Raw genomic sequence first — 1,153,433 nt, 5'->3', positions numbered from 1 at the left:
TTTGTTCCTACTCCTGAAGGGAGATTTCATTACTACCCATTACCCTATCATCCATTTCTGTTCTTTTGTTCCCCATTTCTTGTCGTACAGGTAATTGCATTTTTGTTGGTGAGTATGGATGGATCTGGCCATGGCTTCCCTGTTGACCCACACCAGTTGCTCTCCATTCAACCAACAGGGGGTGAGCCTGGAACCAGGCTTCTCCCTATTAGAGCTGTGATGGGAGAGATCCCTGCAACAGAATTTGGAGAAGTTGTGTATGAGCACAGCTTATATCTTAATGTTTTTGGTATAGATTTACCTGCAGTGTAAGCTATCTGTATAGAGGATGTGGCATAACGTCCTGAGCTGCAGGTTTCAGTGCCAGTGGGAACCAGGCCCAAGTCTAAGGGTCAGTGTCAACATCCTCTGATTCTGGGTAAATCACGTAATCTCCCTGTGCCTACAATTCAGCACCTTGGGATCCGTATGGGTGATTGTCACACTTTACAAGTCCTGGATTTATTTATTTATGGATTCCTTTAACATTTTATTTGTGCTCTCTACAAATCCATTGGCCCTAGGATAGTACAGAGCAGAGGATTTCTTATGCGATCGATGAACAGTGTCTAAAATGTTTTAGTTTCTTCCAACAGTAATTGTTCCCCGTTATCCCTTATTACAGTATGAGGGATACATTCTTGTAAAAATGCATCTGTAAGGAATTTTATTAATGACTTAGTGCTTGTGCTACCCGCAAATTTGGTGCTAAACTGATATGAGTGGTAGACAACCAGTTGAAAATTAATTTGTGAAGAGTTCCTGGAATGTTAAAGGGACCTACCACAGGGGAAATGGTGGCTTTGGGCATCACCTTGGTTTTGTCATTTTTTTCCAAATGTGTAATAATCTCTTACTTTGTTTTCTACCATTTTATCCATGTTGGGATACCAGTATCCTGCTCTAAACTTGTTATTAGTTAGCTTCCTTCCTAAATGCCCTTTGTGGGCAATGTCTATAATATGCTCCCTACTAATAAACTTAAGTCAAACCTACCTTTCTGGTGCATCTCGTCTTTACAACAAGGTTGATATTTGTTACTACCTGCAGGTCAAGAGTTCGAGGCACCACAAGTAGGGTGACCAACCGTCTGTAAAATTCACGGATTGCCCATAATTTGGGCCTCTTGTCCGTCAAGAATTCTTTCATGTTCGCCTTTTGTCTGTAATTTTGAACTTTAGGGTGAGCTGCAACTCTCACTGCAGGGGCCAGATCGCGCTCCTACTGCGATCAGTGGTCTGCGGCAACCACTCCCTGACCTGGCACGGGCTGCTATAAGCCATTTATCATTCTATATGTCGCCCTAATTATCACATACAGAATGATAATGGGCCAGTGACAGCATTTGCTGAACCTCCTTCTGCCAGACCCCAGGGCATGGCAAACTGCTTTTGTTTTTGGGCTCCGGTCACCTCACCAAGGGCTAAGTTTCATTTTAGTGCAAGTTACCCAGATGCATCCAATATGCAAACTCAGTTATTTAGGTTTCACTCTGGCACACAACAGATGCAGTGCAAGGTTCTATCAACCTATTATAAACTTATTTTGACTTGTGCTTGTGTTGGATGTCTATTTACTTGGGTAATATTGTGTGACCTCCTCTGATGTGTCTGTAAAATTTTCCTTTTGTCACAAATTTGTCCAGAATTTTGACCTTCTGTCCTGAATTTTTGTCCTGAATTTCGACCTTTTGTTCTGAATTGTTACGCTCGCTGTCCTGAATTTGCACCATGCCGGTTGGTCACCCTAACCACAAGAACAGTTGTGTGTTAAAGATGGAGTATAAGTGAAGTGGGTAAAAGTAACACAAGTTATTTACAGTGCACACAGACAGCACTAGCCCTACATAATTAGCAATTTGTTTTGCAATGAGAAGGTATTTTAGATGCAGACAGATCTGATGTAGATTTAAAATTGACCAGCTCATGTTGGCTGTTCTAAATCGTTTGGCCCGTAGGTACTAGTTTAGCACTAACCCTGGGCAAAGCACTACGCTAAGCTTGCGTAGTTTGCAAAGTTAGCGCTACTTCGCAGTACGCAAATTCAACGTAGCACAGTGCAAACACGCGTAGTGCAGCGTAGAGTAGTGCAACGGTCAATTTTCCTTGCTCGCGGTCCTCAACGGCAAGTTGGCGACCGCGAGCGAGCAAAACAACATCCCGGTGAGACTTTTTCCATGTTCGAGATCAGCAACATCAAGTTGCCGATCGCGAGCATGGAAAATAAACCTCCTGGCAAGATTCTCAACGCAGGAGGTCAGGTTTCTCATTGCGAGTGGTCGCGTATGCTCGCGACCTCTCTTGTTCAGAAACTATCAGTCCGCGTTGAGAAAGCTGCCGCTCGAGTAGAAATCTACTCGAGGGGCAGAAAACGACGCTTGCACTATGCAAGATGCGGTTTGCACTTATTGCACAGTGCGGACAAGTATCCGGCACTGTGCAATCAGTGCGAACAGCATTTTGCACAGTGCACTAAGTAGTTCTCGTAGCTTGCGTAGTGCGAAGTGCACTTTGCAATAGCTACACGTAGCGCTACTATGCAAACTACGCACAGGGTATTTAGCACATTAAATATATGCACATTGGATCTCGTCACCTCTAGAGTTAAAAAAATTGTTAATAAGTAATGAGCTCGATCAATGTCACATTTTAAGGCCAGCATGTGGATAACAATAAGGGAATCATCATTTGGGGTCGACACACTTATCGTTGGTTCCGTGATCCTCTCTAGCACAGGTGCATTTAAAATGAGGGAGGTACACTCAGTATTTCTCTTGTTTTCGATGTAGCAGGACGTGGGATGCTACACCATGGATGTTTTTTAGTAAGTAATAATTTGGGTCTTGAGATATTAACATTATTAATTGACTATCTGATAGAGGCAATATCACACCATGGGAGTTCCTTAAATCAAGATTTTAAATATATTTGGAAATGAGATCCAGAGGCAGATATAAAAATGCATTGAGTAGAAATTTAAACCGTATGAATACTGGGGCATATTACCAACGAGTAGCGATATTTATCGCTAACTAGGCTTTGCAACGATTTTTTTATCACTAAGCATCGCCGGAAATTATCGCTGAGATAACTTGCTATTAGCAAAGCTTATCTCAGAAGTGATGAAAATCCTCACGCTAACTGCCAAATGAGAGATTATCACTGGAAAACCAACAATAATCTCTCCAAGTTTGGCGTTAGCTTGATGATAGGGGCTCACAAACTTAGCCATGATATCCACCTTCCATAGGATATCATGGCTAAGATAAGAAAATACCAGGTGTTAAAAAAGCAGCGCTAACCACGGTTAGCGCTGCTTTCTTTGTCTCTAACAGGGTTAGCGATATCCTTGATAATTAGAGAAATGTCACTTGACAACATTTCTCCTATTATTTTTCTCTGGAACGCCCCCTTTGCATCTTATTAGAGATGCAAGGGGAAGCATAGAGAAAAAAGGTGCTAACATGCGAATTTGCGTGTTAGCACCCTGTTGCTGATAGGCAGATCATTTTATCTCCATTTTCTTGGCTTTTAAAGCCAAAAAAGCAGAGATAAATCCCTTGATAATATGCTCCAAAGTATGTACTGGTAACAGCTAATAAAAATAAACTCATACTTGGCTTACATTTCGATTCCTAGAAACTCAGTCTTTGATGAAAATACCATAGATGTGGGGGACAACATTGTAAAAAATATAAAATCTACTGGAGGGCTGTTTAATCCCCACTACCACTTCCTAGAAGCAGGACTATGAGCTGATGATATAGGTATGTGATAACAATGTCATGGTGAGCCTCAGCTAGGCCTGCCAGTGCTAGTGGTTCGCCCTTCTCTTCACAAGTTCTCAGACCAATATAATGGAAGTTGGCACGGAAACGTGAAGAAGAAGGCGGTACAAGTACAGAAGAGAAGGATTACATACATAAAAGGTCATACAGAAATGCACAGTCATCAGTAGGATGGAGGTTAGCAGTTTGTTAATTGCGGTACAAATACCCTGACAGTTACAGACTAAGACAGATGTGAACAGTTGCTGCATCTTCTGCGCGAGTGCAGAGTAGCAGAATCTAAATATAATCAGTCCATAAGCAGAGTAAAAGAGTAAATAACAGCAAGGAAGGTCAGAGCACATGGTGAGCACATGGCAGACAAGATGGCTTCCAAAAACAAGATAGCTTTAGCTAAATGCTAACCCCGATCCCTGCCAAATTACAACACTCACATCATATAAAGTATAGGAGATCATTAATTAATGTAACAATTTAATAATGGGGTACAGTTACAGACTAAGACATCTGTGAACAATTGCAGCGTCTTCTGCGCAAGTGCAGAGTAGCAGAATCTAAATATAATCAGTCCATAAGCGAGTACAAGAGTAAACAACAGCAAGGAAGGTCAGAGCACATGGTGAGCACATGGCAGACAAGATGGCTTCGGCTAAATGCTAACCCCGATCACTGCCAAATTACAACAGACTACCCTTTTAGCATTAGCTGAAGACATTCGTTCATTTAGGGTAATCTGAATATGCATCCTGTATGTTGATTTGCATAATTTCAGTAACCTCTTTATTCAGAATGTGTTGGGCTTTTATTTTTGCAACATTTCGCTTAGCAGGCGTTCAGGCAGTGATGCAGATGGAGCAAAGCATTGGACCACATTGTATACATACACAGCATGTAAATAGTATCACTAGTATTACACATAGGATGGTCAATAGCTTCCAGCCCCAGGTAACAACAAACAATGTCCAAAACCAGCTGGCAAAAGTCCAAGTGCCAGTCTCTGGGTACATTTCAGCAGCAATCTTATGCAGTTTAGAGATTGCATCAAACACTGAATATGAGTGATCAGGAATGTAGATGCAGCAACTACTACCGATGATGCGACATGCACCAACTCAATCAGCTAAAACCACATCTAGAACCATATGATTTTGGAGTGCTACAATCTTTGCAACTTGCAGCTCTTCTGTAATGTTCCCAAGTGCCATAGCTGTCTGATTGGTAACAGCTTCTACAACACAAGTTAATTGTCCTATCTTTCTGCTGTTTAATGCAGCACCCACAAAAAAAAACAAGCCCAAATTGAAATCAACGTATTGTTGCAAGGTGGCGTCAGTCTGGTCCACCTCATCAGTGTTTGTTGTCCTCTTATATCTGTTCTTAGAAATCCTTGTGATATGATGCAGGTGCCAGAAACATAGGAGGCAACAGAAAGGACTCATAGCATACTCCAGACCGTCCAACAGGTAGTTGGTAATATCCCTTTTTACCGCAGACAAAGTAGGTATTATGTGAGGATATGAAACTACTGTTTTTTGCACCTTCAATAGTCAGAACCACAGTACACTCACTTCTTCCTACTGGAATTCTCCCAACAGTGCCTATATACAAGTCTGATTTAGCTCTAGTAACAGAAATCACAAATGGTCCATTGTTCTTAATAGTTCTCATATTTGGGAAAACATATGGCGTGGAAATATTTTCAGGTCGATACTCCTCCCATTCCCATTTAGCCCCTTCAGCTCAAGGATAACCTTCCTCATCTGGATAACACACTTTGTTGAGATGATAATTAATCCATCCTATTGTCATCCTTGAAATGTTAGCCTTTTCAGAAGCAAACAAAAGCGCAAAACAGGCTTGGCAAGAACCATTATGCGAGAACTGAAGAGAAATAAAAGGTGTTCCTCCCTTCTTCTGGTGAGCAGGTATCATCCCACACACCCAACAGGTAGTAGTATTTGTGGCATTGTGCGTGTGATGTAACATTTGAATAAATGTGTTGTTCAGGTAGGATTGCTGAGGCTTTCGCCCATGGTATGGAAGTGTAAAGTAATGATGTTCAACTGGTACTGGAGTAGTGGCGACCAGAAGCTGCCAAGCAGGAGTCACTTTCTCAACAAACCAGGTTGTCACTACTACAACTACCAAAGCAACAACAAATCCTACAGCACAAATGGTCATTTTTATTATAGATCTTAGTGACAGTTAATCTCCCTGCAGACATGATCACTCCGTTGTTGAATCAAATTTTGGAGCTCTAAAGTCCTGGGCAGCCGTTGGTGTCTTCACCGAGGGTCAAAACGGGTGTCAATATGTAGGTCTGATCCCCCCTTGCCACATCAGCTCCGTTTCAAAAACCCAGGATGGAAGCTCAACCAGTCTTTTTCAACAATGCAGCCTCTTTCTGTGGTCTCAGTTGGTACCGGGATACTCCAGGGATTGTGTGGTCTGGGAAGACTTCCTCAGATTCATCAGGTGATATGGCGTGGCCTTTCTCCGTTTACAGAATCTCTCGATGGTGAGTCAGCACAGCAGGCTCCAACAAGGTAGGCGACTCTTGCTTGCAGTGAGGGCTGTGAATCCAATTCTTCCTGTTCGTCACTCGAACCGCTGTCCTCGTAGCTATGAGCACCTGTTCCTGTCCTCACCACCTGGGCTCCAAGATGTTCGACCTCTCTAAGACTTTTAACATCACATGATCTCGGGCCGGAGTTCATGGGCCTCACCTGAGGACCTGTCAGGAAGAGCTTCTCGAACCTGTTGATGAATAGAAATCAAACTGTCAGTCAACTGTGCTAAGTAGTCACTCATCAGAAAACATGGTACATCATGTATGGGTCGTGGTTAAGAATTCCCCAAATGTTCATCAGTCTCCCAAATACCACCTCATATGGGGGAAGCCCAGATCATGAATGTGGCACTGATCTAATAGACAACAATGCCAAGGGTAACGTATCAGGCCATTTCAAAGAAGTGGAAGCCAGGATTTTCACTAATTTCAACTTCAAAGTAGCAATATACCTTTCCACTAGCCCTGCTGATTGTGGGTGGAAAACTGCATGGAACTTCTGTTTGATCCCTAATCCTTTCACGGCATACTCAACAACTTGCCCAATAAAATTAGGTCCGTTGTCACTCCACAAAAGTTTGGAAACACCGAATCTAGGTAAGAATTCCTTTAAAAGCACCTTTGCTGTGGTGAGAGCCGTATTATCCTTTGTAGGGTATGCCGCTATCCATTTACTGAAAGCACATACCACCACTAGAACATACTTCAAGTTATTGCAACGTTCAAGTTGGATGTAATCCATTTGCAAAACTTTAAAAGGTGCGGTTGGTGTAGCAAACCCTCCTGTAGGAGTCTGTGTCTCTTTACCAGGATTGTACTGCCAACAGATCAAACAGGACTGTACTATCCTTTTAGCTGTGCCACCAATTTCTGGATGCTCCCAAATTTGCGTAAGCAATTTTATTATTGCTGAGGCTCCAACATGTGCCGGCCCATGTGCCATCTGAACCATAGGCTGCAAGTAGGCTATAGGCAGTTTCCACTTATCCATCTCTTTATTGCGCCAACAGCCCTCATCCTCCAACATTCCCTCTTTAGACCATTGCTCAAGTTCTTCCACAGAAGCAGATCTCTGTATGTCTAGCACTTCTTGTCTAGCATCATGCCAACGTTCAGCTTGTGACTTCACTACGTACATTTATGTAGTGCTTCGCCGCATCGCAGTCTCATGGGCTATGCGATCTGCAAAGGCATTGCCTTGTCCTATCTTATCAGTCACTTTATTGTGTGCGTTACACTTAACAATAGCTATTTTATTCGGATATGTTAGTGCAGTCAAAAGAGTATGCACTAATTCTCCATGCATTATCTGCATCCCATGGGATGTAAGAAAACCTCTTTCCTTCCAAAGTTGGCCAAAATAATGGGCCACTCCAAAAGCATAATGGCTATCTGTATAGATGTTCACACACAAGTCAGTACTAAGTTCACTCGCTCGTGTCAAAGCTATTAGCTCTGCTGTTTAAGCTGACTTCTGTGGTATACGAGCTGTCTCCACTACTATCTGAAGTGTCGTAATTGCATATGCAGCTGAGGTCGTGCCATCTGGTAACTTCAAACAGGACCCATCAACCCATAGTTCCCCATTTACATCTGAAAAAGGCGTATTTTGCTAATCAATGTGACCCTTTGTCTGTTCCTCAGTAAGGAATATACAATCATGAGACTCCTGTGACTGAGTCTGAGTCACTCGATATGGCAACACAGTAGCTGGGTTCAAAGTCGCACATCTCTTCAGGGTAATGTGAGGGGCCACCAGTGTCAATTTGTATCCTGTTAAACGAGCACTAGTCAAGTGTTGAGTCTTAGTCTGGTTCAAAAGGGCATCGACCGCATGGGGTACTAGCACCAACAATTCATGTGACAAAACGATCCCTTCACTCTGATATATAGACACAGCTGTTGCTGCAACTGAACAGAAGCATCCACGCAATGAGATCAAGAACAGCTGAAAACTATGCACAGGGACGCTGCTTGTCACCGTATGTCTGTACTAAAACTGACAATGCACACCCATCTTTCTCGTGTACATAGTGTGTAAAAGCCTTCGTGTAATCTGGAGTGCCTAACACTGGTGCAGAACAAAGAGCTTGACATAACTGATGAAAAGCATTCTAGCATTCAGTCATCCATGGAAGGGGCATTGGAGTGTCTTTAGTCAAAAGTGCCAACGAGGGTTTAACAATGTGTGAAAAAGCTAATATCCATTGCCTACAAAAAGAAGTAAGAACAATGAATGCACAGACATCTTTCTGAGTAGAAGGCACTAGTGTGTCTAAAATTGCTTGAATGCGATCTTGTGTAAGTTCACGCCCCTCCTTAGACAGAAAGTGACCTAAGTAGATAACCTTTGGTCTACAATATTTTAATTTCTTCCGTGACTTTTTGTGGTGGTGTGAAGCAAGAAAGGAAAGCCAAGACAAAGTACATTTTTCACACTGTTCTGGCGTATCGGCTGCCAATAAGATGTCATCGACATATTGTATGAGATCCACTCCTTCAGGTAAAGTGAAAGAATCAAGTTGTCTTTTTAATGCTTGACTGTAAATACTAGGACTCTCAGGAATTCTACAAAATCTGTATGATCGATTGTTCAAAGTGAAACCGAACAAATATCGGCTATCAGGATGAATAGGAATCGAAAAGAAAGCATTCTTGGGGTCAATCACAGTGAATGTAGTTACTGTCGGAGGAACTAAGGTAAGAAGTGTTGTTATGTCAGAAACCACTGGGTATTGTGGTACTACAATCTTATTAACTTCTCGCAAATTAACGATGAATCTGTAAATCCTAGTGTCAGTGTCTATTTTCAAAATGGGAAGAATAGGACTGTTGCAAATATTGTAGGGAACTTCTCCCACAACCCCCACTTCAATTAAATCATGGGCAATGCGTACAAGTGCTTCTTCGCCCTCCTTGACACTAATATGTACTGGTGGAATAACCATTTGCCCTACATTGGTGTCTGAAGTAGCCGACAAAGTACTAGGGAGTGAAGCTAATGCAATGTTCTCTTTAGCAAGATAAGACCTCTCACTCACGGGTAGTTGTCATTCAAAATAACATGTACACCTTCTGGAGAACATCGTATCGTAGCCCTGAAATACTTGAGCATATCAAGACCCACGATATTGTCCGGTGTATTCAGAGAAAGCAAAAATGGGCATGGAGCAGTAAATTTGTCAACATGAAATGTAAGTCGTTGTGACAGTGGGCTAAGGGAAGGTGTTCCATCGAAACCTATCAATGTAATGGTTAAGCCAGACAGGGGAGACCTTGGAACCAATTGTTTAGATAAGGCGCTACGAGTAGCTCCTGTATCAACCAGAAGCTGATCAGAAGAACCCAAAACATGTGCTGTGACATAGGGACCCTTCTGATCTACCGGAACTTCAACTGATTCCTTACCCCATCCTAGGCAGTCCCATGCATAAGCAGAATCTTTCAAATCAGACGGCAAATAATCGGACATTTGTTTTTGGTTCCGTCTATCGAAAGTGTTACAACCATTCTGTCCACGCGGATTAGTATCAAACCTAGCACGATCGTCCTTGCTTCCTCTCAGCCCTGAATATCCTGAACGATTTCTCATTTGTCCCCGTCCATGTGGATACTGCTGAACACGCAATACCGTACAATCGGCAGCCCAATGTCCAAATTTCTTACAATACACACACTGGTCAGAAGACAAAAGTCAGACGAGCATAAGGGGTGATTTTTTTGCACTTTACCAATACTGGGTTACTGAGATGCAACAAAGGAGATTTACACATTGAGTTCACTGTGTCAATGGTGGCATACTGCATGCATATTCTTACCTGCTCTACTACCTGGCCATCCACCTAGGGTCAAGAGTAAAGCTTACACGTCTTAACTTTAGTCATTCCTACTCTCAGTTGTCCTTCATTGAGCAAATCAACTCTCTAACTCCAAACCACCTTTCGTAGAATTTTTTTCTCCCTGCTCCCATCTTTACTTAATCAAATGTTCAATTCAGCTCTGACATTCCAAAACTCTGTCTCTTCTTTTGATAATACCATCATTTTCAGCTGACCAAGAGCTATTTTATCCTTCACACACCTCATAATCTTGTTTTTCTGACTCTACTCCTCCTATTCCTTTTTTCCTACAGCTTCCCAGAGTAACCTTGCCACTGGCTCCTGCCTATCATTTTTTTCATCCCCAATTCAAGAAGGTTACCTTATTAGCCAGTCTATAGCACTATTTTTGACCCAGACAAGTGCTAACAAAAAATTAAGTTAGAATTAACTCCTTCCCACCATCCTTTTTAACACTTGTAAGTGCTGCAGCAAGAAAATATAAAGACTAAAAGCTTGTGGTCCATCCTACAAGGAATGTTAAACAACGGGAAAAAAGTGAAGTGCTCTATGACTCAATTAAAGGTTGGTGATTCTTTCTTTATAAGTGAATAGATCATTTTCACAACCCTCAGAATTCTTGATGCAAATGAAATCACACACCCCTCCCTTTTTATGCCTGCACTAATATCTCACCAATTCGGTTATGCTGGCATCTGTTGTCAAGATAGTTTGGTTCCTTACATCATACAGTCTGTAAAAATACTTTGTTATTAGCTGAGAGTGGTGGAAAGCCCAATCAAAGGATAACAATCTTTTTGGGGTGATCCACAATAGTTAGTAAAAATCCTGTGCTCAACCCTCTGGTAGCTTGGTATAAACATAGTCAGGCTTAATTTAGAGGCAATGAGTACTGTATTTATGCAGTTCTAAAAACAGTAACAACGTGAAAACACAACACAAGAAATATGTCAAAGCAATTTAGAAAAATAGATTTCAATTTCATATAGAAAATGACACCGAAAAGTCAATCAGTAAAACCAGAGTTATTAATATTTTAAGTTTCTAAAGAAATAGCTCCAAAAATCATAAAGTGCTAATTTTGGTTATCTGGTCGCGCTTGACTGTATTAAAGTCAAAAGTTCAGACCGACCGCAATGGAGCGTGGGTTGGATGCCAGGAGCAAGTTAGTGCTGCTGAAGATTTTACCTTCACTAAGTCCAAGTCCAATAGAGAGCTGTAGTGGACCATTGCATTGGTGGTCTATGTGACCAGACTGGGGTCGTGCGAGGAGCAGACCGGGTGTCATGGACAGTCACTTGGATGTGCTGGATCTTAGATTGGATGTAAAGTGCAGGTTGTCGCTGGAGCTTCACAATGTGGGGATCACAGAAACACATTGGGCGACAGGAGGACTCCATTCATGGTCCTGAGGAGGTTAAAAAAATCTGAATCTGGATCTTTACCTGGAGTTTAGGACATAGGAGGGAAGAGGAGTACACTCTGATTTCAGCCAGGGTCCAGGACGTGAAGGGCACCTCTTGGGTATCAAGACTCTCTACAGCAAAGGCCAAGAACAGGGCTCAACCAAGGCAAACAGGTCCAATCTCCTTCTGCAGACAGCAGAGTAGACTTTCTTCTGAATCTTCCACAGGTTCTGAAGTGTTCTGATGAGAAGTTCAGAAGGTTTTGAAGGTGCTGCATGTTCTCCCAGTACCAGCCTGTGGGTAGGTGGTGCCTGCTTTGACTGACCGTCCCTCTTTCCAAAGTTTGGCTCCAAACTGTCTAAGGAAACAAAGGGCACACAGGCCTAGGTGACAACTACATTATTCATTGTCAGGGCAGGCAGATCTTAGAAGTCAGGAAGAGGGTGGGCAATGCCTGAGGCCAGCCTTTTGGAGCTCTGGAAAGCTGAATGCAAACCCTACCGAGGACATCCTGCTGTGGACTTGAGCACCCTGCCCCACACCCAAGGCTCTTTTGAACCTATGCTTGGAAGTAATACAAAAACACCATAGCAAAGCCATTCACAATCATGTAACTCTGAACACTGGCAGAAAAGCACATTTGGTTTAGGCAGAAAAATGCCAACTTTCTGAAAGTGGCATTTTCAGAACTGTAAATTAAAATCTGACTTTACCATTAAAGAATGTTTTAAATTGCAATCTACTTGAGTGCAAGAAGTATTTCTATTGGTTCCCAAACTACTGATGTTATCAATTATTAATTGTAATAAGGTAACCCAGTGTTAGGTTATGGGAGAGATAGCCTTACAACAATGCAAAACTACTTCAAGGTTTTTTTTACTGTCAGGACATTTAAAACTTAAATACACATGTCCTACTTTTTAAATGCCATGCACCCTGTCCAACGTGTGGTAAGTACCTACCTCAGCGGTGACTTATAAGTATGAAAAATGTAGGATTAGTTCTGTCAAAGGTTCACTTTTCATGGTCGAAATGGCAGTATAGCTGCACTACAGGCTGCAGAGGTAGGCCTAAGACATGTTTTACAAGCTACTTAAGTGGGTGTAACAATGAGTATTGCAGCCGACTAGTAGCATTTAATTTCCAGGACCTAGGTACATGTGGTATCATATACAAGGGACTTAAAAGTAATTAGAAAGTGCCAATGAGGTAAATGCCAAACTGCATCATTTTGTCATTCATGGCTGCTGTGCTGCGCTCCGTCACACCTTTGAGAATCTGGGCCCCTGTCTCCTCATGTTATTAAATAGGGTTTCACCTAAAAAAGCATGGGTGGTTGCATGGGAACGCCCATGTAATGGTCACTTGACACAAAGTAATAAAAAGCAGCATTTCACACTGCATTGTTTTACTTTTGGGTACTTTCCAGTATGAAACAAGTTTTGCACTGAAAAGTGAACCAGGAAAAAAAAACATTTTTTGCTGGTTTGCGTCACTTCAACTACCCCGAGCCTCATTGCACATTTGGAAATAGAAAAAGGATTCATGGAGGATCATATTTCCATGGCACCGCATTTACAGTGGCTAAAGTTATGGTGCATGGCGAAGGCAGATTTTTAAGGCAGGTGCTGGCGGGTTGTTTAGAACTAGGCACCATGACTACTATCCCATGGATGTCTTATGTAAAAAGAACTTTTTACAGTTTTGGGAACACCTGAAAGTATTGGCCTTAATTCCGAAGTGATAGTCATAGGGAGATTTAAATCATATAGAGAGGAAATTAGATTTGAAAGGTCTCTTGATTTGCCTTGAGTAATTAGGTACGTGCAGATCTTCATATCTTCTGCCATGTAATCCTATTTAAATTGGATGAGCAACCCAGAGTATATATTTTATCTTACTAGGCTGAGACTGAAAACAGTTAATTTCTGAGTGGCCTTTCCCTTAGGGGGCACTTGGTATGCTTCCCTCCCATGTAGTCCTTGCAGCTCTGTTGCCCCCAATCCCACTGTGCACTTTATGCTTTTTTGCACTTTGGCTGATTCTTTTAGATTACGCTTTCTACATATAATTCTCTTGAACAAGCACCTTACTTTCCATTAAGAGAGATGATCAGTTTGCAAAGTTTATCTTCACTTGAAATTTGTACTGCTGTACTTAGTTATATCATTGCGGCCATTAAACTGAGAAGGATGTATGCACTTTAACTGCTTTCAAAATGAATTATATTATGGTGTTCCATTTAAAACAATGTGATTCATTTAGGTTTTCAATCTTTTTAATGTTTGATGTGTATAATGTAAATGGTTCTTATCCTGTGCTTTTTTGGCCATACACATCGGGTGAATAAAGATAATTTGACTGACTGCTAGTCAGCCACATGGTGGTGCGGTTTGTCTAATTTAGAGATGAGCACAACAACAGTTGCTTAATAAATCAATAAAAATGTAAAATGACTAATACTAATGAGCAATTTTTAGAGCTTTGAGGGCCTAGAATAGTCTGGTTTTTCACACTTGTAGGAGTGTGACAGTTAGTAGTTGCAGTAGCGGCTGCTACTGGACGGGGTAGTAGGACAGTGGATGGGGTTTGAGGGAATAAAAAAAAGAAGGGCTTACCTGGAATAAGCGGCCGGCCACCACCTCTTCTCTTTCCCTGTCTTAGCCTTCTTCCTTAAAAGTTTCATCTGGCAGCAGGGGGCACACAAGCTTACCGAGCCAATCACAACTCTGCAATGCAGCGCTGTGATTGGTCTAAGTGTCGTGGTTCAGCGCTCAGATGGGGACAGGAAGCCTGTGCATGTTCCTCACCAGGATGTGTAAGGAGGCCTGGTGGAGAGCATGCAAAGTGCACATGACTGTTTGGCTGGCCCAGGAGGGCCGGACAAACAGCCATGAGCCTTTAGGGAGTACAACACACTCCTCCGCCCGCTATGGCCAGCCCTGCCCCGCCACTCTCTGCAATAGGGAAATAAAATTATAATAACGTTACTTTAATATGATTTTATTTTTCCTTTTGAGCAGGGGGGCGGGGGGCGATGCTCCTACGCCTAAGCGGAGGAGCCGCAACTGAGTAGTTGTGTTGGTACTGTAATTGGCAGCGCTGGCCGGGGCAATGGGTGGTGCAAGCTGCAGTAGTCTAGCCCAAGGGCCCTGACACTTTTTTTCTTTCAAAGTAAGCAGGTTCGGTTTTCCTCACACTGCCCTGCAATTTGCATGCTGACCATTTTTTTTCACTGCATTTGCCCCAGAGGAACTGGCTTCAAAATGTCTTCAGAAAAATTTAATGTGCGACCAGCATGACACAGACGATGACTGGCAAACATAAACGCTTTGAAAACGAGTGTTCTCAAACTTTGGAGCATGTGCCTAGTCTTTTGCATTATTCATGTACTTTCCTATTTTGTGTGTGAAAGAGATGGTGAAAGCAGCAAATTAAAGTTTTCAAAAAAGCACATAAACTCAAAAAACTATTCCAGGAAGTCATATTTTGGCACGATAAATATTTTTGGGAGATTTCACTGTTGCAAAGTGGGGTGTTACTTTGAATGTAAATTCCAATACAAAAGCTTTTAGTGTGGAAATTATTCAAGCTGCAAAGCCTTATTCCAATTTACAAAGATTGCCATTTGAAGTATGCTTAAATGGATTCAGAATTGCATTCTGTTGTATTTTCTTTATGTCATTGTAGTGAGAATGTTTTTGAAGAAAGGAAACACATTTTGTGCCAACTCTATACAAAGCCTGGATCACCAAAGGACTGACAAAACATTATCTTCTTGTCCGGAAGTCTTTTCATAAACAACCAGGGAACGGTCAACAATTGAATGAATTCGATATTGTATAATTAAAGAAAACCTCACATAGCGAAGTTCAGATGAATTAACTTCTCAACAAAAAAATTAAAAAGCAGAGAAAACAAATCAGCTTTCCAAAAGAAAACAATAATTACATTTTAATGCATTTTAATTAGAGCATGTTTTGTTATGATGAGAAAGGCCAGCTGCCTCCGCACAATGCGCCAGAAAGTCTGCGGATTTTAACTAAACTGTAGCTAAGAGGCACCGCTGGGACCTGGACGGTATCATGTTCCTTCTCGTGAAATACTTCTGGTTCCAGTGAAAATACGCACAAGCACGTAATGTGAATGGTGAGGGTCTCTTCCACGAGGAGACGAACTTTACAGTCTCTGCGGTTTATTTTCTTAAAGTGAATCTGCAAAAAGTAACAAACTAATACTTTTAATAGTTCATTTGGGGATGGCTAAAGCCGCTGGCTCGCAGGGTAAAGGGGCATGGTTAAATAAAAACAGAAATGATACTCTCTCCAGCACTCAATAAATTTGTATTCGTTTCCTAGACAATCTTTTTAAGTTGCTCTTTACTCATCCTTAGGGAAATTGACATTGAGGGCAGTGGACCAGCCAGAACAGTTAGAATTTTCCCAAAAGATGTTGTTGGCCTAAACTTTTGTGCCTAAGGCTAAGGTGAGCAGAGAAACAGATTCTTTTGATGATGGACAATTGGCCTTAGGCGCATGTACATCTTCTGAAGTCACAAAGGTCCTTTCCAGGCTCATCGTGATGCTTCTTCAGATATGACTAGGCGCCCCATCGCCAAGAGGAGGGGCGCTGTTAGTTGCGCCATGAAACCGAGCTCCAGATGGAGGGGCTGGTTGCAGTGTCTGATTTCGTGATGACGTGTGGGTACACGTATCGAAACCGAAACTTATGGCATTTAGGTTCATAAGGCGGCGTCCCTCGTGTCTCCTCCTCTTTGTCTCCTTGGACGACCCAGGGAAGCCGCAAGAGCATCGGAAACCACCCACCCGGCAAAAGAGCAAGGCGAAGGGCGGAGCGCTGCCACTTAAACACAAAAGGGGGCATGCGCAGCAATTGAGGTTCAGCAACTGGATGCACCCCAAGAGGGGGTATGATGGAGCTGTGCAGTGGATAGGCGGGGAGGGGACTGACCTGCCGGTAGTCCTGTCAGTTCAAGAAGTCTTTATTCGATTGATTCATCATAAAAGACATAAATACAAATACACAAGAACATATAAAACCAGTATTAAATATTCGGCATCGAGTTGACTTCATACAGAACTATACAAAAAATTTAAAATGGTATCGTGCATGACCATATTATCACAATGCATGTAAAAAAGTTTTAAGGAATCTCTGCTGTTATGTGTTTGATAAACCTGCATCTGATCACCCATGCCCACCCAAGAAACTTAGAAACCCCCACAACAATAAGTGGATCCAGATTAGTTTTTAACAGTCTCAAGGCTTCAACAGCCGATCTGGTGCCTAGTAGTCTACATATTGGTTTAAGCCACTTGGTTCTGGGGGCTGAATATAGTGGGCACACGTACAAAAAGTGAGATAGACTTTCCCCTGTACCCTGACAGTTAGCACAAAGCCCCATACTGCCCATTCCCCACTTTTTCGTGAACTCCCCCAGAGGAAGAGTACCACATCTAAATTGAAAAAAAAGTTTACGGTCCAAAGGTTTGGTAATGGTTTCCCAGTACCTTTCTAACCTGGGTGAATCTTTGTGAACCATAAATAGTCCAGAGAGACTGCTCGAGCTCGTATTTGAAAAAATGTTGTGCGTCACCCAATCCCAATAGCATTTTTTAAGCTCATTTTTTGATGGGAATTTGGCTGTCTCGGGCGAAGACCACAACTCATTGAGGCCCAAGGATAGTAGAGTGGCCCTAAGATCTTTTAGCCAACCAATTTTAGTAGTTCCAGGACTATTTTTTACCTCCAGACAAGCTTTCGCATAGTGGTGTAGTTCTGGCGTTGTCCACAGGCGTCGCCAGAATGATATGGGTCGAAATTTAGCATAGTCGACCACCGAGTGGCAGCCCAGATCAAATAATAAAGGGATTAGTGGAGTTGACTGGGGCAGACCTATTGCCATCCTTAGAAACTTGTTTTGGGCTTGTTTCAGGGATTCCAAATTACTTCCACCCCATAGCTCTGCTCCATATAACACCGCTGACAATACCTTCCCTCCAAAGATCTTCATCAGCGATGACAAGGGCTTCGTGAATGACCCTTTATGTTCCTTAATCAAGGCTCCGCCCAACTGTTGATGTTTCAGGGTCATGAGCTCAATCTGATGGGTCCAGCTAAGGGTGTCACTGAATGTAACGCCCAAATAGGTGAAGTGCTTGGTCTGCTCCAGGGGGATGTCCCCCATTGTGACCCTGGCTTTGACCTGTTTGTGCCCCCTCATCACCATGAATTTGGTTTTAGCTACGTTCACCTCGAGCTCATGTTCGCTGCAGAAACTCTCAAACCTCGACAGTGCAAACTGGAGGCCCTGTCTGGTTCGTGAAATCAGGAGAGTGTCGTCTGCGAACATGAGCAGGGGGATTTTCATGCCAGCCAAACTCGGAGCATCAGTGGGAAATCCGTTGAAATACTTGGTGACTCTATTAATATATAGAGAAAACAAGGTTGGTGCCAAAACGCATCCCTGTCTGACACCTTTCGACACAGGGAATTTCTTAGTCACCTCACCAGGTTTGCCCCATCTTACAAAGGCATAGGTCTCTGCGTGGAGATTAACTATAATGCGGACCAGTGTGGGAGGCATACCCATTTCTAGAAGGCTATTCCAGAGCCCAGCCCTCGGGACAAGGTCAAACGCAGACCGAAGGTCTACGAATGCCGCAAATAGGTTTCCTTTACCAAGGGTGACCGTCTTCCAGTGTAGAAGCATAAAGCGAAAAGCCTGATCCAGGGTGCTTACGTGGGGTCTAAACCCTGCTTGGAGAGGGGTAAGTACATTAAATTCCTCAATCCATGCCTGGACCCTGGAAAGGACAAGACGGGAAACTATCTTTTGTACCGCGTCAATAAGGCTGATCGGCCGGTAGTTGGAGGGAACCGACCGATCACCCTTCTTGAAGATGGGCAAAATCTCGGCACCAGCCCATGAATCGGGTACCTTTGCACCCCTAGCCAAAGAGTTTGCCAAATACAGTAGATAGGGTACCCATAAGTCTTGATCCTGCTGGAAGATATCTGCTGGGATGCAGTCCGGACCGGGCGCTTTGCCCCTAGGGATGGCATTCAGAACGTTTTCGACCTCTTTGGCAGAAAACACAATGGTATCACAGGTCAATGGCCAGCTAATGGGAGCATCCCCCTCCCTAACACACCTAAACTGTTCCTCAAAGTGGGATACCCAAGTAAGTTGATCAACAGAAGCAGGGCTGGGTCGATCGTCCTGGGACTGACCCCATTTGAGGAGATGCCAGAATTGCGTGAGGTTCCCAGAGCCGCAGGCGTCAACAAGGAGAGCCCAGCGCTCATCATCCCATGCGGCTTTGGCCCTCCGTTTAGCTTCACTGTAAGCCTTCCTGCAGGCTTTGATAAGGGCTGGGTTCCTAGATTTTAGTGCTTTAAACAAGTTTGAATGAGAATTGACACAATTTTCATCAAACCAGTTCGCAGGTTTCCTTGTCCTTCCTATACCCTTTTTGGCTACAATTTTAACAAATAGTGTCTTTAGGAATGCAAACAGGCTGGCATGCACGTCTAAGATTTTGGGATTTGTCCGGTTCGGATCGTCACACTTCTCTGGTTCCCGTAGGGAACTGGTAACCAGGGTTCTTATTTTACTGCGTGCACTCCCGTCTACAGCAACCTTTGGCCAACGAACCCTCCTCATATCATTAGTTAGTGCCACGGCCTCTTGAACGGGTTTAGAAAGCCGCACAATCGGCCCGGCAAAACTGAAGTCCTTCAGTTCGGCGATGAGTGGTTCGTGATCACTTTCAGGACGCGGTCTGATTGCCATGTCCGTCACCAAGGGCCACAGGGATGTATCGACTAAGATATAGTCGATGCGGCTACTATGCCTGCCATTGAAGAATGTTGGGCTGCCCAATCTATCCGATCTTGTACGACCGTTTAGGGCGCGCAACCCCCAGTTCAGACATAGGCCTTTGATAAAGGTAGCGCATTGGGACCACTTAGTAATGGGAGGAAGCTCGAGTTGAGGAATACCCCACATCATATCCTCGGCCTCAGTTAGCATCCCATCCTCCCTGCTTAGAGGTTCAAAGCAAGTATTAAAATCGCCCATTACAACCACCTGACCCACTGAATTGGAAGAGCCAAGGAATTCATCTAGACATGTTAGGGTGGATGATACACGACCACCCGGGGTTCCTCTGGCATATACATTAAACAACAAAATATCCAGCCCACTATTAAATTTCATGTTTACTATAAGGATATCAAGACAGTCAATATAAATTTCCTTCACAGAGACCCCTAGAGTTTGACGAACCCAAACAGTGAGGCCCCCCATAGCCCTGCCTCTTTGGCCTCTAACTGCGGGTTTGTTGAAGCTCAGAAAACCTGGAAGAAAAACTGGATTGGTTGACCATGTCTCCTGAAAGGACCAAATATCACCATGACTGATGAAGTCAGCCCAGTCAGGTATACATATACATGATTCTATACCCGCCACATTCCAACATCCCAAAGTAGTACCCTTAACACAAGCTTGAACACACGGGACTATTGTATCAGTAGGGTGGGGTTCACAGGGTTGCAGGGAAGATTCAACGAATGGAGAAACCTCATTGAACACCCCTTTCCTTTTCGTGCTTGTTAACTCATCCTGTTTTGCTAACACTGCAGGAGAGCCTAGGGAAGAAGCAACCATGGGTTGCAATGTGGCAAGAGACTGTGTTGGTGAGACCAGCTCACTTAGTTGAGCTAAGTTTCCCTCCTCACGGCAGCGCAGAGAACCATTAGCGCTTGCAACAATATGTGGGAGGATACCCGGATCACCTCCCACATACGTATTATACAGGTCTTCGTTACTACTCTCTCTTGTTTGTCAATCATTAGACGACAGCCCAGAGAGAGGATCATACAGGCTTCTCAGTGGGATGTTCCAAAGGTCTTTGGGGTGGGAGGGCCTAATAGTGTAAGGATTCACTGAAAATAAACTGGGAGGCTGCTGTAACTGTGTAAAGGCAGGCATTGGGGGAGCCAGGGGGAACGGAGGATTATTTGTATATGGCAGTTCCAGATGTGATGGGGGACCAGAGGGCTGGATATAAGGCTTTGCCCACCCCGGCGTTTGTACTGGGCAGTTGTAAGTGGATTGGATATAAGAGCGATATAGCGCCTCAGGGTTAAAGTGGGGAACATTGAAACTTGGTGTAAAGTTGGACCATTTAAGGAGGCTTTTGGTGTTTTTGTTAGCTCTACCAGGAGGTTGTTTGTTAGTGTTAATCAAAGTTTCGGGGTAGAAATAACTTAGATTCCTTGTGGGATCCCTCCCTCGTTGTTTCCCACATACCAATCTGTAAGGTGAGATACAACCCGATGGTCCCTGAAGTTAATAATCACAATGTCCCCCTCAATATCCTTGGGGCGGACCCCAACCCACTGACATCTTCTGACCGTGACGATATCCCCGTTAAGATTAGGTGGAAGGGGTCTGTTTGTTTTTAGCCAGAAAATGACTTTGTTTTTTAGACTTTCGTCATTTTCTCTTTCCCCTTCATGAACTGGTGGCACACCTGTCATGACAATAACAAAATTTAGTGAGTCTGGCGGCAACTCAACATTTCTCTTTGAAGGTAATGGGGTTTTCTTTTTACCATTTACGCCAGCAGGTTTACTCATCCCTTTCTTTGTCTGCGGTGCTAATCCCTTGGCCAGTGATTTACTGACTACCACACTGGGGTTAGCTGTCACGGGGGGTAGTGATGTAGTGGGTTTCGCCACCACCGTCGGGGCTTTATTTGAGATGGTGACTGCTTTAGTGGTATTAATGGTGAGTTGGCTGGTACTTTTAGATGGTTTGCCAGCAGCAAGAGATGAACCGGCAGGTTTGGTAGAGGGGCCCCTGTTCCTATCCAGGCCCGTGGTGTGTGCAGATTCGATGGTCGCCACAAGGTGATCCAGTTTTTCACCCATAATCCTCACACGTTCTAACAAGGGAAGCATGTAGGATTTGATAAGCTTCTCCAAGATATCAAGGGGCACCTCACTTACCCCTACAGTTACCAACTCTGGGGTAACGTGATCACGTGTGTCAGAAGGAAGGGGCTCTACTATTGGAGGTGGATCCGGCTCAATATTTTGGTTTGATTGGGGTGGTGGTGGAGTGGGGCAGCTACGTCCTTTCCTTTTAACCCCTCCCTTTCTCCTTTTCTTCCTGGGTGGGGAGTGAACAACCCTTGTAGCTTTATCAGACATAGTTCCTGGCTTTAGTCCACTCGTCTCAGGAATGATCTCGCCTGGATCAATACAGACCAGAGACAAGTTGGACAGCAAGGGGGTTGGTTCTACTTCCCTATTGGACGTCTCGGGTATGTTTGTTTCAATAATGCTTGAGTGATCAATAGGAGGACAAACAAGCTGACCTCCGCAGGTGGCACTACTACAGGGCGGGGAGATAGCAGGGAACCTGAATATACTAGGGGTGAGGTTGAGATCCGTTGCGTCAGCATCGATAACGCTCAGACCTTGGGCGGGAAGTTCTTTAGTGGTATTAGAATGTGGTAGAGGGTTTTTCTTTAACTGCTCAATTGAGCGTCTACGCTCGGCTCTTCTTTCGGCAAGGAGTAAGTCCATGTCTACTTCCTTGGCAGATTTCTTAAAAAATGTATCCAGGGGACCCAGAACAGAGACACTCACACCAGGCGGAGCAGAATGGCTCATGTTCAGGGAGGAAAGATCAGTGTGAAGGGGCAATGTAATAACTATAGACCACTGCTAACTATCCACAATGTAAGAACACTATGGCTCTGCCAACAATAAACAAAATGTAAATATCCTAGCCCAGCCCGGCCTCCCTCGGCCCTGGACGGCCACAGACGGTCCCGCCCTTGTCCCGGGCTTCTCCCGGCGCCCTCCCGCGCTGCGGGTATGTCCACTCCTCTTTATAGTTGGCCTTGAGTTACCAAGGGGGCGGGGCCGGCAGGGAGAGGAGCCCAGCTGGAAACGGGCGCGCGGGGACTCCTGGTCCGTGGAGTCCACCCGCTGTTTCCTCGCAGCCCTGCCGGTCACCAGGTGATACCCCTTTCAATCAGGCAGCAGCCGCTGTCACCGCGAAGCGGTTCAGCAGGCTGAATCAGAGGAAGTCCGTGGTAAGTGGCGTGGCGTGGCTTCTAACAGACAACAAATCCGCCAAAGGAAGGGCGGAGAGCCTCTAAATGCTTGCGGTGGATGGGGGCGGGGCCGGCAGGGAGAGGAGCCCAGCTGGAAACGGGCGCGCGGGGACTCCTGGTCCGTGGAGTCCACCCGCTGTTTCCTCGCAGCCCTGCCGGTCACCAGGTGATACCCCTTTCAATCAGGCAGCAGCCGCTGTCACCGCGAAGCGGGACCCGCGCAGCGGGTCCGGCGAGCAGCAGCGGTTCAGCAGGCTGAATCAGAGGAAGTCCGTGGTAAGTGGCGTGGTGTGGCTTCTAACAGACAACAAAGTCCTGTCTTTACTGCCCTATCCCGCTAAGTATAGTCTGTGTTGACTCTTTGGGAGGCAGCCTGTGTTCAGGTACATCGGTGGCCCGGTGCGCTATGCGGTGGCCAGTATTTCAAGCAATGCAATGTTTGCTGTAGCGCGTTGGGGCCTGCCGGCACAATGTGCGCAGCTGGATCGGCCGAGTCGGCCAACAAATTTAAATACATGTGTACGGCGAAGCCGAGAACAAATATATTGTTATGTCTAATTTCATTACTGCCTATTGTCATGGGGATGTGGCAGAGTCGGCCTACAAATTTAAATACATGTGGAGGGTGAAGCTGAAAGCAATTATAAGGTTATGCCCAATTTCCTTACTGCCTATGTCATGTGTATGTCGCTAAAGGTCTATTCATGAGAATAATGATATATATATCCAAGTAGTACTTGGCTCTTGTTGTGGTTGTGTAGATTTATGTGAGTTAACGTGAATAAAAGTCTACGCCTTGGACAATATAACTGATTTTGGATATTCTTGGGCACAGTGGGATCGGATGGGTGTCAGAAGTGAAGGGGGAGAGAGTGTTTCATTGTGCGCATACTATTTTGTGTTGTTGCAGTTTTAAATAGTGCAAACTCGGCCCAAGGGCATGAGAGCACTTTATATGAGCACCAGAATACATTATGCAAGATCAGAGGACCTAATTTAAAGTGCAAATTAGTAAAATACTCTGTTGCCCTGATCATTTACCCATGCTCTGCATTCAGAGGTGGCTGATGGCCCTGCAAACATCTCTTAACTGCTGGTCAAACGCCTAATAAGTTTATTCTTATTTAAAACAAAATCATAAAAAAAAGATTCTAAATAAATAAATAAGCTAATGACCACGCTATTAGAAAACGATGGTGGGTGTGCCTCCAGTTGAGTGGAGAGGGTATTCTATTGCAGCTGCAAAAGAATACCATCTCTGTAAATCTATAACTCAGGCCCTTAGGGATTTGCCCAGAATCATAGGATGTTGAGCTGACACTGGTACTCCACCGTCGTCCCCATTTCTAAAGTCGGCAACTCAACTTCTCCTCTTTGTGAGACGACAGGGATAGGGAGGATGATTGACAGGCTAACAACTGCTGTCATCAGCAGCAGTTGTAGGTGATAGGTGAGACGATCGACTACAGAAATAGAACACATTAGGTCCTTCACACATATCAGAGTTGATCCAAAATTAAAATAGGTATGTTGCACCATATAGATTTCTAAAATCAATAGCTTAAAAGCATCACACCATCAAGTCATGGAAATGTTATATATAGTTTTAGTTCAGCCAAATCTGTTCCATGCACCTAGGTCCTTAACCAATACATCTTTTATTAAGAGCATGGAATGTTGCAACTACATTCTGGTTGGCCTGCCTCAGAATTCGATATGTCCCCAAGACAAGTTAATTGAATTCACCCTATGCAGCTGATCAGCATCCCCGGACAGACCCGTGCCTCCGCTGACTAAAACATAGATGGCTGGCTTCCTGCCTTTGATAGAGCCCATTTACAGATTGTTTGATCTGGTATTCAAGACCATTTATGGAACGTCCTCTGTCTAGCTCATCTTTTACTCCCCTGCATCCTGAGATCAATCCTCCGGTGCTTTGAGGATCCCGTTATTTAGCATCCTGAAACTCTTCTGCTGAAACTCTGATGAACCTAAACCTTTAAGCATGCTGCACTTAGAGGCAGACCAGATATATTTAATCTCATCCAAAGTCTCTCACAATATGAAGAATATATTTTTTATATAACAATAGGACTATTCTCAAGAGAGGATGTCAACAAAACTAACTCGGTCAAACAGTTACCTCACTAAGGGACTTATTTATGAGAGCCCTGCTTCACTTTTGCACCACTTAAAGTGGTACATGCATGACGCAGGGCTCTCATAACAATTTATGAAGCCACCCTGCGTGGGTTTGAGTGACCTCATAAATCACGAGTAAGGCGAAACAGTGCAAATTTCTGCGCAGCCTTACTCTGCACCCAGGAGGGTTACATGGACATTGAAGTGGGTTTTCCCATGCAAAACCCAGGGAATTTGATGCTGCCCCAGATTTCCAAAGGGATGTAAACCTGGAGAAGCTCCAAATCCGTAGGCCTCCTGAGGTGAGATGTAACGAGAAGAAATATGTTTATTCTTCCTATTGTGTCCTCTTTCCATGTGTGCTGTACTCTGCAGTACACATAGAACATGGAAAACACCTCTTAGGATTGTTTTTGCAAAGGAAGGAGCCCCTTCCTGCGCAAAAAACAATCTTACCTACAACAGAGGCACCCTTGCACCATGGAGCAAGGATGCCTACATTGGTGCTAGCTGCCAAAACTGAGCCAGCACAGGCAGAAAGAACAGGAATGCACTGTATTGCTTAAATACGATGCATTCCTGCCCTTTCACTTTGGTGTAGGGCAGCACAGCAAGGTGCCTTTCTGAGCTGCCCTACACAAAATTGCCATAAATCAGGCCATAAGTATTTGACCAAGTATATCTACAACGATTGATCCTTCTTGAATACCCATCTTTTCCTGTCATCAGCAAAATTTTGTAGTGGAATATACATTGGTGTAGAAATATAGTGTGACATGAATTACACATGAATCACACAATGTTTTAATCTTAAAGAAAATCATATAGAAACTGCATCTGCGGGTCTACATTCTAGCAAGGGTACAAATGTACCACTTTGATGAAATCAAATAGCTTTTTGGAAACATACCTAAAAACCTGTGACAGTCCCTGATTTCCAGGCATATACCTGAAAAACATTTTAAAATTCTATTTTGGCATTCACAAATCTACACACATACATATTTCCAACAAATGTGTAATTTTATGGTTGCCCACAAAATGACAAGGTAATCGAGCCCTGGGACAACCACTCCTTACTCAATCCGAGTTTGAGTAGAGTTATTCACATGAGAATTTTATTGTGATCAAAACATTTTAAAATTGCAAAGCAAAGTAAATTGAGAATTGAGTTTGCTCTCGCAAAATAGGCTATTTTTGTGTGAAGGTCAATCTTTCACATTTAAATAATTGTGTAAATCAGATCCACATCACTAAATGGCATATTTTCTTTTGTGATTGTGAGAGATCCTCACTGGCACATTTAGTGGAAATGCACTCGTAGGAACAGAAGTAGTGAGGGGGGGGGGGGCTGTAGCACAGAAAAAAATCCATGCTGGAGTTCAGAAGGTAAATAAGCAATAAAGATGTCTTTTAACTTTGTGTTTATCATGTCACATTTTCTGCACATTCAAAGACAAAGGTCAGTGCTCATACTTATCATGGGTTTGTGTCTTGCCACGCAAGGGGGGTGCAAAGCAGAGAAAGATATTTACTAATCCACGCTGGGCCACCATGCATGGTCCTGTGTGGCTTGGCAAACGTGGAGTAATGCTCAACAGCACAAGTCACTGCTTTGTGTTACTCTGCCTCAGAGAGACGTTACATGTCTGGAGCGTGGGTATGCCCATGCATCCACCCATACATTTTGGTGCATTCCCAGATTTGCCATTAGTGGTATACCTGGAAATACATGAAAATGCTACACCTCCCATGGGAGGCAAAATAAGGTGAAATATGTTTATTTCTCCATGTTGGTGCCGCTATCTATGTGTGCAGAATTCGGCAGCACACATAGAAAGAGGACAATGATTCTCAGGATTGTTTTTGTGCAGGAAGGTGTCTCATTCTGCACAAAAGCAATCCTGTCTACAATGCAGGCACCCTTGCAACATGGTGCAAGGGTGCCTGTGTCGGTGGTAGACAGCACCTTGTGCACCAGCACAGGCAGAGAGCAGGAAACATCTATAATGTTAAATACAGCTCATTCCTGACCTCTCCCTTTCGCGCAGGGCAGCACAGCATGATGGCTTTCCGCATTGCATTGCGTGAACATTTGATAAATATGCCCCCAAATGTCAGGCTATGTCTTCTGACAACTTACTGCTTATTGGGAAACAGATGCAGGGGTACAAGAAGGGAAAGGAAAGGCTGTAGGATGTCATTAAGCAACATTTAAATAGCTGGAAATTAAATATAATTTTAATTTAAAATTACATATAATTTAACATTATATCAGCAAATAGGAAAACTCAAAAGAAGCACAATGTTTTGTAATTCTCAAGTGTGATGGAATTACACAACAAAAATAAAGACATTTTACTTGGTGATGTGCACATAATATTGTTTGTGCACTACATTTTTTTAGCAGTAAAAGTAGATTTCCATGAAAATTTTAATGAGAACTCTGCTTTCAATAAATAACAGTGCACTACCTCTTCAGTGCTCCAAAATGCAAAATGGCTACAGACCACCCCCTTACCACTCTCCCGCTGGAAGGGCGCGGCACATTTGCAAGATTTGTATTTTGCGTGAAGTTTGGATTTTTCACATTCCCTATTCCACAGTTTTATAACATTCATGACAGCACCCCTCACTCTGAAAATTGTTGCAGCAACAGTGAATACACTGTTATTACGTTACCATCTGTGGTACAACAGTTTTGGCACCCATAATTGGCATCACAATCCAGGATTTTGGAACATATGCAGTGTCACCTGCTGGAAAGCTGCTGGAGTCTTGCATGAATGAATGGAATATGTATGTATATTTCACATGACAGCTGCCACATACTTCTCCACAAACATACGTTTCTCATTAGCTGCAGCAACTGTAACACCATGCATTACTCACTAAGCAATCAATTACTTTCTAAACACAAGTTTCCCATTGTGGTCGTTTACTGCTCCTGCCAAAAAAAGTGAGTTTTATGCAGATCCTGGGGGGTTAGTTTAACAAAGTCCTACCAGAGGATCAAAATTACAACTCTTTGGCAAATTGAGTAGTTGAGTGTTCCTCCTGCAAACTATTTGTGCCTGGCACCTAGTGCAGAAACTTATGATTGCACTCGATTGTGTCTCTAACATTAGCAAAGTAAAGCTGCCAGTTGTGTAGATCTATGTGTGTTTCCCTATTTTGGCCAATGCACTCTAAGCAGAAGAAAATGACGCACATGCTCCAGAAAGGAGTCATTGCTCTTCCACATGATGGCTAGTGGCAACTGGAGTTACATAACTGGCATCAAGATTGCTCTTAAAGTTCCTCATTTGCATTACAGTTTTTCACCCAACAGCTTCATCCTGGGTTTTAGAATACCAAAGCTATAAATGGCCCCCTTGCAAAAATGCTGATGCAAATGAGTAAATTTGTGTTGTTTAAGCTAAAGTTCTTCAATTCATTCTTATTCTTGGAAACGACACCACTCTCAGCCAAAACACTTCTGTAATATGACAATCTGCTTCTTTACCTTTTGCCCTCCAAACACGTCCTAGCTGTTATCAGACTCCATCAGGTTTATCAATAATAAATAGTAAGCTCAGTACATTTGCAGGAAGCAGAGGACACAAAAATAAACATTTCTTCCCGGTGGTCAAAATAGACACACTCAATGACACATTAAGATATTAAAGATGTGCGAAAACAAAATAATGCCACATTGAGTAAGGAGCAAAACAGTATATACACTGGGCCCAATTCACAGAACTAACTTAAGACAAAATCCTAAGCTTACTACCATTTTGGTATTCACAGAAGGCACTTACTCCTTTTGGTATTCACAAAAGGCACTTACTCATTTTGGTATTCACAGAAGTCACTTACTCATTTCGGTATTCACAGAAGTTAGGAGTCCTAACTTTAGGACTCCTAAATGCCTTTAGGGAGGGAGGTGGAGAGAGAAAGACACAAGTGAAGAAGAGGACATAGGAGATACAATGGGGAAGCACACATAGGGTGTGTAGGAGGGACTGGGGCAGCAAGCTAACAATGGCGGGTGGGCAATAGGGGATGGGGGAGGCAAGCTGATAAAGGAGGGTGGCCGGAAGGAGATGGGGAAGTGAGCTGACAATAGATGCTGATGCAGCAAGCTAAAATGGAGCAGCAGAAGGGTCTGGGAGAGCAAGCTGACAATGGAGGGTGGGCAGTAGGCAATTTGAGAAGCTAGCTGATAAAGGAGGGTGGCCGGAAGGAGATGGGGAAGCGAGCTGACAATAGATGCTGATGCAGCAAGCTAAAAATGGGGCAGCAGAAGGGTCTGGGAGAAAGAGCAGACAATTGAGGGTGGGCAGCAGGGGCTGGGGAAATAAGCTGACATTGGAGGGCAGGCAGGAGGAGCTGGGGAAGCAAACTGGCATTGCTAAGTGGGTTGGAGGGTTTGGCATAGCAAGCTGACAAAAGATGGCAGATGGGAGGGACTCGATCAGCAAGCTGACAACGAAATGAGAAGCAAGCTGATGATGACAGGCAGAAGAGGATGGGTATACATACAGACAGCAGAAGGTAGGTGGGAAGGATTGGGGAAGTAGGCAGGTCTGAGGGAGCACCCAAACGAGGGGTGGCCGGGAAGCAGTAACAGTAAGGAAGGTGAGTGGGAAGGAAGCAAGAACAGCAACTGAGGAGAACAAGAAAGAGGAACGCAGAGAGTACATAAGTGAGACAGCTGGAAAACACATGCACCCCCATAGAGTGCTTGAAAAAAGAAAAAGGAGCCCCTACAAAAGAAGAGTGGAAGGACACAAGCAACATGTACATGCTCCAGTTCAGGGACAAACACAAGAATAGGACCACAAGCCTATGGAAGCTGAAAATAAGAAACAAGTAAATGAGGGTGGCAATGATGCCAACCAGTGGAAGCAGTGGGCCAGCTCTAAGCCCACTGGAAACAAAACAAAAATGCAACATACAGTGCATGTACTGATTTAGGAAAACCTAATAAATTACCCCAAATGCTGGCAGGAAACTCCCAACATATCATGCACACATCTTTTTTGTATTTCAAAAACAAACTTCTGCTTTCAGAGTTTGTTTTTGAAAAAAGTAAAACCTAGCTGTGTGAGTGCGCTGAACATGGTGCCTGCACAACAAAGCTACAGTGCCTTCAGAGGAGCAATCATGGCAGCAGCTCCACTGACTGCTCAGAAATGTACACCAGGTAATTGTAAATCTTTAAATATGGTTCACTAGTCAGTTATGGTACAGGAGTACATCCCTCTGTGGTCTGGTGGAGCAGCGCACCGCTCGCCAAGGGCTAAAAAAGTCCCTTAATTCATTCACATTTACACATGGGGCCCGATTCACAGAACTAACTTAAGACAAAATCCTAAACTTACTACTTTTGGTATTCACAGAAGGCATTTAGTAGTAATAAAGTTAGGATTTTGTCTTAAGTTTGACTTAAGACAAACTTAAGACAGACTTAAGACAGACTTAAGACAGATTTAAGTTAGGATTGTGTCTTAAGTTTGTCTTAAGTCTGTCTTAAGTCTGTCTTAAGTCTGTCTTAAGTTTGTCTTAAGTCTGTCTTAAGTCTGTCTTTAGTCTGTCTTATGTCTGTATCACAAGGAAGAATTTCCTCCATTGCTTGCCATATCATTCATTGGATTATAGATATAGTGATTGGGTGTGCTCTGGTGTACTGCGATTAATCATAGTTTCAGACCTTATGGGTCTAGAGATAAAAATACCCTGGTGGGTGGGTATTATTACGCCATTTGAGCACCCCGTACTAATTCATTTGAAAGCCTATATCTAGACTCAGTATGTCAAGAGATGTGCGGACCAATTAGCAAACCCACACTTTGTTTTTCTAATGTGATACTTGAGAGCGATACTGGGGGGTGTAACATTGCCCCCAGTGTGATAAAGGATAACAGTGAGGAAGTGAGTAATGTAGTGAAGGATGATACCAGTGTTGGATGTCCAACAAATGTCACTGATGGTAGCGGGACAAATGCACTCACCAAAAGAACCATCACTCCTGATAGCCCAACTGTTTATGTTTCTGATGGAATACGCGTGCTCTTTTGGAATATTGCTGGTCTACATTCAAAAGTACATAATTCCACCTGGATAGATTTTATATATAGTTTTGACATCCTATGTTTTCAGGAGACCTGGTTACTGAAGCAGATCAATCTAGATGGCTATAAGACCTTCCATATACCTGCTGTTAGATCTATGCATGGAAGACAAAAAGGAGGTCTGTGTGTATATATATCTCAAATTTAATTAAGGTTAGAAACATAGAAAAGTTCAGTTCTACGAGCTGTTATCAAATGTTGGGTATCCATTTGAAGTCTCCTGTAATACTATGTATAGTGAATTTTTATAATAACATCGAACAGAGTGAACTGTGTAAAATAATCAATTCACTTAGCGATGAAATGCACAAAATAAGGGCACCAAATGACACTGATGTGATCTTCCTATGGGGTGGGGAATTCTATACTGGTATTTGCCTTAATATGGATAACGGGCAGTGTGGGGTACACGATGAAGCGAATGTACATACCCTACATTTTACACATAATTTAAGGGGAGAAATGTTTAATGATTTAATGGCAGGGCATGACTTGGGTTTTGTAAATTTTTTGTGCACTCCATGTGTTGATTTTACCCCAAAGTTTATTGGCAGAGGTTAAGCCTCCCTAATAGATTTTATAATCATCCCCAATAGATACGCAACATGGTTTGATAATTTTAAAATTCACTCCAATGCCCTTAGTGACAATTTGACCCTGAGTATCAGCTTAACTGTCCCCAAATTAGTTGAACAACCAAATAGTAGCTGTCTGGCACTGTCACAAAACATTCCCTTAGCACACCAGAATAGCTATTCCTTACGTTGGGGAAAGATAAAGACCAAAGAAGTGATGAAACAAATCATAGTTAATGCAAATGATCGCATAGCAGTATGTCTCCAAGAGAGTGTATATTATAACGATATTTTGAAGGCCTATTCATCTATTACAATTGAGATCCAAAACTCATTAATAGCCAAAAAGAAGGTATCCCCAATAATGACTAATGAATGGTTTGATACTAAATGTGCGAAAGCATCTAACCTGCTGAAGGTCACCCTCCATAAAACCGTGAGAAACCAGGAAGAAATTAGTACATGCAGAAAGAATTATAATGTGGTCGGAAAAAATAGGAAAAAAGAACTAACAGCACAGGCCTGGGATTTAGTTCAAGTGGCATCACAAATAGGGGATTGTACTATGTTTTGGTGGGCAGTAAATGCCCCTTTCTTTGTAAACAATGATGGACCTAGGATTGAAGTTGCTATAGATGAGGAGTTTTGGATTACATTTTTATCAAGCTGTATAGCGTCTGGGGGGCCGAAGAATCCATTACCGAAACTGATCTTCAGATACAAGGCGGGCGGATAGATTTGCGACTATAAGGCTAAACGCCACACTAGACAGCAGCTATTAATGAAAGCAAATGTGGTAAGGCGCCAGGGCAAGATGGTGGGCCCACCGATCTATTTAAGAACCTTCCTGCGCCTTGGTCCCCATTGCTGACACAGGTATTGAAGGCCTGCTGTGAGAAGGGTTTTATCAAGATGTGGTCTGAATTTCACAATTTTTAAAAAGGAAGAACGCGACAACCCCGCATGTTATCGTCCGATCTCTCTCTTGGGATCCCTGGTTAAGGTAGCAGGTAGAATAGTCCTGAACAGACTACAAACTTGGGCCTAGGATAATAAAATTTTATGTAAAGTGCAGTATGATTTTAGACAGGGGCTAGGGACTATTGAGCAGGTGTTGAATTTTATAATGATGTCTGGGAAATACACCCAAGCTAAAGAAGGGAAAATGTACGTAGCATTTGTGGACCTTACGTCCGCTTTTGACTGTGTTATTCATAATAGACTTTGGGATATTTTGTGGGACTTTAAGGTAGACCCAATTTCAGTCCAGCTCTTGAGGCAACTGTATACTGGGGCTGCAGCAAAAGTGAGACATGGATTAGGGGGCGAAGGCACTGCATCGTTCGCGTTGGAGAAGGTTGTGAGGCAGGGGTGTGTCCTGGCTCCATTTATCTTCTCCCTATATACCAATACTTTAGAAGAGGAATTTACGGCCAGGACAAAAGACCCTCCTTACTATAACAACAAGCACATAGTATCACTTCTCTGGGCGGACGACGTAGTGCTTATGGCCAGAACTCAGCTGGATCTACAGAGTGCTCTTAAAACATACACTGACTTCATGGACAGCTAGGGCCTTAAACTCAATGTCAAGAAGACATATGTGATGACATGTTGGAAGGGGAGAAATAGCTGCAAAAGCTTGCCCCTGGGGAAGGTTAGGATCGATGCGACCAATATATTCTCCTATTTGGGTGTCTTACTTGATCATTCTGGGTCATGGATTCCAGCGGTTAAAAGTAGAACTCTTCTTTTGAAAAGGTCAATTGGGGCATTGATGAATTTTTCCAATAAATTGGGCAAAAGACCCCCGGGGATCCTCCTTAAAATGCATAAAGCAAAATGCTTGAGTGTATAGGGCTGGTGTCTGGGCATACCAGGATGTAGCCATATTACAAAAAGAGGAAAACACGTTTTTACGGTTCATACTAGCAGTACCACGGAGCACATCCGTTTGTAACTGCCATAACGAATTGGGGATTCCTTATATCTCCGATTTGATTAAGATGCAACCCCTGTTGTTATGGCATAGTGTTTGGTTGTCTAATAAAACAGAGCTAAAGAGAGACATTATTAGAGATGCAATGATTGTAACCCACACAAACAAGATTACTTGGTTAAAGTATATTAGAAGATTTTTAACAGACGTGGGTAAACCTGACTTTTATAGTAGCCCCGGAACATTGACTACAATCGCTAGGAAGGATTTTAGAGTTCTCTGTCAGGATCATCTAGAGTCTCTAAGGGCAGCTTCAGAAATGCAGAAAAGCAGTGTTATCCCACATCAGCTAACCCTTGTATCCCCCACTATTCAACCCTATTTGGAATGGTGTACAGGAAGTTATGATAGGTTTGTTCTTACAAGACTCAGATTTGATTATCGCCATTGATTTGTCAGCTTCCCTACACAAAATGACTGTGCCAGCGAGCTCTGTAGGTGCCCATGTGATGAAATGTCCCTTCAAACGACAATACATGTGATTTTATTTTGCAAATTTTACAGAGTGGAAATATCTAGATGGATTTTGCCAATGCTAAAGGGTGGGGCTGGAGGCAATACCGCCCTGCTTACCTTTATCTACAAAAAATGGACATTGTTTATTGTGTGGGAGCTATGACTGGACTCTTGAAGTCCATACTGAAAAAAAGGAAAAGTATAACATGGGAAACTGATCATGAAGCTGACTAATGTATAGAACACTTGTTATAATATTTAACTGAAGATATGATTTGAAGATTTTAGTGATATATGAAGATGTAACCATTTAGGGTATTCATCTTTTAAACATTAGATTGTACATTTTATAATGTGTGACTTTTATGATTTTTTATTCTGAAAATCAAATAAAGTTTATTTGATTGACTAACTGTGGAGGTGATCCCCCTAAACTAGCTGGCAACTCATTCCCTCTCTCTAATTTGCGGAAGACATGCTGCTTATTTCGAAAACCCCAATGGGCATTCAGAATGTCTTAAAAAGGTTTGCCACAGCATGTGAGGATTGGGGATTTGAAATTAACTGTTCCAAAAAGAAGTTTATGGTTTTTACCTCACATACAGGTGAAACTGAAGTCTATTACTCATACTGCTGTCTTAAAGGTCCTAGTGTTTTGAGTGAGACTCTGGACTTGTAACATCCAGATTCCGGTTAAGGATGCAGTGGAAGAATTATTAACCCTTGAAAGACAGGCTGAGTGACTTTAGACAGTTCAGGCAGTAGCTTTTTAAGTTGAGGTTGGGGACACTGTGGGATGAGTCAAAATCCATGACAAAAAATTTACTTCTCCAGCTAAATAAAAGATACTGGTATTATATGGAGTTTATATGTACTAATGTAATGGCACTAGGCACTTTAACAGATAGATTTTTTTTATTGTTTTCAGTTGGAAAATTACATGGATGAAGTTGAACCTTCTCAGGCATGAACACTTTATATACAATTTAGGACTGAGGTTCTTCCCCTGAATGCTGTGAAAAGTAGTTGGGTGAATGCTTTTGTAACCCCACATGTGCCCGCTGTGTGGTTCAAGCCCTGCAACTATAGAACACTTTCTGTTCATGTGTCCTCACTATGCCCATATTAGAAAAAAATGGATAATTCCTGCTGGTTGGCTGCTGTCATTTACACGATCCAAAGATGCACTACATGTGTTTAGATCTGACACAACTAGATGACTTGTGTCTACTTTATCAAGATACTTGTTGCATGCTTGGTGATTCAGGTCTAATATGTGAGTTACCTATTTAGACATGTGTTTGAATTAATACAGAGAGGAATAGTCCCTCGCTAAAACTAGAGAAATATTATTAATATCTGATTGTAACTGATTTGATTGGTGCTTTTCTTAGAAGACTCTAAATTACTATTTTAAGTTGTTTCATGAGGCTTTTTTTTTAATATAAATTATTTTTATTAAGTCAATACCATTCAACTTTACAGATATCGGTTTGAGAGGCAGTGAAGCAAGTAATCCATTTACACATGTTTACATTAGTTTACTGCAGCACTAACATGAGTAATCTACACGTTCACGGGTCCGTAGACTCTTCCGTTGTGGGAACCACTGGAGGGCTACAGATATTCCCTCTGTGCACATTCCGCTTGTTCCAAACAGCTAACCATTTTTTGGGACAGCCGCTTGCTGTGTATACAGTCTTCTCCCTAAACGTGCACCAATCCATGTCTGTTTTCCACTTTGCTATGTTAGGTGGTGATGTAGCAACCCACAACTGTGCTATATTTTGCTAAGCAATCATAAAACCCAATGTAACCCACAGCTTGTCTCTACTGGATAGATCTGTAGGTTCCCATACATTCAGGAGGCACCTCTTTGCTTCAGGACAGACAGTCATATCAAGCACCTCACTCGTTACTTCATGCACTCTGCACCAGAATCATTGTATGTGCTCACACTCCCATATTATGTGCATGAAAGTACCCAGTTGGTTACAATTCCTTCTGTTCTCTCCCCCCTCCGCCTGCTCCATATGGACCAGACGGGCCCCGTAATGCATACTCTGTAAAGTATTTTGAGCTGTACGAGACGCAGCATTGCGGAGATGGGCACTTCCCGCGGGGAGGCCACTCTTCCTCATCCAGCTCTAGCCCGTCACCCACCCAATGTCCCCTCGTCTGTACCAGGGGATTTGGAGAGTTGTTTATCAACTTTTTATAAGTCAGGGAGATTGCTTTTTTAGGAAGGTGTCCGTCTAGTGACCTGTCTTCTAAGGGGGAAGCTTTCCGGTGGGAGGAGCCTGTCTCCACATGTGTCTTCAATGTGTGCCAGGTTTGTACGTACCTAAAGTACTCAGAGTTGGCTAATTTGTATTCCTGTTGAAGTGCCTCAAAGGTGAGAATATCACCTTTCTTCCATAGGTCTCCAATTCTTGAGATCCTGATGACATCCCAGTTATCAAACCCCTTCGAGGTTCTCAGAGTTCCCAGCTGCTCCGGATCCCAAAGTGGTGTCACCAGTGTAAGTTTCCGCCCCCACCCCGACTTTTGGTCGCTGCATGCCAGATTTGGACCAAGTTTTTCGTTGGTCCAGTAAGTTGGAATTTGTGGGGGTTTTAGTAGAGGGCTCTGTTATAAGTCCCCCCAGGTAATTGCCACCAGTCCATGGCATATCGGGTTGTCGGGACTCTGATAAGTACCTAGATTGATGGCTGCTGAGTGTGCAGCCCAGTAATACTTCTTGAGGTCTGGTAGCCCGATTCCCCAGTCATACCAGGGCAGGACCAATTTATTCACTGGGACCACATATGGGAAATTTCTCCGAGCATATAGAAGATGCGGCAGCCCCATCATCTTAAAACGGGCGGCTCTCCCCAGCATCCAGAGCAATAGCTCCTTCCAGCTAGCTATGTCACATCATAACCTCTGTAGCGGGGGGTGTACGTTGCAGTCATAGCAGCATTTGGGATCCACCGTGATGAATATCCCCAGGTATTTGAATCTCACCTTCGTTGTTTAAATTGGGCAGTCATTAGGCGGGAGGGGAGGGTCTCCACTGAGAACGAACATAAGGGATTTACTCCAGTTAATTGAATACCCTGAAAATCTGCCAAATACTGTTAATATATCCAAAACACTATGAAAGGACCTTTGGGGGGAAGATAGATATAAGAGAATATCATCTGCATAAAGGGAGATGTGATCTTCCCAGTCCTCCAACCTCCCCAACCCACGTATGACTGGATCTTTGTGGATCCATTGTGCTATGTCTCCAGGGAGAAGGTAAAGAGCGAGGGTACAGCGGACACCCCTGATGGGTCCCCCGACTTAGGCTAAAGGTTGAAGATTTTTTGTTGTTGACCACTACTTGTGCTAGTGGTTCCAAGTATCCATCCGATAAAACCAGGCCCTAACCCCAGTTTTTCCAGAACCGCAAAAAGATATGCCCTTTTGATTGTATTGAATGCCATGGTGGCGTCTAACAAAATGATTACTACTCCTTCCTGGACTGTTGCCACCCTGCCCAACACTCCATGCACTCTCCTCAGGTTTATTGCCGTGTTAAGTTGGAGGCATAAAGCCCGATTGATCAGGGTGCAGCAGTCCACTGATGACTCGTGTGAGCCTGTTTGCCAAGAGTTTTGCCAAAATTTTGGGTTTTGCATTAAGCAGAGAGATCGGTCTATAAGAGGCACGGTCACATCTGGGTGTGCCCTCTTTATGGATAATGACCAGTGTTGCTATCCTCTGATCCACTGGCAATGAACCCATCTTCCTGCTCTCTATGAACATGGCTCACAGGTAAGGGGAAAGTCTATCTGGTCTTATAATAGAGTTCAATGGACAGGCCATTTAGGCCCAGCGCTTTCCTGGCATGGAGGTTTCTCATTGTGCACACAATTTCGTCGTTGGTGAGATGGCTGTCTAACTCCACTGCTTCTTCCACCGAGAGGGCAGGGAGTCATATGTCTTTAAGTAGTTCATGGGAGTCAGTACCGACCAACGGGGTGCTCAATTGATATATCTTATTAAATGGGCTGCAAATTAATTTGCAATTTTCTGTGGGTCTGTGAGCGCTGTACCCCTTCATCAACCAATTCCAGCAGTAGGATCTCTTTCCCAACCTCAACCAGTTCTTTCTGTTTCTCTTTCTTTACTCCTGTGAAAGTGCCTGCCCCGTATGACTGTCCTAAAAGCTTCCCATAATATTAGAGGGGAGTCTACCGTACCGTCGTTGTCTTGGAAGTAGTTTTCTAGGGTCTGAAGAAGAGCTTGTTTAACTACTGGGATACAGAGGTACCATGGGTTTATGTGGGCTATTCTTCCCGCTCTAGCAGTACCTAGGATCAGGTGAGACCATATCGGGAGTGGTATGAAATGCCCCGGGCCATGTGTTTTATTTCTCGGATGTTGGTAATTTGTGACGCAGGTACCAGAAAGTAGTCTATACGAGACAGGCTGTTGTGTGCTCCTGAGTGAAAGGGGTATTGATAGTCGGTAGGGTGGTACGCTCGCCATACATCAGTCAGCCCCAGGGCATCCAAAAAATGTGTGAGCCACAAGAGAGAAGGACTTATGCCATGGGGTGGATAGCGATCCCTTTAACCCGAGACCACAGAGTTAAAGTCACCTTCTACCAGTAGGTGGCCCGCCGGGAGGGAAAGTAAAATTGAACCTATGTCTTTGAATGTGATGTTCTGAAGGCTTGGTGGTACATTAACAGACAGCAGAGTCAATGTGGTCCCCTCCCACTGTCCTGTGACCGCCTAGTATCTACCCCTGTCATCAGACCATGTTGATTGTATGGAGAAGGGAAAAGATTTTTTAAACATGACCCCCACTCCTCTGGAGCTAGCTGTTAAGCCTGCGTGGGCAACTAGTTTGCACCCCCATCTACTCGGCACTCTACAAGAGTGCCCCATTAGATGTGTTTCTTAGAGGAGCACTATATCCAGGGAATGTCTTTTAATATACTACAGAACAATGCACCTTTTGATTTTGTCCCCTAACTCGTTGACGTTCCAGATCAACAATTTAAGGCTTTTATTCCAGTGTGTACTCATGTAGATCACATTGATTCCTATGTTCCTCTCGATTCATCTGGACTGACGTTGTTGAACTAACTTGAACAAACATAAACACACAAACCCATTCCCAACTCCCACCCTCCCTGCTGCCCTGCACTTTGGGTCTAAAACTGCCCATGCATCTTGTGATGTAGAGTGCCTATTGCCCAAACTGAGATCTAATTGTAGAAACCGAGGGTGAGGTGTCCCACTGCCCGTCCCCCACCTTACTTTGAGCCACTGTTGCACCTTAACTCAGGGTTGCCACCCGTAGCTTTTAACACAGGTCTATATGAGTCATTCTACCAAGCAGTTATCTCTCACTGCCCTGACCATTGCGACAATGCTTAAAATATTTACATGCATACTGTGAGACCAATAAGACAGCAGGTCCCCAGGGGCAGGAAAATACATTTGCCAGGGTTGTTCCTAACATTCATTGCCCTCAGATGAAGATTTCCTCCTATGAGTGCTTAATGACTTGCTTGACATGCCAGGCCAGTAGCAGGATAGGGAAAAGTCGGAAAGCCCCGACTCCTTGTCTGTCACTGGCACCCCCTTTGAGAGGGTGGACATCGACATTGTAGGGCCTATGGGTCCCCAGACAGCCTCTGGGAATAGGTTTATGCTGGTACTGGTTGAAAGGTTCAACAGGACCCTGAAGGGCATGATCAAGGGTCTGCCTGAGGCCTTGAGGAATAAGTGGGACGTCCTCCTACCTTGCTTTCTCTTTGCTTATAGAGAGGAGCCACAGAAGAGGGTTTACTTTACCCCTTTGAGCTTCTGTATGGACACCCTGTAGTAAGGACCTCTCCGTTTGGTGAAGGACAGGTGGGAACAAGCTCCCAGGAAAACTGCCCAGGATGTAGTTACATACATGCTGGCCTCCAGCAGCCAAATGGACAAAGTGTGGTAGCAAGCTTCTGACAACTTAGAAGCCATCCAGGAAGTAATGAAGCAGTGGTGTGACCACACAGCTACTCATGTGAAATTACATTCTAGACCGAAAGTGAGGGTGATGAAACCCATGGAGCCCAGGGCCCTCCAAGACCATTGGACTGGGCTGTTTGAGATAGTTGAGAGGAAGGTGGAGGAGTTCTACCTGGCAGACCTCAAGACCCCTAGGCACCCCCACAGGTTGCTCCACATCAACCGTCTCAACCCACACTTTGAGAGGGCTGAACTTACCATGTTGGTTGTGACAGATGGAAGGGAGGAAGAAGAGAGTTAACCTCTCCTCGACCTATTAGCCTCCAAAGAAAAGGATGGATCAGTGGAAGTAGTAAGGTAGGTTCCGCTACTCTGACTTCTGAAAATCAGAGCGAATGCCACCAGTTGTTGTGGACAGTACTCCTCTCTGTTTTCCCTCATCCCTTGTACTACCCACCTGTGTACCGACGATGTTGACACAGACAACAGCATCCCTGTCAAGAATAAAACTTACAGGCTGTCTGATAAGATGAGAGCCAGAATCAAAGATGAGGCTCCTAAGACACCGTCCAGTAGCCTTTGGTCCAGCCCTGTGATGCTGGAACCAAAAGCTTCCCCACTGAGCATCACACCAGAACTCAGGTTCTGTATGGATTACAGGGGGCTCAATGCAGTCAGCAAGACTGATGCTCATCCCATGCCCCTGTTTGATGAGCTGATTGATAGATTAGGGGCTCCCCAGTTCCTCAGTACCTTTGATCTTACTTCAGGGTACTGGCAGATCACCCTAACTGAAGAAGCCAAGGAGAGGTCAACCTTCTCCACTTCAGAGGGCCCTATCAGTTTAGTGATACCCTTTGAACTCAAGAATGCTTCTACCAACTTGCAGAGGTTGTTGAACCAAAACCTAAACTGAGGTGAGTGATTGAGTGAGTGCTGGTATTTGTAATGCGCACTAATGCAGTGGCGTCTTGGCGCTGTGTAGGGAAACATGCTGAAGGACTTGCCACCATCCTATTTAGAAAAGAGCCATGTTTTAATTTCCTTCCTGAACCGCGAATGATTGGGGATTTGCCTTAGCTGTTGAGGTAATGAATTCCAAAGCTTCAAGGCCAGATGTGAGAAGCTCTTCCCTCCCCAACGTTGTCTGTTAATCTTAGACACCAAAACCAGCCCGCGAGAGGCAGACCTTAGCGGATGGGTTGGCGTGTACCTAGAAAATAGATGTTGGAGATCGGAGGCCCCCCTCCCGACAGTGCTTTGTGCACTAAGCACAGCGCTTTGAAGTCAATCCTACGCTGGACTGGAAGCCAGTGTAGTTGCCTGATGGCCTGTGAAGTAGAATGGTATTTGGGCAGGCTGAGTAGCAATCTGGCAGAGGCATTCTGAATGGACTGGAGTTTCGCCAGTTGTGCGCACCCTGCTCCCAAATAAAGGGCATTGCCATAATCTATTCTTGAAAAGATGGTAGCGATTAAAACCGTCTTCTTAAGATGGTAAGGGATAAATGGCAAGATCTTTCTCAGCCCTTTAAGCACAAAGTAACATCCAGACACTACCTGGTTCACCTGGGACTTCCAAGCCAGATCTTTATCAAAAATGAACCCAAGGTTCCTTGCTTTCACCACTGGTCCCTTCCTTGGCCTCACAGGATACTACAGGAGGTTTATGAGGGGATATGGCTCCGTTGCTGCTCCCTTGACAGAACTGTCTTCAAAGAAGCAGCCCAGAAGTGTGATTTGGACAGATGCCTGCCAAAACGCATTTGGCTCCTTAACCCCTTTGCTGTGGGATTAGTTCCCCCGCTGTGCTAAGGGGGAGGGGGCACGCACAGCGCCCCCATGCTCATGACAAGCTCAGCTCGTGATGAGCCACGGCGCTCCTGTGCTCATGACGATCTGAGCTTGTCACAGGTGCACCGGCTCCTGTGGAACGCTCAGCACAGCAGGGGAATTCTTCCCGCACCTGGGCCTTCCACAGGCCATGACGAGCTGAGCTCGTCATGAGCACCATTTCTCATGACGAGCTCAGCTCGTCATGAGCATGGGAGGGATTAAAGCAGCCCATGTGTACAGCCCCTGTGCTCAAGACCTCCTGACTTTTTAATAGAATTCATTGTTCAGACAGATGCCTCAGAGCATGGCATACTTTCACAACTTCATGAAGAAGAACTAGACCAACCTGTAGCCTTCATCTCTAGAAGGTTACTTTTCAGGGAACAGAGGTGGAGTGCTATTAAAAAGGGATGCCTTTGCTGTGGTCTCGGCACTAAAGAAGTTGAGATCACACATATTTGGACCCACTTCCTGATACAGATAGAACACAGGCCCCTCAGGTGGCTGTTGCAAATGAGGGGTAAGAATTCAAAACAGTTGAGGTAGTCCATCTCCCTACAGGGAAGGAACTTTAGGGTGTAACAAAGACCTGGGATAGAGCACGTCAAAGCCAATGGTCTTTCCAGGTTCTTCCACCTTGGTGATGCAAACTCCCTGGAGTTTGGCTAGCTCTTCCCACTTTCTGCTGGGGAACACGTGCTAGACCTGACTGCCTCAGGGTGGTCTTCTCAAATTTTTTGCCTAGTTATCTCTCCTTTTTGCTGCATACTAATAGTTGGCCTTAGGCCTCTGAGCAATTTAGCACTGTTAACCAGCGCTGAAGTGCATGTGCTTCTTCCCTAAAAACATGGTTTCATTGAAGTATCCATAATTGGTATATTTAATTTGTCTGTAAGTCCATAGTAGAGTGCACTAACCGTGCCCAGTGCCTGTAAATAAAATGCTACTAGTGGGCCTGCAGCACTGATTGTGCAACCCACACAAGAAGCCCTTTAAACATGTCTCAAAACTGCCACTGCACAGTGTGTGTGTGCAGTTCACACTGCCAAGCTGACTTGGCATTTAACACCCCTTGCCAAGCCTTAAATTCCCCTATTATTACACAAACATTACCCCTAAGTAGGCCCTAGCAGGGCAGGGTGGGGTGTAAATTAAAGGTATGACATGTACTTTTAAATTTTACATGCCGTGGTAGTGAAAAAAACCTACTTTCGTTTTTCACTACTGTGAGGCTTACCCCTCTCATAGGTTAACATTGGAAATTCCTTATTACACTTATTAGCTGTAACTAATTGGGACTGAATTGGAATGATAATAATAAACCTTCTTTGCTGGCAAAGTTGGATTTAATATTACTATTTTAAAAATGTCACTTTTAGAAAAATGCAATTTCTCTGTTCGTAAAGCTCTGTGTGCATGCAGTCTGTCTCCAATACACATTTGAGATGGTTGACAACTAGACTTTGGGCATACATTGGGAGAGGAGTTGGCCTAAAGGCTAGGGCGGTCAACCTCAAATCTGGGGAACCGTGTTCGAGTATCGGCAAGGACGCACAACATCCTGTGATTCTGGGCAAATCATTTAATTTCCCCGTGCTTAACAAAATTGAATGCTTCCATGGCTGGACTGGGAAGAGAAGCCAGCCCTGGCAATACCACTTGACCGGCCTGGGGTGAGACGTTGGGGGGGGAGGGGCGGGGGGGATGGTTGGCACTGAAAAGCTATATTTCAAGTACCGCTGCCACTTCTATTTTGTTACCGGGAGCCTATATTGCAGCACTGCTGCAAAACTTGCCCCCAGTGACAAAACTAGCCCCCATGGCTGCAAAACCGGCCCACCAGGGAAATGCCCGGTGCATGCTAGGGCAAGTCCGGGCCTGAATGCATCCTCATGTAACGCAACTAGTGCTCGTGTAAAGTGCTCTGATACCTGATACCTTTAGGTCAAGTTCGCACTATATGAAACTCTGTATAATTTTAAAAAGATGCTTTTTCCCGTGGTGAGCCACCCAACCACAAAAAGGTGTGACATGCTGATTTATATGTCAGGTGATAGTCTCTCGAAGATGTCAACACAGTAAAGATGAGAGAATAGATAAAGAGGTAAATAACACCACGTGGAAGAGCATGTCAATCAATCAATCAACCAAATAATCTTTATTTGGTCAAAAAGTCCATAAAAGCACATGGTAAACCCCAATTACAAACAGATCAGACACATTAAAATCACAAAGGCAAATTACTGTATCGCACATCATCATTGCCTTTCTGTGATGTCCAAACTGAGTCATGGTTCATATTTTTTCCTTAAGCTCCTCCCCTGAGTAATACAGTTCAACACTGTACAATAGATTGATGAAGTCTCACTGCTTTTTAAAAGCAGTAATCCTTCTTGGTGTGTTTTAAAACCTTTCCCTGCTAAATTGGGCACAAAAAGCAGATTGTAAAAGCTGAAAATAAGTGCTTAGTGGACTGTATGGACACTGTATCACATGGGCAGCGGGGCAATGAAGCAAATATTAATTTGGAGGAGGAATAAATGTTTTCTGTGTTCTGTTGCATTTAGCCATGATAGGTAAGGATCCATGCCTTCTCAAGTTGACAAAGTGATATACACATAGACAGTTACTAAGACTAGAACTTTTTCAAGTCTCATCTTATCTGTGTGGAGAAGTGTGGCTCAGGGGTTAGAGGCGGCATACCCGGAAGCTGAGATCGGCCCTGGACCAGGGTTCAATTCCCCGCCTCGGCGGGTCTTGGGCTAAAAATTCCACGGTCTCGATAATTCTCGCTCCGGTGCCTTCTCGACTCACGGGTTCACGCTCTGCGACTCTGGGCAATAGCTTGCTTAATCTCCACAACGGCCCCTCGCGGCGGGATGCCTGGCTTTCACCTTGTGGATACCCTGCCGGGGCCTCTCACAGGGGAATACCAGGACGGGTTCCCTAGGCAAGCGCCAGGATGCCCTTTGTGGTGACAGGTCGCGCTATATAAGTATACCTACATTTACATTTACATTTATCTCTACAGGCACTATATATGTTCTTTACCAAGGCCTTCAGTGTAAGTGACTTTCACTAGTATTCTAAAAGGCACTGGCTAATCCTAGGTCATGAAAAGTTTTTTTAAATATATTTGATCCATGGGATGTCTAGCATATAAATCTGTTTCACACAATCCAAAACGGCGAGATTGCACCCACGGTCAAGTACATTGATTAACAGTGAAAAGCAGGAAAATTAAACATTAATCATAGCAAGATCTTCCATCTACACAGGAGTGTTGGTTTCCAGATAGAAGCGACAAGAAACATGGGAATAACATCAAGACGCAAGAGACTGTTGTGCTTTTATATTAGGAGGGGGTTTGTCTGGATTTAGCGCAAGAAATGATAGATTATAAACTACCTTGTACTGTGTGGTTGCTTTAAATAGGAGTGTCTAGTTAGTTCACATGTTGTAATCATTGATCATTCAAAACTATATTAAACTGAAGTGGGGAGAGCAAAAGTATAATGTTCTTGTTTTAAAACACAGATATAGCATTCTGGGAATTGTAGTTTTATTGTTGATCTTAAACCCAAGGGAGAGCGTGAAATTTTGTAGCTAAAGCCATAAGATAAGTGACTGCACACCTGAGGGCATGGGGAGGAGCTACATACTGTGGTGGGAGATTGAATTTGTTTAAAAAGCCACAGTGAATGAAGACGTGCAGAGGCACTCGCCATAACAATGATGAAATCTTGATATGGAGTTAACTTGGTTTTCTGACTGATGTGACACAGAGTTAATGGGGTCACCGGCAGTAATCCAAGAGTGTAAAGAGATATGCTGTGTTTTCTCTCAAAAAGTGGTGAAATCGAACAGAAGCTCCAGTTTTAACCCCGCCAACGCTCATAACAAGCTCAGCTTGTCATGAGCCACGGTTCTCGTGTGCTCATGACAAGCTGAGCTCGTCATGACCGTTAGAACGCTCGCACGTTGAGCAAATTCCCGTGCTGTGCGAGCGTTCTAATGAAATGGGTGTGGTCATGACGAGCTAAGCTCGTCCTGAGCACGCGAGAACCGTGGCTCATGAGGAGCTGAGCTTGTCATGAGCACCTGGGCGCTGTGCGTGCCCCCCTCCCCCAGCACAGCAGGGGAATGACCCCAGCAGCCAAGGTGTTAATTAACACGTGAATCATTATGAAAGTTAAAGCTGAGTTTGTATGTGCATGCAGCGTTATGGATAGATAAACACAGTTCATTTAGTTATTAAGAGGCATCATGAGAGGCATAATGTTTGTGCATAGATGTAAAGTTGTAAATATTGCAAAAATTTATGGTGCCGTATTTATGGATTTTTTATAGATACCCCTGACGAAGGGAAATCTTTTTCCCGAAATGCCACCTGTTTGTAATTATTCTGGGAATAAATTTGGGAATGGATAAAATAAATCAATTTAAAATGAAAAAAGAAGAAAAGGAATAGTGTCAAAGAGTACCTTAATTGAAGAATACATATTGATAAACATGATTTATTGGATTCATTGGAGCAAAGAGCAAGGCTGTGCTGCTTGAAAAGGGATCTAATTGGTCCCCGTATTTTTTTTACTATATATGTTCTTTACCAAGGCCTTCAGTGTAAGTGACTCTCACTAGTATTCTAAAAGGCACTGGCTAATCCTAGGTCATTAAAAGTTTTTTTAAATATATGTGATCCATGGGATGTCTAGCATATAAGTCTGTTTCACACAATCCTCTACTATTCCCAGAGTGAAGCTAAACTCCGGAGTGGATCAGATTTTCTTTGAAAATTTACTTTCAAATAGTTATTATTTAATGTATTATTTTTAACCTTGTTCTACTGTGATAGACAGTTTCAAACACTCTGAATAAGATTTGGACAGTTAACACTTTAATTTATGGTTCTGTATGATTTGCCAAATGTATTTTAACCACTGTTAGTGTGCTTTTTGAGATTAGCTTTTTTAACCCCTTTAAAAAATATCTTTTTTGAATATATATATATACTTGGACAATCAACCAACTGATCAACTGCAAAACACAATTTGTCATCTATGTTTTAGAGTGCCCGTGTTCGTTGTAATATATTGGCAGCACCAAAAAGGAACTAAAGGTGCGCATTTTGGAGCACATGCGAGCAACAATTAACAATGACAGAAGTAATGCAATGGCCAAACATATGGAAAGGGAACACAACGGGAATTGGAAAGAACTACAATTCTATGGAATTGAAAGTGTTGGAGCAAATCAGCGAGGAGGGGATCATGAAAAAATAATGAGACAGAAAGAATCAAAACATATAATGAGCTTCCGAACTCTAAATCCTCATGGGCATAACCAGGATGAAGAACTACATTGCCATCTCTGAAACTCAAAACCAAATGAAATGAACTATATCTCTCTCAAAAACTTTTAAACAAATTTTCACTTTTCATAAGAAATAATTCAGGGCACGATTTTGGTTGAAATTATTTTTGTTGAATTTTCAGATTATCATTCCTCTTATTTAGTTGCATAGGATAAATAATAGGAATAAAACATATAAATTACATGGGAAGATGTGATACAATATGAACAAGTAGCATGAATGGGACTTCATGACTGAAATGCCCACCAGAGGGCTACATTACTATGAATCAAGGGTCAAAAATTTGAATTACAGTACCAATTTTGTTTATCCCACTGGAGGGCATGAATTTATTTTGTAATTCCCATGCAATGACTAATTGTTTAGTGTTTAAATGATAGTAAAATGACCATAACAACGTTTAAATGTTTGGTTAAAAACTACAAATCCCATAATTCCTGTGCAACTAACAGGAAGTGAAGTGCTAACATGGAGGAAGTTTCTTTATTTAAATTTAGCAAAAAAATGTAGGAATGGTTTCCTGTGAGCAAGGTCTCCGTAGAGACCGAAACGCGTTGGGTGTTGCTGGCTTGCTGACTAATGGAATAAATCTAAACCGATCTACAAACTTTGGTGTATGGTCGTAATTTGAAAAGAATATCCGGGAGTGCATGGAGAGTAAACTACCCTTACGGGGAAACCGGGATTGATATATATATATATATATATATATATATATATATCACATGCCTGCAATCCACTGCTGATGATGTCACATATTGCATCATTCAAGACATGGTCAGTGACATCACTGATGACATCACTGATGACATCTCAAATGACATCACTGATGACATCATCCAGTGAAAGGGGTTTGCTTTGTTATTTAAAATGTATATATATATATATATATATATATATATATATATATATATATATATATATATCTATATATATATATATATATATATATATATATATATATATATATATATATATATATATATATATATAGCAATCTGCCTTGAAGACTGAATGGATGTATAAGTGTGTGAATGGGGGATTTAGTACCAATGTGTTTGACTGTCTAAGGGGCAGATTAGGATTGCGGATTTCCCGCATCCTCCGGGCCGGCGTAATCCACCGCCGGCCTGGAGGATGCGGGAAATCCACCGTGGATGCTGGAAAGACCCACCGCCAAATTAGGATGGGTGGTGGGTCTTTGAATCTGTCCGCCGCTTTTTCGCCGCAGTCGCCTTCCGACCGCGGCGGAAAAGCATTAACATGGCTGGCGGTGTCTATCAGACACCACCAGCCAATTATGATGGAGTACAAAGTATGCTTTTCCACGGCGGCTTTTCCGCCGTGGAAAAGCATACGGACCTTCACTTCGGGGGCCAGTTGCGGGCCCCCTGGGTGAAGGGGGGGAGGGGGGTGCACATGGGGATACCTATGGTACCCCCTGCATTTGCGTGAACAAAGCGGTGCCTGCCGCTTTGTGCACGCAAATGCCGTGCATGCATTTTTAACATTGCGGCGGGTGCAGCTTGAAGCTGCACCCGCCGCAATGTTAAAGATAGAGGATGTGACCGCCACCCTGGCGGTCACATCCTAATCTGCACGGAGGGAACGCCGCTGCCCATGCGGACGTTCCCTCCTACTCTGGGGTCACGGACGGACACAAGTCCGTCCACGATCCTAATGAGCCCCTTAGTGAGGAATTTTAAGTGTCTCACTAAATATATGGGATAGTGATTAAACTGTATGAATACCTGTATCACTCTATCTCTTGTGTAAACTACTACATAAGTTGGTTACTACCTATGTGAAAGTCTACATTAGTTATTAATTCGTTAAATGAGTATTTGTATGGGATAGTGAATGAATGCGTGTGTGGTTGTGTGGGACGTGTGTGACTGTGGAAAGATGTATAAATAGTTGATTTAGTAAGTATATGAGGTTAAGACTGTATGTGGAAACAGTTGTTTGGGTGAGTGAATCTCTTTATGGGTGTGGTGATGAGTAAATACATTTATCAATGATATATGTCCAACAAACTAAAATTATAAAAGGCAGTGTATGTGACAGTTATTGTATATAAATAAGTATACATAATACTCAGTGATTGTATGAGTGAAGTGTGGATAACTGTATACTTGTAATACTGATTTTATAACACACTAAGTATGAGTTAATATCTATATGAATAAATAAAGTGGTGTTTGTATAAGTGTATAGCTAAGTAAATATAAGTATGATCAATCGTTTGCATACATGAGTAGGATATCTGCATAAAGGAATAGGATATGTGCTGGTGTGTAATGTTGATGTAGGTATATAAGTATATTTAATAGTGTTCTATTGATCTTTGTTAGCATGTATGAGTGAATCCATAGGTAAGTGTTTAGATGTGTGTGTAGATTTAGGAATCACTGAGTGGGTTTTTAGAAACTTGTACTGGTGTGTTAATGTTTCAAACATGGTACTTCATATTTTATAATGTGTGTTAAAAGATTATGCTACTGTATGATCAGGTGTATCAGCTTGTCACATGGATGATGTCATCAGTGATGTCATTTGAGATGTCATCAGTGATATCTCTGACCATGCAATGAATGATGTAATATGTGACATCATCATCAGTGGATTGCGGGCGCGAGTTATAGTTAGTATAACTAACAATAACTGGGGAATTGCAATGGTTTTATATGAGTTAAATGTCCAGCTAACTATAACTCCCCTGAAACCTATGTTTTTTTCAGTGAATTTCTAAGTTTTTTTAAATGCTAATGCCTAACTATAACATGTCTGAAACTTATGGTTGTTTCAGTGAATTTCAAAGGTTTTTTAAATGCTAATTCCCAACTATAACATATCTGAAACCTATGGTTTTTTCAGTGAATTTCAAAGATTTTTTAAATGCTAATTTGTGAATAATTTTATTGTTTTTTATTTTTAGATGTTATTTTTTAAATCACATTACACATTTTTTATGAATTTTTTTACATAAAAATATTTTTTTTCATTATTTTATAATGTTTATTATATGCTTAAATTATTTTTCTTTTTTTTTTGAAGTTGCGCACCCTACAAACCCCCTACTCATTTACTGCGCGAAACGTGTCCACCATTTTAGGGTCGCTGTCTAAGATCCACGAAGGGTGTGCGTCGGGTCCAACTTTTCCCACGCGGTTGCTATGCGACTTGCGCGCAACGCATTTAACACGACGTGACGGACGCACGGTAGCGCGTGACGTCATATGCATATTTTAAGACAAGAGATTATCTGAGGTTATTATTTTAATAATTTTCTTGAACTTTCTTAAAAAGTACATCACTGTTATCCTATGGGTGGAAATTCACTTAGCAGGTAAATAGTGTTATCGTTACCTTTTCTTACTCCTTGGTGGATCCTGGATACAGCACTGCTGTATTCCTTTTAACAGTTAAAAGAATGCAAATTTCCAAAGACGCGCGGAAGCCCACGTCTTTTTTTTTTAAATATCGCTAGAATGCGCGGATCATACGCGCACCCCACGATATTTCCCCAAAAAAGGAAAACAATAGGGGCCCTAGGAGACCTTGTAGGACCCCCTGGGGAGACTTAGAGGATCAGGGTGTGTCTACCCTCCCCTTTTCACGTTTTAAACATGCATTTCACACGCTTCTTTAGCCTCCCTTGTACCGAGACATAAAATGGCTGCCAACAGTTTCTAGTTTTGAAGGTTGACAACCACTTGACAGCCAATTAGCCTTCAGCACGTGATCAAAAGGGTGCGCTTATGGTACAATGACAATAAGCAGAGTATACATATTCAATATGTTTGTATTGTATTGTATTGTATTGTAAGGGGAACTTGTAAAGCGCACTGACAGCGTGGGTTTCCTGGCGCTGGTTGGATGCAGAAGGATCAGAGGGATTTAGCTGGATTGAGGGAAAAGCCATGTTTTTAGGGATTTACGAAAAAGAATGAGAGAGTTAGAGGTTTTGAGAGAGAGGGGAAAGGAGTTCCAAAGTTTAGGGGCCAGGAGTGCAAATCTCCGGCCTCCAGATCTGCAGAGTTTGATAGGGGGGATGGACAGGAGGTGAAGGTGGGAAGATCTTAGGTTCCGTGAAGGGCAGTAGGGCCTGATGAGGGATTTCAGAAAGACAGGACAGGAGCCAGATAAAGATTTAAAGGTGAGGCAGCCGATCTTAAAGGCTGCCCTCGAGATGATAGGGAGCCAGTGCAGTTTAGAGAGAAGGGGTTTGGCGGATTGCCATTTTGGAATCCCAAGGGCCAGTCTCGCCGCTTGATTTTGAACAGATTGTTTATGGGAAGTGGGCCGCGTAGCCCCCCTCTCATGCCCAACTCCATGCACCGGGGTCCCCAGCCCCCGGGGCATGGCTAATTATATATTATTATTTTATGGAGGAGGGCTGCAAAGCCCCCCTCCTGAACCCACTTCAAGACCACGGGACATCCGAACTCCATCTATGTATGTACCCCGTAGAATCTGCCTTCACTTTGCACATGCATGTTTGTGGTAGCGCATGCGTGTTAATGTTATGCATGCGCACAATACGTCCCACCGTCTGCCTATGTACCCCTAAAGTATTTCACTTTAAGTTGCGCATGCTTAATTACAACATGCCCAATCACAGCTCTCACACCCAGTGACATCATGCTCAACCAATCATTCTTCTGCAAAGCATTTATTAGCTTCCAACCTTCTTAAACTTTTACTATTCCGCAGTCACAGCCATTGAGAGTGTTTGTGTCCACTTCTTCGTAGGTGAGCACTTTTTTTAAGAGTAATTAAATTAAATAATCTGAACAATCTTTAAATAACGCGTAAATGCAAATTTATGTTCGATTTGGCAATGTTGTTTTTAAGCACGCTTTCCTGCTTTTTTATATTGTTAAAGTTGACTTCGTAACTTTTGTTTCTGTGCAAATCACTTGCTCCTGGTGCATTTGTTAATTTGCCAAGCACCACGTGGCCGCTCCTACAGCAGTGTGCTACGTGCTGTTCAAGTGAATACGATGTCGTTTTTCTCGTGTAAGTAGGGCGTCACGTGCCCCATGCATTGCAAAAGTAATGTTTTCGGGCAAAAGTGTATTTTAGCACGGTTTCCAGCTCTTATAACTTAAATATTTTGCCTTGGTAGGTGATGTTTCAAGCAAATCACTTAATCCTGCCCCATATACTTTTTTTAAGTAGTGTGTCACGTGCTGCTTCCTCTCCATGCACTGCACATGTAATTGATTGGTCAATGTTGTATTTTAGCAGGCTCTCCATGTTTTCTAATAACCTTAAACTTCATTTCCCCCCTGTTCTATCTCATTATACAGCTATCTCAACCATGAGACGTACTGGTCGCCACAAGCAGTCCTGCCCATACACTATACCACTTGGTCGTGAACAACACGACACACCAGATCCACTGAGGCTAACTCATTAGCAACATAGTGTGGTGAACTTTTAACCTCTGTGCTCACGTAAGTGATCCATGAACTGTTACTATGGTAACAGACAGAAAGCCGTTTGGGGGTAGGGTTAAAAGTTACTGGCTGTACAAAAACCGTTATATTTACCCAGGATCTTCTACATCACAGAAAGGAAAGCAAGGTAAAACAAAACACTGAGTACCAGATTTACAACCCCCTTGCACCTCTTTCGCGTCCAACTACCCCTACAACATTACAAGTATGTGGGCTATATGGGCTTCAACTAACCGCCTCAAGCCCAGGGAAACACCACCCCCTGAAATTTGTATTTTACTGGATGCAAACTGCGTGGCCTATGTTTATATTTATTCACATGCCACCTTGCATGATGCACCACTAGGATGCAGGAGGCCTTCAGCCCCAGGAGCCACAGCGTCAACCTGACCGAGACCTGGGATAAAAGCTGAGAGATCAGAATCAGAGCCTAAATATCCCGAACCTGCTGTTCGGAGTGAAAAACCCAAAACTGCACCAAGTCCAGAACTGCTTCGATGAAGAGGAGCTTCCGAGAGGGGCACAGGTGCAACTTCAGCACGTTGATGGACAACCACAGCAGGTTCAAGAGGTCGACCGTAGTCTGGAGGTGGGAGACGACTGTCTGGGGCGAGCCTGCCTTCAACAACCAGTCGTCGAGATAGGGGAAGACTGGAACACCTGATCAGCGCAGATAAGTGAATAAACATGTGAACAAATCTTTCTACTTTTCTACGAAACTATAGAATATTGTCCGTATACCACAACAATCTGCGTTTCAATATGCATGGCATTTCTTAAAGAGATAGTGTACATTTTACAGATGAAGGAAATCAAGTCTTCCTCATGAACTTTAGACTCTGCATCGGTAATTACTAAAATCTCTCAATAAACACAAGGGCTCTTTGTAGAACCACCCCACATCTATACACATAAGCTTGATATGTGTCTAAAAAATACATGCTTTGTTATTTTCAGCGACCAAATGCGTGGATCCTACGCGCATCTCACGACTTTTTTTGTAAAAAAAAATCCTTACTTTTTTTGCCCTACGGGTCCCTATGGCACCCCCTGAGCAGGCCTAGGGGGTCAGGGTGTGTCTAACCTGCCCCTGTTCACGCTTTACCAACATATTTCACAGACTTCTTCACCCTCGCTTCTACCAAGGCACAAAATGGCAGCCAACAGTTCCTGGTTTTGAATGTTTACAACCACTTGACAGCCAATTAGAATTCAGGGCGTGATCCGAACAGTGCGCTTATCCTACGAGGCCAATCCTCGCACAATCCACGGATCCTCTGCGCCCATAGATATACAAATGACTTTAACCCTAATTTTCAAAGAAACTACTGAACAGATGGATACCGGATATGCCAAAGGCACTAGTCGGAACTGAGGACTACCAAATTTGGTGTAATTCCGTTCAGTCGTTCAAGCTGTAGCCGTGGCTAAAGGTCCTATCTGAAATTGCATGGGAAAAACACGTTTTGGGACCCCCCTTTTTTCTCGCCCCCACTTCACCACTCACCCCCAAACTTTCAGGGAAGGAGCGGAACTGAGCTGGTCAAAAGTTTGGAAAATTTCAAGAAGATCATTAATCGACGCCAAAGGAATTGGCAATAGAATGTTGCGGGACCGTGCGGGGATTGAGCACCCCCATGGTCCCCAATGGAGAGGGCCAGCCCTGGGGGATGGGGTCCCCGGATCTTGAAGTAGCCCAGGAGTGATGTCATTTGAGATGTCATCACTGATGTTATGACTGATGTCACTGACCATGTCATGAGTGATGTAATATGTGACGTCATCAGCAGTGCATAGCGGGCGCGCAAGTTATAGTTAGCTGAACTAACAATAACGGAGGAATTTCAATGGTTTTGTATGAGTGAAATGTCCAGCTAACTATAACATGTGTGAAACCTATGGCTTTTTCAGTGAATTTCTAAGGTTCTTTGAATGCGAATTCCTAACTATAACGTGGCTGAATCCTATGTTTTTTCAGTGAATTTCAAAGGTTTTGTAAATGATAATTTTGAAATGTATTCATTGTTATATTTTTATACTGATTTACTACATTGTTTTAAAGTATTTATTTTTAGATATTTTATTTTTTACATTACATTACATATTTTTAATATAAATTGAAAAAAAATGTTTTTACAAATAGTGAAACTGGGGAACCTCTATTCGAAATTGACACATAAATTGGCAGAGGTGCTAACCCCATAGTGCCCAAACGGATATCTAAGGGGAACAGAGCGTCATGGTTCAATTCGGCCAGCAGGAAGGTAAAACTAGACCTTCTGGTGGCCATAAAACAACATAGTAATAGGGCACAGATCAAAGCAAAGAGAACTGAGTATAAACGACTAACTCAGTGCGCCAAGGTGGAATGGGACCAAAACAACTGGACCAATATGTTGGCGGCCTTAAAATCCAGAGACTCACGCAAATTTTGGCTGATTGTAAAAACGGGGTCTGGGGATCCACCACCGGCAGTTGAAGCTAACATTGCTGCCATCGTGTGGGAGGACCATTTTCGTGCTCTATATGAAAGAGCCAATATTGATCAAGATGGGGCCATAGAGGGTGCTTTGCCTTGTTCTATTTCCCAGCAGGACCGGTACGATTTCTTAGAGGAGGAGGTTACCGCAGTAATCTTGAAACTCGCAGCAGAAAAGGCACCAGGCTTGGATAAACTCCCTGGAGATCTTTTCAAATATGAACCCAAGGTATGGGTCCCACTGGATTGGATCGAAGAGCACGCAGCTCTGAGCCCGTACCAGGCAGGCTTTAGGAAAAATACATCAACCATGGACCAGATTTTTTTTCGCCTGACCCTGTTATGTTGAAAAAAGGTGAAGCTTGAAGGGGGCAGCCCTTACACCGTTTTTGTAGACCTCCATGCAGCCTTTAATCTAGTCCAGCGGGGGAAACTGTGGTCTGTATTGTCTGACCTGGGCATCCCTCCCTACCTCCTAAATATAATCCGGCAGCTCCATGCTGATAATTTTGCACAGGTGAGGTGCAGCAAGAATGGCTCACTTTCAAATAGATTACCCGTTGACAGTGGGGTGAGACAGGGTTGTGTTTTGGCACAGACGCTGTTCTGCCTCTATGTCAACGGAGTAATCGGCCACCTGAATGCGGTGGTGGACAGTGACGCCCCAAAGCTTGCAGGCAGCAGGGTGCCAGCGATTATGTTTGCGGATCACACCCTGCTGCTGTCTAAATCCCCCATGGGGATTCAACGTGTTCTCGACGGTTTTGGGGCATTTTGTCATGAGCATGTCCTGGAGATTAATGCTCTTAAAACCAAGTTCATGATTTTTAACCCTCCACCAACAACACGCCCAAATCCTAGTATAGGCTCAACCAGATTAGAAAGGGTTCATTCCTTTGAATACCTGGGGGTGACTATTAATGAAAATATGACCTGGACCCATCATGTAATTAGATCCCAACTTAAATTGGCCCAATTAGCGGGGGCAAGCATGGGCAAATTTTGCGAATCTGGCGTTCGCAAATTTACGTATTTGCAAACTCGCAATCCGCGAAATCCGTGAATTCTCGCGAATTTGCGGATTTTTTTTTTTTTGTGTTCGCAAGGCTTTCTGCCAGTTCGCAAGGGTTTGGTACCAGTTCGCAATTGCGAACTTACTTGTCGGCTCGCAACGGTCGCGACTATGTGGTTTCTACGTCTGGTTCATCATCACAGGTTCCCAGCACCCTCTGTTTAACCACTGCCACCCTCTGTTTCACCCATGCCACCCTCTGGTACATCAATGCAACCTTCTGGTTCATCATCACTGTAGATTATGGGGGGGGGAGCAAGCACACCTGCCCTGCTTCAACTGACATGAATTAATTTGGGGTTGGTTTACTAATGTGTCACTGTTTTAAAATTCCAGTCTGGCACCTACTTCCTTATCTGTAATTTGCTTTCTGTTGCAGTGCAACTTTTTTTTTCCAGGACCTTTGTGGCCTCCTTGCAGCTATTCTATGAGCCTACTGTGAGGGTCAGAGCAGGGTCATACAATTGTTGCAACTAGCAACTGAACTCTGGAGGGGCCCCAGTCAGGAAGCACTACAGGGAATGGTTACTATTACTAATGATGAGTTTAAACTTTTGCACCTGCTGAGTGCTTTGTTTTTTGAAAATTCGTTTTTCTGCAGAGCAGCAACTGTAATGCCCCAAACAAACATATGCAACTGAACTCTGGAGGGGGCCCTCAGGAAGTACTACAGGGAATGGTTACTAATGATGAGTGAACTTTTGCACCTGCTGAGTGCTTTCTGCAGAACAGCAACTGTCATGCCCCAAACACACTTACTTATGAAAGTTGATTTCTAATCCAAAAGTGATCCAAAGAGAGTCAAAAGGCCTCAAATCCCAAAAAGTTCAGGCAAATGTCAACCTGAGGAGTTATTCTGATAAAAATCATCATTTTCAGAAGGTCTATGCTGCTTGCAAGAGGATTTCTTGTGCAGAATTGCAAATTTTGTAATTTGGCAAGCGCAAGATTGTTGCTGGCCGCCGCACCTACATGTTCGCAATTGCGAACTCTCGCGATGCGTCGCCAAACTCCCGCGGGATCCCGCAGCAAGATCCAAAATGGCGCAGCACTCGCAAAAATATCGAGAAAAACAACTTGGCAAACGCTGAATGACGGTAAGTGAACGCCGCACGCCGCAAAATTGTATCACCAAGAAAAAAAATCCGCTGCGTGCGAATTTGCGGATTTTGCGGGAAATTCGCGAATCTCGCAGATCGCGAATTTACCGAAAATCCACAAAATTCGCGAGCGGAGGTAATTTTCTGCCCATGCTTAGCGGGGAGTATAATCAGGCTGGCAAACAACAATAAATCTACAGTTAAACCGATCGGTCCACCACTTGAAATCTATAGACTCCAGGCCAGGGTGCGGTAACGTACGGTGGAGAACTCTGGGGTCACGTGAGCAGACACGAGTTGGATGTTACTGAAAATACATTTTTTAGGCAACTCTTAGCCCTACCCCAAAGTACACCTCTCAGGCCGCTGAGGCTTGATCTTGGTCTCAGACCGCTTGATGAGGACCTGGGCCTCAAACCTTTAGCTTATTGGCAGAGGCTCTGGACAACTCCAGAGTTTCGTAAGTATAGGACGGAGCTACAGGAAATCCTAAGCCTTCCAAATGCGGGGAAAATGCCGTGGCTCATCTATATAAGAAGTGAACTTGGGAAACTGGGGCTCCATTCACTATGGTCCAAGCCGGAGTCTGCCTGCTCCAGAGTTACACGTAAGAGTCTAGCAAAACTGTATTATGAACATAAACTTATGGTCTCCATACAGAATGCGCAGATCTGCACCAGTACAGAAATATTTTTAAGGTTCAAAGATGTTTATCAATTTGAGTACGTTTTAGATTACATGTATCCCAGTGCTACTAGGAAACTGTTTTTGCAGTGGAGGTATGGAACACTTCCAACCAGGAGTTTTACAAGCAAATGGAGTTCTACTACTCCGTAAAATTGCCCTGGCTGCGATAGTGTCGTGGAAAACGATTTGCACATATTGTTCTTCTGTCCAGCTTACTCCAAATCCAGAAGCCTCTGGATCGTACCATACTGTAAAAATTTGGGTTTTAAAAATTGTATGCAGGTGTACAGAATTTTTAAAACAGATTTAGCAAGCGTGACTGTCTTTGCTGTTGCCAAATTCTTGGAAGCCATGTGGCGTAAGCGAAGGATTTAAAACAATTTGAATTAAAAATCATTTGCTTTTATTATCTCCTGTAGGGATTTTGCTACCCGATTATCCTAGTTACGAGAGATCTTACATTTTAATTAATTGATATGCATAGTATAAACTGTTTAGTATCTATGTTGTGTTGTAGATGGGACACTGCCATCTTACTTCTTTGCTCCTAATGTTTGACTGTATATATAACCAATTGATATGTTTGTTTTAACTTGTATGTATACTTATATGATATCTTTTATGGCAAATGTTGCCAAAATAAAGGAATACAAGAACAAGAAATTGTATTTTTTTTAATTATTTTATATATTTTTAATTTATATATATTTTATATAGAAGGCAATGATATCCTATGGAAGGAAATTCAAGTTACTGGTAAGTACGGTTAAACTTACTTTTCAGGATCAGTACTGGGCTGAAAGATGCAGCACTGAGGTCTCTCCTGATAACAGGTCAGTAAATCGGAATTCGTAGTTCGGCTGATTTTAGAGGAATTGGAGTTCCAAAACTCTACACTTAGAAGACTTTCCAAGTGAAACCAGTCAACGTTAGCCTATGGAAGGAAATTCAAGTTCTGTAAGTATGGTTAGAATTACTTTTCAGGATCAGCTGAAAGATGCAGCACTGAAGTCTCTCCTGATAACAGGTGAGTAAATCGGAATTCGTAGTTCGACTGATTTTAGAGGGATTTTTTAAAGTTCCAAAACTCCACACTTAGAAGAATTTCCATGTGAAACCAGTCAATGTTAGCCTATGGAAGGAAATTCAAGTTACTGTGAGTAGGGCCGGAATTACTTTTCAGGATCATTAGTGGGCTGAAAGATGCAGCACTGAGGTCTCTCCTGATAACAGGTGAGTAAATCGGAATTCGTAGTTCGGCTGATTTTAGAGGAATATTTGTACGTTTCACAAATAGACCCTTAGAAACTTTTCTGGTGAAAACCACACAATAGATTCCTACGGAAGGAAATGCAAGTTACTGGTAAGTACGCTTAGATTTACTTTTCAGGGTCCGTACTGGGCTCAAAGATGCAGCACTGACATCTCTCGTGATAACGGGTGAGTAAATCGATATTCGTAGTTCGGCTGATTTTAGAGGAATATTTTGCTCAATAGTGAAGGAAGGGGGCGGGGCCTGAAGTGACATGTGTGCAAACTCGCCCTGTGGCGCGCTTTAAGTTGGGGAATTAGATCCTCTTCAATCCTGAGGTCCCCTGTCGGCCAACTAGCCCACCAGGTACCTCCAGTATGCGCCAGGGAGCTGCATTGCAGAGAGGTGCTCAGAGACCACGGCCCCTTTTTACAACACTAGCCCACCAGCAACCTCCAGTATGTGCCAGGGGGCTGCGTTGCAGAGAGGTGTGAAAAGGAGCGTTGCCTCATTACACCTCTTTGCAACACAGCCCCCTTGCGCGTTTTCAGAGGGGGAACTAAATCCCCTTGAATACTGGGGGTCCCTGGGGGCCAAGTAGCCCACCAGGAACCTCCAGTATGTGCCAGGGGGCTGAGTTGCAGAGAGGTGTAAAAAGGGGCATGGCCACATTACCCTTCTCTGCAACGCAGCCCCCTGGCATGTTTCTAAATGGGAACTAAATCCCCTTAAATACTGGGGGTCCTTGGGGGCCAACTAGCCCACCAGGAACATCCAGTATGCTCCAGGGGGCTGCGTTGCAGAAGAGGTGTAAAAAGGGGTGTGGCCTCATTACACCTCTATGCAACGCAGCCACCTGGCATGTTTCCAGAGGGTGAACTAAATCCCCTTGAATACTGGGGGTCCCTGGGGGCCAACTAGCCCACCAGGAACCTCCAGTATGCGCCAGGGGGCTGGGTTGCAGAGAGGTGAAAAAAGGGATAAGGCCTAATTACACCTCCCTGCACCACAGCCCCCTGGCGCGTTTCCAGAGTGGGAACTAAATCCCCTTGAATACTGAGGTTCCCTGGGGGCCAACTAGCCCACCAGGAACCTCCAGTGTGCGCCAGGGGGCTGCGTTGCAGAGAGATGTAAAAAGGGGCGTGGCCTCATTACACCTCTCTGCAACGCAGCCCCCTGGCACGTTTCTAGAGTGGGAACTAAATCACCATGAATACTGGGGGTCCCTGTGGGCCAACTAGCCCACCAGGAACCTCCTGTATGAGCCAGGGGGCTGCGTTGCAGAGAGGTATAAAAAGGGGCCTGGCCTCATTATTCCTCTCTGAAACGCAACCCCCTGGCACGTTTCCAAAGGGTGAACTAAATCCCCTTGCATTCTGGGGGTGCAGGGGGGCCAACTAGCCCACCAAGAACCTCCAGTATGAGCCAGGGGGCTGCGTTGCAGAGAGGTGTAAAAAGGGACAAGGCCTCATTACACCTCTTTGCACGTCACTACTGGGCGTGCATTATTCGACTTCGGAGAACGCTGAAACGAGTTTGAGATTCTGACTGAAGACTCGAAAAAATCGACTATGGAGACCTGCCATTGAACATACTGAAAGCCGTGGCTGTTCAACAAGGACTCCTCGCCGACGGGCGCAAGGAGTTGGTGACCCAGCAAACCCAATAATGACGTGGCCATCATAAACACAAAAGGTTTAAAGAACTCCTTTGGGGACAGAAAAAAACGCACGTTTCCATGTTGGTGTAAATTAAGAGTAATTTCTATGGTCCTGATGAGATGAGAATCCCCACAATCTTTGGGATTCGAAACGCGTAGACTGCCGGTGCTGCCACAATATACCTATTTTTGAAAAGAATTGGTATTGAATACATTGGATACATGTAAAAAAAGTATCAAATGTCTAATTTTGTGTATTGATGAGTTATCCTTTAGTACCAAATATTGTTTAGACTGTTTGCTACTACATAGGTTCATTCCTATTGTTGCGGTGTATGTATGTAAATTAGGATGTGTAGATGTGAAAAAATATGGAATGATGATTTTATGAGTGATTGAGTGTGTGAATATTTATTTACTTGTCCCCCGAATCATTTTTGATGTAAATTGATTTCCTTTGTGTCTTGATTATGTACTAAACATTCCTTTGGTTATATGATAAACGAAAAATTGAAATAAAAGTGACTTATGAGCTTTCAGATGTGTATGCAGTATACATTTTGGAACAAATCATTTTTTGAATGATTATCAGTATTGGCAATTGTTGATGTTATGAGGTTATATTGTGCTCAGCCTTACTGATTAGAGCCATCCCCATTTTCCGTAAAAGCAGTGTAGGAAAAGCACTATACATTTACCCAACGCGGTAGCACTTACTGATAAGCCAGTAGAAAGTGCTCTAGTTGAGTAGAGGTATTGCACATGACAAAACGGTGGCATCTTCGTGGATAACTATGCAGAGCAGGATTCATTCTGGCATGTGGCTCCTGTCACAAAAATTAAACCTAAACAGGAAGCACTTACAGATATAAATAACGCAGGTGCCCGAGTTGAAGCTCAAATTCAGTAACGTTTTAATCAGTCCAAAACATTAGTGAGCACAGTCAAGGCTGGGCATGTGTGCTTTAACCCCATATCTGCCGTTGAAAATTTGCTGTAATAATCGAGGGAGGTCTTTGAATCCATGAGTTTCTCGAGCGCAATCCCCGTGTAGTTCCTGTGACCAGGAGGCTGCTTTCTCCTCACCTGCTGCCCTGCTCGCTCTCTGACCCTTTATACACGAGAGGCATGTTGACACGCATAGAAGCCCCACCCGTTTGGCCCTGCACCACACACTAGCGGTCAAACCTCTTCCCGCCCTTTAACAACTATGATGGACAGTTCACTCAAGGGACCTCAGCGCCTTTTGGCGTGGTGGCAAAGTTACAGGCACACATGGTCAGTGGAGACAAATCATCTGGCTCTTTATGCAGCTGCAGTGTAGGAAAAGCACTATACATTTACCCAACGAGGTAGCACTTACTGGATTAGGCAGTAGAAAGTACTCCGGTGCAAATCACAAAAAAATCCACGAGTTCGCGGGAAAATCTGCAAATCCACAGATTATGTTGCGATTTTGTGTGAATTCGCGGGTCGCAGATTTGCAAAATGTGCCCATAGTGTGTGTGTGTATATATATATATATATATATATATATATATATATATATATATATATATATATATATATATATATATATATGTTGCCACAGACCTCCAAAGTAGTCGGATGTACAAAAAAGACGGCACTCCAAGTCAGCGTTACTACCAGGATGGTTTATTGGCAGACCCCCCTGCCCCCTCGACAAACGCGTTTCACCTTTTCGGCTTCGTCAGTGTCCCAAAAAAAAAAAAATATATATATATATATATATATATATATATATGTATATATATATATATATATATATATATATATATATATATATATATATATATATATATATATATACATGTATATATATATATATATATATCACAACCAAGAGTTTTAGCCCCGATGGAAGAAAACCACAGAATCTGCATTTTTTGCATCCACTTCTTTGGGAAGCAACAGCAAACAGGGGATGCAGGTAGGCAATCACCATCTGAAATACGCAGCCAAACAGGTTTCGGGATTCCTGTCCCTTCTTCAATGGCATCTGTGAGACATGATGATGCGAAGTGCACAAGATTTAAAAGAACCTGCCTCCGTGGGCGCAGAAAACGGCCTTCTGGGTCTTGTAGTGCACAAACTGGTAGTCTCAAGTGAGTTCATCATAAACACAGTCAATGAAAGCAAAAGTTAAAACCCAAGTGGGCTGGTGTAGAGTTACACTATACATATCCTCTTTGTTATAATTCTGCTGCTCCTGGACAGCCGATCTCCCCATGCGAGATAGCACCGTTTGGGCGCCATCACAGGTTCACTAACAAGTGGTAGGCTTTACTTCCGTGGCTGGGCTTTAGCCGCTAACATCACAACCAAGAGTTTTAGCCCCGATGGAAGAAAACCACAGAATCAGCATTTTTTGCATCCATTTCTTTGGGAAGCAACAGCAAACAGGGGATGCAGGTAGGTAATCACCATCTGAAATACGCAGCCAAACCGGTTTCAGGATTCCTGTCCCTTCTTCAATGGCATCTGTGAGACATGATGATGCAAAGTGCATGAGATTTAAAAGAACCTGCCTCCGTGGGCATGGTCGCAGAAAGCGGCCTTCTGGGTCTTGTAGTGCACAAACTGGTAGTCTCAAGTGAGTTCACCATAAACACAGTCAATGAAAGCAAAAGTTAAAACCCAAGTGGGCTGGTGTAGAGTTACACTGTACATATCCTCTTTGTTATCATTCTGCTGCTCCTGGACAGCCGATCTCCCCATGCGAGATAGCACCGTTTGGGCGCCATCACAGGTCCACTAACAAGTGGCAGGTTTTACTTCCGCGGCTGGGCTTTAACCTCTAACATCACAACCAAGAGTGTTAGCCCCGATGGAAGAAAACCACAGAATCAGCATTTTTTGCATCCATTTCTTTGGGAAGCAACAGCAAACATGGGATGCAGGTAGGCAATCACCATCTGAAATACGCAGCCAAACTGGTTTCGGGATTCCTGTCCCTACTTCAGTGGCATCTGTGAGACATGATGATGCGAAGTGCCCGAGATTTAAAAGAACCTGCCTCTGTGGGCATGGTCGCAGAAAGCGGCCTTCTGGGTCTTGTAGTGCACAAACTCGTAGTCTCAAGTGAGTTTATCATAAACACAGTCAATGAAAGCAAAAGTTAAAAACCAAGTGGGCTGGTGTAGAGTTACACTGTACATATCCCCTTTGTTATAATTATGCTGCTCCTGGACAGCCGATCTCCCCATGCAAGATAGCACAGTTTGGGCGCCATCACAGGTCCACTAACAAGTGGCAGGCTTTACTTCCACGGCTGGGTTTTAGCCGCTAACATCACAACCAAGTGTTTTAGCCCCGATGGAAGATAACCACAGAATCTGCATTTTTTGCATCCATTTCTTTGGGAAGTAACAGCAAACAGGGGATGCAGGTAGGCAATCACCATCTGAAATACGCAGCCAAACCGGTTTCGGGATTCCCGTCCATTCTTCAATGGCATCTGTGAGACATGATGATGCGAAGTGCACAAGATTTAAAAGAACCTGCCTCCGTGGGCCTGGTCGCAGAAAGCGGCCTTCTGGGTCTTCTAGTGCACAAACTGCCAGTCTCAAGTGAGTTCATCATAAACATAGTCAATGAAAGCAAAAGTTAAAACCCAGGTGGGCTGGTGTAGAGTTACACTGTACATATCCTCTTTGTTATAATTCTGATGCTCCTGGACAGCCGATCTCCCCATGCGAGATAGCACCGCTTGGGCGCCATCACAGGTCCACTAACAAGTGGCAGGCTTTACTTCCGCGGCTGGGCTTTAGCCGCTAACATCACAACCAAGAGTTTTAGCCCCGATGGAAGAAAACCACAGAATCGGCATTTTTTGCATCCATTTCTTTGGGAAGCAACAGCAAACAGGGGATGCAAGTAGGCAATCACCATCTAAAATACGCAGCCAAACCGGTTTCGGGATTCCTGTCCCTTTTTTCAATGGCATCTGTGAGACATGATGATGCGAAGTGCATGAGACTTAAAAGAACCTGCCTCCATGGGCGTGGTTGCAGAAAGCGGCCTTCTGGGTCTTATAGTGCACAAACTGGCAGTCTCAAGTGAGTTCATCATAAACACAGTCAATGAAAGCAAAAGTTAAAACCCAAGTGGGCTGGTGTAGAGTTACACTGTACATATCCTCTTTGTTATAATTCTGCTGCTCCTGGACAGCCGATCTCCCCATGCGAGATAGCACCGTTTGGGCACCATCACAGGTCCACTAACAAGTGGCAGGCTTTACTTCCGTGGCTGGGCTTTAGCCGCTAACATCACAACCAAGAGTTTTAGCCCCGATGGAAGAAAACTACAGAATCAGCATTTTTTGCATCCATTTCTTTGGGAAGCAACAGCAAACATGGGATGCAGGTAGGCAATCACCATCTGAAATACGCAGCCAAACTGGTTTCGGGATTCCTGTCCCTACTTCAGTGGCATCTGTGAGACATGATGATGCGAAGTGCCCGAGATTTAAAAGAACCTGCCTCTGTGGGCATGGTCGCAGAAAGCGGCCTTCTGGGTCTTGTAGTGCACAAACTCGTAGTCTCAAGTGAGTTTATCATAAACACAGTCAATGAAAGCAAAAGTTAAAAACCAAGTGGGCTGGTGTAGAGTTACACTGTACATATCCCCTTTGTTATAATTATGCTGCTCCTGGACAGCCGATCTCCCCATGCAAGATAGCACAGTTTGGGCGCCATCACAGGTCCACTAACAAGTGGCAGGCTTTACTTCCACGGCTGGGTTTTAGCCGCTAACATCACAACCAAGTGTTTTAGCCCCGATGGAAGATAACCACAGAATCTGCATTTTTTGCATCCATTTCTTTGGGAAGTAACAGCAAACAGGGGATGCAGGTAGGCAATCACCATCTGAAATACGCAGCCAAACCGGTTTCGGGATTCCCGTCCATTCTTCAATGGCATCTGTGAGACATGATGATGCGAAGTGCACAAGATTTAAAAGAACCTGCCTCCGTGGGCCTGGTCGCAGAAAGCGGCCTTCTGGGTCTTCTAGTGCACAAACTGCCAGTCTCAAGTGAGTTCATCATAAACATAGTCAATGAAAGCAAAAGTTAAAACCCAGGTGGGCTGGTGTAGAGTTACACTGTACATATCCTCTTTGTTATAATTCTGATGCTCCTGGACAGCCGATCTCCCCATGCGAGATAGCACCGCTTGGGCGCCATCACAGGTCCACTAACAAGTGGCAGGCTTTACTTCCGCGGCTGGGCTTTAGCCGCTAACATCACAACCAAGAGTTTTAGCCCCGATGGAAGAAAACCACAGAATCGGCATTTTTTGCATCCATTTCTTTGGGAAGCAACAGCAAACAGGGGATGCAAGTAGGCAATCACCATCTAAAATACGCAGCCAAACCGGTTTCGGGATTCCTGTCCCTTTTTTCAATGGCATCTGTGAGACATGATGATGCGAAGTGCATGAGACTTAAAAGAACCTGCCTCCATGGGCGTGGTTGCAGAAAGCGGCCTTCTGGGTCTTATAGTGCACAAACTGGCAGTCTCAAGTGAGTTCATCATAAACACAGTCAATGAAAGCAAAAGTTAAAACCCAAGTGGGCTGGTGTAGAGTTACACTGTACATATCCTCTTTGTTATAATTCTGCTGCTCCTGGACAGCCGATCTCCCCATGCGAGATAGCACCGTTTGGGCACCATCACAGGTCCACTAACAAGTGGCAGGCTTTACTTCCGTGGCTGGGCTTTAGCCGCTAACATCACAACCAAGAGTTTTAGCCCCGATGGAAGAAAACCACAGAATCGGCATTTTTTGCATCCATTTCTTTGGGAAGCAACAGCAAACAGGGGATGCAAGTAGGCAATCACCATCTGAAATACGCAGCCAAACCGGTTTCGGGTTTCCTGTCCCTTTTTCAATGGCATCTGTGAGACATGATGATGCGAAGTGCACAAGATTTAAAAGAACCTACCTCCGTGGGCGTGGTCGCAGAAAGCGGCCTTCTGGGTCTTGTAGTGCACAAACTGGTAGTCTCAAGTGAGTTCATCATAAACACAGTCAAAAAAAAAAAATATATATATATACACATAACACATATACACAATATCTACACATCTGCTTTTGAAAATTCCTTTTCAAGTGATATATGTTTTGTTTTTTATTGGGTGTATTTAAGTTAATAAATATATGATTGTAATCATTTCAATGGAAGTTATTACATGAAGAAAGCAAACATATCATGAAGAACAAATAAAATAAATAAAAATAATTTATGTTAAGATCTTTACAACTCTTGAAAACCTTTATTTAGAGCGAAATTTGAGTGTGAATTGGAGACGCCCCACAGAATTGGGGACAGCATATCAAGTAAAAAAGTTTATTTTGCCAGGTGGACATGGCAGTTAAATAACTACACACACAGGCTGCAATGCATGCTTAAAGGGATACTTAAGTGGGTCGCACAATCAGTGCTGCAGACCCATTAGTACCATTTAATTTATAGGCCCTGGGCACATGTAGTCCTACTTTACCAGAGACTTATAACAAGTAAATTAAATATGGCAATTGTATATTTCAATGTTGCCATGTTTTAGGGAGAGAGCACAAACACTTTAGCAATGGTTAGCAGTGGTAAAGTGCAGCGTCCTAAGTCCAACAAAAACATATTCAGAAAATATGGAGGAGTAAAGGCAAAAGGTTTGGGGATGACTCTGCAGAAAGGGCCAAGTCAGACACAGGCCAGCCACCATGGAGCACATGCGGATATAGGGACCGGGTTAGTCCCTCTGAAAAAAAGTTACTTTCACAGAGGAGGAGGCCGCAAGGTGCAGAAAGAACATTGTGGATAGTCGTTGCTGTAGTGCAAAGAGCAGCCAGGGACTCATGGACAGGCGTTGCTGTAGTGAAAATCCCATTAGGTATCATGGACAGTCATTGCTGCTCAGAAGTGAGTCCCTTGCTCACTTTGCCACTGGATTCAAGCAAGCCGGGCTGAAGACGGCTGGAATGCCAGAAACCGGTCCTCGGAAGCTTGTTTCCGGTCCAGGGAAGACATGGCTTGGCAGTTCGGGCTGGACTGTTCCCAGGAGGCACAGGGTCAGACTGATTTGCATATAGCCATGTCTGAACTGGGGTGGCAGAGTGGGCTAAAGAACGGTGATGGATTAAACCCAGATCTTTTGACTGGGTGTGAGTGTTTGATTGATTCGGATGCTCCGTCCATCACCACCCCCTTTTGTACCGCTTTTGGCCGCCATAAGTGTGGCAGGGTATGCTCAGACGTGAGTCCCTTGCTCATTTTGCCACTGGATTCAAGCAAGCCGGGCTGAAGACGGCTGGAATGCCAGAAACCGGTCCTCGGAAGCTTGTTTCCGGTCCAGGGAAGACATGGCTTGGCAGTTCGGGCTGGACTGTTCCCAGGAGGCACAGGGTCAGACTGATTTGCATATAGCCATGTCTGAACTGGGGTGGCAGAGTGGGCTAAAGAACGGTGATGGATTAAACCCAGATCTTTTGCCTGGGTGTGAGTGTTTGTTTGATTCGGATGCTCCGTCCATCACCACCCCCTTTTGTACCGCTTTTGGCCACCATCAGTGTGGCAGGGTATGCTCATACGCGAGTCCCTTGCTCACTTTGCCACTGGATTCAAGCAAGCCGGGCTGAAGACGACTGGAATGCCAGAAACCGGTCCTCGGAAGCTTGTTTCCGGTCCAGGGAAGACATGGCTTGGCAGTTCAGGCTGGACTGTTCCCAGGAGGCACAGGGTCAGACTGATTTGCATATAGCCATGTCTGAACTGGGGTGGCAGAGTGGGCTAAAGAACGGTGATGGATTAAACCCAGAACTTTTGACTGGGTGTGAGTGTTTGATTGATTCGGATGCTCCGTCCATCACCACCCCCTTTTGTACCACCCCCTTTTGTACTGCACATTGGCGGTCATCACAGGCTGTTGATGCTGTAGCCCAAAGTGCAGATCTCCAGTAGTTGGTTGTCGCTGGCAATCGCTGTAGCGCAACGAGTCAGGTAAATCTGAACTTTGCACCGCCTGCAAGATCTAGGTATGAACGTGTCTGTTCACAGTGACGTACAGCCAAAAACCTCAGGATTTCTTCTTTCCTTCAAGGAGGAGCTCAACGGATGCCATCAAGGGTCCAGGAATTTGGAGGCATCTCTCAGAGATCAGCAATTATCTCCAGCAAAGGCCAGCAGGGCTAAGGCAGGATCTTTGGCCGGTCGAGGATGGTCCATTTGCAGTAGGTCAGCTAGGCTGGTGCTGAGAGGCCTCAATCTTTTTTGATCCCTTTAGCTAATTGTAGGAGGACAGTCAGATGACCCATGGAGTCACTCAGCTTGAGATGAAAACAGCAGGGTAGTCTTCTTGGCAGCAGGAAAGTCTTCTTCTGTAGCATCCACAGGTCTGGGGGCACAATAGCGGGTGTGAAGTCCTTTGTGTGTCAGCTGAGGCAGTCCCTTTAATGTCCAAGTGTCTTAGTTGACAGCTCTGCCCCCCTACCAAGTCAAGATGCCCCATCCTGCCAAACCCCAGAAACTGTCTGGGAGGAATACACAAAGGCTAACTGCCAACTATACCTAGCCATGTGACCCAGGAAGCAGACTGCAGGCACCAAATGGTTAGGACAAGAAAATCCCAACTTTCCAAAAGAGTCATTTTCAACATTGTCACCTAACATTTGACTTTATCATTAAAGAGGGTTTTAAATTACAATTCCTCAGATATCAAACATAATATCTGTACTTGCTCACAAACAAAATATATCACTTTTGAAATGTAATAAGGTAACCCAATGTTATCTTATTGGTAAAGTAGGACTCACAGTGGTGAAAAATAAATTTAGGAAAATTTTGCTACCAGAGCTTGTATTTTTTTAATTACATTGCGCCCTGCCCTATGTGCTGTTTAGGGCCTACCCTAGTGGCGATGTATATGTATCAAATAGGAATGTTTGGGGCTGGGAAAATGTATATTTTGCCAGGTCGAAATGGCAGTTGAACACTGCACACAAAGAATGCACTGGCAGACCTGTGACAAGTTTTAAAGGTCTACTTAAGCGGGTGGCACAAAAAGTGCTGCAGGCCAACTAGTAGCATTTAATTTACCAGCCCTGAGTGCCTGCACTACCACTTTACTAGGGACCCATAAGTAAATTAAATATGACAATTGGGTGTAATCCAATTTATCATGTTTAAAAGAGAGAGCGCAAGCCCTTTAGCACTGATTAGCTGGGATAAAGTGCAAAGAGTCCTAAAGACAACACAAACGGGTTCAGAAAACAGATTGATGAAGGCAAAATTAATAGGAGTGACCGTACAGGGAGGGCAATTACCAAAAGAGAGGACATATTAGTGGTATTTGTTAATAGAGCATACATGACAAGTAGTGCAGAGAGCTCAGATTTGTATGAAATGCATGTAAGTAGTTGCATATATGGTGGATACTTATATAACATAATATAGGAATTCATGGATGCCATGCCATGTGTGAATTGGGCAAAGGAATGTCAAAAGAATATGGAGCACACTGGATTGAAAGTGCATGCAGAACATGTTGGCACTAGAGTGCATATAAAGGCATTTTGGCCCTCGATTGCAGGTATAGGCTTGGCTCCCAACATTTTTTCTCATGAACGTATGGGCACCATTAGTGTCACCATTATATGAGTCCAGGTGATACTATTTGTGGTGGAAGCACTTTTCCCTGTGCGGGGACCTCACACACTTTTTGATGTGAACTAAATGACTGAAACTAAGCGGGTCAAGACAGAAGTGTTGGTTTTCAGTCATACTGATCTTGGAAACCACTCTTTCTTCCTACCTTCCTACCTCACTTCAGTCTTTATCATCTTTACATCTGAGGTAAAGTACCTACATTTTTGCCTTGATTCTATGGTCTCCAGAAGCCAATCAGGTGATCAGATACTAAAAATTCTATTGATGAGCACTAAGAAATACAGACTTATTGAGTCTTCCTTAAATACTTTAGAGTTAATAGTAAAGTAATCTCTTTCAGACTTCTATGTGACATCACATTCAAAGTCACACTCAATCTGATCCTTTCCCTCTTTGCATCTAAATGTGCAAAGAAGTCAAAATGCACCTGCTCCTGACACAACTTCAGAGTGGTCTTTGAAGGCATTACTACGTTAAATGTCTCTTCAATTGCACCACTTTGCAAAATAGATCCAGTTCAAGTCACTTTGCAATGTTCCCTGTGCCTTACTTTAGCTTGGCCCTTCCCGTAATCTATAAATGTGAACTTTACTCCGTGATCAGATGTCGATTCTCCTCTACTACCAAACTCCTACATGTCTACTACAATAGCAATACTAGTGCTGTCCCTTCAACATCCTCAAATGCCACCAACTGAACTCTCTCCAACAAATAATCACCCAGGTCTCTGATGAGCTCCCCTGTTCTAGAGGTGCTTAACAGGTCTGATCTCTTTTGAGACTCCATCTGGACTTGCCAACAACTTGAACTCAAAAAGATCAACTTAGGGGCATATGTACAAGCTGCTATCGCCACCACAATGTCACTTTTATTGACGTTGTGGTGGCGATAGGGGCTTAGCCTTATTTACGAGGCAGCGTTAAGCCACATTAAGTGGCTTAACGCTGCCTTGTAAATAAGGCCCCGTTTCCCACTATGGTTAGCGTGAAAGGGGTGGGCATTAGGTGTTCCGGTGGGCATTCCACCACAACACCCATTGATTTTGACGCTGCCCCCTATGTACAAGAGCAGCATACATAGGAGGCAGCGCCAAAATTAAGACCAGGAAAACCTGGTCTTAACTTAACAAAACAAGTAGAAATGCATTATTTCTCCTCGTTTTTGCTTTTTCCATGGAAAAAGCAAAATGCTATGTATTGTTGATGTACAGGAAGTTCCCCCTTCCTGTACATAAACAATCAAAAAGAAAAAAAATGCCATTTTGTGACTTTCATGTGTGACTCACTAAGCAGCACACATGAAAGTGACAAAATGGCATTCCAGGATTGTTTATGTGCAGGAAGGGACACCTTTCTACACATAATCATTCTTCCCCTGCAAGCATACACCCTTGCACTATGGTGCAAGAGTGCCTGCGTTGGCACTGCACTGCTAAGTGTAGCGCCAGCGCAAGGGGAAACGCAAGGCTGCACCATATCCTTATAAATATGGTGCAGCCTTGCGGTTCAGAAGTGGCAGAGTGAGGCATTAAGACATGATGGCTAACTCCTCAGTCCGCCACTTCATTGTACATGTTATGTTATGTTATCAGTTTTGTAGAGCGCATGACTGCCCCAGCGACGGGGCGGCCCTTAGTTTTGTAAACGGCACTCCAAAAATCTAGTAAATAAAAAAACAAATAAATAATTTAAGTAGACACATACATACATCAATCAAAAGGGCCAACGTCATTCATGAGAAGGAATTTCACTCATTTTAAAAGACATTTTCCTGATGGCCAAGGAGAGGCTATGTTGATGATAATGTGAAATGCCATATGTGAGATGTGTGATGTCTGGACCTCTGGAATATATGAATCAACAGTACTGCTGTGTATCATCTGACCAGTAATGAGTTTGGTGTTGTTGTGGGCAGATTGTATTGTTTGGGAACCTTAATCTCACTTTATTTTGTAGGTTTTGTTGCAGAAACATTAATGTTGCCTAAGCATGCTTTATTCACAAAACATATGTTATATTTTTTTGTTTTCTTTGGTAAAACGTTGTTTGTTTGTATTCTGTAAATGAAATTGATCCTGTTTTCCCACCATTTTCTTGGGATATGAAAGAGCAAGTCGGGACATATTCACTCCTCTATATGTATTGTCTTCTTATGTGTTTTAAAAAAAAAAAAACAATCTTTAGCCATCAAACATCTCAAACATGGTAAGAGAATGCATGCTGATTTGTATGCTGCTACAAACAAATTTACAATAAAGGCTACGAATTTACAAAAATGTTTTGAAAGGAGGAATGTGCCTAAGTGTAACTGGAAAAAGAACTCATTTGTCGCCTTACAAAATGTGTACTTATAACTCAGACTCTTCATTCTAAGGAATGGGAACCTCACTCTTTCAAAACTCAGACAAGATTTTATTGAACTGGGACTGTTTTATCTCCAGACTCTAATGTTGCAGGTACAAAGCACTGCTGTCTGCCTCCTAACTAGGAAGAACATTTCCCACAGGCAGAGATATAAATGCTATGCTGCCAGTTGATCTACCTGCACATTTTTAATAAAGCACCATAAGCCGATATTGTATAGTTTGTACTCAGAAGGTACCATCATATTTGTAGAAATTTTCTGAAGGATTAGTGTAGATGTGCATGTGTAAAAGACATCGGTCAGAGTCAGGAACGGAAAGGTTATATATATATATATATATATATATATATATATATATATATATATATATATATATATATATATATATATATATATATATATATATATATATATATATATATATATATACATATCTATATATATATATATATATATATATTTACTGAAAGAAAAACATAGATTTCAGCCGCGTTATAGTTAGGAATTAGCATTTAAAAAAACCTTAGAAATTCACTGAAAAAACCATAGGTTTCAGCCATATTATAGTTAGGAGTTAGCATTTAAAAACCTTAGAAATTCACTGAAAAAACCATAGGTTTCACACATGTTATAGTTAGCTGGACATTTCACTCATACAAAACCATTCAAATTCCCCGTTATAGTTAGTTCAGCTAACTATAACTTGCGTGCCAGCATTGAACTGCTGATGACGTCACATATTACATCACTCATGACATGGTCAGTGACATAACTCATGACATCACTGACGACATCTCAAATTACATCACTGATGACATCATCCAGTGAATGTGTGTCTTTCTGAAAAATAAATATTTTTCATATATGTATATCTAAAGGTCGATGGAAGAATAAATGGGTAAATAAGTCTAAATGGATGTTTTTTTTGTAAAATTAATTGTATAACTGACTTATTACATGTATTCACTAAGATACACTTAGTATCTTAGTGAATACATGTATTAGCGAGTAATGTTTAAATATTTAAATATCTGTATCAGTGTCTCACTTTGTGTATAATTGGCTGCTTGGGTTGGTGAGTAGCTACATGAGTGGGTATATGGGTGATTAGTTGTTTTTTTGAGTATCAGTATCAGTGTCTGTATGGTTCGGTGGGGGTATTACTTAGCGCATAGATGCATGAATGAGTGACTCACTGTATGTTTTTTGAAGACAGCATGTGTGCAGGACTGTATGGGTGGATGAGTGTGTGTATGGGTGTGTTAGTGAGTGAATGACTGGCTCAATAGTGTCTTTATGAGTAACTACATATGTTTTAAACTAGTATATGTGAGTATTGGTGTAAATAAGTGAGTATATGTGAAAGTGAGAGTTTGGAAGAGTTTATGTATAAATAAGTATGTGTTTCTATAAGTGATTGTTTAAGAGAGTAAGTATGTGTAAGTTTCTGCAGAAGTAAGTGTGGTGGTTTATACATAACTGTGTATGCAAGTAAATGAATGTTTGATTCTTTATTAGCATGAGTGGCTGTGTGTGTGAGTAACTCTATGGATGAGTGGCAGTATGTAACAGGATGTATAGGTGTATGAGTACATATGATGAGCGAGTACATGTATGAGTGACAGTATAGAACTATTGGTGATTGAGTGGATATGTGTAGATCTTGGAATTACTGAATAGGTGCATTGTAACTGGTATTGGTATTTCCAGTTTTTAGAAAATGTTAGTTTCTATTTTTGAGTGTGTGTTTCAAAGGTTATATTAGGGTGGGAGGATGTCTGCCACTCTCTCACATGGATGATGTCATCAGTCATGTCATCAGTGATGTCATTTGAGATGTCATCAGTGATGTCGGGAGTGATGTCACTGACCATGTAAAGAGTGATGTAATGTGTGACATCATCAGCAGTGCATTGCGGGCGCGCGAGTTATAGTTAGCTGAACTAACTATAATGGGGGAATTTCAATGGTTTTGTACTAGTGAAATGTCCATCTAACTATAACGCCCCTGAAATCTATGTTTTTTCTGTGAATTTATAAGGTTTTTAAATGTTATTTCCTAACTATAACGTGCCTGAATCCTATGTTTTTTTCAGTGAATTTCAAAGGTTTTTTAAACGCTAATTTCTAACGTTAATGTAACTAAAACCTATGGGTTTTTAAGTGAATTTCAAAGCTTTTTTAAATGCTAGTTTCTAACTATTCATTAACAAGAGAATCCATTAGGAAGTGGGTAGAAGGTGTCCCTACTGTGGTTGGGAACACACTAGTTGTTTTTGGCTACCCCTCACACACCAACAGGCCCCTTGGTGTCATGCTTCATCATTGGGGTCCTCGCACCCCTCTACGGGATGCGGCGTGCTGCGACCAATGGTTGCGTGGGATCACTTATTTGACTATGTGTGGTGTTAGTGAGGGAATTTATAAGTGAGTGCTGTGGTGGGGTTTAAATAGTGAGTGGGGTTTAAAAAGTGCGTGGCTCGTGGGGTAACAAAAAAACTTTAATTGGCCCCCGGGCTGGTACTAGTAAAAGGGTGAAGGAGGAGGTATTGGCATAACCTATATGCGCCACCTCCTATGTGTGTGTCAACATGTTTCGATGTAAAAACATCTTCTTCAGGACTGGGGTACACAAATCCCCACCTTACTCATGTTTTTCTATTTTTTAGCTTTTTATATTTCTAAAAAAGCGGAATTTACAAGTGCAGGTATATCAATGTACCTACTGAACAACCGCTATTTAGCTGACTGTTTTGTTAGGAGTTTATTACTCCATGAGACCATACTAACGTAGATGTTACCCATGCTTCCTTGCTGCGAGTCTATAAGGAGAATCCCTCTTCGCTGCCCCGTACGCCGGCTCCGTTGGTTGTGTTTCTAACTATGCCTATATAGGTAGGACATGTGAAGAAAGAAGAAAAAACACACAGAAAGAAGAAAAAGAAATGCAGAAAGAAGCAACAGAAGTCCTCAAAGCGAAGAAAAGTGCAGGAAGAAGGAAGACATGCAGAAAGAACAAACAGAAAAGCAGAAAGAGGCCTTGTTGCAAAATCATCCTGTTCCCTCAACTTTTTCAGATGGGTACTGGTGGTAACTGACTCTGACTAACCAGTCCTAGAGTCAGTGCTATGCTAAGAAACACTTAGAATACAGTTAAAAACACCTACATACACTAGGGAACACTATGTGTTAGGGTACCCATGTTATTAGCATGGCCTCCTCTGTAAGCCCCTAGTATATAATAGGGCAGGGGATTAAAACTACCTCTTAAAATGCGCCACAGGGCGTGTTTGCACACTGATGAAGGGAGGGGGGTGGCTGAGCTGACGTATGCAAACACGCCCTGTAGCCGCTTTAATTTGGGGGATAAAGTCCCCTTGAATCCTGTGCGTCCCTTTTTGTACAACTAGCCCATCAGGTATCTCTAGTTAGCACCACAGAGCTGCGTTGCAGAGAAAATGGGCACGGCCTGGACCACATCTCTGCAACGCAGCTCAGTGGTGCTTACTGGAAGCACCTGGTGGACTCGTTGGCCTCCATGGGGGGAACATCCTTTACAACGCAGTAATGACACCGCAGTGCCATTACAACGTGGGTTTCACAACGCAAATTGTTACCACGACTTGCGCTAGAGGGCGCTCTAGGCTAAGGAATAGTAGATTTACAGCACCTTTTCTACTGTACGTAGGTTGGTGTTGGAATAGTAAATCTTAAGTCCAGCACCCTAGAGCGCAAGTCGTGGTAACGACTTGCATTGTAAAACCTGCGTTGTGATGGTCTGCGGTGTTTTATACTGCGTTGTACCGTCATACATCCCCTCAGTGGGCCCTCAGGATTGATGGGGGATTATTTCCCCAACTTAAAACGCGCCATAGGGCGTTTTTGCACACATCACCTCAGGCCCCGTCCCCTCCCTTCCCCACTGTGTAAACACGCCCTGTGGCCATTTTCAGTTGGGAGATTAACTCTCCTTCAATCCTGAGGGTCCCTAGGTGCAAATTAGCCCACTAGGTATGTCCAATAAGCACCATTGCAGAGAGGTGTTAAAAGGGGTACGGCCTGGACCACCTCTCTGCAACACAGCACAAATGCACTTATTGGAAGCACCTGGTGGGCTAGTTGGCCCCCAGGGGGTCTCAGGATTGAAGGGGAATTATTTCCCCAACTTAAAACATGCCACGGGGTGTCGTTGATCTAAGAAAATGGAGGGCGTAAGGAGCACTCCGTTGTTTCTCACTTTTAGCAATGTATCTACTGGTGCTCCGATTTTTCAGGGTAGTCAATCCTGCTTTGAGTTACTAGAGGTTACGATGGGTTTTGAGACCAATCAAATCGGGCACTGTTCACTTGGCGCGCCCGCGCTTTAAATATGCTTAACACACTTTTTAGCTTTGTGCTTGTTTTTATTCTTATTCTTCAGTTTTTTGATAAGTTTCTATTATTCATGTATTTTTACATTTCTCATAACACAAACATATGATTCAATTAATCAATTTTGTAGACATTATGTCATGATTACACATTCAATACTTTGGCTTCATATTTATGCAATAAACAATTTTTTCAATGAACAATTTTTTAACAGAAGAGCCCTATGCATTTCGGCGCCTCGACGGTGCCTTCATCAGGGGCATGTCTGGTGTATAACATGACTGGTGGTAAAATCGAATCGCCTCACTTGCTGGACTCAGTATTCGGTCTCTGTGGAAGATGTTTTATATTCACTTATCTTCGCCCGGACTCTTTATCTGTATAGCCAAAGGTTTCCGCCGTATCAAAAGTCCCTCTCTCGACCGGTCTCCTTCTCCGCCAAGTGAACAGTGCCCGATTTGATTGGTCTCAAAACCCATCGTAACCTCTAGTAACAGGGTGTCGTTGCACACGTCACCTCAGGCCCCGGTTCCTCTCTTCGCTCCTTTGTAAACGCGCCCTATGTCTGTTTTAAGTTGGGAGATTAAGGGCCCGATTCACAGAACTAACTTAAGACAAAATCCTAAACTTATTACTTTTGTTATTCACAGAATGCACTTACTACTTTTGGTATTCACAGAATGCACTTCCTAATTTTGGTATTCCGGAATGGATTTACGACTACTAACTTTACGTCCGCACTCGGGCCGGAAATTCCGGCCCGGAGGCGGAGCTTCTGGCCTGGAGGCGGAGCTTTTGGCCCGGAGGCTGAGCTTCCGGCCCAGGGGTGGAGATTTCAGCCATAGCTAAATCCCCACCTCCGAGCCGGAAGCTCCGCCTCCGGGCCAGAATTTCCGGCCCGAGTGCGGACGTAAAGTTAGTAGTCGCAAATACATTCTGTGATTACCAAAAGTAGTAAGTGCATTCTGTGCATGTAGTATTGAATTCACTGGGCTTGGTTTCCTATATATTTTGTTTTTTAATTTGCCCTGCTCTATATACAGCTACCAAGCTGTTGAGCAGGGATTATCTACAGTGTGTTTCCCCTTTACCCTGACTAGAAGCAAGGGTCTCTATTTGGTCACAGATAGCTACCTCTGCCACTAGAGACCCCCAGTTCTGACAGTCATGAAGATTCATCAACAGGCACCAAAGATTTAGACTACTGAAAATCACCTTTTTGATAGGAACTAGGTCCTAACTATAACTACCTACTGGCGACTGGTGACCACCACTAGATAATATATATATAGAGTCATCACCCAAGACAAGTGGTTCAAAGCATCCCATATCGGGAAATGCTACATTTAAAACGGATTTGCAGCACTACTAGTGAATTAAAAATAGCCCAACTAGAATGCAAAAAGAGATTTTTGGCCAGGGGGTACAATGCAAAGTGCATAGATGCCGTGATTACCAAAAGTCAAAATGCAGACAGAGACAAGCTTCTCAAACTATTTGTGCCAGACAGGAAAGCTGATATGGAAGCTGCTGATCAATCCAGCATTGACTTCAGGATGAAAGTGAGCTACAACAAACAACATAAAGAAATTAATCACATCATCCAAAAAAACTGGCCTATGGTGAAAATGGATGCAGTCCTGGGGCCAGTTTTACCAGCTAGACCCTCAGTTACAAATAGAAGAGCACCAAACATGAGAGATCGACTGGTGGTCAATAACCCTATTGAATAACCTAAACTAAACTGGCTAAATCAAAGAAAGGGCTTCTACAAGTGTAAAACTTGCACGGTCTGCCAAAATGGGGTAAATACAACCAGCATCCAAAGAGCATTCGGTGGGGGAGAATATAAAATTACCAAATCTCTGTCATGCAAATCTGAAAATGTTGTCTATATCCTTGAGTGCCCCTGTGGGCTCAGATATGTGGGAAGTACAAAGCTGCAGGGGCACAAAAGGATTGTACAACATATCAGAGCTATAAAAAATTGCGATCCGGTGTACCCTGTTGCTGGCCACTTCAATTAAGTCCACGACTCAGATTCTAAAATGTTAAAATATTATATATTCGATAGTGTACCCTACAACAAAAGTGGAGGCAATCGGGATGGGATTCTAAACAAGCTCGAATCTCGATATATTTTAGAGTTAGACTCCAAACACCCAAATGTTCTAAACACTACAGAAGACATATACACCTGTCTATAACTAAATAAAGAGAATCAGATAACAATAAGAAACTAGATGTACATGGAGACTACAAATACAGTCAGGGGCAACAAGTTGAGATAACTGATGATACGATAAAGGCTCTTATCGGAGTTGATTTTTACTAATTATTTATGGGGAATTTTTTCTCACGCTGGATATCTAAAGATACACATTACAAAAGACAGAGGCTACTGTCGAAAACCAATTTCCACTGCATGTAGCGACGATTACCCAAACAATATACCCTCTACCACCTAATAGAAAAATTATATTCTTCCTTAAAAAGTATCCATAGAGGAGAAGGTCCACCAATTATATCCAAACCGGGGAACTATATATAGATAGAAAAGTGAATAGACATTATAGATCAGTGATAGAACTGAAATGCCCATAAGAACAGAAATGCCACAATATCCTATGATATGATGTGGAAGTAAAGAAAAGTTCCAACCATATTGTATGCAGATTGGACTAACAGAAAGGTATTCACCCCAACCGCTGCACAGTTGAAAATGTTGAACTATGATCTATTTGGGTCCAAGAAAGATATGGAATTTGTCCGCAAGAACAAGGGCAAAGTAAATCTCTCCTAACATACAAAAAATGTTTTTTAAATAAGATCATTTTTTAGAAGGATCTGATTAATAATACATTTTAGGTATTTATTATTGTAAATGCAGCCTTCTTTGCACTTAAAGGGAATGATTAACCATAAGCCTATATAAGGCGTGATAATCATGAGATAGAGAGTACCATATTAGCAACCGATAGCATACACGGTTGCAATGCCAATCCACGGCAAGATAACTGTTAATGTGTACTTAAAGAATGAATTTGTTGGGTTTCTCTAAATATATGTACCCGCAGTGCATTTACGTACAATAATGTGGCGAAATGAGATATCTTTTCTTTTAAATGATGTTGATATTTCTTTACAATACATTTATGTATTAGGAAAGATTGTAATTATGGGATATCTCCTTTTCCAAAATGGCCCTGGTTGAAAACATACAACACGCGAAAACCCTCTTTCATGTTAATGAAATGAGTGTGGTTTTCCCTTTAAAAATGATGATGGGATGATGAACTGTAAACACTGACGAAGGAAAACTTTTCCGAAACGTGTCTGTTTTTGCCGAAATAAAACTTGCTGCTGTAACGAAGTCCCAGGAGTGCCGTTTTCCTTCTTTATTGTATGACAAATGATTTTGAAGCCTGATATATATATATATATATATATATATACATACAACTGCCACTCAGGTGCGTAGAACCACCAAACAGAGAGACGGACTCTTGGATTGATTAAAGCCACTGCTGGCTGCAGTAACCTATTTATTAATCCATAAAAGGGCAATAAGTCAATCGAATGACACGTTTCGGCCAACGAGGTGGCCTTGCTATATATATATCCCAAGAACCTGACTCCTTCAAAGCCCCTTCTGTCGGGAAAAAAGCAGGCACAAACCACAAAGCAAGTGCTCAATTTTCTTCTTTATTTCAGTCGGCCATAACACGTTTCAGTCTGAAGACCTTGATTACATATATATATAAAATCTGCATTCCGTCCATCATTTGTGTGTCTTTTGTCTTTTTTCGCCATAAGTGCTCTGGGTATGTCCAGACGTGGGTCCCTCACTCACTGTGTCAATGGATTCAAGCTAGACTGGCTGATGAGCGATGATGCCCAGAAACCGGTCCCAGGATGCTTGTTTCTGCTCCAGGGAGGACCTGGCTTGGCAGTTTGGGCTGGGCTGTTCCCATGAGGCACAGGGTCAAGACTGATTTCCATATGGCAAGGTATAAACAGGGATGGCATGGTAAGTGAATAAACAATGGATTTAACCCAGACTATTGACTGGGGGTGAATGTTTGATTTGCTCTGTATTCCGTCCATCATTTGTGTGTCTTTTACATATATCCCATTGGGCATTGCCCCCGGAGGCTGTAGCCATTGGGACTATTTTGTGAAATACCAAGGATGCTGATGTGCTCAGTATCTCTTTACCAGTTCACTGTGGTTTATTGAATCAGGCACAGCAGGCACTTCAGGAGATAGAGGGAGAAGAGTGAGGAAAGACGAAATAGAGAGTGAGGGGAGGACCAGAGTGGGGTTGGTCCAACATTATTGATTCCCAATCCAGACCTGGCCAAACTCCAAAGTCAACTGGCACAGATACATTGACCAATTGTCAATATTAGTAATATTGAAATGTGTTTATTAATCTGGGGGCACAGACTTCCGAGGTACATTCTTGCAAAGAAAGGGTTAGAGCGCCTAATGGACTTGGTGGTCCTGGCCAGAGGACCTAGTAACGTACAATGGCAATGCTTCAGCTGCATGTTTGTACATCAGCTGAATCATTATGTCTGTAAGTCTCTGATTCCCCATTCAATGTGTTTGCTGTGGTCAGGAAGGGCTCAAATTTGGGCTTGATGGACCGGGTACTCTCTCACAAATATGGTGGAGTACTCTGTGTGTCAAACCCTCTGTCTGCCCACCTCATTTAGAGTTAGGTGGGCCATTGGCTTTCTGTCAGCAGAGCAACCACAAGATCTTTTGATGGAACGCTTCATCCATCAGCCTGACAAAGTAGCACGCTGTTGGAGAAGGGTTATTACACTACCCACCCTATTAAGGGTGGAGTGTTTGATATCATGCTTTTCTGTCCATCACCACCAGGTAAGACCTGCTATTGAAGGACAGAAAATAGCAAATAACTACCATCACGCCCAAGAAAGAAAATCTATGGATGTAAGGGACATTATATATTAGTTTTCAAAGGCAAATTCCCTCTTAGGAAATTTTCTTTTCATAATCAAAAACTTTGTTAAAGTTTTGTGAGCAGTAGTCAAATGAGTTGGTAGCCATCCACCAAACGTTTTATACCTTAACAGGATGCATACTGTTGGTAGATCTTATCTAGGTACAGAAATCACAGCTTAGGCAGCAGTGATCTATTAATGTGATCATAAGCCTTCAGGATGGGGGACGTAATGTTCTCTGCCACTCTCTCGGGTGGTCCTCCATCCACCAAACTTTAGGGGCCCAATTACAAGTCCGGAGGTTTACAGACCACCAGACCTGTGGGGATGCGGCACTGGTGGTGTTTCGACTGTCCTATTACAACTAGGGTGGTCGGACCACCGTAGTCCCGCCACAGCTGTCAGGGAGCTGCCATTCCCTGGCAGTGTTGCGGGGGTCAGGAGGACGCAATATGCTTGACAAGACTGCCACGGTCTGGCAAGCATATTACAATTTACATCCCTGCTGGCGGTGTCAAGGAGGTTCCTCCGCCATAAACACTGTGGAGGAGAGGAAACAGTGCCTCCTGCACATTGGAATGCACACAAGGCCCCCCCAGTGTGCATGCGCCCCAGATCCACGGCATGGACTTTTCAGACCATGCTGTGCAGGAACTGTTTTTGGCATTGCGGTGCCTATTTTCTGAGGCATCGCTGTGGGAAAGCCAAAACAAACCCATCAGGCAGGAGGAAACTCCAAATCTGGCAGGCAATCTGACCACAGCTTTGGCGGTGCAGCACCAGAGCAGACCAGCAGCGTACCGCCAAAGTCTTAAACGTGCCCTAAGTCTGGGCCAAACACTGTTGAACATAGTAAAGGATAGAAGGGCAAGCGAGGTTCAGGGCATGCTACCGCCTAGTGGCAATCAGGTTTAAAGTATTGAAAGGTAGAAAAAATCAACTAACCTGCAATTATTTTTATTTCTGCCAGGGAACAGACTGGTTTTGTACATTGGTCCTAGTCCCTTCTCTGTTTTAATGATCGAAGGTCAAAATCTTGTTTTAGGTATTCCTGGGATACGGGAAACAACTCTGATGCCACATGTAGAAATGGAATCTAATAACATCGTAAATATGAATCCACATCTACCAGGCCGGAAGTTCAACCTGGTGTTTATCAAGTCACTTCATTGTTATTTGTGTGCAGCTGTTCACAGCAATGTCGTGAAATTTTGCCATGCCTTAACAGCAACATTCTTATCTTAATCCGATATTCCTCCAACTGTTGGCAGTTGTTGCTCTTTTTATCTTCAGCCTGTCAGACACCGGAAATCAATTTACCATCATAACCAGATTATACAACGTCTACAGCAAGCCATACACTAAGGGGCTTATTTACAATATGTTGGCATTGGGTAGCGCCGCAAGCCTTCTAGCTGCTCTGCCCCAAAAGAAAAGGGCTGGAATGCACTTTATCTGCAAGATATAGCACATTCCTGTCCTTTATGTCAGCTCTGGCGCACAAACTGCAGCCAAGCACCAACGCAGGCACACTTGCACCATGGTGCAAGGGTGTCTGTGTTGTTGGCGCGATGGTTTTTGTGCAAGAAAGGACTCCTTCCTGCATAAAATCTATCAAAGGAGGTGTTATAGTCTTTCTATGTGTGCTGCAGAATGCTGCACGCATGGAAAGAGTAGAAAATGAGGAGAAATTTAAACATTTCTCCTCATTACGCCTGCTTTGGGATGGCGTTAGTTTTGTCGCTGCTCCAGAGTTACGCTATGTTATAAATCTGGGGCCGTGTCGAAAACCATAGTGCATATTTACGAGAAAATGATGCATCGCAGTGCTGCAAGTCACCTTGCTGCGCTGTGTTGCATCATTAGGACAGTGAATGGCTGCATCGTATTAACAGCAATGCAATGAATCCCTGCGCTTTCCTCTGCTCTGGTTCACAATTGGCTGCACCATGATGCAAAGGGTGCCTGCGCTGCAGGGATGATTGTTTTTGTGCAGGGAGGGATACCTTCCTGCACAAAAACAATCATTGGTAGCATTTTCCTCCTTCTATGTGTGCTTCTGCAGCACACATAGAAAGAGCAAAAATCGAGAAGAAATAAAAGTATTTCTCCTCACTGCACCACTTTAAAGCCTCACCTGGAAAGGTGTTAGAATCTGAAGCATTCCTAGGGTTACAAAACTGAGATTCCGTGTGTGTTGCATGGGAACACCCACAACATCACCCCTGGAACGCCTCTTTTACGCAAGTATGCATGAAAGGGGGCCATATTTACAAGGCCATGAAAAGGCATGCAGGGTGGCAAACTGCACCTCACGGAGCAACCCAAACACGACGCTCTGGTGGCTTAAAAGTGCCACAGGGGCATTGTAAATATGCCCCTAATTACGTCCATTTGAATCATACTTTCATTTTATTACTCTCACAAAATGTAAATAATGGAACAATTGTATTTTTTCTTTGCAATATCATGAATTCCCCTCATCATATGCTTGCAATACAGACTATAGCGTGCCATGGTTGTAAAATTATATTGTTATGATGCTGCATTGCCATCTTGTGGAAAAAGGGCAAATTGCATATCTTGTTGAAGCTGAATGGAAGTTTTACCTGAGTTTTGCTGCAGTGATTTGCTAATATAATTGTTTGTGTTCCTGGTCTATAATCAAGATTTTCCAAGTTCTTAATGATGTAAAGTCCACATTTATTAAAGACGCAGAGGCGAGAGGAAACTATATTGCATTATCTGCTTGCTTTATTATAATAGAAGCCAGGGAAAAAAGTAATAAAGGGACAAATGTTATTTCGTTAGGAAATATATGAACTATAATACCCAAGAGGTCTGAGCAAAGAGCTACAAATAACTTAAACCTTGCCAGTAATGAGTGCCTTAGAAGGTCCGTGCGACATCAGTCCCTCCTCTTCCCTCATGTAGGGAAATATCACAGGTTGTTTAGGATCGGCAATGTAATGAAGAAAACACACACCAGGATATTAGGCAGGAAGGTGACCAGGCGTTCTCTGCTTTGCAAATGATGCTCAGAAAGACTGGCACTGCAGTAGTGTTGACTTCAAAAGACGGAGGGTAACAGTTAGAGATGTATTTAGAGGGCGGGACACAAGTAAGGCTGGTGGAGAGTTAACATTCACCTCCATGGCTGCCTTAAATAAAGTTAGGACTTTGGGGCTTGGAAAACCATGGTGAAAGTCTTCGAGACCATAGCCCCTCTAGAGGAATAAAAGCCATCTGTAGATACAGCAATACTAGAGAGAGTACCAGAAGATACAGGTAAATGTGGATTTCTGAATGAAATGCAAAATTTAGGAGAAGACGTTCAAAGAGCTTACGTGCGATCTTCATATTCCTTCAAACATCTTAAAACACGGGGGCATATTAGCAAGAACCTCGTTAAAATGATCGCCGTTTTTATCGGCAGGAAACTGCCGCTAAAACGGCGATATTTGGCTTGGACAGGACATCTAACCTGGGCTTCTATTGGAATTCTATAACGAATATTAGCAAGCCCATTATCACTGTTTTAGCGGCAGTTTCCTGCTGCTAAAACGGCGATAATTTTAACGAGGTCCTTGCTAATATGCCCCACAGAGCTTTCAATGATCATGAAAAGCACAGGGTAAATACAGTTTTTTTTCTTCTGGAAATTGAAAACTGTATCCCGGAAGGAGTATACTGTCTAGCTGACAGATCCAAAGCTTTGACAAAAGAGATTCTTTGAACAGTTTCAAGAAAAGAAACATAGTTAATTTTATTGATAAATATTTCAAAGAAAAGGTCAACATTCCAGACAACGAATTCACCAAAAAGACTGGGGCAGATTTAAAACCCTCTTGCGTCACTTGTGTGCCGCCGTTGCGTCACATTTGTGACACAGCGGTGGCGTAAAAGTTGTGGCCCATTCACAACGTGATGCATATAGGGAGATGCGTCATGTTGTAAAACCCTCCTCATATTTACCTGCGTCAGGTATAATGTATGCTGGGTGGGTGTTCCCATGTAAAAAGCCATGTAGAACTGACGCAGTGAAATTTACAACATTTCACTGCATCACTCTACGTCTTTGTTGCGTCAGAAGCCCTTTGCCTGCTCGGACCAGGTGTAAGGAATGATGCAAGGCTTTTTAACCCCTTCGCTGCTAGGCCTTTTCCCCCCTGTGCTAAGCCTTTTTTTGGCTATTGGGGGTAGTTCGCGCGTAGGCCCCTGTAACTTTGTGACCACGTAAGGTATCCACGCCAAGTTTGCGTCATTTTTTTCCAACATCATGGGGATTCTAAAGGTAATCAGTGTTTGTGGATTCCCTGGAGGGTCCCCAGAAATTAGCCAAAATACAGCTAAATTTTGTATGTTTTGAGAAAAATGCAAAAAAAGGGCTACAGATGAAAGTGTCTGTTTTTTTCCCTGCAAATTGTATCAAAAAAGAGGTTGTGGTGATGAAATCACTATCTTCCCAGCTTTCAGGAACAAGCAGACTTTTGTCAGAAAACTAAATTTTTTTACACAGTTTTGGCATTTTTCTGGGACATTGTTTATTTCTGCAATTTTTTGGGCTTTCACCTCCTTCCAGTTAATGGTAGAAATGGGTGTAAAAGAAATAATGGATCCAGGAAAGCTATACATTTTGGGAAAGTAGATAAAATTCTGAATTCAGCAAGGGGTAATATTGCGTAGATCCTTCAAGGTTTCCTCATAGAAATTAACAGTTAAATATAGGAAAGATTGAAAACTAGTTGAAAAAAACAGCCTTTTGTGTCAACGTTTTCTGGGCAGCACCCACCTGCGCGCATAAAAATGCCAGCGTAATCGGTGTCTAGTGAGCTTCTTGCCCCCCTGGGGGTGCAGATTCGGGGCCATTGCCCCATTTCCCCCCCGTGGGGCAGAAAGCTGTAGTTTTTGTGGGGGGTGGGGGCATTGGCATGCACGTTTTGGACAGCCCCCACCCTAATTAAAATTTGCCCCAAAAAATCCCTGGCTTCCAGTGGTGCTTTTTGCCCCCCGGGGGGCAGATTGGGGGCTACTGACCCGTCTGCCCCAGGGGGGGCAGGAAAGCTGTAATTTTTGCTGGGGAGGGGTGGGGGCATGGGCATGCCCCTTTTTGGCAGCCCCCATCCTCATTCAAATTTGCCCAAAGAAATCCCTGGCGTTTAGTGGGCTTTTAGCCCCCCAGGGGGGACAGAAAGCCCACTACACGCCAGGGATTCTTTTGGGTAAATTTTTGGATTTTTCTCAGTTTAGGAGTAGTAAAGTTAGGAGTTCTAACTTTAGGACTCTAAATACTTTCTGTGAATGCCGAAAGTCTTAAAGTTAGGATTTTTCTCAGTTTAGCAGTAGTAAAGTTAGGACTCCTTACTTTTAGGACTCCTAAATGCCTTCTGTGAATACTGAAAGTCTTAAAGTTAGTATTTTTCTCAGTTTAGGAGTTCTAAAGTTAGGAGTTCTAACTTTACTACTCATCAACTGAGAAAAATCCTAACTTTAAGACTTTCGGTATTCACAGAAGACATTTAGGAGTCCTAAAGGTAGGACTCCTAACTTCTGTGAATACCCAAATGAGTAAGTGCCTTCTGTGAATACCAAAATGGTAGTAAGTTTATGATTTTGTCTTCAGTTAGTTCTGTGAATCGGGCCCAATATCTCAATACAAAAAAGAGGTATAACAAAACAAACCTCAACATACAATTGCTTTCACATTATGTTGTTAACACAGGGTGTGTCACAACTGTCTCTGCACAAATTACCCCTATTTGTGTTCTCATTTTAGTAAAGAACAGAGTGCGAGCTGCCTTAAACTCCAATTTATTTGTGTTAATATTTGGTTTCCATGTATCTCTCTCAAATTCAACACAAAACTCGGAAATAAAACAAACTGCCTACGTGGGATCATGCATATAAGCACTTACTTAAACTTTCAATTAGCTGCCTGACCTGTTGACCACTCTTCTCAATACCGATGTGTTGTATCTGGCCATGGCTCATGCTCCAGGTTCTATGGCTCATGGTTTGGGTATCTGGGAATGAGTAAAACTAAAGAACGATTGAGGTATGATTTCTCGTGGCCAGGAGTAGATGTGCAGATTGAGCTGATAATTAGAAAATGACGGAATGTTCTTTGAGTGACAAGACCAAGACGGTGCTGGCACCTCCTAGTGTATGTAGAGAGATTCCTGTACAAGATCCCATTCTCGTCACTGTAGTGTCTTGCGTGTTAGAGATAGACGGAATCCTCTGGTCTCTGACGAACTCCATAGAATAGTGACATAAGTGATTGGGTGTGGTTAAGAAAATTCATGACATAGTACGTGCAGTTAACAGTTACACTCTGAAGAACAAAAATGTGTAATAGCGAGTGCTGTATGTGGTGTGATCATTTACATGTGCCCGGGCTAGGGGGGATGCTACAACTGGCAACAAGATAGGGAATAACATCAGCCCTGTAACCCAAAGAACCAAGAGTGCTCTCTTGGAGAGTTTGCCATTGTCCAGCAAATTGCTTGTGCGTGCCATGTGTGCCTCAGTTGAATGGAAAAAAGTGATGGTTGGCGTATGTGGAGTCAAACCACAACTTCAGGCAGTGTATGGTCTGTGAAGAAAGTGAAGGCCGTTCAACAAGTTTGTTTGTCGTCAGCTAGAAATGTGCTGATAAAGTAGACAAGAGATACTGCATCATAGCCTCACACAGAGTCGTCATTCATACAGTACAACAACGCTAATGGCAGCAAAAACCAGGTACATAGAAGCACCAAAGGCAGTGATTGGCAAGTGCAAGGAAGTGCTAAAAGAGGAATCCTTTCTGACAAAACAAATGCTACAGGCAGTGAAAAACAAGCATAGAAAGTACAATGAGCGGCGACAGCCTGGTGCAAGAGAACTCTGTGAGTAGAAGCAAATAAATGCAGAGAGACATTAGAAGTGGTAATAACCAGACATATAGAGAATACTATATCCTAACCAGAACAGGAGTAAAGAGAGCCATCCAACCTCAGCACCAAGCACTGCACCCCAAGCAGAAGTATTGGGGTTGTGCTTACGAGGCTGATGAATCATGTTGAACCAACTGAAAGGTCATGGGCGGTGGTCGGAATAGCGGAGCTTTTCAATGTCTGCTGAACAGAGCTGCAAATATAGTTTAGCCACTTATTACAACCACCCCTTCCCTTCGATACCGCCAAAAAACAGAATATTGGTGACAATGGACTGCCTGGATAAAATTCTTTGATGATTTAATCAATGCACTGGAAGAATAAAATGACAACCATATCATTAAATATCAAAAGGATATGTCGGGTGAAGGAGTATAACAAGCGATAAAGAAAATACAATACATTAAATCCAATGTCAAATTTCGACTATGAAAGGTACATTTTCAGTCAAGAAAGGCAGAGACCTGGTGAAACAATGGATGCGTTTGTAGAAAGACTTGATTCGCTTATCAAGCACTGAAAGTTCAATGAGTTCAATGATGAAGAGGCCATGCATCAGGGAGTAATAGATGGTTGTTTCTCCGATTCCTTCAGATGATGAATGCATTGAGAGACATTCAGCTTGGAGCGAGTACTCATGGCTGCTAGAGCAGACGAAGAATCTTTCAGAAAGTCTGCTTACGTGGAGTCTGTAATGGCTCAAAATGAATAAGTGCTGAATGTGGAAAGTAGGCCAAAACACAAGGTAGAAGGCCACAAAGTAATGTCTCCACATAAAAAGAAGTTGTGTTTTAGATGTGTATTTTCCTTTCAACATGAAGATAAATGTCCCACCAGTGGACAGATAAGCAGAGGCTGCAGACAGCAGAACCATTTTACAATGGATTGTAAAACGAATGAAAGATCAAGTGCATTACATCGAGAAAATAAAATGCAAACAAGAAAAATCCAGAGACGTTCCAACCACATCAACAAGGGCAAGAGGCAACATCAAATCAGGCAAGTAGAAACTGAAAGACGTCAATTGTCATCAAATTTGTCTAAAGGTTCTTCACTGTCATTGTCAAGTGACAATGAGGAAGATGGGTGTGCGATATCAATGTCAACCACTGGCCAACGTGCGCATGTAGGATTAGGATTAGTTTCCTGCAAGGAAAAATGCTGCTGGAAGCAAGATTGGCTAGCGAAAGTGCGAAATTCATTTGGACACCGTGCCAAAATCACACTCAAGATGAATGGGTGCTCCATACCATTTATCATAGACAGTGGTGCGTCAATAAACATTATGTCAGTAGAAAAGTACAATGAACTAACTCCTGTGCCTTGTTTAACCCCTTCGAAAAACCACATGGGCTGCTTTGACGCAACTGAAGAATCAAGGCTCATTTATAGCAACTGTGAAGCTTAAAAAGAAGGAAGTTCAAGTACCAATTCATGGCCTGCAAGGTACCTAATTAAGTGTACATATACTCAGTTTCAGCACTGCTGCAGACATGGAGCTGATTTCTGTAAACTACACTTCCGATACCTATCATCAGATAGTGAATCAATTTATGTTTCATTTACAAAAGGATGTTGAGAAAGAACTTGAGACACGATTAAAGCATAACATCACTGAGCGATCCACTGGTCCGATTCCATGGGTGTCACCCATAGTGGTAGTGCCTGAGAAGGATAATAGAGAAGTCATGTGCATCTGTATTGATATGCACCAAGCTAACAAGGTGATTGAGAGAATGACATCCAGGTCTACATATTGCTGACATGATTAAGCAGCTGAATGGAGCTAAAACCTTTCCCGCCTTGACTTGAACAAAGGGTAAGGCCAACTCAAACTGCAGGTACATTACTACCTTTTCGACTCATGTTACTTTATTTTGATATAAAAGTCTAAGTTTCAGGTTGTCATCAGCTGCCAAACCCTTTCAGCATGTCATTCACAGATGCTTTAAATTACAGTAATGACATACTGTTTTTTAGAGCCACACAAAAGGAACATGATAACGCTCTGACACAAGTGTGTCGCATACTTGGTAATGCAGGTCTCACCTTAAATGCAGCAAAGAGTGAGTTTCACAAAACAAAACTCAAGTTCTTTGATCATATCTTTAAAAAAAATCCATATCTTTTCTGAAAGGGGAATGCCTCCTGATCCAAATAAAGTACAAGCTTTGTCATCCACTTCTCCCCCACAAGATGTAATTATGCTGCGATCCTTGATCGTAGCCAGCTACTGTTCAAGGTACATATGTGACTTTGCCACTTTAAATGACCCATTGAGAGACTTAACTCAACAACATTTTTAATTTGGATAATCCCATGTATGTGAATACATTTCAAAAAAATCAAACATGCCATTGACAATGCCACTGAAATGGCACACTTTCATCTAAACCTACAAACAGAGTTGGTTTTCAATGCCAGTCCAGTGGGGTTAGGGGCCATATTTGCCCAGCACAATGGACATCCAAATTCACCAAGAGATATTGTGACTTATGCTAGCAGGAGTTTCCCTTAGATGGAATGTGCTTATTCACAACCTGAAAAAGAAAACTTAACTATGGTGTGGGCTTGTGAGCATTTTCATGTATTCACGGTTGTCACTGATCACCAAGAATTACTCACCATTTTTGGAAATCCTCAGGCCAAGATACCCTCTCACACTGTTGACTAATTTTCACTTGTAGCAATACTGTGTCATGGCAACACTTCTAAAGGTATTGATGCTTATGTTAATTAACTCCATCGGAAAAGCCGGTATCCCTGCTGCTATATCGGTGGAACAAATCATTACTGAGAAAACTGACAGAGATTTATTAATACGCAGACATTTTTACACTTCAATCTTGGAGAAAACATACACAACCTCTTCATGATGATCTACAATACCAGAAATTCAAAAATGGGAAGGAAGTACTTCAGCTGCCCCAGAAGGCATTATATTAAGAGGCTCAAGAATTGTCATACCCGAGAGCCTAATACAACAAATAATTGAACTGGCACATGAGGGGCATCGTGGAGTTGTTTCTACTAAACAAGCCCTACAAAACTGAGTGTGATTTCTTTGTCTTGATGAAAGAGTTGGAAAGGAATTAAGCGCATGTCATTTGTGCAGCTCCTTGTCATTCAAAACAACCACGCATCCGTTAAACATGTTTCATGTCTGATCTTCCAAATCATGCATGGGAGAAGGGTGCCATTAATTTCTTTGGACCTCTTGACAATGTAATGTAAATGTCCAGTAGTTGTAAAGTGCAAATAATTACCCGAAGGTCTCAAGGTGCTGGGGCCGTCAGGAAGATTAAGCGAGCTATTGCCCAGAGTCACATGGTGCCGGGCTGATATGCCGCAGGCACCGGGAATCGAACAGAGAGCCCCCAGGTTCCGGAGCCAGTCGGCCTGGCCGCTGTGCCACATCTCTTCCACATCTTCTACTAGTAAATGCTGATGAATGCTCCCATGTTACCCCTCTGTGGAAGATCTGTCGTCAACAACTCATGGCAGAGTCATTGAAAGATTAGAAAGTATTTTGGAACATGGGGTGTTCCTTTGATTTTGAAACCTGACAATGTTCCCCTTTCAATAGTTGAGAATTTAAAGATTTTATCATTCACCTAGATGTGAATCATCAGAAAAGCTCACCTCTCTGGCCGAGGCAAATGGTGTCATTGAGAGATTTATATGCACCCACAAGAAGAGCTAACTGTGCCTGAACGGCTGGCACCCAAATCAGTTCTTCACTCTACTCTTCCTGCATACAGGTCAACCCACCATCCTACCACAGATGAAAGCCCTGCCACCTTAATGTTTGGGAGAGCCATTGATACAATGGCCACTGAAAGATCCATTTACATTGATACACTACTGATTATTCTCACAAAATCAAACAGAAGACCTATGAGGATGGGGCCACTGTGCTCAGAGTACTGTGTTCAAAGGAGGAGCAGGCAGAAACGGAACTGCAAGACTGATGCTCCTTTTGATGCTGACCCACTGAGGGTTGTACAGAGCAAAGGACACATGGCGACTACTCATCATCCTGGAAAGTCCATCACAAGAGATTCTTCTTATTTCAAACACCTACCTTGAGGTTTGTTGACTCCACATGTTCAGAGTGAGACCCCTCCATCTTGGAGTCAGGAGACCAAATTACGTGTGTCTTTGTCACCTGTGCAAGCCGGGTAATTCCTCTCCTATGTCTCCTCAATCTCATGCAACGATATCTGAACAATTGATTTGAGCACCTTGATGACTCATTGAGGAGTTAAGATGTAAATATGTATTTTCTTTGTGTACTTTTCTTTAACAAGGAATGATATGTAGTGTAGTGTGTGTTAGATATTGTGGGATGTAGAATAGTGACATAAATGATTGGGTATGGTTAAGGAAATTCATGACGTAGTAGGTGCAGTTAACGGTTATACTCTGTAGAATAAACACTTGCAAAACCGAGCTCAATGTGTGGTGTGAACATTTATATGTACCCAGGCTGGGGAGAATGCTACAGTCACCAATTGGTAGTGTTTATTCCAGAAATAATGAGTCCAGTCTTTCTTGAGGTTGAGAGAGAAAGTAGGTTTTATTCTAAGAAATGGACCTCAGCCTCTAAGTCATAAATATTTTCCTCTTGAGCTCCAACTGTCACTACACATAGAACATAGACCACTGAACCAAGACCATAAGCAATATAACTTGGAGCATGAGCCATAGCCAGATCCCATAGATATGTTACCTGTGTGTTGCAACTGGCATTTCCTCCTCAGTCAAAAACATGTTTCTAGTCCTGTGCTGTTAATTCCAATCAGTTCTGCATCTATAGCATGTATTTGTCATTACCTTGCAAGTATCCAAAACTTGTTGCTTCCAAGTACAATTCTACATAACAGCCCTTGACAGATTGTTCTATACTGATCTCCTGAGTGTGTTGAGTTTCTTGCTTGAAAATTTAAAAAACAATGAATGCACAATCCATCTCTTTAAACTGTGTCAGTGTGTATATCTTAGAGTCACTAGATTAAAGTAGCCTCTGTATGAACTTTCTATATGTTCCTCTCACTTCTTATAGGATACAACCTACAGCAGAGACTATGAGTATTTCTGGTGGGTTTTTAAAATCTTCAGGATTCGTGAGTAATCCAGAAAACTCAATTTTACCACTACATTTTGAAGGAGATATGTGCAGTAATGGGATCAATGCCTGATTCCATATGCCAATGACACCAGGATTCTCAAGCGGATTTGCAAACTCTTTTGGTACTAGGGTCCCAGGATCCTTCCATGAAGCTGATAGAATCGTTCAAAAGGCCTGGGACAGACTAGGATGGCCTGAAATGTTCACCTAAAAACTACTGTCTAGTCGTGTTACTAGACACCAAAGCCAAATACTTTGCAGGGACCTTACTTGAAGAACTTCAGCAATGGGCAGCAGAACAAGGATTTATACCACTCAACCAAACTGGTTTTTCCAAAAACACAGGGACTTTAACCAATATCTGAACACTGTCTTTACTCCTGGACAAGGCGACATCATCAAAACGGTCACTTCAGCTGTGCTTTGTAGACTTCAAGGCTGCCTTTGATAAAATCGAGAGTGCCAATCTCTGGGAAATGATGGCAAACTGGACGATCCCGCAGGCACTGCTGGGCGCACTAATATCCCTTCACACTGATACCTGGGTGCAGGCTAAAATGGGTGTTTTGGTACACACCTGTCAAGGCGTATTCCAACCACCAAAGGACTCAAAACAGGGCTGCGTGTTTGCTTCAACCCTGTTTAACCTTTATAGGGCTGACCTGACGCAGACACTAAACCAATGGGACACACATGTTCCAAGGATAGGAGGCAAGGCTCTAACCAGCATCCTGTATGCCGATAACATAGTCCTAATTAGCCACACGCACCTAGGCATGCAACACCTCCTAATCTTTCTTCAAAATGAGCTAATGACAATGAAAAACGGACTCAATGTCTATCAAAAGATGAGGGGAAAACCCCCATCACTGGCACATTTTGAGCACCCAAATACAAATTACAAATACCTAGGGGTCATTTTTGACAATAGAGGCCAGTTAAAAAGTCAGCTAGAGATGATAAAAAGGAAAGGAGTCACCCTTGCGATAACACAGAGGCAAATACAATCCCAACTTACGGTCTGAGGCTCTCTCCACTCCTTCAGATTGCGCAAGCCAAACTCCTGCCCATGTTTACATACGGCAGCGAAGCCCTAAAACGAAGAGACGCACATACCCTGGAAGGCACTCTAATCAGGGCCTACAGAATTATGTTTAACATTCCCCCATATGCATCTGCTGCCCAGACCTGCCTAGAATTTGGCCTCATCAAACAACAGCTTGCAAGGGAGAGGGTGTTTATAACCTGCTGGCATAAGATGGAGAACGCCACTGTAAACAGTTTAAGCCATCTACTCTGGCAAGCACTTCAACAGGGAACAGCAGCTCCGACAAGTAAACATCTATATCAGTGCCTTAAAAACACCAGTCTCAGCCAGGCTTGGGAAATCCTGACCACACATGCCAGCATGAAGAAACTAGTGTAGAAGACAATAAGGAGCATGTCATTAGTAGGAGATAAAGCTACCTTTGCACGCCTGGGTGACAAGTAACGGTTATGTATCGCTTAATCCACAACCATACTTCAGTGCAGGGTACTCCAGGGCCAACAAGGAGAATTTCCTGAAACATCAATTAGGAAAATTTCCAGCCATTCAGCATCTACCAAGGCTGCGGGGGCAAATGTCTCCAGATTGCCGACTGTGCAACAACGGAGTTGAGGACTTGGCTCACCTGATATGCACATGCCCCAGTCTAACAAGAGAATGATCATGCCTGCTCAAGTATGTCTAAAACCAGCGAGAGATCCGAACATGGAGGCAAGCTGTGATAACCTGTTTTAACGCAGAAGATCCACAGATGAACGGTGAGCTAGTAAAATTCTTAGCACAGATAAATGAGAAGCTGGAAACATTGGTAATACCACTGTAAAATGTCAGAACATCCTTGCATAGCGGGAATAGCACACACGACTAATGAATTGATGTGAATTTTCTCACAAGCAGGTTGATGAACCAACAGGCAAATGCTTTAAGAGAGCAAAACTAAAGGACTTGTGGACATTAGACCTAATCTGCTCCCGGCCACTCGCATGATCATTTTTTAAACACCAAATGCTTTTATTTGGTTCCAACCAATTGTTTTAGCTACCCTAAAGCACTATTTGCACACCTTTTTTACCTTTAACTTTTTATCAGTTTTAATTCACTTTATACAATAAAGACTTACCTAGCCTTTGATTGTCTATTAAAGATGTGGTAAGATCCTGCATGATTCACTAAAAGATGCTTTCAAAGAGGAAGAAGGACAGGAATGTCGGGTGGCATCTGAAGAAGATCCAGTACCATATCTCAGATGTCTTCTTTCCCTTCTGACTTAGGAGAGGCAAAAGGATATTATTATGAATGCTGGAACACATAGAGAGGACCCTAGTTCTAGGGATAAAGGAAAGCATCTCAATCTAAAGGTATTTGATCAAGGCTCTAAATGTAAACTTCACTTTGTTGAGCATGGAAGCAAACATATCAAGAAAGATTCTCCAAAATGTACTCTGCAGAGACTATGGCATGGCAAGATAGACAATGTTCCCAAAATACTTTGGTTACTTCAACAAGAAATTTTGATTGAGTGCCTCCCATTTGACTCATATATCTTACTGAAATTACATTGTACATCCAAAGAGGGACTAGCCATTGAGTTTGGTTCTTTGTGAAGGTTTGAATTGCAAAACACAAAACAATTGATGTCCATAGAAGACTCTTTCTAATACCATATGACTCAAGTTTGACCGCAACAAGCCTCCTCACCCTGATAAACCTGCATTGAATTTTAATAGAACATCTGGGGTGGAATTGAAAATATCTCTCCTGTTCCAGGCTTGAATATGCTCTAGCCACTAAGAAGCCTCTTTCTTTGTGTTTACAGCCAAAGAAACTATGGGGCATATTTACAGCAGAATGGAGAAGTGTGGTGTAAGTGTGGTGTTAAGCAAAAATTGCTAACACCACACTTCTCCATTCTCAAAACTCAGGGATGTGCCATATTCACAAGCGCTGGCACTAAGTTCAGCTGCCTAACATCAACACAGGCACCCTTGCACCATAGTGCAAGGGTGTCTGCGTTGGGGGAAAGATTGTTTATGTGCAGGAAGGTACCCCTTCCTGCACACAAACAATCTATAAATGTCGTTTTGCAACTTCTATGTGTGCTGCTTAATGCAGCACACATATAAGTTGCAAAACAGCATTTTTTTTAAAAATAATCATTTATGTGCAGGAAGGGGGTCTTTCCTGCACATAAACAATCACAGCCGATTTGCTGTTTCTATGTGTGCTGCACATGGCAGCACACATGGAAACAGCAAAAACAAGGAGAAATAAAGCATTAATTTTCGTGCTGCCCCATATTTATGCCACCCTTGTAAATATGGTGCAGCGTCAAAAAAATGGGTATTGCAGTGGAACTCTCACCACAACACCCATTGCCCTCCCCTTTCACGCTAAATACAGCGTGAAAGGGTGCCTTATTTACAAGGCAGCATTAAGCCATGTTAAATGGCTTAACGCTTCCTTGTAAATATGGCAAGGCCCCTTTCGCCATCACAACAATACTGAAAGTGACATTGTGGTGGCGATAATGGCTTGTAAATATGCTCTCTGACTTCGTAAATAATACTTTGTTTTAGGAGGAGGATCTTTAGGCACTGAAGTGCTTAATAGTGAAGGGGATCCAGCAAAACTGCTTGAATCAATGATGCAAACAAACCTACTATGGCTAAATGGCGCAGACAAACGTGTGACAATTTTAAGAAATGATTAATTTTCTTTTGAAATACTGACAGCTTTGCTTCCAGTAACTGCAGGGTGGAGGATATTGAGTTGACTTGAAAATCCAAAAATTCTTTAGACAGGGTAGGAAAAAAAACACATTTCTTCTGATTTATCGAAAAAAACTAATTCTCACTGCAGTGAAATGCAGAATTGAAGGGATTGAAGAAGAAGAAGCGTTTTGTCCTAGGCCAAAATGGGAAACTCGACCAGATACCCTACGAAATGAGCACCCAAATTTCTATGGTAAGAAATCACCAGCTTTAAATGCATTTTGAAACTCCAAGGAGATGAAGACAGGCCAAAGGAAGGGATGTAGGTCCTCCCAAAAACACTGAAGGCATTTTGTATGTTGAGAGCAAACCAGAACAGCAAAATAACTGCACTTGAGTTCCAAATCAGCCATGCAGTTCTAAGGTTGTAGAATGTCCCTGGGATGGACGACTAGCTATAATGAAACATTAAAATGAAAAAATAAGATTAAGATAGTTGATAAGTGTGGTCAACTTTTTGATTTTATTTTTAACGAGGAAAATATTGATCATGAAATCTGAATTGTACAAGAGTGTAGGTTATATAGCTCCTTTCGCTAGAAGCTCTGATGTTTTTGTTGGATCACAGCTCAGTCTGTGATAAATAGCAGAAACGGGTTTAAAAATAAAGATTGAATGAGGTTGCTGAATAGCTTGTTATGGAAATGCCTTACTGTTTGGATTTCCCAGACATCTATGGTAATAGACAAATAGCTATTTGACCCTCCCATGTGACAAGGGTAATGTATTCAGCAGAGGCCGGTGTGCTGAATGACCGACAGCATGGGCGGAGGGGGTAGGAGGGCATGGGGTTCCTGGGTGATCAAAATAAAATTAATTTTATAAAAAAAACCTTACCTGGAGCCTCTTCTCAAGGTGACACATGGTCCTAGAATGTCCAGTGGCCAGTCCTGAAGCTGCTTTCATGCAGGAGAGCAGCTTCATGATTGCCCTGATTACTCTCGATTTGCATTCCAAGACAGACATGGAGTCTGTGTCTGCTCTCTCCAGCCCATCACTGCACATGATGGTTTGGCCAGCCTGAGATCATCATGCGCATAGAAGGGAATGCACTACCACTTCCCTCAGTGCCTGTCACCGCCCCCCCAGGCACCACGACTCAGCAGGAAAGGGAAAATAAAACAAATGTTCATTATCATTTTATTTTTCCTTCTCTGCCGTTTTTGGGGGTGGTGACGCTCCTCCGCCATAGCAGAGGAGCTGCCGCTGGTTCTATTCTGACAGGGATTGCTATTTTCTCTTGGCTGTCCTCTAACGTGTCATTGTCGGAAGCCTCATGCCTGAGAGCAAAACCAAAAGACACAGGATGCATGCAAACATGCTGACAGCAAGTAAAGAGTAGGTTGTTTGGGGTGCGCTAGGTGGAAGAGCAGCCAACGAGAGTTGAGGGTGGCCCCTACATCCTCAATGGGTTCCCAAATAGTGAGACATTGAATGGGGAAAACACTGACTAAGAATCTCATAAATTGAAATGAACCCACAAGAGAATGAAACAAATGTATCAACAATATTTGACAAGCACAAATATGGGTTAAGTTTAAATAAATTGAAAGGTCACTTAAGCCTGACTGCCACAGCAACAAGAAAGAGGGGAACAGACATTGCATGGGCCTTTTATGACACTAATTACTTATCTGGTTAGCATTCTTATATAGTGCTTGGTCCAAGACACCTGGGGATTGCAATTTAATATATTTCCTGTGGACACTAAGGGGCATATTAGCAAGGGCGTTATTGCTGCTTTAGCTGCACTTTTTGTGGATAAAGCGGCGATTTTTTTATCGCCCAATTACCAAGCTGTAGATAACAGCAGTTAGCGACAGCTTCCAGGCGATAGCGACAGGTTTGAGGCCCGCTTTGCATGTCAGCAATATTTATCGCTAATGACATTCAAAGTGGTCGTACCCAAACTGCTACCGACTGAAAGCAGTTTTTACCAGGTTTACCAGTGACTAATCACCTTAAAAACCTTACTTAGCCATAATAGTCAATGGGAGGTGGATTCTACGGCTAAGTCTCCACCTGCCTATTAGCGAGATTTTCCTGAGCGATAGGATTTTTATAGCTGGAAATCTCACGTTATAGATGGGATTCACAGCTATCACTGGACTTTTTATCACCGTGGAGATAAACGTTGGTAATACTACGCTACATACATTGGTGATAAAATCCAGCAATAGGAGGCGATAAAAAAATCGATAATTATTGCAAGTTATTGCTAATATGCCCCAGAATTCTGAGGCATATTTACAAGTCCATTGTGCTGCTGGTTCATCACTTTTTCCCAAAGTAGAAGTGATGCACCAGCAGCACAAGGGGCACGTAAATAATCCTCTCTGTATCCGTTTTTTGTTAGAAATATCTCTGACTGCTGTTATAATAAAACACGAAAATAAACCACAATATGACCCTCTAGTCTTGTGATAAAAATATTTTGGATAAACACAGTTCATGCTATACAGTTGAACCTGCCCCTGCCTTCTTTCCAGAACGACAGGAGAGGCTATCACATGGCATAGAGAGGAATAGCATATCTTAACGTTTAGGATAACATGTCTTTAACAAATGTGCACATCTTAAAACAATATTGCAACCTTGAAAGAAATGTGCATATTCCATTGTCAATAAATTAGTTATCCTATGTTGTCACAATATGCTGCTATAATACATGGTGACCTGAAATCCTTGCATAAGAACCCATCTCTAATTTCCTTATTGCAGTTACGTTCTTGCATCTCTAGTCACCTGTAACGAAGAAGGAAGTAGCTGCTCAACTGTAATAAGTTATTACAGTTAACCTCTGAAGTCCAATGCCTGCTGCAAGAGCCAGCAGCAAGGATGGAACACAGGTCACTGATCATAATTTTCCGTTGCAGTTTAAACAAGGACAACCAGAACTTGAAATGTCCTTCTTCTGATATATATTTTTTTAAAGGAAAAATGATCAACAGAAAGAAGATTTATAAGGCACCTTTTTTTGCCATTCAGTAGGTCATTATAGGACAGATAGACTCTGCAAATTTCTACACAATCTCATCTGCAGCAATTTTTTAACCTGACTTAATAACTACTTTATGCTGTGTTTAATTTTGGTTCACTGACAGAATATCGACCCCAAAAATTTCACCACACACAAATATCGAGCTATAAATATCGATGTCAAAAATATCGACATCCTATATTTATAATGGTAAGTACAAAAATATCGATGCAAATAATATAATTGTACAAAATATCGATTTTAATATATGTATAAAACATAATATTAAATAATAAAATTAAATTTAAAAAAATTGATTAGAATTAATGTAAGTTTTAACAAATATAACAAATGAATTTAATTTAAAAAAATTAAACACACATATATTAAAAGTAATATGTATATATTTACTTTAAAACAATTAATACGCTATTACTTTAAATTTATTTTATAATTGTATATATGAAAATTTACAAATACATATATATATACATACATACACCAAGAACATAAAATCTAATACAAATTATATTATAAATTAAAACATTAAACTATTTAAAAATCTTTAAACTTACATTTTCCACTTCACTGAGTGCACCAGTAGGTAAAGTGTTGGATAGCCGAGGGGTAAAAATTACTATTCCCACTCCAGTGCGTGCAACAGTGGGGAAAGTGTTGGTTAGCAGAGGATTACAAATTATACTATTCCCACTGCAGTGAGTGCAACAGTATGGAAAGTGTTGGATAGCGGAGGGGTAAAAATTTCTATTCCTACTCCAGTGAGTGCAACAGGAGGGAAAGTTTTGGCTAGCGAAGGGGTACAGAAAACTATTCTCACTCCAGTGAATGCACCAGTAGGGAAAGTGTTGGCTAGCAGAGGGGTACAAATTACTATTGCCACTCCAGTTAGTGCAACAGTTTGGAAAGTGTTGAGTAGATGAGGAGTAAAAATGTATATTCCCACTCCAGTCAGTTCAAAATTAAAACAAACAAAATATCACCAACACAAAATATTTGAAAAAAGAAAAATGAAATGTATATAATTAAAAAATCTAAAAAATAGAAACATAATATAACGTTAAATAGATGACAAATACCTAGAAATATATTAAATACATTTAAAAATAATGTACCAACAAATAACTATTTTTAATTATAAATTGTTTATAAACAAAAAAAATTATTATTACATAACTTTAATCTTTTTTATTTCTTACCCTTTAACAGCAAACAATTCACAACACGCAGCTAAACATTTTTTAAATGTACCTCCATGATTAACATAATTAAGTATCAATTAAAGAAATATAATTAATTAAAAAACAAATTAAAAAATTATTTTCTCCCCAAAAGTTACCCCTATAAAATTAAAACTCACCCAAAAAAGAATTACCCTAATTAATTATTGCTCTTACCGGCACTGGTCCCTGAATGAACGAGGGTCCCCCGGGGGCAAAAGGACACTCACCACCTGCATTGTTGGTCCCCCCGCCGCAGCGTTCTATCGCGGCCGGCGAGGACTGCATTCCCCAGGCTCCCCGGCGCTCCTGCATCGGCGCAACGCCGCCACGTCACCTCGGCGCCCGGAGGCGCTTGAAATTGCGGCGCATCCCCGCGACGCGGGAGCGAGCGGGAGCGTAGCCGGGCGAAGTCCGGGCAAAGGGCGGGCCCTCTGTGGCCCTCAGAGGCCAGAAGAGGCTGGGCTGGGCCACCCCCTTAAGCCGTTGTACTAGGTGAGTTTGCAAGCGTCACCATCGAAATGGGGAAAAGAACGACTGTCAACACGGCACCAGCTGCCGATGGGTCATTTGTGCAACACAGTTCCCCTGAAAGCATGTTGGAGAATGCTTTCAACATGGTAAACAACGAGATTGCCAACACTGAGAGGAGGATGTCAATGGGCTTAGTTACCACACCTTCTGAGTCATCTCCCTCACAAAAGGGAAACTCTGCCCCCCCACTCTCTCCTGCAATTATTATCTCGAAACAACCCTTACCACCAAGCACTCTAGATCCACTGCCAGCAGGGAACTCTACAACAGAACCCCCATTAAACTCAGCACCCCCTATGACTTCTACCAACAAACCGGGAGGTGAAAAAAGGAAAAGAGGGGCCCCCAATCCAACGGGAAATAAGAGGAAGCAACCACCTCGCAATAAGAGCCAGCCAACACCTCAGAGCATGTGGTCCAAAGGGAACAAAGACTCCTTAAGGAGTGGACCTAACACAAGCGTGCCTACCCCGACTGATGACGTGATTTTAGCTGCATCACCAACGACCCTGGCAATTGAAGACCATTCCTCTGTCTGCACACAGACAGAGTCACTACTTGATAGCATCAGCCAACCTAAAACTAATGGGAACTTGATTGAAACTATCGTAGACACTATTTTTAAACAGATGGAAAGTCAAATGATCAAGCAATTTAATATTATTTTTAAACGTTTAGATAGACTGGAAAATCTTGTTCAGAAAGATGATGTAAAAAGGAAGGGACAAATTAGCCTTGATCTACTGAGGGAAGAGTGTCTATTAAAAGACATAGAGACAATTTATAAGGATAAGCCGGGCAAAGGGCCAAATATTGACAACAACAATACACCTACATCAACTTCTGCACCCAGCTCTACCCCGCAAAACAACTGCACTGCTAATACTCAATCTAACAAGAAATCACAACAAACAACAGTCACAATAGCTGCACCCCCCAGCTCCACCCCCGCCATCGGCACAGCCCGCGGCCCCCCGATATTCCGACCCATGCGGCCCCTAAGCCAGGGGCGTCAATAGTCACAACCACTACTGCCCCTGATAAAAGGCCGGCTGTCACACCAAGGCCTGTGAAGCCTATGGGACCCACTTTGCATTTACCACCGGATGCATGCCCTTATGCCGGCGTTCCACCACTCAAAGAAGGACAAGGCGAGTCGTGGGTCGAGCTAAACAATAAGTGTATAGATTGGTTGCGTAAACACAAAGGGGTGGGTTATGACATTTCAAATGAAATCTTGTCAGCGCGCCGGGTAAGCTGGGTTGGACCCCTATATAAGAACATTAATGGCGACTGTATAGTGCTTAACTTTCGCCATCCTGGGACAGCAAAATATATATTGAATAATAACAATACTCAGCCTGGGCCATCCACTGTCATAACCTTACTCCCATTAGGCTATTTTTATAGGCCCCCTCAGAGATCATTTAATCAAGTGGAGAGTGGAGAAGTGTGGCTCACTGGGTAGAGCAGGCAGACCCTGAAGCAGAGGTCAGACCCGGGACCAGGGTTCAATTCCCGACGCGGCAGGGTCTTGAGCTCAAATGTCCACGGACTCGATAATTCTTGCTTCGGTGCCTGACCTAATCATGGGGTTCACACTCTGCAACTCTGGGCATTAAGCTTGCTTAATCTCCACAACGGCCCCCGTGGCGGGATGCCTGGCTTTCACCTTGGGGATGCCCTGTAGGGGCTATCTCACAGGGAAAAGCCAGGACGGGTTCCCAAGGCAAGCGCCGAGATACCTCCCCAGGTGATCGTGCGCTATATAAGAACATACAAAAAACAAAAAAAAAGTCCCATCACCCCTGTTCAACAGATTCAGTATTCTATCGGACATGAGCACATTTGAATGACCACTACCCACACCTACTCTGGTAACAGCACAAAATGACCAACCGCCCGTAACTATTTTGAATGAAGGAACATCATGCCGCACTAAATCTCCAGCTCCCATTGAACCAGAAACTTTAGTCTCATCAATCACACCTATAACACCTTCCCAGGGCACGCACACCCTATCTTGTACTGACAACCTGACCATCTTGAGCTGGAACATTGCTGGTCTCCATGCCAAAACACAAATCAAAGAGTGGATAGAGTGGGTCACTAATTTTGATGTTTTAATGTTACAAGAGACATGGTGTACTAACCCTCTATTTTTGGAAGGGTACAGTTGTTAAAACCAGAATGCAGTTCCTTTAGCCATGGGCCGTCCAAGTGGGGGTCTAATCATCTGGGCTAAAATCACGGCAGGAGTTAAAACCGAACTGTTACCTGTGAATGACAAGAGTTTTCAGGTGTTGGCATATACAAGCAAGATAAAGTTATGCATTATCAATTTTTATAATAATGATTTTGGAACTTACCCTAACCCGAATTTCACAAGATTATTTCATTGCATAGATGAAATCGTGGAAGGATACAAATATGGTTATTTTGATGGAATCTGTATTGGGGGTGATTTTAATGCCCACATCCACTCTAGAATTCCTAGCTGTAAAAGAGGCATGGAGTTACTTGATCACATAATCTCTCGTGACCTACTGAACGTCATGGATGAGATGCAAAGTAAAGGGACTGAAGAACCACAGGCCACTTATACAGGGCGAGGGTGTTCAACTACCATAGATTATGTATTTTTATACTCGTTCTTAGGAGATCTCCTACTAAATGCAAAGGTAGTTGATGTCCCTTACAGTGATCATTATCCGATACTAATAAATCTAAAATCCATCAAAAAACAGGGGATGAGGAGGGAAATTGGTGCACAAAATCTAGCAGTCTCCACAGACAGACTTAGGGTGGTTTGGAGGGGGGTTGATAACAAGGAAGTTTTGGCCCGTATTGTCAGGACATACCCCCAACTTGTGTCAGTCTGCCTCTCTACCGACAGCCCCGAACACTCGATCATAGAGGCCTTTACGGACCTCTGCAAAGCCATAAAAAATGAGATCTCAAAACCATCCCGAACCACCGACAATAAACAACCACGGTGGTTCGACTCTCAATGCTCTACAGCAAACCGCGATCTCAGGTACCATCGCCAGAGCGCTAAGAATTATATACGGGCTGCCTAGATATACATCTCCAGCGCAAATGAGGCTGGAATTTGGTATACAAAAACAGGAGCTGGACAGGAAAGGAGCCTTTGTTAAAACCTGGTTTAAGATCAAAAAAGAGCAACCAGAAACTTTAAATTTCTATTTGTGGAGAGAAGTTGAAACGAAAGTAACTTGCCCAGCCAGACTGTTCTTGGACACTGCACTGGACCAGTTGGGCTTACGGCAACTCTGGGCAACGCCTGGGACCATGGCAAGCTTCAAGAAAATCGTAAATAACACTGTTAAAAAAGAGTCAATCTTACAGGACAAAGCGGCCTTGACTGAACGTTCGCATGGCTGGCTAACTATACAATCTTATAGCAAAGCGACTCCTCAAGCTTACCTCCTCTCTAACTTCTCCAGAACCATCAAAGAGAAGTTTCTGAAATTTCGGTTAGGCCTGCTGCCGACAGCATACCACCTGCCCCCTTGGCTGCGCCCTCCAAAGCCAGCAGTGTGCCGCCTTTGTGGGGAAGGAGAGGAGGACATAGTCCACATTATAGCCATTTGCCGCGAGCTGATGCAGGAGCGCCGGCAACTACTCAGACCAATTTTCAACAAAAACCAAATACGGTCATGCAGACAAGCGGTGCTTGCAAGCTTCTCTGGCCAAGATACTCAACTAAGCTGCTGTCTGGTAAAGTTTTTAATTGCAGCTGACCTACATTTTAAAAAAAAGTGCACACAACCATAACAGTGTGTCAAGCATACAATGTCAAGTTTCTTTCTCCACACCCAAACCTCAAAGGAAACCATTGAAAGGCTAACTATACGACACACTTTGCACAAACCAACGGAAGCCGAGGTAGCACTATGCACTTTAAATCGGCGCATCCCGGTCTGTCATCATTCTGAAGTCAAGATTTTAATAAGGGGGGTACTTTTATCTCACGGACTGCCACTGATATTCGCTGGCCGAAGTGAAGAAACAAGATTATGGACTACCGAGGCCGGGGGTGTGGATTTTCTTCCCAATCTTAACGCATGTTTTTGTTTAACTATGGCTATCAGCTTTTTTATAAAGAAAATTGAGGTTTTATTGTTTATAATAGTGGGTCAATCATTGTAATGGTTTTAATTAACTGCACAATAAATTCATTACTTACTTACTTACTTACTCAGGGCAGCCCTTACAATGGTCCCACGTGACCAATCTGCTGTGAGGAGACTGAGGGCTGGTTATAAAACCGTACTTAAAAGAAGGACTGAGGAGTTACTACAAGAACATTGGGATTCCCTTGTGCGTTTTGCTACATTGAGGGACGTACCTGGATTTTGGAGTGAGGTTAAGAGCTTAAGATCACTGGGAACCAACATCACCCCGATTAATAGTAATATACCTGGGGACGAGTGGGTGAAACATTTTTCACAAATATATGAGGCCCCACTTAACACCATGGGCCCTGTCCCCCCTTTAACCCCTCTTATCACTATAATGGAGGTAGAAGATGCCATCTTAGCTAGCGCAGGGAATAAAGCCCCTGATCCCGACGGTCTATCCATCGACCAAATTAAATCGGAACCAGAATTTTGGGCGCCACTACTCTGTAACATCTTCAACCACTTATCCCACACCGCCCCGCCTGCAACTTGGTCAAATAGCACCATTGTACCCATTTTCAAAAAAGGCAACAGATCGGACCCTGCCTGTTATCGACCAATATCCTTGATCGATAACACTCTTAAGATCTTAGGTAGGGTACTTTTTAGCAGGATTAGTATTTGGGCAGAAGAAAATTCCATTTTACATCCATGCCAGCTAGGCTTCAGAAGCAATGTGGGTACAGTGGAACAGTGCCTTAATTTAAATTTAATAATGGGAAAGTACACAATTGCCAAAAAATCCCCCCTTTATTTAGGTTTTATGGATTTAAGTTCTACATTTGATTTTGTTAACCGTTCCCGTTTATGGTCAGTTCTGTTGAATTATGGTTTAGATGATTCATTAGTTAATTTCCTGGTGCATTTGCACAAAGATCTGAGAGCCCGCGTTCGTTTGAACACCCTAGGCGAGGTATCCAGTGACATTTTAATCGGCAGGGGGGTCAGACAAGGGTGTGTCTTAGCCCCCCTGCTTTTTATTTTGTACATAAATGAATTAAGCAACTGTGTGTGCAAACTGACACCGGATGTGCCGCAAGTGAATGGTAGACCACTTGCGGCTCTCCTCTACGCGGATGACGCGGTACTTATGGCCCGCACACCTAATGGTTTACGAACTTTAATTACAGGTTTTGTCGCATATATGGCAGATCTGGGACTTTGTACAAATTTTAACAAGTCATTTATAATGTGTTGTGGTCCAAAAAAGCATAAGATTGACAGTATTTCAATAGAGGACAATGTTTTAAAGTGCACTCATACTTTCCCTTACCTAGGCTTGTTGTTTGCTGATTCTGGGTCTTGGCAACCGCACGTGGCACAAGGTAGAAACAAACTGAGCAAATCTATAAACTCTGTTACCTCCCTCCGCCAACCGCAAAGTGCTGAGGTCATTGCTTCAATGCTACATATTTACAAGACCCAATGCCTACCAACAGGAACTTATGGCGCTGAGGTATGGGGATACACAAACTGCACTAATATACAAACAGAGGAGAATCGGTTTTGCAGGAAGATTTTGGGGGGTTATCTGTGCCCCTACTTACTTGTGCCACCAAGAACTGTATATTCCATATACGGAGGACTTTATAAAAGCCAGACCTGCTCTGTTTTGGCTGAAAATATGGAGGAACCAAGCGGCGTCCCTGACCCGTGATATCATTAAGGACTGTTTGAATTGCGACCGGGCCACCCAGATACCATGGCTCGCTGCGGTGGAAAAAAGCCTACGGAGTGTGGAGCAGGGTCATTTATTTACATCCCCCAACACAATAGATTGCTCACACAGGAATCTAGTAAAAAGGGCTCTATATAGCCACTATAACTGCGAAAGAGAAAAGAAAGTCCTCACAAAACCGGCAATCCTAAGGTACCTCTCATTTTTTACACCAAGTGCCAGGCCTCCTAATCTACCCGAAAGTTATCTGTGTAGAAAGATGAGTAGATGGAATAGGAGTATGCTGTTCCGGTTCAGGGATGGGAGTATCAAAAATTTATTATGCTTCCCAATAGGATTCAACAGGAATTTGGAGCAATTAGATTGTCCCTGTTGCCTTGGTGGCAAACAAAGCCTTCTGCACTTTACACTTTTCTGTGGTTTTTATGTTAAATATACCAAACATTTTTAATGCCTTATTTTCATAATACTGATCAATTTGACTATGAATTAGCTTTTGTAGAGTTATTACGGTTAAACTGTGATGAGGTAATTTTTAGAGTCAGTTGCTTTCTTAAATCTGCAGTCCGCTCTAGAGCATCAATGAAATTTCCTTGAAAAGTTTTGTACTGTGATTTGCTGATTTGCACATTGCTTTTTTGCACAAATTATTGCGCTTTGCACACACGATAGAATTATTTTCTGTAGAGTCGCCAGTCGTAGTTTTCTGTCATATGAGTCCGCTTTAGAGTGTCATTGAATTTACCCTGAAAAGTTCTGTAAGGTAAATTGCTGTTTTTGCACATTGCTTCGTTTTGCACAAATAATTGCTTCTTGCACACATTATAGAATTTGCTGTTTTTATCATAAGATTTTAATGTCAGTGTATTGTATTTGGTTCCTTGTATGATATGCCATGACGTCAAGATTTTATGCACTTTTATGGATGTTGAATCCGAATAAAGATCTTTTGACTTTGACTTGAATTATCAATTAATGAATTAATATTACTGATCAACTAATTGTTAATTAATGAAACATAAATTACTTTCCACCCTCCACCCCTATAAACCCCACAACCCACACCTAAATTCATTACACAATTTCCATGATTAATTTTAAAATTATAAATTATTATCAATTAAAAACTACTTAATAATGAATTAAAAATGAATTACTTCCCAACCTTTACCACTATAAACCCCATAACTCATATCTAAAATTAATTCGCAATTGCAATATTGAAAATTTAATTAACGAATAATTAATTAATTTATAAAAAAATACTTTCCACCCTTTACCGCATAAACCCCACAACCCGCTCCTAAAAAAAATGACACAATTACCATAATTAATTACCAATTAATAAATAATGATTAACAACCAAATAATAATCAGTTAATAATACATTTGTTCCTACAATTACCACTATAAAATCTAAATTAGATAAATATTAATAAATAAAAAAAAACATTATTTATGATAATTAAATTACTTTTCACCCTATAACCCTATAAAACCCACTACCCACTACAAAAAATGATTACCATAATTAATTACTAGATAATTAATTAATATCAATTGACAACCAGTTAATAATTAAGTAATAATAATAAATTACTTCCCACAATTAACACTATTAAATCTAAATTAAATACATATTACTAAATAAAAAATATTCATTAATTTATTATAATTAATTACTTCCTACCCTATTACCCTATAAAACCACAACCCGCTATGGAACTGAAAAACACAAAATGTAATTAAAATACATTTGATAACTACTTAAAATGTAACACATATAACAAAAACAATACTTATACAAAAATAATAAATCACGTACATTTAAAATACATACTAAAATACGTCAAACAAATTAAAAAATCAATATTTTGAACAATTATATTTTTGCAAACGATATCAATGACTTCAATATTTTTACAAAAGATATTTCTTACCGTAAAGTTGATATTCTTGGCCAGGATATTCTTGCTGTCGATATTTCTGTGTCACGATATTTCCAACTCGATATTTGTTTAAGTTGACATTTCCAACTCAATATTCTGTCTGCATATCTTTAATTTTGCAGTGCTGATTCTGATTTTATTATGCAATCAACATAAAAGACCAATACTACAAGTATTTGAAGTGATTTGTGGAAAGGGTAGTGGTGTGACTATGAATTATTGAAATAAATACCCTCTGAGGTAAATTAGAAGGATATTACAAGTCACCTCAGAGTTCCATGCCCTTATAAAGATCTCAGCAGTAGGCCTTGTTCCTCTATAAGATAATGAAACTCCTCTGTAACTTGGAAATTTATTCTAAATGTATACCAGCGGGTATACATTTAGAATACTATGGTATGTTATGTGTGTGGTAATTATATGTGGAGCGTCTGTCGATATTTGGCATCTTGGCTTGGAGCGTTATATACTGTTTGATAATGCTTGTCAGTGGAATGTATAAAAACTCATGAATTGGATGATACTATATATCAATATGAATATTATTTTGGGCGGAAAACTCAAACACAGTATTTTGGGGTTGATTCTGATTTGGGAAATGAATCCGTACGTCAATTCGTATTCGTAGCCGTTTCCGTACGAATCGAACGAATCCGTCCGAATTGCGTAGTACGATCCGTTGCGAGAAAATAAGCCCGAATCATTGCGAACCGTACGAAAATGAAGGGTAAATCCGTACGACATCGACCCGCACAGTGAACCGTACGATTCATAAACATGCCGTACGACCCTTCAAGTACGATGCGGACCGGGGAATGAGTACGCGATTGGTACGGTGAACGTTGCGTATGAGCAATTCGTACGGAGGGCAACAGGATCACATACACACCGTACACCTATGACCTTGGGGTGTACGAACCGTACCCCTAAGGTCCGTACACCTACGATCATGGGGTGTACGTACTGGGACATACGCACCGTACCCCTGAAATCCAGGGGTGTACACACCGTACCCTGATGCACCGTACCCCTGCAATCATGGGATGTATGCACCATACCCGGGGGGTCAGTTTCGTACGCATTTCGAGGCGAAATCTGATTTTACAGACGTTTTAAGCTCCTGTAGAAAAAGAGTTGTATGGAGTGTTGTCGATACGATTCGTACTTGCTGGGTCTAAAAATGCTGCTTCGATACGTACGGACATCGCGTACTGCGCGTTTCCGAATGCGATTCGTACGGATTAGTGAGTTGTACGGTCTTCCGTACGATTTGTACGGAGGACTGCTTTGGGTACACATCATAGTACATCGTAGTACGGGTACGGTTCTGCATACAATTCGAACGGGGAAAAAAGCTCCGTACGGCTATTCGGAGGGCAGTTTACCGAATCGGAATCAACCCCTTAATGTAGAGAAATGTTCAGTTATGGAATTTTAAAAATTTTATTTAGAGACCAGATCAGATTCTTAAAATTATAGGCAAAGATGGGGAAAGGGTCTGTGAGTAGGAAGGCACAAAATATGGGAGAAACAAACAAGTAGAACAGAGGATGCAGACGAGAAAATTAACCAGATTCCAAAACACTGTGGAAAAGTTTAAGAGCCATTGGTCTAGGTGCCACAAAGATACATAAATAGGGAGCCATTGGAGAAATTCGTCCTTATTCCATGGGCGCTTGCCCATGGCAGAATTAACCAAAGGGGACTGATGGTCACGCCACCAGGACCCGCAGGTTGTACAGCAGCGCCAGGTGGTCCTTTCTGGATGGTGTGGGTGACGTACTGTATTACTGTTCTATATATGCATTTTAACGAAGTGTGAAGGCGTGGAGCTCTGCCAGAGTTGCAGTTGTAAAAGCACGTGGGTGTGGGGTAAACCCAGCCAAAATGGGCCATGTGGCCCTGTCTATAGATAAAGGGCCTAAACAGACTGCTGTTAATGGGTGAGGAAGGGCGCTTAAACCAAATACGGTGTTGCCAAGCTGTAAGCGGAATCTAATGAGCTCTATAAGGCTGATACAGCTGAGGAACAGCAGTGGGAGTATATGTGTGAAACATATCATCAGTTCCCTCCACCGCCGGTAAGGTGAACCAAGAATAAAAGACTTCAAATTGGTGAGCTGGATCGGCTTCCACCATGAAAAAAAGCGCGGTCCCAGCATCAGGGACTGCATAACGAGTCAAGTGTGCCCTAAGCGCTGCTCTGCTATGAGCTGGAATATTAACTACAGCCATTATAGAGAAGACTGTAGAATATCTTAAAGAGTGGCAGCGCAAACTCTGGTTATAAGAAAAGAAATACCTTATAAAACTTCAAGCTTGAATAAACCTAAATAAATGTCAATATAGGAGGTTACTCCGTCACCCCTAAGGGCAATTGTGGGGTATGCACAGCTGGAATTCCCAGGCAAAACGGACACAATGATGGAAAAGGAGCAATGTTGACGTATAAACGCATATTTAAGCTTCCAAAATACACTCGCAATAGCTGGATTTGCCTGGAGTTCGGCCTCGTGCAACAGACCAAAGAATGTTTGTGTGCAATGCAAAATACTACTACCAAGTACTTAAATCTCCGGATGGAAGCTTGAAGAGCATGCTTAAATCAATCTACGGAGGGCCAACCAACCCATGGCAAGTCTATATGCAGGAAGTAGTAGAAATTTTAGACTTGGCAACACAGAACTGGGGTCAAGGGGACATAAACTACCCGGCCATCAAAAATGCAATTAATAAACAATGCTATCAATCTGTGGCGTGGTGGAGAAGGCAACAGCAAGACAGGGAATGGTTGCTAGAATGTTTTTTTAAAGGACTCAACACTATAGGACAGTGTCTTTTAAACAACAGAAATATAGAGGTCGTCTTCACTCTCTCTTTCTTCAGAGAGCAGGATTCCTACGGGTTCAGGCTCCCGAGGACAGGAGGGGTTGTTCACTCCGTGTAGTGGTGCCCAGGTCTGGGATTCCAAAATAAAGACAAGAAAAGGAAGGCACGGTCAGGAAAGCATTTCTGTGTTTTAAAACCAGTCAGGGAGAGGGAGTGAGGGACTGTACACCTGACCACCACCGTGATTCGTGCTGGTTCTCTTTCCAAGGGCTTTATACTCTACGAGGCTTTGTTGGTTCTCAGTGTGGTCAGCCTACTCGGGAACTCCGGTGCGTCTGCCCCTCATCCCCACTCTTCCCATACCTCAGACAGCCCCTAGCTGGCCTCGTACCTTGTGGAGCCACGACCGTCCAGGGCCGTGGCTGCTTTCAGCACGGTGCTGGGAAGGGTCCGGCTCCCTCTTTTCGTCGTCCTTGGTCCTCCCAGACTGGAGCTGTTCTCCCTTGTCGTTAAAGGTCAGCGGTTCTCCGGGTCCTGGTGCGATGTAAAAGATCTGGACGTCCGGTTGCTCATTCACTCTTTGGTCAAACCCATCCATGCTGGAAAAAATGAGCAGGCAATTTCCCTGAAAGTTTACCATTTGGCTAGTATTTTTATGAACAGTGACAAACGTAGACAGATTTTTTTGTATCCCTCATGGGAGCATTCCTACACAAATAGTACTATTTAATAGACCTGTTTGAAATTTAAATTAAAATAATATAATTCATGGTATTTCAGGAGTTTTTCAATATGCCTGCCACATGAAAATCCTGAAATTACACCATTACACTACGTGTAATTATTCACCGTGGGCAGATTCATCAAATAATTGAGTTACCCTTGCATCACTCAGGATGTCAAACACAAACCTTAAGACACTGCCTTGTGTTACTCTGCATTAGAACAGCATTAGATGGGATGAGCAGTGATATTTTCACACATCTACCCATGTATTTTTGCTGCATTGCCAAATTTACTAAAACTAGTAAACTTGGGAATACATCAAAATTGTACACTTCCCAGATACAGGCTCAACAAGGAGAAATATCTTTATTTCTCCTCTTTGCTTACTCTTTCTAAATGTGCTGCATTCTTCAGCACACTTAGAAAGAGAAAACACCTCTAAGGATTGTTTTTGTGCAGAAATATGTCCCATTGCACAATGGTGCTTGCATTGGTGCTAGGCAGCCACTAGTGAACCAGCACAAGGCGATATCAGGAATTCAAAATATAGTGCATTCCTGCTTTCTGTGACAGCTTGTTTTTAAGTATGATCAGTCATAGCTACTTTGGAACACTGCTATCTCTACACCACTCAAGTTCATAAACTCAGGGGATCATTCCCTCTTTGTAGGTGACATTTTATCCAACAAAATTGAGCAATTATGAGTTGAGCCATTATAATTGCTGCAAATACAATCCGGGTATACATCTGTAGGATTTCCCCAGTAAAAGTAAGCAATCATAGCTTCTTAGAGGAAGGATGTTGACATGCCAGAGTTTATCTAAACTCTAAACACAGTTGTTGCTAGTACATCAGCATTAAAGTGAGCAGTGCCTGCTACAGTAAGCTAACAACAAAAGAAGCTGGAGTTAGTATGGCATCCCCATTTGCAGGTTTTAAATATATGTCCTTAATTAGTTTAGAATGATGAATTTTAAGTTGGCATACATTCCTAATGTTAGGTCGCTTAAATTGCTTTGCTCTATGCAAAAACTAGATATTAATTCACTAAGGGCCATATTTATGAAAGGGTTGCATCACTTTTGCACCATGTAAAAGGCAGTATAAAAGACACAAACCTTAAGTGCAATTTATCAAACCACACAAGGCTACATTGAGAGGCCTTGAGTGGCTTAATAAATCCACATTATTACAATGCTGTGCCAATCAGTGCATTGCAATACTCTGCCCCAGGGAGGTGTTCCTTGAGTGGTGCATGGATGTTCCCCCGCAACACCCATGGATTTTAATGCATTCCCAGATTTACTATCAGTGGTAGGCCTAGGAATGGGCCAAATCTGTTATGCCTCCTCAGATGAAGTGTAACAAAGAGAAATATGTTTATTTTCCCTTATTTTCCCTCTTTCTATGTGTGCTGCATTCAGAGAAAGAGAAAGAGAAAACTGCTTCATGGGATTGTTCTTCTTCAGGAATGTGCCCCTGCCTACACAAACACTATCCTGCTTACAATGCAGGCACCCTTGCATCATGGTACAAGATTGCCTTTGTTGGTGCTAGGCAGCATATTGTGTGCCTGCACTGGGGAAAGGGCAAGAATGCTCCATAATATGGTAAATATGGTACATTCCTGCCCGTTCCCTGTCATGCAGCACAGCAAGGTGGCTTGCTGCGCTGTGTTACAGATTGATAAATATGACCCTAAGTATCCTCATCCATCCTACGGATTCCAGGAGTACATTATGGCTGTGTCCCCTATAGGCGTTTGTGTTTTTACCTGTTTAAACTGTTTTCACACATGCCCTTTTTATGGTCTATATTGACCGAAATGACGTTTTTTGGAATGGAATAGATATCTTTCGATGGACTACAAGTACATAATATTCTTAACTGTCATGCTACTCGAGCTTTCAAAAATTACAACAATTATTTCCACAAAAGCTATCTTTTTTTATAATGGTTGGCCCCTTGATTTATCTGTCACGTCTGTCATGTGGAAGGATTCCCGGTTCCATTTCTTTGTCAGCTATGTTATTACAGTGAATTGCACTTTGTAGGTGAACTTCATAATCTATCTATAACACCAAAAGAGAATAAGAGGCTGGGTTAGGCTCCATGTCTGCCTTAAGTACAACATCCAAAACAGAAAGGCCCTGATTACCAGTTTGGCGGATGGGTAACTCCATCACAAACATGATGGATATCCATTCCACGCTAATACGAGTTCCATTATATCCAATGGAACATAATGGAACTCGTAATAGTGATGATGGAATATCCATCACATTTGTGATGGAGTACCCATCTGCCAAACTTGTAATCAGGCGTAAAGTGACATGTTAACCAGTTTGGGAGTGTTGGAAAGTGGATTGTTAATTGCAGTAAATATATATCTACCACTGGCAATAAGGCCACTAACACAGTCTAGGGCTCAGAAAAGGTCTCATAAAATTCTTCCAATGCTCAACCCTTGGTAGCTGCAAGCAGGCAGGCTTAATTTCAGAAATAGTATTAGAGCATTTTAAAATACCAATTCAGTAAATAATTAAGACACTACACACAATAGAAATCCAACACCACGTTTTAAAAATGGGAAATATTATTCTCTTTAAAATGACAACAAAATGAAAGAAATCCAATGTAGGAAACCTGCGATATTAATTTTAAAAGATTTAGCATCATATTTCACATAGAAACCTATAGCACCTATTGGGACATCTGGTCGCACTAGACCGGGAAAAATTCGAAGTTTCAGGCTGAATGCGATGGAGCCAAGTGCTGCTACTCCTCGCGGTAGGCCTTGGTCAATGTTTTGCCTTCGGACTTAGAAACTTTTCTGGAACTTATTCTGCTGGATTCTCCCATTGCTCTTCACCAGTCCTGGTTCAGTGATGGTCCACTGACGTGCTTTCCAGGGAGCTATTGGTCAAGCTCTGGAAGTCAGACCTCCGTAGCTTTTCAGGAGGATGAACTAGCAGGGCAGACCGGCTTGTGGTTGAAGGTCGCTAGCATGGCAAAATAGTGTAGTTTATCACCTTTTAAGTGCGCCTATTACCAAAGTCGAGTTTGGGGACAATTTACATTTAAAAGAAGTGCTGTAACACAGGGCTGCTTTTAAAATGACCTTGGGCTCTCAGGAGTGCACACATGCAAAGGCAGAAAGGGCTGCAGGCCTTTAAACAGCCATGCCCAAATATGTACTACTAAGCAGGTTACCATGCCACTTTGTGTTTTGGAACTTTGTTTATAATCCATGTTTTAAAAGCTATGATTTGATCTAAATCTGAAGAGGATAGTATTACAGTATTCTAATGCATGCTACACGATTATAAAAAAACATGATTAAAGTATGATTCATGCATGCAATTTGCATGTAAAGAATACGTTCAAGAAATACAAAACATGAATAAATAAGCCTGGTAGCGAGTCAATATAAAAGAGGCACAATAAAAAGTACTAGTTAGTTTAATCTGACTTTCATTCCATTAAAACATGTCTTTCTTCGAAAAATTATGTTCATGAACATTTTACTAGACTATGTGTATCATGCACCAACTGGAAGAGTCCTTGACACATCCTTGTTTTGACTTGTGCATATTAAATTGGAAGCATCCTGATGAGCAATCATTAGATAATCACAGTAAATTCAGATTAAAGTCTCTTTTTCCCTCTGTTGCACGGTTGAGCTCCATTTCATTTCAGGAAAAAAATTGAAACAAATTATACAGTTTGAGCAAGTTATAAATATGTTGCATTCTGTTAGAACTTGGGTTTCAGGTTGGCAGAGGCATGCATACCGAAACAAGAACCACCACTCTAGTCAGGGTAAGCTAGATACACACTAAAAGATAACCTCTAGTAGTTTGGCACAGAGCAATCAGGCTTATCTCAACAGGCAATGTGGAAAGTAATTGTGCTTGTGCTTCCAAAATTTTGGTTGCATCTCCCTGTAGAGCACTCCCTTTTAAGCCTCAGTTGAGGTTAAAACATTAAGGGCCAGATGTAGGAGCCGAAATACCGGTCGGTAAAATACTGAATAGGTATTTTTACCGAATCTGTAATTTTGAGATGTAGGTGGGACTCTTCTGAGTCCCACAGGCCTTACCGAATCGGTATTTTACCACCCAATCCAATTGGGTGGCAAAATACCGATTCCAGGTGTGCATGCATATGTGGGCATGCACACCTATGGCATGTGGCAGACAGACCACATGTCACACATACCTGAAATCGGGGTGCTAGAGGGTGTCAAAGTGACACCCTCTGCACCCTTGCAACATTCGGTAATGCCCTTTGATTCCTATGGGCTTCAATTCCCATAGGAGTCAATGGGCATTACCGAATCGGTATTTACCGATTCGGTAAATACCGATTCTTACAGAATCGGTAATTCAATTACCGATTCTTCCTAAATCCCCCCCTTCCATTTTACTGATTCATAAATACCGAATCAGTAAAATTCGGTATTTATGAATCGGTAAAATATACTTACCTACATCTGGCCCCATATGAATCCAAGTCCAAAGTGTTTCCTAGAATCCATTCATTTCTTTATTTTGAAATTGTTTTCATTTCAATTTTTCTTTCATTTACATTGTTACATCATATGCGCACAGCTACTAAATTTAGTTTTCAAAAGTATTTGTGCAAAACACACAGTAAAACAATGTAAAGTTTTACATACGTACTCTGATTTAACCCCTTTTTGCTGTCCCATGGCGTTTACTTGTATGCCCACTTCCTCTTCTTCACCCGTAAAAAACGTTGATGTTGTAGTCTTTTTCTATTTTTGATTGGCATAACGTGCCGACGTAACAACTCTTCCAGTTGTTACCGTGCAGCCGCGTTTCGCGGTCTCTTTAAATGACGGGCCCATGACGTAATCATACTTCTGGTTTTCGCCGTGGGTCTTCAGATTGAGCAGCATACTTGCCTGCCCTTTACAGATCACCAGGAGGTAAGAATTTTGTTTGGACTTTCAGCCGTAGATTTTACACGCTTGCCTGTGCTCTATACTTACCGCACCCTTTCTTTACTCTGCAGGAGTACTCACTCTGGAGAGAGCCTCACTCGGCTTTCATTCGTTGGTATGTTGCAATTCCTCTGCCCTTTGTTCTGAGGTAAATTTATTGTCTTATCCTTATTTTACTTGACCTTATTCCCGCCCTGCCTGTACTCATTGCCCATACTTTTGGCTGGGTTACCTGTATTTTATTGTTTGTCATCTGACGCTACGTACGCTTGATTCCCAGTGATGAAACACCTCTCCATCACTCACCTTTGTCCTATCTGATTTGGTGGGCGCTTGCAGTACTTAGCTCCATACTTCATGACAAGCTTGATGGGCGAGTTTGTGTTTCCACACTTCTCTTTAATCATGCCCACTGTCACTCTTGTACCTGGGGACCGATCAACCCGTCATCTGCGAAACTGTACTGTGTTCCATCTCCCAGTTGTTTTTATCTTATGGTGGCACTATCCTGCACCACAGACAGCTTCCCTATTTATATTTTGTCTCCCTTTTGTCCACAGTGACACTCCACTGTTCACTATTACAAGTCCATTCATCGTTCTTTAGTCTACCTTGGGAATTTACTCATTCCCTAATCAGCCAGGATGGAGGTACAACCAGCGGAGAGGTAAGCCTCCCTCCTCATGATAACTATGCTGTGCGCAGGCGTTAGCGCAGCCCTTTGAGCCCAATGTTTGGATGGATTTTTTTTTTTTTGAAAACCTTTATTTCGACAAAGCAATACAAATACAGACCTACAACCACAGGGGCCGGTCAGTAACATTGAATATCGAGATCCAGAAGTAGTACACAGCTCATCAGCCGACAACCCAGGGGTTCGGCAGCGATAAAATACGCCCAGACGATATCCTTGTGATGAAAGGAGGATTAATGAAAGGTTTCACATTTTTTATTTTTTTACAATCAAACAAAACAACCTAATTCCGGGGTGACATGTAAAGGGTATGTGACCGTCTCAAATAGCAGGGGGAGCGACCCAAGTAAAGGAAAATATAAGAAGGATACGAGAACATAAGGGGGGAATGAAGGGGTCAGGAGCGGATAACCAGGTAATGTACAACAGGATATAGACATATGGAATGCTCGGTCACGGGGACAGTGGGACAGCAGTTGTTTCTACAAAGGGGGGGTACAGATCTCACCACGATATGAGTTCCATTGACCCCATATCCTCCCCCATTTCTTAGGCCGCCCACGGGCGGTGTACACAGTTTTCTCTCGGAACATGCACCAATCCATGTTTTCCTCCCAAGTTGAAACCAGGGGTGCCCGTTGAGACCCCCACAGCTGAGCTATGTCTCTTTTCGCAATCATGTTGCCGAGGGTGGCCCATTGAGTCTGCGCTACGCTATAGTCATTCGGCTCCCACACATTCAACAGACACCTCCTGGCCTCTGGCAATAACGAAACACCCGTGACCTCTTCCATAACTTCATGCACTTGTTTCCAATACGCCACCACATCAGTACATTCCCACAAAATATGGAGAAAAGTAGCAAGCATACCACAGCCGTGCCTACACAACCCATCAAGAGAATAACCCATGCGCATCAGGCGTGGACCCTTAACATACACACGGTGCAAAATCTTCAATTGCACCAGTCGGAGACGCGCCGGAATCGCGACTTCCTTTGGGGAGGATATCGCGGCCTGCCAATCTTCGTCGTCCAGCTCCAACCCATCACCAGTCCAGGCCTCACGAAGCTGCACAAGAAGATCCGAGCGGTCATTAATTCGTTTTTTATAAATGAGGGAGATGGTACTATCCGGGACATACCCGTCAAGCACCCTGTCCTCCAAGGGAGAGGATTCTGGGATATCAGTACCAGCAGGGAAGACGGTTCCAAGTGCATGACGAACCTGCAGGTAACGGAAGTGCTCTCTATCGCCCAGGTTATATTCTTGTTGAAGTTCTACAAAGGATTTGATCCTATCCTTGACCCAGAGGTCCCCTACACTGCTAATCCCAATAAGGTCCCATTTGTCAAACCCCTTCGTTTTCCAAAGACAGCCCAGTCTCTCAGCCTCGTCGAGCGGTGTGGCTCTGGTCAGCCGATCTGTCCATCCCGTAGCAGCAGTCGCCGCGCCCCACACTTGTACCGCCACCCTAGTAGGACCGGTTAGATGTTTCCACGCCAACCTAGAGTATAGCGCCCTGTTGTAGTCTTCTCCCGGCAGCTGCCATCTATCCATCTCAAATGCCGGGTTAGGGACCGGGCCGTACACTGCATGGTTGATAGCACTCAATTGCGATGCTCAATAATATCGTTTTATGTCAGGCAACGCTATACCACCATCATACCAGGGCAAGGACAATTTCGCCAACGCAATGCGAGGTCGCCAGCCCCATACCAGCTTCCTCTGGAGGCCCTCGATCTCTCGGAAGTAGCTAGCGGGCACCAGGTCAAGCGTGTTTTGAAGGGCATACAGAAAGTGAGGGAGGGACATCATTTTAAACAAGGCCGCTCTCCCAGCCGGGGCCAGCGGCAGTCCGCACCATGCTGTAACGTCGGACCGAAGCCGGTGGAGTGGAGGGGGCAGATTCCTCTCATATCGTACGGCTGAGTCCAGGGAGATATAAATCCCTAAGTACTTAAAGCCGTCACGCGATACCAGTATCGGACAGACACGGGGCAGCATTGGCATCTCCGCAGTGAGTGGGTAAATGCAGGACTTAGACCAGTTAATGGCCAAACCCGAGTTCCCTCCAAAGGCGCAGTACGTCAAACAACACTCCTAGGGACTTACGAGGAGAAGTGAGATATAACAGAATATCATCAGCGTACAGGGATATACGGTCCTCAAAGTCAGAGGACCATCTAATGCCCTTAAGCGACGGTTCCCACCTAAGCCACGCGGCCAGGGGCTCAAGAGCAAGCGCGAAAAGAAGCGGTGATAATGGACAGCCCTGTCACGTGTCTCTGCTAGGACGAAAGGCTCCAAAGCCCTACCGTTTACAACCACTTGGGCCATCGGTTGCTCATAAAGGAGTTTGACCCAACCGATAAAATGAGGACCAAATCAAAAATTTAGCGAGGGCCGCCCACAAATACGGCCATTCAATCGTGTCGAAGGCCATCGAGGTGTCCAACGAAACCAAAATGGCCGACTCGCAAAGTGACCCCGCCCTTGCAAGCACGCCATGAAGGCGGCGTAAATTGAGAGCCGTATTACGGTGGGGAATGAACCCGGACTGATTTGGGTGTACCAAGTCACCGATAACCGTGATCAGACGATTCGACAAGAGTTTCGCCAAAATTTTGGGCTCAACGTTCAAGAGTGAGATCGGCCGGTATGAAGAGCATTTATCACGAGGCTTTCCATCTTTATGAATAGCTACAATGGAAGCCAATCTCTGATCCCGAGGAAGAAGCCCGAGATCTCGCGATTCCATGAACATTTGGCGGAGGTGTGGCGCCATTTTGTCCGGACACAATTTATACAGCTCTATCGGGAGACCATTCGGGCCAGAGGCCTTCCCTGAACAAAGGGAGCGGATAGCAAGCGCTATTTCATCAGTAGAGAAATCCACCCCCATAAGCTCTCTATCAGACGCCGAGAGGCTAGGCAACGCGATATCCCTAAGTAGCCAATGTGAGTCCTCCTCCGGCCTGTCGGAGACCGGCGCGTAAACCTTCTGAAAGTGCTGAGCAAACACCGCAACTATCTCATCCGGGTCCACGACCCGCTCGCCATCCTCACTTACCACAACAGGCACCACACGATTCAGCCTTTCTCTCTTATCCAGCCACGCAATCAACTTCCCACCTTGTCTCCCACATCGTACAAACGCCCCTGTTGCTCACGACTCATCATCCTCGCCGCATCCATCACCAGCGCCTTGTAATCGGCCTGCTTAAGGGCCAAAACATGCAAACCCTCGAGTGTGACCCCAGATTCCAATTCTTCTTCCAATGACGTGATTTCAGTCTCCAGTCTCACCACTTCCTCATTCTTGCACTTTCTCGCGCTAGTGATCAGGGAAAGGGCTTGGCCCCGAACAACTGTCTTACAGGCCTCCCACAGGGAAACCGAGGAGGACACAGACCCAGCATTCTCCACAAAATAATGGTCCACACACTTAACCACCTCAGCCCTTGTTTTCGGATTACGTAGGTGCCAAGGGTTGATTGGGGCAACCCGGCTTCCAATTGTATATCAATCGTAAGCCGGAGAGGAGAGTGATCTGAAATCCCCCGAGCAAGATGACGAATTTCCCTTACAGAGACCATATGCACCGCTGGCGCCAGGATATAATCGAGCCTAGAGAGACTCCTGTGTGCTCCCGAATAGAAAGTATATTGTGCCTGCCCAGGGTGTAAGTGCCTCCAGCAATCCACTAAACCCAAAGCATTCAGGAAGTTGCTCATCCATAACTGCGACCTCAAAAGAGTCCGGGGTGGGGGGTGACGATCTTCGCTACCACATACAACCGAGTTAAAATCCCCACCAACCACCAACATACCCAAAGGGAGATCCAGAACCACTCTACCCAGATCAGAAAATGTGACGGACTGTAAACCCGGCGGGACATACACAGAAAGAATAGAGATCGTCTTCACCCCCCAGCGACCCGTAATGGCCACGTATCGGCCTCTTTCATCTAACACAGTACCGTCTATCTCCAAGGGGAGGGAACTCCTAACCAAGACACCCGCCCCCTCGACCCAGTAGTGAATCCTGAATGTGCCACCAGACGGTATCCCCTTCTGTTCAGTGCCTGGCAAGCATTTCCTATAAGATGTGTCTCCTGCAGTAATACTACATCAGGTGAAAGACGTTTCAGATACTGTAAAACAATCCCCCGCTTGATCCTGTCACCCAGACCGTTGACATTCCAACTCAGCACCCGCAGCCCCCTACCCCCATTCCAATAACATGAGCTGCGCTCCCCCCCCCCAGAGAAACAGACACAGTGATCGAATTATGCAGCAAAACAGATCCTCGGAATAAACAAAGAAACTAAAAGCCCCCCCCACCCCCAGGAAAACCCACAAAACACATCCCCACACTGCACCCCTGCGTTAGACCCGAAAGCCACCCCAACTTGCAGTGTGCCTGTCGCCCCATTGAACTAATCTACAAGAAGAGAGAGAAAGACCCCTTAGAGAGGAAGAAGAATCCCAAGCCCTCCCGCCCCCTAGCAATCAACAGGTCATGTACAAAATAGTAATCAAACCCCCACTGGAAGTCTATAGAGATGGCACGCCGGTGGGGGCTCACTCCGCCCGTTCCTCCAGGCCACCTTCAGCCCCCGTCGATCGGTCCTGTCTGTCATGATGTGCCGGCAAAGTGTCGAGCCAGTCACTAGCAACTTCCGGGCGATCAAAGAAGAGCACACGCTCCTCGTATTCGATCCGCAAGCGAGCCCGGAACAGCATGGCATATTTTAGTCCCATGTCTCTGAGGCGTCGTTTTACACCAGTGAAGCTCATACGCTGTTTTTGCACCGCCTGCGTAAAGTCTGGATAAAAGTTGACAGATGCATTATCGAATTTAGTAGGTCCGTTGGTACGTGATGCTTGCAGGATAGCATCTCTATCCCGAAAGTTGAAAATCCTGACAATAATAGGCCTTGGTGCGGCGCCCAGTTTAGGCTTACCACCTGGGACTCTATGGGCACGCTCCACAGTGAAGACGTTGCTGAGTCCCTTAGGCGCAAGATGGTTCAGCACAAGATCCTCCACCAAAAGGTCCATGGAGAGCTCCGAGGAACTTTCCGGAACACCAATAATACGGACGTTGTTACGCCTGGCCAGGCTTTCAAAGTCGTCCAGCCGACGGGCAAACAAGTCATTTGATGATCGGAGAGTACGAACCTCCGCCTGTAGATCAGATACATCCGTCGTGAGGCTTGCAGTCTTAATGTCCAGCGACTTGACCCGCTCGTTGGTTTTTGCGAGGTCCGTTCTAATAAGGTTGACTTCAATCGCAACCGTGTCTATTTTTGAAACCAGCATCTCATACTGCTGGCTAGTCGAAGTCTTAACGCCAGCAATGGCGCCCATGACATCCCGCAGTGTCAAGTCTTCCGTCGCAGGAGAGCCATCTCCAGTCTCATCCGAAACTTTACCCACTCGACCAGGGGATCCCTTGGGGCGGGCGAATCGATCAATAGTATTAGATTGGGTTACACCGCACGGAATGCACCCCTGGTGGCTTTCTTCTCACTATCCGACCTGCCCGCCATACTGGGTAGCGAGCCCAGTCAGGCCGTTTGAGATCTGGTGTAAATGGCTCCCCACAACACCAACCAGCAAAGGCAGGGATGAGGGAAAGAGGAAGGGAAATGAAGGGCCAGCAGCCGGGCGAGGTCAACAGTCGCAGCAGACAGTGAATCCCAGTAGATGATGACCAAAAGCGAAACCGAAAGTACCACAGGGGCGACAGATGGATCTCAGTGGCCGTTGTTATTCAATTGCCACCTGGGTACTTCAGAGACGCAAGGCCGCAGAGGTTCGTCGGTGTAGGCCACAAAGTTCCAAAGAGCAGAGAGTCCGGTTCCCAGCGTCCAAATCAATTTCTGGAAAAAGATATTTTGTCAGCAGGGCATCAGCTAGTATAACCCGTCGTCCAAATCAGGATTTGTGGCAGGATAGATGCGGGAGGTGGAAAGGGTCTCGGGAGCCCTGCGCTCACGCGTCCATCTTGGATCCGCGCGTAGCTCCTCCCCCGTTTGGATGGATTATTGATCCATACTTTACACACTCTTGTCTTTAAAGAGGGGGCGTGGCTTGGATGCCGAGGAGGTAGGCTGCGTGAGCCCGGAGCTCCGCGCCCGATCCCAGATATCATCCTGATTATCCACGTGGATTCCAGAGAAACTTGGAAAATCCGTGATTTAAAGACATCACGGAGGCAGCGGCGTTCAGAGTGGACGACCGGGAGCTGTTCCTCGTCCTGAAAATCGACCTCGAATAAATGCATTGGGTGTGATGCCATCGATCTAAGATGGCGTCCTGAGGCCTGGACAATTGTCGCAGTCGGCGGAGGTGGTTTGAGGCCTGATTCTCCTGTTGATCTAGTACTGGCGGTGATTACCGGACCGGAGGGCCTCCCCTAACCCTATCGGCTGGCACAGGTGGCCTTTTCTCGTTCTGGTGGCGAGTTACGGGGACACACGACCACAAGTTAATTCTCTGAAGAGGCCCCAAAATGGCGGCGACTTTGTGACGACGACCCCGACTCTCCATGCATAGACTGGCACCTGGAGACCCCGTTGTGGCAGAGGACTTCCGGGAACTGACCCCACGAGTGCGATCAGAGCAGCGTCCAGTGCTCTACAGGTATCTTAGATCCCTGATCCTATCGCCCGGGGGGCTGTCCGGTGGCGAGGTCCTGCAGTGCGGAGACAGCGAGGAGAACAAAAGGGGTCCTGGGAGCCAGTGCATACCGCAGCCAGGATGGTGAAACCAAAAGGGAAGGGGGACGGAGCGGCTGAATCGGAAACGGTGGATGGAGCGGATTGAGACCAATCTGCTCTCCAGCGCATGCAAGACCGTATACTAGAGGCCATCACGACCACGAAAGACGCCCTGCAACAGGACATCGCACAGGTGGCGACGGGCTTAGGTCTCCTGAAAGCGGACCATGACAAGCTTAAAGACAGAGTTAAGAATATGGAGATATCTATTCAGGAATTGGCCCCGGACCACGCAGCGGTGAAAGCGCAGATGGTGGCCGCTTTGGACAGACTGAAGGTGTTGGAGCGGAGGGCAGAGGATGCGGAAAATAGGAGTAGGCGCAACAATGTTCACCTCGTGGGCCTTCCGGAAAAAATTGAGGGCAATGACATGGTGGACTACCTCGATAATTGGCTACGCACCGAGGTGGCGCCAGAGGGACTATCTCCTTTCTTTTCCCTGGAACGGGCCCACAGGGTTCCAGCCCGACCTCCGGCCCGGGCCTGCCGCCTCGCCCAGTGGTGATTAAGCTACTTCACTACAGAGATCGAGACTGGCTACTACAGAGGGCGAGGGAAGCAGGACCCTTTCAAGTTGACAATAACAGAGTCACCCTGCTCCCGGACTACACTTTTGAGACCCAAAGACTCAGGGCCAATTTCCTGTCACTCAAACGTGAGCTCCGTGGGGAGGGCATAAAATACTCCCTTCTCTTTCCAGCGAAGTTGAGAGTAGTGGTGGACGACAAGTCGCTTTTCTTTACTACCTCAGCGGATGCTTGGGCCTGGTGGGACACGTACAAGGCTGGTATGGACGGAGCTAGGGCCAGGGCGGAGGAGGCCAGAGAGAAACAGCCGATCAGGAAATCGCAACGTATTCGCAAGAATCGTCGGAGGACTGGGAAACCATCGATGTCACAGACGGAGACAGAGAAGAAGGCAGCCCTACAGGCGGTGGTGGACCTCTCTGGCACGGCAAGGAGCCAGTCCGGGAAGGGCACGGACTCGGAGGAGCTGGGCACGGGATCGGAGACAGGACTCTCGGAATTCGGAGGAGCCAAGGGCCCCATCGTCACGCCTCAAACGTCTCGGGAGATAGTCGACGCATGAAACGCTGGACTTGAGGAGCGACCTGGTGGTCGGACACTGGGGCGCTGTGCCCGTGTGCGCAGTTTACTACTGTATGGGACTTCGTGAGTCTTTCATGGGGGGATCATGGGGCGGGATATGCGAGACTGATTTGTTTTGACATACTCTCTCGGCATCGGTCCGCGCCCTACTGGCCCTTACGGTCATCGCAGTGGAGACTGCGAGTATTAGTGCCTTTCTTTGAGGGGATATTTAGTTGTGACAGTTTGGATGGGTTCACTTCCAATTGCGGGGGGGCCTGTCCTGGGGGGGTGGGAACTGAGAGTAGTTGGGGATGCTCAGGTTGGTTTTGGGGGGATGTGGGGTTCACTTGTTTGGAGTGGGAGGGGGGGCAGCATTATGTTGGCACAAGCGCATGGTCGATGGCTGTTATTGTTCTGTCTGCGGGTGCAGGGGGGTATGGCTTATACGGGGGCTTTGAAATGTGTGACCTGGAATGTGCGGGGTCTCCATACTATGGTGCGTAGACACAAGGTCCATGCGTATCTGAAACGTAGGGGTGTGCATATAGCCTTTCTCCAAGAGACGCACCTCACCAAGCAGGAGGGAATAGCGCTACAGAGGAGGTGGAGGGGGCAGCTCTTTAACACGACGTATTCGGCCTTTGCGAGGGGGGCATTGATTTGGATACGGGCAGGGGTTCCCTTCCAGGTCACTAAAACAGTAGTAGATCCAGAGGGTAGATTTGTGGCTGTGGAGGGGAGACTTAGGGGGCGGATAGTGTCTCTTTGTAGTGTGTATGCTCCGAATGTAGATTTGCCCGCTTTCCTGACAACACTTTCAGGCAAACTGGCGAGCTATTTGGCAGGGCCGATGGTCATGGGAGGAGATTTCAATTCGGTGGTGGATACTGATTTGGATAGGTCCCATCCCCCATTGCACGCCTCCCCAGTACACAGGGTAGCGAAACGCCGACTAGATTGGCAAGAGAGCTGGGACCTGGGGGACGCCTGGAGGGCACTGCACCCTACCACGAGGGATTTCTCCTTTCATTCTACTTTACATGACCTGCACGTTAGGTTGGATGTGTTTCTGTGCTCTTCGCGTATGCTCTCAGCAGTGGGAAGCGCGGAATATTTGGCCCGCACGCTGTCGGACCACAACCCTCTGTTGTTGTCCCTGAACTGGATGGTGGAAACCAACTGTGTCCCAACATGGCGGCTGCAACCTGATACATTGGATGATTTGCTTTTTAGGGAGGCCTTGGGGGAGCGAGTGGCACGTTACTTTGAGGAGAATAGTGGCTCCGCCTCTGCTAGGGCTGTGGAGTGGGATGCGTTTAAGGTGGTGATCAGGGGTATCTGTATCGAGAGCGCTGCAGGTGCTCGTAAGACTTTGTTGGATGATCTTGAAAGAGCGGAGCGGCGGTTGAGGGAGAAGGAGAGAGAACGCCCGAGTCACCCTGAGCTCCAAGAGGGGGTTAGTGGCGCCAGAGAAGCACTGGCGGTGGAGTTAGAGCGGTTGCGTAGCTTCGACCACAAGGTATATCTGACGAGAGCGCATGCGGAGGGCGATAAAGCAGGGTCAATGCTGGCGTGGCTTGCCAACCTGATCAGGCGGGGTGCTCCAATCATGGCGGTTCGAGAGGAGGGGGGCGGGCTTTGCCACACCCAAGCCGGGATCCTGGATAGGTTCAGGGCATATTATGAGGGTCTGTATGAGAGCGGGCTGACGGGCGGGGCGGAAGAATTGGAAACCTTCCTTGGAGGGTTGCAGCTACCACAGTTAGAGAAATGGGAAGCAGAGGAGCTGGGTCGGCCTATAACGGTCGGAGAGATAGGAAGTGCGGTAAAACAGATGGCCAGGAATAAAACCCCAGGGCTTGACGGTCCTCCGATAGAGTTCTATAGCAAATACTTGGAGTACCTGGCCCCACAACTGCAACTGGTCTACAACGAGGCACAGTCGCGAGGTAGACTCCCGCGATCAATGTGCGAGGCCCTTATGATCCCGTTGCTAAAACCTGGTAGAGCGAGTGATGCCCTCTCATCTTACCGTCCATTATCTATGCTCACGACGGATTACAAGATACTGAGCAAAATCCTGGCGAATAGACTGTTGACTCACATGACAGGCTTGATTCATAAAGATCGGTGCGGCTTCATCCCAACGCAAAATACTACCCACAATATTCGCAGGCTGACTAGGCTGTTGGGGGCTCGGTTATCGGAGGGGACTACTCCATTCGTGCTCTCCATAGATATCGAGAAAGCCTTCGATTGTCTTGAATGGGAATATCTGTATAAAGTGATGAGGCGCTTCGGACTAGGGGAGGGCTATATTAACTGGACCAAGTCCTTTATACAGAAGCCACGGCTAGAGTTAGAGTGGGTTCACTGATCTCGAATCAATATCCGGTACGACGCGGCACTAGGCAGGGGTGCTCCCTTTCCCCCCTTTTGTTCGCGTTGGCAATGGAGCCTTTTGCAGCGGAGGCCAGGTCCGGCCGCTACTATAAGGGGTTGGTCTACAGGGCCAGGCCGCATGTCATCTCGTTGTTGATGTTCTTGGCCGATGCAGAGGAGGAGTTGCTGGGGGCGAGACGTTTGCTGGAACTATTCGGGCGGATGTCGGGCCTGAAGGTCAATTGGCCCAAATCTTGTCTGTACCCGCTGAGACGGGGAGAGCCGTGCCCTCTCATGGCGCAGGAACTCCGATGGGAACCTCAGTGCCTGCACTACCTTGGCGTTTATGTATACCACACCCCAGCAGATATGCTGGATGGTAATATCACTCGTTGTATTAATGCCTTGAAAGGGTGTATGGATTTCTGGGCTACTCTGCCACTCTCACTGGCAGGTCGTGTCTCCTTGCTTAAGATGGTGGCACTGCCTAGGCTACTATATTACTTTAGAACTCTCCCGATATGGGTGCCGGGCTCAGTCTTTCGGCACCTGAGATCGCTGGTCATAGCGTTTTTATGGGGCACGGGTCGGCGGCGAATAGCACTGGATACCCTCTTGCGACCCAAAGATGAGGGAGGCATGGCGGTGCCTGATTTTGAATGCTATTATCTGGCGGCTCAACTGCAGACTTTCACACAGGAGGTCGCGAGGGTGTATCGAGGCCCGGAGCACTCTAGAGATGAGGGCACTCCGCGGCATGTGCTGGCGTATATCACGCTGCCCCAGAAGTTATTGCTAGGGATCTGACAGTGGAAGAGCAGACGTTCCGACTTTGCTGGAACCGGGCGCGCAAACGAGCGGGAATCCGCCGCATGTATGCTCCGGAGATCCCGCTGGGAATGGTCACAGCCCTGCCTCATGGTGGAGACGGTCGAGACTGCTAGGCTGGGAAGAGGCTGGGGTTCAGATGCTGGGCGATTTGTATGAAGACGGTGCATTGCTTCCGTTTCAAGAGCTACAGGAGCGGTTCGACCTTCCACGAGGCGATTATTTACTACATGCGGCGATAACGGGCGCCATGCAAGACCACTGGGGAGAGGGATTGCAGGAACCTGCGACCTCCATGGCGTGCCAATATGCGATGATGGCGGCCGGAACCTTTAAGGCGGTAACATGTCTGTACTCCAGAATGCTGCGGGAGGCCTTGCAGCCGCTCACAGCTCTAAAAGCTAAGTGGGAACTGGACCTCCAAATGGAGATTCCTGACGCCACTTGGGGTCAACTATTGCGGAGGGCGCGGAAGAGCACGAGGAACGCTAGATTCCAACTCATACATTTTTATATTGTTCATCGGGCATACCTCACGCCTGGGAAGCTGCGGCAGTACTTTGGAGTGGAACAAGCGGCCTGTCCTAGATGCAACACACTGGGGGCGGATCTGGGACACATACTATGGGATTGCCCTACCCTGGGGGAATACTGGCCGGAGGTTGGGAGGGCTTTAAATAACGCCACGGATAGGGAGATACAGACAGTACACCAAAGCAGTGGGGGTGCTGCACTGGTTTCCACACACATCCAAAAATAAGACCACCAGCAGATTCATAGATATGGGGCTGATATTGGCGAAGAGGGAAATAACCAGGAATTGGAAATCGAAAGTGGGGCCCACATACAAGCGCTGGTACGGTGAATGTCTGAGGTGGGCAGCCTGTGAAAGTACTTTACGATACCAGATGGCTAGGAGGACCGATGATGAGAAAGCCATGGAGAGGGCATCAGCATGGGAAATGATGGTACAGGCACTCCGGGATGATAATGATGAGGAGGAAGGAGAGGATGCGGACTCTGAAGCAGCCGACCCCATTAGCGCACCTAGGAGCACACCTTTAGCGAATGTTTAACTCCTCCTTGCACACACCAGACCTTATTTTTCTCTAGGATTCTACTATAGCGCTGCCACGGTGGGGGGTGTCCGGGAGTGTGGGGAGTTGGGGGGGGGGGGGGGTGGTTGATAGGGGGTGGGGGAGGGGCGAAAATTTAAAAGCAGTCCACTTCTTCCTGTGTTTATGGCTATAGACATTGGACAATGAAGCAGGTAATGGACTCATTATATTTGTTGCTCAGTCTTCTACCTGGAGACGTAAATAGCATGTCAGGGGGGGTGAATTGATTATGTGCCTTACTGCTATGTTACTCGGCTAGTCATCAATATGGTGTCTGTACAATTATTTTGGTACTGCAATAAAAACGATGTTACAAAAAAAAACTCTTGTCTTTAAAGATCAATCAACTTTCAGTTATTTCGCGAAATAGGTATGAACCAACACTCTTCTCTACAGCTCTCCTTACCTTGCCATGCTGTGTCCTAACACTTGTCTTTACTCTTTCAATTGACCTTTCCTTTCCCTTTACTCACCTCCATAATTCTGATAGATTGTGACCTGTTCTTAACTTATGTTATAAATCTTTGACTAGTGGAGTATTAGTGTAGATTTTACTTGATATTACGCTGATATGTACCTATTATAGTACATTATGACTAATTGATATGCTTACAATCTATGTTGTCATTGCATTATTGAGATTATACCAGTCACTAAGATGTTGCACTTTACACCGTTATCACGATGCAATTGCACCCAAACTACTGTAGGGCCAATCTAGACTGTCTCTTAACACCCTCCCACTCGACTGGACTTCACTCCACCCATAGAACCTATCCATTCTGTAGCGACTGTTCTCACTACTATGGTGTATCTGCACTAAGTCATATGTCGCCTTACATCAATACATGTCAATACATGTGCCGAAGTTTCTGATACCTTGTTATTGTACATCTTCTAGCCCCAAAGAAGTCGTGGGTTTGTACCCTGATGAAACACGTGTTGACTGGGATATCGAACTTCATTAAATACAGAGACATACAAGATACTTGGAGTGTTCTGTCTGTGTATTACTTGTTTGAATGTTTACAGTGGTCATTTGCCTTATATTTCATCAAGTTAGAGACGCAGAACTTGCTCTGCAGTTTACAACAAAGTGTGCACAGGCATCTGGTATAGAAATGTGTGGGCATTGTGTCTGTTGAAGGGTTCAGGGTTATCCCCCTGCCTGTAGCACCGTACCTTATTAAGAACATTCTCATACTGACGAACACACGAGCAGGCGCCATTGCATACTGCATGAATCCAAACCCTTCTTTCGCATCTATCAAGGTCACCATTTTTAGAGGAGAAGCACATGCACTTTAGCACTGGTTAGCAGTCGTAAAGTGCTCAGAGTTCTAAGACCAACACTAAATGGTCAGAAAAATAGGAGTAGGAAGGCAAAACGTACGGGGTGACCCTTCAGAGAGGGTCATTTCCAACACAGCCCCCCAGCAAAAAGCCAGGGTGGCCTAATCAATACCTTGATGGTCTTCTATGATTAGGGCATTAGAACATGGGCAGTGGCCCACTGCTGCACGGCTACTTGCTAGTTCTGCGCCTCGCTGAACCCAGTTGGATACCTCTGTCTATAATCTCAGGAGCTAATCCATAGGAAATCCTTCTCCTTACCTGGGAACCCCATCTGCACAACACCTAACCTTAATTTGCTCAGGGATGCATCCCAGTAGGTATACATTACCACCAGGGTGAACAAATTAATGTGTCTCATTCCCATGTTGGGGCTGGACTGCTTTTCCCAGCTCAATGAAAACTCTGTCCATAAGGACAGCAATTGACAGAGGTCAATGACAGCTGTCAGTGTCAAGAGACAGGCCCCATGCCAACCTCTGGTTTCTCGGAGTGGATGAGCAGTAGCCCAAGGTACTTTGCATCCTTTCTAACTTTGGGATGAACAGGAGTCAGGGGTGAGGCTTTCCTCTCCCTGCCCTCTCCATCTGGGATTCTATACCCTCCTTTTGGCACTGGAACCCCAGAAAACTGAACTGTCAGGGCACCTGTGGAGGCCTCCCTTCATGGACCTCCTGACACTGGATGCAGTCCAGGGTGTACTGGGGACCAACTATGAACCTTCTCTGTCCACCTTATTCTAGGGACACCAGGGCCATAGGGCAGAAAAAGTCCTGCCCATGGGTTGGAGTCACTCTACACACAGCACCGGTGTACTTCTCTGGGGAAACTAGCTCCAGTATCCCTCAAAGCAGTATTTGGGACCCCATGCACTCCCAACTGGTGGAAGTGATACCTCCCTCCCTTAGGGCTCAACAACTCACCCTCTAGGTCTATCTCTCAGCTGAGGGAGATCATGGCATGGTCAATGACCTGCCAATGGGGAATTCCTTCCCCTTAGGCCACATGGGCCACCTCTCTAGAGTTCCCCCCAGTGGGTGCTTTCTTTGGACAGACAGAGTCCCTTTGCTTGTGTCTTAGTTGTTAACACTCAAAGCAGTGGGGTTTGAAATGGGGCACCCTGGGCCACCGCCCACCAGAACCTCACTCATTCTTCTCAGAAGGGACATGGGAACCCTTTCCTTCCTCCTTAACGTGAAACCTGTCTGGGTCTCTCTTGACCCCCCTTAGTCTCTTGTGGGGAACCTGAACCTCCCTTCTTAGGGTCACTTCCAAGTACCTTCTTAGACACTCTGGTACTGACCCAGATGTCCGCCTCCTCAGCAGTCTTTATGGGGTCAGTAAGTTTGCTATCAACTAGGTGTTGGTGCAGCTCTAAAAAACAAATATCAAGCATGTGCTCCTTTAAAATTAAGTTGAACAGCCCTGAATATTCATCAACCTTGCTGCCCCTCTTCAGGATCTTCAGTGCCTTGCTGGCATAATTCAGAAATCTACCCAGGTTCGAGATGAGATCTTGTGGCTGTCCCTGAATCTTAGCCTATACCTCTCAGTGGTCAGTTCAAACTTACTGTCTAGAATGGTCTTCATTGCAGTGTAGGATGTCTGGTCCTCTACCTCTAGTGTAAGGAGTGTGTCCCTCCCCACCGTGGGCATATACCTCCATAGACAACCACCCCAGAACTCCTCTAGGACCTTTTGCATTTTCAGAGCCACTTCATAGGCTGTACATTATTTGTCTATGCGGTCCCCCACCATGTAACTGGGCATGCAATTCTTTGGGATCCTAATTCTGGACTTACTAGTAGCCACTGTAGGTTTGCTGCCAACATTGCTGATGCTGGACCCTATTGTAGGGCTCTTATGTCCATCTCCCTAAGGTTTTGTTTGTGGAGACGTTTCCTCTCCTCTTTGGCCAGCCTTCTTCCTTCATGAGCCTGCTCCAACTTGGCAAGTTCTAATTTTATATTTCTTTCTTCCCTCCTGGCTGCCTGCTTCTCTAGGGATAGGTTCCTGAAGTCGACACAGCTCGGTGCCAAGTTGTTGACCCCTTCCACAGGCAATTCCAGAGCCATCTCAGACGCCAACATCAATTCACACTCCTCCTCAGGAATCTCCTGCTTCTCCTCTGGGATGTCATCACCTGCAACCTGGGTCTCCTCCTTGGCCCCCAAAGCCTTCTGTAGCTCCACCTTTCTGGTAAAGGCCCTTGCAGACACTTGAAAGTTTTTGAAGAAAGCTTTCAGATGATGCACAGTGTAGGATTCTAACTTGACCAGCTCAAATTCAATTCCTTTAGCTGCAAGGGTGGCGTCTCCAGAGTGAGGTATAATTTAGTAGAAAAATCAAAAGGCCGATCAGGGAAATTTGAAAAAGACTCCAATTGGTCTTAGGTATATAGTTGTACTGAGCCCTGAATTACTATATGGGATAGCACAAACACAAGTCCTATCTTCATGACAGATCACCAAAGTTAGAACTGGGGTTTCTGGTTGCCAGAGGTATACACCCAGTTCAAGCAGGAACCACCACTGCAATCAGTGTAAGCTAGATACACACAAAAAGATAACCTGTGTCCACCCCCTGGTAGCTTGGCACAGAACAGTCAGGTTTATCTAAAGAGGCAATGTGTAAAGTAGTTGTGCAACACACTCACTCACACACACACACACACACACAGTAACAATGAAAACACCACAAAAAATACTCCACACAGGTTTAGTAAATTAAAGATTTTTTTTTATTGAAAATCAAGAACAAAAAGCAAACATCTAATAAGAAGAACCGGAGTTACAAACTTTAAAAGAATAAATCAAAAATAGTTCTTAGAAGCCAATAGCACTAAAAGGGTACTTGAGTTTCTTCCACTCGAGTGAAATGCGAAGAAGATCGTGTAGCTTTGACTCAGGGAGACAAGGGGAGTCCAGAGTAGCTTACAGGAGGGAGCAAGGAGGAAGTGTTGAGGGAGCTGGTACCACACGAATTACTGATTCGGGTACATTTGAAGGAGACTGGAGCACTTTATGATTCCATCAGAATTCTTCACGTGAAAGGGAAGGGTGAAGCTTGTTCTGCAGAGGGCGAGGTCAAGCCATGATTCTGGTTTCAACAGGTTTATATACCCTTTCGAAGGCCCAATGGATGTCGCTACATCATGTGTGGCACGTGGGTATATGGCCATCCGGCATGTTCTTGAAAACTTGGGGAAAATACATGTTAGTGCACTCTCTTTGACTTGACAAAGTGGGCAGATGCAATTTATTGATTGTGACAAAATAACAGGAAACAAATGTATCATTTTTGCTCGAATGTACATAGTGGCAAACAACACCAAGACATAAGTAACAGTGATAGCAAGGCTTTCCCTTGGCTCACGGGATTCTTGGGAACCTTGCAAGGATTTAATGTAAAACCACACTAAGGGCCTAGGAACAGCAAGAGCAGTTAATCTGTTAATATTGAATAAGTGGATATCAATAGGAAGAACAGCACTTTTACCTGTAAAAACGAAATCACATCTTTATAGACAAATTTGCTTGTTGTGAACTCCACGTCAACACTAACTCAGAAATACGTAGTCAAGCTAACACTGAGACCCAGGCCCGAGGTCACTGATTGACAGTTCACAGATGAGGTAGCACGTAGTCGGCAGACAAATGCGCAAACAGGAAACCCTAGATCAATCCCAGAGATAGGCGAAGTGACATCACAATGGTTCAGAGAAATTGGGCCCAATAAAGCACACATGGCCAGAGGGAGAAGCTCATTCCCAAAACACCATAAAGTCATATGTCACATGAAGTTAGGAACACATAGCCAATCAGGACACAGCACACTCAGTACATTCAGTAATCAAACGCTCCCCATGCTGGACATCTGACCCTTTGCCCACTGGCCACATTAAGACCATGAAACGTCGAGGCCCACCTGGATTCCTCATCCAATATATTAATTTATGGCTCTAAAGAGAGGTCCACATTCCTTACTTAAAAAAGGATTGCCTGAACTAGTTTATAGCTTTCCATGAACTGTGAAAAAGCCATGTTAAACAGACTGCAAATTGAGATAGTCCTCAAACCCTATGCCTGTAGCTGTTCTCCCTGCAGCACTGTTTAATTAAACAAACTGTTCCTATTTTGCTAAATGCCTCTTGTCTCTTGTTTTTTCAAGGTATTTCATGTTCAAGCAACACATCCATTGGTTCACAGAAGGTGGGGAATGCTTGCAGGGATGCAAGCGCAAGGGAAGCATCGGTCATGAAGGTGCTGGGGAAGCATCAGTGATGCGGGTGCTGGGGGAACATCAGTCATGGTATCATAGCGTGCCATAAAGCACCACAAGGGTAAAGTAACATGAGCCCTGTGCACTAGGCCCACTACACAGAGTGCTCATGAGGGGGTTGATACGGTCATCTTCGATCCGGTGGATGGAGGCAAACGTAGTCACCGATCCGCGGTGTCGATGAAAGCTTCAGATGAACCCATGTTTGATGCAGGCACTGTCTCGTCATCGAGCTGCGCAGACCCGCGTTCGTTAGCCTTGCAGGCTGTAGAATCTCTGTTGTTGAGCAGACGCTGCATTGGCGTCAGTTCCGATCGGGACGAAGTCCCTGCTGAGTCGACATCAAGGGTGAAAACAGCTGTAGAACCCACTTCTGAGGACCAGGACTGGAGGGGAGCACCGCAAGCAAGGGAGGACTCACAGATGGCAGCAGAAAAGTTGCAAGAAGTATTTGATGACCCTGAGACTTCAGAAACAGGAGTCAAGCCAGCAAGCTTGTGGAGTTCCTCTTGATTCAATTGAGATGAGTCCAGTCCTTGTCTTCAGCAGAGTAGAGATTAGCAGCCAGCATGGCAGCTCAGCGCAGCAGTGAAACACTTTCCTTGAGAACAGTCAGTCAAGCAGAGTGGCAATCCTGGTAACACAGCAGTCCTTGTTCCTGGCAGAGTTCTTCACAGGTCCAGCAGTGTTCTGTGTTAGTAGGGTCAGAGCCCCAGTACTTCTACCCAAATGTGCCTTTGAAGTGGGGGTGACATCAAAGCGAGATCTTAAAGTGCACAGATCCGCTTTCATCCCCGCCCTGCCTACCAGGTTGTCTGTGGGGAGTATTCAGTCCTCTGTGTGGGACACAGGATACTACCTATTCATGTATAAGTGTCAGCTCCCCCTCCCCTCTTCCTGCCCAGGAAGAGCTATCAGAATGTGGATGAATGCAGATGAGTTCTCAGTCACACCCACCCATCCTGTGTTTGCGGCTATCTGGAGCGAATGCACAAAAAGTAGCTGTCACCCATCCAACGTGTGTATTGGAGACAGGATCCAAGGCACACAGAGCAGCAAGAGTGTGGTAATGTCAACTTTCTAAAAGTGGCATTTCTAAAATAGTAATGTTAAATCTAACTTTACCAGTAAAGAGGATTTATGATTAACATTGTCAAAGTTTTTCTTTGTTTTAAGATAATAATTTTATTTGATTTCTTAAAATCATAAAAGGGTGGAACATACCACCACAGGATATATAATGTAACACAGTAAAGTGGATTAAAATTACAACAAAGCATTTTTTTTATTTATAGTAATGTAATTAATTCCAAGGTCCAACATTTTGTAATAAAATACCTGAACCAGAGGTCTTTAAAATTAAGTTATGAACGTGTCTATGCCTCCTGCTTCAGGTAAAATTCTTGTGCTGAAAAGGGGAAGGGGAGAGAAAAATACAGATTAAAAGCTCTGGGGAGGACTCAACCTGACTGCATGATGGAATACTGGTAATCTGTCCTTCTTATCAAGTTCATTGATGGCTGAGTCCTTCTTTTCAAGGTTCTTTTGCTGCTATGTTCAAGAATTTTATTATTTTGCAAGACAGTTGAACAGAGGAACCACTGAGACATTTTATGACGGCCGCTCTGCAAGCCCTTATTTGTTCTTCTCTCAAGATTGGCCCTAAAAGTATCTTCCTCGTATTGTGTAGAGCCGGGCAGATGCATAGTAGGTGTAATACTCTACTCTATTTCCACAGAGATGGCTATCCGTGTTCGAACAAGGTCCGTAGCCATTTTGGAGTAAGATCTTTTGTAATGAAGTACCCCAGTCTCAATAGGGTCAGTTTTCGCTTGTAGTGATCTGTGAAGTCTTGTTGTAAATATGGTTGTTGTTTCAGCAGTTTGTGGGTAGGCATTACCATTCATGCATGACTTTGGCTGGCCAGTAAGGCTTTATCTGTTTGCAGCGATAGTTGTTTGGTTGCTTTATTGGTGATTTGTGTAAATGCAGAGTATGGCATTGGTGTGTGCCATGCTTCCTCGAGCTTTAACGTTGAAAGTGCTTGTTTTAAAATTTGAAATATGGGCTTGTTCAATCTTAATGTTTTTTCAACCTCCTCCCAACAATGATGGGCTAGCGTGTTTTCTTCAGCTGCCCTCATCCTCCAGTAGAATTTGGCCAGGGCTCCTTGTCTAGCAGTATCTGTTTTTTTAAGACAGTATTCCAGGCATATGGGAGATGTGACGTGGGATTGTAAACAGTTTCTTAAATAATCTGGAAAAATATAAACATGAAGTAGCTACTCCTTTCTAATCAGCTTTAAAATGTTTTAAGGTATTCTCAAAGCTAGCCTATGAGAGGAATAGGGCTCACAGTAGTGAAGAACAAATGTTGTTATTTGTCACTACCAGGACATGTAAAACTTAAAAGTACAAGTCCTACCTTTTACTTACAATGCCCTTTGCCCTTAGGGCTTCTTAGGGCCTACCTCAGAGGTAACTTATGTGTAACAAAAGTAGACTTTTAGGCTGGGCAAGTGGTTTTAAATACCAAATTGAAGTGGCAGTAAACTGCACACAGGCAGGTTAGAAAAACTACTTGTATGGGTGGCATAACCAGTGCCACAGGTCCACTTGTAGAATTTAGATTACAGGCCCTAGGTATATGGTTTACTGCTTTACAGGGGGCTTACAGGTCAACTAAATATGTCAATTAGATATGAACAAATATCACCATGTTTATGGGAGAAGCTCATGCACTTTAGCACTGGTCGCGTTAAGTCCGAGCAAATGCACGTACAATAACATCGGGAGAGAATCTAGATTAGATTACTTTCTGGTACAGTTACATGCTTGGAAAAGGGTGGCTGACTTCAGAGTAACATCTAGAGAGGACAGTGACCACAATGCCTTGGAACTGGAATATGCCGTCCCCCGTATGGAGGATCGGGTATCAAACGAACAAAAGCCCAGAGAGGGATACCTCCTAGAAAACAATAGAAGGAGGATAAGATGGGAAAAACTATCTACTAGTGAAGATAAGCTAGCTGCCCTTTACGCTAGGATCACTCCAATCCTCACGGAGGCATTTGACTTATGGGCCCCAGTGTGCACGCAGGAAATTAGAGAGGACCTCGCACACGTACATGAGCAACTAATTAAAACACTTGATGCAGACCTCTTCTGCACCAGACCTTACAGAACCCAGGGATCACATAAAGGCACTTGGTTTAACACCTCCTGACGAAATGCCGAACGTGACCTTCTATTTACCATTAAAGCTGGAGGCCCGAGGGAAGAGATCCGCATCAGAAGGAGGGCATACAAAATACTCGTGGCTAACACTAAGATGGCGTGGGACCTCCAACACTGGGAGAATCTTTCTGAGTCATTAGCAATAAGAGACTCCCGCAAATTCTGGCGAGTAGTCAACCACGGTTCTGAAGACCTTCCCTCGGCAACCGAACCAAACATCGCCTCCAGTGTTTGGCAAAATCATTTCCAGTCATTATATTCCTCTGAGGCTGGAGGGACAGAACCACCGCCTCCCATCATCCAAGACAATCCGGCTTTGGAGCCCTTTACTGAGAAGGAGATTAGGATGGCGATAGCAGGGTTACCCTCTGGAAAGGCACCTGGCCTGGACGGGGTACCGGGCGACCTATTCAAGCAGGAACCAGGAATCTGGGCACCCTATCTGCTAGTGATATTCAATGCAGTGCTTGGGGGGATGGAAATACCTGATACTTGGCTGGGGCGGAGGTGGTCCCGATTTTCAAAAAGGGCTCGCCCCTGCTCCCAGCCAATTATCGCCCAATAAGCCTCATTGATGTCTCCCAGAAGTTATTTGGCACACTAATACTCAACAGGTTACAATCTTGGATAGAGGAGACCGATATCCTAAGTCCTCTGCAGGCGGGATTTAGAAAAGGAGTTTCCACAGTTGATCAAATACTCCGATTGAACATCATATACTGGAAGACAGTACTCATCGAAGGCGGCACACTATACGCGGTCTTTGTGGACCTCCGTGCCGCCTTCGATTTGGTCCCACGGGCTAAACTGTGGGAGGTGCTGGCTGAGCTGGGTGTCCCAGGAGATATCCTCCATATCTTAATTAGATTGCATTCTGACAATTATGCCCAAGTTAGATGTGGGAAAAGGGGCAGGCTGACGGATAGGTTCCCCGTTCGCAGAGGGGTCCGGCAGGGTTGCGTACTGGCCCCGACCCTGTTTTGCCTATTTGTGAACGGGGTGATAGAGCACTTGAGAAGGATCCCTAACATCGATGCACCACAATTGAACAGCGGCAGGGTGCCCGCGATTATGTTCGCGGATGACACCCTGCTGCTGTCTAAATCGCCAATGGGGCTACAGGGGGTCTTGAATGGGTTTTTGGGGTTCTGTAATGAAAGGGGCCTTGAAGTAAACCCTTCAAAAACAACATTTATGATCCTTAACCCCAAGCCCAAAAACTGCCCAAACCCCCGCCTAGGCTTTACACTTCTGGAAAGGGTTCACACAATAGAATATCTCGGAATAACCCTTAACCAGAATTTGACATGGCTGCCACATAAAACAAAAGCAACCTCAAAACTAGCTCAGAGGGTGGGAGGCATCACAAGAATTGCTAAGAAATCCCCACTGCGCCCGTTGGTACCTGCCATTCACATTTATAAAGCTCAAGCTCGGGGGGGCATCACTTATGGGGGCGAGCTTTGGGGGCACATTCCGCTATACACCATACAGGTCGCAGAAAATAATTTCATCAGACAACTGGCTGCACTCCCCCCAAGCACTCCGCTTCTCCCCCTAAGACTGGACTTAGCACTGCGACCAATCACTGAGGAACTGGGCCTCAAACCTCTGACCTATTGGCGTCGCTTGTGGAGTAGGCAGGACCTTGTAAATTACAGAAATGAATTGCAGGAATTTCTTAGATTAACTAATGCCAACAAAATTCCCTGGATAAAGTACATCAGGGATATGTGCACGACTCTCGGAGTACCAGAGCTATGGACAGAGCCGGAAACTGCGTCCACAAGGATTTCTAGAAAAGCACTCTCACAACTATTTTATAGCTTCATGCTTCAAAAAACATTGAATTTCACTCTGGAAGGGTCTTTAACCGACACATTCATTAAAACAAAAGACTCATACTGCCACAAACACGTATTTGATGGGATGACACCAGTGTTCGCACGGAAGATTTACATGCAATGGAGGTATGGATCTCTCCCTTTAAGGTCCCTCACAAAATCTTGGGCTGGCTGCTGGGACTCAGGGGTGTGTCCGGCCTGTGCTTACAAACTGGAAAGTGATCTGCACGTGGTCTTGTTTTGCAGAGCCTATAGCAGAATTAGGAGTTTCTGGTTGGTTCCTCATCTAAAAAACCTGGGCTTTAGAACATATGCTCCGGCCTACAGAGTTCTTAAGACAGATCTATCTGCACCAACAGTGTTCGCTATAGCAAAATTCCTGACTGCAATGTGGCGACTGCGTGCAAGAATAATTAAGGACAATATAACTGTGTGAAAAATCTTTTCAAATTCCCTCCCATAAATGCTCTGATTTTGTTTTTAAAAAATGGTATTTTATCAAGCATTGGCGTAACCATCACTTTTGGAAACTGTTTTTTTAAAATGGACAGTATATTTGTATAAAGTTTTTAAATTGCTTAAAGTGAATAATTAATCTGTACATCTTTTATGATCTTTTACGATCGAAATAAAGATTTTTGAATTTGAATTTGAATTAGATATAAACAAATATCACCATGTTTATGGGAGAAGCTCATGCACTCTAGCACTGGTAAAGTGTTCAGAGCCCTATGGCCAACTAAAAGATGGCCAGAAAAATAGGAGGAGGAAGGCAAAAGGTTTGGGCCATTTTGGAACACACTCCTTTTAAAAATATTGAAACTACTATATTAGCTCAAGCATTGGAGAAGTGCAGAAAAATGAGAATTCCTTGCAAGTATGTGGACAGCTTCACTGTGCAAATATCATGTATGAATGCTGATTGTTTTGCTTGTTGCTGAGCTTATCATATGCAGTGGAAACATCTTTAGTCTTTATCAGTACATTTATTACTTGCTCTTGAACTGTTGTTCACTTTTCCATTTCTTGTATCATACATCTATTTTTAGATCTGCAACTGAATTTCACAAAAATCCAAAGTTGAGACTAGAAGATGAATCATTAATGACTAGCGTGTCAAAGACAAAGTGTAAGTGGCACGCAGCTTCGACTGATTGTGAAACTGTCAAAATATAAGATTTCATAGAATATCAGTGGACATACTTCATCAAAAATTAATAGTGCCAAGGCTCAGATATTTAAGCAGACAAGGAAAAGCCAGGACAACTGGTTCCCACATAATGCGTCAGATGTTTGACTACCTGGTGCCAGCCAAGAATGAGAATAGTTATGTTGTTAATATTTTAGGCAGTTCCAGTGCTTACTGTGTGCTGGTGGTTACAGGTGGGTGACAGCAGCAATATTTTTGGGGACCAGCACTTATTTTTCATAATAATTCTAAACAGAGTTGTTGCTAGTACATCAGCATTAAAGTGAAATTAAAGAAAAGCGAGCAGTGCCTGCTACAGTAAGCTAACAACAAAAGAAGCTGGAGTTAGTATGGCATCCCCATTTGCAGGTTTTAAATATATGTCCTTAATTAGTTTAGAATGATGAATTTTAAGTTGGCATACATTCCTAATGTTAGGTCGCTTAAACTGCTTTGCTCTATGCAAAAATTAGATATTAATCCCTAAGGGCCATATTTATGAAAGGGTTGCATCACTTTTGCACCACATAACAGGAAGCATGAAAGACATAACCCTTAAGTGCAATTTATCAAGCCACATAAGGCTACATTGAGAAGCCTTGAGTGGGTTAATAAATCCAGATTATCACAATGCAGTACAAATCAGTGCATTGCATTACTCTGCCACAGGGAGGTGTTCCTTGAGTGGTGCATGGATGTTCCCACGCAACACCCATGGATTTTAATGCATTTCCAGATTTACTATCAGTGGAAGGCCTAGGAATGGGCCAAAACTGTCATGCCTCCTCAGATGAAGTGTAACAAAGAGAAATATGTTTATTTTCCCTTATTTTCCCTCTTTCTATGTGTGCTGCATTCAGTACATATAGAAAGAGAATACTGCTTCATGGGATTGTTCTTCTTCAGGAATGTGCCCCTGCCTACACAAACACTATCCTGCTTACAATGCAGGCACCCTTGCATCATGGTACAAGATTGCCTTTGTTGGTGCTAGGCAGCATATTATGGGGAAAGGGCAGGAATGCAGCATATTATGTTAAAAAATGGTGCATTCCTGCACTTTCCCTGTCATGCAGCACAGCAAGGTGGCTTGCTGCGCTGCACTGAGCTGCGCTGTGTTACAGATTGATAAATATGACCCTAAGTATCCTCATCCATCCTACGGATTCCAGGTGTACATTATTGCTGTGTCCCCTATAGACGTTTGTGTTTTTACCTGTTTAAACTGTTTTCACACATGCCCTTTTTATGGTCTATATTGACCGAAATGACGTTTTTTGGAATGGAATGGATATCTTTCGATGGACTACAAGTACATAATATTCTTAACTGTCATGCTACTCGAGCTTTCAAAAATTACAACAATTAATTCCACAAAAGCTATCTTTTTTTATAATGATTACTAGGTTGGCCCCTTGATTTCTCTGTCACGTCTGTCATGTGGAAGGATTCCCGGTTCCATTTCTTTGTCAGCTATGTTATTACAGTGAATTGCACTTTGTAGATGAACTTCATAATCTATCTATAACACCAAAAGAGAAAAAGAGGCTGGGTTAGGCCCAATGTCTGCCTTAAGTAGAACATCCAAAACACAAAGGCCCTGATTACCAGTTTGGCGGATGGGTAACTCCATCACAAACGTGATGGATATCCATTCCACCCTAATACGAGTTCCATTATATCCAATGGAACATAATGGAACTCGTAATAGGGATGATGAGATATCCATCACATTTGTGATGGAGTACCCATATGCCAAACTTGTAATCAGGTGTAAAGTGGCATGTTAACCAGTTTGGGAGTGTTGGAAAGTGGATTGTTAATTGCAGTAAATATATATCTACCACTGGCAATAAGACCACTAACACAGTCTAGGGCTCAGAAAAGGTCTTATAAAATTCTTCCAATCAACCCTTGGTAGCTGCAAGCAGGCATGCTTAACTTCAGAACTAGTATGTAGAGCATTTTAAAATGCCAATTCAGTAAATAATTAAGACACTACACACAATAGAAATCCAACACCACGTTTTAAAAATGGGAAATATTATTCTCTTTAAAATGACACCAAAATGAAAAAAATCCAATGTAGGGAACCTGCGATATTAATTTTAAAAGATTTAGCACTATATTTCACATAGAAACCTATAGCACCTATTGGGACATCTGGTCGCACTAGACCCGGAAAAATTCAAAGTTTCAGGCTGAATGCGATGGAGCCCAGTGCTGCTACTCCTCGCAGTAGGCCTTGGTCAATGTTTTGCCTTCGGACTTAGAAACTTTTCTGGAACTTTTTCTGCTGGATTCTCCCATTGCTCTTGGCCAGTCCTGATTCAGTGACGGTCCACTGACGTGCTTTCCAGGGAGCTATTGGTTAAGCTCTGGAAGTCAGACCTCCATAGCTTTTCAGGAGGAAGAACTAGCAGGGCAGACCGGCTTGTGGTTGAAGGTCGCTAGCATGGCAAAATATTGTAGTTTACCACCTTTTAAGTGCACCTATTACCAAAGTCGAGTTTGGGCACAATTTACATTTAAAAGAAGTGCTGTAACACAGGGCTGCTTTTAAAATGACCTTGGGCTCTCAGGAGTGCACACATGCAAAGGCAGAAAGGGCTGCAGGCCTTTAAACAGCCATGACCAAATATGTACTACTAAGCAGGTTACCATGCCACTTTGTGTTTTGGAACTTTGTTTATAATCCATGTTTTAAAAGCTATGATTTGATCTAAATCTGAAAAGGATAGTATTACAGTATTCTAATGCATGCTACACGATTATAAAAAAAACATGATTAAAGTATGATTCATACATGCAATTTGCATGTAAAGAATACGTTTAAGAAATACAAAACATGAATAAGCCTGGTAGCGAGTCAATATAAAATAGGCACAATAAAAAGTACCAGTTAGTTTAATATGACTTTCATTCCATTAAAACATGTCTTTCTTCGAAAAATTATGTTCATGAACATTTTATTAGACTATGTGTATCATGCACCAACTGGAAGAGTCCTTGACACATCCTTGTTTTGATTTGTGCATATTAAATTGGAAGCATCCTGATGAGCAATCATTAGATAATCACAGTAAATTCAGATTAAAGTCTCTTTTTTCCCTCTGTTGCACGTTTGAGCTCCATTTCATTTCAGGAAAAAAATTGAAACAAATTATACAGTTTGAGCAAGTTATAAATATGTTGCATTACGTTAAAACTTGGGTTTCAGGTTGGCAGAGGCATGCATACCCAAACAAGAACCACCACTCTAGTCAGGGTAAGCTAGATACACACTAAAAGATAACCTCTAGTAGTTTGGCACAGAGCAATCAGGCTTATCTCAACAGGCAATGTGGAAAGTAATTGTGCTTGTGCTTTCAAAATTTTTGTGGCATCCCCCTGTAGGGCACTCCCTTTTTAGCCTCAGTTGAGGTTAAAACATTAAGGGCCAGATGTAGGAGCCGAAATACCGGTCGATAACGGCCGATTTTGGCCGTTACCGACCGGTATTTAGTAATTGGCATGTAGGGGGCATATTTTACCGATTCGGTAAATATACCGAATCGGTAAATTTACCAAATCGGTAAAATACCAAATCGGTATTTTTACCGATTCGGTAATTTTGGTATTTTTGAGATGTAGGTGGGACTCTTCTGACCGAATCGGTATTTTGGGTGGTAAAATACCAATTCCAGGTGTGCATGCACTTGTGTGCATGCACACCTATGGCATGTGACAGACAGACATGCCCTTAGGGAATGTCTGTGTGCCACATGTCACACATGCCTGAAATCGGGGTGCTAGAGGGTGTCAAAGTGACACCCCCTGCACCCTTGCAACATTCGGTATTTACCGAATCGGTAAATACCGATTCGGTAATGCCCATTGATTCCTATGGGCTTCAACAATGCCCATAGGAATCAATGGGCATTACCGAATCAGTATTTACCGATTCGGTAAATACCGATTCTTACAGAATCGGTAATTCAATTACCGATTCTTCCTAAATCCCCCCCTTCCATTTTACCGATTCATAAATACCGAATCAGTAAAATTCGGTATTTATGAATCTGTAAAATATACTTACCTACATCTGGCCCCATATGAATCCAAGTCCAAAGTGTTTCCTAGAATCCATTCATTTCTTTATTTTGAAATTGTTTTCATTTCAATTTTTCTTTCATTTACATTGTTACATCATATGCGCACAGCTACTAAATTTAGTTATCAAAAGTATTTGTGCAAAACACACAGTAACACAATGTAAAGTTTTACATACGCACTCTGATTTAACCCCTTTTTGCTGTCCCATGGCGTTTACTTGTATGCCCACTTCCTCTTCTTCACCCGTAAAAAACGTTGATGTTGTAGTCTTTTTCTATCTTTGATTGGCATAACGTGCTGACGTAACAACTCTTCCAGTTGTTACCGTGCAGCCGCATTTCGCGGTCTCTTTAAATGACGGGCCCACGACGTAACCATACTTCTGGTTTTCGCCGTGGGTCTTCAGACTGAGCAGCATACTTGCCTGCCCTTTACAGATCACCAGGAGGTAAGAATTTTGTTTGGACTTTCAGCCGTAGATTTTATACGCTTGCCTGTGCTCTATACTTACCGCACCCTTTCTTTACTCTGCAGGAGTACTCACTCTGGATGGAGCCTCACTCGGCTTTCATTCGCTGGTATGTTGCAATTCCTCTGCCCTTTGTTCTGAGGTAAATTTATTGTCTTTTCCTTATTTTACTTGACCTTATTCCCTACGCCCTGCCTGTACTCATTGCCCATACTTTTGGCTGGGTTACCTGTATTTTATTGTTTGTCATCTGACGCTACGTACACTTGATTCCCAGTGATGGAACACCTCACCATCACTCACCTTTGTCCTATCTGATTTGGTGGGCGCTTGCAGTACTTAGCTCCATACTTCATGACAAGCTTGATGGGCGAGTTTGTGTTTCCACACTTCTCTTTAATCATGCCCACTGTCACTCTTGTACCTGGGGACCAATCAACCCCTCATCTGCGAAACTGTACTGTGTTCCATCTCCCAGTTGTTTTTATCTTATGGTGGCACTATCCTGCACCATAGACAGCTTCCCTATTTATATTTTGTCTCCCTTTTGTCCACAGTGACACTCCACTGTTCACTATTACAAGTCCATTCATTGTTCTTTAGTCTACCTTGGGAATTTACTCATTCCCTAATCAGCCAGGACGGAAGTACAACCAGCGGAAAGGTAAGCCTTCCTCCTCATGATAACTATGCTATGCGCAGGCATTAGCGCAGCCCTTTGAGCCCAATGTTTGAATGGATTATTGATCCATACTTTACACACTCTTGTCTTTAAAGATCAATCAACTTTCAGTTATTTGGCCAAATAGGTATGAACCAACACTCTTCTCTAAAGCTCTCCTTACCTTGCCATGCTGTGGCCTAACACTTGTATTTACTCTTTCAATTGACCTTTCCTTTCCCTTTACTCACCTCCATAATTCTGATAGATTGTGACCTGTTCTTAACTTATGTTATAAATCTTTGACTAGTGGAGTATTAGTGTAGATTTTACTTGATATTACGCTGATATGTACCTATTATAGTACATTATGACTAATTGATATGCTTACAATCTATGTTGTCATTGCATTATTGAGATTATACCAGTCACTAAGATGTTGCACTTTACACCGTTATCACGATGCAATTGCACCCAAACTACTGTAGGGCCAATCTAGACTGTCTCTTAACACCCTCCCACTCCACTGGACTTCACTCCACCCATAGAACCTATCCATTCTGTAGCGACTGTTCTCACTACTATGGTGTATCTGCACTAAGTCATATGTCGCCTTACATCAATACATGTCAATACATGTGCCCGTAGTTTCTGATACCTTGTTATTGTACATCTTCTAGCCCCAAAGAAGTCGTGGGTTTGTACCCTGATGAAACACGTGTTGACTGGGATATCAAACTTCATTAAATACTGAGACACACAAGATACTTGGAGTGTTCTGTCTGTTTACAGTGGTGATTTGCCTTATATTTCATCAAGTTAGAGACGCAGAACTTGCTCTGCAGTTTACAACAAAGTGTGCACAGGCATCTGGTATAGAAATGTGTGGGCATTGTGTCTGTTGAGGGGTTCAGGGTTATCCCCCCGCCTGTAGCACCGTACCTTATTAAGAACATTCTCATACTGACGTACACACGAGCAGGCGCCATCGCATACTGCATGAATCCAAACCCTTCTTTCGCATGTATCAAGGTCACCATTTTTAGAGGAGAAGTACATGCACTTTAGCACTGGTTAGCAGTCGTAAAGTGCTCAGAGTTCTAAGACCAACACTAAATGGTCAGAAAAATAGGAGTAGGAAGGCAAAACATATGGGGTGACCCTTCAGAGAGGGTCATTTTCCAACACAACCCCCCAGCAAAAAGCCAGGGCGGCCTAATCAATACCTTGATGGTCTTCTATGATTAGGGCAATAGAACATGGGCAGTGGCCCACTGCTGCACGGCTACTTGCCAGTTCTGCGCCTCGCTGAACCCAGTTGGATACCTCTGTCTATAATCTCAGGAGCTAATCCATAGGAAATCCTTCTCCTTACCTGGGAACCTCATCTGCACAACACCTAACCTTAATTTGCTCAGGGATGCATCCCAGTAGGTATACATTACCACCAGGGTGAACAAAGTAATGTGTCTCATTCCCATGTTGGGGCTGGACTGCTTTTCCCAGCTCAAAGAAAACTCTGTCCATAAGGACAGCAATTGACAGAGGTCACTTACAGCTGTCAGTGTCAAGAGACAGGCCCTATGCCAACCTTTGGTTTCTCAGAGTGGAGGAGCAGTAGCTTAAGGTGCTTTGCATCCTTTCTAACTTTGGGATGAACAGGAGTCAGGGGTGAGGCTTTCCTCTCCCTGCCCTCTCCATCTGGGATTCTATACCCTCCTTTTGGCAGTGGAACCCCAGAAAACTGAACTGTCAGGGCACCTGTGGAGGCCTCCCTTCATGGACCTCCTGACACTGGATGCAGTCCAGGGTATACTGGGGACTAACTATGAACCTTCTCTGTCTACCTTATTCTAGGGACACCAGGGCCATAGGGCAGAAAAACTCCTGCCCATGGGTTGGAGTCACTCTACACACAGCACCGGTGTACTTCTCTGGGGAAACTAGCTCCAGTATCCCTCAAAGCAGTATTTGGGACCCCATACACTCCCAACTGGTGGAAGTGATGCCTCCCTCCCTTAGGGATCAACAACTCACCCTCTAGGTCTATCTCTCAGCTGAGGGAGATCATGGCATGGTCAATGACCTGCCAATGGGGACTTCCTTCCCCTTAGGCCACATGGGCCACCCCTCTAGAGTTCCCACCAGTGGGTACTTTCTTTGGACAGAGGAGTCCCCTTGCTTGTGTCCTAGTTGTTAACACTCAAAGCAGTGGGGTTTGAAATGGGGCACCCTGGGCCACCGCCCACCAGAGCCTCACTCATTCTTCTCAGAAGGGACATGGGAACCCTTTCCTTCCTCCTCAACGCAAGACCTGTCTGGGTCTCTCTTGACCCCCCCACCCCCTTAGTCTCTTGTGGGGAACCTGAACCTCCCTTCTTAGGGTCACTTCCAAGTACCTTCTTAGACACTCTGGTACTGACCCAGATGTCCGCCTCCTCAGCAGTCTTTATGGGGTCAGCAAGTTTGCTATTAACTAGGTGTTGGTGCAGCTCTGAAAAACAAATATCAAGCATGTGCTCCTTTAAAATTAAGTTGAACAGCCCTGAATATTCATCAACCTTGCTGCCCCTCTTCAGGATCTTCAGTGCCTTGCTGGCATAATTCAGAAATCTACCCAGGTTCGAGATGAGATCTTGTGGCTGTCCCTGAATCTTAGCCTATACCTCTGAGTGGTCAGTTCAAACATACTGTCTAGAATGGTCTTCATTGCAGTGTAGCATGTATGGTACTCTACCTCTAGTGTAAGGAGTATGTCCCTCCCCACCGTGGGCATATACCTCCATAGACAACCACCCCAGAACTCCTCTAGGACCTTGTGCATTTTCAGAGCCAGTTCATAGGCTGTACATTATTTGTCTATGCGATCCCCAACCATGTAACTGGGCATGAAATTCTTTGGGATCCTAATTCTGGACTTACTAGTAGCCACTGTAGGTTTGCTGCCAACATTGCTGTTGCTGGACCCTACTTGTAGGGCTCTTATGTCCATCTCCCTAAGGTTTTGTTTGTGGAGACGTTTCCTCTCTTCTTGGGCCAGCCTTCTTCCTTCATGAGCCTGCTCCAACTTGGCAAGTTCTAATTTTATATTTCTTTCTTCCCTCCTGGCTACCTGCTTCTCTAGGGATAGGTTGCTGAAGGCGACACAGCTCGGTGCCAAGTTGTTGACCCCTTCCACAGGCAATTCCAGAGCCATCTCAGACGCCAACATCAATTCACACTCCTCCTCAGGAATCTCCTGCTCCTCCTCTGGGATGTCATCACCTGCAACCTGGGTCTCCTCCTTGGCCCCCAAAGCCTTCTGTAGCTCCACCTTTCTGGTAAAGGCCCTTGCAGACACTTGAAAGTTTTTGAAGAAAGCTTTCAGCTGATGCACAGTGTAGGATTCTAACTTGTCCAGCTCAAATTCAATTCTTTAGCTGCAAGGGTGGCGTCTCCAGAGTGAGGTATAATTTAGTAGAAAAATCAAAAGGCCAATCAGGGAAATTTGAAAAAGACTTCAATTGGTCTTAGGTATATAGTTGTACTGAGCCCTGAATTACTATATGGGATAGCAAACACAAGTCCTATCTTCATGACAGATCACCAAAGTTAGAACTGGGGTTTCTGGTTGCCAGAGGTATACACCCAGTCCAAGCAGGAACCACCACTGCAATCAGTGTAAGCTAGATACACACAAAAAGATAACCTGTGTCCACCCTCTGGTAGCTTGGCACAGAACAGTCAGGTGTATCTAAAGAGGCAATGTGTAAAGTAGTTGTGCAACACACTCTCACACACACACACACACACACACAGTAACAATGAAAACACCACAAAAAATACTCCACACAGGTTTAGTAATTTAAAGAATTTTTTTATTGAAAATCAAGAACAAAAAGCAAAAATCTAATAAGAAGAACCGGAGTTACAAACTTTAAAAGAATAAATCAAAAATAGTGCTTAGAAGTCAATAGCACTATAAGGGTACTTGAGGTTCTTCCACTTGAGTGAAATGCGAAGAAGATCGTGTAGCTTTGACTCAGGGAGACAAGGGGAGTCCTGAGTAGCTGTACAGGAGGGAGCAAGGAGGAAGTGTTGAGGGAGCTGGTACCACAGGAATGACTGATTCAGGTACATTTGAAGGAGACTGGAGCACTTTATGATTCCATCAGAATTCTTCACGTGAAAGGTAAGGGTGAAGCTTGTTCTGCAGAGGGCGAGGTCAAGCCATGATTCTGGTTTCAACAGGTTTATATACCCTTTCGAAGGCCAAATGGATGTCGCTACATCATGTGTGGCACGTGGGTATATGGCCATCCGGCAGGTTCTTGAAAACTTGGGGAAAATACATGTTAGTGCACTCTCTTTGACTTGACAAAGTGGGCAGATGCAATTTATTGATTGTGACAAAATAACAGGAAACAAATGTATCATTTTTGCTCGAATGTACATAGTGGCAAACAACACCAAGACATAAGTAACAGTGATAGCAAGGCTTTCCCTTGGCTCACGGGATTCTGGGGAACCTTGCAAGGATTTAATGGAAAACCACACCAAGGGCCTAGGAACAGCAAGAGCAGTTAATCTGTTAGTATTGAATAAGTGGATATCAATATGAAGAACAGCACTTTTACCTGTAAAAACGAAATCACATCTTTATAGACAAATTTGCTTGTTGTGAACTCCACGTCAACACCAACTCAGAAATACGTAGTCAAGCTAGCACTGAGACCCAGGCCCGAAGTCACAGATTGACAGTTCACAGGTGAGGTAGCACGTAGTCGGCAGACAAATGCGCAAACAGGAAACCCCAGATCAATCCCACAGATAGGCGAAGTGACATCACAATGGTTCTGAGAATTTGGGCCCAATAAAGCACGCATGGCCAGAGGGAGAAGCTCATTCCCAAAACACCATAAAGTCATATGTCACATGAAGTTAGGAACATAGCCAATCAGGACACAGCACACACAGTACATTCAGTAATCAAACGCTCCCCATGCTGGACATCTGACCCTTTGCCCACTGGCCACATTAAGACCATGAAACGTCGATGCCCACCTGGATTCCTCATCCAATATATTAATTTATGGCTCTAAAGAGAGGTCCACATTCCTTACTTAAAAAAGGATTGCCTGAACTAGTTTATTGCTTTCCATGAACTGTGAAAAAGCCATGTTAAACAGACTGCAAATTGAGATAGTCCTCAGACCCCATGCCTGTAGCTGTTCTCCCTGCAGCACTGTTTAATTAATCAAACTGTTCCTATTTTGCTAAATGCCTCTTGTCTCTTGTCTTTTCAAGGTATTTCATGTTCAAGCAACACATCCATTGGTTCACAGAAGGTGGGGAATGCTTGCAGGGATGCAAGCGCAAGGGAAGCATCGGTCATGAAGGTGCTGGGGAAGCATCAGTCATGCGGGTGCTGGGGGAACATCAGTCATGGTATCATAGCGTGCCATAAAGCACCACAAGGGTAAAGTAGCATGAGCCCTGTGCACTAGGCCCAATACACAGAGTGCTCATGAGGGGGTTGTGACGGTCATCTTCTATCTGGTGGATGGAGGCAAACGTAGTCACCGATCCGCAGTGTCGATGAAAGCTTCAGATGAACCCATTTTTGATGCAGGCACCGTCTCGTCATCGAGCTACGCAGACCCGCGTTCTTGAGCCTTGCCGGCTGTAGAATCTCTGTTGTTGAGCAGACGCTGCGTTGGCGTCAGTTCGGATCGGCACGAAGTCCCTGCTGAGTCGACATCAAGGGTGAAAACAGCTGCAGAACCCACTTCTGAGGACCAGGACTGGAGGGGAGCACCGCAAGCAAGGGAGGACTCACAGATGGCAGCAGAAAAGTTGCAAGAAGTATTTGATGACCCTGAGACTTCAGAAACAGGAGGCAAGCCAGCAAGCTTGTGGAGTCCCTCTTGATTCAATTGAGATGAGTCCAGTCCTTGTCTTCAGCAGAGTAGAGATTAGCAGCCAGCATGGCAGCTCAGCGCAGCAGTGAAACACTTTCCTTGAGAACAGTCAGTCAAGCAGAGTGGCAATCCTGGTAACACAGCAGTCCGTGTTCCTGGCAGAGTTCTTCACAGGTCCAGCAGTGTTCTGTGTTGGTAGGGTCAGAGCCCCAGTACTTCTACCCAAATGTGCCTTTGAAGTGGGGGTGACTTCAAAGCGAGATCTTAAAGTGCACAGATCCGCTTTCATCCCTGCCCTGCCTACCAGGTTGTCTGTGGGGAGTAATCAGTCCTCTGTGTCGGACACAGGACACTGCCTATTCATGTATAAGTGTCAGCTCCCCCTCCCCTCTTCCTGCCCAGGAAGAGCTATCAGAATGTGGATGAATGCAGATGAGTTCTCAGTCACACCCACCCATCCTGTGTTTGCGGCTATCTGGAGGGAATGCACAAAAAGTAGCTGTCACCCATCCAACGTGTGTATTGGAGACAGGATCCAAGGCACACAGAGCAGCAAGAGTGTGGTAATGTCAACAAGTGGCATTTCTAAAATAGTAATGTTAAATCTAACTTTACCAGTAAAGAGGATTTATGATTAACATTGTCAAAGTTTTTTTTTTGTTTTAAGATAATAATTTTATTTGATTTCTTAAAATCATAAAAGGGTGGAACATACCACCACGGGATATACAATGTAACACAGTAAAGTGGAATAAAATTACAACAAAGCATTGTTTTTATTTATAGTAATGTAATTAATTCCAAGGTCCAAAATTTTGTAATAAAATACCTTAACCAGAGGTCTTTAGAATTAAGTTATGAACGTGTCTATGCCTCCTGCTTCAGGTAAAATTATTGTGCTGAAAAGGGGAAGGGGAGAGAAAAATACAGATTAAAAGCTCTGGGGAGGACTCAACCTGACTGCATGATGGAATACTGGTCATCTGTCCTTCTTATCAAGTTCATTGATGGCTGAGTCCTTCTTTTCAAGGTTCTTTTGCTGCTATGTTCAAGAATTGTATTATTTTGCAAGACAGTTGAACAGAGGAACCACTGAGACATTTTATGACGGCCGCTCTGCAAGCCCTTATTTGTTCTTCTCTCAAGATTGGCCCTAAAAGTATCTTCCTTGTATTGTGTAGAGCCAGGCAGATGCATAGTAGGTGTAATACTCTACTCCATTTCCACAGAGATGGCTATCCGTGTTCGAACAAGGTCCGTAGCCATTTTGGAGTAAGATCTTTTGTAATGAAGTACCCCAGTCTCAATAGGGTCAGTTTTCGCTTGTAGTGATCTGTGAAGTCTTCTTGTAAATATGGTTGTTGTTTCAGCAGTTTGTAGGTAGGCATTACCATTCATGCATGACTTTGGCTGGCAAGTAAGGCTTTATCTGTTTGCAGCGATAGTTGTTTGGTTGCTTTATTGGTGATTTGTTTAAATGCAGAGTATGGCATTGGTGTGTGCCATGCTTCCTCGAGCTTTAACGTTGGAAGTGCTTGTTTTAAAATTTGAAATATGGGCTTGTTCAATCTTAATTATTTTTCAACCTCCTCCCAACAATGATGGGCTAGCGTGTTTTCTTCAGCTGCCCTCATCCTCCAGTAGAATTTGGCCAGGGCTCCTTGTCTAGTCGGTATCTGTTTTTTAAGACAGTATTCCAGGCATATCTTAGCCTGGGAGATGTGACGTGGGATTGTAAACAGTTTCTTAAATAATCTGGAAAAATATAAACATGAAGTAGCTACTCCTTTCTAATCAGGAATTAAAGCTTTAGAATGCTTTAAGGTATTCTCAAAGCTAGCCTATGAGAGGAATAGGGCTCACAGTAGTGAAGAACAAATGTTGTTGTTTGTCACTACCAGGACATGTAAAACTTAAAAGTACAAGTCCTACCTTTCACTTACAATGCCCTTTGCCCTTAGGGCTACCTAGGGCCTACCTCAGAGGTAACTTATGTGTAACAAAAGTAGACTTTTAGGCTAGGCAAGTGGTTTTAAATACCAAGTTGCAGTGGCAGTAAACTGCACACAGGCAGGTTAGAAAAACTACTTGTATGGGTGGCATAACCAGTGCCACAGGCCCACTAGTAAAATTTAGATTACAGGCCCTAGGTATATGGTTTACTGCTTTACAGGGGGCTTGCAGGTCAACTTAATATGTCAATTAGATATAAACAAATATCACCATGTTTATGGGAGAAGCTCATGCACGTTAGCACTGATAAAGTGTTCAGAGCCCTGTGGCCAACTAAAAGATGGCCAGAAAAATAGGAGGAGGAAGGCAAAAGGTTTGGGCCATTTTGGAACACACTCCTTTTAAAAATAATGAAACTACTATAATAGCTCAAGCATTGGAGAAGTGCAGAAAAATTAGAACTCCTTGCAAGTATGTGGACAGCTTCACTGTGCAAATATCATGTATGAATGGTGATTGTTTTGCTTGTTGCTGAGCTTATCATATGCAGTGGAAAAATCTTTAGTCTTTATCAGTACATTTATTACTTGCTCTTGAACTGTTGTTCACTTTTCCATTTCTTGTACCATGCATCTATTTTTAGATCTGCAACAGAATTTCACAAAAATCCAAAGTTGAGACTAGAAGATGAATCATTAATGACTAGCGTGTCAAAGACAAAGTGTAAGTGACACGCAGGTTTGACTGATTGTGAAACTGTCAAAATATAAGATTTCATGGAATTTCAGTGGACATACTTCATCAAAAATTAATAGTGCCAAGGCTCAGATATTTAAGCAGACAAGGAAAAGCCAGGACAACTGGTTCCCACGTAATGCGTCAGATGTTTGACTACCTGGTGCCATCCAAGAATGAGAATTGTTATGTTGTTAATATTTTAGGCAGTTCCAGTGCTTACTGTGTGCTGGTGGTTACAGGTGGGTGACAGCAGCAATATTTTTGGGGACCAGCACTTATTTTTCATAATAAGACTCTGGTCCAAAATGAGAAAGAATACGGCCGAAAACAGGAAAATCAGATGGAAAAAACAGCATCAAATGAAGAGAGGAGGGATGAAAAAGACATGGCAAGGATGAGAAAATGGTCCGAGTGTGTGTAATAGTGAATGAAACAGGCATGAGGGGGAACCAAGAATCAACAGCCTTGATATTAAACAACCCCTGATATTCAGAAACGCCATGGGAGGTCTTCTGAGGAAACTTTGGGGTCAACATTTATTCTTTTACAAATAAAGCAATGTTAACTGTTCCACAACTTCTGGAAAGAGGAACTACATCTATTATCAGTATAGTATCCTTATGGAGTCTGTGTAGAAGCATGGATGGCAAATGTGGCATCTGCTTCAACAGTATGCACCCTTGTACGTAAATGCAAACATGTCTCCTCTGTCCACAATGCATTCTGGTGACTCCACTACCATTGCTTCACCTACCACTGACATAAATCCCTTCTTTACCACTGGGGCCAACATGGGTTGCAGTGAGCTGCATCCTGTGCTTAATTAAACTATCTATCTATCTATCTATCTATCTATCTATCTATCTATCTATCTATCTATCTATCTATCTATCTCTATCTATCTATCTAAGAAAGATAGTTTCCCTAACTATAACGGATTTTTAACCTTTTGTGTGTGAAAATCTATCTATCTATCTATCTATCTATCTATCTATCTATCTATCTATCTATCTATCTATCTATCTATCTATCTATCTATCTATTAGATAGATAGATCTATATGTGTAGATAGATATATCTATATGTGTAGATAGATAGATAGATAGATCTATATGTGTAGATAGATAGACAGATCTATATGTGTAGATAGATAGATAGATCTATATGTGTAGATAGATACATGGATCTATATGTGTAGATAGATAGATAGATCTATATGTGTAGATAGATAGATAGATCTATATGTGTAGGTAGGTAGATAGATCTATATGTGTAGATAGATAGATAGATCTATATGTGTAGATAGATAGATAGATCTATATGTGTAGGTAGGTAGATAGATCTATATGTGTAGATAGATAGATAGATCTATATGTGTAGATAGATAGATAGATCTATATGTGTAGATAGATAGATAGATAGATAGATAGATAGATAGATAGATAGATAGATAGATAGATAGATAGATAGATAGATAGATAGATAGATAGATCTATATGTGTAGATAGATAGATAGATAGATAGATAGATAGATAGATAGATAGATAGATAGATAGATAGATAGATAGATAGATAGATAGATAGATAGATAGATAGATAGAGAGATATTGCCTTGTGTTAATCTGCCCATGGAAGGTGCTCCATGGGTAAAGCGTGGGTGTTTCCATGCATCCACTCATAGCTTTTGGCACATTCCTAGATTTACTAACACTCCTAAACCTGGGAATGCATCAAAATGTTATGTCTTCCCAGGTGAAGAGTAACAAAGAGAAATTTGTTTATATCTCTTATTTTTTTCCTCTCTTTCTATGTGTGCTGCATTCTGCAGCACATGTAGAAAGAAGAAAATGCCTCAGAGGAAGGGACACCCTCCTGCACAAAAACAAACCTGCATGTAATGCAGGCTCCCTTGCAACATGGTGCAAGGGTGCCTACTTTCAAGCTAGACTAGGCTAGGCAGCACTCAATGTGCAGGCGCAGAGAGAGAGCAGAAAACATCATGCATTCTGCTCTCTCCTTGTTACACAACGCAGTGCAGCAAGTTGTCGTGCTGCGTTGCATAACTTTGTTTTACATTTGCCTCCATGTGTCGCTTTATTGCCTATGGGGGACTCCTTGTGCTTAGATTCTGTTTCTATACTCATATTTCTAATTGATACAAAAGACCAGCCCCTCTTCTCTGTCTTTGGAGAAATGCAGTCTACTGTTTCCACTCATTCAAATTCCCAGTTTACATCCTGTGTTTTTTCAGTGCATGTATTATGGTATTGCTGATAGCATTATTCCCTGCTGTGTTGAGATTCTGATCGTTGGAGTCAGTGGCATCCTTTTTGGATCACCCCTGGTTTTCACATGACACTGATTGAGGAGGGGATGTGGTTTTACCAGACATAGTAAGCATATTACCCATATTCTTGTAGCTGAACTGAACATTTTTTTTTATTATTTTGAAAAAGATAACCCTGTTTTAGGATTTTCTTTTTTAAACAGCTGGGAAAGTGGTGTCTACCCATGCTTTATAAATGACAACCAGCTTGGAATCTGATTATAAATTCAGATGGAGGTTCCTCTACTAGGGTGATGGAGTAATCTACCCCATCACTTGATGGAATAATGGGCTGTCTGATGAAATATAAATTGGCCCCTATGTTTTGAAGTATGAGGAAGACTTTGGGTGAGGCCTGCCATTTTAGACCTTCTATTTACATCTTCAGTGGACTGATGTCAGACAGGTGCAGTAACATCATATTACTTTATAGCTCTGGTGTGGGTACTCCAGGATGGTGACAACCCTGCTGTGAGAATTATCACACTGCACAAAGGCTTTCTCTGGAAAATAGCCTGGAAAGGACACTTGAAAGATGACCCACCCCAAACAGGCTCCACTGTTTGAGGCAATGTACCCACATCTATTATCTTTGAGTTGTGTATAAATGTGGAGCCCACTACTCTGATTGGTCTTTGCATTTCCAAATACTCTTTAACCAAGTAGGCAGTTCTCCGCATAGTACTCAGAGTCTGTGTAACCAGGAGTTGTGTCTGTCTGATCGACTGTGCCTCAGAGGTGAGGGGACATCACCTGGATTCTGGATCTCTTGCTGGTAAATCTGTGCACCTATCACAAAGTGCCTTGAAGGCAGCATGCATTCTGAGAGAAGTAAGTAGAATATCTGGCCCTGCAGGAGTATGGACTTTTCAGGTGTAGATAGTAAGAAATGCTCCCACTGTGTGCAGAACACAATGTAAGTCAACTTGCCCTTGGTGTGTAACTGGAAATGACCCAAGCTGAGAGGGGCGTCCATGCCCCCCCTTCATGATTGATGAAGCAAAGTGCAAAGACTATCTACAAATCTAAGCATGTCCAGAGGGAGGCTTGTGCTGCTTATGCCTTAACAGGCAGTTTAAGCAGGAAGAATCTAAGTAGCTGCAATAGCTGAACATCAGAAACTGTGAGAAGTGCACCAATTAGCTAAACACCTAACCCCCTTCAAACAAATATGTATCAAAGGCCTAAAATCAAAAGGGTTACAGACTGTTTCTTTAGCACAGTAAAGGTCCTGCTGCTGTTAGAAGAATAATGACTGGCAGTGTGAATTATTTACCTCAAGATCAAAACAAAATGAGGCACAAGTTACTCACTTTATTGTGACTCATACAATGTAATAGCCTGCTTATTGTCTGTGTTACTTTATATCTGTCAGGAGCCCGTAGATATTGGGGTAGCCTATGAGCTGAATGCACCACTATAAGAGATGTAAAACATGAATATACTCTGTAGTTATTGTCATAGAACCTTGTAAATAATTTTGCAATAATGTTTGTAAATATGGTTTTGCGGAAACATTAAAGTAATATTCTTTTTAATATGATACTGTAATAAAATTCTTCTTTATGTATCGTCACCTCCAAGTTATGCTTATGGTTTTATTACTCTGAGAATGCACCGAGTCCTACTAAAGAGAACTCAGTGCCAGTGCCCTAACCCTAAAGTGTATGTCGAATTGGCATGTAAGTTAGAGGGGTGCCACCCTGGAGGGCCCCCAAGTTAAACAAGTCTCCCAATTCACCACTGCAGACTGATAGAGCAGTTATGCACTGCTGGTCTGAGTTTGCCATTGAAAGCAATGTCAAAACCACTACTTTCCCTGTTCATCTGTGTAAGTCAACCCACTGGCAGGCCAACTGAGTCCTAAAGGCAGTGTGCAACATATGGCACCGGGAGGACATGTGCTTGCATCTGCAGAGGGGGCTGTGAGGTTTGGCTGCCGGGTCTGCCTTCCAGTGAATTAAAACCAAATAGGGGAAGCGAGGGCCGGTATTGAGTGGTGTGACATTGCTTCTCTAATCAAATGGACCAAGCGCAGGCAGCCTGGGACAGACATGTTAGGAGCATCTTGGCTTCTGAGGAGGTGAGGCAGAACACTCAGTAATGACCAGGCCTGAAGAAGGCTCCCGCAGACCTTAATTCCACGCAATGAGTGGAGGAGTGTACAGGGCATCATGTGGTGGCTCTGGAACACGGCATGCAGTGCTGGGCATCAATCCATGTGGGCCTGCTGAGGTACTGCATTAGCACATAGTGGGGGCCTGGATGGGGTGGAAGGATTGGCCTGTGACCATGACAAAGGGCAACTGGCAGTCCAGTGGTCAATAGACTTTGACTAGAACAGACAGGACTTTGTGGGATGTCAACCTTGCAACTAGGACCCCCTCCCTCTCTTTGTGGACTAGGGAGGCACGGTTGACCACGTTACTTCCACAGCATCCTTAGATCATATTCAGCATTGTTAGAAGGTGGATCTGACACTATGGGCCGGCCAGATTTTTCGCTTTCTGAGCAACAAATTGTTGAGCTTGTACTGTATGGGAGCCTCATAAGTTGGGACTCACCCACAGTGGACTCATAAGGAAACAGACTGCATGGGGATTTTACTGGTGTCCCCCTGGCTTGACCAGGCCACTGCGCAGCAGCTGGAGTAAGGGACACTGGGCTGGTTACATGCAGGCAAATGTGTACATGCCTGTGCACACGTGTAGGGGCTGCACAGGGGAGATCCCCAGCGTTGGCAGCCAAAGAGCAGGTGCAGATAGACTGGTGTGGCAGGACTTATGCAGAATGGGGTGGTGACCTGGAATAGGCTTCTTACAGTGGAAAGAAACATGCCAGGGAAAGTCAGTGTGCTTTACAGTGTGTACTCCATTATCCTCTTATGGGTATAGGGAGCACATGTGCTAGTTTTATTTTACTAAGGCCTGAAATCCCAGACACGCACTAAAGTCCCCTGTAACGGGTGTGAGAAGAAGTATTCTGCAGTGTCCAAAGTCATATTTGTACTGCTTTTGGGTCATCCAGAACTGCTATATTTCTCTGAGCCAGCCATAACCAGGTCGTGGCTAGGGGCTGACCTTAGTAGCCTGGATTTCTGACCTTTCTTTCCAGAGCGAAGACCTCCTCTCCACAAATAGAAGATGGGTGGGGCTACAGGTTCATCCATCAGCAGCTATCACTGGGTGCCAGGCACCAGGCAGCACCAAGGAGGGAAGGCAACGAGGGGGGAAGGGGCTTTTTCAGAGACCATGTGGCCTGGACACCACCATTTTGAACAAACTCAGAGGCTGGGCAGGAAGGAGGGAGCAGGGGAAGTGAAGTGATGTGTCGCTGCTTGATAGGGCCAACAGAGACTTCCTGCCAGGCCCCGCCCCACATTTTAAAAAGTGTTTGCACAGGAAGAGAAGCCCTCTGGATTGTGGTCTGCTGAGGCAGAAGGTGCTGGAGCCTGGTACAATGAGGAGTTGGAAGGAGGAACCCCCATACTGCCCACAGGATCCTGAACAGCACCAGGAGAAGAGTCCAGGACCAGTGGGCAGAAGCAGGGGCCTCTGGTAGGGAGAAGAGAGGCCCAGGAGGAGAGCAGGTGAAAGGCTGGTGCAGGGAGCCAGTGAAGACAGCTCCCTGCTGAATCCCCCCTCTAAGAGACCCCAGGAGCAAGAAAAGGCCAAAAGCAGGAAGGTTGGACCCCTGGAGGCTGTGATATGCCCCCAGAAGGTGAGCAACCTTTGACCTGGGGCCAACCGACAACAAAGCGTGCGGGGATCCGGCGCCAGTTCAGAGAATGCCCCCGGGGAAGGTCAGGTCCCAGGGGCTTCCCCCAGAAGGAAGTAAAGTCGAGGAGCACTGTCGCGCTCCCCGTGAAAGTGCCCAACAGGGGTGCCAGGAGCCCACCCTGGCCCTCAACGAGACTGTAGGGGGGGTGCATCATTGCGCCCCCCTCACAGGAGAACACAACCTGGGGAATGCTGTTACGCACCCCGCAAAGAATTTCACCAGGGCCCGGGATCCCAAGTCCGGGCCCTTCTCTGATTCCTGTGGTGGATTTATTAATACACGCACCCAGAGGGAACCTTAGAGTTGTCCTCTGGAAACCTACCATCCTCTAGTGTGCTGGCTGCTTGGTGTCGACCAGCTTGCCACCATTGAAAGGTTTTTGACCTCCTGCAAGTGATAACCTCCGCTCTCTGAGGGCAGCATCAATGCCTGCTCTGATCAGAGGTGTTGTCACCTCCTCCAAGCAGGAGGGCTAAGTAAACAGCATACCATGGCAAGAGGCATTGAAGACCTCTTTCTATTGGACCACAGCTTCCCCAGACAGGGAAAACGTCAATCCTCTGATACACTGGGCCCATTTGACACCAGGACAGGTGGAAATTAGATATGCAGAAAGGCGTAACACACTTCCAGGCCAGTCACATCCCTAATATTAGCTGCCTGATTTGCCCCCTTTAGGAAAATCCTACCACCTTGGTGATGGTAGAATTAGGAACTCTGGGAAAGGGTTATGCCCAATTCCCACAAGAAGTAGTCATATAGGTGGTGTAGAACCCCAAATTTAAGTAGCACATTGGATATTGCCCTTCACTCCCCTAATGTCCCTAAATCTAGTATTTAGGGGAGCTCCTGGTACTAGGAAAGGAAATTATGTCAACCTAAGAAGAATTACACAAAAGAGCAGTGAAGAGCAAAAACTGAGCAGCAGCAACCAAGTGACTTGGCACCAACCCTGACAGTCTGCCTGCTGCCCAGACAATTACGCCAAAGATGACTCACCCTCCAGCTGCTCTGCCACCAAATGCCTGAGAGGACTGCTAGCACTGCAAAGAACAACATCTTCCGTGGAGTAGGTGAGCTACTTCCCTCCACACCGCAGGCACCCAATAAAAACCGCAAGGTCTGCGGACTGTGAAAACCTGACACCGGAAAGTACCACTGCACAGGGCCCTTAGCATGAGTCAAAGTGGGCCAATGGTGCCAATGAGATCCTGAGACCCTCCTGAGACAAACTCCACCTTGGGTTTGCCCAGACTGGACTCCCAGTTGCCACCTGCAGCATCTTTGTGTGGTCTCCCCCTGAACTGCGACTGTCTACCACAGCATGGACCTGATGCCTAAACGCACCACTGCACCCGAGCCCCACAAACTGAGGAGAAGAGGACCGGTGGTCTCCCTAGTTGCCAGAGCGTCTCAAGGACTGAGCCTCACTGTGGGTTGGTACTGACTGGCCCCTTAGTCCCAGCTTGTTTTCTCTTTATCCCAGGACCATTTCCAATTGAAACCAACGGGGCACCCTATGCCGAAAAGCACTCTACACCCAACACCCCAGAGCCTACAGAGGTGACCTGTTGGAGCTGCCTTGGACCTTGCCCCATACTTACCTTAGCTCCAGAAGATTGATCCTGTAAGTCACTGCTAAGTACCCGTAAGCAGTATATGTGTTTTTCCCCCTAGGAAAACATTACTGCATTAGAGGAATACAAGTGTACTTAGCTGTATTCTTCAGAACTGCTATTTTAAAAAGTACTTACCTAATAAGGAAGCTCTTGGTGTCTAAAATATATAAAATATGTGTTATTTTTCTAAATTGGTGTGGATCTCCTTATTGAGTGTATGTGAATCATGTATTAACTGTGTATAAGCAACACATATCTAACACTCCTCATTGATAAGCCTAAGACTACTGGACCACACAATACCAGAAAAAGAGCACACTGGGATAGGTAAAACAAGCCCCTGTCCACTCATAAGGGATACCTGGACAGTCTACACAATATAACTCTTTTTGGAAAATTAAATAGAAAGCCAGCTTCCTACATAAGTCCACTCCCACCAAGATATACCATGCCCATACTTACCTCAAATGCTGCCACACACATATAGATGTTTTACAAGATACACAATTCCTGGGATACATGGTGATGCATATTACCCACAACCTTGATCAAAATGGGGTTCTGCCTCATCCAGGGCAACAGAGCGGGATGCACATAAAGTGGTCATGAATCTTATTGTAATGCCACCACATGCAGTGTTCGTTGGACACTACATAGAGATCTGCTAGATATGGAGAGGATGTAGAGGCAACTCGAGTCTGAGACACATTACAGGCCAAAAAGGTAGATCAGTTATGACAAATAAGAAAAGAACATATAGACCTGGAAGCTCACTTGGGGAGGCATGACTATGTCAAAGGCCTTGCCCATTTACATAGCGAGGGTGAATATGCAGGCAAATTATTGGTATGGAGGGTTTGTGGTAACCAAAAATGCCCACCAGTAGGTGCGATTAAAACAGATGATGGCGCGCTTTTTAATACACAAATGGACATTATCACAGTCTTTATGTCATGTCACATGTCATGTCACAAGCTTTTATTTAGCCCAACTTTTCACCGTAAGGTCTCAAGGCGCTTGCAGCAAAAACGGTAGACCACGTTAGAAGCTATTGTGGGAAGTGTTGAAGGTTATTTAGAAAACAGCCAAGTATTGAGAGTTTTACGGAATAGTTTGTGTTCGGTGATGGATAAAAGATGGGGGGCAATTTGTTCCAAAGCAAAGGAGCAAGATAGGAAAAGGAACGTTGGCCATTATGGGAGGTATGGACACATGGTTGAATCAGATATGATTTGTTACTGGACCTTAGGGGTCTTTTGGGTACATACCAGTCGAGTTTCTTTTGAAGATATTCAGGACCGGTGTTGTACAAAGTCTTATGTGTCATACTCAAGATCTTAAAATGGCATCTCAGACGAACAGGGAGCCAGTGAAGTATTTTCAAGCATGGAGCAGAGGCTGTTCTGGGAGGAAGATTCAGAACCAATCTGGCTGCAGCATTTTGCAGGGTCTTCAGCTTTGAAAGCAGGTCCTCATTGAGTGCGGGTTACAGGGCACTGCCATAGTCCAAATGGCTGATGATCAGGCCCTGTAACAGAGGTTTCCTGGCTTCAATAGGAAGCCATTTGAAGATCTTCCAAAGATTACGCATGATACCATAACAAATTCCTGCGACCTGATTGACATGGTTTTTCATGGATAGGGCACAGTCTAACGTTGGATTGCTATCACTTCCTGTGTGTGGAGGGTGACCCTCCAGACATTAATAGATTACGGTAATACTTACATGGACTCACCCTTCCCCACCTAAAGACATTCGAAAAGAGCTGAGCCAGACAGACCACTCCAAATTAAGGAGATCTACACGACCATCCCTCAAATAGCTCAAAAAAAGACCCCGGGAACATATGCCCGCCCTCAAGAATATTATGCTACCTCTAGTGCTTCACTTTCCCAAAAGTAACTGGAAGTGTACAATGAGATGTGGGAAAAAGGACAGTCGCCGGACATTCGCTAGGAGGCGTTGATAGTGGCGCTTCTCAAACCAGGCTACGACCCATTGATTGTTCGCTCCTGCAGACCACCGTCACTCTTGAACCTCAATTACAAGCTTTTGGGGAAGGGGATAGCCAGAATGCTCCTTATAGTTAACACACTAGTAGATATGTATAAACGGATTGTGCCCTCATTTACTTGTGTGAAGCTAGCACTACACTTCCAGTCCTGATGGAGACCCTGGACGAATTTAGGACCATGTCGGGCCTTAGGGTGAACTGGACTAAATCCTGCCTGTTCCCCCTGTATCCAGCCTCAGAACATGTTAAAGTAGCCCTGCTGCAATTCAGACTTGAGTGACATTGTGACACATTCAAGTACCTAGGCATACAAACCTATCAAGTGGATAGGGATCTAAAAGAGTGAGACATATAGAAAGTGCTGGTCTTGATCCCCAGGTCCCTCTCATTTTGAGAGTCACTCCCACTATCCACTCTAGACTGTGTAGAGATCTTCAAGATCCTGATACTGCTACAACTATTGTAGTTTGTGTTGCCCTATCACTCATATTCCAGACATGCTATTTCAAAGACCTACATGGGCTCCTGTCGGAGTTAATATGGGGCATGGGAAGGAATAAGGTGACACTCTTCAAAAAGAAGCAGCAGCTTCTCGAGGGGGACCTGGGTGCCCAAAATTATGAAGAATATTATGCTGTGGCTCAACTACAGTCGCCATTATGCTGTGGGGGAAAGCCCCCTGTGCTGAACAACAAAACAGTCAACATCCACACAATGGGATGCACATACACATCTAGCTATCAAACCCCCAGGCACACACATCACATGAGATGGTTTGATGATGACTTACAAGATGAGAATAGCATGCCAATGCTGGCACAAATATGCACATGGTAAAAGACTGGAAAAGATGGCGGCCACTCATCAGGCCGAGTGAGCTGGCGTTCAGGTGCTCTCCTGAATAATTTCACCCACTATTCCTATCTGAGCCGCAATATGCTACAATATGGCAGATTTTGGGAGCGGGGAAAAGCCGATATTTTAACTGCTTGGCATGATTTGGCGGCTGGTGCTTCTTCGGAGGGAGCCATCTGTGTTATTTCATGTAGTGTGTGCGGGACCCTTTTGCCTTGCTGTGCTCTCAGGAGTTTTTGCCCGGCTCTCTTTTCTGATGGCGCCGGAGATCGTGGCTAAGGGCGCTAAGACCCGCGGTCCGCCTGTGGGACCCGGCAGCCCCGGAAAGAATGACGTGGACCGTGGATCTGGTGATGGTCCAGGACGTCGATCAGTGGTGGGGGCCGGTGCTGTTGGTAATCCACCACCTGGAATTACTGGAATTGCCGAGCTGCCATCTAAAGGGCCCCTGAGTCGAGGGAGACAGACGGTTCCTTTACTCTTTAAGGCACAGGTGTGCAAAAACAAGAAAGCCGGCGATTCTCTGAGTGGAGAGAAAAATGAATCTATAGCAAATCATAAGGTACCCGGAGTCCCTGAGGAGGAGGAAGCGTCTATCTCAGGTACTGTTTGCTCATCTGCTACGCTAAAAGCAAGTCTTGGAAAGGCTTCTAGTAATGGAAAGGGGATGGGAACAGAGTTGGTAAGACGTCGGCACTGGCGGGCTCAAGTAAAGACTTCGGCTCTGTCAGACCTGTGTTAAATCATGATGTCTTAGCTGGTTCTATTACAGGGCCAAAAAAAGTTGGATCTAGGAGTGATATCTCTCAGGTAAGCTGCATTATGGGAACTGTAGTCCCTCAGATTAACAATCAGGAAGATGGGGTCCAGGAGGCTGGAAGCACCCTCATTAAAAAGACTGACCTAGATGGGGGAGATTCTCAGCTGGCCTCCCAAGGTGAAGATCTTTTTGAGCTTGGAAAGGAGGGTGAAGGAGGCACATTTTGTTTTCTATGTCAGACCCTTAAATGTCATCAGAGGATGAAAGTCCGGGGAAGGATTGGGCAGATGATGACAGCCATGCTGGTGGCTAGCGCTTTGGTTAGGAAGATTTGGGAGATACAGCTTTGCATATTTCAGGAAGCACAAGGAACAAAGGGAACAAGCTGATCTTTTATCAAGCAAGGCTTCTGATTCAACAGGCTCAATGGCATGGGACTACTCCTTTACTCCTCAGCCAGGCAACAGCGAGGGAAATGTTAAAGGCAAGGATGCAGGTGCTACTAGGCCGAATCAGGGCATCCCTACTGAGTTCACCCTGGCTACCATTTATCAAATTATCACGGCTCATCAGGAGGAGACCCGGCAGGAAAGCTCTCAGGGGGCTTGCCATAAACTACAAAATTCCATCCGATGGCTGGCTAAGACATGCTCCAATTTTGCAATCAGGATTGGAGAGGCCGTGCTTGAGGACCAACTTGCAGTGCAGAGGGCCTCGCTGAAGTGATACAATCTGGAAGTTGACTGATTTAGAGAATCGTTCAAGGAGGTATAATTTACGGATCCTAGGAATTTGGGAGGCAAAGAAGGTACAGATGTTCGCCAGTTTGTGGTAGAGCTCTTCTCAGAAGCATTACTGGAATTGAAGCAGTGGGACTGGCAAGTGGAACTGCAGAGAGCCCCCCGGTTCTCCTTTAAGCAATGGCAGAAGCTTGGACAAGTCACCGATAAGCCTCGTGCTATTTTGATCTGCCTTAATAACTTTTTAGCACAAGAGGCAGTATATGTTCTGGCCAGGCAGATAGGAAAAGAGGAGGGAAGGGTGTGAATTTTTTGTGAGACACTTTTTTTGGCAGGGAACAGTTGAGCAAAGGTGGCAGCTTCGTCAATTGATCCCACCATTTCAAGCAAAAGTTTTTTTTGAACCCTTCTAGATTAAAAGTGCTGTATCGAGGCCAGATGAGATTTTTCGTTTCTGAAATACAGGTAAAAGAGTTTTGCATTCAATTTAGGAGGGGCAAAATAAATTGACTTTTGGTGGCTGATTGGGCTGGCCTTTAATCAATCAATCACAGCATTTATATAGCGCACTACTCACCCGGAGGGTCTCAAGGCGCTTGGGGAGGGGGGTCCGCTACTGCTCGAACAGCCAGGTCTTGAGCTGCTTCTTGAAGGCGAGGTGGTCTTGGGTCAGGCGGAGGTGGGTCGGGAGGGAGTTCCACGTCTTGGCAGCCAGGTAGGAGAAGGACCTTCCTCCTGTGGTGGCTCTTCGGATGCGGGGGACGGCGGCGAGGGCGTGGTTGGTCGATCGAAGCTGGCGTTTGGGAGTGTAGAAGTTGAGGCGGTTGTTGAGGTATCTTGGGCCTTGGTTGTGTAGGGCTTTGTGTGCGTGGGTGAGGAGTCGGAACGTGATTCTCTTGTTTACCGGGAGCCAGTGCAGGTCTCTCAGGTGTCCGGAGATGTGGCTGTGTCGGGGGATGTCCAGGATGAGTCTTGCTGAGGCGTTCTGGATCCGCTGGAGTCTCTTCTGGAGTTTGGCAGTGGTTCCGGTGTAGAGGGAGTTGCCGTATTCCAGTCGGCTGGTGACGAGGGCCTGGGTGACCGTCTTCCTGGTCTCGGTGGGGATCCACCCGAAGATCTTACGTAGCATGTGCAGGATGTTGAAGCACGACGAGGAGAAGGTGTTGACTTGTCTGGTCATGGAGAGGGAGGAGTCCGGGATAAAACCCAGGTTGCGTGCATGGTCTGTTGGTTTGGGTGCGCTGCCCAGGGCAGGGGGCCACCAGGAGTCGTCCCAGGCGGAGGGCGAAGATCCCAGGATGAGGACTTCCGCCTTGTCTGAGTTCAGTTTCAGGCGGCTGTTCATCATCCACTCGGCTACGTCTTTCTTCCCTTTATATAGGTTGGCTCTGGCGGTGGCGGGGTCGTTGGTGAGGGAGAGGATCAGCTGGGTGTCGCCGGCGTAAGAGATGATGTTGAGGTTGTGTTGGCGTGCGATGGCTGCAAGGGGGCTCATGTAGACATTGAAGAGGGTGGGGCTGAGCGAGGAGCCTTGAGGAACTCCGCAGATGACTTTGGTGGCTTCTGATCTGAATGGGGGGAGGCGGACTCTCTGTGTCCTTCCGGCGAGGAAGGAGATGATCCATTCTAGTGCCTTCTCTTGGATTCCGACGTTGCTGAGTCGCTGCACTAGGGTGCGGTGGCACACAGTGTCGAATGCCGCGGAGAGGTCCAGGAGGATGAGGGCCGCTGTTTCTCTGTTGTCGAGCAGGGCTCGGATGTCGTCAGTGGCTGCAAAGAGGGCGGTCTTGGTGCTGTGGTTGGCCCGGAAGCCAGACTGCGAGAGGTCGAGGGATCCGTTCGTCTCGAGGAAGGCGGCCAGCTGCTTGTTGACGGTCTTCTCGATGACTTTGGCCGGAAACGGGAGGAGCGAGATGGGGCGGTAGTTTTTGAGTTCGGTGGGGTCCGCGGAAGGTTTCCTCAGTAGAGCGCTGAGTTCGGCGTGCTTCCAACTCTCCGGGAAGGTGGCGGTGTCGAAGGAGGTGTTGCTGATGTCCCGCAGGTGGGGCACGATGACAGCGTCGGCCTTGTTGAAGACGTGGTGAGGGCAGGGGTCTTTTGGAGATCCGGAGTGGATGGAGTTCATCGTGCGTAGGGTTTCTTCGGTGTTGATCTGGGTGCAGGCTCGGAGGGTGGTTGTGGGGGGTGCAGGTGCAGTCGTGGGGTGCGTCGGCTGTGTGCTGAAGCTGTTGTGTATGTCTGCGATCTTGTTGTGGAAGTAGGAGGCGAGGGAGTTGCAAAGGTCTTGCGATGGGGTGATGTCGTTGTTTTCGGCGCTGGGGTTGGAGAGCTCCTTGACGATGTTGAAGAGTTCCTTGCTGTTGTGGGCGTTGTTGTCCAGTCGTACCTTGAATGCGGTTTTCTTGGTGGCGTGGATCAGTTGGTGGTGTGTTCGAGTGGCGAGCTTGAGGGTGGTCATGTTGTCTGATGTTGGGTCTCTGGGCCAGGCTCTCTCGAGGGCTCGGCAGTTCTTCTTGGAGCTCTTGAGTTCGTCGGTGAACCATGGTGCTTTCTTACTGCCGGGTCTGCTGGGCGGGGTCCTCAGTGGGGCAAGGTCGTCTGCGCAGTTGCTGATCCACTTTGTGAGGTTGTTGGCGGCCTGGCTGGGGTTCGCTGAGCTGGCGGGGGGGTCCCAGCTCAGGGATGCGGCGAGCTGGTCGGCAGTAATCTTGTTCCAGCTTCTGTGTGCAACCTGTTGCTGGTGGTGGTGGATCGTGTTCTTTCTGAAGCTGAAGTGGACGCAGCTGTGGTCCGTCCAGTGGAGTCCGGTGGTGTGGCTGAAGGCGATGTCCTTGCTGGAGGAGAAGACGGGTTCGAGTGTGTGTCCGGCGCGGTGGGTGGGGGTGGTCACCAGCTGCTTGAGACCGAGGTTGGCGAGGTTGTCCAGCAGGGTGGTGGTGTTGCGGTCGTTGTTGTTCTCCAGGTGGAAGTTGAGGTCCCCGAGGAGGATGTAGTCAGCGGAGGGGAGGGCGTGCGGGCTGATGAAGTCGGTGATGTCTTCGCTGAATTGTGTGCGTGGTCCTGGGGGTCTGTAGATGAGGGTGCCTCTGAGGGTGGCCTTGGGGTCGGTGTGGATCTGGAAGTGCAGGTGTTCGGCGGTTGTGAGGGTGTTGACAGTGTTGGTCGTGATGCGGATGGTTTTCCTGTGGATGATGGCGATGCCTCCTCCGGTCTGGTTGCCGCGGTCCCTCCGGGAGATTTTGTATCCGTCCGGGATGGCGATGGCGATGTCGGGTGCTGAGGAGGCGTTCATCCAGGTTTCCGTGAGGAAGGCGACGTCTGGTGATGTTGTGTCAAGCAGGTTCCAGAGCTCCACGGCGTCTCTGTGGATGGAGCGGGTGTTGAGCAGAATGCACTTCAGGTGGTTGGTGCTGGTTCTCGGCTTGGAGGGTGTGGGTGCCGTGCAGGTCCGGATGCAGGAGAACTTGCAGGAGAGGCAGCTGAAGGGTCCGTGGGTGCGTCTCGGGGTGGCTCGGTAGCACCCAGGGATCCGGCCGGTGTTGAGTGCGTTGAGTTCGGTGGCGTTGTAGGTCCGGCGGGTGGGCTGGTGTCTGCGGGGGCCAGGGGTCCTTCGGCGCACAATCGGCGTGCCCGCTGCGCGTTTGCCACTCTGCCATATGTGGAGAGTGGGGCGGCGGAGCGAGGGAGGAGCAGCTGGGAGGCGGGAGCGGGGCGGCGAATAGGAAGGGAGTCAGAGGGAAGGGGGCGGGGCCGCAGGGGGGCAGCGGCGGGGAGCGGGGAGGTGGCGGGAAACGCGACCGGGGCTGGGCACAACAGAGGGAGAACAAAATAACGAATAAGCAGAGGGCCGGGGCACAACAGGAGGACAGCAGAGAAAATACAATACAATGAAAATTCAAACAGGGAACAACGCAGCGACAATACAATAAAAGTTAAAACAGGGAACAACGCAGCGCAGCAGAGGAACTACCACAACAGCAGACCAGGAGCACAGCTGCGGGCAGCGGCGGCACTCGGCGGGATCGGGGGCAGCCTGGGCTCACTCACAGAGAGTGTGCGCGGTGCGTGGCGTAACCGACCCAGAAGGTCAGAGGTCACTGCCCACCACTGCATGCACTCTGCAATATGTCGCCCAGTGGGATGGAGGAGCAGCTGGGAGGCGGGAGCGGGGCGGCGAATGGGAAGGGAGTCAGAGGGAAGGGGGCGGGGCCGCAGGGGGCCAGCGGCGGGAAGCGGGGAGGTGGCGGGAAACAATTTAGGCCTTTAGGGGGGTTAATTGCAGTCGGACCCTGCTTTATGTGAATGTGCATTTTATCATTTTCCCTTTTTTTTGCTTAGTGGGGGGGGCGGATTCAGGGGAGATGGGAGGAAGTCAGCTTTTCATCAGCATTAGGTGGGTGGTGGGATGGGGGGTAGGTGGGCGGGTCTGGGATGGGGAGTGGATGGGCCGTCAGGGATGGAGAGGGGTGGGGGTAAGGGGGGGGTCAGGGGGCTTTCAGTTTGTTGCTTTCAAAGCAGTGTCATGGCAAATGTAATATTTTTTTTATATGAGAAAGGAAACAAATAATGGCAGACTTTTTTGTATAAATAGGAATATGGCTTCGGATTGTATAGTTTGGAATACATTTAAAGCTGCCGGATGGAGGAGACTAAGAGCTTTTCCGCTTAACCTCAGAAGCTAGTGCAGGAGCAAATTAGGCGATGGGTCGACCAGCTTCGGTTGGCTGAGATTGAGCTTATGCTGGAAATCAAGGGGGGGGGGGGGGGGTACAACATAGAAAAAACCCATCAAGAAATCGCCATTATTAAATATAAGTTATATCAACATTTTGGGGAAGATTTAGCCACTAAATATATGCAGTACCACATCGAAATGTATGAATTGGGGGAAAATTCTGGAAGGGTCTTTGCCAAACGGTTGCAGCAGAGGGCTGTTTCAAATAGAATTCTTAGGATTAAGGATCAGTATGATCAGATTCAGGATACTCCTGAACTCCAGCTCTGTCCCCGCACTGCAAGCTGCAAGCACCGCATCGAAGCACCGTCTCGCTCTGCAACGCATGCCTTGGATCCAACAACTCTGTCCACAGACCGCTGCCGGCACCGCATGGAGGGACAACGCATCCTGCAATGCTTCCTTTCTGCACCGCGATGAACACCGGAACTGGCTCACACATCCGTGCCAGCCGCCTCAAGTAAAAGGTACCGTGACTGAGTCTGTCGACATTTGAGTGGGCCTAGACCGACACGGTCTGCTGGGTTTGTTAAACTCTGTGTTATTTCAACACCGCTGTAGCCAGACCGGGCTATCGACTTGCCCAGAACCTTGATTTAAGCCTTTTAACCAGAACTCTTGAAACCTAATAGTACTGTGGATTATTTTTGTCGTTTATTGTTCTTGTGGTAACTCTATATAAAAGAATAGTTATTTTTGATATAAAACCTTGTGTGATGTCCATTTGTAGTGTTGTCACTGGGTTACTGTGTGTGGTCACAAATGCTTAACTTACAACGCCTCTGAGATAAAGCCTTGCTGCTCGTGTTAAGCTACCAAGGGGGTGAGCAGTGGTTATTTTAGGAGTGAAATCCCCCTTACTCTGACTAGAGCAGAGGGTCCCTATTTGTCACAAGTACCTACCTGTGCCAACTAGAGACCCCCAATTCTAACAATGATGTATAAAGCACATGTTCCCAGGATCATCCCCGAGTGCCCTAGGTGTAGAACACCAAATGCATGTTTCTTCAACATGGTGTGGGAGTGCTCAGTGATAAATCGAGCCTGGGGTAGGATATGAGTTTTACCTCTGCCCTGGTTGAACACATAGTTCCGGGCACGCAAGAATCATGTTTGCTGAGCCTCAGACCCAAGGCTATGGGAGGCATTATCTCCATAGATTCATCGAGCCATTTTTTGTACACTTCAAATGACAATAAGCAATGGCATGGAAGTCCCACGCAGCCCCGATTATGAAATGTTAGCTCCATACTTTGCTGAAATTGTCACATGACAAACAGGATGTTCTCACTGTGGCATGGGCCAGAGAGGGAACTTGTGTACTGCTCCGGGGTGCGTACATTAGGACCTTGGAGGCATATAGGCACACAAGACCACCCTGAAACCTCCTCTGAACAACCCTACAGATGTGGATTGCTGATATTATGCTTGATGGGCACCACCACAGAGTAGGTTGTTGCTGTATCATACCCCCCTTGTGAGCTCAAGGTCAGTCTCAGTGGTACTAAATAATCCATGGACTCCCATAATGTCCATGAGATATAGATTGGAGTGAGGCCCCCTGGCACAATACATATGGCTAATACTCAATCGCAAAGTATTCCCAACATAACCAGTCACACAATTCCAATCCTTGCTGGCGGATGCAGGTAAAACCTAAGACAGGTGAGCTAAATGCATTTTTCTCCTCACACTGTAGTCCGTTCCCAGTGACACACTTGCAATTTGCATGGTATCTCAGGATATTGTAGTGGTGTTCATATATATAATGTAGTTGTTTGCACCAACTTGTTGATGCGTGTAGACTGTGACTTTGTAACTCCATTGAGTATGTTTGGACATCAGGTTGGCCTGGGAATGTCATGGGTTTTGTTCCTTTTTCTGTGTTGTAATACAAATAAAGAAATGGAAAACAAAGAAAGATAGCCCCAAAGAATCCCCAAGTTGCCCAAGGGGATGGAGTACCAAGTCCCTCAAGCCACATCCCATTGAAAAGGAAAGGGGTACCAGGCAAATATGTTTGACCCCTTGAAGGCAGTGGTTTTCTTTGAGTGTCACCAGTCAGGGCACAAGAGGGGAGATGCAGTGCACACCAAAATACCACCCACTGGGACCAGTCCAAATGGTTGGTTAGGGTAGGGATTGGGTAGGAAGATCCCAAAGGGTAAACAGTAGTTAGTGTCCGTGGGTGGGGAGAGTGTTGAACCTTTAACCCACTGTCCTTCTTGCATGGAGAAGTGTAGGCAGTGGCTAAAATTCAATGGGATGGAGGTGAAGCCCCTGAGGGAGACGTGTGCCAGTTTAATCATGGTAATGGCTAAACAGATTTCCCCAAACCAGATCCTATGTGAAGAGGGGCACTAGATTGTAAAAAAACTGACAATGTCACAAAGTAACACCCAATGGCCATGGTTTACTTTGAATGGGGAGGAGTTACTGGCCCAAAGAAGGTAACTGTGTCACCTGCTAACTCATTGGAGTATCTGCTGTGTAATGATTTAGAATCGTCTACCTGGGCAGAAGTGGAGAAGAGAGCCCATGCAGAAGTGCTGGGGCTCCCTGAATGGGTGTGTTCTTCTACTAGAGCACAGAAGGCCCTGAGAGAGTGTCAAGAGATCCTGGCCCTTGAAACTTTGGACTAGGTCCCTAAAGCCAAGAGTAGGGGCAGGGAGTCTCGCAGGCCAGCCTCCGAAGGTTCACAGGCCTAGAAGGAGCCCAACCCCGAGAGGAAAGGCCGGGTATCTAGAGAGAAGTTAAGACCTGGAAATTTGCCAGATCTGACAAAACTCCAAGGAGCAGGGGGTGCCTCTAGAGAGGACCTAAGCAATGGACAAAAGACCTGTCCATTTTGGAAGACCTGAATAGTTAGCTATCAAACAGGCACTGGGCTATATCAGTGGTACCCATAAGTAAATACTGGGAAGAAGGGCCCTTAGTACAGTGAGCCAAGGGACTCCAAACCAGGGGCATCTAGGAAATTAGTGGTCTCTCAACAGTGCAGAGAGTTTCTCCTTAAACTAGCCCATGATATCCGCTTGGCTGGGCACCTGTGGCAATCCAAGATGTGTGAAAGGCTGGTCAACCTCTTCCACTGGGCCCAGATGTGTGAGTAAGTCAAGGAGTTGTGTTGCTCCTTTGTGACCTGACAAGTCAGTGGCAAGGCAGGAGGCAAACCAAGGGCTCCCATGATACTACTACCAGTGGTGAGGACCGCCAGTGGATGGGGATAGACATTTTTGGTCCCCTAGACCCACACTCAGATTCGGGAAACATGTTCATCCTGGTGGTGGTGGACCATGCGCCAGATATCCCAATGCAGTTACTGCCCCTGCAGTGGTTAGAGCCCTACTTTGAATCTTCACCAGGGTTGGGTTCCCTAAGGAGGTTATTTCAGATAGGGGTATGACTTTTGTGTCCATCTATCTGAAGGCAGCATTGGAATGTGGTGTGACTTAAAAGCTAGCAACGCCATACTATCCACATTTAGTTGATGCGTTCAAAAAACCCATAAAAGGTATGATCATGGGTTTTTTGAAAAAAGGAGATGGAACATTTGCCTCCCATGCTTGTTGTTTGCCTGCAGGCAGGTCCCTCAAAAGGAGCTGGCTTCAGTCCCTTTGAACTACTCTTTGGACACCCTTTGAGAGGTCCACTCAGCTTAGTTAAGGAAAGGTGGAAGTGACCCCTCAAAGAACCAAAGCAGGACATTATGGACTAAGTGCTTGGCCTTCTCTACAGAAGGGCTGAAAAAAATAAAGAAGGCAAACAAGAATGTCCTGGCCATCAGGAGCTTGTGAAGCACTTGTATGACCAAAGGTACTCCATGGTGGAATACCAGCCAGGACAATTGCTAACCAGATCTCAATGCCAGTGTCCGGATCCTAAAGTGTATGTCAAATTGGCTGTTCCCAATTGGAAATGGCTTACTTACTTGTAAGTCCTTAGTAAATGGCACCCCGGTACCCAGGCCATGTAGTTTAAATGGGTAACCCAGGGCTTGCAGCCCTGGTTGTGGCACCCTAAAGACCTCCAAGTAAAACAAGTCCACAGCTGCAGACTGGTAGAGCAGTTGGGCACTGCTAGCCTGCATTTGCTATTGAAAACCATGGCAAAGCCACCACTTCAGCTGTACATCTGTGTAATCCATCTGTAATAGGGAGGGAGTTACCCTTTTTTATCAGGAAAAAGGATTGGGTCAACAATGATAAAAAGCAAAAACTCCTTTTCCTGAACTTTATAACCAATTTATATTACTTTGTCCCCTAAAGGGACATTCCATAGGTAGGAGAAAGGGTCTCGTCTATGCGCAGGTTACCAAATTTACAAACTTTTTGAGTGTCAGACAAGGATTAACATGAATGTATTTACAAACACAAATTTTAAAAAGTTCTCATTCATGTATTAAAAATATTTAAAAAAACAATAACAATACATTGTCTCATTACATTATACATCTTGTTGTACACACATCAATTACAGATATTATTTGACTTATTTTAAAAACTTGAGTATCTAAACTTTGCTAATCAGCATAGTGCAAAAAATCTCACTCTAGTGTTTGTTTCTTTTATTATATGAAAACAGAGAACAAACAAACTGTCGACGCGGCGTTTCGGTGCCAAAGACAATCTTGCACCTTCTTCAGGACTTATTCATTACAATGATATCTAAAAAAGACATGTTATAATAAATTCCATTAGATCCTGTTTCAGTCTGACATTTGCACATTGAATGTTTTGCATTTTTAACTTTTCCCTACCATTTGGTAACCCCGATAGATCTTATTAGGAATACTATACATCAATTCACACTTGTACCAAAAGCCTACACTTCAGCATTGCTCATAGAAGACATGTCTAGTGACTTTTCCACTTATCACCAGGATGATTAGTCCTCAACTTGCCTGACAGGACACAATTGTAGTGGTCTGCAATTAATTTACAAATACCTTATTGGGAGTACTTTACATCAATTCCCACTTATGTTAAAATCCTACACTTTAGCATTACTAATAGAAAACATGCCTAGTAATTTCTTCACTTATCACCAGGATGATTAGTCCTTAACTTGCTTGATAGGACACAGTTTTAGTGGACTGCATTTAATTTACAAAGAGAGGGGGGCAGTGCAAACTTTTATCCCCGTTTGGTCACAAAGTTCCACTCAAAAAGTTTGTAAATTTGGTTACCTGCGCTTAGACGAGACCCCTTCTCCTACCTATGGATTATCCCTTTAGGGGACAAAGTAATAGAAATTGGTTATAAAGTTCAGGAAAAGGAGTTTATACATCTGTGTAAGCCACCCAGCTGGCAGGTCTATAAACTCCTAAAGACAGGGTGCAACTTATGTGACTGGTAGGACATGTACTTTGCATGTCCTGACAGTAAAACATGCAAAACAACTGTTTTTACTGTGGAACAACTAGGGGACATGATTCACAATGGTAAACTTAGACCTGAAGTGTACGTTTAGACCTGGGACTAAGTTTAGACCTACGGTCTATCTTTAGACCTGAACTTTAAACTTAGACTTGAGGTCTAAATTTAGATTTCAGGTCTGAAGTTTGACTACAGGTCTACGTTTACCTTTGTAATTCGGACCCTTAGTCTACCAATTAGCGAGTACAGCATTACACTCTGACCCTTCAGCTTTGCCAACTCCTGAACGGTGTGACCAAAGTGGCCCTCCAAGGTATCAAACAGCTTGTTACATTAAGCCAGACTTGTATTTTCAGTTGAAAGTAATGCAACGTGTTGCAGTGTTTAGCTTTAGCTAAGCTGCCACTTTGTTGTCTTTCAAACTCCTGTGCCTTCACGGGCACACCTGGAGCCTGTTCCACAAGACAGCTTTCTACCCTCCTGGAGAGAAATCCCAATGACTCTCAAGAAGCAGAGCAATGAAAATTCCACTATAGGGAGGTGTCACCTCCCTTCTGCAGGAAGCAAACAAGGTGTTAGCCCTAAAAAGCTCACTTTAAAGGGGAAGTCGCATTTGGCAGATGAATCACACTAGGTAGCAGGACAGCCCGATTGTTTAGGTAGTCAGACTGGCACAGAGGTCAGGATCGCCTTCTTGGGAGTGGGCAGAATGGTGCATCCTGGGATAGCCAGATGCCACACTCCACGGGAAGTGTGCTGATCAAGGGAATCTGGTAGCCAATTAGTTACTAACTGCATCCTCTACCCTGAGGGCAATTTCGGAGTATAAAAAGGGCACCCCTGTCACCCAGACTGCTTTTTCTGTGAAGGTAACTGTTCTTGAGGACATTGCTGGTCCTTCTGACTAGCTCACTCCAAGAGTTGGTCACCCCAAGTACTTCTCACTACATTGACACTTACCCATGTTTTCTCAGAAAAAATTTTAAGGGAGCATATTTATTACATGTTCACACCGCTCAGTAAGCCACCTTGCTGCACTGAGCTGCAGGAAAGGGAAATAATGAACTATACATAACATTATTCTGTGCATTCCTGTCTTTTCCTTGCGCTGGCGCACAATGTGCTGCATTGTACCAAGGCAGGCACTCTTGCACCATGCTGTAATGGTGCCTGCATTGCAGGGATGTATGACGTTACCACGCATACTATTACCACGCATACCATTACAACGCGGTATTTACAACGCATACCGTTACAACGCATAGCGCTTTGAGGTGCTGGATAGTGGTAAGTATAATTTTATATTCCAACTCCAGTACCCGTGGATACTAGGGAAGGTGTTGGATATAAAATTAAACTTATTCCCTATCCTAGAGCGCCCCCCAGCGCAATGCGTTGTAATGGTATGCGTGGTAATGCCTGCGTTGTAAGTGTAGTGCGTGGTAAAAAATGCGTGGTAAACGTTGTATACCGCATTGCAGACGGGATTGCTTTTGTGCAGGAAGGGACATCTTCCTGCACAAACACAATCATTGGAATTATTTTCCTCTTTCTATGTGTGCTGCAGAATGCAGAAAGAGAACAAATGAGGAGAAATAAAGATATTTCTCCTTGTTTCACCTCAGCTTTAGAGGCTTAGCATCTCGAGGCATTCCTAGGACTACCAGTAAAGTTAAATCTGGGAACGTACCAACATTCTTGGGAGGTGCATGGGACCACTCAAGGAATGCGTCCTGTGACAGAGTAATGCAAAACCATGATTTTTACTCCAGATTTAGAAAGCCACTCAGGGTCACACAAGGTGTCCTTGCGTGGCTTGATAATTATAACTTTAGTTTTGCGTTGCCCTTCTGCCCCGTTGTGTGGCACAAGGGCGACACAACTCCATGACAATTTCCCCCTAAGTATCTATTTAGTTGACTTCACCACAGCTTGTTCATGGTTGAGTGAAATTGCTTTGACTTATTATTGCTTTCAGTGGATCTTTTTCGTTCTAGTGTCTAAATACTCATAAAAATACAGTATATTTCTATAAATTGGTGTCAGATCTTGTAAGTGTTGATTACTTCTTCAATTGTTTGGTGCTGTTTAAATGTTTTACACTTTTTCTGCTCTGTAAGCCTTGCTGCTCAATACCACAGCTACCAGGGTTGAGCTGAGGGATTTACAGCCAAAACCTACTGGACCTAAAGGGGCTGGAAAGTGTATAACACAGTGAGGTTGCAAAACCACTCCATATAATACACCCCATTTCCTCTCAGATACACACTGCGATGGACAGTGGATTATTATGTGCCATTTAATTGTTTCACTTTGGAGTCTCTGCTCCATAAATGAACTTACAGAGACACCTTGCACTGCCTTCCCTCTTGACCAGGGCAAGACTGGGAAAGCAAACCGGGCATGCTAATTAAGTCAGACTGGCCGTGGGGGATGGGGTGGGCTTGCTGGTGGGAAGCACTGCTGCTGCTTTTGGTACAGGTGGACGATATTGCAGCACTGCTGCAAAACTGGCCCCCTGTTCCAACCAGCATTTGCAATGCAATAGGTTTCGCATTTACACCAGTTTGAGTTATTGACATTGTAAATGACAATACATTTTATTTTTGTTTTCATTTTTAAAACATAAATAAAAGGCATTGTCATTTACAATACCAATAGCTTAAACTCTCGTATACCGAACACATAGGTATTCTATGTATCTGCAGTGATAGTGATTCCACACCTATATCTGCAGTGATAGTGATCTCACACCAATATCTACAGTGATTGTGATCTCATACCAATATCTGCAGTGATAGTGATCTCACACCAATATCTGCAGTGATGGTGATCTCACCCCTATATATACAGTGATAGTGATCTCACACCTTTATTTGCAGTAATAGTGATCTCACACCTATATCTGCAGTGATGGTGATCTCACATCTATATCTGCAGTGATAATGATCTCACACCAACATCTGCAGTGATGGTGATCTCACGCCTATATCTACAGTGATAGTGATCTCACACCTCTATCTGCAGTAATAGTTATCTTACACATATATCTGCAGTGGTAGTGATCTCACACCTATATCTAAAGTAATATCTGCAGTGAAATCGATCTCACACCTATATCTGCATTAATAGTGATCTCACACCAATATCTGCAGTGATGGTGATCTCGCACCAATATCTGCAGTGATGGTGATCTCGTACCAATATCTGCAGTGATAGTGATCTCGCACCAATATCTGCAGTGATGGTGATCTCACACCAATCTCTGCAGTGATGGTAATCTCATACCTATATCGGCAGTGATAGTGATCTCACACCAATATCTGCAGTAATAGTGATCTCACACCAATATTTGGAGTGATGGTAATCTCACACTTATATCTGCAGTGATAGTGATCTTATACCTATATCTACAGTGATAGTGATCTCACACCTCTATCTGCAGTAATAGTTATCTTACACATATATCTGCAGTGGTAGTGATCTCACACCTATATCTAAAGTAATATCTGCAGTGAAATCGATCTCACACCTATATCTGCAGTAATAGTGATCTCACACCAATATCTGCAGTGATGGTGATCTCGCACCAATATCTGCAGTGATGGTGATCTCGTACCAATATCTGCAGTGATAGTGATCTCGCACCAATATCTGCAGTGATGGTGATCTCACACCAATCTCTGCAGTGATGGTAATCTCATACCTATATCGGCAGTGATAGTGATCTCACACCAATATCTGCAGTAATAGTGATCTCACACCAATATTTGGAGTGATGGTAATCTCACACTTATATCTGCAGTGATAGTGATCTTATACCTATATCTGCAGTGATAGTGATCTCACACCTATATCAGCAGTAATATTGATCACACATCAATATCTGCAGTGATAGTGATCTCACACCAGCATCTACAGTGATAGAGATCTCACACCTATATCTGCAGTGATAGTGATCTCACACCTATATCTACAGTGATAGTGATCTCACACCAATATCTGCAGTGATGGTGATCTCCCACCTATATCTGCAGTTAGCGAAGCAGCTCAGCTGCAATCTCATACGAAACCTATCTAGCGGAGCAGCGCCGCTGCAATCGCACGCAAGACCTAAAAACGGCCCTGTCGGTCCAAAACCGGCCCCCACCCTTCAGGTCCATCGGAAAAACGTTGGTGCCCACTTCAGCAAGTCCAGCCCTGCTATCGACCCTGAGAATCAATCGTGTGAAGTAGGTACTTGGTACATTTTGTAAAGCCATATTAGGACTGAATGCAGGACACCAGAACAAAACTACCCTTACCACTAAGGTTGGGGACAGTAGCCCCTGCTTGCCTAGTGCCCCTCCGATGGTCTCTGACATTTTGGAATACAATGTTTTCGTTAACCATACCTAATGTTTATTGTGAGCCACAACACTTTCTACTATTGGCTATACCTTTGATTCCAGATGTTTTAAGGATGGTATACACCTTCCCCTGAATTTAGGGGTGGAGCTTGTCCTCCACCTGTAGCTAGTGACCCCCCTATGTGTTTTTCCAACAATGTCTTGGACCCTACGTTTCAGATCATTAGAAAGATGTTAACATCTTCAATGCCACGGGGTATATTGATGCCTTTGGGTGATTTCTGACCCAATATATGATCTCGTTTTTTGTGGTGTTTTCACCGTGAGAAGTTCCAGCAAGCGATCCCGATGAGTGACCACCTCATTAGAAAGCACCCCTAGACAAGGATAAAAAAAATGTAAATGTGCGCACTCTTGTCAGAGATATTTCAACATCTTGGGAATCTATTCTCTGTCTCCAGTCTCTCAAAAATGATGGAAGGCAGTGGATTCACTTTAGTACTTTGAATAATTAAATGACAGCCTCCTCTGTTTATTTCATACTCAGCAGATAGAGCTATGTGTGGTGTGGAGTTTGGCAATAAAGTAACTGAGAATTAAAATTAAAAACACTTTATGGCAGTATAAAATACTTTATTTTGATGTAGAAATATTAAACATTCACATATTAATGTTTCAATAACTTTTATAATGTAATTTGACCTTTTGGTACAAATGTAGTCAGTATTTGCCTCCTGGGGTTCCTTTCTTTTTAATGCTGATACTGCAGCACACACCTCTATGTTTTAAAAAAATATTTTCTGGGTCCATTTAATATTGCAAGCAAAGGAAATCACTTTCGATTTTTAACACATGCGATCTCTTCATCATCCCATGAATATCTGATCTTTGAACTTTCCGATTCCGTGGAATACACGAAAAACAATGCTTGTATTGTTTAAGAACTGCAGTGTGTGTGCGATTTAATGCGCACACATCTTAATCGGGACCAATCAGAAAGCGGAAACACAAAGGCACAAAACAAGAAAGGCAATGGAAAGGGGAAACTTGAGGGTGGAGGCCAGGTCATAGAGAAAGTGGGGTTTTAATAGAAATTTGAATATTCAATTTCACAGGTTTAATGACGTTGTGCTTTCTTTCCTGGGCCTAAATAAATATACCAGTGCTGGTTTAGAATGCTGACAGACGTTTAATGACTGAGTCGAACTCTCGTATGTTTTGAAAGATGTAACCTTAACATTGCTAGGTCTTACCATGCACTAGTACCTATAAATTAGTAGTACATGCTAATTGTAGCACTTTTTTTTATTAGTCCAATAGGTTTTATTAGCAGCATGTCAGCTGCTACAAAATGGTAAGGAATCAAAAGTGAGAAAATGCAGACATTGCTTCCCTGCTCATAAAAGTGCTTCTCAGGAGACAAGAGAAAAAGTGACAGGGACAAATGATGTAGCGAGACAGGGAATGGGAGCACGTGAAGAAGCAATGACAGTGAAAAATGGTTGGGAGTGTGGCCAAGTGCATAAAAGCGAGGGAATGAAGGCAGAAGGGAGCAAGAATGCAGAAAGAGGGAATGAGAAAGGCAGAAGTTGATTCATGAATGGAGGAATAAAACAAGCATTTGCAATGCAATCAGTCTCGCATTTGAGGGTGTAACACGTGAAGAAGCAATGACAGTGAAAAATGGTTGGGAGTGTGACCAAGTGCATAAAAGCGAGGGAATGAAGGCAGAAGGGGGCAAGAATGCAGAAAGAGGGAATGAGAAAGGCAGAAGGGAGCAAGAGTGTAGAAAGTGGGAATGAGAAAGGCAGAAGTTGATTCATGAAAGGAGAAATAAAACAAGCATTTGCAATGCATTCAGTCGCGCATTTACTGGTGTTAGAGCTATTGGTGCTGTGAATGACAATATCTTTTACCCATGAGTTATGGTTTGTATGTACGTGGACTCAGTTGGCAGTCCCCAACCATCATGTGGGTTAAAGTGCTTTAGCAATCTTTAAAAAAAAAATAATTAAACTAAAAGACACTTGGTGGCCAGCACACGGAGGGAGCAAGAGGGAGGCTTAGAAGATATAGGAATAATGACTACAACTTTTACCCTGGAGTATGCTAGTTATACATAAGTAGTTTTATGTGGAAACATTAAATGCTGCAAATAAATATGCAATATCACTCCCATCAAATTTATTTTATGAGCATAGCAGATGAGCTTGAGGGACTGCCATGAAGACATGGGACAGCTAACCTGCACCGCAGAGTAGTGAAACTGTAATAATGACGGCCTATGTGGTCTACACAACAGCATTATGCGATGAGTGGGTCGGCAAGCTGTTGCTGCCAAGTGGCCCAAGTATTCAGTGAGTACTAGGGCCCTTATTTATGAGGCCTTGCGTCAGTTTTGCGCCGCCGGTGCGTCACTTTTTGTGACGCACCAGCGGCGTACAAAATGCGCCTTGTTGCGCCATATTTAAAAAGTGACGCATCTAGGTAGATGCGTCACTTTTTAAACCCCTGCGCCACATTATACCTGCGTCAGGTATAATGTATGCAGAGGGGGCGTTCCCCCGCAAAAAGCCTCGTAATAGTGACGCAGTGAAATCTATGAGATTTCACTGCGTCACTTTTTGGATGCTGTTGCGTCAAAATCTTGCGCCTGCCTCACAGCAGGCGTAAGACTGACGCAAGCCCTTTCACATGGGGCTTTCCCCATGTGAAAGGACGCAGTGCTGGAGTTGCGTCACTTTTGTGACACACTCCAGCAATGCTTCACTTTTGCGCTTACAGATGCGTCAGAAATACTGACAAATACTGAAAAATACTGAAATACTGAAATACTGAAAAATACTGAAAAAGTCCTTGCGACATGATGCGTCATACATTAAATATTACTATAAAGAACAAGGGAACCCGCTAGGTAGGCAAGGACCTGGGGTATCAGTTTTACGAAAGACAATGGTCCTTGACACAGGGATAGAAGGGTACAATAATTATAGGCCACAATGTGCACTATAATAGCAAAAAAAGTCCAGCCGGACTTGCAAAATTTATTCAATAATTCATATAACCAGTTGAAAAGAAGCAATAAAACAGTGGGACACAGTCCTGTATCCACAAAGCTTACACAGACTTAGAGACAGTACAAACATATACAAATACATCAGGCATGTAAACGAAAAATGGAGCAAGAAGGGGACTCTGTGATATACTTGCTTCACATATGTGGGGAACAAAACATATTATGCACATAATAGTGAACTAGTATTGAGCCCACATATCATGTCGACGGCGTTTCGATCCTTTCATGGGTAACGGATCATCATCAGGACTATCATTGTATGCCTGAAAAAAGCATCAACTTGGTGAGTGAGACCTGGGAATCCAGTGGTGTACGGACGTGGTCGCGGTGAATTAACCGAGGTACATCTGGGCGCTAGTAACTGCATCAACAGTGAATGGTTGAGCGTGTGATTATCTCGGAGAGGGCTCCGTGGGGATCGGGCAACTGTGTGCCTGTGAAGGATTGCTGAGCGTCCTGTGGTCTGCAGCGTGGACCAACGTGGCACTGCTAGAAGGGGCAGTGAATGGGCACTTCTAGGTTGGTTGAGGGCTAGCGCTGAGGTGGTGGGCGGGGATCCAATAGGGATTAGCCCGTAGTTCCAGCGAGGGATAAGCTGGATCGGTACCTGCGTTTGTAGTAGAACGGCAAGGAGGTGTCCCGGTGCACAATCGCGCCGTGGATCCACGGCGCGATTGTGCACCGGGACGCCTCCTTGCCGTTCTACTACGAACGCAGGTACCGATCCAGCTTATCCCTCGCTGGAACTACGGGCTAATCCCTATTGGATCCCCGCCCACCACCTCAGCGCTAGCCCTCAACCAACCTAGAAGTGCCCATTCACTGCCCCTTCTAGCAGTGCCACGTTGGTCCACGCTGCAGACCACAGGACGCTCAGCAATCCTTCACAGGCACACAGTTGCCCGATCCCCACGGAGCCCTCTCCGAGATAATCACACGCTCAACCATTCACTGTTGATGCAGTTACTAGCGCCCAGATGTACCTCGGTTAATTCACCGCGACCACGTCCGTACACCACTGGATTCCCAGGTCTCACTCACCAAGTTGATGCTTTTTTCAGGCATACAATGATAGTCCTGATGATGATCCGTTACCCATGAAAGGATCGAAACGCCGTCGACATGATATGTGGGCTCAATACTAGTTCACTATTATGTGCATAATATGTTTTGTTCCCCACATATGTGAAGCAAGTATATCACAGAGTCCCCTTCTTGCTCCATTTTTCGTTTACATGCCTGATGTATTTGTATATGTTTGTACTGTCTCTAAGTCTGTGTAAGCTTTGTGGATACAGGACTGTGTCCCACTGTTTTATTGCTTCTTTTCAACTGGTTATATGAATTATTGAATAAATTTTGCAAGTCCGGCTGGACTTTTTTTGCTATTATAGTGCACATTGTATACATTAAATATGACGCATCATTGGAGTCGCAAGGAGTGCGCAGTGAAAAGTGACGCATTGCTGTTTTCACGCAGCGATGCGTCACTTTTCATAAATGAGGCCCTTGGATTCTAGCAACACGAATAGCAAATAGAACTGTAGGACATATAGCTTCACTTTTTTTATCACTGCATGCATGTGGTATGACACAATTTACAATAAAAAACATGTAAAGTTACGGGTAAGCAGCAGTAGGTACCACACTATAAAGCATTATTTAATACTGATTAAGTTGCTCTTCAATCAGCAATATTATTATATCATAGAGAAATATATTACCATTTTTGTGGGAAACAGCAAAAGAAAGTTCAATTGTATGGGTAAAAATACCCAAGTTGTGTATTTTTGGTTATATATTGTTATCATTCTGCTTGAAGTAGTTCGCTGCCAGCATATATAATAATTCTGAACCGCTAACTGAAGTATGGCCAGAGCCACTGGAATTATGGGGCATCAGAGGGCTAATTTATGCGGAGTGCTGACTACATTAATCGTTCAGAAAAGACAAATTATGCAGCATGTGGTACATTCTGTGATAGTATTCATTAGTTTCTTATTTTTACACTTGTTAACAGTGGCTGAGCCTAGGTTGTGCATCTTTAGTGTTGTTTTATTCCCCAAATAGAGTAATACACAACAGAAAGGTAACCAGTGAACCTATGCAGAGGCCTTCCACTGTGCAGCACATGTTGCTGCATTTTTAATAACTTGTGGACCGTTTAAGCTAGAAACTTTTTTTTCTGTTCAAATCTGCAGATTATACAGTAGATGATAGATTATGTGGCTAAAGCGGCAAGTTCCTAGTGATACAAAAAACGCTGCGCCCACACAAACACATAATTCCAGTGGTATTGGGTATAGCTGACATACGGCAGTGCAGGTCGAACACCTGTGTAATGCACACTGCCACTGAGTCTGGTTATTAAAGTGCATGCGGCTCATGGAGGGAATGCTGATGGATGTAGAGAGGGAGGATTACCTTTCTTAGTACCTGTGAAGCTGCTGGCACTCTGAATCATAGTGGACTGATTTGCACAAATAATTTCGAAGTTGTTCACTCACTTTAAATGGCGAAACGTTACTACGGCAACAGTTTCTGTAATTTGTTCTGCTCTTTTTGGGATCTCTGTTTAAGGTATGCTGCAAGCCCGTGCCAAATCCTAGGCAAATCAGTACACTACTTTCATTGTGCTAGGTTTGTGGAAAGAACCATGTTTACAAGCCTTCAACAACCCTAGAGTGGCATTCACTCTTTTGAATGTGCAACTCAAATAAAACGACACATTAGAATTATCGATTGCGGATCACAAATATTTTAGGAGTGGATCATTTGGCAACACTTTTAAAAATTAACCAAAGGACTCCGGTCTCTGGAAAACTAACCACAGACTGCCAATCTGTCTGTACACCACAAAGCATGTCTGCATATTTGAGCAAGGCTCTCACAGCAGACCCAAGCCACAAACAAAATATTTGAGTTTTTCACAGCATCTACAAAAAACCCTCCTCATAGCAGGTTCCTTTGATCCCTAACTGGGGAAGGCCCATGTCTCCCACCCTTTATGCCCACTCCAGCGTGATACCACTTCTGTCCACCGCACTTGATTAAGTTAATTGTAATCAGATCTCCCACGCTCTCTCCGCTCTCAAGACCAGGTAAGATACATGACCCCTTCCACTCATTAAAGTGCACAGGAGAGATAGGTTTCAAGTACAGATTCATGATTAACCAAAGATGAATTACTGGACCTCTTCACAAGACAGGGGCACACATTTGAAGCATGCATAGAGGTAACTGCACTTCAGTACAGGATTTGTAAGTCTCCTTTGCAAATCCTTACAGATATGGCAATTTGCCACTCTCTCACACACTAGAGTAGACCCAGCAACACTGGACAGGGGGGGCCTGGGCTCAAAAAATCCATCAGTGTTTGTGGAGAGCCTTGACTGTGGGTGCAGCTATCTCCCAGTACCTGGCTGTCACTGTGCATACTTGCCCATATATACGTGCCCTAAAGTAAAATTATTTGTGCATTTTAGAAAACTGTTTTTTGTTTTGGAGAGTTCCAGTCATAAGGGACTCTTAACAATAAGTGTGTTGACAACATGGAGTACCTAAAACCACAAATGTTGTAGGAAAGTTTGGGGGTGGGGTGTATTCCTAGATTCCTTCCTCTTGTTAGATAGTCAGGTTACCAAAGTGGACTCCTGGGGCCTCATTTATGAGAAATGACGCATCGCTGCATGAAAGCAGCGATGCGTCACTTCTCAGTGCGCACTCCTTGTGACATTCCTGATGCGTCATATTTAATGTATGACGCATCATGTCACAAGGAGTTACAGATACGTCAGTATTTCTGACGTATCTTTAAGCGCAAAAGTGACGCTTTGCTGGAGTGTGTCACAAAAGTGATGCAACTCCAGCAATGCATCCTTTCACATGGGGCAAGCCCCATGTGAAAGGGCCTGAGTCAGTCTTATGCCTGCTGTGAGGCAGGCACAAGATTTTGACGCAACGGCGACCTAAAAGTGACGCAGTAAAATCTCATAGATTTCACTGTGTCATTCCTACGACCCTTCCGTGCGTCAATACGCCCCCATTGCATACATTATACCTGGCGCAGGTATAATGTGGCGCAGGGGTTTACAAAGTGACGCATCTACCTAGATGCATCACTTTGTAAATATGGCACAACAAGGCGCAATTTTTACGCACCAGTGGCATAAAAGCGACACACAGCCTCATAAATGAGGCCCCTGCTGCTTTGTCCAGCTAAGGGAGCTTAAAAGAATAATTTCCGTTTCTGGAATCTCCTTGCCACAACCCTGTTGTAAGTGCCTTGGTACAGTCACGGCTAGGCTATATAACTATCTGGCTTCTCTGTGAAACTGGTACAATGCCTACAGTCTAGAATATCTTCTGAAGGAGTTAGGTGGCCAGGATCAATAAGCCACATGTTAGTAAATGCACTGAATATTCCTCTTTCCAGTGTTATAACGTCATGACTAATTGCTGAAAACCTCTATTTAAACTAAAAATAAAACAGAAAAAAGGAGGGAAGTGTTCAAAGGGGGCCAAAACGTATTCACATGGAATTTTCTCAAGCACAACCCCATCCTATAGCAAAGCTGATCAACACAGACAAAACAAAGGATAGGATCATTGTACTTCCATCTTGGCGATTTGCAACTTGTTAGCCAGAGATGTACTCCAAATGTAGACAGGAAGAAGCATTAGAACATTTCCACCTGTGTTTGCCTGAAGAACGAAAGAGTGAGAGAGACCGTGTGAGCTTGTGCGCGTCCCCTGTGTGGTTTTCGTTCCCCAAGCATAGCTCTGCAGACATGGGCACACTGCTAGTCATTCTGCGCAGGAAAAAGCAGAGAGGCTGGAGGTCCGGCCTGGTTACTATAATGTTGTGACACTTACTTTCAGCACAAACCACTATGTCCAGTCTACCGGTGTGAGCAGCTCCGCAGCCCAGGGCTGTTATTCCACTCATGGATGCACCACCACCTCTCGCAGCAGCCGCGCAGGTCCACTCCATCTGAATCTTTTATGCACCAGGCAGCGGCCACGCAGGGTAAGCTCAGCTACAGCTGCAGGCTCCGTCTGTGTTTGCTGAAAACGTGGCCCCGCCCGGGTCCTAGTCAGGATGTTGATTGGGCAAATTAAACCCCGATCATCCTCTGTCTCCAGATGACAGTGAAGTCACTAACTTTGCGCACGCGGCGGTGATTGAAACATTGTAGCCAGCCCTGACCAGAGCAAATTGCCTAAACCAGGCCCCTGGCCTGTTACAAGGCGAGCTGCCTGAGTGATAATACCAAGTTGTCGCTGTCTGCCAGGTACTTAAGCAGCGCTCCGGCTTGAAAGCTGAGAAGGCACTATATGCGTGACAATGCATTTCAGTGCGTTGATGCGGACCACCACACTGGAATGCGTTAGTCTAACGCATGGTACGTGATACTTGGCAGGGCTACATGCACAATTTGAAAGGCAACCGGTGAACTGTGCACTGTGAGGCATGGAAGTCATGTACGTTCACTATTGAGGCATTAATGGACAGTGAGAGCAGTTAAGGTGCAGGTGGAAGGCCCAAAGCAGGCTGTGAATGCACTATTTGCATGACACATTCAAAAGCCAATCCATAACCCCCGCACTGTGCCCCATTCATGCTTATGTACCCATATGCTTGGGACCTTTGATGGTCCTCCGAGTAAATAAGCCAACACTGTTTTATTCTTTTAGTGGCAATGTTGGCCGCAGTTTTATCATCATACATGCATATTCATACGTCGGATGTATGACGTTAAAACGCATACTTTTACATCGCATACCATTACAACGCGATTTTTACAACGCAGGATCCTTTACAACGCATGCCTTTACAACGCATGTCATTACATAGCAGATGCTTTTACATCGCATGCCATTACAACGTAAGTATAGGTAAGTATATCTTTTAAAAAAAAATGTAATTAATAAATATTTAATTAATTTAATTTATTTAAAGTAGTTTTTTTAAAAGCTGAACCCTTAAAATACCCCTGTACCCCTATACCCAAAACCTATCCCTAATCCCTAAAGCTACCCCTGTACCCCAAAACCCAAACCTAGCCCTAAACCCTAAAAATACCCCTGTACCCCAAAACCCAAACCTAGCCCTGAACCCTAAAAATACCCCTGTACCCCAAAACCCAAACCTAGCCCTGAATTCTAAAAATACCCCTGTACCCCATAACCCAAACCTAGCCCTGAACCCTAAAAATAACCCTGTACCCCTTAACCCAAACCTAGCCCTGAACCCTAAAATTACCCCTGTACCCCATAACCCAAACCTAGCCCTGAACCCTAACAAAACCCCTATACCCCAAAACACAAACCTAGCCCTGAACCCTAAAAATACCCCTGTACCCCATAACCCAAACCTAGCCCTGAACCCTAAATATACCCCTGTACCCCAAAACCCAAACCTAGCCTGAACCCTAAAAATACCCCTGTACCCCATAACCAAAACCTAGCCCCAAACCCTTAAAATATCCCTGTACCCCATAACCCAAACCTAGCCCTGAACCCTAAAAATACCCCTGTACCCCATAACCCAAACCTAGCCCTGAACCCTTAAAATACCCCTGTACCCCTTAACCCAAACCTAGCCCTGAACCCTAAAAATACCCCTGTACCCCATAACCCAAACCTAGCCCTGAACCCTAAAAATACCCCTGTACCCCAAAACCCATATTAAATAAATGTTTAAAAAAAGATAAACTTACCTATACTTATATTGTAATGGCATGCGTTGTAATAGCATCTGCTATGTAATGTCATGCGTTGTAAAGGCATGCGTTGTAAAGGATCCTGCGTTGTAGTAGTTACGTTGTAAAAGTAGTCCGTTGTAACAGTTGCGTTGTAACTGTTGTTTCCCTCATACGTCATATGGCATTTGTCATACAGCACTATTTTATGACTTGTCATGCATGGTCATAAATCATCCGCTGGCCTTTTGCGGATCACTTCGTTGTCTCTTTGGACTGGCGGTTCGTTCGTTCTCTCTTTTGGGTTGTCTCCGTGCTTCCTCTGCGTGGGGGGTAGCTTCCTTCCCGGAGTTAGGACCCTACTCGCCACCATGTTGGTCTCTGTTGTGCCCTGCCAGCCGGCGGGGTCTGGGCGACGAGTGCCGTTTCCGTTGCTACCCCCTTCTTCTTGTCTGACCCCTCACCCTGCCGTTTGGCATCCCAGTGTGAGGGTCCCAATTCTTACACACCGCCCGTCGGTGTGTCTCCGTAGCAAGTATTATCTCCTTATTTACGCCCATTCCCAGCCTTTGTTCCAGCACTGCAACATTTGCTGTTCCTTTGGTGTGGGTGGGTGGGACAAGATCTTTTTGCTGTGCTGCCGCTGTCCCCGGGTCCAAGATGCCAACTGGACTGGGGTGCGGTGTTCCTATGCCCCCCAATTTAGCATCCCTGGCTGGCCGACCTTCTTCCCCATTGGGGGGTTTACCCCTCGCCCCAGCCCCATTGGCCACTGGGTGATGTGCCTACCTGGCGAGGCTAGCAGGGGGCCGCAAGGATGTGTGACACAGACTTTTCCACTTCTGGGGGCGCCGCCCCGAACCGGGTTTCCTTCCAGGGGCCTGGCGTGGGTTAAAGCGCCGGCCCTCGAGCTCTCTACAGGGGCGGCCTCTGCGATAACCCCCGCACTGTGCCCCATTCATGCTTATGCAGCCATATGCATGGGACCTTGGATGGTCCTCCGAATAAATAAACCAACACTGTTTTATTCTCTTAGTGGCAATGTTGGCCGCAGATTTATTATCATACATGCATATTCATACGTCATATGGCATTTGTCATACAGCACTATTTTATGACTTGTCATGCATGGTCATAAATCATCTGCTTGCCTTTTGCGGATCACTTCGTTGTCTCTTTGGACTGGCGGTTCGTTTGTTCTCTCTTTTGGGTTGTCTCCGTGCTTCCTCTGCGCAGGGGCAGCTTCCTTCCCGGAGGTAGGACCCTACTCGCCACCATGTTGGTCTCTGTTGTGCCCTGCCAGCCGGCGGGGGCTGGGCGGCGAGTGCCGTCTCCGTTGCTACCCCCTTCTGCTTTTCTCACCCCTCACCCTGCCGTTCGGCATCCCAGTGTGAGGGTCCCAATTCTTACACACCGCCCATCGGTGTGTCTCCGTAGCAAGTATTATCTCCTTATTTCCGCCAAGCCGCCAGGGAGGCTTACGTCTTCCTGCGGCTCCCTCCTTTGTGTCCGAGACAGGGCGCTTCTCTTTATTTGCAACCCGCCAGTGCCATCGCACCCCACAGGTTGTTCCACAACGCCTCTAACCCCACATCAGACAGGTGTACTCCGTCCTTTGCTTAGAGCTCGGGGTGGCCCGGGTGGATGAGCCCGTGCCTTACACTTTCCATACCATTGACCCTGCAGAATTTGCTTGCTGCTATGTTCAGCTTCCTCCTGGAATTTTCTACTGCTCTTCTTGACTCTGCCCCGCGCTATACCTGTCTGCTGATGAGCTCCGACCATATGACAGCCATACTCTTAAACGCTCTGACAGTCTCTGTAAGGTCCCTCTGCATGTCATGGAGGAGCGCCTTCCTTCCCCTGCTCCCCAGGTCGTTACCCCCTAAGTGGATGACCACCACATCGGGTAGCCAGGGTGTGTCTGTCCGCACTCTCTCCAGCGTCGCCGGTAGCTGGTCCCATCTCATCCCCGGCTTGCCCAACCACCGGATGCATGTGTCCACAGGCCTATCTTTCCGCTTCCAGCCGGCCTGCTGCCACCAGGCCTGCAACCTGGCCACGAACGAATGGCTCACCACCAGCACCAGCCGAGGGCTCCTCCCTGCTGGAGTAACATTTACTATAGTCAGTTTGCTGCCGGGGTGATGCCCCCCGGGCCTGTCGATGATCAATTGTCTTTTTATAACAGGTGTGGCCTGACGTATGCCTGGAATGTGCGGGATCGCCACCTACCCACGGCTTTTATTCTTTCCTCTGACATCCCGTGCTGAGCTGTCGACATGGCCGTCCCAATCCTGAAAGAGTGGGACCCGAAGAAGGCGGGTGGGAGACCTGCTTTGCTCAACGCTAGGCGCATTACTGTCGTGAATTGGAATCTGCTCAAATGGCTGCCATCCCTGTGTCTGAAGAGGGGCCCCTCCCCTGCTGGTCTAATTGCCATGAAGAGTGTAAACAAAATTGGCAAATTATCGACATAAATCAAGGGAGAAAAGTAAGTAAGACACCCGACTAAGTAATTAAAAAAGTATAAAGTATCATTTAATTGATCAACACATATTCATATTTAAAAACAATTAATAAAATACATAAATTATACACAATGAATCTGTCACAAAAACAACCAAATAATTCAAAACACAATATATCCCATAAATTTTTTTTTCCTATAACATAACATATATTTGTGGCAAGCAGGTGGTATTGTTCGACGCACGTTTCGGCGTTGTTTAGAACGCCTTCTTCAGGAACCACAATATTATCTGAAAAACATATTAATGCGATGGAAAAGAGGGATCAGATCATTTTTAATTTACAGAAAAAAGGTACATGTTTCGTCTATATATCAACAAAATTATCTAAATTAATTACAGTGTCTAGTTCACTATAACTCCCTACTCATACAGCAGAATATTACTGTATAAGGAACAAACTACTAAAGTATTTTTTGAGCAGCAGAAAGATCCCAAAGGGAAGGAGAGGAAAATAGATAAGGATTTAAGTATGTAGAGACATGGTATCTCTCAGAATGTCTGAAGAGTACAGGTATCAAGGCATTGCTGATCTCTATGTCTGATATCTCATTAAGGATAGGGATGTATAAAAGTGTTTAATCTATCCTAGACATTCCATTGGTGGAAGTTCCTCATATTGATCATATAGTTCACTTACCAACAACAAAGAAAGTAGTAAATGAAGTGGATACTGCCTTTATCAGTCAGAGTCTTGAAGAAACAGTATAGGTTTCTATTAAGAACATATAATATTAAAATTTTGTCAGAAATAAATAGCTTATATAAGTGTGAACAGAAAACACTGAAGCAGATATAGTCACGACAGGGGTCCTAAAGAGATCAAATTTTTTATATACTGGTGTAGATGGATACTCAGTTTGGTTGAAACTAAAGGCAGGGTTATTGATATAAAGCACACTAATGGTATAAAAATTGAGCGTACCTGACTACCTGTGCCATACAGTTTCATGATATCGAAAAACACAATTAATAAAACTCCACAGTCTAGTGCATGTAACTATCAGTACCTAATCCTCTCATGTCTATGTTATATCTCGTTTAGTAAGAATGGAAATTAGAGAGAAGTTGCTTACCAAAGACGATCAGAAAATTATTTCTTTAGTGGGGAGGACTTCTTTGTGTGTAGTTCAGGTAGAGGATATGTCTATCTGGCCTGTAATACCTCCATTCTTTGTTTCTGGGAATAGAGGGAAATTACTGCTTTACTCTTATTGAGGTGGAATCTTTTATTGTTTAACTATGGAAACCTGAACATATAGATGGTTACATATGAACACCTTATTGTAATTCTCTAGTAACATAACAGGTTTTGTTAAACAAGGCATAGGGCTAAAGGGCAGGATATTGTGATATATAGAATATTATTTTATTTTCCCCACGTAGGACATATTCAAAATTATTTATTTTATCAAGTCCTATAAACTACCTAATAGCACAGATCAGGATAAGGGGGGAAAAGCTTACCGGAAATATCTTGTTACTGAAAGCTCATAGCGCAAATGGTGTAACAAAGTGTATAGGTTTTCAGGATTTAAAATGTTGTATCCGTAAGCCGCCCGGTGTTGAGAGAATAGTCTCAAAATGTGGCGTGGCTAAAAAATAAACACATAGAAAAAAGACGCCATGGTTAAATTAATGTGTTCTAATAGAAATCCAGCCAATTCTAAGCATGTGGCAGTCGATGCGTTTTCTTACCGAAATTAAAAAACGCGTGATTACTTCAAAGCGGTTCGTAGTTTTTTCAATGTTAAAGAGTGCCGTTTCCAGTCGGGTTCAAAGGAATGAATCCGGTCGTGTCTGTTTGTGACAAGGAAACGAGTAAGGAAACAGACTAGCAATGTAAGCTCAGCAAAAGAAGCCCGCCGAACAACTCGAGCTGCACGATTCTTACCTTAACGGTACCGGTGTGTCCGTTGAAAGCAACCTGCGAGACCCGCGCTGATGCAGACTGCTGGCGTCTCGCAGCCGTTGCAGGAAAAAAGTAGCTCGAAGTCCGCCTGAGCAGGTCTATTTGAATTGGCCCATATGGATACTTGGATGACGCAATAGAGAAATGGTAACGCCCCATTAAAGGGAAATCCTTCAATCTGGGGAGGAAAGGTCGCTTGTAACACGTGAGTGTCAAGTCGGCCTTCCACGTGGGCATTAATACCCATCAATAATGTGTGGAGACATGCTCGAGCAAGCTAAGGTTGTCAGGAGCGTGCTTGGCAGTATGAATGGGGCGGCAGATCTTAAGAAAACGAATGTGTCGGGATACGTAAACATGGTCACGCGGGGCGGTCAATATCACTGCACAATCAAGCAGACCAAGTAAATGGCCAATACAGCATGCAAAGCAAACCACTGTGAGCGGGCAAGCTATTGCATAGTCCAAACCAATGTGTAACGAAAGAATACTAAGCAGTCTCAATAGGGCAACAGATATAAATGTTAGGCAGTCTCAATAGGGCAACAGATAATGAAGGTCCATTTCAGGTCACATGAATCTAAATACGCTGGATAATCAGTGTCACTGTATAGTCATATAGACCAAGATATCAGTGACTCTAACCTGTAAAGCATGGCGCCGTGGAAAGGCAAGATGTAGTCCAATCTAAACAGGTGTATAGCGAAAATTAATATCGCTTTTATATGCAACATTGATCATGTTATATATACAAGGATGGAAAAACTTACCCTATGATGTAGCTGTATGATGTAGATGTAATTGCCATGAAGGCCTGCAGGCAGCATACTGCGCAATACCTCTGATCCTCTATGCAGTGCAGCCGGATGGTGCTCCCCGCCCCAGCCTGGTCGGTCTTCGAGCACCATAGCTGAATCTCAATCTGGGCCCTTTGCGGCCTTATGTCCCTGGCATGTAGGCAGTCGTCAGCGGGCCCACCCCTGCGCGGTGCAACCCGTTCGCTGATGCAGATGGCACCGAAGAAAGCGATGGCAAAGACTGGTCTAAACAGGCTGAACTCAAATGCGTCCCTCGTGATGCCTCTCAAGGCTTCCAACAGGCGAGCCAGTTTGGAAAAATCTATCGGCCGTCTGCTGTCCTTTCTCTTGCCCTTGGCGCGCCTCCAACCTTTCATGGCTGCCTTGATCTAGTGAGATGCCGCTGGGTCATGCCCTGCCGCTAACTTTGTGAAGTGTGTCACTGCTGTTAGGTGCACCTGGGCCCAGACCTTGATTTGCTACTGTTGTATGCCCACAGGATGAACTTCTCCACTGCCGCGCCTGTTGCCCTGGCATCCTCTAGGTTTCGGATACCCCTATCTGCATTACTGTGCCCACATACTTCCTATATCACATTGCTGCTTCGGGGGTGAGGACCTGGTTCACCAATACTGCGAGATCTACTCCGCTAGGTCCCACAGGTGCCCCGGGAAAGGGGTCATGTTCTGATCTGCCCTGGGTGCCAGCTGCCTGAATCTGTCCATCTGTGCTCTTGAAAGGATGTCTGCCAGCTCGTTCTTCACCCCTGGTATGTGCCGTGCCCTCAGGTCTATGTTGCCTTCCAACTGTAATTTAACCAGATGGCGCATTAGTGTCAGTATCTCTGGGCACCTGGCCGCCCCTTTGTTGATAGATTGTACCACCCCCTTGTTGTCGGACCAGATTGTGAGCTTCATGTTGCGCAGCTCTTGTTTCCAGATCGCCTGGGCCACCACGATGGGAAATAGCTCAAGGAATGTTATGTTTCCCGTTTTGCCTAAACGGTGCCAGGCGCCTGGCCATTGCCCTCTGCACCACTTGCTGCCCAGGATGGCCCCAAACCCATGGCTCCCAGCTGCATCTGTGAAAAGATCAATCTGCCTGCATGTCACCCAATCCTTCCCTCCAGATGAGGATCCCGTTAAAGTTCCTCAGAAATGAGTCCCACGTCTGCAGGTCCTGCTTCACGCCCCCTCCTAATCAAACATGGTGGTGTTTGTGTGTCATGCCTGCTGTCAGATGGATCAGTCACCAAGCAAACACCCTGCCCGCCGGGATCACTTTTGCCACAAAATTGAGCTTACCAATCAGCCCCGGGAGCTCCTTGAGTGTCGCTTACTCTTTTCCGCCTAGGTTCTTGATATCCTCCCTGAACTCTGTCACCTTTCCTTCTGGCAACCTGGAGGTGCCTGCAATGGAGTCCAGCTCTATCCCTAGGAACGTGATCATTGTTGCCAGGCCCACCGTCTTCTCTGCCGCTAGCGGGACCCTTAATTTCTTAGCCAAAGCTTGAAATGCGGCAAATGTCCATCCGCATACGTCAGTAGCGGTCGGGCCTGTGAAGAGGAGGTCATCCAGGTAATGGAGCTTCCCCCCTTCCTTGTGCCTGGCGTGTAGGGCCCATTCCAGGAACGTGCTGAACGTCTCAAAATAAGTGCAAGACACTAAACAACCCATGGGCAAGGCTTTGTCAAAGTAGAGCTCCCCCCCCACTGAAAACCCAGGAGGTGGAAACTCGAAGGGTGGATTGGGAGGAGGAGGAATGCCGATTCTATGTCTGCCTTAGCAATAAGGGCTCAGTGGCCTGATGCTCGTACTAGGTCGATGGCGTCTTTCACTGTGGCATAACCCACTGAGCAAGCCTCTGGGCTGATCCCGTCGTTAATGGATGACCCTTTGGGGAATAACAGATGGTCAATCAATCTAAATTGACCTGGCTCCTTTTTTGGTACCGCCCCTAGTGGAGAGACCACTAGCCCCGCCTGCAATAGGGGAGGCAAGGGGCCTTCTATTCTGCCCAGTGCTTTCTCTTTTTCCAACTTCTTGTAGACTACCTCGGGGTGTTGGAGGGCCGATTTTAAATTCTATGCCGCACCTCGCAGCTGGGTGCCCTGGAAGGGGATAACAAACCCCTCCTCAAATCCTTTCACTAATGTCTCGGCATCAGCTTTGTTGTGGTAGATGTTTGCAAGCCTGCGTAGTTGTGCTGTGTTGATGGGGGAACTGGCTAGGCTGTATTGATGGAACTCCCCCTGTCCTCGGTTGCCCCCTCACTGCTTCTTCCCTTTCTCTTTTTTGTCTCTTCCTTGTTCGCTTTTTTGCTTGCACCCCGCTGTTGGGTGTGCGCCCCGCAGCTGGAGCAGGCGTGCAGGAACTTGCACGACGATCCCCATGAACATTTGTTAGTTTCGTATTTCCAGCATATGGCTGGCCCTTCCTGCGTTGTGAGGTCTTCCATGTGTTGTGCGCTCTGCCTTTCTGGAAAGTCTTATTCTTTCCCTTGTGATAGGGAGAACGAAAGGGCTGTTCGCTCCTCCCTGCCCAGTGGCTGGATTCTTTGGCAATCATCATCTTGTGGATGAACCCAGACACATCTTCCTCGTTCCATTCCATCTCTGGATGGGTCTGCATCTTTAAACGGAAACCCTTATCATACTCCAGCCAAGCGTCACCGGGGAACTGCCTCTGCGCATTGTGTAGGTTGGCCTCATAGAGTCAAAGGTCTGCGGCGCAGCGCGGGAATTTCTCCACAATTATGCAGGCCATGATCCTAAAGGCGTCTAACAAATTGTCAAAGCTCCTCTCTTTCCTTTCCCTCCGCCTTTCTCTCCTATCTTCCTCTTTCTTATCGCAAGCTGTCAGGTCTAGCCCGTCAAGTTGGATCTCTAACAAAGTAAAAATGTCTATAAACTCCTTCTTCCAAATTCTCTCATTGACTGACAGAGGTATCAAACTGGCTAGCCCTGTGGCTCTAGTTGTTAAGGACGCGGGGCCGGGGGAGGGCCGCGCATAGGGGTCTTGCGCCGGGATGGCGGGGGTAGTCTGCCGACCGGCCGCCCCAGCCTGTTACTGGTGATCCTAAGCCCCCTGCCCTGTTGGAGCGCTCTGTCCCCTCAGCTGTGCTTGCCGCACCCACCCAGGGTCTATTAAGTGCCACGGAAGGCCTGAAAATTCCTCATCCTCTGGGTCGCTGGCGCCACCTTCCCCTTGCACGTTCCACCCCTGCAGGATGAGGGGCGTCCTGGCTTTAATGCATTCTTGGACGATCGTGCCAATATGCTCACCGCTCGTTGCTGCCATCTCTATTCCTTGTCCTGGCGCTTCCGTCCTCGGCTTGCCTGTCGGCGTGGGGGCTTTCTTTCCCGGCTGCGTTTTTGCTGGGTTTTTCTCTGCTGCTTCTGCGCTGGCTCCTCGGCTTCTGCTGGCGGTCGTCTGCTCGGACCTCCTCTGGCGCCCTTGCCCAGGTGCGCCTGCAGCCATTCCGTTCCATGCACTTCTGAGGCCACTCGGATCTGTTTTAACAGCTCCCCCAGCTCCCTCCTACTGGCCATGCTGCTGGGTGCTACTTCTTGTTTGGAAGTGCTCGGCCGGCTGTCCCCGGGTCCAAGATGCCAACTGGACCAGGGTGCGGTGTTCTTATGCCCCCCAACTTAGCATCCCTGGCTAGCCGACCTTTCCCCATTGGGGGGTTTACCCCTCACCCCAGCCCCATTGGCCGCTGGGCGAGGCGCCTACCTAGCGAGGCTAGCGGGGGGCCGCAAGGATGTGCGACACAGACTTTCCCTCTTCTGGTGGCGCCGCCCCGAACCGGTTTTCCTTACAGGGGTCTGGCGTGAGTTAAGGCGCTGGCCCTTGATCCCCCTGCGGGGGCGGCCTCTGCAAAAAGCGTGGGAGGAGTCAGACCCCACAAGTACATACAACAGATCGCCACAGCGCAAGAACTGTAAGCTCGACCTAAAAAGGATACAGCTGAGGGGAATAATGAAAGCACAAAGAAAGCATGGAGAAGACGGCACGCAAGGTAGACAGCGATGACACAGCAGCAGTGGCAAATATAAATACAAATGGATGGAGATCACAGCTTTCGAAGGATGTTGGATGGAATGGACAGGGAAAGTGAAAACACAGGGAGCAAAAGAGCGTAGGAATACTTAGTGAATTCCATCATCAAAACCTAATGGGATCAGTAACGGATCAATGATTTGTCCATAAAATGCCATCAGATTAAAGGATAGGCCATCCAACCAGCAGTGGTGGCTAAAATCTCACTATGTAATACTAGCTAAATGTATATCCCGTTTAGAGTGTTAGTAGAGACCAAAAATGAGAAAGCAACAGTGAGAAGGCTTTGCCAGCCAATACGCCAGCAGCTCCTTCTGTGTACCCACACTGAGCGCCAGATTCACTCCTACCACTCACACAAGTAGTACTTCTAAAGACTTGGAAACAATCAGAAGTTCAAATAGGGGTAGTTCTCAGAAATCAGTGTGCTCACCTTTAATTCCAAACAATCATGCCCTTGTGTGAAATAGAACCTGGATGGATTATAATGAAAGTGTCATCCAAATTAGCAGCGCCCCAGATGCAAAGCGGAGCAACCAATAGCAAACGAGATGATTTCATGTAGTGAAGGGTGCTAAATTCAAATATGTGGCAAATGTGTAATATTTTTGTAAGTACTTTTAAATAGAAGAAAATAGACGTGCACAGTTAATCACTTACATTATTAAAGTAACATCTTTACATGGAAATGGAATGCTTTTTTATGATACAAGTGGTGTTCTGTTTTTTAAATGGCGTTCTCATCTCTTGTTTCTGTGTGCCCTTTTTGGTTTGACGACCTTCAATCAACGTTACCTTGGCAACTAATACAATATCCTTATAACAAGATGAAGCACTGCTGATATTGTCCTTGACTTTCAAGAAAACAATTCATATGAATTTGACACTAATTCTACCATTTTTGTCATTTCAGAAACCCTTTAAAAAGCACTCATATTTTATAACAAGCTTTTGCAAGTACTGGACATTTCCGGAATCATTAGAAAATGAATGCATTATTTTCTAAAGAACGTTTTTAAAATATGTGGAAAGACTACCTCCAAAGCGTGGGTTGAAGAGCGTGAGCAGGACAATGGCTTCTTTTGTGGACAACAAGGGATTTCTGGCAAATGCAAAAACAAGCATTTGCAATGCAATCGGTCTCGCCTTTTGGACCTTATATGTATTTAGCTGTGCAGCACATTAGCCTCGCTGCTGAAACTCTACTGTTCTTTAACATGGAGGGAAAGTAAGCACTGAACTGCGCAACATGCCAGATATGAGAATACATGGAGAGAAATATTGCCTTTCAGTGGGAAGTGATATAATCCAAAGCTCTTTTCAATATATAAGCAGGGACTTCGGTGGTCATATCACTGAAAATACAAGATTTGAAAAAAATATTATTGTCTGCAGGTGCTCGTGGAAGACAATTTCTATAGACTGGAATCTAGAGAATGCTAAAGTGATTCTGGAATTTTACTGACCCCTGCTGGTCGTTTTGTATCAAGAAAGTTAAATAGAGGTAGTTGCCAGAAAAATAGAAAAAAGATTGTCCCTCAGCAGAAAGCAATTCTGGTATTTTAATTACCTCTGCTGGACAGTTAAATAAATAGAGGCAGTCGAACAGAAAAAAAAGTCACTAAGCGGAAGCAGACAAGTCCTAGGGATGATCTTCAGAGCCCACAAAGTACATACCCATATAAGTATACACTAAAGTATATACACTAAAGTATATACAAGAGGTCTTGAATGCTTGATCTAATGAGGACGGTGGGAAAACTAATACAATATTAGAACATTGGAATGTTGGGAGCTCCATTGAAGACAATGGAGTGCTCCCTGCTTCTACGGGCCGGTAAAGGCCCGCAGAGCAACATTCCAATGTTCTACAAAGGCTTCTCGAAGCTCGAGGGGAGCTTCCCCGAGCTTCGAGAACCCTTTGTTTAATTTGTGAGAACATTCTGCCCTCTAGTGGCAGAATGTTATAATAGCCTTATAGCCCTTCGTAGCAGGGCTATACCGGCAATTTAAGTCCCGCTGTCTCGTTAAAGTCCCTCACCTTCGGCTTGTGCCTTTAACGATTCAGCGGGCCTTTAGTAGCCGGTATAGCCCGCTACAGCGGGCTATAATGCTATAATAGAACATTGTAAAAACTGCAGGTTCTGTCTTTTAATTATGACAGGGTTTTATGTGAAACACCCAGAACACTTGTATTTATTGATTTTATATTAATGTGTGAGAAGAGGGTTTTTGGGTTGCTATTTTGTTGTTGAAGAACCAAGGCCCAGATGTACTAATCTTTCACACCACGCAACACAGAAAGGGAATATGCCATGGGCCTCAATTTACCAAAATCCCTGGTGTAGCCGTAGTGATATCACATACCCTCTGGCTTTAAGATGTCAAAGGAAATTACATCATATTATCCTTGATCCTGATTTTCACAGGAAGACATGTCACATGACTTTAGCTTCATAACACTTGGTAGCGTAACTGGCATAATAACTACATAATTAGAATAACAGCATATACCATACAAATATTGATTTTAGATTCCACTTATTTTATAGTGCGGACTGTACCTTTGAGAGTTCTGGGGTATATTACTTTCCCTGAATTATAGCGAGTAAGCACAGGGAGTAAGCCTGACCTCCTCTAGAAGGTTTCTCCCCCTGAGAAGTATTTGAAAAGAATGGGTGAAATCAGGCATTTTATAGCACAATTTTTACATAAATGTGCTAAAATGCCATAGGTGCTGAAAGAGCCCTCATTAAATATTCAAATTCTTTCATGGTGTGTCAAGCCAATGAAACCCGATGTTCCACAGGAATTGACCACATTTTTTACAAAATGTAGTATGGGTGATCCCATATATTAAAAAATACCTCAGTTGTGCCTGGGCCAGCATTTTGATATAAAATGTGTCAGTGCCAGAAATTTGCAATTTATGTGGTCTACATAGCTTGGGCGACCCTTATTTCAACTATTACCTAGCATGTTAGGGTCAGCATTTTGTCATGGTAGCCACTCTGGCATTCCTCCTCTTCTCCTCCTCACTCTCTCCTCCCCGGTTCAATCATGGATGGATCAGATGAATCTACTTAACAATAAACCCGTCATTGTCGACAGCGCAGAATCCCTTGGTGTCACACTCGACAAGAAACTCAATCTAATCTCCCACATCAATTCCATTGCAAAGTTTGCTCGATACCAACTGCCCCTTCTTAGGGGAATCTGTTGCTTCTTCCCAGAGCAGGACCTTATAACCCTGGTGCAATCGCTGGTCCTCTCCAGACTGGACTACTGCAATTCTCTTCTTACTGGCCACCCCAAATTCCACTTGTCCCCCCTTAAACCTGTTCTCCATTCAGCAGCTTGTTTCATTTATGGGGCCAAAAGAAGCGACCATATCACACCGATGTTATCCACCCTCCGCTGGCTTCTCATCGAGGCTAGAGCTATTTACAAGACTGCCTGTATCACCCACAAAGCCTTGCACTCCTCCTCTCCTCGCTACCTGGCGAATAAACTGAAACTCTCTGGAGGCTCTAGACCATCACGTAATGCGGAAAATCTACTGCTTGAACCTCCCACTTTCAAGAAGGAAAGATCGATGGCCAAATCCTTTTCAGGCAATGCGGTGAGATTCCGGAACTCCCTTCTGCCTCAGCTCCGGACCACCGCCTCCTCCCAGGTCTTCAAAACGGACCTCAAAGTTCTCCTCCTCCAAAGACACCTCCAAAAGTAATTCACGTCCTCTCTATTATCTAAAGGAAAATTCTATTATCCATGACTATGGAAGTGCCTTCCCAGTGTGTTCTTGTGGCTGGAGTGTTTGCCATTTATTGCAGTATTATCCTTGTACCTGTGTTTGGTACTATTTTGTAAAATGCACACGCCACTTTTCTCTTGTAACACACTGTTTGCTACCTCTCACATTTTGTTTGCCTTTGATACTTGTATACCAAAAAGGGGGACACTGTTCCTAATGCAAGGTGCAAAAGTCACCCATGCAAGAGGGTGCAAAAAGTCACCCAATTAAAAACAGGGAAAAGAAGAGAAAGAACAGAAATCCTAGGTAACAGCCCCCACCAGTGATAGGAAAACCATATTGTTGTCCTCTGTTGCCCTCACACACCCCGAAAGGTGTCATGCTTCATCATCGGGCAGTTGCTCCTCGTAGGGCCGGCGCTGCAATTCCCTACGGGTCCCCGAAGGGTCTCTTTATTGGAGATCTTTTTATAGGACTGCCGGTTGATGCATGTGGGTGTGTGGGGTGTGGGGGATGGGTTTATCGTGTTCAATTGAGGGTAGAAAAGTGACGTGCAAGTGTGATATAAAAATAGGGTCACCATGCAGCGAAGGTAAACTGGTGTACCCAGAGCAGACTCAACTGCTGATTAAAATCTAGCCCCAGTGGCATACTATGCCAGAGGGTAAAACAACATAGGTCAACATGTTTCGCGCCTGTATTGCCATAAGGATCGTTGGCGCTTCTTCAGGACCAGAGCTATAGTGTGTAAGGTGCACGTGAAAAACAACTAAAAAATATATATACCCTCACATAAATCAGGGCGGCGCAGTAACCTGTATGCCCAGCTTCTGGCTACAACTGCATGGTGGAACCGCTCCGGATCAGTACCTAGAAAAGAAAAACAATACAGGGTAGGCCACATGTACCAGCATCAGGAACACCTTGACGCTACATCGTGTGCCACCATTGTGTGCACATCCAATACTTTTTGGTACGCAGCTTTATGTGGTTGTGTCTCATGTGTCTGTGTGCATCCAATACTTTTTGGTACGCAGCTTTATGTGGTTGTGTCTCATGTGTCTGTTGTTCTTTATGTTTTAAGTATTGGATGTGCACACAATGGTGGCACACGAAACTACAAGCACCAGTTCTAAAAATAATAGTGCTATTAGCATAGACACATATTGAGATCTCTCAGTCATTTACAGCCGGAGGGAAAATACAGGTTAGGCTGTCCCTACCCTGATCTAGATGGTATCCCTACTTAACCAGGTCCCTACCTAACAAAGGTGTCAGCAGTGAATGACCCCCAAGGGAAGTCACCCACTCTCAATCTCTTGGTGAAAACCTATAGTTCTCCAATCATGACCCCTCTCTGCCTACCCATCCGCTCTCTTAAGGGTCCTCAGGCTTCTGCTCTAACTCCACCCAGGGGTGCTGTCCCTAATACAAAAATACAACAACATTTAGGACGCCCCTCGTGAGACGCCCCTCACGTGGTGTAGCTTCTGGCTTTTTCCATGATGAGGCCTTGTGGTTAGAGTCGACCTTGCTTCTCAGACTCTTCTCCGGCCCGCTGATACCCCTTAAACATTCCGGAACCCTCCTCCATGTCTGGTCCGTCTCTTGAACAAACTTCTATTCATATTATCTATAATTGAATACCCCCTTTTCTCTTCCAGACAGACATTTGCAGCCAAATCCCAATTCTCATGGTCTTCCAACCGCGTTGCAACATTCCCCGGCCCAGACTAATATGTGTAAATCAACGTTAAAGCCTTCCAGCCCTACAACATTTTTATAGTATTCAACTTCTTCTTTAATTATTAGCATGTTAATACTCTTATTCTATTTATTCGGTAAACACATCTATAAATCATGGCCTACTCATTATTACTAAACATTAGTGCAATCCATGTTGTGAAATTGAACCACCTTCCCCCTCCCTTCTAGCTCTGGCCCTGAGGCCTACCACGTTCAGCGTTTCCGTATGCCATCTTACATTTTAGCAGCTACACAACATGGATTCAGGAATAATCACGTCTAATAAAATCATATTGTTTCACACATTTCTGTATTAGTTCCACTTCTATTTAAATCTCTATATTAACTACACATTTCAGAATATAATTGTAGGTACTATCAGCACTCATGGCATTTCTCTTCATGACTTGTGCTTACTACGTGTAAGTGTGACGCACTTCTACATTTAGGTCAGTTTGCGCTCTCCCAGTTCCCCCCTTTGATGACCTCTCGGGGTCATCATTAACATTTAAACTGCAGTGATTGCTAGCATAACTCGTTTCTGTGTTTCCAGAGCCCTCAGGCTCCGGTACTGACTATCTTGTATGGCAGCCAATCTCTGCAGCTGTTTACTCCGAGCCCTCTCTGACCTTCTTGCTCTGTACCATTTGAATACCCTCACCAATCCCCACAACACGATCCCACAGATCAATATTATGATGATAGGTTTTAGTATTCTCCACACAAAGCTTTTGCCTAAGGTGGTGAGCCAACCTCCAGCTTCACTTATTCCATGGCCCACCTTTTCCCAGACATTTTCTCTGCTCAGGTCTTCGATCTCTTTGTGAATATCAGTTATGTTCCTAATAACTTTCTCAAGGGGCTTCGAATTGTCTGGAATGTAAGTACAACATTCCTGGACCTTCAAAGCCTTACAGACTCCGCCCTCTTTTGCTAATAGGACGTCTAATGCAAGACGGTTCTGGAGAACCATAGCCCTTATCGATTGCATCTCTTTTTCTACCAGCATTAAGGACTGAGCAGTGCTGGCAGACAACCTGTCTACGACTGTTGCCAGTCGTCTAATTTTAACATCATTAAGGATTAATCCCAAAAGAGGGAACACAGCTCCAAAGACATCTCCAACCATTTCTACACCTCCTACATCTCTCCTTCACCTCGATGATGTCTTGCCCTCGATGATCTCTAAGTCTTGGGCATGATATATTTTAGGGAAGATAATTGCCAAGTAACATGATCCATACCAGTTGTCAGGTAGTCTTACGTAGGCATTTCTCCCACATACAAAATATACATTTGGAATCGCTTGCATTCCTTTCAGGAAGTCCTTAGTATAGTACTCTAAATTGAAAGCATGTTCACAGCTACCTTCTCCCACGTATACATTTTCATAATACGTTTTGGCTCTATGAAGACATAACTTTCCTCTCTGCGTTCTATCTAAAGCTATTGGACCACTACTACCTTTTCTCTTGTGTGCCTTTTCTTCCTCGGTCCAATCTGTTTTCCATTGTCCTGATTTTTTCAAAATCTTTTGTCTCCTATTTCGATCATCCACCTGCCCTATAAACTTTTTCTCGACTTCTGACACCTTGCATGTCAGGTTATTTCTACGGGCATGTGAAGTATCTAAGGTAATCCAAGGAATGAAAAACTTTGCCAACCTGTCTACACTCTTCCAGTAGTCCCATTTATTCATTTGTTTATAATATGGGACCTCTGGTAACACTGCATCGTAATTGGAGAAATAGTATTCAAAACTATCTCTCCCATAAAATATACTAAGCAATAAGCTACATGTAATGCCATATGTCAGCGGGAGGTGATGATATCGAATGCCTTCATCTACAGACGCCGGCAACTGCATGCAGACGTAACAGTCCTTGACCTCCATGGCATCCACGTATTCATATAATAGTTTAGCATAAGCATTTGACCTAAAGTCACCTTGGGACTCATCTACGTGTAACCTGCGGGCTTCTGCAGCTAATAACGCTTTTTCTTGTGTGTTTTCCCCTTTTTCACCAGCAACGGTGGGTGTAAGCGCCTCTACAGATTTCACATCAGTTACCTTTGCCTCTTCCTCACGTCCCTTTACATAAGAGACTGTTACTACTAAAGCTATTAATATTATCACTCCTACTATTAGTGTACCTATTATACATTTCGCTCTGCGGTTCTGGGTGCCGGCCTCCATTTCGTCAGACTGTATGGCTCTCTCGTATCTTGGCACAGAGTTATTTTCCTTTCGTTCCTTTACAGTCTCTCTTACTCCTTTTGTCCTTAGAACCACACAACTGGAAGCTGACAACCTTCTTCGCAAAAGTTTTTTATAGTTCAATACAGACAACCCTAGCCCTTCTCCAGTAACTCAAGGGAAGGTCCCTAAGATTCTCTGCTTCCTGGGCGCTAGGTAATCTTCTTTTCTTCTCGCTTATTTACAAAGTCTTTTAAGCATCTACTATCAGGCGGTCGCCTGCAGCTTCGACAGCAAAGTTCAATATTTCCATACGAAGATTGTGCTCTTCTTGGGCTGATATCTTTGTACCAAAATCGGGGAATTGCAATTCTGTGAGAAACATGTGCTTTAACTTGCTGAGGCGGGGAGGTCGGGGAACCATGAATGTCAGTGACCCTTCTTGTTCGACTCCGGGTACTAACAGTCGTATTTCCACTGTTACGATGGGCTCAGAACTGGACACCACCACCGCTCGGATCCTCCCTGTCACTGGTTTCGAAGCCATCTGTCGCCAGATATGTCCACTCAGGGGTGGAGTATCTTCTGCTAGGTACACGCACTCTTCTTGACCTCCTCAAGACCGGTGCTTCAGCGCCCTGAGCACCTTCTTCCGGGTCTGAATCTTCTGATATCGGAGGAAGGGTTCTCTCTGGAGTTGACCTCAGACTAGAGCTTCTTCTCTGCGGCCAATCCGCTTCTCCACGTACCCTTCTACTCCTTCTCCTTCTTGTCTGTTCACGCTCTCTGTCAGACCTGTCAGTGTCTGACTCGTACTCCCAGCTACTTTCTCCTTCAGTAGCGTCGTCTGTTTCGCTGCTGTACTGTCCGTCCTCAGCTTGGTCAGACTCGTTCCTCGCTTCCGCTGGCACCTCTACAGCTTGGCTAGCCCCCTCTATGGCTTCTCGGTCCGCAGCTGGACGTCTATCCGAGAGAGGAGCTGTGTCTTCCAGAGGTGCTGGAACTCTCCGCGTGTGCGACGCGTGGATCCAGTTGGGCAGGCCTCCCACCTTCACTGCCGTGTTCGTGATCAGGATGATCTGGAAGGGCCCACGCCAACGAACATCCAAGCAGCTGCTTCTCACGTGTTTTTTCACCAGGACCCAGTCCCCAGGAAGCAAGTCATGACACGGGTCCTGGCACGATGGTACCTCGGCAGCCTGCACCTGAAGGGACACAGAATGAATGGCGTCAGACAGCCCCTTACAATAGTCCAGGATCATATCATCTGTGATGCTAATCAGTGCAGCAGTTGGGACAGAAGGTAACCTCATTGCTCTTCCCATCAATACCTCATGAGGAGACAAACCAGTTCTCCTATCCGGGGTACTACGGAGGCTCATAAGGACCAATGGCAACGCATCAGGCCAACTCAAGGATGTTGATGAACACACCTTTGCAATTCTGGCCTTGATGGTGCCATTTATTTGCTCCACAATTCCTGAAGCCTCTGGTCGATAACTGCAATGTAGTTTCTGATCTATGTTCAAAGCTGCACAAATCATTTTCACAAGCGAGCTGTTGAAATGCGTTCCCCTATCTGATTCCAAAGAGGCCGGCACCCCGAAGCGCGGGATAAGCTCCCTAAGCAGTAACTTGGCTACTGTGAGGGTGTCGCACCTACGTGTAGGGTATGCCTCAACCCATCTGGAGAAAACGCAAACAACCACCAGGATATAACGGAGGCGGCTGCACCTTGGCATTTCAATAAAATCTATCTGCATTCGATTGAATGGACCTCCTGACCTCCCAATGTGGCTCAGTGCAACTGGTGTCTTTTTTCCTACATTCAACTGCTGACACGTCACACAACGCTGGCACACTGCTTCGGCTGCTACTCTGAACTTAGGGTTGTACCAGGTCTGTCTAAACACTCTCAGCATAGCATCTCTTCCTAAGTGGACGGGACCATGTATGTGTCTGGCCATTGGGCTCACCATCTCATTGGGCAACACTGCTCTGCCATCTGCTGAAACCCAGAAATGGGCCTCACCCATCACACATCCTGCCTTTTGCCATGTTTCTTTTTCACAATCAGGAGCATTTTCTTGCATGTCTTTTAGTTCGTCCCAAGTATCAACAGTTTCTAATATCATGGCTAATTCAGTCCTTACATTTATTCCACCCACTTCCACCTCTGTGAAAGAGTACCCTGTTTCTGCGCAATACCGCGCGACTTCGTCGGCATATCTATTGCCTTGTGACACGAAGTCCATATTTCTGGTATGTGCGGTGCACTTCACAACTGCGATACCTGCTGGACATTGCAACGCCTCTAACAACAGGCGCACAAACTCTCCATTGCGAATGGGAGAGCCTGAAGAGGTCATGAAACCTCTTTGAGACCACAACTGCCCGTAATCATGAACTACCCCGTAACCATATTGACTGTCAGTGTATATGGTGACTCGGATTTGATTGCTTGCCAGGCAGGCACGTGTCAGGGCAATAATCTCGGCTACCTGAGCGGAGTGTACTCCTTCCAGGCATCCCGCTTCCACTACTCCAGTAATTGTGCAAACAGCGTAAGCTGCTCTCAACTGCCCAACTTCGTCTCTTACACATGAGCCATCGACAAAGAAAATTTCATCTGGGTCAGTCAGTGGCTCATCTACGATGTCGGGTCTTGGTTTGGTGCATAGTTCAGTCACATCGAGGCAGTCATGGTCTGTACATTCATCATCATCCTCAATATCGTTTGGAAGTGGCATCAAGGTAGCAGGATTTAAAACAGAGCATCTCCTGAGGGTCACGTTCTCTGCAGCAAGAATGACTTGCTCATAGCGCGTGAGCCTGCTGTTCGTCAGATGCTGTGTTTTGGTCCTGGTCATCAACAATTCAACAGAGTGGGGCACATGCACCTCTAACGGGTGCCCCATGACTATATTTTCACACCTCTCAATGCTGACACCTGTTGCGGCAACGGATTTGAGACATCCGGGCAACGCTGCGGCTACTGGGTCTAAAGTAGCCGAGAAATAAGCGACTGGTCTACGGGCATTCCCATGAATTTGGACTAACACAGACAGCGCGCATCCCTCTCTCTCACAACAGTAGAGCAAGAATGATTTATCGTAATCTGGCATTCCCAGAGCCGGAGCACGACACAAGTCCTCTCTCAGCTGCAGGAACGCCATCAAACAGTCTTTGTCCCATGGTACCGGATCGCTCACCTCCTTGTGCGTCAGTTTTTGCAAGGGCTTTGCTTTCAGTGAAAAGTTTGCAATCCACTGTTGGCAATATCCCACCATTCCTAGGAACATCCTGACTTCTCTCTGTGTTTTAGGCGCATTCATCTTCATGATGGCCTCTATCCTGTCTGGTGACACCTTTCGTTTTCCTTTCTCAATTCTGTGTCCCAAGTACTGCACCTCTGTCAGGCAGTACTGCAATTTTCCCGGGGACACCTTATGCCCATTCTCAGCTAGGTGATTTAACAAAGCAATAGAGTCTTCCCTGCAAGCTTCCTCTGTTTCTGACACCACAAGGAGGTCGTCTATGTACTGGACCAGAACTGACCTCTGGGGCAGCACTAGACTTTCAAGATTTTTCTTTAGAAGCTGGTTGAAGATCGATGGGCTCTCTGTATACCCCTGAGGAATACGACACCATGTTAGGACGCGACCTTCCAGCTTAAATGCGAAAAGAAAATGGCTTTCTTCGTCCAGAGGGATCGAGAAGAAAGCCTGACAAAGATCAATTACAGTGAACCATTCTGCTTGGAACGGTATCTGAAACAGTATCACGGATGGATTCGGTACCACTGGACAACACGAAACGACTATGTTATTAATCTTTCTGAGGTCCTGCACTATCCGGAATTTCCCATTTGGTTTCTGCAAACCCATAATCGGGGAGTTACATGGACTACCCACGATTTCCTTCAGTATTCCCTGCTTAATCATGGATTCGATCACGGGTTTGATGCCTGCAATCGTTTCTGGAGTCAATTTATATTGAGGTGTTCTTGGAAACTCAGCATGCGGTTTCACTACAATTTTCACTGGGTCCACCCCTTTCACCAACCCAATCTCTTCCCCAGTGAAATCCCACACTTCTGGAGCAACTGTCTCTCTCAGATCCCAGGGGAGCTCGTCTACTGTCAGAGTGGGATACAATTCCACACATATTCTGGAATTTGCGACTTTAAAGTCAGCATCATCGTCATTAGTCAGTACCTCCACGCCCTGTGGTGTGCAGTATATGGTGCAATTTAACTTGCACAAAAGGTCTCTTCCTAGCAGACATACAGGACTAGAATCGCAAACCACAAACTGATGCTCATCACTGTACTTCCCTATTTTCACCTGCACGGGTTCAGTCAGAGGACTGGTCATTCTCCTGTTAGCGACCCCCACCACTTGTATGGTCTCTCCAGACATGGGCAGGCCTGGCACTGCGGCTGACCTGATCGTGGATCGAGTGGCTCCTGTGTCCACTAGAAATGTCGTGGGGAACCCTGCCACTTCGGCCTCAACATAGGGTCCCCTCTGGTCTACCTCCAGAGCTGCCCCGAGGGTGCAGTCATCCCTTTCTACCCTCTGTCCAGTTAGTGGGTCCACATAATACCATTCCTCTCCCCCGACAAACAGTGGCATCTGTCTATAGGTCTTACCCATAGTCCCTACTCTGGGTGGCTGCGGGAACTGAGCTCGGGGAGGTGGGCCCCCCCCTTTGAGCACCTTTCCCTGGTATTGCGTTACCCCTCTTGTAGGCGCACTCTGGGTCTCTTCCTCTTCTACCTCTTGGTCTCCTATCTCAACATTATAGGGACACTCGCGTTTCCAATGCCCCACCTCGTTACACTGGTGGCACCTAGTTGTTTTCTTTAAGGCAGCTATATCTATCCTGGGTCTAAAGGTGGAGTTCTCCTCATTGCCCTTGTTCTGACTGTACTGTTTCTTTCCTCCAGTACCTGTTCCTGGTTGCTGTTGCTGCTGTCCCCCCTTCCCAGCTGCCTGCATCTGTACCACCATCAGTTTCTCCTTTAGTTTCTTAGCCTTGGAGTCTATCTCATCACAGCAGTACCTGGCATACCTCAGTATTTCGTCTAGGGGTTTATTTTGCCAACAAATCAAGTGTTGCTGTATCATTAAACTAATATCCGGTCTCAGGCCCAAGACGAACTTGGACACAAATTGCCCTATGTCCTTCGGATCCATGACATCCAGACCGCTATACTGTTTAAACGCCTTCAGCAATCTCTCATAGTATTCGTGAACTGTCTCTTTGGGTTCCTGTCTTGTTCGGTCAATTTTTACCCAATCTATGTCTTGCATTGGCACTTTATCTTTCAGCCAAGTCATTACTCTCTCGAACTTTGCCATCACACTCTCGGACGGCCCATTAGTCTTAGCATCTCTCTCGGGCTCTATGGTGGGCCACTCAGCGCTAACCTTGCATGCGGTCCACAAATCCCCTGGCACTACTATGTCAAACAGCGTGTTCAAATCTATCCATAGGACCTTTGAGATTTTTACGAATCTCTCAACTTGCTTATACCACTCCACTGGGTTTTCCCGCAGTTTGGGGAAAGAGGTGGTAAAAGCAGCTAAATCCCCCCTACTCCAAGGGACGTGGACATAGGTCCCATTTGCGACTTCCCTCAAAGGGTATGTCTCTACTCCCTGCTGTCCTCCTGGTGTCATCCCAAGTGTGCTTCTCCTGACGGTCCCTCTCTTGGACCACCTCTCCTCCCACTTATCTAGGGCCCTCCATGTCCTTATTCCAGTGATCAGTTCCCTTATGTGTGTTTTCAATCCGATGGTTCTCCTCTCATCTAGATCTCGGTCTGAGTAATGTAGCCTGTGGTTGCCCTGTAATGCTTTGGTTCTTGACAGGTCCACCATATATTTGCCTGCTAGTTCTACCAATTTCTCATGGATTGCCCTCGCCTTTCGAGTTACGTCCTTTGCCATGAACAGAATTTCATCCTGCTCATACATGTCCATTCTTTCTAAGGGCAGGGTACCGTCTATCATGTCATCCAGATCCGACTTTAAGCTGGAGACATCGAGTCTTTTGGCTTTTATTTCTGCTCGCAATAACTCCTTCGAGGGAGGTTCACAGGTTTCTCTCCCATCCCAACTCCGGGCCCTACGTTTGGGTTCGGGAGAGTTGGGGAGTGCTCTCTCTTGTTCCCATCTCTCCAGATCCCATGCTCGGCCATCCGATCTTGGAAGGTGATGGAACACGGGCCGGTTACCCCCTATCTTACTTTGTCCATTCTCTCCTCTCTTTTCACAGTAGGCCTCTCTGCTATTCTCCCTTCGGTCTCCATTCTCTCTTGGCCTCGTATCACTCAGTATCTGATACGATCCTTCCTGGTTTCCCATATTCCCTGGGCTGCGCTCATGTCCGTCATCACAGGGACTATGGTGCGGCCTCTCGCAACTCCCACTCTGTTCTCTGTTGCCTGGCACGCAGTGGATACACTTAAAGCTGTCTCTGTACTCCCGAGCCCTTCTGTCTTCATCACTACGTATTGGGCGAGACACCCCCCCGTTCTCTGGGCCCCCGTTTTCCAGGTCTGATCTACCTCCACTCCAGGCCCAATGGGTGCCTCTCCTACTGTCCTTCTCCCTCCCGTCCCACTCCGGACTGCTCTCTTCAGCCCCGCAGTGAGTCCGGGCTCTGCTGTCCTGCCTTTCCCTTTCAACTTCCGCAGTCATGATGTTCTTGTGAGCCTCTACTGCCTCATCCCACTTCTTCATGTACTCATTTAACTCCTGAAAGGATTTCCGTCCTGATCCCCTCATATCCTCTGGCCATCTAATGTCCCCCAGATCCCCTGCGGTGTGTACTGGGGTGCTCCACTCTCTTGGTATCGGCAACTGGCTTGGGGAGTTGATCGTATCATTCCTCCTTGCCATCTCTGCTCTTTCTCTGTCCCTCCGTACCCGTTCCTCCCCTCTAGCCCTCTCTGGGTCATATATCGATACTATAGGACCTATGGTAACAGGTACCTGTAGTGCATCGGGTAATGCGTAGGATGTGGCACACTCCGTCTCTGGCGGCCTTTGCACCACAAACCTCCCAACTACCTGTTGCACCTGGCTAGGCTGGGACAGTTCTTTCTTTGCAGCGGGATCCCAATCGGGACTGGGAAGCGGCCAATGCTCTCCTGCATTGCCCCCCCCTTTCTCTCTATTCTCGACATCTCCCCCTGCTCTGTTATACGGAGGTGGCCTGTCTGTCAATAATCTGTTTATCAGGCTGTCCTCTGTCTCGCTCTCGTCATCCTCTTCTAGGGGGCTTTTGTTCCCGGGCATCTCTAACACTGGATATAATTTATTTACTTCCATGTTATGCACCCTCCATCTTTTAGCATCCGCATCCCACTTGGCATCCTGTACTGCCCTTACCGAACGTTTCACTCTTTCTTGCCGTCTGTTCATGTTCTTTTCATGCGCTGCCCTAATCCATGCATTAAGGGCTTCAAACTGGGTTGGTCTAGGCAAGGGTCTCGTAGAGGTCATAATTGCTTTTAATCTGTGTAGCACCTCTAATCTGAACGTCCCGTACTTCGGGAACGTGAGTTCCTCATTTCCGTCTGTAATCTTACTCCACTCTGAGATCCATAGAATCGTGTGCAGCCCAACATTTGACCCCATATAACGAGCCGGTGTACCCTCCGGCGGGGCTTCTTCCCCTTCATACGATCCCCTGCGCTCTCTTTTAAACAGCGCTCTTAACCATTTAAAACACTTCATAATTATGCGCAAAATTTCCAGCTTGAATACTCTGTTTACTTCCTGATGACAATCCACCAATCCTAGCGCGGCTTTGCTAGCTGGCCTATCGCAGCGCGGTCTTTCACCGGCCAGCCAATCCCAGCGCGGCACTTTCTGTCGTCACTAGTCTCCGCTTCGCAGCAGCACCCCTCCTTTCTCAGCTCTCCTCGCGGTCATGCATGCGTCCCATTCATACTCTGAAAAATGACTACTTCCGACCAAGCGGTCACTTCCCTCGACTGTACGTCCACAGTCTATCTGTAATTGTCAACACAACTGACGAGATGTCTATCGTCTCTCTGATAGGTTCTTTACACACACACAGTAATTTCCGACCAGCGTCCGTTACTCACGCACTCACTCTTACGTTCCCCCTATCTCGGTCTTCCGGGTGATCAATGGTACCTTATGACCCCCTTCACTCTAGTTAACAATTACTCTGGGTGTCCGATACACCCGAACCACTTAAGCTCTCCTTGAACTTAAGATTTCCACCGGTTGTGCGCGCTCACAACCTGTTCCACAGTCACTCTACAGGCATTCAACTCCGCCAGACATTACAACATAGATACAATACAAAACACCGCAATCTTAACACGCATGACCCTTTATACTCACTCTCGACCGATACTGCTGCTTTTCTGTCTCACGTCATCCGGTCCTTCTTCGGCGGGCGGTTCTTCCGATCATCGATCTCTAGGGGCCTTGGGGTAATCTAACCTGGCCTAGATCACCTTCCTCAAGAAGGCAACCATCCTCTATAGCTACCAACTGGAAGGGCGAGATTTTGATCGATACCTTATCACTATTGATCTAAAACCCCGATCTGGTCGACTGAACCTTTATTGCCTGTCATTGAGGGAAGAAAGTGCATCTCTTACCAAGTTAGTTCACCCAATAAAGGACTCCGCTCCAAAGGATCACAAACAGCTTCTAGCTTTCAAAGATTTATTATAAAGTCAAGATAAGTTGCAGGTACAAGCATCTCAAAATGAGATTCACAAGATACACGGGCCCAACTACATACATGTGCTCTCTGAAAGCCCTCAGACGAGCAACGGAAACTACAAGCACCAGTTCTAAAAATAATAGTGCTATTAGCATAGACACATATTGAGATCTCTCAGTCATTTACAGCCGGAGGGAAAATACAGGTTAGGCTGTCCCTACCCTGATCTAGATGGTATCCCTACTTAACCAGGTCCCTACCTAACAAAGGTGTCAGCAGTGAATGACCCCCAAGGGAAGTCACCCACTCTCAATCTCTTGGTGAAAACCTATAGTTCTCCAATCATGACCCCTCTCTGCCTACCCATCCGCTCTCTTAAGGGTCCTCAGGCTTCTGCTCTAACTCCACCCAGGGGTGCTGTCCCTAATACAAAAATACAACAACATTTAGGACGCCCCTCGTGAGACGCCCCTCACGTGGTGTAGCTTCTGGCTTTTTCCATGATGAGGCCTTGTGGTTAGAGTCGACCTTGCTTCTCAGACTCTTCTCCGGCCCGCTGATACCCCTTAAACATTCCGGAACCCTCCTCCATGTCTGGTCCGTCTCTTGAACAAACTTCTATTCATATTATCTATAATTGAATACCCCCTTTTCTCTTCCAGACAGACATTTGCAGCCAAATCCCAATTCTCATGGTCTTCCAACCGCGTTGCAACATTCCCCGGCCCAGACTAATATGTGTAAATCAACGTTAAAGCCTTCCAGCCCTACAACATTTTTATAGTATTCAACTTCTTCTTTAATTATTAGCATGTTAATACTCTTATTCTATTTATTCGGTAAACACATCTATAAATCATGGCCTACTCATTATTACTAAACATTAGTGCAATCCATGTTGTGAAATTGAACCACCTTCCCCCTCCCTTCTAGCTCTGGCCCTGAGGCCTACCACGTTCAGCGTTTCCGTATGCCATCTTACATTTTAGCAGCTACACAACATGGATTCAGGAATAATCACGTCTAATAAAATCATATTGTTTCACACATTTCTGTATTAGTTCCACTTCTATTTAAATCTCTATATTAACTACACATTTCAGAATATAATTGTAGGTACTATCAGCACTCATGGCATTTCTCTTCATGACTTGTGCTTACTACGTGTAAGTGTGACGCACTTCTACATTTAGGTCAGTTTGCGCTCTCCCACCCCTAATCAATGTATTCCCCGCTGAATTCCTAAGAGTGTACCCGACCGTTTCCGTACCCATGCTAGAATACATTAAACCCCTCTAAATTCTCATTAAGTTGTTCCTTCACCAGTGTGTACACACCCCCACGTAATCCAGGTTTCCCCCCTTGTTTTACACGCCTTTTTCCAAAGCGAGCCCATACCGTGAACATTCTGGTAACTGTTTGGTTTCCTGTACGGAATCATTCTGACAAAATAACTCACTTGCTCTATTTAAGGCACCTGTGATGTGTCTCCGCCCATTCCAAACCCTCCAATTACAATCCGCTAGTTCGATAAAACTACAAAACCCATAATGCAGTACAACCGTTGTTACAATAATCCATTACTAAGTGCTTCGTAATCTCAAATGCTCCCGCTGCCAAATATCGCAATCATAAACTCTTTACACACAGTGTGTGTTTTAAGTGTATAGACCATGTTTATCTCACTTTGTAACTATGGTTCTTTGTTCTACGTCTAGTTGTACCGAGTTACGGCTATTGGAGCAGCTGCACTGATGTTAATGTAAGCGTTTCCATACATCTCTCTCCCTGATGTTAAAATATACCGAGCCAATTATGTAAAGTGCGGGTGTATTGCCTAGTTGTTAACATCTGAACCGCGCATACATTAACCTCTGGTGTTTCTTGCGCAACCTCAGTGTGAACACAACAAGTTACCCGCCCACCAGCTGGTATCATTATCTACATGGATTGAAACATATATCGGTCATGTGCTCAGAATAAGTAAAATCGTGACATCGGATAAACCATGAATCCAAGTGCTCGTTGTCCATTGTATATGTTTTCAAAAATATAGTTAACGTATTTCACTTTCAAGGAAAAGCTGTTCGACTGGTCCAGGGTATGAGGATGTGATCTTTGCCTGTTGATCATCTTTAGTATGGGGGTGCCACTCGTTGAATAGGCAGTAAATTGTTAAGTCAAGAGAAAAAGGTGACAGAGTGCACACCAGTTGTCTCCATTCTTTCATCAATAGCTCGTTTGTTTGTATTTTGTTGGGGTGCAGGCCCGGAATCATGGACTGCCAGGTACACATTTGTAAAATAATCACTGAAATATGTGGTGCGACGTAACACCCCACCCCGGACGCACAGCCGTCGTTTATGCATAGTGATGCAACATTTGTTCCAATTTTGTCAAAAAAGGATTTTATTTGAATTTTCTCCCCACAATTTTCAGTGATTATTTTACACACGTGTACTTGGCAGTCCACGATTCCGGGCCTGCACGCCAACAACATATAAACGAAAGAGCTATTGATGAAAGAATGGAGACAACTGGTGTGCACCCTGTCACCTTTTTCTTATGGTTGCCACTCTCCCATATGCTAGGTTGTCCAACCTCATGCCAAGAATTGCCTCCATTGTGATAGTACCAGCATTCTGTCACTGCAGTCCACAGGCTACGAATTTCCTGTATGCCAGTGATTTTCAAAGGGTGCCCAATAAGCCAAGAGTTATCTCTACCATACCAGTGCAAGAAGTATACCACTCTGCACCACTCGACTCTATGGCACTCTACTCTACCTTACTTCACCCTCTCTCCAGGGCTTTAAGTAGACCGGGTCTCAAGGGGTCTGAGCACCGGCAGTTTTTTTAAGAGGGGCTCGAAACGGGTCTCTATCGGGCTCTGTTTTGAGCCCTGGCACAGGGGGTCTGTTTTTTCGGGACTCCAGAATAAAGTGCCAGGGCAAAAAACAGCCTGATATATAACCGTTTCAAGACTTGCCTGCTGCACGTAGATGCACGTAGATGTGCGCTGCCCACACTGCTCACTTCTCACTAGTGGAGAAGTTACAGCATGACGTCAGGTGAGAGTTGTGTGGGAAGGGAAATCCTTTAAAGATTAATTTTGTTTCTGGATTTCCCTTCTCTTTCTAAAATGCAAGATTGTGGTAGGGTCAGCAGGGCTTTAATTGGAAGCATTTTCAATATTATATTTAACAAGCCATGGTTGCAGCTTATTTATCTTCTGCAACCAATACCCATTGACAAAGCCAATAGTCATTACTTGTAGGTAGGATGTTACTTGTTGTATCACATATCTGGATGCAATGACAGAATCAGCAAAATACCAGTGGGGCGGCACACTATGCTAAACACAGATTTTTAGCGTGAGTGTTTTAAAGCCACGCCCTTAACTACACTGGCCACACCCCTTTGAGAGACCCCCTTGTTTTTTCATCCCACTTAAAGCCCTGCCTCTCTCACTTCACTCTACTTCACATCACGCTATGCCACTCTACTCAATCCCACTTTACTCTACCTCAGTTCACTCTGCCCACTAGAGGGTGTCAAGGAGGTTTGACAAATAAAGCCAATATTTATCAAGGGTTTGCCTCACCTCTGTGTCACGCAAGGGGGTGCAAAGGAGACACAAACGAAAGTGATAATTATCAAGCCACGCAAGGCCACCTTTCGTGGGCCTGCATGGCTTGATAAATATAGAGTAATGCAAGGCAGCGCAAATCACTGCCTTGCATTACTTTGCAGCGGGAAGGCATTCCATGGGTGCAGACGGTGTTCCCATGCATCAGCTCATGAATTTGGCCATTCCCGGATTTACCATTAGTGATAGCCCTGGGAATGCGGAAAAATGGTACGCCTCACCAGGTGAGGCGTAATGCAGAGAAATATCTTTATTTCTGCTCATTTTTTCCTCTTTTGACTTGTGCTGCAATCTGAGAAAATGCCTCTAGGGAATATTTTTGTGCAGGAAGGTGTCCCTTCCTGCTCACAAGCAATCTGGCCTTCAATCCAGGCATCCTTGCAACATGATTCAAGGGTGAAATGACGAGAAAGTCTGAACTACATTGCGCTGAAGGCATAGGGCAAGGCAACCTTTTACAATTACAAGAATGGATTGAGATTGGTATAAATGCCAGGCATTGTGAAAAAGACATATCAAAGATTTTGTTAGTCACCATATACTTTAATGGGTTCCTAGCTGATAGTATTTGATTATAGAAATCATCATCAAGTAACCTGCAGTGCAGCAAATTTTCCCTTCAGTCCTTATGACATTTTACGATATTTATTGAGTTTTGGGTGACAGCTATTTCTAGCACTACTAACACGACTGGAGCCTCCACCCACTTGATGTATATGTCCTTCATTTATATCGGTCACTAGTATGGATTAATCAATGTGTTTAGTTTGGGGCTGGGCTGAATATGTGGTAAGTCTTGCACTTTGGGGTGGTAACTTGTACCTTATATGCAGTTTTTTTTTCCCAATAATGGGTGAGATGAGCATGTACATTTCTGTTTTAATTTACATACTCTGTGTGGTTTTTGCTAGTTTTGCACAAGGATCATGAATTTGTGAGATATATTTATTTCGCTCCTACATAAGGGTTTTAAGTCACATTTGTATCCTGTTATGCTAGATCTTTCCTTTCTTCAAGTTGGCATTTGATATTATATTTATCATTTTTAGTACTTATTATATATTAGAATATTTGTTTCTAGACGGGGTGAAATTGCAATTACGCCAGAGCATCCTGAGTAAATTTGGTAAATTTGTGTTTCTTTTTTAATGCAAAATTAACCAAAATTATTACTAAGCTCACTTGCATAGTTATGAGTACTTTGGTCCACGCATCCTACTGCTGGAGCACAGGAGCAACACATTTAGCGAAAATGAGTTACTGCTGGCTGCAGCTGTTTGTTTTTATTTTGGATTTAGAGCTATTTCTTAGTGCACAACTAGTTCTTGTGTTCATTTTTAATGCAAGGGTGCCTTTTTACACCGTGAAAATAGCGCTGAATGCTGGGTTTTGCTTCTTGCGTAATTCCACATAATCTTCTGTAATTTTGCCGAAATTTGGTGTGATTACGCTATAGCAAATTAAACAAGTTATACCCACCCCTAATTGTTTCTTGAGCACATTAAATAATAAGCATTCAGTTAGAGGTATAACAATTTACTGTCTGAATTATTTACCTCAGGGTCAACACAAAGTGACATAAGGGTTACTCACAAGATAGTGACTTAAAGAATGTAATATTTTAACTCACACCTGGGCTTAATTTTCACTGTGATCTCTTATATCTGGCAGGACACTATAGATACAGGAGGCAACCTAGAAGCTGGGTGACACCACTATTTGTAGTGTGAAATTGAATATAGTGTCACATGGATGGGTTAGGTCCAGGGATAAACACTACCATTTCAGTTGCACACATTTCTTAAATTGCCTTCTTTTCCACACATTGACCTTTGACATGCATTTGCTTGTGTGACTGTGCAAGATAGGTTCCTTGAAATGACATCTTCTTACATTGCCACTTCCTCGAAAAATTCCTGCTCTTGACTACAATGGGTCTGGCCATCGCCTGAACTGATATAAATAAACTGCAAGTCTTTATCGGGACCTACGCAGTTGGCATATTCCATTCCGACCAACATCTGGCGTCCACCGCCAGGGCTTACCAAGATGCCATGGGAAGTTTGGGTGTGACCCTTCATTGTACCTCCTCATACCATCCCAAGGAAAACGGGGTCAAGGAGAAAAATAGCCTGGATTAAAGATGTATTTAAGAGCTAGGGTGTTAGCTCAGGTTGCAGTTGGGTCAATCATATATGTGGGGTCCAGAGAAAACTCATTAGTCTTGCTAGAAAATCCATGGTTGGTCGGACCCCCTATGAGATCCTGTTTGGGGTTAAAATGTGGGTCTCGGATGTTGACAGTCTCAGCATGGTCATGGCTGAAACACCATTTGATATAAGCAAACGTTTGGCCGTTTTACAGGAACTGAATGGTTCCCGGACAAACAAAGCAACATCCATATTATAAACGCCCTGCCATTGGAAAGTGAAGAAAGTGCTAGCACCTCCGGGTTGGATCCCAAAGGTTGGGGACCTTGTCAGGGGTAAAATTGTGGACAAGGAAGTATTTGGGGCATTGTACAGAGCACATGTACTCATCCTGGCTGTTAAATTCCCTAAAACTGTACTTCTTGTGCACCTTGCTAGCTGCAGAAACAAGAGATTTGTCTCAATTCATCTGATCAAACTATATTATGTGGCAATTCTCAGTAGTAGGCCATGTGGGCTCCTGGGTAGTTACCTGCCTCCTCTTACTACCATACAGAAAGTTCCATTGGAAGCTTTAATTACTGACGAAATCTCCTCTCCACACATGGGAATAGCAGAAAACAACAATGAAGTATCCCTTAAACCTGCTACATCAACAATTACTATACAATCGACTTGTAAAGAAACACAGATTTCATTTTGGAATCCTGACACAAAGGCTGTTTGCATAAATATACCACATATCGAGTCATCTCCCACTTCTACAGAAACGAAATAGGTGGAAAAAACAGATCAGACCTCCCCTTGGCTACTTCATCAACTTTGATGACTTTTCCTCCTGAACCTACACCTTTACCATTCTGGTTGAAACTACATGTTTTCTATCCTTGGCTGAAAAAGATATACTTTTTTCCTACATGGTTACACCTCTGGATTGCAATTGCATTACTTTTCCTTTTACTTTGGATTGGTTTTGTAACAGTCTTTTTCTTGCTCCTGAACTGACATTATCTCTCTACAACTGGTCAACATGGTTCTAATACCACATTCTCCATCACACAAAGTGCAAAGAGACCTTTCCCTGATTAACATTTTAGCTCTTCCAGTTCCTGATGGGATGGTTTGGGGTTGGAGAATGGTATGATGCATATGGTCCCACTAAATTCTTGCTAATGCCAAATGTATTCTGTATTTCTCTAAATGATATATTCACATCTAGTACTGTCTCTGATGATTGGGATACAGACACATTTAATGAAATTCTACATGATCTTGAGTATTATACTTGTTTTTCTCCTGATGAAATGTATGAAGGCATGACTAACTATGATGTCATTTTCTGTTTTTAAGAAATATGGTCATCATTTCTTGCAAAAAGCAAGTAATCTACGTGCAGTATTTAATTACATACAATGAGAACATTGTCCTACACCACCACTAGGCAGTTTGAAAACATTTGCTCAGAAGTTTGTTTATTTTTCTGGTTATGATACATGTGACACAGCCTCTAATTATTATAGGCTTGCATCATGACCTTCAAAGAAAAATATGCTGACAAACATCAAGCTGATACACTCTGTTTCTTTCCTTTCCCAGCTGTCCACACAAGAGTTTGACTTTTGTAGGACACTGTAGGTGTGAAGTCGATTTGGAGAACAAAGGATTGGCAGGTTCAGGGAAACAAGGCTTTGTTTAGGGTATGCCTTATACCACATCAGATGATTTTCCTGAATGAAACTGTGTAACAAACATTGTGTCTTGGTTTAGCTAAGATCAAGGATTTGTACACACCACACAGTACCACAATTGCATGTTTTGCAGACAGGCATCAGTTTACAAAATATAAGGAGGATACACTTGATACCATGCTACGCAATGGCATGTACAATCCATCAGATACCAATTAGAAGGGATGGTTAGTGTGGCCATTAGATGCTAACAGATGACAGGCACTTCTCCTGGGTGACACCAAAGGTTTCAAGATTGGCAGGCCTGACCTGTGTTACATGCAGACAGAACACTTGGGCTGATAACACCTTACAGTGTTGGGAAGCTATGCCTTGATTGGCTAAAAACCTCAACATTGTCCCACGTGTCTCCTCTGTCTGAGGACATGGGATGATAGGACTTTTTATTAGGTCCTCAAAAACCATGTCAAAAGCACTTCTTGTATGCAATATACAAGGAAGTGTGGAAAGTTTCTGAGCAGGAAGCTGCTGAAAGACTGTGCAAGATTGGCAGAAGAACAAGTGCGGATACTGTGGGCTGGAATAACATCCAATCAACGCCTACTCCACAGAAGACTAAATATGCTTTCACTGCGGAATCCCTAACCACTTTGCCTCGGTCTGTACGCAGAAATCATAAGGCAGAGAGTCCTGAAGCAATAAGCCACTGAGGAAAGTAGTGCGCCAGATGTCAAGCACATACCTTAAGAATATAACAAGAGGAGGGAGGGAGAGGAGGAAGTGGATTCGGTCTCCCCTGGCAATTTACATAAACAAAATAGAATCTACTCTGGTAGTGGTAGTGATCCCTACAATGGTGGGGAGTACACAGTGTTGTTTTAAATACCCCTCACACACCAACAGGCCCCTTGGTGTCATGCTTCATCGTTGGGGTCTTCGCACCCCTCTACGGGATGCGGCGTGCTGCGACTCACGACTACGTAGGAGCACTGAAAGTGAACTATGTGTTGGTGTGTGTGAGGGAAACAAGTGTGAGTGGTGAGGTGGTGAAAAGTGGTGATTAAAAGATACCTGGCTCGTAGGAGAAAAAATAATAAAAAGTTTTTATTAAACCCTCGGCTGGTATCATTAAAAGGGTGCAGGGTGTGGTTGTTTACTGCATATTAGGGTATGTCAACCTCAAAAGTGTGTCGACATGTTTCGGAGTGTAAGAACTCCTTCTTCAGGACGAGGAGATGCACAACTATCCTCACCTTACTCACATGGGATGTAGATGGAAAAGTGAACTCTACAAAAATTAAAAGGTGAAATGTACCTATTAGTGTTATTACGAACAAAGTCTGTGGCGCCCAATTGGCGTTAATAAAACATCATTTATGGACAAAGGCTAGCTGGCCTCATGAGCCAATGCGTGGTATTGGGGGTTCTTTCTTCCTGCTCAATGTGGCAACGGATTCTGCAAGACCTGGTGGGCTGCCTTCCCCTCAACGTGGCGGAGGAGGCAGCAAATCAAAAAAAAGTATCCAGAGCAACATCTGAAAGGGAAGATTCAGAAGTATACAAGGACATATAAAAATTAGTAAAGCATTTCAATATTTCCTCATCTTTAAAGTGATTGAGACTGGTATTGTCAATGATATTGACTACTCTTCACCTTTGAGACTTGACCTTCAAATAGTTTGCCAGCAACTTTCCCGCTTTATTGAGGCCACCATAACATGTGGAATTGATTTTGAGTAAAGTCCAAGGAGCTTCCTCACTAGATTCCTTGTTAAAACACAATTTCGCTCGGACCAGTTTCTCAAGGGTAGCCTCATCATTAGAGGAAAAATAGGTGTGTTCCAATTGCTTGATATTGGAGAGAGTGGAAGCAGATTCCTAAGAAATTGTTTCTTGGTAACGGCCACATAGTCAATGACAAAACCCCTAACTGTTGTTTGAAGGCATCCCAAACGGTGTGAAAGAGTGTATCTTGGTTGGCATTAAAAAGAAAAAATTCTGACATGAAATCTTTGAAACACACAACGAAATTAGGATCTTTTAGGAGATAATTGTTGAAACGCCATCTACCTGAATTTGGAAGGTGTTGAAGGAAGATCCAAGTAATAAAGACAGGTGCATGATTGGAAACAAGTAGTGATCAGATTTCAGCATGGTGAAAATTCGGGAGAAGATGAGGACTTAGTAAGATATAATCAATTCTAGAAGTAAAATTGTGAGAAGGGGAGTAAAAAGTAAATTCAAAATAATCAGAGTTATATATCTTCCAGGCATCTACCAGTCCTCTTGAGCAGATTGTATTGGCAAAGGTTTTTTGCATTTTGTTTGGCATGTACCTGGAAGCAGATTTCCTGTCTGTGAAAGGGTCCATGACTTGACTGCAATCCCCACCTACTATGAGATTTGAGTCTGCAAGTGAATGAAGTGTATGTGACATGGAGTGCCAAAACTGTGTGTCAATGCCAGTGGCACCATAAATGTTGAGAAGAGAGATAGGAGAACTGTTGATGCGTGTATTGAGGAGAAGCCATCGACCACCTATATCTTTCTCTTCCCGTTCTATAGTATGGGATTGGTATTTATTAAATAAAATCACCACTCCATTTTGCCTATCTTTAGCTGGGGAACAATACACATGTTTAACATAAAGAGAGAGGGGGTTTTACAAAGGGAATACTCCCAGTCCCCTTGGGATATGAACCATAAACAAATAAAGGAGTACACTCTGAAGATATAGGATTTCAACAAGATAAAGAGAGGATGAGAAAGAAAAAAAGGAAAGAAATTCCTTTTTTTAAAACCCCCTCACTCACCAACCTAGTTGGTGACGGTTCATCATTGGGGTCCCACCTGAGTAGCCGAATGCGACCCGGGTGTGCTTCCACACCTGATTACAGTGGATCAGTTTATTTACAACAGTGGTGCCAGTGAGTGAAATGGTGAGGTTAAAATTGTCTTTATTTAACTCCCTAAGAATTTAATATGGAACAATAAGACAAGGTTTAAAAGCAAGGTGATATACCAGGGTAGGTTAAATTGACCTGCGGTATCTATATAAGATAGTGATCGTGGTGGTCTACATGTTTCAACCTGTATGTGATATTACTAGATTTTCTTCAGGACCTATCTCAGTGACCCGAGCGGTATGCGCACGCTAAGGTTCACCCTACTCTGGGTCAGTCATACACCACACCATGTACTTACAGTATGGCAACCTCTCAGCCTTCTATGAAAGGTAATAATCTGGAAGATAAATTAACAATCACTTGCAATTCTCATTATTCACGTGTGCTGTTCATGACAATCCTCTCATTTGTTGCTCCATTGTGAGCTTCTCAGTGTGGAACGTACAGTGCTGCACACATACAATGCACGACGTACAATTGTGAATTCACAAAGAAATGGCGACAAGAAGCCATCTCAAAACTGAGTGAAAACGCACCCCAAGTCATAGTATCAGAACCACAATTGGCTTAGTTTTGTGTGTGGGTATCAAAATACTCATTGAAAATGAGCGTGTGTTGTGGTAGAAGCAATTCAAACAAATGTGTGCATTAAAATATATGTGTGCTTTTTTAATGCCAATATCGGAAGATTGTCAGACATATGGGGAAGAAAAATCAGGTTTACTATAGACTAGCTTCTGTCACGCCTCATGGAGACCATGGGGAGGGTCGCTGGCTCTAGTCACACTCTGGGGATGTAAAACATATAATAACTTTGCAGTTTATAAACACATACCTTGGTTACATGAGATCGTTGTGAAGCAGAGCCCACCCGCGTAACGTCTATACTCACTTTGTCAAGCCATGCCGCCCACACTTCAACCTGAATGCACACCTTGAATGGAGACCCGAGGATCTCCTTGTACATGTTGCCTCAGTATTTAACCCAGAAATGGGACGCTGGACTTTTTGACACATGACGCATAACGCGGTCACATGATTACGTGATGACATCAAAGGGGCGTGGTTAGTTGTCATTCAATGCAGATACTCGGTAGATAGAGAATAAACTGAGAAATGCTACTAGAATATAAAGTGTTTGCAAGCCTATTATACATTTTATGGGAGAAAGCTGTTTCTAAAAAGTTCACCTATTAGCGAGGTGTCAGTGTGGATCGTAAGGACACATAGCACTATGTTTACAAGAACGATTGCTAAAAATTATTATATTTCGTGGTTGGAAAGAGCTCCAAAGATGTGTTCCCTCCCCAAATAGCATAATTAGGAGGAACACACTCAGTCAATGCAATAAGGGTTGCGAAGTCAGGGAATTTAAGTTATACTGTCAAGTGGAGTATGAAGCCCATTGGAGCTGATCTCTGTTGCACAGAGTTCAACGGAATGTTGAAATTTAGCCCATTCTTGTCTGTAGATAATCTGTGTACCCAGGATTGCTCTTTTTCAAAGAGGCATTGCTGGGTCTGTTCTCTGGTTTTTATTTGTTCTATTATTGTCCATTTCATGTAATTTGTGGTGTGATTGACCTGGAGAAGTGTTCACTGAGTTTAGTTGTCATTTTTTTACACCTGATGGTGCTGCAATGTTCACATTTCCGTTGTTTGATCTTCCAATTGTTTTTGCAAACATAGAGCTATGTGTCCTTATGATCCACACTGACACCTTGCTCATAGGTGAATTGTTTTAAAACAGCTTTCTCCCCATAAAAGATATAATAAGCTTGCAAACAAGTAATTTTCTAGCAGCATTTCTCTGTGTTTTCTCTATCTACCGAGTATCTGCATTGAATGAGAACTAACCACGCCCCTTTGACATCATCATGTAATCACGTGACCGCGTTATGCGTCACTTGTCAGGAAATACAACGTCCCTTTTCTGGGTTAAAAACTGAGGAAACACGTACACTGCGATCCTCGGGTCTCCGTGCAGGGAGTGCAGGGCGTGCATCCAGGTTGAAGTGCGGGCAGCATGGCTTCACAAAGAAACCCTAGTAATATCACATACAGGTTGAAACATGTAGACCACCATGATCACTATCTTATATAGATACCGCAGGTCAATTTAGCCTACCCTGGTATCTCACCTTGCTTTTAAACCTTGTCTTATTGCTCCATATTAAATTCTTAGGGAGTTAAATAAAGACAATTTTAACCTCACCATTTCACTCATTGACACCACTGTTGTAAATAAACTGCTCCACTGTAATAAGGTGTTGAAGCACACCCGGGGGGCATGGTGCTACTCTGGTGGGACCCCAATGATGCTGCATGTCACCAACTAGGTTGGTGAGTGAGGGGTCTTTAAAAAAGGAATTTATTTCCTTTTTCCCTTTCTTATCCTCTCTTTATCTCGTTGATATCTTATATCTTTGGGGTGTACTCCTTTATTTGTTTATGGAACAATACACATGACCAACCAATTGGTTCTTAAGGGAATTAATAACATTGTCAGTAAAAAGGGTCTCTTGTAACATTACATTTTACAAAGTAATCTAGATAGATGGGTAAGTGCCCTCTTCCACTTGATGGGGTTACATAAACCGTTTACGTTCCAGGAAACAATGAGCATGTTATCAGTCATCACAAGAGGAAAAAGCCCTCAAACAACATCGGGAAAATTCTAAAATTGGTAAAAGTGAGAAATACAGTATGTAAAAATTGAAGTCAATAAATAAGTAACCATGCAGTGAAAACAAGCATGAAAAAAGCATATGAGGAGCGGAGCAAAAAGACAAAGTACAAAGAATAGGGAAAAATAAACAAGAATAAAGTAGAAAAGGAAAGAAAAAAACAGAAGAGGGTAAAGAAGATAAAAAGAGAGAATCTCACAGGAAGCCAGAAGACTTCAGTCGAGGTGAGTAGAATACATTTCCAGAATGAAAGGGATAGCATGGGGAGCTGCGAAAGGAAGACAGATAGCGGAATCAGAAAGGTCAGCGGAAAACGGCGAGGACCGCAAAACAATGGAGTAGGGAAAAAGAGAATATGGAATAGAGCAGCAGCTGGGGAAGTATAGTGAACAAATTTGTATAAGAAAATAAATATTAAAAACACGTAAACATATAATACAAACTGACTTAATAGAGAGAGTGACACTCACCACACATGAGGAAGAACTATGAACACTAGGAGCAGGAAGAAAGGAACGGGAAGGAGGAAACATTGAGGAAAGGTATCCATACTGAACAGGAGACATCTGTGAAAGGAAACCACATAGTTAATGGGAATAACTGCTGAGAAGGCAAACACACAACAAACATGAGGTAAATAAACAGAGAAAAGTGAAAACTGGCAAGAGCCATCAAAAAACCTGCAAACTAATGGAAGATATGCCAAAAAGGAACCAAAACGTATTGGCGAAGATATTATACAGTTTTTGCGGAAGACCAATCTTTCTCCGTTACGGAGAGTGTTAAACCATCCTAAGACCTCAGGAAGGAAAAACCGAACCTTCGAAGTAAGAGAGGCCAAGCAAAGAAGGGTTAAAACCTGGTGAGGAAGTCAATAATCATGTTTTGCCAAGGTCCATTTCATCCCCCTTGTGGCGAACAATAAACCTTCTGGGCAGTCAAATGAGTGAGTCCTTTCTTTGTATGTAACTTTAAAAAAGCAAGGATGTACCAGACCATATCTGGTGTTCATTGTGTGAAGAGCTTGGCGAAGTGAAAGGAACTCCTTACGACGTGTGGTGGTGGCACGAGCCACGTCCTGAGAAAAAAAGATTTTTGGGTTAGACCACAACAGCTGCTTTCTTTGTTTAGCTGCGGTCAAGACCATCAATAGCTCATTATATTCTAAAAAGAGGACAATTATCCCTCTCGAATGATTGACTGACAAAGTAGAAGAGGACACACTAGGCCTGGGTCCAATCCGATGAGCATGTTAGCAGGTTAAGTGTTGTATTCTCTTTACGGCCAACTATTTTAGGGATGTGAATTTTAAGAAAGGCAAGCATGTCAGGTCCCTCCTCTCCCTCAGGAATTCTGTAAATTCTGAGGTTGTTGTGCCTATTACGATTTTTCAAATCCTCCATCTGTTTTCTGAGAAGAGCTACTTCTTTAGACATAGCTTCAACCTTAGGGAGCATATCCTAAGCGTCACTGATCTTATGCTCCACCGCTGAAACCTTTGATTCAACCATTTCCCTTCAAGCCTCTGAAGAGTAGTGTTGGTTTCAATAACAAAGGCTTTCATAAACTTAATGTCCTCAACAAGATCCACCTACGTGATAGGTAGTGGAGATTTTGTGGGGGAACTGGGATCCTTCTTGTGACGTTTTGAGGCAGCAGTATTGTTTTTTTTTTTTGCAAAGGGAAGCCATGGTTGTAGGGGCACACTTCTGATTAAAGGGGGAAGAAGACTCCATAAATATGCAGAAGGAATATAGCACTGTTGAACAACAATCTCAAAAACTGCTTGTAGAGCAGAGTGATTAATATTTCCCTTTACATGTATTTATAAACGTCTTCCCTCAGCTTAGCAGATGAGAAACACTGGTGATAAAGCACAGCTGAAATGCCTTAAACATTGAAGAGGTTTTATCACTGAATGTCCAGTAAGCAATGAGAGCCAATTGTAGGTCAGAATAAAACAGTCCAAGATATCATGAAAAATGTTTGCCACTCACCGCAGCCTTCTGCTACATACAAAATGCAGCCGGAACCGGCATATGTGAGAGGAGCGCGACGCTGGGGAAGAGAGAGACGAAAAATGGCAAAAACAAAACGGAAATAGCAATCCCTAGTCATCTCTCGTATTGACTATGCAAACTCCCTATGTACTGGCATACCGGCCTATCGGTTGCAACTGGTTCAGAATCAGGCAGGCAGGCTTATTTTTGATGAGCCCAAGCACCGACAGGTGAGCCCAATATTGAAAGCCTTCACCGGCTCCCTTTACCTCAACGCTGCCTATTAAAATTGGGCTGACCATCTATAAAGCCCTCTCTAGACGCAGGCTCGCCTTCATTGTTTCTAAAACACAGAAAAACACTCCAGGTCATGACTTACGTTCTTCAAATAAACATCTGCTTTCCCCCATGGTTTCAAATGAAACAAACATGGAGGTCTCAGATATACGACCCTGGCCCTCCAGTTCTGGAATACCCTCCCTTCTAATTTGCGGACCGCTGGCTCTTACAGTTTAGAAAGTTACTTAATACCTGGCTATTTACCCAAGTGTATGACTGAAGAGTCATTCACTGTTATACAACTGCCATCCTCTCTCAGCACCAAGAAACCGCCTAGTGAACATGCGCTCTACAAATTACTTTTAACATAACATAACATAACATAACAATATCTACCTGTTCCCCGCATCAGCGCTTCAATATGCCTCATTCCATGAAGATAAAAAGGGAAAACTGCCACTCCACTAAGAAAATGGCCTCAGCAGACACACGGAGCCTCACGGAATCGCTGCTATCTTGTGGCGGCTCAAGCCACGCCACGAGGAGTGGGATTCTAACTTGACACATTCAAAACAATAGAATCACACAGACTTAGTTTTTGACACTTTTTCCTTACAGAGCCAACGGTATCTAGAGTCAAATCTGCCATCCTGGGTTAAAATTACATTTTTTAAGATTCAAACTGTTTTAAATCCCAATTCATGAATTTGAGGGGAAATCGACCCCAGCACTCAAAGGAAAAACTGTATGTTGACTGTGCAGGCTCACAACAGAAACCCTTCTGAACATTTTAGGTATTTTAGGTATTTTCCCCAAACTCTTGTATTTAGGGAAAAAGTATCTGCAACCGGTTTTTAATAAGGCAAAAATACGATCTACTTTGGAGTCTTTTGGATACTGTTTTAGTGGCAGAGGCAATAGTGCAATATTAATGCAGATGAAATTCCTGGACCAAGCTTATAAAGTTTTAATTCCGTGATTTGAGTAAGCTATTTTTATACATTGAACTCACATGTGTCTAGATTTAAGCAAATTGTTTTTACATCTGATTTTAAGTCCAATGTGTCTACAACTTTTTAACGACCACCTGATACTTGCCCTGATCGTGATTGTTTACCCTTGATTGTACTCTTTTTATCTATACTACTATTATAAAGAGAGAACACAAACCTTTGAGCCAGGTAAACTACAAAAGTAATGCACCAATCACTACACCCAATACACCATTTGAAAGGGGAAATGTGGCAGAAGGACATAGGCTATAGATATGTTGAATATCTTTATTCGGCAACTTAATCACCATAAAAGAGACATATAAAATACATTTCCAATACACAATAAAATATTTAAAATAGAATATAAGAATAAGGTGCAACACAATCACTAATATACTACTAGCAGATAGAGCATCAGACCGTTAAGCCCCCCGACAGCAGCTTCAGTAAGCGGGATCGCGTCATCCATGCACTTCCCAAGAACTTTGCTACCCCACAAATCATAAAAGAAGATGAAGAGTCCGTAGAGAGTACACGAAGAACCTGACAATGGAACCTCAAACCCAGTTCCCTGCACACAGGTTTCAGCCAAAATTTACGAGCCCCTTTGTAAGCTGGGCAGGCAAAAAATAGATGGTCCACAGACTCTGTTGGTGCTGCACAGCCAGGGCATGAACGCAGGGGAGCACCAGAGTTTGACCATCTCACCGTAAAGTCATGCACCGGAAGCGTCCCGTATCGCAATTTTAAGTATAGTGCGCGATCAAAGGGTTTAGTTATCAGGTCGAGGAAGGGCTCCAATTTCCTCACACATTTAAATAGCAAAAATTGGTCCGTGAGTGAGCCCCCTTCCGTGACACTCAACACATTACTCTGAACCCAGTCCCAGTATAACTTTTTGATCACATCCTTTGGTGGCGGCGATTGTGACTCCCAAGCATCTCTTAACCCTAACTTAAGAACCAGGTCTTTTAATTTATTCAACCATCCAATTTTTTCCCCAGTGTCCAGTAGAAGAAGATCATCTAACCCCTTAGCATATTTTGCGAGCTCTTCCGTTCTTCTTAAACGGGTCCAAAAGAGCAACGGGCGTAGCCTTACCAGGTCCTTTAGTGCTCTTCTGCCCAGACCTAATCTCAGGGGAATTAGTGGGGTGGAAGCAGGGAGAGCCACCACCTTCCTTAAGAAATTATTTTCCGCTGTCGATAGATCTGATACATTTTCGAACCCCCAAAGTTCAGAGCCATATAATGCAGCTGGGAGGATCTGACCCTCGTATATGGCCATAGCCGGGGAGACAGGTTTACTACTTGATTCACGGATTTCCCTCAGAATCACCCCCGATACTCTTTGATGACTGAGCAACATTTTGGCCAAGTGATCCTTCCAGGTCATTCGGCTGTTTATCCGGACACCAAGATAATCAAAAGACTCAACCAGCTCCAAGGGAACACCATTAAGCAGGAAGTTATTTTTGAATCTTTCAGAGGGGGAGAGTGCCATCAATTTGGTTTTTGAAGTATTGATGGTTAAGCCTCGGGCGGTACAAAAGGAGCTAAACCGGTTCAAGAGTTTTTGTAGACCCACCGGGGATTTGGAGATTAATATAGTGTCGTCGGCGAAGAGTAGAGTAGGGATTCTTTCCTCCGCCAGGGATGGGGCATCCGTCTCCTCCCCCTTCAGATGGTCCACCACTCCATTCACGAATAGGGAGAAGAGGGTCGGCGCCATAACGCATCCCTGGCGTACTCCTCTCCGCACAGGGATCTTCTCTGTCAATTGTCCCTGGGATCCCCATCTAACCCTCGCATAATTCCCCTCGTGGAGCTTTATGATAAGGTTCAGGAGACCACTTGGGAAACCCATCTCTCCTAGAATCTCCCATAATTTTGCCCGGGGGACCAGGTCGAATGCCGTCTTGAGATCTATGAAGGCCATATATAAACTGCCTTTCTTGATGGTAACTTCCTTCCAATAGATAACAAAAAAGCGAAAGACCTGGTCCATCGTGCCTACCTTTCTTCTGAACCCCGCCTGTAGGTGAGAGAGAATACTGGCCTCCTCCATCCAATCTCCTACTCTTGAGATGATGACCCTGCCGACCACTTTCTGGATTATGTCTATCAGACTAATAGGTCTGTAATTCGCAGGGTCGTCTCTTGCCCCCTTCTTGTACACGGTTACTACCTCTGCCCCTTTCCAAGAGTCAGGAACCTGGTGACCCCTGGTGATCAAATTCATTATTGTGGCGATTAATTTAGCCCAAGCCTGCGGCTCTACTATCAACAGGTCCCCAGGAATCCCGTCCTGTCCAGCTGCTTTCTTGGGGGTTAGGTGCCTGATCGCCATCACTACTTCTTTGGTCGTAAATGGAGAATCGTCCACCCCAGAGGAATCTCCATCCCTCAAGCTATCTACCCCAGGGCTGGTTGCTTCCTCATTTCCACCATAAAGGGATGAGAAGTGGTCAAACCATTGCTGGCTGGTTATATGTGCAGCCAATGGTTGCGATTTCCTATGTCTAGATCTATTGATCAGGTCCCAAAAGAGGTTCGGGTTCCTACTGCTTACAGCATTGGATAAGTCCTGCCAATGCTGTTCCTCCCACTCACGTTTGGCCAACAATAGTACATTGAGGTATTCCTTCCTGGCCGCTCTAACCAGCAAAGGATCCCCAGAAATCAGGGCTTTTGTCAGCTGTTTCCTTTTGCCCTTGCACAAGAGTGTATACCAAGGTTTATTGGAAGAGGGAGGGTTAACAGTATCCCTATTACTTTTCCCTTTCGAGATAAAGAAATTGCCAACATGTTCAATTGTAACTTTATAGGCTGAGTCAAGGGAGGGGTAAGGGACCCTACTGGTCTGATTTTCACCCACCCAATCTTCCAGATCAGAAGACAAGCCCTCCACCAACAACTTTATCGCCCCTAGGTCTTCCTCCTTGAGTTTAGCCTTATCCCATTTTAATCTACGGTTGTTATTATAGGGGATAATCTCTTTAGATGTTTTTAAGGTGACATTCATCCTCCTATCTTTAAGGGTGCCCCAATAAAACTTGCAGCACAAGGGATTGTGATCGCTATCCTGGGTTGGGAGGACTTCCATGTCAATAAGCTCTGCCCAAAAATTAATATCCATTAGGATATAGTCAATACGAGATGGCCCAGTAAGCCTATTAAAGGTCATTGCCCCTGCCTGATCGGATATAGTCCTACCATTGAGGGCTCTTAACTTATGAACCCTGGTCAATGTATTTATTTGAATAGCCCTAGCCGACCACCTCCTAATGGGGGGCAAAGATAGACTTGGGATGGACCATTTAGAATCCTCCTCTTCAATACCCAAGGGGTCATCTCCGAGGAGGGGTTCGAACGTACAATTAAAATCACCCCCCACAATAATTTTTGCTGATGAAGGGCAATTAGCTAAGGCGGAGTCCAGGGCTGTTAAAGTCAGAGAGGCAGAGTCCCCGGGTGTCCCTCTAGCATAGACATTGAAAATGTCAAACCTACTACCTTCTAACTTTCCTCTAAAGGAGAGATGGAGTATATCATTACACTCCAAATTGTGGCGTGTGACCACCCAATCCAGTTCTACTTTGATCCAGACCATGAGACCACCCGCTGGTCTACCCGTTCCCTTACTTACTGCTGACAGAAAATGGGTTGTGTACCCTGATTTGTGTAATGGTGATAGGCTCCAAGTTTCGTGAAATAGGCAAACATCGAACCTCTCGATGAACGTATGCCACTCTGGGATATCTAACTTCCTTTTTAGCCCCGCAATATTCCAAGAAAGGAAATTTATTACCTGCCGACCATTTGGCACCATGGTGGACGCCCCCCCATTCACACCCTCCTTATCCACCCTGGTCTTACGTCTCCCCCCCTCCTGTACCGGGGGAGTAGGTGGTATGGAGCAACCAGCCATGCTAGTCATAGGCCCGTCAGAGGAAGGAACCTCCACTGTGTCATTAATACTAACAGTTTGAATTGGAAGGGGACTTTCTTCTCCTGTGCCTATGCTACCATAGGGTCTTATTGGGGCCCCCCCACCCAGAAGTTCGCTTACCTCCCCCCCAGGCGCTAAACTTCAATCGCAATCCTCCAGCCCAGAAAGCTGGGAAAACCGATTGTAAGTGTCCAGTGGGGAAAAAGGCCTCAAATGATTCATCCTGGTGCCATGGTTCATCGTGTGCCTATAAGGGACCGTAGACCAGGCAGAGAACTGATCAGGTACCAAGGAAAAGTGTTGCCCAAAGTGGGTATAATTGTTTTTGTAGGGCAAAGTAAGAGGTGGTCTGTAAGAATGAGGTTTGTTTAGATATTTAAATGAAGCATCCTCTGACCTAGGATAAAAGTATGTTAGGGCCCGAGGGATGATACAAGTTCCCCCGTTTCCTGGTGGCCAATTTAGGATATAATCAACGGCCCGAGGGTCTCTAAAATTGATCACCACTAGATCCCCCTCCATATTTTTAATTCTACTCCCCAGCCAGTTAATTGGCCTAACATGGACTATATCTCCATCTATATTGGGCGCTATCGGCCTGTACGTCCTTAACCAATGAATGATTTTATTCTTGAGGTCAACATATCCCTCCTTCTTATTTTCTGCTAGCTGAGGGACCCCTGTTAGGACCACCACAAAGGGCACTGCTTCAGGGGGAATCTCCACTTGTGGCACCTTTTTGCGTGGTATTCTATTATTACTAATTTCCCCTTGTGCATCCTGGTTGTTGCTTGCCGGGACCTTAGGATTAGATTTATTTGATGCGCCACCCGATTCTACAACAGGTGTCTTTACATTTTTTGGAGGCTTTGGGTTTTCGGAGGGAAGGTCAACTCTACCATGGGCCTGAATAGTTTGCTTGGCCGGCTGAGCTGGGGCAGGTGGGATCTTTTGGACAGTGGTAGGGGAGGGGGCCTTATTAAAGGTGTAGGATGCACCACCCCACTCCCTTGGGTTTTTGACAGAGTAGCCATACTAGTTATGGCTGCTTCCAATATAGTGAGTCTAATTTCCACCTTTTTGATGGACTCATTGATAGGTACAAGGAGAGATCTTAACATAAACTCCAAGTTTCCTATCAATGTGGGGGGAGGTATAGTATCCGCTACTGTATTCCTAATGTTACTATCTGAAGCCACCACCTGTATGGCTACTTCAGGTAAACTACAAATCAATGATGGTGCTACTGCTAGTGTGGAGTCCCATGCCTCTGCTGGGGTAATCTCATTAGAAATGGGGGTTTGTGCCCTTTTACCAAACTCTGAATGCGGGATTTTTGCTTTACCTGGGACCTCCCTATGTTTCCTCCTTTTTTTACTAGGTGGTGGGCGGTGAATCTGAGCCGCGGGTAGAGACTTAGGTTTCTGTTTCCTAGGTTTGGATGTTGTCATAATGCGGCTGGGACTAGGCGTAGGAGAAACTATTGTAATATTATCCACAGGCAGACAAGGTGTGGATACAAAATCACAGAACATTAGTGGGACGCCTTCTAGACTAGCATTGTCCTCACACAAGTCGAAAGAACCTCCTTCCCGAGTTATAGCAAGCAAGGAGCTGTCCGTGAGGGGTTTATGCTTCATGCTCTCGACAGAGCGACGACGCTCTGCCCTACGCTCTGCTAATATAGAGTCCTTTTCACCCTCACTCTTCTTCTGGAAATAATTCTCTAATGACCCATTGCGTAATCTACCTTTTTTCCCAGGGGTATCCTCCTCTGTCGTCATGACCCAATGTAGCAGGTCGGGGTCCACTGGCAGCAGTTGATAAGGAGGTGGCCCTGCCCTTTTCCCAAGCTTCGCCCCGTGCTTCGTCCCGTGCTTCGTCCCGCTGCGCGTGACTGGTAGGCGGGTTATATCCTCCAAAACAAGGGGGCGGGGTCGCTGCGGGAAGAGGCTTCAGCTGTTGTAGTGCCTCGCAGTCCCGCAGCGGTGTGGGCGGAGGGCGGGTCCTGATGTTCCGGTGGCAGCTCGGGACCAAGAGCCGCGTCCAGGGCAAGTCCAGAAGCGCTTCCAACAAGCACAGGGAGGGAGAGCAGCCCTCTGCACAGGTCAGCCCACGTTTACTCACTGAGTAGCACCCGCGCAGCGGGTGCTGCGAAAGTTTATACAGTCACACCGGGCGGGGGGCGGGGCCGCTGCGGGAAGAGGCTTCAGCTGTTGTAGTGCCTCGCAGTCCCGCAGCGGTGTGGGCAGAGGGCGGGTCCTGATGTTCCGGTGGCAGCTCGGGACCAAGAGCCGCGTCCAGGGCAAGTCCAGCAGCGCTTCCAACAAGCACAGGGAGGGAGAGCAGCCCTCTGCACAGGTCAGCCCACGTTTACTCACTGAGTAGCACCCGCACAGCGGGTGCTGCGAAAGTTTATGCAGTCACACCGGGCGGGGGGCGGGGCCGCTGCAGGAAGAGGCTTCAGCTGTTGTAGTGCCTCGCAGTCCCGCAGCGGTGTGGGCGGAGGGCGGGTCCTGATGTTCCGGTGGCAGCTCGGGACCAAGAGCCGCGTCCAGGGCAAGTCCAGCAGCGCTTCCAGCAAGCACAGGGAGGGAGAGCAGCCCTCTGCACAGGTCAGCCCACGTTTACTCACTGAGTAGATATGTACACCATATACATTAAAAAAGCAAAAATGCCAAAAGTGGTAAAGTAGTCCCTTGGGGGCGTGGTCGTGGGCGTCTCAAACAACAAATGTGGGTGTTTACAGGGCCGTGCCAAGTGCAAATAACAAACATAGGCCAAGCGACTTCACAACACACTTACATGTGCACACAAACATTTGCAAATCCCAACACATACAGCGGAAATGCGCTTTCAATGAATTTAAATTCACACATACAGCGCGGTAACACCAATATAAAAAAAGAGCAGAGGTGCGCGCTATAAGAAATATACACACATTAGTTGCTGTTACCCAGACAACATTGACGCCTTCGCATTAAAAACCGGGCGGGCCTTCTATCGACGAGGAGTGTCAAATGACGCCACACAGGGGGCAGGATTAATCGCATACTACACCAATCACAACACACTAAAGAAACACACACGACTTCAGCTTACCAAAAAAAAAGTCTTTAACCATTGGCCATTGACCAACGACGTCACAGGGGGGTAAACACGAACAAAAAAAGCCAACATTTCTTAACGGAGAAACGCAACCGACTGCGCATTTACGAGACTTTCCTCACATCTTGCGGACAAGATAAAACTCTTACAATAAGACATACGAATAACGAAAATAACACAACTGCCCATAATCACTCGAGCACTGCCAGGACTTCACCACACAATTGACAAAACGAAAGGGAAACTTCTTTGAAGGGATACAAAAACGAACACACGGAAAGAGCCTTTGAAAGAAAAAAAAACATTAAACAGGTGACACAACACTTTCCTCACATCTTGCGGACAACATAAAACGCGGAAAACAATACATACGAATTAAAAAAATAACACAAGTGGGCCAAATCAGTTGAACAGGGCCAGGACTTGCAAAGACAACTCTTCTGCGGGGCGGGCGGGGGCCCTGAAGCAGCCTTTTGCTCCCAGACAACGTCGGGACGGGCTGCTAGTTAATACAATAAACTTCATGTTCTACTGCTAAAACTCCTGTGCATCTCCCTAATATTGCTGGGACTTACCAGGAACCTGAGTACATAAAGTAGCAGTATCTGTTAACTGTAGTTGAATTTTAAAATGTTTTTAGTTCAGTTGGTTTAATTAGCAGGATGGTAGCTGCAGTAAATGGCAAGGACACAAAATGTGGAAAGATGATAAGGTTATTTTCCTCTTCATAAGACTACTTCTCAAGATACATTTGTATCGAGAAAAGAAATGGAAGCAAGTGAAGAAACATTGACAGTGAAAAATTACAAGAAGCGGAACTAAGTGCACGAAAGCAAGAAAATGAAGGTAGAAGGGATGGCAGAAGGGAGCAAAAGGGCAGGAAGTGAGAGACAGGAGTGGAGTTGATGAAAGCAGGAATAGAAAAATGGAGAAGATGCATACGTTGGGAAAAGTGAAAACTCAAACATAACCATAGAAGGGTTGGCAGGCAAGGGAGGCGGTGATGACAGGGGGAAAGTTTAATTTCAAAAGGCTGGAGATCAAACCTTGTGAAGGGATGTCGGATGAGATGGGGAGGGAAAGTAAAAGCAAAGGGAGCACAGGTGCATAGGATTACATTTTGAATACCACCCTCAAAACTTCATGGGATCAGTAATGGGATTATGAAGCGTCCATAAAATGCCATGGGCCTCATTTTTATGAAAAGTGACGCATCGCTGCGTGAAAACAGCGATGCGTCACTTTTCACTGCGCACTCCTTGCGACACCAATGATGCATCATATTTAATGTATGGCGCATCATGTCGCAAGGACTTACAGATACGTCAGTATTTCTGATGTATCTGTAAGCGCAAAAGTGACGCATTGCTGGAGTGTGTCACAAAAGTGACGCAACTCCAGCAATGCGTCCTTTCACATGGGTAAAGCCCCATGTGAAAGGGCTTGCGTCAGTCTTACGCCTGCTGTGAGGCAGGCGCAAGATTTTGACGCAACAGCATCCTAAAAGTGGCGCAGTGAAATCTCATAGATTTCACTGCATCACTATTACGAGGCTTTTTGCGGGGGAACGCCCCCTCTGCATACATTATACCTGACGCAGGTATAAGTTGGCGCAGGGGTTTAAAAAGTGACGCATCTACCTAGATGCGTCACTTTTTAAATATGGTGCAACAAGGCGCATATTTTACGCCGCTGGTGCGTCACAAAAAGTGACGCACCGGCGGCGCAAAACTGACGCAAGGCCTCATAAATAAGGGCCCATGAGTTTAGAGGACTGGAATTGCAATCAATGGCAACTCTTCCAGTGTTGAAAGGGATTGGCTGAAATCTGTCTCTCTGTACTACTAGCTAAATATATTATATAAGTATTAGTAACAAAAGGTCTGCGAAGCAACTAAGGCTTCCTTTAAAGAGACCTAAAAACGAGAAAACAGCAGGGAGAAGGCTTTGCCAGCCATTACGCCAGCAGCTCCTTCATGGACCTACACTGAGTGCCAGACTTACTCCTACCACTCACACAAGTAGTACATCTGAAGACGTGGAAACAATCAGGAGTTCAAATAGGGGGGGGGGGGGGTGCTCTGGAACCAGTGTGCTCACCTTTAATTCCAAACAATCATATCCTTGTGTAAAACTGAATCTGGATGGATTGTAATGAAATCGAAATCCCAAAGCAACACCAGATGACGAGGGAAGCAACCAGAAGCAAACATTTGATGAGTTCAGGTGGAGAGGGTGTTTTAGGCAAAAATGTAACCATTGTTAGCAATATGCAAATGCTTAATATTTTTGTAAATACGTTCAAATATAACTAATTTTAATATGAACGTGTACCGTTCATAACGTAAATTATTAAAGGAAAATCTTTACATGGAAAATGAATGTTTTTTTGTGATACAAGTCATGATCGTTTTTGTAAATTGTGTTCTTGTTTTCCTCATCTTTTGTTCCTTTCTGCCCTTCTTGGTTTTGACGACTTTCAATCAACGTTACCTTGACAACTAATAAAATGTCCTTCTAACAAGATGAGGCACTCTTGATTTTGTCCTTGACTTTTAAGAAATTGTTTCGTATTACGTTTGACGCTTATTCTTCCATTTTTTTCCATTTCAGGCACCATTTTAAAAAATATGTCTTTGTTATAACGAGCTTTGAGCAAGCAATATAGAATGCCTGATTCATTTGTGAACGAATACATTATTTTCTAAAGAACCTTTTCAAAATGATTGGAAAGACTACCTCCAAAGCGTGGGTTGAGGAAAGCGAGCAGGAGAAGAACTTATTTTGTGATAACAAGGGATGGCAAGCAACTGCAGAAATGTTCGAGATGGAAACTCATAAAATGAAAGACATTGACAAAACTGTAAGAGCTATATATTATTTGTGGAAGGATTTTATGATATAAAGTCCCAGAATTTGGTATATATAGCTTTGTATTAGTCTGTGCACAAAAGATATGGGATGTGCAAATTTGTGTGTGACACTGCCGATATAGGGGCATATTATCAAGAACGGCATTAAAAATGATCGCCGGTTTAGCGGCAGAAAACTGCTGCTAAAGAGGTGATAATGGGCATTATAATATGCTCTTGAGAATTCCAATAGAAGTCCATGTTCTGGTATGAACATGGGCTTCTATTTGAGTTGTCCAGGGCATATTATCAAGCCCATTATCGCCGCTTTAGCAGCAGTTTTCTGCCACTAAACCGGCGATAATTGTAACGCAGTTCTTGATAATATGCCCCCTGGACTTATAGTTGTTTTTCTCAAATATATGCAGTAATGTATTTTACCATTGCACTTTAAAACTTGTCTTTGCACTATCTAATTTTTTTGAAATGTGACGTACAAACATGTTTATATTATTTCTACTATGTCTATGACATGTAATCACACTGTACCTCTAAATATGATGCACTGTGGAATCGGAGGTCATGTGACCAAGACCATGGACGTGGTCAAAACGCGTCGTTCTAGCTGCCAGGAATACACTTCATCTTCTGAATCAACCTTGTGGGCTCATGTGATATCCTTTTCGCCGGATTTCTCTTGTGGGAATATATTGGCGGTGGCGTCCGCTGGCAAAGCCCCGACTCGTTTGGAAGAGTACTCCATTTCCGTCCGCCCTGCACCTGGTTTCCTTATCTTCAGGAGTACCCGCCGGATGGACCAAACGCATGCTGTCTAACCGTGTGGAACTGGAGTCACCGGTCTGCAATACATGGGACTGACCACAGGAAAAGCTAAGCTGCGAGCGCAGCGCGTCTCATTGGCGGCTGTCTTACTCTTGCCTGTACCAGGTCGGAGAACTATCAAGGGACACGGGAAGCGGTGTGGAGCACATCGGTACCTCCGCCTGACCTGTCTCGATCAGACAACTTGGCCTATTGCGAGACCATTCAGAGTACACGTGAGCCAGGAGGCTCTGGACGTGAGGTTGATTACAGCAGCAGGAGTGCACATCAAGCTCTAAAAAACAACGAATCCGAAGCATTATGGCAGATGAGTACCTCAGAGGACGTGAGGCATCAGCAAAGGCAATTTTCACATGAACACAACAAGATCCTCAACCATCGGGGAGCACAGAGACCGCAGTGACAGTATCCAGCCTCTGCCAGAAAGGCAACGCGCTAGAACCCTTGCGACGCAGGGAAATACGTAGAAGGTGGGAGGCGACCTCCCTACAAAACTATTTAGAGGTCAATTGGATCCCCAGAGGACTGCGTATTTTCATCACCCCCACGCTAGCAAAACATAAACCGAAAGTGCTGCAAGATTGGGTGGAAAACACCACCGCGTGTTCAAGGCGTATGATGGAAATACTTATTGCGAATGCGTGGGAGGGGCAGAAATCGCTACTTGCACAGATACAGGAGGTCCTGGATGATCTCAAAAAAGAAAAAGAACAGAAAGAAGTAGAAAAAATAATCCAGTCTATGGAGAACAAAATTAAAGTATTTGAAAAGGATGTCGAGGCCAGGAAACAACGTAAATTTATGCGCAACAAAAGGGACTATGCTGCCGGACGCATACTAACTTTTGCAAAAAAATATGACAAAGTGAGAACAGAGCTAAGGAAAGACAAAGCCCTGGAATCTCTGGAGCTGAGCAAAGACGAGTCCATCACAGACATGAGTTCGGGCCAAGACTCAGTGGGCAGCACAGCATCGGGCAGTCTTGAACAAGAGTCTTTTTCCTGGGAGCACCTACTAATACAGAAAGAAAAAGAGCATTGGACCGGGGAGGCCCAAAGGAAAAAGGCAAGAAAGCGCAGACAGAACAAGAGAAGAAACATCAGGCGCCACCAACACAAGATCCACTGGCATGGGAACAAGACGCCAGAAAGCGAAGAACAAGTAATCGAGAACAACATGCAAATAATAATGCTAATGAATCTGAGTAATAAGATTCTGTCTGATGTAGAAATAAGTGTATTAGAATTGGGTTTATCATTTTATCCCGACAATAGCCTAGATTATGCACAAGCGAGAGTAGACATTTCCAAGTTCGAATGTAAACTTAAACTGTGTAAAATGCTTGCCTCTAAAGAAGTAAACAAGAGGACACACTCCAATCGTACCAACGATGATGATGTATGCCTAATCATCAGGGATGTCCCAGCACTATAAACCATGACTAACCTAGCCCCGCAGACACTGCTTGCAATCTCCAACACGGCACTTGACCCATTCACTCCCACACACACTAAAGATATAATAAACCTCCTAGATGTAGAGACTGGCGATGCACCGCTTACCAGGTTCAGAGCCAAATCTAAATATGTACCTGTATTGCCTAGAGACAATATAGACGTATTCAGCGACCTGGTAGCCCATGATCTACTCTCACTCTTGGTGAGAAATACCAGCAAAAGTAACCTCACTAAAGGGCAATGGGAGGCAGTCAACAATCTCCAGAAAGACCACAACATAGTCATCAAACCTTCTGATAAGGGAGGGAACATTTTGATTCTAACTCGGGAGATGTACCTCAAGGAGGCACATCGCCTACTCAACGACAATGCATGTTATGATAAGGTAGACAGGAAATACCTTGCCACCCTAAAAACCAGTATCATGACAAACTGGCTACATGGCATGAGCAAGGTCTTCTCATTTGGGATGAGAAAAAATTCCTTAAGAATAACACGCCAATCACCCCCACTCTATATCTTCTACCGAAGATTCACAAGAGCGACACCAACCCACCTGGGTGGCCCATAGTCTCCTCCAAGAACAGTTTGATGGAAAATACAAGCACATATGTTGGCCACTTCCTATTCCCTTATGTCAAAGATCTTAAATCCTACTTACGTGACACAACTGATTTGCTACACAAATAAAAGACATTAAAGTGGGTGACGGGGACTGGCTGGTATGTTTAGATGTAGAGGCCCTCTACACAAGTATACGGCATGCAGACGTACTGAAAGCCTGTCAATTTTTTCTTAGAAACCGCAAACTTGAATACTTACAGCATACCAACATGCTCCTTGAAATGATTTCTGTGTCTCAAAGAAAATGTATTTATGTTTGAAAATGTGCAATTTAAACAACTGCAGGGCACTTCCATGGGCACTTGCTTCGCCCCCAGCTACGCCAACCTCATGGTAGGCTGGTGGGAGAAGCAGGTGCTCTGGAATGACCAAACTGAAAAATGGGCTCAAAATGTTTCCAAGTGGCTAAGATACATAGACAATATCTTCTTTGTGTGGAAAGGAGTCGAAAGTGGCCTCAATGTTTTCATTGACTGTTTGAATTGTAACAATGTCAATCTCAGATTCACCAGGCACTATAGCCAAACCTCTGTTGATTTTCTAGATCTGAGACTTACTATACAAAAATGGAGAATAAGAACCAATCTTTTCCGCCAAAGAACGGCAGGGAACTCTATCCTTCACTCCACCAGTGCACAACCTCCCACTTTCAGATGGGGAATTCCACATAGTGAATTCCTCAGAGCAAAACATAACTGTAGCTTTGAGGAATCATTAACACAGACCAAACAGGAAATGAAACAAAGGTTCAAAGACAGGGGGAACTCCAAAAGGGCTCTCCACCAAGGTGAAAAATGAGTAGAAACTAGATGTAGAGAGGAGATCCTTGAGGAGAGCAGTAGCAAGGCTTCCAAACAACAGACAAATAAGAGACAACCCACCAGATCTATCACTAAACATTGCAGCCAGTCTAATCAGATTCGCAAAATCCTCAAAAACAGATAGGATATTCTTAGACAAGACCCCATTCTACGTAATGTGATAGAAGTAACATCATACATCACATAGGAAAGGAATACATCACTCAGAGACATATTGGTACCGAGCCATCTCCATCCTAAAGAGAATAACTGGTTGAAGCAAACCAAAGGGTTCCACAAATGCGGAAAGTGTAAGGCCTGTAAATATAGTAACAATGTCACTGAGGCCATCCTTGAAAGAACAAAAACCAAATGGAGGATACCGCAACTGATTACCTGCCATACTGAGTATGTTGTGTACGCCATTGTCTTCCCATGTGGCCTTTGGTATATAGGGTCCACAACCTTTCAGTAAAAAAGCGTGTCCTAGAGCACTGGTGCACTATCACTGATGGAGATCATAGCTACAGTACCACAAGGCACTTCACGAAGGAACATGAGGCAGACTGGACCAAAGCCAGATTCTTTGGAATGGACATAGTCAGCCCCAATCCGAGAGGAGGCAATCGTATTGCCTCACTCCACAAACACGAATCATGTTTCATCCTCCTTGCTGGTAACACATTTCCATATGGCCTTAACCAGGATGAGGAACTGTATAGTCACTTGTGAATATGTAAAACACATGTTGCTATGTAATAGAATCATTCCTTACTGATGTCATCACCTCCCCCTCCCCCTCCCCTTCACCACCACACATTCACCCTTGTTTTTAAACGTCACTACTGCAGACCTTATGACCTGATTGCACAACTTATTAGGTCATTATTGGTACATGCTTTATATGTAAACAACTAGAGATGATATGCAGATGAAATGCGCACTAACTGTCGTATTTTCCTCCTGCAGGAGTGTGATGAAATGTGCACTAACTGTTGTATTTTCCTCTTACAAGAGTGTGATGCATAGTGAATCCTGAGAATCACGTCCTTGATACGGATATGAGCACTGGAGTCCACGGCGACTGCCTTAACTCCAAGCCACTTCTTTATAATAGCACACCATGGTACTATACCGTCACTGTGTAGGATTCTGATCAGGAAGCTAGGCACAGCAGTATAAAAGAGCGAGGGCACTAGAGCCCACACCAATAATAACGGCAATCCCTGCACTTAGTTGTTTACAGCACACAAGCATGTCACCCGTGAACCTCTGTTGGAATGAATCACAAACGTACTCTGAACATTTAATTTAACCAAAAAAATACCCATACAAATCATTGTAAAACTGCAATAATGTATTTTACCATTGCACTTTAAAACTTGTCTTTGCACTTTCTCATTTTTTTGAAATGTGACATATAAACATGTTTATATTATTTCTACTATGTCTATGACATTTAATCACACTGTACCTTTACATTTGATGCACTGTGGAGATGGAGGTCATGTGACCAAGTCCCCGGACGTGGTCGAAAAGCGTTGTCCTAGCTGCCAGGAATAAACTTCACCTGTTGAATCAACCTTGTGAGCTCGTGTGATATCCTTTTCACCAGATTTCTCCTGTGGGAGTATATATATGTGTATATATATATAAATTACCTCCTTGGTGGTGTTGTGTCCTTTTGTGCGTGATGGAGCGAATATGGGAACAGGAGCTCTAGTACTGCTTTGAGAGGAAGATTGTGTTCGCGTGTGTATATATATGTATATATGTATATGTATATATATATATATATATATATATATATATATATATATATATATATATATATATATATATATATATATATTCACTGAAAAAAAACATAGGTTTCAGCCATAATATAGTTAGGAATTAGCATTTAAAAAACCTTAGAAATTTACTGAAAAAACCATAGGTTTCTGCCACGTTATAGTTAGGAATTAGCTTTTAAAAAACCTTGGAAATTCACTGAAAAAAACATCGGTTTCATACATGTTATAGTTAGGTGGACATTTCACTCATACAAATCCATTGAAATTCCCCTTATATAGTTAGTTCTGCAATGCACTGCTGATGACGTCACATATTGCATCACTCATGACATGGTCAGTGATATCACTCATGACATCACTGATGACATCTCAAATGACATCACTGATGACATTATCCAGTGAATGTGTGTCTTTCTGAAAAATAAATATTTTTTATATATGTATATCTAAACGTGGATGGAAGAATAAATGGTTAAATAAGTGTCTAAATGGATGTCTTTTTTGTAAAATTGATTGTATAACTGACTTATTAAGTGTATCTTACTGAATACATGTATTAGCGAGTAATGTTTAAATATTTAAATATCTGTATCAGTTTTTCACTTTGTGTATAAATGGCTGCATGGTTTGGTGAGTAGCTACATAAGTGTGTATATGGGTTAATAGTTGTTTTTTTAAGTATCAGAATCAGTGTCTGTATGGTTTGGTGGGGGTATTACTTAGCGCACCAATGCATGAATGAGTGACTCACTGTTTGTATCTCCCTCATCCACCCATACAGTCCTGCACACATGCCAATCTTCCAATCCGCCTGGATGTGATAGCTGGGTACCCTGGCAGAAGAAGGAAGTGCACTGGATTGAGGGGACCTGTTATGGTGGTGTTACATGGTGTTGTGGGGGTGAATTTGATGACTATGAGAGCAATATTTAACAGTGTGGTAGGTGTTAAACCTGGTGTATTACGAGAAACCCTATGGACTTTGAAATGGCAGTATATGTGTGTATCCCGCTTACAGGTTGACGGAGTGTAATTGGGATTACCAGACGTGGATGAGCACACCTCATTTATACTGATGGCTACAGGTATGCCAGAGAGTGGCAACCACCTGGTAAAACCTTATGTCCAACGAGCAATTACAATGTAACTGAACTTTTGTTCCTGGGGCAATTATTGATCAGTGTCACTCTGTGTATGTCGTTATGTGTTGTGTCTGTGTTTGTGTTCTACAGGTTTTTACTGCTGTGAAGATACAGTAGGGTGTGGACTGACCCCTAGCCCTGAAGAAGTTGCCAACAAAGAATGATAGGCAATGAAACATGTTGGCTTCATATATGTTAAAAAGAAGCTCAACAGTAGCTTTGAGTTTTTAATGTGAGCAGACACCTAGCAGCGAATAAAGTTGATCATAGTGCTAGTGGTGCCTAGCTCATTTTCAGTGGGCTAGAACAGTGGATCTTGCAGCCTGATTCATCAAGTCGAAATCGGCTCGCAAAGGGCCAGATTCTGAGAATCTGGCCCTTTGCGAGCTCTATTTTTGCATTTGGGATTCATCATCCCAAATGCAAAAATCGGTAATAGTGATGTCGCCATTTTGCGAGGAATTACATTTAAGGAATCTCTATTTGAGATTCCTCAAATGCAATTCATCATCCATTAAAAAATTGCGAATTCGCAATTTCGGCCCGCTATTTACCGCGAGGTCAAACCTCGTGGTAAATAGCGAAAACTTAGAAAAATGCTTTTAAAAGCATTTTTCTAAGTTGCATGTTGCACACATGTGTGTACACAACACCTGTTTCAATTTGCATTTAAGGGGTGCTACAGGGTGTCCTTTGGACACCCCTGGCACCCTTTAAATCGCTATCTTATTTGCGATTAGCTAATTGCTAATCGCAAATAAGGAATACTCCCCATTCATTCCTATGGGCCTTTTGGCCCATAGGAATGAATGGGGAGTTATTCCTTATTTGCGATTAGCAATTTGCTAATCGCAAATAAGGATTGTGTAGGAATCGCAAATCTTTTTGCGAATCCTACATGAATCCCGTTTTGCGAGTCTGTAATAGCGATTCCTTATGAATCGCTATTATAGACTCGCAAAACGGGTCTATGATGAATCAGGCTGTTGGTGTTCTAGCCTAAGCGTCGGGTTGTAGTAGGTTTTTGTAGCCAGTTTCACCATTAATTTGCACACACTACTTACACATTGATTTATCTTTTGGTGGGAAGGTGCCAAGGATGATAAGTGGAACACACTGATGAGTACATGTTAGTAGTTCCCTGGTGGTCATTTCCGTGAGGTTCCTTTCCACCTTGCACACACGTTTTTCAAGTAACACTCTTTAAGTTGGGAGGGTGTTTGGAATTTGTGGAGACACAGACACAGCCAGATTTTAGAGAGGAGATAGGAATACCCTGTTAGTACTGCAGAAATGTTGCGTACTATAAACATCCTCACTAATTAGGGAGGAAGGTGTTGTCGAAGAGATCCTATCAGATATGGGGCAGGTTTTGTTGATTAAAAAAAAACTGAAAATGTGTGCACATGCCTGTTGCACTCCTGGGACGGCATTACAGAAGCAGCGCATTTCCCTTCATTGCACTTGACATACCTTTTAAAAGGTGAGACCATGCAATGAAGGGAAATGCACAGTATTACCATAAATGTGCTGACCCCATGGCAGTCACAAACTTGTGCCACCCAGGGGGCAGCTCATTCATGTGAAAACTAGAGCAGCTGCAACCAGCCGCTCCATGTTTTCACATTACAGATGGCAACCCGCCAGCACTCTGAAGGGGGATTAGAATTCCTCTTGCAGGTGTGTGCAGTCAGTGATTTTACCCGCCTGCAAGGGGATGTCTGGGGGTCCATGGGACATCCTCCATGGAACCTCCTTCCCCCCTCCAGAGTGCTGCTCTCAGGGGGCGCACTGAGAGTGCGGCACCTTTTAGGTGGTGCACTGTAAGTGCGCCCCTGAAAGTTTCTTTGCTTCTTAGCCCACATTTGAAAAGGGCAAGGGCATAGAGGCAAAGGGATTCTCTAATTTTCATGGGACACACCCCCATGCATGTGAGGGAACATACCCTTAAGATAGTGTTGACGCTTTATGTACCCCAGCGCTATCGGTATAACAGAAGGGGCCACACAAGCGTATGCAGCCCCTTCTGTAATACGAAGTGCCCAGGGGTGCAAAGCGGGTGCCAGCACCTGTTCCACCCCCAGGGCATTGACTGTAATATGGGCCCTGAAGCTATGTATGTAATAAAGCTCCAGGTCAGTGAGGGAAATGCTAAGAATAAAAAAAAATAAACTTCTGCATTGTTTAAAGCTCAAGAGCCATATTGAAGCCATTTGCTTGCAAAGGTGCAGCCATGATTCTAGATTAATTGCATTATCATCAGCCCTATGTTCTTTTGCATTTAAAATGCTTTATTGATATTATTAGCGAGAAACAACACACATTATAGTCATTCATGATAATTGAAGCTTTTAACTTAATTGAAGAATATTTATATTTACATTCTATAATAAAATGAAAATCTATAAAGAATATGCTAGAGAAAAACTGCTTAACAAGTTAGATATATACGAGAAATGAAGCATTGTGTGGTCTTTTAAGAAGAATGATCTAGGGTAAGGGGGAGTGTGCTACAGTGTTAACACAAAAGAGTAACCTCCATCAACCCAGATATCATGAATCCCCACAAAAATAAATATCTTAATAAAAGAATGCTTGATCAAACATATTTGCACTATCTTATTCCAGATTTGGGACCAAATGGCTGTAACAGGTCATTTTAAAATTTGTAACAAATCATTATTCCATTGACCAGAAGACCAACAACTATTGTTGGTTTGCCAAAGTTTCATCTTATACAGAAATTATGGTGTTCGGAATAATGTGTGTCATAAACGTAAAATAAAGTTTGAGTTGGGATGTAGAATTAATTTTGATCCAAATCTTCTCACATGTAGTAGTGAAAAGTATCTAGTCTAAATGTTGCTCCCATAGCAATTCAATCTTTGATTTAGACCAATTAATATCTTGCACAAACAACCTATGATATCATAGGGAAACTTTAAGCACCAATATTTAAATTAGGCAGATCGGATGTCTGGGAATTGAGACTGCATGAAGTAGACACGTTGTTTGTAGCAGATAAAACTAACATATCATACTTTGATTTATAATAGCCATCATAAATAAAACATTTATGTTGCAATTCTTGATATATAAAAACCAACAATCATTAAATATTTAATTCATATTTCTTATCACTTTATTAATCCACTCTCGTCAATGTAGAACTTTGTTATTAACGCAGATCTTTTTGCTATACCAAATGAAACACCAGAAAAATTCCTGCACATTGCATAATGTGTGAAAGATCACAGTTTAAATAACATACTTCAATAGTTGATAAGATTTTTAGGTTTTTGCAACACAAAAACAATTTATTTTAAATGAAAAGTTTAAAATATGCAAATTTCTATTCTTTGCCATATGGTCTTTGAAACAGAAATATCATCAGGTAGCATGGTCCCTGTATGTTTCAGTTTGAAAATAGAATGATATTTAATTAGTTCGAGAAAATTAACCCCTCCTAGGTTTTTGGGTGATTTAAATTTATTTAAAGAAATGTAAGCTTTTTTCTTGTTTCACCAAAATGTCCCCTCTAATTGTGCCACAGGGCAAACCCACAAGGTGCAATAGCCAGCTTTTGCTAGGGAAAAACTTCCAATGGGTAATTCATATGAGATATGAATGAACCCCTTGATTTTTGGCATGTTCCTATATCACAATTTAGTGCCAGAAGTACGCCCACCAATTAGCGAGTCACAAATTGCATCGGATTTGCGACTCGCAATTTGCGACTCGCTAAGTCGGATGCGCAACAGTGTCCGAGATACTGTTTGCAATTCCATATGGTGTTGCAAATTGCATGCCGCATTCATATTAATGATGCTGTCGCAATTTGCTTTCCCATTGGGAATGACTGGCACTCCCAGGGATGATGGCCTGCTGGGATCAGCAGACCTCCATGCCTTGGACTGCTTTTAAATAAAGCAATATTTTTGTAATGCAGCTCGTTTTCCTTAAAGGAAAGTGGGATGCATTTAAAAAATAAACTTTAAACTTTTTAGTTTCATTTTTTAAGGGCAGGCAGTGCTCTGGGGACCCCTTCCTGTGTGCGAGTGCTAAACTGCAAGTGTTCTGCGACCGCACATGCAGTCTCAAAACATTCTGACATAGCTTAAGGAGTCGCTATAAGGAACTAGTTTTTATTACAGACATTTGATCAGGATGTTGATCAAATTGAAACTGATATTAGGAAGTTGCATCATTTTAATTGTTTTGAATCATCCTTACCATGATAAAAAAATGGGACAATTTTTGGTAAGATTATTCTGTTTAATTTTAGGTTTGGCAATATTTGTTTGAAGGGTTGTTGAATAGAATTAGAATACCAAGACATTTTATTTTATTAGTTTTCCATGTAAATTTTGATTTTTTGAACATGTTGTTAAAACAATAGTTATTCAAAGGCATGACTTCTGTTCTATCAATATTTCATTTGGAACCTGAAACTTTAGAAAAAGACTGCAATACATTAATAAAGCTGAAATAGATGAATGCTGATTCGAAATATATGACAAATGTCATCCACATAAGCAAAAAAAATGGATTCTTTAGTGGGAAAAAAAATTGATTCTTTAGTGGTATATGTTTATTTTGAAACAAAAAGATTTTTCCAAAAATGATTCAAAGGATTAAAAAAAAACAACGGCGATAGGGGGCAAACTTGTTCCCTACATCTCCCAAAGGAGAAATATGAAGATTGCAGATTAATTTGGATTGTTGACATTTTAGGGGAGGAATATAACAACTGAATATTTTGTAAAATATTGTGAGCAAACCTATGCTAGTCGTAAAGTTAGGATTTTGTCTCAGTTAAACTTAAGTTTGTCTTCAATGTAACTTAAGACCAAAATTTAAGATTGAGTGAGAAAAAGTCCTAACTTTAGTACTCCTAAATGCCTTAGGTGTGAATACTGAAAGTCATAAAGTTAGGATTTTGCCTCAGATTACTTTGGTGAATCGGGCCCAAAGTTCCTTTGTAAAAGCACAGTTCTGTGGTATCATTATAAACAGTTGAAACTCCCGATGAAGCTGTTTTACAGAGGTTAAAAGTTGTCAGGATCCTTTGTAAAAGCACACTTCCATGCGAGAGGTTTTAAATGTATTATCATTTAACATTCAGCTCGTGTCTAAAACATGCAGTAATCCACAAGGAACGAAGGTGCTTGTAGAGAAACGGGGTGTCAAGGGGAGCAGGACTATTTTATAAAAACCTTTTGTATGAGTGCTTTATTTTTACAGCATATTTCAATTTATCGCAAAGGCTTGCAGGAACCATCATAAACCACTAAAGAGCTTTAAGCAAAAGACTCTACTGAAAGCTTTCTTGGCATCAAGTGTAATGACTACTAAGAGATCAGATAATTCAGAAGTGCCATGAAACTGTATTTAATAGAGTTCTGGAGTTATTGTTTATAGAGCAGCCTCTCACTATTCCAGATTGGTCTATACATAGTTTGCGGTACATAATGATTTATAGACATTGCCAACATCTTTGCAAAGATTTTACAGTTTTTGTTTATGAGAGATGTAGGCTGGCTGGTAATTCTTATAAAGAGATGAATCATGGTCTTTTTTGGGATAAGACAGAGCACAGCATCCAGGAATTGGCCCTTTGCATCCTTAGTGGAATGAAAATAAGGAAAAAAGTGTTAGAGAACATACATTTAGAGAATTGTAAATAGACTTTAATAGGAAATCCATCAGGATCTGGAACTGTCCCTTTAGGTAGATTTGCCGTTGATTTCATTATCTCATTACATTGAATTTTATGCTCTAACTGTGATAAGTCTACCGTGTGATCCGGCCTTTTTGGTATAGAAATAGAAAAATGAGTAAGGGCTTTAAATGATGGGACATTTTCTGGAGTATATAAATACTTATGGAATTTAACATAACAATATAAAAAGTCACAATCCTCATGATACCTGTTACCCACAATGTATGTGATAGAAGCAATAAAAGGTTATTAATTTTCAAGTAAGTGGCCACCATTTACCCTGCTTTATTCTGACTACTACTATATTTAGTGTGAATCTTAAGTAAAGTACCACATGATTGTCTTTAGATCTTTTTTGAAATTCAAATTTTGCTTTAGTAAGAGGAATAATGAGGATTTATGCTTTGAACAATAGTATACATCCTCAAATTATTTGATTTTTTTTAAAAGATCTTCAGAATCTTTGAACGCTTACTTTTATTTTAGAAGCATTATAATTGATATCAAAGCCCCTGACAGCCACTTTAAAGGAGTCTGAAAGGATATCTTTTGAAATATCATTAGTTGAGTTACATTTTAAAACAATTCACAAGCAAATTTACAAACATTAGGCCAAGCAGGCCTCTACCATAAAATAGTAGTTGATAAAATATAGTAACAAATGCAGCGAGCGATGAAACATCAAAGTAAAATCTGTGAAAGATACCAACATCTCTGAGAAAAAAAATATGAAAAAAAGAAATGCAACAAGACATAATATATACATTGAACATGTGTAGCAATTAATTAGATGAAAAACGTTTTTACAAAGACTAACCGACAGTCAACAGCAGATTGAGGACCACAATGCTGGGCCTTTACAATGGATCAAAACTGGACATTTAACATATGAAGAGGGAGAGAAAGATAAAAAATTGTAATCCCCTTATCCTGAAGGACAGCTCATGTGAAGAAGCATAACATGGGAAAGAGAAAAAGGAATTTTACAAACATGTTAGCAAATATTTCCCCAATAACAGGGAAACAAGACAATATACAGACATTTGTACTTCAGAAAATAATATGGGATAAACAAAAAAGTCCTTATATAAAAAAAATAGCTAAATACCAGTCTTATTAATTTCCATTCCTTCTCCTTTGTGTGAGTGTAAAAATTCACATAGTTTGGTTAGAGAAGCATATGCGATTGTTTTGTCCTTGTAGGTAATCTTATAAAAGCATGGACGAACCAAACCATATCTGGCATTAAAGGCATAAAGAGTAGGACACAAATCTAGAAATTCTTTCCTCTGATTTACCATAGCTTTGGAGACATCCTGAGAGAAAATCTTTGTTTGACCAAACCGCATAATTTCTTTACACTGTTTGACAGAATGATGGAACCGGCAGTGTCTGGTTGGGTGAAGGTATGCCCCCAGGCAGGCAGAACTACTGTTCCGGTAGTGAAATAGTGAAAACACACATAGATATTCTTCACTACATGGTTGCATGTGTGTTATTGCGCACCCCAACCTGTGATGGCAGGAGGGACACATAGTGCCCAGCACCAGTGGCGCCAGTACACCTGCCTAAGTATGCACAGCAAACTGGACTTGAATTTAACCAATACGTGTTTCTGTGCACATTCATTAACCTGGGTTGGCAGTTGGCACCATATGTGCAGAGGTGCACTCACAGTGGCCTTCATTGGCAGCTGCTCATGAGCTTACCCACGATAGATACCAGTGCACACCCACCAGTATTCAATGACATAAGGGCCTTTGGTTCAAAACATGGAATCAATGCCATTCCCCGACATGGATAGGAAGGGTGCATGCACTTTCATGCAGCAAGGAAAGGACGGGCCCATGGCCTACCCAGACTCAAGCACCTTGGGTGCCAGTGCATGCACACCACCCTGCTTGGTCCAGCAGGACATGGGTGGACCCCCTCACAGGTACGGTGGCAGACTGGGCACCTTGCTGCTGGCACCATAGATGGGAGCCTGCTGACGCAGGCCTGCACCGGCGGGCCTAACCCCATGGTTACAACACCAGGGTTGCAGGTATATGCTCATCAGCCAAAAATGGCAGGAAGAGCACCTATCCACTGTGCCAAATGTGCTGGAGTGCATCCGCCAACCTGCCATGGCAGGAGGGAAGCATATCCAACACACCATCCGGGCTGGTGAGCACACCCCAGCCTGAATTGGCAGACCTGCACATTTTCCGGAATAGTGCATTAGTGCCCTTTCCTAACCAGTGTCGGAAGGCTCACTCACTTCCCCATGGCTTTGTCAGTGAGGATGTGCGGAGGGCCCTGAGGCCACTCCAGAGATCTGGTAGGACTATCCATAGGTAGAGCCGAACTCTAAGGCAGGGGAAGCCCCATTGGGGGTTTCTCACAACCCAGCCGGGAACATCCATATGTGCCTGCCCAGCCTCTAGTCTACCACACTCCTGGTGCCCATCGGTGCTTCCCTGGGGGGGTAATAGGGGATGACCCACACCAGGTTGGCAGAGGTGTAAGTGGTGCAATCTTAGGCAGGGGCACAATGGCACCCCAAAGGCCTGCAATGGCAGACCCGGTATAGGGTTGATGGCTGTTAGGTAGGTGTCACACTCAGTGATACCTCCCACTACCTAGCCCATACCATACCTGCCCCTGTTTAAAGGGTGCATGGAGGTACAGCACCATACCTCATTGTATCTGCACCACAAGCCCAATGCAGGTGAGGGAGGCAGGCAGGCACACCTTCCCTCTGCCATACAGGGGAAAGGTGCCCAGTTTCCTAAGGTTATGTTGAGAGAGTCCACACAGACTTGGAGGAAAAAACAAAAAGTCTCAGGGTAAGTTCGTCCAGGACAGAGCAAACAAATTGTCATTAAATCTGTATTCTGTAAAAACAAATCAATAATGAATCTAGGACTAGAATGGTTGGCTAGGATAGGTTGCTAACCAGTTCTGTGAACTCTTTGTATGCTGGGTGTGCAGGAGTCAGAAAGACTGACTATTTTTGTTTCTTTGTTTTCAATAAAGATTACAAATATGTTCCTTCATCACCTTCAGGAATATCATAAATACCTAGATTATTCCATCAATTTCTGTTGTCTAAGCCTTCTGTACTTGCAAAATGCATCCTCAGTATCACAAATCCTTTGTTCAATGTCAGTTTTTTCTATTTTCAAGACTTAACCACTTTTCTTCAACTCTTTGTAGTGTAGTGTTAGTGTTAACAGCAAATGGCTTAAGATTTCAAAGGTCGCTTATAACATCCTCAAGGGCCAAAAGACGAGATTACTTTGTTGGTGATGGAGGAGCGTTTTACCCTTTTGTTAGAACCACTTCGACCAGAAGGATATTTTCAAAAAAATAGCTGTAGATGAGGTTGAACATACAGGTTTAGGAACTCCTGAAGGATGATGATCAGAATTAGATATTAGAACACTCAATTTTGTTTCTGTGATAGAGGCTTTTGTGGCATCGATATTTGATTCAACTCATACATTCAATCAAGAATACAAGCCAGCAACATAGTATTTATATTTTCCTTATGAGTAAAGTTATCCATTACTTCAATTCATAGTGCTATACTGCACATTTGATTAAGGTAAATTATTAGGACCGAAACAACCACATTTGTAAATCCAATTAGGAAATATCTGCCACAACTACTTGCCAGTTGTAAATTGTATATAAAGTTGTCTGTTACTTTCTTTTTTAGTTTTAAACATACTCCCTGAGCTTGAGGAAAAAAAAAAATGGTGAAATAGCCACATTTTGTGTCCCCATTCAGCAAATATGTTCCACCATTACCGTCCTCAAGAGCCAATTATAAACTGCACTCCAATTAAGACTACATCTACTGTATTCAGAAAGCAATAAAAAATGAGAAAGGAAAATCCAGGAGAAAATCATGGTACTCAGCGTTTATGTTTTAAGTAAAACGGCAAGCAGCAAAGACTAAAAAAAAGGTTGACTTGCTAATCTGCTGCTCCTCAAGCCTTCCCCCTCGGAGGACTCATCAATAGAAGTCCAGACTGCAGCCTCAAATCATCATGCTCTACTGTGACAGAGATGAAAGATTTAGAGAGTCAATCAACCAATCAGAAAGTCTTGTATAGCGCAGCCTGTCACACTGGGGGGTCTCCAGGTGCTGGTAGGCTGTGTGAGCCTCGTCAAAGAGCCAGGTCTTGAGTTGCTTCCTGAAGTCCTTCAGAAAAGAGGTGGTGCGAAGGCCGAGGGGAAGGACATTCAAGGACTTGGCGGTGAGGTAGGAGAAGGAGCGGGACTGATACTCCATCTTGTGGACATTCAAACCAGCCCCCCGTGTCAGCCCTATCCAAGAATTAGTGCAGATTGCATTTTTCATCAATTATTGCACATTTTATACTATTTTGAACAGCTCACAATATGGTTCATAAGAGCAAAACATGCTTTTACCATATCCTATGTCAGGAACAACTTCAGAAAGTGTGCACTGATGAACAATGAAATTTGCAAGTCTGTGCTAATCAGAACAAGGAGCAGGTGTACAAAGTCATGATTAAGAGAGAGATTTTCAAACCTTTTGCCCTAGTTTAGCGTCACAAAAGTGGCGCTAACCAGAGCAGATTTTTATTTGTGTTATTTTCTTTCAAAGTTTTGCACTGTAAAGCACCTTCTAATTATAGCAAAGCAGTGTGAAGTGGTGCGTTACATAGGTAGTACCTGGGGTTTACCATGCGACCACCCATGCCTTTTTTAAAACCATATTTAAAACAATTTGTAAACATGGTTTTGCACCAAAAGTTAACACCCCTTCCAAGGGGGTGCTAACAGGAGAAATGCTTTCATTTCTCTGTGCTTTTCCGATTTTCCATGCATACTGCAATGTGACGCATGTATACAAAGTGAGAAAATCTTTGCATCGTGCCTAGCATGGTTTTTTTACAGGGGGGGACCCTTCCAGTACAATACGTATGCTACACTCATGCACACCTCCTAGTGATGTGGCACTAAGGTGTGTGCATGGAGCAAGGCAGCAGTAATCAGCACCGGCGCAAGGGAAAGGGGAGGAGAGAGCCATGGCCCACATGCATCAAGCATTTTTGGAGTCGCAAACGGTGCGATTCCTTAAAATCGGCCGTTTGCGATTCCAAAAATGCTTTTTGAGATGCATCATTTGTTTCTGTTGAAAATCGCTAATTTTGCGATTTTCTAAAATGCGGTTGCATTGAAGGAATCGCAATTTTGCGATTCCTTAAATGCAATGCATCATTCTTAAAAAATTTGCGATTTTAAAAATCGCAAGTGCAAATTACCACGAGGTTGAAGCTTGTGGTAATTTGCGAAATTGTGTAAAAATGCACAAAAATGCATTTTTTAAACTGTTAAGTTACAGACACACATGTCCCTAGGACATGTGTGTATGTAACTTGCACTTAAAAGTACATTTCATGGGTGCAAGGGGGGTCATTTGGACCCCCCTCTCCACCCTTGAAATGCATCGATGAATTGCGAATTTTCAATTGCGAATTCACAATTCAAATTGATTCCTATGGGTCTTTTAGCCCATAGGAATGAATGGGAATTGCGAATTCGCAATTGAAAATTCGCATTTTTTTATGCGATTCGGTAAAAATTGCGATTTTTACCGAATTGCATAAAAAATGCAAAAATATTCATGCATAGGCTTTTGCGATTTCTAATTTGCGAATCGCTATTTTTTGCAAATTAGAAATCGCAAAAGCCCATATTGATGCATGTGGGCCCATATCTCTTAAGATATGGCGCTCTCCTGCTCCCTCCTTGTCGCGCATTGCAGCGCAGCCTCGCAGGGTGCTAAACTGCGTTCTGTTAATTTTTTGTAAATCTCCCTCATTATGCCTCTGCGCTTGTGGAGTTAGAAGTGCGAAACTAATTCCTGCACAAATGCATTGTTCATGATACAGACTTTATTGACAATTAACATTTTGATTTCAGAATCCATTTACATGATTAATCCGCGTGCATCTAAACTATTAACATTGCAATATAGTTCAACTAATAGACATCTCGCTCATCAAGGCGACGATTGCTATAAGTATGCTGAGAAGTTTAATATTCTTATGGGGTTAACATTTAAATATCTGGGGATGAGGGATGTAGTGAACCAGCTGGCACCGATAGTTCACACACGCACACTGGAAGGCTGTGTGTGGCACATGTAACAATAAAAGGGGGCGACTGCACACAGGCAGCCAGTCCCACAGGAAAGTGACATGTGATCGTGACATTCCACAGAGCACGTAGCAGACTCCGCCTAGCCCGCCCTGCAAGGGGAAAATATCCACTTTTTAATAAAATTGTAACAAAATAAGTGTTCTCATATTAAAAATAACTAAAACAAAATACATTCAGAACGTAACAAAAATAAGGTAATTTGGTATGATACCAATAAAATACTCCCAGCACCAATTTCCTGTGTAATTTCATTGTGGAAGGCACAGGCGCTGGAAGTCGGGGTGCAGCAACACCCCGAAAATAGATTTGCGGGTGTTCAGTACGTAAACGAGAAATAAAGATGCCTTTAAATTTTGCTTTTATCTTGTCACATTTGTTGTGGATTAGGAGACATATGTCAAATGACAGGCTACGTCTTGTGACAGATTGATGCTTATTTTTTAACAAACATGATGGTGTTTACTTTTCTTTCTCTGACTGCAAACTTTGAGGATTTTGTAAAACAAAATATCTGACAATCTTTCTAAGACACGGTGAGTGTGAAAGGAAAGGCTTTAGGGTATCAGTTTTCATATAACTGTAATATGTAAGTGGACTTTACAAATATTTCCAAACATCAGGAGTTAGAACAGCCCAAATGTAACTCTGTAATTGATTGTAGTTGTGAGGTGTGATGAAAATAAATATTTAAGAGATGAAACAAACCAGGACATCTTACTTGTTGATGCACAAATGATAAATATATGCTTCCACACAATATTGTTTGTGCACTATATTGATTAATCAGTAAAACTGCTTGTCAGGGCCAATTTGTTGTCATCTGAAAGGAAAAAAGTGTTCTCTGTAATTGATAATGCCTTACCCCACCATGCATTAGCAATATCTTTGCAGCAGTATGCTTCACTTTCCTGTTGAACTGGCATGGCTCATTTTCTATACTCGTTCTTTGCAGGACACTTGCATTTTTCACAGTTCCTTCGACTTCGGTGATGTACCATGGATGCCAGCACTTCCTCTCCGAAAATTGTTCCAGCATCACATGTGGCAGGAAGAATACATTTTTCCATAAATAATACAACATGCAAATTGCAGCAATTAAATGATATTTCTACTTCTAAAAAAATCCTCCTTTTGTAATGAATGTCAGCCCTAAAGTAATGAAGGGCCCCTTGAGATTAATTAAAATGTGTTGGAGGTGAAACAGGGCAAGTTTAGCTGTAACAACCAGTTTCTCTTCCAACGAAGTTCATCTTGTGGTTTTCTCTTAATCGTACTTTGGACCAAAGAACAATATCACTTCAGGAACATGGGGGTATATTATCAAGCCTGGGCGATAAAATTATCGCTGCTTTATAGGCAGGAAACTGTCGCTAAAGTGGTGATAATGGGCTTAATAATATGCTCTATGGAATCCCAATCGAAGCTCATGCTAGATGTGAAGGACAACTAACATGAGCTTCGATTGGAATTCCATAGAGCTTATTATCAAGCCCATTATCGTCACTTTAGCGGCAGTTTCCTGCCGATAAAGCGGCGATAATTTTATCGCCCAGGCTTGATAATATGCCCCATGGTTTCACAATTTATGAGGCAAATTATTGCATATATACAGAGAGAGAGAGAGAGAATGTTTTGGGTCCAATATTTGTACAGCTCATTCTACGACACGAATGGCAAGAAAGCACTCGACGGTTCTAGCATTCCAGTTCATCACTGGTGCCTGCTTTTTTGGTTGAGTCTGGCTGTATGAAGGTAGTATAGTTTTTAAAGTTTCTAAGGTAGCTCGTGTTGGTTAATATAAAAGTTAAGTGAGTGTGATCCTTTTATGATATCTGTATTGGTCCTTGCTGATCTTCATAAACCTTGTTCATTTTTGTTTTTCAGACTGCAGGGGCATAGATTTCACTGGTGCTGCAGGTGCAGTGGCACCGGGACCCAGAGGCCTGAGGGGGTTCAATGGCCCTGATTATTCCTGTATGACACGGTTCGCATAGTGCCCAGAGGGCCCATTTCTTTTCCTGCAGTAGGGCACGAGGGACACGATCACTAGCCACATAAACGTATGATTGCACAAGTGCATTGTTGATGAGGAGGTCCAGAGTGTCTGTAATGGGTGAGTCGTTCAAGCTAAATTTATCTGGAAGGTTCCAAGGTGAGTGTTGGTGTGGTGAGACAAGAGTGCTGGTGATCTGACAAGGATTTTATAACTATGGCCCCCCTTGTGCTAATTAAGTTAATCTATATGTGACTGACTGCACCCACCAGCAAGGAAATATCTAATCCCCTTTAAAAGTGCAGGTGATTTGCCGCCTCACTATGAAAACATGGAGTGCATTTAACCCCTTTGCTGCTGGCAGGATTCCCCCGCTGTGCTGGGGGGCGGGGGGAGCGCACAGGCCCCGATGCTCATGAAGAGCTCAGCTCGTCATGAGCCACGGTGCTTCGGTGCTCATGATGAGCTGAGCTCGTCATGACCACGCCCGTTCCAATGGAACGCTCTGCACAACAGGGGATCAGCCCTCATGCAAGCATTCCATTTAACGAGTGCAGTCATTAAGAGCTCAGCTCGTCATGAGCACCAGAGCGCCGTGGCTCATGAAAAGCTGAGCTTGTTATGAGCACAGGAGGGGTTAAAGCAGCGGGTCCATTTTTCACATGAATATGCTGCCTCCAGGCCAGTGCAATTTCACGGCTGCCCTGAGAGCAGCCTTCATTGTGCTGGGCGCACCATTTAAAAGGTGCACCCAGCGCAATGAAGGAAAATGCACTACGTGTATAATTCAGCCCCAGGACAGTAAAATGAGTTGCAATTCTATATACTCAGGGCATATTTACAAAGAATTGATGTGGGGCAGCGCCACGAGTCATTTTGCTGTGCTGCCCTATGCCAATTTGAAAGGGCAGGAATGCACCATATTTACAAGACATGATGAATCCCTGCCCTTTCAGCCGGCACAAAATTAGCAGCCATGCACCAATTCAGGCACCTGTGCACAATGATGCACGGGTGTCTGTGTTATTGGCATGATTGTTTGTGTGCAGGAAGGGACCCTTCCTGTACAAAACGATAATTGGAGGTATTTTCCTCTTTCTATGTTTCCTGTAGAATGTACCACACATGGATAACTGATGGGTATTTTTCACACATTGAAAGTATCATGTTATATTTAGATTAAATTCTATTTCCCACACGGTTAGAAACTTTTAGGAGGTTTTGGTCAGACAGTGGTTAGCTATTAGAGTGGTTAGACCCACAGTTACTTTGTTTGTGTTTATAAGCGTGGCATTAAGCCAAGGAGGCTAATGCCAAGCTTCACTACTTCTCTGATAAATATGCCCCCGTTGGACTTGGCCCTTTTTGCAGGGTCATCCCTAAACTTTTTGCTTTTTTCCTGGCCCCTTTTCTGACATAGTGTTGGTGGTTTTAGGACTCTGGGCACTTTAGCAGTGCTCCAATACTTCTCTCGTAAATATGCCCCAAAGAATGTAAAGTTTCTGAATCAAGTTTGAGAAAACCCGAACAATGGGGCATATTTACAAGAGAAGTGACAGGCCCGGGTAGTGATCTCCCTGAGCAAAAAGATTAATTTAGCCCTAAAAAACATAAGCTGATTGTGAACCGCTTGATTGTACCGCATGACTGAGCCTAACTCAAGATAAAAGCTGATACCAAATTAACAAAGTGCACCCATATTGACTCAATGAAACTACCTAAACCAACATGCATCTCACAAGCTCATTGTGCAAATAATTACTCATAAAATATGACTTGCATGAGTGTTAGATTTCGTGGTCTCTAGTTGGCGCAGAAAGGTACTTGTGACAAATAGGGACCCTGGCCTCTAGTCAGGGTAAGGGGGATACACTCTTTAGATAACCCCTGCTCACCCCCTGGGTAGCTTGGCACGAGCAGACAGGCTTATCAAAGGCAATGTGTAAAGTATTTATACCAACACTCACAGTAACACAGTGAAAACACCACAAATGGACTCCACACCAGTTTAGAAAAATAGAAGTATTTAATCTAAACTAAACAAAACCAAAATGACAAAAATCCAACATACACAGTTCAAGAATATGGTTTCAAAAGAGTTCTTATGGTTGCGTTAAAATAATCCACAGTTGGGTCACGTTTTAGCCAAAAGTACCTTTAGATGCGACAAAAGTTCCAAGTGAAAGCTGCAGTGTTGAATACCAAGCAATGTGTCACTCCTGAAACCCTGTGGAGGCGATGCGACAACCCCGCTGGATGCAGCGGGCGTGTTGCGGTGACTCCGGTCTGTATGGGGAGTGATGCGATACCTTGTATGGATTCCGGTGCGCAGGTTTTGTTGGAAGCGTTTCGCAAAGGTACGATGCAACGATCTTCGGGACGGCGATGATCTCAAATGCGGCAGCGGTGCGCAGAACAGCGTCGATCTTCTCCTCTCATGGCCCCTCAATGCGATGGCTCTGTGACGACTCTCGCAGCGACGTGATGCGGTCGGCAAGCAAGCGGTGAGACGATATCACCCAGTGACGACAGGCTCTGGGACGATACTCGCAGCGATGGTACTCTTCCCGCACCAGAGCCATGTGTTCCGCAAGCGAAGGATGCGTTGGTTCTTGCAGTGGCAACAGGCGCAGAGACGTTCTCGATCTTCGCAGCGGCATGAATTTCCTCACACTGACGGGGATGCACTCCGCAAGCAAGCAATGTGTGAAACTTAGTAGAAAGACTCAGTTTCTTCTTGTCCAGCTTCCCAAACAACAGGTACAACTCCAGAGGCACCACAACTGGCCCAAGCACTCTAGGAAGGACAAAACTCTCTCAGTAGAGTTCAGGGGGGAAGCTGGGGGTGAATTCCTTTTGTTCCTGGGACTTCTTAACAGGGATTCAGCTCAACTCAGGCCCTTGGAGATCTGTTCAAGCAAGGGGACACAGCACAAAGCAAAATCCTTCCCCTCTCCTTGCAGCAAAGCAACTGCAGCTCAGCCCACAAACACACAGCAGGACAGTCCTTCCTCTTCAGTCTTCCAGCTTTCTCCTTGACAGAGGTTCCTTCTTGATTCCAGGATGATCTAATGTTCTGTAGTCTAGGGTCCTATACTTATACTCGTCTTTGTTCCCTTTGTTCAGGAGGGCTCTGAACCCAGTCTGAACTAACTCGATGAAACTACATATACCAACATGCATCTCACTAGCTCATTGTGCAAATAACTACTCACAAAAGATGACATGCATGAGTATCATAAACATAACTATTGAATAGAATAAATGATACTCTCCATGTGCTGCTGCTTGATCCCTGCATGGTCACGTATCTAAAAGGGAAAGGGACTCACTGTTACTTTAAAGACACAATAAAACATCAGTTACAGGCTGGCAGGCCCACGCTGTTGTGCATGTGTGTATAGGACGTGGGAATAAATACCTGCTTGAGCATTATTGTGTTCAACAGCATTCAAAAACAAAAATGTAAGGTTTGCTTTTATTGAGAAAGAACAAGAAAAATAACAGCATTGTAATAAGTACAACAAATCTCATTTAACAGAAAGGTTATATGGAAAACAAGATATATGAGGAATATGACTATCAAACTCTATACAAAGAAGAATATACACATTATAAACCAAAGGCGGGAGAACAAAATGTAATAAATTTATAATATAACAATAAAGAGCAAGAGTATTAAATCACTGTAAGCATAACAATAAATAAAGCTAAAATAACATGGTAAAAATATGAGTATAAAAATCTTCTAATCATCTAAGGAGAAAGAGGCAAAAAGTGAAATTAAGGAGGGTTCTGATCCTCATCTGATACAGTAACTTTAACAATAGAGGAGGCAGATAGGGATACATATGTGGTTAGTGGAAGCCATAAGAGATCCCGTTTAATTGCTAGAGAAATAAGGGAAACATAAATAGTTTCTAGTCTCAGTGTTCCACCAGGATTTAAAAGTAACTTTTTCTGCTTGTTTCCAATTTGAGGTTATTAAATGAAAAGCAACAGCTAACAATAGGTCTAACAATTTAGAACCCGAGTTGACTGAGGCCATTGGAGTGTCAGAGTACCTAGAAATATATGATTATTAGAGAAAAGGAGATCTTTTTTTTTTCAACTTTCACCTGGAAAAGAGCAATGACAGCAACGCCACCTCCCTCTTGGACAATCTCGCCAACCTCGGACTCAAACAACTTGTCTCTACGCCCACCCACACCGCAGGTCACACACTCGACCCTATCTTCACCTCCAGCAAACATGTTTCCTTCAGTCACGCCACTACTCTCCACTGGACGGACCACAGCTGCGTACACTTTTTCTACAACAAGACCACAACTCACAACCATCCTCAACCTACTCTGCGAAGAAATTGGAACAAAATCACTATCGACCAGATCTCCTCATCCCTTCTTCAAAACCCCCCTACCCACTCCTCAAACCCCGACCAAGCAGCCATTAACCTCACCCAATGGCTATCCAGCAGCGCCGACATCCTAGCACCACTGAAAAAACGTCAAATCAAACTAGGCAGCAAAAACGCCTCCTGGTTCAACGATGATCTTAAGAAATCGAAGAAACTCTGTCGCTCCCTCGAGGAGGCCTGGAAAAAAGACCCAAACACCAGCACTAGGGACGCCTTCAAAAACGCCACCCACATACACCACCAATTAATCCGATCTGCCAAGAAAACCGCATTCAAAGACCGACTAGACAACAACGCCCACAACAGCAAGGAATTATTCAACATCGTCAAAGAATTTACCAACCCCTCAGCCAACTCCAACAACATCACCCCCTCTCAAGCCCTCTGCGACTCCCTAGCTTCGTTCTTCCACAACAAAATCGCAGACATCCACAACAGCTTCGACAACCGACCCGGAGACCAACCCACCCAACCTTCTGCAGGACCTTCACCCCCCTTGAACATCCTTAATGACTGGAACCCAATCTCCACTGAGGACACCATCCACCTGATGAACTCTATCCACTCAGGATCCCCCACAGACCCATGCCCTCACCACATCTTCAACAAAGCAGACTCCATCATAGCACCACACCTCCGAGACGTCATCAACTGCTCCCTCAACTCCGCCTCCTTCCCGGATAGCTGGAAACACGCCGAACTCAGCGCCCTTCTGAAAAAACCCACAGCTGACCCCACCGAACTCAAAAACTACCGCCCCATCTCACTCCTTCCATTCCCGGCCAAAGTCATTGAGAAAGACGTCAACAACCAGCTCGCCGCCTTCCTCGAAACCAACAAATCCCTCGACTCCTCACAGTCCGGCTTCCGAGCCAAACACAGCACCGAAACCACCCTCATCGCTGCAACAGACGTCATTCAAACTCTACTGGACAATGGAGACACAGTCGCCCTCATCCTCCTCGACCTCTCCGCGGCCTTCGACACAGTCTGCCATAGCACCCTTCTACAGCGCCTCAGTAACATCGGAATCCAAGGAAAAGCACTGGAATGGATCACCTCGTTCCTCACCGGAGGAACCCAGAGAGTCCGCCTCCCACCATTCAAGTCAGAGGCCACTGAAGTCATCTGTGGCGTACCCCAAGGGTCCTCACTCAGTCCCACCCTCTTCAACGTATACATGAGCCCCCTCGCGGCCATCGCTCGCCAACACAACCTCAACATCATCTCCTACGCGGATGACACTCAACTGATCCTATCACTCACCAAAGACCCTAACACCGCCAAAACCAACCTACATGAAGGAATGAAAGAAGTAGCCGAGTGGATGAAGCACAGCCGTCTGAAACTGAACTCAGACAAAACAGAAGTCCTTATCTTAGGTACCTCCCCCTCCGCATGGGACGACTCTTGGTGGCCAGAGGCCCTTGGAAAAGCACCCATCCCGACGGACCACGCACGGAACCTGGGCGTCATCCTGGACTCCTCACTCTCTATGAACAGACAAGTCAACGCCGTTTCATCATCTTGCTTCAACATTCTTCGCATGCTCAAAAAAACATTTTGCTGGATCCCCACCGACGCCAGAAAAACGGTCACCCATGCTCTGGTTACCAGCCGCCTGGACTACGGAAACACCCTATACGCTGGTATCACCGCAAAACTCCAGAAAAAACTCCAACGCATCCAGAAGGCATCAGCTAGAATCATACTAGACATCCCGCGTAAAGACCACATCTCTAACCACCTGAAAAACCTCCACTGGCTCCCCGTCAATAAGAGGATTACTTTCCGCCTCCTAACCCACGCACACAAAGCACTCTACAAACTTGGACCCGAATGCCTCAACACACGACTTTCCTTCTACACCCCCTCCCGGCAGCTACGATCCTCCAACCAAGCCTTTGCTACCGTACCTCGCATCAATAAAACCACCATGGGAGGTAGATCCTTCTCCTACCTCGCAGCTAAAACCTGGAACTCACTCCCCACTCACCTTCGTCTCACTAAGAACCACCTAGCATTCAGAAAGCAACTTAAAACTTGGATATTCGACAGTAACTCCCCACCCTTCTTCAAGCGCCTTGAGACCCTCCGGGTATGTAGCGCGCTATATAAATTCTTTGACTTGACTGACTTGACTTGACTTATTGCAGATACTGAGGTAATTGAAATTTTTATGGTCAATTGTGTCCCCTAACGTGTACCCCAACGGCTCCATGTACGAGTTTCAAGTACATGTAATTTCCCTCCACCACCGAATCTGGAGACGCAAATACATTTGCGTCCACCGTTAACATGTCCTCTATCAGATCCACCATGAATGGATTGATAATTCAGTTCCTAAGTATGCCGTGCCACCGTCTTTATATGGTGCACTTCACGTTTTTCCTGGCTCTGCCGAGCTAGGCCCTGATTTCTGTTTTCAAGCCACGTCTGTCTCTGCCTCTGAAAGCTGTAGCATGGAGACGCATCCCTGACCTCTGCCTTACTTCCTGCCAAGCGAAGTGGTGCCCGGCTCGGCCTGGCCTGCCTGCCAAAAACAGTATTTTACCTTCAAGTTATCAGCGTAGCCAGCTCAGCTCCTCGAAAACACATTCCTGTCTAGTGATTTAGGTAAACATATCCTCGGCTACAGAGCAAAGAGCAAGTCTCCCTGTCTCCGTGCAAGTAATTTACAGTTCCCGTTACCAGAATAGGCCCATGGTCCCGCACGTAGACACGCAGACACCTATGCACGCACTAACATTCAGTATAGAGTGGCCTCTGCCCAAGAGACCTTTTACTCTAGATTAAACATCCTCCAAATATTAGATATCAGATATGTTATAGGGACAGGTCGATCTGACATGCCAGACTTCTGTCTCTTCTACTAGTGCTAAAAGTCAGACCCTTAGCTTCCTCCAGATGTACGTCAATCACACGTCATATTAGCTGCGCGCGCATTCAGGCCACAGGTTTCAGCTGACTCTGCAAGAATTCCCTAAGCATCCACCCACTTGTGACACTTTCTTGTGACGTTTCTAGTACACGCCTATGTGCACACCCTTGTTTACGCCTTTTTGCTACGCACATGTGTTCTTATCATATACATTTCACTTGTCACGCCTACTGTATTCAATGCTATTGTGTCATTTTGCTATATATGTCATGTACTGTGAATAATTCGTTGACATCTTTCCTGACATCTTCCCTGCCATCATTGCATACCCGAACCCTTGTATTGATGGAATAGATCTCCATGACTCGAGTCATCATTTATGATTAAAGCCCTTATGACTCAGACACCACGGACTCTGCCTCTCATTTGATTGAGCTATTTTCTTTACTTTTCCGAAATTATCTGGCAAACTCGTATACGGTAAAATATTTACCACATAATTTGGCGCCCGAACAGGGACCCCTCCCCCACCCCACGCGCCGGCGATGCGTCGCAGGCTTTGCCCCCGACTACAGCTGTGACGGACCCCATGCGCATCTGCAGGTTTTCCTGTATCTCCCTCAAGCCTACGGAGGTGACGGAGACTGCGGTCGACATCCAGACGAGGCGGTGAGGAGTGCGGATGATCCCGACCAGAGCCCAGCCGAGAGAGCAGTGTCCGAGGTATCGAGAGGCCCACCAGTAGTGTCGAGGCGCATGCGTAGTGCGCAGCAGCAGCAGTGACGTCATAGCGGTCCAGTCCAGTCGAGTTTCCGAGGCCTTCTGTTCTGTGCTTCCCGGTGAGTACCGTTGCTGGGGACGTATCAAGACGGGTGCATTGATTTGTGTCCGGTCAAGACGGGTTTGGGTACACAAATCCGGTCTGCACTGTTTTAGCAGTGTATCTGTACTGTTTAGCAGTACATCTAGTATCCAGAATATCCAGTTATTTTTGTTCGTTTTGAAATGTTTCAATGTGTTTTGATGTCGTGGTATGAGTGATTGTTTGCATTTTATTACTGTGTTTATTGTGTCTAGACCGAAGTAGCTATGCCTCTATTTTCGAAATTACGACAGATAGGAACTAGGAAAGGGATACTCGAAGAAGCAGTTCCCATCCCACCCAGGGACACTGCTGGACATTTTATGTACCACAAGCACGGCTTAGACGCCATATTATATCTAGACTTGTGGGTGGACTATACGAAAGACTTAGCAGTGAATCAGAGATGGCCCGTTACGGGGACATGGGATGCCGAGTGCATCATGAGAGTAGAAGAAGCGTTATGGAAAAAGAAAGCCAGACAATCACAGAAAGATGCCATTGAATTATGGCGTAAATAATCACATAAACGGACAGAGAAGGCGCTCAGAAAAGTAGAGAAGAGCAGAGAGGATTCCGAAAAAGCCAAAGAAAAAGAACTACTAGAAGAAGGACAGCGAGTCAGAATAGAACAACACGAAAGACAGAGTAATGCCATTATGACAGGATTGTATCCAGTCCTGGCCGAGGGCCTGCCCAAGGCGACCCCGGAAATACCGAAAGATCTGCCCCCTCCATTGGTTCCGACTAAGTTACGTCACAAAACCGCAGCAGATATCTTCCTTTCTTCCTATTTAGATGACGTAGCTCCCGTATATACCAATGTAACCGTACCACCTGTACCTGTACCCCTTGTTGATCATCTGCCCCCAGGTCCGCAACAGCAGACCCCTCCTGCACCACTTCCCGCACCTATTGCCACTTTCCCTATTGTCCCCCCTGGTATTCATCCGCTTAATCCCTTTGGGACTGGCGCTGCTCAGGTTCCAACTCCGTTACAGATACCGACCCTACAGCCAGGTTATGCTCAAGCCTCCGTCTCAGGAGGTGCTACAGGAGGTTACCGCACTCCGCCACAAGTACAACAAATGACAATGAGAGAATTAGCAATGTAGCGTACGCCTAAAGCAGCCCCGGCCGAAAAACTTAAAGAACAGCTTACAGATTGCAGATATGACACAGTGCCTGGTAAAACGGGACCCATGATGTTAGCATCCCTACGTTTAAGACGTGTTACAGATTACTTGGTGTTATTACCAGAAATGCCAGAACATCTAGACAATATATATCACTTTATTAGAACAGGAGAAAGACCCGAGTGTGTTGGTGAAGCCATGTCACGTCAGAAAGTTGAGACACAAGGTTTAATAATGCGATTTTTGGTTAATTGTCTGATAAGGGAACAAGATCAGCCTAGCTTTTCACAAGAAGAGATGGGGCGATTGTCAAGATGGAGTCAGAATATTGCCGAGGGTAAACATGATAGAGAGAGAAGTATACATGCCATGGTCAGAAAGATCCGTAAAGAAATAATAGTAATACATGCCCGTCGAGAATCTGAAAGGCATTCTGGGTCAGACGATAAAGAGACCTCAGAGGAGGAAGAATCAGAGAACGCAGCAGAAACCTCGCAACAGGCGGGGGGAGACATGATGGCATATGTAGGTAGAGAGAAACTACATAGACAGTACCCTCTTGATAGGCCCTTCGACAGACCCATTCGTTTAGAAAACAAGAAACGTTACCTTTGTCCGATACCAGAGCGATGTTCCCTTGAACATATATTCCAGATTACTGATAAAGTACTGAAAGAAAGAGAAGGTTATCACGAACTCAATACCTTACGTGAACAGGAACTAGCCCGGTCTGCGGTACAGTGGGCCGGAGATGACAGCATATATAAAGATGATTCAGTAGTGCAAACATTTTTAAGTTTTACTCCAGAAGAACAGCGACTAGCTGGTATATACATGACCCAACACCTCATTATACAGTATGAAAATCAAGCATCCGACCCAGGTCCATTATATAATTTATTGCAGGATTTACTCATGAGAAGATGGAAAGGTCTAGGTACCGATCTAATTGAAATAATTCTAGAACAACGTCACAAGTATAGAACATTCTTAACTCCACATCTTGTTTCCGTTCCACCCCCAGTCAGGCAACCATATCACCTAGACAAACAGAATCCTTTACGAGAAGTACATCCAGTCAGGAAAGCCGATGATACCCTTGAACGCGTGTTTGTATACACGCCTATAACTAAGATGGAATTGTTAGAAATGAAGAAAATAGTGCCCAGTCATGATAAAGACCCTGCAGGTTTCCACCGTGAAATAAAAGACATGTTACTCATGGGAGATTATACCTATCCCGACATTATGAAGATACTGAAAGTGTTATTGCCTGCCGGTATTTACGAGAAACTCAAGGAAAAAGAATGGGAGGTGGGAGACAAAAAGATTAATTGGGCCGAATTAGAAACCGAAGAAACTGGTCGAACCCCAGGTTTAGGTCTTGGGGAGAAAACTAAAGCATTACCAGGATTGTTAGTACAGGTCTTGCCAAGATTACTGGCAACTAAAAAGGAGGATTGGGATGCAATCTCAGCCTGCAAACAGAAACACGACGAAGACACTAGTGATTTCTATTCCCGATTCGAGAAATGTTTTATTATTAATAGTGGCCTGAAAACAAGTAGCGAGTCATACCCACATCTTTTTGTGTCAAAGTTAGTCGAGAATTCCCTGCCCCAGGTTAAGAACCGTGTACTGAAAGTCGAGAGCACATGGCAAGCTAATACGCCTTCCCAAATGTTACAAATGTTACAGTACCACCAGAACAGAATCAGAGAGGAACATGATCACGAACAGAGACGTATGAAAGACACGAAAATGAAAGTACTAGTTGCTCAGTCAGTTCCAGCTGATGGTCATAAAAGGGGTACGACACAATCCAATAATTCAAATTCAGCAGCTCCTGTTAAAGGGATATGCAACTATTGTAAACAGCCAGGCCATTATGTAAACGATTGTGCAGTTTTGAAATACAACATAGCCACAGGTAAAACTAAAGAGAGACCGCGTCCTCCTAGACAGGACCAGGTCCAACAACACGTTCCACAGAATGTCCAGCCTATGCAGGTTCCACAACAGACCGTAGCGGTGCCACAGCCACAACCCATTGCGGCAACACAACATGTTACACAGCAGATGTACCAGTATGCACAATCTGACTTTCCCGATTATCAGCAATACACATGAAACAGCCTAGAGAGGGAGGTTGGCTTGCCCCTTATTGAGGTTCCTGTAGATCAAGAAGGCCCTTATGTACACAGTCAGGTATTAGGGAAGGATAGAAAATTTTTGATTGACACCGGGGCAAGCAGAACAACCATCAGTCATGAAGAGGTTCCAGGGGCACCCCTCTCAGGCTCACAGAATGTTTCCCTTGGATTTTCAGGAAAGCCTATAGTCAATGAAGTATCGAAACCTGTTCCCCTAGCAGTTGGTCCATTATCTCGTACTACAGACTTATTGCTCACGAAATCATGTCCAGAAAACTTGCTTGGTATAAAGACCCTGAAAGCTCTAGGAGCTGTAATTTGTTGTTCTCCGGAAGGAGTAAGGTTGTTCCTTCGTGATTTCAAAGGCCATTATGTATTGAGAGATTTTGACCCCAGGTTACAGAATGTTCCTGCACATTTATGGGCACAAGGCCCCACTGATGTAGGTTGTATGCACATTACTCCATATCGTGTTACACTCAAGCCAGGAGTAGTACTACCACGTATTCGACAATACAAGTTACCACCAGATGCTGTCGTGGCTTTACTGAAAATCATTGACGAGCTCATTGCACAAGGAGTGGTTGTAGAAACCGACTCCAATGTTTGTAATTCCCCGATCATTTCAATTCTTAAACGTACAGATCCTAATGCACCTCCTGTTTATCGATTAGTCATCGATTTGCGCGAATTGAATAAATGCATTATACCACAGTATCCTGTGGTCCCCGACATTTCATCCCTCTTGACTGCTATTGATTCTGAGGCGACGTTCTTTACTGTAATTGACCTCAAGAACGCCTTCTTTAGTGTCCCCATTGATCCGGATAGCCAATATCTTTTCAGATTCTGTTTAAATGGCCGAAGCTTCAAATTTGCACGCGCACCTCAAGGATTTACAGAAAGCCCCAGCATCTACAGCCAAGCATTAAAACGACAATTTGACAGTATTCACATGCCTGTCAACACTGCCCTACTCCAATACGTCGATGATCTATTGATCACCGCCCGTAGTGAACCAGAATGTGAACAAGCATCACTGACAGTTTTGCATTTCCTGGCGGACAAGGGACACAAGGTGTCTCCTTCGAAGCTACAATACTGTGCCCAGCAAGTGGTGTACCTTGGGCACTTGCTGTCCAAGTGGGGTAGGCAACTGACACCTGAACGAATCCAGTTAATTGCACATCTTCCGCAACCCAAGACACAGAAAGAAGTACGAGCCTTTATTGGACTCACTTCCTATTGCAGACAATGGATTCCACAATATGCATTTCTAGCTAAACCACTCATACAGTTGACAACACAGGAGGCAGCGTCTTCGACTGTCCTCCCTTGGACTCAGGAACATACACAAGCTTTTGACGAATTGAAGAAAGCCTTATGTCAAGCACCAGTTTTAGCGACACCATGTTACAGCAAACCTTTTACACTTTTTGTCACAGAACGCGATGGCACAGCGTTTTCGGTTCTCACTCAGGTACAAGCAGACAAACACAAACCGTGTGCTTATTTTTCGAGTACATTGGATCCAGTAGCACAGGCCCTGCCTGCGTGCTTAAGGTCAGTTGCAGCGACAGCTTTAGCAATCCGACAAAGTGATTCCATTGTATTAGGACATCAATTGACAGTAAAGTTCCACATTCTGTAGAGGTTCTCCTAAACAGAACCCAGACTCAACACTTAACTGTAGCACGACTGACAGGTTATGAATTGACATTATTCCAACCACACATAGAAATCAGATGTTGTAATACACTGAATCCTGCTACACTTTTACCTTCGAACACAACAGACCCTACTCCACATGATTGTGTGGATGTAGTTGACACAGTTACGAAACCCAGACAAGACTTGACAGACATCGCATTATCCGATCCAGACCTGACACTTTATGTGGATGGTTCATGTTTAAGAACAAGCACAGGAGAGTTAGTGGCCGCATATGCAGTGACCACTGAAACTGAAGTCATAGAAACACATCGCATTGACACCCTGTCAGCCCAAGCAGCAGAGCTCTTCGCTCTGACTCAAGCCTGTATACGAGCCAAGGACTTTAAAGTAAACATATACACAGATTCACGTTATGCATTTGGAGTCGTTCACGACTTCGGTGTCCTCTGGCAAGAAAGAGGTTTCTTGACCTCTCACGGAGCCAAGATACAACATGGCCCCCTCATTCAAGCTCTGTTAGAAGCAATACATTTTCCTACAGCTATAGCTATCATGAAGTGCAAGGCACATACGAAAGTCACCGACAAGATTTCTCAGGGTAACGATTTTGCAGATCGAATAGCGAAACATACAGCACTGACTCATACTCAAACAACGGACATGACAAAGACTGATGTAACCTCAATGACACATAGTATGACAGTCAGAGACCCCATACAAGATGTCATCGACATACAGACACATGCTACTCCAGATGAAATAAAGAAATGGGCTGAACAAGGAGGGGTCCAGACGGATCAAGGGTGGATGACGAAGGGAAAGACTCTATGGTTCAGGTTATCATCAACACAGCACATAGTCCAGCACATTTAGGAGAAAAAGCCATGTTAGACAGTTTACAGAACATCTGGTTCAACAAGCATTTACGAGCAGCAGCCAAACAGAAAGTGCGTACCTGCATGATCTGTTGTCAGTTCAACCCAGGAAAAGGTGTTCCCGTAGAGCAAGGTGGATTTCATCCTCCCGACTACCCTTTTGAAGTCCTCCAGATGGATTATATTCAGATGGAAAGATGCCGAGGATTCAAATATGTCCTTGTAGTTGTCTGTGCCCTATCCCGATGGACAGAAGCATATCCCGTCCCTGATTACACTGCCCCGACCACTGCCAAGCAGTTGGTTCGTGAGTTTTTCCCTCGATACGGTTTGCCCCGTGTTGTGTATTCAGATAATGGTCAGCCATTCTCATCCGAACTTATGAAGCAGGTCTCGCTTCCATTGGGGTACCAGTGGAAATTTCACTGTGTCCGGCATCCTGAGGCAGCAGGTCTCGTGGAGCGGCACAATCAGACTCTTAAAACTCGCCTTGCAAAAGTGTGTAAAGAGAAGGGAGTAGATTGGATAGTAGCTTTGCCAGTTGCTCTTTTTTATATGAGAATGGTAGCCCACTCTAGGACAGGGCTATCCCCGTATGAGGTGGTCTTCGGTAGACCTCCTAATATGTGGGGGACGCCTCTGCCTCGAAAAATCACCGATGTTGATAGTACTATGTTGACAGATTACCTTGCTTCCTTGATGTCTGCACTACAATCATGTCGTTCACAGGTCGCAGCAACCTTCCCAGACAATACCGAGGTGAAGCCACATGAACTGGTCCCGGGCGATGTTGTCGTCGTTCGGAACTTTGACAGATCGAGCCCTTTGGAGCCCCGCTGGAAGGAGCCGAAGATCGTTTTGTTAACAACAAGGACTGCCGTAAAACTGGAGGGGCGCAAGGGTTGGGTGCACTCCAGTCACGTTAAACGATTTCATGGACTTCCGCCAAAATCTGAATCCCAGAACTCCCACGTACCAGTGACTGATACCAAACTCCCCCTTCTAGAGAAAACTCCCCAAGAGGAGTACAGACAGAAATTGAGGTCTAGTAACTCAGACAGTTTAATTGTTTAAGTCCCCCTCGGGTGAAGCGGTTAGGCAGTTTCTGACAATGTACAAGTTAGACCCAAATAGAGAGAGAGATATACAGGAGACCAAGAAACAGAATTATTGTAAAAGTCTCCGGAGCAGATGCGTCTGCACATTACTTGTTATGTTTTTTCTGAGTCTTACGACTATTGCAATAAGTTGGATGTTATACATGTATTTTCCTCTTGTACATTCTTTTTCTAATGACACTGTCGAGCACACGTTTAGTGCTCTTCCTCCACACGAATTGTCTTATCGACTTGCGCTGCGCAACAATACATTTATTCGTATGTTACACCATTCCCACCAGATCAACAATGCTACTAATTGTTGGATATGTGGCCGACTCCCTCCCTATCAGAACTACAAGGGAGCTCTGCCCCTCTTTCCTTACCCGTTTACACATAATGGTTCCTGTGGTGCATGGTTTAGTTTAATATCCTCTATAAACACCGAGTCTAGAGTTTCCCAGAGCGATTGGATATGGGGCAATCTGAACACAGTCATGAACAAGGCATGTTTCCCAGATAAGGAGGGTTTTCCGCAAATGACAGGGACAGATCTAGAAAATGAAGTGTATGGATTAGGCAATTTTACACTTAACCTTATGATTCTAAATGTTCAGTCAGAAACCAGTCCAGACTTGCCATCCATATCAGTTCTACCAGCGAAAGGTGTATTATGTGTCAGAAAGTATGGTTCAGTACATCTAGGTCACAGTGACTGCACTACTGTGGTCGAATTCAGTGATAAAGGCAAGTCTACATTTAAAGCTTCCCGACATTCCTATTTCATTTGTGGTCCGACCGCCTATGTCCGTTTACCTCCAGACTGGGATGGTACCTGTTTCATTGCATTCTTATTGCCACCAGTATTCCTAGCCCCAGCTGACTATCACAGGAATTCCCGCCTTAATATTGTTAGACACAAGAGAGACCTCCCCATAGTTGATCAGACTGAAACTACATGGGAACAATATACAGATTTCAATAAAGGATTCTTTCCCTATCTAGGTACTGTCTCCAATAGTAAACTGATACGCAAATTAACCAGAATACTTGAAGCCGTAGTGAATGAGACTACTTCTGCCTTGGGCAACTTAACAGAGGAACAGTCTGCTATGAGACTTGTCGTTCTTCAGAACCGCCTTGTCCTTGACGTCATCCTGGCCGATAGGGGCAGGGCTTGTAGAGTCATCGGATCCAGTTGCTGCGTGTTTATTCCAAATAACGCGCCATCAGTCTATAAGGCCATTACCAGACTTCATGAAATTGCCCATCTAATACACCAGAATCCAGGCTCCGGGACTTGGTCCGGTTGGCTCTGGAGTGTGATCACAGCCTGGGGATGGAAGTTACTGTCATTCCTAGGAATCATATTGGCCATAGTATTCAGTTGTTGTCTATGTCTGCAATGTGGGCCAGCGATTTGCGGCTTGTGCGCCACAGCTTGTATTCCCCATCCAAGTTCACGTTCCCATTCTCGAAGAAAGAAAGAAGAGCAAATTATGTTATATGAACAGATTGATGGTCTCATGAACATCGACATATCATGAAGGGTCCGTAGGGGACAAGGAGGGAATGAGGTAATTGAAATTTTTATGGTCAATTGTGTCCCCTAACGTGTACCCCAACGGCTCCATGTACGAGTTTCAAGTACATGTAATTTCCCTCCACCACCGAATCTGGAGACGCAAATACATTTGCGTCCACCGTTAACATGTCCTCTATCAGATCCACCATGAATGGATTGATAATTCAGTTCCTAAGTATGCCGTGCCACCGTCTTTATATGGTGCACTTCACGTTTTTCCTGGCTCTGCCGAGCTAGGCCCTGATTTCTGTTTTCAAGCCACGTCTGTCTCTGCCTCTGAAAGCTGTAGCATGGAGACGCATCCCTGACCTCTGCCTTACTTCCTTCCAAGCGAAGCGGTGCCCGGCTCGGCCTGGCCTGCCTGCCAAAAACAGTATTTTACCTTCAAGTTATCAGCGTAGCCAGCTCAGCTCCTCGAAAACACATTCCTGTCTAGTGATTTAGGTAAACATATCCTCGGCTACAGAGCAAAGAGCAAGTCTCCCTGTCTCCGTGCAAGTAATTTACAGTTCCCGTTACCAGAATAGGCCCATGGTCCCGCACGTAGACACGCAGACACCTATGCACGCACTAACATTCAGTATAGAGTGGCCTCTGCCCAAGAGACCTTTTACTCTAGATTAAACATCCTCCAAATATTAGATATCAGATATGTTATAGGGACAGGTCGATCTGACATGCCAGACTTCTGTCTCTTCTACTAGTGCTAAAAGTCAGACCCTTAGCTTCCTCCAGATGTACGTCAATCACACGTCATATTAGCTGCGCGCGCATTCAGGCCACAGGTTTCAGCTGACTCTGCAAGAATTCCCTAAGCATCCACCCACTTGTGACACTTTCTTGTGACGTTTCTAGTACACGCCTATGTGCACACCCTTGTTCACGCCTTTTTGCTACGCACATGTGTTCTTATCATATACATTTCACTTGTCACGCCTACTGTATTCAATGCTATTGTGTCATTTTGCTATATATGTCATGTACTGTGAATAATTCGTTGACATCTTTCCTGACATCTTCCCTGCCATCATTGCATACCCGAACCCTTGTATTGATGGAATAGATCTCCATGACTCGAGTCATCATTTATGATTAAAGCCCTTATGACTCAGACACCACGGACTCTGCCTCTCATTTGATTGAGCTATTTTCTTTACTTTTCCGAAATTATCTGGCAAACTCGTATACGGTAAAATATTTACCACAATACAAAGAAAATTACCAGCATAGTATGCATGTCTCAGCCATCCCAGACGCGGGAGAGTCATTATGTAGAACACAGTGTTACACGGCCATTCAGCCCACACCCCGGAGGTCGAGCGGCGTTTGTAAGTTTCATGCTGAGGGCATACCAGCAGAGCTGATATTGGCATTCCAAATCATATTGACCATCTGCTTTTTCTGTTTGAGTTTAGTCCCCATTAACCCCCCTCCCCCGCCCCCGCCCCCCCACCCCCAACTGTTCAACTGAACTGCCGCAAATGCGACTGTCTTGTGCCGAGCCACGTCTTACAACTTGGGCTGCTTTCGAAGCTTATTCTCCGGTTAAATTTAAATACTCATGTGCAACCCTTCCACCCCGTCCCACCCCACCCCTTACATAACCGCATTCTTTAGCATTTCTATGTCACAACCTGTCTCAACTTCTCGAGGTACCTCACAGAGGGGTTTACAGTGAACACAGTTGCATTTTCATGACACATTTACGGTTTCGCTCCTCCCCTTCCCTCCGGTGCCCTCCCTCACTGCCCCCCCTCCAGTCCATGATACTGTCTCCACTTGGCCCACATTCTACGGAATTTTTTGGGGCACCCTCTCCCCTTATATGTCACCCTTTCCGCTGCCATATAGAGGTCTAGCCCCCGTCTCCATTCCTCAATATTCCGCGCTTCTACGGCCCCCCAAGAGAAAAGGAGATCTTAACTTTGAAAAGTTTCCTAATTTGGGACCAGACCAATTGCCGAAATTGGAGGATAGGGGGATACTTAAATAAAGTGTTTTAACTCAGCAGTAGGACAGGAACAGGACCAACAAGTAGAGGACATGTCTGATATGAAAAATGCTAGGGTCACAGGAGAGAATAACGCCTGTTGATAAACAAAATAAAGGGTTTGTGTGGTGCTAGCAGCTCGTGAGGTTTTGTGAAGCTTATACCACAACTTATCCCAAGTACTGGTTGGCCAACATTGTAGTAAGTCTTTTTCCCAAGCCAATTCGGTCTTTGATTTGAGTCTATCTTGGGGTAATTGTAGGGATTTGTATATAGTGAATGCGGAGGGGGAAGTATCTAATATTGGGGAAAGATTTATTCAATTTAACAGGGAGGCTGCAAGTATTTGGTAATACAAGGAGGTTTCGGTCAAGGGCGGAACAAGTATTCAACTAACATGACCAATTAAGTGGTCATAGCGGAACCTGTTTCTATCAGTTACCCACTCTCCACTTGTCTCTCAACAATAAATTAATGGCAAAATGGTGGTCAGTGGTGCAAATAACAAATGTAAAGTAAAAGTAACACAAGACAGTAGATGTGAGCAGGATTATATTTTGGGCAAATGTGACGAATTCCTCTGTCAAATGTGCTACCATCGAACATGCCAATAACCCATCAACGCCCCCCTTGATGCCTTTTAACTGCTATGCAGCGTGATCATATGTTGTTGTCCATTAGGTACAACCCTTCCAAGTACCATGCATCAGGCGTTAAAATAACCCATTTTAATGTGCCAGTCCAGGCCCCCAGGAAAGTACTGCCACTGCTGTCCCCACACTGAGGAGGACTCAGGTATTTGACCTGTCACCTCCTGACCTTGACCCATGCACCCAGCCCCTGTCATGGGGGTCCCTGTGGGTTGTGTTCAGTCACAGCATCAGCCAGGCAAAAGCTACACCAGGAGAGGAGCCCAGCCAAAGAATTTGGAGAAGTATCAAAAGAATGAAAGAGGTTGACCTGGCAGACAGTCCCACAACAGGCACTTGTGGACAGGCACTCCACTCAGGTGAATTGTGCACTCTCTCAATTTCTCTGAGATTTTGCACTGAAGTTCACCCATATGCTTTAACTGTCCTAGGCTGCAATTTCAGTTATCTTACACCAGCCATGTGTTTCTTAACCCCTTCCGTGCTGCGAACGTCCAACGGTGGTCGCGTGCACTACCTCGCTGGTGCTGCGCACGACCGTTGGACGTCCGAATCCCGTTAGTGCGATCGAACGTCCGCACTGGGGCGGAATGTTCGACGCGCTAAACGGGTTAATTTGCAATTGAGATATAGATGCATAACAATTGCTTAAAAGGAGCACATTTTAGATATTTTTCTCTGTACATAAATATCATTGCTAAATTTCACTTACCTTAAAATGTCACTCACCGAAATGTCACTCACAGCTGTACTTAAACCATGAAAATATCACAAATAAGCACTCTGAAAACTCAGCAGCTATATTTATGAGGATAAGCTCTGAAATATTGCTTTTTACTAGGTTGGCGATCATCCATTTCTGGTACTTTGCAGCAGTTTTGAGATCTTCTTAAGAGATTCTTGTTGCTCAAATGGGTATGATATTTATATGTTTTCCTCGTTTTAATTAATTGAATTTGCTCGCAGTCACTCATAGTCGTTGAATTACACTCATAATTACACTGAAAATATGAAAATGTCACACATAAGCAATCTGAAACCTTGGCAGCTGTTTAGATATGGTAGACAGATTGAGATGATTTAAAGAAGCCAGGAATCCAAGCGCATACAGTAAATCATAACAAAGGTAACAGCTAATGCATAAGGTTGAACCAGAAAACATACGTCAAAGTAAACAATAAACAATCTTCGAAATCCTGAAGTCGTCAATGATTTTTTCAGAATATTTATTTATATAAACATGCACACTTAATTTGTATTATTGCTTCCAAAACACTTGTTATACATGCTGTTCTACAATCATTGACTAGAATTGAAGCATTCCTAGGTAAGTTAAACATTGTATTTCTAACCAAAAAACATTAAACATTTGAAAGAGGATCAACCAGATTTTTGCCAATGAACTTGACATGGGTCTAGTTGACCACCATGCATTACCTCGGCTGCCTTAATTAATCCTGTAGTAAAACTGGAAAGAATTACAGAAAAAAGCTTGGGTAACCTCTCTCTATGCTCTCCCCAAGTGCCCATACTTAAGTGTATAATTAAAAAAACAGTGATGTGGTTAACAAAATCAGACTATGAAAGAATGTGGAAACTACTTGACTGTGGTAGGAATATGACTGTTTTGGAGTTCATGTCTTGCTGCCTAGGATCTGGTCTCACAGGTAAAACATATCTTCAATTTGTCGTTGCGGCCCTGAGATAAAAGAGTATCACATTTTCTAATCCCAAAGGTTTCTTTTTGTGACAAAGTTTTTTGTATGTTCATTTTGTGATTCAATGTTATCACCTCCAAAATATGGAAACATAACTGTGCTATGTTGTGTTAATATTCCAGCCATTGTGCGGCCAAGCAGGAATTTTAGTTTTTGGTCTGTGTCATACATTTATGCTTGGTTATCTGCACTTTAATCTTCCTCTCACTTTTGCCAACATACATCAATCTGCATGGGTATTTGATAATGAACATATTGTGTGCTGCACTCTGATGAATACCTCAGTTTAATGGATATGCCTGTTTTCGGGCGGACATCAGTGTCTTTCACATTCATGTTGTTACAGTGTATACAATTCTGACATTTTCACGTCCCAGAAAATGTGGTGATCATTAGAGGTTTCTTCAAATCCAAAATCTCCTTCAGATTTTTGGGACGTTGGTGTGCGAAAATCAGTTGTGTGTGGAAATCACCCCTTGAAGTTGGGCTCAGATTGCAGTAGATTCCATCGCTGATTAATGATGCATTTTATTGCTTGTAATTTGGTTGTATTTTGGGCAAAAATACAGAGCTTTCAAGTTTCACAACTGTATACTGAAAAAAACGTATGCGGTCCATCGCTGTTACTCGTTATATTGTTGTATTGAGGTGGTCATCAGGCTATTCTCTGTTCATAAACTTCAATTTGTATTCTTCCCTGATCTTAGTCCAGACCTCATTGCCTGAAGTGATTCTATTGATGCAGAGAAACTGTGAGAAGGGTAAGTGTTTTTTCAGTGACTGCGGATGAAAACTGTGAAAAGTAATTGCGATCTGTTGGTTTTCTGTAATACTTGTTTTCAACCCACCTGGTGACAGATCCTATCGAACATTAAAAAATGTGATGCTGTGATTATTGATCATGTGCATGAATTGTATCCATGGGTTCCTTTGATTTAGTTCTACAATGTTTTTTTCCAGTGTCTCTTTGAAGCTATTCTAGATCAGGAAGATTTTGTCAAGATGTCTGAAATAGACCACCAATTGTCTTGCCATGCCCTTGTGCAATAAACGCAGTGGTCCTCACATTTGGCCATGAAATTATACACATAGCATGGTGCTCCCAAAAAACAATTGAGGTATCATTCTTTTGCAAATAAAAATGTCCATCCCAACAAAAATAACTGTGATACAAACAAAAGTGAAGTAATTCCAGTATGAATACCTTGTTTGCTCAAATGTTCTCTTGTTGTAATAATGCCCATTCCACTGGCTCTATTTCCTCCTTATGAGGTATCAAAGTGTACAATGCTGTCACATCAATGGTACAAAGCCACCAGGGATCAACCAACTACAAATGGAGAGTATCTTTTATTTTACTATACAGTTATGTTTATGATGCTCAATCCCACCACTTTTTGTGAATAATTATTTGCTCAATGTGCTAGCAAGATACATGCTGATATAGGTAGGTATAGGAGTTACTGTGGGTGCTCTGAGCATGGAGAGTGCATTGGCTTCTTGGTGCACTGATTGGAATACACTACATCAACATTTTCATAGATTATTTTTTGTACTTTATTCATTAGGTGACTGGGTTTCACTTGAGTTAGTCGCAGTCATGCAGCACGCATGCAATTACATTTTTAGGGTTAAATTCACCTAATCGCGCAGGCATATCACTACCAGGCATGTATTCTTTAAATGAAAGGAAGGTACAAGCAAGGGCTCTTTTAAATATGGGGAAACGCTGTTAGCACTCAGCGTGTCACACAAGTATTGCTATTTTCATTTCTCTACTGACCCCCTACAAACTGTCATAAATAGACTTTTTATATCTTATTTATAGTTACCCCCAATGAAGAGTTTTACTCAAAATGCTTTGGGTTATGGAGTCAATCATTTGCATAATAATATTGCTTCATGATACATTGTTATAACCAAATTCTACAATTGTGGAGCAATATTTGTACATGAATCTCGAACGTTGAGATCATAATTTTTTCAATTAATTGCCTGAAGCTTTCAAAACAACAGTCTTGTTCTGAAGAAGAGTTTGCTTGGCAATAAAGAACAGGGCCAGAGTTTGGTTAAATTTTCAGAGTGTGGGCTATACAGTAGTGCGCTTTTGGTCTGGCCCGCATTTGTGGACCAGCTTTTCATGAACAATTATACAAGCACTTGCAGGCTCGCACCATCGCTGCATGCTAAAATACTTTGATTAAAATTCTGTCTTATGTTCATATTTGTTTATTATATGATTATGACTATATATTATATGAGTGCATCATAACATATTTGTCAGAATAAACATTTCGCCATGTCTAAACCTTGTGTTTTAATCCATATACATCTCCACTAGGTTGGGCCCAAACAGCCCATTGTGCAGGGTGCATTGTATTTAAAACATTGCACATATACTTTTAAGTTTTACATGTCCCGGTAGTGAAAAACTCTTAAATGTGCTTTTCCCAATTGCAATGTCTATGTCTTAGTGATAAAACATTTGATTGGAGCAGGTAAGAAGGTCATGCTTGATGTCTGAGGAATTGTAATTTAAAACCCTATTTAATTGTTAAGTTGAATTTTAAGTCACAGTTATGAAAATGCCATTTTTAGAATTTTAGCATCTTGCACCCCTAATTATTTGGTACAAGAAGTCTCTTCCTGGGTCACATGATTCAGCGCAAGGGGCAGTTGGGCTTTGTATATTCCTCCCAGACAGCCATACAATAGAGGGTTAACATGTGCCTGGATGGTCCATCTCAGGCAGGATGGGAGGGCAGAGCTAGGAACAGACCCACTTACAAGTCAATAGGGTATGTCCAGTCTTTACACAAAAAATGTATACCAGTCTATTGTGCCTGTAGCTAGGCTGGACCCAGGGCAGAGAGGCAGGTAATTCCAAGCCCATCTAAATGGCGAATTCTAGAAACTTCTCATACTTCAAAGAAGGTACCAAATATAAAAAAATAGACCATCGGACCCACTTTTCAGATCACTTTTGGACATAAGAAAGACTAAGAAGAAGGACTGCTCTGCAGGTCTGTTACAAAATGGACTGCTCTGCTGACCTACTGCTCTGTTTCCCAGATGTCTGAGTAGGAAGAACTTGCCCTGCACTTGAACCCAGGACCAAGAGAGGGACTCCAAATATGAGTAGATTGGCCTGCTGATCCGAGCCTCAGGGACAGAAAAGGCTCAAACCATTGCCATGCAGTCCAACTCCCTGCATCAATGACATAATGTAAAATTTTCAGTGGGTCTAACCTGGTCCCTGTATCCAGCCCACTCTCCATCCGTGTCAGCCGTAACTTGTCACTTTGTCCTGAGCCGGAGTGACCAGATAACCAGAGTGGGCACTTTGTGCTGATAAGCACTATTTACACTTAAATCTTTACAATTTCATATCTCCAGTTCTATTGATTGAATTTTGGAATTCCTTGACCTTACCATTAACAGTCAACAGCATGGTGGCCACTTCCAACAGCCCAAATCAGAGATCTAATTTCCGATGAGCTGAACACAGGGCAAGGAAATTTTCCCTGTAATATGTGTGTTCTATGCAAGTAGTCTGACAAAATGATTATCCTACTGCTGTTTCCCTGCACAGTGGAGGAATAAGCCAAACTTGAACATAATTGGGTAGTAAAATTCTCTTTTCTAAAAGATCAGATGCTGACTCACATGGGACGTGGGTGGCCATTCTCTTTCATACGCAGTACATGGTTCAGGTTCTGAAAATGTGATCTGATGAACATGCTCTTAGTACTGCTCAAAATCTTAGACCAAATCTTGATTATTGGCTTTGTGTATGACACTGTGGGTGTGAGGCCCCTAGGCTGGCAAACCTTCTTATACTGCTGGTGGAGTTCAGTTCCCATAAACTAATCATAGACAGTGACTGAAACGTAATTCTGGACACTTTCCTAGACGAATCAGTAAGTCCGGATGTGAGACACAAATGATACCAGGTTCCGCTTCGCGACCTGATGGATTACTGATTTCTGCATGTCGTTTGGTACCTACTGTATTGTAAGGACCAAGAATATATATACCTCTATCCTGCCTACAGTTTTGTGTCTTGCTTGGACTTCTTCCTGACGAACACTGCAGCTCTGCCACTGCCACAAGTATGTACAATTGGTGTAGTGGCAATCTTTGATAATGCTCTAATTGCCCTCACATTAAATTTGTGACTGACTTTGCCCAAATCCTGAACACCTCATGACTCAAACTGCCAGAATAGAAAACCCAACAGAATTTTTTTTCAGTGATTACCTGGAGCTCAATCAGCTGATGATGACTCCCAAATAACTCTTAGAGGCAATAGGTAAGGCTTGCCTGTGAGGATTGCTGATGAGAGAAACTGGTATTGCGTGGTGCACAGCTGTTACAAAGAGTCAGACATTAAAAACTGATGTGTATTCCCTCCTGGAAAAATACTGCGATCGCCCACTCTGGACCATCTGCGAACTCTAATGGTGACAAAACCTGAACTCAATAGAATATGCATGTTAGCAGATGAAAAGGCACTTTCCCACTTCAAGCAGACCTCCTATGAACATGGTGAAAAAGTGGGGTGTATCCTGGTGATACAACTTAAACAGAGAGAAGTGTGATCGGCAATCCGGCCGTCTCAACAGCTTCTGGAACTATTCTGACTCACCCGCTGGATATTGTATAAGAATTTTCAATCTTTTACACAGTGCTGTACACCACAGAATATCCAGTTTATTCCACCAAAGAGCATGTGTTCATGTCAGACCTCCAACTTCCCACTCTTCCCACAAGTGACTGGGAAGAACTGAAGTAGGATATTTCAGAAGAAGAGGTTACAGAGGCCATCAATACTTTGAACACGGGCAAGATACCCAGGGAAGACTGCTTCTTTCTGGAATATTACATGACTAAACTATTCCGCTCTCTACAGCAATGTTGCAGGAAGCTGTAACCAATAGGTCCCTATAGACAGAGTTCACTACAGCATATAGCTCTCTTAATTCTGAAAACGGGAAAGGACCACCTTTACCTGCTTTCATACTATGCGCCTACTGAGAAGATCTCTTCCCTTTATCCCATTCCCTGCTCGAAAAACGATGGTCCAGGCGCTGGTGATCAGTCGCCTCGATTATTGTAATGTGTTGCTGACCTCTTCTAATGAAACACTGCTATCTAAACTGCAGGTGGAGCAGAACACTGCATCTCACCTTATTTGTATCAGCCAGCCATGACCGCCTCAGCTCCCCTCGGTCAAACTCTTCACTGGTTTCCAGTTTGGAAGAGAATTATCTTCAAGCTGTGCTGTCTTACATATAAAGCCTTAATTGGCCTTGGCTCCATCTATCTTGCCTCCAAACTTAAACAGTGGCTGAGATCTAGTAACAAAGCACTGTTAAGCATCCCATGTATCAAGAAGACCCGCTTAAGTGGTAGGTCCTTTTCCTATCTGGCTCCGCTATATTGAAATAAGCTCCGATATCCTATATCAGGACCTTCAATGACCATTTTAGCTTCAGGAAACTCCTGAAGATAGCTCTGTTTTGAGCTGGTTATGCTATACTGTTTGACTGCCTGGTCACACCGAGGTACACCTTGGGGTGATTCACACATGTTATAAATGGCTTTAACTGTGCCAACTATCACCCCATCTCACTTCTGAACTGCAATATGAAAATATTGGTTGAGGTCCTGGCCACCAGACTGGGATGAGTGTTCAGGTTACTGATTGATGAAACCAGGTGGGCTTTGTCCCATACAAATCAACTTGCAATCATCTATAAACACAACTACATGTTATCTGGTCTACTACCCCTGACTTGAAAGAAAGGCTGCTGCTTTCTGTTGATGTGGTGTATGTATTCAACCAAGTAGAATGGCTGTTCTTGTTCCACACCATAGCCAGATTCAGAATAGTTCCCAAATTCATTCAAATGGTCTATTGTCTATAGACTCTCCCACTGCAATAATCAGCTGCAACAGCATTTTCTCCAACCAGGTATCGATTCCCGGGGTACGAGACAGGTCTGCCACCTGTCACCACTCTTTTTCCTTTTTGCCCTGGAGCTACTGCCTATAGCTGTCAGATCATCAGCACACATTTGAGGCATCCAGACGCAGGTAGGGGAATACAAATGTCTACTCTATGTGGAAGATATCCTCTTGGCCCTGGACAATCCTGGCGCCTCAATCCCGCTGTGATGGCGTTGAGGTGATGCATCCTGCTCTTCAGGAGAGGTGCTCTCAGCTTCGGTGCAAGCAGCGGCGTTGATGATGGTGTGAATGGATGTCATTGGTGATGTCAGGGCTCCGTGGCCATCGCAGTCAGAGCATCAAACTCCTCACGAGTAGTGACCACAGTTTCGGTGCAGGCAGCGGCATTGAGAACGGAGTCTGGACTGTGTTTTTTGGAGGTTAAAGCGCAACCACTCGATTCCAAGGGCACAGGACTGGCTTTGGCACCACTTGGAAAAGCAGGACTCACAGCAGAGAAGAGTCCTAGTGCTGGTAACAAGATGTGAATGAAGCCTTTGATATTCCTGAAACTTCCAACAGGAGGCAAGCTCAACTCAAGCCCTCAGAGAAACTTGGAATGCAGGATACAGAAATCAAAGTCCAGTCCTTTCACTGTCCAAGACAGATGCAACAGCAGGCCAACACAGGAAAGCTAACAGCAAAGTGGTAGTCTTTTCTGACAGCAACACAGCTATTCTTCCTGGCAGAATGTCCTCCATCCAGAAGTGTTCTGATTTTGGGGGTGTCAGAGGTCCAATACTTATACCCCTTTCTACCTTTAAAGTAGGCAAACTTCAGAGGAAAGTCTTTGTAGTGCACAAGACCCTTCCTCTCCCTGACCTGGCTCAAGACACACAACAGGGTGGCAGAGACGACTTTCTGGGAGGACAGGCACAGCCCTATTCAGGGGTTGTATGACCGTCTATCGCGGACATCGTTATCGCGCGCGCTTACCTCGCGGCTGTTACATCGCAACGGCGATCACATCGCCATTTTAAACATCGCATGTTGTTGCACCGCAAATGCGGCCTTTTCATTGGACCGCTTGTCACATCGCCGACGTTACATCGCGCGACATGACAACGTTTTTGCCCTATAGCCAATGCATGATCCCGGATACAGTTTTTGGGGGTGGGGGGGGGTATATAGCGTATTTCCCAGCGTGTCTTCACCCATTTGTGTTTCTGTTGTGGAGGAAGCAGCTGTGCCCTGTGAACAGACTTTGTATTAGCTAAGTGACGAAAATACTTGTTCTTTGTTGTTTGATTTATCCCTTCCTTCGTGTGCAACTTCTTGTCCAGCTACCCATCTCCCTCGAGCTCCACCCATCCACTGTCCTGTTCAGCGTGTTATTCGAAGTAATTTCAGTGTTTCGTTCTATTGTTTTTATGGCATTTAAAGCTGATTCCCGAAAGGATAGCTATTGTTGCACTTAACGATTTTTAAATGAGGAGCCTCGCTCCGTCCTCTGCTGGCATGTTGGCAGGCCTGCGACTCAACTCTGTAGCCCCTCTCGCAAGCCCCGGCTCAGATACAACCGTACTTTGCCATCTGGGGCGTGAAGCATGGCTTTTATATTTTAAGCATGGTTTGCATGCAAGGGGTTCATACGAAACCAGACCTGTATGAAGGTGTCCCCTATAGAATAACCTGTTAGCCAGGACGTGAACTTACACTGAAATATGCGAGCATACATACAGAATGGACTTGAAAAATGAAAGTTTGCTCACCATCGAGTGAGGGAAGAGGTTCTCTCATTGTTCAGCAACCTTGCAAAGCGAAAACAAGATGTACTACAGAAGAACTGAACTTGGTCCAAATCTGAGAGAAGTTATTCACCCCTCTAACTCTTCACCCCGCCCCCACCCACTCATCTCTTCAAAGTCATTCCGACTGCGGCAGGCCTCTATGGACACATTTTTCTCGGGGCCTCGGATGCTCAAAGCTGTCTCATTAAGTAATTGAGCATCACTTTGCTGATGGGATGTTCAGATCACACAAAGGAAATTATGCGTTTTTTGTGTCGGTAAAAAAATGAGAAGGCAAGGTTGTTTTTGTTTTGCTCCTCTACTTTCCCTCATTTCGAGCAAAAAAATGTTTTCATGCTTGAATTGTGCGGATCAAGGAAAGCCACCCTTAATGATAATGACTGTGTTTGGAAGCAAGGGGGCCAACACTGAAGGGGAGAGGGAAAGAGGGAAAAAATAACATAACGCAAGCGAGGAAGAATATGAATAAGAGTAAATCTGCTACAACACGTCAGACCCAATCATTCTGGGATTGTAAACGCTGGTTTGCACACGATATGCCGCTTCTCATTGTAAAATAAATATCTCGGGTTACAGTTCAATCTCTCCCTTTTTTTTAAACAACCTGCTGAATGGCAAATGTATACTCAATTTGGACAAGCATTTCAGTACTATTGGCAAGGGTGTAAACATTGTATAAACGATCTGCTTGCTGTTGAGGTAAGCAGCCTTTTCGTCATTGTGGAATTCTGACATTACCTCTGATTTATGTTAGGGCACAATATATGAGGGTTTTGATTTTACCAAGGTTCTGTGTCTTACCCCTTAATGCAAAACTACATTTGCCTGGAAGCAAGTCTGAACCCACACAAAAACTATTAAATCAACTTCTCTCCAAACTCACCCTACATTGGGAGAGGTCGGAAATGTACTCCTGTCACAGACCAGGATAAAATGTTTTCCAAGTTATTGGGGGTGTGATTGAATGGAATGTGATTTTTTTTGTGGAATCGCTCTGCATGCATCAATATCCTTGCGTATATTTGCTCATTAAAAATAGAATTTATACACTTTCGCTACGAGTACGTTTCACGGGCCTTCTTCTATAAACTCATGTGAATTCCTCATAGTCGTAAATCTGCACTAATGCCATCACATGTACACGGAGGTGTACTTTTGAGGCTTTCTTTAAGGTTACTGTTGCTAATATAGTGATTCCATTCCTGGTGTATTGACATGTCATTTATTTCTATTCCCCGATCAGCTGCTGCATTTTTCCATTTCCCGTTTCTATTCCCTGTGTGCAATATGCGCTTCATGCATTCCGTTCCATTGCTGGTGTAGTAACATATCATTAATTGGAAATAAGAATTAATAATGTCCGCTTCCATTTCTCGTCCATCTGCTGCATTTCATGTTTCCATTTTTCGTTTCCACAGCGGTATTTTTACATTTCCCGTTCACCTGCTGCATTTGTCCATTTCGGTTCCCGCTACATCTGCATTTTTCCATTTCCCTTTCACCATTCCCCGTTTCTATTATGCAATCATGTTCCCTGCTGCGTTTTTCCATTTCCCTTTCACCATTACCCGTTTCTGTATTAACACTTAGGTGTATTAACATCTGCATTTTTTTACCTTAACATCGGTAACATCGCATGCGTTTTAATGGCATGCGATGTTAATGACATCGCGCTGCGGGAGCATGCGATGTGAACAACGTTGCGATGTAAACATCGCGGTGCGATAGCACCTCGATGTTTTGACACCGATGCTGTGGGCGCTTCCCCTATTCAGGTGTCAGTGACAACCCCTCCCACCACTCTAGCTCAGAAAGGCTTTTCAGCTTGATGATGGCCCATCAGGATATGCAAGGCACACCTCAGCTCCCTCTGTGTAACTGTCTAGAGTGAATGCACAAGAGCCCAACTGTCATCCTAACCCAGACGTGGATTCTACATACACGCAGAGACAAAGACAAGGTAAGCAAGAACATTGTGAGTTCAGAGACCACAAACTCCAAATCTCTATCAGCTCCCAATGGGAAATTACATTTAAAAGATATTTCAAGCCGATCACCCTGTTAATCTGTGGGAGAGATAGTCCTTGCAATAGTGAAAAACGGAATTAGCAGTATTTCACTATTTGAACATGTAAAATACAACAACACATGTTCTACCTTTTAAATACACCGAACCCTGCCCATGGGCCTGCCTTGGACTAACCTTAGTGGTGACTTATAATTACTAAAAGGGAAGGTTTGGGCCTGCCAAGTGAGTGCACTTTCCAGGTGGAAATGGCAGTTTAAAACTGCACACACAGACACTGCAATGTGAGGCCTGAGACAAACTTACAGGACTACTTGTGGGGTGGCACAATCAGTGCTGCAGGCTCACTAGTAGGATTTAATTTACAGGCCCTGGGCATGGACAGTGCACTTTAATAGGGTCTTACAAGTAAATTAAATATGCCAATTATGGACAAACCAATTACCATTACTTTTTATATAGGGAGCACTTGCACTTCGGCACTGGTCATCAGTGGTAAAGTGCTGAAAGTCCTGAAACCAGCAAAAAACGGTCAGAAAAAATGTGAAGAAGAAGGCCAAAAGATTAGAGATAACTCGTCAAAATGGGTGCGGTCCGGCAATGGTGTTGTATAACATCCATATTACAACAAAGGGAGAGGTAGGGAGATTCAAGGACACTCTCTCAATCCCCGGTTAGATGCACTTAAACAAAAAAAGAGAGGTCGGGTCAGTCTTAGAACTGCCACAAACCTGGAGCAAAGTTGAGAAAAGTCACACACTCACTCAAGTTGAGTAGGAAGGCCCTCACACACCGACCTAGTCAGTGTCATGCTTCATCACTGGGCCCCACCAAAGAGGCCGAGTGCCTCTTTGGTGTGCTGCGACACCAGAAAGGCTGCGGAGCTGGTTGTGTGAAAAGGGCGTGACGTGAAGGGTATTACAATTAAAAGTGCCTAAGAGGGTATCAAGAAAAAATTATTTTAATGAGTGATCCCTAAGACACAGGTGAAGAGTATTTATGTGTCTGAATTTACGTGCCAAGGTTTTAGGATTGGTTAAATTCAGCTAAATACAATAAGTCAGTCAACATGTTTCTGCCATACGGGTGGTTTCAGTTTACCAAGGCATTCATCAGGACTATACCCCGGCGGTATGGACTCTCTAATCGTCCACCCTAACCTGGGGGCGTGAAAGTGAAAATAAAAAGGTGAAAAAAGTGCTTAAAAAATCAGAAGAGCAGGTCGCTCATTCTAAAGAAAAAGAACTCCGAATTCAGGAGTGTCTCAGCACCTGTAAAGTGAAAATACACAGACAAACATACAAAGACATACATATAATTAATATACGCCATTTCGATTGGTCATAGTGCTCCATAGTTGGTGGCAAACAATGGTGTGCCCACAGTAGACGCTATTTTTAGCACCATCCAAGTAGCCCTGTGGGGATGATAGCGATTAACTCTGGGAAGTGAAGTGCTAGAGGTGTTTTTATTAAAACTACAACTGTAGATGTGGGGTTAAAAACACGATGTAAATTCTCCTTAAGGAGGGATCAATGGGCCAAAAGGTCTGTGACCCCCCTAAGATGGTAATTTGGGTGATATCTCACTTTAAAACAGGGCGCTACTTGCACCATGGGTCTCGGGAGGGGGGTTGGAGCGCACCTGGCACATCCTGAAAAGAAAGAGGTTTGAATGTAAATGCTTCCAAAGCAAGTGGTACTTAGCTCGTTATAGTGGGATACCAGTAGTCCTGTGTCCAAAGTACACTCACGCCCTCAGCGCTCGCAGCCCGCTCTGAACCTTCGTATCACCTCAAAACCGGACCCCGACGATGGTAAACGGGGCCGGTGAATGAGCATAAATGTGTTGTTGCTGCCGAGCGCGTTGTTCCGGGTGGGCGTGTCCCGCCCAATTGAGGCTTGAAACGCATACGCCCATACTTAGGAGGCACGGCCCGTCTCCAAAGCGAGGCTTGGAAGCGGGAACCTATCGGGGCCCTGCCGGGATTTTAGCCGGTGGGCTCCTGTAATTATGAGGCTGTATTTTTACAGTACATTGCGGTGTCATGCAGACAACGGGGGCATTTTGGAAAAGAGATTGCCAAAGGTGTATGATGGCAATGGGTACTTTGTGCGGATTTACAGCACTGTGTGTGCTGAATTACTAATGTACTCCCTCAGCAGGGTTGCTCCTGCTTATTTACGCGAAGTGGGAAAGCGAGAGTGATATTGAAGAATTCCTAGGAAGGAATGTCCTTACAGAAGGGTACATGGAAAGGGAAAAAGAAAGAAGACGCACATGTATTCAGAGATTAGGCACATGTTGCTAGAATTATTGACATTAATTCAAGGACCCAAGCCGTTACGTTCATGAGAGGACAGTGTTCCACGGGATGTCGTCGTTGAGGCCGTTGGTGTTAGTGCCTAAACGATACACCCAGAGCTGCACTTTTTCGAACAGTCTGCTTGTTATGTTTCTTGTGCCGTCGATTGCTTCAATGATGGTCCACCTCATGTCATTAGTGGTGTGGTTATTGTCCAGGAAATGACGGCTTAGTTTGGTTGTTGCCTTTTTACACCGTACATTACTCCGGTGTTCGCAAATCCGCTGTTTTATCTTGTGTGTAGTCATGCCCACGTAGCGAAGCTGGCAAGGACAAGTGATTAGGTAGACCACATTCATTGAGTTGCAGTTAGTATGTTCCCGCTGAGTCCACACTCTACCTGCTTCCAGTGACAGTGTTTAAGTTGCTTCTGTCAAATGGCAGACGCTACAGTCAGAGCAGGGATAATGCCCGGTGATTTTTGGCAAACCCCATGCCGCAGTCACTGTGGGCATCGTGTTAGATGGTTTTTCTTTTGGGCGAGTGTGGACCAATGCGTTTCGCAAACTGCGTCCTTTTTTAAAAGAAAATAGGGGTTTCTCCCAATTTTCTTTGCAAGATGTCAGAATGTTCCAATGTTTGTTAATACTTTTTTTTCATCGGATTAGAGAGGCTGCTATATGTGGTAACACATGTAAGCGGTATTAGATCAGAGTTGTTCGTCTTTTCTTCCAAGAGTGCCTCCCTTGGCTGGTTTCTTGCTCTTTTAAATCCCTTGCTCAGGATAGATGCTGGGTAGCCTCTGTCTTTTAGTTTTTCTGTGAGATTCGCGGACTGATCTTTAAAGTTTGAAGTGGTACTACAATTCCTCCTTAGTATCAGATATTGCCCGTAAGGGAGGTTCTCCTTTAGAGGGCGAGGGTGAAAACTACTGAATTCAAGGAGGTTGTTTTTTGCAGTAGGTTTGTTATGGGTTTTGGTAGTGAGTCTAGTCCCATTCACAGAAATGACCACATCCAGGAAGACAATGTGTGTTCTACTTATAGTGTTAGTAAACCTGAGATTGTGGTCTAAGGTATTGATCCATGTCAAAAAAGTTTCAAGGTCACTGTTGTTGCCTGTCCAAATGAGCAGGACATCGTCAATATAGCGCTTCCATAGAAGCACTGACGATGAAAAAACTGCGCTAGGTGGCAAAATGTGTTTGGCCTCAAAGTCAGCTACATACAGCCCGGCCACACTAGGGGCAAAAGTACTGCCCATAGATGTCCCTGAGCACTGAAGGAATAGCTTATCTTTGAAAGAAAAAAAGTTTTCTTTTAATGCTATAGTGGAACATTCAATGATGAAGCTCTTCGGTGTCTGGTAATCCCATACGATAGAGTCTAGTACCTTGGCCAGGACTTCGATGGTATCATCCTGTGGAATACTTGTGTAGAGGCTTTCTACATCCAGGGTCACCAGAGTGATTGAGTTTTCTGGGAACGTGATCTCTGCTAGTAATCGTAATAGGCTCTTAGTGTCTTTCAGGTAGGTAGGGGTTGACTGTACTAGAGGCTTTAAGAAGTAGTCACAAAACTGAGACAGAGGCTCCAAGAGAGAGCCAATCCCTGAGACGATAGGACGTCCGGGGGGCGGCAGTCTGTTTTTGTGCATCTTAGGCAAAGTGTAAAAGTAAGGTATGACACTACTTGTGTTGTTCAGAAATTCTGCTTCGTTTTTTGACAGGTGGCCTTGTTCCTCTGCCTGTTTTACCAAAGTAGTTATCCTTTTGGTAAGGTCAGCAGTAGGGACAGATGTAAGTAGGGTATAATTTCTGGGATCCCCAAGTAAGTTGTTACAGGTGTTCTCGTAATCAGTTGTGTTTTGAATGACAATGCCTCTGCCTTTGTCTGCAGGCTTTATAGTTATTGAGGTGTCATTCTGCAGTTGGTGTAGTGCTTGGAATTCAGCAGTACTAAAGTTCCCAAATGTCTTAGGGTTCTGGCAGGCTTCCAGGTCTTTAAACACAGCCTGTTCAAAGGCGGTGATGGCCGCAGGTATTGTGTGCGGAGGAGGGGTAAAAGTGGAACTCGGTTTTAGTCCCGTATCACCTTTCCTGATTGCTTCCATTGGGTCTGTTTTGCCTTTGAAGAACGCTTTCAATTTCAGTTTGCGAAAAAAGCCAGCAAGTTCGCAGTGCAGCTTGAACTTGTCAGGTCTCGCTGTTGGTACAAAACCTAAGCCCTTTTCGAGTACTTGGGTTTCTATTGGGGTTAAGGTCCTTACAGACAAATTTGTCACTAGGCTCATGTTCAGCTCGTTCCCGGCTGTTGGTTGCTGCGGGTGTGATTCGCTATCGAGTCGTCCTCTTCCCAAGATACTCTGTTGTTGCCTCTCCTTTTGCCTCGGCCTCTCCGGCCGCTCTCTAAAAAAGGCTGTCTGTATTGATTGTGGAAGTTAGCCGGGGGCATGAAGCCCGGATTCCAGCCCATAAAGGGATATGGTGGCTGTTGGTAGGCATAAGGGTGTGGGCCCATCCCCATTTGCGGTGGGTACCATTGTGAATGTTTACCTTGATTGCTTTGCCCACCTCTGTTATTACTATTGCCACGGTTCCCTCTTCTCTTTGTTTGTTTAAAAGAACTGCTGCTTGATCCACTGCTGTTAGAGGAGTCATCGTCTGAATAATCAGACTTGCTGGCATTGCGTGCTGGTGGAGTAAAGGTTGCAGCAGAGTAGGGATACACCTTTTCAAAATCAAACTTCTTTTGATCCTTTTGAAGTTTGGTCACTTTGGACTGCATCAAGTTATCTTTGTACTCATTCATTTCTTTATTTAGTTCGTCAAGCCGTTTTTTAAAGCCAGTGATTGTTGCTTTAAAATGGGATTCAGTCTCTCTGATTTCTATCATTAGAGCTTCGGAGAGTCTAAGTGCTGTCTTTATTATTAGGACCATCCAGTCGCGCGTGCAATGCAACGCGATCATGGCCCAATCCTTTCTGAAAGCAGCATCGTTAAGAAAGATGCGAGGGGCATTTGTGACCAACAGACCTTTAGGTGCTGTGTTGGAAACCAGATATCCCTTAAGGATTGTGCCGTGGAGAATAGTGCGTATGTGGTCTTTCTTTTTCTCTGTTAGGTTTTCCCATTCGGTGGTATTGGCTATTGCCTGTGATATGTGTGGATCCGCAAAGATGGTAGCATCTGACATCAGTTCCTCAATTTCAGCTTCAGAGTATGTCAAACCCAGGTTAGCCATGGTGAGATATCAATGCAAGGAGGTTGATAAAAACAAGCAATGATAAAAAAAGGTATTATCTTGCTTGGAGTAAAAGACAGGCTCTCACAGCTGTGCGCTGCTATGATATATTACAACAAAGGGAGAGGTAGGGAGATTCAAGGACACTCTCTCAATCCCCGGTTAGATGCACTTAAACAAAAAAAGAGAGGTCGGGTCAGTCTTAGAACTGCCACAAACCTGGAGCAAAGTTGAGAAAAGTCACACACTCACTCAAGTTGAGTAGGAAGGCCCTCACACACCGACCTAGTCAGTGTCATGCTTCATCACTGGGCCCCACCAAAGAGGCCGAGTGCCTCTTTGGTGTGCTGCGACGCCAGAAAGACTGCGGAGCTGGTTGTGTGAAAAGGGCGTGACGTGAAGGTTATTACAATTAAAAGTGCCTAAGAGGGTATCAAGAAAAAATTATTTTAATGAGTGATCCCTAAGACACAGGTGAAGAGTATTTATGTGTCTGAATTTACGTGCCAAGGTTTTAGGATTGGTTAAATTCAGCTAAATACAATAAGCCAGTCAACATGTTTCTGCCATACGGGTGGTTTCAGTTTACCAAGGCATTCATCAGGACTATACCCCGGCGGTATGGACTCTCTAATCGTCCACCCTAACCTGGGGGCGTGAAAGTGAAAATAAAAAGGTGAAAAAAGTGCTTAAAAAATTAGAAGAGCAGGTCACTCATTCTAAAGAAAAAGAACTCCGAATTCAGGAGTGTCTCAGCACCTGTAAAGTGAAAATACACAGACAAACATACAAAGACATACATATAATTAATATACGCCATTTCGATTGGTCATAGTGCTCCATAGTTGGTGGCAAACAATGGTGTGCCCACAGTAGACGCTATGTTTAGCACCATCCAAGTAGCCCTGTGGGGATGATAGCGATTAACTCTGGGAAGTGAAGTGCTAGAGGTGTTTTTTATTAAAACTACAACTGTAGATGTGGGGTTAAAAACACAATGTAAATTCTCCTTAAGGAGGGATCAATGGACCAAAAGGTCTGTGACCACCCTAAGATGGTAATTTGGGTGATATCTCACTTTAAAACAGGGCGCTACTTGCACCATGGGTCTCGGGAGGGGGGTTGGAGCGCACCTGGCACATCCTGAAAAGAAAGAGGTTTGAATGTAAATGCTTCCAAAGCAAGTGGTACTTAGCTCTTTATAGTGGGATACCAGTAGTCCTCTGTCCAAAGTACACTCACGCCCTCAGCGCTCGCAGCCCGCTCTGAACCTTCGTATCACCTCAAAACCGGACCCCGACGATGGTAAACGGGGCCGGTGAATGAGCATAAATGTGTTGTTGCTGCCGAGCGCGTTGTTCCGGGTGGGCGTGTCCCGCCCAAACGAGGCTTGAAACGCATACGCCCATACTTAGGAGGCGCGGTATAACATCCTCCCACTCTTGGACTCTGCAAAAGGGGATTTCACAAATTTGTCAGTGCTCCAACTTTCTCTCTGAGAAATAATCCAAATAGTTAAGATGGTGACAGCCTCAAGATTCAATTATCTATTTGGTATGCTTCCCTTCAATATCCCGGGCAAACTCCTCTCACAGATTGAGTCAAGGGTTTGCAAATATGTTTGGGGCTCCCTGCCTCCGAGACTGGCACATGGTAAACTCTATGCCTCCAAGTCCTCTGGGGGCTTGCATTTTCCTTATTTCCAGACCTACTAAACAGTCCATCATGTAACCTAGATGACCTATCATCTAAGTCCACAGAGCGGATTGCCTCTTCAGGCAAAGATTGAACGATATCTTCAAATCCTTTATGGGAGTCCAAGGCTCGCATAAAATTGTTTTCCGAACCTCTGAAATGCTTCTCCAGACCCAATGGCAGACTCAGCAGCAAATCGACCCCGGCATACTGGTGGCAACTTCCAAGCTCTCATGGCAAGGGTCTGAGAGAAGCCCAGAGGTCTTTTTGCTATTTTAAGGCTTTGCAAGACTGGCATTGGGCCCCGTCTAAACTCTACAGGGTCCTACATTTGACTGCTGACAGTGTCATAGTCCATACTGTGACATTCTGATTTTTTTATTGGGTCTAGTCCAGCGCTTCCATCTTTTGGAACTGGGTTGACTGCCTTTTGAGAGGCAGCCTACTACAAGCCATTCCCCTTCAGGTTCCACTGATAATACTCAACGACACCTCAGGTTTGCCAACTTTTACCTCAAATAAAATTCACTGGATCGCCTCAGTACTGATTGTGGCTAATCTGTACATACTATGTTGGTGGTCTACGCCCACTGCCCCAACCCCGGACGATTGGCAGGAGAAAGTGGCGACCACTGCTGCACATGAACCCCTGATTTACAGAGTGAACGAATGTGAGCTTTTAATCACTGACAAATGGAGATCCATACTTCTCTAAGTTCCATTAACCATTCTTACCCAAGAGCCTAGCTCTATGCTATAGCATGATGGCATTTCATCTGCTCCTGGACTATCTCCCAAATTTGGGCTTGCATACATGATTGTCCACATGGCCCCATCCCCTCTCTCACACCTGAAAATGAATAGATACTGCACACTCTACCGGGACCGCTTTGGGCTTTAATACCCACCACCCATCCATCTGCAGGATTATCCTCAGGAGCCAAGCCATCCATTTCTAGTCACTTGGTGAACTGACGTTACTCATCCAATCGAGCATGTTTAGGGTCTCAGTGATCTCATATCATTTGTACTTCCCACCCCTCCGCACTGATACTGTCTGCTACAGCACCGCCTCACTACTTCCCACGCCAGCTCATACCACTAGTAGACCGCGACTTGCATAAATACCCTCACTTTACTCTACATCTTTCTGACTCAGGAGAGGGGACTGTGACTACCTAAGATGACAGACATTATTGCTGTATGTTATATGCAAACACAAGAAAAACAAATCGTTCAAGCCTAATGTCTGCATATCATTTTGCCATAGTAACTGGAATTGGCATATAACTCCCAATTCTAAAGTAAGTAATAAAAAAGTAGGTTTCTCAAATCTGCTTAGGGATTTGGATATTTTATATAGGTTAGAAGTTTGGGAGTAGACTGAACTTTCGAAACTTGAAATCCAAATTGATGTTACAGTTTTATTGATCTCAGAGAAAAATCTAAACATGCAACTGCAAGTCTGCAACCTGGCATGGTGTATTTTTTTTAAGTTCAAGAATTCACAATGTTGTTAAGTGTGCCTGAAAACCTTCGACTGGTACATTTTCCCAAGTGTATATATTGACAATGTTTTGTTTATTTTATTTTTGCATGAACAAATGTACACGTTTGTATTTGACCATGTAAAAAAAATCCTGAACAATTGCAAGCACACTTGATAAAGTTTCTCGCTGTGTCTTTTGTATCCAGAGGAAAAATATATTTCCATATGAAAATACTCCTAAGACTATACCAACAAGAATTTTGAGGAATTATCAGACATCATTCCACATTGAAAAGGGATTTCTTTCCGCCCTTTTCATGAGTAAATTTCCAGCTTTATTCTTGGAGCGAAATTTTCAAAATAGGTCAAACTCACAAGGCATTCCAGCAATGCAACACCTGTTCAGGAGCCTCAGTGATAGGTTTACTCAAGTAAAACATTTTGTGTGAGTTCATTATTTTTTTTTAGTGCAAACCCAATATTCTTGAATTTCAATAGTGGTTTTGCACTGTAAATAAGATTGACACAGATTCAGAAACTGGCTTCTTTACTACTGACATACAAGAAGTGAGTTTTAGACATGTTTACAGTCCCTAGCATCAGTCCAGTGCTTAAAAGAGGCCCAAAGTGGTGGTGTATTGAGATAACAAACTTTTGACAGACTGCAGCCGAGTCAGAGATAAAACAAAGAATGCTCAGAGAATAGAAAAATAGAAGACTATTTGTTTCCTTACACGAAGACTTTAGGTTTCGAAAAAGTCTGTTTAGAATTATCATCAATGATGGACACTCTTTGCTGCAGGCCATTAGTAGGTAAAATGAACTGTGCCTGCAGTTGTTGCCACCGTGCCCTTAATCAACCCTAGTTTTTGTCTGTGCAATAGCTAGAAAGCTTCCATCATTCACATGTCTTTATCCTCCCCTAACCTCAGGTAGAAAAATAATACTTTTAGAGCTGAAAGCACAGTGGAGGTGCCTTTTAAATCACAAACAACATCCCTTGTTATCTGGCAAATAGTTTAGAAGAAACAGAACATTTTGTGCCAAAAACCTTTAGAGCTCAATGACTGGTTACTTTTTTAGAAACCACCAGTGTCAGTGATGTGAGGTGGGTGGTGCTGAGTTCACTCCGGGTACCTCAGAATGTAAGTCATAATGCATTGACATTTGTGGGCTCGCTATCGATTAGATAATCATCTTTAATATAGTGGGGACTTATTTTGTGGCATAGGGAATGATGTTGGCCTGAAGAACTATGAGGTAATCTGTCTCTAGGGACAACAAGCAAAACAGCCTTTCAAAATACAGCTAATTAAGGGATTGAATCAAAAAGGGGGGTCAAGATCAAACATTTGGAAAACTATGAATGTTTATTAAAATTGAAAGTGTAATGCAGAAAGAGGAAAAATGCAAATACAGCAGCAATCTCATTCACTCAGTAAAGAGACATAGAAATGAGGGGCATCTTAGCAAGAACCTCGTTAAAATTATCGCTGTTTGTAGCGGCAGGAAACTGCTGCTAAAACGGCCTTAATGGACTTGCCAATATGCGTTATAGAATTCCAATAGAAGCCGAGGTTAGGTGTGGAGGACATCTAACCTGGGCTTCTATTAGAATTCTATAACGCATATTAGCAAGCCCATTATCGTTGTTTTAGCTGCAGTTTCCTGCCACTAAAACGGCGATAATTTTAACGAGAATCTTGCTATTATGCCCCTCAACTTCTGTGAAGGTTCTCAGTTACAGGAAACCTGCAGGATTGGGAAAAATGTACAGAAAATCAGCAGGCAATCAGGTAGAATCCCTACCAAAGACCAAAAAGTCTAAAGAGGGTCTCTTGCTCAACCACCCCCACAATCCAGGGGGGCTATGTAACCAATTTCAGCATAGAAAGTGATGGAGACTACAAAGTCAGCTTGGAGTGAGCATAAGTATCATAACTTCAACAGCTCATACTCCAGTATTCTAAAACTTCCTAAAGCCCTACTTTCTTAGCACCGTCCCACTGCATGAATATTGATTTACCCCTTCTGACCTAATGTCATTGGTAGGTGTCAGAACAAACTAGTTTCTTAAACAAGAAAAAACAATCACTATTTAATGCAATGCTGTATGCTAGCAGGCAGAACCCTGGAAAGTAACAAAAGGCTTCCTTCAGCGAGTTCCTCATGATCAGTGTTACACAGAAACAGCCGCAGCCCCTGCAGGTATTTGGGATGGTGGGACTAGATGGGGTGATTTCGACAGACTACCACGAGGGAAAATGTATTATTTATTCAATTTTCCCTCATGGTCTCTGTCGAATCATGCCCCCCCCCCCCCCCCCCCACCCAGCCACACCGCTCTTATATGCACAGACCACTCCTAAATAGAAAATAAACAGTGCACATCTAGCTTGTTTGTGGTGTCAATTGAGAAATATGAACAAACAATGAACATCATGATACAGCAGCCATTTTTTTGAAGATGGAGTCGGGGCCTAACTGAGATCTAGATTAGCCTCATCCAGACAAACAGACTGAAGCACATCATAGTGTTGACTTGTTGCTTCAATAGAAAACACTCCATAGTCATTCACAAATATGAATATTAACTAATAGTAATGCACATATTTCCTTCAAATTGTGGACTAACTTCCTCACCATTAAGTAAACGCAAACCATTAATGCCAAGTTGTGTGATATAGGGAAAACATACCACGATGAACTAGGCGGTAGCTGAAAATGCCCATAGCATATTCAGAGCAGTATTTTTTCAGACCATGTTCAATTGATAATGGTTAGTTGCCTATGTCTGTGTAATTGCCTGCAAACAGCAGGCAATGGCTTCCTTAAATAGTTCTAATTGCCTAACAATTGTTTGTCCGTGCTGCCTGAAATGAGTTGGCTGTTAAAATCATGAGAGGTTTAGCAGTATTTTCTGAGGCCATCCAAAAGCCAATATGATTTGCTCTGCAGATTGGAATTTATTTTTAGGCACACTTACTGATAAATGTCAGGAATGGAAGATTTGGAAGGATTGGAAGATGCTAATGTGCTATTTTCGCTGTTGCGTAATTTATAAACACAGTAATATCAGATTGAAAATGTCGAACACCATTTTTAATCCGATGCAAGCAATTTCCCTCTTCTAATAAAAGCGTGACTTATTAACATTTGTTTCTGTGTCACATCATCATCGATGTTGACTTGTAAAACCGATTATAACAAGCCCCAAGTTCATCAAATTTCCATAGGATTTCTAGTTAATTGCACATTTTTTTAAGTTATTTTTTTTAAATTTTTATTTATAGATGCAAGGAAATTTACAAAAATATACAATTTCATAAATGTTGGAAATGGAATGACATAACGCTAAGTGCCTTGTAACAAACACTGTCTCTCATCTATTCATTCTTGTCCGAATTTGCTCTAGTAGCCACCCTCGGATTCAACCTCAGACTTCAAATTTCATTGCATTCTTAAAAAATTGACCATTTCGATTTCAACAGGAGCTTTTTCTATAACTTAATCAGACCTGCCCAACAATTTCAACATTTGAATCCAATCAATTGAAATTGTTGCAGCAAAGTCATCATAAATGGCCATTCAGTGGAATCAAACACATGCTCGGCATGCAGCAACCCTAAAAAATAAAGTTTTAGCCTATGCTAGACTACCATAAGAGTGTCTTAGTTTGTGTCTTTTCAACCTCAAAGGCATAAATCCTGATTGCTCAAGATGGATAGGGATTCTATAACCATGCATAGACCACTAGTTAGCTTTTTTGTGAGTAATTTTCTCACCCTGTTCAGTAGGAATGTGAGGAAATAAGACATACATTCCTTATGCTGTTTGTTCCATTTGAGAATCATTACAATGGTGTCCTTACTAAGGTCTACTGAAAGAGGTTCTTCTCCCATGGTCTCCTCCAACATGTGGAGAAAGTGGTATTAGATATTACAATTTCATTTAAACACCTCACCATGGGTTAGGACCAAGGCCCCTGTGTCCCTTCAACTGTGCCAATTGTTCTGTGAACTCTTCCACCTCCAGACTCTCATCAAACATCTCATGCTCGGTAGAAGAATGAGTCTGAACCTTACTCAAACTGCCCATCTCACTCGAGTCAACTTAGGCCTAAGAACAGAATAAAGCCTGGAGAAATCATGAGAAATCATGAGAATTTCTGAGCCGGGTAAGAATATTTTCAAAATTCGGCACCCTCTTTATTTTTTAAGCCCTGTACCACACCTGACCATTCTCCCTCTTGCTAAGACATGATAAAATGTGTAAACTATGTTACTGACTTCAAATAAGCAGTACTATTTTCCAAGGAAATGCGACTTGGCCTCTCTTTCAAACAATTTTTGAGAGAAAACGTTCACATGGAACTCATTTTAAACATCAATATATGGTAATCACAGATATTTCTGTGTAGACTGAATCATGAAGCAACGCAATGAAATATTTCAACTTGATACCCCTGTTTGCATGGACATGAGGGTTGCTCTTGTTGTTTTGTTTGAATATCTCTATCAAACAAGGTTCTAGATTCCTCTTTCTTGATCACAATTTGATACTCTAGAATTTCTGAAGGGTGAACCATACTTGATTCTTTCAGGATCTTAAATGTATCTTCAATTATAATTCCTAGTCTTATTCTCGCATCTCTCTCCTTAAAAATCTCAGGTTATGAGGGTAGAATTACTACTTTCTATGATGTGTGAAGCGCCTCTCACATAAACATGAGTAATCCGTACATGTAACTCCTAATAAAATAGGAGCACAACCCCCATCACTATATAAACTTCATGTGACGAGTGTGGACACCCACTTTCCGTAATGTGTGAGGCGCCACTCACACAAACATTGAAAGTTTACTTCCATGCATTGCTGGTAATATTTGTGCTATATGTGCATGCCCAAAAGAGGTGAGGGGATCAGTTCCCCGATTTTGGGTAATGTAAAAAAGGCACATACATCCCAAGCTAATGACCTGTTTATGCCTTGGCAGATATTACACCACCATAAGCCCATATGGCCAGTAAGAGTGAGTCTCCACATTTTCCATTTATGTTTCACCTTAAGAGCTTAGAATGTCTTCATCATATTATTATAGTTTCCATGCATCATGATCATTGTGTAGATCAGGTTGCTGCTGATTGTCTCCAGATTGCAGTATTTGGCTATTGTATATATATTCAAAACGTTATTGCGGCTAGATATATCCATAAAAGCATATATCATAAAACAAAATATTATTACAGATCCAAGGTCAGAATAAACAATTCATAATGTACATAAGCATAGGGGCAGAATAAAAGGAAGTACCATAAAGTGCAATCGTCGTCATGGGAATTCATGGTTCAAAAAAAAATTTTAAAATATAATTTACGAAACAGATTTCATACAAATCTAAAACTCTAAAAACTCAAATTTCTATAAAAAGCATTCCATATCACTCAGATCCCTGTACCCTTCCCACCAAGTCACCCTCCTCAGCCGATCTATGTTTTGAACTCGACAGTGCGTCTGATTACTCAATTTATAAATACTTAGGACACTAATCAGTAGGTATAAGCTGTGCCGATTTTAACAGGTTGCTGTGAGTTAGCCACATAGAGAACAAGAATTTTTATACTGCGACCATGTGAACCGGGTCGGTATCAGTCCTTAGAATCCTGAAGAAGTCTAAGTAATTCCTGACACCCAAATTCCTGCAGAGTTGAATAATCCATTACGCCTTGGATATTTATAGGTTTCACAAAAAAGTGTCACATGGATAAGAGATTCTTCCTCGGTCTGGCACCCAGGGCATTTGGCTATTGTACTTTCTTGAATACCCGGTCATGGGAGCTAGAGTCAGAGCCTCTATCCCCATCTCTCTCTCCTCCTCAGGGCAGCTACCAACCCAAAAGCCATTCCCAGTTCTAATAAATAGCGACAAAATACCATGAATTCCCCTCAGGAATAATGCAGAATCTAGCTGGAAAAATCAATTGTTCTTGAGTTCCCAATTTCCTGAGCTCTCTGTTAGCCTCTTCAGGTGTGTTAGAAATGGCGGTCTCTAGTTGGCAGGGGTGAGTACCTTTGTCCAGATAAGGACCCTTGCTTCTAGTCAGGGTAAGGGGTATACAGACTTTAGATAGCCCCCTGCTCACCCACTGGGTAGCCTGGCATGAGCAAACAGACTTATCCTAAGAAGGTGTGTGTCTTTTTTGTACTGCTTAGGTGGTCAGGAAATAGGAAGATTTTGACAGCTTCATTCATCAGTGGATCACAGGATCTGGTCATCTGTAGGATCATATTCCTATGTCTGTCTTTGAATATTTAAGCAAGATCACATGTGGAGAGTCCCCAAGATGAATTATTGGAAAAAGGCCAAATGGCTATTTTTACATAGAGGAGTCCTCAACAAAAATTCCAGCACTCTGTCCTTTTGCCCTCTAAAGACCTCCATACAAAGTAACAATGGGGTGGCCCTGTGTCCCTCAGAACCTGGGATAGGATTTAAACAAAAATAAACGGTTCTGTCGGGTAGTAACATTTTTTTTTTATTCAACACACAATTTACTTGTAATCACATTCAATGAGTTATAGAAAAAGGACAATACAACACACACTGGAATTAGGTTTTGAATCGTATATTTGAAGTTTACATCAAATATTAAGGGCTATAGCAATATACATATTTAATTGTGCAGAAATAGAATCAAGTGACTGCGGTGACTTGTGGTGATAGGTGATAAGAAAAAACACACTTTCTACAATACAAATAAATAAAAGTGCAGTGAACAGGGAGATAGAAATTTTGTTTGTCTTTACAATCTATGTACATATGGCCCAGAGTCCATTTAATGGTTGCAGTGTACTTATGGGCATTGTGCTGACATATTGTATGCGTCGACGTTTCGACCCAAGGTGTTGCACAATTTGTAATGCGTCTGGGTGGGTCTTCTTCAGGACAGGGGAAATGGGAGTATATAGCCAAGATGCAGACTGCTAATTAGTCTCCGCGGTGGGGGGCTCTCAGGACCTCAAGCAATACAGATAGTGGCGTGCCTGGAGCATTCCCCTTCTGTTTTTGTCACCAGCTGGAGCATCACCTACTGCAGCTTAGTAACAATTCATATTCCTTTGGATATTTTGTTGAAATTTGCCCCCTTACAATCTGCAGTTATATTGCCAGTTTTTTTGTTCCAGCGAATTTAAGGATTAATTCACAGCAGACAAAATATCACTCAGTATATGGTTGGAGGGGCATAAAGTCCCCAGGGTGGTGTGATGTGGGAGCTTTCATGTAGAGCCATTTTTATGTACCAAAGTATACTAATCTTATGTGTTCTGATGGTGTGCGTGAGTACATGATTGCATCACATCTTCACTCTCAGATGCTACTGATCACCTGATGTGGCAAGGTAATGCACCCCTAGCCACAGACCAAAGAAAGGGCACTAAGGGAGGGCCTGGGAATAACTCAAAACTCCTAATTTTCAATAACTAGAAGAGATTCAGGCTTTGTGGGACTAAGTTCTCATTACAGAGATGAAACTAGTAGCAAAGGGGAGAAGAATGTGATGATAAATAAGGGAAATAATGAGTTGTGGTGCACATACCAATTGGAAATGCCTCCTCATAAATACTTCAAATAGGAACTGACATCACAGGAACGGACTTTACTTCATTGTGGATTGTGAATCTTGGATAACAACTTTTGGACAGACCATTTTTGAAAGAGTAGTTTATAAGTTTAGTTCATGCTCACTTGGGACATTGGGGCAAGATTTCTTATGACGGAGTCAGTGGGAGCACAAGTGTCAAAAAGATAATTGTCTGTCCAACTCTAAATAAGGCGGATGACTCTCTGTTTGGTGGACAAGGTACTCTGCCACGTTTGTTATGGTGTACTCTTTCCACCTAATGCTAAAGTGAGCCCATAATATCCAGAAGCAGACTTAGATGTTTATGATATAGGCAACGTGTGTCTAAAATAAGGGAACACATGTGTCGCAAACCATCAATCACTTGCCTCACCATATATGATTAAAACAGGAACTGAACTCACAGGAAAAGACTCTTCATAGAGTGGGAACCTTGAATAGCAACCTATGAATAGACCATCATTTCTGAAAGGGCAGTTTATAAGGTGTGTCCAAGCCTCTTCCCAGGAATGTATGGCATTCATTTGGCAAAAAAGGAAGACTAAGTTTGACATAATTTCCCAGTGGTGAACTTTAAATTCCCACCTCTTGACTTTATTCCAAGTGCCTTAAATGGTTTGAGGGACACCCTTCTGGGTGTCTGCAAGTGTGGCGACACCACAATAATATAGCTAAAGAGGATACCCAATTATGCGCTGAGCATGGTGCTCAATGTTAGGCTTTCTAACAGCAATTGGAGTGCTCCTCTGAAAGAACATATTTACTGGTAAGCTCTTTGCACTGCTCTCAACACTGTTATTGGGATAGATGTACCAAGTATATAGGATTCTGAGGGATCGCTCGCCCACGCAATCTCAACATCATCTCCTGCGCTGACGACACTCAACTGATCCTCTCACTCACCAAAGACCCTAACACCGCCAAAACCAACTTACACGAAGGAATGAAAGAAGTAGCCGAATGGATGAAGCACAGCCGTCTGAAACTGAACTCAGACAAAACAGAAGTCCTCATCTTAGGCACCTCCCCCTCCGCCTGGGATGACTCTTGGTGGCCAGAGGCCCTTGGAAAAGCACCCATCCCGACGGACCATGCACGGAACCTGGACGTCATCCTGGACTCCTCACTCTCGATGACCAGACAAGTCAACGCCGTTTCATCATCTTGCTACAACATCCTTCGCATGCTCAAAAAAACATTTCGCTGGATCCCCACCGAAACTAGAAAAACGGTCACCCATGCACTGGTCACGAGCCGCCTGGACTACGGAAACACCCTATACGCCGGTACCAACGCAAAACTCCAGAAAAAACTTCAACGCATCCAGAACGCTTCAGCCAGGCTCATACTAGACATCCCGCGTAAAGACCACATCTCTGGTCACCTGAAAAACCTCCACTGGCTCCCCGTAAATAAGAGGATCACTTTCCGCCTCCTAACCCACGCACACAAAGCACTTTACGAACTTGGACCCGAATGCCTCAACACACGACTGTCCTTCTACACCCCCTCCCGTCAGCTGCGATCCTCCAACCAAGCCCTTGCCACTGTACCTCGCATCAACAAAACCACCATGGGAGGTAGATCCTTCTCCTACCTGGCAGCTAAAACCTGGAACTCACTTCCCACTCACCTTCGCCTTACTCAGAACCACCTAGCATTCAGAAAGCAACTTAAAACTTGGATATTCGACAAGTAATCCCCCACCCTGCCTCAAGCGCCTTGAGACCCTAAGGGTATGTAGCACGCTATATAAATCTCTTGACTTGACTTGACTTGAATATATGAGAAACAATATAATGAGTGTTAGTTGTGATGAGGATGCCTCTCCCTATGCATGATGGGGTTGTTGTGTTATTGAGCCTGGGATTCCAATCAGAAAGCCACTGACAAATTAGGCTTTGGACTGCATATATGAGTTTATGTTAGCTTGATATTTCTGTAACTTTTCCAGAGGTGATGCTAGTTAGATGGGGCATTGCTTGGTGTGGAACTTAGAGAAGTGAGCTTAATTATGGGCTTTTTCACTTGACAAAACAGATCCCGAGCAAAACAATTTCTTTCACTATATGATTCCGGAACAGGTTAAATAACAGTGAGGTGCCTTGATAAAAATCCTAGCCATTTACAATTACTACCGGGAAGTGCTGGGATATAATGCTTGTTACAGATCAGATTCTGTCCGCAAATACTTTTAGCCAATAGCAGTGTTTAACCATTGTGGCAGCCGTCCATGCCAGTTTGATTGCAATATGTTCCAAAAAATATGAAAAAGCAATCCAACTATCACCATACAGTACCATAAAAAAGAGATTCTGTTAGTCAGATTTGGCATGGCCATAGGCTTAATGTGAAGGTGAATATTGCAAAAGTAAACATCTCATGAAAGGCGGCAAGCCAAATAGACAAGCAATGGAAGAGATAACATGAGCGGCACATATTTTGAATAAAAATTAGGTCTTGGCTGACCTCGCGAGGAATTCCACGGAGTTACAAAAAACCTCTGTGAGATTCTGCAGATTCTTTGAATGGGTGGAATTAGGCACATTGTGGTGCTCGTGCCATGATTTAGTGCCGGGAGCTCGTTCCACACTGAAAAATAACCATAAATGGCACCATGCATCGCCCCAGAGGGCACCGCTTCTAGAGCTGATTTTGCTTCCACTCGAGTATATTGTCTACTTGAACTGCAGCTTTCTGACCATGAACACTTGCGGCTAACCTGCGACTGCCTTGGTTGGAGAAATCTTGCTGTGTGCCCTCCTAGTAACTGAAAATTATACTAGGGTAAGTAAGTAAGTAAGTAAGTAAATGTTATTTGCATAGTTTAATTAAAACCGTTGCAATACAAACACAAATATGCTAGGGGATGCTAATTCTCACTCACACTCACCAACTTAACTTTTTTGAGCTGCACATGAGAAAAACTCCCAAGCGGTTGGCAGAATTTGGCCAGAACTTCACGTTACGTGCATAAAGAGAAGAGACCAAAATTCCACAAATTCAATCAGCAGAGCAAAATATATTACCCACCCAGGCCCGGACTGGCCATTGCGGGCACCGGGCAATCCCCTGGTGTGCCGCAAGGGTGGGGGCTGGTTTTGGGCCTCTGGGGGCCGTTTTTGTTACAGGGCTGCAAAACCGGCCGTGTAACAAAATCGGTCGAGACGCGGCCCTGACAAAGAGCTCTATCACCCCGGTCTCCTCCCCTCCCCAGGGGGGAGAGTGGGGGGCCGGCCAAGCACTTTGCCAGGGTCGGTTTTCGTTCCCAGTCCGGCCCTGCACCCACCCCCAATAAATATGTTTATTTTATTTATTTATTTTATTTATAAAGTTTTATATAGCGCAAACTTGACCCAAGAGGGTATCAGAGCGCTTTACATTTAGCATTGTTGCGTTACTATTTACATCAGATACAAGAGCATAGTAAGGTACAGTACACATAAACAATGTTTCAATAATTCGTAGGAGGGAGGGGAGGATGGAGTAATAGCAGGGAGACAAGGAGGAACTTTGCCCAATGTCCGGCTTAGTAGGTGACGGTCAAGGGGGAAACCAGGGCCAATCTCCTCATTAGCTGTCAAGCAGCTCCTCCGGTCATCAGCCATGTTGCTCAGGTCTCAGTGTTCAGGAAAAACAGTTTTTAATTTAATTGATTTGCAAAGGTTATATAGCACTATCTAGACCCGGAGGTATCAGAGTGCTTAACCAGGGAATCTTTGCCTTACAAGGTACATCAAAAGGATTATATAGTGCTGGCTAGACCCGGAGGTATCAGAGTGCTATAACAGAGGAACATTGCAGTACAAATTACATCAGTTACAATAGCGTAGTAAGGTACAGTAAACAAACAACAAGGTTGAGAGAATTTATAGGAAAGGAGGAGAGGAAGGAGCCATAGCAGGAAGACGAGGAAGAACTGTGTCCAATGTCCGGCTGGGTAGGTGACGGTCAAGGGGGAAACCAGGGCCAATCTCCTCATTAGTTGTCTAGCAACTCCACCGGGCATCAGCCATGTTGCTCAGGTCTCAACGTTTGGGAAAAACAGTTTAGTATAGATACATAGGCTATGAGGATAGAGGTAAAAGAAGAAGCTGGGGGGGGTGTAAAAACAAGCCAGAGAGGGATCTGGTGCTACCATATAGGCCATCATGGATGGGAACTTTCAACTTGAACAGCATCTTTCATCTGTTGGGGGGGCGGAGTTTTCTTTCTTCGAAATCTGCCAGTAAATGTGAGGCATCTGTTTTGAGAGAAGTTTTCAAATTCCAATACCATTGAGAAGTTTTTAGTTTCAGGTTCACATTGCCTTTAATGCTGGCAACCTCCTTCTGGTGTGTGTGGAGAAGTGTGGCTCAGGGGTTAGAGGCGGCAGACCTGGAAGCTGAGATCGGCCCTGGACCAGGGTTCAATTCCCCGCCTTGGCGGGTCTTGGGCTAAAAATTCCACGGACTCGATAATTCTCGCTCCGGTGCCTTCTCGACTCACGGGTTCACACTCTGCGACTCTGGGCAATAGCTTGCTTAATCTCCACAACGGCCCCTCGTGGCGGGATGCCTGGCTTTCACCTTGTGGATACCCTGCCGGGCCTATCTCACAGGGGAATACCAGGACGGGTTCCCTAAGCAAGCGCCGGGACACCCACTGCGGGTAGCTGTGCGCTATATAAGCTCAAATACATTCACATTCTGTACTCATGGCTCAGAGGTGAATTGATGCCTCTCCTGCTCAAAGATCTGGACAAGTTCAGCAGGTATAGGAACATACTGGGACACATCTTGATTTTTCTTGCTTCAATAGTGTTTTATTTATATGTATAAACTAGTAGCCTATCCCGACGTTGTCCGGGTATGAATTGCTGCCGGCCTGTAGTATATTGTTTTGTAGGAATTCATTTTGATAGCAATTCGTATCTGTGACAGGCCTGTGAAACGCTCCGATTCACAGTGCACTGCTGATGCACTTAAGAGTGCGCATTCAGTAGTGTGTGAACTCGAGTTTCCCTACTTTATTTTTTGTTGCAATATTATATAGCGCAAACTCGATAACATGGCATGAGCACAATTTACATTACAGAAGAACACATTCATTTGTGGTAGGCATGGGGAGACAAAGCGATTTGCCTGGATTTATAGGATGTTGAGCTGATGCCGAGATTCAAACGTAGCTCCCCAGCTCTAAAGTTCGCAATTCTCAAACTTGTGGCGGGAGGTGTGTCTAAAAGTGTATGTCGGTGCTCGGTATCAATGAGAGAGACCTGTGCATTTATCAAATGGGTGGTGAAAAATATAAGTATGCTGCTGGAGATGTTAGCCGCCGTGCCACCAATGTACTTACAGAGGGAGGGTAAACACCCATTATTCCGCAACTTTCTTTCCGCATACCATCACTCCGCTTACTTTCATTACGAAAGTACCATGACTCCGCAATGCCATTATAAAGCATGGCGTTACATTTTATATGCTTTTACCTCGCATACATTTACAACGAAATTCGTTGTAAATGCATGAATGGTAAAAGCATGTTCTTTTTAAATGTTTGGATAAGGAAAGTATGGCTATAGGTGTATATGTTTTGGGGTACTGAGGTATATGTTTTGGGGTGTTTGGGTATTTTAAGGGTTCAGATATAGTTTTGGGTTATGGGGTACAGGGGTATTTTTAGGGTTCAGCGCAAGGTTTGGGTTGTGGGGTATAGGGGTATTTTTAGGGTTCTGGGGTAGGTTTGGGTTTTGGGGTACAGGGGTATTTTGAGAGTTCAGGGCTAGGTTTGGGTTTTGAGGTACAGGGGTATTTTTAGGGTTCAGAGCTAGGTTTGGGTTTTGGGGTACGGGGGTATTTTAGGGTTCAGGGGTAGGTTGGGGGTACAGGGTTATTTTTAGGGTTCAGGGCTAGGTTTGGGTTTTGGGATACAGGGTTATTTGTAGGGTTCATGGGTAGGTTTGGGTTTTTGGGTACAGGGGTAATTTAATGGTTCAGGTCTAGGTTTGGGTTTTGGGGTACAGGGGTATTTTAGGGTTCAGGGTCGGTTTGGGTTTTGGGGTACAGGGGTATTTTTAGGGTTCAGGGGTAGGTTTGGGTTTTGAGGTACAGGGATATTTTTAGAGTTCAGGGCTAGGTTTGGGTTTTTTGGTACAGGGTACATTTATAGGGTTAAGATGGGTGGGTGTTGGGGTATTTTAAGGAGTAAGGGTGGGTTATGATTATGGGGTGCAGGGATATTTAAAGGGAGCAGGGTGTGGATTAGCCCACGATATGAGATATGGCATGAAGGGCGGAACGTACCACAAGCCCCCAGCATTTGTCACGCCCCCAGCACACACCCACAGCACAACGCAGACACGCCCACTAGGGACTATTTTGCTGGCACGGTTCTTTTACCTTTTAAATGTATATGGTGGGCGTCTGCATAGCCTATGTCCTTCTGCTGCAACTGCCCTTTCCAACGCTGTATTGGGTGTTGTGATTGGTGCTTTGGTTCCTGAGATTACCCATCTCAAAGGTTAGGGCTCTCTCTTTATTATATTAGTATGGATGATATATTTAGGAATATGACATTGAAGTAGAGGAAGTCTGGCTAAGTCATTTGTAGTTCATCTACAGCACCCATTTCATAGCATGCATCTTTAAAATTAGTTCATGGTGCTTTAATACAGTTTTAGCTATTTCACCTATTCTGTAAATCATCTTGGATTACATATCTAGATATGTTATATTCTTTTTTTTTAAGTTTGATTTATTAAGGAATAGAAAAGGGGGAGGAAGGGGAAAGGAAAGGAAATGAGAAGAGTTACAATAAGCAAATGGCAGAAATAAGCATTAAAATAAAAACATCATAAAAGTAAGCATTACAAGCATGAGAGAGCATGAACATATCATATAAATAGAAATATATTAAGCAAAATAAAATATATATGAACACAATATTAGTAGTAATCAAATGTATGTGTAAATAGATAGGCAATAAGGAAATCATGGGGGTTTGCGAACTTCAACCGTGTCCGGAGCAGGAGAAGGAGGAACAGGAGCAGAGGGAGAGAGATACGTTACCAAAGGAAGCCAAAGTAGGTCACGTTTAATAGCTAGGGAGATGGGGGATACATAGTTGGTGTCTAAACGATGGTTAAAACAAATTGCATTCCACCAGGATTGATAGGTAACATTCGTAGCTTGCTTCCAGTTAGAGGTAATAACATGAAAAGCTATGGCCAGGAAAAGGTCAAGTAAAGGGTAATGACTGGAGGAGTGAGGAAGTTCCGACGAGAGGGAACCAAGGAAAACTAGTGAGGGTGAAAAGGGGACCTGGAACTGAAAAATCTTTTGAATTTGCTTCCAGACCAGCTGCCAGAACTGGGAGACAGGAGGGCAATCGAACAACATATGTTTGAGATCAGCAGAGGGGGATGGACAGGACCAACAGGAAGAGGGAGTGTTTGTTGAAAAACGGGATAGGGCGAGTGTGGTAAATAAAATTCTGTGATAAATGAAAAATAAAGTCTGGGTAGTATTAGCAGCCCTAGAGGTCTTATGGAGTTTAGTCCAAATTTTATCCCAAAAAAGGACCGGCCATGTCTGAGAAAAGTTTAGCTCCCATGCAAGCTCGGTGCGAGATTTTAATCTATCGTTGGTAAGACTAAAAGAATTATATAAAGCGGAAGCAGAAGGAGACGTTTCCAATAAAAGGGAAGTGGGTCTGCGATCTACCGGAATCTCGTTAGAGGATGGGAGAGTTTGAAGATATGAAAGCAAGACTGGATAAAGGGTGTTATATTGCGTTCGGGCAGAAGCTGGCAAAGAGAAAAGAGATTGAAGATGCTGAAATGAGAGAGGTTTACCTTGAGATAATAATTGAGAAATCCAGGAAAGTCCTCGAGAATGCCAAGTTTTCCAATATATGGTACGGTTACGAATTTTGAGAAGAGCGTTATTCCAAATCGGTTGTTCGTGAAGAGAGAGAAGAGATGAATAAGAGGAAGATATGTAGGGAGAAAGGAGGTTACGAGAGTGTGAAAGAATAGGTGAGTGGAGACGAGTTAAGGAAGATGTAAAAGATAAGAATTCCCGGCAAGTGAAAGGGGAAATGAAAGAATGTTCCATATTTAGCCAAACAGGGGGATGGTGTGGCAAATTAGATGATAACCAGCAAATTGATTGTTTCAGGGAAAAAGCACGATGGTATTGTTTGAAATCGGGAAAGCGCACTCCGGATAGAGCTTTGTCTTTACGTAAGGAAGCAAGGGCTATTCGGGATCGTTTTCAATTCCAAAGGAATTTCAATATTAAAGAATCAATCTTCCTAAAGAAAGAGAGGGGAATGCGTAGAGGAAGCATGGAAATAGTGTAAAGAAGGAGGGGAGAAAGCATCATCTTTATAGAGTTAAGTCGGCCCCACCAGGACAAAAAGAGCGGATGCCAACGAGTGATAGCTGTATCCATTTTCTTGTATACATAGTCAAAATTTCGCTTGAGAGTATCGGAAAGCGAAGGAGCAAACCAGACCCCTAGGTATTTAATTTTGGATGGTTGCCATGAAAAACCTGTACAAGAAAAAAGATGTTTCTGACAAAGAGGATTCAAAGGTAGAATCTCACACTTATCAGCGTTCAAACGATATCCGGAGACTGCGGAAAAAGAAGAAACCTGTTGAAGAAAAGAGGAAATGGAAGTAGCAAGATCATAACAATAGAAAAGAATATCATCAGCATAAACCGAGAGCTTGACTTGTTGGAATTAAAAGGAAAACCAGAAATAGTGTCATCTAAGCAAATTTTAGTAAGGAAGGGTTCTAAGGCTAAAATAAAAAGTAGGGGGGATAGTGGGCAGCCTTGTCTGACTCCTCTATGTAGAGAAAAGTAATCTGAAGACATCCCATTAACAAAATAGAAGCTTGGGGATTAGAATAAAGTAAAGAGATAGTAGAAATAAATTTAGGGGGAATACCAATCCAACGTAAAGCCTGAAACATGAAATCCCACCCAATGCGATCGAAAGCCTTTTCCGCATCTAAGGAAATAGCTGCAAAAGGAAGAGTAAGTGAAGAAGATTTACCAAGTATGTTGAGAAAAACTCGGGAATTGTCTGAGGAGAGACGCCTTTGACAAAACGAGATTGTTCTGGTCCGATGATATCCGGTAGAAGAGGATCCATACGTAAAGCTAATATTTTCGCTAGAATTTTATAATCAGTGTTAACTAAAGAGATTGGTCTATAGTTTTTGCATAAGGAGTGATCTTTATCTTCCTTTGGAATTAAACAAATTAAGGCTTGTTGGAAGGAGCCGCTAGAGGAGCCGGCGTCGAAAAATGATTGAAATAAAAGTAGGAGTTTGGGAAGAAGAAGCGAAGCAAAGTGACTATAAAATTCAATTGAAAAGAGATCAGGGCCTGGAGATTTACCATGATGAAGCTTAGAAACAGCATGGGAGATTTCAGAAAGAGAAATATCGCGTTCCAGAGTGTGAAAATCAACATGTGAGGTTGGGGGAGAAGGGAGAGACTGAAAATAAGCAAGAAGATCATCAGGAGTAGGAGTCTGCTCTGGAGTATAAAGCATATCATAGAATTTAGCAAATTCTGCAAGAATTTCTTTATCTTTAACACCTTGGCTGCTAGGTGTTTTCCCCTCCTATGCTGACTTTTCGTCATTCCTACTAATCATGACGAGCTCAGCTCGTCATCAGCACAGCTCAACCGTGCATCATGACGAGCTGAGCTCGTCATGAGCATGGAAAGGGTTAAATGTGGATTCACCAGAGGAGGTTTTAATAGATTGGATTTTTGTGCATTCTTTACGAATCTTCAAGTAGTTGGCCAAGAGCTTCCCAATTTTATTTTTACCACCATAATATCTAGAATTACATTTGAGGAGGACATTAGAAGCGGCATCTGTTGTAAATTTATTAAAAGAGATTTTTGCATCAAAAAGAGCTTTAAGGGATGAATCAGATTTAGAGGTGAAGTAAGCGTGTTCTAAAGCCTTGATGTCAGTTAAAATGTTCTCCGATTTGGCCGCATGTAATTTTTTCCGCTGTGAAACAAAATTAATAATAAAGCCCCTAGAGGCTTCTTTAAATGACTCCCAAACCATAACAAAGGGAGAATCTGGGTTTTGATTTAAAAGAAAAAATTCCTTGGCAAAAGCAGTAAACTCAACACCAAAAGTGGAGTCAGAAAGTAAAGCATTGTTAAATCGCCATCTACCAGAAAGCGGGGAGAATGGGAGTAAATCTAGGTCTACAAAAACTGGGGCATGGTCTGAAAGTAAAATGGAGCCAATCTCTGAGCGAATAGCGTTTTGGGATAAAGGTTTACTGAGAAAGATATGGTCGATACGGGATTGGGATTGATGAGGAGGGGAGAAGAAACTATATTCACGAAGTTCAGGATTGCATAGTCTCCAAATGTCTACAAGGGCATTATTTTTAAAGGAATTCAGAAATTGCGTGTGCATTTTAGAGGGGGTAAATTTGACTTTTGAGTGGCGATCCAGGAAGGGATCTACAATCTGATTGCAATCTCCAGCAAGGAGTATGTACTCTCCAGTAAGGGAAGACAACTTGGTAGAAATAGCAGGCCAGAAAGATTTATCAATTGCAGTAGGGGCGTACACATTAAAAACGGTAAGTGGGATGTTATCGATGAGTAAATTAACAATAAGCCAACGGCCATCAACATCACATTCATGAGTAATCGAGGAAACATTTAACTTTTTGTGTAACAAAAGAACAACTCCATTCTTCCTAGAAGTCGTAGGGGAGCAAAGAACATGACCCACCCAGCAACGTTCAAGCTTCAAAGCCTCCGGTTCAGTGAGATGAGTTTCTTGAAGGAGGGCAACATCAGTTTTAAGTCTTGCTAAATGGGGAAGAACCCTCTGCCTTTTGATGGGATTATTTAATCCCTTAACGTTACATGTCGTTACACGGAATGAAACAATTTAGAAAACAGCTAGAAGCAACATGCTTAATAATGCATACAAATACAATTGAGAAAAAATGAGAAAAGTAGAGGAGAAAGGTGAAAAGAAAGCGGAATCAAGGATGAGAATAGTGATGATTCCAGAAATGGATACCAAAAGAAGAGAGAGAAAAGAGAAGAAGAATCCAGGGAACAGGGAAAGAAGAGTGCAAGAGTAAGAAAAAGAGAATAGAGACAGAAATGTACATAGAGACAGTACAAGTTCGAACGAACGACTGAAAGACATACTTACGAAAACGGAAAAAAACAGACTGGAATGGGGGTGATGGTCGCAGGAGATGACCACGAAAACAACCAGAGCGAGCAGCCAACCAGTAGTATTTAGGAATCCATTGGGCACGACAGAAAACAATAGGAAGTATCGAGATGGGTTGACAAGGGAAGGATCTAAAGGAAGGAGATAAACATTAGGGAATAATGTAGGAAAACATAGTGAAAGCACAACTTGACTAAGGATAATAGTATATGAAACAGTAATCTAAATTAACAAAACAGCTAAAATAACGAGAAATGGTAATGAAAACAGAACAAAACAGCAACAAGGCAAGTATAGCCATAATTAGACGAGGTCAGAAAGAAAACATCAGACAATGGACAAACAAGGCTGTTCAGCCAGGATTGGAGGTGTCCATGCCATCTGGATGCAGTTGACGAAGAAAGGCTTGTAAAGCCGCAGGATCCTCATATGTGGTAGTCTTGTCTTTATATGTAACCTTGAAGAGGCAAGGATGAAGGAGACCGTATCTTGCATTATTAGCTCTTAACTGAGATCTCAAGTCTAAAAACGTTTTCCTTCGGTCCGCGGTGGCCTTGGAGACATCTTGCGAGATATAGAGACGATGACCTCCCCACATGATTTGCTTCTTGAGCTTGGCGGCTGAGAGGACCTGCAGGAGGTCAGTGTACTGCAAGAACAGCATAATAACACCTCTAGGTTTGGTAGCAACCCTGGGTCCAAGACGATGTGCTCGCTGAATATTGATGGTAGACAAGGCCGGGGTGTCAAGTAGCTTCGCAAGGAAAGATTGGAAGAAGATGGTAGGGTTGGACCCTTCTGTAAGTTCCGGAAGGCCGTATAAGCGAAGGTTGTTCCTGCGATTTCTATTTTCCAAATCCTCAGCTTGACGCCTAAGGAGAAGAATTTCAGCTTCAATTGCAGGAATGCGAGAGCAGGAAGAATGTAAAGAATCTGAGGATTGTTCCAAAGTTGCAACGTGTGAGTCCAAAGATGTCCACTTCTCCTTCATTGCCTGCATGTTCTTTGTGGTGGCTTCCATAAAAGGCTTGAAGGCACGTAGCTCCTCCAGAATGAGATCCATGGAGGAGGAGGAAGAGTTACTCCCAGGCGATGGAGGATCCTTCTTTAAACGCTTGGATGAAGTCAGGGAAGACTGTGATTTACCTGCAGTTTGAGCTTTAGGAATAACCCCATGGGCTGAATCCGACTTCGAGGGTTTGGCTTCCTCCATTTCCTGAGTAGGAGAGTCAGAATCAGAGCCAGGAGGCAACTTTGGCAGAGGAGTGATTTTCAAAGTACGGAGTTTCCCCGTAAAAGGTAAGCAAGAACCAAGGATGTGGGAGACAGGAGAATTCCGTAATATCGATCCCGTGATAGGCTGCAGCAACCCTACGTATGTAGAATAATCCACAGAAACAAGACTAGCCAGGAACACAGAGCTGCAGGCAATTGTTAAAATGAAGAATCCTGACAAGGTGGTTCAATGCAAAAAAGAACAGAAGCGCCAGTCAATGGAAAACAACGCAGGAGAAATGTTGCGCATAACAAAGTCTATGTAGCAGGAACCATTAAGGTTGAAAGAAGGCACAGTAAACCTGAGATAAGTCTGAAATGCGTCACTGGCAGAGCGTGAAAGAGGAGGCGCTTCTGAGGAAGTCAGAAGAAAAACACCATGACGAGGAAATGCCACAAGGGAATACAACTGAGCATGATATGAGAAAAAACACGCATGTTGAGTAATGATTGATGCACAAAATGGCGGCTGAAGCGTGTAGATGAAGTCTCAAACAGCATGCTCAGAAATTAGTGACCTTGACTCAGCACATATCGAAGTTGAAAGGTTCCTTGAGGAAGCATTGGAAGAAGACAGCACAATAGAGGTGCATAAGAGTGCTGTAAAACGCTGCTGCAACAGTTCATATAGCCTTAGTGGGTTGTAAATACCTCATGAAGTAGCACAAACGAAATTCAAGGAGGAGGACGTTTCCTGAAAGCCATGTGAAAGTGGTGAAAGGCTTACCCAGGAAAATAATGTTGGAGAAGCTGCCTAGTAAGCAGAGCAGCGGTCGTGTGAAGAGAAGTGATGAAGAGCCGGCCGCCACTTTGTTCCGCGGCCGGCGCGCAAAATGGCGGCAGGAGCCGCGAGATGATAGTTCCTCTGTAGCTCCGTTGTATGTCCGCAAAAACCGGAAACAGCGAGGGCATTAGGTTGCGCTCACGTTCCGGTCAGCGGGACGATGTGCATAGTGCTGAAAATCGTCGATAAAGTGCCCGCTGTGAGAAAACGGGATCCAGTTGGCAGCGGAGCACTCGGTTTACGCTGCCATCTTGCCGGCGTCCAAGCCACGCCCCCAATAGGTTATATTCTAATTATGCCATTGCTTGAATTTACACAGTAAAGTTCATTGCTCTTCAATTAAATAACATTAGTATTTTTATTTAATGTAAATTAACCAATTGGATTGCAATGATAACTGCAAGAAATATCTGAAGGGAAGTTTTCCAATTGCAGTGTTTTTATGACAAACTATGGACCTGATTTAGAGTTTGGCAGATGAGCTGCTCCGTCACAAACGCGACAGAGTTACCATAGGACTCTCCAATTAAACAGACACTTATGACCATCAATTTCAGGATACCAGAGTATCAAGACCTGAGCTAAACCCATTCAATTTCTCTTTTTATTGAAACAGAATAGAACAAGGGCAAAATACCAGACTGGGATTTTGATCACCTTATCAAAGAGAGGGTGTGACTTTAACACATAAATGTGCATATTAACGTTTTTGAATCTAGTGATTTTTGCTATTTTTTTCAGGTTCAATAGGTATGCCTGTGTTGGTTTATGATTGTGATAATCTTTATTGTGGTTCTGGGTCACCTTCTTTATGTTACATGCAGGTGAAGAAAGACGCCCAAAGATAGTAAAGGATGACTGAGACTTAGAAAGTCGTTTTGTTCAGCAATAAACAGCCCTTTAGATGTTTGTCTTAATTGTTTTTGGTTTTTAAGGAAACATTAATTGTGATGTTGTAAAAGGAGCCTATGCAGGAGCTGCATGGCAAAGATGAATGGATCAACCATACAGCTATTAAGGCATCGGAGACTGCAGGTAAAGCAGGAAGTACTGCTTTTATGCCAAAAAGCAAAAGTGATGCCTCCAAATATTGACTACTTTTCTAATCAGCAGTACAAAATATAAACATGGTAATTTTGTTGGGCCAATCTAAAATTAGACTAGCACTTCAAACTAGCCCTCACTAAAGGGGGCTGACCAAATGAGGCATTCTGACAGGCGACTGACCCAGAGCCCCACTGTCAGTGTATTATTTGTGAAATCATAACATTTTATTTCTGTAAGCTGATCTTGCATGTTAAGGACTCCAAACCAGAATGGCTGAGGAGGGCTGAGCCTCAAAAGGTGAAGGTGGCTTGATGAAATTATCACTGGTAGACTGCTAAAGCTGATTGTCGCCAGGACTAAAACTCAAGGGGGAATTCTGGAACATCAGCCCTGTCTGTAAGGCTAATCATGGATAAGTATAGATAAATTGTCAAAATAAGAGGAAGGAGTTCCTGTCTGGAAGAAATGGTCTCACTGTTAAGGACTGTGACTAGGAAATGAGATGGGCAGGTTATGTGATTACAGATGCAAACTCTTGTTCATATTCTGTCTCCTTATATATAAATATTCAAACTGGCCCACTCCCTTTGTCTTCTTGCACACTCTTTCTTTCCATCTATCTATCCATCCATCCATTCTCTCCTCTCCTCTCCTAACCTCTCCTCTCCTCTGTCTCCCCTCCCTCATCCCTTTTGCTCTAGGCTCCCCCTTCCTCCCTCTTTCCCTAGTCCTGGAAGCCCCCGTGCCTGCTGCAAACACACTTGGAGAGCTGGGGAAAGTGACAGAAGCACCGGGATCGACCATGGGCTTTCAAAACCAGGCTTCAAGTGCCCCAGCCAACCAGGGAAATGCCCGGTGGATTAAGGCCTCTCCGACCCTGTCTCTGTCCTTCTCCCTCTCACACACATGCACACATTGACACAATCTATCACTGGCACTTATACAGCCATACCACCTTTACTCTTACACCTACACTTACACAAATACATACACACGCCTTTGATTGTAATAGTCCTTTTTTACCTCCAAAAAGTTTCTAGTTTAGATTCGCCTCTAGCAGAAAAAGATAAGTCATTAAAGAAGGTGAAATATGTCCAGGTGATAAATTGAAACACCGCCTATGGTAGGTGTGTTGAAAATCCCTTCCCTCCCAAAATAGTTGGAAAATTGGTCACCAATGTAATACTATCTCTGAGCAATACAGAGCACGTGAGATCATCAGTCATTTCGGTAATGAGGGTTGGTGTCCTTTCCCTGATCTACAAATGTAAATAGGTTGTGTCTTGCGGTATTTTCTGCTGTTGGCAGTTATTTCTGAACCAATATGCCATTTGTTTATGCTAAAATTGCAGGAAAGTATGGAGCATATTATCAAGGACTGGTGTTAAAATTATCGCCATTTTATCGACTGGAAACTGCTGATAAAACTGCGATAATGGGCTAGATAATACGCTCTTGTTAATTCCCATAGAAGCCCATGTTCTGGTGTTAACATGGGCTTCTATGGGAATTAACAAAAGCGTATTATCAAGCCCATTATCGCCGTTTTATCGGCAAGAAACTACCGATAAAAAGGCGATAATTTTAACACCGGACCTTGATAATATGCCCCCTATGTTCTTTACCACTGCCTTACGTACTTCGATGCACTGGCACTAACATCATCATAATTTCAATGTTTTGACCAGGCGGAATGGCAACGTGGTTGGGGTAGTAATTTACTCCTTTTGGTCTTTTTCAAGTAACAAAGACAAACAAAATATTCTGTACTGAGTTAATCGCCCACCTATCAAAAGACGTTTCAGGCCCAGGACAGAAGTTGCGTGCGGCTTGTTTTGTCTTTCACTGATTTGCAAAGAATATGCTATGGTATGAATGACTGACTAGGCGCCACTACCCTGAAATTCAGATGCAGAACCTGGGTTTTCACTGCCACGACCTTGGGAAACAGAAGTAGATCATGAAGGAATTTCAGCTGTTCTGACAATGCTGGCTCTCGATGCTGATGGAGGGCAGATGGCTCCAAAGCCCCGCCTCCTGGAGGGGAGGGGAGTCGTGGGATGGCACTGCTGGTGGCCAGTTATTTATTTATGTTTACATTTGGCACAGGGAGGAGACGCCATGTTATCATGTCTCCCCCTTTTCTCCTCTGCCCCTGTGTAGCAGTTAAAAGCAGGTGCAGATAATTTTGGGGGCCATACATACTATATTGCAGAGAGGTATGGGTGCCATACATAGAGTTGCTGGCGAACGCAATCTCCAGAGGCTCCCCGATTCCAGATGTCTGGAGGGGTGCCGAAATCATTCCAATTTTCAAAAAAGGGGACCGGGCAGACCCTGCAAACTACAGGCCAATCAGCCTAATAGCATGCATCCAGAAGGTAGTGGCAAGATTGGTATTGCACAGGATCCAGGAATGGGTTGAAGATTCCGGGGTTATGTCAGCCTTACAGGCTGGTTTTCGCCCTTTCACCAGTACCGTGGACCAAGTTTTTAGATTTTCTAATATTTACGGGAAGTGGGTTATTCTTTGGGGGGGGGGTACTCTCTACGCAGCATTTGTCGATTTGAAATCGGCCTTTGATTTAGTCCCACGTACAAAGCTGTGGCAAGTGCTCTATGACCAAGGCATGCCACAAGAACTTCTTGCATTTTTAATTAAATTACATCAAAATAATTATGCACAGGTAAGGTGGGGCAATCAGGCACAGGTCACTGACAAATTTAACACTGAAAGGGGAGTCAGACAAGGGTGCGTTTTAGCACCAACTCTGTTCACATTATATATAAATAGGGTTATTGAATATTTTAAGGATGTCCACACAGATGCACCCAAACAGAATGGCATCCCAATACCCCTGCTAATGTTTGCAGACGACACCCTTTTAATTTCCAAAACACAGGAAGGGCTAAAAAAAGCTATTGGCTGCTTTGAGGGTTTTTGCAAAAACCATGGCCTAATCATAAATGTGTCCAAAACTAAATTTATGGTCATGCTTAGATACAAGAAAGTGAGGGGCACAGTATTTATGAATAATAAACTTTTAGAACAGACAGTTTTAGCTACTTGGGCATTACTTTGGGATCTAGGTTGGAATGGAAGCCACACTTGAACCATTTGATAGTAAAACATGCACAGTTAGCAGGTGTCCTTTCGAGAGAACTGAGATCATCAACTACCCATCCATTAGCCCCAGCTATAAAGATATATGACACGAAATTCAGGGCTTTGATGTTATATGGGGCCGAATTATGGGGAATCACTGATATTTCCGCTCTGTCCAATGCACAAAACAAATTTTTAAGGTGCATAACTAAACTTCCCAAATCAACACCATTAATACCTCTGTACATGGATTTGGGATGTCAGAAAATTAAGGACATTGCGAGTTTTTGTCCAATGGCCTATTGGAGGAGGCTTTGGGTAACGCCTGAACTAACACACTATGCTTTGGCACTCCTCGAAACTAAAAATATGGACACAGGGGGTAAAATAGCATGGTTCAAACAGGTCAAGTCGCAATATAAAACCCTGGGAATTGAGCAACTTTGGGAAAATCCATCAGAAAACACCTTCCCATCACGAAAGGTTCCTAAAGAGATGTATTGGAATAACATTACCCAAAGGGAATTCCAATCAAACACTGATGCATCTCTAACCAGGGCTTTTTTGGAACTTAAACATATCCCTGAATATGAGCGATATTGGAACCTCATCACCATCCCCATTGACAGAAAGCTATTTCACCAATATAGGGTAGGAACTCTCCCAATTAACACATTTACAAGCAAATGGTCAAGTATTAAAGATCATCACCAATGTCCGTTCAGTATAGCCCATTCAGAAACCCTAGCACATGTACTGTTCATATGTCCAGCCTATAAAGTTCCACGTCAAAAATGGATAAAGCCTATCTGCAAACAAAAAGGCATCCATAGTGGTACTGAGGCACTAAGGATTCTAAGAACAGACTGTTCCGTTAGCATAGTTATTGCTCTAGCAAAGTTTTTAAAATGGATGTGGTCCTTACGTAGAGATAAAATGAAGCATAAATGAAATGTAGCGTTTTAACCCCCTCTGTTTTATTGGAAGCAATTGTGTTTTTAACTTTATAATAATTTTAATGGGTTATTTTAGATTTTAAGAGATAATATATTTATTATTTTAAAATAAACTGTTTGTACCACCCTGTCTAAAGAACGATCAAATAATTAATTCAGGTTTTCATTACTGGCTGCTAGGACATTTGGATGTAATAAGTATGAAGTGTTTTGCGATTTATTTGATTGTATTTTATTGTAATGTCTTTTATGACTTGTGTCGCAATAAAGACTTATTGACTGACTGACTAACTATAAAAAATAATATAAAGAGAAATCACAAATAAGAAGGGTGCTTTTTCACTTTGGGGTTTCGAGTGACATCACACACCACGCCACTTAGTCTTCACTCTCCTGGTCTATTTGATGCCAATCTGAACCCCTGAGTGAAAAACATCCTCGTAATTCATTGTTACCTAGAAAAAATATATATATATATTTATTTTACAATATTATTTTTCCGTTTCATAATTATGGTTTAATTCAAACTGAAAGGCACTACTCGTTAGTTTAAAGATAGGGCAGCTGTTACACCTATCAAGCAAAGGACAGATTTCTTTAAAAAGCGCTGTCTGTTTTCGGGGACTGAATTCAAATCTGCTTTTCGATCAGCAGTGCTTGGCTTGATAAATGACTTTCGGGAGTTTGGCTTCATCATTTTGACAGGTTTTATTGCAAGGCGTCCACTGCATCAAATTGCTGCTGTATAAACTGTCAAGTGAGAGTTTAACGAGATCTCATGAATCCCAGTGATGCCCCCACGCGTCGATTGCAAGCGGAGTATTTGGTCATTCTGAAAGGCCACCTGTCCACTGCTCCCATCACAGGCACAATAAGCCGGTACGTTGCATCATGGGTGACTTGCAGCTCTCATGCCACCTTTAAAGTAGGCCTTTATTCATTACACATATTATAAAATGCTTGTTTTGATGCCTGCTTTATGTTCTAAAATATTATGCCACGTTATGCTATCTGACATTTTGCCTTGTAATGCATAATTTGTTCGCCCAACAGAGGGGCATATTATCAGCCCCAGCGATAATTATTGCTGAGCACGCTTAGCGCGCTATAAATTATAGCTGGCTATCGCTGGAATATATAGCGCCAAGCAAGCTCTGTATTATCAACGCTTAGCGCTATGGCGATAACTATTCCAGCGATAGCCGGTTTTCCATGGAACAGCGCTGGTTTTCCAGCGATGTTCCATGGAAAACGGCGATAACTTGATGATAATGCCCTGTGGCCTTAGCCTCGCAATCCACCTCCCATGTTAGGTATGCCTTAGTCAGGAATTTAACAGACGTTAAAATCCTGTGTTAAGGCATAGTTAACGCAATTTCAAATATCGTTACCCCTCATTGATAATATCGTGAAGCTGGGTTAGCGATATTTCACCGTGGCAGGCACGCCTCCATTGCATCTCATTAACGATGCGATGTGTGCTGTCAACGGGCGATAAGGCAAGGAAACACGCGCTAGAGTGTCCTTGTTAATAAAGCGATAATATTATCGCCGCTGTTCGCCCAAAAACGGACGCTAAAGTGGCGATAATGTTATCGCCAGCCCTTGATAATATGCCCCAGAGTCCTTTGTACGCAAATCTCATGCATAAGAATAGCATTTGATTTCAGTCTATGTGAGAAAAACAAAACAATGTCAGAAGGTGAATGTGAGCAAAGTGAGAGGATATCTCCGACAGCCAGCAGATAAAATACGCAAAATGCCCAGCAGAAAACGGCGACCACTAACAGTCGAGCATATATTATTGCACAAGGCATAGCATTTTCAGCTGTGAATTTCGTTGCACCCAATGCAACAAAAGCAGGCAGGCAAGAAGAACGTGATAGCAGGAGAGAAGGACAAAGAGGAAAAAGACTCTTTAAGCATTTCAAATGGCATTTTTCATTAAAACTGTGTTGCAGCCACTATAATTTATTCAAATTATTTTTTTGCTCATCTATGTAGCATCCAGGCCCCATGATGGTGCGCTGTACATGAAACACAACATGTAAGCCTGCATTTCAATAAGAAGGTAAGTTTCAGGGAATCCAAAAGGGAAGCATGAGAAACACAGGAACATGGGGGCATATTCCCAAGCAATAGCGATAATTATCGCTATTGCTTGGTTAGAGACAAAAATGTATCGCCGACCTGCGGCGATTTTTATCGCAGATAAACCTTGGTATTACCAAGGTTTATCGCAAATGCGATAAAAATCGGCCGCAATGCATGAATATCGCTGAAAAATCAGCGATATTCATGCATTACCGAGCTAATGCTCTTAGCCACGTTATCCACCTACCATTGGATAACATGCCTAAGAACTGCTCAGGGGCAGGTGTTAGCTTTTGGAGATATTCGCGCTCAGAGCGAATATCTTCAAAAGTTGGTAATAGGAGATAGCGATGTTAGCGACTGTTTCCAGTCGCTAACATCTTGGCACGCCCACTTTGCATGTCATTAGTGATAAATATCACTAACATGCAAAGCGGGGCCCAAGATGGTCGCTATCTCCTACTATCTGTCGCTAAGTGGTGTTAGCGACAGCTAGGTAATAGGGAGATAATTTTATCTCCACTTTCTTGGCTTTTAAAGCCAAAAAAGCGGAGATAAACCCCCTTGATAATATGCTCCATGGTTTTGTAACATTTCAGTGCAGGACGAGATCAGGCGAACAGACGGTTATCTGCAAAAGATTATAATTTAGGTTTTAGCAAAGGAGGTGGGCTTTAAGGAGTTTTCTGAAGGTGCACAGCATGAAAGTCAAGTAGGGGTCGCCATGGGTCGCAACTGTGACCCCTGGTTTTCCCCTTGCAACTCCTGGCACTGTCTTTGTGACCCCTGGCTTCAGAGATAGCAAAATCAGTGCCAGCAATACAGCGGAAACTCATCCTTAAGGGCATTGGTTGGGGGCTCCACTTTTCATTTTTTCTTTTTTTATTATTACATTAAGTGTGAATCACTATTAGTGTAATAAACAAGCCTTTGCAATGCAATATGTCTCGCATTTAAGATAGTTTGAGCCATTGGCACAGTAAATGGCAGTGCCTTTTATTTATGTGTTTTGTAAACATGCAAACCGTGCATAAGCACACACTTTGTACTTATTGTCCTTGCTTACGAGAAACAAGGCTGGCGTTAACTGGCCTCTTTACTGCCAGCCTTGATTCTCTTAAGGAAGGACTATCAGTACAAAGTGCATGTTTACGCACCGCTTGCCGGTTTTCAAAATGCATAAATAAAAGGCATCATCATGTACAATGCCAATATCTCAAACTCTTGCAAATTCGAGACCTATTGCATCGCAAATGCTAATTGAGCTTTGAGTCTGAAGCGTTAAATTATCATTAATATCAGTTTAACATCTTAAATCAGTAATTGAAAGCTTACCTGCTTCAGCGACACAAAGGACTAGGCACTACGTGGCAAAACGATTGGTTGCATTTTTAGCAACTTTTGATCTGTTTGCTTTTGAAACAATTATATAAAAATCTGAAATGTAAGCAGAAGATGAACGAATGTGTGGCAAACACATAATTATGTGGACAACTACAGGGCCACGGAATTGCATCATTTCACTGGCCCTGTCAGCAGCATATGGCATTGCATTGCTGACTTGGTAATTACTAAGCAGGGATTGAGAGTGGGTTATACACTACCTCAAACGACTTATGTTGAATAATTCTTACAGACAGTCAACTGGGGGCGGGGGAGGTGCGATGGTGGAGGGGTGTGGTTGAGCGGTGGTCCACTCAGACAATAAGCCAATTAGGGATGAGATAAAGTCAAAGGTGGAAACTCAAAGGGAAACTGATCAAAGCTGAAAGCAATTAAGAGCACAGAGTGGAGCCCAAACAGGATAAGAGAAACAGACATGCAGCACAATGTAGCATTTTCCAGCCCTAGCCCAGTGCCCCTGCCAGCTTCTACGTCAAATACTATTTGTAAAAGGCCTTTTGGGATGAATGTATGTAATGTGGGATATGGTGTGGCATGCATAGCAGTTTGACAAAGGGCGATATTTAGAACTCCTTTTCCAAAACTACAGTGAGGTGGCTGTGGTAAAAGCCCCCTTAGCCCTTTTGAGAAGACCATCAAGTTCATAAAGTGCTTGGTTGTAACCTTGTTATTGTGGTGTGGTGACTAATTTGTACGGCAATTTGAACGGTCTGCCTCTGCCTCATATCAAAGAGTTAATATTTCGCGTGAAGGAAACCGGAGCATTGAAACAGGAGCACACTACACAATGTCTTGAGATGTGAAAAGAAAATAAAGAGACACTTGCATGACACATGGATAAACAGTTATGTGTAAGTGTGAGTGACAGATAAATGCCACTGCATATGGACCCAGAGACACAAAGAGAGACAAACTGAGCACCCAGCAGAAATACAATTAAAAGCCAAGGCCTACCGGCAGACAATGATAAACAAATAGGCACAGAGACAAAGACACAGGCACACATAGACACAGTGACTCACTGCTATACCCACAGACACCAAGACTGGAGAAGCGAGGTTTCTGATGAGATTGCTGATGGAAGATGTTTAACCCCTTCCCTGCGGGGGTTTTTCACCTCCTGTGCGGGGGAGGGAGGCCGCGCGTGGTGCCGCCGTGCTGGTTACGAGCTCAGCTCGTCATGAGGCACAGCGGAGCTGCACTCATGACGAGTCGAGCTCATCACAGCCACACCCGTTTTTCGAACGTTCAGCACAGCGGGGAAATTATGCCCGCGTGCAAACGTTCCAACGGCCGTGACGAGCTCAGCTCGTCATGAGTGCAGCTCAATGATGCCTCATGACGAGCTGAGCTCGCCATTAGCAGGCAACAGGTTAATAAATGTTGCGGCAGACTGCTCCTGATAATGTAAGGACTGATACATCTGGGTCAAATACATACCTTAACTCTTTTGCAGCATTCTGATCCCTCCAATGCGGTCCAAAGTAAATTAAACGAATTAAAACGTGAACTTAGTGCAAACCTTTATACACAAAGTGAAGAACAGTTCCGAAGACAATCTCAGAAAATTTATGAGGAGAGTAATTTCACCGGTAAATTCCTTGCCTGGCAGGTGAAAGAACAAGCTGCTGTGAACCAGATCCGTTCAGTAACCTGCCCTACCACACATAAAGACACATCAGATTCTGTAGCAATTGGTACTATAATGCTCTCTCATTACCAACAGATATGTAGTAAACATCAAAATATAGAGCATTCAAAACTCTCAAATTTTTTAGGTAGATATGAATTGCCTCTTCTTTCACAAACGGAACAGAAAGCAATGATGAGTCCATTCTCTATGCCTGAATGAGAACTGGTGATCAAGGACCTACCGAGTGGTAAGGCTTGTGGACCTGATGGCCTTCCAGCCCAATTTTTTAAAGGGTTTTTTAGCTCTTTCTCTGATTTATTACTTTCATTATTAAACTCTATGCTGGGTGGTGGGCACTTGTCAGATTCTTTTGGAGTAGGCACAGTTGTCAGTTTTCTGAAGAAGGGTAAAGACCCTAAAGATCCTAACTCTTATAGGCCTATCACATTATTGAACACCGACTATAAGATCACTACTAAATTATTATCAATAGGCTTTAACACCGTTGCGGCGGGTCTTATTCATTCCTATCAAAATGGCTTTGTTGTGGGCCGTCAACTAGTCACCAATACTCACTTTTTGATTGAACCTTTAGATTATTTTCAGATTTAAAAAAATCCTGCTTTAATTTCCTGTTAGGTCTAAATCAGAAGGGACTGCACCAACTCCAATGCATACAGAATTCAGCAGCCCGACTGGTGCTCGGTCTCCCGAGGAAAACTTCCATTAAAAATACCCTTGCCAAACTCCACTGGCTGCCAATTAGAGAAAGAATTATATTCAAATCTCTCTGCTATGCTCATCGCATTGCCCATAATAAAGGCCCAGCTATCTCAAAAACCTCATCACCATTCACCGCCCGATCAGAGATCTGAGATCATCGGGCATGATGCTATTTAAAATACCTCGCATCACAAAAGCCAAAATGGGTGGAAAATCCTTCCGCTACCTGGTCACTAAGTCATGGAATGCTCTACCAATCCATCTACGGATGGAGCCCTCTGAAACGAGATTCAGAGCAAAACTGAAAACCCACCTTTTCCCTAAACATTAACTTCTGTCTCCTCTCCGAATTATCCCCCGGATGAGTCTGCATTGCAGTGAGCGCGGGGACACACAGTTTTGTGTAACCAGGCGCTTAATAAATGCCTTATTATTATTATTATTTTCTTTTTGGACGCAGAAAAAGCTTTTGATCTGGATGTTTGGACAACATTATTCGTTATTTTAGCACACTTTGGAATTCCGTCACAAACTATCAGCTTAATTCAAAATGTATATACAGGTGCTAAAGCCAATATAATTATTAATTCAGTATTGGTAGGTACAGTGATTGTTCAGCGAGGCACTAGGCAAGGCTGTCCTTTATCCCCTATTCTTTTTGCTTTTTTTATTGAGCGTTAGCTGTAGCAATTCGTAATTCTGAGAATATTGTCCCTCCGATTACCTCAATGGATAAAATAAAACTGTACGCTAATGATATTATGTTACTAATTAAGCCGGATATTCAATCTCTGTTTTTTTTTTATTTTACAACTTTTTGAAGAATTCGAAGCCTTAGGTGGCTATCGGATGAATAAAAAAAAGACTGAAATTTTAGTATGTGGAGGAGCGGACTTAGAGCTACACTCAGATTTGGCTGGCTGTATTAATTCAAGACATAAGAAATATTTAGGGGTCTTTTTTTCTGTTTTAGTCGCTGATTTATATAAACTTAATTTTGAACCTCTTCTTCGGAAGGTACACTCAGTATTTGTTAGATGGAATCCGTTGCCACTTTCCATTCTGGGCCGTGTGGCCCTGATCAAAATGTCCGTGCTCCTGCTCTTTAATTTTTTATTTTCAACTGTCCCATGCTTTTTGCCCAGTGCTTTTTTTTCAAAATTTGAAACTTTGTTCTCCGGATTCATATGGGCTAAAAAAAAGGGACACTATATGCAGATACTGAACTAGGAGGTCTTTCGCTACCCAATATCAAAGATTATAATAGCGCATACTTTGCCCAATATCTAGATCGTTTTAAAACCAGAATGTTTAGTCCAAATTTATTTATTAACTTTTTTACTGAACAAATTTGTTGTGAGGCTCAAATTCCCTCCCCTTTACAAATCCCTAAATCTCCGAAACTAACCCGATACAAGGTTATGAACTGGTTCTTTAAACGACGGGATACTATTCTTAAAAGATATTCTCTCCCGCAGTTTAATTCTAGAACTCCCTTAATGTATGTCTTTACGTACACGGGGATCAAAATTGGACCAGAAATCGCAATGTCCTGGAATCATGCTGGGTTTAATACCTTATCAGATTTTTTAAGGGAGGGCATTTGGCTAAGTCCTGGGGAGATGCAATATTTGATTCGGGGGAACTTTCTGTTAATGGGTTCTTATATTTTGATTTACAGATTGTTGGGTCAATTGGACCCTCAGCAAATTTGCTCTTCTATCCCATTATGGGACGATTTGTTTCTGTCTGCATGAACCAGGAAGCAAGGGGAATGAAAACGCTGCTTAGCTCATCAAATTGAGCTGGATCTGAGCTCGAAAGCCATTAAAAAATGGCAGGAACAAGAGGACCACGTCTCTCTGTTAACACTTGGAAGAAACTAAACAGACTTAATTTTGATGTATTGCGGGGCTCAAACTGGAGAAGAAGGATATTCTTTAGTTAATGGCTTCTATATTACACCCCGGCTGTCATTGCAAAAATGTACGCCAACACCTCTGCCAACTGCTTTAGATGTCAGCATTGTACCTTAGCTAATTGGTCTCACATTATAGTTCACTGTTCTAAAATTGTGCCTTTCTGGAATGAGATTTTTTCATTTTTGCAAACTCACTGTGAGATCCAGGTTACCTATAATGTTAAATTAATGCTGTACAGCTACGATTCCGATTTGGAATTGGCAGATCAGATGGTCAATCTGTTGTTTATTGCAATGGCAGTGGCAACGTCCTTGATTTTACAGAATTAGAAATCAATACAGGTTCCTCTGCCCCATGCTTGACTCCAAAAAATGAAGAACGTAAGAAAGAGTGAATTAGTATATGCATATCGAATTGGAAGAACGAGGAAGTTTGATAAAGTTTAGAGATCTTATTTTGAGTAGTTATGGACTAATGTATTAATGCTATTGGTGCCCTTTTTGCCTCTCTGAAGATATTTGAGCTTATTTGTATTCTTTGATTGTGAAATCACTTTGTACTCATCTTTTCTTTTGAAACCATGACCCAAAATTCTTCAATACATTTAAAAAAAACAAAAAACATTAGGAACTCAGACCAATTTGAATCAGGGTAAATTAAGTTTTAGCATAATGAATAAGGAAATTAGGCAATCAAACAGGGCGGAAGGTAACGAAACAAGGATAGGCTCTCCAAAGTCTGGAGAAGATCATCTCCAAATTATTTAGACTCCGGAGTATAAGACAAGGGTGGTCACGACATATTGAACAGGAGCAATATTATGAAACTTATGGCAGAAATCAGAGACTTTAGTGATATTAAATCCACAGATTTAGAATCAGTTCAATTTCTAAGAGGGGACAAGGAAGAAATAAATGATAATAATAATAATAAACTTTATTCGGATTTTTACAAAGATCCATAAAAGCAGTACATAGTAAAAATATCTGCAGTGCAATGTATTTACAGATAACATTAAAAATAACAAAAGGAGTTTCGGTAGTTTATACAGTACTGTTAATTTTAAAGATTTTTCCTGTGTCCGTATATACATTTCAGAAAGTTAAGAACGTGGTAACATGTGGCTTCGGTGTCCAAGAGCTGCAAACTCAACATGGCTACTCGACATTGTCTAAGACCCCAAGATTTTAAAAGAGTCAATAACCAAAGTTTACGATGTTCCTGATAAAATTTACAGAACAAAATGGTATGAAGGGTGGTTTGTATTGATTTTCCATCACATGGACATGGTAGTGGGTTTGGGTCCCAAACATTTGGGGTTGGAAAAGCTACCAATTTGTGAAATATGTTCAGTCTGAATCTTATCAGGAGGAATCGGTCGAAGGTGCCAATGTCGAGAGTTAGATAGGGCTGCATTAAAAAAGTGGATTGGACCATTGTTGCATGCTGAACGGACTGTTTCCCAGCTTCTGATTGTAATCTCAGATTACCCAGGTGATCCAAGGCTCGTGTTTTTAAGTTGTTTTTTGTGAGTTCTCCTATTTTTTCGGGGTTTAAATAATATTTTTCTATTCCAAGGTCAAAGAGGAAGTTCCGGATATAGGCCAGCCATTTGATTTTTAAAGCGTAGTCCAGGGACATTGCATCTGCCAATATTGTTTTTGTAAGGTCGTTTTTTTCTGAAGCCCAGATGCGACGCCATAGGAGGAGCGGTTGTATTTTTGCAAGATCTTCGATATATGGAACGCCCAGTTCTAAATGGCAGGCGTAGGTCGAAGATCTTTTGGGGGCTGATAAGAGAAATCTGAGAAAATTATTTTCTGCGATTTGCAGAGAGGTAACGTCCATGTGGCCCCATAATCCTGCTCCATATAGAGCTGTAGATTGGCATTTGGCTTTATATATGGTCTTATCACAACAGAAAACACCTGGGGGTCAAAAATAAGAGGTGGATCATAAAACCAATGCAACACAAAAGACACCAGTGAGTGAGCTTCGATAGTGAAATGCAGGCCGGGTTAAGGCTCAAGAGCAAATGGAGAAATAGTTCCCATCAGAAGCCACACTGTACCGCCCTTATTCTCATCATCTGGGTTCTCCTTACCCAGGAGACTGAACGGCCGGTCAGGTGTTACCGTAACCGATATGTGTGAGATAAGGGAAAGAATAAAGTACAAAGAGTTAAGGTGGCTACTGTAGAGGCAGTGTTGTGGTGGGAAAAGTGTTTACGTGAGGGAAGAGAATATAAAATTAGGTGATCGGGTAGACGAACAACATTTATTAGTGTCTCCCAATCCCTAAAGTTTAAAAAGCAAGTGTAAGTGCGGGTTCCAAATAATCACCGTACTACATGGTGGTCGACATGTTTCTGCATTGTGTTGAACAAAGTTTCAAATGCATTCTTCAGGACCGAAAATGTAAAACACTGCTACTTAGATTTTGAGAAATTAAAAACAATATCACCTGATCTTCAGGTACAAACTCAACCGAATACCAAATTTTGTGGTTGAGAGGCTTCACCCCACCTGGCCACAGCGCAGGTTTGAGGAGCACCGCTCTAATCCGTCGATGTCTCCTGGCAGTCAGCTGTACTGCTTGGGGGGGCCTTTTTATATATGGTCATCAATTCTCTGGGCGGGCGTTTTCCTAGTTTTTGTGTAAACGACACCAGTGCGGCTAGTGCTCTTTTAAAACAGTGTTTCCTGGCTTCTACTGCTGGTTTCCAGGAGAGTTTATTATCTATCATGACTCCCAGATAGCAGTATTCATTTGTAGAGTCTATTTTTTGGGTATCAAGGTAGATAGATTTTTGGTGTTTTCTCCCAACCCCAGCCTTCATTACGAAAGTCTTTTTCACGTTTATGTGAAGGTCAAGGGTTCTCATGAACTGCGAATATCTGTTAAGGGATCTTTGGAGTTCACGGGGGGTTTGTGCAAGGAGGACGGCGTCGTCCGCATAGAGCAGAGCGGGGATCGGGCGATGTTTGGCCAGTGGGAGATCTCGGGCACCCTTCAGAAGCTCTACCTCCAAGTTGTTAGTGTAGAGGGAGAAGAGGAAGGGTGCCAGGACACATCCTTGTCTAACCCCACGCTCTACTCTAAAGGACGCTGTCAGTTCCCCCTTTGTGCCATAGCGGACTCTTGCGGATGGGTTGGAATAAAGTTCCCTTAAAAAGTTCAGGAGTGATGGGTCTACCCCCATTTGTGCTAAAAGGGACCATAATTTTGCGTGGGAGACACAATCGAAAGCCGCGGACAAGTCTACGTAGGTCATATAGAGTTTTGCTTTTTTTGCATGCACATATTTTCCAAAAATGACCGAGAGATTTAAGGCTTCTTCCACGGTTCCTAGTCCTTTTCTAAATCCGAATTGTAGGTCGGATAGGATGCCTCTCTCTTCCGCCCAATCCTGAAGTCTTTCTAGGATCACTCTACCTGCTATCTTCCCCAATGAGTCCAGCAAAGAAATTGGGCGGTAGCAAGCAGGGTCCATGCGGTTACCTTTTTTGAATATCGGCACCATAATGGACCTTGTCCATGACTCCAAAATTCCTTTTTTTGCCGTTGCGGTGCAGACCCTTGTTATGATCGGTGCCCAAAGTTCTGTTTGGTATTTAAAAAAGTCTGCCGGGACTCCATCCGGGCCTGGAGCTTTTCCTTTTTTGGTTGAGTCCAGTGCCAAAAGAATCTCGGAGATTTCTAAATTTATATCTATAGGGTATGGTAGGAATGTTTTTTCCTCCTCTTCCGTCTCTTGATCAGAGGATGGTTTTTGGAAGATGCTGGTAAAATGTGATACCCAAGCTGCAGCATCTATAGCAGCTTCGATTTTTGGGCACGTGTCGTCGACCAAGAAGGGAGTTCTTATGATTCTCCAGAAGGCTTGAGAGTTTTTTTCTTGTGCACTAGTGTGGAGTTCATACCAAAGTGCTTGCTTGAGTTCCTCTTTCCTCTTTTTCCTTGTTTTGTGATATTCACTTCTGAGGGTGGCTATAGTGCGAGGATCCCTTTCATCGTTGTTTAAGGCTAGCTTCAGCTTTGTATGAGCCTTAGTGCACTCTTGGTTGAACCAGCCTTTGAGTCGGGATAGTCCGGGTTTTTGTTTTGCTGTGAGTAAAACTTTTAAGTTGTCCATAATTTGGGCAAAGTTGTTAAGAAGCTCCTCGTCTTCTGTTGCTATGTCCAAACAAATTTTTATTTGGGGATAGACTGATTTTATTAGCTCTTTAGTAAGTTCTTCTGGGTTTATCCTTCCCCACTTTATTGAGTACCCATTTAATTGATCCATACTTAAATTTTCCTGGGTCAGTGCATTGGCTATTGTCATTGGAGGACATTGTTGGTAGGTTGTTAAGACTTCCAATTTTAGTATTGCATGGTCACTTTGAGGATTCGGTTTGACTTCAAAGTTTTTTACTCTTAGTTGTAAGGATGTTGATATTATTATGAAGTCAACCGTGGTTTTGTGACCTCTTCCTAAGTAAGTAGGTGCTAGCGAATTAGCTCCATGGTCCAAGGTGTTTACTATCTGGAGATCCAGGTCAGATAGGAGATCATTCATTTGTCTGCCCATGTTGTTATGCGAAAAATGGATAAGGGAGAGGCCTTCCTCTGTCACCATGCCAGGACATTTTCGTTTTGGTTGGGTACAGGCGTGAAGATTGAAATCGCCTGCCCATATTATTGTTGCCGGGCCTCTTTCTCCTTGTTTCATTCTGAGGGTGGTTAGTTTTTCGTGGAGGTGGGTCAGGACTCCCTGAAAGTCTGGTTCATCCAGGTTGTTATAAAAGTTAATGATAACTGTTGACTCTTTTTTCGGAAAGAAGAGACCAAGGATCTGCAAATTAGAGCCCAGTTCTATGACCTTTATTTTGATATTTTGGATGGTGTTGGCTACATAGATACACAAGCCTCCCTTTGGTCTACCTATCTGTCCCGGCTTTGCGAAGGAGGAGTACGTCTTGTACCCCTGTAGGTGATGTTCTTGTAGTGACCATGTCTCCTGTATGCATATTATTTGGTGGTTATACGTATGATGCATAATTGTCCCATCCTCTATTTTTGTCCTTAATCCTGCGATGTTCCACGAGATCAGGCTCAGGGTTGTTGGACTATCCCTCGAGATCTTCATTATTTTTGGTTCGTTAAGGATCTCTGGGTCTGAAGAGATCTCTGGGTCTAGAGGGACTAATGGAGAAACTGGGGGTTCCGATAGGTCTGTATTAATTAGGGAGTGTTCTTGTAGCTGTGGTAGTCAGTCAACGCACTCTAAGGCGCTATACTTATTTGCTAGATGAAGGCCATTCCAGCCATCCCAACGTGTGGGATCACTGTAATTTCTCCAGTGTTCCTGGCCTCTCCATTCATCCCTTTCTCTGCCTCGGTGATTAAGGCCTAGTGGGTTGAACGGGAGAGGCCGTCCTTGCCGCGGCTGCTGCCATTGCTGAATATTGTGTTGGGTGAGTTGCAGATATAATTTGATGCCCCTATCTCCCTAAATTTGATGGTGATGACGTCCCCCGCTATGGACTTCGTGCTTCTGCCGACCCATTCTCCTCTACGTACGGAGAAGATATCGCCCCTGATGTGAGCGGGTAAGGGTTTATGGAGTTGGAGCCACTGGGCGCATTTATTCCTCAACTCTGCGAAAGTTTCTCTTACACCCTCCTTCAGTGGTGGTACAGCTGTTAGCACCACCACGAAGGGAGAAGCTTCCGGGGGTAAATTAATTATTTTGGGCCGAGACTGCTTGGTCTTAGGTTCTTGTGATTTTTCTAGGAGAGGGGTCTCTACTGGAATGGTGGTGTTTCCATTATTGCCTTTTGCTTGTCGGTTGTTTGTTTTGGATTGACCTACTAGGTCTGTTTGTGTTGCGGGGGGGGGATCTACAGCTACCGGGGTATCTGGGGGAGCGTCTGAATTGCTCCCTTTTTTTGCTGGAGGTTGTGTTGCTGACGCCTTTCTAGCTGGTGAAGTATTAGGCTTGATCGTTGTGCCTGTTGTTTGTTTGATACAAGATGTTTTTTTTTGGGAGTATTTCTTTTGCCCCATGCGTTTGAGCGGGACCATTACCGCTTATCTTACTGCTACATTTCGTATTGATTAGTGTCGTGAGTCTATCCAACTTTGATATTAGAGGTTTAATTTGTGCCGTAATTGTGGCTTCGAGGTCTGATTTGAGGTCCATTACCATGTTTTCCACCCAGCAGGGGATACCTGCCGAGGAGTTGGAGGTGGGCGTGATCAGGTTGTGATTCTTTATTTTTATTTTAGGTTTTTCCTTGATATTTGGCATAGCCTTGGTGGAAGTGGAGGTGTCTTTCCTTATTTTTGTCGGTTCTAAGATCGTTACTGAGTCAGGTAGGATGGATTTACTAGTTACACTCTGGTCTAATTTTTCAGTTGGTGATTGGCAGGCTTCTAAATCTGGGGTTGCCTCGAGGTCGACATATGAGTGATCGGAGTCTGATTGGGTCACGGATAAATCTACAGAGTTTGGAACAGTCAACGTGGGAACAATAGTTAGTGGTAATGATAAAGAGCAGTTGTTAGCGACCTGGTGAACGGGGGAGTTTGCGGTGGCAAGTGAACCTAGCGAAGAGCGTTTAGCCTGCATGAGGTCCAAGGAAACTCTTTTCTCCAGTAAAATTATACTCTTATCGATGGTATCGTTAACCCTGGATATGAAGAGGTCTATGGGACCGGTCACTTGTGTCACAGATGTAGCTTTCTTGGAAATGCTTCTGGTTTTGGGACGCATCGTGATCGTCAGCGATGTAAGTCAGGAATCGTGGGGGCCTCACGAACAATATTTGGTGAATCCTAGTTCTGGCCACTCTATATTACAATGTAGGATGAGTATCACTGGGACGCCTACCTTACGAATGAGGGAACGAAGTGAATGCAGGGTGACAGGGCCGGGGCCGTCCTCTGCCGTCCTCGAACGGCCTCAAACGGCCCTGTCTTTGCCCAGTCTTCGCCCAAGCTGCGTCCCGCGCTGCGGGAGTAAAGTGTTGTTATGTAGGGGGCGTAAAGGGCGAGGGGCGGGCCAGCAGGGAGAGCGGACCGGAAGCTATACGTCGGTCTTGCAGGGACTTCTGGGAAATGAAGTCCCCGCACGCTCGCAGCCCCGCTGGTGCCTCGCGCCTCTCACCGCCTTCCTGCTTCGCTCCTGTGGTGATGTGACCTCCAAGCTGATGGTTTGCTCCCAGCGCCCTCCGACGAGGCGGCACCCGCGGAGCGGGTGCGGTGAGGAGTGGGGCTGGAAAGGAGTGATGGAGGTCCGCTACGCAGTTGTGCCGCTTTCTCTTGGCCAGGTATGTCCGTTTGGTGACTAGCGTACCGCTCGCTAAAGGGCAGGAGACGCTTTTAAATTCCTTTGATGGGCGGGGGGCGGGCCAGCAGGGAGAGCGGACCGGAAGCTATACGTCGGTCTTGCAGGGACTTCTGGGAAATGAAGTCCCCGCACGCTCGCAGCCCCGCTGGTGCCTCGCGCCTCTCACCACCTTCCTGCTTCGCTCCTGTGGTGATGTGACCTCCAAGCTGATGGTTTGCTCCCAGCGCCCTCCGACGAGGCGGCACCCGCGGAGCGGGTGCGGCGAGGAGTGGGGCTGGAAAGGAGTGATGGAGGTCCGCTACGCAGTTGTGCCGCTTTCTCTTGGCCAGGTATGTCCGTTTGGTAACAAACATTTACTACTTGGAAATCCCCAGGTATAGTGCAACTAATATTAGGGAGATCAAACCTTTTTCTAGCATGGGGCATAAAACTATCATTGCCAAGTATTTTGCGCTATCCGTTTCCTCTAAAAAAAAAAAAAAAAGCCATCAGACAGTCACCTACCAGGAAATTGGACAAACATGCTCCTCAAATGTCAGTCTACTCGGGTTTACATAATGCAAAAGGCAGAAGCGACATCGCCTCCATCCAGGAAGAGGTGTATGAAAATAGAGTTGGAGAGTCACAATCACCATCGGATCAGTGGAAATGGCTGCCCAGTCTCTTAAATGAGAAGCGGAAAATCTGACCAAATAGAGATAAAGCAAATCACGCAGCAAATGATGGCTTACACGTTCTATCATGAAACATCGCAGGAGCCAAAAAATAGTTAGAGGACGGACTAGCCTTAGAAGAATGGGCTAATTGCGATATAATTGCCGCAGAAAAAAATAAAACCTTTGGCCGCGCCATAGGTGGCCTCTCAGCAGCTTTAAAAATGAATTCCGAACAGCTTAGATCACCCGATTCAGGCATTCAAATAATTAAATTCTCAGATCAAAAAGCTATTAATAACAGGACAATTTTAATTAATTATTATACTCAACCCAAACAACAAGTTAAAAAGTTAAAAAACGCTCTATTATGCAAAATAATAACGGACCTTCGCAGCACTGAGCCTTCTTGGAACATAATAGTAACTTGCGATTTTAATTCAAATTTGATATTTTTCCCAGAGGAAGATTCAATATTATCAGCAGACAACATGTATTGGTGTGTTCCCCAACAGTTCCAAGGAGGGGAGAGGTCTTGCAAGGATCGATCTGGTATTCAATTGGTAACAGACCTAGAGTATTTGGGCATGCGAGTCCTTAACGGTAGGACCGAGGAATATCGACCACCTAGGATAACTTACTACGGCCCGCATGCCTAATCAACATTGGACTTTACCATAGTGAATCTCTCATTAATCTCCTCGCTAGTGAGTTTTCATATCGAATATACTCCTTTGAGTGATCAGGGGATGCAGCATATTAAACTCAATTTCTTTATGGATAGATTTCAGCCATCCTACATACTAGAGGGCCAATTAGGGACATTTAATCAAAAACGTATAAATTGGTCAACCACAAATAAAATCGAGTGGTTCTCGATAATAGAGAATATGCTGGATGAATTAGGGAACATTCCTATGAATAAGATACAAGCATGGTCCCTCTTTCTGGGGAAATTAAAGCCTAAATAAATTTATCAAACACAAAGGCCAAGAGACACGGCCCTAATAGCAAAGTGACGAAAAAGTTGCTAGATTTAAGAAGGGACTTGCGTAAAACCCAAAAGAAGCTGCAGTTGCAAGATAAAGATGGACACCAATGGGAATCATTGCTACTACAACGAAAAATATACAAAAAGGAGGTCTGAGAATTTAACAAAAGGAAAAATTAGAGTTTTTGGTCCAACCCGCTCTTTAGTAGCAAGGACCCAAATTCAAATACATTCTGGAAAATAATAAATCAATTAACAGGGGCCCAAAATATTCTCACTTCCAATGTGCAGGAATCAGAATGGGCCACCTTTCTTTCATCAAAATTCAAATAAAATTCATCAAAACTTCCAGGGAACCATCTCCTTTTGAAAAACACAAACAAAACAATAATTGAGGAAGAACGCTGCGGTCAACTTTCAACTATGGTTCCAACCAACATATCATTACCTGATGAAAATATGGCACTTATTTCGCAGGCGAGATAATACAAATAATTAAAAAGGGCAAAGGTAATGGGGCACCGGGACCAAATGGTATTCCGAAAGCCACTTATAAATATGCACCCTACTTTTGGAGTCTTCACCTTGACAAACTGTTTGCAGACGTGCAGATTAACAACCAACTTCCGGCTAGCTGGCAAGGTTCCATGATTATGCACATATCTAAAGGCGGAGACAGATCTAACCCACTTAATTACCGCTTAATTGCACTACACGATGTGGAAGCCAAATACTTTGCATCGCTTGTTCTAAAAGATCTGGTAAATTGGTCTGGAGAAAGAGAACTAATCCCTATAAACCAAACTGGGTTTAGAGAAGGAATCAGAACAATCTCGAACATTCTATCTGTCACAATGATAGCAGAAAAATGCCAGCGCACAAAACAGGACCTGCACCTGTGCTTTATAGACCTGCAAGCGGCCTTTGACAGCGTGGACCGGAACCTGTTGTGGGCAAAGCTAAAAGCATGGGGGATACCTGAGAGCATATTAATGGGCCTGTTGTTATTTTACTCGGACACATGGACGCAAGTAAAACTGGGGGATGGATCCCGTTTATCGAGAAAGGTGTATACTACAATTGGACTAAAACAGGGTTGCGTCCTTGCTCCACATTTATTTAACTTATTTATTTCTGATCTCTCAGGTAAACTAGATAATTGTAATGCTCACTCACCGAAATTAGGCAACTTACAACTTACACACCTGGCATATGCAGACAATATTGTGCTTCTGAGTCTAACAAAAAATGGATTGTCCAGACTGCTAACAGTAACTTCAAATTTTCTGGCTATAAATAATCTTGTCCTTAATTCTTCGAAAACAAAAACAATGTTAATCACTAATCGACGATCTGTACAATATAATATCATGTTTGAAGGAAATCATCTGGAAAGAGTATCCTATTATAAATACCTGGGTTAATATATTGATGACAAGCTTGCCTTAAAAGAGCAGAATAAATATTTGACACGAAGATCAGCTGCTTTACTATGTGCAGTCTGCACTTTGTCTAAAAATTTGGAAGGTCCATCGTTAAAACCGCTCCTAACAGTGATTACAAGTAAAGCGTTACCCACCTTAGCTTATGCAAGTGTTGCAATGCATGGTAAGGACTACAAATTTTTAAACAACTTAATAACTAAAATTTATAAAAAGGTCTTCCAACTCCCTAGGTCAGCACCACCAGCGCAAATGCGGCTAGAATTTGGATTAATGAATGAATTATTGGGAAGACTGTACACATGCATCAAAGTGTGGTATCGAACACAGGAAAATGTCATCAATAATAATAATCTTAATAAATTTTTATGGCAGGAGCTGGAAACACAAAGAAATTCAGAGGCAATTAAATTCCTGTTTAGTGCATTGGAGTTAAAATGCACCACGAACTTATGAGATAAAAAATTGCCGTTTACCTAATTTAAACAGGTATTAAATAAAGCTGCCAAAATTCACTCTTTGATCACAGACAAAGAAATGTTTTCTCATCGTTCCCATTCATGGACTATGATAAATAGCTACAAAACTCTTACTTCGGCGGCTTACTTTGATGCACTTTCTCTATTTTTAGCAAAAAAAAGATTGATGGCTCTGCGTTTTTAGCAAATTTCCAACTCTTGCTGACAAACCAACTTGGAAGCATGTTGCATCTATTGTTTGTCGCCTTTGTGGTCACACTAAGGAAGATTTAATCCACATAATATGTCATTGTAAAAAGCTGAATAAGGAGCAAGTGTTTTTCTTGAAGTATATGTTTTTGGTTAAGAGAATACGCACATGTAGGACAGCAGTTATTGAAGGTTTGGATTCAACGGCTCCCCAAATGAACTGTAAGATGATAAAGTTTCTGTTGGCCTTTGAAAATGGTTTGAAAGCAAATACCTTATTGGCTATTTAACATCTTTAAGTCTCATTAGGACATAGGACTAAACCTGAAGGCAGTCTTATATTAAGGTTTTAGGAAAGATATTAATTGGAAATTATATTTTTGTTGTATTGAAATTAATGATTACTTGATTTTTCTGTTTAGGTTATTTTATCTTTGTGTGAATATTGTAAAGAAAATGTGTTATGGTTTTAATTAACTAAACAACAAAGATCAAATTCTGTGAGAGAGAGTCTGTGAGAGAGTCTGTGAGAGAGAGTCTCTGAGAGTGTCTGTGAGAGAGTCTGTGAGAGAGTGTCTGTGAGAGTCTTTGAGAGGCTCTTTAGTGGCGAGTAGGGCCAGAATTTAATTATCAGTAATAGATGTAAAGCCTACCCAATCTCTATCCCTCAACAGTCAGCCAAGGAGGATGCTGAAGTCCTGGTCTACCATACCCATTGGCCGAGGTTGTATTTCAGCCCCCGTTGTTTTCTATTGCCATTTTTGACATGTTCTTAAAAATTCGTAACTCCTGATTCTTAATTTTTGTGTTGTTTTAATTTTTATTTTTTTTCTCCTGAAATTAGTTTAAGAATTTGTATTTTATTTTTATTTTTTATGTCTTAATGTTAATAATGCTTTGGTGCTACCAAAATAACTCAAGTGCATTTTCGTTGACGGAAGCCTTTCGCTTTTAGCCACAAAAGAAGGACTGTACCCCTCGTTTAAACCTGCTTAACTCATTATGCCCTAAATTGCACAATTTGGCAGGCATTCACATTTGTCCCACATCCATCCGAGGCATTAAATAGTGACTGAGGATTGTATTATGAAAAATAATGTAACTTTGACTTATAGCATTTTTGCTCAACTGTATATTTTTTTAAATGGTGCCTTCTGAAATATGAAATTAGTTATTCTGTTTCATTACGTGTGGATTTTTACAGAGGAACTCATTTCCACATTTGCAAGAGATGCAGTATCATGCAAATGAGTACTGTAGCTGTTAGCCATGCCGCGTGCCGTAAGAGGGCAGGCACCAAGGCAATAAGCCCAATTACCATAATCCACAGGTGAAAGGCGTGGACAAGGAACGCATAACAGTGTGCTGCTGCTTGTAAGCACACAGTGTAAAAGAGGAGAAAGATCATTTCTGGTGCCCAAACTGCTCCTGCTGCCCCTTTCTCTGATCATTGAATACCGAGTGGTCCTGTGAAGTGGAGATTAGGACTGACTCAGGGACAGTTTTTTTTTACCATGCACTCAGTGCTTTAAATGGGCCGGTAGTCACCGGCACTTCTGATTGTTTTTGCCGTCATGACCGGCACTTCTATGTAGCTAGGTAGAGTACCGGTATCCTGATTCACGGCAGGCGCAGGTTACTTTTCTCCTCCAGTCAAGGTCAGAGACCACTCTGCTTCCGAGGAGCTTGCAATTGACTCTGCTGAAGCAGCCATTTGCAGAATTTCTGGTAAAGATTCCAGCAGCGCCCATTTGAAAGGCCCAAAACTGCAGGGGGTTGACAGGGCTTATGTCACGCTGTGAATAACAGGACAGGGTCTCTAGACAGACCCTGCACTGTCAATCAGGTGTGCAGCGACGATTCAGGTGAAAGTGTCATCATCATGACTTTCATTTTGTGTAATTAGTAAATCAGATTTTTTTTTACAGAAAAGCATTTCTCATGTGTTTTAATATGTCCTGCAACTGGTACAGAAGTAATTATGTATGGGTATATTTAGGCCTTAGCCTACCCCCTAGCCCTGCTCACTTGCCACACCTCTATTTTAATGAGTACCTGCACTTATTTTTCCCCATTTAAAGCACTGCATGCACGTTCAGTCAGGGTAGCGATGTTTAGGCATCTAACTCTTTTGGCGTTTTCTCGCACACCTGGACATAGGGACAGAGATTCACCGAGTTATCTGGCTATCAAACCCCAGGTCATAAGAAAAACTATGAAAAATGTCAGGCATATCATAGCTCAATGTACACATTCAATACACATTTGTTGAGGCTCTTGGCTCATGAAAATATGCTACAGGGTGATTTGTGGTGTGCAGGGCAGCCTCCAAGCTCGCCAGGTCAGAGGAGTTCCTCGCCTTGCACTATTTGAAGAGAAATGTCCGCATAGCAACATTTACAGATCTCCATCTGGATTGCAGCATCTCAGACGGAAGAGGAGCTGTAGGTGCGATGGTTTCACTATATCACAATATGATGTCATCATGTTTGCTAGTCTGCCATCCATTTTATTTGACTTTTCAGGAATAAAGCCCAAATCAGGGGGTTCTTCCTGAAAATAAAAACACAAATGTTCCTGATGAGCAAGGATTTTTCTCTCAGTGGTTTAACGTCAGTCTCAAATTTTCCTTCCAGGCCTCACATGGCGATCTCGAGAACAATGCATCAGTTTCTGAATAATGCGGGCGAGATTTAAAGATTCTCGGCTGTCCGGCAATTACCCCGGGGTACAAGCAGGCATCCACTTCTGTCATTACAGCTGATCGCAGCCAAACGACAGAGGTGTATGCCTGCTTGTGCCCCGGGGGAACTGACATAAAAAAACAAGAGCGCTGCTCCTCCTGCTTGCAGCAGGGGGGAGGGAGGTTGAGGGGGCCTGCGCCTGCTTCCCTTACAGAAACGAGCGCTGACACCATATGTTTGCAATTTAATTACAAACATATTGTGTCAGCGCTCAAGCCCACAAGGGAATAGCCACACATGCACGCATTTCCATTGAAGGCAATGGAACGTGTGCACTATTGTGGCTTAAAAAGGGGGCCAATGGCTAAAGGTTTCCTCCTATGCAACTCATGCTCGCTGCGTATGCGAGACCTAAAAAGCTTCAGAATCATTTGAACATTTTGTGGAGATCTCTGAACTGTAGGTAAACTGAGTCAAGACCAGTGCATACTTTGTGTGCTACCCGACTAAAACAGATGGCCACTTGGTGGTGACCATCAGACTAGAATAAGAAATGGCAATATGATATTTGAGAGCTCCATGCTATAGGTCAGAAACAAGCATGCTAGAAGAAAATATTAAGCAAGATATAGCTTCATTTGCGACACAGTCACTTTTAGAAGCTGGAAGGGTAGCCCTAGCCAGGGCCGGACTGGCCATAGCGGGCGCTGGGCAATCCCCCGGTGCCCTGCACGGGTGGGGCCGGTTTTGGGCTGCAAAATTGTCCCTGTACCAAAATCGGCCAAAAAACGGCCCAGCAAAGAGCTCGGCGGCACCTCCAACCCCCCCGAGTGGGGAGGGGGGAGGGGGGGGGGGGTAGTCCGAGCACTTTGCCAGGGTCGGTTGTGGTTCCCAGTCCGGTTTTTGGCCCTAGCATAGAATGTGGCACTTCCATGCTTTGTGCACTTTCTCACAACTTTACCAGGTAGAATAATGAGCTGCTCTGGGAAATGTAGGGACTTAAGAAGAGAGCTGAACAGGCACAGGATCGCATTGACCAAACTTCAGCTGCCAGTGGATGAAGGTGGAATTGGCTACATGATTGAATTATATTATGTGATTGACCATTTGCAATAGGAAACTAGGCAAAATCCAAGGCAAATTGTAATAATAACTCTTGAGACGCTAGAACCATATCATATACTAATGAACCTTAGAAGGATGTAAGAGGGATGAACACCATTAATAAGAAGGCTGACATATTGTTGAACACCGTTTGCAGAGGACACATGCATGCATGTATGCATGCCCTTAGCTCCTGGCAAGATCAATTGATCTGGAAGGGCATAAGAGCGTGGACTGAAAGAGACATACTGGGCATGATAATCTGTTCAAATACTTTAGTATTCTGGAAGGAGAAGATTGGCCTTTTGTGGGACACTTGTTTCTGTGTGGGTCGGTTTGTACAATAAAACAGAAGACCTGGGGATCAGGGCCAAGTTAACCGACCACACCTCTGTCTATAATAATAACATGTACCACTAAAGTGAAACATGCCCCTTTATGAAATAGTGTAGTAGAAAGGCAATGGACACAATACGACCCTACATAACCCCTTCCACACCTTGTCATGCACTTCTAAAACGTTTACAGCACAGCAAGTGCGATGCAGCTCCAGCAAGGCGCAGGGGTGCCCTATCTCTAACATGCTGCCTCAATCCTTACACCTGCTTCAAGCAGGCACAGGGTTTTGACGCTGCATGGCCCTAAAAGTGACTGAGTGAAACCTTGTAGAATTCACTCATCCACTTTTAGGAGGCGTTCCTGCACCGGAACGCCCTCCCTGCGCAGGAACGCCTACATGTGGCGCAGGGCTTTACAACGTTAAGCATCTCCCAGATGGGTCACGTTGTAAGTACCCTGCACCATGGCTCTGGAGTTGCGCCACCACTGTGTCACAAAAGTGACACAACAGTGGCATAAAAGAGGCGCAAGGGGCTTGTAAATCTGCCCCAAGATGCCTTCTATATCCCCAGGCTTTGTCCACTCCTTAGAAAGGATAGCTTGGATTTGAGACACTAATAGACGCTAGTAGAAACACTGTATGGCACCATTTAAAAAGAAGTCTCTTTAAATGGGGGGAATTTACCATGGAGGTATGAGGAATACGTGATAACAGTTCATGAAAAAACATAACAAGAACCCAAGGCTGCCTCTGCTCACCATTCAGTGACCTCGCTGCACAGCATAGCCCTCTTTGCATGATGTGGATGTGGCGTAGAGCTGAAGTGGGTGGCAATAAGCACAGTGGAGCTCCCCCCTTCTAGAGTGATTGTTTTGATGGCTTTACTTACTCATGCTTACAGGAGAGTTCGCAGATGCTTTTTTCAGATTTATATAGCGCGAACTCGATCCAAAGGTATTGGAGCACTTTCCATGAGCACCAGTTAAGTTACACAAGGACTGTTAGATCTGGCGGTCTCCAGTTGGCAGAGGTAGGTACCACTGTCCAAATAGGGACCCTTGCTTCTAGTCAGGGTAAGGAGGAAACCCACTGAGATAACCCCTGCTCACTCTCTAGGTAGCTTGGCATGAGCAGTCAAGGCTAATCTGAAGGCAATTTGTAAAGTATTTGTACCAACACTCACAGTAACACAGTAAAAACACCACAAACTGACTCCACAACAGTTTAGAAAAATAAAGGTATTTAATCTAAACTACACAAGACCAAAACGACAAAAATCCAACATACACAGTTCAAGGATATGGTTGCAAAAGAGTTCTTAAGGTTGCAATAAAAATAATCCACAGTTGCCTGAAAAGTTCACAGTTGCGTCACGCTTTAGTCAACAGTAACTTTAGTTGAGACAAAGTTCCAAAAGCAGAAGCTGGTGCGGTGGAAAACAAGCAATGCGTTGCTCCTGAGACCTTGGGGAGGCGATGCGACAGTCCCGCTGCAGCAGCGGGCGTGTTGCGACGAATCCGGTCTGTATGGGGAGGAAGGCCACTTGTATGGATTCCGGTGCGTAGGTTCCGTAGGAAGTTTGTCCTCATAAAGGCACGATGCGACGATCCCGTAGGGGCTGCGACGATCTCAGGGGCGACGATGTGATTCAGCGGTGATCCTCTCTCTCGCATCTCCTCGATGCGAAGATCTGCGACGATGTTCGCAGCGGTGTGATGCGGTCCGCAAGCAAGCGGTGAAGCGATCTCTCCCAGCAACAACAGGCTCTGCGACGACACTCGCAGCGATGTTAGTCTTCCCGCACCAGTCTGGTGTGTCCCGCAAAAAAAGGATGCGAAGGCTCTGGCAGCGGCAACAGGCTCTGCGACGATCTCGGCCTTCGTAGCGGCGGGAATTTCCTAGCACTGTCGGGGATGCGCTCCGCAGCGAGCGATGCAATAACTTTTCTGTAGCAAAGTATTTAAATCTTGGTTTCCAGCTTCCCAGCGCAGGTACAACTTCCAAATGTACCACACATGGGCCACGCACTCTAGGAAGGACAGAACTCTCTCATTAGAGCTCAGTGGAAGCTGGGGTGAAGACCTTTTGGTCCTGGGACTTCAGAACAGGGAGCCAGCTCTTCTCCGGCCCTTGGAGATTCCTTCAAGCAAGGGGACACAGCACACAGCAAAGTCCTTCCCTCTCCTTGGCAGCAAAGCAACAGCAGGGCAATCCAGCAGAGCAACAGCTGGACAATCTTCCTTCTTCAGTTTCAGCTTTCTCCTTGGCAGAGGTTCCTTCTTGATTCCAGGCTAATCTCATATTCTGTTGTCAGGGGTCCTGTACTTACACCCCTAAAAGTCTTTGTTCTCTGGCTTCTCCTTTCCTTTCAGAGTGAGGGGCAGGGTCATCAGCCGCCCAGCAGGAGGTGGAGCCAGCATTGTGGAAGGCAGGCAAAGCACTATTCAGGCCCAGGTGCTATCTCCTCCCACGACTCAAGTTGCAAACGCAGTCATTCAGCCTAGGGCTGACTCAGCCATCCTCCTGGGGAATCCCCAGCCCCTGTCACTCTCAAACCAGACAGTCAATATACAAACAGGCCAAGGCACACAGAGAGGGCAGACAAGAGAACAGCAACTTTCTAAAAGTGATGTTCTCAAACACAGGATTTAAAAACAACCTTTCCTAAAAGGTGTGTTATTAAAATATGAGTTCAGGGATACTAGACTTTTATGTCCTATCTTGTTCCTATGGGAAGATATGCAGGTAGCCACTGTAGCCAGCATCCCCCATGATAGCCTATGGAGCAAGATAGCCTTGCAGCAGTGAAAAACGAAAATGGCTGTAATTCACTACCAGAGCATGTCACCTGCACAAGTACATGCTCTACCTTTCACATACACTGCACCCTGCCCAAGGGGGTACCTTGGCCCTTCCGCAGGGGTGACCAATGTGCACAAAAAGGGAAGGGTTAGGCCTGGTCAGTGGGGACACTGACCTGGTCAGTGCGAACACTGAGCAGGTGATATGGCAGTTCACAGACTGCACACAGGCACTGCGGTGGCAGCCCTGAGACACTTTTTTGAGGCTACTCCTGTGGGTGGCACAATCAGTGCTGCAGGCCCACTAGTAGCATTTGTCATCATCAGCCCTGGCACACCCAGTGCACTTTACTAGGGACTTCTTGGTGATAAAAATATGCCAATCATGTATATGCAATCAAAATAACAATTTACACAGAGAGCACATGCACTTTAGCACTGATCAGCAGTAGTAAAGTGTTCAGAATCCAATTGCCAACAGCCATGGGCCAGGAAAAATAAGGGAGGAAGAAGCAAACAAGTTTGGGGATGACCCTGCAAGAAGGGCCAGTTCCTACAAGGACACATTCATATTTTGGTAGGCACAGGGAGATTAAGTTATTCGCTCATAATCACAGGCTGTGGTGTTGACCCTGACGCTCAAACCTTGGTTTCGCAGCTCCTAAGTCGGCAGTCTAGCCGTAAGACTACATTCTCTACATCCTCTTCCCTGACCACCTTTCGGATGTAGCCTAGTAGCCTAGTAGCGGGAGGCTCAACCATTCTGTGATTAAGGGCAAACCCCTTAATCTCCCCTGTCCGTGCCTAAAAAATGAACGTGTCCATGTCTTCCCTGGACCGGAAACCAGCATTCTGGGATCGGTTTCTGGCATTTCAGCCGTCATCAGCCAGGCTAGCTTGAATCCAGTGGCAAAGTGAGCAAGGGACTCACGTCTAAGCATACCATGCCAACTTAAGGCGAACAAAGCAATACAAAAGGGGATGATGGACGGAGTGTTTGAGCAAATCAAACACTCACCCCCAGTCAACTGATCTGTGTTTAATCCATCACCATTCTATAGCTCACTCCGCCTCCACAGTTAAGACATGACCATATGCAAATCAGTCTGACCCTGTGCCTCATGGGAACAGTCCAGCCTTAACTGCTAAAGCCATGTCTTCCCTGGACCGGAAACAAGCATCCTGGGACCGGTTTCTGGCATTTCAGCCGTCATCAGCCAGGCGGGAATAAATGGTTTTGGTGAATGCAACAGGTCCTGCAGAAAGCATATGTGCGCTGCCTAAGTGCAACCTAAAAATGTAGTACAGTTAGTTGGAATATGTCTCTCCCTGGAAGCGAAGGTAAGTAAAAAATGCTTTAAAATGTATTTTGTGTGCATGCTTCTGGGTGAGAGTGTGCTTATGTGAAAGAGTGTGTGTATGTGCGAGTGTGTTTGTATGTGTAAGTGTGTGAGTGAATGTAAAGATCAAATCGCGTAGGATGTCAATTATGCTACCCCCAGCATTTTGGTGAATTGACGGCTATGGTGCAGAGCAGAGGAAGAATCCACAGTTCAGGAGTCAGAGTTCCAGCTGAGGCTGCTACTCCAGAGAAAGATTGCTCTGCTTGATGGAGGAATCGAAGATGGTGTTTCAAAGTGAAACAAGTGTCTGATTCTTAAGCTTCTTTTACCACCTGAGATGTTTAGAAGTTGAGTATGGTGGGTTAATTTTGTTTATCAGATTATGGGTTAGACAACAGATGTTTGTAAATCATCTTGGCATTTATGGGGCACCAATGTACTTCACTCAGCACAGGAGTAATGTGGTTGAATATCTTTTGCTAAAAGGACGCACCTGGCAGGTGAGTGGAGAACATGTTTTAGAGGGTCTCATGCTGGTATTGCTAGTATGGCATTCCCTAAGTCCAAACTGCACCTGCCTCAAATGATCTGAGAGTGTGTGGCTGTTTGGAAGTGGCCAGTTGCAATAAAAAAATCTGACCTTCTTCAGTGCATTTAAGTGATAGTTAACTGCTTCAGATACTTTATGTGCTGAATCATTGTAAGTGTAGGGTCTAATGTGAAGTCTAGGGATTTTACTGAGGGTGATGGGGAAAAACATTCTAGGTATTATAGTGTACAGTTGGTTTGATCGTGGGGTATGTTTTTGTAATCCAGTTTAGAAGGTATATTAGACAGTTCCTTAGAATGGATGTGCCATTTATCCTGAGGTTTCCTACTATAATAGTAAGCAATCACACAATTATGTACTGCAACACTAGCGTTTTCTATGATCAATCACATTTGTCTCATGTATAGGTTAGATAATGCAAACGAGATTGGGCCCGACTGGAAAGTCAATTGTCAGGGCAAGATGGCCGCTGACTGACTGCAGCGAGTAGTCGCTCTCCCTCCTCCCAAGTTTAAGTTATCCCACAGGAGTGTTGGAGTGCTGGAATGATCGAGGTCCCCTACCTAGTCAACGTTTGAATTACGTCCTGGATCCGGGAGTGTGCCTCATTCCAGTGGTTGTCATGGATCAAGGCAGCATTGGTGAGACGACCTGACCGGCTTCTTATGCAGTGGCAGCAGTGTGGAGGGAGTGATAGAATGGCACCTAGGGGGCCCAAGCAGCCGAAGTATCTCGAGGGACTGAAAGAGCTGCACACAAATGTTGGCAGCACGGAAGCAGCATCAGCCCCAAACCTGCGCACCTTAATGCAGCCATGGAGAAGCAACACGAAAAAACTGGTTGAACCGCAAGGCAATGGCAGCGGCGGACCCCCTGCGAGCACCGTTGGGAAGGATGCGAACGGAGCCAACAGAAAATCGGCAACCGTGAAAAGCGGCTCAGAGGCGAGTAAACCTAAAGACCCCAAGGATCTCATATTGCGGCAATCTACCCTGAAGGAATCTTTCTCCGCGAGGGTGCTGGAGGGGCCAGCGTTTGACAGTGGAGCTGGACTACCAGAGGACGCTGGAAGCGCAAATGCTGGGCAACAGGCGGAAGCAGGGTCGCAGGCAATCCCCGGCGAGAACCAAGATGCCGCAGCTGTATTGGAGGAGGCTGCAATTTACTGAAAATAGCGTGAATCACATTAGTAATGTCACGCACAAGCAGGTCCCAGAGGCTGCTGCCGGACAGATTGCTGGGGGAACAGTAAACTCGGGAAGCATTAACCAGATAAGGGCTGGGAAAATTCCCCCTGGAGACGCGGTGGTGCTTGAAGGGGAAGGGGCAGCAGGGCAGGCTCATGGGATAGCACAAGACAGAGGAATTCCCGGTACCCCGGACGGGGAGTGCTTTTTAGTTCTCGCCTGCTGATGCACTTGCGCATTCGAGCTGGCGAGATTATAGGGGCTTTCCCAGAGTTTAACCAGACTGGTGATTTGATGCAGTGCATGTGCGCTTTTAGCTCAATGCACAAGCGCAATGAGTTAAAATGCGCGTGCACAGCATCAAACCTCCAGCCATCGCCATCTGTTCCCCAGCTTGGGGCCGCCAGCACCGCCCCTCTCTCTCCCTGCACACAGCCTTACTCGCATTTCTCCTCCCCCTCCCCAGCCGCCAGCACCTCCCCTCTCTCTCCCTGCACACACGCTCTGACTCACTACTTTAAGTTTCACGGCCGCAAGGCCGTGTCTCCTTTTATTTTTTTCGGTCTCAGTATCCAGCTGCTTGTTTGAGTCTGGCTGGTTCTTGTTCTTTCAACCTGTGGCTCTCCGTCGCCTCCCGCCCCTTTTTTTACTCTCCTCACTTCGGAACTTTTTTCTTTCCCTTCTGGGTCCTCCCTTTCAGCCCTTCATTTACACACCCCCACAGCCCCCTCTCCCCATCTCTCATCACCCCCACTCCTCAGTCTCAATCTTTTTTCTCTTCAGCTACTGTCAACTACTTCTCGTTCTGACATGCTAAGATCGCGCCTGAGATCGACTTACTTTTCTGCTAGTGTTGACCCCAAGGTATCTTAATTTAGAACGGAAGCAATCCAAGACTGTTGTTGTGTTATGCGGGTGATCTGTGCAGTGCTTTATGCCAGATAAAGGGCACCTGCAAGCGCTAGAGGTTCGGTTGAGATGGAAAGAGCAATATGCATGAAGGTATCAAATATATGAGGCTGTCAAAAGTAAGACCAAGACTGAAAACTTTCTCTCTTCCCAACATGGTGTTGACCCCAGTTAGATCGGTTCTCTGTAATGCAACATGTGGGGAAACTGCTTCATGGCGCTCTTGTGTGCCATCTGTTCCACAGCTTGGTGCCGCCAGCACCGCCCCTCTCTCTCCCCGCACACAGCCTTACTCGCATTTCTCCGCCCCAGCCGCCAGCACCTCTCCTCTCTCTCCCTGCACACACGCTCTGACTCACTACTTTAAGTTTCACAGCCGCCAGGCCATGTCTCCTTTTATTTTTTTCGGTCTCAGTATCCAGCTGCTTGTTTGAGTCTGGCTGGTTCTTGTTCTTTCAATCCGTGGCTCTCTGTCACCTCCCGCCCCTTTCTTTACTCTCCTCACTTTAACCTGTAGCTCTCTGTCCCCTCCCCCCGCCCCTTTCTTTACTCTCCTCACTTCGGCACTTTTTTCTTTCCCTTCTGGGTTCTCCCTTTCAGCCCTTCACTTGCACACCCCCACAGCCCCCTCTCCCCATCTCTCATAACCCCCACTCCTCAGTCTCAATCTTTTTTCTCTTCAGCTACTGTCGACTACTTCTCGTTCTGGCATGCTAAGATAGCGCCTGAGATCGACTTACTTTTCTGCTAGTGTTGACCCCAAGATATCTTAATTTAGAACGGAAGCAATCCAAGACTGTTGTGTTATGCGGGTTATCTGTGCAGTGCTTTATGCCAGATAAAGGGCACCTCCAAGCGCTGGAGGTTCGGTTGAGATGGAAAGATCAATATGCATGAAGGTATCAAATATATGAGGCTGTCAAAAGTAAGACCAAGACTGAAAACTTTCTCTCTTCCCAACATGGTGTTGACCCCAGTTAGATCGGTTCTCTGTAATGCAACATGTGGGGAAACTGCTTCATGGCACTCTTGTGTGCTCTTGTGTGCTCGTCGGAGACATGTCATGTCAATTATTTTTTGTTCACTACCATGGTGGTCATCCGTGAGCAGCCGTCTTATTGGCGCCATGCTTTCAGATTTTTGTTCTATTCTTTCTGCATTAAAATATGTGATTCTACAGTGCCATATGTAACAAGTGTTTTGCCATTTATTTTCTTAGGATATATTAAAGGCCATGCGTTCATTAGGCGTGAAGCAGGAGGCTGCTGTTTGGAAGCGGCCAAACACCTCTGTATTATTGTAAGGTGATACCTTACAAGCTATTCGTGCTGCCATTGTAAAAAATAAATACACTAAAAATTGGGCATCTTACTGGCGTCAGCACCACGCATTCATTAAGCACAGAGCTGAACGCCACCCGTTCATTAGACTTGAAACTCGAGGCTGCTAAACGGCAAGTCTTTGATCTTTTTATCCAGTCATGTGTACCTCTGCCATGTCTTCTTTCAGGCCTTTTGTAGCCAGTTGGTTCCTAGTCACCAACCTGGGGTTGCTTGAGATTTTCCTCCTGTACATCACGTACATACAAAACATGTTGCATTACAAATGCAATAGGTGTCACATTTGAAAAAATTAAAAGTATTGGCATTGTAAATGACAAAGCTATTAATTTTGCTATTTTCAAGACCAACACATAAAAAAATTGTCATTTACAAAATCAATAGCTCCAACTTTTCTAATGCGAGACCTATTGCATTTCCAATGCTTGTTTCACTTAATGACAATTCAGACTCTTTCTTATCGAGCAAGGGAAGCTTGGCTAGCAGTTCAGACTTTGATTCTGTAGTAAGCTCATCAGTTCAAAAAGCACCAGCGGCCCACAGGGGTTTTCAGCAAAACAAAAGGCTAAAATCAAAATGACCCCCATCCCCCAATCCTTCAGATGAAGGCCCAAATAGGTAGTATGCTAAGATTATTCGGCGACCTCACATCTATATCAGGAGGGTATAGAAGATGATACTCAGCTGGCTCAGGACAATGTAGGTAGCCCACCTCAAGCCACCTCACTGGATCTGCTATATACAACCTTGAAGCAGATGCAGGGTGAAGCTAGATTAGAGCCAAATTGGCGGCAAAGAAAATACAGAGCTCCATGAGAAAGATGAACAAACTGTATGATGAGATGGCGGCCAGGGTCGCTCATGTTGAGGAGCCAACAGGGAAGCTGGAAGATGATGTCAGTAGATGGCAAACATTTAAGGAGGCACAGGGGAGATGGCGGAGGACGTTCAATGGATATTGGAGGATTTCAAAAACCGCCAAAGGTAAACAACATAAGACTTTTGGGGTTGGCAGAGGGGGTTGAAGGGCAGGATGTCAGGTAATTTGTAATTAATTTGTTTAAAGGGGCATTCCCTGAATTGACATCCTGGGGGTGGGAGAGCGAAGTTCAGAGAGCACACCGCTTCCCACTTACTCAAGAAAGAACATATGGGGCGTCTCAGGCTGTTAAACCTCTGGCAATTCTTGTCTATGTTGGTAACTTTTTTTTAAGGCAGGAGATTATGGAGAAGGCGAAGCCAGAGGCTAGACATACGTTTGAGGGGGTCACTTTCTTTGCCCTCCCAGATTTGTGCCATGCTACGATAAAAAGAAGGTGGCGGCTTAGGCAATTGATTCAGAACCTAGGACATGAGGCATATCTGCTGTACCCAGCAAGGTTTAAGACCATTGTTAAGGGGCATGTTAGAATTTTCTTTTCAGAGATCAAGGTTCAATAGTATCTCACAGAATTAAAAGAGCAGAAGGGAGGGGAGGGGGAGGGGGGTTCCCTCGGTTTCTAATGCTTTTCTTTTTTTTCTTTTCTTTTTTGGGAGGAACTGTGGGTTATTCGGGTTTCAAAGGGAGGTGGGTGCGGGAGGAGGGAGAGTTGCGACTGCTGCAATGTAAGCTGTCACACATAGGTCACGGGTGACCTATTTGCCTGTAGGGGGCTGGGGGGGACTGGGGTAGTTTTAATGGGGGACGGAGGGTGGGGGTGCAGGAGGGATGGGAGATTGCACGATTGAACAGCCACAGGAGGTGGATGAGTAAAAGAAGGAAATGTTCAGTATACGAGATTAGGAAGCTACGAAGTGATATTTTGGTTATTTGGATGGTACAGATGTATGATATATTTTAATGAGTGTAAGGATTGTCTCACTTAATGTATGCGGGCTAAATGACCATAAGAAAAGACAACAAGTGGCGGCTGCCTTGAGAATAATGCGGGCGGATTTAGTTTGTCTCCAAGAGACACATGTGGAGGGGACACAGAGTTATTCAATGGAACATATGGGATTTACTTTACTTGCATATTCAAAACAGGGGACTAAGACTAGAGGGGTGGCAATCTTGTCGAAAGAAAAAGCTGTCACAGTTATAAGAAAGAAGGAAGATCAATGGGGAAGATGGGTGCTGTTGGAATGTAGAATAAATAACCAAGTAGTCCCTATAGGTTCAGTTTACGGATCAACTGAGGACGATCCTGAAGTTTTTGAATTCTTAGATTATGAATTGGCTTCTTGGCCGGAGCCGATTATTTAGGGCGGTAGCTTCAATATAAACGGGGTAGGGGGTCTAGGTATAGAGTCTGGGCAGTGCTATGGCTGCCGTAAAAAGAAAACATGCCAAGCGGTACTTAATTTGGCACACCATAACTCCTTAAATGATGCATGGGCACAGTTGAACCCAACAGATACTGGAATCACCCATTATTCTGCTCCTCACAAGGTCTGTGTGAGATTGGATTATTTTTTTATCTCAAACTCGCTATTATCAGAAAGTCATATAGTAAAGTTCCCTTGCATGGTCTCTGACCATAATCCTCTGGTCTTAATATTACAATTGTCAGGTGGGGGAGGAAGATTCGAACATGGACTTTTGAAAAAAGACTGCTCCTGGACGACGGATACCTTAAATATATGAAAAATTGTATATCAGGTTTTTGGGAGATAAATCATATTAGTACTTCCTTAGGGGTGAGTTGGCACGCTTTTAAAGCGGCTATTCGAGGCGAAACATTAAGTTTCAGTTTGCACAGACAAAAACAAGAGGAGATAAGAGTCAACAGGTTGGTTAAAGCAGTGTCGGAGGCAGAGGAGGAGTTGACTATAGCAGTCCGGACTGGTGTTTTGCCCGAGCCGGCAGTATTAAAAATTCTGGGTACAAAAGCAGAGCCAAACAAGGGTTTCGCATTCAAGGCTGCTGCGATCTATTTAGCGAAAAAGGAGCAGTGTTATGAACTGAGCAAGCAAGTCGGACATATCCTCGCGGTTCGCACAAGACAGAGATTGGCTTCGGGTGAGATTAAAGAAATATCTGACGGTAATGGTGGTACAGTTGTCGATGCTGAGGGGATTAGGGTGGTAATTAGTCAGTTCTATTCTAAACTCTATAGCGAGGGACAGCCCGAGGACCCCTTAGCTACTCAACGGTATCTCTGGGATATCTCCACTCCTCAGCTCTCTGATGGGGACAGGGAGGAGCTGGATACACCACTTAACCTAGAGGAAATCAATGTGGCACTTTATAGTCTCCCTTCGGGCAAGGCTGTGGGACTGGACCAGATCCCTATTGAATTTTATAAAACATTCCAAACCGGGATCTGGTTGAGACAATTCTGCAGGCCCAGCTAGGGAACTCAGTGCCAAAGTCCTGGGCAGGGGCTGATATAGTGGTGATCCCTAAAAAAGGGAAGTCACCTCTGGAACCGGCTTCATATAGACCCATTAACCTGATGAATTCAGATGTTAAGATTTTGTCTAAGGTAATGGCTGGTAGGTTGGGTAAGGTTATAGGACAACTGGTTAGCCCTTTCCGACATGCTTCTATCTACGGGAGGGTTACTACGCAACACGTGCGCAAGGCTATTATCCTGTTTGATGCCATGGAAGTCTCAGGAGACCCCATGGCGGTAATGTTGCTGGATGCTGAAAAAGCATTTGATCGGGTCTCCTGGGACTTTCTATGGGCAGCTTTAATGAGGGTTGGTATTGGGGAAGGATTTATTAGGGGCAATATAGGCGCTTTATCAAACTCCTACAGCTCGCCTTAGAATTAACGGAGGGTATACTTCGGCAGTGCAGATTAAAAGGGGCACTCAACAAGGGTGCCCATGCTTGCCCAGACTATCCGAGGTTTATATGGATCCGTTCATTCGTAAGCTGGAAGCAAATGAGCAGATTCTACTGATTTGGACCCAGGGTCAGGTTTTTAAAACTTTGGCCTATGCAGACGATGTGGCAATAGCTACTCCATCTCCCGGTAGTGCTATACTGGGGGAAGAAAGGGAGGTGAGTATATTCAGCCGGATGTCAGGTTAAGCACTAAAAGGTCCCAAGACACAGATTGTTAAGAACAGTCAGGAGGTTTGCAATGATGCACGGGTGATGAAGGCTGCGGTGTTTTTGGGGATTACTGTTACGGACGATCTGGACAAGATCATGGAAGAAACATCGAGCCTAAGTGGCTAAAAGTAAGAAAGATTTAGATAGGATTCACAACCTCCATCTCTTATTGGTAGGGCGCGCTAATGTTGTAAAGATGATTATCTTGCCTAAATTATTCTATTTATTTAGGACAATTCCATTGATCTTTGAACGCAACTGGTTTGTGGCAATTGAACATTTTATTAATAGATCTATATGGACACAAGGCAAGACCAGGTGAGCCCTTCGGTTTTTGTCTCTTCCTAGGGACAGGGGGGGATGGGCGGTTCCCGACTTTAAGTTGTACTATTGGGCAGCAGCCTTTCAATATATGTTGGGGTTAATGGGGGTGATGCCTTAGACCCACAGACTGAAATAGGCCCAACAAACATGTATGCAATACTTATTGGTGAAAATGCAGAAAACAGTTTTTTGAAATATTCTGACCCGTTATTTTAAAAGAACTAGGTTTAAGACACTTATGGCAGTGTATAAAATCTCGACTGCATTCTGCAAAAAAACTGGGGTTGGGTAGGTTTAATGCCTACACCAGGTTAGATTAGAATCCTTCCCTTCCGGCAGATATATTTGCAGATTCCGTTATGGTTGATTTAGGCAACGGGGGATACGTAAAGTGGATGATTTAATAGGGACCAGTGGAGTTCTTCAGTTTGTGGATATTCAGGAGTGGTATGGCGTGTGTAGTTATAATTTTTTTAAAGTTTTTACAGGTCAGAAGCTATCTAATAAATAAACAGGGAGGCTCTGCCGGATTTGGGAAAACAGTGTTTTGGATATAATAGAGGGTGATACAGAGTGCTCCATTAGAAGGTTTCTATTTAGAGCTGGCTAGTCTTAAAAGTGATGATCTGGAAAAATATTGAAGAAAATAGGCAGACAAGCTCCAGTTCGATCAGAACTGTTTTCAGGATTCATTAGATATGGGGCGAACCAAACTCTGTTCGGCACCATTACAGGCTCAGCACTACAAAACAATCTACTCACTATATCATACACCCGCCAGGATAACACAGTGGGGGGGGGATCACAGGAACGAACTGTTTTCGGTGTAATAGTAATGAAGCAGATATTAAACATGTTTTTGCTTCATGCCCTCACTTACAACCGCTGCACAGAGCTATTGAATCCTTTTTGGATCAAACTTTAGGTATAAATGTTGCCCTTACGCCAGCATGGATTATTCTGGGGGTAGGAGGGAATAGCGAGCAAGGTTGACTGCCTTATTTCCTCTTCACGGCCATTATAGTTTTAAGAATGTGTGTGCCCCAACTTTCCATCAATGGTTGGCTAGATTACTCTCAGTCTATAATCTGGAGAAAGGGATTTATAATAGGAAAGGGAAGAAAGGCAGAAAGCTTGGGAAAAGCATATGGGAACCTATTGCGAGGTGGAGGGAGAATGTTTGAAAAAGAATTTTCTTAGAAATATTGTTTTTCTTTCTGTATTTTTTTCTTTTGGATTTTTTGTTCCCGTATATCATGATTTATGATTGTTTTTATGTTTTTTGCTTTTTTGTAGCTTGTACACCACAAATAAGTGACTGTGCTATATGATTCTTCTGGGACATATTAGACCTTCCCTGCCAGAATATTTGTCCACATTTGTCACTAATGCATATCTGCTTTCCAGGAATGAGATTCAAATTAAAATGTTACTTCTGAAACTCATCCATTGCTTCAATGGTGATAATTCTGCCATATACTATCATATTGACAAGTCCCTTTGACACTCTTTGCCTAGTTGTATGGTATTAACTGGGCCTTGTTGTTCTTCCCAGAAATAAGCATGTGAGTGAAATGTCTGGGGAAGCTTCTTTATTCCTCTGACTGTTTGAAGTTTAACAGTGACTTGCTGGGTTGTTCTTTATTGTTCCTACTGGTTCACCTTGTATATGTATAGATTGATCCTATGGGAAACATGATACGTGCTGGTGCAAAATGTTTTGACCTGAAATTTCAATCTTGAGAGAATGAATGTTTATTTTCTATGATACAGAAGCTAATGTGTGTGAATTAATGGAAAACGAAAACTGAGAAACCACATTGGAGAAAACCAAATCATGGAAAACCCATTTTAAATAAGCACCATTTTAAAGGGAAAGAAAATATCGGAAATTGAAGGAAATATTTTAAAAGAAAGACAATAGGACTATTGTGAGGCTTGGGTTTAGGGATAGGTAATGTTTAGTGTGATGAGGAGTATTTAGGGATCAGAAAGTATTGGCATGTGGGCATTGAAAAGGTTTTAAAGAGTTCAGAATTGGGTGGAGTGAAAGGGTGGTGAGGGCTTTTTAGGGTTTATGGGTGGGTGGTGTTTAGGTGTGTGAGGTGTTGAGGGGTTTTATGGTTCATGGATGGGCAGAGCTTGGGGCAGGTGAAGGTTTTTCAGGTTGAATTATGGTTAGCGGCTGGGGTGGTGAAGATTTTGAAGGCTCAGGATGGGGTGGAGGTTAGGGTGGGGAGAGATTTTAAGCATTCAGGGATGGGTGGAGTTTGGATTTAGAAAGGACATCTTAGGCTTCAGAGATGAGTAGTTTAGGGTGATGAGGAGTTTATATGGGTCATGGATGACTGGTGTTCAAGAGCGGTGAGGTTTTTCTGGGGTTCAGGCATTTTTGGAGTTTGTGTATAAGGGATATGGGATGGGTGGGTTTTAGGCGTAGAAAGGGATATTCGGGGATAGATGGAAATAGGGTTAGGGAGTGATTTTATGGGTCAAGGATGGTAGATTTTTGGGGTAGAACAGGCTTTTAAGCTTCAGGTATGAATGTAGCTTAGGTGTGGTGTGGGGGTTTAGGTGGCACAGGTTGATGGTGTTTGTTGTGAGTGGTCAGCAATGAATGCTGTTTATCGGTGGTGATGGGTCAGCGTATTGAAAGCATCCAAAGTAATTATTTGACAATGTAAAATATATAAATATAAAATAATGTCCCCTGAATCGATGCACCACAACATATATATTTATCAGATAAAAAATGTTGCTGAAAGTTAGAATTACAACCATTATATTTACACTTACAAAACAAGAATCCAAAAGTCAATGTTGCCCAAAAAGACATTCTCTGAATTTGTTGCTATTAAAATGTAAATGTAATTCATTCTGAAACCTTACATTCAACAGTTTACATGAAATGGTTTATCAGTAATTGTATTCCATTAAATTATCTTTCTATGTAATCACATAAAACCGCTGTTCCCTGCTCTTCGCCCTAAGCATAGGGATGCCGGGGGAATGGATCAGAGCAAACCTAGCCATGCGAGGGGTGAGGTCCACTACGAACAAATATAAGATTTTCCTTTATGCGGACAATGTCCTACTCCCCATCACTGACCCGCTGAGCTCTCTGCCGGCCATTCAAGCGGAGCTTAACCTCTTTGAAAAAGCCTCAGGCTTCAAAGTAAACCTATCTAACTCTTTTCTGCTCAATTTGATACTGACTCAGGAGGTGATAGAGAAAATAGAGGAGACCTCCCCCTTTTGTTGCACTCGAAAAGAAATTATGTATCTGGGTGTCAAGCTCACCGCAAAAGTAGCTGATCTCTATAAAACCAATTTTCCTCTTTTGCTGAGACAGCTTAAGTCCGACATGAGCAGATGGGGTTTCACCTGTATCTCCTGATAGGGAGAATCAATGCTGTTAAGATGAATGTCCTCCCCAGGCTATTCTACCCCTTGCAAGGCCTGTCGATCCCAGTTGACAGGAAACTATTTGTAGATCTGAAAAAGTTGACCACTAAGTTCATCTGGCAGAGACAAAGGGCTTGCTTATCCCATCTCCTATTAACTAAACCGCTCACGGCAGGGGGAGGGGGTTGGCCCTACCAGAAGTCCTGGGGTACTATAGAGCTGCCCAACTCAGGGTGATAACTGAATGGTCCCTCAGGTACTCTGAGACACACTGGGCCCGATTCACGGAACTAACTTAAGACAAAATTCTAAACTTACTACCATTTTGGTATTCACAGAAGGCATTTACTCATTTCGGTATTCACAGAAGTTAGGAGTCCGAACTTTAGGACACCTAAATGCCTTCTGTGAATACTGAAAGTCCTAAAGTTAGGACTTTTCTCAGTTTAAGAGTAGTAAAGTTAGGACTCCTAACTTCTGTGAATACCGAAATGAGTAAGTGCCTTCTGCGAATACCAAAATGAGTAAGTGCCTTCTGTGAATACCAAAATGGTAGTATGTTTAGGATTTTGTCTTAAGTTAGTTCTGTGAATCAGGCCCACTGGCTCCATATGGAACAGCAGGTAACAGTCAGAACCATATGGGACCTTCTGTGGAAAGAGAAATGAGATAGATCTCCAAATGCTTACCTTATGACCCCAACGGCTACCAAGCTTCGGGTGAGGGACTACCTCACTAGATCACTGCCCCATACAACTTTCCCATCTCCCTACACCCCCATTCAGTTTAACCCGGAATTCCCCCCGGCCCTCCAGCAGGGGCCTTTTGAGGGTTATGGGAGGGGGGGCTGCCTCATGATATCCGATCTCTATAAAAAGGGAGGAACTATTGACCTTTGAGGAATGCGTGAGAACATTCAAGTTGCCAGCCACAGCAGAATATTATTACCTGCAGCTAAAACATTGGGTGCAGCAACCTGGGGTGTTGATCGCCGCAACCGGAGACCTGCTCCCAATCGAGAAATTTGTGTGAACAGGGGCTGCCACTAAAGGTACCATCTCCTTTCTATACACCCTCATCCAGGCAATATCCTTGCAATCGACCCCGCGATACCGGAAATTTTGGTAATCTATTGTTCCAGCTCCCCTGGAGGAGAAGCAACGGAGCTCCCTTTATAACGACATTGCCAAACACAACGGATCCATGCACTTACGGGATGCTCATTACAAAATTTTGTACGGATGGTATCTACATCCCCAGAAACTGCAACAAATATTCCCTAACACTTCAGACAGATGATGGCCGGGTTCCGGGCTTCTGGGAGACTTTCATCACATATGGTGGGTTTGCTCCTTTATCCAGGTGTTCTGTAAGGAACCTACTATCCCAGATTAAAATGATTTTGGGCTACCCAATCCCTGCCACTATGGAATACACCCTACTAGGGATTTGGGACCCCAGGCTGAAACATCAAACGCAGGGGGATCGCTTCATTATGTAGTTGTGCTTGGGAGCCGCCAAGATGGTAATACCCACAGCTTGGAAAAAGGTGGAGGCCCCATTCCTCACGCAATGGCATGCCAGACTATGGCGAGCATTAGCAATGGAACAATTGTGAGATATAGTGGAGGGATCAAGAAAGGGGTTTGATTATATCTGGTCCCCACTGGTGATATATCTATCAGAGAGTTTGCCCCTATTTGCATGCAGTCCCCGATTAAGAGCCATTCACCTCTTTGATGTTTAACAGAGTGGGAGCTCTCTCCGGGGGGCCGGGTGGCAAGGCAGACTTGGTCCCTGCCCCACCTCATCAGACCGCCCACTTACTTGGCCAGATCCATAACATAACCACCATGATGTGTCTGTTTGTTTATGATTGTTTACATTTTTTCTATGTTTGATGTTTCGGTAGGGGGCTCAAGCGCCAATAAGCATTTAGTCCTGCATCAATGTATGTTTGGAGAGAGTAGCTTTGCAATATCTTATCGAGCTTGAGAGGGATTCAACTGAACAGAATTAAGTCAGGCTAAGACCTCAGAAATAGGCTGTGTGTTCTTTTGAGGTCTCTGTAACTCTTGGCCTATAATCTGTACTTGATGCAACTACAATTTCCTTTGTAACTGTGTTAAATCAATAAAAAGATTTTGAAACAAAAAATAAATTGTATGGGATTTATTCTACATGAATCATCAATGTTTTATACATCATTCGGCCTTCGTTCTGCCCATGAGAGGTGACGTTTTCAAAAGGATCTCCAAAATTCAATTGTGGATTATATTTATTAGTAGTATTGTGTCAGGTACAATAAAATAACAAATATTTTTAAGATATGTTTGTTTAGAGTAGTGCAGTAACTGTAGGTAAAACAACTGATTAAATATTTTTGTAGTGAGTGCAATGTATAGTGCCACTTATTTACAGTGATATACTGTTCAGGCTTTCCCCCCCACAATTTATATGATTGTTCAAGGCTAAAGCTTCATATAGTACATAGTTTATGATGAACAAATGTAAAATCCGGGATCGGTAAAGAAAAGGGAAAAGTAAATGTTTTACTAAGTTGTTATTACTGTTACAGCATAAGCAATGTGTGCTACAATGTTTCAGGAATATTTAACATCAAATACTAACTTATATTGCTATTCTTTTTATTTTACAACTTACAACTGTGTTTGCAGAGATCCCCCTTTAGATGTGTCAATATATTTGTAGTGCCACAGAAATACTTCTTCAGCATACCTGTGGAGAGGGTCTTCATGTATTAAGAGCACTTGATATGGTTTGCTGACAGTTTTTTTTGGCACGAGGGAATGATGAAAAACTCCCATGCAATTGACTACTGCTTTGCTGTGGCAACTGATCCTGTCAGCCATCAGATAACATTTTATTTAGAAATGGTATAGAATGCAACACATTTATATTTAGAAAAAGAACAGATGAGGTGCTGAATTGTGAACATACAAACAAATGATGGATGGAATGCTGAATGAATCAAGCATTCATGCCCAGTAAAGAGATCTGAGTTAAATCCATTGTTCCTTTACTCACAATGCCACCCCAGTTTAGGACCAGCCATATGCAAATCAGTCCTGACCCTGTTCCTCATGGGAACAGTCCAGCCCAAATTGTCAAGCCAGGTCCTCCCTGGACCGGAAAACAGCATCTTGGGACTGGTTTTGGGGAATTTTCCCAGTTGCACAGTGAACAAGGGACCCACGTCTGGGCATACCATCCTACTTAGGGCAAAAAGTGCCACGCAAACAAATGATGGACAAAATGTTGAATACATCATACATGCACCCCCAGTCAATAGATCTGAGTTAAAACCATTTCTCTTTTGCTCACCATGTCAACTCAGGTGAGACCGAGGCATATGCAAATCAGTCTTGACCCTGTTCCTCATGGGAACAGTTCAGCCCTAACGGCGGGATGGGTATGATCAGACGTGGGTCCCTTGTTCACTATGCCACTGGATTCAAGCTAGCCTGGCTGATTCGGGTTGACACCAGAAACCAGGCCCAGGATGCTTGTTTCTGATCCAGAGAAGATCTGGGCTGTCAGTTTGGGCTGGACTGTTCCCGTGGGGAACAAGGTCATGAATTATTTGCATATAGCAGGTTTTAACTGGAATGGCATGGGAAGCAATACAATTATGGATTTTGTCCCAGATCTCTGTTCTGGGGTGACTGTTTGACACTGTTCAACATTCTGTCCCTTAATTGTTCTTTTTAATTGTGAGCAGGCAATTTTTTTTACATTGTTTGTTATTGTTTTTAGCCCACTTTTGAAAAATTTATATTTCTACAATACACCAATTATGGTATACAACTATAAAACCTGAAAACAGTAAAACAAAGGAAAAATAAATTCCATTATTAAAATGTGAAATACTATTACAGCATAGGAAACATCTACTTTTTTGTTTGAAATGTGGAAAGTAGTGTCTCACAGAAACACTAATAAAAACAGGCACACTGATAAACCCAGTCACATATCCAGCCACTCACCCACTCAGACACTCACACATCCATTCACTCCCCAATGCAGTTAATAACACAGGTATGTACCCAGCCATACTGCCACTGACATTCATTCATTCATTAGTACAGATTCTCATGTACCCACTCACTTACTCATGCAGTCATTCATCTACTCAGTCACCCATATAATCACTAACATACCCAGTCACTCTCTCATGTAAGCACAGGCACACCCAATTACTGACCTATACAGCTACAAACACATCCAGTCACATATCCACGGAGCCACTTATACACACTCACCCACCCAGACACCACTAAGGCATTCACTCAATCACTCATACAACCATTCACACACCCTTTCACTTCCCCACACAGATATTCATCTACACAGTGATACAGCAACTCAGAGATTCACTCACTCACACATACAGCCACCTATACACCCTGTCACTAACTCATACAACTTCTTGCCCAGAGTTACTAACTCATACAACCACTCATACAGACTCTATTTGACTCATACAGCTACACACATGTATATCCAGGCACAGATCCATACACCAAGTCATGCATCAACACACTATCCCATAGAGCTACTCACATACCCTCTTACTCAGCTATACACTCACAAAGGCATTCACTCAGTCATGCAACCACTCAGACAGTCAGTCACTCGCTAAATATACTCACAAACCCTCTAATATATGTTTACAGCCACTCACATACCTATTCAGTCACCCATACAAGTACTCAGCACACCAACTACCTCACCCATACACCCACTGATCTCCATCACTCATTACCCATACTGCCAGTCGCATACCTGCTTTTTCACCTGTACACCACTCATGCATCCACTCAATCATGCATACAGCTACTCACACACCCTTTCACTCACACAGCCATTCACATAGCTTCTCAAAAATGTATATATCCACTCACACCCCTCACTCACCCATACAGTCACTCACACACCCAGTCAGTCACCTATATAACCACTGGTACACCCACTCACACACCACTAGAGTCACTCTTATACCCAGTCACCCACCCATGCAGTCACTGACACACCCGAACACAGCCAGTCATATACCCACTTCATCACCCATACAGGTTCCTTATTCACATACTTACTCACCCATACAGGTCCTAGCACATACAGCCACTCACAAATACACTCATTCACCCATACAGTCACTCACCAGGCACTCATCCTTCCATACAGGCAGTGACACACTGAATCACTCACTTATACAGCAAGTCACGTCCCATTGCGATAACCCATTCAAAAACTCATGCACCCATTAATTCACCATTGGCCACTCATGCAATCATTCACTCACCCATACACCACTGACACAGACTCATATCCATACAGCCACTGACACACCCACACACACCTATACCCTTCCACTAACTCATACAGGCACCAACACACACAGTTACTCCCCTTTATAAACACTAATGCAACCACTCACTCACTCCGACATTGAGTCACTTACACAGGCACGCACTAATCTCTGCAGAGAGTAACATACCAAGACAGAGACATGAGAAAACGTATTCACACTGTAACAAGCATACATTTAACATACACATTTCCTTTAGTAAACTGGAATGCGTGGTTCTAACAAGCACCATTTAAAAAAAGTTCTTTTTGTTTTTTGGCATTTTATAACGATTTGTTTTTTTTTTGTTTCTTCACAGAGAACAGTGGCTCGGAAGAAGAAGTACAGAAGTACCACAAATGCTAATGTATTAGAAAAAAATATTAACATTTGTGTGAGTTAATTATCTGTACTAGAGTAAGTACTGATTGTTCACCTACACTGAGTACATTTTTGCCTTTTGGACAAAATCTTCCTACATTAGCAGATTACGAAACAGTTGTTGGGATGTCTGTAATTTGTTGACCAACAGATAAGGTGCCTTGTTGTGGCTCTGCACCAGCAGATGTTACTTGCTGAATCTTGATGCTTTCTCTCTGTTCTGTTGGTACATAAAGTGAGAATATTCTGGCAGACATTACATGTCACATTCTTGGCATTTACTTTTTTTTCTCCGGGTAGTATAGAGAAAAATTGCCAAACTATTCTCTCCTTCTTTGACGGTACTTTGTCTTCTTCCAAAGAAGAGTTCCCATGTTCCTCTTGAGGAGCAGATGCCATGTCCGTTCACCACAAAAAAAACAAAGTAAAAAGGCAAAGAAAAACAAAATTGTTAGTGGCATTGTAAAAGTGTGAAAAATCACAGCCACTCCTAAAACATGGAGAAAAGGGCTGTATTAGTGAAAGAAAGAACTGTAACCCCTCAACTTTATTTGTTTCTGTGTCACATGGGAGTCTGACACTGTTGTGCTCACATGGCAGCAACATCGTGACTCTGTAAACTATATTAAAACAACCTTTATATTTTTTTTCTAGAATTACTTTTACTAATTTCTTAGTAAACCTCATACCTTAAATAAAACTTTTAAAGTGTAAATATATATGTGTTTTGCTACTGCCAAAATTACGCCGGAGTCACTATCCTCCCGCAACTCCAGAAATAAGTGCCGGCAAAAGTTGTGAAGACATTGGGACTCCAGAAAATGTATGACAAAGACCTTTGAAATGTTTTTCATCTATAAATATGCTACTTTCAAAACTTTATTAGTGAATTTTTTACCTTAAACTAAACTTTTAAGTTGTCTATATATCTGTTTCAGTACTTCCAAATCACACTGGAATCGTGCCTCCACTGCGACACCCGAAAAAAAAGATAAAATATAAGCAACATATGACTGTAGACACCTCACAAGCACTTTAATAATCTTAGACATTCACACAAAAAACAAATGTTACAGGGACGCTATAATTCAAAAATAAAATTTATAAAATAGAGGTAAGTTAGGAAATATTAGTAATGCATGAACACTTGCACGTATATAGAACTTTTACACTGACTCACATACCCATACAGACACTGTCACACACATTCGGGTATCCTACAGACAGTGTTACACTCATTCACAAGTCCATACAGAGACTCTCACACCACACTTACATCCATGCAGACTTTCACACCTACTCACATAACCAAGGAGGCCCTCTCACACCCACTCATATACCCATGCACAAACCCATACAGAAACTCTAACACCCACACTTACACCTGTATAGTCACTTTTACACCCATTCAAATACTCATACAGACAATGTCACACCGCGCAGATATCCACAGACACGGTTACACACATTCGCAAACACATTCAGAGACTCTCACACCCACACTTATATCTATAGAGACTTTCACTCCCACTCACATACCCATACATACCCTCTCACACCCACACCATGCAGATACTGATACACCCATTCACAAACCCATACCGAGTGTCATACCCATTCAGAGAACTTTAGAGCAAATCTGTCATTCAGAAATAAAACCTATACAGACACTGTGACTCCCACTGACATACCCCTACAGATACTTTCACACCCAGACACAAAGCCAAAGGGACACTCCACAAGTCCCTGTTACATTCCATATATATATTGTTACACCCATTGGCAAACCCATATACACACTGCCACACTCAATTTTACACCCATTAAGAGACTGTCACACTGATTCATGAACCTATGCAGAGACTCTCACACCCAAACTTACATCTACGTAGACACTCTTACACTCACTCACACACCCATACAGATGCTGTCACAAACATTCAGATATCCAACAGACACTATTACACCCATTTACAAACCCATACAGAGACTCTAACATGCACAGTTACACCCATATAGATGTTTTCTTAGCCACACATACCGATATAGTGTCTCACACCAACTGATATAACCATACAGACAGTGTTACAGCCATCAAGATATGCACAGAGACACCTATGCACCTACAATGATTCCCATTTACAGTTTGTTACACCCACTGTGAGAACCATTCAGAACCCTTAACTAGAAATATGAATCGTGCTCTTTTGATTGAATGTGTGCTTTTGGTTTGCGTATCCGCAATAGATCCAAGGATTCAATAAATTAAAAAAAGGATTTACGGTAAAAAAATAATAACTGTTTAGGAAATAGGGTTGCTCTTAGAAGAGCCATTGTGTTTATTGTGTGCATATAATGACTACTTATACAAGCGGATAAAGAGTTTCAAGTTGCTCAGAAACGCTCTGTTGCCTTCATCTTTGAAGTGAACACCATCTCTCCTCTATATTGCATGCTTAATGAAGCGCAGACTATTATTCTAGATAGAACCCATATTAAGTTCCCTGAGCAATGCTGAAAAAGTTTTATTATCTTATTCTTTTCCTGGCTTTCTCTATCTGTGGACAAACTTCAAAAGACCACCTCCTTTTCTGCTTCTGGCATGGGTTTGAGAACACCAAGGCAGTGTGAGAGAAATGTTGCATTCATTGTTGAAAGGTATTCTTTATTAGGAGTTCCAGACCTACACCAGTCACTTTGCCTAAGTCATTGCCACCCCAGTGCAGAATTCTAAGGTCTGGATGTTGGGAATCCCTAATGCTTCCAACCAACGGAAGCAATTGCTGCATCTTTAACCCTCTCTAGCGCAACCAACTAATATCCAAAATAGGCAAACCCAGGTCCTTGTCAATCATACTCTTCTTAGCATACTCTCTAGCCCAGAACACAAAGCTATTATCTACAATCCACACTCTAACCATTTTGAAGGATAGAACAGTAGCACATAGGAGAAGGCCGCAGCTGAATGAGGCAGTTTTGAAAATGAAGTCAGTTAAATGGGACCCTAGCAAATAAAATGTAAAATATCACATTTGATTGTATGCTGCAATCATGGCACACTTTAAAACAAGGTACAGTAACAGATCAAAGGATACAGTGATGCATACATTTACACAGTCAGATGGAAGGTGATGGGGCACTAAGTCACTCAGAAAGATTTTGAAGTATGTAGGTATATAACTAGGCAAATAGGAAAATGTAAGCTGAAGTACCCAGAGAGAAACCAAAGTGTATAGCAGGACATGTACAGATGTTGGAAGATGAATTAAGACTTTAAAGTACACAATCATATATACAGTAACACATTTGTTCACAGAGGCTCAACGTAATGGGGCAGTAATACAGCTATTACATACAGATAAGTACTGAGAGATCCTAAGCAGACACTGTAAGGCAGGGACAAGCACTATAAAGTAGATGCTAAAATTTCTAGAAAGATAACCAGCAAAAGAATAATAGTGGTATTTACAGGACCAAATATACAGAGAGACACACACTAGTAGACTAAGTTAGTAAGTAATGCATGCAGTTATACACCTAGAACAATACATTCAGTGTATCTGTAATACTTTTATTTAAGAGAGGTAGATGGACAGACACTTAAATATGTGTATGGTACAAAGCAGAGGAAAGAGTGAAAAGACAGTACTTTTTGAATGAATATTTAGAAACTGTAGAGTACAACTACAGAGAAGATATTGATGCAGTGATGCATTCATAAACAGTTACTTTGGTTTGGGAATCGGATACGCTAAAACTGCCAAAATGTGTTTCCTAAGGTATAGGTTGGGTTTGCTACCCTGCATCCGACACTTTCCACACTGGCTAAAAGACAAAGCAGGCTCCCTCTGCCGGTTATGTGGCACAGCGCCAGAGGACATGCTGCACTTGTTATGCTCCAGTGACAAATTGTTGGATGAACGGAAACAACTGCTGAAACACCACTTTAACCAACGACGGATACGGTCACAAAGGAAAGCAGTTCTCGCCTGTTTTGCATCTCAGGACCCACAGTTGAACTGCAGCTTTGTGAAATTTATGAAGGCAGTGGAAAAGAAAATGCCAAAAACTGAACCCTAAATGGGTTTAGTTAGCCCTATAAAACAAAACCGTAACTATCGCAAAAGACAATTTAACGGGAAGTATGAAGGCATTGGAATAGAAATTGTCACAATCTGAACCCTAAATGTCTTTAGACTACATTATAAAACAAAACTGTAATTATTTTAAAAAGCCAATTCAAAAGGACACATCTTTGTGATTTTAAAACAAACAAAGAAACTGTGTTTATGATACGCAGGTTTTAATAAGTATGCAGATCTATTTTATATATTGATTTTGTATTGCAATTGTTTTAATTAACTATGCTAATAAAAACATTTAAAAAAAATCAGTAATGCACTAGCTGACTCATTTACACATGAACTACAATTGTACACTCTGGGACATATTGTTACATACAGTGGAACAACCATGCAACACAGCAATGCATTCACTGATACACTCACACAGTCACCTATACACAGTTAGATACTCTGGCATATTTTGATATATACACTAAGACACCCATGCATAACCCTGATGCACTCACTGACTCGGTCTTATACTCACTAATACATACACTCAGACACTCTTGTAGACACAAATACATACACTGATATACTCATGAGCACAGTAATGCATTGAATGATATAGTGACACACTCACTTACACACACACTCAGATACCAAGAGAGAGTGATGGACACAGTAAGACACTGGCACACTCATTTATACAGACAGTGAGATACTCTTTGACACACTGATACATACACTTAAACATTTGTTGATGCACTGATGCTGTCATTTACTTAATTACAAACTCTGTGATAAATACAGTGAGACATTCTGGGATAAAGTAATGCATACAGTGACACATCCACGGACACATTAATGCAGTGACTAACACACTCAATTAGACTGAAAGTATCTATAGTACATATATCCAAGAGAGGTAGATGGAGAGAAAGTGATAACTTTGTACTGTGGAAGGCAGAACCGAACATAAAAGGTACATATGCCTTTTAAAGCTCATTATAAACTCTAGACTAAAGAATAACCTGTTAGTCAGTAAATTAGTAATAACGTTATTTGGTGTAGATGTGCATTGTTAATTTTTTTTTATAGACATCTGATTTTATTTAGGAAACAAGATTTACAATACCTGACAAGAGAGAAAGATGATAGGAACAGAGAAAACAGTATTATGAACTGCAAACTGAGAAAGACAAGCAAAATAAGAATAACAATATCTAGAGAAAAGAGTATTAAGCAGTTTCTCAAAAACATATGTCCAAAATGTGACTACAGTCTCATCAAAAAATGGAAATTACTAATCAAGTGGAAAAAAGGAAGGAGTATGTGTTTCTGAAAGTAAGAAGTTCTCTTAGAAATCAGGGTGACAGAAACAGTTTAAGGAGTTAAGAGCTGTAATGTTTTAGACTACAGTAATACAACATTTGCTGAAAAGGATGAAGAAGTATAAGAGGAAAAGTGCTGCATTTAAGCAAAAGGAACATATTGAGAGTGTTGTTGAAAAAGCATTTGCTCTGAAGAGGAAACTATTTATATTGGTTTTAATTAGAATGAGGACACGAGATAAAATAGTGTTGTGTATGAAGAAATGAATTGTTAGAAAAAGACTTATTAATAGAAGTAATTTTTGCAAAGTGTTTAAATGGGAAGGGAAGCATACCTCTAATACAGAACCTTATTTTAATGAAGAAAGCTATTTGCAAGAAATCACAATAGTGCATTCAGTTGATTTACCTGGTTGTTGTAATGAAGTAAAAGATGGCACTCCTATTGCAAAGGAGTAGATGGTTCCTAGGAATGTAGAGGAAGTGGTAGCTGGAGGTGCAAGGAAGGTGTTCACAGACCCCATTATACAAATGGAACTGTAGTTCTATGTGCAGCATTCATGAGTCAATTGATTTATTATACAATTTTATACAGACTTGCTAAACAGAAATCTCAAACAGAAAATTGCTATTCTGCAAGGATTAGGTCCATGCAAAGTGAAAAATTATAGTAATTTAGAGGGACATTCACTGGCATGTCATTCAAGGAAGGTTTGCAGAAACACCTTTTAACATTTCAGGATCTTAGCTGTTCACCCCTCCATCTACAAATTTTAGTTAGAAGATGTTACTATGTTAAATCTCCTTTCATATGTTTAGGAGAGATTAATAGAGTTTTATTGTATGGTACAATAGCAGATATAAAAAAATGTATATGAAGATATTCAGTTTTGGCTGTTTGGTCCAGAAGATGAGTCTCAGGAAAAATTCAGAGTTGGTTACTGGATGTGTGGAAGAATAGGATACAGAGAGTAGTACTAAAAACAACAGATTGAACAGTTTAGGTAGTTTGCTCAGAGCAACAAACTGTGTTTCTATTTGTTGACGAAACACTCACTACAAAATGCAAATTCTCAATGTAGGTGTATACTCTAAAGCTGAAAAAGAGAACAATAATAAGTGACAAGAATTTGGTGCATATATATTTGTCAAGGAAAGATTTATTTTGTTCGCACAGCAGATTATATGTAAGTGCTGCTGTAATACGTTAGAGAATAATAAAATGGTAGCTAGAGCCATCTGTAATATGTTAGAATTTGTGTCTGTTCCAGAAGAGCTTAAAGTATTAAATTATTATGAGTCAATTTTAATTCAGTGAATACAGCCATTGCAATCCATAGTTTGTATGAAGCCAAAGAAAGGAACATTACCTCTAACTGAGCTCCAGAAAGGGCTAAAAGGAAGAGTTGTGCACTTACCTTTAGATTTTAAACAGAATATTGAAACTATAGGACTATAGCAACATTATACCCAGCAAAAATAATGTTTACTGTACAAATGTTGATGTTGCTGAAAATGTAGCTTGTATAGAGTATAATATATTAGCATCAAATGAACATATTGAAAAAAGTGTATCAATCCAGAACCGAACAAATTTATGAATATTAAAGCATCAATCCCTTGCATCTGAACAAATCATTGGTGATGGTATTGAGTTGTTTCAAATGAAACAGGCAAAATGAGCTCCCTTGAGTGAATGGGAAAAAGTTTAGAGGGTCATTGTTTTTCCCTACTGTTTCCCACTAGAGCAGGAGGCCACTATGATGACCGTCCTATACAGATACCAGCAGCTAAATACCACTCAACATGACTATATTCATAGGGTCCATGATTTAATCAGTTCATTCCGTACATTTTCCATCTTCTGTTTGAGAGCAACTTGTCTGGACCTTTACATGATGCGAATCATATACTAAAGACAGGTATTGATCTTCAAAATCTCTTCAAAATCTCTCTGCAAGGGAATTTGTTGATAAAATTTAAGGTAAAGATAAAAACCTATGATTTTGGTTGGTAAACCTTCGACTGCTCATCGGAGGCTTACTGACATCGTTGGTTTACATTCCGACCGCCCAATTATAGCCATTGATATCCATCGTGTAAAGGGAATGACAACCTCCATCCTGACTTTGGAAGATGGAGGTTGTTGTTCCCTTTACTTGATGGATATGAAAATTTGTCTTGAGATTTCCTGAAAGAAATCCCTTTCCCCTTGGACGAAGGAGGGCACACATACATGTGCTGAAGCCTCATATTTATGAGGATTTTTCTGATAGGATACTCTAATGATTTGGTTCCAAAGGGCACAAGGTGTTTTTTTTTCAGTTACAACACACATCTTGAATTATATCACTAATCCCAACCCTGATGAAGTCCTTGTAGGACGAAATGCTTTGGCTGGGCTGAACATGTTTATGTATCTGCGAAAGCAATACAAATAAATCAAAAAGCTTTTCATAATAAACCACATGACTCTGTTGCTTGATTAATGACAACTCCTGATGATTTGGGTTGAATGGATTGTAGCTATTGTGGTCAAGAAATTGTTATGCTTTGAAGTACTTAATTGAAGGAATACTATATGTTTAGATAATGGACGATCCTGAGTTATCATTCTTTCTGCCTCAATCAGTCAAGATCCTCTTGGAGCACCTATTATTGAAAATGAAGCTGCAATAGCTGTGAATGAGGTGTAAAGTGCAATGGAACAAGCTAGGCAAGAAACTAAACACCTGGAGCAGGTAGGTGCGCAACTCAACAATGAACAGAAGGACATTTACATGTAAGTAAAAGAGAACATAGAATATGGATTTCCCCATGAGAAGAAAGAATGCAATTGTTCATCCTTTAAACCAATTCTATTATATATCAGTGGTCCAGCTGGCACAGGAGAAAGCATTTTGATTAAAATCCTCACCACTTACCTACAGAGGGCAGCACAATCAAATTTGATGTGTATAGTACAGCATCAACTGGATTAGCTGCACACAATATTGAACGAATTACTCTACATAGACTTTTAATGCTACCTGTAGAACATGATAACAAGCTGAAACACCAGAAGTTATCTGGTGAAGCATGTCATGAAGAAGCAAGAGTTTTAGAGAAAATGAATCTTTTATTCATTGATGAGGTGAGCATGGTTTCAAATGTAATGCTTGCCTTTGTTCACTTTAGAATGCAGCAGATTTTAGGAAAAGAGTACCATGTTTTCTTTGGAGGAATGCATGAACCTCTGTGAAAGTAAAGCCTGTTTGCAAGACACTTCTGCATTAACAAACACATAATTCATTAGGGAGTATTGGAAATGTACACATTTGGCTGAATTTCCAATACAAGGAACCACTGAAAAATATGCGTCAAGCATCTGATGAGATATATAGAAATATTCTGAAAGATATTAGCTTTGGAATTCTGACAAAGGAAAGTAAGAGTATCTTAGAAACTCTACTTACCTCTAAGAGAACACAAGCACAGCTAATATTCAATTTGACTGAAGAAGGAAAATCTTAGTTAGTTTATCAAGTACACTTCAAGAGTGCACCAATTTTAATGATGAATTGCTCAAACTGGAGAAGAAGACATTTTGGAACTTACAGCTATAGACAAAATAAAACACCAGGGAGTAACAATAGTGCTAAATGAAAAACTTCAAGTCAAACTGGATTCATTAGAGGAATCTGTATCTATGACTACTGGATTAGAAAAGTGTTTATGTGTGTGTAAATACTGTAGAGTTATTTTGCGGGGTAATTTATATGTTGAGGAAGGATTTGTAAATGGTGTGATGGGTAGTTATTGATTTAATTACATTTCCAAATGGCAATGATGTTTAATGTCTGGCTATAAAATGTGATCAATTTGATGGCGTAAAACATATTGGATGATGTATTGCACGTTTTTTGCTTTTTGAAAGACTTACATGTCCGGCGCCAACAGTTTGCCTTCTCTCTAGATATGCTTTTACTATAGTTAAATAACAAGGTTTAGGTGTAGATGCAGCTTTTATTAATATTGGAATATTAGAACTACTGTATTTACAGAAGATATGTCATATGTAGCGTTGTCACAAGTTAGAACATTGTCTAGCTTGTTTTTGGTTGATTTTGATGAAAAGAAAGTTAGTGTTGATACTGGTTGTGTTGGAGATTGAGGTTATAAAAGGTGCTCCAGAAGTTCAAATGAGAGCAAATTGTCTGTAAATACATACTATGTTTCTCAGCCACATGAGAATTAAGACTGACATTCTCAGTAAAACATGTATTTCCAACAGGAGCAGGCTGTCAGTTGATTCCTGTGTGTTCTAATGCAGCCTCCAAGAGGCTTCTAAAGAATAACTAGAGCACTAACAGTATTACTTATGACAAAATATGGCACACCTGAAGCCATCTTGATGAATTAAACTGGTAAAAAACCTCAAACATTTGAATTAGAAGGGAACAAAATAAGGGGTTCATTTTGTCATAGAAATTATGGTCAGTGCTGTAGACATAAATAAGTAAACCTTTCGTTTCAACACCAGCAGCAGATTGCAAGTTAACTCCCTGGTGATCAGCAGTTTACAACAGTGTAGTGTTGTGATGAGCAACTAGTGTGCTAACATTCGGAATTCATGGCAAAAGTGTGGTATTTCTGACCACAATCATAATGGAATAGAAGTTAAACATTGAAAGCATTTTCTACTGATGATACTGCAGTAAATGAGGGGAGATAGGAGCTTCATAATAAATAAGTCTTCCAAGATGGCCACCACAGAGAAAGGGGTCCAAATACAGCACACATATCACCCACATGTACCCAAGTATCGCCCATTGTCAGAGGTTTGCAAAACACCCACACATAAAAGGGTTAACACATACTAACCATTCAGGAATGGAGTGGCAAAAAAAATAAATGAAATATATGTTTTTATTTGCTGTCTTTCGCTCAGATGGTGCAACGTTAAAAGTGCTGCCATTAATTGTTGTTTTGTATAAGAGTGGTGTGCCATTCTTATGCTTAATTACTTTTTAAATTTCCTGACAGTACTGTATCTATCTGATAATACCAAAAACTAATATTTGATCAATTACCTCAACTTTCAGGTATGTGAATTACATTTAATTTGCAGAAACATTTGTATGCGTGTATGTGAGAATGTTATTAGAGAGTATCAAATATTTTTCCGAACACATTGGAACTATATGAGGTAATGTATGAGTGGTTTTGTTAGTGGCTTTACATATTTAATATCATGTAAGTAAGACACTTTATGAGTGTAGGAGATTGTGACAGTGTGTTCGATTTTCAGACTAGTTGTGTGAGAAGCTAGTTCACAATCTGTTGCTTTGAATTAGTATGTTATACATTTGCTGCTTACGACATGGTGTAATTGGTAGTAAAAAAAACTGTAGATTGAGTTAAACCTTTAGTTAGCAAGGCATTAGAAGATGCGGAAATATAAACATGTGTATATATGATGTGGTGTTCTCAAACAGTGCTTTGTCAAGTAGCACAGAAGCACATATACATTCAGTCACTTATGCAGAAACTACTTGTGCATGCAGCAGATTCAAACAAAGTTGTAGTCACATCTATATTGCTCTCGTTTCCATAACACAGGCACTGAGGCGTTTGTTTATAGCCACGGACATAGATATTTAGAGAGTCATAGAGGTACTAAAATAGATAGTCAAATACTGGCACATTTACTTAAACATCTCATGCCACTGCTACAGGTGTACTCCTACAACTTCTCATATATGTTGGCAAGTACTGACACAGCCTTCTCATTCATGTAGAACAGAGGTATTCAAACATTTGATGACCCCATTGTCAAACTTTTTTTAGGCGTAAGGACCCCCTTTGCACAAAAAATTCTAGAACCTGGTACTCCTCACCAACAATTATTGACAATGATAAAACACCCCAAATTCCCACAGCAAATACATTTTACGGTGGAGAAATAATATCACACAGTGTTTAGCAAACCAAAGGTCTGTGAGTGTGGGGGTGTAGGTAAAGGTGTAGCTAAAATCCAAGGGCCTAATTTATGGTGCATTGGCGTAGGGCAGCATTGCAAATCTTCTTGCTGCACTGCCCTTGTCTATAAGAAAGGGCTTGAATGCACTGTGCATTCCTGTCCTTTTCCCTTATGTTGGCGTACAAATTCCTGCATAGCACCTACATAGGCAGGACTGTTTTTGTACAGAAAGGGGCACCTTCCTTCACAAAAACAATCCAGAAAGGCGTTTTCTTTCTATGTGAGCTGCACCACACATGGAAAGAGGAAAAAACAAAGGAGAAATTATAATAATTCTCCTCGTTATGCCTCAACTGGGGAGGTATGGTTGAGATGCTTGCGCCGTCGGTACATCTAAAAAAGGGATGCTCTCGCGATGCAAGCCACTCATAAATAAGCTTCAAAATATTCTGTACGTTTTTAGGTCTTTCACCATCCGGTATCTACATATAAAATAATGGGCAGTGTAATTAAACACATTTAAAAAGTTATTACCCAGTGGGAAATGCACTGTAGTACATTATGAAACCTCTATTAATTAATGCACTGCAGAGGTCTATGTGTAACAAGAGAGCCACAGAATTAAATCTTGATTAGTGCAGTGGAGAATAGTGACGTGTATTTTTAGCGCAACAAGGTCACAGCCTATGACAGAAAGCACTGTGTATATGTAAGTCATTATTGTAAGCTTGCATTACACACAGTGTAAGACAGAGTGCTGCAAAATGTGGAAATAGTTTCCCAGTAAAATAGTGCTTCCAAAATGTAGATTTTAGTGGTTGCAGAGCGTATGTAATGCAATTTGTTTTGCATAACTGTCGCTTCATCACCTCTTCAGGGGTACCAAGGTTCTGTAAATGCAGTTAAAATTAAAAGCAAGCACTTCACAGCCCAGTTCTTAACTCTTTGGACTACCACTCAAAAAAACTAATCTTTGTCATCACAAAGCTTGAAGTGCTTTGAACAATTAAAGCCAGAACCGGCTCCCAAGCTCCCTTTAAACTTGCAGATAAACTGATAGGCACATTTACATTTTATTCAGGCAAGCAGGCATGAAAGCTTTTCCCAGCACTAGAGACTCAATTGATAAAACTTCAGCTGATAATGATTTAAATTAGCCATCCCAGGGCGCCTGTCTTTTTCAAAAACAAAAACAAACATTTTGGATTGCAGGCACAAGTGAAACTGGGGAATGCGGTACCTCGTTCCCAGAACTCCAAGGCCCACAGATCGAATACCTATGATGTAGAGAAATTCAATTTCAAACATGGATGATGCTTGGTAGTACACACCATGTGTGTGCACTTTCACTTGTAGCTTGATTTGCCATTAAAAAAAGTTTGCAAGTCCTAAATCCAAGTTTCAATATGTACAAGTCACATATGAGCGATACTGTTTTGTTTGCTGCTTAAAAGATAAAGGTTGTATGGCCGGGATGCTCGCCACCCCCTCTCAACACAATCCCCAAGGATGGGAAGTCGGACACAGGTTTAGAACTTTTGGAAGGCGGGAGGGAGTCACCCTCCCAGCCGTATTTATTAAAATATGAAACAAAATTTAAAACATTAAATAAAAGTTTCATCATTATGTACAATTTTACATTTATTACATTTTCGATGAAGACATGTTCTTTGGCTAACCTTAACAGATCTCTAATACAAAGGTTTCCTAGCCGAGTCTAACATCCTGAAAATGCATACATTCTAAATTAAAATTGTACATCCTAGCATTAAGGGCCAACGGCAAGGTCTTAACCAGTGTCAGATCCCTTACTACCAAAACTCTCGCCCTCACGATGTGAGTGGCGCATGCGCAGAGGACTCTACCCTCATTGCCAACTGTAACTTCCCTTGTCGTGGTGGGGGCCCCCTTTCCACTCGACGCCATCTCAAAGGTCGTCCGAGTTCCAGTGTGAGGTATCTGTAGGAAGGACAGCGTGGACTCCCCCCCCATCCCCACACACTCTATCCGCCGTCGCGGATATCCGGCCCCTGGGAAATTAGTAGGAGGGGCATCTAGCCGCATCCCCCTTGGGAGGGGCCTATGGCCATCTCCCCCTAGGCGACCCATCCTTAGTGGGTGCCGCCTGCCCGTGGAAGGGGCCAATGGCCGCCTCCCCCCGGGCGCTCCCATCCATTCTGGGTGGCGCCCCCCTCTAGGGACCTTGAAATTACTGCTCACCGATCATGACCTTACCGCCCGACCAACAAATAAATACGACAGTTGTTTACCTACTAAGGAAGGAAAAAATTCTGACATAGCCTTGATGTGCCATCAACTGCTCTCTTCTACAAAGAAAAAACATAATCCTACAAGCAGAAGTCATATCCTTATCTTAAACATTCCTTCTCTTTCTCTACAAAGGAAAAAAGGCCTATCTCAGCAAAACTTTATTTAATCAAACATTGCCATAAGGGGCTGGTGGGTGGGTCAAAATTGCCGCTTGTTCCGTCGAGGGCTCACGAGCAATGAGTGGGTGCGACCTTCAGAGCACAGGAACAAGAGGACGCTTCTTCGGATTCCCGCTCTATTTATTCTTCTGCGGGAGGGCGTGTACCCTCCTCCGGTACGCCTACTGGGCGTGGTCTTCGGTGTAGGTGTCTAGGACAACCCCTCTTGGGCGGGAAAAGGCGCGCCCCGGCTACGCCACTTCGGGCATACCAGCCGAGCCACGCCCCCCGCCCAAAATGGTTTCCCGGGAGGATCGGGGCACCCAACCATACGTTCGGGGGGACCGAGTGGTCGCCCCTTTCCATATGGCCGGGATGCCCGCCACCCCCTCTCAACACAATCCCCAAGGATGGGAAGTCGGACACAGGTTTAGAACTTTTGGAAGGCGGGAGGGAGTCACCCTCCCGGACGTATTTATTAAAATATGAAACAAAATTTAAAACATTAAATAAAAGTTTCATCATTATGTACAATTTTACATTTATTACATTTTCGATGAAGACATGTTCTTTGGCTAACCTTAACAGATCTCTAATACAAAGGTTTCCTAGCCAAGTCTAACATCCTGAAAATGCATACATTCTAAATTAAAATTGTACATCCTAGCATTAAGGGCCAACGGCAAGGTCTTAACCGGTGTCAGATCCCTTACTACCAAAACTCTCGCCCTCACGATGTGAGTGGCGCATGCGCAGAGGACTCTACCTTCATTGCCAACTGTAACTTCCCTTGTCATGGTGGGGGCCCCCTTTCCACTCGACGCCATCTTAAAGGTCGTCCGAGTTCCCGTGTGAGGTATCTGTAGGAAGGACAGCGTGGACTCCCCCCCATCCCCACACTCTCTATCCGCCGTCGCGGATATCCGGCGCCCAGGAAATTAGTAGGAGGGGCATCTAGCCGCCTCCCCCCTGGGAGGGGCCTATGGCTGTCTCCCACTAGGCGACCCATCCTTAGTGGGTGCCGCCTGCCCGTGGAAGGGGCCAATGGCCGCCTCCCCCCGGGCGCTCCCATCCATTCTGGGTGGCGCTCCCCTCTAGGGACCTTGAAATTACTGCTTACCGATCATGACCTTACTGCCACAGGCCGGATAGTTGACCGACTATCCGGCCTCCCCAACTCCTCCTAAAGGTCATGCTTCCTCAAACCCCTTAGCCATGCTATGAAGTCTCCTATGAGTTAATCATTCCCCTCCCTGGACAGGTGAACCCCATCATTCAGATACATGAGATCACCCCCGAATACACCCGTGAGGAATGCTATGCAACTGCGAAGAGCGAAACAATTTACCAACTTTATTGTTAACCCTTTTCACCGAATGGTTCAGTGCTGACACCGAAAGGTCCCCCCACCATACTTTCCTGGGAATCATGTGAGACCAGGCAATCGTGCACCCCGGGATTCTTTTAGCCAACCAGCTAACAGCAAACAAAATTTGTTCAAACAACACTCGTCTACCCAGTATCACCAAGTCATTGCCCCCCAGGTGTACTATGACTACAGATGGTGGTGAACTTTGCCGCCCTAAGAGACCCTCAAAAAATGATTCGAATTGGTCAAAACAGAGCCCGCCCCTCCCATGGAAGGCCACTCTGTACCCGTATTCCCCAGCTGCGTGAGTCGTGACACCTGCTTTGAATACATCCCCGGCGCGCCTCACGTATGAGTGGCCCACGACACATACCACTCTCTCCCCAGACGGTGATCCTTGACGGCTGGTCTCCTGGTGCCGGGTCGACTGCAAATTCCGCCCCGCGTGACAGGCTCGCGAAACTGTAATTCAAACAAAAGACAAGAAGCGTGAGTGCGTGTCAATTGATCTTTACAACATGTGCAATCGCACATACCTTTTGAAGCAATTCGAGGACCATCGTCCCAACTGTTTCACTTCCTCCGCACTCTGACCCCTGGCTGTAGCCTCAGTAGCAGCCCCTATCCTAAAGGAGTGGGTCCCAAAATCGCGCTGGTCCATGCCCGCCGCAGCGATTGTCAGCGTTAGCACCCTCTGGAACTGAAACCTCGTCAGTGGGGTGCCATCCTTGTGCCTTAGCAAAGTCCCCCCATGTATCCGCCCTTAGTGCCAAGTATTCCTCTATGCACTTTATCCGGCACATGGGGGACCCTCGCGTGCGCTGCACGACAACACTATTTCCCATAGCCCCCTGGTCGGTCTTAGACCTGGCTATCGAAACTACCACCGAATCACCCCTAATTTGGACGTGATCCCTGCACAAGTCTCCCTCAACGTCTCTCATATTCCTTGCGACCAGTTCGCTCACCCGCATAGCCCCATGGAATGCTAATGCGAAGGCTGCCCGGAACAGAACCGCTTCGAAATGGGAGGAGCATGTCTCTTCTAGTTTCGCTCCGAGTAAAGATAACCTGTCTAAGCCAATCGGGCGCCTCGCATCTTGCTTGCGACCCTCGAGGCGCTGCCAGCCGCGAAGGGCCTTCCTAACCAAAAAGGAACCCGTTGGGTCTTCTATGCCATGCACCTGTGCCATGAATGAAATGGCCGCCCTATGCCTATTGGCCGTTGCCGCTGTACGGCCTTCTCTGTGCAGCGGCACCAGGAACCCCAGGAAGGATTCCTCCTGACCCCAGCTCTGACTCCCTGTTGGACCCAAAAATGTGCAATAGGAACGAAACGCTCCTTCATATGCCTTCCTTGTCCTGGGGGCTAAGCTTGCTGCCACGAGGTCTTGTAATCCGGGGCACCGATTAGCCATAGTGCTTCGGGGAATGGTGCCGCCACTAGGTCCGCTGTAAGTAGATAACCCCTGAATGCCTGCATATGTGAACGAGAGAGTGCATCAGCTGCATGATTCAGTACGCCTGGCACATGTTTCGCCCTGAACTGTACATTCAGTCTCATGCAGAGCAGCACAACTTCCTTCAACAATCTCAAGATCCATTTGCAGCGTGCTGCCTGTTGGTTAATTCATTCGACAACAGTCATATTATCAGACCAAAACAGCACTGAGCGGTCCCTGAAGTCGTTTGGCCATGCCATCAGAGCAACCCAAATGGGGAATAACTCCAAGAACCCAATGTTACCTGTGAGACCGCTGGTGTGCCACCACGTCGGCCATGTTTGCGCCAACCATCGATTACCAACGATGGCGCCAAATCCCACGCTCCCCGCTGAGTCAGTCCACAGACCTAGTTCATCTGAAGACGCTGGCGGCTTGTTCCACACGACTCGACCGTTGAAATCCGCCAGAAATGCCAACCAAATGCGCATATCCTGGCGAACCTCAGCCGACAGTCTCGTTCGGTGGTGTCCCTCTCTGAGACCAACCATAGCTTGTGCAATAGAGCGTGGGAAGGGGCGGGCCATTGGCACCACCCTCAAGGCAAAGTTAAGCTGACCCACTGTTTGTTGTAACAGGTACAGGGTCACTTTCTCCTTGCCCAGGCATTGCGTCAAGGAAGCCCTAAACTTGGCCACCTTGTCCATCTGTAAACGGAAACATCCCTCCACAGAATCGAGCTCAATTCCCAGAAACTCCAGTGAAGTAGATGGTCCAACCATCTTACCCGGTGCCAATGGGACTCCAAACTCCCTCATGAGGATGCAGAAGTCATGTAGCGCCTGCGCACATTTCGTGTCGCCGGCTGCTCCCAAGAACAGGAAGTCATCTAGATAGTGCATAACATGCCTATGCCCTGTGGCCTCAGTGAATGCCCATTCTAAAAAACAGCTGAACATTTCAAAATAAGCACAAGAAATAGAGCAATCCATAGGCATGCATTTGTCCATGTAATAACTCCCTTGAAATGCAAAACCTAGCAAGCGCTGATCCTGTGGGTGTACCGGGAGCAGCCGGAACGCTGATTCGATATCTGATTTCGCCATCAGCGCCCCGGGGCCCAGGCAATTTAACATGGCCACGGCATCATCGAACGATGCGTACCGTACTGAACAAACTTCTGGGTCAATGGCCTCGTTCACCGAGGAACCCCTTGGAGCCGACAGGTTATGGATAAGTCTGAACTCCCCTGGGTCTTTCTTCGGGACAACCCCTAACGGGGAACAGATGAATTCCGCCACCGGCGGGCAACGAAAAGGCCCCGCCATTCGCCCTAAGCTGACTTCTTTTGCAATTTTCTTCTCTGCCACACTTGGGTTGTGCTGTACCGATAACTGGTTTTTACAAAAGGGGTTCCCTCCGAAAATCCCCCGCCGGGATGTGGAAGCCATGTAAGAATCCCTTCCTCAACACCCCAGCGGATACATGATCAGGGTATTTGTTCAACCAAGGAGTCAAAGCCATGATATCAATGGGTGTAGGCAATCGGTCACAACTTTCTACCTCACTCCTGCTTAGAACCGCCTTTACCTCCTGTCCCGCTATTTTTAGATCTACATGTACTCTCCGGGTGTGAGGAATTCCCACAGCCCGCACACGCATGCCTGAACCTACATGTTCCCTGCGGTCTGTTACAGTTGCCTCGATTGAAGCCCCAACAAACCCCACGCTTGCCGCCATTCCTGCCGGACTTGGGCTGGTAATCCCCACCGGCGCCCGCCCGAAAGGGCACAGCGGGCTTTTGGCGGGCGAATCCTGACCCACTCCCGCCTGGCGAGGACGTACCTGCCGCCCCTGGCAGGAGCTGTTTGTGCCATGACACCGAGTCCAGGCAATCCCATGTCAAACTAGCATCGTACTCTTTTGCTTTCCGGAATTTCATATCATAACCTTTCCATTCCTCCCCCTCATACATTGAATAAAAATCCATAATACGATTTTGATAGCAAGTTAACTCAGTCATCAGCTCGGGTTTACGTTCCCCCATAACTGCAGTAAATATCGAAAAGGCCTTAACCCAGTTTGTTACTGTCTCATCCACCCTGAATTCCGCCATCTTTGTGCGCCAGACGCTCGGGTGCCACAAATCCTTCTGGGTTTTAGCATACTCCATCTCGCGATGGTCAGTCAATATTGAAAACATGTTAATATATTTGTCTCCCCATATTAACTCTTTCGTGGCCATAGGGATGTGCTGTGCCACCTTCTCCCGCCTCGAGGGTAATGACCCCGTCCCCGCCATTGGCAATGCGAGCTTACCAGGTTCGGCCGTTGTTCCCGCCGTTTTCTCGTGACCAACTGCAGGTCCAACCGGTGCCACCTGTGGGGAAACAAGAGGAACATTCGCCTTTGCGACATCTCTCAACTGCCGCTATTGCTCGATTAGTTGTCTGGCCTCCTCGACCGGGTCTCCAGGGGCCACTGCCCCCCCTGCTTTTTTCTTGAGCCATGCCGTCAACTGGATGGCCAATTTGGGAGGCATCTCCTCATCATTAGCGGGGGTAATCACAACCGGGATCGGCTGACCCATATCTGGGTTTGGTACCGGGTTGTCTGCCGGCATGACGGGGGCGACTGGGGGTACCTCTGGAACCGGGATCTCCCCCGAAACCGCCCTCTTCTTAACCCACTTCCTTCTACCCTCGGGGACGACTCCCGGCAAGGCCGGGCCTATTACCTTCTTAGGGTTACCGGGGTTGCTCAGTGCAGCCAGCTGTTTTTTGACCTCGGTCAAACCTCGACCGATCGATTGGACCTGTCCGAGTTTTCGGTCCATGCAAGCCATCCGGTTCGACAATAGGCGTAACACCTGATCCGTCTCGGAACCCTTTCCTGCTTTCTTGCCAGCCATGGTTTCGAGTATACTGCTCCTAGCCGATCAACGAGGTCCTGGACTCTTCGACTCCAAATAACTGAAAGATAAAAAACAAGATTACAAGTTCTCAAAATTGCCGCTTGTTCCGTCGAGGGCTCAGGAGCAACTAGTGGGTGCGGCCTTCAGAGCACAGGAACAAGAGGACGCTTCTTCGGATTCCCGCTCTATTTATTCTTCTGCGGGAGGGCGTGTACCCTCCTCCGGTACGCCTACTGGGTGTGGTCTTCGGTGTAGGTGTCTAGGACAACCCCTCTTGGGCGGGAAAAGGTGCGCCCCGGCTATGCCACTTCGGGCATACCAGCCGAGCCACGCCCCCCGCCCAAAATGGTTTCCCGGGAGGATCGGGGCACCCAACCATACGTTCGGGGGGACCGAGTGGTCGCCCCTTTCCATTCTTATCAATTCACTAAAATGAAAGGTTGCTGTTCCCAGTGCAAGGCTTCTTATTTCGCCTGCTGGGTCTCAGTTTACTGATAACTACATTCAACAACTTTTCTAATGTCTCTTCCTATAAGGAAGCCTGAGATGGAACTTTGTACAAAGGAGAAAGCCTCACTAACAAAAAAGACTGTCATAAACTGTAGGCTGATGTCTGCTTTTCAAAAATATAATTTTTATGTGTCAAGCCACAGAAGTAATTTATGGAAGATATGGACCTCAGCTGACAAACCAAAAATGTTTAGATCATAATAATATCAAAAGCATGCACACCGCTTCTAAACCAAATGGCACTGAATAATACATGTCTAAAATCAAATTCATATGTACTGTGTCTTTTCAATAAAATAACAATGCTTTCATCTTCCAACCAGTCCTCTCATATCCTCCTTCTCCTTTGAGCTCAGATCGTACCTAAAACTATAAATGCTGGTGACTTTCCTAGATTCATTTTTTAAAGGACAGGTTAATATGTACGATTTTCACTTTTTAAAATACATAAAATCTATTGGTCATTCTTTATGAAGATCCTTCCTGAAAGTGCATCATGGTGCCATCCAGCGTGTAGCGCAGACGTATATGCGGTCTCAGCCTTTGTCTTTCCAAAATTGCCCATATATATTATGTACATTAAGGTCTTGATTGCAAGTGGAATAAATCTAGATGTGGGGGTACGTGTGGCAAGAAATAGTGATTCTGTCAATATCTCTGCACCTAAACTCGGTTATGATGAATTAAACCCGCAAAGGGGAATAACCATGCAGACTCGGTTTTTCTAGGTCAATATATGAATAGAATTCCCTATTCGTGCATATTAATATTCTCATTTACCATCCTAACCTGGAAGCAAATGAAACAGGGAAGAGTGGGGTGGGAAGCATTGGTAGGAGGCTGATAAAGATATTAAGGGATAGGGCAATTGCTTACCACAAGGGGGCGATTTTGGTCTACCCGAGTGCACACGTTCATGATATGACATCATTTCATTACAGTTTTTGTATGCTGAAAGGCTCAAATTAGTTAACCTTCGTCTTGCCCCAAACATTTAGCCAGAGTTCATTATATATTAGTAAGTAGCTCATAGAGAGAACTCTGTAATGTCACCTAAAGCTTGACTCTGTATTTTAAGTATTTATTGTATCTATAAAAAACAACTACAAAAAATACAGATTGCCACATGGGCTACTTGAACTACTTCTAACAGGCAACTTCCCAGAAATCTAAATTATTCAAATGCAAACATTTTCTTTTTTTGTCTTTTCACACATTGCACTCATCTGCAAACGCGAAGATAGAGCAAGAACCATTATCACTCCAAAAACCCTGGGGGGATAATTAAGAGCAGCTTTTCAGCTAAAGCTAAATATTAATGGATGTGCTAATTAGCTGCCTAATTGTAAACTTGGATTCGTCTTGATGTGTTTATCACTTGGATGAGGTAATTTCATTAATTTGCATAGCTGCTACTTTCTTTGACTTTAGCGATTACCATTGGACTGTAGTTTTATATTTCACTATAAGTTATTAAAAAATGTTACAACTTTCCCTCTCGTCTTCATCTAAGTTCAAGTTATATCCTAAAGTGACGGTATAGTGAAACATGGGAATAGTACCATAACTTATATAGACGAAAAAAAACTGAAATTCACTGAAAGACCAAAGGTAAAAGTAGAGTAATAGGTGGATAGTCATACACAAGTTAACCTTTAAAAAACAAGAAAACACTGAAATTCGCCAGTTAGTTCAGTTAGCCAACTATACCTTGCTCCCCATCATGCACTTCTTTTGATAGATATGCAATCTCTCATGGCATGTTAAATGACATAATTGATGACATCACTGATGAAATCATCTATCAACTGTGACAGTGTGCATAAGCTTTGCAGAATGGTAGTAATTCAACAACTACATAAATGCCCACATTTCTTTAAAGCAAATAACTGACAATGTTGAATAAACATGAAGGACAGATTGCTTAGCTGTCACATCACCCACATTTGGTGGATGTCCCCCTCATTTTTCTGGTATTCTCTTTTTCTGGTATTCACTCAGCTAACAAACAAAATGCCTCAATAGACTTTAAAAGCATCACCCACTTTTTAAACCTTAAACACCTATGCAAAAAATGATCATTTTTTATACAACTTAATGGATTGACTTTACTACACACCTCAGAATACCCCAAATTTTAAAACTAAAGTTTTACAGGTGTGCCTTGGCTACTGATAAAGCAACTTAAGCCAAACTTTAGGACAACCTTATGTTGTTCTGTAAAGTACAGTACACATTGCTGGTGTGAGACCAATGGCACACAACCTTAGAATCATGCCTACAACCCCGGTGTTAGTCAAATCACCTCTAAGAGCATCACCTCTAGATTTGTAATCGTTCAAGTGTGTGCCATGTGTTACAACTTTCACAATAGTTCTGAATGTAAACATCCACATCTCTTAAACTTGCACTCTATATATAATTTGTGTATAGAACTGTATGAAATATATTTAACATAGGCATGTGTTCAGAGATTCACAGATGAATAATCTATAATGAACTAAAATGTTATCTTTTCTCGCAAATCTGTGCAGCAGGCTTTGGTCTTAACCCAAAAACTCCTTTGAAACTACCTTTGCGACCAGTACATGGTGCATTCACTCTTTATCTTGTTTAAGAAGATACTACTTACATACAAATCTTTACTAATAGTTCATATGTGGACCATATGAACTACAACCTTCGGAATGCAGGGCCACATGTGGCTCCAAGACATATCCTTTCTTCATTCTATGCACCAACATAAGTACACAAAGAGTTTTACACTCCATATTGCTCTCGGCCATTTACTACAAATGTCTTTAAAAAAATATGTAAGTGTTTATAGAGGGATTGTAGTTTCAGTAGCATGGTTGATATAATCAGTAATGTAATCATTGATGTTGTTTCAAATGCCATCAGTGATGGCATCAATGATCTCATAAACATGTCATAAATGATAATATGTGGTATATAAGGTTAAATGCAGTGTATGATGGGGTGCAAGTTGTAGTTAGCTTCCTGAATTATAATGGGTTCATTTAGGTGTTTTCTGGTTTTTTAGTTTTGAAAAGTTAAGTCTTGTGTGACTTCATCACCTAACTATAACTTTACCTTAAACGTTTTTCCTCATCTGCCTGCAAGAAGACATTGGATGCACAGTTGTAGTTTGGAATAATTTTTGTGCTGTTTTCATGCACTGATTTGTATTTTTTTGATTTTTCATATCTTGTTTTTTCCAGTTTAGAACTACTTTGTAAACTGGTTTAAATCTTCTTTAAACGTCATTTTTAACATATTTTTAATTTCTTCTGTTTCTTCCACAAGACTTTGTATTCTGTGCAGAGAAGGCCTTCCATTAAAAATATTATTTCCTCCATTGCAACAGAGGCCACTGCTTTCTGGCAGTGCCTGCAGTATGTTGCAAATAAGCTTATTTTCTAAGTCTTCACTTATAAGGTTATGAGGTTATAAGGTTATAGGTGCTACACCAGAGCAGTCTGTGTAAATTAAAATACTTTATAAAATATTGATCTATTTGACCACTGTATGTATAGGATGCTAGTTTTTTGAAATGTTATAAGTAATATTTATGCTTATGTAAAACCTATTGAATGACCATATGCTTACAAATGTTTTCTTTATTTTCAGAAAAAAGAAAAACATTGCACTGCCCCAGTCCTTTTAACTTTTGTACAGATCTAGTATATATGTTAGTCTGTTATCTTTTGTTCAATTCTCTTTGGCCCTGAGGAAGGTGATTCCATCACGAAACATACGTAGGCCGTACATCCCAAAAAAATCTGGATAAAGATTGGTCAATGACACACAGACCAATGGTCAATTGGTAGAACTGTTAAATCTATGTTCCAACTGTAAACCATCAATTACACCTTCGGGTTATTGTTCTATTGTCTTTAGTTATGTTTTTATGTTGTTATGTATTTTTAAATCAATGTAGAGGTATGACTGGTATGTGAGAGTGTATGTATGTTAGTAATATATTACATTGTTAGGGGCACTTCCTTTCTCTAATTTGCACTTTATTCAATTATATAAACTGTATAATGAACGTTGATGAACTTTTGTTAGTGATGTTATGCGATAAAATGAAATGCACAGATGCACAAATATCTACAAACTAATAGTTCAAACTAAAATATATAAAAAGATAAATAAAAATATGTTTTAATAATATTTTGATGTTTTGGCTTCTATCTTCAGCATCCTTCTAATGTGAATGTTTCTAGGATATATTCCTCCGGTAAAAGTAATATAGGTCCTTCTAGAGGTACCCTTTATGCTTAGTTCACCTTTGTCTCCCCCCTCTGGACCTCAAACTAACTGGGAGAACTCTTCTTTGTTTTCATTAGTCCTCTGGTGCTTCCTTATTAGGCCTGGGCGGTAAATCCCATTCCACTTTCAGAATTTGCAGAATTTGCGTAATTTCACGTTCCACAGAGAACGCAAAATTGCCCAAAATTCTGCTTTCCGTGACTTTGCGGCATTTTTTGCTTGTTCGCGTTCACAAAATCCGTGTTCATGAGATATTTCTCCCCGAGCACGCAAACAGCAATTGCGAACAGGAAAGAAGCATCACGAACAAGCAATTCTGCGTGTTCGCGGAATTTATGAGTGTTTGCAGAGATTTTTTACCGTTTCGCAGAGATTTGTGTAACGCGATTACGCAAATTCCGCCCACCCCTATTCCTTATCCCACTTGTTCACATGAAATATTATCCAGCTTTTCCTCCATTTAGCTCCTGGTTGAACAAAGTGCACACAAATTCCTGCATACTTATTTTTTTTGACCAACCGGAAGTTAAAAAAAACTGCCATACACTGATTCTTTCTCAGGCATCAGCTGTTATGGTGCTGCAGAAGTAGATGGAATGGCAATATTATTGGGATCTTTTAACGCTGAACCTTTGACAGGCCTGTTGGATGTGTGCTTGGTGTTTCTTTGTGTCTAGATTTGTCTGAGCTCATGATGGGCTGATATTACTTTTACACCAAATGACCTCTCTTAAACATTAATCTGATAATTGTGTTTAATTATTTTATGCTATTTTGAAAGCTGGTGAATTATTTTTTGAACAGTCTTCCCTGAGTGGCAAACAGATGATTGCTTTAATAGTTTTTAGTATCAACTAAGGTCTGCAGTACTCATGTAGGACCCACAGAGCCAATCAGTACTGTGTCACTCCCCTGTGGCCGTTACATGGTTACCAAGTCCAGCAGAATCCAGACTTTGACTCTAAGGATTTCTCATTTTAGTTTGTAGTAGATTATGCAGGTTTTTAGGTATTGCTGTAACATGGGATCTAAAATCTATACCACCATTCCTGTGACTCACAGTGAAACTACATCTCATTTGCTGATGTCTTTGTATTGATGCATTGATGCATATTGATGTATTGATGCATTTTGAAAGAGGTCCTGCCTAATTACTATTTAGGGGCTGATTCTGATGCAGGTTGGAAATGCTTCCTGACTGAATCGGGTTGGAAATGGTTTCCGACCCACTCGGGTCGGGAGAGTCCGACCGACCAAGTACGATGCATCCGGATGCTTCCAGATACGATTTGGTTGGACTCCCATTGACTTCAATGGGAGCACATGTTCCAAACCCCATCATAATTGGGCACTGGGTTGCTCCCGATCCTATTTGAAAGAAGCAAATGCCATTAGGAGGCCTTCCTAACCGCATCAGATTCAGGCCCTGGGTGGGAATGCTTTCCAACCCGCATCAGAATTGGGCCCTAATAGGGAATGTCACTTGAGTGTATTTTAAACTTCTGCACTGTATCTTGTTTCTTCTATACTTTTTTTGGGGGGGTTCAACTGCAATTTATAAAATGGCATCTGAAAAAGACTCTACGATATCTGAGGAGTCCTAGGGAGTACAGCAAGAGCAAGAATCTCTTTGCAGTCTATTTATTTCAATCCCTCTAAGCAAGTCCTGCTAGTTTCTTGCAAACTCTGACACCGGAAATTTCATAGGTTACAGGAAAAAAAGTATTTATCTGGGATGTTGTTCCTGATCAAGCTTCTAAGTGCTTGACAAACCACTCAAAACAATGCTGCCAATAAAGAAACCTCACAAAGATGAGGGAGCCTCAACATCTTCTGTTCCACTCAAAACTCTCCAGACTGGTGATTCTCTTTCTGATAAAGTTGTTCACAGCCTCACCCAAAATGCAAACGCTCTAAATGCAGATATAGCTTTATTTTGCACAAAACGTGCAAAAATAGTATGCATTGCAGAACAGAGTATAGCAGCTTGAAACCATCTGCCAGCTACTTATGCAGCAAACTACAGAATATAATTGTTATTTTTTAGTCTACGTTCAGATGGCCTGTTTTTGTTATTTTTATTGCAGCCCTAACAAATTAAAACAATACAGAAACAAATGAAAAATCTTTTTTAAAAAACAAGCAAAGGTTCTTGCTAGAACTACCTTTCTTGGAAAAAATAGAAAAACATTATGCTGGTTGTCATACATGTGCGTTAATGGTAAATTTTGTTAGTATATTTTAATGGGCACATTCTATATTCTTTGGCACAATATCGGACTACGTACATACAGAAACCCAGATTTGCTAACACTTTACATGGGCTTTGTGTTGCTTTTATAACACAAATCCGCCACAAACCGTTGTGGTCGTATTTACTATCCCTTGGAACAACTATATAAAAGAAACCAACTACTCAAAACATCCACTCAAACCATCCAATTGTGTCTATCAGTCTTACACATTCCTCAAATATATTAACCCTGGGAAACAATTGTTGTGATATCCAACCACACATATAACTATTCTCTACAGAAATTGATTTTATTGATATTCATAAAACACATTAAAAAAAATGTTGGGATTTTTTTTCCAATTCAATACAGTGTCGCAAATATATTTACACACAATTGTATTACACATATAATCAATATGTTAAAATGCATCCTGGATCCTGCGGAAAGCAGAGGTGTTAATGTAGAATTTATCCTAGCATGTGCTTCATTGGTCCTAAAACACAACTTGTTCTTGTTTAAAAACGACCTTTACCTCCAACGTAAGGGTACCAGTATGGGGCCACATGTGCCCTCAGTCTGGCATGCCTTTATGTGGGGCATTTTGAGGATGTACACATCTTCAACTAATCTGCTCCACTTTTTTTAAATGTTCTGAGATGGAGCAGATTCATAGATGCCATCTTTTTTATTTGGGAAGGCAGTATAGAATTCCTAGAGGAATTACTACTATGGCTGAACTTGGGGGATGCTAATTTAAAATTCACATCTCAATATAGTAATAACGCTTTGAACATTTTAGACCTTAGTATTTAGGATGTAGGTGGAAACTTGGCAGTGGAGTTGTTTACAAAACCAACAGATAAAAAGACTCTACTGCACCATTCAAGCTTCCATCCTAAGGTGCAGAAAGATAACATCCCGTTAGGACAGTTCCTTTGTTTCCCAAGGAACGGTTCAACATTGGATGATTATTATAAGCATTCTGAAACCCTGAAGATTAAATAGAAAGAGAGGGGGTACCCAAAAAAACTAATACCTCACTCATTTAAACGTGCCAGGTTCTATAACCGGTAGAGCATGCTATCAAACACTAGGGTTGAAAAATATACTGACAAAAATAACCATAGGATAGTTTTCATAAGCCATTTCTCACATATAAGTAATAAAATCAAGAATGTCATACATGTACAGATTTTAGGTGGTTCATTGTGGAAAGAATTAAGGGAACAGGAGAGGTGGTGATCTCTCGATAAAAAGAAAGAACCGTTCGCAATGATATATTTCTATATTAGATACCATTCGATCAGGTTTAAATACAAAGGAGGACTGAATGCGATTAAGTAACTAAACAGAGTAGGATCAATAGGAACTGAGGTTAAGTACTAATATTTTTCTGCTTAGGATACAGTGTGGTGTATGATGTGAGGGATCGTGACAGAGACCTGTACCGGCCGGGCTTCTGCTTTCAGTGGTTGGCATCTGCCTCCACATTGTGTTCCCCATATATTATTAATATATAAAATGATGCTGGAACATTACGAAGTTTTAATAGATCATTTATGACAAATAGGCAGGTACCTTCGGACTGGCCCAGGTACCCCAAATATGAGCGGTTTGGGAAAACCCAGGGACAGCCCTATGGTAATCATTGTTCTTTTGAGCTAGTTATGGCCTTCAGGAAAGCATCTGTCCCTCAGGATAGGTCCGGGGGCACCGTGTAGGAGACGTTTTAGACTAATGAAAATCATATGGGAAATACAATTAGTTAATTTCACCATGGTGCCGTTACCACGATAATCGCCATTAGGAGAAGAGAGCAGATAATTTCTGCACATTTCTGTAAAGTTTTGGCATTTAGACACGGTATTAACATGTAGATATTTCGGGGTTCTATTTGTAGAACCGTCAATCCCCCATGTGATGATATTACATAGCGGGACCTGCCCAATACGCCGCATATGTAGGGGCTGATTTAAAAGTAGCACTGCCTTAAGGAAGATGTTATCCACCTCTCTCTTGTTTGACCTGTCGCGAAGCATTGATGTAGTGAACCACATACCAGATGTGAGTCGACAACAACGTATTTAAACCACGAGAGGCAGGAAGTTATGGCGATTGTTATTTCTGAAGAAGCGGAGCTGCTGTATAGGCACCATCAGAGCCCTCAAATAAATAAGGAGCAAATGTTTGTTTTGCGCAGTACCAGTATAGTTGGTCGACATTGGAACTTTATCGGGTACTAAGATTTTTAAGATTTTTATGATTGTCATTATATACACTCCAGTTATCAACTGCTGGGATGGCAATATTAGAAGTTTTTAATTTAAATTGTGGCTCACGGAGAAACTCAATGTTAACACGAAGTGGACCTGTATACTTATAGAGAACTGTCTGTCAGGCGGGAAGCGATATACATTGAATTATATAGAATCAGGTTACTCGTTTTCAACTTAAAGGTGCCAGAGACATAGAACAAACTATGGGAGTTACATGTGGACCGATAAATTCATAACAGCAAAGAGTTTATCCAACTTGCCTTTATACATAGTGATTGTGACTCACAGTGGCAGTCTTGTTCTTCAGCTACACTAAAAATAAAAACGATTACTCTGTCGAGTTGACGTTAAGATAGTAGGATGTGTCCAGGAAGTAGGGGACACATGCATAATAAGATTTCATATTATTCAAGATTTATGAAAATTCCCAAGTGATAGAATGATTCAAACTTCATAAGGATAGGTGTTCGAAAGTCGGAGACTGCTGAATAGATGCATCTCGACAGAAGTCACAAAAAAGATCATTATTTTTAAGGTATGTTACAAAACAAGATAGAGTTGGATAGACTAAGGGCAAAATAGAGGCTTTGTTAAAAATTAGGGCGATAAAGTTAGGACACCATTTATTTACTCTTTGTTCATTTTCCTTTTTTATATATATATATATTCTCTAAAGGGCTTTATGAATTACCGTATGGAAATATTGAGGTTCCCCCTTTTGATGTGTACAATATTTGAGTCATAAATGAAGAGCTGAGGACTTTATACACTGGAGTTTTGATCCCCACACAAGTAAGTAGGTTAAATTCACCAACTCGAGTTAGCACTATGAGCTTGTATTGGCAAAGGCGGGTATGTGTAGGTACTTACAGCAATATACTAAGGACTCCACACTTTTTCTATATATTTTTCAGGGACTCCATGAATGTATATATTGAAATATTGTAGTCCTGCCCATGAAGCATATTTTATCCGACTTTTGTTGAAGATCTGGGTGATTTCAAATCAGTTCCTAAATAGGTAGGTTATATTGGATACATTTGTGGCAGAAGTAGAGTTTGATTCATAAGAGGACAATGAGAAATATATATTCCATTCCACATGCTCCTAACAAACTACAAGTCCTACATATAATCTAGCGCAGGATACTGGAACTCTGAAAAATATCTACCACTTGAATTTTTGCCACTCTTGGGAACTAGAAAGGAAATATTGGGTAGATTAATCATAACCATAGTTTCCTTTGGATAGCATGAATTTTTGCAATCCTTACAGATAAGCTGGGATCTTGGGTGGAGACATATACACCCAGATAAACTAGTGTGAATGAGGTAGGAGAATGCAAGCATGATAAAAACTGAATGAGTGTGAGCATGAAATGTATTTTAGCTAGACAATCGTTTGGCCCCTAATAAACAATTGTTAGATAATTTGATCATAATAAGGGATAGTAATAATATGTATTATGTGTTTTGATTCATATGATATTGAATTCAGCTATGCTTAGACGAGTTTAGTACCAGAAAAATCTTTTTTATATAAAGTGATGTTTTTAATTTTTACTTTATATAAGTTTCTTTATGTGTTTTCAAATACGTTTAATGAATTCATGACAACCCTAAGAGAGACCATTTATTAATTTTCCTGAAGAAGGTGGTTGCATAAACTTTTTACCACCGAAACACATCAATGCCCTGTTGGTTGAGGGTTATACCCAAGGGACTGTTGGGTCTCACCTAACTATTGAATGGTGGACATCCTTTCTCAAGAATGATTGATTCCTATTGGGATAACTGTTTTTTTTGTTTTTTTTGTTTTGTAAAAATCAGACAGTGCAGTTGTGGCAATCAAGGGAAATACAAACATTGAGTTTCATAAACAACGAAGAATAAATGCAACAAGAATAGCAGTGTAATAGGGCAGAAAAAAACAACATACAAAAAAAGAAAAAGAAGAACATAAAAAAACAGTTTATGGAGCTATAACATATTAAAGATACACAACTTATATATAATAGGCACAGAGGCTATTTTAACCATACCTTCACCGCGGCCGAGATCTTGCAGGCTAGCTTCTGCCTATTCCTACCCTTTAATGTAAATACTGAAGGCTCCAAATTATAAATAGCTAGCAACCTAGCTCTCCAGTTAATAAATGTAGGTGCTTCAGGGCAAACCCATTGTGAAGTGATACACAGCCGGATCATAGACATGGCTATGAACAAAAATGCAGAGATATACCGCACGTTTCTAGCCGCCGCTGAGCCTTCGACACCCATTATCACCATCTCTGAGGATAGTGAACATGGAATATTGAGCGTAAGGTTAATAAATAACTCCACATCGGACAAGAATTTAGGCATGATCGGGCAAGAATAAAACATATGAATAGCATTACAGACCACACCTTGCACAATATCCCCCTTTCTACAACCCCATTTCGCTATTTTTGCAGGCGTATAGTATAGATCAAACACTGCCATGTAACTTTGGGTCCGGAGACTACCAGAAACCAGAACCTCACTGGCTAGCTCCAATGCAAGCCTCAGATCAACCGCAGTCTTGCCAAGTTTGCCCTCCCACTTAAGATTTTGCGCCTCAAGGTCTTCCGGGAAACTAGACAATAAGTATTGATACACTATCACTATTCTAACTTTTTTTTAACCAACTCATATATCGCAGGCTTATCTAACATTGAGGGAGTTACACTGAGACTTTTGAAAATGAAACTTCTAAGCAGTAGGTATTTAAAAAAATAATGGGTATTCAACTGAAACTTAGCCCTCGAAGACGAATAAGATAGTATTTGCCCGGCCCCCAATAACATGAATAACAAGTGCCTGCCATCTAAAAATAGTCTGATCCTGAAAGATATAGGGTGGGAGTCTAGCGGCGTTAAATGGAGTATAAATGTTAACATTGGGAATAGACAATTTCCGCCGAATCTTCTACCAAATTGAGAGCATAGCAATGACCACCTTAAACCTGGTCTTCTTAAAGTAACTAGGCTCCAAGACTTGTGTCAGGATACCCTTAGCGGCTGTGCCGAGACCAATCTCAAATATAGTAGGTCTATTGACTGGCTGAACCTCAGCTCTTTCACCCAGCAGTGGTACTCCCAGAAACTGAACCATCACAGACCAGTAATATAATAACAAGTTGGGTACAGCCCATCCACCCCGATCACATGGGAGGCACATCCACTTAGCCGCTCTACGGTACCAGCGATACCCCCAGAGAAATCTATAGCAAATCCTATCGGCCTTAACCAAACTTTTTTGCGAAAGTTTAGAGGGATTGTCCTAAAGAGGTACAAAAACGTTGGGAGCACCAACATTTTAAGGACGCTACAGCGACCATAGAGGGAGAGATGTAAGTTATCCAGCCATTTCAATTTAGTATGTACAGCCTCCACCACCGGAAGAATATTCAAATCCGGAATGGTTTCTACTGCAGTCGTAATCTTAACTCCTAGATAAATTGCTTCGCTGACCACTGGAGCATCAGAGTAGGACATATTGTACTACCTGGGTTTTTGCCACATTTAGCGTATACCCCAATACTGATCCAAACTGTTCGTCAGATGCCTTAAGAACCGAAAATGCAGAAGGAACATCTGATGTTTAGACAACAATATCGTCCGAATAAGCCTGCGCACGGTACTCTGTACCTTCGATCCTTATCGGCGAAATGCCCAAATGTCCTTCGATTTTGCTCAGAAACGGATCGATTTACAGAGCAAAGAGCAAGGGTGAAGAATGGCACCCTTGCCTAGTACCTCTGCTAATGTTAAAATACCCTAACTCCTGATCAGAAATACGCAGAGCTGCTACTGGACAAGTATATAATGCCCAAATTGCTTGAGTAAACTCATTACTGACACCCTTCCCCCGGTGCACGGCCCACAAGAACCCCCAGGAGACCCTGTCAAACGCCTTCTCGGCGTCCAACAGGATCAACCCGAGGGTAGAGGCCTTGATCGGGGCCCAGTCCAATAGGGCGGTGACGCGCCGGACATGGTCCGCCGTGTCCCTGCACAGGATAAAACCATGTTGACACAGGGAAACCAATGGGACGATCACCTCTACCAACCTAGAAGCTAAAATTTTGGAATATATTTTGCTGTCGCTATTTATGAGAGAGATTAGTCGAAAAGATGACAGGCTCAGCTCTGGCTTTCCCTTTTTTTTTAACAACACAATTGGTGTCTGGAGACACGAATAAGGGACAGTACCTCTCTGCGCTGCCCTGAAGACCGTTAAAAGGTCTAGTCGGACCTCCCCAAGGAAGGTCTTATAAAATTCCAAGGGCAGGGCATCAGTACCAGAGGCCTTTCCATTGGCTAAGGCTTTAACCGATAGCTCAACCTCCTCCCATGAAATATGGGCCATAACCATTCATTCTGCTCGTGAGACATCTCAGAGGTATCCAACCCCAGCAAAAAATCCTCAGACTCCCACTGAGTGCTCCTGATGTCTTCAGTATAGAGTGCTAGATAAAACTTTTGAAACACATTGGCCACTCCCTACTTGTGTCCTGAACCACCCCGGTTTCATCCTGAATTTTAATAATACGACTCTGCAAACTTTTCTGTTGGAGCCTCTTGGTGAATACCCTACCAGAATTCTCTCCATATTCAAACATCGTTGTACGGTATTGGAGATATTTAATAGCCAAGTCCTATTCGAAAGTCTCTAAGAGTTTAGACTTTAGTATGGCAACTGTCTGCTGACACTCTTTTATATTAGACCCATTCTTAATTTTGGATGTTAGTTCTAACTCTGCGAGCCTAAGCTCCTCAATACGACTCTTCACCAACTCCTGTCCTGCCTTCCGGCAAAAGGATGAAAAACTCTTAGTCCCGCCGCGGACTGCAGCCTTTATTGCGTCCCAGACCAGTGATCAGATGCAGTTCCCCTATTAACATCTAAGAATTCGACTAACTCCTTTTTCATTTGAGCCTGATGAGCCTCATCCAACAGGAGTTTTCTTTCAAAAGTCTAGGCCCTCGGAACTCTGCATAGACGAGACCAGGGACATTCCACAACCAATGGATTATGATCCGACAAAATTCTAGGAGGGGAAGAAATAGAAGCTGTTTAAGCCACCTGATGAGAGATAAAAAAATAATCCAACCAGACCATTTTATTGTGAGAGCAGAGTAGTATGTATACCTGTCATCGGCTTTATTATGCAGATGAGATCGGTCAGTTACACCATGTTCTTGTACTAGGGTCTGAAGAGCCTTAAACACTCTGAGTTTTCTACCAGAGTACTTATGATCACCTACCAAATTAAAATTACTGGGTAAGTTGATATTCATGTCTCCACAGATAAACAGGGGAGACGACCAAGTGGCTAATCCTACATTTAAGTATTTAAACACTTCCGGGTCATCTAGGTTTGGCCCATATATCGTACATATTGTTAGCAATCTGTTATTGACTAATATTTTGGCAATGATCCATCTACCCATCCTGTCCTCATGGAAATTAGTACAGACCCCCACTCCATGCTTCAATACGATGGCAACACCCCTAATCATAAAGGTCTGTTTAGAGCAGACAATTAGGTCATATCCCGGCAGCATCAAACACTCACGTCTCCCTCAAGGTATGAGTCTCCTGTATACATAATACATCTAATTGCATAGTGTGAACAATTTTAGAAAATAATGCTCGTTTTTTAGAATCATTAAGTCCACAAATATTCCATGAACTTAAAATAAGTTTACCCAGCCCCATTAACACCCAAAAATGTTTTAAACTCGGCTGTGCATTTTCAAAATTTTAAGACATATGAATTGGTATATAACAACATTGATCGAATTTCAACCCACGACAACCACAGAGATCCAAAACCAAAGTAAACATAGACCCTCCACTCATGCCCCACACCTTCCCCCTGAGCAACCCCCATCCTCAACCACCCACCCCCTACAGCCCACTTAAATGGCAACAGGACCAAGGTTCTTGTGATGGGATGAGCCGGTAACCCGTTCTCACCTGATTCCCCTTAGCCCCTCATAGCTATAACTAAGAGATAGAGATGATTGTTTTCCTGAAACAACTAAAGAACAAATAAAGAAATTAAGTAGGGGTAAACCCCCCATGCAATCTACTCACCCCAGCTCTACTCCTGGGACTCCCCTAGGGATAATAATTGAAAATAAGTAGAAAGGACATATGAAGAAACAAAAACAAGGCCTACAACCTTCTTAGTTATATAGTGCCCCAAAACTCCTTGGCCTGGATTTCAGAAAGAAAGAATCTGGTCTGACCCTGATAGATAATTTTCAATTTAGAGGGAAAGAGTAGAAAAGCTTGGGCCCCCTTTGACTGAAATGGAGAAATCAGCTGGCGGAGCTGCCACCTCCACTTAACTGTTGCTGGACAGAAATCTGGCCGAACAAAAAACTCGCAATCTTTCACAACTCTTTTTCTGTAAGGTCTAGCTAAATCATAAATATTCTCTCTTGCCAAAAAACTATTGAGGCGTATCAAAATTGCTCGGGGTTTATCCCCTGATTAACCTAATTTCTGTCTCTGCTTATAAGGGAATCGATGTGCTTGTTGCACCTTGAACTGCCAATCCCATTGCTTTACATCAGGGAATGGCTTGGTGAATAGTTCGACCACAAATTGACTGACTTCTCCTCCTTCACGAACTTCCAGGACCCCTAAAATCCTAAGATTGTTCCTCCTAGCCCTATTTTATAAATCAGTCAGCTTCCATAGAATGTCATCTTTTTGTGCACCAATCGTATCAGTTGTGACCTTCTGCGTTGCTAGGGCATCCTCTGAATTAAAGATCCTCTCCTCGGCCTCTCTGATTCGAGATGCTATGTCTGTACAAGTTTTAGCCACTCTGCGAATAGAGTTTTGGACTCTGTGACAGACCCCCTGTGTATGAACATACTCCTGACGGGACTCCTCACGATGTGCCATGATAGTCTGGTAGATAACAGCAAGTGTTATCTCTCCTGGTGGCAACTAAGTGTGGTTAGGTGGTGTATTCAGTCCCTTAGTTGAAGCACTCTCCCCTGGGCCGAGTTGCACGGAGAAAGAGCTATCCAAGGATGGTAATCCAGATACCGCGGCAACCTTGTTTAAAGCACCCTGAGCTTTTATATTATTAGTTTTGAGAACTGTGCGAGGGCTACGGGGTGACACCTCATTGCTGAAGACTTCGTTTAATCGCCAATCTCCAGCGTCACTTTCATTATCAGTCCATTCCCTGTCCTGATCATCCTCTTCATCCATTGGAGACCCTGTGTGTTCTGATAGAGAGAAAAATGTGTCCCCCCCTTCAGGTTCCCTGTGTCAGACTATCAAAGGATACTTTCTTGCGTAGCTGCACAGGAACAGAGACGCTAGCTCCCGAATCCACCCAGGGCAACCACCCAGAGCTTGGACACAAGTCTCTGAATAACTACCTCAGGGGGAAGGGGGAAATTGGATAAAATAATAAACAACAAGAGAAGAGACTTTCTTGGTTGATTCCGTTCGTCAGTCCGACCTGCAGACCACTACTCGTCGTGAACCTTGAAGGGAAAAATAACCATTACTCTCAAGTCTAATCCTTCACTTCCTATACTACCCACTCCTCCTGACCTTCACCTACCATTAACTCCCAAGAGTTAAACCCTCTCTTCTGTGCTCTTTTCTGGCATGTAGTGACAGAGTTTTCTTTTATGGATTCTCCTGTAATACAGAAAATACCCTTTCCTTGTTAATGCATTCTTCTTCTAAAGTTCTACCCCATGTCTTACTCCCTCTGTTACTCACTTTTATCTGTCCTTCAGTTTCTTTCTCCTAGATGCTTTTCTAGTTTGTCTGTCGTCTGTTCCTATAAGGATTATAATTACACCAGGGAATTACTATTGTAATTTATCCTCTCTAACCCTAGTTATGATTATTAATTAACTCTGACTTAAGTTTTCCTCTGACCTGTTCTCTTGTAAATATCGAGCTCTCATCTTTAATCCTTTTTATCTTTCAGAATATCAGGCTGCTGTACTTCTCAACCTTAAGGCATTATCTCGAGTCTTAGCGCTTCACACAGTAAGTACAACTGTAATTTTTGTCTATTCAACTTTCCTTAAAATACAATATCACGGTTGTAATTGCTTTTCACTTATCGTCTTTTCTTTCTTTTCTTCTTCAGGAATTTCGTAAAAATTTGTTTCTGCTGGCACACTCGCCGTGCGAACTTCCTTTCCTAACGAGATGTCGCAGCTCTCTGTATTCGTCGAGGTAAGTTCTAGGGATTTTAGGTTCAGCTCACTGAATATCTGAAGTCAGATATTTTCTTCAGAAAACGCTTGAAAAATCTTTTCAGAGTGAAGGAATTGGGCATTGATGCGGTCGTTCTCCAACGTTGACTAAAGAGCAACTTCTCCTACGGACTACTAAAACGACTACTATACGAAGGGAAAATAGTATTTACTTTACTTTAAGGCCTTTAACTATAGTTTTACGGACTGTGACGCTATCCTTCCTAACCGGGCAAGTTCTTCAGTGAAGTGCGCTGATCTTAGTCAGTGAGCACTCCAAACAGGCTCGGTTGGTGATGCGCCTAAGAACACTAGACCGCAAACGTGGAACCCGATCTGGTGGCCAGCTTGGCGGCCATCTTGGAGTTCCGCGTTCTCATGCTGTCAGCCCACGAACTTCTAGTTTGTTGCCGAATTGGGTTCTGGATCTTCTGGTGGACTATTGCTGCTAATTGAGAGTCTTGGGTCCTGACAGTACCCCCCAACAAGGTAGATCCTCTCCGTCTTGGTTTTGAGGGATACCGTTGATGAAAAGATTTGATCAATCTCAGACCATGGACGTCCTCCTCTCGCTCCCAAGACTGTTCTTCTGGACCATAACCCTTCCAGTCCACTAAGTAGAACAGTTGCCCTCCCCTTGAGCATTTTGAGTCCAATATTTCCTTAACTTCGTACTCTGTTCCTGTTTCTAGGTTCAGAGGTTTCGGAGGTAGAATTTTTCGCAGATTTTTTGGAGCCTTCTTTAACAATGAAATATGAAAAACTGGATGAATCTTAAGTCTTGATGGTAAGACGAGTCGATAAGTCACTTGGTTAATCTTTTTTTCTACTGGATAAGGACCTATGAACCTCGGTTGGAATTTTCGGTTCCCTTTCAATCTTAGATTCTTGGTGTTTAACTAGACCTCATCCCCTTCTACCAAGATAGGACCTTCTCGCCTCTTCTTGTCTGCATAAGCCTTGTACCTTTCCTTTGCTATCTTTAAACTGTCAGTTGCCTGCTGGTGTACCTGCTCTAGGTGAGACACTACATCTCTAACTGCTGGGACTGTGATGTTAGTTTGTCTGGGGCTGGAATTTGGGTGTCTCCCATAATTCATGTAGAAGGGAGAGAAACCCGTGGACACATTCATGGCGTTATTGTACGCAAACTCTGCTGCCCATAAATATTCTGACCAATTTCCATCCTGTTTCAAAAGGAACAACCTTAAATATTGTTCCAACTCTTGGTTAACTCTTTCGGTTTGACCATCAATCTCTGGGTGGTAACTGGTGGAAAACCTCACTTCGGTTCCTAAGCTCTCCATAACGGATTTCCAAAAATGAGAAATGAACTGTGGACCTCTGTCAGAAATCACGACTTTAGGAATTCCATGAATTTTAACTATTTCTGTACTAAAGTGTTTGGCTAACTGTTTAGCTGAAGGAACCCCTTGCAGTGCTGTGAAATGTGCCATTTTTGAGAAAGAATCCACTACTACTAATATTATATCATAACCCTGACTGAGTGGCAAATCTACAATGAGGTCTAGGGTAATTGTGTGCCAAGGATAAGGCGGTGTGGGCGAAGGTTGCAACAATCCCTTCGGGGCTTGCCGTTCAGATTTTCCCTGAGCGCAAATCTCACAAGTCTTAACGTATTCCACAATGTCCTTAACCATTCCTGGCCACCAGTAGTGACGCTTAATCAGTTCCTTAGTCTTGGCTTCTCCTCTATTCCCCGCCAATTTTGCATCATGGCATTCTTGCATAACTTGTTGTTGCAACTCCTTAGTAGGGATGTACAGGTGATCTTGATTGTAAGGAAGTTGATGAATAATTTCTCTACCTTCCTTCTCCTTGATCCATTCTTGCATGGCCTCAGAACTCATTACTTCTGAAACCCCCTTTTCCTGACAAACCGAAGTTGTGACGCCTATTATCTTCTCCTCTGGAATGATTGATTGATTTTCTAAAGGCATCTTTTGATTCCCTGTGTCAATTCTGGACAAGGCGTCTGCTTTCCCATTCTGTGTTCCTGGTCGATAGGTAATTACAAAATCGTAATCAGCTAAATACAGTGACCATCGCAGTTGTCTTGGGGTCAGTGTTCTGGCCATTTTTAGAAATTTAAGGTTTTGATGGTCCGTAAATACTGTCACCTGGTGCTGGGCTCCCATGAGATGATGTCTCCATTCCTTAAAGGCGTCTTTTATCGCCAACAGCTCCTTCTCTGTGATGGTATAGTTACATTCCGTCGGAGACAATTTTCTAGATCGATATGCTACTGGATGCAGTTGCCCAGTGATCTTATTTCGTTGGGACAAGACTCCACCAACTGCTTGGTCTGAGGCATCAGTTTCAACATAAAAGGGCTCGGTTGGATCAGCATGTTGAAGTATTGGAGCCGACATGAAATCTTGCTTCAAACAATTGAACGCCTTCTCAACTTCTTCGGTCCATTCGAACTGAATTCCTTTCTTAAGCAGCTTCGTAAGTGGCATAATTTTGTGAGAGAACTCATTGATAAATCTTCGATAAAAGTTTGCGAAGCCGATAAAACTCTGAACTTCCTTGACGCTCACTGGAGATTTCCAATTAACCACTGCTTCAATCTTTCGCTGATCCATCAGTATGCCATTTGGAGAGATGACGAAACCCAAGAATTCCACTTGGGTAACATTAAATGCACATTTTTCCAGCTTAACAAACAACCGGTTATCTCACAATTTCTGTACTACTCCACGGACTTGATCCTGATGTCTCTCCTTGTCTGCAGAGTAAATAAGAATATCATCAATGTAGACCATAGCACACTGATCAATATATTCCTTTAGCACGTCGTTGATGATATGTTGAAAGGCTGCAGGGGCGTTGCAGAGGCCGTAAGGCATAACCTGGTATTCGAACAATCCAAATCGCGTTCTGAAGGCCGTCTTCCATTTGTCGCCTTCTCGCATTCTGACCAGATGGTACGCTCCTCTCAGGTCAAGTTTCGTATAGTCCTGAGCCCCTTTTACTTGGTCTAATAACACAGATATAAGAGGTAATGGGTACCTGCTCTTCTTGGTTATTCGATTGATTGCTCTATAATCTATGCAGATCCACAAATCTCCCTCCTTCTTGGGCACAAAAAATAAAGGTCACGAAACTGGAGATTGCGAGGGCCTGATGAATCTATTTGCAAGGTACTTGTCCAGGTATTCTTTTAAGTGGCTATGTTCTTTTTCAGTTAGTGCATACACCCGACTGCAGGGCAGATTTGAGCCAGGCTCTATCTCGATTTTACAGTCATATGCCCTGTGCGGGGGTAGCCACTCCACTTCCACCTCATTGAATACATCCTGGAATTCAGCGTATTCGGCTGGGAATTCTGGTGCATTTATCACACAAATTGATCCTCCGTTGTGGCACAACGAAGGTGCTTGGTTGACTTCTTGCATTTTTTCTTTGTTTCCAAAACAGTTTTCCACACAATACTTGAATCCATTTTTATAGTCCTGTTACTCCAATTGATTGTCGGATTATGCTCGGTGAGCCAGGGCAGACCAAGGATTAACTCGAACTGGGAAGCGTCAATTAAGTTAAACTGGATTCTTTCTTCATGCCCATTGTTTGAGACAAGATGGATAACTTCCGTATGGCTCACGATCGGACCTGAAGATAGATTGGTTCCATCCACTGCTCTCACGGGTTCACTCTTGTTCTTCATTATAGCTTGTATTCCCACTTTTTGTGCAAATTTTATATCACAAAAGTTTACCGTGGCTCCAGAGTCAATCATTACTGAAACTCCAGTCAAGATTGAGTGTCGAAACCAAATTTCCATTGATAAACTTAAGTGAGGAGCCGCAGACTGTAGGGGGTTGGCCACTCTATGTTCATCAGGAGTCTTTTCTAAGATCGCACCCACCTCTTCAATTCCTCCAACAGTTGGTGCAATTAGTTTTCCTTCGGCTTGTAACTGGTTTTTGGTTTCTTCGGACAATTTCTGACAAGATGACCCCCAGCTCCACAATACATGCACAAGTTACTGCTCCGCCTCTTCTCCTTTTCTTCTTTAGACAGCGGTCCGCGTATTGTTCCAATTTGCATGGGTTCTATTCCCAAGCATCCTTCATTACTTCGACTATTTTCTGATCTGATGCGATCAAATCTTGAAACTGATGGTCTGAATTCTTTTCTTTTTTTCTCCTTTCCTTTCTCCCTGCCGAAAGTCTATTTCTAATACAAGATCCACCAACGCCGAAATTTCGGTGGGTCGGTTAGGAATTCCTGCCAAGGCATCTTTTAGCTCGTCCTTCAATCCTCTGTAGAAGACTGCTGCCCGCTTACTCTCTGGCCAATCAGTTTCCACAACTAGTTTATTAAATTGTGCCAAGTACGAGACCAGGTCTCGATTTCCTTGTTTCAAATCTAGCAATTCATTGTCGACCACTTGAGATATTCTCCTTCTGTCAAAAATCCATAGAAATTCTTGTTTAAAATCCTCGTAATTTCTCAGAATCGGGTCGTTCCTGGTTATGAGCGGCAAGGACCAAGCTGCTGCGTCACCGCTCAGATAGGACAAGGCAAAGGCGACCTTGGATTGCGCATCAGGAAAAATTGAAGGGGGGCACATGTAATGTAAGGAACATTGGGTGATGAATATTTGGGCCTTCTGGGGATCCCCACTAAATCGTTCTGGAGCCACCAAGGGAATAACTGGGGACAAGGAATGGATAACTTGGGTAGTCATTCTATTTGCGCTCTCAGTTAAAGGATTTTGGGCATCTTGTCCTGAACCAAAGGGTTGTCTAAATCTCTGTACTAAATCTGCTGTTTCTTTTCTGGAATTCACTATCTCCATTTTTAATTTTTGTTTTTCCTCCCTTACTGCACTTAACTCTTTCTGGATTGTATCTAAAATTACTCCTAACCCTTGCAGGTCTATTCCTTCTGCCATCTCTGTTCGGGTGCAAGGTGTGACTTGGGCACTTCACTCTGTCAGAATATCAAAGGATACTTCTTGCGTAGCTGCACAGGAAGAGAGATGCTAGCTCCCGAATCCACCCAGGGCAACCACCCAGAGCTTGGACACAAGTCTCTGAATAACTACCTCAGGGGGAAGGGGGAAATTGGATAAAATAATAAACAACAAGAGAAGAGACTTTCTTGGTTGATTCCGTTCGTCAGTCCGACCTGCAGACCACTACTCGTCGTGAACCTTGAAGGGAAAAAAAAACATTACTTCCAAGTCTAATCCTTCACTTCCTATACTACCCACTCCTCCTGAACTTCACCTACCATTAACTCCCAAGAGTTAAACCCTCTCTTCTGTGCTCTTTTCTGGCATGTAGTGACAGAGTTTTCTTTTATGGATTCTCCTGTAATACAGAATATACCCTTTCCTTGTTAATGCGCTCTTCTTCTAAAGTTCTACCCTATGTCTTACTCCCTCTGTTGCTCACTTTTATCTGTCCTTTAGTTTCTTTCTCCTAGATGCTTTTCTAGTTTGTCTGTCGTCTGTTCCTATAAGGATTATAATTACACCAGGGAATTACTATTGTAATTTATCCTCTCTAACCCTAGTTATGATTATTAATTAACTCTGACTTAAGTTTTCCTCTGACCTGTTCTCTTGCAAATATCGAGCTCTCATCTTTAATCCTTTTTATCTTTAAGAATATCAGGCTGCTGTACTTCTCAACCTTAAGGCATTATCTCGAGTCTTAGCGCTTCACACAGTAAGTACAACTGTAATTTTTGTTTATTCAACTTTTCTTAAAATACAATATCACGGTTGTAATTGCTTTTCACTTATCGTCTTTTCTTTCTTTTCTTCTTCAGGAATTTCGTAAGAATTCGTTTCTGCTGGCACACTCGCCGTGCGAACTTCCTTTCCTGACGAGATGTCACAGCTCTCTGTATTCGTCGAGGTGAGTTCTAGGGATTTTAGGTTCAGCTCACTGAATATCTGCAGTCAGATATTTTCTTCAGAAAACGCTCGAAAAATCTTTTCAGAGCGAAGGAATAAACGTCCCGCTGGGCATTGATGCGGTCGTTCTCTAAAGTGGGCTATGAAGAGCAACTTCCTTCTACGGACTACGAAAACGACTACTATACAAAGGGAAAATAGTATTTACTTTACTCTGAGGCCTTTAACTATAGTTTTACGGACTGTGACGCTATCCTTCCTAACCGGGCAAGTTCTTCAGTGAAGTGCCCTGATCTTAGTCAGTGAGCGCTCCAAACAGGCTCGGTTGGTGATGAGCCTAAGAACACTAGACCGCAAACGTGGAACCCAATCTGGTGGCCAGCTTGGCGGCCATCTTGGAGTTCCGCGTTCTCACTCTGTCAGCCCACGAACTTCTAGTTTGTTGCCGAATTGGGTTCTGGATCTTCTGGTGGACTATTGCTGCTAATTGGGAGTCTCGGGTCCTGACACCCTGGAAGATTCACCACCATCAATAGCACCATCAATATCACCAGTAGCAATAGCCTTGTGCTCAGGAATATTACCAGCTAGAAGAGGATGCACCGGAATTGGATTATTCTCTATTGGCTGGACTATAGTTCCCAGAATCCCATTCACCGGGAGATTGGACACAGGCTGCAAGGCTCTCCTTATGGGATCGTTTTCCAGGGTAGCCACCCCTGGGCATTTCGTCATGAGCCCCTGATGCACAGAGTGAACTTGCTCCGTTATAGGCACCTGCGCAGCCCCCCATTCATGGGAAGGTCATCAGCATATCGTGGGGGGTCCGGTAGGGCTGATGCGACTCCTGCTGAATTTGCACCATTGAACGTTTATGGAGGGCTCAGGTGTGCTTGCTTGTTTTCCACAATACAGGCCGGTGTTTTAATTTTAGCAGTCAGGTTTTTGAAAAGTACAGGAACAGTCTGCTTGATCTTACTGCTCGCCGCTGTGGAGGCAGCCCGATTGCTGCTCGAAGAGCCTTCTCCGAGGGCGTCTCCCCCTCGCGCTAGTTGTGAGGCTTTGGCAGCATCTGTCGATTCAGCTGGGCTATTAGCTCTGGCGGCGATGGCAGCAGATCAAGCCCTCGCAGCTGAGGTCTTGGATGTAAGTTTCAGAGCCATGCTACCGCAAAGACACCTCCAATGACGATGTGCACAGGGGGAATCGGCGTCGTAAGGAAAAGCCGGTAAATACAAAGCCGGACACACCAAACCCTGTACGTGCTGTTAAATACAGTGCTCGGGGAGCCCAACAAAAGTCTGAGCATTGAAATGCGAACAGCTTGGCCAGCCCAAAACCAATGACGAGGGGTCCACAGTAACTGGAAAAGCTCGGAGGAGGCGATTCATCAGGTGAGATACACCAGCACACTCGACCGAGCACTTGGCCGCCATCTTGCCCGGGATAACTGGTTTTTATGATGTTTTTAATGTTTCACATGTTTGTTGTCTCTCAAAACATTTCAACATATTGATTATATGTGTAATACAATTGTGTGTAAATGTATTTGCTACACTGTATTGAATTGGAAAAGACTTCCCCCCCAAAAAAAATTATGTGTATTATGAATATCAATAAAATCAATTTCTATAAAGGATAGTTATATGTGTAGTAAGATATCTCGACAATTGTTTCTCAGGGTTCATATATTTGAGGAATGTGTAAGACCGATAGACACATATGGATGATTTGAGTGGATGCTTTAAATAGTTTGTTCCTTTCATATAGTTGTTCCAAGAGAATTTCTGCTTGACTTACCTTTGGTACCATGTATCTTCGTCAGTGGGGTTCCTCTCTTTTGTTTCCTACGTATTTACTTTCCAAAATAAATCAACCCCCCTGCCTGAGTGACTGCCAAACCCAGCTGTGTGCAGCTGAGTGGGTTGGGAGCAGGGTCTGGCCAATGGCCTGGCCCAGCGCCCAAAGGTGCCATGTCCTTCCTGACTTCACTGAGTACAGCCTTTGGCAAAGTACGGCAGGTGGTTGGCCGTGGCTTGGGCTGCAGCCAGTCTCTGTGCCCTGCTCCTTGTGGGTGCCCAAGCCACATTTTCTTTTTTTAGTTTTATATTTACCATTGTTTTAGCCAAACTTCTACTCCATCAGCTTCTTCAGAAGAAGCATCCTCGCTAGTACGATCCCATGGGGCGGAAGCTTGTGCAGCTCCTCCCACTGTGCTCCTGTGATACCTCATGAGAGGGATGCATTAGGTCCTACAAGAATACCACAGTACCTGCACCCTGAAACATTTTCTTTTATTTTACACTGGGGGTCAGAGTGTCTTCATACTGCCCCACTATTCACTTTTTTTAAAGGATTTCCAGGACAAGGGAAGTAATTCCCCAAGTCCTGTAGTGACAGCCACAAAATTGTGTCCAGAATTGTGGCCAGCCAATCAGAGTGCCACAGGAACAGTAACAAAATGGCCAACAGGAGAAAAAGCTCCCTCAGACAATCATAAGTCCCTACAAATAACAAAAGATTGTACCACTGGTTAAATGTGGATCCAATCTTCCAGATATTTCATTTTTTTTTAACTTGGTTCATGCCCACCAGCAACCGCTCTTTAAATGGTAGTTTATCAAAAATGACAGAAGGGATATACACCAAATCACAAAAAGCAAGCTTGGGGAGTAAGGTTTTAAATTTCATCAAAATCTAGTGCAATTCTGTTCATTCATTTTTTCTATGTCAGAAAGAAGTGTTTCCTAAGGGAATTAAAAGCTGAACATTTTTGGACCCCTCCCTTTTTATTGCTTTGCAGATTGGTGCAAAGCTTTGCATGAACAAGCTGCGGTTGAATGCTCATTGTACTTGATACATATGGACATGGCACAAATCACTAATTTTCCCCTGCGCATTGTACATTCCTGATTGATATTCATTTATTTTTGTCACTTCATAGATTGAAACTCCTGAAGAAGGGCCTGGAAGGACCGAAATGCATTGGGCAGAAATGTTGAACTAAAACACTTTTGCATCATTTGGATTCAAAGAAAAATCTGTGTCTGCAACAGATTAACATGTTTTCATTGTAATTGTCTCAACTGTCTTGTGTGAATTATGTTTATGTTTATATTTAATGTGATTTGATGAAGCTGTTTGCTTAACCTTTGTCAAGATTTAAATAGTTTTGTTGTGTTTACAATTGGCAGCAGCATATTGTCACAGTGCACAGTGGTCAGGTTTAATTACTTGAAACAAGGTGGCATTCATGATGACATGCCAAGGCTGCATGTCCACCGCTGTAGCACGCTAGATTAGCAAGAATTAAAAAGTATTCGAAAAATAATAAAACGGGTGTGCTCCACCTTCCCAATACAAAGCTATTAATGAAACAACATGTTCTCATATATACATGCATATTTTATAGTTAGGTGAAACTTTCAGTGACAACGTATCATTTAAAATGTACAAAACTACTGAAGTTCACCAGTTACAGTTTTCTCAAGTAACTATAGCTCGTGAAAAAAGGTAACTCTAACCCGCACCCCTGCTATGCACATGCTTTGTCATCAATGCTTACATTGCAAATGTTGCAGCAATATTATCAATTATGTCATAGAAGATGTGATGAGTGATGTAACATGTGGGGTAATTAGCAGGGCATGGTAACAGTGAGAGTTACAGTTATCTTAGTGCATTGATTTTGTGTGTTTAAAATCTTACAGTCACAGATATTTTCACCTAAGTATAACGTTGCTTTAACCTTTGTTTTTTTTCAGTGAATTTCTGGTGTCTTTTTTTTTAACATAAAGTTATATTTTGTTACCATAATTAAAGCCAACCCCAAGCAGGTTGCGTATGGCATCATGTTGTTGGCCGCAGGGCCTGCCTGCAGCCGGGCTCTGTGGCTAAGGCCATGTGGTCAGCAAACGTCTGCCATGCACAGCCTTTCAACATCTGCAGCATGGGGTCACACATCCCGGCCCCTGGTGGGGGAATAGGCTCAGGGCAAAGCGCCCAAGTTCCTATGTTTTCATGAGGCTGACCATGTAATGTGACAATATAAAGTGTGTCATTTTAAATAAGGCATATCCGCTAATTTCTCAATGGATCAGACAATTAAAATCTTAAAAGTGGGCCTATTGGCTTTATGAAGGAATCAGCATATCAGTATATATATATATATGGCATACCTATTGTCATTGTCAAAAATGTGCCCACAATCATGATCAAATACATATTTAATTAATTCAAGGAGTACATTTATTTATTTATTCTATAAAGCGCCCGAATCACCCCAGAGGGGTATCTCCGTGCTCCGGATTGCTGCAGCTAACCAAGAGAACACACAAATCAAAACAGAGAGGTTTCAAGCAACCTTCTAAACTTCAGATAATCTGGGCAAGGAAGTGCAACTGGCTGGGAAGGTGGTTCAAATAATAGGGGGCTAGATAGGAGAAAGTTTTGCCACCCAAGCAGGATTTTTTGTAACCCGGAATGAGAAGAAAAGGTTTAGACCTGAATCTGAGAGACCTAGGTGGTACATATTTGGTGAATTTCTCTGAAAGATAGCTGGGACCGAGTCCATTTAAAACTTTGAAGACCATACAGCAGATTTTAAATCTGATCCGCTTCTTCACCGGAAGCCAGTGAAGATGTCACAAGAGGGGGAGAGAGGCCGTTCGGGGGGGGGAGCCTTCGAAACCAGGTGAGTTGCTGTATTCTGGACCAACTGCAATCTATTTAAGGAAGCTTTGTTAGCTGGGATCAGCAGGGCATTGCAGTAGTCCAGGCGGCTTAGCTCAAGTGCTTGGATCAGAGTTTTCAGAGTAGTTGGAGGTAGGAATGGGAATATTCTTTGGAGAACACCTAATACATGGAAGCATGCCCCTACAGTAGTTGTGACATGCTCCTTGAATGTTAGTTTGTGATCTAGATTGTCACCCAGATTTTCTGCCACTAGTTTGGGAGGTGGCGCGGAGCCCAGTTCCACTGGCCACCATATTGGGGACAACCTCACTATTATATATGTGAACAACAAGGACCCCCTGATATGGATCGTACTCCTGGGTCAGGGTAAATAATGTCTGTAAAGTAACGCACCCAGGCAGACAAACGAAATTTTGGCACACATTAATTGGCAAAAACAACCAGAAATAATAAAAGGTTAACAACTGTTTTAGCATATAAAGTACATTTTAATTTGATAAGAACAAAACATGTGATAAAATCATTAAATCAATAACAGGACTCTGTAAAAACCACTCTGCATTATTCCATATAAATTCATTGATAAAAGGAATGCAAGAATATTTTATAAATCATAGATGGTTTCCTGCCAACGCGTTTTGACACGAGGACCGTGTCTTCATCAGGACTTTACCATCATGGTGCTGACTGGGAAGATTCTGATATATATTCTGTTTACGTTTCTTAAAGAAATTCCGGATAGTCTTTTGTGTGACGTCTATGTACAGTCTCTGCTATATTCGATTAAGATGAATAACCATCTATTCTATTTCACTTGATGTGATGATGTGTGGTGAGTGGATTCTGAATGTTCCTACTGAGATTACCGGCTATCCGTTCAGAACATTTAAGAAAAGCTTCAGATTGGCACAGGTATACAAACTTGAACAATACCGACTTCTTTTCTTTTAGTGTGCTGGTATCCTGAATCAATCCCTCGTGCACGTTCTACACGATAAAGCTTTGTTGCTATTTTGCAGTATTTCTTCTTTAAATAAGCGGGTTACCGCTTGTTAAATATAAGTATTGTGCATAGATAAACCGCTTTCCCGCGTTCGGATATCCCGGTAATGAAGTTTAACGTTACCGAGATGAGAAAATTCGAGCGGCGTGCCGGATAAACAGCTTCTGGCATTTCGATCTGCAGCAGAAAGCCTGCTGCAGATCGAAACGCCAGAAGTTGTTTATCCGGCACGCCAGAAGCTGTTTATCCGGCACGCCGCTCGAATTTTCTCATCTGGTTACGTTAAACTTCATTACCGGGATATCCGAACGCGGGAAAGCGGTTTATCTATGCACAATACTCATATTTAACAAGCGGTAACCCGCTTATTTAAAGAATAAATACTGCAAAATAGCAAACAAAGCTTTATCGTGTAGAACGTGCACGAGGGATTGATTCAGGATACCAGCGCACTAAAAGAAAAGAAGTCGGCATTGTTCAAGTTTTGTATACCTGTGCCAATCTGAAGCTTTTCTTAAATGTTCTGAACAGATAGCCGGTAATCTCAGTAGGAACATTCAGAATCCACTCATCATCACATCAAGTGAAATAGAATAGACGGTTATTCATCTTAATCGAATATAGCAGAGACTGTACATAGACGTCACACAAAAGACTATCCGGAATTTCTTTAAGAAACGTAAACAGAATATATATCAGAATCTTCCCAGTCAGCACCATGATGGTAAAGTCCTGATGAAGACACGGTCCTCGTGTCGAAACGCGTTGGCAGGAAACCATCTATGATTTATAAAATATTCTTGCATTCCTTTTATCAATGAATTTATATGGAATAATGCAGAATGGTTTTTACAGAGTCCTATTATTGATTTAATGATTTTATCACATGTTTTTTTCTTATCAAATTAAAATGTACTTTATATGCTAAAACAGTTGTTAACCTTTTATTATTTCTGGTTGTTTTTGCCAATTAATGTGTGCCAAAATTTCGTTTGTCTGCCTGGGTGCGTTACTTTACCGACGACAACCTCACTACTGCCTCTACAAAGAGCAAGACCTCTGATTTCCCCACATTTAGCTGGAGGAAGTTGTCCTTCATCCAGCCAGCGATAGCCGACATACCCTAAGAGAAGGTGGACTGAGCTTTGGGATTGTTTTTATCAAAGGAAAGTAGGAGCTGAGTGTCATCAGCATAGGAGATTAGGATAAATCCTAACTTCCTCATTAATCCCGCTAAGTTAATAATGTTGATATTGAATGGAGTAGGGCTTAGGCAAGAGCCCTGAGGTACTCCCTTAGTCAGTCTTGAGGTCTCAGAGCGAAAAGAGCCCAAATTGATGGTCTGAGTTCTATCTGACATACAACTCATTATCCATTTTAGGGCATTCCTTTGGAGGCCAACTTTCCTAAGTCTCCTAAGCAGAATCTGATGGGAAATAGTGTCAAAGGCTGCAGATAAGTTAAGCAACACAAGGAGTACTACTTGACCATTGTCAAATGACTTTCTGATGTTATCAGTAACTGCAACCAAAGCCAATTCTGTACTGTGTCTAGGTTGGAAGCTGACTGGGATGAATCAAGGCAGTTCGAGGCTTCGACAAATTTGGACAGATGTTTGTTGATTTGTTTTTCTAAATGCTTGCTCAGAAGAGGAAGCTGCGAAATAGGACAATAGTTTGATAAGCCCTCTATGGGCGCTTTGGGGTTTTTCTGAATTGGAACTATTTGCGCCACCTTCCATTCAAGAGGGACATGGCCTTCTTTCAAGGAGCAATTGAGAATTGAGCACATGGGGGTAGCGAGTTGATTGGAGAGCCAGGAAGCCATCTTGGCAGGAATAATATCTAAGGGAGAGCCAGACTCAACTATTTTTAGCAGTAATTCTACATCCTCAGGAGTGAGACCAGGAAAATTATCCAAAATCTGGACATTCGCAGGAGTCATTAGAGGGTCTGGCAAAGTATCTTTCAGGATACCGCCACCTGCAGTAATTGTATTACAAATTAGTTCAAATTTCTAGATCAAATGGTTAGCTATGTTATCCCATAAGGCTTAGGAAGGAGCTTTTCGTGTCACAAGCTTTAGGGTTGGTAAATGTTTTTACTATCTGATAGAGGGTTCTAGGGGTATTTCCTGCTTGTTCAAGTTGCGACGCAATATGCGTTTTACAGGAGGTTTTTATATTTTTATGGTATTGAGCCAGCACCTGTTTATATCTTCCTTTATCCAGTATATCATGTGAGTGGCACCATTGTCATTTAAATTTTTTGCAACACCTTTTCCGACCGAAGATTAGGGGGAAACCACACTGTCTGTGAACATCTGAGTGGACGCGAGCACTGTTTTGAGGGGGCTAGATGGTCAATGGTGGTTTTTAATATTTAATTGAAACAGGCCAGGCACTCCTCAACACTATCTGAGTCAATCTTTGGAGATTTGAGAGTTAAATCCTGAAAATGGTCAGGTGTAATTTTATGCAACTGCTGCTGCCATCTGACTACGTTAGTGGGTGGGTCATTGTGAGATCTGAGGCCTTTAATTTGGAATTCGATCAATGAATGGTCGGTCCATGTCCACAGTGAATGTTGGGGGAGTTGGTCAAAATTAGATCTAATATATGGCCAGCCGAGTGAGTGGGGCCAATATTAATCTTGATTAGCTCAAGTGTGGAAAGATCTGCCAGTAGTTGTGCGGCATCTTTATTATCTGTGTTTTCACTGTGAACCTTAAAGTTTCCTAGGAGCAGAACATTTCTCGTAGAAATAATATGCGGGTGATAATTTCCATCAGTTGGAGTAAGAAATCCAAAAGGGGTCCTAGGGGCTGATAAACAAGGGCTCCTATCCAACTGTATTGAGAATGTAAGTAAATTCTGAAAATTTGAATTTCCAAAGAACTGTTGCTTACTTGATCTAGAATGGAGATTTTAATGGAGACATTATAAATAATGGCTATACCTCCCCATATCCTGATGAGTATTTCTAATTTGTGAATGAGAAAGCCTTCTGGGAGTGCCACAGCAATTTCAAGACATTGTTTAATAAAAAGTGATTGTCCTACAAAAGGTTTTTAAAAAGTTTTAAAATATAAAATCAACTCATCTTTGAGTTTTTTAATACATGTTTTCAGGCTACAAAAGGTGCCATAAAAACCAACCAGACAGGACCTCTGCACTTCAGCTGAAGAACATAGAGGAGTGCTTTACAAAACATTGTAAGCTCTACTGGGGTCAGTCAGTCAGTCAAAAATACATTATTAGATTTAACACAATAAATCATAAAAGTTCATAAAAGTCATAATCATCACATCAATAAAACCATAGATTTAATGACCCACAAGAATTATTGTCTTTTTTAATGCTGATGAAAGGCTGCTGCACTCTGAGCAGCCCCCCAGAACATTAAAAATGGCTTTGTGGTTCTCTTCCCTCCTAGAGCATTATGGAGTGCTCCTTATTGGAGCAGTTAATGATAAATGACTGGCTCCTGACACTCAATCATCATTCACCTTTTTCTTTTTTTTTGTTTAAAATATATTCACTTTTTTTGGTGCCAAGATACCAACACGGGGCACCCAAATATTTTGTTTCATATTGGGGCGCAAAGGGAGCCTCATAGTCCTGCAGCCCTGGTCTGCTCTCCAGCCACCATTGTGACAGGACCCGGCCTCTGTGGTATCTTTTAGTGGGTGGCCTGGGCACACCTGGGGCACTAACATGCTCAAGCGCTACACCAAGAAGACAGAAGTCCTTGTCCTCAGAACCACCCCTTCAGCATGGGACAACACCTGGTGGCCGACAGCCTTCAGAATCCCACCGACCCCCTCAAACCACGCCAAAAACCTTGGCCTTGTCCTCAATTCAACCCTCACCATGAACCGACAGATCAACGCCATCATCTACAGCTACTTCAACCCCCTCCGCAAGACCTTCAAATGGATCTGCCCGGAGTCAAGGAAGACAGTCACCCACGCACTCATCACCAGCAGACTGGACTATGGAAAAGCAATATATGCTGGCAAAAACAAGTCCCTACTCCGAAAACTCCAGATGATACAGAATACCACCGCCCAATTCACCCTCTGCATCCCCCGACATGGACACATCAGCCAACACCTTTGAACGCTCCATTGCGTCCCCGTGGATAAAAGAGTCACCCTCAAAATCCTCACCCATGCCTTACAAATGCCTACACAACACCAGACTCACATACCTCAATGACAGAATCAATTTCCAAGTACCCAAAAGAAACCTCCGATCTTCCAACCTCGCACTGGCCAAAACCCCGTGCATCGGCAGAGCCAGAGCAGGTGGAAGATCATTCTCTCACATTGCGGCCAAAACCTGGAATGTCCTCCTGGCAGACATCAGACTCGCCCCCACCCTGAACACCTTCAGGAAGGCCCTCAAGACTTGGCTCTTTGGCTAACTGATCTGCGAACCCCCCCCCCCTCAGCACCTTGGGACCCTCACCGGTAAATAACATGCCTAATAAACCCCTGATTGGATTGATTAGATTGAATTTTACTTGGGGACAGTAACCCGGTAGTTCCTTTTTTTAATTTATTTTTTTTATTTTATGTTAGCAAACAGTCTTTATAACAAAAGAACACCAAATTAATTTATACAAAACATAAACAAATATGTGCAAACTTTCTTAATAGATCGTCATTACAAATACAAAGATTAAATCTGTAGCAATAAATTCATATCCATTTGGATAAGGGATTCCATAAATTTAGCCCAAATAGCTTTTTCCTTTTCCCCTTTGATTTATATGCAGCTATCTCCAAATAATATATAGATGATAATCTGGCTTTCCAATTATTAAAAACTGGTGGATCAGAGTCTAACCATTGAGTGGTGACACATAAACGAAAAATCGACATACACATAAATAGGAATCCTTCCTCTGCATCCGTTCTAATTTCAGTTTGATTTGACTGCACACTCAAATGACCAATTCTGCAGATAATTGCGAACGAATCCCCTGGCTGACATTTAAAAAAAACTGAATGTCCGTAATAAATTGCGACAGTTTAGGACAGTTAAAAAACATATGAACAGAATCAGCAGCACTGCACCCACATCGATTACATTTATCACCTTTTTTTGATTTCCATTTTGCCAATTTTGCAGGGGTGTAATATAAATCAAATAGAGACATAAAATGTTGACTTTACAATGAACCATTAAACAAAACTTTAGTTGATAAATCAATGGCTCGAAGATGTCTATTTTATCAATTCCCAACTTTCGTTGCCATTTATCGTCAAAAAAACATAAATCATCTTGCAATCTATTTAACAAAAGTTGGTAAATTGGGCCGATTTTCCTGTCAAGTCTTATAGCTTCCAATATATCAATTCTGTTCATGGTTGACTGATCTTGAAGCCCTCTTTGATTCAAGATGCTTCGTATTTGAAGATATTTAAAAAAAAATCTGTCCTACCCAGATTAAATTTGTGCTGTAGATAGGTAAAAGAGGCAATTTGATCCCCCTGATATAAATCTCCTAATATACAAACCCCAGCAGAATGCCATCTTTCCGTCACCTGATCCCTAAAAACATCTGGTAAAATCCTAGAGTTATTTAGGGGAGTATAATAATTCAAGTCGGAACAAAATGCAAATCTCTTTTTTAAATAACATACAATTGGTAACCCAGGTCAGAAGGGGCGCTCTGCAAATAAGGGTGAAGTATAGTTCCCAAATATATGTATCGGTGCTCAAAGGAAGGGTGTGGTCACCAACACCCCACACAACCTAACCAGTAGGTCTACAAAACAAATTGATTTTCCTGAGCACTCACAGTCTATATAGTTCAAATATCAAAGATAATAGTATTTGAAATACTATTATCTTTGATATTTGAACTATATAGACTGTGAGTGCTCAGGAAAATCAATCTCTTTTTTAAATACTTCCAAATTTGGAAAGCCGTCATCAGAATTTTAAATTTAGTTTTTTTATAATAACTGGGCTCAATTATTCTTACTAAACAGTGTCTAGCCTCTTTGCCCAATACCATTTCATAAATTGAGGGACTAACGAATTCTCCTATGGTTGTTTCCTGAAAAATTCGGATACCCATGTACTTTAGCAAAACTGCCCAATAATACAGTCAGAAATTTGGGATCCCCCACCCTCCCCTATCTCTAGGGAGTATGCACCATTTCATCGCTCTCCTGGATCTTCGATAACCCCAAAAGACCTGGAGCACAGTCTATCTAATTTAATAAAAAAGGAGGATGGGAATAGCAACGGGATCGGGCGAAATAAATACAAAAATTTCGGAAATATTAACATTTTTAGTACATTACTTCGGCAATATAAAGATAAATGGAGGTTGTTTAACTCACCAATGTTCTATTTGCTGAGTCTAATATGGGATCCACATTAAGCCGCACTATATCTAAGCTGATATTTTAATACCCAGGTAAAGAGCGTCTGAAGAAAAGTCTAAATCGATGGAAATAGATTTATTATATGTACTTTATATGGCCCGAATTTGGATGATTGTGAGCTTCTGAATTTTATTAGTGTGGAATTGGCTTTATGGACTCAACCAGTAATCATGTGTGGGGATTTGAATATTCATGTAGATGCGAATTTTGATATTAAGAAAGATTGGAGATATCAGGGAAAAAAATATCTGACTTTTAGGGCTCTTCGTGAACTAGTTTTAGAAAATGGACTTATTGATGTATGGAATATGTTGCGCACAAAAGAATCAGGATACAACTTTTTTTCAACCCCATATAAAAAAATTGCCAGAATGGATTATTTTTTTACCTCTCAGCAACTTGTAGGAAAAGTTAATATTGAGATCATGCTGAAACTCATTTCAGTCCATAACCCACTAATACTTGAATTTATTTTGGATTCTAATGATAGAGGCAGAAAAGAAAACTGGTCCTTTCAAAGAAATGTATTATTGCAGGATAATTATTGTCAGCATATGGTCAAAGTCATAGAAGAGTTTTTTAAAATTAATAAGAATACTGCATCTAGTAAAATTGTTTGGGACGCTTTTAAGGCGACAGTTAGGGGTGAAACTCTTAGCTATTCCAATTTCCAGCGTAAAACCAGACGGAATAAATTCAAGAACCAAATTGACATGGCTATGCAGGCAGACATTAAGTTAGCTCACAATATTAGATTGGGTCAGGATATTGAAGCTGCGCAATGAGAGTTAACAGTTAAGAGAGCTATAGTCTATTCTAATATAGCAGATCAAATCGCACTCAAATATAGACAATATAAGATGGAATGCTACGAATTAAGTGAACAAACTGGTAGAGTCTTGTCAAAGAGATTACGGCAAAAGGATGTTTTTAATGATATTAAAGATTCTTGAAACGACTGGGGCTGGGCAGGAATCTAAAGCTAGGGTTCTAAAAGCTTTTCAAGACTATTATCAATTTTTATATAGTGAATCTATAGATGGGGCGGGTGTTGAGCATGATGTCTTAGAGTATTTTGAAAATCTTGGTACTGTTGAACTTACAGAAATACAGAGAACGTTGTTATCGGCCCCCATTACATGGGAAGAAATTAAAACAGCTTTATTAGGTCTTGCTTCAGGGAAAGCCATGGGGCCGGATAATATACCCCTTGAGTTTTATCGTACTTTTCGAAGAACCTTAATAACAGAATTGAAAGAACTATTTCACCAAGCTTTTTTGTGCTACCATCCAGATTCTTGGTCCAAGGCAACCATAGTAGTTTTTTTTAAAAAATGGGTAAGATTGGTATCGAGTTAGGTTCATATAGACCCATTTCACTGATTAATGCGGCCAGTAAGATTTTTTCGAAAATATTGGCTAACAGATTGAATGATTTAATGCCAAATCTAGTCTCAAAGAGACAGCATGGATTTATTTTAAATAGGGACACAACTGACAATGTGAAAAGGATCATCTTGCTTTTGGATTGGGCACAAGCCACAAGATCTCCTGTTGCGGTGGCCCTGTTAGATGCTGAAAAAGCATTTGACAGGGTTTCCTTTAGGTTTTTGTGGTCTACCCTAATTTGGAAGGGGTTCCCTGAAGCATGTATTAACGCAATACAGGCATTATATAATGATCCGAAGGCTACAATCCGTATTTTGGGTGGCTTTTCGGAAAATGTGCTTATAACAAGGGGCCCTAGACAAGGTTGTCCATGTTCCCCCTTGCTATTTGCATTGTATATCGAGCCCTTTTAAAATAGACTGGAACAAGATATTGGAATTATTCCGGTCAGGATACATCAGAACAAATATAAAGTGTTTGCTTATGCAGATGATGTTGCTATTGTAACCTCAGATATCAAGAGTGCCCTGCCGAAGATTGTGGAATCGGCGCAAAAGTTTGGGGAATATTCGGGATATAAACTGAATGTTTCTAAAACTCAGATGAGTCATTCAGAAGAGAGTCGCCCAAAAGATCTAGACATTTTTTCAGCCCCCGTAGTCCCTACCGACTCCCGAAACAGGAACCAATCTTGGTGCCCCAGTGCCTACCCGAGGCACCCACACTGTTGGCACACTGTTGCCACTGTTGGGAGCTGTGGGGTCAGCCCCATAGACCCTGCAGACCTACCACTCCCCAGCCAGCACCATAGAGGATAAATGTGGGATGCTGTACCTTTCCTTTTCCCCTACCCAGGTGAGTGCAGGGAGGTTATGCGCGCTGGGGATGATATTGGCACAGGAGGGGGAGTGTGACCCCCTATCTTTACAAATAAATTTAGACCCATAAGATTGGGTCCCCAGGGCTTTAAAATGCTCTGGGAGGGAGCCATATGCCCCTCTCCCTTTTTAAAAAATTGGAATCCAATAAATCGAACAGTAATACCTTAAAAATGGCTTGATGGAATTTTAACAAATTGGGAAGAAAGCTAGATATTGCCCTAGAGCGCCTGCTATTTGTAATTTGTTGCAAACCCATTCAATATTTTTCAAGAAATCATGGTTCAAACTTTATGTATATATCATGTCATGGTTGATCTGTGGACTCACCAGAGCTAACGAAATAATGTGATTGGATACCAACATATCAACAAAGATTTAGCGGCAGAAAACTGCAGCTAAAGCGGCGATAATGGTGGCAAGGTTGAGATACTCTGACCACCTATGTTTGGAGGTGTTGTCCCATGGAGCCAAATGTTTTATTTTATGTATGGGACCAAGAATCTAGGGAGGTCTCTTCAAAAGAGATATGGGGCCCTTTTCAATTTTCAAGGCAGTGGTTTGAATTGTTCACATTTTAGGGCAGGCGTGTGCAGACTTTTCCTCCCTGAGCCATGATGTGATCATGGGGATCCCCAATCCCCCGGGTCCACATCTTAATATTAAAGGGGAGGTGGAGCAAACAGTCACTTTGCAGAGCAATTACTAGGCCCTTTGCACCCCATCCTCCGGTGCTACATAAAAAAAAAACATTCTGTTGGTTCCCTGGTCCCACCCAGGAGACCCATAGCAAATACAGTCCTTGTGGCCAGGGCACCCCAGAGCCTGGTGACTCACCTGCCTCATTTCATCCTGGGTGTGACCGGAGTTGGCAGCATTTATTTACTCCCGTCCGGAGGGAGCAGCTTTTAACTGGGAAGGAGCAAACCTGTCTTTGCTTCAGTGCAGGCAGGGAGTTGAAATTCATGCAGTTAGGGAACAGCATTGTTCTGGGGATGGGGTCTCTTGGACACTGCTGCCATCATGGCACGGATATGGGGTCCTTGAGGACATTAGGTAGCTCGGAGAGGGGGCACCGCTCCTCCCTTCCCACGAAAAATAATTCAGCCTTCGGGGCAAAGGGGCAACCTCGCCTGAGAAAAAACCTCCTCACTTATGGATGGAGTGCCTTCAGAAGGCTAGGCGAGGGAGGCCACACACCCCTCTCTATTACAACGTTATTATCTCTTATGAATAAGGCCCTGGGCCCCAAAGAAACGTAAAGGGGGGCAAAACTAGGCCTGGTAGGTAAACTCTGCTCTGTTCACAGATTTTTTTAATTTTCTGCATTTCGCGTTCCACGGACCTCGTGAAGTGCAGAAAACTCAGCTCTGTGTAGCAGAGCAAAGTTTTTTCCCCGCTCGTACTTGCCAATGGTAAGTTGGCAAGTGCCAGCTGCCACTCGGGTGGAATCCCTACCCAAGCAGCAGGAAGAGCAGCCCGAACAGGAGTTTGCGCCGCACCCCACCTCTTGAGGAACTCTGCTGAGTTTGTTGTCACTTTGTCGAGTTCCGTGCTCCTCAAACTCTGCCCAGGCCTAGCCAACCCCCCCTTTAAAAAATTCCACCCCAAATTAGAAAAATAAAAATAAAGCTGTGAATGTGAAAAGAGCAGACTAATAATTCATTTCACATTCACTGCTCCAGCTGGCCAGCACTCTAATATCCTCAAGAGCTTTTCAAAAAATATTTTTTGAAGCTCATAGTGCCCTAGAAGGGGCTCCATCAAGCTTTTTTAAATGTTGTTGGGACTGCAAGGCACCCAAGCCCTTCCTGAGAACATTAAAAAACAAATGGCAGTAAGTCCCCTTGGTCATTAAATTCATGATCACAGAGAGTTTGCAATCGGTTTTGAAACATGTTGAGCTGTATTCTCTCCAGCTGGAGTGCAGGGACCACTTGTGGTTGTTCCTATGGCTGCACTTTGTGGCCTTTAAAAAAGCTCAATGACATGTTAATATTTGGTTAAAAAAAACATTTATTGAAAATTATTTTTGACTATCACTATTATTAAACATTACAATGTATGGCCACCCTCCCTAAACTGTTTCACTGTTCCCACTTGGAGAGAGTAGCATAAGTAGCTTCTCTCAGCAGGAGGGAGCAATACCGGCTCCCACAGCATGTAGGGAATCGGCTGGTGCTGCTGGAGTCTTTGGGCTCAGTCTGCTGCTCCCAACGAGTGTACGGCGGGTGCCCTGAGTAGCCACCAGGGCACACACTTTATTGGTGGCTTTTGGGACTGGGTCCCTGGGGGTGTTTATGGCTCAGGAAGGGGGCTGCAAAGTCCACCATGCCTTTCTTGAAGAAGTGGCCCTGGGGGATGGGATCCCCAGGACATAATAAGGCTTGGGAAGGGGGCCACCTGGCACCGTCCCATTTAATTAAAAAAAGGCCACTGGGAGATGGTGTTCCCAGGGCATGATATGGCTCAGGGAAGCTGACCACAAGCCCCCATACCCTTTAATATAAATAAGGACATGGGGGGGGGGGTGTCTCCAGTTCTTAATCAGGCTTACAGGGGGGACCTCACAGCCCCTTCCCTATAAAATGTATAAGGTCGTGGGGGATGGAGTCCCCAGGCATAATGAGATCATTGAGGAGGGCCATGCGGCCCTCCTCTCCTTTTAATATATACATTCAGCAGTAGGGGATGGGGTCCTCAAGGCCATAATAGGCTTGGTTTAAAGAACAGGGAGTTACCCCAAAAGTAGACACTAAAGGGACGGGGTGTGAGACAAAAGGTAACAAACAAGTCCCTATTTTTTAAAAAGAAGAAGGGCTCACTGTTGTATAATAGACCAAATGCTACTCTATTGGGTCAGTATTCCCTCAAAAACCAATAATCATACTGTTAACACAGAACATTCATAGTGTTGTTGACCACATGTTGCAAAACCTCAAGCCCGCGGGAGCAGAGAGGAGGCCGATATTCTACTCGTTATGGCTGCGAGGAAGGGAAGTATAACAAAAAGGACTTATGGATAATTTTTTTTAAAACGGTCTATTTTAATATATAAAAAAAGAACCCTGTCCACATCGCATTGACCGTTGAGATAAAGTCAAGAACTATCCACAGCGGCCCTTTTTTATCATCCCAACTGATATATCGAAATAATGGCTCCTGCGGAACCCGAAGTTATACTTTTTAACGTCGTCGAGTAGTCATATTGTGAGTATTTACCTTAACTTTGTCCGTTAAAAATTTGTGAATGTGCATGGCTTCGGACAACTAGTAAAAGCCATATTTGAGACATCGGTGTAATGGGCTGGAACAGGAGGATATAGTTTTCTTCAACCTTGGCAACAAACATTCTGCAAACTGAAAAAAGAGTTAAAATGTATATGTTGTACATATGTCCAAGATTAAATTAAATGTACATCAAAACATTTGTCCTCAATAGGATTGGGGATGAAAAGTAATTATCAGAGGTTATATTTGGCAAGCAAAATAGGAAGTAGCATTGCATTATACAAATGTTAGGCTGAGATTGGTCACTCACTTTATTTACATTGCAATTTTTGGCTGATAACATATGGAGAGCAGCCAGTGGATCTGGTGTGTTGAGTTGTTCACCACCAAGCAGTATAGTGTATGGGCAGGACAGCTTGTGGCGACCAGTACGTCTAATGGTTGAAATATCTGTATAATGAGATAGAACAGGGGGCAAATGAAGTTTGAGGTTAATAAAAAACATGGAGAGCGTGCTAAAATACAACATTGACTAATCAATTACATGTGCCGTGCATGGGGAGGAAGGAGCATGTGACACACTACTTAAAAAATTATATGCGGCCGGATTAAGTGATTTGCCCAGAAACATCGCCTACCAAGGCAAAATATTTAAGTTATAAGAGCTGGAAACCGTGCTAAAATACACTTTTGCCGAAAACCTTACTTTTGCACTGCATGGGGCATGTGACGCACTACTTACACGAGAAAAGCTACATTGCATTCACTTGAACAGCACGTAGCACACTGCTGTGGGAGCGGCCATTTGGTGCTTGACAAAATAAACAAACGCACCAGGATTAAGTGATTTGCACAGAAACAAAAGTTACAAAGTCAACTTTAACGATGTAAAAAAGCAGGAAAGCGTGCTTAAAAACAGCATTATCAAATCAAACATAAATTTCCATTGAAGCTGTATTCAAAGTTTGTTCAGATTAATTAATTTAATTACTCTTAAAAAAGTGCTCACCTACGAAGATGTGGATATGAACACTTTCAATGGCTGTGACTGCGGAATAGGAAAAGTTCAAGAAGGTTGGCAGCTTATAAATGCTTTGCAGAAGGATGATTGGTTGAGTATGATGTCAATGGGTGTGAGAGCTGTGATTGGGTATGTTGTAATTGAGCATGCGCAAATAAAATGGCATACGTTAGGGGTACATAGCCAGATGGTGGGACGTATTGTGCACATGCATAACATTAACACATATGCGCTACCACAAACATGCATGCGCAAAGTGAATCAACTCCTAAGGGTTACATACATAGATGGAGTTCGGATTTCCTGTGGTCTTGAAGTGGCTTCAGGAGGGGGGCTTTGCAGCCCTCCTCCATAAAATAATAATATATAATTAGCGTTGCCCCGGAAATGGGCATGGGAGGGGGGCCACTCGGCCCACTTCCCATAAACAAATTTAATAGATATACTCCGCTTATTGTCATCATTCCATAAGCGCACCCTTCCGATCACGCGCTAAAGGCTAATTGGCTGTCAAGTGGTTGTCAACATTCGAAACTAGAAACTGTTGGCAGCCATTTTATGTCTCGGTTCAAGGGAGGCTGAAGAAGCGTGTGAAATGTGTGTTTAAAACATGAAAAGTGGGAGGGTAGACACACCCGGATCCTCTAGGTCTACTTAGGGGGTTCCACAAGGTCTCCCAGGACCCTTATTTTATTTTTATTTTTTGGGGAAAAATCGCGGTTTGCGCGTATGATCCGCGCATTCTAGCGATATTTAAAAAAAAAAAGAAGACGTGGGCTTCCGCTCGTCTTTGGTAATTTGCATTCTTTCAACTCCAGGATCCACCACTGAGTAACAAAAGGTAACAATAACACTATGTACCTGCTAAGTGAATTTCTACCCATAGGATAACAGCGCACAACTCCATAAAAAGAGAAAAAAATTATAATAATAATTTTAGTATATTATGAACAATGTATATTAATGAAAAAAAATATTTAATGTAAAAAAAAATGTGTAATGTAATTTAAAAAATAAAATCTAAAAATAAAAAGATTAAAAAAATGTAGTTAGAAAATATAAAAAATACAATAAAAATATATACAAATTAGCATTTAAAAATCTTTGAAATTCACTGAAAAAAACCCTAGGTTTCAGACATGTTATAGTTAGGAATTAGCATTTAATGACATCTCAAATGACATCATCAGTGATGTCATTTGAGATGTCATCAGTGATGTCATCATTGATGTCACTGAACATGTCATGAATGATGTAATATTTGACATCATCAGCAGTGGATTGCGGGCGCGCAAGTTATAGTTAGTACAACTAACTATAACGGGGGAATTTCAATGGTTTTGTATGAGTGAAATGTCCAGCTAACTATAACGCCCCTGAAACCTATGTTTTTTTCAGTGAATTTCTTAGGTTTTTTAAATGCTAATTCCCAACTATAACTTATCTGAAACCTATGTTTTTTTCGGTGAATTTCAAAGGTTTTTTAAATGCTAATTCCTAACTATACCATGTCGGGAACCTATGTTTTTTTCATTGAATATAGATAGATAGATAGATAGATAGATAGATAGATAGATAGATAGATAGATAGATAGATAGATAGATAGATAGAGAGATAGAGAGCTAGAGAGCTAGAGAGATATGTATTTATGTATGTATATGTACGTGTATATAAATTACTTAGTGGAGGTCTCCAGTAGGTAGTTATAGTAAGGACCTAGTTTCCATAGGAAAAGCGTTTATTCTTTTGCCAATATCTTTGGCCCCATTTGACGAATCTTTGCAAATTTTTGAAAACTAATGGGGCACTCTGGTCAGCTCCTTTCTTGAAAGCTCTGGGGTGATTCGTCAAGCGGGGATCGAGAAAAAAGGGGGTCCCAAAACACATTTTCTACATGTTCATTTCCATAGGAAACTTTAGACAAAGCTACAGCCAGAACTGATGAACGGAATTACACCAAATTTGTCAAAAAGGTAGCGCTTGGTTCAGAAAGCGTTTTTGTTTACAAAGGGTGTAAATCCATTCGGTAATTCCTGAAATATTCATATTTATAAAAATATATTTATCTGGTGACAGCGGTCGATCTGCGAACTCTCCCGAGAACGAGCTTGACTCTGATTGGCTGCCAACACTTCAAACCAGGAAGTGTTGGCAGCCCTCTTTATCAGTAGAACCAAAACACAAGAAAAAAGGTTAAAAATGAAGAAAAGGGGGCAGGGTAGAAACACCCTGAAACCTTAGGCCTGCTCAACCCAGGGCCTAAAAAGCAATAAAAAAAATAACAATTCGGCAGGATTCGCACTGAGTTCACAAATCCAGCTGACATTTTTTTTAAAAACGAAGTGTGGGCTCCCACACTTCATTTGTATTAAGCCCCCGGGGGACCAGGTCCCAGAGGATATCCAGATTTTTGTAGTGGGGACCCGTGGGGGCCCCCGCAGGCCCGGGCCACCACCTCCCCAGGGCTATACTGATAATGCATGGGACATGTGGCCCCCGCAACCCCAGCAGCCCTGGTGACCGCCACCTCCCAGGGGCTTGATAAAAAAATGTGTGGGGCCACCTTCCTCCATGCTGTCCCGGGGACTGCCACCTCCCTGGGGTTACTGTAAAAAACTGTGTGGGCGGCTTGAGTCCCCCCGCACTGCCCTGGGGACCACCACCTCCCCTGGACATACTGTATATAACTATTGGGGTCTGTTGCGGACCACCACTTCCCTGGGTCTATGTATTTGTTCCTGAAGCCCTCCTTGGCCCTGGGGAGTGCCACCCCCCAGGGCCAGCTCCAGCAATGTCCTGTGTGCCTACGCCTGGCACATTGCAGTTTGCAATGGCAGGGGGCCACCTGGCCCCCCTCCTGTAAAGTGAAAACAAAAAACAGGAAGGAGAGCCCTGGGGGATGGGGTCCCCAGGGCCAAAGAAGGCATTAGGATGAGGGTGTCTGCCCCCCTCCTTTAAATGTATTTAAAGAAAGGGACAAGCCCCAGGGGATGGGGTCCATGGGGCCAAAAGTGGCCCAGGGAAGGGGAGCCAAGCGGCCCCCCTCCTGTAATGAAAATATATTTAAGAAAAAGAGGCAAAGTCCCAGGGTATGGGGTCCCCAGGGCCAAAAAAGTCTTTGGCAGGATGGCGCACAACCTCCTTCCCAATTTTTTCCTAAATAAAAAAATGACTTCTTTCTGTACTTATCTTGCCTCTTTCTGCACCTCTGTTGCTTATTTCTGCACTTCTATTGCCACTTTCTGCTCCCTCTTCCATCTTTCTGCACCTCTGTTGCTTATTTCTACACCTCTCTTGCAAATGTATGCACCCCTTGTGCCTCTTTGTGCACCTTTATTGACTCTTTCTGTTCCTCTCTTGCCTTTTTCTGCACCCGCTTGCCTCTTTCTGCACCTCTGTTGGTTCTTTCTGCACCTCTATTGCCACTGTCTGCACCCATGTTCCCTCTTTCTACACCTCTTTTACCTGTTTCTGCAACTCCTTGCCTGTTTCTGCGCCTCTGTTGCTTTTTTCTGCACTTCTTTTGCTTTTTTCTACACCTCTGTTGCTTCTTTCTGCTCCTCTCATGCCTCTTTCTGCACCTCTCTTGCCTCTTTCTGCTCCTCTCTTGCCTCTTTCTTCACCCCTCTTGCGTCTTTCTGCACCTCTGTTGCTTATTTCTGCACTTCTATTGCCACTTTCTGCTCCCTCTTCCATCTTTCTGCACCTCTGTTGCTTATTTCTACACCTCTCTTGCAAATGTATGCACCCCTTGTGCCTCTTTGTGCACCTTTATTGACTCTTTCTGTTCCTCTCTTGCCTTTTTCTGCACCCGCTTGCCTCTTTCTGCACCTCTGTTGGTTCTTTCTGCACCTCTATTGCCACTGTCTGCACCCATGTTCCCTCTTTCTACACCTCTTTTACCTGTTTCTGCAACTCCTTGCCTGTTTCTGCGCCTCTGTTGCTTTTTTCTGCACTTCTTTTGCTTTTTTCTACACCTCTGTTGCTTCTTTCTGCTCCTCTCATGCCTCTTTCTGCACCTCTCTTGCCTCTTTCTGCTCCTCTCTTGCCTCTTTCTTCACCCCTCTTGCGTCTTTCTGCACCTCTGTTGGTTGTTTCTGCACTGCTCTTGCTTATGTCTGATACTCTCTTGCACATTTCTGTACCCCTCTTGCCTCTTTCTGCACCTCTGTTGGTTCTTTCTGCAACTCTTCAGCCTTTTTCTGTAACTTGCCTCTTTCTGCACTTTCCTTGTCTCTTTCTGCACCTCTTTTGCCTGGTTCTGCAGCTCTCTTGCCACTTTCGGCACTTTTCTTGCACCTTTCTGCATCTCTGTTGCTTCCTTTTGCACTTCTCCTGCCTCTTGCTGCACCCCTCTTCCCTGTTTCTGCACCTCTTTTGCTTCTTTGGTTCTTTCTGTACTTCTTTTGCTTCTTACTACACTTTTCTTGCCTCTTTCTGCACCCCTCTTGCCTCTGCCTGCATCCCTCTTGCCTCTGTCTGCACCCGTCTTCCCTTTTTGTGCACCTCTCTTGCTTCTTTCTGCACCCCTGTTCCCTTTTTCTGCACCTCTCTTGCGTGTTTCTGCAACTGTCTTTCCTCTTTCAGCAGTTGTCTTGCCTCATTATGCACCTTTGTTGCTTCTTTCTGCACTTCTCCTGTCTTTTTCTGCACCCCTCTTGTCTGTTTCTGCACCTCTGTTGCTTCTTTATGCATTGGCCTTCTTCTTTCTGTACCTCTTTTGCCTGTTTCTGCAACTCTCTTGCCTCTTTCTGCACTTCTCTTGTCTCCTTCTGCACCTCTGTTGCTTCTTTCTGCACTTCTCTTGCCTTTTTCTGCACCCCTCTTACCTCTTTCTGCACCTCTGTTGCTTCTTTCTGCATCCTCTTACCTCTTTCTGCACCCCTCTTGCCTCTTTCTGCACCCCTTATGCCTCTTTCTACACCCTTCTTCCCTCTTTCAGCACATGTCTTTCCTCTTTCTGCACACCTGTTCCTTTTTTGTACCTCTCTGCCTGTTTCTGTAACACTCTTCCCTCTATCTATAGTTCTCTTGTCTCCTTCAGTACATCTGTTGCTTCTTTCTGCACTTCTTTGGCTTCTTTCTGTACCCCTCTTGCCTGTTGTTGTACCTCTGCTGGTTCTTTCTGCACTGGTCTTGCTTCTTTATGCACCTCTTTTGCCAGTTTCTGCAACTCTCTTGCCTCTTCCTACAGTTCTCTTGTCCCCTTCTGTACCTCTGTTGCTTCTTTCTGTGCTGCTCTTGCTCATGTATGCACCGCTTTTGCCAGTTTCTGCAACTCTCTTGCTTCTTTCCGAACTTCTCTTGCTTCTTTTTGCTCCTCTCTTGCTTCTTTCTGCTCCTTTCTTGCCTCTTTCTGCATCCCTCATTCCTTTTTGCACCTCTCTTGCTTCTTTATGATCCTCTCTTGCCTCTTTCCGTACACCTCTTCCTTCTTTCGGCACCTTTTTTGTTTTTTTCTGTACTTCTCTTGCATCTTTCTGCACCTCTGTTGGTTCTTTCTGCACTGCTCTTGCTCAGCATTGACGTAATTGCATAGAATTCATCTCTTCTGAGTGTCGGACCCTCTGTCCTTAGCTCCCCAATGGTGTAGGCAGCTTTTATGGTACTTAGTTTGTAAGTGGGTGATCACTGAGAGTCCTTTTGACAACGTCATTCACCTCTCTCCTTTGTAACACAAGAAGTAGAGACTGGAATATTCAAAATCATTGTTGAGAGCATTAGCATGCTTTAAGAGCAATTTATTTGCCTCTTAAAAAACATACTAATGTCAATTTATTCCCTTGGTTTTGATGTATATATCTTGACACTGCATCTAGGTCTAGTAATTTAAATTCTATCAGATCTCTTTTTATCAATCCCTTATCTGGGAAGGGAATGTAAAAAGCTTGCTGTATAGCACTGACTAAAGAATAAAAGCATAATTGAAGATAATACCTTCACTTTATAGCTTTGTGTTGAATCTGTGGTTGTTTGTTTGGATTTTGAGTGTTTGTTCCAAACTTTTTTCTTTTTGTCGATCTTGATTTGTATTCTCAGTATCCGGCCACCATTGCTCTGTTTAAAACACCAATCGACAATTTGGGGAACTTTTTCTCTATCATAGGTCCCTAGTTGGGATAAAGTGTGACAACGTCCTTCTGTATGTGATTGGGCCTCTTGCTCCATGCATTATATTTTCCAAATGAACAGTGGTAGCTGAAGAAAATACATCTGTATTGCTTCTCCTTCGTAGAATTCCAATTAGAGTATTGTTGTAGACCCTGCCATTTCCAGTGTTTTGGTATTTGTCACTACAGCCTGCAGGCAGTGGGAGCGGCAGAAGGCATGGCAGGCAGTTTGAGCCGTCAGCCCATTGGACTTGTAGTTTGTGATGTCATGTGGTAAGATTATGTTTCTTCCAATTCAGTTCAGAGATTTGTAATTCTTTTTAATCAATTAATTATTATTCATAAACACACCATTGTAATAACTTATGACTTACTTATGCTGTACAAACACATCAAAGCATCTTTCTACTTACACATATGCATCCATCTATACACCTACAATCATCTGTCAATCCACTGTTTTGCTTCCACTTATAAGCCCATTGATCTATTTAGCCTTCTGTCCACATACATGTATCCACCTTTGCACACACACCTACCCACACCTACCCACCCATCAATCCAGAACATTCGTTGACCTAACCACATTTGTAGTTATCCAGCTATGCAAACTCAACCATCCACACAAAAACCCACCCACCTCGTGTCTACACACAGCCTTCACATTTTCTATTCATCCTTGTGTACAACAACTGAGTCATCAATCCATCCATAAATCTTACCAGCCTCTACCTCTCTTTCCTTGTCCCTGTATTTCCAGATACTGAGTGTATGTGTATCAGCACATGTGGGTATTGTTTGTGTGCCTGTTTTTGATTTTTCTGTTTTCAAATCCAATCATATCACTGCTAGGAATTAGATTCGGAGGGTCTAAGTCCAGACAGGGGACACTGGGCCTAAATTGTAACAAAGGGGGCCTCTGCTACTTTTGCCCTGGAGTTTCATTACTGCAGAGCCCCATCAGGGAGCCAAGTACCCACTTTTAGAGTTTCTCTTTAAGGATAGTAAGGTGGAGGAGTTCATCGCTACTCAGTATAGTTGCTGTGGGCTATTGAGTCCGAAATCAGCAACGCAACCAACAACATTAAGCAATTTGCTGTCCAACAAATGCTTTTTATTATAAAAAGGACCATATTACACACACTACTAAATACTACACACAAATAGACAAATATGTACAAACATGGCAGTTGAAAAATACAAATGGTGACACCCTATAAAGGGCCTCAGCTTCAACCAACAGGGTGTGCAATCAAGGTAACAAACCCTCAAGTCAGCTCACCCTCTTAATGTACCCTGTATCTACCACACAGGAAGCACCTCCAACGTTCTGTGTGTCAGCAAACCAAGAATCCTAAAAACACTATATGCCCACCCGTAAGCTTAACACAACATGAAGAGTGAATTTAATAAAAGTCTGGCCAACTGTTTATGTCAGGTTGTCACCAAAATAATAAAAGGCATACTTACGGAGGCAAAACAAAAGGCAATCAATATTAAAATATTTCAGGATGCACCATCAATTATATTTAATTCAATTATAATCAGAAATATATGTAAGAAAGTATTGTCAACACTGTGAACATTGCCTAAGTTGTCAATGTTTAAAACTACAGAGTGCATGGGTTTTCGTATTGCTTCAACCTGACTGCAAAGGAACCACAAAACCAAGTAACAAAGAACAATATATTTAATGATAATACTAAAATCACATTTCCAAGAATGCTTAACAATTGAAGAAAAGTCTCTCTGGCTCACTCTTTATGGTAGCCATGTTCACAATCCAATATCAGATCCTTGGCCTAGTTAGGGGGTTTAACAATGCTCTTACCTCCAGTACTACAGTTAGGCACCAGCAGAGTCCCAGCCCTCCTAGCGCTGCTAGCCAAATATGAAGACTTTGAGAAGCCTGTCCACAGCCGTATGAGTGATCCCTCCTAGCAGCAGGTTTGGCTTGCATTGCTGGCTTTTATGTAGACATGCTCTTTTTCTTCTCTTCCCCTTCTCATCTATTTAAACCTAAGCATTGACTTAGGTGTGCTTCTTCAGGCAGGCTGGCTCTAAGTCAGGAACCTGCACTCATAACTGGGGGCCTTCAGGGAGTTCCAACAACCTCTGCGGTCTTGGCCAGCTCCCTTCCTACAAAGCACTCAGTTCCTGATGGGCCAGTGGGAAAGCTGGCACCTTTCCATAGGCCACAGAAAGCATGGATAGCAACTGCTAGGTTGTGGGTTCCTTGCTCTCTTCAGACACAGGCATTGGGAGTGTGGGAGGCAAACAGTCATTTCCAAGGATGCTGCCCTCCCAGGAACTTTTGAGAGTGGATCATTGAAGTGTTCCACAATACCTTTGTGCTACTGATCCTTCACTAAAGGATGGGGGAGTATCAAGCTCCATGGAAGTTTTTCATCACCTTAGACACTCGTCCTTCCATAGGGGGGTAATAAAAACAGAGAAGTGGCCGACACACACTTCCACTGCAGATGGAAATATAGTTTTTATCAAAATGCACTGCTTGCTGGTAGCATTCATAGGGGATTTAGTTCTGGCTCACAAAACCATGGATCTAAACTGTTTGGAGCATCAAAAGGTAATATTTAAAATCATAACCCAGTGCAAGCTTCCCTTTCCATTAACTAAGTGCTCCTGCTAGTCCCCAAAATGTGCTTGTTCCCCGGGAGGACCCAAGCAGCTCGCACAGCTTTCTAGAGCCTGCAGGATGCACTTACATTTTTTTGGGCTGGCCAGCCTTGTGGATCCACTGGTCAAGTCATGACTGAGAAGTGCTGAGAAATGCTGTTGTCTTGGGCTCCATTGAGCCATTTATAATGGGTTGATTGCATTTTGCTCCTGTTGGCAAGTTCCAGCTACCAAGTGTGCTTGTGAAGTGCCTTCAGGCTTTTAAAATTCTGCCATTCTTTTGGTAACTTATTTGTTATCTGCTCTTCCCCGATGAGGAAAGGTTCAAGGTCTACCCTCACACCTTTAAACTCCTCATTGCCTCTTTCTTAAGGCTTCTTCTCAGCACCATAAACCTGCTCTTATGTCTGGGCTCCTGGTAATCTCCTTTGCACAGCGTCCTCCTCAGCACAATCTCATGGCCATGATGGCAGGTTACACTTCCTTTTAGAAAAACAAATGGAGGAGTATCACCCGAAGTAAAGCTGAAGGTTTCCTAAAAGTTTTTTTTTTCCTTTTTAGAATAATGAAAAGGAAAGATTCATCCTTTTGTAAGAAAGCCCTTACTCACCACCTAGTGGTGACATGCTTCATCATCGGGGTCCACCCTGGTGGCCTAGCGTCACCAGGGTGTGCTTCGACACCTGTAGTACAGTGGAGCAGGTTGTGAATGTAGGTGCAAAAAATAAATGGTAAAAATTGTCCTGGTTTAACTTGAAAAAGTGAGTTTTATTTGAAAGCAACTGGACAATGTTAAAAACAGGGAGCGAGATACTGGAAGGGGAGTTACGACCTAAGTATCTCTATATGTGTAATGGTGAATTGGTCAACATGTTTCTACCATATGGGTTAGTACCCGGTATTCGTCAGGACCATGAATAAGGAGATGGACGGTATGGGCCCCCTAAAAGGCACACCCTATCCTAAATCCTTTTGTACCTCTTAGCAAAATTGCCAGTGGTAATTTGCTCTAAAAATGATGAGCATATGTGTTACGAGAAGCAAAAAAACCTGTGGGGAAGAAAGAAAGTAAACAGTTGTCAGACGTGAATATTCTTACTAGCCTGTTACGTCGTGCTGTTTCTCAGTGCTTTCATACTTCATGCCACGGTAATTTAGTAAAACTAAGGGTGTGCCTTTTAGGGGGCCCCTGGTAAAACAATTAAATTTTAAAAAACAAAAAAACTATTAAATTAGTCACGTAGCTGAGTGAGCAAATTCCTCACGTCACAGATCTTTGCACATTGTAGGTTTGAATCCCAGGATGCATGTTTTATATTTTCCCTGCGATACATTAACATTCATTATGTTGGATGTTTAGAGTTGTTTAGAGCAGAACTAAGCACGGCTACCTGCAATACTACCAGCCTATTCATATAGGTCATTTATTCTTGTTAGTAATTTACATGAGCAAATTACTCTTACACTTTTGAGGAATTTTATTACTTTTGGCTACTCAAAAATTCCGAAGGTAAAGTTACTATAGACTGTTGACTTATAAGGCTTCACCTCCTGAAAAAGGGAGTGGAACCAAATTTATGAGTAGCAGCTGCCGAAAAGAAGCAGTAGTAAATCAATAGCACACAGGGGCCCACCTGCAGCCCCTGTAGCGCAGGTGGGCCCCAGCCCTCCAGGGGGTCCTCCAACCCCTCAGAGACGCCTATTCCGCCCAAAGTCAATTAATGTTTCTAAGCAATGGGAGACTAAGGGGCCACTCTGGACATTCAGCAAGGTGGCCCCATCATTTTATGTTATGCCACTGGCACCGCACATGGTGAGCCACCAACACTGCAACACTCTCCCATGGAAAATAAGGGGGGGAGTGACTTCAAATGAATCTCCTTAGGAAATAATGTTAAATTAAATGATTTAAAATAGTTTAAAATACCATTTAATGTTAAAAATAGTATATCAAAATAGTACATTCTAACAACCTTTTTTCAATCTATAAATTAACATTCTTTGACATTGTTAATAAAATCTAATTCAATTACTTGTGTTAATGCTATACATCAGGTTTAATAATTATTGGATACAATAAAAAATATTTTTTACTATGTGGAAATTTTATTTTTGAATGTATACTTCAAACAAATGATTCTAATTTAATTTCATAATTTTAAATTATTTAATATTTAATTCAAAATAAAGGTAACAGTGCTGTAGCATTTTTTTCTTGGGGCATGGCATCCCGTTCACTATATCTACAGCGATCTGTAGGCCAAGGAGAAAAGGACAAAAGACAGGGTGGGAGGTTATGCTGGTAATATGGCGGTTATCCCTATTCATAGCTAAGATATATGTATAGTCCTGACAAAAAAGGGATTTCAGTCAGTGTTTCAAGATGAGAGGCATTCACCAGTTTGGACTCATCAAGACGGAAGTGTCATTCATTCTACAAGTTTAAAAGAAACAGCTTATTAGAGAAAGTTTCACAACTATGTTTTGCATGTAAACCAAAAGGAACACGTTTGGAGTTCTGATGGGTCATGGTAGTCTGTTCACTATATCTACAGTGATCTGTAGGCCAAGGAGAAAATGACAAAAGACTACAATATAGGAGGATAGTTTAGATGAAAACGATTGATTATTCGTGGTGGGGTGCTGCTGGAAGTTGGGGAGGGTACTAGTGTGATAGTATGGGTTCAAAAAGAAACAGGAGAATGAGAAGGGGAAGGTCAATAGAGATTACATCCATAGTCAAGAAAGTGGAGGAGGAAGAGAAAGGCAGATCACAAGGGTCCCACACCAAAGAAGTCAAGAGAAGATTAAGGGTGAAGACAATTAAAAGAGGGTGGTAGGTTATGGTGGTAATATGGCGGTTATCCCTATTCATAGCTAAGATATATGTATAGTCCTGACAAAAAAAGGACTTCAGTCAGTGTTTCAAGATGAGAGGCAATCACCAGTTTGGACTCAACAAGAGGGAAGTGTAATTTATTCGACAAGTTTAAAAGAAACAGCTTATTAGAGAAAGTTTCACAACTTTGTTTTGCATGTAAACCAAATGGAACACGTTTGGAGTTCTGATGGTTACACAATAGAGGTGAGCTTATTATGTTTTGCAAAGACCAATTTGAAAAGTGATTTGGCCCTGACTGGTAATTCCGAGCACCGGGCAATCCCCCAGTAGGCTGGATGGGGTGGGAGTTGGTGTTTTGACAGGGGGCCGGTTGTGTTGCCGGGGCCGATTTTCGGTCCGTGACCGTGAGTCAGAGTTAGGTCAGTAGTGCGACTGTCTGTCCTCCGCTGTGCAGCAGCTGAGGCCATCAAACAGACTACTGTACTACTCCGCATCTCCTCGCTCCGCTCTGTGCGGGAAAAAAACCCCACAACTATCTGCATAAATAATGCTGCACCGTCCATGTCCATGCAGGTGGATTTAATCATTTAATAATCAGAGGTGCAGCGACGCACGCAGTGCGCAAATGTCTCAGCAACTCTGCCCCCAGGTCTGCGCAGTTCACCATGAGGGTGGGACTGGTGTCTGGTGATCATGCACATTGGAACTTGTGCAATAAAAAGTGTGCATGACTGGTGAGGCGAGTTCGAGGAGACATCCCAGAGGCCAGAGAGATGACCCACAATTTAATTATTACCAATTCTAGCCTCCCTGTCTGTCGCCCGCAGGTGTGTCTAGTGTCCGTCCTGCCAGTCGCTTGCATTCAATCACCATGGCACTGTCTGGACAGGCGCCGCGACCAGGCCGGGATCAAAAGCAAAAGGTATAGCCTTATAGGCCCGTCCCAGTTCTGCGCAGCGCAGTGTATTTGTGAGCAAGGCGGAGCAAGGTAGTGACACAGCCTCACTGAAGCACACCATCTGTTAACCACACAACACACCCGGAGGAAGGCTCCACCGCATTCACTCGCAGCAAAATGAAGTCTGTTAACACTGCACACAACCATAATCGTGATGGTGTATCAAGTGCACACACAGCATCAAGCACACACGGAAGCACCACTGAGCTGGGTAACAATAATATACAGTCACACACAACAAGCACACACAGAGCACTGCTGAAGCACACACTGTGAGGCAACCTGGATAAAAACACACAAACTTAATCAGTGACACACAACCTCCATGTAAGACACATAGTCTAAATTAAACACATACAGTCACAGCAAAAGACACCCACAGCTAAACACACATGCGTACACACACAGGTACACTCACACGCGCAATCAAACACAATACATGTTGGACCTATCAAAGTCCCTTGACCTAGAGGCTGGAAAAGTCTGGAGGCAAGTTGCACATACCAACTGCAACAGTGAAAATGTAGTTTATCTCATTGAGTGCACTTGCAAAAAAAGATACATTGGGATGACAACCCGGAAGGTAAAGCAGAGAATCTGCGAGCACCGCAGCACTATACGCTGCAAGAAAAATGCGACTCGCTTGACGGACCATTTTCTTGAGAAAGGTCATACTACGAATGACATGTTTTGGACCGTCATTGAGCAGATATCCCCAGGACCAAACATACAAAAACGCTTGTACGAGAAAGAACAAAGATGGGTATACAGGCTATCTACCAACAAAAATGGCCTTAATGATAATATCCCCTGGGCCTCTGTCCTCTCATAGACACCTGGTCTCTAATATCCCATTTTGCTGTAACCCTGTGCCATCTGCCACATTGTAACCCTATGCCATCTGCCAAACTATAATCCTGTGCCACCTGCCTGCGGAAGGTACTAATTGAGCCCCCCTTTTTTAATCCTTAGCAAGGGTTAATTCAGTCTCAAAAATTTTTAATCCTTAGCAAGGGTCAATTCAGACTCCAGACATAGAGTTCTGAATACAAACTTCAAACCTGGGCTAACGATCTTCCATATAGAGTTCTTTTCCACCCTGCAGTGAGCAGCGCGTTATGTCTAATATCCCCTATGGCTGCCTGCTCAGTGCATGCTCAGTAATTTTCCAGGATATACAAAATAAAATCATCATTTTTGACCAGATTATACTGTGCGCTAGGTTAAGACTCCACCTAGCGAATTACTCAGTACTTTAACTTCCTTACTCGAAAATGTCAAAACTGTGCTTCCTTTTTTTCCCCTCACGAAGTTCAAGCATTACGCTGCCTTTCTAATATAAACTGTCCGCGATCACGGAGGCTCCCTGTTGTCTCCGATCACGGAGTTTGTTTTGAGCTGTCGCCATGGCAATTAGACGCGCGTATGACGATCACGCACGCACGTGACGTCATCGCGCGCTGCTGTACCGGCCACGCCCCCCCCGCCCACAATGGCGGCTCCCTTTATCAACAGACGCCGATTCTTCCTCCAGTGCGGGTGCACGGAGGGAGAGAAGTAGGTTATCGGCCCATTTCGGAACGGAGAAACTGTAAGTAGAATCCGCCCTGACAGGAATACCTCGGATTCCAACCCCCCCCTTGTTAACTACCGAGGAGGTAAAAAACGATACTGGAGACCCCCTTTTTGAATCACTATTCATGTCCCTTTATCTTTCTCATGCAGAATACGTTTTGAACTCTGTATTTCCCCTCATATCCCCGTGAGGCAAACCTTCCTCCATTGAGGAGTAAGTGTTTTTCTTTTCTAAAAATATGTGTGTATTGTGGTGTTTTGTTATATGTTATTTGTGGTTTTGGATCAAGTTGGCATTTCTTCACGTCGGTAATTCTTGACACAAAAAGGATAGAATTATGACTGAGGCACGCACTATCAAATTTGTGACAGAAGTGGTTTAAAATATAGAACTACGCATGCGTGCTCACTCACACCCATATTGATAGGTGTGCCCTACCAAGTATCACTTGGTTATAAATATAAAAAACTATGCTGACACACCGCACCATGGTTTATTCGCATCACTGAATGTGGAATGAGTCACAGACAGAACGGACTACGTCACTCCACTACGTTACAGGCACGTAATTAACCTTTATAAGTGATAATGTTCTTTCTTTTACAGGTTTGTTCCTTTATATGTAACCACTTCTGGGTTACTATTTTTTACCCACTTAGCAAATCGCTATTTTCGGGTCTGAAAGGGTTGCAGGTATGGCAGGGTGTTAGTGTACCCTGACCACCCAATTCCTTTACATCATTTTTGGTCCTGATGAAAAACCGGTAATCCCATATGGTTTGAAACATGTAGACCCAGCACATACCAAAGATACACTAGGTCTGATTAAAGCCTTTATTGTATCATCACTGTTTTTAATATTGTCCAGTAGCTTCAGAATAAAATATATTTGGTAAAAGTTATACCAGGACAATTTTTAACTCACTGACTATTTTTTACATTCATCACCCACATACCCGCTCCACTGTATTCAGGTGTTGTAGCACACCTTGGCGGCACTCGGCTGTCGAGGTGGCCCCGATGATGAAGCATGTCACCGACCAGGTCGGTGAGTGAGGGGTTCCTTAAAAACAAAGGAGGACTTCTTCTTTTACACTAGTGTCTCATCCCACCAATACTGGCTGTTTCAGCCTTATTTTTGGTGGTACTCCTTCATATTGTTGTATAGGACCTATCAAACCAACACACACATTACATTTTGAAACACATACACAATCTTAACTCCTTGCATGCTCATGACGGAACCACACCGTCATGAGCCACGGGTGGTGCGTGCTTATGATGGTGTGATTCCATCATGAGCACGCCGCTCTGCCCACGTGGCACTGATTCCCCACTTGTGCGGGCAAATTAGTGAGTGAACGGGGCACTGACAGAACAACGCTGTCATGAGCACACGCCACCCGTGGCTCATGACAGCGTGATTCTGTCACGAGTGTGGAAGCGCCGCGCTAACCCCCCACCCCTCCAGTGGAGTGGCAGAATTTGCAGCACGGCCAATGGGTTAATCATAAGTAATCATATGTTTGTCAAGCAGATATTGCATCAAACACACAATATAAAACACACACACACTACATGACTTAAATAAACACACACACGTAGGTAGCTTCATGCAGACGCTCCCTCCAGACTTCATACAAGCACAGTCTCCATCTGACTGATATTTCACAAGTTTCACTTACACACATACACATTTAAACTCACAGTCTGAATGAAGTATACACCACCGGATGCCATCACACACAAGATGTGTTACTACTTCATATTTTCATGCGATCCAAAAACCACCCTGTTGCGTTGCAATGGCCGCGATGCCCCAGTTTGACTTGGCCAGGAATGTCTCTTCTGTCAGCACCAGGTAGCATCCTTATTAAGAAATGGTATATTCCAGAATAAAGAGAGGATTTGTAGTTAATAACGCCTACATTTCATGTGCATTATCTACAACTCAGCCAAGGAGTGTGCTTCCTCTTCAGGACAAGAGCGGCGCGTTTGTCTGGTGTTAGGTTGTGTGATTGTGAGTGCATGTGGGAGGAAGACTAGATGGGTGGGGCTTTTTCTTCAAATAATTGGAATGCTTTTTTCAGCATAGTTACATTTTTAGCATTTATTAAAGGCAGTGTCATGTGCAAGGTTCCTCTGTTTCTTAGTGTAATTCATGGATTCTGTCCTGTTTTTGTCTTCATGAAAGAGTTATATGTGGTTGTTTCCAGAGAGGGCACAGCCAGACAAACTCGGAGAGTGCTACTCTTGGCTTCAGTGCTTGGCTAAGTGTCAGGGTCCAGATGTAAGGTAAGTCTACCCTCTGGCACAGTTTGACCCAAACTATGAGTTTTGGATAATCTGTCCAAGCCCCGGCAAGAAGACCGTAGGCCAAAGGCGTGGTCAGTCTTAGAACCAATGTTGTCTTGGTCACCCATATGTCCTTGCAATGCAGACAGCGAGAGTCAGTCATGAAATCAGACTAGGACACCATGCTCACGTTCACTTTACGCACGATCACTAGTCCTAGTTGACGTTAAGGCAGCGTTCTTCAGAGCATTATAAGCATCCCTCTCAGAATGACTTACTATCAGAGTACTCAGTGGTATTGTCTGTTCATGCTGGATGGCCAACATTGGAGACTGGGCTCCATTCTCCTCCAGCGTTTTAACAAAGGTATTGAGACCAAGTGACACATTTGAGGGACAGCTGGCAGTGTTGGTGCCATAAGACCCGTACTTGCAAATCAACCATCTCCACAGACTTGCCTCTCCCACCGAATGATTCTAACTCCTCTGTTACCTTATTTCATATTATGGCCACTGTTGAAGGTCACGTCGACCAGAAGGTTTTCAGGATGCCAGAGAATCCCAGAATTCAGAGAGATTAACGATCTGTCAAGGAGCCGGGTTCCAAGACTTTTGTAAAAGCTCTCACCAAGAGCATTGTATGTAGGTTTAAGGGCTATTGATTTAAAAGGATTTGAACCTGAAAATCTGTCCCCTCTTAGACAAGATTTTCTTCAGCCTGGAATGGACAGCATGTACAAAGAGCACAATCTGTAAGAGGGCGTTATTGGCAAAGCATTTACGAATAAAAGCAGAAATGACCACAGAGCGTTCGATTCATAATAATACTAAGTTAAAAAAATCCTATGCTCTATAACTGGGAGCCTATAAAGGACAGATATTAGGTTAGAAGCATGACTGGTGTGTCCTTTCTTCTGAGTGCCCTGGCTGGGACCCAGAGGGTAGAACTGGCAGTTGTTAGTCACTGATGAGCCGTGGTTTGTGTAACTCTCCCGTTAATGTCAATCTGAGACCCCATATCAGTCTGTCCCTTCACTAGACTAAATAGTCATGGTAATGTCAATCTGAGACCCCATATCAGTCTGTCACTGCACTAGACTAAAATGTCATATGCCACCCTCACTGCTATCCATGAGCCATGCGTAGCTGAGTAATGCTACACCACCTCACCCACAATCTTCCAGCAGACAACGTCACAGTCATGCAAGGCAATCATGGCAGTCACCCTCCCTTGTGTACAACGTCAAAGTCCTGCCCAATGATACCATTCAAGCCCATGCTGTGATGTCATAGCACATGCTCTGAAGCCCCACATGTGTGCACAATTGTGCTGTATAAATATCTATTTCTGGTGCTCTCAGTTAGAATGTCTATGGGTAGATATGACTGGGTGGGTAACCTGGTGCTCTTTAAGTTCATCTGCTATTTACTGTGCTTTGAAAGTTGATACAATTAAATATGTAATGAAAAATGTGCTGTAAAATTCACCATTTTGGTATGTCTTTTTCCAAACTTTTTGTGGGGTAAGAACCCCCCCAAACCCTCCTAGTAGTGATCGGGCCCGCTCGCTCCGCAAGCTCACTATGCGCTTGTTGCGCAAGCTCGCTGCGCAAGCTCGCTACGCGCTCTATGGGGGCTGTTCTTGCAAAATTTGCCTGGGCTGCTTTCAGTTCCAAGTCTGGCCCTGGTTGCAATCCCATTCCTCAGAATCACACAACAACATACAACAATTACAGCAAAAAACATGTTCCTAAGACAATCTGAATCTATTGATAACGCTTGCTTTAGCTAGTGCTTAGATTGTTTTACTAAAATGATTGTGTAGTATATGTATCTGTATGTGGTGTGCTTTCAGATTATTTTAACATTTCACTTTTATCACAGTCTGAAGTTGCCTTGTCTCTTTCTGGGATTTGTGGATGGCATGATGCTGCTTCAAAAATTCATTTACCTTTCCAGGTGGAGTAACACATAAAACATAAGTGTTGTATCTTTTTGTTGGCCAAAGGACTCTGAGCACTTTACCACTGCTGACCAGTGCTAAAATGTATGTGCTTCACTCCTAAACATGGTAACATTGGTGTATACACAAATTGCATATTTAGTTCACTAGTAAGTCCCTTGTAAAGTGGAATATACCCAGGGCCTCTAACCTAACTGCTGCTTGTGGGTTTGCAACACTGATTGTGCCACCCACACAAGTAGCCGTTCAAACCTGTCTCAGGTCTGCCATTGCAGGGCCTGAGCTTGCAGTTTACTGCCACTTAGCCTTGGCATTAAAAACCTTTTGTCAAGCCTTACATTCCCCTTTTATCACACATAAGTGACCCCTAATTAAGACCCTAGGTAGCCCAAAGGGAAGGGTACTGTGTAACTGAAAGGTAGGACATGTACTGTTAGGTTTTGCATTTCCTAATAGTGACAAATACCAAATTCATTGTTCACTACTGAGAGGCATACTCCTCTTGTAGGCTAGCATTGGAAATTTCTTAAAGCCTGGAATACCTGATCGGAAAGGAGTAGCTGCATCCTGTTTATAGCTTTTGAATGGAAATGATAAATCCTTATTAATGGTAAAGTTGGATTTAACATTACTATTTAAGAAATTCCACTTTTAGAACGTGGGAATTTCTCTGCTCTTACTGCTTCATGTGCCTGCATCCTGTGTCCAATACACATCTGTGATGGGTGACAGCTACACTTTAGGCATTCCCTCTAGACAGCCACAAACACAAGTAGGGTGGGTGTGACAGAGAACTCATCTGCAATCATCCACATTCTGAAAGCTATTCCTGGGCAGGAAGAGAGAGGGGGACCTGACACTTACACCTGGATAGGTAGTATCCTGTTTCCTGCACAAAGATCTGCTTACCTCCTACTGATAGTCTGGAGACAGAACCGGGAAGAAAGGACCTGTGTATACTTCAGAAACCCTTCTTTGTTGTCACCCCCATTTCAAAGGCACAACTGGGTATAAGTACTGGGTGTCTGAACCTACCAAGACACTGGATCTACCAGAGTAAAGACTGCCTTACTACAAGGATTGTCACTCTGCTTGACTGCTGATCTGGAAGAACTGCTTTTCTACTTTGCTGTGCTGCCCTGCTACCTGATGATCTGTGCCCTGCTGAGGAAAAGGACTGGACCCATCTCTTTTGAACCCAGAGTGACTCCAAGGGCTTGCTGAATTGCCATATTCTAAAGTCTCAGGGCCATCAAAGTCTTCCTTCAACCCTGTAACAGCACCTAGGCTAGCCATCTGTGAGTCCTGTCCTGCCAAGTGAAGTCAATCCAGTCCTGGGCCCTTGAAAGCTGACGACTTTTGCAGATCTCAAACAACGCATTGCCTTTTGACACTGAGAGAGCGCAATTTGAATGAAAAGTATGTCCGTACCATATTTACAGGCTTGTAATGTAAAGATTAGCACTGTAGTGTAAAGTTAGCACATGTAACTTTAGTAATAAGAAATATATATGTATTTACTCTAGAATGTGCATTAGAATTAGAAAGGCCCGTATATAGGTTGGGCTAATATAGAAGTGTGTGAAAATGCTTAAGAACAGTAGAGCGTGCTAAACGGAATTCATGTACGTATGTAATTATTTAAATGGAGAACGAGATGAAATGTAAATTGAAGAAACGTGCAGACTACCTAGCACTGTGTAAGAACGAGGGTATAACATTGTATTTTATGTAACATGGATTCGATTATAATGAATAAGTTACTAATTCGACTATGTATATGTGTGTTAAAAGTCATACCGTATAGAAGAGTTGTAGGAATTCTAGAATGGTGTGTTCATATGCTATTTTAACCTAACGGACCAAGGGTTCGCAAGAGTGTAGTCCACTGCATGTAATTTAGTGGGCTCACAGGGATAGGGAAACAGCTTTGATCTGTACGTGCGAGCCAAGAGTCAAAGGTCTCATTAAATTAAAGTGACAATACTGGATGAAGTTTTATGGCCTAGTGCGATAAGGGGCGTTTGGAATTTGGGGTCTTGTTTCGAAGTGTCTGTTTTCGAAGTGACCAGGGGGTTACAATCACAATTGTAATGAATAGAGCTCTGTTGAGGTGATAGACTTTGGTCTGGAGGTGTCAACTGGAATGTCATGGGGTTACCAGCACGACGGAGACGGCGCCATGAGAAGCAAGGTCAACTTAGCAGACGACTCGAAGAGACGAAACTATGGAAAAAACCAGAAGCAGGACTACGTGAAATGTGTACGTGGTGGGCGTCTCAAGGGGGCGTTCCACCCATACTGTGATTTTGTATTTAGGGACAGCACCCCGGAGAGAAGAGAGCAGAAGGGAGCAGATGGCCTGAGGCAGAGCAGAAGGGAGCAGATGGCCTGAGGCAGAGCAGAAGGAGAGCAGTAGGCCGAGGACCCTTAGAGAGCGGATGGGTAGGCAGAAAGGGTACTGCTTCTCGACATAGGTTTCCATCAGAGATTAAGAGAGTTTGAACTTCTTTGGAAGTCAAACGGCTGACACCTTTTTAGGTAAAGACTTGTTGAGTAGGGATGTCATCTAGCATAGAGTAGGGACAGATTTAACTTGTTTCATTCTTTTTCTGAAAATGACGCATCATATCCATTTTGTGTCTATGCTATTCAATTTGCTGATTTTAGAATTGGTTTTGATTGTTTTCTTCTGTAGACTGAGATTCTTTAGGGAATTTATGTTCCTTTTAGTTCCTGTATACTTGTTAAATCTTATATTGAGAGGATTGTACTTGCAATTGACTTTGGGTTTATATTAAACTTTTTAAACTCTACCAGTCGTAAGTGGTTCTTCAGAGTTGCGTCAGTCTATGGGGTTGATTTAACTTATGTGGGTTTGCCTTTTACTCAATGACAGTCAATAATCGATCCAAAAAGGATGAATGAGATAGGTATCTAGGAGATCAGATAAGATATCAAAATCTCATTCCCCGCAGTTGGTAGCAGAGAAAGATGGTTGGCTTCTTGAGGAAGGCAACCTAGGTTAAGTCTAGATTACCCCAAGGCCCCTAGTCATCGACGACCAGAAGAAGAATCCCTGCCGAAGAAGGTGCTGACGGTGCGAGAGAGAAAAGCAGCAGAGTCGGTCGAGAGTGAGTATAAGGGTCATGCGTTGCCAGATTGCGGTGTTTTGTGTTGTACCTGTGTTGTAATGTCAAGCGGAGTTGAATGCCTGTAGTGTGATTGGGAGAAGGTTGTGAGCGCGCGCAACCGGTGAAAATCTTAAGTCCAAGGAAGGGCTTAAGTGGTTCGGGTGTATCGAACATCCAGAGTAATTGTCTACCATTGTAAGGGGGTCATGAGGTACCATTGATCGCCCGTTGGACCGAGATAGGGGGAATGTCAGAGTGAGTGTATGAGTAACGGACGCTGGTCGGACGTTTACTGTGTGTAAGTAACCTATCAGTTAAGGCGAGCGACGTCTCGTCAGTTGAGGTGACAATTACAGTTAGACTGTGGACGTACAGTCAAGAAAAGCGATCGCTTGGTCGGAAGTAGTCATTTTTCGGTGTATGAATGAGACGTATGCAAGACCGCGAGACGAGCTGAGAAAGGAGGGGAACTGCTGCAAAGGGGACGAGTGACGTCAGCGTAGAGACGCGCTGGGATAGGCTGATCAGCGAGAGCCGCGCAGGGATTGGTGGTTCGCCATCGGGAGGTAAACAAGGAAGAGAATTAAGGAAAATCGTAGATTTTTGAAAATGAAGTGTTTTAAACGTTTAAGGGCGATCTTTAAGAGAGATAGAGGGAACTTGTATGCGGGGGAAGAAGCCCCACCAGAAGGCACACCAGCTTATTATATGGCTGTGAATGTTGGGTTACACTCAATATTATGGATCTCCGAGTGGAGTAAGCTAACAGAAGGAAATAAGGAACTGACGTTCCCGAGATACGGGACGTTTAGGTTAGAAGCATTGAATCAGCTGAAAGCGGTAATGCTCGCAACGAGACCTCTACCGAGGCCAACACAGTTCGAAGCCCTCAATGCATGGTGCAAGGCGGCAAACGACAGGAGCCTGAATAGGCGCCAAGAAAGAGTGAGACGATCTGTAAGAGCAGTGCAGGATGCTAAATGGGATGATGAAGCTAAAAAGTGGAGGGTGCAAAGAATAGAAGCAGACAAGCTGTACCCAATGCTAGAGGCTACGGGAGAAAAGAAACCTCCAGAAGAGGATGAGGAGAGCGAGACGGAGGAGGATCTGATAGATAGGCTATTATTGGACAGACCACCTCCGTACAACAGAGAAGCCGAAAGTCCCGAACTACAGCAGGGGGACGGGGCTAGGATAGGGGAATATAGACCGCTCCCCGTAACAGAGTGGGAACCCAAGAAAGGTGAGGAAGTACCTCAATCTAGTCCCGTACAGAGAGTAGTAGGAAGATTTGTGGTACAGAAGGGGCCAGAAACGGAGTGTACAAGGTCGTATCAACTGCCAGATGCTCTACAAGTACCTGTTACCATAGGTCCTATAGTGTCAATCTACAACCCGGAGGGAGCCCAGCAGGAGGAACAATCACAGTGGGACAGGGAAAGGGCAGAGATGGAAACTAGGAACAATACGATCGATTCCCAAAGGCAGTTGCTAGGACCAAGGAGTCGGAGTACACCATTGAATCCAGCAACGGATCCCTGGGTAGAACAGGGGGGTCAGAGAGGACAGATGGATTTGAGGGGACCGAAACCGAAATCCTTTAAGGAGTTAAGAGAGTACTTGAAAGAATGGGATGCTGCCGTAGAGACTCAGAATAAAAAGATAGAAACAGAAACTGAATGGAGAGATCAAGATAACAGGATCTTCTCTCACTGCGGAGCTGGCAAAAGCAGTCCGGAGTGGGAGAGAGGGAGTCAAGGAAGCAAAGGAGATACTTGCCATACCATCGGTGGCAATAGACAAATGTGTGATGACAAGAGTACAGGATGTGGGGGAGTGCCTCGCCCCATCCTTAGTGAGGGAGAACAAAGGACACAGGAGTACCGAAATAGTTACAGGTGCACTCACCATACCCCGGACGAAAATGTGCGACATTGGAGTCACGAGAGTATGGGGAGTCGCGAAAGGTCTCGCCATGCATCCAGTGATCACGGACGGGATCGCGGGAACATGGAGGGCCATGAGGGACCTTATCGTTTATTGAGTGACACCAGACAGCAAGGGAGTTGCAGTGATTCAGAACAGAACGGAGGATCCTACCTTGCATCTAGAGAGACCGAGCCGAAAAGACAGAATGCAGTGATGGGGAATAGAACATTGTTCCACCATACCCCTAGGGAAGATGGGAAAGCTTGGGACCTAGAGAGGTGGGAACAAAGAGAAGCAAGAAGAACTCCTCATAACTCACCTGTGCCTAGACGAAGGACTCGTAGTGGGGGTGAGAGGGATGTGAACGGACCATCTAGGAGTGAGATACTGAGGGCTGAGATAAAGGCAAAACGGCTCGATGTAATCAGTTTAAAATCAGATTTGGAGGAAATAATAGACGGCACATTGCCAATGGAAAGGATCGATCTGTATGAACAGGATGAAATACTGTTTATGGCTAAGGATGTTACTCGGAAAGCGAGGTCAGTTCATGAAAAATTATCTGAGTTGGCAACCAGGTATATGATAGACCTATCAAGGACAAAAGCTTTACAGGGTAACCACAGGCTAAATTGCACGGATCAGGATCTAGATGAGCGTAGGACGATCGGGCTGAAAATACACATAAAGGAACTGATCCTGAGTATCAGAATGTGGAGGGATTTGGACAAATGGGAGGAAAGATGGTCCAAGAGGGGAACCGTCAGAAGGAGCACACTTGAGGGGTCCCCGGAGGGAGGGCTAATGCGAATGGAAGCTTTCCCTTTGCGAGAAATCGCGAACGGAAACTACGTGCATGTGCCCTGGAGTAGGGGGGATCTAGCGGCATTTACCAATTCCTTCCCAAAGCTAAGGGAGAATCCCGTCGAATGGTACAAACAGGTAGAGAGGTTCGTGAAGATCTCTAAAGTACTGTGGGTCGACTTGAACACCCTGTTTGATATCGTAGTACCCGGAGATTTGTGGACGGCATGCAAGCTTAGTGTTGAATGGCCCATTTCCGAACCGGATAGAGATGCCCAGACGAATGGACCATCAGAGAAAGTCATGGAAAAGTACGAGAGGGTAATGGCATGGTTGAAAGAGAAGGTGCCGTTGCAGGACATAGACTGGGTTAAGATAGATCGAACCACTCAGGAACCTAAAGAGACCGTTCACGAGTACTATGAGAGATTGTTGAAAGCATTCAAACAGTACAGTGGATTGGACGTGATGGATCCTAAAGACATAGGACAATTTGTGTCGAAGTTCGTCCTGGGATTGAGATCAGACATAAGCCTAATGATTCAACAGCATTTGATCTGTTGGCAAAACAAACCTTTAGATGAGATCCTGAGGTATGCGAGGTACTGTAGCGATGAAATAGATTCGAAAGCAAAGAAGCTTAAGGAGAAGCTGATGTTGGTGCAGATGCAGTCAGCTGGAAAGGGTGGACAGCGGCAGCAGGGAACAGGAACCCTAGGGAAGAAACAGATTAATCAAAGCAGAGATGAGGAGGAAAAACCGAGACCTAGGGTAGATATCGCGACACTGAAAAAGACAACGAGGTGCCATCAGTGTAACAAGGTGGGACATTGGAGACGCGAGTGTCCCTATAATGTCGAGACGGGGGAACTAGAACAGGAGGAGGATGAGGTTCAGAACAGCCTGGTAAAGGGAACAGCGGTCCCGAAGGGAAAGTTTATCAAAGGGGGGACTCAGACCCCTCGAGCTCAGTTCCCTCAACCGCCTCGCATTGCAAATGGAGGGAAAACCTATAGGCAACTGCCACTGTTCGTAGGAGGAGAAGAATGCTACTACGTTGATCCCCTTACGGGACAACGAGTGAATAGGGAAGAAGACTGTACCCTAGGGGCAGCCCTGGAGGTAGACCAGAGAGGACCATACGTGGAGGCTGAGGTGGCTGGATGTCCTACGACCTTTTTGGTGGATACGGGGGCCACTCGATCCACTTTGAGATCGGCGGTAGTCCCAGGTCTGCCAATGTCGGGAGAGACAATCCAGGTGGTAGGAGTCGCAAATAGGAGAATGACGAATCCTCTGACAGAACCGGTGTCGGTGAAAATAGGGAAATACAGTGATGAACACCAGTTTGTGGTTTGTGATTCAAGCCCTGTGTGTCTGCTAGGAAGAGATCTGTTGTGTAAACTAAACTGCACCATATATTGCACACCTGAAGGAGTAGAAGTGCAGACTAACGACGATGATGCCGACTTTAAGGTTGTAAACTCACAGGGATGTGTGGAACTATACCCTACCTTAACGGTGGAGGAGCTTCCACAGGACTTGAAGGAGATGGTGTCAGCTGAGGTGTGGGATTTTACTGGAGAAGAAATAGGACTGATCAAAGGGGTAGAACCGGTAAAGATCATGGTAAAACCCAATGCCGATTATCCAAGAACACCACAATATAAGTTGACACCGGAGACGATTGCAGGAATAAAGCCTGTGATCGAATCCATGATTAAACAGGGAATATTGAAGGAGATCGTGGGAAGTCCATGTAACTCCCCGATTATGGGTTTGCAGAAGCCTAGTGGGAAATACAGAATAGTGCAGGATCTTCGAAAAATTAATAATATTGTCAGTGATATTGTTTCAGATACCGTTCCAAGCTGAATGGTTCACGGTGATAGACCTGTGCCAGGCTTTCTTTTCAATCCCCTTAGATGAGGAAAGCCAATATCTGTTCGCTTTTAGGCTGGAAAATCGCGTTTTAACATGGTGTCGTATTCCCCAGGGGTATACAGAAAGCCCATCGATTTTTAACCAGCTGCTGAAGAAAAATCTTGAAAGTCTAGTACTGCCCATGAACTCGGTTCTGGACCAGTACATAGACGACCTACTTGTGGCGTCAGAAACTGAGGAAGCTTGCAAAGTAGACACCATCACCTTACTAAATCACTTGGCCGAGAACGGACACAAGGTATCTCCAAGTAAATTGCAGTATTGTCTGACAGAAGTGCAATACTTGGGCCACAGGATTGAAAAGGGAAAACGGAAGGTGTCTCCAGACAGGATAGAGGCGATCATGAAAATGAGTGCGCCCAAAACACAAAGAGAAGTTAGGATGTTTCTAGGCATGGTTGGTTATTGTCGGCAGTGGATAGCCAACTTCTCACTGAAGGCAAAACCTTTACAAAAAACTGACGCACAAGGGGGTGAGTGATCCGGTACCATGGGACAAAGATTGTTTGATGGCGTTTCTGCAGTTGAGGGAGGACTTGTGTCGTGCCCCGGCTTTGGGAATGCCTGATTACGAGAAACCGTTCTTGCTTTACTGCTGTGAAAGGGAAGGTTGTGCTTTGTCAGTTTTGGCCCAGATACACGGAAATGCCCGTAGACCAGTTGCATACTTTTCGGCTACCTTAGATCCAGTAGCCGCAGCGTTGTCCGGATGTCTCAAATCCGTTGCTGCAACGGGTGTCAGCATTGAAAGGTGTGAAAATGTGGTTATGGGACATCAGTTAGTGGTGTACGTACCGCATTCTGTGGAATTGTTAATGACTAGGACCAAGACTCAGCATCTGACGAATAGCAGGCGCACACGCTATGAGCAAGTCATATTGGCTGCTGAAAATGTGACCCTAAAAAGATGCTCTGTCTTGAATCCTGCTACTTTGATGCCACTTCCTAATTATATTGATGATGAAGTTTGTACAGATCATGACTGCCTTGATGTGACTGAACTATGCACCAAACCAAGACCAGATATCGTAGATGAGCCATTGACCGACCCTGATGAAATATTCTTTGTTGATGGTTCATGCGTAAGAGACGATATCGGTCAGCTGAGACCAGCATATGCAGTTTGTACCATTACCGGAGTAGTGGAAGCCGCCTGCCTGGAAGGAGTACACTCCGCTCAGGTAGCTGAAATCATTGCTTTGACCCGTGCCTGTTTGGCAGGCAATAAAATTCGAGTCACCATATACACTGATAGCCAGTATGGTTTCGGGGTAGTTCATGACTATGGGCAGTTGTGGTCTCAAAGAGGTTACATGACCTCCTCGGGTTCTCCCATTAGGAATGGAGAATTCGTGAGATTATTGTTAGAGGCATTACAAGGTCCAGCAGCTATAGCGGTTGTTAAATGTACCGCGCACACGAAAAACACAGATTTTGTGTCGCAAGGTAACCGATATGCAGATGAAGTCGCACGTTACTGTGCGGAACAGGGGTATTCCCTCACCAAGGTAGAAGTGGGGGGAATACAGGAAAGAACTGATTTGACTATGTTGTTAGAAACTGTAGACACGTGGGATGAACTGAAATGCGTCCAGGAGAATGCACCTGATTTTGAGAAAAAGGCATGGGAAACAGCTGGTTGTACCAAAAGTGAGATGGATTTTTGGATCTCTGCAGATGGGAGAGCAGTTTTACCAAACGAACTTGTTAGTCCAATGGCAAGGAGATTGCATGGACCAGCACACATAGGTAGAGATGCCATGGTGAGAGTATTCAGACAAACGTGGTACAATCCGAAGTTTAGAGTAGCGGCAGAAGCAATATGTCAGCGTTGTGTGATCTGTCAGCAGCTAAACGTAGGAAAGAGAACACCAGTCACATTGAGCCACATAGGGAGGTCTGGGGGGTCTTTCAATAGAATGCAGCTGGATTTTATTGAAATGCCCAAGTGCAATCGCCTCAGATACGTCTTAGTGATTGTCTGTATATTTTCCAGATGGGTTGAGGCTTACCCTACACGTAGGTGCGACACACTTACAGTAGCAAAATTGTTGCTAAGAGAACTGATACCGAGGTTTGGGGTGCCGGCCTCTTTGGAATCGGACAGAGGAACACATTTCAACCGCGAAGCAGTGAAGATGCTATGTTCAGCTTTAAGTATAGACCAGAAGCTCCATTGTAGTTATCGACCAGAAGCTTCGGGGATTGTAGAGCAAATCAACAGCACCATTAAATCCAGACTCGCCAAAGTTTGTTCATTGACGTCCTTGAGCTGGCCTGATGCACTTCCACTGGTCCTTATGAGTATACGTAGCACGCCAGATAGAAGAACAGGTCTCTCTCCACACGAGGTGCTAATGGGGAGGGCTATGAGACTGCCATCGGTTCCGACTGCAGCACTGTTGAACATCACAGACGATTTGATCCTGGACTATTGCAAGGGACTATCTGACGCCATTCATTCTGTGTCCCTCCAGGTCCAGGCTGCAGAGGTTCCATCAGCTCAAGACCTGTGCCATGACCTGTGTCCGGGGGACTGGGTCTTGGTGAAGAAACATGTCAGGAAGAACTATCTAGATGTGCGCTGGCGTGGACCATTCCAAGTCATACTAGTTACGAACACTGCAGTAAAGTGTGGAGGCTTGCCCAACTGGATACACGCCTCACACACCCGAAGATTTCCAGCACCTCTGGAAGAAACAGCTCCTCTCTCGGATGAAAATCCAGCGGAAAGCGGAGAAGCCACAGAGAGGGAAAGTCAAGCTGTAGAGGTGATCGAAGAGGCTGAGCCTGTGTCGGAACAGGCTGATGACGGTCAGGACACCAGTGAGACCGAAGTTGCCTCAGAAGAGGAAAGTAGCTGGGAGTTCGGGTCAGACACCGATCAAGCTGTAAGTGGACAAGAAACGAGTCCAAGAACACGGAGTAGGAGGACAAGGAATGGGGAAGCTAGTTGGCCGGAAAGAAGGAGAAGGTCAAGCTTGAGAGCAAATCCAGAGAGAACCCTTGTCCCGATCTCTGAAGATTCAGATCTAGACGAAGGAGCTACGGACTCAGGCTCTGAGAGTCCGAGAAGATCAAGGAGGGTACGTGTGCCCTGCAGAAGATACGCCACCCCCGAGTGGACCTATCTAGCAGCAGATGTCTTGGGGACAGAGATCTGGGAGAGTGAGAGAGGTGCAGGTGACCAATCTCGATCCAATTGTGACGGTGGAGATATGGATGTTGACGACTGGAATCGAGACTGAGGGGTTACTGACCTTCACACTCCCCGTTCCCCTTTACCTAAGTTGGATCAAGGACCTGATGCTGAATCGATTAGAGTTTCCAACTTTGGATCATCCAATACCAGCACAGGAAGAAAAAATCATTCGTTTAGAACTGTTGGGAAATGCCATTAGAGCTGCTGGTACTAGAATCATTGTAGATGCATAAAGACTTTGTGATTAAACCATAAAAAAGAAGATAACCTAGCACCGAGTGGAAAGAAGAATAAAATTAGGGATTACATTTAGAGGACGGAGAAGGGTTAGGGTTGTCTGTTGCTGAAAATAAAGAGACTTTTTGTTGGTTAAGAGTGCTTCACAGACTGAGGAATCAAATAATTTTGCAAATAAAGCCCTGAAAAAGAAAACTTTTAAAGAAGAAAGAGCCACGTTGTTTGATAACATGGAGACTGGCAACCCAAACCGAAAGGGCAAATGCATAATAGGCACACTAATAGCAGTAGTAATTTCACTTATCATCACAGTAGTTACCATATCATACATAATAGGACATGCAAGTGTAGAGGAGACAACAGATGTAAAGCCTGTAACGACTTTGAAACCTGCTCTTGTTGGGAATAAGGAGGAGAGCAATGAAATCCGTGAAAAGACGTTACTGGCAGGTGAAGCTCGTAGGTTACATGTAGACGAGTCGCAGGGAAACTTTAGATCAAACGCATATGCCAAGTTATTATACGAGTATATTGATGCCATGGAGGCCAAAGATTGTTATGTTTGCATGCAATTGCCGGCTTCCGTAGATGAAGGCATCAGATATCATCACCTCCCACTGACATATGGGATAACATGTAGTTTATTGCTCAGTATATTTTATGGTCGAGAAGGGTTTGAGTACTACTTTTCAAATTATGATTCGGTACTGCCTGAAGTCCCGAATTATAAACAAATGAATAAGTGGGACTATTACAAAAAGGAAGATAGATTAGCAAAATTCTTTCTTCCTTGGGATACATTAGATACCTCATATGCACGCCGAAATAATCTGACTTGCAAAGTGTCAGAGATTGAGAAAAAATTCATTGGACAAGTTGATGACCGGTACAGGAGGCAGAAGATTCTAAAATTGTCAGGACAATGGAAAACAGATTGGACCGAAGACGAAAAGGCACACAAAAGGAAGGGTAGTAATGGTCCAATAGCTTTGGATAGAACACAGAAAGGAAAGTTATGTTTGACTCGAAGCAAGACATATTATGAGAGTGTATTTGTAGGTGAAGTTAGTTGCGAACATGCTTTCCGGTTAGAGTACTATACAAAAGATTTCATGAAAGGGATGCAAGCGATTCCTAATGTATATTTTGTATGTGGAAGGAATGCCTATGTAAAATTGCCTGACAATTGGTATGGTTCATGTTATTTGGCAATTGTCTTCCCCAAAATATATCATGCAAAGGATTTAGAGATCATAGAGGGAAAGGCTTCGACAAGAGGGAAAAGGGAAGTAGGAGATGTTGAGGTAGTTGGAGACGTATTTGGAGCTATGTTTCCTCTTTTAGGTTTGATACTTAATGATGTTAAGATCAGGAGACTAGCTACAGTTGTGGATAGACTGTCTGCCAGTACTGCAAGGTCATTGATGCTAGTAGAAGGAGAGATGCAGTCGATTAGGGCAATGGTCCTTCAGAACCGTCTTGCTTTAGATGTTCTGTTAGCAAAAGAGGGCGGAGTCTGCAAGGCTCTGAAGGTCCAGGAATGTTGTACTTACATTCCAGACAATTCAAAACCACTTGAGAAGGTTATACAGAACATTACTGAGATACATCAAGAAATCGAAGATTTGACAAAAATAAATGTTTGGGAAAAAGTGGGTCATGGAATGGGAAAGGTTGGTTTGCCAATCTCGGTAAAAGCATTGTTTGGTACATCTTGAAACCTGTTTTAATAATTTTAATTTGCATAATCATGCTGTGGGGTTTAGTGAGACTGTACAAATGGTATAGGTCAAACCGGTTGCAAAGGTCCATGAGAGAGCAAGAAAGGAGATTAGCTGCTTTACAAGATCAGCAGTATAGAAGTTTGAGAGCTCTCGAGACGATAAAAAGAGGGAGCCTTGCAACTAGTTCTGTGTAAAGTAACATTCAAATTGAAGTATTTGTGATGACCCCTAGAGGTCATTTAGGGGGGGAACTGAGAGAGCGCAATTTGAATGAAAAGTATGTCCGTACCATATTTACAGGCTTGTAATGTAAAGATTAGCACTGTAGTGTAAAGTTAGCACATGTAACTTTAGAAATAAGAAATATATCTGTATTTACTCTAGAATGTGCATTAGAATTAGAAAGGCCCGTATATAGGTTGGGCTAATATAGAAGTGTGTGAAAATGCTTAAGAACAGTAGAACGTGCTAAACGGAATTCATGTACGTATGTAATTAATTAAATGGAGAACGAGATGAAATGTAAATTGAAGAAACGTGCAGACTACCTAGCACTGTGTAAGAACGAGGGTATAACATTGTATTTTATGTAACATGGATTCGATTATAATGAATAAGTTACTAATTCGACTATGTATATGTGTGTTAAAAGTCATACCGTATAGAAGAGTTGTAGGAATTCTAGAATGGTGTGTTCATATGCTATTTTAACCTAACGGACCAAGGGTTCGCAAGAGTGTAGTCCAATGCATGTAATTTAGTGGGCTCACAGGGATAGGGGAATAGCTTTGATCTGTACGTGAGAGCCAAGAGTCAAAGGTCTCATTAAATTAAAGTGACAATACTGGATGAAGTTTTATGGCCTAGTGCGATAAGGGGCGTTTGGAATTTGGGGTCTTGTTTCGAAGTGTCTGTTTTCGAAGTGACCAGGGGGTTACAATCACAATTGTAATGAATAGAGCTCTGTTGAGGTGATAGACTTTGGTCTGGAGGTGTCAACTGGAATGTCATGGGGTTACCAGCACGACGGAGACGGCGCCATGAGAAGCAAGGTCAACTTAGCAGACGACTCGAAGAGACGAAACTATGGAAAAAACCAGAAGCAGGACTACGTGAAATGTGTACGTGGTGGGCGTCTCAAGGGGGCGTTCCACCCATACTGTGATTTTGTATTTAGGGACAGCACCCCGGAGAGAAGAGAGCAGAAGGGAGCAGATGGCCTGAGGCAGAGCAGAAGGGAGCAGATGGCCTGAGGCAGAGCAGAAGGAGAGCAGTAGGCCGAGGACCCTTAGAGAGCGGATGGGTAGGCAGAAAGGGTACTGCTTCTCGACATAGGTTTCCATCAGAGATTAAGAGAGTTTGAACTTCTTTGGAAGTCAAACGGCTGACACCTTTTTAGGTAAAGACTTGTTGAGTAGGGATGTCATCTAGCATAGAGTAGGGACAGATTTAACTTGTTTCATTCTTTTTCTGTAAATGACGCATCATATCCATTTTGTGTCTATGCTATTCAATTTGCTGATTTTAGAATTGGTTTTGATTGTTTTCTTCTGTAGACTGAGATTCTTTAGGGAATTTATGTTCCTTTTAGTTCCTGTATACTTGTTGAATCTTATATTGAGAGGATTGTACTTGCAATTGACTTTGGGTTTATATTAAACTTTTTAAACTCTACCAGTCGTAAGTGGTTCTTCAGAGTTGCGTCAGTCTATGGGGTTGATTTAACTTATGTGGGTTTGCCTTTTACTCAATGACAGTCAATAATCGATCCAAAAAGGATGAATGAGATAGGTATCTAGGAGATCAGATAAGATATCAAAATCTCATTCCCCGCAACACTGACACAGGAGCCGAACAACACCATCACCTCAACAGACTTTGGATTTACCCTGGTCCAGCGTGGCCTCAATGTAACCCTTAAGCGCCATTTTCTTTTAAGCACTACTTTTTTATATATTCTTAGAAAATTCGTAAATCCGGTTCTACATACTGGCTTTTAGACATGTTGGACTTGTTTTACTTATAAAAATATAATATATTTTCCTAGCCCAGTGTGGAGTATTTATATGAGGTTGATGTGTGTGTGTTTCTCAATACTTTACACATTGCCTCTTTAGTTAAGCCTGACTGTTCTGTGCCAAGCTACCAGAGGGTGAGCAGAAGTTGCCTTTTAGTGTGTATCTAGCTTACCCAGACTAGAGTAGTGGTTCCTGCTTGTACAGGGTACATACAGTGACAACCAGAAACCTCAGTTCGAACAGTTGCCTATAGAAAACTCAGGTGCAACAGATAGTACTTATGTGCTTATTTGGAGAAAGCCACTGTTTCCAATTTTCTGTTTCTGTATGAGCTATAATCTTTCTGAGAAACACATATTTATTCTTCCTCTGATACATTACCTGAAAGTTAGTTTCTACAGCGTAGGATGCAGCACAGAGCTGCACGACTCTACGCGAAATAAATGCATTTAAGTTCCAAGCACATTTGAAAAGGCTTAAACCCGCTGCACTGTTATTAGAACTTGAAATTGAGATAAATGAAGCCTGTTGTCAATCCAGGTGATGATTAGATGTTTGAATGTTCTCGTCAGTCGTGTGTTTTAGTGTCACAAAAGCAAAGAGGAGGTATGTAAATTGGCATAATTGCACACTTCGTGGAATCAATTACGTTTTCAGATTTTTACAGGAAAATCGCTCTTGTCACATAATAATATACAGCCCTGGTTCCTGCCTTGTGCATCTCTGCAGAGAGCTTACTGTCTTGCCAGAAATCAAAGATCTGTCTGGAGAGTTTCTATGGAAATATGTGCAGCGCTTCCCCGCGAGCTGCAGGAGTGAACAGATGGCCCCAGGAACCTGCACCACTAGGACATCTTATTTAACCTAAAAAATGACTCAAATTTTTAACCTTTTTTCACGTCTGGGGAAAAATTGAAACGGCAGCTGGTCAGGACTCTGGGCTACGCGCGCGCAGTTTGACTGCTACTAAAAGGGCAGTCATAAATATGGTAAGTTGTTCCAGTAAGTGAGGTTTATTTACATGCTCCGTGCAGTTGGAAGTCTCGGGGACTCGAGAGGTTTGCTTCCAGAAGTCGGAAGGCATTGAAAACATTTGAAATTATGAGACTTGTTTTCTGGTAAATGCTGTGAATATTGAGTGACTAGTGGGTTATTTATGTCACGAAACTATTCTGCGGGAGGTCTGCTTTTAAAGCAGTGATGAAGCTATCAATGGTGCACCAGGCGTAGTCACACCGGTGCTCAGGAGTGTGGTGGGCCCACGGCGCCCCAAATAAGGTAGCCTTTACACCACCCGACTAGGACGGTGGAGGCAATTCCCTTCTTGCTAAGTAAGGCTAATGGGTCCCTTGCTCCGCCACTGCTTTTTTTTTGATTACGAGCGTCAGAGTTTTGGTCAAACAATGGGGCATATTTAACCCGTTTACCTCGGCGGACATTCCGCCGCGGTGCAGGTGTTCCACGCAGTGGGCGGGCCTGCGTCGGCCGTTGGTCGTGCACAGCACCCCAGAGCAGCTATGGTCCGTGGAGGGAGTTCCGGTGGGGCAGGCAGGCGGGGCGGGGGAGGGGCAGGGTGGGGGTGTTAAACATCGGAATGTGGATGATTGCAGGTAAGTAACCAATTAAATTAATAAAACGAATTTCGTTCTGTGCACTGCATCGCAAAATGCGATGTAGGGCACGGTACGAAATACATTTTATCATTTTAATTAGTTACTTACCTGCAATTATCCATATTCCGGTGTTTATCACCCTCCCATCCTGCCCCGCCCCGCCTGCCTGCCCCACCGGAACTCCCTCCACGGACCGCTGCTGCCCCAGAGGTAGTGCTTGCGTCGACCAACGGCCGACGCGAGCACGCAACGGGTTACAAGTCCATATCGCCACCACAGCATCACTTTTCACGACGTTCCTGTGGCGATAGGGGCTGCGCCTTATTCACAAGGTGGCATTAAGTCACTCAAAGTAGCTTAACGCTGCCTTCTAAATAAGGTACCCTTTTGAACTATACTTTTGTGTAAAAGGGGAGAGCAATGGTTGTTGCAGTGTGCATTCCACTGCAACACCCATTGATTTTGACGCTGCTCCATATGTACAAGGACGGCGTAAATATGGGGTAGCGCTTTAATTAAGACCAGGGAAAACCTGACACACCGAGGAGAAATCTTTAATTTATCCTTGTTTTTTCTGTTACAATGTGTTGTGCGTTGTGCAGCACACATGGAAACAGCAAAATGCCTTTGATTGTTTCTGAGCAGGAAGGTGTTCCTTCCTGCACATAAACAACCATCAAAGAAATGAAGTTTTTCAATGTCTATGTGTGCTGCATTAAGCAGCACACATAGAGGTTACTAAATGCCAATTAAAGATTGTTCATGTGCAAGAAGGGAAACCTTCCTGCTCATAAACAATCTTCCACTGAAATGCAGACACCCCAGAACTATGGGCAAGGGTCCCTGTGTTGGTGCTAGGCAGCACAATTTAGCAACAGCGCAAGGGGGTATGCAGGGCTGCACCATATTGTTGTAAATATGGTGCAGCCCTGCGTTTCAGAAGCAGCGTTAAGCCAAGGAGGCTCCACCAATTCTATTGTAAATATGCCTCAATGTGTTAGTTTTAATGCAGTCACCCCCACTTCTACAAATTGCGCCATTCAAATTAGTAACACATTTACAGTACATAATGAGGAAACTTATAGGGCCTCATTTATGAGGCCGTGCATCACTTTTATGTCGCCGGTGCGTCACTTTTTGTGACGCACCAGCAGTGTAAAAAATGTGCCTTGTTGCACCATATTTACAAAGTGACGCATCTAGGTAGGTGCGTCACTTTGTAAACCCCTGCGCTACATTATACCTACGCCAGGTATAATGTATGCAGGGGGGCGTTCTGACGCAAGACAGGGTCATAGAAGTGACGCAGTGAAATCTATAAGATTTCACCGCGCCACTTCTAGGACACAAATGCGTCAATTTCTTACGCCTGCCTCACAGCAGGCATAAGACTGACGCAGGCCCTTTCACATGGGGTTTGCCCCATGTGAAAGGACACATTGCTGGAGTTGCATCACTTTTGTGGCACACTCCAGCAATGCGTCACTTTTGCGCCATACAGATAATTCAGAAATACTGACATATCTGTAACTCCTTGTGCCATGATGCGTCATACCGTAAATATGACGCATCATTGGTCTCGCAAGGAGGGCGCAGTGAAAAGTGACGCATCTCTGTTTTCAGCGATGCGTCACTTTTCATAAATGAGGCCCATAGTTACTTCTGAGTTATGCAGCTCTTGGAAAAAATAATTGGCTTTTATAATTGGAAAAAACAGCTTTAATTTAAACTAAACACAATACTATAAAATCTTAATACATTGATATCACCACTTACATAAAATCATATTCTGTTCCACCAAAATTACATTACTAACAGCTTTGATTACAGCGTACAAATCAAAAATGTTGCTCCTGTATTACATTGACTTCAACAAGAACTAATCACGAGCGTCATCTTTGTAGGCCTCCAATAAAGACAACTTAAACTATGGATTAGGAAGGCCTATTGTTTCCAATATACTTAGGATATGCTTATGTTCATCTCTTGCCTGTGTGAAATTGAAAAAAACACCTGTATTGTTCACTTAAAAGCACTAATTTTGTAATATGCTTCGGGAAATTTAGCGTGTTATGCTACTTCACGTAATTACGTGCCATAAGAATTTACACCAAAATGCGCAATTTGTGGAAAAAGATTTACAGCAAATGCACGCGCACAACAGAACATGTTGTTTGAAGAGCTTTGTGTAGATGCCTCCCTGTGCCAAAAATTGACCCAAGGACACGTTTCATGCTAAGATATAGCACAGAAAGACAGATTTTCATTTTGAGTAATTACGTGCAATTGTGCTGAAATAGCATGTAATTACGTGGACGCAATTTATCTGAATTTGGAACCCCCCTATTCTTGATTGAATGGGGTTATTGTCTTACACATTTGTATGCTCCTACATTCAGTAACCTTCCTCCCTATTCTTCTGTTTGCCTGGGGGACTCTTTTTCCATTTAGTTGTAAGCACTCCAGGAGACTGCATTTATTTTCTCGCTTGGCCACTAATTTCCTCCCCTGACCAACTGCATGCTCGATCTTATTGCTACGTAAGTACTGATGGGTTATTTGCTTTTTCATTTTCTCCTACTCGTACCTGCCCATTCCAATATTCAAACTTTTTAAAGTGTTGTATTTCTTTTTTCACCAGGGCTTGGAAGTGCTGCTGCGCATACTCTTCGCTTTTTGTGCCTTTATAACCTTCTTTCAAATTTTTCAAATTATATTTTAGCAGTGAAATGTGGCTGCCTGCCATTTTAGATCAGTAAATAAAAAAGGCCGCCTGTGTTATGACACATATGATTCACTTGTGTGCATGTGTGTGCCTGCGTCATGAAACACTTGCCACCAAGTGCGTGTTCAACAAGATGCATGTATGCACATCAAGCTCCAGCTTGGAATTAGTTCTCTTTAATAGAAATCCCAACCCAAGATTGCCAGCCTTGCTTGCGCATGCATGCAATTTTAAAACAAGCATTGGCATATGCAGCAGTGTGGCATGTTAGAGCTTAGACATATTGGCTTTGCCACTGCTTGTTCACTCTGAACAATACTGATGCTACTTCTGTGATTATATATCTTCAAGGCAGGGGCAAGCACTGAAAGTAAAGAAGTCCATGAAAGCTCTTTCACTTTTTATGGTTTCCATGCATTGCCCCGCCCCCATCCCATTAGCAGCGCATATGGTTCTGCTGGGGTTCTGAGGATGAGAGAGGATTGGTCAAAGATTGCATGTCTATGGAATGTTGGTGAGCTAGAATCTGTGCAGTGCTTAATTTGCACAAAAAAATGAAGGGATCCAAAGTGTTCTTAGACGCTTGCTGTACAGCTGTTGAAAGGCCGAGTTGCTAAGTACCAAGGGCCAGATTTACGACCATTGAATTTTGGGACTCGCAAATTGTGACAAATTGCGAGTAGCAAAATTCAATGTACAACAGTGTCTCAGACACTGTTTGTGATTCCCAATGGGGTTGCAAATTGCATGGCTCATGAATATTAATGAGGTTGTCACAATTTGCAACCCCTTTGGGAATGGCTCGCACACTCAGGGATGGTGGCCTGCTGGGTCAGCAGACCCCCATGTCTGGATCTGCTTTGTCAATAAAGCAGGTTTTTTATCAATGCAGCCCATTCTCCTTAAAGGAAAACGGGATGCATTTAAAAAAGAAAAATGAAACTTTTTAGTTTCGCTTTTTTAAGGGCAGGCAGTGGTCCCTGGGACCACTGCCTGCTCTTAAAAAATATTTGCACATCCATTCCCAAAGGAGAAGGGGTCCCCTGGGGCCCCCTTCCTGTTTGCGAGTACCTTACCACCCTTCTGAGAAAAGTGGTAAACTGCAAGTGCTTTTGCGACCGCAATTGTGGTTGCAAAACAATCATACATTGGGTAAGGACTCACTATTTGGAAGGGATGCCCTTGCCATGCCTCTTCCTAATAGCAAGCCACTAACCATATTTGGTGAGTCGCTGGTATGGCAGCGACTCGCAAAATAGGGTTAGTACATTGGGTTGACCTATTTGCGGTTGCAAAGGGGTCGAAATCCTATTTGCGACAGCAGATAATGGTCTTACATCTAGCCCCAAAGCTTCTTAGTTGAATACATCATGTTTTTGTCTTATTATCACAATTGCATGTTCTCTTTTATCCCTGCCTTCTCAATTGGAACAGTTTCCTTTAATTTTCTTATTATATTTCCTCCATTTTTACTTTTCTCTCTTGCTCTGTGTCAAAGTCTAATGATGAAAAATAAGCGGCAATTGGCTTCTAGGTCACTTTTTCAAGGCTAGAGCAAAGACAAGGAGTGTGTATTAGCCCCAGAGTTAAACTAGAGCCATATCATTAGTTACCAAAAATGGCAACAAATAATGACTTGTTGAGAAAATGGCTAGTGCTGAAAATAGCCTTTGTGTATTCAAAGAGAGTGGAGACAGCTGAGGCTTGCCATCAGAAAACAAAAGTTCGAACCACCTCTAAATGTGGAATGGCAAGGTGAGTGTTTCCTCACACCTTTAAATGTGTTCCTAGGAGTCAACTGTCTGGTGCGCAGCAGCAGGGAGAGAAAATGCTGGAGTGGCAGCTGAGTGCAAACCTCTTGACCGTGATGCAGCACAACAGACAGGTACCCACATCCTACTTCTCTGATGCCCTGGTCTGTAGTGTCCTAACTTCCCCTCCATACCTTCCTTCTTCCTGTCTCCACCTCAAAGGTGTGTACACAGGGCATACCGGCTTCTTCAGGACCTCATCTATCTGCCTAGTCTGTGCTCAAGTGTACATGACACGTAGGGCTTGATTAAGAGACTGGTGGTTCATTGTCCATGAAGGTTAGGGCAGTCAGACCACCCTTGCCCCGCCGCAGCCGCCTGGTGGTGGTACGGCAGTGTAGAGGCAGCAACATGCTTGGCGGGACCGCTGCAGTCCACTCAAGCATATTACAAGTTTCGTTTTTTCGCCACTGTTTTCCTGGTAGTTCTTCCTCCATGAAAACCGTGGCAGAGAGGAAACAAAGAAGGCCCTACAGGCCCCCCGGTGCCTCACACCATGTGGATGCACACAGGGGCACATCATGAGCCCCCCCCTGGTGCAGGCACACCAGCTCTTGCATGGCATGGACTTTACAGTGCATGATGTGCAGAAACTGATTTTGGCGTATCCATTGTGGTGCCCGTTTTCTGAGGCACTGCCGTGGGAAAGTAAAAAAAAGCCCACCAGATATGAGAAGCATACATGTAATCTGGCAGGCGGCCCAACCACAGCTTTGGCGGTGCGGCGATGGAGAAGACTCAGGACTGCACTGCCAAACTCGTAATAAGACCCTAAGTCTCCCTTTTCAGACTGCTGCAAATATAAAACACACTGTCATAATGCATTCAGGTCATCCAATGTGGGTAAAATGCTGAGAACAAGGAGGTGTTGTGCCTAAGGGCCAGAGCTAGCAACTTTGGAAAATGGGAACCTAGGCTCAAAAGAGCAACAAAAAAAAAAAAAAAAATGTAAGAATGTCACTGGAATGAAACAGTGAATTACAGGGATGTTTTTGCCAAGGAAACTGTGTAAGATCAAATAGACAACTACAATTCTATGTTACATATGGCCCACGAAACCATCTGCCTAAGCATGAGCGGATTTTGCGGATTGGCAATCCGCGAATTTGCGGATTTGCAAACTCGCAATCCGCAAAATCCGCGAATTCCCGCGAATTTGCGGATTTTTTTTTTTTTTTGTGTTCGCCCGTGTTTCTGCCAGTTCGCGAGGGTTTTTACAATTTCGCAATTTGCGAACTTACCTGTCGGGTCGCAAGTTTTGCGAACTTGTTGTTTCTACGTGTCCAACCTGTTTGGGACACTCTTCTTCATCACTGCCACTCTCTGTCACCACTGCCACTCTCTGACTACTCATGCCACCCTCTGGCCCACCCATGCCACCCTCTGTTTCATCACCACACCCTCTGGTTGTCCAGTGTACATTATTTTTGGCAAAGCAAAGCACACCTTCCCTGCCTCAAGTGACCTGAATTAATTTGGGGCTGATTAATGTGTCACAGAATATTTTTTTAGCTGGCACCTGCTTCCTTAGTGCGCCCTGATTAGTGATCTTTTGCACTTGCTAAGTGCTTTCATTGTTGCAAAATTAGTTACAACACCTGCCCTGCCCCAACTGACAATAATGAATTAGGGGCTGATTAATGGATTTTAACTTCCAGCCTGGCTCCTGCTTGTCTCCCTTAGCTGTAATTCAGGACCTTTGTGGCATATGTGTAACTATTCTGAGGTTCAGAGCAGGGTCACATAATAGTTGCAACTGGCAACTGAACTCTGGAGGGGCCCCTCAGGAAGCACTACAGGAAATGGCTACTAATGATGAGCCTGAACTTTTGAACCTGGTAAGTAGTTACTTTCAGTTTTGCTAAAATCGTATTTCTGCAATTTCGCACTTATTCGCGGGGCGCGAACTCACGCGAACAGTGCGAGCAGTGCGAGCAAAATCCGCTGCTCGCGGATTTGCGGATTTTTCAGGAAATTCGCAAATCTCGCGGATTGCGGATTTCCCGAAAATCCGCAAAATCCGCGAGCGGAACGGATTTTCCGCCCATGCCTACATCTGCCCCCGCTTTCAACTACTACGCAGCGGCACAGAAGCCACGTGTGAGCCATACATAAGTTGGCCTCTCTTCTGAGTAAAAAATGTGTAAATAAATACTTGGTCTGCTGCCTCCCACCCCACCACTCTCTGCACCCACTCCTCCAGAAGCTGTGCTCTCTTATTGTTGGCTCTTCTCTCACAGGCTCCTAGAAAGCCCAGTCAGCGCAGCTTGGAATTCCTTTATGACGTAATAACAGTGGGTAACAGCTTTTGTTAACAACTGTTATCTCATAGTAGTGAGTAAATGGATTTGAATACTATTATTCACGCGTGTAGCTCTCTACCTCTAAGGTATTATGCTAGTGGCTGAGGCAGGACTGGTTGCATTGTTAACATCTACTCAATTATTACAAATCTTGGGTGCAAATGGGGTAAAGTGGGAGGCTGACATCCTTGAATCATACTGATCTAATGGAAAACTTCCAAGAAGGATCGGTTCACTTCCACAGTATGGAACTTGAACGTTCTAGTCCTGTAGGAGAAGAATGATAATTGCTTATTATAATTACAATTACAATTTTTTAATTTCATTTCATAGAGGTCCTTCTTCTTTTTGTTCTTGTTCTTCTTGGTCTTCTTGGTTTTAATATTATTATTATTATTATTATTATTATTATTATTATTATTAATATTATTATTATTTATACTCGTTAATAATCAAAAGGACTACTTTGCAGATATGACTGCACTAGGGGAGTTAGAAGAGTGTTTTTAAACCAATACAGAAGATAAGGTTTGCATTTTGATAAAAACAAATAAATAAAACATCATATGATGATGACAGCAAAGTAAAGGAAATGAACGCTCAGTAGTTCTTAGTGAATAGCACTGTGCTTTTACTTTAGAACAGGCTATGGCATCAAAGCGCTGCAGGAGTTTCAATGCGGTGCAGCGTGGGGGACAAACGACACACCTGGCAACCCCCTCTGGGATCAACAGAGCCTCTCCCTCTAAGGGCGCAGCTGATCTGGGAGGGAACATCAGGACAGATTGGGTGTCAACATTTTCATGGTCTGGAACTGCACCACCTACATAGAAAGCCCTGTGGGTGGATCTGTGTAGTGTGTCTGGACTGTGAAAGAGGCACTTGGTTCACAGCAGTGAGTCGTCCTCCAGATCTGTATGAGCACCCAAGCGCAGACCAGAAAGTCTGGCCAGAGTACATACACTGAGCTTTGATCCTGACAGATCAAGAACACCTGCCAATGCACATATCTGATTGAGTAGGACTGGGGAAAAAGTTACTGGGCTACTTTTTTTTTTGCTCTCATTGTGTGAATTGGTCTGTTGGAGATTACCTACCAAGTGACTGTATTCCAGGATTCAACCTACATTTTACACAAAGCAACACCTATACTACTATAGGTGATGAGTTCTGTGCCCATGCAGTGGCCTCATCGCATATTCTGGGACGATATTTTGTCTTTGCACATTGTGCATCTCCATGTTGTGGTGGTGTTGAGTGGAGTGGACACCTCAGGTTCTGGCTGAAATGACAGACGCCGCTGTTCTTCACTGGGGTACTTTCCAGCATACCAAGAAAAGACCAGTTATCAAAGCACCCACCCACTATGTATAAGAGAAACCTTGAATACATACTGAAGCAACTTGCATCTATCAAACTATTTATTGCTGGAGTACAAACTAACACTGCTACAAATGATTGTTGGATTAGAATAATTAGAAAAAATGGTCTTTCTCTCACAAAAAACACAAAATTCTCATTGTTGTCGACTTTTCACACAAACTGAAGAGAAAGAAATCCAAAGCTATCTGATTGCACTCAGAAAATTGTACATTTGTTAGACTCCCATATTTTACTCAGACTGGATAGTAAAGACTAAGGGCTGATTATGAGTTTGGGCAATGGGATACTCTGTCACAAATGTGACGAATATCCAGCCCACCAAATTGCAAGTTCCATAGGATGTAATTGAATTGAAATTTGGTTGACGGTATACCCATCACGTTTGTGTCGGAGTAACTCAGTCTGTCAAACTCACAATCTGGCCATAAGCTACTGATTTATAGTTTGTTGGACATGATACTCCATTGCCAATATGTTGTATGCTAAACCTTTGGTCCACCTGCCTCATTTAGGGACAAGTACACTGCAAATATTCTGTCAGTGGAGACCCTGAAAGAGTAGGGGCTATCGGAGGAAGGACATTACACCGTCCACCATATTCAGGGTAGAGAGTGTAATGCTTTTTTTTCTAGTCTGTAACCACCAGGAAATACCTGGTAGGGGAGGGATAAGAAAAAATGGATAAATGACCCCACACCCTGAGAGAAGACATCCAGGGTGTGGGGGTCATTAGTCTTTTGTTGTTCAAAAACAATCTCCTACTACTTAGGAAGTTTTTTTCGTAAAACAAAAAACATTTGAAAAGTTTGATACCCCGACATTACGGCTGGTGGTACCCTCTGTCAAATAATTCCTACATTGACAGGAGATGTCATGATGGTGGTTCCTGTCAATTTACAGATGTCATTGAGTTCTGGGGGTATCACTAAATTTGGTGGATGGGGTGTTCTTTAGGGCATTCCATCAGTCTTATTCACATGAATCCATCCGTCAAACTCTAATTTAGGCCCTAAGCATTCAATAAGCTGTAAAACCTTGAGATGTTCTTGGAATCCCTTGACTCAGATGCTCTGGACATGAGCATACTGCACAGGACTGCTAACTCTACCTTTAACTCTTGCCACACCAAAGTCACAAAAAATTGAGTCTTGCCTGCTGAGACAGGTAGATTGGAATCTGTCACTAGGAATTGTGCTTCGAAAAAATGACCATTGGATGGACCAGCAATTAGGGGAAGAGACAAGAAAAAACAGGTCCTCAGACAAACTAACATCAGTGTTTCTGCAGTTCATGCTCTGTCACGTCCTGGTGTTTCATACCATGCTAGGCTTCCCTAACACCTCACAGCTCCACTTCAGATTAGTATTATTGTAATGTGCTTCTAATGAATGCCAAAACATGTCTGAGGATGATGCTGGCTGCTGTGCTTGTGAAGAAGAGGCAATGGCCATTATCTTTTGTCTCCACATGTTGTAGAACCTTGTTTACTCACTCTTGCTTAAAGGGACCTACCTTAGTGGGCTTACCTCTCTTACCACCTGTATTTTATTGTATTTTATTATTTGTTTAGTTCTTGCTATGCCTAGGGGGAGGACTGACATGCTTGCCTTTGTAGTTAGCAAACTACACAGTAAATGGAGTATGATTTGAAGTGAGCTGTCTTTGGTTTGATCCTTTATGGTAAATATGCCATCTGCATCCACATGTGAGATGCCAGCTTCTTGTTGTTTTGATTTGTCTGCTTCCACAAACACTGTTTAACCTCTCTCTCCTGGTAGATAAAGTCTGAGTATTTAGGCCACATGAACAAGGTTGGGGTTTCAAGCTTAGTTTAAGTGTGTGGGGCCTCTCATTCCTTCAGTGATTGGGAATCTTCATAGGCTTTCTTACTGTTATTGTCTTTTTACTCGGTTTGACATTCTTTCCATACCTTTCTTCCTGCTAATATCTCTGGCATACTTTAGGCTAGGTTTAAATCTGACACTAATACTCAGCGCCCCCCACCACAGATGAGGGCACATCACATCACACTTATATAAAGCGCGACCTGGTAATTTTGGCCCAAACTACCCCTTTTACTCTTATGGTGTGCCTCACTGCTCTGTGCTCCTCCCATGCACTTTGAGGGCGACCTTCCTATCCTGAGACATAATAACATATGTTGTGTGAATATCCACCACACAGGGTTCCTGGTGCTTTTAAAATATATAACATTATCTTGCTAAATGCCAGTTGAACTTCCCAACTATATTAAGAGAAAAAAACACTGTCCTACTTCCCTCTTAAAGCTCGTGACATTGCCTTGTTCTATGAGACACAGATGTAGCCAATAAAATCCACAAAATTGAAGTGGGATTAAGTAAGCATGGTGGTGCACGCCTGTGACACCTTGGGCCATAAAGCACATGACACCGCTGCTTATAAGAACGGAGTGTCCATCATTTACAGGAAGTTACCGTCATCTCAGACGATTTGCAAGAATATCAGTCCTTTGGTCAGTGCAAATTTTTGGCTATGTTTGTGACCTTAATGGCAATAAAGCCAGCTGCCGCCCATGCAGGTCAGAGAGGTGGGGCTGGGTGGGGGGTGTCCGAAAGACGATGATGAGGGAAAATTAAATAAATAATTAATTTTCCCTTGTCATCGTCCGGTGAAATCCCTCCCACCCGACCCCACAGCTCTTACCTGCATGGGCCGCGGCTGAATTACGCCTTCGTTTTTCTATAGATAGCTCAAGATTATCACAGTTTTCTAAAATCTGGACTGTGGTTTTAGGGGCCAGGTTCTGCAGAGATCAAGCCAGAGCAACCTCAAGAGTAGGCTGTGGTCAACACAGCTGCATCATCTGACTCTGCAGCATATCACCCTTGTGATCTGCACTGACATAAATGTTTTCTTCTTACCCATCTGATAGATATGGTCAAATATTTCAATTGGAACATTGATGTTCATTACGCTTGGAAGAACAATTTCTATCAGGAGTTTCCTTGCCTATTCTAAAAGCAAACCAAAGTTAATCACTGGATGGTAGCATTTTGGTGGATGAAATAGCAATGGCAAAATATGCACTGGCAAAGCCACTGGTGAGGAAGGATTCCTCCTGGAGTTTTATAAGACTATTATTATTATTGGCCTCAAAACTGCTCTGTCACTTCTTTAAGGAAACAGAGCATTTTAGAACCCAGCTTCAGGCATTAACCATGCAAACATGTCTCTGATATGGAAACCTGACAATGACCCACTGGCATGAGCTAGATACAGGCATATCTCACAACTAACTAAGGACATGACATTTTTTTCCATTGTCCTGCCTAATAGGTTTGCCCTCTGATCCCTGCCCTTGTACAACAGTCCCAGGTAGGGGTCATACCTAGCAAAACCTCAGGATGCATCATGAAAACCCTGCTGCCCTGTAACAACCAACATTTTAATATGGTCATAGCCTTAGAGGCTGAGAAGGCATTTGATCTTGTAGTAAGGGGCTAACATTTTATAATACTGTACAGAATGAGAATTGGCACAGGTTTCCTTGACACACCCAATGCCTCTTCATAGACTCTACAGCATAGGTGTCATGTAATTTTGTTTTATCTGACTCATTCCATATTAAACGGGGTATCCGTCAGGAATGTTCACTTCTCCCCTTCTGTTCAGACTTTCTCTCAAACCCCAAGCACCTAAAGTTAATCAAAAACACACTATTTAGGGTAAAACAACACCCAAAGTGCCCCACAATATTGTATTGCACAGGTGAGATGCCCTCCTATACTATCAAACCCCACAACATCTATCCAACATGTAATGTCCCTGATTGATCACTTCTCACACTTCTCTGCACACATCATCAACTGGTCTAACACTGAGGTTCTTACCATATTAGTTGCCTTGGACAAATCAGGGTTAGCAATGACCTAGTTCAGGTGGGTCCCCTGTAACCTGGCTTAATGCCACAGTTAATCACTTGCTAGAATATGGAGATACAACCAACTCACCTACTTTGTGCAATATACTCCAGGGAGGACTACATGCATTGAGTACACTTAGTGGTGAGTTACACAATACTACCGTAGACAATCTCTTCTCTGCCTCACAGCTAAGTCCCCTAGGACCAAGTGGCAGAGGAAACTCACATTACAATTCATACATGAAAAATTGTTTGGCACCCTTCTATTTCATGGCAAGGCCTTAGGGGGCAAAGTTAAAGTATAGGTATTTTAAGATCATACATGAGTCGGACAAGACCCACCTACACTACACTAACCCCATAAGTCCTTTCTCTCTCTGCTGACGATATAGTTACCAGGGCTGCAACTTACTTCCTGCTTTATGCTCATGCCTTAACTTGCCCAGTTTTGGTCCCAAATATGGGAACTGTGAGAACAGCCTGTGGATTCCATTTCCCAGTTACAGCCTCGTTGTCTATGTTTTATGACATGTCTTGTGTCACAGCTGTCACTGCTCATTGGTGGCACTAGTTCACCAAGGATCTTTCTGTTGCAGAATTGTGCATTTTCATGCTATTGAAATCAACTACAATGACAGTGCACATGAACTGGATCACAGAGGTGCTGATTGTGGAATGGACATGAACACATTAAAAACAACATAATGAGCAGCCTGAAGGTTTTGATGCTACTCGGAGTATTTTCTTTTGCATCTGTTCACTGTTGATCCAATTGTCTCCATCCCACCTCTCTACTTCCCGGTTCCATGCTCTGCCATAGGCTGACAGTCCTCTCTATTACCTAATTGCCCAGGGTTTGCCAACTAGCCACCAACCTGCACATCTTGGGTGATACCGCTACTCTTCTGGCCTAACCGCTTCAGGTACTCCAGTGAAGTAAGATGTTTGCATACACCTCCTACCAGTCACCTAGTGTTTGACCACACACCATTGGGCATGACATGTTTGAACTCCTACCATCCCATCAATGAACTCTTATTGCATTTACACTCTCTAACTTGCTGTTATAGTTAATGCTACCACTGTCTGATGTCCCTGAAATGAGTACCTACTAATGACATCACGTATTGCCATTTAATGCCAAGACCCCACTTCATTGAAGATTGTGAAAGGCAATCCTTCACTGTCTCTTGCAAATCATTACTGGGATGTTTGTGTGGCTCTCTCAGCCTGGTCCTCTTCTACCACCTTCACTGACTTACACATATTTGCCAACCTAAACTTGTGATCCATGTTCCTACCAACAGCACAATCCTAGTGCCTAACCTCTTCCTTGCGGCTCCTGAAACTGACCGCTTTGTTCTTTAAGACTGCATACAGCTTTGGTGTCCTGCGTTGACTTTGAAGATAGTCTCTTACCTTCCTCTTTCCCTGACCCCCAGAGATCTACCCTTCCTTTCTTGACTGGATCAATGTGGTCAAAGCTATATCTCTATAATACAACTCTTCTTATCTTTTCTCAATGGTGTGAACCTTGTACCATCTTAAATGTTTAACAGAATTGTTTAAACAAATTACATTGTGCCAGTAAGCTAAATAATCTAAGATTAGAATAAATGTGTTCTCCATTTTCAGCCACAGGTAGTCATGTTGCATCTGCAGATTAACATAAGGACTTCTTTATCTCTTCACCGGAAATAAATGAGAACTCAAATGTGATCATCCTCAAAATGTGATGACCTTGACAGGCAGCCAATTCCAAGCAAGAGCAAACCTTGAAAGACTGCTTAAAAACAATGGCTGAAGACGACTGACTCAAAGAGCCCCATCTCTCTCACTCTTCCTGCCTCTTTGTACTGCACTTTGATTTTTTGATGTAAAGAGTTCTTACTAAAGGTGTCTGCAATAAGTCCTAAAGAGAGATATAGTGTACGCGCTAGATGCCTGGTCATCGCACGAAATAACAGCATGGTGCCAAACGACTATCCAGAAAGGTAAACTGAGAATATTTTTGAATTAATGGAATACCATTCTTCAAGCTTTTGAATATTTTTACAATTCAGTATTATGTACCGAACATTGTCAAAGTCTGTTTATGATGAAATACATGTTGATTGTAAAAATCATTCTGAATAAACATCTGAAATAATATTGTATAGTGTTGTATCGTGCCGTAAACCAACAATAGAATGTTGTAGTAAATTCCAATCCCATCTCGTTCGAGCATTTCTTATAGTGAGAAACACTCTTTCTCTGGAAGTTATATACCTTTATAGTCCTCAAAAAGCTTTTAATACTAATTGATTTCACTACTATTGTAACACACGTTTACACAATATCCATTACTCATCACTTCTTGCATTTTATAAATATTTAAAACCAAAATATACTATTCATTATTTATTATGATCCATAAAACATATAAACTACTTTGGGGGATATATATACGAGGAATTGGCAGAGCATTTCGTTATCCTACTGGGCTTAACGACATGCTCCGCCACTTCGAAAACACAAGGCTGCACCATATTTACAAGAATTTGTTGCAACCTTGCGGTTCCCCCTGCAATGGCACTAAGTTTAACCTTTTCCATGCTCATGACGAGCTGAGCTCGTCATGAGCATGCGGGCGCTGTGCGCGCCCCACTCCCCCCCAGCACAGCGGGGGAATTACCCCCGCAGCGAAGGGGTTAATAACTTAGCGCCAATGCAGGCACCCTTGCACCAGAGTTCAAGGGTGTCTGTGTGCAGGGGAGGATTGGTTATTGGCTATGTGTAGGAAGGTGTCCCTTTCTTCACACAAACAATCCTAAATGCCATTTTGTAACTTTCATGTGTGCTTCTTCATGACATTTTTTTTAAAAGGTTTGTTTATGTACAGGAAGGGGTACCTTCCTGTACATAAACAAACCATGGCATTTTACTTTTTCCATGTGTGCTGAACAAGGCAGCATGCATGGAAAAAGCAAAAAAGAGGAGAACTAATGCATTTCTCCTCGTTTCGCCAACTTAAGACCAGGATTTTCATGTTCTTAATTTTGGCGCTGCTGCTGAGTCCCATGTACGCTACCCTTGTACATAGGGGGCAGCGTCAAATACAATGGGACCACCACAAGACCCACTGCATGCCCCTTTCACGCTAAACATAGCGTGAAAGCCACGTTAAGTGGCTTCTCGCTGCCTTCTACATAAGGCACGGGCACAGGAACATCACAAAAAGTGATGTTCCTGTGGTAATAGGGGCTTGTATATATGCCCCCTTGTTCATTCTTTCATCTTTTTTTGTGCTTTACACAACCACACACCTTTTTGTTTCTGAATCACATGTGAAAATGTTTGAACCAGAATTGACATTTATTTCAATACTGAGTTGGAGATTATGCCACTATTCTGCTGTAAATGCAGTTATTGATGAGAAAAATGGGGCATATTAATACAATTGTGATGCAGCACAGCAAGTCACCTTGCTGTTCTGCACTCTGTGACAGGGAATGAGTAGAAATGTACCATGTTTAAGAGAATACGGCACATCCCTGCCTTTGTCACTGCGCTGGTGCCGATTTGTCTGTCAAGTGCCAATGCAGGCACCTTTGCATTGTGTTGCATGCTGGATTGTTTTTGAGTAGTGAGGGTCACCTTCCTACAGAAAAACAATCCTGAGAGGCATATTTGCAGCACACATAGAAAAGGAAGTAAAGAGGAGACAAATATATATTTCTCCTTTTTATGCCTTTTTTGAGAAGGTGTATCTTCTGGCACATTCCCAGGTCTACCACGTTTGGTAAATCAGGGAATACATCAAAAACCATTGGAGTTGTCTGGAAAAATTCACACAACACCCATGGTACAGCTTCCCATGACAGAGCAATGCAGTGATTTGCACTGCGTTGTGTTAACCCAAATTTATGAAGCCACTCAGGGCCATGCAAAGTGGCCGTGCATGGCTGCATAAATCACATTTTGGTCTTCCGTCGGTGCAAGAGCGATGCAACTCCCCTTATAAATATGGCCCTAAATACAAGGTAAGTTAGAATTTGGCATTTCAGCTGAGCATAATTTCCATTCGACAAAACATATAAAACAGTAAGGAGATATGCAACATAATTGACTATCACATAGCTTACAAAAGTATTTTCCACCAGGTCATGCCATAAAGTAATACAGCACAAGTTAAACAGAGCACTTTGCACCAAAGCACAAATACACCATGCAGTTAAGTATCAATGGGCCATATGTATCAAGTCTATTTCCTGTTTGCAAACGGGGGGATTCTCAGAATCGTCCCGTTTGCGAATTGGAAAAAGCCTTTTGGGATGTATCATCCCAAAAGGCCATCGCAAAATAGAGAATTGCAAAATTTGCGATTTTCTATTTTGCGATGCAATTATGGAATTGCAAATTGTGATTCCTTAAATTCAATTCTGGAAGTACCAGAATTTGCTATTTGGACTTAAGGAATCGCAATTTACCACCAACTTCAAGTTGGCGGTAAATTGCGATTTTCTTTAAAAAGCATTTTTTTGAGATTTTTAAAATGCCATGTCTCACATACATGCCCTTAGGGCATGTATGTGTGCAAAATGTGCACACATGCATATTTCAGGAAGGCAAGAGGGTGTCCTTTTGGCACCATTGCAACCTTGAAATTGCATTCTCAATTTGCGATTCTCTAATTGGTAATCGCAAATTGAGAATGTCTTCCCATTCATTCCTATGGGCCTCGTAGCCCATAGGAATGAATGGGAAGGTATTCCTTATTTGCTAATCTAAATTTGGGACTCGCAAATAAGGAATATGTAGGATTCGCAAACATTTTAGCAAATCCTACCTACATTGCATTTTTTGATTCTCTAATTGCGATTCGCCAAAAATCACAATTTGAGAATCGCAAAACTCTTTTTTGATACATATGGCCCAATGTGTCATAGTTCTGAACTCACATGCTTTTGGCACATGACACCCTCACTGGTTCTCTTACACCTGCTTGACTTACACCCTCCACCCGCTAGTATCCCTTTTTCACCTGTCTTGAAACTTGGTAAACAGCATGACTGTAGTCCACATACGTAAAATAACTAGAATGGTTCTCAGCTGGTAGAAAACTGACAAGACGGTCCCAAGGTTCCAAAATAATTACTGCTTTTTTTGAAAGCCATCACGTTTGAAGATTTTTTTTCGAAGGGATTTCAATCAAAGGGACTCAATTAAGGAATTTAAAGGCGTACATAGGGCTAGATTTAGAGTTCAGCAGAGGTTGACACACCTTCAAAAAACACCTAACCAACTGTCTGCAGCCAGGGAGATCCATCCACTTTGTTTGGAGTTTTGAAGTTTGTTGGACAAAAAACAATTTTCCATCCTTTGAATCCACTGCATACTTCTCATTCTTTATTTGTTTGAGTTTTATATAGCGCTGGCTAGACCCGGAGGTATCAGAGTGCTTTACATTAGGTTAATGAGGGTGTTACATTAGTTTCAATTACATCCGTTACTAGAGCATTAAATAACATAAAAACAAGATCAATGGAACAAATAGGGTAATGGGGAAAAAGTAGAGGGGTTAGAATTCAGATGAGGTCTCAGCAGAAAGGCCATGGAGTAACGTACTAGCAGGGTACACCAAAAAACGTCAAAGTCAAACAAACCGGTGGTGTTCCTGTGATCACCCATATCAGAGCCAACCTCCCTCACAGCGTCAGCTGGCAATCAGAGATGGAACGGGTCCGAGGGAGGGGGCGAAAAGAGTGCCTCACCATGATCCTGCAATGAGAGAGGGGGGAAAGTGACTCAAAAAGGGGGGTTGACTAAGGCTGATGGTCAATCAGGCGGTACAGGGCGCTGACCAGCGGCATTAATCCATCTGGGAGTCTATCGATACCGAAAGATGGAGGATCCAGGTCATGGACCTCAAACACCTCCCAACAAAATGGCGGGACTGCAGAAAAACAAAAATCCGGCTGAAAAACCAGCTAGGAGACCTACCCCAGGAGCAGGGCTGAATGGGGAGGGCAGTCACTAGAACTGGATGGAGGAAAGGCTGGAAGTCATTGATGCTGATATTCTGTTACCAGTGGTTACCCTAAACACAGCTAGGCAGACCAAGAGAAAGTCAATATTTAATCCGCCATATTTTGAGCTTAATTTGCATCAACAGAAACATGGCGGTTCATCCTTCAATCTGTGTTGAAGGAAAAAGACTATAAATAGCCAGAACCTTGAGAGAAATAATTCAATCACCATATCACTGCTACTACAAGCCATAGTACACCATCTGACAGTGGTGGAGAAACAGCAACACAATACACAACAAACTAGAAGGTAAATGCAACTTTTAAAACTTTGAAATGCACTATGTTCACTACGAATGTCTCTAAACTGTTGTTTAGGTACACTAAAATTCATTCAGTCTCCTCTGTCTCACTGTCTCCCCATATGCCTTAGACTGTTTCCCCATATAAAGTTAATATATAACACAATTATGCTACCCTGACCGCAAATTTACAAGGTATTATACATTTTTCTTAAAAGGTACATGGGCAGCGATGCAAACTATATATTTTTAACTATTGTATTTGTAAATTGTAATGGCACTGAACAGAACTGATTTGATTAAAAACATGCCCCATTTGATTCTACCCTTGATCCCTACCTGCACACATACCTCACATCATACAATCACCGGAAACACACGTGACCCAAATAGATATTACCACAAACTTGTTATTGTCATGTAATCTTTTTAAATATTGCACATAATATCAAGGTCAGGATATATACTGACATACCAGGTATTGCACTAATATGGTCAACCTAGGTGAGCGCAACCTTGTGATATGACCTTTATGTGAACTCCAATACCTAAATGCATGTCCACATTTTAACACCCACATAGTACCATACCATATAGTCACACACAGCCCCAGTCTGCATGTCACCATTCCCAGGCCCATTCATCCTTATAGAAATAAATTTACTACATCTCCCACAATGCACCACCTTGGAAATCACAAGACCTGGACATTGAATCAAATGTTTAACATTAGCAAAATATTGAAGTACTCAATCACATTTGCAAAGCTTTTAACATTATCATTGATAATCAATGCGTTGAAATCGAAACAGACAAAAAAGGTATAAATGAACTTTTTTATATAAGTATTCAAAAATGCCAACCATAATCTTCATCATATGGGTAAAATGTTTCACCAACAATGCAAATGCACACACATGAAATAAAATAAAATACAACTTTTGGGGAGCGATAGTGTCTTATCACAGTACAAATGTCTCACAATGCTCCAATCTCTGGTCTTGCCTCTCAACATTCTGTGTAGATTCCTTCTCAGGGTGATCTTCATCCTTGTGGAGTAGATGGCAGTCTGGGAATCTATTTTGCGTGACAGTGTGGGGTGTTGAAGACTTTAGTGGGAGGGACAGGGCCTGGTTATTCGAGGGAGGAAATATTTGAAGTTATGGTCCTGTGGAATATTGGAGGGAAGTAGAAGAATTGGGAATACTGGGGAAATTGGGGTGCGTGGTGGAATCTGGACAGTTGGTTGAAGAGGGCCTGCCTTGTTGGCAAGACTCAGCTATTATGTTTCTAACATTTTAACCATAATAATAATATAGTAAAAATGTTATGTTAAATATTAATGGAAATTCATATTATTGATTTATTTTAAATGTAGAACTAAGTAAGAAAAATGATACAGCACGATTAACTTAGTTTTGAATTGCATTTTTAACTAATTGAAATATATTAAAGTAAATGTAAAATATTTGTCTGAAGTTTAAATTAAGAAAAAAAATCAACCTAACGAATATTGCTAGACTATTTCATAATTAAATAACAAAAGGTAAAATTTGATCTTTTTTTAACATTAAATTATATTTATTTCTATCTGTAGCTAATTTACTTGAAGTTACCTTGATAATATTTCCTATGGGGTTTTAATTCCCCCACCCCACCTCCAATATTTTCTGTTGGAGAGTATTGCAGTATCAGTGGTTGTCCATGTGTCCTGCTGAACTTCGTTCTGTTTCTTATTTGGCATAATAGCTTACACTCATTAATTTGACTGCTCCCCCTTCCACAGTGTGGAGATGTGGAAATCTGCACTTTGGAGTAGCTTTATTCTTGGATTTTGGGAATGGTCCAAAGTAGTAAAGTTACTCAAAAGTGTATGAGTAATTTGCATGTGTAAATTACTCACAAGTGCAAGTTTCCTTTGTGTTCATGTCCTTTTATTTGCATCTAGCATTTATTGTTTTTAAAAATATATGTTCATTATCTAACATTTTAGATCCTGTAATATTCTCACAAAATAAAGTAACTTTGAAATTAGATGAGAAAACTACAATTAGCGAACAGTTGTTTAGAGTCCTTTTGCCTACAACAGTCCATAAATGGATGGAAATGCTTGGCCATCAGGTGGGTAAGGATAAATTTCCAGATGCTCACATTAAGGCTTCCTTTTTTGCAACTCAGAGTGGTCAGTTCCTTGGTGCTATCCACCATTGAGCTAGATGAACAGCTCCTCGTAAGGACCACAAGAGCCACCTGAGAATGAACAGAGAAGGTGGTGACAGGTGCCTACATGGACAACAATGTTGTGCTTTTCATGGTGCTGCCAGCTGGAGATGTTTCATGTGCAGAGTTGGTAGCAGATGGTGCTAAGCACAGAACGTGGCTGCTAAATATGACACAGCAGCAATGAGTATTTTGAAGCCTTCTTGCACCACCTCAGAAGGTAGCGTTTGCTCAATCAGGTGATGCTCCAGGAATTTGTTCTGGGACTTTAGGAGTTTAATAATTATGGCCATTTGACCCTTCAGCCACCTTTGTGCACTCATAAGGTCTCTACCTGTGGGCCTAACACTGGTAACTGCACCCTAAACCTCCTTCTCCACAGCAAGTTTTGTCCCAGCCCTTTCCAAAACACCATGTAACTTTGACTAGGTGGCCAGAGGTGTGGTGCGTCATGGCTGCACAGCAGATTTTATAACTGTGGTTGTTACAGGTGCCCGGAACATGATGGCCATAGTTGGTGGTGGTATGGAACCATCCAAAGGGAGGAGAATAAGTTCTTTCGATCTATATTAGGGCTCCCCCAGTCGACAGCCACATTCTCAGTTCATCAGGAGCTCGGATCAGGGTACATTACCGATATCCTTTCTATGACACCTATTCTTTTATGGATTAGGGTTTGGACCAACAACAACCTAGGTTTAAATCATAAAATACTGATGGATTGTTTAAAACTGGACAAATACAAAGATATTATTTGGCTGTCATATATATATATAAATGTTCATTGGAACTTGGTCGCCCTGAGATATTTTCCTCCCCTCTGGGTTTGAAAAAAGCAGACCTGGATTGGGTTAAGCTTAACTTTTCTAAACTGAAGAGCTTGGAGAGAGAAGAAAATCAACTTACAAAACCCATGGTCAGAGCCCATTTTTTGACGATTACCTGTCTAACTATTCAACCGTACCTTGCCATAGTAAACATCCCTTTTCACAGGTGGCTTCTGGTTAGATTTCGGTTTAACCAGATTTATACGGTTCTTTGTGATAGCCATGGTTGGTACAAGCTTGAGGATGCACCTGTGTGTAACTGTGATAATTTTTCTCTCCAAGATAATATGCATTTAATGCTGTTCTACCATTTTTACAATATTCCAAGACAGAAGTATTTGGTGCCATTATTGAAGGGTAAAGCTTTTTTTCAGGCAAAGCCAGCTCTCCTGTATTTACACATGTTAGAATCACCCTTGGTTATGTTTAGCGTGGCTAATTACCTTGTTGCTGCTGTCAGGATTAGGAGGAGGAGAATGCTAATGTAATATAGGGGTCTGTGTTGGAGGATAAAATGTTTCTTTTTTATTTACCCGCAAATTTTATCTAGAAATTATTTTTAGTCGTTTTTAAACTGTGTATATTTATTGCTATTGATGTATGAATTTTTTTTTAATGATTTTGGATTGCCTTTTTAATTGACTGTAGCATGCTTTTATGATTTTTAACTAAATCGAATAAAGTGGTTTTTGACTTGACTTGACTTGGTGGTATGGAGCCACTTGGGACTTGTGCAGCCACTTACATTGGTAATAGGGACAGGACTCTGCTGTGTGTTGTAGATCCTGTGTCCTTAGGGGGACGGAGTCTTGGGTGATAACCAGCTTCACCTGATGAGTCAGATGGGCTGTGAAGATCTTCGCATTGGTAGAAATGCTGCTTCCACTGAAGACTTGGGATCTTGTAACCTCAGGAAATGGGCAATACTGTAGGGCAAGATGTTTGCGATCTTTGAGCATCATCTGGAAAAAAGATAGAAATACATTATTTAATTTTATCGTAAAGGTAGTTGTAATATATTTTACAATGGTATGCTATTGAAATGTATCATGTTTGTAAGGTCATATACCACATCAATTGTTTTCCTCACTCTACTGATGATATAGAGGGGCCTGAATTTAGTTGTATGCAGACTACTCAAGATATTATGAGTGGCCTATTCAAGTCGCAACAAACAGTCAAGAGTGCATCAACACATCACTCATCCCAATGTTCCCTTTTCAGTCAAATGAGTACTGTATGTCACTATAAAACACAATTGCACCCTAACTAGGAACAGTGGGGCACATGCATCAATCACAATACCGGTCGCAAACGGGCCAATTAGCAGATTTGGCCCCTTAGCGACCGATATTTTGGCATTTGGGATGCATCAACCCAAATTCAAATTCGCAAAATAAGTAATCACAAATTTTGCGATTACCTAAATTGCGAATGCTTTTAGGGAATTGCAAATTGTGATTCCCTATTTGGCATGCAACAAGCCCTTCCTATATGCGACTTTGTATTCAGGAAACGCTAATTACCATAAACTGGAAGTTGATGGTAATTTGCAAAAACATTGAAAAATGGACAAAAGTGCATTCTTTAAAGTGCCATGGGGCGCACACACATGCCAATTTTTTGGGGAGGGGGTGTATCAGGGTTGCCTTTTGGCCCACTTGCACCCTTGAAATTCCATGCGTAATTTGCGAGTACCTAGTATCAGTTAATATATGCTGATTATGATAAGAGTGAGTGCAGATTATAGTGAGATGAATAACTTGAAATGTGTTGCTGTTACATGGGGAGGGTGAGTGTTGGGGTCAAAATCTCACACCTGCTTGAAAAGATTTCCAATGTAAGTTGTATTAAGGAGAAAAGTATGACAGAGTGAGGAAATTGTATATTGTAATAACTCAGGGAATGTTCTGAGTTGTGAAAAGCATCCAGTAGCATACATGTGTGACTAGACTGGAACTAGTGAGTAGATTTGAGTTAGGGAACAGTGGTGCCAGAGTTTAGAGAGGGTGAATTTGTTAGTGAGTGCTAGTGTTTGTATTTAGCAGTCTCCACTGTGCCAGGAATTCCCACGGTGCCTCCAGTGGGAACATAGACAATGTTTTCCCCCAGGGTAGGTGATTGAGAGGGCTCGGAGATCCCCCATGAGTTTCAAGGTCCTCTTGCTGTGCCCTGGAAGCAAGGGAACATATTCTTGCCCAAAGTTCAATTCATCACCTACAGATGGCCTCCTGTATGCATCTGAGGCAACGTTCACCTTATCCTTGATTCCGGCCCACATTTCCATTCTCTGGCTCAGGGTTGTTGTCTGAACCAGAGTTCCCAACAACTGGGGCTCAACTCTAATTATGTCATTCACCATCAGAGTTGGCTAATACTCTGAGAATGTGGGTTGTCTTCTACCCGCCATTTTGGGATATTGTCATTCAGCGCTCCAATGCTCCTGCGCTTTATAAGTGATAAATGATTTGAGGAGTGTCCTTTGTAGTGGGAGTTGTAGGTGTTGATGATGAGTTGATTTTTTGTAATAGGAGTTTGATGGTAGACTGTTATGTCATAGTGAAGTTTATATTGGTGTTAAACACATGTTATTCCATTTGTTACCATCCACATGTTCCCTTGCTCTTCTTTAGTTCCCCTAAGAATGGTGTGTTCTTGAGATTCTAGGAGAAGCATTAACGTAATTTTCTGTTGATGCCGACCAGCAGTGAGATGTAATAAAAGCTTCTTCCTCACCCCAAGCCTGCCGTTGATTTATTTCTCATTGGAATGCAACAGAAAATGGAGTTGAGTGAAGGGAAAGGAAGTGACTGCCACCATCATCGGCCGCGGAAACTGTTGCCATCGTCAGGAAGTCAGAAACGCAGCTGCCAAGTTCAGCACTAGATACCTTCCTGTATCAGTGAAGTCTGAAGTGGATGTCTACCGGAATTAATTATTAATTATTTTTTACCGTGTCAGCTTCAATGTTCTATATGTTCCAAGGCATTGAAACCAACGTAAGATACTTTCAAGGCGACATGTGAGTCTTCACAAAAGCAAAACAGAAACACATGGATATACTCAGTGAATCATGTGAGCAGTTGAATATGACTGGGCTGGTCCTGTGTGACCACACGTGCAAGTTATTCCAACCAGAAGTGGAGTGCTTAGATGACCTAATATCAAAAGATGAAGTCAAGTCCAAGAAGTCATTGGCAGAAGGGATACGCTGACCTCCACCATCAAATGATAAAGAGAAGCCGAGATCCTTAGCTGGACTTGTAGGAGAGTAGGGTCTGCTTCCTATGGTTAGCCTGACTTTTTGCTGTGATTCTCTGGTTTTTCGACTTTAGTGTGGCTGTGGACCTGCTAATCAGGCTCACAGCCCAGCTGTACTCTCTCTAAATTGATAGCATGTACTTTAGGTACATACCAGATTGGTTACTGGGTCACCCTTGTGAGCCCCTGTATAGTGTACCATAGGTACCAAGGGCATAGGTGCATCATAGGCCTACCAGGGCCTGCAGCATGTGGTGTGCCACCCCTGGTTAGCCTTACAAACTGACACCACACTGTTATAACAGCCTGGTTAAGGTGGTGTAATCACCCCTTACTTAGATATAGTAGACCTATATTTATATACCTATATAGACACATATACACCTTTAAGCCACTCCTAAGGCAGACCTCGACAATCCTGGAGGTAGAGTGCTTGGTTGTATGTGAGAGGGTGCCCTAGCATGAGCTGAGCCCCTCTGCAGCTTTCGTAATCATCTCCTTATAGCTGTTCTATCATATAGCCATACCATATACTCTTAAGTGCATTATAATCCTCGCGCCTAATGCTAACTTTGGTTTGGCTTTACCAAAACATGTCATTTAAGGTGTCAAACACTTTGAAATACTACCCCCCCTGCCATTTCTGGCAGCGGTGGTAGCATTCCACGCTCCTAGAGGGAGAAGACATGTAGTTACTGGTTTACCCGGTTAAAGTTAAACAGAGCCTCAGCATCACAAAATGGATGCTGCTGCCAGAGACATGAGTTTGCCCTCCTGCTGCTGGAGGAAACTCCGGCAGGGGAGGCCTGGACAATAGGTTTCCTGTCCAGGGAGGTGCTAGCACCTCCCAGACAGGGTCTTGTGTATTGGGGCTGGGAGGGCTGCATTTAATAAAAACTTTCCAGACACTGCCTTGGGAACACAAGGTGCTCCATGCATTTCCCAGTTCAAACCGGTTGCTGGGGCACTCAGCCCCAGCTCTGCCGCGAAACTGGACAAAGGGAAAGGGGTGTAACCACCCCCTCCCCAGGTCCACCCATAGGAGGACCTTAGAGTTAGTCCAACCCCTAAACTTACTATTAGTATAGAACCCCAGTCCCTAGGACTTTAGATTACCCTGGACAAAACTCTGCAACATATATCCTGGACCTTCGACATTCGAATTCGATTGGAAGATGGAAGAAATCTCCCTTGTGGTCAAGGAGTGACCACCCTGTTCAAACAGGCACCAACAGCATCTTTGCCAGTCTGCATTTTCGAGGCTCCCGCCAAATCCAGAAGAATCTGCAACACAAGACATAGATTTCCAGACATATCTGGCCCGACCTTCGCTCACAGCAAAGCTGATATCCTGGCGGACACTAGAGACGTGGGACTGGAACTCCTAGACATCCTGCATTTTGCTACCTGCATCAACTTTCCAAGGTATCCCGAAGTTGTGCATTGGGGTGCTTGAAGCCCCAGTGCCGAGCACCTTTTGCACTGAAGCTCAAGGCCCACACTCCACGAGTCTCCTGTGGGCTCGCCTTGTGCATTTCAGCTTGATGTGTCTTTGCGGTTCCTAGTCTGTTGGCTAGTGAGCTCCCAAGAAGACCACTCTTGAAACTACTTTGCTTTCCTGGTTGCTCCAGGCTTGTTTCAGCTTCCCTGCAAAGGAGAAGCGCCCCAGATCTTGCTGGTCTGCACCGAATCCAATCTTGAAATCCTGCGTGGATTGCGGTTGCCAAGGCTTGTTGGATCCAATCCGGATACCAACACCACAGTCAACTAGATCCTTTGTGGGACAGATCGAATCCAACTTCTGGTCATCATCGACCCCTCCTGGTTCTCGTGGCTGAAGAGACAAACTTCACCTTTTCACCTGAAATCACCCAACATCCGGTGGCATCTTTCTATAGCTGCCCTGGTCACTGGCTAGTGGCCCAGACTCTGTCTCATCTGCTTTCAGGTTCTTCACATTTCTGATCAACCATTGGATCCACCCAGACACTTTTCCTCTGGTCACCTGCAGCACTTCTTTGCCGCTCTCCATTGGAATCAACAACGAAACCGGACACCAAAAGCCACCTATGCACCCGGCTCCCGTGGGTGAAGTAACACAAGTACTCTGGTAGTCTCGAGGGTATTGACCCTCCAAGTGTCTAAGTCTAAAATGGTTCCATCGTAGTTATCCTAGAAGTGTCCTTAAATTGTACAATTGTAACTTGTCCGTTTCCCATAGAAAGTCAATGGTAACCCGAGGCTGTGTTTAGACACTACACGCGTCTCCCGTGGGCCTTTTACATCCTAACACTTGGTTGTTCTGAGAAGCTCGAGCAATTCCCCAGGTCTTAGGCCGGCTTTCTATCCCTCACGTGGTTCTTATACCACTATTTATGTTTATGGTTTGTGCGGCCCCAGGGCAAAACGTATACTGTGCAACTTATTGTCTGCCAATTAAGTTCCTTGTATTGTACTTTTACCTCTGACCTCATAAAGAGTCCAGAGGGGTTGTGTTTAGAATAAATACATATATATTTGACATATACCTTGTGTGGTGTGCTTTCATTTGGTACTCAAGAGATTATAATTGGTAAAACAACTAGCTTAATTCGCTTTCTGATGTCTTAGCCTGAAGACTGCTCGCCATTGCTACCGCTAGGATAGCTTGCTATAAGGTTGACTTTACAACCACCATCAATAATGGTCGATTGGACTGATGCAAGGCCAATTTCTCACAGGACTATGCGAATGTTATAGCAAATTGGTCAATAATTTTGCTACCCTAATGAAACCCTTGCACAAATTAATGAGAAAAGATGACAAATATGAATGGGGAGAAGAACAACAAAGGGCTTTTGACACTATTAAAAACAAAATAGTAGGGGTCCCCACATTGCAACCATTCATCGAAGGGAAGTGGTGCAGTATATCAGTGGCTGCTAGTGCCTATGGACTCAGCAGTATTCCCTCACAGGAGTCAGGGAACAGTGTGCGGACAGTAACACATGCATCCTGAACACCAAGCTAAACAGAAAAGAAGTACTCTGTGATAGAAAGAGACCTGCTTACATGTGTCTGGGCCATTCATCATTTTAGACACAACATATGGGGCAACAGATTTGCATTACATACAGACCACAAACAACTTGTACAGATATCGTGGTGGGGAAAAATCCACAGCAAAGGTTGCTAGGTTATGCTCCAAATTAAAAGAGTACAATTTTGAAGTTGCCAACATACCTGGCATTTGCAACCAACCTGCTGATTGTTTATCTGAACTTCCATGGGAAGAGCCTCCTAATTTATGTTCTCATTTTGATGAAAGTGAAGTTGTGGCATATATTAGTGATGTAAGCAGAACTTGTGATGGAGGAGTGAAAGAGAGTGAGTGGAAAATACTAAGGATGAGGAACTTAAACTGGTATGGGTGCACATACACAGTGGATGGCTTTCTCCCAAATCCTTGAAAGGCTCATTGTATCCATTCACCCAAGTTGCATCTGAATTAAGTGTCGTCAGGGATTTGGTCTTTAGACATGAGAAATGCATTCCCCCTAAGGGCATACTGGTGTGTCTAGTGAAAGTAGGTCACCAGGGCCACATGGGGATGTCTTTATTGAGAAATTGATTGAATTAATATTATTGGTGGCTGTTGCACTGGGTTCTGCCTCTGCAGCATGTCCAGATTTTTTGCTTTTGTGATCACCCGTTTTTTGGACTTGTTACTGTGGGTGAGCCTTAATACCAGTGTCTCACCCACAGTAATCACATGGTAAATGGACTGTGCATGTTTACTGCCAGTGCCCACTTTTTAGGATAAGGCCAGTGAGATGCAGCAGAGGTAAGGGATGTGCGGCTGGTTACACATGAACATGTGTGCGCATGCGTGTGCGCACATGTGTGGGCTGTGCGTAGGAGGTGAAGCCCTGGAATTTTCTGTGCTCGCAAACAAAGCCACTAAGGAGAACTGATTCAGAAAAGGGGGTGGTGATGAACAGAGTGTCTGAATTAAGCAGACCACTCTTACCCAGTCCAAAGATCAGGGCTTGATCCATCACCGTTTTTTAGCTCACTGCACCATCCCAGCTCAGAACTTGGCTATATGCAAATTAGTCTGACCCTGGCCCAGTGCATAATGGGAACAGGGCAGACCAAACTACCAAGCCAATTCTTATACTGGGAAGGAAACAAGCTACCGGGGACCGGTTTCTGGCATTTCAGCCGTCTTCGGCCCTGCTTGCTTGAATCCTGATGGTGCAATGAGCTAGGGACTCACATCTGAGTATACCCTTCCACGCTTATGGTGGACAAAAATGATTCAGAAAAGGGGGTGGTGATGAACAGAGTGTCTGAATTAAGCAGACCACTCTTACCCAGTCCAAAGATCAGGGCTTGATCCATCACCGTTTTTAAGCTCACTGCACCATCCCAGCTCAGAACTTGGCTATATGCAAATTAGTCTGACCCTGGCCCAGTGCATAATGGGAACAGGGCAGACAAAAAGGGTGCTGTGACACTCTAAAAATGTTCTTGTTTTTGGACTTGAATGCTGCCAGGGGCATGCTGCTACTTGGGCTCAGGGATAGGCTTGCCTTCCTGAGCCCTGCCCAGCCCCTGGATACCTGATGGACTTTCCCTGGCGACCTTTGCCTGTGATCCCCTGCTGCAGACTTCTGGGAAGTTTCTCTTGCTTTTGCCAAGGCTTATTATAGCCTAAAGTGCCTGGAAGGACTCTGTAAATCACATGACGTTTGTTTCCTGCTAGCGCTTGGGAGCGCTGTTTTCCTCCCTGAAGCACCTGGAAGCGCTGTATCTCTTCATTGGGCCTGGGAGCACTTTTTGCTGTATTTTGGGTACTTCCCCGCCCCGCATTTTACGTGGGGAATAGCAGGTGCCCACCCTGCGTGTTGTGCGGGATTCTTTAATTCACGGCGCCGGTGCCCACCCGGCATTTGCCCCAGATTGCCGTGTCTTTTGCTGAAGAGAAATCACCGCTGTGGTCTCGGCAGCACGACCAGAGCCAGTGGGCTCGTCAGGAGGGCCGCGCTGCCATTGGCTGGCAACAGCAAGAGTTGCCGCGCAGCCATTGGCTGCCCACCGGAAGTAGAGGTCCGGCCCACCGCCTGATTCTGGGCGGGGCAGGGAGGACGTGTTTTCCGCTTCCCCCTGCCTGGGGGAAGCCTTTGCGTGTGTTGCCGGTCTCCCGTGCCCAGAGGGAGACCGAGGAAGAAGATGGCGTTGGCTGCTGTGGGGCTCCCGTGACCGAGAGGGAGCCCCGAAATGAGGAGGAGCGAGGAAGCAGGAGCCGCGAGAGCCGACCCCGCCCTCCTGCCTGACCAGAGAAGTCCGGCGCGAAGGCGGCGAGGCTCCCAGAATGGAGGGAGAGCCCCGCAGCCGGTGAGAGGAGCCCCGCACTAGAGACAGACCGGTGAGAGGAGCCCCACACTAGAGACAGACTGGTAAGTGGGACAGAAGAGAAGGGAGGGGCACCGGGACACATTGTCGGTGTCCGCCCCCCCCAGTAGCGCGATCTCACGCTTGTTGTCAGTATGAAGCCACGAGGGCTTCAGGGGGGCCTAGTTACTGCAAGCAGGGCGGCCCCAGTTGGCAGTGGGTCGCCCCAACGTTGAAGTAGAGCCCAGAGAGGCTCTGAAGGGGCATTTGTTTTAGGGCCCAGAGAGGCTCCAGGCGGTCCCCATGTGCTGGCGAGCTCAGTGAGGCTCTTGGGGGCAGAGAATTTACAGAGCCAGATGGCTCTAACGCCCCTCAGCTGTCTGAGAGCCTGTGTGGCTCCAATCCCTGCGGCGCAGTTTGTCTAGGGCCAGTGAGAGCCCTTGCCGCAGTTTGAAGTTCCCAGCTGCACAGCAATTAGTGGTCAGCTGCACCGTTTAGGTCTTATGATTGTCCTCAGGTGCCCAGCAAGTAGTGGGCACCTGCAACGTTTAGGTTTTGCGCCAGTGGTGCACCCCTGACTGGTGCTGCATGGCAGCGCGCCCTGACATTCTGGACACAGGGCTCATAGTCCCTTTATTAGATGGGGGCTGGTATGTGATTTTATTTAGGCGCAATGTGATTATCTATGTGATGGTAATTGCCTAATGTGAGTTTTGTGCAATGTGATGTGGTGCTAGGAAATGTAATGCATTTAATATGATAATGCACCTTGATCTTACACCTCTGAATGTTTTTAGGCATCATGTGTTTTTGCGCTACTGAGTTATGTTCTGGCACCTCTGAATGTTTTTAGGCATCATGTGTCTTTCTTGATTTTACACCTCTGAATGTGTTGGTTTATGCATCATGTGTTTTTCCTTCCTTAAACCTCTGAAAGTTTTAGGGTTCATGTGTTTTTCTCCAGTACCTCTGAATGTGTTTTGATGCATCATGTGCCTTGTTATGACACCGCTGAATGTATGTTTTACGCATCATGTGTTTTTCCTTCCCTACACCTCTGAATGTTGTTTATGCATCACGTGTAATGTGTTCTTACCTATACCCCTAAATATATTTTATTCTTAGGTGGTTGTTCTTTCTAGTACAGGTGGTCCTAGTGAGGTCCTGGTTCCCTACGTGACATTCTCCTAAGGTGTTTAGGGTTGCGTAGGTGGTACTTACCTGTTCCCAGTAGTTACTGGATGTGATCTATAACTGTTATTTTGTGCTATACTTATTCTAAGTTCTAAAAGTGCTATTTCTAAAAGTGTTGATTCTGACAGTGGCCCATGTGGCCCTGTCCTGGTGTAAATAATCCCTTGTGAATATTGCCCGTGCAAGTTGGCACAATATACATGTGTGACTTCTATCTGATGTGTTTTTACAATACAAAAGTTATTTTATAATAACCTTGTGTGGAGTTCCTTTTGTGGTGTGCCTAGGATGTCGTTGATGTTGTGTGCTGGCGCAAATGCTTTACACATTGCCTCCGAGTTTAGCCTTACTGCTCGTGCCAAGCAACCAGGGGGTGAGCAGGGGTTATCTTGGCGTGTGACTCCCTTGCCCTGACTAGAATGGTGGTTTCTGCCTGGCTTTGGCGTCAGCCTTAGCCTACCAGAAATAGCCAGTTCTAACAGTTGTGTCAAGCTCTGGTGGTGGGGCCTTGGTCCCTTGGGGGTTGCCTTTGGGTGTCTGCCTTCTACTTACTTTGGCCTCGGCCCCGCCTCTCCCTTCCGGGTTTTCGACTGGGCCCTCCGGAGCATGTGTGTCATCTCCTGTCCCCCCTACACGTACTCCGCCCTGGGGATGCGATGGTGTCGGTCAGTGAATGGGCACCTGGCTCCTTGCCCTCCCTGTCTGAGGGTGCAGCACTTTGTTTGGGTGTGCGTCTGTTGGGCCCTTGGTGATCAGCTGGCGGGTGACGGGTATTGAAGGGGCTAGGCCCGACCTTCTGTTCTTTTCCTCTGGGCTCTTCTCTGTGCATTTCTAGTGTGGGCTGGGTCTTGGTTTTGGCTTGCTGTTGTGGGCTGCTTGGCTCCCTCCCTGACTTCCTGTCACTTTGGGTGCCCTGGGTGGCCTGGCTTTGGCTGAGTCCTGTGTCTTTCCCTGATGCCCCTGCTGGTTTGAGGTTGGGGTGGTTGTCCCCGTGCCTCTCATTCGAGGCCCTTGGGGGTGTGTGTTGATGGCCTCCTGTTTGCTCGCATGTCTGTTGTTCAGTCTGCAGGCTTCTTGGGTTTTTATGGGAGTGTCTGCTGGGTTGGGTGTTCTGCCTCCCTGTTTTTTTCTCCTGTTTTGCCCGTCTGCGGCTGCTCTTGGGTTAGCTGCTGGTTCGTTGTTTTTTTTCCTTTCCCTGTTCCAGGTTCTTGTTCGGTGGCCCGTGGCTTGGTCTTCCCTGGTCTTGGGTTTCCCCCCTGTGGTTGTCCCCCTGCTTTTTGGTTGGGGGTGTCTCCCGTACTGGGGGATGTTTGCGACATCTTCCTACCGGTTGTCTCTGTTTGATCATTGGGTTCCCCTGGTCTCGGAGGCCTTTAGGGTTTTGCCTCTCCCCTTTCTTTGGTTTGTGCCTGATCTGGTTCCAGGTATGCTGGAGTCCATCCCTGGCTTTTCTTGGACAGGGTCCTGTTGTTGGCTTCATTTTTCATAGGGGGATGCGCTTCTGGCCTCCCCCTTGCCTTCTTTTGTTGGGGTGCTGGGTTTGTGTCCCAGTGTCTCCTGCTTTCCTGGTGCTTGCTTTGGGCCTGGCCTGTTGGTCTGTCCCTGTGCCCCGGTTTCTTCTCTGGGTTTGGCAGCCTTTATGCGGCTTTCCTGTGTCTCTGCTGGTGTTGGCTGCTAGACGTTTATGCCCCATGGCTTGGACTGCGTCTGGGATTTCTGTGCCTCTGGGTTCTCTGTTGCCGCTACTGTCGGCATTGCAGGGGGGATTGCTGGTGGTCATGGCCCCCTCTCTTCCTGGTTTGCACCTGTCCTTGGGTGGTCCTCTGGGTCGGTGCCTGAGTTCTTTTCGGGCTCCGTCCTCTTTGATCTCTGCGGCTCTGCAGTGAGCTACCCCTGGTGTTTTGGGTTGGTCCTGTGGTTGGTTTTGTCCTTCCTTTGTCTCCTGATTTTGGTGGGGCTTGTTCGGTCTCTGCTTCCTCCCCCTCGGCTATTTTTGGTGATGTCATTGTGGGTTCAGTTGGCGATGGCTCGCTTTCTTCCCTCGTCTTGTGGGCGCGTTCACATCTTCTGGGCTCCCTTCTGCTGGTTGTTCTTGGGGGGACTGGTTGTTCTGGCTCCTCTGGGGGTTCACATTGGGCTTGGCTCTGAGTGATGGGTCTCCTTCTGGCCTTGCCTGGGGGTCTTGTGTCCCTCTTCTTGCTCGGTCGGGTTGCTCTCCTTTGCTGTTGGGCTCTCCGCCTCTGTAGCTGGCTTGGAGGTTCCTGGTGTTGGTTGCCTGCCCTTTGGGTGGCGGCTCCTTGGCTAGGATCCTTGTTTTGGGGTTTTCCTGGTCATCCCCTGCTTGTTTCTTGGTTTTGGCTCTGTTGGCTTGGTTGGGTTGTTTGCTCCTGCCTATGTTTTTATCTTGTGGTTCTCCCTTTTGCTTCTGTTGGGTGCCACTTTCGGTGTGGTGTCCCTGGTGTTGGTGGGAGTTCAGAAGGCCAGGTTGTTTGCTTTTTGTATTCTCTACTTTGTTAAGGAATGAGACGAGGACTGGAGGGACCAGGAGGTAATGCCCTATTACTTACCAGTAATCTTGATTCCTCATGGTCCTGTTGTCTTCGTCACATTGCTTACACCTCTCCTTTCCTCTCGAACGTCCGGCCTTCCGGATTGTGGCTTGGTATTTCAGGCTGAATGCTGGGATGGTACAGCTTATGTACTCCCAGTGGGAGGGGGTGGGTTTAGGCATTCCAGCATTCTTCTGCTCTTTTTTTCTGTTGTGGATATGGTCATCTCCACTTGGTTAAGGAACGGGATGAGACAACGGGACCAGGAGTAATGAAGATTACTGGTAAGTCATAGGGCATTACATTCTCAGTTACCACAACATCTGTCAAGAGACTCTGATCCAGGTTCAAAAAGACCAGTAATTTCCTTAGATAATGGGCACAAAGGAAGAGTGTCAGGGAGCCTCAGAAGTCAGAGAACCCCAAACTGACGCTACCACCATAGTAGATAGGATAAGGTATGTGAAACAAAATTCCCTCTTGGAGAGTTCTTCGGGGTGTGTAAAGTTCTTATGTCTCATAAAGGGAAAAGATATGGTATATCATAATGTGATCTTTATTGGTGTTAAACACATGTTATTCTATTTGTTCCCATCCCCCTGTTCCATTATGCTTCATTGGCTACTCCTAGAACGTTGTGTTCTGGAGATTACAGAAGAAGCATTACATTTATTTTCAGATGATACTGACCAGCAGTAAGATGTAATAAAAACCTTCCTCACCCGAAGCTTGCTTTGGCTTTATTTCTCATCCAAACGCAACACAGGCACAACATTGTCGGCAATTGGAAACCCCACCTACCTTTGCGGTACTCGATCATGGGGTCCCTATGTCCCACTATGATGGTAAGCCACTCACATGGTGGATGAATATCTGCCATACCAACATTGACAAAGAGCTCTATTATGAAGGAGGACAAGAGAACCGATGGCAGAAGACTGAAGGACGGCTGACAGTTCTTCCTCTGTTATGGCGGATGGCGGTCGGCCAGACAAAATAAATACGGCAGACCATTAACTGCTGGCTAGATGGATTGATCTGTTCTGCCACGGCAGAGGAACAACGAACATCTATCAAACTCGACATCTAGCCCTTATTCTCTTCTTGAAATTAGTCTCACCCCCTAAGTTGCTGCCAAAGGTTGAGAGGTGTGCAGTGTCACAACACAACTTCCCACTAGGTCCCATCACATAAATACATACAACAGACTATGTGAAATCGAACTTCGACGAAGCATTAACTACAGCCAAGATAAGCCTGTAGCTGTCTATCACAGTACTCAACATCATTCCTTATTAGCAAATTTCATTCACATTTATGGATTTGCACTGGGGGACTTCTTTGGGTCACATTCCATCAGATATTAGGATCACACACCTACATCTCAATGAATAGAACATAGGGCCATATGTATCAAAATGTTCGTTTGCAATTCTCAAATAGCGATTTTTTGCAAAGCGCTATTTGAGAATCGCGAAACGCTATGTATGTAGGATTTGAAAATAAAATTGTAAATCCTACATATTCCTTAATTGCTAATCGTAAATTGCATTTCGCAATTAAGGAATACCTCCCCATTTATTCCTGTAGGCCTAGAGGCTCATAGGAATGAATAGGAAGACATTCTCAATTTGCGATTCTCAATTAGAGAATTGCAAATTGAGAATGCAATTTCAAGGGTGCCAGGGTGTCAAAAGGACACCCTGTTGCACCACTGAAATGTGCATGTGTGCACATGTGGCACACATACATGCCCTGAGGACATGTGTGTGCGCCACATGGCACTTTGAAAAACGCAAAAAATTGCATTTTTCAAAGAAATCGCAAATTACCACCAACTTGAAGTTGGTGGTAATTTGCGATTCCTTAGGGCCAAATTGCACTTTTTCTGTGCTTCTTACATTGCATTTAGGGAATCGCAATTTGCGATTCCTTATTTTACGAGGCAGTTTTTCATTCCTACATATCACTAAGTCCAAATGCGATCGCAATTTGGAATGATACATATGGCCCATAGACACCAAACCAAGTAACACTGTATTCGCAAACCTTGAATCTAGTTCCAAAGATGAATCAGACTGATTCTTCAAGAACAAGTTTAAATAGGAACTCGGAGCTTCTGATACCTCTGCAAGGCAATGCCAATTGGAAGAATGAGCGCTATTTAACATTTCGTACCATAACCCAACAACAATATAAACAATTATTTGCAATGAGGAATTGTACAATTCATGCACAAGGACATTCAGACCTCCACGTGTATCTGAGTGCGAGGTATTTCAAAGCATGTGGGTTGATGCCCCATTCTTGTCCATTCAAGCCTTCTTTTGATCAGGTTTAGTTTAACTCGAGTTAATTATGCAACCTCATTTTATATTCACCAATTACACTGGAAATGAAAGCAAAAATGATTCTTCATAGTTTGGGGTATCTTGTGAAAAGTGGTTAGACTGCAACAGAATCATTTGTAGCCAAACAATACTTCTACTTTATAATTAAAGAATGAGTTCAAATACTTAAAAGCCTAATTACACAATATAAGACACGGACCTGCATTTTAAACTACAAATATCTAGTTTAATTTCCTGAATTTTAATGCCAATGATCAAAAGGGTCTGGAGGCACCGGTGCTCAGTGGATTTTCTATAATACAAAATGTTTTCTTTTGTAGTCCAAACTGTACTGTGGTAGCCTAGGGCAGTGAACCGCTCCCCTGACACTGAACTTGCACGCTTAATTATTAATTGAAGTGAAGAATGCAAATCTTTGTGCTTTCTTGTGTATGTCTCAAACGCTGTAGCTCAGGATTTTAAATGAAAGAAAAATGATGATGCTAAAACACGTGGCGGAGCAGAGCCGCATTTATAATGCAGTGTGAAGGGGAGGACACGCTCCCCAGCGCAGGAGAGGCAAGCAGCCTTCTAGTTTGATCTATTTATAGCTGAGCATTTCCTTTGATCTAATAGCATCATTTCTCGGGGTCTTAATCAGAATAGAACAGTCATTGGAGTACGGACAAGCAAAACAAAGAATGTAAATAAAACCAAAAGAAACAGAATAACTAAAAAGGTTATTCGAATCCATAAAATGTCCCAGAACGATCAGAGAAAAACAAAAGAGAGGTATTTCAGTCTATGATGCATGCGATCAAAAAACTAATGCAGTATTCATCAAGGGGCTCTGTCTTCAAGGTCACAAAATATAAAACAACAAATCATAAATGTAGCCTAATTATATATATATATATATATTTACTTTTTTCAGTGAAAAAAGAACACACATATATATATATATATATATATATATATATATATATATATATATATATATATATATATATATATCACAAACACGAAGATTGCCTGGGATGGATGGAGCCCACAAACAGGTAAGTTTTAGCTGATAAATCTTTAATGAAGGTACCGTGTAGGAAGGACAACTGGCAGCCACACAGGTTGAAGAAAGTCCTGCCCGACGCGTTTCGTGCTCCTGCAGCACTTCATCATGGGCTGTGGCTTTGGAATACAGCGTGGAGGCATAGACAAAGTTACACGCACTTAACAGTCCCCCGCCCATGTGGGCGTGGCCACGCCCGTGGCCTGCTGGAACTCGTAGTATCTTGGAGTGTCGTGGTATTACCCCAGTGGGTTGTGCTGCCTTCACGTTTTGCAAACATTAAGAAATCCAAGTGGATTGTGGCATCACAGTGGAGACTTCCATCGGCGTCTTTTTCCCCCATTAAACAGCACCTGTTCTCCTTTTTGCTCCCCTGCCGGTTGACAGAGAGGCAGGACTGTTGAAAACAGCGGGATTCCATCCGCGGGTCAGGCGGCACCGCTAATATCACAAACACGAAGATTGCCTGGGATGGATGGAGCCCACAAACAGGTAAGTTTTAGCTGATAAATCTTTAATGAAGGTACCGTGTAGGAAGGACAACTGGCAGCCACACAGGTTGAAGAAAGTCCTGCCCGACGCGTTTCGTGCTCCTCAGCACTTCATCATGGGCTGTGGCTTTGGAATACAGCGTGGAGGCATAGGCAAAGTTACACGCACTTAACAGTCCCCCGCCCATGGCCTGCTGGAACTCGTAGTATCTTGGAGTGTCGTGGTATTACCCCAGTGGGTTGTGCTGCCTTCACGTTTTGCAAACATTAAGAAATCCAAGTGGATTGTGGCATCACAGTGGAGACTTCCATCGGCGTCTTTTTCCCCCATTAAACAGCACCTGTTCTCCTTTTTGCTCCACTGCCGGTTGACAGAGAGGCAGGACTGTTGAAAACAGCGGGATTCCATCCGCGGGTCAGGCGGCACCGCTAATATCACAAACACGAAGATTGCCTGGGATGGATGGAGCCCACAAACAGGTAAGTTTTAGCTGATAAATCTTTAATGAAGGTACCGTGTAGGAAGGACAACTGGCAGCCACACAGGTTGAAGAAAGTCCTGCCCGACGCCTTTCGTGCTCCTGCAGCACTTCATCATGGGCTGTGGCTTTGGAATACAGCGTGGAGGCATAGGCAAAGTTACACGCACTTAACAGTCCCCCGCCCATGTGGGCGTGGCCACGCCCGTGGCCTGCTGGAACTCGTAGTATCTTGGAGTGTCGTGGTATTACCCCAGTGGGTTGTGCTGCCTTCACGTTTTGCAAACATCAAGAAATCCAAGTGGATTGTGGCATCACAGTGGAGACTTCCATCGGCGTCTTTTTCCCCCATTAAACAGCACCTGTTCTCCTTTTTGCTCCCCTGCCGGTTGGCAATCTTCGTGTTTGTGATATTAGCGGTGCCGCCTCACCCGCGGATCGAATCCCGCTGTTTTCAACAGTCCTGCCTCTCTGTCAACCGGCAGGGGAGCAAAAAGGAGAACAGGTGCTGTTTAATGGGGGAAAAAGACGCCGATGGAAGTCTCCACTGTGATGCCACAATCCACTTGGATTTCTTAATGTTTGCAAAACGTGAAGGCAGCACAACCCACTGGGGTAATACCACGACACTCCAAGATACTACGAGTTCCAGCAGGCCACGGGCGTGGCCACGCCCACATGGGCGGGGGACTGTTAAGTGCGTGTAACTTTGCCTATGCCTCCACGCTGTATTCCAAAGCCACAGCCCATGATGAAGTGCTGCAGGAGCACGAAACGCGTCGGGCAGGACTTTCTTCAACCTGTGTGGCTGCCAGTTGTCCTTCCTACACGGTACCTTCATTAAAGATTTATCAGCTAAAACTTACCTGTTTGTGGGCTCCATCCATCCCAGGCAATCTTCGTGTTTGTGATATTAGCGGTGCCGCCTGACCCGCGGATGGAATCCCGCTGTTTTCAACAGTCCTGCCTCTCTGTCAACCGGCAGGGGAGCAAAAAGGAGAACAGGTGCTGTTTAATGGGGGAAAAAGACGCAGATGGAAGTCTCCACTGTGATGCCACAATCCACTTGGATTTCTTAATGTTTGCAAAACGTGAAGGCAGCACAACCCACTGGGGTAATACCACGACACTCCAAGATACTACGAGTTCCAGCAGGCCACGGGCGTGGCCACGCCCACATGGGCGGGGGACTGTTAAGTGCGTGTAACTTTGCCTATGCCTCCACGCTGTATTCCAAAGCCACAGCCCATGATGAAGTGCTGCAGGAGCACGAAACGCGTCGGGCAGGACTTTCTTCAACCTGTGTGGCTGCCAGTTGTCCTTCCTACACGGTACCTTCATTAAAGATTTATCAGCTAAAACTTACCTGTTTGTGGGCTCCATCCATCCCAGGCAATCTTCGTGTTTGTGATATTAGCGGTGCCGCCTGACCCGCGGATGGAATCCCGCTGTTTTCAACAGTCCTGCCTCTCTGTCAACCGGCAGGGGAGCAAAAAGGAGAACAGGTGCTGTTTAATGGGGGAAAAAGACGCCGATGGAAGTCTCCACTGTGATGCCACAATCCACTTGGATTTCTTAATGTTTGCAAAACGTGAAGGCAGCACAACCCACTGGGGTAATACCACGACACTCCAAGCTACTACGAGTTCCAGCAGGCCACGGGCGTGGCCACGCCCACATGGGCGGGGGACTGTTAAGTGCGTGTAACTTTGCCTATGCCTCCACGCTGTATTCCAAAGCCACAGCCCATGATGAAGTGCTGCAGGAGCACGAAACGCGTCGGGCAGGACTTTCTTCAACCTGTGTGGCTGCCAGTTGTCCTTCCTACACGGTACCTTCATTAAAGATTTATCAGCTAAAACTTACCTGTTTGTGGGCTCCATCCATCCCAGGCAATCTTCGTGTTTGTGATATTAGCGGTGCCGCCTGACCCGCGGATGGAATCCCGCTGTTTTCAACAGTCCTGCCTCTCTGTCAACCGGCAGGGGAGCAAAAAGGAGAACAGGTGCTGTTTAATGGGGGAAAAAGACGCCGATGGAAGTCTCCACTGTGATGCCACAATCCACTTGGATTTCTTAATGTTTGCAAAACGTGAAGGCAGCACAACCCACTGGGGTAATACCACGACACTCCAAGATACTACGAGTTCCAGCAGGCCACGGGCGTGGCCACGCCCACATGGGCGGGGGACTGTTAAGTGCGTGTAACTTTGCCTATGCCTCCACGCTGTATTCCAAAGCCACAGCCCATGATGAAGTGCTGCAGGAGCACGAAACGCGTCGGGCAGGACTTTCTTCAACCTGTGTGGCTGCCAGTTGTCCTTCCTACACGGTACCTTCATTAAAGATTTATCAGCTAAAACTTACCTGTTTGTGGGCTCCATCCATCCCAGGCAATCTTCGTGTTTGTGATATTAGCGGTGCCGCCTGACCCGCGGATGGAATCCCGCTGTTTTCAACAGTCCTGCCTCTCTGTCAACCGGCAGGGGAGCAAAAAGGAGAACAGGTGCTGTTTAATGGGGGAAAAAGACGCCGATGGAAGTCTCCACTGTGATGCCACAATCCACTTGGATTTCTTAATGTTTGCAAAACGTGAAGGCAGCACAACCCACTGGGGTAATACCACGACACTCCAAGATACTACGAGTTCCAGCAGGCCACGGGCGTGGCCACGCCCACATGGGCGGGGGACTGTTAAGTGCGTGTAACTTTGCCTATGCCTCCACGCTGTATTCCAAAGCCACAGCCCATGATGAAGTGCTGCAGGAGCACGAAACGCGTCGGGCAGGACTTTCTTCAACCTGTGTGGCTGCCAGTTGTCCTTCCTACACGGTACCTTCATTAAAGATTTATCAGCTAAAACTTACCTGTTTGTGGGCTCCATCCATCCCAGGCAATCTTCGTGTTTGTGATATATATATATATATATATATATATATTCTTTTTAGATATATTTATATATATATTCACCGGAAAAACCATAGGTTTCAACCACGTTATCGTTAGGAATTAGCATTTAAAAAACCTTAGAACTTCACTGAAAAAACCATAGGTTTCACACATGTTATAGTTAGCTGGACATTTCACTCATTCAAAACCATTGAAATTCCCCCGTTATAGTTAGTTCAGCTAACTATAACTCGGGCGCCCACAAGGCACTGCTGATGACGTCACATATTACATTACTCATGACATGGTCAGTGACATCACTCATGACATCACTGATGACATCTCAAATGACATCACTGATGACATCACTGATTACATCATCCAGTGAATGTGTGTCTTTCTGAAAAATACATTTTTTTTATATGCATATCTAAAGGTCGATGGAAGAATAAATTGGGAAATAATTGTCTAAATGGATGTTTTTTCGTAAAATTGATTGTATAACTGACTTATTAAGTGTATCTTAGTGAATACATGTATTAGCGAGTAATGTTTAAATATGTAAATATCTGAATCAGTGTCTCATTTTGTGTATAAGTGGCTGAATGGGTTGGTGAGTAGCTTCATGAGAGTGAATATGGGTTATTAGTTGGCAATTTGAGTATCGGTATGAGTCTCTGTATGGTTTGGTGGGGGGTATTACTTAGGGCATAGATGCATGAATGAGTGACTCACTGTTTGTATGTGTTTTGAAGACAGCATGTGTGCAGGACTGTATGGGTGGATGAGTGTGTGTATGGGTGTGTTAGTGAGTGAATGACTGTCTCAATAGCATCTTTATGAGTAACTACATATGTTTTAATCTAGTATATGGCACCAACGCTTGGCTTTTTGTCTTGTGGGAGGGGAGAAGAAAACAAGTGAGTGAAGGGTCAGTCCAGAGTACAGGTTTTGGAGGGTCACAACTGAGTTGTGGATTATTCTGCACGTGACGAGAAGGAGAAAACTGCAGAAAGCTGGACTGCCAATCGGCAGCTTACCTGAAAATGAAGAACTTCTTTCAAACAAATGGCACTAGCCATGGTGGACCTGAAAGTGGGTTGGCGAGGTAGGAAACCCCGAGTGATCTCTGAGTAATATGAAAATGAGGGAGATTTTAAAAAGATTAAAATAATTTAATAAAATAGCGGAATAGCAGGTATTTTACCTATGAGCCCGTAGTCTCAGGCAGTACGTCAGCGCCAGCGTCGGCAAGACATAGCCGGCCGTGCGTGACCTAAAGGAATAGATAAATAACCTTGCAGAAGCCACCCTCCTCATTTTAGCTACAGCCTAAGAAACTAACATTGGTGCCTTTTCCTTTCGAGCCAGACTCATGGACTTCAAGAATCACCTGGGGAACAAAAACACAAATAGCATTACTGTACAATATTATTATGAAACTGACTTCAATTTAAATGGTCAACAGCCCGCACAAAATGCCCCCCCCAAATCTTAAAGCTCAAATTCTATAAAAAACCTCGTCCACCCACCTCCAATAAACAGTTCCTACTTTAGCCTTCATCCTGACTCCCACCCCTTTTGAGAGGAAATGAACATCCAAGTCCTAAACAGAATAATATATATATATATATATATATATATATATATATATATATATATATATATATATATATATTCACTGAAAAAACCATAGGTTTCACGCCAGTTATAGTTAGCGGGAAATTTTACTGACATAAAACCAATGAAATTACACGTTATAGTTAGTTGTACTCACTATAATTTGCGCGCCTGCAATGCACTGCTGATGACGTCACATATTACATCACTCATGACATGGTCAGTGACATCACTCATGACATCACTGATGACACCAGCCAGTGAATGTGTGTCTTTCTGAAAAATAAATATGTTTTATATATGTATTTGTAAAGGACGATGGAAGAATAAATGGTTAAATAAATGTGTAAATGGATGTTTGTTTTTAAAATAAATGATTGGTTAACTGCCTTATTAAGTGTATCTTAGTGAATACATATATTAGCAAGTAACTTTTAAATATTGAAATGTATGTATCAGTGTTTCACTTTGTGTATAAGTGGCTGTATGGGTTGGTGACTGACTCACTGTTTGTATGTGTTTTGAAGACATCATATGTACAGTACTGTATGCATGGATGAGTGTGTATATGTGGGTGTTAGTGAGTAAACGACTGTCTCACTATTGTCTTTTTCAGTAACGACATATGTTTTAATCTAGTATATGTGAGTATTGATATATATAAGTGAGTATATGTGAGAGTGAGAGATTGTAAGAGTTCCTGTTTAAATAATAGATGTGTTTCTATAAGTGATTGTTTAAGAGAGTAAGTATGTGTAAGTTTCCTTAGAAGTAAAGTGGTAGTGTGTGTATAGCTGTATATGTAAATAAATGGATGTTCAATAGTTTTTTTTTCATGTGTGAATATGTGTGTGAGTAACTTTTGGATGACTGTCGGTGTGTAACAGGATGTATAGGTCTATCACTACATATGATGAGTGAATATATATATGAATGACTATATAGAACTGTTGGTGAATGAGTGGATATGTATGTAGATGTTGGAATTACCTAATAAGTTGTTGTAATTGGTATTGGTTTCTCCTTTTTTAAGAAAATGTTAGTTTCTATTTTTGAATGTGTGTGTCAAAGGTTATTTTATGCTGATAGGAGGTCTGCCACTTTGTCACAAGGATGGTGTCATCAGTGATGTCATGAGTGATGTCACTGACCATGTCATGAGTGATGTAATATGTGACGTCATCAGCAGTGCCTTGCAGGCGCGCAAATTATAGTGAGTCCAACTAACTATAACGTGAAATTTCATTGGTTTTATATCAGTAAAATTTCCCACTAACTATAACTGGTGTGAAACCTATGGTTTTTTCAGTGAATTTCAAAGGTTTTTTTAATGCTAATTCCTAACTAAAAGTCTCACTTTATAAGTAAGACTGTTAGCGCTCTAGTTGTTCTTTAGAACACTCTGGTACATACTATCATTGGGCTATAGTTGCGCTACATCTGGCTGATATTTTGGCTACATTTGTATTTTTTGTCTCTGGTGGCCATCTTTGAGCTACATTGGGCTACATTGGGCTACATTTGGGCTACATTTGGGCTCTAACATATATATAGCCCAATGTAGCCCAATATATATTTTTTAAAAGTTAATTTTCTTAAAAACAACTGGAGCATATATCTTGAGACATAGAAAACGCACATCGGGCTACCAGTCCTTACATTTTTTCAATTTATTTATTTATTTATTTTTTTGCCCTGGAGTGCTCCGGTGTTCGTAGTATTTTGATGCGCCCCGGTGCGCGAACCGGGAAGCGTCCCATTAGCGCCAATGTCGCGATCGAAAACAACATCGTGACGCGCGTAACGTAAGCGCATCGGGTCATGTGACTTGAAAATAACACTTTTCATTGGTTCTCATCATTTTTTTTCTCCAAATAATGAACGCCTCCTCCTTTTTTCCTCATTCTTACTTTCTTCATTGAGAGAGCAAGAGCTAATTATGAGCAAACAATGGCATCACTTGTTGCTACAGCTGGTGCACCCCCACCACCACCCCCACCACCAAGAAAAGAAGGTCCACCACCACAGTTTCTTGGAGGACAAGAAGAAGAGGAGGAAGAAGAGGAGGAGGATCAACAACCAAGGCGCTTCCTCCCTGACGAACCAAGACAAAGGCACGTTAAAGTGCACTTTATTTGGCATTTTTTTTTCTTTTCCCGATGACCAGAAAAAGGTGAACGCCCCCAAAGTCACCTGTCTTATTTGTGACAAAGTTCTCTCCAGGGGCAATCCCACAAAGAAATATTCTTTTGGTAATTCTACTATGATACGCCACATGGAGAGGTGGCATCCCAATAATTTAGCCCAGGCTGAAGTCCAGGAACTTCGAAACAACCCACCCCCTGTGGCCAGCACTTCCTCTACTGTACCCTCACTTTCTGGTCCTGAAGAATGCCAAATGGTGCCACATATTCAGCAAAAATTTGGCAACCTCAAATTTGTTTGCATTTTCTGTGGCAAAACATTATGCTATGGTGAACTTAGTGTCACCTTAATAAATAATGCTGTAGACAACCACCAATGCAGCAAGAAAAGGAAACAGTAATTCTTTTCTTTTTTTTTGCTCCTGTTGAGCCATTTCCAATTCCCTGTTTTTCGTTTGTTCCCTTAAAAAACACCCAAAAAATATAAAATTGTTCAAAAATACAAAAAAATAAAAAAAAATGTTCAGAAAAAAAATAAAAAAAATATAAAACAACAAAAATAATTAAAAAAAAGTTCTTTTCAAACTCTGGCATTCTTTTTTCTCTTTTGTGCGCTTCCCGGTGCGCTCCCCGGTGCGCGTACCGGGTGCTCCCTCCGCGACAATCGAAAAAAAAATGGGGTTTTTTTGCCCCGCAAGGCCATTTTATAGCTCCCACATCAAACCTGGGGGATCAAGGTGGGTCTACCCTGCCCCCTTATGGTCATTTCCCCCTTTGTTTTGGCCACCTCTTGTGTCTGGATCCTACTGAGACACAAGATGGCGGCCCCTCCGGACTGTTTCGAATGTTTACAGACACCCAAGAACCAATCAGCTTTCTGCGCGAAAGTCGCATGGCGCGCCCGGAGCGCTCCCCGGAGTGCGTACCGGGGCGCTGCCATAGATACATATATTTTTTTTAACCTAAATTACTCAAAATCTACTGAAGCACATATCTTGAGACATAGCAAAGGCACATCGGGCTACCAGTCCCTACAATTTTGCCAAGTTTGGTGGAAATCCATTCAGCCTTTCGGGCTAAAAGTGAAACCAACCACCCTATGGAAATTAACATGGGGAAAACACGTTTTGGGACCCCCTTTTATCTCGGCCCCTACTTGACGAATCCCCACCAAACTTTCAAGGAAGGAGCGTAGCGGAGCGGGCCATTTTCTTGGAGAAATTCGCGAAGATTCGTCCACCGGCGCAAAAGTTATTCCCAATAGAATGTTGCTGATTTCCTATGGAAAGTAGATCCTAACTATAACTACCTACTGGCAACCGCCAGTAGGTAATATATATATATATATATATATATATATATATATATATATATATATATATATATATATATATATATATATATATATATATATATATACCAATATATTTACCAGTACTGCCACACTACTCTAATCACTTATTTTATGAAGGAAGCGTATTGATTAAAACAATATGTCTCATAGACCTCTTTTTCTGTCAGAAATAAATCAATTATTTGTATTACTTTTTTTACATATCAACCCTTTTTCGATTTTGAACTTTCACATGATTAACATTTGCTCCTTATCATATCCTAGAAGAACAAAATTGTATTCAATTGACTCACTCTCTTTCTCTCATTCATTACAACCATTCATACATGCATCCAGCACCTATGCAAGTATTCTTATTTACAATCACAGTTATAACCAATTCACATGAATTATATACAACTGGTAGCCATGGGAATCATTGTGATAATTTCTCAAATTAATATCTTTGTTGGGATACTCCTAAGGCTGTGTGAAGAACTGGTCTACGCGTTTCGAACTTCCTGAATTGAGGGGAGTTCTCATCAGGACCACGTAGCTGAAAAAGAAGAATGACAATCTTGTGTCAAACTCTGGGATGCCCTCTCCCTTTTTATTTTTGCAGGACTCATTCTACTATTCTCTTACCTTATTAATGATGTAATCTCTTGTTCATGAGGCTAAAACACAAAGAACAAAGGCGAACCTTCACTCGAAAGTCAAGCTTGGTTATGACCACAAACATAAAAACGACCAATTAGACCCATAGCTAGACCGTAAATTCTTTTACTTACAATAGACGTTTTCTAGAGCTCCCTCAATACTCAATAGAAGGGGTGATTTTTGTCCTGTCAATTAATCAATTGCGTATAAGTGTTCTGTGATCTTGTGAAAAGATGGACGTGTGCATATTTCTGCTTTAAAGGCCACGTACTTTGGAAAAACCACTTTGGAGCACGTTGTATTTACTTCAGGTATGTTAATCCAAATCCGGCTTTTTACACTGCTGAACTGGTCCAATGGAAGGTCCAGGATGACCTCTTTCAGGTCCTCTTGGTGGATCCATGCTGGCCTCTAGGGTTATGAGTCGCCGGTTACAAAGTCTTGCAGTACAACTCCTACCCCGCCTGTAGTTTCTCACCAATACTTTTCATCTGAGAGATCCTTCTTTTCCAGAGTTCTCTCTCCAGGGCCAAATGTCGGGGTCCGGAGCTTGAAGGTCTTGGTCTGTAGGTTTAGAGGTGCTCCAGTGAGGTGGCTCACTATATTCAGAAATCCAGCTTTATGCCTACCGTTGGACATATTTTTAATTGAGGCAGTCTCTTTTGACCTCACTAGTCTGCTGGCTATCTTGCAGGATGGGTTTCTGTTTTGGCTGGTTGTCTCCAGCTTTAAATGTTAATGGACTGCCATGCACACTTTCAGTGGTTTGGAGGTTCATCCAACCTCTTTAGGAGCTTTTTCAACCACTGTCCTACAGTCCAGTCTTTGGTTCCATTTTGGGACCTTGCTCAGGTCTCTTGAGTTTGCAGGGTGAACTCTGAAATCCTCTTCCTTGAAGTTCGTGACTGTAAAGGCTGTGTTATGAGGAGCTATTTGCCTGGGTTACTGGTTGGGCAATCTTGGGCTATGTTGTGACCTCTTGATCCAATTTTTCTGGCTAGGGTAATACTTGGCCTGGTCTAGAATTCCTTCCAAAGATCATTCTGGAGTTCTACTACTCACAAGACTTGGCCTCCCTGTATGTTTTTTGTATCCTCTTTTAGTTGATGAGAGTTAGTTACATTCATCAGATGTTCACTGGGATTTCTCCATTTAACTCAACTGGACAGCTTCCTTCTGGAAGGTCTGTGACCTCTTTTTTACTATTTGGTTAACACGTCAGACTTAATGTCCTACAATAGCACACATTAGTTGTTGAGTTCAGTTGGCATCTCGTTGGCTTATCAGGTTTGTCTTCTGGACTTCCTGACAGGTCCCATTCAGGGCATCCTACTAAAGGGTATCTACCACTTGGACCACCTTCAGTGAGTTTTCGTTGTAATGCAGCCACTTGGCTTCCCTGCATACTTCCATGTCTTACAACCATTTGTAGGTTGGCAGTTGATTCTTTGAAGACTTTGGTGTATAGGTCTGGGCCTCTGTGCCCCTTAGTCTTTGATTGCACGGGGTATTACATCATACTACTTCCATTAGCTTGGGTGCATCCTCAAAACGTTAGGACAGAGACAAGACAGTTGGACAAAGAGGTATGATTCTCCAGACTTTGAAGTTCTATTAAAGATAGCAAAAATGTATCCATGTCACAAAGGAAACCTCAATTAATTCAGACTTTGATGAGGAAGACTTAGACTTGTAACAAAGATTACCAGTACAGTACCAGGACATTTAAATGTAAGTACTCTTTCATTGTACTATTTAAGAAAGAAGAAGCAACACAAAGTGTCTGAGATTTAGTTGGTACAAAAGGGAGATCGGTTATGTATTTCATTCAAGATTTTACAGAATTCGATTTGAAAAGGCACAACATTAATAAATCAATCAATCAAAAAAACGCTATATGATTAAGAGACTTAATCATAAAAGTACAGTCAATGTAAAAACATTAAAAAAAATGTAAACATTAAAAGTGCATAATAGTGTGATAATGAACTATAATTTTTTCAAATATTATCCAACAGCAAAATATTTTGCAAAGTCATTTAGAGTCTGCATAAAGAACCTTCTAATATTAACTATATTTTGCAGTTGTGAGTTCTATGTTCTCAAGAGTGTTATCTACTAGATCTCATGTTGCTCCTGATATACCTCTTTCCAACTGTTTTGCAGCACTAGAATAATTTGGATGGTTGCGACTGACTGCCGGCAGAAGTCTCTTCAGAGCCAATTCTCTCTACAGCGCACAACTTTTCCGAATTTCTTGTTCCATGTCATTGGACTGCAAGGAATGTAATTTTATTTCTTGAAATAATGCTGGCTTGGAGAGCAGGTTTACTGATCCTGTATGGTTGTCCTTTATAAGAAGGTTTGACGTGAAAAGCCTGCAGGAAAATTGGGCCACTGAAAACTGTTTCTACTTGGAGGGATATAACACCATTTTTGTGTCCACAACACCTAAGAGGGCGGGCAGATCAAAGGGGGGCTTGACTGTTTTTGTTTAGTTAGCAGTACAATGTAGTCTTGTTGTGTTGCCCACAGAAATTTCCACCTTGCAGGCCCTGTTATTCTCTAGTGGGTCTTGTAAGTTGTTGCTGATTAATTTTTATAATGCTATATCATCTTTTCTGGACGTTTGTAATATCTCCCCGTTGAGTTCATTTTAAGAAACCTGAGGGCTCCAAATTTACACTGTATTAATATCATGATTGTAGGAGACTTTAATGTCCATCTGTGGGGGCACTCGAGGTCTGATGGTCTTAAGGTCATGGCTTGCCCGCACATGACAGGCATTCACTTGGAACATGCCCGCCAGAGAGGTAATCTTAATGCCATTGTGAATGAGTTTGACTTAATTTCGGCCATGAGCAAGTTACCCCCTGAAAAGAAGGATATTATTCTCACCTTTATAGGGAGGGAGAGCGAGTCATTTATTGATTTTATTTTTGTTTCCACACTTTTCTTTTATTACATCTCGGATTTTACTATCCTTTTGAGCATTTTTAGTGATCACAATCTATTGTGTGTTACGACCTGCTGGACCTTGTTGGCACAAACCATGGGGGCAGGAGATATAGGATTTGTGAAAGCTGTGAATGTCGGTAGGAGACTTAAATATGCACAAATACCTCCAGACTCTTGTTATGAGTCTTTGTTTGCTCAGTGCCATAAGGAGTTTGCTATCTGTTAAGACCTGCAGGCTGATCCGCTAGATACAATAGAGGCTTTTGCTGTTTTTTCAGGGCACTAAAGCAATCTTATTGAAGGCTCCAGCTATTATACGGTCCCAAGATGGTCTGATTCTGAGTGTTCCCCTGCATCTAGGAAATTGAAGGAAGCACTAGATATTAAACCAAGGGATCCCACTTATTCAAGGAATGTCGCAGCCGTTTTAAAGGACAAGGCTTGGTCAGAACTTATCGAGGCAAGCACCCAGAAGAGCAGTCAAAGTTTTGGAGCATTGTAAATAGTCAGTTTTTGGCAGCGAATACTGCTAACCCATTGGACTCTCATATTACAGAAGATGACTAGGTAAGTCACTTTGAGGAAATGTTTCCGTCCTCTTTTGCTTTGAGCGAGGGTCGAGGCCTCGTTGAAGGGAAATTCACTGTCCAATTCTCAGCTGTGGAAGTGAGAAAGGGTATAGCGAGGTGGTCTTAAAACAATGCCCCAGTTCCAGGTTGGAGCTCACCCAATCTTTATATCTCCAATATGGATATCTGGGTACCGGCCCTCACCTCTATCATTAACGCAGCAGTTGTAACTGGTATCCCGGTACCTGAGCAATATCTACCAATGTCCCAGTTTTTAATAAGGGAGATAGAGATAGCTCATTGTTACAGAACACCCATTGTTACAGGCCAATCTCCCTGCTTGGTTCGGTGGTAAAGGTGGTTGGATGCATCTTATTAGATAGGCTTTCTGGATGGGCAGACGAAAACAATATTTTATCAGAAGTTCAGAACAGCTTTCATTCTGGACGGCCAATGGTTGATCAATGTCTGAATCTCTACATGATCCCTAATAGGTATAGCATTACCTGTTCTGGTTCCATTCAATTGTCCCTTTTGCATCTGTCTTCCGCGTTTGATCATGTTAATAGATCTAAGCTGTGGCAGATCATGCTGTCCATTGGAGTAGATAGAGATATTGCTTTTTGTTAAGGGATCTCCATAGAGATACTAAGGCGGTAGGTCTTCACAGAAAGGATCTTAACGTTGTTGGGCTATTCTCAATACAAAGAGGTGTCTGACAGGGCTGTATTTAGGCTCCTTTTCTTTTTAACAGATATATCAAAAACCTGGAGAAAGTTTTCTCAGTGTTAAAAGTGAGATGGCCCCAGATGGGACGGCAAAGTCTGCCTGTACTATTTTATGCAGACAACGCCGTCTTTATGGCTCAGACACCTAACGGGCTGCAATTTTTTTTATTCTTTTGTAAACTTTATGGAGGATCTGTATCTGTTGGTTAAATGTAATGGTGGTGGGGCCCTCCTCCAGGAAATCTTATGCCTTTATGGATGGGCCCATGTGGGTCCCTAAGACTAGTGTTTTTTCATATCTGGGGGTATTGTTCCAATCTGCTTTGATCTAGCAGACTCTAATAAGTAGAAAAAAAGGTGATTTTGTGAGGACTAATGCTGCTGTTTTTAATTTTGCTTCTCTGCTGGGAAACTGACCAATTGGGACTCCTTTGCAGATATACAGGGCCAAGTGTATCTCCAAGGTAACTTGTGGTATTGAGATCTGGGGCTACACTACACATGACGAGTTGCAGATTGTAGAAGACAACTTTTGAGGCAACTTTTATGTGTGCCTTAGGATACTTCTACTTTTGTAGTACATGAAAAATTGGGTATGGCCTATCTTTCTGACATTTCCTTATCATCCCATTTCTTTATGGATGAAAACTTGGCTTGGAATAGGATTGTACTAAGCAAAGAGATCTTAAAGGATTGTTTGATCCTTGACCACATGACAATTTTTAGCCTAGTATATCAAGGAATGTTTTATGAGCCTGGGTAGGGCAGACTTATTTACTAATCCAGTAACAATTTGTAGGAAGGATCTCTGTTGGGTGACGGAGTTGTTCTTTAGAAACCAAATGTTAGATAGAGAAAAACAGGTGCTGAGGAAGTCCAGCACCTGTAGGCACATCATATTGAAAACTGTTCAGTAAACTGCGCTGTATCGTTTATGGATCAAAAGTGGATATGACTGTTTTTTATTAACCAGGTTTCGCTTGGACATTTTTTATCTCCTACTTGCCTACCCTAATGCGGGGAACAAGGGTCAGAGCCTAATGCCCTGTGGTTACAACAGTAAGCTCCACAGGACATGTTTAATTTTTTTATGTTTTGTAGTTTTTATGAGGTGCCTTGGAAGTCATATATTATCCCCCTTTTAAAATCAACAAATGTTGGTTAGGACCGACCTGCTTAGATCCAGGTGTGATTAAAAGACTAGGGTTAGTCATGGTAGAATGTTGTCTCTTAGAGATTATCTTCATCTATTTAGTTGTATTTATGTATTTTTCTGAACTCTTCAGATTGTCTTTGCTAATCCAGTACTAGTATAATTGCATTGATATAGAGGATGGTGTGGCACATGTATTGTATATTAGATGGTAAATGTGGATCACTGTCATAATATTGTCAGTCAAAATATCGAGGTACCAGAATATCGTGGTCAAAATATCCATGGACAAAATATCGACTTCCTATCTCCATACAGGTAAGTACCAAAATATCGATACCAAAATATCATTGTTAAAAATATAGTTGTATAAAAATGTCGTTTTTTTTAATGTCTTAAAATTTATATAAAATTAATTACATTATAATTATAAAAAAAGAAAACATAGTTAGCATTATTTCATTTTGTCAATAATAAATAATAAATATAATGTTAAAAACTATTAAACATGCTTAATTAATTTATATATATATATATATATATATATATATATATATATATATATATATATATATATATATATATATATATACATATATTTACTTAATAACATTAATAAATAATCATTACATTTAATTATAAAATGTTAAAACATAATTAAAATTATAATTACATGTATATCTAAATAAACCTGTAATATAAATACAAAAAATAATTTTATATTGGAAAAATCAAACACGGACCAACAGGTACTTTGCAAAATTATGTTCCGCGTACAACACAATTGACGCCATGACGCGTTTCAGGCTCTGTGAGCCCTTGATCACATGACATTGTTTAGCCCATCCCCACCCTTTAAAGTGCAAATGCAAATCATCTGACCACAGGGCCTAAGGAAATGAACAACAGACTTCCGCATCATTTCAAAATTCCTATTGATGACAGGTACTTCTACATTATAAAATAATGAGTATTTCCTTAATGAAACCTTTCCATCATTATCCCTTTTCAACCGATCAACATGTTATCTGCTAATCCATTTATGTGCAAACATTGCATTATGTGCAAAAATCCGCAAAATATAAATAGATTAAAATAGAATACATAAGTAAATACAAACATAAAAATATATAACTATGTCACACTCTATTTTCAGTACTACTTTGTGCAAACTTGCTTGTCAATGCGCAAAAATGCGCTTACAACATGTGCAAATATGCAGATAACAACTGTGAACCAATTGATCATAAAATATATATATATATATATATATATATATATATATATATATATATATATCCGACAAAGGGGGGAATGTGGTCATAATGGGTAGAGACCAATACATAGGAGAAGCACTGAGGCAACTTGCAGAAAAAATTCTACATGAAATGCACCACTGCAATATACCAACAAAGTATCACACAATACGAGACATAATCCAGAAGTGTTACAGTCTTCAGATGCTGGGTAAAAATGAACATCTCTTCCTAAGGAACAACAACCCAATGACTCCTACCTTCTACCACCTCCCCAAGCTACATAAAAACATGGACTGTCCTCCCGGCCTCCCCATTATCTCGTCCATTGGCAGTTTGACGGAGAATATGTCCCGCTTTGTGGACAACATTTTGTTTCCCTTGGTGGTAAAACTAGACTCCTACATACAGGACACCAAGGACTTCTTAACCATGATCCAGGAGTTAGTATGGAGTCCACAATATCTGCTGATGGTCCTGGATATCACCAGCTTATACACCTGTATAGAACATGGGCACGGCCTGGAAGCAGTCAAACATTTCATGGATCAGCGTCAGATGAGATTTGCTAAACATAATGAAATGATTCTTGAATTCACAGAATTTGGTCTAACTCACAATATTTTTCTTTTTGAAGACCAACTGTACATCCAAAGGTCCGGTACGGCGATGGGCACCTGCTTCACTCCCAGCTACGCAAACTTGTTCGTGGGCTGGTGGGAGGAGCAGGTGCCCAGGAGCTGTGTAGTTGGACAGGATAGAGGGGAGGCAGTATGCTGGCATCGTTACATAGACGATTTATTTATCGTCTGGAACGGTGGGACAAACACAGCAGAGGAATTCATCAGGGTACTTAACAACAATAACCCAAACTTGCATTTCTCAGGTTCAATTAGTCCGGTGGCAGCGGAGTACTTGGACCTGAGGGTGTTTGTCGAGGGGGACCATCTGCATACTGCCCTCTATAGGAAAGAAACTGCTGGCAACTTAATACTCTTTGCCAGCAGTAGTCACCCTTCCCAGCTCTTAAGGAACATTCCTTACGGAGAACTTCTTAGGCTCCGAATGAATTGCTCAAGGGATTCAGATTTCGAGGCGGCTGCCTCAGAATGTTTAGCTCGCTTTTCTATCAGAGGCTATGGCGAGGAACTTTTAAACAAAACATTGAAGAAGGTAAGAAAGATCCACAGGGCAACATTATTGACTACCAATAATCAAGGAGGTGGTCGTAAGAAAAAAGCAGTTGCCAACAAAGGGAAGTTCAGACTAATTACTCCCTACTCATCAGGTGCTAACGATCTCAGAGCTATGCTACATAAGAACTGGCTTATATTGCAAACGGACAGCACATTGAAGGAAGATCTACCTGCACATCCTCTATGAACATTCAGTAGAGCAAGATCATTAGGTGACATGCTGGTCTCCAGTCACTTGGAGAAACCCGCACCCAAAGCCAACACCCTAAAAGAGATGATGGGATTGTTTCCCTGCGGGCGCTGTAAAGCCTGTGCCGGCAGCAGAAGAGTGCTGTCGTACACCATACCAGACACAGGGAGAACACTGCCCATTAAGAAATTCATAACCTGCAGCTCCCAGTTTGTAGTGTACTGTTTGCTCTGCCCGTGTGGCCTTCGCTACATCGGAAGAACAATCAAGGAACTCAAACTGAGAATATTGTAGCACCTGCGGGCAATCGAAAAGGCGGATCCCGCCTATCCGGTTGCCCGGCACTTCGCTGAAGAGCATGGCAAGGACCGGGACAAACTCCAATTCTTTGAGTTGGACATTGCCCCTCCCAATGTTAGAGGAGGTGACCGCCTGAGAAGACTCTACAGGATAGAATCAAGGTACATCATAGACCTCTCCACCAAACATCCTACAGGACTCAAAAGTGGAGAAGAAATGGCATTCCATCTAGGAAAGTGATACTGTAACAACTAGACTACCACCTGAGTAGGGACCCTTTAAAGGACATAATAGGGACTCTCCACTACTAGGTCACTACTGGATTTACTGCATCTATAATCTCCCACCTCTATCGGGGTGAGAGTTAGGATATGAGGTACAACACATACATATAGATAGAGAAGGGACATTGATCTTTTGTTCCAACCAATAGGCTCTCCCTTCTTTGTTTTGTCCTGTTTTGTCCTGTATTGTTTCTTGCCCTTTCTGAGGTCTACCCTGTACCTAATTACCATCTATGATGTTATTGCAGGACCTGTAGCATACCATCTCATAAACAATGTTACTGTGATTTGAACTGAACCTTATGCATGAGAATTTTTTAGTCGAGTACATTGAATTTTCCAGTCGAGTACATTGAAATTATTAATTGAACCAACGTAAGCAACTTCAATAATGTATTCTGTAAGTGCTCGAATATCTTGATCTGATTAATGCTGATTTTTGATGAATTGCGGTGTTATTTTCAGTATATAGTAAATATTATAATCATGATGGGACATCTCGAACATAGGACATTAGCTGATCCACGGCTTTATTCTCTGCCGAAATCTTGTGACAATTTTGAAAGTTATATACCCTCTTTACATGAATACGAAGTTGATCATTGGATGTTAAATAATTTTTCGTATGTGGAATAATGTTTGACACAGACATTCCAAGATGGTGCTCACGTTAATGCTTGAGGGGTTAGTCCTATGTTGATGTCATTGATTACAAAAAACTTTATTAACATGTTTATCTTGAGTGAGAATTGACACACTGACGAAGGCTCATGCCGAAACGCGTCTGTGCGTTTTTTTCCCCCAATAAACCCTACCGAGATTTCACAACCCCTCCTTGAGTGCTGCATCTTTTCTTGAAAACACGAAAAGTTTGAGCGCAATATATATATTTTTTCAGCAGCAAACTTTGAAGAAATTGCACTCCTAAACACAAGGCTTTCCGTTTTTTGAAGCGTTTATTATTCCATTAACACAGCACCATCACCCACCAACGTTTCGAACAAAAAATGTTCTTTCTCACGGTGTTGTGAGTCCTTTTTCACTTTCAGTATTTATAGGTTTCACTTAAAAAGCCAGAACAGTGCATTCTGGTTTATGTATTTTTGTATGAACATCAGCTATCCTAAATATATTTTTTCTTTCTTTCTTACTTTTAAATCGTTTCAAGTGCATGTTTATCAGATGTATATTGTGTATGTACATTTTCAGCATTGGTTTTTCGCAATTCACATTGAATTCATCATTATTTATAAAAAGCGATTATTTATGCAATCAGTTAACATTCCTGAGTCAAGTATTGTGATATATATGCGGTTATTGAAGCATACATTTGCATTTCTTTTTGCAACAGAGTTCACGGTCGTTTGTTGAACAGCCAAGTCTCGGTTTAGTACCCAAGATTTGTTGTCCATTTACTAAGAGGTATAGTACCTTTTTATAACTTTTTTGACTCAGAGATTACTTGGCATAGCAATATTATAAATGTTAACTGATTGCATAAATAATCGCTTTTTATAAATAATGATGAATTCAATGTGAATTGCGAAAAACAAATGCTGAAAATGTACATACATGATATACATCTGAATTAAAGAAAAGCGGGCAGTGAAAGGCAAATAAATCCATAAGGAAAAGAACATCGAGTGTGCCATCTCAAGCGCAGTGGCATTTGGTGAAGAATATTATATATATATATATATATATATATATATTTTTTTTAAATAATATTTCACACTACATTAATTATAACAGTAGGGAAACATTGCATAGCGTATGGGATATAATTACTACTCCCACTCCAAAAGTGTTACAGTAGGGAAAGAATTGGATAGCGGGTTGGTGAAAATTACTTTTCCCATTCCAGCTAATGCAACAGTAGGGAAAATGTTGGATAGCATGTGGGAATAATTTACTATCCCCACTCCACCAAGTGTAACAGTAGGGAAACTGTTGGATAGCGGGAGGGTAAAAATTACTATTCCCACACCGCTGAGTGCAACAGTAGGGAAATTGTTGGATAGTGGGTGGGTTAAAATTACTATTCCCACTCCAGAGAGTGCAACAGTAGAAAACGTGTTGGATTGTGGAAGGGAATAATTTACTTTTCCCACTCCACCAAGTGTAACAGTAGGGAAAGTGTTGGATAGTGGGAGAGTAAAAATTACTATTCCCACTCCGCCAAGTGCAATAGTAGGGAAGGAGTTGGATAGTGAGTGGGTAAAAATTACTATTCCCACTCTAGCAAGTGCAACAGTAGGGAAAGTATCGGTTAGCGGGTGGGAATAATTTCCTATTCCCACTCCCCCAAGTGTAACAGTAGAGAAAGTGTTGGATAGCTGGTGGGTAAAACTTTCTATTCCCACTCCACCAAGTGCAACAGTAGGAAAAGTGTTGGATAGCAGGTAGGTGCAAATTACTATTCCCACTCCAGCAAGAGCAACAGTAGGGTAGTGTTGGATAGCGGGTGGGAAAAATTTACTAATTTACTATTCCCACTACACACAAGGATCATCCCTCAGGCCCACCCTGTTCAACATCTAAATGACCCCCCTTGAAGACATCATCAGATCCACAGGCTCAACATTATCTCCTATGCAGATGACATTCAACTAATCCTCTCGCTCACCAAGGACCCTTTTAGCGCCAAAACCAACATCTGCAATGCCATGAGCAACGTTGCCAAATAGGTGGGAGACCACTGCCTCCAACTCAACTCCAACAAACCTGAAGTACTGATCTTTGGGAAGAACACCTCTGCATGGGACCACTGCTGGCGGCCTGCAGAACTCGGGCCCGGACCAATCGACCACACAGACACAGCCTCAGCATCAACTGACCATGAAACCACAAGTTAATGATGCAATCGCCTCCTCCTGCCTCCACACACTTGAGCAGTAGAATCTTCAGATGGATCCCAACTGACACCAGAAAGATTGTCACTCAGGTCCTCATCATTACCCGCCTCGACGATGGCAATGCCCTCTATGCCGGTATCACCACCCAGCTGCACATAAGACTCCAAACCATACAGACTCATCCTGGACCTCCCGAAACAAGCCCACATCACACTCCACCTGAGAGACCTCCACTGGCTTTCCATTCATAAAAGATGCCTGTTCAAGCTCCTCACGCACACCTACAAAGCCTTACATGACCTATGATCTGCCTACTTCAACCATCGACTGACCAACCCACTAGACACCTGTGCTCCTCTTTACTGTCCTTCTCACACAACTGAGAAAAAACAGGGTGCCTTTTCCTGAATGTTATACCTTCTTAGGTGTGCCTCTTCCACTGGAGGAAGCCACCTATGCATGTACTGGAATTGTGCAATCTTATCTAGGTTACCAAATTTACAATATGAATTATCAACCTTTCAGTATCATAAGGGACCATGTATGAAGCATAGACTTGTTAAAAATTTGTAACGTATTTATTCAAAAAAGTTTTTGTTTAAAAAGTCATAGTTTTACAAAACTATTGCGTTAAAAACCATTACACGATATATTCAATGTATATAGACAATATTACTAACACATTTCTTAAAAGACAATATCCCATGTATTAAAACAAAGTTTTACTTTTATATAACATAATTTTCAAAAAAACATATTCATAAAAACTCAAATGTTAGGAACAAAACTGTCGACGCGGCGTTTCGGTGCCCCTGATGTTCTTGCACCTTCTTCAGGACTTGTTCCCTGATTGGTCACATCTACAAAGACATATATCACAATATATTTCATTAGGTCCCATCTTCTTTTTACAGTTACATTTTCTATTCTCAGTCCCTCATTACATCATTTGGCAAATCTAACATTTGGTAACCTATATATTCTTTACTGCACACCCCAACTTGAGTTTTGTTACAAATCTGTTGGCATACTTTTTGCATTTATCTGTAAATTTAGAGGCTTCTAGGCTGTGTTTTCTCGCCCCCAAAAACAGACCACTGACTCAGTTCCTTATTTGCTCTACTGGACAGTCTTTCGGTTGTATCTAGCTCACGGTAAGACAATTCCAACCCCATGGTCTAGATTAAGATTCATTTGACGTTAGTTTTGTGGGTCTCTACTGATTTATTATTTAACTTACCCAGGTTTTATTCCCTGGACCCTTTTGATTATATGAGTTTGTTTAACATCTGCTCATATCCTCTTTCCCTTCTTTTCTGTGGGATTTCGTCTCGATCAGTGTTTTTCTTTAGAGACTATGGAAATTAAACCACTTCAATACTGTAAAGTAAAGAGGAAACTTTTATATATCTTCTCTTCTTTATGACAAACTCCTATTTGATTTAAGAAGTAGGTCTATATGATCCTCACCGGTTTTTATTTCCACTTTTTACTTTAGGTGTCAGGAGGATGCCTCTGGGAGCTCCCTTTCTTATCTGTTGGATACTTCACACCCCTTCTCCGTCTATGGGATTAAATAATCTTTATTAGTGTATTTCTATTATGTATTTCATATGGAATACTTCCTTTCCTGTTTATTCTTACCTTTTTAGATTTTTAGATTTGCTCTTGGGTTATTTCACTCATACAGGTGATGATCTTTAAATGGATGCCTTTTAACTTTGGCTTGGGTTTCTAAAAAGGGAATAAATATTAAGGCCAAGTCAGAATTGCCTATTTCTTTTTAGAGAAATATACTTCTCCTAGTAGCCATAACCCTGTCTTTACTTACTTGATGAAGGGAGCTGAGCTGCGTGGCGTCCTCCTTGCCTCTTGAGTCTTCTCGATATAATGAGACTGACTCCTGTTTGGTATTTATACCCTCACTACTTGGTTCATTGTTTGTCTTATCACTTACACCTGGTTGCTGTTTTAGGTGTAACAACATGGTGACCCGATTATGGCCGCCATCTTGTAATAGGTTCAAGTTCTGTTTACTTATTGCTATTTTGTATTGATCTTATCTATATTCGACCTTTCTGCGTATTTTACCCGTTTCATTCATGTATACCTCTTTTAACCTATTTGTATGACTTTACCCCGGTCATCTGCTGCTTCTTTCCAATGATACTAGTTTCCTTCGTATCATTTGTTTTTGTGCCTTGTTTATTTACTAACTAGTGGGTCGTCGCTAATGCTTCTCTCTGTTAGCGCGCACAACCCTACTTTACACGTTTCTTACTTGCTCGGTTTGTATTGCTCGAATTTCCGCTCCTATAACGGGCGCCATTTTGGATTGGGAAACCTGTTTTGTCAGCTAAACCCCTTCGTGATATCGATCTTGGGTTTCTGGTATTTTACTAGAATGTTTTGGATGTCTATTTCATGGTTGGTCGTCGCGAGTTCTTTTTTTAGTTATGGCCAACAATCATTCTTACATATTTGTTTCTCGATGGGTTTAACTACATCGAGTTGCGCTCATTTCGCGGGCGTCATTTTGGATTGGGAGACCTATTTCAATAACTAAACCTCTCTGTGGCTGCAAGCTTGGTATTATTCTCACTTTAAGTTCAGATCTTATTATTTTGAAACACATTTTTTCGATCACACTAAAATATAACCTCATATACAAAATTTATAAAAAACCCTTTTTTTTAAAAAAACTTATTTCAACCATTTTTTTTTTTTTTTTTTTTTTTTTTTCTTTCTCAAAAACAAAGAGAACAATACTATATGTCAAAGTTCAATTCCCACAAAATAGGGTTAAACAACAAAGAAGATTGGGAAAGAATACTGTAGAAATAATTATAGATCGAATTATAGAAAACCTTGAACATCTCAGCAGGCAAGGTAACATGGGGGAATATAAAGGGATCTGGCAAAGATGGGACTCGTAAACTGCAGTGTGAATATTAAAACTTACAGATGTTTTGAAATATGGGACAATACTGACAACAGATTCCATCACAATATGTGTAATGTCTGACATACAAATGTCAATATTATTACTAAAGTGGTTGAAATAAGTTTTTTTAAAAAAAAGGGTTTTTTATAAATTTTGTATATGAGGTTATATTTTAGTGTGATCGAAAAAATGTGTTTCAAAATAATAAGATCTGAACTTAAAGTGAGAATAATACCAAGCTTGCAGCCACAGAGAGGTTTAGTTATTGAAATAGGTCTCCCAATCCAAAATGACGCCCGCGAAATGAGCGCAACTCGATGTAGTTAAACCCATCGAGAAACAAATATGTAAGAATGATTGTTGGCCATAACTAAAAAAAGAACTCGCGACGACCAACCATGAAATAGACATCCAAAACATTCTAGTAAAATACCAGAAACCCAAGATCGATATCACGAAGGGGTTTAGCTGACAAAACAGGTTTCCCAATCCAAAATGGCGCCCGTTATAGGAGCGGAAATTCGAGCAATACAAACCGAGCAAGTAAGAAACGTGTAAAGTAGGGTTGTGCGCGCTAACAGAGAGAAGCATTAGCGACGACCCACTAGTTAGTAAATAAACAAGGCACAAAAACAAATGATACGAAGGAAACTAGTATCATTGGAAAGAAGCAGCAGATGACCGGGGTAAAGTCATACAAATAGGTTAAAAGAGGTATACATGAATGAAACGGGTAAAATACGCAGAAAGGTCGAATATAGATAAGATCAATACAAAATAGCAATAAGTAAACAGAACTTGAACCTATTACAAGATGGCGGCCATAATCGGGTCACCATGTTGTTACACCTAAAACAGCAACCAGGTGTAAGTGATAAGACAAACAATGAACCAAGTAGTGAGGGTATAAATACCAAACAGGAGTCAGTCTCATTATATCGAGAAGACTCAAGAGGCAAGGAGGACGCCACGCAGCTCAGCTCCCTTCATCAAGTAAGTAAAGACAGGGTTATGGCTACTAGGAGAAGTATATTTCTCTAAAAAGAAATAGGCAATTCTGACTTGGCCTTAATATTTATTCCCTTTTTAGAAACCCAAGCCAAAGTTAAAAGGCATCCATTTAAAGATCATCACCTGTATGAGTGAAATAACCCAAGAGCAAATCTAAAAAGCTAAAAAGGTAAGAATAAACAGGAAAGGAAGTATTCCATATGAAATACATAATAGAAATACACTAATAAAGATTATTTAATCCCATAGACGGAGAAGGGGTGTGAAGTATCCAACAGATAAGAAAGGGAGCTCCCAGAGGCATCCTCCTGACACCTAAAGTAAAAAGTGGAAATAAAAACCGGTGAGGATCATATAGACCTACTTCTTAAATCAAATAGGAGTTTGTCATAAAGAAGAGAAGATATATAAAAGTTTCCTCTTTACTTTACAGTATTGAAGTGGTTTAATTTCCATAGTCTCTAAAGAAAAACACTGATCGAGACGAAATCCCACAGAAAAGAAGGGAAAGAGGATATGAGCAGATGTTAAACAAACTCATATAATCAAAAGGGTCCAGGGAATAAAACCTGGGTAAGTTAAATAATAAATCAGTAGAGACCCACAAAACTAACGTCAAATGAATCTTAATCTAGACCATGGGGTTGGAATTGTCTTACCGTGAGCTAGATACAACCGAAAGACTGTCCAGTAGAGCAAATAAGGAACTGAGTCAGTGGTCTGTTTTTGGGGGCGAGAAAACACAGCCTAGAAGCCTCTAAATTTACAGATAAATGCAAAAAGTATGCCAACAGATTTGTAACAAAACTCAAGTTGGGGTGTGCAGTAAAGAATATATAGGTTACCAAATGTTAGATTTGCCAAATGATGTAATGAGGGACTGAGAATAGAAAATGTAACTGTAAAAAGAAGATGGGACCTAATGAAATATATTGTGATATATGTCTTTGTAGATGTGACCAATCAGGGAACAAGTCCTGAAGAAGGTGCAAGAACATCAGGGGCACCGAAACGCCGCGTCGACAGTTTTGTTCCTAACATTTGAGTTTTTATGAATATGTTTTTTTGAAAATTATGTTATATAAAAGTAAAACTTTGTTTTAATACATGGGATATTGTCTTTTAAGAAATGTGTTAGTAATATTGTCTATATACATTGAATATATCGTGTAATGGTTTTTAACGCAATAGTTTTGTAAAACTATGACTTTTTAAACAAAAACTTTTTTGAATAAATACGTTACAAATTTTTAACAAGTCTATGCTTCATACATGGTCCCTTATGATACTGAAAGGTTGATAATTCATATTGTAAATTTGGTAACCTAGATAAGATTGCACAATTCCAGTACATGCATAGGTGGCTTCCTCCAGTGGAAGAGGCACACCTAAGAAGGTATAACATTCAGGAAAAGGCACCCTGTTTTTTCTCAGTTATTGACCCAGTCCTTTTCCTGACAGAAAGGGTAGCTCCCTATACATAACTCTTCTCACACAACTCCCACATCCTTCGCAGCTGCAGCGGTACCCGCTCTTTCTCCTACATCACTGCCAAGACCTAGAACAAAACCTTCCCTTCCATCTCCGCACAGCCCCTTCACTAACAGACTTCAGAAAGAGACGCAAGACCTGGCTCTTCAATGGAAACAAAGCGCCCACATACCGCTCGAGGTGACAGAGTGCGCTTTACAAATGCTGTTTGATTGATTGAGAAGCATTTTATTGGAAAGCATCATTCAGCGTGTTTGCAACACCATACTGTGCCGTTCTGAGACATATTTAAATCTTTTTCTTGTTGTATTGTAATTTTCCCAAGCAATTCCAACTTCAAACTGTCAGATATAACAGTCAGGCTTTTGCAAAAATTTATAAAATAACGAGTGTTTTTTCATATTGACATCATGCCATTGAGGACATTATAAAACCGTTCTAGAAGTGCAAATTCCACCCTTCTTGTAGCTGTAACAGGGCACTCAAAGGGTTCATCCATCATCTATCTTAAAGCATAGAAGCAGTCGTTTATGAAATTACGTTTATTTTTATCTCTTGTTTGCCTCTTTTTTTATCACATTACTAATACTTAAACGTTCATACTCTTTTTGTCTCGTTTATGTTTGCGTTTAAAAATTCCAGTTCATCAATGGACAGAGAGGGCAAGAGAAAGTTGAAGTTGATTTACTCCCATTTGATATGCTTAGTTTTGCTATGCTGTGTCATTTTGGCGTATAGGTTTTTTTTTTTTTTCCCCTCTTCCGCTCTTGTATATATTGCCCCGTCCCACTGCTAAAGTGGTGAGGTGTAATTTGTAAACTGTATGGTGATGCAATGTACTGTTTATGTTCAATATTTGATTACTTTATGTACTTAGCTGGCTTAATTATGTATTGATGCTTTGTGTGTTGCTACATGTGTGCCTACGAAAACTCAATAAAAATATTTAACAAAAAAAAAATCCAGTTGCCTTCTTTACTGTATTTCACTTTTTGTGCAGTATCACCAGCAAATTGCCAGGGCTTCATATTGTGTTTTTTAATTACCCATACACCGATAACCTTTCATTAAATATAGCCATGCTTTTCATGGCCCATCTTTCTCAATGTATAATGCTCTATAATCAGAAAACATTTTCTCTGGTACAGCATTTGTTATGTTTCTGCTCCTTTTTGTAGAATTCTCCACATTTCCAAAGCAAAGACATTGAAATCATCTTGTTTGCTATAATGCACAGTCTCAAAATGAATCGCCATTGAGTGCTGTTTATATCTGATACAGTTCACTTCTGTTGGAACTGACATTCCTTCAGTTTCTTCGTTGGGCTGCTTATGAATCATTTATTACAACTACTTTGTAGACCACAGACCATATGGCCTGTTTCACGTGTAATACAGGTTTAATTAGATACATTGCACTAGTTTATTATGGCAATGGCAAACCTCTGTAGAGTGGTTTGGGAGCACTCGCTATGATGATGAAATTCATATTTCGCAGGGAACGGTGAACATATTTCATGGTTTCCTGTAAAATATAGGTAGTATCATCATAATGATGGTCCCAAATCCCTCTGCAGAGCTTTACCATCGTAAGGACTACCAGGAATATGCATCATGAAAGGCCAATTTATGTGGCAAGGTTACTTAAAATATGCAGCAGAAAAGTCGACTGTGCAGCTCATTCTCTGGCACTCTGATTTTCATCAATTTGAGCTAGCAAAGACCTTTTTTAGTGAAACTAAGCAAATGGTGTGTGCTAATCATGCAGTAAATGCTGCAGTCAAAGATTCGCTTAAATCACCTGGCCCTCAACCTCGCCTATTAATAATTAAGAGCATACTATATTCTGTGTGAATATATAATGTGTACCTCTCCCAAAAGCCAATCAAACTGTAACTTGCACACCAAAACCACTGCCCAGTCAATGATCAAGACCAAACCCTGGATATGGACATTAGCATTAACCATATCAATGAGATGGCAATATAGCATTATATGTTCTTTGAGAATGTCTTGGTATTTAATGACGTGCTTTTAGATGTTACTTATTGTTATAAATATTGTCAGGTCAAAAACTGGGGGGCAGATTTATGTTGGACTTGCGCCACGTTAAAGCCGCCGTTGCATCTCGCAACGGCGGCGTAAACGTGGCACATCCCTGCGACCCATTTACAACATGACGCATCTAGGCAGATGCGTCATGTTGTAAAGCCCTGCGCCACATGTGGGCGTTCCGGCGCAGGGTGGGCGTTCCGGGGAAGGTGCGCCTCACAAAAGTGCCTGCGTGAAGAAGGAGTAGGGCTTGACGCAGCAATGGACAGATATGGCCCCCCCGAGCATTGCTGGAGCTGCGTCACGCTTGCGCCGCAACTCCAGCAATGCGGCGCACCATGGGTGGCGAAGCTGTGGCGCACAATAACTGGCGGATTCCTGGGGATGCGCCAGTTATTGTAAATCTGCCCCAATGTATTTGGTCTGCAAGTTATGTTTTGCATGGATGCTCTGCAAGTTATGGATTGTGCACCTAACCATAGCTGCGTATTGCAGGGGGGTTTAATTTTAATTTGCGACCATGGCTACATTCACCCTATTTGTTAAGTGAAATTCAGATATGTATTAATAATAAATGTTAATAATGATCTTCATCATCATAATAATAATCATAAGAATAATAACAATGCGGTGTTAATGACAACGCATATTCTAACACATGCAGTAATATCATTACATTTTGATTGAGTTATTTTCGTTAGGAGTTAGTAGGCTTTACGTTAAAATAGCTAACGTGATGACTGTTTTATAAAAAAATTATAGAAGTATTCATAATTGTGTAATAAAATGATTTTATGTTATTTTCATGCTGGGAGTATATGAAATAATGTATGTCCACCAGTAATATATTAGGGTTTTTATAAATTACTTCTGAATCCCACAGATGTATGACACTGTTCTTTATCGTGACCTTTAAAACACTTAAAGCATACAGTTCGGGTACATTATTCTGTATATCACCACAATGAAAACGCTGTCACTGAGATGACGGGCACATCGTCAGAAAATAGATGGGGGACTCTCTATTGCATGGTTGAAATATGTACGTAATTCTTTGGATGATATTAGTTTGTCAGAATAAATTATCGCACCTAATCTGATTAATAGGACCACTAAAAAGTGCTGAAGGACAAATGTATAGATTATATGATTTCTCAAACGTTCCAGGAGGTAGATAATAAGAAAACCTTCCGGTATTATTAGTCTATGTTTGCAATGGGTGCCTCCCCCCTGTACCTTAGCTACACCTAATACCCGATGGGGGAGGTCGCTCTTTTTTAGATTTTGTTCGGGGATGGTCTGGCACTCAGCATGTTTTTATGAAACTGAGGGGCATATGTACAAGCCCCTTTCGCCACCACAAGGTCACTTTTACTGACGTTGTTGTGGCGAATGGTGCTGCTCCTTATGTGCAAGGCAGCGTTAAGCCACTTAACGTGGCTTAATGATGCCTTGTACATAAGGCCCCCTTTCACGCTATGGTTAGCGTGAAAGGAGTGGGCATTCATTTTGATGCTGCCCCCTAAGTACAAGGGTGGCGTACATAGGAGGCAGCACCAAAATTAAATCCAGGTTAATCCTGGTTTTAAGTTGGCGAAACGAGGAGAAATGCATTATTTCCCCTCGTTTTTGCTTTTTCCTTGTGTGCTGCCTTGTGCATGAAGCAGCACACATGAAAGTGACAGAATGTAATTTCAAGATTGCTTAGGTGCAGGCAGGGACACCTTCCTACACATAAACAATCCTCCCCTACATGCAGACAACCTTGCACTATGGTGCAAGGGTGCCTACGTTGGCATTAAGTTGCTGAACTTATCGCCAATGCAGGGGAAAACGCACGGCTGTACCACATTCTTTTAAACATGGTGCAGCCTGCCATTTCAGAAGTGGCAGACCACTGTGTTAAGCGAAGGAAGCTAACGCCACGCTCCGCCTCTTCTTTGTACATATCCCCTTTAATGTGTATGGAGCAAGGAACTACCCCCCCTGTACTTGTGACGGCAAAGCAGATCAATCCCTACTACATTTTGTTTTCTGTGACTTTTATCCATAACTTTTTCAGCTATGTCTTAAACTTTTACTTATAAGACTAGCTATGCAGAAAGGTAGGGTGGCGTTAAGCCATCTTCAAATGTTAACCTCTTCGCTGCGGTGGGAATTCCGCCGCAGCGCTAAGGGGGCGGGGGGGCCGAGCGGCGCTTGCATGCTCATGACGGAGCTGCTCCGTCACGAGCCGCGGTTGAGCTGTGCTCATGACGGAGCGGTTCCGTCATGGCCCCGCCCGCTCAATGGAACGTCCAGCGCAGGCGCGGAATTCGCGCCGCGCAGGCGCGCCGAGCGGGCCATGATGGAACCGCTCCGTCATGAGCACAGCTCAACTGAGGCTCATGACGGAGCGGCTCCGTCATGAGCATAGAAGGGGTTAAATACCCGAGACATTTGTTTCACTGTATGTGGCTATCTCAAGATGGCCATTTGAAGCAGAATATCAATGGAGGGAAGGTAATAGGTGCTCCTTTTACTTCTGTTGGCCCTGTACTATAGTTTATGATGTAATACTGTGATGAATTATTGTTTTTATAATGATTATATTTATTGCAATGCACACATATTGGTATTTTATGACAGTGAATGTATAATATTTTAACCTGTGCTTTTATGATCATTTTAAGGTCAAATAAAGATTCATTAAATTGAAATGACTGGAACGTTGTTAACATGCTCATTACTAATCATGGATAAACAAATAGGAAATATAGTTTAGAGCTGTGTTCTGAAGGGCCCGCCGTATGTTTTAAATGATGCATTTATTTGGAATGAACTTGTATCAAGTGCAGTGCTTGACATTTAGTGAAATACCATTTGCTCATTACCGAAGAATAAACCACGGGACTACTTTTAAATGCTGGCAGCAATACAGGCGAGGACATCACGTCCTAGGGTATAATTAGTTATACAAAGTCCCACAGAATCCCCTCGAGTCACGTATTCAAAATAATGCAGCCTAACGCTTTAGCATTTTGGATGCAGATGTCAGGGGTTGTAAGTCGTTCCAAACGTTATTTTAAGTGCAAAAATTGCCACATTTATTATTTATTTATTATTATTATTCATTATTATTTTTTTTAATTATTATTTATTATTTATTTATTATTATTATTTATTATTATTTAAAATTGTATTTTAAGTGCTCAAATTGCCAGATTTATTTTTCTTTGGGACATTGGTTTTTCCTTTAGTCACGTATTCAAAATAATGCAGCCTAGCGCTTTAGCATTTTGGATGCAGATGTCAGGGGTTGTAAATCGTTCGAAACGTTATTTTAAGTGCAAAAATTGCCAAATGTATTATTTATTTATTATTAATATGTATTATTATTTACATTTGAAAATTTGTCATTTATTATTTATTGTTATTATCTATTATTATTAAATTTTTTATTTTAAGTGCTCAAATTGCCAGATTTATTTTTATTTCGGACATTGGTTTTTCCTTTTTTAAATTCTGTGCACAATTGGCGTCTAACAGGAAGAAGCTTTAGCATCTTGACTTAGGAGTCACACAGGACATTCTAAATGGATTTTTTACTGTCTCGAAAAAGCATTCAAATTTGAAATTGTGAGTAAATGTGTGCAGTCAAGCACTGGAAGCCATTTCTAAATCCGGGCTGAGGAACACGAGCAGAGGCTTTAAAAGTGGTTTGAGTGTTTAAGAGCACGACTTTATCCTTCGGAGATTCACTCGGGAGTGCTTTATGGAATATTAATGGATCCCTTCTCCGAGAGGTCTCATGCAACGGTGTTCACACTTCTACAGTTGGCCCATTGAAAAAGCAAACCCATTAGCATGCGATGTGTCGACCTAGAATAAAACGGAAGAATGGACGTAATAAAACGCAAAAATAAAACTCAAAATTTGACACTATCAGAAGACAAAATAATTTATTTATATGAGAGGTTAAAATCATTTTGCTATTTAGCGCAAACTGCATGTAGGGATTTTTAATATTTTGTTTATACCGTGAATCTTAAAAGAGCACTGGATAATGTTTATGAAAGCTGCTAAAATCACCGTCATCTTAATCCTTCAGCATGGACGTCGATTCATCAACAGATGGAGGGCAGCAAAAGTGACCTCACTCACCTTTTGACTAAACTATGACATCAAAAGGTTAAACCATTCTCCCTATGTTAGAATCTCAAGAGGCAGGGTTTTGCTGCTGAGGTGCAGAGGAAGAACTTGGGGCATATTACCAACAACTAGCGATATTTATCGCTAAATGGGCTTAGCGAGTACTTTTTTAACGCCAAGCATCGCCGGATATTATCGCAGAGAGAACGTGCTATTAGCAACGTTTATCTCTAAAGCAATAAAATATCCGGCGTTAGCGGGGAAATGCGTGAATATCGCTGGTAATCCAGTGATATTCACGCATTATCGCTAATGAGGACTTAGCCATAATATCCAACTCCCATTGGATATAATGGCTAAGAACTGGTCTGAGCAGGCATTAGTTTATGGAGATATTCGCGCTTAGCGTGAATATTTCCATTGCTATGCCTGCCTTGCTAATAGGCGATAGCAACGTTAGCGACTGCTTTCAGTCGCTAACTGGTTGGGTACGCCCACTTTGCATGTCATTAGCGATAAATATCGCTGACATGCAAAGCGGGCCCCGAACCGCTCGCTATCGCCTACAAGCTGTCGCTAACTGCTGTTAGCGACAGCTTGCTAATAGGGCGATGAAATTATCGCCGCTGAGCTAAAGCAGCAAAAATGTCATTTCGTCCTCCTTGATAATATGCCCCATAGAGTGGAACTATAGAAAGCAAACAGAGATTTCTGAGTTTTGTTGACATCTGCCTTCTTATCTCTGAGACCAGGGCCTGCATTACATATAGGGCGCATTACTTCTGTTACACTATAGCACATCTTTAAATCGTTGTGCCAAGTCTACACTGGGCCTGCACACTCTATTACAGTGAATATGCTGTTCCCAGTGCAACCGTGAACATGTGTTGGGCCTGGTGATAGTGCATTAGTGAAAAGCCTTTCACTGTGCAAATGAAAGAAAGGCAGAGAGTGGCTGCACCTGGCTGCAGGGAGATTCCTGTGGGGTCCTCAGGATTCCCTTCATTCTTTCCAAAAGGTGCCCTTGGACAGCACACTGACTACATGCCTCCTGCATGTGGCGCACAGCCAGGGCACCTCCTAGCAGCTCCTTTGCCTCAGAGCCTGTGTATGTAATGTATCCCAAGTCACAGAGGCAAAGTGTGTCCTCATTTGCATAGGGCCACCCCACATGCTAATGAGGGAATGCCCCCTCGTGATCGCACTGGCACAAACAGTGAGCCAACACAGCCTATATTTTAAAAAGGGTAACCCAAGCATCCGCTGCCCCTTCTATAAAACCAAAGTGCTCCATGGTGCAAAAAGTGGGAGCAAATACCTACTGTTTGGAAACTTTCTTGTATTCAGCGCCAGGGGTACCAAAGCAAACTAAGAGTAATGTGTGATGCCCCTGCAAACCACTAATTCACATGCAAGTCATTGTCTGTAAGTGTCAACAGAAGACTAAGATCCACGTTAAGTTCTTTGTCCATTGTCTTCCCAGGTCAGCAATGATTTCTTCGACATGATAATCTCAGCTAGCAGCTTCTTTTCCAATATAAGACCTGGCCTGAAACTCTTTTCAGGCTGAGCAAAGATCAAAGAGTAAGTGTACCCAGCTCTGTATCTAACTGTTTGCAGATCTTGGGTCAACCAAGAGACAATAAAGTAACATAGAATGCAAATTATGGATGTATGACGTTACATCGCAAACTTTTACAACGCACACTGTTACAACGCATTTTTTAAAACGCAGATGCATTTACAACGAATGCCTTTACAACGCATGACATTACATAGCAGATGCTATTACAACGCATGCCATTACAACGTAAGTATAGGTAAGTATATTATTTTATTAAAACATGTAATTAATTAAAATTTAATTAATTTAATAAATTAAATTATTTTAAAATAATTATTTTGTACATATATATATATATATTGTACTATTATTAATAAAGAACTAATATTACAAAATTATAAAATTATTAAAATTATTTTTTTTTATTAATTTAAATTATTTATTTTAAAACTGAACTCTAAAAATACCCCAGTTCCCCAAAACCCTAAAAATACCCCTGTAACCCAAAATCCAAACCCATCCCTGAACCCTAAAAATACTCCTGTACCCCAAAACACAAACTCAACCCTGAAACCTAAAAATACCCCTGTACCCCAAAACCCAAACCCAATTCTAAACCCTAAAAATACCCCTGTACCCCAAAACCCAAACCCAATTCTAAACCCTAAAAATACCCCTGTACCCCAAAACCCAAACCCAACCCTGAAACCTAAAAATACCCCTGTACCCCAAAACCCAAACCCAGCCCTGAAACCTAAAAATACCCCTGTACCCCAAAATCCCAAATCCAACCCTCAACCCTAAAAATACCCCTGTACCCCAAAACCCAAACCCAACCTTGACACCTAAAAATACCCCTGTACCCCAAAACCCAAACCCAGCCCTGAACCCTAAAAATACCCTTGTACCCCAAAACCCAAACCCAACCCTGAAACCAAAAAATACCCCTGTACCCCAAAACCCAAACCCAGCCCTGAAACCTAAAAATACCCCGTACCCCAAAACCCAAACCCAACCCTGAAACCTAAAAATACCCCTGTACCCCAAAACCCAAACCCAACCCTGAACCCTAAAAATACCCCTGTACCCCAAAACCCAAACCCAGCCCTGAAACCTAGTAATACCCCTGTACCCCCAAACCCAAACCCAGCCCTGAACCCTAAAAATACCCCTGTACCCAAAAACCCAAACCCAGCCCTGAAACCTAAAAATACCCCTGTAGCCCAAAACCCAAACCCAGCCCTGAAACCTAAAAATACCCCTGTACCCCAAAACCCAAACCCAACCCTGAAACCTAAAAATACCCCTGTACCCCAAAACCCAAACCCAACCCTGAAACCTAAAAATACCCCTGTACCCCAAAACCGAAACCCAGCCCTGAAACGTAAAAATACCCCTGTACCCCAAAACCCAAACTATATATATAAAATAACTTTAATTAATTTATTTTAATTATTTTAATATTTTTGAAATTAAAAAAAGGTTAAATAAAATGATGTACTTACCAATACTTATGTGGTAAAGACATGCGTTGTAATAGCATCTGCTATGTAATATCATGCGTTGTAAAGGCATGCGTTGTAAAGGATCCTGCGTTGTAATGGTGTGCGTTGTAACGGTGTGCGTTGTAATAGTTGCGTTGTAACGGTGGTTTCCCGCAAATTATACTACCTTCTGAAAATGTTCTACTGTTTGAAATCTGTATGACCAATCTTCCTGTGCCTAGGCTTCTTGCACAATCGCTAAGCTGCCATCCCCCTCGCCCCGTCTCATCTTCACTGTGCAAACTGACTCTTTCTAGGAGCCGTGCTCCTTATGTTGCAATGACTGAAAGCAATCCAGAGTCCCGAAGAAAGACAACTACTGCTCATTTACCCCCATGACCACATCATATTGGCCATTCAATTTCTCCCAGCATCCTAGGTATCACTCCATTCCTTTTGCTATACACTGTCACAAAATGACAGCCAGAGCACAATCCATGCTTCTGAAAATAACATAAAAATGTTACTTGCGTGGGTCAAATTAGCGGCACACAATATTCAATCCAAGGACGTCATGGAGTAGCGTGCTACCAGTTAACAAATGCACTTCATTGCCTTGCTGGAGGCATGAAGGTGTCTGTGAATGAAACATATATTATTGTGTTAGGTCCCCAGTCTTCCTTTATGCACATGCACCAAGATGCTATCAATTTGTCCAGTTCTTTCTCTCAGGTCTACTATGGTCTACCTTATGGTGGGACTCTCAAGCCATGCAAACTCCTTGAAGGACACCTGGTTATCCATCAAACAATTCTAGTAGCAAACAAGGGGCACGCCACTTTGCCTAGGCTAACCATCCCCAGTGAGGGGGAGTCAATGGGACTTATGTTATCTTTGTCATTTACTGCACCTCTTTGTTGCATATCATACCACACCCCATAATGGCCCTATAAGACACAAGGTGGCACTGCACTGCCATTCCATCACTTAGATTAGTTTCCTTCATAGATGTTGTGTCAAACAGATGATAGACCTCAGAGTTTAACCCAACTTTGACTTTGCCAGAGAGAGATTCCTCACTATCACACCAGAACTTTTGCTCTAATACAAGAACAGTTAAAAAATAACACATAGCTTGTCTAGGAAACAATGAGCCTCATGACTCTTGTCCTATAAGGTTGTTTTCATGACAGCTGAAGGTCAGCTTACTGGTTATTTGCTCAAGCTTTGAGACTTTCTCCTGTAGGTGATTAGAATGTACAGCCACTGAGATTGTTGGAACACTTTCGTCTTGCATAATGGTAACCTCTGTGCCTTGCTATGAACTTTAGAGAAAAAATCCTGATTTTAATAAAATTGAGAATACTGGAATATTGAGAGCTTCATTGAAAACAATTACATGGTTTATGGCTAATAAAGGCTTTCACACGCCAATATTTGTCTTTCTTTTTCTCCCTATTTTATATACAACATTCTACCTTTCATAGATCTATTATTTTGATATTGTTATAGCCCTTTTGCCTTGGGCTGTACAGTTATTATACCCCCCCCCCCCCCCCCGGTTATGACTGGATTTGAGATTCCATCAGATCATGCAAATTTCGTTCTTGTTTGCTTTGCAATCTACAGAGAGAAGCTGTGCAGACATGATTGCCTATTATTTGATGTCATTCATCTGTGATATCTCTATATTTGTGATGTCATGTTCCAGTCTTTGCTCCTGTATTCAGTCTCATGAGCCATATTTGAGGGTTTCCGAATCTTCAGCAGGAAGTCTACTTTATGCTTGCTTCAACAGCAATAGTTACCTTTCAGCAGTGCTTAATATTTGACCAATTGAAGTATAATTCGTTTAGTAAAATGTGTTTACCTATAGAGCTGACTGTTGGACTTGCTTAAAGGTTATAGCTGAAATGTTCTTTCAATGTTACAGATTGAATGACTAAATCAAAACAGAGATACGCTGTACTGTCTCATAGCAGGAGAGGGGACACCATGCATTGGCAAATAAAAAATAGGTTTAAAGGGGTCTTTCCAGAAAGAGTCTAGTGAGAGTTTAAAATTCCACATATTAACATCTGCATACATTTTATATTTTAGAGTGTTAAATACCTCTAACATATTTTGCAAATGGGTGGAAAAAAATCACATTTCTAGTTTTGACGATTCTAATATCAGCAAAAGATGGTGAATTTAGTTTACCTAATTAAAAAAAAGCACTGGGAAAGACAAATTCTGAGGCAACCCGAGGCTCACCTTGGTGCAGCTGAAGCTCATGTGGGTAACACTAATTTGTATTTGGTTGTGTGACATCCCCAAGTGCATTAAAGTATTTGTTTCTATAAAGATAAGCACAGAATTTATTGAACTGTTGTGTGATGGTTAAACTCTGAGCTCAATCATCTCCACCTTATCTCATTGAGAAGCCAGTAATTGATCATCATCGCTACCAGTGAAGTTATGAAGAGTTTGTATTAGGCTCAGTTTACAAAGCCATAATAGGACAGACCCCAGAGTATCAGAGGCAAATTACCTTGCCCACCCTACCCTCCGGTTGATACATAGAAGCACCTGCTTGTCCCATGGCCACGGGGAACAGAGTCTGACACTGTAGGAAGCTGGCTCTGTATATACTATGGCAAAGTAACATATGATGTGCACAGAGTCCAGTGGATCCCGAGAGACTTAAGTTGATAATACTAAAAGCTCTATTTGTGGTAGCGTTGTCGAGCAGTTAGTCTTATAAGAGGACTCTGTTAAGCATTTATTGTACATACTCAGGCGAGAAATGATTGCACAAATTCAAAGACTGAATTCAGACCAATTGTTTTATAATAAAAATTATTACTCTATTATTTTATTTTTAGAACTAAGATGAAATTAGTTGCAGGTAAGTAACAGTTTAAAATTAGTAATACTTTTCAAATGCAGTGCGAATTGTTTTCCAAGGCAGTAAATAAACAATGATTTACAATAATATGAATACTTTAGAGTTATCAGTTTAGAACAGTTGAATGTTGCAATAACAATTGTTGAACTTTTGTATGCAATAGGATGAGTAATGCAAGAAAATCCTAGGGGAGTAAAACAGGTGTATGCATTAATAGGCAAGTACACAACTTACTCTTACAGTCTTCTAGGGTTTAGACCAACACTGATCCCAATGTTAGTCAATGGAGACTGGGGAGCACCCGAAGAGGTGCGGGATTCAGTATCTATGCCACAGCGGTCGATACCGGCAATGGTAATTTACCCTTGCATTCAGCGGAGAGCAATGAAGATGGGTAGGATTCAGTAGACTGCCAACACTGTTACTGTTGCAGTTGTCGTCAGCAAGTTACTGTAGATTGAATGGAGGCACCACAAACGCAGCAGTTATGGTTGCGGTCATGGGGATGTAGATGTGGTAAATTTAAATTACCTATACTTAATTTATGTGGTAAAGTTCAATAAGAATAACTCAGTCAAAAAGAAGAGGCAAAATCCGTGATATTTGAGGTTTATAAAGGGGTTTTATTCCTTAAAAAGGAATTGGTATTGGTTCGAACCAAGGTGGCATACCAATCCGTCACCACGTAGGTTGGGGAAGGGACTGACAGACAATACTTTATTGACAGTTAATCGTATATATAGTCAATGCATTACAGTAGAGACAGATGCAGTAGGCGTAACAGCTGAGAGGAGAGATAAGAGTACACATACGTAATGAAAAGGCGTTACAATAGGCGTGGATGAAGGCGTTTACTAGAAACGTCATTAAGAAAATGTCATAAGTGGGTGGATCCATAAGAGAATCCTGCAGTGTCAGCAGAAATACATGGCAGAGATGCGCGCGCAGGCAGCATGACGTGTGATTGACGTGTAACTGGAGGGTGAAGGGGACTTGACATTTAGCCCTACATGAGGAGACAGAAGTCTGGGATGTCAGATCAACCTTATCCCAATTCATATCTAATATCTCGTGTTTAAGGAACTATATTATCTGGAAGGAAAGGTCTCTCGGACAGAGGCTATCCTATACTAACTGTGAGTGCGTGTATAAGCGTCTACGTGTCTGCATGAGATGCGAGGGGGCATGGGCCTACCATGGTAACAGGAGCTATGAATTACTTGCACGGAGACAGTGAGGCCGGGCCCTTTGCTCTGCAGCTGGAAGGATGTTTACTTGAACTACTAGACAGGAATGTATTTTTCGAGGAGCGGAGCAGATAACTTGAAGGTTGAATACAGTCTTGGCAGGCCGGCAGGATGAGCCAGGCACCGCTAGCCGCGCAGGGAGTAAGCCAAAGGTCACGGATACAGATGCAGGCCCCGGCTGACACATTCAGAGGCAGAAGGCAGGGAAAGCTCGATGGCAGAATTCAGGGCCTACTTCACCAGAGCTGAAAAACGTGTAAAGTACACCACATAAAGACGTTGGCAAGGCATACTTAGGAACGGAATATTCGACCCATTCATGGTGGATCTGAAAAAGGACATGTTAACGTTGGACGCAAATGTATTTGCGTCTTCATAGCTGGAAGTGGAGGGAACATACATGTACTTGTAGCGCGTACACGGAGTCGGGGTCTAAGATAGGGGACACAATTGATCATAAAAATTCATATTTCCTCATTCCCTCCTTGTCCCCTACGGACCCTTCATGATATATCGATCCTCATGAATCGATCAATCTGTTCACGTAACATCATTTGCTCTTCTTTCTTCTTATGGCGTTTTGAATGGGAACTTGAATGTGGAATACATGATGTGGCACACAGGCCGCAAATCGCTGGCCCACATTGCAGACATAGGCAGCAACTGAATATTACGAGAAGGGCAATGCCTAGGAAAGATAGGACCTTCCATCCCCAGGCGGTCAAGGTGGTCCAGAACCAACCGGACCAAGTCCAGGTGCCTGGATTCTGGTGTATCAAACTCGCAATCTTATGAAGACGGGTTATAGCTTTGTATACGGATGGCGCGTTTTCTGGAATGAAAACACAGCAGCTTGACCCGATGACCTTACAGGCTCCGCCCCTATCGGCCAGAATGACGTCAAGGACGAGACGATTTTGAAGAACAACAACCCGCATCGCAGACTGTTCCTCTGTTAAGTTGCCTAGGGCAGAAGTAGTTTCATTCACTACTGCTTCGAGGGTTCTAGTTAATTTGCGTATCAGTTTACTATTAAAGACAGCACCTAAGTAGGGAAAGAAACCTTTATTGAAGTCTGTGTATTGCTCCCATGCCGTTTCAGTGTAATCGACAATCGGGAGATCTCTTCGGAGTCTATGGTTTACTAGATTACTATTTCTATGATAATCAGGAGGGGCTAGGAAAACAGGTGGCAGAAGGAATGCAATGTAACAGGTACCATCCCAATCTAGAGGTAAACGTATATATGCGGTATGACCACAAATGAAGTAGGAATGACGAGTAGCTCTGAATGTAGACTTGCCTTGATCACTGAATTCGACTACAGTAGTACATTTACTATGACCTAAGTGTACTGAACCACTTTTTCTGACACATAATTCACCTGCGACTGGTAATACTGACATAGCAGGCAAAACTGGTCCAGCTTCGGATTCAACATTCAAAATCATAAGGTTAATGGTAAAGTTACCTAATCCATATACTTAATTTTCTAGATCAGTTCCTGTCCTTGTGGGAAGTCCCTCCTTGTTAGGGTAGCAGGCTTTAAGCAAAACTAAATTCAGGTTTCCCCAAACCCAATTTCCTTCATAAACTATAGTATCAGAATCTAAAGAATTAATCAGTCTAAACCATGCACCACATGAGCCATTGTGTGTGAACGGGTACGGAAAGAGGGGCAGAACTCCCTTGTATTTCTGAAAGGGAGGGAGTCGGCCACATATCCAACAATTTGTAGCGTTATTGGTCAGATGGGAGTGATGTAACATACTAATGAATGTGTTGTTGCGCAGCGCAAGTCTGTAAGACAATTCATGCGGAGGTAATTCGCTAAAAGAATGTTCGGCAGTAACGTTGAAAGCAGAATGTGCACGCTTGAAAATAGGGTAATAGATATGTAGTAATATACTTGCAGCAATAATCAGCAGACTCAGAAAAAACATAATCAATAATGTCACTATACAGTGACTACGAAGTGATTTACAATATGCACGTTTCTTGAGCTGTATCTGTCTATCTCTCTCTCTATCTCGGTCTAGGGGATACATGTCAGAGACTAATTTAACCGATTCACCTAGGGGAGGACTTAAACAATTAAACTATCTGACTTGCTAGACCGTAGTTTCAGTCTATATTCCTCGGAGGCTGTTTTCTCAACCAGGGGGAGTTTTGAGTCAGTCTGTGGAGGAGGGCAGGGCTTAGAGTCCAAGTCCGAAGGGAGTCCGTAAAACTTCTTAACGTGGCTTGAGTGCAGCCACCCTTTTCTGCCCTCAACCTTCACGGCGGTCCTCGTCGTCAGAAGAACCAATTTCGGGGTTTGCCAGCGGGGTTCCAGCGGACTTCTCCGATCAAAATTGCGAACAAAAACAAAATCCCCGGGAACCACTTCATGGGGCTTCACCTCGGTTTTGTCAGGAAAGGCTGCAGCTACCTGTGAACGACAAGATTGTAGTGCAGACATCAAGGAAGCAAGGTAATCTGTCAGCATAATACAGTCAACATCTGTTATTTTACGAGGTATGGGCGTCCCCCACATATTTGGTGGCCTACCGAAGACCACCTCATACGGGGATAGCCCGGTTCGAGAATGCGCTACCATCCTCATATAAAAAAGGGCGACTGGCAAAGCTACTACCCAGTCAACGCCTTTCTCTCTGCAGATTTTTGAGTCTGATTATGACGCTCCACGAGACCTGCTGCCTCGGGATGCCGGACACAATGGAATTTCCATTGGTAGCCTAACAGGAGTGTAATTTGTTTCACAAGCTCGGATGAGAATGGCTGACCGTTATCTGAGTACACGATACGGGGCAAACCATACCGTGGGAAGAATTCGCGAACCAGCTGCTTGGCAGTGGTCGGAGCAGTGTAATCTGGGACTGGATATGCTTCTGTCCATCGGGAAAGTGCACATACGACTACGAGGACATATTTGAATCCTCGACACCGTTCCATCTGGATATAATCCATCTGGAGGACTTCAAAAGGGTGATCGGGAGGCTGAAATCCACCTTGCTCTACGGGAATGCTTTTACCTGGATTGAACTGACAACAAATCATGCAAGTACGCACTTTCTGTTTGGCTGCTGCTCGTAAGTTTTTATTGAACCATATGTGTTGAATACTGTCTAGCATGGCTTTTTCTCCTAGGTGTGCTGGACTATGTATCGTGTTAATGATGACTTGAACCATAGAGTCGGGGAGAAACCATGTAGATTTTCCCTTCGTCATCCATCCCTGATCTGTTTGGATCCCTCCTAGTTCAGTCCATTTCTTGATTTCATCTGGTGTAGCATGTGTCTGTATGTCAATTACATCATGTGCGGGATCACTGACTGTCATGCAATGTGTCGATGTCGGAACTATTGTCTTTGTCACGTCAGTTACATGAGTTTGATTCTGGGCAGTTTGCTTAGCTATTCGGTCTGCCAGGTCGTTACCCTGGGAGATGATATCGGTGACTTTTGTATGTGCTTTACACTTCATGATAGATATTGCAGTAGGCAGGTGTATTGAATCTAACAGGGCTTGAATGAGGGGACCGTGTTGAATATTGGCACCGTGAGAAGTTAAGTAACCTCTCTCTCGCCAGAGGACTCCGAAGTTGTGAACGACTCCGAATGCATAACGTGAATCAGTGTATATGTTAACTTTCTTATTTTTGGCTTGAATACAGGCTTGTGTCAGAGCGATGAGCTCTGCTGCTTGAGCTGACAGGGTGTCGATACAATTGGTTTCAATAACTTCAGTGTCTGTCGTGACTGCGTAGGCGGCCACTAATTCACCTGTACTTGTTCTCATACATGAACCATCCACATAAAGTGTCAGGTCTGGATCTGGTAATGGGATGTCTGTCAAGTCTTGTCTGGGTTTCGTTGTAATAGTAATGACTTCAATACAATCATGTGCCAATGGGTCTACACCACTTAATGGCAAAAGTGTGGCAGGATTTAATGTACTACAGCGTCTGATTTCTATGTGTGGCTGAAACAATGTCAATTCATAACCTGTCAGTCTTGCTATAGTCAAGTGTTGGGTCTGTGTACGGTTTAAAAGAACTTCCACGGAATGTGGAACTTGCACTGTCAATTGATGTCCTAGTACTATGGAATCGCTTTGTCTGATTGCTAAAGCTGTCGCTGCAACTGATTTCAAGCACGCAGGCAGAGCCTGGGCTACTGGATCCAATGTGCTAGAGAAATAAGCACACGGTTTGTGTGAACCTGCTTGTTCCTGAGTGAGTACTGACAAGGCAGTACCTTCACATTCTGTGACAAAAAGTGTAAAAGGCTTACTGTAACATGGTGTCGCTAAAACAGGTGCTTGGCATAAGGCTTTCTTTAAGTCTTCAAAAGCTTGTGTATGTTCTTGAGTCCAAGGGAGGACAGTCGAAGACGCTGCCTCCTGGGTTGTCAACTGAATGAGTGGTTTTGCTAGAAATGCATATTGGGGAATCCATTGTCTACAGTACGAAGTGAGGCCTATAAAGGCCCGCACCTCCTTTTGTGTCTTGGGTGGTGACATGTTTACAATTAACTGGATGCGATCAGGTGTGAGCTGTCTCCCCACTTTGGACAGCAAGTGACCAAGGTACACAACTTGCTGAACACAGAATTGCAGCTTCGAAGGGGATACCTTGTGCCCCTTGTCAGCCAGAAAATTTAAAACCGTAAGTGATGCTTTTTCACATTCGGGTTCGCTTCGGGCGGTGATCAGCAGATCATCGACATACTGAAGTAGGGCGGTGTTAACAGGCATGTGGATACTGTCAAGTTGTCTTTTCAGTGCTTGGCTATAGATGCTGGGGCTTTCTGTGAATCCTTGAGGTGCGCGTGTAAATTTGAAACTTCGTCCATTTAAACAGAATCCGAACAAGTATTGGCTTTCCGGATCGATTGGGACGCTAAAGAAGGCGTTCTTGAGGTCAATTACAGTAAAGAACGTTGCTTCTGGATCGATAGCTGTCAGTAATGAAGAGATATCTGGAACCACGGGGTACTGTGGTACAATGCATTTATTCAATTCGCGCAGATCAATAACTAATCGATAAACTGGTGGTGCATTTGGATCAGTACGTTTAAGAACTGGAATGATAGGAGAATTACATACATTGGAGTCGGTCTCTACGACCACTCCTTGTGCAATGAGCTCGTCAATGATTTTCAGTAAAGCCACTACAGCATCTGGGGGTAACTTGTATTGCCGAATTCGTGGTAATACCACTCCTGCTTTGAGTGTGACTCGATATGGTGTGATGTGCATACAACCTACATCAGTGGGGCCTTGTGCCCACAAATGTGCAGGGACATTCTGTAATCGGTGATCCATGTCTTTCAATACATAGTGACCTTTAAAATCTCGCAAGAATAATCGTACTCCTTCCGGAGAACAGCATATTATAGCTCCTAGAGCTTTCAGTGTCTTTATACCTAGCAAGTTTTCTGGGCATGATTTTGTAAGCAATAAATCTGTAGTCCGTGTCAGAGGACCAACTGCAAGAGAAAGAGGTTGTGATACTTCGTTAATAATAGGTTTTCCTGAAAATCCAAAGGAAACATTCTGTGAGCCTGAGAGGGGTGCCCCTGGAACCTCATCGTGACTAATCGTTGTTCTGCTTGCCCCTGTATCAATTAAAAACTTTCTGTCTTTCCCTAATACTTGACTGTGTACATAAGGACCCTCTTGATCTACAGGAACCTCAATAAGAGGCAAGCCAACCTCCCTCTCTAGGCTGTTTCATGTGTATCGCTGGTAATCGGGGTAGTCATTTTGTGCATACTGGTACATCTGTTGCGTCGTGTTTTGTGTTGCGGCAATAGGCTGTGACTGTGGTACTGCTACGGTCTGTTGTGAAGCTGGCATAGGCGGTATATGCTGTATATTCTGGGGTACTTGTTGTTGGGCTTTATCTTGTCTGGGTGGACGTGGTCTCGCCTTGGTCTTACCCGTGGAGATATTGTGTTTCAGAACTGCACAATCGTTTATATAATGACCTGGCTGTTTACAATAGTTACATACCCCTTTAACAGGAGCCGTTGAATTACTGGGCTGGGTTGCACCCTTCTTGTGACCGTCAGCTGGAACTGACTGGGCAACTAACATTTTCATTTTCGTGTCTTTCATACATCTTTGTTCGTGTTCTTGTTCTTCTCTAATTCTATTCTGGTGATACTGTAACATTTGTAACATTTGTGACGGGGTATTAGCTTGCCAAGTACTCTCGACTTTTAGTACTCTGTTCTTAACCTGGGGTAGTGAATTCTCGACTAATTTTGTTACAAAAAGATGTGGATATGATTCGCTACTTGCTTTCAGACCACTGTTAATACCAAAACATTTTTCAAATCGAGAAAAAAAATCACTAGTGTCTTCATCGGGTTTCTGTTTGCAGGCTGAGATTGCACCCCAGTCTTCCTTTTTCGTACTTAATAAACGTGGCAATACTTGTACTAACAATCCTGGTAACGCTTTAACTTTGTCTCCAAGCCCTAGGCCTGCAATTCGGGTATTTTCTTCGTTTTCTAATGCAGCCCAATCAATCTTTGCATTTCCCACTTCCCATTCTTTTTCTTTGAGTTTCTCGTAAATACCAGCAGGCAGTAGTACTTTCAATATTTTCATAAGGTCAGGATAAGTGTAATCACCCATGAGTAACATGTCTTTTATTTCACGATGAAAACCTGCGGGATCTTTGTCATGGCTAGGTACTAATTTTTTCATTTCCAATAATTCTATTTTAGTTATGGGCGTGTACACAAACACGCGTCGAAGCGTATTATCAGCATTCTGGACTGGGTGCACTTCTCGTAACGGATTCTGTCTGTCTATGTAATACATTTTTCTTTCCATGGAGTGTGTTGAATCAGGCTGTGGACACAGGAAGGCACTATATCTGTGCCGATGTTCTAGAATTACTTTAATTAGATCGGTACCTAGACCTCTCCATTTATTCATGAGTAGTTCTGCTAATATATCAGGCAGGGGACCTGGATCAGAGTGTTGGCTTCTATACAATAGGAGTAGGTGTTGTATCATGTATGTACCAGCTAAACGCTGCTCGCTAGGTGTCATATTCAAAAATGTGTGTGCTAACGCATCATCACTATATTTCTCAGAATTGTCAGCCCATTGTACTGCTGACCTAGCTAATTCTTGTTCGTCCATAGAATCGAGTACATGGTACCCCATTCGTTCTCGAAGTCTGTTGTCAGTGGCTTGGAATAAGTGTTCAGGCGTTCTCGGATTAGACATGGCTTCCTGAAAAATTCTTTTACTTTCTGGACGTACTGGACGCATTGAATTATTATAGGATCTTCCTTTACCTACATAAGCTATCATTTCTCTAACTGGTAATTGTGCTTGTCCTCATGTCTCTTCTGGTGCGTCCTCCTCCCCCGAGGATTCAAGTTTGTCTGAATCTATTTCTGGTGCTGGCTGTCTTCTTTCATGTATCTTTATTACTGCATTTCTGATCCTTCGGTACATATTTTCTATACAAGCCTGTTTATCATGATTCCAGTCTGCTATATTCTGACCCCATCTATGAAGTGCTTTTATTTCCTCCGGGTTTGCACCCGGCCTGTCCACTTCTCTTATTAGGCAGTTTATGAAAAACCGTAATATTTTGCCTTGAGTATCAACTTTTTGGTAAGCCATGGCCTCGCCAATACTTTCAGGGCCTATCCCTGTTTGAACAAAATGATATATTCTATCTAGATGATCAACCATTCCAGGTAGTGTCAATAAAAAGTTTGTAACTCGTCGCAGTCGTACTGATGCGAGCATCATTCTGTCATCATTCTTTTTACCGGGTACTGGATCATATCTACAATCTGCAAGACGTTCTTTATATATGTCAAAATAGGCTGCTTGAGGTGTACGTTGCTGTACTAAATCCCATCGCCCCTCCTGACGCGCCTCCTGAGGCGCCGGATCCGAAGGGATTCGTTGGGTGTAAAGTAGGAGGAATAGGTGCAGGAAGAGGTGGAAGGACAGCCGGAAGGGTTGGAACGGGAGGAGGAGTAGTTTGTCGCGGAGGTGGGGGTTGACTATCTCGGGGTCGAGCGCCGCCAGTAGGAGATGTGCGGGGCGGTGCGGTATTAACATATTCGGGGGCTACATCGTCTAGATAGGAAGACAGGAAAATATCCTTTGCGGTTTTATGATGTATTTTGGTCGGGAGTATTGGAGGTGGCAGATCTTTTGGTACTTCCGGGTTGGCCTTAGGTAAACCCTCGGCCAGAAGAGGATACATACCATTCATAAGGGTGTTTCGTTGTCTATCTACTTGCTCTATTTTTACTCGGATACCTTCCTCAACTAATACGTTTTCTCGGGCCTTGTCTGAATCCTCTCTACTTTTCTCTTCTTTTCTGTGTGCTTTTTCTGTACGCCTATGCGATTCTTTACGCCATAATTCAATGGCATCTTTCTGTGACTGTCTGGCTTTCTTTTTCCATAATGCTTCTTCTACTCTCATGATGCAATCTGCATCCCATGTCCCAGCAGCGGGCCATCTCTGATTCTCTGCTAGATCCTTGGTGTAGTCCACCCATAAATCGAGATATAAAACGGAATCTAGGCCATGCTTGTGGTACATAAAGTACCCTGGAGTGTCCCTAGGTGGAATGGGAACGGCTTCCTCGAGTATCCCTTTTCTAGTTTTTATCTCTTAATTTGGAGAATAACGGCATCTTAAAAATCAGGCTACTTGATCTTTACTTAGATATGAACACAATTAACACAATAATCACAATAATGAAAATCGAACAATCACTCATACCACGACTTTTGAAAACACATTAAAACATTATAAAACGAACAACAATGATTAGAATAAAACTAACTAACGACATGATACTGGATGTACTGCTAAACAGTACAGATACACCGCTAAATAGTGTAGACAGGATATACTGCTAAACAGTACAGATACACTGCTAAACAGTGCAGACCAGGTCTGTGTACCAAAACCCGTCTTGACCGGCACAATTTAATGCGCACGTCTAGATGCGTCCCCAGCAATGGTACTCACCGGGAAGCACGGAACGGAAGGCCTCGGAAACTGGACTGGACTGGACCGGACTCGACTCGTGACGCAGATACTTCGGAACTTCGGAACCTGGTGGGCCTCTGCATACCTCGGATCTTGCTCTCTCAGCTAGGCTCTGGTCGGGATCCTCCGCACTCCTCACCGCCTCGTCTGGGTGTTGATCGCAGCCTCAGTCACCTCCGTTAGCCTGAGGGAAATACAGGAAATCCTGCGGGTACGCGTAGTTGTCCGTCCGGCTGTGGCAGGGGCTAGGCCTGCAACGCACCTCCGGCGCGTGGGGTGGGGGAGGGGTCCCTATTCGGGCGCCAATTATGTGGTAAATTTAAATTACCTATACTTAATTTATGTGGTAAAGTTCAATAAGAATAACTCAGTCAAAAAGAAGAGGCAAAATCCGTGATATTTGAGGTTTATAAAGGGGTTTTATTCCTTAAAAAGGAATTGGTATTGGTTCGAACCAAGGTGGCATACCATTCCGTCACCACGTAGGTTCGGGAAGGGACTGACAGACAATACTTTATTGACAGTTAATCGTATATATAGTCAATGCATTACAGTAGAGACAGATGCAGTAGGCGTAACAGCTGAGAGGAGAGATAAGAGTACACATACGTAATGAAAAGGCGTTACAATAGGCGTGCATGAAGGCGTGTACTAGAAACGTCATTAAGAAAATGTCACAAGTGGGTGAATCCATAAGAGAATCTTGCAGTGTCAGCAGAAATACATGGCAGAGATGCGCGCGCAGGCAGCATGACGTGTGATTGACGTGTAACTGGAGGGTGAAGGGGACTTGACATTTAGCCCTACATGAGGAGACAGAAGTCTGGGATGTCAGATCAACCTAATCCCAATTCGTATCTAATATCTCGTGTTTAAGGAACTATATTATCTGGAAGGAAAGGTCTCTCGGACAGAGGCTATTCTATACTAACTGTGAGTGCGTGTGTAAGCGTCTACGTGTCTGCATGAGATGCGAGGGGGCATGGGCCTACCATGGTAGCAGGAGCTATGAATTACTTGCACGGAGACAGTGAGGCCGGGCCCTTTGCTCTGCAGCTGGAAGGATGTTTACTTGAACTACTAGACAGGAATGTATTTTTCGAGGAGCGGAGCAGATAACTTGAAGGTTGAATACAGTCTTGGCAGGCCGGCAGGATGAGCCAGGCACCGCTAGCCGCGCAGGGAGTAAGCCAAAGGTCACGGATACAGATGCAGGCCCCGGCTGACACATTCAGAGGCAGAAGGCAGGGAAAGCTCGATGGCAGAATTCAGGGCCTACTTCACCAGAGCTGAAAAACGTGTAAAGTACACCACATAAAGACGTTGGCAAGGCATACTTAGGAACGGAATATTCGACCCATTCATGGTGGATCTGAAAAAGGACATGTTAACGTTGGACGCAAATGTATTTGCGTCTTCATAGCTGGAAGTGGAGGGAACACACATGTACTTGTAGCGCGTACACGGAGTCGTTGGGGTCTAAGATATGGGACACAATTGATCATAAAAATTCATATTTCCTCACGTCAACCTTGCCGCCAAAAGTGGGGATTGGACAATGAGGTGGGCATCTCTAATAGAGAGACCTTGGCCAGCATATCAATGGGCAGGAAGCCTTTGAGGCTCACCAATATGAATGCTGTTCTTGCTAGGGGGGTAGGTGTGAAGCACCTCTACCCCAATCAGCCTTTGTCCCTGACCCACAAGGGCACAAAGGTTCCCACCTCAGGGAGTCAGAACCATGTCTTTGTGTGGCAGGCGGGTGCAGATCAGTCAGCTGGACACAAGTGAGTTGGTCATTTTTCTGAGTGCATTTTGCAATAAATCCAGCGCTGGCATCAGTGTGAGTTCATTGTGCTGAGGAGGTTGATACCAAACTTCTTAGCATTCAGTAAAGCCATCATGGAGCTGTGGAGTTTGTAATGACAAACTCCCAGCCCATGTACACAATATAACTCCACTGCAAGTACAATGTCTGTGAATTGCACAGCCATAGTAGGGGCACATTGCTCATGCAACCGTACCCCTACCTGTGATATAGTACACCCTGCATTAGGGCTGTGAGGCCTAATAGAGGGGTGACTTACCTATGCCATAGGCAATGGTTGGTGGGCATGGCACACAGGGATGTGTGCTATGTGGACTCCTAAGGGTTGTCCACACCAAAACACACAGTCTGCAATGGCAGTGTGGTTGTGTTTGGTGAGGGGTCTCTGAGGGTGGCACAATACATGTTGCAGCCCTTAGAGACCCTCTCTGGTCACAAGGTCCTGGTTTCCACTGTTACATTTTACAAGGTACTTACCAGGAAGCCAGAGGTGTGCCAATTGTGAAAACAAAGGTACAGTTTTGGTAAAAAAACACAGGCACTGGAACCTGATTGGCAGGGACCCAGTGCACACTCAGTCGAGGTGCATCTGATATCAGGGAAAAGGTGGGGGGTAACCATGCAAAATGGGGCATTTTCCTGTAGGCGCGCAACAATATACACCTTCATAAAGTGAATTATAGCTCTCCTCTAACTATATCAAAAGAAAGGAAAAAAGTCTCACATGCAGATTTAAAACAAATTGACAACGTAGAAAGATAATTTTAAAACAATAAAACTCTGAAAAAATAAAAAACATTAACGACAATATTTTGGAAAAACCAATATCATCTTGCATTTTAATTTTATGAACTGATTGGTCACTTGCTAGTACTACATCACATAGAAACATGTATGATTGGTGTCTCATTAGCTTACATCAGGAATACCCAACTTTTAAAGCAGTGTGCATGTGTCATGGCTCCTTGAGTGTTTTATGAAGGTAGACGATGTCATTTCTTTAAGGTACGCATTAACTAAAACAACTGGATTTGTAAGGGCAGAACCGGGCTTTCAGAAATACTTATAAGACAAAAAAAATAGCAATCTACCACTGAACAGTCTATAGATATAGGCAGGAAATCTTCCCCCAATGAACAAAGAACTACATTTCAAAATACCTCTTAATCTTGAAAGACACACATCCTTTCAAATCTTGCAAGGCTTTAAAAAAAACTCACTGTACAAAGTGAATTGCCTTTTTCTTTATCTTCGTATTACAGTATTATCTTCAAAGAAATAAAGACACAACAGTGTTTTTCTATTAAACATTAAAGATCCTAAAAACACTTGGAAATATTTCTTTTAATAAAAGTTTTCTAAACTACTATTACATGCAGTAGGTTAATTAGCCTGTTTGAGGCTTATAAGAACCATTGATTTTTCTAAATGCGAATGGTGTTCATCGTACTACAAACATATCCGATATCAGTGGAGCACTTACTTTGCACTTGATATTTTTCTCTAAAAGGCATTCAGCTTCTTAATGACTCTTTAAAGTCAGAAAGACAAATATTAGCTTTCACATTATGAGTTGTCAAATAGTAGACTACCTTTGAACTACCATTTGCTCTAAGATGGAAGAGAAAGTTGCATTATAATAAAACCTGGTGTGCTGTATCCTGACCCATTTCAGGCAAGTCAGCCAGAGCTGTCAAATTTACCAAGTCTATTAGTGACTAGCTTCTCATGTCCATGCATTTGCTTTGTACTATGGTACCTGTAGTCCTGCTTAGTTCCTTATTTATTTGGGACTAAGGGCCACATGTATGGAAATTGCGATTATCTATTAGCGAAATTTTGTGAATCGTAAATAGGTAATTGCAAGTAGAGATGTGCCTAGGCTTTGTCAAAACATATTGCGTCTCTCAAAGCATGTGAGTCGCAATTTTAGGAATCGCAATTTCTGATTTCCTATTTAGCAAATGCATTCATAAATTGCAAATGAAATTCGAAACATAGGGTAAATACCTCCTGGTACAAGTGCCAAACCCTGAGACCCAAACAGCTGAACCAAAAAATGCTTATTAGTGGCTGTCAGTGAAAGAGAGTGACAGAGAGAAGGCGTGGAAGGCTGCCTCTGAGTACAGGAGCCCTGTTTGCTTTGAGAAATCACCAACCTACCCCAACCAGCATGGCAAGTCAGGAAGGAGAGAAGGAGGCAGGGGGCAGGAAGAGAAAATTGAAATTTACAGAAAAGGAGATTGAAATACCAATGAATGAATGCTGCACTCACCATGACATGCTGTTAGGTAAGTCCTTCATGACTGTCCCTGAGGCCTTAAAAAACATTTGGAAAGACAAAATGAATGCTGTTGAGGTCAGTCAGTGCTCTGTGGAGGAAAACATAGGAGGTGGTATGACCTCAGGTCGAAAACCAAAGCAAAGGTTGCCACAAGCCTGGTGGAGAGCTGTGTGACAGGGGGTGGACCCAGCAGAGTACCCCTACCTACAGCCATAGAAACACTGGTGGAAGGCATGTTTGAGCCTGAGACAGTTTCTGGATTGGGGCGATTGGACACCTCAACTCCAGAACCCAACCCAAGTAAGTGCAGCATGTACACTGTACTCTTTCATTCAATTTGTACATCCACAGAGACATGTTAAAGTATCACTTGCCGCAGCCATACCAGTGCATCACGGAACAGTAGTACATGAAACATAGTGATGTTTTTCGAAGTGTTATTGTAACTAATGAACAAAGGTATATTAGGTGGCTCAAAAACAGAGACAAAAGATGTAAACTACATTTTGTCTGCACCGTAGGTGCATCTGGACAGCACACAGAGTGGCAAAGTCTGGGGTAGGCGAGGCAACTCACATAAATGAGGAGAAATACGCAAATCTCAACCAAAGTGGAGCCTCCATATAACAGTTTGGTAATTCACTCTTTTTGTCTTGAATGTATTGTTTTCTGTTCATTTATGGGTTATGTGGAAATGTGGGTCAGATTGTAACCACCAGTAAAGCATTTTGTAAAAACACCATGATTACGAGTAGGATGTACTGGTAATGTATGTATCACCTGTCTCCTTGCAGTTACCCCTGACAAAGGGCATTGGATTTTTCTACTGAATTAACGTCATGCTATATGGAGGGGTGAATCCCCACATGTTCTTAACCCCTTAAGTGCTGCCTCGGTGCATTGGCCGACGGCAGCACTACCTCCCCAGTGCTGCGCACGACCATTGAACGTCCATTCAGCACTAGTTCTAATGGACAGCGCAGCACTGGGGAGGAATGTGTAATAGCAGCTATGAGGCTAATGAAAGGCCTGGATAGGCATTTGTTATATTTGAAATTAAAAACTTGAAATACGATTGGACATGTATTGATTACACATTGAGACTTGGAAAATAAAATGGATTAAGATGGAAAAAGTCTTTGGAACTCATTTGATTTGGAAATGTTTTCTTGGCAGTGCACCCTGCGCTGGGACGTGACGAGTTGCCACTACTATTGTAAACAGGGAAGTGTGCCATGTTGACTCTTCACTTTGTTCTGCACCAAAACACGCAGCCTGCAAGAGTGGCACAATTAGTGCTGCAGCCCTTAGAGGCCTTATCTGGCCACAGTGCCCTTAGTACCTGTGGTACCATTTACAAGGAACTGACGTGTGGCCAAAGAGTGGCAATTGTGTTTTGTTTTCAATGCAGTTTAAGGAAAGAACATAGGACATATGTACCTGTTTGTCAGGAACACAGGTCACACTCAGTCAAAGTACATCAGCAGTATAGTAAAACGTGGTCACAACCATGCAAAAAGGGGGCACTTTCTTACAATACACAATTAATTTTTATTGTCAACTTATCTCCCAGAGTGATGTGTGGCAATATGGTCCCTGAGTCTTCTCCCCTCCACTGCTCTGCTCCCATCTATCGTTTTATGGACTGGTGGCAGAAGATATTCATCCTCTGAATCTGAGTCTGACACCTCAATGTATAGGCCGCTCCTGGTGGCAATTTTGTGTAGGATGAAAAATGTTGGTACTATCATACAAACTATTTTGGCTGCATAATGTAACATACCCCCACTCTTGTGCAGGCACCGGGAAGGAGAGTTCAGTAGGTCAAATGTGTGCTCAATCATACTCCTGGTGCGATGATGTGTTCTGTTATATTGGAGCACTTTTTAGGAGGTGAGAGAAAGAAATTGTCATAGAGTCCATGGACATAGGGCATTCTCACTTTCACCTGCAAAATAGACATAGTTGTGAGGCTACGTGACAGATTGAATAGGTGACAACAAAAACATATCTGTTTGTAAATTGCTATTCTGTACCTAATAGGTATTCATCTTCATACTGCCCTCTTTTGCGCTGTCTGTATATTCCACTATGTCTAAACGTGAAGGACTCATGGATGCTTCCTAGATACTGCTACAAAATACCAATTATGTTGTTGAGGGCATTGCATACCACCTGAATTTTGAGAGAATGTGTATTTTTCCTGTTTCTGAATACATATGGGGAGGCAGACATAGAGGCATATGTGTCCCATCTATACACCCTATGAAATAGGGGAAATTTGCTATCATGTAAAATTGTAATTTTGTACTGTGCATTTCATGGGCATTCCTGGCTAGGTATATGTATTGGTGAATGTAGATCAGCATGGCATCTATGAATGAACACAAGAAATATGAAACCCCTCCTGCTACAGCAATCACACCCTGGTACCTGCCAGAGGCCAATAGGTGTAACAAGCATAACACCGGAACATGAGTAGGGATAGAATTGCTGCACAGAGTCATGCTTTCAAGATGTGGCCTCAGGGGGGAAATTATCTGCAATATTACGTTGTTACTTAGCTGTATTTGTCCTCCTGCCACTGCGTTCCTGCGGCCCCGCCCCCCTGCTTCTGATTGGCCATACCGCTCCCGCCTCCCAGCTGCTCCTCCTTCCCTCTCCCCCTCTTAAGGAGGCCGCGCAGTGGTGAAGGAGCGACCTCTGACCCTGCTTGCAGGCAGGTCGCTCCCAATGCCACCACACAGCTGCCAGCTGCTTTGTGCCTGTTCTCTGCCGCCCGCCTTTTTCCCCGCCGTTCCCGCTCCTCCCGCTGCTGCGTCCCGGCGGCCCTGTCCCCCTGCTTCCCATTGGCCACCCCGCTCCCGCCTCCCAGCTGCTCCTCCCTCCCAATCCCATTACTATGAAGGCCGCGCAGCAGGCGTTCGGCTGGCGCACCGAAGTTGCGCCAAAGGCAAGTCCGTCAGCGACCGTCCGTGCCTGGACCGTGCCCAGAGCCAGAACCCCTGGTCCCCGCGAACCCCACAATATCAGACTCCGCTACAACGCCAGCACCCTCTACGCACTCAACACTGGCCGAAACCTCACCTGCTTCCAAGCAACCCCGAAACGGACTCACGGACCTTTCTCCTGCCACACCTGCAGCTTCACCTGCGACAGAACTACCAAATGTCCTAGGACTGGACCCAACCACCACCGCTGCATACTCCTCAACACCCGCTCCACACGCAAACACGCCATCGAGCTCTGGGATCTGCTCGACACCTCCGCCCTAGAAGTGGCCTTCCTGACCGAGACCTGGTGGAACGATTCCTCGGCACCCGACATCGCCATAGCCATCCTGGGCGGCTACAAGATCACCCGCAGGGATCGCGCCAACGGAATCGGAGGAGGAATAGCCATCATCCACAAGTCCACCCTCAAGGTTGCCACCCACGCAGATGACACCCTCAACACCTCCGAACACCTGCACTTCCGGATCCACACCGACCCCAACATCACCCTCAGAGGAACACTTATCTACAGACCCCCCGGACCCCGGGCTCAGTTCAGAGACTCCATCGACGACCTCACCAGCACCCACGCACTCGCCTCCACGACTACATCCTCCTCGGGACCTGAATTTCCACCTTGAGAACAACAACAACGCTAACTCCGCCACCCTGATCAACAACCTCACCAACCTCGGCCTTAGACAACTTGTCACCGCACCCAGCCATGCGGCTGGCCACATGCTGGACCCCGTCTTCTCCACAGGCACCCACGTCGCCTTCAATCACACCACTGAACTCCATGGGACCGACCAACGCTGCATCCATTTCACCTTTAAGAAACCAACCACGCACCACCGCACCCAACAGCTACCTCACCGCAGCTGGAGCAAAGCCACATTACCCCCCACCTGAGAGTCCTACACTGGCTTACCATCGACAAGAGGATCACCTTCAAGCTCCTCACCCATGCACACAAAGTGCTCCACAATGCCGGACCAGCCTACCTGAACAGAAGACTCAGCTTCTACACCCCCACCTGCCAGCTCTGCTCCACCAGCCTCGCCCTCACCGCTGTCCCCCCCCATCCAACTAACAACGTCCGGTGGCAGATCCTTCTCCTACCTTGCCGCAGAGACCTGGAACACCCTCCCTACCCACCTACGGCGGACCCAAGACCTACTCGCCTTCAGAAGACTCCTCAAGACCTGGCTCTTCGAGCAGTAGCGGCACCCTTCAGCGCCTTGAGACCCTCACGGGTAAGTAGCGCGCTTTTCAAGTACTCTGATTGATTGATTGATATATTTCGTCCTCAGTTTGTTGAAATATGGTCTGCTTGGCTCTGAAAATCCTCTCTTGTCTCTTCCTCGTCCGCTGCTGAGCAGCCTGTATAATTATCCCCCTTGCAATCAGGTACAGATCAGACATTGTGGTAAGTCCTGAAGCATTCTGGTCCAGTTTAGATACTATCACCCATTTACCATCTGTTCTGAGTTGGTGGTAAATAGAAGGTGCAAACTGGCATTTTTAGTATTCACTATTTGCAAATGGCCTTCACATACGGTTTGAGACTCGCAAATAGGGATTTTCTATTTGCGATTCGGTAATTGCATTAGCATATTTACTAACTCGCTAAGTAGTCGCATCGCAATTTGGGGTTTTCAAATGGCTTTTGTAAATCGCAAACAGACATATTAGCATCTGCAAACCACTTTGCAACTGTTTAGCAAGTCGCAAAGCGTTCGTACATGTGGCTCCAAATGTCCTGAGAGCTCTTATCAGTTTGCAATTTCTACATGGAAAACTTGTGAAGTGCCCCGACCCTGGTCTTTGTCCTTACTCTTACTACATGGAGTGTGTATTCTCATATTGAAAAGCGCTACTTAAAAAGTAATTTGAATTAATATCTACTACCACTTTAAAATGTATGCTTTAAAAGACACAATTGTGCAGGCTTTTCATTCTTCTTCTGAGGGACATTGCCTTTTCATCTTGCCAGTCAATAGACATATGGCGAAGGTGTCCTGGCTGAGATTGGGCTTGCTTATGAACCAATATCCCATGTGTGTTTTGAGAATTTCAGGATTTTGTCTCTTAAAATCAAACAATGTTATGACTTGTGGCCATGTCATAGGTCCGGTGGTCACTGCAGTGGGTGTGTTGACATGGAATCATCACAATGTCATTCTTTCATTGGCAATGCCTTGCCTTAGAGACCAAGATGTATTAACAATTTGCAAATACAAATAACACTTTTAGCTACCTTGGTCAAAGGGGCATCCCATGGGTGATACATGGATGTTTCCGTGCTACCACCAATGTTTTTTGACAAAAAATGCTATCTACTAAAAAATGTAGACAGGATTTAATGCCAAAAATGTATGCCTCTTTCAGGTAGGCATTACAGGAGAACAGCTTCTTTGCAAACTTGGAAAAGCTTAAAGCATATTTAGGCATCATAAGTGTGTACAGGAAGTGTACCTTTGCAGTAGAAAAAATATGCTAAACATCATGCACACTCTTCTGCACGATGGTGTAAAAAAGTGTGCACACTTCCCCAGCACAGGGATAGAGAGAAAGAGCATCATATTTTACTAGCTGTAGAGCTGTTCTGCTCTCCCTTTCATGCAGCACAGCAACTTAGCCATAGTGATTACTGAGTTATTAATTTGTGTCTCCATTGTGCATACAAATTTCTTTCCTTTAGTGATCCATATCTATTTAGAGGATTGTGGTATCTGTATGTGATCCCTGAAAAACCTGCAGGTAACTTTATCCTTTAAAATGCTCTCTGTTGATATCTGCAGAGATCTGTTTCTCATTTTTGAAACGTCACTTACTCTTGCTAGCATGGGTCTGAAATTCTCAGAATGTTGACTATTTATTATTATAATTGTCATTTATCAAAGCACTTTTATACAAAGTGCTGTACATGTCCAATTAAATTGGACACAAAGTAAAAATAAAAGTAAACAACGTTAAATCACATGAGTACAGAAAGAAACCTTAATCAGAAAGTTTATAGAATTAAACCTTGAGTAATCATTTGGATAAGGTTAGGCGCAAGGCATCACTGATATATATTAGGAAGCTTGGTGCACAGTTTACATACCAGAAGGAAAAAAACTAAAATGAAAGAGAAGCCAATGGTGTATGAGGACTAGATAAGAGATAGGGATCAGAGAATGGAGGATTTAAAAGAGGTGGTATAAATAAACTAAGAGCCAGATGTATGTAGCATTGTTCGCTAAATACTGATCTCAATTTGCGAGCAGTCTGCTATTTTGTGAAATGACCTATGTACTAATAGGTCAGTTCAGAACATGCTGATTCTTAGTGTGTCGCAATTAAACCTACTTCATGAACATTAATGAGGTAGGCTGCAAATAGCAACACCCTAGGAATCTCAAACATTGCAGGGATGGTGGACCGGTGAGGTCAGAAAACCATGTCAGTGATGGTTTTTAAATAAATCGCTTTGTTTTATGAAGGTCATTTTCCTTAATGGAAAATTAGATACGTTTAGAAAAAAAAATCGTATTCACATTTTTTAACAATAGGCAGTGAACGATGTGACCACTGCCTAATCAGACGGTTTTTTTTTCTTCAATATTCTAAAAGGGGAAGGGGTCCCTTGTGGACCCCTTCCCATTTAAAATGCCTTACCATTACCTTTCAGTAGTAATTTTTTTGGTGCAAGAAATACGGATTGTTTTTCCATGTGACTTATCAGGATCTTACGGGGCGTGGCTAGCTGCCTGAGATGGAGGCTGTGTTCTGGTAGAGCTCCGGACCCTTGGGGGGATTAATTCTCCTGTGCTGCATTCCCCGATTGCTGGACGACCCGAGAGCTCGAGAAGGATGCCCCGGGGTTCCCTGCCTTGCTAACTACCCCGAAGTTGCCGCTGGACGGTGGTGTAGAGGTGGTATGATCCCAGGCCGGCCCGCTGCGGTGATCGGGCAGAGAGCAACATGGTGCGCTGCGGGGTAAAGAGAGGCCCGCCTGGTCCCGGGATCCGCCGGGACTACTAAAGGCCTGCATTGGATGCGCTGGAGGCCGGAGGTATAATGCGCCCCGACGGCCTTCGACCCCACATGTAAACTGGGCTGCCTCGAGGAGGGACCACAGTGTTGCTGACATGCCGCGCAGTGACTCCCGCGTGGTGCCTATGGGTGGTGGCGCGGCGAGGCCTAGATCACCCTGCGGGGCACCCGATGTGCTGGCCACCATCTGCCTGCCCCTTGAGGACTCAAAGTGCCTGGAGCACCGAGCCACGGTGCTTGATGCGGCCTGCGTTGGCCTAGACACCATGAGGTGAGAGGGCCCCCCTCTTCTGATCCGGGACCCTTTCATTGTGCCTGAGTTTCTACAGATTGCACCTTACTGCACATGGGACCTTCTCCCCCCCCCCCACGGCTGGTGATACCACAACAGAGACCCTGTGTTGCTCCCTGCCTGGCCACAGAGCAGCATAAGCACTCGTCCTGAGCTGGGTCTTCCTCTCAGTCCTCGTACTGGCATCCTCAAGCAGCGCCCTTACCACAGTCCACGGTGCTGGGTGTGTGCGTGGAGGGGCAGAACTGGCTGACGCTGTACTGCGCTGTAGGTGAATAGCCCCCTCCTGAGTTCTTGGCAGCTTGTGCCCGGCATGAAGCCTACGCTGGAAGACCGGATATTACCAGCCATAGTACGATCTTTTGGGCTTGCACCTCTGCGGCTAACCCGGCAGGGGCACAGCTCTCCCAACATAAGCGTGGAACCCTCCCAGTTGATGGCGCCACCCTCTCAGCGGTGCAATTCTGATGTCTGTGCAACCACAACCACGCAGACTTCCACCAACACCTCGCCTAACCACCCACCAGTAGAAAGCACCTAGCTCCACCACGGTGACCTGCGCCATGGGTAGAAACAGGGCCAAACCACTGGAGGGCCAAAAGGGAACGGGCCCTCCCTCCACCGCTGGGGGCCTCTCTGGTCAGACATCCTCACTCGGGGCTGTATCTTCAGAGGTTCTAGAGGACGCTCCTGATAAATTGGACCTAATTCTCAAAGAAATTCGAGATTCCAGGGCGGCACTGGGACCGCAAATTGTCTCGCTCGCCACTGGCCTTACCCTGCTCAGAGCACACCACAGGAAATTAGCCGACATAGTCAAAGACCACGGACAGTCCCTCACAGACCTGGATTCTCGAGTCTCTGCTAACTCTACGACAATACATCAACTGCAGCAACAGATGACTGGCCTTCTTGACAGAGTGGAGGAGCGGAGGGCAGAAATAGACGCAGCAACATCTGCGTCATTGGTTTGCCGGAGCGCAGTGAGGGTGCCAAGGTGGCAGACTTCATGGATGCATGGCTCAGGGACAATGTGGCACCAGAGGGGCTCTCCCCGTACTTTTGTGTCGAGCGGCCCCACAGACTACCAACCGGACCATCAAACCGGGCGCACCACCTCGCCCGTTAATAGTGAAAATCCTGAAGTATAGGGAACGTGATACGCTGCTACAAAAGGCGAGAGAACTATCTCTGATCCAGTTTGAGAACCATCGCATCTCGTTCTACCCTGACTACATCAGCATGGTTTAGAGGCAACGATCATCCTATCAAGCTGTCAAGAGGAAACTCCAAAAGGTGCAACTCATATATGCGCTCCTGATTCCAGCCAGGCTGAAGGTTATTTACGACAAGAAGACTCACTTCTTCGAGAGCCCCACGGACGCTGAGGAATGGCTTGAAGTTATGTGCCTCGGAACCAGCCAGCGCAGCCACTCGGATCTCTCCTCACAGAACTCCGACGGGCCCTCAAATCCAGGATCCCGCCGATCCCAGATTTCTTCTCGGGGAAAAGGAGGCGCAGGACCATCGCATGAACAATAACGCCGGGACCAGGAGGGAGCTGTTGCCTTTGCAGGGGCCTTACGCGAAGACTCCAACAAGATCCCCACAGATTCGGAGGACAGCACCCTGAACTTGGACTCTGAACTTAGTATAACGCTTTTCCCAACAATTACTCCCAGAGTGGCCGACAACATAACCCATAATTGACAGACAGAAAGACCACCCAACGGGCTTGACACACTTCCGGAACTGAGTTTAGAGAAGTGCTTAGGCGAATGTCATGGACTGCAATCCCCTGTATCCCTCGTATCCTTTTTCTCTGTGTTTTTACATTTGAGCAATGTCATTTTGTTGCTAACCATTGTTGGGATGTGGTGGGTCGAAGGGTGCACAGACATAATATCGACTCCAAAATATCGATTGGACATAATATCGAGTTGTAAATATAGACTGGACAAAATATCGACAGGACAGAATATAGATAACCAAAATATCGTTTTTAAGGTAAGTGATGTAATATTGACTATTAAAAATATAGAAAGTTAAAATATCGAAGTATATAATATAGATAGTTAAAAATATCGATTTTTTAATAATATTTTTATAGTGTATTTTTATGTTATAATATGTGTGAAAAGTGTGTATTTATGTTATAATTAATTTTAATTAAGGAATTTAGTTTTTATAAATATTGCGTAATTTAATTCTGTAGCGGGTTGTGGGTTTATAGGGGAATATGGTGGGAAGTAATTTAATTATAATTAATTAAATATGTAAATTTATTTATTGATAGTAAATTTTAATTAATTGTTAATTAATTTATATTTGTTAATTAATTACATTTTAATTGGTAATTAATTTTAATTAATTGATTAAGTGGTAATTATGTAAATTTTACTAATTTATTTTCTGTAGCGGGTTGTGGGTTTATAGGGGAATTGGGTGAGAAGTAATTAAATTATAATTAATTAAATATGTAAAATAATTTATTGGTATTTATTTAGAATTAATTATTAATTAAATATTTATGGGTAATTATAAAAATGTTATTTGCCAATTAAATAAATTTAATTGATTAATAATTAATTATGTTAATTTTAATAATTTATTTTCTGTAGCGGGTTGTGGGTTTATAGGGGAATAGGGTGGGAAGTAATTTATGAATAATTAATTAAATAATTAAATTTATTAACATTTATTTAATTTGAAATAATTGTTGAATAATTTTTAATTATTAAATAAATAATTGTTAATTTTTAATTAATTAGTATTAATAGGTGATCAATTGAAATAATTATTGTTAATTAGTAATTTTAATATATTAATGATTATATTATATACAATTTTTTATTCTTTTTAATTAATTTTTAATAGGTATTCATTGTCAAATTTTTAAATAATATATGAAGTATTTACTTTCCCTAATGTTGTATTCTCTGGAGTGGGAATAGTAATTTTAACCATTACGCTATCCAAAGCTTTCCCTACTGTTGCACTCTTTGGAGTGGGAATAGAAAGTTTAACCCCTACGCTATCCAACGTTTTCCCTACTGTTCCACCCACTGGAGTGGGAATAGTAATTTTTACCCCTACGCTATCCAACGCTTTCCCTACTGTTGCACTCTTTGGAGTGGGAATAGTAATTTTAACCCATACGCTATCCAACGCGTTCCCTACTGTTGCACCCACTGGAGTGGGAATAGTAATTTTAACCCCTACGCTATCCAACGCTTTCCCTACTGTTGCACCCACTGGAGTGGGAGTAGTAATTTTAACCCCGATGCTATCCAACGCTTTCCCTACTGTTGCACTCTTTGGAGTGGGAATAGTAATTTTAACCCCTACGCTATCCAACGCTTTCCCTACTGTTGCACCCACTGGAGTGGGAATAGTAATTTTTACCCCTACGCTATCCAATGCTTTCCCTACTGTTGCACTCTTTGGAGTGGAAATAGTAATTTTTACCCTTACGCTATCCAACGCTTTCCCTACTGTTGCACTCTTTGGGGTGGGAATAGTAATTTTTACCCTTACGCTATCCAACACTTTCCCTACTGTTGCACCCACTGGGGTGGGAATATTAATTTATACCCCTACGCTATCCAACGCTTTCCCTACTGTTGCATCCACTGGAGTGGGAATGGTAATTTTTACCCCTACGCTATCCAACGCTTTCCCTACTGTTGCACTCTTTGGAGTGGGAATAGTAATTTTAACTCCTACGCTATCCAACGCTTTCCCTACTGTTGCACCCACTGGAGTAGGAATAGTAATTTTAACCCCTACGCTATCCAACGCTTTCCCTACGCTTGCACTCTTTTAACCATTACGCTATCCAAAGCTTTCCCTACTGTTGCACTTTTTGGAGTGGGAATAGAAATTTTAACCCCTACGCTATCCAACGTTTTCCCTACTGTTGCACCCACTGGAGTGGGAATAGTAATTTTTACCCCTACGCTAACCAACGCTTTCCCTACTGTTGCATCCACTGGAGTGGGAATGGTAATTTGAACCCCTACGCTATCCAACGCTTTCCCTACTGTTGCACTCTTTGGAGTGGGAATAGTAATTTTAACCCCTACGCTATCCAACGCTTTCCCTACTGTTGCACCCACTGGAGTGGGAATAGTAATTTTAACCCCTACGCTATCCAACGCTTTCCCTACTGTTGCACCCACTGGAGTGGGAGTAGTTATTTTAACCCCTATGCTATCCAACGCTTTCCCTACTGTTGCACTCTTTGGAGTGGGAATAGTAATTTTAACCCCTACGCTATCCAACGCTTTCCCTACTGTTGCACCCACTGGAGTGGGAATAGTAATTTTTACCCCTACGCTATCCAATGCTTTCCCTACTGTTGCACTCTTTGGAGTGGGAATAGTAATTTTTACCCTTACGCTATCCAACGCTTTCCCTACTGTTGCACCCACTGGAGTAGGAATAGTAATTTTAACCCCTACGCTATCCAACGCTTTCCCTGCGCTTGCACTCTTTGGAGTAGGAATAGTAATTTTTACACTTTTGTTATTGTACGTTAATAATATTGGCTATTATTTAATTATATTTTGTGACTCTATATATATGCTTTAACAAATATGTATAAATGTTTAATTTTTTTTTAATTTCATTAATTATTTAATTATTATAAGTTAATTTAAGTATTTTAAGTATATTTTAGTAATTAATTTTTAATATTAATTTTATTTAACATTGTTTTTAGTAAAGTTGATATTTTTTAAAACTATATTTTAGTAAACGATATTTTTAACTCAATATTTTTGTACTTAACTGTTTGTAAATAGAAACTCGATATTTTGTCTGTTGATATTTTCTCAACGATATTCTTGATGGTCGATATTCTGTCCCTCGATATTATGTCAGTGATCCGGGTCGAAGACGTAGTTCAGATTGTATACCGGGAATGCCTTTCTCTGCAGACATTCAGACTTTGCGTTGCAGGACTCCGAGGCTAGAGCATATAGGATCATTACCTGTGGAAAAGATATCTCTGACATGTCTAATTAACACCCCCCCCTTGGCTGGGCCTCGTAGAGCCACCAGGCAGCCGGCCTTACTGTATATGGGATCATGAGCAATGGTGACACCCCCCAAAAAGCGTATGCACCGTTATTAGTTTTATGACTCTTGTGACTTGGTGTTGGTCCCAGTGTAGTTCAGGCACTGAGCCATGTATTGTTGGTATCGATATTTCAGCTCCATACACCTGGGAGATGCTTTCTATATGCAATGCCATGCCAAGTACTACTCCCATCCTAGGGTCTTATAACCTAATTACATGGAATGGTTGTGGGTTGGGTGCAGTCCAGAAACGTCATTGGGTACATGCATTCCTCATTAGGCGCAGGGCACACATAGTATTCTTGCAGGAATCCCACTTCACTGACTCAGAGACACAAAAAACTCGCAAAAAATGGAGGGGTCAGATATACTCCACTAACTACTTGGCATTTGCCAGGGGAACAACTCTCTGGATACGTTACGGGGTCACGGGGTCCCCTTTGTTGAACTGGAGCGCCGGGTGGATGATCAGGGGAGGTACATACTGTTAGAAAGGCACACTAGATGGAACCTTGGTGATCCTGGCTAGTGTTTATGCCGCTAACTTTGAACAGGACCGCTTCCTGCACCGGCTGGGTGAATCGCTGGCGGACTGGGACGGTATCCCCTGGGTGTTGGGAGGAGACTGGAACGCTGTCCTGGATATTACCCTAGATAGATCTCATCCCCCCTTCACGGTACGATGGCCAGTAAACTGACTGACACGTTTGCTACCTGAGCGGATGAATGGGCGCACTCTGATGTGTGGCGATCTCTTCCTCCTATTCATAAAGAATACTCCTTTTACTCCTGAGTCCATGTTCTTCATACAAGGATTGACAGACTTCTTTGCTCCAGATCTTGTATTCCACTGGTCTGTCAATCCACATACTTAGCTAAAACTTACTCCGACCCCAACCCCTTATAGCTCACACTTAATTGGGGGAAGGTACCCACTCCAGTGCCCAATTAGAAGTTGCACCCACAATTGTTGGAGGATGGCCCATTTCAGGCGGCCCTTTCCAATACTATCAATACTTACCTGGCCGAAAATTGGAATACAGCCTCTTCTAACCTGATTGAATGGGACGCACTGAAGGTGGTGGTGCGAGGAGCATCATAGGTCAATTAGTAGGGGCACGGCAGGAAACACACCATAAATTACTTAGAGTCAAACAGCTGCTGACTACGCTAGAACAGGAAGTAGTGGCAAACCCAGACAAAAAAGAAGAGCTGCAGACTGCCCGTATTGAACACTCCGAAACGCTAGAAACACTGAGAACAATTGATTATAGGGGGTTCCTGCAATGCAAACACACTGAGGCTGACAGGTCCGGCACGCTACTAGCCCGCATAGTCCGGGATAGGCCTGACCCACTGGTCATCACTAGCATTCGTACACCTACTGGACATATAGTCCATACTCAACAAGAAATAGGCTCGGCCTTCAAAGATAACCTTACTGCACTTTATGCTGCACCCACACCGGTGGAACACTCCTCCATTACTGAATTCTTGCAGGATTTACCCATTCCGGTACTTCCTGATGAGATACGAAAAGGAATGGACGGTCCTATAACTCAACCGGAAATTCGAGCTGCGATAAAAGGGCTAAATCGTAATAAAGCGCCTGGGATGGACGGGCTACCCATTGAGTTCTACCACACATACTCGGAAACTTTGGTACCCACGCTAGAACTAGAATATAAAGCTGCTTATGAGGCTGGACATCTACCACACTCCACCATGCAAGCACTGGTCACATCCATACCTAAGCCGGGCCGTGACAGCCAGCACTTGCCTAATTACAGACCCCTCTCCCTATTGGCTACCGAATACAAAATCTTATGTAAGGCTCTCGCCAATCGCATACAGCCCTACCTCACTACACTCATACACACTGACCAGTGCAGATTTCTGTCGAATCGAAGCACATCTCTCAACACCAGGCGGTTGCATTATGTAATGAAGGCCACACCGAGGGCTTACCAGTCAGCAGGTTGCATAATACTTGACCTCCGACAGGCCTTTGATTCCCTCTTGTGGGACTATATGTTCATATCTCTCCAACGGTTTGGGTCTCCGGAAACATTTCTCAAATGGGTACGCCTATTATGTTCGTCCCCCACAGCCCGAGCCCGTACAGGGGGGAACATCTCTAACCAATACAGAATTCATAGAGGCACGCGACAGGGATGTCCATTATCCCCACTTTTGTTCGATCTTGCACTGGAGCCCCTGGCTATAGCGCTTCGAGAGTCGACGGAACGGCTGGGCATACCTATTGATGGTGCGACTCACTTAACGTCCATCTATGCTGATGACATTTTATTGTATTTAGGGACCTGATGGCCGAGAATGCTCCCTCTCCAATATTTTCGCCACCTTTGAGCACCTCTCTGGTTTGGCCATTAATACAGGGAAATCTATGACAATTTTTTTCAGGACATACAATACCCAGATAGTTTATGGTTTGGCGATTATGCCTTGCCAGTGGCTCCCACCACCTTCAAATACATAGGGATTCAAATCTGCAGAACACAAGGGGATCAAATCGAAGGTAACATAATGCGAGCCATAACCGCTCTCTGTGCTAGTGCGGCCTTCTGGTCCTCCCTGCCGTTGTAAGTAATGGGCCGTATCGCGATCTCAAAGATGGTGATGCTCCCTCGCCTACTAGACTACTTTGTGAACCTACAGTTCGGGCTCCCACTGTCTATTTTTAAAACACTGGATACACTGCTGATAGATCTTATCTGTGGAAAGGGCCGCAGACGATTGTGTCTACGGAACCTCCAACTGGGGACGTGCAGTGGTGGACTGGGAGTACCTGACTTCAGAGCCTATTACTAGGCTAGTCAATTCAAATGGCTGTCTTTCTGGACGGCGGGGGAAACTTACAAGAGATCGGGCTCACACCAAGAGACCTGGACTAGGGCGCACTGCACTCCTTGCTTTTACCCAAGACCAAAATTCCCAGAGACAACCCCCCCCCTATTACAGACGGCCCTGCACTGCTGGAAGAAGGCACTGGGTTATACTACCCCCCACGAAGTCCCCAATTCATCAAACATTCCCCTCCCAGGTATCCCCACCCCGCAGGGTAGACTCACAAAGGCTCAGATACTGGACTGGCTGGAGGCAGGGTTGGAGGACGTTGGGGCGTTCTTTGGTGATGGTGGCCTGTTAGACCACAACCCCTTCCTGCAGAGTAAGGGTGCACTGGTACGACTATACTTACTACACGCTGCCGTATCCCACTACATAAAAAACACATGGGTCCCACAGCGCAGTGAACCCCCACAACATGACCTGGTACAGCTCTTATACTACATGGGTAGGGGGGGACACTTAGTACATTGGTTATATACAGGTATAAGGGCACACGCTGTGATTACACTTACCTCACTTAGAGAACAGTGGTCTGAGGTCTCAACTGTGGAGATTACAGACAAAGCATGGCAGAGCATGCTCGATCACCCAAAAAGAGTCTCCCGTAATGCCAAACTAAAATACATCCAGACTATGGTTCTTCACAGATCGTATATTCGAGAGTCGGCGGAACGGCTGGGCATACCTATTGATGGTGCGACTCACTTAACGTCCATCTATGCTGATGACATTTTATTGTTTTTAAGGGGCCTGATGGCTGAGAATGCTCCCCTCTCCGATATTTTCGCCACCTTTGAGCACCTCTCTGGTTTGGCCATTAATCCAGGGAAATCTATGACATTTTTTTTCAGGACATACAATACCCAAATAGTTTATGGTTTGGCGATTATGCCTTGCCAGTGGCTCCCACCACCTTCAAATACATAGGGATTCAAATCTGCAGAACACAAGGGGATCAAATCGAAGGTAACATAATGCGAGCCATAACCGCTCTCTGTGCTAGTGCGGCCTTCTGGTCCTCCCTGCCGTTGTAAGTGATGGGCCGTATCGCCATCTCAAAGATGGTGATGCTCCCTCGCCTACTAGACTACTTTGTGAACCTACCGTTTGTGTTCCCACTGTCTATTTTTAAAACACTGGATACACTGCTGATAGATCTTATCTGTGAATGTATGTAAATGTAAATGTAAATGTATTGGCATTTATATAGCGCACTACTTACCCGTAGGGTCCCAAGGCGCTTCGACCGCTGCGAAGCCCTTCCTGGCTGGTGGGGCCGTTAGTGAAGATGAGGCAAGCTAATGCCCAGAGTTGCCGAGTGTGATCGCTGATCAGAGTGGGCACAGAGGTGAGAGAATTATCGAGTCCGCTGACCCTGGTCCAGAAACCTGCAGCGCCGGGAATCGAACCCTGGTCCCGGGCCGTCCTCTGCTCTCGGGTCTGCCGCCTCTAACCAGTGAGCCACACTACTTCACTGTGGAAAGGGCCGCAGACGATTGAGTCTACGGAACCTCCAATTGGGGACGGGCAGTGGTGGACTGGGAGTACCTGAATTCAGAGTCTATTACTAGGCTAGTCAACACAAATGGCTGTCTTTCTGGACGGCGGGGGGAAACTTACAAGAGATCGGGCTCACACCAAGAGACCTGGACCACGGCGCACTGCACTCCTTGCTTTTACCCAAGACCAAAATTCCCAGAGACAACCCCCCCCCCCTATTACAGACGGCCCTGCACTGCTGGAAGAAGGCACTGGGTTATACCCCCCAGGTAGTCCCCTATTCATCAAACATTCACCTCCCATGTATACCCACCCCGCAGGGTAGACTCACGAAGGCTCAGATACTGGACTGGCTTGAGGCAGGGTTGGAGGACGTTGGGGCGTTCTTTGGTGATGGTGGCCTGTTAGACCACACCCCCTTCCTGCAGAGTAAGGGTGCACTGGTACGACTATACTTACTACACGCTACCGTATCCCACTACATAAAAAACACATGAGTCCCACAGAGCAGTGAACCCCCACAACATGACCTGGTACAGCTCTTCTACTACATGGGTAGGGGGGGACACTTAGTACATTGGTTATATACAGGTATAAGGGCACACGCTGCGACTACACTTACCTCACTTAGAGAACAGTGGTCTGAGGTCTCAACTGTGGAGATTACAGACAAAGCATGGCAGAGCATGCTTGATCACCCAAAAAGAGTCTCCCGTAATGCCAAACTAAAATACATCCAGACTATGGTTCTTCACAGATCGTATCTCTCTCCCAAGGGGATTCACTGCATGTTCCCCGTGCCTCACACCGTTGTCCCCGATGTTAAGGAGAGGAGGCTGACTTCCTCCACATGCTGTGGTCCTTCCCTCGCCTCCGGGGTTTCTGGGAGGGGATTTGTCAATCCCTGTCTGAAGTCACTGATATTCCTTTATCGGATGATGCCCTGTCCTGCCTTGTGGGCCTCCGCAGACGATCGAAGGTCCAGAAGGTACTACTGAAGTTCACTGACTTGGCCCTCATATTAGCAATTAGAGCCCCCACCATGAGATGGATATCCCCTAGATGCCCAACATTATCCAGCTGGCAAGATGACATGGTACAATGGGAAAAGGCCGAAGGCGCAGCCCTTCAGAGAGAAGAAGTAAGGGGCCTTGGAAAACAACCCATTTCCATGGACTGGGAGATCATGCTACATGAGTTTGAATCGCTTGACCTACTGCCCCAAGGGGATGCCCTGACCCCATAATACACTGAGTCAGAATATGACTCGTTCAGGATGGGTTTTGGGACCCTGACCTACAAGTCATGTTCCATCTTCACGGTGGACCCCCGTAACACTGCATTGCTGGCACCCCTTTCAGATCCTAATGACAAATCTAGACATCTACCAACCAGGAGCAGGGATTGGGTGGGTTAGGTAGGGAGGGGACATGGTTTGAATCTGTTATTCATGCTAACTAGACATGTAACTACTTTATGCTGCGCGTTTAACCGTTATACCTGCAATGGCTGATCACTTACATTACCTACTGCAAAACCGTTTATCCTCTGTTTTTTGTTAACCATTATGGAAGGAATAGGGCAGATTCAAGACATATATCTGCTGTAATTACTATAAGTCCAAAACGACTGTATATATATGTTCTTCCTTGCTCTGACTTTGATATTACGGTCATCAATAAAGTATGTTAAAAAAAAGAAATCAGAGTCCTACATTCTTGGAGGAGAAGAGAGACCTCCAAGGATCATCAGGGAATTATACATTTGTGGATACCATTTAATATATCACATGGCTGCTATTTGGGCATATCTTTGACCTGAAATATTGGATACATACATGTTTTATTGACTTCGGAATTTTAGGAAGAATAGTACTCAAGAAACATACAAAACAGTTTTGATACTGTGGACTTAGAGCAAAGCCTTGAGAAAGTCCAGGAGGACGAAACACGTAACACGAAACACGAAATCACGAGCATGGGAGGGGTTAAAGAAATGGAATAAACATTCGAAGAGACCTGATTCAACAACTATTGTGGAATTCTTCCAAAGAAAATTCCCTTTGATTGGCTGGGATACGGAGTAATGACTGAGAATAAGAGTTACAACTAACTGGATGATTCCGATCGAGATCGAAAGGTCTCCGAATGTGATCTACAACTTTGAGGGAACCGGACAACCGCATATACACAGAGGGATTTACACTTTCCCCAATAACTACATTGAAATACCGGTTTATAAGGAATTACTGGCCTACACACCATCTTGTTGAATTCTATGGTACATACAGATTAAAGAATGACAACATCAACACAATTATCAATACACTGTATCTCCATCGCTGCTTTTGATATCGGTTTGAACTTTCAAAAATACCGTCAGCTGACACAGACTTCCATTTAGCCCTGAAGAAGTCCCATGAGGAATGAAACGTGTTGGCAAGCAATTTTGTCGTGCATTTTAAGGAATGAAATGTTTGGATAAAAGGATTATATTTGCTACAATCAAGAAACACGACCATCTGTTGCTTTCCTCTGGGAAGCTATCTATTTATACGTTGTTCTATTGTGTAAATATACTTGTTCTTCTCAGGTGCAGGGTAAATCTTGTGTCTTTGATAGTGGTGGTTCTAAACCACTCTTTTGGGATGTATGTGGGTCACATCCTAGATCTGATGCACTGAGATATAGTGAAGATTCAATAGGCCTTTACAAGTTGTGACGTTTGGTGCTGGAGTTTAAAGCTTTGACCCCCTTTCTTTGTTTGTATACTCCGAACGCGATCCAGCCATAAAAAGTATGAGCCGTATGCGTGTTTTCCGCCCGACTCGTACAGCTGTATAAGCAAGCAAATACGATACGAGAAACGCTAAGTCGCCGGCTGAAACGTTTCCGGGTCAGAACCACTCCATATGCCTTGTCTGTAAGCAAACCGTGCCGTGCAATGGAGGCAATTTCCGACCGAGCCAGTACGTGGGACAGCTGGATCGAGCCGAAGTTTCAGGCTCTCAAAACTTCCGGCAAGCTGCCTTTGGGGGTCCGCGTCAGACCCCCTGCCACCTGCACCCTTACGACTCGGACACAAGGGGAGAGAGGCATGTACGGTGCAGATGGCACAATGTCTTCCCACTGAAGGGGGCGCCCTTGTGCGAGACGCACCAATTCAGTAAATGGGAGCACATGTACGCATAGTACGACTGGCTCCCATTGAGTCAGACCGAACTGAGTCCAACAGCATGCAGCCTCATCGTTCTCGCTCAGTCAGACTTCAGGAGTCCTGCTCGGTCGGAAAACACTCCGGATTCGGCTCTGTCGGAAGAGCTTTCCGACCAAGATTGGAATCGACCCCTAAGTGGTGTGCTTAGGTGTACTTGTTGGACAATCTTTCAGTAGTCGGTAAAGTATTATTGTTTTGCAACCGGATTTTGGCAGATTCTTAATACATACCAATCTGATTCAGTATTTCGGAGGGACGTTCTAAATACGACCCTTCCAAATCCCGAACCAGTACTTGGTTGCAAACTCAAATTGTATTTTAGTAACTGTGCTACTTAATCACAATTTGGGATTCATACACAATAAAAAAAACTTTTTGCAATTGTAAATGGCCCAATTCTGCAAATTGGGCCATTTACGCTAAGTGTGGGCGCAAAATCCGTTCCGCTCGCGGAATTTGCGGATTTTCGGCAAATTCGCAATCCGCGAATCTTGCAAAATTTGCTGAAAAATCTGCAAATCCGCTCTTGTGCGGAGTTACATTGTGGCAGGATGTGTTGCAACTATTCTCTGACCCTGTCCTGACCCTAAACAGCCGGGTGCCCGAGGCATGGTCAGAGAATAGTTACAAATGGTGGCGCCGGCAAGCTGCCAGAGTCGAAGTTGCTTACTTGCAACTATTCACTGACCCTGTACTGACCCTAAACAGCTGGGTGCCCGAGATAGGGTCAGAGAATAGTTACAAGTAATCTCGTATTCAGTCACGCATTATAATCAGCCCAAACAACTAGTGAGCATGGTCTAGGCTAGGCAGGTGCGCTTCCTCCCCATATCTACCGCCTACAATTAGATGTAATCCTTGATCGAGGTCTTTGCATCCACGAGTTTCTTGAGCGCAATCCCCGTGTGTACTTCCTGTGACCAGAAGGCTGCTTTCTTCTCATCTGCTGCTATGATCAGTCTGACCCTTTATAAACAAGAGGCATGTGAACTCGCATAGAAGCCCTGTCCGTTTGGCCCCGCCCCACACACACTAGGGTATGCAACGTCTTTGCGCCCTTTCCTCACTATGATGGACAGCTCACTCGAGGGACCTCGTTGCCTTTCGACGCGGTGCCAAAGTTACAGACACACGTGGTCACTGGAGACAACTCTTCTGGCCCTTTACGCAGCTGTAGTGTAGCAAAAGTACTATCCATGTACCCAACGAGGTAGCACTTACTGATTAGCCAGTAGAAAGTACTCCAGTTGAGTAGAGGTATGGCACAACACGGTGGCATCTTCGTGGATAAATATGCAGGCAGGATTCATTCTGGCACGATGCTCCTGTCACAAAAATTAAACCTCAACAGGAAGCACTTACAGTGATAAATAAAGCATGTGCCTGAGTTGAAGTTCAAATTCAGTAACGCATTATAATCAGCCCAAACAACTAGTGAGCATGGGTGAGGCTAGACAGGTGTGCTTTCTCCCCATATCGACTGCCTACAATTAGATGTAATCCTTGATGGAGGTCTTTGCATTCACGAGTTTCCCGAGCGCAATCCCTGTGTGTACTTCCTGGGACCAGGAGGCTGCTTTCTTCTCCTCTGATGCTCTGACCCTTTATAAACAAGAGGCATGTGAACTCGTATAGAAGCCCTGTCCGTTTCGCCCCGCCCCACACACACTAGGGTATGCAACGTCTTCGCGCCCTTTCCTCACTATGATGGACAGCTCATTTGAGGGACCTCGGTGCCTTTCGGCGAACACACAGATTTTTTTGCAATTTTGCGTGAATTTGCGGAGCGCAAATTCGCAAAATTCGCCCATACTTAATTTAGGCATGCAAAAAGGCTTCATATATCTGACCCCTAAAAGAGGGGCAAAAGAATTGACAAATGTAAATATAATACAAACTAAATTGAACACGATGAGAAAGAGTGGAGATGTGGCATAATGGCTAAAGCTGCCGCCCTTGCAATGAGGGATCCCGGTTTGACTCCTGGTGAATGCTGAACATCCTTTGATTCTGAACAAATTGCTTAATTTCCCTGTGCCTAAAAAGTAACAATTTTGAACTTGCATAATGTAACAGGGTTCTCATGTAAAGTGCTCTAACACATTTGGACCAAGTTCGTTCGTTTGATATTCGTTCACCAACCAATATCTGACACACCCCTGGGAACCCCAGCTCGACTTGAGCTTCTGATCTGGTTGTTAACACAAGGATGGAGGCTGGGGCATCAAGGTGGTTAAAAATCAATCCTGATGCCGGTTTGCAGCTTTGCATCCTGCTGGTGTGTCAGGGAAACAAGGTGGCGTCTGGCAGCCCCTGCCACATGCACACACTTCAGACTCAAGTATGTGCCGGCGTTGAAGGAGAGCAAGTGACCACCTGACTCCTGCTGTCACTGCATTACACAGGGGCTGTGGATGAGATCCTGACCCAGTGTTAGATAAACTATGCAGCTCCCAATCATAGTGACTTCTCTGTGATATGGCGTGAAGGCAGAGCAGGTGGGAGAGCTGCATCATGAATTAGGAGTGCTGCTAGGATATACCCAATCACTGCAGAGGCTGGAGGAGTGGTAGGTGGGCTAAAACCCTAACAGGGCCCAAGGACATGCAAGGAACACATGGGTCTGACTTTCTTTTGGGCAGTATGAGATAACCACCCACTTCATTATACAAAATCCAGGAGAACACAGAAATTTCATTGAACACTGATACTAACAGGTACATTGCTAAAGTGCTGAACAGTGCAAGTAATACACAATTAAAGTGCAAAGTGAAGATAAAGCGCATTACAGTCAATAAGCATGAGGAGGATTTCCTACATCAATGCGGCAACCAAATGAGCTATAGCCAAAGTTGTGAGGGTATTGGATCCTGGATGTGCTTGTCCTTTATTAATGAGGGTATAGATGTTGCCACTTGTCCTTCGTAAGTGGAAACCTCTTAATCCCTTGGCCCTGCAAGTAATATTTTATTATTTATTCATTTATATAGCACTAGAATTGACTCCGGAAGGAGTATCTCTGCTCTTCCGATGGGTAGCATAAGTATAGTGCAATTTCAGCTAAGATCAAAAACAGAAAAGGGTAGTCTTGTATATACCAGGACATGTGAGTATATCTTAAATATGCCTTCCAAACTGAATTGGTAACAAACAGTGTTGCAAGCAATGTAATGGTAGGGTCTTTATTTTAAAAGGTAAATCAAAGATCTAGGGTGATTCTATTGCATCAGAAACACTGGATCAGAAAAAACAGCCAACACGTGTTTCACCCTCTTAGCGGCACACAGGCCTGGGGCTTTTTCAAGGATGATAATATAAACAGAAGAAAAAGGTATGGATTGTGGAATCACAATGTGTATATAACATAAGAATGTAAAGTACAAGTCACAAAAAAGGGAAAGAGGAAGGAAAAAGAAGAAATCATCCAGTCGGAAAAACAATTATGACGAAGTTCTTGAACAAGATTGTAAGTTACAATGGAAATTTGTTGACTAGCGCTCACCTGCAAAAAAATCTTTGGCAGTCACGATTCGAGTGCCGTGCTTGTTTTCACATACTGGGAAGACAACATTATTTGAATATATGAGGAGGTGGTGGACATATATATATATACATTATACTCTATAGAAAAGGGTTTCATCCTGAGACATAAATACTCGTAGTATACTTTGATAATATCTACAACATTCAGTCCTCATACAGCTCCATCAATAAATAAATGTACATCATCTAGACGGAAAGTGCTAACAGCAAATTATTTGGGAATAAAACCATATTATAGGTCCTGGGCCCTCTGCTACATGATATCAGAGTAAGATTCTACTTTTGTGGCACTTGAAGAGAAAAGCACCCTATGGTCAGGAATCTAGCCGGCTGGGTTAAATAATGATGAGGAGTTCCAACTCCTCATCATTATTTAACCCAGCCGGGAATTTTTTGTGCAGGTCTAAGATGTATCTAGTCTCAGGTTAATCTCCCTATTCCCTCCTCTAGCATTCTGGGCAATCATGTCTACCACACAATAATTCAGTAATCCTGGATCACTCTCACAATGGTCATAAAAATGTCTAGCCACAGAGTAGGTGAAGTCACGATTTCTAATCACTCGTTGGTGTTCCAGAATATGCTTCTTTAGTGGAAAAATCATACTCTCTACATACATTAAGGGACAGGGGCAGGATAACACATATACACAATGGTCTGAGTTAAAGTTATAAAGCTAATTGACATTTCTTTTTTGTCCATCTGCGGTCTGGAGCACAGAGACTTTCTCAACCATCCTACAGGCTTTGCAAAGATTGCATACAAAAAAATCCCTTGGTGGTGGATAACCAAGTGTCCAATTCACGGCTTCTCGCAAAGTAGCTATGTGTTAAGGTATCCCCAGTGTTCTACCTTTCCTATATTTCACCGGAGTTACTGATGGTAAATCTTTCTGAATTACTGTATCATCTTTCACTAACTTTCAGTGCTTTCTCAGTATATGGTATACCTTGGGGGACACAGGTGATGAATCTAGAAATCAGATTACCTTTTTCCCGCCTGGTATTTGGATACAGTAACAGATTTCTAGTTATATTCTTCGATTTCAATCTTGCAGTATTCAATGTTTTCAAACAATATCCTCTGCTTTGAAATCTTGCATTCATTTTCACCACTTCTTTATAAAGTTCTTGCTCTTGACTGCAAATCCTTCATAGGAAAGCACCATAAGACGTTTTTTAAACAAGGCAGGGATATTTCAAGTCCAGAATACAAAAATCTGTAGAGCTTTTACATTTTGGATAACGTTGGTCTATTAACAAGGGAGTATATATCACAGCCTTTCAAATAGCACACATGAGACTGTTCAGAATCATTTAGGGAAACAAAGAGATTAGTGTATATCCCTCTAATGTATAGTACTGTTTAGAGTTTAGGTCCCTTCCATATAAAACAACATAAACTTCCTCCTTATGTATTAAATGTAAAGTACTAACATTTGTTATCTTTCATTAATATTTTAAGAAGACAGGACCAATGCAAGATGTACACGTACCTTGATTGCATCCATTTTCATTAGCTCACCCCCTCCTTACCTCTTCAGTTTAGCAAATGTATAGAGTTTTACAAATATTCCATAATGATTGATTTAAAATATAAAGTGCTAATTCTAATAAAGTGCCTGTGAAACTGCTAAGAACTTCAATATGCAATAGAAGTATATTTAAGTAGCATCATAGGGAGACACGACCAACGCAAGATTTGCATTATCCAAAATAGTATCCATTTGCATTAGTCAATGAATTCAAATATAAGGTGCAAATGCTGATAAGGTGCTTGTTAAAATGCCAATGCTGATAAAGTGCCATTCATTAACAGTTAGATCACATATCTAAATTGTATTGCCAATTTCCCATAAACCTAAAAGTGTTAGTGCCAGTCAGTATGTTTGTTACCCATGAAAAAATTGCTACTGCATGTAAGTATGCTTATCAACAGTCCCAAAATGAGGACCTTTTTACATTCTTTAAATATCATTTAGAGCTCTCAAGACATTTTCAGTAAAGTGCATATTGGTTAAAGGAGACTGCAATTATCATAAGAAGGAAAATAAAAATCCAAAACGTCACGTGGCCTCAGAGTTCAAAAACTCCTAAAAGTTTCTTTAGATTTAAAATTTGTAATAATCAACGCACACAGAAAAATGTATTTAAGGAGGAATATATAGTTATTCATCCAAATTATGGCAGAGCGGGGCTACCATCCCATTGATATTATCAGTCTTCCTTGCATCCTTCTCATAATAAGTTCTCTGCTGCTCCCTCGTTCTCCAACCTTTACATGTTTCACACCAACATTTTTTAACTCTTGTGATTTTCCTTCATGTTTCTGCCAGAAATGTTTTGCAATGCAGTAAGAAAATCCAGTTTTGTAAGAAAATCAAAAGATTTTCCCACATACTTATTGCAGGATTAACAATTTCATTTTATTTGTTGTACTCCCCACATATGATTTTCTGCATGTGCAGTGTGGTCCATAAATTACATAATTAGTTTCACAGGTAAGGTGTTACATAATTTTTGTTCTTTTCCATTATGCAGGTTATATGTAGTTCTATTCACTCTATGGTCACATGCTTTACATTTTGCACACTTCCAGAAGACAAGTTGTGGTAACCAGGTTTTATTACATTTTCTTACCACTGGTAAAATATTCTAGTCCCTCCAAAATGCATTTCTTTCTTCTTGGTGCTTAATATATATAATATATGACCACCCAGGTTTCATTGTCCTCTATGGATTCCTTCCTTCTAGTTACTAGTAGTTCTTCTCTCCTTTTTGCCATATCTACATTTTTTGTACTCTGTAGTCTCACAGGGTATCCTCTTGCCTCAAATCTCCTGAACATTTCATTTGCTGGTATTTCAAAGTCAGAGGTTTCTGATCATTTTATTCTTGCTCTCAGCATGTCTCCAAATGGGGCACTCCACTTTAATGTCTTATGGTGTCCACTGTTAGCATGGAGAATTCTAATACTGGCAGTTGCTATTTGGTGGATTTTCCTGCATATTTTGGCCTCCTTGATGTACATTTCAATGTCCAAGAAGTTTATTTTATTTGGACTGATTGTACATGTGAATTTGAGATTATATATATTTTGGTTGAATTATAAACTGAATTTTCCCAAACTCTTCATATCCCCTTTCAAGATTAGGAACATATCTTCAATGAAAAGTGTCAACTATTATACATGTTGCAACTTGTTCCTGTTTTCTTCTTTCCAACTGGCCTTAGCTTCCCAATGGCCCATAATTTGGCAAACATTAGCGCAAAGGGTGACCCCATGGCTGTCCCTCGATTTGGCAGGTAGTACGTTCCATCAAATAGAAACGCATTGTGGTTATGCAGTATTCCAGCATTTCTAATATCATGTTTGAGTGTTCCATGTAAGTCACTGATCGATCTCTTAAGAAATATTTGCAAGCTTTTACTCCCTCACAATGGTGAATCAAGGTGTACAATGACAACACATCTATATACGCTAATAGGTAGTTGTCCTTCCATGGGATGCCTTGCATCTTATTGAGAAAATCTGTGGAGTCTCTCAGATAATATGGTATTGATGTGACATACTGAAACAAGATAGTGTCCGCAAATCTTGAGGTGTTCTCTAACAAGGATCCAATTGAGCTGGCGATAGGGCAGCCTGGCAGATTTTCGTGCACTTTGGGGGGTAAAAGATCTTTGATACAATTGGATTCTGTATTCTTAAATAGCTGTATTCCTCATAATCAATCATGTCGAGATCGTGCCATTTCTGTAATTTTGTGTGATATTCAGTCATCATTGCCTTAATAGGACTCTCACTTAATTTAATGTAATGTTTGTTTCTAAGCAGCTTTTGGGCCTCTGCTGTGCATTTAATCAGATCCTGTATAACAGTATTTCCACCTTTGTCGGATGGCTTAATTATTATTTCCTGATCATGTTCTAATTCCCAAATGGCTTTTCTTTCTCCTGAAGTTAGATTACGTGATTTCTTCTGTTTTTGATTTTCCTTAGAGGCCAGGTGATTGATTTATTTTATTGTCACCTCCTGAAACAAATACATTTTATTGCCAGCAGGCATCTGTGGACAGTAGTGAGACTTTGGGTTGTATCCACTATTTTTAGGTTTCCAGGTTATCAAACCAAGATCTTTGGCAGAAGCGTTCATCCGATTTCTCTTGTTGATTTTCACTTATTTTCAATCCTTTTGAGTTTTTCTCCACTGTTACTAGTGCCTTTAAGTCTGGTATGTCAGCTATTGTCAAAGGTGAATCCCTAATCTCATCTTTCTTCTTTTTGTCACTCTGGGATGACTTTGAAAGTGTTTCCGCAATTGGAGTTTCAGTTAAAGTTTGCACAGGTCTGTTCTAAGATTAGCTAGCTCTATTTCAGCATCCGGGCGAAAGGACAGACCCTTTTTAAGTATTTTTATTTTGTCTTCACTTAGGGTTCTAGAGGCGAGATAGTTATAGTTAGGATGTAGTTACCAGAGGAAGAGCATTTTTTTGATTTGCCGATAACTGTGACACCGTTTGACGAATCTTCAAGACATTTTCAAATCTTATACAATGCTCACTTCAGCTGCTATCTTGAAAGTTTCAGGGTGATCTGTCAGGCAGGGGCCAAGATCCAAGGGTTGCTCAAAAGCCCATTTTCTCCATGTTGATTCCCATAGGAACGTTAGACATGGCTATAGCCTGAACTGCTAAACAGAATCTCAGCAAATTTGGCACGAAGGTAGATGTTGGTTCAGGGATTTGCTTTTTTCTTAATTGGTATAAATCCTTTCAGTAGTTTTGGAGTTATTTAAAGAAATTTCCAGCTGTGTATATATAGGGACACAGTGTTTCTGCGACACCTCCCAATCTTGTGCTGAGTTCTGCTTGGCTGCCAACACTTCAAACCAGGAGGTGTTGGCAGTAATCGTTGAACTGAGTTACTGGAAAACACATTTTAAAAAAAGAAAAGGGTGGAGGATAGTAACACTTCTTGAGGGGTTCCCAGATGGACCCAGCAGAGGCAAAAAAGCATTTAAAAAAAAGAAAATTGGCATGAGTCACACTGTATTCATGACTCCAGCCAAACTTTTTTTTTAATGAGAAGCACGGGGCCACACTTCATTAAATATAGGCCCGGGCAATTTTTATAGTAATGCAGGGGTGCCCATGTGGCAATTTACGCACTCCGGAGACTGCCAACTTCCAAGGGAAAACATATGTTAACTGATGCAAGGGGTCCCATGACTCACAGCAGCCGTGGGGACCACCATCACCACCTCCCCCTCCACAGGGCTATTGATTAAAATGAATGCAGAGGAAGCTCGTATTGCCTCCCCGTAGCCCCTGGGACCGCCATTTACCAGGGGCAATAAATAATAAATGCAAATGAGAGGCCCCTCCCATTGCTTAAAAAAAGAAAGAAAAAGGGTGGGCCATCTAGAAATGGGTCCCTGGGGCCGAAATCAGCCTGAGAGGATGGCCACTATAACCTTCTCCCTATAAATTATACATAAAAAAAGAAAAGGCCGGGCCCTGGGTGATGGGGTCCCAAGGGCAGAAATAAGTTGAGGGTCGGGGGGACACATCCCCCTACACCCATTGAAAAAAGACCCGGCCTCAGGGGATGTGGTCCCCAGGGCCAGAATTGGGCCAGGGAAGGGGGCTACACAGCACCTCTCCCTTAAATATATATATTTTTAAAGATAGAAAAAACCTCTGGCAAGTCACTGGGGGCCATGCCTCTACAAATGCCTTTCCTGGCTCAGTGGATGTCGAGTGATTCATCTTCTCCCCCCCCCCCACCACCACCCCCACTGCAGTGAACTTTTGTTTTTATCTAAGGTTCTGTGAATATTCTTTTTTTACACTCTTAAATACAAAATCATATCATCCTGAAAACGTTTTAATTTTGAAATCACCTCCTGTGGTGGAGCAATTGAGCTATTGTTATGTAATTTTATTGCCAAAAGCTCCATAAAAAAAGTAGACAGTAATGTGAAATTGGGCAAACCTTGTGGATACCAATGGAAATTGCCACCACACCGATCTTCTTAGACTTAATCATGTTCCTTGCAACTGCACCTCATAAAGTTTTGAAGCATCATTAGATGTTGACTAGGAAAGTCAAATGTTGTGAGAATTAAAAATAAGGCCTCTCAATTAATTAGATCCAATGCCTTTTCAGCATCAATTATAACAATTGCGCTTTCACTCCATTAGAAGAAAAAAAGTTGATAGCCTTGACCAGGTAATTTGAATTAGCAACAACGGATCTTGATGGCAGAAACCCGTCCTGATCCTTACGAATAATTTTAATGGGGCAATGGATGTGATTTGTGTTGATACATTTTTGTAAAAAATTATAATCCAAATTTAGCAATAAGAGGTGATTTATTCTTTTTCAGAAGCTGACTATTATAGCCTCTGACAAAGAAGAGGGTTTTAAAATAATCAAAATTATTTGATTAAAGTTACTAATTGCGAGGAGAATTCCTTGTAGCTGACAGAATATCATCACTCCCACATGCTTTTGCATTGGCCATCAACCTTATTGATATCTCTACCACAAGGGTGGTCCATTTTGGTATAAGATTGTTTTCTAGTAAGCATGGGCGGAAAATCCGTTTCGCTCGCGGATTTTGCGGATTTTCGGTAAATTCGCAATCCGCGAGATTCGCAAATCTCCCGCAAAATCCGCAAATCCGCGAGCAGCGGATTTTGCTCGCACTGCTCGCACTGTTTGCGTGAGTTCGCAGCTTCCCAGTACAACTTCGCGCCCCGCGAATAAGTGCAAAATTGCAGAAATACGATCTTAGCAAAACTGAAACTACTTACCAGGTTCAAAAGTTCAGGCTCATCATTAGTAGCCATTTCCTGTAGTGCTTCCTGAGGGGCCCCTCCAGAGTTCAGTTGCCAGTTGCAACTATTATGTGACCCTGCTCTGAACCTCAGAATAGTTACACATATGCCACAAAGGTCCTGAATTACAGCTAAGGGAGGCAAACAGGAGCCAGGCTGGAAGTTCAAATCCATTAATCAGCCCCTAATTCATTATTGTCAGTTGGGGCAGGGCAGGTGTTGTAACTAATTTTGCAACAATGAAAGCACTTAGCAAGTGCAAAAGATCACTAATCAGGAAGCACTAAGGAAGCAGGTGCCAGCTAAAAAAATATTCTGTGACACATTAATCAGCCCCAAATTAATTCAGGTCACTTGAGGCAGGGAAGGTGTGCTTGCGTTGCCACAATAATGTACACTGACTGGACAACCAGAGGGTGCTGTGATGAAACAGAGGGTGGCATGGGTGGGCCAGAGGGTGGCATGAGTAGTCAGAGAGTGGCAGTGGTGACAGAGAGTGGCAGTGATGAAGAAGAGTGTCCCAAACAGGCTGGACACGTAGAAACAACAAGTTCGCGAAACTTGCGACCCGACAGGTAAGTTCGCAATTTGCGAAATTGTACAAAACCCTCGCAAACTGGCAGAAACCCGCGCAAACACAAAAAAAAAAAATCCGCAAATTCGCGAGAATTCGCGGATTTTGCGGATTGCGAGTTCGCAAATCCGCAAAATTCGCGAACGCGAGATTCGCAAAATTCGCCCATGCTTATTTTCTAGGCCTCTGAAACTTTCGGTATTTTGATAGATGTGAGAAATTGCTCCACATTACCCCAAGAGATCTAATCTGGCATCTGGTACAATTTTTCATACTAAGCGTGGCTTCTTTATTCACCTCGGGGTTGACATTTGCTATTGTATTCTTATTTTGTCAGATTTTAGAAGCCCATGCAAGAGTTTCTCTATCTGCTGACTATCCTCATATGTTGTCTGTTGGAAAGACAGAATTGTATTGTCTTTTAATATACTTACCTGACAAAAATGTTTGGCTGGTAAAATGCACAGCATTTTATAGTGCCTGAATTTTACTTGGACGTTTTTTTCCATGTTTTTGACTTATAGGCAATCATCCATCCCCTATAAATTGCCTTGAAGGTTTCCCAGACTGGAAAAATGTGTTTAGAATTGTTACAAACTTGAAATATTTTGTTATTTCATAATCTAGTTTCTTGTTTCCAAATCTGGTCCACCAGGAGTAGCTTGTCAAATCACCATCTACATGTGAACTAGTATTCACATCTAATTCTACTTCTAATGAATCTATGGAGTGATCTGAGAAAGAATTACCCAAAGTACAAGTTGTCCCCCCTTTCATAGTTCGAGAGAAAAGGGAAAAGTCTATACCGGGTGCAGTATTAAATTTACATGAAAAACATGTATATTGTTAAATTTTATGATGGTCTACTAATCAGGGGTTAATAAAGCATAATTGTGCAAAAATGGGAGCAGTAAAGCAGTTTTAGGTTTTATTTGCCTCTTCCCCTTTTTCGAGGTGTCTAACTTTAAATTTCATATACAGTTGAAATCGCCACCAAGGAATATTTGGCCCACAACATTCATTGAGGTTTCTTAAAGTTAATGTAGATCCTATGTCTCATCCTCGATCAGGCCATAATAATTCACAACATTCAAATGCTTCCCTCCCAGTAAGACTTTAATACAAATCCACCTACTCCTATTGTCTCTTTTAATGCCTTTCTTTCCAATTAATATTAGTGGAAAAACAAATTGCCAACCAATTCGCCCCCGAAGATAAAAAAAGGATGATAAAAATATCTAGGTATCACTAGTTTAGATAACTCGATTTTAAATGTGTTTCCTGGAGACAAATCCCATCAAATTTAAAAGATGATTACCAATTTATAATTAAACCATATTTCTTCCTAATCAATATGCCATGGACAATGCATGATACTACCTTAATTAATTCCATAATTCTTTGTGAGAGAGAACCTTTAAACTACTTGTGAAACAAAGAAAAGACATCCCATAATTGATCTAAGAATTATTTCCAGTAGATAACAAACTATCTTCCACAATGATTATGTTCATATTTGGGATTTTGTAGAGCACATGGCTGCCCAAGAGCTTCCCAGTGCTAAATGAGGGAGTTGCTGGTGGCAGTATACGTTGGACAATCAGTGCTCCAATAGATATGGCCTTTATAACCTTCACTGCTCTTTTTTTTAATGTTCCCCTTGTGCTCCTCCTCCCTCCATCTTCTTCTCGTTGAGTGCCCAAAAAGGGGTAATTGCCCACCATACCTCCTGAGCCATGATACGGCCTCAACCCAACACTTGATAGTACCATGCGTCACTCTTTCCTTCACTTCCTTTCACCAAGAGTAATGGGAGATGAACATCCAACCTACCTATAATGAACTGTGTACCCAACTATAGAAAAGCTTAAACCAACCCTGGACAAAACCAATTCAAGCCAAACACCATCAGTACAAAACAAAAATAGATAACAAATACATATAATTTTCAACATTGCATATTTCATCCAAGTTATTATCACAATCAGGCCCTAACAGGCCTAACCAGATATTTTGTTTTGAACATAACAACATGGGTGTTTTTTTTTTGCTCTTGGATCTTTGACAGTAAGTCTTTTGCCTCTGCCACATTTGAATAGATCTGGAACTATTATTGCTGTTATAGTAGTTATTATTATTAGTATTAGCAGTGGTATTGGTAATACTACAACTACTACTACCACTACTACTACCAATAATAATTATAATAATAATATTAATAGTAATAATAATGATAATAATAATATTATTATCCATCACTATCGTAGTATCGTTTGAAATACTTGATATACTACTATGACAACAACTGATCATTTCCAGTTTTCACTTCTGCCAAGGTTGGAAGACCTTTGCAATATCCTAGATACCTGGATGGTTGAACTTTAAACAATTTGAGACCATCCATTTTCCCACTTCAAGCATACAGTCCTTGAAATGGAGAGCAGTTTCATCAGGGTTGCTGGCTACCAATCTCACTATCTGTGTATCATCGGCATAAGATACCACAACAAATCCATATAATGTAATCAGTCTAGCCAGAGGGCCACATAAACATTAAAAAGAGTGGGGCTCAGCGGTGACCCTTGTGGTGCACCGCATGGTAAGGTAAAGTATGGAGATTAATATTCTTCCAAAGCCACAAACGGCTCACAATTCTCAGGAAAGGAGGTAAGTAGCAAGAAGGCGAGACCCTTGCTCCCTATAGCTGTGAGATGATCCAAAAGTATGTTATGATTGACAATGTCGAAAGCTGTGGAAAGGTCCAATAGGACTAATGTGCATTGCCTCCAGCGTCGACCGTTTATCTAATTTGTTCTGAGGCTGTGATCAAGGCCGTTCAGTGCTGTGTTGGCCTCTGAAGTCGAACTGCTTTGAGTTGAGTAGTTAATTTGAAAGAAAGCTGACATTTCCACATTCATTGCCCTCTTGACAATTTTAGCTGGAAAAGGGAGTCTAGATATTGGTTGGTAACAGTTTGGATCTGAGTGATCAAGACTGGGTTTTTTCAAGATGGGAATTTCCATTTATTGGGAAATAGGACAGAGGTAAATATTTGATTAGAAATATCCACCAAACACCAATAAGGTCTGGAGCTAGGTGTTACGGCAGCTGCTGAGTTCTGTGAGAAATTATTATAGATGACTTTTATTTTATCTTTGAAAAACAGCAATCGAATCACAGAATGCTCGACTCACATTTGTTTTTTTTATTTCCGTGGCTTGACAAGACTTTTACAGTTGCAAATAGTTATTTTGTTTTTTGAGGCTTCAATTCTCTTAGTATAAAAATAGTTTTTTTCTGTTTGAATTAAAGCTTTATAAGCTGCTAGAGATTGTTTATATATCTCCTTATATGTATTGCTATAATTAGTCATCCACTTTCTTTCCAACCTGCGACAGGACTGTTTCGTAGTCTAAGCCCCTCAGTGAACCACGGTTGTGAGGGCTTGGTTTTAGCCTTACATCTGCTGTTTTTTACTGACGCAATGTGATCCAATGAGGAGGAAATCCACCAATGAAATACTGATGATGTCGCAGTACATGAAATCTGGGTGTGAAGAATAAACATCACCACATAATGGTCTGACCTGACCAAAAGGAGTGAAGATGATGTACATATGAGATTTTTATCTTAAAGAATTCCATCTAGCTGATGACCTGCTAAATGAGTAGCACCCATGACCTGTTGTGTAAGACCCATGCTTTCAATGTCGGACTAGTATGATGCATATTTATTGTTAGCGTCCTTTAAATGAGTATTAAAATGACCCAGGATAGTAAAATCTGGCAAGTGAACCGCAATTACTAAAACTAGACTCTAATCCTGTTAAGACGCTAAATTATTTGATAAGGAGCCTGAAAGATAAGTAGCCCATCAAATGAAAAATTGTTGGTGAGCTGAATTTCAAAAGATAGTGCTTCTAAATTGGTAGAGCAGTAATGATTTTTAAACATACTCTTTATAATACTGCAGTAAAGGATGGCTAAGCCACCGCCTTTTTAATTAACCCGATCTTGTCTATATTTCGAGACCTGAGGTAACTGCGGTGGCTATTTCTGGATCAAAAGTATTGTTAGTCCATGACTCTGTTCAACTAAAGAACGTGCATTAATTAAAGGGCAACAGAAAGTTTTAGAAATGGACATTGAATTCCATGAAGAGGCTTCACTTCATTGTGGTGTTCTAATTTTTTGATCCAACAAAGGTTAGCTGCCAGGAAACTTAGTTCATTAAAATGTAATGATTTGTGTGTGAGGCAAGCAATTTTTAGTTGGGTTCTTCCCTCAAGGGGAAGCCAGTCTAGATACCTAAGTGATGGGGTGATGTGGTCAAAGCATCTAGTGCATGTTAACAGTCCTACTGCAGCATTAAGAGGCATTTTGAGAAGAGCTGTTCTCGCTTTGGGCAGACCGAACAGGGTCATCGAACCGTATTCTAGTCTGGAGACCACTATTGATTGTAACGCTTGTTTTGAAGTCTGGAGGTGGTCTTGTCTAGTGTTATTCCAAGGGATTTCATGGAGTCAATATTGGTAGGTTTGCAATTGAGGGTGTCTCGGTGCTTGAGCCAATCTTGGATGACAGTGGAGCTGTTTTGCTGGGGAAAAAGAAGGAATTCTGTTTTCAAAGAGTTCAGCTTGAGGTTTTTTGAGAGAGACAGGACTGAGTTTTGACTAGAGCTTTATTTAGTTGAATGATGTAATCTAGGGAGGATCTCTTTAAGTATAGTTGTGTGTCATCTGTGTACACGTGGTATGCAATGTTCGATTGATTGAAGATTTCTATTAATGGTTCCATACATAGTTTAAAGAGTGTGGGGTAAATAGTGGACCCTTGAGGGACTCCGCATCTCACTTGGTGAGGATTCAGAGAATGAGTTGCCTATTTTTATGTATTGTGAGCGATCCTGCAGGAAGGAAGTGAGCTAGGAGAGCAATTTTCCAAACAACTCCTTTTCTGTTTTCTAGTACTTTTAGTAGGACGTTGTGATTGACTGTGTCAAACGCCGAGGAGATGTCTAGGAGGATGAATAGGCAAGAGCTGCTGTTGTCTAGTATTTTATGGGTGTTGTCTAGTATGTGAACAATGGCTAATTAAGTGCTGTGTCTTGTTCTAAATCCTGATTGAAATTTGTTGAGTAGGTTGAATTGGTTATTGTGTTGGTTCAGTTGGGTGTGCACAAATGTTTCCATCAATTTTGCTAGAAAGTGGATATTCAACACTGGATGAAAGTTGCTCAGAATAGTTGTTGTTGTATGAGCTTCATTCAACAGAAATGTCATAAAAGCTACAGTTTAAAAAACACACTTTTCCTTTAAACTGGGAATACATATATAAAACATTTCCATTATGCGTAAATAGTTAATACAATGAAATAAACACTTTAGCCCTTAATCCAATGAAAGATGTTTCATTTTCAAAGTATTAAAAGCACAAGATAACCTTGTAAATCAATGTATCAAGTTTGTTTCTACAATTAAAACATATAAAAACAGTCAATTCATCATCAGGAATGGTGAGGGTCACTTTCCTTAAAGGTTATTAAAATATTAAAATATAAAGCTATACCTTTCCTAGCAGCCAAGATTTAACATTTAAAGTGCATGTGCTGAATGTGTGCAAAATATCTATAATGGTAAATCATGACTTTGTCGCTGTACGAGTTTCAAATGAAATCATACCACTCTTGGAAGGGCTTTCCTTCTAATGAAACATGCTTGTCCCAGAAACTTTCCTAACCAGCATGCACAGAGTGACCTAGAATCGGACCTACGGATGCGTAGCGCTGTGTGGTGGTCCCAAGTGCCCAATTGCTGGCAAAGCAGTTTCAGCCTTCACCTGTGGTATTTTTTATGACTGGTAGGCAAATATTGATGGGCAATGCTTTCTACTGGGGCCGGGCAGCAGGGGCAATTTTTCCCATTGATGGTGGCCAACTTTGCTGTCGCCTCGCAAACAGGAAGAGTTCCAAACCTGATGTGTATATACAGGATTCTATCTCTTGGTACCCGGATTGTGTCAAGAAAGGGCTCAAAATATCTTGTATGTTTGTGAGAAAGTAATTCTGCTGTCAATCTGCCCACATTAGGCTTGGAATTCTCCCAATGATCCACCCAACCCCAATATTGACCTTTAAGTACTTCTCTTACTTCAGTTACTCTGGGATATTGCCTTTTTTTAGCGCTGAGTTTACAATCTTCTTTGGTATAGGTGAGAAGAGGAGACTGAGTTCCTTTAATGTTGTGGACTGGATGGAGTCGTTGAAATGTGAAATTGGTTTCATAGATAGATACCTTTGTGTATTGCTCCAAGACATTGAGACAAAGGGACAAAGGTGTTGGCAAGATGGGTGCTGTCTGACTTGATGAGGGGCAGGAGCTGCCACCTACCACACTTTCACATCCAAGACGTCCCACCTAAGCACACTCACAACATGTTTGACACTAGCTTATTATCACCCAGACAATCTGGGAACAGGGTAGAGAGGCAGGAAATTCCAAACATCTCTGGAGGTGTGAACCTCCAGAACCTTCTCCCACATCAAAGAGGGCATCTTGCATAAATAATGGGTCCTCAGACCTAACAATTCATTACACCTCTGGAGCTGTGGACTACTGTGAGGTATAGCTATGCTGCTCAGCCAGAACAACTGCTTCTCTGTTGCCCTCCTGCCCTGCTGCAAAAAGATGCATCCTAGAAGCAGGACTTTGTATCGCAGCCCACAGTCTCCCGAGACGGCTGTTGCATGATGCATCCTCGATGTATCCCTTTGCGTCGCAATCCCCTCATTGACAGCATCCTCAATGACCACACAGGACTCCATACAACATTCCCAAAGCTTCTTCAGAACTGCCAGTGTGCGATGCATCTTCCATGCAGGACTTTGCACCGCAAGTCCCTTATCGACGGCATCCTTGATGATGATGCACGACCTTGCATTACAGACTCACAGCTTCTCAGAACCACAGCTGTGCAATGCATCCTCAACACAGCATCTCTCAGTGCTCAACAACCAAGATCTAAAGTACTTTTTCAGTGGACCTAACCTGAAAACTGTATCTAGCCCGCACTCCATCACGGTCGGCCTGAACTTGTGACTCCGTCCTGGTACTGGACGACCAAATAACCACAGTTTGTGCTTTGTGCTTTTAGCCACTATTTACAACAATATCTTAACAATTGCATATCTCTGGTTCTACTGACTGGAATTTTGTCATTTTGGTGTATAATAATTTTGCTAAGTTTTTCGAAAATTTTGGATTTTTCTTGTGATGTTTTTTCATTTTTTTTATTTGCAGTGCAGCATACATGTTTTACACATTACCTTTAAATTAAGCCTGACTGCTTGTGACAAGCTACCAGAGGGTAAAGTACAGGATAATTTTGGGTTTACTTGTGACTTTCCCCTGACACAAATTGCAGTTGCTGCTTGAGTAAGGTTACACCCTCCTCAACCAATTACCCAATTACCGACAATGAGTATTTTAGAATGCATTAGAAATAAAATTCTATCCATGCATTTACAATGTAACAAACAAGAAAAGAAAGAAAGGCACATCATAACTCTCAGGTTAATTACAAAGGTTTAAGTATGGATGTGTGTGCTAATGAGTGCAAGCTTCATGACTGATTTACTCAAACAGTTTGAACAGTACTTAACGTCAGCTGGGATTATCAAAATGTAGCTGTCTAAAGGGCCAGATGTAGGAAGCCTAACACCGGTCGGTAACGGCCGAAATTACCGAGTTTCGTCCGTTGCCGACCGGTATTAAGCATTTGAGATGTAGGGGCCTAATTTAAGGACTCAGTAATTTACCGAATCGGTAATTTAAGGAATCGGTAAATTACTGAATTCTTAAATTCCGATTCGGTAAATTACCGAATCCTTAATGTAGGAAGCACTCAAGTGAGTGCTTTTCAGATGTAAGGATTCAATGTTTACCACCAACTACAAGTTGGTGGTAAATGTCGAAAACCGTAAAAAGAAGCAATTTTGTGCTTTTTTCAACTGTGCCATGTGGCAGACATACATGCCCTTAGGGCATGTATGTGTGCCACATGTGGGCCCATGCACTATACAGGGGTGCTACAGGGTGTCAATGTGACACCCTGCCACCCTTGTAAGTCTACCCCCATTACCGATTCGGTATTTACTGAGTCAATAATTCTCATTCATTCCTATGGGCCTCCAGGCCCATAGGAATGAATGGGGAATACCGAATCGGTAAATACCAAATCGGTATTTACCGAATTTTACCCACATCTGGCCCTTTCGTGCCTAAATAGTGTGTTACTTAAGGGCCAGGTCAGGATCTCATTTTCAGTGCTGCACCAACGCAGAAGGAGTCTCTGCTGTTCCTTTTCACATCTTAAGCCCATACATTAAATCAAACTCTCTGAGTTACTGAGTGAGATGCAGACAGCAGAGCATGGAAACAGGAGGCAATAATAGCTTCTAGTACCCTCATTACATGTTGGCTAGACTTTGCAGAGGAGATGTCAGGAAGGTTTACTGTGCAGTCTTTCAGCATGAAAAAAATGCTGCTCTTTCCACCTGCTCTGAGTAGGTGGATAGTGTATGTGGGACTGTTGGTATGGGGTGGTGAGAGGCGCAAAGGTTCAAGACAAGCTTGTTTCCCTCCCAAGCAAGCATTCCAGCCTCCCCCCTCTGACTGCTGCCATTGGCATGCAGAGGTTGGGCAAGGCTGCTGCCGTTGTTCTCTATCCTGTAGCAATTCCACCATGCCCAGTGTCTGTCGGGGTGGGAGGGGGAGTATTCAGACTCATAGCACAAACCTGCCCAGGGGAGAGTGGCAAGGCTGGAATGGCTGCAAAGGACATTACCCTGGGAGGCTAGAAGTGTGGGGTCTGCTTTTGTTTCTGAGGGCCGGTTGTATAGCAGTCCCCCTATTTTAAAAGCACTGCAGAGTTCCTTGTATAGCCAACAGTTCTCAGGCAACAATAAAAGTGCCAAGATAACAGGTGATTAATGTACCTGCTGGAGAGAGATAGGAGTTTTGTCCAGTGGCAATTTTGACTCATCTAAGGTGGAGAAGAGGGATAGCATGCCTGCTGCAAAGAGCTTGTACTATGTTGAACTGTTTAGCTCAGTGGGTTACTGCTTTTGCCACAGAGATCCTTTTGTCACTATGCAGTTCAGAATTTACAGTCCTAATCTAAGTTATAAAATTATGCTTTTTTCACAGCCTTTATTATCCTAATTTATCTTAACAGAATTTGTTTGTGTATAAATAAATTCTAACTATTAAAGTTAACACTAACCACTTTGTTACGTTCTGAAACCTGAGTTTGTGCTTCCCCAGACTAGAGACTCTTAAAAAAGCCTACCAGCATGGATGACATGTGAATTCCATACCTTGTAGTCCCCTTTGTCTTATGTAACCTTTTCTATACACCGATTTACACACATATGATTTATTGTCTCTGTACGTGAGTTTGATGTAAAATGCTCCGACTCCCTACACTGGTATGAGAGGTGCTATAAAACAAAATCAAATACATGTGAGAGAGGGGCTATCGAGAGGTGAAGGGCAGTGTTGGTGGATGATAGTGAGGGAATCAACAAAGACTGCTGTATACTGGTGCACTGTAAGGTGATTATTTAATATGGTTTAAAAATAAATATACAAGGGAATATATAATGAGTAACGTGTTGTAGAATGTACCGTTGTTTTCAAACTTTTTTCTTGGCGGAAGAACCCCCTTACAAGCCCACTTGTAGTGGTCAGGGTCACTCAATGCACTTGCTCGCTATGCACCATTTGGGGTTTGGTCTGACAAAATTTGCCAGGGCTGCTTTGAGTACCCAGTCTGTCCATGGAGCGTGGCGTTGTACGATGTGGACAGTGTCTAGTATGAATGGTAATCCTTCACAAGGTGAAGGTGAGAAGTTGAATTTGAGTTCAATCCAGGGTGGGTGCTTTCCAAGGTATTGACAAGTAATCTGCTTTGAAGAGATGTGCCTTCAGCACTTTCCTTAACTGAAGCTGTGTCAGGCAGTCCTAAGTCTCATATGGACTGTTCGCAATCCTAGGAGCATCCATGGCACAGGCCTGTTTCTTGCTACACTGCTAAGACCAGAAGAGAGGTTGCATGGAGAGTTCCAGGAGCTGCTCTCCACTACAGACACCCGGAAAAGAACCACAGTATCAGTGTGTCCTTCTGGTGGCCATATTATACAGTGTGCCCTGGGGCACAGTGATATTACAGAAGGGGCCACAGGTGCATCTCCTTCTGTAATACTGATAGCACTCGTGCACATGTAGTACCAGCTCTTTCATGAGAGGGTGTTCCCTCAGTTTCATGGGGGCATCGCCCCATGTAAATAAGGGAAACACTTTGTCACTGAGCCTGTGCCATATTACTGACGTTGGCTCAGAGGCAAGCATGACTTTAGGAGGCGCACTGAAAGTATGCCACATTCCCATGGATGTCCCCAGACATTCCCTGCATGCAGGTGCAGTCACTTATTACACCCACCTACAAGGTGATATGTCTCCCCTCTTGAAAGTGCCACCTGCACTGTGAAAAAGGGAGCAGCTTTGAAGCAGCCAATCCGTATTTTACTTTACTTCACTGCCCTGGGGGCAGCACTTTGTGCATAATACAGCTCACTTTCCCTGTTTGCACTTGGCAATCCTTTTGAAAGATGACGGGGCATATTATCAAGGGGGTTTATCTCCCTATTACCTAGCTGTCGCTAACACCAGTTAGCGACAGCTAGTAGGAGATAGCGACCATCTTGGGCCCCGCTTTGCATGTCAGTGATATTTATCACTAATGACATGCAAAGTGGGCGTGCCAAGATGTTAGCGACTGGAAACAGACGCTAACATCGCTATCTCCTATTACCAACTTTTGGAGATATTCGCGCTAAGCGCGAATATCTCCAAAAGCTAACAGCTGCCCTGAGCAGTTCTTAGCCATGTTATCCAATCGGAGGTGGATAACATGGCTAAGAGCATTAGCTCGCTAATGCATGAATATCACTGACTTTTCAGCGATATTCATGCATTGCGGCCGATTTTTATCGCATTTGCGATAAACCTTGGTAATACCAAGGTTTATCTGCGATAAAAATCGCCGCAGCTCGGCGATAATTTTTTCACGCTAACCAAGCAATAGCGTTATCGCTATTGCTTGGTAATATGCCCCGACGTGTGGCACAAACAGGGAAAGTCCACCATATATATAATACAGCCCCAGATGTCCATTCGAACTGAGAAGGCCTTTCCGCTATATTTGAACTATCTCATGAATGGAACATCTTGTCATCATATTAGAGTTGAAAAATGAAATTAACTTTACACCGATTACACTAATCTGTCTCAATGCGGGGCGAGAGATCAAACCTACTTACCTTGCTTAAGGAAAGGTCCGCTATTTCATGTACGTGTTGATGTGCCATCGTTTTGTATGTGTGCCAACTCAAAGCGTGGGTATCTGGTGGTACTCTGGTTTAGACGCCTGAACGGAAGGATTCTGAAAGATGCAGGGCGCTAATTAGCTGGTAGATGGAAGTACAATGGTTTCACTTGGTATTAAATCATACTAAAAACCTAATGACAAAACCATTAGACAGAGTGATGCATGTAATTGATCAAAGCACTTTATTCTGCAGTATTATCATGCATTTGCAATTACCCTAGTATTTAGCAGTGCCAAGCAACAAAGCTGAAATGAAAAGCGCGTGATGCCCTTCGGGCTGTATGAGCCCCTCTCTATTAGACCTCAATTGCTTCTTCGATAATTTATGCTCTTTATAGAAAGCTATCTCTGGCAGTGTTTTCTTCTTCATTAACTTCTCTTAAAAGACCCATCACACCCTATCTTATTTCATAACTATCTCAAGTTGAGCGTAAAAAGCTTTCACTCTGGAAGGTAAAAGACTTTTAAAAGACCAATTTTCCTCATTTAAAAAGAAATATGGATGTCTGTGCATCTTTGTAGTTTACGTAAACATGCAGAGCACTCCCATATTAGTGCTTGATAAGACAGGAACTGGAACACACTGTTCTGGCATTTGAAAGGCATTTGTATTTAATTAAGTATATAACGCTGTGGTTTACTTTCAGAACTGGATGTTCTAGATTTTAAAAAATTGAAAAGGTCTCTTCGGTGTGGCACTCTATGGGGCAGCGGCGGCACAAAAGATGCACCATGGTGCGGGCTATTTACAACGTGACGCATCTCGGAGATGCGTCATGTTGTAAAGCTCTGCGCCTTAAGGAGGCGTTCTGGTGCAGGGGGGGGGGGGGCGTTTTGGTGCAGGAACGCCTCCCAAAAGTGGCTGAGTGAAATCTACAAGATTTCACTCAGTCACTTTTAGGCCAATGCTACGTCAAAACCCTGCGCCTGCTTGAAGCAGGCGTAAGGCTTGTTGCAGCATTAGTAGAATGGGCCCCCCAGAGCATTGCTGGAGCTGCGTCACGCATACAACGCAACTCCAGCAATGCGATACCTTTACGGCACAGATGCGTGACGCATCTGTGCCGTTTTTGCCCCATGGTGCGCCGCATTGTAAATGCGGCGCATCATGGGTGGAGGAGGCATGGTGCACAATTACTGGTGCATCCCTCCTAATTTGCAGGGATGCGCCAGTAATTGTAAATATGCCCCTATATTTACAGTATTGTATGGTTGCGATCGTACAGGTTTCTGCCGTGTGTATGACTGTAACCGTGCTTTCCTTGCAAACTCCAATAAGAGTGGAACACATGTCAGGTACTGTTTTCGTTATTTTTCGTGGGTTTGGATGTTGACCACTCCAAGGCTGAGACACTGTGCCAGGAAAGGTAAATGGCTTCAATTATTTTTATTTTTTGGTTTTCATTTTACAGCATAGTAGGATACTAGCGAATTCTAAATGTAGAGACTTTTCTGAACATGACAAAAGGAGTTGTTGCTTTCAAAGCAATTGAAGTAATCCAATGCCTAAAATGTTGGTAAGGAAAACAGATGTTTACCCTTGGCAGACTTGGGGTTTACCTGGTGTTGTAGATGGGCTTCATGAGCTTTAGTGTCCCTAGAATTTACTTTTTCTGGGACTTACATACAGTGGGCCACACATGAAACTGGAAGGGCCACCAACAAAGGGAAATCATGAAGTTGGTGCACATGATGCATATATATAAAGCAAACTCCCATGGTTGAATCCACTTTGGATGCATCGAAGTATGTACAGCGAGTCTCTCTAAACCCAGATGCTTGATTGAAATTGGATGCCATTGATTTGTACACAGTTCATATAATAAATTATGATATACCCATGCTAGAAGTAGCACAGATGTTGAGATTTGGACATTACTGTTTTAAAAAATGTTCGTGTGCCAGTGTCTGCATTCTGATATATAGTAACTAGATAATAACTGAGATGAAGCTTTGGTGTCTTTGTTAATGTTTTTATGAGGATGTTTATAATGAATGTTGTACTTGCAGATAAAATCTTTTTAACCCATTTTGGACTTGTATGTGTAAACTGATATGATCCTGTGCTTTTTATGTATGTATCTTTTATTGCCAAAGCGGGCGAAATAAATAAATAAATAAATATATGAAATTCAGTCATTGCTTTGTTGCAACAGCAGCGTGTTTCATAACACTTTAAAAATAAAAGTAGAAATGTGAATAGTAAAATCTTGCTTTAGGAAGAGGAGGTTTCAACGTACTTTTATTGTTTTTGGTCTTATTCTTGGTTCAAATGTTTTTTTTATTCTATGTGATGAGGCAAAACCTCAATTTGTCAGGACTGAGATGAGGAAGACGGATGTAGAAGTAATAGCATATCCTTTAAGTTAAGAAGTTGGTAAAGATTTGTAATCAGAGGGGCAGATTTATGTTGGACTTGCGCCACGTTTGCGTCACGCAACGGCGGCGTAAACGTGGCGCATCCCTGCAACCTTTTTACAACGTGACGCATCTAGGCAGATGCGTCACGTTGTAAAGCCCTGTGCCACATGTGGGCGTTCCGGCTCAGGGTGGGGGTTCCGGGGCAGGTGCGCCTCGCAAAAGTGGCTGAGTGAAATCTACAAGATTTCACCTAGTCACTTTTAGGCCCATGCTGCGTCAAAACCCTGCGCCTGCTTGAAGCAGGCGTAAGGCTTGACGCAGCATTGGACAGATAGGGCACCCTCGAGCCTTGCTGAAGCTGCGTCGCGCTTGTGACGCAACTCCAGCAATGCGTCACCTTTACAGCACAGATGCGTCACGCATCTGTGCCGTTTTTGCCCCATGGTGCGCTGCATTGTAATCCCTGGGGTTGCGCTAGTTATTGTAAATCTGCCCCAGAGTTTTTATAGTAATTTGCCAACATGAGTTAGGATTTCGCCTCTCTTGTTTTGCAAATAAGCAAATTCAGGGCATGAAGACCATAATTTCTCTTGCAACTGTATGAAATAATATTAGTGCTATAGTTCAAAGTACTTTGAAGCCTTTATAAAATATATATGGCAGAAGCCACCATGATCTGAAACGTTTGCTCTTTTGGGCCTGATATATTATACCACTTGAGCCATTTGTGGCAAACATATTGTATTAGGTACTTACTTTATAAATTATTGATCCAGCTTCATCCAGCCATTGGCTTCTTTTGCCTTGAAACCTTCAGCTATTGGCTTGCAACATCATTAATCATATCTTCGATTAGCCCGCTTGAGCGTTTTAGTGCAACCTTTTTTCTGTTTCTTCCGTAGGTGTGTCCTTCCATTGGATTTTAGCACAGTCAGACTGGCCTATTGGGCAATCTGGCAGTGCCGAATGTGATGGCCTAAAAGGGCAGCATGTGGGCCTGTTTTATTGTCGAGTTGGACAGTTTTTACAGTTGATTTCCATGATATTACAGTAAAAATGGTCTGCTGTGAGCACAAACGCATGTGTTTCCACATATCCTGCAAAGCACCAATATAGCATGAGTTTACAAATTCAAAACAGTCCAACTTTGCAAATGTGGATCACTTTTTTAGTTATCTGTTTTGCGAATGGAGCCACTTTTACGATGGGGCCCAGGCCTATTTTCTGCCCCAGTCCGTCCATGGAATTTGAGGGAGACCATGTATAGTTTGTAAACACACACTGTAGCAGCAGGAGCCATCACTGGCAAAAGGATCTAAAAAAAGAAGGATACTGATAAAAAAAGATGATTTATTTTCTGTAGCATTTATTTTTAATATGAACATGCCATTGGTCTTGCCTCAATAGGCAAACAAACAAACGTAAAACCAACTGCATGCAGTAAAAACGTCAAACATAGCTTTATTTCAGAACTTACCAGTCAGAAATATCGTTGGACATAAATAAAGACTATTGGTTTTGCCAAGCTTATTCTGATTATTGATGGCTTCTTACAATCCTAATAATGGGATTTCCTTCTCAAACTTGGAGCCATTTTGTAACTGAAATATATCTAATTGTTCATGAACATGTTCCAAATCTCTGATAGTTGTTTTCCTATATTTCTGAAAAAAGTTTTCAAAAAGTGTAGTTCTGCATACAATGTTTATTTGCCTACCACATTTTTGAATGAAATAAACACTGAAAACTTTTCAATAGAAAGATGCACACTTGCACAAATCAATCAGGAATTGCATTTCATTATATATATATATATATATATATATATATATATATATATATATATATATATATATATATATATATATATATATATATATTATTTTTTTTACCATGCCTACCGTAAAAACGTCATAGTTAGAAAAATGATCATTAGAAAGTATTTGTGTCCATCAAAACAGGTAAGTGCCAAATATCACCAGTAAATGGCGTTCTTCTCATAAAGGGCAAAAAGATAACTCCTGCATTCAAATACAGCGAAAATAAACCCTCTCACTGCAGATTCTATTATCTGACACTCTACCTCTAGGTGTGACTTAGCTATTGAAAGCCATCATTATCCAGGTAAATTGATACTACCGGAACTGAAGTCTGGGTTTATTGCAGAAAATAACCACCTGTAATCGATTGACCGTGAAATGGCACAGTGAATTGAACGACTGGTGATTTCCAGGTCGATACTTCAAGGGCGCCTTAACCTTCCAAAGGTTGGTAAATTTCGTATCAAATAATTGGACAATAGCTGTTCCTGTTGTTTATGGTGCTTAGAAACGTCAGCCTTAGGGCATGAAACATCATGTAAAAATATTTATCTCAAGAAAGATATAGCACTAACCAATACCTTTTTACCTAAGAAAACAACAAATGCTTCTTCAAACTTGTCTTCTGTTGTTTTATTGGCTGGCTCATCCTTACAAAGAATACGCCTCCCACCTGACTTACAAATGGCGCTCAAAATAGTTTTTCGAGCTGTAGCGTTACAGACTTCTTTAATAAAGCTACAGAAACATTCTTCCAGATTTTAAATACAATTGCATTATCCTGGATGATAATGAGGTCTCTAATTGAGGGCACACTCTTGCTGCTTCTCATTTGTCATCCCTGCCCTCAAGGCCCCCTTTGCCTCGTGTATCCGGGTTCCCCTTATGATATATTGTTCACTCCATATTCTATTTCCGGTCCTGCGGATTTCTGTAATGGAAGCTTTGGTGCAGGGCTTTGCTAATTGCATTTCTTAAACGTAATGCTTGCTTCGTTTATTTTTTGTTTGCCTCCGAAATAGAACTTATTATTTTTAATGGAAAGCATTTAGTTCCTCAGTATTGGCTGCTCTAGTGGCTTTTACTCGGGTCAACAAAATGTATTTAAAAATCCTATTAATTAAGTGCATGCGAAAATTGTAGACGTGGAACAATCACATAATTACATATTCTGACTAAAATGTATATGTATATACACTGCTCAGGGCATGCTCCCAAACTGCTACGCGATGAACACTTTAGTTTATATTTTCTCTAACATATTAGAATTTCTATGCTACTTAGACATGTACATTCATTGCACAGGGTTTCTTGAAACCTATCATTGAATTTTATTACGCACAGTTTAATAGCTATTTTTATAGCAGAGGCTGGCAGAGACCTGCAGTTAGCCCAGCATCTCGAGGAAGCTCAGCTAAGCAGAACTGACAGATCAATCTGAAATTTGTCTGCAGGAACATAAAAACTTTGCAGTAGCACTGGGTGTTTCAGTGCTTCATTCTGCAGCTCAACCTGATTTCTGCTAACATTTATAAATCAGACATTTGGAGGGATAACGTTAGAAGCATTAATTGATTTTATACCGAAAAAAAAGCAAATTAGCATCTCCATTTAGAACTATCTTCCTAAAGACATACACAAAACTAAAAGGTAGTTTGGCGACAGGCACTCATTCCAGGGGCTTGGACAAGAGATAAAGGGACAAAGCAGAAAGTACAATTTGGTGGATGTCTGCATGAGAGTGAGAGAAAAGAGAGGGGAGTTGGGTGTTGGTGCTTGCCAGATATGTGCTCTAATTGAGAAACAGCAAATAATCGAACAGCTAAGGTCTTCAATCAGACTTTGATAAAACACAAGAGATTTTAAAATGTAGGATTGGATTAAATCCCTTCTATATTATACCATTTGAGGATATTAAATTAAAATAAAATAAATGTGTTGAATCGTAAATGCAGAGCTGAGCATGGACGTTTGGATTTCGGATTAATATGTGAGCATTTCACAGGAAATATGGAACCCTAATGTGACTTAAAGAATTTGCGGCACGGCCAAATAGCTGCTGGTGTCCACAGACGGTGTTTAACCAAGGTGTTTGTCTAGTTCCTTGCAGCTCATTTCCAGTTTGTATGCCTCTCTCTGTCCTACTTCTCCTTAGGTTTCCTCATACACTTCTAATTTAGTGTTTCTGAGAGCAAGGAACAGATGGTTATAGTCCATGGTGGAAAGGGGAATGTTTTCTCTACTGATATTAGGCACAGTGTAAATCCACAACTAACGAGACAGATACACATATTTTAGTCAGTGCTTAATTTGTAAATAAATAAGTGCCAGGGCTCTTGTCAGCAGACTACAGCAATGTGCACCTCACATTGCCCCTGCCAGTACAACCAATGATAGTAACAACACAACTACTAACTGTTAGAAATGGGGGTGCGGGGAATGAGATTTTGATATCAATTTATGATCAATTTAATAACTCATCTCATTCATCTGTTTTGGACCGCTAGTATCTGTCATTGAGTAAAAGACAACCCCTGTATAGGTTTAGACAAACCCCATTAACGGACGCCACTCGGAAGAACCACTTACAACTGATAAAGTTTGAAAGTTTTATATAAAAACCAAAGTTAAATGCAAATACAATCCTCTCGGGATCAAAGTATACAAAAGAATACAATATCAATTCCACATTCAGCAAGTTAAAGCTTCGATGTGAAGTGGTTCCTTGGCGTCGTCTACAGAAAGAGAAAAAATATCACGTTAAATCTGTCCCTACTCTATGCTATGTGACATCCCTACTTCGTTAGTTCCTTCCCTAAAAAGGTGTCAGCAGTTTGACTTCCAAAGAAGTTCAAACTCTCTTAGCCTCTAAAGGTAACTTAAATCTAAAGAGCAGTACCCTTTCTGCCTACCCATCCTCTCTTCTTAAGGGTCCTCGGCCTACTGCTCTCTTGCGCTCTGATCTCTCTCAGCGCATCTGCTCAAGGCATCTACCCTTGCCTTCGCTCTGAGCAATTCGTCTCGCTGTTCCTAATCTCCAATTGCCAATTGCTCATTGCTACCTCCTCCCCGGGGTGCTGTCCCTAAAATACACAATCACAGTGTAGGTGGAACGCCCCTTGACGCCCACCACGGACTTTCCCCGATGATGTCAGCTTCTAGCTTCTTCCATTGCTTCATCTCTTTCGCCGTCCGTTAAGTTGACCTTTCTTCTTTAGATGTCATCTTCATCTTCTTATTGGCAACTTCAATTGACACTCTCAGATCAGAAATCATATGAACTTAAACAAGACTTTAACTTACAACTGCTATTCTTTGACCTTCTAGGTCCTGTGAATGGTCATTCAAAAACAAGTTTCAAATTCTAAGCGCTTCTCATCACGTTCAGGCCATAAACCTTGTCCAGCGTTGTCACTTTAAATCTAACAAGTGCTAGACTTCTTGGCTCTCACGTCCACTTCAAGCTATTTACGACTCCTGTAAGTCCGCTAAATTATATACATCGGACTGTGTTCCTGCTAACCCTTGGTCAGTCAGGTTAGAATCACAAATGACCTAAACCTTTCTAGCATTTTCACAAAAAGCCTTCTACACGGTATAACCTTTAACACACATTTATATATTCGTATTTAACAAAAGTCTTGATTATACTTGAATACAATTTACATAGAATATAACTTCGTAGAGTATAACTTTATTTTATCATTCGCTATATCGTTTCATATATGTTCTACACATTTCTTCACGTTTCATTTCTCGCCGCTTCTCCGTTTAAAGGTTACACACGTACATGAATTCTACTTTGCACGTTCTACATTTCGTAAGTATTTCTACATCATTTCTACATCAGCCCACTATGTATACGGGCCTTCTAAATCTAACACATTTCTAAAGTGAATACAGTTACATTTCCTATATTACTTTGGATTATATCGGTTATCTATATGCTATAAGTGTCACGTCACATTACAATATACGTTTCATTCCTTCGTTATACAATGTGCTTGTAAATACGCCCTATACATAATTTTCATTCAAATTTGCGCTCTCTCAGTCCCCCCTTTGATGACTTCTAGGAGTCATCACTAAATGCAATTTGAATAACATCTCTAAACAGAACTAGTTACAATATTCCCTCTTTTCATCGTCTCGAGAGCTCTTAAGCTTTTATACTGTTGATCTTGTAGAGCAGCTAATCTCCTTTCTTGCTCTCTCATTGTTCGCTGTAACTGGTTCGACCTATACCATTTATATAATTTCACTAAACCTAACAATGTGATTATACAAATTAATACTATCAATACAGGCTTTATTATGTACCATACTATGCTTTTCCCAAGGTTGGCAAACCAACTCCCAACCTTTCCTACTCCATGACCGACTTTTTCCCAAACGTTTATTTTTGATAAATCTTCGATTTCTTTATGAATCTGTGTAATGTTCCGTATGACTTTCTCAAGTGGTTTTGAATTATCCGGAATATAAGTACAACATTCCTGAACCTTCAAAGCCTTACAAACTCCGCCTTCTTTTGCTAGCAGTACATCTAAAGCAAGTCGGTTCTGAAGAACCATTGCTCTAATCGACTGCATCTCGCCTTCTACCAACATTAATGACCTTGCAGTACTTGCAGATAATCTATCTACAACTGTAGCTAGTCTCCTGATCTTAACATCGTTAAGTATTAAACCTAACATAGGAAACATCGCTCCAAATACATCTCCTACTACTTCTGCATCTCCTACTTCCCTTTTCGCTCTCCTCGAAGCCTCTCCTTCTATTATCGCTACATCCTTTGCATGATATATTTTGGGGAAGACAATTGCCAAGTAACACGAACCATACCAATTGTCAGGTAGTTTTACATAGGCATTTCTTCCACATACAAAATACACATTCGGAATAGCTTGCATTCCTTTCATAAAGTCTTTCGTATAGTACTCTAAACAAAAAGCATGTTCACAATTTACTTCACCTACAAATACACTCTCATAATATGTCTTGCTTCGAGTTAAACATAACTTTCCTTTCTGCGTTCTATCCAATGCTATTGGACCATTGCTACCTTTCTTTTTATGTGCCTTCTCTTCTTCGATCCAATCCGTTTTCCATTGTCCTGACATTTTTAGAATCTTCTGCCTTCTGTATCTATCGTCTACTTGTCCTATGAACTTCTTCTCTACCTCTGATACTTTGCAAGTTAGATTATTTCTGCGTGCATATGATGTATCTAGTGTATCCCAAGGAAGAAAGAATTTGGCTAGTCTATCCTCCTTTTTGTAATAGTCCCACTTATTCATTTGCTTATAATTCGGAACTTCAGGCAGTACCGAATCATAATTTGAAAAGTAGTACTCAAATCCTTCTCTACCATAAAATATACTAAGCAGTAAACTACATGTTATCCCATAAGTCAATGGGAGATGATGATATCTAATGCCTTCGTCTACAGAAGCCGGCAATTGCATACAAACGTAGCAATCTTTGGCCTCCATGGCATCGATATACTCGTACAATAGTTTAGCATATGCATTTGACCTAAAGTTTCCCTGTGACTCGTCTACATGTAACCTACGAGCTTCATCTGCCAATAACGCCTTTTCACGTATAACATTGCTCTCCTCCTTTTTCCCCACAAGAGCAGGTCTCAAAGTCGTTATAGGCTGTACATTTGCTGTTTCTTTATCTGTTTCATGTCCTATTATGTATGATATTGTCACTACTGTAATTATAAGAAATATTACTATTGCTATAAGTGTACCTACTATACATCTAGCTTTTCGGTTTGGGTTGCCGTTCTCCATGTTATCAAAACAAATTCCCTCCTTCCTTTTGCGAAAAAGTTGGTCCTTCGGCAGTCTTTGTTTGCTTTATCCGCTTTCTCAATCTGTAAAGTGCTTTTTATCAATAAAGTCTCTTTTTCGCAACAATGTCTTTTTCTCTTTTTAGCAACAGACAACCCTAACCCTTCTCCGTCCACTGAATGTAATCCCTAATTTTATTCTTCTTTCCACTCGGTGCTAGGTTATCTTCTTCTTTATAGCTTATAAACAAAAGTCTCTTATGCATCAACAATTATTTTCGGACCTGCAGCTTTCACAACAATTTCTAATAATTCAAAACGAATAACTTTTTCTTCTTCTTCTGGCATTTGCTGACCAAAAGTTGGAAATTGTAATCTATTTAGCACTAGATCTTGAATTTGACTCAAATATGGGGGTATGGGAAGTGTGAAAGTCAGTAATCCCTCAGTCTCGAGTCCAGGCGTCAACATCCATATCTCCACTGCCACAAATGGATCGTGATCGATTACTTTCACTTTCTTCACTCTCCCAGATTTCTGTCCCCAAGACATCTGCTAGATAAGTCCACTCTGGGGTGGCGTACCTTCTGCAGGGCACACGTACCCTTCTCGATCTTCTTGGACTTTCAGTTCCTGAGTCTGTAGTTTCCTCTTCTTGGTCCGATTCTTCTGCAATCGGAACAAGCGTTCTTTCTTGCTTTTCTTCCGAGCTTGGCCTTTTCCTTCTCTCCGGCCAACTGGCTTCGTCTCTCTTTGTCCTTCTGCTCCTGGTTCTTGGACCAGTCTCTTGGTCACTCTCAGTTTGTTCGATATCTGTGTCGGACTCCCAATTACTTTCTTCTCCTGAGGCAACTTCGGTCCCACTGGTGTCTTGACCTTCGTCGTCCTGTTCCGTCTCAATCTCAGCCTCTTCGCTCACCTCCACAGCTTGGCTTTTCCCCTCTATGGCTTCTCGGCTTTCCGCTGGATTCTCATCCGAGAGAGGAGCTGTTTCTTCTGGAGGTGTTGGCACTCTTCGGGTGTGTGAGGCATGTATCCAGTTTGGCAGACCTCCACACTTTACTGCAGTATTCGTCACAAGTATAACTTGAAACGGTCCTCTCCAGCGCACGTCTAAGCAGTTCTTCCTGACATGCTTCTTCACCAGGACCCAGTCTCCCGGACTCAGGTCATGGCACAAGTCTTGTGCTGATGGAACCTCTGCAGCCTGGACCTGGAGGGACACAGAATTAACGGCATCAGATAATCCCTTACAGTAGTCCAAGATCAAATCGTCTGTGATGTTCACTAGAGCTGCAGTCGGAACCGATGGCAATCTCATAGCTCTCCCCATTAGCACTTCATGCGGAGAGAGACCTGTTCTTCTATCTGGTGTGCTACGTATGCTCATAAGAACCACTGGAAGTGCGTCTGGCCAACTCAGGGATGTTGCTGAACAAACTTTGGCAAGTCTGGACTTGATTGTGCTGTTGATTTGCTCCACAATCCCTGAAGCTTCTGGTCGATAGCTGCAGTGTAACTTCTGATCGATACTCAAAGCTGAACATAGCATCTTCACCACTTCGCTATTAAAATGAGTTCCTCTGTCCGATTCCAAAGAGGATGGCACCCCAAACCTCGGTATTAACTCTCTAAGTAACAATTTTGCTACTGTAAGTGTATCGCACCTACGTGTAGGGTAAGCCTCAACCCATCTACAAAATATGCAAACAATCACTAAAACGTATCTGAGTCTGTTGCATTTAGGCATTTCAATAAAATCAAGCTGCATCCTATTGAAAGGCCCCCCAGACCTCCCAATGTGACTCAATGTAACTGGTGTTCTCTTGCCCACATTTAGTTGCTGACAGATCGTACATCGCTGACACACAGCTTCTGCCGCTACTCTAAATTTGGGATTAAACCACGTTTGTCTGAATACTCTCACCATAGCATCTCTTCCTATGTGTGCTGATCCATGCAATTTCCTTGCCATTGGACTAATAAGTTCATTTGGTAAAACTGCTCTCCCATCTGCAGATATCCAAAAATTCATCTCACTTCTAGAACAACCAGCTGTTTCCCAACTCTTTTTCTCATCATCTGGTGCATTTTCCTGAACACTCCTTAATTCATCCCACGTATCTACAGTATCTAACAACATGGTCAATTCAGTTCTTTCTTGGATCCCCCCCACTTTTATATCAGTGTGAGAATATCCCTGTTCTGCGCAATAACGCGCTACTTCATCCGCGTAGCGGTTTCCTAGTGACACAAAGTCAACATTCTTTGTATGGGCTGCACATTTGACCACTGCTATGGCCATCGGTTTTTGTAATGCCTCTAACAAAAGTCTCACGAATTCTCCATTCCTAATGGGAGAACCCGAGGAGGTCATGTAACCTCTTTGAGACCATAACTGCCCGTAATCATGAACTACCCCGAAACCATACTGGCTATCGGTGTATATGGTGACTCGAAGTTTGTCGCCCGCTAAGCAAGCACGAGTCAAAGCAACAATTTCAGCTACCTGAGCGGAGTGTACTCCTTCCAGGCAAGCGGCTTCTATTACTCTCGTAATTGTGCAAACTGCATAAGCTGCTCTCAGCTGACCGACATTGTCTCTTACACATGAACCATCAACAAAGAAAATTTCATCTGGGTCAGTCAATGGCTCATCTACAATATCGGGTCTCGGTTTGGTGCATAGTTCAGTCACATCAAGGCAGTCATGATCTGTACAATTTTCATCATCCACCTCATTCGGAAGTGGCATCAAAGTTGCAGGATTCAAGACGGAGCATCTTTTTAGGGTCACATTCTCGGCAGCCAGTATGACTTGCTCGTAGCGTGTGAGCCTGCTATTTGTCAGATGCTGAGTCTTAGTCCTGGTCATTAACAATTCTACAGAATGTGGTACATACACCTCTAACTGATGACCCATGACTACGCTCTCAGATCGTTCAATGCTGACACCCGTTGCAGCTACGGATTTGAGACATCCGGGCAACGCTGCGGCTACTGGATCTAATGTAGCCGAGAAATACGCCACTGGTCTACGCGCATCTCCATGGATCTGAGCTAAAACTGCTAAAGCGCATCCCTCTCTTTCGCAGCAGTAAAGCAAAAATGGTTTCGTATAATCAGGCATTCCTAAAGCCGGGGCACGACATAAGTCCTCCCTCAGCTGCAAAAACGCCATCAAACAATCTTTGTCCCATGGTACCGGATCACTTACTCCTTTGTGCGTCAGTTGCAATAAAGGTTTTGCCTTCAGTGAGAAATTGGCTATCCACTGCCGACAATAACCAACCATACCTAGAAACATCCTGACTTCTCTTTGTGTTGTAGGCGCGTTCATTTTCATGATCGCCTCTATTCTGTCTGGAGACACCTTCCGCTTTCCCTTTTCAATCCTATGACCCAAGTATTGCACCTCAGTCTTACAATATTGCAATTTACTTGGAGACACCTTGTGTCCGTTCTCGGCCAAGTGATTTAACAAGGTTATGGTGTCTTCTTTGCAAGCTTCCTCAGTTTCTGACGCAACTAGGAGGTCGTCTATGTACTGGACTAGAACCGAATTCTTGGGCAGTACTAGACTTTCAAGGTTTCGTTTTAATAACTGGTTAAAGATCGATGGGCTTTCTGTATACCCCTGAGGGATACGACACCATGTTAAGACGCGATCTTCCAGCTTAAAAGCGAAAAGATACTGGCTCTCTTCATCTAAAGGTATCGAAAAGAAAGCCTGGCACAAATCTATTACTGTAAACCATTCAGCTTGGAACGGTATCTGGAATAATATCACTGATGGATTCGGTACCACTGGACAACATGAGACAACAATGTTATTAATCTTTCGAAGATCCTGCACTATCCTGTATTTTCCACTAGGCTTCTGCAAACCCATAATCGGGGAGTTACATGGACTTCCCACGATCTCCTTCAGTATTCCCTGTTTAATCATGGATTCGATCACAGGCTTTATTCCTGCAATCGTCTCTGGAGTCAACTTGTATTGTGGGGTTCTTGGATACTCCGCATTGGGTCTTACCAAGATTTTTACTGGATCTACTCCTTTAATCAGTCCTATTTCTTCTCCAGTAAAATCCCACACCTCAGCTGACACTTTCTCTCTCAAATCCTGTGGAAGTTCCTCCACTGTTAAGGTAGGATATAGTTCCACGCACTCTTGCGAGTTTACAATTTTAAAATCGGCATCCTCATCATTCGTCTGTACTTCTACTCCTTCAGGTGTACAATGTATTGTGCAATTCAGTTTACACAACAGATCTCTTCCTAGCAAACACACAGGGCTAGAATCACAGATCACAAACTGATGTTCGTCACTGTAATTCCCTATCTTTACTGACACTGGTTCGGTCAGAGGATTAGTCATCCTCTTGTTTGCGACTCCTACCACCTGAATCGTCTCTCCCGATATTGGCAAACCTGGGACTACCGCTGATCTCAACGTGGATCGAGTGGCCCCTGTATCCACCAAAAAGGTTGTAGGACATCCAGCTACTTCAGCCTCTACGTATGGTCCTCTCTGATCTACTTCCAGGGCTGCTCCTAGAGTACAATCTTCCTCCCTGTTTACTCGTTGCCCTGTAAGAGGATCAACGTAATAACATTCTTCTCCTCCTACAAAGAATGGCATCTGTCTGTAGGTTTTCCCTCCATTGGAAATGCGAGGTGGTTGAGGAAACGGGGCTCGAGGAGTCTGAGTCCCCCCTTTGATAAACTTTCCCTTCGGGGCTGCGGCTCCCTTAACCACGTTATTCTGTACCTCTTCCTCCTCTTGTTCTAATTCTCCTGTCTCAACATTGTAAGGACACTCGCGTCGCCAATGTCCCACTTCGTTACACTGATGACATCTAGTTGTCTTTTTCAGTGTCGCAATATCCATTCTCGGTCTCGGTCTTTCTTCCTCATCTCTGCTCTGATTATTCTGTTTCTTTACTTGCGCTCCTGTTCCCTGTTGCCGCTGTCCACCCTTTCCAGCTGCTTGCATTTGTACCAGCATTAACTTCTCCTTGAGTTTCTTAGCCTTCGAATCTATCTCGTCACTACAGTACCTTGCATACCTCAGAATTTCATCTAAAGGTTTGTTCTGCCAGCAGATTAGATGCTGTTGTATCATCAGGCTTATGTCTGGTCTTAGTCCTAGAACAAACTTCGACACAAACTGCCCTATGTCCTTAGGATCCATTACATCTAACCCACTGTACTGCTTGAATGCTTTCAGCAATCGCTCATAAAACTCATGGACTGTTTCCTTCGGTTCCTGAGTAGTTCGATCTATCTTAACCCAGTCTATATCGTGCACTGGCACTTTCTCTTTCAGCCATGTTATGACTCTCTCGTATTTCTCCATGACTCTGACTGATGGACCATTCGTCCGGGTATCTCTCGGAGGCTCATAAGTAGGCCATTCAACACTAAGCTTGCATGCCGTCCACAAATCTCCGGGTACTACGATATCGAACAATGTGTTCAAATCGATCCACAGTACCTTCGAGATCTTCACAAATCTTTCTACCTGCTTGTACCACTCGACAGGATTTTCTCTAAGCTTTGGGAAGGAATTGGTAAATGCCGCCAAATCCCCCCTACTCCACGGTACGTGAACGTAATTTCCGTTCGCGATTTCTCGCAAAGGGAATGCTTCCATTCGCATTAGGTCTGTATCCGGGGACCTTGTAAGTGAACTCCTTCTTACGGATCCCTTCTTAGACCATCTTTCCTCCCATCTATCCAGATCTCTCCATATTCTAATACTCTGAATCAATTCCCTTATGTGTACCTTCAGCGCGATCGTTCTACGCTCATCCAGATCCTGATCCGAGCAAGTTAGCCTATGGTTACCCTGTAAAGCTTTAGTTCGTGATAGGTCTATCATATATCTATTTGCTAAATTCGATAAATTTTCATGAGCTGACCTCGCTCTTCGAGTAACATCCTTGGATAAAAACAATATTTCATCTGGTGCGTACAATTCTAATCTCTCTATTTTCACTGTGCCGTCAATTATTTCATCTAAGTCTGATTTTAGACTCATTACGTCGAGCCGGTTTGCTTTTATCTCAGCTCTCAGTATATCAGTCCTAGGTGGTTCGCTCATACCCCTCTCACCTCCACTATGCGCCCTACGCCTGAACACAGGTGAGTTATGAGGAGTTTTCCTTCCATCCCTTTGTTCCCACCTCTCTAGATCCCAAGCCTTTCCATCTTCCCGTGGGGTGTGGTGGAACATTGCTCCATCCCCCATCCCTACACTGTGCCTTTTTGGCTCGGTTTCTCCAGATACGAGATAGGATCCACCGTTCTGTTCAAAATCACTGTAATTCGCTTGCTGTCTGGTGTCGCTCAGTAACCGATAAGGTCCTTCATGGCTCCCCATGCTCCCGCGATCTCGATCCTGATCACCAGAAGTATGGCGAGACGTTTCGCGACTCCCTACGTTGTCATGACTTTGTCTACTATCACCGGATGCATGTCGAGACGCTTCGCGACTCTCCATGTTTCCGTGATTCCAATGTTGCACTGTTTCACCCGAGGTATGGTGAGTGCATCTGAAAGTATTACGGTACTCCTGCGTCCTTTGTTCTCCTTCGCTAAAGGTGACGCGAGGCACTTCGCCACACCCTGTACTCCTGTCGTCGCACATTTGCCTATTGCCGCTAATAGTAGGACAATTAATTCCTCTGCTTTCTTGACTCCCTCTCTCCCACTCCGGGCTGCTTTCGCCAGCTCCACAATGAGAGAGAACCCGGTTATCTTGGCCTCTCCACTCAGCTCCTGTTTCTACCCTTTTATTCCTAATCTCCTCGGCAGTATCCCAATCCTTCAGGTATTCCCTTAATTCCTTAAAGGACTTCGGTTTTGGTCCCCTTAAGTCCATTGGCCCTCTTTGACGCCCTTGTTCTACCCAGGGACCTGTTGCCGCATCTAATGGGGTACTCCGACTCATCGGTGCTAATGTCTGTCTCTGAGGATTCATCATGGTATCTCTATTCTCCATCTCTACCCTTTCCCTGTCCCATCGTGCCTGTTCCTCCTGCTGGACCCCTTCTGGGTTGTAGATTGACACAATAGGGCCTATGGTAACCGGTACTTGTAGAGCATCTGGCATTTGATAAGACCTTACATGTTGCGTTTCTGGCATTTTCTGGACCACGAATCTTCCCTCTACTCTTTGTTCGGAACTAGATTGAGGTACCTCCTCCTCTTTTTTGGCATCCCACTCTGATACTGGGATCGATTTATATTCTCCCCATCTAGCTCCGTCCTCTTGTGGTAATATAGGACTTGCGGCCCCTCCGCTGTACGGAGGTGGTCTATCTGTCAATAGCCTCTCTATCAACTCCTCTTCTGTCTCGCTTTCCTCTTCTTCTTCTAGAGGTTTCCTCTCTCCGGTAACTTCTAGCATCGGGTACAGTTTATCCGCTTCTATCTTTTGCACTCTCCATTTCTTAGCTTCCTCATCCCATTTGGCATCTTGTACTGCCTTTACTGATCGTCTCACTCTTTCTTGGCGCCTCTTTACGCTCTTTTCGTGTGCTGTTCTAAACCATACACTAAGTGCTTCGAACTGTGTTGGCCTCGGTAGAGGTCTTGTTGCAAGCATTACCGCTTTTAGTTCGTTCAACACATCTAGCTTAAACGTTCCGAATCTCAGAAACGCCAGTTCCTTATTCCCTTCAGTTAGCTTATTCCATTCGGAGATCCATAATATCGAGTGCAAGCCTACATTCACTGCCATATAATAAGCTGGTGTGCCTTCTGGTGGAGCTTCCTCTCCGGCATATAAATTTCTTCTATTTCTCCTAAAGAGTGCTCTTAAACTCTTAAAACACTTCATTTTCGATAATTTTACAATTTTCTTCTTTACTCTTCCTTGTTTACGTCCCGATGACAACCAACAACCAATCCCTACGCGGCTCTCGCCAACCGGCCTATCTCAGCGCGACTCTACGCTGACGTCTGACAAACTAACCAATCTCAGCGCGGTCCTATGCTGACGTCACTCGTTCCTTCTTGCAGCAATTCTCCTTCTTTCTCAATTTGTCTCACGATTTCGTATGCGTTTTCATTCATACACTGAAAAATGACTACTTCCGTCCAAGCGATCACTTTTCTCTGACTGTACGGCCACAGTCTAACTGTAATTGTCACCTCAACTGACGAAACGTCTTCCCTCTTACGGTCAGACGATCGCCTCAACTGATAGGTTACTTACACGCAGTAAACGTACGACCAGCGTCCGTTACTCATTCACTCACTCTTACGCTCCCCCTATCATCGGTCTGTCGGGAAATCAATGGTACCTCATGACCCCCTTTCAATGGTAGACAAATTACTCTGGGTGTTCGATACACCCGAACCACTTAAGTCCTCTGGACATAAGATTTCATCCGGTTGCGCGCGCTCACAACCTTCCCTCAATCACACTACAGGCATTCAACTCCGCTTGACATTACAACACAGGAACAACATAAAACACCGCAATCTTACAACGCATGACCCTTATACTCACTCTCGACCGACTCTGCTGTTTTTCTCTCGTCGCACCGTCAGCACCGTCTTCGGCTGCAATTCTTCTTCTGGTTGTCGATGACTAGGGACCTTGGGGTAAACTAAACCTGGCCTAGGTCGTCTTCCTCAAGAAGATAACCATCATTTCTCTGCTACCAACTGCGGGGAATGAGATTTTGATATCAATTTATGATCAATTTAATAACTCATCTCATTCATCTGTTTTGGACCGCTAGTATCTGTCATTGAGTAAAAGACAACCCCTGTATAGGTTTAGACAAACCCCATTAACGGACGCCACTCGGAAGAACCACTTACAACTGATAAAGTTTGAAAGTTTTATATAAAAACCAAAGTTAAATGCAAATACAATCCTCTCGGGATCAAAGTATACAAAAGAATACAATATCAATTCCACATTCAGCAAGTTAAAGCTTCGATGTGAAGTGGTTCCTTGGCGTCGTCTACAGAAAGAGAAAAAATATCACGTTAAATCTGTCCCTACTCTATGCTATGTGACATCCCTACTTCGTTAGTTCCTTCCCTAAAAAGGTGTCAGCAGTTTGACTTCCAAAGAAGTTCAAACTCTCTTAGCCTCTAAAGGTAACTTAAATCTAAAGAGCAGTACCCTTTCTGCCTACCCATCCGCTCTTCTTAAGGGTCCTCGGCCTACTGCTCTCTTGCGCTCTGATCTCTCTCAGCGCATCTGCTCAAGGCATCTACCCTTGCCTTCGCTCTGAGCAATTCGTCTCGCTGTTCCTAATCTCCAATTGCCAATTGCTCATTGCTACCTCCTCCCCGGGGTGCTGTCCCTAAAATACACAATCACAGTGTAGGTGGAACGCCCCTTGACGCCCACCACGGACTTTCCCCGATGATGTCAGCTTCTAGCTTCTTCCATTGCTTCATCTCTTTCGCCGTCCGTTAAGTTGACCTTTCTTCTTTAGATGTCATCTTCATCCTCTTATTGGCAACTTCAATTGACACTCTCAGATCAGAAATCATATGAACTTAAACAAGACTTTAACTTACAACTGCTATTCTTTGACCTTCTAGGTCCTGTGAATGGTCATTCAAAAACAAGTTTCAAATTCTAAGCGCTTCTCATCACGTTCAGGCCATAAACCTTGTCCAGCGTTGTCACTTTAAATCTAACAAGTGCTAGACTTCTTGGCTCTCACGTCCACTTCAAGCTATTTACGACTCCTGTAAGTCCGCTAAATTATATACATCGGACTGTGTTCCTGCTAACCCTTGGTCAGTCAGGTTAGAATCACAAATGACCTAAACCTTTCTAGCATTTTCACAAAAAGCCTTCTACACGGTATAACCTTTAACACACATTTATATATTCGTATTTAACAAAAGTCTTGATTATACTTGAATACAATTTACATAGAATATAACTTCGTAGAGTATAACTTTATTTTATCATTCGCTATATCGTTTCATATATGTTCTACACATTTCTTCACGTTTCATTTCTCGCCGCTTCTCCGTTTAAAGGTTACACACGTACATGAATTCTACTTTGCACGTTCTACATTTCGTAAGTATTTCTACATCATTTCTACATCAGCCCACTATGTATACGGGCCTTCTAAATCTAACACATTTCTAAAGTGAATACAGTTACATTTCCTATATTACTTTGGATTATATCGGTTATCTATATGCTATAAGTGTCACGTCACATTACAATATACGTTTCATTCCTTCGTTATACAATGTGCTTGTAAATACGCCCTATACATAATTTTCATTCAAATTTGCGCTCTCTCAGTGGTCTCTTGTTGGCAAAGGTAGATACCTTTGTCCAAAGAGGTACCTTTGCTGATAGTCACAGTAAGGGGAATACACTTCTAAAATAACCCCTACTCAACCCCTTGGTATCTTGGCACGAGCAGACAGGCTTTTCTCAGAGACAGTGTTTCAAGCATTTCTGAACACATACAGTAATACAGTGAAAACACAACACATGGACACTACACCAGTTTAGAAAAATAAGTAATCTTTATCTAAACTAAACAAGACAAAAATGAAAAAAAATCACAATAGAGTAATAAAAATATGCCTTTCAAATGGTAGAAATAGTTCAGTTCAAAGCAAATTGTAGATGCAACACTTTTCACGCAAAGTACCTTAGATGTGTCGCACACACAAATAAAAAGGGCTGCAGGGAAGGTGATGCGTCGGTTCCACACACTGAGGGAAGGTGATGTGTCGGTTCCTTGCTCCGGGGGAGGTGATGCGTTGATTTCTTACTGCTGCACTTGGGAGGTGATGCGTTGGTTCCTTACCGGAGAAATGATGCGTCGATTTCTTACTGCGTGGGGAGGAGATGCGTCGATTTCTTACTGCGTCCCCCAACGATGTAACAGACCTGGCGCCTCGCTGTGATGTGATGATCCGGGACAATGCGTGGTTTCTTGAAGCTGCACAGACTTCGGTGACGGATGCATTTGATTGTGCGTTCAGTGATTTCTCGAGCCGTGGGCCGGCGTTGCGTCGGTTTCTTAGGGGATGCGTTGGAAACAGACATGGATGCATCACGCTTCTTGTTGTTGCATTGCTTTTCCAGCTCCCAACAGCCAGAACAACCTCCATAGGCCCAGAACAGCTACAGGCACCTCTTGGCAGGTCAGAAATCCCAGCAAGGAAGTTCAGGGAAGCGGGGGTGAAGTCTTTGTGTCCCTGAGACTTCAGAACAGGAGGCAAGCTCTTCTTCAAGCCTTTGGAGATCTTCCTTGAGCAGGGGACACAGCAAACAGCAAAGTCCCTTTCCCTTCGCTTGGTAGAAAGTAGCCACTGCTGGCCAACCCCAGACAGCAAAAAGCACAAGGCAGACCAGGTTCATTCAGCTGAAAGGAAACCTCCTCCCCCCTAAATGCAGCCCAGGTCTATGCAGCCCAGCCCTGACCCATCCAGATTCTCTGGAGCCACTGCACCTACCCAGCCCCTGTCACTCCAAAGCCAGACACATAATACACATCTTGGCAGAGGCACACTGTATGGCTAAGCAAGAAAATACCTATCTTCTAGAAGGGGTATTTTCAAACACAGAATGTAAAAATTACCCTCACTAAAAGAAACATTTTAACACTCTGAGTTCAGGCATACTAAACATTATTTTTCTACCTTGTTCCCAGGAGTAGTTATGTTTATAAGATGTTATAAGTTATCTACCCATTCTATCCCATGGAAACAGGTAGCCTTGCAATAGTGAAATAGAAATTAGCAGTTTTTCACTAGCAGGACATGCCACACACATCAGGGCATGTCCTACCTTTCACATACACTGCACCATGCCCACAGGGGTACCATGGGCCCTCTTTAGGGCTGACAAATATGTAAGAAAAGGGAAGGATAGGGCCTGGCAAGTGGCAACACTTGGCAGGTTGACATGGCAGTACCAGGCTGCACACATGGTCTGCAATGGCAGGCCTGAGTTACATTTACAGGCTGCTTTGTGGGTGGCACAACCAGTGCTGCAACCCACTAGCAGCATTTTATTTACAAGCCCTGGGCACACACGTTGCACTGTACTAGGGACTAACTAGTATATCAAATATACCAATCATGGAATCACCAATCCATAACAATAAATTACAAAGGGAGCACTTGCATTTTGGCACTGAATAGCAGTGGCAAAGTGCCCAAAGCATCTAGACCAGCAAAATGAAGCCCAACACACAGCAAAAATTCAAGAGTGTAGGACTTAACTTTTTTTGCTAAAGTTCCCAAAACTTTTTTCTTTCCACCTAGACCGTTTTCCTGACATAGAGTTGCCAATTTAGATGCTTTGAGTACTTTGCCACTATTGATCAGTGTTAAAGTAAAAGTGTTCCCTATGTAAACTGTCATTGTAATTGGTTGGCCATGATTGGTATGTTTGCCTTACTAGTGAAGTCTCTAGTGATGAACACTGTGTGTGTCAGGGATAGTAATGCAAAGGTGTGTGGAGAAGGGATCTCAGGACTGCAGTGTATGGCCTGTGTGCAGTTTGCTAAGTTAGCATGTTGTCCTGACAAGTGCAACCACTTGCGGGTCCTTACTTTCCCTTTTTCATACACTGTGGGCACCCCTGTGGTAGATCCCGGGTAACCCATGGGCAGGGTGCAGTGTAAGTAAAAGGCAGGACATATACTGAGATGTGTGCTATTTCCTGACTGTTGAAAAACAGTCCCTTTCATTTTCACTGGTGAAAGGCCATCCGGCCCATAGGACAGAATGGGGGAGAATGGGTAGTGTGTTTTTTAGCCTAGTTTCCTATCAGTTTCAAATGGTGAGATGAAGGTTAGTATGTATGAACTCACAGTGTCATAACACATCTTCCTATGAAAGTGGTTTTGTCACTCTGTGTTCAGAAACCACTCTTTTAGAAAGTGACTGAGTTTTGTGCTTTAAGGATTTCTGGGTGTCACTGCTGAATGTGGATTGGCTGTCTGGAGCTGAAAGGTGAGAGGAGCTGGGAGAGGTCTTGACCCAGGGAGGGGTTGAGATTGCCTCAGGCTGCCCTGCATCTGGAGAGTAGAGGCAGAAGAAGCCCGGGATGTGAAAAGGCATGGGCTGGTTCTATAAACCAATGGACCCATCTCCTGCTGAGTGATTAAGGATCCAGACCCCCCAGTATCAAAGGGAGAAAGGTGACACTGGGAGGGAGACACCTAGAACTGATTTAGGCAGGGGTCAGGGACCCCAGAGCACAATGAACTTCAAATACATTAAGGGGTATAACTATGAGAGTTGAAACCCCTGAACGTGGGAAGGAACACAAAAATGGATTGAGATTGAAAAGGCTTGGAGCCATTTCGTGGTCAAGAGGAACCTCTGCTAAGGAAGGAACAAGTGAAGAGACTGCTGTGGAATGACCAATCCTTGCTTAGTGATCTGGGGTTGGTCTACAGTTTGCCATTCTAACCAAGGAAGAGGCTGTTGGGACTGTGCTTGGTGCGCGGGGTCCCCCTGCCTGACGAAGACTATGCTGTGTGCTGTGTCTTGTAACCCCAAGGTCCCGAGGTGAGCTGGCTCCCTGTTTGGAAACACAGGAACATAAAAGTTTCCGGAGAAGTTTCAAGTGATGCGGTAAGTGCGTTTTGTGGCAGCATAAGACCCTCAGAAGGTGTGCCCTGTGATCTTAGACACATGGAGGAGAAGTGTGCACTGAAGCTGTAGTGAGACTCGGAAGTGATGAGAGCCTGTCGTGGCACCGCAGGCGCTGGTGATGGGTGCCTGGTCGGTGTGTGGATCGGAGGGGGAGTGAGTCTCGGATGCTCAGAGTGCATGTCGTGGTGCACAGGAGGCATTGGTGAGGAGCGCCTTATCAACGTGTGCATCGGAAGTGGACTGAGTATCTGATGGGCACGGTGCATGTCGGGGTGCACCAGTAGGCATTGGTGAAGAGCGCCTGGTCATCAAGTGCACTGGAGGAGAAGTGAGGCTCGGACACGGGGAGTGTGTCGAGGTGTGGCAGAAGACTTGGTGAAGAGCGCTTGGCTATCGGGGCACCAAAGTTGGAGTAAGTCTCAGTATAGCAATATGCATGCTTTGGTGCAACCTGGAACTGTGGAGGTGATCGACTGATCATCGTGTGCATGGAAGAAAGTGAGTTTCTGCAACATGGTGTGTGTGTCTTGGTGCCAACTGCAACCGCAGGATGGTGTGCCTGATGAACATGCACTCTTAGTCGACATGGAGTTCCATCAACGTTTTGTGTGTGGCTTTGTGCCAGAGGAGACCCGGAGGATGCGGTGGTGAATGTGCACCAGGAGTAAAGTAATCTCGGGGGCGTGGGGTACATGTCCCCTGCGTCCATCTGAGGCCTTCCTAACAGTCGCGGCCCGGACCGGTAGCCCTGAAGGAACTGAGCTGCCAGGCCGAGCTGCTGAGGCCCGTTGAGAAAGTTCTACACGGTAGGCCTAGTTCACGGAAGAAGGAGAGGAGAGTGGGGTCGAGCCCCCAGGTCACGTGGATCAATACCTAGGTGGGTTGCAAGCTCAGAGGGACACTCTCCCGGCCTCTCTGTCCTTCTGATGACGTGAGCCTGTGCTTCGGCTCAGAGAGGGGTCCGTGCTGATGAAAAGAGTCGCAGTACTGGGACCAGAGTAAGAAAATGTACTCTAAGTCATCGTTGAACCGTGTGGGGGTCAACTGTTATCGAAGAGGCTGATTGTCATAATACACATGCCAATATTGCTGCTAACGAACTGCTGGGCTGTCTTATGAGGTCTGACATTATTACTGCATAATGAAGTACACAATTGAAGCGATACACATTGCATTATTTATCCCGTGAAAAGTACAGGATTGTAGCAGCCCGCATTGCATTATTTTGTCATTGCAAAGTACATGATTGTAGTTACGCCTTGCATTATTCCTTAATTGCAAAGTACATGATTGTAGCGGCCCTCATTGCATTATCTCTTCATTGCAAAGTGCATGATTGGGGTGTGACACAATTAATTATTCCTTCACTGCACAGTACATGATTGTAGCGGTACGCACTGCATTATTTCTCCCATTGCAAGGAATCGGGGTGTATTGTTACACACTGTATTATTTATCCTTTGCCCAGCACAGGAGTGTATCGTTACGCAGTGTATTATTATTCGTCTATTGCAACGTGTGTAATTCTAGCATTACTAAAAGCATAGCATTTTGAAAACGGTGGTTGGGATTTGAACCTACCAGCCAGTTGGAACGAATATTACCATTTATTATATGCTGGCTTTTGGCTTTTGTATTGTGTGGTATGATCGTATATATTTTTATATAAAGTTTATACTCGTTTAATCAAACTCGTGTGGAGTCCGTTTGTGGTGTCACCAGGGGGTTACTGTGGGCGTGGTTGCACAGACTGCACACTCGTGGAGATAAGTCTGGCTGCTAGTGTCAAGCTCCTAAGGGGTTGAGCAGGGCTTTCTCAAACGGTGTCCTTATTTGGCCTAATGTTGATTGGGGAGTGGGTCTCGCTCTTGGTGACAGTGGGGCAGGGACTCTGGCTTCCAACAAGGAGGCAAAGGCAAAAATACAGGGGAGACCCACTCCAATGATAGAAGGTCTAACACATGTCCCCTCCAGCTGAAATGTGGGAAGAACTACCCACCCTTTTGGGAGTTCTCTTCACTAAGGCAGGAAAATCTGGACAGACTATCAGCATTGACGCGTTCTGTACCAGGGCGGTGTTCCACTGTGAAGTCCATGCCCTGTAGGGAAATGGAACACCTCAACAACTTTGGATTTTCACCCCTCCTCTGCGTTAACCATCTAAGGGGCCTGTGGTCGGTCTGAACCAAGAAGTGAGTCCCAACAAATAGGGCCTCAGCTTCTTCAGCACCTAGATCACAGCAAAAGCCTCACGCTCAATCGCACTCCACCTCTATTCCTGTGGAAGTAACCTCCTACTAATGAAGGCCACAGGTTGGTCTAGGTCATCTTCATTTAGCTGTGAGATCACAGCCCCCACACCGTGCTCTGAAGCATCTGTATGCACCATGAATTTATGTGAGAAGTTTGGTGCCTTGAGCACGGGCGCCGTGAACATGGCAGATTTCGGGCATCAAAAGCTTTTTGGCAGGCTATTTTCTGGAAGTCAGCTTTGTCAAGGTGGCTACAATGGTGCCATATCTGTTGAGTCCTAAAAAGGCTTTCACCTCTGGCTGAGCCCTGGGGGGTTCCCAAGCCTTAATGGTATCATATCTTGGACTGTAGGGGTGCCACCTCGCTGCTCCCTACCTGGTACCCTGGTATCCCAAGTACACCACTGAACCCTGCCCGATCTGGCGCTTGCTGGCCTTGATCATGAGGCCTGCCCTCTGCAGTACCTTCAACCATTCCCAAAGGTGGTCCCAATGTTCCTCCCAAGTGGCACTGAACACTGCAATGCCATCCAGGTAGGCAGCACTGAAATCCTCTACTCCATCCAACACCTGTTTGACCAACCTCTGAAAGGTGGCATGGGCATTCTTCAACCCAAAAGGCATCACCCAGAATTTGTAGTTCCTCTCTGGCATTGAAAATGCTGACCTCTCCTTTGCCCCATCAGTTAAGGCAATCTGCCTGTACACAGACATTAAGTCAAATATACTGAGGTACTGGGCAGCTCCCTACTGATCGATCTATGATCTCATCAGCTCTGGGGATGGGGGTATATCAGTCCTGGTGACTGAATTGAGCACTCAGTAGTCCACACAGAACTGGAGTTCTGGCAAGGCACCGGGTGCAGCAGCCCACAACCTTTGGGACCAAGACCACTGGGCTGGCCCAAGGGCTGTTTGAAGGCTCAATCACCCCCAGCGCTAACATCTTGGACACTGTCTCCTTTTTGCAAGACTTGACCCTGTGAGACACTCTGTAACTTTTGTGCTTCACAAGAAGGCTGTCCCCAGTGTCAATATCATGGACCCACCACTGAGTGACACCAGGGGTCAGGGATAACAGAGCAGCAAACTGCCCCAACAGTTGGCGGCCTTCACTCTGCTGTTCAGGAGTCAGGGTGGGGGAGAGGGTTACATCGTCCACTGACCCACCATGTTCAATAGCAGACAGGAGGTCAGGAAGAGGCTCTGTCTCCTCTTCCATTCCAGTATCCATAGCTAGTAGCATGCCTACTTCTGACCTCTCCAAGTGGGGATTAAGACAGTTCACATGCAGGACATGCAGGACCCGCAAAGGGTTCCTTGGAGACTGAAAGTCCACCAGGTACGTGACTTTACTCTTGCTCTCCACCACCTAAAATTGCCCAGTCCACTTATCTTGGAGCACACACAGCTCCACTTGGGCCATGACCCACATTTTTTTACCAGGTTGAAACTCGATCAGAGTGGCATTCTGATCATACCACCATTTCATCTCCTACTGGCTTGCTTCCAGATTGGCCTGAACGAGTTGCCTGAAGCCCTTAGTCTGATTTCTGAAGGCCAGCCTGTAGCTATACACATCCTGGGGAGGTTTACTGGGAGCTTTCTCCCAGACTTCTTTCACCAGACTTAGAGGTCCTCTTACAGGACAACCATAGAGGGTCTCAAAGGGACTGAACACTAAGGACTTCTGTGGTACCTCCTTGTAAGCAAACAACAGGCATGGTAAGAGGACCTCCCACTTACACCTCATGGGTTCACCAAGACCCATAATCATGCTCTTCAGGATCCGGTTGAATCTCTAAAAAAACCATTACCTTGGGGGTGGTAAGGAGTGGTGAACTTGTAGGTAACACCGTACTCCTGCCACAGGGACTTCATATACTTGGATATTAAGTTGGTACCACGGTTGGACACCACCTCTCTGGGGAACCCCACATGGGAGAAAATCCCCATCAATGCATGCCCACCATGGGTGTCCTGAGAGGGATGGCTCCCGGGTACTGGGTGTTATGGTCCACCAATACCAGGATAAACCCATTGCCCATGGCTGTCTTATGATACAGAGGCCCCACAATGTCAATGCCCACCCTCTCAAAGCTGCTGCTGACTACAGTGAAAGGTTGGAGGGAAACCTTACACTTCCTCCGACTCCTAACACTTGCCTGGAAAGTCTGGCAAGAACTACAATGAGTGTCAGGGTTCTTACACATTTGGGGCCAGTAAAGGTGGGTGACAAGCCTTTTAAAGATCTTGACTTGTCCTAAAGGCCCTGCCAATGGCACAGCATGAGCCAGTCCCAGTAAGAAGGCTCTGAAGCGCTGGGGTACCACCAGCACATGGGCTGACCCAGGCCCAGCAACCTTAAGCTCACTATACGGGAGACTATTCTTCAGTAAATCCAATTTGATCCAGACTGATCACCTGCTGCCTGGCTGCCACAACCCAACAAGAGAAGAGCATTTCGGCTGCTCCTGGCAGAATTACTCCCTGGAGGGTCTCCCTTCCTGCTGTCAATGGGTCAGCTCAGGCAAGTCCCTCAGTTCAACCACTTGCTCCCCTGTAGGCTCTAGTGCATCCCCTTTAAGGTTTGCCTCCTCCTGGACCATGGGAACTTCGGGGGCTGGTCTCCCACCCCTTCCTCTTCTCCTTCTGGCAGGCACCTGGGCCACTATTTCAGGCTCCAGTTCCGCTTAAATGCCTTTACCAGCTGCCATATACTTGAGTGGTCACACCCGCCCATTCAGGCAGGGCCAATATCTCCAAATGAGATTTACGCTCTACCTTTTCCCAAGGGGAGCTCTCCAAATCATTGCCTAGCAGGTAGTCAACAAGCATGGCTGGCCTCACAGCTACTCTCAGGGTACCTGTAACCCCCCCTCAGTCAAAGGGAGCTTGTGCCACTTTGAAGAGGCACTCACTTTGTCAGCTGCAACTACTGGGTACAATATGTTGCGTTGGGTACCACAGGCTGCTCAGAAACTAGCCAACAACTGACAGTTGTCACACTGGCTCTCTCAGAGCTTCTACACTATGCCATTCATGGTCACCCTCTGCCTGTACTTCTTAGTGTTATCAGGCAAATAAGCTCTTGGGCTCATCTCACTGTCTCTTAAAGCGACCAGGGTAATCTCTACAGACCCCTGCCCCTCTTGGGAACTTGACTCCTTCCCCAAAGCTATACTAGCCAACTCACGGGGCGGAGCACCTGTGGGTACAGTAGTGGCTTTCTTGGGACACATGGGATCCCGTATGAAGTGGTCCACCTGACCACACGCAAAACATGCCTAGTACCCTTCTGACCAGGCTTACCTGCAGGGACCCATGGCTTCTTTTCAGTGGGGGGCTGGGAACCTTTCCCTTGGTTCCCTTGGGAATTACTTTGGGGCCCTTTCTGGAACTCCTTCTGTTTATCCATGTCCCCTCCATTTTTCTGCTGGGGACACTGCCCATCTTTGGTAGAGTCTCCCACTTGAACTTTGTGGACCCTGGTACTGACCTAGCGGTTCGCCTCCGCAGCAAGCTTCCTGTTGTCAGGCAGCTTACTGTCAATAAAATGCTGGTGTAGCTCTGGAAAACAACTACCAGACAAGTGTTCCCATGCAACCAAATCATAGAGCCCCCGCCAGTTATTCACTTGGCTACCCTTCACCCAAGCATCCAGTGCTCTGCATAAATAGGACACATACTCCAAACAAGTGCTTGACTCCAGCTTCATACAGTTTCTAAACTTCTGTCAGTACAGATCTGGGGTCAAACCATGCCTCCTTACTATGGTTTTTTTCATGAGGACATAAGAAAGCTGATCCTCAGTGGGTAATGCTAGCAAAGTGTCCCTCTCTTCATTGACAAAGCAGCTTCATAACCCCGCTCCCCAGTCTCTCTCAGGGATTCTTTAGGAACTCATTGCTACCTCAAATGCTTTAAGCCACTGACCAATGTCCTCATGCTTCATAAAATCCTTAATAACCTCCTTGGGGATGTACACCCTCTCTTCTCCAGACACCGACAGTGCGCTGCCACCATGAGGATCGGACTCTATGCTTTTTGCTTTCAGATCAACTCCCTTAACCCCCTTTCATGCTCTAGAACATTTTTTTCTCTTCCATGGCCAGTTTTTGCTTCTTTAACTCCAATTTCTTACTCTCCATGTCACACTCCTTCCCCAGCCTGAGCTTTGTAAGTTCCAACTCATGCACCCTGCTTCTCTTCCTGCCCATCAACTCCTCTGGGGACAGGCTCTTTGAAGACACACCGCTGCTTACCCTGGACGGAAACTTCCCTCCAATAGCTCATCCTGCTGCCCTACTAAATTCTCTTCCTTGACCATAGGCTCCTCGGTATGCTCACTGGCATTCCTTGATTACAACCAGGCCATCAGCGCCTTTTGGTATTCCTCCTTTCTGGTGAGGCCTTTTATTGAGATTTTAAATTTTTTGCAGAAAATTTTAAATTGTGGGGTAGTTTAGGTTTCAACCCTAACCTCTTTAAATTCAATATCCACAGATGCAAGTGATGCTGGTTTACTCATGGTGAAAATTGGCAGTTCTCATGTTCCAAGGAAAAAACTCTTACCAAATGTATGTGGTGGTGTAATGGTCTGTACTATACTAGTAGTATACATTGATCACTGTATGTAATATACAAATGCAAGTCCAGATCCTCACTTCTGTCAATCAACGTTAGAAATGGGGGTCTCTAGTTTGCAGAAGTAGTACCTTTGTCCAAATTGAGACACTTGTTTCTAGTCAAGGTAAGGGGGATACACTTCTAAAATAACCCCTGCTCATCCCCTTGGTAGCTTGGCACGAGTAGACAGGCTTATGTCTGAGGCAGTGTGTAAAGCATTTGTGAACACATACAGTAATACAGTGAAAACACTAAAAATGGACACCACACCAGTTTAGAAATATAAGTAATCTTTATCTAACCAAACAAGATCAAATCTATGGAAATCCACAATACAGTAATACAAATATGACTTTCAAATTGTAGAAATAATTCAATTCAAAGCAAATTGTAGATGCAACTCTTTTCACACAAAGTACCTAAGATGCGTTGTGCACACACACAATAAGAGCTGCAGGGAAGGTGATGCGTCGGTTCCTTACACTCAGAGAAGGTGATGTGTTGGTTCCTTGCTCTGGGGGAGATGACGCATTGATTCCTTAATGCTGAGCAGGGGAGGTGATGTTTCGGTTCCTTACTGGAGAGAGATGATGCGTCGATTTCTTACTGCATGGGGAGGTGGTGCGTCGATTTCTTACTGTGTCCCCCAAAGGTGCGACAGACCAAGCGCCTTGCTATGATGTGATGATCCAGGACAATGCATGGTTGGAGCGGCAGACCCTGATGCAGAGGTCTGGCTCGGGACCAGGGTTCAATTCCCCGCCTCGGCGGGTCTTGGGCTCAAGATTCCACGGACCTGATAATTCTCGCCTCGGTGCCTATTCCAATCATGGAGTCCCACTCTGCAACTCCGGGCAATAGCTTGCTTAATCTCCACAACGGCCCCCACAATGCTAAGGATGCCTGGCCTCCACCTTGGGGGTGCACAGGAGTGGACGCCTCACAGGGAAAGCCAGGATGGGTTCCAAAGCGGTATTCGTACAAGCGCCTTGAGACCCTTGCGGGTGAGTAGTGCGCTATACAAGTATCAATGCAGCCCCACAGCAGGGCTTACATCGGAATCGGTGAGGTTATCTCGGACTTCAGAGATGGATGCACTTGATGCGGCCTGCATCGATTTCTTGGGCCGCAGGCAGGCGCTGCATCGGTTTCTTTGGTGATGCATCGGAAACAGGCATGGACGAGTCACTCTTCTCGTTGTTGCGTTGCTTTTCTAGCTGCCAACAGCCAGAACAACCTCCAGAGGTCCAGACGAGCTACAGGCATCTCTTGGCAGGTCAGAGCTCCCAGCAAGGAAAATAAGTTCAGGGGACCTGAGGGTGAAGTCTTTGTGTCCCTGAGACTTCAGAACAGGAGCCAAGCTCTTCTTCAAGCCCTTGGAGATCTTCGTCAAGCAAGGGACACAGCAAACAGCAAAGTCCTTTTCCCTTTCCTTGGCAGAAAGTAGCCACTGCAGGCCAAGCCCAGACAGCAAACAGCACAGAGGCAGCACCCTCCTCAGTTTCTCCAGCTCTTCTCCTTGGCAAAAGTTCCTCTTGATTTCGCAGAAGTAATCTAAATTCTGGGGTCTGGGCCCCAATAACTATACAGCAAAATCTGTTGTTATCTGGTGGCAGAGAAGCTCTGTGCTCAGTCAAAACCAGTTCTGTCCGCACTGGTGCAGCTTCCTGGCAGGAGGTGGAGACATCATTGTGGAAGGCAGACCTGGCCCATTCAGGTGAAAGGAAATCTCCTCCCCCTACTCTAAATGCAGCCTAGGTCTATTTATCCCAGTACTGACCCATCAAGACTCTCTGGAGCCACTGCACCTCTCCAGCTCCTGTCACTCCAAAGCCCAACAGTCAATACACATCCTGGCAGAGGCACACTGGACGACTAAGCAAGAAAATACCTACTTTCTATAAGTGATATTTTCAAACTCAGAATATAAAATTCACCCTCACTAAAAGATGCTTTTTAACACTCTCAGGACATGCCACACACATCAGGGCATGTCCTACCTTTCACACACACTGCACCCTGCCCACACGGGTACCATGGGCCTACCTTGGGGGTGACTAATATATAAGAAAAGAGAAGGTTAGGGCCTGGCAACTGGGGGCACTTGCCAGGTCGACATGGCAGTACCAGACTGCACACAGACTCTGCAATGGCAGGCCTGAGTTACATTTACAGGCTACTTATGTGGGTGGCACAGCAAGTGCTTCAGCCCACTACCAGCATTTGATATACAGGCCCTGGGCACACACAGTGCACTGTACTAGGGACTGACTAGTAAATCAAGTATGCCAATCATTGAATCACCAATCCATATTAATGATTTACAAAGGGAGCACTTGCACTTTGGCACTGAACAGCAGTGACAAAGTGCCCAAAACATCTAGACCAACAAAATGACCCCCCACACACAGCAAAAATACAGGAAGAAAAGGCAAAAATACAGAGGAGATCCACACCAATGATTCCAGGTCTAACACTAACCCTCATGCTCCTACAAGTGTGACAATTCAGACTATTCCAGGCCTCCAGTACTATAAAATGGCATGCACAGCAAGTAATAGTCATGTTTAATTTATTTTGAATGAATAGTAGACAGTGCCACCTTGTGACAGACAGTCACACGTGCAGGTGTTGACAAGTAAGTGCTGGTGTCGAGCACCAGAAATCACCTGCTTATATTAAACACTGATTTTATTGTATTTATTGGTGAGTGATGCAAATGTAGCTCCTAAGCATTACAGCACTTTAAGGTATGAACATTGCAATTACACGGTAGAGCAAAAATAGATGCAAAACCAAATGTGCTTAAAAATTAGATGCTCAAATTACTAAAAAAGTGCAAAAAATAAAACACATTAAATGGCAACAATGATAAAATGGAGGTAGTAACAAATATATTGGAGTAACAAATATATCTAGAGTTGGCATAGCCCAACCTAGACTGGAGAAATGTGGTATAATGATATTATTTCAACAACTGTACTAATACATGTAGATTTTGATATTTATTAGGGCAGCACAGTTTACCTGATTGAGAGAAAACAAGGATTCATGTTTTCAAAGAATTGGTGCTAGATATTTTGATTTTATTTCACTAAACAAATGTAACCCCTTTGACTCAGGTTAATATTAGATGACTTTTAATTCATTTGCATATTTTGATCATCTAACAGTTTCATACCCAAATGTCATTTAACCACCAAAAACCTCAATATTTTTGGGTATTCATAAACGTTCAGCAGATCTTTCTCCATTACAATGGCTATGCATCTTTTTTCACTGGGGTAGGTGTTGGTGAGTTCTCCAAAGTGAAGAATGTTTTCATCATGGAGATAAAAATATAATTGTATGTCATGCGTAGTCACATGGAAGGTTTGCCTTGCTGACCATCTGCTTAAGTAGTCCTGGAATTCTACCATTTGCAGGTTTTCAAATTATTTTTCCTGATCTGGAAATTTAAATGTTATTGCCTCAAACAGTGTTAGGGCTCCTAAATATTGAGATAACATGCATCTGCTGTTTTAGGCAGATGTGGTAAATACACCATCAGCAAGAATGCTGTTTGTAAAATTAACAGTTCTGTACTAAAACATGATTGGGGTCATTCCACTGATGTTCATACTTACAATATTGGTTGGGAGCTATAACCAATGAACTTTCGGTTATGGCCTTGATTGTAAAGGGAATTTCAAGTTTCTTAAAGGAAATTAATTTGCCAGCACATGAGAAAACATTATTAGAGCTCCAATCTAATGTTTTGTTAACATGCCTGCATACTCATTTTGTTTTCATATTCAGAGTTATTGGCTCATTAGACTAATTCATAGGTGGCAGGAATCTGTTTGCAGTCATGTTCACAGTTGAAGTCCATCTTGATTCAGTCAGCCTTCCATCCTTTTTTAGTTCCCAAACAAAATGTTATCAAAGTCTGATTTTTAACAGTGCCAACATTCCCCATTATTCCTAAGACCCAGCATGTCTTTATTAAGATCCAAGATGCATGTAGCAGAATTTAATCTTGCTTACATTGAAGCACTGGACAAATATTTATGCAAAGTCTAGTCTCGAATAAAGGAGTTTGCCTCAATTTCACAGTTGGCCCATTCTTTTATTGAACTGATGTTGTCAACTGTTTGCTGCTTGAAATGTCTGAGGATGATGTTATCCTACTTAAGAGGACAACAAACACCCATAACAGGGAAAAGACATATTTTTATTCAGGCTTCAGATGTAAGAAACGGTTGCAAGTAGGTTTTCGATTAGCAAATGGTAGACCCATCATTTACATTCTGTTGTATTTGTATGTAAAATTGTTTTGGTTGACTATAGTGTAATTTGGACACAACATACCCTGGTTAACTTATGTTATCTTTTCTCCAAAACTGCAACAGAAGACAGTTCCCAAAGCACTGCATTTTGCTACTTTATTGTTTTTAGAGCCACTCAAAGTCATGCAAAGTGCCTTTGCATAGCTCCATAAATATGAGTTAACGTTTGTGTCGACCTTGCACTATGTGGTGCAAAAGCGACTCAAACCAGGTCATAACTATAGCCCTAGGTTTTTAGGGGGTTTCTAGAAGAGAGAAGCGACAAATAAAACCTAATTCTGACATGGATGTAAATGTGAGGCTTTTGTGCTAGACTATTTAAACACCCATCGTCCCCACAGGTGATTATGGTTTTATTCGAATTCGGCAGTGCATAACGAATAAGTCTGGACGCGAAGAGCAAAATTTAAGTTGAATATGTGAAGGGCAAATACTGGCAGCCATTCTTTTTGGCGAAGAGGAGTTTAACTTTTGTTCCCACTCTGATGGGAGATTTTGGGTTTAATTGGAAGGACGATATAAGAGCGTTCCTTACATAAAATCTAGCAATCCATAGGAGGGCAGTATATCCATCTGAAAGGCTCTAAAACACTGCCATAGGGAGATTATATAAAGTAACCAACTTCTTTTCAAGCAGGCAGGAAAAAGGAGTTGCAAACTTACCAACCAAATGAATCAATTTCCACTCAGCCATTACGTGGACTACCAGGCAGAAAAAGTATCTACCTATTATGTGCACTTTGTGTGGTACCTCATGCCAAGGTGGAGACCTCTGTGGGCCCTTCAGAGAGGAAGGTTAAAGGTGCCTTGGGCCACCTCTCCTTTAGCCTATAAGAAATCAGGAAGCACTCCTCAAATTCTGCCTAAAACCAGGCTGGCCAAAGATTGTTTATTTTCTGGTTACTGTCTTTTATCTAAGCCTGCTTTATAATGCTAATTCATGCTTGAGGGCACTGATAGGTTTGGGACAGGATTTGCTCTGGGCACGAACATGAATATCCAGCCAGCATTTAAGAAATTAAGCTGACTTGCCAAGGTTCTTGTTAGAAGCCTCTGTGTATCACAACTAAGGGGCCTATTAGGATGGCGGGCGGATTGCCTCCGCCAGGGTAGCGGTGGCCATCGCCACCCTGGCGGAGGCAATCCGCCCGCCATCCTTCCCTGCATTCCCCCTCGCCATATTACGATGGCGGAGGGGACCGCAGCGGTCGAAAACACCACCCGCCTGTTTTCCGCCCCGGTCGCCTAGCGGCCGGGGCAGAAAACCTGTAACATGGTAGCGGTGTCTTGTAGACACCGCCCGCCATATTACAATGTGCATTACACAGTGCATTTCCGTGGCGGCAATGCCGACATACAGGATGCGCCCGCCTGTGTGGCGGGCGCATCCTAATACAAATGTCGGGACCCCCGCACTGTTAGCGGGCGGTCCTCTTCTCCGTTAGGGTGGCGGGCGGGCAAAGCCCGCCCGCCATCCTAATGGACCCCTAAGACTTGCAAAGTGCTGATCCATGCTAGATGCAATGTCTGGTTCACCTCCTGGCTACATAGACAGCCCACTTTGCAATGGAAACCTACTGAACTGATTAATAAACTTACTGTTGGCTTCATCTCTGTGCTTTTACTCATGGTAGTCAGTCTTGCAAACTAACATACAAGGTTTGCATTCTGTACTTTGAAATCAATTATGGTGGTTACCCTCCCACTATCTCTTGTTGATTCTATAGTAAATATTGCAACGTTCAAATTCTTAGGCCCCAATTCGCAAAATGTGTCAATGTATTTTCAGATACTTCGTCTCCTACTTGAACATACTTTCAGTTTTTTAACAATAAGCAACAGATTCAAATTGTACAATTTAGAATCCTTTGCAGCTGCACATTTTCAGGCATATTTCTGTGAAAAATGTGTGAATTGCATGTATTTTTAAAGATGCTGCCATTTCACTATTGAGCAATCATACAGGGGAACAATAGCACACTCCGAAATGACGGTGTGTTTGTGTAAAAGCATGTTTTTTTCTTTTTTGTTCCGAGTGAAATATTTTTGGGCCATGGAGATACCCGTTTCAGTAAACACCCATAAAAGTTGGGATTGCGAGTGTTCTGTTCCTTTTCTCACCCAGGAAAGTAATGTACTCATTCCTTTGCCTGGGACAAATCTCCAACCACTTGCTCTGTAGGGATGGTTTGAGTGGGCATTTTGTGAATGCCCCATAAGTGTCTTTGTGGGCATTCACAAACTCTTATGGCATGCATGGAATGGCATGCCATGCTTTAAATCGCTGTTAGACTATGTAGCCCCCACACTTTTTTGGCCTTTACCCTCCTATTTGTCAGAATGTATTTCAGCTGGCCTTAGGACTCTGTATCACTGCTAACCAATGCTTAAGTGTTTGTACTCATTCCATAAAACATGGGAAACTTGGCTTACACCTCGTTGCCATATTAAATTTACTTATACGTCCTTAGTTAAGAGGTATACCGTATAACCATGGTCTGTAATTTAAATGCTACTAGTGGGACCAAGCACTCATTGTACCACCCACTTAAGAAACCTCTTGAAACATGTCCCAGAACTGCCTTTTCAGCCTGTGTGCAGTGTTAAACTGCCAATTTGATTTGCCAAAATAAATCCCTTTGCTGGCCTACAGCTCCCTATTCATTGCATATGTCACCCCAAAGGTATTCCCTTAACAGCCAATGGAGCAGGATGCATTGTATGTAAAAGGTTGAATATGTAGCCTTAAGGTTTACATGTCTTGGTAGTGAAAAACTGACATATTTCTTTATCACCAATGTGAGACCACAGTCTCCCTTCGGATAACATTGGGTTGCCGTATTACAGATAATATGTGCTAACTTTTGATTGGCAACAGGTAAACATTCCATGTTTGGTACCTTAGAAATTGCCTAAACGTGGTTTCAAGCCAGCACTGTCTAAACGACCAACAGTTAGAAAGTAAAGGAGGACCCCGCACAGGCTAATAGGGGACTGGGGGGATATTGTATCTTAAAAAACAGGGATGTCCCCACGAGAGAACAGTCTTCGACTGAATTTCACACCTGGTTCTTAAGTTCTAGGGTGAACATTTCATTCTAGAAGAAAGACATTTATGAGGCATGCCATTAATATGGCGGGAGAGGTAAAGTTACAATGATTTATACTCTACTTCTATCAGTGTATGGTAAGACCAATTACTTGCTTATATCCCTAAAGATGCCAAATTCCTAAGGAGATAACTATTATACACCCTTGTTCGAACTGTAGTTATTTAGTACTTCCCACCATGAACACAATATTTGATTTTTGCACAAAAAAGCATAAACATGACACAATGCCAACACAGCAGAAGATCAAAATAAAATTAAAATTAAAAATGTATCCACACCATGAGTTACTCTGTCAAACATTTATTGTATATATACATTGTTAAAATTTCATTATTGCATAGTATAAAAATTTTCAAAAGAACATCATTAAATACATTTGGATCAACACAGTTAAAAACAAAGAATCACAGGTCGACGCGGCGTTTCGGTTTCTTGAATTAGTACCTTCTTCAGGACAGATTCTACATAAAATTTAAAAATTCAAAAAAACACAGAGTTACTCTAAGTTGCATTGGTGCAGTCTCTTAAGTTTACACAAATTTATGATTAATCATACTTATGGTTACTACAGTTAATCTTTGGGCATCTCTAGTACAAAAAACAAACATTTATTTTCACACAGGGTTTTACGTTTACACCCTCAACATGTCTAAAGTTTTATTTAAACATTATTCACTCCTTTGAGACATTGAGTTATATAAACATATTGACCATTATTCTTTCTGCTCATACCCTTTAAACAAAACTAATAGTGTTTACCTCCCTCATGGACTTGTGTAGTCCAATGCTTATGGAGCTTAGATGAAACAACTCCTGTTCATGCACTAAAGGTATCTCTAAATTTATTGCGTACCTTAAAACCAGTGGAATAGATTCCCCACCGGACAACGTTTTCTGTTCAGAGTCTTGTTGCCGTCTTACTTATAGGCTAAAAGACAGTTTCTGTTTTGATATTTCACCTTGGATAAAAAGTAGATATAGGAAAAGGATGTTAACCCCTCAATTACTACATGAGGGGTCCAAGTATACAAATGTCACAAAACACGTGTTTGTAGATAAGGGTCTAAAGGAATCCCCAACTCCAAATATTGTGTGTGAATATTAAAAGTTCATATATACCTTTCATTTACACTTGACATGCTTTGTCTTTGACTACCAGGAGGAGCCACCGTATTTTTCGTATTTGGGTTTCTTCAATGACCCTGGGAAATATTTAATTATTTTAATATTCCTTTATACCATTTATTGCCAATACTGGATATAGCCTCAAAGAGTTGCTTATTTTTGGCTAATTTGAAACTCACCAAAGAAGTGTTTCTGCTTGTTACAGTTCCTTGTGCGTTCTGATTCTCTGTCCCTTTTGTGGATATCAGAGTTCGTGGCTGTGTTAAAGAATAAAAGCTTTTCTAGTATTTTAGTGAATTTTAACATGTTTTTCATATAGTTATTCACATCTAGGAACCTATCTTTATACAGGCTATCCATTTTTAGTTGTAAATACAGGCACTTGTTTAGGAAAAACTATTTCTGTGTCTTCCTAAAATATGGCAGGTTTTTCACCTTAATTATTACCATCTAGGAATCTATTATTAATTAAAGTATCCATCTTTTGGAATTATTGCTACCATTTTATTGTCATTTCTATTTCTATTTTAAAGGGTTTAAAAGTCGCCTTCCCTCTTGGTGATCCTTACCTTTTAATTAGCAATCGGCCTCCCTGCTCCTTCGTCCTGGCAGTCTGTTCTGGTATCTCTACATCGGTCTGCTCCGATCCGGTAAAAAGAACTGAATGTTTGTTTCAGCGCGATGTTCTTTTATTAGACGCGCTTTGATTGGGTTACTATGTCGCCAATGATGATTGGTTCCCTATCGACCAATCAGAGTCAAGTTGCCTAGGCAACCGAATGCTTTTCGCCGTGATCCGGAATCGGCATTTTATTATCATTGTATTGTATTATTGCCTTCTCTAATCTGGTTGCAGGATTACTAGGTAAACTAACGCGTTTATCTCGCATCACCGTTTTGGCTTATGTGATTTATGTTGCGGATTATGGCGTTTGCTAAGAGTGCTTCTGTGTAGAAACATTCACATGCTGATTGGTTCTCTGCCGGCCAATCAGGGCGCGGTTGCCTCGACAACCAAATGTTTGCCGCTTTCAATGCGGAATCGGTAGTTTGTTTGCTTTTCGCTTTATTTACTGTTACTACTGATGGGATGATAAGGTTGCTTGCGCGTCTTTCGTCACCTCATCGTAATGGCTTTTAAGATTTCCATGAGGGAATCTGTTTATTACTTAGAATCCTACCACTTGGGATAACTGTAAATATTCCGTAGGCGGGACTTAAACGACAAAGCCTTCCGTGCAAGCGAATTGGCGTGTGGAATGACTACAAGTATTACATGAACCGAGCCTGATCGGAATGCCTAACCGGTTGCATGAGACATATCACGACATTCTTTAAGACTGAACATATCTCTTCTAACTCCAGGTCCTACGTTAATTCCTGCTCCATCTATCTATCATTACTCCTGTTTTAATCTCATACCAACCTTGGACCCTTCCTAGTATGTATGTATCTCTAATCTAGAGGTAAACAAATCCTTCTTTATCGATAACAGACTCACATGGCCTTATGGGAAAGTGCCTTAAAATGGCACTACTGTCTTGCCTCATGGACTGTTTACTAGCCCCTTTCATATTAATACACTTATTATATAGAGAGAAGTAGATGGTACAATCATGGGTACACAGGTTTTGTTCAGATCCTGTGTCTCTATTCAGTATTATCCTTGGATAATTCTCTCCCAATCCTCCTTGGAGTTTAGGCCACACCTGACACTATTCAGGGTTGACATAAAAAATTGTTCCCTTCTTTTTCTTTTGCTATTCTGATTGCCACCTCTGACATTCTCACTTATCTTTTCTAGACCACACCATCTTAGATCCTCAATTTTATGGCCAGCTTCCCTCCAGTGTTCCGTCAGGGGGGCTCCAATTTTATTAGTCCTAATGGCTGAGCGGTGCTCATTAAGACGGAGCCTGAGTTCCCTAGACGTTTCTCCTACATATGGTCTATTGCAGGGGCATCGAATGAGGTAGATTGCATTCGTGGTTCTACAATTAATAAAACTCCTAATATTAATTGTTTTGTCATTCACTGTAATTGTGCTGCCTTTAATTATATTACCACAATTGACACAACCTGCACATGGGTGTGTTCCTGTTGGTAAGGGCTTGCCATCTATGGTGGTTTGCACATTCCTGTGGGGTTCCTTGTAGGTATGTACAAGTGAGTTCCTAATAGTTCTATTTCTCCTATATGAGATCATAGGTTTAGGGATGGGTTCCTGTGCCTTATCTGAAATTAGGTGCCAATTCCTGTTTATTATGTTTTTTACTTTAAAACTCACTTGGGAGAAGTTAGTCACAAACATGATGGGCTGTTCTTTCTGTTGATTGTTTTGTTCCTCATTAAAAAGGATTTCCCTGTTGAAATATTTTGCTCTTTTGTAAGCATGTTTAATCATTCTCCTTGGATAGCCCCTTTCCAAGAATTTCTCTTTCAATCTGTTAGCATGGATTTCATAATCTGCCATTGAGGTACAATTCCTTCTTAAACGAAGGAACTGACCAAAGGGAATGTTGTTTTTCTGTGATGGTGGGTGATTGCTTTTGTAATGGAGCATACTATTCCTATCCGCTGGTTTAGTATATAGTTCTACTGTTAGTCTCCCTTCTTGATGTTTGATCAGGATGTCCAGAAATTCTACTTGAGTCCTGCTGATGTGGGATGTGAATTTTAAGTTTGCATCTCCCAGGTTTAACCATATCAAAAATTCATTCAAGGTATCCATTTCACCTGTCCATATGAAGAAAATGTCATCAATGTAGCGCCCCCACTCAGAGATGTTTTCATAGAATGGGGCAGCTACATTGTAGACATGCTTCTCCTCAAATTTGGAAACATAAAGACATGCCAGGCTGGGGGCACAGGTGGCCCCCATGCTGGTCCCCTTAATCTGTCTAAAGAGACTGTCCCTGTATAGAAAAATGTTGTTCTTGAGAATAATCGTAATGCACTCAATTATGAAGGTTTGATGATCTGTTAGATCCTGTTCGCCCTCTCCTAATATTTCCTCCATAATATTAATTGTGCTGTCTTGAGGGATATTGGTGTATAAGGCTTCAATATCCAGAGTCACCAATACCTGTGACTCTGGATTGAAGCTTAAGTTCTCTACTCTCTTAATCATTGAGGTGGTGTCCTTTATATATGCTTTCTGTTGTTGCACATGAGGTTGCAGGAATATTTCGACGTACTTACTCAAAGGCTCAGTCAAGGACCCTATGCATGACACTATAGGTCTCATCGGAGGATCACTAATGTTCTTGTGCACCTTGGGGAGGCCATACAGTGCTGGAATTAGGGGGTCCTTATTAAACATGAATGCGAATTCTTCTTCACATATGATATCCTCTTCTCTCGCTAGCCTTAACATCCTCTCTATTTCTATCTTAAGGGTTTGCCATTCTTCTCTATTGGATTTCTTATAATGGTCACTGTTATTTAATAGTTTCAACATCCTCTTATCATAATCACTGCTGTTCATAAGAACAATACTTCCTCCCTTGTCAGCTGGTTTGACTATTAGGGCGCTGTTTTTCTCAAGCTCTTCTAATGCCTCCTTCTCCTCTCTACTAAGATTGTATGATGTCCAATTTTTTTGTTTTAGAAGATTATCTATGCTTTTATCCACTGACCTTTCAAAAGCCTCTACATCCTTGTGTACAGTGTTGATAGGGGGAACCCATGTGGATTTATTTTTTAGACCAGATTTGTTTTGTCGCATCGTCTTATCTTTGCCATCAAAGAAAATACGTAGTCTTATTTTGCGGAAAAAGCTCTGCAGATCTCTTTCCAGGGTGTATCTGTCTACATGGGAACAAATGGCGTAACCTAATCCTTTTTCAAAGAGTTTTATCTCTATTGGGGTCAGTTGATGGTCTGAAAGGTTAATAACTGCTAGTTTCTCATTCTTGGAGCTTAGTCCCATTGTTTCTGGCTCCGAGTACGAGTACCAGAACCCTCAACGTCCTCGTACTCGGAGCCAGAAACAATGGGACTAAGCTCCAAGAATGAGAAACTAGCAGTTATTAACCTTTCAGACCATCAACTGACCCCAATAGAGATAAAACTCTTTGAAAAAGGATTAGGTTACGCCATTTGTTCCCATGTAGACAGATACACCCTGGAAAGAGATCTGCAGAGCTTTTTCCGCAAAATAAGACTACGTATTTTCTTTGATGGCAAAGATAAGACGATGCGACAAAACAAATCTGGTCTAAAAAATAAATCCACATGGGTTCCCCCTATCAACACTGTACACAAGGATGTAGAGGCTTTTGAAAGGTCAGTGGATAAAAGCATAGATAATCTTCTAAAACAAAAAAATTGGACATCATACAATCTTAGTAGAGAGGAGAAGGAGGCATTAGAAGAGCTTGAGAAAAACAGCGCCCTAATAGTCAAACCAGCTGACAAGGGAGGAAGTATTGTTCTTATGAACAGCAGTGATTATGATAAGAGGATGTTGAAACTATTAAATAACAGTGACCATTATAAGAAATCCAATAGAGAAGAATGGCAAACCCTTAAGATAGAAATAGAGAGGATGTTAAGGCTAGCGAGAGAAGAGGATATCATATGTGAAGAAGAATTCGCATTCATGTTTAATAAGGACCCCCTAATTCCAGCACTGTATGGCCTCCCCAAGGTGCACAAGAACATTAGTGATCCTCCGATGAGACCTATAGTGTCATGCATAGGGTCCTTGACTGAGCCTTTGAGTAAGTACGTCGAAATATTCCTGCAACCTCGTGTGCAACAACAGAAAGCATATATAAAGGACACCACCTCAATGATTGAGAGAGTAGAGAACTTAAGCTTCAATCCAGAGTCACAGGTATTGGTGACTCTGGATATTGAAGCCTTATACACCAATATCCCTCAAGACAGCACAATTAATATTATGGAGGAAATATTAGGAGAGGGCGAACAGGATCTAACAGATCATCAAACCTTCATAATTGAGTGCATTACGATTATTCTCAAGAACAACATTTTTCTATACAGGGACAGTCTCTTTAGACAGATTAAGGGGACCAGCATGGGGGCCACCTGTGCCCCCAGCCTGGCATGTCTTTATGTTTCCAAATTTGAGGAGAAGCATGTCTACAATGTAGCTGCCCCATTCTATGAAAACATCTCTGAGTGGGGGCGCTACATTGATGACATTTTCTTCATATGGACAGGTGAAATGGATACCTTGAATGAATTTTTGATATGGTTAAACCTGGGAGATGCAAACTTAAAATTCACATCCCACATCAGCAGGACTCAAGTAGAATTTCTGGACATCCTGATCAAACATCAAGAAGGGAGACTAACAGTAGAACTATATACTAAACCAGCGGATAGGAATAGTATGCTCCATTACAAAAGCAATCACCCACCATCACAGAAAAACAACATTCCCTTTGGTCAGTTCCTTCGTTTAAGAAGGAATTGTACCTCAATGGCAGATTATGAAATCCATGCTAACAGATTGAAAGAGAAATTCTTGGAAAGGGGCTATCCAAGGAGAATGATTAAACATGCTTACAAAAGAGCAAAATATTTCAACAGGGAAATCCTTTTTAATGAGGAACAAAACAATCAACAGAAAGAACAGCCCATCATGTTTGTGACTAACTTCTCCCAAGTGAGTTTTAAAGTAAAAAACATAATAAACAGGAATTGGCACCTAATTTCAGATAAGGCACAGGAACCCATCCCTAAACCTATGATCTCATATAGGAGAAATAGAACTATTAGGAACTCACTTGTACATACCTACAAGGAACCCCACAGGAATGTGCAAACCACCATAGATGGCAAGCCCTTACCAACAGGAACACACCCATGTGCAGGTTGTGTCAATTGTGGTAATATAATTAAAGGCAGCACAATTACAGTGAATGACAAAACAATTAATATTAGGAGTTTTATTAATTGTAGAACCACGAATGCAATCTACCTCATTCGATGCCCCTGCAATAGACCATATGTAGGAGAAACGTCTAGGGAACTCAGGCTCCGTCTTAATGAGCACCGCTCAGCCATTAGGACTAATAAAATTGGAGCCCCCCTGACGGAACACTGGAGGGAAGCTGGCCATAAAATTGAGGATCTAAGATGGTGTGGTCTAGAAAAGATAAGTGAGAATGTCAGAGGTGGCAATCAGAATAGCAAAAGAAAAAGAAGGGAACAATTTTTTATGTCAACCCTGAATAGTGTCAGGTGTGGCCTAAACTCCAAGGAGGATTGGGAGAGAATTATCCAAGGATAATACTGAATAGAGACACAGGATCTGAACAAAACCTGTGTACCCATGATTGTACCATCTACTTCTCTCTATATAATAAGTGTATTAATATGAAAGGGGCTAGTAAACAGTCCATGAGGCAAGACAGTAGTGCCATTTTAAGGCACTTTCCCATAAGGCCATGTGAGTCTGTTATCGATAAAGAAGGATTTGTTTACCTCTAGATTAGAGATACATACATACTAGGAAGGGTCCAAGGTTGGTATGAGATTAAAACAGGAGTAATGATAGATAGATGGAGCAGGAATTAACGTAGGACCTGGAGTTAGAAGAGATATGTTCAGTCTTAAAGAATGTCGTGATATGTCTCATGCAACCGGTTAGGCATTCCGATCAGGCTCGGTTCATGTAATACTTGTAGTCATTCCACACGCCAATTCGCTTGCACGGAAGGCTTTGTCGTTTAAGTCCCGCCTACGGAATATTTACAGTTATCCCAAGTGGTAGGATTCTAAGTAATAAACAGATTCCCTCATGGAAATCTTAAAAGCCATTACGATGAGGTGACGAAAGACGCGCAAGCAACCTTATCATCCCATCAGTAGTAACAGTAAATAAAGCGAAAAGCAAACAAACTACCGATTCCGCATTGAAAGCGGCAAACATTTGGTTGTCGAGGCAACCGCGCCCTGATTGGCCGGCAGAGAACCAATCAGCATGTGAATGTTTCTACACAGAAGCACTCTTAGCAAACGCCATAATCCGCAACATAAATCACATAAGCCAAAACGGTGATGCGAGATAAACGCGTTAGTTTACCTAGTAATCCTGCAACCAGATTAGAGAAGGCAATAATACAATACAATGATAATAAAATGCCGATTCCGGATCACGGCGAAAAGCATTCGGTTGCCTAGGCAACTTGACTCTGATTGGTCGATAGGGAACCAATCATCATTGGCGACATAGTAACCCAATCAAAGCGCGTCTAATAAAAGAACATCGCGCTGAAACAAACATTCAGTTCTTTTTACCGGATCGGAGCAGACCGATGTAGAGATACCAGAACAGACTGCCAGGACGAAGGAGCAGGGAGGCCGATTGCTAATTAAAAGGTAAGGATCACCAAGAGGGAAGGCGACTTTTAAACCCTTTAAAATAGAAATAGAAATGACAATAAAATGGTAGCAATAATTCCAAAAGATGGATACTTTAATTAATAATAGATTCCTAGATGGTAATAATTAAGGTGAAAAACCTGCCATATTTTAGGAAGACACAGAAATAGTTTTTCCTAAACAAGTGCCTGTATTTACAACTAAAAATGGATAGCCTGTATAAAGATAGGTTCCTAGATGTGAATAACTATATGAAAAACATGTTAAAATTCACTAAAATACTAGAAAAGCTTTTATTCTTTAACACAGCCACGAACTCTGATATCCACAAAAGGGACAGAGAATCAGAACGCACAAGGAACTGTAACAAGCAGAAACACTTCTTTGGTGAGTTTCAAATTAGCCAAAAATAAGCAACTCTTTGAGGCTATATCCAGTATTGGCAATAAATGGTATAAAGGAATATTAAAATAATTAAATATTTCCCAGGGTCATTGAAGAAACCCAAATACGAAAAATACGGTGGCTCCTCCTGGTAGTCAAAGACAAAGCATGTCAAGTGTAAATGAAAGGTATATATGAACTTTTAATATTCACACACAATATTTGGAGTTGGGGATTCCTTTAGACCCTTATCTACAAACACGTGTTTTGTGACATTTGTATACTTGGACCCCTCATGTAGTAATTGAGGGGTTAACATCCTTTTCCTATATCTACTTTTTATCCAAGGTGAAATATCAAAACAGAAACTGTCTTTTAGCCTATAAGTAAGACGGCAACAAGACTCTGAACAGAAAACGTTGTCCGGTGGGGAATCTATTCCACTGGTTTTAAGGTACGCAATAAATTTAGAGATACCTTTAGTGCATGAACAGGAGTTGTTTCATCTAAGCTCCATAAGCATTGGACTACACAAGTCCATGGGAGAGGTAAACACTATTAGTTTTGTTTAAAGGGTATGAGCAGAAAGAATAATGGTCAATATGTTTATATAACTCAATGTCTCAAAGGAGTGAATAATGTTTAAATAAAACTTTAGACATGTTGAGGGTGTAAACGTAAAACCCTGTGTGAAAATAAATGTTTGTTTTTTGTACTAGAGATGCCCAAAGATTAACTGTAGTAACCATAAGTATGATTAATCATAAATTTGTGTAAACTTAAGAGACTGCACCAATGCAACTTAGAGTAACTCTGTGTTTTTTTGAATTTTTAAATTTTATGTAGAATCTGTCCTGAAGAAGGTACTAATTCAAGAAACCGAAATGCCGCGTCGACCTGTGATTCTTTGTTTTTAACTGTGTTGATCCAAATGTATTTAATGATGTTCTTTTGAAAATTTTTATACTATGCAATAATGAAATTTTAACAATGTATATATACAATAAATGTTTGACAGAGTAACTCATGGTGTGGATAAATTTTTAATTTTAATTTTATTTTGATCTTCTGCTGTGTTGGCATTGTGTCATGTTTATGCTTTTTTGTGCAAAAATCAAATATTGTGTTCATGGTGGGAAGTACTAAATAACTACAGTTCGAACAAGGGTGTATAATAGTTATCTCCTTAGGAATTTGGCATCTTTAGGGATATAAGCAAGTAATTGGTCTTACCATACACTGATAGAAGTAGAGTATAAATCATTGTAACTTTACCTCTCCCGCCATATTAATGGCATGCCTCATAAATGTCTTTCTTCTAGAATGAAATGTTCACCCTAGAACTTAAGAACCAGGTGTGAAATTCAGTCGAAGACTGTTCTCTCGTGGGGACATCCCTGTTTTTTAAGATAAACGACCAACAGAACACTCCTCACCCCTCCCCCCCAACTCAAAAACATTGGCCTCCAAGGCATCCCTGTGTCCTAGAAGGTTGGATATCCCAAATCAGGTGGCATCTGTGCACAACCTCCACACATCAGCTATAAACTAACTCAGTTAGACTGTTCTTCTGGTGACAATTGAAGATTTCCGACATCACATGACACTGACACATAGTGACACAGTGTGAGTTGGTAAGACTGAAGTAAACAAATCACACCTTTCTGGTAGGACTTTTTTGCCTCATTTTCTTGCAATTCTGTGTGTGGTGTTTTTTTTATCGCGGGAATTGTTTTTAGATACGAGAATATTTGTAGACACAATAAAGATGCATTTTGGAGACTCTGTATCATGGTTTATTATCTACGGCATTGGTTGACGTGTGAAAAAACTATCTGCTGAGCTCCAGTAAACATAAGCCTCGAGCAGCGTTCTTTAGGGTGGGCAGTATTGGCGCTCTGCTTTCTGTGAGCGTCCTTGGGAACTGCATGAGAAGAACGCCAGCATGGGGAGCTCTCCGTAGGGGCTTTCAGTTACAGCGATCAAAGGACTTCTTCCATGGCAAGCTTCAAATAGAACCCTTAGCGATAGAACTGGAGAAAAGACTTTCATCGTATTCCCCTTAAAGAGGCAGTAAATGAAGTTGTCTGGAAATGTAAAATGTACTACAGTATATACCTGGGACATTGGCAACCCTACTACTGAAATAAACAATCATAAAATAACCATCTTGGTATAATACCCTGTACTTCTAGAAATGCTTAACTTTCTATCTTTTTCATTTGTTGATCAAGTCTTACCTTTCTTTACCGTGTTTTCCCAGAAGTAAGCATACGTTTTTTTTTAAATTAAATCTTTCAGCTTGTTTTTTTTGCTGTAAGCTTGATTCTTCCAAGTTATAGTGTTTTACTGTAATACCTTAGCTCTAATAAAACACTCTGCAGTGCTCCTTTCCCCCAAGCCCTTGAGCACACTACAGAAAGCTGCAATATTAATAAATAAACAGTCCTGGAACAAGAGTGACACAGAGATCAAAGGAAAAGCATGGACCACCCACATTTCACATCAGTTCCCATATATACTGGAAAATAAACACAATCAAAAAGCACGGCGAGACAGTAGCAAACTGAACAGCAGCAGCAAGAATTGTCTTTTTACTATTTAGACCATCAATTTCATACATCATTCCTCATTAATGGAGGCTGTAAGCTCGAGGGCAACATGTTATTAGACCTCGTTTTCGTGTTTCATGAAAGAGCATTATGTAACCAGTTTCCATAGCAAATATCATTCAACATTTCTTATTTTTATTTTTGTAACAACAATAAAAGCACCAAATAAATTGACAATGTTAACATAATACAAATATCAATCATTTAAATACCCAGCGAGCAATAAATATATTTAGAACATTGCATTAAACATTTATTATGGAAAAGAAACACAAACCTGAGACATGTTATGAAAATTGAACATTTAATTTTGAAACGCTAAGTATATGTCAGACACAAGCAATACTAACATCAGGATATTGATTTTTCAATGTAAAAAAAGTTAGGAAATATATTAAATAAAGGGGGATGAATCTGACTTGTACATCCGTGGTATAAAAAGGCCTGAATGAATTTGCTTATATTTGCATAAATTGAAGCCTGCACAAACACAAAGCACCAGTGACGCTTCCGCATGAACAGTTTGCAAAAAACAGTGGTGCAAGTGAGAGCGTCCGGAAAATACAATGGGCCCGATTCACAAAGATTCTGCTTACTATTTTAGTACTCCCGGGCCTCATTTATGAGGCTGTGCATCACATTTACGCCGCTGGTGCTTCACTTTTTGTGACGCACCAGTGGCGTAAAAAATGCTCTTTGTTCCGCCATATTTACAAAGTGACACATCTGGGTAGATGCGTCACTTTGTAAACCCCTGCGCCACATTATTCCTGCGCCAGGTATAATGTATGCAAGGGGGGGTATTGACGCTAGGAAGGGTCGTAGAAGTGATGCAGTGAAATCTATGAGATTTCACTGCGTCACTTTTAGGACACCGTTGCGTCAAAATCTTGCGCCTGCCTCACAGCAGGCATAAGTCTGACGCAGGCCCTTTCACATGGGGCTTGCCCCATGTGAATGGACACATTGCTGGAGTTGCTTCACTTTTGTGACACACTCCAGCAATGCGTCACTTTTGCGCTTACAGATACGTCAGAAATACTGATGTAACTCCTTGTGACATGATGCGTCATACATTAAATATGACGCATCAGGAATGTCGCAAGGAGTGCGCACTGAGAAGTGACGCATCGCTGCTTTCACGCAGCGATGCGTCATTTCTCATAAATGAGGCCCCAGGCATTTCTTGAAATCCAGGAGTAAGCCAGCGGCACTACTAAAGCAAGTAACTCCTTCTCATAGTTCTACTATTTTGTACTATGAACAATGGGTGGAAAGGAAATAAGGTATGCTCATTCTCTCCCTATTCATCGATATATGGAACAGCTTATTGTACCTAGGAAACATGTTTATCTGCTATTCGCATTGAACCGATCCTCTGTCCTGATTAAATGGATAGCAATACGAGGGTAGATGTAAAAACATGTTAATGAACTCGCTTTAGTACCTGCAAGCTCTTGACCGAGCTTCCTCATCCAAATTTTGGCTCTGTCCATCTGTGTATATCATCACGCACTCACTCCATATATTAGACCATACAAAATCCGCTATTATATAACCCAAATTAAATTAAATTTAACACTGTCCATTTCTTTGACTTAGTTTGGGGCTTCTCTCTTTTGTTGTTTAGGCTTTTAGTTTTAATTTCATTTTTTTTTTCAGTTACTGCATTTCCAAGTTCTTCTTGACTCCTGGCCTCCTACAGAACATCTACAATGGTACAACAATGTTTTTATCACTTCAGTGATTTAACTTTTTCAAAATATGACCTTAACATTGATTGCCATATTGTCTTGCTGCTGTTGATTCATTGGAGCAGCTGTAATAATCTTCCCTGGCACCATCTCTTCTTATTTTCTGGTGGAGGGTGTCACTCCCAGTTTTACTCCGCGGAATTTGCGGAGTTACATAAAAACGTAGCTAGATTCAGCAGTGTTCCGTGGGGGGAATCAGCACGTCACGCAGATTTTTAGCACCGGGTGCTTGTTCTGCACTGCAAAATCAGATCAAATGGCACCAACCGGGCGTGCCAGATGGTGCTGCTTTTTTGCTGTTGCTTGAGTAGATTTTCCACTCGTGCGGTAGCTTTCTCACTGCAAGCGCTAGGGGACGCCAATTCTTGCTCGCACACGCCAACATTTTATTGGTGAGGCAAGCGTGAACGAAAACTCCACCACGCAGCAGTTGGGGGAGTTTTGCCCGAACTCCACATTGCGGGCATAATGCCGAGTGGGCAAAATTTCTCAACTCTCCCGGCGGAATAGAATTTATTGCCGATCCTACTACAGGTGTCTGTGGTGCAAACCCGGATGTCTTCTGTATAAGCCATATATTTTGACAGCACAAAGAGTTTACCAAGGTATAGATGTAGCTAGTACCAATATTTTTACAAATAGATCCCTACATAGAGCATATATAGGTTGCAATAAGATACATAATTGAGATGCATGCATCCTATTTTGAGAAAAAATGTGCTCATTGATGGCCATTTATCAGTATGACTGCCTGAGATGATAGTTATATAATCTGAATACAATGAATACATTGCTTATAAAACAGTTTGTTTTTCTGATATGTGTGAATGCTGCCCACACCCATCCAAGTGAGTTTGTTACAGTGTAGGTGAAGCGAGTGTGAGAGTCTCAAATGTTATTGATTTAACCAAATTGTATAGATATTTTTACTAACACATCAGTGCACACCCATCTTCCTCAACCAGTTCACCACCTACCTCACCGACCCCAACCCAACAAGAGCCATTGACCCATATCAGTTTTCCAGTGCTATAATGACTCCCAGTCCATAGTATTCTCACCATTTGACCCAGCTCTGGGCATGACTATGTGTGCATCCTCGCTGTGCACACAATCTCTTCAAGCTTGGAGCCCAAATCCATCGCCTATTGACACTTCAAACTCGAAGGTGAGGTCCGGGAGCACCATTATCACCCTATAATATGCTTGACCAGGGCTGAGGCAATGCAAACCAATGTCCGGTCACCACTACTTCCATCCATGTTGGCCAGGCTCCCATGGAATCCCATCTTGGGTATGAGTTCAACTTGTCTCCCTAACACCCATGTAAGTATTCCGGCTATGCGCTCCTAGAATGGTACAATGCTCGAGCATTGGCAGACCACATGAGAAAATCCAGCTGGTGGGTACAGCAGAGGCACTGGGGCATGGAGAGCCTCCCCACCTGGCAGAACCGATGAGGGGCCAGGTGTGTCCCATCATGTAGAAAGTTCCGTTGGATAAGTCGCAGCCTTAGTGATATAACAGTTTCCCTTGGGCCAGTAAGCACATAGCACCAGTCTGCTTCATGAAGTTCCCTGACCCAACTGTCCAGTTTCAGCTTCAGGGGTCCAAATGCATCTGGGCATTATATACTAATGAGTGATTTATTTTAGAAATGTCACCACTGCCAATGTTGCCCATCAGTAGGTGGACCTCCAGCGGGCTGGACTCGGAGAGGTTCTTAAAGTCAGAGCAATGAGTGGCCAGTGTGTGGCGAATCTGCAAGTATTTGTGGAATTGTGTGTGGCTAAGATGGAACAGATCCCACAGCTCAGCAAAAGACCGCAAATGGGCACCGCTCCACACATCACCTAGGGAAGTAATGCTGATCCTATCCCTCTGCTTGAATCCCAGAAGTTGTGCTATATGATGTAGTCAGTCACCACTCCACAGAGGAGTTGGCTACATGAGTTTACAATCTCAATCCATGAAGCGGAGTGCTGTACACCAGCAGAAAAGCACTACTTTAATGGGTTCTAGTGTGGTGGTGGGAATGGGGCAGTCATACAAGTATCCCAAGACCCTTTCCAGACCCAATGGGACCAGCTTCGGAGTGACCCTGTCGCTTTATAGGCAGGGTCACTCCAGCCCCGTCATCCAGTCATTAATGGCAAACAGAACTTATGCCCAGTAATAGAGGGTATTATTAGCAAGCCCAAAGCCCCCATCATATGTTAAACGGCAGCAGTAAGCCAGGCTTGGGACCCCAACAGATGTGCTCGTATCAGGAAGAGGAACACATTGTCTGTGTATAAGGCTATCTTGTCCTCATACCGTCCCCCCATTGCCACCTCCACACCTTAGCATCACGTTGAATAATCATAGCTAGCGGTTCTATGGCGAACAGAAGAGAGTATAGGGGGCACCCCTGTGGAGTGCCTCTGTGGACAGGGAGGTTGCAGAGAGTGCTCCATTGACAAGGACCTGGGCAGCAGGTTCCTTATAGAAGAGGCAGACACACCAGCAACATTTCCGGCTGAAGCCCATGTGGTGCAAAACCTGGTGTAGGTACACCCAATCCACTGTGTCAAATGCCTTCTCAAAATCAACCAGTAACAGCGCCATGGGGTCAATGATTTTGTGACAGCAAGTGAGCGTTACATCAACTTGACAAATGCAATGGCTGGTACCTCGATAAGGCATACATACACATTGATCAGAATGTATAAGGTGAGGTAGTAACCACAGCTGTGTATTCACCAAAACCTTAGTGAAAATCTTAAACTCTGCATCAGTGAAATGGGCGAATAAGGGGACACATGTGTCAGTCCCAGGCCCTTTTTTGTGGTGTATCACTATTGTGGCCATGTCCTGCTCAGGAGTAAAAGGAGCCCCATCCCTCAGATGACTCGCCATGTGAGGTGTAAACATGGAACCGAAGCAGCAAAAATATTCCGCTGGAAATCCATCCATTCTGGGGGTCACGGAGGGTTCAGGTCCCAAACATGCACCTTCCACCTCGTCCATCGAGATGGTAGACTCGAGGTCTGCAGTATGGGGCATCATTAGCCTGATCAGGGTCGAATAATGGATACGTGGTCTAGCCAGTTCTTGCTCAGGTAGAGCATGGTGGGTGTGTAGGCCTGGTAGTAGGAATCACATGCTTCTGCCATTTCCTCAGTGCTCGTGAGACTGCGACCCACTGTATCCTTGACACCTGGGATTACACACAATTTTATATCACCCGCATAAAGCCAAAAGAGGAGTTTCCTGTTCTTGTCACCGTGTTTGTAGACCCTCTGAGTGAACATCTGCCTGTACTGCTGCACCTAGTCAAGCACCAGTTCATGCAGCGGGCCCTTTGACCCTGAGCTGCTGGTGAAGCCTGTCAGAGCAGAGCTTTTCATGAGCAAGATTGTGGGATTTAAGGCACATGAGCTCCTCCCCCTTAAGCCTTTCTAGCATGCGGAGGTAAGGTTTAGTGCTCCCTGAATGGCGGCCTTATCAGTCACCCATGGGTAGCCAGCAGAGTCCACCGAGCCTACATTGCCACTGTCAGAGCATATCATTGGATGGTAGAAGAAGGAAGTAAATCCTCAAAAGGGTCTTAGTTGAGGCTGCCATGTGTGTGTGTACTCTGGGTTGGTAGCATGCCAAGTTTGCTCCGTATCACAAAGACTCAGGGACTCCATTCAGTAGCTCAGCTGTCCCACTACCTGTTGTCAGTTGGTTTAAGGCATACAGTTGAGGACCGGGCATTGCTTTGAAGTCCCCCGACCCCAGAATAGTAGTCCACTGGGGAAACCCTAACACAATCCCCGTGAGTGTCCTAATGGTCAGTGGCAGTAAAGTAGTTGGTGCCTATACATTAAGGAGGTTGAACGACTTGCTCTACAGCATGCCCTCCACTGCCATGTAGCGACCCTGCATATCCTGAGCCATCCAGGACACCATCAAGGTGAATGATATATGCAGCAGGATAGCCACACCTCTAGAGCCCCTGACGTATCCCACATGGTAGGCCCTGTCAAAACCGAACCTGCACAAGTAGGAATAATTGGAGGCCAGGAGATGCGTCTCCTGCAGCATCAAGACGGCTGGGCAGGTTCTCTTAGCATGGGGAAGCAATGCAGCGAGCGTGATCTGGTCCAGCAGACTGTTGACGTTCCATGTTTTAACCTGATAAGTAGCCATAGCAATGGAAAAAAGGGAATCTGAACCAAGGGAGGGAATCTACAATGACTCCCCTCAAAGTATATTGGGGGGAGAGCAGTGGTGATGTAATGCACCATGCAGTGTACGCAATAAATCCACAAAGCAAAGACCCACAAATAAAACTTTTGAACTTCCTATTCACCCAATTCCCCCCTTCCCACACTTCCACCCCAGCAGAATCTGTCACCCCAACACAGTCCTAAATACATAACATGCAGCATAGAAATAGCCACAGGTATTAGAGGTGGACCTCCTCCTACAGAAGGTCAATTAACAGTAGGGGATGCCTCTGGATCAGCTCAACCCAGCCACTCTACAATAGCAGACACAGAAAGAAAAGGCAGGAAAGGAGAAACTACCCTTCAGTCCCTAACCGGGGAAATCCTCTGTAAGTCACCCGGGGGCTCTGCAACTCGGTGTGGGGTCATTGAGCTCCAGGCCGTTACCCTTCTTCGCTCCCAGAAGAGCTAGGCCAGTCTCTGCGACTTCTTTGATACCCCAGGGACCTCAGGGGCCTTCTTGCAGCTGGTAGCCCTGACCTCCGAGGCTGCGAAAGTACCTGGTTCTGGTGGCGAAAAGGCAGTGGGTCATGTTGGTGGAGATGGCGCTGTTCAGTAGCCCACTACCCTGCCAATTGGGGCTCATAAAGAAATTAGTGTAAGAGTTGCAATTACCTTTAGTTGTACAATAAGCTGTTAAGCTTTGTTCTGATTGGGCCAGGCAACTATGTTTGTCCTTTAGGTGTACAATATGTGGAACTAATTCATATCTATCTCCTTGGATGCTTGGGAAGTGACTTCTCTGTCAACAGTGTAATTGATTGGCCACTGCAAATAGGGAGGTCCGGTCAAAGCATCAAAGAATGAGTTAAAATCTTTCCCTGCAGCTTCTTCTTTCATTTGCTGGCAATCAGTGATGCCGTTCATTCTTCTCTGCACTACACTGGGGGGCGAGGGGGGGGAGGGACAGCTCAGATCCCTGAGCACCTATCTTAATGGGAGAAGAACCATTGAAAAGGGGAAATTCTCCCCTTTCAAGTTGTATCCCTCCCTAGAGTAGATGATTCCAAATCATGGCTTGCTGCAGAAGGGAGATGCCTGAACAGGAATCCACCCACTAGACTCCAAGGGTCCTTTTCATGGCAAGAGCATTCCTCCCAAGACTTATGCTCCCCTATCAACCCAAGCCTATTGTAGCCTTCTCCTTGGTTTAGAGTTTTTACCCCAAATCCTCCTGCCCGAGGGGGAAGGGCGGCAGACAGCCCATGACCGCCAAGAAAAAAAGGAAATCTTTACTACTATATTAAAGGAAGAATTTGAGGCTTTGAGGCGGGTAAACTCGGGAACCACAGCGCCAATCCACACACCCGATACACCGTTGTAATCGTCAGGGTGTGCAGATGGTTATAGGCTATATAAATTTAAAAAAAAAAAGTTATTTAAAAAATGTACAAAAAAAATAGTAGTCCCTCCGAAGTAGCACTGGCCACGACGTGCGCGTGCTCAGGTCAGGAGCGCGGGGAGGAGAGGCGTCCAGGAGCACGACGAGGAGCGGCGGGCATGGCGCGGGGGAGGAGCGGTGATGTGAGGAGCAGCGGACAGGCCGGATGAGCGGTGACCAGCGGCGGTGAGGTGACAAGCAGCGGACAGGCGGCAGGAGCGGTGAGGTGATGAGCAGCGGACAGGAACGAGGAGCGGTGGAACGGTAAACTGAGGAGCGCAGGGGATAAGCGGTGGATGAGGTAAGGGGACCCACGGACAATGTCGGGGCAGGCGGGGGACGGGCCGGGCGGGGGCCCGGGCTTCTGGACAATGGCGGGGCGGGCGGGGGTCAGAGAAGCGTGATTGTAACTGAGGAGCGCGGGGGAGGAGCGGCGGATGAGGTAAGGGGACCCATGGACAATGTCGGGGCAGGCGGGGGACGGGCCAGGCATGGGCCTGGGCTTCTGGACAATGTCGGGCGGGCGGAGGTCGGGGAAGCCTGATTGCTCCTGGACAAGGTCGGGACGGGCTGCTAGTAATATAATAAGTTGGGAGAATAGCCTGTCTGGCATTGGACTGCCCCCCGATCTGCATGGCCTAAACAACTTTTTCACCCTTTTGAGGGGTGTCATTGAGGGACTTGCCACAATCTGTGCACCCCAATGAACAGGAAGCTCTCTAGACTCAAGGGAAAAAAATTAAAATAAGGAATGGTGTGGGGATGCAGCTGACCTGTCACCGGGCTTTCCCAGCACAGCCTGGCCAATACATTATTTCTTTCCCTTGGAAGGCAGATTGACGAATTTATCCCCAACCCTCTAAATCAGGGGGCAAAAAGCACCACTAGAAACCAGGAATTACTTCTTCTTGTATTATGTATGGGGTGAAGGAGACCTATATTGATGTTGGGCCGCACATCTCCACGCCAAGGGCCAGGGAGTCATTCTGCCAGAACTTGGACTCTGCAAGCTTACCAACCCTGGACATTCCTGCAACCAAGAAACCCAGGAGACACATGGTGGTGCAGCATGCTGTCATACCCAGGATGCTCTGTACACATTAAAACTGTGGCTAAAACCACCAAGTTTCCTCTTACTTTACATCACGGATGGCTGGAACATTTAGACCCAGAGTCAGCTTGCACACCCAGAAACCCCTAACAGCCCTGGACATTTATGCTCACTTAAGACTCAGACAAATCGATTTTTCTTTCTCATCTTGTAGGACATCTATATGTGAACATCTGAGTTTTAATGTGGGGCTTTTACTCAGAACACACCCAATCCTTGAATGCCATTCACTATGAGGAAGGTTCCCTGGTAACATCAACATGCTAGAAACGTTGGAGCAGCTGCGTTTTCTCTCTTTTCCCTGCTGCCCCCTTGCTGCACCCTGTGTTGTGTTCTTATGTTGGCAATACATACAACAGTAAAGGAAGGATTGGGTTAATATCTGATTTCAACACATTGGACCTTGACTGGGTTACAGGATCTTGGAAATAAGCCACATTTAAATGCTCAAGTTGAGTTATAAAGCTTAAAACAATATTGTATGGCACTGATATGCTGAAATTAAATATGGAGTCCTTAGATCTTGTTTTGAGTGGATTTAAGAACCTATAAAAACGGAAATAATGTATCTTAGGCTGAGAGTATCTTATAGCATTAGAAGTATTGAAAGGGTTCGTTGTGCCATTTAAGACTTGGTTATGAACCATAAGGTGCTTTATTTTCTAGTTTTGGACCAAAGTTAGGGGTGAAAAACGGATGAATGTTTCTTCGAATTCTACTTTGAAAGATCCAGAAAACGGTGTTTGCTTGTGTTGTAGGATATCTCACGTTGCGTGTGCCAAGATCAATGCTCCTGGTTCATAATCAAGAGCACATGTTTGCATCAGATAGAGTATGATTTCTTTGAGAAAAACCTTTAACACATGCCTTCCTTCTGTATGTATCCCATCTTCAGGGAATCTGGCTAGAATGTGTTATTTCAGCCTTGTGGAAACAAAACTGGATGAATTCCCTCCAGCTATCCAATCTGTCTGCAATAGAGGTGCTTAAGTTCACAAAGTTTAAAATCTAGCATTTTTTTAACATTCTAGAGTGGATAAAATGTTAGCTATAAACTCTGCACAAGGTCCCTTAAATATCAAACAATATGCATCATCCTTTTCAACTCTTGATGGTATATTGTGTCCCTAGCATTTTTGTTTTCCTCACTTATCTTGCACTTAGCCCTTCATCTTGCAGAATGGAAGGATACTGCCTGACATGAATATCCACTTTAAAAGTTGATGCAAAGGACAATGTGTTTTTTCTCCATCGCAAGGTCTTACATTTCCATTATCCGATGAATGTAGAGTCACGATTTCTTGAGCTTCGAGAGCCTGCAGAATTTTCTTAATAGTTGTGCATCCTGTTTTTGCTCCTACTAGTATAAGAATCAGCAGGATATGTTGGCTGGTTGTTTTTTGACAAAAATACATTTTCCCAGACCATAGCAGACCTTCCATTTGGGTTGAACACACTTTCATCTTTAACTAACACTTATGTTTCTCTTCGATATATTATCTGCAGCCTGTTTTCAATTAAAAAACAACTATTCTTGAACACAGGGTCTTGGAGTCTTGTTAAACCTGTAACAAAATTGAACCATTGTTTCAACTTACATATTGCAATTGCTGTTACTAGAGCACACAAAATAAATCATCTACCCCATCAGTTAGACCGCTACCCTTTTGTGCATACATTGAGAGCTACAATGGAGTAATTAAGCCATACATTCTGTTTCCTATCAAATATTTTTCTTCTTTAGCAAGGCAGGAAGGGGCATATTAACAAGATGTGCATTAATAAAATCACAATGCACATTTCCATATCGCCGGCTATCGCCGGATTTAATCGCCGTGATTGCGCGTAATTATCAATGTGCAACACGTAGGCGAAATTAAATCCGGCGATAGTCGGCAATAAGGAACATTAGCGCATGAAAACATGCGTTGTTTTCACGTGCTAATGTGTGCCTTGATGATATGGGGGGGGTGGATTCAGCTTTATGATCCACACCCCCATGTTATCAATGCCTAACACCTGATCAAAGCAGGCGTTGGGAGACCTGCGATAAACGAGTTTATCGCAGGTCTCCTTCTCCCAACGCCTGCCGTCATTAAAGGGTGTTAACACCTCCAACCACATTTTACATGTGGTTGGACGTGGGAACGCTCACCCTGCATCCCATTAGCGTTATCTATCGCCCCAGCGCAGGGCGATAGATGACATCAAGAATACGTCTCTAACTCATGTTAGAGACGTATTGGGAATAGTGCGATCAAAAAAAAATGCCCCGAAGTTCTTTATAGCGGCAATGTAGCACAATTTGAGATACTTCTGTAGCTGATATGGAAACTATGATTTGGTTTTTCTATAAAAGTGACTGGTAAACAAAATAGAAGAGAAATGAAATCCATCAATCAGCTATGGATTTATATGTCAAAATGTTCCTTGGTAATCATTTTTCAATATATAAGCTCTTGGTGCATGGGAACAGTGCCTGCAATTCCTAAAATTACAATTTTGGTACAGACAACAATCCTGCCAATTGTCATTTTTTAACAAATGCACATTTTTAGACATCTCATGTAGACTACTGCACTCTGAAGCTACAACCAACATGTTGGGATCTACAGGTGGATCACCATCTCTAAGTATAAAGGTGATAGTTCTGAAATTCAGAGAGAAGGGGCTCTATTTAATCTTAAATGAGACCCAAAAAATGCAACGTATCTAGATCAAAAAGCATGTTAATAACTTTGTGAAAGTGTGGGTAGGGTTGTATTTTTGCCGTCAAACCCTGAGCATGCCCAATGTGACCAAAAGTGACCAAACGATATCAGCAATGTCTGGAAAAATGGAAATGATTATGTTTAAATTCTGTCACACAAAACCTTAGCTCTGGTATTTGTGATATTTCAAAAATGTGATTTCATGCTTAGAGACATTCACTTTGAATTAAAATAAGTATATTACAAATGTCTCTTTGCCCACAAATCATAGGCATCTTCAAGTAGCAGCTGTTCATTATTTTTTGGATTTTTCAGGAAAATAATAGGTGCTATAGTGAATGTAAATATAACCTCAAAAGATGTGATGTTGATAAAATCGAGTAGTTGATCAAAACATCAAGCAGGAAATAGCCTGTTCCGTTTCCACTATAAAGAAGTTTGGTTTATTCTTACTGTCTTGTTCTGCATTTCCTACTCTATGGAAATCCCTAGGGTTTCTAACAGCTCCAAAAATGATTTGAGTAATGTATTTGCTCCAAATTGTCTGCACAGTGTTTGTGATGTGTTTCCCAAAAATAGGATATTGATGGTGGTGGATTTTAGGACCAAGATATGTGCACCTGCATGGCCATACTGTTTTATCATCAGCTTAAATGAGCATTACATATTTTAATTGGTGATTTATTGAACCCTTTCCTGAGCTCTCAGGCAATACATGTTTCGAGAAAATGCATTTGGGGAAGCTGTTCCATATAGGTTAAACCTACTCTCTCATCATACATTTTGTAACTGATAGCCAGGCGGTATTTAGGCGCAAAGTCAGCACCGTGGATCAGGTGTTCCACTTCGAGACTAAGGGGCCTATTAGGATGACGGGCGGACTTTGTCCGCCCGTCATCCTAGCAGGGATTGGGACCGCCCGCTATAAAGGCGGGGTCCTGCGGGGGGTATTAGGATGTGCCCGCCACAGTGGCGGGCACATCCTGCATTTTTAGCATTGTGGCAGGCGGTGCTCTCAGCACCGCCCGCCACAATGCTAAAAATGCATTTCAGCATTTGCATAAAGAAAGCGGTAGGCACCGCGCGGTGACTGCCGCTTTGTTTATGCAAATGAAGGGGGGTACCACAGGTACCCCCCGCGTGCATCCCCCACCCCTCCTTCACTCTGGGGGCCCGCAGGGGGCCCCCAGAGTGAAGACCGCATGCCGCCACGGAAAGGCATCCACAATCACCCATCCTAATATGGCTGGCGGTGTCTGATAGACACCGCTTCCATATTATTCCTTTTCCGCCCTGACCGCAAGGCGGCCGTCCGCCGAGGTCCCCCCGCCATAGTGTGGATGTCGGTCAGATTGCCCCCGCGCTAGGCTGGCGGTGGCTACCGCCAGCCTGGCGGGGGTAAATCCGCCCGACATCATAATGGGCCCCTATGTGTTGGAAATATATCATCCTGAATCTGAGGACCACTTTTGTCCTGGTCCAAAGGGACAGCCCATGGAAAGTCCTGGAGAATGATGGTATCCCTGGAGATCTCTTATTTATTTATTTATAATTACATTTATTGAGCGCGCAGCTACCCGGAGGTTTCCAGGCGCTAGGGCAAACTGAACGGTGAAAGGGAGGGAGGAACATAAGATCATAACATTAGTTGTTGAAAAGCCAAGTTTTTATTCCCTTACGGAATTTCAGAAAGCACAATTCAGTGCGCAGAGATTGAGGAAGAGAATTCCATAAGGATGGGGCCAGCAGGGAAAACGAGCGTCCTCCCATTTTGGCTCTGTTGATGCGCGGGATCTTAAATTTATTCTGCGTCGAGGACCTGAGTGTACGGGGGGGGATATATTGCTGCACCAGAGCAGAGAGATAGCGAGGGGCTCTACCAGTCATGATTTTGTGCATGTAGCAAAGTGCTTTGAAGTTGACTCTGCTTTCAATCCGCAACCAGTGCAGGTTCCGCATATGGTGAGTGACCGAGGATCTGGCACGAAGGTGACAAATCAGGCGGACTGCCATATTCTGTAGCACCTGGTACTTCCTGGTTACCTCTTTGGCGGCACCTAGGAGAAGGATGTTCCCATAGTCCAGGCGTGAGATGACAAGAGCCTGGACTACGGTCCTCAAGGTGTCCGCAGGCAGCATCCAGGTGATCTTTCTCAGCCACCTGATGATGGTAGTACAGGTGGCTGCGACTTACACAGCGTGTTGTTTGAAAGTAAGTTGATTGTCGAAGATTACACCAAGATTGCGAGCAGACACTGATGGAATGGGTAGAGGACCCATCTCCGGAGGCCAATGGTGTGGGCCCCAGAGAGAGGTGTCTGGGCCAAACAGGAGCAGCTCTGTTTTGTCCCCGTTTAGTTTTAGTTTGTGCTTCAGCATCCAGTCCGATATATGTTTCAGCCCAACTTGGAGAGAGGAAAAGGGGAGGTTTTTATTGGTGGAAAGTGAGTAGATGACTTGAGTGTCATCAGCGTAGGAATAAATTGTGAGGCCAGCCTGTTCCGCCAGGAAAGCAAGAGGCCTCACGTACAGGTTAAAGAAAAGGGGACTAAGAATAGACCCCTGGGGAACACCGTGAGAGGAAGGGAGAATAGATGAAACAGATGTGGAAGAAAAAACTTGAAACGTGCGATCAGAAAGAAAATTAGCGATCCAGGCCAGGGCGGTACCGCCGACACCGACTGCCTCCAAGGCGGACAATAAGATGGAATGGGAGACGGTGTCAGAATGTCATAATCATAAGGGTTCTGTACTTGGAGACCTTTGCCCAGGTCAGGTGGAACACAGAAGGTGATCTCACACCTAGGATGCCAGTCAACCGAGGTGTGAGACAAAGATGTGTACTTGACCCCAAGTTCTTCAGCTTATGCATTAATAGAGTAGAGCAGAGGTTGCGAGATTGTAAACCTGATGCCCCAAATCAGCAGACATTAGCTTTACAATTCTCAAGTTGGCAGCTGATAGGCTCCTTCTTTCTAGAACTCTGATGGGTCTCCAGGCTCTATTGTTTCGTTTGTCTTTCTTCTATATGACTAAGGGCCTGGAGATTAATTTCACAAATTCTAAATCCTCACCATTCATCTAGAGGTAGGATGGTGGTGCAGGGGGTCACCTTGGAACAATTGAAAAATATTGACTATGTTGGTGTCAGATTGGATGATAACTTGTCCTGGCCCCTCAGATAGAGAAAAACAGGCATCTGCCATGGCAAGGGAACATAAGGCAACATTCAGTGGAGTGGTCTCCCCAGCTCTCTGAGTCTATACGGCCACTGCCATTGGTGGGAGATACCTATGGAGCAGAGCTTTGGGGTTACGCTGATTTGACTCCTCTAGTTTATGTTGAAAATAAATTGAGCATATAATAAATAATAATAATACAGCTTATAAAGCGCCTGGTTACGCCATCTCGGCATGTCCCCGCGCTGGGTGAGCCACAGCAGCAGACAACAGACTAGAGAACTATGCCACAAACAGGTAGGTCTTCAGTATCTTGCGGAATTTGGACACCTGACACCTTATTGCATCACCCTAGCAATAGACAAGGTAGACTCTGGAGCCCATTTGAAACCCCTACGCACTTGGTACCCCTTTGTACCACACCAGAATCGTCTGTTTATGGACATGCTTCAATGGAACTTTAGACATAATGCACTTATTCCATGGCTCAAAAAGATTAAACCTTTCTGCGCAGCCATCAAGATGGAAGAAGTATGGCACTTCTTCCAGGAATGAGTAGAAATACACCCATTAAGCTGAAGGAGTCTTTCTCTGAATTCACACTTTCTAGAATGTGGAACGAACAAAAAGGGGGGAGCATCTCTGAAAACGTCTTACAAATTAAGTGTATTCCCTTCTTCCAGCCCTAACTGGATAGGATTAGGCTCTGGCAAACCAAAAGTTTGTATGTTAAATTAAATATCGGTAGCCTAACCCTGAAGTAATTTACAGGCAAGTAGGATACGACTCTTACTTCAACCATTAGCTACCCTTTTTGCCTGATATCCCCAGAGTCTATAGAATACTTCCTTTCTTCTGTTCAGGGTATGCTCTGCCTTGAAGAAGGTGGATGGTGCCAGTCTGCAAACATGTGGGAATAGTACACTACTGGGAGACCTATAGGCTCCTCAGATGTGACACAAAGGAGAAAATTGAATTAGCCATCCCTAGGTTTTTCTGCTGGGCTTGGGGAATAGGACAAAAAAAGGCTACGACCGTAGTTCAAAGGATCAGATGGAAGAATTCAGTTGATTCAACAAAACGTATCCTTTGCCGCAGTTCGCAAATGCACTCTAGAGCTCTTACTGCATTTAAATGATAATAATAATAATAATAATAATAATAAGGTATTTTATAAAGCGCACAGTTACGTCTATAGATGTGTCCCAGTGCAAAGGTTTCCTGTCCTCTACCATGAGCATAAACAGTAGACGGATCTAAAAAGCCATGTTTTCTGTTTTTTCCCAAAAAGAGAACTTTGACTTCTCCTAGATAAGTGAAAGAGGTAATGAGTTCCACAGTCTAGCCATTAAAAAGATGAGTGAACTTCCTCGGATGCATGATTTTTTAATTTTAGGAATGAGTGCAAGCTCGGCGTTGGCCGATCTAAGAGATCTTTTTGGAGTTTAGGCTGAAATAATAGTCTTCAAGTAGCCAGGGTCTTTGCCATTAGGAATTCTATTGCAATAGCATAAAGCTTTGAAAAAAACTTGTTCCTTCATCAGGAGTTAATGCAATTTGGCTAAGGCAGAAGTGGAGGGAGTGTGTCCGGGCAAGTTCAGTGGCAAACTTTCTGCCATATTTTGTAGCCTCTGGAGTGGCTTCATGCATGACTGCGAAACTTCAAGATATAGCTTATATGGAAAGCTTATTACTGGATCATATAAGCAACATGATCACAACATCATTCCGGGAAGGCAATGTCCTGAGAAATTGGAAATCTGCCCAGGTAATACCACTAAAAAAGAAACCGAACATTCCAATCACTCAGCTTCAAAATCTGCGGCCAATTTCCCTTCTCCCTTTCTGTGCTAAGATCATAGAAAAGGTGGCCAATCTCCAACTCATGGAGTTTTTGGAGAAAGAATCACTCCTCCACCCTTCCCAATCAGGGTTTAGATCAGGCCACTCAACGGAATCAGCCGTTCTGTATTCCACCGAACACATTCGGAAATTGGTGGATGAGGGAGAGACAGCAGCGCTGGTCCTATTGGACCTAAGTGCAGCATTTGATACCGTGCTGCACTCAACGCTGCTGTCTCGGCTCTCAGACATGGGAGTAAAAGATTCTGCTCTCACCTGGTTCCAGTCATACCTCACTGACAGAACTTTCCAACTTCATTGCCCACCCTTTAAGTCATCTCCTCGCAGTGTTAGCCATGGGGTTCCACAGGGCTCTAGTCTGAGCCCTACTTTATTTAACATCTACATGGAACCCCTGGCACACATTGCGGAGGAATTTGGGGTGGGCATTGTCAGCTATGCTGACGACACCCAGTTGGTGTTCAAAATAACGCCTGACAGTAGAGACTTAGCTTCCAACTTCTCTAACTGTATGTTAAGGATAGCGACGTGGATGAACGCCAACTGCCTCCGTTTAAACGGAGATAAAACAGAGGTACTAATAGTAGGGAAGGATACTTCAGTCTGGTCACATGCATGGTGGCCTAGCGAGTTGGGAGAACTACCTGTGCCTGTAGAGAAGGTGAAGAATCTCGGAGTCATGCTTGACGCCGATCTCTCAGGCAGAGCTCAGGTAAACAAAGTGACAAGCAAATGCTACAGCACCCTAAAAGTACTGCGCAAAGTACTAGACCTTCTTCCGACCGAAGCGAGAAAGACCATAGTCCATGCCCTAATATCCCCCCATTTGGACTATGGGAATGCTCTCCTACTCGGTCTTAATCAAAAGAGTCTGCACCAGTTACAATGCATACAGAATTCTGCAGCACGACTGGTGCTCGGTCTCCCTCGGAGAGCATCCACTAAAAATGCGCTTGCCAAGCTTCACTGGCTCCCTGTTAAAGAGAGAATTATATTTAAAACTCTCTGCTATGCACATCGCAATGCCCAAAACAAAGGCCCGAGCTATCTGAGAGGCCTCATCACCATCCATAGGCCGATCAAAGATCTTAGATCAGCGGGCATGATGCTATTTAAAATCCCCCGCATCACTAAAGCTAAAATGGGAGGAAAATCCTTCCGCTATTTAGCCACCAAGCTCTGGAATGCCTTGCCAATCCAGCTGCGGATGGAGCCATCTGAAACAAGGTTCAGAGCCAGACTTAAAACTCATCTATTTCCCAAAAATTAATTCCGTTCGCCCGACTCATGGTCTTTCTTGATGGGTTGCATTTGCAGTCAGCGCGGGGACACACAGTTTTGTGCAGCCAGGCGCTTAATAAATGCTTATTATTATTATTATTATTATAGTAAATTGCAGACGTCCGGGCTCAACATGATAAGAGACTGGACCACAGTTTTCCTGCCTAATTCTGGCAGATAATGAATAAAAAAAAAATACCGGATTTTAAAGTGCCGCAGCACTATCCTACCAAGCTTGTAATTCGGCTTTCAAATGACATTTTAAAATCAAACCAGATGCCTAGATTCTTTACTTTAGGCTTAGGCGGCGTAGGAAGCGATCTCAAGGGGTTTGGCCACCATGCTGTGGACCAAATAGACGGGTGTTAACCTAGGACCAAAATCTTGGTTTTAAATGCATTCAGTCTGAGGCAGCTGAGACTCATTCAATCTGCTACCTCAGTTAAACATGACCGGAATTTTACTGCCGGGTCAATGAAGTTTTGGGACAGGGTCACTATTAACTGTGTGTCATCAACATACAACACAATGAGAGACTATATCTCTCAACAATGTCCACTAGAGAAAGTGTATAGAGTAAAAAAAGCATTGGGCCCAGGTAAGAACTCTGAAGCACTCCCTGCTGGAGTGGGAAGATTTTCAAGATGAAAGGTTTAAGTGTCAACTGAAAGGTGCAGCTCTGCAAAAATGTTTCCAGCCATTGTAGTGCCTTGTCACCAATCTCATAGTTTTGCAGCCGTTCTAATAGGAGGCTATGGTACACAGTATCAAATGCTGTGCTGAGGACCAGTAGGAGCAACACAATCATGTTACATCTGGCCCGGCTTGAAGTATGAATTATGAAGCAAACAGAAGAGCTGATTTTGTACTGTACTGAGGACGATTTCCTGATGGAGTTCCCTGCAGGATATCGTTTGCTTTGATAAACAAGTTTTCTGCTAAAGCAGCGATAATTTTATCACCTGTCTTGATAATATGCCCCAATGTTTTTTTATGTAAAAGCACTATAGCAGCATGTTTCCATGTATGAGGAACCGCAACCCTGGGGTGATGTGTGAAGCACCATGTTCCAGGATCGTAGGATTAGCAGGGGAAGAGCAAGCCCCTGATTTTACTGATTCCATGACCTGGATTACTTCTTCAGTGGTGATGGATTTAAAATCCGAGAGAGCTTCTCTATCCTCAATGGGTTACAGCCAATTTTGGAGGCAGGGAATATTTCGGGCAGCCTCAGGAAATGTGGGATGAACGTGTACCACTTTATCAAAGAAAAACTACACTAGGATGTTGCACCTGTCTTCAGAGGGTTGAATCGCAGCAGAGATGCTCTCCAGGGAAGAGAGGGACCTAAACTATGAGTTTTTTATATGGCTTTATAGAACTACATTATTAATAATTAATCTTAGCTTGCACTGATACTGATGACGGTATACAACATTTACAACGAATCTTTTACCACGCACTACCATTACAACGCAGTCATTACAACGCAAACCATTACAACGCATTGCGCTGGGGGGCGCTCTAGGATAGGGAATAAGTTTAATTTACTATCCAACACTTCCCTAGTGTCCACAGGGACTGGAGTTGGAATAGTAAATTAAACTATTTACTATCCAGCACCCCAAAGCGCTATGCGTTGTAATGGTATGCGTTGTAAATACCGCGTTGTAATGGTATGCGTGGTAAAAGTATGCGTTATAACGTCATACATCCACTGATGACTGATCTCAGACTAAAGTGTTTAATTTATGTATACACAGTTTTTACGGTTTTTCGAGGGGGAATATTCCTATGGATCCTACCGGCAAGATATTGCACTAAAGTACTTTGTATGCCTAGCACTTTAGTCCTAGCATTGTACTCCTTGCATGCCTTCTATTTCATTGACAACAAAAACTGGGAAAAATGAAGGCAATGCCCATACATCTTAATTTACCAGCACTCTGCTATGGGTTAGTACCTATGCTGTGGAGTTGGCGCCATGAGCTCTCTGCGGCATGTAATTCTTAAAATATAAATTATGAATTAGGTAGATGGATTTAGAGAATTATATTATTGACAGTTGATTTTAGCGTGGCATTGATATTGACAATTGTTTTTAGGGTAAAATGTTTTGATCCATGTATGTATAATTAATATGCTTTTCTAGAAGCAGGATTATTTTCATAAAGCCTGTTACTGAAGCCATCTCGAAACTGTACTAACGCACTTTGTAAGTTTAGCACCTTAGTCTTAGTACTTTACTCTATGCTTGTCTATAATTCCATCAACCGCAGCAATTTGGAAACTGAAGCAATTTTCATACACTTTAATTTAATAGCACTTAGCATTGGCACAGTATGAATTTATGAAATCGGACTTATGAGTGTTACCTTCGTATTCCCAGTTCCTGACCACTGATTAGATACATTTAGGCAGAAGAGCACTATTACATTCATCTATATATAATGGACGACCATTTTAGGCATCATATAGCAAGATTATAACAAAAGTATTTTTAGACTTTTGATTTTATGTGTAACTTTTTTGGCCTATGGCTGAAATAAAGTATGTTTATAGGTCCATAAATATATTTATTCTATTTTTCTCAAACCACTAATCTTTACTAAAATTAAACCTCTGAATCTAATTTAATTCTATGTATTAAACAAATCAATTGCTTAGTTAATTTATTGGTTATATTATGTCTATTCTCTCATCATATGTTTGTTATACTTTTTATTAGACCAGTAGTATTTTAAAAATAAATAGGTCAACATTTTTTTTAATTCTATTTTTGAAATATTTGTAACCTATTGTATTTTGAAAAAGATACATTGACGATGTCCATGCCATTTGACAAGGACCAGAAGACACCCTGAGTGAGTTTATCACATGGATTAGCACCTGTGATAATAATCTCAAATTCATGCACTCAATAGACAAGAAAACTATGGTATTCCTTGACTTAGTAATACCCAGAGAAGCAGGGAGTCCGGAAACCAGGACGCATCAGAAGCCCACTGCAAAAAATAAAGCCCTGAGATATGAGAGTTTCCACCCGAGGGCGCTAAAGGTGAATGTTCCATATGGCCAATATCTCCATTTAAGAAGAAACTGCAGTAAACTGGAAGATTACCAAACCCAGGCAAAGGATCTGACCGAAAAACTCTGTGACCGGGTTTACCCAAACCACATCCTAAAAAAATGCCAGAAAAGAGCAAGGAACCAGCCCAGAGAAGCACTCCTAGAGGACAAGGTCAGAGAAGATAATAAATTACTACTTACGTGTGTAACAACATATAATACATGGTCAAATAAAATAACAAAATCCATTACCAAACACTGGAGTATACTCAATACCGGAAAAACCACTTTTCTCTTTCAAGAGAGCCAGAAGCATAAAGGACACACTGGAACATACCTGCCCGAGACAGGGTCCGACAGAAAAACCCAAAACAGTACTCAGTGCCTGGGGGTTACCAAAAGTCATTGTTCACTACCCGTGTGGGGACTGTAGTGTTTGTCACTTCACCACGTCAACAAAAACCCTGAAATTGGAGAAAGATAAAATCTGGGCGCAGAGGACCAACACAATTTGCAATAGCCACAACGTGGTGTACCTAATTAGATGACCGCGTGGTCTACAATACGTGGGCATGACCGGAAGTAAGGTCAAACAACGAATCTGTGAACACAGAAGCATGATCAAGGGTAAAAAAGTCACCACAAAACAGACAGAACATTTCCTAATGATGAACCATACCACAAATGACATAAGGTGGACAGTAATTGAAGTGGTACACGCAGGGGAGAATACTACCCAACGCTGATTTGAAAAGGAGCAACGCAGGGTATACAGACTGTCTACTAATCTATCCGGTCTTAAAGATAATATACCATGGAACACCGTGAGACAAAGATAAAATCCATGGAAAAAAAACACTACCTTGAGAATCTATGAGCATGGCATACGAATTCCGGTATTCAGGCAGCTCCTCTACCCTCGAATCACCTACACTCTTTGCCAACAGTAAATGTATACTAAAAGGTGGCCCTTCAAACTACCCACACTCTCTGCCATTAATATATGTGCCTATGTATATATAAAGATCCCTATTCCTTTCCCTATGCCTGTGGAGTGCTCTCAATATGAGCGCAGTATTTGCTTTATCTATTGACATCATTATACCTGTGCGAATAACTGATTCCTTCTACCAATATGTGTGTAATGCATTCTGAGTACAATAACGTTTTTGCTATGTACTGCTAAACTTTAGGGTATTTCTCTAAGATCCCTATTTCTTACGAAGGGAGGCCCCTTTGAAAACGCCCCCTAATGCGGTCCCTGACTCTCAGCTAACAAAGTTGCTCATGCGGCGGTCATGTGACCGTGTAGCGCATGTTCCGATTGGATAGAGAGTAAGCAATGACTAGGTGCATTTAAATACACGGAAGTGGGTACCTCTGTATCCATGGGACTCGTGCGGTGTAGGATAGGTTTCCAGCGGGCCGCCGACATTTGACAAGTAAGTCCCTTACGAATCAAGCAAATGGACTCCGCGTTTTAATAACTTTGATGTGTGGTATCAGGCGTTTTTCAGCACAACATCCCGTTTCCTTGAATCTTCACGTAATCTTCCTTTACCCACAGAATGCTCAAATCCAGGCCCCCTCACAGTATCCATGGGGTCCAACTACTAGTAATTTCTAGTAAGTCCTTTGTTGAGTATACTATTTTCTCTCACACCATGTTAAATACACTATGACCACCAATGAAAGTAAAAACCATGGCCGCCTCACCCCTGTTCTTTTGATAAAATGTGTAGTACCACATCATGCCCAAGTTAAGAGCATGAGTTATACAATGACTAAAATTAGTCACGCAGCAACCTTAGAGATGTTATAGGCGCGCATGACACCCACTTCATTGATGGTGAACATTTAGTGGGTATGTACTTAATATAAAGGCACCCAGCTGGGTCAGACCGAGTATGCACCTCGAACAATCTATGTACTAGTGCATGCATGTCTGAGAGGGGTCCTTGCACGGCCCGCACTCGGGAAGGGGGCACACAAATATTTGCACAGGGACAAACAAACAATAGGTTGGAGCAAACAAATTCAACAAATGTATACACCTGTGCTACTATTATGCTCTGCTTTATTGTTTCAGATTTATTTCCTCACACAGAAGGCTGTAAGCAAGCTAAACCGTAAGTACACGCTCTGGCACACATTGTTGAACCAGGGACGGGTGCGCCTTAGCGTGCGCAGACCTCTCGACTCACCCCACTTGGTCCTGACGAAAACCTAAAAATTGCAAATGGTTGAAACATGTTGACCACTTTCGTACTTTAATTCTGATACTTTCTGGTCAAAACCACGCCTGTAGAAGTATCCCACTTGTTTTTAATTGTGTCACTTTGACTCTAGAATAAAGACTATAGGGAGTACATGTAGAACACTTTCTTAATTCAACTTTTTCACAACTAACAAAACAACCAGCTCCACTGCAGTCGCAGGCGTCAAAGCACACCTGAGTGGCACTCGGTCACTCAGGTGGACCCCGATGATGAAGCATGTCACCAACCAGGTTGGTGAGTGAGGGGTTTATAAAAAAGAAAGAATTCTTTCTTTTTGTCCTTTTCTCTCAGTGCTAGATCACTAGGACGTAGGTTCCTGGGGATACTCCTTTCTTTGTTTTGAAAAACTTTAATTCCACGGGAATAGGGAGTAAAACCTGTAAAAACACCTTCACTCTCCTTTTGTTGATTACGTATCCTCTTTATAGCCCAGCATTATTTCAATTACTGTTGGAGAGTGATCTATCCCTAGACGTAACTTCATGACATGGCTTATCTTCTGCCAAAGTGTGTCTAATTCAGGGTAAGTCGCGAATATGTGCACTATGTTTGCATCATTCAGTCTGCATTTTGGGCATTTATTCGGTCCCCCGCGCATGACAGCCACTTCGATGATGGTGAACATTTAGTGGGTATGTACTTAATATAAAGGCACCCAGCTGGGTCAGACTGAGTATGCACCTCGAAAAATCAATGAACTAGTGCATGCATGTCTAAGAGGCCCGCACTCGTGAAGGGGGCACAGAAACAATTGCACGGGGACAAACAAACAATAGGTTGGAGCAAACAAATTCAATAAATGTATACACCTGTGCTACTATTATGCTTTGCTTTATTGTTTCAGATTTTTTCCCCACACAGAAGGCTGTAAGCAAGCTAAACCGTAAGTACATGGTCTGGCAAACAGTTGAGCCAGGAACGAGTGCGCCTTAGCGTGCGCAGACCTCTCGACTCACCCCACTTGGTCCTGACGAAAACCTAAAAATTGCAAAAGGTTGAAACATGTTGACCACTTTCGCACTTTAATTCTGACACTTTCTGGTCAAAACCACGCCAGTAGAAGTATCCCACTTGTTTTTAATTGTGTCACATTGACTCTAGAATAAAGACTATAGGGAGTACATGTAGAACACTTTCTTAATTCAACTTTTTCACAACTAACAAAACAACCAGCTCCACTGCAGTCGCAGGCGTCGAAGCACACCTGGTCACTCAGGTGGACCCCGATGATGAAGCATGTCACCAACCAGGTTGGTGAGTGATGGGTTTATAAAAAAGAAGAATTCTTTCTTTTTGTCCTTTTCTCCCCGCACTAGATCACTAGGAAGTAGGTTCCTGGGGATACTCCTTTCTTTTTTTTGAAAAACTTTAATTCCAGGGGAATAGGGAGTAAAACCCGTAAAAACACCCTCACTCTCTTTTTGTTGATTACGTATCCTCTTTATAGCCCAGCATTATTTAAATTACTGTTGGAGAGTAATCTATTCCTAGACATAACTTCATGACATGGCTTATCTTCTGCCAAAGTGTGTTTAATTCCGGGTAAGTCGCGAATATGTGCACTATGTTTCAGTCTGCATTTTGACCTTCCCCTTTTTGAGCCCACCTAGCAATCCTCTCAGTGGTGTAGTATAGCATAACAATCATCCAGAACTGCTGAATGTTAAACTAATAGAGTTCCTAGTGCTCTACTAATTGCTATAGAAGTAATATTTGTTCCCAGAGTCTTACTGCATTTTACTGCCAGCTTTTCACCTAGTGCTAATTGCAGATTTCCAATTCTGCCCCTGCAAATATTCCCATACCTGAGAGCTAGACACTGCTGTTAATGCTTGATGTCTCAAAAAGTAATCCCTGATCTGGAGGTATTTAAAGAACATCTGGCATGGGATTTCAAATGAGAGTTGTAAGCTTTCAAATGACCGGAAGCCGTTGTGATCATATAAATGCCCCAGATGATTAATCCCATATCTAGCCCAGCATATGGTAGCTGGTTCCTGAAATATCTCCGGGAGCATACGATTACTCAGTAAAGGAAGGTTATCATGAAAAAGCGAGAGGGAACATTTTGGTTAGGATGGTCTGAAAGCGGACTCGGTTAAAGTAGTCAGGGTCGATAATTCTGTATAGAAACATTCTGCTTTCAGGTCCCAATACCAGGCGGTTGGCAAAAATCTTGGTTTACAGTGTCCAGGAGGCAACGGAGGCGATGCGCAAACACTGCCCAATAATACAGTTTAAAAATCAGGGAGATCTAGCCCGCCCTGATTTTATGGGAGTTTCATTAGACCTATTACCCATTGTGATTTCTTATACCCCCAAATAAAACTACTTATCACCCCTTCTAGCCTCCTGAAAAAAGAATTAGTAATGCGTAGGGGGATTGAACGGAATAAGTATAAACATTTTGGAAGCATCTACATTTTTATAATATTAACCTCCCCATTACACAGATTGCAAACTTATGTCAGCTTCTCAGTTGCTCAGTTGTAGCTGCCAGCAAAGGATCATAATTTATTGTTGGTATACGTTCAATCTGTGAATAAATGCGCACCCCCAGATAAGTGACTGTTGGGCAGACACCCGATACAGGTTTATCACACTGGAAATTAAGAAGCACTTGTGTCTTCTTAACATTTAGCCTAGAACCAGAGAGGATGCCAAATTTATTTGCTTTGACTTCGATGAGGTCTGTGGCGAATTCTGGGTCAGGAGTGAAAATGGCTATGTCATTAGCATAGCCGATGAATTTCAGTTGGCTCAATCCTGAGGCCAATGGTAATATCTATGTGTTTGAATTCAATGCCCGGATAAATGGCTCAATGTATAATGCAAATAACAAGGGGGAAAGGGGACATCCTTGTCTGGTACTGCAGTGTATTGGAAAGGGAGATGATTGTAGGCTAGCATAATACAATTTGGCCTGAGGTTTGCTATACAAATCTTGTATTCATTTGCTATATCTAATTCTCAGACCGAATAATGAAAGTGTTGCCCACAGATAGCCTCAAACCACCCGATTGAATGCCTTTGTGACGTCTAGCAGGACCAGGCTCATATTCACTGCTGATTTGCCAGCAAAGGCCCCCACTGCAGTGTTGATGTGTCTTCACAGATTTGTTAGATGGCGGTAGGATTTAACGCTACACAAGAGGACCGAACAATAGCTTCACGAGGTTGACAGCCAGTGGGGCACACGATTTTCACGTTAGTCTACAAGGCTACTTGGTTACAGCTGATTTCGGCACAGTGTCCATATTGAATGACGGAAGAATCCATTTTAAGAGAGGTGCAATGGTAATTAAATCCTCCACGAAACCAGCTCCACACTCCTGATGAACAATATAACCAGATGTAGATTGTGGGACAGATAAAATATTTCTTAAAAACTTGTTCTCAACTACTTGGATTGCCTTCACATTCCTAATACCCCAAATATCCGCACCATACATTGCGAGGGAGATGCATTTTGATCCGTATATTTTAAAAGGGCTTGCATTGGTTTGGCCCCCAGTTTACGTCAATCTGGTCAGAACATTTCTTTTCGCATATATTTGTGGTGACCATGTGCCTTGATCATCAAATATAATTCCTAGATACGGGAAGGTAGAAACCCTAGACAACACATTACCCTTGCAGTGAAAGGTTATGACCCCTTTACTTTACAGCCAGTTATCAAAACATGGGATTTAGAAAAATTAACACTGAGGTCTAAAGAATTCCTAGAGGCAGCAAATGAATTTAAAAGGAGTTGCAACCCTACCTCGGTTCGTGCTAAACGGGCGGCATCATCCACGCAGAGCAGTGCCGGGATCAGGCGTTTCCCTGCCCGCGGGATGTTTTTACACAATTCACATAAAACTGGGGCCAGGTTGTTAATGTAAAGGGTGAAAAGTAAAGGGGCCAAAATGCACCCCTGCCGAACCCCATTAGCAATACGTATTCCTCCTGTGCAATTGCCCATATGGTCATATCTCACGGTGGCAGATAGATCCCTATGCAGAACAGCAAGGAAGTGCACAATATTTTTATCAACACCTAATTGGAGAAGCATCACTCATAATTTGGACCTATTCACTCGGTCAAAGGCGAAGGAAAGGTCCATAAACGCTAAATAAATTGTGCCCTTCTTGGCGACTGTATACTTCCCAATTAAAAAGATGTAAATTGAGACATTTATCAGTTGTGCCCCTACCTTTCCTAAATCCAAATTACAGATCTGAAAGGGTTTTCGTTTCATCCAGCCATCCCGTGAGTTGTGCTAAGTACCACCCTTCCAAGCACCTTAACTGCAGAATCAATGAGGGAAATGGGTCGGTAATAGCTAGGTTTCCCTCTATTTCCCTTTTTGAAAATAGGTACTATTACTGACTCAGACCAAGTGCTAGGCAATCCCGATTTACAAGCCTTATTAAAACCGATATAGAAAAGTTAGGACCACGTCTTAACCATAGATTTAAAAAGATCAGCTGGAACGCCGTCTGGTCCCGGGGCATTATTGCACTCCATCTGGTTTATAGCCTCTGATACTTCTAACTCTGTAAAGGATAAAATGTATGCCTCAATCTTAAATGTAGTGTTAACATGACCTCGAGAGTATTCACCTTCATACACTGATTTAAAATGATTTCACCAGGCCTGCTCCTGGATACCACAATTAAGGTGGTTATTAAAGGAATCTTGGAAAAAGGGTTTATTGACCACTTCCCAAAATTTGGAGCTGTTTTTAATAACGTCAATAGATAATACCTCATTCCAAGCCTCATTTCTGATCTCCTTTTTCCTATTTCCTAAAGCTAGGTAGTTATAGCAATGTTTCCATAGAACAAGCATTTTTTTTGACCGGTCTAAATCTTTGACATCATTTGATGAATCTTCACAAAATGTTCCCAAAGAAGTGTCATAGTGAGTCTTGTTGTACATGGAAAGTTTTGGGTGATCCGTTAAACCGGGGCTGAGAAAAAGGTGGTTAAAAAAAGTACAATTTCCCATCTTAATTCCCATAGGAACTTTGAAAATGAATACAGCCGAACCACTAGGCGGAATTACACTAAATTTGGATAGGAAGGTAGGTTTTGGTTTGCAGATCACGCTTTCAGTTATTTGGTGTAAATCCATTCAGTAGTTGTTAAAAAAATTAAGGGAAAGCAAATACTGATATCTTGGGGGAGTCTAAGCACAGATCTCATGGTGAGATCTGATTGGCTGTCAGCGCTTCAAACAAAAAGTTCTGGCAGCCATCCTGGGGCCAATATCCATGATAGCACCCCATTTAAATTAATTGTAGTGAATGGCAGGGTTTTAGAGTATCAAAAAGGAGAAAACATTTATTGATGATACCATACTAATTTTAGGAATTGTGGTGTGTTCTAAGGTGATTTTACCCTGTGAAAAAGCCTTCTCCTGGGAGCACATCAATCATATTTGAGAGAACACAGTTTTTCTATGATTTTACCATAGAGGTTAAGAAGGTAGTCCAGAAGCTAAAATGAGAGATTATTTTCTGTATATTAACACTATGTTTCACAGCCATATGAGAATGAAGTCGGGCATCATCTTCATTTGTGGCTCAAGTTTAGCCCTGTGTCAGAAATGTGCAAAAAACACCACACATATTCGGCTTCTTTATAAAAGTGCATGAAAGGATTAACATATACTAACCATTCAGCAATGGAGTGACAAAATAAAAAATTATATGTTTTTATTTGCTGCCGTCTGCACTATAAGGGGGTACAACGTTGAAAATGCTGCCATTAATAGTTGATTCATGTGAGAGTGGTGTGCCATTCTTATGCTTAGTTTGTACATTTATTGACAGTATTGTATCTTTCTAATGGGACCAAGAAATTATATTCAGCAATCTCAATTTTCAGCTATGTGAGTAATATTTAATTGGATAAAAAATAATATTAAAAACGTATATGTTTCTATGAGAATATAAAAAGAGAATATTTTTGAGAAACCATTGGAAATATATGAGATAATGTATGAGCAGTTTTGTTAGTGGCTTTGTATGTTTAATAACAGGTGAGTAAGAAGCTTTATGAGTGTATAAGAATGCAACAGTTTGTCTGATATGCAAAATATGGACCTGAATATGATGTTGGTCAGTGTTGCCTCGCACCGACATCTCTGCAGTTTCAGAACTGACCAATCTCGGGTCGGTGGTCTGAAACCACAATTACGATGCGACCGCGCATGGTGCTGTCGCACACTTCCATTTCCCTATGGGGGCTTGTGTGGGGGTCAGAAAACGACCACAGCACAAGCTCCCATTGAGAAATGGGAGTTACTGTAAATCCGACATGGAAAGCCTGTCCGACCGGTTTCCAACTGCCCGACGGGCTCCTTGAGCCTGTCGGTAGCCAGTCTGATTGATCAGCTGGTTTAAACTCTGACACCTTTTTTATAATATGGCGGTCGAAGTTTAAACATGGATGTCGGTCAGGAAGCCTCCGACCAGCAGTCGGAAGCTTTCTGACCAACATCCAAATGAGGCCCAATGTGTGTGAGAAGTTGATTAACAATCATTTGTTTTGAATTATTATGTTGTCAATTTGCTGATTGTTACATGGTGTAATTGATAGTAAAAAAAACTGTAGATTAAGAGTTAAACCTTTAGTTTAAGTATGGGCGAATTTTGCAGATCTGCGGTCTGTGAATTCACGCGAAATCGAGAAACAAATCTGCGAATTCGCGGATTTTCCCACGAACTTGCAGATGTTTTTGCGATTTGCACTCTACTCAACTGGAGTACTTTCTACTGGCTAATCCAGTAAGTGCTACCTTGTTGGGTAAATATAAAGTGCTTTTCCTACACTGCCGCTGCGAAAAGGCCCAAAAGATTTGTCTCCACTCACCATGTGTGCCTGTAACTTTTCCACCGCGCCAAAAGGCTCCGAGGTCCCTTGAGTGAGCTGTCCATCATAGTTGGGAAAGGGCAGGAAGACGTTTGATACCGCTAGTGTGTGGTGCGGGGCCAAATGTGCCGGGTTTCTATGCGTGTCAATATGCCTCTTGTGTATAAAGGGTCAGAGAGTGAGCAGGGCAGCAGGTGAGGAGAAAGCAGCCTCCTGGTCACAGGAACTACACGGGGGTTGCGCTCGAGAAACTCAGGGATTCAAAGACCTCCCTCGAGTATTACAGCTAATTTTCCACAGCAGATATGGGGTTAAAGCACACTTGCCCAGCCTCGACCATGCTCACTAATGTTTTGGGCTGATTAAAACGTTACTGAATTTGAGCTTCAACTCGAGCACCTGCTATATCTGTAAGTGGTTTCTTTTGAGGTTTAATTTTTGTGACAGGAGCCTTGTGCCAGAATGAATCCTGCCCTGCATAGTTATCCACGAAGATGCCAGTTTTGTGCAATACCTCTACTCAACTGGAGTACTTTCTACTGGCTAATCCAGTAAGTGCTACTTCGTTGGGTAAATGTAAAGTGCTTTTCCTACACTGCAGCTGCGTAAAGGCCCAGAAGATTTGTCTCCACTGACCATGTGTGCCTGTAACTTTGCCACCGCGCCAAAAGGCGCCGAGGTCCCTTGAGTGAGCTGTCCATCATAGTTGGGAAAGGACGGGAAGACGTTTGATTCTGCTAGTGTGTGGTGCGGGGCCAAACGAGCGGGGCTTCTATGCGTGTCAATATGCCTCTTGTGTATAAAGGGTCAGAGAGCGATCAGGGCAGCAAGTGAGGAGAAAGCAGCCTCCTGGTCACAGGAACTACACAGGGGTTGCGCTCGAGAAACTCAGGGATTCAAAGACCCCCCTTGAGTATTACAGCTAATGTTTGACGGCAGATATGGGGTTAAAGCACACTTGCCCAGCCTCGACCATGCTCACTAATGTTTTGGGCTGATTAAAACGTTACTGAATTTGAGCTTCAACTCGGACACCTGCTTTATTTATATCTGTAAGTGCTTCCTGTTGCGCTTTAATTTTTGGCCCATAGGAAGCACTTACGGAGTTAAGGCAGGTGCCCGAGTTGAAGCTAACTTTGTAACTATTTTAGAATGGCACCGGCAAGCTGCCAGAGTTGAAGATGCAAATTGCAAGTAAGCAACTTCAACTCTGGCAGCCCGCTGGCACCATTCTAAAATGGTTACAAAGTTAGCTTCAACTCGAGCACCTGCCTTAAGTGTAAGTGCTTCCTGTAGGCCAAATAAAAATCCGCCCGCAAGCGGATTTGAGGATTTTTCGGCAATTTCAAGAGATTCGCGTATCGCGACATTGCCGAAAATCCGCAAATTCCGCGAGCGGAACGGATTTTTGGCCCACAGTTACTTTAGTTCTCAAGGCATTAGAAGATGTGGAAATATTTACATATGTATATATGATGTGCTATTCTCAAAGAGTGTTTTTCTTTAAATCCTGGGTGCTATAGTTCTGTTGCACTGCTTTGTCAGACAGCTACAGAAGCTGATATACATTTTGTCACTTACCCAGAAACTACTTTTGCATGCAGCAGATTCAAACATAGTTCTAGTCACATCTAAATTGCTCACTTTTCCTAGCACAGGTGCTGAGGTGTTTGTTTATAGCCACTTACATAGATATTTCAAGTCATAGATACTAAAATAGACAGTCACATACTGGCACATTGACTTAAACATCTCATGGCACTGCTACTGGTGTCATCCTACAATTTCTCAGATATGTTGGCAAGTACTGATACATCCTTCTCATTGACGTAGATAAATACTCTTTCAAGCATGGATGATGCTTTGTAGTACAGGTCCTAAATGAGCACTTTCAATTGTAGGTGTTTTTGCCATGTAAAAGCTGTTAGTCAGTCTTAAATCCTAGTCTTAGTGCAAGTACTACATAAAGCATGCCATCGCTAAAATAATTGACATAGATATTCACAAAAGCATGATGCCTCTCTTTCAGTTACAGAGACAGCTACAGAAGCACTTATACATTCAGTCACATACCAGAAACTAGTTATGCATACAACAGACTCAAAGGTAGTTGCAGCTCTCTTTTGCCTAACACAGGCACTGAAGTATTTGTGCAGGCACTTACACACACATTTAGGCAGCTATAGAGGTGTTACAGCAGGCAGTTACATACCAGGGCATTTACTTAAACATCTCATGGCACTGATAGAGGCGTACTCCTACACTCCCTAAGATATGCAGGCAAGAACTGATACAACCTTCTCAACCATGTACAGAAATAGTCCTTCAAACATGAGTGATGGCTACTACTGAAGACCCTTTCTGTGCTCTCATACTGCACTCTTCACTTTGCATGTTAGTAACTTTCTCGAATGTTAAATCCACTCAAAAACTCATGCACCAAGTCACTGACCCACTCAGACACTCATGCACCCACTTAGACATCAACTCAAACAGTCGGAGACTCACTCAGGCAGTGATGTACCCAGTCACACACCCCGTGAGACACTTACGCAGGTAGTCCCATACCCACTCAGACACACACCCATTGAGACACTCCAACACTTAGTCACACACCCATTAAGGTACTCTTGCACTCACTCACATGCTCATTTTAAAAGGTTACAGGTAGTAAATAGAATAAAAACACCTTTGAAATTCACAAAGAACATCAAATGTTACAAGGATAGTAGCCGAGTGGATGAAGAACAGCTGTTTAAAACTAAACTCGGACAAAACGGAAGTCCTCATCTTAGGTTCATCCCCCTCTGCCTGGGACAACTCTTGGTGGCCTCCGGCCTGGGAGCCGCACCCATACCTACGGATCACGCACGTAACCTGGGCTTCATCCTAGACTCCTCCCTCTCGATGACCAGACAAGCCAACGCCGTCTCATCATCCTGCTTCAACATCCTACGCATGCTCAAAAAAGCCTTCCGTTGGATCCCCACTGAAACAAGAAATATGGTCACCCACGCCCTGGTCACCAGCCATCTGGATTACGGAAAAGCCCTTTACGCCGGAACCACAGCCAAACTACAGAAAAAACTCCAACGCATTCAAAATGCCTCAGCCAGACTCATACTGGACATCCCTCGTCAAGCTCACATTTCCGGTCACCTGAAAGACCTCCACTGGCTCCCCGTCAACAAGAGAATAACGTTTTGTCTCCTCACCCACGCACACAAAGCCCTCTACGACCTTGGACCCGAATGCCTCAACACGCGACTGACCTTCTACACCCCCACCCGCCAACAACGATCATCCAATCAAGCCCTCGCCGCAATCCCACGCATCCATAGATCCACCATGGGGGGCAGATCCTTCTCCTACCTAGCGGCCAAGAGCTGGAATTCTCTCCCCACCCACCTCCGCCTTACTCAGAACCACCTCTCCTTCAGAAAACAACTATGAACTTGGATATTCGATAAGTAAATGCACCCTCTTCCCCCAAGCGCCTTGAGACCCTCTGGGTGAGTAGTGCGCTTTATAAATTTCTGAACTTGAACTAGGATGTTAAAGTTAGGAAATAGAATGGATTAAACGCTTAGAAATTCACTGAAACAATCAAAGGTTACAGGGCCATTATATTTAGGCTCACATTTCACTGCTACAAAACCAGTGAAATTCAGCAGTTATAGTTACCCTGAGCTAACTATAACTTATGCCCCACAATGTCCTGCCTGTGACCTCACATATTACATCACTCCTGACATGGTCAGTGACATCACTGATGACATCACCAATGACATCTCAAATGACATCACTGATGACATTATCCACAGAACCACTCACACACCCATTCACACTCCTCTACAACCTTGCATACTCCCCACCCACTCCCACACAACCAATCACAAACACATTCACAGAATCAAACAAGTACTCACACACCCGCTCACTGATTCATAGAGCCACTTACACATACACTCACTCATACAACCACACACATAACTACTAACTTACCCATACAGCCACTCATGCACCCACTCACTCACAAATACAGCCACCTACACATCCAGCCATGCAAACACTAACACACCCACTCACACACCCATATAACCACTCACACACTGAGTCTGTCCCCCATACAGCTACTCTTACACCTACTCACTCACCTACATAGTCATTTATACAGCCACTCACTCACCCAACCAGCTACTCACAGAATCACATACTCACCTATACAGTCACTTGCACAAGCCCACGCTCACCCATACAGCCACTCTCTTATTCATTCACTCACCCATACAGTCACACATACCCATGCATACATCCATACACCACTTATGCACCCACTCATTTACCCATATAATCACTCACACACCCTATAACTCACCTACACAGCCTCTCACACACTCACTCACTCACCCACAGTCATACACAGTCACTCACTCACCCATATAGGCATTCATACAGCCATTCACACACTCATACAACCCCTCACACACCCATAGAGTCACTCAGACACTATAAAAGGATTTAAAGTTGTACTAAACACACAAACCAACAGACTTCAAGCAGGGAAAGCCTTAAAATATGCCATAAGCAGAAAGATTGTCCATAAAGTGCAAAAGGTATACTGCTGTCTTCTTGTTAGGCTGTATGATAAATATAGGTAATGCTTTTTGGTCACTTCAGATCTTCGTCAACCCTGTAATTCATTGTGCTAGACAATGATTTTAAATGCCGAAACAAACAAAGATTGATGGGTTCAGTAATATACATAGAAAACATGTTCATTGCTTTTGCAATGTGATGGTTTGAACAATTGTGCGAATGAAGTTGTGGGATAACATATAAACATAAAATGTACATGGCACATCTTTGCAACAGTAAATCAGACTTGGCTCATCACATTTTGAATTTGCTTATATTTATATTTGTACACAAAGGAATATCAAAATAATGTTGTTGCTAAATGACGCATTGTTGGATATGTAGTTGTATAATAATTCAGAGAGTGAATGCAGAAGGTACGTGTCACATCTGTATAGCAATAAGTCACATGCATTTAATCACATTTAGAATTGCCGTAATGTTTATAGCTGTGCAAGAGTAAATATCTCCATCATTTTTCAGAATGGATGCATTGTGGGATGTAAGGGCTGTCTAGAACATTGTACCCGTAATATGATCAAGACCCATGATGTAACCACAATGGGACCAGAACACAGAGGTTAAAATTGATCTTTCAGTAGAGTTTTAGTTTTGTGAAAGCATGAGTGTCTGATTGTTTCATCCGTGAAAAGATAACTTATTACTGGAAATACAAAATTCATTTTGAAATCCAGTATTGATGTACATTTGTTTTACATAAGAGAAAAACATATAGAAAACATGTAAATGTATAAATTGAGTAACACTTAAATCTTAAAAAAATGTTGCATAAAAACGCTGTGTAGTAGATGCATGATATACTTATTCAGGTCATCATAAGAATTTTTTTTTCCTAAAGAGATATGGGAGCGCAAATATGCTCCCAGCGCATAATTGACAAAGGAAAATTGAATTTAAATGTGTTGGTTTGAAATAAAATACCAAGGGGGCATTGTGGCAATAAATATTTTTCTAAAAGATTTGATAACAAATTATCACTAAGTAATGCATGATACCTATATCTTGTCCTTAATAAAGTATGCACTAAGGACCATGTTTTTATGTTAACAGGTGATCAAAATTTGACAAAAGATCCCTCAACATAACTCACAATTGGGTTGTCTCTTTCTATAGATAATGAATATTCAAAGAATATTTTTCTGTGTTATAAAAAAAGAGAAAAATAGTTACACGTAAGAACAAATGGTGAGGAGCATCTTGCAAGTGGGTATGAGAAGAAAAAATCTATATTTTTCACTGCTTGTAGGGTACAGACTCAAGCAGTTTTATGGAAGTATATCAGTATTAGGAGTCAAGACTGAAGTGCACACTCAGTTCTTCATCGGAACTGAGGCCTCTTGGTTGTTTGTTTTCTAAGGCTATTATGTACTTTGATTGAAGCAGCCAAACTTCTGCGATTTGATTTCCTCCATGAATATTCATGCTGATGTGATCAACACCATATTAACTTGACAAACAGAAGATAAAGTAAAAAAACTGAAAAAAATACATAAGATACAAACTTAACTATGATACGTGCAGAGTATATACCTTTGCCAGAACATTTAAACCTCTGAGAAGAAAAGTCTCTAAAGACTATTATATCAAGCAAGCATCAGGAAGCTAATTCAGCAGGTTCCAGCATAGATGTCAGCACTAACCTCTTGGAAAGAGCAAAAGATTATACTAGCTCTAGAGTACACATTTTTTAAGATGAACTTAATTTGTTAAAGAGGGACAAAAATTAGACACAAAGTGGAAGAACTGTGGTCACAGACCATGCAGAGGACCGTTAAGCATTAACCAAGATCACTAGAGCTCTAAAAAAGAGGAAAAGGCAATAACGGCGGAAGAGATTGAAATATAAAAGGGTGAAAACTATAAAGTCAAACATGGATTATTTTCAGACAGATATAGACCAGAATAAGCAAACTATAGGAAATCTCCTTGACCACATTCTAATTCAAGAAAAGAAATAAGTTCTAAAGCTAGGATTCACCTTCTATTCAGTAAAAAGGTTTAATGACACTAAAACTAAAATCAATTCAAATTGAATTTGTGCACAAACTGAAGATAGGCAAACAATTTGCTGGTCTCCCTCACGCTATGTCTATCATATTATAAAAGACATAGTGAGCATACTCACTGTTAAAGAGTTCAAAACTTTGCAAGCCTTTGACGGCCTGCATGATACAGGATCTAAAAACTCTTCAGATATAGATTCAACACTAGATACAAATACCTTTTGTGTTTCTGAATTATTGTGGTTGCACCAGTATTCTGCCATTTAGGTGTGAACCTTTGAGTCAATATATTTCTATCTACCCCTTTACTATCGGGAAAACCATCTTATCGCTTAATCAAACTTAATAAGACATACCATCTTAGTTTGGAACTGTTAATATAATTCTGCATGAACCTAGAGTCGTGATGTAATTTATTAGGACTTCAAGTGTATTTTCTGGACTGTTCTTTTCTAAATATAGATCATTGAGATGTAACAAATCATTGTTCATGGTGTTTTATTTCCATTGTAGTTTTATTAGATACTCTTTCAGAACTTATCGTCTCTCATCGATTCAACCCATCAGTTTTTGGGTAGACGATATACCACATCTATTGAGATACATCAGATTCAAGTAAGAAAAATTCTTGAAGTATCAGACTGGGAGTTTCTCTTTTTTAACAACATTAGCTCTATCACACGGCTCACGATCTTATCGTATACAGCAGTGGCTCTTGGGTATATGGTGTTTTTTGTTTGATTATCATCTATTCACTCTTCTTTGGTGCTGATTCATTAACTGCTAATTGGCTCTATTTTATTGCACTGTGAGCTATTATAATTATATATATTTTGTGTGGGACACTAAATCTTTTCTCTTTCTTCCTTTTTTGCTGTGACGTTTTAAACTTAATTGAAATCATCCTTCTTTTTAAATTTTGTTTCTGAATAAGTTGATGGAAATGTTTAGTAGGACCCTCTATATGTGATCAGAATTTCTCTTCACAATTCTGTTTTTCATTATAGATCAATATGGCTACCTGATGAAGGCGCAACGCCGAACCGTGTGTAGATACAAACTATGTTAGCCATAAATATATTGTTGAATTATATATTGATTTTTTTGTTTCAAATGTAATTGTTTGTATTGATTTATGTCTAATAGTACAACATCATGTTTGGATATACAATTATGATGCATCATTAGGCATGTATGAATAGATTAAAAAGTGTAAAGAAACAATACACCTATACGTAAACTGTGTTACATACAAAGGCAAAGAGAAAAATTGTACATATACACAATTTACTATTGATGTTATGATTAATGTATTCTTCTTTATTTTTTCATTAAATTAAAAAAGAACAATATTTATATATTATATAAAAAACTTCTTTTGCAAAAACTAAATAAAATATTATATAATTTTTGATAACCAAGTTCTTCTGGCCAAATATTGGTTTTGTTTAGTATAGGGCCACTCTTTTACCTATTTACTAAATGTCTGTACACATCTAGTAGTTGTATTATTACTATCATTGGCAGCATGGCAAGGATAATGTGTGGTGCAGGCTGCAGTGCCCTGGTACTTATGTTTTTACAAATTAAGCACTGTGCAGCGTTAATAAACCAACCATGCATGCTGAATATGTTCTGCTAAGACATTTTGTAATCCACCATTCAAACAACTTGGAATGGTGTATTGTTTATAATCGAGCTTCAGAAGCTTTTATGAGCCAGATTGTTTTTACCAATTACTGCAAGGTAGCAAAGCTTTCATTAAGGAAACACTGATCATCATTTTATGATCAGTTAATTTAGCAGAAACTAACACTACTTTTACATGGCTTTCACTTTTCCACATGGGGATTTTGTTAGGATATAACATACTTAATTCTCTAAACATCTGCTTGCATGTAATGAACAATTAATGACTGCAAAGCTTAACCTAATGATGGTAGCCGTTGCTTCTCTTAACACATAATAAAATGAGGTGAGAACACATCAAAATATGGAGACAAATGCTGCATAACGTCATTTTTCAAATACATTATGCCACCAGAGTAATAACAAAGCTAAATTTTAATGTAATTTCTGTTTCAACCTAATTTTGTCGTTTAGGACAGCGTAGATGCAATTTTTATCTGAGGTTTGCAGCATGGGGCAGCTTAAATTATTTTTAACCCCTATGTTTGCAGCTAAAATGTATGACAGTCACAAATCACTTGATTGAAAGTTGAACTAAAGAACCATTTTATTGAGTTGATTTAGCTTAGCTACTTCTGATTCTGGATTTGGAGCTTTTCATGTAAAAAAAGTGAGCATCAGTAATGGTTGTCACGCATTGAAATGTACAGACAACAGGATTCTTCTCAGTATATTCTAATCAGTAATATGTACAATTTTGTACACTTTGAACTACAGAAGCCTGATTGTATGTTTTCAAATAGTGGCAGAGCTATATGACAATACCTTGAAAGACTGTTGGTTTTCTTTGCAAATAGTCATTCAAAGATGCAACTGCTTAGATTTCTATTACATAAATGACTCAATGTTAGTTGGGTCCCCGGGAGTCCCCTCACGTAAAGCCTCCAGCATCTTGTGTGTCGATCCTTGGGTTGAAATTGCATAAACTCTCTGTACTCCTAAAACATGTGTCAAATCCTCTCAGCATACAAAATGGAAGCCAGTCTCGAACATACCAGAACATGCATGAAAGACCACTACTTTAATCATAATAGAACCAAAACAGATGCTATGGTCTAAAAATCAGAAGTTAGTGAGTTAGAAATAGTTATCCCTACAATTAAATCCCCTAAATTCACATTTCAATCAGCAGAACGATATTACAAATCATACAGGTAAATACATATGTCTTGCTCCAGTGCTTGTGTCATGGCTCATAAACGGAGAACTGAACTATACTTAAGCTATGCTTATTTTTATGTTTCCTTTCTTTGTGCCTTCAAAGTGCGATGGCCTATCTAATGCCGATCTTAAGTAGTGAGCCTATACACGCAAAGGCCAGCACTTGATGCTATAGATGGCCAAAAGGACCTTTGGCTTTCTGGGTGAAGCAGTGTCTGTTCAGCTTTTTCTGCTGTCTGCTCACTGTTGGATCCCTAGCGGCTTAAGAGCACCCGGGTTTGCAACACACACTTATAGAGTGGCTTAATTTAAGCTGGTGCTTTCCGGTGCTCAGCACCAGCACTTAATTGGTTTCTGGTGCTTGGCACCAGCACCTAATTGTCAGTACCATACTTAGAACAGTCTACCACATAGTGGCATTGTTTAGGAATACAATATTCCTTACAATTGCTCATACCTCCCTCCCCAGCCATTCCTTTAGCTTTGGAGACCTGGAATAATCTGAACTGCCGCATTCACATGTGAGAGAGATGGTTAGGAATTGTTTTGGCAGCGATGATAAGGGCAATGGGTGGTGCAAGCTGTAGTTGCCTCCTGGTCAGAGACCTGGCACTTAATATTTTACAAATTACGCAATTAGCCAATCAAATGGTTAGCATTTGGGAGAACTGGTTAGCCCCGATGGCCCCGGGCTGCAGAATTTAGCAGTCTTAAGGCAACACATTTATCACAGTATTGTGGAAATAAATACCCTATAAACTAATCAAACAGTCCCAGTGGCATTTGTAGGGAGAACAACCCCTTGGGGTATTCAGAAGGTTGCAATTTACATGCACTGCTGGCTAAAGCTGTGTACAGACTTTCTTGGTAAAACAGCTCACCATTCCTGGAAGATTCCTATTGGCTGCAGAGGAATAGCTGCCATTGATGCAGTAAGTACAGCAGTGATTGGGCCAAGAGCCCTGAGGGGCCCATTGAAGCATTACACTGATGTTTTCTTTTTATTACCCAACCAGTAGTGAAAGGGATCATTTTCCCAGCTTGCACATGGCATTCCAGAGAAGCTACCAATAATTGGTTCTGGTATTGCACTTTATTATATCCCAAATAGTACATTTCAGACAATGTGCCACACAATCTCAGCAGCCAAGCACATATCCCTCAGGGTACCCCTGAAATTAATGCGCAAAAGCATCTTCTTCTGAGAACAAGCACTAGGCAATGCATTTTAGGATATGTGAGGTGTAACGTGGCAGGAACTCTCAACACAGGTTCTGGTGTAGATACATGTTATATTAAAATAGTAAATGAGTGCAGCTATTTTTTATCCATTTCCTTACACTAAAGTGTTACATTTTCTTTTTGGCTCAATTTGCAAATAGAGTGGGAAAGTATTTAGATTTGTCTGTTAAGTGATTAAAGTGGATTTAAAAGATATATGGGAAATATCTGTTGTTTTGTGCAAATAGTTTTTAGTGGCACTTTACCACTGCTAATTAGCTCTAAAGTATATGTTATCTACAATTGGCATATTTGATTTACTTATACGTCACTAGTTAAGTGCATTAACTACATGTGTTCATGGTCTGTAAATCAAATGCTACTAATTGGCTTGCACCACCCACTCAAGTAGCCCTTTAAAATGGCATGGGCCTGCCACGGCACAGCCTGTATGTGCAGTTTTAAAATACTATGTACACCTGGCAAGTTAACCTACTTGCCAGGTCCACACCTTCCTTTTAATTATACGTAGGGCATGCCTAAGGATGACTGAGTGGCCATCTACATGCTGATGGGTCCTGATCAGGATGGGAGGGAGGAGCTGACCTCACACCTGAAACGGCTGTGTCCTGTCACCACACAAAGGGTTGCATACCCCCCTAAAGTAAGTCTGGAGTCCAGGCAGGAAAGAAAGGTACTCTGGGAACTTCAAAGCATCTCTTTGAAGTCTCCCTCTCTTCAATGGCCCAACTGGGTATAAGTACTGGACCTCTGACATAACGAAATCAGAACACTCCTGGAACTGAAGACATTCTACCAGGGAGTCGGACTGCTGTGCTGCTGGAGGGAAAGCAACTTTGCTTAACTGCTTTGCTGTGTTGGCCTGCTGCCTCCTGTCTGGGAGTGTTAAGCACTGATTCTGCATCTGTACATCCCAGAACCAAAGTATCTCCAAAGAATTGTTGGCTTGCCTCCTGTTTTCTGAAGTTTCAGGGATAATGCAGACTTCTCTCTTCAACCCTCAAACAGCACCTGGACTCTGCTGTGAGTTTTGCTGTGCCAAATGGTGCCAATCCAGTCCTGGGCCCTTGAAAGTAATTATAAAGTGCTGCACCTGCCAAAACTCATGCTTTGACATCATTGCACTGATTGGAACCGAAGCAGCACCATCATTGTAAAAATCGGATCGCTACATCATATTTAAAAAAATGCTGCACCGCCACTGGAACTGCTGCATCGTTGTCGACACTGACTTAAGAAGATCAACGCATTGCATCTAAAACATGGTGAAACCCGGCGCATCACATTCAGATCCGTCGCGCTTCGGAACTGGTGCATCCCGCCGTTTGGTGAAGAAATCCAGTGCGCCATCCAAACTGAGTGGGGTTCATGAAGCAGCTTGTTGCTCGCAACCTCGATCCAAGTACTTCTGCTCATCGGGGCCTGCCTGGATCCTGTATCTGGCTCACACTCCTTTGCAGTCAGCCTTAACTCTTGACTTTAGGCCATTCCAGTACAACCAAATAACTCTTTAGGCGCTTACTGCTTCTAAGCTCTATTTTTGCATTTCATCTTAAAAAACTCATATCTACTGATTGGATTGTTGTTGTTTTGGCCTTGTTATATTGATACAATGATTCTCTAGTTTTCTAAACTGGCATAGTATCTTTATGTGTGGTGTTTTCACTGTTTTGCTCTTTGAAGTGTTGCACAGGGACTTACAAGTACATTAAATATGCAAATTGTGGATACGTCAATTGTATCATGTTTCAAGTACAGAGCATATGCACGTTAGCGCTGCTTAGAAGTGGTAAAGAGGTCTGAATCCTAAAGCCAGCAGAAATGAAATGAGCAAAACAGGAGTTCAGAAGGCAAAAAGTCAAGGGAAACCATGCCAAGGATGTCACGTCTAACACGTGGGATTAGCTGCACACACAAATATGGTTAAGTATCCACAAAATGTAATAGCACTCCACTTCACCTCACTGCATATGTAAGCAGAACTACAAGTTCATCACTAAATGATCAAAGAACTTCGATGACTGTCAAATAATACCAAAGCTCATGCTACGCTGCCCACATTATAAACTCACATGATGCCAGTAAAGCACAGCAAATAGATTAGCATGCACATATAGAGATGGACTCTATGCAAAATTTAGGGTGTTTCCCTTTTCTCTTCATTTCTATGTATACATAGGTGCAGCTACATGTTAGCGCAACATTATGGACGTATCTCACTGGTCAGTACCCACCGGAGACAATATTATAAACCTCTGATCTACTGGCCAAGCACAATCAACAGTGTATCATCTTACTTGTCCATGCTATCTTCATGGGCCTCATTTCTCTTTTCTGTCTAGGAGAGCGTGAACAAAAACAGACAGATCATCTGTATTAATCACTATATTCTCTGCAGTTCCATTGTTTCACTCATGCAAAACACTATGACTGACTGTGCTTTTCTCCACCTCTAATCCTTCAGGCGTCCCTTTGAGATTGAAAAGACTAAATATTTTTCTCAATAGAAAAACAATAACTGTTACATTTGTTTATTAACATTTATTTTTAGCACCTGAAAGAGTACCAAAGTACAGCCAGTATTATTTTATGTTGTAGTTGTAGTGCTTAGGCCACACTTTCTATTTTTTTTATTTCCTTCTGTAATTTTAGTTATTGAGAAGTAGGTGAAAAGAAACACAGTTTGCATGCATTTAAACTTCAAGTTTTTGGTGCATAATGGAAATTTGAGGGATAAACAATCTAATATTGTAAGAGCCTATTGCCTCGAAGACACATAGATGAAACAGTAGTTAAAAAGAGAGCCTAGTAGAAAAAACAACTGCAAAATGCTAATTGCTAGCATAAATTATGTTTATTCTTATGTTGGCAGCTTGTAAAGAGCATGGTTACCATTTCAGAGGGTACCAGTCTGAGATGTAGTGGAAGTAAGTTCCACTCTTTGGCTGCCAGGAACTTAAATAAATTACCGCCAAAGCTCTTTCTGTTGAATTTGGAGACACTGACCAGTCCTATACCAGCAGATCTTAGACAGCGCAAAGGATGGTATGGTCGGATAATTGGAAGAAGGTATCTCGAGCCTTTACCCTGCAATATTCTGTGAACATTACACAAGGCTTTAAAGAATATCCTTTCCTCTATAGGGAGCCAGTGAAGTGTTTCCAGAGCTCGCCCTGTGGGAGCAAAAACGGGGATGTTCATCAGCATACATGCTGCCGCCTTTTGCACCCTCTGAAGCATATGTATGCTCTTCTTAGAAGCCCCCAATTAAAGGATGTTCCAATAGTCCCATCTGGAAGCCACAAGGGCCTGAACAGCGGGTTTTTGGCGCAATCTGGAATGAGCCACAGGATTTTCCTGATCATTTTTTAGAATCCCAAAGCAGGTACCTGTAAGGGTGGAGTTGTGGTCCGAGAAAGATAGGGTAGAGTCAAACTAAACTCCAAAACGTTTAACTTTGTGGGTTGAGGATGGTGGGGAACCCAGCTCCCTGGTCCACCAAACCGAGGACCAATAAGGTAGTTGCTTCCCTATCACCTATTTAATCTCAGGCACCTGTTTTTCACCCAGTTAGCCAAGTCATCCAGACATAGCTTAAAATCCTCTGCCAATTGGCCGTTGACTCGGGCCAAAGTAAGTATTGGTTGTGTGTCGTTTACATAGGACACCTTCTACACTCCATGGTTTTCCAAAAGGTCCGCCAGCGGGTGCATATACAGATTGAAGAGGGTGGGGCTCAAAGCTCAAATTTTGGGTCCCGTTTTTGTAGACATAATTCCAGGGATGCAGGTAGCTAAGGGCCACGATAAAGACATTATATCATTTGCCCAGACTCACGTAATTTGGTGAACGTGCGAAGCCAGAAATAACCATGAGTACCGGTTCCCCAGCAGAGCAAGCAGCTTGATAATTCACCAACGTTCAACCTTTTAACATAGTATAATTTCCTCTCCCTAATAGCACAAACGCATGCTGGAAGATAACATGTTAGAAGAAACCCTGGGGCATATTATCAAGCCTGGGCGATAAAATTATCGCCGCTTTATCGGCAGGAAACTGCCGATAAAGTGGCCATAATGGGCTTGATAATATGCTCTATGGAATTCCATTCGAAGCTCATGTTAGATGTCCTTCACATTTAATATGAGATTCGATTGGAATTTCATATAGCATATTATCAAGCCCATTATCGCCATTTTATCTGCAGTTTCCCGCCAATAAAGCGGCGATAATTTTATCTCCAAGGCTTGATAATATGCCCCCTGATCTCTGCTCATTGCTAGTGTTTGGAGTGACACAAAACACAGGGTAGTCAGTGAGGATGTGCAAGTGCAGGTTCGTGCACGGCAGGAGACCAGTGTGGTGAAAACGCCTGAAGCTGGTGTCAGATTGGGAGATGGCCCTGCTGCAGTGGGCACACCTTTGTAAAGCTGGCTAATAGAGAAGCAGCCTTAAGTTTAAATGACTTGTGCCTGACAAAAGCCAGGAACCTCCAGCGCAGAGCAATTTTATAAGTGTAAAACTATAACAAGACCTTGCAATGCAATAGGTCGCGTATTTGCAAAACTTACAGCTATTGGCTTTGTCAACAGAAAACCCGGGCACCGTGATGAAATATAAAGCACAGCGCCAGTGTTGTAAAGGTGAAAGCAGGTGATGTGCTGAAACATAAAGCACAGCGTCCATGCACATAAAAATAATGCACATGGCGGCCCGTGACATGAGCACCATGGTAATAAAAATTATATATATTTTTTTTAAAGCAACACAATCTCGGTTTTTCAATGTACAGCACCCTCGCCATGTGTTCCTGCACAATGCTCTTTGCTGCTGTCAGGCGCGCTGTTCTTGAGATCTGCTGGCATATTGTAGGAGCACAAACAAAAAAAAACAGGCGGGCACTGCACAGAGAGATTAGGTAGCGAGACCAGGGGCTCCAAAGACATAATGAAAAAAAGCAGCAACAGGAGCTGGTGGTGCGGAGTGCACTGCACGGGGAGATTAGGTAGCGAGAGCAGTGGCACAGAAGACATGAGAAAAAAAAACTGCGATGGGAGATGGTGGTGGTGGAGGGCATCACACATGGAGATTAGCAGTGCTTAATTTGAGCAGGTGCTTTCAGGTGCTCAGCACCGGCACTTCTTTCACAGGGCCGGGGCTACAATTTCTGACCCTGCAGGTGGTGGTCTCAATAATAATTGTTCAAATTCAAAATAAAAAGAATAACATACATTGCAGCGTGACTGGCTGGTAAATGTTCATAGACAGGCCAGCATACGCCTGTCCAGGCAGGCATGGTTGTGTATCACCACGTTAGTGATGATATCATCACGCCAATCACAAATCCAAGAAGTCAATTACAAACTATGGATTGCATTCTATTCCCCTAGTCTGCTGCACTGCCTGAGCCTATGCCTCCCATTGGATAATTGAAGCTGGGGGCTGGCTTATGACGGAGTTGAGGCAAGAAAGCTGCGAGAGCGCATTTGGAACTTGGGAATGGGGGTTCTTGAGGAAGAATAAATGAAAGTAAGTGTGGAACTTCCACTTGCTGCGTAGCCAGAGTAGCATATTCTGCAGCCCTGCATTGTTTCTATCCTCATTGTGCTCGATGCGGCTGTGGCCCAACACAACTTTTGTGCTCCATGGCGTCACCTGTAGAATCTGTGCGCTGCACCACAGCATGTTAATTGCTGAGCGTGCGTCAGTCCAGTAGGCACCACAGCCATACTTACTGGCATTGGCAGCATTACAGCTGGGGACAATGCCTGTGCTGTAGCAGGCAGGGTCACAGCAAGCTGAGCAGTGGATGCCGACGCGATCGCCATCCCTGGCCCTGCTAATTACAGGCAGCACTAGCAGTGACATCACCTGCTGTGCTTGTGCAGCTGTCTGTTCTGCAATAAACCCAGTCATTCTTCACTGATTAATATATGCAAAAAATCATTTTAATTTGGTGTACATCTTGTTTTTGCACTCGGTGTAGGCAATAAAGTAAAACATGCCATCTTCCACTTCTTTATGAATGACAACAGGAAAACGCAGAGTTTAAAATAGCACAGACATGTACAGGCTGACAACAGGGGTCACAGGCAGCAGCAGTGTTATAGATGAGAGAGAGCAGGAGTAAAGAGGAGAAAGAAACAAGAGGAGAGAAGAGAGATAAGACAGAGATAAGTAGAAGAAAAGGAGAGGAAATCAGATACAAAGAGAAAGCAGCCATGATGTGAAGAAGAGAGCATTAAGAAGAGAGAACAGGAATGAAAGGATGTAGGACAGAGGAAAAAAGCAAACAAATGACAAAACGGAGACACAGCTAATCACTGCTAGAAGAGTGATAGTAAAGAGCCAAGATCGAGGAGAGAGGGCAGGGCATGGATAAAAGTGAAGAGGAAAAAGGGCAGGGCTAGAATGAATAGAGGGCAAATCAGAAATACAGGGAATAAGGTAACACATCAGGTGTGACAAAGATGATAGAAAACAATTTGAGAGGTGAGAAGATAGACTCTTAGAGCAAAGACTTGGGATAGACAACAGATCAAGGTTAGAAGATAGAGACTGAGGCAGTGAGAGTGTTGAAAGTGGGTCTCAGCGGAGGAAGAAGTGGGCTGTATCCTCCTTGGCAACATTTTCAGCACCTGCACTTCTTTTTTTTTTTTACAAATTAAGCACTGGAGATTAGATTGCTAGAGTTGGGGCACCGAAGAAATGAGGAAAAAAATGTGACCAGAGGTGGTGGTGGGGAAGGGCACTGCACTGGGAGATTAGGTAGAGACAGCAGGGGCACCAAAGACACAGGCTGGGCTTGTAGTGCAGGGAAGGACAGCAGGAGAAAAAGAGTTCTGCCAAACAACAGATAAGCCCTGAAAGCGTAGGGAACCTGTACTTGGCCAGTGCTCCTCAGCCTTCAACAGAAATGATGTACTGGTGCGGGAACCAGTTCGAAGCCATAAATGAGGAGCAATGCAGGAGTTAACCAATGGCAAGCAGCAGACGGGATTACACTCCTTATACTGATTACGGCAGGTCTTCCAAACAGCGCAAGCACGCTGCCTAGGCTCAAACTAAAAAACAGAATGTTTAATTTTCAAATGTCACACAGTATTTCTAAAATCCTACAAATATATTAAAAAAACAACATTGTTCCCTGTGTCTCTAATTTCTAACTAATATGAGGAGGAAACTGACAACAACATGATGATTTAGGAAGAGCTGCTCACATTGTAAAGAATTGATTATCAGTAAAACACAGTCTGGATACCCGCAATACATTGCAATAAGGTTCAGTAAGTTAAATGCCTAATTTACTTATTTTAAATAAAGGAAAATGTTTTTAAACTGGAAATTAGAATTGGTGGATTGTAAGGACAATGACAGGTAGAAATGGTCAAAACATTATTGCATAAGCTGCAGCCTCCTTACTCAAGGAATTTCACTCTCTACACACTGTTAAGGTGCTTCCCCATGTTTTTGGCATGCCAAAAAAAAAGCATTTCCAATGCTATAGGTCTCACATTTGTTAAAGTTATACCCATTGACTTTGAAAATAACAATGTTTTTTACTTTTGATGAACTGTACCATTGTGCAGATAGTAACATTACTGCCAGTCTAATTCAATTAGATCTCTCAGAAGGTTTTGATAGTGTGGACCAATAAATCCTACTTGCCAGACTTGCACAGCTGGGTGGGAACAGCATTGCTCATACTTGGTTGTTTGAGTTAAACACAAGTAGTTCTCTCTCTGTTTTCTTCATTGTTGAGACCACTCAAACACTCCTTTAATCCACTTCATCCAATCTTTTGGAATTAGACTTTTCATGTATACAGACAATACCTAAATCATATTGAAAATCTCATAGGACATCACTTGTTGCACCCTCCAACTGCCTTGCTATTTGTTCAAGGTTGATTAGGGTTGTATCTTAGTAAGTGAGATTTGGAATTGTGAATCTCAAATTTCCCAGCAAAAAAACAAAATGTGCGCTGCAGGGTGAATGGGCGAGATGGCTTAGGTTCAAAATGAACTACTTCCACGTGGAGTAGGTAGTGTACACATTTGCATTGGATGGGTCTTTGGGGTTGAATTAGAGTTTGATGGACAGGTATTCCATTGCAACACCAACAGAGCATCCTGTACATCAACCCGATTACTCAATGTAAAAGTTTCTCTGATGGCCCAACAGAGTAGGTGACATCGGAGGCAATCCACCTGACCATTCCCATCCTTTAGTGTGGATGCCTTTTTTTTCACTGCTCTCCTCTGGAAGTAATATCCTGCATTGAGGGATAGTGAATATAGACAAATGACCCCCACACTTCTCAAAGTGTAGAAGTAATTTTTTCCTTAAAAAAGCAAATACTCCATTTGGGTTTTTGCTTTTGAAAAAAGAAAAAACCTTTGGTAATGTTTGACCGCTAGCCATCCATCAAACTTTTCCAACACTGACAGGAACTGGCCTGATAGTGGTTTCTGCCAATGTACTGAGATGTCTGCAGGGTCAGCGGGTGTCTTTAAATTGGTGGGCAGAGTAAAAGCAGGGTGGTGGACTTAAAGTCCTCCACCACCCTGTCTATGTTTACTCCATCTGTCAAACCCTAAATCAGTCACTCTGTCTAGTGTAGAACGAAGGGTGAAAAATAATAGGTTGCTATGTTACCCAAAACAATTGCCAGTGGTTAGACTATTTGCAAGCACTTGTCCCATCACATTTTGCGTGGTCGATTGCCAATAGAATGCCTGGAAACCCAAGACTGTTGCAGCTTGCAAAGACTATTCCTGTCAATGTTTGTGAATTTTAAAATGTGGTAAATTTCCATCCATTCATGGAGTACTTCTATGGATGCAGATCTGATACTTATTTGGTAAACTGTTCACTAAATATATTTAAGTTCCTTATCTCAAAAGTAAACAAATTAAAACCTGTAAGTGAACTCAGCACGATTAGAAAAACCAACAAAGACATAGCAGATCCAACTTAAGGCCCCCAGACCCAACTGGTAAGCCATGTATGTATTTATTTCATGGGTGTCACACTTCAAATAACACTCCTGAAGCTGGGCGCGTGAGGTTTATACATGAATGTGTTTCAACCATCTATAGCTAAATGAAGGCAGACTGAGATTCTATGTTCTGCAACCCTCTCCACTTTTTATGAAGTACCTTTCTTCTCTGTAGCAAGCGCCTTCTTTTTCCACCTTTGTACATTTCAAGAACTATTGGAGTTGCTCTCCTTTCCGTATAAAGTACAGATTTTTAATGCCTGCGGCTCAGTTTGCCTGGACTACTGCAAACTGATGTACCTGGACTTACAGTTGCATGATGTCTTCAAACTATAGCTAGCGAAAATTACACTGCTAGGCTGGCTTTATGTCTGAAAGTTTAAGAGCATGTCCCTCCCACCCTGGCCACTTTGCGTTGACTCTCAGTAAAGGAACATATTTCATTTTAGTCTTTGTATCTTGTTCACAAAGCTGATTTCACATCTCATTGTTATACTGGAGCATCATGATAACCTTTTGAGAGAATGTTGTGCTTTATAAAACCTATACTTACCTACCTACAAATGGTTCCCCTCTTCTGGTTAGAAAAGGGGGAAGCACTGGGTTTGCACTGGCTGGAGCATTTGCTGGCTCACCAATGTAACACTTGACCTGATAGCCTATGCACAAAAGGGTCTCCAGGTCAGAATGCTGCTTGCCACACTCATCCTCACTCATTTCCCTATCCAAAACCACCATGGAATGCATGCAAAGCATGGTGGTCTCAGGGAGGGAAAATATACATTGAACTCCACGCATAGGAAGAAATCGTCCTGCACATCAGGGTACGTTTTTATTTAGTTTTCTAAGAGTCACCTTCTGCTTTAGAGTTTATTTTCTGAAAACAACATTTTGTGCACAGTGGACACTTTAAGTTTGGTGCCTGGTTGACAAAGTTTCAGTGCCTTTAAAATACCATTACAACGACAGTTCTTCTGAAAGCAGTTAGATACCTGTCTACTTACCAGGGATCTCTAATATGGCAGGAGGTTTTCCTCGACTAGGGGAACAGAGGGGCCTATTAGCAAGAAATAGCGATATTTATCGCTAAACGTGGTTAGCGACTTCCTTTTTATCGCTGGCTATCGCTGGATATTTTGGCGGAGAAAACATGCTATCAGCAACGTTTTTCTCCATTGTGCTGAAATATCCTGCGATAGCGGCGAAATGCGAGAATATCGCTGGTAATCCAGCGATATTCTTGCATTAACGTCAATGGGGGCTTAATCTGATAATCCACCCTCATTGACTATACAGGTAAATCAACTTTTTAACAGGCGTAAGTTTATAGAGATAATCGCGCTTAGCGTTATTTTTTTTATCGCTTCACCTGCCTTGCTAATAGGCAATAGCTGTGTTAGCGACTGTTTTCAGTTGCTAACGCTTTGCATGTCATTAACGGTAAATATCGCTGACATGCAAAGCGAGCCCCAAACCTGTAGCTATCGCCTAAAAGCTGTTGCTAACTGCTGTTAGCGACAGCTTGCTAATAGGGCGAAAAAGTCCAGCTAAAGCGCTGATATTGCCCTTGCTAATATGTCCCAGAGTCCGTTACCACAGTTGCCCTAGTGGATTGCCCTCCCTTCTCTAAATGAACAATCGTGCATGCAAGTATTCATACAAGTGGTAAAACATTTTAGACGCATGTGCCTGCTACTAGTTTAGCAATCTATGAGTAATGGAACCCCTCTGTTTACAGAGAACATGGGCAATTCTGCCAGGATGTGGGTATTTAATTAAATTGTGGCGTTTAGTAGATTAAACATGATAAATTGTACAGTAAGGTACAGATTTTCCCTGTGGCTCAATTTATACAAGAAATTAATAATTTCATATACCACTGGCCTTAGGGTAGTAGACATGGTTGGAGCAGTACTATAGGACATACAAACATATACAGTTCTAATGAACAGCAAAGCCAATCAGTACAAAAGTACATTTCTGTCAATGCACAGGGATTGTACATCAACTTTCAATAGATTTTGGTATCATAGTGGTAGTGTAGCTTTAGGTTCTAGAATGTTCCGCACAGGGCCATGTTGTTCTTCAGTCTTGTTCAGACAGTTTTCTATGTCTCATGTTTATGTGCTCATCGTGGGAAAAGCCATGTCATTTCAGAGTTTTTCTGAAAACCAGGTGGTTGTTGATAGTACTTAATCTTGCACTGCAGAGCGTAGCGACTTGGATGGAGTAGGCGTTCCCTCCTAGGTGCTTCTTCTAGTGAAACATTAAAGTGATGTTAACATTGGTCAGAAGTGTTGTGTCCAGTGAGTAGCTTTTGTGGTTTAATGACAAGAAGGATTGAATTTTGCCGTTGATTGGCCTATATGCATGTAGAGAAGGGTCAATTGCTAGTGATTGAAGAGCCTCTACAGTTGATGAAATATGATCACATTAAGTCAAATAAAAGTTCATTTGTGAGGCACCTAAACCTGAAGGTATTCAGAGGCTGGCACTATTTTAGCCCCACCCAAAATAATAGAAGAGAAGTGTTTTTAGGCTTTTCCTAAACTTCTCCATTTACAAATCCATCCTTAGTCACAAAGGAAGGGTGGTCCATCATCTTATCCCATGGTTCTGGAGCACTTTATCACCCACCGTAGACATCCTAAAGCTACAGGGGACCAGCATGGCTTGGTTTTGTGAGTTCAAATACCTTCCTGGTACATATCATCAGCCTAAAGGGGTCATTACGATGACAGGCGGATTTCAGTGCGTCCATCATCATATCATATTTGGGACCAGAGGCCAAATTACAATGCGACTGCCACCGTGGTGGTCGCATTCTCCATATTTTGTATTGCACCAGGTGCTGCACTCTCCCGCACCAGCCGCAAGACAAAACCAACACCCCACACATATCCCTGCACTACTTGGCAGGCACCATGCGGTGCCTACCACATGGTGTGGGGATATGTATTGGGGCACCATAGGTGCCCCAAGTGCCTAAGTGCCTGGCCCAGGGGCTTAAGGGGGCCTGCTACAAGCTCCCATATCTGTTTCCACCTGCTGTTTTGCTGCGGATTGACTGCCGCAGAGTGGGGAGCAGAAAGGGATATTGTAATCCCTATATCGGTGCCTGTCATTCTGGGACTGCAGGGAGTTCTGACAGGCGGTCATATACAGTCCACCTGTTGGGGCTGCGGCGGACAGAGTTTCTGACTGCCACCTGTCCAGAAGCCATTATAATACGGCAGATGGAGATCCATGGTCCGATGGCAGGGAGACCGCCACAGACAGCTTGTCGGTGGTGGTCTCCATGCCATCGTAATCATGACCTAAGTGCTGAAACATTGGTAACTACATGATGGCTTGCCTCAAGGAGCACTAATAGTGCTCTAAAATGTCACCCATTCAGCTAGCACAGTCAGCACAAAATAAATCTAATATGCTTCAATCGTCTTTCACCTCTCACTATTCTTGGTTCAGCATTTTGAATTAATTCAAGTCCACTCAGAACATTCTGAATTGAGCCAATAAACAAAAGTCCCCCAATAATAGCATGTACAAATTCTACAAGGTAATCTTTAGACAGATGCAGCTGTAATTTGGTCAGCATATGAATATCATAACCACAGTTGTACAAGATATTTCATTTATTTTCCTTTAAAATATGGTTATCTAGGAAGATAATAAAAGACTTCACTCTTCTTAGACAGCGCAACATGCAAATTCCCTAAGATGTAGTTTGGGAACAAGTCAATGTTATTGGATTGAAAGGGTAAACAGCTCTCCATCATCCAGTGTGAATCTGCTCAACCAGATTAGGTAGGGAGGCATTGGTCAAAACTCTCCACTCTCAGGTATCAAAAGCATTAGCAAATATGTGAAATCCAGCCAACATATCATATTAAGGCTTTATATTTATGTCAAAAAGTACAGAGGTGGAGGGCACTTATCCCATAGGCTCTGCCCCCCATGATTAAATTCTCCGGCTCAACTCAGTGAAACTTGAGGACTGGAGAATGTCTGCAAGTGCAATAGGAACCATCCTTATGTGAGATGACTCTGCCCTAGTAAATAAGGTCCTTGGCAGCCATAAATTAGACATGAAGAGAAAGAGGTTTACTTTCCAAGGTGCAGTAGATCCAAGACGGTGCCCACCATTGCACCTCCCTTTAATGGGTGATGCGTGGCAGGGACCTGTGATTGGGGAAAAGACTCTGCCCATCCCTTTGGGTATTTGTGAGTCCCTAAAATGGTGGGAGTCACTAAGTGACAGGGCTAGACTCCGAGAGAAAATGAACTTGAATCTGTCTCCACACATTGGGGCCTTCAGCTTTCCAAAGCAGCAGGAGAAGTCAAGCCTTAGATATGACTTTGTGGCTCAGATGGCCCAAAGACAGAAGTCAGTAAACTGGGCAGTGGGCCCAATCCTTAATGCGGAAAAGGAAGCAGTAACAGCATAACACCTCCTCATGAGAGAGTATTGTGGCTCATGTCACTGGGGCACTGTAAGTGTGATCAAAAGGTGTATTCAGCTGACGTTATATTGACATGTAGTGCTTGGAGCCTGTGTGGGCCCTAGGACTGAAGTTCTTGCAAAACTAACAAAGTCAGTGTTAATAGGCCGCTTATGGAAGATCTGTGCTGATGCTTTAGAGGGAGTGATCTGTGGGATCCCTGTCTCAGTAGAAGTAGTACCTCCACTGAACTCACCACTCTGTATTCAAGGGTATGCTAGGCTTTGAAAGCTGCCAATTAGTAACATTCAAAAGGACATGCTATACTTCTTTGTGAAAGCTCTGCTAACAAGGACTTCTGATGAGAAGGCCCCTAAAACTAGGGTTGTATCACATGCAAACTCTCAAAATCCAAATCTGATGTAAGAACTGGACATTTTAAAGGAGAAGCACTGGGAAGATCTTGGTGGAATCTTAGCAAAAGGCCTCTGGGATTTGATGACTGGATTGCCAACATGAGGCAGTGTTGAAAATAATATTTAAAGGACTTTGAGGCACCACATATCTGGCTCCAGTAAGATGTGAACCAAGCCTTTATTTATTCAGTCTTTATGCTCAACCACTAAGGCATGTGACATTGATGTTTCAGAAGTAGTAGTGGCTCCTTAATGGTCACACTACAACTTACAGGAATTGATTGCAAAGGTACAAACAGAGGCATTGTGATGGATCTAAACACATCTGCCTACAGGCTTATGTGGGCCAGGATATATCCCGCTGATGAGCCCATAATTAGTGCTAAACTGGTACTGAATTGCTTGTGTTCTGGTTCAGGGACGGTCTGACTTGGTAGTTTGGGCTGGACTGTTGCCACTGGAGCATGGTCAAGACTAATTTGCATATAGCTGGGTTCAAACTGAGGTGGCATGGTGTGCAAAATACCAATAGATTGGGATGCAGCCCGAGTGATTATCAATGGCTGAGAGTAATTCAAATATTCCATCCATCACTTTTTTGTATGACTTACTTTTTGTTGGCATTGTTTGGAGTTTCTACTAGGGTGTTTGGCAGTTTAGGACAGTACTGGAGACATCTACACAAAATCCACATGCATTTAAAGCTCTGAAATGTGAAAAATGGTTATTCTGGTTAGTAAAAGGAGTGCATGTAAAGTGTGGTCAAATGGGATGCTATAGACTAGAGCATCTGGCTCCGTTAAATAGAAATATTTGTTTTCATTTATTGATTAGTTTTATATAGCTCTGTGTGTTGTCTCACTGATTCCTCAGTATGCGGTACTGAATACAGGCTCAAGATTCTGGATATGCAAAATCCATTATTCCTCACTCGTTATGCCTAGACTGTAGTTTAGCAGTGCTTGCTGTCTTAAGATAATGTTCTACCTTTAGCCAGACAGGGATTGTTTCCATGAGCATTATGAAATGGCAGCAATCAAGAATTTTTTTGGTGGCATCTGCAAATTGTGGGTTATTTATAAGTGCACCAAATCCATAAAGAGGGCATACAATGCTGAAGTCAAGGAACTGCATACTTGTAGTAGCTATGCTAACTGCTGCCTAACACATCACTCCCAAAATAATTTGTAGTTTGGCTCAAGGAATAGTGGCACACTCAGAAAGAGCACAGCACAACATGAGTGCAAAACACATGAAAATCCCTTGGAACACTTCAGAACAAACACCTGATATATTCCCAAATAAATCAAATATGCCTTGTTGTCAGCTATTAATTAGCTCCCAACTGTAGAAACCTAGATAAATCACACACAAGTATTCGAGTGCGCCCTTCAGCCAAAGCACCCCATCAATTGGGTTGACCCAAATGTCCTCCGAACAAGCTAACCTATAGGAAAGTTGTCAGTTAGGCTAGGCACCTATGGCTTTTTCACTTGCTTTCACCATTCCAGACATACAAGTCTATTGTTCTACTACTTAAGGCTTTGATAATGCTGATTGACAATCCGTCTTCCGTTTACTAGCAACATTTTTAATTTATTCGCCCCCGTTCACACAAAGTGCTCATGGTAGTATATGGAGCAGTTGAACAAAAAAACAAATACAATAAATTTACAGAGCTCTCCTTCATTTTTTTGTATTTATGTATTCTTTCATTGTTTTTGCAAAGTAGTACAAACCATCTTGCAGCAGCCTCAAAGTGCCTCGGATGAGAGATATAGACAAGAACAATAGATCTAGTTCTGGATATTTGCAAAAATCTATTGGATTAGTATTAATCATTGACAATTTATGTTTATATGTAGATGGTAACTTATTGGTGAAGAATCAATAGGAACCAGAGTATGAGGGATTCAATGACAGGTGCTCGTTTTAGTCATCTGAAGCATTCAAGACACGGCAATTGTCAGTGTTCAATTATGTTGATTTTTCTGCATTGAGCTCATTGATACCTGAGTATATGAAATATCTGGGCAGTGTTAGATGAGTGTGCACGGTTCTCTCCAGTGACTTGTTCTGAATATTTGCGTGTTATTGCTTAGAGAAGGGGCGCGTGGCTTGCACCCAAGGAAGATGGCGGCGCTTTCGTGACCGGCCGAGTGACGACAAATGGAGTCTTCTGTGGTAACACACGGCATACGCTCCCCACTGTATGCGAGCGGATGTCAAAACTGCTACTGCACCCACGGATGTGATTTTTGGAGCTTATCTCACCCAAGGCTTGCTGTCAGGGTGCTCTCTTCCTCCGTGACAAGACTGAGATATCGGACGCCATTTTGTGGATGCCGTGATCAAAGGTACACGCACATTTATTGTGCAGCTAGTTTTCCTGACAGCCCTCAGTTTTTCACACAGACGGCAATACCGCTTGCCAATTATGAAGTAAATAGACTCATTACAAGCACCTCAACTGAACTTTTGTAGAATGTTAGCCTCGCCTTGACTTCTGGAGACAGCTTTTGCGCATTACACGTGATTTAAGGACAATAATCACAATACAGGGCAGAATATGAGGTCTGCATTAATTTCTACCAACTGGGACAAAGGTATTTTGTTTAATATCCAGTATTAATTTAAAGAGTTTCAGCATACCATATAAGAATCCCTTATGGATATGATTTAATGAGCACTCTTCATGTTATTTCTGTTTAATGCTCATACTGTATTTGGAATGACCTCTAATTCAAAATTTATGGCTTTTATTACTCAGACACCTGTGTTATTCAAATATATGCATTTAACTGTTAAGTGTACTTCATAACTTTTGTGATATTCCACCTATGCCTCTTTCTTTAAATTGTCTTCAATATAATATCAACAGCTGTGGTACTGAACTTTAACAACTGTGTTCGGAGTAAAGTTATTTCTGCCCGTGTTGACTACAAGCGCTTCTCGGGTCTAATTAAGATGCTTCATTTTCCTTAATTGGAAGCACCTCCGATTTTATCATCTAAAATGGCGTCTCCACCTCCAGGTGTTGTTTCAGTGGCAACCACTACTAAAACAACCTCTAAAAGATTGAAAAAGGAACCTCCTTAAACCCCAAAGCAGGCCTCATTAGTCTCCATGGATCTTCTTTCAGAGGAAATTCAGGCCTTACGACCATTCGTTGAGGAGATAAATACCGAAACACAATTCCTAGCAGACGGTTGGGAAAAACTTGAAGAAAGAGTTATTAAAGTTGAACATAGTGTTGAGAAGCTGAGCTCATCATATGATAAAACAGAGGCTCTTCACTCTCAAGTCATAGCTCTACAAAAACAAGTTGAGAACCTCGAAAATAGGAATAGGAGGAATAATCTTCGTATCTATGGTGTAATGGAGGGCTCAGAAGGATCAGACCCAATTTTTTCCAACATTTTTTACCAACAATGCTCAATCTACCTGAGTGCACCACGCTTAATATGCAACGCGCACATCAACTTGGTCCGATGCACTCAGCTTCTTCTAGAACAAGGAAACCGAGAGGATTCATTCTGTACTTCTTGGAATACACTGACCTCCTCAAAGTTTTAAAAGCACCTAAGCTTATGAAACGGATATCCTTCTCAGGTCAACAAATCTTCTTCTCACAACACTACGCAAAACTCACAGCAGACCGACGCAGAGAATTCCTTGCAATGAGACCAGTGCTTCACTCCATTGGAGCTCGATTTGGTTTGTTTCATGCATGCATTTTTAAAGTTACCTTCAACAACAATATCACAGTCTACGAAAATCCAACAAAGTTAAGAAGTTTTCTTAATATTCACTCTTCACAACAAATGGATACCACAAGCGCACACTTTAAATGATCACTTTTCTTCTCTTTATATTTAAATATAAAGCTCAGGTTACATAGAGTTGTTTGAGAAGACATGTCTTTTATTTATATCTCCAGTTTTCAGGTTACAAGTTTGCATTAAGTTTTCTTTCACTTTCAATCTCTAGTAGTAACACTTGATAATCCTAATTATGTATTTATTTCTTCATCCTGGAGTCTTCCCCCGCCTCACTTCATGAAGTCTGGACATCCCATCATTCCATGTGGCTTCACCCCCACCCCACTCGTTGTACTGAATTTTATGTAGGTATGGTCTCTTTATTCTTATTTTTCCTTATTGTATTTGCATCATTTTTATTTCTCTATCTTTCCTATTCCCAGACCCTACTTTGTACAATGTTTCCTTCCCTCCCTATGTCCTCCCGTTTCTCATTTACATGTCTACTATTTTCTTATCCAATTTTTTCATATGCAGTACTCTTTCTTATATTGTGTTTTCTATCTCTTTCTCATCTTTTATTCTATCCTTCCTCATTTCTTAATTTGGTCTTTACATTCAATATCTTTGTACTAAATATACATTTTTTCTCTAGTACTTTATATTCTGAATTTTGTTATATTTTTGGGAAAAAATATTGTTTACAATGTACTTAATTGTATTGGTTTACATATGTCTTCACTATTTCTAATTGGCATATGTTCTTAAAAATTATCTCATGGAATGTCAGAGGCTTGAACTCCCCTATTAAACGACAGAGAGTACTATCCAAGTTAGACGCCAATGTTGCATTATTGCAAGAAACTCATCTTATTAAAATCGAGTCATTAAAGCTCAAAAGCATTTGGTTGGTAAGGGATTGTTCTCGCTAGGAGACGGCAAAGGAAATGGAGTTATAACTCTCTGCCACAAGGCATTAAAAGCCCAGCTTGTTTCCTAGGAAATTGATACTGAAGGTAGATGGGTTATCACAAATCTCTTGTTAGGAAAGACCTCTGTATCCTTACTTAACATTTATGCCCCTACTAATAGTGACACAAATTTCTGGACACACATTTCCAAACTATTACTCAAATATGCGTCAGACAACTTTATTCTTGCAGGTGACTGCAATCAAGTGATGGATCCATTTATCGACATGAATTCCAGTACCCACTTTAACTCAAATGCAGCACACAAAGCTTTCATACAAACTATTCAACAGAGACATTTGTTAGACTCATGGCACCTGTGTAATCCATCCACAAGAGAATACTCCCACCCGCACCAAACAACATCCCGAATAGACTAAATTTTTATCTCACGAAGCGTATCCCTATCCTTACACTCTGCTGATATAGGACCTATACTTATCTCAGATCATGCCCCTGTTTCGGTTCAACTAGATCTTGTAAACCAATCCACATTAACAAAAAAATGTTGTTTTAATAACTCTTTACTTCTTGACCCCAAATTCAACTCATCTTTTGTCTCCTTCTCTCAAGAATTCTTCTCTATTAATTTAATGGAAGACCTTTCCTTTCATACTATATGGGGTGCCTTCAAAGCTACTGCTAGAGACTTCATTATTAGATTTGTATCAAACAAACGCAAACCTTTTCACGCAACTCACAACACCCTTCTTGATAAGATCAAGAAGCTCAAACATTCTTTTTATACTTCCAAGTCAAAAGATTCTCTTACAGATCTGATCAATGCAAAACTAGCATTCAATGAAGCGACTACTAAACAAGCTACCATATATTTATTAAAATCCTCTTCAAAGTATTATGGGGTCAAAACAAATCAGGCAAACTCTTAGCCAACTATTTAAAGATTAACCCCTCCCATGCTGGTGACGAACCCCAGCCGTCACTCCCCGTGGTGGGCGTGTGCTGATGACGACTGGGGTTCATCACGGCCCGCCCTGTTCTTTTGTTTACCGCACAGTGGTAAAATCGCGGCCGCAGCAAAGGGGTTAAACAACAAAAACTTCATATTGATTCCATTATAGATGATAATCAATTACCAAATCTCAAGGACCCTGAAATTCTTCAAGAATGTGTACACTTTTATAAATCTCTTTACACACCAGAAAACACAACTTCACATACAGATCCCTCCCAGTATTTTTCCACAATTCAAATACACATTAATCCCCAATTGGATTGAACATCTTTGGAATCTGACCTCACACAAACAGAATTATTTAACGCTCTAAAAACCCTTAAAAAAGACAAAGCCCCTGGTCCTGATGGTTTCACAGTAGAATTGTATTTGCACTTTGCTCAGTTATTACTCCCACAATTATATTCCCTTATTTCTTCCTTTATCACATCTCATAAATCTATTGGTTCTTTCTCCGAAGCTCTGATCTGTCTCATACTAAAGACTGACAAGGACCCACGTTTCTGTAAAAATTATAGACCCATCTCTTTAGTCAATGTGGATTATAAAATCTTCTCCAAAGCTTTAGGTCTAAGACTAGAACCACATCTTCCCTTATTACTCGGTAAGGAACAATCAGGTTTTGTTAAAGGACGTAACATCACAGATAATACACGTTTATTTTTTTATATTATCTCCAAATCATCACACTACTCTGAATCCGTAGCATCAATCGCGTTAGATGCAGAAAAAGCATTCGATCAGGTTTACTGGCCATTTATATTTCACGCTCTTAAATGGTTCGGTTTTGGTATAAAGATTATCTCCTTTATTGCATTACTTTATTCAGAACCCAAAGCTGCAATTTCAGCTAATGGACTCGTTTTGCCCTATTTTAATCTCAAACGAGGTGTCCGTCAAGGTTGTCCCTTTTCACATTTTCTTTTTAATTTAGCTTTAGAACCATTTGTGTCAAAAATTCGTCAATATCATCCTTTCACAGGCTTTGTCTCAGCAAATTAAATTAGGAGCATATGCTTACGATATCTTAGTTTTTCTTTTCCAACCAAAATCCTCAATCACAGCCTTTTTAGGTGAAGTAGAAGATTATGGTTTGGTGTCAGGTTATAAATTGAATAGAGGGAAATACGAGATACTACCCGTAACCAAATACACCTTCAAGGATGAGTTTAAGATTTCTAATTTCACCTGGAATTATAAACATATCAAATATCTTGGCATCTGGTTCTCTTCCTCTATTAAAACAACTATCTCTCTAAACATAGATAAATGTTTGGCCAAACTAAAATCACTAACAACAAGATGGCATCCTCTACATCTATCTTGGTGGGGTCGTTCGAACACTATCAAGATGATGCTGACACCCATTGTTCTTTATCTTTTCTCAAACATACCATTATCTATTCCATCTAACTCTTTTAAAAGAATCAACTCCATTCTCACCTCCTTTTTATGGAATGGTAAAAATCAAGGCTGGGTCTTCAGAAACTAACGAGACCAAAATCCGAAGGAGGAGGAGTTAACTTCCCTCACTTCTCTAACTATCATAAGGCCTTCCAACTAAGACAATTATCAAACTGGATCAATACTCAAGCGGATAATAGACCTCTTTGGGTAGATCTCGAAATTTCTTTTTTAACCCCTTTCTCATTCCAAGAATATCTTTCCTTTACCCGAAAACCACAAAAACTCTCTACTCCCATATTAAAGCACTCTTGTAAATTATTTTCAACTGCACCTCATTTAGTTGCACACAATTTAGAATATTTTCTCACTTCCACAATTTGGCATAATAAACAGATCTTTATCAAAGGGAAACCTATATGCTGGAAGGTTTGGAGGAATAAAGGTCTACTTTGGGTCCACCAATTTTTTGACCAGGGTTCACCCATTCCATTCACACAAATACAAATATTATATCATTTAACCCTTTCCTTTAAATCTAAAATTTTAACCTTGCAGACTGTAGTAATTGAGGTATGTGCTAAACTTAAATCCTCACCCTCTTCACAATCCCAATCCTCTTTCCTTGGAACCGTCTATTACTCACAAATCCCAAAGCTTAAAACATTTATTCTCATCTAATGGAACCTCTTAAAGACAGAAATGAGACTAAAACAGAACTCTCATGGGAATCTGATCTGAAAAGAAACTGGCCTGTTACTCTATGGAATAAAATATAGTTAAAACTTAGGAAATCCTCTAGGGCCGCCAGTACAAATCAAACACTTTTCTTTAAATATAATTGGTTATTTTTTACTCCAGTATACCTCCATAAGATACATGACACAAGTCCTAACACATGCTGGACACATTCCTAAAGTGAAGCTGATCTTAACCACGTGTTATTTACATGCACATAAGTCTTTAAATTCTGGGAACAGGACTGGCACCAAATTATTACTATCTTCCATAATACAACGCCCTTATCCCTTACCAACATTTTCCTCGACAGCCTAGCACTGGATTGGGGGGAAGTCACTTTCAGCCAAAACTCATAGATCTATTACTGGTGTAGCATTCCAACAGATCTCAAAACATTGAAAAGACTCCTCCAAATTGTCCTATCTAGCATGGTGGTATGCAGTATGCCATAATCACCGCTTAGATACAGCTCTAGTCCACCCTACCTCTCTAGCTACCACAAGACTACATCTCTTGTCCCCCCTCGCACACTTTTTGAATACAGTAGCACAAAATGCTTCCTCCCCTGGACCCTCACTACAAGAAGTTACAAAGCCTCCCTGACTTCCTACTCCTTATTTGTATATAACTCTGATTACTTTGTCAGTCCCTGTTGCAACCCTTTACCGATGTATTTGGGATATATACTGATATTTGCAAAATCTATGAACCTATGAATGTTTTCATATCATCTTCTATGCTACTTTTACTGCCTTGATGGTTTTTTGTACATTGCCAGTATTCTCAAGTATTCCTTCATGTCTATATGAATTGATAAATAACTGTTTGTACGAAGTATTGTTTTTTATAACAATTTTAATTCTTCAATAAACCTTTACTTGAACTTTAAAAAAAGTGCTTAGAGGAGAGTGCCATATGCTCAGTTTATGCACATATACGTTTAATGTCTCATCTCTTTTCACATATGCATTCCATTTGTGCATACTGGTTTTATGCATCTGTTCCACTGAAGCACACACTGCTTTCATGTGCACAGTCTGGCATATACACATCTATTTCAGAGGCAACTCCTTTCATGCACTGAAGGTTTTTATGTTATTCACTTCTTTCGTGCACATAGACCAATCATAACTGCACGTCATTAATGTATACGCTCTTTTCTATGTCATTTGAACCATGAACACACTTGTTCATTCAGACACTTCCTATTTCTCCACTTCAAGGAAGCACACAATAGTTTCATGAGCACAACAGTTTTATGCCCACACACTGTTCATGCACCCCCACTGTATCACTGCACAGACTCCTTTGCCCCGAAGGCTCTTTTCATGCAAACAGTACATTCAAAAACACACCATTTTATACATACTGTACTTTCATAGACATTCTAAATGCTGTACTTAAAGAGAATCTTCACTATAGAGACAATTGATGGATTCCCAGGTAAAATGAAAGTGTTCCCAATCATGAAATTCTGCTCCATTTAGTTAGAAATGTCATTGTGAGGCTCTAAAGGCTTGTGCTAGCTCACAAACGCAAGCCTTACTAACAATGATTTCAACAGCTTCAGTACCATGTGTTTCTGGAAGAAGTTGTTGTGTGCAGACTTGGAGTTTAAGCTCGAGTACTGAAGATTCTAAGAACCCATGTGTTCCTGGGTGTAAATTTTAACATTTAAAATGCAATAGGTCTTGCATTTGCAAGCGTTTAAGCTTTTGTCATTGTAAATGACAATGCCTTTTATGTATGTGTTTTTAAAACGAACACATATATAAAAAGCATTGTTATTTTTAATGCCAATAGCTCTATCTCTCGCAAATGCAAAAACACTTTAATGGTGGGCACGCCCTTTTTTAGATGCTGCTAGCTTATTCAGGTCCAAACAAAGGAGCGCAGGCAACATTAAAGTAAAAGGGCGTATTGCGCTTTCACCTAAAGTGAAGAAAAAAAAGTTATTTCACAAGGTACTGTAGCGCGGCCGCTAAAGTGAAAGCAGCCCAAGCAATTTAAATAAGCGTGCCCAGTAAAGTGAAAGTGGACTGCGCCGTACATTAGATAATTAAATATACGCAGGTGCTACAGTTAGTGGACTGCGCTGTAATTTGAATTAGTACATTACTATTAAAATAAAATCAGGCGGTAGCTGCGATGTCGTGTGTGGAATAGGGGAAGAGTATTAAAGAAAATAGGGTCACCAACGTATAAAGCAGACCAAGTAACAACTGATGTAAAAGGGTCAATACTCATGGTAGGTTACAAATGAAGACTAGGCGGTACTAAGGATGTAGCTAACACAAGGAGATGATGGAGGGAGCGCTGAAACTTTTCAGACACTCAGCCCCAGTCACAGATCTGGGTTGAATCCATCATCATTCTTTAGCTCACTTTGCCACCTCATTTCAGACCCAGATATATGCAAATCAGTCTTGACCCTGTGCCTAATGGGAACAGTCCAGCCCAAACTGCCAAGCCAGGTCTTCCCTGAACCGGAAACAAGCATCCTGGGACCGGTTTCTCGGAAACACCCTTCATCAGCCAGGCTAGCTTGAATCCAGTGGCAAAGTGAGCAAAGGACCCATGTCTGGGCATACCCTGCCAGTTAGGGCGAACAAAGCAAACACAAACAGATACTAAGGATGTGCCTATGTATGAATCAGAAGACAGCATTTACAAAGGGCAATGACACAAGCCAATACCAAATATGGGTGGAGAGAGGGCGATGCTTCAAGTGCATACTCCAATACAGCATGCTGCTCTGAAGATAGCGACCATTCATACATCTTCCGCGGCCAAGGGCATGACAATAGAGGTTGTGTTACTCTGCAGGGTCCACTCCCTACACACCATGGTGGGGGGAGGACTGCCAATGAGGCTTTGAAATGAAAGGACTCTTCTCTAAGGAAGAAGAAACGAACATCTGCAAAGGTACATTAAAAGTTTATGTTGACATCATGAACTACACTGTAAATGGGGGGTCAGGATGCACACCTCGTAATCCAGTTTATCAAAGTTATGTTCTTTCATCTCATGTTTGCGTGCTGATTGGATGTAGTGCCATGCCCTAGCGGCACTAAAGTTAACTACTTCACTGTAAGGGGGGCTACATCTAGCCCCGAACAAACGCACTGCTGAATGTGCACAATTGCTTGAGTTTTTGCCAATTCTTGAACCATATTCGTCCGTTTTACTCCTTAACTTTACAAATTTATCATCTTTGTTCTTCTGTTTTAATTTGAGTCCACACGCTGAAGTTATACATGCTATTTCCGAGTTTTTACTGTTCAACTGCGTCTATCCAGACTTTAGGAATGAACAGGACTAGAGCATGAATTCATTTCAGGCAGTGTTTATTTTAAAAAATACCCAATGCATTTCGGGCTAAACGCCCTTCGTCGGGGGTCTCTGTAAACAAATAAAAATAATCACAGTCACCACTTGATTATAGTTTCACCAACTACTCAAACCTTTTTGATTTAAAATTATTATGCTTTTTCAAGGAATCATCTATACACATAAAAGGCTTTGCGCGTCAGTTCTGTGCATTACGAGTCTCCCTGTGTATGCGGCGCATTCATTGATTTGTTCCTGCTTATTCAAATCCTTGTCACATTGACCTTATCCAAGTTGTAGAACCCTCCCCATTATACAATTCATTACATTCGATTTAAGCAGTAAAAACCTCCCTATTGCCCGGTTCCTTACATACAAGTTGCTCACAAATGCCTTTCTAGTATGCCCTGATGCTTTCTTGCTGATGTGCCCTTCGCAGTCTCTCCATATTCAAAACCCTCTACATTCACCTTCCTCTTAGATCGTGACCCGTTTACATATCGCCGTGGCTTCCCCATAATTGTTAAGCGATTGCTACTCTCTCTGTTCCCTCCCCTCTATCATAATGCTTTAACACCAAACCCAACTACCGCACTGTGTCCTACTTGTAACATACCTGCCTTCTGTTGTTAAAAAAACCGCACGTTCTTCATCCGTTAAAACTGCCTCAACTCCCTTCGTGAAAGTCAAGGACGCTCAAAAGACTTTTTGTAGACGAATAATGACATTTAATATTCACACGTTATGTGTTGAGAGCCACATGGCATACCATTGTTTTAAAGTTGGTCATATCACCGAGAGTTGCACTAAACTGTCACAACCATTTTTGAACTGCATCTTGGGAATTGTAGTGTTCCGCGCATGTAACGAGGGACACCTGGAGGGCGGGAAATTGGAACAGGGCGCTTAATTAAGATGTTGTAACCTGGGGTTTAAAAGGAAGGCTTTCACGAAGGGAGTTGAGGCAGTTTTAACGGATGAAGAACGTGCGGTTTTTTTAACAACAGAAGGCAGGTATGTTACAAGTAGGACACAGTGCGGTAGTTGGGTTTGGTGTTAAAGCATTATGATAGAGGGGAGGGAACAGAGAGAGTAGCAATCGCTTAACAATTATGGGGAAGCCACGGCGATATGTAAACGGGTCACGATCTAAGAGGAAGGTGAATGTAGAGGGTTTTGAATATGGAGAGACTGCGAAGGGCACATCAGCAAGAAAGCATCAGGGCATACTAGAAAGGCATTTGTGAGCAACTTGTATGTAAGGAACCGGGCAATAGGGAGGTTTTTACTGCTTAAATCGAATGTAATGAATTGTATAATGGGGAGGGTTCTACAACTTGGATAAGGTCAATGTGACAAGGATTTGAATAAGCAGGAACAAATCAATGAATGCGCCGCATACACAGGGAGACTCGTAATGCACAGAACTGACGCGCAAAGCCTTTTATGTGTATAGATGATTCCTTGAAAAAGCATAATAATTTTAAATCAAAAAGGTTTGAGTAGTTGGTGAAACTATAATCAAGTGGTGACTGTGATTATTTTTATTTGTTTACAGAGACCCCCGACGAAGGGCGTTTAGCCCGAAATGCATTGGGTATTTTTTAAAATAAACACTGCCTGAAATGAATTCATGCTCTAGTCCTGTTCATTCCTAAAGTCTGGATAGACGCAGTTGAACAGTAAAAACTCGGAAATAGCATGTATAACTTCAGCGTGTGGACTCAAATTAAAACAGAAGAACAAAGATGATAAATTTGTAAAGTTAAGGAGTAAAACGGACGAATATGGTTCAAGAATTGGCAAAAACTCAAGCAATTGTGCACATTCAGCAGTGCGTTTGTTCGGGGCTAGATGTAGCCCCCCTTACAGTGAAGACATCATGAACTACACATTGCCTACATGCTAACCCGTTAGCAGTGAAGAGGTGCAGTGAACCTGCATTCTCAAACATACAAAAATGTAATTCTTTGCATATTCATAAGCTGGCTGAAAATCCAGTCTCATAATCAACCACCATCTATACAGCAATTTATGTAAGCAGTTAATGGCATAGAACTAAAAGAATGCATGGTGTGTGGACAAAAAATCAAAAACCCAAATATCGTGGGACAGAATATCTTGTCAAAAATATTGAGGACAAGAATGTTGTGAAGGTCATTTCTTATGGGTAAGTAAAGTTTTACTATATATAACTCCACATATATGTCCTTTGACAATATATATATCTTCAAGGTATGTAGATCTGGAGTTAAAAATAGTACATTTATATCTATCTATTTGCACTTACCTACTCGATATTCTTGACACAATATTCTGTCCACACAATATTTGTGTGTTCGATATTCTATCAGTGAACAGAATGCATAATGTTTCATTTCATATCTATGGATAGTTTTCTGTACTTGTGAATTAGAGAGGGAGTATTTGTGAAAAGCACAGACTCTTTGTTGCCGTATGCTTTGGAGACAATAATGCTGGTGGCAAAACTATATTTTCTGGTGAAGAATAATAATATTTAAATATGTATTTAAATTTGAGGAGAATGCGCAAAAAGATGGATATAGACTGATTTTGATAACAAGTTATGTAGAAGCACCGAACTACCACCTGTGATCTTTTGGCTATACAGTGCTTGGTTTCCTTAGAATACATTCTTCTGAACCTTGGCGATAATTTACAACCCTGATGAAGTCCGTAAGGGCGAAACGCATTTGCTGGGCTGATTGATTGTTTGTTTCCACAAATAATTGAAATGAATGGAGACTTTTTCAATGAGACTATGTGACTCTGTGTATTACTAAGAATCACTCCAGTTTATTAGAGTTGGACTCCATGTACATATTATTGATGAATATTTTTGCTCAGTATACTTTTAAGATGATTGAAGTATTGCAAAAGAAATGTATGTGATGAATATGGTATATGTAATTTTGTCTTAACTATTAAGAAAATCAAATAGTTCAGATAATAAAAGCTCCAGTTCTGCTTTTCTAAAATTATTCAGTCAGTCAGTCATAAGCTTTTATTCGATATGCAAGATATCTTATAAGCACACATACAATACAGCCATTTACAAATGTACAAAAAGCATCACTTAAAGAAGTCAGTATTGAATCTCATTTAAAAAGGATAAAAGGACATAAGATGCCCAGAATAATTTAGCTAAAAAAGAATTGAACCGCTACTGATAGTCTCTTGCAACGAATAAACCAAAACTGCTTTAAAAATTTTGCTATTCCACATACAATTGGGGGGGATGTGTCCGTCATTAGGATGCGGAAAGCTACTAGGTAGCTACGTGTACCCACGTCTTAACTATTAAGAAAATCAAATAGTTCAGATAATAAAAGCTCCAGTTCTGCTTTTCTAAAATTATTCATAAGTGTAGTGACTCACGTGCAGTAGGGTCACAAACAGTTTGATTCATTTCTGTGATTGATAATAGAGATACAGACAAGTGCGATCTCCTTATATCCCATGCTGCCTGTTCTTGCATCTCAGACTCTTTGTATTTTTTTTAACTTTTTCCCGAAGTTCAAGTTTATGGGAAAAATGCTTGAGTTTGTTTGCCAGTTTCCCATTATGTGCTGCATGTCTTATTGATGCTAAACTGATGCAAGCCTCTCCCTAGTAAATTAGGAATGTTAAGGGCATATTCACAAGGAGCTATTGCCGAATTAACTGCACTTTATCACAGCCAAAGTTGTGATAGATTTACTCCTCCATTCACAAGCAGGTGCTAACAGCCCACAGCACCAGTTTTCCTGCGATAGCAGGCGCAAAATAAATCGCAACAGAGGACCCCCGCAAATATCGCTAATGAGATGCAGAGTAGGGGTTTCTGTGCCAAAAGCCCCAACAACACCTCAACACAACATTCACAATGACCAGAGAGAACCGCAAATAAAACACAAACCACGCAAGAAGAAGTGTTAGCAGCAGGAAATCTACACCTGCTCTGACCTGGTGTTAAGTCGGACCACATTCTGCACCAGAAAAGGGAGCACAGCACAGAGCCTCACCTTAAGACAAAGAGATGTCATGGAGCTACTGAACATGCAGCACGGATACCCAAGAGGGCCACAACACCAACCAACACCACAACCAGGCCTGCAACACCACCCCTGGGCCCACCCCCAAACCTGGACCAAGAAAATGCACACCAATACCATGAATCACAAAACAAATATGTTGCCTAAGGCCCCACAAGCATGAAAATAAATATAAAAGCGCCGCCAGAAAATGGAGAAGTATTCATACAGCAATGCAATCACCAACACAAAACACCATACAAACAAAGGACAAAACAACCATTCAGATGAGTCCTAGCGGGTCCAGACTGGACAATCCATAGGACATAGCCTGTAAAACTAAATCCAATAGGGGAAGGTGTGCCATGCTCCCAATAAAGGAAAGAGAGGGAGGGAGAGAGACAGAGTGAGATTTCACAAGCAGCGCAAGTCCGTGCAGGGCACCTGGCACCACATGCCAACATGTGTGTGTATATCGCCATCCGTACACCATGAGCCCAAGGCCGTGTCCCAATCTCAGCCACAAAGCCACATCAAATTCAGAAACCGAAAGTAGTAGTCAGACAAACCTCAGGGATTAAAGCCCTATTGTGCCAATGCAGAAGGCTGGAGGGCACCTGCACCTCTGACCTTGGTCATGGTCGCGCCTGGAACACCCTGAAAGAGATGCCATGGCAGATGGGGCCAACTCCCACACCACGCATTGCGCAAGCAAACCATCCGACTGATCCACACCCCACACACAGAAGCCCCTGTCTTAGGTACTCCTGCATGGGATGGCCTTGACTGTCATGGAAACAGGAACCTCTTCAGCCCAACGTTGCACACACATTCGAATCATAGCTCAGAGCTGTGGCATATCATCCACACAACTGCCACAGTACAGAAGAGTGCCGGATCCAGGAGACGCACCAAGGCAATGGCAGGCCATACCGGGCACATGCCTAACCCCCGTCACACCAGTGCAACTGGCAGTGCGGTGGATCAATTACCGGCTCAGCTTCCACATTGCCTATGTCACCTGCGTCGAGCCCTGGTTCCACTGCCGAACATGCATTTTTGAGTGTCCCATGGATGTCTGCCTATCCAACACAACCATAGATGAATTGGACTATGACTTGTGTCTGTGCCCCCTGTTGTATCATGAACCGGAGTGTAACAGAGACAGCCGTGCATGGGATGCCTTGACATACTGTGTTTGTATTGACAGTTGTGCATCGGAGATTGTACAATTCCTCATGTGCAGTGAACGCATAGAGGCGCTACCCTATTAGGCTGTCTTGCAGATTGGGGAAACGGCATGGGCTGGGCACACCTGCCCGGACCAGTTAATGGATTGGCTCACCCTGGTGTTCCTTGTACATGACAACAACGTACTATTGGAATACATGCCATATGAAGCTGCGCGGGCATTCATGGACGAGTAACTATGTTCCTGCAGCCACATCCGATTGTTACCCACAACACAGGTCCCAACAACATGTTGCATCATGGGAATTGCACACATATCCCACCACAACAGAGGACATGTCTGCCATCGTCCGAACTTTGGATGCATGTGCGTGAAACAACGCATGTGTACACACACCTGTGCAAGGTGAGGCAGGTCCATCGTCGTAGCAACACAGCTTCATTTGGCAACATTGCCAATTCAGACACTCTGCTGGGGTACAGCACACACACAGAACTGTGACACAACATGTGAACCTGTCTGACCCTTTCACCTGAGCACTGTCAGCAGAGCAGACAATAGGCGCACTCCGGTGGCAGAGCACTATGCAGATCCCAGGGGCAGTGAGTCGTGCCCCCCTCACACGGGGCAATGGGCAGACTCCAAAGAACACCTGACTCATCAAGGCAAGGTGGGCTGTGAGCGTTGCCATCCATGATGACTTTCGTCCATTGTTCAACAACAATGTATGAACCTCGACATGTACCCATGCTGCGTGCAAGTGTCTTAAACATGTCTCTGCCTGTTGTGGCCGTTGCCTCTTCCGTACTGACACGCACATGCCAATAAAGTCTATGTCACCCCACTGGTGTCTAACTGTGAGGTGCGTTGATTTATTGTCAACTCATGTGCCTCAATGAGCATCGTCCCTACACAGGGAGGGACTGACTGATGCATGTGCAATGGTGGTGTGTCCCTTTTGTAAGTTCAACCTCTGTGAGCTGGACATTGTTTTGGGATAGGTGCTGGCCGACCTATGCACTTACGTGACTTCAGCAATGTGAGTGTGGTGTGAAACCACTGGCCATGTGGAGCAATGTAATATATCATAACAGAATGTGTTCACACAGATGTGTGTGAGTAGGAATGTGACATGTTGTTCTGTTGTCACATGTGATGTATGCCACCACTCCTGGACTGCTACCGATTTGGTCAATCCTACCCACAGCCCTATTCAATACATGGACGTTGTTAGACGGAGACCCGGAGGGTCGGCCGAGTACAGGGGGAGAGACCTCCGGTGGGCGCCGTCTCCGGCGATCGTACAGACAAGTAACTTCCACCCCACAAATGGACACCACACGAGGATGAGATCTGCACACTTTATATGGGGTTCTTGAGGCAAGGTTATCAACGATACAGTGGGGGCAGGACACGAGGATCCTCCCAATTCTAGTCTCTGTAGCGTAATGGGTAGCGGGACAGTCTTGGTACCGGTCCGGTACAGGGGCGGCTAGAAGGAGCTCACAATCCTCGAGCTCAGGGGTCTGCAAGGTCGGGCCGCGGCAGCGCCAGCAGGCTAGGATGATAGTTCTCGGCAAGGAGGGCCGCGGCAGCGCCAGCAGGCTAGGATGGTAGTTCTCGGCAAGGAGGGCCGCGGCAGCGCCAGCAGGCTAGGATGATAGTTCTCGGCAAGGAGGGCCGCGGCAGCGCCAGCAGGCTACGATGATGGTTCACAGCAAGAAGGGCCGCGGCAGCGCCAGCAGGCTAGGATGAAGATGCACGTTGCAGAGGGCCGTGGCAGCGCCAGCAGGCTTCAGGGATGGTTCACAAGGCAAGGCTGTGGCAGCGCCAGCAGTCCGTCAGGGATGAGTTCTTCAAGGTGTCTCTCGACTCCAGGATACAACTGCCTTCCTGCTCTGGAGTGGCCCCAGTTATAGGTCTGGTCTCCTTTGATGTCTGGACCCTCGCGCTTGGAGGTCGGGAGGTCCGGGATGAGGGAGTCCAGACACCCAGCAGAGGGGTGGAGCCAGCGCCCGGGGAGACCGGGGGTGATCGGCACCTGGCGGGGGAGAGCCATCGACACTCCTTTCTCCCATTGACCTGCCAAGTGGTCTCTTCACCTCCTGGGTGGATGGTGGTGCCTCGATGTCGGGGCCTGGCCAGGCCCAGGGTTGGGGTCGAGCCGAGGCCACGTGGCCTCGTGATGCAGTGTCCAAGATGGCGGCTGGGCCAGGGCAATGGTGCTGATGGAGGCCCGGGCCAGCCGATACGGGAGTGTTCGGGAGCAGGCATCCCGTTGGGGACGGTTTGCGGGTTGCCTCGGTGGGTTGCCGGGATAGTTCTTTCTGGGGATACCGGGAGAGCCGGTGTCCGGGCCCTATCATGCGGGGAGGGAGCGGGCCTTCCACGAGGCCTGTCCAACATGCGTCCCCCCCAGCTGAAGGCAGGGAGAGTCACCCATCCTCTTGGGTACTCTCCTCGCCGAGGCGGAAAAAGCGTGACAGGCCGTCCGCGTTGGCGTGGTCCTGGCCAGGACGATCCTCCACAGTGAAGTCCATCCCCTGTAAGGAGATGGACCATCGCAACAGTTTTGGGTTCTCCCCCCGCATTTGCATCAGCCACTGCAGGGGTCGGTGGTCCGTCTGTACCCTGAAGTGAGTACCGAAGAGGTAGGGCCGGAGTTTCTTGAGGGCCCATACCACTGCGAAGGCCTCCCGCTCGATGGTGCTCCAGGGCTGTTCTCGCACCAGCAGGCGTCGGCTGATGAAGGCCACTGGCTGATCGACTCCCTCGGCGTTGAGTTGAGAGAGGACTGCCCCAACGTCATGATCTGAGGCGTCCGTCTGGACTATGAATTCCCGGCTGTAGTCGAGGGCCTGGAGCACGGGGGCGGTGCACATGGCGGTCTTCAACTTCTCGAAGGCCGCTTGACAGTCCGGAGTCCAGTTGACTGTTTTGGGGTTTTTCTTGGAGGTAAGTTCTGTGAGGGGCCCCACAATGCTGCCATAGTCCTTTACAAACCGCCGGTAGTATCCGGTGAGCCCCAGGAAGGCTCGGACCTCGGTTTGGGTGACAGGTGGTTGCCAGGACTGGATGGCCGCGATCTTGAGCTGAAGGGGGGCCACCAGACCGCTCCCCACTTGGTGTCCGAGGTAGGTCACGGACCCCTGGCCAATCTGGCATTTGCTGGCTTTGATGGTGAGGCCGGCCTGCTGGAGGGCGTGCAGGACTTCTCGGAGGTGGTGGAGGTGGTCTGCCCAGTGGCGACTGTACACAGCAATATCGTCCAGGTAGGCAGCGCTGAATTCTTCGAGGCCCGCCAGTACCTGGAGTCGTTGGAAGGTAGCTGGAGCGTTTTTCATGCCGAATGGCATCACTTTGAAGTGGTAGTGGCCATCCGGGGTAGAGAAGGCGGGTCGTTCTTGGGCCCTGGGGGTGAGGCCGATTTGCCAGTAGCCCGCCGTCAGATCGAAGATGCTCAGGTAGCGGGCAGCCCCCATGCGGTCAACCAGCTCATCCGCCTCGGGGATGGGGTGAGCATCGGTTCTGGTAACGGCGTTCAGGCCCCGATAGTCCACACAGAACCGGAGCTCGGAGGCAACGCCCGGGGAGGCAGCCTTGGGGACCAGTACGACTGGGCTGGCCCAGGGGCTGTCGGATGGCTCGATCACTCCTAGAGCCAGCATTTTGGTGACTTCGTTCTGGATGCAGGCGCGCACCCTATCTGGCACTCGGTACGCCCTGTGTCGAATAGGTGGACTATCCCCGGTGTCCACGTCGTGAAGGCACCAGGAGGTGACCCCGGGGGTGAGGGAGAACAGGTTTGCAAATTGTAGCAGGAGAGCTCGACAGTCTTGGCGTTGCTCCGGGGCCAAAGCGTCGGAGAGTCTGACCCCCTCCACTGAGCCATCCTGCTCACGGGTCCTCAGTAGGTCAGGGAGGGGCTCGGAGTCTTCCTCCGTCCCACTATCTGTCACCATCAGTAGGCTGAGTTCCGAGCGTACGAAGTGGGGTTTGAGTCTGTTGGCGTGGAGGACTCGTAGGGGGTTCCGGGCGGACTCCATGTCGATTAGGTAGGTGACTGGGCCCTTGCGCTCTATCACCTTGAAGGGCCCGGTCCATTTGTCCTGCAGGGCACAGGGTTCGACCGGAGACATCACCCAGACTTGTTGTCCCGGTTCGAACTCGATGGAGGAGGCATGCTGATCGTACCATTTCTTCATGTCCTCCTGGCTGGCCTCCAGGTTGGCTTTGGCGAGCTCCCTGAATTGCCGGGTCTGGTTGCGGAGGGTCAGGAGATACTTATATACATCTGGAGGAGTCTTCTGGGGGGCCATCTCCCATCCTTCCTTGACCAGGCTGAGGGGACCCCGGACGGGGTGTCCGTACAGGAGCTCAAAGGGGCTGAAGCCGAGGGATTTCTGGGGGACTTCTCGATAGGCGAATAGGAGGCACGGGAGCAGCACGTCCCATTGGCGACGTAGGGGTTCTTCTAGGCCCATGATCATTCCCTTGAGAGTGCGGTTAAACCGCTCGACCAGCCCATTTCCTTGCGGGTGATAAGGGGTCATGAATTTGTAGGTGACCCCGCACTGTTGCCAGAGAGACCTCATGTACTTCGAGATAAAGTTTGTGCCCCTGTCACTGACGACTTCCCGGGGGAAGCCCACTCGAGAGAAGATCCCCATCAGGGCTCGGCCTACCACGGGCGCTGTCACGGTCCGAAGAGGAATGGCCTCGGGATAGCGGGTGGCGTGGTCCACCAGGACCAGGATGAACCGGTGCCCCTGTGCCGTTCGGGGGTCCAGGGGCCCCACAATGTCTATTCGCACCCGTTCGAACGGGGTGGTGACGACGGGAAAAGGTTGCAAGGGTGCTTTGATCTTTCGGCCGCTCTTCCCGCTGGCCTGGCAGGTGGGGCAGGCCCGGCAGTGGTTGGAGACATCATTTTGCATTTTGGGCCAGTAGAAGTGAGTTACCAGGCGGTTGTATGTTTTGTCTTGCCCCAGGTGCCCAGCGAGGGGGACATCGTGTGCTAAGTTCAAAAGGAAGTCTCTGAAGCGGAGAGGCACCGCCAGCACCCGACTGGCCCCCAGCTCAGCAATTCTTTGCTCACTGTAGAGCAGGTCATTGTCCCAATAAATCCAGTGGGCCCCTGAGGTGTCTCCTGCGCTCTGGGCGAGGGCTTGCTGCCGGAGTCCCTCGAGGGAGGGACAGGTTCTCTGCTCCTGACGGAATTGTTCCTGGGTGGGACCACCCTCTTGACGCCACTGGGCCAGTTCGGGAAGGTCCTGGAGTCGAACGGGCCCTTCTTCGTTTGGTTCTGGGTGATTGGCTCTTAGGGCGGCTCCCTCTGGGACAATCGGGGGAGGAGGCTCTGGCCATTCTGGTTCTTCGGGACTGGGGATGGCGCGGGCGGCCATGGACCGGGTCATTATGCAGGCCCACTCAGGGAGGCCCAACATCCCCAGTTGCTCTCTTCTTTCGACGGCTGACTAAGGGGAACTTTCGATGTCGTTCCCCAGGAAGCAGTCCACAGGGGCATCATCGCGGACAGTCACTTTCAGCATTCCGGACACTCCTCCCCACTCTTAGGGGACGCAGGCCATCCGACACAGGCTTTCTGAGTTGTCGGCTGACCGGACGGGGCAAAGGATGTTTGGCAAGATCTGATCCGGGGTCACCAGATGACAGCGGACTGCTGTCACACTGGCCCCGGTGTCGCGTAGGGCTTCAGCCCGGTGCCCATTAATGTTGACCCACTGGCTGTATTTCTGCGTATTGGCGGGTAGGGGGGCCCGCGGAATAATGTCTCTTTCCCCTAGGCAGACCAGGGACATGGCGGCTGGTTCACACTCGGGCTGGTCGGCCTCGTACTCCTCGGGGTCTTCTGGGGTTTGTCCCTTCCCCAGGGCGGCGGCAGCGACCTGGCGGGGCATAGGGTTCTGGTTCTTTGGGCAATTAGGATCATTGGCGTAGTGGCCGGGTCGCTGGCATCGGTGGCAAGTAACGTTGGCCCGGACCCTGGACGCATCGGGGGGTTTCCCCTGCCGGCTGGGGGCGGGACGTTGCTGGCGGGAGCCACCGGGACGGCGTCTCTGCCCCAACCCTGGCCTCCTCCTCCCCCTCGGGGGCGATGGGGTCCTTGGTTGGTTCTGTTCGGTTCGCTGGGCCCGTTTCGGGCAACTCGGGTGCTTTCCCATCGGTCAGCTTCGGCGGCGAGTTGCCGAGGCTCAGTCAGTTTACTGTCGAGGAGGTGCTGCCTGAGCTCGACAAAGCAATTGTTAGAAAGGTGCTCCCACACAATCAGGTCAAAGAGTTGCTCGTAAGTGGTCACCTTGCTGCCCTTGATCCACCCCTCGAATGCTCGGCTGAAAAAGTTCACGTACTCCACCCAAGTTGTACCCGGGATCCGTTTGCAGTTGCGGAACCGCTGGCGGTACATCTCAGGCGTGAGTCCGTATCGAGTGAGGAGGGCGGCTTTCATGTGGTCGTAGGATGTCATCTGATGGTCCGGGAGTTGCAGCAGGGCGTCTCGCCCTTCGTTGACGAACCTCCCCCACAACCCGGCTCCCCAGTCGCTCCGGGGAATCCTGTGGGAGGTCATGGCTACTTCATAGGCTTTGAACCATTGCTGGATATCATCGTTCCGGTAATACTCTCTGACGACATCCTTGGGGATGTGGACATTAGGGTCTGTAGTGGCAGGAGTGTTCGGGCGCTCGGGAACCCCAAGATCTTTGTTCTGTTTCCGAAGCTCTATTTCTTTTAGGTTGCGCTCATGTTCGTAGGCTAGCTTTTTCTCTTCTAACTCTCTCTGTCTTTGTTTCTCTTCCCGCTCCTCTCGGAGCCGCAAGTGTTCCAACGTTATTTTTTGTTCCGCCAATTTCAGTTCTCCATCCAAACGAAGTCGAGCCAGCTCCAATTCATGGAGCCTGCTTTTTTCCCGTTCTCGGATCTCCTCTGGGGAGAGACCCGATCTTCTTTCTTCCGTCGGAGTGGTGCTCGTTTCCGGTGCCTCGAGGCTTTGGTTTTGGGGTACGGCCGTACCCGTCTCTGCCCAAGATTCCAGGGCCTTTTTGAAGTCTTCTTTCGTGCTCAGTCCTGTGGTAGCAATGCCTAGTTCTATGCAGAATTGCTTTAGTTCTCTGTGGTTGTACTCTTCTAGTTTCTCCATCTGGAATTTTTCTGTGGTTCTGCTCTCTTTTGTTGTCATTGTGGTTGGGTCGTGGGGTGAGTTACTTTCTGTACGATTACGGGTTGGTTCGGATCGTGCCGTTGGCCACCAATGTTAGATGGAGACCCGGAGGGTCGGCCGAGTACAGGGGGAGAGGCCTCCGGTGAGGGCCAACTCCGGCGATCGTACAGACAAGTAACTTCCCCCCCACAAATGGACACCACACGAGGATGAGATCTGCACACTTTATATAGGGTTCTTGAGGCAAGGTTATCAACGATACAGTGGGGGCAGGACACGAGGATCCTCCCAATTCTAGTCTCTGTAGGGTAAGGGGTAGCGGGACAGTCTTGGTGCCGGTCTGGCAAAGGGGCGGCCAGAAGGAGCTCGTGATGCAGTGTCCAAGATGGCGGCTGGGCCGGGGCAATGGTGCTGATGGAGGCCCGGGCCAGCCGATACGGGGGTGTTCGGGAGGAGGCGTCCCGTTGGGGACGGTTTGCGGGTTGCCTCGGTGGGTTGCCGGGATAGTTCTTTCTGGGGATACCGGGAGAGCCGGTGTCCGGGCCCTATCATGCGGGGAGAGAGCGGGCCTTCCACGAGGCCTGTCCAACAGACGTGTACCTAGTTTGGGGGTCGTGAGATTATTGTTGATTTGCAATGTGGACACATCTAGAACTCACCTTCACAGTCAACCAATTTGCCATGTGTCTCAGGGATACACATGCATATAGATGTAAGTTACCATTGTGTACCTTCATGTGCAATCATTGTCCCTACATCCAGCCATAAGTGAGTGAACATAGTAATGACACATCTGTGTGATTTAGAATGTTTTATTCACGTTCAGGTGAGTGACAGAGCTGGTGCTGTACATGGCCATCCATATTTACAACAAGGGGTGGTGAGGGACAGAGTCTCTGAATTAAGCAGAAAGCTCTCACCCAGTCAAGAGATCAGGGCTAGATCCAACACCGTTTTTTAGCTCACTGCACCATCCCAGTTTCAGAACCTGGCTGTATGCAAATTAGTCTGCTCCTGTCCCAGTGCATGATGGGAACAGGGCAAACCAAACTACAAAAGCCAATTCTTACACTGGGAAGGAAACAAGCTCCCGGGGACCGGTTTCTGGCATTACAGCCGTCTTCGGCCCGGTTTGCTTGAATCCTGATGGTGCAATGAGCAAGGGTCTCACATCTGAGAATACCCTTCCACGCTTAGGGTGGACAAAAATATTTACAACAAGGGGTGGTGAGGGACAGAGTCTCTGAATTAAGCAGAAAGCTCTCACCCAGTCAAGAGATCAGGGCTAGATCCAACACCGTTTTTTAGCTCACTGCACCATCCCAGTTTCAGAACCTGGCTGTATGCAAATTAGTCTGTTCCTGTCCCAGTGCATGATGGGAACAGGGCAAACCAAACTACAAAAGCCAATTCTTACACTGGGAAGGAAACAAGCTCCCGGGGACCGGTTTCTGGCATTACAGCCGTCTTCGGCCCGGTTTGCTTGAATCCTGATGGTGCAATGAGCAAGGGTCTCACATCTGAGAATACCCTTCCACGCTAGGGTATACTCAGACATGAGTCCCTTTCTCACTGCTCCATCAGAATTCAAGCAAGCCGGGCCGACGAGGCTGAAATGCCAGAAACCGGTCCCCGGTAGCTTGTCTCCTTTCTGGTAAAGAATTGGCTTGGTAGTTTAGTCTGCCCTGTTCCCATGATGCACTGGGCCAGGGACAGACTGATTTGCATATAGCCAGGTTCTGAGCTGGGATGGGGCAGTGAGATAAATAACGGTGATGGATCAAGCCCTGATCTTTGGACTGGGTAAGAGTGGTCTGCTCAATTCAGACACTCTGTTCATCACCACCCCCTTTTGTAAATCGATTTTGGCCACTATAGGTGTGGCAGGGTATACTCAGACATGAGTCCCTTTCTCACTGCTCCATCAGGATTCAAGCAAGCCGGGCCGACGAGGCTGAAATGCCAGAAACCGGTCCCCGGTAGCTTGTCTCCTTTCTGGTAAAGAATTGGCTTGGTAGTTTAGTCTGCCCTGTTCCCATGATGCACTGGGCCAGGGACAGACAGTTTACTGTCGAGGAGGTGCTGCCTGAGCTCGACAAAGCAATTGTTAGAAAGGTGCTCCCACACAATCAGGTCAAAGAGTTGCTCGTAAGTGGTCACCTTGCTGCCCTTGATCCACCCCTCGAATGCTCGGCTGAAAAAGTTCACGTACTCCACCCAAGTTGTACCCGGGATCCGTTTGCAGTTGCGGAACCGCTGGCGGTACATCTCAGGCGTGAGTCCGTATCGAGTGAGGAGGGCGGCTTTCATGTGGTCGTAGGATGTCATCTGATGGTCCGGGAGTTGCAGCAGGGCGTCTCGCCCTTCGTTGACGAACCTCCCCCACAACCCGGCTCCCCAGTCGCTCCGGGGAATCCTGTGGGAGGTCATGGCTACTTCATAGGCTTTGAACCATTGCTGGATATCATCGTTCCGGTAATACTCTCTGACGACATCCTTGGGGATGTGGACATTAGGGTCTGTAGTGGCAGGAGTGTTCGGGCGCTCGGGAACCCCAAGATCTTTGTTCTGTTTCCGAAGCTCTATTTCTTTTAGGTTGCGCTCATGTTCGTAGGCTAGTTTTTTCTCTTCTAACTCTCTCTGTCTTTGTTTCTCTTCCCGCTCCTCTCGGAGCCGCAAGTGTTCCAACGTTATTTTTTGTTCCGCCAATTTCAGTTCTCCATCCAAACGAAGTCGAGCCAGCTCCAATTCATGGAGCCTGCTTTTTTCCCGTTCTCGGATCTCCTCTGGGGAGAGACCCGATCTTCTTTCTTCCGTCGGAGTGGTGCTCGTTTCCGGTGCCTCGAGGCTTTGGTTTTGGGGTACGGCCGTACCCGTCTCTGCCCAAGATTCCAGGGCCTTTTTGAAGTCTTCTTTCGTGCTCAGTCCTGTGGTAGCAATGCCTAGTTCTATGCAGAATTGCTTTAGTTCTCTGTGGTTGTACTCTTCTAGTTTCTCCATCTGGAATTTTTCTGTGGTTCCGCTCTCTTTTGTTGTCATTGTGGTTGGGTCGTGGGGTGAGTTACTTTCTGTACGATTACGGGTTGGTTCGGATCGTGCCGTTGGCCACCAATGTTAGATGGAGACCCGGAGGGTCGGCCGAGTACAGGGGGAGAGGCCTCCGGTGAGGGCCAACTCCGGCGATCGTACAGACAAGTAACTTCCCCCCCACAAATGGACACCACACGAGGATGAGATCTGCACACTTTATATAGGGTTCTTGAGGCAAGGTTATCAACGATACAGTGGGGGCAGGACACGAGGATCCTCCCAATTCTAGTCTCTGTAGGGTAAGGGGTAGCGGGACAGTCTTGGTGCCGGTCCGGCAAAGGGGCGGCCAGAAGGAGCTCGTGATGCAGTGTCCAAGATGGCGGCTGGGCCGGGGCAATGGTGCTGATGGAGGCCCGGGCCAGCCGATACGGGGGTGTTCGGGAGGAGGCGTCCCGTTGGGGACGGTTTGCGGGTTGCCTCGGTGGGTTGCCGGGATAGTTCTTTCTGGGGATACCGGGAGAGCCGGTGTCCGGGCCCTATCATGCGGGGAGAGAGCGGGCCTTCCACGAGGCCTGTCCAACAGACGTGTACCTAGTTTGGGGGTCGTGAGATTATTGTTGATTTGCAATGTGGACACATCTAGAACTCACCTTCACAGTCAACCAATTTGCCATGTGTCTCAGGGATACACATGCATATAGATGTAAGTTACCATTGTGTACCTTCATGTGCAATCATTGTCCCTACATCCAGCCATAAGTGAGTGAACATAGTAATGACACATCTGTGTGATTTAGAATGTTTTATTCACGTTCAGGTGAGTGACAGAGCTGGTGCTGTACATGGCCATCCATATTTACAACAAGGGGTGGTGAGGGACAGAGTCTCTGAATTAAGCAGAAAGCTCTCACCCAGTCAAGAGATCAGGGCTAGATCCAACACCGTTTTTTAGCTCACTGCACCATCCCAGTTTCAGAACCTGGCTGTATGCAAATTAGTCTGTTCCTGTCCCAGTGCATGATGGGAACAGGGCAAACCAAACTACAAAAGCCAATTCTTACACTGGGAAGGAAACAAGCTCCCGGGGACCGGTTTCTGGCATTACAGCCGTCTTCGGCCCGGTTTGCTTGAATCCTGATGGTGCAATGAGCAAGGGTCTCACATCTGAGAATACCCTTCCACGCTTAGGGTGGACAAAAATATTTACAACAAGGGGTGGTGAGGGACAGAGTCTCTGAATTAAGCAGAAAGCTCTCACCCAGTCAAGAGATCAGGGCTAGATCCAACACCGTTTTTTAGCTCACTGCACCATCCCAGTTTCAGAACCTGGCTGTATGCAAATTAGTCTGTTCCTGTCCCAGTGCATGATGGGAACAGGGCAAACCAAACTACAAAAGCCAATTCTTACACTGGGAAGGAAACAAGCTCCCGGGGACCGGTTTCTGGCATTACAGCCGTCTTCGGCCCGGTTTGCTTGAATCCTGATGGTGCAATGAGCAAGGGTCTCACATCTGAGAATACCCTTCCACGCTTAGGGTGGACAAAAATATTTACAACAAGGGGTGGTGAGGGACAGAGTCTCTGAATTAAGCAGAAAGCTCTCACCCAGTCAAGAGATCAGGGCTAGATCCAACACCGTTTTTTAGCTCACTGCACCATCCCAGTTTCAGAACCTGGCTGTATGCAAATTAGTCTGTTCCTGTCCCAGTGCATGATGGGAACAGGGCAAACCAAACTACAAAAGCCAATTCTTACACTGGGAAGGAAACAAGCTCCCGGGGACCGGTTTCTGGCATTACAGCCGTCTTCGGCCCGGTTTGCTTGAATCCTGATGGTGCAATGAGCAAGGGTCTCACATCTGAGAATACCCTTCCACGCTTAGGGTGGACAAAAATATTTACAACAAGGGGTGGTGAGGGACAGAGTCTCTGAATTAAGCAGAAAGCTCTCACCCAGTCAAGAGATCAGGGCTAGATCCAACACCGTTTTTTAGCTCACTGCACCATCCCAGTTTCAGAACCTGGCTGTATGCAAATTAGTCTGTTCCTGTCCCAGTGCATGATGGGAACAGGGCAAACCAAACTACAAAAGCCAATTCTTACACTGGGAAGGAAACAAGCTCCCGGGGACCGGTTTCTGGCATTACAGCCGTCTTCGGCCCGGTTTGCTTGAATCCTGATGGTGCAATGAGCAAGGGTCTCACATCTGAGAATACCCTTCCACGCTTAGGGTGGACAAAAATATTTACAACAAGGGGTGGTGAGGGACAGAGTCTCTGAATTAAGCAGAAAGCTCTCACCCAGTCAAGAGATCAGGGCTAGATCCAACACCGTTTTTTAGCTCACTGCACCATCCCAGTTTCAGAACCTGGCTGTATGCAAATTAGTCTGTTCCTGTCCCAGTGCATGATGGGAACAGGGCAAACCAAACTACAAAAGCCAATTCCTACACTGGGAAGGAAACAAGCTCCCGGGGACCGGTTTCTGGCATTACAGCCGTCTTCGGCCCGGTTTGCTTGAATCCTGATGGTGCAATGAGCAAGGGTCTCACATCTGAGAATACCCTTCCACGCTTAGGGTGGACAAAAATATTTACAACAAGGGGTGGTGAGGGACAGAGTCTCTGAATTAAGCAGAAAGCTCTCACCCAGTCAAGAGATCAGGGCTCGATCCAACACCGTTTTTTAGCTCACTGCACCATCCCAGTTTCAGAACCTGGCTGTATGCAAATTAGTCTGTTCCTGTCCCAGTGCATGATGGGAACAGGGCAAACCAAACTACAAAAGCCAATTCTTACACTGGGAAGGAAACAAGCTCCCGGGGACCGGTTTCTGGCATTACAGCCGTCTTCGGCCCGGTTTGCTTGAATCCTGATGGTGCAATGAGCAAGGGTCTCACATCTGAGAATACCCTTCCACGCTTAGGGTGGACAAAAATATTTACAACAAGGGGTGGTGAGGGACAGAGTCTCTGAATTAAGCAGAAAGCTCTCACCCAGTCAAGAGATCAGGGCTAGATCCAACACCGTTTTTTAGCTCACTGCACCATCCCAGTTTCAGAACCTGGCTGTATGCAAATTAGTCTGTTCCTGTCCCAGTGCATGATGGGAACAGGGCAAACCAAACTACAAAAGCCAATTCTTACACTGGGAAGGAAACAAGCTCCCGGGGACCGGTTTCTGGCATTACAGCCGTCTTCGGCCCGGTTTGCTTGAATCCTGATGGTGCAATGAGCAAGGGTCTCACATCTGAGAATACCCTTCCACGCTAGGGTATACTCAGACATGAGTCCCTTTCTCACTGCTCCATCAGGATTCAAGCAAGCCGGGCCGACGAGGCTGAAATGCCAGAAACCGGTCCCCGGTAGCTTGTCTCCTTTCTGGTAAAGAATTGGCTTGGTAGTTTAGTCTGCCCTGTTCCCATGATGCACTGGGCCAGGGACAGACTGATTTGCATATAGCCAGGTTCTGAGCTGGGATGGGGCAGTGAGATAAATAACGGTGATGGATCAAGCCCTGATCTTTGGACTGGGTAAGAGTGGTCTGCTCAATTCAGACACTCTGTTCATCACCACCCCCTTTTGTATATCGATTTTGGCCACTATAGGTGTGGCAGGGTATACTCAGACATGAGTCCCTTTCTCACTGCTCCATCAGGATTCAAGCAAGCCGGGCCGACGAGGCTGAAATGCCAGAAACCGGTCCCCGGTAGCTTGTCTCCTTTCTGGTAAAGAATTGGCTTGGTAGTTTAGTCTGCCCTGTTCCCATGATGCACTGGGCCAGGGACAGACTGATTTGCATATAGCCAGGTTCTGAGCTGGGATGGGGCAGTGAGATAAATAACGGTGATGGATCAAGCCCTGATCTTTGGACTGGGTAAGAGTGGTCTGCTCAATTCAGACACTCTGTTCATCACCACCCCCTTTTGTAAATCGATTTTGGCCACTATAGGTGTGGCAGGGTATACTCAGACATGAGTCCCTTTCTCACTGCTCCATCAGGATTCAAGCAAGCCGGGCCGACGAGGCTGAAATGCCAGAAACCGGTCCCCAGTAGCTTGTCTCCTTTCTGGTAAAGAATTGGCTTGGTAGTTTAGTCTGCCCTGTGCCCATGATGCACTGGGCCAGGGACAGACTGATTTGCATATAGCCAGGTTCTGAGCTGGGATGGGGCAGTGAGATAAATAACGGTGATGGATCAAGCCCTGATCTTTGGACTGGGTAAGAGTGGTCTGCTCAATTCAGACACTCTGTTCATCACCACCCCCTTTTGTAAATCGATTTTGGCCACTATAGGTGTGGCAGGGTATACTCAGACATGAGTCCCTTTCTCACTGCTCCATCAGGATTCAAGCAAGCCGGGCCGACGAGGCTGAAATGCCAGAAACCGGTCCCCGGTAGCTTGTCTCCTTTCTGGTAAAGAATTGGCTTGGTAGTTTAGTCTGCCCTGTGCCCATGATGCACTGGGCCAGGGACAGACTGATTTGCATATAGCCAGGTTCTGAGCTGGGATGGGGCAGTGAGATAAATAACGGTGATGGATCAAGCCCTGATCTTTGGACTGGGTAAGAGTGGTCTGCTCAATTCAGACACTCTGTTCATCACCACCCCCTTTTGTAAATCGATTTTGGCCACTATAGGTGTGGCAGGGTATACTCAGACATGAGTCCCTTTCTCACTGCTCCATCAGGATTCAAGCAAGCCGGGCCGACGAGGCTGAAATGCCAGAAACCGGTCCCCGGTAGCTTGTCTCCTTTCTGGTAAAGAATTGGCTTGGTAGTTTAGTCTGCCCTGTTCCCATGATGCACTGGGCCAGGGACAGACTGATTTGCATATAGCCAGGTTCTGAGCTGGGATGGGGCAGTGAGATAAATAACGGTGATGGATCAAGCCCTGATCTTTGGACTGGGTAAGAGTGGTCTGCTCAATTCAGACACTCTGTTCATCACCACCCCCTTTTGTAAATCGATTTTGGCCACTATAGGTGTGGCAGGGTATACTCAGACATGAGTCCCTTTCTCACTGCTCCATCAGGATTCAAGCAAGCCGGGCCGACGAGGCTGAAATGCCAGAAACCGGTCCCCGGTAGCTTGTCTCCTTTCTGGTAAAGAATTGGCTTGGTAGTTTAGTCTGCCCTGTTCCCATGATGCACTGGGCCAGGGACAGACTGATTTGCATATAGCCAGGTTCTGAGCTGGGATGGGGCAGTGAGATAAATAACGGTGATGGATCAAGCCCTGATCTTTGGACTGGGTAAGAGTGGTCTGCTCAATTCAGACACTCTGTTCCTCACCACCCCCTTTTGTAAATCGATTTTGGCCACTATAGGTGTGGCAGGGTATACTCAGACATGAGTCCCTTTCTCACTGCTCCATCAGGATTCAAGCAAGCCGGGCCGACGAGGCTGAAATGCCAGAAACCGGTCCCCGGTAGCTTGTCTCCTTTCTGGTAAAGAATTGGCTTGGTAGTTTAGTCTGCCCTGTTCCCATGATGCACTGGGCCAGGGACAGACTGATTTGCATATAGCCAGGTTCTGAGCTGGGATGGGGCAGTGAGATAAATAACGGTGATGGATCAAGCCCTGATCTTTGGACTGGGTAAGAGTGGTCTGCTCAATTCAGACACTCTGTTCATCACCACCCCCTTTTGTAAATCGATTTTGGCCACTATAGGTGTGGCAGGGTATACTCAGACATGAGTCCCTTTCTCACTGCTCCATCAGGATTCAAGCAAGCCGGGCCGACGAGGCTGAAATGCCAGAAACCGGTCCCCGGTAGCTTGTCTCCTTTCTGGTAAAGAATTGGCTTGGTAGTTTAGTCTGCCCTGTTCCCATGATGCACTGGGCCAGGGACAGACTGATTTGCATATAGCCAGGTTCTGAGCTGGGATGGGGCAGTGAGATAAATAACGGTGATGGATCAAGCCCTGATCTTTGGACTGGGTAAGAGTGGTCTGCTCAATTCAGACACTCTGTTCATCACCACCCCCTTTTGTAAATCGATTTTGGCCACTATAGGTGTGGCAGGGTATACTCAGACATGAGTCCCTTTCTCACTGCTCCATCAGGATTCAAGCAAGCCGGGCCGACGAGGCTGAAATGCCAGAAACCGGTCCCCGGTAGCTTGTCTCCTTTCTGGTAAAGAATTGGCTTGGTAGTTTAGTCTGCCCTGTTCCCATGATGCACTGGGCCAGGGATTGACTGATTTGCATATAGCCAGGTTCTGAGCTGGGATGGGGCAGTGAGATAAATAACGGTGATGGATCAAGCCCTGATCTTTGGACTGGGTAAGAGTGGTCTGCTCAATTCAGACACTCTGTTCATCACCACCCCCTTTTGTAAATCGATTTTGGCCACTATAGGTGTGGCAGGGTATACTCAGACATGAGTCCCTTTCTCACTGCTCCATCAGGATTCAAGCAAGCCGGGCCGACGAGGCTGAAATGCCAGAAACCGGTCCCCGGTAGCTTGTCTCCTTTCTGGTAAAGAATTGGCTTGGTAGTTTAGTCTGCCCTGTTCCCATGATGCACTGGGCCAGGGACAGACTGATTTGCATATAGCCAGGTTCTGAGCTGGGATGGGGCAGTGAGATAAATAACGGTGATGGATCAAGCCCTGATCTTTGGACTGGGTAAGAGTGGTCTGCTCAATTCAGACACTCTGTTCATCACCACCCCCTTTTGTAAATCGATTTTGGCCACTATAGGTGTGGCAGGGTATACTCAGACATGAGTCCCTTTCTCACTGCTCCATCAGGATTCAAGCAAGCCGGGCCGACGAGGCTGAAATGCCAGAAACCGGTCCCCGGTAGCTTGTCTCCTTTCTGATAAAGAATTGGCTTGGTAGTTTAGTCTGCCCTGTTCCCATGATGCACTGGGCCAGGGACAGACTGATTTGCATATAGCCAGGTTCTGAGCTGGGATGGGGCAGGGAGATAAATAACGGTGATGGATCAAGCCCTGATCTTTGGACTGGGTAAGAGTGGTCTGCTCAATTCAGACACTCTGTTCATCACCACCCCCTTTTGTAAATCGATTTTGGCCACTATAGGTGTGGCAGGGTATACTCAGACATGAGTCCCTTTCTCACTGCTCCATCAGGATTCAAGCAAGCCGGGCCGACGAGGCTGAAATGCCAGAAACCGGTCCCCGGTAGCTTGTCTCCTTTCTGGTAAAGAATTGGCTTGGTAGTTTAGTCTGCCCTGTTCCCATGATGCACTGGGCCAGGGACAGACTGATTTGCATATAGCCAGGTTCTGAGCTGGGATGGGGCAGTGAGATAAATAACGGTGATGGATCAAGCCCTGATCTTTGGACTGGGTAAGAGTGGTCTGCTCAATTCAGACACTCTGTTCATCACCACCCCCTTTTGTAAATCGATTTTGGCCACTATAGGTGTGGCAGGGTATACTCAGACATGAGTCCCTTTCTCACTGCTCCATCAGGATTCAAGCAAGCCGGGCCGACGAGGCTGAAATGCCAGAAACCGGTCCCCGGTAGCTTGTCTCCTTTCTGGTAAAGAATTGGCTTGGTAGTTTAGTCTGCCCTGTTCCCATGATGCACTGGGCCAGGGACAGACTGATTTGCATATAGCCAGGTTCTGAGCTGGGATGGGGCAGTGAGATAAATAACGGTGATGGATCAAGCCCTGATCTTTGGACTGGGTAAGAGTGGTCTGCTCAATTCAGACACTCTGTTCATCACCACCCCCTTTTGTAAATCGATTTTGGCCACTATAGGTGTGGCAGGGTATACTCAGACATGAGTCCCTTTCTCACTGCTCCATCAGGATTCAAGCAAGCCGGGCCGACGAGGCTGAAATGCCAGAAACCGGTCCCCGGTAGCTTGTCTCCTTTCTGGTAAAGAATTGGCTTGGTAGTTTAGTCTGCCCTGTTCCCATGATGCACTGGGCCAGGGACAGACTGATTTGCATATAGCCAGGTTCTGAGCTGGGATGGGGCAGTGAGATAAATAACGGTGATGGATCAAGCCCTGATCTTTGGACTGGGTAAGAGTGGTCTGCTCAATTCAGACACTCTGTTCATCACCACCCCCTTTTGTAAATCGATTTTGGCCACTATAGGTGTGGCAGGGTATACTCAGACATGAGTCCCTTTCTCACTGCTCCATCAGGATTCAAGCAAGCCGGGCCGACGAGGCTGAAATGCCAGAAACCGGTCCCCGGTAGCTTGTCTCCTTTCTGGTAAAGAATTGGCTTGGTAGTTTAGTCTGCCCTGTTCCCATGATGCACTGGGCCAGGGACAGACTGATTTGCATATAGCCAGGTTCTGAGCTGGGATGGGGCAGTGAGATAAATAACGGTGATGGATCAAGCCCTGATCTTTGGACTGGGTAAGAGTGGTCTGCTCAATTCAGACACTCTGTTCATCACCACCCCCTTTTGTAAATCGATTTTGGCCACTATAGGTGTGGCAGGGTATACTCAGACATGAGTCCCTTTCTCACTGCTCCATCAGGATTCAAGCAAGCCGGGCCGATGAGGCTGAAATGCCAGAAACCGGTCCCCGGTAGCTTGTCTCCTTTCTGGTAAAGAATTGGCTTGGTAGTTTAGTCTGCCCTGTTCCCATGATGCACTGGGCCAGGGACAGACTGATTTGCATATAGCCAGGTTCTGAGCTGGGATGGGGCAGTGAGATAAATAACGGTGATGGATCAAGCCCTGATCTTTGGACTGGGTAAGAGTGGTCTGCTCAATTCAGACACTCTGTTCATCACCACCCCCTTTTGTAAATCGATTTTGGCCACTATAGGTGTGGCAGGGTATACTCAGACATGAGTCCCTTTCTCACTGCTCCATCAGGATTCAAGCAAGCCGGGCCGACGAGGCTGAAATGCCAGAAACCGGTCCCCGGTAGCTTGTCTCCTTTCTGGTAAAGAATTGGCTTGGTAGTTTAGTCTGCCCTGTTCCCATGATGCACTGGGCCAGGGACAGACTGATTTGCATATAGCCAGGTTCTGAGCTGGGATGGGGCAGTGAGATAAATAACGGTGATGGATCAAGCCCTGATCTTTGGACTGGGTAAGAGTGGTCTGCTCAATTCAGACACTCTGTTCATCACCACCCCCTTTTGTAAATCGATTTTGGCCACTATAGGTGTGGCAGGGTATACTCAGACATGAGTCCCTTTCTCACTGCTCCATCAGGATTCAAGCAAGCCGGGCCGACGAGGCTGAAATGCCAGAAACCGGTCCCCGGTAGCTTGTCTCCTTTCTGGTAAAGAATTGGCTTGGTAGTTTAGTCTGCCCTGTTCCCATGATGCACTGGGCCAGGGACAGACTGATTTGCATATAGCCAGGTTCTGAGCTGGGATGGGGCAGTGAGATAAATAACGGTGATGGATCAAGCCCTGATCTTTGGACTGGGTAAGAGTGGTCTGCTCAATTCAGACACTCTGTTCATCACCACCCCCTTTTGTAAATCGATTTTGGCCACTATAGGTGTGGCAGGGTATACTCAGACATGAGTCCCTTTCTCACTGCTCCATCAGGATTCAAGCAAGCCGGGCCGACGAGGCTGAAATGCCAGAAACCGGTCCCCGGTAGCTTGTCTCCTTTCTGGTAAAGAATTGGCTTGGTAGTTTAGTCTGCCCTGTTCCCATGATGCACTGGGCCAGGGACAGACTGATTTGCAGATAGCCAGGTTCTGAGCTGGGATGGGGCAGTGAGATAAATAACGGTGATGGATCAAGCCCTGATCTTTGGACTGGGTAAGAGTGGTCTGCTCAATTCAGACACTCTGTTCATCACCACCCCCTTTTGTAAATCGATTTTGGCCACTATAGGTGTGGCAGGGTATACTCAGACATGAGTCCCTTTCTCACTGCTCCATCAGGATTCAAGCAAGCCGGGCCGACGAGGCTGAAATGCCAGAAACCGGTCCCCGGTAGCTTGTCTCCTTTCTGGTAAAGAATTGGCTTGGTAGTTTAGTCTGCCCTGTTCCCATGATGCACTGGGCCAGGGACAGACTGATTTGCATATAGCCAGGTTCTGAGCTGGGATGGGGCAGTGAGATAAATAACGGTGATGGATCAAGCCCTGATCTTTGGACTGGGTAAGAGTGGTCTGCTCAATTCAGACACTCTGTTCATCACCACCCCCTTTTGTAAATCGTACATGGCCATCCAAGCCCACATCATATGGAAGCCCAGTGGTGGGCCAAACACAATCCTCAGGGGATTGAGGAGTGATTAGGAAGTGGGAGAGTGCAGTCCTCAGCAGAATTGAGGTGTAATTGGCCAGCAGTGATGAAATGGCAGTCCGTGTCGGGGTTCGGGTGAATGTCTCAGAGTGTTCCGTGGGTCAGTTTGAGGTGTTTCCCAGGGCGTGATGCATAGGTCATAACCAGGCAGGGACAGGGCATATGGCGGTGATTGATCCTACTGCCTCCTTCCTCGAAAAGTAATTCCCATCTCCTTCTTACTCCCCTGATATGGGTTCTGTGTCTGGTGTATCCGGTGAGTGTGGCGGGGTGATGGCTGCATCACTGTGTGCCACTGACACAACAGACTGTGAAGGTGATGGGGCAGCATCACTGTGTGCCAAGGACATATCAAGGATCGGAGATGTCTGTGTTGGTGTTCCCGCTGCAATCATCTGGGACCGGCTCAGTGGCAGCAATGACAAGATGAAGTACTGCAGGGCATTGAGGTGGCCAGGTACTACTCGCTGGTGTCCAGCTGTGGCAGACAGACTTCCAGCCTGCATCTGCTCCATGGTCTCCATTGACCTCCGCATCTGTGCTAACACTGTGCTCTGATCGCTGGTGCCTGTCTGACCACACAGTTCTAGTAAGAGATTCATTCCCCCAACAAGATCAGCCAAGGTCTGTGGTGGAGCAGGGTGCGTACAGGACGTGTCTGATTAGGACTGTACATGGTCCCTGATGGGACTCAGACACCCATGTATGGCATCAAGTTTGGCTGCCAGGAGTTTGAAGCCCACCCGCAGCTGGTCAGCCAACTCCACTTGGCAACGCCACATACTTTGTTGGAACTCTGGAACTCCATGAATTGGTTGGGGGGTGCGGATAGACAGTCGTGCTGATGTGTGTTTCCTGCTCTGTGATCTGTGCAGGTAGTGGGCTCACCTCGGGGAAGCTGGCCTGCCCTGCTTCTGGGGATGGGATGCGTAGGCTATCTACGATCCGTTGGAGGGTGTCGGTGCAGATGACCAGGAGGTCAGCTTCATAGTCTGGTCTGCTCTGCAGGAGGTGTTGTTTGTCCGTCTGCAATATGAAAGGGGAGAAGCAGGTTAACAGAGTTGTACATGTAGGAGATTTGCAGATGTTGACGTTCAGACTGCATGCCAATGTACATTGTAACTGTTTTGGTGTAGCCGGCTATTTGATGGCAGTTAGTGTGTTTTTCGACTACATGACGGATGTGTGGCGGTACCCGTGCATTGTCATCACACAGTGTCAGGCAATGCCTGATCTGAGTGGACAGTTACTATGCACAAGCTGAACCAGTTGTGACTCGTCCTATGGTGCTGGTGTCGCACTTTGAGACTCATTGACGTCAATGCTGATGTTCTGTGATTGCTATGTGCGTGCTGCATTGTGGGGGAGTTGCCCTTGCAGCTCTGGTTTTGTGTGGCCTTCTCCCTTTGAGGCAGAGTGCCTTTGAATTGTGTGCTTTTCGGGGCATGTTTTCTTTTTGACTTGGGTCATATGTGCTCTCAGACAGATTTTGTGGCCTGGTGCATTGTTCGTCAGCTGCGTGTAATGTACGGCAAGGGTTGTGTGTCCACGTGGACATGTCGGAGTGTGACCTGCTTCTTTACGGATGTGATGCGCACTGGGCTACCTCCATGTCGATTCGTGGGCCATCTCATGTTTCTGGGCTGCTGCCATGCTATTGGGCATGCAGTGTTACTTGCATAGTCAGTGTGGGTCACAGGGCCGCTGCTTTGCTGGATTTAGCACCTGTGCATGGGTCGGTTGTGTTATTAGTGATCTGGAGGGAGACCCTTTGTGCACATTGTAGATGGGGGCCTACTTGTTGTTTCTATGTGCGCTGCAGTGTGCCAAGGCTCTCAGTGACATGATTCAGGGTCATTGTGGGTGTGCAGTGTGCTACACATATTTGTGCATGTGTGCCATTGAGCCCATCTCCCCCCGTTCCCTTCGTCCCTGGTTGTTACTCACCCTGTTGCTGTTGAGTCAGATCATATCATCCTGTGTCCAGTCCCCCAATTCCTGACACTGTCTCCACACTGCTGACTGTGGCCACCATTTCCTCCAGCTCATCAATCACCTCCTGTGTAGCAGGACTCCCACCTCCAGTCGCCCTTGCTGCCTTCCTGTTGAGAGCTTCTCCATGGTTTGGCTATGCACTTTGTGCCAGCGCCTCTTGACCTCCTCCACTAACCTCCTCGCCACACCGACTGCATTGACCTTGTTGACGATGGCCTGCCATATTTCCGTTCGGGTTTCCAGTGCCGCAGTGGTGGTGGCAGACAGTTGTTGGTAGTGTCCTATGACCTCATGACGATGTTATGTTATGTTAATTTCGATTTATATAGCGCCAAATCACCGACAGGTCTCTTAGCGCTTGCTTTGGGAACCCGTCCTGGCTTTCCCTGCGAGATAACCCCTACTGGGCATCCCCAAGGTGAAGACCAGGCATCCCATCGCGGTGGGCCGTAGTGGAGATTAAGCAAGCTGTTGCCCAGAGTTGCAGAGTGTGAACCCATGATTCGAGTAGGCACCGAGGCGAGAATTATCGAGTCCGTGGACATTTTTGAGCTCAAGACCCTGCCGCGTCGGGAATTGAACCCTGGTCCCAGGTCTGACCTCTGCATCAGGGTCTACCTCCTCTAACCAGTGAGCCACACTTCTCCACGATGAACCGGTCTTCCTGCGTACTGAACTACATCTTCCTCTTCCTCTTGTCCTTGCCCTTCCCCAAACACGGGGTTCCATGCTGGTCCTCTGTGGGGCTTTTGGGGGTTTTGGCTTGTCCTCTGCACTTGGTCCGGGAACATCCATGGTGTTACGCAGTTTGAAATGTTTTTTTTATAGTGCATTTTCCCGCCAGACGTGTGTAATTTTCAGGCCTGTGGCTGGTTTTCTCTGATTTTTGTACCACGATTGGCCTCTTCGCATGTTTTTTTGCATTAGCGTTTTGCATTTTTGCGGCGTGGTGTTGATTTTCTCACTGATTTTTGATGCGTTACCTGATGTCTGAAGCAGATATTTCCACACATGGGATACAGTCCACCCTGCCTTAGGGCTGTAAGGTCTGCTGGAGGGATGGTTTACCTATATCTCATTCAGTGTCTGTGGGCATAGCACACTGGGGTCTGTGCCATGTTGACTCTTCAGTTTTCTCTGCACTAAGAAGACACACAGTGTGCATGATCTTGGTGAGGGGTTCCTAGGGTGGCAAACTACATCCTGCAGCCCTAGTAGACACTCTCAAGTTCCAATGCCCTAGGTACCAAGAGTACAATTTACTAGGGACTTACAAAGGGGCTGAAGCTGTGCCAATTGTGGAACAATGGTACGGTTTTGGGAAAAAGACCTGGCACTCGGGTCCCAATTAGGAGGGACCCAGTGCACTTTCAGTCGAAATCACCTCATGTTACAGGCAAAAGTGGGGGCTAACCATGTAAAAAAAGGCACTTTCCTACAATAACTTTTGACTTCCGGAAAGATGTTTGTTTCAGAGGGGTGTATGTTTAAAACTTCTTTCACAGTCAGTGACAGCTTTAGGGTGGTGTGCCACTGCACCGGAGCCAAGCTCAGATGGGGGGGCACCATTTGTTTTCTGAAAGGAGGGGAAGAACTAAGCAGACAGGTGAAAGAAGAGCAGACCACAGAGGTCTTTAAATGTCCAGCAGATTTTTTGGGGAAATGAGAATATAAAGGTCAAGCTGGTGGTTAAGGTAATTGCTGGAGCGATCTGTGTTTTTTCTGGTAACAGTTTACCATAAAGTAGCACAGAGGGTAATGCGATATTCCTATTGCAATATTCACAAGCTGTCGCTAACAGCAGTTAGCGACAGCTTTTAGGCAGAAACTACACTTTTGAATATCTCAACTTATTTCAGCGATAAATATCGCTAATGATATGCAAGGAGGCATTCCCTTGCAAAATCTGACATTAATCCAACATCACCCTATTCACAAGGGGATTCCTTAATTGAAGATGATGAAAATACTTGGTCTTAAAATGGCGATAACCATTGGGGCCTCATTTCAGCAGGTTTTGTTGCTGGACTGCGCTGCAAGCAATGTTGCTGCGCTGCCCTGCCACAAAAGTACAGGGCATGACTACGCACCATCAATAAGATAATGCGTATTCCTGTGCCCCAGTCATGAAAAATGTTGCAGCGCTGCGACAAGACTGCTTTGCAGCACTTCTCAATACGTCCTTCTTGCAACAGCATGGATGCACTGTACTCACTGGACAGTGATCCAGATGCAATTAAGTCAGAAATCCTGACGTATCTATCTGTGCTAACGTCACGCATTGCTGCAGTTGTGTCACAACCATTCCGCACCTCCAGCAATGCATGGGGCCAGCCTATCCCTGTGGCACTGCGTCACCCTGACGCCTACTATCAAGCAGGCAGAAGGTACTGACGCGGCGCAGTTCATGGGGTGTGCCCGAATGTCGACGCTGTTGGAGATCCATCGGTGTTGGTTGTGCGCTGCAGTGCCATTGTGTTGGTGCTGAGAGAGTTGACGAGACCTCCAATGGTGGCTTTGATCCAGCTGCGAGGGGTTGCGATGATGGCGTTGGCATCTGGTAGGCAAGGTGAAGACTTGATGTATCCAACGACTGTTGGTCCAGGAGAGTCCGTGTTGTTGCTGAAGTTTAAGCTCCCGCTTGCGGGGGTGACGTGTTCGACTGTGTGCCCTGCTATGTAGCTTGTTGATGTGAGTTCTGCTTGCGTCTGATCTTGGTGACCTTCCCTAGAAGGCGGTGGTGTCCTGGTCACTGGTGTTGTCCAGGTGGAACTTGAGATCACATAGTAGGATGTCGTCAGTGGATGGGAGATCCTGGGGTACAATGAGGTCAACAATGGTATGTGAGAATGGGGGTCCGATGTCCAGAGGTCCTGCATATGAGTGTGCTGCAGTGGATGTGCTTGGGCTTTGTCCGGATCCGGGAGTTGAGGTGGACCATGGTCACCCTTGGGTCATTAGAGTGCGTGGTCAGTCAAAGTGTGCCACTGTAGGTGATGACAATGCCTTGTTATTGAAGGGAGTAATGTGTAAGTGTATTTGAGCTTGTAAAGCACACTGCTACCCGTAGGTTTTCTGGCGCTGTATAACGCTGGGGAACCCGTCCTGGCTTTCCCTGTGAGAATGTCCCTATTGGGCACCCCCAAGTTGAAGCCAGGCATCCCCGGCGTTGATGGGGCCGTTTGTGGAGATTAAGCAAGCTATTGCTTAGAGTTGCTGAGTGGAACCCATGGTTAGAGTGGCACCGAAGGCGAGATTTATCGAGCCCGCTGACATTGGCCCAACACCCTGCCGTGTCGGGAATTGAACCCTGGTCCCGGGCCGACCTCTGCTTCGGGGTCTGCCACCTCTAACCAGTGAGCCACACTACTCAAAGCAGTCATGCTTGCTCCCCTGAGTCAATCACAATGCTGACATACATATCTAGCCTCCTTTTCATGGGAGCAACGATGCATTCGACTCCAGTCAAGCTGTGAGCTTTCAGCTGTGGTCCTGATGCAGGGCATGGAGTTTGTGCCATTAGGGGTGGGCAAGCTAGCACATTAATAAAGATGTTCCACAGTCGAGCCAAAGGTCTTGCTTAGCTTTAAGAGCCCATGCATGAGCCTAGCCAAGAAAATGTCTCACATTTCCATCATGCAACAAACATTATGTAAACATTGGATATGGATTGTGAGAGTGTGTCACTTTAGTAGAATTGATGATATCAGTGCATTGAGAGGCAATTATTTGAAGTGAGTTCCTAAAAGGTACTTAGGGACTTATGCCCTGATGAGGTGAAATTAGCAAACCATTAGAGGCAAGCCAGGTGTCATGGGCGCCTTATGTTTGGCCTAGGGTGTCATAAGGTACAGTGCAACATTTTCTAATATACCACTTGTCCTTTTTGGGTGCTGGAAAAGCATGCCACTTGCAGATAAACACTTTGACACATAGTCTGGGGTAGTAGCACAACATAAATACAATTGCAGTTACAATCAATCATTTCTTAAACGAGGATGACAGGGTACTTCTTTTAGGGAGCGGGGGTCACTTGGTGGCGAGACTGACAGGGTGTGGGGACGGACAAGTACGCATCTAACATGGATTTCGTGGTCCTACATAATATTTGGTGTGGACATGGTGTTGTAGATGATAAGGTGACAAAGAGCTGACATTGGTAATAGTTATCTCCCGTCATTGTGAATATCCCACTAAATATTCCAGATTCAGAATGTTAATTTCTCTGCGATCGTTGATGGCCTAACAGCATATTACCATGTACTGCATATACTTACTAGTCCTACTGACAAAGGAGTGTTTTTATTTTTAGTAGCTGTTTATGCTCCCTTGGGCTGAAATGTCTACGGTTTAGTCTAGAATTCTCAAGTTTTTAAAATGTATATCTGCCACCCAGTCATTCATTTAGTGATACGAAATGTGTGAATGTTCGTTACAACTGGCGGGGTTGATGGTTCAAACTAGTTGCAGCATCTACATAGGACACTAACTGCATGAGACGGTTTTAATCTTATTCTTCCCAACATTCTCCTCACCTCAAGTTGTTTTAATGATACTGTGCTTGCTTTGTGTGGTTCAGGCTCACCTCCTTTTGACTGAAATACAGCTTCAATTGAAAATGAATGTAATGCACAAAATGGGGTATGTCCAGAGAGTGAATTGAGTGGACATGAATCTCAGTGCTGCAATTCTTCCCCACGACTTTGGCGTTCCTTGGAGGCCCCAGTCCACCCTAAATGCCTTGACCAATGGGGCAGCTACCTGTCTGAATCTTTACAGTGAGAAGTAGAGGAAATCAGCCAACCAAAGCAGTTTGGAATCTGGGCCTGGGGGACACGGGCCCTGGCAAGGTGACTGCCATCGTGAATGCTGCCAGAACAGTGAGTCAGCTCCGATGGGTTCCCGGATTCTGGTTTGTGCCACATGAGGGAGCGATCTGTGGAAACCTGGCAGACCACAGGAAACAGACGCAGCAGGTGTACGAGCCTCAGAAGTGGCCAGGAGAGTAGCAGAGAGACGACTGTCACACATTATGCGGGCACCTCACACCGGAAGGCAAAAAGCGCCCATGAGAACAGAAGAAAACAATGGCAGGGTGCCTTGGGCCTAAATAATGAATTGCCCCTGAAGAGTGTGTGAGGCATCCTATGAGGCAGAGATGTGGGGGAGGTCAAGTTGGGAGGGGTGCAGGATCTGGTATTGACACCAACTGAGTTGGGGTGTGGAGTGTCCCGGATGTAAGACAAGTGAAGATCAATTGGGCAGCATACATTTAACATTGCCCTACCTTGTAATAGACATTGCAGCACCCATCTGCAGTTACAATAAAGCCAGTACAATCCTACACGAGGCGGGCGGAATGCAGGGGCATATTACCAACGTTTAGCAATATTTATCGCTAACGATGCTTAGCAATGCATTTTTTAACGCTAAGCATCACCGGAAATTATCGAAGAGATAACTTGCTATTAGCAAGGTTTATCTCAGAAGTGATAAAAATGCTCGCGCTAACTGCCAATTGAGAGATTATCGCTGGCAAACCAACGATAATCTCTCGAAGTTTGGCGTTAGCTTGATGATAGGGGCTCACAAACTTAGCCATGATATCCACCTTCCATAGGATATCATGGCTAAGTCAGGGAAATACCAGGTGTAAAAAAAGCAGTGCTAACCGCGGTTAGCGCTGTTTTTTTATCACTAACAGGGTTAGAGAAATCCTTGATAATAGGAGAAATGTCGCTTAACAACATTTCTCCTATTAGTTTTCTCTGGAAAGCCCCCTTTGCATCTCATTAGAGATGCAAGGGGAAGCGTAGAGAAAAAGGGTGCTAACATGCGAATTTGCGTGTTAGCACCCTGTTGCTGATAGGGAGATAATTTTATCTCCTCTTTCTTGGCTTTTAAAGCCAAAAAATTAAAGATAAATCCCTTGATAATATGCCCCGCACTTTTTTGCTGCTAAAGGGCCGATTGCCAAGTATCGGCGGCTAACGCCGGTTTCACTATCATCTTCACCCTGATATTATCGTGAGTTTTCACCGCACTTCCTTGTTATTATTGCCATGTAGTGTGGGCTTGATAATACCCTGCTAACATGGTGATAATATTCAGGGTTATGCTGCGTTAAGTCTTCTGCCGTAAACTGACGTTGGCAATAGTTATTGCCCGTCATTGTGAATATCCCTATGTGTTTTCAACACATATTTTTGTCATTTTGTCAAGCCAACGGGGACAAGTGTCATCACTGAGGGGGGTGACAAAATGTCAAAAATATGTGTTATAAACACATATTTTTGCCATTTTGTCAAGCCGGGGGTGACAAGAAATTTTCCGCACCGGGTACCACCTGACCTTGCTACGCCACCGTAACGTCTAAGGCTCGTGTTTCTTGTAACAACAATTGACACCTATAATTACAGAACAACTCCAATCAGTACCATTTCTATGTTGTTTTCACCTACTAATGTGCAGTATGAGACTTCAACCGATCTCCAAGACAAGGGTATAAATACAAAAAAAGCCAGCCCTACTGTCAATGGATGCTAGCAAGTAGGTTGAGGAAATGTTTTTATTCCTTAAACTGAAGTCATTGTTCAAACATTTGGCCTATCTGCCTCACTTTCTTAAATCTCGTCTCCTGGTTTATTCGTTTGTTCTCCTTCGATGGAAATCTTCAATGTCTTTATTGTTGCTCTCCACAGACTAGAACTGAATTTACTACTTGGGATTAGGCCTGAAACAAATCATTTTTTTGCATAGCATTTTTACCAAGAAAAAGACTACTATATTGCTGCAGGCAATTACTTATTGAGCTTCCTTGAAAAAAAAATGTATTCGAAATGCAATGTAGTAAATTGTAAAAGCTATAAACGTCTGTTGCGGGTTGGAGCCTGATTAATATACTAGTACTAAAATTACAGAAAGATTGAACATTGTAAATATTTAAATTCTAGATTCATATTTTGCTACGCACTTACTCTGCGATATTTCTTTATTTTATTTTGCTATTTTGCAAAACAAAACTAGCGAATGCATATTAATGGTTCGTAGCCAGATGTCCTTCCAAAACACAGAAGTATCATTTGGCAAAAGCATTACACAGATTCCTATGTCATGTTGCAGTCATAAATCTTTGCCTAACAACAGCGGGCTCCTTTGCCGTCTTGTAGCGGGAATGCATTACATGAATGTTATCTCCCATTAACTCTTTTGCACTGGCAGAAACAACCTAATTAGATAAGGGTGCTCATAGGTCGGCATGAATAAACCACTGACTCTTCAATTAAATAAACGATTAGGCATAAAGATCATACATTTGCCTTTCAGTCTGCTTTTTCTAATCTTTCATGCAGCCCGCAAATGGCATCAGACTCTAATGGAATTTTCCTTCTTTCCTTGATGGAAATTGTTGTCTTACCGGCTATTTTAATGGCTATTCTAAAGTGATGGCACAATACTGTATCATAATGTTTATTCCACATGCGCACTCTAAGGTGGAGTGAAGACGTTCATATATTTATGAATAATAGGTTGTTTTTTTGTTACACATTTACCGTAGTACATTTTCAGAGTCTTACTTGTTTTAATACCAAACTCTCATATTCCCAACATATTGGCAAGATGACTGGGAAATGCTATGGCATACTGAAGGTCCTGCGTAAATTCTTGGATCTCCTACCTATTACAGCTAGGAAAACATTAGTACATCCCTTGGTCACGTCCCATCTTGATTATGGGAACGCCCTGCTCTGTGGCCTCAGTAAAAAGGGCCTTAACCAGTTGCAGGCTTGTCCTGAAGTTGCTGAGGAAGTCTTCGGGGAAACGTGCGTTACAGATCTTGCACTGGCTCCCCATGCGGGAACGCATCCGGTTCAAGACCATGTGCATCAGTCATCGGATTGCACATGGCAAGGGCCCGGCTTACCTCCATAGGATGCTAACCATCTATCGTCCCAAACGCCTTCTGAGATCTATGGGCAGTATGCTGTTCTCGGTACCCCGCAGCCATAAGGTACGGATGGGTGGGCGTTCCTTTAGGTTCCTAGCTAGCAAACAATGGGACGAACTCCCCGTCAAGCTTCGTATGGAACCGTCGGAAACAAGGTTCCAGCAGAAACTTAAGACCTATCTGTTTCCCGTAGTCTAGCATTTAAGTCAGTGTTGTCCTCTCCAGTCCCTTCCCCTCAGCTTGGATTGATCTTTGTTTGAACACATGTTGGAATACATCCTAGCGCGGAGACACACTGTTCTTAGTGTATTCAGGCGCCTAATAAATGATTTTATTATTATTATTATTATTATTAATGAAGTATTATTTTTAATATTTTGAAGTTTGCCAGTTAGGGACAAGCGGGCATCTTGATTAGTGCCACTTCAGCTTGTTAAGATGAGATCACGGTCATGTACTGTCTTGTGTATTATAAAGCACAGCACCCTTATGGTCCCTAACGGACCCTGTAGTCTAGTAATCTAAGTGATTGGGTGTGGTTAATAACATTTATGATGTAGTACGTGCCAGTTACCGGTTACACTCTGAGAATTAAACATGTGTAATGCTGAGCTCCGTGTGTGTCATAATTCATTAACATGCTACAGGGCTGGGAAGGACGCTACAACTTGTCTGAGATAATAGTCTTCCATGGTCTATTTTTAGAGTTTGTTAAATAATGATTTTTTTTAAATTGGATGAACTGCTTATGTTTTTAAACTTACACATGCATTTGGCATCTAATCTTTACAGTTTTTTATCTTTTCCATATATTCTTTTTTTTGTTGTTGTGTTGTTGTTGTCTGTTAACCATATTGTAATTTGGTATCTCGGCCCTTCCTTGGACCTCTGTATACTTTTGTGGTTTTGTTATGAAGCGAATAAAGTATTTTTGACTGACTGACTGGCTACAACTGGCAACGAGATAGGGTTGTACGTAAAACCTGAAACCTGAAGAGTTGAGAGTGCTTTCCCAGAGAGTTTGCCTAGATCAAGCAAACTGCTCCTGCGTGCAAAGTGCCCCTCAGTCGAAGTTAAGAATTGACAGTTGGCATAGGTGGAGTTAAAGAGCAACTCCAGCCAGTATGAAACCTTTGAAGAAAGTGAATGTTTCATTTATTGTCGGTCAGATCATTGCTAATATGATCAAGATGAGAAGTGTAACCCCACAACTTAACATAGAGCTGTCACTCATACAATGTGGACACGTCAAAGGCAATATCAACCAGGTGCTGGAAGCGCAACAAGCAACAACAGCCAGGGTTAAGGGAACACTGCGAGCAGAAGTACATAAGTAAAAGGAGCAGTGAGAGGTAGAGATCAACCAGGAGTAAGAAAGTGTGAAGAATCGCCACGGGTGGTGTGCCTCAGATACAAGAAACAAGCATCTACTTACCTAACATCTAGAGTAAATCTGACCTCAGAGCCAGGTGCAGCAACCGCAGTGTAAGAACAGGGGGCTGTTCTTACAAGGCGGTCAAATCCTGCCAAGCTAACAAAAGAGGCCATGTGTGGCGGTCCAAAAAGTGAAAGTTTGCTTTTCCAATGGCTGCCAAGGAGAGCTCTTGATACCGTGCTGCCACCTTCCTAAAACAAATGTCTGCTTTTGATGTTGCCAAGAAGCATAATATTGGCGCAAGATGGGCAGTCTGGATCAAATCTTTTGATGATTTCAGTGATGCACAGATGATAAATAGATCATCAATTATCTAAAAAATGTATCATGTGACAGAGTGAAGGAAGTGATAAGGAAAATGCCAAGAGGCAAATGAACTTCATACCACTAAATTAAAGAAGTGCTGAACACCAAATTCCATCTGATGCAGAACATTTATTATGAAAAGTACATCTTCAGTCAGGAGTGACAGAGAGATGGTGAAACGATGGATGAATTTGTTGAAAGACTTGAAATGCTCATGAAACACTGTAAGTTCAAAGAATTCTATGACAAAGAAGCCATTCATCTTAGAGTAATAGATGGGTGCCTTTATGATTTCTTTAAACGTCAAATGCTGCGAGAGACGCTCAGTCTGGAGCGAGTGCTCATGGAGGCCAGAGCTGAAGAATGTGCCGACTAACAAGCTGATGACATGGAGACCAAAGGAGCCTAGAGTAAATCGGTTCGGAGAAAGAAAAGCAAGAAAAAATACCAGGTAGAAGGCTGCAAAGTGATGTCTCAGAAGAAAAAGTTGTGTTCCACATGAGGGTAAATAACCCGCCATTGGACAGATCTGTAAAGGCTGTGGTAAAGAAAAACATTTTGGAACAGTTTGCGAAGCGAGAGAAAAAGTAAGTGCATCACGTTGTGAACAAAAAATGGATGACAGAGCATCATGCAATGAAGACAAAAAAGGCTGCCAGAAAGTTCCAGAAGCATTCCAGTCATGCCCACCGAAGTAAACAGCAACATCAGTTGAGGCGATTGTCTTCTAATTCTTCATCAAGAGTCATCGCTGTCGAGGTATAGTGAAGAAGATGGGTGTGCAATGTCAATGCTTACAACTGCAAGATGTCCTCATGTAGGTTTGGCATCCTGCACAAAAGAAAACAAAATGAAAAAGGATTGCCAAATTAAATCAAAAAATAATTTTGGACAGTGTCTCAAAATCAAACTGAAAGTTAAGAGGTGCTATGTACCATTCATTATAGACTGCGGTGTGTCGATAACATCATGCCAGTTGAAAGGTTCTATGAACTGTCTCTGGTGTCCAGTCTCACACCATCAAAATGAATCAATAGTATACATGTGGTCAGCCTCAACAGCATTACAAAGTCAATGTTCATTCATGGTGACTATGAAACATAAAAAGTTACACGAACAAGCCCCAATTCATGTCCTTCAGGGTACGTCGTCAAGTGCTTTTCTACTCAGTTTCAGCACTGTTGCTGACATAGAGCTAATTTCTATGGATTACATTATCAATGCTCATTACCACATAGTGAATCAGTTTCCATCCTTGTTTCTTGGATTGGGAAACTTAAGACAATGAAAGTGCTGCTGCATATTAATGAGTTGGATATGGAGGTGAGCAACCCAATATACCCTCACTGGCCTCAACCGGATTCGTTTGAAGTTTGTTGGCGCGAGACTGAAAAATGTTTCAAGTGATTCGAAATTGATCGACTTTGGACATTTCCGTCAGAAATTGTAGTCCACACTCCTGTATTTAATACGAGTGAAATCTGGGCATACAAGATTTACTTCTTTGCCTCACATCTACGCCACTATTGAAAGTGCTGCTTCCGTCTTGAATTCAAATTGACGTGCTTTCTAACAAATTTAAAAGGGTCATCAATTGTATATACAACTAGTTTTGTCCTGATGATGGTCTTATGAAATCTTCAAAAAAGACCGAAACATCGACTATTCTAGTCCAACCCTGCACGTTTTGTTTTATGTCATCTTTTGATTTTCTTCTGATTATAAGTTGAAATCAATTAACTACTGTGCCTGAGCAGTCTGGACTTAATATTTGGATATGTCAAAGGGGAAATAACTAATACCTTGAATATCTAAATAATATCCATGTATGTACCCTTCTCCACATGAATGCTTATGTTTTTGTATATAAATTCTGTCTTGAAAACAAATAATTTTTTAAAAAAATTTTTTCACGATTTGTAGAGCGCCTAGTGACCCGAAGGCATCCCCGCGCTATAATGATTGTGTTATCCAGAGGGGAGGGAAGCGAGGTAAGGAACTTTATTTAGGGAATAGAAGTGTTTTGAGTTTTTTTCTAAAAATCAGATAACTGGGTTCCAGCCTAAGGGTGCGGGGTTGGGAGTTCCACCCGGTAGAGGCCTTCACAGAGAAGCGTCTGCCTCCAGTACGTGTCTTTTTGTATTTGGGGATGTTGGCCAGATGCTCATTCTCAGACCGAAGGGATCTGGGGGCCTTATAAGGAGTTACCAGGTCCCTGAGGATCGTAGGGCCAACTCCATTCATCAATTTGTGTGCAGTGCACATGGCTTTATATTCCACCCTTTGGCGTACTGGCAACCAGTGCAGGGCCTTGATAGCTGGTTTGGCTGATACTCTGGAGGGAAGGTTCATAAATAGCCGGGCTGCTGCATTCTGTGTTCGTTGCAGTTTAGCCATGGTGGCCTCTGGAGCTCCCAGATAAACCAAGTTGCTATAGTCCAACCGTGCCAGTATTAACCCTTGGACTAGTAGTTTTCTGGATGCTGGCGGGAGTAAGGGAAGAATCCTGCGGGTGGTGCGCATAAGCCCAAAGCAGGTGCGTGCTGTTTTGGCCGCTTGCGTTTTCATTGAAAGCTCAGGTTCCAGCCAGACTCCTAGGGTCTTAATTTCTTGTTTCGGGGTGGGAATTTCCCCGAACACGTCTGGCCAGACCGATGTGGGGATAGTCACCCATTGCTTTCCCATGAGCATAACTTCGGTCTTTGACCCGTTTAATTTGAGTGATGATTCACACATCCAACTGTGGATTTCCGTGAGGCAGTTTGCCAGGTTGTCTGGGTGGTCGTCCAGTTGGGATAGAGAGACGACCAGCTGTGTGTCATCAGCATAACTCACTATTTTAATCCCGAAGGGTGTCACCACAACTTCAAGGGGGGCCATGTAAGCATTAAAAAGCGTAGAGCTTAGAGATGACCCCTGGGGAACCCCGCTCGTGAGGGGGAGGGTGGTCGAATGGTGATTGCCATCCCATACCTGGAATGAGCGCCCAGCAAGGAAGGACTCTATCCACCTGAGCGCCGCCCCAGCGAGCCCTGCTGCCGCCAACCGCTGGAGAAGGACACAATGGTTGACTGTGTCGAAGGCTGCACTAAGATCCAGGAGGATCACTGCCACTGACCCTCCTGAATCCAGAATGCGCCTTGCCTCCTCGATGACGGCAAGAAGGGCGGTATCTGTGCCATGGCCCGGGCGAAACCCCGTTTGGGATTGCCGTAAGATGTTATTTACCTCGAGAAAATTCGACAGTTGTCCATTGACCAATTTCTCGGCTACCTTGCTAATGCCAGGGAGGAGTGAGATTGGCCGGTAGTTTGCCATATCTGCTGGGTCCAGCTGGGGTTTTTTTAGGAGCGCTTTAACCACTGCACTCTTCCAGCTAGCGGGGACAGATCCTTGGGCGAGCGAGCTGTTTATAAGCTCTGTGATCGTTGGAACGATGACAGGGGCTACGTTTTTGAGAAATCTGATAGGTGCGGGATCCAGAGGTTATCCGCTTTTCATTTTGGCCATGGTTACATCTACCTCGTTACAGGTTACTGCCCTAAATGTCGCTAGTTGGGGACGCATGCTGCTTCCTGTCTGACTGATGGGTGTTTCATTGTCCATGTGGCTTGATAGACAGGGAGGGAGAAGGGATGCTAAAATGCGGGCGATTTTGTCATTAAAATAGGTAGCTAGTTCGTTGCTTCGATCTACAGGTGGGGTGTTGGAGGATGGAGTGGTTGGTATTTTTAATAGCTCTTTTACGATAAGGTAGGATTCCCTTGTTGAGTTGGTGGATTCTTTTATCCGTATATCGTAATGGGAGGCTTTAGTGCGTTTAAGGGCAGATTTGTATATTCTTACTGAGTTCTGGTAGGCTTCCTTGCTAGCGTGCTGCCAGTCTTTCCTCCATAGCCGCTCAGCTTTCTTGCAATTTTTGCGTAGCAACTGGAGTTCCGGGGTGTACTTTCAGACAACAAAAAATCCTGATTTTTCGTATTTTATTGATCATTGATTGTATATATTGTGTTAGTGTGGTAACACTTTTTGTTCGGACTCTGTGGGACTTCTTCTCAAAATTCAATAACACAGAACAGCCTTTGATTAAACTCAGGTTTAGGTACTTTGATTATTCTAAACACGACCTAACAGTGCTGAGAAATAAGACAACAAAATGAACCCCTTGCTGGCCAATTACCTTATAACAAGCATATTAATGAGGGCATTCATTCTGTTGCTCAACATTTTAAAATTACTTTTCATCTACAAGAAGCTGTTGAGAAAAGAATTTGAGACTTTGCTAACACATTATATAATTGAGAGCTCTACTGGTCTAACGTCATGAGTGTCGCCATTAGTGGTGGTACATAAAAAGGACAGTGGATGATCTGTGCGAATTTGGGTTAGCATGCATCAAGAAAATAAGGCAATCGAAAGAGAACAACATGCGGTCCGCACATTGCTGATTTGGTTGCCCAGTTGAATGGTGCTAAGGTCTTTTGTACCTAGATCTGTACAAATGATATCATAGGCTTGAATTGGAAGAAAATTGCAGGTACATTACTTCCTTTTCAACTCATGTTGGGTTGTTCAGATGCAAAAGATTGCATTTAGGAGTGCCTTCAGCTACCGAACTCTTCCAAGATGTCACTCATCTCATTATACAGCCGGTACCACATGCTTTCATTTACAGTGATGATATACTGGTATTTGAGGCCACACAAAAGGAACATGATAGATCTTTTACACAAGTGTGTTGTCTACTTACTGATGCAGGTCTCACATTGAATGCTGAGAAGTGTGAGTTTCAAAAAACATAACTAAAGTTCTTTGGGCACATTTTCTCAGAGGGGGCAATGACTTCAGATACAGCCAAGATTCTGGATTCATCATCTACTTCCCCTCCAGACCATGTAACCATTCAGCATGCTTTTCTTGGTGTGGCCAGCTACTGTTCCTGCTATTTCTAAGACTTTGCCCCTTTGAGAGATAAAATGAAAAAGAATAATTCATTTCAGTGGTCACAGGAGTGTGATCGAAGTTTCAGGACAATTAAGCATGCAATTGAAAATGCAATTGAAATGTCTTACTTTGATCCAAAATTGCACATAGAGGGCCAGATGTACAACCATTGGGAATTGAGAGTCTCAAATTGCGCCACATTGCTAGTCGCAATTTGCGAGTCACACTTTCGAATGTACAACAATGTCTGAGACATTGTTTGTGATTCCCAATGGGTTCGCAAATTGCATGCCTCATGAATATTAATGAGGCTGTCACAATTTGTGACCCCATTTGGAATGGCGCGCACTCCCAGGCATGGTGGCCTGCTGGGGTCTGCAGACCTCCATGTCTAGGACAGCTTAATAATAAGGCAGTTATGTTTTTTTAATGCTACCAATTTTCCTTAAAGGAAAAAAGAATGCATTAAAAAAAAACTTTTCATTTTCATTTTTTAAGGGCAGACAGTGGTTCCTGGGACCACTGCCTGCCCTTACAAAATGTCTGTACATGCATTCCCAAGGGGAAGGCGTCACCTAGGGACCCCATCCCATTTGCTTTATTGCCTTTCTGAGAAGGGTGGTACACTGCAAGTGTTCTACGACCGCAATTGCGGTGGCAAAACATTCTTACATAGCTGTTGGGGTTGCTTTTAGGAAGGGAATGTCCCTTCCTAATAGCGAGTCACTAAACACTATTTTGCAACTCGCAAAAAAGGGTTAGTACGTGGTCCACAGGATTTTTGCATGTGCATACGGGTCTAAAACCCATTTGCCCATGAAAAAATCCATCGTACATCTGGCCCGAGTTTGTTGTGGATTCCAGGTCAGTGGGTGAAGCGCGATTCTTGCCCAACATAGTGTAAATGCAAATGCACAAAGAGGTATTGTAGCTTATGCTAGCCGAAGTGTGTCACAAACTGAACAAGCTTACTCAAAACCTGAGAAGGAAAGCCAAGCTATTCTGTGGGCTTGCAAACATGTTTATGTGTTTGTATACGGGAAACATTTTACGCTTGTTACTGATCACCAAGTGCCCATGCAGTGTCAGGGTACCCCTTCTAAAGTGGCTGAGGGGATATCAATTTCATTGTGAGATTTAGCACTCCTGCGGTTGTGTCCATGGAGCACATAAGTGCTGCCTGAAATGCAGATGGGAATTTGCTCATCCTCACCTCAAAAATAATATTAGGCATAAATCCTGGGGAATACATTCACGACCTCTTGATAATGACAGTGAATATCAGAATTCAAGAATGTGCATGATGAGCTGTCAGTTACGCCAGTTATCTTGTTTGGGTTGAGAACTGTCATTCCTGAAAGTTAGAGGAGAGGATGTGGTCCACTGGCTAGATTGCCAACTTTGGTGCTGGAAACCAAGGTTCGAGCCTCGGTGTCATGTCCACATCCTGTGATTCTGAGCAAATAACTTAATCTCCCTGTGCCTGAATGTGTCCTTGTGTAAAGTAACCAGTGCTCATGTAAAGTGCTCCAATACCTTAGGGTCGAGTTTGCGCTATATAAATCTGCATTAAAAAAAAAGTCTACAATAGCAGGCCATTGAAGTGGCACATGAAGGGCATCATGGAATGGTCATCACAAAGCGAGTCCTCCGGGCCCTTGTTTGGTTCTTGATGAGTGAGTTGAGAGAGAGCTCCAGGTTTGTCATTTATGTAACTCTTCATCTCCCAATACAGCACAGCATCCTTTGAACATGTTGGATTTTCCAAAATATGTCTAGGAGAAAATTGAAGTGGATTTCTTTGGAGCCCTTGAAAACTGTCATTACTTCAGAGTAATCATAATTAAATGTTCCCAGTTTCCTATGGTGGAAGATTATTGGTCAATCAATGATCGAGTAGTTGAAAGACTAGAAGGCATATTCGCAACTTGGGGGTTCCGTCCATTGTAAAATCTGACACTAGTCTGCCATTCAGTGGTCAGGAATTCAAAGACTTTCTTACTAATTTGAATATCAGGTATCAGAAAAGCACACCTTTATGTCTACAAGCTAATGGCATTGTTGAACGTTTTATGAGCACTCTTAAGAAGGCTCTCCAGCACGCTGTAATGGAAAGACTTGAGCTCAAGCCAGTTCTTCATTCCACTCTTCGTGCCTACAGATCTACCCTCATTCCACAACCGGCGAAATCCCGGCTACCCCATTGGGAAGGAGAGCCATGGGTAACAAGTTGCCCCAGTGGATCACTGAAAGAACAATTGATGCCAAGATAGTTCGACTCACTGACTCGTGTGGAGCTGCCATCTGGGGCTATAAGGCAGTGGAGGGGTTACAGACAGTTGAAAATAAGTTTTTACGTACTCTTTTGTCGGTCCCCCAATCTACCTTTACTTTTGTAATACACAAAGAGCTAGGTGTCTGTTATCTTTCTGATTAGTTATGGTTGGCCCCAGTGGTTTGTTGGCTTAAGACTTGGATCAACCCAGAATTAACTTTGAATCACAAGATCATTATGGATTGTGTCTCTACGGAGTGAGCTATTTGTATCTCCTGGCTACACTATATTAAGCAAACATTAAATAAACTAGGGCGCCCAGATCTATTTGACTTCCCGGATAAAATAAGAAAAGAGAATCTGGTGTGGACTAAAAAACATTTTCTTAATTTAATGTTGGTAGAGAGAGAGAGGCGAATGAGCAAACGAAGCCCTCAGTAAACACATATTTCTTGCTAAAAACGTCTCCCAAGATTGAAACCTACATGACTATTGTCACTAAGCCCTTCCATCGCCTGCTTTTAACTAGGTTTCATTTTAACTTGATTCATTTTTTTTAGGCGATACACAAGGTTGGAGCAGGGTATGTGACTTAGACCCCTGCACATGTGACAATTTTTAATCTCAGGACACTATACACTTTATAATGTTTTGTGATCATTATAGTGATATCCGTAGGAGGTTTTTACTCCCAATCTAGAGAGGGAAAAGTTTTACTCAGGTTAGACCTGCCTTACTCTATCTTCAGATGCTAAATGACCCATGGGAGATATTTAATACTGTGAGTTACCTAGTGGCTGCTGTTAGACTTAGGAGAAAATGGTAACCTTTGACAAGCGTTTTAGGAGTGCTCGCTATGATTAAATGATTACCGTTTTTATGCTGGCATATTTAACTCTGAACTATTTTTTAATTTTTAATGTATTCATGGTATTTTATGTTTTTATGCGTCTCAATGAACTCTGACTTTGTAATGTATTTTGGGTCGCCCATATTTATTGATGATTTGTATCTCAGAGATTTTTATGGTATTGCCTAAGATGTTGTATGTACTGTACTTTTATGGTTTTAAGTAACCGAATAAAGTGGTTTCACTGACTGACTGACTGATTCAGCTCACAAATCCAAAATGAAGACTTATGCTGACAAGCGTCAATGTGCATGAGACATTATGTTTCAGCAAGAGCATTGCGTCATTTTCAAGCAGAGGTGAAATGCAACTCTGATGCTGCATTCGGGTTGTGACTTTTAAGGGATACAGGGTGTTAGAACTGGGATTCGTAGTTGGCAGATGTATGCACGCTGACCAGGCAGGAACCACCACTTTTTTTTTTTTTTTTTAAGTCCTCATTTTGCAACTTTTAAGTAAGGGGAATCAGGGTCACCCTTTCCCTTTCTTCTCTTGCCTTCCCACCTTCCTGGTGGATTCCGGAATTTATCTTAATGGGAAAATTGGGTCCCCTTACTTCCATTTACTTATTTTGAAGGTTACTTTCCGGGGTTGATTGAGCTAGCCATTCTGGCTACTCTATTTGGCCTTCACATGAATTGTTGCTTGCACTAATCATAGGACTCAGGGAAAAAAAAAAAAAAAAAAAAACACCCCAAGAGCCATCTCATTTTCGTTAAGTCTTTAACCGCTAGTATGATGATTCTCCCATAACTCCCAAAATTTGTATTTTTTAGAAAAAGGTTTCTTCTTTTTATCTAACCTGTAAATTCTTAGAATTGACGTGAGCCACTCTCCCTTAGTAGGTGGATTTGGCATAATCCATTTTAGACAAATCTCCCTCCTAGCCAAGAGGATTAATATAAACAGTAGATTTTCTTCATGTTTTGTTAATTTGACTGCTGGAGAGCCAAATACCCCAAATAATATTAAATCAATACTCACAGTTAGCCGTTCGTCGAGATGGGGGCACTGCCAGAACATGTGTAGGTTGTTGGCCTTCATTAAACCACATTTTGGACATGACTTCACCGTAGCTACGCTGAATTTGGATAATTTATCCGGCGTCCAATAAGCTCTGTGGGTGGTATATAAGTGGTTTCTCTTTAATGTCGCAGATGTTACTATTGACCAGCATTTACTCATTGATACTTGCCATAAATAGTTCATATCCAACGTTGGCAGCTCTTTCCCCCAAATTCTCTCCGGAATCCGAAATTCTTCCTCCCCTGCAACTATGAGAGCCCAATACCAGAATGATATTTCCTTCTTGAAAGGTTTTTCCAACATTTTCTTTTCCAATGGGATATTGCCAGATTTGTTTTCCTTCACAGACTTTGTCCAGCTCAATAGTTGGTAATACTTGAATTTAGAAAGTGAGGAATTCGTGATTTGATTCAGAAGCTCCCACTCCAAGAGTTTGTTCTGATATAGCAGTTGTCCCCATGTCGCTATTCCTGCTGTTTTTAGGGGAGTTGCAAGGGAGTCTTTAAGACACTCCGGTGTAGTAGGTGAGTTCCATATTGGGGCTTTATCACTATAGAGTGGAATATTCACTGTCGATCTGACACAGTACCAAGATTTAGCCGCTGCCCTCAGAGTCTTCAATTTGATTTTTTTGAAAAATTTCGGGTGGCCGAATTTAAAAAGGAAGTGGCTAGCATTCTTGGTTAACTTCCGTAAATATAATGGGTAATCTTCATATGGACCTAGCATAATTCTTATATTTTTAAATTGAAATGCTCTACAATATTCCAGGATGTCCGGGGTAGCTAACCCTCCCTGATTTTTCTTTCTTCTTATTTTAGTCCAAGCAATTCTAGGTTTTTTGGATGACCATATAAAACTTGATAACTCTCCCTGGATTTTCTTTATGTATTCCCTATTAAATTCTAACGGGATTGCACCAAAAATAAAAGTAAACTTAGGCAAGATTGACATTTTTATAATATTCGATTTCCCTAAAATCGTCAGGGGTAGGCCTTTCCATATATTCAGTAATCTCTTGACCTCCACCTGTATCTTCTGGAGATTAACTTGTGCTATCTTATCTAGATCTTTGACCAAGTCGATACCCAAATATCTGATTTTTTCTTTATTATAAGGACTTTGATAGTTCTCATTCCAAGTCATGGTTTCTGTTTTGGACTTATTTATTAAGTAGCCCGATATTTTCCCAAATTTTGTTAATGTATCCTCAGTAGCTATGAGAGCCTCCTCTAGATCAGATGTAAAAATCATGAGGTCATCGGCATAGAGAGATACTTTTTTACGCCAGTCTTGATATAAAAAGGGAACAATGTCAGGGTGATTCCTGAGGCATTCTGCTGCGGGCTCGAAGTATAAATTAAATAGTATTGGGGATAAGGGACACCCCTGGCGTGTCCCCCTCTTAATTGAGATTTGGTCAGTCAATTCCCCGTTTATCAATATTCTGGCTTTAGGTAGGTTGTAGATTTTTTCTACCATCTTTAGGATATTATTTCCAACATCAAACTTTTTTAACACCTCACTTAAATATATCCAATTAACTCTGTCGAACGCTTTTGCAGCGTCGACAGTAATTATGGACAGAGGTATTTTCTCGCTCATAGCTATATCCACTGCTCCAATTAGCTCATGGGTTAATTCTTGTAGGTGTCTTCCCGCAACAAAACCTTTTTGATTAGAATTAATCAAAGTGCCTACTACTCGTCCAAGTCTCTTTGCCATTATTTGGGTGAAAATTTTATAGTCACAGTTTAGTATAGATATAGGGCGATACGACTCACATTTCTTAGGGCTTTTACCTGGTTTTAGGAGAACTGTGATAGTTGCATCATTCCATGATTCTGGGAGGCTGCAATTTTCCTGAAAGATTTTATTAAAGAGTGAAGTTAGATGTGTCACTAAATTATCTTTTAGTTTGATATATAACTCATTTGGAAGGGCGTCTGGCCCTGCAGCCTTACCTCTTTTTAGATTATTTATAATTCCCATTACTTCATCCGTGGTTATTTCGGTGTTTAACTCCTCTTTCATTTCTTGTGATAAATTAGGAAGATTTTGTGTGTCTAAAAATGTATTTATCTCTTCCACTGTTGGATTACAGTTCTCAGAGTAAAGATTCCCGAAGAAGGCTGTAAATTCTTGCCTTATTGTTTCTTCTTCTGCACCATTAAGCGCTGGATTACTAGGGTCTATGTAAGCGATTTTATTTCTGGACCTTTCTGTTCTTATTTTCCATGCTAATAGTTTTCCGCAGCCTTCCCCGTATTCGTAATGAGCCAACTTACTGGAATCCCATCTTTCTTTAATTCTGTCTTCCAGGATCTCAGACAGTTTTTCTTTCTGCTTGATTCTTTCTGACTCTAATTCCGTCTTCCCAGCTTCTGTTAAGATTTGTTGATCTATAGAGATAATCTTGTCTTCTATTCTTTGGATCTCTTTTTTAAGCTCTTTTGATTTATGAGAGGCCAGACCCATAATCTCTCCTCTAATCACTGCTTTATATGAGTCCCAGACTATATGAGATGAAGCACTTCCATTATTTATCTCGAAAAAACAGTTAGTTTCTTGCCCCAGTTTAGTGATAATATCGGGATTTAGGAGAACCGAGCGATCCAATGTCCATCTTGGGAGTTTCTTTACATCTTTTAATGATAGTGTCAGTTGGACCGCTGAGTGATCTGAAAGATGTGCTGGTAGATGGGCCACTTGTTGAGTCTTTTCTACCAGATCTTGGTCTATTAAAAAGAAATCTATTCTGGATTGTATCCCTAATTTTTTGTTCTTGAACGTACAGTTCTCTACTTTATCTCCTTTTTCTTTCCATATGTCGATTAGATTTAGGTCTCTTTTATAGATTTTCAACCATTCTCTCATTTTTGGCAGGTTTGGCAGGTTTGCTTGTTTTCCCCTTGGGAACCGGTCAGTTTGCGGGTCCGGGATAATGTTAAAATCCCCTCCCATAATAACCAAGCCTGGTACCGAGATTAAATGATTAAATAAAGACTGTAGAGGAGAAGGGTCATCTAGGTTTGGGCCATAATATCCCACCACCGTTAGAGACTGATTGAGCACTCTTATGTTGGCTATCGCCCATCTTCCCTTAGGGTCCATTTCTGTAGATTCTAATCTAGCTTTTAAAGAAGTTTTAAATAGAATAGCAATTCCCTTTGTGACACAATCTTGATTAGTGCATACATATGCGTCCACCCACCTCAAATCTTTCATTATCTCCTCCCACTCTTTCTTCAGAAGGTGTGTCTCCTGTAGGATTATTATTGCACTATCTATTGATTTTAAATATTCCAAGATCTTTCTCCGTCTACTCTTCATGCGTAGCCCGTTTACGTTCCAGGAGGTTATCTTTATTTCTTTTACCTTCTGAATCATTTCTTTTTTCTATGTCGCCATTTCCCGGATTTCTCCTTTTTTGCTTTTCCAAAGTTTTTACGAGGACATTTTTTTGTTTTTATTTTTACCCTATCTTGCTCCCCACCCACGTGTATTTCCACCTCCTTTTGTCCCACCTCTCTTTCTTTTTTTTTTTAAAGTGTGGTTATTAGAGTTTAGGTGAAAGTGAAAAAGAAGAAACAACAAAAGTGGGGAGACACACCCACCCACCCTGGGGAAGCCTCCCTTTCCTCCTTTGGGCTCTATTTTTGGCCCCTTTGAGCTCCTTACCTAAATTCTTATGTTTTGAGGTGCGCTACTACAATTTAAATTTACAGAGGTAACTATATACTCTGCCTTTAGATTTGTGTTATAGATTGAATCTTGATCTGATCACGCATAAGCTCCATGAGTGCTTCTACTTCTTTCGGGTCTTTGAGATTATGCATTTTATTCCTCCACATTATTCTAAGAGAGGCAGGAAATTTCATCTGTACTGTTGCGCCTAGAGATTTTAATTCTGGCATCATTTGACCTAGTTCCCACTGTCTGTCCTGTGTAGCTTTTGCGATATCAGATCGGATTTTAAAAGACCAATTATCTTTACTGATGTCTCCTCCTTTCAGTGCTTCACTCAGGAACCTTTCTTTAATAGTATATGTCTTAAAGTTCACTAGGATTTTCCTCGGGTTCTTTCTCTCTTTTGTTTTCCCAAAGGGGTCTCGGTGAACCCGTTGGATGTCATCACCTAGCCCAAGTGTCTTACTCCATGGAAAATGTTCTTCCAATAATGCAACCACAAAGTTTTTTATATTTGAGCCCTCTTTGCCTTCCGGAACATTAAGAAGTCTGAGGTTGCATCTTCGAGATTGATTTTCCAACGCCTCCAACTTCTCCTCAATATTTCTGTCATTAGCTTTCAGGGATCTAATTTCCTTCTCAGTTGTTTCCATCTTTTTGTTCATTCCTTCCAACACTCTTTCCGTTGTAGATACTCTCTCCCCTAAGTCGTTAAGCTTAGCGTCCATCTTCTCGAACTTATCATGCATCTTGTTTTGGTTGCTTTCCGAGATCTCAAATCTTGCTCTCATCTCTTCCATCATCTTTTCTAAAAGGATCTCTGTGTTGTTACTAGGAATAGCTTGTGTGGGTTCCGAATCCGTAACCTGATTCCAAGAGGCTGACTTAGGCAGATTTACACATACATTGTTACCAGGACTTTGTGTTGGGCTTTGAAGTGGGCTTTGAAGTGGGCTCGAGGTTGGGCTAGGGACCAAAATAGCTTTGGGATTAATACCTTTATTAAACTCAGGACTGGAGAAGTGAGCTTGGACTGGTTCCTGGGTAGGGCACCAGTCCTGTTCAGTCGTCACCCCTCCCGAGCTTGCTATGTCGGGTACTGATTCGGTATCATGGCTGTTTTCCATTTCCAAATCCAACTCCGTTCCTACTTCTCCTTCAGATGCAACTGGTGTATGATTGCTTTTTCCGCTGCTACTATTTTGGATCTTAAAATAAGACCTCAGTGAAGGAGTAACTTTCACCTTAGGAGCTTTACTCTCTATACATGCCTCTTTATTGTCCCTTACCTGACCTTTTCTATTGTTAGATTTATTTATTTAGGGCTTCGAGGCTTTACGAGTTACTCTCCTGGTAATTTTAGGAATCACCGGTTGTTTAACGACTGGTAGGTGGCTAGTTTTAAGAAACTGTCTATTTCTAAGACAATAAGCAGACCTACCCTTATCGTCGGACTTACCTAAAGCTGGGGCCGAGCTAAAGTCTTTTTTATTTATATCTTTTCTATGCGTCTCCTTAGTTTTTTTCTCAACATCCCCCGGGGGGGGTCAAACCGGACCGTACCCCCTTCTCTGGGTTGGGGCCGCCCCTGTTGATGCCACAGTACAAACACTAGCTACAGGGGCAGGGGGGACCGTTTCATTAAAACTCACGTTTTTCCCCTCCACTTTTGCTGAGGTTACACTCATTTCAATCTGATTTGGACTTATAAGTAATGGAAACTGGGTAGATAACAGGTCTTTTATGTTTTTGCCTAGAGAGGGACAATTCAAACCTTTAACTATTTCATCATTTAAGCTCTGTAAAGTGCTAGGCAGTGTTATTAGTTCTGATGATTCCCCTATTTTCAGATTATTACCTACTCTGCCCAGAGCCGATCTTAGAACATGGAGTCCTCCTACAGCCCTCCCAGCCTTTCCTCGCAGGAAGATAGCAACGCGGCTAGCAGCCTTTCGACAGCGCCGTCGAGCATCTGAAGCCGCCTCCCACCAAATCCCAGCTGTGTGAGGCGAGGACGGAGGACCGGCTCCACAGGGTCCCTGCTCCGTCAAATTTGCTCCTGCTCCCTCTCTCCCTCGAAGACAAACCGCCTCCTCCACCAGCATACCAGTCATCACCAAAATGCGCGCTGACACTCTGTTATCAGATCCGAGGCAGACACGCCTCACTGCACCGGACCTCAAGCTGACTCCCCGGCCCCCGTCTCACCTCCTATCTCTCCCGTCTCGCCTCCTGGCCAGCTCCAGCAGAATCCCGAAACTCTTGCTTGCTTGCAGGTATGTCCAGATCGCGGGGCTTTTCTTTTTTTTTTTTTCTTTCACGGAGAGAGAACTCCGAACTCTGCTCCGTAACGGCAGATGCCGTGGGATGCAGCAAGGGCTCAGCAGGGAAATTTTCCCTAATCAGACTCAGATCAGACTCGACCACGAACTTCTGTTTTTTAATTTTAGCTTATATTCTACCTAATTTTGGCAAAACTAGTCATAGCGCCTTCATTCTGCAGCAGTTCCCGCGCCTCATTAGGCAAGGAGCTCCCGACCGGCTTAACGTCCGGCCGCCATCTTCCCCCCCTGGAACCACCACTTTTGTCAGGTTAAGCTAAATACAAACTAAAAGATAACCTGTGCTCCACCTCTGGTAGCTTGGCACAGAGCAGTCAGGCTAATTTAAGGAGGCAAAGTGTTTGTGCAACACACATGCAATAACAGAATGAATACATCACAAAAAAACTCCACACAGGTTTATAACAATAGATTATTGTATTATAAACAAAACAAGACAAAAATGATAAAAATCCAATGTATAGAAGTTCAGATGTTACATTTCAAAGGAAAAATGCAATAAAGCACTTAAGTAGCCTAAAATGGTTAGTCAAAGTTTGGGCCAACTACAATGGAGCTCCGGCAGGCTACAGGACCCATGCAGGCACTGGTGAACAAAGTACCTTTCCTGGTAGCAAACGAGATGTGTCAGTTTTCCCTCGCAGTGAAGGTGATGTGTCAGTTCCAAAGACGGGTGCCTGAATCAAGAGTCATTGACCAATCTGCTGGAGAGATTTTGCCACACAGTTGAGGGAATGCATCAATTTTACTAATGTGCAACAGCGGTGATAAGCTGTCTGATGTGTTGATCTCCGAAAGCAAAGTGCTGGTTCCGCTGTGATGCTCCAATTTTATTCCCCCAACTGAGTCGATGCGCCGGGTTCTGTTAGACACAGACAGGAGATGCGTCAAATTCCATGTCACAAGTACCTAGGCCACTTCCAGCGAGCCAAGCACAGGAGTTAGAGTAGAGAAAGAAAGAAAGAAGTCTCCCTCTCAACCTAAAATCCTTTTTCACTTCAATTGATTCAAGTACAAAGCGTGAGCACAAAAAAATCGCCAAATAATTAAACAATTAACAAAAATATATTATTTTATTTCATTTCTTTTATCAAAAATGTTTTCATCATAATACTCTTTTTATAGTTTTTTTAACTATATACTAAACAACTCAACACAAATTATTTCAAATAATGATATAATCAAATCACAATAGAAAAATCAATAAAGCATTAAATAAAGAATATCCCCAGGTAGAGAAGCACAAATCAAATTCACACACCACCAATCATACCATACTCTCCCAGACCAACCTTCACACTTAGGAGCCCATTGGGATCGCGGACGGACTTGCGTCCGTCCGCAACCCCTGTGCAGGAGGGAACCTCCGCATGGCATGCGGAGTTCCCTCCTGTGCAATTAGGAAAGGACCGCCACCCTGGCGGTCATATCCTCTATTTTTAACATTGCGGCAGGTGCGGCTTCAAGCTGCACCCAAAGCAATGTTAAAAATGCACGCATTGCATTTGTATGTAGAAAGTGGCAGGCACCGCGCGGTGCCTGCCGCTTTCTGCATTCAAATGCTGGGGGGTACCATAGGTACCCCCCATGTGCACCCCCCCCCCCTTCACCTAGGGGGCCCGCAACGGGCCCCTGCTGTGAAGTGAACCGCCGCGGTTGGCTTACGGAAAAGCTGCAGACGGAAACCAGGACCCACCAGCCATCCTAATGTGGCGGTGGGTCTTTGGTGGGTCCGCTGCGGATTTTCCGCATCCTCCGGGCCAGCGGTGGCTTCCACCGGCCTAGAGGATGCGGAAAATCTGCAATCCTAATAAACCCCTTATTACATATATTTGAGGAGCATACCTACAGAATAACATTTTAGTTTAGGTGACCAAATACTACAACTGCATATAGCAGGATCTAACATAGCAGTGGTTGACGCGTTTCGGTGGCTGCAGAGCGATGGATTGCCACCTTCCTCAGGACCTGCCAGATATAGAGCCTTAAAAAGAGCTGCTCAACCTGGGGGAAGAAAGACACAACCTGAAAAGGTATAAGGACATTAAGAAAAACTGGCCCACATAAAAATTGTGTCAATTGAAACAATATAGACATGGATTGGACCTTATTACTCAACTAACACAAAAATACTCATATTACCATTGCTTTGGCGTTATACATGAAGGATTCATTTTTATCAATTTTTACTCCATTAATCCCTGAAGGAAACCACATTAAAAACTCATTTCGTCCCTACCCACTCAGGGCTATTAGTGAGTTATGCATGCACACCCAACGTATACATTCACCACCACCAAAAATCGTGAATGGACAAACAAACAACACATAAAACAATTTACAAATGTGACAAATTAACCAATATTCAGGAGTCCAATACAAAACCAGACGCATTTCATTATGGATTCTTACTAATGATGAAATTCCACTGTCATATATTAAGGTAAACTCATTTGTTTCAGTTATCCTGCACCGACTTAGGATGATAGTCTGCCACTTCTCATACAGATTGTCAAAAAATAAAGCTCTACTCTCCTGTATGGACAGAGTAAACAGAGAAAACAATATTCTCATAACCACGCCCATTCACACTCCAATAGGGACAAGCCAACAAGTATGTGATAGCTGTGTAAGATGAAATAAACTACAGCATGTGTCAAAAAATGTATAGACCCACTAGAGGTCAAAGAATGTCGCCTATCTAAAATCATCACTTAGTAAGGCCCCCTACACCCACATATGGTAGACTACCAGATGTAAACGGTCTCTTACCTGAAAACGAGTAAAGATAGTATCTCTAGATTAAGTGATACAAGCTTTGTAGCTCTTGTTATGAATTCGTCTTTTTTTTAAAAAAAGTTGTGATTAAGGAAATGAATCAATGTATTGCAAATTGATGAATTGGAATTTGTAATGTTTGTTGGATGTCTTTTGATGTTATTTTCTTAGATATTTTTGTAATGTTTTATGTTAGTTGAGAATGGACGTTGTTCATTGAATAATACTGTGTGTATTCTTTTTCTGTCATCAAAAAATTGTTTTTCTAGAGAATACTAGTTTCCATAGAGAATATATGATTAAGAGGTATAAATAAATATACCAGACCGGATTTAATTAAATTGTTTATTTGGTCTTTGATAAAGTTATATCGAAAGTAGTGTGAGAAGGGGGCAATGTGTGCTTAAATACTTAATAGTTGTCATGAAAAGAGGAAAGTATAGCATACAATTACTGCCGCCATGTTATACTATACAATTTCCTACGAACTGAAGGCAATTACGTAAGTTGACTAGCGCATGCCCAAGCAGTGTAGGTTTAAAAACAGAGGATTCTAGGTTAAGTGCAATATTAGAAATAATACTGCTATCGTAAAATGATGATGCCCCCATTTTAGAACAGTACAATAATGTGTCGACATAAAAAGTGGACAGTATAGCATCTGGATGCAGCCACCATATTAGAAAGTCGAATGTATTCCCAACTGATGCTGCCCCCATCTTACAGTAGTGCAATAATTTGGCGGCATAGAAAGGGGAAAAAATTAGCATCCAAGTGCTACGGCCATATTAGAAAGTAGAATGTCTTCCCAACCACTGGTAATATAGTAGTTGGACTAACACATGCCCGAACAGTGTAAGAAAAAAGACTCTACGTTAAGAGAGTTTAAAAAAAAAATGCTGCTATCAAAAAATGATGTTGCCACCATCTTAGAGCAATACATTAATTTGTCAGCTGCGATCACACTGCAAGTTAAACTGCCGAACTACCAGTCACCACAAATAAGAAAAAAATCTACAACAAGCAACACCTCAATATTGTCACCATATTGGGTAGTATCACGAGCCCATAAAAGTACATATAATGCATCATCATTGTAACCATTCAGCACACAAATGTTTTATGGGCAATAGGCAGGGGCAAGATTCACACTCGGTCAAAGCCGGGATTAAAAAATCACTGAAAAATCACCAAAAACTTCCAAACCCCGAAGTTACAGCGAAATAGGTCACACTTCCATGAGCTGAAGGTTGGCAATCCAAGAAAATACATGGTGCCTCAGAAAGAATTTAAACGGCTCCAATCATATGTCTTTATAATAGACATGTATATTTCTAGGGAAAATTATCATGTGTAGCCTGAAAAGGCACAAACAGACCCAAAAATCAGTCACAACAACAAATTAGGGCTCTAATACAGCAAAAGTCAACAAACCTTGCCCACTTCCTACTACAATAAGTTGGGAGTCACTAGACTGATTACCAAGACTGAGAGACATGCCATTGGATGTCTTCATTAAGCCCCTGTTTTACACTGTTCATGGAAACAATCTTAAAGGTTAGCCCCTTTTTACGAATGACATCAATGGGGAATCCAGCTTTATTTTGTATTTTTTCCAAAACACACCATCTGATATCACTCTCAGAGTGATTTTTATCCAAACAGTGTCGGATAAGAAGCACTGCGATCTTCCTGGTATGTATAACTGATTTATGCTCACTAAAGTGTACCCGAAACGCTTGTGCAGTCTCACCGATGTAAACTAGTCCACACAGACACATAAGCAAATACACTAAGTTTTGGCTTCTACAATTGGTAAGATCAGGCAAAGTAATCTTGCGCCCATGGTAGCATAATGATTCCGTGACAATCACGGCCTCACAGGCGTGGCAAGACCCACACCATTGGTTATTGATATTACTGGCAATCCTGTGATCAAAGTCTGTCGCAAAGTATTCACCACTGGTCTCGTTTGGACCAGTAGGTCACGCAAGTTCCGATTTCTACGGTAGGCTACTAAAGGCTGTTCCAATTGTGTCTCGTTCTCATCACTACTGAGAATTTTCCAATTCTTTTGGATTATATTTTTGATTTTAAAGTTCAAGGCAGAGTGGTTAACAACACATACAACTCGATCTTGGGGCATACGGTGTGTTCCCTCTAACAAGGCATCACGGCTGTAGTATGTAGCCCTTTTGTACGTGTGTCGTACCAATCTCCGGGAATACCCTCTAGCCAATAAGCGTTTCTTAGGGCGTCACCATGTTTATGAAACTCAGCCATGTTTGTACAGTTCTGTTGAACTCTCAAAAATGCTCTAAAAGGAATGGAGTCTTTTTGACAGGTCAGATGGAATCTCTGGTACTGCAAAATTGTATTTTTTGCAGTAGGCTTCCTGAACAAGCTCACCTCAAGGGAGCCATTGACACCTGATATTAAGATGTCCAAAAATTCAACGCTAATGGAGCTACTGTTCACAGTGAACTTTAAATTGACATGACTCTCAATTACTTAAACACCAGTATAAAGTAATTGGCTAGTTTCCCTTCACATATCTTATTTTTAATATGTCAGGTTGACCAGTGAATAAAGTTTTTTTGGTACAACCTCTGACATTTTTAAACTTTATAATTTTTCACACTTCATCTTCACAAAAAACCTGCTCCGCAGTCTCCTGGCGTCGCAGCACACCGGGGAGGTACTCGATCTCTCCCGGTGGACCCGATGATGAAGCATGTCACCACTAGGGTGAGTGAGGGTTTCCTGAAAAAACAGTGCATTTTTTCTTGAAATTTGGTCCTACCATCGGATCACTAACAACTGGCCTCAAACTTCACGTGCGACACCCACCTCCTTTATACACCTTACCTGTATGGTCACTCTTCTTTTGATTACTTGTATATTGCTTGGGGACTAAGAGTGCCCAAAAAACCCTTTCTCTCCTTTTGTTGAGGTATGACTCTCATTCAGCCACACTATATACTCCTGTAATGAATCACTGTCTCCCCTCCAAACAAAGAAGATGTCGTCCATGAAGTATCTCCATAAACCGACCTGGTCGAAGAATGAGGCCACCTCATTGAACACATTCTTAATTTCCCACTCCCCCATGTAAGTATTTGCTATGCTGGGAGCACAAGAGGGTATCCCTAAATCCCTTAGTTTCAAGCACCATGAGGCAAGCCAACAAGCCCTTGGAGATCACTTGGAGGGAAGGCAGAGTCCAGCTCTCCTTCTGCAGAGTTAGAAAGCTGCAGGAAGTAGGGCAACACAAGAGGAAACAAGACCTTCTCAGTCTGCAGTACAATGATGAGTCCTTTAGGCAGCACAACAGTTTTTCTGACAGAGGTTCAGTACAAGATCCGGAAGTGTCCGATTTTAGGGAGTCAGAGACCCAGTACCTTTTACACAAATTTTCGTTGATGTGGGGGTGATTTCAAAGCAGCTCTCTGAAGTGCAAAAGGGTCTCTTTCAAACCAGTCCTGTCTGCCAGGCTTTCTGTGGGGGGTAATCAGTAATTTGTGTAGGGACAGGACACAGATTATTCAAATTAAGCGTTCTCACCTCCCTTCCAACCTGCAAAGGCAAGACCATCAGAATGCAGATTTATATAGATGGATACTCAGGCACACCTATCCTTCCTGTCTTGTGGCTGTCTAAAGGGAATGCACAAAGTGTAGCTGTCACCCACCCCAGACGTATATTGGAGACATGTTTTCAGGCACACACAGTAGAAAGTGCAGAGAAATATCCACTTTCTAAAAGTGGCATTTCTAAAACAGTAGTGTTAAATCCAACATTATGAGTAAAGAGGATTTATCATTACCATTCCAAAGATATGAAACATGACAAAGCTACTCCTTTCTGATCAGGAATTCCAGCTTAAAAGTGTAGGAATTAAGGAAGTAAGGAATTCCCAGTCCTAGCCTATGATTGAGGTAGGCCTCGCAGTAGTGAAAAGTAAATGTGGGTGTTTGTCACCGTCAGAACTTGGAAAGATTAAATATTCATGTCCTAACGTTTACTTACATGGCACCCTGCCCTTAGCGTTACATAGGGTCTACCTTAGGGCTGACTTACATGTATTAAAAGGGGAGTTTAAGTCTTGGCAAGTAGTTGTAAATGCCAAGTCGAAGTGGCAGTAAGATGCACGGACAGGCACTGCAGTAGCAGGTCTAAGACAGATTTGAAAGGCTACTTGTGTGAGTGGTAGGATTAGTTCTGCAGGCCCACAAGTAGCATTTGAGGGACAGACCCTGAATATATGCTATACCACTTTAGAAAGGGACTTATCTGTAAAAAAAATATGCCAAACCAGTATACACCAATTTCATCATGTTTAGGGGAGAAGCCCATGCACTTTAGCAATGGTTAGCAATGGTAAAGTGCTCAGAGTCCTAAGGACAACAAAAGGAATCAGCAAACAGAGGAGGTAAAAGGCAAAACATATGGGGAAAGACCACCCTAAGAATGACAGGTCTAACACATGTTGACTGCTCACATTCCTGGAAAGTCCTTAACAAAGGATCACTCAAATTTCAAACAACTGCCTTGGAGTCTGTTGTCTCCAGACACCCGGAGTGAGACTTTGTCATCAGAGGGCCAGGAGAGCCCCAGTTATGCATCAGTGTCTGGATCACCAGTGCCTGGTGCATTTTTTCTCTGGAGTCTCATCAGCCTCACACCACAAGATCTGGAAGAGTGCTTCGAGCCCCTCAATGACTCATTGAGGTACTATGATGTATATATGTTTCATTATTTTACCATTTAATTTTACAAAGTGAGAGATGTAATGTCTTGTGTATCATAGAGTGCAAAACCCATATGGTCCCTAACGGACCCTGTAGCTTAGTGACATAAGTGATCGGATGTGGTTAATAAAATTCATGGTGCAATAGGTGCCAGTTGCCTGTTACACTCAGGGAAATGTGCAGCGTAATTAATTTGGATGCTAATTTGCTGGGGACTCTACAGTTCAGTCCCACATTTAAGAGAATCTCTAGTTCTTACAAAAAAGTTTCCCTCATTCAGGATCAATTATTACATGGACCCCTTACAGTTTAGACTCACGCAGTCGAGACGACATGGCCATATTAGATAAGACCAGGTGATAAACTCAAACGAACTGCCCAGCCAATCCAAACAGTTCTGTAATTAGAAAGAAGATAGGTTCCACGAGAATCAACAAACAGTTGGATTGTTTACAGTGGTTGCTTCAATGTATGTACAAAAGAATTAGGCCACACATATAAAAGGTACCTTTGAAGAGAGGGACCCAGTCTTGATGAAAGCCTTTGATCAATATGGCAATATATACAGCGAGAAACATGTTGACTATCTAGAGCAAGAGGTATAGTCCTAATGAACTGAAAAATTCCTTTTAATCTTGTGACAGAAGGGGGGCATTCAAATTTTAATAATTTCCACCACAGCTCTGATTTATGTATTATACAGTACTCTCCTTCAACTAATTTCACCATGACTAAATGGCCCTGCTTGAGACAATAACATTTATGCACAACAAGATTTTATGATGTTTGAAACACTGTTTCAGCTCTTTAATACTTTCCTCTTCATTCTGCTGCACTCTTACCTTGTAGTACAATCTGTAAGGTCTGCCTCATCACATTCCCGCTGAGTCCCTCAGTACTGTGTCATTGATCCCATTCTGCTCTATAATTTTACCCCAACTTGAATTCTCTTGCAGTAGAGGAGAAACATAGGAGGATTGGACTTGTTGGTCATCAGCAATTTCAGACCCTAGCCAATGTGATGGCTTTAGGTGATTGCGCTAACTGCGATAACAACATGGTTGTCATACAATTAAGTGTATGGCCTGTTTCCTTATGCTGCATGTTGTTGGATTTTGGCTTGTTAGATCAGGACCTATAGGCTAATGGTCAGGCCTGGTCTCCGGATATTTCTGACAGCCGCTTGTTCAGCAGACAGATGGGTGATGTGAGGCATAGACTCTCCTGCTTCCACAATGTTAATGCAACTGCAATGGAATGGAGGCAACTAATGGAAAGGAATGTGCCCTGGAACGAGCCAGGTATTGGTGCCACAAACAGATCTGCAAAAGTCAGGCAGGACAAAGACTTCAAAGCCAGTTTGAATGGCCGCTGGACCAGAAACCATGTCAGCCACCTCTAAAAGCAGATCCCCTCTCTGGCATTAAATGCTTGGAATGCAGACACACTCTTCCTCATTCCATCTATTTTGTGAATGCATTCAACTCAAATCGCTTTTATGTCACAACAACAACGTTTTCATCTTCTTGTCATATGTTTCTGCTGATAACTTTTCCAAAATTAAATTTTACACTATTGACATTTCTTATTAAAAGTACAACTGAATACAGTTGTACAAGAATATCAAGGACACACTATTGATGGGCAAAATATAGAAAGGCAAGTGCTTACAGGTCACCTAGCCCTACCTAAACAGGAACTACTAGAAGCAAGATACCCAGTGTAGATACACCTACAAGGAGAAGCCTTTTGACTGGATATCCTCCTCTATGGGCAGTGGTCTGGATAGTGAAAATGACCAACCTAGGACCTGTACTGGATTACATGGTCAGGCCTTGGGTAATCCAGAACAGCAACCCGGATTTGTTTTAGGGGATGAACAATGGATGCCCCACCGCAGGTGTTGACAGGACCAGAATTGGAACAGGGGAAGAGGACCGGACCAAGGGTGGAGCAGGGGGAAAGAACAGGGATGCAGGGCAGTGCTGTTCTTCCGACAAGAGAGTCATGGGGACATGCAGACGAGACAGTAACGCTACAGGTTGTCGATAGTGTAGGCACAGTTTACCCACCCAACAAAACAAATCCTGTGACTAATCTCTCGGATTATACCCTGACCCCTGGCGAGTTACAAATACTGTCTAAAGGCCTATCCTTCGTCCCAGCCACACACCCAAATTTGTTCCACATAAAGAGGGAACTTCATCAGTTCTTTAGGAAGGTGGGGCTCAGGCATTATTTTAATAAAGTTCTAGTCACTAACGTACAAACCAACATGGGCCTTAGAACACCATCAACCTTTAATTATCTACACACCTCATGTCATACAAAATCTTGGCATTTGAGCAATTCTCTTCCTCTGTGTTGCAAATCTGATATCTATGAAGAAATACATATGTTACAACATCAGTAAGGATGAGCGTAACTTCCTTGAACCACTCAAGAAGAACAATAAGATTGTGATCAAGCCTGCAGACAAGGGAGGGACCATTGTTGTGCAAAAACACACTGACTACCAGGGAGAAATCCAATCCCAACTGGATATGCCTGAACAGTGCCTCAAACTAAAGGGGACGACATTAGTGCAGTAGCTTGCCTAATAAAAAGAACCACTTATGATGGACTGTTGGAAGGTAATATCAGTGAACAGGAACATGACTTCTTAAAGAATAAATGCCTGAGGGATGGCAACCGTTAAACCTTACCCAAGATACAAAAAAACTTGAGACATCACCCAGGTGCTCCATAATCTCTGGGCGTGGGACTATACTTGAGCCACTGTGTAACTATATAGACTTATTCCTAAAATCATGGGTCCAGTCCACACGGTCATACATTAGAGACACAATGGAGGCATTAAGTTGATTGAGGATTATCCCTTTGTTCCATCAGAACAAATACTTGAGTCAATGGATATTGCCTCACTCTATACGATATCCCCCAGGAACTGGCTCTTGAAATTACCAAACAAGTCCTGGATCCTAGAGAGCACCCCTTGCGAGGTACAATGGAGTTCATAATTAAATTACTCCAAATAACTATGACAAATATTTTTTTCATGTTCCAAGGAGACTACTATTTTCAAACCAAAGAGGGGTATTGGGGGTATGCTTTGCCACCGATATGGCCCTTCTCCTTATGGACGAATATAAAGCAACACACATTTATGCAGAAAGCAATCCATTCTCTTTCAATATTATCCTCTGGAAGAGATATATTGATTATGTTTTGCTCATCTGGAAAGGGAGCATACTTGAGCTTGAGCATTTTCATGACTAGACGAAGAAGAGGTCAGATGATATAAAATGTTCACTTTCACACAGCAAACAGGTGAACAATTTCGTAGACATCTCTATCAGAGTAGATGAAAAAAAACTATACTCCACCCTTTATAGAATAGAGACCAAACGCAATACTTTGTTGAAATACTCACCACCCCAGAAAAATATGGGATAATGTTCCCCATTGGTAATTATTGAGAATAAGGAGATACTGTTGGCATAGGGAGAATTATTGTAAAAAATCAGACGTCCTGGTTATAAGACTACAGAAGCAGGGTTACCCTAAGGGGTAACTCAGGTGGGTAACTAGGCATAATATCGACTCCATAATATCGAATGGATAAAATATTGTGTCAAAAATATCAATAGTAATAAAATATCGAAAAAATAAATATCGTTGGTCAAAATATCGAAAAAAGTAATGATAATAAAATATCGAGTACAAAAATATCGACACAAAAATATCGACTACACAAAATATCGTTAAATACTAAAAGTAAAAAATATCGACTATATGTAGAAAAAAGGATAAAATATTAAAAATTTAAAATAATAAAACTAATATAATTATATAAATGAATGTTAATTATTAGGAGCGGGATGTTGGGTTAATAGGGGATAAGGGTGGGGAGTAATTTAAAAAAAGAAAAGAAATATATAATATATGGTAGATTTTCCCAAAAAATAAGTTAGAAAATAATCAAAATATTTGTAAAAATAATCTTTATTAAAATATTATAAATATAGTGTAAATTTTTAGGAGCAGGATGCAGGGTTAATAGGGGATAAGGGTGGGGAGTAATTTAAAAAAATAGATTAAAAAAATTATAAATTTTTAGAGAAAAAGAAAAAAAAGAAAATTTGTAAAAGGGATCTAATTATATATCGCAATTTTTTTGGGCAAAATAATAAATTTATCACTAGTCTGCAAATAAATTATAAATAAAATTTGAAAATTATGTTTGTTTAAGGAATATAATGTGTGATAAATAATTTTTAATTTAAAAATACAAATAAAATGTAATATAATAAAAAAGTTGCAAATTTTTCTGCAAAAAAACAAATTAACCACTAGTCTGCAAATAATTTATATATAAAATTTGTACATTATATTTGGGAAAGGAATATAATTTGTGCAAAATAATTTACAAATTAAGATTACAAAAAAATTAATAAAAATTAAAAAAGTTAAAATAAATTTAGTTATAAAATTGATTACAAAGAAGAAAATGAGAAATATTATTATTATTAATGTTAATTTCATGATATAATAATGTAATAAACAATAAAGTAAATATCATAAATAAATAATTATAAATAAATAAAGAATAATTAATTTCTAGCAAATTTAATTTCATTTACAAATATTTGTTCATAATAACCATTTTTGAGACGATATATTTAGTACATAATTAGAATATATAATGCCTTTTAATATCATTAGAAACTTTTAAAAGATATTATTTATTAACATGATATTATACAAAAGGTATGCTTTAATATTACAATTACAGGTGTAGGATTAGGACATTTGGATAGGTTAGTGTACAGGACATTGTACAAAAATTGCTACTCTGGATTTGAAATACAAATTTATAATTGGACAGTGTCCTGCCCCTTCCCTGATATTAGCTTTACTGGAGTAGGAATACTAAATTATACTTGGTGAGTGTCCAGCACATTCCCTGATATTTGCATGAATGGAGTTAGATTAGTAATTTGAAATTAGTCAGTGTCCAACACCTTCTCAGATATTAGCTTGACTGGAGTAGGAATAGTAATTGTTATTTGGTCTGTGCCCAGCACCTTCCCTGATATTAGCTAGACTGGAGTAGGAATAGTAAATTATACTTGGTCAGTGTCCAGCACTTGCCCTGATATTAGCATGACTGGAGTTAGAATAGTAAATTGTAATTCGTCAGTGTCCAGCACCTTCCCTCATTTTAGATATATTGGAGTAGGAATAATAAAATGTACATGGTCAGTGTCCAGCACAAATTATACTTGGTGAGTGTCCAGCACATTCTCTGATATTTGCATGAATGGAGTTAGATTAGTAATTTGAAATTACTCAGTGTCCAGCACCTTCTCTGATATTAGCTTGACTGGAGTAGGAATAGTAATTTTTATTTGGTCTGTGTCCAGCACCTTCCCTGATATTAGCATGACTGGAGTTAGAATAGTAATTTGTAATTGGTCAGTGTCCAGCACATTCTCTGATATTACCTTCACTGGAGTAGGAATAGTAATTTATAATTGGTCTGTGTCCAGCACCTTCCCTGATATTAGCTAAACTGGAGTAGGAATAGTAAATTATACTTGGTCAGTGTCCAGCACTTTCCCTGATATTTGCATGACTGGAGTTAGAATTAAGCATGGGCGATCCGCGAATTTGCGGATTTGCAAATTCGCGATCCGCAAAATTCGCGAATTTGTGCGAATTTGCGGATTTTTTGGTTTTTTGCGTGTTCGCGGGGTTTTTTGCGTTTTCGCGGGGTTTTTTGCGTGTTCGCAGGGATTTTTGCGTCTTCGCGAGCCGCTTGCATAGCGAAGTTACCCATGCAGTCGTTTATGGGAGAGGGAAAGAGAGATAGATAGATAGATAGATAGATAGATAGATAGATAGATAGATAGATAGATAGAGAAAGAGAGAGGGAGAGAGAGAACTAGAGAAAGAGAGAGAGGCCGGATCTCTGAAGGGCCAGATTCCTGAGTTGCCCCTACAGAACATACAGCTTTTTATTTTTAGCAAAATGCATATGATAATTGTGCTGTAAAGGTCTCTTTTAGATTTACCCCTCCTGACAACTCAAAATGGGTGTATTTGCCATCCTCTCTCTTCTTCCTGTTTTTTATATCTGTAAGTGCTTCCTGATGAGGTTTAATTCCTTGGACAGGTGCCTCGTTGCCTACTTGTAACTATTCTCTGACCCTGCTTCAAGGGTCAGAGCAGGGTCAGAGAATAGTTGCAAGTAGTCAACGAGGCGCCAGGAAGCAATTAGCAGCAGGTGTCCAAGTTGAAGTTAATTTTTTTGTAACCCTTTTGTAAAAGGTTACAAAGAAATTAGGTTCGACTTTTGCATCTGCTGCTGTAACCCTTGCTTGGCTGAAAATTCGTCCCCGCTGATTCGCGGATTTTACCGCGATTTCGCGAGATTCGCGGATCGCGAAATCGCGGAAAATCCACAAATTCGCCCGCGAAATGGATTTTACGCCAACCCTTAGTTAGAATAGTAATTATTAATTGGTCAGTGTCCAGCACCTTCCCTGATATCAGCTTGACTGGAGTTGGAATAGTAAATTTTTATTGGTCAGTGTCCAGCACCTTCCTTGACATTTGCCCAACTGGAGTTGGAATATAAATTTATAATTGTTCAGTGTCCAGCACCTTCCCTGATATCAGCTTGACTGGAGTTTGAATAGTTAATTATTATTGGTCAGTGTCCAGCACCTTCCTTGACATTTGCCTGACTGGAGTAGGAATATTAAATTAAAATTGGTCAGTGTCCAGCACCTTCCCTGATAATTGTCTGACTGGAGTAGGAATAGTAAATTATAATTGGTCAGTGTCCAGCATCTTCCCTGATATTAGCATGATTGGAGTTGGAATAGTAATTTTTTTTGGTCAGTGTCCAGCACCTTCCCTGATAATAGCTTGACTGGAGTAGGAATAATAAAATCTACTTGGTCAGTGTCCAGCACTTTCCAAGATATTTGCTTGACTGGAGTTGGAATAGTAAATTCTAATTGGCCAGTGTCCAGCACCTTCCATGATATTAGCATGATTGGAGTTGGAATAATATTTTTTTTTGGTCAGTGTCCAGCACCTTCCCTGATATTAGCTTGACTGGAGTAGGAATAGTAAATTATACTTGGTCAGTGTCCAGCACTTGCCAAGATATTAGCATGAATGGAGTTGGAATAGTAATTTTTCATAGGTCAGTGTCCAGCACCTTCCCTGATATAAGCTTCACTGGAGTAGGAATAGTAAATTAGTCTTGGTCAGTGTACAGCACCTTCCCTGATATTTGCCTGACTGGAGTTAGAATACTAAATAATACTTGGCCAGTGTCCAGCACCTGCTCTGATCTTTGCTTCACTGGAGTTGGAATAGAATATTATAATTGGTCATTGTCCTGCACCTTTCGTGATATTAGCTTTACTGGAGTAGGAATAGTACATTGTAATTGGTCAGTGTCCAGCTCATTTGCATAAAATTGTACATTACTGTCTCATTATCTTAGAAAATAATGCAACATGGATGTTTACACAAAAGTTTATTCAGATTTTATTTTTTATTTATGTACAGTACAATACAATGAAAAGCTAAATTATCATAAAAGTAGTTTCCAAAGTACTGTTAGCAGAATAACACATTATCATTTATGTACATGTTGTACATTGTCAAAAACAAATATTTCACATTATTTAATCAGAAAAAAATACTATTTTTATTCTTTATGTTGGAGTAACAAGTAATCATATTTTATAAAATAAATATTCACTTCTTTATCTGCTTCTTCCATTTATATTTAATAATATTAATATTTTATATATTAATATTATTAAATATATATTTTGATTATATACATTTTTATAAAGTAACAGCAAATTTATTATATTTGTTCAATATATGCAAATACAAAGTAGGATATTTATTTGGTACATATTAAATACAATGTTCATATTAAATAATACATATACATATATTATGTTGTAAAGTTTATAACAGTATAGGGGAAAAATATGTATAATAATAATATGTGGTATTGGAAAATGATGACTTTGGTAATTATCTTCATTAATAATACTTAGTAATTATTACAAAACATTTTGTAAAATTAATAATAATAATAACAAATATATATTTATTATTATTATTAATTACTACACATAATTATTTCAAACTTATTTTCTCAAACACATACATTCAGCAAATACAAAATACAATTTTTTTGGTCATTGCTTATATTTCAAATGGTTATATTGAATTTATATTAATAACAATAAATAAATTATATTATTTATTATTATTAATAATTAGCATACAAAATTATAATGTATAGTTCATAAAATAAAGGAAACAGTTATTCCAATAAATGTACATGATTCTAAAATATTAACATTTATTATTTCCTTTTATTAATATTTTTTAATATTAATAATATATTATATTTATTATATATTAATTAATATTAAAAAAGTATTTATTTAAACACATTAAATTATCATGAGTCTAGTCTATTATTTTTATATAATAAGTATGGGTATGTATTATATTTGGTATTATAACATTGTATTTACTATGATTCATTTTCATATATGGTTTAAGGGGACTACTTTTTTACCACGTAAGGTTATTGAGCTTCATTCAGGACTGGAGAAGCTCACGGTTGGGAGTTGCTTCGCGTGGAGAGAGGTAACGTTATTTTTACATATAATTTTTTACTGATTGGTACTGTTTGAGGGTATATTCGAACTGTGTAGTGTTTTTGTGTGTATGTATTGCTTGTTTAGGTATCTTTTAGGTGAAATGTCCTAGTTATGGATGCGTCGTGTATGTTTCAGTTCTAGTGTTCTTTTAAGGGTTAGGAAATGTCTTCTTACATGTTTTAATGTTAATTGTGAGTGTATTTACAAATGTTATGGGGTATTTGTGGGTGGGTGTCTTTATGTATGCTTTTTTACAGGTTCCGGTTCCTCGCATGAGAAGTACATGGAAGGAAGCGTTTTTTGGGGGGAGAAAGTACTGCATAACTTATTATAGTTATATTTTTACATCTATCTCCTATTTTTTGTGATTGCCTGGAGCGGTTTTTAAATGTTTTTTCTATTTTTCGGGTTTTTGGAGGGGCTCGTATTGGATTGATAAACTAAAAATCGTTACCGTTTTTTTTGAAGGTGTGTGTATATCACTTTAAATACGAAAGTGTCCACACTTGTTTTTTCGGGATTTCCTGGAGAGTTTATTTTATTTTTACATAACTTTTGGGTTTTTGAGGGTTTCCGATATTGTATTTGTCCTGGATTGTAAGGGATTGTATGGATTTTATTTGGCTGGATTACGTCTTTCTCTGCTACATAAATTGTAAGTATTTTAACGTAATTTTATTTGGGTGGGAAATGTCGATTTTTATGTAATGTGTATGTGTGATGTTATTATAAATATTGCATATTTGTTCAGAAATAATGTCCCAAATGTTTAAAATATGTTAAACAAATATGTATTATTTATAATTATTTGGAAATGTTTATGTTTTTTATATTTAGCATTATTGTAAGAGGACATTTGCATTTTAGGGTTAATTATTTATAGTAGGCTTTTAGCTATTAGTGACAGGTATTCGAGTCCTCTGGTTGTAGGATATAGTGTGACTTGACTTTGTAGGAGTCTGAACATTTGTTTAGTTTGTTTAGTTTGTTTTGGACCAATTTGGGTCACAGGTTGTTCGATTCTTAGTTCTTGGTAGCTTTGTTCTTTTTTTAAAGCTTCTAGTAGGTTATGGAATGTGGGTTTGGCTCTGCTAGTGGTAGCTTGGAATGCATTATGCCACCCTTCTACACTGTTGTTAGTTTTTGCCTCTTGGTTTAATGTACTTAGATATACATTCCACCAAGGTATGTGGAATTTGGGTTGACGTCGGTGTCCAGGTCTGTGTAACCTTCCCACCCAAGTATCTTCGAAATAGTCCAGTAATGGGGTCAGTTTATCTGCATTCTTTTTGTAATATGTGCTGTCAATTAATAAATTATAGTGTTCCGCTACATCTGTAACAGGAACATAGGCTAGTGCTATCAATTTTTTAATTTGATAGGCAAAGGTGCTATCTGTTGAGTATAGAATACTTAAGGTGGATTTCTGGAGATGTCTCCATATACTCTGATTAAAATGATAGTAGCAACGCTGGATTGCTGTGTGGGGAAATGTTTTCAAAATGCTATTAATCATAGCTAGCTCGAAATCAATAATTATTTTTTGTGGAAAATAATTATTGATTTCATTTTTGATAACATTTAATATTTCTGTATATGTATTTTGCTGTTTGTTAGGTAACAAACAGTAAATGAAAGGGATGTTATAGTGATGGTATAAACCATGGATGGAATATAGTTGATGAAAAGGTTTTGGACATGGTTTAAAAGTTCCATCCATCATCCATTGGTCACATTGTTGGATTTTTCTTAAATTACTTGCAGTTGCAAACATTGTTATTCGGTTTGTACTGCTTTCATTGTCAAAAAGGATAAATTTGTCATTATTGTGTGTTATGCTCATTTCTGGGGAAATGATAATTTCCTCAAATGTAGTAGGGTTAGGTTGTGTTGTGGTAGTTAGTCTTTTAGTGCGTGCTATTGTGCGTTTAAGTGAGTCAATAGAGGGTAGTTGACCTGAAGCATGGGCTGGAATTTTTAACAGTTCTTCTTTAAGGATTTGTGTTGTTGGTTTATCACTTTGTGTGCTAGCAGTTTTTATACTTTCTAATGCATCTCTTATTTCTATTTCGGTGACATGGGGGGGGGGGGTGATTGTGTTCCCTGGTAAATAACACATTTGTTTCTTCAGTAGTAGCCCTCCCATAGCATTTGTTTGAGTAATATTTGGTACATTTCCAGAATACTTTTCTGCCACTTTGTCTTTCCTGATTATAAACATACCCCATATAACATAACAGTAATTTATTTTTCTGTGACATAACAAATTCTGCACCTTCTGTCATTTTGTTTTACTTGTTCTAGGAAAGAGTAGAAAAAAACATATTTAAAAAAGAGATATTTCAGTTTGTGGTGCATACATATTTATTGATGCATTTATACTTACAGTTACTAAAAGTTGTTTTAAAAAATGCAGAACTGTGTTTTCAAAGATAATCTTGTATGTTCTTCTTTAATTACTGTTGGTATGAAAATATATAAATGATAAGTAAATGTTTACACATAACAAACGTTTTTCCTAGGATAAAGCTGTTTTCTATTTAGCTTAGTAGTATATTTGATCTAAACATTACACATACTTACTTGTTTAAACAGTTGAGTTTTAGTATTTGGTGGAGTACATCAAGGTTGTAAAGTTGAGATCTGTAGAGAAGATAGAATAAATAAATGTAAATTATTAGTAAAAATAATATTAATGGTTGGGAACTTTGCAGAATAAAAATAAATACTTGTAAAAATGTAGTTTTGTTTGCTGTAGGTAGAGTAGATGTATGATGTATTCAGAATATCTGTAGAGGACATATAAAATATATAACATGGTGTTTACAACATAGCTTTAGTATTTTTCGGGACTTTTAGAAAAATTGCAAGTATACTTACATTTTTAACAAGGGTAGTCTTGTCTTTTGGCATAATCGATGTAGGATGTTTTTACAGGATCTGTAGGGAAGATGTAATATGCAAGATATGGTGTTAAGAAAATAGCGTAATGAATTTTCGGTGTTTAATAACAAATACATATATACTTACATGTTTAATTTGTGTAGTTTTAGACATTTGTAGAGTCGAAGTAGGAAATTCTCTGACTATCTGTTAAGAAAATATTGAAAATAAAGAATGCATCTTGTAAAATAGTGTTTAAGAACTGCAGTTTGTGTATAACAGAGCATTAACATATACTTACAATCAGAAAATCCGGGTGAACAAATAGGAGCAGGTATTTAGAATTTTTTATGAGTAGTCTCTATCAGAAATGTAGGAGGAGATGAAAAAAAAATGAGTGAAAGAGTTAGGAGATATATGAAAAATAGTAGACTACAACTTCTGATTGCTAAATAATTAACTGTAACTTACTTGAATAATTTGGTAGTAAGCTGGATTATTTAAGATGTTTGTTCAGGAACAAGATCCTCTGAGTGTTGGCATCTTCTTTCTATAGAGTTAGCAGCAACAAATGGTAGTATGCATGTATTCCTTTTATAGTATGTGTATTTTGTGTGCTTTGATTTGATTGGGTGTAGGAAGAAAAGAAGCATTGTATAGGCTAGTTTGAATTTTTTTAAGTTAATTGGTGTGTTTGTTGATGTGGGAATGGTGATAGTGCTGATTTCTGCATTAAAGCAGGTTAGTTGTTAAAGAAATTAGATGTTTAAGTGAAAATAAAGAATAAAAATATGTGTTAAATGTAATGAATATTTATAAAATAATAGCACGCATGTCATATAATGTATGGAAACTGTAGATAAAGAGGAATGTAATAAAAGTACTAGTATTATAAGTAATATGTATTTACTATAGTGGCATGCATTTTTTTGACTATAAATATGGTATTTTAGACATGAAAGGGTAATAAATCAAAGTCGATATTTTTTACTAGACGATATGTTTGTACTCTATATTTTTGTAGTCGATATTTTTGTAGTGTTAGATGTAATCTGATGAAAAACAATATATTTGTTGTCGATATATAGTAGGTCGATATTTATGTACTCGATATTTTAAAGACTCGATATATTTTACTCGATATTTTTGTAGTTTGTTTAATAAGTATAGAAAGTCGATATTTTTGTCGCCGATAATTTATCAACGATATTTTTGCTAGTCGATATTTTGCCCGTCGATAATATTTCAGTGATCCACTCAGGTGCTCATGTAAAAATGTGTAGTATTGTCTTCTGGTGATGCTCTCAGAATCTGAACAGAAAAAATTATGTTTCCCAGAAAAGAAAGATATGTGTCACACTTTCTGCACTAGCAGTAATGCTATGAAAAAGATCATCATCAAGCATTGGTCGTGGATTATCTGGAATTCAAAGAGAAACCCATGTAGTCCTCCACAAAAGGTAAAGTGTAAGAGATCATGCAGTCAGCGGCCTCCTAAGATCGCCCACCCAGTCAGACTTACGATGCCACTGTAACTTGCCACCAGTTGTGGGCCACATCAACTGTGGATGTTGTAAAGTCTGCACACTCACACTCACCATTAAAGAATTTTCCCACAACAACCTCAACTTTTTCCTCAAAAGCCACATGAAATGCAATAGCACGGATGTGATTTAAGGTATCCAATGTCTCTGCGACCAATAATGCATAGGTCAGACGTGACAAAAAGCGAAAGTGAGAATCCTGCAGCATTGCAGCAGGATTCTTTGCATAGTCCAGAGGGTCCCCTTGGTCGAACACTTCAAGACGCTCAGCTACCCTATGGCAAGCCATAGGTGGTTTGTTACTGAAAAGATCATGCCCAACCCCAGGGGTGGAGACACCTCAAATGCCATTAACATGCTCAAGTTTAAATTGCTCCATTTATTAGACACTGTGACTAACGGGCAAAATTAATTTTGAAGAAATCGCCAAACAGGTAGCTTCACTAAGAAAAAGCTGAGGTTTCTGTTAATACAACTCCTTTCATGAACTAGGTCCTTGGTTGAATTTCTGCATATTATTCTATCATTGTGGACTGAAGGAACTTATTTTACCACCTGTAGAAGTTGTGTATGTAAGTTTTACATCTGCTCTCAAGATAGATTGTAATGTAATGTAAAGTGAACTTATATAGTGCAGGTGTCACCCCACAGGTATCCTTGCGCTGAGACTTCACCTGTTGTCAGTTTGCATGTAGATGTCCTGTCCAGGAGATACAAATGTCCCGGTTTAATTATGCCCCAGTTCACAGTGGAACCTTTTGTGTCTAACTACTCTTGTGTTAATCATGTATGTAAAGCACTGAGCCTGTTTAATTTCCCTTTTTTTTTAATATTTTTTTTTCATTTATCCTTGTATGGTATATTATCATTGTAATTGATTGTACTTGTCCTACTATTTTTACATAAACGGCCTCTTTTAACCGTTTGAATCACAAGAAAGGCATCCTTGCTAAGTATGTCTCTCATGAGAGCATACCTGATAAATGTGAAGGTTTCTCTTACTCCACACAGAGAGGTATACCATCATGTTACACGTACATTTAAATACTTTATTCTTCAAATTAATTTCTGTGTGAACGTGTTTGTATTCATTTTAAATTGACCCAACTGAATGCGAGACACTGCTGATGTATGCCACACAGAATCCACTGAAGACGCTGCTCTTATGCCTGCCGCGCATGTTGCACCATGGCTACATTTCACCGATGAACACTTCTATGTTTTACCTAGATGCAGCTTGGTTTTTCTTTCGAACTTTGTTGAGGTGCTGCAATGTTATTTCAGTCAATGCGGCCGCATTCTCCCGCGTGACATCCTTGATGCCCAACCTAATTTTTTTGCTGACATATGCCTACAGGACCCAAACCGCCACCCAGATGTGAGACCTGCTGGGTGAGACATACAGACTTGCACTCTCATGCAGCGCTGCAATACCCAAACCCGGGGCCTCATTTATGAGGCTGTGTGTCACTTTTACGCCGCCGGAGCGTCACTTTTTGTGACGCACCAGTGGCGTAATAAATGCGCCTTGTTGCGCCATATTTACAAAGTGATGCATCTAGGTAGAAGCGTCACTTTGTAAACCCCTGCGCCACATTATACCTGCGCCAGGTATGTGCAAGGGGGACATATTGACGCAAGGAAGGGTCGTAGAAGTGACGCATTGAAATCTATGAGATTTCACTGCGTCACTTTTAGGACGCTGTTGCGTCAAAATCTTTCGCCTGCCTCACAGCAGGCGTAAGACTGACGCAGGCCCTTTCAAATGGGGCTTGCCCCATGTGAAAGGACGCATTGCTGGAGTTGCGTCACTTTTGTGACACACTCCAGCAATGCGTCACTTTTGCGCTTACAGATACGTCAGAAATACTGACGTATCTGTACCTCCTTGTGACATTATGCGTCATACATTAAATATGACGCATCAGGAATGTCACAAGGAGTGCGCACTGAGAAGTGACGCATCGCTGCTTTCCAGCAGCGATGCGTCATTTCTCATAAATGAGGCCCCCTTTATCTATTTGCTTTAGGATGGAGTCTGGTCACTCACAGTTAAAGCATCAGGCACCCTCAATTGGTGGTGAGTAAAGAAAGTTTTCCTTTTTTTTTTTTAAGATCATGGAGCAAGCAGTATCTTCCAAAACGAACAGTATAGAAATAAATGTAGGGGATGGAGAGATGAATAAGGACTTTCAAGGATTGGTGAAACCTGCAGGCAACATATCTGACATATCTGACAAATTAAATATGGTAACAGTTTCCCCTCTCTTAGCCACCTTCCCTTTGAGTAATAAATATGCGGCTTTGGAATCAGCTAGTTTCTCTGAGGTAATTGGGGTAACCGGAGCAGCTGTACAAGCTCCCTCTAGCTATAACAGTGACAGTAGCCATAACAGTAGACAGCCGGGTGAGATTTTACAGAATGGCGAACAAGATATGGAACCCCAATCTTCTTATACAGGGCCAGTACTAAGTCTGGAAAGTAATGGTTCTTCTTCTCTCCCGGTTGAGGATGAAGGGGCTTGTGGAGGATGTGAAACAGCAGATAAAAGTCTGGGGTCCTTACTACAGTCTTTGAGAGGAGATTTATTGGGTAGATTTGATATCTCTGAAAAAAATCAACGGGGTCTGCACGACTGATTTGACCTTTTGGAGGCAAAAATTGAAGGTATTAGCACTAGAACTAGTGCTTTAGAGGGAAAAGTTTCATCACTTGCAGAGTCCTCAAAGGTCAATTCTAAAGATATAGCAGCCTTAAAAGCTCAGAATCGGTCCCTGACAATGGATTTGGAAAGGTTGGAAACTCAGTCCCGACGAAATAACTTGAGGATTCTAAAAATTCCGGAAGGGGCTGAGGTGGACGATATAAAGGGATTTGTTTGCAGACTGCTACGCGAGGATATCCTTAAGGACCGTCCCGATATCAATCTGGAAGCCGAGATACAGCGGGTCCATAGAGATCCATTTAGGTTACATCCTGACCGAAAGGCTCCCAGGAAGATCTTGGTATATTTCCAAACTTATAGCGTGAAAGAGCTGATTCTCAACAGATGTTTGTCGCGCACCTCTCTACATTTCAGAGCTAATCCATATCATAATAGATCTGATATAGGTGGTAAGACTGCCCAAAGACAATGGGAGCTTGGATCCAGAATGCCAGAATTGCGCTATATGGGAGCACAGGTGCAAATGAAATTCCCAGCACTCCTCAAAATAATGTGGAATAATAAAATGTACACGTGCCAGTTTCCTGAGGAAGTTGATGCAGTCCTAGTCAGGTTGAAAGAGCAGACAGAATAACGTAATTCAGGGTTGTTATATCTGTACTATCCACTTTAATCCTATCTCAAGCCTGGGAGTGGGATGAGAAAAAAATAAAAAATAAAAAATATATATATATATATATATATATATATGCTGTTGGGTGAGAGCTGAGGGGTGTTTAAGAGTGGAAGTGGGGGGGGAGAGAAAAAAAAAGGGGAGAGATGGAATAAAGGGGGGAAAAAAAAGCACATATGAATAAATATGTAGATAGGGAATTAGAGACTTGCATTTTCTTTTTTTTTTTTTTCAGGTGGGGAAATCGGGATCTAATGGCCTCTTAGGGCGTATATTCGCCAATCAGGAGGGAAGGGTTCCTCGGGGGGAGGGTGGGTGGGGTGCCCAGGGGTGGGGGTAAAAATCAAATAAAAATGTCCTCATGCGCCATAAAAGTGTACTTTTTCTTTTTTAATTATCACTATAGGTTATTATGCTCTTTTGCTAGCCACAATCGAAGATTAAAATTTTTTGATGTCTCAAGTTAGGCATACTATAATCCTTTCCTGAAATGTGAATGGTTTAGGGAGTCGCAAGAAACAATTTAATGTTTCTCACTTTTTAGAAAATGCTGGAGCTTCTTTAATTTTCTTACAAGAAACTCACTTGGAAGCAAAAGACTGTAGAAATATTTTTATAAAGTACAAGTGGGTTCAGGACATTTTGTGTTCAAAACAATCTGGCACCACGAGAGGGGTGGCAATTATAATTTGCGCCAATAAAGGAATTGTTATCCACGATTGGGCCACAGATCAGTCAGGAAGGTGGTTGGCCGCAGTAGTATCAATAAGTGCAGTCAAGCTTTTATGTGGGGTCTACTACGGTCCAAACGAGGATAATCCTGGAAAGGGGCGACCACTCGGTCCCCCCGAACGTATGGTGGAGTACCCCGATCCCCCTGGGAAGCCATTTTGGGCGGGAGGCGAGTCTCGGCTGGTATGCCCGAAGCGGCGTAGCCGGGGCGCGCCTTTTCCCGCCCAAGAGGGGTCTGTCCTAGACACCTACGCCGATGGCCACGCCCCGGAGGCGGATTGGAGGAGGGTCCACGCCCGCCCGAGGAAGGATAAAAGGAGCAACAAGCCAAGGAAGCATCCTCTTGTTCCTGTGCTCTGAAGCTGCACCTCCCCGTTGCACGTGAGCTCGAGACGGAACGAAGAGACAATTTTGAAAATTTGTAATTTTCTGTTTTCTCTTTTAGCACTTCAAGCTTTGGTTCCAGGACCTTTCGGTCGACTATCGTGAGAAAATGCCGGGCAAAAGGGTTGGAAAGAAGGTTAGCACCGACCAAATGCTTCGTATGCTGGTAAAGGACATGGCGAACATGAAGAAGCAGATGGCGGCCATGAATGGTACGGGCCGGCCTAAGAAAGTCATCGGACCAGCATTGCCGGGGATAGTCCATGCCGGGAGAGGTAAAAGGGCCAGGAACAGGGCGGCTGGGGATGAGGCACCGGTTCCCGAATCTCCTCCGGCGAGCCCGGTCAGGCCGGTAGAGGCCCCAGTTCCGATTCCGGACGCAGGACAGCCGATCCCTGTCGTAGTTACCCCTGTGAACGAGGGAGATATGCCACCTGAATTGGCCGCCCAGTTGGCGGCATGGTTGGGCAAAAATAATGAAGGTGCCAGTGCTCCGGGGGATACGGCCGAAGAGGCCAAATTAATAATGAAGCAGTTGCAGCAATCGCGAGATGCTGCGAAGGCACCTTGTCCTTTTGTTCCCTCTCAGGTTCCCGCGGAACAACCGTCCTCAAGCGTTGGAACAGCGGCTGCAGCGAGTTCAGCTGATTCGGGTAAGAAGCCGTTGCCAATGGCTGGGGAGGGGTCGGTACCCTCAAGGAGGGAAAAGGTGGTCCAACATATCCCGTTGGCCACAAAGGAAATGATATGGGCGGATAAAAATTTGAACATATTTTCGCTATTGACTGATCATTATGAAATAGAACATGTTAGAAATCAGAAAGAATTGTTGCATCCAAATGTATGGCGAGCAAAGATGGCGGGTTTCAGAGTTGATGAGACAATCGCTAATTGGGCTAGGGCTTTTGGGATGTTTACTGCAATCATGGGGGAGCGTAGGCCCGAGGTGTTGACTGAACTGGCTTGTTACCAGACACGGATAATGGAATTTTATGAATCATACGAAGGTGATCAATGGTTGGGTTATGATAACAAATTTCGTAAGGCCAAAGAGCACGACTCATCCCTGACGTGGGATTGTTTCGACTCCATTTCCTGGCAGAAACAGGTTAGGTCTAACCCGGCAAAGCCATCTTCGCTTGGCGGGAATGGGGCAGAGCCTTCCCGCCATTTCCCGTCGGTGCCCTTTCGAGCGGGCACCGGTAGTGATCAGCACACAAAGAGTAATGGGAACTCTGGCAAGAAAGGGGTCTGTTGGAGCTTCAACAGGGGGAAGTGCACTAGACCACAGGGGACGTGCAAGTTCTGGCATGAGTGTGCAGGGTGCGGACAGTCTTCACACCCCGAGAGTTCATGCCGAGCCAAGAATGGCGATACAGGGGGCAGAGGCGGCGCCAAACAGGTCTAATGACGGCCGAGGGGCACTGCTACCTACTCCTATCGACATCATGGCAATGATCCCCTGGCTGAACGAATACCCTGATCATGTCTCCGCTGGGGTGTTGAGAGACGGTTTCTCAAGTGGTTTCCGCATCCCGGCGGGGGATTTTCGGGGGGAAGCACTGTGTAAAAACCAACTGTCGGTTCTACAGAATACGGTTGTAGTACAGGCAAAGATTGCAAAGGAAGTGGCCCGAGGTCGGGTGGCGGGTCCTTATGCGAACCCGCCTGTTCATAATTTTGTTTGTTCACCGTTGGGTGTAGTCCCCAAGAAGGACCCAGGTGAGTTTCGGTTAATACATAATTTGTCCGCTCCTAAGGGTCTTTCCGTGAATGATGCGATTGACCCGGGAGTTTGTTCGGTGCGGTATGCTTCCTTTGATGAGGCTGTCGCCATGTTGAATCGCCTGGGGCCCGGAGCGCTGATGGCAAAATCTGATATCGAGTCAGCGTTCCGGTTGCTCCCGGTACACCCGCAGGATCAGCGTCTGTTAGGTTTTGTGTTTCAGGGACGCTATTACATGGATAAATGTATGCCGATGGGTTGCTCCATCTCTTGTGCGTATTTTGAAAAATTCAGTTGTTTTTTGCAATGGGCGTTCACCAGAGCCACAGGCTTTACGCATGTTATGCATTACCTTGATGATTTTCTGTTTCTGGGGACAGCCGGGGACACGGAATGTGCGCAGGCTTTGAGTAAATTTTGTGATCTCATGAGAAGATTTGGTGTGCCATTGGCACCAGGCAAGACTGTGGGGCCGTCTACTTCACTCGAGTTTCTGGGAATTGAGCTCGATTCTGAAGAGGGGTGCTTCCGTTTGCCTAAGGAGAAGGTGTTAAAATGTAAGGCCTCGCTTGAGACATGTATTGGCGAGACGAAAGTAACATTGCATCAGTTGCAGCAGGCTGGGGGTCAGCTTAATTTTGCCCTTAGAGTGATACCAATGGCTCGCCCCTTCTCTCGCTCTATTGCTCAAGCCATGGTGGGCCTTAAGGAAGGGCATCACCGCACAAGACTCTCGGCAGAGGTTCGCCAGGACATGCGCATATGGTTGGCATTTCTGGCGGATTTCAATGGTCGTGTCCTGTGGAACAAACCAGCGGTCTCCTCCGAGGAGCTGGGATTGTGGACCGACTCGGCAGGGAGTGTGGGTTTTGGCGCCATTTTTGGTAATCATTGGTCGGCACAAAAATGGCCGGCATGGTGGCACGAGAGTGGGCTCACGGGTAACATTGGGTTTCTCGAACTGTTCCCTATTCTAGTGGCCCTAAAGACATGGCCAGAGGGGTTCCATGATCGTGCTGTGGTGTTCTGGTCGGATAACATGACCATGGTAGAATGTGTCAATAATCAGGCAGCACGCTGCAAATTGATCTTAAGATTGATGAAAGAAATTGTCTTGCTATGTATGCAATTGAACGTTCACTTTAGAGCAAAACATGTGCCTGGGGTACTGAACCAGGCGGCTGACGCACTCTCTCGTTCCCACATGCAGGCCTTCCGGGGCCATCTGCCCTCTGCGGACTTGGTGGCGGCATCATTTCCCGAAGTTCTCTGGTCTCTCGGTGCCCCGGATTACAAAACCTCGTGGGAGAGAGTCTAGCCCCCAGGACAAGGAAGGCTTATGAAGGGGCGTTCCGTTCCTATTGGGCATTTTTGGGTCCAGCTAGGGGGGAACTTTGGGGGCAGGAAGAGTACGTCCTGAAATTTCTAGTATCATTGCATCAGACAGGCCGATCAGTGGCAACAGCCAATAAACACCGAGCCGCCATTGCGTTCATGGCGCAGGCTCATGGCATTCAGGACCCCACAGCGTCCTTTCTGGTAAAAAAGGCGCTGAGCGGGTGGCAACGCCTGGAGGGTCGTAGAGAGGACGAGAGGCGCCCGATAGGGCTAGCAAGGTTGTCCCAGTTAATGTCCGTACTCCCTGCGACTTGTTCATCTCAGTCAGAGACAGTGCTGTTCCGGGCCGCTTTTGCATTAGCATTTCATGGGCTATGCGGATAAGCGAACTGGTAGCAAGGAACAAGCAGGATACTGGGGGAGGTCTGTGTCGAGAACACATCCAGATTAAGGGTGACAAGATGGTAGTCACTATAGTCAAGTCCAAAACCGATCAGGGAGCGATCGGAGACAGTGTGGTTGTTCAGCGCATGCTAGGGTCCCACATGTGCCCAGTGAGTTGCGTAGAGGAGTACTTGGCGCAAAGGGCGGCAGCATGGGGGGGGAGCTTGCTGAGACATACCGATGCCACCCCACTGACCAGGTTTCAGTTTCAGCAGGTGTTAACAATGGCAATCGCGGCGGCGGGCTTGAACCCGAGCGATTTTGGGACTCACTCATTCCGGATAGGTGCTGCTACAGAGGCTACAGCCAGGGGTTTGAGTGTGGATAAAGAGAAACAGTTGGGGCGTTGGTCCTCGAATTGTTATAAGAGGTATGTGCGGTTGCACATGTTGTGAAGCTAATGTCATGCACTCACGCTTCTTGTTTTCTGTTTCGCGAGCAGGCTTTGTGGGGCGGACTGTGCAGTTGACCCGACACCTGGGGACCAGCGGTCAAAGATCACCGGCTGAGGCAAGAGTGGTGTGGGTCGTCGGCCACTCATACGTGAGGCGCGCCGCAGACGTATTCAAAGCAGGTGACATGATTCACATGGCTGGGGAATACGGGTGCAGGGTGACCTTCTACGGAAAGGGCGGGCTCTGTATTGACCAGTTTCAAACTTTTATGGAGGGTCTGTTAGGGCGGACAAGGTCACCGCCATCTGTAATCATAGTGCATCTTGGGGGCAATGATTTGGTGACCACTGGTCGACGAGTACTTCTCGAGTTAATACTATCCACAGTAAGTTGGTTGGCGAGAAGGGTTCCGGGGTGCACGATTGCATGGTCCCACATGATTCCGCGGAAGGTGTGGAGGGGGGCTATTTCTGTGTCAGCTTTAAATCAGTCGGTGAAGAAAGTGAATAACAAACTTGGTAGGTTGTTCCGTACAGGTACATTGCATTCTATTCCTCATGGATGTATCAGGGGGGACCATATGTATCTGGAGGATGGGGTCCATTTGTCCCGGGAGGGGAATGCTTTACTCATAGGGGACTTCTTAGCTTGGTTAAAGAGTTTGTGCAGCCATGACCTTTAAGTAGGAGTTTTGTGGGGGGTCCGGATAGCCGGTCAAATATCCGGCCTGTGGCGGTAAGGTCATGATCGGTGAGCAGTAATTGGAAGATCCCTAGAGGTGGGGCGTCACCCATTATGGATGGGAGCGCCCAGGGGAGGCGGCCATTGGCCCCTCAAACGGGGAGGCGGTCCCCTTCTAAGGATGGGGACGCCGAAAGGGAAGGCGGTCATAGGCCCTTCCCTGGGGAGGAGGGGCTACGGGCCCCTCCTGGGAATTTCCCGGGGCCAGGACATCTGCGACGGCAGATGTGGTAAGCAGTGTGGGGTGGGAGGGGGGTCTACGCTACCTTCTAGACACCTCACACGAGTCCTCGGACGACCACTAAAGATGGCGTCGAGTAAACAGGGGCCCCCGTCAAGACAAGGGAAATTGGAAGTTGGCACAGAGGTACAGTCCTCTGTGCGCCCGCCCCTCACAAGTGAGGGGGGAGTTCTGGTATTAGGGATCTGACACCGGTTACGACCTTGCCGTTGGCCTGTAATGTTAGGATGTACAATTTCAATTTTGAGAAATGCATTTACAGGCTGTTTTAGTATCGGCTAGGAGAACCTTTGTATTAGAGATGTGTTAAGGTTAGCCAAGAACATCGTAATGTGTAAATGAAATTGTACATGATATGAAACTTATTTTAATGTTTTAATTTTTGTTTCATATTTTAATAAATACGGCCGGGAGGGTAACTCCCTCCCGCCTTCCAAAAGTTCAGAACCGTTTCCGTCTTCCCATTCTTGGGGATTGTGTTGAGAGGGGGTGTCGGGTATCCCAACCATACTGTTTTTTACATAAATTAGAAAGTTATTTGCTACAATATACTATTCCTATAGTGTTAGGAGGTGATTTTAATCTGCTATTAGATCCTGAAGTAGACCGCACCTCAAAGGCCAGATATAACTGTCCAAAGAAATCTTTCTCTACTCTGAAGAATATTATGAAAGAGTATACGTTGTGTGATGTATGGAGAGTTAAACATGGAACCCAGAGAGAGTATTTTTTCTATAGTAAAAAATACCATCAGTTCTCCAGGATAGACTATTTTCTGCTCGATAGATCGTTGTTAGTAAACACCTTTTCTATCACTTATACTCCGATAGGGTTGTCTGATCACTCAGTGGTTAAGTTAAGTATTAATATTCAAAAAAATTCTTCAGAGTATAGGTGGACTTTGGACAGGACTATTTTGCTTAATGAAGACTTTAACATTAAAATCAAGGAAAGTATATCAGAGTTTTTCTTATTTAATAATGACTCAGCTCCAGATCATATTATATGGGATGCTCTTAAATCTTTTTTAAGAGGAATATATGGCTCTCAAATGGCTCTGAATAGAAAGTTAAATAAAGAAAGGGATGTTAACGATCTTAGTTTGATTAAAATAAAAGAACAGCAGCTTCTATCTGCCATCTCTAACGATCAAACTGAGATATTAAGACTGGAAAAGGAACTATCAGACCTACAAACTAACCTCAGATTAAGGACTGAAAAAATACTCAAAGATAAATGGGAGGTGAGCAAATTGCGGAACTTTGAATATGGTGAGAAATGCGGATCACTGCTAGCTTGGAAAGCTAGGACTGAGAGGACTAGAAATAATATTAAATCTTTAATACAACGAGGAACTGGTACTGTTCTGTCAGAAGATAAGATATTAAGGAGGAAGCTAGATCTTTTTATGAAGATCTTTATCGTGAAAAAGTGAATTGGCCATCTGATGAATTAGAAAACCTGGCTATTCTGAGAGACCTACCACAGTTGAGCAGTGAAGACATAGCCTCTTTGGCAAAGGAAATACTGAGGGGGAGATCAGATCTCAACTGAAGAAAATGGCAAGAAATAAATCTGCAGGTCCAGACGGGCTTCCAATAGAGATTTACAAGGATAATACGGAGGAATTTCTAGCTCCACTCCGGAAATTATTTAATGAAATCTTCATTCAGGGACAGCAAATTCCGTCCTCTTGGTTAGATGCAACCATCTCATTAATCGCGAAACCGAATAAAGACCCAGAAAAAATAGAATCGTATTGGCCCATTTCATAATTGAACTCCGATCTAAAAATCTATTCAGGTATTTTAGCAAACAGACTGGCTAAGGTGATAAAAACTATCATACACCCAGACCAGCGAGGATTTATTCCTGGTCGACAATTGAACGAACTTACATTCCAAGTAATCGGCGCCATAGATTACGCAATTCAGAAGAAAAAGCCACTCGCCATTGTTGCAATAGACGCAGCCAAAGCCTTTGATCAAGTGAATTGGCTATATTTATGGACAGTGTTGAAGAAATTTGGCTTCCCCGAGATATATATCAAGAGTGTGGAATCTTTATACAGGGGTCCGAGAGCTAGGATTCTGGTAAACGGTGGTTTGTCAGATTGGCTGAACATTTGCAGAGGAACAAGGCAAGGATGTCCCTTGTCTCCATTATTATTTGACATATAGATTGAGCCCTTTGTCTGTTCTTTAAGGCAAGATCCTATTATTTCCTCGTTTAACCTAGGAGAACTATCAATCAGGACAGCACTGTATGCTGACGACCTTCTCCTTTATACTTCAAACCCTCTAGAAGCAATTCCCAGATTATTTAGGCTTGCTGAGAATTTTGGTTTTGTTTCAGGTTACAGTATTAACAGGGACAAAACTGAGGTTATGTGTTGGAATAATTCAGTCCCAATTACAGAAGCTAAGCTTAAAATGAGATATCTAGGTATTCATTTGACCCATAAATTAGAAGATATTCCTAAGATCAGCTGGGAAGTAGTGGTAAAGGAGATCAAAAAACTTCTGTTTTAGTGGAATACTCTGCCCTTAAACATCTATGGCAGAGTTAATTTAGTTAAAATGATCATCTTACCTAAGGTAACGTTTTTGTTTAACTCTATTCCTTTAGTTTTTAGCAGAAAAGATATCCTCAACTTGCAGGGTAGGATTGGGTCTTTTATTTGGGCGACAAAAACCCCAAGGATAGCTTGGAAGAAGTTAAGGAGGGGATTAAAATTAGGTGGTTTAGCTCTCCCGGATTTATTACTTTACTGCTATGCCTTCCAGCTTAAAAACTTCAGGTTATTAGCCAATAAATTGGACTTTACTTCCAATAGTTTACTTTTTCAGGCCATGCTGCAGGACCTTCCTTATGGCACTGACTTTTTTTTGTTTAAGTTTGGTGACAAAAAGTTTTTTAAAAAGGTTAGACTGAAGCTTCGAAAGGCAGCGTTATATTATTGGTCGCAGATCTGTAAGCAGTTATGTATTCAGTACTACCATCAATATTCCCCAATTTGGGATTCCCCTGGCACCCCTGACTGTTTAATGGACCAACTGGCTCTCCCTTTAAAAAGAGCTGGTCTCTTGAGATGGGGGGATCTATGTGATGCATTGAAAGTTTTAAAATGGGAATTCTTAGCTGGTTTAACCAGTGGTACTCTCACGAGATTTAAGTTTTATCAACTTTCCGCTTGGTGGGGAAGCCAAAACTGGGATACAGATGATGAGAACCCACTGTTGGAGTTAATTAGTAATCCTAGAGGAAGGAAAGGGGAGACGGCACAATTGTATAAGATCTTATTAGACCATAAAGACAATCTGGAATCAGAGATCGTTACACTATGGGACCCTTCTCCAGTCCAGACCTCAGAGGATTTAGAGAAATTGTGGTTAGACTCCTTCTCCATGTCTCAAAAAATAATTAAACCTTCTAACTTAAGAAGAAATCATTTATACACAATGTATAGAGTGTATTGGACCCCAGCGAAACTCTCTAAGATCTCTGCAGTCCAATATTCTTGTCCAAGGTGCAATCTACAGGGCGCAAATGATATCCATATGTTTTTTGAGTGTCCCAATATATGTAACTTCTGGGGACAAGTGTGTAAGTTTTTAGAGGTGGTACTTTCAGTTCCAATCTTATGCACCTCCAGATTAATCTTCTTTGGTCTTCCATCTGATTATGTAGTTAACAGTAATTTGTCACAGTTTATTTTTTATGTAATAGTGATGGCTAGAAGAGAGATCTGTAAAGTTTGGAAGTCGGTATCCCCTCCGACGTTTGCAGATTGTCTTAAAAACATCATGGCGGTGAGTAAATTAGACACTTTATGTGGGGGCGAAAAGTCTGCCAAGTTGTGGTCAGCATTGAATGCCTGGAGTGAAAAATAAACTAATAGTCCAATGATTATGCCAGAGGTTTGTGGTCCTGTCCTTCCTAAGCAGCAAATACCATCACGAGAGGAAGTTGGACGGGTAACAACCATACCTCTGGGCAATCTTCTATGGCTATCCACAAACACGAGGGCTGGGAAGGAAGGTTTGTGTTAGTGGCTTGAAGAGCGCCTACTTAGAGTATTTACTAACTGGTGGCATGTATGAGGACAAAAAAAAAAAAAGTGTTCCTGACCTCATTTTGCAAATTTGTTAAGCTTGGAATAATAACCAGTCTCATCTTTGGCCTTTTTTTCTACAGTTCATCATTTTCACCATTGTGAAAGAGAAACATCACTCACTGGGTAAGTTTTTCATTGTACATTCAGTTTTTCCAACGGAAAGTGGGTGTTCCATTTACATTCCAGTATGGACACTGACAATTTCCTTTTCCTTCATTGTTTGCTCAGCCTATCCGGTATCATTTGCTGTGTAGAAGGACTCCTTTTCATGTCTAGGATTTGAATCTATTGAATCAGGTGAGTACTTTTTTAACTACTCACTTTATTGTTAGATCAATGTTAAAGGACCTTCATTGATCGGTTCAATACATTTTGTGTAGAACCCATCAAAGACGAGCAGGCCTGCTGTCTCTTTGCCCTCCATAGGAATCCCATGGGAGGGCTATGTGCAGGCAACTCAGGATGAGTTAGTATGTGATACCCAAGCAGCTCCAGAAAACACACCAGCTAAAGTACATGTAATCACTCCTGTCCTTACTAAACCGGCTGCCCCTCCCCTATATTCTGATAAAGCCCTTTTAGGATGGTTTCAAAGTGCCACTAATTCCTAGGTCGAAGCGTCGACAATACCTATTGTATGCACTAAAGTAATAACCCCCTTTGGACTTTTAAGATATTTCTAGATGCCCTGTGTGTTGAGACTTAGATCATTCATTTTTGGGCAGACAGCTTGCAGGATACTCTAGTACTATATTTTATTGTATTCTATCTGTACAATCTCTTCATAATTCACATGGTCCATCTGAACGAGCACCTTCATAACACTCTTCCCACTACTTGGAGCAACCTTAATTTTATTGTACATAGATATCTTTATGTGCTCCCAATAAAGAAATACATGCATTTTAAAAGCAAGTATTTCTCACTGGTTGTGTTTTCTGGTATGTTGTGTTGTTGTTGATTTGTTCTTCATTTGACCTTTCTTTCATTGTGGTTTTATATGGTAACAGTTTACCGAATGGATTTTTGTTTTTTATGCTACTCGTAACCAAGATCCTGAGGTTCACTTGGTAACCCCATTAGAATGTAATGGCCATTAGTCTGCATCAGCATTCACAATGCCGACAGTATACTTAATTGTTACTTACTGAACTATTCACCTAATTTATTTTTCCATGTTATTCCACCCTTGCAGTGTTCTTATACAGCATTTGATGTTTTATTTCTGAAATGTTTTAGATGCATGTGTAATCTAAATTCAGAATGCATATGTAAAATAAATTCAAAATGAATACACAAACACACAGTGTCCTCAAAAGACTAATATTCACAATAGCTTTTTCCTAGTTTCATTATATTCGGTGGCCAATGTTCCTTTGGAATTGGACACTTGTCTGATTAGCACACTTTCAAGTTAACATTGAAATTCTCTTTTATTAAGGGTATGTTTTTAATCACCTGAAGAAATTAGCATAAGGATTGCCTTAAATATTCATGCTGTATTTTGTGGTTTTGTTCAATAGACGTTGCTTTAAACAATAATAGACAAAGTACCTGTAGAATGAAGCATTTCTATTTTTTTATGAAAACACCCCATAAACTTGAAGAAGCAAATACAAAAATAAACATTTAGAGAAAATTGGGGCATATCATCAAGACAATTATCGCCGCTTTAGCGGCCGTTTTCAGCCGGAAAGAGGAGATAATTGTATCACCCTATTAGCAAGGTCACGCTATCGTGTGAATCCTTGCCCCAGCGCCCTTTCCCTGAATGCCCAGTTTTGCATCTCTAATGAGATGCAAAGTGGGCGTTCCTCCCCAGAATAACAGTAGAAATGTCGCTAACCAACATTTTTCCTATTATCTAGCCTCACGGTAGCCTACAGAGCGATAAGAAAAGTAGCGCTAACCTCGTTATTACTACTTTCCTTACGGTTGCTTTTCATCTGACTTAGCCATGATATCCTATGGAAGATGGATATCATGGCTAAGTCTGCCCTGCCCTATCAGCAAGCATTTTTTCGCTGTTGAGATAAGCATTGCAGATAGCATGCTATATCAGCGATAAAAATCACCGTTAGCCTGCGATAATTATCCTTGCGCTGAGAGCGCTGAACGATAATTATCAACTGTCCTTGCTGATATGCCCCATTATTTTATTTAAATTGATCCATTCCATATTTATCATGGAATACAACTTTAAAGGAAGATTTCATGAGATGTAATACCTGAGAAAGAATTACAAGAGTGTGGTTTTGGTCAATTGATGTTACTTTGAACAGTAATTGACAAAACAAATATGGCTGGTAAACAAAGAATTCGAGAAAACTGTAGATTGAAGTGTTTCTATTTTTGTATATTTTCTATAAAGACATCACATAAACATGAGAATGTATGTTTTTTCTTTCTATCGTGAAGTGGTGTGCCTATTATAGTTTGTTCTAATCTACTGTACAAATGGCGTGTCTATGATCACCATGGAGTGGTAGCAGAATACTGTGGTTAGAATGTCATCTGACATCAACATTGTATTCTAAACATCATTCCTCTGGTGTTAATAATAGAACATTGACATCAAACAGAATGATGTTTTTGTAAAGGAGATGTAGGGCACTTTATTTAGGTTATCAGCGCCGGGTTTAGCACAGGTGGTGGCAGGTGCAACAATCTTTTTTGGTGCTCCCCCCATATAGCCTCCTCCTCCTTGGATTCCCTCACTACCACTAAGCATATGCTCCCCTCATCTCTCCATAGCCCCTCCCTCAAATATATTTCATTTGTTTTAAAGCGTTGGCAAAGGCTTGTTTTACTAATACACTCAGCTATCCACATAAAGTACAGATCTGTTCGTTGCAGCAGGCATATTAACCCTCAGCGCTACTTTATGGCGAGTCAAGACTGTCACTAGTCAGGGGCGGCCTTAGGCATGTGCAAGCTGTGCACCTGCACAGGGCCACCAAACACCCCAGGGGCCACCACGCCAATATATATTCTTAATATAATAATCCTCTGAGGATGGATACATATTTGCTTGGAGGCCCCTTGCAGGGATTTGGTGGCCTCCGGCTCTGTTCCACTTCCAAACACCCTGACCCCCCCTCTTCACTGGCCTCCGCGCCTGCGTTCCTCCGGGGGCCCCCTACCTACGCTCCCTGCCCAGGGCCACCATGAGCCTAGAGCCGTCCCAGCACTAGTTAAAAGTCTGATCTTTCTTCCTCTCTAGTTGCACTGGTCGCAAAGCCCTAAAGACAGCGTTGTAGGTTATTAGATATATATTTTTACAGTATTCTGACATAAGTGGGTTTTTTTGCACCTGCCTGCATCTCATTGTAAGACCAGAGATTCACGAGAAAGGACTTTCTCCGATTGGCGGTTGCATTTAATTACAAGTATTCATCCATTCATAAAGTGATATGTCTCTTTGTAATGATCAACATTGCATAATTTGAAAGTGAATGCCTCAAGGACGGCTGATAGACCTGCTGAGAAGAGAATCCCTGGCTTTTTGGATATATTAGCCATTGTTGTTTATATTTTATGATGGCAAACAAATCACATATTTTATGGTCTACTCACATTTCAGTTTCATCTATATTATTCTGCTGCCAGGAAAATAGACAGTCTTTTAAGCAGCCCTCAGATATAGGTAGAATACAAATATGAATTTCACAAAATGAAGATAGACACCGTGCAGGGCTTAATTTGTTTGTGCTGGGGTAAGGTAAAATGAGTGGTGTTGTGGATTCTTATGTAGAGTTAAATTATGAGTCTTGGACTTCTGATTAAAGTATAGGAAAGAATATATATCCAGTAATTCAGGCATAGGTATGTGTCAGCAGTTCTTAAGAGTTCGATTCTGGCTGTAGTCTTTCTGGTTCACATTGGAGTGAATTTCTGTCGCCCTTAGAATGAAATATAGTGAGTTGTGTTATTTCCGCTTAGGTGCACTGCTGTATGACATTTTAGTGCCCCCTGGATTAAGTATAATGGCGTAAATTTCCCAAGATGCAGTTCAATATGCTGGATGTAAGTAAGAGTAAGAGAGTAAGAGTCATTTTTATTGTATAAAGTTAATTAAAACTTGTACACAAATAGAAGTAAAAAGTGCACACTTCAAGTGTGTAGCTAAAACAAGTGATTAAAACATATAAAAGAGCCTTTATGCTTACAAAACTGTGGCACGAGTTGCCAGGGCCATTGAGCCTAATGTCCTCAAGTCCTTTGACTGTTCACTCTAAAAGCATTTGCCGATAGTTTATCATCCTGTGTGAGCAGAAATACGCGAAGATTCCAAGCGCATGCGTACTTTCCCCATTGAACGGGGCCATTCAGGCACTTTCCTGTAGTTTTTCCTGCGTTTGACAGTTTTTTGTCTATCAGCGCTAGAAATTTTACTAACTTGCAGTTCAACTGCGGTTCATCTGGATTAAAACAGGCTATCACGGTTTGTCTCCATGTTTGACTCCAACGCTGGTTGAATTGATGTTTGAGCAGGCAGAATCCTTCTCCTGTCTGGCTGGAGCAAGAGCATGCAATCCAAAAGATTCCCAAAACCCGGGACCGGTGTTAGAAAATGTCTAGCAGGCATGCAACTTTAATCCACCTAAATTCTCAGGAAGTAGAATTTGGAAAAACACCCGGTATTGTTTCTACATTAAGGTGTTAATTGTCTCTAATGCCTTACCGTCCTGAAACAGACATTCTAGTCTGACGTTACCGCTAATTGTGGGGGGTTCATAAATTTTCAACTCGGTGCAACCCAAAAAAATGTCAGCCCTGTTTAGGACCATACATAGAACCACACATATACCAAAATAATAAGTGAAAAAATATGTGGCGGAGAGGAAGGCACCTCACGGGCGAACACCCTCGGGGCTATCTGGTCAGATATTTACCAGAGAGTGGTATGCAATTTTAAGCTACCCTCCTTTTTATTTCAACTTCACACACCCGATTCATAAATAAAAGCAGTACGAGTGGTGTGGCTGTTGATTTTATTCTTCACTCTGTTTTGTTAGTTCAAGGAGTCACGTTCTAAACCTCCTTAACATGCACCTTCTCACTTTTTCTTCCTTTCACTTATTCACCAAATCTCTGGAATTGGAAGGCCGCCTATGATGAGAAAGGGGCCAGGTCTCTGGTAAATATCTGACCAGATAGCCCCGAGGGTGTTCGCCCGTGAGGTGCCTTCCTCTCCGCCACATATTTTTTCACTTATTATTTTGGTATATGTGTGGTTCTATGTATGGTCCTAAACAGGGCTGACATTTTTTTGGGTTGCACCGAGTTGAAAATTTATGAACCCCCCACAATTAGCGGTAACGTCAGACTAGAATGTCTGTTTCAGGACGGTAAGGCATTAGAGACAATTAACACCTTAATGTAGAAACAATACCGGGTGTTTTTCCAAATTCTACTTCCTGAGAATTTAGGTGGATTAAAGTCGCATGCCTGCTAGACATTTTCTAACACCCGTCCCGGGTTTTGGGAATCTTTTGGATTGCATTTGATGAGTGGAGGGCTTTTCCCATTAATACCCGTAATATTCCCTCTAAGCTCCTTTTGTTATTGAATGGAGCAAGAGCATAACAGGTGAGCTTGTCCTCAACTCCGAAATTGCACAGGCTGCAGTGTGGGAGCATTTGCCCCCTCAGCCATGGTGGTAGATGCTGAAGTGTTGGCCGTTTTCCTAGTCGATGTTTCAGGAAATTCTGCCTGATGGTCCGGGTGTATCCTGCACTGAAGTAAGGTTGTGGGCTAATAGATGTGTACCGAAAAAACATGTGTGTGGAGGGTCTAAGGGAATATTTACCGACCTGTCTCCTCGCTCCCCTACTGTCACAATGCAAAACACATAACAGAGGAGACCAGGTCAAAAAGTTGGTGTGTTACCCATACTAATGACCGAGAACCAAGGGGGTGTACGTGTGAAAAAGTGCTACTGAGTCACATATGGCTGAGACAAATCCCCATCCGACCACCCTTATGGTGGGGTTTCATCATGTGGGAAATAATCATCACTCCAAACGCCGTTACCAACCTTAGCGTGCTGGTGCGGGAATGGATGTCAATGCTCCAGCCATAATAATTGCTCAGAGATAGTGTAAGTTCAGTGCAGTGCTTAAGTGATAGTGAATAATAAAATTAACTACTGAGACTAAAGAGATGTTCCAAAAACTAGTCTAAGTGTCAAATGTTAAAATCATGCCCAGTAGTAGAGAAAATTTGAGACTACCCCGTGGCGCTGTGCAGAGTGGTCGACATGTTTCAGCCATATGGAATATACTCTGGCTTTCTTCAGGACCTTAAGTGTAGAAAAGCTACTGCAACTCAAAATAATGTGTATAATGCACATAAAGTTACATATCTACCAGGGACTATGCTGCTCCAGTAGCCAAAACAGGGAGAGAGTATCTTCTTCCCAGCTTTGTGTGGGTGAAGACCTCACCTCACCCGGCCACCGCTCAGGAGAATGAGGCCCCGCTCTATCCGTCGGTGCCCCAGGCATTACGACGAGCGGAAGTGGAGGTGAAATTCTGCCTGATGGTCCGGGTGTATCCTGCACTGAAGTAAGGTTGTGGGCTAATAGATGTGTAGCCATTAATTATCATCCAGGCGAGTTTTCTCGACGCAAAGGTGTCTTTGTCTTCTACTAGTGACATGCTCCTTATTGTCTTCCACAAAGCCCGTGTGTGGGTCGGTATTTGTGAGACAGTGATGTAGGTGTTTTCTTGCTATTCTTTGCTGAAGCTCTAGCCAGAGTAGATGGTTTAAGCTGTTTAAGGGGGGTTCTTGATTTTGTGCCAACTGGTTAAGTATGCCCCCTGTCTTGCTATCTGTTGTTTTGTGAGTCCAAATTCCAGCTGAATGTGAGTTGCGGATGCATATGTAGAGATGCTGAACATAATTCTGTAGGCACTGATTAGGGTGCTGTTAAGGATTTGTGTTTCTCTACCTCTTAAAGTATCACTGGCGTATGTAATCGTAGGAAAGATTTTGACTTCTGGAGAAGAGGAGAGAGCCTCAGGCCAGTGAGCTGGGATTTTATTTGACTCAAAGTTCTTGCAAGGGCCATTCCTTTCCTTTTTATCATCTCCACCTGGCTGAAGAATTGGCCTGTGTTGTCAATGATTACCACTAAGTATTTGTAGCTTGTTGTGTGTTGTATATGGGTGTTTCCTAAGTATAAGTGGTGGGGTTTTCTCCACATGATTTTATGGACATTGTCTTGGTTTTTTCCAAGTTTACTTCCAGGAAGTTATCTTTTGAGAATTTATGAAGAGTATTTAACCCCTTCGATGCTGATGACGAGCTCAGCTAGTCATGAGGCACGGTTGAGCTGTGCTTATGATGAGCTGAGCTCGTCATGAACAATGGGAAAATTCATAGTCAGCAAAGGAGGGGAAAAGCCTCATCAGCGATGGTGTTAAAAGGCGCTGCTTTCCCACATGTGTGTGGCCGATTAGCACTACATTGTCGGCAGAAAGGATGCTAGATAGGGCCTTACCCCCTACCATTGAGGAATGTGCATTGCATAAGTCAAGGGTCTGCATCAGGTCGGACTTGTATATATTAAACAGGGTTGGAGCAAGCACACAGCCCTGTTTGAGCCCTTTAGTGATTGGAATGCACCTTGACAAGCATGGGCCGTCACCCAATTTAACCTGCACCCAGGTGTTTGTATGCAGGGCTATTAGCATGCCCAGCAGCGCTTGCAGGATTTTCCTGCCTGCCAACTTTCTCCAGAGATTAACTCTCTCTATGTTATCAAAAGGCAACCTTGAAGTCTACAAAGCAGAGATGAAGCAACTGTTTTTAGGACTCTAACTTGTCCATAAGCAGTGACAGTGTTAGGATGTTGGTTAGAGTCCCTGTGTTTTTGGAAAAGCCAATTTGATTGGGTGGTATGATTTCTCACTCGGCTGCCTATTTCTGAAGTTCTTCTAGTAGGATGCCCACAAAATATCTGGCTTCGTTATCTAATAGTGCCAGTAGGCGATCATTTTTGGGGGCAGATTTTTTACCGCTTTACTATTTGGGTGCAATAATGGAACCTTTTAAGGGGCTGGTAGTTGATCCTGATATCTGGCTACCTGGAATAGTGGGTCCAAGGCCGCTACCCAATAATTGTGGTCCTCCTTAAAGAGGGCAGGAGGAATCCTATGTGGTCCTCGAGCTCTTTCTCTCCTGCGTTTGGCCATCTGGTGTTTAACTATTGCGATGTCAGTCTGATTGAAGTTGATGTTGGTTTTGATAATGACATTTGCCTGAGGGTCTTCTTTAATATTAGGGACCTGTATTGCGTTGCACAGCCTGCTCTCGTCCTGGTGGTTGAAATGGGTTGTCAGAAATTCCGATGATGTCTCCTATGTAATGTGAGAAGTTATGCCTCAGTGTCATGTACGCATTATTTGATTCACCGTGGTCCAGTAGAATAGGCTGGATAAATGCCCTGATGATAAAATCTACTGTTCGTAGGGTACAGTGCAGTGTGCTGGGGATGTGTCACGGCATTCGATGCTTTGGTTAAGGCTAATGATCTTAGGACGCAGTATATTATTATTTATTTATGGTGGTTGTTGGAAATGAGTGTCTTTTGCATGGTATTCAACCAGATGTTTGACTTGATTTGATGAACCTGTTTGTGTTGGCATAGGACTCTGCACACTTTAAGCCTACTAACCAGTGGTAAAGTGGTTGTACTCTCTCTTTAAAACCTGTTACCATTTGTATACACCTGGCTGGTGCATTTTATTTACTTCTAAGTCCCTAGTGCATGATACTGCATGTACCCAGGGCATGTCAATTAAATACTACTGGTCAGCTGCAGCACTGATTGTGCCACCCCCTTAAGTAGCATTGTAATAACCTGTGTCCAGGCCTGCCACTGTAGCTTGGGTGTGTAATTTCAAACTGCCATTTCAGCTTGTCAAAATTACCCTTTTCACAAGTCTAAACCTTCCTTTTTAATTATTACAAGTGACCCCAATGATAGGCCGTAAATGCCCATAGGGCAGGGTCGATGGTAATTAAATGTAGGATGTGTATTATTATTATTATTTTTTTTTTAATTGTTTTTTATTTTGTATCAACACAGCAATTAGGACAGTTCTGCACAGGACTGTTACATCAGGTATAAAAACACAATAGCGGGCCTTTCGCAATTACATTCAATTTGAAATCACAGGTATTAAACATGACATTGTAAACACATCGCTTTATCAGCATTACATCCAAGTAGTTATCATCAGTCTAGCTCCTCATTGTCCCCATCGGTGCTTGGTGGTTCGCAGATGTTACCCCTGAATGTGTTCCACTCACCCCATATCCTAACCCATTTGCTTGGGCAACCACGATGGATATATACAGCCTTCTCCGCAACCATCGCCCCATCCGTATCTTTTCACCAACTGTGTAATGTCGGTGACATTACAGAGCCCGAAAGCCTGGCGACATTGCGTTTTGCCATCAGCATGCCCAACATCACCCAGTCCTGCTGCCGGTGGTTCAAGTCATTTGGCTCCCATACATTTAGTAAGCATCGCCGAGGCTCCGGCAGCAGGGAAATACCTATTTGTTTGAGAAATCGTGCGCATCACTGCTGTCCAGTACATTGATATGAACCTACACTCCCAGATAGTGTGGAAAAAGGTCCCCTCTTACCCGTAATTACGTAGGCAGAATTTATGCACAGTGTAGGAGTGGTCTGGTATAGTATGTACGATGCAATATTTTAAGTTGGATCAGTTTTAGTCTAGATGGGATCACCGCTTCACGTTGAGAGGCAAGGGCCTCCTGCCATTCAGAGTCATCAAGTGGGCCCACCTCCTCAGACCAGTTTTGTTTCAGGGTGGTTGTAACGTCCGGGAGGTTATTAACTACCTTTCTGTATGTGAGGGAAGTGGCCCTTTCCTGCATGTGTTCGGTTAAGAGCCTATCCTCGAGAGGAGTGGATTCCCCAAGGACAGTACCAGTCGGTATAGCCGATTGAAGTGCATGCCTAACTTGAAGGTATCTAAATATCTCTGTTTGTGACATTTCATATTGTGTTTGTAGATGGGCGAAGTCTACCACCTTACCCTTCTTCCATAAATCTCCTACCACTGAAATACCAATGTTATCCCAGGCCTGGAATCCCTTACTATTTCGGAGGAAACCCAACCTGCTCGAGTCCCACAGTGGTGTCATTTGGGTGATGGTACTCAAACATTTGAGTCGCCTGTTGGCCCGGTACCAAAGCTGTACAGAGTGCTGCGTTGGGCCTTTCAAGTCTGAAGGTGGACGGGGGCTGTACAGATTACGCAGCAGTCCCCTACCTTCCAAAGAGTGTCTGTCAGCAAGCTACGTAGGTTCAATTTGCGGGGCATGTAACCAAAAATGAATCTGCTTAAGATGTGCCGCCCAGTAGTAGAGTTCTACATTTGGAAGTGCAATTCCCCCATCGTACCAACTTCTAGTCAATTTATCTTGCGCTATGCGGGGCGGCCCTCCACCCCACAGCAGGTGGGATACTGATGACGCAATCATTTTAAGTACCGTGCAGGGACCAAGGAGGGAGTATTTTCAAGAACGTAATGAAAGCGGGCGAGAGCCATCATTTTATACAATGCTGCCTTTCCTAGGAGCGTGAGAGGGAGAGTCTGCCATACCTTTACGTCACGTTTGAAACGGTCCACTAGGGGGCTGAGATTTAGACTGTAGAATTCATCGGGGTCTGGCATTATGTAGATACCCAGGTATTTGAATGCAGTTGTGGTAGCCATTAATGGGCAGGTCAATGGTAGAGCAGGCGGTGGACCTGAAAGGATATACAGGATGGATTTAGTCCAGTTAATCTTGTATCCTGATACTCTACCAAACTTTTCGCACACATTCAGTAGTTCAAGAATTGATTTTTTCGGGGAGGTGAGATATAGAAGGATATCGTATGCATATAGGGATATACGATCCTCCCATATGTCAGTCCACCGGAGCCCCTTGATGGAGGGTTCCCATCTGATCCAGATCGCAAGTGGTTCCAGGATCATTGCGAATAGCAACGGAGACAGTGGGCATCCCTGTCTCGTGCCTCGGCCAAGTGGGAAATCTCGTGAAATGTGTCCATTTGCAATGACATGCGCTAGTGGCTTAGTGTACAGCAAACGAATCCAGGTGCAAAATTTGGGACCAAATCCCATATGTTGGAGCACAGCAAACAAGCAGGACCATTCGACTGTGTTGAACGCCATAGTGACGTCTAGAGAGAGGATGACAGCTGGGTCTTTGAGATAGAGGGCCGTCGGAGGTTAAGGGCCGTGCTCCGGTGTGGCATGAAGCCAGATTAGTCTGGGTGCACTATTGTCGCTAGGTGAGGAGTGAGTCCCAACGCTATCAATTTAGCGAGGATCTTAGGCTCTGCGTTAATGAGTGAGATCGGATGGTATGAAGCACAGTCCGTCTCAGGCCTGCCAGGTTTGAGGATCGCAACAATCATGGCTAGCCGTTGATCTCGTGGCAGCTCTCCTAATTCCAGACTGTCGGAGACCATACTAAGGAAGAAGGGGGCTGTCAATTGTATCAGTCTCTTGTGCATTTCAACTGGAAGCCCATTCAGCCCCAGTGCTTTGCCAGACGCTAAGGCATAGGTAGCTGTCTGTACTTCATCGATGGTAATGTCGCCCTCTAAGAGAAGCGCTGCCTCCAGGGAGAGCTTGGGTATTGATAGATCCTTAATATAATAATATGCCTCAGCAGTCGAGTAGGCTGCCCAGGGAGCATAGATTTGTTCATAGTGGTCAGCTAGGAGATTGACTATACCATCTGGGTCGGAAATCGGGGAGCCTGTAGGAGAGGTTAGTTGTGGAATGACTTTATGTGCTCTCTCTTTTCGATCTAGCCAGGCCAGCATTTTCCCAGCCTTATCTCCCAGTCATGCACCCTGTGTCTAGTGGCTTGTATCTTGGTTAGCGCTATTTCTCTCTGGTGGGCCAAAAGTTCAGTTTTAGGCGAACCGCACGGGCGGCTCCCGAAGATGGGTGGGCCTCCTGCTCTTCAATGGCTACGGTAAGTTCAGCCTCGAGGCTGTCCAGTTCCGCCTGACGCTCCCGTTTATGTACCAGAATGGATGCCATAGCTTGTCCCCGGAGGACCACTTTATACGCCTCCCAGAGCATACTGGTTGAGTCCACCGAGCCCTGGTTTTCTTGGAAGAATTGTTTAGTGGTACGTGCAAGGGTTGACTGAATCGCTGGAATCTGGAGGAAGCTAGCATGTACCGGGAACATGCGCCTTCAGCAGACCTGATAATGGGTGTATTTAAGCCTTATTGGGGAGTGATCTGATATGCCTCTGGGGCGGATAGTGACCTGCCCCTCATCGCTGGTGAGAGAGGACGCTGACTCTGCGGTCTGCTACAGCTTTTTTCATTTAGATTATCATGCCCGGTCACCCGAGATCCCCAGGTGTAAACTGAAGGGCCTCGCTACTGAGCCCGGTTGCGTGCGGTACGCCGACCCTGGCTGCTGCGGGGGATCTGCTGATTGCCCTGTACCCTCCATCTGGCCCTACCAAGACGGGGAATAATTTCTGACAGTCCAAGATTGCCCCGAAAGGAAAGATCCTTTGATCGTTTTTGTAATCAGCCTATATATATTTCTTCCCTCAGAGTCTCTCCCATTTGGATGCGTCGTTTGCGAAGGAAATTAGAAAAAGATGTGCTCTCTGTTTACCGCCACATAAGGACCTGTTCTAACTTGAAGCTACATCGGTTCACAACCACATAGACCTGTGAGAACCTCCTACATGCAGGAATCCTACCTGATTAAATGAAGAATATATGATATCAAAGCTCCTCAGTGAGAAGAGTGTGTGCATGTCCCCCTCCCTGGTCTTCAATGCCCTGATGAAGATGCAGCCCAAACTGGTCTTGCATTGAAACGCGCGTTGGCGTGATCTACATGGATGGCCTTTAGTGTAGAGTGTCACAACTTACTGCACCCCATCTTTGACTGCCTCCATGTTGTTTTTCAAGCCCTAGCAACTATTGATTGTGGTGTTGCAGGCCCCTAGGTCTTTCTATGCTTGTATGTGTATGACTGCATTATTTCTATAGTGAGTGAGATTGAGATGTGTATATGTTTAGCGAATGACTGTGGGAGTGTGTGGGACGTTAATAAACACTTTTCTCTGTATGAATTTTTTAATGATGACACTTATTAAGCCCTAGAGAAAAACATTTTTTCCTGTGTTTGTATATATGCTTTAGAGTTCTCCTATGGACTCCACTCATGAATTGTTATTTTAAAAAATAAAAATACTTTTCTATTTTCTCAACAAAATGCTCTGAATTTGTATGATGTTTTGTTGGCTCTGAAGCATTGATTTGTGTCACCTCCCCTTATCCTTTGGATCTCGTTGATGGGACCACGTAATTACACCCTGGCAGGGTAGTTCTTGCTTTCTATTACAGTGACCTCCTCTATACCCTGCAGTGCGTCTGCCGACACCAGGAAATAATCGATGCGTGTGAGAGATTCATGCACTGCTGAGTAGAAGGTGTACCGTGTCTCATTCGGGTGTTTGAATCTCCAGCTGCCTGTAAGCCCTAGGGCATCTATGAGACAGAGAAGACGTCGCCCACTCTGAGTTTCAGGCCTAGTAGGGAATCTGTCCTGTAAGCCATCTACTATGTCATTGAAGTCACCCCCCATTAGGAGTGTCGCCTCTGGGAGTGTCACCAGAAACGCCGTAAGATCTGAATGGGATTGTGTATGGAGTGCAGGCGGTATGTATACAGAGACCAAATTGAATAACCTTCCTTCCCGGCGACAGGTCAGCGCCGCAAAGCGGCCCTGTTCGTCAACTCGTGTTTGCTGGACCGCTAATGGGAAGTTCTTCCTAATAAGAATCCCCGTACCCCTGGAGCCCGAGGAGAAGTCTGCATGGGCCACCATCCGGTAACCCCATCTATCCATAGCTCGAACCGCAGACCCAACCAGGTACGTCTCTTGCAGAAAGACCACCGCAGGGCCACAGCGTTTCAGGTATTGCAGTACTAGGCCTCTTTTCACTTTATCTCCCAAGCCCCTGACATTCCAGGTGAGAAGGTGAGAGTTGTCCGATGAGCCTGCGGCTCATGCGAAACAGCTTCAGCCATTATCTATAGTAAGGTACATCCAATATTCAACACTGCAGGTGACCCGCCAATTATTGTGTGCAGTGAGGTGGATCAAGAATCTAGAGATGCGTGTGGCCCATAGTGCCAAAGTGTCGTCCCATAGTGCTGTCAGAACCAGAGTGAGTCGAACAAACAAACAAGAAACAGTCACATACTTAACAAAAGCTGTAGCATAAGATACCTTCCCATCCCACGTCCCACCCACCCTCCCTGTTTCCCTGCCAGGTGAACCTACAACTGCCCGCCACCCCAACTTTGCAGAGTGCTTTATTGTCCCTCCCAAAACTGCAATACTTGCGTGTCGGGGGAGAGTCCTTTGAGGCAGCAGCCTTTTGGAGTCCCTTAGGCCCCCCCCCCCCCAGTCCAGAACTTCAAGGCAGCTCAAGTGTCAGTGTTCATAGTGCCGTACTTTCTAGTCTAAAGTATTGTCTGTAGCTTGGTCAGCCCTATTCTTCTTCAGGATGTAGATCACGGTGGGACTCCTGATCCCTGGGGCCCATATCTTCTGGGGAGTCTACCCCCTCTCGGCGGCGGTGCGATCCTGGTCTCCGGTCCTTTTTGTTCACTGGACGCCATCCCTCTAGCCATTCGAGGATCGTCTCTGGCGTGTCGAAGAACCATGTTTTCCCTTCAGCCATTACCCTCAGCCTTGCTGGAAATATCATGGAGTGTAGCAATTCTTGCGCCCGCAGCAGTTTTTTAACCTCAAAGAAACTACGGAGTCTCCGAGAGATGGCTGCAGTATAATCCGGAAAGAATGAGGGGGTCAAGTTAAAGATCCGAACAGGGGGGGAGATCCTTGCTGCTTGCAAAATGGCTTCACGATCCCTAAAGTTGAAAAGATGTGCCAGTACAGGTCTCGGAGGCGCCCCTGGCTTTGGCATTCCACCGGGCACTCTGTGAGCGCGCTTGACTGAAAAGAAGTGCGAGCGTCCCTTAGGTTGTAACTTAGTTTTTATCAGGTCTTCAACATAAAGGTCCATTGCTTGGGTACCTTCAGATTCCGAAATGCCTATAATTCTGACGTTGTTCCGTCTAGCGCGCCCTTCCTGGTCACCCAGTGTGTCCATGAGCCGCTTGTTATCCTTTTCCAGGCGGGCCACTGATACTTGGAGGTCCGAGGTGTCTTGGACCAGGGATTTTGCCACTATCTCCACGTCCTTCACTCTGTCCGCCATTTTGTGGAGGTCCGCCCGCAGCAGGGATACATCCGTAGAGATCATTCCAACCGTCGTCTGGACATTTGCTAGTGCCTTCATGATGTCCTCTAATGTTACCTTCTTCACTCCGTCACCCTCCTGCGCTTTGCCGTGAGGTGGCGTCATATGCGATCCTTTTTCGTATGCATACTTGTCCAATTTCGCCTGGACAGTCTGGTTTCTGGGCCCTCTTCCCGCAATTTCACCGTGGGTTGCAGTTGTGAACTCGGTGGAGCTACTGGGTAAACCGAAAACACGTTCTCAATATTCTCAACATCCGAGTCCCTAGATGTAGTGGGGGGAAGGCGAGAGGGTTCGCGAAAGGGTGAGTCGATGGGCTGGAGGCGATGGGCGAGGCCAGAGAAACGTCTCCCACAAGGCCGAGAGTCCAATGGACGACGTTGGCCGATTTTCTGCCACTCGCAGCAGGGTCCCGCCAGCCAAGGAGGCAATCACAGGAAGGAGCATAGGTGGTAAGAGCGTCGTGCAGCTGGCGCCGTTGTTTGATGAAGCAGCCGCCGGTCTCTGTAACCAATTGAGTCCCCGGTCTCACAGGCTCCACCAGGCCTCGCACAGTCCGGCGCGGATAACTTCTGAAGCGGGCTTCGGTTTAGAAACACGGGGGCATCGATGTGTCCCGCTCGGGTTCCGACGGCGGAGGAGCCCCTCGGGAAGTTCCAATTTAGCGGATAAATGTGCGGATTGATGTTCGAGGGCTGCTGTTACTCCGGAGCTCTCGGACTAGGCGGCCATTTTCCACGGCCGGGAGCCAGGCCCCAGGATGTGTATTTTTAATGTTCAGTTCTTTACATTATCCTGGCAGTGAAAAACCTCTTTCACTGTGGCAAGGCTGGCTTTCCCTTTAGGAAATCATTGAGTTTCAACAACTGATAATGCTTATGTCCAGTTTGGAAACAGCTGGAAAAATGATTAAGTAACTCACTTTATTAGTAAATTAAAATCTCATTTAATGATCAGGTGGGATTTTTATTTACATTGGTATTTTGGAAAAGGCATTTTTATAAAGCTGTCCTGTTCCTGCCCAAAACCAAAAATCCTTTCTGCCAGTATCCAACTGTCACCTGACTAATGACAGCTCACCTGTGATGAGTTGTGTATTGCCAGGCAGTGGGAAAATGGACCTTGGTGTGGGGTGGGAGTTTCCCTCCTTGATGGGAAAGCTTGAGGATCTGTAGTGAGCCTGTTCTTGAATTTTAGGGGATACCTACCCTGTCACTAGCCTTATAAAGTTCGCACATTAGGCTTTCCTCTGTCTTGTCCTTCTAGTCAAGCTGTCTCCAACCCCAGTGGGAAGGAGGAGCAGCCCAGAACTAATTTTGAGGGTGACAAACGATTGCACCCTACCCACAGGCTGGCACTGGATAAAAAAGTGGCATCCCACTGGACATAAATGTGTTGTCCCCTGAACTCTCCTCAGAGCACTCTTGGACCTGTGAAGAATCAGAAGCAGGATTGCCCTGCTGTTTTAATCCTAAAGAAAGATGGGACCTGCTGGCCTTAAACCCAGAATCCAATCAGAGACTCCAAGTATCAGTTGCCTTACCACCTATGTGAATTACATCGAGAAAACAAACTTCCTGAGGCCTTCTCTCTAAAACTGCCCAGCTGAGCACTTCAAACTGGACCTATCCTGGACCCTGCTCCTGGCCTCTTTTTTGGAGTGAGTCCTAACTCCCACTTGCTAACCCCAGATCTTGGACCCTTGGCTGGAGTTAAAGTATACTCTCCCTTAACAAACTACAAGAACTAGCATTTTTTGCAAACCTTTTCTCTGAAGAGCCGGCAGGAAACCATGATTGCCATTGAGCTGAAGCCGTTGACATCAAATCAATGGTCAGATTCAACTTGCCAGTTAGTCCAGCTGAAGGAGATCTGACTGCCAGAGAAGTTTCTAAGGGCCCAATTACGAGTTTGGCAGTGCGGGCGATCTGCTCCTGCACCACCAAACCCGTGGTTGGAGAGCCCTCCAGATTACGAGTTTCCTCATTTCTGGTGGGCTGTTTTTGGTGTTCCCAATGTGGTGCCTCTGAAAATGGGCACCACAATGGGAAGGCCAAAAGCAGTTCCTGAACGGCATGAACTGCCAAGTCCATGCTGTGAACTGGGGTGCATGCACACAAGGGGGCACATGTGCCCCCCTGCATGCATCCACATGCAAATGGGCAGGGTGCCTTTTGTTTCAGAACCACCAGCCTTTTCATGGAGGTAAGACCTCCCTGACACCGCTGGTGTTCCTAAAACTTGTAAAATGCTTGGCAATGCCACATTGGCACCACCAGCATCTCACTTAGACCCTGACTGTTGCGCCACCACCAGGGAGTGTCGTTTCAGCATTGCAATGGTGCCAATTAAGTTATCCTGCCTGATGAGGTGTGAAACCCCCAAACCGGTCTTAGGATGCTTGTTTCCAGTTCAGGGAGGACCTGGCTTGGCAGTTCAGCCTGGAATGTTTCCATGAGGAACAGGGTTAAGACTGAGTTGCATATGGCCAGGTCTAAACTGGGGTGGCATTGTGAGCACTAGAATGATTAATTTAATCAAGATCTATTGACTGGGGGTGAATGTTCTGATTTGTTCTGCATTCCGTCCATCAATTATGTGTCTTTTGCTTTCTTGCCGTAAGTGCTCCAGGTATGCCCAGACTTGGGTGCCAGGCTCACGTGTGCCACTGTAATCAAGTTATCCTGGCTTATGAGGGGTGGAAACCCAAAACCAGTCCTAGGATGCTTCTTTCCGGTTCAAGGAGGACCTAGCATGGCAGTTCGGGACCGACTGTTCCAATGAGTCACAAGGTCAAGACTGATTTGCATATGGCCAGGTCTAAACTGGGGTTGCATGGTGAGCAAATGAATGATGGATTTAACCCAGATCTCTTGACTGGTGGTAAATGTGTTGATTTGTTCTGCATTCTGCCCATCAATTGTGTGTCTTTTGCTTTCTCACTCTAAGTGTACTGGGTATGTCCAGGCTTGGATCCAAGGCTCACTGTGCCACTGGAATCAAGCTATCCTGGCCAATGAGGGGTGAAACCCCGAAACAGGTCCTAGGATGCTTGTTTCTGGTCCAGGGACGACCTGGCTTGGCAGTAAGGCTGGACTGTTCCCATGAGACACAGTGTCAAGACTGATTTGCATATGGCCAGGTCTAAACTGGGGTGGCATGGTGAGCAAACGAATGATGGATTTAACCCAGATCTCTTGACTGCGGGTGAATGTTTTGATTTGTTCTGCATTCCGTCAATCAATTGTGTGTCTTTTGCTTTCTCAACCTAAGTGCGCCAGTTATGCCTAGACCTGGGTCCTGGCCTCACTGTGCCACTGGAATCAAGCAAACCTGGCTGATGAGGGGTGAAACTCCAAAACTGGTCCAAGGAGGCTTGTTTCCAGTTCAGGGAGGACCTGGCTTGGCAGTTCAGGCAGGACTGTTCCCATGAGGCACAGGGTCAAGACTGATTTGCATATGGCCAGGTCTACACTGGGGTGGCATGGTGATCAAAATAACAATTTATTTAACTTAGATCTCTTGACTGGGGGTGAATGATTTAATTTGTTCTGCATTCCATCCATCAATTATGTGTATTTTGCCAACTTATAATGAGGCAGTTGGACCGCCACCGCAGTGCCACTGTAAGTCTGGTGGTCCATGGCTCGCCAAACTCACAATCAGGCCCTAAGTCTGAATGATGAGGGCTTCACCATGAACGATTCAGAGCAGCATTATACTGACGTTGAGGCTTTTCATTGACATTGACTTTAGACTTCACTCGCTCGGCTCTTTCCCTGTCTTTTCTCAACAACCGTCTCTCCAGCAACTCCACATTACCAAGTCCCACTTTAGATCGAGCTTTCCCTGCTGATATCTCCCCGATGACCACATTTCCTCCAGAAAACCTTCCAAGTCAGAAGGTAAACTTGCCAACAGGACGAATCTGGTCCCTGTATTGAAACTGCAGTCCATTACGGTTGGCCTTAAATTTTTACTTTGACCCAGTGTAACACAAACAGTTACAGCACTTTTTGGCTCATTTTTCACTCGAACTTAAAATACTTGAGAGGGGCAAGATGGCGGCCGCACCAGTGGCCGAGTGAGAGGTGGTGTGTGAGCGGTCCCTAACATTATGCCGTAATATCTGTGGTTTTCCCCCATCGGCTGTGTTTTCAGGGCTGAGACCTCTGCGTTTACTAGGAGACGGGACTGAGAGACTTTGTTAGGGGAAAGCTGCTGACAAGCTCCGGACAAGTCATTGACAAGTTGCGGGTGAGCAGGAGTGCCTGAACGCTGCTCCCTCCGTCACCTGAGGCCGTTACCTGCTGTTGCCTGCCGTGCTACTGCAGCGCTACTTTGACTGTTCGGTTGCAGTAGGCATCTGTATTTTCGTTGAGGCAGGGGCGGCTCGAGCAGTCAGTCCCCCCCCCTTCCCGCGGCCGATCCAGGTGCCTGGACTTGAGGGCGAGGAACACCTTGTGGAGCACCCTGCAGAGAGGATCACGGAGCACCAGGCGCAGAGCTAGAAGCGAGGAGCAAGGCTCAATCTGCCCTCCTGTCGTGCTGAGGTGGAGCAGCTGTGGCGGCTCTTTGTTGGAGTAGGAGGAGAGGAGCGTGCTTGGACCGATTGTGGAGCGGCAGACAACGCCTCGATAATGTCGCAGAGTATGCAAAAACAAAAGCGGTAGGAATTATCGCCTTTGCCTCTAGTTGGCTGTAACGTTAACTATTTCGGTCAAATGTTTTCTGGTTTCTGGTAAATGGCTAAATCAAGAGGGTGATAGCGCAACGGACTTTGCAAGCTGCCCAGGTGTGGAAAACAACATTTTGGTCTTAATAAAGCAGCTGTAAAGTCGGCTTGGAGGCACTTTGGCTCTGTTTGGAGGCATTGGAGATTGATATATACACGCTCGTGTTGCTGCTGAATAGCATTTGTACACCAAATTGTATATGTACATATATATTCAGCCATAAGAGACTTTTTCAGGAAGATCCACTGAGACTTACTAGGGTTAACTGAGATATAAAAGATAAAAAGTTACTGAAAAATTGTAAAAGCGCTTAACAAGGAATATTCTATGGCTCCAAAGGAGACAGGGGCCATAGCAAAGGCTGCTGCGGCGGCGGCAGCTGCAGCTTCAGGCGGGACCCTAACTCCGACTACAATGGCCTCTGGCCCCCTAAGGAATTATGCCACCCAGAGGAGCTTAGTAGCATCTCTCGCATGGCCTGTAATGAATAATTAATTAACAGCTTACCCAGACACGGGTATACAGGATCGTACAGTATCTGACTTCTTTGAGAAAAGGAATGTGTCCGGCGTTAAAAATCCTACTCTAACTGCCGTAACCTCTACAGCAGCAGCATCAGTTTAATCTGGTGAACCTGGAGTGTCCGGACTGTTGCACCAAATTCCGCCTGAGACTGATACGGATAAGGAATTGGCAGAGCTCTGTTAGGCGGTGGGGGAGGTCGGAGTGTCACCTAAAGTAAGCATCACTCCTGCCTTATTGCTTACTGATCTGCCCTCCGGTGCACCTTCCGAGACTCTCAATACTTCCTGCATCTCTGGTGCAGCAGTATCGTCTGGATCTATCCCCCAAGTATCCAAAAATCAAACTAGCAATGTTATGGATAAAAATAAAGACAAAGACAAAGACAAAAATATAGGGATGGCATCGGGGAATGATGCAGAATCTGTTGGCTCTGGGGGTCAATTTTATTCCATGTCGGATGTCTCTATTGTGTCAGATGGTGAGAATGATAATAATAACAATAGGCTATCCCACTCTGGTGATTGGGCAAAGGATGGCAATTTATCGCTGGAAGATGATATCTTAAGCGTAGGCTCTGCTACTAATGCTGAGGCTCTTGGCACAGTCCGCAAGTTACCCAACTCGCTGAATGCTCTTCTTAACTCTAGACAAAGTATGATTGATCAGCCTCATTGGGATGCCGGGATCGGTTTGCAAGTCACTCAAGGAGAAACCTCTGATAATCTCGAATCAGAATGTGAAGGTGAAATTACGCTTAAGTCTATTTAGAATTTACAGTCCTCAATGTATAAAATTATCATGGCTCATAGAGAGGAAACTAAAGCGGAAGAGCTCCGGACCTAGGGGGCAGTTCGGAAGTTACAGAATGTGTTTCGTCAGATTGCTAAATCTTGCACAGAAACTACCACCAGAGTAGGTGAAGCTGAAGAGCGGATCTCCTCTGTTGAGTATGAACTTTCCACCCAAAAATCCTCAATTAATGTGTTACAGAAGACTGATCAGGACATTGACTGGAAACTCACCGATTTAGAAAATTGTGCACGTTGCAATAACTTACGTGTCCTGGGGATACCGGAAGTTGTTGAGGGGAAGGATACTCAACGTTTTGTTGTGGAACTATTTGCTACCGCGTTCACAGATTTGAAAGGATGGGACTGGGAGAAGGAAATTATAAGGGCGCATTGGTTCCCGTTTACCCAAAGACTAAATGCAGGAGGTGAGGACAATAAACCAAGAGTGATTCTCATCTGTCTCCTTAACTACCTTCCCCATGAAATCCTATATGAAATAGCTAGGCCTACATAGCCCAGGAAAGGCAATGTCTGGGAGTTTTTTGTTCGACCGGACTTCTGTCAGGTGACTGTTCAACAACGATGGCGACTTAGGCAGTTAATAACGCCTATTCAAGCAAAAGGGGGGCAAGTGTTTTTACTAAACCCCGCCAAACTAAGGGTTATCCATAAGGGGAAAACGATTTTTTTTTGTCAGAAATAAAGGCACAGGAATTCTTGGATAAAATGTGATAAAATGTGATACAGGCTTTACAAGTAATGCAGAGAAGGTTCTTCAAAAATGCTAGGGTCTTGCCTGTGTGTGTAGATTTGCTCTCATTCTTAGAAAATATGTATGTTGGTTGGTTTATGTATCTATAGGTGGGGGCTTTTTTTTCCCTTTTCACTTTTCACATTAGGATATTAGGGTCAGAACGGCACGTTAGGGACTTTTTCTCACTTCACATCGACTCACCATCACTGAGGACTTAGTCCTTTTGCCTCCGTTGGGTGGGTTCACTGAGGGTGGGGGGGTTTCTGGGAGGAGAAGGGAGGGGGTGGGGGGAAGGGGTAGGGTTTTGGGGGCAAGGAGAGACAGTAAAAGAATGGTCTATGCAATTTAAGGTTCAAAAATTGTCAGGTCTGTTATTGTGCCATGTGATGTATTTAATATTGAAGGGCCTGTGCTCCTTCTTGTTTTCGGCCAAATCTGTTATAAGTAGACTGGAAGATGGGTAAGATTAATGTGTGTTCTTGGAACTTTGTGGACTTAATGATAAAAGAAAAAGGGGTATAATGGCTCAGATTTTGAAAACTATGAGAATGGACGTATTATGCATTCAAGAAACCCATATACCCTGGAAAAATAGAGGTTGGCTCAGGGATTTAGGTTTAGAAGTAGTTGGATGCTCTCGTCAAGGATCCACCACAGGAGGAGTAGCAATTTTAAAACGGTTCGGGCTAGGGCAGATTAAAAGAGTTAAAGAGGATTTGTTGGTTCGATGGGTCATCGTTGAACTAGGATTAGATACCGCAATTATGACTATCTGTTCGGTTTATGGATACAATGTCGATGATCCCGCAGTATTGAACCAATTAAGTATCGAGCTAGCACTTTGGCCCCCGATGCTAATTTTTTGTGGGGACCTTAATTTACATTTGGAGGGAACCTTTGATATATCGAGTGATACTCTGTATGTAGGTAGAAAGAAAAAGGTGTTCAATGCTATTAGAGCGATTACGCAGGAATTTGGATTAGTAGATATTGGATTTCTTAAATCTGGGGGAACTTTAGGGAGCACTTTCTTTTCTGCTCCACATCAGAAGCATTGCAGGTTGGACTGTTTTATTGTGTCTGCTTCACTTACGAATGCTTCTGTAAACCTAGGCTTTAATATTATTCCTAAATTGATCTCGGACCATAATCCCATTGTAATAATATTAGTAGATATTGGATTTCTTAAATCTGGGGGCACTTTAGGGAGCACTTTCTTTTCTGCTCCACATCAGAAGCATTGCAGGTTGGACTGTTTTATTGTGTCTGCTTTACTTACGAATGCTTCTGTAAACCTAGGCTTTAATATTATTCCTAAATTGATCTCGGACCATAATCCCATTGTTCTCAGTGTAGATATTAATTTCCCACCATCTCATAAACCTTGGTCTTTTGAACGAAAACTCCTGTATGACCCCTTTTATATTGATCACATGAATAAGTGGATCCCTGAGTTTTGTAACAATAATAATGGGTCTTCCTCAACAGGGATTTTATGGGATGCGTTTAAGTCTGGAGTCCGGGGTGAAACCCTAAGTTATTCATTAAGAAAACAGAGGGGAAATAGAAAGATGGAAGAAGGAGAGATGAGTAAATTGAGAGATTTAGAGATTAAACTTATGCTGGCTTGTAGTAGAGGTACTGGAATGGAGGGGATGCTAAGGGATATAGTAGTTCAGAAAGCAAAGATCCATAATGAGTTTTCTACAAAACTTGCTCAGCAAATAGCCGCTTACCGATCCAAAGTGTATGAAGTTGGGGAAAACTCTGGAAAACACCTGGCCAAATGATTGAGACAAAAGGCAGCTGCAGCTAATATAAAATAATGGACAATTTAGGGATAATATATGATAACACAGCTGAAATTCTTGGGGTTTTTCGTGAATTTTATTCCAATCTTTACATGGATGATATTACCGGGGACATTAAAGGAAGGGTGACTGACTATTTGGGGTCAGTATCTAACTCTGTTATATCAGTGGAAGAGGCAGAATATCTGGAGTCTCCAATTACTTGGGATGAAATAGAACTCTCCCTCCTTTCGTTGTCCTCGGTTAAGGCTGTTGGACCTGATGCAATTCCTTTAGAGTTCTTTGGGGTGTTCCGCTCGGTCCTAAAAACTGAGCTGATTAATGTTTTTACAACTTCTCGAAAAGGAATGGCCCCGGCATCTTGGCAGGAATCAATTATTACGGTCTTCCTTAAAAAGGATAAACCGCCGCTTTCTCCATCTTCATTTCGACCAATCTCATTAATTAATGCAGATAGTAAGGTTTATTCTAAGATTTTGGCCTGTCGACTATCTAGCATAATGACTCCATTAGTATCAAAATTCCAACATCGGTTTATCCCTGCACGTGATAATGCCGATCACATACGTCGCCTTATTACTTTTTTGGATTGGGCCCAGGCATCGCGGACAAATATTGGCCTGACCCTGTTGGATGCAGAAAAAGCATTTGACAGGGTGGCCTAGGCTTATTTATGGGATATCTTACGAGAAAGGGTTTTGGTCCCCGAATTTTAACCGCAATTAAAACTATGTATACCGCTCCTACAGCGTCTATTCATATTAATATTGAAATTTCATCCCCTTTTCCAATTTCTCAGGGAACCCGACAAGGGTGCCCATGTTCCCCTTTACTTTTTGCTTTTTATATTGACCCTTTAGTTAATCGCTTTAATATGGAAGAAAGAATAAAACCAATCCATCTAGCCCATACTAACTATCGAGCATTAGCACATGCTGACGATATCGTTGTCTTCACAACAGACGTTGAACGGACGCTACCCGCAAATAATGACATAGCGGTACAGTTTGGGCTCTTCTCGGGATACAAACTAAATCTATCAAAAACCCAGATCTTGTATTCCGGGGATAGCCCTCCGGCTAATATCCCACTTGCTTCCGAAGTTACGTATCTCGGAATTAAGATTTTGCTCCCGATAGCCAAAATTCCTGAACTGAACATTAACCCAATCCTGGCCAAAGTCAATACTTTGTTGGAACGCTTAGATCACTTACATTTATCTTTGCATGGAAGGGTTAATGTTCTAAAAATGCTAATCCTGCCAAAATTTTTGTATATGTTTCGCACAATACCTTTAGAATTCCCTCCTATTTGCTTTAAAAATCTTGAAAGAGCTACCTCAGGATTTTTGTGTGGATATAAACGTCAACGGAAAGCTTATAAAAAAATGATTCTTTCTAAAAATTGTGGGGGCTGGAATGTCCCCTATTTTTTCTTTTATTACATTGCAGTAACTATTCAAGTGATCAGTCCGCTTATTTTGGGAGATAAGGCTAAAATCCCAAACTGTAATACCCCGTCAATTTATGAATTGCTTATGGGTGAGGGAATGAAGGCCTGCTTTATGAAAGTGATTGAACCAATCTACTATAAAAAGACGAGATTTAAGACTATCAAAGCAGCATATGGTGTGTGGCAAAAGGTTCGACGACATTTGGGTATCGCTAAATGTAATAAATATACACATTTTTCCGCACCTGGTTTATTACCTTCCCCCATTTTCGGCGATCTAGTAGCGATTAGATAGGGGACGAAGGGAATACATTTTTTAGGGGATTTGTTTGTGGATAACATGCTGCTTTCTTTTCAAGAATTACAGATTAAGTTTTCCTTGACCAAAAATGATTTTTTTAAGTTTCAACAAATTCGTAGTTTTTTACAAAGTCCAAGACATTTATCAAATATACAAATAAATAATATTCCCCTAGTGGAGTATTTAGGGGGGAAAAACATCAATTGGTTCCCTGTACTTATGCTTGATCCAAGAATTTTCTGATGACTTGGAAAATTGTCAATTGAAATGGATGAATAAGCTGGGGATACCCGAAATTGATATGCATGAGTCCGTAATACTTGCCAATAGAATTCTTATAACTGGGATGATGAAGTCACAATATTTTATGTGTATACATGACCTATACTATACTCCCAATAAGGAGGCTAAATGGAGTACTTCAACTGGGACTCAATGCAATTGGTGTGGTCTTTATGCCGTTGACGCAGTGCATATGTTTTTCCATTTTCCTAAGCTTGGGGAATTCTTTAGGCAAATTGAGCTTTTTTTGCGGACCGTTTTAAAGAAAAATTTTAATCTAACTGCTGAGATGGTGTTGATTGGATTGAGCTCAGGTACTAGGGGCTTTCCCAGACCAAAAGCAGTAACATGTTTCATTTTCATATGCATGGCTGTAGTACGAGCATGTATTACCAAAGACTGGATCAATCCTGACCCTCCGTCTTTCTTTAATTGGCAGGAAAGACTACTTTCAATGTATATTTTAGAATTAGCTATCTATAAAACTAAAGGATTTCAAAGGAGGGGGATTGGAGCAAAAATCTGGGCACCAATTACGGAATGGATTTAGCACTGTTTTCTTTTTTTTTTCTTTTTTTTCTTGTTGTTTCTCTATGTTAGGGGATTTATGTGCTTTGAGTAATGTAACGGATTATATTGTTTGGTTTTCTCTTTTTGTGTATTGGACAATTTTTCTGTGCTTTCCTTGCATAAAACAATAAAATAATTTTTAAAAAAACTTAAAATACTTGTATCTCAGGTTTTACATATTGGATGTTTGTAGTTTTAATGTCATTCTACCTATTAAAATAATCACTACTTTCCTAAATTGATTTGGAATGTTTCTTAAGGTGTTTTCACTATATTACTGCATGATTACTGCATAGATAATTTACACATTGCCTCTAAAGTTAACAGAGATTTGAGCACAAGTTTATTTATTGACATTTGTGGTTCACCCTGACAAGGATTGTGATTATTATCTAAAGTTAGCTCTTACCCATTTCAACTAATACTCTGATTTCATATAGTGGTTTACTTTGCTTAGGACGTAATTATCCAAATTATCAATGATACCTCCTCCCCAGTTCTGGACATCTTAATCCCCCCTGACTTCGCCATTCGTAGAAGTTATCAACTTGTGAAAATAGGAGAGGGGGCATTGTTTGCATTCCTCACTTCAACCTCACGGTAAAACAATCTCTATGTGCTGTGTTATCCTCCTGTGAACAGCTAGTCACTAAAGTCTGGAATAAAGGCAAGAAGGTCTGTGTGTTGCACTCGATCGATCATCCTCTGGGTGACAATCTGGTCTTCATAGAGCAAATCATGGAGGTCATTAGCTCAAGCTCGGATCAACTATGCCACATCTTCCTCTGGGGCTTTACCCTTCATTCGAATGACGCAAATAATCCTATTGTCTGTTCCTTAAAGACTTTTCTTTCTGACCTTAACCTCTCACAGCTCTGTAAAGGTCCTACACACAAAAAGGGTGCTACTATCAACCTTATCATTGCCAAAGACAAAAGAATACAAATAGGCCACATCTTACCCAGTGACTGGTCTGAGCATTTCCAAATTCCCTTCCTCATCGTGGATAAGGGCTTGGGTAGACAGGGACAACCCCTTAAAGCAAAACACCTGACATGCAATATGAGAGACCTCAACATCAATATGCTAAATTCAATCACCAAAAATAGACTACAGCCCCCCCAACATGACCAACCTTGATGATCTCTCTGATCACTACATTACCAAGGTGTCTTACATTCTTGATTCTATTGCATCAAAGCAACTCAAAAGGATTCCCATCAAACTATCCAAATCTTGGTTTAATGATTCCCTGAATGATGAATGGGGCAATCTTAGACTCTCTGAGAGACTCTGGAGAAACACGCCCTCCACCACAAATCTCACTTAACTTAGAAAAGCAAGAAGTACAAACAACAAACACATCCGCCTGGCTAAAATAGACCACATCAGGACCACATCAGGACTCAGCTGGACGGATCCAAAAATAGACCCAAAAAAGTATTTAAAATCTTCAAGGAACATTCTAACCAGTCTTCCAACCCAATCTATACTCCGGTACCTTTGCTCCCTAGTGGTGATGATTTCACAGCTCACTTCTCTGAAAAAGCATGGAAAATCCAGCTGGAGCTACTACCTGGCACCCCAAATCTGATGCCTAAGAAACTTTCGGCAGGATAAGCTGAGCTGGCAGAATCCTCAACAATATCCTCACTCTTGGGCTGCTCTCTCAAAAACAACCCATCTTGGAATTCCTTGCTCTTCCCATATGTCTTGGGGCTCCTTCATAGCATAGTCTCCCTTAAACCCTCCAACCATTTCTGTGATCTTTTACCCACGAAAAGCTTTATAAACATCTCAATTCAGCCATTTTCCCTCTTTAGTCCAGGATCATTCAAGAATCCCTCTTACAGGGAAAGATTCTGTACTGCCTAAAGGTTGGGCAAGTTACTCCAATTCCTATGAAGCCCAATGGGGACCTATCAGATCAGAACAACTTCCGACCTATAACCAGCATTATTCCACTAGCAAAAGTGCTTGAAAAATGTGTCCATTCGCAGCTCTGCAACCACATTGAGAAATATCAGCTCCTTGACCCTTATCAGTCAGGTTTCAGATATGCGCACAGTACTGAACCGGCACTAATGCACATTGTTGATGACACCTTGAGAGCACTTGACCAAAATCTCCCGTGTCTCCTAATCCTTCTAAACCTGTCCTCAGCCTTTGATACCATCAAACATGAAAACCTGATTATCTGCTTCAACACAGTATGGGTCTCGCGTGCCCAGTCCTAAATTGGTTTGCCTCCTTCCTGCATAACCACACACAAAGGATCAAAGTTAATCATTCCCTTGCATCCAGTACCCATTTTAGATAGTAGTGCCTCAAGGATCCGCGCTCTCGCTCACTCGCTTCCACCTTTTTATGGAACCACTTTCTGTCATTCCGAACTTTGCGAACATTCAGTACCACATGTATGCGGATGACACACAACTGTACCTGAACTGCTACCTCAAAAGGACATAAAAACATTCAATTCTGCACTTGCACAAACCCAACAATGGTTAGCTCAGCCCCATCTGCTACTAAATAATCTCAAAACTGAATTTCTTTTGATCTCCCTAATCAATCCCTCAGCTCCTACCCTTGACTGGATTAAACAACTCACTGCTCTGAACTGCACCCCTCATGTTGTAGACTCTGCCAAATCTTAAGGTATCACCCTGGATAAACACTTAAACATGCAAGTGCATATCAGTACTACTACTAGGGGAGCCAATTTCCACTTTAACACACTTAATCACATCAAACCTTTCCTCCCCCCTGAAGACCTCAGGCCGGCGGTTCAATCCCTTGTTACCCCCAGATTGGAATATGGTCTGGTGACCCTTGCTGGACTGCCCAAAGCTAGCTTGTCCCCACTCAGAGCTACCCTGAACGCATCAGCTAAACTTATCATGGGCTCTAGAAAGTATGTTTCAACGAGGGGGGAGGCGAGAGGACACTATTAACCACTCAAGATGGTGGAAGGTCCAGTAGCAGCTTAGTGTCCGTACTGAGTACTAGAGAGTCAAATCAAACAAGGGGGTTGCTGCACTGTTCCTAGAGGAAGAAGAGGTGGGGGGATTTTAGCTAGCGTGACCAAGGGGGGGATTTAAATGATACCCTGGGGCATCCATTATGTTGGATGTATTTGCCTCACACACCCCGAGGAGTGTCATGCTTCATCATCGGCGGTTGCTCCTCGTCGGGGAGGCGGTGCAATCCCCGACGGGCACACCTCAGAGAGGGGCTCTTTGGCGGAGATCTTTTTTCCAACTGCCTTTTGGTGAAGTGGGGGTATGTGGGCAGGGTGGTGTATTCCTGTGATAAGGCGGCTAAAATGTAACAAGGGGTACCGGAATGGACTTTATTCTGGGGGTCCCCTGGCTACAGTTAAAAAGATGAAGCTAGTTTCCTAGGTGTCAACCTATTATGTTGTGTGACCCTAGAAGAAACTAGCAGTGCATGTGGTCAACATGTTTCTCGCTAATGGTATAATGACCGCGATTCTTCAGGACCAAAGTGAAAACAACAACATGCTAGTATCATATGTGTTGTATTGTTACCTTAGTGGATCCTCCTATGCCTACTGGTCATATGTTAGAGGCCACATGAGTGTTCGGCGGGGCTGAACTACAGAGCTGAGCCCTAGAGGTGTGGCTGAAGTCTCCTGAGTCCGGGTGTTGTGACCTACCCATCCCCGCCGAGCTCGGGTCACACAACATAATAGGTTGACACCTAGGAAACTAGCTTCATCTTTTTAACTGTTTGATTTGACTCTCTAGAAAGTATGACCACATCTCCCCCTACCTTTTGCAACTAAATTGGCTATCTATCGAATCCAGAATCCGACTCAAGATAGCTTGCATGACTCATAAAGCCATACACTACAACACCCCGATCTACCTGGCAAATAAGCCTGAACTGTCGGGCTCCAGCCGGAACCTTAGAAGTACGTCCACCCTTCTATTGAAACCTCAAACATTCAAAAAGAAAAGATCTTACAATTGTGCTGTCACTGGTCTTCTTCTGAGAATCTGGAACTCCCTGCCCTCCTAGATCAGACCCAATCCTTCCACTGCATCCTTTAAAAAACTTGTCAAACGGCTACTCTTGAACAACCTGTGATCATGCTCTTGTTTTTATTAATATTATTTTTCTCTAGTGCTTTAGAGCACCTTAACTGCATCAACTTGTGATCTTGCCCTTGTTTTGTTAATACCCTGATTCCTATTGCACTTCCCTGATGCATTTTATTGTGTGCTGTTATGCTCTTCGTGCTCTAGGGCACCGCTGTTACCCCCTACTCTTAACCCGATCGACTTCACCATTGGTTGTACCTTCAACTACTGTCCCATTGTGTTTGTACTCTTGCCGTTGCCAGTTCTGTACAGCGCTCTTAACCCATATGGGTCTTTTTTCGCGTTTATAAAACTATTCAAAGAAATAAAATAAGTAAGAGTGGTTTTTGCTTTATGATGCAGCAGCATGTGGTGAGTAAGTGGTGACTAGGATGCAGTGAAAGGGAGTGGGTTAGCGCCACTAGAATGTAACAACTACCGTCCCATCTCCCTCCTGCCTTACCTGGGTAAGGTCTTAGAAACTCATGTAACCAGCACCCTGAGCACCCACGTGGAAACCAATCACTGCCTTTCCCCTCGGCAGGCGGGCTTCCGCCCCCTCCACTCCACGGAGAAGGTGGTGATCTCAGTGATGGACAGCCTACGCGAGGGCATTGACATCAACATCCCGCAGGCCCTCATTCTTTTAGACCTGTCCGCCGCTTTTGACACGGTGGACCACTCCATCCTTCTCACCCGTGTCAGGGCGGCAGGCATAGAGGGCCTAGCCTTCGCTTGGCTTGAGTCCTTCCTGAGTGACAGGGCTCAGGCGGTCCACCTAGCTGGTTTCACTGCTGCCTCCCGTAAGGTCGTGTGCGGGGTCCCCCAAGGTTCTTCACTTTCCCCTCTTTTGTTTAATTTATACATCTACCCCCTCATTTTTATGTTACAGCAGCTCGAGGTCACAGTGTTCAATTACGCCGATGACCTCCAGCTAATTTTCAACCTTTCTCACTCCCCCTCATCTTCCCAGAACGTTCAATCTGTTATGTTGTTCATCCAGGATTGGATGAACTGCAACCACCTCAAACTCAATCCGGACAAGACAGAGCTAGTCTTGACCGGAGGTGGTTGCAGTCCTTGGTCCCCTTTTCACTGGCCTCTTTCACTTGGTGTCCCCCCGCTCCCTGTTCCCAAGGTCAAAACCCTCGGTATCCTCCTTAATCCTTCACTCTCTGTTCACTCACAGGTTAATTCGGTTGTTTCCTCCTGTTTTTTCTCCCCCAGAACCATTAGGAAGATCTCTCGCTTTTTCTCCCTACCTGCCCTAAAGATCATAGTGATGGCTATGGTGCTCTCGCGCTTCGATTATGGCAACATCATCTATAACGGCGCTCCGGCCTACGTCATTCACCGCCTGCAGCTAGTGCAGAACCAGGCTGCCCGCCTGATCTATGGCCTGCTAAATTCCATCGTGCCACTCCTCTACTGCAGGCTCTGCACTGGCTGCCGGTGAAAGAGCGAGCCTTGTTCAAGCTTGGCTGCCTCACTTTTCAGGCCAAAATGGGCACCGCCCCGGAGTTCATCTGCTCCGTCAATAAGCCTTACACACCGGGCAGAGAGCTTCGCTCCACCCATCAGGCACTCCTAACCACTCACCGATTCAGAAAGAAAAAGGCTGGCGGAACAAAATTTGCGGTTCTCGCTCCTGTGTTTTGGAACTCCCTTCCTGTGGAACTCCGCATGACACCCTCTTACACTGAGTTCCGGAAAGGTCTTAAAACCCTGCTCTTCTCCCGATCTCACGCTGTCTAACTCCCTCTGCGCCTGTTGTCTCCTCGCAATCCAAAAAGCGCCAAGAAACCGCGTGGTAGAAGCGCGCTATACAAATGTTTTTAAATTCAAATTTAAATTCAAATAGAATGTAGTGCAGTGCAGCAGAAAATTCAACATTACTGGTTAGCACCCTTGAGGTGCAAGGTAATGATTTTTTGTCAATAGGATGCAGTACAGCATGCTATAATAGAATGCCCAGATTGCAGTGTAGTGAAGTAGTGTTTGTGTCCATAAAGTGTAGTGTAATCAGTTAGTACCACAATAATTCAGCACAGTGTGGTGGTTTAGAGTCTTGAAGATGCAAGTTGATGTGCTGTGGTAGAATTCCTTGTGTGTTGTGACGGACTAATGTCCACAGGATGTCATGTAAGGTGATGGCTGAGTGCTGCTAGAATACAGTTCATCTTGAAAGGAGAAGCAAGACAATTGTACATCATATCCCAGCATCCATCACCACATGAAATAAAATCATCCAGTTCCTGGATCCATTTCTAGAGGAAGTGATATCCCTGCATTTCCCAGGATCTATCTCTATAGGAAGTAACAGTGTTTAGAGAAAATATTGAATGTAGAATACTGTGGCACATAAATATTGGAAAATAAATATTGTGATGCAAAAATATTGTGGTATAGAATAGCGTTGTCAATAATTTAATTTTGTTTCAGTAAGTAATATGGCGCTCAAGAATATTGTTTTTAGTGATATAGTTGTAAAAGATCCCATTTTAAAATTATTTTAATGTGTTTTAGAGAATCTGTTCTTTTAGAAGTTAGAATTGGTATAATTGCTAATAATTTTATAAAATATAGTTTGTAATTTACATTTTTTTTAAATGATTTTAGTAATTTATAGTGCTGTTTCCGGTTGCTGGGATTTTAGGCGGTATGGTGATGTTGTTTAAATGACAAATCTTTGTTATTTAATGGTAATTCATTTTTTTTTCAAATTCATTTTTAATTGATTATTAGTCATGTAAATTATTTCATTGTTATATTCAGATTTTAAAATGTTAATTATAATTTTAGTTTCATTATTAGTAATGGTGAATGACATTTTAATAGCAGGTTATTGGGTTTGTAGCGGTATAGGGTGGGAAGTAAAATTAGAAACTAATGCTAATTAGTTTTAATTGAAAATAATATGTTGTTGATTGTTAATTATGTAAATAGTTTCATAGTGATTTATCTAAGTTAAATTCTGGTTGTGAGTTGCCGGGGTTGTAGGGGATTAGGGTGGAAGTTAAATAACATTTTTATAATTTAATGTTAATTTTTGGGGGGTTTATTATAATACATTTAGTAACTGTGTATTTGAGGTTTTAGTATTTTACTAATATATATTGTTGAAAATAATTAATATATTTTGTAATGTAACTGTTCATATTTTAGGATATATATAGTTAGGACTTGGTATTCATTGGAAAATCATTTTGTTTTTTTCAATAACTTTGGCTCTGTTTGACGAATCATCACAAAATGTTCAAAGCTAGTTTGCCAATAACATCAGGTGCTGTATTAAAAGTTTTGGGATGATTCATCAAGCAGTCGAGACAAATGCGGGTTCCAAAACCTGTTTTCCCCATGAAATTTCAATATGGGGCCTTTAGACAATGATAGGGTCCAACTGCCGAACGGAATGACACTAAATTTGGCAGAAAGGTGGATATTGGTCCAGAGAAGTGCCCTTTTCTGATTTGGTGTAAATAAGTTCATCAGTTTGAGAAATATTAAGGGAAATCCATATTGGTACATATAGGGTTCATGGATCCTCTGCCGATTCTCCTCCGATTCCGTGGCCCAACAGGAATGCCATGATTGGCTGGCCACAACCTAGAGGTAAATTGTGGCCACCAATTTGTTCATCGGGACTCAGTTACCTACCGGGAAAATAAAATTAATAAGTGATAGAAGGGGTCAGGGTAGAGGTACCCTGGACCAATGGGGCTAATAAAGAGGTATGTGAGGGACCCCTCACAGGTAAGAAATTGATCAAAAGTTTTTTTTATTTTCCACACCAGAAGTCATGGATCCTTTCCAGATCCTCCCAGGATCCTCCTCAGATCCTTCCCGGATCCTCGTGGATTCAGGTAGATTCTGGGAGAATCTGGGGATCCAGACCCCCCATTAAAAAATAAAATCATACACTTACTCTCAGATCCACACACCTACTCATACACTCACTCACACACACTTACACATCTACACAACCACCCATACAATCACACATACACCCTTACAGCCACTTATAAAAACAGTCACATACCTACAAAACCATTCACACAGCTACTCACACACCCACTTACATACACACTTACCCACTTACACACCCACACAATCACTCACATTACCACTCACACACAGATACAGCAACACATAGATCTTCGAAACCACTCACAGACCCACACAGCTTTCACACACCTACACAACCACTCACACACCCACCCACACACCCATACAGCAACTCATAAACCCACTCACAGCCCCTATAAACCACCCAAATACCCACTCACAGGCCCACACAGCTTTCACACATGAACTCACCCACTCACACACCCAATTGCACACCCACACAGCCAACTCACACAGCTACTCATACACCCATACAGCCACGCACACACCCACTCTCAGACCCACAAAACCATTCACACACCCACCTATTCTTTCACACACCTATTCACAATCCTACATACTCATTCACTAACTCACAAACACAGCCAGTCACAAGCACACACACACACACACACACTCACACACCCACTTACACACTCACACACCCACTTACGCACTCACACACCCACTGACAAACTCACACACACCCACTAGCATAAAAAAACATAGGAATTCACCAAACAAACAAAGGATACAGGGACCTTATAGTTAGGAAATACAATTAAAGAAACCTTGGAGATTCACTGACTAAAATGAATGTTACATGGACGTTATAGTTAGGCTCGGATTTCACTCGTATAAACCATTGAAATTTAGCAGTTATAGTTTTCTCAAGTAACTATAACTTATGCCCTAAGATAACTATAACTCGCGCCCTCACCATGCACTGCTAATTACCCCACACATTTCATCAGTCATGATATCTTCTTTAACATCCTTGATAATATAACTGCAAGATTTGCAGTAAAATGTTTGACGAAAAAACTGTGCATGGCGAGGACACGAGTTACTGAAATTCAACAAAATATATGAAGTAAAAAAAAACATGGCCTCCAGCACTTGATTTTTAAAGGTAAACAGTCATAATATCGATTCCAAAATATAGAATGGACATAATATCGATTCCAAAATATAGAATGGACAAAATATCGAATGGACACAATATAGTGGTTAAAAATATCGAATTTAAGGTAAGTAATATCGATTTTCACAATATAGAAGTCAAAATATCGAACTATACAATACAGGCATTAAATATATCGATTTTTTAATAATATCAATTTTTTTAAAAGTTTTTTGTATGTTAGTATATGTGTGAAAGGTGTATATTAATTTTTCTAATGTATGTTTAATGTATTTTAAGGAATGAATTTTATGTTATTTAATTTTTGCGTAATTTAATTCTGTAGCAGGTTGTGGGTTTATAGGGGAATAGGGTGGGAAGTAATTTAATTATATTAAATTAAATATTAATTTTTAGCAATTATTATTAATTTTTAATTACATTTTGCTTTTTAGTTCTGTAGCGGGTTGTGGGTTTATAGGGGAATAGGGTGGGAAGTAATTTAATTGTAATTAATTAAATATTTTTATTTATTTATTGGTATTCATTTTGAATGTATTGTTAATTAATTTTTAATTGGTAATTAATTTCTATTAATTGGCAATTAATGTTTATTAATTGGTAATTATTTTGTATTAATTACATATTTGATAATTATGATAATTGTATTAATGTATTTTCTGTAGTGGGATGTGGGTTTATAGGGGAATAGGGTGGGAAGTAATGTAATTGTAATTAATTACATGTTAAAAATACTTTTTGTGTATTGATAATTAATTTACTGTTAATTTTAATTGGTATTAATTTGTATTATTAATTAGTTTTTGTTATTGAAAACTAATAAGTTGTTAAATAATTATGAATAGGTTATGAATTTTTAATAACTAATATGTAGTTGTATTTCTAATTAGTTATTACATTTACCCCTACGCTATCCAACGCTTTCCCTACTGTTGCACTCTCTGAAGTGGGAATATTAATTTTTACCCCTACGCTATCCAACGCATTTCCTACTGTTGCACTTTCTGGAGTGGGAATAGTATTTTTTACCCCTACGCTATCCAACGTTTTCCCTACTGTTGCACTCACTGGAGTGGGAATAGTATTTTTTACCCTCCCGCTATCCAACGCTTTCCCTACTGTTGCACTCTCTGGAGTGGGAATAGTAATTTTTACCATTACGCCATCCAACGCTTTCCCTACTGTTGCACTCACTGGTGTGGGAATAGTACTTTTTACCCCTACGCTATCCAACGCTTTCCCTACTGTTGCACTCTCTTGAGTGGGAATAGTAATTTTTACCCCTACGCTATCCAATGCTTTCCCTACTGTTGCACTCTCTGGAGTGGGAATAGTATTTTTTACCCCTACGCTATCCAACGCTTTCCCTACTGTTGCACTCACTGGAGTGGGAATAGTATTTTTTACCCCTACGCTATCCAACGCTTTCCCTACTGTTGCACTCACTGGAGTGGTAATATTAAATGTTAACCTCCTGCTATCCTTCGGTAAAATATTGTACATTTTTTATTAATAACTTAAATTAATTATATCTTAATTTTAAGGTCATTTGAGTATTTTTAAGTATGTTTTAGTTAATTATATTTATTATTTCATTAATTTTAAATCACTTTTAAGACATTTAAAAAAAATCGATATTTTGACTGACTATATTTTTTACAGACTATATTTTGGATTCGATATTTTTGTACTTACCTGTTTGTAGATAGGAATTCGATATTTTGGCATTCTATATTTTGGTGACTATATTTTGGTAAGTCTATATTTTGTCATTCTATATTATGTCAGTGATCCATTTTTAAAAAGCCCCCAGGTGATCCAGGTTCCAGGGGCATTGTTTAAAAAAAGGAGGGGTGCACATGACCCCACTCCTGATGCTCTTGGAGCCTTGGGGACCACTTACTTCCAGGGGTTTCATTTTTAACAAAGGAGAGGGTGGATGGGGGACCCCCTACCAAGGATCTATAAGCCCTGGGGACCACTACCAGGGCAAAGGGAAATATTGATGGGGGCCGCTCAGACTCTCCTGAGCCCCGGGGACCACCACATCCTGGGTCCAAAAATTTTGAAAAACAATGGGAGAGGGCCACATAGGGCCCGGGCCACCATCTCCCCAAAGCTTGCCCTGAAAAGTAAAAGAGGTGGACCCTTCAATGAATTTTGAAGTTTTTTTTAATTCTATTACCTAACTATAACCTCCCTGTAACCTTTGCTTTTTCAGAATATCTATCTATCTATCTATCTATCTATCTATCTATCTATCTATCTATCTATCTATCTATCTATCTATCTATCTATCTATCTATCTATCTATCTATCTATCTATCTATCTATCTATCTATCTATCTATTAATCTATAGATAGATATAGATATAGATACAGAAGGATACAGATATAAATATATAGATAGATTCATTTTACAGTACTACATTTAAAATATAAAAATATTTAACATTTAATATAATGTAAAATAAATGGCTGTCATTAATTATGTCATATAGTCATACTATATATATTTATATAAATACACACTATATATATATATATAGTGTGTCCTATATAGGCCGTCCTGTTGCTAATGCACATGGTGTTAGAAAAGAATAAAATAATCTAAACTTACTGCTGCTGTGGTGCCGTGACTTCTGAACATAAGGTGGGAATCAGAAGATTCGAAGTAATATATATATATATATATATATATATATATATATATATATATATATATATATATATATATATATATGTATTTATATATTTAAATAATTTGTGGAATGTTTTTACTTTACATCACATTACTTTCATATATTGGAATATTTAACATGTATAACTTACTTTAAACTGTATATAAAACCTTTTTTTTCATGTTTGGATACAAACGTTTGAGCACAGACACATAGCTCATTTCCATATCTTCACTGATCCTAGATATCCCTAGACTAAAGCACCCCAACTTGAAGTCTGTACGGAATCTGTCATACTTGCCCTAGTTGATGATATAAGAGAGGAAGCAGATAAAGGTCAGGCTCAGGCATTAGTTCTTTCAGGATTATCAGCAGCGTTTGACACAGTGAACCATGAAATCTTAATTGACTGGGCCACTGAACTGCATGGGCTGGAATTAGATTGGCTGATATCTTTTCTCTCAGACCATTCTTAGTCGGTCCGCCTCTCTCCCCTCCCTTCTTCCAAGGTCAAACATGATTGTGGAGTACCACAGTGATCTTCAATATCCTTCCATTTATTCAATGGGTACCTTTGTCCTCTAGTGCATACTTTACAGAAGCGTAGATTTTAAATATTTAACTAAGCTGATGATATGCAGCTACTCTTCAACGTTGATTACTCTCCGGAATCTTCAGAATTCTTCCAGAGCACTATGCTCTACATTCGTGATTGGAGGAATTGTCATCAGTTGAAGTTGAAGTCAGATAAAACTGGGATTGTGATGATCTACAATAAACTGCATAGTTTGAATCGATACTAGCTATATGCAAATCAGCTCTGACCCTGTGCCTCATGGGAACAGTCCAGTCCGAACTACACAACCATATCTTTCCAAGACCGGAATCAAGCATCCAAGGACCGGTTTCTGGCTATCAGCCTTCATCAGCCTGGATAGCATGACTCCAGTGGTGTGGAGGCTCTGGGACCCACGTCTGAGCTACCCCAGTACACTCAGGGAGAAAATTACAAAAAACAATTTGATGGACAGAATGTAGATCAATGTCTTACATTAACCCCAGTACAAGGATCTGGGCCTAAATCCATCGTTTTTTGCACTCCACACCACCCTGGGTTAGATACTGGCTATATGCAAATCAGCTCTGACCCTGTGCCTCATGGGAACAGTCCAGTCCGAACTACACAACCATATCTTTCCCAGACCGGAATCAAGCATCCAAGGACCGGTTTCTGGCTATCAGCCTTCATCAGCCTGGATAGCATGACTCCAGTGGTGTGGAGGCTCTGGGACCCACGTCTGAGCTACCCCAGTACACTCAGGGAGAAAATTTCAAAAAACAATTTGATGGACAGAATGTAGATCAATGTCTTACATTCACCCCAGTACAAGGATCTGGGCCTAAATCCATCGTTTTTTGCACTCCACACCACCCTGGGTTAGATACTGGCTATATGCAAATCAGCTCTGACCCTGTGCCTCATGGGAACAGTCCAGTCCGAACTACACAACCATATCTTTCCCAGACCGGAAACATATGATCAATAGAGATGGACACTCCTCCTATCCCGCAAAAAACAATTAAAAGCCTCTGGATTTTAGTTGATGACGATCTTTCACGGAAGCCCAAGATAGGCGCAGTGGCTATGTCTTGTTCTTACCAGCCTCAAAAAATATAAAAAATTAGGCAATACTTTTCCATTGTGGTTATTATCCATATTATAATTGCTCAGGTCATGTCACATATTGATCATGTTAACTCTTTGTACTTGGGCCTACCCTAGGGGTTGAGCCAGAGACTCCAATTAGTCCAAATCCAAGCAGCTAGATTGCATACATATACAATATGGTGCACCAAATGACATTTGTATATCATAATCAACAGTCCAAAGGCAATCAACTTTTCAAATTTTTGTTAGAATCTTATTTTATTTAGTATTTTTCAATTGGAACAGTCATTTATATATGCGACATTCAAGCAGCCAAAACATTTTGTCCAAGAAGGGACTTCTTCAGGGCAATCATTGACAAGAAAAGATGTCACAACTAATAATGTTACTTCATCAATTACTACTTTTCAGGCAAATTTCCAGAATATTATTGTCCACAGCAAACAATGTCTTTGGGCCATATTACTGGTCCATTGATTCAGGATTTGTAGATCTGTGACCCATCCAAATGACCCTCCAATTTTGAATGCTGAGGATCCAAATAGAGCATAAGAGGGTAACTGCAAACCCCACACAGAACACCAAAGTAGAAAGACTTGGAAATCTGAGACGATGGTCAGATATCAAACCGATAGGGAGTATACTTGGTACTCTGTGTGGGATTTGACTGTTATCAAGGTCAAAATCTTCTCCTTCTACACAATAAAGCTCAGTAAGGGTGGGCGCAAAATCCGTTCCGCTTGCGGATTTATGGCAATTTCGTGATCCGGGAATCGCGCAAAATTGCCGAAAATCTGCAAATCCTCTTGCGGGCGTATTTTTTGTGTGCATTTTTTTGCAGTAGAGGGTGGCATCTTCAAGGATAAATATATGCAGGCAGAATTCATTCTGGCACGATGCTCCTGTCACAAAAATTAAACCTCAACAGGAAGCACTTACAGATATAAATAAAGCAGGTGCCCGAGTTGAAGCTCAAATTCAGTCATGCATTATAATCAGCCCAAACAACTAGTGAGCACGGTCGAGGCTGGCAGGTGTGCTTCCTCCCCATATCTACCGCCTACAATTGGATGTAATCCTTGATGGAGGTCTTTGCATCCACGAGTTTCTCGAGCGCAATCCCTGTGTACTGCTGTGACCAGGAGGCTGCTTCCTTCTCATCTGCTGCTCTGATTGGTCTCTGACCCTTACAAAAGGCATGTGAACTAGCATGGAAGCCCCACCCGTTTCGCCCCGCCGCACACACACTAGGGTATGCAACGTTTTCCCGCTTTTTCATCACTATGATGGACAGCTAACTCGAGGGACCTCGGCGCCCAAACAACTAGTGAGCATGGTCAAGGCTAGGCAGGTGTGCTTCCTCCCCATATCTACCACCTACAATTGGATGTAATCCTTGATGGAGGTCTTTGCATCCACGAGTTTCTTGAGCTCAATCCCCGTGTACTGCTGTGACCAGGAGGCTGCTTCCTTCTCATCTGCTGCTCGGATCGGTCTCTGACCCTTACAAGAGGCATGTGAACTCGCATGGATGCCCCACCCGTTTGGTCCCGCCACACACACACTAGGGTATGCAACGTTTTCCCGCCCTTTCCTCGCTATCATGGACAGCTCACTCGAGGGACCTTGGCACTAAGCATGGGCGAATTTTGCGAATTCGCGATCCACGAATTTGCGGATTTGCGAATTCGCGATCCGCAAAATTCACGAATTTGTGCGAATTTGCGGATTTTTTTTTGCTTGTTCGCGGGGTTTTTTGCGTGTTCGCTGGTTTTTTTGCGTGTTCGCGGGGCTTTTTGCGTCTTCGCGAGCCGCTTGCATAGCGAAGTTACCCATGCAGTCGTTTATTTGAAAGGGAGAGAGAGATGGATAGATAGATAGATAGATAGATAGATAGATAGATAGATAGATAGATAGATAGATAGATAGATAGATAGATAGATAGAAAGAGAGAGAAAGAGAGGGAAAGAGAGAGGGAGAGAGAGAACGAGAGAAAGAAAGAGAGGCCGGATCTCTGAAGGGTCAGATTCCTGAGTTGCCCCTACAGAACATACAGCTTTTTATTTTTAGCAAAATGCATATGAAAATTGTGCTGTAAAGGTCTCTTTTAGTTTAACCCCTCCTGACAACTCAAAATGGGTGTATTTGCCATCCTCTCCCTTCTTCCTGTTTTTATATCTGTAAGTGCTTCCTGATGAGGTTTAATTCCTTGGACAGGTGCCTCGTTGCCTACTTGTAACTATTCTCTGACCCTGCTTCAAGGGTCAGAGCAGGGTCAGAGAATAGTTGCAAGTAGGCAACAAGGCGCCAGGAAGTAATTAGCAGCAGGTGTCCAAGTTGAAGTTAATTTGTTTGTAACCCTTTTGTAAAAGGTTACAAAGAAATTAGGTTCAACTTTTGCACATCCTGCTGTAACCCTTGCTTGGCTGAAAATTCGTCCCTGCTGATTTGCGGATTTTACCACGATTTCGCGAGATTCGCGGATCGCGAAATCGCGGAAATTCCGCAAATTCGCCCGCGAAACGGATTTTACGCCCACCCTTACTTGGCACCCAAACAACTAGTGAGCACGGTCGAGGCTAGGCAGGTATGCTTCCTCCCCATATCTACCGCCTATAATTGGATGTAATCCTTGATGGAGGTCTTTGCATCCACAAGTTTCTCGAGCGCAATCCCCGTGTACTGCTGTGACCAGGAGGCTGCTTCCTTCTTATCTGCTGCTCTGATCGGTCTCTGACCCTTACAAGAGGCATGTGAACTCGCATGGAAGCCCCACCCATTTGGCCCCGCCACACACACTAGGGTATGCAACGTTTTTACGCCCTTTCCTCACTATCATGGACAGCTCACTCGAGGGACCTCGGCGCCCAAACAACTAGTGAGCATGGTCGAGGCTAGCAGGTGTGCTTCCTCCCCATATCTACCGCCTACAATTGGATGTAATCCTTGTGGAGGTCTTTAAAATCCACGAGTTTCTCGAGCGCAATCCCCTTGTACTGTTGTGACCAGGAGGCTGCTTCCTTCTCATCTGCTGCTCTAATCAGTCTCTGACCCTTTATAAACAAGAGGCATGTGAACTCGCATAGAAGCCCCGCCCATTTCACTCCGCCCATTTCGCCCCGCCACACACACACTAGGGTATGCAACGTCTTCCCGCCCTTTCCTCACTATGATGGACAGCTCACTCGAGGGACCTCGGCGCCTTTCGGCGCGGTGGCAAAGTTACAGACACACGTGACACAAAATGGCAAAAAAAATCAGCGAGTTTGCAGGAAAATCCGCAAACTCGCAGATTTTTTGCCATTTCGCGTGAATTCGAGGACCGCAAATGCGCCAGATTCGCCCAAACTTAAAGCTCAGGCTAATATCTCACTGTGCCACTTTCACTTATGACATCAGCACACTTCTAAGCATATTCAACACACTTCTGGAGAATCATGTGTACACCCACACATAATACCTTCAACACCTTGGTACTCTAATGATCTCAATAAAAACAGATGCTATACCTACAGCCAATAGAATAAACAAAGAAAAAATATAATCCCATACAGCCTCATGTTATGGAGGTTCCTCAACATAACACACAGACAACTCACCGCATCAGCCACATCTTATACCAAAACCATCAATGAAGCTGCCAGAAAAGATTACTAAGCTCTCCAAGCTGTCCTTTAGTGCATAGATTGGTTATAAACCATTAGAAATTGATTAGAGCCAGTGGAAATGTGCTAAGAATGTTGCTGCATTTAGGGAATGATGATTGATTGACCACACTTGTCACATAATTTTCCTAGTAATTTTCAGATTTCAATAAAAAATGATGTTTCTAACTTAAATGTGTTAAAATAATACTGCCGGAGAATGTGCTGCATAATAATACATATTTCATCTTTTCAAGTTGCACAATTTAGATTGCACTTAATGAACAATTACATTTTTTACATTTTTTATTGCCACAAAAACCTAGTGACTGTGATAGTAGTACAGTTCGCAGAGTTATTTTGGTGTGGTTCTCTTTATCATAATGATGCAACCCGTATTTTTCAGGGAAGTTGTTTGGGGGCTGTCATTATAGGTACAAAATCCATGTTTCACACTGACATATATGAAATATTCATTAGGACATGTTGTGATCCATTCACACGCTCACCAAGCCCTCTTGCACCAGCCTGAAACTAGGATCCACAAATATTCATAGATCCTTCTTGTCACAGAATGATAGCCTCAAACTTCATTCTCAGTTGTAGATGGTTAATCAAATTTCTTTGAATCAGAGCAGACACCAAAAAGGCCAATGAGAAAAAATGAATAACTTTCCCATATAATAGTATTTTTCTATTATTTTTTTGATCTTGGCCATTATATACTTTGGATCTTCGCCAATGCAAGAAACTGTGTGTTTATGTATGTATGTGTGTGTGTGTATGTTTGCATCTGTCTGTCTGTGTACACATCTGTCTGTCCGTGTCACAAAGAACATCAAAGGATAGAGTGAAGTTATAGTTAGGTATTATAATAGGGTAGTAACGTAAGCTATTAAAACAGAAATTCATTGAAAAAACAAATGTTGAAGTAACTTTATCTAGTTGGGTGTTGAAATGAGATAAAGATAGGATTGAACATTTTAAAAATGAAAAAACTCAGATATTTGTTAGTTATTGTTTAGTGAACAACCATAACTTGTACCCCGACATACTACATCGCTCATGATGTGAAAGAACATAGGTGACGTCAACAACTACATCTCCAATGACATCGATCATGACATTTCCTAAAGTTTGTGACAGTGTGCCATAAGGCTTGTAGACTGGAAGGAATTGAACACGCTACACTTGGGCCCAATTTTCTAATGCTGATCAAGTGACAATGGACATAACGTTTGGCAACATGCAGGACACATAGCATATCTGTATACTCACCCACATTTGATGGATGTCACCCTTTGTTTAGAGGAATTCACCCCCTTAAAAATAAAATACCTCCATTGAATTTAAAGGAAGTCTGCCAATTTTTAAGCTCTGAACGTCTTCCTAAAAGTGTTTGTTTTCTATTCACCTAATATGATCAAGTTTTTAAAGACTTCACATGAGCCACAATTTTGAGTCCAAAGGTTGGCAAGTAAGTATTTGCCACTGAAAAGACACCTTAGGCCAAGCCCTATGGGCATTCCTGTGTAGTTTAGTAAAATACACTACACACATTCCTGAGATTAACATATTGATGCACAACCGTAGATCCATGCTAACAACAACACTGAGAGGTAAACCATCTTGAAGTTGGTCACCCCTACCATCTACATTATTCAACAATTTTTCATGCCTAAAAATCTGAAGTAAGGTTCTGGCACTAAATAGCCACCACTTATAAACATCACTTTAAATAGAATTTGCCTATAGCACTGCACAACAATTATTTAACATGGACAAGTGCCCAGGCATCCACTGGTGGATAATTTATTGTGATTAGGAGCATTGGATTTCTCACAATTATTATACAGTAGGCTTTGGCTTTAACTTAAAGTCACAACCTGAATTAAAAAAGGCCTGTGAAACCTACATCAGAGATGCAGCCAACCTTTTCCATATTTACCATGCAATACTGCTTGCACCCAAAATTCTACTGGTAGCTAGACTGTGCATATATAACTTTCACAATGAAGAAGCACGCTCCAGTGCTTATACTTTTTCTAGTCTCTTCATACACATTTACACACACAGTGCTTTTATTCTTTTAATGACTGTGGGTGCTTTAATGCACCTTTCTTTTTTAAATTGATGTAAGGAATTATGGTGTAAAATGAATAGCACTATCACCGAACATGTCATCGGTGATGTCATCAGTAATTAATTATGTCATTTAAGATGTTAGTGATGTGATCAATGACGTCATTTAATATTTCATGAGTGATGCAATAGGAAAGGTCATGAGCAGTGCATGACAGGGGCACAAGTTACTTCAGTAGATTTTCATTTTTTAAATGTCAGATCTTATTTAATTTCAGCATCTAACTAAATGTCACTTTAACCTTTGTTTTTGGGTAAATGTCTGGGATTTTTTAAACATCTATTATAGTGTTATCAGTAGAGGTCTGTGAAATTTGTGTTATTTGCTTTCGTGTAATTATGTGGAATTTCAGAAAAATTACATGAAATTACACAAAATTACGCAAAACATATATCTGTCAATTTGCATTATATTTTAACTCAAAATGAGATTTCACCTTAATATCTTGGCATGAAGATGCATTACACAAAGCAGCACAAACCACATCTGCTTGACTTCTGTTGTTCTTTATGTTCAATGGTATGCTTAATTACACAAATTGGTGAACAGGCGTAATTTCAACAATTTCGCAAAAAGCATAATTAAAATTTCATCCATGCCTACTTATTGACATACCTAATTTTAATGTCACTTTAACCTTTGTTTTGTTTAGTGAATGTTTCTGGTTTTGTGTCATATTTCAAGTTGGACATATGCCAAAACCCTTCGGGAAATTTGTGCTCAACCTCCTTAGAGGCAACCAAACCCTCTGTTGTACACAACCTTTGGCCTTGCACAGTGCGGGGTTCGCCACAGGGGCTGTCTTTCAGCAAGGTCCTCTACCCAACCCCCCAGTAGCCTCTCACTGTACAGAGCCAAAGGCCGAAGGCCTAGCCCCCTGTAAACAGCCAAAACCCCAGTAGCGGCTACAACCGGGCAGTAGTGGTGAGGTGGAGTGTGAGGGGGGTTAAAAAAACGTAAAGGGGTAAAGAAAAAAGGAAATAAATTCACTTACCTTCCTAGCGGCTGCTTCTCTGTCCTCTCCGGTCATTGGAAACCAGAAGCACACAGGCTCCCAGACTCCCCTAACCAAACACAATGCTGCATTACACCAGCGTTGTGATTGATCTGGCACCGTGGTTCAGCACTCAGAGAGGAACTGGGAGGCTGTGCATGTTCTACACCCAGGCTGTACAATGGAGCCGGTGGAGAACATGCAAAGTGTGCATGACAGTTTGGCCGGCAAAAACCGCCATGCACACTTAAGAGAGTGTCCACCACTCTTCCCCTTGCTTTGCGGAAAACACAGCCCCACCCCCCACCCTTTACATAGCCAATAATGAAAAATAAAATCATAATAAGATGGTTATTATCATTTTATTTTTCCTGTGAGGCAAAGCTCCACCACCTTAGCAGTGGAGCAGCCCCTGCAAAACCCAGCTGTGCACGACCTTTAGCTATGCACAGTTGGAGGTAAGCCTGGCCTCTGTCAAAGACCTGAGTTCATCTACTATTGTGCTCCTCCCACCACCCCCTTTGTGCGCTGACTTTAGCCCTTCAACTGTGTTCAGCAGGGAATTGTCCCTTCAGGTGACACCCCCCCTAAATGGTCAGGATGTACTCACTCTACGCCTTTTGTCTTTCATTTTTATTTCAGGACTAGGTGGGCGAGCCCCTGAGCATTGTAATGGAAGCTGCACTCTTTCTCCCAAGTAGCAGCCAACCTATCAGATTATGTTGTCAAAGCTTGTTCTGAAATGGCCAGAGGCACAAAATGCCCCTATGCCCAATGAGAATTAAGTATCCCAGGGTGCAGCTACAGGCTTCTCATTGCTGGTCATGAATACAAGAGGTTAGGACACTTGTAACTGCATTGGAGTGGTTCTCTTAGACAACCCTCATAAATGCTATGTTGATCTTGGTTGCGGTTTATATCGTTTCTCCACCCCACATATGCGTTTTGGCATTATCATTGGGTTATCTAAATTTGTGCTGTATGCCAGCCTCAACCCTGAGGCAACCTCTGGTGTAGCGCAGTAGTGTCCAGAGATATATATAGGCCCACAGAAATTATCTAAAAACAAACCTACATCATAGAAAGTATTTTATTAGCCGAAAGATAAGGTTTATTGTCAAAAAAGTTGGGTATACACACAGATCAAGTTACTTGGTCTGGTTATACCTCTTAAAAATTCAAAAAATTGTCAACATGTTTCTGCCCCACCTCGCCCAGCTGGGTCTAGGGGGCATTCGTCAGGACAAACAAACTCAAAATGGAACTATACTCACACGATTTGTGTAGTAGTCACAGTGGATTTTGTGTTACCACTTAGTTTCTAAGGAGGTATTGTGTACCTGTAATAAGAGAGGGGTGTATATACAGCACTTAAAAATTTATTACATTCTCGACCTGAGACAAATGCATAATTATGCTTGTTAAGTTCGCAGGAATAGTTCTATATGGAGACCATCGTGTTCAAGTTTATGTGGAGGATGGTGTCTTGTTCTATATACTCGGAGGTTAATATTAGGTTCTTAATTATGTGTAGAAATGTCATTTTTTTTGGAAGGTAATGTTAAGTTCTTACTTATGTGGAGAAATGTCAATCTCTCTTAAGTGTCGATATTCAAGTTCTCAGATATCACTAACCACACTGTCTTAGGCACTCCCATTTAACAGGGTTAAAACAAACATTACCTCTGTAATATTTTCGCCCCGTGTCTTCAGGGGAAAGTGGACACAATGGTCCCAGGCTGTAAGGAAAGCATACTTTGTTGGCCTTTTTATTTTGTTCTATTCTATGGAACTCCTATACCGTTTTATCAATTTTTTCAAGGAGTTTTTTGGCCTCAGTATTGGTGTTTTTGTCAGATATTTGCTTCTCTAAATCTTTGATTATCTCATCTAGTTTTTTAAGTTCCTCGGAAGCGGTTTCAATCCCTAGGACTAACCAATGTCGGGAGCAGGTAGTCCCAATATTACTGAATCCTTGAATATACTTCGGGTTGTCAGTAAACACCCCTGGTATGTTTCTAACCTGGAGACCTAGCGGAATTGTATTGGACCTTAAATAGTCTGTCAGCATAATAGTCATGAGTTCCAAACGGACATATTTCTTTTTCTGTTTTTCCAAATCCTCACTAAGATTAGTACTTGCAACCGTTGTTGGTTCTTCTAGATCAGTGAATAGGGAGGGGCCTTCACAGATTTTTTTAATGTACTCTAAAGAATAAAGGGGGGCGTCGTCAGACATAACAAGGTGAGGTGAGCAGTGAAGTGAACCACAGGGAAGTGGGAGGGCAGGGAGGAGAGGACCCACTTAGGTGAAGTGGAAGGGAACAAGGAGACCCTTGCAATCAAGCGATTGCGCACAGTATCTATTTTAAACAACAAGGGGACCCCAATTGGTATCAGCGAGGGACCTCGGGGAGCTTAATCATATAAACACAACATTGGTCCCTGGCAGGGAGATGAATGAGTGAAAATAAATATAGACTCAATCAGTACTATATTGATGAAGACGTGCCCAGCCGGGCAGGGGTCTTCAAAGTTTATATTTCAGTCAAAAATGCAAAACAAGACAAAATAACACCTTCAACAAATCACGTTCGTGGGGCACAAGCCTGTACCCAACCACGACCATACACAGACAAAAACATACACAAAGGGCTTGTAAGGCAAAATCAACAGTCTCTGTAAGGTTCCAATTTTGGACAGAGAATTACTTATGGGTACCATTACATAGTTTTGTATTGAGAACCACTCACACTTAAGCACATACCTAGTCACCAACAGTTGGATCGCATCAAGTCACATGCCTGTCAACACCTAAACCAAGTCACTCGCTGTTTCCACCAGGATACTAGCGATTTAGGTATATAGCCACGGCACAATGTCACCCTCATTATGCGTGTGAATAAACGTAATGTACCTGTTTTTTCTCCTTTCCTCTCCTTAGGCTAAAGAGGCTAATTATTAAAAAGGCAACCATTGCTTTGTCCTGATGATGGACCCCATTATTTAGCAAGGGGGTCCGAAACGTCGTCGACCTACTGTGTACCATATACATGTGGAACTCTCAATACAAAACTATGTAATGGTACCCATAAGTAATTCTCGGTCCAAAATTGGAACCTTACAGAGACTGTTGATTTTGCCTTACAAGCCCATTGTGTATGTTTTTGTCTGTGTATGGTCGTGGTTGGGTACAGGCTTGTGCCCCACGAACGTGATTTGTTGAAGGTGTTATTTTGTCTTGTTTTGCATTTTTGACTGAAATATAAACTTTGAAGACCCCTGCCCGGCTGGGCACGTCTTCATCAATATAGTACTGATTGAGTCTATATTTATTTTCACTCATTCATCTCCCTGCCAGGGACCAATGTTGTGTTTATATGATTAAGCTCCCCGAGGTCCCTCGCTGATACCAATTGGGGTCCCCTTGTTGTTTAAAATAGATATATATATCTCTGGACACTACTGTGCTTCACCAGAGGTTGCCTCAGGCTTGAGGCTGGCATACAGCACAAATTTAGATAACCCGATGATAATGCCATAACGCATATGTGGGGTGGAGAAAAAATATAAACCGCAACCGAGATCAACATAGCGTTTATGAGGGCAGTTACAAGTGTCCATTCTCTTATTGATTATTTGGATTATCTTAGGGGAACATAATGGACAGCTATTCCTCCTCCCTCCTTGATGATCAATACAATACAATACAAGAGGTTAGGACCAGGCCTTGGCTAGTAGACATACAATTCATTTAAAACCCATTGCATGAAACCAAAGGTAAATTATTGCTTTGATTAGGAATGATGGTTTTCACAGCAGGGTCATGAGTTATAGTTTTTATTTATAGATTTTATTTTGTTACTCTGAGAAAGTGGAATAATTTTTGGGTTTGAGCAGGTACCTATCTCAAGGAATAATAAAACTATCCTGTAAAGCTGAACTTCAAAAGTCTTTAAATTAACCAGAGCGCAGCCCTGTGTTAGCTATAGCACAGAAAAGACAGGCTTAACCTAGGCCCATGTGTAAAGTACTTTTACAGTAGAAAAATGGTTATAAAATTAAAACAGCCAAACAATAAAAAATCCCAATCCAAATTAAAAAAAATGGTACATGATAATACAGCAAATGACACCCAGTCCAAAAAGGGGAACCAGATATAAACGTTTTTACATTTCCAAAAGAAATTGCAACAAAAACCACTAAGTAGTAATGATGACTTATGGTCCTGGTAGACCTGGACTTAGGCGTGAGATCATTATGGATTCTAAGGTTTAATACACCAAGAAGGACTGCCCAGTCAAGAATTTAGCCTGCAGACTTCTGCAAACCCGATTTCAGAATCTCTCAAAAGGGCAATGCAGTATACTGTATTCTGGACGGTAGCCTTGAAGTTGGCTAGGTACTGATCAAGATGCCACTGAATCTGATGATTTTGGCAAGGAAAGCTCAGAGCACGAAAAGTCACATTTCATACCTAGGTATGAAATTTGCCATTGTCCCGTCAGTCAAATACTTAAGGTGCATTAGCGAAATTAAGATTTCTACCTTCTGACTTTGTCTCTTAAAAGAAGCACATATCTTTCCAGCGGGACAAGGTGGCAGGCTTTATCCAAGAAGGGCTCCACGGGGTTGGTTAGCTTTTCTTCAAGGGCCTGCCAAAAAATCGTTTTGCTACAGCAAGGAAGCTCTAAGTGGGAGAAGCCTGTTTCTTCTCCTTCGCGAAGTCACACCTTTGCCAGATCAGCTCTGGTGGTTAGTCCTGGTCCTCCAGCATGGGGAGCCCCCTTTTTCCTCAGCTCTTCACCTTAGGCTCCCAGGCTTCAGGAATACTTTTAGGACTGTTCAGGAAAAACCTTGTGCAGGTTCCAGTTGGTATCTGGTTATGACTGGGACCAGTCATTGATGAAAACATGTTTTTCAAACCTTATTGTGTCCCTGTAGCCACACAGGAAAGTTAACCCACTGATCCCTTGAGTACGCTTCTTCGTCCTTGGTACAAGAGGGCTCTGGTAGATTCAGTGAGGGCTTCTCTTGGGTTGCAGCAGCACGGTAGAATCCTCCTCTGCTCTTCTACGGCTCTAGAAATGTTTTTGGGGTGGGTTCTAGGGGTGTCACATTTATAGTTTGCACTAGCCTGTGAGAGTTGGTCTCTCCTGGCTCCTCCGTAACCAATAGTACAAACATTTCCAGGGGCCACTCTATTTATTTTTTAGCAGTTCCTGTTTGCTCTGCTGCAAACAAACACACAGTGCATCTTAGTCCTAAACCCCAAGATAGGGGAACCCTTTCTCCGTGTACAGAACCTTTGCGTCCACCCAGAGTCGAGGCCAGGGAATTGAGCTGTCCTCCCCAGAGTTCACTTTGAAGTGGTTGTAGGGGCATGTTCCCTCCGACTGGCTTTGTAGCCATCAAGGCTGATTAGACCTGGGTGACAAAAGATTGACTTCCCAGAGGTCTCATTTTATATTTACTTGTGGAAGGACAGGTCTTGCCTTGATTTTTAACATGTTAATGAAGTTTCTGGGTACACCACAACTGTTCCTGAACCAAAGCTATTTTTTCTGCTGTGGGAGCAGTTTTCACACCCCATTTAGGCTACTCACTTGCAGCACTGATGCCAGCAGGCCAATGTAAATTAGCCTATTAGAGGTTCAGGCAGATAAAAGGTGTGTTTCTAAAAGTGACATTTCTGCTAAATATTAAATGAAAATTCAACATTACATTAAATTTGCTTATTAATAAATATTTATATTAGTCTTTGAAGGATATTTCAGTTAAAAGTTACAGATTCAAGTTTGTAATCTGTTCTTTGGAAGTTGCGAGAATTCAGCTACTGACCTAAAATAGGAAATAGTTTGGTGGGGCAAGTCACAGGAGGAGCATGCACATTTTAATTTCACACATGTTCCACTTTCAAATATTAGACATCCTAAGTTTCGGGCAATGAGGAGTACCTAGGGGGGAGTTATTCATATTTAAATGCATAGATTCCTGCATTTCAAAAAGAGTTACTTGGACAGTTTTGGCCAGCAGGCTTTAGGCTTCTGTGGTCAGGCTGTACAGGTAGGCCTAAAACCACGTTACGGGCTCGCTGTTTGAATTGCATAATAACTGCTGCAATCATCAGGTAGTGTTTAACTGCCCTGCCTTTGGAGCCTTTGCTACACAATCTTTTAAGGGCCTTTAGGCAATTTAGTTAATCAGGGGTAAGTCAACTTAAATTTGTTTAAAGGTAGGCACTTTACTTATGTTTAGTGGAGGAAGTGAACAGAGTTCTAAGAACAAATAGGACCAAAATTAGGAGCAATCACACAAAAGATGGTAATTTTCTACAGTAACCATGTCTGCACTTTAACTGTGATGTTTTAGTGAACAACCTAATCCCTTATAAAGTTTTTTTTCAATGAATTTCAGTTTTTTATGCTATGCCAGATTAGGCTTCCATGAGAGCAATCTGCATTCTGCATGACCTTCGTTGATATGCACGAGGATAGACCTCATGGTTTGGTCAGGCTCCAAACTCAGCCATCAAGGGCAGCCAACAACCACCTATGGCCAAGTCCAGATCCAGCCCCAAGGTGCATAGTGGACACTGTGCATGGTCTTTTGCCATGAATATTTTTCTTTTTTCTTGTTATTTAACTGTTTTTCATGGCTCAAAAAGAGTAAAAAATATAGAATTGTTCAATATCATTTGTAAATTTATCTTCAAATTTGCAGATTTGCAAACCTCTGATGTGTTTTATATAGGAACCCGATTCAATATTGTGACCTTATGCCCCTATACGGCTATAATATCCCTATAATGGCATAATAATCAGAGCCATATTTCAGTAACTCGCTTCTGCAGTCCATGACACAGCAGAAGCTACATCCTTAGATTCCTAGAGAGCACACCGAGTTCTTTCGACACACCAAACCCCCAGCAACCTGGGAAAGCCCCGCTTGCTTTGTTTTGATTTGTAAAAGAACTCCTGCGAGCACTGTAAGAACGACCAGTTCTTGGTGACATCTTTATTGACCTCTTATGTCCAAACCTTACGTCAAACTCGGCACCTTTCAGGTATAAATATACCAACGTTGCATTAAGCAAACACACGGTGGTGAAATCTGGAGCAGAAGAGCTGTCCCCTTGCAGAGAGCCAAGCAGACGCGAGAAGCCCACGGACGCTGCCCCTCCTCTTTGACGCGCTGAGAAAGACGCTGTCTTTTCTCCTGCCGAGAAAATCCAGCTCCGGTGTTTCCAGCCTACCCTTGCGGGTGACTGGGATATCGGGTCCTGTGAGGGAGATACCAGACCTCCTACATTCTATTCCAAAGGTACGGTGCTGACTAAACCCTTAGAGAGAATTCTTGGATCAGATTCTTGGCAAAACCAACTTAACTTAAACTGCTACTTACTTACTCCCTCCCACGTATTAGGCTTAGGTCAGGTACACCAGGGTAGGCGTAGTTAGAAGCACCAGTTGAGGTCGTTAGCCAATGTATATATGAATGTATATATTGTATATGTTATATTCATTTTAAGTATCTTATGGCTAAGAAACCATATCAATGCTTTTACAGAATTATTTCATAATAAGCCTTTTACTGTACGTAATTTACTTTATATTAAGTATTGCAATTGTGGCAATCCATTTCTCTTGCATGAGAAGGAAGACTGTTCAATAAATCATACCCTTTATTGAAAACGCCCGTCTCTCTCTTCTCTGCACTCTGGTGAAACTAAGAACGCACGTCTGACTGAGTGAAATAATTGTCTATTGTTTTCACACGACTCTAGAGATTTACTCTTATTCTGGGGAGCAAAGTTGTCATGTTTATGCGGTTGTCGGAAGCTGAATCCCTTCTTGTCTGAGCCAGGGAAGCTGACCACTTTCTATTCAGTCAAGAAAGTTTCCAGTGACCTCTGAGCTAGCTGGCGCAAACCTAAATTAAGTCTAACATAGTCAGTAGAGACCTAGAAGACCACAGTCCTACGTCTACACTGCTGTTTATGTTATTCCAATGCGCAGGGCCTATAGGGAAAATAGGAACTACACTACACCTCAAACCACCTGAACTAGGCGATGCCGATGGTCATCTAACCCACTTATATATTCTTTGTACTTTTTTCAGGAAACATTTCTAGAGTGTCTAGCATCCCATGAAGTCTGCAGCAACCAAAAAGTTTAATTGCGTTCAGCCAATCAAATTGCTGGGAACCTCAAATCCTCCAAATATCCTCAACACTCACATTGAACAAAGTAAAAAAATGCTCCCTCTTCCACTAGGATTATTTTTATTATTTACTAATCCCCAGAAGATTCCAGCATGCAGACCCTCAAAGTATCCATGAAGTAACAGCCAGGATATCTTTAAATGATCAATTTGAAGGCAACACAACACTTTTTGTAGTGCTAAAACTAAAACATGTAAAAGAACATCTCAGAGAAAAGTTTGAGGTTCCTGCTAAATTCTGTGTTATTCTGTTCAATTGATTTTGCTGTAGCAGGGAACAAGGTTTCCTAGGACAATTAACATCAATGACACATAATTGTTTTACCGAACTTAATTATCCTTCTCCGATGATCACATGAATTATGCCATGCCATGCCAAAGATCGATAATCAATAAATGGTTTCCCAATTGGAGAAAATCTTAACCATACGTTCACAGTGGCTATTGCCTTTGTGTAATATATATAAACATTATTTGCATATAATAATTTTCTAATAGAGATTTTATAGTTATTGATCAGTTGCACTTTTCAAAGGGTACATTTTCTGGTCAAGAACCTTTATGCAGTTTTACAAATCTGCACGAAATATGGCACTTATATGGTTATTTGAGTTAAGTTTTCTCATGTTAAATTTTGTTAAGATCCGTTCATGGGGTGACTAGTTAAAGAGGCTCAACTACTTTGAATTTTCTGTTTTAGCTTCCATGGGAATTGTAGCTCTTTGCAGAAACAACTGCTCAGCAGAATGACACCAGGCTTGTCTTGCAAGTCAAACTTAATTCAGAAATCATACTTTCCTGGTTTGATATAAATACATTCAGTTGTTCTTGAAATATTAGCTAAACAAAAATGTTTTGGGTAGTCTTTGAGTGTTAATGGTGTAATTCTTTTGTATAACTTGCAGGTTGTGACCTCGGAATCTGACATGGAAACTGATTAACTCACTGCAACTGAAAAAAAATGTCAGCAGACATTACAGGATGTCAGGCACCAGAGCCTCTTGGAAAAAAGTGTTTGGGGCATCCCCTGACCACAGGGAGGATTTGGGGGAGCTGCAAAGAGAAAATACTGACCCCAAAAACAAAAAGGTGTCACCGTTTTGTTGCTGGCAAACTGTTTCCGGAACTTGAAATCAAATCTATAAATTTTAGTAAAATTTCAGTCTCTTGGTGGATATCCTGAAAAATAATTATTCTCCGTGCAACAATGTACTGTAAAAGACCATACATAGTGATTGAATGCTGAAATGCTCAATGCTTGGAGGGGTGTGGCACAGTGAAGCTCTGGGAACCAGAGGAATTGAGTTCAACCAGTCAGCGATCTGGAGGCCCAAACCAGATCCTGACCAGACCAGAGGGAACTTCCCAAAGGGCCTGTTGTTACAGGTGGCCACAGTCCCCAGTTCATAGCTCGCTGTCTGCGGACCCTTGGAGCATCACAAGCTGCTGCAGAGCGTTAACCTTTCAGGAGTTTGTGTGGCCTGGGGCCCATCCCCCCAGAGCCACAAAGTCCACAAAACTGCTGAGCCAGTGAATGGTGGGCTCACTGCCTCCCACCATTAGATCACCACACAAACGGTGTCAGTCCCTTTCGAAGACAGCCTTGATCTACCCACTGGCTGCTGGACACCACAGTCTGCAACTGAAGGTGTCAGCACAGAAGTCAGCAGTGGGGAATGCAAGAGTCAGAAGCAAAGTAACTAATGAAGCAACTGTAGCAGCCAAGCAGGTAAGCTGCAGAAAGGTTGAGTGTGCTCATGTCTCTGTGTGTCTGCTTGCTGCCCCACTTTCACTCTGACATTGCGTTTGGTGGCCCTTTCTCTTCCTAGGATCCCAGAGGCCAAAAGTTGGCTCTGAGGGGATTGGGAGTCAAGGGGTCCAAGCAGGGTCCCCATTATTTAAGGCGACCCGGTGCAGCTTGCGGTGTTGGCCAGGCCATTACATATTCCAAATTCTGCTTACTCCTGGCTGCTCGCCTGTGTCCTTGCAATCAGCCATAAGATGACAAAGAGCATAAACAAGCATATATGTTTTAATCACAAACTTCACATTTGCATAAGACACCAACTCTACCTACCTCTGCTTTTCTCCATTATATTTTCATCAGAGTTCACTTGCGAAAACCACAAGAGAACAAATGGTTTTGTCTATCTATTTTACTGGGGGAATCCAACTTGTCACCTTGTCACCAGGAGCGAGTGAATGACCCACTCACAAATTGCCAGCACTTGGTTTCCTCCATTCGGCAACAAACCCAAATAAGCAAGCTAAACAAAATACACAAATCTTAACTGAAAAAGTGAAGCCTTTTTCCCTCCCACGAAGAGCCCACCTATTGTTGAGATAACTGAGGATTTTTGCAAAGAACATGAGGGCAAGACTAAATATGAATACATTTAGAAGCAAGTGCCTTATCAATAAGCCCATATGCAAGGCTTTGAGCAGAACGGCAAGTCACACTAAAAGATGTCCTTCTGTACCAATGGTCCCATGCACCCATTCACACACAAACAGTAAAGTTGTCAAAGTACCATTCAAGAATTCCAATGTATCCAAATCTGAGAACTGCCTTATCAAACTCATGGATGTGCCATACTCAGGTTTCATTCAAACAAAAATGTTTCCCAGTAGGTCGTGTTGCTCCCAATACGAGAGAAACAACTGCAATTATAGAGTACCAAAAGAAGTCCATATCATAGGCCTTTAATTACAAAGATGAGCTAAGCATCTATTAGATACCTGATAAAGACCTCCTAGATTCTAGTTTTCTGGACTTTTGGGAAACTACAGATGGAGAGGCCCCCATTCACAATGGATAGGATAATATAAATTATTCTGCCAGTTAGTGCAGGTTCTCAGCCACCTTGAATGAAATGATATCTGCCCTTTCAAGACAAAATTTGATTCTAAAAAACCTTCTATCTACTGGCTTTAAAATGGAAGGAAGCATAAGATGGATTGAAATCAAGTTGCCGAAATTGAACACCCGGCCTTAATAATATGGGAACAAAAAAAAAAATTGTCAAGTATCCGGCCCATTTTCCTACACTCCAATATTGTCCAGACTTGCCCATGTCCCTTCCATCCTCCAGTACATAATGCACAATTAAATAATTACCAGTATCTCTAATCGCAATTGTACAAGTGATTCTTCTAGTAAATCGACAAAGCAAGCAACACAGATTAAGCAAATTGTACCTGTGGCTGAGAACTATTCTGCACCAATCAAATACTCCTGTAATCAATCGAACGGCAATCATATCATATCTCAGAGATGGCCTCTATCAATTCTAAACCGAATGCCACAGCAGCAAACTATGAAATGTTGGAGTCATCCGGAGGAACAGTTAAAACATGTTCTTCAATGTCAATGTCAATGTCAAAAGAATAAGTGACCACAGAGTAAGCAATACATATTGTGCTCCAGTTTCAGCACCCCATCTGCATCAAGAACAACCAATGGAAAACAATTGTACACATCACGCTGCCGCTGCCCCTGGTCCAAGATGCCAACTGGACCGGGGCGCAGTGTTTTTATGCCCCCTTTGCATCCCCCGGCTAGCTGGCCCTCTTCCCTATTGGGGGGTTTGTCCCCCGCAGTGGCCCCATTGGACGCTGGGCGAGGCGCCCACTTGGCGCAGCTAGCGGGGGGCAAGGGGGGGTGGCACAGACTTTCCCGCTTCTGGGAGCACCTAGAACTGGTTTTTCTTCTGAGGGGCCTGGCGTGGGTTAAGGCGCCGGCCCTCAAGCCCCCTGTGGGGTGGCCTCTGCGATATTTGCGGGATACAAATCTCAGTACCTGAACACCATCAAACAGTTTTCAAAACTCTATTCAACATAGTAACTTTGAGCTCAGGAACAAATGGGAATTTAGAAAAGCCTAATCTTTCTACAAGGACTCATACTCCAAGGTCATCAGTGACCAACCTAAGAGGACGCATTGGACCATATACCGCATCCTTCATAAAAACCAACTCAGGAAAATGTATGGACCCTCTTCCCTGTCGTAAAGAGGCTAATACAATTACAATCAGCATTAGTAACCAGGGGGAACAGGGTTTGGGTTTGTAGACTAATAGGTCTGCTGATACATGACGGGTCAAGGTTACCAGGAACTCTATCCAACAATAACTTGTTACATGTAGTCAACAGGTTTCCAAATCAGCATCCCTAACTAGATTGGGAAAGAAAACATAGGAAAGCCGGAAACCATCAATTTGATGTGATACAACTATGTTCATGGAATATATCTGGATGGAATCAACTCACGGCTGGGGTTCGTCACGGCCCGCCCCTGTCCTGTTGTTTACAGCACACCAGGGGAATCGCGGCCGCATGGAAGGGGTTAATTACATTTCCTTCTGGCATTTACCATTACTCGAATACAATCTAGGAGTAAGCAATAAGGCAATTGGAAGCATACTATTTAGGGACAACCAATTGTCAAAGGTTGATTCTCTGCAGAAACGCAATTAATTCATTCAATCTATCCGAATAAACTCCTAGTTCACGCTTGATCATCAAACAGACAAATGAAAACTCTGTAACTTTTGCAGAAGGTTGAGTAAATTAAATCATGATGCAGAGCAAATCAAGAAGGAGATGGTTAACCAATAAAAACTCTATGAGAAACTGATGTGGGAGGCAAAATGAACTGAAAATGAAAGGCAGTGGGCCTTTCTACATACAGCATGCTCCTCCAAAGATTCAAACACCTTTTGGCAATGGATCATCTCCAACTGATTGCCCCCGGTAAATAATTAAAACTCTGCGGTATGGGAAATTTTGTAACCACCCTATAAACATCATCGCTGACCTTGACCTTATATCCTAAAGTATTCTGTAAACTGCACTCTTGGACACAGATAGAGCAATAATAACAAACAAGGAGCAACAAATCTATCATCAACGTAAACACCAAAATCTGCAAACTGAGTAAGCGTGGCTGGTCTGCAAAAGATCATTTTGAAAAGTCAGAGCAATAATGATCCAGAACCACATGGTATACTGGCAGTTATTTTTCAAACAAATGCTGATATTTGGATAAACTTGTTAATGTATACCTTCAAAAATTGCAATTTTTCTTGTTTAATACAACCATCTTGGCAGGGATCTAATATCTTACTTACATATGTTTACTACCCCTTTTGAGGTATAGGCAATCAACCAGAACTCTCCAGTCATCTCTGTCCTGGGCTTTTCCTTCAATTTGTCTCCAGCTATAATCCATCTCCTTGCAGTCATTCTCGGGGCCTCAGCACCAGGTGTTTGTTCTCCTTCTTCTTCTCCTTTTCCCTTGAGGATTCCAGTCCAGGGTTTGCCTGGTGGTGTTTGATGCCAGCTTGTGGAGGATGTTACCTATCCAGCCCCTGCGTCTTCATGATTTCTTTATGAGTAGTGTGTTGAAAAGGCTGCAGCCACAGGGCTTGAAAGCTCTAAACTGGCTTCCATTGAAGCAGCGAGTTTAATTGTGGCCCTATGCATTTTGCACAGATCACTTCACAAGAGAGGCCCCCTTTTGTAAAGATCACAATTCACACTATACTTTCCAGTGAGGTTGTTCAGTTCCCCTTCAGCTCATATGCTCCAGGTTCCCAAGATTAAGAAATCTCATTGGAGAGGCCATGCACTCTCTCATCTGGCTCCCATAATCTGGAATACCCTTCCACTTGAATTTTGTCAGCTGATTAACACATTCTCTTTTTATAAGGCCCTGAAAACCTGGTTTTCTGCAACTAATTCCCCCCTCATCAGCGTTCTGGCTATTATGATGACTGTTCTAGCGCTGAGAGGCCTTCGAGTAGCCATGCACTCTAAAAGAATCATAGCATAGAATAGAATAGAATAGAATAGAATAGAATAGAATAGAATAGAATAGAATAGGTAATTGTTGCTGATGGTGTTTGGCCAGTGGATTTAGAAGTTTTTCCTCAGACAGGTGTTCAGACTTTGCTGTTGGTGGTCACTGTTGTCCTCCAGGTTTCTGCTCCATGGAGAAGGACCAATTTTATGTCGGTGTTAAAAAGCCTGCTCTTGGTTAACACAGTAAGGTCCTTGGAGCAGCAGATCTTCTTTAGCTGGATTAAGGCAGTTCTTGCTTTGACGATTCTTGCCTTCACATCAGTGTCTGTGCTGCTCTGTTTGTCTATGACACTGCCTAGTTAGGTGAAGGACTCAGCCTCTTCCAGTGAATTGCCTGCAAGAGTGATAGCAGTTGTGCTGGCTGTGTTAACCTTTAGGATCTTGGCTTTTCTCCTGTGAATGCTGAGGCCAAATTGTGTTGATCTGGCTGCCACATTGTCAGTCTTCTCCTGCATCTGCAGATGGATATAGGAGAGTAGGGCCAGGTTGTATGCAAAGTTCAGGTCATCGAGCTGCATTCAAGGTGTCCACTGGGTCCCATTTCTTCTCCTTGCTGTGGATATCTTCGTGATCCAGTCTATGGCCAGAAGGTAGAGAAAATGTGGGAGCAAACAACCCAGATGGACTCCAGTCCTCACTTGGAAGGGTTCTGTGAGTTGTCCTCCATGAACTATATGTAGTATTCTCTTTATATCTGACAAAGAAGAAAATGATTATCCAACTGGATTAGTTAAGATTGAAGGTATTGAACTGGAAATGAAATTTGACTCTTGTGCACGTATAACAATTGTATCTAAAGAGTTTTATGAGAAATGTTTAAAGGTAAAAAACAAATTAATCAAAATGGATGTAAGCACAGGAGGTTACGGTGGTGCCCCTATAAGCATGATGGGTTATTTCAATGCTACCATTGAATTCAGGGAAAGAATTATTGTTGGGAAGGTTTACGTTTCCAAAGTTGGTGATTGTTTAATTGGGTGGCCACATCACCGTCTGTTGGGGGTCATACTTAATCCAAATTCTAATCCACAGATTCAAATTCAGGAGATTGTATCAAAAGATAACTCTTTTATGGAGGAGTTTCCTAAACTCTTCCAATCTGGTTTGGGTTGTCTTAAGGGCTATAAACATTGTATAAAGATAAGAAAGGATGCTGTTCCTGTGGTTGCTAAGGGTAGGAGCATTCCAATAGCTATTCAGGAAAAAGTTGAAGAAGAATTGAAAAAATTACAGGAACAGGATATAATTACTTCTGTTGAGGCAACTGAATGGTTGGCTCCAATTGTTGTCGCCAACAAACCCAATGGCGATATAAGATTATGTTCTGATTTAAGGTCACTCAATAAGGAAGTTGTTGTGGACAAATTCCCTTTGCCTAATATAGATGAATTGTTATCATCTTTAGGTGATGTTAAGATTTTTACAATGCTTGATTTAACTCAGGCATATCATCAAATTGAATTGACGCAGGATTCACAAGATCTTATGGCATTTATCACTCCGATGGGTGCTTTCAAGTATAAGAGAATGCCGTTTGGTCTTGTGTCTGCTGCGTCGGTTTTTCGACGTGTTATGGCATCCATTTTGAAAGGTATAAAAAATGTAAAATGTTATCAGGATGATTTGTTGATTTATGGTGTGAATCAAGAAGAGCATGATAGAATTTTAAGGACGGTTCTTAAAAGATTAGAAAATGCTGGTTTCACCTTAAAATTTGAGAAATGTTAATTTTCAGTCTCTGAGGTGAATTATTTAGGTCATTGTATATCAGCGGTTGGTATTTCACCTAAGAAAGAGTGGGTTGATACTATTAAGAATCTGGTATCACCAAAGAATAAGGAGGAGGTTGTTTCTTTTCTTGGAATGGTGGAATACTATGGAAAGTTCATCAAAAATTTAGCAAGTAAATCTGGTGGATTAAGAGATCTGTTTGGAAAAAACAAGGAATTTAAGTGGTCGGATGTATGTCAAAGTGAGTTTGAGGACATCAAGCGAGATTTAGTCGCCGCTCCAGATTTGCAAGCATTTGTTCCTTTTGATGAGACATATGTTATCACAGATGCAAGTTCTAAGGGTTTGGGGCAATTTTGAAACAAAGAAGGGATGGACAAGAGAAGCTTATTGACTGTGCTTCAAGAAGTTTGAGAGGTGCCAAACTGAACTATTCGGTCATTGAGAAAGAAGCCTTGGCCATATTCTGGGCTTTAAAGAAGTTCAGGAATTTTCTGTGGGGTCAGAAATTTAAAGTTTGTACCGATCATAAACCTCTAAGAGAGATTTTCATGGTGAAAGGTTTGGATAATGTTTCTTCAAGGATCAGAAGATGGGTGATTAGTCTTCAAGAATTCTGTTTTGAAATTGACTATATACCAGGTGTGGAGAATGTATCTGCAGATTGTCTTTCACGTCTTGTTGATGACTCTGATGAAGTTGTTTATGAGGAAGTGGACTGTGAAAGTGAGGTAAATGTTTGTGAATTTACCTCAGGTGTCATACTTGAAGAAGAATGGTTGGAGGAGTGTAGTAAAGATTGTGAGATTAAAAGTGTAATTGCTTCTGTTACAAGCAATTCTGATTTTGACAAAGTTTTGTCTAAAGTGTGGCATTTAATCAAGAATGAGTTGTCTGTGGAGAATGGTGTTCTTTTAAGGGGTTCTAAGCTAATTCCACCGAGTTCTTTGAGGAAAAGGTTGATTGAAGAGGCACATCAAGGTCATATGGGAATTGTAATAACAAAGGAAAGGATTTGTTGTTCTTTTTGGTGGCCAGGGATGGATTTGGAAATTGAAAGGGAGGTGAGGGAATGTTTGCATTGTAAAGTAAGCGATAAAATTTTAGTTTCTTGTACTGCTCCCATGATTTGTCGCAATCTTCCTTATGGACCTTGGGAGGATATAGCTATTGATATTGTGGGTCCACTTTCAGGTGAACATCGAACTCCTTATTTGATAGTTGTGATTGATCTCTATTCAAGGTGGGTTGAGATCTCATCTGTTTCAGAGGTAACCTCTTCATGTGTCATTGATTTTTTAAAGGAAATTTTTAAAAGCGAGGGTTTTCCGAAATCTCTGTTGTCAGATAATGGTCCTCAGTTTTGCTATGGTATGATGTCAGATTTTTTGTTATCTTGTGGCATTCAACATAAAAAGATCTTCTGTTTATCACCCAGAGACCAATGGAACAGTGGAAAGGTTTAATAGGGTGATAAAGGAGAATATTCAACTTTCTAGGGTTAATGCGTTAGATTGGAAGGAGGAATTGAAAAGTGTATTCTGCGCATAGGTTTTCACCTCAGATGTCTACTATGAAAACTCCGTTTGAATTGTTTAAAGGAAGAACTCCTAATACTAGTTTGAGTCCGGCATGGATGTTCTGGGGCAAAGGGGTAAAAGATAATCGTATTGGTGAATGGAGACTAAGGGAGATAAAACTGCGTCTAAAAAATAAGTTGTGTTTTGATGAAAGAAAAAGGGTAAAAGAAGGAAGAGTTGAAGTTGGGGATGAAGTAAAGGTCAGAGCTCCAGTAGGTTCTTTGTCCTGGTCTAAATACTCTTGTCGCATGAAGGTTATCAAATGTTTTAGCAATTCTGTGAAGTTGGAAAATGATAAGATATGGAATTTAAATCGTGTTGCAATAGTTAAAAAATGCAATTCTGATATGGATTCTTGTGCACTTCATTCTAACTCTTCTAATGGCTCAATGGTGCCTCCAAACAGATTTAGTACACGTGTTAAGAAAGTACAAACTTATCTCAAGGATTACACCACTTGAAAGTTCTTTATATTTACTTGTGTTGTGATTCTTTTCCCTGCTTACGGTCCTATGGTGTAATTTTGATGCTTGCTTCATGAAGTTGTTCTATTTGTATCTGTAAGTTCTATCTTCTTATAAGAAAGAGGATGTGTAGTATTCGCTTTATATCTATCATAGGTCTGTTCCATGGAACCTAGAATGTTAAGGTGATGAGTAATCCTGTGTATTCAGTTGCTGCCTGGTAGCTGATGGTTAGGTTGTTAAGAATAAACCTAACTTAAACCAACATCATACTTCTACGTTTATTTACAACTTTTCACTATATTGCAGGTCATTCCTGATGATTCTTATGACTTTATCTGGCACATTGTAGTGGCAGAGGAGTTTCCAAAAGGTCTCTCTTTCCACGCTGTTGAATGCCTATTCATAGTTGATGAATTTGACATGGGGAGTTCCATTTCATTGACTGCTCAATTATGATGCTTAGTGTTGCAATCTGGTCTGTGCAGGATCAATCTTTGTGGAAGCCAGCTTGCTGATCTTGCAACTTAGGATCTACTTGTTCCTTCTTTCTGTTAACAATTACTCCGTTGGACACTTTGTCTGGGGCTGCTACAGGAGTTATCCCTCTGTAGTTTGCCCAGTTACTCGGGTCACCTTACTTGGGAATCTTGATGAGATATTACTCCCTCCAGTTTGATAGCAGTTTTTCCTCTTCCCAGAACCTTCCAAACATGGAGTAGAGCATATCTACTTATGTTTCAATGTCAGCCTTCAGTGCCTCTGCAGCAATGTTTTCAGGTCCTGCTGCTTTCCCATGTCTCATCGGATTGATGGCTTCCTATTTCTTCCTTGGTTGGTCTTCGTTATCCATGATTGTCTACCCATCTTTAGCACGTCTTTCTGGTTTGCTGTATCTACCGGGGAGTTTCCTTGCTATGTCGTAGAGTTCCGTCATCTTTTAATGGCTTGCTGCTTCCTGGGCTTTTCTTGTCTACTCTTAAGCTTCTCTTTGCTTCATTTCTGGTTTTGGTTTATTCACCTTGAGCATTTGCTTTTTCTGCTCTTGTTCTGATGATGTTGAATGCAGCTTTCGTTCTTGGATTTTGTGGAGAGTCTTGTGGAGATTCATTGTTTATGCTTGTGTGTCTTGGAACAAACTACCTCCGGGCAGGTTGATGTCACTGTTTCTTTGATCTTTTCCAACTGACTTTTGACCGGATCTTTGTCATCCTCCAATTCTTACTAGTCTTGAAATTTCTTACTGAGGTACTGATGTTGACTGAGTATTCACTCCATTTCTGTGCATCTTTGAGAAGTGTGGTGTTATATTGCAGGCATTGGTGTGTCAGTTTTGCCATGCTTTCTTCAGCTTTAGCTTTAGCCTGGCCATAAAAAGGTGATGGTCTGACACCAAGTCCGCTTTCTCATCGCTCTCATATCATGTAGGGACCCCCGGAACCTCTTGGCAATGCAGATATGGTCCATCTGATTCTCTTTTGAATGGTCTGGTGAGACCCACATTGTCTTGTATATTCTTTTTGTTTGGTAATACACTGCCACCTATCGCCAGACGGTTCTGGGCACAGAAATCTGTGAGCCTTTCACCATTCTCTTTTATGTCACCAAGGCCATGGTTGCCTATGACTTCTTTGTAGCCAGTGTTGTTGTTTCCACTCTTGGCATTGAGGTCCCCCATCAGTATATGGTGAGGTCTCTCTCAAGGAATTTCTCCAAGATGGACTGGAGTGTGATGTAAAACTGTTCTTTTTCATCTTCTTTGTTGTCATTTGTAGCTGCATAGCGCTGGATACATTCATGTTGATCTTATTTTTCTTTGTGTTGAAGGTCACTATGATGACTCTAGGACCGTGGAATTCGCATCCAATCAGAGCTTTGTTGGCTTCTGGCGTTAGCAGCAGTGCTACTGCCTGAGTATGTTGTGTGTTCTCTTCCTTGTACCCAGAATGCAGCAGCATTTCTCCTGCAGACAGTCTTTTCTGTCCAGCTGTGTCCATCTGGTCTCGCTCATGCCATTCAGCGCAAGGTTGGATTTTTTCATCCCTGCTGCTACGTGGACTGTCTTACCTGTCTCGTACATGGTCCTCATGTTCCATGTCCCAATGGTGATGGACTTGGTCGAAAGCAGGTAGATCATTTGTGTTTACCAGGGATCTCTGTCTTCCACCAAAAGGAACCACAGCTCTCCGTGAACGAGATTCCTCTCTCCCCAACGCTGGGATGTCTTTTGGTTAATGTTTCTGTATCTTCGACTATTTTACATGGTGGGGTAGCTAGCCCCATGCATAACCCTCCTCCTTTTGGATCTGCGCTTGGGACTGTCCATGGTAGAGTTGATGTATAATCTACCTAATACAAAAAAGGGGGGAAAGGACTACCTATCAAAATGCAGACTTATGCAGACTTATATCCTTGTTGACTTTGAGGAAAATTATTTTGCCTCCCTGATCCTTGAAGATGTGAATAGTAGATGGAGGAGTGAGATTTAATACCTTGGTTCCAACCGGTAATAGGAGAAATAGCAGCACCATCAACAATATTGTGGCTCTTGCCCTGCATGAGCATAATTTTACAACTAACAACAGACCCCTTCTTGCATGCTTTATTGATTTTAAGGAAGCATTCAATGGCATTGACAGAAACCTACTCTGGTACACATTGAGCAAATGGGGGCTTCCAGACATCACACTCAATATTAACCCCATATTTCAATCATTGGATTCAAGTAAAGTTAGGGAAAGAAGACTTCTGTACAAAAAAGTCTTCATTGACAAAGGTTTGACACAGGGACAGTGTTGGCACCCATTTTGTTTAATGTGTTTGTCGGCAACATGGAGGAACTAATCATGAATTGTAGGCCTGTCCACAGAAATAAAACAAAATCTGTTGCATGTTTTGCAATTTGTCGATGACATTGTCCTATTAGACTACTCATCCATAGGTCTCCAACACTAATTGGCTAATCAGCAACACTATTGCAATAATAACAATTTAGAAGTTAATGAAGAAAAACTAAAGTTTTTACCTTTTCAAGGAGTCAAAATAAACTCAGGAAATTATGGAAGATGGCCCACTTTTAATCACCATATAAGTACCTGGGGATGGTTTTCCAAGCTTCAGGTCACCCTGAACAGCACCTGGAGTAGCTTACCACCAAAGAAGTAGGCTTAGCTTTGAACTTAAAAACTATGTTGCAGGCCCTTCTTTGGCATCACTCTTAAAGTCCTAAATCCCAAGTATCTAACATCGATCAAATATGGGTTCAAAGCTTTCCTTGGCAAATTTGGTCCATCTCCAGCTTACCAAACTCAGAAAGGGAAGTCCAACTTCACCTGGAGTTCAGTCTCATAGTACAATAAATGGCTCAAAATGCTGCTTTATTAAAAATGTTGTTGAGCTAATCAAGACAGAGAAAGGCAACTTTAAAAATCATATGGGTCTTGTCTGTTCAAGTTTTACGCCCAATCCTTGATTATTGGCAATTCAGATAAACCTTGGCAAATTACACATGACCCTACCATGGAACCTTAATATAATGTATGAAAACGTTAAAATGATCCTCAAAAGATTGGGTAAAACAATAGCCATAATTGTTGATCTACCGATCTGGCAAGCAAATTCTTGAGACTACACCTTAGCCTTTTGATATAGGTGAAATTATCTAAAAATGTAAATATGATAGAGTAAATGTAGCCTGTTGTTTTTGTCTTTTTTCAAGGAATCACTTGTGAATGTTATTTGTGTATACCCAACTTTTCTTTGTGAGAGGAGGAAATTTCTATGGCATCATTTTTGTCCATCACATGTTTTTTTTGCACGTGTCTACTCGAGTGGGACGGGTATGCCCAGACTTGTCCTGTGCTCTCTGCTAGCAGACGCACGTACGCATCCATGCATCCGCAGGCCAGGCGTGGCCTGCGGGGTCCAATAAAAGAAGGACGCGCGCTCGGGCACGTCACTTCCGAATGAGACGAGTGTGTGGTTTACTGGCTGATGCTCCGCGCTTCAACCCCTGCGCACGTGGCCACGCTGGTCGCGTAGGCCTACCCACACACCCTCACCACATTGGCGACGAGGGTGGGATACCAACCCTCGCTCCCTTCATCGGGTGGTACCATCGACACCAACCCGCGGTGCCTACCGCGTGGAGCTCAATGTGCCCTCATTCTGGCGGGTCCGCCCCAGTGACCCGAGGTTGCCTGACTCACGCCGAGGCAACACCACAGGTTTTGTCGACCCACTAACATTCGAGCACAACCGCCATGGTGGACGAGGCAGCGGCTCCAGTCATCAACATCCCGTTCCAGCATGCTGCTGCGGGAGTGCTACCGCCGTTCAGCGAAGCGAGTGACCCATCCACAGCTTCACCCCGGTGGAAGGTGTGGCTAGAGAGACTTGAAAATTACTTCGTGGTCACCAGAGAAACGGACGACGTGGTGAAACGATCGCTGCTCCTTCACTACGTGGGGGACGAGGTGTTCCGACTCTTCAAACACCTACCCAATTCAGCGGGAGTAACCACGTATGCTGCTGCGGTCACCGCATTGAACAATCACTTTGACCCACAACTGAACGTAGACTTCGAAGTCTTTAAGCTGGGACAAGCCCGCCAACGAGAAGGTGAATCGATGGATCAATTCCACACCCGGGTCCGGGAACTGGCCAGTTCCACGGACGAAGACCAACCCAAGGCCATCAGGCGCCAACTAATACAAGGGTGTCGGGACAAAACGCTAAGGGGCCATATCCTAAGAAAGCCCGGGATCTCGCTCGAGGATATCCTTGTCTTGGCCAGAGCCCATGAACTGTCAGATGCCAGGGCCACGGCCATGGAACAAGCGCTGCACAAAATTCCCGCCAAACCGGAAACGACCAGGAGTGAGCGGGCTGACGCAGTACGGGCACGACCACGTGGCCCAGGAAGAAAAGGAGCCCGGCGAGATGCACCACAGGGCCGGTGCGGATACTGTGGACACGAACCCCATGTGGCCAGAGACTGTCCTGCCCAAGGCCAAGTCTGCGGGAACTGCGGAATCCCAAATCATTTCGCAGCGGTTTGCCGCCGGAGGAACAAACCTCCAAACTCACAGAAATCATGGACAACCGCCAAAGCGGTCCGCCAACTATCTATAGCAGAATCACCCCCGGGGAGGACAGACAAATTCCTACCAACGTCACAGGTTGAATCAGACTCTGAGGACGAGGAGGAGGCGTATGTGGTCTCGTTCGCCAGGGAACTAAAAATCAGACGAAGGCCGCAGCCAACGTGTGTGATCCACGTGGGTGAGAGCGAAGTGAAGGCCGTCATTGACACAGGGGCCACTGTCAATGTCATGGGCCTACAAGAATTCAACAAGCTGCGCCCTCGCCCGGAAGTCTTAAACTCCAAGACCAAGATATTTGCGTATGGCGCCGACACCCCACTTCCCCTAAAAGGGAAAATAATTACACCCATACGGGCTGACGACGTGGAAGTCACCGCAACGATCCACATCATTGATCGAGAGGCCGACACCCTAATAAGCAGTCACACGGCGGAAGACCTAAAGCTCATTGCTTTTGCCAACCACATACGGAACCACTAGGTAGAAGAACTTCTGGAACGCTTCCCCGAGCTGTTCAAAGGCCTGGGGTGCATCAAATGTGCACCGATCAAGTTGCACATCGACAAGACCGTCACCCCCACCGCTCTCCGCCATCGGAGAATTCCATTCCACCTGCGGCCATTGGTGGAGAAAGAACTGGTGAAACTCGAGAAATTGGGAGTCATCGAAAAGGTAACCGGGCCCACCCCGTGGGTGTCGCCCATGGTCATCGTCGAAAAACCCAAGCAGCCGGGCGAGGTCCGGCTATGCATAGATATGAGACTACCAAACGCGGCAATCAAGCGGGAAAGACACCTGACCCCGACGATGGATGACATCATAGCCGACATGAATGGCTCGAAGTGGTTTTCCAAAATCGACCTTAATGCAGGATACCATCAACTGCCACTCGCTGAAGAGTGCCGTTTCATAACCACATTCAGCACCCACCTGGGCCTCCGGAGGTACAAGCGACTCAACTTCGGAATATCCTCGGCCGCCGAGGTGTTTCAAAACACCATCAGGGAACTGCTTTCAGGACTGCCAGGAGTCATCAATGTGAGTGACGACATCCTCATACACTCAGCCACGGCCTCCGAACATTACAAACACTTGCGGGATGTGTTGAAGAGACTCAGCTCACATGGAGCGACACTCCACAAGGAGAAATGCCAATTCTTCCAGCCCTCGATCGAGTTCTTTGGCTACGTGTTCAACCAGGAGGGAGTCCAGATTGACCCGCGGAAGTCAAAATCCATCAAGGACGCCCCAGCACCCCAGTCGCCCACAGAAGTGAGGAGCTTCCTCGGAATGGCCACATATTGCGGCCGCTTCATCCCAGGACTAGCCACACGCAGTGAGCCTCTCCGAGCGTTGACGAAGGCAGATGCCGCCTGGACCTGGGGCCCCAAAGAACAAGAAGCCTTCCGGAGCATAAAAGAAGCACTTCTAGAGAACGCCACCCTCTCCTACTTCGACCCGACCAAGCGGACTGAGGTAATCGTGGATGCCAGCCCCGTGGGGCTTGGGGCAGTCCTGACACAAGAACATGAACCAGGAAAATGGACCGCCCTAGCATTCGCAAGCAAAGCCCTAACGCCCACCGAGGCCCGATATGCCCAGATCGAGCGCGAAGCGCTAGCTATCAAATGGGCCTGTGGACACTTCCACCTTTACCTTCACGGACAAGCATTTGTCATGGTCACAGACCATCAACCTTTGGTGCCACTCTTCAAAGGCACTGCCCCCCATCCACCGCCACGAATCGAGAGATGGGTGATCCAGCTCCAGACCTACGACATGGAGGTCATCTACAGGCCCGGAGCCAAAAATCCAGCCGACTACTTGTCACGGCACCCACTGCCGCGAGAACTGGCAGCCACTGATGAGGAATGTGATGGCTATGTTCAGTGGGTGGCTCTCACATCATGCCCCCAGTGTATGACTCTAGATGAAATCAAGGAGGCAGCCACGGAAGACCTCCCCTACATGCGGTCACTCCAGGCGGTGCAAGAGGGGTCCTGGACGGATTATCTCCGGCCTCCCCCGAGCTGGTCGGCGGCAGACAAGGAAACCCTCACCAAGTATTGGCAGATCCGCCATGAACTCAGCGCCACAGAGGAGGGCACACTACTTAGAGGGACGCGCCTCGTGATACCAAGGCAACTCAGACATCGGGCCACACAACTGGCACACGGAGGCCACCAAGGGGTCACCAAGATGAAGGCGCGCATGCGCGAGAAGGTGTGGTTCCCCGCACTGGAAAGCACCGTGGACGAATATGTCAAGAACTGCATGTCCTGTCAGTTAACCAGCGATCCGGAGCGACCAGTCCCCATCATCACGGAGGAAGCCTGCACAGCTCCCTGGGAAAAGGTCAGTGTGGATTTCGGAAGCTTCCCCGGTGAGGGACACACTCTGGTGGTCATAGACTCTTATTCCAAATACCCCCTTGTAGAGAAAGTGCCATCCACGGCTTTTACCCATGTGGGGCCAGCCCTTGAAAAGATGTTCTCCCTATTCGGCCTGCCCGGTGAACTTAAAAGCGACAATGGCCCTCCCTTCCAGGGGGCGGAGTTCGCCACCTTCATGGCGACGCGAGGCATCACCCACCGGCGCATCACTCCCCAGTGGCCACAAGCCAATGGGGAGGTGGAGCGGTTCATGCGTACACTTAACAAAATGTTCAGGATCGCAGTGGTCGAAGAGGCCGACCCCGAGCAGAGACTGCACGAATTCCTGAGGGAGTACCGTGGAACGCCCCACTGCACCACGCTGAGAAGCCCGTGGTCGCTGATGTTTCAAGGCCAACGTAGGGACCTCCTCCCTGTGCCGCCGGGGCCAAGGCGGGAAGATAAGGAACCGGATGAGATGCAGGAACTCGCCCAAAGACGCCGACGCAGGAATAACATGCGGGCGAGCAGCCGCCGCAGGGCCACCCCAAGGCAGCTATATCGAGGGGACAGGGTCATCATCAAGAATCGACGACCCGGGGGAAAGTTTCGGACTTTCTATGAACCAGGACCGTGGACGGTCACTCACACGAAGGGCACCATGGTGACCGCCAATAAGGAGGGAGAAGAAGTATCAAGGAACTCATCATGGTTCAAGGTTATCACTCCAGCCGGCAGTGCAAGTGCTGAAACACAGGAGGACACTCCCGAAACGCCCGGAGCGACAGCACCAGAAGTGGCGAGTGGCTCTGCAGCAGAAGCGCCAATACCCTCCACCCCCGTCCGGAGCCAGGCCCACCACGGGGATCGAGGCTCAGGCCGCACGCCTCGTTACAGTCTGAGGCCCAACCCTCGCCCCAACCAGAAACTAAATGACTATGTCTGCCACCTGAGCTCCTGAACTCTGCAACCGAGGAGCACGCAAGTACCATGTCATCATTGTGTTGTTTCTTTTCATGAACAGTTATTGAACATTTTGAAATTGTTGAAAGTTGGATAGAGATGTAGTGCGGTTAGCACTCTAGCAGACGCACGTACGCATCCACGCATCCGCAGGCCAGGCGTGGCCTGCGGGGTCCAATAAAAGAAGGACGCGCGCTCGGGCACGTCACTTCCGAATGAGACGAGTGTGTGGTTTACTGGCTGATGCTCCGCGCTTCCACCCCTGCGCACGTGGCCACGCTGGTCGCGTAGGCCTACCCACACACCCTCACCACACTCTCCATGCCACTGGAATCAAGCTAGCCTGGCTGATGAGGGGTGAAATCCCAAAACCTGCCTTAGGAGGTTTTCCAGTTCAGGGAGAACCTGGCCTGGCAGTTCGGGCTGGACTGTTCCTAGGGGGAACAGGGTCAAGACTGATTTGCATATGGCTGGGTTTAAACTGGAATGGCATGGGGAGCAAAAAAAAACGATGGATGTAGGTCCAGATCTCTATATATACATTCTTTGAAGTTTAATACTTATGAGGAAATTATGCCAGGAATAGATGTCACTACAGACACATGTTAAACACTTACTTAGAAAGCGAAGGCATACTGCTTAATCCCTATGGAGAATGCCTTTTGTGAAACCGAAAGTCGAAAAGTTAGGATTTTGTCTCAGTTTAGGAGTAGTAAAGTTAGGATTCCTAACTTTACTACTCCTAAATGCCTTTTGTGAATACCGAAAGCCATAAAGTTAGGATTTTGTCTCAGATTACTTTTGCGAATTGGGCCCTTAATTATTCACAAAGAGGGATCAAATCAGCGGTCCAATTATATAAGCGTTTTTTTGTCACAGAGCTGAAAACATATTTCTCCAGGTAAATATCTTTTCCCCTACAGCTTCCTAGGGGTGATCCTTTCCCCTTCCTATCCTTGGCTGGATTCAAGTTCCAACCATTCCCAAAGGTAGCACGGGTTCGGACAGCAGTTTGGAAATGCTCAGAACAATATATGATTTCATATGTTTTGGCAAGTCCCAAACTTCCGAGGAAAACCGTGCTTCGTATTTACTACTGCGTAAATGCATTTACACCCACGCAGAGCTCTTTTGTGAATTCCTGTCAGATGTAAAAGTAGTATTTTCTAATTTTGAGCTGCAATCTTAAACTGAAGGTTGACGTACCTTTGTGAGTAGGACCCCCAGTGTTTTCCTTCAGGGCCGGGTTGCAGTCTTTTTAGTCATGTCACTGACTAATAATCAATAATGTAGCAGTACTAAGGAATACGTTTTTAGTGCACTTCCGTTAAATTCATTATGCGTGTTCAGTTTGATGCACTGCAGAGGAGCAGCGCTCTCACATGAGTTGCATCGTGCATATCTCTATGACAGCTGCTGTCAGGGGACGCGTTTGGATTTCTCATTGATGTCAGCTCGCGCCCCATGTGCATCATAATGACGCAGGTGGCTTCCGTTATTACGCTCCGCGCGATCGCCGCATTTCTCACCAAGAGCTGATTCAAATCATGAAACTTAAACAAAACAAAGAGTTAATTTTCCGGAAAGATAAAAGCTCACAATTCTTTTATTGCCATAATCAACAAAAGCATTGTAAACGCATCATATATCCATGGGGGGAAACAGCTGCTGTTTTCCTTTCTTCTGAAAGGATTTTAATTAATTGTTTGCGCCTTTTTCAAGGGGTGGTTTAATTTACCAATTTCCACCTCAACATTTCTTGCTTATATTGCCGCAATAAAATCGCTGTATACACTAATGCAGGAGATTAAACACTCTGCCGAGCGGCATGCTCTAAGCTTTTATCATAATTGTCAAATAGCAGAAAAATGAACTGCTCAAATGCTGCTGTTTCACGGCCAGCTGTGATATATTACACTGTGAATCTATTCTCCAAGGTAAAGATGGCAAAGACTCCATATATCCCTGAAACATCCATATGGCGGAGCCTGCAAAAAAAAAAAAATACTTATAATCAAAACATATAAAGGATTCATCGATCAAGAGATTGAACACATTTCCAAGAAAAAAATATCTGGGTGCAATCACCCCTGGCAATACCTTCTCACTTCTCGTCCGACCAATAAAAAACAAAAAGAATAAGATTGCGAATTAAAATAGGAGAGTCAATTATCAATTCATAAACTTTTATTCGATTATAAAATTTGCATAATCATAAAAAGTACAACATTATTTAAAAACCATCAGTGTTAGGCTAGAGTTCACGTGAAACGTTTTATAAAACAATGTCCTGTCGTATTTTCATTACTTTTTTTAAAAAAGTCACTGTCATCTTGGCTTCATGAGGGTTTAACGGCGACTGGAGGTAGGCAAGCGCTGGATATGTGTTTCTAAGACCACTTGAGCGTAAGAGGGGGAGAATCCATTTTTTCCTAGCCGCACTGTAATATTTGCAGAACAATGTGACATGGACCGTTGTTTGCTTGGAGGCCCCGTCACATGGACAACAAATCAAGTTCCGTGACCAGTTATTCTGTTCTGGGAATGAGACCAGGCGAAAGAAAAGATCGAACCGGAATCTTGTCAGTAAGAACTTTTCATAGTTCGATAAAAAGAACGTAAGGTAAGGCTGTATCAATTTCCCTGTTTGCAATTGGGAGATTTTTCCATTTTGCGTTTTTACTATCTCCGCCTGGTTGCGAAGTTCTCTCAGGTGGCCTAAGCACAGATCTTTTAGCCGTTTCTTGGATATGTCTTCAATTGAGGGTGGATCAAAAAAGTATTGTTCACAGTTAAGGTCTTTAAAAAATTTGAAGACATAGTTAAGCCAGGGGATTTTTCTCCAATGTGCTAGGCTCAGGCAGTCTGTGATGAGGGAGCGTGTTACGTGACTTTCAGGATTGCACCAAATACGATGCCATAGAATGATAGGCTGGCAGCGTATGGTGTCTGTCACGAATTCCATCCCTAGCTCTCGATGTGATGCTAAGATCGGGGAGCTTTGGGGAAGGGCCAGTACGTACTTAATGAAGGCGTTCTCGGTTGCCTGTATTTGTTTGATGTTTCCGTGACCCCAGATGCCTGCTCCGTAACTCGCCACACTATGGCATTTTGCGTAATATAGTGTTAGTAGTTCCGACGGAGCTGGTTTTCCTAGTTTCCTGGAGAAAGCGCAAAGTGCTGATGTTGCTCGGCGGAAGTTTAGATTTCTGGCTTCGATGGCTTTTCGCCAGGTCATTGAGTCGTCCACGAGTATACCCAGATACAGGTAAGCTGACGTTTTTTCCAACTTAGTGTTGTTTATATGTATGGATTTTGATTTTCCAGATTTGGGGCCTAAGGACATTGTGAATGTTTTCTTTGTGTTTACTTTTAATCCTAGGGAGTCCATGAACGTCACATATTTATTCAGTTGCCGTTGGAGTTGGTTGGCTGTTCGGGCCAGGATGACCGAGTCATCGGCGTAGAGTAGAATGGGTATAGGCCGCCGATCAATTTGCGGGAGGTCCTGGCTTCCTGCCAACATTGCTTTTTCAATCCCGTTTGTATATAGATTGAATAGGAAGGGAGCCAATACGCACCCTTGCCTTACTCCTCGCGTGATTTTAAAAGGACGTGACAGGTCGCCGCCAATGCCATAGCGCACTCGGCCTTCTGCGTTGGTGTATAGGCCCCTAAGAAAAGCCAGTATCGCTGGATCTACTCCAAGATTTGACATGATTTCCCACAGCTTTGCGTGCTGAACGCAATCGAAAGCTGCGCTCAAATCAATGTAGACCAGGTGAATTATCCCATCTTTTGCGTGGACATATTTGTCGGTCAGGAGGGTCAAATTTAGGGCTTGCTCCACTGTACCGAGCCCCTTCTGGAAGCCATATTGCAGGTCTGTAAAGATGTTGTTTTCCTGGGCCCAAGATTGTAATCGGTCCAGGAGTAGTCGACCTGCAATTTTTCCCGTGGCATCCAGAAGGGAGATCGGCCGGTAGCACGCTGGGTCGTTGCGGTCCCCCTTCTTGAATATTGGCAAGAGTGTAGATGATGACCATGATGGAAGGAGGCCGATCTCAACAACTGCGGACATTACCCGGGTTATTATTAGCGACCAATAGTCACTATTGTGTAGGAATATGTCCATAGGCACCCCGTCTGGGCCGGGAGCCTTGCCAGTTTTTGATGCTGCGATTGCTTTTCTAACCTCGGTTACTGTGAAGCGTAGATTAATGGGTAAGTTGATAGGGCGAAGGTGATTCTCCGCTTCGGCCTCGTATTCTGGTCGAGACGTGGCAGGTAGTGGGTCAAAGATTTTCGAAAAATGGCGAACCCATTCGCACTCAGTTACTGCTACGTCGAGTGGATTCGGATCGGTATCTTTGTCAAAAAAGGGTGATCTAATGGTCTGCCAAAAGGTTATGCTGTCCTTTTTTAGTGCGCTCTCGTGTAATTGGCACCAAAGATCTCTCTTTATCTGGGACCTGCGGTTTTTCCTGGCTTCGTTGTACGCTTTCCTCCGGGATGAGATTAGTTGGACGTCTCTTGGCTCCTGTCGGAGGGCTTCTTTTAGCAACGAGAGGGCCTTTCTGCAGTCTGAATTAAACCATCTTTTAGTTTGGGATATTGGTTTGTTTGACCTTTGTTTAACTAGCTCATCTCTTATTGTCCCTTGGATGTTATGGAAGGAAGTAATAATTAATTCAGGCGAAGCCTCTGCGGAGAGACAGTCCCTTAACCAGGGGTACGTTTTTTCGAATATTCTTTGCGAGGTCACCTCAGGATCAACTTTGGCCCATTTGATTGCGAACCCATTTCTTTTCCTCAGTGATATTGTTTGTTGGTCAAGAGGACTGATTTTTGTTATAGAGGGACCTGGTTTCTCCAGAATAATCTCCACACTTAGGGGATAGTGATCGCTGATCGGGCAAGACCCTACTTTATAGTTAGTTAGCGAGTTCTTACTGGTGATGGAGGCTAGGATAAAGTCAATAGTGGATGTGCTACCTCGCCCATGGAAAGTGGGTCGGAATTCCTGGGCTGGGTGCACTAGCTCGTTTACAAAGTCAAGGTCCAGACTAAATACTATTTCGTTCAGCTTGTTTCCACTTTGGGTATGAGCGAAATGGGGAATCGGATTGCCAGTTTCGGATTGTAGGCCACAGGTCCCGTTTTTGTGATTTGGACATATGTGATGGTTAAAGTCACCACCCCAAATATATTTTATTGACTCGCTCAAATTCGAGTTTTGGAGTGTTGATATGTGGGTTGCCATTTCGTCCAAGTTTTTACAACAATCCTGTGTGCCTATGTTATTGTAATAATTTATGAGGATGTGAACGTTCTTTGATGCGGTGTTATGGTGCGTGATCTGAATGACTTGAAAAGTTGGTGTTTCTTTCGTGATTTTTACCTTAACTGCTAAGGTGTTGGAAATATAAATCAAGAGGCCGCCTTTTGGTCTCCCCATTGTGCTTGGCGTTGCTTGGGTAAAGAAGGTTTTATATCCCGCTAGATGGAGGGGGGATAGGAGCCAAGTCTCTTGCAAGCACAAGATTTGGTGGCTTCGTGCGGTTTCCAACCATTGAGGGCATGTTATTTTTCCGGTCAGGCCTGCAACGTTCCAGAAAACTATGCCTATGGTCGTGGCCTTATTGACTGTCGAGGTTACACGTGCTGTTTTACTGTTGCTCGAGATTTCAGTAGTTGGGGTTTGTACTGTGAGTGACCCTTTGTTCGCGGCCAGATTCATTGGAGCCGGAAGGATAGACAGATTGTTATATTGGGTCATTCGGGTCTCTGTTACTTCAGGCTGTTTGAAAGGAGTTATTTGGTGTGTGTCAGGAACTAACGATTGTAAGACGTCGGCTGGGTGTGAGGAGGCAGCTTTGGGTTGTTTAAGATTAATGGTAGATGGTCAATCGACCATGTCGAGACACTCGTAACGGTTTCGGGTCGGAAAACCCTGCCACCCCTCATATGTTGGGTAAGATCTGTCCTGCCAGTATGGAATTTGGCTATCGACATACCTTTCTCTTAACCCCCCCCTATCAAGGTATTCGGGTGGGAAATCCCTCCGGGTCCATGGTGTTTGACGCCATGGGTCCTGGTTCCGTGGGCCTTTGTGATGATGTTGCCATTCCCATGGTGGGGGGTTGTGTTGATGTTTCATTGGGGGATAAAAGAAGGAAAGGTGACGAGTGTCTATTCCCCCTTTTTTCTCGAGTTGTGGCCAAGCACATATATAGTCAACCGTTGCGGGATCTTTGCAAGTTACTATAATGCAGTCACCGCGTGTTGTTTTCCTGGTTTTGCCTATCCAGGCTACCCTACGAGCTGACGTAATTCCTCCTGATAGATGGGATTCAAGAGGTCTATTTATGCTAAGCCACTGCATGGCCTTGTTTTTAAGTGACCAAGCAGTTTCTGGGGTGTCATCTACTAACTCGGGTACTCCTGTTAGAACTATTGTGTATGGAGTAGCTTCGGGGGACAAATGAGCAGGGCGTCTCACTGCTGGGTATTTTTTCTGGGCTGTTTCCGTTACGTTATTGAGTGTTTTTTGAGGGGGTGGGGAGTTCGTGAGCTGGGAATCAGGTTTCTCCTGGGGGACCCTACTAGGGTCTAAGGCTTGTGCTGGACATGGGGTTCGTACCGTGGCCTTCCCTTTATTATCTGCCTGCTGCACTTTTTGTGTTGTCTTCTGTTGCGGTGGTTTGTCCTGCTGGGGGTGAGATGTGTATTCTGTTGGTTTGGGTATAACAGACAGTGAATTGGGGTTCTTTTGTATTATAGCTGTTGCATTTGTGGGATTTGCTGCTTTCTGAGTATGTTTTTGGGTTTGCTTTTTTGGTGGGTGTATGGTGTTTCGCTGGCCCTTTACGTCTATCCTGGTGTTTGTATCTAAAAGAGTAGCTGATATTATTGTTAGTTGGGCCTCGAGATTTCTTACGCTCAACTGGATAGGTTTAAGGTATTGGTAAAGTAAGTCTTTTGTAGTGGTTAGCACTTGTGACGTAATTCTGCAGGTCTTGCATTGCTCGGCTGCGTTGCTGTTGCTGGAAATTGGCTTGTGCGGGAGGGTGCAGTCGGGAATGTGCAATATGCTGTTGGAGCATGGAGAATCTGGGTTGGTCGTTGGTGCACTTTGTGTTTCACCTCTGAATGAAAGTCGGGTTTCCGATGTTTCCTTGTCTTTCTCACCACATTGGGATAAAGTGGTGGGAATTTGGGTGTCTTCTTGCGTGTGACAACCAACTAGCTCTGGGGTTGCTTCCAAGTCATCTGATGCCAATGAGGGATCCGACTCAGAGTGCGTAACTGACAGATCTACTACTGATGGTACGGTGTTAAGTTCAGTGGTTGGAAGGAGCACTAGAAGTGAGCTATTTTGGAAGGTTGGATTAATTGGGGATGCAGCGTTTGCTATGGCGCCGAGAGATGAGCGCTTGGCTTTTGCGCTCATGAGGTCCATAGAGACTCTCTTTTCCATCAAGGCTATGCTTTGGTCTATTGTTTCATGTACCCGCGATATGAATAGGTCGATGGGTCCTGTTACCTGGGCTACCTCCTGCGCGTGTTTGGATTTCGGTTTGGGTTTGGAGGTGCTTCTGGTTTTTGGCGGCATGTTGTTTATTGCCGGTTCGTTGATGTAAGAGAGATGGCCCGGTCCGGTCTCTATCGGGCTCTAACGGGCAACAACGGGCCCGCCCTTGGCCCGGGCTTCGTCCCGCGCGCGTCCCGCGCAGCGGGTGCCGCGAGAAGTTATTGCGCTTCGCTGGGGGCGGGGCACTGGAAGGGGGCGCGGCTCTCACAGGAAGAGGACCAGCTGGAGATGGTGAATGCTGGTCCTCGCAGTCCTGGGGCCGGCGCCTCGTCCTCCTCTGCGGCCCCCTTCTCCCAGTCGCGCTGCGGGCTTCTGAAGGTGTGATGCGCTACTCCTGTAGCAGGAAACGGGAGCTGGATCAAGCAGTAAGTCCTCAGACAGTCGGGCTGATTCCACGAGTGGCACCCGCGCAGCGGGTGCCGCGAGAAGTTATTGCGCTTCGCTGGGGGCGGGGCACTGGAAGGGGGCGCGGCTCTCACAGGAAGAGGACCAGCTGGAGATGGTGAATGCTGGTCCTCGCAGTCCTGGGGCCGGCGCCTCGTCCTCCTCTGCGGCCCCCTTCTCCCAGTCGCGCTGCGGGCTTCTGAAGGTGTGATGCGCTACTCCTGTAGCAGGAAACGGGAGCTGGATCAAGCAGTAAGTCCTCAGACAGTCGGGCTGATTCCACGAGTGGCACCCGCGCAGCGGGTGCCGCGAGAAGTTATTGCGCTTCGCTGGGGGCGGGGCACTGGAAGGGGGCGCGGCTCTCACAGGAAGAGGACCAGCTGGAGATGGTGAATGCTGGTCCTCGCAGTCCTGGGGCCGGCGCCTCGTCCTCCTCTGCGGCCCCCTTCTCCCAGTCGCGCTGCGGGCTTCTGAAGGTGTGATGCGCTACTCCTGTAGCAGGAAACGGGAGCTGGATCAAGCAGTAAGTCCTCAGACAGTCGGGCTGATTCCACGAGTGGATAGGAGAGTCTAATTTATGTTGCGAAAAGTGGTTCTGCTGTTGGTTTAAACTTTCCCTCCCTAAGTGATTCTAACTTTCCAAACAAGTCCAATTAAACCTGTGTATCTGACGGTGCTTCATACCTTCAGCCTTCAAGCTTGTCTGCTGCATGCAGTTGGCGTTTTGAGATTTTTGGTGCTAAACTTTAAAAAATCATATCTCTGGTTCCCCTTATTTTTGTGTCATTGTGTTCATTGACATAGTCTCGACTTTTATACACTGTGGGACTGTTATGTGTTTTCAACTGTGTTGGTGTTCTAAAAGCATTGCACATTTTCTTAAGTTTAGCCTGTCTGCTCTGTGCCAGAGCTACCAGGAGTGGGTGTGTAAATTACTGAAACATATTCTGGACCTAACAGGAACAGTGACATTATTTCCTGTGGTGGACTACCATCTACCCCAACTAATAATCCACTTTCTCACATAACACCACTTATTTAAATACCATTAGATCAAGAGGATAGCTTCTGTCCAATAATTGCCTTGCACTGCATAAAACCAAGATTGCAATCCTGCATACATACAGACTTTTAACCAGGAAACATATATGCAGGCTGAAGCATCAAGAGTACATTTTAAGCCCTTTTGTGGTCAATTTCCATAAAATCTATACCCATTTAATGGTGCAGGTGTCATTTGCATCATTGTTGGTGCTTACGTCCATTGGTGAGTACCAAACCAAATTAAGATAACCAATAATGAAAGATGACAAACATTTCAGCAAACTGATATTAACGATAATGCTGTATTTACACTACGAGGAAAAGAACAAGTTCATTTTTTTTGTACTTTTCAAAGCTAAAACATGACACAAAGATTGAGCTAAAATCATCTATTGCTGTTTGGTGATACTGTAGCAGCATAAAACCCGCTAAATAATGGAGCTTCACTGTTTTAAAGGTGGGTGACAAGTGATCAGGTCTTTGTTATTACTTTATTGCAAGTGTAGAAGTGACCTCTGGTAGGTCATTTTACATTGGAATTATGCATCAGAGGGCCAAATTATGTGGCAAAGTGGACAAGATTATGAAGCAAGGCAAATTGTGTGGCAAAATGCATTATGCGGCAAAACCCACAACAGTATTATTTCTCTATTTTGTCATTTTAACACCTATTAGAACATTGGAATGTTGGCTGCTCCATGCTTCTACGGGCCGGTAAAGACCTGCAGAACAACATTAGAATATTTTACAAAGACCTCTCAGGGCTCGAGTGGATTTAAATCACCTCGAGCTTCGAGAGGCCTTTGTTTACTTTGTTAGAACATTCTGCCCTCTAGTGGCAGAATGTTCTAATAGCCTTATAGCCCTTTGTATCACGACTTTACCGGCTATTAAAGTCCCAATCCCTTGTTGAAGTCCCTCGCCTTCGGCTCGGGCCTTTAACGCAGGAGCAGGTCTTTAATAGCCGGTATAGCCCGCTACGGCGGCCTATAAGTCTATATTAATATTGTCAGCGCAAAGTTGCACCTGGTTAGTACCTGTTGAACACTGAATACAAGAATCAGCACCTGAAAGGTCATCTCTTAAAATTTCTAGGCCGAGGGTTAGGTGTGTATTTTAGTAGCTTTAATTCATTTGAGCTAGGAACATGTCTTGTGAAAATCTGGATATGATTCCAGTGACCCTGCTCATAGCCAAATGATGAGTCATATATGTTGCCAAATGTTTCATAAACCATAGTACCCATGTATGCCATTTTGCATAGTGCAAATGTGGCTACAAGGCTTGAGAGCCATATCATTAGTGCCAGTTTCCTTTACACTTTTTTAGATAAGGGTAGATTAAGTGATTTGGCAAAAACTAAATGATGTTGAGTTCTGGCCAGAACGTGGACCTGATTCTCAGTACCCGAGAGGAGCACTGTGGGATTGTTTACGTTTGGGCACGCAACTCTGGCTGTTAGGCCTCATCTCTTTCCCCTAGTGCAAGATCCCTTTATACTATCTGTCTCATACATTGTACCAACACAATGAAAAACACCAGGGGAAGTTTATTCAATCGGACCCAGGCCCACTGAACGACCAAAACCTCAATTCTTATAATTATGCAATAATTTGTAATTAATTCTGGCCTGAATGAGAGCAGAATGGGAATTCTACAAAAACAAGGGATTCCCTATCTGCACTGCAGGGCAACTAAGGGCCCGATTTACACTTTCCTGGGCGGAGTTATGTCTGTTGGCCTAGCGGAGGACTTAACATCTGCCAGCCCGAGATTACACCACCTGCCAGAGTAAGGAATAACGACCAAGCTGGCAGTAATTTCTAAGGCATTGTTAGGAACTGCTGTCACGTCGGTTCTTGTCCATACTGTTGAAAGTGAAAAAAATAAAGTGAAAAAAATAAAGAAGAGGGATTTTCTTTTTTTAAAAAGAAAAAACTGCTCCCCTCGACATGGGAGTCCGCATCCATGGTGTGAGGAGCATTTAGCAGTCTGCGCTGCCACTTACTGTCAGATAAAAACTTACCTCTAACTCTGCGCATCTAAATTAGGTGGGGGCGATTAGAGGTCTGCCTCCGACAGCCCTTAAACCACGGGAACGTCATAGGGTTTTTTTTCAAGGCAGAGGTGGAGTATGCTCTGCTGTGATTACACCAAAGGACCACCTACATTTAAATTTGGCAGGCGAATCACTATCTTTGCAATACAGACCCTCTGGCACCATTACAATGGAGTATCTATACGGCCAAAATATAAAATGGGCCATAATTAAATAATTTTTTCTAATACAGGTTGTGGACATTGTGCTTTCAGAGCCTCCTCTTGTTCTGTCACTGGTTCCACCCACATCTGAGTTCATTAGTCAGACATGTTAGCTTATTAGTTGCCTAGCTAAGGCGACTACCATGTATGTACCACTATATCTAATGGACTTAACTCTTAGAAAGGAAGACATGGACATTATTGTAGTAGGTTTTGGAACAATAACTATAATAGCATTAATATGCTTGGGACTTCCTTAATCAGTATGTTGGGTATACCAGACGTGGGCACTGACATACACACACTTTGTTCCAGCTGTTTTTGTAACAGATGCATTAGATCTAACAGTGAACAGTGAACAATATATTAAAATATTATTTTGAAACACTCTTTACCCAAAACTCCTACAAATCCCAACATGTTTTTGTTTTGGGGGGTGGAAGTTTTATATAGCGCAAACTCGACCTGAAAGTATCAGAGTGCTGTGCATGAGCACCACTTGTGTTACAGATGGGCACATTGATTTTATTATGCATCAGGAGATTAAGTGATTTGCTCAGAATCACAGGATGTTGAGTGCCCCTGCCGAGACTCAAACCGGTTCCCTGGCTTCAAGTTCAACTGATCTAGCCTTTAGGCCACATCCCATAAAAGAACGCTAACATTAAACTTAAAACAAACATTTATGAATAAAAGCATTCAACTATACAAATATAATAAAATAGTTTTTCATAAATACAAAAATGAATTAAAAACATTATGTCGAATCACCACACACCGAAAAACCCTATGAAACCCCCAAAAAATAACAATTGCTAATTTATATTAAAATTCCCCACCATAAAATAAAATGTAAAAATTAAAACATTTTAAAAACCAATAACAAAAGAAATTACATATTATTGCCGAAAACATAAATTCAATATTAAAAAACAAGAATATTTATGTAACAGATCTTTAATATTTGTATATTATTGTTAAAAAAAGGAAAACATACTATCGATATTCAAAACTTTAGTATTATGGTACCCACAAGAATACATTCCATTGATATTCTGCCACCATTATTAACAATCCACACTTACCTTTCTGGGTTTGAACTCAAGAACTTAATTTAGATTTGGTTGATAAAAGAAAATCCTCCAATTTCTACAAGCCAAATCTTCCAATGGGTGATTCTCCACCTGTGGGGAGTCCCTGAATCGAATTCACTTTGCTGTATTATTTCTAAACTGCCAGAAGAGTCTTACATTTTAAAGGTCTTGTCATCTTGTCTGAAAGAAATGTTCCTGTATGAAGCGGTGTACTATAGTAAAGCACTTGATGTGACAGCGATAAAAGTTTAAACCTCATTCATGCTGTTGCTGGAAGCCACGTAAATGCTATCAAATCAGCATTCATATGCCTCACGATTCCTGATGATAGAAGTGGCCACTTTCTATAGCAGCTGTAGTCTGCCTAAGAGTTATTAAGGCAAACCTGAATTCCAAACATTCTAGTATTCTGTCTTGACACTAACAAAAGGCCTAGCAATAGTGAGCTACATTTAGAAACAATCTAATCAACCCAAAAATCTGAAGGTTAAAAGGAAGTAGAGCCCAATGCTGCTTTGATCTATGGTGCTAAGCATAGAGTGACTTTGTTTTGGCATGATTAAACTTAGGGCCTGCTTAGAATCTTAGCGGTGATAGTCCCGCTGTCTCTGCAGCATCGTATACCTCATCCGCCTAGTAAGTGGTTTGTCTGCCCGATTTAGATGGGTGCAGTTTGTCAGCTGAAAGACTGCCCAGTTTCATCCGGCTTTGCCAGTCTTGCTCACCCGCCCCTATGGGTGTTTCAGGAAAAATTGGCTGACCGCCAGAGCTCAGACACTTTCTCTGTCTGGCCAATCACAATGTGCTCTCCTGCTGACACAACTGTGGTGGTCAAACCTCCAAACTTGAGTCAGCAGAAAGCAACACATTTAATGCCGAAACTCGCCTTCACTCACATTTACACTTCATGTACCAACATGGACCCAATCCCCCAAGTAATCCCGCAGCAGCTACAACTCAATCAAAATCAACACCGTCATTGCCTTAACTGAAGGTAAGCACTACCATTACCTATTTGCATCTGACTTGGCTGGTCACATTGGCAAAGAATTTGTGCATTGTTAAATTGCACGCACAAGCCATAACATACCAATTTGGTGTGCTGATGTCAATAATGTTGAAGTTTACAGCATGTAAAGTAGCACACTTGTATGACTACAACACAGGAATGAATTTTCAACAAGCTGCACTATCCAAAGTTGGTACTTGCACAAACAAAATGTCAAATCATGAAGCTAAAAGTCAGTATATGGGTGTATTCACAAAAGTTACTAAAATTGGCACATTAAACTAAAATGGCAAACACATCACTGTGATAAGTGCAATGTAACTAAATGAAGAAATTACACTAGACACAGTAGAACTCTCACCTCAACAATTGCCAGAAAATCAATGACAGTCCCAAATCTTAACCATTCTACATATTCATCACCTCAACATTTCTCCTGTCTAGTGGAAGTCCTGTATTGCATACAATTAAATGTGTCACACTAGTTCACATGGGGCAATGCATATGTGCACACACGTATCAGTAATCAATGGGATACAAAAACTCCTGTGTGAAAATATCATAAAATCAAGTTGAAACATCTATTTGCTGGTGTATATGACCATTACTATGATGAATGCCTGCACCTAAAAGCAAATGAGCATCAACTTACCATGGCAACCAGTGTACACACCTAAAAAAGTAGACATCAAAAATATAGGCTGAATTACCTGACATCATGGTAAAGACAGATATGTACTACACATGTCAGTCTCAAACATTGCTAGGAATCAAACCATTGCTAAGGGAAGAAATGACTGGACAAACTTGTTGAAATCTAAACCATAGATTTATTTCAACAAATGAGATAACTCTCAAAATACTATGCGTGAAGTCCTGTTCACTTTTGTGCCTTGTCACAAACCTTGCCTCCTATATCACTGTCAAGGGCAGCCTCCTCAGGAAGGGACATCCAGTGGACAGAGCAGGCACTTCACATAATCTACACGGCGAGGGTGGGGTTTGCAGGGATGGACTTGGATTTGGGAGGGGTGTCCTTGGCTTTGGGAGGTAGGTCTTGGAATTGGAATGGCAGATTTGCGCTTGGGAGGGGGGGTTGTAAGTGTAAGGTGGATGGGCCTTTTTCAGAAGTGGATTGGGATACTAGATTAGTGGGTTTAGGTGAGGGAGGGGTAGATTGCTGTTTTGTAGGGGTTGTTTTACATATCGGAGGGGTTATGGAAAGAGTAACATTGGGATTCTCAATGAGGAACTTGAGAGGCTGTTTTGGAGGGAGGGAGGGAGGTAGAGGGAGTGGCTGTGTGTGATGTGCTTGTGTCTGTTGAAGGTTATGTTGCCTGTGGGTCTGGTGTATGCTTGGAAAGTGTGGGTGTGCCTTGTGCTCTAGGTGTCGGTTGTATGTATGATTAGGTTTGCCTCTGTTATTATTTATTTATTTATTTTATTTTTTACATTTGTATGGCGCACAGCAACCCAAGAAGGGTTTCCCGGCGCCGATGACAGATCGGACAAAATAAGAGGAAATTGACAAAAAGAAAGGGTGATTTATTTCTGGAAAAGCCAGGTCTTCAGGTTCTTTCTGAAACTGGCATAGTTGTCTTCCTTGCGAATGTGAAGAGGGAGTTTGTTCCAAAGAGTGGGCCCTAGTACAGAAAATGATCTCCCTCCCATTCTCACGAGTTTGAATCTCGGGGTTGTAAATAATGCAGAGGTCTGAGAATGCAGTTCTCTAGCTGGAAAGTAGGGGGTTGTAAGGGATTGTAGATACTTGGGTGCAGTGCCAGATTTGATCCTAAACATATAGCTCAGGGCTTTGAACCTGATGCGGTTTTCCACCCTGAGCCAATGTAGGTCATACAGATGTTTAGACACACTGGATTTTTTAGGAATGTTGCAAAGTAGTCTTGCAGCCGCATTCTGGGCCAATTGCAGGCGTTTGATGACGGCTTGGTTAGAGCCCAGGTAAAGGATGTTGCCGTAGTCAAGCCGAGATGTGATGAGTGCATTGACTACGGTCTTTTGGGTGGCGAGAGGCAGCATCCATAGGATCTTTCTCAACCATTTCATGATGGTGAAGCAAAGGCGGACCACTTTGTTTGCCTGTTGCTTCATTGAAAGGGTGTTATCAATGGTAACCCCCAGATTTCTCATGTGTGTAGCCGGGGTGGGGATGGTACCAAGCTCAGGAGGCCAGTGAGTTGAGTTCCATAGGTCTTTGTTTTTTCCCAGGAGAAGGACCTCGGTATTATCTCCATTTAACTTTAGCTGGTTAGTTGACATCCAGCTGAAGATATTTTGGAGTCCTTGTTTGAGACAAGATGGGACCATTGGGCTTGACTCTGATAGGGAGAAGATGATTTGGGAGTCATCGGCGCATGTCATAAGAGTGAGACCTGATTTGTCAGCTAAATCAGCCAGGGGTCTGAGGTAGAGAGTAAAGAACAAAGGGCTCAAGATAGAGCCCTGTGGTACTCCGTGAGGGGCGTTTACCGACTCTGAGCAGGCTATAGAGGATGTAATTTGGAATGTTCTATGTGACAAAAAAGACTCAATCCATTTGAGTGCGTCACCACGAATGCCGTTTCTCTCTAGGGTGGCCAGAAGTTTGGAATGGGAGATGGTGTCGAAAGCCGCACTCAAATCTAACAAAATGAGTGCGACTGTCTGGCCATCATCTAGGAGTTTTCTGATGTTTTCGGTTACTCCTAGTAGGGCTGTTTCGGTAGAGAACCCCGCTCTGAAGCCGGACTGTGATGGTGAAGGAGGGAGTTCTCTTCGGTGAAAAGAGTGAGGGCAGTGTGAATGTGTCTTTCAAGCAGTTTAGAAAAAATTGGGAGAAGAGATATAGGTCGGTAATTTGCTAGAAGTTCGGGGTTGGCTGTCGTTTTTTTTAGAAGTGGGCTGACCATGGCGTGTCTCCAGAGTGAGGGAACTGCTGAAAGCTGAAGAGAGGAGTTTAAAGTTTCAGCGATAATAGTCAGAGAGGGGATGTCCATTTGCTTAAGAACAGAGGCAGGTATCGGATCACGAGGGGAACCTGATTTTACAGTTCTAAGGATGAAGTTGAGTGATTCCAGGGTGATGGAAGGCCAGTGTTCAAGAGTGTCAATGTCACTCAAGCTAGGGGGGGTTTCATCTTCAGGGTTATGAGTAGGGAGGTTGCTTTTTATACCTGAGATGATTTTTTCAATGTTCTCATTACTAAAGGAAGCGAGGTCTTGGCATTGTATTTTATTCAAAGGCTGGGCTGATGCAGTCGTTTTTTCCCCTGCGAGGTCTTTGACTGTATTGAAAAGCGTTTTCGCCTTGTTAGGCGCAGAGTTAATGGTTTTCGCCACATAAAGTGCTCGGGCTTTGGTGCAGGCTGAGTGGTATTCGTTCCTGGCTTTGTGGTATTTTACTTTATTTTCGTGGGCGTAGTCTTTGCGCCACTTTCTTTCGAGGGCTTTGCATTTTGACTTTTCTATTTTCAAAGGCTCAGTAAACCAAGGGGCTGGGGGGCGGTAGGTATTATTTTTAACTCGAGATAGGGGGAGACAGCTGTCGACGGCACTTACTAACCATGAATGTGTGGCTAGAGCAATACTTTCTATGTCGGAGGCTGGGGCTGGGGGATTTTTGGCAAGAGTTCTGTTGAGGTTTCCAATGTCGAGCTGTTTCCAGTTTCTTATGACGGATACAGGCCAGGCGTTATTAGCTTTAGGTGTAGGTAATTTTAGGCTGAAATGAATAAGATGGTGGTCTGACCAGCAAATTGGGATCGTGTTTATCCACTTCAGTTCAGGAATGTTCGAAAAAATGGGATCTAACAGATGCCCTGCCTTATGAGTGGGCCCAGAGTTAAGTAGAGATATGTTCACAGCTGTTAGATCGTCCAATAAATTAGTGCAGGCCGTACTAGAGGGGTCATCGAAATGCAAATTTAAGTCTCCTAGGAGAGAGAAATTTTTTGAGGCGAGATAAAAAGGTGTGATGGAATTGGCCAGATTAGCAGCCCAAACGCTGGCATTCCCAGGAGGCCTATATAGTAAGATGCCGGAGGCCGTGAAGTTGGGGTTAAGAGTCATTTTAAAAAAAGCTGCTTCACAATCAGGGATGTGGATGGATTCTAATGTGCATGTGATTTCTCTGTTGAATATGATGGCAATTCCTCCGCCAGTTTGACCGAAATGGTCTCTCCTGACTATAGCATAGTCGGGGGGGAGAGCGGTTGCTATGTCAGGGCCTGAACCTTCGTGCAGCCATGTTTCTGTTAGGAAGAGGGCGCTAGGTTTGTAGTCAAGTAGAAGGTTGAATATATCTAGCTTGTGTTGTGGCAGAGATCTACAATTTACGCTGTAAAAGGAGAAATTGTGAGTATCAGGTTTTGCTTGTTGTTTACATGTTGGGTTACAGAGTTTGAGATCAGGGTGGGGCTGAAGATTGATGAGAGAAAAACTGCAATTATCGCATGGGGGGCATCCGGTAAGCGTAGGCAGTAATACTGCGCAATCTTTGTGTAGTTTGGGGCGCAAGTTTTTGAGGTACTCAGAACTCATACCTCTATTATGCAGCTTCGGTAGGGCATTATTTTGTGCCCCATGCCCCGTACTGTCCCGGACGGGCACAGACGGGCTGGTCTTAGGCTTGTCTTTGGCGTGGCTTTGGCGCGGTCGCAGCGCGTATTCGCTGCGCGTCATAGGTGGCATCAGGTTTAAGTAGAGGACGGGCTCTTCATCAGCTCCGCCTCTATCCGCTCGGCCAATCGGTGCCTGCCTCGGCTGGGAAGCCGGAAGAAGGTGCCTCCCTGCGCCCTCCACTCAATCAAGCCTAGCGCTTGCGGGGGACCGGGGCTGCAGGAGTGATTAATGTCACAGTGGTGAGTGGGGTTTAAGAACAATGATACAAATTTACACAGTGCTAATTTTTAAAATCAATCGGCGCAGTGCATTTAAAATAAGGCGCGCTTCCTAAACCTGAAATCGTTTAGTATGCGCTGCTCTTAGGTACAAGTATGAACATCAAACAGTAGGCGGTGCAAATCGTTTTTCATTCGCACAGTTAGATCAATTCTACAAACGCATTCACCAGTTTCCTTCGCGCATGCGAACGTCATCAGGGAGAGTGAAAAGTTCTAGAACTTTAGGTGTGTACTTGAAGGATGTTTTGTCTGTGTATATGTGGGCTGTGGATGTGATAGGTGGTGTGGCTGGTGACGGTATATATGGGTTCTGTGGATGTGGTGGGGTTAGGCTGGTGACTGTGGATGTGTGCTGTGGATGTGATGGGGTGTGGCTGGTGAATGTGGGTGTGGTGGAATCTGTGACTGTGATGGTTGTTGTGGTGACTATAGGTGTGGTGGTGTAGGTGTCATCCATAGATTTGATGGGGTGTGAGATGGTGAATGTGGGTGTGGTGGTATCAGTGTATGTTTGAATGTGCACATGTGTCTCTTGTGGTGTTTGTGTGTCTGTGTTTGTTGTGCTAGTGCCTGTATTAGTAGGTGCATACAAATGTGTGAGTGTGCTTGGTACAGATTTGGGAATAAGACAATGGGATAAGAAAGGGGGGAAGGCCACAAGGTCGGGGTGGATGGAAGGCTGTAGAGAGGGAGTAGGCCAGAGCCTGAAATGACCTTTGTAGTTCAGACATTGCACTGTGAATGCCTTCCGTGTAGGCCATCATCTGTTGCAGATGGCTGTCCTGCCCCTGTATGGCATTCAATATTGCAGTCTGACCTAATCAGATGTTCCTCTGGAGGTCAATAGCCTCCTCCCTTAGTGCAGCCAGGGCGAGTGGGGCAGGGTAGGTGTTTGAGGGGAAGGAGATAGCACCCCTCTTAGGTCTGCAGGCCCTGCCAACTGGGTGGGGAGCAACAGGGAGGGTGGAGATGGTACTGGGGGTGTTGGACAAGGATGTTGTTGTCAGAGTCCTTGTTGGGTCTGCCACCAACAGGGAGCATCTGCTGGGGTATGGGTCAGATGATGAAGTTGTGGAATTTGTGTCCTCTGAAGCAGTCCCCTAACCTTCTGGGCCACTGGATCCCTTGGACTCTATGGTGTCAGGACAGGAACCGCTGTGATCAGCTGCTTCCTTTGCTTGCCCTGGATGATGCTGAAATGACATATGCAATAGGTTAATTGAATCTGTGTAAATACAACTGATCCTGGCCTATGACCACAAACGAATTCCAAAGTTTAAATATTTTACAAACTTCAAGGCTCTCAATCTTGGATTCATCATTAGCACAAGCCCAATCATGTGTGCAACATAATCAGGAAACATTTGGTCACAGAGTTGTCACAACCCAAGATAGCTCCTAACTTATGTATGAACTTGTTTCTGCCCCATCATTATGTATAACCAGACACAGTGATACCCCTTCAGTACTTTGGCGTTTGTAGTTCAGTACATTGAACTGATGTCACCAACATGGATACCTATCAATACTCCTTTAGTACAATGTCTCCACAAGGCCTTAAAGTCTGCATACTGTACATTTTCCAAACATGAAATATGAATCGATGGAAGTCAACAAATACAGAAATGTTGTACCAATAGTTGCATACACTGAAAACACTTTATCTTTCTATGTGGATTTGAAAATGTAGTGCACCTACTCCAAAACACTAAGGTATACGCCAGCTGTCAAAATTGATCTGCAACATTAGCACTGAAGTACCTTAGCAATGTATCACATATAATATACATACCTAGGATGTTGAAGACAGTAAGAAACAAAGATTGGGGGCCATTGACTCATACAGCCAATTAACTTACAAAGCCCCAGAAACCTTCTGAATACACTTCAGTACAGAGCAAAATCTATTAGCACATTTAACTTCTAATTGCCTATAGTTAATTGAAGTTTGTGGTGCCTAAGTGAACTGGTTCCACTACATATGGTGGCTTGCACTGTGGTTCTAAATGTTAATGAACATCACAATACGTGTTTACATACACCATTTACCAAGGAATACTTACCTCAAACAATGACATATAAATCAGAATTGGCAACATATTACAGCTTGATGCATGTCAACAGTTGCCTAAAGAGTCTTGAGTTTTCCATGTGTTACATTTAATCTGATTGAATACGCCTACATATGTGTAATGAGATTTCCCATGTTGCACAATATGCCATTTATCGCCAACAATACTTCATCATATGGACATGACAAAAGGACATAGTGAAAAGCTTTAGGGTATGTGTTGCCCTGTAGCCAATTTCGACACTTTCCTGTCTGTGTTACCACAACAATTGGATACCTATCACCATTATGTTTCAGAAAACGGACTGGCTGACACACACATTTGTGAAGTAGACCTCATGCTAATCTTACACTCTAAACCTTTATGAAAGATTATTTCTGATGCGAAACACCTTTTGAGACATGCATTGAATCAAATATTGTTTGTGTGGAATCCCAAATTAACTATGTGAGGTTTAGTACATCCACTGGATCATAAGTGCCCAGTACGCTATGTCGCATGTAGTAGGGCTACCATTCTATCATCCACATTAGTGAAGGACCATTACACCTTACACAATAAAGACTAATGGCCTGTTTGACACAACTGCCCCCAATGACATCAAACAACTTGAGGTGTATGTGGAGTTAATGCAGACATATGTCTGCTCAGAACAGCCCATTGGTTGTGGACAGGAATCATGTGGGATCCTGTCTCAAAAACAATAGACAAAGCACATCATCATACACATTGTACAAAATGTACTCCTCCAAGAACTCTTCTTGTGTGTTGGACATAGGGCCCCCCTAATGTGGATGTGAAAAATCCTAGCTGTAACAAAAAATGGGTCATGTAACACAAAACTCTAATGAGAACATACCACCTTGTTGCTGCTATTGGGCCCTCAAATGCCTATCAAGCTCCAGATAGTCCAATGCCAGAATGCAAGCCATTAGGGGATCAAGGTGTGGTACGTGCCTCACACACATTGGGAGGAATTCCCTAGCTGCTTTTTTGTGATCTTCCGGTTCCAGCATCTTCGGTCCTCCCACCCCTTGCGGCAATGGACGCTATGCCACTTATAGACCCCATGCCACTTATAGACCCCCAGGTCCACACCTTCCTGGTGATGGCATTACATGTGTTGTATTTTTGAAAGGCGTTGACCTTTATGGATACAAAAAAGGAAAGAAAAGCATTTGAATTGTTATTTTTGAATAATTGTATTGCTGTCACTAAGGTTTTCTTAAGATATCAGAACCATAACTCATGAGTTAGCATACGACATGTGTATTGTCACATGCTGACCTAAACCAATATCCTCAATCTCACTTTTGGCGTGACCTGTTGCCCATCCTCATCCCATGTCAAGGTCTAAACACACTAATTTAGGCCTAAACATCATCTAAGCCAGGGGCCCCTACTTAATCTATGGTGAGATCAACTTCTGATCAGTGCTAAATATTGAAAACTACTGAAGGATAAACATTCATTATCATGTCACAATGAATAGTGGCCATTGTGGATAAGGGTCCTGCAGTGTGGACTCTAAAGTCTTTGACTTGTGAGTCAAATGAGAAAGTGTTAATTCAAGAAGTCAGGTAACTCTCCCTTTCAACTGTTGTTCATTTAAATGCATTCAGAGACCTATTTCAAGCACCCCTCACAATTTTAGCTGAAAAGATGTTATGTTCTGGATAGCTGTAACTCAGTGTTTCAGTTGTATGACCCTGTGACTCAGCGCCACCATGGCCTATTATTCCTACTGGGCACTGCTCATTGCCAGGCCTTGCTATCTGCAGCCTGCTGATCATGTCACATGAACACCTCCTTGCATCTACTCTTACACTCAAAGGGTCACCTTGTGCCCATTGAATAAGTTACCTCAAGGCAGGGAGGTACTCTGTAGGGGTCTTGGAGCTACCAATAGCTCTCACATTACATAATAGAGAGGCCTGATCCAAGCTAATTGATTTGTGGGACTATACACATATCTAACATAATTTTTATTAGCGAATTCACAGATCACATATTTATTTTCAGTTGTAAAGTACAATCCTTGTTTTCCATTGACCATGATGGTATTTGCCAACTTCTCAGACATATATCCATCATATACATGCATAGATCTCTACATACACACAACAATGGCATCTAAGGCTTATAACACACTACACATATTAATGGTGATGTGTATTCAACATTGCAGAGTGCTTTCTACTCGCTAATATCATTGTCCCATTTCAGGAGCACAATATATGACACTAAAAATCAATCACTACACTTCACTCTGGAACTCACAGGGACATTGTGGCTTGTGAAAAACAAAAATAGGCAGTTAGGTAGATTCACATAGGTATTTCAAACGTGTACCTGCTCCTCTGGTGAGCCATAGAGCTGCCTATACAGGGCAGGACCTCCTCAGCCTGTAAATCCAGCTCCTCTGGTGAGAAGGCACAGGCCCTGTCACCTGTCTTGCCAGGCAACCTTGGTCCCAGAGTTCAGAACAGGAGCCAAGGTGGGGGAGGTCCTGATGGTAGCAGTGTCAGGAGGAACGTGAGGTTTTTTCTAACCACCGTGTACGTGACAAATGCATTCGTCAGTGGAGACTGACACAGCCATTGACCTTTGTATGTTGCTTTCACCAACATAAGCCTATGGCTGTGCCTGTCGTGGAATTCAATGTCCTTGACGTGCTAAAATCAGCAGCAGACATCTGATTACAAATGTCCTGACAGAGAGATCAGGCTCATGCCATTTTCGAAGGTGTAATAATGTGTTTGTGACTGTTAGGAGCATCAACACCACTAAAAATGGTGGCTAGTTTGTTTACATGTTCTATATATTGGGGACACTCATAAATTTAAAAGAAAATATATTTGTGGTGCGTGACTGTGGAGAAATGTGAGAGTTGTGCTCTGTTGTCAACACATCCGTTGACGGAATTTTGTGTGGCATTTTATTTTAATTGTGTACATATTACATGTGAAATGTATTATGTACACAATGGTTACTTTTATGATAATTGAAGGTCACAATTTTTCATTAGTGAAGAATGAAGAACAAAACCAAAGGGTCTTTAAAATGTATTGTCAAATCATACATTATATTAGTACATCATGACTTATGTGTTCTTTATTATGTGTGAAAATGTTTAATAGGTTAAAAGTTTTCCCCAATGCTTTTGAACCCTGGGAGGGTGAGGGGATGAATGGCTCCAGTGTACCAGACTTTTCAAGACATTGCAACCATGGAAGAAAGGGATATCATCAAAAAGAACAGATTAAATAGTCAAACTAAAATGGATTTATGTCAACAGCTGGAGCCTGATCTTCTGCCTCACAACAGGGATCCTGCCTCTATAGCACCAATTGTCAAATTCATGGCAGTACTCCATTTTGTGGCCAGAGGTTCATTTAAATACACTGTGGTAGTACCTGTTGATATGTCACAACCATCTGTAAGTGGTGTGCTACAACAAATACTTCCAGCAATGATGAGACACATCAACAGCTACATCCAGTTCCCACAATATCAGGATTTCGCCAATGTGCAGGGGGATTTCTATGCTTTTGCACGATTACCCTATGTGTTCGGAAGAATTGATAGCACCCATATTACCTTAGTGCCATAGCACCCAAGAGAACACGAGTACTAGAATAGTTATAACTTCCATTCAATCAATGTGCAAGTTGTCTACTTTGCTGATTTATAGATCTCAAGCGTATGAGCATGCTTCCCTGGTTCAGCCAATGATTCCTTTTGTACTAGGGAACAGCTTCATACCCTTACAAATGTCACAACTTGGACCAGAGAGGGCCTGGCTTGTTGGTAAGTTAAAACTTTCATAATATTGGGGCCGATTAGGATTGCGGTGCTTCCGCATCCTCCGGGCCGGCGGAAGCCACCACCGGCCCGGAGGATGCGGAATCACCGCAGCAGTGCCTCCAAAGAACCCCCGCCAGATTAGGATGGCTGGGGGGTCATAGGCGGATGGGAAAACCGTCTGCCGTTTTTCCGCCGCGGTCGCCTTCCGACTGTGGCGGAAAAGCTCTAATATGGTGGCAGTGTTTATCAGACACCGTCAGCCATATTAGGATAGGGCAGGAAACATGCTTTTCCACAGCGGCTTTTCCGCCGTGGAAAAGCATGTGGTTTTTTCAGTTTGGGGGCCCGTTGCGGGCCCCAGGGTGTCAGGGGGTGGGGCGTGCACATGGGGAGTACCTATTGTACCCCCCTGCATTTACATGAACAAAGCGGCAGGCACCGCGTGGTGCCTGCCGCTTTGTGCATGTAAATGGAATACATGCATTGTTAACCTTGCGACGGGTGCTGCTTCAAGCAGCACCCGCCGCAAGGTTAAAGATACGGGATGTGACCGCCAGGGTGGCGGTCACATCCTAATTTGCATGGAGGGACCACCGCTGTCCATGCGGACGGTCCCTCTACCTCGGGGGTGGCGGACGGACGCAGGTCCGTCCGCCATCCTAATGACCCCCATTGTTTGGGCAATTTCACATTGTATACTATAAAATATGTGTTACATCTTTTGGCTCTTTTTTTGTCTTCCAACGAGGAGACTCAGCCTATCTAAAAAAACTATGGTTGCTGGCAAAGCTAAGTAATCCAACAACGCCAAAGGAAGTCTGCGTCACAAAGACCCATGGATGAACATGGAGGCCAGTGGAGCAGGATTTTGGGCTCCTGAAGGTGAGATTGTGTTGTCTGGACAAAACTGGTGGAGTCCTCCTCTACTCACCCACTAAGGTGTGCCAAATCACTGTGGTCTGTTGCATGCTACACAACATCGCCCTGCGAATGAACATCCATTACATCCCAGAGGATGCAGCCCATGAAGAATTTGTTAGGAAGGGCACGCTCAGGAGAATCCAGGCCCAAACTGTTTGTTGACTAAAGTCCTGACACATTGACTACTGTGTAAAGTTTCATTTTTTTATCGCCTAATGTTTTGTGAAACTGTGACCTCTAATAGTTGACTTTGTAATATATCTAGTCTGTTAGGTTTGATTACTAATTTTTTTTTATCTGTTTCAGGTTTCTTCACCATTGTCATCTCATTTGAACATTTCAGAGTTGTGACATTTGCTGGTATATTGTGCTGTTTTGATGTTCAAAGGGAATATTGGTTGATTTTGAGACAGACAGGCACAGACTTTGGGTGTACAAATTGTGTACCAAGAAATCTTGCACATTGATTGAATAGAAGATTGTAGGATTTTGTAGGACTTGTTCTCCGTCATGTGTTGGCACTAAGGCAAGATGTGTGTCTTCATTAGCTCAAATTAAGTGGTGGAGGTGGCAAATCATCCTAATCTCCCTTCGCATTGGCTGAATCCTCATGGTTTTTAAAGTGAGTTTAGCCTTTGTTGTCTCTTATCATTATTGGTTGATGTGTGGCTTGTTTATATCATTTCTGACATATATGTGGCATATTACCTACAGGTAAATCATGTTGGAATAGACAAACATTGAATTGGTTGACATTACAAAATGTATGATAGAAGGTAAACTGAAAGCAAATTTAGAAAAGGAATGCAAAAGCAGTCTTTGATGTTATTTTTGTTGTTTTTTAAACAAAACCAAAACTACTGAAAGATGATGAAAAGAAATAACCAAACAAAATATGGAATTATCAGCCATGGTAGGTGGCACTATCACTGTGGAATCAGAGTTGTTTGTGGGATCTACAGCAGCTGTGACTGGGATGGTTGCAGGTAGTTCCTCCCATGGCGGGGCCTCCCTTCCCGTAGCTGCCGCAGCTGCTGCAGATGTACTTGGGCTGGGTGAAGATGGAAAGCCCTCAACACATGGGTGAGGATGTCCTGCAGAACCCCAGTCAGAGAGACCAAATTGGAGTTGGTATCTCCTTCTAGATATTGTGGTCCCTTTGCAGCTGCTTCATCTCCCAGAGCTCGGTGCTGAGCTGGCCTATCATGTCTCGGGACTGTTGGCTGACTCCCAAGACATGGTTGAACGTGGCCTGAGTGATAGTGAGAGTAAGAAATTCTTTATTGTATTGTTAATAAAAACCGTTACAATATACCTATTAATAAAACTACTTACCTTTGTGCACTATTATACATAAAATACAGGCTATAAAACTGCCAGTACTAAAAAGGATAAAAAACACAGCTACTGGGGTATATTCATAAATAGTTTCGGGAACCGGTTATAAATCAGCCAATTTAGTTCGCAATATCAGAGTTCAAAAGTTCAGGTTCGTGTTAATTTTTAAGTACATTTTCAAAGTTGGTTACATATTTAATTATTCGACAGATGAAATGAGGATCCTCTGAGTCCAGAGCATTTAGTATCGCTGAGCGACATGTGCGAATACCTTCTGCATTGAACTTTTCCCTGAGTAAACTCAGACGATCATGCTCCAGCATTGGGCAAATGCAAATCAGGTGGATGATGTCTTGCACTGCAGCGCTGCATAGATTACAATCCTTCGGGCACAGAGACCTCCTGCCAGGTTGGTCGGCGTTTGTTGGCAGTTTTCCCATGCGTAGCTTCAGATACTTTAATTTTAAGTGTGGTGGGAAAGCGAGACCTAGATAAGCAGCTGGTACTGGTCTTTTATAGGATTGTATTATCATCCAGGCATGTGCATGGCATCTTAATGTTGATTTGTCTTCGATCAACGAGTGTGTATTAGCTGCTTTTTTTGCAAGCTGCTTAAATGCTGATACTGGTAATTTCCTTTGCCAAACAGGTTTCATCTCACTGCTTGTCAGGGAGGAGTTTAGGAACTTCGCATAGTTGGATTTGGAGTTGCTTTGCAGGGATTCCCAGATGGCGGAGTTAATTTCTATGTCGCAATTGAGCCAGATGTTGTACCAAAATTTGATTGACTCATATTTTTTGTGCAATATTTGAGACTGCAATCCAAATTCAACACGTACCTGTGCTGGTGAGGCGTGGCGCAGTAAACAGAATACGCGTTTGTACACTCTTGTTTGGATTTTATCTAGTAACGGTGCACTTCTTCCGTTATGTACCACACTGCCGTATGCTATCGTTGGTTGTAGCTTGGCTTTAATACCTGTAAGAAGGGGAGTAAACAAGGGGCCTTTTAGCTGTTTTGATAAGCAGCAGAATGCATGCAATAGCGCTGCTCCCTTCTTTTCGATAGCGTCAAAGTGCGTGGAGAATGTGAACCGTCTGTCCAGAGGTATCCCCAGATATTTGTAGCTGTCCACAACTTCCAGGTTCATGTTGTTAATTGTAAAATTCAGCTGTTTAGGACGACGATGCGTTATAATTATGACCTTTGTTTTTGTGCTGTTTATTTCCATCAGATTCATTTTGGTGTAACCGGCCAGCTCGTGCGTGAGACGTTGCAGCCCTATTTTCGTTTGACTGAGGAGGACAATATCGTCCGTATAGGATAGATGCGTAAGGGCCAAAGTTCCTAGCCGTGGAGGATGTGAATTGACTCCATCTAACTTCGGAGTCAAATCTGCCATAAATAAATTAAACAGATGAGGGGCCAAAATGCAACCTTGTTTTAATCCTTCACTGGTTGTGATCTTCATCGTTAACCTTTGGCCATTATCGATCTTAACCTGCATCCAGGTGTTGGTATAAAGGGCCATAATTGGGTTCAAGATCATGTCCGGCAGGCCTGGATGATAGTGATCTTTGTGGCTTCACTGTCCTGGCCCACAGGTTCCCTCCCATGTACACTACCCCACCTACCCTGTGCTCTTGTACCTGTGTGCTCATTCCCACTTGGTCCTGGCTGGATAGTATTTGCTGGTGGCTGAATGTCAGGCAGGACTAGGGGAAACAAGATGGTGGTGCTGGTGCTTGAGACACATGATGTGGTGGCAACAGTCGGCTGTGGTGTTGTCTCAGCTAGGGTGGGAGGTGTAGCTGTGGGCTGGGTAAGGCTCACTGGAGCTGTACACACAGGCTAACCAGATGAGCCAGCATCCTCCTGCTCATCCAAACTATCAGCAAAGTATCCCTGAAGTCTTGATCCTGGGGTAGAATGCAGCCTGTCTCCGCTGCCGCTTTGGGTCCATATGGTCATGCAGTTAGACCTATTGTGTATGAAAAACACCAAATTGTAAAAGTCTGGATTTTATATGTAAAACGTTTGCAGCTAATATACCTAAATCAACTTAAAAGGAAAAGAAAGAAATGTTGATTACCTTCAGCTGTATTGCATTCATTTATACAGTTTAAATTCCACACAACAACTTAACATCAACAGGTGAGAAGATGTCCTGAAAATGAGTATAAATGAGATACACCAAACATTGGACCCAACACAGTTTAGGTGAGGAATGTGAAAAATCATTTCTTGGTCTAGCAGGCTACCTATCTGGCAAAGACTCAACTTAGAAGGATGTTTGTCATTGGTCATCAAATGAACATTGCAGAGTACGAGTTTGGGGGCCACCATTTGAATTCAGCATATCAAAGTACATACCTTAACATTTATAACTCCACATAGTTTCACACAGTTTGATTGGTGAGACAAATAAAATGAATTCTATTCCATGATAAGTAATGGGTGACATAATCAATTATTCCTAAACACATTTCATGAGAGAGGATCACATAGGACTTGATGAATACTTGGGAGCTTAACAGATGTGGATAAATGAAAGTAAAGAGAGAACTATTTCTATTTCTATTTAAAAATATTTATAGAGCGCACGTACACCTGCGGTTTCATGGCGCTATACTGACAGATGGCTAAACCTGGGGGGAGAAGCTGGGGGAGTTAGTTAAAACATTTTGCAAAAAGATGAGCCTTAAGCTGTTTCCGGAACAGTAGGTACGAGGTAGAGGCTCTGAGCTCCAAAGGCAGTGAGTTCCAGAACATCGGGGCGAGGGTTGCGAACTTGGAGCCTCCCCATTTCTTCCTCCGGAACCGTGGGACCGTGAGAAGTGATTGGGTAGAGGACCGCAGTTCCCTAGTGGGGACATAGGGAATAATTTCGGATGAAATGAAAGCCGAGGCCGTGCCCAGTCGAGCCTGAAAAGTGATAGAGGCAAGCTTGAACTGGACACGGGCACAGACCGGGAGCCAGTGGAGGGATTTCAGAAGGGGAGTGACATGATGGGATTTAGGGAGTTTAAACACCAGGCGCGCCGCCTGGTTTTGGATCTGCTGCAACCGCCGAAGACTATATGCAGGGATACCTGCATATAGGGCGTTGCCGTAATCCAGGCGGGACACGACCATGGCAAGGGTAATCAGTTTAAGTGCGTCAAATGAAAAGAAACGGGACACCTTGCGTATGGTGCGCAGTGCCAGAAAGGAAGAGCAAATATGTCTTGCGATCTTATTTTCACAAAACAGAAAGAAGGCATCATGGTAGTTGTATTCATTTCAATTGCCATGACTTTTTAAATTGCAAGTTTTCTAGAACTAGTGCTAGTGGTGATATACAGTAAAATGAGCACTACCCTTTACAAAATGTAACACATATGTGAAGCTTGTTATCTGGTGTAGACACACTTACAAGCACATTGCATAATGTCGACTGTGATGGATATTGAGATCTGTAATCTTAAACACAACAAAACACACTCCTACCAACAAGTGAGCATATGCTCCAAATATATCTTTTTTCGATATTTGAAAACAGTGGGAAACACATTGGCGGAGCTACATTGAAAGCAAAAAGGAGATTTAGGTTTAGTGACACATTCAGAAATGTAACTTACCACTCACCACTCCACCAGGGATTCCTGTCAAGCCTTCAGGGTGCAGGATCTGTAGAACCTTCTCTTCCCGGGGGTGCAGATTTAAATGGGTCTGGAAGAACCACTACAAGTCTGCCTGGCCGCTAGATGGTGCTTGGAGACCAGGGTATAGACCCTCCCCCACAGGTCATTCCATCGTGTCCTAATCTCCTCCTGTGTGTGCATTTTGGTAGCTAGGGCATTCACCCTGTCAAATTTTGTGGTTCACATTTGCCTTTTTTGTGCAATGGGTGTATATGGACTCGGGCTCCTAATAATTGTGGTTCTACTCTGATGATTTCATCTACCATGATTGACAAATTCACCTCTGAGAAATGTGGGTTTTTCTGACCTGGCATTTCTAACTTATATTCATTTAATCAAATAACTGGCTCAAAATAGGAAAAAAGTGGCAAAAGGTTCCTGTGTCCTTTGGGCTGTCTTTAGGGTAGTGCACGTGTAGAGTGGCAAAGGATTGTGGTCTACTATGTTTTTATTGTATTGGGTAGCATGCAGGTGAAAGGAATTGCCCAACAGACATAAGGTGTGTGTATTGTGCAACCATCCAGTGGCCAGAGGAATAGAACATTCAGATTGCGTCCCACTATGGCATACCTCAATCTGGAAACAGCCACAAAGAAACCGCTGGTTCAACTGTGAGATCTAAATATGCTCGGAGCAATCCTGCCACCCTAACGGCGACGGAGTACTAATTGCTAGCTGAGGAGTCCACCACGTCGGAGGTGCATGAGCTGCAAATAAGCCAGGTAACACTCATACAACGCAGACAGCAGCCCAGCCTGCATGGTTCTAAATACGACAGTGTATTTGGGACTGCCAGCACGGCGGTCTGGGGTTAAGACCACCAAGATCCAAATCAGGCCCTTGGACTGATAATGTTTATTACTTTGATACAGTCAGAAACAGCATGAATATCAGGCACTCATCACTAGAAGAACAGGAACAGAGTCAACAACAATGTGATATGCCACTGTCATGTAGGAAGAGGTGCAGCTCATACTTCAATAGTTTAAGTTTCCTTCAAGGACAGCAGCAGTGAAGGGCTCTGTAATACTTTTGGAGAAATGTGCAACATTTTTATTATGTAAAATACATCATTGAACTCTTGGGGGAACTCATTAGATTGACACAGACTGGAACAATCTTTTTTAAACAGATTTGGGCTATTCCCAAAGGAATATTTACATGTAAATGTACATGTGCAAATGTGTGCTTATATTTTGTAGTAAATTTACTATTTGTGGCTATTCATCCTTTCCCAGTATAAATATACTACATAGTGTAGACTTACATGTCTCTACCCCTGAAACATAGTGTGGAGCAAGCTTTGTGAGAATAAAGATACTAGTAGTAACTTTTCAAATATAGGTGGAGGACTCCACCAAAGGGGTGGAGATCTTGATATAGTACTCTATAGGAAAAATATTTTAAAAATGTGGGTTAATCAATGAAAAGAATTAGAAAAAAAATTGCTTATGTTAATTATTAATGTAGATGAGACGTGCGAGCGCGTCAACCAAGATGGCTGCCGCCACCGAAGCTCCGTGAACTCCACCGCCCATAACGTCTTGTTTACGACGAATTTGTGATAAAAAGTCGGCGAAAATACCGACGCTTGCCTCCCTATGCTACTCCTTACCTGTGGAGTCTTTTCCTGACTAATTTCTTCGACGGAAGTGCATTTGCTGGCTTCATGGTTCCTGCTCCCAGCTTCACTTGCAGGTACTGCCGGCTTTGAATGCCTGGGGGCGGAGTAAAATCTGTGACAGAGCCTGGCTTCGGCCTAGCCACGCCTACAGCCTAGTTTAGCTGCTGCACCTATTGTTTTAGAGAGATTTTCGACGTTTTTGTTCCTATTTTCGTCATTTATCTCACTTTTTGAGGTGGATTTTCCTTATTTTATTATTCCTACGTAGTAGTGAATATTTTTTCACCTCTGAATGGATTCCAAACAGTCAACTACTAATAAAAGGAAGCAGCAGGTTCCTCCTCCTCCAACTAAATCTAAGGTGGTGGAATCCTCAGAACCTTCTCTTGCGCTAATTTTGGAGGAAATTAAGGCATTACGTCTGAATACTGACACTATTGCCTCAGAAGTCAAAAATGTTCGGAGAGATATGGCTTCCATTTCAATGAAGGTTTTTGACAATGTCATTAAAATTCAAGATAATAAAAACAAGTTGGACGCTTTTACTCCTTTAATGGCCAAAATTTTTCCAATGCATACTCAACTGTTGGACATGGAAAATCGCAATAGGCAATATAATCTTCGCATTTTTAATTTGCCTGAAGCTGTTGAAGGGACCAATTGCCGACTCTATCTAGAATCTCTTCTACCCGGTCTTTTGAATATTAAATTCTCTGAAAAATTTGAGATTGACAAAGCCCATAGAGTCCCATCTCACCGGAACCCTCGACATACTAAACCACGGAAAATGATATTTAAGGTGCTGCGCCATCATCATTTGGTTCTTATTCGAAAAGCTGCAAGAGAAATTCCATCGTTGTTGGTGAATGGAACCAAAATCTTTATTCACCAGGATTTTGCTAAAGAAACTGTGGCTATTCGTAAAGAGTTTTCTTCCCTTTGTGCACAGCTGAGGAGCCTTGGTTTCACATATGGACTTTTTGATCCTTCGACAATGCGTGTGTGGAAAGACAATGTCTCCAAATCTTTTCAGCGCCCAGAAGATCTCCGGTTATTTCTTGATCAACAAGCTCCTCCATCCATGGATACTCAAGACCCTAATTCTTGAAATAAGTTTGTCTGACTTCATGTGTCACATCTCTGCATAATTTTATTCATGGCCTCCAACGGTTACTGGCCATACTTGAGGAACGTGTGTGCGTTTCTTTGCCTCTATTCATGTTTCTTGTTTGTTCCTTTCTCTCTCTTTTTTGTTTCTTTCCTTCCTATTTTCTGCATAGAGTTACTCTTTTAACATGTCTTTTTCTTCCTTCTTCTTGTTCTGATTTCCTTCTTTCCTTCTTTCCTTCCTCTTAAATCTTAATGGCTAATATTCATAATATCAAGGTTGTTTCTCTCAACGTAAAAGGTTTAAGACATCCAGTAAAACGTACAAAAATTCTAGATTATTTAGGTAGTTGTAAAGCTAATATTTGTTTTGTTCAAGAAGCGCATGTTGAAGATAAAGTTTTACAATATATGAACAAAAAATGGGTAGATTATATTGTCTCCTCAACTGCTAAAGGTAAAAAGAATGGGGTCGATATTTTCTTTGCTAAGAGATTGCATTGTCAAATTCTTAATAAGATTTCAGATTCTGAAGGCAGATATATTATAGTTAAAGTCAAAATACATGATTCTATTTTCTTTTTGTTTAATGTTTATGGCCCTACAGCAGATGATCCTGCTTTTTGGGCTACTGTTACAACTGAAGTTTTAAAGTTGGGAAAAGTTCCCTTGATTTTTGGCGGAGATCCTAATGTTTTTGCAGACCCCTTACTAGATAGATTATCTACCTCTAGGTTTCGACCGTCCAAGATTTTTCATGCCTTTAAGACTTTTCTTCATACCACTAGGTTAGCTGACATTTGGAGGTTACACTATCCCACTGGTAAGGAATTTTCTTTTTTCTCCAATCCTCATAATCCCCATTCCAGAATTGATTATTTTTTACTTTCCCCCTCTCTCATTCAATTGGCAAATAATCCTACTATTGGTACTATTGATGTATCTGACCATGCCCTGATTTCTTTTGTTCTAAATGTCTCGTCTTCTTTTGCTAAACAATCTAGATGGCGTATGAATACTGATATTGTCCTTAATGACACTCATAAGCCCAAGTTGTTGCAAGCGATTCAAGATTATTTTACATTTAACCCGGAAAACTCTACCTCTGTTATTAATCGGTGGGATTCATTTAAAGCTTATATTAGAGGTTCTACAATTTCTATTATGGCACATGAGAATAAGAAATTTAATTCAAATATTAAATCCTTAGAGACACAAATAGCTCATTTTGAACGTTTATTTATTTCTTCCAGTGATCCTCAGTATAAACTTAAACTACAAAAGCTTAGATATGAATTTAATGCTATTCTTAGTACTAGGGCTGGGGTCCAGCTTTCTAAGTCTAATGCTAGATTCCATTTTAATTCCAATAGGTCCGGTAAGCTCCTTGCTAATTATTTACGTATTAAAAGGGATAAAACGCAGATTACCTCCATTCAAGGTCCTCAAGGTAAAATTGCACTTTCCCACAATGATATTGTTCAAGAATTTTTACATTTTTTTCTCCACCTTGTATAATAAACCAGATTTTTGTGATGATTCTCTAATTGATGCCTTTTTAAATTACTCTAATGTACCTCATATTTCTTCCTCTGATAAGCTTGAGTTGGATTCTCCTATTACTACTGATGAAATACTGGCTGCTATTAAATCCCTTCCAAAAAATAAATCTCCTGGTCCTGATGGCATCCCTGCCGAATTTTATAAAGAATTTCAAAATCATCTATTACCTTATTTGCACCAGATTTTTTCTCACTTTTGTTCCTCAGGTACCATTTCCGGCTCTTTTTCAGAAGCCTTAATTGTGGTACTTCCCAAACCTGATAAAGACCCTACCCTTGTTTCTAATTACCGTCCCATTTCTCTGATTAATCAAGACTGTAAATTATATGCTAAAATCCTTGCCTCTAGATTAGTTCCTGTCCTCCATTCTATTATCCACCCTGACCAAACTGGTTTTATGAAAAATAGATATTCTGCTAACAATACTAGAACATTATTATATATCATTGAACAAAGCCCTGCTCTCCTTGTCCCTGCTGGTGGTATGGCATTAGATGCGGAAAAAGCTTTTGATAAAATCCATTGGCAGTTTTTATTTAAAACTTTATTATCTTTTAATTTTGGTCCATCCTTTATTCGTATGATTTCTGCTTTATACTATGCTCCCACTGCTCGATTGTTTATTAATGGTCAGATTTCTAGCCAATTTTCCCTTTTTAGAGGTACACGTCAGGGTTGTCCCTTATCCCCTCTTTTATTTTTATTGGGAATTGAGCCTTTTCTTAATTTCATTCGTAAATCTGAAAATATTCAGGGTATCACTATTAAAAATATCACTGTCAAAACTTTGGCATATGCTGATGATGTGTTATTATTTATTAGTAATCCTGCATCATCTGTTACATTTTTGCTTGATATCATTTCTAAATATTCAGCTGTATCAGGATATAAATTAAATGTTAGTAAAACTGAATTATTTCCTTTAAATATGCTTTGTACTCCTGATATGTTACCTTCACAGGATATTGTTTGGCAAAAGAGTAAGTTGAAATATCTTGGTATATTATTTTCATCTTCCTTGCCTGCTACCTTGAAATTAAATTGTGATTTCATTTTTGATTATATTAAACAAAAAACCTCCAAGTGGTCTTCCCTTCATCTTTCCTGGTGGGAAAGAATGGAATCTATTAAAATGAATATTGCCCCGAAAATATTTTATTCTCTTGCAATGATACCAACTCAATTCCCACTCAAAGTTTATAAAGATATTGATAAATTGTTGTTGGAATTAGGTAGCCTGGCCTAGGGCAAGACTAACATTCAGAGGCACAGTGTAAAGGTTGCAGACCACCCAAAAGTAATTTCACGCAATAGCACTCAAAAAGAAAACACTACACCAAAATTATATGAAAATACGTACTGCTTTATATAAAAATAATATGCTCTGTGTTGTCAAATTTCAGTAGCTCACATATAAATAGTTCAAAGCAGTTTAAATCACTTTCAGGGTCAGCAATTACACTTTTTAAATTATTAGCAGATTATCACTTAATACATTTCAGGTTGACTTAGTAATAGCAAACACTTCTAACCGGATAAGCAATTCTCCAGATAGATTTAACATTACAGTACATTTGTCATTTAGTCAATATTAACACTCTCAGGTCTGTTAATGTAAGTTAAACCTCAACAGTGCACTTGCTTAGACTCCAGAAATACTGTGTATGGATACTATGCAATGTACTATATTCGTCTCCCCCAGCACCAGTGTTCCCTCCTTCTTCTTACTACATAAACTCTGAGGGTTCAAATATACCAACTTTACATAGCCAACAGCAAGTTTTCTGGGATTACCCAAGAACTCAACTCCAGTAGAAGAAGGGGGGCAAACTGTCATAAGATATCAAGAGCCAAGGGTTTTATATCGACTTTATGCTCCTGGAACCCCCACTGGTGATCAGGCTTCTTGAGTCAGCCAGCATTTTAATTGATAAGGCTTTCGTTTCCAGGCTCTCCTCCTCTTGTTCTTAATTATGGACAGTGGAGGGAAGAAGCTGAACGCGTAGGAGGCCTGACCAGCTCTCCCACGCTACCCCACACTCCTCCCTGCTTACTTGAGAAGGGGGCCGGCAGACGGATCTTCCGCCCACCCCCTGTACCTTGGGACCGCTTCTCTCCACACAGCCTCGGTCTCTCCGCCTCCGGAGAGAACAGAACCGGAGCGCTACACACAGCGCATCAGCCGCTTGCCAGGCTGCTCCTCACACCCGGATCTGTCCCTCGGCGTGCAGGTCAGACGCAGTCACTCGCCGAAGCCGCCTCCTCACAGCGCTCCTCAGCCGAGAGTGACGACGTCAATTTCCATACCCCCGGCCTCCACTGCGCATGCGCGGGGGAAAAGTGACTCCGCTCCGGGCCTGCTTAATCCTCGGCCCCTTCTCTCACCACAGTCCCAACATTCAATGGGGAATTAGCGCGCTGGCACCGGGAAGGAGCACTGCGCTCTCACTTATCCCAGGATTCACCGGACGCCGACACAGAGCGCGACAGGTGCCCCCGGGGTCCCATTTTCGGCGCTGGCCTCACAAGGTTGCCCAGGCTCAAGGGAATCCTCCACCAGGCTCCAACCACTGGTCCATCAACACAGGGTCGGCTCCTTGCCAGTTCTGACCCAGGTAAGAGGTGCCCAGCGCCACCCAGGACAACAGTTATCTTCTTGTTTTCAACAGGAAAAGGGGGGGGATCAAAGGAGCTTCCACAGAATGAAGCCTCAGGGCGCTTTCTCCTCACTAGGACCCCAGCCCTCTTCACTGGACAGTTAATAGGTACCCTCTCAGTTCAGTTTCCAATGCTGGGCAGAGGACTGCGCTCCACTGCGCTGCAGTCTCCTTACCCTACCTACACCCTACTATTTTGAAGTTAGGGGTCAGTCAGGCGCCCAGGGTCTCCCTTAAACTTTCCCAGCGGGGACAGGACAAGGAACCCACAGGAGGAATAGAGAAGTGGAATTATTAGGCTGCTTCCCAGTCCAGGAGTTCAACCCTTACACTAGTCTCCTCCCACCTGCCAGGATAGCCTGTCCTCCAGCTGACTCTCACAGGTAGACAAAATGGCTGCCCCACATTCCGCCTTATATAGGCTGCCCTTCAGTGGTCCAGAATGGACCAGAAGGTTCTGGAATGCCCTATGTTGGGCTATGGCCAGGTTCTGTTGGTGACAGTTGGGGCAGTTGGTGGCCACCATTTTAGGTGGTGCCAACTTTCCTGTCAGAACAGGCCTCTGGGCCTAAGGTAAAAGATTATGAGGGGGGAGAAAACACCTATCCCCCTGACCAACACCTACAAAAAGTCAGTAGACACAAAAATTAACAAGGGTATGAGGGGCAAAAAGGGGACAAAATAAATAAAAATTAGGAGGGACTTCGCCAAAAAGTCAGACAGGTCTAACACGCGTCCCCCCCAGCTGAAAGTGGGGAGAACTACCCAACCCCTTGGGAGTCCTCATCACTAAGGCGGAAGTACCTGGAGAGACCGTCTGCATTGGCGTGGTCCACTCCAGGCCGATGTTCCACCCGGAAGTCCATTCCCTGTAGGGAGATGGACCACCTCAACAACTTGGGATTTTCCCCCTTCATTTGCATCAGCCAACGAAGGGGTCGGTGGTCAGTCTGAACCAGGAAGTGCGAGCCAAAGAGGTATGGCCGCAACTTCTTCAGAGCCCACACCACCGCAAAAGCTTCCCCTCAATGGCACTCCACTTCTGTTCCCGGGGAAGCAGCCTCCTGCATAAGAAGACTACAGGTTGATCCAGGCCCTCTTCATTGAGTTGCGATAACACTGCCCCAATGCCATGTTCTGATGCATCCGTTTGGACAATGAACTCCTTGGAGAAGTCTGGGGCCCTCAGGACCGGTGCCGCACACATTGCCTGTTTCAACTTTTCAAAGGCTTGCTGACAAGCCTTTGTCCAAACTACCCGTCGAGGTTGTTTCTTGGAGGTGAGCTCTGTGAGGGGCGCTACAATAGTGCCATACCCCTTCACAAAGTGACGGTAGTATCCTGTGAGGCCCAGGAAAGCTCGGACCTCAGTCTGTGTCTTGGGAGGTTCCCAGGCCATGATTGCCTCAATCTTCGCCTGCAGGGGCTGCACAGTCCCCCTCCCCACCAAGTGTCCAAGGTACACAACCGACCCCTGCCCAATCTGGCATTTGCTGGCTTTGATGGTCAATCCAGCTTGTCTCAGGGCCTGGAGAACGGCCTGCAAATGCTGCAGATGGTCCTCCCAACTGCTACTGAAGACAGCAATGTCATCCAAGTAAGCAGCAGAGAAACTCTCCATTCCAGAGAGGACCTGGTTCACCAGCCGCTGAAATGTGGCAGGGGCGTTCTTGAGCCCAAAGGGCATCACACAGAACTGGTAGTGTCCCTCAGGCGTGGAGAAGGCTGACCTTTCCCTTGCTCCATCTGTCAAGGAGATCTGCCAGTACCCTGAAGTGAGGTCAAAGGTACTCAGATATTGGGCAGCTCCTAGCCGGTCAATCAATTCATCCGCCCTAGGGATCGGATGAGCATCAGTCCTTGTCACTGAATTCAGTCCTCGGTAATCCACACAGAACCTCAGTTCAGGTGTGGTGCCTGGGGGTGCGGCTTTTGGCACGAGCACCACCGGACTGGACCAAGGGCTGTTGGAAGGTTCAATTACTCCCAGCTCTAGCATCTTGGCAACTTCTCCATGTATGCTAGCCTTCACCTTGTCAGACAGCCGGTAGGTCTTGGACTTCACTGGTGGGCTGTCTCCTGTGTCCACATCATGGGTACACAGGTGGGTCCTTCCCGGGACAAGGGAGAACAACGAAGAGTACTGCTCCAGTATCTGGCGGCAGTCCTCCCGTTGCTCAGGAGTGAGAGTAGGAGAGAGATTCACTCCCTCCACTGACCCATCCTTCTCTTGGGACGAAAAGAGATCTGGGAGAGGTTCGCTTTCCGCTTCCTCTCCCCCGTCAGTCACCATCATCAGCATGACTTCGGGCCTCTCATGGTGGGGCTTGAGTCGGTTGGCGTGTAGCACCCGTAGGGGCTGTTGAGGGGTCCTAAGGTCCACCAGGTATGTGGCCTTACCCTTCTTTTCCAACACCTCAAAGGGGCCTGTCCAGCGATCCTGGAGGGCGCTAAGCTCTCCAGGCTCCATCACCCACACTTTCTGTCCAGGCTCCAGTTCCACCTGGTGAGCGTTGTGGTCGTACCACTCCTTCATGACTGCCTGGCTGGCCTCCAAGTTGTCAGAAGCTTGCTTCCACAACCTCGCCATTTGGCTCCTGAAGGCCAGCATGTAGCTCACCACATCCTGGGGGGGTTTCCTGGGAGATTTCTCCCAACCATCCTTCACCAGGCTGAGAGGACCGCGCACAGGGTGCCCATACAGAAGCTCAAAGGGGCTGAAGCCCACTCCCTTCTGGGGTACTTCCCTGTAGGAAAAGAGTAAACAGGGTAGGAGGACATCCCATTTCCTCCGCAGGCTCTCGGGCAGACTTCTGATCATGCCCTTCAAGGTCTTATTGAACCTCTCAACCAGTCCATTCGACTGGGGGTGATAAGGAGTGGTGAACCGGTAGGTCACTCCACACTCCTTCCACATGGCCCGCATGTAAGCTGACAGGAAGTTGGTCCCCCTGTCGGACACACCTTCCTTGGGAAATCCCACTCGGGTAAAGATTCCCATTAGGGCTCTTGCCACTACAGGTGCAGTGACTGTCCTCAAAGGTATTGCCTCTGGGTACCGTGTGGCATGATCCACCAGTACCAGGATAAACCTGTGACCAGCTGCTGTTGGTGGATCCAAAGGCCCTACAATGTCGATGCCCACCCTCTCAAAGGGGGTGCTAACGACTGGAAGTGGTTCCAGGGGAGCTTTTAGCTTCACCCCTGTTTTCCCACTGGCCTGGCAGGTTACACATGTCCTACAGTATGTGTTGGACGCCGCTTTCATCTGAGGCCAGTAAAAGTGGAGAACAAGCCGTGCAAAGGTCTTGTCCTGGCCTAAGTGTCCTGCCAGGGGTATGGCATGAGCCAGTTCCAAAAGAAAGGCTCGGTACTGTTGCGGGACTACCAAGGCCCTCGATGAACCAGGCGAGGGTACCTTGGGTTCACTGTAGAGGAGTCCATCCTCCCAGTAAATATGGTAATGTCCCGTAACATCACCTGCTGCTTGGGCTTCAGCCTGTCGCCTCAGTCCCTCAAGGGTGGGGCACTCCCTCTGCCCCTTACAGAATTCCTCTCTGGTAGGACCTCCCTCCACATGCCACTCCGCAGGGATGGGTAAATCCTCCAGAGAGTCTACTTCCCCCTCCACGGACTCCTGGTCCACCACCGCAGGTGGCCGATCTGTCTCATGGGGTGTGGAAGCCGGAGCAGGCTTTCTCTGTCTCCGGGTCTGTCCCTTCTTAGCAGCGGGTTAGGCCATTGTTCCAGGCTCCAACCCAGGCGAACTCCCTCTCCGGGCAGTCGCAGACCGTGTGCTGACACAGGCCCAGTCAGGTGTACCCAGCATCGCAGAATGCGTCCGGTATTCCACCTCTCTCCAAGTATTGTGTTCCATGTCATTTCCTAACAGACAATCGACTGGCACGGCAGGGCTTACGGCAACTCGAAGTGAACCTGCAACCCACTCCCACTCAAAGGGAACCTCAGCCACTGGATAGTGGCCCATTTTGCCGTCAGCCATCGCGGCGGGGTGGAGTACATTAGGAACAACCTGCTCTGGGGACACCAGCTGACTTCTCACCATAGTCATGCTGGCTCCTGTATCCCTCAGAGCCTCCCCTCTCTGGCCATTGATGGTAACCCATTGCCCATACTTTGTAGTATTTGGGGGCACCTGGATCTTTGGCACCATCTCCCGCTCTCCCAGGGACACTAAGGTGACACCCGCCCACTCACCCCCCTTATCTAAGGGCATCTCCTCCCCGAGCGCTACACTAGCTACTCCCGGTGACTTTCCTCCGGTGGGAGGGGGTGGTCTCTTTGGGCATCTGACATCTCCCTTATAATGTCCAACGCCACCGCATTCAAAACAGTGGAGAACCCTGGGCTGCTGGCTCTGGCCAGGATGAGGGTTCCGGGGCGGGTTTGCCCTAGGGGTGAAACCTGCTCCCTTCCCTTGGAAGTTATTTTGGGGACCTTTAGAGAACTCTTTCTTTTTCTCCCCCCCCTCCTTCTTCTGGGGGGCGCCCTGTCCGGCTTTTTGAGATTCCCCTCCAGTCCCCTTGGTGGACACCCGGGTACTTGTCCAGATGTCCGCCTCCTCTGCAAGCTTCCGGGGATTGGTCAGCTTGCTGTCTACCAGGTGTTGGCGCAGCTCGGGAAAACATTTCTCGAGGAGGTGTTCTCTCAAAAACAGATCGTACAGCCCCTCATAATCCTTTACCTCACTGCCCTTGACCCAACCCTCTAAAGCCTTTCTGGCGTAATCAAGGAAGTCCACCCAGTTCTGAGTACCCATCTTGTGGCTCCCCCTAAACTTCTGTCGGTACCTTTCTGGGGTGAGCCCGAACTTCCTCAATAACGCCAGCTTCATGGTGGGGTAGTTTGTCTGTTCCTCTGGATCCAGGGCCAACAAGGTGTCCCGACCAGCAGGAGGCATGTACTTGTACAAACTACCCCCCCAGTGCTTCTCCTGCACTCCATGAACCTTCAAAGAAACCTCATAAGCGGCCAGCCACTTAGCAACATCATCCCCCTGACTGAAGCTCGCTATCAGGTCCTTTGGGATATAGGGTTTGGTCTCCCTGGCTGACTCTTTCGGGTCGCTGCCACCATTCCTAACAGGAGAGGACCCCCGTTGCAGACTTTGGAGCTCCAGTTCCTTCAGCCTAAACTCGTGGACCATCCTCCTCTCCTCTTTCTCCAATTCCATCTTAGCCAAGTCCCACTTTAGCTGTCTTTTCTCCCTCCTATCGGTGAGCTCGGCTTCCGTTAGGCTTCTCGCAGAAATACTACTGCCCTTTCTGGAATAGGACACTGGTCCAGTGAGCAAGTTTTCCCCCTCATGGCGGAATAACTCCTCCACCTCCCCTTCTGTGCCCTGGTCAACCTCTTCATCCTCCTCCTTTGTCTCTTGGTGTGCCTCCACCCAGGCCCTGAGGCTAGTTTGGAGCTCCCCCTTCCTAGCACCATGTTTGAAAAAGACCCCCATTCGTTGGCAGAACATTCTCAATTGGGGCACGGAATAGACTTCCAGGTTTTCCACCGCAAACTCCATTGTGAGTCTGGCAAACCTGGATACACACCAGAAATTCTAGAGTGGCGAGGGCAACCTAAAACCAACTCCACCCACCTCCAGGAATAAATTTAGAAAAAACAAAAAGACTAATTGGGAGGGCCGCAAGGAGAAAACTCCTGGTGTAGGTTGGGTGTATTACGCCAAATTACTAGTAAGTAGCTGCAACCAAGTCCGCAATCCCACCGCTAGGCACCAATATGTTGGAATTAGGTAGCCTGGCCTAGGGCAAGACTAACATTCAGAGGCACAGTGTAAAGGTTGCAGACCACCCAAAAGTAATTCCACGCAATAGCACTCAAAAAGAAAACACTACACCAAAATTATATGAAAATACGTACTGCTTTATATAAAAATAATATGCTCTGTGTTGTCAAATTTCAGTAGCTCACATATAAATAGTTCAAAGCAGTTTAAATCACTTTCAGGGTCAGCAATTACACTTTTTAAATTATTAGCAGATTATCACTTAATACATTTCAGGTTGACTTAGTAATAGCAAACACTTCTAACCGGATAAGCAATTCTCCAGATAGATTTAACATTACAGTACATTTGTCATTTAGTCAATATTAACACTCTCAGGTCTGTTAATGTAAGTTAAACCTCAACAGTGCACTTGCTTAGACTCCAGAAATACTGTGTATGGATACTATGCAATGTACTATATTCGTCTCCCCCAGCACCAGTGTTCCCTCCTTCTTCTTACTACATAAACTCTGAGGGTTCAAATATACCAACTTTACATAGCCAACAGCAAGTTTTCTGGGATTACCCAAGAACTCAACTCCAGTAGAAGAAGGGGGGCAAACTGTCATAAGATATCAAGAGCCAAGGGTTTTATATCGACTTTATGCTCCTGGAACCCCCACTGGTGATCAGGCTTCTTGAGTCAGCCAGCATTTTAATTGATAAGGCTTTCGTTTCCAGGCTCTCCTCCTCTTGTTCTTAATTATGGACAGTGGAGGGAAGAAGCTGAACGCGTAGGAGGCCTGACCAGCTCTCCCACGCTACCCCACACTCCTCCCTGCTTACTTGAGAAGGGGGCCGGCAGACGGATCTTTCGCCCACCCCCTGTACCTTGGGACCGCTTCTCTCCACACAGCCTCGGTCTCTCCGCCTCCGGAGAGAACAGAACCGGAGCGCTACACACAGCGCATCAGCCGCTTGCCAGGCTGCTCCTCACACCCGGATCTGTCCCTCGGCGCGCAGGTCAGACGCAGTCACTCGCCGAAGCCGCCTCCTCACAGCGCTCCTCAGCCGAGAGTGACGACGTCAATTTCCACACCCCCGGCCTCCACTGCGCATGCGCGGGGGAAAAGCGACTCCGCTCCGGGCCTGCTTAATCCTCGGCCCCTTCTCTCACCACAGTCCCAACATTCAATGGGGAATTAGCGCGCTGGCACCGGGAAGGAGCACTGCGCTCTCACTTATCCCAGGATTCACCGGACGCCGACACAGAGCGCGACAGGTGCCCCCGGGGTCCCGTTTTCGGCGCTGGCCTCACAAGGTTGCCCAGGCTCAAGGGAATCCTCCACCAGGCTCCAACCACTGGTCCATCAACACAGGGTCGGCTCTTTGCCAGTTCTGACCCAGGTAAGAGGTGCCCAGCGCCACCCAGGACAACAGTTATCTTCTTGTTTTCAACAGGAAAAGGGGGGGGATCAAAGGAGCTTCCACAGAATGAAGCCTCAGGGCGCTTTCTCCTCACTAGGACCCCAGCCCTCTTCACTGGACAGTTAATAGGTACCCTCTCAGTTCAGTTTCCAATGCTGGGCAGAGGACTGCGCTCCACTGCGCTGCAGTCTCCTTACCCTACCTACACCCTACTATTTTGAAGTTAGGGGTCAGTCAGGCGCCCAGGGTCTCCCTTAAACTTTCCCAGCGGGGACAGGACAAGGAACCCACAGGAGGAATAGAGAAGTGGAATTATTAGGCTGCTTCCCAGTCCAGGAGTTCAACCCTTACACTAGTCTCCTCCCACCTGCCAGGATAGCCTGTCCTCCAGCTGACTCTCACAGGTAGACAAAATGGCTGCCCCACATTCCGCCTTATATAGGCTGCCCTTCAGTGGTCCAGAATGGACCAGAAGGTTCTGGAATGCCCTATGTTGGGCTATGGCCAGGTTCTGTTGGTGACAGTTGGGGCAGTTGGTGGCCACCATTTTAGGTGGTGCCAACTTTCCTGTCAGAACAGGCCTCTGGGCCTAAGGTAAAAGATTATGAGGGGGGGAGAAAACACCTATCCCCCTGACCAACACCTACAAAAAGTCAGTAGACACAAAAATTAACAAGGGTATGAGGGGCAAAAAGGGGACAAAATAAATAAAAATTAGGAGGGACTTCGCCAAAAAGTCAGACAGGTCTAACAATTGTTATCTAAATTTCTTTGGAATAATAAACCTCCTCGTATTGCTTATAAAAAATTGAAAATTCCTCAATGCCAAGTTGGTTTTGCCTTACCTGATTTCTATTGATATCATAAGGCTTTCATCTTAAAACAGAGCTCATTATGGTTTAATATTTTACCTATTGTTAATCCTCCTATTTGGTTTCATATTGAAACTTCTCTTGCAAAACCTTTTCCTTTGCCATCCTTATTAACTATGTCTCCTACCTCTAAGATTATACATTCCTTGTCCATAATCAAATCTTCCAGATTAATTTTTAATGATTTAGACTCTAATTTTGCAATTCCTTTACTTTCTACGGTGCATTTGTCTTTATAGCATAGTGCTTTAATAAAATTAAACAGAAATGTTTCTTTTTGGTCTTCATGGATTGCTAAGGGTATTTTCTTTCTTAAAGATGTTGTCTTAGATGGTGCATTTATTCCTTTTGATGAACTCCAAGTAAAATTCAATCTGCAAATGTCCGATTTGTTAAAATACCAATTTCTATGTAATTCCATTTTAGATTCATTCCCAGATGGTATCCCGTCTGTATCCTCAGCTGATTTTTTAATTTACATCAAAACTGTTTCTGTGACTTCAAAGGCAGTTTCTGTATTTTATAAAAAACTTACTATTTCATTAGGCTCAAATGCTGATATAATTTTCACTTTTTGGAATGCTGAACTTTCCATTTCCCTTTCAACTGATTCATGGTCATTAATTTGGACTAATAGTATTTCTGGATGGTTACCAGTTTCACTTTATCAAACCAATGCTTATATTTTGTTTAATTCTTTATGGACTCCATTACGTTTATTTAAAGCTAAATTATTACCATCAAACCTATGTTGGCATTGTAATTTACATCCTGGTTCTTTACGTCACATGTTATTTGATTGTCCTATTATTATGACATTTTGGTCTGAAGTATGGAATGTGATATTGAAAATTTTGCCTATTTCTGATTTGCTTTCTTATAAATTGTTAATATGTAAATCTGTTGCCTTAATTACTCCTCTTGAAGATGCTGAGGCAAAGTTATTTAATTTTTTCTGGTTTCGGCTGCGTTCAAATCAATTACTTTTTGTTGGAAGGATGCTACTTCTCTTTCAGTTCATGCTTGCTGGTCTTGGATTATCTTTACAAGAAGAGGTGCTCAATTATCTTTACAAGGTGTTCGTCATAATTCTTTGCATTTTCAATCGTTTTGGTCACCTATAGATTCATATATACAGTTATGATTCCTGTTCTTTCAATGTTATTATGTTATTAATTGATTATCATACTGTTTTTGTAGCTATTTGTTGGTAACTCTATTTGGTTAATTTATTATGATATGAATTGTATATTTCCCTTCCTTCCTCCCCTTCCTTCTTCCCTTCTGTTTTTAGTTATCCTTTCATTGACGTTGGTTTTATGCGATGTGATTTATTTGTGACTGCTTATTTATGATAGTTCTTATTCGCTTCCATGTAATTTAATGAATTATCTTATCAGTTTTCTGTATGTATTTCTGTGTTTTTCCTCTGTCAAAATTTCAATAAAATCATTTTGAACTTAAATTATTAATGTAGATTAATTTTATATATTTAGTTTGAATTTAGAACAAAGCTACAACTCTATTAACTTAGTTCTGAATCAAATATTTAATTTAAATATTTTAAATACAATTATTTCTTCAAATTTATTTAAAAAAATTCACACCAAGGTCAATTGTTTATAGTTATCTAATATGTTTTAAAAATAACAAATGTTATGTAGGGAATTGTTTAATTCAATTTTATAGAGAACTAATAAAACAGTGCTACAATACTATTACCTTAGTTCGGAATCAAAAATGGAATTCATTTAAATATATTTAAAAGAATTCGTTTTTTATTTAATTAAATAAAAAAACTCATATTTAATGGAAATTGATATATGTATCTTGTATGTATTCAGATATTAAATGTAATGTGAATAATTAATGTAAAATATTTTTTATAATAAAACACCTATATATAGCTTTTAATTAAAGGTTATTCAAATATTTTAATATATATATATTTTTTATTTGTATATAATTTTTAACACTACATGGTGTATCAATATGTCATAATATATGATTTTCTAAGTCCTAGCTTCTGAGTTTATGTAGCAGCTCCTTTTGGACACTTCTAAGGGTTCAAAAACATCAAGGAAAGCACCCAGGGGCCAGGACCTACTCTAGCAGCAGCCACCATCAGGGCCCAATCTAGTTCCAGTGGCTACAGGTCAGCTGGGCTGTTCAGGAAAAAAAGCTTCTGGCAACTTGTTGGTTGCCTGATGCCACAAAGGAGATCAGGCATCTCACCCTTGCAATTAAAGTCAAAGCCCTGGGTATAAGTGGGAGTAGGTCTAACCTTTTAGGTCATCACACAGGTTTCGAAAAGCAGGTTCACTCATTTCTCCCGCTGCTGCTCCAGAAAGTATTCTGACGAGCTTTGAGTGAGGGGCCAGCTTTGTAGATTTCACTAGCCAGGGGCTGGGGTGCCTCGTGGACAGCCCTTAACCAATAAAGGAAAAGTTCCCAGAGGTAACCTTTCCCACTTTTGCAGTACATACTGTTTTGCCTAACTGCAAGCTATTCCACATTGCACCATTCTGAGGGATCTTTTATCCTGAAGGTGTAGCATAAGTTAAGACTTTGGAGTAACTTTACAAGGTGTGCTTTTCCACCCAGGTGTGTCTGCACACATATATGAGATCTTTGAGACTTAAGCACTTTTTCAATAACATATGTGATCCTGAAACTCGAGAAGAATCAGGTACTCTGCTAGATCTTCGACCAAAAAGAACTTTCGTATCCCCAGCTAGCCATAAGATTTTAGACACTTTCGAGCTATTGGTTCAAAAGGATGTACACACTATTTTCCAAAATACTAAATAACAAAAATCTAATTTGTCCCACAAAGAACGCCAGGCCTTCGCCCAACTTACTGCTAATGACCAGATTACAATTTGCAAAGCTGATAAAGGGGACACACTGGTTGTCCAAGACTCATCTTTTTACAATGAAAACCTTTCTTTACATTTGGGTGACAATCTGTATTTAAAGACATTCTTCTGACAATTATTGACAAGGCAATCAGCCATGGAACTATTACCGAACGTGACAAAAAATGTCTTCGTAAAGACCACCCACATGTACCATATCTATACTTGGTGCCTAAAATTCACAAACATGCGACTTGACCTCCATTCCGACCAATTGTAAGCACGCGCAACTCTATCCACGAACCCATTGGAATTTACATAGATAAACATTTCAACCCATCGTTAAAGTATGTCAAGTTACATTCAGGACACTACAGATTTTTTGATCAAAATTAACCACATCGCAGAACCTGACGCCGCCGTGAGGGGAACGGCTTGCCGCTTGTTGTCCACCGCCTACTGCCCACCGCACGCTGTAGTCCCGGCCAGCGGACTACAGCTCCCAGCAGGCGGAGGGAGGGTGTGACAAGGGTGGGTGTGACGCTCCAGCACACGCCCGGAGGCGCCATAAGTACAGTGAACGCCTCCCGCCATGCGGGACGTGCGCGGGTGACGCCGGGCTAAGCCCGGGCAAAGGGCGGGCCCTCTGTGGCCCTCAGAGGCAGGAGGAGGCTGGGCTGGGCCATGGTCTTTGGCGTACACTCCAAGGTCTTGCTGATTTAAGTGAGTCCCTTTTAAATGTTACCTGAGTAAAGTGCCTGTGTACATTAATATTAATATCTGTATCCTGATTAGCCTTGAGGAAACTATGTCTATGGGGAAGACAAATAAATCTACACTTGCCCTCGGAACCATGGATAATTACTTAGTAAAAAAAAGTGACTCAAATTAATACCGAGCGAAGGGCTTCACTGGGTCGAGGAAACCAATGTGATGTACATGAAGAGCTGCCTCTCCCAATGTCTGACCTGCCTGTAATTGTAACTGATAATTTGGATCAAGGCAACAGCAAGGAGGGTACTACTATTGTGGTCGAAGCACAGGTCCTTGCTGAACTTAATGATGATAGTCCTTACCTAATTAACGATGTAATAGAACTACCACCTACCCCTCGGCCAGTCAGATCTTGTAGAAAGCCCCAAACCAAAAGGGGGGGTAAGAACAGTAAAAGAAGAGTAGAAAAAGGTCACATAGTCGCAAATATTGCAGCAGATGCAAACGATCTGCAGGAGGGAAAAACTGCGGATGGTACAAACATAACTCTGGAGCAATTTACTCATCTAATCCATATGATGGAAGCTAAGCTCGAGGGAAAAATTGCAGAGCTGATAAAACCCTTGATCGCTAAATTATATACTGTTGCTTCAGAAGTGAAGAGACTGGGTGGCATCCAGGCTTCACACATGGCTGCAGTTGCTGCTGGAAGATCAATAGCTGTGGATAAGAGCCCAGCTGCTGACGGGCAAGGAGCGGGCAGAGTAATTTTACAGCAAACTAACTAACTGTCATCTGTAACTGAGCCACCCCCACCGCTGCCTGTCCCTCCAAATACCTGGAATATAAAGGCCACTGTAGCTTCAGAGAGAACGCCAGCTCCTACCTATGTAAGGAAAAATCTTATGGTAAAACACAAAAACGTCCCTAGTTGTCTGGGAGTACCCTCTGTCACGGCCCCTTGTTCCCCAAAGGACCTAGCGTAACTTCAACACTATTGTTGTGTCACACCTGGTCCTGTCATTCGACCTGGACCCCACTGACAGTATGAGAGAAAAGACTTAACTCCTCGAGGACCATTAAACATGCTACACTTTTTAAACAAAACAGATATAATTCATGTGGCATTCCAAAAAAAGGTTCTAACTGTGTTTGTGTATATTAAAAACAATAATTTATTAAAATTTCATCCCTTTACAGTACATCACAGTTTGCATCATTATACAACAACATTACAATAAAAACCAAAGAGTCGACGCAGCGTTTCGGTGTCTTGACCGGTGTGTCACACCTTCTTCAGGACAGGTTTTTTTAAAAAATCACTTGAACAAGTGATACAGGTTATGATAAAATCTCTGGGTTTACCCTCTATTTCTCAATATTGGGGTATGTTTTCCATATGATAAAGGAATTTTACACCTTAATCCAGAGGTGAGTATACTGGAAAGGTTTGCTGCACCAGGGATGACCACCGTTCTGATAGGTTCTAAACACTTATACTTGTTTTTGAAGTTTTAAGGTCACCTCATGGGGTCTAGAAGAGTGTTTGGTCACTTCCTCTTATCTCCGATTTTGATACTCGGTCTGAACTTCTTATTTTCTTTCTTTTAAGTTCAAGATATCTTATTAACGTCCAGCGGCCTCCCTGTCATCTTACTCCTGGTGCAGCAGCAGCATCAGCGATACCACTGTCAGTGGGGTCCAGGTCGAATGACAGGACCAGGTGTGACACAACAATAGTGTTGAAGTTACGCTAGGTCCTTTGGGGAACAAGGGGCCGTGAGAGAGGGTACTCCCAGACAACTAGGGACGTTTTTGTGTTTTACCATTATCCTACCCTGTCCCACATTGGCATATAGGGGGTCTCCCTCCTTTTTCTTGAGGAAAAATCTTATGCCAATCTTCATATGTGGTGGTTCTTACAAACGTTCCCCCTACTGAGTCTCACCTTACTCAGTTCCATGAAGAATCTCATGATTCATTAAAAAATAGAACTGTATCATGGCTGAATAAAAACTGTGGGTTTCCAGTTATATATGCTGATCAAGTCCTGTCAACAAGGAGGGTGAACTGGGTTGGATCTTCCAAAAAGACAATAAATGGAGACTGTATTATTGTCAACTTCAAACATCCTCAACATGTTGCCACAGTCTTACTAAGAGCGGCCTCCCTAGTCTACACTGAGAACAGCATATGTGTTCGCTCCCTTGGTTATTTTTACTCCTACTTGATTAAAGCTCCACTGAATCCTGGGCTTTCAAGACCATTTACTCCTAAGCAGCCACTGACCTCGAATGGAGTATATCAGTACAATGTTGGTAATCAGTGTGGAAATGGGTTCAACATTGTAACTCAGAACAGATATGACACTCTCTCAGGTTTAGAGTCTTGTGATTGACTTGAGGAATCTGTGAAACAGGGAATTGATAGCTTGGAGGAAGTGGGACGTACTGATATAACTTGTGTAAAAATGAGGGAGAATAATGTAATCTCATGGAATATTGCGGGCCTGGGTACTAAGATGGAGGACTGCAATTGGATTAAGCATATTAAGCAGTATCGAATTATATGCCTGCAGGAGACCTGGTCTGTTGAATGTAATTATTTTCTAGAAGGGTACAAGGCTTTTTATATCCCTGCAACGGCAACTAATAGGGGCAGACCCAAGGGCGGAATGGTAACGTTTATATCTGTTGCTTTATCTAGTAAAGTGTTTAGAGTGCCAACTTGCAATACTGATATCATCGGTTTAGTCTTATTGGGGGATAACTGTTTGGCCGGTGTTGTACATTTTTATAATGCTACTAATTTTGGTTCTGTTCCTAGTCAGATAGCAGCATTGAATGCTTTTATTAGCAGCTCAATGAAGGACTGTCTACATAATCTTTTAATTATGGGGGATTTTAATGTGCATCCATGTGGGGACCCCTCCTTAAATGCATCAGTGACCTTCACTCTGCACAGTCCGAGGGTTTCCACCTCGAACATACCATCGAGGGGGAACACCTAAATGATATGCTTAATGACCTGGACCTAATGGCGACAATGGCTCTAATGGACCCTACTGTGCTATTTGATATACCAACCTTTAAGGGCCACGGGAGGGGAACCTTCATTGACTATGTTTTTTTTAACATCTTCAATGCAGTCGTTTGTGGATTCCTTTATTATTGAGGACAGTGAATTTAGCGACCACAACCCACTCACTGTACATATGAAGGGCCCATGGACAGCTGTAGAAGGGCTGAATCACACTTCGGGTAGGGTGACTACGACAGATGGGAGGCGGCGTTTAAGATGGTCTAAGATCCCTCCAGACCAGCTGCACAAAGAGATTAAAGTTGCTTGTGCAGATGAGATCATGGTCTGTACGCAAGAAGGCGCTCAGCCAGATAATATCCTTAGCGCTTTTCAAAATCTCACGGTCAAGGTCTCAAAGCTGTTGTCAGCTTCTGTTAAAAAGAGGGTGACTGAGGGACCTAAATGGTTTAATCGTGAATGCTCAAAAGCAGCCAGAAATTTAAGATTAGCACTGGCTGCTAAACCAAGAATAAAGGCAAATGTACAGCTATGCCGGAAGAACTATAAAACCATTATCGCTAGACATAAGGACTCGCTTAGGAAAGAAGCCTGGAGCAAGATTCTTGATCCAACTACCTTGCAGAGTAGTACTAAATTCTGGGCATTGATGAGGAAACCTTTTTTGTCCCATGTACAAGGTGATGGTCTAGAATGTCATATAACTAAGGATGAATGGGAAGAACATTTAAAAAAATTATACTGTTGCCCGCTAGATGTGTTTCATAACACTGCCCCTCCAGTCAGTGGTGGTGAAATGACTAGCTTCAACAGAGGTGAGGTTATTAAGGGTATTTTTGGCCTTCCAGCTGGGAAAGCCCCAGGGCCTGATGGGATCCCACCGGATTTATGTAAATCCGAGCCCAATTTTATGGCATCTATATTAGAGTCTGTTTTTAACGCTGCTGTGAAAAATGGTTGCCCGCAATCATGGGGTGTCTCTACAATTGTCCCGGTTTTTAAAAAGGGGGACAAGAGTAGCCCACACTGTAACAGACCCATCTCACTATTAGACTCGATGCTTAACATTGTGGGAAGAATGGTTCTGTAGAGACTATCTGAATGGGCAGAGGAAAAAAATATTATGTCCATTGCTCAGTATGGGTTCTGTAGTGGTCGTTCTACAATAACCCAGTGTCTAAATCTTTTTTTAATACTAAATAAGTACACTGTTGTGAAAAGGGGCACTATACATCTCGTCTTCATGGACTTGTCCTCAGCCTTCGACTGTGTCAACAGGGGAAGGCTGTGGCAGTCCATGAGGGAGAAGGGGGTGGATGACGGGTTGGTAGGTTTCTTGGCTGACCTGCATAACAATACCAGAGCAAATGTGAGATACTCCCAAGACTTGTGTTTAATAAATAATTTTAACATCGGAAAGGGTGTTTGTCAAGAATGCATCTTGGCGCCATTCCTTTTCAATTTTTATATCAATGATTTAGATACCGTGCTCCAGGAAGTTCAGGCAGATTGCCATAGAGTAGGCAGGCGGGCAATTCTGATCCTTTTATACGCAGATGATGCGGTTTTAATCTCACAAACAGAAAAGGGTCTACAATCTTTGTTAGACGTTCTTTAATTTGTTTATCACAGATAGAGATCTTTTGGTGAATAACTCAAAATCATTTGTCATGCAAGTTCGTAAGCCATCAAAAAGAATCTTTAACTTTAAAATTGGGGAAGCTGTAATCCCTTTAACAAAGTCGTTTTCTTATCTTGGGGTTCTTTTTGATACAAAACTCAACTGGGCCCCACATCTTGCAAAAAAGAAAGGAGAATTTGTGCGGGCTAATGCCTCCATTTTTAATTTTGCTGCAAAATTGGGGCAAAAACCTACTTGTGCCATGCTGAAATTGTATAATGCTAAATCAGTGGCAACTGTTATTTACGGGAGTGAAATCTGGGGGTATCTTGGTGGTGAGCATCTGCAGACTGCTGAAAACTGCTTTTTGGAGCGTCTCCAGTGCGTCCCGGCCGGCACTGCCAACCTTCCCGCACACGAAGAGTTAGGGTTACAATATTTAAGTGATCTGTTTTCAGTATGCCCCTTGGTCTGCTGGCTAAGAATGTGGTTGAACCAGGACATACCATTAACACATCTGATTGCGAGTGATTTTGTCTGTCTAGATAATGTAATGTGTACCCCCTGGCTTAAATATTTGAAATCTAACTTTGCTAGGCTGGGTCGTCTGGAGCTGTTTGAACATCCAAGTAAAATTACAAAAGGGGATACGGAGCTCATTAAACGGGCCTTCCTTCTGGATAAGGTTTGCAGAGGGAGGAAGTTGAGCTCCAAAAACAGAGTGTGAGGAAATTTGCCATGCTGAAAACTTGTGAAACTATTGGAAAGGGGCGACCACTCGGTCCCCCCGAACGTATGGTCGGGGGCCCGGATCCTCCCGGGAAACCATTTTGTGCGGGGGGCGTGTCACGGCTGGTATGCCCGAAGCGGCGTAGCCGGGGCGCGCCTTTTTCCCGCCCAAGAGGGGTTGTTCTAGACACCTACACCGTTGGCCACGCCCCGTAGGCGTACCAGAGGAGGGTACACGCCCTCCCGAAGAGGAATAAAAGGAGCAGCAATCCGAAGAAGCATCCTCTTGTTCCTGTGCTAGGAAGCTGCACCCCTCATTGCACGTGAGCCCTCGACGGAACAAGGAGCAATTTTGAGAACTTGTAATCTTTTGCGTTTCTCTTTTCAGAACTTCTGCCTTAGGATCCAGGACCGTGTTGAGCAAACAAGGATCGGATATCCGCTGAACGATGCCTGGCAAGAAGGTTGGAAAGAAGTCTGGGACTGACCAGATGCTTCGAATGCTGATAAAGGACATGGCAAGTATGAAGAAGCAGATGGCAGCGATGAATAATTCGGGTAGACCGAAGAAAGTTATAGGCCCTGCATTGCCGGGCGTTGTCCCTGCGGGGCGAGGTAGAAGGGTCAGAAATAGGGCGGCAGGGGGTGAAGTCCCGATCCCCGAGGTACCCCCGGCAAGCCCGGTCACTCCAGTCAAGGCCCCGGTACCGGTCCCAGACGCAGGTCAACCGATTCCGGTTGTTGTTACGCCCGCCAGCGAGGAAGACATGCCTCCAGAGTTGGCCGCCCAGTTGGCCGCATGGCTTGGTAAAAAATCAGGGGGTGCTACGGCACCGACAGACACGGCCGAGGAGGCCAAGTTACTAATAGAGCAGTTGCGGCAGTCGCGAGATGCCGCGAAGGGGAATCTCCCTTGTGTTCCCCCACAGGTGACCCCAGGAGGACCGGCAGTTGGTGTGGAAAAAACGGCGGGAACAGCAATGGAGCCGGGTAAGCATGCATTGCCAATGGCAAGGGAGGGGTCTTTGCCCTCAAGATGGGAAAAGGTGGTCCAGCATATACCGCTGGCCACAAAAGAGATGATCTGGGCTGATAAGTACGTTAATATGTTTTCCCTGTTGACCGACCACCGCGAGATGGAATATGTTAAGACACAAAAAGACTTGTGGCACCCGAGTGTATGGCAAGCAAAGATGGCGGGTTTCAGGGTTGATGAGACAATCTCTAATTGGGCCAGGGCCTGTGCGATGTTTACTGCAATTATTGGGGAGCGTAAGCCCGAGGTTTTGACCGAATTATCCTGCTACCAGGCACGAATAATGGATTTTTATGAGACATATGAAGGTGATGAATGGATAGGTTATGATATGAAGTTTCGTAAGGCCAAGGAGTTCGATTCATCTCTGACGTGGGATTGTCTCGACTCGATATCTTGGCAGAAACAGCTCCTGCCGGGCGCGACGAAGTCGTCGTCGCTTGGCGGGAATGGGTCCGGACCTTCCCGCCGTCAGCCAGCGGCGCCCTTTCGAGCGAGCCCCAATGGTGACCACCAACCAAGGAATGGAGGGAATGGGGGTAGGAAAGGGGTCTGTTGGAATTTTAACAGGGGCAAGTGCACGAGACCTCAGGGGACATGTAAGTTCAGGCATGAGTGTGCAGGTTGCGGAAATTCTTCGCACCCCGAGAGTTCATGCAGAGCCAAGAATGGTGATACAGGGGGTAGAGGGGGGGCCAAGCAGGTCTGATGGGGACCATGGCGTACCGCCACCTTCCCCCATTGATATCATGGCAATGATCCCCTGGCTAAATGAATACCCTGATCATGTCTCCGCTGGGGTGTTGAGGAACGGGGGGATTTTCGTGGGGAGTCACTGTGTAGGAACCAACTGTCAGCTCTGCATAATCCTGTGGTGGTACAAAAGAAGATTGCAAAGGAGGTTGCCCTGGGTCGAGTTGCTGGCCCATTCAGGCACCCACCAGTACCTAATTGTATCTGTTCCCCCTTGGGAGTAGTCCCCAAGAAAGACCCGGGGGAATTTAGGCTGATCCATAACTTGTCAGCTCCGAGGGGTCTTTCAGTGAATGATGCAATTGACCCAGGAGTTTGTTCGGTGCGGTACGCATCCTTCGACGATGCTGTCACCATGTTGAATTGCCTGGGGCCCGGAGCGCTGATGGCAAAGTCAGATATCGAGTCAGCGTTCCGGTTGCTCCCGGTACACCCACAAGATCAGCGTCTGTTAGGTTTTGTTTTTCAAGGACGTTACTACATGGATAGATGTATGCCAATGGGTTGCGCCATTTCTTGTGCTTATTTTGAGAAGTTCAGCTCTTTTTTGCAATGGGCGTTCACCAAGGCCACTGGCCATACCCAGGTTATGCATTACCTAGATGATTTCTTGTTCTTGGGGTCAGCCGGCGACACTCAGTGTGCGCAGGCGTTACGAGATTTTTGCGCTCTCATGGAGCGATTCGGGGTGCCATTGGCACCAGGTAAGACGGTTGGACCATCGACTTCACTCGAGTTTCTAGGCATTGAGCTCGATTCTGTGGAGGGATGTTTCCGTTTGCCGGTGGGGAAGGTAGCGAAGTTCAGGGCTTCCTTGGAATTGTGCATCAGCAAAGAAAAAGTCACGCTCCATCAGCTACAACAAGCAGTGGGCCAGCTTAACTTTGCACTCCGAGTGATACCAATGGCCCGCCCCTTTTTCCACTCTATTGCACAAGCCATGGTCGGTCTCAAGGAAGGACACCATCGCACGAGACTGTCTGCAGAAATTCGCCAGGACATGCGCATATGGTTGGCATTTCTGGCGGATTTCAACGGTCGAGTGGTGTGGAACAAACCACCAGCGTCCTCGGACGAGCTGGGTTTGTGGACTGACTCGGCGGGGAGCGTGGGATTTGGCGCCATCTTTGGTAATCGATGGTCGGCGCAAACATGGCCGACGTGGTGGCACACCAGCGGTCTCACAGGTAACATTGGGTTTCTCGAGTTGTTCCCCATTCTTGTGGCTCTGATGGCATGGCCAGATGAGTTTAGAGATCGCTCTGTGGTGTTCTGGTCCGACAATATGACTGTTGTGGAATGTATAAATAGTCAGGCAGCACGCTGCAAGTGGATACTGAGATTACTGAAGGAAATTGTACTCCTTTGCATGAGATTGAACGTACAATTCAGGGCGAAGCATGTGCCAGGTGTACTGAACCAGGCGGCTGATGCACTCTCTCGTTCACACATGCAGGCTTTCAGGGGTTATCTACCTTCCGCGGACCTAGCGGCGGCACCGTTTCCCGAAGCACTCTGGCTACTCGGTGCCCCGGATTACAAGACCTCGTGGCAGCAAGCTTAGCCCCCAGGACATGGAAAGCATACGAAGGAGCGTTTCGTTCCTATTGTGCATTTTTGGGTCCGGCAGGGGAGGTCAAGTGGGGTCAGGAGGAGTGTGTCTTGCATTTTCTGGTAGCACTACACAGGGCAGGCCGATCAGCGGCAACAGCCAATAGGCACCGAGCCGCCATTTCATTCATGGCGCAAGCTCATGGCATCAAGGACCCCACATCGTCCTTTTTGGTAAAGAAGGCCCTTCGGGGTTGGCAACGCCTTGAGGGTCGGAAAGTAGACGAAAGGCGCCCGATTGGGTTGGAAAGGTTGTCCCTGCTGATGTCAATACTCCCCACGACATGTTCCTCCCAGTTTGAAGCAGTGCTGTTCCAGGCCGCTTTCGCATTAGCGTTCCATGGGGCCATGCGGGTGAGCGAGCTGGTAGCAAAAAATAAGAAAGATGTAGAGGGAGGGCTGTGTCGGGATAACATTCTGATCAAGGGTGATACAATGGTGATCACGATAGCCAGGTCCAAGACCGATCAGGGTGCTATGGGAGAAAGTATTGTTGTCCAGCGCATGCGAGGGTCCCCCATGTGCCCGGTAAAGTGCGTTGAGGAATATTTGGCGCGAAGGGTGGATGCATGGGGGGGAAGCTTGCTGAGACACATCGACGCCACCCCACTGACAAGGTTTCAGTTCCAGCGGGTGCTAACGATGGCAATCGCAGCGGCGGGCTTGGACCCGGGCGATTTCGGGACCCATTCCTTTAGGATAGGGGCTGCTACAGAAGCTACAGCCAGGGGTCAGAGTGTTGAGAAGGTAAAACAACTGGGGCGATGGTCCTCGAACTGTTATAAGAGGTATGTGCGGTTGCACATGTTATGAAGCCACTGTCATGCACTCACGCCTCTTGTCTTTTGTTTGGTTTACAGTTTCGCGAGCATGCGATGCGGGGCGGACTGTGCCGTCGACCCGGCACCTGGGGACCAGCGGTCAGAGATCACCGGCTGAGGAAAAAGTGGTGTGGGTCGTGGGCCACTCATACGTGAGGCGGGCCGGTGACGTATTCAAAGCAGGTGACGTGATTCACCCGGCTGGGGAATACGGGTACAGGGTGACCTTCCACGGAAGGGGCGGGCTCTGTATTGACCAGTTTCAATGTTTTATTGAGGGACTGTTAGGGCAGACAAGGTCACCGCCGTCCGTAATCATAGTAGACCTGGTCGGCGAGTACTACTCGAGGTGGTTCTATCTACTGTTAGCTGGCTGACGAGAAGGATCCCGGGGTGCACGATAGCATGGTCACACATGATTCCCAGGAAGGTGTGGCGGGGGGCCTCTCTGTGTCAGCGCTGAACAATTCAGTTAAAAAGGTCAATAACAAACTTAGTAGGTTGTTTCGCTCGGCGCAGTTGCACTGTATTCCGCATGGATGTATTCGGGGGGATCACATGTATATCGAGGATGGGGTCCATTTATCCCGGGAGGGGAATGTCTTACTCATAGGAGACTTCATAGCGTGGTTAAGGGGTTTCCAAAAGCATGACCTTTAGTAGGAGTTTGTGGGGGGGCCGGATAGCCGGTCAACTATCCGGCCTGTGGCGGTAAGGTCATGATCGGTGAGCAGTAATTTCAAGATCCCTAGAGGGGGGGCGCCACCCATTATGGATGGGAGCGCCCGGGGGGAGGCGGCCATTGGCCCCTCAAACGGGGAGGCGGCACCCACTAAGTATGGGGTCGCCTAAGGGAAGGTGGTCATAGGCCCCTTCCAGGGGAGGAGGTGGCTCGATGCCCCTCCTACAACTTTTTCCCGGGGCCAGGATATCCGCGACGGCGGATATGAGAAGCAGTGTGGGATGGGAGGGGGGTCCACGCTACCTTCTAGACACCTCACACGAGTCCTCGGACGACCATTAAGATGGCGTCGAGTTAAATAGAGGGCCCCCGCGAAGACAAGGGAAATTGGAGTTGGCACAGAGGTACAGTCCTCTGTGCCCCCGCCCTCACACCGTGAGGGGGGAGTTCTGGTAGTTGGGATCTGACACCGGTTGCGACCTTGCTGTTGGCCCGTAATGCTAGGATGTACAATTTTAATTTAGAAAAGTATGCATTGGCAGGATGTTAGACTCGGCTAGGAAAACCTTTGTACTAGAGATTTGTTAAGGTTAGCCATTCAACGTGTCTTCATCATAATGTAATAAATGAAAATTGTACATGATATGAAACTATTATTTTAATGTTTTAATTTTGTTTCATCTTTTAATAAATACGGCCGGGAGGGTAACTCCCTCCCGCCTTCCAAAAGTTCAGAACTGCGTCCGTCTTCCCATCCTTGGGGATTGTGTTGGGAGGGGGTGACAGGCATCCCGGCCATATGGAAAGGGGCGACCACTCGGTCCCCCCGAACGTATGGTCGGGGGCCCGGATCCTCCTGGGAAACCATTTTGTGCGGGGGCGTGTCACGGCTGGTATGCCCGAAGCGGCGTAGCCGGGGCGCGCCTTTTTCCCACCCAAGAGGGGTTGTCCTAGACACCTACACCGTTGACCACGCCCCGTAGGCGTACCAGAGGAGGGTACACGCCCTCCCGAAGAGGAATAAAAGGAGCAGCAATCCGAAGAAGCATCCTCTTGTTCCTGTGCTAGGAAGCTGCACCTCTCGTTGCACGTTAGCCCTCGACGGAACAAGGAGCAATTTTGAACCTACCCACCGGCCCCTTATGGCAAAGTTAGTACTGCAATAAAATGTTTTGCTTTGATAAACATCTTTTCTCTCCTGGTTTAGTCGTTAATAAAAATGTCGATGTTGGTACTGCAATAAAGTGATTTGTTCTTAACATTTTTCCCTCCTTAATAGAGCGGAGTATAACAGGCTAGTTGAAGGAAGTGCGAATGTATAAGTAATACAGGATTTTAGAGGTTAATTTTCTTTCTTAGTAGGTAAACAAACGTCGTATTTATTTTGGTCGGGCGGTAAGGTCATGATCGGTGAGCAGTAATTTCAAGATCCCTAGAGGGGGGGCGCCACCCATTATGGATGGGAGCGCCCGGGGGGAGGCGGCCATTGGCCCCTCAAACGGGGAGGCGGCACCCACTAAGTATGGGGTTGCCTAAGGGAAGGTGGTCATAGGCCCCTTCCAGGGGAGGAGGTGGCTCGATGCCCCTCCTACGAATTTCCCGGGGCCAGGATATCCGCGACGGCAGATATGAGAAGCAGTGTGGGGTGGGAGGGGGGTCCACGCTACCTTCTAGACACCTCACACGAGTCCTCGGACGACCATTAAGATGGCGTTGAGTTAAATAGAGGGCCCCCGCGAAGACAAGGGAAATTGGAGTTGGCACAGAGGTACAGTCCTCTGTGCGCCCGCCCTCACACCGTGAGGGGGGAGTTCTGGTAGTTGGGATCTGACACCGGTTGCGACCTTGCCGTTGGCCCGTAATGCTAGGATGTACAATTTTAATTTAGAAAAGTATGCATTGGCAGGATGTTAGACTCGGCTAGGAAAACCTTTGTACTAGAGATTTGTTAAGGTTAGCCATTCAACGTGTCTTCATCATAATGTAATAAATGAAAATTGTACATGATATGAAACTATTATTTTAATGTTTTAATTTTGTTTCATATTTTAATAAATACGGCCGGGAGGGTAACTCCCTCCCGCCTTCCAAAAGTTCAGAACTGCGTCCGTCTTCCCATCCTTGGGGATTGTGTTGGGAGGGGGTGACAGGCATCCCGGCCATAAGAACCGTATCTGGCTGGCTCATTAACCTCCCACGAAAAATATCTCCTTACAAGGTTCAGGCTCAACTTATTCCATCATCTGTTGATCAGACCAAAACAGACATTTTTAACAAATGGGCAGCACCCTGTGGCTGCGACGGAAAGTCTCCACAGGATATGCTGCATTTTATATTTTTATGTAAGTTTTATGAATTCCCACGCAAGCGTTATCTAGTTTCACTTTCAAAAAAATTGAATTTTAGACAAATCAGACCGGCGCTAATGTATTTGCAACTTTTGTACAGCGACAGTATCCTCCAAGTCAAGGAATTTTTAAAATTGTCTGTTAGAATGAGAAACTGTTTGGACCAGTAATGTCACACTGTGTAATTTTGCTGTCTTGATTTAACTTTTTGGAAGAATGGTGTTTTTATTTTCACTCTGGCACTTTATGTAAATGTAAATAAATTTGTCTGTGACATAAGATTTTATATTGTATGTGTACTTTTATGGTTTGCAATGCAACCGAAATAAAGTTTGTTTGACTTGACTTGATCAAAATTAACAACATTGAGATTGCCACTGACCATCCCATGCCCCTCTGTACCATCAACGTTAATTCGTTATACACGTCTATTCCCCACAACATGGGACTAGAAGTTATGGAATCTTTCCTGTTGAAAAGCAACAAACCGTTAGACTTACAAGTGTTCTTGATGGAATTGATGCAATTGACTCTCCACCACAGTTACTTTAAATGTACTGAAAAATTCTTTATCCAACTCTCTGGAGTGGCTATGGGTAATTGCGCCGCACTGGCGTATGCCAATCTGTTTATGCATCACTATGAACTGGACCACATACTTTCAAAATCTCAATGGCAAGAACATCTAAGCGCCTATTATCGTTACATAGACTATATTTTCCTCATGTGGAAAGGTACAGTAGCTCAAATAGTAACAGCAATAAATGACCTAAATCGAGTGAAAGAACTTATCCAATTTTCACATTCTATAAGTCAGTCTGAAATTGCTTTTTGGGACTTCAACAGTAAGATCATAGGGAACAAATTTGAGACCTCAATATACACCAAGCCCACAGACCGGAATAACTATTTACATTTTCGTAGTTTTCACCCAATGAGCTTGAAAAAACATTTACTTTACTCCCAACTCCTAAGGGCAAAACAGAAAATTCATTCCAAGCCAACAGTTCAACTATTGTAGAGAAATTTCAACAGAGGGCCTACCCCAATAGCATCACAAACATGGCAATGAACAGAGTGAAAATTAAAGACCGGTCTGAATTATTGACAACCAAAATGAGGGTAAAAGAGGAATGCACAGTTTTCATATCGAAATATTCCACACACAGCGTCAGAATCAAACAATCCATCCGCAAACATTGGCAACTACTACAATTGGAACAAGATTTTAATAATATCGTTCAAAATTTCCCGATATTTGCTTATCAACGTTCTAAGAACATTCAACAGCTGTTAAAACCCCACAAAGACACAACAGAAACCAGTTATAAGGGAACAGTCCCATGCCACAACTGTGGCAGCTGCAACAGCATAATAAAAGGTACAACCATTCTACACCCATCACAAGGGACCCCGATCAAATTGAGAGTTAATGCCACATGTGACTACCAATTTGGTATACCTGTTGAAATGCTGATGTGGTCTCCCATATGTGGGCAAAACAGAACGAAAAATAAAAAACAGACTTACAGAACATCGTAGTAATATCCGTAATAAGAACCTCAAATTCTGCGTAGCAGCACACTACGTCAATCAATGTCATAATCCCAGCCAAATCCGGTTATCGGTGTTGGAAGTTGTGAATAAGACTGAAGGTAGTGACAACAAAAAATTCCTGCTTCAACGAGAACTTTACTGGATGCATAAGTTAAATGCCCTACACCCGAAAGGGCTTAATGAGAGACTATAATACAGTTATTTTCTCTGAACTTTCTTGACTGTTTAGAATTTTGGTGATTTATTCCTTTCTGTCCTGTGACCTTATTTTGCCCGGACCTTAAGGTTCTGAATATTATTCCTTTGCTACGATAACTTTCCTTGTTTGCCTTTATTTCTATCACTATTCACCTTATTCAATTCGGCCTTTTTGGAACCTTTATTTTCTATCTAGTTCTTTTTTCACCAGTCCATCTGAACTTAACACACTTGGACGTTCTCTCCTTTACTTTCTGCTTTATATCCCCTCTACTTCCTTCCATATTTTCTCTTTCACCTTCTTGGTTTACACTTTACTCCACCTTTACCATACTTTTTTAAATGTCCATGCAATGTGGTTGATTTTTTCTTTTAAGTAATTCTGGTTTTACATTCATTGTATGATTCCCTTACAGTGCCCACCCACTTCACCATGAGTTTACAGCGACTACCCATTTTTTCATTTCGATTCACCCGGTATTTCCCTCATAACTATTTTGTTTTATAGATGAGTTTTGTCCTGTTCTATATTCTTGAGTTTTTTTACACTTCTATAATTTAACGTTTTCGTGAGGACGCTTAGTGCACACACCCTGCAGTTCTCTTTCTATGATCACGCCGCTCCTCGCGGTTTATACAACCACTGCATCTTCCGGGTTTAGTCCCAAGAAGACGCTGACTCAGGCACACAGTACGCTTAGGTGTTAACCCAGCGGCATTGAGGTGAGCATTCAACCGCTCTAATATGTATTTTTACATAGCACCATGTTTAGATTGAACTTTATTACCGAAACTAATGCTCACTTTTTACACCTTTCCTCCATAGACGGTCTAGCATGACTGCTCACTACACACTAACCCTGTTTAAACGTACGTGCACACAGCTTGCATCACTCTTGCTAGCTCCTTTTAAACAGACACGGTTGCCCACCGTTAATACGGTTGGTAATCTATATACTCGCCACAATGCCTGATTAACTTTTCCATTGCAAATCTAACATTCCCTTGTGCGTCACAAGTCCCTTACCATTTATTGGTGATGTCTGCAAACTCAGGGCATGTTACTGGACTGCTTTTCTCCTTTGCTTTCTTGGGTTTATTCCTGCTTTTAATAATGCACCTTGTTAAAAACTTTTGATATTCAATGACTTTATACACACTCACCGTTTTCGTTCCGGGCTCACCATATGGATTTCCCACTTTGCTCATCTTCTATATTAGAATAGTTAGCACCTATATGTCTGGCCCATGGACAAGTACCTGAGTGTGTTTTTACACGTTTCTTTTTAGAACATTCCCCCTAAAGAAGAGCCACCTGGCTCAAAATGCATTCATTTAATCAAATAGGACCTATTCAACAACAAACGTTAGCAGTATCTTCCTATTACTGATCTGATTATTTGATTGGATGTATGGACTTGGTAATTGGGGTTTCTCTTTTTTGAGCTATTTCTATTTTGACATTTTGGTGCGATTGGAAGGCCATAGTGTAACTGTCGTTTGGAAGCCTGAATATTGTGGGGATGGGGTGTCAAGTTTTGACAGTTAGGTGTTTAGTGCAGTTCACATCTGTATCATAGATATATGTTCATGTTATTTCTTCTTTATTCTAGTATACTACTGGTAGATTCACCCTGAGGAAGGTCCAAGACTGAAACGCGTTGGTGACATCTATGTCTTTCAACCAGTGTTTCCAAATTAATTTTGGATATTAACATCTATTTCCAACTTTACATCCCAGGATCTACTGATAATTTATTGTTATTGTCAACAAATAGTTTTTTCTTTTTTTGATTGTTTTTTGTGTGGTCATACCTCATCATAATAACTGATATATCAAATAGGAAAAAAACTTTTTGTCTTTGACCAATTTTATTGTTGCTTGATTGTATGTAATGTAATTTAGGATTTTTTGATAATAATTATAAACCAAAGAAACAAAAAGAGAAAAAAATATATAAGAATAATAAACAGAATATCTTTTTGTATATTATGTGTGTCTAGATTAATTATTTGTTTGTATGTCTATGATATAGTTGTTAGCACAGATGTATTACAACCTTTTTTCAAATAAGTTATTTTCCTTATTAGGGTATTATCCTTATTTATAGGGGCCACATGCTTTTTTCCAGAAATCGAAATGCATCGGGGACAGTTGCCTCGGTGTATGGCTGATTTGATATATATTTGAAGAATTTGAAGAACATCGTATTCTGTATTCATCAACAAACTTGCTATCATATGATGAAATATGACATGATAAAATAAAGATGACTCAGAATTAAAATTCCGGCTAGATCTGGATTACTACAAGTAGATTTACCCATTGGCGATACTCGCGCCAGAGGAGTGCTGTAGAATTTATCCTTACACGGTGTAAGGTTTTTTCTGACATTATTTCTAGCACCTCGAGGACTAGGAGGTGAACATTCTTAGCACCCTAAGAAATTCAGGATTTTGATTAAACCTGACTACTTTCTCACGTTTAATTTGGAGTTCAGGGGTTTCCCTTCTTATCTTCGTTTTGTACCACCCAGAGGTGACACAGGTGACCTCGGTTCAATGAGCCAGCGATGAATGTGAAAGACAGCTTATTATAGGTGTAGCCCTGACAAACACTATTCAATATGTTATTGAAATAGAAGCATTGCTTTTCGGTTACTAGCAATCTCATAAAGGGCTCAGGACCACCATGGAAACAACAATAAACCGTTTATCGTCATTCACTGTATCACACACACTGTACTAAGAAGAATGAACACTTTCAAGCTAAAGATATTTGTTACTACAGGAACAATCTTCAACGTTTATTAAATTTAGTATAGACCTTTACTGAGGTCAACAAATACACAGGCATAGTTTTAAAACATTGATCGTATTACACTTAAAAACAGCTTTAAGCATTTATAATTTTAAGACATTTGTCATAATAGACTTTAAAACAATGTAAAAAACTCTTTAAGAACATATACAGTTGATAACAGGCAAATTCTTCAGGTGGTGATTTACAGAACTTAATTAGACCTTGTGTAGAAGAGACATTGTATCTGAGACAAATGGTACTTAAATACTGCCGCCGGGCTTCTACCAATGTTGGATTAGGGCAGACTGTCAGTACGTGAGGTAGATCTTGTGTTCCTCCCTTGCACAAGTCACAAAGCCTTGTTGTGTTTTCAGAGGTATTCCACTTTGCTATGTATACTTTGAAAGGGAGGATTTCCAACCTCAGTAGAAGGATACAACGCTTAACCCTGTGACCTAGTGAAAAATAAGTGTGTTGCTCAGGGGATTTATATTCTATGTTTCCTACATATTGTGTATAGTGTTTTAATTGACAACCGAGTTCTACATCCAGGTCGAAGCTTAACCTTGGAGTCAGGTTCTTTGAAAAGAGCTTCAAATGTGATGGGGTCCAGGTTTGTAAAAGTGCTACTGTGCAGTGAGACAGGTTGAGAGCTATATTAAGATGCTTGTTAAAAGTGTAACGCGACAACTCATCTCTTAAAGTCTACAATTTTAAAATGTGCCTTAAAGATCAAGAATCAGCGTGTAGAGGGTGATATACCCATCTTGTTATATTTGAGATAGCCCTAGCATATGTACTAGCTCAAGAAAGCTTGAGGCGAAGTGCTTGGACCGGAACAGCTTGATTTAATTTTAACAGTTTGCATAGAAGATGCCCTTCTCTCAATTTTACATTTTGCCAGGTTTTAATATGTATATACTATTGGGCATACGTTAAAATGGGAGGGATTTTCATATGATTAAACCCTAGCAAAGGTTGGAAATGCCTGTTTCCGGAAGAAGAGTATAGCCTCAGCAGTAACCCTACATGGGCATCTGCCTTTTGCCCTATGTGATGTTAGGGTGAGGAATCCTGTAAAGTTTGGGAAAAAATTCGACCCAAGTAGGTCTATTCTTTGAAGGACTCAAGTGGTTTTCCTCCTAATGTCCAAATAAAAGGTTGGAGTTGCGTTTTCCCTCTGAAAGGTAAAATGTTGGTTCTCCAAGGGCCCGATTCACAGAACTAACTTACGACAAAATCCTAAACTTACTACTTTTGGTATTCACAGAAGTTAGGATTTTGTCTTAAGTTTGACTTAAGACAGACTTAAGACAGACGTAAGTTAGGATTTTGTCTTACGTCTGTCTTAAGACAGACTTAAGACAAAATTCTAACTTCTGTGAATACCAAAAGTAGTAAGTTTAGGATTTTGTCTTAAGTTAGTTCTGTGAATCGGGCCCGATATGTTTAGAACTAGAAAGTTTTTTTTTGCATAGCGATCTAGTGCATTTAAGTTTCTTTGAAATCCTATCAGTGTAAGATCTAATATCACAATGTCATCAGCATACATTAAAATATGTGTGTCACTCAGTGCTAATTTCGGTAGAAAATTATTTACTTGAGCAAAATACTCCGGCAGGTCGCTTAAATAAAGGAAGAATAACATGGGGGCGAGGAGACAGCCTTGTTTTAGTCCGTTCGACTTGGGTATTGGTCTAGTTAAGGCCTTTACTGCTCCCATTTGGACTCTACACCATGTTGCTGTATAGAGGGATATCATTATTGTGAGTAAGTCATGTGGAATTCCCAACCTCACCAGTTTCTTCCAGAGTGTTGACCTGTCTACCCAGTGAACTGCAGTGTTAAATTCAATAAAAGCACAGTGTACAATTTATAATTTTGGCGCAACATATTTGTCAAGCATCGTTTGCAAAATTGCAATATTGTCAGTTACTGAATATTTTGGGCGGAATCCTGCCTGAGACATAGGAACTGCTCCACTGGAAGAGGCCCGGTCTTTCAGGGGGTCCATGACACAGGCTGTGAAGGTCTTTCCCGTTGCGTCTAGTAGAACGATTTGTCAATAGTTCTCTGGATCTGTGCTGGAGCTTTTTTCTAAAATCGGGACCACTATGCTCCCCCGCCATGATTTTGTAATATCTCATGTTGCAAAACAATGAAGGAGTAAAAATGAGCTCCACTCATCCGAATTTGATTGGAGAACCTTAATTGGGATGTTATTCGGTCCCATTGCTGCTGAAGATTTTGCAGCCTTTATAAAATGAAATATTTGTTTAGTTGTCAGGGCTATTGTGTCAACATTAGACTGATCCATCCCAGGAACAATCTGTTTCTCAGCACATCTAAAACAACTACGCATAATATTATTAAAACAGCAAGAAGGCACATTCTAAATGACAAGAATAAGATTAACATTTCGAACATTGTTAAAATGTCATTTAAAATATCATATAGAACATAACACCCTAACATCAACTTTGAAGGACTATATTAAGAGAGCATGGAAGGCAGAGCAACTTGCAGTCTAGAGTTTCTTAGGGAGAAGCACTGCATACATTGTTGACATCAAAGAATGTCTTTATCAGCTGTGTCATGAAGAAAGTGTTCCCACACAGGACAAACACATGCTGCCATAGCATTTAGTCAGTCTTCTCCGAGACTCAGTGAGATGTACCATCTGCATAGTGCGAAGTGTGCCGGCAGTAGATGGAACCATCCCTGGCAGAGTCTTGGGCAATAATGTGGACTAAGGACCCACATCTTTATTAGAAATTTGAATTTCTGACATAAATTTAAGAATGTCTGCATAGCTTATGTGCATTAAGGTGTGCATCCCAGACATTTCCCTCTGAGCATATAAAGTAAAAGAACAGCAATTCAGATGGCACTATTTCGATTATATGTCTGTATGTGTTCTTAATTAACCTTGACATTGTGGAAAGTAGACATTTGACCCAGTCAAATGTCACATTGATGGTTGTATCTGTGTCATCAATTAAATGGCTTGATGCTTTCACAGTTCTTTCAAAGATAAGGTCAGGTGACATCTGCGTCTAATAGCAGACATGACAATGATTCTACATAAATTGGGAAAGATGATGACTTTCACTGTTTGAGAGGGGGATCAATGGTGACCTTCATTAGAAAAATTGGAGTCGGAGCCTACATAAGATGGATTCGGATCTTAGGGACTTTACGTAAAAGGTAGCATGTAGGTCAGTCAAGGGTATGTTTAGGGCAATGAGCAGTTCCATCCATCTCAGGTACACCAAGCGGTTTCTAGGACCTGCTTTGCCTCCTACTGGGCTGGGATAACGAACAAAGGAATTTCCTTCCTCAGGTCTCCCTTTACATTTAACTAAGAACAGATACTCCTCCCCCATGCCCTTTGAAGTAAATTAATTTCTTGAACCATTCCAGCTTCCTGGGCAATCTAGTGTCACATTCTTCAAACCCAGCCCATCCACCCAACAGGCATAAGTCATTGATCTTTGGGAGCAGTTTTCACACCTCATTGCAGTTAAGAACTGGCAGGAATAGGTGCTGGCAGGATAGGGCAAATTAGCCTCTAGGACTCTCAGGCTGGGAAAGGTAACGTTTTAAAAAAAAATGTCTCCATATTTTGTATAAATCGAACTTAAATATTGAATTGGATTTTAAATAAATATTATAAATTGTGGTTGAACCATTTCTCTAGCTTATCCCAAATCCAAGATTGCAAAATTAATAGATTAATCTCCACTCTAGATTCATTATAGGATAGCAGAGTTTTCTGCTATCAAAATAGCTTTCTACATGTCCCACTTTTAAATACTAGGCACCGTACCTTATGGGCTTTCAGGCCTACTTAGGGATGACTTTAATATTCAAAATGAAAGCTTTTCCTCTTTCAAAAGAGTTATATTGACAGGTCAGACTGCATGTATTATTTGTAGCAGTAAGGCTACACTGATAGGCCTGAAGCCGTGCTTTCCTTGTCACACTAGTGGTTGGCACAAAGAAATGCTACATTCCACGGGTGACAGTTAACTTTCCTTGCCATGACCTTGCAAAAGAGTACATATGTCAATCAGGGATTATCCAATTTCTACATGCTTTGCGGGTCAGAGCAAATACACTTAGCACTGGACAGTAGCCCCCCAGTTTGCAAAGTCTAAACAACAGCATTAAAATTCAGCATAAATAGGGGTGACTACATAAAAAAGGGGATTTTTTCATATTTAACAAAATTGATCTTAGCCTAGGACTTTATAAATCCTTTCAATGTACTTGTCCTGATCAAGAAATTTTGTGTCACCCCCTGTTATACCATAAACATTCTATCTGCCAAACCACTGTTGCTTAAGGCCTCAACTGTAAATGGAGGGTGCCCTGAGATGCAGGCCATGGAAAGCACAACTGATGCAATAGCAATCGATTAACAGAAGCTCTTTTACATCGAGATAGAGACAGTAGTGCTTTAACGTGATGCCACAAGAGTGTGTTTTCTTAATTCTGACGAAATGAGAAAAGTTACAATCAACATTAAAAACATGCACGCTTCAGTAGAGAAGAGCAAAAAGAACAATTGATGGAGAGAATGCAGAACAATGTCATACATTCACCCCAGTGCAGAGATCTTGGACTAAATCCATAGTTTTTTTGCTCACCATGCCATTCCAGTTTGGTCCCAGCCATATGCAAATCAGTCTTGACCCTGCGACCAATGGGAACAGTCCATCCCCAACGACCAGGTCTGTTCCTCCCTGTACTGGAAACAAGCATCCTAGAACCGGTTTTGGGCTTTTAGCCCTCATCAGCCAGGATAGCTTGACTTCAGTGGCCTGAAGAGTACGGGGCCCACGTCTGGGCATACTCGTCCCCCTCGGGGTGACAAATGCAAAAAGAACAATTGATGGACAGATGGCGGCAAAGTGAGTTAAAGAATGATGATGGATTCAACCCAGATCTGTGACTGGGGGTGAGTGTCTGAAAAGTTTCAGCACTCCGTCCATCATTTCCTTGTGTTTGCTCAGTAGAGAAGAGCAGCATGTAGATGGAGCATGAGTAAAGTTCAGGGTGATAAAGATAAAGGTGATTTGTATATACTAGAGAATCAAAGTTGACTATTCTCTGCAAACCAATCATAGGACATGACATTGCACTAAAGATTCTTGTTAATCCACATGCTGTTACATGAAGACAGTGACGTATACAAAAAAGTGATGGATAGAATGCTTGAAATATTCTCAGTTAATGGAAATTATATAGGTAATTACTTGGACGTGTGTGGCTGCTATTCCAGTTCAGGGAAGATTGACTTGGCAGTTAGGGCTGGACTGTTCATATTGGAGCAGGGTCAAGATTGATTTGCATTTGGCTGGGTCCAAACTTAGTTGACATGCTGGGCAAAATAATAATGGACGGGGATGCGGCCCAAATAATTGCCAGAGGCTGAGATTCATTCAAGCATTTCATCCATTACCTTATTGTATACTTCAGTGTGTCGAGGTCCTGGCAAGCTTTTGCTTCTGTTCAGGGAGAACCTGGCCTCGTAGTTAGGGCTGTACTGTTGCAACTGGAGCAGGGTCAAGATTTGCATATGGCTGGGTTTAAACTGAAATGCATGATGTTCCAAATAACCATCGACTGTGACACAATAGCGTATAATTAGCAGTGGCTGAGATTAATTCAAGAATTCAACGTATCATTTGTTCATATAATTCAGTTACACCAAGACAGAGCATGTCTTTAAAGTGGATTAGTCCCTTGTTGAGATACATTCTACGTTGCTTGCTATAGTGAATCAAACATCCTCTCCTTCACATACAAATAAATTCAGAGAGTAACATTAAACCATGTAAACAGGATTAAGGGGAACCCAGTTATAAAAGCTATTGGTAATTAAAGGTTTGAGTGTGACATAGAAGTCCCTGATAGCAGTGCAGGTTTCCTCATTCTTGAGGGTGGGAGGAATGTTCAGACTTCTTGCTCACTCAATTCTTGGTGTTTCAGCTGGAAATTCCAATAAGGGCATGATAGAGGTACTAAAGGGACCTTTTCTTGTGACTAAGCAGAGGCCAGACGGTACTAGGGCCTGCCCGTCCAACTTCCCAATTGAATTTTCTGAATCTCAGTACAGTACCTGTTTGGACCCGATCTGAATATTCCTTGAGTCCATAAGAAACAATAAAAAACTTGACGGTCTGGAGTGAAGCTAAGTCCTCTCGGTTCTCACCAGGAACAATCTAAACCGGACATGCCCTGTGCCAGCCCCCAAGTGGTCAAGGGACACTGAAGATATGATTAAAGTCCTATCAGCCCACCCTCGTGGTGGAGCATCGTCATTTAGGACGTCTAGAACCTGGCCGGTGTCTCCGTGCCTAGATGTATTGGCTGGATACCACACGGCTAGGGTTCAGAGAATGAGAGTGTCCTCGCCACTGGCGGTGCTGGTACAGTGCAGTGCAGTGAAAATAGAGTGAGTGATATAAAAATGACTGTTGAGGCAAAAAATATTTTATTTTATTAGTATTCACCTTCTGTTATTAAATTTAACAAACGGATAGACTTACCCAACTAGTTGTGGGAATATAGCCTCACCTCACCCGGCAACGGCTCGGAGGATGAGGCCCCGCTCTGTGCACAAAAAATACATATAAAAGACACATTCAGAGACCTAATAGGTGTCTTAAACCATTGGTATGTGTTGACAAGTGCATAAAACTTGATTGTAATTTGCCCACCATGATCACTATTCCATGGAGAAAAAGGTAAGTGTAGCATCAAATGCTTGATTTATAAACAATGTTCTATACTGGCAAAACAGGATGGATTATTATTAGCCAAGACTTGGTCAATCCTGCGCAGTAATGTTAAGATGACAATAAGATGGCTGTCTTTGTTATTCAACCTCGGGGTTATATTAAAGTTATAAGAACCTGAGGGAAGGAGAAAACTATGCCCCCGCAATGCTTCATGCTCTAATGCTCCCTTGCCAGTACCTGCATTGAACCTGGGGGGAGTAGTACCTAAGCCTAGAATCAGGGGTAGCGTAAGATTGGTGATATCATAGGTCAGGAAGACTTTTCTCAGCATATAGGTGTAGAAAAACCAAGTACCCTAACCATAAGGGGCCCACAGGCAGAAGCTAACCAAACCAACGTTAATGGCCGTTACATCCCGCAAACACTCACCTCTCCGTCGGTACCTCTCGGCGTAACCCCGAGGTTGAATAACAAAGACAGCCATTTATGCACTTGTCAACACATACCAATGGTTTAAGACACCTATTAGGTCTCTGAATGTGTCTTTTATATGTATTTTTTGTGCACAGAGCGGGGCCTCATCCTCCGAGCCGTTGCCGGGTGAGGTGAGGCTATATTCCCACAACTAGTTGGGTAAGTCTATCCGTTTGTTAAATTTAATAACAGAATTGTTATGGCTGACCCTCTGGGCAACCGATATCTATGGTATTGGCCGTCAAAAGCATGACTGGCTTAGCTGAGTCCTTCAGATTCTCACTTTAGGATTAATAATTGTGTCCAGGACTGCATGTTTCCTGGAATCTAGCATGCACATCGACATAACATTAAGTTGGTGTGTTTCTCTGTTTTTCCTTTTTTTGCAGGGATGGTATCCTCCACTTACTACAGAGCTTGAAAGGATACGGTAGGATGGTCTAATTGACCACACCCGACAGACTCATTGTAGTTTCGAATATTCACTTGTTTTGCACCTCAACTTTGAGTGTAACTTTGCAGTAGCATTATTGCAGCTTTGGCCCTGAAGAATGCCGGTGTACTTTCACCCTATGGCAGAAACATGTTGGCCTTATTGACCACTTAGCAAAGAATACAGTGATTTTTTCACACTGTTCTTTCACTCTTTTTAATGTGACGTCTAGGTGAATACTAATAAAATAAAATATTTTTTGCCTCGACAGTCATTTTTATATCACTCACTCTATTTTCACTGCACTGCACTGTACCAGCACCGCCAGTGGCGAGGACACTCTCATTCTCTGAACCCTAGCCGTGTGGTATCCAGCCAATACATCTAGGCACGGAGACACCGGCCAGGTTCTAGACGTCCTAAATGACGATGCTCCGCCACGAGGGTGGGCTGATAGGACTTTAATCATATCTTCAGTGTCCCTTGACCACTTGGGGGCTGGCACAGGGCATGTCCGGTTTAGATTGTTCCTGGTGAGAACCGAGAGGACTTAGCTTCACTCCAGACCGTCAAGTTTTTTATTGTTTCTTATAGTCTGAGCAGGGGTTCTAACTTGGATGGTCTATAAATTTATTCCCCTTGACCCTCCTCTCAAAGTTGGTATTTTCTATTCCTTGAGTCCCCCTGCCCGCGGCTGAGACTCTTCTGGCCTCCTAAGGGCTGTCAACAAAATACCTCTGTCCCCCCCGACACCTTGTCCTGATGAAGACCCGCTGTGACCACCAACCCGGGCACTACTAGGGTTGAAATGTTTACGCATATTTCAGGTCCAGAACTACCAGGATTCCACACAGTGAAAGATAGGAGTCTCTGGAGCAAAAGCATTATCTGGCCTACCACTCACCTATACATAGAAACCATAACCACACTGTATATACTGTACACCTTTTGAGCACTGAGATCTATTGTCACTCAAATCACCCTGCATCCATGTAAATATCTCGTGTTGACAGTTTTTGTTTACTGTGATTATCTACGAATGATTCAATTCTGATAAAAGTAACAGTACCAAGCTTTTTATTTCTGTCCCTATTTAAAAAGTGATAAGTACTTTATCCCACAGGTATATTCTAGAGGTTGCGCCAAGTATTACAAATGCACTATGATCAACTTTAACTAACGTACTTTCTACCAGACAGAGCCACTTGTTGTTTAATTGAAACTTACCCAGGTTCTGAGGGACACAGGGTTACCCCATTATTACTTAATCATAGAATTCCCTGATAGCAGTGCAGGTTTCCTCATTCTTGAGAGTGACAGGAATGTTCAAACTGCACGTTCACGCAATTCATGGTGTTTCAGCTGGAAAATCCAATAAGGGCATGATAGAGGTACTAAAGTGACCTTTTCTTGTGAGGTTGATGTCTTCCAAACTGGCAGTAAACTGGATCACCAGTGACTATGTTCTCCAAGCACATAATGGTGAAAGAACTGTGACATAGATGTTTCAGTCTTTTTGATCTTTCAGATGAACTCTGATAGTGCCAAGATGCCTGCCAGTTGAATGCTTCACTTTACACATGAACAATAATAATAATAATAATAATAATAATAATAATAATAATAATAATAATAATAATAATAATAATAATAATAATAATATTAATAATAATAATAATGATGCAGGCATTGATGACAGTCAGTGTTGTCCACAGAAGGACAAGGCTCTTACTGTGCAGTTGTAGCTCCGGGACAGAACATTCCCCCTGACATGGTCTAGAAGAGATTTCTGCTCCTTGTGTAGAAGGTTGAGTGTTTATGAGAGAGGATCAATGCTCCAGTGACTTTCGGCCACATGCATCAACGGTTCCGTTTGCGATTCCTAAATTGCGAAAATTAAGGAATCGCAATTTAGAAATCGCAAACGGCAATGCATGAAAAAATCGCAATTTTTTTGCGATTCGGTAATTTTCCTTAATTGCGATTCACAATTTGCGAATCGCAATTAAGGATAACCCTTCCCATTGATTCCTATGGGCCAAGAGGCCCATAGGAATCAGAGGGAAGGCATTTACAATTTGCGATTTTCAATTTGCGAATCGCAAATTGAAAATGCAATTTCAAGGGTGCCAGGGGCGGTCCAAAGAACCCCTCCCTGCACCCCTGAAATTAAATTTAAGTGCAACTTACACACACACATGTCCCAAGGACATGTGTGTGTGTAAAATGCAACATTCAAAAATGCATTTTTGTGCAGGTTTGAAGGTTTTCGGAAAATTAGCATGAGGTCCAACCTCATGCTAATTTACCGCTTCCAAATTGATAATTCGCAATTTGAAAATGATCATGCATTGCATTTAAGAAATCTGAAATTGCGTTTTCTTAAATGCAATCGCAATTTTAGAAATCGTAACATGATTGCGATTCCTAAAATTGCGAAATACATGATGTATTCCAATTTTGATAATTGCATTTGCAAACGGCTGAAAATTGCGATTCGCACAGTTTGCAAATGCAATTATCGTTGATGCATGTGCCCGTTTGTCTTAGAGAAATACGCATTCACGTCTGATGCGCTATAAAACATGTATTGCAATGGGATCTTTCTTATAATATGAGACACCGTCAAATACCACCATTGAGGCTTGGGTATTTGGGGAGACTGGGATGTTTGTAACATAAAATAGGACTGTGAACCTGTTGTTCATATTGACTGATTTCATTATTGTATGAGAAGTGAGTATGTAATGATGTTATTCCACATCCCTAGAACTGAGAATGCGAGATGATAAAGGGGCTCAATCAAATTTTCCCTCTCAGGTGCCATACAATGGATACTGCATGTGAACATTCAATCGAGGGGACTTAATGACACTTGCATTCGACAATCATGCTTTCAAATGTTGCGTTTGATGTTTAGATCATTGTCAAATTGGTGCATGTTGAACAATTGTAGGTACGTAATAAGAGGGTGAAGTGCAAATCCTTAGTCACAAAATTTTTAACTCGTTCTGGGAAGTTCCTTTACCAACTCCATGAAAAGTACAGCAGGCAATGGTGTAGCAAGTATGCCTTGCACCCAGATGGAAGCAAACAATGGGCAGCCCTGCCACCCAGTTGGGTGGTGAAAATTATTCGTAATATGAGCGAAGCAGGGTCTTTACACATCTGTTTTAGATGTAATTGCCCTTGGAGCACTAATGCAGCCTTTCTGGGAAATACACAAGCGACTGCAGACCCTTCTGTAATTCAAAAGTACCCTTGGGGAGCACAAAGCAGGCACACATGCCCATTGCGCCTCAAAGGCACTATGTATAATACATCCCCAAAAGTGCATTTTGCCAAGACAGCCTATTAAAAGTTGCCACCATGACGTTTCCTTGGGACTTGCTACTACCAGTTTACAATACCTCCACTGCCTCTATTCTACTCCAGCATTAGTGAGCACATGATCATGTTTCTATCACTGAGAATTCCAGCTCACATTCATGGATCAGCATACAAGCACTTATATGTTAATGCATGTGACCACTGCACTAGTCAGTTGTATTGAAACTGCTGACTTAGGGGCGGATGTATCAAGGGAATTTTTAGTCGCAAACGCTGCAATTCGCAAAAAAGCAGCGTTTACGACTAAAAATTTGCTAAATGGAATGTATGAAGAAAAATGTATAGCAAAATTAAAATCGCAAAATTGGCGATTCCTTAATTTTGCGTAAGCATTTAAGGAATCGCAAATTGCGATTTCTTAAATGCTATGCATCAAGCATTTCAATTTAGCGATTTTTCCTTAAGAAATCGCAAATTAGCACCAACTTCAAGTTGGTGGTAATTTGTGAATTCTTACACAAATGCACTTTTTTGCATTTGTGAAGGTGCCATGTGGCGCACATACATGCCCTTAGGGCATGTATGTGCGCCATATGCGCACACATGTGAATTTCAGGGGTGCAGCAGGGTGTCTTTAGGACACCCTTGAAATTATTCTCAATTTGCAATTCTCAAATTGCGAATCACAAATTGAGAATAACTTCCCATTCATTGCTATTGGTCTCCTGGCCCATAGAAATGAATGGGAAATTATTCTTTAATTGCGAATTCGCAATTTGCTATTCACAATTAAGGAATAATAAGAAATCGCTAAAACATTTTGATTTTTTAGATACATACCATGTTGCAATTTGAGAATCGCAAATAGGTATTTTGATACATCTGCCTCTTAGTCCCTTATTACAAGGCCCTAAAAAAAAATCCAAAACCACAGGATTTGGAAATTGTTGGTTGGGATAAAAGGCACATACTAGTAGTTTTGTCATAACAATGGGATAAAGCACTTGCATTTTGGTGTTCTGTGCACCAAAATGTGCATGTGCAAATACTTGCAGAACATATTCCTGTGTACAATGGCATCAGTTTTGACCTGCTGAAATTTACCTGGGGAAAATTACAGAGTGCCGTGCTTGCCATGAAACTCAACATTTCATTGTGTGCAGTACCAGGAGTTACCACACTTATTAACATTCATGGGAACACCCGTACTCCGTGCCTTATCAGTTAAATTCTCTTGAGACCTGTATTAAACTATTGATGCCTGCACTACCAACCAATATGTGTGATAGGGGGATTATATTATTAAGGAATACAGTAATATTTGTTTAAAGTGAAAATCAGAAATCTTCATTTGTGTTTGCCCGCTGGCTAACCTTCTTCACTTTCATTCAATGTCACTAATAAAAGGATGGCATTGTACGTGAGAAAAAAATGAAAACAGGAAAACATAAACATGGGAAGGAAACACGGTGCCAAAATCGGACAAGCAACAATGACGAACTCCTAAGAACTAATTTGGAAAGGCTCATTTCATGCCTGTTAACCGGAAAAGATTCCATTTCAGAGATGATCACACTGTGACTGTCGTGGAAGTTAATTAACCTACTTCTGTGCTGCTTCAGCAGACGTTTTAAATCCTTTAATGTTGACTTACATTGTGAGAAGTGTGGCAGGCTTGTTTTCACTTAACTCCATAAAATGGAAAAAATAGACCTGGACACTTGATATACCACCATAAAAAATTGTTGGCCAGAGATTTTCATTTTTGATTTCTGTTTTTAATCAGTAGAGAAGTAATGCAGATTAGGTAGACATTGCTAATCTGTTCCAAATAATTCTGGACGACATTTAAAAAAAAGGCAGATGTGTTGAATTGATGATGTAATATTTCAGGAACCATGAGACCTATATCCCATTCTATTTAACCCCTTCGATGCTGATGACGGAGCGGTTCCGTCATCAGCATCGGTTGGGCTGTGCTGATGACGGAACCGCTCCGTCATCAGTACAGCCCTGGGGGGGAGCGCTGGCGCTCCCCCCTGGGGCATCGATCGTGGTCCCTTTAGCAGGGGTGGCAGCGGAAGACTTTCCGCTGCCACCCCCTGGCCCCCCCACGCTTCCTGGTGACGTCAGCGCGCACAGCGCGCACCGACGTCATCAGGAAGCGCTGGAAGCCATTTGTTTCCAGCGCGTCCAGGAGCAAGGTGCCTGTTTGGTGCTCCGGTGGGGCGGGGGGGCCGGTTTTCGGTGCCTTGAGGCATCGGGGGGGAGGAAACTGTGTTTCCTCTCCCCTGATGTCCCAATGCAGGGCATTCCTGGTGCACGATCGCGCACAGCGTCGCGATCGTGCACCAGGAATGCCCCACTAGACACCAGGGATTTGGGCTGCATCTGGACCCAGGGGGGGCAGAAAAGCCCACTAGAAACCAGGGACTGGGTTATATTTATAAAGGAAGCGACCCCTTGGGCAAGGGTCGCTTCCTTAGTGGATAACATATTTTTTCAGACTTTTCTGCCCCCCCCCCCCCCCGGGCAGATTGGCCGTTTTTTGGCCGATCTGCACCCAGGGGGGGGGGGGGGGCAGAAAAGCCCACTAGTCACCAGGGATTTGTTTGTATTTTGAAAAGGAAGTGACCCCTTGGGGAAGGGTCGCTTCCAGGGGGCATTATAAATATTATAGACTGTTCTGCCCCCCCTCGACTGTTTTTTACCGTTTCTGGACCCAGGGGGGGGATAGAAAAGCCCACTAGACTTCAGGGTTTTTTTTTTATAGGGAGCGACCCCTTGGCCAAGGGTTGCTTCCTTGTGCCCATTTCAAAAGTATGTTCTGCCGTGTCTGTATTTGGGCTCTCTGCCCTCCGTAGGGTTGCTTCCAGGGGGCCCACGTTTATAATGATTTATAATCTTCCCCCCTTGGGGACAGACCCCCCATTTGTGACATAGCCTGTTGTAATGTGTGTTGTTTTTGTTTCTTCTAATGTGTATTGTTTTTTTTCTCTTTAGAGTGTTGCAGTGTGCGGTTCCGTTACTGATGATTCTGTTGTTCTGCTGTTTCTGTAGTTGTATGTGTTTGGTAAGAGACCTATTTTGTGTTCAATTGTACTGTAATTGTATTTTTTTGCAAAGTGTGTAGTAAAATACGAGTATGTTTGGTTTCTGTTTGTTGTGATTGTAAAACATGCTTTGCATTTGTTTTTGATGTGTCCTTCTGTAGATGTAAGTTTTTTTTCTTCTTCTTTCTAGTGAGATATCGTTGCCTCTTTGCTGTGTCTTTGCAGAGTAGATGCTGGTGAGTGTAGTTGTGTCTTGTAAGTGAATTGTATATATTTTCTAAATTAGTTTTTTTTAAAAAAGGCTTACATTTTTTATCTTACTTTGCGCAGTGTTGGGGTTGTTGAGTTGTTTGTGCAGACTCCTTTATTTGTAAGGATAATGGCTAGCCGCCGGATTACTGCTCAGCAAGTTGTTGGATTGCTTTTTGATTCTTCCTCTGACCATGGTCCAGAGTCTGACTCTGATTCTGATCCAGAGGTGGGAGGTGAAGATTCAGGTAGTGAGTTTTCTCTACACATGGCTTCATCTGATGATGAAGACACTCTGAGTGCTGATGAAGCTACTTTTGGTGTGGATGATGTGCCTGTGGTTGCGGAGGACATTGCTGCGCCTGTGGTTGCAGAGGACATTGTTGTGCCTGTGGTTGCGGAGGACATTCCTGTGCCAATAGTGCGGCAAGAGACATCTGGGCTGCAGCCTGGGGTTGCTAGTCTTCCAGTTGGTGCAGTGAGACGAGAGGCAGCTGGGCGGCAGCCTGCGGCTGCAAGACTTGATGTTGAAAGTTCTGACCTCTGGGTTGCACCAGGCATGGTGCAGCCGGCATTGCCTGAATTTACTGGTGTTCCAGGGTGTAGGGTGAACACTGAAAACTTTTTGCCTATTGATTTTTTCAAGTTGTTTATGGATGATGTGTTTGTGGCAGAGATTGTAGAGCAGACTAATTTGTATGCTGAAAAATTTTTGAGGGTGAACAGTGCCAGCCTTAAGCCCCACGCTAGAGCTACCCGGTGGACTCCCACAAATTTGGAGGAGATGAAAAAGTTTCTGGGTTTAACTTTTTTGATGGGCTTGCTTAGGAAACCATCAATGGCTTCATATTGGTCTACTAGTCCCTTGATGGCAACAGCTATATTTCCGGCAGTCATGAGTCGTGATCGGTATTTGCTTCTGCTTCGGATGATGCATTTTGTTGACAATAGTCTTGCTTTGCCACGAGATCACCCTGATTGTGACCGTCTTTTCAAGATTCGGCCTGTCATTGATCATTTCGTTGATCGATTTTCTGAGATCTTTTATCCTGGGAAAGAAATTGCAGTGGACGAGTCTTTGCTGTTGTTCAAAGGCCGCTTGGTATTTCGGCAATACATTCCTAGTAAGAGGGCACGCTATGGAATCAAACTGTATATGCTGTGTGACAGTGAGACTGGATATGTCTCTAATTTCAGGGTGTACACTGGTAAGGAATCCAGGATGAACCCCCCTGGTTGTCCGTCGACTTTTGGAGTGACTGAGAAAATTGTGTGGGAACTTGGTCGTGGATTTTTTAACAAAGGCCATCATTTGTATGTCGATAACTTCTACACTGGTGTGCAGTTGTTCAGGGAATTGGGCAAAGTGGACACTGTTGCTTGTGGCACAATCCGCTCAAACCGTAAAGGTTTCCCAAAAGAACTTGTGTGTCAGAAGCTTGCTCGGGGACAGTGTAGTGCCTTGCGTTGTGAGGAGCTTCTAGCTGTTAAGTTTTCAGACAGGAGAGATGTCTACATGTTGACTACAATACATGATGAAAGCACTGAACCGGTGACTGTTTGGGGTCAGGTTGCAGAAGTGCGCAAACCTGTGTGCATAATGCACTACAATAAGTACATGGGTGGTGTTGACAGAGTAGATCAGAGGTTGGAACCGTATGCTGCTCTTCGTAAGGCTTACATTTGGTACAAGAAGTTGGCTATCCATCTTTTCCACTTGGCAACCTTTAATGCTTTTGTTGTGTTCCAGAAATCTTGTCCCCAGTCAAAGATGACTTTTGAAAAGTTTCAGGAGTCTGTAATAGGCAGCCTTGTTTTAGTGGAACAGGCAAGTGTTCCTAGAGTTGGAGTGGTGGAGGATATTGCCAGATTGAAAGATCGCCACTTTCCTGATACAATTCCTCCTACAACCTCAAAAGACTTTCCCAGTCGGAGATGTAGAGTCTGTTGGCGAACAGGTTTGCGGAAGGAGGTTCGTATGTACTGCCCTGACTGCCCTTCAAACCCCGGGCTGTGTGTACCTGCTTGTTTTAGATTGTACCACACGCAAAATAATTTTTGGGAGTATCAATAAGTGGTAAAGTGAACTGGTTGGTCTTATTGTTCAGTTTCAAAGTTTGCATTTGTGTAGTCTTTTTAGTTTAGTTGTTGAGTTAGTAGATTTGTATCAATTTGCAATTTGTTTTTGTTTTTCTTTTATTTTAAAAAAAAACTAAAGTATGATGTTGGTTTGCGTGTAGTGTCCATTGTCTGACGGTGTGAATGGTTTGGCGCTTGGCTGCCGGTGTCTGTGGACTGGTGCTTGTCTGGCGGTGTCTGTGGACTGGTGCTTGGCTGGCGGTGTGCGTGGTCTGGTGTTTTGTTGGCCGTGTGCGTGCTCTTGCGCTTGCCTGGTGTTGTGTTTGGATTTGTCCTTGGCTGGTGGTGTGCGTGGAGTGGCGCTTGGCTGGTGGTGTGCGTGGAGTGACACTTGGCTGTCTGTGCACGAAGTGGTGCTTGGCTGGTGGTGTGTGTGGAGTTGCGCTTGGCTGGTGGTGTGTGTGGAGTGGCGCTTGGCTGGTGGTGTGTGTGGAGTGGCGCTTGGCTGGCGTTGTGTGTGGAGTGCCGCTTGGCTTGTAGTGTGCATGGAGTGTTGCTTGGCTGGTGGTGTGTGTGGAGTGGTACTTGGCTGTCGGTGTGCGCTGAGTGGTGTTTGGCTAGTGGTGTGCATGGTCTGGTGCTTGGATGGTGGTGTTGGTGGACTGGCGCTCGGCTGGCGGTGTGTGAGTAGTTACTTTCTGTTGGTCACTACACACACTGCTAGGTGAGTAACACTCCACGCAGTCCATCATTTTGTGTTGTTGCAATGTCAGAAATGTGGGCGTGTGAAAGTGATGGGCCCTTGAATGGCTCTGTCTGCTGGTGTGAGTGTTGAAATGTGATGGGTCCGCGGCTGGCGGTGTGAATGTTTTGTATGTGTCACACGTACGAAAGGTGTATGAATGGCCTGTAAAGAGGTTGGTGCCTTGACGTGGCTTTACAGCTCACGAGCTGTGAGTCAGTGGTTCAGTTTATCATACTTTCAATTATACGCAGTGTATTTCATTTTTTTTAAATTACTTGCGAATACAATTGTATGTACTGAATCATCACTCACCCTCGTGCCAAATCCAACCAGAATGTGTGTGTGCTTGCGGATTAGATGGCTGTGCATTAATGTTTGTCTTTTATCTCTTTCTGAAGTAGGGTGTACCTTGTCTCTTATTGTGATTGTTGTAATGTGTTGCTGTTCTTTCCGGATGGTGTCAATGGTCTGGTTTGTATCAGGTATGAAAGGCGCGTGAATGGCCTGTAAAACGGTTGGTGCCTTGTCGTGGCTTTACAGCTCACGAGTTGCGAGTCACTGGTTCGGTTTTTATGCATTTATTTATTGACAGAGCATTTCATTTTTTGAAATATCTTGTTAATAAAATTTTATGTACTGAACCATCACTCGCCCTTGTGCCAAATCCAACCTGTATGTGTGTGTCTTTGAGGAATAGTTAGCCGTGCCTTGAATGTTTGACTTTTGAGTAACTCTGTTACGGTGTACATTATAGCTATAAATAACTTACTAAATTTAGTTATTATTGTTAAACCATGGAAGTATATGGTCATGTCTTTCTGGTGAATTCTATTGTTGATTTTTATTCAGAATCTCCTGCAAACTTGAAATTGTCTGTCACAATTTCCTTGAATCACACGTTCTCAAATTGAAAACGTAATTCTCCACTGTACGATTTGGACCGTTTCCTGTTGCTGCCACTATGCCTACCCACGCAAGTGAGGTACCATTTTTATCGGGAGACCTGGGGGAACGCTGGGTGGGAGGAAATTTGTGTGAGCCCAGTGATGCCACGCTTTCCCATGCAAAAAAGTGTGAAAAAATGATTTTTTTTAGCAAAAATTGAGGTTGGCAAGGGATTCTGGGTAAAGGAACGTTGGAGGATCCACGCAAGCCATACCTCCTTGGAAGCCCCCGGGTGTCTACTTTTCAGAAATGTATGGGTTTGGTAGGTTTCCCTAGATGGCCGTCTAGCACGGGGCCAAAAACCCAGGTAACCTCTCTTGCAAAAGCTGGTTGTATTGAATGTCAATACCGCCAGCTTTTGCAAGAGGGGTTACGCTGGGTGGGTGGAAATTTGGTGATCCACGCAGATTCCAGAACTTTCCACCACAGAAATGTTAGGAAAATGTGTTTTTTTTGTCAAAATCTTAGCTTTCCAAGGGATTCTGGGTAACAAGACCTGGTGGTAGGCAGTCGAGTCACCCCATCCTGAATTTCCCTGGGTGTCTACTTTTCAAAAATGTATAGGTTTGCTAGGTTTCCTTAGGTGCTGGCAGAGCTAGGGCGCAAAAACAAAAGGTAGTCTTTTTGTCCAAAAAGTGCAAAATTTTACTGGGAAATTGAGGTGCGACCATGTTGCGTTTTGCGCTGTTTCATGTCGCAGCCACTATGCCTACCCACGCAAGTGAGGTACCATTTTTTCCGGGAGACCTGGGGGAACGCTGGGTGAGTGGAAATTTGTTGATCCACGCAGATTCCAGAACTTTCCACCACAGAAATGTTAGGAAAATGTGTTTTTTTATCAAAATCTTAGCTTTGCAAGGGATTCTGGGTAACAAAACCTGAGGGTAGGCAGAGGAGTCACCCCATCCTGAATTTCCCTGGGTGTCTACTTTTCAAAAATGTATAGGTTTGCTAGGTTTCCTTAGGTGCTGGCAGAGCTAGGGCGCAAAAACCAAAGGTAGTCTTTTTGTCCAAAAAGTGCAAAATTTTACTGGGAAATTGAGGTGCGACCATGTTACGTTTTGCGCTGTTTCATGTCGCAGCCACTATGCCTACCCACACAAGTGAGGTACCTTTTTTTCGGGAGACCTGGAGGAACGCTGGGTGGGTGGAAATTTGGTGATCCACGCAGATTCCAGAACTTTCCACCACAGAAATGTTAGGGAAATGTGTTTTTTTTGTCAAAATCTTAGCTTTGCAAGGGATTCTGGGTAACAAAACCTGGGGCTAGGCAGACGAGTCACCACATCCTGAATTCCCCTGTGTGTCTAGTTTTCAAAAATGTATAGGTTTGCTAGGTTTCCTTAGGTGCTGGCAGAGCTAGGGAGCAAAAACAAAAGGGAGTCTTTTTGTCCAAAAAGTGCAAAATTTTACTGGGAAATTGAGGTGCGACCATGTTGCGTTTTGCGCTGTTTCATGTCGCAGCCACTATGCCTACCCACGCAAGTGAGGTACCATTTTTTTTGGGAGACCTTGGGGAACGCTGGGTGGGTGGAAATTTGTTGATCCACGCAGATTCCAGAACTTTCTACCACAGAAATGTTAGGAAAATGTGTTTTTTTTGTCAACATCTTAGCTTTCCAAGGGATTCTGGGTAACAAAACCTGGGGGTAGGCAGACGAGTCACCCCATTCTAAATTCCCCTGGGTGTCTACTTTTAAAAAATGTATAGGTTTGCTAGGTTTCCTTAGGTGCTGGCAGAGCTAGGGCGCAAAAACAAAAGGTAGTCTTTTTGTCCAAAAAGTGCTAAATTTTACTGGGAAATTGAGGTGCGACCATGTTGCGTTTTGTGCTGTTTCATGTCGCAGCCACTATGCCTACCCACACAAGTGAGGTACCTTTTTTTCCGGGAGACCTGGGGGAACGCTGGGTGGGTGGAAATTTGGTGATCCACGCAGATTCCAGAACTTTCTACCACAGAAATGTTAGGAAAATGTGTTTTTTTTGTCAAAATCTTAGCTTTCCAAGGGATTCTGGGTAACAAGACCTGGTGGTAGGCAGTCGAGTCACCCCATCCTGAATTTCCCTGGGTGTCTACTTTTCAAAAATGTATAGGTTTGCTAGGTTTCCTTAGGTGCTGGCAGAGCTAGGGCGCAAAAACAAAAGGTAGTCTTTTTGTCCAAAAAGTGCAAAATTTTACTGGGAAATTGAGGTGCGACCATGTTGCGTTTTGCGCTGTTTCATGTCGCAGCCACTATGCCTACCCACGCAAGTGAGGTACCATTTTTTCCGGGAGACCTGGGGGAACGCTGGGTGAGTGGAAATTTGTTGATCCACGCAGATTCCAGAACTTTCCACCACAGAAATGTTAGGAAAATGTGTTTTTTTGTCAAAATCTTAGCTTTGCAAGGGATTCTGGGTAACAAAACCTGAGGGTAGGCAGAGGAGTCACCCCATCCTGAATTTCCCTGGGTGTCTACTTTTCAAAAATGTATAGGTTTGCTAGGTTTCCTTAGGTGCTGGCAGAGCTAGGGCGCAAAAACAAAAGGTAGTCTTTTTGTCCAAAGAGTGCAAAATTTTACTGGGAAATTGAGGTGCGACCATGTTACGTTTTGCGCTGTTTCATGTCGCAGCCACTATGCCTACCCACACAAGTGAGGTACCTTTTTTTCGGGAGACCTGGAGGAACGCTGGGTGGGTGGAAATTTGGTGATCCACGCAGATTCCAGAACTTTCCACCACAGAAATGTTAGGGAAATGTGTTTTTTTTGTCAAACTCTTAGCTTTGCAAGGGATTCTGGGTAACAAAACCTGGGGCTAGGCAGACGAGTCACCCCATCCTGAATTTCCCTGTGTGTCTAGTTTTCAAACATGTATAGGTTTGCTAGGTTTCCTTAGGTGCTGGCAGAGCTAGGGAGCAAAAACAAAAGGGAGTCTTTTTGTCCAAAAATTGCAAAATTTTACTGGGAAATTGAGGTGCGACCATGTTGCGTTTTGCGCTGTTTCATGTCGCAGCTACTATGCCTACCCACGCAAGTGAGGTACCATTTTTTTTGGGAGACCTTGGGGAACGCTGGGTGGGTGGAAATTTGTTGATCCACGCAGATTCCAGAACTTTCCACCACAGAAATTATAGGAAAATGTGTTTTTTTTGTCAACATCTTAGCTTTCCAAGGGATTCTGGGTAACAAAACCTGGGGGTAGGCAGACGAGTCACCCCATTCTAAATTCCCCTGGGTGTCTACTTTTCAAAAATGTATAGGTTTGCTAGGTTTCCTTAGGTACTGGCAGAGCTAGGGCGCAAAAACAAAAGGTAGTCTTTTTGTCAAAAAAGTGCAAAATTTTACTGGGAAATTGAGGTGCGACCATGTTGCGTTTTGCGCTGTTTCATGTCGCAGCCACTATGCCTACCCACACAAGTGAGGTACCATTTTTTCCGGGAGACCTGGGGGAACGCTGGGTGTGTGGAAATTTGTTGATCCACGCAGATTCCAGAACTTTCCACCACAGAAATGTTAGGAAAATGTGTTTTTTTTGTCAAAATCTTAGCTTTGCAAGGGATTCTGGGTAACAAAACCTGAGGGTAGGCAGAGGAGTCACCCCATCCTGAATTCCCCTGGGTGTCTACTTTTCACAAATTTATAGGTTTGCTAGGTTTCCTTAGGTGCTAGCAGAGCTAGGGCGCAAAAACAAAAGGTAGTCTTTTTGTCCAAAAAGTGCAAAATTTTACTGGGAAATTGAGGTGCGACCATGTTGCGTTTTGTGCTGTTTCATGTCGCAGCCACTATGCCTACCCACGCAAGTGAGGTACCCTTTTTTCCGGGAGACCTGGGGGAACGCTGGGTGGGTGGAAATTTGTTGATCCACGCAGATTGCAGAACTTTCCACCACAGAAATGTTAGGAAAATGTGTTTTCTTGGTCAAAATCTTAGCTTTGCAAGGGATTCTGGGTAACAAAACCTGAGGGTAGGCAGAGGAGTCACCCCATCCTGAATTTCCCTGGGTGTCTACTTTTCAAAAATGTATAGGTTTGCTAGGTTTCCTTAGGTTCTGGCAGAGCTAGGGCGCAAAAACAAAACGTAGTCTTTTTGTCCAAAAAGTGCAAAATTTTACTGGGAAATTGAGGTGCGACCATGTTGCGTTTTGCGCTGTTTCATGTCGCAGCCACTATGCCTACCCACGCAAGTGAGGTACCATTTTTTCCGGGAGACCAGGGGGAACGCTGGGTGGGTAGAAATTTGTTGATCCACGCAGATTCCAGAACTTTCCACCACAGAAATGTCAGGAAAATGTGTTTTTTTGTCAAAATCTTAGCTTTGCAAGGGATTCTGGGTAACAAAACCTGAGGGTAGGCAGAGGAGTCACCCCATCCTGAATTCCCCTGGGTGTCTACTTTTCAAAAATGTATAGGTTTGCTAGGTTTCCTTAGGTGCTGGCAGAGCTAGGGCGCAAAAACAAAAGGTAGTCTTTTTGTCCAAAAAGTGCAAAATTTTACTGGGAAATTGAGGTGCGACCATGTTGCGTTTTGTGCTGTTTCATGTCGCAGCCACTATGCCTACCCACGCAAGTGAGGTACCATTTTTTTCGGGAGACCTGGGGGAACGCTTGGTGGGTGGAAATTTGTTGATCCACACAGATTCCAGAACCTTCCACCACAGAAATGTTAGGAAAATGTTTTTTTTGTTTGTCAAAATCTTAGTTTTGCAAGGGATTCTGGGTAACAAAACCTGGGGGTTGGAAGACGAGTCACCCCATCCTGAATTTCCCTCTGTGTCTAGTTTTCAAAAATGTATAGGTTTGCTAGGTTTCCTTAGGTGCTGGCAGAGCTAGGGCGCAAAAACAAAAGGTAGTCTTTTTGTCCAAAAAGTGCAAAATTTTACTGGGAAATTGAGGTGCGACCATGTTGCATTTTGCGCTGTTTCATGTCGCAGCCACTATGCCTACCCACGCAAGTGAGGTACCATTTTTTCCGGGAGACCTGGGGGAACGCTGGGTGAGTAGAAATTTGTTGATCCACGCAGATTCCAGAACTTTCCACCACAGAAATGTTAGGAAAATGTGTTTTTTTTGTCAAAATCTTAGCTTTGCAAGGGATTCTGGGTAACAAAACCTGAGGGTAGGCAGAGGAGTCACCCCATCCTGAATTTCCCTGGGTGTCTACTTTTCAAAAATGTATAGGTTTGCTAGGTTTCCTTAGGTGCTGGCAGAGCTAGGGCGCAAAAACAAAAGGTAGTCTTTTTGTCCAAAAAGTGCAAAATTTTACTGGGAAATTGAGGTGCGACCATGTTGCGTTTTGCGCTGTTTCATGTCGCAGCCACTATGCCTACCCACACAAGTGAGGTACCTTTTTTTCGGGAGACCTGGAGGAACGCTGGGTGGGTGGAAATTTGGTGATCCACGCAGATTCCAGAACTTTCCACCACAAAAATGTTAGGGAAATGTGTTTTTTTTGTCAAAATCTTAGCTTTGCAAGGGATTCTGGGTAACAAAACCTGGGGCTAGGCAGACGAGTCACCCCATCCTGAATTCCCCTGTGTGTCTAGTTTTCAAAAATGTATAGGTTTGCTAGGTTTCCTAAGGTGCTGGCAGAGCTAGGGCACAAAAACAAAAGGTAGTCTTTTTGTCCAAAAAGTGCAAAATTTTACTGGGAAATTGAGGTGCGACCATGTTGCGTTTTGCGCTGTTTCATGTCGCAGCCACTATGCCTACCCACACAAGTGAGGTACCTTTTTTTCGGGAGACCTGGAGGAACGCTGGGTGGGTGGAAATTTGGTGATCCACGCAGATTCCAGAACTTACCACCACAGAAATGTTAGGGAAATTTGGTTTTTTTGTCAAAATCTTAGCTTTGCAAGGGATTCTGGGTAACAAAGCCTGGGGCTAGGCAGACGAGTCACCCCATCCTGAATTCCCCTGTGTGTCTAGCTTTCAAAAATGTATAGGTTTGCTAGGTTTCCTTAGGTGCTGGCAGAGCTAGGGAGCAAAAACAAAAGGTAGTCTTTTTGTCCAAAAATTGCAAAATTTTACTGGGAAATTGAGGTGCGACTATGTTGCGTTTTGCGCTGTTTCATGTCGCAGCCACTATGTCTACCCACGCAAGTGAGGTACCATTTTTTTTGGGAGACCTTGGGGAACGCTGGGTGGGTGGAAATTTGTTGATCCACGCAGATTCCAGAACTTTCCACCACAGAAATTATAGGAAAATGTGGTTTTTTGTCAACATCTTAGCTTTCCAAGGGATTCTGGGTAACAAAACCTGGGGGTAGGCAGACGAGTCACCCCATCCTAATTTCCCCTGGGTGTCTACTTTTCAAAAATGTATAGGTTTGCTAGGTTTCCTTAGGTGCTGGCAGAGCTAGGGCGCAAAAACAAAAGGTAGTCTTTTTGTCCAAAAAGTGCAAAATTTTACTGGGAAATTGAGGTGCGACCATGTTGCGTTTTGCGCTGTTTCATGTCGCAGCCACTATGCCTACCCACGCAAGTGAGGTACCATTTTTTTTGGGAGACCTTGGGGAACGCTGGGTGGGTGGAAATTTGTTGATCCACGCAGATTCCAGAACTTTCCACCACAGAAATTATAGGAAAATGTGTTTTTTTTGTCAACATCTTAGCTTTCCAAGGGATTCTGGGTAACAAAACCTGGGGGTAGGCAGACGAGTCACCCCATTCTAAATTCCCCTGGGTGTCTACTTTTCAAAAATGTATAGGTTTGCTAGGTTTCCTTAGGTGCTGGCAGAGCTAGGGCGCAAAAACAAAAGGTAGTCTTTTTGTCCAAAAAGTGCAAAATTTTACTGGGAAATTGAGGTGCGACTATGTTGCGTTTTGCGCTGTTTCATGTCGCAGCCACTATGTCTACCCACGCAAGTGAGGTACCATTTTTTTTGGGAGACCTTGGGGAACGCTGGGTGGGTGGAAATTTGTTGATCCACGCAGATTCCAGAACTTTCCACCACAGAAATTATAGGAAAATGTGGTTTTTTTGTCAACATCTTAGCTTTCCAAGGGATTCTGGGTAACAAAACCTGGGGGTAGGCAGACGAGTCACCCCATCCTAAATTCCCCTGGGTGTCTACTTTTCAAAAATGTATAGGTTTGCTAGGTTTCCTTAGGTGCTGGCAGAGCTAGGGCGCAAAAACAAAAGGTAGTCTTTTTGTCCAAAAAGTGCAAAATTTTACTGGGAAATTGAGGTGCGACCATGTTGCGTTTTGCGCTGTTTCATGTCGCAGCCACTATGCCTACCCACGCAAGTGAGGTACCATTTTTTTTGGGAGACCTTGGGGAATGCTGGGTGGGTGGAAATTTGTTGATCCACGCAGATTCCAGAACTTTCCACCACAGAAATTATAGGAAAATGTGTTTTTTTTGTCAAAATCTTAGCTTTGCAAGGGATTCTGGGTAACAAAACCTGAGGGTAGGCAGAGGAGTCACCCCATCCTGAATTTCCCTGGGTGTCTACTTTTCAAAAATGTATAGGTTTGCTAGGTTTCCTTAGGTGCTGGCAGAGCTAGGCCGCCCAAACAAAAGGTAGTCTTTTTGTCCAAAAAGTGCAAAATTTTACTGGGAAATTGAGGTGCGACCATGTTGCGTTTTGCGCTGTTTCATGTCGCAGCCACTATGCCTACCCACGCAAGTGAGGTACCATTTTTTTTGGGAGACCTGGGGGAACGCTGGGTGGGTGGAAATTTGTTGATCCACACAGATTCCAGAACTTTCCACCACAGAAATGTTAGGAAAATGTTTTTTTTGTTTGTCAAAATCTTAGTTTTGCAAGGGATTCTGGGTAACAAAACCTGGGGGTAGGAAGACGAGTAACCCCATCCTGAATTTCCCTTTGTGTCTAGTTTTCAAAAATGTATAGGTTTGCTAGGTTTCCTTAGGTGCTGGCAGAGCTAGGGCGCAAAAATAAAAGGTAGTCTTTTTGTCCAAAAAGTGCAAAATTTTACTGGGAAATTGAGGTGCGACCATGTTGCGTTTTGCGCTGTTTCATGTCGCAGCCACTATGCCTACCCACGCAAGTGAGGTACCATTTTTTCTGGGAGACCTGGGGGAACGCTGGGTGAGAAGAAATTTGTTGATCCACGCAGATTCCAGAACTTTCCACCACAGAAATGTTAGGAAAATGTGTTTTTTTGTCAAAATCTTAGCTTTGCAAGGGATTCTGGGTAACAAAACCTGAGGGTAGGCAGAGGAGTCACCCCATCCTGAATTTCCCTGGGTGTCTACTTTTTAAAAATGTATAGTTTGCTAGGTTTCCTTAGGTGCTGGCAGAGCTAGGGCGCAAAAACAAAAGGTAGTCTTTTTGTCCAAAAAGTGCAAAATTTTACTGGGAAATTGAGGTGCGACCATGTTGCGTTTTGCGCTGTTTCATGTCGCAGCCACTATGCCTACCCATGCAAGTGAGGTACCATTTTTTCCGGGAGACCTGGGGGAACGCTGGGTGTGTGGAAATGTGTTGATCCACGCAGATTCCAGAACTTTCCACCACAGAAATGTTAGGAAAATGTGTTTTTTTTGTCAAAATCTTACCTTTACAAGGGATTCTGGGTAACAAAACCTGAGGGTAGGCAGAGGAGTCACCCTATCCTGAATTCCCCTGGGTGTCTACTTTTCAAAAATGTATAGGTTTGCTAGGTTTCCTTAGGTGCTGGCAGAGCTAGGGCGCCAAAACTAAACGTAGTCTTTTTGTCCAAAAAGTGCAAAATTTTACTGGGAAATTGAGGTGCGACCATGTTGCGTTTTGCGTTGTTTCATGTCGCAGCCACTATGCCTACCCACGCAAGTGAGGTACCATTTTTTCCGGGAGACCTGGGGGAACGCTGGGTGGGTGGAAATTTGTTGATCCACGCAGATTCCAGAACTTTCCACCACAGAAATGTTAGGAAAATGTGGTTTTTTTGTCAAAATCTTAGCTTTGCAAGGGATTCTGGGTAACAAAACCTGAGGGTAGGCAGAGGAGTCACCCCATCCTGAATTTCCCTGGGTGTCTACTTTTCAAAAATGTATAGGTTTGCTAGGTTTCCTTAGGTGCTGGCAGAGCTAGGCCGCCCAAACAAAAGGTAGTCTTTTTGTCCAAAAAGTGCAAAATTTTACTGGGAAATTGAGGTGCGACCATGTTGCGTTTTGCGCTGTTTCATGTCGCAGCCACTATGCCTACCCACGCAAGTGAGGTACCATTTTTTTTGGGAGACCTGGGGGAACGCTGGGTGGGTGGAAATTTGTTGATCCACACAGATTCCAGAACTTTCCACCACAGAAATGTTAGGAAAATGTTTTTTTTGTTTGTCAAAATCTTAGTTTTGCAAGGGATTCTGGGTAACAAAACCTGGGGGTAGGAAGACGAGTAACCCCATCCTGAATTTCCCTTTGTGTCTAGTTTTCAAAAATGTATAGGTTTGCTAGGTTTCCTTAGGTGCTGGCAGAGCTAGGGCGCAAAAATAAAAGGTAGTCTTTTTGTCCAAAAAGTGCAAAATTTTACTGGGAAATTGAGGTGCGACCATGTTGCGTTTTGCGCTGTTTCATGTCGCAGCCACTATGCCTACCCACGCAAGTGAGGTACCATTTTTTCTGGGAGACCTGGGGGAACGCTGGGTGAGAAGAAATTTGTTGATCCACGCAGATTCCAGAACTTTCCACCACAGAAATGTTAGGAAAATGTGTTTTTTTGTCAAAATCTTAGCTTTGCAAGGGATTCTGGGTAACAAAACCTGAGGGTAGGCAGAGGAGTCACCCCATCCTGAATTTCCCTGGGTGTCTACTTTTTAAAAATGTATAGGTTTGCTAGGTTTCCTTAGGTGCTGGCAGAGCTAGGGCGCAAAAACAAAAGGTAGTCTTTTTGTCCAAAAAGTGCAAAATTTTACTGGGAAATTGAGGTGCAACCATGTTGCGTTTTGCGCTGTTTCATGTCGCAGCCACTATGCCTACCCATGCAAGTGAGGTACCATTTTTTCCGGGAGACCTGGGGGAACGCTGGGTGGGTGGAAATTTGTTGATCCACGCAGATTCCAGAACTTTCCACCACAGAAATGTTAGGAAAATGTGTTTTTTTTGTCAAAATCTTAGCTTTGCAAGGGATTCTGGGTAACAACACCTAAGGGTAGGCAGAGGAGTCACCCCATCCTGAATTTCCCTGGGTGTCTACTTTTCAAAAATGTATAGGTTTTCTAGGTTTCCTTAGGTGCTCGCAGAGCTAGGGCGCCCAAACAAAAGGTAGTCTTTTTGTCCAAAAAGTGCAAAATTTTACTGGGAAATTGAGGTGCGACCATGTTGCGTTTTGCGCTGTTTCATGTCGCAGCCACTATGCCTACCCTCGCAAGTGAGGTACCATTTTTTTGGGGAGACTTGGGGGAACGCTGGGTGGGTGGAAATTTGGTGATCCACACAGATTCCAGAACTGTCCACCACAGAAATGTTAGGAAAATGTTTTTTTTGTTTGTCAAAATCTTAGATTTGCAAGGGATTCTGGGTAACAAAACCTGGGGGTAGGAAGACGAGTCACCCCATCCTGAATTTCCCTCTGTGTCTAGTTTTCAAAAATGTATAGGTTTGCTAGGTTTCCTTAGGTGCTGGCAGAGCTAGGGCGCAAAAACTAAAGGTAGTCTTTTTGTCCAAAAAGTGCAAAATTTTACTGGGAAATTGAGGTGCGACCATGTTGCGTTTTGCGCTGTTTCATGTCGCAGCCACTATGCCTACCCACGCAAGTGAGGTACCATTTTTTTCCGGGAGACCTGGGGGAACGCTGGGTGAGTAGAAATTTGTTGATCCACGCAGATTCCAGAACTTTCCACCACAGAAATGTTAGGAAAATGTGTTTTTTTTGTCAAAATCTTAGCTTTGCAAGGGATTCTGGGTAACAAAACCTGAGGGTAGGCAGAGGAGTCACCCCATCCTGAATTTCCCTGGGTGTCTACTTTTCAAAAATGTATAGGTTTGCTAGGTTTCCTTAGGTGCTGGCAGAGCTAGGGCGCAAAAACAAAAGGTAGTCTTTTTGTCCAAAAAGTGCAAAATTTTACTGGGAAATTGAGGTGCGACCATGTTGCGTTTTGCGCTGTTTCATGTCGCAGCCACTATGCCTACCCACACAAGTGAGGTACCTTTTTTTCGGGAGACCTGGAGGAACGCTGGGTGGGTGGAAATTTGGTGATCCACGCAGATTCCAGAACTTTCCACCACAGAAATGTTAGGGAAATGTGGTTTTTTTGTCAAAATCTTAGCTTTGCAAGGGATTCTGGGTAACAAAACCTGTGGCTAGGCAGACGAGTCACCCCATCCTGAATTCCCCTGTGTGTCTAGTTTTCAAAAATGTATAGGTTTGCTAGGTTTCCTTAGGTGCTGGCAGAGCTAGGGAGCAAAAACAAAAGGTAGTCTTTTTGTCCAAAAATTGCAAAATTTTACTGGGAAATTGAGGTGCGACTATGTTGCGTTTTGCGCTGTTTCATGTCGCAGCCACTATGCCTACCCACGCAAGTGAGGTACCATTTTTTTTGGGAGACCTTGGGGAACGCTGGGTGGGTGGAAATTTGTTGATCCACGCAGATTCCAGAACTTTCCACCACAGAAATTATAGGAAAATGTGGTTTTTTTGTCAACATCTTAGCTTTCCCAGGGATTCTGGGTAACAAAACCTGGGGGTAGGCAGACGAGTCACCCCATCCTAAATTCCCCTGGGTGTCTACTTTTCAAAAATGTATAGGTTTGCTAGGTTTCCTTAGGTGCTGGCAGATCTAGGGCGCAAAAACAAAAGGTAGTCTTTTTGTCCAAAAATTGCAACATTTTACTGGGATATTGAGGTGCGACCATGTTGCGTTTTGCGCTGTTTCATGTCGCAGCCACTATGCCTACCCACGCAAGTGAGGTACCAATTTTTTCTGGGAGACCTGGGGGAACGCTGGGTGTGTGGAAATTTGTTGATCCACGCAGATTCCAGAACTTTCCACCACAGAAATGTTAGGAAAATGTGTTTTTTTTGTCAAAATCTTAACTTTGCAAGGGATTCTGGGTAACAAAACCTGAGGGTAGGCAGAGTAGTCACCCCATCCTGAATTTCCCTGGGTGTCTACTTTTCAAAAATGTATAGGTTTGCTAGGTTTCCTTAGGTGCTGGCAGAGCTAGGGCGCCCAAACAAAAGGTAGTCTTTTTGTCCAAAAAGTGCACAATTTTACTGGGAAATTGAGGTGCGACCATGTTGCGTTTTGCACTGTTTCATGTCGCAGCCACTATGCCTACCCACGCAAGTGAGGTACCATTTTTTTGGGGAGACCTGGGGGAATGCTGGGTGGGTGGAAATTTGTTGATCCATGCAGATTCCAGAACTTTCCACCACAGAAATGTTAGGAAAATTGGTTTTTTTTGTCAAAATCTTAGCTTTGCAAGGGATTCTGGGTAACAAAACCTGGGGGTAGGCAGACAAGTCACCCCATCTTAAATTCCCCTGTGTGTCTAGTTTTCAAAAATGTATAGGTTTGCTAGGTTTCCCTAGGTGCTGGCAGAGCTAGGGCGCAAAAAGAAAAGGTAGTCTCTTTGTCCAAAGAGCACAAGATTTCACTGGGAAATTGAGGTGCAACCACGTTGCGTTTTGCGCTGTTTCGTGTCGCAGCCACTATGCCTACCCAGGCAAGTGAGGTACCATATTTTTCGGGAGACCTTGGAAAACACTGGGTGGGTGGAAATTTGTTGATCCACGCAGATTCCAGAACTTTCCTCCACATAAATGTGAGGAAAATGTGTTTTTTTTGTCAAATTCTTAGCTTTGCAAGGGATTCTGGGTAACAAGACCTGGTGGTAGGCAGTTGAGTCACCCCATCCTGAATTCCCCTGGGTGTCTACTTTTCAAAAATGTATAGGTTTGCTAGGTTTCCCTAGGTGCCGGCAGAGCTAGGGTGCAAAAACTACAGGTAGGCACTTTGCTAAAAAAGGGTCAATTTGTAACTGCAAAATTTAGGTGTCAACACGTTGCATTTTCCGCCTTTTCCTGTTGCAGGCACAAGGCCGACCCACACAAGTGAGGTACCGTTTTTATCGGGAGAATTGGGGTAATTCAGATTTGTAAATCAACTGTTATTACCAATCGAGCTTTTGCGCATTTCTCCCTTTCAATGAAAGACATTGTGTAAAAAAAAAAAAATTGAAAAATGACCAATAATTCTCATGCTAGTATGAGTATTCCCAATTTTGAAAATTAGCAATTATATACTGTTTCTGAACTCTATAATTTGTACCCAATTCAGAAATACATAGGTGTCTTTCATACAGATTTTTCCATGTATACATTTTCCAAGACAAAGTGCTCTATACCCAGTAAATGAAAAAATACCATTGCAAGTTGCTGCTCAGTTTTTGGATCTGGGTTCATCGGGTTCTTGGTAAAACTACTACTATATATCCCCACAACCAGGAAGGTCTAACGGATGTAACGGTATATTGCTTCCCAAGAGCTGTCAAAATTAGAAAAAGTTATAGGGGAAAACGTTGAGACAAAGGCAGTTTTTTTCAACAAATTTTCAATTATTCCAATATTTAACTGTTAGTTTCTATAAAGAAACCTTAATGGATTTAGACAAATGACCCCTTTCTGAATTCAGAATTCTGTCTACTTTCCGAAAATGTACAGCTTTCTAGGATCCATTATTGCTTTCAAACTCATTTCTACCATTAACTGGAAGGAGGTGGAAAGCTCTAAAAATAGCAAAAATAGGCTATGTCCCAGAAAAATGCCAAAACTGTGTAAAAAATGTCGGTTCTCTGACAAAAGACTGTCATTTCCTAAAAGCTGAGAAAATGGAGATTTCAGCCCCACAAATCCTTTTTTGATAACATTTTCAGGGGAAAAACCCAGAGGCTTTCATTTGCAGCCCTTTTTTCCCATTTTTCTGAAAAAAACAAAAAAAACACTATATTTTGGTTAATTTCTGGGACCCCTCCAAGGGAATCCACAAACCCTGGGCGCCTTTAGAATCCACATGATGTTGGAAGAAAAGGACGCAAATTTGGCGTGGATACCTTATGCGGTCAAAAAGTTACAAGGGCCTAAGCGCGCACTACCCCAAATCGCCAAAAAAGGGCTTAGCACAGGAGGGGAAAAGGCCTAGCAGCGAAGGGGTTAAGAAAGACCTGAAGACATTTCTCTTCATTTAATCTGGTGTTCACTCTCTCAGGCTTGCGCCGGGACACTCCTCAGAGTAGCCGCGCATTTATAAATAGAAATAACAAAACATATCATATACTTCATTTTGGTGTCAAAACATAGGTTTTGGGGTTAAAGTAGTCTTATAGAGACTGAAAATATCTCCCCAGAGCAACCCTTCCACCATTTTCTAAAATGGCGGCTCTATAATAATATGTTTTAGCCATCAGATTGTTAATTTGTTTTAACAAAGTTTTTGTTTCAGGTTTTCCATTGATTCAAATTCGTAAACATGAGCAAAGAAGGTGGTAGCAGATGATTTCTACCTCCTGACAGAGCATTGCTATCTACAAAGTCAAATGCCAAACTAATCCAAAAGAAAAGCTATCATGAACTGCAGCTGGACAGAGGAGAGTTTGATATGCTGCAGAAATACAGCAAGTGAAGTCCACAAAAGATAAACTGATGGGTGAAGAGGATCAAATATTTTATCAATGTAGGACCAAGTGATACAAGTCGTATATAATGGAAAAAAGCCAGGAAGAAATGTATACTCTGAGAAAGCATGACAACCAAACCCAAAGCCCATCCACTTAGAGGATTGATAGCTACCCGTCATCCACCTTTTAAACACCTGGGTCTAATAGAGAGAGAACAAGAAATAGATAAGAAAATTGGTGTACATAAATCATTTGGAGTGTTCCCTATGAAACCAACCTTTAGACAGACATTCTCCTGCACGACTTGTATGTCAGTCGGCCAAATAGCGACGAATAACAACCAAGATGCTTGCTTGACATTTATCCACCTAAACCACCAACAGGAAGGTTAGTGTGTGTGAACATCTACAGTAATTTCTTTGGGCTCATAAAGAAAATAACTTGCAAAGCCTGTGCTACAAAAAGACGTTCCGGTCTAAATGCTCTTTTTAAATGTTTAACTATGAAAATGTGTTTAAAACAGGAGTGCTAAACATTTTTTTTTCATATTCAGATCATAAACATTGTTTGATGTATACATAAAAGGTTTAAAAAACATTATTATTTATTTTATTTCTATATATGTCTCTTCTTCAACTATGGTACTTGCTATTTTGAAAACATTCAGAAGGGTTGCTCTGAGGAGTTATTTTCCGTCTCTTTAAGTCTACTTGACCCCCAAAACCTATGTTTTGACACCAAACTGAAGTATATATATATCTCATGGTTCCTGAAATATGACATCATCATTGCAACATATGCGCCATTTTGAAAAATGTCTTCCAGAAAAATTTGGCAAGGATCAGCAATGACTACTCAAGCTAAATTGCTTCGCTAATGATCCAAAAACACAAATCGATAATGAAAATCTCTGGGCAACAATTTTTTATTGGTGTATATCAGGGGGCTAGGATTAAAGATACGATCCTCAGCACAGCCGAAAAGCTCTGAGTTGTTAAATATACAATTGTTTGCTATTAAAGTGCCATTTAACAATATCAACAATTGATTCAATAGCTCAATTGGAATCTCATTCCTCTTCAAGTGTGTAGTATTTTTGTTTAACATTTGCAGAGCAATCCTCAATTACCAAATGCAGCTCCACATGTGCTAGGCTTGCCTCAAATGCCCTGTGAATGCTAAAGGAGTGTCCCCATGCACAGGTGTGGTCTCAATTGATCAGTGCAGCCTCTCTATGGAACAACATTTTCAAAGCAGAATGTAGACTCCCCTTTCACACATACAGTCTGCAATGGCCAGTGTAGCTACCACATACGCGGTTATCATGCCAATTGTGGTTATACCAAGTTTAGGGTTAATCTCAAATGAGTCAAAGAGCATGTGGAAGTTACTGAGCTGTAACCACGTGAATTATTTTGACTGGTATTCAGGAGTAGCCATAGTATTGTTAACTAAACTTTAAACACTCCTTTAGCACTTGACTCTCAAGCTTGTGACTGCATGAGTAGTTTGAGGCATTGTCAAGGAGGTGATGTAGGTTGGAAATTAAAAACTCAGTAACACACAATATAACACTGAAAAAATCAATGTCCAGTCAGTGATTTTACTTTTCTTAACTTGTTTTTTTTTAAAGATATTTGTGTAATGATACATCATAAACATATTCAATATCATAACTGTAGCTGTTTCAGTGTGTTACTCATTTCTTTTGTCATGTCTGTGTATGTCCTTATTTCCCCTAACTCTCCCTCCCACTCCTTTCTCCCCCTGTCATTACAATGAATGCTTTCAAGCATTTACATAATGAAATGTATATTGTTATATTTAAACTAGTTTATGGAACAGAGCATTGACAGTTTGATTCCTTATAGACCTATACGGAGTAAAATTGTATTATTTTCATAGACTCATACCTGTAGGCAAACACCTTGAATACTCTAAGTCTTGTAGGTCAGGACACAGTATTGTTATTGGAAGTGTAATTGCATTTATTTAACGCTTAATACCCCTAATAAGACGTCAAATCACTTCTCAGTAAATAGCATGCTACTCCGGAGCCCAAAAAGGATTAGTGGTGAATTAGCATAGGGATATATGAAATTAATTAGAGGGGTAGACATGTGAGTTTGTTAGTTGAATTGAAAAGTATAGTGGAGGAATAGAAGAGGGAAGGATTTTGAAAGTGTTTATTTGGAGATCATAAAAGTAGGAGGAGGTTTGGGATGAGTGAAGGGGAGGTGGAGGGGAATAGTCAGAGAGAAGGGTTAAGAAAGGCTTATTTGGGAGATCTCAATAGTAAAAAAGTTTGAGATGGTGCAATGAGGGGTAAAAGAGGGAAGAGTGTAGAAAGGGTTGATTTGGGGGTCATAGTAGAAGAATGGGGTTTGGGATGAGTCAGAGTGTGGAGGCAGAGGATATATTGAGAGAGGTATAGGTTGAGAAATAGGGTAGTACTTTGGAGAGAGTAGTAGAATGAGGTAAAGAATGAGTCAGAGAGTAGAGATAGAGGATATATTGAGAGAGGTATTGGATGAGATATAGGTTAGTGCAGTGGAGATGCTGAATTAGGAGTAAAGTAATAAATATAAAGATACATTAGTACACGGAATGTATTTATGTATTAGGAAGGTAATATACCTAGAGTACAGTTGTTTTTACTAAACTCAGACATTCAAGTGCTGCTGTACTTTAAGCCAATGTATTTGTTTTCATAATTTGTAATTTTTTACTTTTTTAATTCAATAGTGAAGCAAATGTAGACAAATAGGTATGATAAAAATGTATGTATGTATGCAGTGGCCCATATACATGTTAAACATAGAATAATATAACCGTAAGTAGTATGTACATTTGTAAGCAGAACTAACAAATATCTATATACTTATAGACATAATTATTATACACATTTATACAAAGAAATACACATCTCTAGGTACAGATATATAATACAAATAAATGGTTATATACACTGGGACCTGCAGTATATTTATGTATGAGTATGATGGGTATATGGGGAAGAGCCAACTCTTGAGTAGTCTTCTGAAGATAAGGTAGTTATCCGTGGATCTTATGTTCGGGGTGGAAGAGTTCCATAGTTTGGCTGTGTGAACAGAGAAGGATGTGCCACCTTTAGGTTTTTCCTTGTGTGGTGGGATTTTGAGGCAAGGTGCCAATCTACAGAGGAGGTTCCTTTGTTTAATGTATTTGGTGATTTTATTCCTGATGAAGAGTAACCCTGTTCCATGTATCGCTTTGTGGGTGTAACATAGCAGCTGGAATGTGGATCATCTTGGAACCAGTAACCAATATAGGCCCATCAAGGCAGGGGGAGATCTGGGCTTGTGGCTATATATTAAGCCTGGTCAGTGAACCCTGCTGCGTTCACTGAGTTTTTCACACTATGAAAACATTAAGTTGGTGAGCGGGAGCGAGGAAAATTCAACGCTAGAGCACTTTCCTGTGAGATTTCTCAACATGGGCGGCAGTGGATGGTAGCTACCACTCGTGTCGAGAAACCTTCCATTTGCTTTGAGGAAGCTGCTGCCCGAGTAGAACTTCTACTTGGACAGCAGAAAGAAACAACGCCCTCTTGCACTGTGTGAGATGCCATTCAGCGCAAGACAAACACCCAGCTCAAGAAATCTGTGCGAACGACGCGAGGTAACCCACTCTGTCGCACGCGGAACTCTACATAGCTTGGTGGAGTTTGTTGTCACTACGCAGAACTCCACCCAGGCTTTACTATATTTGAAAGAGTAATCTGGCAGTAGAGTTCTGAATTGGTTGTAGTCTTATCATATTTGTAAAAGATAATCCGTGGTAGAGGCTATTGGCGTTATCAAGTTTAGACAGAACAAGAGGGATAGTAGCCTGGACCTTGTGTGGAAATCCCAGGTGAGAGAAGATGCGTCACTGAATTTTTATAGTACCAAAGCTTGATCGTGCTTGTTTGTCCACTTGAGCATTCATTAATAGCTTGGAGTCCATCGTAATTCAAAGTTTTCTTACTTCCTTTGATACTTTAGGTGGTGTTCCCAGATCATCAAGTAGCCAATCGTCCATTATTTTTCCAATCACCACAAGTGAGTATTTCCGTTTGGAAGTAAGATGGCTCCATGTCATCCAGTGATCAACGGCTCTGAGGCAATTGCAGATTTGGGAATTTGCAATGGTTTCGGGGCTTTCCAGTGTACAGAGTATGTGTGTCATCTGCAAAGAAATAGCATGTGAGGTGAAATTCATGGATGAGTGCTGGTAATGACTATATGTAGATGTTAAGAAGCATGGGTGAGGGGGCGTGGCTTGACGCACAAAAAGGCGGTCACATACTAAGCGAGCTCCCGGCAGCCGCTTAATTCATCCACAATATTACTGCCCGAATCGTCAACATAATACCAGTGTGGAAGAGTCAGTGGGAAACATCATTGCACCCTGTATAGTATTTGCCGAGCCCCGATCCGGCTGGTGAGAACTGAAGTCTAGCAGGGCAGCGGACCAGCATAGAGTTCCCAGAGTGGGTGTGGGAGCAGCTAGAGGGTGAACGACTGCTGGCAGGGGTGTACTGCCTCGCTGCACCCTTTTTTGAGCAGCCAGTGGGTGGGGAGGAGTCACAGCTTGTGGCTTGTGATGCCCAGTAGTGAGTGGTAGGTGCAGCTGGGAGATGACACACTCTCCTGCAATGGATCTGTGGAGCTAAGCTAGAGAGACCTGGAGGTTGTGTCTCCACACCTGCTTGCCCCCCCAGAGAACTATGGGACCTCTTACCCACTACACCGGAGGAGTGCTACTGGGACTGAGATCCTTGTTCACAGGGTTGACGCTCGGCCTGCAGCAGAGTGGTCTTGACCTCCCCCGTTACGACCCCACATTCTTCCATGCGCTATGGATGGCCTGGCCCTGGGCATCTGATTTTCCTGTGGATTGGCCTCAGAGTTGATCTGTGAGCTGTGCCCAGATATTACTGCATTACTAGTAGTAATAACACAGTCACAAGACATGATTGATGCCAAGAAAGGGGCAGTGGGATCTAAGGTGACTGCTCCATCAGGAACTCTGAAATGCAGTTAACCACATCACAGAGGCTGAGCCCAGGGTGTCCAGTGTGGAGGACTCAGTGTTCACCCTTCAATAGAATGTTAACCAATTGACAGAAGTAACCAAGGATTGGTGGTGCGCATTAAAGATGAGCGGGGTTCAAGCTCCACACAATAACCTACACTTTGTCAGATTCCCACAGGGGTGCGAGAACTAATCTAAGACAGAATTCCTAACACAATGGCTTTGATCCATCATGCCGGCAGATTCACTCTCGACATGCTTCGTGCTTGAGCAGGCTCATAGGCCCCCCGCCGGGCACCAGGCCCGGACATGTAATTGCCAAACTCCTCAATTACTTAGTCAGAGATGCTATCCTAATGCCAAGACAAGATCCTATTTGATTCTTATCAAATAATGCATTTACAGACTATATAAGGATGGTCCAACAGCAGCAGCAATCCATTATGGTGTTAAAGCAGAGACTGCAGATTGGCTCCTCCCCATTCGGCTGCTTCCCTAGGGTACAACGCCTCTGCTGCTCTAGCACAATGTTCAGTTCCACAAGCGTTTTGGGTGGGGTTACGGAGATTCCTTGGCGATCTCCTCTCCTGGGACCCCATTGAGATTTGGGAAGGGCATCATCTGCCACAGATACTTCTGCCTACCTGAAGTACTGGGGTGGGGTACAGGGTAGTTTATTTTGTTTCTTGGTTTTTTAAGTTGTTACTCTGCACAGTCTTGATGCGTGTACCCCCGGAGATCCCTAAGTCCGGGCCCAAGTCAATTTATCCCATAGCTAAAGTCTGAAACAGGTCATGGTGGTCGGACAGGCCACCTGCAGGTGATAACTTGGTTGGAACATACGTGGGGTCCTAGAAAAAATTAAATGGGGGCAGTACTGTAGCAGGCCAAGAGACTAGGGGCTGATATTCTCCTTTTACAAGAGACACATGTCATGGGGTTAAAGGTCCCCTTTCTGACAGGCTTTGGGTACACATAGACATTTCACTCTGGCTTTATGAAGGATTCACGGGGAACTGGTACTCTAAACCACCATAGGGATCCCTTGCAGTCTACTAGCATTTGGTCTGACGACTACAGTAGATACATTATGGTAACTCGTACGCGGTCGGAGAACCGCTTAGACTGGGATGTATATATGCCCCCACCCCAATTTGGACAAGCGTTTGTTGGCAAATTCATTGGCATATGAGGAGATCTCCCCAAAGGTCTTTCAGTGATTGATGGAGACTGGAGCAATGTTTTAGATTCAAGGAATGACCGGTGACATGCTGGCAGAAGGGTGATAGAGGCCGGCACATCCATATTGGGCACCTCACTGTCAGCGCTAAGTTGGATTGATGCGTGGAGAACATATCATCCTGCTGTGGCAAGCTGCAATACTTTTTGACTGTGCATGGCTCCTTTTCTAGGTTCGACTACCTTTTACTTCCCACTAATCACTCTCATAAAATCTCAGAAGTCGACATTTTATCTAGGAGACTGTCTGATCACTCCCCCAGGGGAACTCAAGCACCAAGTTGATCCAGAGCTCCCGCCTTTCCGCTGATGCATGTCGCTTTGGCATCTGTGAAACCCGTCCTATAAAATGCTTCTGCACAGGTCCCAAACAGAGTACTTTACCATTAACTTGAATGCAGCATTCTATGGAAGGCTCTCAGGCCCACTCTATATGGGGTTAGACATATGTTATTGTATTAGTGCACGTAAATGCAAATCTCACGCCCTGGTTCCCTTAGAGACCCAGATGCATGACCTGGATAAAAGTTGTTGGCGAACAGTAGTGATGTGATGTGGCATCAGTTCCATTTTCTCCAGCAGTAATATCACCAGTGTGGCAATAAGTCCAGCAAGATGCTCCATAGACTCTGTACGGTCTCTTGAATGGCCTCATTGACCCCAATAGTGTGAAACCCGGCAGGGGAGCTCCTATAACACTCTCAGGTTATGTCTCAAAGCCTTGCGGCATTCTTTGGTGAACTGCATGCTCTCGCTGATTTAGTAGACCAGGACCAGATGCTGGAGTTTTTTAAGGCCATACGTACACAATCCCTGTCAGTCAAACACTGCTTGCTCACAGTTAGAAGCAGCGATGACAGAGCAGGAAACCGCCACCGCTCCGATGGAGATGCGTACCAGGAAAGCCCCGGAGCCCAACGGCTTCCCCTGTCAATTCCTTAAATCCTACATGCCACAACTTGGCGAACATTTATTGGCGCCATTCAAATAGGATTAACAGACTTGGTGCTCCTGCCAGACTGGACGCAAGCTGAAATCTTAGTCTTCCTGAAGCCAGGCTGCCCACTTGAAGATCACTCCTCATGTTGCCCTAACTCTCCCTCCTCAACGTTGAGATGAAGCTTCTCGCTAAGACTCTCGCTGACAGACTCACAGGACACATACATGACCTGGTTCTCCCGGATCAGGTGGGATTCATGCCACATAGGACTACAAGCAGCAATATACGTCCACCTCTGATATACAAATCAATGAGGTGTTGGTGCCCTTTCGAGTTCTTAGGGACATGAGACAGGGGTGCCAGCTGTACTCTCTTCTGTTCACCCTGGCCAAGGAACCGTTGGCTACATGGGTGAAGGTGGATGCTCAGGTGCACACTTTGATTGGCCATCAGGACTGTCTGATAGAATCACACTATACGCAGATGATGTTCTGTTCTTCCTTAAAGATGCACCAAAATCAGGGCCTCGAATCCTACAGATGATGCAGTTATGCGGCGAGAAATCCGAGTTATACATGAATACTGGGAAGTCGTAGGTGTTCCCTGTAAGTGGATCAGAGAAAGATATGAAATGGGTGGCCGGTCTCACTCTGGCTAAGCACTGCTTCAAATATCTAGTGGTGTTTATCTTCCTTGAATCTGCGATGTCATGGACCTGCAATATCAATCCAAGGACAAAGTAAGGGCCTGGTCCCAGCTTCTGCTCACCCTGCTAGGTAGATCGGTGATTTTTAAAATAATTTCACTTCCTCTTATGCTCTATCAACTCCAGCATCACCCACACATTATCCCAAATTCATGGTTCAAGCAGATTAACACTGTGCTGAACCAATTTCTATGGGGTTATGGCGCGACATGCATTGCCGCTCACACATGTTTTCAGTTTACTTATTGTGGAGGTGAAGCCAACATGCAATCTTACTATGAGCCCTCTCATCTCCTGATTAATCACGACTGGTGGTATGGTTCTCAAAATAACCCAGCATTCACTACAGAGAGGTGGGCAATGGATGACATCCTTCTCTTGGATCGTCTGAACAGCGGGGTAGGACTCGGCTTTCTTACCTTTGCACGCAGGTGGTTATAGCTCTGTGGCGGTGTTCCATCCGATGGATTGGGTGGTGAAGAAAACTGAGACGTGATACTCCCTTGTGGCATGGTACTCTACTTTGCCAGGTTGCCATGTTGGAGGGATTTCGGAGGTGGGGTGATATAGGGGTGTCCACACTGGGCAATGTAGTGAAGAGTCCAGTCTTGAAGTCCTTTCAGGAGCTGCAGTCTGGGTTCCAGCTTCATCGTAGCCAGTTCTATTGGTGACTTCAGCTCCACCATGTCATATCCCCTTATTTATTTGACCTTTGAGAGTTTCCAGAATTTAACCCTTAGGAGGGCAAATTATTCATGGGTGACATAGGCATGCACAAAATCACACACATTTAACAATCACTGATCACACATAGTAGCACAACATTGCCCGCTCTTCGGGAGACATGGCAAGGAGACATCAGTGAGGTAAAGAATGATAATTGGACAGAAGCCCAAGGGTCCCTGCGCAGGGCGGCTATCTCCTCTCACCTGATTCTGCTCATATATCTCCATAGAGCCTCTTATATTACCTGTGGAGCATTGACATGATTGAATCTCCTACGTGCCTTAGGTGTGGGACAGATGAGGGCATATTCATACATACAGTGTGAGATTGTTCGACCCTGCAAGGCTTCTGGCGTCATGTGACATCCTGCCTTGCTGAGGTTCTTTCCTGGGAGATCCCACAAGATCAAAAACTAATTCTTCTCCATAGCACTGAGGGTCTTGGCGGGAACTGCTATATGCAACGGATGTATGACGTTTACATAATGAAATGTATATTGTTATATTTAAACTAGTTTATGGAACAGAGCATTGACAGTTTGATTCCTTATAGACCTATACGGAGTAAAATTGTATTATTTTCATAGACTCATACCTGTAGGCAAACACCTTGAATACTCTAAGTCTTGTAGGGCAGGACACAGTATTGTTATTGGAAGTGTAATTGCATTTATTTAACGCTTAATACCCCTAATAAGACGTCAAATCACTTCTCAGTAAATAGCATGCTACTCCGGAGCCCAAAAAGGATTAGTGGTGAATTAGCATAGGGATATATGAAATTAATTAGAGGGGTAGACATGTGAGTTTGTTAGTTGAATTGAAAAGTATAGTGGAGGAATAGAAGAGGGAAGGATTTTGAAAGTGTTTATTTGGAGATCATAAAAGTAGGAGGAGGTTTGGGATGAGTGAAGGGGAGGTGGAGGGGAATAGTCAGAGAGAAGGGTTAAGAATGGCTTATTTGGGAGATCTCAATAGTAAAAAAGTTTGAGATGGTGCAATGAGGGGTAAAAGAGGGAAGAGTGTAGAAAGGGTTGATTTGGGGGTCATAGTAGAAGAATGGGGTTTGGGATGAGTCAGAGTGTGGAGGCAGAGGATATATTGAGAGAGGTATAGGTTGAGAAATAGGGTAGTACTTTGGAGAGAGTAGTAGAATGAGGTAAAGAATGAGTCAGAGAGTAGAGATAGAGGATATATAGAGAGGTATAGGATGAGATATAGGTTAGTGCAGTGGAGATGCTGAATTAGGAGTAAAGTCATAAATATAAAGATACATTAGTACACAGAATGTATTTATGTATTAGGAAGGTAATATACCTAGAGTTCAGTTGTTTTTACTAAACTCAGACATTCAAGTGCTGCTGTACTTTAAGCCAATGTATTTGTTTTCATAATTTGTAATTTTTTACTTTTTTAATTCAATAGTGAAGCAAATGTAGACAAATAGGTATGATAAAAATGTATGTATGTATGCAGTGGCCCATATACATGTTAAACATAGAATAATATAACCGTAAGTAGTATGTACATTTGTAAGCAGAACTAACAAATATCTATATACTTATAGACATAATTATTATACACATTTATACAAAGAAATACACATATCTAGGTACAGATATATAATACAAATAAATGGTTATATACACAGGGACCTGCAGTATATTTATGTATGAGTATGATGGGTATATGGGGAAGAGCCAACTCTTGAGTAGTCTTCTGAAGATAAGGTAGTTATCCGTGGATCTTATGTTCGGGGTGGAAGAGTTCCATAGTTTGGCTGTGTGAACAGAGAAGGATGTGCCACCTTTAGGTTTTTCCTTGTGTGGTGGGATTTTGAGGCAAGGTGCCAATCTACAGAGGAGGTTCCTTTGTTTAATGTATTTGGTGATTTTATTCCTGATGAAGAGTAACCCTGTTCCATGTATCGCTTTGTGGGTGTAACATAGCAGCTGGAATGTGGATCATCTTGGAACCAGTAACCAATATAGGCCCATCAAGGCAGGGGGAGATCTGGGCTTGTGGCTATATATTAAGCCTGGTCAGTGAACCCTGCTGCGTTCACTGAGTTTTTCACACTATGAAAACATTAAGTTGGTGAGCGGGAGCGAGGAAAATTCAACGCTAGAGCACTTTCCTGTGAGATTTCTCAACATGGGCGGCAGTGGATGGTAGCTACCACTGGTGTCGAGAAACCTTCCATTTGCTTTGAGGAAGCTGCTGCCCGAGTAGAACTTCTACTTGGACAGCAGAAAGAAACAACGCCCTCTTGCACTGTGTGAGATGCCATTCAGCGCAAGACAAACACCCAGCTCAAGAAATCTGTGCGAACGACGCGAGGTAACCCACTTTGTCGCACGCGGAACTCTACATAGCTTGGTGGAGTTTGTTGTCACTACGCAGAACTCCACCCAGGCTTTACTATATTTGAAAGTGTAATCTGGCAGTAGAGTTCTGAATTGGTTGTAGTCTTATCATATTTGTAAAAGATAATCCGTGGTAGAGGCTATTGGCGTTATCAAGTTTAGACAGAACAAGAGGGATAGTAGCCTGGACCTTGTGTGGAAATCCCAGGTGAGAGAAGATGCGTCACTGAATTTTTATAGTACCAAAGCTTGATCGTGCTTGTTTGTCTACTTGAGCATTCATTAATAGCTTGGAGTCCATCGTAATTCAAAGTTTTCTTACTTCCTTTGATACTTTAGGTGGTGTTCCCAGATCATCAAGTAGCCAATCGTCCATTATTTTTCCAATCACCACAAGTGAGTGTTTCCGTTTGGAAGTAAGGTGGCTCCATGTCATCCAGTTCATCCAGTGATCAACGGCTCTGAGGCAATTGCAGATTTGGGAATTTGCAATGGTTTCGGGGCTTTCCAGTGTACAGAGTATGTGTGTCATCTGCAAAGAAATAGCATGTGAGGTGAAATTCATGGATGAGTGCTGGTAATGACTATATGTAGATGTTAAGAAGCATGGGTGAGGGGGCGTGGCTTGACGCACAAAAAGGCGGTCACATACTAAGCGAGCTCCCGGCAGCCGCTTAATTCATCCACAATATTACTGCCCGAATCGTCAACATAATACCAGTGTGGAAGAGTCAGTGGGAAACATCATTGCACCCTGTATAGTATTTGCCGAGCCCCGATCCGGCTGGTGAGAACTGAAGTCTAGCAGGGCAGCGGACCAGCATAGAGTTCCCAGAGTGGGTGTGGGAGCAGCTAGAGGGTGAACGACTGCTGGCAGGGGTGTACTGCCTCGCTGCACCCTTTTTTAAGCAGCCAGTGGGTGGGGAGGAGTCACAGCTTGTGGCTTGTGATGCCCAGTAGTGAGTGGTAGGTGCAGCTGGGAGATGACACACTCTCCTGCAATGGATCTGTGGAGCTAAGCTAGAGAGACCTGGAGGTTGTGTCTCCACACCTGCTTGCCCCCCCAGAGAACTATGGGACCTCTTACCCACTACACCGGAGGAGTGCTACTGGGACTGAGATCCTTGTTCACAGGGTTGACGCTCGGCCTGCAGCAGAGTGGTCTTGACCTCCCCCGTTACGACCCCACATTCTTCCATGCGCTATGGATGGCCGGGCCCTGGGCATCTGATTTTCCTGTGGATTGGCCTCAGAGTTGATCTGTGAGCTGTGCCCAGATATTACTGCATTACTAGTAGTAATAACACAGTCACAAGACATGATTGATGCCAAGAAAGGGGCAGTGGGATCTAAGGTGACTGCTCCATCAGGAACTCTGAAATGCAGTTTACCACATCACAGAGGCTGAGCCCAGGGTGTCCAGTGTGGAGGACTCAGTGTTCACCCTTCAATAGAATGTTAACCAATTGACAGAAGTAACCAAGGATTGGTGGTGCGCATTAAAGATGAGCGGGGTTCAAGCTCCACACAATAACCTACACTTTGTCAGATTCCCACAGGGGTGCGAGAACTAATCTAAGACAGAATTCCTAACACAATGGCTTTGATCCATCATGCCGGCAGATTCACTCTCGACATGCTTCGTGCTTGAGCAGGCTCATAGGCCCCCCGCCGGGCACCAGGCCCGGACAAGTAATTGCCAAACTCCTCAATTACTTAGTCAGAGATGCTATCCTAATGCCAAGACAAGATCCTATTTGATTCTTACCAAATAATGCATTTCCAGACTATATAAGGATGGTCCAACAGCAGCAGCAATCCATTATGGTGTTAAAGCAGAGACTGCAGATTGGCTCCTCCCTATTCGGCTGCTTCCCTAGGGTACAACGCCTCTGCTGCTCTAGCACAATGTTCAGTTCCACAAGCGTTTTGGGTGGGGTTACGGAGATTCCTTGGCGATCTCCTCTCCTGGGACCCCATTGAGATTTGGGAAGGGCATCATCTGCCACAGATACTTCTACCTACCTGAAGTACTGGGGTGGGGTACAGGGTAGTTTATTTTGTTTCTTGGTTTTTTAAGTTGTTACTCTGCACAGTCTTGATGCGTGTACCCCCGGAGATCCCTAAGTCCGGGCCCAAGTCAATTTATCCCATAGCTAAAGTCTGAAACAGGTCATGGTGGTCGGACAGGCCACCTGCAGGTGATAACTTGGTTGGAACATACGTAGGGTCCTAGACAAAATTAAATGGGGGCAGTACTGTAGCAGGCCAAGAGACTAGGGGCTGATATTCTCCTTTTACAAGAGACACATGTCATGGGGTTAAAGGTCCCCTTTCTGACAGGCTTTGGGTACACATAGACATTTCACTCTGGCTTTATGAAGGATTCACGGGGAACTGGTACTCTAAACCACCATAGGGATCCCTTGCAGTCTACTAGCATTTGGTCTGACGACTACAGTAGATACATTATGGTAACTCGTACGCGGTCGGAGAACCGCTTAGACTGGGATGTATATATGCCCCCACCCCAATTTGGACAAGCGTTTGTTGGCAAATTCATTGGCATATGAGGAGATCTCCCCAAAGGTCTTTCAGTGATTGATGGAGACTGGAGCAATGTTTTAGATTCAAGGAATGACCGGTGACATGCTGGCAGAAGGGTGATAGAGGCCGGCACATCCATATTGGGCACCTCACTGTCAGCGCTAAGTTGGATTGATGCGTGGAGAACATATCATCCTGCTGTGGCAAGCTGCAATACTTTTTGACTGTGCATGGCTCCTTTTCTAGGTTCGACTACCTTTTACTTCCCACTAATCACTCTCATAAAATCTCAGAAGTCGACATTTTATCTAGGAGACTGTCTGATCACTCCCCCAGGGGAACTCAAGCACCAAGTTGATCCAGAGCTCCCGCCTTTCCGCTGATGCATGTCGCTTTGGCATCTGTGAAACCCGTCCTATAAAATGCTTCTGCACAGGTCCCAAACAGAGTACTTTACCATTAACTTGAATGCAGCATTCTATGGAAGGCTCTCAGGCCCACTCTATATGGGGTTAGACATATGTTATTGTATTAGTGCACGTAAATGCAAATCTCACGCCCTGGTTCCCTTAGAGACCCAGATGCATGACCTGGATAAAAGTTGTTGGCGAACAGTAGTGATGTGATGTGGCATCAGTTCCATTTTCTCCAGCAGTAATATCACCAGTGTGGCAATAAGTCCAGCAAGATGCTCCATAGACTCTGTACGGTCTCTTGAATGGCCTCATTGACCCCAATAGTGTGAAACCCGGCAGGGGAGCTCCTATCACACCCTCAGGTTATGTCTCAAAGCCTTGCGGCATTCTTTGGTGAACTGCATGCTCTCGCTGATTTAGTAGACCAGGACCAGATGCTGGAGTTTTTTAAGGCCATACGTACACAATCCCTGTCAGTCAAACACTGCTTGCTCACAGTTAGAAGCAGCGATGACAGAGCAGGAAACCGCCACCGCTCCGATGGAGATGCGTACCAGGAAAGCCCCGGAGCCCAACGGCTTCCCCTGTCAATTCCTTAAATCCTACATGCCACAACTTGGCGAACATTTATTGGCGCCATTCAAATAGGATTAACAGACTTGGTGCTCCTGCCAGACTGGACGCAAGCTGAAATCTTAGTCTTCCTGAAGCCAGGCTGCCCACTTGAAGATCACTCCTCATGTTGCCCTAACTCTCCCTCCTCAACGTTGAGATGAAGCTTCTCGCTAAGACTCTCGCTGACAGACTCACAGGACACATACATGACCTGGTTCTCCCGGATCAGGTGGGATTCATGCCACATAGGACTACAAGCAGCAATATACGTCCACCTCTGATATACAAATCAATGAGGTGTTGGTGCCCTTTCGAGTTCTTAGGGACACGAGACAGGGGTGCCAGCTGTACTCTCTTCTGTTCACCCTGGCCAAGGAACCGTTGGCTACATGGGTGAAGGTGGATGCTCAGGTGCACACTTTGATTGGCCATCAGGACTGTCTGATAGAATCACACTATACGCAGATGATGTTCTGTTCTTCCTTAAAGATGCACCAAAATCAGGGCCTCGAATCCTACAGATGATGCAGTTATGCGACGAGAAATCCGAGTTATACATGAATACTGGGAAGTCGTAGGTGTTCCCTGTAAGTGGATCAGAGAAAGATATGAAATGGGTGGCCGGTCTCACTCTGGCTAAGCACTGCTTCAAATATCTAGTGGTGTTTATCTTCCTTGAATCTGCGATGTCATGGACCTGCAATATCAATCCAAGGACAAAGTAAGGGCCTGGTCCCAGCTTCTGCTCACCCTGCTAGGTAGATCGGTGATTTTTAAAATAATTTCACTTCCTCTTATGCTCTATCAACTCCAGCATCACCCACACATTATCCCAAATTCATGGTTCAAGCAGATTAACACTGTGCTGAACCAATTTCTATGGGGTTATGGCGCGACATGCATTGCCGCTCACACATGTTTTCAGTTTACTTATTGTGGAGGTGAAGCCAACATGCAATCTTACTATGAGCCCTCTCATCTCCTGATTAATCACGACTGGTGGTATGGTTCTCAAAATAACCCAGCATTCACTACAGAGAGGTGGGCAATGGATGACATCCTTCTCTTGGATCGTCTGTACAGCGGGGTAGGACTCGGCTTTCTTACCTTTGCATGCAGGTGGTTATAGCTCTGTGGCGGTGTTCCATCCGATGGATTGGGTGGTGAAGAAAACTGAGACGTGATACTCCCTTGTGGCATGGTACTCTACTTTGCCAGGTTGCCATGTTGGAGGGATTTCGGAGGTGGGGTGATATAGGGGTGTCCACACTGGGCAATGTAGTGAAGAGTCCAGTCTTGAAGTCCTTTCAGGAGCTGCAGTCTGGGTTCCAGCTTCATCGTAGCCAGTTCTATTGGTGACTTCAGCTCCACCATGTCATATCCCCTTATTTATTTGACCTTTGAGAGTTTCCAGAATTTAACCCTTAGGAGGGCAAATTATTCATGGGTGACCTAGGCATGCACAAAATCACACACATTTAACAATCACTGATCACACATAGTAGCACAACATTGCCCGCTCTTCGGGAGACATGGCAAGGAGACATCAGTGAGGTAAAGAATGATAATTGGACAGAAGCCCAAGGGTCCCTGCGCAGGGCGGCTATCTCCTCTCACCTGATTCTGCTCATATATCTCCATAGAGCCTCTTATATTACCTGTGGAGCATTGACATGATTGAATCTCCTACGTGCCTTAGGTGTGGGACAGATGAGGGCATATTCATACATACAGTGTGAGATTGTTCGACCCTGCAAGGCTTCTGGCGTCATGTGACATCCTGCCTTGCTGAGGTTCTTTCCTGGGAGATCCCACAAGATCCAAAACTAATTCTTCTCCATAGCACTGAGGGTCTTGGCAGGAACTGCTATATGCAACCTTTATTGTTCCAAGGACTTACATTGGCTAAGCGATCCATTGCTAATGTATAGAAGCTCCCCACCGTGCATTGGTGCATGGAAAAGAGACTTGGACCACTCGGTATCTAAATAGCAGTATTTCAGGCAAGGGGTTGTCCTCACAAATTTTCAAAGATATGGAAACGCTGGGCCCACTACAGAGATATGTATAGCCCTGACCCTGGTAAGCACTATTGATACTAAAATGGACACTGAGATTCAAACATATGAGGATACCACCTAGGGCTAACCACCTCATGTATAAATATTCTCCCCATGAGGAACTTCTGAAGACTTTTCGGGATTGAGGGGGATTGGGAGGGACTGTGCTAGTTTTCTATTTTCTTGTTCGTCAAGGATATGTATTCTATGACATGCTGCCTTATCATGCAGGGTGCAATGGCCTTGTTTCATTGCAAACGCAATAAAAAATATTTATTAAAGAAAAAGCATGGGTGAGATGATAGAGACTTGAGGGACCCCTGCTTCTTTGAAGTACTGGTTGGATGAGAAAGGTGGGGTATGGGTGACATTAGTTCTGTTTTGAGGGTAGGATGTAATCCAGTCAAGAGCAGTCCCGCCATGCTGGCTTCATAGAGTCTTTCTATTACAGTGTCATTGTCAACTCAACCAAAAGGCAGCTGAGAGGTCCAAGAGAAGTAGTGCAGCAACACCGTTCCGGTCAAATGTGTCCTTAATATCATCCCAGGTGGCAATGAGGGCAGATTCTGTGCCTCTTCCTGATCGCAATCCTGGTTATAAGTCTTAAAGTATGGAATTATCTTCAATGAATTGTGACATCTGGGCAAATGCTGCTCTTTCTATCACTTTGCCCAGGAAAGGTCCATTTGTAATTGGTCTGTAGTCCTCGTTTGCCCTCGTTTGTTGTCTTTAGTAATGGTGATATATATGACTTTTTTAGGTCTTCTGGAAATATTCCCATGGTTGATGATTCTTTTTACTGGTGTGGCAGCAAAAGTAGATAGAAGAATTTTCTTGAAGGTTTGTAGTGGACATGGGTCAGAAGGGCTGCTGGCAGGCCTGCTCACTTTCATCCTGTCCATAATTTCATTGTGTGATATTTGTTGGAAGGAATACAGAGGCTGAGTTAGTCTACTCTCTGAGGTTGTTTTTGGAAAAGGGTGGATGCTGGTGTTTTTTATTTGTGTTAAATAGGAATCCAATGTGTATGCTTTGATGTGTAATGATTTGCCAGTTTGCCTGTGAAATCTTGAGAAATGGGATGAGTTCCATCTAGGAAATTTGATTTTTGAAATTTGGTGAGAAATTCATGGAATTCGTTATGTGCACATTTAGCATTATGAATTCTGTCTCAATAGTATCTTATCTTAGCTTTTTTGATTGCTGATTTATATGATCTGATAAGTTTCTATAGATGAAGGTTTTCTTGATTGGTGTTTGTTTTGCGCCAGGTGTGTTGCAGCTTTCTAATTTTCTGTTTTATCTCTTTTAGCTCTGTATTTCTCCAAGGTGACTGTTTTCTTTTTTTCTGTTGTGTTGCTCTTAGTGGTATTAGGATATCAAAAGCTTCCTGTAGCCACTCATATAGTTTTTTTAACAGAATGTATTGAGCCTAGATCTGTATTGGATTTTAGCTGTGTTTCTAAGTGTTCAAAATTGAGTTTGTTCCATGGTCAATAGGTGGATGCATATAAGGTGGTTTTACGTCTGTTGCTTTGTGTTGTGTTATGTTGGAAAGCCAGCAAATAGTGGTCTGACCATGTGACTGGAAAAATTGTTTGAAAGGTAGCTAGTTCTGGATTTGCAAAAATTATATCTAGGATGTGTCCAGCGAAGTGCGTGGGTTTGTGGAAAAGCTGATGTAGATTCTGTGCAACTAGGCCAGTGATGATTTTTTTTGGATAGGGCACATTGGGTTTGTCAAACCAAATGTTTAGGTCACCAAGAATGCATAGGTTAGAGTGTAGTGTTATCAGGTTTGAAACTGTGTCTAGCACTGTGACTAGGACTGCTGTATTGCTAGGTGGAGGTCTCTAAAGGAGTAGGAAGTTACCGGAGGAAGATGGTGTAGGGTTGCATCTGATGAACAGGGCCGTTCAACCTTGTAGGGAGACGCTGTCAGCTTTAGTGATATTTAATGTTTGCTTGAATACAACAGCTAGGTCACCTCCTCTTTTGCCTCTACAATTGTATGTGATAGTTTGATGGCCTAGAGCAAAAGGCTTCATGCAACACTGGAGCCATGTCAGCTCCCAACCATGATTCAGTTATGAAGAGTATGTCAGGTTGGGTGTCAGAGAGAAGGTTCTAGATGTGATGCATTTTTTTAGGGTGATTAAATAATTATTAGGAGTCAATTTAGAGAATGTGTGTTGTTTATGGTGTGACTTTGCTTTGTAGAAGAGTGAGCTGTGTTTTGTGGACTTGTAGTAGGTGTGTCCATATTGCTGGTATTAGCTGTATGAGGAAATCAGTGTAGCTGTTCCCTATCGTGTTCTTCATCCAGCAGGTAGGCGTTTTGATAGGTCTGCATGTATAGGTGGTTGAGATATTGGTTCAGAGTGAGTTGGTGAGCTGTGTTGTTTTTGTAGAACAGTCTTGCTGTACAGTAGATATGGAGAATCGAAGTTGTGAAGAGCAGCATGTTGTTTATTTTGTTTGTGTCCGTTTAGGGTGAAACGTGTATGAGTTAGGGGTTGTGGTGCAGCATATGTGTCATGTTGTAAGGTTATAAATTGTCCAATGGATGAGAGGCGGTCTGAAGAAAGTTACTGTGGTGCTGTGTGTATATATTGGTGTGGAGGAAGTGAGAAATCTTGTCAGTAGACTTGGTGTAGAGTGTGTATTATATGTGTAGTTAGGAGGGTGGGAGTGGGTATATATTTTTAATTTGTGATGGAAATTACTATGAGGTAGTGTGGGTGTGAATTTGTTTTGCTGTAGTGCGTGTTATGTTTTGTTTTTATGGAGTAGTGAGAGGAAACTATATTTTTGTTTTCTGAGAATTACTTGTTTTTAAAGTATTGTTGGCGAATGCAAGGTGCAAGGTAAAGGGGTGGTGATGTGTTTCAGAAAAGAGTGTATGTGGTGTGTAAGAGGGGATGGATAGGAGTTGAGGGTTTGTGCTAGATCTGAGTGCTAGAAGAGGTAATATGTGTGGTGCAGTGGAGTGTAAGGGTTGTGCGTTCGTGTTTTTTTAGTAAAAAGAGGAGGGTGATGGTGGATGAAATGATGGAATGCTGTGTATAGGTTTGGTGGTGACAGAGGAGTTAGGAGTGTGTGTCTGGATTGAAAATAGTTACATATGGTGTGGATTTGGGTTATGTTGGTGATGAGTGGATTGGTTAGTAGTATGGGATAGAGTTGTGTTTTATGGGTGAGTGAAGACACCATTATGTGGTAGTTGGGGTAGAAGGGTATAGAGGTGTGGTTTGTGGGATTTTGTAGTGAGTGCTGAGACATTGAAATGTGTGTAGAGTTTTTTTGTAGCAAATGAGTAGAGTTCTTTTGCTGTGAGTGTGTTAATATGTTGGTGGATGGGTTAAGGTGGACAATGGCGAAGGGACAAAAAGGCAGCATTTCTGGCCCTAGGCCTGACCAGTCCCTAATAGGCCCAAACAGGCAACTGGCCTTGTTCTCTCTGTCTTATTCTCGACACCCAGAACCCTAGGCTTAAATTGTCCTAGTGGGCAGGTGACCCCTTCGGCCAATGGGAACCCTAGCTCTAACCCTAAACAATAACAAAGCAGAACTATGCTCTAGGGCCATTAAGAGAACAGGCACTGAGAGCCAATCATAGCCCTAGTCCTAGCAGCCATTCAAATACTAAACCTTAAGCCCTAGGCCCAATAGAAACCCTAGCCCCAGGAACCAATCAAAACCCTAGATTTTTCCACCAATCCGAATCCTAACCCTAAGTCCTAAGTCAAATATAATCACTACCCCAGGGACCAATCATAACCCTAGACCTATCAGCCAATCAAATACCTAACCCTAAGCCCAATAGAAACACCAGATACAGCAGCCAATCAGACCATAGATGTAAAGTCCAATGGCAAACTTGTAGTCAGTCAGTCAATTAGCTTTATTTCGATAAGAAAATATCATAAAAGCATTACAGAGGATAAAACAGTAAAACACCATGACTTAAAAACATTGGCTAAACAGTTAGGATAAGAATACTTCAATAAATTAGATCAAAAGGTCCTGATACAAGACCGCAATTAAACAATGATTTTTAGCCGCTTGAGTCTAATTGACCATGCCCAGCCTAGATATTTGGCCATGCCACAAACGAACAGGGGATGGGTATCAGACATTAATATTCGTAAAGCATCTTTATAATGTCTGGTAGCCAGCCCTCTGCATAATGGTTTTAGGCACATAGATCTTGGAGATTTGTAAGTCGGGCATTCAAATAAAATATGTGCAATGGACTCCACTCTGGATGTGCAAAATACGCAAAAAGGAGCAGTTTGCCCTGGAATTTTCCATCGGGCCCAAAGTTCTCTCAGGGGAAGTAATCCCACCCAAAACCTGAAATACAGGGCTCTATCAAAAGGCTTTGAGATCAAGTCCAGGTAGGGTTCATATAAAGGTATATCCTTTGTTTTGAGGAACTCCATAGTAGTTCTGCATTCCTTGGGATTGGAATTTAATTTGTTGGCTACCCACTGCCAATATATAGTCTTAAGGGCGGTTTTCGGGGGGCACATCTGGAAGACCAAGCATCTGCAAGTCCTAAATCACCAAGCAGAGTTTTAACATTACTAAGCCACCCTATTTTAGACCAGCCCGGCATCGCCAATATCTCTGACAGCCCTTCCGCGTAGCTAGCAAGTTCAGGTACCCTCCATAGGCGGGCCCAAAGTAGTAGCGGTCGGAGATGGGCCTGGTCACTAATCGAGCGGCAGCCCATATCCAGCAGCAATGGTAACGTTGTTATGCTCTGGGGGAGGGACATCAGATCCTTCAGAAATTTGTTTTCAGAGCTGGAGAGGAGATTGATCTTGGTAAAACCCCATAGTTCTGCCCCATATAGCGCTGCACTTACTCCTCTTGCTTTATAAATGTCTAGCACAGGGGCAATAGGTTTAAATGAGGACGAGCACTGCTCTTTAAGAAGTGGCCCAACAACCCTTTTGTGGCCCAACAACAATCTCTAGAGGTGAGGGCTCCACTGCATAGAGTCAGACAAACGAATGCCCAGGTAGTCAAATTCCCTGACTCTTTCCAGGGGGACACAGTTTAATACTGGGGGTTGGCCAAGCTTTCTGGGTGGATTCAGTACCAGGTACTTAGTTTTGTCAGTAATAATTGTAAGCCCCCTGCTGTTACAGAAGATCTGGAAATTATCCAAAAGGCTCTGTAGGCCCACAGGTGTCTTTGAGATGAGGAGGGTATCATCGGCGAATAGGAGGGTTGTTATTTTCTTACCCGCCAGGGACGGGGCGTCAGATGGTTTGCTCAGAAGGTGCTCCACCACTCCGTTCACGTACAATGAGAACAGAGTGGGGGCAAGGACACAGCCCTGGCGGACCCCCCTATTCACAGTAATTTTGTCGGTCTTTTGGCCCTGGCTACCCCACCTCACCTGTGCATAATTACCAGTATGCAACTTCACCAACAGGGACAAAATATGACCCGGCAAACCCAGGTCAGAAAGTACCCCCATAAGCGGTCACGAGGTACCAGGTCAAAGGCAGTCTTTAAATCAATAAAGGCGAGATAGAGACTGCCTTTGCCTAGCACTACCACCTTCCAGTATATGAGCATTAGTCTGAAGACCTGCTCAATGCTGCCCGTCCCTATCCTAAACCCTGCTTGGAACTCCGAGAGAATATTATTCTCAACCTCCCACTGGAGCACTCTCCCTAGAATCACCTTCCAAGCAACCTTCTGAGTAGAATCTCTAAGGCTTATGGGCCGATAGTTCGCTGGGTCGTTCCGACAGCCCTTTTCACAAATCGGGACGACCTCAGCCCCCTTCCAGGAATACGGGATCGCCGTGCCAACAAGGTTAAAATTTAGCAAAGATGAAATTAGCCTTCCCCATTCTTTGGGGTTAAGGCGAAGCAAATCCCACGGTATCCCATCAGGGCCTGCTGCCTTGTTTGGCACTAAGGATTTGATCACATCTTCCACCTCCCTAACTGTAAAGTGGATGGCCGCACTCTCACCAGAGTTTCCCAAGAAAGGTGATGGAACAACCCTTGCCCATCAGCTGTATTAGTAGAATAGAGAAGGGAAAAGTGATCAAACCATGTTTGCCCTATGATGTTACACGTAATGAGGCTATAATCAGGCCTATTCCTAGTCCTAATCAGTTTCCATAAAGCTCTGGCAAACTTGTATAATGAGCCTGTGACCTCAAACACAGGTTAATGACCAGGGGGCAATGAGCTGCTCCTGAATAACAGAATCTCTGTGGAAACAGGCAGACTCAATCCACACTCTGCTGGCCCTGGTTCACCCTGCCAGTATGCTCAAATCTAAGTCACTTAAATACTGCTTTTTGCACACTTCAATATTTCCTTTTTTCTAGCCAAAAACAAAGGTGAATACACTTTCCAAAGACAGTTTTTAACCTTAAAGCAGATTCAGCAGTCTCAGAATCACACTCTGCTTAGCCTCTGCGGGTATGGTATGCCTTTTAACCTTTTAAAAGACACAAAGGAGGGGGAGGCTGGGGGGTGTTGGTTGGCCTTACATGTTAAACTAGGGCAGAATATGAAGCGCACATGGTTAGAAAGCCAGCAGTTTAAAAGAGTACAACATTTACAGAAATCAAGATTTCAATTCAAATAGTCACAAGCACAAAACCCAGATTTTAACAATACCATTTGCACACAGGACAAGTAATTACATTCAAACAGTCACAGGAAGAAAAAAGAACATTTTTAAAGAATTAAATCACAGGGGAAGTCTGTGTCCTTACCACCTCTTTCTTCTTTGTTCACTGGACTCACTAGAGCATAGAGAAGCTGGGGCTACAAGATGGAGGTGCATTATCAAAGAAGTCCAAGTGCTTTCAAACTTTGTACCTATTTTGGACAAGCCCCTAGTAAGTCTTTCCAATGTCAAAATGACGACAGAACCTTGGGTACTAATGAGTGATTGGAGGCAGATCCTTCTTTTTCCGACCGAAGTCTAATCTTGTGTTGGCCATGCCTAGGCAGTTCCACATTGAATGGTGTTAGATTTTTATGATCTATTTGGAGGAGCTTAGGCCCCAGATCACAAGGTATTTTGCCAATCTATAAAATTGTAAATATTGAGTATAAGAAATATTGGAAACAAATACTGTGATACAAAATTATTGTGATGTAGAAATATTGTTACAATGTCGATTTTTTCAAGTAAGTAATATGGTAATATCACTGTTGTTAATATCGTTTCAATAATATAGTTGTAAAAAATATTGACTTTTAATTATATTTATGTATTTTAGTTCAGATTTTAATTTTATATGTTATTATTGTTTGTATAATTGTTGATAATATTTTTAAATATTGTTTGCATTTTTAAGGGATTTATAATTTTTGATTTAATTGATAATAGTAATTTATAGTGTTATAGTGGGTTGCTCGGCTTGCAAGGTTATTGGGTTGAGTTAATTAAGTGTCATTAATTAACAATTATTAATGTATAATAAAATATTTAATTGATTAATACTTATGTAAATTGTATACTATTTATATTAATTTAAGTTATATATCAGGTGCAGGCTGCTGAGTTTTTAGGGATATTGGGAAGGTAATTAACTAATAATTAATTAACAAGTAATTATTCATTTATTAATAAGTATTTCATTTGTTATGTTATGTTAAAAATATTGAGTGCATATTCACTAGCCGGTTTCTTGGCACTAAGTATAGGAGCAGTACAACCATAATTATTAATTATGTTTATTGCGTTATACCTATTATTTTAGTTATATTATAAGTGTGGCCTGCTAGAATTGTGAAATTATAGTGTGGGAAGTTAATTAAGTAATAAATGACATTTTGTTAAATTGATAATTATTTATGAATGTTTTTTATAATCATTCACATTGTTCAATATTTTTTTTTTTAATATATAAGGCCTGACTTAGATATTGGTCTACACAGGTTACTCCATCTCAACGGGCACAGATATCCCATCTGCCGATATCTAAATCCCATAGGATGTTATGGGATTAAGATTTCAGCTGACAATATATCAGTCACCCTTGTGACAGTGTAACCCATCCACCCATACATAAGTGAGGCCCATAGTTGTTTTGGGCTAATTATTAATGTTCATATTAAGAGTTTTTTATTTGTTGTAAATTAATGGAGTTATTCAAATATGTTATATGTTTGCGGTGAAGTACTTTTCCCAGTGTTGCATAGACTGGAGTGCATTAGTCAAGTTAATCCCTCCGAAGTCCAATTTTTTCTCTACTGTTGCATAGACTACAGTGGGAATAGTAAATCCAATTCTCCAAAGTCAAATGCTTTCCTAACTGCTCCAGAGATTGGAGTGGGAATAGTATAACTATTATTCCCAGACATCAACACTTTTCTTAATATTGTTTAAATATACCTATTATTATTTGTTTAAATGTATATGGTTTGTTTATGTATATATGTATTTTCTAACTTTCATAGTATTTTTAGTAAATGTCATTTGTGGTACTTAATATATAAATTATATGTTTAGCAGTTTCAATCAATCACTCAATCAGAAGTTTATAAAGCACGCTACTCATCTGTGAAGGTCTCAAGGCACTGGGAGGGGGGTCTTGAGGCTGTTCCAGAAGGTGTGCAGAGTGGGGGAGCATCTGATGTTGACTGGGAGTTCGTTCCAGGTCTTTGCTGTGATGTAGGAGAAGGCTCTTCTGCCTGCTCTGGTTCTACTGATGTGTGGGGTTTCTGTTAGGGTGAGGTCAGCAGAGCGGAGGTTCCTTTTGGGTACGTGGAAGGAGACTCTTTCGTTGAGGTATTTGTGTCTGATATTGTGGAGGGATTTGTTGGCATGGGTGAGTAGCTTGAAGGTTACTCTCTTCTCGATGGGGAGCCAGTGGAGGTTTCGTAAGTCTGGATGAGCTGTTTTGGATGGTTTGGAGTTGTGTAGCAGGGTTTTGTTGATTCTGCCATAGAGGTTGTCACAGTAGTCCAGTCTGCTGGTTGTGAGTGCGTGAGTGACGGTTTTTCTGCATTCCGGGGGGATCCACTTGAAGGTCTTGTGGAGGATGCAGAGGGAGTCGAAGCAGGTTTAGGCAAGGTTGTTGATCTGGCGGGTCAAGGTGAGGGAGGAGTCTAGAATGATGTTGAGGTTCTGGGTGTAGCCTGTCAGGGTGGTTGGGTTTCCAAGAGCAGGGGGCACCAGGAGCAATCCCATGTGGTGGGGGAGGGTCAGAGGACGAGGATCTCTGTCTTCTCCGAGTTCAGTTTAGGCAGCTGTTGCTCATCCAGGCTGTGCCGTCTTTCATTTCTTTTTGGAAGCTGAGTCTGGTGTCTTCAGGGTGCTTTATGAGAGAGAGGATAAGCTGGGTGTCGTCAGCGTAAGATACTATGCTGAGCTCATGCTGGCTGACGAGGGCGGGGAGGGGGCCATGTAGATGTTGAAGAGCATGGGGCTGAGCAAGGATCATTGGGGTAATCCACAGTTGATCTCTGTAGATTCGGAGAGGAAGGGAGGGAATCTGATACTTTGGGTTCTTCCGGAGAGAAAGGAGCTGATCCAGTCGAGGGCCGTACCTCGTACACCGGAATCGAGGAGTCTGGCTGCGAGAGTGCAGTGTGAGACGGTGTTGAAGGCTGCAGAGAGGTCTAGTAGGATGTGGGCCACAATGTGGCCCTGTTCGAGTAGCATGCAGATGTCATTGGTGGCAGCGAGGTGGGCGGTCTTGGTGCTGTGGTTGCTGCAAAAAACAGACTGGGAGGAGTCGAGTATGGCGTTCTCTTTGATGAAGGTGTCAGCTGGACGTTGATGAATCTCTCTGTGACTTTGGCTGCAAAGGGAAGTAGAGAGATGCGCCAGTAGTTTTTCAGACTTGACCTCTGCCCTCTTCCAGTCATCAGGGAAGATTCCGGATTTGTGGGAGGCATTGATGATCTGGCCTAGTTTGGGTGCCATGGCGGCGGTAGCTCTGTGGCAGGTGTGCGGTGGGTAGGGGTCCATGGGGGCTCCTGAGTGGGTGTTCTTCATGGTCTTGGTGGTGTCTTCGATGGTGGCAGGTTTCCAGGTGGTGAGGGTCGGCTGTTTGTCGGTGGTGGAGCGGCTGGGGGTGCCTGGAGTCTGTTCACTGAAGTTATCGTAGAGGGCCTTGATTTTCAGGTGGAAGTAGGAGCTGAGCTTGTTGCAGAGGTCCTGGGATGGTGTGATGTCCGTGGCTTCGCTGGGGGGTTTGGAGATCTGCTGTATGACGTTGAAGAGTTCTCTTGAGTTACTTGTGTTGGTGTGGATTTTGTTCTTGATTAAGGTGCGCTTGGTGACTCCTACGCGCTGGTGGTATTCATTCATGGCTTTCCTGTAGTTTTTCTGGTATTCTGTGGTTTTCCTGTTCTGCCAGAGTTTCTCGAGGCGTCTGGAAGAGCGCCCGGCTTCTTGGAGGTCAGTGATGAACCAGGCCACCTTCAGGTGGCGTTTTTTGATGGAGTGGCAGAGGGGTGCGAGCTTGTCAGCGCAGCTGGAGATTCAACTGTGTAGTTCTTTGGCTGTGGCGTTGGCGTTGGCCCTTTGCAGAGGGAGGCTGTGGATGAGGGTGGTGTTGAGGTCTTCCTCTGTGATCTTGCTCCAGGTCCTTCGTAGTGGGCGCTGGGTTGGTTTGGGTGTGGTGGTGGTGTTGAAGGTGAAGTGTACGCAGTGGTGGTCTGTCCAGATGGGCTGCATGGTGTAGCTGAAGTGGATCTTTGTTCCTCCTGCGAAGATGGGGTCGAGGGTGTGTCCAGTTCTGTGGTTGGGGGTGGTGATGAGCTGCTTCAGTCTGTGGTTGGTGAGGTTGTCAAGGAGGGTAATGGAGTTGGGGTCACTGCGGTTGTCCAGGTAGAAGTTCAGGTCTCCGATGAGGATGTAGTCTGTGGAGGCGATGGCGTGGGGTGCGACGAGGTCAGCAATGGTGGTGGCAGAAAAGGCATGAGGGCCGTAGACTGTGGGTCTGAGACTGAGGGTCCTGCACAGTGTGGCTCTGGGGCTGGTTTGGATCTGGAAGTGGAGGTGCTCTGTGTTGGAGAGGGGGCAGCTCATGTTGGAGGTGGAGAATCAGAGGGAGCTCTTGCGTGTGATGGCGAGTCGTCCTCCTGGGTGGTGGGGGCGGACCTTTCTTTAGATCTTGTATGTCTCAGGGATAGCGGTGGCGATGTCGGGGCGGAGGTGGCATTGGTCCATGTTTCTGTGAAGAAGGTGACGTCTGCCGTGAGGTCCCATATCTCCATGGCATGTCTGTGGAGGGAGCGCGCGTTAAGGAGGATGCGCTTCAGGGCTTCGGTGGTGCGGGCTTCCAGCGTGGGCTCAATGGTCGAGGGGGGCTATTGATAGTGAAGGATAGTCTGCAGTGTCGGCAGGAGAACTGGCCATGGGTGGTGTTTGGCATCGTTCTCTGGCAATTGCTGTCTCTTCCGGGGTTGAGTGCAAGGAGGGCAGCTGAGTCGTAGCAGTGGATGGCCAGAGAACCAGGGTCTCTGGTGCTGACTGCAGTTGGGTTGCGGTCGGGCGCAGACGGGCTTGCCTTTGGTGCGCCAGCCGCGATTAAGTAGGGGAGGAGGAAGGGAAGCACAGCTGGGAGGCAGCCTCGACCCGTGGAGGGAGTTCGATGGGGCAGGGAGGCGGTGCAGGGGAGGGGCAGGGTGGGGGGTGGTAAACAACAGAATATGGATAATGTGAGGTAAGTAAACAATTTAATAAATAAAACAAATTTCGTGGGGCACATCCTGCATCTCAAAATGCGATGCAGCGCTTGCTACGAAATTTGTCTTATTTATTAAATTGTTTACTTACCTGCAATTATCCATATTCCGTTATTTACCACCCCCCACCCTGCCCCTCCCCTGCACCGCCTCCCTGCCCCACCGAACTCTCTCCACAGGCCGCAGCTGCTGGTAGGCACGCAGCGGGAACCGAAATGGGGAAGGGGCCGCGGGGGCAGCAGCGGTGGGAAGGACAGAGAGGAGGCAGAAAACATGTATGAGGGGGACAGAATAAACAGAAAAAGGCTCAGAGACAGACACAAGCACAAAAGAGACAGAAACAACAAAGTGGCACAGAAACAGACATGGGCACAAAAGAGGCAGAAACAACAAAGTGGCACAGAGACAGACACAGGCACAGAAGAGACAGAAATAACAAAGTGGCACAGGGACAGAACAAGACAACAGCGGCCAGCAGAAGAGCAAGGCTCTCCCTCTGGACCACCAGGGATGAGGCACCGGCAGAAGCCTGCGGGTGGAGGAGGACCTCGACACCTACCTGAGCAGATCCCTGTGCCCTGAGCTGTGGCACTTTGTAGCAGAGCTGCATGGGAGAGCAGGTCCCTGACCAGGAGGTCAAAGATCAGAGTTTGATTTAATAATTTTTATGATTTTTATATATATATATATATATATATATATATATATATATATATATATATATGTATATATATATATATATATATAAAAAACACGAGTTGCCCCAAAAGGAGAGATCGCACGTGGAAGAGTTAGCGCACACAGCCTCCGGCAGCCTCAGCTCAGCACGCCCTCGTCAAACCCTTTGCACACAGCCAAACGCGTTTCGAGCCTAGATTGGATCTTGATCACTGGCAGAAACGGAGGAAGCAGTATTGTGCCAAATCGCCATCTTTATTCAATTAAGCACGGTCCCGCCCCAGTGGGCGTCAGAAGTGATGAATTGTAGTATTGGTAGTCCGAACACTTCAGGACTTGAATACCAGAATGACCCCAGTGAGTCTTGCTCCCTCCGTGTACAATACAATCCAAGTGGTGGGTATATTAGGTCATAAAATCCAAGTGGTGGGCGAGAACTGGGGGCAAATACCGTTCTGCTCGCCAATGAACTCCGGAGGTCAGGCCCCCTCCACTCCAGCAGCGCCTAATATAGCAGGCACCCAGAACCGTTCGATGAGCACAGCGGGACCTCTCCGCGGCCGGACCAGCCGCTAAACATAGAAAACACGAGTTGCCCCAAAAGGAGAGATCGCACGTGGAAGAGTTAGCGCACACAGCCTCCAGCAGCCTCAGCTCAGCACGCCCTTGTCAAACCCTTTGCACACAGCCAAACGCGTTTCGAGCCTAGATTGGCTCTTGATCACTGGCAGAAACGGAGGAAGCAGTATTGTGCCAAATCGCCATCTTAATTCAATTAAGCAGGGTCCCGCCCCAGTGGGGCTCAGAAGTGATGCATTGTATATATATATATATATATATATATATATATATATATATATATATATATATATATATATATATAAAAATTCACTGAAAAAACCATAGGTTTCAGGGCTTATATAGTTAGGAATTAGCTTTTAAAAAACCTTTGAAATTCACTCAAAAAACTATAAGTTTTAGGGTTGTTATAGTTAGCTGGACATTTCACTCATACAAAACCATTGAAATTGCTCCTATTTAGTTAGTTGTACTAACTATATTTCGCGCACCCACAATCCACTGCTGATGATGTCACATATTACATCATTCATGACATGGTCAGTGACATCACTGATGACATCTCAAATGACATCAATGATGACATCATCCAGTGAATGTGGTTTGCTTTGTTACTTAAATATGCATTATATGTATAGCAATTTGCATTGAAGTATGGGTGGATATATAAAAATAAATATTTAGATGGAGGACTTTAACAATGTATAGTGTCCCTCTAAATATAGTGGATAGTGACTAAACTGTGTGAATATCTGTATCACTTTGTCAGTTGTTGTGTAAACTGGTTCTCCAGTTGGTTACTAGCTATGTGAAAGTCTATATTAGGTATTGATTAGTTAATTGAGTATTTGTATGGGAGAGTGAATGTGTGTGTGGTTTGGTGGAGGGTGTGTGACTGCCCAAAGATGTGTGAATAGTTGATTTAGTAGATATATGAAGGTAAAAATACATGTTCTAACAGTTGTTTGGGTGAGTGAATAACTTTATGGGTGTGGTAATGGGCAAATATATTTCTCAATGGTACATGTCCAACAAACTAGAAAAATAAAAGGCAGTGTATGTGTCAGTTGTTGTATATAAATAAGTATACATAAGACTCAATGGTTGTGTGAGTGACTGTATGGATTACTGTATACTTGTAATAATGATTTAATAATATACTAAATATGACTTACTATCTAAATGAATAGATGAAGTGGTGTTTGTATAAGTGTGTAGCTAAGTAAGTATGTAAGTATGATCCATTGTTTGCATAAGTGAGTAGGATAACTTCATATGTGAATAGGTTGTGTGCTGGTGTGTAATGTCGATATAGGTGTATAAGTATTTTTGATAGTGTTCTATTGTTCATTGACAGCATGTATGAGTGAATCTACAGGTAACTGATTAGATGTGTATATAAATATAGGAATCACTGAGTGGGTTTTTAGATACTTGTACTGCTGTGTCAATGGATTCAAATATGATACTCTGTATTTTACAAAGAGTGATGAAAGATTTTACTAGTGTATGAAAAGGTGAATGTGATTCTCACGCGGATGATGTCATCAGTGATGTCATCATTGATGTCATTTGAGATGTCATCAGTGATGTCACTGACCATCTCATGAATGATGTAATATTTTTATTTATTTAAAATCTTATATAGCGCGCAGCTACCCTTGGGCATCCCGGCGCTTCCAGACAACATCGGATGGTAAAGGGGACAGCATCGAGGCGTTATGCCGGAAACAGGAAGGTTTTAAGACCTTTGCGGAAACGCAGTGTGCAGGGCTCAGCTCGAAGTTTTAGGGGAAGCGAGTTCCAAAGCTTTGCCGTGTTAAATGAGAATCTTCTCCCACCAGTGCGGGCCTTTTTGACTCTAGGCACCATCATCAGCAGTGAATTGCGGGTGCGCGAAATATAGTTAGTACAACTAACTATATAGGAGCAATTTCAATGGTTTTGTATGAGTGAAATGTCCAGCTAACTATAACACCCCTAAAACGTATAGTTTTTTGAGTGAATTTCAAAGGTTTTTTAAAAGCTAATTCCTAACTATATAAGCCCTGAAACCTATGGTTTTTTCAGTGAATTTGCAAGGTTTTTTAAATGCTAATTCCTAACTATATAAGGCCTGAAACCTATGTTTTTTTTCAGTGAATTTGCAAGGTTTTTTTAATGCTAATTCCTACCTATATAAGGCCTGAAACCTATGGTTTTTTCAGTGAATTCGCAAGGTTTTTTAAATGCTAATTCTATCAGCGGATAACGTTTAAATATGGTAATATCCTTGTGGAACCACTTGAGCAGCCCTAGGGGGTCAGGTTGTTTCTACCCTGCCCTCTTTTTGCATTCTACATGTTTGTTTTTCTGCTTCATTTGTGCCTCGGTCTACCTAGTACAAGATGAATGCCAACACTTCCTGGTTACGCTCAGGGTACGCGTACATGGCATCGCACCCATCGCGTACTCCGTGAAATTTTCAAAAACAAAATATTTGTTTTTTTGACCTTCGTGGTCCTCCTAGGACCCCCTGATAAAACCTAGGGAGCAGGGGGTCTCTACCCTGCCCCCTTTTATAGTTTTCCCCTTTTGTTTTTCACCTCTTGTGTCTCCGTTCTACCGAGACACAAGATGACGGACTCTCCGGACCGTTTGGAATGTTCACAGACACCTGAGAGCCAATCAGATTTCGCCTCGTGCATTTCCATGTCGAACCGGGTGCGCTCCCTGGTACGCGTACCTGTAAGCGCTCGAAGCACGCATATAGATATATATGTGTTTTTTAAGTTAATTTTCGTAAAAACCACTGGAGCAATTTTCAACAAATATATAAAAGGCACTTCTGCGTACCAGTCCCTTCAATTTTGCCAAGTTTGGTGTAATTCCGTTCAGCCGTTCGGGCTGTAGCCGTGTCTAATCGTCCCATGGAAATTAACATGGGGAAAACATGTTTTGGGACCCCCCTTTTTTCTCGGCCCCCGCATGACGAATCCCCCCAAAACTGCGTGGGGAGGGAGCGGAGCGGATCTGGCCTAAATTTTGGAAAATTACACGCAAATTCCTCAACCGGCGCCAAAATTATTCCCAATAGAATGTTGCAGATTTCCTATGGTTGCTAGGTCCTAACTATATACACCTACTGGCTATCGCCTGTAGGTAATATATATATACATACACACACTTATATATAATTTAAATGTATTTAAATGACATGTTATGTATTAAAATATTTAAGATTTACTTTATGAAACTACATATATATATATATATGTATTAAAAAACTAAAAACAATATTTTCGCATGTTTTTTAACGATATTAGAGTGAAATGATACTTTTTGTCGACAATTTTGCACTTACCTTTATAAGGTTAGGGAAACAATATTTATGTAATCAATGTTTTTGACACAATATTTTTATATTTTGGTGTGGTTGTGTTCGATACTGTGTCAGTGATCTGATCACAAATATTAATTTTGCAGGCAGTGGGTGTTCCAGAATAGCTCTCATTGTAGCAATGATTTCAGACCAGCATGAGATGATAAATGGGCAGCCCCTCCAAATGTGATTGCAGTCACCATTTACACTACAACCCCAACAGCACAATGCTGTAATTTGGGTGAAGTACCAATTAAGGTTACTAATAGAGAACAGTAGAATCTCACCTTACAGTAGGTCTACCTTCTGCATGCTATGCAAATTCTTGATTTTGTCCCACCATACATTTCTCCAGTGCATATTACTTATGGTCTCTCAATGGATTCCTTTCAAGTTTGCTTTTCAGTGTACCTAATGTGTGTCTACCTGCTTCAATGAAAACACTGTACAAAGGGGAGGTTACCTCCCTTGTCCTTCATGCAAGCTTTACAGTCTTTTTCGAGTTTGGTCAGGGCTCGGCTAGTGCTTTCAGCAATTCTGTATTGATCATCTAATGCTTGTGGATGGTTCCCTAGAATAGTGCCAATAGTTGCATCCTTAGATGCCGATCCACCCTGAAACTAAAACAGAACTACTAGAGGAATGGGGACAAAATAACATGCAGTGTTCCATAAACATGATGAAGATACTGATAAACAAGCCAAAATAGATATGGAGGAAGTACACAAAAGAATTAAGGAAATTAAATCCAAAATATCATCCAACACAAACAAAGATGAAATAACAAAATTAAGGAATGAAATGGAAACACGATTAGATAAATATGAGGAAGAGATATAAGAACATAAAAGGAGAACATTTTCAGTGGATGAAATGGATTAAAAATAAGGCAGGCCTTTAACATTTGCCAAAAGATTTGAAGTCTCAAAACTCAATTATCCGCAGAATAAAACAACAAATACAATGGATGAGGTCACAAGTGAATCAGATGTAGAATGGAGTGAGGGGTATGGATCAAGCACTTCCTGCCCCAAAAAAAGGATGACTTTTTTAGAGGAAATGAGATTGATGCACTTGGATCAAACACTAACAAGAGGGAAGCACTACATGGATGCTCAAAAAAGAATATTGAAGCACATAGGAGCAGTGAAACACCGCGATGATCAAACATATACAACAGCTAAACATGTAGCACAAAACCAGAACAACAACTTAAGGTTAATGCAATATTATGGACTGAATATGATTCCACCTAATTAATGTGGTGGAAATTGGACCCAAAAACTGAGACAGTTCGAATCTAAATATATTATTGGGCTCAAAACAAAGACCACAATGGGTCTTAATAGCATTTCTGTTCTTGATATTATGGTATAAACCCACAACAATTTGAAAGAAGGGAGCAGAGCACCATTGTAAGAAATTGGGTGATTGGTTGAAGGGGGGTGCAAATCCTTCTCAAGCAACAATCACAATCGTTGTCAGATGAACCACAGAAGTCACTAAATTAACCCTGCACTAAGCACGCTAGTAACTTCTCACAAAAGCAGTCAGGCTTACCTTAGGGGCATTGTGTTACATTTTGTGAGCAGCACACAAACAGTAATAAAGTGAAAACACAACACAAGAAAAATTCCACACCAATTTTGAGAAATGGACAACATTTGTATAGAGAAACTAAAATCAAAATGTATTAAATCCAATCGGTAAAACTGTTCTTTTAAATTGTTAAAGTTTTAAGTGTAAAATAGCACCTAAAAGATAAAAGTGCCAACCGTTGGGATCAAGTCATGCGAGACCCGGGCAAAGTCAAACGATAAGGCCAACTGCGATGGAGCGCAGTCCTGCTGTATGCGGTGGATTGGGCCAGGTGTTGGCTTACTTTCGGTCTTAGAAGAAAAGGTACTGAGAGGGCAAAGTTTAGCACAATAAGGCAACCAGCAGTGTCCAAGGATGAGCGTCATCATCTGCGACCCACTGGACATAGTTGTGGTGCAGGTTTTAGCCGAGAAGGTCTCCGCTATGGCATTAGCTACAATGGAGTACGCTTGAACGGCGATGCACCTTGGGTGGATCGATAGGCAGGTATATCTCAGTCATTTGTCATTTCTCATGCCAATTTGAGGTAAAAGCATTTCTGAGCCCCAAATAGGGTTAGTCCTGAGCAGCAGCTTCAGTACCATCACTAAGAGTCTATCACTCTGGGTGTCGGAACTCACTCCAATAGTAGCCAGGTGCAGGGTTCAAGGTCTCTGGAGTTTGCTATGTCCATATAACTCATGCCAAAGGTATACCAACTAGCTCTTGGAGTCACTTTGGTAGCCCTGGGGCAAAGCAGCAAGGCAAGCCTCAGGCAGGAGTGCAGTCGTCTGGGGGTCCAAGGCAGTCGTTCTGATGCACTTCACAGGTCCAGGAGTGTACTGAAGAGTTGGGCTGAGGAACACCTATTTACACCTGGTGCCATCCTTTAAAGTGGGTGATACCTCTAGGCTACCCCCACATCTGGTTCTGAAAAAAAGTTCCTTCTTTCCTCTGCCAAGGCTCCAATTAATCTAGGATGACAAAAGATGTGTGTCAAGTTAATTTTGTCTGTGCTGGAAGCTCCCCTTTGAAATGTAAGTGAGACAGGGAACAGCTCTACCCCATCTATCCCAGCATCATGTCCTATCTTGCTAATACTTAGTAACCTTCTTCTCACTGTCTGGGGGCAATACACAAAGACCATCTGCCAAGCTGTTCAAAGTCAAGCGACCCAGGTCACAGACTGCAGGCACCAAATGGCTGGTAGAAGAAAACTTCAACTTTCTAAAAGTGGAATTGTCTGAATTGTGACTTAAAATTCAACTTTGCAATTAAAGAGGAGTTAAAATTACAATTCATTTGAGTCCAAACATGACATTTCTACCTGTTCCTGATCAAATGTTAAACTTACTAAATATAATAAGGTAACACAATGCTGTCCTATGGAAGAGGGAGGCCCTACAGTAGCGGACAAATGAATGTCAGAGTTTTCTTCTAAAGGACATGTAAGACTTAAACACACGTTACTTCCTCAGATACAATGCACTATGGGCTTTTTGGGGCCTACCTTAGGGGTGAGGTAGATGTGGTAAAAATAAAGGTGTTGGGCCTGGCAAAAGATTTTTCTTCCCAGGTCCAATCGGCAGCTTAACACTGCTCACAGGATGCATTGGTAGGCCTAATGATATTTTAGAGAGATTCTTTAGTGGTTGGCACAATATGTGCTGTAGACCCACCAGTAGCATTTCATTTACAGGCCCTGGTGCAAGTAGTACCAATTTGCTAGGGTCTCACAAGTAGATTAAATGTGCCAATTGGGTGTACGCCAATTTTGCCATGTTTAAAGGAGAGAGCAGAAGCACTTTCACACTGGTTAGCAGTGGTAAAGTTGCACAAAGTCATAATGCCAACAAAATCGAAATTCAGAGAACATGAGGGGAGAAGGCAACATGTTTAGGGGGAAGACCAGGCCAAGGATGCAGGTCTAACAACTATAATTGACATTCCATTAAAAAATAAATGCTGCCTTTCGAAGGGAAGTCTCTGAAAGGTATTGAATTTGAGTGGACTGTGCTTTTAAAAGGGTATTTTTATTTATTTATTTGTCAGACTTATAATGCATGCAGGTACCCCAAGGGGTTTCCCGGCGCATGATAGATGCAGAGACCATAACCCCAACAAATAGCTAGAAAAGCCAAGTTTTCATATTTTTACGAAACACCAATAAAGAGTTACAGGGCCGGATGTAGGTAGCCCTTTACCGCTCGGAATCGGCCGAAAATACGGATTTTCGGCCCTTTCCGATCAGTAAAGGGCTATCGAGATGTAGGGGCACATTTTCGGTAATTTTACCGAATCGTTATCATTACCGAATCGGTAAATTTACCGAATCGGTAATATTTACCGATTCGGTAATGATAACGATTCGGTAAAATTACCGAAAATGCAATGTAGGTAGCCAATGTTCCATCAGCACATGGCTTACAGAATCGGTATTTTATCATGGAATACAAATCCATGGTAAAATACCGATTCCTGTGTACATGCACATCTGTGCATGTACACATGTGCCATGTGACAGACAGACGTGCCCTTAGGGCATGTCTGTGTGCCACATTGCACACATGCCCGTTTTGGGGGTGCTAGAGGGTGTCAAAGTGACACCCCCTGCACCCTTGCCAAATTCGGTATTTACCGATTCGGTAAATACCGATTCGGTATTTGAATTTAATACTATGGGCTTCAAAGGCCCATAGGATTCAATAGCAAATACCGATTTTGTAAGGTACGGTAACGATTCCAGATGTTGGGACCTTCATCCCATTTACCGATTTTGAAATACCGAATCGGTAAAATTCGGTATTTCAAATTCGGTAAATGGGATTTACCTACATCGGGCCCACAGTTCCTAAGCTTGGCAAGGAGAGAGTTCTACAGTTTAGGGCCAAGATAGGAAAAGGAGCGTCCCTTAATTCGGGTTAAAACATTTTTGTTTTATTCAAACTCACATTTTAATGAACTCACGTTGGATAGCATTTCTACCACCAGACAACAAAACACTTATTATGACAATGATCGAGCGTTTTCAGGAGTTAAACAAATGCCGAGTTAAATCAATTTCCTGAGAATAAAAATGTAGCATCCTGACTCAATTAACACATCACCTGCCATAAATCATGTAAATTGCATCCAGTTAAAATGCATTCACTCTGATTTCGATAGCTCTAATTGGACAAAAACTATGGAAGTCGTTTCCTGAAAAAATGCAGCTTACTTTTTCTTGCTTTCTATTCAAGTGTGAAATTCAACATGACTCTTTCAAAATGACAATTAACAATGATGGCTTAAAAGGCTTGTAGCCCGAACGTGAGGGTATCTGAAGCGCCATTACTCCTCGAGCTCTGGCTGACGTGCAGCAGCTTAACAGAGCAACGTCCTTGACAGGTGTCACTCTTGACAATGTACTTTTAAACCAAAGCAAAGTGATGCTTAATTATGCGAATTGACATTTTTGCATTAAAAAAAACGCGATCACGTCGTGACCGCTGAAACACAAATAATCCTCTACATCGCAAATACAGGCTTGGTGGTTTTCTAGTCTTTTTTTTTTAAAAAGCCAACATTTTACGTATGACATATCTTCTTCCAAGGACAGATGGAAAGAAATTTTTTATTGTTTTAAAAAAAAAATATTAAGCACATGTAACGGCCGAATTCTCGGACCCAGCCGGAAAGTAATCACCTCCCTCCTCAGGACGTATTTACAATAGGTATCTATACCTTGTACCTAAGGATGGGGAATTAGCAATATACATGCATAGGTTTTCTACAATATCACACTTACACCAGTTAGTCTCGCGGCAACTTGGGCCCAGACTAGTCTACCCTAGGGCAGTTCTGATTGGCTACCATTACACACTGATCACAGTCAGTGCCCGCCCGACAAGCCGCAATCCTGCGTGTCTAGACACCAGTCTCCTCCCTGGTGTTCTCTCACTTAAATTCCGAGCCGCAATCCTGCAGATCTAGGCACCAGTATCCTCCCTGGTGTTCTCATTACTTACATCCCAAGCCGCAATCCTGCGGGTATCGGCACCAGTTTCCCGCCTGGTGTTCTCATTAACGCCGTTTACCATCGACAATCACTTTCCTATGAATACCCTTGGAACGAATCTTTCATTGGCTACTAGGGATATGATACTACAATATTAGAGATCACACAACAGTTTACCGAATTAGATGATGTACAATCTATTCTCCTCCTCAAGGGGCCCCTCTCTCCCTCATTGCTCAGTCACTACTTACCTGACCGGGAATTACATCCGTTCATGAAAACAATGCCTGACTAGAAGAACAGGTTACCCTGATTGAACAAGAATACGAGGCACATGCTGGTTCACTAGGAACTGGGGTACTTTATTACAATGATCATAAAAACACAATACTATATTATAACGTATATCCTGCAAAGGAAAGTGAAAGATTAGAATGTGCACACTATAAGACATAGACTGACGTCACCTTGTTAATGTGAAGTCTGGAGTCAGCAGTCATCTAGGTTCCCTTCTCGTCTGTGCCTTGGCTCGTCTTAAGGTCACACTTCAGCAGTCACGGGTACACGTCTGCACCGCTATGCTCTGTCTTCTCTGCTTCTCTCCAAGTCACTGGGACCTTCCTCTCGTTAGCTGCTTTCTCTCTGGCTGTTCTGCGCTACTCCTCTCTCCTCTCAATCACGGACCATCTTCACTTCTCGGCTTCGATCCTATAACTCAGTTTCAGCCACTCTGGTATTCGTTCTCGTGACTAACTGCTTCATTCGGAATGCTCTGATCTTATATGTCAAAGCTCGCCAGCTGCTCCAACTAAAATAACTTCAATCTTTCTAAGAGAGTATCAGCTTCTTGATCTTTCTCGGACTTCAAAATGGCGACTGTCTGCCTGGAAATAATTAATGGCATTGATGCTAACGGCTAGCTGCCGCCTACAGACTGACTGATTCACTGCCTCATGCTTTCACTAACATGGAAGCTTGTTCCTTCATGGAAAGTTATGGCCAGTAACCTGCCGCCCACCAAATTCTTGTACCTCCCCGTACCAAGGACACGTTCCCAGCCGGCCGGCCTGATGTTGTGTCTTCGGAATGGAGAAAAATACAGTCTTTCGATAAGGGCCAGCCTGAGCCGGTTCTCTCCAAGCGAACAACACTTCGTAACTAAAGCATTGCACTTGACCTAGAAGCATCTCAAGCTGCTGGGGCAGAAAGAAAGATGGAGTCGCTCCCGTTTGAGGCCTACAAGGCCCGAAATAAGCATAACTCCATAGAAGGTATACTAACACTCTTGCAAAAGGACGGATTATCACTAGTACTAATGAATCTATCCCCTAACATAAGTTTATAAGCCCTGATCTAAGGAAAAGGGTACAAAAATGCATTACTGTGGCCTGTGAATAGGCCCTGTCTATGATTCTAATCCTTGCACTAGAATGATAATAGACTGGAGTCACCTCCAATCATCTTCTCTCACAGGAAGGCTGAAAAATTCGGTCAGAACAGCACAGTATGTTGTCCTCACATAAATGATACACTTGGATTAGCTGATTGATTATATCCCTGACTTAATATAAGTCCGGTCAATCAAGCTTTATTTCGATATAAATCTCATGAAAGCAAAAATGTTTCAATGTAGGAATTAATTCATTAACAAATAAGAGCAAGCAACACAATTCTATTTTGTTAGATACAATTTACAGCTTTTAAAATAGAATTGATCTAGTGGATAAAAAGTTGCGACACAGGTCTTCTTGGTCCGATAAAAATTAAAGCTTTTGACAATGTTATAAATAAACAATTACGTTAAAAATTGATTTAAAACAAAAAGGGCAATTGGATTTAGGGTATGAGAAATTCATTAGCTAGATCAAAGAGTAGCATTACAAGCATCAACTTTACAGTGGTCTTGATCTTAACCGCAATGTCAGTTTTTGGTTGCCCTTAGTATACCCCTGCACCTGATTAATCAGGCTCGTCCCAAGAACTTGGCAACGGCACAAACATATAAGGTTTTTGGGTCTATTTTAAGTATACGAAGGGCATCTTGATGGTCAGTGGTGCCTAGTTGTTTACAGATTGACACAAGCCAGCGGGACCTAGTGCTGGCATGAGCAGGACAGACACACATAAAGTGTGCAATGCTCTCTTTGGGATTCCCGCAAGACGGACATTCCGTGACGCTCTGGTTAAGAGACCGCCACTTCATAGTGAATTCGGCAACTGGAATTGTGCCAAATCTGAATTGAACATTTAGGGTCCTGTCTCTTGGGGTCTTAATCAGATCTAGATAAGGCCAAAAGGTTCTAGATGGTTTATGATGAAAAAACTCCTCTGTGAGCCTTCCTAGATTTGGGTTACTGAGATCTCTGACACCTATACAATCCCAGTAAGTACGTTTCAGGTCAGCTTTTGTCGGGGGTTTGGGAGTCCCAAGACTCTTTGAGACCCAGGGTTAACAGCAGTGCCTTGACATTTGAAATCCATTCTATGTTTTTACCAGTGTCCAATCTCATTACCTTAGCGAAAGCTTTGGCATAGTTAATAAGTTCTGGGGTACGCCTATGGGGTGCCCAGAACAGCAGGGGCAGAAGTTTGGCTAGATCTTTGATATGACGCCTGCCCAAGTCATATAGCAGGGGCGTTGAGGTTGTTCCCTGTGGTAACATAAGGATGTCCCGGAGAAACTTATTTTCTGATCTACCAAGGTCGTCAAGATTATTAAAGCCCCATAGTTCTGTGCCATAAAGGGCCGAGCTGACTGCCTTGGCTTCGTACACAACGAAGGTTGGAGCGATAGGTCTGCTATGTAACATGCGATGTTCTTTACTTCTCACTCCAGCCGCTCGCTTGTGGTTCAGAAGCATTTTGTCCAAATGAGATTTCCATTGGGCTGTGTCAGAGAGGCGTATCCCAAGGTAATCAAAGTCTTAACTCTCTCTCTCGAGACAGATTCCATCTAAAGTGATGTTACTCTTGAAGGATTTATGGGGATTAAGAGTCATACGCTTAGTTTTGAATGTGTTTATGACTAGTCCCCAAGTACTACAGAAAAGCTGGAACCTGTTCAGAAGCTTCTGGAGGCCTGCCGGGGTCTTCAAGATTAGTAATGTATCGTCAGCAAACAGGAGATTTGGCACTTTATTGCCTGCCAGGGTCGGGGCATCTGCTGGTGTTTCTTGCAGTAATTTAACCACCCCGTTCACATATAATGAGAACAGGGTGGGTGCGATCACACAACCCTGGCGTACTCCCCTGTTTACTGGGATCCTATCAGTAAGCTGTCCCTGGGACCCCCACCTAATCTGCGTGTAGTTTCCCTCGTGTAGCCTTATGAGAAGATTAAAGATCAAGGGAGGGATGCCCATGCCTTCCAATACAAGCCATGGCTTATCTCTGGGGATCAAGTCAAAGGCAGTCTTCAGATCAATGAAGGTGACATAGAGGCTGCCCCTACCAAGTTCCACCACTTTCCAGTGGATCATAAGAAGCCTAAAGATCTGGTCCACCATCCCTATATTAGTCCGAAAGCCCGACTGGTATTGTGAAAGTATGTCTTCTGCCTCAGCCCATAGTTGGATCCTCTAAATATGACCCTGCCAGCCAGCACCTGCATTGTATCTATAAGGCGGATTGGCCTATAGTTGGAAGGGTCTTCTCTGGCCCCCTTTTTGTAGATTGGGACTACCTCAGCTCCCTTCCATGAGTCTGGGACCGGGAATCATTCAGCAATGGAATTAATAAGGAGGAGAACGTACTCAGCCCAATTGTCCCGGTCAGCGAGGAATAAGTCCCCAGGTAAACCGCCGGGTCCTGGGGCTTTTGCGGGTACTATCTTACTTATAGCTGACTCTACTTCTTTTAATGTAAATAAGTTGTAGTCACCCTCTTCAGAAGTTGTTGTGGGTTGAACGGGTTGGACTTCGGCATTTGGGCTGTTGGGCTCCGAATATAGATTACGAAAAAGATCATACCAGACCTGAGATGTCATGTGAGTGGGAATTTGTTCTAACTCACCCATATTTTCCTGTCTGACCTCTTTTGCTAGGCTAGTATTTTTAAGGTCAACCCATTGGCTTACATCCCAATATAGGTTCGCTTGACACTGCGCCTTTCTATATTCCTGCCTTGCAACTTTAAAAGCTGGGCACTTCTGGTCTCTGATCGCAATTATCAGAGCCTTCCGTTTGAGTTTGCACTCCTTTGTAAACCATGTTTTGCCTTTTCCAGTTTGGGCAACAAGTTTAGTGGGCCTGTTCGGGGCTTGAAAATAAATACTAATTTGTTCAATGGTGCGAGAGTGTACACTAAGAGCATGGGTTGGACCCTACTACTATTCCCTCTCCTAACTCGTTTGTGCTATCGCAAAGAACTCGCTTGATGGCCTCCATTTTTGCTTCATCTAGAGCAACCTTTTGCCATTTCAGGGCTCTTCTGGAGTTTGAGGGTATCACCTCTTTAGTCATTGAGTGAATGTGGTTGGGTAGTGTGGAGCAAGTTGGTGTCCAAGGGGACCTCAGTGACATACAAAAGGGATTATGATCGATGTCGGTTGTATTACCCACCTTCATATCTAGGACAAAGCTCCATAGCCTTAAATCCACTAATATATAGTCAATTCGGGAAGGACTAGTAACCCTATTATATGTAGATTCCCCTTGGGCATCGAATCTAGTCCTGCCATTCACCGCCCTTAAACCGCATTCCAGAGTAAGTGCATACAGTTTGATGGCCGCCTGGGTCCATCGTTTTACTGGGGGAATGGACAGAGGTGGTACACCCCAACCATTGTCTTCCTCCTCTATCCCGGCTATGTCCTCTGCGCTAAGGGGCTTAAAGGTGTTATTAAAATCACCAGCAACTATATATCTAGAATGGGGCAAACAATCTGATAAGCCCTATTCAAGTACCGCAAGGGCAGGTGAGGTTTTACCCCCTCTTGCCCCCCTTATGTAAACATTAAATAAATCCAGCATGACCCCCCCCCCCCCCTTTGTACATGATGGTAAGTTTCATGACATCTGGCTCAGGGTTTGACAAGTGAGCGTAGTACAGTAGAGGGCAATTCTTAACCATATAATAAGTCCTCCCCAAGGGTGACTCCTCCCTTTAATGCTAACAGGTGTACAAAAACCGCTATAACACGATTTGTGCAAGTCGCCACGCTCCATGTTTCTTGAAAGGCGTAAATATCATAACCCCCTACCAAATCATTCCAATGGGGTAATGATAACTTGTTACTAAGGCCTGTCACTTTCCATGATATAACTTTCAGCTGGAGATTAGTAGGCATGTCATAGGTTAGGGCTGTGAATGGTGTCTGCTGCGAGTTTGGGTCGTTTGGATGAGTTAGATGTATAGATGGCAGGGGTGTCCGCGGTTGCTGCACTGTCCGAATCTCAATAGGTAGTCAATTATTGGCTTCCAGAGATGAGGAACCTCTTGCCATCCCTACCTGATGTCTATCATTAACTCTTCCTAAGGGTGAAGATAGTGGGAACTGCCTAAGCTGTATTAGAGATGAATCGGGGGAGCAAGTACGAAACTCAAGTGAAACGAGATTCTCTGCCAGGATGGTTCTAGTTAGGGTCAGCTTGATATGATCTTGTGATTGTGTACGTGCTGTGTGCCTCCTTGCCCTAACTATATCCTCACTGATGAGTGAACAACACTCTCTAAAATGACGAATCCAGTGTATGGACGTGTTTATTAGTGACTCCTCGCTTTCATGACCTGCTGCAATATCTAATTTGGGAACGTTCAGCATATAAACTTTATTCCCTTCTAAGTGGGAAGTTAGCGGGGGATAGTTCCAGGTTGGTGTATTAGAGTTTGTTATATGTATTGGTGCTGATGCATTATTAGGAACAGTGCGAGTTACAAGGGTTTGCTGTGAGACTGGATTCTGGAGGCCCAGATTTACGGGCCTGTACTGTCTGGTATGTGGAGGGGGGAGGTGCTATATCATTCTTTGTAACTGAAGGTGCAAGTGGGCATCTGCCTCTTTGTGTACTTTTGTCCTGTGCGGAGGGTAGAGGTCGCTGTGCACGAGTACATTCTTCTATCGTAGAGCATGGAATCTGATTATGGGCAATTTGGCTAGATGTCAAGGTTTTGATCGTGTCAACTAATTCGTTAATCTAAGCTCTCAAAGCCCCTATGTCTTGTCTGAGCAAGACAACAAGCTGGAGTAGCCCCTGAGATGAGCTATCCACCTCCTTACTGCTTGCACTTTCGGATCCTGACAATATTACAGTAGTCCTGGACTCTGAAGTCTCGGAAATGTCAGCCAAGACTGCAAACCTGTTTGTGCACTGAATTAGAGTATCAGGTGGGCTAATTATAAATGGCGATCTTATGCAGGGGGAAGAACTATTTTTGCTCTTGGGTTCTGTTGTTTGTACCCCCTTGGGTGCATGGGGTGTTTCAATATTATGCTTAGTTGTTTTACCCATGGGCTGTCTACTAAACATCAAGGGAAATGGTGGACCTAACTCGTGAGGTGGGGCTGTGGGGTGGTGATTGGGCATGACTAGTTAGTACAGATGTCTCAGTACTCAAGATGTCTTCGCATTCAATGATAAGGGCATCAATCCTGTCCATTACACAATTATTTTTTGCCTGTTTTTTTAAACTTTTTGGCTCTCTTCCCAGACCCTACCCCGCCTGCAAGCCACTATTTGCAGACAACCCCTCCATTGCCTTCCTCATGCCCATGCTACAACCAAGTTGAAATTATTACAGCACACAAGAGAGAGTTCTACAGTTCTCCTAGACTGCACAATCCACCAAGAGGGAAGTTGAATGGCTATCTGAATCGAGTGTCCCGTGAAGATATAGAGCACGATGGGCACAGGAGAGAGGTGTAGTAATGGGGCACAGTACCTTAAGTTTTTCTGGCGGGCACAAGATAGTCCTCTGATGGATGAAGGGGTGGTGGCCCAGCCTTCTCCAGGCTGTGACGGGAAAGGATGGGCCGCCCTTTGCCCCACTTTACCAGGGCGCTGCCTGCGTGCGTCCCATGCTGCAGGAGCCCGCTTGAGCCTTTGTAGATGGAGCCTCCTTGCGCAGCTGCTGACGCAGTGGAGAGCTTGCGGGGCACTCTGGGGCACTGAGTCCTAGCCCCCCTCTCTAACTCGGCTGCTACTGCTGCACAGAAAATGATGGGAGCCCGTGCTGCGGGAGCCCGCGTGAGCCTTTGTAGATTACTCCTCCTGGTGCGGCTGCTGACATGATGGAGAGCTCGTGGGGCATTGTGGGGCACTGAGTCCTAGCCCCCCTCTCAACCCGGCTGCTACTGCTGCACAGAAAATGACAGGCGTCCCGCGCTGCGGGAGCCCACTTGAGACTTTGTAGATGGCACCTCCTGCTGCGGCTTTTGACGCGGTGGAGAGCTTGTGGGGCACTCTGGGGCACTGAGTCCTAGCCCCCCTCTTGACCCGCTGCTACTGCTGCACAGAAATTGACGGGCGTCCCGCGCTGCGGGAGCCCGCTTGAGCCTTTGTAGATGGCACCTCCTGGCGTGGCTGCCGACGTGGTGGAGAGCTCGCGGGGCACTCTGGGGCACTGAGTCCTAGCCCCCCTCTCGACCCGGCTGCTACTGCTGCACAGAATAATGAACATTCTTACAGACTGCAAAGGTTTATTACATGTTTGATTTTGCTTTCCTACTACATCATTGTTTCGTGCCACAACTTTTGGGGATACAGGAAAAGTGCCCCCTTAGCTTTGCAACTGGCAAATAAGAGGGTTATGCAAGCTTCATGCATCAGAAATGCAGAGCAACTACTGTAGCATGCCAATGTAGCATGCCAATGTGTTTTTTTGTTGTTTTTCATTGGCCATGAAGTTAATAAAGAAAACAGTCTTTGCAGAAATCGTTTTCGAGCTACTTCTTGCTGTACATCGATTTATTGCACTAGATCCTTTGAGTCATCTGGGAAATATGAATATGACTACAGTAGTGGCCCGTTCCCCTGTCAAAGTGAGGGGATGGGGCGGAGAAGGTAGGGAGGAGGTGAGGAGGAGAGAGGCAGAAAGGGTTACAGAACTAAAAAAATTAAAAAATAAACTTACTTAAACACCGATGCTATCTCCCAGCGCATCGCACGCTTCCTGCTTCTGACCCGGGGTACAGGCTCCCAGCCTGCTGTTCAGCCAATCCTGCAGCTGCTCTGACATTAGAGCAGTTTCAGGATTAGCCTGAGCGACAACAACTCGTGCTCCCAGGCACACTGGGAGTCTGTTCCTGCTCTCTCCAGCCCCAGCAATGCAGCTGGGGCTGAAATTAGCTTCACTGTGCATGAAATGGCTGGCCAAACCCTCATGCCTACCACTTCCCCACTAGCAGTCTCATCTCCTGGAAATTCCCCCAAGACTCGTCCTGGGAGCGAGTCCAATGGACTCTGACCAGGGGAGGGGCTGCCCCTGTGTGGCTAATAAAATATTGTAAAGTGACAACAGAGAATGTTTTTCTGTTCCAAGACTGAATGTATCATTTGCTGTGTTGCAATATTGTAAAAGGAAACCTTTGTAATTTAACTGGAAGCAGGAGAATAGACATACAAGAAATTGTCAAAATTAATAAGTTAAAAAATTCATTCTAAACTTTGAACTACACATATTACTATGTAAATGCTTCTTTATAAACATGTTTCAACTATTAATTTGGTACTAATTTTCTCTAAAATCCATCTTTAGGACCTATTTCCAATTTTCCTGGTTATTCAGAGAGCTGCAACAATGCAGTTAACCACAACGATTTTGCTTTTTCCATTAAGTGAAAAACACATATATGCACACATGTTTTAGTAATTTACATACTAACTGCCTCATCATGGATTTAATTCCGACTGCCTAAATACAATCTAGGTGGTCAGAATTGAAACCGGCTGGTTATTCCGCCCGTAATCGCTATGGACAGTGTTTCCGCCGTAGGAATTATGATGCTCACTTTCCGACAGGCTTTCCATGACGGGCTTTCCGATTGCAAAGCCTGTCGGAAAGTGAGTATTGGCACCGCTAGCAGGGTCCCCTTCTCCTTGGTGCCCCCTGGCATGTCCTGCACCATGTAGCAGGCACTTTGAGGTACCTGCCACGCCATGCAGGGATTAACACAATCTCCCATTTCTCCATGGGAGCTTGTGCTACAGCTGGTGTACGTCCGAAGCACAAGCTCCAATAGAGTAATGGGAGCATGCGACTGCACCATGTGTGGTTACATTGTAATTGCGGTGTCTGGACCGCCGACTGGAGGTCGGTCAGTCCTGATGCCAATGCTGTATCAGTCAGAGGCAACTCCAACCTACATGGTAATCGAGCCCTAAGAATATACTACTGTACACTTCAAACTCATGTTTTTCTAGTGTATTTCTAGAACAACCATCTCTAAAACCTATTTGCTGTTTTCATGGTGAGGCCGGAGATCGCGATGACATCAGTAATTGCCATCCGCGCAGATATGGTGCAAAAGGGGAAAGCAAAAGGAGTTCAATAGCCTCCACCAAATAAAAAAATTAGAACTATATGAAAAATTCTAACCATTACACTAGATAACTCACATAAATAAAGACATAAAAACATTTAACAGAATCTCACAATGTCTCTATAAGTGTGTGTATTAACGATTCACTGATAATTTTTTTATATTTCCACTAATATTCGCGATGGCATTGTGATATTCTTGATGTCCCCGTGATGACACATGGGGCGGCTGTGCTGGTGGTTCGTCGTCATTATAAATATTGCATGCGATTAAGAAAATCTATTTTGGACACATAACTTGTGTCACTAACACACCAATTTCTCAAACATGGGGTCAGAGCATTTCCACCCTGAAACCTTATGCTAACTATCACACACATTTTCAGCCCTGGAACCATCCCTGATGATAAAATGGTGGCTTCAACTTCCTGCTCAGGTTGTGTCAAGCCAATCACAGCAGTCCTGTTAGGGAGCACATTCGTAATTAATTGCAAAAGCGCAGCGAAATATCCTTGGCCAAAGATATAGCTATACATTTTGGCTGAAATTTCTCAAAAAGTACTGGATGGGTTTGTGCCAAATAACTAAAAGCACAATCTGTGTGACAACATCTTTCTTTCTGCCAAATTTGGTGTAATTCCGTCCAACGCATCGAGTTGTAGGTTTAAAAAAGCGTTTTTGAAAAGAATTAACATTACAAACACACTCTTTATTCGTACCCCTATTTCTCGCTCCCTGCAGCACGGATCACCCCACACTTCCAGTGACAGACAGAACCTACTTTGACACATTTTGGAGAAAATTTCATGAAGATTGGTCAAATAACGCCAAAGTTATAGGCAAGTCAAAAAATGCTTTTTCTATGGAAACTAGGTCCTAACTATAACTTCCCTCCAGCAACCACTATATTTAAAACGAGGAGCACTGGCAGCGAGATCCACGCATTGCAGGAATTACCAGACAATACAGGTACCAGGAGGCAATGGGCCAACACGCCCAATGGGCGGAACTCTGTTTACCTTAATAAGTTCTTTCCTCGCTGCTGCTCCCAGTTTGCCAATCCGGTGAGCAAGGGCGAAGTGCCAGAAACATGTTGGGACTTATTGGCCACTATGCAACATCGCTGTACTGGTTTGCTGAGCTTTACTACCTGGCAGAAATAAAGAAATTGAACACGCTTCGTGTGGTTCTCCAAGCTTCGGGGGTTTGTGTTTGGAATATGTGGCGGCCAGCCTTGGTCGCGGAGATACCCCCCGCGGACGTGCGGGTCCAGCGTTGTCACGAAAACAGCGCAAGTGGAGCAGCGTGTGTTTCTACAGGAGTGAACAAAGGTACGGCGGCAACAAGGGTGCGACAAAACGACCAACTGTGGTTTTAATATTTAAAACAAGGAGCACTCGCAGCGAGATCCATGCATTGCAGGAATTAACAGACACTACAGGTACCAGGAGGGAATGGGCCGACATGCCCAATGGGTGGAACTCAGTTTACCTTAAGAAGTTCTTTCCTCGCTGCTGCTCCCAGTATGCCAATCCTGTGAGCAAGGGCGAAGCGCCAGAAACATGTTGGGACTTATTGGCCACTATGCAACATCGCTCTACTGGTTTACTGAGCTGTACTACCTGGCAGAATTAAAGAAATTGAACACGCTCAGTGTGGTTCTCCAAGCTTCGGGCGTTTGTGTTTGGAATATAAATATATATATATATATATATATATATATATATATATATATATATATATATATATATATATATATATATATATATATATATATATATATATATATACATATATATATATATATATATATATATATATATATATATATATATATATATATATATATATATATATATATATACATATATATATATCCAGCAAATTGCAGATCCCATAAAGAACCGATTCATGGAAAATAATGACCCCCGCTGTTTATTGGCAGCCTGCACGCAATTTTCAAGAGGTTTGTATAGTTCAAAATTTCTTGCCAGGCGCGTTTCGAGAGCAAAACTCTCTTTCTCAGTGGCTCAAAAAGACTGCAGTCCAGTTCGAGTAGATAAGCCCCTGCCTGTAGGGCGTGGCCGAACAGCACAGCCTTGTGGGTTCTGTAGTCCCGTTTGGGAGCGCTCGATCTGCAGCCTGTTCCAAAATTAAATCCCATGTGGAGTGACTGAAACAGGCTTCTGTCCATTGCGTTGCTTTGTGGCTGTCAATGGGGATGAAGAAACGGCATTCTGCCATGGCGCAGACTCCGCTTCCATCCCTGTAGTGAAGCGCCTTGTGGAGCCGCCAGGGCCCGCCTTCCAGTGGTGAATCGTTCAGTTTGCGACTGGGAAGCCGCTATAAATCCAGCAAATTGCAGATCCCATAAAGAGCCGATTCATGGAAAATAATGACCCTCGCTGTTTATTGGCAGCCTGCTCGTAATTTTCAAGAGGTCTGTATAGTTCAAAATTTCTTGCCAGACGCGTTTCGAGAGCAAAACTCTCTTCCTCAATGGCTCAAAAAGACTGCAGTCCAGCGCGAGTACATAAGCCCCTGCCTGTAGGGCGTGGCCGAACAGCACGGCCTTGTGGGTTCTGTAGTCCTGTTTGGGAGCGCTCGATCTGCAGCCTGTTCCAAAAGTCGCAAACTGAATGATTCACCGCTGGAAGGCAGCGCAATGGACAGAAGCCTGTTTGAGTCACCCCACTGTGGTACTGAAAATCTGGACCCTGCTATAATGTGGTACCGAACCCCAACACTCGTGTCAGATAATATCATCGTATCATGACGAATTTGGTATCAGCAGACCGGTAATGATCAGGACATTATACCTATGCATTTGCATCACGATCGAGTGACGCAATCACCTTAGAATCGTACTTACTGTCTTGAACCCTCGGGTTCCATTTTGTGAGCGGCATCCATCTTGTGGTTGCCCTTACATAGTCAATTGACCAAGGCCGAATTCGGTCTGTGAGGACACGTCCACCTTTCCTGACTCCTCTGTGATCTGGGCGAGCTGACTCCACTGCCTCAAGCCAAACCTGTTCGGGCAGTCCCCATCCCAATGGCCGAGCGAGATTAGCATCAAGGCACAACATGTCATAAACCATTTACCGCATACAAACCACGCTTTATCATACACACACCTGTCCCTGTATCTTCTTTATGGCTAGTTTTACAAGGAGGAGGTGCCCGATTTTATTGGGGGTTCATCGATATCTGATGGGAGTTCTGGGCCTTGCCGGGTAATCTATCACGAACTGGACAGACCTAAATATGGGCTTGCCATCATGACTCTGCTTTTTCTTTATTGTCAAAATATGTATATGGCCAAACTGTAAAAACTAGGAATTCTTGCCTGAAGCTGATATTTTTGTATAAAAGGAGAAGGCTGGTTCTGTAAAATCGAACAGTCTCCTGAGAATATACACACCGTGCTGTTGTACTTCTAGGACGCTTGTTACTTGGTTGCAGCCAATAAAACTCGATCCTTGACATCACCTAGAAGACTCTGTGTTTCTGTGGTCCAGAACAGGAAGAACTCAAGAGGTCTCTGGGTGTTCCCCCTGGCACCGCTGGGTTCCTAAAAACCCGGTACCTCAGTTTGGCGCCCAACTCGGGGCGGTATCAAGCGGCGTCGGTCCAAGCCAGATGTTCGTGAGGAGCTTCGTGTGAAAATTCCAGAGGACGGCCAGCCACTTCAGCGACCCCTATATGTCGACGTGGTTCCGAAGGTCTTTGCTGCGAGGTTCCCCGCGTCCCGACGGCTACGAAGGACTGCTGCCCTGACTATCGCCCTGTTTTGGACCCATTGATGCTTGGTAGAGCGAAACGATAGAAGAGTTTCTTCTTGTGACGTCATCGATCTTCAATACTTCAGTTAAGTATAAGTGGAGCGTCTCCCAGTCCTTAGTTTGATTCTTAGTTTTGGTATCCTTGAGATACACTTTGTTTGGAACTTGCAAGCGCCAAAGCCGAAGGACTCGTGTATTCATGAGAATATCGTATTCGATAAATCCTTTGAAGTTTGAAGCTAGACTAGAGAGCAAAGATGCCTGGTCTTAGCAGACTTGGAAACTTGTTTTGTCTTGGTTGTAATAGGGACTCCCAATTAGAGGACTCGTGTCCAGTTCCTCCAATTGGAACTCCAACATATGAGCTCTATGTGAAGCACAGCGTAGGCCCTATCACATATAATGAAGTATGGATCCGATACACCAGAAATGATGGTGTTTTAAAATGGCCTCAATATGGTAGCTTTGATGCAAAGATTTTAGATAAGTTAAACTTTTCAAGAAGAAAGCCCGGCCGGCGATGTTTGACTCCTTTCGCTTATGGCGCAAGGAAGCCAAACAGAAAGAAATGAAATTAGCAAAGAAGAATAAACGAGGTATGTCCATGGTACAAGCTGCCGTTGCATTCAGGGATAATGAGGAAGAGCAGGAGAGTGAACAAACACCTAGAAGTAAGAAGCTAGCAGTAGATAAATGCTACCCAGTCCTGCCAAATAGAGGACAGGAATCAAAAAGAGACAGATGAGAAGGATCCTTTAATTTCTCATTTACTGAGTTCCCCACCTCCATATGCACAAAATGCTACTGCACCACCGCAGCGCTTTGTTATACCGCGCCATGCCGCACGAACACCAGTTCTTCCACAAGCACCAGCTCCTCTTCAGCTGGTTTCCACCTCTCCGGCGCAGCCCTCTCAAGGGCCGCCGCCTTTGCTACATACTCCATCTGCTTTCTCTATGACTTCGCCTACTGCTCCAACTGTTTACCCTGATACTACTTCTGCTACTGCCTCAACCTCTACTTTACATCAGCCTGTCTTTTCCAGCGTTTCTGCCTTTCCACCAGCTTCTCCCTCTGTCCGACAGAGAGTGGCAAACACTGTCACTGGTCTTTTCTCACCTTTCCTTGGGTCGCCTAAGACGACCCCTACCACAGAACGTAGACAGTTGGGGAGTCGACAGCTTGACCATCGTCAGAGAGAAGTAATGAATGAGTTAGCACGTAAATGGGTTACCGATAATGCAAAGTACGACGTTCAGTCCGTTATGGAGGTCTTCCGTCAGTGGGAAGCATCTGCGCAGAGATATGTATTTGAAGAGATGTGCATATATCTCTGTGATGATTTGAGGGGAAATTACCCCGAATACGACCTGGGCGAATTATTCCGTGTGCGGTTCAAGTTCGCAGAGGGCATGATTGTGGGTGCCGATGTTGAACAAGCAATAGAAATGTTGTTGTCTTATAGGAGTAAGGGAAGCAATTCTGGACCACTTTTTGATCATGACAGGCCAGGTAGGAAAAAGGCAAGACAGTATCCCATGAGAGAGGTTCCTCCAGTTTGGAGGGAAGGTGATGCAAATGCGAATCCAGCAATTCCCCCGCATTTCCAGCATGTATGGGTACATGTCCCCTGGAAAAGATCCGAAGTTTTAGCACTCAAGCAGACATTACCTGATCCCCGTAAAAATCCTGCAGGGTATTATAAGGAGTTATCATAAACTGCAAGTTCATGTATCATGAATCTAGCAGATGTAGACATGTTGTTTGGAAATGTTGTTCCACAGCCTTTATGGGGAAAGATTCGTCATGCAGATCATGATCAAGAGTTAGGTGACACATGGGCTAATATTACTGCTGCCGATGCTAGACAAGTTGGTGGCTCTAAGCCCGAGCCTTTAGTAGCAGAACTCCCTGGTAGAATTATCACATATATCAAGACTTTAATGCCCGAATTGCGTGTGAATTGGGACAAGTTGTCTGCGTGCAAACAAAAGAGAGATGAGAATGTGTCTGACTTTTTCACAAGGTTTGAAGAAACCTTCTTCGATCATAGTGGTCAGGATATGGCTACTGAGGGTGGCCAAAGATTGTTTGTTGACAAATTTGTACATAATTTGCTTCCTGAACTATGTAATAAGTTGAAGGATTCAGAGAGTGATTGGGTTGTTTCCACATCAGCGCAGATTTTAGCCACAGCCCAGTACTACGAAAATAGGCGCAAAGATGAGCTAGAGAAGGCAGATAAAAAGACTAAAGAATTGAAAACTAAAGTTCTTCTCCAGCAAGCTTATCCACCTCGTACTGCTAGCCAGCACGATTATCAGCAACCACAGCAGTATTCGAGAAACTCGCACAGAAACGAGTCTTCTCAACAGCGTTTACCATATGGTCCGAATCAGTGTGCGTATTGCAAGGAAGAGGGTCCTTTCAAGAATAATTGTCCGACTTTGTTACGGCGTTTGAATGGTGTTTCTGGTTCAAGGGGTAGAGGTGTTTAGCATTCCCCTAGAGGTAGGGGTCGTGGAAATTTCCCCCAGAATGGTCATTCTTTCCCGCCTCAGAATTCCATGAACAGCTTTGACCAACAGAATAATGCGTCTTCTAGGACAGCTCAATACTATGCTGATGATTACTATGCAGAAGATGAGTATATGGAAGGTAATGATTGCTAGGACAGCCATAGACAAAGAGAGGGAGTTGTTTCAGTTCCAGTAGATCAGAGTGGACCATACGTTGAGGTGATTACATCAGGTGTGTCAGAGCCTTTTCTGCTGGATACTGGTGCTACAAAAAGTTCTATGATGCACTCAAAACTTCCTGGCGCATCTTTGTCTGGCGAAATGAATGTCTCAGTAGGTTTTTCTGGCGCCCCTGTTAGGAACCCGTTCTCTAGTCCTGTGTCCCTTTCTGTTGGGCCATGTGAATTAGAAGCACCCCTCATCCTTACAACAGGTTGTGGTGAAAACTTGTTAGGATTGGATCTGTTAAAGAGACTATATGCGACTTTGTACTGTTCTCCCTCGGGAGTACAACTTACCCTAGGTAAGAAAGTAGTTTCTCCAGTATATTTGTCAAGGGAAAAGCTTCCAACAGAATTATCTTCTATTCCAGATATGCTTTGGGCTACTGGTTCTAATGATGTGGGTCTTTTAGAGATAGCACCATATGTTGTAACATTGAAAGCCAATGTTAGGTTGCCACGTATTCCCCAATACAAGATCTCTAGCGAAGGTGAAAAGGCGTTGTTAGCGATCATTTACGATCTGATTGAGAAAGATGTAATTGAAGAGACAACAGGGAACATTTGTAACAGTCCTGTTCTGCCGGTTTTAAAGCGTACTGATCCTTCCCAACCACCTGTCTATAGGTTCGTAATTGATCTTAGAGAAGTGAATAAGATTGTTGTGCCACAGTTCCCAGTTGTTCCCGATATCACTGCCCTATTGACTATGGTTCCAGCTTGAGCCACTTGGTTCACAGTGATTGACTTGAAGAACGCTTTCTTCAGCATCCCTATTGCCGAGGAGAGCAGAGATATTTTTGGCTTCAATCTAGGAGGCCGAAGCTTCCGCTTCAAACGCGCTCCGCAGGGCTACTGTGAAAGTCCATCTATATTCAGTCAGGCTCTGAAATCACAACTTGACACGATTGTTCTACCTGATGGCGCGACTCTTATTCAGTACGTTGATGATTTGCTGGTCGCTGCAGATACTGAGGAGATTTGCAAGCAGGCCTCTTTGTCATTGTTGCGTCATTTATGTGATATGAAGCACAAAGCCTCTCGATCAAAACTGCAATTTTGTCGACAAGAAGTGACCTACTTAGGTCACATCTTATCGAAGGAGGGAAGGAAACTGACCCCAGAGAGAATACAGGCAATTGCAAAACTGAGTGTCCCACGGACACAGAGAGAAGTGCGTGCTTTCTTGGGCATTACATCATTTTGCTGGCAATGGATACCGAACTTCTCCCTGTTGGCCAAACCTTTGGTGGCATTAACTTGCAAAGATACACCGAAACCCATTCCATGGTCTGAAGAGTGTCAGAAAAGCTTTCACGAATTGCGTGATGCATTGTGTTCGGCTCCGGTGTTGGGTACCCCCGACTACAGTAAGCCTTTTACGTTGTATGTCCACGAGAGGGAAGGTTGTGCATTATCAGTCCTGACACAGTCTTTTGGGATCAAACAGCGTCCATGCGCATACTTTTCAGCAACTCTAGACCCAGTAGCTAAGGCATTGCCAAGTTGCCTGAGAGCCACTGCGGCAGCAGCTGTCTGTATTCGACAGTCTGCTGGGATAGTAATGAATAATACACTGATTGTTATGGTCCCACATGCGGTAGACATTTTGTTGAACAGAACGAAGACACAGCACTTAACTAGTGCTCGGTTGCCGAGTTATGAGCTGACACTATTAGCGAGCCATGTCCACATAAAGAGGTGTGACACACTAAACCCTGCCACGTTACTGCCCATTCCGGTTGAGACAGATGAGGTTGAACAACATGACTGCTGTTTTAGGACAGAAGAAGAGACAAAAGGGAGAGTAGACTTGCAGGACACTCCTCTTCCTGAATGTAATGATACTTTATGGGTTGATGGTTCATGTTTCAAGTTGCCAAACGGTGATACGACTGCAGCATAAGCTGTGACAACATTGCACACGATTGTTGAAGCTGCACGTATCCCACACAATTCTGCGCAAGCAGCAGAGTTGATTGCACTTACAAGAGCATGTGTGTTGGCGAAAGGAAAGCGCGTGAATGTGTACACGGACAGCCAATACGCCTTTGGCGTGGCTCACAGTTTTGGATGATTGTGGCGTGAACGTGGGTTCCTGACATCGCACGGTACAAAGATCCAGCATGGTCAGTTAGTAAATGAGCTTCTCGAGTCACTGACCTTGCCAGTTCAAGTTGCGATTGTGAAATGTAGTGCTCACAAAAAGATTCAAGATGATGTTGGTCGTGGGAATGCATTTGCGGATGAAGTTGCAAAAGAAACTGCAAGGAATGTAATGAGTCGAATGTATGTTGCAGGCCGTGCGAGATGTATTGGTGATGTGGGTATGTGCGAGGACACAATTGAGAGTGTGAAGTCTATTCAATCCGAAGCCACAGAGAAAGAGGTGAATGAATGGAGAGAAAGTAAGGGTAGATTGGATGCGAATGGTTGTTGGGTTGAATTGTCAGAGCATCAGAGATGGCTGCTACCCGATGCGTATGTGCTTGCAGTGGTGACAATGGCTCATGGAATGGCTCACATCAGTATGAAAGGAATCTGTAAGTTGTTGGCTCCAGTATGGCAGAATAGTGGAATACCTAAATGTGCAGAGAATGTGGTCAAGAACTGTATGGTGTGTCTGAAGTACAATCCTGGTAGGGGAACCCCAACTCCAGCTGGTCAATTTGCGCCTCCAACGTATCCGTTCGAGGTTTTGCAGCTAGATTTCATCCACATGGAAAGGTGCAACAATCTAAAATACGTACTCGTTGTTGTTTGTGCCTTTTCCAGGTGGGTGGAGGCGTATCTACTTAAGGACAATACTGCCTTATCCACAGCCAAAGCCCTTGTCAAAGAGTTCTTCCCCAGATTCGGAATGCCTAGAATTGTCTGGAGTGATAATGGGAGTGAATTTGTGGGACGAGTGATGAAGAGAGTGTGTGAGGGGCTGGGCATACAACAGAAGTTCCACGCTGCAAATCACCCCCAATCAGCTGGACTAGTAGAGTGCTATAACGGCACTCTAAAATTGAAACTGGCCAAGATTCAAGCGAGCACCGGTCTTAAATGGCCTGACGCTCTGCCTTTGGCACTCTTATCGACAAGAATGACTGTCCACTCTAGAGTGGGACTCAGTCCTCATGAGATCGTGTTTGGCCGCCCGGCCAACATATGGGGAGTGCCAAGGCCCACCAGGTTCAGTGAAATAGAGCATCCTGTACTGCTTGATTACCTGTATGAATTGACGGCAAAAATGCGTGTTTTACACCAACAGGTCCACACAGTCTACCTCAGGCCTCTGAAGCTCCAGGGCATCCTATTGATCCTGGATCTTACGTGCTGATCAAAAACTTCCAGCGGACAAAGAATGACCAGCCCCAGTGGACGGGCCCTCATCTAGTTCTTCTCTCAACCAGATCTGCCATCCGAGTGGAGGGAAAGAAAAACTGGATCCACGGGACCCATTGCAAGAGGGTCCCGTTACCTCTGCCTTATGACCGGTGGGTCCAGAAGGGAATTGCTGACTCTGAGACCGAGACTGTGCCTCGCTTCTTACACTTCAGTGATGCACGTTTGAAAGGAACTACTTTAGAAAAGGAGAGCGATAACATTCTGCAAGGATCTGTGCCACCGTCAATGCAGTTTGACACTACTGAACCTGAACTCCTGTTTCTGGACCACACAGCTCCTGGTCGAAACCGCTATAACTTGAGGCCAAGACCTATGACTATGGACAAATAAACAAGCTTTTTTCTTTTTGATTGTGCAGCTCTCCCATCTAGGATACTTGCTCATTTTTGATTTTCGAACCGCCATCCGGTTCTGCTGGTAGGGTCGCGGTTGCCACAGTCTTTGGAGTGCAGCTGGAGACGGTTAGGTCGACAGTTCTGGTTGGTCTAAGGGAGTTACCCTGGACTGAACAGAAGCACTCCTTAGCAGAATCAATCTCCCACCGCGGGCAGCAACTTAGAGGATGGAGTTTCCCAAGATAGAGAGACCTGCCAAATCAGCGAACTTTGAAACCAGAATATGCACTATAATGGCGAAAAAACAATTTTTAATAATATGCATCCTTATGTTGTGCAGTATAATGATGTTTTTGATTGGCTATGCTTTATTCACCTTTCGAGTTTCATTTGCACACAACACCCAGCCCACACCTCCTCCTACTGTTTCCCCACACTCCTTTCACCCTCTACCTGAACACGAGTCTGCCAGAAGGTTAGAATTTGTAAATAACTCATTCGTTCAGCTCCTACACCAGCACCAGTCTGTAACAACACAACGAATTGTTGGGTGTGTGGACTTATGCCACACACGACAGATAAGGGTATCCCATACTTTGTCCTGCCATTTAGCTATTATGGTTCTCTGTGGGCATTTCAAACCATGTTCCTATTTGCGATAGAACCATATCCCCCGCGTCCCACAGGAAGAAATTTAAGCAACAAGGCACTAGTGGCAGGAATCAGAAATATGAGCAGGGATATCGACACATATAGAACGATTCCCAAAGATGAGTTTAAGGTGTACAGTAGATGGAATATAACTAAGTATGGAATTTCCTTGAGTCAGAGCCAGCGAGCAAAGAAATCCTCCCCAATCTGGATAGTACCCCATCAAGGTCACCTATGTCTGCAGGGAAATGGCAAAAACCCTAGAGCTCAGTTAGGGAAGAGTGTCTGTACTGAGACGTACGTTTTCTCGTCTCAGACCTCCCCTTCGTTCCTAGCAGCTAAGGGTACCTACTTCGTCTGCCACGATAGAGCATACACATGGCTGCCCCCTGACTTTTCGGGCACATGTTTTATCTTGTTCCTGTTGCCACCCACCTACACGGCCGAGGCAGATTACCATCGGACAAGGACAGTTAGAGGTGTTGTGAGTAAAGACGACACTGCGGAACAGGAGTTTGGAGATTTCGCAAAAAGTTTTCTGCCGTTTTGGGGGCCTATGGTTAACAGCAGAAACATTCGCCAATTGACGAGGGTAGTTGAAACCGCCGTGATTGAAACGGTTGGTGCCCTTAGTAACTTGACTGCGGAGCTCCAGTCGGACCGTCTTATGACTCTTCAGAACAGGGTTGCCCTAGATGTCATACTTGCAGACCGTGGTGGGGTATGTAAAGTGATCCAATCCAGTTGCTGCATTTTCATCCCCGATAATGCTCCAACAGTATACCAGGCCATCTCCAAACTGCATAAGATCTCTGATTCCATTCACATGGATAAAGGAGACTGGTCCTTGCTGGGGTGGTTCTGGGAACTGATATCTGCCTGGGGATGGAAAATTCTGATATTCATTGGGATGGTCTTAGCCGTTCTGTTCATGTTCTGCCTGTGTGTACAGTGCGCTCCTGCAATATGTGGCCTCTGTGCTACATCATGTGTAAGGAAGCCTGTGTCAAGGGACGAGCTAAGTAACAGGATGATGCTACAACAGCATCTCAATGACTTAATGAATACAGATTTGGACTCGGATTAGCAGGAGGTATTGCCTATATATGGGCAAAAGGAGGGTCTGTGGTACTGAAAATCTGGCCCCTGCTATAATGTGGTACCGAAGCCCAACACTCGTGTCAGAAAATATCATCGTATCATGACGAATTTGGTATCAGCAGACCGGTAATGATCAGGACATTATACCTATGCATTTGCGTCACGATCGAGTGACGCAATCACCTTAGAATCGTACTTTCTGTCTTGAACCCTCGGGTTCCATTTTGTGAGCGGCATCCATCTTGTGGTTGCCCTTACATAGTCAATTGACCAAGGCCGAATTCGGTCTGAGAGGACACGTCCACCTTTCTTGACTCCTCTGTGACCTGGGCGAGCTGACTCCACTGCCTCAAGCCAAACCTGTTCGGGCAGTCCCCATCCCAATGGCCGAGCGAGATTAGCATCAAGGCACAACATGTCATAAACCATTTACCGCATACAAACCACACTTTATCATACACACACCTGTCCCTGTTTCTTCTTTATGGCTAGTTTTACAAGGAGGAGGTGCCCGATTTTATTGGGGGTTCATCGATATCTGATGGGAGTTCTGGGCCTTGCCGGGTAATCTATCACGAACTGGACAGACCTAAATATGGGCTTGCCATCATGACTCTGCTTTTTCTTTATTGTCAAAATATGTATATGGCCAAACTGTAAAAACTAGGAATTCTTGCCTGGAGCTGATATTTTTGTATAAAAGGAGAAGGCTGGTTCTGTAAAATCGAACAGTCTCCTGAGAATATACACACCGTGCTGTTGTACTTCTAGGACGTTTGTTACTAGGTTGCAGCCAATAAAACTCGATCCTTGACATCACCTAGAAGACTCTGTGTTTCTGTGGTCCAGAACAGGAAGAACTCAAGAGGTGTCTGAGTGTTCCCCCTGGCACCGCCGGGTTCCTAAAATCCCGGTACCTCACCACATGGGATTTAATTTTGGAACCCGCTGCAGATGAGCCCTTTTATGGCCCCCACATCAAACCTAGGGGCTCAGGGGGGTCTATCCTACCCCCTTTTGGTCATTCCCCTCTTTGTTTTTGCCACCTCTTGTGTCTCGATCCTACCGAGACACAAGATGGCGGCCGCTCCGGACTGTTTGGAATGTTTACAGACACCCGAGAGACAATCAGCTTTCCGTGAGCGAACTCGCGTCCCGGTGCCCGTACCGGGGCGCGCTTATAGATATATATATTTTTTTGAACCTAAATTACTCAAAATCCACTGGAGCACATATATTGAGAGATAGCAACAGTCCCTACAATTTTTCCAAGTTTCGTGGAAATCCATTCAGCCGTTCGGGCTAAAAGTGAGGTTGACCGCCCTATGGAAATTAACATGGGGAAAACACGTTTTGGGACCCCCCTTTTTTCTCGGGCCCCACTTGAAAAATCCCCCCTAAAATTTCAGGCAAGGATCAGAGCGCCGCGAGGCAAATTTGAGGAAATTTTCAGGCAGATTCCTCAACCGGCGCCAAAGTTATTGCCAATAGAATGTTGCGATTTCCCTATTGAAAATAATCCTAACTATAACCGCCAGTAGGTAATATATGTATATATATATATATATATATATATATATATATATATATATATATATTGCAACAAAATTACGCCACAGTCCATGAACTCCAGTTGAAAGGATTGATTAAATCAAACAAAGTTACACCAATACATGTTAGCCTCTCAGGGTCTTTCTCAAAGAGGAATGTATACATTAATCCCACCACAGGCTACTAGGAGGTATTGTGGGATTTGTAGTTACACTTATATAAATGGTTTAACAATTGTAAGTCAACTGTTCACTATTCACAAAGGAGAACATAACTTCACAAAAAGTTTACTGTTAACCAATGACTTTTTTATCAATTGCATTAGTTTTCACTGCGTTTTATAGTAATCAATGAATCTTCGTTTCAATCACTAACTGATCTGGGGCCAGATGTAGGTAGCCAAATACCGGTCGGTAATGGCCGAAAATACCGAATTTCGGCCGTTACGTCCGGTATATGGATAATGAGATGTAGGGGCTCAAAAAATACCGATTCGGTAAATACGAGTCGGTAATTTGCCGAATCGGAATTTACCGAATCGGAATTTACCGATTCGGTATTTACTGAATTGGAATTTACAGATTCGGTATTTACCGAATTGGAATTTACTGAATCGGTAAATATGAAATGGAAAAAATGAGTTTTGAGATGTAGCAAACTTCTAAAATACAGAATTTCATGAAATTCGGTATTTAAGAGTCGGTATTTACCATGGATTGAAAGCAGGTGGTAACCAGGTGCAGGCTATAAAAAAGGACCCAAAATGCAACATTGTGACCAGAATGGCGACATTCTACGTGATAGCAAGGCGGCTAAGGCTATAGGCAGCAGGAAAGAGGGTCTGGATGAGGGAGGATTAATTCCACAGGCAGAGGATTAGGCTGTTCCAACTAACTTAGCCAGGGATATTACAAAGGTACAGATTACACCTCCAAATCATCCTGGACTTGATGAGGGATCTGCACCCACTATTGGAGCACCCAACCCCAAGGGCACATGCCATCCCACCCCATGTGCAGGTGCTCTGTAGCCTACACCTGCTTGCATCTGGGAGTTACCAGGGGGTCATTGCTGTGGCAGGTGGGGTGTCTCAGAGCTGCCTGCCCCGTTTCTTCAGGAAGTTCCTAGAGGCCATGATGCAGAGGATGTATCATTACATCTGCTACCCTGACACACATGCGGAACTGCTGAAGACCAAGACTGATTTTTATCAAATTGCACATTTCCCACATGTCATGGGCTGTATTGATGGCACCCACATCCCTATATGCCCACCTGCTGCCACAGAATACATATAAAGAAACAGGAAGTCAATCGACTCCATCAATGTACAAGTAATCTGTGATGCCAACAAAATAATCACAGACATTGTGGCCAAGTTCCCGGGAAGTACCCACAACTCCTACATCTTTCAGAACAGTGGGATTTACACACTCCTGACAGCAGGGGAATTTGGCGAAGGATACCTGCTAGGTAAAACACTGTAGCACACCCTGATAGCTATAGCAGATGTATGTGTATGTGTGCATGTGAGTAATGGTTTTCTCATTTACACATAGGGGACAGTGCATATGCCGTCCGCTCATTCATCCTGACACCCAACCTCAACCCTTCAACCCGCAGCCAGAGATGATACAACGTGGCACACAAATCCACAAGGAAGGTTGCGGAGCGCACCTTTGGCCTGTTAAAAAGCAGGTTCCGCTGCCTGCACAAAAGTGGAGGGGCACGTCAGTACTCACCAATAATCTGCTGTAAGGTGATTGCAACTTGTGCAATGTTACACAACCTTGCTACAAAGAGTGGCACAGAGGTGGATTTGAGCGACTTTGAGGACCACGATGATGAGCATGCACTGCCTAAACCAAACACAGCAGGAGTTGCGCCACCAACCGATGGCAGACAGAGACGGGCAGAGATCACACTGAACTTTTTTTGAGTAAGTAAATACACACAGACAGGTGGAGTATGCACCCAACGTAGTTTAATATTTGGCACTACACAGGTACTCAAAAGCACAAATGTGCAACACAAATGTCATCCATGCAATAATGGTAGTCCTGTCTCACTTCCCCATTTAAGTTCATTGAGAGTGGGCTGTATGAGTCATTTTCGGGCACACCTACCAGTGCCAGATGAAAGTGGCTGGCTGTCCTCACTGGGTGTTTGGGGTGTTGGCTCACCATGGTGCCTGCTGCTTTTCTCTGTCTCAACTACAGGGGGGCTTGTCATGCTGCTCCTACTGGTGCTTTCCTCACTTTCGGGTACATCCAGAGCAGCAGTTTGTGCTGTCTTTGCATTTAGCAGCACCTCTGCAGCACTGGTCACCCTTGCAAGGCCCCTAGACACCTCATTGCTGCTGTGTGTTAGTCCCTCTTGCATGTTGATGCATCATCTGCATAGAAGGGAAGTGGCTGTGGCCAGGGGGTTCATAGCCTTAGTTTGTTGCTGCGCATGTTGTCTGTCCTTGCGCCTTAGTAACCTGTCCTGGTCCAGTTTACTGCACAGGAGCTGCACTGATTGTGTCATGTCCCGAACACCTGTGGCCATCTCCCGCAACCCTGCAGCCATCTCCCTCATACCTGATGCCTTTTCTTTATTCTCCTCTACCAGTGCACTGATGCCCTTCCTTATGTTTTCCATATGTGTATTCAGGGTCCTCACCTGGCGTTGCACAGACTGGATGGCCTTCCCCTGCATTCTTTGGATCTTAACCATGCTACCCTCCAGCCCACGGAAGACACTGGGACCCTCCACACATTGTGCAGCACTGCTATCTCTGGGCCTGCGTCGTCTGATACCTACGGCCAACCTCTGCACTGGACTGCTGTATGGCAGTGCTTCATTTCCCAGCCAAGGTTTGAGTGTCTTCAACCTCCATTTCACCTGCTGAAGTCTCCATTTCTACCAGTGGAGCTACTGCATGCCTCCTGCTCTTTTGAGGTGCAGGTGTTGTTTGCGGCAGTGACGCAGGCAGTTCAGGTGAGGACAGTAGCAGAGGGGATCCTGAACATTCTGGGGACGCCTGCAGATGTGGAGACATTTCAAGGTCTTGGTATGGTGGCAGTGGTGCTTGTGCACCAGTGTCCTCTGTGACATTCTCTGCACTTGTGCCTGCCTCCTGGCTGTCATCCCTCTGTGGTGCTGTGCCTTTCTTCTCCCTGGTACGCCTGCAAGATGTCTCGCCTGTGGGCATAAAAGCGTACATTAGCTCTGTGCTCCTGTCTCACTGCTTCTACAATTAAATTTGTTTCACTCAAACACTGTACATATTGCCTTAGCCTCATTATGACTGATATGTTTAGCATAACTTCTTCATTGCTGTGCTGTATGACATGGTAGGTCTTTCAAATACTGCATGTCCCATGATGCATTGCTCCTGTCTAATACTACCTTTACTGCAGTGGGGTAAACTTTGCCACATAGGGAAAAGGGAAGGTGATGGGGTGGGGGCGATTGTTGTGCATGCGTCTTACCTTTTCAGGAGGCAGCTCTGGCTGAGCTGTCTGCATCTCCCAGTCCACAGAAGCTCTCTGGTTCAATGGTGCATCCCACCAAATCCTCCAGCTCAGTCAGGGGAGGTGCACGGTTCTTCCCTCCTCCAGTTTTGTTTGCCTCTTTGTGGAGCTCTGCTATTTTCTTCTTGGTTATTCTCCTGAGGTCATACCACCTCTTTTTCAGGTCATCTATGTCCCTTGGAGTCACTCCAACCGCATTCACCTTTTTCTATATTTTCAGCCAAATCTTTCTTTTTGCAGATTCAGCCACCCTCAGGGACTGCTTTCCAAACAATTTCTGGTGTTCTTTCAGCACCTCCTCCACAAGGACCTGCAGCTCCATGGTGCTAAATTTGATTTTTCTCTTCCTCTCTGGATGTTCCTTTTTACTGCTGCTTGCCATTTTCAAAGTTTAAAAGCATAAACAAACTTTTCCTGTGGCTCAGTGACTCAGCTCTGCTTGCTCTCCCTCTCCAGAAGCTTCTAATTACTTCCAGCTGCCTGGATTTGGCCACTTCCTGGTTGGGAGGGGGTGGGTGGTAGTACCTGATTGGCTGACTCATAGGTTTCACTTTCTTCCCTTTCTGATTCGGTATTTACCGATTCGGTATTTACTGAATCGGTATTTCCCATTCATTCCTATGGGCCAAAAGGCCCATAGGAATGAATAGGAAATACCGAATCGGTAAATACCGAATCGGTAAATTCCGAATGACAGATACCGAATGTTACCGAATCGGTAAAAATTACCGAATTTTTACCTACATCCAAAATACCGATTCTAAAATATCGAATCGGTAAAATTCGGTATTTTAGAATCAGTATTTTTGGATTACCTACATCTAGCCCATAGTTTTTAATCATGCATAAATATTGGTCTAGTACCTATGACCTCTTATCTTTGCGGTATGTTCGTGTTAATAATCTAAACATTTGATTTTTTTTTATTAAGTATTGTGATTTAGTCTCCATTTGTGACAACATTGATTAATCCTATTCATTAATTAAGATATTATTAACAGTCATGATTAGTGATTTCACAGATGTACTTAAAGTTCTTTGTCATTATTAAGACCGTTCGGGGTCTGGGTTTTCAGCCTGATAATATATTTAGATTCCAACTGTCTCAGATTTGGGTCCTATTTCCATCATGCTAATTAGGTGGAATCATCTAGTCCAAATATTGCACTGACCTCCAGTTGCTGTTCTGGCATTGTGCTGCATGTTCAGCTGTTACACATGTTGGATCCAGGTGTTTCACTGCTCTTATGTGCTCCAAAATTATTTAATTGAGCTTACATATGGTGTGTCCTACATAGTGAAGACCACAGATGCTTTCTATTATGTAGATGACATATGTTGTGCTGCATTTTATCCTATGTGTGATGCAGATAATTTTTTCATCTCTATCCTGGATGGTCTGCCGGTTCATACCAATTTTACATGCTTTACAGCTGCTACAATTTGTAAAGCCACTTTATCCCTCTCTCAAGCCAGTTCCTAGGCTGATTTTCAAGGAATTTACTTCTTACAAGTTGGTCTTTTAAAGATTGAGCTTTTCAATATGTCACTTGTGGATGGTTCCCTAGAAGAGTGACAATATTTGCATCCGTAGATGCCGATCTACCCTGAAACTAAAACAGAACTACTAGAGAAATGGGACAAAATAACATGCAGTGTTCCATAAACAAGATAAAGATACTGATAAACAAGCCAAAATAGATTTGGAGGAAGTACACAAAAGAATTAAGGAAATTAAATCCAAAATATCATCCAACACCAACAAAGATGAAATAACAAAATTAAGGAACGAAATGTAAACACAATTAGATGAATATGATGAAGAGATACAAGAACATAGGAGGAGAACACTGGATCAAATGGATTATAAACAAGGCAGGCCTTTAAAATTTGCCAAAAGATTTGTAGCCTGAAAACTCAATCATCCTCAGAATAAAACAACAAATACAATGGGTGAGGTCACAAGTGAATTGAATGTAGAATGGAGTGAGGCGTATGGCTCAAACCCTTCCTGCCCCAAACAAAGGATGACTTTTTTAGAGGAAATTAGATTGATACACTTGGATCAAACAATAACAAGAGGGAGAGGAAGAGGAAGGGGATGTGGGAGAAGAGATTCAACATTTACAACAGAACCAGAAAAATGAGGAGGTCTCAAAGAAAGGTGACAATATCCTATCTGCAATCTCAACAAAAAGAACAATGAATATAGAAACAAACATAACAGTCAACCTTTCCTGTAACTAGCTAACGGAGAAAGAACAAACACTACTGGACAAAGGTCTCTCTGTTTGCTCTGAGCTTCATTTCAATTATACTGAATTGACACCTATAAACATGTGTGCAAAATCAAACTAGCCAAGATACATGCACCTAAATCTCCTAAACCAGTCCCCCTAGAGCAACGTCAAGGAAAAAGACATGACTTTTACAATTGCACAGATTCCCGACATTAAGAACATGTGCGATCACATGTATATTCTCGAGGACGAAGAGATGACAGAAATGGAAATTCTACATGAATTATTCACTGAGACAGGCAAACATTAGTATATCAAACTTAAAAACAAATCAGTAAGGAGAATAAAATAATCACGAGCATATCCCAGAAACATTGGCATCTTATATCTAAAGATTCAGACACTGACACTCTTCTAGGGAACCATCCAGAAGTGACATATAGAAAAGCTTAATCTTTAAATGAACAACTTGTAAGAAGTCATTTCCAAAACATTCGGCGTAGGAACTGACTCAAAGAGAGACAAAATTGCTTTACAGACTGTAACATACGTAAAGCACGTAAAATAGCCATGAAAAGACAGACCATCCAGGATAGAGATAAAAAATTATTCGGATAAGTCATAGGACCGCATACAGCACAAAATATTCGGTGTAAATAAAATAATGCACTTGTGAACTTCACTAGGTAGGACGCACTACATGTATGCTCAAAAAAAGAATATTGGAGCACATTCGAGCAGTGAAAGACCGTGATCCAACATATACAACAGCTAAACATGTAGCACAAAACCAGAACAACAACTTAAGGTTAATGCGATATTATGGACTGTATATGATTCCACTTAATTAATGTGGTGAAAATTGCACCCAAAGACTGAGGCAGTTGGAATCTAAAAATATAATGGCACTCAAAACGAAGACCACAATGGGTCTTAATAATATTTCTGTTATTGATATTATGGTATACACCCACAACAATTTGTTAAAACAGACACAGAATAATTATCAGAACCATGCTAACAAAGCCACTTAATACAAAAAACAGTCTGTAATCTAGATACATGAAGGGAGCATTGTAAGAAATTGGGTTATTGGTTGAAGGGGGGGTGTAAATCTGTTGGACCCGGCCCTTTAGGCAGGTTCACCCCTAGACTTTTTGCTTTTCCTAGCCTGTTTCTGGAACCCGGTGTTGGTGATTTTAGGCCTCTGCGCACTTTTTCACTGTGGTACAGTGTAAAGTGCTTGAGCTCTCTGTGAATGAGTGGTGAGTGACCTGCCCTCCCATAGGAATGAATGGGGAATATGTATGCCTATGGTAGTTCCTGATGTGTGGGGAGTGCAGGGGCGAGTTTGGTATGTAGGAACTCGTGAGAATGAATGCTGCAAAATGATATATGCGGCATGACTGTGTCTAGTCTAGAAGTACTACTTTTGGAAGTTGGCATATTTGTGTAAGTTGGTGCTGGCGTGTGATTGGCTGGTGAGCCTGGCCCAGAGTGCCTGGGCCTGCTTGTGGATTGACTGTCTGGGTTGAGGATGACAGGGGCTGGAGAGCCCAGGAGGTTGTCTGAAGTCAGCCCATGGATGAAAGGCAGCATCTGCTGCCAGGGAAGTGGGAGGAGATTTATTTATTTTATTTATTCTGAATTTGTAAAGCGCATGGTTACACTTTCCGTGTGTCCCCGCGCTGTCAGAAGAGCCATCTACTCCGTCAATCAGACAAGACGGGTTAATCTTTAGGGAAGAGGAATGTTTTGAGCTTTCTACGGAAGATGAGCTCCGATGTTTCCACTCTTAAGCTCAGGGGGAGAGAGTTCCATTTCTGTGCCGCCAAAGTACGAAAGGATCTTCCTCCCATTCTGGCTTTCTTGTGTCTGGGGACAGCGAGGAGGCCTGCTCCTAACGAGCGGAGTTGTCGAGTGGGCGTATAGGGGCAAAGAAGGTTCCGCAGGAAAGCCGGGCCCTTGCCATGTACGATCCTGTGACCAATACAGAGGACTTTGAAATCAATTCTTTCATTGATCGGAAGCCAATGTAGGGTTTGTAGGGATTTTTTTGAAGGGGCTCTTCTGGGCAGCCGGAGGACCAGGCGAGCGGCACCTGATAGTGAAGGGCTGTGCCTGCCTAACTACAAAGCTGGCTCCACCTCCCACTGGGCGACTGTCACCTCTGTCCCTGATACTGAAGGGACTTCCCTATAACCAGTTCTAGCTGGTTCTCACACTGCCTGCTTCAAAGGACTTCAAAGGACTCCAAAGACTTTTCACTGTATAAAAAGGGGCTGTGTCCCCTTCCAAAATGTTCTTGTTTCTGACTTGAATCTACCAGGGGCGGGCGCTGCCCAGCCCCTGGATGCCTGGAGGACTCTGGGGGACCCCTCTGCCTTGCCTGGGCTGATGGGGGGACTTTGCTTTGCCTTGGATTCCTGATGGACTGGTCCTGGACTACTGAAGAACTTTGCTGGAGGATTTCCCTTAATAGGAGCTGCTGTGCTGCCTCCTGGATGCCTCAGGACTTTTGGGACCCTTCTTGATGTAGGGGTCATCTCTGGGGGCTTGTGAGGCTGTCAGTGCCCCCAGCGCAATGGAAGCGCTTTATTTCTGCCTCCTAGCGCTTGAGAGCGCTCTTTGCGATATTACGAGCATTTTTGGCGCGTCACGCCCGATGCGTGAGACTTGGCAGGTGCCTACCCTGCGATGTTGTTCGTAGTTTTATTATATTTGCCGTTCTGCGAGTGCCCACCTCGCTTTTTTTTTATTAATTTGCCCTCTGGCAGGTGCCTACCCTGCCAGGGACCTAGCCGCGATATTGTACTTTCCACGAGGGAGCCCACTCCTCGGGAAACTTTGCCTGCCCGCCTGCCTATCTAGAGAGGGCCGCCGCGCTGCCAGCGGCGACCCGGAAGTGACTGGCCGGCCGGCCAATCCGAGCGCGGCCGGCCGGAAGTGCCCGCCACTGGAGCCCGGCGGCATCTGAGGCGAGGAGGAGAAGCATGGCGGCTTTGCAGGGCTTCTTTTAATTCAACTGCACTGTAAAGGGGGGGCAGGATGCACACCACTTGTACCGACTTTTCCCAAACTTGTCTCATTTAATCAAAAGAATGCGTGCTGATTGAGACTGGTGCCATGCCCTAATGACACTGAATTATATACATCGCTGTAGCGGGGTTACGTCGCACCCCAAACAATCGCACTGCTCAAAGTGCCAATTGCCGATTATTTCCTTGTTTATTCACTTTGTATCCAATTTAATTCATAGTTTTTCAAACTTCTCAAACTTATTCACCAATTTTAATACGGGTCCGCACGCTGCGTGTGTGTGCTGTTTCCGAGTTTTTACCGTTCAAACCGTGTCAATCCAGACTTTATGAATGAACAGGACTGAGGCATCAATTCATATCAGGCAGCGTTTATTTAAAATACCCAATGCATTTCGGGCTCAACGCCCTTCTTCGGGGGTTACTGTAAATAAATAATAAATAGTTACTGTCACACATTGTATGCACCTCGATGTAAACATATTCTAAATACTAACATTTTGCACGTTAAAAGCTTTTATATCATGGTCAGAACATTTATGTCAAAAAAAGCGCTTTGCACAACTAATCAATGATTCACTGTGGACCCTGTATCCCCAAACATCCTAACTGTTGTTCTCCCCCCTTAGTTCTTGATTCAACCCTTAGCACATTCCCCTCTTTCTTTTCAAGGTGTTGAAACCTCCCAACAACCCGTCCTTAGCATGCACGTTCTAAATTGCAGTTTACTTTCTGCCATTGAATTTAATTCACCTTCGTAAACTACTCTGTTTAAACCGGCATTATTTATCGGTATAATCTCTCTCTATTCCCACCCCTCCAATTTCATTCGCTTATTCACCAAGCTGTTCCCTCGCTTTACAGTCTGATTTTCCACGTACCTGCCGCCTGTAGTTTAAAAAGATCCGTACTTGCTCCATCTGACCTCCCATCGTTTCGCCTCCCACAATCCCTCTCTTATCTCAACATCCGACACAAATTTCCCGCCCTCCCGACGTCACAGGTTTAGTGTCCTTCGTAAATCACTGCATCTCCCATAAGCCAATGCGCCTTCCCATTATCGACTGGAGCTACACTCCATGATTTCAACAATTATTAAAATATCAAACGATAGTGTGTCACTTTGTACAAATGTGTATAGTCCATGAGTATACATTATCAAATGCGTGTCAAGCTGAACTCCTCGTGTGTTTCCCACGTCGTCTTCTATGAACCACGTTGTTATTCCTTGCGTGCAGACTCGTGTTTTTTGCAACAGTTTTCTCCGTTTTCTTCATTTTTAATCCTTGGGTGCTATCCTGTTGTAGGGCATTTTTAATTCAACTGCACTGTAAAGGGGGGGCAGGATGCACACCACTTGTACCGACTTTTCCCAAACTTGTCTCATTTAATCAAAAGAATGCGTGCTGATTGAGACTGGTGCCATGCCCTAATGACACTGAATTATATACATCGCTGTAGCGGGGTTACGTCGCACCCCAAACAATCGCACTGCTCAAAGTGCCAATTGCCGATTATTTCCTTGTTTATTCACTTTGTATCCAATTTAATTCAAAGTTTTTCAAACTTCTCAAACTTATTCACCAATTTTAATACGGGTCCGCACGCTGCGTGTGTGTGCTGTTTCCGAGTTTTTACCGTTCAAACCGTGTCAATCCAGACTTTATGAATGAACAGGACTGAGGCATCAATTCATATCAGGCAGCGTTTATTTAAAATACCCAATGCATTTCGGGCTCAACGCCCTTCTTCGGGGGTTACTGTAAATAAATAATAAATAGCTACTGTCACACATTGTATGCACCTCGATGTAAACATATTCTAAATACTAACATTTTGCACGTTAAAAGCTTTTATATCATGGTCAGAACATTTATGTCAAAAAAAGCGCTTTGCACAACTAATCAATGATTCACTGTGGACCCTGTATCCCCAAACATCCTAACTGTTGTTCTCCCCCCTTAGTTCTTGATTCAACCCTTAGCACATTCCCCTCTTTCTTTTCAAGGTGTTGAAACCTCCCAACAACCCGTCCTTAGCATGCACGTTCTAAATTGCAGTTTACTTTCTGCCATTGAATTTAATTCACCTTCGTAAACTACTCTGTTTAAACCGGCATTATTTATCGGTATAATCTCTCTCTATTCCCACCCCTCCAATTTCATTCGCTTATTCACCAAGCTGTTCCCTCGCTTTACAGTCTGATTTTCCACGTACCTGCCGCCTGTAGTTTAAAAAGATCCGTACTTGCTCCATCTGACCTCCCATCGTTTCGCCTCCCACAATCCCTCTCTTATCTCAACATCCGACACAAATCTACAGGCGGCAGGTACGTGGAAAATCAGAAAGAGGGGAATGTGCTAAGGGTTGAATCAAGAACTAAGGGGGGAGAACAACAGTTAGGATGTTTGGGGATACAGGGTCCACAGTGAATCATTGATTAGTTGTGCAAAGCGCTTTTTTTGACATAAATGTTCTGACCATGATATAAAAGCTTTTAACGTGCAAAATGTTAGTATTTAGAATATGTTTACATCGAGGTGCATACAATGTGTGACAGTAGCTATTTATTATTTATTTACAGTAACCCCCGAAGAAGGGCGTTGAGCCCGAAATGCATTGGGTATTTTAAATAAACGCTGCCTGATATGAATTGATGCCTCAGTCCTGTTCATTCATAAAGTCTGGATTGACACGGTTTGAACGGTAAAAACTCGGAAACAGCACACACACGCGGCGTGCGGACCCGTATTAAAATTGGTGAATTAGTTTGAGAAGTTTGAAAAACTATGAATTAAATTGGATACAAAGTGAATAAACAAGGAAATAATCGGCAATTGGCACTTTGAGCAGTGCGATTGTTTGGGGTGCGACGTAACCCCGCTACAGCGATGTATATAATTCAGTGTCATTAGGGCATGGCACCAGTCTCAATCAGCACGCATTCTTTTGATTAAATGAGACAAGTTTGGGAAAAGTCGGTACAAGTGGTGTGCATCCTGCCCCCCCTTTACAGTGCAGTTGAATTAAAAATGCCCTACAACAGGATAGCACCCAAGGATTAAAAATGAAGAAAACGGAGAAAACTGTTGCAAAAAACACGAGTCTGCACGCAAGGAATAACAACGTGGTTCATAGAAGACGACGTGGGAAACACACGAGGAGTTCAGCTTGACACGCATTTGATAATGTATACTCATGGACTATACACATTTGTACAAAGTGACACACTATCGTTTGATATTTTAATAATTGTTGAAATCATGGAGTGTAGCTCCAGTCGATAATGGGAAGGCGCATTGGCTTATGGGAGATGCAGTGATTTACGAAGGACACTAAACCTGTGACGTCGGGAGGGCGGGAAATTTGTGTCGGATGTTGAGATAAGAGAGGGATTGTGGGAGGCGAAACGATGGGAGGTCAGATGGAGCAAGTACGGATCTTTTTAAACTACAGGCGGCAGGTACGTGGAAAATCAGACTGTAAAGCGAGGGAACAGCTTGGTGAATAAGCGAATGAAATTGGAGGGGTGGGAATAGAGAGAGATTATACCGATAAATAATGCCGGTTTAAACAGAGTAGTTTACGAAGGTGAATTAAATTCAATGGCAGAAAGTAAACTGCAATTTAGAACGTGCATGCTAAGGACGGGTTGTTGGGAGGTTTCAACACCTTGAAAAGAAAGAGGGGAATGTGCTAAGGGTTGAATCAAGAACTAAGGGGGGAGAACAACAGTTAGGATGTTTGGGGATACAGGGTCCACAGTGAATCATTGATTAGTTGTGCAAAGCGCTTTTTTTGACATAAATGTTCTGACCATGATATAAAAGCTTTTAACGTGCAAAATGTTAGTATTTAGAATATGTTTACATCGAGGTGCATACAATGTGTGACAGTAGCTATTTATTATTTATTTACAGTAACCCCCGAAGAAGGGCGTTGAGCCCGAAATGCATTGGGTATTTTAAATAAACGCTGCCTGATATGAATTGATGCCTCAGTCCTGTTCATTCATAAAGTCTGGATTGACACGGTTTGAACGGTAAAAACTCGGAAACAGCACACACACGCAGCGTGCGGACCCGTATTAAAATTGGTGAATAAGTTTGAGAAGTTTGAAAAACTATGAATTAAATTGGATACAAAGTGAATAAACAAGGAAATAATCGGCAATTGGCACTTTGAGCAGTGCGATTGTTTGGGGTGCGATGTAACCCCGCTACGGCTTTGCAGGGCTTCCCATGAGCGGAGGGAGCCCTGCGGAAGAGAGGAGGTGTTTCCCGCTTCCCCCTGCCTGGGGGGAAACCATTGCCGGTGTGGCCGGTCTCCCGCGCTGGAAGGGAGACCGGAGAAGAATCATGGCGGCGGGCGACAGGGCTCCCGTGAGCTGAGGGAGCCCTGCAGCACGAGTGAAGAGAGGGCGGAGGGGGCGCGGGGCACATTGTTGGTGCCCGCCCCTGCCGCCGGTGAAGCCGCCTAGAGGGGCCCCGCACCCGAGTCCGGTGAGTGGGGCAGGAGAAAGGGAGGGGCGCCGGGACACATTGTCGGTGTCCGCCCCTCCCCCGCAGTAGCGCGGGTTCGCGCTCCTTGTGCGTGTGGAGCCATGAGGGCTCCAAGGGCGGCCCCGGTTGGCAGCGGGTCTCCCCAACATGTATGAGCCCAGAAAGGCTCAGAGGGGCCCTAATTTGTTCAAGAGCCTGTTTGGCTCCAGAGCGGGCCACATTAGATAGAGGGGGCATCGGGGCACATTGCCGGTGCCCGCCCCCTCCTACCTCTGAGTGTGAGGGTTAGAGTCCGGTGAGGCTCATGGGGGCACCATTGTTTTTAGAGCCTGAGAGCTCCACCGTCTGGGGCATGTGCGATATGCCCAGAGCCTGTGTGGCTCCAGCAGTGGCGCAGTTGGCGCCTAAGGGCCAGTGAGGGCCCTGGCACAGTTTTGGTGTTCCCCAGCTGCCCAGCACTTGTGGGCAGCTGCCACGTTTAGGCTTTTGGTACTTTTGGACTGGCGCTGCATGGCAGCGCGCCCTGACTTTGGACACAGGGCATCCTTGCCCCATCAAGGCCAGTTGGCCTAGGGACTGCCACAGGTGGTGGCATATGTAAGTTATGCGCAATGTGATTCCTATGTTTTTAATAGTGATTGCCTACTGTGTGTTTTTGCGCTTTTGTGTTGTTCTGGCACCTCTGAATGTTTTTAGGCATCATGTGTCCTTCTTTCCATGCGCTGCACCTCTGAATGTTTAGTCATCATGTGTCTTCTTGCGCTGCACCCCTGAATGTATTCTATTGCATCATGTGCTTTATTCTTAACACCTCTGAATGTTTTAGGCATCATGTGTTTCTCTTTAATACTCCTCTGAATGTGGTTCAGGCATCATGGGTAATGTGTTCTGGTGTACCCCTAAGTGTATTTTATTCTTAGGTGGTTGTCCTTTTTAGTACAGGTGGTCCTAGTAAGGTCCTGGTTCCTGTTACCAGTGGATACTGGTTGTGATCTTTGTGATTACCATTTTATGTTTATTATTTCTTATTCTAGAAGTGCTATATCTGAATCTGACAGTGGCCCATGTGGCCCTGTCTTGTAAATAATCCCTTATGAATGTTGCTGTGCCAGTTGGCACAATGTACATGTGTGATTTTTATCTGATATGTGTTTTGACAATACAAAAGTTATTTTTATAATAACCTTGTGTGGAGTCTTTTTTTGTGGTGTGCTTAGTATGTTGTTGCTGTTGTGCGCTGGCGCAAATGCTTTACACATTGCCTCCGAGTTTAGCCTTACTGCTTGAGCCAAGCTACCAAGGGGGTGAGCAGGGGTTATCTTGGCGTGTGACTTCCTTGCCCTGACTAGAATGGTGGTTTCTGCCTGGCTTTGGCGTCAGCCTTAGCCTACCAGAAATAGCCAGTTCTAACAAAATCCTTCTCAAGCAACAATCACAATCATTGTCAGATGAACGACAGAAGTCAATAAATTAACCTGCGCTAAACACTCTGGTAAGTTCTCACAAAAGCAGTCAGGCTAAGCCTAGAGGCATTGTGTTACATTTTTTGTGCAGCACAGAAACAGTAATAAAGTCAAAACACAACACAAGAAAAATCCCACACTAATTTAGAAAAATAGACAACATTTTTATTGAGAAATTTAAATCAAAATGTATTAAATCCAATCTGTAGAAATGGAGTTTAAATTGTTAAAGTTTTAAGTGTAAAATAGCAGCTAATAGATAAAAGTGCCAAACGCTGGTGTCATAGTCATGTGAGACCCGGGCAAAGCCAAACGTTAAGGCCAACTGCGATGGAGCGCAGTCCTGCTGCATAAGGTGGATGGGGCCAGGTGTTGGCTTACTTTTGGTCTTAGAAGAAAAGGTACTGAGAAGGCAAAGTTCAGAACGATAAGGCAGGCAGCAGTGTCCAAGGATAAGCATCATCATCTGCGACCCACAGGACATAGTTGTGGTGCAGGCTTTAGTTGAGGAGGTCTCCGCTATGGCGGTAGCTACAATGGAGTAAATTTGAACGGCGATGCACCTTGGGTGGATCGATAAGCAGGTATATCTCAGTCATCTGTCATTTCCCAGGCCTATTTCAGGTAAAAACATTTACAAGCCCAAACTAGGGTTAGTCAGGAGCAGCAGCTTCAGTACCACAGTAAGAGTTTAGCACTCTGGGTGTCAGACCTCACTCCAATAGTAGCGAGGTGCAGGGTTCAAGGTGTCTGCAGTTTGCTATGTCCATGTAACTCACGCCAGAGGCATTCAAGCTAGCCCTTGGAGTCACTTTGGTAGCCCTGGGGCAAAGCAGCAAGGCAAGCCTCACGCCAGAGGGCAGTTGTCTGGGGGTCCAAGGCAGTCCTTCTGATGCCCTTCACAGGTCAGGGAGGAAAAAGTAATGTCACCTTCTACAGGACATGTAAGACTTAAAAAAAGTTACTTTTTCAATTACAATTCACTATTGGCTGTTTAGGGCCTACCTTAGGGGTGAGGTATATGTGGTAAAAAGGAAGTTTTTGGGACTGGCAAAAGATCTATCTAGAAAAGCCAAAGGGGATGATGGACGGAGCGTTGACAATACAAACACTCACCCCCAGTCAACTGATCTGGGTTTAAACCATTACTGTTGTTTAGCTCACTCCGCAACCCCAGTTCAGACATGGCCATATGCAAATCAGTCTGACCCTGTGCCTCATGGGAACAGTCCAGTCCGAACTGCCAAGCCATGTCTTCCCTGGACCAGAATCAAGCTTGTAAAAAAAGGGTTTTCCCTTGGCTGACACAGTTATAATTTCATGCACATATATTCATCAAATTGACCTATATAGAGAAATTAGGTCTCATACACTGCAGTATATCCACACACAAATTATGTAGCTCGGAACATTTATTCTTTTAGTAAAAAATCTTTAGTTAAAAAACATACACTTTAAAAATTCAAAAGCACAGAGAATGCTCACAATACAACATTACAATTCATAGGCACAATTTTACACACTTAAATGGTTAAAAACACAATGAATGCATTTTTCACATCAGTTATTATATCAAAAGAATTACATGAAAGGAGAGACATACAAAATACATAACTGATTAGTCATTGAGTGTTCCACATCTGAGAACCCAACAATTTCAAAATCTGAACCTGGACCCGTTATTTTCTTAGCTGAAGGATAGATTTGTTCTCTTGATTGTGTATAGGTGGCGTCGACGCGTTTCGATGGCTACCATTGATATTCTGCCATCTTTATCAAGACTACGTGATCAGTCTCTCCTATTTGCTGGGCACTGGTTGGTTGCCACTGACAGGAATTTTCCTGCGAATAAACAGTGTTCTATCAGAATTTTGTGCATAGAAACCCTTTTACATTTTATAGACACTTTGTTTACATGCTCACTCCACTCATGAGAGCATCATTTATATTTGGAGACAACATCTCTTCAATCCTGTGCTTATCTGTACTGTACCTTCCTATATCAATAGTCCTAACTTCATATCAAATTATTGGGCACTCATTTCTTGGTCGCTTGTTGCCTCTATTTCACCCATTGTTTTTGCTAACTGGAGCCATGCAGAAATATATGTGTGCTACTACTCTGATCCTCGAACCCTCATTTGTTGTCCCACTATTATCCACTGAGATATTGTTCTTATTTGTTTCTATGCTAAGAAACTTTTACCCTTCCTAACTGCTATTTGGTGCCCCACTATGTACATAAAAAACATTTGGTCTTTTCATGTTATACCTTCTTATTTAAGGGATTTTGTTTTTCCATTTAATCTTGGGGCGTGGGTTTCACCTCTCCAAGCTTGATTCCGGTCCAGGAAAGACATGGCTTGGCAGTCCGGGCTGGACATTTCCCATGAGGCACAGGGTCAGACTGATTTGCATATGGCCATGTCTGAACTGGGGTGGCGGAGTGAGCTAAAGATCGGTGATGGATTAAACCCAGATCAGTTGACTGGGGGTGAGTGTTTGTATTGTCAACGCTCCCTTCATCACCCCCTTTGGATTTTCTTTGTTCGCCCTAAGTTGGCAGGGTATGCTCAGACGTGAGTCCCTTGCTCACTTTGCCACTGGATTCAAGCAAGCCCAGCTGAAGACGGCTGCAATGCCAGAAACCGGTCCTGGGAAGCTTGATTCCGGTCCAGGGAAGACATGGATTGGCAGTTCGGGCTGGACTGTTCCCATGAGGCACAGGGTCAGACTGATTTGCATATGGCCTTGTCTGAACTGGGGTGGCGAAGTGAGCTAAAGAACGGTGATGGATTAAACCCAGATCAGTTGACTGGGGTGAGTGTTTGTATTGTCAACGCTCCGTCCATCATCCCCTTTGTTTTTTTTTTGTTCGCCCTAAGTTGGCAGGGTATGCTCAGACGTGAGTCCCTTGCTCACTTTGCCACTGGATTCAAGCAAGCCCGGCTGAAGACGGCTGCAATGCCAGAAACCGGTCTTGAGAAGCTTGATTCCGGTCCAGGTAAGACATGGCTTGGCAGTTCGGGCTTGGCTGTTCCCATGAGGCACAGGGTCAGACTGATTCGCATATGGCCATGTCTGAACTGGGGTTGCGGAGTGAGCTAAGGAACGGTGATGGATTAAACCCAGATCAGTTGACTGGGGGTGAGTGTTTGTATTGTCAACGCTCTGTCCATCACCCCCTCTGGTTTTTCTTTGTTCGCCCTAAGTTGACAGGGTATGCTCAGACGTGAGTCCCTCACTCACTTTGCCACTGGATTCAAGCAAGCCCGGCTGAAGATGGCTGCATGCCAGAAGCCGGTCCTGGGAAGCTTGATTCCGGTCTAGGGAAGACATGGCTTGGCAGTTCAGGCTGGATTGTTCCCATGAGGCACAGGGTCAGACTGATTTGCATATGGCCATGTCTGAACTGGGGTGGCGGAGTGAGCTAAAGAACGGTGATGGATTAAACCTAGATCAGTTGACTGGGGTGAGTGTTTGTATTGTCAACGCTCCGTCCATCACCCCCTTTGGTTTTTCTTTGTTCGCCCTAAGTTGGCAGGGTATGCTCAGACGTAGTCCCTTGCTCACTTTGCCACTGGATTCAAGCAAGCCCGGCTGAAGACGGCTGCAATGCCATAAAACCGTTCCTGGGAAGCTTGATTCCGGTCCAGGGAAAACATGGCTTGGCAGTTCGGGCTGGATTGTTCCCATGAGGCACAGGGTCAGACTGATTTGCATATGGCCATGTCTGAACTGGGGTGGCGGAGTGAGCTAAAGAACGATTATTGATTAAACCCAGATCAATTGACTGGGGGTGAGTGTTTGTATTGTCAACGCTCCGTCCATCACCCCCTTTGGTTTTTCTAAAAGATGCATCTACCCAGGTCTAATTGGCAGCTGAACACTGCTGACAGGCTGCAATGATAGGCCTAAAGATGTTTTAGAGAGCTTCGTTAGTGGTTGGTACAATAAGTGCTGTAGGCCCACTAGTAGCATTTCACTTACGCGCCCTGGGTACAAATAGTTCCAATTTGCTAGGGTCTCACAAGTAGATTAAATGTGCCAATTGGGTGTACGCCAATTTTGCCATGTTTAAAAGAGAGAGCAGAAGCACTTTCACACTGGTTAGCAGTGGTAAAGTTGCACAAAGTCCTAATGCCAACAAAATCGAAATTCAGAGAACATGAGGGGAGAAGGCAACATGTTTAGGGGAAGACCAGGCCAAGGATGAAGGTCTATCAACTATAATTGACATTCCATTAAAAAAAAATGCTGCTTTTCGAAGGGAAGTCTCTGAAAGGTATTGAATTTGAGTGGACTGTGCTTTTAAAAGGGTATTTTTATTTATTTATTTGTCAGACTTATAATGCGTACAGGTACCCCAAGGGGTTTCCCGGCTCATGATAGATGCAGAGACCATAACCCCAACAAATAGCTAGAAAAGCCAAGTTTTCATATTTTTACGAAACACCAATAAAGAGAAACTTTTTAGAATTGCTTTTGGAGGAGAGGAGCCCTTGCCTGTGAGAAGCGGACTAGCGCATCGGCGCTACAACTTGCCGCACCCGCTTCGCGGGCGCCGCTGCGTATCACTGCCAGAGGAAACATCGCCTCACCTGCTTTGGAGGCACTGGTTGAATCGTCGTGCCAGCATTCATCGCCGTGAGACTCTTGAAGGGTGGAGAGACACGCTGTAGGGACTCAATTTCCCAAGAGTCCCTGCCTGACCTACACCACCTGGTCCAGCGTAACCTGCAAGCCACGCCCACTGCCCCTCGCACGCCATATATATTGGTCATAGCATTCCGCTGCGCGGGAGCGTCCCGGGAGAAGCCCGGGACAAGGGCGCGACCATCTGTGGCCATCCGGGGCCAGCCAGGGCCGGGACGGGCCTAGCCCCTTCATCGGACAATACAAGACTCATTACTAGGACTTTACAGTAAGGATTCACAATTTTATACTTGGTGTCATATTTGGTTTGCCATAAGTGTTAGATTATCATTATGTCTACTCGCCTCTCTAAAGGTAGGCCCTTTCTAGTGGGAGGGTCAGTTAGAGGCACTTTGGACAACTTTATCACCAGCGCTTCATCTGTCCTAGAAAAGGAAATAGCCCTAGCGGAAAGACGGCTGTCTGCAGAACTTCTTAACAAAAAGCGCTTGTCACTGGGCTCATTACAGCAGGCAACTACACCAGATTTTAGACGAGAAGTTGACAGCCCACTCCCCTCCCCAACAAATGACAATAGTATTCCTCTACTCCTGCAAGATAGGTCCTTATCAATTGGTACACATAGCGACCAAGCTCTGGATGATTCTGGTTCCCCTTCCAAAGTGAACTCGGATGTGGTAGTCATATCAGGAGACTCCACACAATCGATAATGACTCCACAAGTTGAGACCCAAAAACCAAAAAATAAAAGATCAGCAAAATCCCCCCACCAAAGAAAAGGAAGAGGGGGGGATCATCTCTGTAACTACAGTAAAATACCAAATAACAAGATGGGTCCTACAATAGATTCACACACACTGTCCAGATCCGTGCAAACTGAACAAAATCCTGCAACGGATTTATTAACTACGGACTTATTGGGAAGCATAGAACATCTAATGAGGTCACTATTACTACCATTAATTGAGAAGCGTAGCGGAACAATTGGAAACACTCGAAAAGGCGACTGCATATAACACTAGTCTAATAAAGAATTTTCTAACATCAACCCCTTCCAACCCCCCTAGTGTAATTCCTATTACAACAGACACACACACATAGGACCTCCCCCTTGCAAGAAAGATACTAACCCAAAAGACCCTCCCACTGCCGATAATGTGACCCCGGCCCAGAGACAGAAAGAAACAAAGGGGCCAAATATGAAAGGGAGAGAGGCCGCTGAACAACTCCACAACTTAAAGTCTCCTCAGCAAAATAAACTTAAAAACCCTCCCCTAGGAAGGCAACACAGGAAAAAAAAGGTACAAATAGATTTACCTCCAGAAGCAGTGCCCTTTGCCGTCATACTTACAGGGGTCCCAGTCTTAGAGAACGAGACAAAAGAAGGCTATTACCAGCTAAAAAATAAAGTCTTATTTTGGCTACGACAAAATAGACCACTACCACCAAACATTAACTGTGAAATCTTAAATGTACAGCGGGTAGATTGGGTCGGCCAAAGACCAAAAAACATTACGGGAGACTTAATCATCATCAATTTCAGAGATCACAGGGCAGTCTCACATATCACAGATTGATTACAACCGCAAGGAAGTAGTGGCATCACACCACTTGACCTGACATACTTCTACCCCAGAGCTCTGTTAAATAACTCTCTGATTCACAGGGTCCCATCATTATTTCATATGCAAGGGCACAATTTTAACATTCCAACCCATATTCGCTTTGTTCCTCTTTCAGGATTGGAGGGAGTGGATTGACCCGTCTCCCAAAAGGCCGGGACTGGAACTATTCATAGTAACCCTAGAGAAATATATACTATCAATGCCCCCAAATTTCCATTAGAAAAAATACCGGCTGTACTAAACCCTCCCACCAACCAGTATGCAATATAGATTTTCCAGTAGGGGAAATAGAAAAGTTTAGAAATAACAATAATGCACCATTTAATACAAATAAGGGTCCCCCCAAGAACTTAGAAAAGCAAGAGCAAGATATTAAGTTACTGGACGGGGATTCAGGTGAACTTTTGCCACCCCCATATCTGGGGTTGTCACCTGTATCTAACCCAGTGCCGCCTCCAACATTATTAACAAATACTGAGGGGTGTAACACAGAGGGTAATAAATTTCAATTGGACATCTTATTCTGGAACATCGCAGGTCAGCGTTCTAAAACAACAACTGAGGTTTGGCTTAATTTCACCCATAAGTTTAGATTATTATGCTTTCAGGAGACTTGGGCGGTAGAAGAGATACATATGGAAGGTCACCAAACCTACTTTTCGCCAGCACAAAGGAGCCCCTCTGGAAGAGCTAAGGGAGGTCTGACGATATATATATCAAATCTTTTACAAACAGCTGAAATTAAACCTATTAAACTGGAACCCAATTTTCAGGTCCTGGACACACGTTTAAATAAAGCAGACAGCCTCCTTCTGGTAAATTTTTACAAAAATCTCCAGGAGGGCCAATCAGTGAAAGTAATATCCCTTATTGGCGCACTACTGTCAACTAAAATAGAGAGGGCGTCAACAAAGGTTATAACCATATGGGGTGGAGATTTTAACTTGGGCCCGTGCCAGGACAGTAACAAAAATATTTGTGGCATCCAAGACGAGACTAATAATCCCATCCTGCATTTTAGACATACTATTTTAGGGACTCGACTAAACGAACTAATGTTTGAATTGGACCTTGCAGTAGCGAACAAATTTACCCCCACAGATTTATTGATGCCTACTACTTTCCATGGGCGAGGTTTCCAGAGCACACTAGACTATATCTTTGTTTCTAACGCAGTGAGAAATATAGACTCATTACTCACCGTACATTCAACCGCGTTGAGTGATCATTACCCCATTAGAGTTAGCCTTCCGACGATCCAAAATTTAAAATGGACCCTTTCCAGTATTTTAACACAAAATAATTTGACGTTGAATAGGCTTAACGGATACTCGCTAAAGTGGGGAAATATTGGCCCTCTGGAAATAACTAAAATAGTCATAACAAGTACTCGTCTCCCTATCCAGAAATGTCTGGATATGGCTACATCAGACAGTGAGGTCCTCGCCCACTTCGGATTAATAGTAAAAGCCATAAACAATGCATTATGGGTAAAAGCAAAACAACGATCAAAAAAGAGGAAGGGTTGGTTTGATCATAATTGCACTGCAGCATATTCGAAGCTAAAACAGGCTCTGCGGAGGACAACTAGGGTCCCTCACGACATCACTGCCCTAAGGAAAGAATACAACGCTGCATTAAAGCAAAGAAAAACTGAGTTAAAACAACTCTGGGAGCAGTTACAGGAGAGTTGTACTCAAAAAAATAGCGCTGCCTTTTGGTTAGTGGTAAAGTCCCCCTTTTTGAACAGCTTCGCAGATTTACCAAGAATAGAAGTCGCAATCAATGAAAAAGAATGGGTTGAGCATTTTTCTAAGATCTTTTCCATTGTTAACGGGGCTACAAATATCTATGAAAAGAATCCCCAGGCCCAGGCACCTAACCCTTATCCCATTAATTTGGCGTTCACATTAAAACAGGTTGAACACGCCTTAAAAGCTAGTAAAAGAAGGAAGGCCCCTGGCCCCGATGGGGTTCCAGTAGATTTCTTTAAAGCTCAGAAGGAACTTTGGACCCCTCTTTTGACCAGGGTCTTGAACGCATCATGTGCGGTAGGACTCGTGGAGTCTTGGTCGAAGTCAATACTGGCACTGATTTTTAAAAAAGGGGACCGGGGAACAGTAACGTGTTATCTCCCAGTCTCCCTTTTAGACTCCCTTGGTAAAGTGGCGGGACGCATAATCCTAGAGCTTTTACAGGACTGGGCAGATGAGGGTAGGATTTTATCCGATCTTCAATATGGGTTCCGCGAGGGGTTGGGGACCATTGATCAAGCACTTAACTTGTCACTCCTGATAGATAAATATGTGAACATCAAAGAAGGAGCCCTTTACATGGTCTACGTGGATTTATCTGCCGCATTTGACTGTGTTTCCCATGCTAAATTGTGGACTATTCTTGTAGAGATGGGGGTACTGTCGAATCAGGTAACTTTCCTAAGGGAACTGTACTCAGACGCGACAGCAAGGGTGAGGTTTGGCCTCGGGGAGAGCTAACCGCACCGTTTGGTATAGAGAGGGGAGTCAGGCAAGGATGCGTCCTGGCTCCCTTTCTCTTTACACTTTACACCAACGGCCTGGAGAAGGAAATGCTTAAGGGGTGTCAGGATCTTCCCACAGCTAATAACCGCCCGATTCCCGCGCTACTTTACGCGGACGACGCAGTAATATTAGCCCATACGCTCATTGAACTCCGAAAAGCATTAAACAGGTACTCCACCTTCATGGCAAGTCTAGATTTAGACATCAATATCGGGAAAACCTTTGTCATGAAGGCGGGGATTGGACATACCACCAAAAGGAGGAACATACACCTAAACCAGGAGAAATTAGCAATTACACAAAAATATCCCTACCTAGGAGTATTGATGGACAATAAACTCAATTGGAAGCAGGCAATAGTAACCAGGAAACTTCTCTTCCTTAGAACAACTGGAGCACTGGTTAACTTTTCACGGAAACTGGGGAAAAGACCTCCGTCGGATCTGATAAAGATCTATAAGCCAAATGTCCGTCGGTGGCAACATGTGGGGCGGGTGTTTGGGGACATGTATCAACAGACGCTCTACAGAGGGTGGAAAATGTTTTCACACTGTACCTCTTATCGGTTCCAAAGAGTACGGCCACTTTTTCTTGTCACTCTGAGTTGGGACTCTCCCATGTCTCTGATATGGCCGGAATTCAACCTCTTTTACTGTGGCGTCGTATTTGGACGTCGGACAAAGCCACCTTCTCGCAGATGATAATTTCAGATTGCATGACCCTGGAGAATGCACACAGATCAAAATGGTTATCATATGAGAGAAGGTTTCTGGCCGACATAGGATGGGAAAAATTCTATCATGATCCCCTCCTGGTCCGCGAGGTAACAAAGAAGGATTTCCAGGCTAAATGTCTCAACCATCTCGAAGAATTGCGGCTTACAAGAGAGGTCATGAAATCATCAGTCAGACATGCCCTGGTTATCCAAACAACCTTTGCTATTCAACCTTACCTAACCTATAACACTACCAGTTATGAACGCTTTCTTTTGGTACGGTTTAGGCTGAATTTTTTCCACCGATTAGTCTCATTTCCAACAAAAAACAACTGGGCAAAAGATCTCCCTCCATGTCAATGTGAGGATACATCTAACCAGTCTACAATACACACCATTCTTTTCTGTAAATTCTATAGAGAGTTTAGAATAAAGTGGCTTCTACCGTTTTTAAAGCAACAGGGGTTTAACAGATGCCGCCCTGCTATTCTCTTTCTACAATTTTTGGAGGGAGAACGGCTTGCTATACTGATTGCCAGTTTCTTGAAGTGTATTGTTCGCCACAGAAATAATTTAGAATGACTCTGTGGGACAATGAGTTTTCACGTAATCCCTTTCTTTGCTGCGAACGCTGCTGTCTAACCAACTCTTCAAAGTTATCCCCCCTTTATTTTATTTCATCATTTATTGTTGTAACAAACTTTTTTCAATTAAGTACTAAAAGTTGCAATAATTTTAATGGAAGGATGATTCCAATGTGACCGTAATTAGCATGTCCAGTAAACTGATGTAGATGCACTTGTAAAACATATTGAAATTTTACACTGTGACTTTTTAGCTTGTTCCCATGTTTATATATTGGAGTCTGGAACTTTTAACTACGTTTTAACTTGTATATTTTAGCCATTGTAAATAAATTAAATACTGTATGCTTTTATGATTTTGGAACTAAAAGTCGAATAAAGCTTAATTGAATTGAATTGAATTGAGTTACAGTTCCTAAGCTTATCAAGGAAAGAGTTCCACAGCTTAGGGCCAAGATAGGAAAAGGAGCGTCCCTTAATTCGGGTTAAAACATTTTTGTTTTATTCAAACATACATTTTAATGAACTCACGTTGGATAGCATTTCTACCACCAGCCAACAAAACACTTAATATGACAATGAATCGAGCGTTTTCAGGAGTTAAACAAATACCGAGTTAAATCAATTTCCTGAGAATAAAAATGTAGCATCCTGACTCAATTAACACATCCCCTGCCATACATCATGTAAATTGCATCCAGTTAAAATGCATTCACTCTGATTTCGATAGCTCTAATTGGACAAAAACTATGGAAGTCGTTCCCTGAAAAAATGCAGCTTACTTTTTCTTGCTTTCTATTCAAGTGTGAAATTCAACATGACTTTTTCAAAATGACAATTAACAATGATGGCTTAAAAGGCTTGTAGCCCGAACGTGAGGGTATCTGAAGCGCCATTACTCCTCGAGCTCTGGCTGACGTGCAGCAGCTTAACAGAGCAACGTCCTTGACAGGTGTCACTCTTGACAATGTACTTTTAAAGCTAAGCAAACTGATGCTTAAATATGCGAATTGACATTTTTGCATTAAAAAAAATGTGCTCTTCAGTCAACGCTATCACGTTGTGACCTCTGAAACACAAATAATCCTCTACATCGCAAATACAGGCTTCGTGGTTTCCTCGTCTTTTTTTTAAAAAAAGCTATACATTTTACGTATGACATTGCTTCTTCCAAGCACAAATGGAAATAATTGATTTATTGTTTATAAAAAGAAAAATTGAGCACAGTATGTTGTCCGCACATAAATCATACACATGGATAAGTTATTGATTACCTGCTAGATTCATCAAAGAGCCGTTTTGCGAGTCCTTAAAAGCGATTATTAAGGAATCGCTATTAAGTACTTGCAAAACGGGATTCATGTAGGAATCGCTAAATAAATTGCGATTCCTACACATTCCTTATTTGCGATTACCAAATTGCTAATCGCAAATAAGGAATAACTCCCCATTCATTCCTATGGGCCTAAAGGCCCATAGGAATGAATGGGGAGTATTCCTTATTTGCGATTAGCAATTTGCTAATCGCAAATAAGATAGCGATTTCAAGGGTGCCAGGGGTGTCCAAAGGACACCCTGTAGCACCCCTGAAATGCAAATTTACACAGGTGTTGCGCACACACATGTCCAAAGGACATGTATGTGTGTAACATGCAACAGAGAAAAAGGCACTAAAGTGCATTTTTTTTATTTTTTTGCCATTTACCACAAAGTCAGACTTCATGGTAAATAGCGGCCAAATATTGCGAATTCGCAATTTAAAATTGGTTAATAAATTGCATTTAAGGAATCTCTAATAGAGATTCCTTAAATGCAATTCCTTGCAAATATGCGATTTCGCTAATAGCGATTTTTGCATGTGGGATGATGAATCCCAAATGCAAAAATTGCGCTCGCAAAGGGCCAGATTCTCAGAATCTGGCCCTTTGCGAGCGCAATTTCCTTTCATGAATCTAGCTGTAAATCACTGAGAACATTCTTACAGACGGCACGGGTTTATTACATGTTTGATTTTGCTTTCCAGCTACATCATTGTTTCGCGCCACAACTTTTGGGGATACAGGAAAAGTGCCCCCTTAGCTTTGCAACTGGCAAATAAGAGGGTTATGCAAGCTTCATGCATTAGAAATCCAGAGCAACTACTGTAGCATGCCAATGTGTTTTTTTTGTTTTTCATTGGCCATGAAGTTAAGAAAAAAAACAGTCTTCGCAGAAATCGTTTTCGAGCAACTTCTTGCGGTACATTGATTTATTGCACTAGACCCTTTGTGTCATCTGGGAAATATGAATATGGCTACAATAGTGGCCCGTCCCCTGCCAAAATGAGGGGATGGGCCGGAGAAGGGAGGGAGGAGGTGAGGAGGAGGGAGGTGGTGAGGAGGAGGGAGGTGGAAAGGGTTAAGGAACTAAAAAAATAAAAAAATAAACTTACTTTAACAGTGCTGCCATCTGCTGCCGCATGGCACGCTTCCTGCTTCTGGCCCGGGACACAGGCTCCCAGCCTGCTGTTCAGCCAATCCTGCAGCTGCTCTGACATTAGAGCAGTTTCAGGATTGGCCTGAGCGCCAACAACTCGCGCTCCCAGGCACACTGGGAGTCTGTTCCTGCTCTCTCCAGCCCCAGCAATGCAGCTGGGGCTGAAATGAGCTTGACTGTGCATGAAATTGCCGGCCAAACCCTCATGTGCAGTAAATGGAGTGCCTACCACCGCCTGGACACTCCCCAAAGACTCGTCAAAGTCATGGGAGCGGGTCCAATGGACTCTGACCACTGGAGGGGCCGCCCTTGTGTGGCTAATTAAAAGATTGTAAAGTGACAGCAGAGAATATTTTTCTGTTCCAAGACTGAGTGTATCATTTGCAGTGTTGCAATATTGTAATAGGAAACCCTTGTAAATCAACTGGAAGTAGGAGAAGAGACATACAAGACATTGTCAACATCATAAACACTATCCATTTTTTAATTCACCAAATGAATGCTTTAACTAAGATAGCCTGCAGGTGTTTACCTCAGGCTGACGATTTCAGTCACTGAATCATGCACAATGTGTGCCCTATAGGCACATTACTTTGTTTCCAAGGTCTTCAAACATTGTTTGCTCTAAGCCCCTAAAAGCAAAATGTATTTTAAGATAGCACCCCCCCCCCCCCCAAACTTTATGGCAAGACTTGGGGGAGAGGGAGTGGCAAGGTTCAGCTCCTGGGTCACAGTTATGAGAATTTCAGAGTTGCTTTTCTGTAGCTCAAAAATGGCATGCAATGTGAGAATTATAACACAGCAAATATGTCAAACAGAAATGAATAAAAAAACACTACTCCCCATTATTGGAGTGAGCCCCTCACATGTCTGGGTCCCGTGTAACTGCACCTGCTGAACTAATGATAGTTGCATCCTAGATTCGCAAGCTGACTTTTGTCCTGCCTTCCACACCATGTCTGGCCATCACACCAACCTTGAAACAGACTCCCGTTTCTCTCACACAAAAGGGAACTTCCATGTGTTGCGCCCCCAGACTTTTCTACAAGGATTTACCCAATTTAAACTCTTGCAATGCCCTATGCTCTCTTAAAAAGTAAGACACCCATGACTGTGATGCAGTGGGCCTATCAGTCCCCTGGGCCCAGTGCCACTTTAATTGCTTCAGTGATGATAGCTACTGGCTTGCAAAGCAGGCAGTCTGCTCTTTGTTAAAAACATCCCACTGAGGCCCAAGCTAAAGTGTCTTTTCCGCTTCTATATTCCCCTTCCTTGGTATAAGGCCCAGGGCAACACTGGCAGCAAGCAAGGGAGGATAGTAAAACAGCCTTAATTCAGGTTTTGTTCTTACAGCCCTGGTCCTTGATGCCTTTAAACCTTCGGCACCAATGATACCTATTACCCAAGGATGCAGGCTCTTCTACGCCCACTCCACATGGCCATCACTCCTAGGCCTGAGGCCGTGAGCAGGGCTTCCTACATCTTTGTATAATATAGAAAAAGAAAATCCCACATCTCCCCACTCCCCACCTCATGGAGTCCTGTTTTCCTGTGCAACAAGGGTGGCCTGGGCCCTTATACTAGCAAGAAAAATGGTCCCCACTCCACTTTGGTCTAGTAGGGCAGCCATAATTGAGGTCCTGTGGCCCCTTCAGTGCCTTAGTCCCAGTACCGCTGCAACTGCTGCACTAATGGTAGCAATGAGCCTTTCTTTGAAAAAAAAGGGTTAGCCTCCATATCATGCCAGCTTCCTCAGGTCATCTCTCAGAGACAGCTGCCTCTGCTTTAAGGCAAAAGGATAACTCCCAGATAGCACACCCGTCTATGGGCCATGTCTTTGACCTATACATGAATCTCGCTCTTTTACTCTTTCTCCTGGGCAAAACTATGAAGTCCCAGTAGTCCGTACTCTGCTTCTAAGTGCAATCCTGCTGACCCCCCTGCCACCCCCAACTCACCTGCCAGACGAAGTGGATGGGATATACGGGGACCAATGTTCCCCTTGTCTTTTCATTTCACAAAAGCAGTTCCCATACTTTTTGATAAATATGATCATCCCTGGACTGTTAATGTGGACATTAAGGTGCCTGTTGCTTAAAGTGGAAGTCCTACTTAATTTGTGTTCAATACAGTTCTAAAATAGTGACTTACATATTCACAGTTCTCCCTCTTACAAGATGGGACCTCTTGGCACTATAAATGCACAGTCCCTGTTCCCCACTGTGCCAACCAGGATTAAATTATGTTACTCTCTGGCCTTTCACACAGACATCTGCAGTGATTGCATTAACCAATTGAGGTTTCATAGTAAAAGCATGCACTTCCCACTGATTAGTTTAACCTGCGTTTATTTTTCCTTTAACCTTTTCTGTGCTCATGACAAGACCAGCTCGTCCTCGTCATGAGTCACAGTGGAGCTGTGCTCATTACAAGCTGGTGTTGTCATAACTTCTCCGTGCAGTCCACGTGTGATTGATTCCCCGCCTGTGCAGGCGAATTAATCAGTTGGCGGGGTCGTGACGAGAGCAGCTCGTCATGAGCACAGCTCCACTGTGACTCATGACGAGCTGGTCTCGTCACGAGCACCGCAGCGCCGCGCTCACACCCCCCCCCCCCCGCCCTCCACACCGTCGAAAGAATTATCCCCGCAGGGAAGGGGTTAAGGTGTATGCATTTATGTATCTGCAGTTAAAGAATGATAGAAAAACACAACAAACTACTTAATGAAAAGTTTGCTATTTTAGCAATGGATTTAACCCCGCACCCTTGTCCTTCAGAATCACGGTGCTCACACCTTTTTTAACTGCAATTCAATGGATGCTTGTAAATGAGTGCAGCCTGGAAAGTCATCAAGTAAACAAAGTTGTGCTTCCAGGCCATCTTCATGTACAAGTACTTGCTGAGGCATTGGCATGCCCCTGGGAATGCAGCCACGGGCACACAGGGGGGAGGGGGCACAGTTTGAAGACCTCTGCTTTATATACTCACTAGCGGCCCATCCAGACGTTGTCCGGGTAAAAAAAGGCTAGACAGCAATGGTTTTAGTATTGAAAATAACATTTACTTCAAAACTTCATGGTACACCACATTTCGTGTTTCATGAGAATCAGGAAGTAGAATAAATTGGTTGTCGGAATTCCCCGACCTCGATAGCGCGACATATAACTGTCCATGAGTGAAGCAGTCCTCTCGTAAGTCTATCCCAATGACTTTGTATGTCTGACCTTGTGATTTGTTAATGGTGGATGCAAAAGCAATGTTAATAGGGAATTGTAAGCGTTTGAATTGAAATGGTAGATCAGTAGGGATCATGGGTATCCAGGGAGTATGGGCTAACAGTCCTGCAGCAGGGCCAGTGAGAATAGTAGTCTCTATTACATAAGGTAATAGAGGTTTAACTTGTAGACGCGTCCCATTGCAAAGATTTGGTGGATGTAGGTTTTGTAATAAGATGATAGGAACAACTACTTTCATTTGGAGTGTATAAGGGGGAAGCCCTGAAGGGTTAAGTGAGTGGAGGAATTCTTGGGGATAATGCAGAGCGTCTTGTGTATCTAATACTGTATCAATGGAATTATATATTGCGGTTTCACCTGGGAATAGTTGTAGTATGTGTTCGTTAATATGATGCACTGCAGAGTTTTGGGCGGCAACTATAGACCTTTCGCAAATCCATGTGTAATCTTTGCTGAGAAGATGCTTGATGTCTGGGTAAACATGTTGTATGAGTTCATGTAGGGTACAGAGACGCTTACCTAAGTTTTGTATGTTGATAAAGCCATTTGTGTCAGGTATGTCTCCGTTAGCCACTTCTATTAGAAGATCTGCAAATTGTGTATCTCCACCTCCTAAATGTGTCCTCATGTTAGTGCGCAAGGTAATAGATTGTACAGAGTTCCATAGGTGTGATGCTTTTAAGCATGCTTTTAGTATATCAGCCCGCGTTCCTGTAGGCACCACAGGAAGAGTTTGTTGGAAGTCACCAGCAAACACAAAAGTAACACCTCCAATTATGTTGTATGAATTTCTAATGTCTTTGAGAGTTCTGTCAACTGCCTCAATATGTGAGCGGTGTGTCATTGTACATTCGTCCCACATGATAAGAGACACATTTTGAAGCAGTGTCCCCAAAGGTCCGTTTTTCCGAATAGAGCATATTGAATCCTTTTCAAGGGAAACTGTTAGAGGCAGTTCAAAGGTAGAATGTGCTGTTTTCCTAGCTGTTAGCAAAGTGGCAGCTATTCCAGATGAAGCAACAGCTAGAGCCAAATTCCAAGAAGATCGAACTTTGGCAAGTATGAGGTTGATTAGGTAAGTCTTTCCTGTGCCACCGGGGGCGTCTATGAACAATAGTTTGCCTTGCTTCTTTTCAACACTATCAACTATGGTGTTGTAGGTGAGTTGTTGATCGGGAATTAACTTAGGCAAGTGTTGAGCAAGGTAGTTATTTAGCTCTGGAATATTGTGTGCGGTAGCGATATTGTGGTATCCAGTTAGGTTAGTTCGGACCACTGAAATCTTGTAAGGACTTCTCGCTTAATAGATACAGTGAGTCTTCAATTTCTATATGTCCTTGGTTTATGATTTCATTGTTGATAGCAGCCCGTGCCGACGTTGTCCAGGTATGAATTGCTGCCGGCCAATAGTATATTGTTTTGTAGGATTTCGTTTTGATAGCATTTCTTCTCTGTGTCAGGCCGTGAAACGCTCCGATTCACAGTGCACTGCTGATGCTCTTAAGAGTGCGCGTTCAGTAGTGTGTGAACTCGAGTTTCCCTACTTTATTTTTCCTTGCAATATTATATAGCGCAAACTCGACAACATGGCATAAGCACAATTTACATTACAGAAGAACACATTCATTTGTGGTAGGCACGGGGAGACTAAGCGATTTGCCTGGAATCACAGAATGTTGAGCTGATGCCGAGATTCGAACGTAGCTCCCCAGCTCTAAAGTTCGCAATTCTAGAACTTGTGGTGGGAGGTGTGTCTAAAAGTGTATGTTGGTGCTGGCCATCAATGAGAGAGACCTGTGCATTTTTCAAATGGTTGGTGAAAAAATATGAGTATGTTGCTGGAGATGTGGGCCGCCGTGCCACCAATGTACTTACAGGGGGAGGGTAAACACCGATTATTCCGCAACTTTCTTTCCGCATACCATCACTCCGCATACTTTCATTACGAAAGTACCATGACTCCGCAATGCCATTACAACGCATGGCATTACATTTTATATGCTTTTACTACGCACACATTTACAACGAAATTCGTTTTAAATGCATGAATGGTGAAAGCATGTTTTTTTAAATGTTTGGATAAGGTAAGTATGGGTATAGGGGTATATGCTTTGGGGTACTGAGGTATATTATTTGGGGTTTTTGGGTATTTTAAGGGTTCAGATATAGTTTTGGGTTATGGGGTACAGGGGTAGTTTTAGGGTTTAGGGATAGGTTTGGGTTTTGGGGTACAGGGGTATTTTTAGGGTTGAGGGTTAGGTTTGGGTTTTGGTGTATAGGGGTATTTTTAGGGTTCAGGGGTAGGTTTGGGTTTTGGGGTACAGGGGTATTTTAAGGGTTCAGGGCTAGGTTTGGGTTTTGGGGTACAGGGGTATTTTTAGGGTTCAGGGCTAGGTTTGGGTTTTGGGGTACAGGGGTATTTTAAGGGTTCAGATATAGTTTTGGGTTTTGGGGTATAGGGGTACTTTTAGGGTTCAGGGGTACGTTTGGGATTTGGGGTACAGGGGTATTTTAGGGGGTACAGGGCTAGGTTTGGGTTTTGGGGTACAGGGGTATTTTTAGGGTTCAGGGCTAGGTTTGGGTTTTGGGGTACAGAGGTATTTTAGGGTTCAGGGGTGGGTTTGGGTTTTGGGGTACAGGGGTATTTTTAGGGTTCAGGGCTAGGTTTGGGTTTTGGGGTACAGGGGTATTTTTACGGTTCAGGGGTAGGTTTGGGTTTTGAGGTACAGGGGTATTTATAGGGATCAGGGCTAGATTTGGGTTTTGGGGTATAGGGGTATTTTTAGGGTTTAGGGATAGGTTTTGGTTTTGGGGTACAGGGTATATTTATAGGGTTAAGATGGGTTAGTGTTTAAGGGTGTTGGGGTATATTAAGGAGTAAGGGTGGGTTATGATCATGGGGTGCAGGGGTATTTAAAGGGAGCAGGGTGGGATTATCACACAATATGAGACATGGCATGAAGGGTGGAACGTACCACATGCCCCAGTGTTTGTCACGCCCCCAGCACACGCCCACAGCACACGCCCACAGCACAACACAGACACGCCCACAAGGGACTACTTTGCTGGCACGGTTCTTTTACCTTTTAAATGTATATGGTGGGCGTCTGTATAGCCTATGTCCTTCTGCTGCAACTGCCCTTTCCAACGCTGTATTGGGTGTTGTGATTGGTGCTGTGGTTCCTGAGATTACCCGCCTCAAAGGTTTGGGCTCTCTCTTTATATTATTAGTATGGATTAGACATCATAGCATGCACCCGTCTGCACATTACCCTATGTATCCATACTACACCAAACGTAAGGCTGCCCAGTGGCATAACACCGATGTGTTTCCTTCTACACAACACTCAGTGGTTCTGTGATGATCAGAAACCTAGGGCCTATTAACACATTAATTGCTAAGTACAGGAAGTAGTACTGCAGTAGTATTGATGCATGTATTTATAAATACTATTGACTGACTTGGGGACGAGATATCTGCCTACACTTGCCCTATCTCATATGCCCTGTATCTTATGTATGACGTCCTTCACCACAAGTGTGGCGTCCAGATGGGAGGGACAATGGAAGTGGTTGGAAAACAGGGAATAACTATTACTAAATGGATAAGGTTGATGGAAATTTAAAGACAGATTTAGGGAGGCAAAGGCACATACTATAAAAAAAGGATATTGAAGGAAAACCCTGGATGTTTACTTTTTACTAGCAAATGAAAGCAGGTTAACATGTCCTTTAAAAATGTTTAAATGAGCTGTCTAGTGAAATAATGTCAGCACACTAGGAAGCAATTCTAGCAGACATCTCTAAGAAAAAGTTTGAAATCTCAAGCTCACTGCCACAACAAAATTACTCTTCATGTCACAATGAACTTAAGAAAAATGTACCTTTTAAAACTTAAATATTATGATCTCTACATGAAATGCAAACAACAAAACTGATCATATATATACATGTGTGCCTCCTTTAATTGCATGGGCGAATGGTGGATGCGTGTTTCATGAAAACTTTTGTTCATGGTTCCTGGCATTAAGAAAGGACCTACCCTCATTATGCGTATCCTTTCAAAGCAAAACAATATTGCAACTCGAGTTGGGCCACAGATAAAAAAAATTATGGATACAGTAAAAAAACCAAGATTTGAAAAAAGGTTAGTTGCTTAGATAACGCTGACTATTTCAACCATAGTTTATACACAATGGGGTAACCCAGAATCCCTCAGAACCTGGATAATCGGGTACTAGAATACAAATGGTTCTGTCGGGTGCAAAAATATTCCTTTAGGCAGTATGATTACTCAAAAGATTAAGCATAAAATGAAAAAATAATTGTAATACAAACACAAACTATGTAGGGCATGTAAGAGCTTTTATAAATTGCTTCATTCATAAAAAATACCCAAATTAACATTTGCAAGGCTATCAGAGAATAAATACATTGTGATATTATGTGACAGAAGGTCACATCTGGTGCTCAGTGCTGTGGTGACTGTGTGATATATACAAAGGTGATTGGAAAAAGGAAGATGGGTGTGGTAGTCAGAGAACAAAAATTATTTCAAAATACCCTTGTACCCCTTTTTATTTCATTATCCCCATTTTGAAGACTGGTGTGGCTGGCGTTGGAACTCTGAACATAGAGGTACTGCTCTCCAGTCCCAATATATGTAGTATGGCCCCTGAAAACATGACAAAATTGGCTAACTCCATCTTGCCATGTTTAATTTTTTAGAGGCCATAGTATATGGTGTAGGAATGTACATTGATGGCATGGCAATTTAAATGTCACCTTTTGACTGCACCACATGCTGTGCCATCCACTAGCCTGACAGGGTAAATATGACTTTGCATAAACATGTGTAGTCTGATTACAGCAGTTTTATACCTGAAGGCAAACCCGTCAAAAGAACCCTTTTTGACAGGAATGGCCCCTACGTTCAAGTATTAAATATGTCACCACTACATAGGCCTTATAGCAGACAACATAGGGTACTCAGTACTTAATTTCTTGTGACATGATTTTACAGTGACTAGTTCCAAAAATCTATTTTCACTATTCAGAACATTATCTTATGAGGGAAGGCAAATTGGAACTGAAATACTAATTTGGCTTGGGATAAGCTACATAAAAGATTCAACCACTGCTTCCATGTTCATCAAAAATCCAATTCAGTGGTGACATTGGTTTTTTGAAAAGTATATAGGAAAAGTTAATTTTAGAAAGTTCTACTTTTAATCCATAAAGGCTGAGTAAAGCGATTTAGTTAGCCAATTAGCATTAGCCTGCCATGCAGCTGACGGCAGTCAGTATTCCCTCTGAATGATTTTTGAAAACTGTTCCCTGAACAGAGGCAATGGCTTAGTTCTTTTTGATGGAAGGATTGGTTGTGTGGCATGTAGCGCACCTCAGCTCAGAAAGGTAAGTTGGGGAGAGTTCAGGAACTTAATTAACATGAAAAATATCAGGTTGAGGTCCACCCACATTTAGTTAACTGTAAATTGAGACCTGAGAAGATGGTTTCTTTGATTCCAGAGCCAATTGTAGCTAGTTTGGCACCAGCCCAGTTGAATGTGGCCTCATCCCAGAACCAGTTAGGTGTAGTTGAGGATGATGGGGTATGTCCAGAGATCACCCACTACTCATTGGCAGTGAATCTTGCAAAAGTAGCACCTCAACACAGCTCACCAAAATGCATCTGGACCTGTGAACGAAGACATGATGACTGCACATGCTGTCTGTGGCCTATTAGGAGACCTAAAGGGCTGCACCTGCCTCTACCTATACCCTAGAGTAATAAATGGACTTCAAGGGTCTGTTGGCTGACATCTTGTATGGCTACAGGGGCACAGCTGTCGTAGTTCACAGATTTTCACTACCAGTTTGCAGGAGTGCCATGAAGCTAATGCTACAGGGCGACCATGATTTACAGTTGTAGCAAAAATAACAGCAGCCCATGCAGAGAGGCATAGAGAAATGGGAAGTAAGATAAAACACTGAGGTGAGACTTGTCTCAATTCATCGAAATCTGCTAATACAAATCTACAATGAAACAATACCAAATTTGAAAATGAACCTTGTAAACCTCACATCACATGCAATCCTTTCATCTAATTGCCACAAATACCACGTCTTCAAACTCAGCCCTTTCTTTGCTAAAACTATTGCAAATTTCTCACTGAAAATTTGTGAAAACAATAGTTGTTTTTTGTGCTCTTGAAAACTCATGTGGTGTAGTCCTTGTGTAGCACTCGTATAGAAATACCAGACAGTTCAAAGCACATAAATATACAATGAGTTCTAGTGTTGTAAATCCAGAAAAAATATATATGTAAAATGTTGATGATGAAACAGGAAAGTTGCAAAGTGAAAAATAACAATGTGCAAAAACCAAAAAAATTGCTAGATAATGGAGCATGCAAGGAAAAAGTACAACTATACAAGGCCCTGAAAATGGTAATGATCATGAAAAGGATCTGAGTAGTAAGTCCAAAAAGTAGGACTGCAAGACATTGGCTCCCCAAAGATCCTCGGACGGCTGACAAATATAACCTACCCAGGGAATGATGAGACTGTGACTTCAATCTCCTTTTATACAATCTTAATTCAATATAGCTGTCATATCAGAACTATTGCTTCCTGCAGGATTCAGGTTGTTTTAATTCACTACAACGCATGTCATTTTTCCTCCAAACCTGGGGATGCTTACATCTAGATCTCCAACTAAAGTATGCATTCAACAAACACCATTTGGACTTATTACCTGTAACTCAATATTGCTATATTCTCTAATAATGCTAGAGGCTCTTTTCCTGGAGTAGCCATGACTGGACCCTGCTGGTGGCCTACGATAAGTTCTGGTCCTTTTGTGCTGTCTCTGAGATCTAGGCAGCCTGAGAAGAAGAAAGCAAGAAGAAATGCTCCAGAAAATGTTTGGCCTTCTAAGACCTCCAAACCTTCAGCAGTACCTCTCAGCAATGCTGTCTGGTTTTCAAAAGACTGTCCGATACAGCTTCCATGCTTGCACTGCAGGAGTATTTTAAGATCCAAAAAGAGGCTATCTTCAAAGGTAGAACACTTGACTAAGCGAAGGCACAAAAAGTATCCAGACGATAAGAAGTCTGTGGTGGGAACAAAATCCAAATGTTTACACTCGCAGCTTTTCCAGCAAATACCAACAGCTTTTGTGGGACCGTATCAGTGGCAGTCCAGCTTCTAAAAAGGCTGACACAGCTTGCTAGCTTTTGACTTCCATGTAATAGAATAAGGGCCTTGTTTAGAGTTTGACTTGTGAGATACTCCATCAAAATGTAAAGAATATTCTGTCCGCTGGATTACAAGTGTCATGGCTATAATGCACTTTTAATATGGTGGACGGGGCATCCTCTGGTTTGCGATGGAATATCCTCTCCGTCAAATTTTAATTAAAGCCCTAAGTCAAAAGCCACAAAAGTTTGCGGATATGATCTATTTGGAAAATCCAACCTCTGTTACATTGTGGCCAGTCTGAAATCCTGCCTAAGTGCCAGTCAACAATTAATCGTGATTTTTGATTGGTACTTTACTTTTTTTAGTACGTTTTGAACTAAAAAATCATATCTCTGGTTCCCTACATTAGATTTTAGTCATTGTGGTGTCATTTTCTTGTTGAAACGTTCTCTATTTTTAGAAACTGGTAGTGAGATTTTTATTTTTATTTTGTTGTATTTTGACTTTTTAATTGTTTTGATACTCCCAAATACTTTATCACCTTTTACATACATTACTTTTGTATGCTTTGTGCCAAAGGGACCAAGTGTTGAACTTAAGTATATTTATCTAACTTATGTATTGAACTTAATAGGATTTTGGACTTCCCCAGCTACTACCCATTTTCTTACAAGTGGTAAATCTTAACTACCCTAAATGTTCCCAAATTAAGCATTTCACTCCATAACTGTGTGGTTGGAGATAGAATACTAAAGGGCCGATTACGATGTGGCCCATAAAGGCTCCACCCCCAGGGCCATATCATAAAGGGCTTATCTGTTTCCTTCCCGACCGCTTCATTATGATGTAGGTGGTCGGAAAGGAAACTAGCAGGTCATACCGGCTGGCTTCCGACGGATGCGGAGAGCGTCAGCCAGTCAGAAGCCAGCTAGTAATCTCAAGCGCCAGCCTTTCCGTCCTTGAGATTACAAAGCATGATTTTAGACATGGTTTCACAGCAGGACCCCTTTGGTGCACAGCCTCCGGTTGGAGGCCGGAGGCTGGAGGCCGAGGAGGCACCTATGCTGCCCCCCCGGTTGATCCCTGCACCTTTGGCAGTCACCTTGAGGTGCCTGCCAAGGGGTGCAGTGATGAACTATACCTCCCATTTCACTATGGGAGCATGTATTACGACCGGTTTATAGCTGTAATGCATGCTCCCATAGTAAAATATAGAAATCACATCCTAATGAGGCGGTCAAGACCGCCGACCTGGTTTCTGTCCGTCCCAGGATAAAGTAGGTGTTGGACAGAAGAAATTCAGCCCAACATCGAAATCAGGCCCTACATTTGAATAGACCAAAATCAAACACTTTCCTCAAAGAGGGTAAATTTAGAGTTAGAAAGCTTAATTTGACCACTCAATCAGCAATAGTTTTTTGGGTAACTGTGGAACTATAGTAATAATAGTAAGCATGACTGTGTTATTAAAAACATTTTTAAATCACATTAGGAAGGCATTTAAATTACTTAAAATAATATCAATATGTGTGTATTTTTTAAACAAATTGTAAGAGTATGGCAATTTTGTAAATTATTTAACATTAAGTATATTTTCCAGCCATCGACCCAAAGCTGCTCATGTTTATTCAATTATGACTTCGATTGTTGGTGATCGTTCCAAATCTTCTGTTGAGATTGCATGGGAATGTGAATTTGATACTTGTTTCCTTGTTTTGTTGTGGGATTGTATCTGGTCTAAACTGTTTAAGACATCTATTGCTGCTCGAATTACTCAATCTTTGTTTTTTATTTATCATAGAGTCATAATTACACCTGTTACTGTTCATAAGTTTTCCCAAACTTCATCTACACTGTGTTGGTCATGTTCTAAAGAGCCTGGAACACCTAAACACTTATTATATGCTTGTCCTCCTGTTCTTTCATTTTGGAAGGAGGTTTGGAAGACTTGTATGCGCATATTCTCTTGTTCCGCTCCGTTATCATTACAGAATGTTTTTCTAGGCTCGTTATCCGATGATGTTGATATTTTATCTTCTTCTGCCAGATTGATAGACCTGTTCATCTCTATTGCATTCAAAGTCATTCTATTGTGTTGGAAAGATAATTCTAAGATTTCTGTTCATACTTGGTGGAATTTCGTATGCGATGAACATAGGCTCTCTATTGCTGCCTCTTCTTCTACTCCCCAAAAAATTAAATCTGATCTTCTTTGGCTTCCTTTCACATCCTATCTTTCTTCTAATTCTCCTTCTTGAATGCTTTCTATCTATTCCCACCAATATTTCTCCTTCGCTTTTCTTTTATTTATTCTTCCCCTTCCCTTTCTTTTCCTTTTCTTCTATATCTTCTTTCTTTCTTGTTCTCTTTCTTCTTCTTTACCTTTCTCCTTCTTTCTCTTTCCGTTATATCCTTCTTATTAATCTAATTAGTTTTTAGTGCATATGTTATGTATTTCTTATTTATACGTACTATTTGCCTGTTTTACGTAAATTCATAACATGTGTACTGTTATTGTCTTTAAACTACTCAATAAAAATGTATTAAACTGAAAAAAAAATAACATTAAGTATATTTTAAAAATATTTTTAATGAAGTAATATGTCATGTAAACATAAAATACATATAATAAATTCAATATTTTGTTTAAGTATATCTATATATGTTTTAATAAAATAAATTCTATATAATTATATTTAACCAGAAACATTTGTATACATTTTTTACAGTATGTTATGAAAGATGTAATAAATGATATGTTTTAGTAAGGTTTCACATGAATTTGATCCCTCTGATGGTGGGCTACCCAGCGGGAACATTTGAACACTCTGTCTTGTCTTTTTGCCCTTGTGACAATGGCTCGAAAAATCCGAACTTCATCTCATCCTATTTCATGACTTATACAAAGTGGAAAGAGCAAGATACATTTTACAGATTCTAAGACATTATATACACATACACAGATGACATCAGGCGCCTACTGGCCAACGGCGAGACGGCTGCCTTTATCCTTCTCGACCTCTCCGCCGCCTTCGACACCGCCTGCCACCGCACACTATGCACACAACTCCTTGACGCAGGGATCCGAGACAAGGCCCTGGACTGGACCTCCTCCTTCCTCTCCAGCAGAACCCAGAGAGTCCGTCTCCCCTCGTTCCGATCCAAAGCCAGCGAGATCATCTGCGGCGTCCCACATGGATCCTCCCTCAGCCCTACGCTGTTCAATGTCTACATGGCGCCCCTCGCACGCATCACCCGACATCACAACCTCAACATTTTCTCCTAAGCCGACGACACGCAACTCATCCTCTCCCTCACCAAGGACCCTCTCACAGCCAAATCCAACCTCCACCAGGGAATGAAGGACGTCGCCGAATGGATGAAGGATAGCCACCTCAAGCTGAACACAGACAAAATGGAGATCCTCATCCTTGGGCCCAACCACTCAGCATGGGATGACTCCTGGTGGCCCGCGTCACTGGGGACACCCCCCGCACCCACCGACCACGCACGCAACCTGGGAGTCATCCTCAACTCGAAACTCACCATGACCAAACAAGTCAACGCTGTCTCCTCCAACTGCTTTAACACCCTCCGTATGCTCCACAAGATCTACAGATGGATCCCAACAGACACAAGAAAAACAGTCACCCAGGCCCTAGTCAGCAGCAGACTCGACTAGGGAAACGCCCTCTACGCCGGCGGCCCGACCAAGCTCATCAACAGACTGCAAAGAATCCAGAATGCCTCTGCAGGCCTGATCCTCGACGTCCCGCACCACGACCACATCATCCCCCACCTCAGGAACCTGCACTGGCTCCCTGTCGACAAAAGAATCTCCTTCAAGCTCCTGATCCACGCACACAAGGCATTCCACAAGACCGGCCCAGCTTAACTCAACAGCCGACTCTCCCTCTACGTACCAAATGGGAAACTCCGCTCCACAGACCTCTCTCTGGCCACCGTCCCACACATCTGTAGAACCACAGCCGGAGGCAGATCCTTCTCCCGCCGCTCCGCCAGAACCTGTAATACCCTCCCCCTCATCCTACGACAAACCGAAGACCTACTAACCTTCAGGAGACAACTCAAGACCTGGCTGTTCGACCAGTAGCTAAAGCACCCCTTTTCTCCTCCCTCAGTGCCTTGGAACCCTTGCGGATATGTAGTGCGCTCTACAAATTATTTGATTGATTGGTTTATTGATTTTAGTTTTCTTAAAAACGCAGTAATCCGTTCACTAGCTTTGCAATAGCTAGTTTCATTTGGGTTTGAATAATTGCACGGAAAATTATCCTCTAGTCACTATTAAGCACGAATATGATGAAATTGTGATATTTGTACTTCCCTACCTTTTCCCCCCTTTTTCCTTCCATATACTTGGAGTTTTGGGAGATTGTAGAGTATTGTCCCGTGTGTTATGGTCAGGTCTGGGTAAGACGCTCCAGGTAAATGTTTTGTAAGGTATGCAGCGTTGTGGGGTGGATAATTGTTTAACATTAGTCATGTTATCTTTTAAGCATTAAATATGTTTTTATACTTTGAGTGAAATTGCCACTAGCTTAGGTTGAAAATTTTAAGGACATGTTATGCTCTGTGATATTGATGTACTGTACTTTTATGATCTTTTTTCTTTTAAGATAGAATAACGTTTTTTTGATGATGATGACTGTTTTATTAGTATTTGGCATCCTTGATTAGAGTACTCTTGTGCACATTGAACCAGGATATATGGAACTTGGGTTGGGGCCAGTGACATGAAAGGTTCATGTATTCAATTCAAGTGTATATAAAGTAGTCTAAGAGGGGGGTAGCTTCTCTTCATGTACTTGATAGGGCGGTGATAAAAGGAGTAACCTTTAATGTATTGAAACCACAGCCGGGAGAACTCATGCTTGGGTTATAGTTTTTATGATTTCACAGAATATTGAGTATTAACAGAGGTAATTTATATTAAATACGGAGTTTTGGAAATCTTTCCATTAATATTGATTTAAATGACAATAATATGTTAGTATTGCTCTTCTGAGAATTCTTTTTAAGAACCTTTTAAAGCATTGCCGTTTTAAAATCCTTTTGAAGAATGGGGGAGTCAGGTCCTGGGACGTGGGGCTAGCTGGACCATTAATATAACTAAGTACACAGATTGCCAGCCACACACTTACTTAAATCCTCTATTTTTGAGGGAACAAACCATAAGAGACTTCCTGGTTCGTGCGGGTATATCACTCAAACCCTTTTATTATTTATTTGTTTTTTGTCTTTTTTTAAGTATTGATGTATGAAAGGGACACCTTATCGTTTTGTACACCTTATATACAATTATTTACAATTCACGATTATTTACAACACAAACACATACACATAACTAGTTGTATTATACAAAGTGAATTGCTCTGATATATATACACTGAAATATTCATACTACGAAGAAAAAATCATCCGTAATTCCATAAAGACCAGAGTCAAAAGTATAAACTTGATGACAATCATAAATCAATGAACTACAGTTGAATGTAGGCAGTTCAAAAAAGGAAAAATAGACTTCAAATTAATTCATTCAGTCCATTCAACCAATAAATGGCTAATCTTTTTACGCCAACGCGTTTCGAATCCGGTATGTCAACTCTACGGATTCTCATCAGGGCTCTGTTTTAATACGGGATATCTGCAAGTGTATAAAATAAAACTTGTTTTAGCTACATTTCTGACAGTTGTTTAGCTTCCAACTACATTTAACTCGGATTCCTCATATTACCTGTTGAGCCAGCAGCCGCCGGTCAAGGGTAGGGCATTAGTTCTGACTGAGTTTCTTTTCTTTTCGGGATCTAAAAACAAACGCAGGTATCATGACCTGTTCTTGCTCACTTTCTAAGACCAGAATGGGGCACATATGTTATCAACATACCTTACTGGATCATGCTCGTGATCCTACGTTTCCACCAAATGGGAGTTAATTTTCAGTCTTGTATTACAGCCTGAAAATAATGAGAATAACGTTTTACGTGCTTTTTATGCACAGACGGAGAGAGTATGGCACTCGTTGCTCTACTCGGCATACCTGCTCCCAGGGATTCCTCGCTTGGGCTGTTCGTGTTCTAATCGGTTGCAGCGGTAAACGCTTTCTAACCATGTAGGCACCGCCTTCCTCAGTCCTTATTATTTGCGCTCGCTTTCCCTAGAGGAAATAACAGCGTTTTATTAGGTTTCTGGGGCTACTGCAATATTGGTGGCAAATCAAACCCATGTTAGCTCTAGACTTACTTGAACAAGCTGTGACTCGGCATCTAGCTCTCATTCACTTAGTTTGGCAGCCATGTTGTAACATGGTTTTGGACCTACTTATAGCTACTTGCTTGGCGGCCATCTTAGAGTGGGGTCGCTAGAGAAATCTCTCATTCACTTAGTTTGGCAGCCATGTTATAACATAGTTTTGGACCTACTTATAGCTACTTGCTTGGCGGCCATCTTAGAGTGGGGTCGCTAGAGAAGGCTATCATTTAGATGTGAAAAAAGGTGAATCTAAACCACATATGAAAACATATGCGCAATTACCATCGACCCTTTCTTTTGGAGGCACTATACTAGATAAAGCTCACACTCTAGATATATCAGAAAGCGAGTTGAGCCCGCTGAGTGCGCTATTAAACTTAAGTATAAGGTAGGCCTCTTTTTTTAGTAGAAGTTTATCATGGTCAATGGGTCTAGACTGTTGCAGAACATATAGAATTGACCACTTTAAGTCATTCTCAGTGTGTTTATTTTCAATGCAATGCTCCACCATAGGTGCTGTAGGCACTTTATTCTTGATTCTAGACTTATGTTGCGTTATGCGCATATTCACTTGTTGTGTTGTCTTGCCTATGTAAATCTTATTACATGGGCAGATGACTACATACACAACATTTCGTGTTTTACAATTTGAGAAACTTAAGTGTTTCCACTTAATATTCCCATGTTGGAATTCCTTCCCTTCCACAGTGTCCCACAGGCCACCCATGTCCCACATTTATGATGTCCCTCAATGGGTTTCATTCCCCATTGAGACAATAGGTCACTCTTAGGTTTGGGTAATGCTATCTCGGCTCGGACAAGATGTTGTCCGATGCTCCTGTTCTTACGATACGCGAAAAGAGGACGGGGAAATGGACAGTCCAGGTTTTCTAGTAAGTGCCAATTTTTTAACACGGTTTGTCTGAATTTGTTTGTGTCAGGCCCAAATTAGGTGACACAGACCATCCGGTCTAGTTCAGCCTTTGATTTTGTTTGTAGCAAACATTCGCGTGGTGTACATCGTGCCCGCTTGAATGATTTTTTTAACAGTTTTTTCGGATAACCACGGCTTTCCATTTCGTGACAAAATGTGTCAGCGTGTCTTTCATACTCTGACAACTCCGTGCAGTTTCTCCTGATACGGAGCAGTTGGCCATAGGGCAAGTTAGCCTTCAAGTTCCTGGGGTGGTCACTTTGGTGGTGCAGTATTGTGTTTTTATCAGTCTGATTCTTGTACAAAGAGGAGACCAACTTCCCGTTTGAACATGTGATTTCCACATCCAGGAACGTCATTCTTGTGTCACTGATCTCAATAGAAAATTTAATGTCTGGATGTTTGGAATTAAGCCATCCATGAAATTTCATCAACTCCGTGTGGCTCCCCTGCCACAGGAGCCACACGTCGTCGATATATCGTAGCCATTGCTTAATGTGACTGCAATATGGGTTATCCTTTTCAATAAATTTCTTCTCATATTCTGCCATATACAATATGGCCATCTCAGGAGCATAGGGGCATCCCATAGCAGTCCCTTTGGTCTGCATAAAGAACTGCTCATTGAATCGGAAGTAATTTTTGCGCAACGCTATTTCTGCCAATTTGAGAATAAAGCTGGTAGGGACTCGATGTGGTCTTGCACGAGTTTCTAAATAAAGCCCAATTACTTCCAATCCCTCTCCCTGGGGTATTTGAGTATAAAGGGACGTGACGTCCATTGTCACAAGCAATTGTGATGCAGGATTAAAATCAGTCCCTTCTACTTTGACGAGGAAATCCATTGTGTCTCTGAGATATGATTTAACAGAGCTAACAAAGGGCTTCAAGAAAAAATCAACATATTTCGCAAGTGGTTCCAGGCAGGAATCGCACCCAGAAACAATGGGTCGTCCTGGCGGCTCATTTAGACTTTTATGGATCTTCGGGAGGAAGTACAGGATTGGAGTCCTGGGATATTTTTTGATTAAAAATTCACCTTCTCTCACACCAACATAGCCTTCATCTAACCCTATTTTAACAGTATCTGCTATCAGTCCCTGAATGTTTTTGACCGGATCTTCCTGTAGGGTTCTATACCAAACAGTGTTGCTCACCTGTGTATTGGCTTCAGCAAGATATTGTTCTCTTGGCCAAAGGACTACAGCTCCGCCTTTGTCGGCCTGTTTCACAACTATCGACGTATCATTCCTCAAGTCATGTAGTGCACTTCTCTGTCCTTTACTCATATTCTGTTGGAAATATTTTTTATTTCTCTCTAGTTTGTCAATTGAGGAAAGCATGATTTGTTCGAAGGCATAAACCTGTTCAGGAATTTTTTGACTAGGTATGAAGGTCGATTTATTACGTAACCCTGTAGTTTCTTTTTCTATCATAGGTGGCTGATTGGCAAAAAAGGCCCTCAGTCAAATTTTGCGACAAAATTCTATGGTCTCTAACTTCATTTGGGTAAAGTCTGTTTGTTGACGAGGTACAAATTTTAGTCCAAGATTTAGTACGGATTCCTCATCTTTTGTGAGTGTTTTGTCTGATAGATTGACTATTGTGGATGGCGCCTTTATGATTTGTAAAAATTCCTCCTTGTCCGCATCTCCCATGGCACCTTGAATCTGGTTTTTCCTTGCTGGTCCTTCTCTAAAAAAGACACCTGCTTTTTATTTTGGTTTCCTCGCGTATCAGAGCCCGATAAGTCTGATGATGATGAGGTTTCGGAAAAGGTTTTAAACCTATATCGGGACCTCCCCTGATAATTACGCAATGCTCCCCTTGACTCAGGCTGAGTATAGTACTCGTCCTTCAGAAATGGATATGCTTTCTCGAGCGTCAATGCCTTAGAGTCTCTCTCGTATTGTGCGATTTTATTATTCAGTGTGTTATCTTTAAATGTAGAAATTTCTTTGTCTATTTTTTCTAATAGCGCTTTAGCGTCAGAAATTGTGGGACTGTCTTTTATCGCCTGGGTTAGTGTTTCTATTTCCTCGAGTTCTTTTAAGCTGATTCTTTGAGCAGTTTCTATCGTATGGACCATCAGGTCCCTACTGCATTTCGTGTTAATACAGCTAAATCCCTTTCTGTATTCAGTGTCCTCGGTAAAGATCACAGGGACATTCTTCACCTGTAACCCCCAGGGAATAGTTCCACCTCTCAAATGTTTTAATAGAAAGTGCCCATGTAGTTCTGTCCGTAAGTGTTTCTTACTCAGCCTTATTAGTTTGTCCGATTCGTTTTGCTGTTGAGCCGAAGAGCTCAAAGCAACATTCGAGAATGCAGAGGAAGCAATCAGATTCTGTATCCTTTCTTCACTAAACGATAAGGTGTCCTTCTCAGCCATTCCTTTTTGGAAGGATAGAATATCCCTCCTGTTTTAATCTTAAAGCCAGAAGGCAACCTGAATTAATCGTGTGCCCTTGAAACTCTCGCGGGGGTGTCCCGTTCTAACGTTTGAAGAATGGGGGAGTCAGGTCCTGGGACGTGGGGCTAGCTGGACCATTAATATAACTAAGTACACAGATTGCCAGCCACAAACTTACTTAAATCCTCTATTTTTGAGGGAACAAACCATAAGAGACTTCCTGGTTCGTGCGGGTATATCACTCAAACCCTTTTATTATTTATTTGTTTTTTGTCTTTTTTTAAGTATTGATGTATGAAAGGGACACCTTATCGTTTTGTACACCTTATATACAATTATTTACAATTCGCGATTATTTACAACACAAACTCATACACATAACTAGTTGTATTATACAAAGTGAATTTCTCTGATATATATACACTCAAATATTCATACTACGAAGAAAAAATCATCCGTAATTCCATAAAGACCAGAGTCAAAAATATAAACTTGATGACAATCATAATTCAATGAACTACAGTTGAATGTAGGCAGTTCAAAAAAGGAAAAATAGACTTCAAATTAGTTCATTCAGTCCATTCAACCAATAAATGGCTAATCTTTTTACGCCAACGCGTTTCGAATCCGGTATGTCAACTCTACGGATTCTCATCAGGGCTCTGTCTTTATACGGGATATCTGCAAGTGTATAAAATAAAACTTGTTTTAGCTACATTTCTGACAGTTGTTTAGCTTCCAACTACATTTAACTCGGATTCCTCATATTACCTGTTGAGCCAGCAGCCGCCGGTCAAGGGTAGGGTATTAGTTCTGACTGAGTTTCTTTTCTTTTCGGGATCTAAAAACAAACGCAGGTATCATGACCTGTTCTTGCTCACTTTCTAAGACCAGAATGGGGCACATATGTTATCAACATACCTTACTGGATCATGCTTGTGATCCTACGTTTCCACCAAATGGGAGTTAATTTTCAGTCTTGTATTAGAGCCTGAAAATAATGAGAATAACGTTTTATGCGCTTTTTATGCACAGACGGCGAGAGTATGGCACTCGTTGCTCTACTCGGCATACCTGCTCCCAGGGATTCCTCGCTTGGGCTGTTCGTGTTCTAATCGGTTGCAGTGGTAAACGCTTTCTAACCATGTAGGCACCGCCTTCCTCAGTCCTTATTATTTGCGCTCGCTTTCCCTAGAGGAAATAACAGCGTTTTATTAGGTTTCTGGGGCTACTGCAATATTGGTGGCAAATCAAACCCATGTTAGCTCTAGACTTACTTGAACAAGCTGTGACTCGGCATCTAGCTCTCATTCACTTAGTTTGGCAGCCATGTTGTAACATGGTTTTGGACCTACTTATAGCTACTTGCTTGGCGGCCATCTTAGAGTGGGGTCGCTAGAGAAAGCTCTCATTCACTTAGTTTGGCAGCCATGTTATAACATAGTTTTGGACCTACTTATAGCTACTTGCTTGGCGGCCATCTTAGAGTGGGGTCGCTAGAGAAGGCTATCATTTAGATGTGAAAAATGGTGAATCTAAACCACATATGAAAACATACGCGCAATTACCATCGACCCTTTCTTTTGGAGGCACTATACTAGATAAAGCTCACACTCTAGATATATCAGAAAGCGAGTTGAGCCCGCTGAGTGCGCTAATAAACTTAAGTATAAGGTAGGCCTCTTTTTTTAGTAGAAGTTTATCATGGTCAATGGGTCTAGACTGTTGCAGAACATATAGAATTGACCACTTTAAGTCATTCCCAGTGTGTTTATTTTCAATGCAATGCTCCACCATAGGTGCTGTAAGCACTTTCTTCTTGATTCTAGACTTATGTTGCGTTATGCGCATATTCACTTGTTGTGTTGTCTTGCCTATGTAAATCTTATTACATGGGCAGATGACTACATACACAACATTTCGTGTTTTACAATTTGAGAAACTTAAGTGTTTCCACTTAATATTCCCATGTTGGAATTCCTTCCCTTCCACAGTAGTCCCACAGGCCACCCATGTCCCACATTTATGATGTCCCTCAATGGGTTTCATTCCCCATTGAGACAATAGGTCACTCTTAGGTTTGGGTAATGCTATCTCGGCTCGGACAAGATGTTGTCCGATGCTCCTGTTCTTACGATACGCGAAAAGAGGACGGGGAAATGGACAGTCCAGGTTTTCTAGTAAGTGCCAATTTTTTAACACGGTTTGTCTGAATTTGTATGTGTCAGGCCCAAATGAGGTGACACAGACCATCCGGTCTAGTTCAGATTTTGATTTTGTTTGTAGCAAACATTCGCGTGGTGTACATCGTGCCCGCTTGAATGAGTTTTTTAACAGTTTTTTCGGATAACCACGGCTTTCCATTTTGTGACAGAATGTGTCAGCGTGCCTTTCATACTCTGACAACTCCGTGCAGTTTCTCCTGATACGGAGCAGTTGGCCATAGGGCAAGTTAGCTTTCAAGTTCCTGGGGTGGTCACTTTGGTGGTGCAGTATTGTGTTTTTATCAGTCTGCTTCTTGTACAAAGAGGAGACCAACTTCCCGTTTGAACATGTGATTTCCACATCCAGGAACGTCATTCTTGTGTCACTGATCTCAATAGAAAATTTAATGTCTGGATGTTTGGAATTAACCCATCCATGAAATTTCATCAACTCCGTGTGGCTCCCCTGCCACAGGAGCCACACGTCGTCGATATATCGTAGCCATTGCTTAATGTGACTGCAATATGGGTTATCCTTTTCAATAAATTTCTTCTCATATTCTGACATATACAATATGGCCATCTCAGGAGCATAGGGGCATCCCATAGCAGTCCCTTTGGTCTGCATAAAGAACTGCTCATTGAATCGGAAGTAATTTTTGCGCAACGCTATTTCTGCCAATTTGAGAATAAAACTGGTAGGGACTCGATGTGGTCTTGCACGAGTTTCTAAATAAAGCCCAATTACTTCCAATCCCTCTCCCTGGGGTATTTGAGTATAAAGGGACGTGACGTCCATTGTCACAAGCAATTGTGATGCAGGATTAAAATCAGTCCCTTCTACTTTGACGAGGAAATCCATTGTGTCTCTGAGATATGATTTAACAGAGCTAACAAAGGGTTTCAAGAAAAAATCAACATATTTCGCAAGTGGTTCCAGGCAGGAATCGCACCCAGAAACAATGGGTCGTCCTGGCGGCTCATTTAGACTTTTATGGATCTTTGGGAGGAAGTACAGGATTGGAGTCCTGGGATATTTTTTGATTAAAAATTCACCTTCTCTCACACCAACATAGCCTTCATCTAACCCTATTTTAACAGTATCTGCTATCAGTCCCTGAATGTTTTTGACCGGATCTTCCTGTAGGGTTCTATACCAAACAGTGTTGCTCACCTGTGTATTGGCTTCAGCAAGATATTGTTCTCTTGGCCAAAGGACTACAGCTCCGCCTTTGTCGGCCTGTTTCACAACTATCGACGTATCATTCCTCAAGTCATGTAGTGCACTTCTCTGTCCTTTACTTATATTCTGTTGGAAATATTTTTTATTTCTCTCTAGTTTGTCAATTGAGGAAAGCATGATTTGTTCGAAGGCATAAACCTGTTTAGGAATTTTTTGACTAGGTATGAAGGTCGATTTATTACGTAACCCTGTAGTTTCTTTTTCTATCATAGGTGGCTGATTGGCAAAAAAGGCCCTCAGTCAAATTTTGCGACAAAATTCTATGGTCTCTAACTTCATTTGGGTAAAGTCTGTTTGTTGACGAGGTACAAATTTTAGTCCAAGATTTAGTACGGATTCCTCATCTTTTGTGAGTGTTTTGTCTGATAGATTGACTATTGTGGATGGCGCCTTTATGATTTGTAAAAATTCCTCCTTGTCCGCATCTCCCATGGCACCTTGAATCTGGTTTTTCCTTGCTGGTCCTTCTCTAAAAAAGACACCTGCTTTTTATTTTGGTTTCCTCGCGTATCAGAGTCCGATGAGTCTGATGATGATGAGGTTTCGGAAAAGGTTTTAAACCTATATCGGGACCTTCCCTGATAATTACGCAATGCTCCCCTTGACTCATGCTGAGTATAGTACTCGTCCTTCAGAAATGGATATGCTTTCTCGAGCGTCAATGCCTTAGAGTCTCTCTCGTATTGTGCGATTTTATTATTCAGTGTGTTATCTTTAAATGTAGAAATTTCTTTGTCTATTTTTTCGATTAGCGCTTTAGCATCAGAAATTGTGGGACTGTCTTTTATCGCCTGGGTTAGTGTTTCTATTTCCTCGAGTTCTTTTAAGCTGATTCTTTGAGCAGTTTCTATCGTATGGACCATCAGGTCCCTACTGCATTTCGTGTTAATACAGCTAAATCCCTTTCTGTATTCAGTGTCCTCGGTAAAGATCACAGGGACATTCTTCACCTGTAACCCCCAGAGAATAGTTCCACCTCTCAAATGTTTTAATAGAAAGTGCCCATGTAGTTCTGTCCGTAAGTGTTTCTTACTCAGCCTTATTAGTTTGTCCGATTCGTTTTGCTGTTGAGCCGAAGAGCTCAAAGCAACATTCGAGAATGCAGAGGAAGCAATCAGATTCTGTATCCTTTCTTCACTAAACGATAAGGTGTCCTTCTCAGCCATTCCTTTTTAGAATTAATCGTGTGCCCTTGAAACTCTCGTGGGGTGTCCCGTTCTAACGTTTGAAGAATGGGGGAGTCAGGTCCTGGGACGTGGGGCTAGCTGGACCATTAATATAACTAAGTACACAGATTGCCAGCCACACACTTACTTAAATCCTCTATTTTTGAGGGAACAAACCATAAGAGACTTCCTGGTTCGTGCGGGTATATCACTCAAACCCTTTTATTATTTATTTGTTTTTTGTCTTTTTTTAAGTATTGATGTATGAAAGGGACACCTTATCGTTTTGTACACCTTATATACAATTATTTACAATTCACGATTATTTACAACACAAACTCATACACATAACTAGTTGTATTATACAAAGTGAATTGCTCTGATATATATACACTCAAATATTCATACTACGAAGAAAAAAATCATCCGTAATTCCATAAAGACCAGAGTCAAAAGTATAAACTTGATGACAATCATAATTCAATGAACTACAGTTGAATGTAGGCAGTTCAAAAAAGGAAAAATAGACTTCAAATTAATTCATTCAGTCCATTCAACCAATAAATGGCTAATCTTTTTACGCCAACGCGTTTCGAATCCGGTATGCCAACTCTACGGATTCTCATCAGGGCTCTGTCTTAATACGGGATATCACATATGTGCCCCATTCTGGTCTTAGAAAGTGAGCAAGAACAGGTCATGATACCTGCGTTTGTTTTTAGATCCCGAAAAGAAAAGAAACTCAGTCAGAACTAATACCCTACCCTTGACCGGCGGCTGCTGGCTCAACAGGTAATATGAGGAATCTGAGTTAAATGTAGTTGGAAGCTAAACAACTGTCAGAAATGTAGCTAAAACAAGTTTTATTTTATACACTTGCAGATATCCCGTATTAAGACAGAGCCCTGATGAGAATCCGTAGAGTTGACATACCGGATTCGAAACGCGTTGGCGTAAAAAGATTAGCCATTTATTGGTTGAATGGACTGAATGAATTAATTTGAAGTCTATTTTTCCTTTTTTGAACTGCCTACATTCAACTGTAGTTCATTGAATTATGATTGTCATCAAGTTTATACTTTTGACTCTGGTCTTTATGGAATTACGGATGATTTTTTTCTTCGTAGTATGAATATTTGAGTGTATATATATCAGAGCAATTCACTTTGTATAATACAACTAGTTATGTGTATGAGTTTGTGTTGTAAATAATCGTGAATTGTAAATAATTGTATATAAGGTGTACAAAACGATAAGGTGTCCCTTTCATACATCAATACTTAAAAAAAGACAAAAAACAAATAAATAATAAAAGGGTTTGAGTGATATACCCGCACGAACCAGGAAGTCTCTTATGGTTTGTTCCCTCAAAAATAGAGGATTTAAGTAAGTTAGTGGCTGGCAATCTGTGTACTTAATTGTTTTAAATCCTTAACATTTTTTTAGGGTGGGGTTAGTAATTGTTACTGTTTTCTTAAAATATTGTTAGTCATTTGTGATTTGAGCTGCTGTGTTTATTGGAAAGGGGAACATAAATTAGTGGTATGTTGATATTTTCATGGTAGTGAAACAGGGTGATGGACAGGATTTAAATATGCCATTCATTAGCCAGGTAGCCCCCTGAGATCTGGTTGGTATATTTTAAGTTGTGCTGAAAACTATAAGCTTTTTCAATATTTTCATTGTTTTATGGAATTAAGTTTTCTCATGTTTAACCTCTTCGCTGCTAGGCCTTTCCCCCCGCTGTGCTAAACCTTTTTTTTGGCTATTTGGGGGAGTTTGCGCTTAGGCCCCGGTAACTTTTTGAACACATAAGATATCCATGCCAATTTTGCGTCCTTTTCTTCCAACATCCTGGGGATTCTAAAGGTACCCAGGGTTTGTGGATTCCCCTGGAGGGGAGTCAGAAATTAGCCAAAATACAGCTAAATCCTGTTTTTTGGGGGAAAAATTGGAAAAAAAGTGGTGCCAATGAAAGCATCTGGGTTTTTCCCTACAAATGGTATCAAAAAACGGGTTGTGGGGCTGAAATCACCATTTTCCCAGCTTTTAGGAAATGACAGACTTTTGTCAGAAAACCAAAAAATGTTTACTCTGTTTTGGCATTTTTCTGGGATGAGGCACACATTGTTTCCCCTAGCACATGTGAGAGGACAACAAATGACCAAAACATTAGGACCTAGAGTTATTAAGCCTTTGCATTGCCCTTGCATCGCAAGACTACGTAAAGGCTTGTTTGGGATTTACGAAACCTGCTGATGCGTGATTTCCGTGACCTTGCGTGGCTTTGTAAAGAATTGTAATGCAACACAGCGGCTGGCAGCTCGTTGGGGTACATTCTTATGGTAGGTATTCGATGAGTGCAGCATGGGTGTTCCCGTACATCCACTCATGGATTTCACTCAATTCCCGATTTGCTAAGGTTTGGAAAGCTACAATTGGGTATAATTGGTACGTCTACCACAGAGAGGTGTAGCAATAAGAAATGTAAATATTTCTCATAACTTCCTCTTTGGCTTGCTTTTGTGCAAGAAGGTATCAATTCCTGCACAAAAACAAAGTTTCCTATAACGCAAGCAGCCTTTTAGGATTGTACAAATGTGCCGGCCTTGGCTCTAGGCAGCACAAGTGCACCAGTGCTTATAGAGAGCTCAAGAGAGCAATATCTTTGTAAATATGGCACTCTTCAGCTCTCTCACATTTACAAAATGCAGCCCAGCAACTAACCTTGCTGCACTGCGTTGCATGAATTCTAAGTTCGTCTGCCCCTAGATTGCATTTGGTAAGTGCTAGTCATACCTCCAACTTTCTTTGTAGCTCCTAATACGTTTGCTTGCTAAATTCTCTCCCATCTATGATATGATTTGTAGAGTAAGTTTGAAATTGTGTAAGTTTGAAATAAAGGTTCTGTGTGTGGGTACTACTTACTTTCATTGACTCTTCTCTCCTAAATGTAGATGATGTACCATAACTAATGATTTTCGTGTTTAGTACAATTTCCACTGGCAAATCCTTTCAGTCTGAACTTATCATGTGCAATAACGAAACTCTCATAAACTTGACCTTGATGTGTTAAATTTAACAAATACCTGAATTGATCTGAGAGGTTAATGAACAATTTGGATATCTTTTTATCACTTAAGCATGCTTGGGTAAGTGAAGTATTGTCAATAATGTATTCAATTTTTGTGACAGAGTATTAAAGCAATCAAAATTAGTTTGCTCAGTCATGATGTATTCTGTGTCATCTCTCTATCTCCAACAGAGATAAAAATTACCTTCGGAATCTCATAGCAGAGCAGACAAAGCTCACATTGATCCCAGAAAAGGATATTTAAAGCCTGCTGAAAATTTATAGATTGAGGTTTGCCAGTGTTTTAGAGATTCATGTGGCTCAGGATTTAAAGACAAAACAGGCGCATCTTTACTTTGGGTTTCATAAATACAACATTATTGGCATTCTTTCCATGTTCTATCATTAAACAAATGCTGAGAACAGATAAGAAAAATCTTTTTTTGTGTCTTATGAGAACACATGATTCAATATAAAATGTAAGGAAAGGAGAGCTAAGATTTACAAAGCTAAAACCGTGTTTTTAAAGGCACAACATTTCTGCCATACTAAATTATTAGTAGTTCAATGAGGATGACAGAATTTTTAAAAAGCACTTCGATGCCAATGAAAGTGCTGAGTCCCAAATATACACTTCCGAGGAGCTGCACACTTCTTTTCTGCCCATGGTTATTCAGTAAAGAATAATTTAAAAGGCAGCCAATAAAGATCATCCGGTAGATGCATCAACGTTGTCATTTGCGATTCCTTATTTATTTACCGAATCGCAATAAAATTGCAAGTTTCAAAGGACATGTGTGTCTGTAACATGACAGTGTTTTAAAATGCATCTTTGGGCACTTTGACACATTTTTGCAAATTACCACGAGGTTCAACCTCGTGGTAATTTGCACCCCCTATTTGCGAAATCGCAATTTTTAAAATAATCATGCATTGCTTTTAAGGAATCGCAAATTTGCGATTCCTTAAAAGCAATCGCATTTTTGGAATTCGCTAAAAATAGCGATTTTCCAAAAATGCTTGATGCATCCCAGACACCTATTTAGGAAGTGCAAACGGCCGAATTTTGCGATTCGCACCGTTTGCACTTACTAAATAGGTTGATGCATCTAGGCACATGTCACTAAAATTAAATAGCTCTGAAGCTTCACAGGTCCATTTGCGAGTAGCTCATGCAGTACAGATTTCTTGTAATTCAGATTTCATACTAGGTTAAAAAAAGGCGACAATGGAAACCAGAAACTGGGCCTGGGTAAGCTCAGGCATGGACCAGTGTAAAGAAGTAGTGGAACCAATTGAGGATAAAGTATCCTTTATTGGCAAGCAAGCAGATGCATCTCACTTCCCCAACAACTCTCCATCAACTGACTCTGTGCACATCATTCTGGAATCCTACTGTGGAGCATCATCCACTTGCAACGGAACTGGATAGTGGAGAAGTGTGGCTCAGGGGTTAGAGGCGGCAGACCCGGAAGCTGAGATCGGTCCTGGACCAGGGTTCAATTCCCCGCCTCGGCAGGTCTTGGGCTCAAAAATTCCACGGACTCGATAATTCCCGTTCCGCTGCCTACGCGACTCACGGGTTCACACTCTGCGACTCTGGGCAATAGCTTGCTTAATCTCCACTACGGCCCCTCGCGGCGGGATGCCAGGCTTTCCCCTTGTGGATACCCTGCTGGAGTTATCTCACAGGGGAATACCAGGACGGGTTCCCAAGGCAAGCGCCTTGATGCCTTCGGGTGATATGTGCACTATATAAATCGCAATACATTTACATAGATGCATCACAGTCAGGATACCATATCTTCCCTCTTTGTAATAACACAAATACATTACAAAAATATCAAATATAAGAGAATACATTCTAAAGAATATAAATAACTATTAAGCATGCAAAAACATTAAAACAGCTGAACAGAAGGAGACGCACCTTCTCTTTTACAAAGAAAAATGCAAATCTGTATACATGTAATTTTCTTTTTGTAATAATGGACACAGAATTGTTAGAAAAAAAAACAAAAAAACTTTACATTATATAACTTCTGAAGCGGTCGGGAACTTTAATACATCTACCAGCATGTGTGGTCTTCATATTACTGCAAGAAGGCTGACCTAAAGGTGTAGAAGTATTGGTTAGGCAATTTTTACTACTGGCATGTTGATAAGTATTGCAGTCCATAACATCATCCCACATCCAATCGGTAGATGGAGAACAGTCCTTTTTATCACTAGAAACAGAAAAGTTCCCTTTACAATTTGCAATTCTGCTGTGGTGCCAAACCTTGTTATTGCTTAATTTAGCTGATTTAGAATATAAGTCCAACACTTGCATGGGGGAATAAAATTTGCTTTCACCCTTCTTGACTTTAGAACCAAGTTTAACTTTTACCTAGTCACCAACCTGTAGATCCGCCTTCCTAGTAATATTTTTTTTTTCAAACTCATTAATGTAAGATTCATGAATTTTCCTTAACTTAGAACGCACTAAGGCAGGGGACCATTTTCCACAATTTTTTTTAGTATTCCAAGCAACATTATCTTTGGTGAAAGGTTCCCTACCGCTAATAAGCAGATCTTACTCCCAAGGAGCTTCACACTTCTTTTCTGCCCATGGTTATTCAGTAAAGAATAATTTAAAAGGCAGCCAATAAAGATCATGTCACTAAAAGCAAAGAGCTCTGAAGCTTCCCAGGTCCATTTGCGATTAGCTCATGCGGGACAGAATTCTTGTTGTTCAGATTTCATACTAGGATACAAAATGGCTACAATGGAAACCAGAAAACTGGCCTGGGTAAGCTCAGGCATGGACCAGTGTAAAGAAGTAGTGACCAATTGAGGATAAAGTATCCTTTATTGGCAAGCAAGCAGATGCATCTCACTTCCCCAACAACTCTCCATCTACTGACTCTTTGCACATCATTCTGGAATCCTACTGTGGAGCATCATCCAGTTGCCATGGGACTGGATAGATGCATCACAGTCAGGATACCATATCTTCCCTCTTTGTAATAACACAAATACATTACAAAAATATAAAATATAAGATAATACATTCTAAAGAATATAAATAACTATTAACACCTTGAATGCTAAGGCAATTCCCGCTGTGTGCTGAGAAATGCAGGATCCCATTATTCATGACGAGCTCACCTTGTCATGAGCATAGCTCCAGTGTGCCTCATGACGAGCTGAGCTCGTCATGAGCATGGAAGGGGTTAAGCATGCAAAAATATTACAACAGCTGAACAGAAGGAGACAAACCTCTTTAACAAAGAAAAATGAAACTCTGTATACATGTAATTTTCTTTTTGTAATAATGGACACAGAATTGTTAGAAAAAAACAAAAAACTTTACATTACATAACTTCTGAAGCGATCTGGAACTTTAACACATCTACCAGCACGTGTGGTCTCCATATGACTGCATGAAGGCTGATCTAAAGGTGTAGAAGTATTGGTTACGCAAATATTACTACTGGCATGTTGATAAGTATTGCAGTCCATAACATCATCCCACATCCAATCGGTAGATGGAGAACAGTCCTTTTTATCACTAGAAACAGAAAGGTTCCCTTTACACTTTGCAATTCTGCTGGGTGCCAAACCTTGTTATCGCTTAATTTAGCTGATTTAGAATATAAGTCCAACACTTGCATGGGGGAATAAAATTAGCGTTCACCCTTCTTGACTTTAGAACCAAGTTTAACTTTTACCCAGTCACCAACCTGTAGATCCGCCTTCCTAGTAATATGCTTTTTTTCAAACTCATGAATGTAAGATTCATTAATTTTCCTTAACTAAGAACGCACTAAAGCAGGGGACCATTTTCCACAATTTTAGTATTCCTAGCAACATTATCTTTGGTGAAAGGTTCCCTACTCCTAAGGATTCTGAAAGGTCTATAGCTAGTGCTCATAGGAGTGATTCTTTGAGCCCAAATTGTATCAAACAATTCTTTCTCCCAATTTTTCACAGCACTATTGGAAGCTTGTAGGCTCCCCATGATAACCCGGTTAAACCTCTCGACGATTCCATTGCCAGAGGGGTGATAAACAGGGGTTTTCCTTGAAACAATACCATTCCTTTCCAAGAATTTAAAATAGTTCTCTGATATACATTGAGGACCATTATCACTCAAAATATGCTTAGGGATCCCTTCCTATAAAAACAACTTCCCTAAGAAACTAACAACCTCCTTAGAGTCACACTTTTCTGTTAATTCAACTTCCGGCCACTTTGAAGAGTTGTCAATAAAACAACCAAGCTATATCTTGCGATACCATGATTATCCTCCATTGGACCCAGCCAATCAATGCTTAAGTCCTCCCATATATAATCAGGGATGCGTCTAAGACCTAGTATGGGTTTAAAAACTTGTTGAGTCTTAACTGAGTTGGCACAGATAGAACATTGTTGGATGAAGTTCTCAATATCCCTGTCTAAACCAGGCCACCAATAGGACAATTTAATCCTCGATTTAAGTTTGGTTATACCTAAATGACCTTCATGATTGATTGACAAGATTTTGGAGCGTAAGCTTACCGGTACAATAATTCTTTCACCTCTACATGAATGATTATAGTCATCAATGCAGAGTTCATCCTTTATTTCCCAAAATGGTTTCAAATCTTCATGTAAATCAGATTTACTGGGCCACCCTTGAGTGACATGCAAGAAAAAACAATTAAGGATTTTGTCTTTACTGCATTCTCCTTTCCACTCCTTTTTTCAAATAGCTGCCAACATGTGTTCATCCACTTCATACAAAATGGCAACCTCATTATTATCAAACAAATCATACAAATTATCTTGGTCCGACAGTGGGGATCTACTAAGATAGTCAGCAACTTGGCTCTTTTTACCTGGTAGGTATTCAACATCATAAGAGAGCTTAACAATTTAAGGCTAATTCTGGCTAGTCTTGGTGTAGCTTTTAACAACCCATCAGATGTTAGTATTTTAAGCAAGGGTTTGTGGTCAGTAAGGAAGGTAAAACTTGTCCCCCAAACAAATTGCCTGAACTTCCCAATGGCCTAAACAGTGGACAGCATTTCCTTCTCTATTACAGAAAATGTTTCTTCAAGAGAAGTTAAGGAGCAGGAAGCAAAAGCAATTGTCCCTTCAGGTCCACCGTCACTAAACTGTGAAACAACAGTTCCAAGTCCCTTGCCACTAGCAATATTATTAGCGGGTTTGTAAAGCACTAGAATCGACTCCACAAGGGAGTATCTCTGCGCTGTTGGAGCCTTCCTAAACGGTAACTATGCATACAAATGACCAAGACAAAAGAGCACAAAGAAAAAAGGAGAGTATCAAAGACAAATAGTTAATCACAGAGGGTCAGTAGTGCCCAAGGAAATAAGAGAACAAGAAATTTCAAATCAGCACTGGAACAAAGAAGTTTTCAGTTTACTTCTAAAGCTGGAATGGTTCACACATTGTCTGAGGGAAAGAGGAAGATCATTCCAGAGCGTAGGACCAATGACAGACAGCGCCTTGCCTCCCTGTCTTGCCATTTTTATCCTAGGCACCTTCAGAAGCAGCTGATTGCTAGATCGTAGACACCTCATAGGAGCATACAAAACACATTTTTCTGCTAAATAGGAGGGCCCTAAACCATGGATTCCTTTATGGACAATACAACAGATCTTGAATTTAATCCTCTGACGGATAGACAGCCAGTGGAGCTTGGCCAGAAGGGGCTTGGAATGAGTTCTAGGGGGAGCATTTAAAACCAATTTGGCCGCAGTGTTCTGCACTACTTGAAGTCTATCTAGTACTCCTTCGTTAGCAGATGCTAAAAGGCCATTGCAGTAGTCAATACAACTTAATACCAATGCCTGCACCAAGGTCTTTTTAGAGGATTCAGGCAGAAGAGGAAATACCTTACGAAGAAGGCCAATCATGTGAAAGCAGGTCCCAACTATGTGATTTCCCTGTTGTTTAAATGTTAACTCCTGCTCCCACCGTACACCAAGGTTTTTGATCACAAGTTTTGGCTCGGGTAATGGGCCTAACTCGGTGGGCCACCAATCTGGGGCCCATAGTAACTTGGCCTCACCGAAAAAGATAAGTTCTGTTTTAGTATCATTACACTGGAGGAAGTTTGACGACATCCAGCACGACACTGCTTTCATCCCTTCAGAGAAAGATCGTTTAACCTCTGTAGTTAGAGTTGTAAAAGGGAAAAGCAGTTGAGTGTCGTCAGCATATGAGACTGGACTGAAGCCAAAAGCTCTCATGATCTTAGCAAGGGGGGCCACATAGATGTTAAAATGAGTGGGGCTCAGACAGGAGCCCTGTGGCACCCCCTTAAAGATCATGGCCTCAGAAGAATGAAATTCCCCCATACTGACACGCTGGGAGCATTCAAAGAGGAAACTCTTCAAACAGTCCAGTGCAGTGTCCTCCAGTCCACTCTCAGCAAGGCGATCGATAAGAATAGTGTGGGATACCGTATTGAACGCTGCCGATAAATCCAGCAGCACCAGGACAGCCGAAACTCCCCTGTCCTGGTACATGCAGAGGTCGTCAGTTATGAACAGCAAGGCTGATTCAGTGCTATAGTTCGGCCTAAAGCCAGACTGAGAGGGATCCAAACTTCCAGATTGTTCCAGGAAGTTGTAAAGATGTTTGTTCACATGCTTTTCGATTCACTTACCCAAATAGGGGAGCAGAGACATAGGACGTAGGTTGGCTAGATCTGTCCAAGGTACGGAGGGGTTTTTTCTAATAGGCCTAACCAAGGCCTTTTTACATTCTCTTGGTACACACCCTGTATCTAGCGAAAAGTTCACCAGTCTCAGGATTTCAGGACCCAAAACTTTGCCAACTACACCCATAATATGTCCTGGGATTAAATCGGATGGACTACCACTTTTAATGAGGTCAATCAACTTCTCCACCTCCAGCGAGGTTATCTTTGGGAAGCTAGAGAGGGTGACCTGACGGGTGCTTCTATTAGCCTTGGGGAAGACAGTACATGGGTCAATGAGTGCGTTTGACCCCATGATTTTGCTGTAGATGTTTTCAATCTTCTCGGTGAAGAAAGTTAAGACATTATCACATAGTTGTTGCGAGGAAATATCTAAGCTTTCACATGCCACAAGTTTAAGGAAGGAATGCAAGACCTGGTATAGGGCTTTAGGAGCATTCCCTGTCTCTTCAAGTTGCACTGTGATGCGATTCTTACGGGCAACTTTAATGGCCTTATGGTAAATGCCAATGCATCAGTGGTGATGATACTCTGAGCTCTACAATCAAAAGCATGTACAGGTAAGGCTGAAACAGGATCCCTTCTTATACTGTCAAAATCACACTGTAGGACCTCATTCTAAAGGAATTCTTGTCTGACTTTGAGGAGTTGCCTTAGATTGAAAGTTTTACTTGCAATGTTTTTTTTAATAAATTTTGAACAGAACTCTACCATCCCTAGAAAGGACCTTAAGTCATCCTTAGACTTTGGAACCGGAGCATTTTCAATTGCACCAATTAATTTCTTCTTAGGAGAAATGCCTGAGCTGCTCACCTCATGACCCAAATAGGTTAACTCCTTGCATGCTGCCGCGATTCTGCGCCTGTGCGGCAAAATCGCGAGTGGGCGGGTTCATGACGGCCCCCAGCCGTCATCAGCACACGAGCACCATAGTACATGACGGATGGGGGCCGTCATCAGCATGCAAGGGGTTAAAAAATTCATGCCTAATTTTTTTCTTTAATTCAGCCGTTAAATCCTTCTCTTCAAGCACACTTAGCACTTTAAAAAGTTGTTCATCATGTTCTTCTCTGATTTTCCCCGTAATAAGAATATCGTCCTGAAAATAGGTGACTCCTTTGATGTTCTTGAATAACCTGTGCATAAGTCCTTGAAAGACTGCAGCCACTGAAGCCAGTCCAAACGGCATCCTGACAAACTGATAACATCCAAAAGGAGTGATGAAGGCAGTAAGGCTTTTGCTGGACTGGTGCAGAGGGATCTGGTGGTAAGCCGATGTTAAGTCAATGGTCGAAAACCAATTTATTACACAAGTTTGTGACAAAAGTTCATCAATCCTGGGTAGAGGAAACTTGTCAATCAAAATGCTCTTATTAAGGTCCCTCAAATCCACACATAGGCGGAGACGGCCATCCGATTTCCCCGCGATGACCTATGGGGCCAACCACTCAGCACTTTCTATAGGCTCAATGACACCCTTCTTCTCCAAAATATCGATTCATTCAATACATCATCATTAATACTTAATGGAATATTCCTAGGTTTGTGGCAGACTGGCTGAACATCTTCTTTAAGAACAATTTTGTGAGAAAAAACAATCAATTTCCTGACTTCACCTGAGAAGACTTTGGGAAACTGTTTTACGATTTTGTCTAAGAACTCTTTGTCTACTTCATCCAGCAACATGACTTGCTTGTCATTGTTGGCATTTAAAATTATACCTAAAGCACCTTGGTCGATCCAGCCTAATACTGAATAACCAACCTCTGCTACATAAAGTTTCTCCAAACACTTCCTCCCCTTAAACTCAAAGGTTTCTTCCACAAACCGAACCATTGGAATTTTCTCACCGGTAAAAGTGACAGGTTGAATATCAGGAGGTGCCAAACCTTTATTTAAGGTGCCAGCTAACAACTCATTCTAAACTTCACGTTTGACAATGGTATAAGGGGAGCCAGAATCAGGAACTATATTAATCATGACACCATCAATATTTATATCGCATCTGTTTTTTTTTTAGATTTAGAATTGACATTTGAAACTGTGTCATCGGAGTCACAGTAATCGATAATGCATAAAATGCCAACATCACTAGAAGAATCCGAATTGTTCGTCTCTTCATTCTCATGAATACACTTTACTGTTTTCTTTTCTTTGTTTAATTTCATTTTGCAAGCTTTAGTGAAGTGACTAATCTTGTTGCAATAATTGCATTTTGATTTTAATGTGGGGCACTTTGCATCGTTAGCATAATGCACACTATAACCACATGTTACAATTAGGTATCTTATCAACTTTATTCCTAGGAGCAACACTAACATTTTTTTTGTTAGAAGATGAAGAACTTCTATCACCTTTTTAAAAATTTTTAAATGGAGATACATTGTTAACAGTTAAACCTTCCTCCTTATCTTTTTCTTTTAAGGCAACGTTAGCGCAACTTTTTGACATTTCTGCCTTTCTTATTATAGCAAAAATTTCGTTCAGGGGAGCATCACCACAGGTCCATAACTTTTCTTGGATAGAGGAATTATTTGAGTGCATCACTAATTGATCCCTTATGAAACTATCATGGAGTGTTCCGAAATCACAATTAATGGCTAGTTTTCTTAAGGAAGACACATAGTCTTCCACAGACTCAGACTTTCCCTGTTTCCTTTTGAAAAATTCATATCTGCTTATCCCTACACAAACAGGTGGATGGTAGTGAGCATCTAAGTCATCAAGTGCATTGAGAAATACATTCGCGGAATCAGATGGCCTCACTTTTTTCTCCTTCTGGTTAAATACTCTATTACCTTCGGGGCCTAATCCATGTAGAAGCATTTTCTTTTTCCTAGACTGTGAAAACAATTCATCTTGCTCCTCCTCCAGAGCTTCAATATAGTTCAGAAAATAGACCTTCCAGTTTGACCATTTATTCAACGGTTCGCCTGGACGAGCTAAAAACAGAACATGAGTGTTCAATCCTCCCTGAGAAGCCATAATAATCAAAATAATGCCCTTAACAATATAAGAGAGTTATTAAATATTCCTACAACAAAAAAGCAAAACTAAAAGCTTAATTGTAGCAAGGTTGTCGTACCACTGTGTTAAATGAAGTACAACATGAGTTGCGAAAATACACTGAAAAGTAGAATACATTCAATACTATTCACTGTATGAAGAAATACATACTATCCATGTGTTGAGATATACTCTGTGTCAAGATGCATAATTATACAGAAATACACACTCCAGAATGTAATGTGCAGCTATAGGAAAGGTGTGCACATCACTGTGTAAAAAAGCATCAATAAAAGTGGTTAAGAATGATGTGCTGAAAAGGTTATGGTGTGCACATCACCGTGTCAAGGAACCAACATGTGAAAACCTTCTGCATATCACTGTAGAATGGGCTACAATATTTAAAAGTTCAGATAATATTCCATGCGATAATCTCTTGAATTGATGTGCTGAGAAAATAAAAATTATGTGCACATCGTGTTAAGGGAACCAAAATGTGAAGAGCGTTATGCAAATCACTGTAGAATGGATCGCTGTATTACAAAGTATAAAGGAAGTACCTTACAATCCTCTCTGGGCAAAGCAATCCGATGAGGGAAATAATCCGAAAGAAAATAAAGAAACAAAATGGCGGTCACGCACGTCACGTCGTATGTGACTTCCAGTGACGATGAGTACGTGTGACCTTGCGCATAGGAACTCACGAACAATCCCGGAGTGGCGGTCACAGCTGGAATGATGTTGCCACAAGAAGGAGAATCTTGGAGTGGACGTTCCTCGTGGTCTGGCTGGAATGACGGAGCCACTTGAATGTTGCAGGTAAGGAGGCCAATAAAGAGGTTGAAGCAGCGGTTTAACTCATAAAAAGATAGAAGCTGTTGAAATACCAATAACGCGCTGCATGTAAAAGTAGAGGATACTCGACACAAAATAGCACCGATCAACTCTACACGAGTGGAGAACTTTGCAAAACCAGCAGTTTTAAACTCCCAAAACAACACTGCATATGCACTTGTGCACAAAGTAGAGAATACTCGGTGAGATACCACAACCAGGTGAACTTGGTAACATTGAAAACAACAATATCCAGATTGTGTTTGACAGTGTGTTCCCAGACTCTAATAACCACATTCCTCTGCTCTGAATTGTTGCCCAATACTTTCCTCAGCCTGTCTTAACTATCTTGTGTACTAGCACAATTTGGCACCTTGATTTGCCCACCCAATGCAGCAGTTCAGCTTCTCTGCTGTTGTTGCTATCTCCAAGCCTTCCAGAGATGATGTCTGTTTGAGGATTCACTTAGTCAAACAGTACCAGAATGATGCCAATATAGCCATTAGACCCACATCTATAGCAGTGGTAATAAATCACAGAGGAGACATTTATTATGCACATCAAAGCACAGCAAGAAGGGGTAGGACTAGTTAGTGCATGAGCTAATGAATGCAAGGTTACAATGAATGACATGGGCCTGTTGAGGGCTTTGAAAAGGCAGCAGTTTAGTGTTTCAGGGGGGGTGAAAACAATATGGCAACCGTTAGCCTTCCTGTGGCCACCACTGAAGCCAACAGTATAATGTTGTAATATATTATCTCTCTATTCCACTTCTCCCCATACCACTTTTCACTGCACATCTCAGCCTTGTCTAGTGCATACTCCAGTAAAATCAGATTCGATTTCACAAAAGCAGGAAATAAGAAAGTATCTCCCCCATGTTTTGTCCCTCCCCCTTTAGGTCCTTCAAAACTAAGAATCACAGAGAACCATCTGCCAGGCTACCACCTCTACTTGGGCTCACTGATATTACAGCCGTCTGGGATTCTGGTTCTCCACTGTGGTCATAGTTGTTTGCACTACTCAAAGAACAGAATAACTCTTTCATGCTTCTTGTCTCCTCATGATAACTCTGGTTGTGCAAACGAGAGACACCATTAGTCATACTTTATCTTAAAAACCATGTCTTTGACACACATGTACTCCAGCTCACAAACCCTAATCTATAACATAGCATGAACCTTGGTTAAATGGTTCATTTTAATTTTCATATCAATAGATTTTCCACTCTGAATTCTAAGCATTCTGAATCTTGGATGATAAAAAGGTGATTGGACACACATTTCAAACAGCAGCTTTGTTCACTATTTCCTCCACTTCACAGTGCTACAACCTAAATAAAAGGGTGAAGATCAACAGAAGGAAATCGGCTGGTAATCCATCTTGCTTTGGGAATGAGTACATCATGACACTGTTAATGACAACTGACCTAGCCGATGTCAAGCCTTACTACATAGGCCGGTATCCAATACTTCCAGAATGGATGTTTTAACTATTTCTTGTAGTGCTTCAAACTCCTAGACAGAGACACATCAAGAAGCTACAGAAACTGAATAGTTGATGAGATTCATATTATCTAGTAATTCCCTTGACTCTTCTTTTTCTGATCCTGTTCTTACACTTGTAAGTCTTGCTACTCTTGCTACTTGTGTTGCTGCTTGATAACCCTCTTTAAGTAGTGCATCTGCCAGAAGAGAATAGCAATGTGTCCTTAGTTTGTGGTTCATAGTGTAGTAGCTAAACGTCACTGGTGCTCTGCCTTAGGATTTTACCTTGTCACTAAAATCTCAGGAGAGACTCTCTGAAGAGAACTTGAAACTGCTGTCCTTCCATCAGCACTATGATCTGCTAAGAACCATGAAATCATTGCATTATTTAAAGGAATGGGGACTGAAAAGTAAATAAAATATATATATATATAAAAACCAAAATAAAACAATATATATATATATATATATATATATATATATATATATATATATATATATATATATATATATATATATATATATATATATTTTTTTTTTGCTTTTGACAATCCTAGAAGATGATGAACGGTACATAGGAGGTACATAATACTCACACCTCCACCAATGCAAACTCATTCAATCTTCACGGTTGGGCCATTGATTTTAGGAACATGGGCAATTCTAACTAAGGGCAATTTTATTTGATTTAAATTATTGAGGGATTTTAGCTCCTCTTCTCCTGTGACTTTAACTGTCAATCTGCTACAAATTGCCAGAGCGGTGAATTTTGTATATTAATCATCAGATGTAATCATTAAATAACCCCTTCCATTGGTGGCATGGCCATTTTTTACACACCAAGAAGAAGTGATAAGGGTCTATCATTTACATCAATTACCATTAATGAATTAATGTTTGAGCTTGTAAAGTGCACTGCTACCAGTAGGTTTCCTGGCGCTGTATAACGCTGGGGAACCCGTCCTGGCTTTCCCTGTGGGATGGTCCCTGCTGGGAGTCCCCAAGGTGGAGCCAGGCATCCCGGCGTTGGAGGGGGCGTTGTGGAGATTAGGCAAGCTAATGCCCAGAGTTGCCAAGTGGGACCCCTGATTAGAGTAGACAAAAGATTCCCCGCCCTAAAAATTGCAATTGCATTCACATTTTCCGCCGCAGTGAGTACACTCCTACTGCATACAAACTAACCAATCAAATGTTTCCATCATTGATGAATGTGCCCTTTAAATTTCTTGCACCTCTCTCAGTGCGCCATGTGACCAAGGCCTCTGTGTAGGCCGAAACGTTATGCTGCCGTGGTGTGCTGATGAATAAAAGAAACTCACCTGCACTCTGGGTCTTCCGTGTTTTTTCCTGTGTGGGGTCGGTAATTGGAGACTGTCGCAGAGAAAAGTGCAGAGCGGATACATTTCGAGCCGGTTAAGTGTTTCTCCGGCGGTTGGAAGACCCCTCCTCCGTAAGCGGCTGAGCAGCAGGAAACCCTGGCGTCCGGTGACCCGGAAGTCTTTATTTCTCCCGTTGGGGAGTTACTGCTCGAGCCCCTGGACATCTGGAAAATTGTTTTGCTGTTGCGGTGTGCTGGTAGCCGTGTTGGGATGGCTGTCCCAATTCCCTGGTGCCCGCTTATCTGCGACGGCGAACTGAGGCAAAAGAAGTGTTCCGGTGGAGGAGTTGTGCAAAAGCGGAGGACGAGCCGCGATTACTGCAGCTTCCCCGTTTAAAGTGAGTGCGACATTAGTTTTAAATACAGCAAATACCATGGCGGCCGGCGCACGCAAGGCGAGAGAGGTTGCCGCTTTGGAAGCGTTTGACGACTCCCCGGCTGGGGGGCCGTCTGTGACTATTTCAGAGGATACTGGTGCCAATGCTGCGGGGGGCTCCAACCTTCGTGACAAATTTAAATTATTGGAAAAGCTCTTGAAAAGAGAGCAGTCCAAATGGTGGGAACATCGCTCATTAAGTCGCTACCTAGAAGTTAACCGCATACCACGTGGGCTCAGGGTTATGCTAGCCCCAAGTTATGAATATATGGACCCAGCAATGCTGAAGGACTGGGCGGAGTGGAGTCTGGATTCATCGCGCCGCTTAGTTACCATGCTGGTGCGCTATGCGGAGAGTGACAGGCTGAAGCTACAGGCGGAGATTGATGTTTTAGAGGCAGAAATATCAAGCCTATGCGATGAGGATAACAGCATTGTGGTGGAGTGTAAAAAATATCGTGAGACGATGGAACAACGTGTGCAAAAAGAAGAAGACATTATCAGAAAGCGCAAAACTTTCAAATTTCAGCGCGATAAAACAGATTACAGTGAAGGGAGAATCTTCACGTTTGCGCGTAAGTTTGATGCAATTAAAGCCTCCAAATTAAAGAACTCGCGCACAGCGCAGAATAAAGCTCACAGCACCGCCCAAGCTCGATCCGCCTCTCCTGGGGGCTCAAGCCTCACAGACCTAAGCTCAAACATTGGTAGCGGGTCGGAAGCTGAAGCTGGTAGACACTCGGATCGCTTGGGGTTTACACGGCTGACTCCGGAGGAAGAACTGGAGTGTGTCAGGCAGGACAGGCGCGAGACATTGCGCCCACGCATCCCAGTGCCAGACAAAGCCCCAACGAAAAGCGACGAGAGCGCAGAAAATGCAGCGCCAAACGAAAAACCCAAAAAACGAAACTACAAGCGTTGGAACGCCACCAAAAAGAAGTAATTAGCACAGCACCAAGTAGCAGCCACCAAACATTGGACAATGGTCTATCTGTCATCAATTTGACCAACACTGCTTTCTCTGACGTTGAAATCAGCATCCTGTCCAAGGGATTATCATACTGCCCTCCGAGTAGTCTCAACTATGCGGATACTAGAATAGATCTTTTTAAATTTACGCGTAAGTTGAGACTTAAGAAACATTTTGCCAACAGTAAGTCACGGGGGACTGTTAGAAGACCAGGTTTGGAATCCACCACTCGAGGCCTGGCAGTTCATGATATCCCGCTGATGCAGGACTTGGCGGGCCTGCGAGCAGAGGCTCCAAATACACAAAGTACGCAGGAAGAGGGGAACTTTTATACTGGTGGCCTTAGTGATTTGAAGCCACGGTCCACCTTTACTCCCATAACCCCCTATGATAACATCGACATATTCCAGGATGCTGCTGTCAAACAGATTAAGGCATTGTATGTGAAAACGTTGAAAGCCAATCATCGTAAACATCATGATAATAATGAGTATCGGAAATTGATCAATAAAATGAATGCAGATGGAAATATAATTGTCAGACAATCAGACAAAGGTGGCAATATTGTGCTTTGGCCCAGAACTCAATACATGGAGGAAGCTTACCTGCAGCTCAATGATCCGAGCTGCTACAGACATTGTGATTTTAATGCACTAAAGAAGGCACAATCAGACTTTCACTCTCTCCTAATGGGATGGCGTTCCAGCGGACTGCTCAGTATGGATGAGCTGAAGTGTCTAAAAAATGACCACCCTGTAACCCCAGTATTGTACCTAATTCCGAAGGTGCACAAGGACGCAACAAAGCCGCCAGGTAGACCCATCATATCGGCGTGCGGGGGGTTGTTGGAAAAGGCCACCATTTATATTGATTTGTTCCTCCAAGAGCATGTTCTATCACTTGAATCATATATCCAGGATTCGAGTGATCTGTTGAGGAAATTGGAGGGGTTTGAGTGGAACAATGATTTTTGGTTGATTACACTAGATGTGTCATCGTTATACACGAGTATAGTGCATGCAGATGGTCTTAGAGCTGTGGAGTTCTTTCTGGGCAAGCGACCCATAGAGTTGTTTGAGCACAACAAAATGTTGCTAACTATGATCAGTTTCTGTCTGCATCATAACTACTTCATGTTCCTAAATCGATATTACCAACAAGTCAGGGGTGTTGCCATGGGGGCCTGTTTCTCTCCCAGTTACGCCTGTCTCCACATGGGGTACTGGGAGAGACAGGTCCTCAGAGGCATTCACCATGACACCTGTACCCATCATATCATCAGATGGTACAGGTATATCGATGATATCCTTATGTTTTGGCGTGGGACACGTGAAGAGGCAGTCAATTTCATTGAAACCTTAAATTCCAACTCATTTAATTTGTCTTTCACGTCTCACATCAGCCAGCAGGTGGCACACTTTCTTGATGTTACATTAGAGGTCAGCCAGGGCAGGCTTGAAACTAAGCTGTATAGAAAGCCCACATCGGGCAATACCATCTTGCATGCGGGAAGTCATCACCCCCCACATTTGATTAGAAGCATCCCCTACGGGGAGATGCTTAGAATCCGTAGGGTGTGTAGCACGGACTCCCACTGCAAAAGTGCACAGGCTGCTAGCAAAGAAAGATTTCTTGCACGCGGGTACAGTGAGCAGCTAATAGATACAGCCATTAGAAAAGCCAATGCATTGTCGCGCACTCAAGCACTGACCCACAGGAAAGTGCAGAAAAACACTGTTGCCAAAAAAGAGCCCCCTATTAGGCTTATCTGGACCTACAATAGTCAGCACGGGGCGCTCAGAAAGATTATCAACCAATACTGGAATCTTATTAAATTAGATCCAGTTATTGGAGAGCACATGCCTAACAAACCAGCTATTGCATACAGGAAGGCATTCTCTTTGCAGGATGCGCTAGTTAAGTCTAGCCCTGAGGTAATTCCACCCAAAAACTGGCTAGCTGCCAGTCGAGGGTTTAGGAAGTGCTCCAGCTGCAAAGCTTGCTCTCAGGGGCTCAACAAAACTGAGTTCCTCACAGCATTTTCGTTAGTACCCCGTAAGATCAACAAGCAACTAACGTGCAAATCGGAGTATGTGGTGTATGTGCTGGAGTGCCCATGTGGCCTGCAATATATTGGTAGCACCAAATTGCAGGTCCACAAAAGGGTTCTCCAGCACATTAGAGCTATCAATACCAATGACACCACCTACCCGGTTGCACGGCATTTTAAGGAGTTCCATGGTAACAACAGCAGTCTCCTTAAATATTATGCTATTGACTCTGTAGGTCCATTAAGGAGAGGAGGTAACCGGGATGGGATCTTGAGGGCACTTGAGACCAGATACATCCTGGAGATGGATAGCAAGAGCCCCAATGGCCTCAATTCCACGGAGGACTTTTACACCTGTTTGTAAATCATACAAATTTGAATAAGTCTCTTGCTGTAGTCTTACCCCGTCTCCGTTCAGATAATGTATGGGCTTTTCCAGTTTCTGTTTGTGCAGTCACCTGCACTAGTGAAGGTGGTGTTGGCCTTTTTTGAAATTAAACAGATGACTATATATGAAATAACACACTAGGTCATCTAAAATAGTTTGAGATATATGGTTGCTATATTCCTCAGAAAATAAATGTCACCGAAGTTTTTAACGTAATTTGAAAAAAACATGCATTCACCTAGTTTATTTTGCACTTTTTCCGTAGCATGCACATTAATGATGGGTGATTGGGGTTGTAGATAGATAATTCTCGGAAAGGTATGGGGAGAAGTCAGAAGGTATATAAAATGGTGCCCTGCATAGCCGGCCGTGATGACAACTATTACATGGTATTCTAGTAATATGTTGGGGTAGGGGTACAAAATCTATGGTGTATATAGATGTAAATATATTAAATGTGTTGTATATATTTTAACATGAGGTACAACAGTTATAATGTGCATTGAATGGGTGCATTTATAGCATTTATGCTGACAGCCTTACAATGACCCTATCATAACGACATCTGATAGACGTTTGCCATTTGCACTTTATGTAAATACATGTAATTATGTATAGCTTGTTGTATATACCTCGTTTGCCCACCGATTACCCCAAATAATAGTTTTCCTAATTTTCCAAATTTTCAAAATTGTCGGAATTCACAAATGTATTTATACAGCGATTAATGTTCTAGGGCTTATCTGTTTCTGACAAAAGATTCCCCGCCCTAAAAATTGCAATTGCATTCACATTTTCCGCCGCAGTGAGTACACTCCTACTGCATACAAACTAACCAATCAAATGTTTCCATCATTGATGAATGTGCCCTTTAAATTTCTTGCACCTCTCTCAGTGCGCCATGTGACCAAGGCCTCTGTGTAGGCCGAAACGTTATGCTGCCGTGGTGTGCTGATGAATAAAAGAAACTCACCTGCACTCTGAGTCTTCCGTGTTTTTTCCTGTGTGGGGTCGGTAATTGGAGACTGTCGCAGAGAAAAGTGCAGAGCGGATATATATATATATATATATATATATATATTTTTTTTGCTTTTGACAATCCTAGAAGATGATGAACGGTACATAGGAGGTACATAATACTCACACCTCCACCAATGCAAACTCATTCAATCTTCACGGTTGGGCCATTGATTTTAGGAACATGGGCAATTCTAACTAAGGGCAATTTTATTTGATTTAAATTATTGAGGGATTTTAGCTCCTCTTCTCCTGTGACTTTAACTGTCAATCTGCTACAAATTGCCAGAGCGGTGAATTTTGTATATTAATCATCAGATGTAATCATTAAATAACCCCTTCCATTGGTGGCATGGCCATTTTTTACACACCAAGAAGAAGTGATAAGGGTCTATCATTTACATCAATTACCATTAATGAATTAATGTTTGAGCTTGTAAAGTGCACTGCTACCAGTAGGTTTCCTGGCGCTGTATAACGCTGGGGAACCCGTCCTGGCTTTCCCTGTGGGATGGTCCCTGCTGGGAGTCCCCAAGGTGGAGCCAGGCATCCCGGCGTTGGAGGGGGCGTTGTGGAGATTAGGCAAGCTAATACCCAGAGTTGCCAAGTGGGACCCCTGATTAGAGTAGGCACCGAAGTGAGAATGATCGAGTCTGCTGACCCAAGTCCACGACCCTGCCACGTCGGGAATCGAACCCTGGTCCCGGCCGACTTCTGCTCCCAGGTCTGCCGCCTCTAACCAGTGAGCCACACCACTCCACTGACCATGAATAGTGAAGTCCGATTGTGGCTTTACAGAAATCGACAAAAAGATAAAGAGTGCGTTTAAAGGGATTTATTAACAAATTAATTCAAATCAATCATTAATTCAGTACGTATTCAAATTTTGATCATCATTATTACAGATTCAAATAATCTAAAAATCAATATTTCAAAATAAGATAAAATAGCACATTGGTATTACTTACAAACAGAATGCAGAGTACGCAGCAACTGTGTTCCATAAAGGAGAATCCCTAATCAAAATTAAAGAAGATTGGGCTTTAATGGCATAATTTGTAAACACAATAAGGTATGTTGTCAGGCTCAGAAAACCAAATGAAGGTTTCTGATGAGAGAACAGGAATGCTTAGGCATGAAGAATTAGCACTCAATCAGTGGAGTTTAGAATTGGCTGGAGGGGTCTTAGCTGGTCAAAGTCAACAAGCATCTGTAGTAGCAGCCTCCCTAATTCTGCAGAAAAATCTCTCTCTACTCTGAGGAACACATGCTAATATACTTCAACAAGTTATTAGTGTCAACATTTTTCTCACTTCCACTCCAGCGAACTAATCAGCATTCAGCAAACTCTGGGAGCAGGTAAACTCCTCATTTTCTCACGTCTTTACAATGGATGATACACAATCATGCCCTTGGTTTGTTGCTTTGAACAGAACTTGTGGCTCTCATCCCTGTGAGAACCTCACTATCAGTTGTCTAATACACAACAAATGCATATTCGCACAGCTAACAGAAGAGTTCTAGAAAATTACAGCATTTGCAGTGGGAACAGTGCGAAAACCCTCTTGTGCATAAACACATTGAGATGTGAAAACTAGCCTCTTATCCCTAACGTGTAAAGTTAACATTCAAAATGGCATCGTCATTTAAGCTAACTTAATTCAGTACAATCGGTTAATTTCAGTATTTGCTTATAATGTCTAAATGTGATTACCTAATACAAACTTTACATTAATTTATGTTTTTCTTTCAACATTGAAGCTCGCACTTCACAGTTTAATGCGTTTAATTTGCAAAACGAAGATTTTCGCTTTATCAGTGGCCTGGGAAAACCTAAAACTGACCCCATGAAGCAAACAGCCAAGAAATATTAAACATGTTCTCAAGAGAACTATCTTGTGCTAAATTTAACCTGGAAAACATAATCTAATGCATTGAGACACACTCAGTCAAGAAATTGTCTACTCGTATATTTGATGCCATGTAAATGTACATCACTGCTACTTACACTACTCAGTCCTGCCATTCCCAACTGCAGCTCCATTTTGACTCCATGATCTGCATGACAATTATGAAGGCAAAATTCAAGTGTTATGTAACTGCCCAGAATAACTGTGGTTAAAAGACAACAAGATATCTGAATCTGGACATTTGTATAAAATAATTAATCATAATTGCAGCTATCACCACCAAGCTTATGTTTTCTTTCACAGATATTCGAAAAGAATATTTAGGTAGCTCATACTCCTGAAGGAGGAGCACCATGTAAAGTCACTGTGACAAATGTGAGGGGTACCTGAGGAATGAGTTATCCTCAACCAGAGCTTTAAAAAAAGTAGAACATGTTCGCAAGATGTTTAGGGCAAACCAGCTAATCCAGGATGGCTTGGTTTCCCAATCATAGACAATAAGGAGCTTATTTACAAGCTCCTTGCGTCCGCGGTGCATCACTTTTTCCCATATTAAAAGTCACGCACTGGTGGCACAATAGGCTTGTAAATAAGCCCCTACGTATTTACGATCAAGATCTGGTCCACACAAAAAGGACTTTAGACCATAATCTCACTAAATTGATATTACGCTTGTATTCTTCGGCCTCACTCAATTGTCATCAATACCTAATGCATTCCTTTTAGATGATGAAGAGACTAGTACAAAATGATGACCAGCAGTAGTATCAAGTTTATTTACAGAACCAAATAAATATTCATATATTCATGAAGATTAAAAGTGAGTTCAAATGTTACTGTGCATGTTACATATTAATCAAACGATTTGTTGGTCTAACATACATCATTGGAAACTCATAGTAAGTTTAAAATACAAGGTGTATGCATTGACCAGAGAAATTGTAATCAATAATGGACACATTTAGTTGTGCCATGACTATAGATTGTTTCTTGATTAAAAGGACTCCAACTCACTTTTAAGTGCAATCATATTTGAAGAGGTGACTCCTCCGTTAGGTTGGAGGAGCTTCGCCTCACCACCTAAATTGCCCCCAAAAGCCCCAGATATTCAAAATAAAACAGTAATAAAGTAAATGTATTACTATTTTATTTTTCATCCCCGTCCCGAGCTGAGGGACAGGGCGCAGCGGGCAGGGCTTTTTGAGTCAGCAGCAGGGAGAATGGGGAGCTGCCCGGGTACTTTTAAAAGTGCGCATGTCCCTGTGGCCAGTCGTCTTGTCATAGCCAGCCAGACATGCACACTTTGAAAGCTTTAACCCAGCTACCTTAAGACAGCTGGTTTGAGAGCAAGTGCAGGGCTCCAGTATCCTTGCGAGCAGTGAGAGAGGATACTCCCTCCAATCCTGGTGCTTCTCTCATGCTGGTGAGAGCAGCACCAGGATTGGTTAAGGCATTTGGCTGGGGGCCGTGTTGGATGGTAGAAGGACTTGCAGCGAGGAGGAGTCTGTGTTCAAGGTGTTTTTTATTTTGTATCCATCACCCATTTGCTCACCTCTCCAAACCCCAGATATACCTGCCACAACTGCATATTTGGGTAGTTTGCCTCTGTCCTCTGCTCTGTAGCATAGTAAGTAAATAAGAAAATTGTGTGTGCATTAATCCTTGCTTAACCCAAGAAGACAAATCAATAACATCGTATAATAAAGAAAAAAACCTTTAAGATGTTTGTAGTGCCTAAATTGTAAAGGAATGACTGCTGGTGCCCTAAGTACTGCTTAGAGACCAGCGGCCAGCACTGTATACCAAGACTGTGTAGTCTTAAATCTATCTCATGCCTGTACATTGTAAATTGCATCGCAATTTACACTGGTCGTACATCTGGCCATGGATGTTTATAACAATCCCAACATAATCTGCTGCGTGCCACTCAATCCCATCCATTGTGCATGCCAGGAAGAGGCCCTCTGCACTCATGCTTCTGGAATTTGCATTCTCAGGTATGGTAAGGTCTTCCAAACTACTCTCTCTCTTGTGTTTTCTGTCCCCACAGCAAGTTCATGGAGCTGTTTATGCAGTTGCCACCACTAACCTGATGATACTTCCCATCACACACTGTTGCAGCACTTCAAGGATTACTGGCAATCCCTGCAGCTGCCTCATCTCTTCGCCATGGATGTATGACGTTACAAAGCATACTTTTACAACGCATACCTTTACAACGCATTTTTTACAACGCAACATCCATTACAACGCATTCCATTACAACGCATGCCATTACAACGCATTTTTAAAAACTACCTTTACAACGCATTCCATTACAACGCATACTACCTTTACAACGCATACCATTACAATGCATAACATTACATTGCATGTATGGTAAGTATTGGATAGTGTAGGGGTAAAAATTACTATTCTAACTCCAGGGGGTGCAACAGTAGGGTAAGTGTTGGATAGTGTAGGGGTAAAAATCACTATTCTAACTCCATTGGTTGCAACAGTAGGGTAAGTGTTGGATAGTGTAGGGGTAAAAATTACTTTTCTAACTCCAGGGGGTGCAACAGTAGGGTAAGTGTTGGATAGTGTAAGGGTACTATGCGTTGTAATGGTATGTGTTGTAATGGTATGCGTTGTAATGACTGCGTTGTAATGGCATGCGTTGTAGTGTCATGCGTTGTAATGGTTGCGTTGTAATGGCATGCGTTGTAATGGATGTTGCTTTGTAAAAGTTTCATTGTAATGGTAGTGCGTTGTAAAAGTTGTGTTGTAAAGGTTGTTCCCCCTTCGCCATTAGTGATGCTGCCTCTGGAGTGGGCTGTCCCAGGCCCTCTGAAGCTGCTGAAACTAAAGCTTTTTGCTAGTACAGCACTCACAGTTCAGGCATTAGCAGATTCAGCCAGAGTCCTTGCTTTGGCCACCTAACTTGCTCCATCTACGACACAGAGGTCAGGCCTCATGCTGGAGGTTTCTGGGAAATACACTCCTCTTTATGCAGCCATCATCCCAATGCACTCCTGCCCATCTGACCTACCTTCTGAGCCCTTTGAGGCCCCTGAGTTGGGAGTGAGGAGGGGTTTCACCACAGAGTACAAGAGTCTGAATCCTAAGTTTCGTTCACATACAAACATCATGCAGGGAAAACATTGCATGGCCAATGAATGCAAGCCATTCAGACATCAAAAGAAAATCTTGGTAGGACAATCTGAACCCAGGTCCAGGAAGTACAGCAGGGATCATTGAGACATAGTAGTGGGGTTGACTGGTAAAAAATAGGCCTTCTTTTTGTCAGGCTATTCAGTTTTTCTGTCTCCCTTGTAGGGTAAATTATACTGAGTTACAGGGCCGAACTGGGAACCACAACCGGCCCTAGCAAAGTGTGCGGCCGCAAGTCCCACCCCCCCCCCCCTACCCCCCCCCCCCCCAGCCGGGCCGGCTTTCGGCCAATTTTGGTACGCTGCAAAAACGGCCCAGTAACAAAAACGTGGGATTGCCCGGTGCCCGCTATGGCCAGTCCGGCCCTGCTGAGTTATGATGGCAGAAGAAAGGAGACATGGCCTAAAGCTATTAGGAAAGCAATAGGTAAATAAAAGGACGTCAAACTTCTGATATAGAAACATCTCTTCCAACATTTAGCTTTATATTTTAGGCAATGACCTTCATAAGATTTACCTACCTCTCCTTCCCTGACCTTGATTCATCGTGCTCTTCAGCACATCTATCACAGTCTCTCACTGCGATTCTAGGTCATCAGACATCAAGACGAAACAAGAAGCATGTCTGCCAAAATCGATAGTCAGGATGATAACGCAGTGTATTGAAAAGTAATGGAAAGGATCATTTACTTAGCGACACCAAAGCATACAATACACGGATCTCACGCTCTACATTTTAAGTGTAAAATGTATCCCACCCCTCCAAACCCTGCCTTTCGATCAGGATGTACTGAGAAATGAATGCACTTTTTTGTAACACTAATGGATAATAAATACATTTGTATTTATAGAGGACTCTGATGTATGCCAGGCCGAGCATTAAGCTACCGAGATCAACACAGATTCTGAGAGCAAATAAGTGATCATTGCCATGTCTTTCCCTTATGGGGACAGTGTGCATTCCACTAATATTGTATATCTATGAAGGGAGTTTGAATGATGTGAGAGTGTTAAGAAGTCTCTCTCCCCATGGAAAGAGAAAACTACTCCAGTGTGCAGAGAAAATATCTGGACTTTCTTCTTGGGTTTCTTTAGACAGAGCCCATACCGTTTTGTCATTTTTTTGTTTGCCTTTCGGAAAGCTATATGTACTGCTACTTTCCTCTGTTAGGGCTTTGTCGAAGGTTCTCAAAGATATTACCCGCAGCATTCCATCTTGAACCAAGGCATTTCTTTCCATTGCAATTAAATATCGAGCCAGAAGTGAAGGTGAGAATACCTTTGTTAGCTATTACAGTCAGGTGGTCACTCTGCCACTGCTTAATTAAGATTCTTAACCCCTCTGTATCTCGACAACCTGAGTAAATTAGAAGCTTATATATGATGAGTTTAAAACAGAAGTAACTGCCAGTGGTTATAAATCTGTGGGATTTTAAATCAATGTTACCCTTGCTGCTAATAGCAAGTCAAGAGCTGCTCTGTCTCTTTACAATGTTTATCATTTTAACTCCATTATATTTGTAAACTAGTTTCTTATTTCACATGCCACTACTTAACTGAACAATACAGAAATATGTCCACTTTGCCTCCATTTTCTGAACTGATCATGAAAACAATAGTTTACGGGTCTGATTATGAGGTCGCTTTTAATTCTGATGCAGCTGCTAAAAGCAGCTACAAACCCTATCAAAATAAAGAGGTCCACAAGCTGTACATCTGTGGGGGCATATTTACAAGAAAGTGACTCAGTGCGTTCCGCAAGCCATTTGGCTGCACTGCACTGAGTCACTTTCAAAGCACAGGGATGCAACAGATTTATAACAATGTGTTGCATCTCTGTGCTTCCCCCTGCGCTGCCGCACACACTGCTGCCATGCGCCGGCGCAGGCACACTTGCACCATGGTGCAAGGATGCCTGCATTGTGGGGAGTTTTTTTTTTTTCAGGAAGGGTTCCCTTCCTGCACAAAAAACAATCTGAAATGCTGTTTTTCAACTTCTATGTGTGCTGCATTAGCACACATAGAAGTTAAAAAACTTCATTGTTTCAATGATTGTTTATGTGCAGGAAGGGAACACTTCCTGAACAAAAACAATCCTTAGAGGTCATGTTCTCTTTCTATGTGTGCTGTAAAATGCAGCACGCATAGAATGAGGAAAAGAAAACGAGGATAAATTAATAAATTTCTCCTTGTTGCGTCTCCTTACGCCTCCTCTGGAGAGGAGTAGCATTCACACGCGTTTCCAGATTCATGATTCCTCGTAAATCCGGAAATGTGTCTGGCTCCGTGGGTGTTGCGCGGGAGCACTCACAGCATCACCCATGCAAAGTGCTGCGTGTAAAGTAGCCATATTTACAAGGACAGGAAAAGTCATGCAGGGTGGCTTTTCCTGTTCTTGTAAATATGGAGCAGTAAAATGCACCACCGGTACGTGACGCACCGGTGGTGCAAGGGGCTTGTAAATCTGCCCTGTGGTGTTTAAACTGTAAATTGTAGCTGCTGGAAGCAGCAAAAAAATCACTGGGTCAATCCTTGCAGTAAAATGACAAATACCAGTGTGATTCTAACCTGGAATCAATGAATACCCCCAGAAATTCCTCATTAAATCAGAATGGCCTCAAAGTTTCTCTTTTATTCGTCTACTTCCCCCTTAGCCCTTCCACAGTTACCTGCATTGCCAGTATTGATAAGTGTGGAGAGTGAACTTAACATTAATACAATTGGGGACCTCTTAATCCAGGTTTAGTGTGTGAATAAATGTAGTTCGTTTCATCCTGTACTTAAAAAATGATAGTTACATCTGATAATTTGCACACAAGTTTTCAAGTTTCAAAAGACCTTTATTCGAATTTGTTAAAATTCATAAAAGTACCGAACACATCAAAGAACATATACATTCACATATTACAAAACAGTTAAATAATTTACATTTCATAATAACAAAGCAAATCATACAGCAATTAGACAATACATTTCATTAAGTTAAAAGGTTTTAGCAGTAGTATCTTCGACTGAATCTGGTTTCAAGGACTTTCCATAGTCTTGCGTGCACGTATGGCTAGTCTTAGAAAAGTGCTAGTGCGAAATGTCACTTCATCATTGTCCAGGGTGAGCAGCAGCAAATATGAATCCTGAAGTGTAAGAGGTCTAAGTTTTCTAAAATATGGGGTTAAAAGCCATTTGGTATATCTCACATAAAATTTGCAGAAAAACAGAAAGTGCAAATCGTCTTGAGTGCTTGTACCGTCACAAGGGCAGGGGGTAAAGTCAGTAAGGTGTTGATACCCCAGAGGAAAAGAGAGCAAAAATTTCACAGTTCCTGCCCTTAGACGAAATAGTAGAGATCGTTCCCAATTTGACATAGGCAGTGATAGATAGGGTGGCATGATTTGCATACAAAAACCATTACCGATGTATTTTTTAACCCCTGATTTCTGCAGTTCAATTCCAAGCCGTTCATTACGGTAAAGTGCATACAATGCCTTTTGGACCTCATATTTGTCCTTTGATTCTATAGCCGTTGGCTCAGTAAACAAAATACCTCTAGCAATTTCATTAAATATTTTAAAAACTTCTTTAAACCAGGGGATCTGCATGCCATTTTCACTGTTAAGGCAGTCCCTGATGATGTTTTGCGTAAGGGCAGCAGCCTCATTCCTCCAGATTCTGATCCAGAAGAGTGCTGGTCTTGCTTTAATAAAGTCGTTTATAAAAGGAAGGTTAAGTTCATTATGACAGATGAAATTGGAAGAGGAAATTGGTGCTCCCAGCAATTTCCTGCAGAAACGGTTTTCCTCTCTTTGAATACCAGTGCTGCTGGCCGATCCCCACACTTCGGCTCCATACGTAGCAACAGGGGAACACTGTAGTTTAAAAATTTTAACAATAGCTTTAGTGGCACCGATTTTCTTTGGGCGGGGGAGACTCAGGACAGAGTTGTTGGCTTTCGAGAACTTGCTCGTGGCGTGGGCCACATGCCCACTCCAAGAGCCGTTCGCAGCGAAAACCAACCCCAGATAAGGGAACTTATGGACAGATTCAAGTTTATCTGTTCCAATTTGGATAGTACCGAGTTTCCTTTTGCCCGGCCCACAGGACATGATAAAAGACTTTTTAAAATTAACTTTCAAATCCAGTCCCTCCATAAAATTTACAAAACTATGTACAAGCAGACGTAGAGCATTAGGTGTACGTGCCATAAGGACAGCGTCGTCTGCATATAAAAGTACGGGCAAGGGATTTCCTAAAATAGTTGGGACATCAGGGGTAGCTTTCTTTAAACAGTTGGACAAGCCATTAATATAGATAATAAACAGCAGGGGTGCTAAAACGCACCCCTGTCTCACCCCCCTCCCTATCTTGATGGCTCCCGACACCTCTCCGCCCATCCCAACACGTACCCGAGCATTCAAGTCAGTGTGGAGATAGGCTAAGAAATTAACAAGAGCGGCATCGAGACCGTTTGACAGGAGGTTTAACCATAGCTTGGATCTATTCACAAGATCGAATGCGGATGAAAGATCCATAAAAGCTAGGTAAACGGGGGATGAGCGGGCAATGCAGTATTTATCTATTATCAATTTTAAGTTTAGGCATTGCTCGACGGTTCCTACCCCACTCCTAAACCCCATCTGGCAGGGGTCTAGAAAGTCAGAATCAGACGCCCATTCCAGTACCCTGTTATAGATTATTCGTCCTAGTATTTTTAGAGTATTATCCAGGAGGGAGATGGGACGATAGTTTACTGGGTCAGATCTGTCTCCCTTTTTGTAGATGGGGACAATAATACTTGTAGCCCAGGTCGGGGGCATGGCTACATGTGGGAGACTGTTAAAAATGTTTAAAAGTATTGGTGTCCAAAGATCAGCATTAAATTTGATAATATCAATAGGGAGGCCGTCCGGCCCGGGCGCCTTGTTACCTAGGCTTTCTTTGATAGCTTTCCTGACTTCTAAGTCCGAGATCTCTAGGCCTTCTGTTTGGTTCAGATTAGGGAGAGGTTGCTCATCAAAGGGGGCGGCATAAATGTTAGAAAAATGGGTCTCCCAGGCTGAGCTGGTTATATTACAGCTAATTTTTGTAAGCTCTTTGCCCATTTCCCTCGTTCTCCTAACTGCCGTCCAAAAAGGGCCACTGCCACCCAGATTGGCGCTGATAACCAGCTTATCCCAGTGATCACAGAGCAAATCTGCCTTCCTTTTCGATGTTTTGTCTTTATAGTTTTTCCTGGCAGCTCGAACAATGTCCTTACACCTGGGATTGGCAGAGAGAGCCTTTCTTAGCTCTCTGTTGGCCACGGAACAAGATGTATCGAACCACCGTGGCTCTTTGTGGACAGCAGAGTGTGGGACTGACAAGAGATTTTTTATATTGATGCATAAAGCTTCAAAATCAGTAATCAGTTCTTCATTATTTGTACTTGGGGAGGAGAGGCATTTCAATAAATCCGGGTATGCCTCCCGAATCGTATCTATAATGGCCCCACAATCAATTCCTCTCCATTTAAGGCGAAGGCCGTCAATTGAGGGTGTGATATCCCTTGCTCCATTTAAGTTCATAAAAATCGGACTGGGTGCAAGGTTAAAAATAGCAAACAGAGGATTATGATCGCTGAAAGACGTTTGCACCACAGTGGATTTAATTAAACAGTCCGTTAGCACAGGCGATGTAAAAATGTAGTCGATAATTGAACCGTTATCCCTGCCCTTAAACGTAGGGGCGTAGGGAAAATTCATATCATACCCTACACTCATTACATCAGCAAGATTAAAATCAGAGAGTATGCTAATCAGTTCCAAACCCCTGCGGTCATTACAGTGATCGAAATTAGTGGATCCATAGTTATCTATAAGTTTCACATTAAAATCTCCCCCGATCAGAATACTAGTCTTAGTGTCTACTGACAGAGAGCAATCAATCTTGTTTAAAACCTTAGATAAAGCAACAAAATTTTTGTTCGGTACACCATTAAAATCATTATTGTAAAAATTAATTAAATAAATTGTGGTCTTTGATTTCAATTTATATTCCAGAATTTGAATGTTGGAATTAGCAAGGTTATCCGACTTCAAAACATTAATTGTACCGCCTGCCAAAATTCTAATCCCCGTGAAGAGTCCACCCACCGCTCGGCCAAAACTAGGTTTTGGAGATGTCAGGCTGAAGCAGTGGTAGCCTTCAATATGCAAGTTATCAACAGCCCAAGTCTCTTGAAACATAAGTATGTCTATGTCATTAATTAGTTCGGTCCATGCAGGGTCAGAGAGCTTAGATTCTAAACCTGCGACATTCCAGCTTAGTATTGATAGGCCGTGTTTGAACCCCTGATTAATAATTGTGTGCCTAGTATTGCCATTATCATGAATAGTTGGTTCGTTTGAAATGGCCGGAATGCTATCCGACAATATAATTTCTGGAGCTGCCGTTTTAACATGGAGCGATGCAGGTGAAATTATAATTGTGGCATCCTCTTGGTTACAGGTTTTTACATTGTTGCTTAATTCTTTATTTAGGGGTGTAGTCAGTCAATCCTGTTCGTCTAATGATGATAGATAGTCGAACCGATTGAAAGTTGGGATATTGTACATTGGCCTAGCTTGTGTCATCTGTGCAAACTGGAATGGGTTGGGGATTGAGTAGGACCTATCCCTGTGATTGCTCAGGTGCATAGTTGGGGCTTGAAAGTACTGCGGATGGTTGGGGGTAAAAATTGGCATTGGAGGTTGTGGGTGCCAATTGAGGTTGTTGGAAAAGGCGGTATTTAAGTTCTGGTTTTGGGCAAAAAGGGGTGATTTGACCCTTGCGCCAAAATTCATCTCTGGGTGTGAATTAGTGGGGAAATTGTTGGGAAAGTTAACCGTGGCTTGTTCTGGGGGTATCAGGTGTCGATAAAAATATCCCAAGGGAAGGAGCGTGGTGTTAAATTCCAATGGCGATGGTAGAGGGGCGTTAGCTAATGTCTTCTCTGCCCAGTGTGGTTTTCTAAAACTAATAGTGACACAGTCACCCTCAAATTTTTTCCTAAGTGGTCCTATCCAACCCACCCTCTGTGTGTTAATAATCTCCCTTGCACCATCAATCGGGTAATTGCAGTTGGTAATCAGCCAGTGCAGGGTTTTATTTTTGAGTGATGTGGGATTTTCATCCTGATCCTCTCTTAATTTGGTAACATTTACTAACACTAGTACATATGCACCGCATTCCGGGGGAAGATTAATGCGGGCAGGAACTTGTCTGGATGTTTTTGGGGTGGGTTGGGTCAAGATAGGATTGCTTGTTGAAACTGAGGGGTGACCTGTGGTACTCGCAATTGGGAGTGTGGTATTCGTGGTGGTATTGGTGCCAGGATCCTTCCTTTTGTCTGTAGATTTACTATTAGTATGGGGTGTAGCTGTTTTTTGTTTAGTAATTGGGCCATTGGCCGGCGCAACAGGTGCGACTTTATCTACATTATTTGGGACGGCTGGGGGTACTTGTAATATAGTTGTTTTGGGACCTGCTATATTGGTAGGGTTACTATTTTTTGTGCTAGCTGCAGGACCTCCCTTTAGGAAAGTCTTAAGAGGGTTGCTCAATTCGTCTAGCTGTTTTTCTAATCGAGCAAGCCTATTTTCGATTGGGGATAAGTAAACACTTAATAAATCCCCCAGTCTTTCCAACAGGGGGTCATATGATTTGTCTATGTTACCGTTAGTGTTTGTTGTTCTACCCTGCTGTACAGTTTCGCTATCATCCCTCTGGGGAATTGCCATAACCTTAGACGCGTTATGATTATTGTCAGGGACGAAGTTGGTATTTTTCCCAGGTTTCCTTTGTGCCCGGCCATATTTCCTGATCGTAGTGACCCGGGGCTTGGGTGCGTGTGACTTCAGTTTTTGAACTGCCCCTTCTCTCCTACCTCTAGCATGCCTGGTGTTATCAGCAGATTTTGCTTTGGGAGAGGGGTTAATTAGTAAGTCAGACGTTTTTTCCAGGTCTGTGCTGGTGTCGGTGTCTGTGTCTAACAGGGGAATGGAGGCTGAGAGGTTAACCTCGCTGGGAATTGTGTGTATGTCAGCACAAACATCAAGTAGGGGTCTGATGTTGATAGGCATAGTTTGTGCAGGTGTAGTGGCGGTGGCAATAAGGCCAAGCGAAGAACGTTTGGCATGCGCCAGGTCTTGTGATACCCTGCGTTCTAATAGGTTAATGCCCTGATTGATGGCATCATTGGCCTTAAAGATAAAAAGGTCAATGGGGCCAGTCACAGCGGCAGCAGTTTTGCTGCGGGTGCCTCTTGGGGACATGCTGGCAAATACTAACCCCTGTTCTGCGATTTAGGTGGTTGCGCAGGGCTACAGATGCAGGTGTAAATGACACGTAGCAAACACAATATTTAAACAAATAATAATAGCAGATAGTCCCGGCAAAGATAGCAGTACCCACAGTTCCCAAATGAGAAATGGCCAGTGGACCAAAGAACAGTACCTTCAAATCATAACGAACGAGTAAATATAAAGGGAGTGGCCCCGTCCCGACCTCCTCGTGCCTCTGAGGGCCACAGAGGGCCCGCCCTTTGCCCGGGCTTCGCCCCGGGCGCTCCCGCGCGCGACTCGCGGGGGCGAGGGGGGTGTCAGCGTTTTACCTGCGCCTCCGGGCGCTTCGAGCGCGTCACGGTCGCGCTGGTGCCCCAGGGGCTGCTGGGGATTGCAGTCCTTTACTCCCGGTGCCGGTGCCTCCCGGAAAAACACTCCGCCGTTTCCCTCACGGCTTTCCTCTGCCCGATGGCAGTCCAGTGATGGCTAAGACTGGTGTCCCCCCTGGTCTCGTGGGGGTCAGCGTTTTACCTGCGCCTCCGGGCGCTTCGAGCGCGTCACGGTCGCGCTGGTGCCCCAGGGGCTGCTGGGGATTGCAGTCCTTTACTCCCGGTGCCGGTGCCTCCCGGAAAAACACTCCGCCGTTTCCCTCACGGCTTTCCTCTGCCCGATGGCAGTCCAGTGATGGCTAAGACTGGTGTCCCCCCTGGTCTCGTGGGGGTCAGCGTTTTACCTGCGCCTCCGGGCGCTTCGAGCGCGTCACGGTCGCGCTGGTGCCCCAGGGGCTGCTGGGGATTGCAGTCCTTTACTCCCGGTGCCGGTGCCTCCCGGAAAAACACTCCGCCGTTTCCCTCACGGCTTTCCTCTGCCCGATGGCAGTCCAGTGATGGCTAAGACTGGTGTCCCCCCTGGTCTCGTGGGGGTCAGCGTTTTACCTGCGCCTCCGGGCGCTTCGAGCGCGTCACGGTCGCGCTGGTGCCCCAGGGGCTGCTGGGGATTGCAGTCCTTTACTCCCGGTGCCGGTGCCTCCCGGAAAAACACTCCGCCGTTTCCCTCACGGCTTTCCTCTGCCCGATGGCAGTCCAGTGATGGCTAAGACTGGTGTCCCCCCTGGTCTCGTGGGGGTCAGCGTTTTACCTGCGCCTCCGGGCGCTTCGAGCGCGTCACGGTCGCGCTGGTGCCCCAGGGGCTGCTGGGGATTGCAGTCCTTTACTCCCGGTGCCGGTGCCTCCCGGAAAAACACTCCGCCGTTTCCCTCACGGCTTTCCTCTGCCCGATGGCAGTCCAGTGATGGCTAAGACTGGTGTCCCCCCTGGTCTCGTGGGGGTCAGCGTTTTACCTGCGCCTCCGGGCGCTTCGAGCGCGTCACGGTCGCGCTGGTGCCCCAGGGGCTGCTGGGGATTGCAGTCCTTTACTCCCGGTGCCGGTGCCTCCCGGAAAAACACTCCGCCGTTTCCCTCACGGCTTTCCTCTGCCCGATGGCAGTCCAGTGATGGCTAAGACTGGTGTCCCCCCTGGTCTCGTGGGGGTCAGCGTTTTACCTGCGCCTCCGGGCGCTTCGAGCGCGTCACGGTCGCGCTGGTGCCCCAGGGGCTGCTGGGGATTGCAGTCCTTTACTCCCGGTGCCGGTGCCTCCCGGAAAAACACTCCGCCGTTTCCCTCACGGCTTTCCTCTGCCCGATGGCAGTCCAGTGATGGCTAAGACTGGTGTCCCCCCTGGTCTCGTGGGGGTCAGCGTTTTACCTGCGCCTCCGGGCGCTTCGAGCGCGTCACGGTCGCGCTGGTGCCCCAGGGGCTGCTGGGGATTGCAGTCCTTTACTCCCGGTGCCGGTGCCTCCCGGAAAAACACTCCGCCGTTTCCCTCACGGCTTTCCTCTGCCCGATGGCAGTCCAGTGATGGCTAAGACTGGTGTCCCCCCTGGTCTCGTGGGGGTCAGCGTTTTACCTGCGCCTCCGGGCGCTTCGAGCGCGTCACGGTCGCGCTGGTGCCCCAGGGGCTGCTGGGGATTGCAGTCCTTTACTCCCGGTGCCGGTGCCTCCCGGAAAAACACTCCGCCGTTTCCCTCACGGCTTTCCTCTGCCCGATGGCAGTCCAGTGATGGCTAAGACTGGTGTCCCCCCTGGTCTCGTGGGGGTCAGCGTTTTACCTGCGCCTCCGGGCGCTTCGAGCGCGTCACGGTCGCGCTGGTGCCCCAGGGGCTGCTGGGGATTGCAGTCCTTTACTCCCGGTGCCGGTGCCTCCCGGAAAAACACTCCGCCGTTTCCCTCACGGCTTTCCTCTGCCCGATGGCAGTCCAGTGATGGCTAAGACTGGTGCACACATATTTAGAGTATATTAACAGTATTTCTACGTAATTAGATGCAGGCTCATTGTTATGTGAGAGGGGCACTTTCAATAGTTTTCTCAATAGATATGGATGAGTGCTTCGAAAGTGGACCAATTGTTTTGTATCGGTCAAGAAAGGAAGGTTTAGCTGCTATAAGTCAGGTCACGTTGCAAGTATTTGAATTTTCAGGCAGGTCAGTTAGATCCAAACACTCAAAACTCTACCCCTCTTTATTGGGGGTTTAAATGATTCGATCATTCAATTGTTTTCAGTCATGGGGTTATCATCAGGCCTGAAAGGCTACACTGGTGGGTAAACATTTACAATGCAGGGAATCACAACGCGGTCGTTACAATGACCGTGTTGTGATTCCGCATACCATTACTCCGCAAGTCGGAACAATGATTTGCGGAGGGGGGGAGGTGTTGGATTTAAAATCCAACACCTTCCCTAGTGTCCGCACATACTGGAGTTGGAATAGTAAACTATTACTATTCCAACAGCCAGCGCCCCCCTCTGCAAGTCGTTGTTCCGAATTGCGGAGTAATGGTATGCGTAATCACAATGCAGTAGTTGTAACAACCGCATTGTGATTCCCTGCGTGGGAAAATCAACGGAATAACATCATAGATTCACACTGGTGTAGTGCGATGTGGGTGGAATTTGAATTAATGTATAGATGTCTGTAAAAGTCCCCAAATTACATTTAATTTCCTACAATAAAAGTTATGGTTCTAGGGTCATTCCATTGTTCTTGCTGTCCGTCATGGGTTTGTATTTCTTTACTTCATGCTCGTAATGGCAGACTATGGTGTTTCGGGTACATATGTTAGGACTGCACAACTTTCTTTGGTAAATATTTAGCATTATGCCTTTTTATTGATGTATATGCTTCATGTATGATTGAATGTAATTACATTTATATGACTGTTCAAGTTTCCTGGCGTTTCTGGAATGTGGAATTTCAACATAGGTGTGGCACTTCAGTTTGGATCTTATCTGTCCTATAAGCATCTTAAGTTATGGGTGTTTATTATAAATACAGGCATGTGTTGGGGCAGTTATGGTGAGGCATGGCCTTACATATACTGTGCGCCTTTGCTAAAACCAGTCCTTTCACAAGCCACTGAGCCAGATTTCCACATCCGAGATCATTGTTGCAAGAGATCGCAGCAGCCGAGGAAGGCTGTGGCATTTGTTTTGGTGGGGGGAGTGGGGCAGAAGAAGGAAGAAGGGTGCCTGCTTGTTTGAGAGGTCAGTCCCTGAGTGGCCATGCCCTTAATATCTGGGTATTGAGGATATGTTGACTATTCTGTTTACAGAGGGAAGCAACAACAGTGTGCAAAATTGAGGACTGTCCATGGAGGTTGGAGATTCCAATCAACGTGTGCATGGGGCAAAGTAAGCAAAATTATTGAGGGCCCTAACTATTGCAAAGGTTTTAAATGAGAGAGGCGAGCAGGTGAGAAGGAGTTGCGCCTTGAGGTTAGCCTTTTTTTTCGTCCCTTAGGTCAAATTTCAGGCTTAAATCTGGGGGCATTTCAAATACACCTCTCCTTTGCCAACTGAAGAGAGGTCCTTACCAGAGGATAGACAAAAGGGAAGGTAGAAACAGAGGAGAAAGGATTGAGGGGTTTGAAGTGTCCAATTTGAGAAGGGTGGTTGATGTGGCTTGACGAATATTGCTATAACAAACTGTTTTATTTATTTATTTATTTATTTATTTATTTATTAAGAAGCTTGTAAAGCTCACAGCTACCCCCATAGGGGGCGTCCCGGCGCTACAGAGTACTTGTCAATCAGAGGGGGAAGGACCAAAGCAGGTAGGAAAGGGGAGAGAGTTTAAGGGAGAGTGAACAGCCAGGTCTTAAGTCTACGACGGAACACTTGCTCTGAGTCGATAAACCTGAGGTCCAATGGGAGGCAGTTCCAATATTTGGCAGCAGCCACTCCAAGCGTTCTGCCACCACACCTGGCGCGTCGAAATCTGGGCACCACCAGGAGACGTAGGCTGTTAGATCTTAAAGTTCTGACAGAGCGAGAAAGTTTAAGTCTTGTACTCAGGTAGGCAGGACCAGAGCCATTGATGGCACGAAAGGCTAGAATCAGGATTTTAAACTGGATGCGTCTGGAGATGGGAAGCCAGTGCAGCTCTTTCCTATAGGCCGCAACAGAATGGCAGTAGGGGATATTACCAATTAATCTTGCGGCTGCATTTTGGATCACTTGTAACCTTTCAACAAGGTAGAGAGGGGCGCCTGCATAGAGACTATTGGAATAGTCTAAATACGACGTGATCAGGGCATGTACAACAGTCTTGCGAGAGTCTAGAGGGAGGAAAGGAAAAATCTTCCTGATCATACACAGTTTGCCAAAGCAGGCGGATGTCACCTTGTTGATCTGGGCTTTACAGGACAAAGTATTGTCAAAAAGGAAACCCAGATTGCGGGCAGACTGAACTGGTGTAGGAGGCGGATTAAGAACAGCAGGCCACCATAGGGTGGAGGGGGGGGAGATTTTTGGTTGAAAAATAAGACCTCCGTTTTGTCAGCATTTAGCACCAGATGGTTTGCAGCCATCCAGGAGCAAATATTGCCCAGGCAGTTGCGGAAGTTAGAGAAGTGGTGGTCAGAGTGGTCTCTAAAGGAAAAAATAAGCTGCGTATCATCAGCCTAAGAGACCACCCTGACCCCCCACGACTCAACCACTCTGGCAAGAGGGCCTAAATAAACATTAAACAACAAAGGGCTCAAGGCCGAGCCCTGAGGCACACCACACAAGAGAGGTTTATCTTCTGATACAAAGGGCCGCAGAAGAACTCTCTGTGTCCTCCCAGTAAGGAATGAACTGATCCAGGTCAATACAGTGCCTCCAATACCCAGCTGCTGCAGGCGATCCAGTAGTATATCATGAGACACCGTATCGAAAGTGGCGGACAGGTCGAGGAGGACCAGCATAGCCTCCTCTCCCCTGTCCACACACTCTCGAATTGTCTCCGATACCTCTAGCAAAGCAGTTTCTGTGCTAAAGCCGGTTCTAAAGCCGGACTGGGAGTCTTACTCCCATTATGTAAGGTGAGGGTAACAGAGCAGGGTGGTGAACCAAGGAGTCCTAGTGATAGTGCCAGAGCAGTGAGGAGTGATGAAGAAGGGGTCTGCCAGGGTTTGGGAAATCAGGAAAAGTGTGCCCAAGAGTCATCAATGGGAGAGACATTCGCCAACATTCATAACAGCTTTGAGAACCTGTCTGAAGAAGGACACACTCCACCCACCTCCGAACCAAAACAGCACGCTCACAACCTTTGCGCCTGGAACCCAATCACGACTGAAGACACCATCCGTCTGATGAACTCCATCCACTCAGGTTCACCAACTGACCCAAGCCCCCACCACATCTTCAACAAAGCAGACTCCATCATCGCACCCCATCTCAGCGACGTCATCAACTGCTCCTTCAACTCCGCTACCTTCCCAGAAAGCTGGAAACATGCTGAACTCAGCACCCTTCTGAAGAAACCCACAGCGGACCACTCTGAACTTAAGCACTACAGCCCCATCTCGCTCCTCCCCTTCCCGGCCAAAGTCATTGAGAAAGCCGTCAATAGTCAGCTCGCCGCCTTCCTTGAATCCACCAATTCACTTGACCCCTCACAGTCCGGCTTTCGAGCCAAACACAGCACAGAAACCGTCCTCATCGCTGCTACAGACCACATCCGAACGCTACTGGACAATGGAGAAACAGTTGCCCTCATCCTACTTGACCTCTCCGTCATAACACCCTCATACAACGCCTCAGCAACGTCGGAATACAAGGAAAAGCGTTGGACTGGATCATCTCGTTCCTCGCCGGAAGAACACAGAGAGTCCGCCTCCCCCCCTTCAAATCAGAGGCCACCGAAGGCTTCTGCGGCTTACCACAAGGATCATCACTCAGTCTCACCCTCTTCAACATGTACATGAGTCCCCTAGCATCCATCGCACGCCAACACAACCTCAACATCTTCTCCTATGCTGACGACACCCAGCTAATCCTCTCCCTCAGCAAAGACACTAACACCGCCAAATCCAACCTACACGAAGGAATGAAAGAAGTAGCCGAATGGATGAAGAACAGTCGTTTAAAACTAAACTCGGACAAAACGGAAGTCCTCATCTTAGGATCATCCCCCTCTGCATGGGACGACTCATAGCGGCCACCAGCTCTGGGCACAGCAACCACACCTACGGACCACGCACGTAACCTGGGCTTCATCCTAGACTCCTCCCTCTCGATGACCAGACAAGTCAACGCCGTCTCATCATCTTGCTTCAACATCCTACGCATGCTCAAAAAAATCTTCCGCTGGATCCCCACCGAAACAAGAAAGACAGTCACCCACGCACTAGTCACTAGCTGACTAGATTATGGAAAGACCCTTTACGCCGCAACCACAGCCAAACTACAGAAAAAACTCCAACGCATTCAAAACGCCTCAGCCAGACTCATACTCGACATCCCCCGTCAAGCCCATATTTCCGGTCACCTGAAAGATCTCCACTGGCTTCCCGTCAACCGGAGAATAACGTTCCATCTCCTCACCCACGCACACAAGGCCCTCTACGACCTAGGACCCGAATGCCTCAACAAACGACTGTCCTTCTACACACCCACCCGCCAACTACGCTCATCCAATCAAGCCCTCACCGTAACTCCGCGCATCAATAGATCCACCATAGGAGGAAGATCTTTTTCCTACTTAGCGGCCAAAACCTGGAATTCTCTCCACACTCACCTCCGCCTCACACAGAACCACCTCTCCTTCAGAAAGCAGCTGAAAACCTGGCTATTCGATAAGTAATGCACCCACCCTCCCTCAAGCGCCTTGAGACCCTCTGGGTGAGTAGTGCGCTATACAAATTAATGAACTTGAGAGAGAGTGGGAGGACAGCAGACCGTACAGGAGATGATTGCTGTATTAAAGGCAGAGATTAAGGAGCGGTTGACGGTCTGAGAAGCCAACCAAAAAGACATTCAGGTTGCTTGCTCAAAGTTGGAAGAGAAGATCGATTAGTTAGCAAGGTGTACAGAAGTATTAGAGAAGACTGAGCAGAATCTTAGCTTGAAAAGTGAGGTGAATCGAGGAGATTCAATATTTGAAATGTAGGTGGAAAGTCTTGGAAGAGAAATTGGAAAGATTAGAGAACAATCCTGGGAGAAATACAATCAGAATGTACAACATTAGTAATCCCAAGGATGTAGATATGTTTATGCAAAACTTGAATTCAGTCAAGGAAGTAACTGTCTAGGTGTGATATTATGACCGCTGGTGCAAGTGGAGCTCAATTAGGTATTCCTTATGCCTTAGCCTTTCGAAGGTTCTTATGGGTGGGTTGTGGGGTGTTGCACTGGGTGGGGAGCATGGGGTGAAAAATAAAAAGATTTGAGTCCTCTTTTTAAAAGTCATGATGGGTATGCAATGTAAAAATTTTACTTTCAGTTTAACTGGTTAGGATGGGCGTAGGCGAAGGGAAAGGGGACTCCAGGGACCAGCACTACAGATACTGTGCTGGAATGTGAATGGCCTTAAGATTAGGAGGAAGCAAATTCAGATCTTAAGTTATTTGAAAGATTGTGGAGCTATGATTTGCTTTCACAAGATACCCACTTATTGAGATCAGAGAAAAGGGAACTGTTGAAGCAGAGTTGGGTTAATCAGGGGGTGGTAACAGACTAGCCACATTGTACAAAGGAAGTTGCAGTTGTTATAAGGGTGAATGTGGAGATTGAGTTGTTGGGAAACACAGCGGATGAAGGAGGACAATGGGCTATTATGGAGATTAGGTTATTATTGTTCTGGACAGTGTATTGGATAGGTCATCAATGCGGCCTAAGATACACTCTCCCTGAATTTGTCCCTTGCTCTGCTCATTGATATAAGATCTGAATCTCTGTGATGCATGAAGAAAAAGGGTGGGGAAGTGTAGAGAAGGCTATGAGATGCACACTTGACACGAAAGTTTTGTTTCATACAGACTTTCTTTTGGAACTTTTGTCAAGAACTGATGAGTTTTGTGCTTTCAAAAAGGGAACAGCAAGATTAGAGGTGGTTTGGGATGCATACAAATCCTACCTGTCTAGGAATAGAGAAGAGAGAAGAAAGGTGCGGGAACTGGAGGAAGAAAAAAGTTGATATCTGCTGGTTTAGATGTAAGTAAAAGAGTAGAACAAGAGCTATTCCGGTGTCAGGCAGAGTTTAAGGCAAGGATTTAGAGTGTGGAGAGAGAGTGGTGGGAGGACAAAGAGCAAAGACATTTGAATATGGAGAGTGGTGTGGGAAGCTGCTTGCAGGGTTTGCCAAAAAAGATAGAGGCAAGAACTTTATTGTAGGGATACAAGAGGAAGAATCAAACGTTTTTGAAGAGGATGATATAGGGATTGAAGGGGCTTTTGTGAGTTTTTTTTCCCAAAATCTATACTCTGAACCCAACAAGTCAAATGTAGATAATGCTAAAGTATAGCTCAAGACAAGAAAGTTTTACTTTCCATTCCACTAGAAACCCAGAAGTTCTTGAAATAAGAGATTAGCGGGTCTGAGATACTAGCTGCTATTAAGAGCATGTAAAGAAGGAAGGCAGGTGGGTTATTAAATGAGGTTTATATCTCTCTTGCAGAAAAGATAGCCACATTCTGGGCAATGCTGTTTAATTCAGTCTTGTTGGAGGGCTCTCCCATTCCCTCATCATGAAACGAGGCAACTGTTTCTCTGATTCTAAAAACCAGGCAAGAACCGGAGAGTCAGTCATATCGACCCACATCTCTGTTAAACTGTGACTATAACTTTTTAGCAAATATCTTGGCTAAATGTTTGAGAAAAGTAATTGGGAGTGTTATTCATCAAGATCAAAAAGGTTTCTTGACAGGGAGCCAATTGAAGGAATCAACACACAGATTAGTTGGTACGAATGATATTGCCATTGAACAATCTTCACCCTTGGCCATTCTCACCTTTGACGCCACCAAAGCTGTTGGCCACGTTAACTGGGAGTACCTAATTCTGGTACTTTGCCACCTAGGAGTCAGAGGTGTCATGGGTAAGGCGATACGGAAAATCTTTTCCTTTTCGATGGTGAGGGTTCTGGTTAATGGTTCCCTATGTGCTTCAATTAATATCAGGAGAAGAAGCAGGCAGGGGTGTCCTCTATCCCCATTTTTGTTTGCAATATTTATAGAACCATTGGTGCAAAGTTTTAAGTTAAACGCAAGAATAGTTTCTTTTACGTACAGGGGAGTGACTAGGATGATAGCATTGTGTGCAGATGATTTGATATTGGACAGCTCACACATCACCCAGTTCTTACCACACATAGAACAGGAGTTGCCCTTTATAGGGATTTTTCTGGATACCAAGTTAACAAAGTTAAGACCTCTACCGATATAATGTGTGGAACATGGTTTGGGAGGGTGATAAGGTCAAGGAAGTTATCAGGCATTTGGGAATAAGCAAAGAGCATTACCTTGATAGTCTTGTTGTGATTAACACGGAGAGAGTGAGGAAAGAAATGGGCAATTTGTTGGTCAAGTGGTAGATTTTACCCCTTATGATTTATGGGCGGGTTAATCTTGTGAAGATGACGATCTTGCCCAAGCTTCCCTTTCTTATATGACAATATCCCACTCACTTTTGGGAGAACTATATACTAAGTAAGATACAGGGGAGAATATCATCCTTTGTCTAGGCTTCAAAAGGTATCAGGTTTTCTTGGTAAAAGCTGAGGGAAACTATAGGAAGGTAGTCTTGCAGTTGATTATATACTGCTGTATTGCTAGGCTTTTCAGCTAAAACACGGTAGAATGTTGTTTTTTCTACATATGAGCCTTGCATGGGGATTCTCTATATGGGAATATTTTGTAAGGGCAGGAATGGAGGGTTCCTCCATAGGTTTGGGCCCCCAAATATTTCAAGAAAGTAAAAATAAAGTGTCTGAGGCCAGCAGCCAGACTATGGTCCGATATGAGAGTGTTACTATCTATCCCGTACTCTAATAACTTATTGCCAATCTGGAACTCTCTGGGGACCCCAGAATGTTTAAAGTACTTCTCAGTGGTGATTTTGCAGAAGGCAGAGATTATGAGTTGGGGGCAGATAAATGTGGGAGATAAGTTGTTGCCCTGGGATGAGCTGTCAAGGCTTGTAAGAATGGGTATGACAAGATTTAAGTATTATCAGCTGGCTAATTGGTTTAGAACAAAAGTCTGGACAAACTGTGAGCTCCATGACATTGTGGATATGAAGGTGCTGGACACTAAGGGGCCCATTAGGATGTCTGGCGGATCGCCACTGCCATGCGGATGGTGGCGATCCACCCGACATCCTTGTCCGCCCACCACCCGCCCACCACCCATTTCCCCCCGCCATATTACTAAGGCGGCGGGACCACGCCAAACGGAAAGACCGTCCGCCAATTTTCCGTCCCGGTCGCCTTGCGACCGGGGCGGAAAAAGTTTAATATGGTGACGGTATCTATCAGACACCGCCAGCCATATTAGTATGGGCTTTGGAGAATGCCTTTCCGTGGCGGCATTGCCGCCATGGAAAAGCAGGCGGTCTTTACTTTGGGGCCCCCTGCGGGCCCCCATGGTGAAGGCGAGGTGGGGGTGCACATGGGGGGTACCTGTGGTACTCCCCTGCATTTACATACACAAAGCGGCAGGCACCGCGTGGTGCCTGCCGCATTGTGTATGCAAAGGCATCACATGCATTTTTAGCATGAGAGCACCACCCGCCACAATGTTAAAAATGCATTATGCGCCCGCCACTGTGGCGGGCGTATCCTAATACCCCCCACGGGACCCCCGCCCTTATGGCGGGCGGTCCCATAATCCGATAGGATGGCGTGCGGACTAAGTCCGCCCGTCATCCTAATGACTCCCTAAGTCTTTGAAGAAGTAAATAGCTGATTGGTATTTACACTTGACAAAGGCAGCTGTGAAGAGCATGAAACCGGTGTATAACCTTTGGAAAGACGTCTTGTCGCAAGAGGAACTATGGGATCTTTGGCAAGTATCTTTTAACTTACTCTGTTCTACAGTGTAATATGCCCCTCTCAAGAAAAAAATCTTGTTCACTCTCCACCAGATTTATTGGTCACCCAAAAAACTGGCTAATATTAGCGATACTAGAGACCCGAGGTGAAGAAGATGTGGAAGTTTGGATGCTGATGATGGCCATATATTATTACTACCTGTCCGACTTTGACTCATCATTTCTGGTCCCTGGTGGGTAAAACGTATGCAAGTATTGTTGGTCAGGCGATGAGGTAAACCCAAAGTTGATAATATTGGAACACAGGATGATACTTGTAGAGCAGGGCCTGGCTGCTGTGGATTCTAGGAAATGATGTTTTCTTTCATTCTTTTGGCAAGGGGAGAGATTTGTAAAAGGTGGTCTCACCCTGAGCCTCCTAGCTAGACAGACTGGGTGCGCTCAGTGGTCTATGTGTATGAGATCAAAAAGAAAGTAGCAAAAGGGGGTCACAACTGCAGGCCCTGTATATGTGGCCCTGTAGGTGGACTGTTGGATACCAATAGGGTCCTGTGATTATACTTCTTTGGCTAAAGTTAAGTCAGGGCCCTGGGTACCATTTCTAAACTGCTGGCATTGGATTGAATACTGGTGAGCATCGGAGGTGGTTGCCTGTCCGTATGTTCTTATGAGGTTGTATGAGGACTCAAAAAAAACTATTACAAGACATCACATTTTCAGCCGAGCTAACTCCCATTATAGTCAGTCAGAAACTCTGCCCTTAATACAGAAGCCAATGAGTAAGTACATTAGGACCCCAATAAAAATACATATAATTACCAGTGCCACATTGGAGGCCTGGGACATAGTGAACTGAGCATACGACAATATACTTTCCCCTCATCTCTCACACGCATCCTAGGGAACCCAGTATGTGGGAAAGGGCAATATATAGTGTGTCACAAAGCAGGATACAAATGAGTGGGTGGGAGATCCCTATCATGATAATGGGCATTAGTTATTTGAACAAGGTAAAAAAGAATTTGGGATTCCGGAGATGGAAAGGTTACATTACCATTAAATTCTAAATAAGGATTTCACAAGGGGAAATCAAGGAGAATGCAGTAAGGCCATTAATCGGATTTGAAAGATGGTTACTAGCCAAGTAGGGTAAGAAGCTGGTCCTCTCTGAGGTTTATCACTTCCTTAGGACAGAGATGGCCTCTGGCAAGACAGAAAAGTTGAGAAGTAGACTTAGAGTACAATTTTGACCAGCAGAGAATTGAAAGATGTTTTTGCCACATCTTGGACTAGTGCATCCAGTGCAGTGATAAAAGAAACTCTTTTAAAAGTTGAAGTACACTGGCATTTTACTCCGGATGGGATCCATCTGTGGAGCAGGGGTCATAGCGATGCCTGTTGGAGAGGGTGTGCGAATGCAGGCTCCCTCTTCTATCTATTGTGGAATTGTCTTAAGCTTGGAAGATATTGGATAGATGTATTGGGTAAAACAGAGCTTATGTGACGCACAACATTGATTTGACTGCCAGCCTACATTATTCTAAGGCTTTCAGACAGATTAGCATATTTATCACACTCTCACAGAGGATGCCTTATTACTCTACTGCTATATACATCTAACAGGTCATACTGATTAGATGGGTTAATGTAGAAACAACCAGGTATGTGGTATGGCTGTATAAAATCTGAGAGCAATGGCGATGGTAGCTGTGTGATTGATAGGGAACAAGGAACAATTTATAAAAATGTGGAAGTCATGTCTCAATTTCCTTTCCACAGAATTTAAAGAGATTAACAGTTTCAGATATCTGAGGGAGAAGATGCCTGAGAAATGCAAGTGTGTGTGATAGGCTAAGAGCAGTAGAGCAGCTATGACCTGCATGATATAGAGATAAATAATGAGATAAGTGGGTAGTTCAAGATGTAGTAAGTTACGGTACTTGAAAATAGAACAAATGATTACCTGGGCTACTGTAAATGGAAAGGGGGATGAAAGGAAATATCTTCTTGAAAGTCTTCTTGAAATCAGAACAGACCACACATATTTTACTTTATTGATCCGAGGGGCCACATTATGATCTCGATTGAATATGAATGCAATGGTTTGTTGCACTGAAGTTTTTATAGGACACTGTCAGCTAGACAAAATGTTAGGAGGTATTCCAACAGTTAGACCCTCTTTCACCACCCCATTCAGCTTTACAGAGCAATTTGTATTCTACCAAGCAGCTGCAGCCATGTAAGAATGTTCAACTGGGCAGTCAGAGTATTACCATCTAGGGCAGTGGTACGCATTGTCATTATTTGCACCCGGCACACTTTTTAAAAGGTGCGCCGGGAACAAACAATGACAATGAGCCCTATTACCATGTATGCGCTGCTCCCAGGGAAGCACATTCATATGAAAACATGGAGTGGTTGCTTCGTGCTTTCACAGTGCAGGTGGCAGCTGCCTGCACTTTAACAGGGAAATAGATATCCCCTTGCAGATGGGTGCCATCAACGACTGCACCCGCTTGCAAGGAGATGTCTGGGGGGGTCAATAGAACCCCTTTTCCCCCCTCCAGAGAGCTGCTCTCAGGGGGCAAGCTCTTGGTGCACCACTGAGAATTTGGTGCACTGTGAGTGCACCCTCTGAGAGCTTTTTTGCATCTGCGCCCGCATCTGTAATATGGCGTGGGCGCAGATGCAAAGGAATTCCCTCATTTGCATATGGCACACCCCGATGCAAATGAGGGAATACCCTTTGAAGATAGAGCTGGTGCACTAGGTGTGCCAGCGCTATCAATATTACTGAAGGGGATGCACAAGCGTCTTTGCCCCCTTCTGTAATACCAAACTGTCCCAGGGCACTCATTGTAATATGGCCCTGGTATCAAGATTAACTGCATTAAAAGCGATAGTTCAACATTTATTGAGATTGGCAGGACCTACATTAGGCTTTTTATGTAGGGTGATATTAGTAATTCCAGTAAAAGAGGCCTGAAATAAGTACAGGAGGGAGAACAGACGTAGAAACGAAGCAATTGCGGATGCATGAACCATCATTGGGATTTATCGTAGGGAATGAGCTTGGAATTAATCTGATGTTTTCAGAAGCTAAATGAGTAGAAGAATGAAAAGTTTGGGAGAATAAAATGTGGACAACACATAATCCTCTGCCAGAATTTCTAATAATAGAATATGAAACACTGTATCAGCTAAATTGCTTGTAAGATTTCATTTCAAGGGAAAACATTACTTTGGCATTGATTGCTATTTTGCAGTAGATACGACACACCTGGACACCACCTCCTTCATGAAAACCAACCACTCGGTAGGTCCCACAGGCCCATGGCCGCTGCACATCTTTGACCTCAGCAGCCAAAGAATGGGCCAGAAACTCACCACCCTGCTTAATACGTCAATCACCACCTTAACGTTTTTGGACACCTGGAAACTCACTGAAGTCATACCACTGCTTAGAAAATCCTCTGCCGACCTCAGCGAGGGCAAGGACAAGTCACTGCACACCTGGAGCAGAACCAGCAACTGGACTATTCCAAATCCAGCTTCCACAGCAATCACAGCACAGAAACCGCCTTGATCGCAGCCACTGATGACATCCAAACCCTCCTTGACCAGCCTTCGACACAGTATCCCAACACGCGCTGATTGAAATACTCCATCACACAGGCATCCAAGGGGATGCACTCAGATGGATCACCTCCTTCCTCACCAGAAGAACTCAGAGGATTGGCCTCCCAACCTTCTTCTCTGAGCCCTAGTGCATCATCTGTGCAGTCCCTCAAGGATCATCCTTCAGCCCTACGCTCTTCAATGTATACATGACTCTACTGGCTAGCTATGTCAGATCCCATGGTCTCAACATAATATCCTACGCAGATAACACCCAACTCATCCTCTCTCTCACTGATGACCTCACCACCACGAGGACCAACTTCCACAGATGCATGACAAGTTCCACAGACTGGATGGAAAACAACTGCCTGAAGCTAAACACAGACAAGATTGAAGTACTGATCTTCAGCAACAACAGCAACCCCAGGGGGCGGGGGGAGGGCAAACCCGCCAAGATGGCAGACGTGCTTGCCTGAAGCTTTGTGTGCAAGCCAGACAATAGATCAGCATCTTCACCGGTGGGGCCATCCAGAGATGCTGCCAACCAGAGGGGCAAGCCCCGGACCGAGTCCTACACTGGCTGAGATCTGGAAACAGCAAGGGGGAAGAGAGAATGAATCTGGCAGCATGAGGCCGCAACCAACATGGCAGTGCCAAGCACCTGTTGAGCCTTCTGGCGGAGTAGCTGTGGTGCACGTTATCCTGACCTGTGGGGCACGGGCCCTAAGATGGAGAGGGGTCCAGCTGGTGGCCATTGAGAGGAACTGGGCTCGGCGGCAGGACACGGTCTGGTGAAAACAAACCAGTGTATGGGGCTGGATTGACACATCCTGTGGCACTTGTAACCGAGGAGGGTTGGCGAATGGCCTGGTGCAGAGGACCCTGGCCCGCTGGACACCTGGATCGGGGTACAGTATTTAAAATGTGGTCTACCGCATGGACAGAGGGTGAGGGTGGCTACACTTGGCCCTTCCATAGCATCTCATTCACCCACGAGGTGTGAAAATGGTGCAGCCTGGTCTGTGCCCTGGCATGGTGGCGACACAGACCTCCCCTCCTGCGGCAGGATCTCTGACCCTGCACAACAGCCTTAGGAGGAAGAACCTCCCAAGCGGTGGGCAGAAGGGCCTGGTGATAAAAGCGGCAAGTACCACGGCTCAGACCGTACCCATGCAGCAAATTTTGTGGTGAACCCTAAAACCGCGCCACACAGCTCGACACCATAATAGAGGCGCAGAGAGCGGGACAGACTGCTGGGTGATATAGGCAGGGGTGCGGGGCCTCCGCTGGGGTGTTCCAGACCTGAGTTACCCCTGACCTCTGTACCAACGCCACCGCAAGGCAGTAGTAGCCTCCACCCCCAGCTCCAATTCAGTGCCACCATCAAGACTCAGAGAGAGGAGGCTCCCACAGAAAAATACGGGACCTGAAGTTCCCCTACGCCAGTTTGTTTCATGATGACAAACTTCCTGTGGGGACCACAGAGGCATGGTATAGCCTTCCATAGGTCGGGCTGGGGAAGGTATAAACACCCTGAGATCGGCGCCACCACCAGGACGCACCCACTGAAAGACCTCACCTCTGGGGCCCAACCGCCACTTACTAGCTCCTTTTCCCCCGACCCTGCGTATAGGTAGGAGCCTAATCACCCTCATCCCCCCCTGGTTTCCAAGTCAACACCGTCATCGAGGTGTGGATCGGGAAACCCCCTACAGACCAATCTGGACCTTGTGCCCCCGACGCTTGTCTACTTCCTTGGGGTCCAAACCCTACGAGATGAGACTGGCATCAAGAAACTCCATACATGGAATGGGCATTAAAGGTAATTGAGCCCTGAGGCTGATGCCGGGGCTCACCTGATAAGAGAACCCCCCTCCAGGATACCAGCCGCTACTTGTCGACTCCCTCACCCTCGACCCTGCCTGCATGTAGAGGACCAGCAAACCTACAAGAGACAACCTCTCATGACTTCTGCTATGTGATACACAAGGGGTGGCTTCACACCCCATTTGTGGATGGGCCCCCTAAGGACCCGGTATCGAAGAGCACAGAGCACAGAGACAGGATATAGCCTGCGGTAGTGGGGGGGACCCTAAAAGTTAACACTAAGGAGCACAGGAGAGCCTCCCCCCCCCAAAGCCATGGGAAGGCTCAGCTCGAATTTCAGGCTGCATCGTCGGCCCAAACATAAGCTCTCTCCTGGCTGACAATAACCAGCAAGTAGACATGGAGGCCCGGTCACCTGCTCCATGTCAGGAAAATTGGACCAGGTGCTAGCTGCCATCGAGCACTCCAGGGTCGTCACTAAGGATGGATTTGGGGCCCTAGCCTCAACCATCAATGAGATGATCATCACACGTTGAGAACCCTCATTGCCCTGCAACCCATGGAAAAGGAACAACAAGAGACTCTGAGTGAACGTCAAAACCGGGTCACACAGTTGGAGGAAAGAGTGGATTAACTAGAGGGATGGTCACAGAGAAGCAATGTCTTTGTCTTAGGTTTACCGGGGGGAGTTCAGTCATCGGACCCCATCGGATACATGGTGACCTGGTTCAGATCCTTCACCCCAGCCTCAGAATTAACAACCTTCTTTTCCGTGGAGAGGGTGCACCGGGTCCCAGCATGTCACCTGCCTCCAGGCTCCCCCCTCGGCCACTGCTGGTGACCCATTCAAGTGGAGGAAAAACATGTCATGCTATTTCCCGACTACACTCGAGCAGTACAGCACCAACTGTCATCCTTTCTAGAGGTAAAAGGCGCCTTCACCAGAGGGGGATTCAGTACTTACTGCTGCTCCCAGCACGCCTCAAGATAATACATGATGGGGTTACCTTCTTCTTCACTGACTTGGCTGAGGTGTCAGACTGGATTGATCCCCACCCTCTACACCCGGAGATTGGCTGAATTTTAAGAGCACAAGGACCCCCAGGGTAGAGGTCGTTGTGGGAAGAAAACCCAGTTGTGCTAAAAATCCTTGCCCCATGGCTCCATATCAGGCTCCCCCTATTTAAAACAAATTATTGCAGGAGGCCCCAAGAGGTGGCAATGGACCTGGGGCCTGCCTCTCAAACCTCAGGTGAGGAGAGGGTCGCCTACATCTTCATCTCCAAGGAAGACCCCAGCAACAAGAGCACCTCTCAAATGATTCCTCTAACAGCAGACACTCATTTAAATGACTATTGCTGTAACTCCTGTTTCCCCTTTGCATTTTGGACTGTATCATAACCCGGACACCAACAAGACGCTGGCAGTGCAGCTTCCTCAAGATCCTGGTCTCACCTGATTTACTAGTTTCCTATGGGCAGCCCATGCCAATTGCTTTGGCTATACACATGGTTCAAAAACAAACGTGTGGAGGGTCAGGGGGAAAATATTTAACGACCTGTCTGCTCGCTCCCCTACTGTCAGAATACAAAACACACAATAGAGCAGAACAGGTCTGGGAATGGTGTGTAACTAAACTAGTGACTATGAAACAATAGGATGCATATGTGAACCAATGCTGTTGAAAGTTATTGGAAACAAAAGGCTAGTACAAAACCCATATGCCCACCCTTCCGGTGGAGTTTACGTCACGTGGGAATTGCTGATCAATCCATACCACATTCAGCCATATTGTGCCGGTGTGAAAATGGATGTCAGAAATCTAGCCATGATGTTTACCATGAAGTGGACTTAATAATGTGCAGTGCTTAAGTGGTGGTGATGGATAAAATTGGCTACACAGATTCTGAAAGAACGTATATACAGAAATCTGTGTGTCAAGGATTAAAAACACGCCTGGTAGTAAGGCTACCTCTTGGCGCTGTGCAGGATGGTCGACATGTTTCAGCTTGCGGGGCATTGCCCCAGCTTTCTTCAGGACCTTAGATATAGAATAGCTACTGCAACTATAACTACAAGTGATATGTTAAGTGAAAAAATGACAATAAGTTTACTAATAGATAGATACATATCTACCAGGAACTTCAATGCTTAAACGTCCACTGGCGGGAGAGAAGCGTGTCTTCTTCCTATCAACAAACAAAGATAATTGTACAACAACACTAATTTACACATACACAACCATTTGAATACAGAGAGACCGTAAAGAAAGGACACACCTGCATGAATAATTGACATTCTGCATATATAGAAAAAAGCATAATAGCTTAATCACTTAGAGGCATTTCCTCACAGTGATACTCACCCAGCCTTGTGTGGGTGAAGACCTCACCTCACCCGGCAACCGCTCGGGAGTATGAGGCCCCGCTCTGCGGTGTAGAAAAAAGGGACACAGTGAGTAACTCTACAATGCCCAAGCCAATTGCTCTACACACATAACCCAAAGAACGTGTGATAGGAACCCATCTGCCAAGCCAAAGACCACACACACTTCCTGTATGGCACATTAGAAATTGCATGTTTTATATCTAACCTCACACGACATAGTCTAGACACTTAAGAGTGCAGACACTAAATAATCTTATGTAAATTTTTCATTCAGTTGTATAAACTGTGGGCTACTATACAACCCAGTCAAAAAAGGGCATTGGTGGGAGGAATAGTTAAATGTCAAAGAATACTGAACAACAAAGTCCCCTTTTGCAACACAGCCGTGTCGAACAAATGAACCATCCAGGCTACTTCTGGTATTGTGTTGTCAGCAAAAGCTGACTGGTGTTACCTTATCTGCAGAAACTACTGAGAAGAGGAGAGTCCAATTGGACACTCACCTGTCCGTCGGTGCCCCTGTTCATAAGCCAAGCGGAAGTGGAGGTGATTGTGAAGCCGCCCTTCACCCTTAAGTAACCGCCGATCGATGGAAAACGAGGTATAAGGGGCGTTCACTCTACAAAAACTATCGGAACAAACGCGAAGGGAGACACTACTCCATCGCGCGTGGGGACTTTGTTGTTCAGTATTCTTTGACATTTAACTATTCCTCCCACCAATGCCCTTTTTTGACTGGGTTGTATAGTAGCCCACAGTTTATACAACTGAATGAAAAATGTACATAAGATTATTTAGTGTCTGCACTCTTAAGTGTCTAGACTATGTCGTGTGAGGTTAGATATAAAACATGCAATTTCTAATGTGCCATACAGGATGGTGTGTGTGGTCTTTGGCTTGGCAGATGGGTTCCTATCACACGTTCTTTGTGTTATGTGTGTAGAGCAATTGGCTTGGGCATTGTAGAGTTACTCACTGTGTCCCTTTTTTCTACACCGCAGAGCGGGGCCTCATACTCCCGAGCGGTTGCCGGGTGAGGTGAGGTCTTCACCCACACAGGGCTGGGTGAGTATCACTGTGAGGAAATGCCTCTAAGTGATTAAGCTATTATGCTTTTTTCTATATATGCAGAATGTCAATTATTCATGCAGGTGTGTCCTTTCTTTACGGTCTCTCTGTATTCAAATGGTTGTGTATGTATAAATTAGTGTTGTTGTACAATTATCTTTGTTTGTTGAAAAGAAGAAGACACGCTTCTCTCCCGCCAGTGGACGTTTAAGCATTGAAGTTCCTGGTAGATATGTATCTATCTATTAGTAAACTTATTGTCATTTTTTCACTTAACATATCACTTGTAGTTATAGTTGCAGTAGCTATTCTATATCTAAGGTCCTGAAGAAAGCTGGGGCAATGCCCCGCAAGCTGAAACATGTCGACCATCCTGCACAGCGCCAAGAGGTAGCCTTACTACCGGGCGTGTTTTTAATCCTTGACACACAGATTTCTGTATATACGTTCTTTCAGTATCTCTGTAGCCAATTTTATCCATCACCACCACTTAAGCACTGCACATTATTAAGTCCACTTCATGGTAAACATCATGGCTAGATTTCTGAAATCCATTTTCACACCGGCACTATATGGCTGGATTTGGTATGGATTGATCAGCAATTCCCACGTGACGTAAGCTCCACCGGAAGGGTGGGCTGATGGGTTTTGTACTAGCCTTTTGTTTCCAATAACTTTCAACAGCATTGGTTCACATATGCATCCTATTGTTTCATAGTCACTGGTTTAGTTACACACCATTCCCAGACCTGTTCTGCTCTATTGTGTGTTTTGTATTCTGACAGTAGGGGAGTGAGCAGACAGGTCGTTAAATATATTCCCCCTGACCCTCCACACGTTTGTTTTTGTATTTAGAGCAACTTTTCAGTTGCGGGTCTATTTAATATGGTTGCGAACAATAATTATTTGCACCTTTATAGCTCACCCAATTTAATTGTGTGTGTCGCCGTCTGTCTGCCTAGTCACAACCACTATCCCTCTTTTATGACACTTGATGATAATAACATCCATTGTACTCTGCATACGTGCATAAACTCTATGACAATTACTGTGCAAATATGACAATCCCTCATGGGGTTGAGTGACGTTCCACTACAGAGTGACTCTTGATAGTGCACACGCTCACCAGACTATTACTGACCTTATTTTGGAATATAGCCCCAGTTATATCTTGTATTCCCCTCTCCATAAGTATTTCTATGTGGATGGAAAGCCCTTTGCAGATATACATCTAGAGTAAAAATATATTTTTCACTGGACTCAGAGTGGACATCGCCACGATGAGAGTGAACAGCACATTTTTGTTGTAAAAAGATCACTTGTTCTATGGGTCATTGGTGGCTCACCAATCCGAAAATATACGCAAGATATTGCTGTTTACATAGATTTTCAATACATTACAAGCCTAGTAGAGTGCTATCCGCCGGGCGCACGCCCAAGGGATCAGCGTCTCCCGGTGCGGGCATGCGCGCGAGTTTAGAGGTAGACACCAGTTCGAATGAAAGCACTATTCTAATAGAAGGCATGCAACGCTTTACTCACATCAGCGATCAAGCATGTAAACATCTTTAACAAACGACGAATTGTGTTTAAATCATTACCGGCATTGTCTAACTATTTGCGCACGCGCGATGGAGTAGTGTCTCCCTTCGCGTTTGTTCCGATAGTTTTTGTAGAGTGAACGCCCCTTATACCTCGTTTTCCATCGATCAGCGGTTACTTAAGGGTGAAGGGCGGCTTCACAATCACCTCCACTTCCGCTTGGCTCATGAACAGGGGCACCGACGGACGGGTGAGTGTCCAATTGGACTCTCCTCTTCTCAGTAGTTTCTGCAGATAAGGTAACACCAGTCAGCTTTTACTGACAACACAATACCAGAAGTAGCCTGGATGGTTCATTTGTTCGGCACGGCCGTGTTGCAAAAGGGGACTTTGTTGTTCAGTATTCTTTGACATTTAACTATTCCTCCCACCAATGCCCTTTTTTGACTGGGTTGTATAGTAGCCCACAGTTTATACAACTGAATGAAAAATTTACATAAGAATATTTAGTGTCTGCACTCTTAAGTGTCTAGACTATGTTGTGTGAGGTTAGATATAAAACATGCAATTTCTAATGTGCCATACAGGATGGTGTGTGTGGTCTTTGGCTTGGCAGATGGGTTCCTATCACACGTTCTTTGGGTTATGTGTGTAGAGCAATTGGCTTGGGCATTGTAGAGTTACTCACTGTGTCCCTTTTTTCTACACCTCAGAGCGGGGCCTCATACTCCCGAGCGGTTGCCGGGTGAGGTGAGGTCTTCACCCACACAAGGCTGGGTGAGTATCACTGTGAGGAAATGCCTCTAAGTGATTAAGCTATTATGCTTTTTTCTATATATGCAGAATGTCAATTATTCATGCAGGTGTGTCCTTTCTTTACGGTCTCTCTGTATTCAAATGGTTGTGTATGTGTAAATTAGTGTTGTTGTACAATTATCTTTGTTTGTTGATAGGAAGAAGACACGCTTCTCTCCCGCCAGTGGACGTTTAAGCATTGAAGTTCCTGGTAGATATGTATCTATCTATTAGTAAACTTATTGTCATTTTTTCACTTAACATATCACTTGTAGTTATAGTTGCAGTAGCTATTCTATATCTAAGGTCCTGAAGAAAGCTGGGGCAATGCCCCGCAAGCTGAAACATGTCGACCATCCTGCACAGCGCCAAGAGGTAGCCTTACTACCGTGCGTGTTTTTAATCCTTGACACACAGATTTCTGTATATACGTTCTTTCAGTATCTGTGTAGCCAATTTTATCCAGCACCACCACTTAAGCACCGCACATTATTAAGTCCACTTCATGGTAAACATCATGGCTAGATTTCTGACATCCATTTTCACACCGGCACTATATGGCTGGATGTGGTATGGATTGATCAGCAATTCCCACGTGACGTAAACTCCACCGGAAGGGTGGGCTGATGGGTTTTGTACTAGCCTTTTGTTTCCAATAACTTTCAACAGCATTGGTTCACATATGCATCCTATTGTTTCATAGTCACTGGTTTAGTTACACACCATTCCCAGACCTGTTCTGCTCTATTGTGTGTTTTATATACACATGGTTCGCCCCAGCAATACACTAGTGCATGTTTAGTTTGGACATACTGCTAGCTGTGGTAGGTCCCTAGTATTGGGAACATGTCCCATTCCAGTTCTTACCCTATCATCTGGCCCTCCTCTACGTTCTAATCCATCACTGCCTCTTCATGACCCCACAGCTGACACCTGTTTCCTTACTCTAAACTTACGAGGTATGCACACAGCCTGCACAGGCTATACTGTCTACTCTTATATTAAGCACCAGCAGACAAACATAACCCTAGATAACCCTGCACAAGTGTTGGCGGGGTACCCTCTGCACCACCACGTACTCAGCACATGCGCGGAGGGTACTGATTTGAATTCGGACCTGAGTCCCATTCCAGGAAAGCCATAAACTGGTAGATACAGAGGGATGGTATGAACTCTTAGAGGGGCTCTTAGATGGCCAACCGGTACTCCTAGGGAATATCTATGCACCTAACTCTAAGCAGGAAAAATTCTGGGACTCTCTGGCGGGCATCCTAGCCCAGTTTACAACATTGCCATTGGTACTTGGAGGGGATTACAATTGTGTGCTCGACCATTCCCTGGGCAGAACCCACCTCCCCTCTCCTGCTCCGCAGCTAACATGCAGGCAGAATGTTACCAAACCTGGGTGAACCACTGCTTGTTCTTAGAAGTCTGGAGATGCCAACATCCAGGGATCCAACAATATACATTTCACTCCATCCGACATAACCTCCATGTGCGCCCACTATCTGGGCCAGGTTTTATCTGATCATAATGCACCACAACATAACCATTCGATGGCGGTCTCCCCCACCCTGATTCCTACCTGGCGGCTGCCATGTAACGGCCTCGAGGATCCAGTGTTTTGCCATGAACAAGAAAATAACATTCAGTGATACTTTTGCTTGAAAGAGATGCCTTTATAGTTGTTACTAGGGGGGCATGTATTCGAAAGATAATGAGAGTCCCCACAACACTAGACCAAAATCTACAATCAGCGGAGCACAAACTGCGGCTGATTGGCTATTCAGCTCCCAGGCAACTCTTAGCCCTCCACTCACACCTGCCCAGGTCCCATAAGGCTGTGCTGGGTGTACCACAAATCATTCTCCTCCATCTTGTGAGATGCAGCCTACCTGTGGCCCAGATTACAGTGAGCAGAGTCCAGGAAGTGGTAATGAGGCAGTCTAGTTCTGTTTCCCCCCCCCCCCCCCCTCAATTTAAAAAAATTATTTACCCTTTCTGTGATTACTGTCTTTGCCTGTGGTTGTTACAGTTTAAAATTGTAGTTTTACCCTGCCTATGATTGCTTATGTTATCACCTGTTTTGTGTGGTTTTCCTGCCCATTCTTGCTTCAATTTAATGTGTTGAATTGTGGGATTTGCAGTCCAAACTCTGTAGTTCTTCCCTCTCATTCCGGGTGACTCTTCAGTATCCCTCCAAATTTCTCAGTTGCTCTGTGCTAAGACCTGTATGTTAAACAGTGCACCCCCAGCCGCCATTTTGTGTTAACAATCCAGTGAAACCAACCCCCACTGCCTCCCTCCCAGCAATAGGGATATTCTACATCAGAGGGTGCTTCTGTGTGCTCTTTAAACAGTGTTTAATAGGGACTGTGCACTTTGTTTTTTGGCCAGGAGAGGGAGTGAAGTTTTATTCAAACTGTATTGTTAGATTTCAAGTTTGTGAGGCCTTTAGCTGCAGAAGCCCAGAGTGTGGATTGAGCCTGTCTGTCTCCTAGGAGATTCTGAACAGGAGAAGCAGCTCCCCAGTCCCCAGCCCCAGGCCAGCAGGCCTTTGATTGGGGATTGGCTAATCAGCTACCAGGCAACTCTGAGCCCTCCCCTCACACCTTCCCAGGCCCCTTAAGGCTTTGCATGGGTGCACCCTAAATCATTCTCCTCCATCTTGTGAGTTTCAGCCTACCTGTGCCCCAGATTACAGTGAGCAGAGTCCAGGAAGTGGTAAGGAGGCAGACTAGTGCTGCCTCTCCCCCCCCCCACATAATAAAACGTTTTAAAAAAGCGATTTTCCCTTTCTGTGATTACTGTCTTTGCCTGTGGTTATTACAGCTCAAAATTTGAGTTTTAA

The sequence above is a fragment of the Lissotriton vulgaris genome, chromosome 11 (genome assembly GCF_964263255.1).
Source record: "Lissotriton vulgaris chromosome 11, aLisVul1.2, whole genome shotgun sequence".
In the NCBI taxonomy this organism is placed as follows: Eukaryota; Metazoa; Chordata; class Amphibia; order Caudata; family Salamandridae; genus Lissotriton; species Lissotriton vulgaris.
This window is presented reverse-complemented; position numbering follows the sequence as displayed.